This window comes from Alternaria dauci, chromosome 2, assembly GCF_042100115.1.
Source record: "Alternaria dauci strain A2016 chromosome 2, whole genome shotgun sequence".
NCBI classification, from domain to species: Eukaryota; Fungi; Ascomycota; class Dothideomycetes; order Pleosporales; family Pleosporaceae; genus Alternaria; species Alternaria dauci.
Window position 1 is genome coordinate 141475 of NC_091273.1, and position 1067720 is coordinate 1209194.

The 1067720-nt window shown below is 51.5% G+C and overlaps 322 protein-coding genes across 322 annotated transcripts in view; 157 read left to right on the forward strand and 165 right to left on the reverse strand.

Annotated features, from left to right (window-relative positions):
• The first annotated feature begins 1668 nt into the window (after positions 1-1668).
• On the forward strand, positions 1669-3355 carry ACET3X_002147 (uncharacterized protein). Its single transcript, XM_069449166.1, has 2 exons — positions 1669-2463; positions 2534-3355. Exons 1-2 carry the CDS (start codon positions 1739-1741, stop codon positions 2799-2801), a joined length of 993 nt encoding a protein of 330 aa, XP_069308694.1. The 5' UTR covers positions 1669-1738; the 3' UTR covers positions 2802-3355.
• Positions 3356-4322: 967 nt separating this feature from the next.
• On the reverse strand, positions 4323-5984 carry ACET3X_002148 (uncharacterized protein; the record flags this gene model as incomplete). The annotated part of the gene is made up of 1 exon (XM_069449177.1): positions 4323-5984. One exon carries the CDS (start codon positions 5982-5984, stop codon positions 4323-4325), a length of 1662 nt encoding a protein of 553 aa, XP_069308695.1.
• A 2221-nt stretch (positions 5985-8205) lies between these two features.
• On the forward strand, positions 8206-9378 carry ACET3X_002149 (uncharacterized protein; the record flags this gene model as incomplete). Its single annotated transcript, XM_069449188.1, has 1 exon — positions 8206-9378. One exon carries the CDS (start codon positions 8206-8208, stop codon positions 9376-9378), a length of 1173 nt encoding a protein of 390 aa, XP_069308696.1.
• A 6198-nt stretch (positions 9379-15576) lies between these two features.
• ACET3X_002150 (uncharacterized protein) lies at positions 15577-16586 on the forward strand (the record flags this gene model as incomplete). The annotated part of the gene is made up of 4 exons (XM_069449199.1): positions 15577-15589; positions 15792-15888; positions 15942-16315; positions 16366-16586. 4 exons carry the CDS (start codon positions 15577-15579, stop codon positions 16584-16586), a joined length of 705 nt encoding a protein of 234 aa, XP_069308697.1.
• Positions 16587-27882: 11296 nt separating this feature from the next.
• On the reverse strand, positions 27883-30025 carry ACET3X_002151 (uncharacterized protein). The gene is made up of 5 exons (XM_069449210.1): positions 29888-30025; positions 29786-29800; positions 29271-29521; positions 28451-29216; positions 27883-28390 (listed from the first exon to the last, which is right to left on the reverse strand). The coding sequence occupies exons 1-5, from the start codon at positions 29909-29911 to the stop codon at positions 28292-28294; spliced, it is 1155 nt and encodes a 384-aa protein (XP_069308698.1). The 5' UTR covers positions 29912-30025; the 3' UTR covers positions 27883-28291.
• A 456-nt stretch (positions 30026-30481) lies between these two features.
• On the reverse strand, positions 30482-32217 carry ACET3X_002152 (uncharacterized protein). The gene is made up of 3 exons (XM_069449221.1): positions 31368-32217; positions 30959-31316; positions 30482-30887 (listed from the first exon to the last, which is right to left on the reverse strand). Exons 1-3 carry the CDS (start codon positions 31746-31748, stop codon positions 30583-30585), a joined length of 1044 nt encoding a protein of 347 aa, XP_069308699.1. The 5' UTR covers positions 31749-32217; the 3' UTR covers positions 30482-30582.
• Positions 32218-32450: 233 nt separating this feature from the next.
• Positions 32451-33610, reverse strand: ACET3X_002153 (uncharacterized protein; the record flags this gene model as incomplete). Its single annotated transcript, XM_069449232.1, has 4 exons — positions 32451-32625; positions 32911-32996; positions 33060-33532; positions 33580-33610. 4 exons carry the CDS (start codon positions 33608-33610, stop codon positions 32451-32453), a joined length of 765 nt encoding a protein of 254 aa, XP_069308700.1.
• A 627-nt stretch (positions 33611-34237) lies between these two features.
• Positions 34238-35258, reverse strand: ACET3X_002154 (uncharacterized protein; the record flags this gene model as incomplete). The annotated part of the gene is made up of 2 exons (XM_069449243.1): positions 34238-34609; positions 35016-35258. The coding sequence occupies 2 exons, from the start codon at positions 35256-35258 to the stop codon at positions 34238-34240; spliced, it is 615 nt and encodes a 204-aa protein (XP_069308701.1).
• A 1945-nt stretch (positions 35259-37203) lies between these two features.
• On the reverse strand, positions 37204-40432 carry ACET3X_002155 (uncharacterized protein; the record flags this gene model as incomplete). Its single annotated transcript, XM_069449254.1, has 3 exons — positions 37204-37384; positions 38277-38947; positions 39209-40432. 3 exons carry the CDS (start codon positions 40430-40432, stop codon positions 37204-37206), a joined length of 2076 nt encoding a protein of 691 aa, XP_069308702.1.
• A 22017-nt stretch (positions 40433-62449) lies between these two features.
• Positions 62450-64234, reverse strand: ACET3X_002156 (uncharacterized protein; the record flags this gene model as incomplete). Its single annotated transcript, XM_069449266.1, has 3 exons — positions 62450-62612; positions 62663-64026; positions 64076-64234. The coding sequence occupies 3 exons, from the start codon at positions 64232-64234 to the stop codon at positions 62450-62452; spliced, it is 1686 nt and encodes a 561-aa protein (XP_069308703.1).
• Positions 64235-65784: 1550 nt separating this feature from the next.
• On the forward strand, positions 65785-66129 carry ACET3X_002157 (uncharacterized protein; the record flags this gene model as incomplete). Its single annotated transcript, XM_069449276.1, has 2 exons — positions 65785-66025; positions 66110-66129. 2 exons carry the CDS (start codon positions 65785-65787, stop codon positions 66127-66129), a joined length of 261 nt encoding a protein of 86 aa, XP_069308704.1.
• A 262-nt stretch (positions 66130-66391) lies between these two features.
• On the forward strand, positions 66392-67363 carry ACET3X_002158 (uncharacterized protein; the record flags this gene model as incomplete). Its single annotated transcript, XM_069449287.1, has 1 exon — positions 66392-67363. One exon carries the CDS (start codon positions 66392-66394, stop codon positions 67361-67363), a length of 972 nt encoding a protein of 323 aa, XP_069308705.1.
• Positions 67364-68011: 648 nt separating this feature from the next.
• Positions 68012-69661, reverse strand: ACET3X_002159 (uncharacterized protein; the record flags this gene model as incomplete). Its single annotated transcript, XM_069449298.1, has 1 exon — positions 68012-69661. The coding sequence occupies one exon, from the start codon at positions 69659-69661 to the stop codon at positions 68012-68014; it is 1650 nt and encodes a 549-aa protein (XP_069308706.1).
• Positions 69662-69945: 284 nt separating this feature from the next.
• Positions 69946-72671, forward strand: ACET3X_002160 (uncharacterized protein). Its single transcript, XM_069449309.1, has 8 exons — positions 69946-70138; positions 70220-70320; positions 70365-70636; positions 70684-71139; positions 71190-71382; positions 71433-72100; positions 72154-72363; positions 72424-72671. Exons 1-6 carry the CDS (start codon positions 69995-69997, stop codon positions 71584-71586), a joined length of 1320 nt encoding a protein of 439 aa, XP_069308707.1. The 5' UTR covers positions 69946-69994; the 3' UTR covers positions 71587-72100; positions 72154-72363; positions 72424-72671.
• Positions 72672-73057: 386 nt separating this feature from the next.
• Positions 73058-73837, reverse strand: ACET3X_002161 (uncharacterized protein; the record flags this gene model as incomplete). Its single annotated transcript, XM_069449320.1, has 1 exon — positions 73058-73837. One exon carries the CDS (start codon positions 73835-73837, stop codon positions 73058-73060), a length of 780 nt encoding a protein of 259 aa, XP_069308708.1.
• Positions 73838-74609: 772 nt separating this feature from the next.
• ACET3X_002162 (uncharacterized protein) lies at positions 74610-75335 on the forward strand (the record flags this gene model as incomplete). The annotated part of the gene is made up of 1 exon (XM_069449331.1): positions 74610-75335. One exon carries the CDS (start codon positions 74610-74612, stop codon positions 75333-75335), a length of 726 nt encoding a protein of 241 aa, XP_069308709.1.
• A 167-nt stretch (positions 75336-75502) lies between these two features.
• Positions 75503-78197, forward strand: ACET3X_002163 (uncharacterized protein). The gene is made up of 5 exons (XM_069449342.1): positions 75503-76781; positions 76841-77308; positions 77361-77564; positions 77623-77836; positions 77910-78197. The coding sequence occupies exons 1-5, from the start codon at positions 76353-76355 to the stop codon at positions 78167-78169; spliced, it is 1575 nt and encodes a 524-aa protein (XP_069308710.1). The 5' UTR covers positions 75503-76352; the 3' UTR covers positions 78170-78197.
• A 194-nt stretch (positions 78198-78391) lies between these two features.
• Positions 78392-79831, reverse strand: ACET3X_002164 (uncharacterized protein; the record flags this gene model as incomplete). The annotated part of the gene is made up of 3 exons (XM_069449353.1): positions 78392-79017; positions 79073-79687; positions 79744-79831. The coding sequence occupies 3 exons, from the start codon at positions 79829-79831 to the stop codon at positions 78392-78394; spliced, it is 1329 nt and encodes a 442-aa protein (XP_069308711.1).
• Positions 79832-80552: 721 nt separating this feature from the next.
• ACET3X_002165 (uncharacterized protein) lies at positions 80553-81735 on the forward strand (the record flags this gene model as incomplete). Its single annotated transcript, XM_069449364.1, has 4 exons — positions 80553-80643; positions 80698-81363; positions 81426-81560; positions 81608-81735. The coding sequence occupies 4 exons, from the start codon at positions 80553-80555 to the stop codon at positions 81733-81735; spliced, it is 1020 nt and encodes a 339-aa protein (XP_069308712.1).
• Positions 81736-81835: 100 nt separating this feature from the next.
• ACET3X_002166 (uncharacterized protein) lies at positions 81836-83505 on the reverse strand (the record flags this gene model as incomplete). Its single annotated transcript, XM_069449376.1, has 3 exons — positions 81836-82560; positions 83419-83435; positions 83486-83505. 3 exons carry the CDS (start codon positions 83503-83505, stop codon positions 81836-81838), a joined length of 762 nt encoding a protein of 253 aa, XP_069308713.1.
• Positions 83506-84183: 678 nt separating this feature from the next.
• On the reverse strand, positions 84184-85822 carry ACET3X_002167 (uncharacterized protein; the record flags this gene model as incomplete). The annotated part of the gene is made up of 6 exons (XM_069449387.1): positions 84184-84237; positions 84299-84675; positions 84804-85138; positions 85188-85345; positions 85394-85434; positions 85717-85822. 6 exons carry the CDS (start codon positions 85820-85822, stop codon positions 84184-84186), a joined length of 1071 nt encoding a protein of 356 aa, XP_069308714.1.
• Positions 85823-87343: 1521 nt separating this feature from the next.
• Positions 87344-88534, reverse strand: ACET3X_002168 (uncharacterized protein). The gene is made up of 2 exons (XM_069449398.1): positions 87712-88534; positions 87344-87650 (listed from the first exon to the last, which is right to left on the reverse strand). The coding sequence occupies exons 1-2, from the start codon at positions 88226-88228 to the stop codon at positions 87370-87372; spliced, it is 798 nt and encodes a 265-aa protein (XP_069308715.1). The 5' UTR covers positions 88229-88534; the 3' UTR covers positions 87344-87369.
• A 794-nt stretch (positions 88535-89328) lies between these two features.
• On the forward strand, positions 89329-90658 carry ACET3X_002169 (uncharacterized protein; the record flags this gene model as incomplete). The annotated part of the gene is made up of 3 exons (XM_069449409.1): positions 89329-89419; positions 89467-89957; positions 90011-90658. The coding sequence occupies 3 exons, from the start codon at positions 89329-89331 to the stop codon at positions 90656-90658; spliced, it is 1230 nt and encodes a 409-aa protein (XP_069308716.1).
• Positions 90659-93822: 3164 nt separating this feature from the next.
• Positions 93823-96184, reverse strand: ACET3X_002170 (uncharacterized protein). Its single transcript, XM_069449420.1, has one exon. It carries the CDS (start codon positions 94703-94705, stop codon positions 94055-94057), a length of 651 nt encoding a protein of 216 aa, XP_069308717.1. The 5' UTR covers positions 94706-96184; the 3' UTR covers positions 93823-94054.
• Positions 96185-98323: 2139 nt separating this feature from the next.
• On the forward strand, positions 98324-101779 carry ACET3X_002171 (uncharacterized protein; the record flags this gene model as incomplete). The annotated part of the gene is made up of 1 exon (XM_069449431.1): positions 98324-101779. One exon carries the CDS (start codon positions 98324-98326, stop codon positions 101777-101779), a length of 3456 nt encoding a protein of 1151 aa, XP_069308718.1.
• Positions 101780-103215: 1436 nt separating this feature from the next.
• On the forward strand, positions 103216-105226 carry ACET3X_002172 (uncharacterized protein; the record flags this gene model as incomplete). The annotated part of the gene is made up of 5 exons (XM_069449442.1): positions 103216-103382; positions 103430-103766; positions 103814-104266; positions 104450-104688; positions 104740-105226. 5 exons carry the CDS (start codon positions 103216-103218, stop codon positions 105224-105226), a joined length of 1683 nt encoding a protein of 560 aa, XP_069308719.1.
• Positions 105227-106180: 954 nt separating this feature from the next.
• ACET3X_002173 (uncharacterized protein) lies at positions 106181-108805 on the forward strand (the record flags this gene model as incomplete). Its single annotated transcript, XM_069449453.1, has 9 exons — positions 106181-106398; positions 106459-106570; positions 106601-107324; positions 107382-108104; positions 108158-108180; positions 108244-108338; positions 108414-108496; positions 108549-108723; positions 108778-108805. 9 exons carry the CDS (start codon positions 106181-106183, stop codon positions 108803-108805), a joined length of 2181 nt encoding a protein of 726 aa, XP_069308720.1.
• Positions 108806-111432: 2627 nt separating this feature from the next.
• Positions 111433-113185, forward strand: ACET3X_002174 (uncharacterized protein; the record flags this gene model as incomplete). The annotated part of the gene is made up of 2 exons (XM_069449464.1): positions 111433-112401; positions 112472-113185. 2 exons carry the CDS (start codon positions 111433-111435, stop codon positions 113183-113185), a joined length of 1683 nt encoding a protein of 560 aa, XP_069308721.1.
• A 3336-nt stretch (positions 113186-116521) lies between these two features.
• ACET3X_002175 (uncharacterized protein) lies at positions 116522-117925 on the reverse strand (the record flags this gene model as incomplete). Its single annotated transcript, XM_069449475.1, has 3 exons — positions 116522-116537; positions 116598-117676; positions 117776-117925. 3 exons carry the CDS (start codon positions 117923-117925, stop codon positions 116522-116524), a joined length of 1245 nt encoding a protein of 414 aa, XP_069308722.1.
• A 242-nt stretch (positions 117926-118167) lies between these two features.
• On the forward strand, positions 118168-118971 carry ACET3X_002176 (uncharacterized protein; the record flags this gene model as incomplete). The annotated part of the gene is made up of 2 exons (XM_069449487.1): positions 118168-118277; positions 118344-118971. 2 exons carry the CDS (start codon positions 118168-118170, stop codon positions 118969-118971), a joined length of 738 nt encoding a protein of 245 aa, XP_069308723.1.
• Positions 118972-124784: 5813 nt separating this feature from the next.
• On the reverse strand, positions 124785-128301 carry ACET3X_002177 (uncharacterized protein; the record flags this gene model as incomplete). The annotated part of the gene is made up of 4 exons (XM_069449498.1): positions 124785-126029; positions 126084-126514; positions 127321-127828; positions 127879-128301. The coding sequence occupies 4 exons, from the start codon at positions 128299-128301 to the stop codon at positions 124785-124787; spliced, it is 2607 nt and encodes an 868-aa protein (XP_069308724.1).
• A 1887-nt stretch (positions 128302-130188) lies between these two features.
• Positions 130189-131902, reverse strand: ACET3X_002178 (uncharacterized protein; the record flags this gene model as incomplete). Its single annotated transcript, XM_069449509.1, has 2 exons — positions 130189-130241; positions 130303-131902. The coding sequence occupies 2 exons, from the start codon at positions 131900-131902 to the stop codon at positions 130189-130191; spliced, it is 1653 nt and encodes a 550-aa protein (XP_069308725.1).
• An 886-nt stretch (positions 131903-132788) lies between these two features.
• On the forward strand, positions 132789-134327 carry ACET3X_002179 (uncharacterized protein; the record flags this gene model as incomplete). Its single annotated transcript, XM_069449520.1, has 1 exon — positions 132789-134327. One exon carries the CDS (start codon positions 132789-132791, stop codon positions 134325-134327), a length of 1539 nt encoding a protein of 512 aa, XP_069308726.1.
• A 917-nt stretch (positions 134328-135244) lies between these two features.
• ACET3X_002180 (uncharacterized protein) lies at positions 135245-136426 on the forward strand (the record flags this gene model as incomplete). Its single annotated transcript, XM_069449531.1, has 1 exon — positions 135245-136426. The coding sequence occupies one exon, from the start codon at positions 135245-135247 to the stop codon at positions 136424-136426; it is 1182 nt and encodes a 393-aa protein (XP_069308727.1).
• Positions 136427-136557: 131 nt separating this feature from the next.
• ACET3X_002181 (uncharacterized protein) lies at positions 136558-137150 on the reverse strand (the record flags this gene model as incomplete). The annotated part of the gene is made up of 2 exons (XM_069449541.1): positions 136558-136672; positions 136723-137150. 2 exons carry the CDS (start codon positions 137148-137150, stop codon positions 136558-136560), a joined length of 543 nt encoding a protein of 180 aa, XP_069308728.1.
• A 1636-nt stretch (positions 137151-138786) lies between these two features.
• On the forward strand, positions 138787-142335 carry ACET3X_002182 (uncharacterized protein; the record flags this gene model as incomplete). The annotated part of the gene is made up of 3 exons (XM_069449552.1): positions 138787-140281; positions 140329-140651; positions 140698-142335. 3 exons carry the CDS (start codon positions 138787-138789, stop codon positions 142333-142335), a joined length of 3456 nt encoding a protein of 1151 aa, XP_069308729.1.
• Positions 142336-142936: 601 nt separating this feature from the next.
• On the forward strand, positions 142937-144205 carry ACET3X_002183 (uncharacterized protein; the record flags this gene model as incomplete). Its single annotated transcript, XM_069449563.1, has 1 exon — positions 142937-144205. One exon carries the CDS (start codon positions 142937-142939, stop codon positions 144203-144205), a length of 1269 nt encoding a protein of 422 aa, XP_069308730.1.
• A 102-nt stretch (positions 144206-144307) lies between these two features.
• Positions 144308-146212, reverse strand: ACET3X_002184 (uncharacterized protein; the record flags this gene model as incomplete). Its single annotated transcript, XM_069449574.1, has 1 exon — positions 144308-146212. One exon carries the CDS (start codon positions 146210-146212, stop codon positions 144308-144310), a length of 1905 nt encoding a protein of 634 aa, XP_069308731.1.
• A 1313-nt stretch (positions 146213-147525) lies between these two features.
• On the forward strand, positions 147526-148167 carry ACET3X_002185 (60S ribosomal protein uL14; the record flags this gene model as incomplete). The annotated part of the gene is made up of 4 exons (XM_069449585.1): positions 147526-147542; positions 147625-147675; positions 147763-148087; positions 148135-148167. The coding sequence occupies 4 exons, from the start codon at positions 147526-147528 to the stop codon at positions 148165-148167; spliced, it is 426 nt and encodes a 141-aa protein (XP_069308732.1).
• A 262-nt stretch (positions 148168-148429) lies between these two features.
• On the reverse strand, positions 148430-149566 carry ACET3X_002186 (uncharacterized protein; the record flags this gene model as incomplete). The annotated part of the gene is made up of 1 exon (XM_069449597.1): positions 148430-149566. The coding sequence occupies one exon, from the start codon at positions 149564-149566 to the stop codon at positions 148430-148432; it is 1137 nt and encodes a 378-aa protein (XP_069308733.1).
• Positions 149567-150969: 1403 nt separating this feature from the next.
• On the reverse strand, positions 150970-152854 carry ACET3X_002187 (uncharacterized protein). The gene is made up of 2 exons (XM_069449608.1): positions 152103-152854; positions 150970-152052 (listed from the first exon to the last, which is right to left on the reverse strand). The coding sequence occupies exons 1-2, from the start codon at positions 152699-152701 to the stop codon at positions 151221-151223; spliced, it is 1431 nt and encodes a 476-aa protein (XP_069308734.1). The 5' UTR covers positions 152702-152854; the 3' UTR covers positions 150970-151220.
• Positions 152855-154695: 1841 nt separating this feature from the next.
• ACET3X_002188 (uncharacterized protein) lies at positions 154696-155693 on the reverse strand (the record flags this gene model as incomplete). The annotated part of the gene is made up of 2 exons (XM_069449619.1): positions 154696-154714; positions 155143-155693. 2 exons carry the CDS (start codon positions 155691-155693, stop codon positions 154696-154698), a joined length of 570 nt encoding a protein of 189 aa, XP_069308735.1.
• A 579-nt stretch (positions 155694-156272) lies between these two features.
• On the reverse strand, positions 156273-157776 carry ACET3X_002189 (uncharacterized protein). Its single transcript, XM_069449630.1, has 6 exons — positions 157477-157776; positions 157396-157425; positions 157047-157268; positions 156824-156993; positions 156668-156774; positions 156273-156614 (listed from the first exon to the last, which is right to left on the reverse strand). The coding sequence occupies exons 3-6, from the start codon at positions 157240-157242 to the stop codon at positions 156419-156421; spliced, it is 669 nt and encodes a 222-aa protein (XP_069308736.1). The 5' UTR covers positions 157243-157268; positions 157396-157425; positions 157477-157776; the 3' UTR covers positions 156273-156418.
• A 359-nt stretch (positions 157777-158135) lies between these two features.
• Positions 158136-159889, forward strand: ACET3X_002190 (uncharacterized protein; the record flags this gene model as incomplete). Its single annotated transcript, XM_069449641.1, has 5 exons — positions 158136-158217; positions 158271-158333; positions 158383-158431; positions 158477-158558; positions 158603-159889. 5 exons carry the CDS (start codon positions 158136-158138, stop codon positions 159887-159889), a joined length of 1563 nt encoding a protein of 520 aa, XP_069308737.1.
• Positions 159890-160404: 515 nt separating this feature from the next.
• On the forward strand, positions 160405-162417 carry ACET3X_002191 (uncharacterized protein; the record flags this gene model as incomplete). The annotated part of the gene is made up of 1 exon (XM_069449652.1): positions 160405-162417. One exon carries the CDS (start codon positions 160405-160407, stop codon positions 162415-162417), a length of 2013 nt encoding a protein of 670 aa, XP_069308738.1.
• Positions 162418-162502: 85 nt separating this feature from the next.
• ACET3X_002192 (uncharacterized protein) lies at positions 162503-164512 on the reverse strand (the record flags this gene model as incomplete). The annotated part of the gene is made up of 5 exons (XM_069449663.1): positions 162503-162762; positions 162835-163975; positions 164028-164183; positions 164262-164364; positions 164451-164512. The coding sequence occupies 5 exons, from the start codon at positions 164510-164512 to the stop codon at positions 162503-162505; spliced, it is 1722 nt and encodes a 573-aa protein (XP_069308739.1).
• Positions 164513-165484: 972 nt separating this feature from the next.
• ACET3X_002193 (uncharacterized protein) lies at positions 165485-166260 on the reverse strand (the record flags this gene model as incomplete). The annotated part of the gene is made up of 3 exons (XM_069449674.1): positions 165485-165626; positions 165677-165951; positions 166063-166260. 3 exons carry the CDS (start codon positions 166258-166260, stop codon positions 165485-165487), a joined length of 615 nt encoding a protein of 204 aa, XP_069308740.1.
• Positions 166261-169131: 2871 nt separating this feature from the next.
• ACET3X_002194 (uncharacterized protein) lies at positions 169132-171036 on the reverse strand (the record flags this gene model as incomplete). Its single annotated transcript, XM_069449685.1, has 1 exon — positions 169132-171036. The coding sequence occupies one exon, from the start codon at positions 171034-171036 to the stop codon at positions 169132-169134; it is 1905 nt and encodes a 634-aa protein (XP_069308741.1).
• A 2245-nt stretch (positions 171037-173281) lies between these two features.
• Positions 173282-174410, reverse strand: ACET3X_002195 (uncharacterized protein). Its single transcript, XM_069449696.1, has one exon. It carries the CDS (start codon positions 174295-174297, stop codon positions 173545-173547), a length of 753 nt encoding a protein of 250 aa, XP_069308742.1. The 5' UTR covers positions 174298-174410; the 3' UTR covers positions 173282-173544.
• A 255-nt stretch (positions 174411-174665) lies between these two features.
• ACET3X_002196 (uncharacterized protein) lies at positions 174666-177848 on the forward strand (the record flags this gene model as incomplete). Its single annotated transcript, XM_069449708.1, has 2 exons — positions 174666-174786; positions 174835-177848. 2 exons carry the CDS (start codon positions 174666-174668, stop codon positions 177846-177848), a joined length of 3135 nt encoding a protein of 1044 aa, XP_069308743.1.
• Positions 177849-179187: 1339 nt separating this feature from the next.
• Positions 179188-182928, reverse strand: ACET3X_002197 (uncharacterized protein). Its single transcript, XM_069449719.1, has 2 exons — positions 180007-182928; positions 179188-179937 (listed from the first exon to the last, which is right to left on the reverse strand). Exons 1-2 carry the CDS (start codon positions 182533-182535, stop codon positions 179566-179568), a joined length of 2901 nt encoding a protein of 966 aa, XP_069308744.1. The 5' UTR covers positions 182536-182928; the 3' UTR covers positions 179188-179565.
• A 461-nt stretch (positions 182929-183389) lies between these two features.
• ACET3X_002198 (uncharacterized protein) lies at positions 183390-184777 on the reverse strand (the record flags this gene model as incomplete). Its single annotated transcript, XM_069449730.1, has 3 exons — positions 183390-184079; positions 184133-184540; positions 184607-184777. The coding sequence occupies 3 exons, from the start codon at positions 184775-184777 to the stop codon at positions 183573-183575; spliced, it is 1086 nt and encodes a 361-aa protein (XP_069308745.1). The 3' UTR covers positions 183390-183572.
• A 384-nt stretch (positions 184778-185161) lies between these two features.
• Positions 185162-185729, forward strand: ACET3X_002199 (uncharacterized protein; the record flags this gene model as incomplete). The annotated part of the gene is made up of 2 exons (XM_069449741.1): positions 185162-185396; positions 185443-185729. 2 exons carry the CDS (start codon positions 185162-185164, stop codon positions 185727-185729), a joined length of 522 nt encoding a protein of 173 aa, XP_069308746.1.
• A 1202-nt stretch (positions 185730-186931) lies between these two features.
• On the forward strand, positions 186932-189157 carry ACET3X_002200 (uncharacterized protein; the record flags this gene model as incomplete). Its single annotated transcript, XM_069449752.1, has 6 exons — positions 186932-187123; positions 187222-187582; positions 187759-188380; positions 188466-188761; positions 188809-189006; positions 189063-189157. 6 exons carry the CDS (start codon positions 186932-186934, stop codon positions 189155-189157), a joined length of 1764 nt encoding a protein of 587 aa, XP_069308747.1.
• A 221-nt stretch (positions 189158-189378) lies between these two features.
• Positions 189379-190359, reverse strand: ACET3X_002201 (uncharacterized protein). Its single transcript, XM_069449763.1, has 3 exons — positions 190087-190359; positions 189910-190036; positions 189379-189859 (listed from the first exon to the last, which is right to left on the reverse strand). Exons 1-3 carry the CDS (start codon positions 190171-190173, stop codon positions 189552-189554), a joined length of 522 nt encoding a protein of 173 aa, XP_069308748.1. The 5' UTR covers positions 190174-190359; the 3' UTR covers positions 189379-189551.
• A 1382-nt stretch (positions 190360-191741) lies between these two features.
• On the forward strand, positions 191742-192181 carry ACET3X_002202 (uncharacterized protein; the record flags this gene model as incomplete). The annotated part of the gene is made up of 2 exons (XM_069449774.1): positions 191742-191877; positions 191928-192181. The coding sequence occupies 2 exons, from the start codon at positions 191742-191744 to the stop codon at positions 192179-192181; spliced, it is 390 nt and encodes a 129-aa protein (XP_069308749.1).
• Positions 192182-192676: 495 nt separating this feature from the next.
• On the forward strand, positions 192677-193256 carry ACET3X_002203 (uncharacterized protein; the record flags this gene model as incomplete). The annotated part of the gene is made up of 2 exons (XM_069449785.1): positions 192677-192902; positions 192952-193256. 2 exons carry the CDS (start codon positions 192677-192679, stop codon positions 193254-193256), a joined length of 531 nt encoding a protein of 176 aa, XP_069308750.1.
• Positions 193257-194910: 1654 nt separating this feature from the next.
• Positions 194911-195711, forward strand: ACET3X_002204 (uncharacterized protein; the record flags this gene model as incomplete). The annotated part of the gene is made up of 1 exon (XM_069449796.1): positions 194911-195711. One exon carries the CDS (start codon positions 194911-194913, stop codon positions 195709-195711), a length of 801 nt encoding a protein of 266 aa, XP_069308751.1.
• Positions 195712-196473: 762 nt separating this feature from the next.
• Positions 196474-197655, forward strand: ACET3X_002205 (uncharacterized protein; the record flags this gene model as incomplete). The annotated part of the gene is made up of 1 exon (XM_069449806.1): positions 196474-197655. One exon carries the CDS (start codon positions 196474-196476, stop codon positions 197653-197655), a length of 1182 nt encoding a protein of 393 aa, XP_069308752.1.
• Positions 197656-199853: 2198 nt separating this feature from the next.
• On the forward strand, positions 199854-202197 carry ACET3X_002206 (uncharacterized protein). Its single transcript, XM_069449818.1, has 3 exons — positions 199854-200492; positions 200542-200848; positions 200902-202197. Exons 1-3 carry the CDS (start codon positions 199936-199938, stop codon positions 201583-201585), a joined length of 1548 nt encoding a protein of 515 aa, XP_069308753.1. The 5' UTR covers positions 199854-199935; the 3' UTR covers positions 201586-202197.
• Positions 202198-202781: 584 nt separating this feature from the next.
• Positions 202782-206434, forward strand: ACET3X_002207 (uncharacterized protein). The gene is made up of 2 exons (XM_069449829.1): positions 202782-204029; positions 204095-206434. The coding sequence occupies exons 1-2, from the start codon at positions 202932-202934 to the stop codon at positions 205982-205984; spliced, it is 2988 nt and encodes a 995-aa protein (XP_069308754.1). The 5' UTR covers positions 202782-202931; the 3' UTR covers positions 205985-206434.
• Positions 206435-207080: 646 nt separating this feature from the next.
• ACET3X_002208 (uncharacterized protein) lies at positions 207081-208815 on the reverse strand (the record flags this gene model as incomplete). Its single annotated transcript, XM_069449839.1, has 3 exons — positions 207081-207114; positions 207194-208646; positions 208695-208815. 3 exons carry the CDS (start codon positions 208813-208815, stop codon positions 207081-207083), a joined length of 1608 nt encoding a protein of 535 aa, XP_069308755.1.
• A 283-nt stretch (positions 208816-209098) lies between these two features.
• Positions 209099-211400, reverse strand: ACET3X_002209 (uncharacterized protein). Its single transcript, XM_069449850.1, has 2 exons — positions 211062-211400; positions 209099-210996 (listed from the first exon to the last, which is right to left on the reverse strand). The coding sequence occupies exons 1-2, from the start codon at positions 211352-211354 to the stop codon at positions 209919-209921; spliced, it is 1371 nt and encodes a 456-aa protein (XP_069308756.1). The 5' UTR covers positions 211355-211400; the 3' UTR covers positions 209099-209918.
• Positions 211401-211569: 169 nt separating this feature from the next.
• On the reverse strand, positions 211570-213664 carry ACET3X_002210 (uncharacterized protein). Its single transcript, XM_069449861.1, has 2 exons — positions 213060-213664; positions 211570-212875 (listed from the first exon to the last, which is right to left on the reverse strand). The coding sequence occupies exons 1-2, from the start codon at positions 213553-213555 to the stop codon at positions 211734-211736; spliced, it is 1638 nt and encodes a 545-aa protein (XP_069308757.1). The 5' UTR covers positions 213556-213664; the 3' UTR covers positions 211570-211733.
• Positions 213665-214756: 1092 nt separating this feature from the next.
• Positions 214757-220171, forward strand: ACET3X_002211 (uncharacterized protein; the record flags this gene model as incomplete). Its single annotated transcript, XM_069449872.1, has 4 exons — positions 214757-216524; positions 216864-217664; positions 217715-219136; positions 219183-220171. The coding sequence occupies 4 exons, from the start codon at positions 214757-214759 to the stop codon at positions 220169-220171; spliced, it is 4980 nt and encodes a 1659-aa protein (XP_069308758.1).
• A 2451-nt stretch (positions 220172-222622) lies between these two features.
• On the reverse strand, positions 222623-223939 carry ACET3X_002212 (uncharacterized protein; the record flags this gene model as incomplete). Its single annotated transcript, XM_069449883.1, has 1 exon — positions 222623-223939. The coding sequence occupies exon 1, from the start codon at positions 223850-223852 to the stop codon at positions 222623-222625; it is 1230 nt and encodes a 409-aa protein (XP_069308759.1). The 5' UTR covers positions 223853-223939.
• A 289-nt stretch (positions 223940-224228) lies between these two features.
• Positions 224229-226276, reverse strand: ACET3X_002213 (uncharacterized protein). Its single transcript, XM_069449894.1, has 2 exons — positions 226066-226276; positions 224229-226013 (listed from the first exon to the last, which is right to left on the reverse strand). The coding sequence occupies exons 1-2, from the start codon at positions 226223-226225 to the stop codon at positions 224332-224334; spliced, it is 1842 nt and encodes a 613-aa protein (XP_069308760.1). The 5' UTR covers positions 226226-226276; the 3' UTR covers positions 224229-224331.
• A 2284-nt stretch (positions 226277-228560) lies between these two features.
• On the forward strand, positions 228561-229947 carry ACET3X_002214 (uncharacterized protein; the record flags this gene model as incomplete). Its single annotated transcript, XM_069449905.1, has 4 exons — positions 228561-228725; positions 228799-228931; positions 228986-229346; positions 229398-229947. The coding sequence occupies 4 exons, from the start codon at positions 228561-228563 to the stop codon at positions 229945-229947; spliced, it is 1209 nt and encodes a 402-aa protein (XP_069308761.1).
• Positions 229948-230550: 603 nt separating this feature from the next.
• On the reverse strand, positions 230551-231648 carry ACET3X_002215 (uncharacterized protein; the record flags this gene model as incomplete). The annotated part of the gene is made up of 3 exons (XM_069449916.1): positions 230551-230664; positions 230732-231213; positions 231276-231648. The coding sequence occupies 3 exons, from the start codon at positions 231646-231648 to the stop codon at positions 230551-230553; spliced, it is 969 nt and encodes a 322-aa protein (XP_069308762.1).
• Positions 231649-232287: 639 nt separating this feature from the next.
• Positions 232288-234226, reverse strand: ACET3X_002216 (uncharacterized protein; the record flags this gene model as incomplete). Its single annotated transcript, XM_069448350.1, has 5 exons — positions 232288-233060; positions 233107-233490; positions 233553-233571; positions 233622-233675; positions 233741-234226. The coding sequence occupies 5 exons, from the start codon at positions 234224-234226 to the stop codon at positions 232288-232290; spliced, it is 1716 nt and encodes a 571-aa protein (XP_069308763.1).
• Positions 234227-234968: 742 nt separating this feature from the next.
• ACET3X_002217 (uncharacterized protein) lies at positions 234969-237144 on the forward strand (the record flags this gene model as incomplete). The annotated part of the gene is made up of 2 exons (XM_069448361.1): positions 234969-236567; positions 236626-237144. The coding sequence occupies 2 exons, from the start codon at positions 234969-234971 to the stop codon at positions 237142-237144; spliced, it is 2118 nt and encodes a 705-aa protein (XP_069308764.1).
• Positions 237145-237148: 4 nt separating this feature from the next.
• ACET3X_002218 (uncharacterized protein) lies at positions 237149-239442 on the reverse strand (the record flags this gene model as incomplete). The annotated part of the gene is made up of 3 exons (XM_069448372.1): positions 237149-238015; positions 238068-238737; positions 238787-239442. The coding sequence occupies 3 exons, from the start codon at positions 239440-239442 to the stop codon at positions 237149-237151; spliced, it is 2193 nt and encodes a 730-aa protein (XP_069308765.1).
• Positions 239443-241512: 2070 nt separating this feature from the next.
• On the reverse strand, positions 241513-243449 carry ACET3X_002219 (uncharacterized protein; the record flags this gene model as incomplete). The annotated part of the gene is made up of 3 exons (XM_069448383.1): positions 241513-241692; positions 241804-242858; positions 242984-243449. The coding sequence occupies 3 exons, from the start codon at positions 243447-243449 to the stop codon at positions 241513-241515; spliced, it is 1701 nt and encodes a 566-aa protein (XP_069308766.1).
• A 599-nt stretch (positions 243450-244048) lies between these two features.
• ACET3X_002220 (uncharacterized protein) lies at positions 244049-246125 on the reverse strand. The gene is made up of 4 exons (XM_069448394.1): positions 245703-246125; positions 244895-245654; positions 244605-244842; positions 244049-244544 (listed from the first exon to the last, which is right to left on the reverse strand). Exons 1-4 carry the CDS (start codon positions 246016-246018, stop codon positions 244203-244205), a joined length of 1656 nt encoding a protein of 551 aa, XP_069308767.1. The 5' UTR covers positions 246019-246125; the 3' UTR covers positions 244049-244202.
• Positions 246126-246367: 242 nt separating this feature from the next.
• On the forward strand, positions 246368-247320 carry ACET3X_002221 (uncharacterized protein; the record flags this gene model as incomplete). The annotated part of the gene is made up of 3 exons (XM_069448405.1): positions 246368-246434; positions 246487-246835; positions 246894-247320. The coding sequence occupies 3 exons, from the start codon at positions 246368-246370 to the stop codon at positions 247318-247320; spliced, it is 843 nt and encodes a 280-aa protein (XP_069308768.1).
• Positions 247321-247366: 46 nt separating this feature from the next.
• ACET3X_002222 (uncharacterized protein) lies at positions 247367-248272 on the reverse strand (the record flags this gene model as incomplete). Its single annotated transcript, XM_069448416.1, has 1 exon — positions 247367-248272. The coding sequence occupies one exon, from the start codon at positions 248270-248272 to the stop codon at positions 247367-247369; it is 906 nt and encodes a 301-aa protein (XP_069308769.1).
• Positions 248273-249191: 919 nt separating this feature from the next.
• Positions 249192-251134, forward strand: ACET3X_002223 (uncharacterized protein; the record flags this gene model as incomplete). The annotated part of the gene is made up of 3 exons (XM_069448427.1): positions 249192-249539; positions 249610-250596; positions 250847-251134. 3 exons carry the CDS (start codon positions 249192-249194, stop codon positions 251132-251134), a joined length of 1623 nt encoding a protein of 540 aa, XP_069308770.1.
• Positions 251135-255494: 4360 nt separating this feature from the next.
• On the forward strand, positions 255495-256018 carry ACET3X_002224 (uncharacterized protein; the record flags this gene model as incomplete). Its single annotated transcript, XM_069448438.1, has 2 exons — positions 255495-255609; positions 255660-256018. 2 exons carry the CDS (start codon positions 255495-255497, stop codon positions 256016-256018), a joined length of 474 nt encoding a protein of 157 aa, XP_069308771.1.
• A 9168-nt stretch (positions 256019-265186) lies between these two features.
• Positions 265187-267456, reverse strand: ACET3X_002225 (uncharacterized protein; the record flags this gene model as incomplete). Its single annotated transcript, XM_069448449.1, has 7 exons — positions 265187-265199; positions 265253-265414; positions 265463-265648; positions 265698-265799; positions 266382-266428; positions 266481-266822; positions 266878-267456. The coding sequence occupies 7 exons, from the start codon at positions 267454-267456 to the stop codon at positions 265187-265189; spliced, it is 1431 nt and encodes a 476-aa protein (XP_069308772.1).
• A 1450-nt stretch (positions 267457-268906) lies between these two features.
• ACET3X_002226 (uncharacterized protein) lies at positions 268907-270983 on the forward strand. The gene has a single exon (XM_069448461.1). The coding sequence runs from the start codon at positions 268910-268912 to the stop codon at positions 270863-270865; it is 1956 nt and encodes a 651-aa protein (XP_069308773.1). The 5' UTR covers positions 268907-268909; the 3' UTR covers positions 270866-270983.
• A 2896-nt stretch (positions 270984-273879) lies between these two features.
• On the forward strand, positions 273880-275049 carry ACET3X_002227 (uncharacterized protein; the record flags this gene model as incomplete). The annotated part of the gene is made up of 1 exon (XM_069448472.1): positions 273880-275049. One exon carries the CDS (start codon positions 273880-273882, stop codon positions 275047-275049), a length of 1170 nt encoding a protein of 389 aa, XP_069308774.1.
• A 66-nt stretch (positions 275050-275115) lies between these two features.
• Positions 275116-276431, reverse strand: ACET3X_002228 (uncharacterized protein; the record flags this gene model as incomplete). Its single annotated transcript, XM_069448483.1, has 3 exons — positions 275116-275909; positions 275968-276333; positions 276389-276431. The coding sequence occupies 3 exons, from the start codon at positions 276429-276431 to the stop codon at positions 275116-275118; spliced, it is 1203 nt and encodes a 400-aa protein (XP_069308775.1).
• A 727-nt stretch (positions 276432-277158) lies between these two features.
• ACET3X_002229 (uncharacterized protein) lies at positions 277159-279004 on the reverse strand (the record flags this gene model as incomplete). The annotated part of the gene is made up of 3 exons (XM_069448494.1): positions 277159-278325; positions 278379-278470; positions 278521-279004. 3 exons carry the CDS (start codon positions 279002-279004, stop codon positions 277159-277161), a joined length of 1743 nt encoding a protein of 580 aa, XP_069308776.1.
• A 1862-nt stretch (positions 279005-280866) lies between these two features.
• Positions 280867-281985, reverse strand: ACET3X_002230 (uncharacterized protein; the record flags this gene model as incomplete). Its single annotated transcript, XM_069448505.1, has 3 exons — positions 280867-281331; positions 281383-281911; positions 281963-281985. The coding sequence occupies 3 exons, from the start codon at positions 281983-281985 to the stop codon at positions 280867-280869; spliced, it is 1017 nt and encodes a 338-aa protein (XP_069308777.1).
• Positions 281986-282379: 394 nt separating this feature from the next.
• ACET3X_002231 (uncharacterized protein) lies at positions 282380-284484 on the reverse strand. The gene is made up of 9 exons (XM_069448516.1): positions 284357-284484; positions 284189-284305; positions 284038-284134; positions 283772-283986; positions 283435-283689; positions 283291-283372; positions 283178-283238; positions 282955-283127; positions 282380-282879 (listed from the first exon to the last, which is right to left on the reverse strand). The coding sequence occupies exons 1-9, from the start codon at positions 284401-284403 to the stop codon at positions 282466-282468; spliced, it is 1461 nt and encodes a 486-aa protein (XP_069308778.1). The 5' UTR covers positions 284404-284484; the 3' UTR covers positions 282380-282465.
• A 3506-nt stretch (positions 284485-287990) lies between these two features.
• ACET3X_002232 (uncharacterized protein) lies at positions 287991-289010 on the reverse strand (the record flags this gene model as incomplete). The annotated part of the gene is made up of 2 exons (XM_069448527.1): positions 287991-288132; positions 288181-289010. 2 exons carry the CDS (start codon positions 289008-289010, stop codon positions 287991-287993), a joined length of 972 nt encoding a protein of 323 aa, XP_069308779.1.
• Positions 289011-289413: 403 nt separating this feature from the next.
• Positions 289414-290836, forward strand: ACET3X_002233 (uncharacterized protein; the record flags this gene model as incomplete). Its single annotated transcript, XM_069448538.1, has 2 exons — positions 289414-289755; positions 289811-290836. The coding sequence occupies 2 exons, from the start codon at positions 289414-289416 to the stop codon at positions 290834-290836; spliced, it is 1368 nt and encodes a 455-aa protein (XP_069308780.1).
• Positions 290837-290925: 89 nt separating this feature from the next.
• ACET3X_002234 (uncharacterized protein) lies at positions 290926-293360 on the reverse strand (the record flags this gene model as incomplete). Its single annotated transcript, XM_069448549.1, has 5 exons — positions 290926-291984; positions 292038-292610; positions 292667-292696; positions 292749-292924; positions 292973-293360. 5 exons carry the CDS (start codon positions 293358-293360, stop codon positions 290926-290928), a joined length of 2226 nt encoding a protein of 741 aa, XP_069308781.1.
• Positions 293361-294021: 661 nt separating this feature from the next.
• On the reverse strand, positions 294022-296181 carry ACET3X_002235 (uncharacterized protein; the record flags this gene model as incomplete). The annotated part of the gene is made up of 2 exons (XM_069448560.1): positions 294022-294795; positions 295633-296181. The coding sequence occupies 2 exons, from the start codon at positions 296179-296181 to the stop codon at positions 294022-294024; spliced, it is 1323 nt and encodes a 440-aa protein (XP_069308782.1).
• Positions 296182-296783: 602 nt separating this feature from the next.
• On the forward strand, positions 296784-297636 carry ACET3X_002236 (uncharacterized protein; the record flags this gene model as incomplete). Its single annotated transcript, XM_069448572.1, has 2 exons — positions 296784-296832; positions 296891-297636. 2 exons carry the CDS (start codon positions 296784-296786, stop codon positions 297634-297636), a joined length of 795 nt encoding a protein of 264 aa, XP_069308783.1.
• A 572-nt stretch (positions 297637-298208) lies between these two features.
• Positions 298209-300165, forward strand: ACET3X_002237 (uncharacterized protein; the record flags this gene model as incomplete). The annotated part of the gene is made up of 3 exons (XM_069448583.1): positions 298209-298441; positions 298560-298958; positions 299007-300165. 3 exons carry the CDS (start codon positions 298209-298211, stop codon positions 300163-300165), a joined length of 1791 nt encoding a protein of 596 aa, XP_069308784.1.
• Positions 300166-301643: 1478 nt separating this feature from the next.
• On the forward strand, positions 301644-302124 carry ACET3X_002238 (uncharacterized protein; the record flags this gene model as incomplete). The annotated part of the gene is made up of 2 exons (XM_069448594.1): positions 301644-301829; positions 301891-302124. The coding sequence occupies 2 exons, from the start codon at positions 301644-301646 to the stop codon at positions 302122-302124; spliced, it is 420 nt and encodes a 139-aa protein (XP_069308785.1).
• A 1582-nt stretch (positions 302125-303706) lies between these two features.
• On the reverse strand, positions 303707-304881 carry ACET3X_002239 (uncharacterized protein; the record flags this gene model as incomplete). Its single annotated transcript, XM_069448605.1, has 3 exons — positions 303707-304137; positions 304188-304493; positions 304545-304881. The coding sequence occupies 3 exons, from the start codon at positions 304879-304881 to the stop codon at positions 303707-303709; spliced, it is 1074 nt and encodes a 357-aa protein (XP_069308786.1).
• A 2332-nt stretch (positions 304882-307213) lies between these two features.
• Positions 307214-307948, forward strand: ACET3X_002240 (uncharacterized protein; the record flags this gene model as incomplete). The annotated part of the gene is made up of 1 exon (XM_069448616.1): positions 307214-307948. One exon carries the CDS (start codon positions 307214-307216, stop codon positions 307946-307948), a length of 735 nt encoding a protein of 244 aa, XP_069308787.1.
• A 329-nt stretch (positions 307949-308277) lies between these two features.
• On the forward strand, positions 308278-309350 carry ACET3X_002241 (uncharacterized protein; the record flags this gene model as incomplete). The annotated part of the gene is made up of 2 exons (XM_069448627.1): positions 308278-308813; positions 308867-309350. 2 exons carry the CDS (start codon positions 308278-308280, stop codon positions 309348-309350), a joined length of 1020 nt encoding a protein of 339 aa, XP_069308788.1.
• Positions 309351-309794: 444 nt separating this feature from the next.
• Positions 309795-310890, reverse strand: ACET3X_002242 (uncharacterized protein; the record flags this gene model as incomplete). Its single annotated transcript, XM_069448637.1, has 2 exons — positions 309795-310674; positions 310769-310890. The coding sequence occupies 2 exons, from the start codon at positions 310888-310890 to the stop codon at positions 309795-309797; spliced, it is 1002 nt and encodes a 333-aa protein (XP_069308789.1).
• Positions 310891-311802: 912 nt separating this feature from the next.
• Positions 311803-314999, reverse strand: ACET3X_002243 (uncharacterized protein; the record flags this gene model as incomplete). The annotated part of the gene is made up of 4 exons (XM_069448648.1): positions 311803-314181; positions 314228-314462; positions 314515-314754; positions 314806-314999. The coding sequence occupies 4 exons, from the start codon at positions 314997-314999 to the stop codon at positions 311803-311805; spliced, it is 3048 nt and encodes a 1015-aa protein (XP_069308790.1).
• Positions 315000-315593: 594 nt separating this feature from the next.
• Positions 315594-316335, reverse strand: ACET3X_002244 (uncharacterized protein; the record flags this gene model as incomplete). Its single annotated transcript, XM_069448659.1, has 3 exons — positions 315594-315839; positions 315894-316193; positions 316246-316335. 3 exons carry the CDS (start codon positions 316333-316335, stop codon positions 315594-315596), a joined length of 636 nt encoding a protein of 211 aa, XP_069308791.1.
• Positions 316336-318493: 2158 nt separating this feature from the next.
• Positions 318494-319337, forward strand: ACET3X_002245 (uncharacterized protein; the record flags this gene model as incomplete). The annotated part of the gene is made up of 2 exons (XM_069448670.1): positions 318494-318929; positions 318985-319337. The coding sequence occupies 2 exons, from the start codon at positions 318494-318496 to the stop codon at positions 319335-319337; spliced, it is 789 nt and encodes a 262-aa protein (XP_069308792.1).
• Positions 319338-319484: 147 nt separating this feature from the next.
• On the reverse strand, positions 319485-320063 carry ACET3X_002246 (uncharacterized protein; the record flags this gene model as incomplete). The annotated part of the gene is made up of 3 exons (XM_069448682.1): positions 319485-319679; positions 319760-319901; positions 319978-320063. The coding sequence occupies 3 exons, from the start codon at positions 320061-320063 to the stop codon at positions 319485-319487; spliced, it is 423 nt and encodes a 140-aa protein (XP_069308793.1).
• A 795-nt stretch (positions 320064-320858) lies between these two features.
• ACET3X_002247 (uncharacterized protein) lies at positions 320859-322786 on the reverse strand. Its single transcript, XM_069448693.1, has 3 exons — positions 322664-322786; positions 321202-322591; positions 320859-321143 (listed from the first exon to the last, which is right to left on the reverse strand). Exons 1-3 carry the CDS (start codon positions 322699-322701, stop codon positions 320877-320879), a joined length of 1695 nt encoding a protein of 564 aa, XP_069308794.1. The 5' UTR covers positions 322702-322786; the 3' UTR covers positions 320859-320876.
• Positions 322787-324014: 1228 nt separating this feature from the next.
• Positions 324015-324715, forward strand: ACET3X_002248 (uncharacterized protein; the record flags this gene model as incomplete). Its single annotated transcript, XM_069448704.1, has 3 exons — positions 324015-324185; positions 324242-324573; positions 324625-324715. 3 exons carry the CDS (start codon positions 324015-324017, stop codon positions 324713-324715), a joined length of 594 nt encoding a protein of 197 aa, XP_069308795.1.
• A 1573-nt stretch (positions 324716-326288) lies between these two features.
• ACET3X_002249 (uncharacterized protein) lies at positions 326289-326963 on the reverse strand (the record flags this gene model as incomplete). Its single annotated transcript, XM_069448715.1, has 1 exon — positions 326289-326963. One exon carries the CDS (start codon positions 326961-326963, stop codon positions 326289-326291), a length of 675 nt encoding a protein of 224 aa, XP_069308796.1.
• A 1046-nt stretch (positions 326964-328009) lies between these two features.
• On the reverse strand, positions 328010-331967 carry ACET3X_002250 (uncharacterized protein). The gene is made up of 9 exons (XM_069448725.1): positions 331822-331967; positions 330897-331726; positions 329530-330849; positions 329088-329466; positions 328757-329017; positions 328574-328654; positions 328494-328523; positions 328310-328435; positions 328010-328251 (listed from the first exon to the last, which is right to left on the reverse strand). The coding sequence occupies exons 2-9, from the start codon at positions 331715-331717 to the stop codon at positions 328141-328143; spliced, it is 3129 nt and encodes a 1042-aa protein (XP_069308797.1). The 5' UTR covers positions 331718-331726; positions 331822-331967; the 3' UTR covers positions 328010-328140.
• Positions 331968-332234: 267 nt separating this feature from the next.
• ACET3X_002251 (uncharacterized protein) lies at positions 332235-334596 on the reverse strand. The gene is made up of 3 exons (XM_069448736.1): positions 334182-334596; positions 332923-334129; positions 332235-332872 (listed from the first exon to the last, which is right to left on the reverse strand). Exons 1-3 carry the CDS (start codon positions 334354-334356, stop codon positions 332500-332502), a joined length of 1755 nt encoding a protein of 584 aa, XP_069308798.1. The 5' UTR covers positions 334357-334596; the 3' UTR covers positions 332235-332499.
• Positions 334597-347827: 13231 nt separating this feature from the next.
• Positions 347828-348991, forward strand: ACET3X_002252 (uncharacterized protein; the record flags this gene model as incomplete). The annotated part of the gene is made up of 3 exons (XM_069448747.1): positions 347828-348076; positions 348266-348454; positions 348518-348991. The coding sequence occupies 3 exons, from the start codon at positions 347828-347830 to the stop codon at positions 348989-348991; spliced, it is 912 nt and encodes a 303-aa protein (XP_069308799.1).
• Positions 348992-350950: 1959 nt separating this feature from the next.
• ACET3X_002253 (uncharacterized protein) lies at positions 350951-354412 on the forward strand (the record flags this gene model as incomplete). The annotated part of the gene is made up of 1 exon (XM_069448758.1): positions 350951-354412. The coding sequence occupies one exon, from the start codon at positions 350951-350953 to the stop codon at positions 354410-354412; it is 3462 nt and encodes a 1153-aa protein (XP_069308800.1).
• A 930-nt stretch (positions 354413-355342) lies between these two features.
• Positions 355343-357390, forward strand: ACET3X_002254 (uncharacterized protein; the record flags this gene model as incomplete). The annotated part of the gene is made up of 3 exons (XM_069448769.1): positions 355343-356001; positions 356133-357240; positions 357322-357390. 3 exons carry the CDS (start codon positions 355343-355345, stop codon positions 357388-357390), a joined length of 1836 nt encoding a protein of 611 aa, XP_069308801.1.
• A 691-nt stretch (positions 357391-358081) lies between these two features.
• On the forward strand, positions 358082-360205 carry ACET3X_002255 (uncharacterized protein; the record flags this gene model as incomplete). Its single annotated transcript, XM_069448780.1, has 2 exons — positions 358082-358901; positions 358959-360205. The coding sequence occupies 2 exons, from the start codon at positions 358082-358084 to the stop codon at positions 360203-360205; spliced, it is 2067 nt and encodes a 688-aa protein (XP_069308802.1).
• A 7895-nt stretch (positions 360206-368100) lies between these two features.
• ACET3X_002256 (uncharacterized protein) lies at positions 368101-371275 on the reverse strand (the record flags this gene model as incomplete). Its single annotated transcript, XM_069448792.1, has 2 exons — positions 368101-371067; positions 371114-371275. The coding sequence occupies 2 exons, from the start codon at positions 371273-371275 to the stop codon at positions 368101-368103; spliced, it is 3129 nt and encodes a 1042-aa protein (XP_069308803.1).
• Positions 371276-371623: 348 nt separating this feature from the next.
• ACET3X_002257 (uncharacterized protein) lies at positions 371624-375245 on the forward strand (the record flags this gene model as incomplete). Its single annotated transcript, XM_069448803.1, has 6 exons — positions 371624-371899; positions 372276-372505; positions 372755-373235; positions 373287-374199; positions 374246-374509; positions 374557-375245. The coding sequence occupies 6 exons, from the start codon at positions 371624-371626 to the stop codon at positions 375243-375245; spliced, it is 2853 nt and encodes a 950-aa protein (XP_069308804.1).
• Positions 375246-375513: 268 nt separating this feature from the next.
• ACET3X_002258 (uncharacterized protein) lies at positions 375514-376452 on the reverse strand (the record flags this gene model as incomplete). The annotated part of the gene is made up of 1 exon (XM_069448814.1): positions 375514-376452. The coding sequence occupies one exon, from the start codon at positions 376450-376452 to the stop codon at positions 375514-375516; it is 939 nt and encodes a 312-aa protein (XP_069308805.1).
• Positions 376453-377001: 549 nt separating this feature from the next.
• On the reverse strand, positions 377002-378916 carry ACET3X_002259 (uncharacterized protein). Its single transcript, XM_069448825.1, has one exon. It carries the CDS (start codon positions 378475-378477, stop codon positions 377275-377277), a length of 1203 nt encoding a protein of 400 aa, XP_069308806.1. The 5' UTR covers positions 378478-378916; the 3' UTR covers positions 377002-377274.
• A 1095-nt stretch (positions 378917-380011) lies between these two features.
• ACET3X_002260 (uncharacterized protein) lies at positions 380012-382201 on the reverse strand (the record flags this gene model as incomplete). Its single annotated transcript, XM_069448836.1, has 2 exons — positions 380012-381833; positions 381882-382201. The coding sequence occupies 2 exons, from the start codon at positions 382199-382201 to the stop codon at positions 380012-380014; spliced, it is 2142 nt and encodes a 713-aa protein (XP_069308807.1).
• A 2688-nt stretch (positions 382202-384889) lies between these two features.
• On the forward strand, positions 384890-386665 carry ACET3X_002261 (uncharacterized protein; the record flags this gene model as incomplete). Its single annotated transcript, XM_069448847.1, has 4 exons — positions 384890-385204; positions 385259-385716; positions 385764-386047; positions 386103-386665. 4 exons carry the CDS (start codon positions 384890-384892, stop codon positions 386663-386665), a joined length of 1620 nt encoding a protein of 539 aa, XP_069308808.1.
• A 400-nt stretch (positions 386666-387065) lies between these two features.
• ACET3X_002262 (uncharacterized protein) lies at positions 387066-387797 on the reverse strand (the record flags this gene model as incomplete). The annotated part of the gene is made up of 1 exon (XM_069448858.1): positions 387066-387797. The coding sequence occupies one exon, from the start codon at positions 387795-387797 to the stop codon at positions 387066-387068; it is 732 nt and encodes a 243-aa protein (XP_069308809.1).
• Positions 387798-388304: 507 nt separating this feature from the next.
• ACET3X_002263 (uncharacterized protein) lies at positions 388305-389082 on the forward strand (the record flags this gene model as incomplete). The annotated part of the gene is made up of 3 exons (XM_069448869.1): positions 388305-388859; positions 389002-389020; positions 389072-389082. 3 exons carry the CDS (start codon positions 388305-388307, stop codon positions 389080-389082), a joined length of 585 nt encoding a protein of 194 aa, XP_069308810.1.
• Positions 389083-391065: 1983 nt separating this feature from the next.
• On the forward strand, positions 391066-392318 carry ACET3X_002264 (uncharacterized protein; the record flags this gene model as incomplete). Its single annotated transcript, XM_069448880.1, has 3 exons — positions 391066-391164; positions 391217-391655; positions 391708-392318. 3 exons carry the CDS (start codon positions 391066-391068, stop codon positions 392316-392318), a joined length of 1149 nt encoding a protein of 382 aa, XP_069308811.1.
• Positions 392319-393240: 922 nt separating this feature from the next.
• ACET3X_002265 (uncharacterized protein) lies at positions 393241-397892 on the forward strand (the record flags this gene model as incomplete). The annotated part of the gene is made up of 10 exons (XM_069448891.1): positions 393241-393308; positions 393355-393406; positions 393451-395432; positions 396059-396257; positions 396342-396704; positions 396791-396999; positions 397060-397384; positions 397448-397567; positions 397635-397724; positions 397797-397892. 10 exons carry the CDS (start codon positions 393241-393243, stop codon positions 397890-397892), a joined length of 3504 nt encoding a protein of 1167 aa, XP_069308812.1.
• Positions 397893-398251: 359 nt separating this feature from the next.
• On the reverse strand, positions 398252-400041 carry ACET3X_002266 (uncharacterized protein). The gene is made up of 5 exons (XM_069448902.1): positions 399594-400041; positions 399417-399543; positions 398989-399362; positions 398729-398939; positions 398252-398673 (listed from the first exon to the last, which is right to left on the reverse strand). The coding sequence occupies exons 1-5, from the start codon at positions 399979-399981 to the stop codon at positions 398331-398333; spliced, it is 1443 nt and encodes a 480-aa protein (XP_069308813.1). The 5' UTR covers positions 399982-400041; the 3' UTR covers positions 398252-398330.
• Positions 400042-400303: 262 nt separating this feature from the next.
• On the forward strand, positions 400304-401747 carry ACET3X_002267 (uncharacterized protein; the record flags this gene model as incomplete). The annotated part of the gene is made up of 3 exons (XM_069448913.1): positions 400304-400540; positions 400599-401110; positions 401165-401747. The coding sequence occupies 3 exons, from the start codon at positions 400304-400306 to the stop codon at positions 401745-401747; spliced, it is 1332 nt and encodes a 443-aa protein (XP_069308814.1).
• A 514-nt stretch (positions 401748-402261) lies between these two features.
• Positions 402262-404228, reverse strand: ACET3X_002268 (uncharacterized protein). Its single transcript, XM_069448924.1, has 4 exons — positions 403919-404228; positions 403642-403855; positions 403184-403590; positions 402262-403133 (listed from the first exon to the last, which is right to left on the reverse strand). Exons 1-4 carry the CDS (start codon positions 404165-404167, stop codon positions 402480-402482), a joined length of 1524 nt encoding a protein of 507 aa, XP_069308815.1. The 5' UTR covers positions 404168-404228; the 3' UTR covers positions 402262-402479.
• A 1698-nt stretch (positions 404229-405926) lies between these two features.
• ACET3X_002269 (uncharacterized protein) lies at positions 405927-407067 on the forward strand (the record flags this gene model as incomplete). Its single annotated transcript, XM_069448935.1, has 3 exons — positions 405927-406513; positions 406606-406881; positions 406935-407067. 3 exons carry the CDS (start codon positions 405927-405929, stop codon positions 407065-407067), a joined length of 996 nt encoding a protein of 331 aa, XP_069308816.1.
• Positions 407068-407600: 533 nt separating this feature from the next.
• ACET3X_002270 (uncharacterized protein) lies at positions 407601-410891 on the reverse strand (the record flags this gene model as incomplete). Its single annotated transcript, XM_069448946.1, has 3 exons — positions 407601-408011; positions 408064-410067; positions 410118-410891. The coding sequence occupies 3 exons, from the start codon at positions 410889-410891 to the stop codon at positions 407601-407603; spliced, it is 3189 nt and encodes a 1062-aa protein (XP_069308817.1).
• Positions 410892-411532: 641 nt separating this feature from the next.
• On the forward strand, positions 411533-413127 carry ACET3X_002271 (uncharacterized protein; the record flags this gene model as incomplete). The annotated part of the gene is made up of 5 exons (XM_069448957.1): positions 411533-411608; positions 411791-411965; positions 412060-412103; positions 412159-412327; positions 412377-413127. The coding sequence occupies 5 exons, from the start codon at positions 411533-411535 to the stop codon at positions 413125-413127; spliced, it is 1215 nt and encodes a 404-aa protein (XP_069308818.1).
• Positions 413128-414360: 1233 nt separating this feature from the next.
• On the forward strand, positions 414361-421508 carry ACET3X_002272 (uncharacterized protein; the record flags this gene model as incomplete). Its single annotated transcript, XM_069448968.1, has 4 exons — positions 414361-414748; positions 414809-415086; positions 415166-420500; positions 420574-421508. The coding sequence occupies 4 exons, from the start codon at positions 414361-414363 to the stop codon at positions 421506-421508; spliced, it is 6936 nt and encodes a 2311-aa protein (XP_069308819.1).
• Positions 421509-423788: 2280 nt separating this feature from the next.
• On the reverse strand, positions 423789-425612 carry ACET3X_002273 (uncharacterized protein; the record flags this gene model as incomplete). The annotated part of the gene is made up of 1 exon (XM_069448979.1): positions 423789-425612. One exon carries the CDS (start codon positions 425610-425612, stop codon positions 423789-423791), a length of 1824 nt encoding a protein of 607 aa, XP_069308820.1.
• Positions 425613-426722: 1110 nt separating this feature from the next.
• Positions 426723-429608, reverse strand: ACET3X_002274 (uncharacterized protein). Its single transcript, XM_069448990.1, has 4 exons — positions 429338-429608; positions 429112-429289; positions 428995-429063; positions 426723-428943 (listed from the first exon to the last, which is right to left on the reverse strand). Exons 1-4 carry the CDS (start codon positions 429452-429454, stop codon positions 427727-427729), a joined length of 1581 nt encoding a protein of 526 aa, XP_069308821.1. The 5' UTR covers positions 429455-429608; the 3' UTR covers positions 426723-427726.
• A 536-nt stretch (positions 429609-430144) lies between these two features.
• On the forward strand, positions 430145-433580 carry ACET3X_002275 (uncharacterized protein; the record flags this gene model as incomplete). Its single annotated transcript, XM_069448999.1, has 4 exons — positions 430145-430596; positions 430643-431101; positions 431156-432014; positions 432066-433580. 4 exons carry the CDS (start codon positions 430145-430147, stop codon positions 433578-433580), a joined length of 3285 nt encoding a protein of 1094 aa, XP_069308822.1.
• A 1117-nt stretch (positions 433581-434697) lies between these two features.
• Positions 434698-437217, reverse strand: ACET3X_002276 (uncharacterized protein; the record flags this gene model as incomplete). Its single annotated transcript, XM_069449001.1, has 7 exons — positions 434698-435164; positions 435213-435327; positions 435378-436027; positions 436606-436658; positions 436717-436838; positions 436908-436975; positions 437031-437217. 7 exons carry the CDS (start codon positions 437215-437217, stop codon positions 434698-434700), a joined length of 1662 nt encoding a protein of 553 aa, XP_069308823.1.
• Positions 437218-438792: 1575 nt separating this feature from the next.
• ACET3X_002277 (uncharacterized protein) lies at positions 438793-439374 on the reverse strand (the record flags this gene model as incomplete). Its single annotated transcript, XM_069449002.1, has 4 exons — positions 438793-438797; positions 438853-439171; positions 439262-439275; positions 439332-439374. 4 exons carry the CDS (start codon positions 439372-439374, stop codon positions 438793-438795), a joined length of 381 nt encoding a protein of 126 aa, XP_069308824.1.
• Positions 439375-439840: 466 nt separating this feature from the next.
• Positions 439841-441045, reverse strand: ACET3X_002278 (uncharacterized protein). The gene is made up of 2 exons (XM_069449003.1): positions 440218-441045; positions 439841-440139 (listed from the first exon to the last, which is right to left on the reverse strand). Exons 1-2 carry the CDS (start codon positions 440810-440812, stop codon positions 439979-439981), a joined length of 756 nt encoding a protein of 251 aa, XP_069308825.1. The 5' UTR covers positions 440813-441045; the 3' UTR covers positions 439841-439978.
• A 1377-nt stretch (positions 441046-442422) lies between these two features.
• Positions 442423-444561, reverse strand: ACET3X_002279 (uncharacterized protein; the record flags this gene model as incomplete). Its single annotated transcript, XM_069449004.1, has 1 exon — positions 442423-444561. One exon carries the CDS (start codon positions 444559-444561, stop codon positions 442423-442425), a length of 2139 nt encoding a protein of 712 aa, XP_069308826.1.
• Positions 444562-445620: 1059 nt separating this feature from the next.
• ACET3X_002280 (uncharacterized protein) lies at positions 445621-447870 on the forward strand (the record flags this gene model as incomplete). Its single annotated transcript, XM_069449005.1, has 1 exon — positions 445621-447870. One exon carries the CDS (start codon positions 445621-445623, stop codon positions 447868-447870), a length of 2250 nt encoding a protein of 749 aa, XP_069308827.1.
• Positions 447871-448113: 243 nt separating this feature from the next.
• Positions 448114-449669, reverse strand: ACET3X_002281 (uncharacterized protein; the record flags this gene model as incomplete). The annotated part of the gene is made up of 2 exons (XM_069449006.1): positions 448114-449145; positions 449199-449669. The coding sequence occupies 2 exons, from the start codon at positions 449667-449669 to the stop codon at positions 448114-448116; spliced, it is 1503 nt and encodes a 500-aa protein (XP_069308828.1).
• Positions 449670-450827: 1158 nt separating this feature from the next.
• On the reverse strand, positions 450828-452976 carry ACET3X_002282 (uncharacterized protein; the record flags this gene model as incomplete). The annotated part of the gene is made up of 3 exons (XM_069449007.1): positions 450828-451498; positions 451552-452090; positions 452145-452976. The coding sequence occupies 3 exons, from the start codon at positions 452974-452976 to the stop codon at positions 450959-450961; spliced, it is 1911 nt and encodes a 636-aa protein (XP_069308829.1). The 3' UTR covers positions 450828-450958.
• An 893-nt stretch (positions 452977-453869) lies between these two features.
• Positions 453870-457920, forward strand: ACET3X_002283 (uncharacterized protein). Its single transcript, XM_069449008.1, has 5 exons — positions 453870-454912; positions 454971-455242; positions 455473-456206; positions 456259-456402; positions 456454-457920. Exons 3-5 carry the CDS (start codon positions 456066-456068, stop codon positions 457711-457713), a joined length of 1545 nt encoding a protein of 514 aa, XP_069308830.1. The 5' UTR covers positions 453870-454912; positions 454971-455242; positions 455473-456065; the 3' UTR covers positions 457714-457920.
• Positions 457921-460188: 2268 nt separating this feature from the next.
• Positions 460189-461361, reverse strand: ACET3X_002284 (uncharacterized protein; the record flags this gene model as incomplete). Its single annotated transcript, XM_069449009.1, has 2 exons — positions 460189-461235; positions 461296-461361. The coding sequence occupies 2 exons, from the start codon at positions 461359-461361 to the stop codon at positions 460189-460191; spliced, it is 1113 nt and encodes a 370-aa protein (XP_069308831.1).
• Positions 461362-464903: 3542 nt separating this feature from the next.
• On the forward strand, positions 464904-467798 carry ACET3X_002285 (uncharacterized protein; the record flags this gene model as incomplete). Its single annotated transcript, XM_069449010.1, has 1 exon — positions 464904-467798. One exon carries the CDS (start codon positions 464904-464906, stop codon positions 467796-467798), a length of 2895 nt encoding a protein of 964 aa, XP_069308832.1.
• Positions 467799-468181: 383 nt separating this feature from the next.
• ACET3X_002286 (uncharacterized protein) lies at positions 468182-468540 on the reverse strand (the record flags this gene model as incomplete). The annotated part of the gene is made up of 2 exons (XM_069449012.1): positions 468182-468295; positions 468343-468540. The coding sequence occupies 2 exons, from the start codon at positions 468538-468540 to the stop codon at positions 468182-468184; spliced, it is 312 nt and encodes a 103-aa protein (XP_069308833.1).
• Positions 468541-469622: 1082 nt separating this feature from the next.
• ACET3X_002287 (uncharacterized protein) lies at positions 469623-470928 on the reverse strand. The gene is made up of 2 exons (XM_069449013.1): positions 470621-470928; positions 469623-470536 (listed from the first exon to the last, which is right to left on the reverse strand). The coding sequence occupies exons 1-2, from the start codon at positions 470729-470731 to the stop codon at positions 469904-469906; spliced, it is 744 nt and encodes a 247-aa protein (XP_069308834.1). The 5' UTR covers positions 470732-470928; the 3' UTR covers positions 469623-469903.
• A 1224-nt stretch (positions 470929-472152) lies between these two features.
• Positions 472153-473419, reverse strand: ACET3X_002288 (uncharacterized protein; the record flags this gene model as incomplete). Its single annotated transcript, XM_069449014.1, has 2 exons — positions 472153-472172; positions 472222-473419. The coding sequence occupies 2 exons, from the start codon at positions 473417-473419 to the stop codon at positions 472153-472155; spliced, it is 1218 nt and encodes a 405-aa protein (XP_069308835.1).
• A 7849-nt stretch (positions 473420-481268) lies between these two features.
• ACET3X_002289 (uncharacterized protein) lies at positions 481269-483678 on the reverse strand. The gene is made up of 3 exons (XM_069449015.1): positions 483351-483678; positions 482428-483299; positions 481269-482380 (listed from the first exon to the last, which is right to left on the reverse strand). The coding sequence occupies exons 1-3, from the start codon at positions 483391-483393 to the stop codon at positions 481406-481408; spliced, it is 1890 nt and encodes a 629-aa protein (XP_069308836.1). The 5' UTR covers positions 483394-483678; the 3' UTR covers positions 481269-481405.
• An 8897-nt stretch (positions 483679-492575) lies between these two features.
• ACET3X_002290 (uncharacterized protein) lies at positions 492576-493180 on the reverse strand (the record flags this gene model as incomplete). Its single annotated transcript, XM_069449016.1, has 2 exons — positions 492576-492824; positions 492911-493180. 2 exons carry the CDS (start codon positions 493178-493180, stop codon positions 492576-492578), a joined length of 519 nt encoding a protein of 172 aa, XP_069308837.1.
• Positions 493181-496700: 3520 nt separating this feature from the next.
• ACET3X_002291 (uncharacterized protein) lies at positions 496701-497576 on the reverse strand (the record flags this gene model as incomplete). Its single annotated transcript, XM_069449017.1, has 4 exons — positions 496701-496745; positions 496810-496896; positions 496948-496980; positions 497154-497576. 4 exons carry the CDS (start codon positions 497574-497576, stop codon positions 496701-496703), a joined length of 588 nt encoding a protein of 195 aa, XP_069308838.1.
• Positions 497577-500085: 2509 nt separating this feature from the next.
• On the forward strand, positions 500086-501093 carry ACET3X_002292 (uncharacterized protein; the record flags this gene model as incomplete). Its single annotated transcript, XM_069449018.1, has 2 exons — positions 500086-500211; positions 500260-501093. The coding sequence occupies 2 exons, from the start codon at positions 500086-500088 to the stop codon at positions 501091-501093; spliced, it is 960 nt and encodes a 319-aa protein (XP_069308839.1).
• Positions 501094-503310: 2217 nt separating this feature from the next.
• On the reverse strand, positions 503311-505478 carry ACET3X_002293 (uncharacterized protein; the record flags this gene model as incomplete). The annotated part of the gene is made up of 2 exons (XM_069449019.1): positions 503311-505130; positions 505181-505478. The coding sequence occupies 2 exons, from the start codon at positions 505476-505478 to the stop codon at positions 503311-503313; spliced, it is 2118 nt and encodes a 705-aa protein (XP_069308840.1).
• Positions 505479-507166: 1688 nt separating this feature from the next.
• ACET3X_002294 (uncharacterized protein) lies at positions 507167-509050 on the reverse strand (the record flags this gene model as incomplete). The annotated part of the gene is made up of 8 exons (XM_069449020.1): positions 507167-507187; positions 507250-507514; positions 507564-507877; positions 507926-508172; positions 508220-508480; positions 508535-508645; positions 508709-508913; positions 509002-509050. The coding sequence occupies 8 exons, from the start codon at positions 509048-509050 to the stop codon at positions 507167-507169; spliced, it is 1473 nt and encodes a 490-aa protein (XP_069308841.1).
• Positions 509051-509713: 663 nt separating this feature from the next.
• Positions 509714-510503, reverse strand: ACET3X_002295 (uncharacterized protein; the record flags this gene model as incomplete). The annotated part of the gene is made up of 2 exons (XM_069449021.1): positions 509714-510400; positions 510447-510503. 2 exons carry the CDS (start codon positions 510501-510503, stop codon positions 509714-509716), a joined length of 744 nt encoding a protein of 247 aa, XP_069308842.1.
• Positions 510504-510880: 377 nt separating this feature from the next.
• ACET3X_002296 (uncharacterized protein) lies at positions 510881-511736 on the forward strand (the record flags this gene model as incomplete). Its single annotated transcript, XM_069449023.1, has 4 exons — positions 510881-510974; positions 511025-511123; positions 511210-511368; positions 511462-511736. 4 exons carry the CDS (start codon positions 510881-510883, stop codon positions 511734-511736), a joined length of 627 nt encoding a protein of 208 aa, XP_069308843.1.
• A 172-nt stretch (positions 511737-511908) lies between these two features.
• Positions 511909-512898, reverse strand: ACET3X_002297 (uncharacterized protein; the record flags this gene model as incomplete). The annotated part of the gene is made up of 2 exons (XM_069449024.1): positions 511909-512427; positions 512746-512898. The coding sequence occupies 2 exons, from the start codon at positions 512896-512898 to the stop codon at positions 511909-511911; spliced, it is 672 nt and encodes a 223-aa protein (XP_069308844.1).
• An 870-nt stretch (positions 512899-513768) lies between these two features.
• Positions 513769-516675, forward strand: ACET3X_002298 (uncharacterized protein; the record flags this gene model as incomplete). The annotated part of the gene is made up of 3 exons (XM_069449025.1): positions 513769-513948; positions 514136-514813; positions 514861-516675. 3 exons carry the CDS (start codon positions 513769-513771, stop codon positions 516673-516675), a joined length of 2673 nt encoding a protein of 890 aa, XP_069308845.1.
• A 1145-nt stretch (positions 516676-517820) lies between these two features.
• ACET3X_002299 (uncharacterized protein) lies at positions 517821-519773 on the forward strand (the record flags this gene model as incomplete). The annotated part of the gene is made up of 3 exons (XM_069449026.1): positions 517821-519099; positions 519158-519460; positions 519739-519773. The coding sequence occupies 3 exons, from the start codon at positions 517821-517823 to the stop codon at positions 519771-519773; spliced, it is 1617 nt and encodes a 538-aa protein (XP_069308846.1).
• A 140-nt stretch (positions 519774-519913) lies between these two features.
• On the reverse strand, positions 519914-523723 carry ACET3X_002300 (uncharacterized protein; the record flags this gene model as incomplete). The annotated part of the gene is made up of 6 exons (XM_069449027.1): positions 519914-520907; positions 520955-521294; positions 521343-522842; positions 522894-523338; positions 523387-523490; positions 523549-523723. 6 exons carry the CDS (start codon positions 523721-523723, stop codon positions 519914-519916), a joined length of 3558 nt encoding a protein of 1185 aa, XP_069308847.1.
• Positions 523724-526212: 2489 nt separating this feature from the next.
• Positions 526213-527658, forward strand: ACET3X_002301 (uncharacterized protein; the record flags this gene model as incomplete). The annotated part of the gene is made up of 3 exons (XM_069449028.1): positions 526213-526330; positions 526383-526838; positions 526895-527658. 3 exons carry the CDS (start codon positions 526213-526215, stop codon positions 527656-527658), a joined length of 1338 nt encoding a protein of 445 aa, XP_069308848.1.
• Positions 527659-528544: 886 nt separating this feature from the next.
• ACET3X_002302 (uncharacterized protein) lies at positions 528545-530349 on the forward strand (the record flags this gene model as incomplete). The annotated part of the gene is made up of 4 exons (XM_069449029.1): positions 528545-528910; positions 528959-529201; positions 529263-529584; positions 529637-530349. The coding sequence occupies 4 exons, from the start codon at positions 528545-528547 to the stop codon at positions 530347-530349; spliced, it is 1644 nt and encodes a 547-aa protein (XP_069308849.1).
• A 258-nt stretch (positions 530350-530607) lies between these two features.
• On the reverse strand, positions 530608-531762 carry ACET3X_002303 (uncharacterized protein; the record flags this gene model as incomplete). The annotated part of the gene is made up of 1 exon (XM_069449030.1): positions 530608-531762. The coding sequence occupies one exon, from the start codon at positions 531760-531762 to the stop codon at positions 530608-530610; it is 1155 nt and encodes a 384-aa protein (XP_069308850.1).
• Positions 531763-532687: 925 nt separating this feature from the next.
• On the forward strand, positions 532688-535202 carry ACET3X_002304 (uncharacterized protein). The gene is made up of 3 exons (XM_069449031.1): positions 532688-533550; positions 533602-534523; positions 534586-535202. The coding sequence occupies exons 1-3, from the start codon at positions 533364-533366 to the stop codon at positions 535076-535078; spliced, it is 1602 nt and encodes a 533-aa protein (XP_069308851.1). The 5' UTR covers positions 532688-533363; the 3' UTR covers positions 535079-535202.
• A 651-nt stretch (positions 535203-535853) lies between these two features.
• Positions 535854-538096, forward strand: ACET3X_002305 (uncharacterized protein; the record flags this gene model as incomplete). The annotated part of the gene is made up of 4 exons (XM_069449032.1): positions 535854-536252; positions 536302-536948; positions 537004-537597; positions 537652-538096. 4 exons carry the CDS (start codon positions 535854-535856, stop codon positions 538094-538096), a joined length of 2085 nt encoding a protein of 694 aa, XP_069308852.1.
• Positions 538097-538271: 175 nt separating this feature from the next.
• ACET3X_002306 (uncharacterized protein) lies at positions 538272-538877 on the reverse strand (the record flags this gene model as incomplete). Its single annotated transcript, XM_069449034.1, has 2 exons — positions 538272-538627; positions 538685-538877. 2 exons carry the CDS (start codon positions 538875-538877, stop codon positions 538272-538274), a joined length of 549 nt encoding a protein of 182 aa, XP_069308853.1.
• A 1179-nt stretch (positions 538878-540056) lies between these two features.
• ACET3X_002307 (uncharacterized protein) lies at positions 540057-541892 on the forward strand (the record flags this gene model as incomplete). The annotated part of the gene is made up of 3 exons (XM_069449035.1): positions 540057-540132; positions 540234-541685; positions 541738-541892. 3 exons carry the CDS (start codon positions 540057-540059, stop codon positions 541890-541892), a joined length of 1683 nt encoding a protein of 560 aa, XP_069308854.1.
• Positions 541893-542161: 269 nt separating this feature from the next.
• Positions 542162-544649, forward strand: ACET3X_002308 (uncharacterized protein; the record flags this gene model as incomplete). The annotated part of the gene is made up of 6 exons (XM_069449036.1): positions 542162-542181; positions 542947-543513; positions 543570-543675; positions 543723-543890; positions 544048-544519; positions 544591-544649. The coding sequence occupies 6 exons, from the start codon at positions 542162-542164 to the stop codon at positions 544647-544649; spliced, it is 1392 nt and encodes a 463-aa protein (XP_069308855.1).
• Positions 544650-545527: 878 nt separating this feature from the next.
• On the reverse strand, positions 545528-547266 carry ACET3X_002309 (uncharacterized protein; the record flags this gene model as incomplete). Its single annotated transcript, XM_069449037.1, has 2 exons — positions 545528-546358; positions 546412-547266. The coding sequence occupies 2 exons, from the start codon at positions 547264-547266 to the stop codon at positions 545528-545530; spliced, it is 1686 nt and encodes a 561-aa protein (XP_069308856.1).
• An 8520-nt stretch (positions 547267-555786) lies between these two features.
• Positions 555787-558002, forward strand: ACET3X_002310 (uncharacterized protein; the record flags this gene model as incomplete). Its single annotated transcript, XM_069449038.1, has 2 exons — positions 555787-556371; positions 556419-558002. The coding sequence occupies 2 exons, from the start codon at positions 555787-555789 to the stop codon at positions 558000-558002; spliced, it is 2169 nt and encodes a 722-aa protein (XP_069308857.1).
• Positions 558003-558718: 716 nt separating this feature from the next.
• ACET3X_002311 (uncharacterized protein) lies at positions 558719-559888 on the reverse strand (the record flags this gene model as incomplete). The annotated part of the gene is made up of 3 exons (XM_069449039.1): positions 558719-559039; positions 559089-559650; positions 559707-559888. The coding sequence occupies 3 exons, from the start codon at positions 559886-559888 to the stop codon at positions 558719-558721; spliced, it is 1065 nt and encodes a 354-aa protein (XP_069308858.1).
• A 731-nt stretch (positions 559889-560619) lies between these two features.
• Positions 560620-561643, reverse strand: ACET3X_002312 (uncharacterized protein; the record flags this gene model as incomplete). Its single annotated transcript, XM_069449040.1, has 2 exons — positions 560620-561390; positions 561443-561643. 2 exons carry the CDS (start codon positions 561641-561643, stop codon positions 560620-560622), a joined length of 972 nt encoding a protein of 323 aa, XP_069308859.1.
• A 2558-nt stretch (positions 561644-564201) lies between these two features.
• Positions 564202-564747, reverse strand: ACET3X_002313 (uncharacterized protein; the record flags this gene model as incomplete). Its single annotated transcript, XM_069449041.1, has 1 exon — positions 564202-564747. One exon carries the CDS (start codon positions 564745-564747, stop codon positions 564202-564204), a length of 546 nt encoding a protein of 181 aa, XP_069308860.1.
• Positions 564748-565142: 395 nt separating this feature from the next.
• Positions 565143-565949, reverse strand: ACET3X_002314 (uncharacterized protein; the record flags this gene model as incomplete). Its single annotated transcript, XM_069449042.1, has 3 exons — positions 565143-565634; positions 565682-565879; positions 565929-565949. The coding sequence occupies 3 exons, from the start codon at positions 565947-565949 to the stop codon at positions 565143-565145; spliced, it is 711 nt and encodes a 236-aa protein (XP_069308861.1).
• Positions 565950-566526: 577 nt separating this feature from the next.
• ACET3X_002315 (uncharacterized protein) lies at positions 566527-567067 on the reverse strand (the record flags this gene model as incomplete). The annotated part of the gene is made up of 2 exons (XM_069449045.1): positions 566527-566987; positions 567034-567067. The coding sequence occupies 2 exons, from the start codon at positions 567065-567067 to the stop codon at positions 566527-566529; spliced, it is 495 nt and encodes a 164-aa protein (XP_069308862.1).
• A 660-nt stretch (positions 567068-567727) lies between these two features.
• On the forward strand, positions 567728-569365 carry ACET3X_002316 (uncharacterized protein; the record flags this gene model as incomplete). Its single annotated transcript, XM_069449046.1, has 3 exons — positions 567728-568005; positions 568058-568456; positions 568504-569365. The coding sequence occupies 3 exons, from the start codon at positions 567728-567730 to the stop codon at positions 569363-569365; spliced, it is 1539 nt and encodes a 512-aa protein (XP_069308863.1).
• A 323-nt stretch (positions 569366-569688) lies between these two features.
• ACET3X_002317 (uncharacterized protein) lies at positions 569689-572328 on the forward strand (the record flags this gene model as incomplete). The annotated part of the gene is made up of 3 exons (XM_069449047.1): positions 569689-569730; positions 569872-569882; positions 570099-572328. The coding sequence occupies 3 exons, from the start codon at positions 569689-569691 to the stop codon at positions 572326-572328; spliced, it is 2283 nt and encodes a 760-aa protein (XP_069308864.1).
• A 541-nt stretch (positions 572329-572869) lies between these two features.
• Positions 572870-573789, forward strand: ACET3X_002318 (uncharacterized protein; the record flags this gene model as incomplete). Its single annotated transcript, XM_069449048.1, has 4 exons — positions 572870-573163; positions 573207-573477; positions 573528-573656; positions 573713-573789. The coding sequence occupies 4 exons, from the start codon at positions 572870-572872 to the stop codon at positions 573787-573789; spliced, it is 771 nt and encodes a 256-aa protein (XP_069308865.1).
• Positions 573790-574500: 711 nt separating this feature from the next.
• ACET3X_002319 (uncharacterized protein) lies at positions 574501-575504 on the forward strand (the record flags this gene model as incomplete). Its single annotated transcript, XM_069449049.1, has 6 exons — positions 574501-574509; positions 574569-574609; positions 574692-574840; positions 574899-575050; positions 575121-575358; positions 575416-575504. 6 exons carry the CDS (start codon positions 574501-574503, stop codon positions 575502-575504), a joined length of 678 nt encoding a protein of 225 aa, XP_069308866.1.
• A 4293-nt stretch (positions 575505-579797) lies between these two features.
• ACET3X_002320 (uncharacterized protein) lies at positions 579798-581599 on the reverse strand (the record flags this gene model as incomplete). Its single annotated transcript, XM_069449050.1, has 2 exons — positions 579798-581357; positions 581405-581599. The coding sequence occupies 2 exons, from the start codon at positions 581597-581599 to the stop codon at positions 579798-579800; spliced, it is 1755 nt and encodes a 584-aa protein (XP_069308867.1).
• A 495-nt stretch (positions 581600-582094) lies between these two features.
• ACET3X_002321 (uncharacterized protein) lies at positions 582095-583252 on the forward strand (the record flags this gene model as incomplete). The annotated part of the gene is made up of 2 exons (XM_069449051.1): positions 582095-583177; positions 583232-583252. 2 exons carry the CDS (start codon positions 582095-582097, stop codon positions 583250-583252), a joined length of 1104 nt encoding a protein of 367 aa, XP_069308868.1.
• Positions 583253-583978: 726 nt separating this feature from the next.
• Positions 583979-584833, forward strand: ACET3X_002322 (uncharacterized protein; the record flags this gene model as incomplete). The annotated part of the gene is made up of 2 exons (XM_069449052.1): positions 583979-584393; positions 584472-584833. The coding sequence occupies 2 exons, from the start codon at positions 583979-583981 to the stop codon at positions 584831-584833; spliced, it is 777 nt and encodes a 258-aa protein (XP_069308869.1).
• A 274-nt stretch (positions 584834-585107) lies between these two features.
• ACET3X_002323 (uncharacterized protein) lies at positions 585108-586666 on the reverse strand (the record flags this gene model as incomplete). The annotated part of the gene is made up of 3 exons (XM_069449053.1): positions 585108-585389; positions 585441-586362; positions 586407-586666. 3 exons carry the CDS (start codon positions 586664-586666, stop codon positions 585108-585110), a joined length of 1464 nt encoding a protein of 487 aa, XP_069308870.1.
• A 626-nt stretch (positions 586667-587292) lies between these two features.
• Positions 587293-589778, forward strand: ACET3X_002324 (uncharacterized protein; the record flags this gene model as incomplete). The annotated part of the gene is made up of 5 exons (XM_069449054.1): positions 587293-587334; positions 587387-587413; positions 587514-587698; positions 587748-589309; positions 589375-589778. The coding sequence occupies 5 exons, from the start codon at positions 587293-587295 to the stop codon at positions 589776-589778; spliced, it is 2220 nt and encodes a 739-aa protein (XP_069308871.1).
• A 1895-nt stretch (positions 589779-591673) lies between these two features.
• ACET3X_002325 (uncharacterized protein) lies at positions 591674-593181 on the forward strand (the record flags this gene model as incomplete). Its single annotated transcript, XM_069449056.1, has 3 exons — positions 591674-592631; positions 592679-593082; positions 593134-593181. The coding sequence occupies 3 exons, from the start codon at positions 591674-591676 to the stop codon at positions 593179-593181; spliced, it is 1410 nt and encodes a 469-aa protein (XP_069308872.1).
• Positions 593182-595096: 1915 nt separating this feature from the next.
• ACET3X_002326 (uncharacterized protein) lies at positions 595097-595903 on the reverse strand (the record flags this gene model as incomplete). The annotated part of the gene is made up of 3 exons (XM_069449057.1): positions 595097-595122; positions 595298-595689; positions 595863-595903. The coding sequence occupies 3 exons, from the start codon at positions 595901-595903 to the stop codon at positions 595097-595099; spliced, it is 459 nt and encodes a 152-aa protein (XP_069308873.1).
• A 1473-nt stretch (positions 595904-597376) lies between these two features.
• ACET3X_002327 (uncharacterized protein) lies at positions 597377-598406 on the forward strand (the record flags this gene model as incomplete). Its single annotated transcript, XM_069449058.1, has 4 exons — positions 597377-597526; positions 597702-597950; positions 597999-598304; positions 598353-598406. The coding sequence occupies 4 exons, from the start codon at positions 597377-597379 to the stop codon at positions 598404-598406; spliced, it is 759 nt and encodes a 252-aa protein (XP_069308874.1).
• Positions 598407-600776: 2370 nt separating this feature from the next.
• ACET3X_002328 (uncharacterized protein) lies at positions 600777-601717 on the forward strand (the record flags this gene model as incomplete). Its single annotated transcript, XM_069449059.1, has 2 exons — positions 600777-600833; positions 600917-601717. 2 exons carry the CDS (start codon positions 600777-600779, stop codon positions 601715-601717), a joined length of 858 nt encoding a protein of 285 aa, XP_069308875.1.
• A 3381-nt stretch (positions 601718-605098) lies between these two features.
• Positions 605099-607712, reverse strand: ACET3X_002329 (uncharacterized protein). The gene is made up of 2 exons (XM_069449060.1): positions 607010-607712; positions 605099-606903 (listed from the first exon to the last, which is right to left on the reverse strand). The coding sequence occupies exons 1-2, from the start codon at positions 607206-607208 to the stop codon at positions 605291-605293; spliced, it is 1812 nt and encodes a 603-aa protein (XP_069308876.1). The 5' UTR covers positions 607209-607712; the 3' UTR covers positions 605099-605290.
• A 190-nt stretch (positions 607713-607902) lies between these two features.
• ACET3X_002330 (uncharacterized protein) lies at positions 607903-609908 on the forward strand. The gene is made up of 2 exons (XM_069449061.1): positions 607903-608547; positions 608635-609908. The coding sequence occupies exons 1-2, from the start codon at positions 608180-608182 to the stop codon at positions 609569-609571; spliced, it is 1305 nt and encodes a 434-aa protein (XP_069308877.1). The 5' UTR covers positions 607903-608179; the 3' UTR covers positions 609572-609908.
• A 3458-nt stretch (positions 609909-613366) lies between these two features.
• ACET3X_002331 (uncharacterized protein) lies at positions 613367-613746 on the forward strand (the record flags this gene model as incomplete). The annotated part of the gene is made up of 3 exons (XM_069449062.1): positions 613367-613472; positions 613527-613682; positions 613733-613746. 3 exons carry the CDS (start codon positions 613367-613369, stop codon positions 613744-613746), a joined length of 276 nt encoding a protein of 91 aa, XP_069308878.1.
• Positions 613747-614565: 819 nt separating this feature from the next.
• ACET3X_002332 (uncharacterized protein) lies at positions 614566-615423 on the forward strand (the record flags this gene model as incomplete). Its single annotated transcript, XM_069449063.1, has 1 exon — positions 614566-615423. The coding sequence occupies one exon, from the start codon at positions 614566-614568 to the stop codon at positions 615421-615423; it is 858 nt and encodes a 285-aa protein (XP_069308879.1).
• Positions 615424-615651: 228 nt separating this feature from the next.
• ACET3X_002333 (uncharacterized protein) lies at positions 615652-617117 on the reverse strand (the record flags this gene model as incomplete). The annotated part of the gene is made up of 3 exons (XM_069449064.1): positions 615652-616641; positions 616690-616990; positions 617062-617117. The coding sequence occupies 3 exons, from the start codon at positions 617115-617117 to the stop codon at positions 615652-615654; spliced, it is 1347 nt and encodes a 448-aa protein (XP_069308880.1).
• An 842-nt stretch (positions 617118-617959) lies between these two features.
• ACET3X_002334 (uncharacterized protein) lies at positions 617960-619936 on the forward strand (the record flags this gene model as incomplete). Its single annotated transcript, XM_069449065.1, has 1 exon — positions 617960-619936. The coding sequence occupies one exon, from the start codon at positions 617960-617962 to the stop codon at positions 619934-619936; it is 1977 nt and encodes a 658-aa protein (XP_069308881.1).
• Positions 619937-620424: 488 nt separating this feature from the next.
• On the reverse strand, positions 620425-620842 carry ACET3X_002335 (uncharacterized protein; the record flags this gene model as incomplete). The annotated part of the gene is made up of 2 exons (XM_069449067.1): positions 620425-620743; positions 620796-620842. The coding sequence occupies 2 exons, from the start codon at positions 620840-620842 to the stop codon at positions 620425-620427; spliced, it is 366 nt and encodes a 121-aa protein (XP_069308882.1).
• A 379-nt stretch (positions 620843-621221) lies between these two features.
• ACET3X_002336 (uncharacterized protein) lies at positions 621222-621695 on the forward strand (the record flags this gene model as incomplete). The annotated part of the gene is made up of 2 exons (XM_069449068.1): positions 621222-621457; positions 621551-621695. The coding sequence occupies 2 exons, from the start codon at positions 621222-621224 to the stop codon at positions 621693-621695; spliced, it is 381 nt and encodes a 126-aa protein (XP_069308883.1).
• Positions 621696-623614: 1919 nt separating this feature from the next.
• ACET3X_002337 (uncharacterized protein) lies at positions 623615-625347 on the reverse strand (the record flags this gene model as incomplete). The annotated part of the gene is made up of 5 exons (XM_069449069.1): positions 623615-623789; positions 623840-624006; positions 624056-624163; positions 624212-625050; positions 625107-625347. The coding sequence occupies 5 exons, from the start codon at positions 625345-625347 to the stop codon at positions 623615-623617; spliced, it is 1530 nt and encodes a 509-aa protein (XP_069308884.1).
• A 160-nt stretch (positions 625348-625507) lies between these two features.
• Positions 625508-627241, reverse strand: ACET3X_002338 (uncharacterized protein; the record flags this gene model as incomplete). The annotated part of the gene is made up of 3 exons (XM_069449070.1): positions 625508-626201; positions 626264-626995; positions 627045-627241. The coding sequence occupies 3 exons, from the start codon at positions 627239-627241 to the stop codon at positions 625508-625510; spliced, it is 1623 nt and encodes a 540-aa protein (XP_069308885.1).
• Positions 627242-627393: 152 nt separating this feature from the next.
• ACET3X_002339 (uncharacterized protein) lies at positions 627394-629471 on the reverse strand. The gene is made up of 6 exons (XM_069449071.1): positions 629136-629471; positions 628942-629082; positions 628447-628867; positions 628239-628396; positions 628040-628189; positions 627394-627970 (listed from the first exon to the last, which is right to left on the reverse strand). The coding sequence occupies exons 1-6, from the start codon at positions 629397-629399 to the stop codon at positions 627458-627460; spliced, it is 1647 nt and encodes a 548-aa protein (XP_069308886.1). The 5' UTR covers positions 629400-629471; the 3' UTR covers positions 627394-627457.
• Positions 629472-630412: 941 nt separating this feature from the next.
• Positions 630413-631798, forward strand: ACET3X_002340 (uncharacterized protein; the record flags this gene model as incomplete). The annotated part of the gene is made up of 1 exon (XM_069449072.1): positions 630413-631798. The coding sequence occupies one exon, from the start codon at positions 630413-630415 to the stop codon at positions 631796-631798; it is 1386 nt and encodes a 461-aa protein (XP_069308887.1).
• Positions 631799-631990: 192 nt separating this feature from the next.
• ACET3X_002341 (uncharacterized protein) lies at positions 631991-632829 on the reverse strand (the record flags this gene model as incomplete). The annotated part of the gene is made up of 2 exons (XM_069449073.1): positions 631991-632592; positions 632649-632829. The coding sequence occupies 2 exons, from the start codon at positions 632827-632829 to the stop codon at positions 631991-631993; spliced, it is 783 nt and encodes a 260-aa protein (XP_069308888.1).
• A 2157-nt stretch (positions 632830-634986) lies between these two features.
• On the forward strand, positions 634987-638786 carry ACET3X_002342 (uncharacterized protein; the record flags this gene model as incomplete). Its single annotated transcript, XM_069449074.1, has 2 exons — positions 634987-637630; positions 637705-638786. The coding sequence occupies 2 exons, from the start codon at positions 634987-634989 to the stop codon at positions 638784-638786; spliced, it is 3726 nt and encodes a 1241-aa protein (XP_069308889.1).
• Positions 638787-639000: 214 nt separating this feature from the next.
• Positions 639001-640962, reverse strand: ACET3X_002343 (uncharacterized protein; the record flags this gene model as incomplete). Its single annotated transcript, XM_069449075.1, has 1 exon — positions 639001-640962. The coding sequence occupies one exon, from the start codon at positions 640960-640962 to the stop codon at positions 639001-639003; it is 1962 nt and encodes a 653-aa protein (XP_069308890.1).
• A 478-nt stretch (positions 640963-641440) lies between these two features.
• Positions 641441-642286, reverse strand: ACET3X_002344 (uncharacterized protein; the record flags this gene model as incomplete). Its single annotated transcript, XM_069449076.1, has 1 exon — positions 641441-642286. The coding sequence occupies one exon, from the start codon at positions 642284-642286 to the stop codon at positions 641441-641443; it is 846 nt and encodes a 281-aa protein (XP_069308891.1).
• A 695-nt stretch (positions 642287-642981) lies between these two features.
• ACET3X_002345 (uncharacterized protein) lies at positions 642982-644276 on the forward strand (the record flags this gene model as incomplete). Its single annotated transcript, XM_069449078.1, has 2 exons — positions 642982-643572; positions 643620-644276. 2 exons carry the CDS (start codon positions 642982-642984, stop codon positions 644274-644276), a joined length of 1248 nt encoding a protein of 415 aa, XP_069308892.1.
• A 507-nt stretch (positions 644277-644783) lies between these two features.
• On the forward strand, positions 644784-646583 carry ACET3X_002346 (uncharacterized protein; the record flags this gene model as incomplete). The annotated part of the gene is made up of 1 exon (XM_069449079.1): positions 644784-646583. The coding sequence occupies one exon, from the start codon at positions 644784-644786 to the stop codon at positions 646581-646583; it is 1800 nt and encodes a 599-aa protein (XP_069308893.1).
• Positions 646584-647341: 758 nt separating this feature from the next.
• ACET3X_002347 (uncharacterized protein) lies at positions 647342-648726 on the reverse strand (the record flags this gene model as incomplete). The annotated part of the gene is made up of 3 exons (XM_069449080.1): positions 647342-647374; positions 647422-648059; positions 648339-648726. 3 exons carry the CDS (start codon positions 648724-648726, stop codon positions 647342-647344), a joined length of 1059 nt encoding a protein of 352 aa, XP_069308894.1.
• A 413-nt stretch (positions 648727-649139) lies between these two features.
• Positions 649140-651587, reverse strand: ACET3X_002348 (uncharacterized protein; the record flags this gene model as incomplete). Its single annotated transcript, XM_069449081.1, has 2 exons — positions 649140-651135; positions 651268-651587. 2 exons carry the CDS (start codon positions 651585-651587, stop codon positions 649140-649142), a joined length of 2316 nt encoding a protein of 771 aa, XP_069308895.1.
• A 789-nt stretch (positions 651588-652376) lies between these two features.
• ACET3X_002349 (uncharacterized protein) lies at positions 652377-658069 on the forward strand (the record flags this gene model as incomplete). The annotated part of the gene is made up of 2 exons (XM_069449082.1): positions 652377-652441; positions 652489-658069. 2 exons carry the CDS (start codon positions 652377-652379, stop codon positions 658067-658069), a joined length of 5646 nt encoding a protein of 1881 aa, XP_069308896.1.
• Positions 658070-659486: 1417 nt separating this feature from the next.
• ACET3X_002350 (uncharacterized protein) lies at positions 659487-661474 on the reverse strand. The gene is made up of 3 exons (XM_069449083.1): positions 661132-661474; positions 660418-661078; positions 659487-660367 (listed from the first exon to the last, which is right to left on the reverse strand). The coding sequence occupies exons 1-3, from the start codon at positions 661235-661237 to the stop codon at positions 659767-659769; spliced, it is 1368 nt and encodes a 455-aa protein (XP_069308897.1). The 5' UTR covers positions 661238-661474; the 3' UTR covers positions 659487-659766.
• An 897-nt stretch (positions 661475-662371) lies between these two features.
• Positions 662372-664090, reverse strand: ACET3X_002351 (uncharacterized protein). Its single transcript, XM_069449084.1, has 3 exons — positions 663710-664090; positions 663001-663654; positions 662372-662946 (listed from the first exon to the last, which is right to left on the reverse strand). The coding sequence occupies exons 1-3, from the start codon at positions 663830-663832 to the stop codon at positions 662608-662610; spliced, it is 1116 nt and encodes a 371-aa protein (XP_069308898.1). The 5' UTR covers positions 663833-664090; the 3' UTR covers positions 662372-662607.
• Positions 664091-664891: 801 nt separating this feature from the next.
• Positions 664892-668060, reverse strand: ACET3X_002352 (uncharacterized protein; the record flags this gene model as incomplete). Its single annotated transcript, XM_069449085.1, has 4 exons — positions 664892-665701; positions 665754-666617; positions 666672-666937; positions 666986-668060. The coding sequence occupies 4 exons, from the start codon at positions 668058-668060 to the stop codon at positions 664892-664894; spliced, it is 3015 nt and encodes a 1004-aa protein (XP_069308899.1).
• A 1890-nt stretch (positions 668061-669950) lies between these two features.
• Positions 669951-671955, forward strand: ACET3X_002353 (uncharacterized protein; the record flags this gene model as incomplete). The annotated part of the gene is made up of 3 exons (XM_069449086.1): positions 669951-670238; positions 670299-670468; positions 670524-671955. Exons 1-3 carry the CDS (start codon positions 670026-670028, stop codon positions 671953-671955), a joined length of 1815 nt encoding a protein of 604 aa, XP_069308900.1. The 5' UTR covers positions 669951-670025.
• A 478-nt stretch (positions 671956-672433) lies between these two features.
• On the reverse strand, positions 672434-673522 carry ACET3X_002354 (uncharacterized protein; the record flags this gene model as incomplete). Its single annotated transcript, XM_069449087.1, has 2 exons — positions 672434-673456; positions 673517-673522. The coding sequence occupies 2 exons, from the start codon at positions 673520-673522 to the stop codon at positions 672434-672436; spliced, it is 1029 nt and encodes a 342-aa protein (XP_069308901.1).
• Positions 673523-674798: 1276 nt separating this feature from the next.
• On the reverse strand, positions 674799-675514 carry ACET3X_002355 (uncharacterized protein; the record flags this gene model as incomplete). The annotated part of the gene is made up of 5 exons (XM_069449089.1): positions 674799-674831; positions 674911-675185; positions 675238-675355; positions 675409-675442; positions 675504-675514. 5 exons carry the CDS (start codon positions 675512-675514, stop codon positions 674799-674801), a joined length of 471 nt encoding a protein of 156 aa, XP_069308902.1.
• Positions 675515-675935: 421 nt separating this feature from the next.
• Positions 675936-677410, forward strand: ACET3X_002356 (uncharacterized protein). The gene is made up of 2 exons (XM_069449090.1): positions 675936-675969; positions 676014-677410. Exons 1-2 carry the CDS (start codon positions 675947-675949, stop codon positions 676942-676944), a joined length of 954 nt encoding a protein of 317 aa, XP_069308903.1. The 5' UTR covers positions 675936-675946; the 3' UTR covers positions 676945-677410.
• Positions 677411-684904: 7494 nt separating this feature from the next.
• Positions 684905-688892, forward strand: ACET3X_002357 (uncharacterized protein). The gene has a single exon (XM_069449091.1). The coding sequence runs from the start codon at positions 685491-685493 to the stop codon at positions 688182-688184; it is 2694 nt and encodes an 897-aa protein (XP_069308904.1). The 5' UTR covers positions 684905-685490; the 3' UTR covers positions 688185-688892.
• A 1285-nt stretch (positions 688893-690177) lies between these two features.
• ACET3X_002358 (uncharacterized protein) lies at positions 690178-692115 on the forward strand (the record flags this gene model as incomplete). The annotated part of the gene is made up of 3 exons (XM_069449092.1): positions 690178-690231; positions 690375-690884; positions 690940-692115. 3 exons carry the CDS (start codon positions 690178-690180, stop codon positions 692113-692115), a joined length of 1740 nt encoding a protein of 579 aa, XP_069308905.1.
• Positions 692116-700032: 7917 nt separating this feature from the next.
• ACET3X_002359 (uncharacterized protein) lies at positions 700033-703628 on the forward strand (the record flags this gene model as incomplete). Its single annotated transcript, XM_069449093.1, has 3 exons — positions 700033-700117; positions 700181-703495; positions 703546-703628. The coding sequence occupies 3 exons, from the start codon at positions 700033-700035 to the stop codon at positions 703626-703628; spliced, it is 3483 nt and encodes a 1160-aa protein (XP_069308906.1).
• A 1978-nt stretch (positions 703629-705606) lies between these two features.
• Positions 705607-706483, forward strand: ACET3X_002360 (uncharacterized protein; the record flags this gene model as incomplete). The annotated part of the gene is made up of 3 exons (XM_069449094.1): positions 705607-705660; positions 705803-706082; positions 706176-706483. 3 exons carry the CDS (start codon positions 705607-705609, stop codon positions 706481-706483), a joined length of 642 nt encoding a protein of 213 aa, XP_069308907.1.
• Positions 706484-707154: 671 nt separating this feature from the next.
• ACET3X_002361 (uncharacterized protein) lies at positions 707155-708570 on the reverse strand. The gene is made up of 4 exons (XM_069449095.1): positions 708239-708570; positions 707732-708190; positions 707442-707680; positions 707155-707389 (listed from the first exon to the last, which is right to left on the reverse strand). The coding sequence occupies exons 1-4, from the start codon at positions 708419-708421 to the stop codon at positions 707173-707175; spliced, it is 1098 nt and encodes a 365-aa protein (XP_069308908.1). The 5' UTR covers positions 708422-708570; the 3' UTR covers positions 707155-707172.
• Positions 708571-713450: 4880 nt separating this feature from the next.
• On the reverse strand, positions 713451-715447 carry ACET3X_002362 (uncharacterized protein; the record flags this gene model as incomplete). The annotated part of the gene is made up of 4 exons (XM_069449096.1): positions 713451-713672; positions 713725-714246; positions 714301-714846; positions 714911-715447. The coding sequence occupies 4 exons, from the start codon at positions 715445-715447 to the stop codon at positions 713451-713453; spliced, it is 1827 nt and encodes a 608-aa protein (XP_069308909.1).
• Positions 715448-718219: 2772 nt separating this feature from the next.
• ACET3X_002363 (uncharacterized protein) lies at positions 718220-719493 on the forward strand (the record flags this gene model as incomplete). The annotated part of the gene is made up of 5 exons (XM_069449097.1): positions 718220-718340; positions 718398-718582; positions 718630-718787; positions 718836-719094; positions 719146-719493. 5 exons carry the CDS (start codon positions 718220-718222, stop codon positions 719491-719493), a joined length of 1071 nt encoding a protein of 356 aa, XP_069308910.1.
• Positions 719494-721526: 2033 nt separating this feature from the next.
• Positions 721527-722513, forward strand: ACET3X_002364 (mitochondrial 37S ribosomal protein mS38; the record flags this gene model as incomplete). The annotated part of the gene is made up of 2 exons (XM_069449098.1): positions 721527-721872; positions 721924-722513. 2 exons carry the CDS (start codon positions 721527-721529, stop codon positions 722511-722513), a joined length of 936 nt encoding a protein of 311 aa, XP_069308911.1.
• A 1121-nt stretch (positions 722514-723634) lies between these two features.
• ACET3X_002365 (uncharacterized protein) lies at positions 723635-724985 on the forward strand (the record flags this gene model as incomplete). The annotated part of the gene is made up of 2 exons (XM_069449100.1): positions 723635-723814; positions 723873-724985. The coding sequence occupies 2 exons, from the start codon at positions 723635-723637 to the stop codon at positions 724983-724985; spliced, it is 1293 nt and encodes a 430-aa protein (XP_069308912.1).
• Positions 724986-727708: 2723 nt separating this feature from the next.
• Positions 727709-730085, forward strand: ACET3X_002366 (uncharacterized protein; the record flags this gene model as incomplete). Its single annotated transcript, XM_069449101.1, has 6 exons — positions 727709-727756; positions 727832-728253; positions 728303-728737; positions 728785-729047; positions 729092-729652; positions 729706-730085. The coding sequence occupies 6 exons, from the start codon at positions 727709-727711 to the stop codon at positions 730083-730085; spliced, it is 2109 nt and encodes a 702-aa protein (XP_069308913.1).
• A 1716-nt stretch (positions 730086-731801) lies between these two features.
• On the forward strand, positions 731802-732641 carry ACET3X_002367 (uncharacterized protein; the record flags this gene model as incomplete). Its single annotated transcript, XM_069449102.1, has 2 exons — positions 731802-731804; positions 731865-732641. 2 exons carry the CDS (start codon positions 731802-731804, stop codon positions 732639-732641), a joined length of 780 nt encoding a protein of 259 aa, XP_069308914.1.
• Positions 732642-734024: 1383 nt separating this feature from the next.
• Positions 734025-737044, reverse strand: ACET3X_002368 (uncharacterized protein; the record flags this gene model as incomplete). The annotated part of the gene is made up of 8 exons (XM_069449103.1): positions 734025-734414; positions 734464-734853; positions 734911-735505; positions 735561-735651; positions 735828-736350; positions 736399-736578; positions 736630-736817; positions 736873-737044. The coding sequence occupies 8 exons, from the start codon at positions 737042-737044 to the stop codon at positions 734025-734027; spliced, it is 2529 nt and encodes an 842-aa protein (XP_069308915.1).
• A 1350-nt stretch (positions 737045-738394) lies between these two features.
• Positions 738395-740629, reverse strand: ACET3X_002369 (uncharacterized protein; the record flags this gene model as incomplete). The annotated part of the gene is made up of 6 exons (XM_069449104.1): positions 738395-738754; positions 738810-738945; positions 739012-739384; positions 739438-739464; positions 739718-740342; positions 740399-740629. 6 exons carry the CDS (start codon positions 740627-740629, stop codon positions 738395-738397), a joined length of 1752 nt encoding a protein of 583 aa, XP_069308916.1.
• A 550-nt stretch (positions 740630-741179) lies between these two features.
• On the forward strand, positions 741180-742295 carry ACET3X_002370 (uncharacterized protein; the record flags this gene model as incomplete). Its single annotated transcript, XM_069449105.1, has 4 exons — positions 741180-741210; positions 741297-741477; positions 741529-741917; positions 742018-742295. 4 exons carry the CDS (start codon positions 741180-741182, stop codon positions 742293-742295), a joined length of 879 nt encoding a protein of 292 aa, XP_069308917.1.
• A 1638-nt stretch (positions 742296-743933) lies between these two features.
• On the forward strand, positions 743934-745886 carry ACET3X_002371 (uncharacterized protein; the record flags this gene model as incomplete). Its single annotated transcript, XM_069449106.1, has 1 exon — positions 743934-745886. The coding sequence occupies one exon, from the start codon at positions 743934-743936 to the stop codon at positions 745884-745886; it is 1953 nt and encodes a 650-aa protein (XP_069308918.1).
• A 606-nt stretch (positions 745887-746492) lies between these two features.
• Positions 746493-750729, reverse strand: ACET3X_002372 (uncharacterized protein). The gene is made up of 3 exons (XM_069449107.1): positions 750397-750729; positions 747432-750299; positions 746493-747381 (listed from the first exon to the last, which is right to left on the reverse strand). Exons 1-3 carry the CDS (start codon positions 750485-750487, stop codon positions 746699-746701), a joined length of 3642 nt encoding a protein of 1213 aa, XP_069308919.1. The 5' UTR covers positions 750488-750729; the 3' UTR covers positions 746493-746698.
• Positions 750730-751282: 553 nt separating this feature from the next.
• Positions 751283-752634, reverse strand: ACET3X_002373 (60S ribosomal protein uL18). Its single transcript, XM_069449108.1, has 4 exons — positions 752585-752634; positions 752368-752440; positions 752163-752316; positions 751283-752109 (listed from the first exon to the last, which is right to left on the reverse strand). Exons 1-4 carry the CDS (start codon positions 752591-752593, stop codon positions 751443-751445), a joined length of 903 nt encoding a protein of 300 aa, XP_069308920.1. The 5' UTR covers positions 752594-752634; the 3' UTR covers positions 751283-751442.
• Positions 752635-753188: 554 nt separating this feature from the next.
• ACET3X_002374 (uncharacterized protein) lies at positions 753189-754579 on the forward strand (the record flags this gene model as incomplete). Its single annotated transcript, XM_069449109.1, has 5 exons — positions 753189-753207; positions 753260-753306; positions 753366-753512; positions 753574-754365; positions 754415-754579. 5 exons carry the CDS (start codon positions 753189-753191, stop codon positions 754577-754579), a joined length of 1170 nt encoding a protein of 389 aa, XP_069308921.1.
• An 8446-nt stretch (positions 754580-763025) lies between these two features.
• ACET3X_002375 (uncharacterized protein) lies at positions 763026-763613 on the forward strand (the record flags this gene model as incomplete). The annotated part of the gene is made up of 1 exon (XM_069449111.1): positions 763026-763613. One exon carries the CDS (start codon positions 763026-763028, stop codon positions 763611-763613), a length of 588 nt encoding a protein of 195 aa, XP_069308922.1.
• A 1076-nt stretch (positions 763614-764689) lies between these two features.
• Positions 764690-767375, forward strand: ACET3X_002376 (uncharacterized protein). Its single transcript, XM_069449112.1, has 5 exons — positions 764690-765419; positions 765468-765625; positions 765679-766209; positions 766257-766866; positions 766918-767375. The coding sequence occupies exons 1-5, from the start codon at positions 765181-765183 to the stop codon at positions 767126-767128; spliced, it is 1749 nt and encodes a 582-aa protein (XP_069308923.1). The 5' UTR covers positions 764690-765180; the 3' UTR covers positions 767129-767375.
• Positions 767376-769104: 1729 nt separating this feature from the next.
• ACET3X_002377 (uncharacterized protein) lies at positions 769105-770357 on the reverse strand (the record flags this gene model as incomplete). Its single annotated transcript, XM_069449113.1, has 2 exons — positions 769105-770132; positions 770183-770357. 2 exons carry the CDS (start codon positions 770355-770357, stop codon positions 769105-769107), a joined length of 1203 nt encoding a protein of 400 aa, XP_069308924.1.
• Positions 770358-777851: 7494 nt separating this feature from the next.
• ACET3X_002378 (uncharacterized protein) lies at positions 777852-781208 on the forward strand (the record flags this gene model as incomplete). The annotated part of the gene is made up of 1 exon (XM_069449114.1): positions 777852-781208. One exon carries the CDS (start codon positions 777852-777854, stop codon positions 781206-781208), a length of 3357 nt encoding a protein of 1118 aa, XP_069308925.1.
• A 5685-nt stretch (positions 781209-786893) lies between these two features.
• On the forward strand, positions 786894-790187 carry ACET3X_002379 (uncharacterized protein; the record flags this gene model as incomplete). Its single annotated transcript, XM_069449115.1, has 3 exons — positions 786894-787152; positions 787207-788705; positions 789576-790187. The coding sequence occupies 3 exons, from the start codon at positions 786894-786896 to the stop codon at positions 790185-790187; spliced, it is 2370 nt and encodes a 789-aa protein (XP_069308926.1).
• A 916-nt stretch (positions 790188-791103) lies between these two features.
• ACET3X_002380 (uncharacterized protein) lies at positions 791104-792096 on the reverse strand (the record flags this gene model as incomplete). Its single annotated transcript, XM_069449116.1, has 5 exons — positions 791104-791211; positions 791264-791286; positions 791477-791603; positions 791730-791995; positions 792054-792096. The coding sequence occupies 5 exons, from the start codon at positions 792094-792096 to the stop codon at positions 791104-791106; spliced, it is 567 nt and encodes a 188-aa protein (XP_069308927.1).
• A 662-nt stretch (positions 792097-792758) lies between these two features.
• Positions 792759-797985, reverse strand: ACET3X_002381 (uncharacterized protein). Its single transcript, XM_069449117.1, has 4 exons — positions 797588-797985; positions 796145-797392; positions 793972-794970; positions 792759-793913 (listed from the first exon to the last, which is right to left on the reverse strand). The coding sequence occupies exons 2-4, from the start codon at positions 796177-796179 to the stop codon at positions 793364-793366; spliced, it is 1584 nt and encodes a 527-aa protein (XP_069308928.1). The 5' UTR covers positions 796180-797392; positions 797588-797985; the 3' UTR covers positions 792759-793363.
• Positions 797986-799047: 1062 nt separating this feature from the next.
• On the forward strand, positions 799048-799493 carry ACET3X_002382 (uncharacterized protein; the record flags this gene model as incomplete). Its single annotated transcript, XM_069449118.1, has 3 exons — positions 799048-799203; positions 799273-799403; positions 799454-799493. The coding sequence occupies 3 exons, from the start codon at positions 799048-799050 to the stop codon at positions 799491-799493; spliced, it is 327 nt and encodes a 108-aa protein (XP_069308929.1).
• Positions 799494-800057: 564 nt separating this feature from the next.
• On the forward strand, positions 800058-801006 carry ACET3X_002383 (uncharacterized protein; the record flags this gene model as incomplete). The annotated part of the gene is made up of 2 exons (XM_069449119.1): positions 800058-800204; positions 800260-801006. 2 exons carry the CDS (start codon positions 800058-800060, stop codon positions 801004-801006), a joined length of 894 nt encoding a protein of 297 aa, XP_069308930.1.
• A 421-nt stretch (positions 801007-801427) lies between these two features.
• ACET3X_002384 (uncharacterized protein) lies at positions 801428-802250 on the forward strand (the record flags this gene model as incomplete). The annotated part of the gene is made up of 2 exons (XM_069449120.1): positions 801428-801455; positions 801544-802250. The coding sequence occupies 2 exons, from the start codon at positions 801428-801430 to the stop codon at positions 802248-802250; spliced, it is 735 nt and encodes a 244-aa protein (XP_069308931.1).
• Positions 802251-803112: 862 nt separating this feature from the next.
• On the forward strand, positions 803113-804642 carry ACET3X_002385 (uncharacterized protein). Its single transcript, XM_069449122.1, has one exon. It carries the CDS (start codon positions 803174-803176, stop codon positions 804455-804457), a length of 1284 nt encoding a protein of 427 aa, XP_069308932.1. The 5' UTR covers positions 803113-803173; the 3' UTR covers positions 804458-804642.
• Positions 804643-806639: 1997 nt separating this feature from the next.
• ACET3X_002386 (uncharacterized protein) lies at positions 806640-808685 on the reverse strand. The gene is made up of 2 exons (XM_069449123.1): positions 807239-808685; positions 806640-807178 (listed from the first exon to the last, which is right to left on the reverse strand). Exons 1-2 carry the CDS (start codon positions 808569-808571, stop codon positions 806916-806918), a joined length of 1596 nt encoding a protein of 531 aa, XP_069308933.1. The 5' UTR covers positions 808572-808685; the 3' UTR covers positions 806640-806915.
• A 618-nt stretch (positions 808686-809303) lies between these two features.
• Positions 809304-811522, reverse strand: ACET3X_002387 (uncharacterized protein; the record flags this gene model as incomplete). The annotated part of the gene is made up of 3 exons (XM_069449124.1): positions 809304-810916; positions 810988-811402; positions 811475-811522. 3 exons carry the CDS (start codon positions 811520-811522, stop codon positions 809304-809306), a joined length of 2076 nt encoding a protein of 691 aa, XP_069308934.1.
• Positions 811523-811794: 272 nt separating this feature from the next.
• On the forward strand, positions 811795-812203 carry ACET3X_002388 (uncharacterized protein; the record flags this gene model as incomplete). The annotated part of the gene is made up of 3 exons (XM_069449125.1): positions 811795-811849; positions 811913-812037; positions 812099-812203. The coding sequence occupies 3 exons, from the start codon at positions 811795-811797 to the stop codon at positions 812201-812203; spliced, it is 285 nt and encodes a 94-aa protein (XP_069308935.1).
• A 292-nt stretch (positions 812204-812495) lies between these two features.
• Positions 812496-814241, reverse strand: ACET3X_002389 (uncharacterized protein; the record flags this gene model as incomplete). Its single annotated transcript, XM_069449126.1, has 2 exons — positions 812496-812727; positions 812776-814241. 2 exons carry the CDS (start codon positions 814239-814241, stop codon positions 812496-812498), a joined length of 1698 nt encoding a protein of 565 aa, XP_069308936.1.
• Positions 814242-832915: 18674 nt separating this feature from the next.
• On the reverse strand, positions 832916-835202 carry ACET3X_002390 (uncharacterized protein). Its single transcript, XM_069449127.1, has 2 exons — positions 834583-835202; positions 832916-834501 (listed from the first exon to the last, which is right to left on the reverse strand). Exons 1-2 carry the CDS (start codon positions 834974-834976, stop codon positions 834068-834070), a joined length of 828 nt encoding a protein of 275 aa, XP_069308937.1. The 5' UTR covers positions 834977-835202; the 3' UTR covers positions 832916-834067.
• Positions 835203-835377: 175 nt separating this feature from the next.
• ACET3X_002391 (uncharacterized protein) lies at positions 835378-837452 on the reverse strand. The gene is made up of 4 exons (XM_069449128.1): positions 837200-837452; positions 836837-836900; positions 836357-836782; positions 835378-836046 (listed from the first exon to the last, which is right to left on the reverse strand). The coding sequence occupies exons 1-4, from the start codon at positions 837305-837307 to the stop codon at positions 835562-835564; spliced, it is 1083 nt and encodes a 360-aa protein (XP_069308938.1). The 5' UTR covers positions 837308-837452; the 3' UTR covers positions 835378-835561.
• Positions 837453-837631: 179 nt separating this feature from the next.
• Positions 837632-839206, forward strand: ACET3X_002392 (uncharacterized protein; the record flags this gene model as incomplete). Its single annotated transcript, XM_069449129.1, has 5 exons — positions 837632-837662; positions 837717-837737; positions 837796-837884; positions 837931-838168; positions 838218-839206. 5 exons carry the CDS (start codon positions 837632-837634, stop codon positions 839204-839206), a joined length of 1368 nt encoding a protein of 455 aa, XP_069308939.1.
• Positions 839207-839378: 172 nt separating this feature from the next.
• ACET3X_002393 (uncharacterized protein) lies at positions 839379-840526 on the reverse strand (the record flags this gene model as incomplete). The annotated part of the gene is made up of 3 exons (XM_069449130.1): positions 839379-840039; positions 840098-840254; positions 840379-840526. The coding sequence occupies 3 exons, from the start codon at positions 840524-840526 to the stop codon at positions 839379-839381; spliced, it is 966 nt and encodes a 321-aa protein (XP_069308940.1).
• Positions 840527-841017: 491 nt separating this feature from the next.
• On the forward strand, positions 841018-842072 carry ACET3X_002394 (uncharacterized protein; the record flags this gene model as incomplete). Its single annotated transcript, XM_069449131.1, has 3 exons — positions 841018-841072; positions 841129-841564; positions 841616-842072. 3 exons carry the CDS (start codon positions 841018-841020, stop codon positions 842070-842072), a joined length of 948 nt encoding a protein of 315 aa, XP_069308941.1.
• Positions 842073-843369: 1297 nt separating this feature from the next.
• ACET3X_002395 (uncharacterized protein) lies at positions 843370-844240 on the forward strand (the record flags this gene model as incomplete). Its single annotated transcript, XM_069449133.1, has 5 exons — positions 843370-843463; positions 843550-843675; positions 843825-843965; positions 844025-844140; positions 844196-844240. The coding sequence occupies 5 exons, from the start codon at positions 843370-843372 to the stop codon at positions 844238-844240; spliced, it is 522 nt and encodes a 173-aa protein (XP_069308942.1).
• An 820-nt stretch (positions 844241-845060) lies between these two features.
• Positions 845061-848925, forward strand: ACET3X_002396 (uncharacterized protein; the record flags this gene model as incomplete). Its single annotated transcript, XM_069449134.1, has 5 exons — positions 845061-847169; positions 847352-847957; positions 848016-848117; positions 848157-848468; positions 848515-848925. 5 exons carry the CDS (start codon positions 845061-845063, stop codon positions 848923-848925), a joined length of 3540 nt encoding a protein of 1179 aa, XP_069308943.1.
• Positions 848926-849385: 460 nt separating this feature from the next.
• Positions 849386-851869, reverse strand: ACET3X_002397 (uncharacterized protein). Its single transcript, XM_069449135.1, has 4 exons — positions 851586-851869; positions 851310-851421; positions 851235-851247; positions 849386-851098 (listed from the first exon to the last, which is right to left on the reverse strand). The coding sequence occupies exons 1-4, from the start codon at positions 851768-851770 to the stop codon at positions 849651-849653; spliced, it is 1758 nt and encodes a 585-aa protein (XP_069308944.1). The 5' UTR covers positions 851771-851869; the 3' UTR covers positions 849386-849650.
• A 2494-nt stretch (positions 851870-854363) lies between these two features.
• ACET3X_002398 (uncharacterized protein) lies at positions 854364-856728 on the forward strand (the record flags this gene model as incomplete). The annotated part of the gene is made up of 7 exons (XM_069449136.1): positions 854364-854382; positions 854448-854527; positions 854593-855184; positions 855237-855275; positions 855329-855518; positions 856136-856217; positions 856336-856728. The coding sequence occupies 7 exons, from the start codon at positions 854364-854366 to the stop codon at positions 856726-856728; spliced, it is 1395 nt and encodes a 464-aa protein (XP_069308945.1).
• Positions 856729-857263: 535 nt separating this feature from the next.
• Positions 857264-858111, forward strand: ACET3X_002399 (uncharacterized protein). The gene is made up of 2 exons (XM_069449137.1): positions 857264-857377; positions 857484-858111. The coding sequence occupies exons 1-2, from the start codon at positions 857354-857356 to the stop codon at positions 858045-858047; spliced, it is 588 nt and encodes a 195-aa protein (XP_069308946.1). The 5' UTR covers positions 857264-857353; the 3' UTR covers positions 858048-858111.
• A 279-nt stretch (positions 858112-858390) lies between these two features.
• ACET3X_002400 (uncharacterized protein) lies at positions 858391-859788 on the forward strand (the record flags this gene model as incomplete). The annotated part of the gene is made up of 3 exons (XM_069449138.1): positions 858391-858475; positions 858634-859191; positions 859244-859788. 3 exons carry the CDS (start codon positions 858391-858393, stop codon positions 859786-859788), a joined length of 1188 nt encoding a protein of 395 aa, XP_069308947.1.
• A 5452-nt stretch (positions 859789-865240) lies between these two features.
• Positions 865241-866634, forward strand: ACET3X_002401 (uncharacterized protein; the record flags this gene model as incomplete). Its single annotated transcript, XM_069449139.1, has 3 exons — positions 865241-865299; positions 865351-865403; positions 865634-866634. 3 exons carry the CDS (start codon positions 865241-865243, stop codon positions 866632-866634), a joined length of 1113 nt encoding a protein of 370 aa, XP_069308948.1.
• A 115-nt stretch (positions 866635-866749) lies between these two features.
• Positions 866750-868825, reverse strand: ACET3X_002402 (uncharacterized protein; the record flags this gene model as incomplete). The annotated part of the gene is made up of 1 exon (XM_069449140.1): positions 866750-868825. The coding sequence occupies one exon, from the start codon at positions 868823-868825 to the stop codon at positions 866750-866752; it is 2076 nt and encodes a 691-aa protein (XP_069308949.1).
• Positions 868826-869180: 355 nt separating this feature from the next.
• On the forward strand, positions 869181-872165 carry ACET3X_002403 (uncharacterized protein; the record flags this gene model as incomplete). The annotated part of the gene is made up of 1 exon (XM_069449141.1): positions 869181-872165. One exon carries the CDS (start codon positions 869181-869183, stop codon positions 872163-872165), a length of 2985 nt encoding a protein of 994 aa, XP_069308950.1.
• A 102-nt stretch (positions 872166-872267) lies between these two features.
• On the reverse strand, positions 872268-873861 carry ACET3X_002404 (uncharacterized protein; the record flags this gene model as incomplete). Its single annotated transcript, XM_069449142.1, has 2 exons — positions 872268-872932; positions 872979-873861. The coding sequence occupies 2 exons, from the start codon at positions 873859-873861 to the stop codon at positions 872268-872270; spliced, it is 1548 nt and encodes a 515-aa protein (XP_069308951.1).
• Positions 873862-874743: 882 nt separating this feature from the next.
• On the forward strand, positions 874744-875382 carry ACET3X_002405 (uncharacterized protein; the record flags this gene model as incomplete). The annotated part of the gene is made up of 1 exon (XM_069449144.1): positions 874744-875382. One exon carries the CDS (start codon positions 874744-874746, stop codon positions 875380-875382), a length of 639 nt encoding a protein of 212 aa, XP_069308952.1.
• Positions 875383-876142: 760 nt separating this feature from the next.
• Positions 876143-878606, reverse strand: ACET3X_002406 (uncharacterized protein). Its single transcript, XM_069449145.1, has 4 exons — positions 878482-878606; positions 877858-878420; positions 877772-877809; positions 876143-877715 (listed from the first exon to the last, which is right to left on the reverse strand). Exons 2-4 carry the CDS (start codon positions 878134-878136, stop codon positions 876332-876334), a joined length of 1701 nt encoding a protein of 566 aa, XP_069308953.1. The 5' UTR covers positions 878137-878420; positions 878482-878606; the 3' UTR covers positions 876143-876331.
• A 139-nt stretch (positions 878607-878745) lies between these two features.
• ACET3X_002407 (uncharacterized protein) lies at positions 878746-880523 on the reverse strand. Its single transcript, XM_069449146.1, has 5 exons — positions 880321-880523; positions 879895-880206; positions 879709-879840; positions 879062-879640; positions 878746-879007 (listed from the first exon to the last, which is right to left on the reverse strand). Exons 2-5 carry the CDS (start codon positions 880079-880081, stop codon positions 878865-878867), a joined length of 1041 nt encoding a protein of 346 aa, XP_069308954.1. The 5' UTR covers positions 880082-880206; positions 880321-880523; the 3' UTR covers positions 878746-878864.
• Positions 880524-883902: 3379 nt separating this feature from the next.
• ACET3X_002408 (uncharacterized protein) lies at positions 883903-885183 on the reverse strand (the record flags this gene model as incomplete). Its single annotated transcript, XM_069449147.1, has 6 exons — positions 883903-884082; positions 884130-884209; positions 884240-884596; positions 884642-884791; positions 884841-884964; positions 885016-885183. 6 exons carry the CDS (start codon positions 885181-885183, stop codon positions 883903-883905), a joined length of 1059 nt encoding a protein of 352 aa, XP_069308955.1.
• A 492-nt stretch (positions 885184-885675) lies between these two features.
• ACET3X_002409 (uncharacterized protein) lies at positions 885676-887392 on the reverse strand (the record flags this gene model as incomplete). The annotated part of the gene is made up of 2 exons (XM_069449148.1): positions 885676-886062; positions 886109-887392. The coding sequence occupies 2 exons, from the start codon at positions 887390-887392 to the stop codon at positions 885676-885678; spliced, it is 1671 nt and encodes a 556-aa protein (XP_069308956.1).
• A 911-nt stretch (positions 887393-888303) lies between these two features.
• Positions 888304-889227, reverse strand: ACET3X_002410 (uncharacterized protein; the record flags this gene model as incomplete). The annotated part of the gene is made up of 6 exons (XM_069449149.1): positions 888304-888435; positions 888484-888692; positions 888743-888791; positions 888838-888898; positions 888958-889172; positions 889222-889227. The coding sequence occupies 6 exons, from the start codon at positions 889225-889227 to the stop codon at positions 888304-888306; spliced, it is 672 nt and encodes a 223-aa protein (XP_069308957.1).
• Positions 889228-889823: 596 nt separating this feature from the next.
• Positions 889824-892588, forward strand: ACET3X_002411 (uncharacterized protein; the record flags this gene model as incomplete). The annotated part of the gene is made up of 2 exons (XM_069449150.1): positions 889824-892182; positions 892230-892588. 2 exons carry the CDS (start codon positions 889824-889826, stop codon positions 892586-892588), a joined length of 2718 nt encoding a protein of 905 aa, XP_069308958.1.
• Positions 892589-892968: 380 nt separating this feature from the next.
• On the forward strand, positions 892969-895416 carry ACET3X_002412 (uncharacterized protein; the record flags this gene model as incomplete). Its single annotated transcript, XM_069449151.1, has 1 exon — positions 892969-895416. The coding sequence occupies one exon, from the start codon at positions 892969-892971 to the stop codon at positions 895414-895416; it is 2448 nt and encodes an 815-aa protein (XP_069308959.1).
• A 790-nt stretch (positions 895417-896206) lies between these two features.
• ACET3X_002413 (uncharacterized protein) lies at positions 896207-897846 on the forward strand (the record flags this gene model as incomplete). Its single annotated transcript, XM_069449152.1, has 4 exons — positions 896207-896711; positions 896770-897631; positions 897682-897755; positions 897815-897846. 4 exons carry the CDS (start codon positions 896207-896209, stop codon positions 897844-897846), a joined length of 1473 nt encoding a protein of 490 aa, XP_069308960.1.
• Positions 897847-900269: 2423 nt separating this feature from the next.
• Positions 900270-901193, reverse strand: ACET3X_002414 (uncharacterized protein). The gene is made up of 3 exons (XM_069449153.1): positions 900998-901193; positions 900514-900950; positions 900270-900466 (listed from the first exon to the last, which is right to left on the reverse strand). The coding sequence occupies exons 1-3, from the start codon at positions 901142-901144 to the stop codon at positions 900445-900447; spliced, it is 606 nt and encodes a 201-aa protein (XP_069308961.1). The 5' UTR covers positions 901145-901193; the 3' UTR covers positions 900270-900444.
• A 538-nt stretch (positions 901194-901731) lies between these two features.
• ACET3X_002415 (uncharacterized protein) lies at positions 901732-905315 on the forward strand (the record flags this gene model as incomplete). Its single annotated transcript, XM_069449156.1, has 6 exons — positions 901732-901848; positions 902090-902358; positions 902411-903165; positions 903262-903752; positions 903800-904061; positions 904117-905315. The coding sequence occupies 6 exons, from the start codon at positions 901732-901734 to the stop codon at positions 905313-905315; spliced, it is 3093 nt and encodes a 1030-aa protein (XP_069308962.1).
• A 291-nt stretch (positions 905316-905606) lies between these two features.
• Positions 905607-906821, forward strand: ACET3X_002416 (uncharacterized protein; the record flags this gene model as incomplete). Its single annotated transcript, XM_069449157.1, has 3 exons — positions 905607-905995; positions 906057-906505; positions 906619-906821. The coding sequence occupies 3 exons, from the start codon at positions 905607-905609 to the stop codon at positions 906819-906821; spliced, it is 1041 nt and encodes a 346-aa protein (XP_069308963.1).
• A 4721-nt stretch (positions 906822-911542) lies between these two features.
• Positions 911543-911947, reverse strand: ACET3X_002417 (uncharacterized protein; the record flags this gene model as incomplete). Its single annotated transcript, XM_069449158.1, has 2 exons — positions 911543-911858; positions 911922-911947. The coding sequence occupies 2 exons, from the start codon at positions 911945-911947 to the stop codon at positions 911543-911545; spliced, it is 342 nt and encodes a 113-aa protein (XP_069308964.1).
• A 494-nt stretch (positions 911948-912441) lies between these two features.
• Positions 912442-913540, forward strand: ACET3X_002418 (uncharacterized protein; the record flags this gene model as incomplete). The annotated part of the gene is made up of 5 exons (XM_069449159.1): positions 912442-912447; positions 912496-912511; positions 912576-912896; positions 912941-913209; positions 913256-913540. 5 exons carry the CDS (start codon positions 912442-912444, stop codon positions 913538-913540), a joined length of 897 nt encoding a protein of 298 aa, XP_069308965.1.
• Positions 913541-914569: 1029 nt separating this feature from the next.
• ACET3X_002419 (uncharacterized protein) lies at positions 914570-917913 on the reverse strand. Its single transcript, XM_069449160.1, has 5 exons — positions 917170-917913; positions 916802-917118; positions 916473-916753; positions 916065-916422; positions 914570-916014 (listed from the first exon to the last, which is right to left on the reverse strand). The coding sequence occupies exons 1-5, from the start codon at positions 917660-917662 to the stop codon at positions 914794-914796; spliced, it is 2670 nt and encodes an 889-aa protein (XP_069308966.1). The 5' UTR covers positions 917663-917913; the 3' UTR covers positions 914570-914793.
• A 1115-nt stretch (positions 917914-919028) lies between these two features.
• On the reverse strand, positions 919029-920560 carry ACET3X_002420 (uncharacterized protein; the record flags this gene model as incomplete). Its single annotated transcript, XM_069449161.1, has 3 exons — positions 919029-919659; positions 919705-920216; positions 920270-920560. 3 exons carry the CDS (start codon positions 920558-920560, stop codon positions 919029-919031), a joined length of 1434 nt encoding a protein of 477 aa, XP_069308967.1.
• Positions 920561-921209: 649 nt separating this feature from the next.
• ACET3X_002421 (uncharacterized protein) lies at positions 921210-923825 on the forward strand. The gene is made up of 4 exons (XM_069449162.1): positions 921210-921486; positions 921550-921871; positions 921922-922150; positions 922201-923825. The coding sequence occupies exons 1-4, from the start codon at positions 921415-921417 to the stop codon at positions 923459-923461; spliced, it is 1884 nt and encodes a 627-aa protein (XP_069308968.1). The 5' UTR covers positions 921210-921414; the 3' UTR covers positions 923462-923825.
• Positions 923826-924059: 234 nt separating this feature from the next.
• On the reverse strand, positions 924060-924826 carry ACET3X_002422 (uncharacterized protein; the record flags this gene model as incomplete). Its single annotated transcript, XM_069449163.1, has 5 exons — positions 924060-924170; positions 924223-924526; positions 924587-924591; positions 924646-924750; positions 924824-924826. The coding sequence occupies 5 exons, from the start codon at positions 924824-924826 to the stop codon at positions 924060-924062; spliced, it is 528 nt and encodes a 175-aa protein (XP_069308969.1).
• Positions 924827-929343: 4517 nt separating this feature from the next.
• On the forward strand, positions 929344-931142 carry ACET3X_002423 (uncharacterized protein; the record flags this gene model as incomplete). The annotated part of the gene is made up of 3 exons (XM_069449164.1): positions 929344-929849; positions 929898-930247; positions 930307-931142. 3 exons carry the CDS (start codon positions 929344-929346, stop codon positions 931140-931142), a joined length of 1692 nt encoding a protein of 563 aa, XP_069308970.1.
• Positions 931143-932484: 1342 nt separating this feature from the next.
• ACET3X_002424 (uncharacterized protein) lies at positions 932485-934506 on the forward strand (the record flags this gene model as incomplete). Its single annotated transcript, XM_069449165.1, has 2 exons — positions 932485-933592; positions 933641-934506. The coding sequence occupies 2 exons, from the start codon at positions 932485-932487 to the stop codon at positions 934504-934506; spliced, it is 1974 nt and encodes a 657-aa protein (XP_069308971.1).
• Positions 934507-934633: 127 nt separating this feature from the next.
• Positions 934634-936643, reverse strand: ACET3X_002425 (uncharacterized protein; the record flags this gene model as incomplete). The annotated part of the gene is made up of 1 exon (XM_069449167.1): positions 934634-936643. The coding sequence occupies one exon, from the start codon at positions 936641-936643 to the stop codon at positions 934634-934636; it is 2010 nt and encodes a 669-aa protein (XP_069308972.1).
• A 295-nt stretch (positions 936644-936938) lies between these two features.
• On the forward strand, positions 936939-937337 carry ACET3X_002426 (uncharacterized protein; the record flags this gene model as incomplete). Its single annotated transcript, XM_069449168.1, has 3 exons — positions 936939-937049; positions 937107-937239; positions 937291-937337. The coding sequence occupies 3 exons, from the start codon at positions 936939-936941 to the stop codon at positions 937335-937337; spliced, it is 291 nt and encodes a 96-aa protein (XP_069308973.1).
• Positions 937338-938426: 1089 nt separating this feature from the next.
• Positions 938427-940426, reverse strand: ACET3X_002427 (uncharacterized protein; the record flags this gene model as incomplete). Its single annotated transcript, XM_069449169.1, has 3 exons — positions 938427-938663; positions 938716-940263; positions 940415-940426. 3 exons carry the CDS (start codon positions 940424-940426, stop codon positions 938427-938429), a joined length of 1797 nt encoding a protein of 598 aa, XP_069308974.1.
• A 1779-nt stretch (positions 940427-942205) lies between these two features.
• On the forward strand, positions 942206-945213 carry ACET3X_002428 (uncharacterized protein; the record flags this gene model as incomplete). The annotated part of the gene is made up of 5 exons (XM_069449170.1): positions 942206-942263; positions 942673-942744; positions 942981-943047; positions 943112-944000; positions 944059-945213. The coding sequence occupies 5 exons, from the start codon at positions 942206-942208 to the stop codon at positions 945211-945213; spliced, it is 2241 nt and encodes a 746-aa protein (XP_069308975.1).
• A 1027-nt stretch (positions 945214-946240) lies between these two features.
• On the forward strand, positions 946241-948392 carry ACET3X_002429 (uncharacterized protein; the record flags this gene model as incomplete). The annotated part of the gene is made up of 4 exons (XM_069449171.1): positions 946241-946802; positions 946851-946883; positions 946937-947753; positions 947819-948392. The coding sequence occupies 4 exons, from the start codon at positions 946241-946243 to the stop codon at positions 948390-948392; spliced, it is 1986 nt and encodes a 661-aa protein (XP_069308976.1).
• Positions 948393-949050: 658 nt separating this feature from the next.
• On the forward strand, positions 949051-951564 carry ACET3X_002430 (uncharacterized protein; the record flags this gene model as incomplete). The annotated part of the gene is made up of 3 exons (XM_069449172.1): positions 949051-949171; positions 949229-949982; positions 950043-951564. 3 exons carry the CDS (start codon positions 949051-949053, stop codon positions 951562-951564), a joined length of 2397 nt encoding a protein of 798 aa, XP_069308977.1.
• A 708-nt stretch (positions 951565-952272) lies between these two features.
• On the reverse strand, positions 952273-953229 carry ACET3X_002431 (uncharacterized protein; the record flags this gene model as incomplete). Its single annotated transcript, XM_069449173.1, has 1 exon — positions 952273-953229. The coding sequence occupies one exon, from the start codon at positions 953227-953229 to the stop codon at positions 952273-952275; it is 957 nt and encodes a 318-aa protein (XP_069308978.1).
• A 1301-nt stretch (positions 953230-954530) lies between these two features.
• On the forward strand, positions 954531-956473 carry ACET3X_002432 (uncharacterized protein; the record flags this gene model as incomplete). Its single annotated transcript, XM_069449174.1, has 5 exons — positions 954531-954537; positions 954589-955087; positions 955146-955756; positions 955802-955936; positions 955986-956473. The coding sequence occupies 5 exons, from the start codon at positions 954531-954533 to the stop codon at positions 956471-956473; spliced, it is 1740 nt and encodes a 579-aa protein (XP_069308979.1).
• Positions 956474-956609: 136 nt separating this feature from the next.
• On the reverse strand, positions 956610-957114 carry ACET3X_002433 (uncharacterized protein; the record flags this gene model as incomplete). Its single annotated transcript, XM_069449175.1, has 4 exons — positions 956610-956652; positions 956700-956957; positions 957011-957043; positions 957095-957114. The coding sequence occupies 4 exons, from the start codon at positions 957112-957114 to the stop codon at positions 956610-956612; spliced, it is 354 nt and encodes a 117-aa protein (XP_069308980.1).
• A 439-nt stretch (positions 957115-957553) lies between these two features.
• On the forward strand, positions 957554-961883 carry ACET3X_002434 (uncharacterized protein). Its single transcript, XM_069449176.1, has 3 exons — positions 957554-957942; positions 957996-958149; positions 958203-961883. The coding sequence occupies exons 1-3, from the start codon at positions 957843-957845 to the stop codon at positions 961717-961719; spliced, it is 3771 nt and encodes a 1256-aa protein (XP_069308981.1). The 5' UTR covers positions 957554-957842; the 3' UTR covers positions 961720-961883.
• Positions 961884-962747: 864 nt separating this feature from the next.
• Positions 962748-963786, reverse strand: ACET3X_002435 (uncharacterized protein). Its single transcript, XM_069449178.1, has one exon. It carries the CDS (start codon positions 963678-963680, stop codon positions 962874-962876), a length of 807 nt encoding a protein of 268 aa, XP_069308982.1. The 5' UTR covers positions 963681-963786; the 3' UTR covers positions 962748-962873.
• A 758-nt stretch (positions 963787-964544) lies between these two features.
• ACET3X_002436 (uncharacterized protein) lies at positions 964545-965697 on the forward strand (the record flags this gene model as incomplete). The annotated part of the gene is made up of 3 exons (XM_069449179.1): positions 964545-964556; positions 964607-964759; positions 964810-965697. The coding sequence occupies 3 exons, from the start codon at positions 964545-964547 to the stop codon at positions 965695-965697; spliced, it is 1053 nt and encodes a 350-aa protein (XP_069308983.1).
• A 193-nt stretch (positions 965698-965890) lies between these two features.
• Positions 965891-967212, reverse strand: ACET3X_002437 (uncharacterized protein). The gene is made up of 2 exons (XM_069449180.1): positions 967116-967212; positions 965891-967056 (listed from the first exon to the last, which is right to left on the reverse strand). Exons 1-2 carry the CDS (start codon positions 967176-967178, stop codon positions 966031-966033), a joined length of 1089 nt encoding a protein of 362 aa, XP_069308984.1. The 5' UTR covers positions 967179-967212; the 3' UTR covers positions 965891-966030.
• Positions 967213-967704: 492 nt separating this feature from the next.
• ACET3X_002438 (uncharacterized protein) lies at positions 967705-969417 on the forward strand (the record flags this gene model as incomplete). The annotated part of the gene is made up of 5 exons (XM_069449181.1): positions 967705-968076; positions 968172-968273; positions 968325-968972; positions 969025-969166; positions 969224-969417. 5 exons carry the CDS (start codon positions 967705-967707, stop codon positions 969415-969417), a joined length of 1458 nt encoding a protein of 485 aa, XP_069308985.1.
• A 1125-nt stretch (positions 969418-970542) lies between these two features.
• On the forward strand, positions 970543-971717 carry ACET3X_002439 (uncharacterized protein; the record flags this gene model as incomplete). Its single annotated transcript, XM_069449182.1, has 3 exons — positions 970543-971500; positions 971547-971552; positions 971683-971717. 3 exons carry the CDS (start codon positions 970543-970545, stop codon positions 971715-971717), a joined length of 999 nt encoding a protein of 332 aa, XP_069308986.1.
• Positions 971718-978232: 6515 nt separating this feature from the next.
• ACET3X_002440 (uncharacterized protein) lies at positions 978233-979438 on the forward strand (the record flags this gene model as incomplete). Its single annotated transcript, XM_069449183.1, has 1 exon — positions 978233-979438. One exon carries the CDS (start codon positions 978233-978235, stop codon positions 979436-979438), a length of 1206 nt encoding a protein of 401 aa, XP_069308987.1.
• Positions 979439-980028: 590 nt separating this feature from the next.
• Positions 980029-981024, forward strand: ACET3X_002441 (uncharacterized protein; the record flags this gene model as incomplete). Its single annotated transcript, XM_069449184.1, has 1 exon — positions 980029-981024. One exon carries the CDS (start codon positions 980029-980031, stop codon positions 981022-981024), a length of 996 nt encoding a protein of 331 aa, XP_069308988.1.
• Positions 981025-987032: 6008 nt separating this feature from the next.
• ACET3X_002442 (uncharacterized protein) lies at positions 987033-988521 on the forward strand (the record flags this gene model as incomplete). The annotated part of the gene is made up of 3 exons (XM_069449185.1): positions 987033-987342; positions 987404-987577; positions 987626-988521. 3 exons carry the CDS (start codon positions 987033-987035, stop codon positions 988519-988521), a joined length of 1380 nt encoding a protein of 459 aa, XP_069308989.1.
• Positions 988522-989356: 835 nt separating this feature from the next.
• Positions 989357-990138, reverse strand: ACET3X_002443 (uncharacterized protein). The gene is made up of 3 exons (XM_069449186.1): positions 990107-990138; positions 989852-989991; positions 989357-989800 (listed from the first exon to the last, which is right to left on the reverse strand). The coding sequence occupies exons 2-3, from the start codon at positions 989930-989932 to the stop codon at positions 989501-989503; spliced, it is 381 nt and encodes a 126-aa protein (XP_069308990.1). The 5' UTR covers positions 989933-989991; positions 990107-990138; the 3' UTR covers positions 989357-989500.
• Positions 990139-990303: 165 nt separating this feature from the next.
• Positions 990304-991710, forward strand: ACET3X_002444 (uncharacterized protein). Its single transcript, XM_069449187.1, has 6 exons — positions 990304-990416; positions 990566-990578; positions 990819-990864; positions 990929-991012; positions 991067-991327; positions 991376-991710. Exons 1-6 carry the CDS (start codon positions 990400-990402, stop codon positions 991435-991437), a joined length of 483 nt encoding a protein of 160 aa, XP_069308991.1. The 5' UTR covers positions 990304-990399; the 3' UTR covers positions 991438-991710.
• A 3114-nt stretch (positions 991711-994824) lies between these two features.
• Positions 994825-995353, forward strand: ACET3X_002445 (uncharacterized protein; the record flags this gene model as incomplete). The annotated part of the gene is made up of 2 exons (XM_069449189.1): positions 994825-994857; positions 994919-995353. 2 exons carry the CDS (start codon positions 994825-994827, stop codon positions 995351-995353), a joined length of 468 nt encoding a protein of 155 aa, XP_069308992.1.
• A 318-nt stretch (positions 995354-995671) lies between these two features.
• On the reverse strand, positions 995672-998499 carry ACET3X_002446 (uncharacterized protein; the record flags this gene model as incomplete). Its single annotated transcript, XM_069449190.1, has 4 exons — positions 997402-998499; positions 996831-997351; positions 996431-996781; positions 995672-996382 (listed from the first exon to the last, which is right to left on the reverse strand). The coding sequence occupies exons 1-4, from the start codon at positions 997658-997660 to the stop codon at positions 995672-995674; spliced, it is 1842 nt and encodes a 613-aa protein (XP_069308993.1). The 5' UTR covers positions 997661-998499.
• A 4475-nt stretch (positions 998500-1002974) lies between these two features.
• ACET3X_002447 (uncharacterized protein) lies at positions 1002975-1007619 on the reverse strand (the record flags this gene model as incomplete). Its single annotated transcript, XM_069449191.1, has 3 exons — positions 1002975-1004407; positions 1004457-1004597; positions 1004721-1007619. The coding sequence occupies 3 exons, from the start codon at positions 1007617-1007619 to the stop codon at positions 1002975-1002977; spliced, it is 4473 nt and encodes a 1490-aa protein (XP_069308994.1).
• A 1158-nt stretch (positions 1007620-1008777) lies between these two features.
• ACET3X_002448 (uncharacterized protein) lies at positions 1008778-1010656 on the reverse strand (the record flags this gene model as incomplete). Its single annotated transcript, XM_069449192.1, has 3 exons — positions 1008778-1008817; positions 1008898-1010423; positions 1010483-1010656. 3 exons carry the CDS (start codon positions 1010654-1010656, stop codon positions 1008778-1008780), a joined length of 1740 nt encoding a protein of 579 aa, XP_069308995.1.
• Positions 1010657-1011193: 537 nt separating this feature from the next.
• ACET3X_002449 (uncharacterized protein) lies at positions 1011194-1013704 on the reverse strand. The gene is made up of 3 exons (XM_069449193.1): positions 1013430-1013704; positions 1012926-1013021; positions 1011194-1012767 (listed from the first exon to the last, which is right to left on the reverse strand). The coding sequence occupies exons 1-3, from the start codon at positions 1013532-1013534 to the stop codon at positions 1011400-1011402; spliced, it is 1569 nt and encodes a 522-aa protein (XP_069308996.1). The 5' UTR covers positions 1013535-1013704; the 3' UTR covers positions 1011194-1011399.
• Positions 1013705-1015116: 1412 nt separating this feature from the next.
• ACET3X_002450 (uncharacterized protein) lies at positions 1015117-1015800 on the reverse strand (the record flags this gene model as incomplete). Its single annotated transcript, XM_069449194.1, has 1 exon — positions 1015117-1015800. One exon carries the CDS (start codon positions 1015798-1015800, stop codon positions 1015117-1015119), a length of 684 nt encoding a protein of 227 aa, XP_069308997.1.
• Positions 1015801-1016294: 494 nt separating this feature from the next.
• Positions 1016295-1018230, forward strand: ACET3X_002451 (uncharacterized protein; the record flags this gene model as incomplete). The annotated part of the gene is made up of 5 exons (XM_069449195.1): positions 1016295-1016359; positions 1016412-1016605; positions 1016656-1017385; positions 1017433-1018027; positions 1018078-1018230. The coding sequence occupies 5 exons, from the start codon at positions 1016295-1016297 to the stop codon at positions 1018228-1018230; spliced, it is 1737 nt and encodes a 578-aa protein (XP_069308998.1).
• A 128-nt stretch (positions 1018231-1018358) lies between these two features.
• Positions 1018359-1019310, reverse strand: ACET3X_002452 (uncharacterized protein; the record flags this gene model as incomplete). The annotated part of the gene is made up of 3 exons (XM_069449196.1): positions 1018359-1018390; positions 1018438-1018936; positions 1019002-1019310. 3 exons carry the CDS (start codon positions 1019308-1019310, stop codon positions 1018359-1018361), a joined length of 840 nt encoding a protein of 279 aa, XP_069308999.1.
• Positions 1019311-1021091: 1781 nt separating this feature from the next.
• On the reverse strand, positions 1021092-1022060 carry ACET3X_002453 (uncharacterized protein; the record flags this gene model as incomplete). Its single annotated transcript, XM_069449197.1, has 1 exon — positions 1021092-1022060. One exon carries the CDS (start codon positions 1022058-1022060, stop codon positions 1021092-1021094), a length of 969 nt encoding a protein of 322 aa, XP_069309000.1.
• Positions 1022061-1024016: 1956 nt separating this feature from the next.
• ACET3X_002454 (uncharacterized protein) lies at positions 1024017-1028162 on the forward strand (the record flags this gene model as incomplete). The annotated part of the gene is made up of 4 exons (XM_069449198.1): positions 1024017-1027266; positions 1027341-1027590; positions 1027638-1028035; positions 1028089-1028162. The coding sequence occupies 4 exons, from the start codon at positions 1024017-1024019 to the stop codon at positions 1028160-1028162; spliced, it is 3972 nt and encodes a 1323-aa protein (XP_069309001.1).
• A 716-nt stretch (positions 1028163-1028878) lies between these two features.
• On the reverse strand, positions 1028879-1032427 carry ACET3X_002455 (uncharacterized protein; the record flags this gene model as incomplete). Its single annotated transcript, XM_069449200.1, has 1 exon — positions 1028879-1032427. One exon carries the CDS (start codon positions 1032425-1032427, stop codon positions 1028879-1028881), a length of 3549 nt encoding a protein of 1182 aa, XP_069309002.1.
• Positions 1032428-1033737: 1310 nt separating this feature from the next.
• Positions 1033738-1034908, forward strand: ACET3X_002456 (uncharacterized protein; the record flags this gene model as incomplete). Its single annotated transcript, XM_069449201.1, has 3 exons — positions 1033738-1033747; positions 1033795-1033808; positions 1033877-1034908. The coding sequence occupies 3 exons, from the start codon at positions 1033738-1033740 to the stop codon at positions 1034906-1034908; spliced, it is 1056 nt and encodes a 351-aa protein (XP_069309003.1).
• Positions 1034909-1035146: 238 nt separating this feature from the next.
• On the forward strand, positions 1035147-1035854 carry ACET3X_002457 (uncharacterized protein; the record flags this gene model as incomplete). The annotated part of the gene is made up of 1 exon (XM_069449202.1): positions 1035147-1035854. One exon carries the CDS (start codon positions 1035147-1035149, stop codon positions 1035852-1035854), a length of 708 nt encoding a protein of 235 aa, XP_069309004.1.
• A 10-nt stretch (positions 1035855-1035864) lies between these two features.
• ACET3X_002458 (uncharacterized protein) lies at positions 1035865-1037838 on the reverse strand (the record flags this gene model as incomplete). The annotated part of the gene is made up of 1 exon (XM_069449203.1): positions 1035865-1037838. The coding sequence occupies one exon, from the start codon at positions 1037836-1037838 to the stop codon at positions 1035865-1035867; it is 1974 nt and encodes a 657-aa protein (XP_069309005.1).
• A 414-nt stretch (positions 1037839-1038252) lies between these two features.
• On the reverse strand, positions 1038253-1038930 carry ACET3X_002459 (uncharacterized protein; the record flags this gene model as incomplete). The annotated part of the gene is made up of 1 exon (XM_069449204.1): positions 1038253-1038930. One exon carries the CDS (start codon positions 1038928-1038930, stop codon positions 1038253-1038255), a length of 678 nt encoding a protein of 225 aa, XP_069309006.1.
• Positions 1038931-1039768: 838 nt separating this feature from the next.
• ACET3X_002460 (uncharacterized protein) lies at positions 1039769-1042088 on the reverse strand (the record flags this gene model as incomplete). The annotated part of the gene is made up of 4 exons (XM_069449205.1): positions 1039769-1040405; positions 1040454-1040686; positions 1040736-1041843; positions 1041892-1042088. The coding sequence occupies 4 exons, from the start codon at positions 1042086-1042088 to the stop codon at positions 1039769-1039771; spliced, it is 2175 nt and encodes a 724-aa protein (XP_069309007.1).
• A 1124-nt stretch (positions 1042089-1043212) lies between these two features.
• ACET3X_002461 (uncharacterized protein) lies at positions 1043213-1043910 on the forward strand (the record flags this gene model as incomplete). Its single annotated transcript, XM_069449206.1, has 2 exons — positions 1043213-1043632; positions 1043707-1043910. 2 exons carry the CDS (start codon positions 1043213-1043215, stop codon positions 1043908-1043910), a joined length of 624 nt encoding a protein of 207 aa, XP_069309008.1.
• Positions 1043911-1044099: 189 nt separating this feature from the next.
• On the reverse strand, positions 1044100-1048516 carry ACET3X_002462 (uncharacterized protein; the record flags this gene model as incomplete). The annotated part of the gene is made up of 4 exons (XM_069449207.1): positions 1044100-1044518; positions 1044567-1045197; positions 1045249-1048231; positions 1048476-1048516. 4 exons carry the CDS (start codon positions 1048514-1048516, stop codon positions 1044100-1044102), a joined length of 4074 nt encoding a protein of 1357 aa, XP_069309009.1.
• A 662-nt stretch (positions 1048517-1049178) lies between these two features.
• On the reverse strand, positions 1049179-1049937 carry ACET3X_002463 (uncharacterized protein; the record flags this gene model as incomplete). The annotated part of the gene is made up of 1 exon (XM_069449208.1): positions 1049179-1049937. The coding sequence occupies one exon, from the start codon at positions 1049935-1049937 to the stop codon at positions 1049179-1049181; it is 759 nt and encodes a 252-aa protein (XP_069309010.1).
• Positions 1049938-1051976: 2039 nt separating this feature from the next.
• On the reverse strand, positions 1051977-1053320 carry ACET3X_002464 (uncharacterized protein). Its single transcript, XM_069449209.1, has 2 exons — positions 1052484-1053320; positions 1051977-1052428 (listed from the first exon to the last, which is right to left on the reverse strand). Exons 1-2 carry the CDS (start codon positions 1053285-1053287, stop codon positions 1052276-1052278), a joined length of 957 nt encoding a protein of 318 aa, XP_069309011.1. The 5' UTR covers positions 1053288-1053320; the 3' UTR covers positions 1051977-1052275.
• A 4024-nt stretch (positions 1053321-1057344) lies between these two features.
• On the reverse strand, positions 1057345-1059018 carry ACET3X_002465 (uncharacterized protein). Its single transcript, XM_069449211.1, has 3 exons — positions 1058634-1059018; positions 1057757-1058581; positions 1057345-1057708 (listed from the first exon to the last, which is right to left on the reverse strand). The coding sequence occupies exons 1-3, from the start codon at positions 1058880-1058882 to the stop codon at positions 1057529-1057531; spliced, it is 1254 nt and encodes a 417-aa protein (XP_069309012.1). The 5' UTR covers positions 1058883-1059018; the 3' UTR covers positions 1057345-1057528.
• A 2890-nt stretch (positions 1059019-1061908) lies between these two features.
• On the forward strand, positions 1061909-1063131 carry ACET3X_002466 (uncharacterized protein; the record flags this gene model as incomplete). The annotated part of the gene is made up of 4 exons (XM_069449212.1): positions 1061909-1062005; positions 1062060-1062175; positions 1062223-1062405; positions 1062454-1063131. 4 exons carry the CDS (start codon positions 1061909-1061911, stop codon positions 1063129-1063131), a joined length of 1074 nt encoding a protein of 357 aa, XP_069309013.1.
• Positions 1063132-1064050: 919 nt separating this feature from the next.
• On the reverse strand, positions 1064051-1066159 carry ACET3X_002467 (uncharacterized protein; the record flags this gene model as incomplete). The annotated part of the gene is made up of 3 exons (XM_069449213.1): positions 1064051-1065269; positions 1065319-1065713; positions 1065803-1066159. The coding sequence occupies 3 exons, from the start codon at positions 1066157-1066159 to the stop codon at positions 1064051-1064053; spliced, it is 1971 nt and encodes a 656-aa protein (XP_069309014.1).
• A 1391-nt stretch (positions 1066160-1067550) lies between these two features.
• Positions 1067551-1067720, reverse strand: part of ACET3X_002468 (uncharacterized protein) — a gene marked incomplete at both ends in the record, with an annotated part of 3182 nt that continues 3012 nt past the window's right edge. Inside the window, 2 exons of the mRNA XM_069449214.1 lie at positions 1067551-1067583; positions 1067668-1067720. The exon at positions 1067668-1067720 is cut by the window's right edge and continues 2840 nt beyond it. Coding sequence (XP_069309015.1) covers positions 1067551-1067583; positions 1067668-1067720 — 86 coding nt within the window. The remainder of the gene's footprint in view (positions 1067584-1067667) is intronic.

The window sequence follows — 1067720 nt, forward strand, 5'->3', positions numbered from 1 at the left end:
GAACAAAGCATACACTCGCGACCATGTCCAACGATTCAATAACAATGTAAATGAGTGGCAAAAGAACCGTGATTGAAACAGCACTGATTTGACTCAGACCATCGGTATCCTCAAACAAGTCAAACTCTCTGCCTACCTGCCTTCAACGTATTGGCTGTGCGGCCGCTCTAGCGGTACCAGCTATGTCCTGCCTTCTCGCCTGCGTATGTCCTACCCGTCTTGCGCCGGTGGGAATCGAGATGCACCTGGTGTCTCAGCAAGGAGGCCAAGCCCAACCGCGAGGCAGCTGCCCATACTCGCGCAAACTGCCCCACCGGCAGTGACCAGATCAGCCTCGTCACAAGCCAACGAGAATCGGCGCTCCGCGAGGCGGACCCCAGGGACCCTTGGGGCCGCGGCTTCTGCTTCAGGTGCTTTTTGCCAGGCCACCTCTGCTCGGTCGAGCGCTACCGATGGGGCTGTGGCGAATGCTGTGCCTACGTCTATGTGGTCAGGGACACGTGGATCATGTTCCGGGAGATGAACCACTCAACAGCATCAAGCGTGGCAGTCACTCCCAGGACGCATGTGAGCAAAGCCGTGGCTTTAATTCAGTTGTTACGAAGCCTCTGGACGAAGCCCTCCACCGTGTGAATCCTCGGCACCCATACGGTAGAACGTTTTGTTAGGATTGCCGCTGTTCTGAAATACTTCACGTACTTTGCTTTCGAGTTGCGCCGGAACAAGCGTCGACATCGTCTCCCGTCACACAACACCAAGCATGCCCGCCGCGAGCTCGCTCCCGACCACAATCAATTCGGCGTTGCTCAGCGTTAAGCCGGCAACGCCTACCATGGGCGCATCTTCGTCCGCCGTAGATCAGGCATTTTCTTCCATCGATCCCATGTTACTTGGAATAGCTTCGTCGTTGCCAATGTCGGATCCGGCGGCGGCCCAGTCTGGGCAGTCGTGTATGCCTGGCGATTGGGACTTTTTCGAATGATCAAAAGGGCGATTGAAGATCGGATGGGACACGCAGAGTAAGAACAAGACGCATAAGTTTGCAGTGCGCAGAACTAATTGCAATAGGTTTCGAGGCTGCGAAGGATGCTTTGCGAAGTTTAGCTTACTTATCATTTATACGGCGCTGGTAGGAACGGAAATGTTTAAGAGTCAGGAGTTGAGGCGAGTCGCGTTCTTGGTTTAGAATTTCAGCCCTGTACATCATTCCGATCGGACACGCGCCGATTCTGCATGTCGTGATCGCTACAACACCATGGGTTTTGCCAAAGGTGATGATCGTAATGCGAAATTAGTGACGTCGAACGGGCAAAGCGCGGTGGACCGATCTTTAGTGCGATGACGAGTTTTGAGGGGGCACTGCCCGCTAAGTGGCAATCTGCAGCGTGATGACCGAGTGTATCTCCGCGCGATGCCGATGCCGATGCCGCGATCGGCTGGCGATATTGTGTAGATGTTGCGTACAAGTGAATGATGAGAGATAAGAATCGGGGTGCAAAGTGCGAGTATACGAAGTAGATGTCGCAGAGGGTCAATGTGCGACCATGAGCGCCCCAAACGCCAGAAGAGGCTCGCGATCAGGGTGCGCGCGCCACGTGATAGCGCGCTTGGCGTTGGGGCGGAGCGCTCGGACGGTGGAATTAGCGACGAACCTCTTTCGTGCCAGCCTCTCCCGTCTCCGTCTCCTTCCATTCGCATCCAAACCCCATCTTCCAGAACCCCCAATGTCTCGACGTCGATGGTTACCTCGCAAAGTGATGTGGGTCTCATCACCTACCCGGCCACGGTCAACATAGCAACGCTTGTCATCTTCTTCCTCTACCTCGTCATCTCCCTCTGGCTCATCATCCGCCAGGGCCTGGGCCGCAGCTCCCCCTGGATATGGCTCACCTTGTTATCCATATGTCGGCTTACCCAGGTGGCGCTCGATTTGGCGGCCACGACCATGTTTCCAAAGGGCGAGTCGTCAAACACGAGTCTTGAAAGTGGTGTTGCGATCCTGACCACCATGGGCCTGACGCCCTTGTTCATGGCTACCAGCAGCTTGCTCAACGCGACGACGCGCCCCAAAGGACGACGCATGCAATGGATCCTGCTCATGGTCCACATCCCACTCATCATCTCCTTCATTCTTATCGTCGCTGGCGGCATCGATCCGGATTCTCGAGATGGACCCACTTTTGCTGCTACGGAAGCCACAAAGGCCGGTGTTTCGCTTTACTTGGCGTGTTTCCTCGTCCTGGTCTGGTCCACAACGGTCATCTCAGCGCGTCTCTACCTTGCCGATAGAGATGAGGTCCGGATTCTTACCACTGTCGTTATGAGTCTGCCGTTCTTTGTCGTCGATGTTGTTTACATGATGTGCTTCGCCTTTGAGAAATGGAAGAGCAATTCCGGCAACGACGGCTGGCAGACTATGCGTTTCAACGTCATCAGTGGTGATGTGACGCTCCAGTTGTGCATGTACGTATCACCCATGACTTGAGCTTTATGTTACATCTTGCCAATGCGACATCTGCTAATGATTGTATAGGCAAATTATCATGGAATGGGTTATCGTTGGACTGTATCTTGGTTTGGGTCTCGAGCTACCAACCAAGGCTGTGAGATTGCGAAGACAGATGCAAGACCAGATGGACCAAGCTAGGAACATCGACGTGGAAGCATTGCAAGAGACGGTACTGTGGAAGCTTCATGATGGTGTGTCGCGGCTCGTTGCAGCCATGATCATGCCGGCCCTGCAACTTGCGCATTGGATGTTAGGAAAGATACTGCGGTCTGGTCAACAAAACACGCCTTGAGAGCTGTTGTCGCGGATGATCAACACCACACCGAACACGACTCCCACATATGGCATTTCCTGGCATGCGCACATCAGGATCTCGCGACGATTCCAATAGTCAATACTGCTGGCCCTTTCTGAACTGCAGCTGCGGGATACGGCTCCAAAACTACCCGTGGATGCCCGATCATGGAACTATCAGACCGCGTTGTGTTTCCAAGGACATTGCATCGAGGACACGCCTGTCTATCGCATTCGGACTAGCCCTCTTGCCGCACTTGCCCGTTCGGGGCGATGCACCACCCGGACAATGCGAACACCGAAAAAGCCGCGGTGCCCTCTCCAAAGTCCGCAACACGAACACGAATGCGCAATACGTGTTCAATCCTAAATTGCATCACGACTATAGCACCGTCGACTGGGCGACTGAATAGGCTGGGTAGAGGACATGGGAAGCATGGGAGAGCACCAGGGTCGCGGGAACACCGGGCGCGATGAGGAAGAGGAACACATTGTTAGACGACATACATAATCCTAGCTAGTACCATATCAAAACGTTTTACTAATGCGCAAGCACCAGTCTCCAAAAGTGCACATGTGGTGACTCTGCTTTGGCCGGTTCGCTGCTGTATGCAGCGTCTTGCGTCACGCTGCTAGGACTCCATGTCAAGATCAGTGCCTTATGTCCGTACCGAGGGCTCTATAAAGCCACCGCTGTACTTCCCTCCCTGCTTTGTATCACACATACCCAAATCATTACTCCTTCCATCAAATCCGAACAATAAATTCATGATGCCGAAAATATGACGATCAAAAGATGTTCATGATTGATTCATGAATGAACCTCCAATTCTGTTTCCATGCCACAAAACGACTGCAAGTGCATCTCAAAAGTCGAACATACCATTTGTGTATGTGCGAGAGCAAACACCGAAAAATCGATGATATAGGCGACATGTCGGCCTTGATTCCTGCGACAAAAGACTCCACTGCCCGTTCTTCTTCTCGACCTTTTACAACGGATGTCATCTTTCACCAAAAGCTCGCGCATACAACCTCATGTGTGCGCGCTCTCGTCGAGTCGACCAACCAAAATGCCTCGAGCAATACCTCCATGTTTGAGAGAAGCTTTCGCGACATACGTTATATTACTTCCTCCGGAACATAGTACTATTCATGAAAAGGATATTTCCAAGCCGTATGCGGACTTTGCCAAGTCTTCAGAGTGCATGCTAAAAAAACAATGCGGCTGGTAGACATGGTTACGAAACCTATACATGAGGGCGGTAAAAGGACCGCAAGTGCTTTGAATGTTTGAAAAATCTCAACGTCGGCATCTAGTGGATATGGCAGTCTGCTTCCAAAAACCAGGGACTACATCATGTACAGCAAGCTGTTTGTCTTGCCTCTCTTATATTTTATTATTCCAACATCAAAGTTTCATCCAGGATTTTGTATGGAGGCAAGAAAGCCTCCCGCTCTGAAAAAGATATTCATACGTGCTCTCAAAAACAACCGTCGTTCCCATGAAGCGCTCCACCTACAACGTCCCCAACGGATACACACCAGGAACATTCCCCTTATCCGGCGTAACAACCGGCACCTCCTCATACCTCTTCCCCTCCACCCCTTCCCTCACCCAAACCGGACTCTTCCTCACCTTCAACAGCCTCTCAACCGCATACCCAATCCCCAACAACTTCTCCTCCTCCCACGGCCTCCCCAAAATCTCCATGCCAATCGGCACACCAACCGGCGCCTCTTCGCTCGACTCCGAAAACCCCGCTGGCACAGTAACGACCGGTGTTCCCGTCAGCGCCGCCAGAATACCATTCCTACCCGCCTGCGACGACGCGCCGATCTTGACAACGAGATTCTTTTGCTCGGGGTAGATAATAGCGTTGAGACTATTCGACGTAAACGTATTGAGCAAAGCAAGTGTCAAGTTACGAATCCCAGCTTGTCGATCGTGATACGTCGCGTTGCTTGTAGAAGACACAAGAGCCGTGTTGACATACTCGTACTGGCTCGGCAGGACCAGAAACTCCCCTTGCGTTCCATTGCCCGCGCGACGGGCGTACAGGTCCGCGAGGGTGGGCGGGTGCACGCCGCCGAGCGAGGGCCGCGCGAGATATGCGTCCATGAGCTCGCGGTACTCGAAGCGCTGGACGTCGTATGCGGACTGGATGGCAGTAGCGTTGTAGATGGGTTCGTCGATAGGGACGAGGGTTACGCCAGCGGCTTGTAGGCGCGACATGACGGCGTCCATGGCGTTATTGACGGGCGTGACTTCGGGCGAGTCTGTGCGGTTAAAGAAGCCGTTTAGTACGCCGATGCGCAGACCTTTTAGCTCGGTGGTATGCAGCGAGGAGGTGTAGTCGATGTTGCGGATGGGGCTAGGGACGAGCGCAGTGTCGTTGTCTGCGGCGTCGTAACCCGTCGTCGTCATGACTGTCAGCGCTGTGGCGACGTCTTTGATTGTGCGCGCGATGGGTCCAATAACATCGTGGGTGGTTGATATAGGCATGATTCCCGTTCGAGTAATTAGCCCACGCGTAGGCCGGATACTGCATAGCGAGTTGGCCGAAGCCGGACTGCGCAGTGAGTTCACGGTATCCGTCCCGGTGCCGAATACACAGAACGAGGACGCGACTGCTGCACCCGTGCCCCCCGAGCTACCGCCTGGTGTGCGAGTAGAGTCATATGGATTGATAGTCTGGCCACCGAGCGAAGATACGCTGATTCCTTCTAGGGCAAGCTCGTGCAGATTCGCCTTGCCAAGGATAATAGCACCCGCTTTCTTGAACGCCGTCACACTCGGTGCATCTTCCAGAGGCTGGGAATGCGCAAGAGCGAGGTTGCCACCGGTGGTGGGCATGTCTGCTGTGTCGTAGTTGTCTTTGAGCAGTATCGGGACGCAAAAGAGAGGGCCGGTGGCATTCCCAGACGAGAGTTGCTCGTCCATGTCGTCAGCAATGGCCAAGGCATTGGGATTCAGGGTGATGATGGCGTTCGTTCGGTGGTTGTGTGCATCGATGTTGGCGAGGAAGGAAGAGACTACTTCGCGGCATGTTGAGAGTCCGGAGTAGAGCGCATGGTGCACCGAGTCGATGGTTGCTTCACGAGCATCAAAGGGCATGTTTTGCCCAGCCACAGCGTGGCTACAGAGCGCAACGAGTGATAGGCGTGTAAACTGAACCATCCTGATTAGCTAATGCGCAGTCCTTCTACCGCAGGTATGACATGCGGACAGTTACCAATGTGTCGGAACTGTCATTTATACATCGCTCGGGGTACGGGCTTGTCATACATCACGACGGGTAGTTATCTGTATGATTATTGAACCCAGAAACCCATGTCTCCGGGTAGTCACGTCGCTTGCTAATGCTCGAATCCTCATCCCGATCTTATCGCGGGGAGCCTTGTTCAGGTACCGAGCATCGGAGTGACGTAGTTTGCCAAGACAACATATACCTGCCTCTTTGGTCGAACATAGCTGCAGATGGTGTCTCCAAGAGCTTCACGAGTGGTCCTTGGATCACTGCAGTCCTTGAGCAGACACTGCTCTTGTCACGGTGCGTTCGAAGGCGCGAGGACTATCTGGACCGTCTTGGATGTTGCAGTCAGAGCAATTCCATCCCAGTATACATACATCAAGCAAGGACTGTGGGATCACCATTGCTCAACAGAGTCTCATCACATTGCCCTTCCTGCGCCTCTTCTATTTTCCTTCGTCCGTCGCCCCGCGTTCCGAGCGAAGGCAGGCGGACTGCTATGGACCTCCTCGCGTTCGGGGAGAAGTATCGAGCGCATGCGGCACCGTGTTCACCGACACTCAAGGCAGGATGATAACTGTGAATACGTGCGTAATAGTGTCTACCTCATTCTAGGCTCGAGGCATATGTGATTGCCAGATTGCCATAGCTGTTAGCCCTCGTCGCTGCCAACAGGATGTATCAGGATGCGCACCTACAGCCTGCCACGACGGCAGTGGGATTACCTGCAGCAGTGGATTACAGGTGCATGCGAAGTGAAACCTCAGCCGCCGGCGACAGTTGCTCGTGAAGGCGTGGTGGCACAGGCTGCGATGTTTGCCGATGATGTTGCGACGAGAGCCTGCAGACGGGGCTGCCAAGACCATGACTAAGCGCAGGCTTAGCCGTCCGCCCTGCGCCTCAAAACAACTCCTAACCCTCACCTCACCCTCCCACGCCTCACAAGTGCCTCATCGCAAGCACTACTTCCGTCCCGACTCCGCACTAGCAGCCACAAACGGTACACTCAGGCCGGATCATGGTCGTGCCGGAGGCAGAAACTTCCCCAGATGCTGAACCATTGCTCGTGAAACCGACGATGCGCCACTAGAAAACTTTGATCTCAAAACGGAACACGGAAACTTCCTGTTGACCGCTCCCACGCTTCATGATATCGAAACACAGCCTTGATCTGGCCTGTACGAGACCCTGATGACCCTGATCGTCACTGCAGAACAGATGTGCATTTGCTTGATGCCCTGGCGCACATCTTAGCTGTGACCGGCGTCGTCTAGTTTACAGCTCTACGGGATTGCGCCATGCATCTCAACATTGCTTATAGCGAAACTACATCACATAGCCCCTTCGAGTATACCATCAGCATGTCGGCCTGAGATGCGCTTCGGGAAGCTCTCGCCTGATGTACTCTCAACTTCCCCGGGACGGCGCGCATGAACCTCCACGACCTCAGCCGCTCTCCGTTTCATGGGATCCTAGGGTTCATTTGTGTTCACTGCCAAGTTTGAAACCTCGGCTTCCGAATGCTTAGCTCGAGCTACACGTGCATTTGTCCACCGGTAAACTATGGACGACTCGTGCGTACTGCGCGACGGCTACCACTGGTAAACGAAACTCTTCATCTCGCAACATCTTCACCGGTTCACTATGTCGCACTCTCAGTAAGCCTTGTTACAGCCTACAGCAAAATGGTCCGTTATGCTTGCACGATGAGAGCCAGATCAGCTCAAAGTGACCCTCCAGACACCGTCAGCCGGAGCTGTGGATTTTTCATACATGTTTCTGGGGTTGATGTTGCCGCAACCGCGTTTCGTACATTTTCGCCTAGTGGCTCCTCGCCCTCATGCAACGTTTCTGCAAGACCACTACAAGTTTGAAACCTCATTCTACCAGGCTCTCACGTCTTGGCCAAACCGGAACACCTCGCCACCTTGGAACTAACCACAGTCGATGCGAGTCACGATGCCGAACGTCTTCTCTCGGTATCAGTCTGTTGTATAAAGACGACCGTCTTCGCAACCGAAGAAGGGCATCCAGCATCACAGGTTCCCAACCAACAACTACATTAATCCCTACTTCTCTTCTCTTCTACTTAATACCTCTTCACTTTATTACCTAATCTTCCTCTGACCGGTTCAGACAATAATCAACATGTACTTCTCCAAGACCACGCTTGTTTCCTTCAGCCTTTTGGCTTCCTCCTCTCTCGTGGCTGGCCACGCTGCTATTATCGGCGCCACCGGTGACGCCGGCGGCAACGGCACCGCCATCGGCGTCGACCCCAACACTCCTCGTGACGGCACCGGCCGAAACCCATTCCAGCAAGACGCAACCCGCTTCAAGGGCGATGCCGCAGCCATCTGCGGCGAGACGCTCGGCGGAGGCGACAACGACATCCAAGCCGGCACTGCACAGGTCATGGCCCTCAGCGGCGCCACTCTCCCCCAGGTCTCTGCTGGCGGTCAAATCATGATGACAGTGCATCAAGTCAACTCCGACGGTGCTGGTCCTTATACCTGCATGGTCGACCCGACTGCCAACGGTACCAACTGGCAAGCTGCGACTGTCACCACCAACCTTCCTGGTAACGACCGTGGCCGTAACCGCGATACTCAGATGCAGGATCTTCCTCTCACGGTTGCTATGCCCGCGGGTATGACTTGCACGGGTACGGTCGCGGGCCAGACCAATGTCTGCATGGTTCGTTGCCAGAATCCTGCTCGTGCTGGTCCGTTTGGTGGCTGTGTTCCTGTGCAGATGGCGGGTGCTGCTGCGGCGGCCCCAGCTGCAAACGGCGCTGCTCCTGCGGCGGCGGCTCCAACTGCCAACGGTGCTACGGGTGCTACCACGGGCGCAACTGGCGCAACTGGTGTTAACACAGGCTCTGCCACTGGCCAGGTCGCAAACGGTGCGGCCCCTGCTGCGAACGCTGGCGGTGCTACTCAGCAAACGGGTTCTACTCAGCAGACTGGCGCCGGCGTGCAATCTGGTGCTACCCAGCAGACCGGAGCCGGCGTCCAATCTGGAGCTACCCAACAGACCGGTGCTAACCAGCAAACTGGCTCAACTCAGCAGACTGGCGCAACTCAGCAAACTGGCGCTGGCGTTCAATCCGGTGCTAACCAGCAAACTGGCGCTACTCAACAGACCGGAGCCGGTGTTCAATCTGGAGCAACTGGCGCAACCGGTGCTACCGCCGGCTCAAACACCGCTATCAACGGTCCCTCTGCTCGCAAGCGTGAGGCTGCCCGCAACCAGCCTGCCCTTACCAACGACGACCAGGAGGAGGAGATTGATCTCCTTGGCGACGAGGTCGACAACTAAGTGCTTCACGACGACATCATGAGCGATGGGGAGGAGAGAGAGTGGTAGGGATACATACACACGGATGATTTGGGTTAATGAACGGGTTGTATATACCTCGAGGATTGTTTTGGGATGAATAGGATAATATTGTATGGGCGATTGGGGTTTAGGGTGGAGATATTAGGGCTCTTCTTTTCTTTCCATCTGGTCGGCGTCTGTGACGCGCGGATGGGAAGGAGAGATAGCCTTATTAATACTGGGTATATCATGTATAAGACGGTGGATGGAGGCGGAGTAACGCGGTGGATTGTGAAGTTTACTTGGGCTTGGGAACCCTGGTCTATTACGCTCTTTAATTACTACAATGGAATAAAGAGTTCTGATTCAGATATCTTCTTCACGGGTCATGTTCGAGTGTTTGGTTTTGATGCCTTGAACTTCAGGCTTGCAGTCTAACTAAGCTTTTGGGATCAGCACTAGCTGGTTCAGAGAGATGTTTGGCGCGTTCTGAATGGCTATTATTGTTCTGGCGTACGAGGTTTCAGTCGCGTTTCTGGCTGCAACTTCATTGCCGTTCACACCCCTGTAGTAGCCGGGTGTATCTTTCCCGATGCGGTTAGTGAGACGTTCAACCCAAGCTTCAACGTCACCCCCAACAATATTACCTCTGCCATCACGAGTATGCCTATGCCATCCTCACCATGGCTCATCCGCCTAACCTACAGTACTGTATGCAGCACTGCGCGTTCGATTCGAGGAGGCTGAAGCCGTCGCGTCCCGAGCGAGCCAGGCAGCGTTGACAGCCGAATTGTCCACTCCACCACGGACGCGACACGACGCGACGCGACGGCCTCGCCGCGACTGCGCATCGGTGGCTTGTAATGGCTTGCGATGGGTCATTTGATACTAGGGGTTACGAGCGCAAGAATAGGGTACACACATCCACAGGCCAACACCTGGCTCAAAAGCCGTCTTTAGCAGACCCAGCGTCAACCGGTAAATTTTGTTTTACCGGACAACCGACACTACCACTGTCAACAGCTTCAGGGCTTTTGTCTCTGCCACCCGGAACTCCCCAAAGCTCAACCCCAATGATTATCGCGATACAGTAAGCCTCCACCGAGACCGAAAAGCGACTCTGCACTCTCGCTGCCACTCGGAATATCGTTGTGGATACAAGCAAAGCCCTTCAAAACTATACGCTCGAAGCGCTCGATGCCGATGTTGCAACCACCATATACGCAGTGCATCCCTATGCGACGTCTGCACGCATGCGCCACGCATTACAAGCCACCATTCGAGCAGTGATGGATATAAACATGCGATACAAGGAGCGTTGAGGATATATTGTCTAAGCATACACATCATGGGATCTCATGCCGCTGGTCTCGATGGACTTTTGCCCCGAACCGGCTATTTCGCCCACCGCCTTCTCTTCCTCATCTTCCGAATCATATGCTTCCAACGTGAACACCTCATCTGCGGGACCAGAGCGATTGTGACCCACTGATGACAGTCTTGTGTATTGCGTTTGGCGCTTGCGAACAATCACTGACCCAGCCACCAACGCAGCTATTTCGATGCCACAAAGCACTCCGAAGATCGCAGTCGGTGTCGAGCCATGCCCTGCCAACTTCAAGCCAGTTACCATGGTGAACCACCCAACGAAGAGTATAGAGAATCCCAGGCCTGCATGCGCGATGCCGACATATTCCGACGAGACCGTTTTCGAAGCGAAGCCGAGAACTTGCTGGATGAGTGCACCGCCCGCCACCAAAAGCCCCAGAAACTGGTGCTTCTGCGATATACCGCTGCTGTTGGACAGCCCGATGACTACTGCGGTGATAAGCACGAGTACGCCAAAGGATTGGATCGACCAGTGCGAGAGGGAGCAAGGGCCTTTCTTGGTCCAGTATCGCATGATTCCGAGGGGAAAGATGATCGAAAGGGCGATACATGCTAGTACGCCGTGCAGGAGCCAAATGTTCATTTCAGTAAGGGGTGGAGTTGTGAGCCCGGAGCTTGCCGTCGAAGTCGAGGTGGTGTGTAGATGCGCAGCTCATATTGGATTCTTACATGCTCACGGGTGTCTACAGACTGCAGAAGAACTGGAACATTGCTTCTTGACGGAGTTATCAACTGCAGGAACGGATCTGCTGTTTGGTCGCTATGTTCCACAGCCATACCACCCGGAAGACGGCTAATTCATGATTACCGTCGGAGGCTACCGCGTTCCTCTATCAATTTTCCGTTCCAGTTTCTACCGCAGGCGGATAGTCACCCCAGCCACACGTTTCCGCTCGTTGATACGGCTAAAGGTCACTTGGATGATTTTCCGCCCGCGTTTCGATGGGGATACAGCACATGCACGGCTGATAGGAAAACGAAACAGTACCCTTTGCTGGAGCAGTACTCGCCATCCCGCCAACAACATATATATATACCCAGTGGCAGTGAAAACACAGCATCCATCAGCGATACAGCAGTCTCCTCCTCCACAATCATCACCAACACCGCCATCTCCAAGACTAGACGTCTACTCCGCTACCCAACACATCACAATGAAGGTCACTTCCATCGCCACCATCACCGCCCTCCTCGCTGCAGCCCACGCGCTGCCACAGCCAATCCAAGCCGTAAGTTCCACATCGCGCACTCTGCCCCCGCCAAGTGGTTCGTGTCCTAACAGCCATGGAAATGCTAGGTCGCCGAGCGCGACGCCGCACCCAACCCGGACCCCTGGTTCGCGTACAACACGATCCGACTCGCGGAGACTGACAAGGCAACCAATGCCGAAGTTGAGAAGAGGGACGCGCAGCCTGAGGCAGAGGCTAAGCCGTGGTTCGCATACAACACCATTCGCTTCGCTGAGCGAGAGGACGCAGCTGAGGCTGAGATGCAGAAGAGGGAGGCTGAGGTTAAACCGTGGTTTGCGTACAACACCATCAGGTTCGCTGAGCGGGAAGACGCAACCAATGCCGAAGTTGAGAAGAGGGACGCGCAGCCTGAGGCAGAGGCTAAGCCGTGGTTCGCATACAACACCATTCGCTTCGCTGAGCGAGAGGACGCAGCTGAGGCAGCCAAGAGCGAGTAGACTGCGGATGATGCGGAGGGCGGTATGCTACTGCTGCTGTATGGAATTCCTTGCAATAGATGGAAGGTTTAAGCTCAGCCGGCTTTAGCAGGGATCTGTATAAGGTGGAGTGTTGGCTTATTCGTAGTTGGACGTGTATCATGTAGGAAGATAGGGAGTGTGTTTGGCTTATGGTGTTGCTGCGAGGTGGTGAGAGTGGTGGTTCGTTGATTGGTAGCTGAATTTGAGTTTTGACACTGTTTTGTTCTTTGTCGCTTTGTGATTGCCATAACCGCCGAGCGGTCTGATACCACATCTCTTCATGCTGAGAAAATCATCTCGCTCCTTTGCGGTACACCATTGGTGACACTCTTGATTTACGCATATCTCTTGCTACCTGTAGATCTCATATGGCATGTTGAGTGCGATTTATCCCAGCTTGTGACGCGGAAGATTGCAGAGTCCAACGTGGCCTTCATCCCGTATCTGGATCAGCATTCACTTTTGCTATATAGGTCCTGCATCATCTACTTTCGCCTTTTGGCAATTTGATCCCATCTTCGCCATGACGATACTGCGACAACACATCACCACCGTCAATCAGGCACTCACTCAATAGCCTAGCTACCTACATACGACACACTTCAAAAACATCCCAAAGTCAACAATATTTCTCTTGCAATTCCGATGCACTATACTACTCATACTCCGGCAGCGCATGCCCATTCCCTTCCCCAAATCTGAACAAAGAATCTCGATTCGTACAAGTGTGTTTCTGCCCATTGGGAACCCCTGGCCATTTACTTTCCAATGGTATAAGAGTAGGGTCCATGAAGCACGCCAAACCCTGCCTCACAGCATCGACGCAATGCAACACATGATCCCAATCGAAGTCTCCGCCATGGTGCCACTCTATCGTACCGTTCAGATAATAAAGCGCATCCCGCAAAATATACTGTCAGACCATCAGCACCCTCTCACAAAACAGGATCGGAGCAATCTGACAAGGGAAGACGGACCGCGCAGTGTAGCTGGTGGTATCCAGCCATGAGGTAGTGCATTTTATCTTCACTGTCTTTGACAGGTGTACCGTTTCCTAGGTGGTGCTGTTTGGCAAAGTCTTTGGATAGCGCGACTGAACCGGCTTCTTTGGGTAACAGCCCTTCCCAACGATTGTCGCGGTAACGATGGCCATCTGAGTCGCCCTCGAGACCGATCCAATCGTGGTCGAACGCTATTTGTGTGGTCGCAGGCGCGCCATCTATAAACTACTTATTAGATCTTCGTGCTCCAAGTGGCATTATTTAGCGACTTACAGTATGGCGTATGTTCTTCTCCGACTTGCGAAGATACGTGATGGTAACCCCAGTACCAGACGCTGTTTGTGACTAGCAACAAAGCTATTGATATCAGAGAGGGCGCCGAGCATCGACGAGATGTATTCCTTCGGCCATAAAATGGTATATCGAACTTGCTATTCTCGTTGGCGTCATCTTGAAGCAGATTCTGCGCTTCGAGCTCAATGGTTGGCGATGAAGATTTCCCCATCATGTCGGAAGAGTGACGAAAAAGGTCGCAGGAAGTTGTTGATACATGCCTTTCTACAAAACGCACTGGCGTCTCTTCTCCTCGACAAAAGTGTACAGATCTGCGCGTACTTTCAGGCACACGTCCCGGAGATGTTTCTAGTACCGAAGTCACCCCTTCGAGCAGCGGTCTTCGCAACATGACACTTGCACGAGTAATCAGAACGAGAAAGACAGGTTGTTGTACATTCAAGCTATATACCACTCCAGGCTACGACATCAAAGCACTTTGAGCGTCATCGACTCTATTCGCCTCCAGAAAGTTCTTCACAGCATCACAATCCTTGCACTGGTGCGGCGAACCTTGCCCGTCGGTAAGATACTTGGTTTCATTCCCTTCAACAACTTTCTTTGGCCACTCGATAGTCGTGTCGGCAGCGCAGATAATGCCGTGCCTCAGATAGTCAATGCAGTGAAATATATGATCCCCTTCAGCCCAATGAGACTTGACGCCGATTCCATAATCGATTAAGACTGTCCTGAGAATCGCGAGGCAGTGGAGCTGGTGCGTCACGGATACTGCGTATATCTCTCCTCCTTGAGTTTCGTTCACGACAGGCTCACCAGGAGGTAAGCCATACTTGTCTGCGTTTGCTATCAACACGCGGCCGTTTCCGACTGGCATTAGCTCGTCCCAGAAATGGTCCGACTCCCTGTTGCCGACGGCGTACCGGAAGTCCTGATCCCATGACCTTTCTGTTAGAGGTGCTGTGGAGCTATTAGTTGTGTGCGAGACGACCATACGGACGACGAACCGTCTAGAACGAAGCTCTGACTTGCTGAACGTGGTTGGTTGCGGTTCTGATCAGTATAAAGCTCAGTCTGCTGGTGACCTACTGGTTGTACTTACGCATGGGTCGCGAACATTATTGCTCCAACAATGAGACCGAACCAGAAGCTTGTGACAGTACCAACCAACGGTATGTACAACGTTCGCAAACGTGACTGGCTCGAGACCTTGGTACGAAAGGCATTGGACTGCTCTTCCGCGGCATCCTCGTGCGTAGCAACAGCATGGTATGCAGATCGCAAAATTTGGGTCTTTGGCATCTTGTGGAGGTATTTGGAAAATGTGCGAACGAGGTAATGCTAGTGAAGCTTGTGGTGTGATGTTTTGGGAGAGGAAGTAGGCAATCGGCCCTTTACCGTGGAGTCAACCGCTGCCATCTCGCCAATCGAGGTAGTCGGATAGAGAAACTTACTACGGCAAATATCGGTGTTATCGGGTCTGAAAAATATTTTATCAACTTCCTGTCGCATGTATCGTAGACAGACTCCGCTTAAATCTTTCGCGATATACTGTTAGACCGCGAAATTTGCCGAAAATGGGAATTCCATACACTGTCTTAGCGGCTTTGCGGTTATTAGTCGCAAAGCAAGCCATATCGTCCTACTGAACACAGCGACACGACACTGTTCTAGATCGCGTCCGTTTGATGCGAATATGTATTCCACGCTTGCACAACGACTGCTGGCTGTCTTCGTTTTCATGTCCTCCCTGCTCTCTCTCTTCACAATTTCTCCGAGCATCGGCACTTCCCGAATCACCCGCGTTCAATGCAACAAGCCGGTGCGTCGGCGAGAGTGGCGTACGCTAAGTAAAGAGGAAAGAAGAGGCTTCATCGATGCTGTGGTGTGCATGACAGAGACACCGTCGGACAGAGAGACTGAAGGTTCTTTGTACGATGACTTCTCGCTCGTGCATATGATTGCTGGCTCACCTAGTAAAACGCCTCATGCGCTGCTTTGTGTTCGACTGCTGACTTCGTAAGATCATGCTGCTGCGCCATTCTTCCCATGGCATAGGATATACCTGCATCTGTTCGAAGAGCAACTCAAGAAACGTTGCGGCTATCAGGGCTCCTTACCGTGAGTTTAGCGCTGGACGATGAGGAGATATAGTTCTAAAACTAACATCTTAGCTACTGGGACTGGACGCTCGACAATCCAGACATCCACAACGCCCCAGTATGGGATAATTTCACCGGATTTGGTGGCAATGGTGGCGGCGTCACTGGAACAGCGCTGCCAAACGCGACTTGCGTTTCGGACGGACCTCTCAGCAGCATGAAGCCTCTATACTTCAATGCAAAACGTATGCCGCACTGTCTCTCCCGGGCATTCGTACATCTGGATGCTGAAGGCGTGTATGCGCAGGCTCTGGGACCAGAGGCTTGGTTGAAAATTTTGAACCAAACGGACTACGATTCCTTCCGTCGCGACATGGATGACACCGTACACAACACCATCCATGGTGCAGTTGGCGGAGACTTTCTTGACATCAACTCTTCTAATGGTATGACGACACATTTCTGTCAAGCTAAGCACTACTGACAGCTTCAATAGATCCAATCTTCTACCTCCACCACGCACAACTTGACAGGCTGTGGTGGATATGGCAGAAGCAGCGGACACACAGAGCTTTTGAGTACCGTGGTCTACGATCCGAGACGAGCAACATGAGCGCAAGTCTCGATGATGAACTCAACTTCATGTATCTCCACCGTGGTGTGCCAGTATCGGATGCCATGAGTACGGAAAGTGGGATGCTTTGCTACCAGTATTAATGCTTCGAGATCACCGGCGTGGCTCGAGACCAAAGTTTAGTAGCACTTATCGCTGTGTGCATAAACAAATCGCATTCCTGGCGATGTCGCTTGCTGCGGGTTTGTTTGTGAATTTGTGCAAATCGTCTTCGTGTGATGAGATGGTGGTCGTGGTAGCAGAAGGGTGAAGTGAAGTTGGCGGCTAGGATTTGTTGGGGACAGGGTTGGGCGGGGTCGCCCCACCTCCAGCCCCCAAATTACCGGCACGTTTCGGGACAAACTGCTGTCACCCTGAACTTCACACCAGCGCAACAAAAGGCGAGGCATTGGTATCACGATACGCTCTTCGTCGCGCAATGTTTGATTCTACGCTGATGCAATTCGCTACTGACGGTCATCGCGACGATGGCTATTACGTTCATACTTTCAGCTACGCCTCAGTTCTATCCACACCGCCTACCTCTTGCATACTCAAAAGTGGCTCGTCTGGCGATTCTTCTTTCCAAGAGAGACACCATCGCTCAAAGCTCTTGCCCACAGCTACCGACGGCTGATCCATATAGCGTTGGAACAGGCCCGCGCAAAAAAGATTGATGATAATAGTAGGAGTCATGAACACTATGTACGCGACGCACATCTTCCTCCGATCATCCCATTCCGAGAAAGTAGCACCGCCATCAAGTCCAACCGCAAACACGATACGAATCCTCAGCGGCTCCAGCCAGGTACGCCACGGAATGTGGCAGAGGTATAGGCCAAAGGAGATGCGCCCAAGGTACTGGAACGGTCGCGTCTCTAGAAGACCTTTGAAGCAAGGCGTCTCCCCCACTCCAACTAGAGACGCCATGGCGGCGAGGCACAAAATGTACTCTTCCGCCTGGCGGTCTTTGTACAATCCGAGCCAGAACACTGGCATAGTAATCCAGTCAAAGCCAGGACGGGATTCAAGGGACTTGAGGACTTCCGTGCCGTCGTCGTCGACGGCTACCTTGAGATGACCCCCTGGAAGCCCAGAAAGGTAAAAGCCCAACGGGAACAAGAGACTGAACATCGCGCTTCGTAGCCAGGGAAGATCTTTTCTCTTTTTGTGTGCTTCCCTGCGCGCTGCATGTTGTTGGCGGTCAAGCTGGTAGTCAGCAAACGCCACGCCCATGACGAACTGAGCAGATACCCAGTCATCTTTTGCGAAGCTCTGCATGACTATGCACAGCATTAAAATCCTCCGCATATTCGTATTGCGCACGTACGACACAAGGAGGATGGTGGTAAAGACGCAAAGTGATCCGTAGTACTCCAGCGGAATAGTCCACGAGATGCCGCCGTCATATCGATTGTTCAAAGCCTCTGCTCGAGCAGGGTACCGTAGCGGCAGCATCATATCGAGGATACTACCACACCAAGTTTTCAGCTCTTGGAGAAAAGTAGGAGCAAATTCGTATCCCTCGTTTGGCTTCGGGACCCCCAAATACCGGCAGACCAGCATCAAACCAAAAGTCTCAATAACTATCGGCATATACAGCCGGATTCCTCGGCGCAATAAAGCCGATGAAAGCGTGGCTAGCAGTTCTTCTTGACGCTTCTGATGCATCAGACGCAATGCTCGGTGGGACAGGACGTATCCCGAGATTCCAAAGAACAAGCATACAGCTGCGCCTCCGCCATTGTAGAAAGTGCGGATCATGGGGAGGTAGTACCAATCGCGACGCTGATCCGGCAGGCTACCCCAAGCAGTGGTAGTGTCGATCCATCGCCAGGCGTAGTGATAGATGAAGACTTCGAAAGCGGCGAGACCACGCAAACCGTCTAGCCATGCCGTGCTTTGGAGCTCTTGATTGGTCTTTGGATAGTTGAAAGCGATGCGGAGAATACTGCTGAAGCCGAGCTGGTTGAAGGTTGACCAGGAACGACGGACGCGGACAGTAAGGGATTCCATATGGTAGCGGCGTCTCTGATAGGAGGGAGAAGCCACGTCGGTACACGACCACAACTGTCGTAACCTTGCCTATATTGTATCGTTGTCGCATGCTCTGTGATACTGGCGATTTGCCTATCTTCCGCGCTCAATTTACCGTGGTTTACCGGTTACCGGTGGCGGACCGATTCCGTTGCAACAACTCCGGAACATTAAGAGCGAACATCACACCGAGGCGCACCTATGTTTTTTGATAAACAGATTAACGTTTTGGAAATTACTAGCTATACAACAGGCTTTGTACAACGATGCGCAAGGTCAAGCTAATAACAAACTTTGGTATGGGAAGTGACGCGGATGGAGCGGTTCGTCAAAGGCCCATTGTAGCTGAAGACAAATTCTTCCAGGGCCTCGAGCGAGTGTTGAAGATGAAACAGATTGAGGTCTCCGATGCATTCGTGATTTCCCGTGGCGGTCGCGTCGACGTACCTCCTGAGAACGGCCACGCTGTGAGCAATATGATAGAAGTGGTCTACCTCAATCCATTGCCATGCGTCTTTGTCTGTAGCTTCGGCTTCTGCAAGAGCAACTGGGTTAACATGTTTGCCAGATTCGTAAAATTTTCGCAGTCCAGGGTAGCGTTCGCGGAACCAATTTTGTGTGCGTTGTGTCTGCGGAAGCATGTTCTGTTTGGGCACGAAAGTGCTGTCTTCGATCCGGAAGGTGAATTGGGACATGTCATGTTGCTCGACCCACGATGTTGCGTTGTGAGATCTTAGTTCTTCCTGGCGGGGTGGTCCGCTCCCATAGTATTCGTGGGGAGCCGGCGTCTCGTCGTGATGATGGTGAGGGTGTCCGGTCGTGTCAGGGACTGTGATCAGGGAAATCCAAGCCCACAGAAGGCATGCCGCGAGCGTCGTGAACGCAACAGCCGCGCCGCATCGAGACCATATGGGTGTTGAGAAGGCGCCCATGATCCAATATTGAGCCTGTTCTTTCAATCTTGATATTATTCGGCTATGATGCACAGTCGACTAACAAGGCGTCGAGAAAGAGTAAAAATATTGCTGCGAATGCTTCTTTGACAAGGCGTGTGTAGGTGTATAGACTGATACGAGGGTTGAATGATAGAATGCGCCATGTTGATTGGAGAGATATACATGTGCAGACGGTAAAATTCCTAATTGCCGGATTGCGGGCATAGAAGATCAGACGCGTCGAGGTCAGGCCCATCCCCTACGTGTCGAAAGGTCTGGTGTTCCTTACCAAGGCCCAAAAGGCCGACCGCCGTCATGAGATCAGCAGCTGTATTTGATCCGAAGCTTGCCACCCAAAGGTTTTACAACAGCCGTACACGGATCTCGGTCACAGCTCATCAATTCGCTTCTCTTGGAATCATGATGCATCGCTGACATATTCTCTCTCAGCTCGTGATTGATGGTACTGGGCGACTTCTTCATACGAATTCATTCAATGGCTCCATGTCGTCCCTCTTCCGCTCCCAACACTTCAACGCCGAGCCGCTGTCCCATCGTACCGAAAAGCTTCAGCAACAACTTCATTGAACTTCTCAAAGGGAAGGCTCGAAGCCATGGAAACACGAGCAAAGAGCCCTAGCGCTAGGCTCATGTACTGTCGGAGAGCTAGTTTCTCGGGTGCCGTGCCAAAGAGGCAAGCGGCACTACAGAATGCTATTGTGCAGACCTTGATTATCCTCCTAGACCGAGATTAGCCTGTCGTGAGCTCTTCGTCGCGCGGAAACCATGCTCACCAGTCGTCAACCATCTTGAGAGTATCCATATGCCCAATGAGACGAAGAATCTCTTGTGAAAGTTGTGCCAACATCTCTTTGGACCGTTTTGAGGGTTCTGTCTCTACAGGATTCGATAGACGTTCGGCATGGATGTAGAGGAACAGCTCGTAGTGGTCGATATGTACGGAGAGCTCATGCGCTGTCGATAACTTGCAGTCGGAGCTACGTCCAGCCAAAGCCTCTTGCTTCCAGGCCTCCAACAGCGATTCAAGCTCTCCTGTCTCGTATTGCTGTTGATCTCGCTGTAAATGACATGAAACGGAGCGTGATGCCCAGCCGTGCATGTGCTGTATCGCTTGCGAGCTTAGCCGTGCGAAGAGACATTGCCGGATAAAGCAGTTTTCCATGTGCTCCGTCGTGCGATCAAGGCCGAGAGGTGTATGATCAATGCATTCATCTGAAATGGCTGAAAACTGCCCATTGCGCACGCTGTGACTTTTCTCTACCATGTAGAAAAGCCAAAACCCAGCTTTAAGATGAATTTCATCTTCCTTGTCAAAGCTTAGGGCGCTTATGCTGCTACTGCTATCGAGCTTGAGTATCTGGACGCATTCTACACATCGTGACAGTAGTTTCTGCACGCTCGTGGTATACCATTGTATAGCGTATAGAAGTAGGGTCAGCGCTGCCTTGAATCTAGTCAAAACATCGTCATCCCCTGAAGAAGTCTCCAAAACGTAGACGGCGTATTCAAAAAACCTCTCAGGAGGAAGGCTCCGCTTCTCACGGGTCTCAAGATCGCAGCACTGTCGATGCTTGGCTCCAGTGGCGATTGCCCCATACACCAGCGTGGTCGACGCACGTTTCGCCGTCCGATCCGAAAGGACGTCTTGAAGAAAGCGGCGGAGTTGTTCTTTCTTGATGAAGCTAACTCCCAAGTATGGGTGCCTGCAAAACAGCGCAAGGCTCTCATGTAACCCGTCCAAATCGCCATCTTGCGGCAAGTCTGATGCCGGAAGGTATCCTGGAGATTGTGGTGTACTGAACACACAACGAAGGATGCCCAAGAGCGGATTCTCTAATGTCGTACGAAAGGATCTACTATCCGCATGGTTCGCGACCATTCGTGAAACAACAGACGCGTTGGCATAATCGGGTCTGTTGAACTCTCGAAAGAGACCCTTCACACAAGTCACTCCATGTTTATGGGCGTTGCGCGCGCTCTCAAACAAGTTACCGTCGATCGGCCCAGGAGTGAAAAGGGCGTCGGTCATTCTGCCGGTCGCATCCACTGCCAACGCTTCTTGCACGTCTAAGTCGCCAAGCAGATCGAACCCCGCGCTGTTCGTTTCGCATTGCTCATCGATGTTGCGGAAGAAGTCCGGACTCCAAACACCGTCAAGAAATGTGTTCGTGGTGTCGTCCTGCCTTTCCAGTGAATTGTCGGTATCCTGGAGACTGATGGGTGACATGAAAGAAGAACATAGACTTTGTCCTTTAAGAGATGAGCTTTCACTGGCAAGACGGATACTGCGCGTACTTACGACGTCTTCCGCGCTTCTTTCCGGGAGGATAGTAGCACGTAATCTTGCTGGCCTGGCATTTTCGACACGTTGGTTTACCTCCGTCACCTGCTGGATATGAGTACGAGACAGCTGTTGTATCGATGATGTACATACACTTGGTCTTTTGTTGTTTGCAGCTCTCACACGCGCCAGGCCGGCGCTTATACATCCGTGTCTCCATGATGCTGCCAAGTATACGGAATAGGGTAGGCTGGAGACGTACAAGCAATTTCTACAAAAGCTCCAGAAGATATTCAAGACAAGATGGTTGTTGGTAATACGTGCAAATCACGTCGTATCGCCCAAGTATACCTCTTTTTCGCCGGTCAAGATACTTAGTTGGGGTTATTTTCAATTCGTGGGCCTTTGTTCTTGTTAAATGGCGAGATCCAACGGTATCGTCTTTGATTCAAGTACACAATGTCGGTCCTTCAGATGCTCGATCTCGACTCGACTTGCGTCGTCTAGAAAGTGATTGGCGCATTTCGTGGTCTAACGTCGGAACTGGTCCGAAAGTGATACGCGCAAGCGATGCGTGGCCCTCTCCAATCGATCAAATCGTGTGGGCTGAGATCGTCTCTGGGGAAGTTGTACATGGGCAATGAATCGCTATCGTGGTATCATGTGCGAGCCCGAGATCGGGTCTCGAAATTGGGTCCTCTGCCACTATTACTGACTTTGGCTCGTCGATCCGGCTTGATATGTCACCGATGAACTTTTCGTAGTGGTGGAAAAGATAGATTGCGATAGCGGACCATTTCTCAAACTCAAATTCATTTATGCGAACAGGGATCTCCTTGTGAAGAAGGCCCTCGTGAACTCTTGACGCATAACATATCTGATTTGGAAACCTGGCAGGGCAATTCCTCGCAGCGGGAAGGTATGACTTGCATTAGAGTCCGGTGCGAAATGCGTAACATCGCAACGGAAAGACGTCAGCAATTAGCAGCACGCAGAGAATTGCTTGAGAGATATAACCTCTAACCTTCAACTGCGCCACAGAACGTCTCGCGACTCAGTGCGAGATCAACATTCGGCCGGTATTGCATCTGCTTTCCTGGCTCTGTCGACGATGCGCGGAAATGCTGCTAACTTACGGACAAGATAGGACAATGGCGGTGAAGAGCTGTACAAGACGGTCGCTGTGTACTATACTAAGTTTGATGAACAAGTGGCGGAAAACGAACAGCGAAGTGCTGCTGTTATCGCTAATGCTAGCTCGTGGGGAATCTAAAATACCGCGCCCACCGCCAGGACCCGATGATAAGGGGCGGAAAAACACCCAACGCCGAAGTGCCGGTGGTCCTGCCTCGGCTCGAGGCGACCACATCCAGCTTCCTACCACAATTTCTGGACAACCCTCACAACGGTGCTAGGCCAAAACACCAGAGATGCCGTTGCAATGACTGCGGCTCTGTACTGGCTCGCGCCCACGTATGAACGAAAATGCAGGTAACAGCTGGCAAGTCGTGGCTAAGACCCTGGCGGATATTGCTTCCAACGGTACCTGATATGGACAAACGCCACATCCTTTCAGACCGGCTTGAAGACTCGGAAAACGGAGCGTAGCATGTACTGGAATATTTCTGCACGCCGACGTCCAGCCGTTGCAGCCCATGCCTATGTGGTAGAGTCAGGCGGTCTCCGCCGTTCATACGCGATAAGCATTTCTCCCGTCAACACATCGTCCTTATGGAAGCTTGACCGACGTGCACAGGTACTCAAGCCAGAATTTGATAGGCATATCGTATATCGTGGCTTGGCCAATGCGCATTGGTTCCACATAACCGCGAAAAACTGCCGAATCGACGATACCAATATGCCAGAGGGGAAGGCCATGCGACGGGCCGTTTACTGTACGGGAACTAGCAAGCATATACCCCAACATGCCTACAATCCATGGATCCTGCCCCTCACAATGCCAGGCACGTTTTCCCTGCCCGCTCCTCCCATTGGCAAAAACCGCGGCCGAGAGGGAACATAAATGCTTAGCATTGCTTGCGCCCTTAGACTTCCGTCGGTGTATTCTTGTTCAGCATCCATTCCAGCACAGCTTGCACACGTGTTTGCGCGTACAGCGGTGCTTTTGACGATTGCAGGAACTCGATTCATGGTACCAAGCCTCTGGTCTGACTCTTACATGTGTCACTCTGCTATCGAGGTTACATCGATTGTTCAACGTCGAAGACCAGAATTTCTGGTTCATGCAACGGCGAGCAGCACTCCCCTAATTAGCCGAATCTCCAGAGCGCGAGATAAGAGCTGGCTTTGTGAGCAGTGCTTGACTTGTTCTTGTTTACTGCCGGGACACGCAGTACAATTTTGCCGTTTGGAATGGCACATTATAGCAAATGGGGATATTGAATCGAAATCCACTCTGATATATCGGAGCATTATACTCGCGAACCCTACTGAGCGCGCACAGCGTCTCGCGACAATAGCTGCGCCCGGCTCTAGCCAAACGAAATCTGATTGGAGACAATAGGCCCAACACCTGATGCTTTTGAGAAGTGCCAGTTGTCTCACGCAAATCCCTTCAGAAGCAACAACGTGACCTGACGCGTCTGGTAAGTTCAGGGGGAGTCCACATTTCGATCCGACTAGTGTTTCGCGATCCAGTCAAATCCCCATCACAGCACGGCCAGCTTCCAGTTTTGTGGTAGCTCTGCGTCGACTAAGGCTCGGTCCGTTTAATCTGGAATGATTCAGCGAACGCAACTCGAGTACAAAGATGGTACTCTCTTCATCACGTCATGCTTCACCCTGGCATTATCTCGGTACTGATGTAAAATTTGCAGATCTCCCCGCAGTTTCTGATCAGCTAACGATCAGTTAGACGTATCGGCTGACCTCCAGACGAGTACTAGGTACCTGAGTATGTCGGTGCATTGGTCCGCCAATAACAGACGGCGATTCGATGATGTCTTTCTTCTTTCTCTCCGGTCGAGATGGTTGAACTCACTGACGCCAATGACCGTATAGCAACAGCGCAACAAACCCACAGCTGTAACCAACTGGCCTGGCTATAGTGGATTTGAATGGCATAGGTAAGAAGGAAGCCTGATCACACGTCTACGACAATGCCCCGAAAGAGCGGCCAATATCCTAGTAGTTAGAAGTAACTGCTTGTAGTTGAAGACGATTTCGGCAATAGACATCTGGCATTGGGTCAAGTAGTATGGCCACTCGCTCAGTGTATGTAACGAAATTATCCGATGACTAGGCCATCTCAAGTACCTGATCTTTCACATGTCTCGCGATCTGCAGGAACACTTCTTGTTCTTTAGACCGAAAACCAACTAAAGCCATTCCAGGTACATCGCGATGACAACGTCCTTGACCATCGTAAGTGATCTAGTACCCGCAGAATACCCTAAAACGGCCATAGATCCATGGATGACTCGAGCAAATGATGTACGAAATGGTAGTCCCACTGATATTCACAGAATATCACCAAATGAAGTGAAGTAAGTGCACAAGGCGTCGGTTCCCGATGAAACGCTTCCCAAACCGCATCCTCTAAGTGGCCGTCACTATACCGTTACAAGCGTTCGACGATGCTGCCACGAAGAAACCACGATGCCAACACGCCCAATATGTCCATGGAGATGGAAAGTGTCTCGTATCCCGGCAGGAAAGAGACGCTCTAAGAATTTTGACCCCACAGCTGCGATGGCCGAAATTTTTACATAAAGAGCGACGGTAGACACCTTCACAGCCATCATCCCGCAAACCTCCAACATCTCAACTCCAACCCAACAACCACCAACCCCTCCACCAAAATGAAGCTCATCACCACTCTCCTCGCTATCCTTGGCACTGTCGCCATCGGCCAAGCAGCTAGCTGCTCTGGTGCCAGGCAATGCCAGTGTCTCTTCCAAGACGGCTCGCACTGCTGTGTCTACGGCTACGTTAGTCACCACCCTTTTCTAATCCTCTTCTCCAAGCACCACATGATCTGACATTTTCGTTACACAGAATGCGCAAACAGGTGACACCTCGGACTGCACTGCCGTTTGCTCCGGTGCTTCTCGTCTCCTGCAGAGCGGCGAGAATACTCCTGCCAAGTGCAATGCTGGCGGATCGTTTTCTTGCGTTGGTATTATTACTGCGCAGGGACGTACGCCTTGCTATAACAATAACGAGGGTAAGTTGGTCGATGGGATTGCTGATAGGGCGTAGTTGCTAACGAACACCAGTTCCTGTTAAACTGGCAAGTCTGTCTGGGCAATGATTTAGGTATGGCTGAGGATGTGGTGTTGGATGAAACTGTGTTAGATATGAAATATACGAGCAATGACTTTGACATGTATACTCTATCATTTTAGATCGACAGTGAAAGGCCCCTATTCCTTGATCCATCGTCTCTTTCCATTGCCTATTGTAATCTCCATGAAACACCAGCTCGACCATCAATTATACAAGCTCTAAGTCAGGCTACGCAAGTCCTCCTCAGTCAATACACTAAACCATCTATAAGAGTATTTCAAACTGTATCCAAGAATCGACCTCCCATGCCGCATACCCAGGTCAACCATGCGCTTGCAGTCCCATATCGCGAACCCATATTTGCGCCACAGCCGAAAGGGGTACTTGAGCAGAGCCGGGCCCGCAGCCTCAAATGTATCGCAGATGGACATGATGTGTTGGAAATGGTATGACATGGGCACTGAGTTGAGGTTTCTTGGCCCCTGATTGAGCTTGTCCTCATTCCAGCCGAATGAGGGCAGCTCGGTACAAGAACAGCTCGACACTGGCCCTTCGGTCCGACGTATCGCTGGCAAGCTGTACGTATTGTCGTGAACGGCTTCCACAGAAGGAACAGCTCCAGAGGTGAATGCGTCGACAAAATCATAAGCAGTCAAAATCTGCTCCTTCTCAAAGTCGAACACGTCGTAAAAGCCATCTGGGCTACTTTCCGACAGAGCTTCGATCTCTTTTGTCGACCAAAGAGTGTCCAGTTGACCCTTGTTCCCAGCGCCCTGAAGTTCCATGAGAAACTGCAGTCGCCAGAATGCCTTGATCATCCGCTGCCCCTCTACCCACGAAGGCGGGCCGGTCCGCTGCGGAACATAGTCCTTACAACACTCGGCCTTTTCGAACATCTCTTTATACGTGCGTCCGGGCCCATACTCAATGAGCGTAGAGGGCCGCATCTCCATCGACCTCTCTATATAATAATCGAGACAAGCATGCGACCAGGCATGTACGTTCTCGGCAGCAGCGAGCAAGTATCGTACCGCAGCGGCGGCACGGTCTAGTCGCAACGAACGCATGTCATCCGTTCCAATAACCATATATGTATTCACTTGTGTGTCCACATCCCCCGTTGGCATGTCGTACCTGGACGGAACTGAGTCAGTGGCCGCCACCCTCTTCGCCTCCGACAAGGAAGCTGGAAAGCGCCCCAGCCGCGCTTCAAGAACCGCGCCCATGAGCCGACGAGTCAGCACAGGAACATCACGTTCCAGCACCCCGTCCAGGATCTCGAGCGGATACCTGTCGAGCACTCCGTCCATGGCGGGCGATGCATGGGTCAGGTTGCGTAGAGACCAGGGGTCGGGCGAGAGCTTTATGATTTGGATTCGGAGTTCCTCGGGGAGGCGGGCGAATGCGTCGTGTGTGGTACTCGCTGTCATGGTTGCTTTGGTTATGTGGTCGTCGTCGCCGAGATGGGTAGATAGAGAGAAGATAGAGTTACGGACGTGACAGATGGCAGTGTTTTATCTGCAGTAAACACGTCCCAGAAGACGTCATGTGTTGGCAAAAGGGCTCAGAAAGGGCTGAAAAGGATTGAAAGGGGTCGAGAAAGATTTGAGTTCTCCACAGCATGATTCACGGGCGAAGTAAAGATGTGGTTTAGTGGAGTGGATAAGAAGGATTGTGGCACAGCAACCACGCCGCAGGCTCATGACTGTCCGTTCATGAACTAATGAAGCAAGTAGGCCATAAGCGGGCTGCTCATCTACGATCACTTACATGCTCGTACACGCGCGCAATACTTATTACTACATCTCTCAGGCAAGCAAGACACGATACGCAGACAATCTCCAATCACATCTTCACAAGAACAAACATCATACACACTAGTACATTCATTCATTCGTTCATTCCTACTCTACTCCCCACACTCCCCAGAGTTCACCCACCCCAAAGCCGCAAAGTAAAAAGAGTGAGAAAGAAAGAAAGAAAGAAAGAAAGAAGAAAAAAAGATCCTCAAACCAGGCGCCCGATGTACTTTCATCAACGCCGCCGCATCATGCTCCCATACATACATACATACAGTCTCATCAATCATCAATCAACTCCACACCCATGCACTCTATACACCAGCAGTGCTGCCATCGCACCACAAAAGGAAAAGTGAAAAACTCGCTCAAATCGGGGGACTGTCATCCTTTACAGCCTGGCTCTTCTCTCTTCTTTCTCTTCTCTTTTCCCTTTTTCACAATCTCGGTCTCTGGTACTCTCCAGTAGTGGTGGGGCCCGAGTGTAGTTATTCGCGCATATTAACAACGCAACGAATACAATCGCCCGCCTTCATATCGCCAAAGGCCTGGTTAATCTTGTCGAGCGGTTGGCGGTGAGTAATAAACTAAAAGAAAAGTCAGCATATACGCCCATCTCCTAAACACGAACACTTCAGTTTATTTACCTCATCAACCTTGAGATCACCCCTCTTGTAATCCGCCACAAGTCCAGGAAGCTGACTCCGTCCCTTGACCCCCCCAAACGCACACCCCTTCCACACGCGTCCAGTCACAAGCTGGAACGGCCTCGTAGAAATCTCCTGCCCCGCCGCCGCAACACCAATAATAATACTCTCGCCCCACCCCTTATGACACGCCTCGAGCGCCGCACGCATAACATTCACATTACCCGTGCAATCAAACGTATAATCGCACCCGCCATCCGTCATCTCAATCAGCTTCTCCTGGATCGACTGGCTACCCAGTTTCGTCGGGTTCACAAAGTGCGTAGCACCAAATTTCTTAGCCCACTCTTCCTTCGCGTCGTTGACGTCGACGACGATGATCATGCCCGCTTTGTTCTTGGCCGCGCCCTGGATCACGGAGAGACCAACGCAGCCAGCGCCAAAGACGGCAATGTTGCTGCCTGCTTCTACGCCGCCGCGGCCAGCGGTGATGACGGCGGCGCCGTAGCCGGTTGTGATACCGCAGCCGAGCAGGCAGGTGCGGTCCATGGGTGCGTCTTCCTCGATGGCGACGACGGAGATGTCGGCTACGACTGTGTATTGCGAGAAGGTGGATGTACCCATGAAGTGCAGCAGGTCTTTACCTTTGCACCTGAAGCGCGATGTGCCGTCGGGCATGACGCCCTTTCCTTGGGTAGCGCGGATCTTGCCGCAGAGGTTTGTCTTGCCGGATTTGCAGAACTTGCATTCTTTGCATTCGGGGGTGCTGGATTACTGTGTTAATTCTGGATGTTAGACTGGAAGGGGGAGAAAGACGTACTAAAGCGCAACAACATGGTCACCAGGCTTCACATTCGTCACGCCCTCGCCAACAGACTCGACGTATCCCGCGCCCTCGTGGCCAAGGACAATGGGGAAGGCGCCCTCGGGGTCTTTGCCAGACAGCGTGTACGCATCGGTATGGCACACACCCGTGTAGTAGATCTGGATACGGACTTCGTGGGCGCGGGGGGGAAGGACTTCGATTTCCTCAATCGATAGGTCCTTGCCGGCTTCCCAGGCGACTGCGGCCTGGTGGGTTTGTTAGTTTGGTTTCCTTGCTGTACTACCCTGTTTCATGATTTCTCGAGATTCGAAGCGTCGGATGCCGATGACATGCGTCTGACGTGTGTATGTATGCGGAGCGAAGGTGCTGCGGATCCGCGTGCCAAGACTCGCTCGCGATGCATTCGTAACAACGGCTCGGAAAGGACATGGGCAGGACAACGCGATGGTCGTTCATGTCTCGTGAAGAGATGGACAGAGAAGAGGTAAGGAAGCGCGGCTCGTACACACCTTGCAGGTAATAGTCTATTTCACAGCTGTCAGCTCACATCCAACGCGTCGCAATACCCCGCCTATCCAGACAAGAGGGGCAGAGGGAGAGAGAGAACATACCTTTCCCACGGTATCAGCAGGCATCGTGATAGCTTTTCGTGTATGTGTATATAATCAACAAGTCGATGTTGATGCAGCAGTCTAGTTAGCAGAAGAGAGGTACCTCGAAGTTATTTAAATAACACCACGTAGTGAGGGGAAAACCCGAGCTATTACAGATAGCTCGAGCGGCTCCGGTAGCTTTTTGATTCGGGAAAAGGCGCGTCGTGGGTGGGGTCGTACAGTCGTCATGGGCTGCCCCTCCATTGCCCCTCATTCGGCGGAGACGGCTCGGGCATTAGCGATACGCGTGAGACTCGCGAGACGTGAGGCTCAAACTTGGAGCTGGCTCGGGATACTTCGCCGTTGGCGTACCAAGGCCTTTCTTTCCACGGCGTTTCTGGGCGCGCCTGTCGCTATCATTGGTGAATGGCGAGGCGTGGTCCGGGCTTGTTAGCTACATGTGGAGAACTGGTAGGCTCTGGGCTCGTCATCGCTCTCGGCACTTGCGCGGCGGATCTACTTGCCCGTTTGGGACGACGGGTGCGACAGCGTCGTGTATGTATATACGGCATTCAGCAATGCATCGCACGCACAGGAATCAACATGAACAGCTCTGATTCTCAGCAAAAGATGTCGCAAGTATAACGCCAGTAGAGCCATGCAACCCGACTTATCCAAGACGCCAGACACCCCCTTCCCTACCGTCCTGCGTATCATAACCCTGCCTCCATCTTCTTCGGATCCTCTTCTAAAATCCGGTCCGGCGTCGACCGCTTGCTCGAACCCCGTGACAAATCCGTGGCACCTGGAGCTTCTTTACCACCCTTACTTTTACTCCTCAGCCTGCCCCAGCTCATCGCTCTCTTCCTGCCTTCTCTGTCTTTTTCCTTTTCCTTCTTGACGTCGTGACTCCATTTCCTGCGTGGCGGGGGCCGCGATCCATCCAGCCCAATCAACTTGCGTAGATCCGATACTTCAGCGTGGCCGCGAGTAGTCTTCATGCGATGCGCCCAGGTACCTGGTTTCAAATTTCCTGATCAGTAAACGTCCTTTACACAGCGTTTTCGCCGGGATAGAAGAATGACTCACACTCGCCGTCCTCGAACAAAAACTCTCCACCCACTTGCTTAAAGTCTCCGCCCTTGAGTGCCTTCTTGCCCGTGCTGAGACCCTGGAAGATGGACTGGACCGAGTTGATGAGCACGTTGGTCTGCATGTATTCCGGCTTCGCGCCGAGATTGAACGTGCGTGTCATGCCGAGATGGTCGTACAGCTTGCGACTCGGATCCGCGTATATCGGAAACGGACAGCCAGTGGTTTCCGTGTACATGGGAATGAGCTCAGGTCTCCCGCAGCCAATGACGGTGATGAAGGTGGGCGTGGGCAGCGAGAGGAGGTCGTCGGGCTTGATGGACGAGGCGAGGGTGCGCAGATATTCCTGGCAGTTCTAGAGGTATGTCAGTATGGCGTGGATGCATGTCGGGAGCGGAAGACGTACGCCGCAGAAGAAGTGCCGTATGAAGATGATGAGCTGTCGCGAGGCGACGTGTGGTGCTTTGTACAGCTCCTTGAAAGGCCGGCTCTGCCCTTGCGCATCCAAGACTAGCAAGTCTTCTACCCTGGCCAGGTCCTGCTCGCTCGGAATGTCGTTGTTCACGTCGACGGTGCCCTCAAATTCCTCTTGTTCCTTCTGCAGGACGGGTGTTGAGCTCGACGGCGAGAACGGCGGCGTCATGCTCTCTGTGGTGTCGAGCGACATCTTGGTGTCGAGGTCGGCGGGGTGGCTGCTTTGTGAGTGTGGGGGTGAGGGGAGTTGCGATGTTGGGGGCTGCGATGCCATGGGTGCGGTCATGGGCTTGTGCGTGTCTGACGTCTCCATTCTGTCGTCCGGAAGCGTGCGATAGTATATCAGTGAGCCCGGGCGTGTTGTTGGCTATGTATGCTGTTTGTCGTGGGCGTTACTCAGCACCACGGATGCCAGCTGGGCCGGGGCTAGCTAGCAGTTGCGCTCAAAGGGTGACGGGTCAATAATTCGAGCGGGGGGCGCAGCAGCGTCGGATACGAAGACTGCGTCGTAAATAGGTCGTTGGATGCACTCTGTCAGGTGAGCAGCCAGGAGGAGATATGGCAGATTGTTGGAATAAAGAAGCCGAAACACGGCTAGACATGCGACGCGGACGCGACATGTGAGACGCAGGTACGCACCGCACAAGACGTCAGCGGCTCATGAAACCTGTCTGTTAGCTCCCGCTGTAGTGTTAGCCAAGCGATCAAAAGGGACCGCGCTATGCCAGTCAAGCACTGCGACTTTGCTTTTGTAAGACGCTGCGGATGGATGCATGCGTGATAGTGGCGACGCTGTGGCTCGCGATCCGTGGTGTTGACGTGGTGCGAGCCGTGTCTCGGGCGTATCGCAGGGGCGGTTGGTGGCGCTAGGCCACGAACGTCACACTGAGGACTTCCTCTACCCACTGCTTCATTCTGGCTATCCCCATGCCGTACCTCGATGGAAGTAATCCCCAGCTTTAACCATGTAGTATCCGACAAACGCCGTTTCTCAGCCCCATGTCCACGCCCTTGATCACCGCTGCAGCGCGACCTTGGCCTTGATCCGACGAACCACATCCGCATACTTCCCATAATTAGGAAAATCCTCCCCCTGACAATCCCTCTTAACCTCCAGCGCCTTGATTGCCGCCACCTCCGCCATCCTAAGATCGCCCTCCATCTCGCAAACCAGAGCGATATCCAGGTACCTAGTTCAAGTCAGCAACACGTCCATATGTGAGCGAACAGCTCCAACCTACACAGCAGCCAGCCTCGCACTATAATCTCCCTCAGCCCTATGCAACGCCGCCAGCTCCAACAACTTCTTCACCACAAAATCGCGCTGCTGACTCCCCTGCCGCAACGCCGCGCCCCTAAGCACCGCCGTCTCCCTCTCCAACTCAAGTAGCCTAAACCTGCGCTCCGCGCTCTTAGCTCCAAAACTCTCTTCATCTTCTTCATCATCCGTACACGCAGGACAATCACAGACAAACCCATAGTGCCTCAGCTCATACGCACGCAGCCCCTTATCATGCATCATATCGACATAACTCAGCGTGATTTCAGCGCCAGCAGGGACCTAGATGGCTACATCAGCGTCTATCCCGCACAGTAAGTGAACATATACCGCCCGGCCGCATACCGGATTCATGACATGGATATTTTCTTTGCCCGTAGAGTGGTTGAACGAGAAACACGCATTCGGATTACACGAGTGATTGAACCGACTCGCGTGCACGAATACGGCGGCCCCGTCCCCCATTTCCATGCAGTTTGTTTGGAAGATACTAATCAGACTCGCGGCCGAGCCTGTTCGCGCGCCGTGCTGCTCGGCGATGCGAGCGCGTTCCCTGGGGGCGACCGAGTCGTGGATGCGGGTAGGCCAGTTTTTGGGGTCTTGGCCGTGGCTCGAGTGGAGAGTGTGGTAGAGGGCTTGTTGGGCGGGGGTTAGCTCCGCGAATGCTTTTTCGACGTCGGAGAGCATGTATTCGGCGATGGGGACGACAAGCAGGGGCGCTTCGGAGAGGATGCGGGTGCCGCGGGAGAGGTCGCGGACGGCGAAGCAGCCATAGCCCTTGTTGGGGATGGCGCGTATGGTGTAGTATGGGTTGTCTGCTGGGGTTGTGTCAGTTGGTGAATACGGTGGTGGTGGTTGCACTTACCTGGAGCAGAAGGGGTCGATGTCGTTGCCATGGTGTCGGTGGAGGATGTAGGCGTGGTGTGGTTGGTAGAAGACAAAGGTGGGAGTTGGAAGATATAGAGAGCGTTTGCTATCTACGCGAGCGCCCACAGGTGAGAGCAAGCCCCAAACTTACCGCAAAGACCAGCCTAGGATAGGTGAGAGCGCACCTCACTTTGACGCCGAGAGCAGACTCGTTGATATTGGTGACATTGACCACCCTGTATCTGTAGCACTACACCTCATTTTGGGAAGTCATCCGCGACCGCAAACTAGTGCGAGGAGGTCCTCAAGGGGTGAGATGCGTAACACGCCGGTAGTGCTGGGTCAACGTAGCAGGCATGAGGAGTCGCAGCAACGTCTCAACACCATCATAACGTCCAAGTCGGCTTCTGAAGACATGGTAATCGCGCACTCTTCCAGTCCTCCCCTTCCTCCTCCCGTCTACCCCTCGTCCCCCAACCACGCTCTTCAAAGTCAGTAGCCCTTCTCACACGCACTTCTTTCATACAAGGAGGCGATCAACGGGGACTGCATGTGTACTGCACGACAAAATGCACATTGCTCTTCCTCAGCAAGAGCCAGGACACGTGATATTTGGAGATGAAAATTGGTAGAGTGCTATCAAACTAACTAAGACTTCATGCATCCCAGTTGAACGAATCGATCTCAAGCAATATGGGATCGATATCCTCCCACGCCAGTTCCACGTCAGTCAACACCAAGCCCATGGTGGGCACCTCCGGCTCGATGCCAAGCAGCACCGGATCAATCGTGGTCGATACAGCGACCGGGGCGGCAGGCTCGCTACTTACCGGCGCGCTCTGCACCAGAGCGTACTCGTCCAGCGGCGGAATATCTACCGGGAGCGATGCGTCAGCGGGGCCAGCGGACGCCCAGTTTGCGCCCTGGATGTCCTGGACGCCGCTTGTCCAGCTGTATTGCGGCTGGGGTGAGCCGCCGGGCATCTGCAGCTGCTCCATGGGCGGGTTGAAGCCGTCTATAAGTGAGGACTGTGTGGAGTCAAAGCTTACCGTTTGCGGCTGGGGCGCTGCCATGTAGGCTCCTGGCTGCTGCGGCATCGGTTGCTGCATCAGCATCTGCTGCTGCGGCAGCCGCCATGTAGGCTCCTGGTTGCTGCATTTGCTGTGTTTGCTGCGTTTGCGGCATCTGCGGCATCTGCAGCATCTGCTGCTGCGGCGGCGTCTGTTCCTGTTTCAGCATCTGCTGCTGCTGCATTTGCTGCTGTTGCTGCATCTGCTCCTGTTGCTGCATCGCGATGCAGTGTTCATGCTGTCGTTTCGCCCGATCCTCGATCCACCATCTACTAAGCAGCGCATTCATAATCGGTCTCCACAGTAGCGGGGGGCAGAGGGAGAGTTTGAAGCCAATATCCGTTTTCGGATTCCATCCGCTTACCATTTGGTTCTGCCTCGCCGCTCTCATCCATAGGAGAGGGAAACGCTCGGGCACAGGCATACCGTCGATGGAGGTGATGAGCAGCATGTGCTCGTTCAGGGCGTTGCGGAACTCGATCTGCTGGTTCTCGGTGAAGCCAGTGTAGTCCGCGGCAGCGACCTCCATGCCTTTTGGAGGCACCAAGACGATTCCTGGTTGGCCCGGGGGGAAACAAAGACCAGTCGGGATGTAGGGAGCTGACATGTTGGGAAGTTTGGGCATCTACATGGTCGGTTAGTACAAGGCTACATGTAAGGATTCCAGGTATGTATGTGACTTACTGTTGTATTGTGGGTGGCGGTCAGTTGCTAATACGGTTGTATTTGCTAGCTGTAGCTGTGAGAAGAAGATGAAGCTGAGTTGAAAACAGTACTGATTGCCTAGTTTAAATACTTTCCTATCGAAATTCTCCACTCAAATCTCTCGATGCACAGCCTGGACAATATCGTCGACTGTGGGCAGTCCTATGGATCAAGACCAAACCCATTATCACATCGACCGACCTTTACAGCGAGTCAGATGCAGCGAAAGAGGAAAACCCGCTCAAAGAGAAGACACTGTGACTATCGAAACGAAGAAGTGGGGCTATCGTGACAACACCCTTTTACGATTCGTCTGCCAGCCACACCTCGACAGCCACTGATTGGAGCAGTAAGCGTGGATCGCGTCAACTATGGTTGCCTCACCCCAGCTATTTTTATGCCTCATCGTCCCTCTCCTCATTCAATCGGATACCGGCACTGTCTCCCACGGAGCCCCCACGATGGCTGTCTTCTCGCTAAACCACGCCATCTTCAGTAAGGCACCAGATGTCAGAACCTGGTTTCCCTTGACTTCGACATCATATTACTCGGCGTACTTGAGTGGGGTCGATGGGGGAGCCACTTTCCTCGCCAATGATAAATCGCCGATAATTCAGCCCTAGCGGGTCGGCTCGCTGTACCGTAGATCGCCAAATTTAAAAGCAACGACGTTGCTGCTTTAAGCACAGGATGTCTGCCCGATGGGCTATGTCTGAACGATATGCTGAGTAAATTCTCTCGTCCAAGTTTGCAGAGCACCCATACTTTGTGACTCTCCCAGAGTTACGCATCTCGCCCGCGAAATCTCTCTAGTCGGGTTCTCAAGTCTGATATATTGGGTATACTAGTGAGCGGCGAGTATGCTTCGTGGGAAAAGCGGACCTTCTGAGTACAGTTTGCAAAGTATATGCTCGCGAGACTAACTCATTACGGCATAACTTGCTCGTTCACGCAACACATTGTGCGCGGCAATATCTTTGAAGAATCATCAGCTGACATAGTCGCGGAGCTCAGCACCCAAGGCATTGCGTAAATTTCACCTACCGCAAGCATCGCTAGGTTCACTAGTCAAACTCTGCAAGAGTGTGTCCGTTCAAGCACACTGGGTAGCCACCACTCTATGGCTCAGCTAACGGACCTTCTCCAAGGTTCCTCGTAACCATCCCGCCTCACAACAGAATCCGCTTCTACACGGCACAACGAGTTTTGCAAAACCCATATCCGCATACAAGCTATGCCGCCTAATGCCCGCGATGTGCATGCCGCGCTTCTCCGTCTCCTTGTCGGTAATCTGGCACCACACTTCGCTTCGCCCGCTGCTTTGCCTTTGTCGAATTTTGCTCGCCAAACTTCCACACCGCCAGCTCCCACTCCTGCCTCAAAACCACCCCCGTCAAGACTCTCACCCAACTAACTCGTACCGCGCCAGCCCAGGCCGAGAAGTCCTGCACGGTAACTCGGTTTTGTTAAAACACGTCGCCATCTCTTGCCGCATCGTTCCGATGCCATTGAGTTCGTGTGCGTATCGCTTCCTTCCGGCTTGTGCTTGTGAGTTCTTGGTGCACATTGATCGGTACGCTCCTGGAGTTCTATTGCGTTTCCAAAGCAGGTACGTGCCCGCACCTGTGACGATGAAGAAGATTAAGCCACACGGAATACCTACTGCTAGCCCGATTTTTGTGCTCGGTGAGAGCCCTTGAGGGCGGCTTCCGGTCGGCCGTGGACTCTGCTCGGTACTCGTCGCGCTGGACCTTGAAGAAGCAGACGCTGTTGGTCTGCTATCCGGGGCGTCGGTGGGATGCGCCGAGGTTTGTGAATGAGACTTTACCGTACTCGGCCGTCTAGAATCAGAGGCTTTGGATGTCGATACCAGCGATGCTGAAGCGGCTACCGAAGAAGACACGCTGGACGCTACTCGTCCAGATTCGAACACCACTGTAGTTAGATACTCCGTTACATACGTGGTCGAAGGTGCACTCGCAACCGCCGTAGTCGTCGCAAACACCGGTCTGCTCAGAGACGCAGTAGCTGCTCGCAACATTAGCTGAAAACACGCTGAGCCCAAAAAGTAAGCCCATACGATGGCATGGCTCGATGAAACGATCCCAAGTGTCTGACCTCTCTGAAGAAGTGCATTTGTCCTGGAGGCAGGCATCGATAGATGGTATTTGCTGTGGCGAATAGTTGCACATGCAACTATTTTCTTGCGAGCCGCATATAAAGTAATTGGTGTTGGTCATAACACATAGTCGCTAACAGCGATCAGCTGCATCGAAGCCAGTATCGGGGCGGTCAAGGCTTACCGCGCATTGAGACAGATCTGTGAATTGGACCGCTTGTGCTCTTGCTTGTGAGGCTATTGCGATGAGGTGCAGAATTAGGAAGGGGAACATGGCTAATTAGTCGCCATCGCGTGGAAGGAAGATGTTTAGGGGATGAATGCTCTGGCTTAATACATAGACAAAGGAGCAGCCGCAGCTCAGTTGTTGAGAAGGCTGGAATGTGCAAGGTAGCGTGGCGCAAGAACACTTCCGCATCCGGCTGGAAACGACGCCCGGACTTCAGCCTCACCAACGCTATCAGTGACAAGACAAAGAGACGGTTCGTTGCAGTCTCAACGTCCCATAGTCATGATACAGACTAGATTTTCACGCACCAACGCTTGAGCTTCGTCGTGGATATATCATCGACAACTCAAGCAAGCCTAAACATATCTCCGTTCCACCCATAAGTCCGTGCCAGCCGTCGTCCATACCGCCTCGCTAACAGTATCGGTAATTTGCTGCTCGGATGCGGTTCATGAAACTGAATACTTCTCTCCACCCCAACGTCGATTGTTTTCGGAGTGAAATGCCAAGCAGAACCATGCATCTTCTCAGCCGAAAAACCCATCAACACCATCGCATGTAAAAATTCTGACCACGGAACCTCGCCTGGTAGATCCGTGTTGTATGGCGAGTGAAAGAGCGACCTGAAGACCTTGTGCGCACGCTTGTCGACCGTGAAGATTGAATGTGACTGTGTGCCTTGCGTAGCGGTCACAGGCGCAGTGGGTTCGGCAGGTTGAGGCGCATTGCTGCGGGTCTTTGGTTTGACAGTGAATTCGTCGAGAGCGGTGCGATCGAACGCGCCAGTGATCTGTTTTGTCGCATCATGATATACGCTTGAGAAAGGCTGATAGACGTATTCAATGGAGGCTGCGCTCGCAGACTTCTTAGTCCTACCGGGCTCTTCCCAAGAAGGCGTCCGCTGGATAGCGCGGTCTTTACTGAGGAGGTGCGCAACTTGATCATGTTGAGAGCCAGCACTTTTAGCCTTGTGGTGTCGGTCCACCGCTTCCCAGAAAGCATCCAGGTTAGCCTCCGCTTTTCGCATGATCTCCACGTTCTGCTTGTTGCGGCGGCGATGTGCCGGGTAGTCAAACTTTCCATCCGTGGGATCAGCGTACTTGTAGACTTGCGAGCCCTCAAAATTGATAGCCATGGTCTTCGCCCAACCCTTGAACGTTTGAGAATACTGAGATGACAGCTCGTCTTTCTTCAAGTTCATGCCGTCTTCTATCTTTCGTGCCCAGGGTTGGAAAAGGTGTAGCTGGTGAAGGCATTCAGATACCACTGACAGCGAAGATATACGCCCTGCGATACGTGGCGAAATCAACGCAGCAACGGCAGGATCCATTCGAAGAAGGCGGCCAATTTCGTCAGTCACCGTATGAGGTCCGAACAGAAACAGCTGTTGTTCGTCGAACAAGATGTTGAAGAGAGGTATGAGACGTTTTACAGCATGATCCTGACGTGGAGATCGACACATGAATCGGATTTTCGAGTCGTTAGATTGTGGAGGCACGCTTACGCAGAATCGGCGCATCGGCGAAGAGGCAAACAAAAAGTTCCTGAGTTCAAGTACAAGATCTGTCTTTGCTGCATCCAAGAGGAATCGGAGATTTTGGAACGAGTCAAACAGGTCTGTGGGCAGATCCTCTTCTCCACTTAGGCTTTCCTTGCATGCTTCATACTTTGAAGCTACTTTCTCGACCTGCTTCACGATCTCGTCGAAGGTCGCAAAGCCAAAGTAGGCTGACCCAACTGCGTCACCCAACACTCGATTCCAGAATAGCGGACGAGCCGCCTCTTTCAGGGTAGGGTGCGCCTTACCTCGAGTGTCTAAGAGCATCTCTTGTCGGTGTTCGGATAATTCTTGCATCTCTTCAGCAAAATACCCAGGGTCTTCACGCATACTCCATAGATGGTCTTCTCTCGAATTGCGTTCTGCGGAAGCCAGAGCTTTCAGACGGTTGAACTCGACACGAGCGGGTAGCCGATATGGCGCTTCAAGAGAGACAACTTCCAGCAACACAGCATCTCCGTCCTGCGTAGCTGGCGGCCCAGGATTGGGAAAGACCTCAGACTCGATTGTCGAACCGATGTCTTGCAACAGGATCTGGCAGCACTTGACGAGGAAAGCCCAAATGCGTTGCTGTATCTCTAGAGCCTGCAGCCCATGCCCAGGGTGCATGCCAACGCCGTTGATCATGTTTTCGAAAGCAGCATCATCATCACCCCAAGACACTAGCTCGCCGTACGTTTCGGGTATCGTCCGGTCAACGAAGAGCATCGTGTATTCGTTGAGGAAGCCAGGCATGGTAGTACCGCTGGTTCCACCAAGCCGAGCTTGCTCAAGATCAGAGTGCACAAACTCGTACGGCTGATGTCTGCCTCGATAGTGTAGCATCAGCAATAGAGGATTTTTCTTGGTCAAGTCCTCTAGGTTGATGTATGGCCACATGTATGCTTCCTTTGTCTTCAAATGGCGGCGCCACGCCGCTATATCAGGCCGATGTTGTGCAGACATGCCGGGCCATGCTTCCACTAAAATTTGCTTCTTTTGAGCGTTGGTCTTCTTGCTCCAACGTTTGCGGATCGTCTCCTCATGGCGCTCGATGGTTCTCTTAAGGCTGTCGTGGTCTTGAAAGAGCTTAGTCGCACGTTCTCGAGCTTCTTGTTTCACCCTGGCGGGCTCCAGAAATTCCGAGGGCATTGGTAAGCCGCTAGGTAAGTTTTGAAAGAAGGCTGACATGTCAATGTTGTCGGTTCCGGGTGTCTAGGGTGAAGACTTTAACTTTTAGGCTGAGAGAAGTTGCTAACGAACGAATGTGGTGTTTGGCTTTAAGAGGTATTTGTCTTACACAATCAACCGTTCCCTAAAGCTCAAAACTAATGATTATCGCGACGCAGTAGGCCTCCCAGGAGCCTGAAAAAGCGGCTTTACGCTCTCTCGCTCTTGAGCTGAAGCTTCTAGATTAGCAGATCTTAAGAGTCTTCATTGTGCTAGCAATATGACCTAGGTGTCAACTAAGTATAAGTCAAAAGCACATAATAATAAGTACGCTAGCGAATTATGATAGGCTCGTGAGAGCTATAAAAGTATAATAATAGTTGTGAAGATACAGGCGGAGGAGACGCGATAGCGCGATAACGTGATAACGCAGTAGAGCGTGCGCGCTTATAGTGCCTATACGCGTAATAAGCTAGTTTACATAATAAGCTACCTTAATAAGATTAGATAATAGTAAATATTTAAATAATAAATATGCTAGTAAAAGACGTAAGTATAACACTATTAAAAGATACTATAATAAATTATAATAAAGGTGTATTTCCTAAGTACCTAGTTTTACTATATATAGCTATATATATTTAATAATAGATAGGTTAAAGCTAAAGCCCTAAACTTTAGGAGGTTCTAGAAAGTTATAGTAATATTAGGGAGAAGAGGAGTTTAGGGGGAAAAGGAGTTTTTAAACTATAGTCTATAGCTTATATCTAGGCTTATAACTATAGTACTTAAGAATAAAGAAATATTTAAGTAACTTAAATTTTCTTCTCTTAACTCCTACACTTTAATATATCTAGTAACTCTAGTAACTTTAGTAACTCTAGTATCTCTAATATAAAGTATAAGGGGTAGTTATAAGTAATAGTATTTACTTTATACTAGAAGAGAATAGTAAGGGATAGCTTTATATTCTAATAGTATACTAGGGAAAGTAATAATAATAATTCTTACTAGTCTTCCTACGCGAAAAGTATAAGTTAAGAGTAAGTTCCTTATCTATAAAGATAATAAGAGAAGTAACTATATTAGGACCTTAGTGTAGTAGAGTATTTCGTTACTAATTCTCTATTAGGAATAGGTACTTAATATAGTAAATAGATATAGAAATATTAAAAGGAGTGCATATCTTATAGTTATTATTTTATAGCTAAATACTATTTAGCTAGTTTCTATAAGGCCTCTTTTTCTTATACTATCCCTAAGCCTAATAGTTCTTTAACTACTTATACTTCCCTTAGTTTCTCTACTATATCCCTCCTTTACTTAAGAAGAAGGCCTCCTCTTCTTTAACTAGAATAACTCTTAGACTTACTACTATATAATAAAACCTATATATAACCCTAATAAGTAGACCTATAAATCCTAAACTAGATACTAAAGTCCTCCCTCCTAGTATAATTTACTAACTATCTATCCTATACCTTCTTATACTATATCCCCTAATTCCTATTATAATTTTAATTCTTCCCTACTATACTATCCCTATTCTCTTCCTCTTCCCTTATAATTCTTAGGATAAACTACTTTATCTTCTAAAAGTCCTTTAGGATTTATTAGAAGTTACTTTATATTTTTAACTAAGTTCTTATAGCTATCTACTATTCTTTTTATCTAATTCTCTTCTTACTCTTACTTAGCTAACCTCTAGACTATCTAGAATACCTCTACTTCCTTTAATAGTACTATATAGATTACCTTTTATATCCTAGGTATATTCTAAATATCCTTTAGTACTAGCTATAAGACCTACTTTTTCTATAGACTTTAATATTACTCTAGGTCTATTTATTACTAAAGGCCTTTTAGTGCCTAGTAACTAAATACTAAATGATAATAATACTACTTCTACTTACTTCTACTTACCCTACTTCTTCTTTCTCTCTACTACTTTATTACTTTATTTATACTACTTTACTAGCTTTATTACCCTCTTACTATTCCTCTTAACCCTACTACACTTTTATTATAATATTCTTTCTTACTATTAACTCCCCTAAGAAACTAAAGCGCCTTTATATTTAGTATAGTACTAGGTTACCTAAGGAGTAATCTACTACTATATTTACACTACCTAATTCCTTTACCTTACTTACTTATATACCTCTACTAGCTATTACTAAAGATACTATTATAACTAAGAGGGCTTTAGTATTAGGCTCTAATAGTAAGTCTAATTCTATTTCTAATTCTCTACTATATTACTTAGCTTTACTTATTTAAGATCTTAATAACTAATCTTAGGGAGAGTAGGATTCTAATAGCCTAGTCTTTAACTAGAATATTTAGGATCTTATCTTTATAATACCTAAGGGTCTACCTATACTACCTAAGAATACTTTAGTAATAGACTATAATATCCTAGATTCTCTCTCCCTTTACCTATTTTACTACTACTATATAAAGCCTTCCTTAATTATTACTAAGGCTATCTTAGGGTAAGAATAAGTAAGCGCTACTAATTAGGCTACTATTACTTAGCTCTTTAAGTAAGATAATAATGTAGATATCTATAATTCTACCCCTACGCCTATAGACTTAGTAAATATCCTTTAGACTATACCTTCTCTTATCTAGCCTAATATTAGTAAAGCTAAACTTATCTCTCCTTTAAAGAGAGTAGTTCCTAGTAGTAGAGGTTTTATTAATCTTAAGCTCTTTATATATCTATCCTTTAATTCTAGTAATAATAAGATTATAGAGTACTATAAGTTTTAAATTCTATTTATTATCCTTCTAAGTATCCTTCTAATATCCTACCTTATATAGTTATTAATAATACTAATAAAGTCCTCTCTTCTAATTAGATTAGATCCCTTTAGCTCTACTTCTAGAGACTTAAGTATACTAGTTTTACCCTTAAACTTTTACTCCTAGTATTTATAATTTACCTTAATAATAAGTTTTTAGACTTTTAAGTTAACTCTAAGAGGCTACTTAATTATCTTCCTAAGTTTAGGGCTATTAGTATATACTTCTACTTATCTAGCTCTATAAAGTATACTATTATTAATTTTAATATTAAGGCTTTAATACTAAGTATCTATTAGGGCGCTATTATAATTAGTAGTGTTAATAACCCTAACTATATTAGTTATATATATAGCTACTATAACTCTAACTATTACACTAAAGTCTATAGCACCTATATTATTATATATATTAATAGTAAGCTATATAAGAATAGTATCTATATTAATTATATTTATAGTAGCGCCTTAAATACCTATTTATTCTACTATAAGTACCTAATTATCTTTTAGATAGCCTCTTCTTTTCTTCTTTATAAATTTTACTAATTTAAACTTTTTCTAGGTAATATTCCTATTTATTATAGTATTACTTATATTAGTTAACTCTCCTCTATCCTTTCCTCTAATATCCTTAATACTCCTACTTTACCTCTCCTTACTTATACTAGCGCTAGTAAGGCTATAATACCTACTAAGAAACCCCTATTTACTTACTCTTCCTTTAGCTAGGTTAGTAAGAAGTCTACTACTAGCTATAGTCTTTATTTAAGCTAGTTAAATAAGGGTAAGGCTAGTGACTTTAAGCCTAAGCTTAGCTTAGATACTAATAGTATTACCTCTAAGGATTTAGCTCTTATAAAGCTATCTTTAGTTAGGGAGTTAGGTAATAACTAAGTTATTACTCTATCTAAGCTACCTAAGAAGGCTACTTATAAGATACTTACTCCTCTGAAGCGCACTACTACTTAAAAGCTAGTAATACTATTACTAATAAAGAAGAAGGCTCCTTATAAGAAGTCTTTTACTCTAGCTCCTCTAGCTTCTTCTAAGGCTTATTTAGTCTAGCGCTCTCCTTATTAGCTAACTATTAAGGCTCTAAAGGAGTAGGTTAAAAAGCGTAAGAAGGCCTCTTATTATAAGTATCTTCCTAGTAGCTAATATCTTATTAATATTAGGAGTCTTTATTATTATATAGAGTTAATTAATTCTACTCTTTAGCCTAAAGTTCTTATTATTAAGCCTATTACTATAGTTAAGGACGCCTCTATTACTAAGTCTAGTAGTAATAGTGCTAGTTTCTAGTCTTTATTATATACTTCTCTAGGTTTTAATAGTAAGTAGTTAGCTAGTTATATTACTACTATCCTAATAGGCTTTTAGCTATAGTTCTTATAGAAATCTATATCTAACTATCTTATTTTACTTCTTATTTATTTTAAAGATATTAGTATTACTTCTAATCTTCTTTTTTTATAAAGTATTTATACTACTCCCTCCCTTATTTAAGAAATTAAAGGTCCCTTCTTCTTTAAAATCTAGTTTCTAAAGAGTGTTTAGAATATAGAGTAGACTAAAGGATAAAGTAATTCTATATTTATTATAGGTTTTTAACTTTAGAGATTAGTAATAGCTACTTAATAGATATTTATTCCTAAGCTATAGTTCTATCTTTCTTAATTCTAGTTCCTAAACTTCCTAGGGTAGTTCTTAGAACTCTAGATTTATTTCTTTCTATTCTAAGTACGTGTAAAGGTTATCCTTAGATAACCTAAGAGTTAGTTCTTAGGAACGAGTAAGTGCGATAGACGGGGTTAGTGTAATAGCACGATTAGAAGATTAATGTAATATTACGAGGGGGTTATATAAGAATAAAGTAGAATCCTTAGATTAACTACTAGAGTCTTATACGAAGTTAAATATAATAAACTATAGGGGTTTATTACCTAAGCTATATACTTAATAAGCGTTATACTTATATACGAGCGTGTAGGTGCTTATAGATAAGTATCTACTTATAGGCTAGCGTCTAACTACTTACTAATAAGTAGTTACATAACTATAGTATAGTACTATACTATAATCCTTTAACTATACTACTTAATCCTTTAAAGTACTTACGCTTACCCCTAACTCCTCTTAGGCGTAGATTATAACACTATCCTCCTCCTATAGGGATTTATCCTTAAATTATATAATTAATTTATAGTTTCTATTAATAACTAAGGCTTACCCTACGTTATAAGTAAGGTAGTTGTTATATCCTCTTCCTCCTATTAACGTCGCTTACGCCTTAGTTCTAAAATTATTTAAGCTAACTATCCTACTAAGACTCCTAGTAATTATTATTTCCTAGAAGGTAAGATTTATTACGTTATACCTAATTCTTATCTAAAGTGTACTAAGTGTACCTAGCTAGGGTATACGTGTATAAATATATCTTAGGAGTCCTTAGACCGTACTTATAATAAGTATTAAAAGAAAGTAGATAAAGATAAGAAATTATTAGTAATAGTAATTTCGCGTTTATTATAGAATAAGAAAATTCTAAAGTAGGTAGAAGAGCGGGCGCGTAAGAAGGCGCTATATCTTACTATAGATATAGAGGTAGCTAGTAAAACTAAGGTAGCGCAGGAAATAGATTATCCTATAGTATCTATTAGTATAGAACTCTTACCTACTATATAGGCTATAATAGGCTTAATTAATACTTCTATTACTAGGTATAGTACTTCTAAAGGTGTAGTTAATAGTTCGTAAGGTTCGTGTCTAGTTCCTATATATTTTTACTACTTAGATAGCTTAACTATTTAACTAAGTATTCTATATTATTATTACTATTATAGTATATAAGAATCTTCTTAACTTTAAAGATATTATCTTCTTCTATTTTAAAATAAAAGGTTTTCTAGAGTTATATTCTTAGGTCTACTAGTTCTAATATATTAATATAGAAATATAGGTAGATTTTTATATTAGCTAGAAGGTTAAGTATATAAGTAACTAGTCCCTTTTAGTCTAGAATTAAAAATAGTCTAACCTTAATATTATTAAGGCCCTTACTTAGTTACTTAGTATAGAGATTCTTTATAAGTAAATAAACTTTATCCCCCTTCTTTAGCTAAGGTACTATTTTTTATTTCTTATTAATATATAAGATACTTTAGTGTTAAGCCTTCTTAAGTACTTACTTAAGTTACTTATATACTATCTTTAGCTTATCGGCTATAGTAATAGCTACTTCTATCTTCTAACTAAGAAACGTTCGTATAAAGAGATTTATTTATCTTTTATAATTTATATAATATAGAGTCTATCCTATAGACTTTAATAGCTTATTATTATATACTATTTATTCTATATGTAGTAATAATACCTATTTTTCTTAGTAATAATTAATATAAATCTATTGGTAGGCTTTTATAGTGCGGTTCGTTCGTTCTATTTATCTATCTATCTATAGATAGTAAGCTATTAATAGCTTTTTCTTAGTTCTAATTATAGTAAGTAATATTATCTAAAAGTTTAATATAAAGAGCTTATCTTTATTACTAATAATTAACTTTAATATACTATAATATTAAATAATTCTATTATAGATAATATATACGAGCTATACTACTATATAGTCTTTTCTAAAAGTAATATACTCTACTTACTTAGTAAGTCTATCTACTACTATAAGAATTACGTTATAAGATACTTTAGTAATAGGGTCTCTTAAGACTAGTAGGCCTATAATAAAGTCTATAGAGATATCTAACTATAGTACGTTAGGTAGTTCTATTACTTATATTTCTCTATAGGGTGCGTAGGTACTATACTTATTCTTCTAATAGTTTACGCACTTTATAATAAAGGTAGTAATCTTATTCTTTATACTTAGAAACTTATAATTTTACTTAATAAGTTCTATTATTTATATAATACTAGGGTAACTATATATAGGGTTATTATAGTATTATCTAATAATTACTTCTTATAATTCTTTTAGTACTTTACTAGTAATCTTTATAATTTAGTTTAGTATCTTAGTAGGTCTTAGTAATCTATCTTTATTAATCTTAAGTAATATAGAGTTAGTAATTAACTTAGTTCCTATAATATTATATTAGTAGCTAAGAGTATCTACTCTACTATTATCTTTTCTTAGTATATATATAATCTTAAACTTATACTATCTTAGTTCTTTTAACTATCTTACCTAGTATTAGTTAAGTACTTTAGTTATTATAAAGTTAACTAAGTTCTTATAATCTATAAATATTATAAGTTCTAAATAGCTTTTAGCGTATACTCTCTAATACTTAAGGTATACTATAATAGTTAGTAGTTCTTTATTATAGATATTATAATTTTCTTTAGCTACTATAAACTTATAGGAGTAATAGGCGATAGGATACTATTTCCTATTAATATATATACTAGTGTATCCTCTTAGTATAAGGTTTAATATACCTATTTTAAAGCGTAGTTTATATCCTACTATAAATATATAAAAGTAGAGTAGTTTAATACTTACTTTCTTAAGTGTCTAGAAGGTACCTTTAGCTTCTTTACTCTACTTAAAAGGTATATCTTTCCTTATAAGTTTAGTTAAAGGGATAGTAATCTTAGAAAAGTCCTTAATAAACTATTAATTAAAGTTTAGAAATCCTAGGAAGGACTATATATCTTTAACTATCTTAGGTTATAGTTATTCCTTAACTATCTTAATCTTATCTTTACTTATTTATACTCTATTAGCTCCTACTATATATCCTAAGAAGGTAACCTTATTCTTATAGAACTTATACTTCTCTAGTTTTAGTCTAAGATTAAACTTCTCTAAGTACCTTAGCACTATATAAATATATTTAATATAGTCTTTTATATTTTTAGAGTAGATAAGGATATTATCTAAGTATATAATAATAAAAATATCTAGGTATACTCTTAATACGTTATTAATAAGTTCTTAAAATATTACTAAGGCGTTCGTAAGCCTAAATAGTATAATAGTATATTTATAGTATTTATATCTTATATAGAATACTATCTTCTATTCTTTACCTTTCTTAATCCTAATAAGGTAGTATCTATCTTAAAAGTCTAGTACTATAAAGACCTTAGCTTAAGATAATTAATCCTAAAGTTTAGTAATATTTAGTAGTAGGTATTAATTCTTTACTATAATATTATTAAGCTTATAGTAGTCTATATATATCCTTAGTAGTCCCCTCTTCTTTAGTATAAAGAGTATAGGGAATCCTACTAGTAATATAGAAGGTCTTATATAGCCTTTCTTTAAGTCTTAGTCTAGCTTTTCTCTTAGTATCTTAAGTTCTACCTCTAATAGTTAATATATTAGCCTAAAGGGTAGAGTTTTCCTTTCTTCTAAGATAATCTTATAGTCCTAGGGTTAATACTTTAGTAAGGCTTTACTATCTACTACTTCTATAAAGAGGTACTAAAATTCTTTATACTCTTATAAAATATCTAAAGTTATATATTTCTCTAAAACTCTAACTTAGTAATCTAAGGGTACCTTACTAGTATTAGTTAAGTTAAACCCTCTTTTCTTAAGGCTATTCTTATATAAGGTTTACTTTCCTCTAGTAATATTATTAATCTTCCTCTTATCTACTATTATAGTTATTAGATACGTAGGCTAGCTTATAGTTACGTCTATTCTATAGTACTTAAATAAGAATATCTTTAACTTCTAGTTAATGCGTAGGTTATATTCTTATAACTAAGGAAGTCTTAATATAATATTATAAGTAGCTAATCTAAAGACGTCTAGGTTTATCTTCTCTTAGTAATCTTAGATACTAAGTGTTACTCTAGTAACCTTATATATAATCTTAGTTTTACCTAGTATAGGCTAACCGTTAGTAATATATAGTATATAGCTATTATCTTTCCTTAGTAACTTTAGTCTAGCTAAAGATACTACTTAAGTAAAAATATAGTTTACTTAGGATCCTAAATCTATTAATGCCTATCTCTAGTATCTATTAAGCTATATAATAAGCTTAAGGAGTATTAAGGAGTTTACGCTATTAATCTCCTTAGTAGTTCTAGGTATATTAGGCGCTTATCTAAAAAAGACTACTAGCTATATCTATAGAACTACTTTATAATAATATATTATTTATATTTAATATTAAGGTACGTATACTATAAGGGCTAGTTATACTCTTATATATAGGGTCTATCCTTTATAGTTATCTACTATATTATATATATCTATAGGGTCTCTTATAGATTATTATATCTATAGAAGTATAAGCTATATCTTTTATCCTATAGGTAAATTATACATATCCTTTAGATAGTTATACTATTAGAAAATATATATTAGTATTCCTATAAACTTACGTAGAAAGAATCCTAAACCTACCTTATCTAAGTAATAGATTATATATAAGTTATATAGATATACTATCTAACTTATTTTATTATATAAGGGGTTCCTTAGGTTAAGCTAGTAGTATATCTTAATATTATACTTCCTTTTAGCGTTATTATACTTCTATTACTATTTTAGGTCTCTATCTTATTTCTAGAAGCTATAAGAGCTTTATTCCTATTCTATTATTAGTACTATATAGGGGCTACTATATTATTTAACTTCTTTATAGAATAATTATTATTCTTTATTTAAGAGTTAAATAGTAGGTTCTTCTTATAATACTTTAGCTTCTACTTCCTATTAGATAAGAGCTTTAGGGTTAAAGCCTCTTATATTAGCTTCCTTATATAGGTTTATATACTAACTATACTTCTTAAACTAATTATAGAAGTTATTCTTAGTATAATTAAAGGTAACCTTAGTAAGGTATTAACCTTTTTACTTAAGTTATTATATCTAACCTTAGCTTTAGTTACCTTATTAATCTATTCTAATTTATTAAGTATAGGTAAGAACCTTACTATCTTAGCTAGAAGGTTTTCCTTATCTTACCTTACTTCTTATAAGAGATAGTAAAAGTCTTATTATATAGCTACTATAATATCTAGTATTTTATAAGTATACTTAATAGGTAGCTTATTTAGGTATTAGAGTAGCTAGTTAATCTAAGACGCTAGAGTTTTTATCTATTCTTCTAGTATATATAGTATTACTAGTTAGTTCCTTACCTAGAATATAGCTATATATTTATACTTAGTTTAGTTAGTATTAACTACCTCTATATCTTTATAGAGTTCTAAGTTAGAGTTATTATCTAAAGAAGTATTTTCTAGTTTAGTAATTATTAGGTTATTAAGTCCTTTAATAAAGTCTTAGTTTTCTCCTTTAACCCTAATTATTATAAGTTAGGTAATTACGTTCTATTTTTCCTCTAAGTTATTACTAGGTACTATATAGTAAATAATATTAATTTATTAAGTTACTTTACCTTAGCTTTAGTAGTCTTATTTTATATAACCTTCTTTACTATAGGTATAATAAGTAATCTTCTTCTTATTACCCTTATTATATAGAAACTTTAGCTTTCTAGGTCCTTTATTAATATTATCTAAGTATATAGGCTTAGGCCTATTAGTCTTATATTAACTTAGGATCTAAGGTATATAGCTTTATTAATATCCCTAGTTAGGGTATAAACGTTAAAATAGTTAACGTAGTTAAACGTTTATATTAGGGTTTACGCGAATCCCTTACGTAAAGAGTCTTTCCTCTAGCTTAAGCTTATAAAGTTTATTATCTATTTAAATAGCCTTAGCTATAAGTTTATTAAGTGTATTAAGGCTAGATCTACTTCTTATAAGTTCTATACGTACTACTAGTTTAAGACCTTATTAGTATATCTATATTAAAGCGTTATTATCCTATTTAATAACTATCTAATCCTACTAGAATTTAGTCGTATAGTTAGTAGTAGATTTAGTTTATCGTAGTTTCTAAATTTATTATTCCGTAACTACTAATTCCTTAAAAGGTAAGAATACTTCTTATATCTTCTTCTTAAAGTTATCCTAATTATTAATAAAATTAGCATTATCTTAATCTTTAATATTATTATTTATATAGCGTTAAAGGATAGGGTTAGCCTATTTCTTAGCGTCTCCTCTAAAGAAGGTAGAGGCCTAGATAACCTTATCTTTATTACCTATCTTATCTCCTTTAATATAAAAGTAATAGTCTACTTAGAGGATCTAAGTTTTAAGCTTACTCTAGTCCCTATAATAGAGATTAGGCTTATTAGCGCGGCTTAAAGCTCCTCTATTAGTGTAGGATTTAGTAGGGGTATCTATTATAGTATTACTTATCTTAAGGGTATTTAAAGTGTAAAGGTCTTCCTTAGGTAACCTAAGAGTTAATTCTTAGGAATAAGTAAGTACAATAGATAGGGTTAGTGTAATAGCACGATTAGAAGATTAATATAATATTATAAGGGGGTTATATAAGAATAAAGTAGAATCCTTAGATTAACTACTAGAGTCTTATACGAAGTTAAATATAATAAACTATAGGGGTTTATTACCTAAGCTATATACTTAATAAGCGTTATACTTATATATAAGTGTATAGGTGCTTATAGATAAGTAGTACTATATATACTCTATAATTAGCTAGTAAGTAGTGCTCGTAGACGAGTATCTACTTATAGGCTAGCGTCTAATTACTTACTAATAAGTAGTTACGTAACTATAGTGTAGTACTATACTATAATCCTTTAACTATACTACCTAATCTTATAAAGGTATTACACTTACCCCTATCTCCTCTTAGGCGTAGATTATAATAGTACGTTCTAGTAGAGTTCTCTAGATATCCTATCTTTTCTAAGTTATATCTAAGGTAATTAGATATAGTTCTCCCCTAGGTAGTTAAGTTCTACTAACTATATAGTTAGGTTTATCCTTTATTTAGGTTAAGCGCTTTTTAGCCTTAAATTATATTCTAGTATATATTTCTAGTTCCTTACACTATATAGTCTAGATTATTTCTTATATTCTAAGTATATTTTTAGACTTACCTATTTCTTATAATATACCTTACTATTACTTTAGTATTATACTATCTCTTACTTTAAAAGTAGGTCTATTACCTTAGTTATAATAGGCCTTTAGATAGTAAATAGTAAAAGTTTTTTCTATAATAATAATACTAGCCTATCTACTCCTTACTACTCTTATCTCTTCTTTCTACTCTTCTTTACTACTTTAAACTTACTTTATTCTCTATTCTCTAACTCTTTCTTTATATCCTTACTATCTATATATACTTTATAATAATATCTACTCCTTTTTATAATAATACTCTACTTACTTAACCTACTACTACTTTAGGTTATAGTGTACTTAGTTTTTAGTTATATATTAATTCCTACCTTATACTACTTTTCCTTTCCTTATCCTTAGTTCTAGCTACTAATATTATTATAACTAAGAGGGCTCTAGCGTTAAGCTCTAATAGTAAGTCTAATTCTTATCTATATTCCTCTATATATTATTCTACTTTACTTACTTAAGATCTATATAATACTCTATAAGGTTAGGAGGATAATAGCTATAAGATTACTAACTAGGATATTATAGATTTAGACTTTAATATAGATAACTAGTCTCCTCCCCTACTACTTAAGAATACTTTAGTAATAGGCTATAATATCCTAGATTCCCCCTCCTTTTACCTATCTTACTAATACTATATAAAGCCTTCCTTAATTATTACTAGCGCTATCTTAGGGTAAGAATAGGTAAGCGCTACTAATTAGGCTACTATTACTCAGCTCTTTAAGTAAGATAATAATAAGGATACCTATAATTCTACTCCTATACCTACTAACCTAGTAAATATTATTTAGACTACGCCTTCTACTATTATTAACGCTTACTACTTAAGATTTATCCCTAGTCCTACTAAGGATTAGGTTACTAATCTTTAGGTACCTCCTCTATTACGTTCCTTTATATCTATTACTATAGAGTTTAGTAAGTTAAACCTTCCTTTCTAGGTTTACCTAAATATTATTCTAATATTCTAATACTATAGTTAAGAATAACTCTAATAAAGAGAATACTTTAGTATAGCTAGTAGGCCTCCTTAAGTACTTCTAGTTACTTTACCTTACTAGTTATTTTCTTAGTCCTATCCTTTACGCTACTTTTCTTCCTTCTCTTAATAATACTACTCCTTCTACTTACCTAATAGGCCTTTAGCTCTTTATTATAGATAGTATTACTATTAGTAAGTTCTTCTAGTTATCTAATAGTTAGAAGCGCTATATCTTTAAGCCCTACCTAGTAGCTCTAATCTACTAGTATCTAAAGACTATCTATATTTATACTAATACTTATAGCGCTAACTCTAAGTTTAGTAGTATTATAGAGATATATAGTAATTATAAGAAGGGGTTAACTACCTCTATTATTAATAACCTCTTATTTCTAAATGAGACTTATATAAACTACTATACTCTAGGCGCTAAGGTATCTTATTCTATAACCTATTCAAATGATAAACGTGCTGGTAAAAGACGCAAGCACAACACTGTTGAAAGACACTGTGATAAATCGCGGTAAAGGTGTGTTTCCCAAACACCTGTTTTCACTGTATGCAGCTGTATATATTCGACAATAGATGGGTTGAAGCCAAAGCCCTGAACTTCAGGCGGTTCTGGAAAGTCGCGGCGACGTTGGGGAGAAGAGGAGTTGAAGCAGAAGAGGAGTTTTTCGGTCGACAACCGTGGTTCGTGGCTCGCCTCCAGGCTCGCAACCATGGTACTCGAGGCTGCAGAAATATTTGAGCAACTGCTCTTCAAATTTCCATTTCTCAACTTCCACTTCAACACTCCATCCCGAAGCTTACCACCAAAGAGAAACACCTTCTTCAACACCATGCGCCTTGTGACGTGCGATCGCGTCATGGGCGTCGAGCGGCCATTCCTGGAGTTGCAGACGGCACTCAACGTCGACACCGACGCAGACGCAAAGCACTGGTACACCAAGGATCAAATCAGCTTGAACTACGATGATCTCAAGCCTCATGGTGTCTTGAGCCCCTTCCTGGACGCCTGCCTCTCCTCTCTGAACTTGTCGGATGATACCACTGAGGACCAATATGAAATTCTCTTCCACACGGATGGCCCGTTTGCCGTGACTCTTGTTCGCCTGGGCAGCGTCGCTTTGCTGGCCAGCACCGGGATAAACACAGAAGCGAGGTCATCTGTTGCTGTAGAGCAGAACGTTCGCATCGAGAAGCTGAGTGACATGATAGCGGCTGGGGGCACGCTCACGATAGAGCAAGAGGCGTATGTCAAGATGGTCATGAGCGGGGACTACGATGGATGGCTGTGGTGGGTCCTCGGCCAGCTCATCCCCATCTTGTGATCGTATCGAGTAGGTACGGCTGACGATCGATTCGACAACGACGACGACGACGCGGGAGGCTTGGGATACGGCGCGATGGGACTCGGGTGCGCAGCGGCTGCGGAGGAGTTTAGGAGATAGGAATGTAGAGGCTTTGTAGCCGCTTAAAGGGAATTGTAATTGTAATCGTAATTGTAATTGTAACTGTGACCGTGACTGTGATCGTGATAGCGGCGGTGCTTGCGCTCTTGAAATGTGATTGCTGCGATGCGATGGAGCTTCTCAATCTCTGGGTAGTGTCAGCAGTGATTGTGATGGTGGGGACGTCGAGGCGGTGCAGGGCGTGATGTGGGGGATAGACGGAGAGGTGTTGTGGGCAAAAAGAGACTTCCGGACACGCTAGGACAGTTCAGGCTTAGTTTCAAAATTTCTTGGCAACGCAATATGAGATGACACTGTAGGCCCCGTCCCTAAGGCCCAGAGGGGATATTCTATAACTTATAAGTACCTAATTCCTTTTTAAATACCCTCTTCTTTTCTTCTTTATAATAATTACTAACTCTATATATACTAGGTTATTCTTATATATATAGTAATATATCTTCTATATCTACTTTCTCTATACCTACCCTATCTTATATATTACTTTTACTCCTCCTTTATACTATCTACTTTACTAATTTTACTACTAAGCCTCTAAACCCTCTTAAGTTATACTATAAGAGGAGTATAGCCTAGGTAACTTTAATAGCTAAAGATACTAATCCTAATAATAATAAGTTTAATTCTAAAAAGTATATTAGTTATCTTAACCTTAATATTAAGCTTATAAATAATTAGTAGAAGAACCCCTAAATAAAAGATCTTTAGTACTAGATTAATAAGCTAAATACTAGTAAGACTTCCTTATTATCTAAGTTACTAGTTAAGGCTAGCTATAAGATACTTTCTCCTTATAAGTATATTACCTCCTAAGCTCTAGTAATACTATTACTAATAAAGAAGTAGGCCCTATATAAGAAGTCTTCTATTCTAGTACCTAAGACTTCTTCTAAGAGTTATTTAGTTTAGCGCTTAACTTATAAGCTAACTATTAAGGCTTCTAAGAAGTTAGAGGTTCTTACTAATAGTAATATTTTTAATAATAATAATTCTAAGATTATTTATTATTATATTTCTAGTAAGAGTAAAGAGTCTAATAAGCCTTTACTATCTAAGAAGGCTAAGTGTAGTTAATCTACTATTACTAGTATTAGTCTTATTCTAGATAGTACTATAACTAATTATAATAAATATAAAATCTCCTCTTAATTCTCTTTTCTAAACTTTAAGGGGTATACTTAAACTTAGTTGAAGGGTTTCTTAGTAAGCTTCCTTTACTATCCTCTCCTCCTCCCTACTATTCTTCTATATAATAGTAATAGTTTAATAGTAATATTATTACTACTTTCTTACTTTAGTAGTAGTTAGTTTCTTAAACTTTAAGGACTAGTATTTAATAGTTATTTTATAATTAGATAAGAACGCCTAATAGTTATTTAGGTTAAACCCTAACTTCTATTATAGTATAACTACTATTATATAGCTTAGTTTAGATTCTACCCTTATAAGATCTTTATATTCCTATTTATTAATATCTTAGATTTCCTAGGGTTAGCGTAAATAAGGACTATATCTCTTACTAGTAGCTAGTTTATTACTTAGTTCTAGAATATCCTAGCTATACTCTAGTTCCTTAGTTTTAAGATTATCTTTATTACTAGATAAGTTACTATCTACGTTAGCTTAATTATCTATAGTCTATTCTTATTAGGTTTAGAGTTAAGAGTTAATTTCTTCTAAATTAATAATTATATATTAGTAAAAGATCTTTAGCTAATTACTAGGTATATAACTATAGAATTTAGTGCTATCTAATTCCTCTAGTTAGTACTATCCTTTTTTACTAGTACTCTTAATATAAAATAGACCTTTCTACTTAAGGAGGAACTTTATAAGCGTTAATCTATTACTATTATAGAATAAGTCTTATAGTAGTACTAAGTATAAAGGTTATCCTTAGATAACCTAAGAGTTAGTTCTTAGGGATAAGTAAGTACGATAGATAGGGTTAGTGTAATAGCACGATTAGAAGATTAATATAATATTATAAGGGGGTTATATAAGAATAAAGTAGAATCCTTAGATTAACTACTAGAGTCTTATACGAAGTTAAATATAATAAACTATAGGGGTTTATTACCTAAGCTATATACTTAATAAGTGTTATACTTATATACGAGCGTATAGGTGCTTATAGATAAGTAGTACTATATACGCTCTATAATTAGCTAGTAAGTAGTGCTTATAGATAAGTATCTACTTATAGGCTAGCGTCTAACTACTTACTAATAAGTAGTTACGTAACTATAGTGTAGTACTATACTATAATCCTTTAACTATACTACTTAATCCTTTAAAGTACTTACGCTTACCCCTAACTCCTCTTAGGTGTAGATTATAATAATAACTTTAGGGCTTAAAAAATTTATGTAAGGATATTAAGTAAGTTATAGCTTACTATAAGTATATACTAAATAGCTATTAGCTTAGGTAGGGTAAACTCTACCTTAGGGGTAATTTCTTTAATTACCTTTAATAGGTTAAGTATACGCGCTTCCTCTTCTACTTTAAGGTAAGTAGTTAGGTAGTTACTAATCTTCTTATAGCTAAACTCCTAGGGGCTATTAGTTCTAAGGCTAAATCTCTTAAGTACTTTAGTTACCTATCTAAGTAGTAATCCCTTAACTAGATAGAAACCTTAGTATTCTTTATTAATAGTTACAGCTTTAATATAACGCTTACCATGGATCTAAAACTCCTATAGGTATTCTTTAATATTTAGATTAGACCTTACTTAATACTAAAGAAGCTAATATTTAAAGTATTTAGCTTATACTTCTTACTAGCTCTAGTTATTACTCCTAAATAGCCTCCTAAGTACTTCTCTAAAGTCTTTCTAAGACTTATTTATCTAAGCTATATTATAGGTATTAGAAGCTTAGATAATAGTCTACTACTTTTACTTACAGTAGGCTAAGAGCCTATTAACTATAGCTTTATTACTAAACCTATAGTACTTAGATGTATCTTTAAAGTATTCTAAGAACGTAGTAATATTAGTACTATTAAAGACTAGAACTATTTTAGCTAAGTATAGTAGGAGTTACGTAGCTACTATTAGGTCTTAGCTTCCTAGCTATTAGAGTAAGGCTACTATTATCTAAAAGACCTTTATTATTTTATTATTAGGGGACTATACTAGTAGAATATCTAAGGAAATAGAGCTTCTTAGTATTACTACTAGTACACTTAGTAAATCTACTAGCGTTATTATACTATTAGCTAAGGCTTCTAGTTTCTTTATTTTAGTAGTAGAAGTAAATTAATTTATATTTTAGCTTCTAGCTAGTAGCTTAGTAACAGATTAGGTTCTTTTACCTATCTTATTCTTTACTTATTAGTTCTTACTTATCTATATAATATATATAATAAGTATAGTAAGGGCTATAATAAAGAGTATAAGTACTATATAAAGTAGTACTTAGGTTTAACTAGTTAGTTACTTATATATCTAAGAGTCTTTTAGTAAGAGGGTAATTACCTTATTCTTTATATATCTTAAGATACTATCTTAGTTAGCTATCTTTAGTCTATTAATTTAATTATTTATTATTAGTTTTTTCCTTATTAGTAGTACTCTATAGGGGCTATTACTATTATTCTTAGCCTTATATATTATTTAGCCTATTTATATATACTCTATTATATTCTTTATCTATATAGCTATCTAAAGGATTATTATCTTAGCCTATACTCTTTATATAATATACTATCTTATACAGCGTAGCTATACTCTAGTTATAACCCTAGTGCTATTAGTAACTTAGTACCTCTATTATATCTTTCTTACTTCTTAGGGGTCTTTCTATATCCCTACTTATTTATATTCTCTAGTCTTTACACTTTTTTATTACTAAATATTCTTTAGGTTACTATATACTATTACTATTCTCTTATTATTTTTTACTTATTATATACTACATCTATTCTAATTTCCCTTACTATCTAAAACTATAAGATAGAGCGTCTTATAAAGTCTTTAGATAGATTTTACACTTAGTAAACGCTTATAGCTTTCCTAAGGTTAAAAGGTTATAAGGTCTACGTTTTAATTAGTTACTATATATAGTAGAGTATTTTATTACTAATTCTCTATTAGGAATAGGTGCTTAATACAGTAAGTAGATATAGAAATATTAAAAGGAGTATATATCTTATAGTTATTATTTTATAGCTAAACACTATTTAGCTAGTTTCTATAGGGCCTCTTTTTCCTATACTATCCCTACGTCTAATAGCTCTTTAGCTACTCGCACTTCCCCTAGTTCCTCTACTATAGTATTATATAAGGCTTTCTCTAAATAGTATCTTACTTATAGACTAGAGTCTACTAGCTACCTAATATATATTTAGCGCTAGCATTATATAAGGCTAGTTATACGTTAACTAAGCGTCTTATAAAGTTATTATCCTAAGCTAGTAATCTTATAATAGCTTATACTTAGTTATTATCTAAAAGCCTTTTAAGTAATAGAGTAATACTAATCTTATATAAAGAGTAGACCTACTTATATATAATAGAAGAGGTAGTTAAGGAGCTTAATACGCGTTATATTAATAGAGTCTTAGAGTAAGGCTCTACTAATTAAGATTAAATATAAAATATAAGAGGCTATACTTAGAGAGCTATTATATAGGTATACTATTATTTTATTTAATAGAGAAGAGAACTATAAGCTACCTTATCCTAAAGGTTAATTAGTAGTAGCTTAGATTATCTTTTAGTCTAAGGTTTAGGGGTTTAGTCTAAGTATTACTTAGATATATTAATTATAAACTATATACCTTACGTACGTAACTAAAATACTATTAAGGAATAAGTTAATTAGGCTTTAGCCTATTATAATATAAAAGATAGATAAAGAGGTATTATAGGTAAAAAGAGACTTCTAAATATACTAGGATAGTTTAGGCTTAGTTTTAAAATTTCTTAGTAATATAATATAAGAGATTACTATAGGCCCTATCCTTAGGGCCTAGGGGGGGCCTATATACCTCTATACTACTATAATAGTATTATTTAATTAATACTATATATCTTTATAACTTAGTTCTATAAGAAATTATTACTAGCTTTATATAATTTAATATATTTAATTACTTCTTAAATTATACTTATAGTAGTAGAGATATAATATATTAAAGATAGGACAACGCGTAATGTTAGGATAGTGGGGTGGCTCGTTACGCGCACGGGCACTGTACATCATCCTACTTCCATAAGCGGCAAATTCTAAAATGCCGTTGATTACGGATGACGCTCCTGATGTTCAAGGCGACAATCTTGTCTGGAGCAGTCCCGTCACCACTCATTCGACCATTCGCTCTGATTGGGCTCTGTCTTATCCAATCGAAAATGCATCCACTGGCCTCACCATCATTGTTTCGAAGGCTTTTCCAGCTTGTCTCAGACGCACTGGGTGTCGCATCCGCGATGTCGTCGCGTTTTCATCGATTAAAGCTCGTTGCGACGCTGAGCTAATGTTGTGCTGTTGGCCTACAGAAGTCGCACAAGCCTGCGGATCGAGACATGCCTGGGCGGCGTCCTGCAGACATGGGGCGCATTTGTTACATCTGCAGCTCTGCAGGTTTGCGTACGCAGTTTTGAACTATTCGCTTGCTGCCAGTGTTCCCCCATCGAAGGCGCATGTCAAAACCTTTCTTTTTAGACGATGGCATCGCCAACTTCAGTTTCTTTCTCTGCGCCGGCTGCGTCGCCTGAGGGCCTTTGCTCGCAGTGCGCGGCATTCGATCTGGACGATGCGCTGTGCTTCAAACCTGCGATACCAGTCCGATTCGTGTTGGAGATCACTCAGCTAAAGCCAAAGACTTGCTCATTCTGCAATTTCTTGTTTGGCAGCATGGGCCATCTAACGGAAGGTGGAACATACAACCTCACTGCTGTACAAACTCACGTTGCGGTTACTCCTCTTCTCAAAAAGATCCAAGCCCCAGTACTGTGTATCGAAGCCCGGCGGGAATGGCAAATCTTCAACTTCTTTGACATTCGCAGCTCCATCATGTTCGATTCCACCGGACCTATTGCTCGAAATTTGCAACCGATAACACCTATGGTCGATTATAGGGTCGTTCGTGAGTGGATTGATTCGTGTGTACAGACCCATCAATGTCACAGAGTCGATAGCGGGAAGGATTCACAACAACCAAACTACGTACGCGACCTGGAGGTTATCGACTGCGAGGATCGCTTCATCAGATACTTACCGACCACCGCGTCATACGTAACAGTGAGTTGTGTCTGGGGTAAGCCAGAAGGACAATCCGCTGACCAGGAAGCTCGCCTAGAGTCGCCAGCCCCAAATCTCTTACCACGAGACCTCCCAGCGACTATCGAAGACGCCATCAGAGTCACGCTTGCACTTAGGTACCGCTACCTTTGGATTGACAGGTACTGCTTGGATAAATCTTCAGAGAACTTCCACGTGCAGCTCAAACAGATGGATAAGATCTACGCTGGGTCGACTTTAACCATTATCGCAGCTGCCGGCTCTGATGGTTCATATGGACTACCGGGCGTCAGTCGGCAACGCATTTTGAACCAACCCTTCCACTTTGGGCAAAGGACATTGCATTCTACGCCCTTCTTCAGCAGAGAAACATTGGAGAGTACAACATGGAGTTCAAGAGGCTGGACGTACCAGGAAGGCCTACTTTCGAAGAGGCGCCTTGTTTTCACCGACACCCAGCTTTATTACGAATGTGAGGAGAGATCTCGAAGGGAGGGCTGGTTAGCTCCAGAAGACATGTTCTGGCGACGTGATGAAGAGAGCACCGGTTCTTGGTGTGACTACTTCAAGACCCCAGACCCAGGCCTCTTCCCGACCGTCAACGGGCACGTCAAAAGTGTTCTCAGTGGGATCGAAGCGTTCACAAAGCGATCGCTTACATACGAAGACGACGTGCTTAATGCATTGCTAGGGATCTTTGCATTGCTACGAAAAGACAAGGTTTTTCCCGGTGGTGGCATTCAACATATTTGGGGAATTCCGTATTTTAGTTACGATGTGAACTTTCGGGGGGAAAGAACGCCACTCGCTATATCGCTATCGAGGTTCGTGAACAACTTGAGCTGGGATGTAGACGCTCCAGTCAGACGGAGGTTCGGATTTCCTAGTTGGTCATGGACTGGATGGATTGGTCCAGTAAGATGGGCAAAGGGATTGATGCTGGTGGACAACGGCCGATACACCAGATGCCGATCTACGCCTGACGTCCCGTGTACAGTCAGTGTGGAACTCAGGAATGGGAAAATCATCGACTGGCGAATGTACCACGCCATGTACGACTTATACGACACTCCCGAGGACGCACCCAACGCGCAGCAACTAGCACAGTATATCCACATCAGCGCTTACATCACCCAGCTCGTATACTCGGACTCATCAGGTTGGTACCAACTTGAGCTTGATCGCGAAAGATCAAACACGGATTGTAGACCAGTGTATATATCTGTCAGGCCTACAGCGGAAGATCATGTCAGCTTCGGTCGAGGGTTGCACGCGATGCACTTGCCGTGGTATCTCGAATACGGCCACGATAGCGAGTTCAATGTCCTGGTGATTCGGCGTCAAGGCACACATTGGGAAAGAGTTGGCATTGGTAGTACGTCAACACCCTTAGAAGCGGCACCCGTTAAGAAGACATGGATGACGATTCGCCTCGGCTGATAAAGTTTACCTGTCTTCATGCGAGCGGGTCTACTACTTTCCGAGCTGTCCTTACTGTCACCAACCCATCGCAAGCCTTACTTTCCGTAGAAAGTACTCATACGATACTTGGTCTCACCCTCGTATTGCGCAAGATCTGTCAACGCTTGCTCGCCCTCTCGGATGATAGCCTGTCGTATTCTCTCGCTTCGCGGCTTGATGCTCACTTTGAACACCTGCGGTCGCATATTGAGGCCGTTCCTAATGAACGTCAGTACTTGTATCACAGCCACATCCCGTTTAAGACTCACGTATAGTCAAAGATATCGACGGGAATAGGCTTCCCACTCTCGTCTAGTGCCGGCTCGATCTTGAACCCCCAAACTAGTCGCGCAACTGTCAACCATGTGCCTTGTTCGGCAAGCGCCTGGCCTGAGCACACACGTCGACCCCAGCCGAACGTCATATATCCCCTCTCACCAGGGAAAGGTCGCGAGTCAGGATGATCCTTCAAGAAGCGGTTCGGGTTGAAACGGTCCGGGTCTGGAAATTCGCGGTCATTGTGGTGTATGGCCCACACGTTGCCCTGCACCCATGTCGACTGCGGGATCAAGTAACCGTTGCAGTAATCGTCCTGGACTGGGGCATGTGGTTGTCCGCCAATGATGGCAACAGATCGCCATCGAAACACTTCCTTCACAAACGCGCGCATGTAAGGCAGATTGGCGTCGTCTTCAAACGAGGGACTGCGATCCGGTCCGACAACGCGATCGAGCTCTTCCCATGCTGCCTGCATGGCTTCTGGAAACGCTCGCATTGCAAGAACAGCGGTGATGAGCGTACTACTCGAAGTATCCGATCCAGCGCCGAACAAGTTTCCGGTAAGCGCAGAGATCTCCTTTGGACTGAGACCGTACTTTTCCTGCTCTCTGAATAGCATCTTCGCATAGCAGTCATCGTGTCCCGGCTTCTCATTCGCTTCACTTGCCAAAGAGTAGAAGAAGTCATGCCCGCGATGCGACCTCTTCTTTGACCCCATACCGTGCTTCCACGGCGCATATTCAGTCGGTACGCGAGCAAGAACCGGGAAGGTTTCCATCAGCATGGGGAACGTCTTCCCTGGCACGTTCAGATCGGCCGCCCGGTGCATCAGCGCGATGACTTCGGTGATAATGGGGTCATCGTGACTCGCAACACGCCTGCCGAAGCCGATGATGGAGACCACGCTGGTCGCGTAGCGTTCAAAGTGCGCGACATAGTTTTCAGGGGTATGCAGGAGATCGAGCGCGACAACCTTGCTCTCATCGTTCTGGAAGTCGCGATACTTCTTCACTTGCTGGATGCCAACACCTTGATGCGTCATTTTGCGCAGCATCCGGAAGCGCTCACGCTGCGCTTGTGTGGTAGTGATCAGGTTTACGAGGTTGCTCTGACCAGAACCGAGTTCAGCAAATACGAGCATGCGTGGTCGTGAGCAGTATATGCCTGCTCTCTTATCAAGAAGTTCGTTCGCGGTCCACGCATCGTTGATCCATACGGTTGGGTTGCGTCCGATCCAATATGTTATCAATGGCGTATTGTATTTCTTCGACAGTTCCTCGAAGAAGATCCACGGCTTGTTATCTGGTAGCTGGAACGTGTTGCCAACGATTGGATACGGGAAAGGTCCGGGTGGCTTCTCAGTATCAGCATCATCGTCTCACATTACAGTGTGGCCTTCTTACCATCTTCGATCTCATGTACAGCATCCAGGCATAGTCTGCGAGCACCCCCAAAGCTGCGGTCGCGACGACTGCCAACGCAATGTTGCCTCCGCCAAACTTTGAGATGCCATGCTGCAAATAATGCAAAGGCAGAGCCTCGAAGACCTGTTCTATCGCCATGCTTCTCGCTGTTCACAAGGTGCGCTGCCGACGTCCGTTGGATGAAGATGTGCCGAGTTACGAGATGCGCTTCACCAACGCTTCCCCAACTCCACCTTGGCGGCTGTGAGCAGGCGTCCAATAATCTGACACTTCATGCCGAGCTTGCTAATGAAAAGGCATTGCAGCCAGCAGCATTGAGGGTAGCCATTTCAAGAGCGTTACATGCACAACCCCACATTGCGGGGGTGGGGCATGGATGCCGGGTAAACTTTGCAGCTTCATGGTCATATCGTACACCCAGGGGGTATGCAACTCTTTCCCCACTGGTGCGCATGCGCGAGAGGGTGGATCAGCGTTTGTGGGTATGGTGTTGGACGGCAAGCGAGAGACTGGCCGCAGATATTGCGCCGAGGCGCAATGCGCCGCCGGTGACTTAGCGTGTCTGTGCGCAATCCGAGCCAGTTCTCAATCCGAGCCACTTTTTACATACAAATCTCTAATATTAAAGTAGATATAACTTCTTTAATACTTAGTATTTTGACGAACTTCTAATACTAAAGTTATAGAGAAATATAAGCTCTATAAATCTCTAATCTTACTTTTTTAAATTTCTAAAATATAAGCTTTTTTTCTTAAAAAGTTAAAAAATAAGTACTTTAATAAAGTTACTTCTAGTATCTATAAGGTAAAGCTTTTATTTCTTTTTAACTTTAATATTTAAAGTTCTTAAAAATATTAAGTATTAAAAAAGTTATTTAGAAAAAACGTTTTTTTAAAATTTTAAAATCTTAAATCTTTAATAACTTTTTTAATTATTAAGATTTTTAGAATCTTTCTTAGTATTATAAATATAGAGACTTTTCTCTTTCTTAATAAAAAAAAAAGGTTTTAATTATCTTTATTATTTAAAAAGTATATTTTACTAGCGTTTTTAATAAACTAAATAACTTAGTAGTTATAGAGAAATATAAATATATTCTCCTCTTATATTATAGAGGAGGTAATTCTCTATATTATATATATATAAAGGTTTTATTTATCTCTTATAGTTACTTAGATATTTAACTTTTAAAAAGTACTTTTTTGCTATTTTTACTAGTAAAAAGTGGCTCGGATTGAGAACTGGCTCGGATTGCGCACAGACACGGTAGCGCCGAGCGCGTCATGTCGACAGCACAACCGCGCGATGCTGTTCACCAACCTGTACATCGACTCATACCCGCGGCCACAGCTTGCCGCTCACGACTCGCGCTCTGACGAACTGTCTTTCGTCCAACTCCTTCCCAAACTCCTCACGATGTAGCACCTACCCGATGCGGTGCCTACGATTACCGACGTACCAAGCCATCGCGAACGCGATACCTCCCAACCCACTGTCCCGATGTCCGACGAACCCATAGTTTACACGTCGAAGTACCCCGTTTTCTGCGGTGGCTTCCTGACATCACTTCGTACCGCCCTTCGTCTTTGCAACAAAGCCGTAACCATGGTAGCGATCGTCTGCGTGCGAGTTCCTCGCAATTTTTCAACTTCGTCGCACACCACTCCGAGAACACATCGCAATCAAGATGGAAGAGGACATATACATAGAGGAACTCATGGCTTCTATCCCTGAAGACCTTGACAGCATATCCATCAACAAATGCGTCTTCAACTTTTCGGAGAGTCTGGAGTTTCTCCCCAGTGAGCTTATTGCCATGATCGTTGAGTATCTACCCAAAGAGGACATACTCAAGCTTCGTTCGCTGGGCAACAAAAACTTATCACGAGCCACTGACCACAGCTTCGTAAGTAAACGCTATTCCAGAGGTATTTGCTACATTTCTGCGCATGGCGTCGGACCAAGCGGGGCATTTAGGATCATTTGTGCCCACGACTAACTGTTCTACACAGGCCAAAACATGCTTCTCTAGACGAAGATGCCGAACCACCACAGCAAGCGTCGCACGCCTCGAGGCCTTGTCCCGCACGCGATTCGCCAAGCATATTCGCGCACTCGAGGTGTCCATCCTTTTCCATTGCCAATCACCACGATTCGGCGGTCTACGCCTACGGACGCCCTGTTTAGCGGCTGCGCCCAATACCCAAGAGTTGGCGACGACTTTCGGGGGAATCCTCCAACGTCTGCCGAATCTCAAGAACTTTGTGCTTCGCGCTCCACCTGCTCTATCCGGCATGTCGGGCGCGGCATTGACGGACGAGCTGCCACAGCTTGGTGCTTCTGAGATGCAACCGAACTTGAGGTTCCACCCACCACACATATTCGCACTGTTCGGTCCAGAGCATCATCACGTTGTCGATACGCGGTCTATGACCACCCTTGGATATATCCTGGTCTCCAGCTTCGAGAACGCAAGACAGCGGCTAGACAGTTTCCAGGTGTTGGGATTTACGGACTCGACTTGGCAGTCGAAATTGACATCTAGCCCAGCACTCTTCCACTCAATGATAAAACTACCCGCCCTACGAAACCTCACGTTCCTGAAGCTCGAATTGGACATGATGGCCTTCGAGAATGAATCTATGACTTCTCTTGTTAAAATGATCAAAGGCAACGCGAATCTTAAAGCGCTACATCTGACTGCGGGGCCGAAGGGCTTCCAGCGCTGGTCGTCGCGCAGCGAGGACTGGGCTCCTTTGCTCCTGCTACTCGGCTCTAGCCCGCCATTCCGCCTGCGTTCACTCGAAGTCGACGGGCTCGTCACAAGCCTGACTGCACCAACGCTTGCGCGTATCGTCAACGTACACTCATCTTCGATGCGCCGCGTCGTGCTCAAACACACAAACTTCCACCACCCAAACACCCTCCGCGAATTTTTCACAGCCTGTGCGAACTCGAGCATACGCTACTACATGTCAGAGAATTTCTTGTTTCATGAAACACGTATGCTGGTCGGTGCTAGTCTGGCTTTCTCCATCATCAGGGACGATATGCATTGCAACGTGGAATGTGAGAACATTGAGCAAGCCTGTTGCTGTGATATGTTCGACACGACTTGTCTAGATTGGGTGGAGGTACGGTTCCCTACCGGAGGTGGCAGACTGTTGTACGACAACGAGCATGGGCGGTACGGAGACGGATGGATGTACAAGGCCTTTATGGGCGGTGTCACGATGGTCAAGGATGGCGCTATCATTGATTTTTGACGCACAATTGGTGCGAAGGGGCAGCATTCGGTGCATCTGATTTACGTAAGGAAAATGAAAAAAAAGTGAGTGGAATCTTCATGTGGTACCGGAGGAATTCTCTACTGCCATCCCCACGCCGGATTACCAGATACCTTGAGGGCATTTACAGCGAAGATAGAATCCTAGATGTCGAGTATCTTGGGGCAATGTTGCGGCCTGAAAATAATGCATAAGCCTCACTCCAAGAAGACTGTTTTGTTTGTGATGGTCGGGGTTGCTATGCACGCATGAGCTATCGCATGAATTTCACGGCGCATTTCTCCGCTGCGTTGTTCAGCGCATCTCCATGAATCAGCCTACTCTAATCTGGCCTAACAGTATCCTCGAACTTGGCGTCAGGATCCGCCAGCAGCGACTCCAACCCATTGCCGTTCCAGTACTCCCAGAAGCGACTGTATTGGTCGACGAACTCGATCAAAACCTCAGTGGTAAGTGCTTCGGGTCGGAGCATAACGAGAGCGAGTGTAAATCGATCTAGCCCTTCGAACCACAGTATCAATGGGCATACAGCAGGCGGTATTTGCTAAGAAATTGATGATCATTGCATTAATCTCATCAAGCGTGCATCGCATGACAATCATATACGGTTCTCAAGTCCAATGCGCTTCAGAACTTCCAAGACCATCCATCGTGGTTCAAAGGCTCCATCGCAGGATGTGCAGCCTCCGCTTTCGCATACTCTTCGTTAATCACCTTTCTCTTTGCCTCACTACGAACCTTCAACATGACAGGCATATGCTCACCCGGATTTCCAGGCATATCTCCAGGGTAGTCAAGTGGGTCAAGTGGCAACTCGACGTTTGGCGCTGGCACAATCTCAAACGCCCACACTAGACGCATGATCGCAATCGCTAGGGAGCGCTCGGCGACATGATACCCGGGACAAATGCGTCGCCCGGATCCGAAAGCAAAATGATCGCGGTCTTTGACGTCTGTGGAGTTCTTGCTCTGCTCGCTGTTCGTCAAATCTCCCTCGTATCGTTCAGGCCAGAAGCGATCTGGCCCGACATGCCGGTTCGGGTCATGCCCGATGGCCCACGCGTTGAGTTGAATACGAGAGCCGGCAGGCAGACGGACGCCTTTGTAGTTCAGCTCCTTGGTAGTCATGTGCGGATGGCCGAGCGCAACAGGTGGGTGCCAACGCCAGAGTTCCTTCATCAGGTAGCGGACGTACGGTATTGACTCGAGGTCTTCGTACATTGGTAGACGATCTGCAACTCCAACGACAGCTTCGATCTGTTTGAGCGCTTTGGCCTGAACATGTGGAAACCGCATCATGGCCTCAAGAAACGACCATGATGACATCTTTGAAGTGTCTGCGGCGCCGATGATGAGCATGAAGGCCAGGTAGGCGGCCTCGGAACGGTCTTCGAATCCCATGTTCTTCTCATCCTGCAGTACACGAGCTAAGAAAGAGTCGTTCACTGTGCCCGCTTTGATAGCCTTCTCCACTCGCTGCAGGCGCTCAATGGACCACTTCATGTTGTCTTGGAATAGCGCTTTTGCTTTCCTCTCCCAGGGCTTGAGGGCAATGGGCAATTTGTCCAAGATTGGCAATATGTCGACAAGGTGGGATCCAGGGAGTGTTCCTAAGATCTGTTCCAGCCCGCTCTTGAAAATATATTCTATCACTGGGTCTTTCTCGTCTGGAATATCCATGCCAAATGTTTGACTGGCGAATGCGCTGTACGTGTACCTGCCGATCTCGTTGAACAGCCCAACGCTGTTACCAGCTAGCTTATCGTCACCAGCGACTTGCTTCAGGAACTTCGCGGTCTCAAAATGCAGATAGTCGATACCAGCATCGGCGCGTGTGACGCTAGTCATGCCTTGCAGGATAACTTTCCTCTGGTGTTTCCATCGTGGATGGCTGGCGTTCAATAGCAGCACGTTTTCTTGGTTGCATATCTGTTCATTGCTAACGATCCAACGTGGGCGCTCCGATGTCGCGGCAGATGCTTTATCGAAGACGGCCTTGACGGCTTCGTCGCTGTTGATGAAGTATTGGATAAAAGGTCCAACTTGCACGCGAACGATCTCGCCATGGTCGCGAGCGTACTGGCCGAAAAGCAGGTGCAAAGAACCTGTCTTCCCGAATCGGATAACATCGGTCGCGTTTCCCAGCAGCGGCAGGCCTGGTGGTTTCGGAGGCAATGGCAACTTTCCCCTTTCTTGGAGCCGATGACGCAGCCATGATAGAAGATAGACGACCGGAACTGTCAACAATGCTAATAATGGAATCGGTAAGAAGGCCATGCTGTTACGCCCACTGTATGCATAGCTTCCATCTCACGGCCGTGGCTTCTTTAAATTAGACTGGCTGGTGCGACGTTGTACGAACGAGAGCGGACCTAGTTCTACCACCTGAAGAATTTCGGACATCGCATCAGATAGAGAGATCGTACGAGCAAGAGCTGTGAAGGTAGCAAGCGGAGAAGAATGCGGAATGTGGAGTGAAGTGCGGGGTCGGGAACTTCAGCACCGGTCGCTCCCGATCCGTTGCCATCTTCACTTGGTCTTCCGACAACCATAACCCATCACCCTACCCGAACCTACTGAGCGCTCGTAAGCTGGAATATATCCGAAGAGATGGCTACCGAAGATATTGTCACACCAGGAGCGGCCGCTAACGACAATCCGCATGATGCGTTGGTCTCGCCTCAAGCGCTAGCTCCAACTCGGCGGAAACGTGTATCACTCGCGTGTCGAAGTTGTAGGTCTAGAAAGACAAAGGTAAGCTTTGCTGTTTCAGGAGCCTCGCAACTCTTAGACTAGTATATTTCGATACCGCTTATTGACCTATGACGTTATCAGTGTGATGGCATTCAACCTGCTTGCTCGACGTGTCAGCACCTCGGCATCGACTGTGTGTATGCGAAAGCCCCTCGAGAGACTGGTTCTAAGAGAGCTCCTGGGTATGTGTTGAGACCTTGGCTTGAGTCGAAGCTGATAGCGATAGTCGAGCTCAGTCGATGCACAAAGTCAGAAGACTAAACCATCAGTTTCATGCGATAACCGAAAATTCGGCAATGACCCGCCCTGATGATACTGTGGATGCTGCGATCCGGCGCTCTGATGTTACGGATCGCTTGAATGCCCATGCTGAAGCAGAACAAGCTGACGACAGTGATTCTAACACGACTGGTGATATCTCAGAACAGGAAGCTAGTGAGGAAGTGCATGCAGCAAAGGTATTTCAGGATCAGCACGCATCCGAGTTCGGATACTTTGGTAAGTGATAAGCTATCACTATGTGAGCTCGTTTTTGATGAGAATAGGATTGTCTTCGAATCATGCATTCTTTCGATCGATATCACGTTGTTTCCTACGCTTCTTGCGTGGTGTGCCGCCACAGCATGGTCAAACCCAGCCTTTGACGACCGAAGACTGGAGCGAGGCAGACACATCGAGAGCGCACCAGATGGGTAGCAGCCCCCAGTGTAACCCTGCGGCAACGCTCCCAGCCATTTCAGAGTCCTTCTCAATGCTTGACCGCTTCGTAGCAACTAGTGCAGATGTCTTCCCTTTCGTTAGTAAAGCGGCTTTGACAACGACTCTTAAGGAACTAGCCTTTGCGCCTCGTCAATCGATATCGAAGACGAAGCGAGCACTTGTCAATATAATGTTTGCGTATTCGTGTTTGGCAATTGGAAATCTCCAGTGTGACATGTATTTCCAGCGGACTGTACGGTGTTTGACCCCCGAAACTCTCCGCAGTGCTAGCCTGGAACTTAGTGAGTTATTACTTTTTTACCTTTTCACCAAGTACTAACGAGACTCTCAGTTCAAGCACTATTGCTCTTGACGAGCTACCAACAGCAACAGCAGATGCCTGTTAGCAGTGCGACGTATCATGCTTTGACGGTGAAAGCCGCATTTCAGCTCGGTTTGCAGTGTCCCTCCAGCTACAAAGAGCTTTCGCCATCAGATTCTGAGTTCAGGAAGAGGACATGGTACAGTCTGATCAACCAGGATAGGTATTCTTGCCACGATCCCCTCTTCGCCAACTACAAGCTAAGCTAATTAGGATACTTTGCATGTGCCTGGGTAGACCGTGTCTTATTCCACCACAACATATACGAACGCCTGGATTAGAGGATCCCAGACATACTCACCATTTGTCATCTATCGCGTACGAATATGAAGTGGAAAGTCTTCTCCAGCACAAGTATCAAACGTAAGACTCATTTATCAGTCCAGCGAATATCGAACCAACCGATGTCAAGCGAGCTATATTGCATTATTGCAGCCATGCTCAGCGACATGTACCAAGACAACATTGGAAGAGAGATATCTTTGAGCACATGGTCTTTGCTTGCACTGAGATTGCAGCTGTACCAGCGATTCGAGGAGTGGCGCCAACATCTCGATCCTCGTCTGAGGCTCATCACGCCACAAGAAATTGGTACTGCTCTTACATCCCGGGTCAAAGAGGGTCGATTCAGGATCTCTCTAACAATGCACTACTATCGCGCTTTAATCCTGCTCAACGGACCAGTATTAAACAGTTGCTGGACATTGTTGTCAGCTCCTCCAGCCTAGATGATGCTGTCGAATCTCTGTTCGAGCAATGCGTGCCGACCATCAAGAGCGATTTTGTTGTACTTGAAAGTTTGAATCATCTCCTTTGCATAATCTCACAAGCTGAGAACTTCATGGACCACAACAACGTTAGGTGGATCTCCAACCACGCCTGTAAGCATCAGTCTTATGCAGCGATCAGCTGTTGTTTAACTAACGACAAGCAGGTTCAATACTAGCCATGCATCTTTTCTGTCTTGCATTCCTTTACCACATCCATCCTGAACTTGAGATGAAGACTGTCGCTCCGGGATCCAAGATCAAAAGTCTCTTGTGACAATGCCTTGATAATATGAGAGTACTACAAGGAACGAGCACATTGTTTCGGAAAGCCCGTGAGGCTATCGAACACTTCGCGCAGAAGCTAAACTCAATTTGTGAGTCATTCGGCTCGACCGAAGTTCCATCTAGTGCGCGTTTGCTAACAATATGTCAAGCAGGTGTTGGAGAGCTGTCCACGCCTGGCACTTCCGCCTCTGACATTGGGTCGTTCTGCAATCCTGCTCCTAGGCAGTTCGACTTCAGCATGAATAACGACTTCTTTGGACAGAATCAGTTCGACTTTCTACTGAGAGACGGGTTTTATATCTGATCTCACGATGTTTAGATATCAGCCAATGGTTATCACTGAAGCGACAAAGTGTTTATTGTTCGATCTCAATCTAATGCGGATACTGAAGTTCTTACGATGCACAAAGAAGGCACTCTTCAAGTACATTGGTCCCTGGCTTTCATCTAACTCAATCTATGTGCACAAGTATTAGTGACATTTTGAGAAGGTGTGTCTGCAATGCTTACCTCGAACTTCCTCAGGAAGCTGGGAACGATCTTGTATGTTTCCAAGAGGCTGATGTTTCTCCCGATGCATGTTCTTGATCCTGCTCCGAAATGAAACATGCTGAATTTCATCTTCGCTATTTTCGCAGGATCCGCACCTTCTTGCTCAAGCCATCGCTCGGGTCGGAAGACATCCGCGTCTTCGCCGAACGTCTCCTTGTCCTGATGCACGACCCATGCATTACAGCCAACCACAACTTCCCCTGGCACGAAATTTCCCTCTATGGTGGCGCCCTATGGTGGTGTAACGCGTTCAAGAAGCAGTCCTACGGCAGGGTGCATCCGGAAAGACTCGTTGATCATAGCATCGAGGTAGACGAGCTTCTTCGCAGCGGAGAATGGAACAACATCCTTTGCATCCGCACTCTCTTGAGCTGATTCAAAAGCACCTGAGGCCTCTGCGGCATCGATTTCCTCCATCAATTTCTTGTACACGCGTGGATTTCTCAAGAGATAGTAGAAAACACCGGACAGACTGATCGCAGTGCTGTCAGAACCGGCAATGATCAAGGAGGCGCACATAGCGGTGATGCGATCATCAGTCATAAACTCTGGGTCCTTGTCCTGGGACTGCAAGAACCGTTGAAGAAATGTGACACCTGTCTTGCTAGAGGAGCCCTTTTCTGGGCTTTGTTGTGAGTTGGCCGATGCTTCTGCTTGCCTTGCCAAAGCAAACTCAATAATCGCCGCGTTGGGGCTAACCGGCCAAAGGCCTCTACTCTCGAGGAATAATTTGACCGGATTCTTGACAAGGAGACGGTCCCACCAGGGGTTCTGGCCGACGACAGTGCCATAGTCTTGGAATGAATCGACCGTGGCAATAATGTCTGCGACGTCTTTGTTCTCTTGGACACCACCAAGTCGCTTGGACCAGGTGATTTCTCCAATGACATCGAATGCGAAGTACTGAATCCACGTAGACAATTGACAGATGCCCTGCCCTTTGACGAACAGCTCATCTGTGCGCCTTAGCCAATAAGATGAACAGCTGTTCACAAGTGGCTCGAAATCCATCAGTGTCGATAACGCGAAGGCATGGTTGACAGAGCGTCTCAGTCGAGCGTGATAGGTTTCCGATCTTGTCGAGAAGCTGAAAAGGGCATGTATTAGCATCTATAGCCTCCCGAATATGAGGACAGATTGGACTCACAGGTTGTAGACTATGTTGCCTTTCTTCGAGACAGCAAAAACATCGTAATATCCACTCTGTCGATGATCAGTCTCATCCACCGCGGCTATTGGTGTCATGAGAACTAAACTTCGTATATCCCTTGTTCAATCCGTAAATGCCCTGGATAGCAGATGGCTTGCCAAATGACAAAACGTTGGGCCCTACTCGGACAACGTCGCCATACCTAGAATGCAAACTGGGATATGTAACGTTTGTCTGTCGCTTATATGCATCTATCGCACGCCAGATATTCGTTAATGATGCCAAGAAGGGTCCAGGATATTTGTTGAGGCCTTTTTGGAATCTTTGCGCAACCAGGTAAGAAAAGAACAAAGCGACAAAAACAGCATAAGTGGCCCACATCTTGACAAGAACCAATGTTTCGATGCGGTGACGGGGATGCACAGACAGCAAATTCGTATTGACATCTACAATATATTCAGGAGAATATACAGAGACTACATACAAGTATCCGTATGTTGTGACTGAGCAGAGCTGGCCATCATGTTCCGGCAGGAGTACTTATAAGCCCATACACCTCAGAAGCTGTCCACCCCCCAAGGTCACTTCACCAAACTCCATATTAGCAGCAACCTCAACTCGTACCACTTCATCATGTCTACAGTTGATCGTCACACCTTGCCAGAAGGCTCTCGACCTTCCGACGCCATCCGTAACAATGGACCTGATGACCTGGCGTTGCAGCGCTGGAAACTACGCGAGCTGGCGGAAGGATGGCCCATGTACTGCGACGCATGCGAGTGGGAGAACTTCAACTCCATATTCCACGAAGACGCGCACATGTACACCACATGGAGCGGCCGCGTCCGCTACAAAAAGTTTTTCGAAATCTCCAAAGCAGGTATGGACAAAGGCGCCTTCATCATGCATAGATGCGTCGGAGCTAGTACTGACATCCGACCGGACGGTACTCGGGCTGTGACGAAGCTCAAGTCGACCATCACCCAGCGCTTCACTGTTGACGGCTGTGAAGTCGACGTGGAGTGCGATTGTCGCTTCTGTTACCTGTGGGAGAGGACCGACACTGGCGACTGGAAGGCTAGGCTTGTAAGGCACTGGTACGAGAAGGACAAGATGATCCCGGTAAACCCGAACAAAGTCCCTGTTTTGGATGAAGCAAGATTAGCGACTTATTCATCCGGATACAAAATGCTTGCCTATGGCCAGGAAGAGACGATGGAGGGGATCAAAGTTCTCCACGGCATGCCAGGACATCGCCGTGAAGATGCGGGGACGCCGTCTCGTGAGGCGCACGACAAGTTGTATCTCCAGTGCAAGAAGTGGCTGGACGGAGCACCCATTCGAGCGGAGGACTTCTAGATCGCTTCCACAAACATTGATTTACATAAATGTAGTTGTAGCTCAGCTTGCTATTTTCCTGTGGATAATTTCAGGCTGAGCACACGCGTTGAAACGGGCTAGTCTTAATCGGGACCTGGTGCCCCACCACCTCAAGCTTGAACTTGCACCATCCCTTTCCTCATTCCCCAACACTCTCCGCATCATCCTCTTGCAGTGCGCTGCTACTAATCATCTAGAATTACGCCACGGTTCTCTCATCTGCCTTCAACCTGGAGCGAACGTAGTCCATTGACTCCATCGTGCATACCTAGGTAGCTGCGGAAGCTCGCACATGCAGATCCTTGCCCTACTGCACAATCAAAAACATGATCAATGTCGCACGGCATTATCATTCCGACCATGCGGTATTGCCGTTCAGCCTGTCCTATCACTCTTCGTTCCTTAATTATGAGATCGTGGGTTGTATTAACTGGTATGCTTCTAGCTAAGATATGCACCCAATGGCACCTACAGTATACCCAGATCCATTGCTTTATTCGAACGATTACGAATTCACTTGAATGTTTACGAAGGCAGTTTTGAGCAACAAGACTCACGTAAAGTGCCAGCAGGTAACGGCAGAGTGCTAAGAAACTGCCGATCTCCTCTTTGCCCCCACTCGACGTTCACCCGGCATCGCGACAAAAGCCTGACAAGCCACTTGGAAACGAAAACCACAAGGGCCGATATCCCCAGATGGCTCAAAGCGCCGTTAGTGAAACGCCACCTCCGCACTATCCACACTTTAGACTCTTTTCCAAGTCCGGGGTACGACAGGCTAAGCATTTGGAGGCACTATCGGCAGATATTGCGACAAGGGGGTAGACGCACGAACAACGATCTGCATATCAGTCTGGATCAATGGCATGCAGAAACAGGAAGCGACAAAGACCTCCAGTCTTGAAAGTCCAACCTTCTTGATACTGCCCACTCATCGTACAACAACCGCTGCTTTCGTTGCGTCTTTTCAAATCTCCATCCCTCAACGCTGCCATCATGCCTGACCTAACCTCGAGCCTCCTCTCCAACTGGAAATGCCTCGCAGCATGTACCCTCGTCTCAATGTCCCCTTTCCAGTACGGCATCGACTTTGGCGCCATCGGCGGCCTACAGGCGATGCGCGGCTTTCTCGAAGTCTTCGGCCACCCAGACCCCACCGTACCAACAGGCTACAATATCTCGACTGAGCGGCAACAGCTCATCTCATCATTGATGACGCTCGGTGCCTTCCTTAGCTCCTCGTTTGCGGGTGTTTTTGCGACAAAGTTGGGACGGAGACAGTGTCTTTGGATGGCTAGCGTGCTCTGCTGCGTCGCGAATATCGTTATGATGACTACGACGAGTATGGGAGGTCTGTATGCAGGGAGACTGTTGATTGGAATTGCGAATGGATGGTACATGACCTTTTCGCAGTTGTATATCCAGGTACATTCTCCCACCGCCCCTTCTCCACGTCTTCCACATGCATTGACAAATAGCCTCAGGAATCCGCCCCAGCGCGCTACCGCGGCCTCATGATATCCGTCTTCCAGATATGGACTTCAGTCGGCTCCCTCATCGGCACCGTCATCGACAACACAACACACGACATCGACGGCAGAAACTCATACCTCATCCCCCTCGGCACCATCATCATCATCCCCTTCTTCATGTCCATTGGCCTGTTCTTCATCCCCGAGTCCCCCCGCTGGCTCATCCTCGTCGACAGACCTGCACAAGCGGAAAAGGCACTCCTGTGGATGCGTCCGCACCCGGAGAGCGTGGCGGGTGAAGTAGCAGAAATCCAAGCCGCCATTGATGCGGAAAAAGCGGTCAAGTCGAGCGCGAATTTCTTGGATATTTGGAGGAATCCCGTGGATCGGAGGCGTACGTTGTTGGCTATTGTGGCGGTGTCGACGCAGGCAGCGTCTGGTGCTATGTTTATGATTGCGTATGGGACGTACTTCTTCCAGGTGTGTATCGCGCTTCCTGTATGTCTGACGGCGTGAAACTGACAGGGTACAGATGGCCAATGTCGGAAGTCCGTTCATGAACTCCTGCATCCTGACCTCCGTCGGTGTCCTCGCCATTATGGTGAACAGCAGCATCATTTCCAAGATTGGCCGCCGCCGCGTCTTCCTCATGAGTGGTCTCACCATCTGCGGCGTTACACAAATCATCATTGCAGCTGTTTACCACGTCAATCCCGGTACTACCCAGACTGGAAAGGTAAGATTTCCTTATTTTCTCAAACGTCACTGGGCTTCTTCGTACTGACGTTTACAAGGTCATCGTTGGCCTCTCAGTCGTCTACATCTGCGGCTACAACGGCATGATCGCCGCCTACGCATGGCTCACCGGCGGAGAAATCCCATCTCAACGCCTGCGTTCGTATACCTTTGGCATCGCATCTGCAGTTGGATTCGCGGGTGCGTGGCTTGCCACGTTCACAGCGCCGTACTTTATTAATCCTGAGTCGCTGAACTGGGGTCCTGAGTATGGTACGTTGAAGCTTTCCTCCGCACCTCCATCCCATCTAAATGCCAGGTTACTGACATACCTGTCCCCATGTAGGTTGGATCTGGGGCCCGTCGTGTTTCATCACTGTGGTCTGGGTGTACTTCTATCTTCCCGAGATCAAGAATCGCACGCTCGAGGAAATCGACGAGATGTTTGAGGCTAGGCTCCCTGCGCGCAAGTTCAGGAAGTATGTTTGTACCGGGAGGGTGTTGGCTGGGGCTGGGGATGAGAAGCTTGGCAGTGAGAAGGCCGGTAGTGAGAAGGATCAGGTTGTCCACCGGGAGGTTGTTGATGTAGGGGAGAAGGGCGCGTGAGCTGGAAAGGACATGGTGGTGAAAGACTGCACGTTTCAGTGGCTATGTTTGTAGCTTGAGAAAATCGATTGCTGAGAACATGGACATGGAATACATGCACAATGACTGTCTATTGTCTGAAAACTGGTTCTATTCTCAAAAGTTCCCATCGTGTATCAGCGACTGTGCATCCCTCCCATACAACATCACCCAACAAACACACAACACCCATACACCTCCCATCTACACACCCACACTCCCCTTCCTAATGGCCTCATCCCCCACCTCCTCCGCATACGCCTCCGCATCATGTCCAAACACCCAATCCTCCCTCGGAAACTGAATGAGCGACGGATCCTTCTTCACCTTCTCCCAATCCGTCTTATGCCACATATCCCTCGTAGTCTCGCCCGTCTTCTGCACAGCTTTAACACGCTCATACCTCACATCCTGATACGCCCTCAACGCACCCCTCACATTCCCCTTCCCAGCCCTCCTCAGCAACACCGCCAGCGTCACCCCATCTTCCAGCGCCTGCGTCGCTCCCTGTGCGCTCGTCGGCAAAAAAGGGTGCGCGGCGTCGCCGAGCAGACAGATGCGGCCGTGGCCAGGCGCGGAGCCGTAGCCGCTGACCCAGTTGGGTAACGGGTCTCTGTAGACGAGTTTCCAGTCTACGAGTTTTGCTTCGGGCGTTTTGGATACGATTTTCCAGCACATGGGGTCCCAGCCTTCGAGCACGGTTTTGACGTCGGAGAGGTAGCCGGGGAAGGACCAGGATTCGTCAATGTCGTGCGAGTCGCGGTGTGTGAGGACCCAACAGCAGTCTGTGCCGTTTTTGATGGTGCTGAAGAGAAAGTGTACGTCTGGGCCTGGGTCGGTCGTTAGTACGAGATTAGATCTTGAAAAAGGGGAAGGGAGGCGCACCGATCCAGCCGTTGAAGGTGTCTCCGTTGTCGCAGAAATGTTTAGTTTCTGGGTCTGATATCATGTCCTTGTTGCTAAACCATGCTCGCCAGACAGCATACCCACTGCTCTTGGGCTTGTCCTCGTATCCCAGTACCAATGTTCTTGCCTTGCTCCTCACGCCATCGCTCGCGACCACGACATCACCAGCAACCCTCGTCCCATCCTCAAGCACAACACCCGCCTCCTTGTCATCCTCCCAGTACTTCTCCACCCTCTGCCCCAGATTGATCTCGACCCCAATCTCCTTTGCGTAGTTAAACACAATCTCATGCAGCTCGCCGCGATGCCCATTGAAGTTTGGCGCCTTCTCGTCGCGCGGCGGCGTCTTCTGGTTGATGACAATCTCGCCGGTATCCCATTTGTGAATGTTGAAGCCGTATTCGGTCAGGTCGATGGAGATTTTGCGCATGTCGCGTGCGACGCGGCCGTCGCTCCAGCGCGCAAAGATGCGGCCGGCATTGGGGCCAAAGGTTATGATGTCGCCGAGGATTTTGAGCGAGGGGAAGGACTCGTAGATTATGGGGGTGTGACCGTGGCGGATGCATTCTATGGCTGCTGTGAGGCCGCCGAAACCTGGTGGGATGGTTAGAGATTGTACCTAGGCGATGGTGGGAGATGGAGAGATGTACCTGCGCCGATAATGATGACTTTGATGCCAGTCTTTGGCTTCGCGCCATTGGTGACGGGGCCATTGCCGTTGGTGTCGAGAGAGGGCATGCTGGGTAGTTTAGTCTCGTAGATTCTCGCGCGGAGCGGCATACGCGACTTGATAGAAATTCACGGCTAGAGTAACAGTGAGACCACGCGTTTGGTTGCGAGAAAAGGTTCAAGGTGTCCAAACGCGTCAACATGGTATCCTCTCGTGTAGCGTGGGGCTGAGGCACCCTGCATCTACCGATGATACGGCCATGGAGCCACAGGCTGAGCTACTTCATCCAGGCGACATGATGCCGATGGCCGACGGTGCAGGCGTGTGCCGTGGCGCCATGGGCTTGCAGACGTTGGACGCCTCTCGCGGCATGTCTTTTCCGTGGGGTGGACTCGCATTGTTGGAGAATGGATCGACATATGTGCCGGGTAAAGTGTGTTGACGCGTGATGCAACGTTGCTGGGGTTGACAAGGAAAGGATGTCACTGCCCCACATCGTGTTAGACCTCCCCGCACTGTACCCCGCAACGGCCTTGTGAACCGCGCTTTACCGTTTCCGGATGGCGTCGTTCGAGTGTGATGCAGGAAGTGCCAGAAGGAGTTTGGAGTTGGCATGCATACTGATGCCAGAAGACAAAGGAGCTGGGATGAAGCTCGGGCTCTTTGCGAATCGGTGCCGTGAACCGACGTAGGAATTTTGAGGATAGAAGACATGGTGGGGCGGGCTGGATGTAGTCCTGATGATAGCATTTCGAAACCCTTTCTCTGTAGACCGTATCTCATATCACCATGTCGACCTTGACACACCCAGTATGGAACCAGGAAACGGGCGGCCTCGAAGTCGCCAAAGCCTTCGCTGACCAGATCCGAGGGAAGACTAGTAAGAAGCCTCGCATTGTCTCAACAAGAAGACATTGAGTTGACAGAACATTAGTCCTCATCACCGGCATATCCCCCGAAAGCATCGGTTCTTCCATAGCCCTCTCTTTCGCGTCCCAGAACCCACAGCTCGTCATCCTCGCCTCGCGCACCAAGTCCAAGCTGGAAGAAGTACTCAAAAACATTCAAAATGCCTATCCAGACGTCGCGACCAAGATTGTTCTCCTCGACCTGATGTCTCAAGAATCTGTGAGAGCTGCCGCAAAGGAGGTGTCGCAGTTGACAGGCCATCTAGACCTAATCATCAACAATGCAGGCATCATGACACCAGCGCGTCAAACGACCAAAGAAGGCATCGAAGGGCAATTCGGCGCGAACCACATCGGTCACTTCTTGCTAACGAATCTGCTCATGCCTCAACTCCTGGCTTCGGTATCGTCTTCGAAGACGGGTGCGATACGCATTATCAACCTCACTTCTCTCGGTCACCGACTCAGTCCGGTACGCTTTTCCGATTACAACCTGGAGAAGAGTAATGAGGAGTTACTAGAGGCAGAGAGACATGCGCCATTGCCTCCAGCCTTTGCAAAGACAGCAAGTGATGGGTATAACGGGTATGTTGCGTACGGGCAGGCGAAGACGGCGAACATCTTGTTCTCTGTAGGTATCAATGAGAGGTTCGGTGGCAAGGGAGTGAAGAGCTATGCCGTGCATCCCGGATGTGAGTACTCCGCTCTCAGAATACTTTTCGATCGTTCCTGAGAGGATATGCTGACGGCTTAGCTATCTGGACTGGTCTCAGTCGCGACTTGGATGCAGAGGGTGAAGCTGTCATCCGAAAGACGAGTCCGTTCTGGAAGAACCACGATCAAGGGGCTGCGACGGTACTAGTCGCGGCGCTAGACCCTGCTTTAGACGGTGGGTATATTTCTGATCGGGCGATGCGCGCGCTGACACGATATCAGAGTCGAAAGGTGTTCTGCTGCATGACTGTCAAGTGTGCGATGCCATGCCATACGCGACCGACACCAAGCTAGCCGAGCAGCTGTGGAAGTTGAGCGAGGATCTAGTGCAGAGTAAATTCAAATTATGAGGGCGATCAGCTCAGAGCCAAAGCTACATTGAGCTACCATAGTGAAAGCAGGAATTATACAGGCGATGGCAAAGTGCCTCGTCAACTGACAAGAAACGTCCTAGCAAACAACGATTGGTGTCGGCATAGGATAGTGATGAAACGTGCGAGACTCTTCCAGGTCCTCTGCCAAGTCTCTCATATGCTCCAAACTCCTCTGCGTATCGTCGTGGTAGTCTCCGTTCTCTTGGGCGCGTGCTTCGTATACTTTCGTTGCGACTTTAAATGCTTGCGAGAAGTCATGCAGATGCTGTAAAAGAATCGCTAAGAACTCCATAGCATCCAGTGTCTCTGCGTGACTTGATCCATATATCTTTTGCAGATGCGGTATGATGGCGGCGATGATCTCTTCAGCCGCTTCAAACTTTCGTTGATCGTGAAGGGCAGTGGCAAGATTGAACTTTGTTTTTAGCGTTTCCGGATGCGACGCGCCCATAAGGTTCTCAAGAGTTTTGACTGCTCCCAGGTACAGTTCCTCGGCCTGATGGTGATGGCCTTTCTCGTTGATAGTCATGGCGAGATTGGCCTTGCTCTTCACCGTCTCTTGATGATTTGCTCCCAGGATATCGCGACGCGCATTATAGACATATGCATGTAGATCTTCAGCTTCATCTAGACGCCCTTTGAAGAGTAGCGCAATACCGAGATTGCTCTTCGCTGTGATGACGAAAAGGTCGTCTGCGTCGTAGACCTTTTGCCACCCTGCCAGTGACCGGTTGAACATGTCTTCTGCCATACTATAGTCGCCTTGATCCAGCATGACCCATCCAAGATTATTCACAGTGACTAGTGTATCCACATGGTGTTCGCCTAGCAGTGTTGTCTTCGTTGCTAAGGCCTTGCGGTGAAACACATGAGCCCTCTCGTAATCTCCTAGAGCTTGGTAGGCGATGGCTAGATTGTTTGAACTATGTGCTGTTCTTATATCGTCCCGTCCAATGTTGTGGCGTCTTGACCGATATGAGCTACGAAAAAGCGATAACGCCGTGTTCAAGCACCCTCGTAGTGCCTGAGCGGTGGCGTATTGTACGCCCAAAGCGGTGTATGCATCGAGCAAGCTCTTGTCATCACGGCATCTAGTCTGAAATCTGGTAGCTATCTTCGTGACTAACGCGTGATAGCCGATGGTGGACAGATAACTGCAGTATCGGATGGCTAATTGTGCAGCTCTCTGCGTGGTCGTCGTATCGATGATATCTTCGAAGGCATCATCTACGATTGTAGCCACGTGCATTTGAAGTTCGTGGCTTTGGGACAATAGACGTGGGCTTGAGAAACACGAAGGAAAAGCCATGTCGAGCAAACGAATCGCCAGCGCACGATGCCTCGATCGATCTGAAAGCGTCATCAATTCAGAACGCACCACGCGACGCACATGTTGGTTCAGCTCGAAAGCGTCTTCCGGTTCTGGCGCATAGACTAGAGATCGGGATTTCAATGTCGAGATAGCCTGTGACAGGAGCGGCTGCTCGAAGCCCGCCTGAAACAACACTACAGGGATATGGGAGCCGTGGAAAAGTGATGCTGTAGCGAGTAGGTCTTGAACGGTACTACCAGCTGAGAACTGGTGCAAAGACGGGTTCAAGGGGGAAATGCGGTGCACCACTGTGCTACTCCGAGAACTTGAATTCGAGGAAGTCTTACTCTGGGTAAGAGACATACTGCGCATATAGTCAGCATCAGGCTAACACCGCAACAGCCGGGTACTCACACAAAAAGGTGTGACTTCATGTTCTCGATGATTCGACCAGATGACTGTAAGAGTCGTTCCACTTCCCCTCGTCTCCTGACGATGAAAGCACGCTGCATCCTAGTAGAAGGCCTTGGCATCGATGTTCTAGAAGAAAAAGGCTGCAGCATGGCTTCCAGATCCCTAGTGTTCTTTCGGCATTGACCAAGATACCATACGACATTGTGATCCAGAATACCAAGATCATATTGTACCCTGTCAAGTAGTGAGGTAATCGCCTTCGACTCGTGTAACCATGTTTCGATCGTTTCTGTCGGATGACGTAGATGACGTGACAAGGCTGAGGCTGCTGTAGGAAGCTTGTATCCGTAATGCATCAGTTGAGTACCGGCAGCCAGCCCACCAACGATAGCGAGGACTTCCGCCATGATGTTTCGAATCAAGCGGCCAATATACGAGTTGGTTCCATGACAGTGTTTTGGGTACAGGCGCTGACCTTATACACAGTCTCAAAGCTGATGAAGTGGCATCATAACAAGGCTATGGTCGACACCGATCTTCCATCGCGCTGGTGTGCTGGTCAACAGGGATGCAGAAAGGCTGAAAGCTGCGTCCACTCACATTCGTGACATATCTCTTGGCGATCAGAACACTTCACCGGTTACAAAAAGATGGTGTGGAGGACTGGCAGAATAGCAATCCGTAACATGAGTTGGTCTTCATGAACCAGAAAGCAAATACGAATCTTCAGGGCTTTGCAAACCCCATGTGTTCTGCGAATTTGAGTTCGAGTCGCCCTACAGAATCTCCCCATACACGCCCAATGTTTCGTACTTGGACGTTGTGCTCTACTGAGTAAGGCTTCGCAAAGTTGATACGCGACATAGGGTCGATAGAAAGATCTGTGCTTTCTATCTTCACCTCGATGGGCTCTTCGATGATGTCTTCGCCTAGGAAATGCTTTTCAACTGCATCGCCGACTGGGACTACTGCCGCATGTCGATGGCCAACAACTCCAGCCTTTGTGGTTGCTTGTCCTGCGTATGTGCTGATTCGTAAACATACTGAGAACGTGGAGCTCGGCTTCACCACGGCGAACCTAGCTGGTTCGACAAATGCCTTCTCTGAAGACCCCCGGGCTTCGTGCCACAGTGTCATAAACACTCGGCCTTTCTTGAAGAACGAAGCTGGTTTACGGACTATGTCGTATTCTGGAATGGTCAATGCAAGGTAATGTGGTATGTCAAGAGATACTCACTAGACTGCCAAACGCCAGAAGTGTGTGTCTGCAAGGCTTGCCCAAGCTCATCAATGCGTTCGGCACAGACATCGAGCATACTGATGTCATCAGAAATATCCGTGAGAGTATTGACACCTGGATGCGTCTCCAATTTCCAGGAACTTTGGAACATAGGCATCCAAGCCATGTGAACATAGCCCAGATCCTTTACCTTGATGTTGTATTGTACCGGATACGAGATTCCAAACCACAGGCGGGAAGCTTCATGCAAAGGTTGCTCACCCGGGTTCATCACTACAGGTATTGGTGGTATGGTCATCTCTCGCTCGCCTGGAAGTGTCCGAGGTGAATGACCATGACTATAGATGATCGCATGCTCTGCAGGATCAACACCCGGCTTGGTAATGCCCCTTTGACCGTACGTATTTATTGGACTGGCTTTCATTAGAATGCGCGCAAGAAAGCCGGATGCAAACCTCTTACCATGCGTAACAAAAGCTTCGCTTGTGTCTCACAATCACAAATCTTCGGATTTGACTGTGGACATATTCTCCATATCTGACCATGCTACAAGCAGAGTCCTTGCCACTAGTGATCAAAGCATTTTTGCCCGCAGGCTCTGACCAAAGCACTGCGAAGACCTTGACATGTCAGTATCGCTATATGATAATGTTCTGTGGATGCGCTACCCGGCCTTCCTGGAAATATGAAGGATGGCGAACATGATACGCTGTATATCGCGTCAGCCGATGGAGGGCAACCAGCCAACGCGGTTCGTACCTGGTTCAAGAGTTTCGTAAGGTGTTGCGGTGGATGCGTAACCTGGGAAACTTCGGCCAGGTCTCTGGATTTCAGCTCTGAAAGGTGAGTCTACTCTCTGAATCACGGCATGGCTCTGGTCGACCCCGATATCCGCTTCGTTTGAAAGTGGATCCCAGGCGAAGAACCTCCAGTGTTGATCTATTTTTGCAGCGTCAGTCGTGGCTCCCACAATGACTCATGAGTGGCCCACCAGCATACTCCAACCAATAGTGTCGCTGGCTCTGGTTATCCCATTGTTTGCACAGGTACCGTTGGTGATGGACGTTCCACTCCGGCTGTTGCTGGGGCGCAGACATGGCGACGCTGTCGGATTTGCGATTTGCGACGCTATTATGAGGGGAAGACGGGTCACCCGGGCGGAGAGCCGCGAGCTACGTGGGGCTTGGCATATGCAATGCAACACAGAATCTTGGGGAACCTTACACAACGCTGTACGATCAGCATACAACAAGGCTGAGCACACGAAAATGCGTCCCTGCAGCAAAAGCCCCCATTTTTTCGACTGGGCCACCGATTTCCTCGCCTTTCGTGTAAAGCTGTCCAACGTCGACACCTTTCGCTGGGGTTCATCCTCATCGATGGCGGCACAACACCATCTCGTAAGGCACGCTGTTTCATCCAGCAAACACCAGTCACATGCTATATCAGGTCGTTTTGACGTCTGCTAGATATCACGGGTTGCAGTTGACTATGACGACGATAACGACGATAACGACGATGACGATGATGCTGATGAAGATGAGCACCCTCATCCCAGGAGTACCCTTCCTCTACATTCAGCCAGACGCTCTGTGCGACACTCTTTGTCGGACGTTGGCATATTGACAGCCCCTCTCGCGTCTGAACCTACCGACCAGGCGACTATCGCCAAACTCGAGAATGGCGCCCAAATCATGGTGGCGGTCACTGTCGAATCTAGGGACGCACTACTGCAACATCTACCGAACGTTCACGACGCCTTCGCTCCAACGGCTGATCCACACCTTGGTGACGGCTACCACAAAGAGCTAGCTTGTTACGATGGGTGCATTCTCACGGTGCCCCATCAGCAGAACAAAGTCTCTAGTATCACCACCCTTCACAAACGTCATGACGCAGCCACCCCCACGGTGGTATTCCTTTTGTTCAACGTTGCTCTTTTCTTCTCTCACCTGCAGATTCTTCATACAAAACTCAGCTCTATCGGTCTATTCGCGCGCGTTCCTAACGACCCTCCTCCCCGACCCCCTGCGAAACCGCTGGGCACCGGCCCTTTCCAGAGCGATGTCGTGAGACACACAAAGCATCGAGCCTCCTTCGTTCGCCACTACGTTCGCTAGAGCTGCCCCCGTAGCTGACTAGAATAAACAATAATGGCTGGAAATGGTGTTGGTTGGGCTTTTGTACAAGGAATGTAAGGATTGCCGGACGTACGTCGTGTGTTTAATAATCACCGGAGTCATGGCTGCATAGTGCCCCAGTTGTCCGGTCTGATGTCGGTCATTACCGAATTTGTTTTCGCGTTGGGATTATGGAACTGGACGTATGCTTTAGGAGCTAGACAATGCTTGTACTAAATTGGATTACGATGGCATGCTCCAAATTCTTCCTTCGATGTGATTGACCTCTTGTCAACGTTTTACGATTGCGTGTAATGCCGCATGCTGAGACAGCTGCTTCCAAGCGCTGCCAGGCGCACAAGCCTTGTCTCGCCATGGCATGGTCTTGTATCTTGTCACTCTTTGGCTTGAGCCGTGGCGCTAGTTTGTAGGGATGGGTGGGTTTAAAATCCACGTTCCGCCCGCGTCTGTCGCGCTTACAACGCTCGACGCCAACCTAGGGCGAACGAACAACGCTCCCCATCTCACTGCAAAAAGTCGCCTCCAGTCTTTGCAAGAACCTCATCATAGTAGCTCTGGAACGCCAGCCACCCCTTTTCCGGTGTCCCAACATTCTTGTACGTCTCAGCTGCCTCGCTGTCCGGTATAATCTTGGGCTTGTGTCCGCTTCCAGCCGAGGCTGCGTCGACCAGGAGTTGTGCTTGACACGTCTTATCGAGGGATAGGAACCAAAAGGCTGCTTCGTCGACGGTCTTGCCTACGGTGAGGATGCCGTGGTTCTGGAGGATAGCTGCTTTGCCGTCGCCTGTCGAGGTAGTTAGCAGCTGGACGATATGATCGTTGTGAGAACGAGGGGATATACGTACCCAGCGCATCCGCTATCCTCTCGCCCTCCTCGCCCGCCAGCACGACACCGCCAAATTGCTTGTAAACACCATGGCTCTTGTAGAAGCGAACACTATCCTGAGTAATCATATCTAGCTCCCTACCAAAAGCGCTAAAAGCCTTGCCATGCACGCTATGCGCATGACACGCAGCATCCACATCCGGCCGCCGTTTATGTATAGCGCTATGAATCGCAAACGCCGCCGCATTAATCGGCTGATCACCTTCCGCCACCTCTCCCTCCTCATTCACCAGTATAAGATCCGACACGCGTATCAACGAGAAATGCGCCGACAGCGGATTGAGCCAGAAATGGTCGGTCAGGATGGGGTCGCGCACGCTGATGTGGCCGGCGACCCCCTCGTCGAAGCCACGGGCGGCGAAGATGCGGTACGCGGCTGCGAGATGTTGTTTGCGGTAGAGACGCTCGTCCTCGGGGCGGGCAAAGGTTGGGTATTTGCGCACTTTGAGGGCTTGGCCTGACTTGGTGCGGCCCATGGCTGCGACGGCACGATTTTCGTTGCTTTCGGCGTGGTCGACTCATATGCTTGGTCCGACAGAAGCTTGTTGGTACCTCAAGGAGGTTGCGAGCGCGCGACTCAAGGGCGACTGAAGCCATCGAAAGCGGGGCACAATTGGCTCTGAGACGCGTAACAGCGACTTAGTTGATAGACGAGCTGGAGACATTGTAAGTGCTGTGGATTAGCAGGTGATGGTAGTGACTTGAGCATGACGGCTTCCCCGCCGGATATAATGCTGGGTAACATGCTGGAAATGTACGCTGCGCGTGTACCAGACGCGATTGGTGAGCGCTGAGAGAGGAGAAGATAGGCGTCGGAGGACGAGCCGAGGCTTGTCCGGCGATGACGTAAGCTGGAGCTACCAGTCTTCTTTCGCGTCTTCGGTATCTTCTGCAACTCCCAATGTCACTCGATTGCCTAGATACGTCAGTTGATTCCATGCCAAGTCGACTCCGTATATATGAAGCCTGGTTGATTGCACGATAGCCGAGGAAAGAGCATAGTTCCGAACCGTCTGAGAGTTGGTCAACAACCAGATTGATAGGTAAGGACTGACAAGCAATCAGACATGCGCAGATCGTGACACTAGGATCGTGACACTAGCGATGCGGACATACGTCTTTCGAGTTGAGTTTGTCAGTGTTGATGGCTTCATGATTCTGGACTACTAATCTCGTCTGGAAGAGCGTCGTCCAATTGCCCGACCCAGATCTTCTCTATATCATGGTCAGCGTAGAAAAACCCCCTTCTTTTACTGCTAGACGACACACGCGACAAGATGAGCACTCGCGCAAGATTTCACAGCAAGTCAGATGGGCTTACGTTCACTCTTTTCCCTTCACTTGAGTGGCGCTTACTGTCTCTTTCCACTACCATGCCCCGTTCCTTCCCTTCTCACGCGCTCACTTACCGCACCACCAATTACCGCCTAGAATTCTTCAATGGCGCTCGGACTCACTCTGCGATATATATTCCCGTGCTTCTCACCTTCTTTAAAGCCCCTCCACCTCGCTCGCGCTTACCTTCTCAACCCAAACCGCACTCCACAAGTCGCTGCTGCCCACTGGCACTACCAAAATGAAGCGTGCTTTCTTCCTCTTCTTCACCTTGTTAGCGGTCCTCGCTCTCGCATCCTCGTCGCCAGACGCCCCGACGACTTCCGACCTCGGTGAGTAGACACAACAAGCTCGCCACTGCACTCCTAACAACCACCAGCGACATCATCTATCCCGGAAGCGAACGTTCAAGAGGTATCAACCTCCGATACTGATACTTCCCAGACCACTGATGAAGAGTCGCCACATCAACTCCCGGTAGATGACGACTTGATCGCCGAGCTGCACGCCATCACCGGATCCAACACGACATGGCCGAACATCACGCACTCTAACATCAGCGCTTCAACGGCCGGCGATGTCGAAACCCTTACCGACCAAAACAAGATGAAGCATCTGAAAAGCTGGTACCGAGTCGACATCCGTATGGGCCTCACTGGCACTCACGTTGGGACCTTTGGTGGAGAACGATTGTACACTCGCATGTACGAGCTCTTGAAACGCTGCAAAAACGGTGGTAATTTGGATGATTGCGTCATCTCTAACGTCGTTTGGAGCAACGGGGGCAGATATTCTACGGACTCGAAACTTTACTTGAATGTTCTGCTTTCGAGTATCAACACTAGGTTGGAAGGCCTTGAAGACTTGACGGTGAGTGCAATTGTCTTTCGATAGTTCGAGGTCAGATTCTAACATATAATTAGTATCGAATGATGGCCAGGGCATTCCAGAAGATGACAGAGACGCCGAGCAACTGCTATCCAGCTAGCCTTTCTCCAGACCATCCAGGAGGTCCAACGAACGAGGGCGGCACCGGCAGAAATCTCTGGTTCTGCAACGTAGCAAGCCAAGTGATGATCGTATACCCCATCAACGGAGGCCCGATGCAATCTCTACTCAAAGTGACGCTCGAGTGGGATCACGCAACGGACCAAAAACACTACAAGTGCGACGAGATTGCGCAGTCAAATACCATCATGGACTGGGTCAGCAAACCCTTCGTCAACGACTATTATCTCCTCGGCGGCAAGAAACAGGACGCGTTCAGGAAAGAGATTGCCAAACTCCACAATTGGAAAGCGAACAGGGTTGCTACCTACACTTCCTGTCTCTGGGACCATTGCTTCAATACCCGTTCAGAAATGGCAGAACCGCGTCATGAGTGGATCGAGGTCGACGACTGTGAACCTAATTGGAATCCGATTGGATGTGATCCTGGTTCCGAGACGAGGAAGCAGAAGTCGCTACATTGTCCGCCTGAGTATCGGGGTACTCGGACTTATACGCATGGTAAACTTAATACGCGGAATGACGGGGATTACTGGCACTGGGACTGGAATGATTCTACATAAAAGGAGGGGTTTGGTTCTGCTGTTTGACCGATTAGTTGAGTAGCGGGAATGTTAATGGAAGTTTCTAGGGTTTTTCTTTATGTGCATTCACTTGGAGTTTAAGATTTGCTTCCGGTCAAGTGTGGAACCTTTCGAATTAACGGCATAGTTGTAAGTGATCGGAGCCTGAACTCAGCCTTGCTGCATCGCACGGTGGCTGCAGGACTCCAGAAGCAGGGTCATGAGCTGCGGCGGAGCCTTCAGCGCGCTGACAGCACATCATACATTATACTCTTCAGCATCAAGCCTGCTAATGTCACACGGTTCATTACACGTGCGGTAAACCATGCCAAATTGCGGTCTCTGTAGCGACTTTCAGCGCAGCCCGCGTCAGTTTCGCTTCATGTTCAACTGCAGCCAAGCGGAGTTGACTCGCTCGGCAAACACTGGATGTGTTAGATGCTCGTTCCTGCTGGAAGGCTTTCGCCACTTTGAACCGGCACTTGAAGGACCCAAGGACTATCGGCGCATTTATATCTGGGGCGAGAATATTGATGGTGGTTGTTCCGTAGAGATGGAGGTCTTTAGTGACGGCGCACTCAAGCTACGCCTGGAGTTCTTCGTCACAAAAGGCAAAAGCAGCCCTTTGGAAGGAGCGAAAATGTTACCCACGATCCCTGGCGATACTCGAGCCTGGGCTTCCATAAATTGGGCGAGACAACACTTGCAACAGTGTGTAGATTCGCACGAGTCGTGTGGTCGTCGAGTCATCCCGGAGCTTCCATCTCGGGTGCTCGAGATTGGAGCGGACAGAGAAGGCAGAGGGAAAGTAAGATTGATTGAAGCGCAAGGTACAGAGGCACAATATGCATGCCTTAGTCACCGTTGGAGCAGACCCGCAGATCTGGAGACCAAGCAATCCAATCTGGCTTCTCACGAAAACGGCATAGAGTGGGCGTTATTGTCGAAAACATTCAAAGATGCCATACTCGTCGCGCTCGATCTAGGCCTCCGATATATATGGATTGACTCCTTGTGCATCATCCAAGACGATGTGGATGACAAGTGGCGAGAGTTGGCCAAGATGAGTTCAATCTACGCAAACTCACATATCACCATTGCTGCCACGCGCTCAGACAGCGGAAGCCAAGGGTGCTACTCGGAAGCTACGCTCTATCGTCAAGACCACCGGCTTTCGGCAAAGCAGCCGGATGGAACCATGGCAACGACAGACCTCCATGTTCGCAGAAAGGTGACGCATATTGGCGAGCAGGGTGCGGTAACACCACTCCTGAAACGCGGATGGGTGTGTCAGGAGAGATTGCTCTCACCTCGAGTCTTACATTTCTGCGAGAAAGAGCTCATCTGGAAATGTCAAGAGTCCAGCATATGTCAATGCTCGTGTTACAACCCGCCGATCCGGCTCAAGGAGGAGTACTCAGAGTTGTTGCATCATAGCGGACTCGTTGGATCCAGTACTGACACCACTACTGCATCTGGTGTGGGTGTGAACGACGTAACTTCCGCTGGTCCGGACACCGCATCTTTAGAGAAGGCCAGTGATGTTGAAGGGCTTCATGATGATAAAGACTCTGACTACCCGTATTCATCGCCATTTCGAGCGCAAGGGGACGACTCAGATCCAGTGTATAAAAGGCGTTTCCCGTATAGAGCTGACTCTGGAAAAAGACCAAAGCGTCTCGTCGTATACGATGCTCGCCTTATGCATTCCGACTTCGAATCAAGATCCAGCTCTACTCCAGTACCCAGAGACGAAGCTATCTTGGGATGGAGACAAATCCTCAGCGATTACTCCGGCATGGACCTGACTAAACACAGCGATCGCTTGCCAGCTATAGCTGGTGTAGCCCGCCAATTTGGAGAACTTATGAACAGCAGATATCTAGCAGGACTTTGGGAAACGCGCTTACCGTCCGACCTGTTATGGCGTACGGACCATATACTGGAGGCTGGGCAGCACAGATTACAATACAGATCGCCGAGTTGGTCATGGGCGTCGATCGACTGGAAGATCAAATACTACGACACCAGATCTAACAGTAGAGCGTTCTCAATTGTCCGCGCGAGCTGCGATCCGGTCACGGATGTCGTTCCCTTTGGTGAAGTAAAGAGCGGAGTATTGGAGGTCAATGCCAGCACCGCAGAGCTATCATTCACGTTAGATTTGTCCGAGGACATGACGCAATCTCGTCGACGCATGAAGGTCGAGTTTATGGGAAACAGGGCAGTCTTTATTCCAGACTACGACATCAGCGCGGGAACAGCTGCGAAGAACGCGATTACACATGAGTCGCATCGTGTGGAATACAATTTCCTTTGTATTGGGGATTTCAACATCGAGCGGGACGACGCAGCGCTGAGTGAAAGTCAGAGAGGGGAATCACTTGCTGTGTCGCTCGTCTTTCAAAGAGTCGACGGCAGCAAGTATGAGCGAGTTGGTATCTTGGAGCGTACCCGCGGACGCTATCAAAAGGTTTCGGACACTTTGATGCCCACTTCGCGGAATTGCAATCTGTGGAATCGAGAGATTAAAAATTATAAGAAAGAAGCATGGGTATTCAAAAGAGGATTAGAACTGATTTGACTTTTTCCATTGCCACCTGGGCATCCACCACTGCCATAGCATACCTAGTTCTCACTCCACGAGCAAGTCACCAACCCGTCAACACCAATCTCTACTTATCCCCTCAATACACCAACCAGTACCCACCCCAGCCGCACGGCTATCCACTCCCCGCACAGACCCAATTTACAGGGCCCTGTTTCACATTCCGCGCCGCGCACATACCCTGAACCCAGGACCCAGAACCCGAAGCGTTGCCAAGAAACGTAAGGCGTTGCTGAGACTTTGTTGTGACTAGGGGGTTGCTGCTTAATTCGAACGTCGCAAGTCGTCTGTCTGTGTGTGGGCGACGCGGATAAAACGTTCTAGACGGGTTGCGGCGCGGATGTGGCGTTGATGGGTTGCAGGAATGGCGGTGTGTGTAGGGTATCGGATCTGGGAGGAAATGGTTGGTGTCTTGCTTGGTAGGTGTGCGTCGTTGAGTGGTGAGTGATTGCTAGTAATCCGGGTTGATGGATGGATATTCGTAAAGGGATCTAGAAGGTGCGAAGAATGAGAGGAGATGGGAATCTGATCAAATAGTAATTTATTGAGAATCTTGCGACTTTTGTATCATCTTCGGTTGACTCGGTCGTCCATCCATACATCAATACCATTGTGTACCCCAAAAAAGAAACTCCTCATCTTCCGGTCCGCATAGTACGCTGGATCCTGCTGATGTTCGCTGAAACGGAAAATCATCGCGCTGAACAAAAACCAACAACATCGCTGTCTATAGTCCTCATCCCCATGGGCGAGCGCGAAGCAAAGCCTCGTGTCGTGGTATCCTCTGCTCAAACCTCCGTAATAGCAACAAGCGTCATCTTCGGCGCATCCCCCTCCTCTTCGACCACCTCGTCACGCCTCGCCTTGCTCTTCTTCTCCGCCGGCGGCGTGCCCGCGGCGGCCGAGTCCTTTGGCACATTGACACCAGGGTTAACAAGCAGCCCCACACCCGCATTCTCCGTGCCCATTTCAATCTTCGGCATATCCTTCTGCGCCTCTTTCGCGTAACCCAGCGCCGCATTGAAGCCCGCGAGATCGCGCTTGATCCACTGCATCGCCTCCTCAACAGCGGCCATCTTGGGCTCAACAGGCGCCGGGTTGCGCTTGCCGAGGATGTCGCTGATGGCGCGGCGCAGCACGGAGCGCTTTCCTGCTTCGCCTTCAGCGGGTTGTTCTTCTGCAGGTGGGGCGGCAGCCTCGCCTTCGGCGGCGGGTGCGGGTGTTTCTGGCTGACCTTGTGCTGCTGCGCCTTCTCCACCGGCGGAGGCTGCTGCTCCTGATGCGAGCGTAGCCATCAGTTCTGAGGCTGATTCTGTGGAGCCGAGTGAGATCTCTCCATCACCGACTACCAGGGCGGGCGAGTAGGCTCCCAGATTGATGTTAAGCGGGACGGCAGCGACAGTGGCGACGAGCGCGATGAGGACGTGTTGGGGAAGCATGTTGTCTGGTGGACTTGTTTGTATCTTTCGATTGAGTGGATGGGAGTGGTGAAAGATTGAAGTTTGATGAACGATCAGATGATTCAACAAATGTACTAAGTGATAGAAGTCGTTCGACGACGGAGAGTGAAAGATGGTTGGGTAGTGAATTGAAGTGAGTGACCGGACTGGAGAACAGAACAAGTGGGTTCACTGTCCTCTTATACGCAACCTATTGTGTCTCGATAGTCACGATGTTGCGGGTTCATCGTTGTTGCCCGCCAAGAGGGATTAACCATATCGGCGTAGGTGTGAAACTTTCCTGAAGCCGCGCCAAGTGGCGACAAGCATCGCATGGCAACGCTTTGCACTTGGAAGTCTGCGCCAAGCTTCTCCCGCTGTTTGACATTGGCTCGAAACTTTTGTGATGCGGAGCCAAGCTCAGATAAGCCTGGAAAGCGATGCTAGCTGCCGGGGCTAAGGCATAGTTCTGGTGCTGCAAGTGGGCTAGTGACCCCGGTCTCGAGCGTTACGGAGCTCGTGATTAGTCGAGACTTCTGCCTGGCCCAGAGTTCCTGCTCAGGCACCTCTGCTGCTTGTTGAGAAGAATTGCCTGAGGCACGGAGGGTGCACTTGCACATGAAGTCAAGATGCATACATCACATCGTGGCCGATACGGATCTCCGATGACACTTCCCACGTTGACGCATGCAGTACGCCATGTCTCGATCTCCTCTCTCTTGGAACATGGCCAAGCTCAAGTCTAACGCCTCTGACAGCTGTAGAAGGAGACTGGGTAATGCTTAGGACACCAAGCCCGTACAATCCCGTCAGGCACGCCTGCCAAGCATCGACGATTTACAGGAGGTGTTCAGAGGCCGGTCCACAGGATCGTCCACCCAGATGAGCATCGATCGCCGGATTCTCAGGCACGCGGGCGTAGCATGCGACCCTTTGGCGGCCTGGCTCCACAACGTTCGTCTGGGGCAAAGGGGCCAGACTGACAGGCCTCGGCGATGAGCTTCGAAGGGGGCAAGCCTTGACGGTAACACTTGGCGTCTTGAACAAGTGGAGCGGTGAATAGTTCGGCGGAGTGAGGAACTGGAGTCGCGGCCCAAGAGACGCGACGCGAGGTCTGAGACGTGGTCTGGTTTTGGGTCAGGATTTCCTGATTGGGGTAGCGCGCTGCCCCGTGGCTGGAACTCCTACGGAGGTGCGACACATGGAGGTCTTGGCCACGGGGATTTTGAGGGATCTTCGTCTTCTCCAGACGCGTGCAGGAAGTACGGCATAGGCCTTGGAGTGGTGCTTGTCATGGTGCTTGTCATGATGCTTGTCGCAATGTGATGAACGGTGCGCGTGTGCAGCTGACGCGTGCTTGCTTGGGCAGGACTGTGCTACCCCGCGTCCGCGATGTATCGGTTTGAGTAGATTGGTCGTTGATGCAATGATATGCGCAGCTTGGCCTTTGCGCGATGCGAAAAAAAGACTTCATCGCTCACCGTGAGGGGATTGGGAGTAGTGAGAAGTCAGGAGGTTTCTAGAGGTCGGCGGTTTTCGCCCCGCTCCGCTCCTTCCCAGGTACGCGACGCGTTCTGACTGCAACGCCCAAAACCTCCCAGGACGACGACCTATGGCCCCATCGTATTCTCAGTGACTCAATTCTTTTTTTAGTCTTCAATTAGTTCACGAGCGCTACACCGGCGCGTTGTACGACGACCTCGCTCACCCAGTACGCGCACAAGTAAAGCCGTTGGTCGCCCAGCTGTACCAAGCCCCGTTGCACCATGCGGGCGGTAGCTCTCCACGCGCGTTGGCGATGCAGATCGGCCGCCTAGCAATCTGGCTAGCAAGCTGGCTTTCCAAGCTGTCGCTGGGCTTGGTATCAGCATGTCAAGCTTTGGGAGTTCTGCGACACGGTCGAGTGCTCAACACGGCGGTGGCTATTGGTGTGGACTACGCACTGGCGTACACACCCGTATACCCATGTCATCAGCACGCACTCCGAACGACGAGCTTTTATCGAGCTTGAACCAGAAGCGAGCGAGTGATTGGAAGACACCCTTGACGCATTTCAAAGTTCGCGCTCATCCGTTGTCACATCGTCTCCTCTATTGTTCTCACGATAGGCCATACCGAGTATCTCCAACCCGGTGTATAACGCCCTGGATCGAGAGCATCACTGTTTGTCGAGCTATCCTACCATGGCCAAGCCTTTCGTTACCGTCCTGGCGTGGAAAGTCATTGGTAGACCAACATCTCAGCCAACCATGTTCCGCCCAGCTCTAACGCCCCGCATTGAAGAGATTTCGCCTACCACAACTTTACCGACCGGACGAGCATACGGTCTGGTTCGCATGGAGATTTATGAGCTGAGCAGTTCTTGTTGTGATTAAATTCTCTGGACATATTATGGCTACCGAAACCATCTTGCATCAAACAGGGCTCGTTGGTGTAGTTGGTTATCACGTCAGTCTAACAACAGCTTTAACAAGCTCAGTTAGGACACTGAAGGTCCGGAGTTCAAACCTCCGATGAGTCATTCATCGGCGTTCGCAAGAGCGCATATCTCCTTTTTTTTCGTTTCTGTGCCTATGGATCGCTCCAGGGTGCTGGCTTCCTTTTTTTATCGGGATGGCTGACACTCGATTGCTGATGATTTGCGTCGATCGAGAGCAACCTTTACCTCTCGCGCAACTGTTGTAGCTCTTTAGAGCTTGCGGAACGGTCTTACCTACTGATGGTAGGCCATCAGGGCATCCCTGGTATGCATGTTTGCTTCCGATCGAGATTCACCAGAGATTTTCTTGTTTCGACCCGATGAACAGCATTCACGACTAGAATTCTCCAACCCCACTAATAATGCAGCGAATACCTTACTTGGAGTTTGCAAAGCCTTTAGGGACAAGAATAAACATCTCGACGCTAGACATCCACTCTCACGACTAGGCGGTATGGTATTTCCGTCGACACTTCGTGCATTGGAAGTTGCAGCAAAACAATAGGATATCGCCACATTGTCATAAAGGCGAGAGAAGGCGATGACCTATCCGACTCGCATCACTGGGGCGAGTAATGAAATGCAATAACAACCAAAGAGAAACCCAGCTGCTCTGCGATGGAAGGATTGACGTCGTACCATCTTCGCAGGATATCGATGGTGTAGCATGGTTACACGACATGTGGAATATGCACGCCCTTCCCACTCGGGTAAGATCATGAATCCTGACGGATGATGCTCGTATTCCGGTGAAGCAAGAGGATCTGTCTCGATTCGTCGTGTACGCAAGCTCAACATTTGTTACCATGTCCGGTCTACTCGAAGCACAGTACTCAAGAAGAACCAACCCAGCGATGGGAAAACAACAAGCGGGCAAACAGCTTGCCTTCTCGCACACATCGCGGATGCGTATCACAGTTTTCACCTAGCCGCGATGCGCGGACATGTGCAGTCAAGCGGCGTAGACACACGCATTACCTACACATACTTGCCTTAGGCAAACATACTACCTCCACAAAGCCTACCTGCCTCCCGACAATGCTTTCGCACTCCTCTCCCATCCCTCCCACCATTGTACCAGTCATTCAACCCCAAATCTAATCACCATACACGTACCCCCCTCCCACTCCCAACTCACCATGGCCACGCTCACCACCCTAAAACACACCCTCACGCAAGCCGCCACAACCACCGCCCCAACCTTCTCCTCCACCAGACTCCCCCTAACCTCCGCTCAATACGCCTCTGGTTTCTCCAGTTTCACACAAGGCCCCGGCTGGTCCATCTACCACGACTTCATCATCCCGGAATTATCGTACCTGCTCGCTCCGCTCGAGAAATCGGACGCGGTCATCTCGGTGCTAGAGATTGGACCGGGGCCAAAGAGCGTGTTTGGGTACTTGCCTGAGAAGCTGCGAGCAAAGATTGGACGGTATACTGCGTTTGAGCCGAATGCTTTGTTCGCTGAGGAGTTGGGAGAGTGGGGGAAAGTGGATGGAGAGATGGGGAAGAGCTTGGGAGAGTGGTCTTTAGGTCGCAAGTGTCGTACTGTTATCCATCAGGCTCCTTTCGAGGTTGACGACGACAATACGACCGTTGAAGATGACGGTATCGAGAAATACGACATCATCCTGTTTTGCCATAGCATGTATGGCATGAAACCGCAGCGCAAGTTCATCGAGCGAGCGATCAGGATGCTCGTCGACGGCGGACTCGTCGCAGTCTTCCATCGCGAGGACGCTGTACACATCGACGGGTTAGCATGTCATCATTCAGCTTCTCATCCCACCGGCGTCATCGGCGTACAAGAGAACGACGACGCCCTGGACTCCTTCGCGTCCTTCATCACCGGCTTCACCATGCACGACGTCAATGAGAACAACGCCGTACAAGCGATATGGCGAAAGCTATGCCGTGCTCTAGCCCGTCGCGAAGATGCTCATCCAAATACCCTCTTGTTCAGTGCGCCTGAGATTATGCTAGCTTTCAACCAGCACGCAAATACTGTACCTGAGCTGACAATCGATGTACTCCCGGTACTGGAGCAGAAGATAGTCAAGAACAAAGAAGCGCGTTCGCAGCGTCCAGCTACCATTGTGAGACCAGCGTATATAAATGACGTGCAGGCCTGCGTCTGGTGGGCATTGAAGCATGGACTGGGCTTGACTGTTGTCGGTGGAGGACACAGCGCGCAGTGTCTCAGGACCGGCGTTGTGGCGATTGACATGAGTGCTTTTGATCGTGTACACGTTCTCGCTGGAGAAGATGGAGAAGAGGGGTCAAGTGATGACCCTGGTCCATTGGTGGTAGTTGGCGCTGGATGCAAGACGGACAAGATCATCAACTGCACGCGGAGCGAAGGACTTACCGTACCCCTGGGATCTCGTCCAAGTGTCGGGGCTGGACTCTGGTTACAAGGCGGTATCGGGCATCTTACCAGGCTCCATGGACTCACCTGCGATAGCATTGTCGGTGCCGTAGTGGTCAGCGTTGCTACTGGCGAGATCATCCACGTCGGTCGTGTCCCCAGTAAGCATATTCCAGCTGGATCTAGTCGTCCTGACAACGAAGCCGACATCCTGTGGGCGCTGAAAGGTGCCGGAACAAATTTCGGTATTGTGGTCAGTGTCACTTTCAAGGCGTATCCAGCGCCCACCTACGCAGTACGGAACTGGGTACTTCCATTGAATAACCACGCCGATGCCAAACGAAGTCTTGAAGAATTCGAAGACAAGGTCGCAAATGCATACGACAACACTTACTCCGCAGACGCATACCTGTACTGGGAGAATGGCAGTTTGAACCTTGGAATCACCACATTCGACACCGTCCCATCCTCCATGACTGCAAGACCTAAACTCAAAGGCGATATATGGGGAACAGGAAATATCTTCAGCACCATGAACGGCATCGAATGCTTCGAAGCCGAAATGTACATGTCCGCAATGCACGGTGGCCACGGCGGTGGCAAGACATCGTCTTTCAAGCGTTGTGTGTTCCTCAGGGGTATCGGAGAGCCCAGGATCGCTCATCGCTTGGTCGCAGCAGTCGAATCTCGTCCGTCGCCGCTCTGCTATCTCCATCTGCTGCATGGCGGAGGCAAAGCCGGCGAGATTGCACCAGATGCGACTGCCTTTGGTTGCCGAGCGTGGAACTTTGCTTGCGTCATCACCGGTGTGTGGCCTCGGGATGAGGATGGTACCAAGGTTGCGCAAGCTTCTGTGCGATGGGTGTATGAAGTCGTAGAGAGCTTGCTACCGTTGAGCAACGGGATCTATGGAGCTGATCTTGGCCCAGACCCTCGAGACGCAGTGCTGGCGGAGAACGCTTTCGGACCGAACGCTGTGCGCCTTGGCCGTCTCAAGCGCGCAATGGATCCGCACCACGTTTTGGCATGGACGTGTCCACTACCGAGGCCGCCGTTGCCAAAGCTCATCATCCTTGTTACTGGCGAACATGGTGCTGGCAAAGACTATTGTGCCAGCGTGTGGAGTTCTTCCTTTGCGAATATGCAAGATGGCGGATCCTCCTCGGCGCACTGCACAGATGCGCAAACTGTGAGCATCAGTGACGCTACGAAACGCGAATACGCTGCGCATGCGCGTGCTGACTTCAGGCGCCTGCTCGAGGATCGTGAGTACAAAGAAGAGCATCGCGCAAGACTGACGGCCTTCTACAAGGAACAGGTGCGACGACGACCAAGATTGCCAGAGGAGCACTTCCTGAAACTCGTGCATGACGCCGCAGACGCGAATGTCGATGTTCTGTTCATCACTGGGATGAGAGACGACGCACCCGTCGCATCTTTTTCTCATCTCGTGCCGGAGAGTAGAGTGGTTGAAGTCCACGTTGAAACCAGCAAGAGCCCGAGGGTCGCCCGTGGGGTCGTCGCCGACAATAAGACAAACGGAACAGCTCTGCCGCATCGCCCAAACCTTATGTTTGACAACAGCTTACCAGGACCAAGAGCGGCACAAGATTTTGTTGAGACTTACTTGTACCCCTTCGTTCACAGCGACATACAGCGACTCGCCGACATGGTCCGCGCAGTTCCAGATTTCCCCAAGCCAGACATGCAATTCCGCCACGTCCTCGGTATCTCGCAGCAGCCCGGCGGCCTCGCTCTCTGCGCATCACTGCTGCAGAGTTGGTTCACTGGAACCTGGGCCGAGGTCGACGCAATCGTATGTTGCGAGGTGGGCGGTCTCGTCTTTGCGCCGGCATTGGCCTCGCTGGTTGGGGTGCCCCTCGTACCGATTCGCGCAGCTGGCAAGCTTCCTCCACCTACGATCTCGGTCACCAAGGACACGTCGTACATTTCTTCTTTGACTCCCAGTCAGGGCAGAGTTGGAAAGCGCATCGAGATAGAGCGAGCCGCAATCGTTGGCTGCGAGTCGGCCGTAGTGGTGGACGATGTGCTGTCGACAGGCGAGACGCTTTGCGCGGTGCTGCGTCTGTTGAAGGAGGCGGGTGTTGGGGAAATCACGGTCATGGTCGTCGCAGAATTTCCGCTCCATCGTGGGCGCAGATTGCTACAGGAGCGCGGGTTCGGCATGGTCAGTGTGCAGAGCTTGCTTGTGTTTGGTGGTGAATAGAGTGGTATTGGATGGCGATGACGAGGGGCTGCTGAGTAAGCATAGCGCGTTGTCCCAAGACGCGTCGCGTGTCCTTGACAAGCTTGGTAACATTTTCTCCCAGAGCTCGATTCTACCTATCACACAACTTTCTGCTTCCAACCCGTCTTACCTCGGAGCACCAGCCCTCTTGATCTTGGGAAAATTACCGCATTGGGTTCTAGAATGAAGGACGACACCTGATCCACTGGAACCCGCAGCGTGGCATTTGTCACTCACGTCATGCCACAGCAACTTTGCGTGGTAATTGAAACTGCTCTCATGGCTGCAAAACCCTTGACACACTGCTAAATTGCCCCCTCCAGGTCGCCAAGTACACTGGTCTGTCTTGCGGCTGACTTGGTCGGACCACGGCGGCTTCTTCGCGTGAGCTCCACAGCTTCTAGAACACTCACCGAAACTCACATTGCTGTCGCTGTACTATGCAGCATCCCACCGGACGATGCAATATCGAAAGGTCGAGTCTCGTTGGAGGCTGATATAAGAGCGGTCTTGAGTTAGCACCATCAGCCTGATGGCGATAACATAGGGGCCATTGGACTCTTTCACCGCATCGCAGTGACAAGCTACCGGATCACTATAAATCCTAGTGATTGGTCGGTATAGCGGTCGCTTTACCAGACGGAGAATACCAGCCGAGCCGAAACTTGAACGTCGGATACTGAACCATAAGAACTCACCGATTACACCAACAAGGCCTCGTACTCCTTGGCGCGGATCGTTTCTCGATAGGATTCGTAGTTGTGGTCTCACACCTATTGTTCGATAGGCCGATGGTATTTTGCCACCCGCACCGGAACCCAGCGGAATGCCAGGATGCATCTCACTAAGCTTTTCTGGAACAACCAGATGCTTCCATAGGTAAACTTTTCCCGCAGCTATGCTTGTTAGCAAGCCAACAATGACGTTGAACGTCGCGATGACCGGATGCATCTCGGACGATCAGGTTGCGCAACCGCCACGAGGTGCTTCGGGCAGAGCCTCCATCTTGAGACTACAACGCCGATATCCAGGACCATGGGACCCACAAACCTCAATTGACCAGTAGAGAGATGCCCTGTGATGGCCACGATCACGCTCATCCGAAGCATTCCTGGCTGTTGGGCGTGGTTTGTCGAATCATCGTCAGTCGCGTGATGTACAGGTAAACCGAACCACGAGGATCACTACCATCCGCAACCTTCCGCCCCACAGTTCTCCCCAGCATCTTCCAATCCCTCGTAAGGTTCTGCTCGATCTCGTGCCCATGGGGTAACGGGATGCAGTCAGCATGGAACATCCAGATTCCGTTGCCGAAGATTCGTCGAGTTTATAAGGTGAGGCAGTCATGCGACTTGATGCCTGTAACTTCAGTGGCTACTTGAGCCTCATACTATCGACCAAGGTTTACCGCAACAATGGACAAGATCAAGTCGAAACTAACCAATCCAATCAAAGACTGGCGACGCAGGAGTTCTGTTGATGTTGGCGAACATGAGGGCTATGATAACACTCCGCTGCCGAGACTGACATGGAAGGGGTTCTGGATGGGCATGTTGGTATCGATGGGTGGGTTTGTCTTTGGGTAAGTTGCTGCCACTACGACCACCTTCCAGCAACTCACGCTGCTAGATATGATACTGGTCAAATTTCTGGATTTCTAGGCATGGTGGACTTCCTCAGACGCTTCGGCCAGAGGCGGGATGATGGCACGCCGTACTTTTCCAATGTACGCTCCGGATTGATAGTCGGTTTGTTGTCTATCGGTACGCTGTTCGGCGCATTGATTGCAGCGCCGATTGCGGACTGGATTGGAAGGAAGATGAGTATCATCTGGTGGTGTGGCATCTTCTCCGTTGGCATTATCGTGCAGATTGCCGCGACAGACGAGTGGTATCAGGTCATGATGGGCCGATTCGTTGCCGGTCTTGGTGTTGGCGCACTGAGTTTACTCGTGCCTATGTATCAGGTAAGACCATTGCCCGACAACAGGCTGCCACTGCTGACGATACCCAGGCGGAGACAGCACCTCGACACATTCGCGGTGCGATGATCTCTACTTACCAGCTCTTCATCACGTTCGGTATCTTTCTTGCTGCAGTCTTCAACTACGCTGCCGAGCGCCACCAGTCCGGCAAGGCCGCATCGTGGCAGATTACTCTCGGTCTGTCCTTTGTACCCGGCGCTATCCTCGCTGTTGGTATATTAGCCTTTCCGGAGACACCTCGATACAACTACCGCAATGGTAAGGTTGATGAGGCCACTGCGACCATGTCGCGGGTATACGGCGTGCCGACCAACCATCATAGCATCCAGTTGGAGCTTGAGGAGATGAGAATCAAGCTTGAAGCGGAAAGCAAGATAACCAACGGACCGATTCAGGAATGGCTGGGTATGTGGATGGCGCCGAAAATGGCGTACCGGCTGGCGCTTGGTATGGGACTGCAAATGTTCCAACAGCTGACGGGTGCGAACTACTTGTAAGACATCCCTTCGAACTCGCTGAGCAGATTCTGACCTTGCATAGCTTCTACTACGGCACTGTCGTCTTCGCTGGCACCGGTATCAAGAACTCGTTCGTCACGCAGATGATCTTGGTGAGCGAGCCCGCCCCTCCACGAAGGCGATCTGTAACCGTGCTAACATCCCCAGAACGGCATCAACTTTGGCGTAACCTTCTACGGCCTCTACATCGTCGAACACTACGGTCGACGCAAATCGCTCATCGCCGGCTCAGTCTGGATGTTCATCTGCTTCCTCATCTTCGCCTCTGTTGGCCACTTCGCGCTCGACCGCGATAACCCCGAGAACACTGAAAGCGCCGCCACAGCTATGATATGCTTTGCGTGTTTCTTCATCTTCGGTTTCGCAACAACATGGGGTCCAATGATGTAAGTCTCCGTTCGCTTCTTGACCCGCGCTGCCCTACTAACACCATCCAGTTGGGCAATCTGCGGAGAGCTATATCCCAGCCGCTACCGCGCCAAGGCCATGGCTTTGTCGACGGCATCAAACTGGCTCTGGAACTTCCTCCTCGCCTTCTTTACACCGTTCATCACCGGCGCCATCGACTTCCGCTACGGCTACGTCTTCGCCGGGACGAACGTGCTCGGCGGGCTTATCGTGTACTTCTTTGTCATTGAAGGCCAGGGTCGCACGCTCGAGGAAATCGACACCATGTACCTCATGGGCGTGAAGCCGTGGGAGAGTGCGAAGTGGGTCGTTCCCAGCCTGGACGAGATGAGTGGCGATGTGAGGCAGAAGCTGGAGGCGGCGAACCCGGAGCTGGCGCTTCATAAAGAGACTAATGGAACAGTGCAGGACGAAGAAGGTGGGGTGAGGGGCGAGGAGGATGAGGCGATTCGCAGGAGCGTTATGAGGGATGGAAGTAATGAGGAGCTGAGGGAGAAGTCTGAGACCGACGTGTGATTTGGTTGTTGAGACTGCGATGGCTGTTTGGGTGACCTGGGTGAGGCAGGCTCAGTCCACACTGTTACTCGAGCTCGAGTTTTAATACTCATCCTTTATCGTTATCCGGCTAGATTTTGAGTCTTGAGTAGCCTGTTCGGCTTTTGTGACACTGCATTGCCAACATTAGTACAGCCATAGGCATCTTCCTCCACGAGTGCTATCCTTGCCCTAGCAATATCTACAACGGAAGGTGGTATAGAAACGAAACATTTTCGCATCCAGTCAACTCTGTGCCGCGTCGCACCGCGCCGACAACACCACGGCACCACATCCGGCGCTGACAGCTCTAGCGCACAGGTCCACGACGTCGCAGAAGTTATCGAAACAATGTCAGATGGATGCATCGGTGTGACCGAAATGCTTGCCATCCAACCATCAGGCCCCCAAGGGCGACGGAAAGAAAATTTGTTTCGGGGTTCAGCCCTGACGTAACCCCAGTACCCCCAAGACACCATCACTCCGCACCCCTCCAACCAACCAACGCCCCCAACGAACGATTTCGGATCTGATTAGATCCAGCCGAGACCTATCGCTCGCCCGCACACCACAGGGCGCCTTGGGACCCCGATCCGTAGTTCGCGGACACGCCATGTAGTCATTGCACAGGACCCCCGGTGTAACCTGGGAGGGAGGGGAGGGTAACGCAGCACAAGTCGCGTGGGTGAGTGCGGCACTCCGCCATGCCACCGCTGCGCTTGGCGACGATAGTGTGTACCAATCGCATGACACAGGCGCCCCCAGCCGTCATCGCGCACGTCGGTCATGGGCGATGCGATGCAGGGTCGGATCAGATAAAGTAGCCCGTGTCTGCCATGCTTCGGTGTTTGCGCTTTTTTGCGCACTGCGAGTATTGCGACTTTGAACATTTGTGAAGAAAGAGTTGGGAGATTTTTTGTTTTGGGATAAAAGAAGATGCGCGACTCGATGGGGCCGGATGAGGCGGTGCCGCAAACTGGTGGTGTTCGTAACGAGACTGAGCGCGCCGACTTGGGGAAAGATGCTGATTACAACGGCGAACGCTCGCTCAGCGACGATGCTTCGAGTGGACATTCGGCCCAGGCTGGTGTGAGGCGCATTGAAGCCGTGAGTAAGGCGTGGACAAAGACCTCGCTCATAATCGCATATGTCACGTACGTCCTTACAACTTCCCACCACTATGAAAGCCTCATACACTACTAACTCCACTCTAGCCTCCTCCTCATCGCCAACATAACTTCACTTGAAATCCAAGTAACCAGCGCGCTGACGCCCTACGCAACCTCAGCCTTTTCGCAACACTCCCTCGTCTCCACCATCTACGTAGTCCAAGGCGTCGTAGCCGCCGTCATCAAGCCTCCCATGGGGAAGATTGCCGACGTCTTTGGCCGCCTGGAATCCTTTTCCATCACCATCTTGCTCTACACGATCGGCTACATCATGCAAGCCGGCTCCAACAACGTGCAAACTTTTGCTGGAGCGCAAATCTTCTGGGCAGCCGGCTTCAACGGGTTACAGGTCTTGCAACAGATTTTCGTTGCTGACACGACGGATCTATTGAATCGCGCACTGTTTTCGACTCTTTTCGATCTACCGTTTCTGTGGACGACGTGGGCGGGTCCGGAGGTTGGGCAGGCGATTTACACAAACATTTCGTGGAGATGGGGGTACGGTATCTGGGCTATTATTCTGCCCGTGTGCTTTATTCCGCTGGCTGTGAGTCTGTGGATGAATCAGCGGCGGGCGAAGAACCTGGGCTTTGACGTGCCGAGTCCGTTTTATGGACGCAATACGTTGCAGGTGCTGAAGAATATCTGGTTCGATCTGGATGGGTTTGGTTTGCTGTTGTTTGCAGCTGCTATATCGTTGATCCTGCTACCTCTTACTCTCGCTCCGAGTGCGAGTGGCGGATGGAAAAATGCGAGCATGATTGCCATGTTAGTCATTGGCGGTGTTCTGCTTCTTGCTTTCCCACTGTGGGAGACGAGCAAGAAACTCGCACCGAAAGCTTTCTTCCCGCCGAATCTGTTCAAAGAACGGACAGTCATCGCCGGTGTATTGATCGCATTCTTCTACTTCAGTGAGTCACCCTAATCACTGCCCTCTCCGCTGATCTACATGCTGACCAAGACAACAGTGGCATTCTACATGTCCGTCTTCCCCTACTTCAGCTCCTACCTGCAAATCGTCCAAGGCCAATCCATCGTAACCTCGGGCTACATTACGCGTGTATTCACCTTTAGTTCCACCGTGTCCAGCGTCGTCGTCTCACTCTTGATCAAATACACGGCACATTACAAATACTATGTCACCCTTGGAGCCGCCATCTACCTCATGGGCATGGGCCTCATGCTTCACTACCGCACTGAATCCGCATCAACAGGAACGCTAGTCGGCACTCAGATAGCCATCGGCATCGGAGGCGGTTTCCTGAACGTGCCAGTGCAGTTAGGTGTCCAAGCCAGCGTCAGCCACCAACAAGTCGCAGCCGCAACAACCGTCTGGCTCACCCTCCTCGAAGTCGGCGGCGCCGTTGGCTCAGCCATTTCAGGCGCGATTTGGAGCACGTATATCCCGCGAAACCTCCAATTGTATCTGCCGGCGGAGAACGCGGCGGATTGGGCGACCATCTACGGGAGTATCGTTGTCGCGGCGGACTACGTCACGTATCCGGCTGGATCGCCGGTGCGCATTGCGATTAATAGGGCGTACCAGGAGACGATGCGGTATCTGCTTATTGGCGCGCTTTGTTGTGCGGCGCCGATTGTGCCGTTGACGTTGTGTTTGAGGAATTACAAGTTGAACGCGATGGACCAGAAGGTTGTCGGGAACGTAATTGGAAGTGCTGAGAAGAAGAGAGGTGAGGGTGGTAGTAGGGGAAGTGGGTGGAGATTTTGGAAGAGATAGATGCAGTGATGCGACATATGTCGGATCCGGTAAGTTACAGTATCATTATGCTAAATGTACGCTGTGGTTTTATCACCCTATAACTTACATAGCAGTCTCTCCATATAACGGCCTATAGCGATACTTCTTCGATCAACTGCATCCGCCATATAGATGCTTACCAGCAACATCACTCCTACCATCAAAGGTATTGACAATATCCACGCCACGAATACTATTCCCCACTTTCCATGCACATGAGCATCAAAGTAACTCGTACCAGTAACGCAAAGGCTTGTCCAATACAAAGTCCAATGCAGCATGATGCGAAGAACAGTCTGGTGACACAGGTACAGACTGAAAGAGGTATGACCTAGAAACTGCGCTATCCTCGTTTCAAACGGTGCCCGGAGTCGAGGTAGCACACGCATACTACCAACGACCAAGATCGCGCCGAACGTATGCCATATGCGCATTGTTGCTTCTGGTATCCATCACGAGAGCGGAGGACACCAATCGAGGAAGAACCAGTCTGGCGGAAATTTTGGGTCAATCTTACCGTCAGACTGGATCCGTATGGGCAGGCAAAGGAGGTAGATGCCCACGATGAAGACCAGATATCCCGACAAGGCTGACAGTCGGTCCAGTCCAGTCCAGGATGTGCTCGGCTTGTGATGATGGTGAAAGGATGGAGACGCAACTGCAGGCATTTCTTGCTGTCTGAGCGATGCAGAAGCGTTGAGTTCGGCAAAAAAGACGCCTGCGAAGAAAGCCATGAACTCGGGTGTGCCATTCCACCATGACCGCGCACAAAGAAGTCCTATGATGGACAGTCGTACCATCTCGCGAGCGTTGGACAGCGCAAGTAGTGTTAGGTATACTTTCATCGAGCCGCGTATCTCTATTGGAATCGTCCAGAAGTCTGGAGTAATGGTCAGAAAGGCGCGACTCTATCGTCATCAATTTTTACTTACGATCGTTGAGCGTCAGATTCTGGTTGTTTTCCACATTGGCGATGCTGACGAAAGACCGGAGCAAACACTGTAAATGCGGGATTGGAGACTTCCACGGGTCTGCGCCTGGACACCCCGTACCTTCTCTAAAATGAAGAGTGTAAAATCCAGCATAGTACAACAAATGACTCCCCAGCATCGTGACTGCAACCGGGAAGCACAGCCGAAACATCCGTCTAACCACACTGCTCGTCAACTTCTGATAAAATCCGGTCAGAGAACCTTCGCGGCGGAGTTTGATCAGGCCAATGGAAATGGAGTACCCAGATACCACGAAGAAGATGCAGACCATGCCCGGCCCGGCGAAGAAGATCCGAAAGAGTGGAAGCTGGATCAATTGCCGATTCTCAGATGCTGGAGCGTCCCAGAAGGATCGGTAGGGTGTGACGAGCTTTCCGGATGTCATGTGGAACCAAACAACGATGACTGCGGCGACGCCGCGAAGTCCATCCAACCAAGTCTCCCGGCCATTGGAGACTGATTTTGCGCCCATGTTTGGTCGATTCCTATGGATTCAAGCGTAGCGACGAGAGATAGAGGGATCGCGCAGTGGGATTGAGTAAGACGATGGCCGGCTTCCGTGGAGTCCAAAACTTGGTTGCCTGGTTTAAAAATCGAGGATGCTCTCGGGTTCGGGGATTAGAGTTACTGCTAGCGCCATGAATGGGAGGTTGTACACATTTAGACGCGATATTTCCAAAGAAACCCGGATCACACGGATTCGTGTCAGCTGTCAACACTCTCGATCCCCACGTTTGAGTCTCGAAGGTACCACTCTAGTGGGTTTGGCAAAGAATGAAGATGTTGCGATATTGTCGGGACTACGCCCGAGACCAGAGGAGTGCGCGAAACCGCGTGTGTTTCGGCTGGTCTGTATGCAATGTTCGCCTTTGAGAGCTAACGGGTAGCGATTTATATGGGGAGAAAAGGTCTTGCGTGGTCTATTTATGCCGTGGAATCTCCCGAGACCCTGGTCCCTCCTGAATCGCAACGTGGCACTACCTAGGTATGGTGTCGCATCTACCAACTCGTACCTGACTAACGATATCGTGCGCACCCGACAAAGTTCGAGTATTCTATTGAAGTCTTCAACGTTTCTAAAGCTTTGCCCTTCAGTTTGCCTCGGTTTGAATTCCTCCAAACTCTCAATTATTCTGACGATAACGATCCCTGGGTCATATCGGTCTTTCGGCGCTTTTGCACAAGAGTCGTGCTCCTCCTTGTAGGTGATCCATAGATACGCGCGGAGCGGAACGGAGTTTGGTTTTTCGTTCCATATTCCGAAAAAGGCCCTTTACGTTCTAGAAATGCTTGAAATCAGGTGTTTCGGGTGTTCTTGTTGTGGGCACAGACGACTAACGCGAATGCCTAAGGAATCTTGTCAGCAAGTAAGCCTATCCTTAGAAGGAACGGCAGCACAGACCACGAGATTAGGTACGATTCCAAGGCTGAGCGGTCAATGTTACCAAACGCCCGCAGGGTTCTAGACCTTGGCATGGAAACTGCGCCCCGAGGTTGGTAATCAACGTGAGTGGCCAAGCAACCCCAGGGTCTCACCAGGTCTATTCTGGTAATATCCCATGTGAGATAGAGTAGACTACAAATTGTTCGGCAATGATACCGCGAGATACCCGAGTACGTAGACAGGGATGACACCATCGTGACGCCAGTTCGGATCGTGACAGCAGCAAGTAGGAGTTCCATCATTGGAGGAAACTGTTGAGCAGGTAGCCACTAACCTCAACTGAAATCAGACTGTGCTCAAAAGAGTTGTACGTACCGTCAACCTTGACTTGAAGCGGTATTCAAAGTCTCCCGAGGTATTACTCCAGGGTCGCTTGTATGATTAGTACAGAATCGTATTGCACTAACCCTGCAGGACAACGGCACATTTCAGGAAGGTCCGGAAGTTTGTCGGCTGGGGGTCTTGGTGTGTAGTCCCAAGCCTTTGCTGCACGGTCTCAACGGTATGAGTGTACTGTTTATAAATCGGGACTCGATTTTGATCAGTGTTTCCAACTACCTAGTATCATCAACATGAAGTTACTTCCAAGTTACTGGCTTCGCGCAAGCTATGTGCGGCTCTGCTCTTATTACACCTCTTTACAGTTGTCTGGGTCGTCTGAAACAGAGGATAAGCAAAAACATACCTCGTCAGAACCAACAATCCAAAAACTAGTCGCCACATCCGGAAAAGTGTACAACTTCATCGGTTGTTTGGCTGCAACAGTCCTCTACTACTATCTTACCTTGTATTGGTCCGACTACCTCTACACCTTTGACACAATCATGATGGTGTATCTCGCAGAACACTGCGGCTGGGACAATGAAAGAGTCCGTGGAAACAGTGGCAAGCGGAAGCGAAGAAAAGATAGCGCCTATTCTGAGCTAAACCTAGCTGAGAAAGGAGAATATCGAGCACATCCTGAGAGCTTGCCAAAGGACAAGCTCGGCTGTATTGCTGCAATTGTGGGATATCGCGAGGATCCTGTCATCTTCACCAAGGCTCTTGACAGTTACTTAGATGCTGAGGGGTGTCGGTTTGTGCTTGCTTGTATTGATGGCAATGGACCAGAAGACCAGCCAATGGTTGACGTTTTCCAAAAGATATTTACTTCGATCCTTGTCCTCCAGCTTCCAACATCTTGTGCTCCGATTGACAATGATCAGGTCTACCCTACTAAATCGGCCGTCGTCAACCTTCCCATTCCACTCGTGGAAATTGCGTTCCAAATGGAGAGTGATACTGAGACTTGGAGACAAGACCTTGTTCTCATCGAGAAATGCATAGCACTTGCTAAGCAGACGCTGCTCGATCACCAGATACACCTCACAGGACCCGACGCCATAACACGTCTATGTGTAACACAACCCCACATGCACAAAAAGGGCATCATGTTTACCTCGTTCATCATCTGTTTTGCGCTATCCGAAATTCTCGATATCGAGTACGTATGGACCTCTGATTCCGATTCCATGGTCTACAAGGATACCATCCAGACAACAATCGAGACTATACACGGCGACGACAAATGCGCAGGAGCCAGTACGGCACTGAACATTCACAACTGGAAAGACAATCTTGTGACGATGCTGGGCAACACGATTTACTTGAACGAATTACATCTTTCGAGATGTTTCTCAAGCGCCGTGGGCGCCAACGATTGCCAGAGCGGACCGTGTGCGGCGTTTCTTATCAAGGCTATCAAGCCTGAGCTACTAGCCTGGTACAAGCAGACAATCTTTGGACACTGGATGGTCAGTTTCCTCTTCGTTACATCAATACCGTCTCCACGTACGTCTCGTTGATGGCGCTAACACTCCACAGATTGTCAACGAAGACCGACACATGACTACCCGCCTCCTCCTCCCAGGCTATCGCGTCCGCTACATCCCCCACGCCGTGACCGCGACCGAGACGCCCGTCACCCTCCGCCGCTGGCTTCTGCAGCAAGTCCGCTGGGCCCGTGCCGTCCACATTGAGTCGTACGCGCATCCAACCATGTACCTCAACCAACCGCCGCTGTTCTTCTACGCCGCGTTGCGCCGCGAGGTCACATCCTTTGTTATATTTACAACGATGATTTCCTACTTCTTCGTAGGCGTGAACCCGTTCATGCGGTTTATACCGAGGGATTACATGGTAAAGTTCTTGCTCACTGCGGTGTATCTCAAGACAAGGAACCCCATCAATCCTACCTGGGGCGAGTGGGTTTGGTCTGTTCCTGCCGCGTTGTTCTACATGATACCGCTACCAGCGATTCAAGCTTGGAGCTTTGTAACTATGCTTGCTAACGAATGGGGCACGTCGATGCGCGGGGATATGCAGACAAAAGAGAGAAGCAGATGGACAGAACTGAGGAAAAAGGTATGGGAAGTGGGCTTCTTTGTTGCGTGGATGGGCGTCATTGGCGGAGTGGCGGGTCGTTACATTAGCTCGGAGTTGGGGCTAGATGCATGGACGAGCGCCATGTGTATGGGCATGGGTACGACGGTGATGTGGACTGCCTTTGGGTATTGGATCGTTACTATCAAGGAATGAAAGTAATGTTGTCCAAGTCGCGGGATTGGACTATCGTCAACTAAAACACCGTATGGGGGATGTAGACATGTATCTGGTCGACTTTTGACGATGGAGGCGATGATGCAGCGGTAATTGTGAGTCGCTCATCGTCTATGGGTCAGTACGGTACCATGGGTGGGATTTTCGTTAGCTAAAGCCGTGGCGCGCGTGCTGTATCACGACCAGGATGAAAAGCTGATGTTGTAGACGGAGGCCGATGCAGAAACGACGCGACGCGGTCGTAAAAGATGGTGCTGCAAAACGCGTCAATCCCGCGCTATTCCCATTATGACAGTCAACCCACCAAACCCTGCCCTGCAACCCCACTCATCAAAAACAGTTCATGTCCTTTCCGAGGGTCCAGTTCAAATACGACCCTGACCAAGAATTCGGATTCTGTACCCTGCTATGGAACAAGACCTTGGCACACCGAGTGCCACCGCTGACATACACAATGCAGACAACCTCTAGATGAACAACATGTGAAAAAGGGGGACAGTGCAGTACCGCACGAACAACCTGATCGTACTCCTCACCCTACCCATCGGCCGAAGTCACCATCAAACTAGCCAGCGAGCCAAAAATACCACATACCCTTTCTCCCCTTCGCTTCCAAAAAATCCGGAACTATCCAGACAAATCCCACCCTCCCCATGCACCACCACACCTCTCCATCCCCCAACCCCCCAGCCACACCAATATCCTGAAACACGCACGAAATCCCAATCGTCCTTCGGCAAACCCGGTTCAATCCCTCCTTCTCCTTTCCGTCATCAATTACTAGGCGCCCTTGCGAATTGCCGTTCTACCCGGTTTGTTTGTTTGTCATCCATGCGCCATGCGCCGCAGTCTTGGCGTTCGGGCGGTATCCACAACTTGCACAGCCTCCGCTGCAGCCACTCCTCGGAGGATGCTGATGGTATCAAAGCGGGGTCGGGGGGTTGGGTTGTTTAATGTTGTATTCGTTGTATGTCGGAATTGTGCTTTCTTCGGCATGGAAGGTCGGTAGTGGTGGTACTCGAAGAAAAAGAAAAAAAAAGGGGGGGGGGGAAAGAGCTGAACAGTCGTTGTTGATGTTGTTGTTTTGCGTAATCGGTAGGTAATTCGATTCCAAAGCCCACCACCCGGAAACAAAGACGTCTTCCTATGCGGCAGCATCAAATCACTCCTCACCACCCTTCACCTTACCCCACCACTCCGCCGTCCTCGACCCTTTTTGCCGTGGCGGCCCCGTCTTCGTCTGCACCTCCTCTTCTCCCTTCTCCGTTTTCGTCTCCATCTCGTTTCCACACGCCTTCTCATACTCTCCCAAACACTTATCCGCACAATCATCATACTCCTTCGTCAACGCCATCGTCTCCCGATCCACATACATCTTCCTACACTCATCCTGACACGGCGCCGCCGCCAAAAACAACGCACAGCACTGCAGGGACCCGATCCCTTGCGTGCACGAGCTGCTCGTTGGCGCTGGGGAATGCAGTTTGTGTGCGAGCGAGGAGATGAGAGTGTCGGTGCTGGAAGTGTAGCGTGGGACGAGGTGGTAGAAGAAGATTGGTATGCAGAGGAGGAAGAGGAGGGCTGGGATGAGGGACCGGTAGCGTGGGGTGTAGTGGCGGGGTGTGTGGCGGGGGTGTGAGGGCCGGGTGGTGGATGGTGATGTTGGCGTGGATGAGGGACGGGTTTCGGTATGGGAGAGGTGGCGCCAGGTGGCTGCTAGGTCTTTCATTGCGGCGTGGTGGTTGGGTAGTCCTTTGAAGAGATGCGAGGCGGGGATGCTCATGCGGTTGTCTCCCTGGGGGTATATAGGAAGTAGTTGTATCCGTCACAGTACTCTTGGTGTGTTGTAGTACTATATCCTCACTCCAAAAAGGCTGGCTGGCTGGGTGGAACGCAACGTTAGTCGGAGACAAAAGAAAGACAGGAAGATATCGCGAGATCAATCCAAAAATGAGTAAGATCAGGCACCCAAGACGCTACAAGAACAGCCAGCACCATGACATGCGGCCCATATGTATGACAGACAACCCGCCCGCCGTCCACCAACGGCGGTTATCCGGCAGCCACTTTGGTGCTTCGTCAAGACGGTAAGGCGGCAGCGCTAGTTCGTACAAGTGTGGCTTAGTGATCAGACAGCCTGTGTTTAAAGATTACTCCCCTGGCACGCCTTGGCCCGCATTATGCAAATGGCTCTGAAGCGAATCGTGTTGGAATAAACATGTGCGAATTGTCGTACGAAGGGGATGTCTCCGGATGCAATCAAATGTACAAGTCCCGAAACCATGGCGTCTTTGCGCACGATGGTGCATTTCGGCTAGAAAGACGAGCATTGGCCCGTCCTGGGCGTAAGCGGAGGTATGGGTGTTTGTATTTCCAAGCACAGCCACGACCAGATCGTTGGTCGAGACACCCCTGATCTTCTAGCGGAACAACATTTAGTTAAAAGCGCGCCCGACGAACCTGGGGAAACTCGGGTTCTTGCGCCTGCGCGACACATAATAGATCAGTTGATATCGACATGGAAGAAGAGACATCCCTTCCACCTTCCCGCCGTCTCCCTTGCCCATGCTCAAGTCAATTCCCACTACGCACAGCCATGACCACAACAGTGGTAATAAAACCTCCCCCTTGCGTTAGCGGAGCGATAATAAAGTCAAGGTATGCCGAGAGAATCTGGGGAAAAATCCGGTGCCAGGTTCGGGCCTAAGCTACGTGTACCGTCAGCCCTAACGTCTTGGGGCGAAAGTAGTTGAGTAAACAAACGTTCAGATCTGCCAAATGAGCAGCTGGAAACGGGAAGCCTTTATTACTGATTCGTCCGAACGCGCGAGAGAGCCGTTGAAACAGTATTTTGCAAATGTTACGAGGTCATTGATCTTTTGTAGGCTTGTGTACGACTGACCCTGAATCTTGCGCACAGTTGCAAAACGTGGTAATTGGAGGAATTGGGCGGACTGAATTCTGAAGTTCTAACGTCTGGACGCATTGCACACGCCGTCATATTCCGCGGTGTTGTTATCACGATGCACGCTGAACAAAAGGGGAACGTTGCCGTATCGGGCACCACAACAACAAAATGCATTCGGTGCTTATGGCGCCCGGCGCGACGACTTCAGGTCGGCGGCCGGCTGATGCCCGCGTCTCGTTTCCATACCACACTGTGTAGGTGATGCGCAGGCGCCGTTTGTACCGGAAAGTTAGTTGCGCCATAACATCGGGCTCTTGCCGATCCGCTATCCACCAGGCACACTCGCCATGTGTCCTGAAAGACGCTGGAAATATGAAGAGATCTAGTTGAAATCTGAGATCCAAAATCTAATTCCACGATATACTTTTGACAGGTCAGCGCATGTCACTCCAAGCATTAGCTAAACTCTAATAGACAACTTACTAAAGCATAATACCAGCACCCGTAAACATGGCGGCAAATTGCATCAAAGTCTTCCTAAGCTCTTGGCCCTTGTTCGGGCCGGTCTCGAGCAGCTCTGGGATAACGGCCACGGTCCCAACGTATAGGAAAGTGCCGGCGGTGAAGGGCAGCAGCATGTCTCCCCACTGCAGACTAGTGCCCATGATACCAGCACCGGAGCCATGGACATCCGCAGACGCAGAGCTGCCGCCAAATTCTTGCACGGCAATGCCTATGCAGGTGCCGAGGAATGCGCCGACAGCAGTAACGAACTGGGCGCCCATGGCTGCGCGCTTTGAGAAGCCGGACTGGATGAGGAGGGCAAAGTCGCCGACCTCGTGGGGTATCTCGTGGAAGAAGACGGCGACGGTTGTGGTTGCGCCAATGGTAGGCGAGGCGTAGAAAGAGGAGCTGAGGGCCAGACCGTCGGTGATGTTGTGGGTAAAGTCTGCGATGAGATTGAGGTAGCCCCCCAGCTTCACGCTGGCATTGATCTCCTTGTCCGCTGTCTCGGCGACGGATGATGTGCCGTTGGCGCCTGCCTTCCTCGAGCGCACGCCGTCTTTGGCGCTGCCCACGTCGATGCTTGTGGTCTTGGCTGTATCTTCGACTTTGGCGTGCGAGTGGCCGTGGGAATGGTCGTGTCCGCCTTCGCCTCCAGTCGCGATGCGCAGGCCCTTGTCCATGGCTACGAAGGTGATGAAGCCGACCATGATGGCCACGCCCAACAAAAGGTTCTTGTTGGGTTCCACCATGACAAACTTGACCGAGTTGTGCTCTTCCTCGCCCAGGAAGATCTCGGGCAGCAGATGGAAGAGGGTGTCACCCAGCAGCCCGCCCACGGCGAATGCGACCATGACGGACAGCGACGAGGGGTCGATGTTGGGGGGACATAGCGCGAGGAGGAAGTTTGGCGGGCCGGAGATGTAGAGCGTCGCCAGCAGGGCATTGACTGCAGGGCTGCCGGGGAAGAGGAAGGCGAAGATCTGGGAGCTGAGCGACGACGTCGTGGGGGCTGAAGCTATCTTGTGCTGGTTGAGAGCTTGCACGAGGGGGCATTCCTAGGAGGTGTGAGTACCGCTGTGAGCACGCGACATCACGGTGTCGCTTGAACGAGGACAATTCGATATTCAACTGAGACTAGTAAATGACTGTCGTACCTGTAGTTGCTCTTCAATTTCATGGGCGCTCAAGTTGCCCACTGGCACACCCGCCGTCTCGCCCTTGACGGCAGCAGCAGCCACGTTCCATGCCAGCACGCCCAGGAAGATTGCCAAGGAAAGCAGCGTCCTGTTGCGTCGCGACACCATGATGAGGGGTCAAGTGATTCGATTTAATTATCCGTGATATTGGATCGTGAGGGGTTGGACGTTCAGGGGTCTGTCGCCTGCAACATGTAAACTGGCCTGGCCTGGAGCTCGGGAGAGACCTAGTCCGCTATCGATAACGCTAACGGAAAGTTCGCCAAAACTTTTGGCAGTCGCGACCACCGCCTCGACAACACCACAACTACCAATCCGATACCCTCTATAGCTCTCGCCAATCAGACGAAATGGGTCGCGAACTCCAGAAGAAGAAGAACAAGTCTTCCATCCCGCGGAAGCGCCAGAACGGGCCCTCGAAGAAGAAGATTCTGCAGAACCCCATCATCGCAAAGCACTGGTACGGCACTGCGCCTGAACACTACGACTCTACATAGCAACACCAAAACTAACACTCTCTCCCCAGGAACCAAAAAGAGACCCTCTCACAAAACTACCGCCGTCTCGGCCTCACCGCGCGCCTCAACCACGCGACCGGCGGCACCGAAAAAACAATCGCCCTCCTCGGCCTCAATGACGAAAAATCCTCGCGCGCAGACACTTCCGCCTCCAGCACCGCCAACGCGCTCAACATTGTCTCCAAAGCCAAGAAGCCAGAGAACATCCCCACGGAAGAAATCGAAGTAGAGCGCGACCCCGAAACCGGCGCTATCCTCCGCGTAACCGGCGTCCTCGCTTCAGAAAAGAAAGACAACCCGCTCAACGACCCGCTTAACGACCTCGAGGACGAGGATGGAGGTGCTGAGGAATGGAATGGGTTTGCCATGGTGCCAGAGAGGCCTGAGGAGGCGCAGAATCCGGTCATCAAGGAGCTGGAGGAGGCGGCGCTGAATGGCGCGAAGAAGGCGCCGAGGGGTCAGAGTCAGAGGGAGAGGGAGTGGGTGGAGAGATTGGTCGCGAGGTATGGAGAGGATTATGAGAGGATGGCGAGGGATCGGAAACTTAATCCTATGCAGCAGACGGCCGCGGATATTAGGAAGAGGGTGCTCAAGTGGCAGAAGGCGCAGGGGAAGCCGTGGACGGGTGGGGCATAAAAGAAGGAGGAGGAGGAGGAGGTGCGATGTGCATTGAGATGGTGTTTGTGGCGTTCATCGGGTATGATTGTTACAGTCGCTCAAATCTTACGCTAGCTGTGGGCTTGATGAGCCTGCGGATGACAGTATATATTGTTGTTTATGGTTCGACGAACCTCATTTTTGGCTAGTCGTATCTTCCAGTTGTAGTGCAGGGGAAGGTACTGCGGACATCGATGCCAAAACTATTCTGTTCAACTCACAACGTAGTAGCATGTGTTTCTCTTTGGATAAATGTTGGCCGTGTGTATGACTTCCCGAGAACCAGCTTGCTTCCTCATTCATTAAATCGGTCATGGCTCGTGCTCACCTCCCAGTTGTGCGGCGAGTCGAGTCAGTGGACCCTGATTTCATCCCCGCAACTTCCCAACTTCTGGCAAGCATCACTCACCACACCCGTCCTTCAGCACGTCCTCTCGCCATATTTTTCCATCAACAACAAGAGACCTTCAGTGAGTGCCATTACAATCAGACACGTAATCGGATGGGTGCCGTCGATTGAAGCACGACGTGACGAGGCGTGTAAGACGTCACAGCAAGATACCCTGAGGTTATCACAATCAGCTCGCCTGCTAGAGCACATTTTAAGGACGAGCCCAAGGATCTGAACGGTAGGTAAAGGCGTCGCACTTTCGTCATCACAATGAAACATTACTTCAATCAGTCACCACCATCATTGCCCTGATCCAGCAAAGACCACGCCAACTACTGCCGCAGCATTTCTCGAGTAAAGGTCTCAGTACTGCGGTGCTGGACATCTTTGCGAAGTTCTGCATTGGAATTCAGACCAGAGATCTCGTGGACGAGGTCATGATGCCTGTAAGTTACATGTATTCTCGACAAGATCTTCGGAGTACTAACGAAGGCTACAGGCACAAGATGTAGATATGATTTGTGCTACTTTCCGTTTAGTCACTCATCATAACGCGTGTGCTGAACTCATTATGGGCAATCAAACGCATCCCGCTCAATGCCAAAGGTTCCAGTGGGATTACGCTGAGGCCGTCACCGCCTCACGTTTGCTCTCACCATCGTGCCATTTGCGTATGACTGCATAAGAGTGTGTCTTACCTCAAGAACAGCCGAACTTGCAGTAGATGCTGCTACCGTCATCGTTCCATTACTTGGAGTTCCATACATCAGTTTTTGACTGCACAGATTACCTTCGTCCCGCCTTCACCAACAAACTGAAAAGCGCAGGCCAACTCTCTTTCGATACGAAACAGTAACAAGAATGGCAATAATGATGTGCTTACAAGTTCAGTGGGGCTTGAGCTCATATCTCATCGTTCATCGCCCGGTTTTCGCTCTGCCGCCCGCCACCCTGCACGCCAGTACTTCCAAACGTGGTTGTTCACCACTCATATTCACCATCATCATGAAAAGCAGCACAGACCTTCCAGAAAGATCAGAGACGATGTCCCACGTCTTTGAGTTCCAAGCAACTTACACCCCACCAACGCACGACGATGAGCAAACGCAAAGGCAGATGGGGAACCTGCCACGATCGACTCACGAAGCGCGATCTCCAGAAAACTACCGGGCAATACTGGGTCAACTGCAAGACATGCCGAGACAAGCACAATGCGGCCAAGCGTAAGCGTCGAGCTCACAAGGCTTTTGACAGATCCTTCATCGACAACAGAAGTTACTTCGATGATTCTTCTGAGTATGACGGATGGGATTCCGAGTTTGATTCTGATCCCGATGGCAACTCACGGAAGTCAAATGCTCCTGTGTCAGCCATTCAATCACCGCCAGAGCCGAGTTCCCGTCCGCCTATCAACAACTCCCGGCCCATGTTGACTCCGGTTTCACGTACCAACAGAGGCGGACAAGAGGGGAGCATTAGGACTTCCACCAGCGTGCGAGAGTGCTCTGGCTGTTCAACCACCTATCCTGCGCAAGACTTTCCGAGCCTCATGTCTTGTGCACATACTCCCGAGTTCTGCCGTGGATGTTTCCTCCGTTGGCTGGAGACACGGATGCGGGAAGTCGAACAAGTGCAGTGCCCGTCCAGTGGATGTACCAACACCATTACCCATGGCGACGTACAGAGGTACGCACCTCATGACTTGTACATTCGATTCGACCAGCTCTTGGCGACTAGACTCCTCAGATCTGACCCCGATTTCGTGCACTGTATCGCCGAAGGTTGTTCCTCCGGCCAGATCCACGTCAACAGTCTTGAAGGATCGATCTTCTATTGCGTTGCATGCCACTTCCGGATGTGTACAGCCCACAACCCGCCGGTACCCTTTCACGAAAACGAGTCCTGTGAACAGTATACAAAACGCATCGCGCGCGAGGAACGTAACGACAATACAGAGTCACGCCGGATCCGCAAAAAGCAAAACGAGGCCAGTGTGGCTTTGCTCAAGCGCGTTACCGTCCGTTGTCGACAATGCAAAGTACGCATCCAGAAGTCCGAGGGCTGCGATCATATGACCTGTGAGCGCCTCTCACACTCATGTCCCTTGTTTCTTGATACTAACTAGATCAGGTCAAAACAAAGGATGCGGATATGAATTCTGTTATCTTTGCCGCGCACCCTACCGTGGACGTGAAGGCATAATGGCACGCGGCGATCATGCACATCGGAGGAGCTGTCCGTACTACCGTTCGCATTAAGAACTCCCGTGATCGCACTTTTGGACAACCTTTTGCTTTCCAGATTTGAAGGATTGGCTTAGCTTGAGCGGAGTACACCTTGAGGCGACTTATCATGTGGGTTGACTGCTGGACGTGCACAAGAAGATCGTGAGTTGAAGATGGAGATATATGGTGCATGGCGTTCATACGGACTAGCCTAGATACGAATGCGAATAAACCTTGTCTTTCTCAAGATTCTGGTGCGCATTTGATGTGATTGATCAGCCCGTACATCTCTCCTCACTTCTTTAGTCCATTCTCATACACGGCCCTATCTAGTCTCACTCACTAAGCCAAAGATGCAAGATCTTGCAAGAACCCGCGAGGCAATTTAGACCATAGCCTGAAAAAGACTCCTTCCAGTGCTAACTCGTATAGCTACAACAAACTTACTGTCAAAGTGCGGCTCGGTATTCACGCCGACTTCCGGTATAACATCTGCGCAGAATGTTCTTTTTACCAATTACAAGTGGCAGAAGACGGCCACACTTCTATCTGCGCGACATTTTGTCACCGCGGCTGCGCAAACCACAACGTTGACTTCCACGCTGGCGACTTGTGCGAGCAACACAACGACTAGAAGGCTACGGGCAACATAACGCCTGCAGGATGGGATAATGATGCGGAGAAAGCTGACATGGCGATCCAGGACGCGGTTGAGAAAGTGACGAAGCAATGCCCTCGATGCGGATGTCACATTGTGACAGATGATTAATCGACTTTGGCGGGGCTCCGTGGCGTCATGCGCCTTGACGCATTCACCCAACACCACGCTCTTCCTCCGTATCTTACAAAACTTCCGGCGCCCACTCGCTCGCCTGTCCACCAAACTAGAGACTTGTGCGAAAAGAAACCAGCTAGCATCATGAGCTGAATACACCGACCCATTTCGTTGCGAATGCACGGCCTGTTCGATTCCGACGCGACGACGGAACGTGGCTCGAAGCGCGACATATGATCTCCCACGCGGGTGTCTAGACATGAGATATCAGGCTGACACATCTCTTCGTCGCCGCTCATGAGCTGTCTGTCGTTACACGGTTCTAGTGTATCAACAGTCTCCGCTTGATGCCGACAATGCCACCGATTGCGGTTACGCGAAAAGTAACATGATACTAGTTACCACACTCTTAGAGTTCTCCGGCCTGCGTTCTCTATCTTACTAGAATACAATATCCGCCTCTACCCTAGCATCAAATCCTATCGTAGCTCTCAAGACGACCGGACCCGCCAGCGACGCGTCCCCGAATTTACGACCGAACGTCCTCGATGTCGGCTCCTGGTTGAACAAGATCGACAAGGATATCATAAGGTGCTACAGAAAGGATATAACATGACGAGCGCGAGCGGAAGCCAAATGTTGTTTCTTATAGCAGCTCGAGGCTACTCAATAATCAGCGAGAAGATCGGGCATTCGTTGGGATATCTGTTCTCAAGATGGAAGACAATGGCGCTCAAGGCGATCTTCGTAGTACGGGTAGGTGTATTGGTCCAAGGATCGATTGCTCACAGTACGCTATGTACTGAAAGAAAGGTTTTCGGGAAAGGTCGCGGCACCGGATTCATGGACGGGTCTGCAACAGTGTAATGGGACACGCCTCGGATAAACATGGATATATGCTTCGGGACTAAGTTTCTCGATCTCGTGGAGAAAGGCGAAGTGCCGGTCCGAATGGCTGCTTCCATCAGAACTGAGCGAGGGAGCGGTCAAAACTTGGTGACGAAAGCTGGCCATAGCGACTGTGGGAAAGTCATGATACACGGGGAGAAATTTGTTCTCTTCCAACTGCCCCTCCGAAGTAGTCGACCTACTGGAGTAGTGAGCTCGAAGCCGACCGCAGAGAAGATCCGCCGGATCGGGACGTGGGTAGTTTGGGGCAACTCGTGCGTGCTTCCTAGACTAAAGTGATTGCAGTCGAGGCTTTAGCAGACATCGTCGTATCAGTCCTTGTATATGTCTTCCTGATCATCAATTAGCGCCAGTGTGTGGCGCTGCGAGAGATCTTGGGAATTGGCTGATGGCGCATGCATGATTTCCCCGCCTTCAGCCGCACACGAAGCGTATCTCGCGACGACTTTTGACGCATATTCGCACACTCTCTCGCCGATTTGCGGAGCCAGGACTGATGCGGCAAGGTTCATGCGAAAGCTGAGCCCAAGACGCGTACTGCACTTTGTAGGTGGAGCAGCCAATTGGTCACGATGCAGCAGAGCGAGTACAGCATATCTCCAGAGATATATGCCGAATGCGAGGATATCCTGGTGTTCAACTCGACCTGCGCAACGGCCATTCAGCTTTCGCACGCGCACAGAGCATTTGCCATTATGCTTCGTCCGTGGACGTCGTTGTACTCCGTGTAACCACGGCTATGACTTGATTTGCCATCGCAGCAGGTGGCTGTGGCTTATCAACCCTATCCCATATCCACACTTGTTTGTAAATATGCGAACCGCTGGCCCCAAGTGGCGTTGGGTGTGGAGGAGAACTACGATAAACAAGGTTACCTTGCCGAGTTCGTGAAGGGATTCGCGGAGATGTGGTGGAAACTGCCCCGCAAAAGCGTGGAGAACTTTTCCATCGAACAGCAGTTCTTTAACAAGGGCGAAAGGGGCGAGGTGAAAGAACGACTAGCTGTTCACCTAGTGCCGCTCACGATTGGTTGGGGTTATACCGAACAAGTAAGGAAAACCGGCTTCAAGGATGGGGGGAAATTCATGAACGGCACTGATGAATGCATATTCATGTACAGTGAAAGACTGGAATAACAAAGGACGTGAAGCCTCGGTAGTTGTCTGGCAGAAGGACAAGGTGTAATTAGATGTCCTCGAGTGTATTTAGATGTTGTCTAGAGTCGACAGCGATCCAACTTTGATCATTCCTCATCCATTCACTACTCAAAGAGTTGCATTTCTCGAATAAACATAGCGCTAAGATGCGATATTTTGTGCATCACTGACACTGATGGAAGCATTTCCATCAACTCTGCGTTTTAGCAAAGCTGCTTCATGTTTTTCACATGTCTTATCTTGCCCACCATTCCTCGCTGTGCATAATCGCAGTATGAGCTGAAGGACTAGACCATTGGCACAACCATACAATTACTCTAGCATCAACCCTATGTTCAATCCATTACCTCATCCGACCTCTTGACCCTCACCTTGACCTCCATACCATCAACCGGCTTCGCGGTAACTAAATGCGTTGAAAACATTGTCCCCTTTGTCTTCGCCTTCCCCTTCTCATCAACCTGCACCTCTCCCTTCTCATCCAAATCCAGCTCACCAAGCCCTTGCTTGACAAAGTCAAAGTACCGTGCCACGCAAGCGATGATAATCTTAGCCTCCAGGTTCGCAAGTTCAGAGCCAGTGCACCGACGAGGCCCGCGTTCATAAGGCCTGAAACTGCTCTCGGGAATCTTCTTGCCTTCGTCGCCGAGCCATCGCTCAGGCATAAAGTCATTGCGGGTGTCGCCGAAAATCTTGGGATGGCGCTGGATGATGTATGCGCGTGGACTCACGCATAAACCGTCGACGCAGAGTGTGTTGCCGTCGGGGAGGGTAAGCATAGTGTTCGATGCGGGTGGAGCGAGGCGCGCAGTTGTACCGGGTGGATGTAGACGTAGAGTTTCCTTGATCAGGGCATCTGTGTAAGGCAACTTGTATAAGAGAGCTCCGGCTTCCGAACTCCGTAGCGTCTTGACAACGGCGGAAGGATGGGCGGTTGGACCAAAGACAGAATCGAGCTCTTCCTTCAGAGTCTTCGCAGCGGATGGGTGTGTATGCAGCTCATAGAACGCCCATTGGAGAAGGATGGAAGTAGTATCGTGACCGGCGAAGAGGAAGCCGCGCAGTGTATCGCTAGTTTGTTGGAGGATACGAGACGTCAACTTATCCACACCTTGAAGGCTGAGCATCGCGACACTCTTATTCTTGGTCTTCGCATCGGTGGTGCCAGACACTAAAGCATTGTGCTGTTTCTTGATCTCGGCTTTGAGAATCCTGTCAACCTTCCTGTCTTTTGACCGGATCTCGCGCTCGTTGGCAGAGAAGTAATCGCGCCAGCCTACGCCTCCGAATGGACGTTTGTTGAACGCTTCAGAGAGGGCGCGGTAGGTTAGGAGAACCTCGGACTGTTTCCCGTCGATCTGCGCGTTGAGATTCATGTCGAATGTTACGATACCAATAATGTCAAAGACTAGATTTGTCGTGTATGGGCCGAGAGTGAAGGATTCGCCGGAGGCGGCCTTTTGTTCCATGAGCTCGATGAAAGTTTCGGATTTGTCTAGGATGACATCGACCAGACCAAGAAGATGGCTAGGCTGGAAGCCAGGCCGTATGCGCTTGTAAAGAGCAGTCCATTCGTCTCCCTGTACTTACTAGTCAGTTTCCGCGTCCTCGGCATTACAAGAATGTCGACTTACATCAGTGGTGACCAGAGACCTTGCACCAACAAGAGGAGCTAACTGCTGGATAGAAGGGTGCTTGGGCATGCTAGTCCTGAAAGCTTTGTTCGGCTTAGTGACCTGTTCAGCTACATCGTTGTCGAGGATGAACAGCACTGGAAACTTCTCGATGGGGCGGAAATCGACAAAAAGAACCGGAGGAAAATCGAGCTTCTCGGCCTGCTCGTACAACATCTCATCGAATTGGCGTCGAGGATCGCCTTCGCCCGCAATCTTCTCGACCCATGCCCAGTGCCCTCGAACAGGATCCGCCGGTTCTGGCTGTGGGAAGTGAGCGTACTGCGCGACATCAGAAACCTTGGCTTTGGTCTTTCGTAGGTAGTAGGCTATCGCGAGTGGGATTGCTGCGAGCACGAGGAGTTTCCATTTGAATAGCGCGTCCAATCCCTCTAACTTTTGAGGCGAAAGCAAGTTCGACAATGCCATCTTGACCGCGAGGAAAGTGCCGTACTTGCTGACAGAGACCAGCGAGATGCGCCTCTATGTACTGTGCAACGATCGAGAAACGACCGCTGGCCCCATTGAGGTGCGCCATCATGTCATCAAAGCCTCTGACCTATCGCGTGATGCAATGAAGGGGTGTCGGCATGATGTCGGACATGGCACCTGTATCGATGTGGTAGGTGATCATCAGATAAGATGCAATCAGATTAGATTAGACAAGGGTGAAGGCCTTCCCGGCCATCAGCGTGCAACTCCCAAACCTAACGCGAGAGGAAGCCAAGAAAGAGCTCAAGCGAGATGCGCTTATTAATTTCCGCTGATTTGCTGGAGGCTCGTACTCCCTGCACGTCAAGCAAAATTCTGCATCTTGGCGTTGCGGGCTGTGATCCGTGTTTAGCTAGAGGGTTGTGTGCTTCACGACGCTGGTGGGGGATGCAGTAAGCAAAAAGCAAGCTGCAGCTGCCAGGCTCTCGAAATCTTGTTTTGACAGTGGGTTCGGGAGAAATTATAATGTGGTGTTTGGTTATCATGCTGGACCGTATGCGCGACAGCTCGCGAGGTTGCAATGGGCTGCGCGAATTGTTGGTGAGGCGAAGCGGGGCGTCCCACCATACCCCTCATGTTCTACGTTTCTTGCTGCTTCTCTCATACGTCTTTCCAAGCCCAAACTCTTCAATTGTGTCCGACACCCTGATGATTAAATCACCATGTGCTTTCGAGTCTGGTGGAGGTTCCCTTCCAGCCCACTTACTGGTTACACTTTTGAGTTGCGCAAAGCTCCACCTCTGGTGTTGCCGGTAGTCCATGCACATTAGGACTGTGCTCCTGAGCGCTTCGCTATACATGCCAGAAGCCTCGTAAGGTGTCTTCTCGGAGAACAAGTCGTCTTTGTATCTGTCGATGCCATATCTCGAGCCGTCGTGTAGCATCCTCTCAATACCCTCGCCATCAGGACCTATCGTGTAGGTGAATGGCTCCTGGACATACCCTAGCTTTCCTGGTAAGTTCATAACTAGATTCCACATCATCTGTCCGACTTGCCAAACATCTGTTCTCCCAGTCATCTTTTCGTAAGGTTGTCCAGCCAGGCGGTGGCCTTCATAACTCCAAAACATTTCTGGAGCATATCTTCCCCCAGCATCAGCATCGTTGGGGTGGGTTCGCATTATATAATGCGTGGGATTATCGGCGTAGATATCGTCTCCTGATTGTAAGTCAAAAAAGGCGTGGTCAAAATCTGCAAGTACTATGGAAGGAGCCTATGGTTCTGTTAGCCTTGATGACAAGCGGAATGCGACAAGATCATTACCTCGTGGGCGCCAAACTGACGATGATAATACTTATCTTCCGGCTCCACCTCTTTGCCTACAGCGCCTTCAGCTGGCTTCACGAAGACATTCATAAGATGCCCATCGCGATGCACAATCTCATTCCAATCAACATCATCGTCATCTTCGTCGATGCGTCCTGAACCCAGGATAGTGAAGGCATCCACAAGCTGGTCAAATACTCGCCAAAGAAACCATTCCGGGATAACGTCAGGCAGCTCATCTGGAACCGGATCGTTATGCCAGTCTTCAATCTCTGACATGTGCTCATATTCGTCAAAAAGGGTGTCGCTTGGCAGTTCTGTGTCCCCATTGATGGCATTCCAACCGGAATTATGTCCACCCAGCTTCTGGGACTTCTTCCTCTCGAATGCTTTCCAAGCCCGTTCAAGCATTTCGTTCATATGTTTCTCGTGTCGCTCGTGATTCGCGTTATCAGCTTCCAACGCCTTGTGGTAGTAATCCAACGTGCTTCTGATCGTCTCATGGGTGTTTTGCCATCTAAACATATTACGCCTTCTTCTCCACCCACGCGAATACCAGTCTAGCGCGTGAACGAGATCACCCATCTCGCAAAGCTCGTTGAACACACGAAAGCGACGTTTCCGCATGTCAATGCGATGGCCGTAGTACCTATGCACGTGGTGCTCATGGGCCTTTCGTCTTTCGAGCCGTGTCTGGATCGCTAATTCCATTGGCAACTTGTCGCGCCAGAAAATTGGACCTATCCACATTTGTGGTGCAACAACTACATCTCTCACAGCCAATCTCTAGCGATCTTGTTAGCTCGGTAATGAATCCTCGGTCAGTGCCTTACCTCTACAATCGTTTTCGATCCATCAACGCCAACCCATAGAGTGACAGTCCCCATACTGCCTTGGCCAAGCACATGCGCGCAACTCCATTCCAGGGCTGATTCATCTTTTTCAGGGTTGCCCAGTCCATGTCTCTCGAATTCGCGTACATCATGCTCATTTGTTTTGGTTCCGTCGTGGGTGTATTCTACCTGCAATATCGACGGCAAGTCATGTTGCACAGTGTGGACATTGGGTTGGTATAAGAGATCTGTCGTATTGACTTGGACTGCTTGTGTTCCGGCATCTACTCCTTGTGCAGCTGGTACATGAACTGCTCCTCCCAAAGGTACTGCTGTGGCTGGACCGGCAGGAATAGCGGGTACTATAGGAACTGGAGCTGGAACAACAGGAGCTGGAACAGGTAAAACAGGAGCCGGAGCTGCTATAACAGGAGCTGAAACGGCAGGATGGGGTAGCTGGCCATGGTTTTGCACATGAGCTAGGTCTGCCTGAGTATACGGTTGTGCTGGTATATGATTTGGTGCTGGTAGCCCAGGCCGCACAGCCGCATTAGCAGCTCGGCTGGCAGTGTAATGATTCTGTATCGCTGGATGTAACAACCAGAGTGTATCGACGGTATTGTTCATGTCGTCTACTCACATCAGCTAATGAAATTAGATTGGCTTCAGGTATCTTACTTAAACTCCATCCCGCCCTGTTTTGTCTTATCCAATCTTTCGCGTCCCATCTAAAGTAAGTGATCGCATCTCTCCAAGGGGGGCGAAAACGAGGCATGTTAGTATCTAGTCACTGCAGTCTACAGTCTGCTTACGTCGTTAGTGTGAATGTTGATGTGTTAAGCTGACCTTCTCAACTAAACTGGCAGCGAGGCCAGCATTTTGGTGCTGAAGATGCCCATTGTTCGGTAGGTAGACAAAGACGCGACGCAAACGGCCGTCGTTATACCCAGATAAGATCCTCCATATATCGACGTAACAAAGAACCTATTGGTGAAAGTCTCTTGTTATACCAAAAGTCCATGAAACGGACAGCAGGGCAGGTAGCTTTGGGAGGTTAGCATTGCAACCACAAATCGGGTTTGCGTCATCATGTGGGTTACTTCTGATGCCATAGTAGTGATACTTCACAACCAACAATGCTCTTTCGGGTTTGAATGACAATGCCTCATCTGTGTCAACTTCCCATCCAGCAAGCCTGGGATCTGAAGCCGCGGCGGGTGACTCTTCCGTCATTGTGAGCGTGCGGCGCATCGGCTCTTCGAGCCAACAACTTGAAATACTAGTAAGATTTTGCAGCGCCTGGTCAAGCTGTTCGCCTTGTTATGGCTCCCTATGCAGCTATGGCTCAGTCTCAAACGCCCAGACAAGGAAGACTCGATAGCTGATTAAGACGATTTAGCATTCACAAGAATCTACAAGAAGCGAATCTAACCGCACTATACGCGTAGATACGACACGAGATGACGAGCTCGTATTATTCATTCGTGTTCCTCCTCACTAACTCCTTCTCCAATTCCTCTCTTTCCTCTAAAATTGGGCGCACAAAGTCAGTACATGGCTCAAATGCAGTTGCTACAAGAACACTTACCAATCGTCAAATCGCTCTTCGCCTTCCCTATCTTGACTCCCAAGAACATGATAATCACACCCGCTATAGCGAGCGCGGTAGCAAGCCAGAAAGCAACCTTGTAGCTTCCTCTTTGGCCTCTCTCTTCTGTTTCGCTTACCGCTAGATCAGCAAAGGAGAGGAATACAGCGATACCCAAGAACAACAACGAGTTCATAAATGATCCTGCGAGTCCTTGACGCGCTTTCGGTAGTGACGTCGTGATGAAAATGTTGCTGACGTTGTAGGTAATGTCGATACCAAGTGTAGCGCAGATCATGGCTGGAAAGATGTACGCCCAGTAGTTGAAGTGTACGGGGACGACAGCGAAAAGTAGCGTTGAGAGGATGTATGCTACGCCGCTGATGAGAAGAAGGATGCGGCCTGGTAAGAGATGCAGGACCAATCCACCAACGGTAGCCAGGATGAGTCCACCAACGCACATGGGCGTGAACCAAGCGGCAGTGAGCAACGCGCTAGCGCCCACGACTTGTTCGATGTAGAAGCTGGCGTAGAAGATGAAGATACCGAAGGTGCCGTATTGGAAGAATAGTGCGAGTGCGAGCGGCTTCATGCCCTTGACGCGGAACAAGTCGGGAGGTAGGAGAGGTTGTTCAGCGACCCAGCCTTCGATGTAAACGAATACGCCCAGGAAGATCCAGCCGATAACGAAGGTGACGGGAATATACGGTGTCGCCCAGCCTTGGGGGGCATGACTTCCATCCGTAAGCGCAAATACGACCAGCACCAATCCCGGCACCACAGTCGCCGTCCCCCACCAATCCATCTTCACCCCCTTGCCCTCTTGTTTCGCCTTCTCCTTCTCCTCTTTCGGATGCGGTATACAAAGATACGACGCAACAGCCACGATAGCAAGAATGATCGATCCGATCCAAAAGAACCACCCCCACGTCGCGAACTGCGCCGCAACACCGGCAAAGAAGATGCCAGTGAAGAACCCCACGGGAGCAAAAGCGCCATATAAGCTAAAGACGAGATTCTTCCTCGGTCCAGGCCGGTAAATGGAACCGAGCAGCATAATCCCACTTGGCAAGAACGCCGCAGGCCCAAATCCTTGCAACGCCCGACACACAATGAGCATGACATAGTTCTGGCTGAACCCTGCGATGATGCTCCACACCAGGAACCAAGCCAGCCCGCTGCAGAACACAATGTAGCCTCCGAATATATCGGCCAGTCGACCGAACGGTAGCAGAAATGCGCCTGTTACTAATGAGAAGACGGAAGCTGGCCATGTTTGTGCGTTGGACGGGATGTGAAGGGCCTCGGTGAGGTCTGGGAGGAGGATGTTGAAGCCTGAGATCATGTATTCGGCTACGAACATGGAGCCGAGTAGGGCGAAGCAGAAACCTATTTCGTGGGGGAAGGAACGGAATGCTGAAGGGCGTTCACGGCCGAGGCGTTCGATGTCGGAGGGGGTGTAGGAACCGCGAGGGGTGTTTGCTTCTTCGATCTTGCCTGGTGGTGAGGATGCGTTGGGCGTCGTGTCGCTTGGGGTTTGGTTTGGAGACTCCAGCATGGTGTTGCTTTGGGTGGTGTCGTTCATCGTGGTGTTATCCATGATGGCCTGGTTGGTGTCGTGTATTGTAGTCGTTATTGGAAAGCCATCAACGGAGTGTGTGGCAAATGAGAACTGCTTTGATCAAAAGTATTTGCGTTGAAGTATGCTAGAAAAACGATTTGAAATAATTCGAGATGATTAATGGAACTACTAAGACGGCCTGATATCTTCTCTTCCTTTCTTCTTTCTATAAGGTCCTCCCGGACTCCGCAATGTCCGCGGTCATTGTTGCTATGTGTAATGGAAGACATTTACTCGGGTGCTGAGCCTCAGAGACAGACTTGTAAAGGCGACTCGTAGCGGTGACTGTGACGTCTGACCATAAAGCCGTCACGATGTGGACCGTTGATGCAAATACTGAGTCTTGGCTTCTCTATCGGGACTAGTGGCAAACACCAAGGTCTGAGCTGCACGGCAGGTCAAGCGAACCAAGTGCGCAGCTCTCTCGTCCATCCCGTCTTTGTCATCGCCGGAAGACATGCGATTTGCCTGCTTCATCCTCGGGCTGCGCACCCGGTCCGCGTCGCCCTCTGTAGCTGCGCTGCAACGCCTGTGACGAAATCCTGCGTCCACATCAGTCTTGAACACGTTAGTAATGCAACGATCTCAACGCTCCACCCACCACAACCACTGTGTAAGATCTCCACCCCGCCAGACTTCAGGCAACCTCGATACAGTCAATCGTTTACACATCTCGCATGGCCTCCATCCAATGAGCGTGACGCCCTTTAACCTGCCGACCAAAGCCTGCCACAATTGCCGGAAGCGACGATGGAGGTGTGACCGGTCGCTGCCAAGCTGCCAGAAATGTTTGTCAGCCGGGACAGAATGTCTCGGCTATGGCAAGCTGTTTGTATGGAACCGTGGGGTTGCAAGTCGGGGGAAGATGATGGGGAAGGGTTATGAGGAGAAGATGGACCAGAGCGGTAGTGACGGTGTTGCTGCTGCGACTGAAGGGGCAGCCAAGACTCAAGATGCGCCGCCGACTTTGATATGGCAACACGAAGGTTCCACACAACAACAGCAGTCATCGGACAATGACTATGAACTTGTGCCGACTAGTTCGGTACTGGACTTTTCCCGGATGTCCGAACAGGAGCAGGATCAGACCATGGCAATGACTGCTGTACAACCACAGATGACGGACCCTCTAGTCAATGATCTGGATCGCAACTCACGATACTATCTGTACCACTTCGCGACACAGTTGTGTGAAGTCATGGTTGTATACGATGAACCTGGACAGAACCCTATTCGCGATCTCATTCCCGCAACTGCTGCTTATCCGTTGCTCTTGCAGATCATCGTCGCAAACTCGGCGTTCCACGTCTTCAACATAACGCGCAATCCAATGGGTCAGTCGTCCTATCAGGGCGAGCAAAGCCCAACAGTAACGGCATACTACCAAGCCGTAAGCCGGTTTGGAGGCCCGTTGAAGTCGTCCTATAGAGACGCACTCGTGGCGAAGCAGCAAGCGCTCTCCCTGCTCGCAAAGAGCGTGACTTCTGTGAACACATCAAATATTGACCTCATCTTGATCACCATTCTGCTCTTTGTCAACTATGCGCTGGTGGAGTCGGGCAGAGACAAGTGGAAGGTACACATGGACGGTGCGCTAAAGCTCATCAAACTCCTTGGAGAGCCGCCATACCTCCAGCGACCGATGAGCAGACTTCGGCAAACCATTCTCTCCGATTTCCTTGTGTTCTACATCCTCGGTTCAACGTTCAGCTTTACGACGCTGCCCGCATTGATCCCAGATACTATCGAGCTGGACCCTATCCTTCGATACGCGGAAACAAATAACTACCTCTCCTGTCCCGGACCGCTATTACGCGTAATGCTCGAATCCTTCGCATTGCCGGATACCCACGGCTCGCCTTCCGAAACAAGCACGCCCATATACCTCCAAGAGCAGGTCGGCGTACTACTTCAACGCGCTCTCGCTTTCGACCCCATCGCATGGTCCTTTGACTTTGAGCGCGCCTCACCCGTCGACGACATCCAGAAGCGCATCCGTATAGCCTCTGCCCATCGGTCGGCAGTCTGCATCTATCTCGCGCGCGTCCTCCCCTCCACGAATCCTCTTCTGGATCCAGCGAGTGGCGAAGCACTTGTTAGCCTCACTGCTCTCGCCGATGACGTTGTCCAGCACATCTCACATCTGAAGCCGGGGGATGCGCTCTTCAAATCGATTTGTTGGCCGTTGTTCCTTGCTGGTGCTGAGAGCGAGGATCCTAATCAGCGCGAGTGGATTATGAATACGTTGGATGAGTTGTACAGCCAGATGTTTTGGGGCTATTTGCATACGTCCAAGCGGGTGTTGGAAGCTATTTGGCGATTCAAAGATGAAGCAGGTGCGGGGGCAGGGAATTGTTGGGTGGAAGAGGTCAAGGATCTTGGGAATGATATCTTGATCGCTTGATCTTTTTCAGTGACTAGACATCATTCTGGAATCGCACAAGAATGAGGGCAAGGACGCATATGCGACTGCGACTGCGATTGCTTCCTTTGCGCTCTCGCAGCAAACTGCAACGCCCGTTCCTAGGTCGGGTCCCCATTTTGAACAAGCAAAGATACTACTGGGATGTCCTGGCTATTCTTGGACAACACTGGCTAATGCAAGAGCGAGCTAGTCGGGTCTAGCTGATTACCTCGGGGATGGTAGCGGGGTACTCGACGCGAACAACTTCAACATGGGTACAACACAACACAAGCATGTGGCTTTTGAACACTTGCGCAGCCCGCTCTCTCGAACAAGCTCTCTGTCGCGCCGTCCCACTCAAAGCCCGAATTGTGGATTCACATCGCAAGCAAAGGATCTTTGATCTTCCGCGACGCGCCCTGGTACCAAGATCTTTAGAAGGCGCTCATATGCACGACCTCATGATGCGCGCACACCTTTTTATTGTAATCTTACTTGGGCTGGTTATATCTACGCTCGCCTCGATGCAGTCAGTCCGCTCGCCTACGTCAAGGCGGTTACCAGCATCTTCCGGTGCAGGACCATGGAAGCTTTCGCATGAGCTATCTGGCGATCAACCACCGTTGGCTGATCAGAGGTAAGAATACCCGCTGGTTTCTTTCGGAGCCTTCTGCTGTTACGGGGAAGACTGTCGCTTCCAAAGCCATGGACTGTTCTTGTACGACGAACGTACACTGAGCAGGTACGGCATACAGGGCATGTAAGAGTAGACATACTGTAAGGATGGCATTGCGTGCTTCACGGATTCGACTCTCGCATTCTCGTCTTCGGGTCTTTTCTCATCAACCGCATTACCATCCGATACTGATTGTATTACCCTCCATCGATGCGCAACGCTTCTCACGTCTTGATTCGTCATGTTGCCTACACCTTTCGTCCAATATCTCCTTTCCGTCCTCGCATTCATCCCTAACGTGTCTTCGCAAAGCGATTACAGTGAAACCCACAATCCTGTCCTCCGTACCAAACTGGCGCTCGAAACACTACAAAAGTGGTACAACACCAGCACCGGCCTGTGGGAATCGACTGGATGGTGGAACGGCGCGAATGTTTTGACCATGATCGGCGACTTCGCAAAAGCAGCTCCGGGAGACATGCTACTGCAGGATCTGGCGAGAAACGTATTCGCGACTGCGCTGCTGAAGGCGCCGGCCAAGAATCCGCAGCCAGGTATTGAGGATACTCATGACTCCAACTCTTTCTACCACCCTGCCCACACTCCTGACTACTGCGACTGGCTCGATGGCTACTACGACGACGACCTCTGGTGGGCTCTAGCCTGGATCAACGCATACGACGTCACCTCCGAAGCCGCCTACCTTGTTCTCGCAGAAGACATATTCATCGCCGTGTCACGCACCTGGGGCACTTGTTGCTTCAACGGCGGCATATACTGGAGCTGGAGGCAAGACTACGTAAACGCCATCGCCAACGAGCTCTTTTTCAGCACAGCCGCGCATCTAGCGAACCGCGTCCAGGGCCGTAGGAAAAGAGCCGTGTATCTAGCCTGGGCGGAGAAGAGTCTACTATGGTTTCTCAAAAGCGGGATGATGACGGAAAATGGTATTACCAATGATGGCTTAACGGCGGACTGCGAGAATAATGGTATGACAGCGTGGTCATACAATCAAGGCGTTATCCTAGGCGGTCTCGCCGAACTCCACCGAGCGGCAAAGACACCGCACGACACGCCTCTCAGACTCGCGGCTCATATCTCGCGGGCGGCGCTCGTCGCGCTCGCGGATGAGGACGGTGTGATTCACGACGAATGTGAACCTGATTGCGGGGACGATGGCGCTCAGTTCAAAGGCATCTTCATGCGCAATCTGGTCAAGCTGCATAGCGTAGCACCGGACGATGTGTTTGCGCACGCTATCCGTGCGAATGCGGAGTCGATTTGGGAGTGGGACAGGAAAATGACGACGGATGGTTTACCTCTGTTCAGCGTGAATTGGGCTGGGCCATGGGTTAGCCCGGCAAATGCGAGCACGCAGAGTTCGGCGATGGATGCTCTTGTTGCTGCTATATTTGTCTACTAGATTTTTAGTGAAGAGCTCGTGGAGCAAAGAATCGTGGGGAACATTCATTCATTATTATTGTCCATGTTTCGCTTCTCGATCAAGAATCCCTCTCCATACAGAATATGACTGCATACTCAGACCACTCCCGTCTACTGCTGGGGAACATCTTCAATGTTGATACCTCCCGCACCGTTCAAGAAGTCCATCTTTCCCACATCAACGCCCTTCATCCTCAATATATCATACGCAGTCACGATATGGAACCTATACTCATCAGCACAAATCTCTCTCCCACTCAACGACACACCACTTACCACATATTCGGATGCGCAAACCGACTCACATACTCCGCCGCCGGCATCCTAACCTGCTTCTTGCCTCCCGGAAACTTAATAATCACCTCCTCATCCTGCTTCCCCTCAAAGTCCTTTTCAGAAAAGCTCTCCAGGTACTTGGTACACTTTTCGATGCGCGCGAGCAGCTCGGGAAACGTCTGTTCCTCGTCCGGGAAGGATTCGTCTGGGATGCTGGGGTTCACGCGCGAGGGGATGAACTTGGCGGCGTCGGTGAAGCGGTATACTTGGTAGCGGAAGTCTTTCATGTCTGGGTGCAGAGACGCGGTTAGGAAGGTGTTGGGGTCGGAGGCTTTGGCGTGCTCGTAGCCTTTGGAGATGAAGTGGTGGGCGTTTTTGAGGGCGGAGATGGCGGGCGCGACGGCCATTTTGTGGAAGGTGAGGGACATGGTGGGTGGTATGTGGGCAGGGGGTGGATGTGTTGGGCGTGTGTGTGATGGAGAAGGTTTCTCCTGTTATTGTCGTAGTAGCAGTTGTTGTTAATTAAGATTCAAAAGACGTTTGTATGGCGGGGCAGGAGTCTATTTATGTTCCACTCTTCTGTATCTCGCACCTTCTCTAGGATACCTCGAATGCCTCGACGTCTACCCCTATTGAGCCCACCACGTGCCACTTGGCATCATCACTCCACTGTGTAACCCAAAGCGGACGAACGTCCAACGCAGTCGTTACACCGTTGAGCGGTGAGTTTAGAGTCAATTACAAAGCAAGTGGATTGTGAGTGGTGGAGTCGTGCGAGCAGCCAATCACATGGTGGCGCGAGCGCCCGGTCGGAATTTCGCACCATCGGCCGCGGGGCAATAGCGAGCCGTACGTACATTGCTGTAACACAACATGATGCAGCACCACCGTCACAGTCAATATGCGCCCTTCTCTCGTGGACGTGTTCGAGGTGAGACGATGTGATATACGAGTAAGCTGACAAAAGACGTAGCATCACCGTGCGGTTTGGTCCTGTGGACGCCTGATATTGATGGTGTTTTATGCCTCTCTAGTTGTGGAAAGTGCGCCTTACTTTCTTTTTACGACAGACACCGGACGAAGCCTGGTGCGCCTTAGCTTTTCGTCTGCTGCACGTATGTGCTTCTCGCTACGTATCCTCTACAATTCGGGGCGCTCAGCTTGAACGGCTGTGAGCACCAAAGTCGGGTGGCAGCCTCGCCTGTTTGCGGGCAGATCACGAACAAATCGAGCGAACGCACCCAGAGAAACCACGAAAGTAATGGTGATGAAGAAGATATTGGCTTTGACGATGATGCTGTTATCTTTCCACGAGCAGCTTCACTGGAAAAGTAATGTCTCAATCATGATCGGGCTCTGGTCCGAGTGAACAATACTTTGCTCTCGCTTCAGCACAAGGTAAGGCTTACGGGAACTAAATCTCACGACTTGGTTAAACCATGGTGAGTATTCTCCTGCGACAAGACCATATCTGGAACAGCGGAGCTATGCATACTCTCTTCTGGCTCTGAGCCGGACTCAGACATGGCATGAAGCTCAATGGACTATCATGCATCACATTCCATTCGATCATACCCTCCGCACGAAGCGCATACCCCATGTGTATCTTATACTTCGCGGCGGTTGGGTCTTCACCACCCATACATTACGGCGATCTTCCAAGCGCTACCTGTGGGATTTGCGATTTACAGTCGTTTTCTGCTAGCTTTGTTTCTCACGGCAGTCGCTTGCTAACGATGCAAACTCAATATCAGAGCATGATCCACGAACTGCAGAAATCGCTTGTCCAGATAGGCCATGTGGACCGGGCAGGCTACAAGATTTTACTGTCAACAGTCTCTAATCGCTTGCTCTGAGACAAGTCAGCTGGAAACATCTCACACGGCAAGTAGATTGTCTCATCACGCAGCGCTTGCTTGGGAGTTTGGGTACTCCAAGGCCGACATATAATACGACTGCTCTGCGCAGAGAGAAGTTCTTACCGCACACTCAGATATCCACCTCTCTAGGTATCGATACCGCTTACATCCCATCAAGTTCAATCCACGTTCCACTCTGCTTAGTATGCCACCCAAAGCCGCAGGCAGACTATTCAACGATGAAGCCAAGACCCAGATACTCAGCGAGATGGAGGTTTCCAAGTTCAACGGCAATGCATGCATGAGATGCGGTGAGTTGGAGCACGGCCATATCAACGAATGTGATGTCAAACAAATGAAGCAACTTTGGTCAAAGGGCGATGGTAAGTTCGTAAAGCTAGACAGGATGCTCGCCGAAGACTATTACCAGACGGAACTCAAGAGACTTGTTGAAGAGGGAATCTATACCCCTGTGTCGAAAGCTCAAACCGCATCGACGATCCAGACAGGAGCAGAAAACCCAACCCAAAGCGAAGTCCAGACGGTCGAGCCACCCACCGGAGAAGACACAACATCTAGCACTACCCCTAGTGATGCACCCGCCACACCCGCCAAGAAGAGAACGCCCATCAAGACCGAAAATGTCGGCAAAGTCGAGTACAAGGAAGAAACTTTACAAGCCCAAGGAATTCTAGACGGGATACCAAAAGACGGATTGCCCAATGTCAAAACCGAGCTCGTAGGTCCACCAACATCCCGAGGCGAGCTTAATGTCATCACCAATTATGTGCAAGTACGCAAAGTACCCGCTCAGCTCTATACGTATGCCTTGACGTTCTGGAGACCAAGCCTTGATGCGCTGAAGCCTGAAGCGCGTGTTGAGCTCCACAAGCGATTAGAGCTGAAGCTTGTGTTCAGTGCGATGCAGGAGGCAGATGCTTTGGGTCTCAAAAAGAACCAAAAGGCCTGGGCAACCGACTACAGGAGCCTTTGGTGCGAATCTGCTATGCAGGGGCCAAACCAAGAGGACACTGAGTGGGACACGCCAGGCTTCGACTGTCAACTTCTTGATGGTCGGACCTATCAAGGTGTTTACGCGACAGTGAAGCAAGGTGAGCTTCTGAGCAACATCGAAAAGGTACTCCGCGAGGAACACATCTCCAACAGTAACGACTACATTCGAGCTCTGAACGCCCATGTCGCACAGTGTGTCCGCCGCTACAACAAGGAATCGAGCGAGTCGATTACACAACTCGGCGCGAACAAGTTTTACCTTGACCGGGGCTTCAAACAGATGTTTAATTACAAAAACGAGGACCTAGGACTACGTGCAGTTCGCGGCTACTACATGTCGATCAGACCCGGAGCTCTAGGCTCATTGCTCAACGTCAATGTGGCAACAACAGCATTCTTGCCCCCAGTACGGGTTTCGGATTTGCTGAAACTGCTGTCGCGGCGAAGCGTCGAGAAGATGTTGAGAGGCAAGCGCGTAAAACTGACATACCGTCGTCAAGACTTTCAAGAGAATAAGGATGCCGGTTTCTCCATCAACGACGAACTACCACGTACAAAGGTTTTTCAACAATTTGGCATCAATGCGTCTGAGCAGAAGTTTTTTACAGTTCTTGGAAAGAGCAAAAGCACGAGTGGTCACATTAGCCCAGGAGACAACGGAACCTCAGTTCTCAAATACTTTCAAGGTAAGACTCCCATTCCGGCCTGTAGCGAAAGAAGCTGACCATGACAGAAATGAAAGCACAGATGCCGGGGAAAAATTCGCAAGACCTCCTATGTGTCAACGTTGGCAAGCGTGTCAAGTCGCTTGGAAATAAAGACTTGACAAAAAGCATGCGTCAGCAATCCTTGGACGGCGCGCAGTGGATCCCTGCTTGTCTCCTCCAGATAGTGCCTTACCAGCCGATGACAGGGCAGATGAGCTCTGAACATACCACTGAGATGTTGAAGCATGCTGTACACCTTCCAGCGGAGAATGCGTCTCTGATCGACCAAGAAGGCTTGCGAATACTCGGTCTGAAAGCTCAAGTTGGTGCTGGAAGCAAGGAACAACTTGTGAGTTCGCAGGCTAGAAGATGCTTTATATGCTAACGAGGAATAGACAAATCTGGGGTTTCAACTCGACTCGAAGCTGATCAGATTGGCAGCCAAAAAGTTGCCTCTACCTCGTCTTGTGTATGAACACCAGAAAGCAGAAGGTACCACCAGGCATGAACCAGTCATCGACGAAGCACGAGCCTCTTGGAATTTGAATAACGCTGCCTTCACGAAGCCAGGTACGCTTAACGCAGTTCATGTGATGCCTATGGACGAATGGTTCAGGCGTGACCAAAGCTCGACGGAACTAGAAATCATGAAGGACTTCATCTCACAGCTGAATGCGCATCATGTCCGTGCTGTAGCTGGGCGGGCGGAAGAGGAAGATTATTGCACAGAACGCAATGTAGAAGACTACCTAAAGGCATGGTTTCGCAACTGGTGCAAGAGCAACGATTGCACGGTCATCCTATTACAGAAGAAGGACTTCGACATCTACGCCAAGATCAAGCGGACTGCTGACTTCTCGGGATACCACACGATCTGCGCTGTTGGGAGCAAGATCACGGACAGACCTCTGCGTGGAATCAACACATTTCGTCAGCAGCATTTCTCTAACATGGCTCTCAAGGTCAACTTGAAGCTGGGTGGCGACAATCACTGGCTTAACGACGACGATCTAAACAAGGTACTAGGCGGAAAGGAACTCAGACAGACCACGATAATATTTGGATCCGATGTCACTCACCCTGGGCATGGCGCAAAGATCGGCACTCCCAGCATCGCTTGCGTGGTAAGTACTGTCGACGCCAACTTTATGAGCTACCGCGGCTCCATGAGGCTCCAAGCCGGCGGCCAAGAGCAAATCGACGAAGCCAATCTCCGTAGTATGATCAAAGAACAGCTCAATACCTGGAAGTCATACAACGATGGCAAGCTTCCAACAAGGATCCTGTTCTATCGTGACGGCGTCTCAGAGTCACAGTTCGCTGCCGTCGAAGGAACCGAGATACCACAAATCGCAGAAGCGTACAAAGAAGCCGGAGGCGACTCCAACAAGCTCAGCGTATGCTTCCTTGTTGTCGGCAAGCGTCACCACACACGCTTCTATGCTGCCGACAAGAACGCCACGTACGAAGCCAAGGAGAAGATCCGCGGTGGATCAAAGGGAAAACCTCAAGAAAGGTGGTATCTCAACGGCAACGTCAAAGCTGGACTCGTCGTGGACAGTGTTGTTACAGCGCCCAAGCCCACCAACTTCTTCTTGCAATCCCACTGCGCCATCAAGGGTACCGCACGTTCAGCACATTACTATGTGCTCCAAAACAATACCAACATCAGCGAAGAGGACCTCCAAAAGCTGACAATGATGCTCTGCTACACCTTTGGGCGATCCACAACGGGGGTCTCGTACGCGACGCCTGCATATGTGGCTGATAGACTATGCGACCGGGGTAGATCTTACATACGTCTCTGGGCAGACGATGAACTCGCAGAGCCTGTTTTCTCGTACAAGAAGCCCAAAGGTGCCGATGGAAACGAACGAAAGCTCACGGACAGCGAGATCTTGGAGCAGAAGAAGGAAATGGTGAATGAGTTCTTACGTTCCGGACTGTGGGGTAAGTACCAAGATGGCTCCACCGAGCCAGAGAGACTGAATCCATGGCATCCGAACCTTGACCAAGGTATGTTCTGGATGTGACGAATGAGGTTGGGTAGAGCGCCAGGAGATGTGGTGGACGTCGAAGGGTCCATGGGTATGGTTTCTTTATTTCTCCTTTGTATCTGTTTTCGTTGCTTCTCTGTCTCTTCTGCTTCTTGTTCTTCTGCGCGTTGTATCTTGTGTCTTCGTTGCTCGTTGCTTTCTATCGGCTTTTTGTCATCGCGTGTTCTTCTTGCTTTCCATAGACTTTAATTCGTACACTCATCCAATGCAGCTGCCGGTGAATTTCGAACTGCGCTCAATCTTCGCTAAGTTATACATATGTGATGCCTCAGTTTCGTTGATCTCCAATATGACAGAATTGTTGCGATAATTGATGATTTTGGACGCGGTTTCATCCCACGCTCGCACGAACGGCAACGCGTCTTCCGAGATCGGCAAGCCATCGTTTCCGCGCTACATCGACATCGTCATCAACCTTCTTATAGCCGAATTGGAGATAACTTTGCCGAAGCCTGGACAAGATGGCTGACCCCCAATTTCCTTCAATATCCGACGCTGTCGCCGTCTTCAGATCCTCATACACACCCACCCCACCGCGTCCCATCTCGTCGCATCGCACACCACACGACCACCCAACATGTCTCAAACGAAGAGCCCCCACGACCTGAACTGCCTCACCATCAGCGAACTCGAAAAGCTAGCCGCAGAGCGCATGGACAAGCAGACCCGCGACTACTACAACGAAGGCGCAGACTCTGGTTCCACACTGCTCGAAAACATCACCGCGTACCAGAAATACCGCATCCGACCACGCGTGCTGCGCGACATCTCGTCCGTCGACACCACCGTCAATATCTTCGGCCACAAGAACAGCATTCCCCTCGGCGTCGCGCCAACCGCAATGCAATGCCTCGCCCACGGCGACGGCGAACTGGCTACTGCGCGCGCATGCAAGAACATGGACATCGTAATGGGCTTGAGCAGTTTCAGCACGACGAGTCTGGAAGACGTCAAGGGCGCGTTGGGCGAGCACCCAGGCGCTTTACAACTGTATCTTTTCGAAGACCGCGCAAAGAGCCAGAAGCTCATCCAGCGCGCGAAAAAGGCAGGCTACAAAGCCGTCATGCTCACCGTCGACACGCCTGTCCTCGGCCGTCGGAATTTAGAAATCAGAAACCAGTTTAAACTGCCCAAACATCTCAAAGTCGCAAACTTCAGCCAAGAAGATGAAGATGACGACGTAACCGTACAAGAAGAAGAACAAGAAGAGAACACCACCACCACCACCACCACCACCTCACCATCCTCCTCCTCCACCGAACCCTCAGCAAACGAATCCCGCAAACGCACCACCCGCCAACCCCCACGCGGCCCCATAACCTTCCACACCCACGCCCCGAACCCGACTCTCTGCTGGGACCGCGACATCGCCTGGCTCAAATCGCAATGCGGCCCCGAGATGCAAGTCTGGGTCAAAGGCATCGCGACGAGCGAAGACGCGCTTCTCGCCGTGCACCACGGCGTCGACGGCATCATCGTGTCCAACCACGGGGGCCGACAGCTCAACGGCGCGCTCGCGACGCTCGACGCGCTGCCCGACGTTGTCGCCGCGGTGCGGGCGTCGCAGACGGGAGACAAGAAGGTGCCGGTGCATGTTGATGGTGGGATTAGGCATGGGACGGATGTGTTCAAGGCGGTGGCGCTGGGTGCGGATTTTGTGTGGGTGGGACGGCCGGTGTTGTGGGGGTTGGCGTATAAGGGGCAGGAAGGGGTGGAGTTGGCGTTGAGGTTGATGGGGGATGAGTTTAGGTTGTGTATGGGGCTCGCGGGGGTGACGAGGGTGGAGGATATTGGGCCCGAGTATTTGGTTAGGATGGATAGGAGTGGGTTTGTTAGTCGGCTTTAAAGGGAGGGCAGTGTACTGGGAACAGAAGATTTATTTGTTTATGGGTAGTCGTAAGATGTTTGTATTTACGCGGGTTTTGTTGTCACCGACATCTCATCCTACCTACTCTGCATGCTGACGTCTACTCTCGATGAAATCTACAAAGTCAAAGAAACTCTTTTTGTACCTCCTAACCTGCGTTATCCGATTCACAGTCTGAATCCCAAACTGCTGTTGATAATCGCCAAACTCCCAGTTATCCGCCCAGCTCCACGCAAACGCACCAATAAAGTTGACGCCATCTTCCCAAATCGCCTTCAAGCCTTCATTCAGATACGTCTGGTAGTACCAACTACGCGGGCTGTCAAACTCCTGGTCTACCTGGGTTTTCTGTGCCTCGGCAAAGACGGGAAAGCCAAACTCGGTGACGGCGACGGGAGAGCGCCAGGTGTTCCAAAGGTAGTTTAGGTAAGTGCGGAAGTAGCTCGGGGTGAGGTAGACGTAGGATTGGCTGCGATACCCAATGTTCCAGCCAGTGGTTGTAAGGGTGCTTTGGGTAACGCAGTAAGGACGGAGGGGGTGGGTGATGTTAGCGGCGCAGTCTGCGATGGTGTCGTTGGGTGGTGGGCTGACCACGGTTGCGGTGTAGGGCTGGATGGAGAAGAAGTCTGCTGTTCCGTTGATGTATGCTAGATCCTCGGCGCTCAAGGGCACGTAGTCGGCGACACTGCTAGTGAATGACTCTGGGTAATCGGTTCCAAGGAAGATGGGGTTTGCAAACGTGGCTAATTGGAAGGAGTTGAAGTGGTTGGCTGCGTCAACGTCGGCGGGGTCTTCTGGGTTACGCGGGACGCCAAAGTTGTCGTTGAATGTGAGTGACATCTTGCCTGTGCCGCCAATATCATCGTGGTAGAAGTGATAAAGCCTTGCGTGGGATTTAATAACAGCATCAATAGACTTGCCGTTCCTTGCGCCGAGGAGCGGCTCGTTGTACGACCACCAGATAGGCACGCGGTCCGCAAAATGCGTCATGACAATCTTTCCATAGTTGACGAAAGCATCTTCGAATGAAACGTTCTTGTAGCTGCACTGGAAGCAAGAGTCTAAGTAGCCGATGGCGCCAGTCCCAGGCGTAATGGCGATGTTGCTCAGGTTTGAGTAAAATTGGAGGGGTGAATCATTGTGATAGATAACGATGGCCGGAAGCATTCCTTTCTCCAGAACGAAGTTGATGAGATCGTCGTAGTGCGCAAGGCCTTGCTTGTTGACGGGGGTGCCCGGCAAAACGAATGGAAGGATACGCGTCCAGGGAATAGAGAATCTGTAGTACTTCACTCCCATAGCAGCGATGCGCTCAATGTCTTGCTTGTACAAATAATAGTGTTCATTGGCGATCCAGTTTGGATCTCGCCCTGGAGTGTTCAAGATCGCGACATCGTTGTGAACAGGTGTTCGCCCTTCCTCGGCGATAGCTCCCTCAATTTGAACCGCTGATGCCGCCACACCAAGCATGAAGTCTTCTGGGAAAGTGTAGCATTCTTGAGGCACCAGTGGCTCGGGCGGTGGCAGGATGAGCTCGCTGGACGGTACTGGCGTTGGCTCGACAGTTGTAGAGTAAATGGCATTGTCGGTATAGCTTGGGAAGTTGGACGGCCAGGGCACGGTAGTCCAGAGAGCTATCCATGACGCATTGCCGTACGGATTCCTCATGTCGGTCACTGATGCGGTCTTCTTTGCATCCCAGGTTCCCCATTGTGTCGTCGTCAGATTTGGCACGAAGCTGCTGAGTGACGCATACGGGGGTGCGTAGGTAGTCGTAGTGGTAGGCGCCGGGGCAGACTTTGCTGTGCGAACTGTCTCAGTCTGCGTGAAGCTGAACTCCCTGAACGTAAACTGTGGTGAAGGAAGCACAGTCGCATATGAACCATTCGCTGAGCATTGTGGTCGTGAGGCGGGACCTTCAGCCGGGATGTAAACTTGTTGGGCAAAAGCCACAGTACCACATGCCAAAAGAGCTTGATGCTTCATGATGCTGGCCCGGGAGTGTTTGATACAGCTTCATAATGTCCATCAAGTCTTTTATACATGCAGGGCATCCCAATCGGACCGTGGGCTCCGGGCTCGCTTTGACTGTGGTACCATCGTCATCTGGCATGTGTAGTCGCTTGTACCAGCATAATTTCTCGCGCCCTAGCTTGATGGTAAGTTAATACGAAAGGCGTAGTCGGCCTTGATCCCTGATGCGGAGTTTGGCGGAGAGCGGAATCTTCGGTCGAGCTCGGTCGGGCTAAATCTCGGCAGTGCTTTGCGGGGGCTCGCGGGTACAGCTTGTTATGACGAGCGTAATGCAACCTTTAGTGTTGACTATTATCCGTAGTGCTCTGGCCGTGATGACGATCCTGGCCCTGCCGAAGTGTGTCATACGGCACCAGGTACTCAGTCGCTAAATATATACCTAATTATTGCCATAGCGGTAGGCAGGGACCGGCGATATTCCTGACTCGAGGTTCTCTTGTCCATTAATGAGGGTGCGGATTACGGCCGCACCTCCGACATTAGATCAACTCATGTGTACCCTGCCTTCCACCTATGCTGTCAGCGTGTTGTATACCTGTCATTAGAGTTTTGGTAGAGCATCTTCTCAGTCAGAATCGGGTCCTGTTGGAATATATTCATATTTTACTTTGCAAAGAGTTATCCAGGTCCAGGTCTGGGTAGGCAGAAATTCTGGCAAAGCCTGCGATTAGAACACATAGATGGATGCTTGCATCTGCGGTGTGACTTGGTGCACCGTACCCGGTGTTTCGACTGGCAATTTGTAGCGGGCCTATTGATCTGCCTGAGCGCTTCAATGTTGATCGATCACCAAAATTGGCGTCCTGTGAGATTGAAGTTAATCTGCAGCATTGGCAGTGTGCATGGTCGTCTGTTTTGACGAAGTTTTGGTTGTTCACACCAAACCCGATATCTCGAAGTGCATCTAGCTCTCTTCGCTTCAGAGTGTCACTCAAATCGTGACTGTGGTAGTGTTGCTGGGCAGCTTCATAAGTTTCGGTAGCCGGAAGCGCATCTGTCCATAACCACCTGCGAAGATTCCGACGTGATGATGCGAGAGATATAAAGAATGAAACTCATGTCGGGCAGTAGAGAAGAAGTGTCTTGCTGGTGTCGGTGTTGGTGTTGGTCGGCCTCTGCTGCAATGACGCTAGCGGGAGTCCGTGCGCGCACACAATTTCGTCGTCTGCAACCCACCCGGCGAACTTCCAGCGCTCACGACAACTCCAGCGACGACGCACCCGAAACCCGCCCAAGTCGAACATCCCCCCCGATAATCTATCAAAATGTCTGGAAAGCGCGGGTACGTTCTTTCCGCCGAAGAATTGGCACTCTGATGTGGCCACGGGCCATGGAGCAGAGGAACGCTGCTAACACGTCCGCAGTCGAGGTTCTACCTCCGGTAACAAGCTCAAGATGACTCTTGGTCTGCCAGTGTACGTTTGACCCCGATGCGATCGCCCGACCAGGATATTTCCGATTGCGAAGCAGGACATGCGAGGAACACCGGCTAATGGAAACAGTGGCGCCGTCATGAACTGCTGCGACAACTCTGGAGCCCGCAACCTGTACATCATCTCCGTCAAGGGTATCGGTGCGCGCCTCAACCGCCTGCCCGCTGGCGGTGCCGGTGACATGGTCATGGCGACCGTCAAGAAGGGAAAGCCCGAGCTGAGGAAGAAGGTCATGCCCGCCGTCATTGTCCGCCAGAGCAAGCCATGGAGGCGAGCAGACGGCATCTACCTCTACTTCGAGGACAACGCCGGTGTCATTGTCAACCCCAAGGGTGAGATGAAGGGCTCTGCCATCACTGGACCCGTCGCAAAGGAGGCTGCTGAGCTGTGGCCGGTACGTCACACACCACGCCCGCGCAAGACACTGCTAACACCGTCCAGCGTATCGCCTCCAACTCCGGTGTCGTCATGTGAGGTGTCTCTTTTCCTGCTTTCGATAACATTCATGGGTTCACGGGCACGGCGAAAATGCATTTACGGGGTGAAGGATTTGGGAGACGACATTGCAACTACGATTAGCAATGGGACGACCTTCACAATACCAGTCAAATGAACATTACGACCAACCACAATGTTTCGCCCTTTGCAGTGATGGATGATGAACACAGAAGCAGTGCGAAAGAAGCTTTGAGAAGGGCGATCAGGGAATACAACATTATATACTGAGATTGGATATCTAGATCCGAGGCTTGTTAGCCGAGCACGAACTCCTATCGCACGCCAGCATCTGAAAGTCTGCCTCCTCGACAACATCCTGCGCCCACCGCATCTGCACCATACTCCTCGCCTCAACGTCCACCTCGCGCTTCCTTCCGCCCACAAACTGCAGATTCTCATTTCCAACAACGCCCGTCGTGACCACACCCGTGCTCGGCGCCCCAATGCCCTGCACAACTCCATTACCACCCTGCATAACATTTGCGTAGCTGCTCGACATGGTCTGCACGCCACTCACAAAATCCTGCCCATCGAACTCGCAGTGCCCTCCCTGCGGTGTGTTGTCCACAGTCTGCAGCTGATTGATCTGTGCCGTAGATAGACCAGCGTCCGCGCCTAGCTGTTCGTAGGCCGAGACGGCTTGCGGGATACTCCCCTGCAGTAACTGCAGCTCTGACTGTGTAGACTGGAAGTGAATCCTCGTCTGCTGCATGACAGTCGCAGCATTCTGGAACGCAACCTGAGGAGGCATGCCACCACAGTTGAGCTCCACAGCCGAGTTTGCATAATTCTGCATCTGCGCGGGAATAAAGAACCCAGACATCATCAGACTGCCTCCCGAGACACCAGTAAAGACAATATTGGACATGTTGACCGCAACACGTGCCGGGAGCTCGGTCTGAATAAAGTCATTCACAGCCTGCGCATGCGCAACACCATCCGTTCGCTGCAGCCCCGCGCCCCCACCCCAGAACAGATTATCATCCGGTGCCAGAAGCGCCACGCCCATGGTATTCGCCTGCACAGCCTGATTCGGCATGTCAAAGAAACTCTGGCCACCGTCGCCGTGCAGCAGCACGTTTGCGCCCAGCGTGCCGTTGGACGAGGTAGCTGCTGCGCCGGGGACGCCAGACGCGGGCAGGAATTGGTCTGCTGGCGCGGAGATTTTGAAGCGGATGGGGAGGTTGTTGACCATGACTGTGTCGTCGAGGATCATGGAGCCGTCGGTTGCGGTGGTTATGCCTTGGGGGACTTGGGCGGCTTGTTGTTGCGCGGTCGCTTTTTGGCGTTGGCCGCCGCCGCCGCCGTTGCCGTTTCGTTGGGGGAGTGCGGAGGTTAGGGATAAGAGGGAGAGGGTGAGGATTTGTTTGTACATGGTGGCGGTAGTAGTAGCGGGATGTAATGGGTGAGTAGGTGGTATTAGGATTAGGATGGAGAAATGATGGACCGGCCAGAGAAGGGAAGACAAGAAAAAACGGATGGGAGGTACCGCACGGCAGTATGGAGAAGAGAAGAAAAGAAGGGATTTGGGGATATACAGTACATCTATACCTGCGCGACAGTGAAACTTACGAGCTGCGAAACACGTTTACTCCCAAACACGTACGAGTACAGCCAAGTCTACAAGCTTCGCCTTTCGTGAGCTTGACATTTGCGTTTTCCACCACTAAGCGGTGGCCCTGCTAAGAACATGTGTTTGACACGCGGACGATGTAGCACTTGTGGTTTGAGCTTGGGGGCCTTGGTGTTTCGGCACGGCACTTGGCAGTAGCGAGCATGCTGGACATTGCGAAGGCTACGAATTTTCACAAATATGGGAGGATATCCTAGGAGTACAAAGACTATCGTTTTAGGAATGTGAGCATCTGAAGATAGTTGGAGGCTTTGTGATGGTGCTTTGCGTGGGTAGAGGATTGGATGTGGTGGCAGGGAGATATTTCCGGATTAGGCAGGTTCTGAATATTGGTGTGGATCATAGCTGCAAGTTGCATTGTGACCCCAGAGCGCCCCGGTCGCGAGAGTCACCCAAGTCGCTATGCGCGCGCGCCACCGCCGCCCACAAACACTAATTGCGATTCACATACACCCTATGGTTTGTCTGTTGATGTAACGACCTTAAGCGCCGAAAGAAGTCTATCACCATCTTCAGACATTGCTCTTGATGCTCCCACGTAGTCATTTTGTCTACAGACTTCCTCTGCATTCGATTCTGAAACGGGAACTGCTAGTAACGACGAATCTGCCAGACCGCATCCAGCTGTGACTGAGATACTGTGTGGTGACACAATCGATACATCGTGTCTCGAACGCTCCGGTCCATGTGGATATGGAAAGAGTACGGAAAAGCAGACGAATCCTCAACTTCATAGCAAAGACGATGGAACAATACGAAAAAGAGTTTATGAATTTGACATAAACGTCCACTAGAGTATTTTTGCAGTGCAAGCTGCACCCCACGAATAAAAACAACGAAAAAAAAAATGAAGTTTGCCACCTGCCCGAATCGAACGAGCGATCTTCGCATTTCTAGCTTGGCTACAAGTGCGACGCTTTACCACTTAGCCAAGGAGGCGATTGTTGATGAGTCAGCAAATTTCAAACAATCTATCTATATGTGCTTTGCATGAACAAGAAGATGTAAATGTAAGCGAGGTTGTGGGGCAATAGAAGTAATGTGCATCACAGCGATAGCGAGAGTTATTCAACACAACCCAATCAACCAAACGACCGAGATCACAGTAAGACAGAGAAGTAAAAGTGGTCATGAGTAATATTCGTATAGATGTCATATGCATCAACATCGTTGACAACCAGGAAAATCGCTATGCAAAACAAACCCAATTTCTCATCCGCCACGACAGGCAGGAAAGGCAAGCAACCATGCCGAGAACCAACCTCCAGTTCATTCCTCATCCAAAAAACGCCATGCTCATGCTTCATACCGAAAAATGCTTCCGCTTTCGTAAATCAAAAAGAAAAAAAAAGAGAACCCCACAAACAAATCAATGGATGTGTGAGTGAGTGCGTGTCTAGGCAAGCCCAAAAACACCCCTCAACCTCCTCCAAAGCTCCTTACCCATCGCCTTGCGCGTATCCTCTGTCCTCAGCGCCGCCTCCTTATTCTCGCTCGCGCGCCTGAGCAAAAAGTTCAAGCACTCCGTCGTCGTACCCCACGTCATACACTTCACAACCTTGGCCTGCGTATCCGCCTTCATAGTCTCGTCCTGGACCAGGGCCTGCGAAATCTCGTCCGCCATGCCCTGCAGCTGTGCGTACGTGAGGCGCGGGAGCTGGTCGGGCGACGTGGTGCGCATCTGCTCTGCGCGGATCTTTTGCGCGGCTTGGACGGAGGCGAGGTTGTGGGTTGCGAGCACGATGTTTACGCGGGGGAAGGGTGTGCCGGGGGTGGGGGCGGGGACCTTGTCGGTCCATTGCTGGCGGACGACGGCGTCGGCGCAGGCGTCGTAGTTGGCGTCGGTGCCGGCTTTGGTGTCGAAGGTGAGGTGCTTGGGCTCAGAGGTGAGGTATGCGCCGCGGACGAGCTTGACACCTGCGATGTAGCCTTTCTTGGAGGCGCGCTCGAGGTGTGCGGCTAGGCGTTTGGAAATGTCGCGGAGGTAGCACTGGTAGGTGATGTAGAGAACGGCACGACCATTTTCGGGCTTGTTGTACTTTTCTTGCAGGGCAAGCGTCCATTTCTCGAGGCCGAGGTTCGTGGCCTCTTCTTCGGCACCGGGGAGGAGGCTCACGCCCTTTGCGGCGGCGGCGTCGCAGGCGGCAGTGATAGCGGACCACATCTCGGGGGTAGCATCCTGTTGGTTCTGGAGGAGGTGGAGGGCATGGCGACCGAGACCGGACCATCTAGATGGTGGTTAGGGTATTTCCCCAAGGTAATCGAGAGGATGACTTACTTTAGTCCAACAAAGTCGCCCTCCTTGGCCATGTCGACGCTCTGTAGCATACCCTTCCTCCACACTTCGATCTCCATCTTGGTCTCCTCGGCAGTCGGCGCTTCTCCACCAAGTACCTCGAGCGCATACTCAAACAAGATACCGCCGTATCCGAGCGTACGTGCGAATTCAGTGTTCTTGACAACCTCATCCTTCTTCTCACCAACACAGTACTGCGCATAGAACGTCTTCTTGAGCAAGTTGGACAATACGGGGTTGCGCTCGATGCTCAAGAGAAAAGACTTGGAGTCGAGCATACGCCTTAGGATCCCAAAGCAAGCATTCAGCAGCAGAGGCCTCGAGGATACGGCGGTGATGAGGTAGGAGCGGAGGACGGTCTCGGTGGGTAGACGACCGAGAACTGCTTTCGACTGCGCTATCTGTGACTCTGGCTGTGTGGACAGGAGATGTGCAGTCGAAACTTGGGAGGAGTCGGCGGGGACAGAGACATTCTGCCGTGCGCTCTGCGAGACGTAGCGCGGTGTGGATGCGAGAGTTCGGGATGTGTGTGCGAGGGCAAGGCTCTGGAAGCGCTGGAGGTTCTGTCTCCGGAGCATCATTTTGACGTTGTGTGTGGACGGTCAAGTGGTGGGTTGAAGCTGGTGTGATTTGTCTCGGTGTGGGTGCAGGTGGTGTAGTATATAGTCCAAGTCGGTGAATTACTACTTTTTGTAATTTCGTTACCGGCGAACTTGACAGAAAGAGCAATTCTGGGGGTCTTGTGACTTTGCATAATGTGTTCGACAGCCCCTATATACCATGGTTGGTACTCTTGGTGATCCACGATGTCGCGTACGATGCTCGGCTTGCGTCGGATGCGTCCACGTCGCACTAGTGAGGCTTCATTGCTGCTCCAGATGGTGCCAGACTGACGCAGACTCCCTGCTTATCGCCCACGCTAGAAGGGCCGATGATTGGACAACACCGCGGAGCATTCCTGTGGAGTAGTTGATATCTCTGGTGTTTATGGCGACATGTGCTGTCGATGTGACGATAGCGAACAGTCGAATGTGATGGAATGGCCTGTGGCTGGTAAAGTCAATGCGCCTGCCCTCAGAGCCGATGACGTAGCATCAGCTCCCAAACTCAATTCAAGCTCGTTGCTTTTGCCATGGTCATTCATCTCCAAGCCTGCCATCGTGACCTCGCACTGTCATGCAATGCCTGTTACCCCACAGTCGGCGAAACGCACATTCAGCCACTTCTCATCCTAGCGTCATCTCGCCTGGCACGGCTCGCGTCGCGATCTGTGTTCGGTTTGCCGCCGACGCTGAGAGCCGAGCGTAACCATGGCGGCATCGCTCATATTGCGCAGGGCCAGCCCTTCAGGATTCAATTCTCTTGACCACACCATCTCCACTCAGCATCTGGATCGGTACCGCGCGCACCGGTATCGGCTACTATGGAGACGAAGCAAATTTTTGCCGTGGTAGGACGGGTAGCATGGCGCACCGCGAGGAGGGCCGTTCTGGCTGCGGAAAGCGTCGGGGACCCACATATACCCACGCCGAGTATCTTCGACGTCTGCTCTGGTCTAACTTCGCGTCCTTTCTCCGCCTCGTCGATGATACGATGTCTGCGTCTCCAGAGATGGAGTACCCTGAGAGACGTTTGAAGATCGCTAGGTCACTGCGACGTGTTGCCAAAGCTCTGGCGTCACGCGCATGCCTATCAGCCTACTAAATCTTGGAGCTCTCGAGATACCCTGGTAATTCCCTACACGTGCATCATATGATGTATTTCGATCAACATATTGGCATGTCGCATCCAAGAATGTTCAGATATCACTAAACATGGTGGCCAGTCGCGGGGAAGTATGCCAATATCGTCCAAGACAAGCCTCTCGTTGGCGTCGGTTCAACGCTGTCAGCCGCCGGGACGAATTTCGTCGCGTCTTCTCTGACCCTGGCTAGAACAATCTTATCCGCAGCCCAGGTGTTGATTCGACGTCTTGTCGCAGGTCGGTACCGCACTCGCATGCGAAGTCACCTAGAAGAACCTTAATCTTGAGCCCACACTAGCACATCTCTCTTAGTCGCGCCACATGAACATAGAGCTGTTGGCTTCTATCCATAACTATCCATGTCAAACAAGCGACAACTTCAAGACTCATTAACACAATCGACAGTTATTCAAGATGCCAAGGTCTAAGCGGTAGTATGATTACCCTCCTGCCAAACTATCAAAACACCGCCCAGCTGTTCACACAGCGCCAGCTCCCACCCCCTGCATCTGCGCCCCCTCCTGTCCTACTTGTACCTCTCCTCCACTCCTCGTTCTATCCGTCACGCTCTTCTCATCGTTTCCCAAAGACTCAAACGCACTCAACAAATCCCCCTTCAAATCCTCCCAACTCTCCACTCCAACACTGACCCTCAGCAACGTCTCATCAACCGCTGCATCGCTCATCCTGCGCCACTCGATCAAACTCTCCACACCCCCCAAGCTAGTCGCATGATGAAAAAGGCGGAGCTTGCTAGGTAGCGTACGTGCGAGTTGCTGCGTCTTCATGTAAATGCTGAAGACGGGCCCAAAGCCGTTTGGCATCTGTTGTTTAAGCCAGTCGAAATCTGCTGTTTGCAAACTAGCATGAGTAATCCCGCCCACAACCTTCTTTACCGCATCCACCTCTTTCCCCTCCCCTTTACCATCAAGACAGTCCCGCAGCCATCCGACAATCTTCTCCGCAGAACTGCTCTGCCGCTGGACGCGCAGATCCAACGTCCTCAGACTCCTGACTCCAAGCCAGCCCTCCAAACTGCCCAGCACAGCACCCAAATAAATCCTCTCCGCACGCAACGTCTTCGCCCTCGCCAACCACTCTTCCCCCTTCCTCGTCGCCAGAATCCCACAAAGCATATCGCTATGTCCCCCGATATACTTGGTCCCACTATGCATCACCACATCCGCACCCCACCGCAACGGATCCTGTAACCCCGGCGGCGCAAACGTAGAATCAACAGATAAATACGCGCCGCGCGCATGCGCTCGCTCCGCGTACTTGGCAATAGAAAACGCTTCGCCGGTAGGATTCAATGGAGTTTCTAAATGCACCAAGTCGCCTTTGCCCAGGCCTGCTGCATCCCAGGTTGCGTCGTCGGCGTGCAGGTCTACAGTCTTGACGCCGTGCATCTTCTTATGGAGATCGATGACTCCGTGGCAGCCGTGGTATCCGCCGCTTATTGCGATGACTTTGGGCACGAGGTTGACGAGGAGACCGTGGAATGCGCTGAGGCCGCTTGTATAGCTGATGACATGGTTTGCGAGCCCGCTGTGTCCTTGTAGTTCTTCTGGCTTGGCGTCGGGGTAGATCAGAGGGGCTAGGATGGTTTCGAGTCGGTTGGTGGAGGCGGATGCGAGGCGCGAGTAGATCAGTGGGGTTTGGATGTCGACGAATTCGCCTTCTGTAGGGACAGGTTGGAGTTGTGATGGGTCGTCGGGGTAGCGAAAGGTGGTTGCAACGTGGATTGGTGGGGCGACGTCGGTGAGGATGTTGACATGGTCGTCGGCGTGGACGCCGTGGGTTGAGGGGTGGTATGCGGACGGTGACATGATGGCCGTGAGGGATGTTTGTAGAGAGCGTGCGTCAGACTCTTGGGTATTTGATGTGCCACGGAGTCAATGCTGGTACGGCAGTATTTGTACGTGCTGTAGTCGTTCAAACAAGTTGACAGACTGCGAAATGTTGTCTTGGATATGTCCAATCAAGAAGAATACTTGTCAAAATGTCGACATCGCGCCCTACACGGCGAAACTGCGGACGAACAACGCTAGATTTAACCGTTTGCGCCATCAGGGTGGAGCTGTACCGGCAATTTGTGGACACAATTGTGGCAGGACTGGGGATGAAGTGGGTATACAAAGATATCGAGGTGACAGCATTGTGGGACGAGGCCCCGATAATGTCGTCGATTAGATAGACCTCAGCAAAATGCTATAACCTCACTGACTAGCATGAACTCAATTGATAACAGAGTCACTCGGAGTATGCTTTTTCGCACAAGTCGTTGTGGTGCGGAATACACAAAGTTATGACGAGTGCGGGGTAAAAACTGCCCCTCTTCGCGACAAAAAAGTCGCGGACACCAGCACGCATGCGCCGGGCGGAAGAAGGTTTATCAATATCATTGGCATGCACGTCAAAATGTTCAGATCTCGTTCATTCGTAGCTATCCACAGATTTATAGAGTTTCGTCGACAGTTGTTGCTCAATCACATCAACCAATTGCGCGAGAAACCTTCCCTCTATGGCACAGTCCCACCTCACCATGGCGTATCTACTGAACACCGGCACCGGTGATGGTAGGTGGGCCCTCCTTGTACTTGATGCTTCCGTTGTTGGAGCCGCAAGCCTCGATTGATCGGACGACCTTGTAGGAGTCGACATCGCCTTCGGGAACGCCACCGAAGACGACGTGCTTGCCGTTCAACCATGAGGTGACGACGGTGGTGATGAAGAACTGGGAGCCGTTGCTACGACGTGTCAGCCGTGATTCTCCTGATGTAGTATAGTATAGAAAACCTACGTGTTGGGTCCAGCATTGGCCATGGAGAGGAGGAAAGGGCGGTCGTGCTTCAACTTGAAGTTCTCGTCGGCAAACTTTTCGCCATAGATGGATTTGCCTCCGGTGCCCTAACGCATGTTAACCATCTGTGTATTTGTAGGGAGAGCCGAGACTGACGTTGCCGCGGGTGAAGTCACCACCCTGGAGCATGAACTGGGGAATCACGCGGTGGAACTTTGAGCCCGTGTAGCCAAAGCCCTTCTCGCCGGTGCAGAGAGCGCGGAAGTTCTCGGCCGTCTTGGGAACGACATCGTCGAAGAGCTCGAAGTTGACGCGACCGGATTGCGCTGTAGCTACTAGTTAGCAGATGGGAATGGCATGTGACACTGGTCGTAGCTACCCTTGACTTCACCCTGGCTGGTGACGTTGCCGGCGTTGTCGACCTCAACGGTAGGCCCGGTCCAGGAGCAATCAAAGTAAGCCTTGATGGCCATGTTGTATGCCGAAGGGGTGAAGAAGCGTTTGTTGATAGGAGCGCGAAGTTGGGGAGCGGCGCGGAAAGCTGAAAGAGCAGAGGCTCTCGGAAGGTGGGGCATGATGCAGCGCGGGGTGCGAGTCTAACCTGATAGGCAGTTAGGTCCTGTTCCTTGGCAGTGAATCGTGAGATAGCCAGGTAATTGTGCGTTTGGACACCGCTGGGGGTGCAGGGCTGACGTCTGTGGTGCCGGGTTTGTAGGGTGGAAACTCACTCTAGGTGTAGCTTGGGACCTATTAGATAGCTATTCACAACTCAATGGCCGAGTTCTAGCAGGACTCTAGTGGCAACTTACAGGAATGATACGAGGAACCGGGCCGCTATGCAGCACGATATGCAAGGTTCAAGGGATATAATACAATTGATGAATTGCCGACACGAGGTAGCAGTTGAAGGGTCGGATGGATGACCAGACGGAAAACTTTGGATACCTTGAGCTTGTGCACGAGTCTAGCGCGTTCCCCGATCCGGCGGTCCATCGCTCACATAAATCGAGGGCTGTATGCATGACTGCGACATGAGAAATTTATGTCGACCTTTAATTCTCTTGGAAGAGGCGTACAAGACGATCGACACATGTCATTGTTCACGTCAGGTCGTGCAATTGTTCAAGTGGTGTAGTCCCGATATGAGAATCGCGGGTAGCTGGATAGCTGAAAAAGGCCCGAGCGTCCGTCACGTGAGTGCTGGGCCGCCATCGCCGTGTACTCTGTGAGACAGGCATGGCTTGCGACAGAGTGAATATCTTGTAACTGAAGATCTGTGCAGCCTTCTGGACAAAAGTTGAGTGATCGAAACACCTCCAGCGCACGCGCATAGTATCCTCCTCTCATCGACTTTTGCAAGTCGCCCTCGGTGGTCCGCTTCCGAGACAGTGGTCAATAGCTGCCACCTCAACTCCAGTACACCCACATCGTCACATCGCCAGACCCAACGCGCCACACGCCTACAATCATGGATCTCAGTAGCTTGAAGGACCAAGTGAGCAACCTCACGCTCTACGACCTCAAGGCGGGGTTTCGCAAGGCCCAAAATGGTAGGCTGAGGGGAAGGGTGAAGCCAGCTGGCCAATGCTAATGCGCGTCGCAGCGGTGATGAACTACACAGAGATGGAGGCCAAGGTCCGCGAGGCAACCAACAATGAGCCCTGGGGTAAGCGGAGCGTCGTGTGTCGCAAAGACTGCAGCTGACAGGCGGCCAGGTGCTTCATCGACTATGCTACAGGAGATTGCCAATGGAACCTTCAACTAGTAGGCGGTGCCCGAGGACCTGGCGGATCGTGGCTAACAACCTAGCCAACTGCTCAACGAGATCATGCCCATGATCTACAAGCGCTTCACAGAGAAGGCGTCGGAAGAATGGAGACAGATCTACAAGGTACTTGGGCGCTCTCGTCGTCGCTGGCGTCGCTAACAGGCCAGGCCCTGCAACTCCTCGAATACCTGATCAAGAACGGCTCAGAACGAGTCATCGACGATGCGCGCTCCCACGTCTCGCTCCTCAAGATGCTACGGCAATTCCACTTCATCGACCAGAACGGCAAGGACCAGGGCATCAACGTGCGCAACCGCGCCAAGGAGCTCGCCGAACTTCTTGGTGACGTCGACCGCATCCGCACCGAGCGCAAGAAGGCGCGCGCGAACCGAAACAAGTTTGGTGGTGTCGAGGGCGGAGCCGGCATCGGCCTGGGTGGCTTCTCAGGAAGCGGTAGTGGGGGTGGCAGCAGCAGATACGGAGGGTTTGGCAGCGAGCAGGCAGACTACGGCGGCTACAGAGGAGAAGTCTATGGCGACGGCGGTGGTTTCGGAGGCAACCAGTCTGGCTTCGCAGACACACAGCAGCGACGCGACAAGTTCGACGAATACGACGAGTACGACGAGGGCGAGAGTGCCAGCTCAGCACCGGCACGGCGGAGAGAGCCCACAACCACGCACGCAAGGAAAGAATCCAAGAAGGAGGAGCCCAAGCCGAAAGCGCCCGAGCCTGTCGTCGACTTGCTCGCCTTTGACGACGAGCCTGCGCCCATGTCGACTTCAGCAGGGAAGCAGCCCGCTGCTGCTGCCAACGACGACTTTGGCGACGACGACGATTTCGACGATTTCCAGTCCGCTGCCCCAGCAGCACCTGCATCCAAGCCAGCCGCACCAGCCTACAACATCGTCTCTCCTGCGTCGACATCTACCATTACCTCGTCAACCCAGTTCGCCGCACCGACAGCCCAGTCCTCGGCCCAGAACAACAACTTCAGCAACCTGCTCGCGACAGTCTCACCACCACCTGCTGCGAACAAAATGAGCGCACCCCCCTCCATGACCTCTTCCTTCTCGCAGCCTCCGCCCCAGCCCTCAGGCTACCAAGCCTCGGGTCCGAATTATTTCACGTCCGTACCCCAGCCTGCGTCTCAATCAGCGTCATCCACGCCTTCTGTCATGTCACCTGGTGCACGCATCGGTGGTGGCATTGGCGGCGGCATTGGCGGCGGTGCGCCCAAGAAAGCTGGTGGTGATGCGTTTGCGAGCTTGCTTGGTGGTGTTGCGCCGAAGAAGGCGGGTACTCCGACGCAAAAGGTGACCATGGGAGACTTGGCCAAGCAGAAGACCAGCCAGGGGCTTTGGGGAGCACCGGCTTCTACTCCCAGTACACCTGCTGCACAAGCACCTCAATCGGGATCTAAGCCTGGCGGTGCGCTAGGGGATTTGCTTGGTTAGAGGGGGGATGATAGTGTGTCGTGCGCTTTTTACTTGGTTCGGGATAGGGATACAAAAGTGGCGTATGGTATGAGAATGAAGAGGGCGTAATAGACGACATACGAATTCCTGATACGCGTGAACATAATGGGGGTTGTGATGCTTCTCCGCAAAGGCGGGGCTCTCATTGGCTGTGCTCCTATTGGAGAACTACACTCTGCTTGGAGCCACCCAGCTTCGGAACTCAAAGGCCTGTCTGATCAAGGCCGCGACCAAGGCTATGGGGGCAGGATACAGTTGAAGCACGTTTTAGTAATGAGAAGAATCATACGATGTATCAACATATCGACACTTGAAGCTGTCTTGCCAAATGCCTGCCCCCACTATGCCATGGCTCCGCAAACGCGCCAACGCCATTGGCCGCACCACAACCCCGGCGCATACTCATCTCCGCAGCCAAGACCACACTCTCTCCACGCGCCAGCATGTCAAAACAGCATCCGTCTCCTTTTTCCGCCATGTCACAGATGGCATAGATGCAGCTCTCTCGCTTTCTTTTCCGCGTCGCCTGGCTGCTCTTACCCATCGCCTTGATCGGCACAACATGGCTGTACCTGTACCCTGTTTTCCACGGCTGCGCCTTTCCCAAACCCCCGTCGTCTACTACGCATACGCAAGCCGTCGCGCCGTTCCGTCTCCTGTCCCTCGGTGATCCACAGCTCGAGGGCGATTCTTCGCTGCCGGATCCGAACGCGCTTGTCTTTCCGTCGGTGGAGGAGTTTGTACCGAAGTTGCGCGGTGCGGCTGGTTACGCGGCGAAACGAGATGTTTTGAAACAGGCAGCACGGGGTGTTGTGATAGATGCGAGGAAATGGATAGAGGGCAAGAGGAAGGCGGTGGATCTATGGGGCAACGACTGGTATCTTGCGCATATTGTGAGGAGCTTGAGATGGTGGACTGGACCTACGCATATCAGCGTCCTGGGGGACTTGCTAGGCAGTCAGTGGGTCACGGATGGCGAGTTTAGGAAGAGGGCGGGGCGGTATTGGAATGTTGTTATGAAGGGGTTGGAAAAGGTGCCTGATGAAGTCTTTGGCGCCATGGGGAGCGACAAGACGGAGCTGTCACCAGCAGACGCAGCACAAGAACAAGAAGGCGAGGGAGAAGAGAAGGAAGAGACAAAAGAGAGGAAGCCGCTATGGGGCGGTACGACAGAAGTGCTCGGTGTAGACAAGGACTGGGAGAAGCGCATCATAAACATTGTCGGAAACCATGATGTTGGCTATGCTGGCGACATTGACGAAGCGCGCATCGAACGCTTCGAGAAGGCGTTTGGAAGCTCGAACTGGGATATCTGGTTCACGCTTCCAGACGAACTGCGTTCAAACAAATCCGATCCAACCGACGCATCTCCATCTACACAAGACGACGCAAGACCGCCATCCCTCCGCCTTGTAATCCTCAATTCGATGAACCTCGACACTCCCGCCTGGTCCTCGGACCTCCAAACAGAAACATACTCCTTCATGAACCATATCATTACGTCGTCCCTGCCTGTCTCCGACAAAACACACGCCACCATCCTCCTCACACACATCCCGCTCGAAAAGGAAGCTGGCATCTGCGTCGATTCTCCCTATTTCGATTTCTTCGAGGGCGGCCAAGGGCTCAAGGAACAGAACATGCTGTCTGATCACTCGAGCAAGATCGTGCTGGAAGGCATGTTTGGCATGAGTGCGAATAAAGATGCAGAGGGGGGCGGCAAGGGCAGAAGGGGTATAATCGTTAATGGACACGATCACGCTGGGTGTGATGTCGTGCATTGGATTAGGCAGCCCGGCGTGCAGGACACATGTCAGGCCGCGAATGTGAAAAGGGAAGAAGCATATTGGCCCACTAGTACTGCGAACGATACTATGATTGCGACGTCGGTGAATATCGATGGCGTCGATATTAACCTTGTAGTCGCCAACGATACCAATACCGATACCGCGATCCAAACCGAGACCGACCCAACGCGCGAAGAATCAACATCTGATTCTCCGCCAGAGCCTACTCTGGAACCGTCTTCAGAACCACCTCCACCGCCCAAATGGCGCGCTCACCGCTTCCCCACCCGCCCTTACGATGTCTCTGCGGATAACGAATGTACGTCCATCAACGACGCGCCGCATATCCGCGAAATCACGCTCCGCAGTATGATGGGCGAGTACTCTGGCTATGCCGGTTTCCTGTCTGCGTGGTTCGATGAGGAGAAGGGCGAGAAGGGGGAATGGGTGTTTGAGTTTAGTTCGTGTGGTGTGGGCGTGCAGCATTGGTGGTGGGGGGTACATATCGTTGATCTGGTTCTGGTGGCTTGCGTGGTTATTGGGAGTGTGGTTTGGGGGTGCGAACGAGTGGTTGGTGAGTCGAGGGATACCGCGGTGGAGAAGAACGGGAAGATGGGCGGGATGGAGGAGGTTGGGGATAGGAACGAGGCGAGGAGGATTGTACAGAGTACACGCGGGCGCACGTCTTCTGTCATGGAAGTCAAGGAACAAAAGATATAGACTAGAGAACAACTTGTGCCAATAGATTTATCGATATGGACTCATATCAAAAAGACAGTCATGCAGCCGCCCAACCCCATGACCACTAGACCGCCATACGCTCGACATCCTCGGTAAGCTTCAAGAACTGATTCTCGGCATTCCTCGCATCCTCTTTGATCATCTCCGCCGCCCCTTCTCCAATGCCATACGCCACCATCTGCGTATGTCCGTTATTCACCTTGGGAACAGAAGAAACATCCGCGACCCGCAGATTCCGCACACCGCGAACACGAAGGCGAGAATCGAGGACAGCATTCGGATCATCCGGTTTACCCATCGCGCAAGTGCCAGAAGCATGGTAACCTAAGGATACGAATTGTTAGTCTCCAACCTCAAGCAACGGACAGATCAAGACTGTAAATGAACAAAACTCACAAGTCGTAGCATGCTCCCTAACATGCGGCTCCCACTCCTCCCTCGTCTCAAACGTATGATGAGCCAACCGCTCCGGCCAACTCCCCTTGATAACATCCTTCGTCCCTTTCCCTTTCATAACAATCTCATTCGCGAATCTGCACGCCTCGCTCAGAACCAACATATCCAACGGGTCTTCTAGATACGCATGATCCACAACCGGGTTCTCCATTGGATCAGCAGACTTGAGCATCACACTGCCCCTACTATGCTGATTAAACAGTAACGCACACATGGCAAAAGCATGTTTGTGGTCAACAGGAAAGTCATCGTATTGCTTGGGCCCACCGTACAACTCCGTGTTCCAGAACTCGACGTTGGGTTGCGAGGGCGTGAGGCCCATGGGGTCGCGGCCTGGTTGTCGGGGCGCGTTGGTCCACAGCGGTGAGTCCTGGAGACGCTCGTCGAGCCGGGCGTAGCCGAAGGTGCCAAATGGGAACGTAGACAGGAGTCCGGTTTTCTTTTCTTGGTACAGGGCGTAGGTGGAGGCTAGGGCGTTGTCGTGGAAGGCGAGGTGGTCGTTTGTTAGGTTTGGCGAGGAGACCTCGTAGAAGATGAAGCAGAGGACGTGGTCCATTAGGTTTCCGCCGACACCGGGGAGGTCGACGAGGCACTCGATGCCATGTTTTTTGAGCTGTTCTTTTGGTCCGAGGCCGGAGCGCATGAGGATTGGTGGACTGCAGTATGCGCCTGCTGCGACGATGACTTCTTTTCTTGCTTGGTAATCGATCTTCTTGCCATTCTTAGATATCGTTGCTACGCCTGTTGCTGTGAGGCTTTCAGACTCTTTGCTGAAGAGCAGTTTATCGACTGTGACTTCGGTCTTGATGGTAATGTTCTCCCGCCGATAGCCCTTGGTGATGAAGTCGGCGGCGGTACTCCGGATACCTTGATGCACTGTTCGTGGCACGTCTCCGCATCCATGTGGTGTCTCTCCTGTGGAAAACATGTCGGCGTGGTAAGAAAGGCCCTGGTCAATAAAACTCTCTCTGACGCGTTCAGAAATAGCTGCTAGGTCATGAGGTTCAGTGTGAAGAGGTCCTGACGTCCCATGGACCGACATATCAGCTTTGTGCCAGTCTTTCTCATGAAAAGTCTCAGCCTGTATCATGGTTAGTTTCTATGCCACTGCAGTTTAGCCTTCCACAACGAACCCTCTTCATGTACTCAAACATCTTCTCTCCAGTCCACTCATCCATCTCCCAGTCGTCGTAATCCTGCTTTGTGCCTCGAATACAAAGCGTACCATTGACGCCACTCGATCCTCCAAGAAATCGTCCTCTGCTGACCTTGACCTGTCGGTTGTCGACCTTGGGCATAGGTTCGGTGACGATATTCCAATCTGTTTCACTATCGAAGTTCTTGCTCCACCCTCCCGCCATGTGTACGTTCTCAAGATCGGCATTGTCGGGTCCAACTTCTAGGACGAGGATCTTTGCATTGAGATCTTCGGCAAGGCGACCTGCTATTACGCAGCCTGAAGTGCCGCCACTGGTGGATGTCAATTAGCACTTGTCTCCTCAAAAGGCCATCAGCAGAGAACGATGTATGAATCTCTTCAAATGAGGGTGAATTACCCGCAGATGATATAGTCGTAGACCTCCGTAGGGTCAACTGAGTCGACGCGTTCAAGCGACATGTCTGTGATGGTGAGTGTTTAAAGGAGCGATCCAGTTCTCCGTCTCCAACCACGGGGCCGGAACATATATAACGTTACCGTATGGTCAGATAGCCTAGGACTGAGTGCCACGGAATGGAGCCGCACTGCATGATAGTGCGTCCGGATGTACCGCCACGTTGCAGAATGGGCCAAAAGGAGAAGCTACTGCGTGATGACTAACGTCCTTGCTTATTCCAATCCTGCAAAGACTCAGCTGGTGAACCAGCCTAACAGCTGTGATTGTGATTCGTGTTTCCACGGTCGACCGTGTGTACTGTTATCACCACCTCCATGTAGGTCTTCATTTCGAGCAGCGGAATCAGTCCGGATGCGTCGATCACGCCGTATTTTGAGTTTGAGTCTAACTCATTTGTGGTGTCACCTAGAAAGAAGCAAATCACGTAGAACTGGATAGCGTGGGTGATCAACGAATCAGAGGTAGGTAGGTGGAATGCTATGTTCTTTAAGTTGATGTTTGGTCGGATGGCTATTCGCCCTGCAGCCGCGTTGCGGGGTAACTCCATGCACCCGAAAGGAAGGGACTATACCGGATACGTCGACCTAGGGTCTGAGATCACTACATCGATAGCTTAGCAATACTTGAGTATGTTCCAAGGACTAAGACAGGCAAGGCAAGGTTGCTGTCGTTGATCCTAAGGTTCACCTCCTCTAAGATGTTGAGTACGTTTGATTTATACATCAATCTGCAGGTAGAAGGACGGTTCGCTAGAAGATTACCCCGGGATGCTCCACCAGGTTCAGGGATTAGGACACATGTACTTTTGTTCCTATTCTGTCCTATCCAAAGTGTCTATTTTTGGCAAACGAAGCCACGGAAGTATGATACAACAGTACACCATCCCTTCTGAACCATTTGCTAGAACGTACTAGGCAAATACCGTTCCGTCTCAGTTCATAACAGTCTCAACGTCTTCTACCATCACAGGCCATCTAGTAGCCACCACCGAATCCACCACGGCCGCGATTCCCGCCTCGTCCACGACCAGCATCGCCACGAGGACCACGAGTCATCGCAGAAGCCGCGATCGGAGCCTGGAAACCAGGAGGCGGGGCTTTGCTTCGAGTCTCACGCCTGTATGTGTCAGTCTCATGTCGCATCAGCACCTTTTCATCATGTCTTACCAGTTCGGGTACTTCATCAAAGAGCGACCCTCACCCCACTGCAGTCCTCGGTTTTTCTCCTGCTCGGCGACGACCTCGTACGCGTCTTGTAGTCCTCGCGCTGCCTGGAGGGGAGGGAGAACGAGGCCGCCCCACTTCTTGTAGTGACGGACTAGAAGCAGGTCGATGAGAGCAGGATTGGCAACGATCGATGCAACGCCGGGGTTGATATCATCTGGGTGCGTCATGCCCCAGATTATCTGATCCATGGCGTCTTCATTGTTCTCGACGAGGTCCTACGGCGTGTTAGTGGTAATGAAATGAGTGCTTGAGTGAAAGAAAAAGGGAAAGAGTGACCAGATGGTGTTGGAACGAACCAACAAAGAGTAAATTAGAAAAGAGCTTACAATCGCGTTGCTGACGTTCACGACCGTGGCAACATCGGTATCGTGATTATAGTTCGCTGACTTGCCCTTGTAGGTACGCCAGTACGTTACCAAGCTGGTGTCCGCGTAGGCCTCGAAGCCGTTGACGATATGGCCAGTTGGACGATCGCGTCCAGGCTTGTACTGGATTGCGTTGGAGGAGGGAGTTTTGTTAGACATCTTGTGGTCTTATTGGTTATGTATAGCTGAAGATTTTCAAGCGCGTTAGCAAAGATGTCTCCAAGGAAAAGAATTAGTAACTTACTATAAATGTTGGTGAGGAATCGGAAGAGAAGTTGTCAAGTGGAAATAGATTTATCTCTATCTATATAGGAAAGGGAAAAGGAGGAAGAGTACATGAGCAGCAAGTTATATACTCTGGAGAAGCCGCTCCGTCTTGCGCCAAGGCACGCAATCCTCCCTCACGTCGAAAAGCGAGAGGCGGAAGACAAGGGGTCGCCCTGGAAAGGTCTAGCTAGAAGGTGAAGGCGGCATTTACCCCGGACATTGAGAGGGTAAAGCCGTCGCAAAGGACAGTCACCTAGATTGGAGATGTGAGGGGAAACGCACCGCCTGCGATACCGGACGTTCAATGAAAGGAGCTGAGCGAGATGTACTTATACAGCCGCAGCGTTGAGGTAGCAAGCGTGTTTCGTGTCATCAGGGAATGTGTGAGTTCCAGGGGTGACTAATGTGCCAACTGACCTCATATGTAGAAGCAACACAGTGTGCGCGTGCACACTCCGCATCTTGATTTCTCAAACATGTATCCCTACATGGATTTGTTGCAAAAGCCACTTGAAGATTATGCGGTATCATGAAGGAGGATACAGTCTAGCGTCCAAGTGGAGGCGTATCTACTGCCTGGCGGCGCCAGAACCATTGTATCCCTCGCTGTCAAGAGGTCCATGGGGGACGACAATCGTGCTGGCGTATCAGCACGGATAGCTTGAGAAAGGCCCAGTAAATCCTGGAGGGTCGTTTGATACTCCATCTCGCACGTTCGGGCTGCTTGATGAACAATCACAGGGTGCATTGAGCGCGTTCTGTTAGCACTCGCTCTTGTAGAACATAAATACCACAGGCTCTCAATACCTTGGGCTTCTACATCCACCCACAGTCCTATCATGGCTCCTAATCGATCGTCGATGATGTCCCACATGGTGCGAACAAGGGAAAGGCCAGAGCCCAAGATGAATTACTATGATTACATCAAGTCGTCTAAAAGACTTGCCGCACTGGAAGCCAACCGCATGCCAGACTTTGCGTCGATGAAAAGTGCGGACCTCCGAAAGGCGATGCAGGTGCGAAGGATGCCACAAACTGGAACCAAGGCATTCATGATCGACGAGCTAGAGGAGCACTTCAGAATCATGCTCGATCGACACGAAACTGAGCATCTGTTCCAAGATCAGCGTTTTCTACGTGAGCGTCCGGGACTCATGCTTGCCAGTAAGGTCAAAGCAGAGCCTTCAAGACCATCCTTCATGGACTTGCCTGGTGAGCTGCGAAACATGATCTACGAGCTTGCCCTCTTCAACCCTTCTTCGAAAACATCAGGTGATGAAAAGTTGGAAGCCACAGGTGATTATCATCATGCTGAAGTTTTGACAATGGTTAGCCGCAATGGTCATGTATCCCTTCCTCATTCCGGAACATATCCGGTGCACCTACGTGCTGCTGAGCTTCGCATCGACCATACCATTTCAGTGTTGCATGTTGTCGGCGCATTGAACAAAGAAATCCGAAAAGAGGTGCAGACGTTCTTTTGGGCCCGGACCAGCATTCGGCTAGAAACCTCCGGACTAACATCCACATGTGTTGTTATCCGCCGATTTCTGAAGAAGATCGGTCCCCTTGGTAGAAGCGCTCTTGCTGGCTTAGATGTAAATCTAACGCCTGCTGACTATAGACACCGGGACTACCAAGCCATGATCTCGCTGTTACGAGAATGCAAGAACTTGCGAGACCTAGCCCTGTATCTGCCAATATCCACAATTATCGGTCCTGTCGACCGGGACGCGATTGAAAAAATTCTTCTTACATGGCCAACCTCTAAACAGTCCTAGTGTGAACGATCTTGTGGATGCGCTGCATTCGATGCCACAACTCAGTAACGTGTGTTTGAGACTGGTGCTTCCGACAGGATACAAGCATCGCTATGGTCATGGCTTTGGCTTCAACGATAAGTTTGCCGACTTTGCCTATTCTGGAGCTCGTGAAGCTCTATTGGTCCAGGAAGTTCGCACGCGCCTGAGTGCTCGTCTGGAAGTTCAATTCGACGTCAGGGGTGACAAGGATTATACCCTAGATTACAAGAAGTGGTTGGGCGAATAGTGTTGAGATCGGGGGAGAACAAGAGCTGCCAGAATGATCAAATAGTCTCGATGAAGGTCCGCGCGATACTGACAAAAGATATAGGCGCTTTGTCGTGTGCATAGGACCAATACATAATATTCAAAGGTCCCCTCAGGACGTAATATACCATGCAAAACGAGGTCTTTCGTGTTTAAGATAATTGATCGTGATGACATTCGACTTCTCCGCTGACACACACTGTATCCTCGCTGCGCACCTCAACAAATATCCGACTATGTTTCGATCGAGAAAGAACCGCGACGGACTCAACAAAAGGAGTGTAAGAGGACAAGTAGTCGTTGTTTCAGGCATGTGCGGGTTGCCAGTCGTTGGCTGAAGCTGGACAGTGGTGGTGGAACTTGTCTGGAACGCGACACGGCGGGCGGGGAAGACGCGTTCCGCCTGCCAAGCACGCTAAGTGGATAGCTCTTTCCTATGACACGCCACCGAGCTTTCGTCATTCCTAGACCGCAAACGTATGCAAGCAATCTGCGCGACATCTGCATCCAAAGAGTGACTGTCTTTACTGCAAAATACATATGCGATGCCCGCAGCCAGAGACGGCACAGTGCATACTTATCACAGATCACATCACACCCATCACAGTAAAAACAAAAACTTCAAGTATGATCAAAATACATTAATCTATCATAATCATCAAGTCATCGCAAACATCTAATCTTTTCGCCCCCCTTAGTCATACCTAAGCCCATGTCCAAACTTGAACACCGGATTCTCAGTATCAAACGGCACATCCTCCCTTGACGCCTCAACAGCCTCATCACACCTCGGCAGATCAAACGGCAGCATACCCTCAGGCCCGCTTCCATCCTTGCCGAAAACAACATCAAGGAACGCATTCGGACTAGAACCAAAGTTGACCATGAGTGCCTGCGCCTGCTCAGCAATCTCAGGGAACGCGCCGGGGCGGTCAAGGAAGATGTCGACAATGGTGGGCACGGCGGCGTAAATGGCTGCTTGGCGCGCCTTCTCGGTGCTGTTGTATTCCAGAGAGCCGGAGTGGTAGTTCTTCTCGAAACCGCCCGGGCGGGGCTCGTACGGCGCGGCCATGCGGAGGAAGGCGTAGTCTGCTTCTTGGGGAGTGGAGACAACGGTCAGGTCGCGGGATTCGAGGTAAGTAGCGTTGATGCCTTCGACGTAGAACTTGGTCTTGGACTTTTTGCAGTCCGAGGCCTTGAGGGGGAGAGTGTGGTGCTTGTTGGTGAGGAGGGTGAAGGACTTCTTCTGCGCTTCGTAACCGATGGCAACCCATTCTGGCTGTCCGACCGAGGCGACGGCTTCATCGACGTCGACAAAGGGGTTGTCGAACAGGCCGAGGATGAACTTCTCACGGAGGAGACGGCGGACAGACATGTCGATTCGCTCCTCACTTACGATGCCCTTTTCTACCAGCTCAAGAATGAGGTCGGTGCGTTGCTCACCACCCATCTGGTCGGTACCTGCGTTGAGGATCTTCTCGGCACGCTCAAGCTCTGTCAGGTTCTCGGCACCCCAGGCACGGGCGGGCATGTCTTGACCAGCGATGATGCTGTCGGTGATGAGACCCCAATCGCTGACGACAATGCCGTCGAAACCGAGCTCGCCGCGGAGCAGGTCGGTGACGATACCCTTGTTCATTCCAGCAGCGACTTCTTCGTACTTGGTGCCCATGGGCCTGGAGTAGTAGGGCATCATCTGCCTTGCGCCGGCTGCGATGGCCGCCTTGAAGGGAATGAGATGCATTTCAAAGTTGTTTCCAGGGTATGTGGCATTCTTGCCGTAGGTGAAATGACTGTCCTCTCCATCTTCGACGGGACCGCTTCCAGGGAAATGCTTAGAGACGGTGGTGACGGAGTCCTTTCCAAACTCGCCAGGGCCATGGAAGCCCTTGATGTAGGAAACGACCAGCTCAGCGGTCAAGGTTGCGTTCTCACCCATGGTAGTCGTTATCCTGGCCCACCTTGGTTCGGTCGCTACATCGATCTGGGGGTGCAGAGCAGACCTGATTCCTACGGCCTTGTATTCTTGTCGTGCAATATCCGCAAAGGTATGTACGAGCTCGGCGTCACGGATTGCTGCCAAGCCTAAGCTGCCTGGCCATTGCGAGAACTTGCTCGCGGCGATCTGACTACCAGTGGCATCAACGAATGTGTGTCGGGGATCCGAGGAGAGGGTGATTGGGATACCGAGCCTGGTATCCAAGGCCACTTGTTGGAGGCTGTTGTACCATTGCGCAGTTACGCGTACATCAGGAATTGCAGTGTTGAGATTGAAATGTGTCAAATGTCTTCCTTGGACCGCAGCTACAGTATTGTTTGACAGGGTTCCGTTTGCCCCCTGGGAGGTGATTTGCTGGAAGAGCTGCCCGGCCTTCTCTTCGATGTTCATGCGTTGAATGAGATCCTCCACACGCTCATCCACCGATAGCGATGCATCTCGGTACGGTGCGGAGTCCATCTCTGTTGACCGCGATGTCATCCGTGGGTATGTTGAACGACCTGAAACCGGGGTGCGGATGACTGTTGACATTGCTGTTGCAGCGAAGAACAGCGTTGTGAAGGTGTTCAGCTTGCGCTGACTGCGGTTGCGAGCGACCATCTTGCCGGGCGTGTGATGTTAGGCAAAAGGTGGGAGATGGATTCGGATGCTACTGAACATCACGCGGATGTGTACTAGGTATTTGTACTCTGGCTTCACAAACCCCGTCACGATGGTCCGCCATCATGTACGCCACATCCGAGGGAAAATGAAGTCCTGTGCCTGCTTGGGGAAACTTCGGATGGACTGTTGGCTTGGACCATGTGCTAGTAGCCAGCCTCTCTGCAGACTTGGCACGTACCGAATTGCCATGAGTTGGAGCCGACAATCGCCAAGACGACGTGTGTGTGTGGAGTGCATTGTGGGGGAATCGTGGGTGGGGGTAAAGTTCCCGAGGCTACGACACCATTTTCCGCCGACACCTGGACCGGCAAATTGGTGATTGGGTGCACGTCCACGCTACGAGTGCTAATGACATATAACGAACGGTTCGACACACCCGTTCTAGCTGGTATTCCAGCTGTCATGTGAGGAGGTGAAAATTGCGCATACTCGGGAATGACTTGTAACTCCACATTACGCTATGCTGCCACTGACTCAATACCCACAATTCGCAATACGGGCGGCTTTTGAAAAACATCCGATCTGGGGATGTGCGGCATACCAGTCGACGAATATTGGTATTTCCGCCAAAGCAGTCGTCAATCCAGGATGTGGGCTCATGCCGAACACAATTTTGATCAAGGCAGGTGAAGAAGATGCAATTAGCACCTCTCTATCTGCAGCTGAGTCGTGGATGAAGGATTCATCTCTCGTCGCAATGTCTGGTACAATATTCTCTTGTGTCGGCCCATTTATTTGAGCCGTGCTTCCGGTACAACAAAGGTACTAAAGCCATCCCCGCGGTCTCCGCCATCGCAAAACTAGTTTTGTTAGCACTGTAACTACACCAGTCTACCGTCATGCCATGGCGGAGACACTCCCTGTTTTCAGGTGCGCACCCGCGCATCACTGGTATGATCCTGGAACCGGGAATGTGTTCCTGCTAGCTCTTGTGTATATTGACTCGAACGCTTCTCCGGCTTTCATTTCGACAGACCAGAGAAGAACGATGCAGGGTGCACGTCGTCATTTTGCACACCGTTCCTTGTCGGATGGTTTGGTAATCAAAGCTTGTCTTTGTGCGGCTCAATGTTAGCTTGGAAGTCGTGGTGGTGCAAAAAGTCGGAACTCTTCTTGTGGCGGTATAGGCTTTTGCTGACCTTGTTAGCTGCGCCGGCTATTCATCGGGAGGAAGTAAAGAGCTCCGTCTTGCGCAACAACGTCGATGCTTTCATGATGTAAGACAATCAGTCTCAAGACATGCAGACGCAAATATCTTCCGCTTTGAAGCGTCTGCTCGGCTCGCAGCCCTGCGTCAACAAATTCTGTTTCGCACGAATATTGCGCACGCAACAGAAGGCAATGCTGCCAAAGCAACTCCGTATCCGATATGCCGCGCGCAATGCCGATGGAATGGTAAAGTGCACTACCCGGGGCCCGAAGCGCATACCCAGCCCGTACTAAAGAAAAAGCACGAGGACAACACGAGTCCGATGGTCGGTCCAGACTCGACGCTGCTTGGCAAATGCTTGGAACTTCAGGCCTGGCCTCGGAGACAATGGACTGAGAGAAGAGAATGAATTATGAAGTGGCTGAGGAAGACAGAGAGATAATGTGGAGAGAAGTGGGGATAAAAAGTACGACGAGATTGAGAACGACGCGATCGTTGGGGTGGCCGCACCACGCGCCTCTTGGGAGCAAATTGCTTCGCGCCCTGTGTCTTCGGGGAAGGTCTTGATGAAGACACCTGCGCTTGAGATGGAGGTGCGCTTTAGATACAAAGACGCGGCATTATCAAGAAGTCGTTTTTAAGTGCTTACCGACGTGCTGGTCCCTGGGGTTTCAGTGTGGGGTTAGCGAGCCATGGCAGGAAGGTGCGACGTAACAGGACAACGACAACTTTGGTAGCGATAATCGCAATGGAAGCATCATTACAAGGGACGCGTTCTAGTAGTTCTCTACCCTGGAAAAAAAATCGGCCTGGTGCGAAGAGATCCGATGCCGTTATCGAAGCAGTAGTAATAGCACGACAACGACCACCGCTACAGTAACAGTGGAAAACAAGGCTACTCTGACCCTGAGTTTCTATCGCGATAAGTGGAATCGGAGTGCTCACGGGGATGGACGGATAGATGGCAGATAAACGCAATGGCTGTAGGCTCGATATAAACATGAAGAGCATATTTTGATATCCAAAAGCGGCTTGAGCAGGAGAACAATCGCAAACCATTTGGATTTTGCATCCATCATTTCTAGTCTTGTTGTTCCGTGATAAATTCAGAGGGTTTTGCGTTTCGCTGTGGGCCTGCTACTGACGTAGTTCGTCCTTCGCCCACGTCCTCCACGGTGCAGGAGCTCTGGCACGGAGCTGCGAGGCCTTCCCGTCGCCGACCCTGAAGTGCAGGTATCACACCCTACGTCGCTGGGTGATGATGGAATCTGTATACATCACAACCCGTCTCTCTTTCATCCAAATCGTTTGCCGTATCCTTTGACGACCCCATCCAATATTGTGCGCATCCTCTTGCACCCCTCAATTCCCACCGCCAGCATACCCTCTAACCTCTCCATCCTGACCCTGCTCTCCATGACGCAAACAGCAACATTATCGCTCTCTCCCAGTGTTCCGACTGTTAGGAATGGCAACTCCAATTCTTCCTGGTTATTCAAATCTAGCAACGGATCATCCGCGCTCGCATTGTCCGCCGCGCTCGCACTTGCCGAACTTGCCGCCGTACATGCCACGAGGTAATCCGTCATGGGTATTCCAGCATCGATAAGCGCTAGCGTACTCGCATTGATACACGCCGCTAACAAGCTGCCGTCCTGGCTGATGATGTGCACATTCAGCGTGATGGTCGAATGCGGGTAGAGATGCAACAACAGCACACCCCCAAACGCCTCCCTCAGACAGTGCTCCATCTCGCTCGTCCTCTTATCACTCTTCCTCTTTCTGCGCTCTACACCAGAGAAGCCAGCAAAGTTGATCTCGACTTCCACTTTGGCGAGCTTGTCGGCGCCGCCTCGCTGCCCGCTCTGCTTGCCTTCTGCGGGGCCTGTCACGGAGACGAGAATCTTGGTGTTGCCCATTTCGAGGTACGAGGATCCATCGGCGGCGGCTTGCGTCGATATTTGCGCCTGGATGCGGCGAAGTTCGTTCCAGCGGCGGCCGTCGAGACGGAGGAGCGCGAGGGAGTAGGTGCTGGTGTCTAGCGGCATTTTGGCGATGTCGCGGAATGGGGGAGATAACGGGTATTATGCGACACGATTGTCGGCTTCGAATCTGGATCTGGACGCTTTCAAAGAGTGCAATTGCACGCGATGATGTAGACGTCAAGGCTCGAGCTCCAGATTTTGGCTCGAAGTTCTTGCAGGGATGCTCCGTTAGTCGCGCCCCGCTTTCACGTGAGAGCGCGTTAGCGTGTTTCTGCAGCTTATGCGCCCTCCCGCTTTCCTTTTACTCTCACCTCACTTGTATCCTTCCATGACAGTCGTCGTGGAGATGGCCGTGCGCAAAGATGTGATTCAATCCAGGTCAAATGTCGCTGCCAGTGACTAGCTAGCAACTCCCAGCCTACTCATCCATCATGTCAAGGAATCATGGAAGAGCGTTAAAAGCCTTCGGCGAGAGCGGAGAAGATGACGATGACGGTCTTGATATCATCAAATCGTCGCGCAAAGAGTTGGATCTCTCCCAGTACATTGACGGTCAGTCGATGCTTTTCCCGCTTCTGACGAGATGCTGATATCTGGCAGCCCTCACACAAAGCCAGACCCAGTCGCAAAAGATAGCCGAAGAATCAACAGACGACGAGGTGCATGTGCGGAAGCCAGTAGCATCGCGCAAGAGAACTACGTCCAGTCCTGGCACCGACGACACTGACTCAGAAGCTGATTTGTTGGACGATGAGTTCGACACTGGTGCTGCCTACAAGCAGTTCAAGGGTCGCAAAACTCACAACCGCAGGCGCGTCGCTGCTGAAACCAACAGAATTCGCGCTGCAAAGAAGAGCAAAGCATCGGCCGCCTCAAGCGTCGTCGGTCGAAAAGCTCCGCCAAAGAAAGACACCGGATATGGTGCGACGGGGTTTACTACCGACTCTTTTGGCGACGACGCAGGTGCTCCGCCTACTTTCCTGGACGACCCGATACCCGATTATGTCATCTCGCGACAGCGGTCGCTCAAGAAGTTGCATGAAGCTGGGCTGCGATATCCTCCTAGCTATCGAGAAGTTGACTGGTCCGATGTCGCCGATGCCGAAGAGAAGCCAATCCTCCACAAGGACGTCCTACCGCAACGAGAAAAGAAGGACATAAAACTCCGCGAGTCGCATGGTGTCATACCCGGGCCCATCGCTCAATGGTTGCGCGACTACCAAGTCGAAGGCGTCCAGTTCCTTCATGACAAGTTTGTCAAGCAAACAGGTGCTATACTCGGCGACGATATGGGCTTGGGCAAGACCATCCAAGTCATCGCATTCCTAACAGCAGCGTTTGGTAAAACAGGCACTGAGCGTGATGCAGCTTGTATGCGGAAGATCCGTCGCTTACCCACAGAACCATGGTATCCACGGGTCCTCATCGTGTGTCCGGGTACGCTCATGCAAAACTGGGAAGACGAGCTATCCAAGTGGGGTTGGTGGAACGTCTTCCGATACCACGGCTCCAGCGTAGCGGACAGGAAGGGCGTTCTTGGCGCTGCGGTGAAAGGATCGCTCGAGATCATGATCACGACATACACGACATACCGCAATCATGAGAGCGAGATTAATATGATTGACTGGGATTGCGTCATCGCTGACGAGTGCCATCAAGTCAAAAGCAAGAACGCTGAGATCACCAAGGCGATGAACAAGATCAACGCGTTGTGCCGCATTGGTCTAACAGGCACGGCTATCCAGAACAAATACGAGGAAATTTGGAACCTCCTCAACTGGGCACGACCTGGCGCATATGGCTCAGCACAAGAGTGGAAACAGAAGATTAGTCTGCCGTTGAAGCTAGGCCAGGCCCACGATGCGACCAACGCGCAGCTCGCCGACTCGCGAAGCAAGGCCCAGGACCTCGTTCACAAGATCCTACCTAGTGTCTTTCTTCGGCGTATGAAGACGCTTATCGCTGATCAACTCCCGAAGAAGAGCGATCGCATTATCTTCTGCCAGCTCACCGAGACCCAAGCTGATGCATACCGGACATTCCTCGAGAGCGATAGGTGTGAGATGATACGCACCGCACGAGAAGAATGCGATTGTGGGTCCAGAAAGGGCAGAGGATATTGCTGTCACGTCGAATTTGAGGGTGAGAAGTGGTCAAATTACATCTTCCCTGCCATGATCACATTCCAGAAACTTGCGAATCACCTCGGTCTGATAGTACCAATGTCGAGCGAAAACCAAGAGAAGCAAGCTAAAGATCTCGAAACGCTGCAGATAGCTTGTCCAGACACATACAAGAAACTCTATGCGATCCGCGACAACATCTTGAGACAGTCCCAGCGAGAGTTTTGCGGAAAGTGGAAGGTGTTGCGGCGACTGCTCGACTTCTGGTACTCAAACGGCGATAAAGTCCTCATCTTCTCACACTCGGTTCGCTTATTACGACTACTCAGAGGCCTCTTTGACGTTGATGGTACAAAGTACAACTTCTCGTACCTCGACGGCAGCATGAAGTACGAAGATCGCTCTCAGGCTGTCGCAGATTTCAACGCCGACCCTAACCAATTCGTCTTTCTCATCAGCACCAAGGCGGGCGGCGTCGGTTTGAACATCACCTCTGCCAACAAGGTTGTCGTCATGGATCCACACTGGAACCCAGCATACGACCTCCAAGCCCAAGACCGCGCCTACCGCATCGGCCAGACCCGCAACGTCGAGGTCTTCCGCCTCATCTCAAGCGGCACAATCGAAGAAGTCGTCTACGCCCGCCAGATCTACAAGCAACAACAAGCCAACATTGGCTACAACGCGTCAGAAGAACGCCGCTACTTCAAAGGCGTAATGGACCAATCTACCAAGAAAGGAGAACTATTTGGTCTAGAGAACCTCTTCACGTTCCAAGAACATAGCGTCTTGCTCCGCGACATTATGCACAAGACCAACGTCGCAGAATCAAAAGCTGGTGTTAATGCGTACGACTTCCACGTCGACGAGTCGCAATTCGACAGCGAAGACGAGGATATTCTAAGTAACAAGAATCTCGGCCTTGATGACGACGCCAATATCGCCGGTATCAAGAGATTCGCAGACTCATTCCTTGCAAATGCTACGGCCAGGGAGAAAAAGGTTGCGAAGAGGAATGGCCCAGATCCGATTAATGCCATCTTAGCGAAAGCTGGCGTGCACTATACGCATGAGAACTCGGAGGTTATAGGTCGCAGCGAGATGGAAGCGAGATTGGGTAAGCGCGCACAGGAATTGCGCAACGATGTTGATCTGGGGAATGAACGTGTGTTTCAGGGTACGCAGTCGCAGTCGCAGCGTCACTCGAACCCGCTCGATAATTCCAACGACTCCGAGGCTGAAGACGAGGATGTCCATATCACGGGCAGTGCGACGAAAGGAGAGTTTAAGATCAACTACCGGTACCGACCTAACGAGCAAGTGAGGAAGAGACAGTTCTGCAGCATGGCGGAGAGTATGGGCTTTGATGATCCGGTGGAGTTTGCGCTGTTGGTTGAGAGCAGCAGTCAGGAAGAGAGGAGGAAGATGCTAGAGAGATTTTACCGCGGAAGGAGGAGGCAGATGATGGCAAATTTGGGAACGCCGAGGTAGTATTCAGATACCCAATGTTCTCAGACATGCTCAGTGTACCCAGCGCGCTATCCATGTTTCCTTTGTCTTTGTTTGTCGTGCAGCAACGCAGCTCTCGAGGCTATTCTACTTGGAAGAAAGCCACCACGTTCCGTACAGTGTCCACATTCCCCAAGAACTTGAACCGTGTCTTATACTGCGGTCAGACCGGCAGATACATTCAGGTCCAAAACAGTATTTTTCCGATCAGGGCGAACCACGGTGTAAGACTCAATTGCTCCAGGCTAACATGCTCAGTCCGATTCCACCAACCAGCGATAACAATCTTGACACCAGCACCAATCAAGGTCCTCAACACTGGGAGAGCCGCCAATGATGTTTCTAGACAGGCACCCTCAATGATCATTATTGGCGTCTCCAGATCATCCGATGTATATTGCCCCAACTCTAGAGGCAGCACCTCGATAGTTAATGTAGCTGGTTTCTGAAGTTTAGACAGCAATTCGAAACCGTACGAAGTATCTTGTTCCAGCGGACTTGTATCAAAGAGGCCACGAGGCCGACAATCGAGTTCCATCTCGAAACATACGTGGCGTAAATGCTGAGTGACATCTAAATGTGGCAAGTTCCAGACAGTGTTGGCCGTGTCGAACAAGTAAACCACATCTGAATCTGTGTCGAGCTTGAAGTGGCAGCGATGATACCATGTTTCGGCTAACTCTACGAGAGTATTCTGGCCCATGTATGCAATGTGGCGCACATGCGGGCGGCTCTTGAGTACTTCAGATGGATCATTCACGGAATGCTCAATGAACAGGTACATGTCTAAAGTCCGATGCACGAAATTAGCAGACACATAGCATATAGTTCGTACGTGACAGGTACGTACCGTCTTCAAGTAAGTATCCGTAGACAAAGTCTCGTAGTTCGCGGGGTAATCGCTCTTGCATCTGTGTACAGATATCGAGGCACGATGACTTTGCGTGGTCTTCAACGCATCTACGTGCTTTGCTTCGGAGGATTGCAGGCTGACGCGTGAGACGAGAGGCTTCTTCCAGCATACTGTTATCGAGTGTGAGCAGATATCCACGGAAGAAGTATTTGATATTTACCTTTTGACGTGGTCGGGGTAGAACGCCATCGCGACTGTCGCTATCTCGGGATAGCAATCCATCGCACAAGATGTTGTATGAGACTCGGAGAAAGTGAGAGAAGATGTCAGTGTATCCCAAGACCCCAAACAAAGCTAACCCCAACGAAGCTAGAAGTATGTCACAAAAGGTGCAAGAGCGACGACGTCGGACCCTGAAAGCGTTTGCTCACCGTCTCTACCCGATCTGATCCACGAGGAAAGAGGGAATCAGTCCCTACGCGACACAAGAAACGAACCACGATTCAACACCGCCAATGCAAACAAGGAAATCTACCATATCCCAATACATCGCTAAATACACCCAACCAACAAAAGAAAAAGAGCCTGGTATCTTCCTTTGATGCGAAAAAACCCGCCAAAGATCCACATGACCAAGTCCCAAATGCTTTCCCCCATCTCCCAGCTATTCTTTCTAACAAGAGACCGTATACATCGTATCCATACAAACATTCATCTTTTCCAAACACCGTCTTTGCCCAGACCATATCTCTCTCCCATCATCGTCTAAAAGCGCGTGCGTACACATAATCCCACATTCCATCAACACCCCAGCCCCACATCTCTAATCAAATAACCCATTCAACATCACCGTCTCCCAACCCCCCTCCCATCCCTCCACATGCCATCACTAACCGTCACAAACTTAACATTGCGTCCCCGACTCCTCACGCTCTCCACCCCCCCGGCATCCACCCATCTTCCCAGATTCTTACACTGACTAACATCAAAGCGCTCAAGATCACGACACCCTTCCACCACGGCCTCGACGCCCGTGCCCGTAACGCGCACACACCCCCTAACACTAAGATTGCGCAGCTCAAGAAGATGCAAAGAGATACACCGCAGCGACGTATCCGAGACCGCGGAGCCACAAAAGGCGAGGTTGAGGTGTGTGAGGGACGGTAGACCGAGGGCCAGGACTTCTGTTGCGGTGTCGGAGAGGGCGCAGCAGAATGACTAAATAAAACCTTTTCGTTAGCAAAAATACATTCAAACCAAACCAATATATAAGCTGATTCGACCTACCAGATCCAGTTCCTTGAGCCCCTTTGCCGCATTCGTAAGATACACAATCGCATTATCAGTCAGATACGTGCAATCGGCCAGCACGAGCTTGGTTAACCGCGGAAACGGGTACACACTCCAGTGCTGAAACCCCACGTCCGTAATCGTCGTGCAGCGCGTGAGGTCAATGCTTTCGATGCGGTTAGCGGCGTGGACAGCAATATGCGCCATACTTCTATCGGTAATATGCTTGCAGTAGCTCAACGTCAACCGCCTCAGCTTTGGGCAGCCAACGACGGTACCAGGCGGTAGTGGTTGCGGAGCAGGCTGGTTTCCTTTGCCTTTTCGGCCATTTATTTGAGCTTGGTGTTGCGCATGTGCCATTGCCATTTGCGGAGGCATTTCAGGAACGACCCAGCCAATTACACGAGCGAGCAGGTTATCGCCTACTTTTCTGCAATTGCTAAGGTCGACTTCTTCGAGGCCTTTGGCTTTTTGCACCATCTCTAGTACAGCTGGCCCGGTAATATCCCATACGCTCTTCATGCGCCAGATTCTGACACTGGGTCCGCATGTTTTTGCCAGCTCGGCGAAGCCCTCGTCGGTTACGTGGAAGCAGTTGCTGATGTTGATATATCGGGGGCGGCTGCCTACAAAGGGGCATATTATGTCTACTAGCGATCGGTCCGTGACTTTGCGGTTGTACTTTGTGAGGTCGAGGTTGTGAAGTATGTCCGGTGATTCGGATATCAGCTTGTTCCAATGCGAGGAGATTGCGCGCAGCTTCATGAGCTCGTGGATGTCTAGGTTGGCGAGAACCTTGACAAGCACTGCATCTGATAGTCTGCCTCTGCCATATATGCTGGGCTTGTTGACGAGCCGGGGACGCTTAAAGTCAAAAGGCATCTCCGGCGGGGTAGATGTATGCTTCGCTATGGTAAATGACGGCGACGGGGAAAGGGGGGATCCACCAGGCGATGGGGATTTGGGAAAGTCGGTCTTGGCTGGGGTAGCTGGCGAGTCGGGCATTGATCCTGGAGGCGGCGGGGCGAGCGACCCTCTCCTGGATCTTGATCTGACATTGTCGAGGTCGACGTTGAGAAACGGGTCAGGATCAAAGGGTTCCATCATCTTCTCGTCTCTCCGGGTGGGTGCTGTCAGCGGGCTATCGATTTCGATGGTGTCATTGAAGGTGACAGTCGGCACGCTCTTCTTGCGCCGCGGGGTTCGCGGTATTATGTGGTCTGCTATCGCCAGGTCGTGGATGTTGGGCGTACTATTCGCATCCAGCATTTGCACATCGTCGTCCTTGGCAGTCATCAGCCGCTCTTTCGCGACATTCTCAACCTGCCGACGCACGTCAGGCGTACACTTTTCCCACAGCTGGTTCAGCGTGTCGCCACTGATCATCAAACACTCGACGGCCGACACGGAGCGGACCGTAGCCGTGCGGCGAGGCGCAAGCGAGAGACTGACGACTTCGCCAAAGTATTGCCCAGGCTTCAGTCGGGCCTTTACTTCCTGGAAATGCTGCTCGCCCGCTGCGATGGACTTTCTGCGTCCGGCGTTGGGCGACGTGTAGCCGTTCTGCTCGGGCATGTTCATGTTGATGACCTCGACCTCGCCTTTTACGATGAAGAAGACATCACGCCCCTGTGTGCCCTGCCGGATTATATCGGTAAAGGGGTCGAACGAGCAGGGCTGCGCACGCATGCCTATAAAGTGCAAGATGTCGTCGGGCAGCTCGGAGAAGAGAGGCAGTTCTTTGAGCAGCGGTCTCACGTGTATGCTGCCACTTCCAAAGGCACTATGGGCTATGGCTTCAGCGAGACCCGGGCTCGGCGATTTCCTCTTCTTAAAGGCATTGACCTCGCCCTCGCGCAGAGTGCCGCTCTCCGCCATGACCACGTCGCCGTCCTCGCGATCGCGTTTGCCCGTTATCTGGCGCATGGGCATGGCAGGCCGTTTGCCCCCCATTTCCGACTTCTTGCGCTGCAGAATGGCCAGGCGCTCCTGCGCCTCGTGCATGATGGCGACTTCGACCTGGGGAAACGCGGGCAGCTCCTTCATGAGGTCTTCCTTGTTCAGCCGCACGACGAGCGAGCGCATGTTGGCGATGATGGTGGCGGTACGGGGAATGTCCATGAGGATGCCAATCTCGCCAAAGAAGGCGCCGGGCTTCAGCTCTGCGTATGTGCTCTCCTGGTCGCGCGACGTGACGCGCACAGCTCCGCGGACCAGCCAGTACATGGCCTTGCCCGTCTCGCCCTCTGTGAGAATCGTGTCATGGGGCTGGTACAGCTGCGGCTTGAGATGCAGGCCGACCTGGGTGAGGAAGGAGTCGGGGGCCGCCTGGAACAGCGGGAAGGAGCGCAGGCGGTCGAGCAGGTCGAGCGGCAGGCCCTGGATGGTCGAGGCAGCCAGCGGCGAGGGCCGAATGGGCCTGGCGGGATTGGAGTCGCTGTCGTATGCGCGCACCATGGCAAAGGGATCAGGCACCGGCACGCCGCCGTGAGCCCGCACGGGGCCGCCTGGCCTGTATCGGCGCATCGTCGTGGTGGTGACCGGCGGCGGTGGCGGCGACACCAGAGGCAAACGTCGCGGTCGGGCAGGAGCGAGGGGCACGTGTCAGACGGCTGGGGAAGGAGCTCGTGCGTGGTGGGGGAAGGGGCGGTGGAGTGTGTGTGAGAGGGCGGACAGTCACCAGCGCATGGTGGTGAGTGCGCAGGCGGTGGAGCTCCTCGAGTGTAGTTGAGTTGTGCTGCTGGACGCTTGCTCGGCCAGGGAGCGGGATGCAGACGAGAGCGGGCGGTGGCACAATGGGTGAGCAATGCTGCAGGTGGGCGGGCAGCGAGCTATGGACAAGGGAGCTCGGGAACCTGCAGTGGGTCCTGGCGCGCCGGCGTCTGGGTGCGCAGTGTAGTGGAGGGTAGTGTATAATTTCTTGTGACTGCAGCAGAGGTGCTCGGAGACATGATGGATAGACTGCGGGACGAGGCTTGGTCCCGCAACGCGGTGGATCCGTCTAACCGTCTACTACCCTTTGCGAAACAGCACCCACGGCCCTAGCTACATAGTACACCGCGTTCAACCTTACCTGCCTCTGCGCGCGCCCCCATCGAGCGGCGCCGTGTCCACGTCTTCACCGCATCCATCGTGCTCCAAAACACGGCCACACCCTCGCGGAAGCCTTCTAGAATTTCTTTCCCGGCAAAAAGCACAGAGATGTGCGTCGAGTGTCGGCTATTGTGACGAACGACAGCCCACCACCGCACCGACGCTCTACCCCTGGCGCCTCCTGTGCTCTCCCACCGTCGCGTGGCCCCTCCCCCCTTCGCATCAGATCATGTCGCAGACAAGGCACGCACCGCGCACGTCATTCCCGCAACAAACAATTACACCTCCTGCATGTCATCCATTCTCTCCCTAGACCCTACAAAGCTATCGTGTCCCGGTTGTCATCACTTCATCACTTCATTCCCCGACCGCAACAATCATCTCGCGCAAGCCCGACGCCAGTCCCAAAGCGCTCCATCGAGTCCCACGTAAGCTGTCAGCCGGGGTCCACACGCCGTGAAGCATATTTACTATCTCCTCCGATCATCGCCGTCGTATCTGTCATTGCCGTCGTATCTGCTCATTCGCTCATCACGCTCATATCTGTCGTCTCTCCTGCGATCACGTCTGCGCCTGCTGTCATCAGAGTCCTCGTCCCAGTCCCAGTCCCCGTTTCTCTGCTGTTCCTTCTTCCTTTTCCGGTCGTCCCAATGGCCCGCGGCTTCTTTTGCACCCACGCCGCCTAGAATGGCTCCGGCAATCGTCGCAACGGTGTCGTACTTTTTTCCTTTGGTGGCCCGATTGCCGGCAAGCCCACCTACTAGAGCACCGCCGACCGTCGCCAACAGCCGGCTCTTCACGTCGTTGGAGCTAGACCTGGAGCGGGAGTTCGACCGACGACGTCGTGACTTCGATCGGCCTTGTCGCTGCGAGCGCGGCGGAGACCATGACGAGCCTCTTCGTTGGGGTGCTGGTCGCCCGCCACCTCCGTAAAGACTTTGCTGGCCATATTCAGACTGAGGTTGTTGCTCGTATGGCTGTTACACGTTAGCTTGAACTTTACATGTCGCTCGACTAGGCGCACTGCTACCTGCATGCCGCGTGTGTCGCCCGGTCCGTCGCGGCCGCGTGGGACTTTGAATCCTGGCCCTGGCGCATTGTAGCCGTTCTGCTCCGCCTCGTAGTACCGGTCGTCTCGCCCATAGCGATCGTGCCGGGAATCTGCCGTGTACATATCTGGGTCGGACTTGTAGCCGTTTACACTTGCTGGTGCCGTAGAGCGAGACGTATATCCCTTGTCCGGAAGATTTTCAGGATGGTTTCGAGGGGGGTACGGCCCGTCTTCTGGTGCTTTGCCGTGAGTCCTCTGCAGATATTCTCGTTGTCGTTGTTCCAGTTTGCGCTTCTGCTTCGCCGTCCTCGGAATCGCTGGCAGATGGTCGTACGTCTTGTCAAAGTGCTTGTCGGCAAACCGGTCAAGACCCTCGAAGCCGAGCTCCTGTTCACCAAGAATCGCAAGTCAGCAGGGCGCATGCTTGAAGGGGACTTGTGCAGGGCCGCGCACCACCAGCTCTTCTGCCATGTCGACTAGACCCTTGCGGTTGGTCTTTCCGGGGAATCCGTGTGGGTACTGCTGCCGCGGACCGGTTATTCGGATAGCAAAAGTAATGAGTGTGCCTCTCTTATGGCTCGCCCAGTTCTTTAACGTTGAACTTGCCCTTGGCGGAGACCCCATGATGCCTGTTTTCAGGCATTTTGGTATGACGTAGGGCGGCACTAACTAGGAGAAGCTAGACACCTGGCATAGCGCTGCGCTCATCAGGAACGGCTGTCGGCACGCGGGGGCCTAGATGCGATCATTGCGCAAGGAAGGCGTTCCCACAGCATTGGCGACGCACTAATGGAGATCTCATTGGAAAGGTGTGATTGAATGCAAGGGAACGGTTTCAATAACCTGATGTTTCCTTGCATCACCATCTTACACTTAGATGCACCTGCAGCATGCACTAACTTTGCAGCTAAACTTAACCATTCCTTTGCGAAACCCACTCGCCAACTCACACATCTCTCGTCTCGTCTCTTATCCAGTCGTTAACACATTTCATCTCTATCAGCTACAATGCTTCCTCGAATCGATGCGAAGGCGGCCGATATCGAGACCGTACTTGAATACTTGTTCACTGATAAGCGCATCGCAGTTGAGGCTGTCCAAATGGCAGCCCCGCAGATTGCCTGCATCAACAACAACAACAACTTCGAGAGCCTTGACAACAACAAGAGACTCTCTGTCCTAGGCGATGCAGTTCTTGCCAAGATACTCTGCGGCGCCTGGTTCGAAGCTCGCACTCCGAGTGGTAAAGCACACCCTCAACGAGCGCTGCGGGGTACTGACCACCCCAGGGCGAGTCCGTTCTCAAGCCCAATGGACACAATTGCGTAACGACACGCTGAGCAACGATGCGCTGGCGCGCCGCGGATATGATATCGGCCTCGACAAATGCGTCATTGTGGCTGAAAGCAGGCCTGCCGTCTCACCTAAGATGGTGGCTACAACACTCGAGGCTGTCATTGGCGCAGTCTATCAGGACGGCGGAGATGACGCTGTTGAGCGCGTCATGCGTGAACTTGGTTTCTTTGACCATGCACTGCTCACGGTAACGTCTCGAACCCCCTTATTCCCACCCTGAACCATATGGCTCTCTATTGACTGATGTGCAAACTTTTAGATCTCGGTCTAGCTGTTTTTGGAATTTATCAGCCGAGGCATTACCAGATTCTCATAACGAAAGGTTGCGCTTCGTTTTACTTCTCGCTGCGTTTGCATCTCCGTGAGGAGGTTTAAACGCAGGGAAAAGACAATTACAGTGCGCCTCCTCTTCGCTTTGAGAATCTGGAAATGTCTCGACTGCTAGATCCCAGATGCAGCTGTACCGCACCCACTTGGATCTACGAGCCTGCGCTCCTGGGGTCTACTGTGCTTCCATCAACGTGGCTCAGCTGTGTGGTTTCTAATGCATGGCGCAGAACGTTGATCCGTCGTCAGGCGCGTAGGAAGCAGTGTGGAAGCATCGTCACATTGGACAAGACCTTGAGGGGTGACTTGGTTGCAAGGAATGCTCGAGAACAACATTCAACATGGTATGTCTAGGACAAGTAGTGTTTAGGACCCGGCGCATTCAACTGCGCCCGCAACAATTCTACTTTCTCGCATCTCTTTCTGCTTGACCGATCGCCCGAATCCCTACCATTTATACACGCTACGAAACACGTGAGATCGTGCTTGCGCGTTGTACTATCGTACCAGCTGCGCTGGTGGGAATGGATTGGCGGGGCAATCTTGCTACCGTGTCTATGCGTTTAGTGCTTACATTTATACAATGCCCACCCAAAAGAAATATCCAGATCCTTCTGACTATCAATAAATTGATTTTTCTTTTGTCTCATCCTATCTTCCCAGAGACATCTAAATAGCATTTAAACTTCAACGCTAAAACCTTGATCAAAGTAGATAATCACCACGATACCCGTGTCTTGCGCGTATTGCCCCATCGCATCCCGTGCCCGTGCGGCTTACCTAGTCTTGAACATGCGAAAAGCCTCGTCGGCCTCTAGTCGGGACGCGCTTGCCCGCCCCTCTGCTATTGGCTGCGTCGCACCGAAAGGTCGAAGCATATTCAAAAGAGGATCCGGCGGCCCATTGGGCGATCTCCACACCCCAGATCTATCGGGCCCTCTAACGTTCTCCGGGCGTCGCTCACCTTCAGCCTCCTCCCTTTCTTTCCCAACAATCCTGTTCTTTTCGCATACATGTCATGTAACTATTTCGTACCTACTGTACACTACCGAGCTGAGTTTGATTTTACGCGCTCATAAACGAGGTCGTGCGACAATGGGTCTCGGCATCCTCCCTGACCATGCACTCGAGCGGGTCCCAGGCACCGCGCAAGTCTTTGAAGGCGAGCAGCGGCGCGAGTTGGAAAGAAGCGCAGCGAGTAGGCTCGGCAGGCCAGAACTAAAGTACGATAAGACGGGCAAGATACTGCTTGTGCCGCAGCCGAGTGATGATCCGAATGATCCGCTTGTACGTTTCTTTCCCACGTGCAATCTCGAATCAGAAAAATGGCTATAGATGAGTAAAGTGTTGTAACAAAGGCTGACTGAGAAATGTTTTTATTACAGAATTGGTCGCTTCGTCGTCGCGACACGATTCTTCTTCTCTTGTCACTTATATCCGTTATTGCGAGTACGCTGTCGCCCATCCTCGCTGCGAATACTATTTCCTTGGCCATCTACTTTGGTCGCGACTTGACCGATATGGCGCTCTTGACCGGCTACCACCTCCTGGGTGTTGGAGTCGCAGGCTTTCTTTTCGTGCCGTCGGCGCGTATCTGGGGGAAACGACATGTGTATCTTTTAGGAAACCTGTTGGTGGTTGTGAGTTGTGTGTGGGGTGGCGCGGTAGGAAATCATTATGGTGGGTTTCTGTGGGCGAGGGTGATTCAAGGCGTGGGGTTGGCGCCGTTTGAGGCGCTTGTCAATGGTGAGTTTTGGATACATGCGTAGGGCTTGAATTGGGTAGATGCTAATCATTTGTGCAGGTACGTTGGGTATTTCCTATTCCGTGGATGCTTGAGGCGACTTCGGACATTGTCGCAAAGCGTGGATATCCCTGAATCCGATTTAAAGCTTATACTAACTTTACACCTCGATCTACAGCTAGTGTTGGCGACATGTACCACGTCCACGAGCGCGGAGTCCGCATGGCCCTGTCAAACTTCTGCGTCTTCGGAGGCGCATTTCTCACTCCAGTCTTGGTAGGCGTGATTGCAGACCGGATCGGATACGAATGGACCTTCTATTTTGTCGCCATATTCGCGGGCGTCATGCTACCCCTGATGATACTTTTCGTCCCAGAAACGGCGTTTGTGAGGGACGAGAAATTTGACATTGACACAATGGGCAACCTGCTGGTTTTGGATGGCGAAGAAATGAAGATGCTGGGGAACAAACACTCGAATACGAATTCGGTTGACCACGAGGCAGCTGGAAATACGGCTGAAAAGGGAGCAGGGCACTCTACAGGCCAGCGGCCGGTGAACAATGTACCGCGCAAAGCTACTTTCCTCGAAAGTATCATGCCGTTCAACGGACGGAAAACAGATGAGCGGTATCTGCACCTCCTTCTACGTCCTTTCACACTGTTCCTGCATCCAGGTATTCTATGGGCCTGTCTCATCCAAGGCACTCTCATCGGCTTCACGGTCCTTATCGGTGTCGTGCTTGCAGCCATCATGCTCGGCCCACCGCTTTGGTTCGGCGAGGTAGAGACCGGATACATGTAAGCTCCCTATCCAACCTTTTGCCACTCTTCCGTCCATCCATCCCGTTCCTGTCTTGCACCTCCATATTCTAACCCCGCAAAGGTACACAGGCGCCTTCATTGGTGCGCTCCTCGGCTTCGCCCTTACCGGCCTGATCAGCGACTCGTCCGCGAACCTGCTTACGCGCCTTAACAACGGCGTATACGAACCAGAGTTCCGCATGATCGTCGTAATCCCACAACTCATACTGGGTTGCGCGGGCATCTACGGATTCGGCTGGACCAGTGCTGATGCGGAGAAGTACGGGTGGTTCTGGCCTGATTTCTTCTTCGCGCTCGTAGTCATGGGTATGGTGTGTGGTGCTGTTGCTAGTGCGCTGTACATTGTCGATGCGCATCGTAAGTCTCTGAGATCTCGCCATGCTTTGAGATACTGACGTGTACAGGCGCCATGTCTATTGAAGCTTTCACGTGCCTCCTCGTTTTCAAGAATGTGTTCTCCTTTGGCCTGACATTCAAAGGCTTCGACTGGGTTGTTGATGCTGGACGGCGGAGTGGGCAAGGTGGTGGTGGAGGGATCAAGGACCTTTTTGTCGCCGTCGGAAGTGTGCAGGTCGCCGTTTGTGCGTTGACGATTCCGATGTGTAAGTTTTGGCGAGAAGGATGGTGAGATGAAAATATATGCTAACACATTTGACAGATATTTTTGGCAAGAAGAACCGGGGTTTCTTTCACCGTCATAATGTTTTCTTTGCGGTATCGGACTGGGTTGCGGATAAACTGACATTTTGGTAAGATGTTAGTAGGCTATTCTTGGAGATGATCGCTTTGGGTTTATTCAAGTAGACTTCGACCTATACTAATCTCATTCTTTAATTATTGCTATCGGATCACTTGTATCGAGAGAGATTGTACAACTAGCAGATTCGGCCACACGACGAGCTGGACTTAAGGAACAATAAATGTGACCTTCACAATCATGAGTTCTGCCAAAGACGAAGAAGGTTCAAAAAGTAGGATTTTATTACACAAAAGCCAGGCCATGTCTCTGGTGCGACTACCCGATTTTCGCAGGAAGATCTTCTCGAGAGGCAATTTCCACGACACGTCGGGTGCATGGCTGGGGTATTATTCAGAACATTAGATGCCGGGCGAGTCTCCAACATTTTACACGAATAACCATACTCTCCTACAAAGCAGCGAGCAATCCAACCATGGCAAGTCCAAGACCGACTCCAGCACCTGCAGTCTGGAGGGGCGCTGCTCCAGTGCTGCCAGCCGCCGAGGCCGAAGAGGTCGCCGAGGCGTCTTCCGCAGAGGGAGAAGCGCTTCCAGAGGTAGGAGATGCGCTTCCCGAAGGAGTGGCAGAGGCGCTGCCAGTTGGAGTGGCAGAGGAGTTGCCTGCAGAAGGAGTCGCACTGCCCGATGGGCACGAGGGCGCCGTGTTGACATCGACGTTCTGGAGGTTGCAGAGTTGGACGGCGAACTGGGTAGTTGCTGTGGAACTTGTTAGTCTGGCACAGAATGCGCAATGGCAAGTGACTTACCAGAAATGTCCTCCTGCGAGCATGTGTCAAACACACAGCAAGACACGGCGTCAATGGCGTTGCTGCTGCAAATGCATGCAATGTCGGCAATACCACAGGTGCCTAGGTTGTTACCGAAGCACGCTTGCTGTATAATGTTTAGCTATTATTCCGCGGTAGTCATGGTCAATTACTCACAGCACATGTCGGGATCTGATCGAGAAGACCTTGGGCCAGAGCTGTAGAGCAGAATGCAGCGACGGCGGCGACAATGGAGAAGCGCATATTGGCAGACTTTTGTTACTCGGAAGCGGCTGTGGAATGAGAATAGCGACAGAAATGTGCTTTACACGGCTGAAACGGGATGGGCTGAGCGAGGGGAAGCTCGGTTTTTGAAGGTCTCTGCGGACGTGTCGCAGCGCCCTGAGGCAGACCTAGACTTGCGATGGCTGGCTCCATCATGCTTAGCTTCTGCGTGATTGGTTGGTCGTTCCGCCATTGGACTTCCCTATTGGCAGACATGTAGACAATGAAGCCGATCCAGAGGCGTGGCTCTTATTGGGCTGGGCACGTCTCTTGAAGCGGTCCGTGCTGAGCCTAGATAGGAGTTTATACCGTCGATCGGCTTACTTGCTGACATGTTTGCTCGTTGGTAGCGGCGTCCTCGATAGTGGCATCCTCGACAGTGGCATAAGAAAACAACCCGTTACGTTCTGCTCATAACCGAGGAAGGTCCGATTTATCACAAGGTGACGGCACGTCGTCAAGTGTGAGACTATACAGTAAGGTGCGATCACGGCAGTTGATAACTCTAGTACCGCAGGATGCAACAAACTTTAACCAGCCTTGCAGAGCAATGTGAATGCGAACTTTAAATATCTACTTCTAGCGTTCTGCGTTTCATCCACTTTAAGCCACCAACAATCTGTATAATTTAATAAAATGTACCAAACTTCATGCTGAAAACCTAAATACTACGAGGCCATCCCCGGAAGTCCGCCAGGTAACGTTTCGTAAGTTGAACGACACGGAGAGAGCGTTCGCCGCAGAAGTTTGAATCGCCGACAGCCTCTCCTAGAAGGATTGCCTCTCCCATCCCGACCACGAGTGCCTTAGCAAATGGACAACGACAAGGACAACGCAGAACGTTCTACAAGCTACCAAAGTTCTCAACATTAAGATTATAGATTCTCCATGCCATAAAAACCGGCCTCGGCGAGGCTTGGGCGCCGTAGGTTTCGGTGAAGTGGACATGAGCTGTGCTGGCGGGGATGGATCGGCGGGGTAACCGTGCTGGGAAAGACACCAATGAGACTGCCTCGGACACGAACCGCCGACACGTTTTGACCACCACTACAGCCATGCGTTTCACGCACGAACACCTTTACCGGCTGTGTGATCGCCCGCTTTCCTGGTTTCCCCACGCGTCTCCGCAATGGATGAGTTACACGAGGATGGCCTCGCGGGCAGGATCACCGTCGCGTGGCGGCGCGGGAGGAAGGCAGCAGTGGCGCTCGATAAAGCACCAGCGTCTCGTTGTCAATTCGGCATCAATTACCAGTGCAACCACGGTACCACGCCAAGCAATAAGATTCCATGGTACCCCAGACGAACCCAAGCGAAACAAGACCAAAGTTGTTCAGTCGAAATGTTCTCCAGAAGACAAAGCAACGACCGATGCCATACAAGCGAAGCCTCCAAAAACCTTAGAGGCACAGTCTCCGCCATCACCGTCAATTGATTCACCTGATACGCTCGATTCCCATGGTGAAATTGACCTGAACATTTCTGGCGTTGAGTCCGCCATTGGCTGGGTCTTCAGCGACAAGTCGCTCTGCGCTACAGCATTGCAGATGCGATCAAAGAATGGCGTTATCCTTACATTCGGCGCCTCAGACCATCTGATCGAACACAACGAAATTTTCGAACAGATGGGTGATCGCATCATGGCTGCTGTACTGTGCAAGAAGTGGCTCGAGATGCGAAAGAGTAAACCAATAATTGTATCGATCTTGTGTGATGTATACTGACTAACATAGGACACAACAATCTAGCCCTTTGGTCCTACACCCTGCACTCCCTCGTTTCTAATACTGCTCTTGCAGAGCGAGGCTTCTTGCTTGGTCTGGATGCCTTCATCATCAAAAATCCTGGAACTACGCAGGTGTCCACCGGAATGATGTCGGACGCGTTCGAAGCTATCGTCGGGGCTGTGTTTATGGATGCAGGCGATGATGGCCTGAAGGCTGTTCACGATGTTCTCAAGCACACCGGTTTCTTCAAAGACCTGTAGTTGGCTTAAACGCCAAACCCTGGCTCCACGACGTGGCCAAGTTCCGGTGAGACAACAAGCGAGCGTCCTAAATGGCCTACGAGGAGGAGCTATTCGGTGTAAAAAACAAATGCAACAATGCTCTGCCTGTAGTTACCAGCCTATCGCGGAATACGAGCAATGCGGCTAATCGTGCCTTGTGCTTAGCCAGTTACCCATAACCAATTGTTCCACGCATGAGCATCTTTCGATATAGAATCCTTTTATGGAGCTGTCTGCCTTGCCTGCGTGCCAGCACATCATGTTTCGGAGTGTGGTTACACGACATTATCTGGTGAGGCCCAGTCGAGATGCGCAACTTTGGAACAAAGCCGCAGCTAGGCAGCAACGTTCAAAGCAGATATAAAAGCTATATTGCTGTCGCTGGCAAACCTCATCCTGTCATAAATTAAGACTACTCTCTCGAACGCAGTCAAGCATACAAAGCACATAAAGCATACGACGAGCTCCGCAGCTATGAACGTTGACGGCCACATTAAGAGCATCGAAGAGACCGTTGGTTATGTCTTCAGAAACAAGCCGCTATGTGCAGAAGCCTTGCAGATGAAGGAACCCCATTGCCCCCTTCTCATTGATGGTGTTCTCCATCTCGTCAACAAGAACCGAGATCTCGAGTTGGTTGGGGACGCTGTCTTGGACGAGGCGTTGGTCAAGAAATGGTACGAGGCGCGCGATTACCTTGGTATGTTCCCACTTGATCTTCCGATATACCCCGATATTTACCATCATAGGCGAGCGTCACAATCTTGCAGCCTGGACGCAGATGAGGACTGATCTGGTCAGCAACGAAAAGCTCGCTGAACGTGGCTTCAGGCTTGGACTGGACAAACTCATCATCAAGAACTTGGGCATGCGTACTCCCTCCAAGGACATGGTGGCAAACACCTTCGAAGCCATCATCGGAGCCATCTGCATGGATGCTGGAACCAACTCTTCCGAGGCAGTTCGCCGTGCGCTTGAGCGCATGGGGTTCTTCGACCACCCCTTAATCACTGGACCATCCGATGTCCAGCCCACCGATGACATCCTTGATTAGACCTTCCCGAGATAGGTTACAAGGAGAACACCAGCGTGCTCCGCAAGAAGGGACCCCAGAGCTCTATTGAGAGCTCGTCGACTCGCTCGCTTTCACCTTCCATCATCATCTAACACCCGGATGTCTTGGATATATATCGAAAGCGTTATCTAGCTCGACGAGAGTTCAGAAGAGCTCTGGGGCCCCTTTTTGCGGACCACCCCGGCGATCTCTTTGCCGCCTATCTTTGGATTTTCACGCTTGTTGGTTGATCACGAGCATACTGTACTCTCCCTCGATCACGACCCTTAGTGTCGTGACGTGGGAGAGGCCTTTGTTTCGTGGCATGATTTTTGTCTGGAATGTTCATACCCGTCACACTCGTTTCTTCTTCGTTGCGCTTCGCGAATCGCGAAGCTGCCGATTCTTGCTGTATCGTCATTCATTTAGCGATCCATGGATTTACGTCGCTCGCTACAAAATATATCTTTGGTATACACAACTCATCTGTTGCCATGAGAATATCACTTTTCTGATCCTCGCTATCAAGTTCTTAGCAAATGCCATGTCTCTGATTATTGAGTAACTCTACACATGTCTTATATGTGCGTCACGAACATATACTGGCCTACGCGGGTATGATCAACATAAGGTATTCATGTCTGGTATAGCTAAATACTAGCAGAAATCACAGCATAGTTCTGCGGCCGTGATCGTCATCGAAGCGACGCAAGCGTCCTGTCTCTCTTGAATGCCCCTTACTGAATCGTCAGCTCGTCAACTACTTCACGCTATGGTATTAAACACGAGGTAACGATTTCACCACAACGTTCCACCATCAGCCTAGAGATGTTTCACAGTGTCTCGTCACTTCGCAGCACTTAATCTTCGTTTTCTGGCTCCTACGGTAGCATCGCCCATCACAACCATACCAAATAAGCAACTGGAGCAGCAATAATACACGACCTACTACGACATGTCTGAACACATTCAGGATCCAAGACATCTTATGAAGATCAACGAGCAAGACATAGAAACTTTCTTCAACTCTACCGACATGGAGGAAAGTAACCTTGGACTGGGCAATGCGCTCTTTGGTAATGCCGCTCCCAACACTCTTGTCACAAATGTACACGTGCTGGATGATGTTCTGGATGGCTTTGATCCCGATGATATAGACTACGATGCCATCAACGCTAACGTCTCACACTTCATAGGTCTGAGGTACGCACCCGAAGACGAGGATATCATGGGACAAAAGCAAGAGCAATATTCTCAGCAAGGACATGGTTCACATGACCAAGCACAGCCTACGTGGCCGAATCATGTATCTGATGCTCGATCGCAGGATTATCATTCCGCTGACGTTATTAGAACGTCAAAATCACTCCAACAGTGGTCTTTGTCGTCTCACCCGCCACAAACACCACAGGGCGTCTTTCAACAATCGTATGCATCACCGCAACCCGTACAGCTGAACGATGATCAAACGCAAACACCTTGGATGCGGCACGTGTCACCGTCACAAGATCGACATGTGCAGGATATCAATCAGCAGCAGTATGCTGCCCAACAATATACAACGTCGCATCTCCTAGAAGCAAGTTCCACAGGACCACTGGGTGAATCTCGCTATCACAGTCCAATAAACTGTTCAGCACTCGAACCTTCCGCAATGACTTCCGAGGAAAATGCTTTTAAGAAGAAGCCTTTGGAGAAGTCAATGACTAATAGGAAGCAGAAGAAGCCAGCTGCAACACCACAAGCACAGCGCCCTGCTCCCGCAAAAGTCTCGGCCGAAACAACCCCACCCATCGCCGCAGCTGCACCCCAAGCCGTACAGTTCACAAGCTTCGCGCAAGCCATGCAAGCGGCCGCCACCCGACTAGTTCCCCACAACTACACTCCCCCGGCCAACGACCCTAGCTTCCCCAAAGACGACGCAGCCCACAAGGTCTACATACGTCGGATGTACGACGCCTACATCGACACATCCCAATGCATCGACCGCGCTACCGTTCCCACGTTCGATTCGCAGCTTGCCAAGCACTCATCCCATCCGCATTCAGCTCCTATCACACCCGTCATGATCTCTACAATCTGTTGGCATCTCCTCAGCATCGCCATGGATCTGCACACCCGCGGCCCTGTATGTCTCAACGTCTTTGACCCAGCGAAGCTGAAGCAGGTGTATGCGCACCGGGGCTTGACGTTCGAAAAGCGCATCGATGCGGTGTGTGAACTGTTGAGGACAAGCAAGTCTAGGTGTGTGAGTTTACTCAAGCTTGATGGTTTGGGCATGGTTGTTGCGAATGCGCCGATGTTGTGTAGGCAGGCTAGGGCTAATCATGCGTCAAATGGGCAGAGGCAGGATTTCTTGGTGAATGGGAAGGATGCCGGCAGGAAAAGGATGGCTGCGGATATGGATCGCGATGAAGCGGAGATGGGCCACGCTTCCGAGTTGGATGAGTACTAAGCTGTGGAACGAGAGACAGGGTGAGCAAAATATGGTAGTTCCTTTGCATTCTAGTATGTTCGTGCGTCCGTAGCGAATGATATGGCCTCTTTTCTCTTACAATGAATATGTTCGTCATTCGCGCAGCCGTGCTTCCTGCATACTAAAGTCCGTCCTTCATTAATGAGTTTATCAGTCGCGTGGTTTTCGTAGAGAAAAGTGGTATACATGACAGGTAGCCGTTAATTCATCTTCGCGTATGCTTGCTCAGTCGGCAATGTGGTTCTTTTAAATTGCTGTTGCAATGATGTTTCGGCCCGATCTGCGGACAACGTTGTCATCAGCAAGCCGAGATTGGCACGTGCTTCGCGCTAGGACCCACACTTTCTGTCTGGAACATGTAGAGCTCCTTTCTCCTCCAGTGTTACACAACTACCAAATGTTAGACTGGAACCACTAACCTGCACCGCTATTGTACACGATGTCTCAACTCATTCGAGACGACCTGATCCATCGTACCATCACTAGCCCTCTTCCGCACCGCTGAACCCAATTTCGCACGTGTCCGATGCTTTCCGAGTGAAAACCGTGCTGTACATTCACAGCTCGAGGCTGGTGACATTCTGATACGCTCCAATCTTCTACTGCAGTCGACTACGAGATGATTCCTTCTGCAAATTTTCCGGAGTGTGCATTCACAGCATTTCCTCTTATCCTTAATTTGATACTTCCTTTCTGGTTAAGATGTCATCGCCATTCGCCGCTGAGACACGCAACTCAACCATGATATACTGCAGAACCGCAACTAAGCAAAAGCCAATTACGATCCCCAAAATGGCATCTCCTGGATGGCAACAGCCGCACGAAACCTGGTTTCGCATGTATGCACCACAGGTGTCCCCAGAGGAGCAACTACAAGACCCATGGGATGATCACTACGCATCACAAATATCTCCAGAGCAGCAACTGCAGGACCTATGGGGTTATCAGCATGTGCTATTTGAACCGACAGAGAAGCAGTACCATCAACAGCAGCAATCGAGTGCAGGAGATAGTCCGTATGCATCACAACCCTCTCCCGACACGAGTATGGATACACATTCCCTCAGTCCAGCGACGTGTGATAACAACCACTTCTACAAACAAAGTCATCTCAGCCTGACTCCGCAGTTTAGCGACTACAGTACGGGCTCGCAGTATGCTAACGGACAATTTGTGCCAGATATGCCCACATCCTCTGCAACGCTGAATGTCGATCAACAGTACTACAACATGGTACTACCAGACCAGCAAGTTCTAACCACCGCTGCACATGTCGCTCACCCGTCCGACGTAGTTAGTTCCCTCCGTCAAGCAATCGAGGCCATGTCGGTGCCAGACTGGCGCTGTTGCGAAGATGATACGACGCTTCCAGCAACAGACCAGGACCGTGTGAAGTGGGTCCAAATGCTTCTCAACGCTCTCAACAATCTTACTGGCATCCAAGGCAATCAAAGCGTAAAGAATCAGAACTCGTTGCAGAAGCGTTGGTATGGGCCTTTGACAGGGCCTGCCTACTACCTACATGTAGACAAGTCGATCCTCTGCTGGATGATCGAAGACCTGGCAGAGCGTTTGCACCGCGTTGGGCCTTCCGTATTGCACTTGTTGGACGGCAGTTTCTGGTGCCAGGCTGCAAAGACGCGCAGCTGGACTTTTCAGAACCGCATGATGTGGATCATCGAATTACTCAAGGAATCGAAGACCAGATGCGATACCCTGTTGGGTGATAGCGGGTTGCTGGGTATCGTTGCCAACCCCAAAGACAAAATTGTTGCTACCAGACTACAGGCAAAACAGAACGCAAAGCGTGGTGTGGTTCTGAAAGTTGGCCGCGCGCTCAAGAAGCAGGAGGTTGGCCAAGTAACTAAGAAGCAGAAGATCGGTGCGCAGGAATCATGGCAACACGAAGGGGGTACTTGTTGAGAAAACGCAGGCGTCTTCTCAACATCAAAACCTGGGAATCCTTTGACTGACTGATTAGGTCTGGTACAATGGGTTAGTCCTGCGAGTCACGGACTTATTCCTCAGTGACCATTCGCTGCATCGTAGCGGCCAATAGACACTTTCCCTCTTCCGTGTGCAGTTCTGTGCCAGTGAAGATGAACCAGCTGTGACCTCAACAGACGGGTATTATCGAAGTGATAGTCACGCCACCATCGGAAGTCTACACTCAGCTGTCATATGCCATCCGACACCACCTAACCTTGGTATGCACCCGGGTCTTCCATCAAGTCCCTCAATTCCACTTCGCCAACGCTTGTCTTGCTCATGTCAAGTCGAAAAGATATCGCCCAGAAGAGGTGTTCCCGGGACGGAACCAAGAAGAAAGAAAGCCAGCGATCCGTTTCCGTATGGGCGCATGGATTTGCGGCCGCGGTTAGAAGTAGTTGCCACATCTACATCAGAGCCGCATATGCAGGGCCAGCAGCTACCGGGTGGAATCGCACGACGTTTAATTGGTGTCGCTGTAGGGTCCGCATTCGGCATTTTCGCCCTCCCCCATACCCCGGTTGCGCCTAGATTCTTGGGGAGCTAGAGTGCCAAAAACCATGCGAAAGTGGGTTATCAGTTGTAGCGCAAGTGCCTTGAGCCGTTTCACAACCAGCCACACCCTGATCTTTTTAGCGACTTAGTGATTGTAGGTTCTCCGGTGAAGATGGATTGGTGGCTTGAACCCGTTCAAGCTCTGCAAATCTCGCCGCTAGGGTAGCGGTAGCTCATACCAGATTGAACTATTGCGAAGGATGATTTCAGGCACAACCTCGGCGCGCGGAGCCAACGACTCAAGGACTAAAGTCACATGCCGTGGAGAAACGAGGCCACGATACCTACAGGAGCGCGCGCCCTGCCTCAGGCCACAAGTGTGGATACGAAATTATGCAATAATCATCACATCCAAGAGTAATCACGAGTAAGTGTTCTCCGGTCGGCGTTTGAAATCGGAGTCTTGGTGGTGGGATTTAGCGAGGGATTCGGGGGCGTGCCCTCTCGTCCAAACGTTATCGCCTCAGCCGTCATCCCCACATCCATCAGCCATGCATCCAATCCTTACCGCTCCTCAATCTAAATCCTGTCTCTTCGCGCACCAGCAGGGATAAGTCAGGTCATTTTAGCAGACAGATTTATACCGCCAAGGCCTCTTTGTATCCGCTCGCTTTCACAGTCTCGTGCGTGCTTGCTTTTGGCCCAGCCGCGTGCACGAAACACTCCACCAACCCTGGGGGACCGCAAGCCGAACCATCGGGACTTGCACCCGTGCTAAGTTTGCTGATAACGCAAAAAGCAGTCCAGAACAATAGGTCGACTGAATCATTTTTTGACGACTATAAGCAATAGTCGTAGGTGCGCGCTAGGACGCTGTCACACGTCGCCATGAACAAAGGATGGGTGTCGAAAGAAGCCCACTCAAGGAAGCTCGGCTGACGCTGAAGCATCTTGGCCGTCGTATGTGCCGTCTTCCCTCTTGGCTTACAAAGAGGCGACAAAAGCTTCGGTAGCCGCGGCGGTATAACTCTTCACTGCGGGGTCAGTTGCCAAGTTTGGTGGCTGCTTCACTGGCTGTTGGCTCGAAGCTTCTTTACGAGCAAGTCGCGCGAGAAGCTTCTCCAGCGCTACCGGAGCTTGGTCGGGCACAAGCAAAGAACGGTTTTCGGTGTTACCACACACCAGCGCACTCATGGTGGTGTGGTCGCACAAATGTGTGGTTGGAAGTTACCACGTTGCGGGAATTTTCGAAAAGCAGACCCCATGGGGAATTCGTCAACGGCGTCGTAGGATCGTCACACCCACTTCTCTTCCTCCACTTTGAGAGAACGCACTGACACGTCCGATCTGACCCCGGGACATGTTCTGTTTTGTCACTTGCGCTTTTGCGCTAGGCTGGCCCACCGGAATGCTTAGTGCAAGTTAGTGAGCTTGGCATGCTGGGGATGGTTACATTCACTGCACATCCGTCCACCAACGACTGCATGGACGGACTTGGCGATCTTGGCCCGCATCAAGACTCAGCGGGTGACTGGTATGGGCGTTTCTGATATCGTTACGAGGCGACACGATCAGCCAGAAGCAAACGCAGGTATATATTTGGGTCCCCCATCTCCGATCTTGAAATCAGCAGTGTGATCGGACTTGCGCCTACATCTACAGGGCAGTCTACTTATCTTCTCATTGCCTTCAAGCTCGACACGAGGTCTTCCCAACACCATGTCAAGCACCAACCGCCCCGCGGACCCATTGGCGAAGGGTATCATCCCTACCGCCAAACAAGGCCTCAAGGACTTGTTCACCTGGGACCAACGTGTAGTCGTTCGCAATGACTACGGAGAGGAGCACTGCGAGTGGCAGAAGCCAGAGCCTCTCAAGAACCCCATCAGCCTGTTCGCTCAGCTAGGATGGAAGGACTGGTTGTACTTCCTAGTCGGTTTCCTCGCATGGACTGCCGACGCTTTCGACTTCCACGCCTTGTCCATCCAGACAACCAAGCTTGCCGACTACTACGACACCTCAAACACTGCCATTACAACGGCTATCACCCTGACTCTGCTCCTCCGCTCTGTCGGTGCTGCTATGTTCGGCGTGGCGGGTGACAAGTTCGGTCGCAAGTGGCCCATGGTCGTTAACATGATCATCTTGGGTCTTCTCCAGGTTGCTACCATCTACGCTGGAACTTTCCAACAGTTCTTGGCTGTAAGGAGTCTCTTCGGCCTCTTCATGGGAGGTGTTTATGGAAACGCCATCTCCATGGCACTTGAGAACTGCCCGTAAGTAGACTTCAGTTCCCTAGTCGAATCGCAATACTAACATCCGCAGTGTCAACGCTCGTGGTCTTATGAGCGGTATCTTGCAGCAAGGTTACTCTTTCGGTTACGTCCTTGCGGCTTGCGCCAACTTAGGCGTCGGTGGCGAAACCAACACCTGGAAGATAGTCTTCTGGGTCGGCGCCGGTTTCTCTATCGCAGTTGGCCTCATCCGCGTCCTCTTCCCTGAGTCGAAGCAGTTCCTCGAGGCGAAGAAGGCTGGTCACCGAAAGGCGCCTGGTGCCTTCTGGATCGAGACAAAGCAAATGCTTCGCAAGGAGTGGAAGATGTGTGTCTACTGCATCATCCTCATGACTTGGGTACGTCAGCCACTGATTGTTGTCTACAAGGTTCATTATTGACATCAAGATAGTTCAACTACTACTCCCACACCAGCCAGGACAGCTACACCACCTTCATGAAGGAGCAGAAGCATCTCAGCGCCGCCGGTGCCACTCGTGCCTCTATCCTCATGAAGACTGGTGCTTGCGTCGGTGGTACTATTCTCGGATACACATCGCAATGGTTCGGTCGTCGCCGCATGATTGTCTGCGCCGCTCTCATCTCCGGCTGCCTCATCCCTGCCTGGATTCTCCCCACCACCGAGGGTGGTTTGTCCGCATCTGGCTTCATGATCCAGTTCTTCGTTCAGGGTGCCTGGGGTGTTATTCCCATCCACTTGAGCGAGCTGTCGCCACCTGCTTTCCGTTCCTCATTCGTCGGTATCACCTACCAACTCGGAAACATGATTTCCTCGCCCTCTGCTCAGATTGTCAACGCCATCGCTGAAGCCACTATGATCAACACTAAGAAGGGTGAGCAGTCGCCCGCTTACGGACCTGTCATGGGCATTGCCACTGCGATTATCGCAATCGGTATCGCTGTCACCACTGCTATGGGTCCCGAGAAGAAGGGTCGTCACTTCGAGGAGGCTGGTCCTATTGGTGCCAACGTCGAGCCTGTCAAGGATATTGAGTCTGGCAGCATGCACAGTGAGAAGGATGGTGCTCAGGCGGTCGAGGTCGTCGACGCCTCCAACCATAACGAGAAGGCTTGAGCGAAGTGCTCGCCTGGGTCATATCTGCAGTGCAGAGAGTTTGTAACCGGCGCAAGCCGTTGGGTTGAACCCGAAATGATGATACCACACAGGTCATTGCGACCATGAGATATGATGAATGAATACAAACGTCAAACGCTTAACCTTTCCCACTTCCTCCACCTTGTCGCGTGATGTCAACAATGATCACTCATTACACCCCCAATGACACTAATCATCTCCGGCTTATTTCACGTCACATGTCACCTCCTCTGCATCCTTCGCGCGTGCTCCACAATAACACGGAGCAGAGCCTCATACAGCTCGCAAATCCCACACGCCCATATGTGCATTTACGCTCCCCGCACGTGCTCATACCAAGATCGCCCAGATCGCCCAGATCCAACTACTGCAATTGTGTGGACTCTGCGTGCCGGATTTGGGGCTCGAGTCATGTCGGAGGAGCCATGGTCCGATCTCTGGGTATGCCTCACTGGGTATACCGAAGGATGGGGTGGGGGCGCGAGTGCGAGCGCGAAAATGAGCTGAGGGATGCAGTTATCGGGTGAAATTACCTATGGCATGTGTTTTGTGTTTGGTAGCGAGGGTTTTGACATCTGGGAAGTTGGTAAGGTTCGGCACGCATTAGTGGTGCCTGGTGCGGCGGTTTGGCCGAAGTATGTGGGTTTTGGTGGGTCAGCCACACTGCGCCACAGATAGGCTCATTAGCGTGGCTGGTGTGCGTCGTCTGCGACCCGAAGTTCGCGCCCGAGAATCTTACACTCACGTCTGCTTTGATGCAGTGTGATTTCGCTTCGTCGCGCACGCAGTTATCAATCGATTTCGATGACATCCGCTATTGATACTCTCGACTGCAAACGCATCACAAGGCTTGCCGACTAGAAGATGAAGCTGCAGTCGAAATACTCGCGACCGCTTCGCAGCCTGATTTTTGACACGCCGAAAGACAGCGTGCGTAGCGACTGGACGCGATGTACTTTCCAATCATCGCCTCACAGCTTAACTTCTTGACGAGGCAGAAACGCCATCTGCTATGCTGCGACAAGTGGCGTCTGTGGTATCAGCCAGTGAGCGAAGGGCGCGTTCTTACGCATCATGCAGTCGCAGGGTCAGGCAGATTCAGCCTTCAAACCCCCTGCATAGCCTACAGCACAGCCTCAACAACTCAGCTGAACGGACATGCGACATTCCTCCATAGCTTTACCTGTGCAATCGATCCAACGCTGTTTCGTCGAAGTTGAGCTCATGTTCTCTTTATCGCCAAAAGATCGCACAAAGTACTTGTTGTCCCTACCCCTCCGCGCTTACGGTTAAATAGCCAAGGATATCAGACTCCTCCCGCCCCCATGGAGGTCGCAGGTCTTGCAGTCGGTACGCTTGCGCTAGTCGGTGTCTTCGAAGACTGCGTAACGCTCTTTTCACAGATTGGCGTAGCGGCGTCCATGGAAAAGGACTATATGCTGCTTGCAACAAGACTCGATCTTCAGAAGGCGCTGCTACTGCAATGGGCGGAACGAATGAAGATCTACGACGAAGGACTCCGTGATCCACGACTGAGCGACCCTATGATCGAATCTCTCGTCTTTAGAACTCTCGACTGTATCCGAAAGCTGCTCGAAGATGGCAACGTCTTACAAATGCGATATGGTGTTGGACAAGCGGACGTGAAAGAAAAAGTCGAACCTTCAACGGCGGCCAGTAGTAGACTAATGTCACGTATGCGCAACAACTCTCTGGCTCTCCGGCTTCGGCGCGACGTCACAGCTTGTCCATCTGATCAGAGCAACAGCCTTCATCAACCTTCCGGTGGCAATCATAGGGCCAAGCGACGTCGATCTGATGTTGAATCACTCATGCCTCACCAGGAAGCGCTGCACCAACAACGGCCCTACAAGAAACTCGATAACAAGAAACTGCAAATAGACCTCCAAACACTCCAACATCGCCAGATGCCAGTTAACAATGGCAGGGAAAAATTGCCTAGTCTCGACAAGGTCAAATGGGTCATCAAAGACAAAGAGAAGTTTGATAACCTCGTTCGAGAATTGTCGGCAATGATCACAGATATCGACAAATTAGTTCCGCCCCAAGGCGGTGATGACACCAAGCACACTATTTTGGGACATGACTTCCAAACATTGAAGAGTATTCGCGAGCTGAAAAAGATCATGCACGCTTCCGTAATGGACAACAGCGAGCTTGTGAGCATCACTGAAAGGGCCATCGATAGAGCTTGCTCTGAACTGATTCTTAACCGCCTCTGGTTCCGCTTAATCGATGACCGAGAGCGCAACATTGCCGATGCTCACTCCAAAACCCTTGAATGGTCTATTCAACCCCCCACCCCACAAGTCGTTTGGGATGATTTGGGCCAATGGTTTCGATCTGGACGTGACATCTACTGGATACATGGCAAACCGGGTAGCGGGAAGTCTACGCTGATGGTGAGTCCCATCTATACGAGAGCCAGATACTAGACCTGTACTGATTATCGTGCACCAATGTGTAGAAGTTCCTGTATCATCACCCTAAAGTCATGTCTTATTTACAACAATGGGCAGGAGATAGGAAACTCACCGTCGCCTCGTTCTTTCTATGGAACGTTGGAACCCTCGAACAGAGCTCTCAAGAGGGACTGGCCCGGGGACTGTTGTATCATGTTCTAAAACAGAACCAAGAACTGATCCCAGCAGTCCTTCCTTATATGTGGATAGAAGCGCAAAATGGCCGTGTTGACCCACTCATTCCATCAGAGAGCGGAATGAAGGCTGCATTTCAGAGAATTGCCCAGGAAACAACGACCGGAGCATTCGCATTCTTCATCGACGGTCTCGACGAATTCACTGGCAACCACCGAGACGGCATATCTTTCGTGAAAAGTCTTACCGCTAGCGCGAATATCAAAATACTGGTTTCGAGTAGGCCCATCGATACATGTGTCGCAGCCTTCTCCTCAGCACCACAGCTTAGGCTTCAGGATCTCACCGTGCCAGATATTGAAAAATATATCAAGGATGTCATTCAGTCACACCCCTATGTTGCTGAAACTGGGTGTCTGGATGATGTGACTGTCGACCGATTGATGGCGGATGTACAGAGCAAAGCAAGTGGCGTATTCCTATGGGTAGTGCTTGCATGCCGCACGCTCATCGAGGGGTTTGAGGCCTACGATAACGCAGAAGAGCTCCGACGTCGCGTCGATGAGTTACCACCCGAACTCGAGAGCCTGTTTCGCCATATACTCAACAGTCTTCCACCTCGTTTTCTGCAACAAGCCGCTAAGCTTCTGGCACTTTGCTACACGAGTCATAAACTCAAGCCGCAGTCCGACATATCAGCTCTTGCACTAGCATGGGCTCATGAAAACGATATGAACATGCGCGCGATAGAACATTTCGAACGATGGTCATCCCAAAAGCGACAGCAGAAGATTCAGATGCTGGAAGGACGCCTGCGCAGTCGATGCAGAGGCCTCCTAGAAATCCATCCGTCCTCCATTATGGCTTATCGTGTCGACTTTATGCATCGCACAGTATATGAATACCTCAGCACGCCGGATGTGTGGGACATGGACTGCTTACAAGTCAATGATCATCATTTTGATGCAGTCAACGTGTTGGCTTACATGTCTTCCTACACACTGTATGCCGGTTGGACAAATGGTAACGGCCATGATTATCGTGTGGGTGAGGCTGCCCTGGACCTGGAAACCGTGGAGAAATGTTCGACAGCAGATGTGCTCATCATACTCGAAAGCTTGGCCGCTTCACTAATGCGCGATGAAGGTGTCAGATTTCCGTTTGCTGTTTTTGCTTGGTGTGAGATGTCTGTAAATGATGCAGCTGTTCTCTTGGCTTTGGAGTTTAACCTAACTGGTTTCATAACCAAGTACGACATACGCGCATTCAATACACGACAGAAGTTGCACTACCAGTCCGATCGGCGTCAATACCTTCTTCATCATGCGCTTGTCAAGCCTATACTGTATGGTGACACAAGCCCTAAGCACGCAATCCGACCATCGGTGACCATCGTCCATCATCTTATCCAATCTGGGTGTGATCCAAGCGAAAGTATTACAGTACTTGGAGGAGAAACGACAAGCGCATGGAAGATATGGATGAGTTCCAGCCGTGGAATTGCCTGGCGTCAAGATCGACGCGATCGTTTTACTACCCTGGAAGACTTGCAACTCGCAGAGGTAACGGTAATCATGATTCGGGCCGGCGTGGATATCTCTCAAAACACCACACAGCTGCTCGATCAATGTAAGGAGTGGTCGAAACGGAGTATAAAGATGCCATCTCAGGTTAAGAGTTTGGAGGCTTTTTGCAACGAGATCAGACAAGCTGTGAAAAGTAGGAGCCATGACATCGTGTGTAATCACGCTAGTGGGTAGCTTGTGCAAAGGATGCTAAAGTGTTCGCGTGTGGTTGCTTGATAGCTGTACGCAAGATCTTACTTAATACGCGATTTGTTCATCATGTCAACTATTGTTGTACTAAGTACTGTATTTCTTCGTGGCACAAGGCCTAAAGTCGGCGTTTTGGTTAATTGGACCATAGTCGTGGACAAGAAAAGCCAAGCCAACTTTCATATTAGGATCGGATCAGGCATCCACATCTTGCTGGTGGTCTATTCTGTTGTAAGTGTGGGGTTCAGTGCATGATTGCCAGCCTGGTAGCTACAAAGCTTCAGACACTCTGAAAGATCTACAAAAGGTAATTGTAACAGTCCTTCTGGCTCGAAAGATATTCACAGAAGTCCAAATGAATCTTTTGTATCTCCTCTGGCAACCATTATCTAAATTGCTACTTATGTCTTTCTAGAGAGTAATACTAAAATGGCGACATTCTTCGTTTACTCGCATGACTCGTGATGTTTATCATTCGTAGTTAGTCTAAGTAATCTGTGATGGTACTTCTTCTATGATGCTGCATGAACTCAGTATTTGGCTCGTAATCTCTAGATGCCTACAGTTTCCCCATGCTTCGTGAGCACTTGAAAACCAAACCTAGAGCCTTATTGCCAAACCAGAGTACCATCTACATTCCAATTGGTATGTATCGTAATGCACTATCGGCCGTCCCCCTACTATCATCTCACGTGCCTGCTAACGCTTATATCATATGTCCCACCATTGGCCTCTAGAACAACGTTTCCATTCCCTTCCTCGTACATATCCTTCCCCAAGACCATCCCATCAACCACTACCACCACTTCCTCCCCATACATCCCATCAACCGGTAACCTCACAAACCCCTTCGTCCCCACCGGCGTCTCAACCTCGACTCTATATCCCACCCCCTCCCCATCCCTTACCCAACGCACCCTGAACCTCCCCAACCCCGTCACAAACCCCGCCTCCGCCTCTCTCAAATCGCCAAACCTCGGTTCAACAACCCACTCCCTCCCCGCAGGCTCCGTAACCCTCAACCCAACCACAAACTCCGTCAACGCACTCGTCGGCCCCGAACTCCAACCATGCGCATGACTCACATAGCTCGGCTCAAACCCATACCCCCTCTCCTGTCGATACCCAAACGTGCCATTCGTCCGATACCCTTCAATCACCGTCGACGCAGTGCCGTTGCGGTGATTCGCATACCAGCCCCAGCTCCTGCGGATGAGTTCTAGCGCGCGATCTGTCTGGCCGACGGTGAAGTGGCCTTGGATTTCGAAGCTGGAGATGAAGGGGGATATGTTGCCAGGGAGTTCTGGTGCTTCGGCGCCGATGGGCGTCCAGTTTTTGGTTAGCGCAGTGGAGATGGATTGTGCTTGGGTGGAGGAAGGGGGGATGAGGGAGAAGAGGAGGGCCATGGAATTTGTGTCTTGCGGGTGTAGAGTGGTGAGCGTGGCATTGTCGCGGAATGCGCCGTAGGCGGTGTCGAAGGTGTGGGTTAGAATTGCTGTTTGAAGAGATGTGGCGCGGGATGTCCATAGTTCTGGTAAACCGGTACCGTTCGTTGTTGTGGTATCGTTCAGCCATGTGGCGAGTTTCGCACCGGTTTGCAGTGTATGGTACAAGATGACGTTTGCTTCCGTGTTGTTGAAGCCAGTCTGCCAGCGCGCCCAATCCCTCGTGCCGGTCTGATTGAACAGCCCAGATCCATTGATCTCGACTTTAGCGTACACATACTCCATAGCTCTCTTGTACCTCGCCCAGTTCTTTTGCACAAAGGCTGCGTCGTTTGTGTAGAGCATGTAGTTGTACGTCCCGATCATCGTCCACATGTGGTATGTATCACTGTTCTGCTGCAACAGCGGCGGTCCAGCTTCCGGAAACGAACCATCTGGGTTCTGGTAGTCGAACATGACTTGCAACGCATTCTTCACGCTCTCGAGATCTCCAGTGCTGACAAAGGCCGAAGGCACGGCAATGCCCATGTCGCCTGGCCACACAGCACGGTCTCGCTTTGCGCCATCGACGATGATGGTATCGCCTGGGCCCAAGGTACCGTTGTTAGCCCAGCCATTCGCGAGCATAGGCACCCATCTCCCGGTATTGGTAGGTACGGCGTTAGTTTGAAGCGTGTATGCGCCCGCATACCAGATCCTATTCAGCAGCTCGTCGTTGCAACGGAAATACCCTTGATATGCTCTCAGGTTCGTCCACGTAGGCTGAAAACTGATTTCGAGCTGCACATCCGTGATGTTTACGTAGGTACCCGTACTCGTGACGAGGAAAGCAGTCATGTACCGGAACCCTCCCCGCATCACTTCATCAGGCATCACATATGTCCCTGGGCCAGCGGCAGTTATGTTGACATACAGTGCGCCATCGCGACCAGCAAACTTTCCATTCGAGGCATCGGACCACTCTCCGACCCAGGTTAATGCTTCGGAGAATGCGAGGCCGATGGCACCAGTTCCGTTGCTGCTGTAGGAGAGAGATACGATTCCACCAACTTCGATCCCAAAATCGAAGACGACGTTCGTTCCGTTTCCGCGGAGGGCTACGGTGCGGGAATACGTTGCTGGCCGGCGGTCTCGAATAGTGAAGACCGATCTTGGACGAACAGTACGTGATGATGGAGCGTAAATGTTCTCGTGCCAGGGCCCTGATCTGTTAGCGGTCACGGACGAGAAACGTAGACTTGGACTGGTACCTTCAAACGCGGCTTCAGTGGGTCCATTGCATGTAGTATTTCGCCAACAAGACCCAGCCAGTACCTCCGACTGGAGCGTCGCCAACGAAGCAATACTTGCCAACAGTCTAGTCCAATACATATCTGGTCGGTGAAGAATGAACTGCACGGAGCAGAACGCTCTCCGCCAGCATAATGTCCTAATAAGTTTCAAGGTCTAACATGCTAGGCGGTGCTCGGCATGCGTTGCGCCGAGCCGCCCAGGTGGTTTCCCCGGACCGGGAATAGATGATGTATACAGTACGACCACTCGGTGGTGGGGAAAATCGAACACGCTAGCCAAAGCCCGGGCCACAATCGTCATCATCCTCGCGCCACAATGCTTGCGTCAATCTCAACTTTACCACCTCCACAACACCACAAAACATAACGTATCATTGCCGTTTTTTCCCTTTTACGCGCAAATGCCTCGCCAATACCATCCCGGTTCTGACACAAAACCCCATATGTCCACGCCTCAACGCGTGCGTTTCTATGAAGCATTTGCGCACAAGGGCGAGCGAACAGCGCGCGACATTTTCAAAGAGTTCAAAATTGCTCCTAGCACTGGTTACCGGCTCCTCCACGACCGCGAGCATTATGGCGAGCTTGCAGACCGTCGTGAGAAACTTAGAAAGCACAAGCAGCAATTGCGCAAGACCCGGCAAGGTCCTAAGCCCAGGCAAGGTCCTAAGCCCAAAGTCTCTAAAGAAAATGAAAAGCTTAGAAGGAATGCAGCTCCTCAGCCTGTGCGCTGCCGCTGCTGCTGCCACTGCTTGGAAGGTCAAGCAGCCAAAACTGGTGTATGCGCTTCCCGAGCCACGACTCAGAAGGCTCCGCACGAACGGGCAAGTGCTCTACTTGGTGATGTGGAAAAGTCGAACACTTGTGGCCCAGGCTTTGGCTAGTTAGTGTTCGATTTTTCCCCATTACCGAGTGCTCGAAAGTTCACAGCCGATGATGCGGGTAAACAAGCTAAGCGCTAGCTACACCAAGCTTCTTGCGACGGGTGCCAGCTGGTCTTCGTCTCTAGACTCGGTCCTGACAGATTTTGCCTTCGAAGCTTTGGTTCGATGCTTGATCAAGATCAACAGCGCCGGTTAGTAATGGCCGATGCCCAAACAGCTGTACGCACAGAATCATATCTACTATAACTTCGTGATCACATCGCGACTTAATCGCACTGCCCCACAAAAACAACGCAGTCTACAGCTTCTCCTGCGTTTTCCTCCCCAGCACATCCTCCCTCCGCCTAACATCCACATCCCTCGGCCCCTCACGCTTAAACCTCGCCGTAACAACCCACTCCCTCAACCCCCTCCTCCCCTTCCCCCCTTCCTGCTCCTCAACCTCCCTGCTCGGATGATCCAGCGCCAACACCGCCGTATCTTCATCCACACCGCCCACTCCATCCTGCCCCGCCTCCCCATACTGTCCCTTCCCCAGCACAACAGGAGAAATACACGCCTCCGCAAACGAAACCTCGGGCCTCCCCTCATACATCCTCGGCTTCGCCAAAAACTCCATACACTTTTCGCGCTCGCGTTGCAGCTCCGCGATACTCGGTATTGGACTCTTCGGACTCGTGACTGTAGCAGCCAGATACGGACTCAGCAACGTCATCAAGAAAAACTGTGGCGGAAACAAGATAATCCGGTTCTGCCGCGCGAGATCAATCCACTTATTCGGCGGCAAGAAACGCGCAGCCGTGTGCTCGATACCGCCGTCGTGCGTCGGATTTGGTATAACGATTTCGTCGTCTTCGCCTTCTTCGAGGCGACCAGAGTCCAGAGGCGTAGATGCTGATGGCGGCGCCGCGTGTTTCGTAGGCGATACAGAGCCCAGAGGTAAAAAGTAAAGATACATTTGCGTCGAGAACCGCTTCGGCACATTCCCTGGCGTAACCCAGCGCGTAAACGGTACCAGCGCCTCTGTATCAGCAACAGCGCCCCATTTCTCGAGTAAATCCGTAAACCTGACGGTCCCGCTGTGCACATCTCGTCTCCCTTGTTCGCGTTCCGCGTCGCTGATTTCGGTAAAAAGTTTCTTGGTCTTTTTGCTCGTGGCGAGCAGGATGCCGCATTCTTCAAAGGTTTCACGCACGGCGGCCATGCGGTATGCGGGGCCGTCTTGATGGCGTCCTGGGTCGTTTATGCCGGGAATGGCGCCGTCGTGTGTTTTGGAGAGGGCGCCGCCGGGGAAGACGTGGGCAGCGGCGAAGCTAGAGGCTTTCTTTACGCGGTGCAGGAGGAGGATTTGGTTGGTGGGAGAGATGAGGAGAACACTGGAGAGGGAGGGTCAGCATATAATAGTTGGATATGGTGGTGGAGGCGAGGGGCAGTGGTATACCTTGCGCTGGGCTGTGGAACTGCTGCTGTCTTTGCCGCCTTCTTGGACGGCTGGTGGACTGCTGAGGTGGACATGTTGCGCTTCTTCACTCCGGTCAAGTTGATCGCGGGCCGTATGATGGCCTTCTGGTAGGCAGCTGGTGGTACTGACGTCGCACTGCGCCGAGCCTGTGGTCGTTGGAAGAACGAAGAGTGTGTAGAGATGGGACGCGCAAAGACGGTTCGTGTAGAGGTAAAAGAGCGCGTAACTAATCGACCTTCAGCCAGGAGACGCATTGGCATATTCGGCTTCATAAACAGCCGAAAATGGCGGTCAGCGCGTCATGACGGTTGGCATGTGGTTGGCGAAGGACGAGTTGACGCGGGGAGGTACCGAGGTTAGGATATTTAGCTCGCGCGGCGTCATGGCGGCCGAATAGTCGACGCCCCAGAAATTCCGGCGGCAGCATGCATCACCGGCTGAGCAGAAGACAGAGTTTGTGCTTGAATAAAAATGAACAGAGTTCGTGGTATCATTGCTTTTGGCCTATCGTATCCATTTGCTCCCGTGAATAAGAACATCAATCATCTCCGCATAGCGCGTCGTGTCTAGTAATGAAGGAATCAACCAAGCCGTCCAACCACCCACTAACGCCCTCCCAATGCATTTCTTTCGTGTATCGTCTTCGCTCGTCTATGAGTAGAGCTTCTTGTCGAAGCTGTGCAGACCATGCACGTTACCCTCAGCCTGTGCGCTGGCAGTGCGCAGCTCGAACCTGACGGTGCCATTGGCAACGCCCTCGTGGAGCTCCTCGAGGCTCTTGATACCAATGTCCTGCAGCGAGTGCTGAACACCAGCCATGAGGTAAGGCACAAATTTGGTGATGGAACCACGGTCCTGGACGGATCCAGAGACACCCTGGGCAACCAGCACACGGTCGCCCTCGGAGAAGTAGCGCGCAGTACCAGCGTTGCTGGCCTTGGAGTCAGCAGCGCCGCCACCGGCCTTCTTGTCCTCCATGGCGGCAATACTGCCCATACCACGGTAGGCCTTGACGAGCTGGCCGTCGCGGCTGACAAAGTACTCTCCAGGAGACTCGGTAGTACCGGCGAGAAGACCGCCCATCATGACGGCCGAGGCACCCATAGCGAGACCCTTGACAATGTGGCCTACGTTCTGGATACCACCATCGGCAATGCAGGGCACGCCGAATCGGGACGCGAACGAGGTGACGTTGTACACAGAGGTAGCCTGCGGCCGTCCGACAGCCATGACTTCCTGTGTAATGCAGGCACTTCCGCTGCCCATGCCGATACGGAGACCGTCGACACCAGCGGCAATGAGCCCAGCAGCCTGCTCACGAGTGACGACGTTTCCGCCAATCACGTCGAGCTGGGGGTACTTCTCCTTGATGTACTTGATCATCTCAATCTGGTACATGCTGTTTCCCTGGCTGCTGTCGAGGATGACAATGTCAAGACCAGCATCTACGAGCTTCTGCAGACGGATCTTGTCCTCGGGTCGGGTACCGATGGCGGCCGCCGCGATCAGCTGCTTCGAGTGTGGGAGCTTGGACGCAAGCGGGAAGTTGAGGTTCTTCATCAAGTCGGAGCGAGACAGGAGCGCAATCAGGTTGAAGCTCTCGTCGACAATGGGAAGCTTGCCCTTCTTGGACTTGTTCAGGATGTCGTTGGCCTCCTTGAGCTCAACGCCGTGGCGGGCGGTTACGAGGTCGGTAGACATGACTGCGGTGACTGGGTCGTCGAGCTTGTCGTGGAACTGGATGTCTCGGGGTGTGATGATACCGACGAGCTTGGAGCGAAGAGTGCCGTTCTCTATAGCCATTGTCAGTGGGATGCTTCGCATAGAAGATGTCGACAAAACATGGTGGTGTTGAGGCAATTCAGATACATCTTCTCCACAGTAGGCGGAACCTTGCGGATGAACGAAAGTTATTTTGAAAGGTTGATCATCACGATGCGAGTGGGGGCAGGAACAACGGAGCAGAGTCTGACTTACCAGTGACTGGGAAACCACCGAATCCCCACTTCTCCTTGAGTGCCTTGGCCTCTCCAACAGTCGTGTTGGGGGAGATGACGACTGGGTCCAGGATGAAACCGTTCTCAAAGCGCTTGACTTTGCGAACCATCTCGGCCTGGTCGTCCTGGGAGCAGTTGTGGTGGATGACACCCAGACCTCCAAGGAGCGCAATGTGAATAGCCATGTTGTGCTCGGTGACGGTGTCCATGGGCGAGGAGACAAAGGGCGTCTTGAGGGAAATGCGCTTCGTGATTGGCGTGTCGAGGGCGACTTCGGCTGCGGGGAAGCCAATGTAGCCAGGAAGCATGAGGAAGTCATTGTATGTGAGACCGCCATTCTTCTTGGAGTCGATGAGCGTCTTGACGTCGATGCCATCGCGCTCGGGGTACTCGTTCTTGAGGACCTCGAGGGCCTTGGAGTAGTCCAAGGCGTTCTCAGCCGTGTTGGTCATGGCGTCACCGTTGGAGATGGGCATGATGGGTATAAAAAGAAACTTCTCAGGGACTTGAGAAGGGTAAGAGGGGTATCACTGAAGGAAACAGACCGTCGTTCTCAGCAAAGGACTCTGGCCGGGGAAAATCGAGGGTTTTCCCAAGAAGAAAAAGTTTGGAAGAGACTGCGGCGCGGAAAGAATTTCTGTGGGCTCCTCCGCCAAGAGTCTGCTGATGTAACCCCGCCTTTTAGCGTGACCACGACGCGTCCGAAGGGACACGATGCGCGCAACATGGCAACGTGTGCGTGTGTGTGTGTATTGGAGCAGGCATTCGAGTCTGCGGCCGTGTTGTCGTTGTCGAGTTGTCCAAATGCACGCTGGTTGCAGTAGCAGTCTCGGCCAACGACATTCGCAAGAGCCCACAAGGCCCTGAATGCCCTCTAGTAGAGACGGGTAGGGCGAAACCTGTCAACGGGGAGGTCCCTTTGACTTGTCGAGCAAAGACATGCCGACGAGGATGTAATTGTGCGCTTCGAAGGGGTACGCTAGACGAAGGTTTGGACGCGACGGCTCACCGTGCGACGTGTAGTAGGGCTGCCGTCGCCGTCATGGTGCCGGCCGTCTTGTCGCCCTACACTCCAGGCACCGTTGTCGCGACGTCGCGTAGACTGAAAATCTCTGGCGTGGTCGTAGGTCGGGGTGCTGGTCGGGGAGTGGATGGCTTGCCGCAGACGTGGCGATCAACAGCAGCAACCACGAAGAAGAAGACGCCGGACTAGCATGTTGTTTTGAGTTTGCCGGTCCGTGAAACGGGAGTCGGGATGGATGATTTTGGCGGCATGGAGATGGGATGCTGGGGTGGTTGGCACGACAACATGCGGCAAGCCATGGCAGCCTGAGTAAACATGCGCAAAAGCTTGGACTACACACGTCCGCTTCCAGTTTCAACGCCGCAGCCTTTCATCTACGATACCCAATTTCGATTTCGATTTCCCATTCCGCTATTTGCCCGTGCAGCGTAATACTGCGCGCTTGGTCGCAGGGCTTCAGACATTCGCTTGGTCGAGTTGGCGACTTTTGTTTTGGCGGCAGGCGCAGTCCATATCACTTGTAATTATCGCGGGCCTCCATGACGGTCTCTTGAGCCTCCACCACGACGCCCACGACAAACTTTCTTTGTTCTGTACGACGCATGCGGTGCAGGACTGGGTCGCAGTAACGCCCCCCGACTGTCGCGCCCGCCATGAGTTCCTACCTGACTGCCCCACGGTCGAGACCTGGGCACTCGGCCACCTCGCCCTCCCCGCTCCGCCAGACATCGACAGCCTCCAATGGCTCCTCCAACCACTCGCAATACCCCCCGAGCCGCTCCAGCACGCAGTCGAGCCATGCATCGAGCGGCTTCGGCTCCCTGTCGCACCGTCGCGGGCTGAGCGAAGCCACGGCTCTCTCGCGCCCGCGCACAGAAGACTACTTCGGATCCGCCGAGACTGACCCATCAGACATGTATTCGAGCATGCGCAGATCGCTACGGCCGGCATCGCCTGAGAAACAGGCGCCATCGTCTCCCGACAAGTCGATGAGGCCGACGACGCCCGTATACCCGCCCTCGCCCGAAAAACTACTCCGTCCCGCGACATTTTCGAATCCGCCATCGCCAGAGAAGCTGCTACGCCCAGCAAGTACTAGCCCGGTCCGGAGCAATAGCCATCTGCGATCATACAGCGTCGACAACACCTACTCCGCCTTCGATGGACCCTCGTCGCCGACAGCCAAGCCGCGCCCGCTCTCGCTAGCAGTATCACGACATGATTCCGTACGCGCGCCCACCCGCGACCACTCCTCCCGACCGCTATCCGTGCACCTGGAACGACCGGAACTTAAGAGCTTCCAGAAGTCTTCTACAGGTCACCTGCGCACTCTCTCCAAATTTGCCGAAGGCGCAAGCGACGATGACTTCGCCATCAAGTCTCCAGAACAGCAGGTCGTGGGCCTCAACGGACGGAGGAGACTGCAGCGGAACCCAGACCGGCAAAAAGCAGCGTCCTCGTGGGGAAGTCGGAATTGGATGGACCAACAACGGCAGTTTTTGCAGGCGTACGAATACCTGTGTCATATCGGAGAAGCCAAGGAGTGGATGGAGGATATTCTCGAGAATGATCTTCCGCCTGTCGTTGAGCTGGAGGAGGCACTGCGAAACGGCGTCACCCTAGCGGAGATCGTCCAGACCATCAAGGGACAGCCGCTGCGTATATTCCGTGATCCGAAGCTGCAATACCGACACTCCAACAACTACGCACACTTTTTCAAGTTCCTCGCCGAAATCGAACTGCCCGATCTGTTCCGCTTCGAGCTTGTCGATCTCTACGAGAAGAAGAATGTGCCCAAGGTCATCTACTGTATCCATGCGCTCTCATGGCTCTTGTTCCGGAAAGGCATCGTCGACTTCCGCATCGGTAACCTGGTGGGCAAACTCCAATTCGAGGACCACGAGCTCGAGGCTACACAAAAGGGTCTGGACAAGTCTGGTGTTAGTATGCCCAACTTCTCTGGCATGCAAGCAAACTTCCAAGTTGAACCAGAACCGGAGCCAGAGCCAGAGCCAGAGCCAGTCGAGTCTGAAGAAGACCGGATCGATCGGGAACTGGGCGAGAATGAGGAAATCATACTGGATCTGCAGGCACAGATGCGTGGTGCTCTTGTCAGGATACGCCTTGGAATGCTCATGGAAGAGCTCTGGGACCATGAATACCTCATTGCAGACCTGCAGGCACGCATTCGTGGCGACTGGGCTCGACAGATATCCACTTACCGCTTGGACATGAAGCGTTTCGCCGTCACTCTACAAGGTGCAGCAAGAGGTTACCTGGTGCGGTCGAGGCTACAAGGCGAGGAGCAGTTTTGGCACGCCAACGAGGCCCAGGTCTTGAAGGTACAGAATCTGTTCCGCGGACGCAAAGCCAGGGCAGAAGTCCAGTACACAAAGTCGAAAATCGAACGACACGAACACGGTATACGGCAATTCCAAGCAGCGATCCGAGGAGCACTCGAGCGACTACGCGTGTCAGACCGATACGAACAAACCCGCGACACCGAACCAGCTGTCATGCATGTGCAGGCTATGATTCGCGGCGCCCTTGTACGCGCGCAAGTCGATCGAGAATGGTCAGAGATACGGGAAAGCGAACCAGCTGTTATGCATGTGCAGGCGATGATTCGCGGCGCCCTTGTACGCGCGCAAGTCGACCGCGAATGGTCAGAGATACGAGAAAGCGAACCCCAAGTTGCGGATCTCCAGGCCGTCTCAAGAGCAATGCTTGTCCGCCAATCCATGCGTGCTGACCAGGAAGGTCTCCGTCAACACGAGTCTATGATTACCCTACTACAGTCCGCCGCACGAGGTCTCCTTGCACGAAACAAGGAAGCTGCGCAGCAAAAGAAGCTGGTAAGCACCAACGTTGATTGGTCTCGTCTTCAGTCCCAAGTTCGCGCCAATGTCTTGAGAAATTCTGTCAGAGAGATCCATCAGTTCCTCTACGCCGAAGAACCTCAGGTTACCGATTTACAGGCGGTCGCTAGAGGTGGGAAGATGCGTGCAGAAGTTACTGACATTCTCACGCATCTGCACGAGCAAGAACCCGTCGTTCTGTCACTGCAGTCCTACATTCGCGGTTTCCTTTCACGGCAGAAGCACTTTTCTGATCTCAAGGCACTCAAGGCACAAGAACCGACCATCTTGGATCTGCAATCAGCCTGCCGAGGCTTCATGCAGCGTCAACGAACGTACGAGACGCTCTGTGAGATCAACGCTCAGGAGCCCGAAACAGTCGACCTTCAAGCTGTTGCGCGTGGTATGCTGGCCAGGTTGCGAATCGGCATGCAGCTCGGTCAAGTGGAGGAACACGAAGAGGCCATTGTCGAATTGCAGACCTTGGCGCGCGGTTTGATAATTCGTCAGAAGTTTGCAGAGAAGCAGCAATTCTACAAGGAGAACATGGAAAAGGTCATCAAGGTGCAGAGCTTTATTCGGGGTCGCCAACAGGGTGAGGCCTACAAGAGCTTGACTAGCGGAACCAACCCTCCAGTGTCAACGGTCAAGAACTTTGTGCATCTCCTCAACGACAACGACATTGATTTTGACGAGGAAATCGGTAAGTTGCAGTTTTCTTGTCATGACCGAAATGTACTGACAGTATATCAGAGTTTGAACGTCTGCGCAAGACCGTAGTCCAGCACGTACGCCAGAACGAGCTCGCAGAGCAATACGTCGACCAGCTTGACATCAAGATTGCTCTGCTCGTAAAGAACAAGATCACTCTTGACGAGGTCGTCAAGCACCAGAAGCACTTTGGAGGCAACGTCGGAACCCTACTCAGCAGCAAGGACATTTCCTCCAAGGACCCTTTCGATCTCAAGGCCCTCAACAAGAACTCGCGCCGGAAGCTGGAGCAGTACCAGGAGCTCTTCTTTGTTCTGCAGACCCAGCCACAGTACATGGCAAGGCTGTTCAGGCGCATACGTGAACAGAGCCTGGCCGAGGGCGACATCAAACGCATCGAGCAGCTGACTATGAGTATGTTTGGACTGGCCCAGAAGCGCAGGGAAGAGTACTGGCTATTGAAGCTACTCACCCGATCGCTAAAGGAAGAGATTGAGGGGTGCGCGAACCTCCACGAGTACCTCCGTGGTAACTTCTTCTGGAGCAAACTATTCGCCAACTACGTCAGATCACCACGAGACCGCAAGTTCCTCAAGGAGGTTCTCGGACCGGTCATTCGCGAAAACATCATCGAGAATGAGCATCTAGACCTGGAGAGCGATCCAATGCAGATCTACCGTTCTGCCATCAACAACGAAGAGCTCCGCACTGGCCAAAGAAGTCACCGTGACCCGAACGTCTCGCGAGATGTAGCGCTCAAGGACCCTGAGACGCGTGGAACCTTTATTCACAACCTACAAGATCTCCGCGATGTCGCAGACCAATACTTCACCATGTTCGAGGAGGTGCTACACCGTATGCCTTACGGCGTCCGTTATATCGCACAGCAGATGTTCGAAGAGCTGCGTTTAAAGTTCCCCTACGAAGCACAAGAGCAGCTTCTGCAAATTACCGGCCACTGGGTCTGGAAGGCTTACATCCAACCTGCGCTGTTGCAGCCCCAGCACTGGGGTGTCGTCGACCGCGGTCTATCGCCAGTCATGAACAGAAACCTCGGGGCTGTTGCCAAGGTTCTCAGTCAAATCGCCTGCGGTAAGCTGTTTGGTGGTGAAGATCTCTACCTACAGCCTCTTAACAGCTACATCACGGAGGCCATCGATCGCCTGCAAGACATCTGGTCGAATATGATCAACGTCCGCGCCGCCGAAGCTCAGTTCGAGATTGACGAATTCAACGATCTTTTCGCAAGAACCAAGCCGACACTCTACATCAAGCTCGCAGATGTATTCGCCATCCACAACCTCGTCATCGACGACCTACCAAGTTTGTGTCCCTCGCAAGACGATCCTCTCCGCGAGATTATCCGTGAGCTCGGTAGCGCGAAGAACAACGAGAACGAGCTTCTGCACGTCAGCTCCAGCGAAATCACCTTGACGCTGAATCCCAAGTACCACGAGCAAGAGGGTGAGTTTTACCATTACCCGCATCTTACGTCGACTAACATTTCCAGATCCCGACTCCGCCATCAAATCCCTCTTCATGGAGACCAAGCGCTACGTCCTCTACATCATCCGCATCCAGACCGGCGCCAACCTTACCGAAATCATGACCAAGCCCATCACGCCCGACGACGAAGCCCGCTGGGAAGCCCTCGTCAACGAAGAAATCATCGCCCAGCGAAGAGACCGCTCGCGCAAACAATCCAACGTCGTCCGCTCGTCCGCCGCATCGACCTACACCCAGGACATGGGCTCCCACTCCGTCCTCGACCTCGACTACCCCACTCTCAAGCAATACTGCCTAGAGAACATGGTGCAACTCCAGCGCGCAGGCCGTATCTCGCACACGAACAACTACCAGGACCTTCTTAATGCTATCGCGGTCGATATCCGGACGAAGCACCGCCGCCGCATCCAGCGCGCTAAAGAGTTGGAAGGCGTAAGAACTACGCTCGCGGCTTTGGACGAGAAGGCGCATTTCCTGGAATCGCAGTTGAAGAGCTACAACGACTACATTGAACAAGCCATGGTGACATTGCAGTCCAAGAAGGGCAAGAAGAAGTTTCTACTCCCTTTTACCCGCCAGTACAATCACCAGCGCGAATTGAAGAATTCGGGCCGAGAATACCGCTTTGGCTCATTTAAATACTCGGCAAGGAATCTGGCTGAGAAGGGTATTTTGATCTCGTGGTCCGGATACGATGAGCGCATGTGGGATCGTCTTGATATTACCATTTCGTCGAATCAGACGGGTATCTTTGAGATTCAGGGCAGTCAGGGGTCCATGATGATTCCCGGTGCGTTTGCGGAGGTGCCACTGGATGGGCTGCTGCAGGCGCAGTTTGATAATCATCAGTTTATGAATTTGTTTGGTGAGGGGGCGGCGGGTGGTGGTGCTGGTGGTAGTAAGATGATTGGGAGTGGAGTGGATGGCGTGGCGAGGGTCAACGTTAATTTGTTTTTGCATTTGATTTTCAAGAAGTTTTATAGGGATGGGTGAGGGAAGATAACGGCCTTGTTTGTCTCTTTGCATGGGATGGGATTGGGGGTGTTTATGGTGGTGTGGGATGGTGGGCGAACTGTTATACCTTGGTTTCTGTTTTTCTTTGTGTGTATGTGTTTTCGAGATGCATTTCCATGGTCGGGAAAGGTGTTGTTGGTTACGACCATGATGGTATCTTCTTGTTCGTTGGATGACTTGTACTTCCTTCTTCTGTCTTCTTCTTTCTCAAGATTTTTTTTTATTTTTGGAGATGATACATGGATACCTGTCTTAGCATCAATACATTTTACATAATTTGTAACTGGATGTGTGCATTCGATCCGTTCGACAGAGACTAAACACTTCTTTCCTCTTGGGTATGGAAACGCCGATCAACATGAGATCGGGAAACATGGGTCCTTCTTCAAGGCGCATCCCGATGTGATACAAGTGTATAGCCATATCAAGGACACTGTTATCAACCAGCTAGAAATCCTCCACATATTCGACACTGTCACAGTTTAGATTATCAGAGTCATTTATCCACACGGTAATGATGCGCTCACAGGTCCAAGCATATAGTAAATTTATAAGCTAGAGTACATGATATCGTGTAGTAAAGACCCCATCCGCGGGAATCAGCCTGCCAAGGCCAATCACACGACAACAAGTGTCGTGAATGACTGCCTAATCCAACACGACATTCCACTGCTCTTCTCCCTGCAAGAAAATACCACTTCGGCTATCGGTCGTTTGGTTCTCTGGCGGTATCGTGACGTTGATACCGGGGAACATAATCATAGCTGCAGTAGCAGCAAGGGATCGAAAGAAGAAAAGAAAATGTAGTACTAGCGTCGTGAGATGTTGCTAAGAACTGTTGTTGAGGTACATGTTATGAGTACCGTGATAGGTTTCTAAGGACTGTTGCCGAAATAAAGGTTGCGAGCGCTATAATGGGTGACCAAGGACGGTTGCCGAAATACATGTTGTGTGTTCCGTAACAAGTTCCCAAGGATCGTTGCCGACATACATATTGTGTGTTCCGTAATACAGACGCTATGGTTTGGGCTTCGGACTCGTTCGTGGTGATCTTATGACTTTGTACAGCCAGATTGTGAGCGAATGCGCCAGCGGATATTTGGAGGTGCGAAGGAGAAAAGGAGCTGCCAGATACCGTAGGGGCGAAGGAAAGGAGAAGCTGGCGGATACCCAGAGGAGAGAAGGAGAATATGAGCTCGTTGATACCCTTGGAGGGAAGGAGAAGAGAAGCTGTCGAAGATACCGTCTTGCCCGAAGGGAGATCGTGTGGTGGAGTTGGAGTATCGCTTCTAAAGGTGTCTCATGCTGGCTTGTGGGTTCAGGCTCGTAGGTGGGCTCTGCCCAGGAAAGGGATGTAACAATGACAAAGCCATCATGAGAGAAGTTTGAGAATGCTCATGAGGTGTGTTGTGAAGATGAGTACCGATGAAGTGGTAGAGAAGATGAGGATGGAAGTGAAATGGTTTGGGCGTGCAGGAATCAAGTACTTATACCCTTCCTTCCACTAGCCTAGCCTGAGAACCGACTAGTGATTGTGGGCAAGCACCTAGCGTACCGTTCTTGGCCATTGATGTTAGTAGAAGCTACTTATGGGTATACTACGTATTGCGGAAAGTGTACGTGGCCTGTGGTTCCTGTGTCATTGCAGTACCATGGAAATCTGGCAAGTTCGTCTCGGATGATTGTACACTGCAATCCAGGATGTTTGAGCAACCGTGTCAGCGACAGAGGGAAGCTGCTGTTTTGTGCTGTCATAGAGGACTGTGTCAACGGGACTGAATTTCAGTTGGTGCAAAGATCATGCCAGTCTCAATTTCTTGTAGCCATCCCTTCTTCTAACTGCGGTACTTCTAATCCGAGAGGCTCTCTTACGTATGAAGTATATGGAATTCGGGAGTTGTGAGTGGCTTGTCGACCATGGGTCGGTGATGGGTCATCGCCATACCGTCGTCGATTGTAGCCATTAACATCCTAGAAAAAGGCCTGTAACAAGTTATTTGAAGAGATAGTTCTCTCGCGGTACTACGAAGTACATTTCTTTCATCTGTAAGAATTTATTAGCTGCGTTGTAGTACGTGATGAGCAAAAGAGTCCTTGTTGTGACAGATCTTACTTCCGGCTTTCTCTGCACCGCGAGGGCCTTTCTGCCTCTTCAGCTCGTGACACTAAACCATGGCCACTGTCCAATTTATCCACTTTCTCCCATGATACTTTGATAATACAAATTAGCTTGAGCCGATGACGACTTCCTTCATCCTCAACGACCCAAGCAAACGTATTCTCTCAAACGGAGAAATTTGCAAGTAAAAAAGATGCTCGCCAGAAAACCAGTTTCCACAAACATGCTCATGGGGGTATATATCGCTATCGTCATAACTTCATATAGCCACCTGTAGGCCTTCGCACCCCCCTTTACCGGGCATAATCAGCCTATATTATCATCTCCCCCTCCTCACCCCCCGCACCCCCAACCTCCTCCCCATCATCCTCATCCAGGTCCTCCAACGGATAAGTAAGTATCGCCGCAACATTACCCAGCCCCTCCAGCCGCTTCCCAGACTCGTGCAACGAACTAAGAACACGTACCTCACCACCTTCCACATCGCGCACCTGATCCACCAGCTTCACCCACCGCCGCCTCTCTTTAACATTCTGCGCGCGGAACAGTGCATTGTTAATAAGGAGCACCCCGCCTCCGCGTCCAACTGCGCCTTTCGCAACAGCGCGTTCCACTTCCCGAGGACCGTACCACGCGCGTCCGTCGTCGAGGCGCATGAGCGTGCTAAATTTATCCATGAGCGCGGTTTCGCGGGCAAACTTTGTGTCTGAGAGTTTATTTGTGATGGCGGGAGAGGAAAGGACTTCGTTGAGGGAGTGCGTGTGCGCTGACGACGAGTGTGCGATGATGATGGTGGGTATAAGCGCCATGAGCGGTTTATTTGTTGTCCGTATCGCTTCCGCTTTGATGTATTGCAGGAACGCTGTTGCTACGAAGCCCGGACTTGCGAGCAGCAGGGGCAGCGTCTTTGCGCCCTGTGCGGTGCTTGACGAGTTTGGTAGGTCGATTTGGCGGAGGAGCGTGGACAGCGTCGTGGCGAAGAAGCGGTCCATGCCTTTGCTATGTCCGTCGACGCCGCCTCTGCGTTTTCGGGGCACGGGGACCTCGACTTTTTGGCGCAGTATGGTTTGGTGCTCGGTGATGATGCAGATGTGTGCGATGCCTTCTCCCATTACGACGGCCCATAGCTCGGCGCGGTTCGACGCGTCGCAGGCCTCTTTTAGCTGTTCTAACGCGACACTGTCCCAGCCGTCTGCTTTCTCAATGGTGAATTTGCGGTTCAGCTCCAGATCGAGTGTGTGATGCTGTCCTAGTTTGACGTGCTCGTTTTCTTTAGCTACGCGACCGGAAACGTGGAGTTGTTCTGAACCGACGTCGAAATCGGTCGATGTCACGGTGATGGTGAGATCCATTGCGATTCTTTGCGACGACGTGGACCCGGCATCAGATGTCTTCGAGACTCGCCGTACTGCCTTGGCGCGTATTTGGTCGTGTTCTTGGATGAGGTTGTAGGCGTGCCACATATCCTCTGGCTCCTCTGGCAGCAGGGTGACAAACCCGGCGCCTGTTTTTTGTTCGATCTGGCTTTTGAGCAACTTCATGATGGTGCGGTCGTGCGTATGTTTGCATATAGGGTCGGCGGTGGCGGTGATGGGGGGAGAATAACCAGGCGCGTCAGGTTCGCCGCGCAGCGTGAACTTTTGGAAGATGGTGACGCAACCGTGGGCCGATGGAGGGGCACCAAGTACCGGCAAGGGTCCACCCTACCCACATGTCACTCCAAAGGTGTTCACTGACTCCCACAGTGTGTGATATCAACATAAATTGTTGTATATCCTCCCAGGCTCCTTTTCGGACCAATGCGCGACTCTGAAGAGAATGTCTCTTCGCTTGGCTGGATGGATTCACAAGGCTTCTGCGCAGCCAGGCTTAACAAGCAGCAGGTATCATTTTGCAAAAAGACTGAGAAACACGGACATTGAACAAAGCAACTTGACATTCGCTCGTAGCTGATGTAGCCGCTTTACAGATTATAAGATAGATATATACAAGAATATTACGTAAACCAAGACAACCCGCTCTACCTGGCCTTGATAATCTCCGCAGCCTTCTCACCAATACCGTACATGGTAGCCTGGAGATGGCAAGACGGGATAATCGGAATGATGGACGCATCCACAACAGAAAGATGCTGGGTACCATACACCAACAGCTTGTCGCTAACACAGCCACCATCCCTCTCAGGCATCATCGGGCAAGAGCCAGACGGGTGAGCAAGCGTAGGACTCAACATGGACTGCGCAAGCAGAGAGCTGTAAATCTCCTCATCCGACGTGTACTGAGCACCCGGCACCATCTCCGAAATCTGCTTGCTAGCGAGCTCAGGACGGGCCCACACGGTGCGGAAGAAGCGCAGACCAACCGCCATAATCATACGGTCAATAGGGTTGACGAAAGCGTTGTAGATGACGTTAGGAGGACCAGTAGGGTTCTTGGCGTCAATGTACACAGTACCGCGCGACAGCGGCTTCTCGACGCCAACAAGGCCGTAGCTGCCATCGGCAGGGACCGGGAACTCTGCGACGGCAGCGTCCTTGCGCGAGAACAGGTCGGCGATGACGGCGCGCTGCTTGGCGAAGCCGCTCGCGAGCTTCTTGTTCGACTTGTAGATGCTGGGGAGGAAGTCGGTGGCTTTTTGGCTGCCGAGGCGGCTGATGAGGCTGTCCGTGTCGTTGGTCATGTCGGGCAGGGAGATGAAGGCCAGAGCGTTGCCGCGGGCATATGTGTAAGGACCGGTCTTGTGCTCAACGTATTGCTCCCACGCCGAGGCGTTGAAGGTGGCGTTGGTCATGAGCGAGTTCTGGTTGGGGAAGTAGTTGGAAGTCGTGTTGAAAACGACGGTGGCGTAGGGGTGGTCCTGGAAGTTGGAGCCGACAGCGTCGAGCTCAACCCTGACCGGGATGCCTGCAGCCTTCAGGACGGACTTGGGGCCAACACCGCTGAGCTGGAGCAGCTTGGGCGTCTGGATAGCACCGGCAGCCAGGACGACTTCCTTCTTGGCGTAGAAGGTAGCCTTCTGGCCGGTCTTGTCCGTCACCTCGATACCAGTGGCCATGGCCTTCTTCTTGCTATCAAAGATGATCTTGTCGGCAGTGGTACCAGTGAGGATGTGGAGGTTGGTACGGGTCTGGATGGGGTCGTAGTACGCGTAACGGGCGTGCGCACGACGTCCAGTAGTAGCATCCATGGTGTTGGCGTACCACGAAGGACCGTAGGCCTCACCAGCATTTCCATCCTGTGGGACGTAGATACCGGTCGCCTTCCATGCCGCCCAGTAGTCCTTAATATCCTCATACTGGTTGGAAGTGATGGAGACAGTCAACGGACCGTTGCCGTAGGTCGACTCGTCCCAGGTGATGTTGAAGTCCTTGACAACATCGGGAGTAGGAGGCTGGAAAGTGGTACCCTTGATAAAGGCCTCCTCCATTCCCTTCCATCCCCATCCCTTGTTGCCAAGAGCCTCCCAGGCATCGTAGTCGGCAGCAGAGCCACGGTCGTAGACCATGCCGTTGATGACTGATCCACCACCGAGGACCTTAGCAACGATGACCGCGTAGGAACTGTTGCCGAGACCTGGCTCTGGGAGCGAGTTGATGTTCTCCCAGATCAAACCAGCAGCCGAGGTCAAGTCGTTGGCCTTGTAAGGAATCTTGGTGTTGTCGTTGTCGACATTGTCACCAGCTTCGACAACAAGTACGGTCTCTGTCCAGCTGTGTTAGTAAATCGTGGATGAATAGAGTGCCGTCATACGTACTGCTCTTGTCCTCGGTAATACGGTTGGCGACAATCAAACCAGTAACACCACCTCCTACAATAACGTAGTCATACTGGGGCTTGGCGGCAGCACCAAGAACGGGTGCCACAATTACAGCCAGAAGCTGAACAGCAACGGCCAAGCGAGAGAATACAGGCATCTTGAGAATCCAAAAGAAAACAAGGTTAAACGAGGGTGACTTTGGATGCGCGCTGCAATGGAATTCCGAAGGGGTGCACCCACTAGATGCTTTATACGGACCGAACAAAACACTTACTCGCTCCTCACATTGGTCGAGAACCTGTTCGCCACGTGGGAAAGCCGATGTTGCGGTGTTATCTTACCGATTCCATCCAAGAAGTAGTCGGCCCACAAATACCTCCAGGCAAACAATAGTCTGGTAAATTGTTTGTATGCAATGTGGCGCGGTGCTTGCGGCTGCCAGGTACACATCCGTTCTAGAATGCGAACCTGTCATCCTTCTGGTAGGGGTTCGGCAGTCTGCGCCTAAAAACAGGGCGCATAGAGATCGTGCGCTTGCTCCTCCCTGACTCCTGGTGAACATCAGGGCCTTGTGGGCTCCGTCACGGTCCGGGGCCGGGGTTCAACGTTCTTCCACTAGAAGAGATAAGCTCGCGGCAGTCAAGATTGGAGCAAGCTACGTTCGGTGGGCTGATGTTGTGGTGGGCCGATGCAAATCTCTGCGGCTCGTATGTAGAGTATAGAGACGGACCGGATGGACGATTCATGGTCTTTTCAAAATGGGTGTCTCGAGCCCCGCTTTTAGACGGGAGGCAAGACACAAACCACGGACAGATGTACTCGGCGGTAAACTAGCATGTGATTGAGTTTGGGCTACAGGTGTAGCAACGGCAGCGGCGTAAACAATATAATACGAATCTGGGGTACGTTTAGGGTCCCATGGAACGCATTATGACTTTGGAGATTTCATAAAGGACTGCAGGAGGGATGCGGCCTGCCTTGAGACTCGGCAGGTACGGTTTTGCGCTCGATGTAGCGTAAAAGGGCACCAGGGGACCCAGTCCTCTGATTCGCTATTGTGACCTATCTCGGGAGACCGGGTACCGCGATTTCGGAGAATGGGCGCCTTTTTGGGGTCAATGTCCTGCTCGCTTGGATAGAATATTCCGCTAAGCTTTTGATCAGCATATCGTTTCCCTTCCATTTTTCCGGCATTTAGGCTTCGTAACGGTCTGCTCAGTGAGGCACACTGCGAGTGGCAACAGTGCACAAGTCCTGATCGTTGATATTCAGTGCCAGATGAGTGGGCTGGAAGCGAATTTGCTTGGGCGCGTCAGAGCGTCATTCTCCACGTTTGATGTAACTTCAGGGTGCTGATTCAGAGGCTTCTCGTGGTAACGGCGTTCAGTGGAGCAGAGGAGACCCGGCCCCTTGACCTCGCAGTTCCGCGTTCTTCCCTGTAGTTTGAGTTTTAGACTCGGTCGGGTCGCGACAAGGGTCGGACCACATTCTGCCCGTGACGAGGGCCCGACGAAATGTCTGGGTACCGAGAGATACAATCGTTTCAGACTCGATCGCAAGCCCATGTCTTCATGTAGCACTGCGTGCGCGATGGTGATGCAACACTACGTCGTCGTTGACAGCAATCCTTCCGCCTCCAGAAGGCTGGAAAGGAATGAGGATTTGGCGGGGATGGTGGCGCAAAGGGTGGCTTCGGCTCTTGATACCGTGAACACGCGGCATTGTTCTAGCTAGCACGCTAGAGGCACTAGCCCCACTAGCTTTGTCTGACCTGACATTCGCTACCACCTCTTCCACCATGCCCACCCTTTGGTGAGATAGACGAAAGATTGCGCAACGTGCCCACGCCGCGACACACCGCGACGATGCAAGATCGCTCGTTCGCCCTGAGGCCCATCGACCGGGTAAATGCGCGCACCGAGTGTCCCACCAGCGTTGCGACCGAGGTTTGCGGACCTTGGATCTGCTACAAGATCTACAACATGCGTCGCCGTATGCCATCGTTGTCCTGCTCGTACATAGCCACGCCACCGTCTGTACATGGTGTGACCTGTCCGTTTGTGTAGTCTGCACTCGATTCATGGAGTCCCGCTCGCTGAACCTTTTGCTCCAATTGGGCTAAATTGCAGCATGTGGGGCCTCAATTTATGCGGCATCACTTCCAATTCTGCTCGGAGTGCGTGAGCCTAGGATGCACTGCCAGAGATACCCGTGTTGGAGCGTTTCAAATGACGGTCTCGAGCGAGCGCACCTTCTTTGATCGATCTGGCGGCCTTCTCCCGTCGCCGCGACCGTGCTGCTTAGCCTTCGCTTCGCCAGTTCTCACCCAGTGCGGCCGACTCGAGAGATGAGTGGCGCTGAAGAGCATACTTGAAAACCCCCGACGCACTTCCGTTCATTGAGTGGACGTCTGCTTTTTCTTCTTGCTCCCCGATTGTGATCTTTGCAACCCATGCCATAGCGCACTCCGATAGACCCCGCCCCAGTGCATCATGGACACCACAGGCACACAAGAATGGCCGGACCAACGATTGAAGGTCCTCGTTCCGGTATGGACCTTAGCGACGATCAGTACCGCATTCTTGGTGTGGAGAGTCGTGTATGGACTGCAATCGCGCAAGTTCATCACCTGTGACTACCTGTTGATCATAGCCACTGTGAGTCTCGGCGCGCTCCAGCCCTACAACCACGCCGGCAGCATGCATCTCGGTGCTGATATGGCGATCACAGGCTCTCAACATCACAGCGACGTCACTCAACCAGATCGTCGTGAACAATGGTCTTGGACGCCACATCATGGACCCTACGGTTCTACCGAACCTCAGGACCTACAGTTACTATCTGTGGATCACTCAAATCGTTAGTAAGTTTGCAGGAGCATACCCGAATCCCTTGTTTGCTGACGTATGGCGCGCAGACATCATTGCCGTTGCGTTTCTGAAGTGGTCCATTTGCGCTTGGCTGCTCGTGCTGAACTTTTCCACCTTGTACCGAGTCATCATCTGGCTCTCCATCTTGATGGTTACTGCGTTCAATTTCCTTGCACCAGTTTTGACATTGTTCGGATGCACACCCCTGGAGCGAAACTGGAACTTTGGATATACTGGAGAAAGCCATTGCTGGGCCAGAGGCACACTCGCGCTATCCTACTTCCAGGGCGTCAGCAACATCATCACCGACGTGGTCTACATGGCTGCACCTCTCATTTATCTCTCGCGCGTCCAGTTGAACAGCCGAACTCAATGGGGTATCCGCGTTGTTTTCCTACTCAGTATTCCGTAAGTGAAGACATTTACGCCTACAAAAGAACCACCACTAACCTTCTGCAGTGCGACAATATGTTCAATCTTCAAAACCATCGAACTCAAGTCAATTACCAAGACGCAAGATCCTACATGGGACGGTGTCTCTCTCACCATCTGGTCCAGTTCCGAACTGTCCATCGGTATCCTCATCGCATCGCTCCCACCGCTCCGCAAAGCATTCGACCACCTCTTCAGAAAGATCCTGCCCTCCACCATGACTGGCTCAGGAAAGACACCAAAATACGGCTACGGTCGCTCCACCGGCCAAGGCGCAAACAGCATCCACATGAAGAACTTCCAAGGCAGCAAAGCCTACCACTCCCGGCTACCCGGCGAGAGCATCCTAGACGGCGACGATGAGAGCGATCGCGCCATCCTGCCCGACGAAGAGAACAAGGGCCCTGGCATCATGAAGAGCACTAATGTCCAAGTCACCGTCTCAGAAGACATTGAGGAAGCGGGCAGTAGTTCAAATTCCAAGGGCGGCGAGAGCCCCAAGGCATATAAACCAGAGATTGACTGGGCGAGTCCACACTTGGAGAGTGGCAATGGGCCGCACCATCAAGCTCGATAATGACGATTTTACTTTACGGTCTAAAGAGGGAGGTTTCATTTGTGTGTATATAGTTTAAGGTCTATGTTGGGCAGTGGCTGGGCTACTTTCATGGTTTGGATACCCACGTTTTCTCATGTACATGATGCGATATCATCCTGTATCGAGCAGATGGCTCGTAATGACACTATCATCTTCTTGACTCATGCGAGCACGCCTCTCACTAATCCGTTACCGCGTCCAATATACCACACCCGAGTACACGGTAGTCCAACACACGACTAAACCTTTGTCGGAAGGATTCTTACACTTCTGATACCGCTTGGCAATATTACACTCGTCGGACACAATACCGAAAGTAGACGGTGGTCATATTGGAGGCGCTTTCATACCGTCAGCATACCGGCGCACCGGCGATAAAGATTCGGACATGTATTTATGCAAACGAGATCGGAGACAAAGCTGACTATGGTATATGCAATTCTTCCTGTCCCGTTTCATCGTTTCCACGATGTGGATGTAATAACAGCCAGATATATCGTCGACCATCCAAACCCACTACGCAGCGTATGCTAACCTAAGCAAACACACGACCCGACCGAAAGTTTACAAACTGCTCCCTCATCACCTCTCTTTAACCCGTAGAACAATAACAGAATTAACAACTTTAGTCCACGGATGTACCTCGGCGAGAATCTCAAACCCAATAGCCTGGATATCCTCGGATAGCTCCAATATCTGTATCCTTTTTGTCAGCAATTCGGTCCTTCTGAGCGATCACGCAGAGCAAGTATCACAAACTGACCGGATACAAGACACTCCGCATACCCTGTGCACTTCTCGCTACTACCAATGTTCCAGGCACCAACTTACTCGCCATACTCTTCAGGATGGCGAGCTTGGTATACGTATCTGTGCCGACGAGTGCGGCAAGGAATACGACATCGCATGATTGCCATTCTGGTGGCGGTGACGATGTTTCTGGTGTAGTAATGTCTTGGTGGGCGAAGCTCATGCGGTTGTCCTGGTAGCCTAGGCGCTTGCACAAGCTTTCGCTGATGGACAATGCGGAAGCATCTCTATCTATGTTGTATACTTGTGCAAGCGGATGACGGTCCAGGAAACAGAGCGAGGTGAGTGGCAACGGGCCTGAGCCGATGAATGCGATTCTGGATGGCGGCGTCGGGAGGAACGCTTCTATGGTTGCGCATTCCAGCCGCGAGAGATCAACATAATTTTGGTAGTAAGGGAACGTCTGGAGAATGCTCGATGTCTGTTGTTGTTGTTCTGCTGGGAATGGTTAAAGTGCCTGTCAAGAAAAGAAGAATGTATTACCGAGTAATACGTACTGTCGAGATCGTTAAGCATGCGCTTCGCCCAGTGTTTCTCCAATTCGCCTTCGGCTTCTGAACATAGCGGTCTTAGGTTCGAGCAAAGACCCTCTATACCGGGTATGCGGAAGAAATATGATGTGAATTCCGTGCTGTAGGGTACGACGCAGAGATTCACGAGTTTTGTCAAAAGAGAGTTGACCTGCTCACAAGGTGCCAACGACGATAGTCCGCTGAGTACCGTGTATATCTCTCTGATTTCGGAGGCTATTCGATGCGCTGCAGTACTTGTCGCGTTCGGTGTGGCAGGAGGGGTAACGGCCAGGACGGAATCGACAGGGGTAGTTGGCTTGGACAGTGATGTCGTAGTCTTGCGTTCAATGGTCGCCATGCTGAAATACAAGCGATAAACTTGCTTTGCCTGTTATGTCAGGTTGTAGAATTGTATTTGAGCATATGGCTAAGACGCAAAGTATCAGTTTGGCAAAGTTTTATACGCTACTGTCAATGTCAGCTGTTGCATCAAGAACAAGCAACACACGCGCGCATGTGTAGACTAGAAAAACTCTTTCGTGTTTGCCATGTGTCAAACGTGTTAAGCGGTAATATCGTTTGTCTGGTTGGCTGAGTACCATGATGGTCGTGTGGGATAGTAAGTTTAGCTAGGGATGACCCGAAATACTAGCAGGATCTACGCTCAATGTAGTACAAATGTGTGGGGTTGGATACTTGTTGGGCATAGAGTGTTGGATATAGACCTACAGATTTTACTCCCGAAGCAGGGACGCGTTGCGACCCGCATCTTCAGACCCTAAGGGCAGTGTGCAGATCAAAGATCCCTTTCTCGCCCGTAGCTCTCCGTTCGAATACTCGGAGAAATCGAAGATTGATTGGCGGCCGCCTTAGCCGCTCACTCGCATATGATATGTCAATGGCTTGTCGGGCTGATGTCAGGCGTGGAGGTATAGGCCGCCGCGAGAGACCTTGCCGCTCATACTCTTTACCGCGGAGGCTTTCCATGACTGAGCCGTTAAAAGACTCGTTTGCCGCCCACCCACGTCTCTTTCACTGTCACCTTCCGTAATGACTCTGGGTCCAGAGATTCCAATGGTTCGTCAAGCACAATCCAGTCCGCATACGCTCCCACCTCGATGACACCAGCTTTGCCTTCTAGGAACGCACCGTACGCAGGGTTTACTGTGAAGCCCTCCAGTGCTTGTTCGAAAGTGAGGCTTTCATCAGGGTACCAGCCGGTCTTGCCACCATCTGGATCCAAGCCAGTATGTGGGCTTCTTCGCGTGATCGCTGCGTACATTCCTTCAAAGATGCTTGCAGGCTCCACTGGAAAGTCGCTTCCAAGGACTGGGCGAAGTGGTAACAGCGACCGCATCCTGTATGCCTCATCCTTTGTTCGTTGCTGACCAAGCCTACTCTCCGCGTATCCCATATCCGAGGTCGCGTGCGTGGGTTGTATTGACGGAATGATGCCAAGCTCTGACATTCGACGCTGGTCATCTGGATGAATGATCTGGGCGTGTTCGATGCGGAAACGATGCTTAGCTTGACAGTCACGGGGGCTAGCGTGGGGGCATAAGCTCTTCAGCACCGCCTCGAACGCATCAATCGCAAGCCTATTAGCAAGATCCCCTATAGCATGGATGTTTACTTGATATCCCGCGTTGACGGCCCACTCATGCGTCACACGTGACAGTGTAGTTGCGTTGACGAGGAGCGAGCCAGAGGACTCTGGCAAGTCGCTGTATGGCTCGATCATAGCTGAGCCCCAAGAACCCAAGGCTCCGTCTATAAGGCGTTAGTGTATATGCGAGAGTGGATCGTTCACACGTACCTCCGAAAAGCTTGACGCTCCTTACATGGAATTTTCCATTTGACGTCGAAACTTTCTTTACAGCTTCGGGACAGAAAGTGTTGCGCACATCGCACTCGACCATGGCGTTGACTCTCACAGTCCAGTCCGGATCGTTTGCAAGCTCTTCATAGAGCTCCAAGTCTCCTGGTATTACGCCGGCGTCGTGCATTCCGACGATGCCATACTTGTTCAAGTCAGACATGGCGGTTTTGATGAACTCGGTTTTGCGCGCTTTGTTGGGCTTCGGGTAATGCTCCAGGACGATATCCATGGCATTGTCGCAGAAGACACCCTTTGCTGGGACATCGCCTCCGGGAGGTACGTCGAACGGCGGGAGAAGATCAAGTACTTTCTCAGATACCCCTTGAACAAGCGTACCGAGTTAGTGCGTCTGTCGTACGTGCTCGCTCATACGATCCACTTACAAATGCAATGTACGTCGACCTACACTAAGTCAGTATGTGTGTCGATCGCAGTCCTTGCGGAGCACTAACCCGATCCAGCATGACATAAAGGTTCGCGAAGCTGTCATCAACCTCCAGATCTGCCTACGCGAAGATTTAGTAAGAGTCGGGTTGCCATGGCCAGCTCAACCTGATCGGTAGTAACGTACCGCGGTAGGCCACTTGCCCTCAAAATGAGCTTGATCCCAGCCGACGCCTCTTAGCCACTGCTCACTGGATCCCTTTTCCGGACGGGCTGCCCTGTATTCTACCAGCCTCTTCTGTACCTCATCCATTGATTCGGCACCAAAGAGACTCACGGAATCCAGAGACTCTCCAAACTGTATTAAGTGACCGTGTCCATCCCACAGACCAGGATATACGTAGCCGGTACGTGCTTCTTTGACCGTAGCATCGGATACGAAGTCTAGGAAGACGCTGGAGAACTTGCCATCATGGATTGTGAAACACTCACCCTGTGGAAGCTTCGACGATAGTGTCCTGACGTTCCTGTAGCAGTGTGTGGGTACGAACAAATTCGGAAATAGTGTGGATGGTACGTGCTCGCTGATGAAAGCGGGGAGGCCGAGCTGATATATCAGCGCGGCCAGTATCACAGGCAGTGATACCGATAGGAAATTGGAAAGGATAGGCATGGTGCCTTTTCAATTGCTGTTGGCGATGTTGGGCGTTCGTGTCACCATGGTTTCGCGCACCAGCAAAGCAATTTGGCAATCGATAAGCGAGGGCCGATGACGCGACCGAGGAAGATTAGCATCGCGAGCAGCCTCCTGTCGTCCCCCGAACGATACAAACGACGCGTCGCATATTGTCCAAACGGCGTGGAAGCTCAGTAATATCACGACACGAGTGTGCAGTACCCACTCTATTCGGATGGCGCCGCTCCGGGCCCCGTCTCGCCCACTCTACCGGCTCTCATCAACAAAGCAGTAGCCATTGATCAAATGCCGATCTGCGGTCTGCGCGTCTCTTCTTTATGGTAGCTTCAGTGAGTTCTCGTATGCTCGATTGCGGAATCCGAACTTGTTGCGTTGTGAAGATGGCACCCAATCGGAAAAGGGCGGTGAGCGAAGCTACCTGCAGGCTCTGTGCATTTCTTCCTCACAACTCGTTCCTGCCAGACACCGGTGTACACGCATTAGGCCAATGGCCCCTCTTCCCACCGCGCCTCTGGTCCTAACTCCATCCGAGCTCCACCTTGGCGCAGATGAAGATTGGATGGGAATGTTGAATGCTGAATGGAGAGGCTGGGCATGCAGCAACGCTAGGGTGGGGGCCGAATCTAAGAATCCTACTCGACATAAGCCGAAAGCTTTGCGATCTTGAAATCCGAGTAAAGTTCTTGCATGTCGGGTCACACGGCTTTGGGCACAACAGATGGCAACGACTGAGCTTGACGACCTTCGGAAGCAGCTAGAGTCGCTCCAGCGATCTCATGATGCGCTACTGAAGAGCCTGTCTATAACAAACGACACTTTCAAACCCTCCGAGGCCTTACACCTTCGTCGCACGTCCACACGACATGGCGGCGATGCCATCTTTGCCGATACCTCGACACTATCTGATGACAGCAGCGACGATGAAGACGACTACTTCGTCCAGGACGAGCTACCTTCCCACTCATTCGACCATGAACACCTACGCGAACACTTGAAAACGCACAACTGGACTGAACATGGCAGAGAGATTTTGTCGTCCATCATTTCCGATCCCGCGAAGCTTACCAAACAGCCCCATCTATTCCATTTGGGACCCGGGCCAGCGGATGACCGAAGCCACTATTCACACTTCCAGGTGTATAACGTCGGGCCTAACGGATTGCCAGAACTGATTGAAATAGCTGGCCCTGACAACAACATGAGTCGAGCCACAGAGATTTGGCATGCACTGCGGGATATTGGGAAACGGCCGGACGAGAAGGTGGTCGGACGTATCACCATTGCGCGAGAACCCTCACCCATCTTGTTCGGTGCATTGCATCTGACAATGCATGATGCTTTCGACATGGACGAGCTGTTTCGACACCTGGTTGAAACGGAAGCGTCATCTGCGCACATGTTCCGGGCTTTCAATCAGAATCCCAAGCACCAACGATCTTTCTTTTTCAACTTTGAGTACTATACCATCGTTGGAGATGATTGCGTGCCAATGCAATGGCAGCGCGCGGATAAGGTAACAGATCACTCGGACCATCACATACCGCTTTCGCGATGCAGTGCCGTTGTTGCGCTAGTGCTGTATGACGACAAACCACGCCGGATCCGCAACAGGGGTAGACGTGCGAAGACACAGTTCGGATGGGTAAACGACGTGTGGTCGCCATGGCAGGTCTTGCAGCTTGAGAGTTTTCCGGACTGGAAGTCGACACCAGCGAGTGGAACTCCATACACCTTCGAGACGGGCCACAAGTTCCTGAATGGCGCGGAGGCGTTTCTCCATGCCTTGCTGACGGAATATCGGGACGCCCGGAAGAGATTCGACGAGATTTATAAACGCATCACCGACCTCGTCACCCCACCTTTGGGCTTCTTGTTCAGCGAGGAACTACGACGAGCGCGGTTGTTCGAGGACAAGGATTTTACCTGGATTCGCCGGTACTTTTACGCCCACCAAACGCTGGGTAATGTCAACAACAGCATCAAGTCGATGATTGACGCTTTCGAAGATACTTTCACCGATGATATCTGGGAAGGCCAGAACAAGACGCTGTGGCCACTTTTCGAAGAGTCGCCGCGCAACGACCATTGGAAGCGCCGCTTGCGGTCACTGAGGCTCCAGTTCGAACGAGAAATGAAGGAGCTTCGGACGATCATTGCGGAAAACAATGAACGACGTCATGAAATTGCGACCTTGCAGGAGCAATTGTTCTCGGGTACTAGCATCCAGGAATCGCGAAAGTCCGTTGAGCTGGCAGACGTGACCGTACACCAAGGGTACAACATCAAGGTCTTGACTATCGTCAATCTCTTCTTCATGGTGTGTTAGCAGTACAGAAACACGCCCCCATGTTTACAAGCGACTAACTCGTTGATAGCCTCTCACATTTGTAACGTCCGTCTTTGGTATGACAAACATGCCCGAGAGTCCAGCACCATTCTGGCCATTCGCAATCGTGCTGGTAGCAATCTGCATACCATTCTTCAGCATCATCGGCTTCCTCTCCACCAAATACGGCTACGCCATCTGGGCACAGAAAACAAAGGAACTATGGCGATGGCTGCGACCAAACAGTAAACCAAAAGTCCCGGATGACACGGACCTGGTACCACCCACGCGCGTCAACAGGACCATGTCCACGGAAGCAGGCATGCGGCTGCGACTGGGTGACAGGGACGGTATGAATGCAGGGGCCGGTTCGTCGAGAAGGCGATCAGGCGGGAGACCTGCACCTAGTCATCCGCATATCCAGCGCATGGTTGAGAGAATGAACGAGGGAAGGGAAAGCGGGCTGGTGCGCATGGGCACCGTTGTGACGGACGAGAAATCCGACACGGACAATGAAAAGATTGTGAGCACAGGTAGGGACGCGGTCATTGATATTCGAGAGCCGTAGCACACTACATGTCAAAAGCACTCAATCCATCCATGTCAACCCCACTACTCCAGTCTTTGGACAAACTCCAGTCGTTTTCGTCACCCAGTGGCATGAAATCTAAATTAACCCCTTCGAGACCCCCACCGCTGCCACTGCCGCTACCACCACCTGTACCAAGATCGGGAAAGGCGTTCAGCTCAGGGAAATGCGCATTAGCCAGTTGGTTGATCGGATCCTGTGAATCATAATCGGCACCCATCCACGCGCCCGAAGTGCGATTCGGCGCATGAGACGACGACAAGGCGGTAGAAGGGGTAGATAAGCTGTGCGAAAGCTCCTGAGGCTCAGATAAGCTAGGCCAGCCCGTACTACCTAGTTCGCTCCGCGGCGTCACCAATATATACCCATCGTTATTCTGGGCGGACGGGTCCTCGAAGCGAGGTGGCGGGGGCGCTTTGATACTAAGTCCGCTGTGCCGACCGTGATCAGACGACGGTATACTCATGGTCGTGCTCATGCTCATCGTTCTCGGTTTCCGATTGCTTCCGCCGGTGCCTCCGCGCGGTCTGCCGCGGCTGGTTTGTCGTTTCTTGGCCCATTGGTGGCTGCTGTCGGCGTCCATGTCTATCGTGCTGCCTCTTCGCGCAGGGACGGTCAAGGATGCGGGCTTGTATAGGTTGAAGTATGTAGAATTGGGTGGTTCGGGGCCGCCGCGTAGCTCGACCATTACAGCGCGGAGGACGGTTGACATGCGTTCTGCGGGTTGGTAGGTCGATGCCATGTCCGAGAGGGCGGCAGAGAGGCATTCGAGGTATTGCATGTTGTTAGCGCGAGAGATGGGGTCTTTGATGAACGCTAGGGCTGCTACGAGGGCCGTTGCTGCTGTGCCCTGGGGAAGATGTTAGCAGTTGGGGAGGATGGGGAATGTTGTTAAGACATACTGCGTGTTGCATGCCCGTCACGAAGATCTGCTTTGTATCGAATCGTTGCCGATGCTGCCAGTATATCCTGGCGACGCGAATAGCATGTTTGGTGCATACTGTCCTGCTCAGCGCTGAGAAATGGTCGTCAGGCCCAGTCTCATTTCCTGCTTGATCCTCGTACAACGCGAATGGCCGGTGGAGAAGAATCAAGCTAGCATGATATTGCTGGTGCAACAAGAAGAACGAGAAGGGTGCCGTCGCGATGTTGGCCGGTGTCCAGCGCAACTGCTCTGGCAACCTAGCGTACCAACTGCTAAACTCGCGATCCAGCGCGGCCATGCGCATATACTGATTTCGATCCACGGCGGTGTGCGAGTCAGAGGCAGTATGCTGCGAGCGATGCGGATCCATATTCTCAGTTATCTTGCCGGCGAGCTCCATGAGGTCGAGAAGTGCTTCGTATATCATAGTCTCCATGCTCTTTCCTAGTCCAGCGGGACGGCATGTACCAAGCCGTTCAAACTGCTTGGTCAGGTGATATATCTCGAGATCAGAAGACTTCATCGACGTCGGACGGCCCAGGAAAAGAGCCCAGTACTTGTCGTAAATGACGCATGCCCAAAGAGTCATTTGACGGATTTCGACTTCACGCTCTGGAAGACCGGATAGCCGGGTATCAAGATGAAGTCTAGGCAAACGTCAACACATCACTGTAGCATCTTCGTGGGAAAACGTACCCAATGTCGAAAGCAAGTCGAACGGCCATCCCACCGTACATCCACCCCAGGTTATCTCTACCAACACCACACTCGAGATCGCCCAACAAAAGCAAGGCAACGACGCTCGGTATCCCACCGGGTCGCTCTAGCTCATGGTCAAGCATATACTTTGCTTCGCGATGCAGCGTACTTTCCATACCCGGCAGACCGATTCTTCTTATGTCGACCCTCTCTTTATTCGCAAAGCGGTAACCCATAGCCAAAACGCAGACGTGCAAAAATCCGGAGTAGAACTGTGTACGGCCGTTCTCGCGATCTTCGTTGAAGGCATCTTGGTGCAAGACATGGATGACAGGATTATAGCATTGCCAGAACAAGTCCATGAGGTAATCGTATGTCTCAAGAGGAAGAGACCTGATGATCTTGTCGGCGCGACGGGCCTGCTCATTCACCTCTTGGGCTGCGCTGAACGGGTTGATCGACTCAGAATGCACATGGCAATTTGTTGTTGGACCAAAGTATCGAAGGCGGCCACTAAGTTGATCGAAGCTGAGATGACCGCGCGTGGAGAGGAGACGATTTACCATGCCATCTTTCTTCGGAGGTGGCAGAATGGAGGGCGAGCCCACGCTCTCTGCGTCGCCGTTCGAGAATCGGGGACTATCCGTGTTCATCTCGTGATGCTCGAACACAGGATAATCATCTTGAGGACTGGGTTGGCTGCCTGGACTGGAGTTGTTTTCGTCATTGGCGACTTGGTTGTCACAAGATTTGTGGCTGGGGGATGTGCCTTCTTCGTCAGGTTGAGGATTATGGCGCGTCTTGGGTGGGTGATTTGCTGGTGGTAACTCCTCGCCTCGTTCTTTCAACATCGTCTCTAATAGTGCTACGCGATCAGTGAGAGAGCACATGTACGCTCTCGAGATCGGGCTATCGGGTTGTCAGCTTGATGCAAGCCCGCAGAATCATGCTACCAACCGCCGTCGTTCGTCGTCGTTCTTGATAATGCATTCCACACCCGACCGTTTACACTGTGTGCATTCCTTCTGGCCCGGCGGTACTACACACTGCGTAGTTGTCAGAGCGAATTTTAGAGATACCTAGAGCAAGCATACACGTATCCGGCGGTCTCGGCACGAAGCGCAAGCGACAGACGCCCTGTGTCGAGGTTTTGAAGATTTGCCCTTCGATGCCCCTTTCTCCGATGCGCCTTGTTCCTGCTTACTGCCCGCTTTGGCAGCAGGTTCCTGTAGATCTGGATGCTGTTCGCTCATGTTGCCTTCAGTTGCCATTTTTCTCTCGCTAGCCATCGACGATGTGTTTCCCAGGATGAATGGAGATTACGGCCCCACAGGCAGAGATGATCAGCAGAAGACACCGGTGTATCCTGGAGCGCTGTGAACGGTGCGTGAAGGAAAGTCGCAGACCCGGCAGCGAAGACGCCTCTCGAGCCTAAAGTCCGACGTCCGCAAACATGAAGCGACCCAGGCTTAGCCCTAGTACAGCTTCCACCGCTAACTTTTAGAGAGAATCAGGCGTTCGATGCGTGAAGGGTGGGTCCCCGCAGTTTCGTTCTACTAGGCAACTTTCACGCCATGCGCCCAAGCTGGCAGCATGCGAATTTCTTCTCAAAGCAGGTAGCTGAACCGCTTGTGCCCAATAATGGCGTCGGCTCGACGTGCTCAGAACGACCTGAACCCTGGTCCGACGAGTCGTGATCCACGAATAGCGAGAGCCTGCATAATCGGAAAACACTTGCTTGATGGCAAACCTACTGCAAGGTTCCTTTTTTTTCCCTTCCTCCACAACCGGCATTGAGCCGATCCTTTCGCAGACTAAGCCTGCGATTGACGTAGGAGCGCGTCGCGGGACCCTTGGTAGGCACGACGAGTCGCTTCTCGTCGCCTCGAGATCGCTTGTCACATGGACTGGTGGCGTCAGAAGTTCGCATCTGTGCTGAGTCTGGGGCCCAATTGCAAGCCATAGCACGCTGTAGCGGCGTACCTATACGGCGGTAGTTGGGATTTGCGATTCGTGTTGGTGCGGACCGAACAAGAACCTGGGGAAGCATGAGTCGAAAGGAGTCGCGATGAGCGGGGTCACAGCTTGCCATTGGCGTGGCAGAGCCTCGGGAAGCTAGCAGGCTAGAGTAATCATCGTAATGTTTACTTTCTTGGCGCTGTCGCTGGGACTAGGAAGCGAGCATCCGAGGCATGCATCCATGGGTCTTGGTGGGCTAGCCATAGCGACTATAGTATGATATGCACATCAGGCTCTGTGCGGAACTGAGGGGTTCTTAACACCATGGGAGCGGCGATAGCACTGATTCTTGCTCACACGCGATACAAGGGAAGATCGAACGCCACCCACGTAGTCGCATAGGTAGAGTATCGTCGTGTGAAGGAAGATCGATTGCTCTCCCTGTAGTTGCCTGGTAGGGTGTTCGGTCTTCCGCTTGTATGGCGTGCTCATATCTAGAAGGAAAAAAAGAAATTACTCGACTAACTCTCGGCGGCGCTCAGATGCCCAACAGTTCGTCGTTAAGCTGAAATGCAAACCCTGATGATAAAACGCCCAGCACGCTTGGAAGCCCATGGATAGAAAACAGCGCCAAACTCAGGGCCCAGATCTAGCTCCGCTACCCCAGCGGGACGCCTGATCCACTGGGACGTGTCTTCTCAGCCCAGCCACCAACCTGCCACAAGATAGTAAAGGAAACGCGTCGCATATCCTTCCGCAGCATTTCACTCAACATCCCACTCATGGTCGTAGTTCCGAATATAAGGACTCAAACCATGCACATCCCTCATCTTCGTCGCCTTGACATCGCCATTGCCCAGAAAAGCAAATCGGTTCTTGTACCGGTACACGTAGTCGTAGTCCTCCCAGCGAGGCGTCTTGATCGATTTGAGGAAATGTATAGTCTAAACCATTCTCGTTAGCCATGCGTCGCTCTCTGATGCGGGAGGGGTTGATAGGCGATAACGCGCAAGCAGGGCAAGGGATGCGCGACCAGAAAAAGTAACTTGACTTACAGCGCCAGGCCACAGGTAAATCCTGTTCTTGATCTGACCGTTCTTGAACCAACTTCTGCATTCTTCTTGCCACACGGTCGTCTTGTGGAATTCATCGAAATGCGCATAGATCTCATCTAGAGCGTCCTGCTTCACGCTCATGGCTTTGATGCCCTCGGTCTGCATCTTCTTCATGCACTTGATGCTATACTCGACCGTTGTCTCGATACTCGGTATAAGCGTGCCGTTACTCCACGTCGCACCTGGGCCAACGATAGTGTAAAAGTTTGGGAAGCGCGGCGCGGATACACCCATGTAGAGGTTGGGGCCGTTAGTCCAGTCTTCCTTGATGGACACGTTGGAGCCGTTGCGAACGGTGAATGCGGGTTGGAAGGCGACTTGGAAACCCGTGGCGCACACGATGGCGTCGAGTTTGTGGATCTTGCCGTCGCGCGTCTTGATACCTTCGGGGACCACGCGTTCGATACCATCAAAGACTGGAGTCACGTTGTCTTGCACTAGAGCTTCGAGGAAACCGTCTCCAGGCGAGATGCGCCGACAGCCAACGGACCACTTGGGAATGATAAATTCCTTAAGCTTCTCGTGACCGGGGCCCATGCGACGATGCATCTCCTTGGTAATGACGTCCTTGAACTGGTTCTGGAGTTCGGAGTTCTGCTGGTACATTCCGAATAAGCTGTTGATCTCTGCTTCGATCTTCTTCCGGAACTCCAGGTGGTACTCGGGGTCTTCCTTGAACTTTTTGATGTCGGCTTCGGTAAAGGTATACTGCCGTTGTCCTGGGTCGACGTCTTGCCCTTTTTGTAAGTCATCGTTGAGTGCGCCGGCGCCAAAAGGAGGCGATATCCACGTCGGACTCCGCATGTAGACTTCTAGCCCTTTGACGACCTTCTGGAGCGAGGGCACGATCTGGACGCTTGTCGAGCCGACGCCGATGACGGCTGCGGTCTTGTTTGTGAAGTCGACGCTGTGGTCCCAGCATGCAGAGTGTAGGACCGGACCCTTGAAGTCATGTAAGCCCTCAATATCGGGCCATTTCCAGTTATTGAGAATGCCTACCAATCGTCAGCACTATGAACAAGGTTGGACTTTAGAAACTTGCCTGAGCCGTTCACCAGGACATGCGCCCAGTCCTTCCTCATCGAGCCCGTCTTCGGATTCCTTATAGTAAGGCAGTAACACCCATCTTCATCATTCCAATTCGCCTGCTCAATCCGGCTATTCAACTGCATATACTTCTTGCTTCCATGTCTCTCCGCAAAGTCCTCAAAGTATCCCTGAATCTCCTTCCCCGACGCAAAGAAAGTCGACCAATCCGGCTTCGGATCCCACGTGAAGTTATAATCATGCGACGGGATATCGCACGCCACACCCGGATACGTATTCTCATACCACGTCCCGCCAAACTGCGCATTCTTCTCGTACAGCGTCAGCTCCCAGGATCCAGGCTCGAGCATCTTCTCCATCTTGTAGGCTAGACAGAGCCCTGATGCACCCGCGCCGACACATGCTACTCGCAGTTTGGCGGGCTGGGAGTGGTATTGATCGAGGATCTTGTAGGGTCCGTCCATGTGCGATGGTGGGTAGTCGTAGGTGTGACCGAAGCCGTTGGTGTTGAGACCGTTTGGCATCTCTGAACCACCCATTGTCGCGATTGGCGAAACTGGCCGGCAAGCTTCTGGATGTATTGTAGGGGGTACCCGTGGTTGCATGGAGTATTATGATTATAGAAGAAGATGAAGCGCGGGTGGTATACGGAGATGAAGCCTCAAATACAGCAGATGAGGTTTAAAGACGCAGCACCATCAACATAAGCAAAAAAAGGAATGCGGTCGCACCGCCATGTCGTGGCAATCCAACATCTTCTGCAGTGTTTAGCCGCGCCTCGGGTGTCTTCATACACTGCACATCTCCTCGCACGCTGGTTGGTTACTGTCAAGCGGGATACAATAGGCCTGTTCGCAGGCGCCATGACCAGCACGAGACAACATCTGGGTTCGCGCGCAATCTGGCTGCAGTCCAGGATTAGCTGGGCCGAGATGTATGACGATAGTGAGAGTTTGTCGCGCGACGGTAGACATCGAGGGTGTGCAACTACTGAGGGGTCGCGGATGATGTTACGCGGGCCAGTCAGGTACGAACCACATCGAAACGGAGTTGCCAATACCGTGCTAGTCTCTTTTCGGAACGGTGAAGACGGATGTGGTCGGTAACAGTATCAATGTCATGAACGTTTTCTTTAACGGGTAGACTGATTCATACGACACGTGAACCGAACGATAAACCTTGTGACCAGGCGTTGAGCACTTTGTCTGGATCTGCCAAACAAACAGACGTAGCACTGCTGCTGGAAGAACGTACACATACAATCAACCCCTTCTTCGAAACACGCCCGCCCTCTACAACCTAGCCCTACCCATCCTCTCCGCATCCCTCTTCGCCCACTCCTTAACCACCTTCCTCATAATCTTCCCACTCTGCAACTTGGGCACCTCCTCCACAAACACAATGCCACCCACAAGCTGTTTATGCTTCGCAACCTTGACCTTCATATGCGCATGGATATGCTCCGCCGTAGTCTTGCCCTTGTACTCGTCCTTGAGCACCACATACGCCCGCGGCCATTCCTGGCCATCGAGCGTGATGCCAACGGCAGCTGCATCGGCGATAGGATCGAATTCCAGGAGCACGGCTTCGAGTTCTGCGGGGGCGACTTGGAGGGCGTTTACCTTGATGAGTTCCTGGGTGGGTGTTAGTACGCTATACGGTAAAGGAATGTGAGGGGGTGGAAAGCGGTTTACCTTCTTCCGGTCAACGATCCAGAACCATCCATCTTTTACGACGGCAATATCACCCGTTTTGAGCCATCCGTCTGATGATATTGACTCTTTGGTTGCGCTTTGGTTGCGCCAGTAGCCGAGACAGATGTTGGGGCCGCGGACATGGAGTTCACCCGGCTGTCCGTCGGCGACTTCGTTGCCAGAGTCGTCGAGGAGCATGCATTCGCAGTTTGGATCCAGTTGACCCACGCTCCCGGAGCTATGTCGAATCAGAAAGATGGAATAGCATCACTAGAAAACAGCAAACTTACTCATCCACAGTACCACCCGGCACATGTATGGCTCCGCAAGTAACCTCGGTCATGCCCCAGCCCTGCACAATCTCACATTGCAGCTTCCTGCTAATCTCATTCTGTAGCTCCTTTGACAACGGCGCTGCACCGCACAAGATATCGGTCACGCTGCTGAGATTGTACTCGGCCGTCTCCGGTCTCTTGTTGAGCATGACCATGATTGGCGGCGCAACTTGCAGATGTGTGACCTTGTGCGTTTGAATGACCCGCAGAAACTCCTCGTACTCGAATTTCTTCATGATGAAGCAGGGTATCTGAAGCTTCTGGGCCATGGCTATGGTGTAGAGCTGTCCGTAGGCGTGGTACAGAGGTAAGAAACCGACCCAGGTCTCTCGAGGACGAGTGTCTGCGTTCCATGGCTTGTGGAGATAGCGCATAAAGATGGTCTGTTCGAGGTTTGCGATGAGATTGTAGTGGCTGACTTCGACTCCTTTGGGTAGACCTGTAGTGCCAGAGGAGTAGTTGACTGTTGCTGTAGTGGTAGTTGCTTCATGTGCAGATAGCTTTGGGAAGTTGTACGTTCTACTTTCAGATGCAGATGGTAAAATGTCTCTCCAGTCCTTGCAGCCTTGGTCAGGTGCACAGGGTTCGTCTGAGAAAAGGAAAACTCGGTCTTCCGGTAAACCAGCACCCTTGGCTGCTGCTACGGCTGTTTTGACCAATGTTGGATGAGCGAGAATGAACTTGGCTTCCGTGTTTGCGACTTGATGTATCATCTCTAGATGTCGTCAGCAAAGCGTCTCCTGCACTTGCAAGCACGTCTTACCAGAGACTGTGTATGCTGGATTTGCGCCGCTGAAAATCCGCTTGGATCCCACGATTCCAAGGTATGCTACGGGAACGAAGATATGGTTTGGTGTGAAGATGATGACTACCTCGCTGGGCTTGCTCCCGATGCGATCCAAGCCCATTGCCAACCGTTTCGACCATTGTAGCAATGACCGTGGTGTGAGATGTTGATTGGTGTCTTTGGAGTCAATCCAAATTGGTATGTCTGAAGGAACTGTTTCTTGTGAAAAGAGGTAATCAAGCAGGTTGCATTTTGGGATGTTCAAAGTCGGGAAGGGTGACGCAAAGGGCATGTTTGCGGTGCAGTGCTAGGGCTCAGCCAGGATGAAGAAAAGACGCGGAACGACGGTGATGGCCTCGAAGACCGCCAGGGATAGGGCGAAATCGCCTCATGATGAAGGATTGGCCCATTTGGAGGGTCATGCATAGGAGAGGCGTCGATGCCACAGCCGGCACGAGGTATTCGCGGGGGTGGGTGCACAGACGCGACGCGACCTCGGGACTTCCGAGGATATCGAACTCCACACTCGAAGCTCCCCAGACTCGCGTCTACCCCAGATAATCCGGCAACATGGCGCATGGCGAGATGGCTCCTCGCTCGCTGTCCCGCTATCTGCTCAATCAAACTGGAGATTGACCATCATGTCTGAGCTGAGAGACTTGAACCGCATCTTCAGCCTCGCGGGCAAAGTGGCGTTGGTCACTGGGGGTGAGCGATAGTACCACAAACACGACCAGCGTGCCCCAACTCACCGCACTAGGCTCAAGAGGGCTCGGCCTCCATACTGCGACGGCGTTCCTGCTCGCCGGCGCCAGCAAAGTCTTCATCTCTGCGCGCAAGAATGAAGGAGAGCAGGGCATCGACCAGGCCGTCGAGAAACTCAACAAGCTGCCCGTATCGGGTACGGCAGTCGGCATCGCCGCCAATGTCGCCGACACCGAAGACATTGAGCGACTGGTGAGGAAGGTGCAGGAGACGGACGATAGGCTGGACATGCTCGTGTGCAATGCCGGGGCGACGTGGGGAGGCCCTTTTGATCCGACACCAGACTGGTCGAGCAAGAAGGTGCTGGACCTCAATGTCCGCGGCGTCTTCAATCTGGCGCGACTGTACGCATTTGCATTGCATTGCATGGAGAGTACCTGAGCGACTCCTAACGCCAAACAGCTTCACACCCCTCCTCGAACGCGCCGGCACCCGCCACTCGCCCTCGCGCATAATCATCGTCTCGTCCACGGCAGGCACGACGGTGCCCCATGTCGGCGAGCACGGCACAATCATGTACAGCATCTCAAAGGCCGCAGCCCACCACCTCGCCCGCCAACTCGCTGTCGAGCTCGGGCCCAGGAACATTACGACCAACACCGTTGCGCCTGGCTTTTTCCCGTCGAAGCTCGCAGACGGCCTGATCGAGATGCTGGGTGGGCAGGAAGAGCTGGAGGAGAACAATCCACGGAAGCGACTGGGCGAGCCTGAGGATATCGCTGGGGTTATGGTGTTTCTGTGTAGCCCGGCTGGAGCGTATATCAACGGTGAGGATATCGCTGTTGATGGGGGCATGAGGCTAGCTTCAGGACGCTATTCCAAGCTATAAGAGTGCGTGAATCTCATTCGACCAGTATTACGAATCTACATACAACTCACGCCCCGTTCGTCCCGTTCTCCATGCCCCCCGCGATCCTAGTGAATTGCTTCGCCATACTAGTATACTTCATCATCTCCCTCATATTCTCATCGCAAAACTCCGGCCCCTCTCTGAAATACAACTTGTCGCCATTTACCTCCACCGTCAACCCCCAGTTCTCCTCTCTACTCTTCTTCACACCCTTTGCGTCCACCATCTCGCCTCCATCGACCAACCTCACTACGCCATCAACCAGCGTCTCCATCGGCGTAAAGTACTCCAACGGGAAACTCTTCCACTCCTCCTGACTCATCAGCCCCGTGTTAATCGTCCCGGGACACGTAGCAAACGTCCGTATCCCCTCGTGGTGATATGCAACGCTGATTGCGCGGTTGAACTGCACAACGCCGGCTTTGCTCGCACTGTACATTGGACAGAACTCTGAGGGATACAGACCGCCGCATGATGCTGTCATGACTAGCACGGGGTCTACATTCTGTCTCCCGTGCTTGGCTACCGTCTTGCGGAAGTAGTGGAGAGCGAGGTAGGAAGTGTTTATCACGGTTTTGAGATTGATATCTACACTTAGTTGATTTGGTTGCGGAGGCGGTGGGCCCTCTAGATTGTGTGGCTGGTAGAAGTTGTCGCGTTCGACGATGCCGGCGTTTGCGTAGACAAAGTCGAGGCGCGAGGATGTGTTGTATGTTGCTTCAAAGGCGGAGACGAGGGATGGGTAGTCTGTTACGTTGGTTTGGTGGAAGTGTGTGTTCTTCAGGGTGGTGGTGGTGGTTTTGCCGGCTGAGGCATTGAGGTCGACGAGATGGAGGGTCCATTCTTCGTCAGTGCGCTTTGACAGGGCGGTTGCGACGGCGAGGCCCATGCCTGATGCTCCGCCGGTGATTAGGGCGACTTTTGCTGGCATGGTGAGGAGGAGTTTGTTGGTTGGACGAGGACTTGCGCCCAGAGAAGAAAAGTCACGTTGATGGCACGTTTTAGGAGTCTGAGAATTGGTATGTCATGGATATAGTATTTGATATTGAGGCGTGCATTTCTTTCTCGTACACGAGGACTTTCAGTACATAATATCTATCTGGGTGAGTAGTACGATGACGGCTCGCATCAGGAAAGCGCGGATACATCCCGTGTGCTCCTTCTCCGCACAAACAGAAGGAAAGCATCTTCCGAGCTGGCTCTATCCAGTGACTAGATGATTTCATGCTGCTTGGAATTTCTCGAGAGATGAAACACTTTCTGGTGCTCAAGGAGCAGTGCCCTACTTTACTTCCCTCCTGCTTCGTATCTAACCACGATACGACCCACCCTCGTACTTGTTATCATGTAATCCTAGATCAGGGCGAAAGATGACCGCCACTAGTCTGAATCATGTCCGCGAGAGTCTCACGTTGGATGCGAGTCATGTCAATAGACGATGATGGTCATGGAGCATGACGCGGGGTGCTGCGGGGAAGGCGGGGAAAACGAATCAACACGCATGAGCGCCAGCGACGCGGAAAACAGACCGCGAGCGCTATCCAGATGCCGAACCTCGTCACTCGACACAACGAATTGCTGCCAAGCTTGAGTTCTCCTCATGCGACGTTACACAGGCGTTTGCTCACCCGAGCTGCAGGGCCACCAGCTTGCATCCTTACACTGGTGCCTCTTGCCCTTTTAGTCAAGATGACTGCTTTAGCGAAGAGGTGCGATTACTCGCCCGATGCTGGTTATACCAGGGGCAATCTCGATACAAATCGAAGATACCCCTCGTGGTCTCTACTCTTTCTTGTCCTCAGTTCCATTGTTTTCTCTCCCAGTTCTTGTTCTCTCATACCTCGCCTATCATGACATTACAATACTCTGCGGACAACCTGCCCAAGCAGATATTCATCAACAATGAATACGTCGACTCAAAGTCACCAAAGAAGCTCACACTCCACAACCCCAAGAATGGGGAACAGCTTACAGACGACTGTCCTCTTGCAGGTGAACAGGACGTGGATGCCGCAGTCGACGCCGCGGAAAAGGCATTCCCAGCATGGAAGAAGATGGGCGCGAACCAGCGCCGAGGCATCCTGAACAAGTTTGCTGATCTCATCGAGCAGAACGCAGAGGGCCTTGCACAGTTGTCGCGAATCTCGCTGGGCGCTCCGGCGGCGTTTGGTGCTTTTGAGGTTGGACTCTGCGCTGAAGTATGTACAATCCTTTATCAGGCTTCCTGTTTGAATCAAAGCCTCAGGAGTGGTGACTAACCAACCCCAGGTCTTCAGATACAATGCTGGTTTCATCGACAAGTTCGGCGGCGAGTCGTGGCCCCAGGAAGACGGCTTCCTCAAGATTGTTCGCAACGAGCCCCTCGGCGTCACAGCCGGCATCGTCCCTTGGAACGGACCCATTGCCACCATCGGTCTCAAAGCCGCCCCAGCCCTCGCAACAGGAAACTGCTTCATCCTGAAGCCCTCGGAAAAGACACCCTTCTCTTCCCTAGCCCTCGGCACTCTGATCAAAGAAGCCGGTTTCCCGCCTGGCGTCTTCCAGATCCTGACCGGCGATGGCAGCACCGGCGCCTTGCTCGCAAGCCACATGCGCATCCGCAAAGTGAGCTTCACCGGCTCCATTGCAACGGGTAAGAAGATTCAAGAAATGGCCGCGAAATCGAACCTCAAGCGCGTCACGCTCGAGCTAGGAGGCAAGTCCCCGGCTGTCGTGTTTGACGATTGCAACCTTGATAATGCAGTGACGTGGACTGCCAATGCCATTACAGCAAACACGGGCCAGGTCTGCTTCGCGGCCAGCCGTGTCTACGTCCAGGAAGGCATCTACGACGCGTTTATCGAAAAGTATAAACAGGCCATGAAGGACAAGGCCAAGGAGATTGGTGACCCGGATGAGAAGTCGACAAACATGGGGCCTTTGGTCGACAAAGCGCAGTTTGAGCGCGTGCAAGGCTTCATCGAGCGCGGCCAGAACGGCCAAGGTACTCTCGCTGTAGGCGGCAAACGCGTCGGTACATCTGGATACTACCTCGAGCCCACCGTCTTCACGGACGTGGATCCAACGTCGGAAATCCACTGCGAAGAGATCTTCGGCCCGGTTTCTGTTGTCAAGTCTTTCCAGACTGAGGAGGAAATCATGAAGCTGGCTAACAATACGAACTTTGGGCTCATGGCTGGTGTGTTTACGCAGGATATTAACAAGGCGTTGCGGGTGGCGAGTGATTTTGATAGTGGTATGGTGGGCGTGAACTGTGTGAGTTTGATGTTTACAAACACCCCATTTGGAGGAAGTAAGGAAAGCGGGCTGGGCAGGGAGTGTGGGATTCATGCGCTGAGGGCCTTTACGGAACCGAAGACTATCATGATTAATATGACGTATTGAGTGGGTTTGTTGAGGGTACAGGTATGCTGCCAGAATGAAATACCTCGAACCAATACGGAACTCCTATGTAGAACAGTCTTCATTAGTGTTTCGTTAGCATGTTCTGACTCTCAAGTGATAGCTCTCCTACAACCTTCTCATTCAACTGCAATGTGCCAGAGCCCGCCTAGTCGTTATCATCAACAGTAATCACAAATATCTGAATAGGTCTAGCGCAGTCTCCATTGCCCGAGCACTGCAAACCAAGGCTCAGCTCGATACTTTTCGTGCCCCTGCAGTAAGCACACCAGTCGTCATATTGGTGGCTCCGGTAGTCGCCAAGCTGGCAACCGCATCCCGACGGCTGCCAGACCCTTTTGTTGGCATCGTCTTGCAGCCAGAAACCGCCGTTGCCACCGCATGGGCATAATTGCCACATTTTTACCACTCGAGTCGCACCGTTGGCACTGTTCGTAACAGGACATGGTGGGTTGATGTGTGGTTATGTGGTGCGTGCACTGCGGTGATTTCCAACTACAAAATAATGATGGATGACACTCTAATTAGGGATTACAAACACCTCCACATAATTGTGCATATCCATGATGCCTACACACCTCGGGCGCGTACTCCTTCAAGCCTGTTGATATCCACATATATTAGCCATATATGAAAACATATATGTGTTATCATCGTCCCTTGCCACATATATTAGGCAGCCTTTAGATCGTGTTCGCTCACTTCAATCCCCCTATCCTGATTATACACTCTTCCTTCCAACTTAATAACGTATATTACAATTCCGTTCTTGCGAATAATAACCTGGACTACAACATAAACGCGTTCCCCGTATATGACACGAGCGTCTACTTCGAACTACACGCAGCGAAGTTAGCGCACAGCACGATGCATGCTCTGTGGAGAAATGAAGCCTTTGCTGGAACGTACTGTTGGCATGGCGCTGAGTGATCTGTGTGTGGGTGATTGTGTGATCTTCATGTTCGCCGTAGCAACTCTGCTCTTCTGTTTACATACGAAAAGTTTCGCAGAGCCTCAGCTTTTCCGATAACCTAACTGCCAAGCGATACGGTATATGTCGAAGCAACACTGCCGAAGCCATGCGACCAGGAGCCAATGTAGATTTACATCTCTTTGCGGTTTTGGCCTTGCCTAGACTGATGGGTTCAGGTCTGCAGCTAGGTGTTAGCTATGCACGGCCAATAACCTCTCGAATGCAGCGTGTTGTTGGTGCAGTTATCAGGCTGAGGGAGGAGATTGTCCTCATTCGTCGATTTAGTAATATGGGAGAACGTGGTATGGCGAAGGAGGGTAGTCACCATTGGAAACACGCACTTGAAAAGAAGATCTGACCGCATATGGGCGTTCCAGTGAGCTGCAAACGGCTGCGTGCATTAAAGATGACGACAGTGTGCAGATGGTGGACACGGAGTAGGACCTGGAACTGGGCAGGGCTCGCGTCAGCGCAAAGCAACTTGGGTGTGTCTGAGATGAGGCTGATACCTTTGTTTCCCGGTAACGCAGCTTTGGCAAAGTCAAATTGCCTTCGATGTCGATTCCGACGCGTAAAGCTAGTGTCTCGACAATGTTTTGGCTAGTAAAAGCTGGCTCCAGGTCGCAAGTCCTTCGTATATATGATGATTGTAGACCGTAAGAGAGGTCTTGGAAGCTGGTGGCATTACTACAATATGTGTAGGTTGCAGGTGGTGCTGGCCGAATAGTTGTCACAATGTCTCCGCATTGCTCGCTGGGTACAGAAATCAGCGAAAATGCTAGCAAAAGACCTCGCCCAACACCCTCCCAGTGGACAGATAGGAGACTACTTCGAAAACACCTAGTCGCTGTACATTATATCGTACGCTTACGGGTGTGAGCCTTACCAATTACCGCTGCAGAAAGAGACATATGCTTAACCGCGGACATGCTGCTAAGAGCCTGCAGTTCCGTAGGCAGCGCACGCTCAAATTCTTAGCTGGGTTCTCTGTTCAAGAGGGCTCTTATGCAAATCAGGAGTCGTGCTATCGCTTTCCTTAGGAGAAATGGAAGAAAGAAATGGTTGGTGAGTCTTCAATAAGCCGCAGGCTAGCGCAGGTGGTGCGGACTTCAATGGGGATAGATGAACAGGGGCGACTAAGGAGGAGTAAGCTTGTCTTCATGGAGCGTGATCCTGATGCTCCACGTAGTAGCGACAGCGCCTGGACTTACACAATGGCCTTAAACAAGGGACTCCTGCCTCACTGCTGCTGTTCTCAGCTGTTCATGCAAGATGGGTCGGGGATACACCGCGCGCGCGTTATCCAACCTTTCCTTCGGCGTTACTATGTGGTATCGTGATGTAAAGCGCGCTTCCAGGTCGGCGAATCGACTGATCACAGTGACATTGTCTTGTCATATCTCGCGACGACTCTGGAATCGGGTTTGGAGACGCACACTGGGTTTCGTGCACTGCTAATATCGCATCATCATCGCATCGTCTTCGCTGCTGATGAGGGTTAGGTGGAGGCTGGGGATCGCGACAGGGTGGCAAGCACGGCGACCTCTCGACCCGACCCCCGAACTGGAATCTCGAGGCGCGGGAAGCTCGCTCACTCTCCCACACACACCAGGGAGTTTTGCATCCACAATGTATGCCGCAGCACGCGCTCTATTACGGCCTGCTTGCTCAACGGCCTGTTGTCCTCTGAGAATTTGACGCAGACAATACTATGGCCATCTCGACATCCCCGGCTTATCTCCTACGCCATTTGTAAGGCCTTGAAAGCGAAGGAGCGCAATCATCGGGATTCATCGCGTCTGCCTCTGCCCGCTCTATTTACGCGTCACGCTGCTCTTTGCAGAAGATCGCGGTACAAGGCCACATCTGCAGGCAACAGCGCCACGTCGCGATTTGGCGTCTCCCGTTGGGGGGCAGTGTATCTTCCCTAGGCTGTATTGATTACTTGGGGGCGCGCGCACATTTGACATGACTGGCTGACGTGCCCTTGACCACATCGTTTGACAAGTTATGCGTCTCTTTAGTGTGCATCGCCTTTTTGCGTCACTCAGCCATGTCTCGACTGCAACTCACAAAGCTGCGCTACTTCGGTATGCATAACCCTTTCGTTCATCACACAGGCTGGCATATTCCCATGTAGACGGGATCCGTTATCGAAGCGCAAACCATGGCACCATACCAATACCGGCCGCTCAATGAAACTAAAGGAGAGCTGCGCCTGCTCAGACTGCAGCCTGCGTCGTGGGAGGAGGGCATCGAACTACACATACAGCACGTTCCCCTGTGCGAAAGCCAAAATGTTGGTGCAATGCCACAGGGTTTGTTCCAAGTGAAAGAAACTCTACCCCCCAGTTGGACAGCATACGAAACTCTGGAAGGCCGCTACCTGTTCGAGAATACTGATGACGAATGTTGTTCCTGGACTCATCCAGATGACAGCATCCCAAGATACATGTACACTCGCGGCAAGACCTACATCGACCAGGAGTATGCCTTTGAGGCACTTTCCTATACTTGGGGGAACGACACCGAAACCATACCCATACGCGTTGTCGATGTTGACATTGGAACTGCCTGGGATTTCCTTGTTCGTCCGAATCTCGCAACAGCGCTGCAATGCCTCCGCTTCACAGCGAAGGAAAGGACACTTTGGATAGACGCAATCTGCATCGACCAAAGTAATCTGGAAGAGCGGGGTAAGCAAGTGAAGCGTATGGACCAGATATATCGATTCGCGAAGCAAGTAAATGTCTGGCTGGGGCCTGAGTCACAAGAGGACGATAGTACGCGGGCTATGGAGATACTGGGATATATCGGAGCTCAGGTGGAGTACTCGAGGGACCAAAGCTATCTAGAAGCTCCGTCGTGCCAAGAGAAGGGATGGTTCCGTCCCGATGTGGAGATACCCCTCACTGATCAGGAAGCTATCGCTATTCGGGCTTTACTGGAGCGACCATGGTTCTCAAGACTCTGGATCACACAAGAGGTTCACTTGGCAAATGATTCGACTCGGCTTTATTGCGGGCGTGATTCGATCTCTTGGTATCACTTTCGCCGAGCCGTGCTCTCCCTGGTTGTCAAACAGACTCTCAACGTCCTGTTACCGCCACCACTACTGGCGAAAGTCAGCAATTTGGTTTTCTACAATAGAGACACGCCCTCACTAGGTTTGCTTTGGGCGACGCGACACGCACAGTGCTATGATAGTCGCGACAGGATATATGCTATCTTGGGGCTCTTGGATTCGCGTTTCTCCATGAATGTAAACCCTGATTACAACATCACCCCAACAGCGACGTATCGGAGAGCTTGCCATAACTGGCTGGACACATTCGATAAGCTAAGCTTCCTAGAATTCTGTGACATGCCAAAAGGTGGCGGTAATGGGCCATCGTGGGTCCCGGACTGGTCGAAGGGACTGCCGCGAGAGCCGATGACGTTCGGCCGGTTCGCTTCAGGTCAGAGCTGTACTGGAGGTGCGCGCATCATCGATGACAGCATTCTCGAGGTCGTCGGAGCAAAATGCGGAGTGATCTCATGGGTAGAGGACTTGACAAAGCGGGAAGATCAGGGGACGTGGGTGTACTGGAGGAGCGTTCTGAAAAAGGTATCGCGGTTTGACGAAAAGGTTGACGGCTCGAGCGATGCACAGCTTGATGCCTTTGTCGCCACGCTTTGCGGCAATCGCGTTCGTGAAACATATCCGTCACACATCTATTGGCCAACTGTATCTCAGTGCAAGAGAGCGTTCACATCAGCAGATGGACGGGCACTGAGAATGAATGAAAAAGGCTTTCATGGTTTCCAGAATAGTGTACAGGACTTCACCCAAGGGCGGCGCTTCTTCAAGAGCCAGGAGTACATGGGTTTCGGCGCGCAGTCGATAGCAGATGGTACAGCCGATCTGGTAGCAAGGATTCAAAGGTCTAGCTGACAAAGATAGGCGACATCATTGCAGTGTTGTTGGGTTTCGATGCGCCAGTGATCCTCCGCCCCAAGGCAAGCGGACTTCATATGATTGTTGGAGAGGCTTATGTCCATGGCCTGATGAGCGGAGAAGCGATTCTTGGGCCACTCCCCTCTGGCTGGCTGGCACAAGCTGCCCGTAGTCAACAAGGTGCCATGTTTCAAAAGTTTACAAAAGGCTCCGATGGCGCTGTTCTCTACGACCCACGTCTGGGTCCGCTGTGGGAAGTATTTGGATGGCATGATCAAACCGCTCTTCCCGCAAACGACCCGCGATTGTTGCCCAGCGCTCTGCAGTATCGAGGTGTCAATGTACAGACCTTCCAGCTCTGTTAAATGTTCCTCGCCCGTTCACCGTCACGCTACAATATATGCTCGATACAGCTGACAAGATGATTGGATGTTATTACAGTTCTCGCTGCCGGAAACGACCCATCGGCACCAGAGACGGATGCTACCCTTTTCGCCGACTAAATGTACGTTACTTTTACAAGCAACAGTACACAATCAATGGTGCATGATCTGCGATCAAGAACCTTGATATCCGTTGCCACCCTACGAGCAAGTTGGAGCCCTAGTCGGCCTTACAGCAGCATTCGAGGGATTCGTTTGTCCACAGCCCGCCGCTGCACCGCCAATCGTATCATCAATCGCCGCATTGAACCCAGCTCCACAGTTCGGATCACTGGATACTGTATCAGCAGGAATTCTCAACACCTCTTCCCCAAATCTGGAACTTACCTTGCACCACCACTAGCATTGTTGAACCACGAGCAGACATCATGCGAGAAGCAATCCTGTGTGTATACGTTGCCGAGTGCAGTGCCTGAACAGCCTGCTCCGCAGCGGCCATTACAGCTGTAGCTGTGGAGTATGTTAGCTACTACATGGAGGGATCTATGGGAGAATTAATTGCGTACTCTCCACTGTTTACGCTATTCGTGCCAAAGTTGCTGCCTACGACGCCGGTCCAACGACATGACTGGCCGGCTGCGTTAGTCCATGATGCTGTTGCCGTGGCGCCGACTCTGAGACAAGTTATTGCGCGTTTGTCTAGGGCAGGAGACGCAGAGACTCGGATTGCCAGGAGAGCCGTGAGGCAGAGACTGAGGAGATGCATGTTTGATGTAGGTTTTCAAGAGGTGGACTACCAGTGTCGGTGGTGGCGGTGCTGCCGATTGTATCTGAGAGATTGTCCGGATACTAGGGATTGGACTTAAATAGTGGGAAGAGGGGGATATACAGACTACGGCTTCAACGGAGATATTAGACAGATCTACACTGGACTAGTTCACCCACACCAACCGCAAAGCTGGTCAGTACCTTACATCGATCCCATGACGCGCATTCTTGACCCATGAAGTGCAAGCGCTATAGACTACACCGTCGCAACACTCCCCTTCTGATCGTAGCGTCAACACCCGGCATTTCTTCTAATTTGCCGATTGTCGGCCCTGTTCATCTAGCGTCGTGATATTCCGGTGTTGTACCTAGATCTGGCATATGGAAATAGATGAATCGGAGAATTAGCGGAAGCGCGCAGCCGTCACCCCAAACAGGCGGCATTCATGCCGTTTTGATGCTTTTATGTCTCTAGAAGGGAGATGCGCCTGCCTTTGACGGGAAGATTGGGGTCGCGACATGCAGGGATGTTATGTTGCAATGATGACGCTATCGAGGCTCGCGGCGCTACCCGGATATAATTTGAGAATCCCAAAACTTATAAGTTTTGATATCATAATGCTTCTTCCAATCCATATATTCTATGTTGAGTCGCTTTGCTCAGTATGGTAATAAGGTAGTGTGTAATGCAAGCTGACAGAGAAGGTACGCAGGGAACGTAGCCAAGGGTGAAGCTCACGACGAAGCAGCCTATCACAACGTCGCAATGACACGCACACAGTGCTCAAAGGACTCCGCAGCGTTATTCGATATAGAAAAGAGCAATGCGCATTCTCAGAGATACTACAACCCGCGCAAGAAGTCGACATGAGCTAGAATGTTGACCTTTCTCCCATAGTCCGAGGTCCAGCCACCCGCATATGCTGCTAGCTTTCCCGAGTTAGTCTTGTCGACGGGCTCACCGATATGGAAGCATGTTCTGGGAGGCCGTCTTGGAGAGCTCACTATGAACACCACAGAACCACTCCCACTAGCCTGCTCGCCCTACGAAAACCGCTCTTGTACCGAATTGACCCCCTTGGCTGTGCAATGTTTGGGGGCCATGTCCTTGAATGTGAAACACGCGATTCGAGCCAAGACGTTCTACGCCTCAGAGCCGATGCCGTGCCTACCAAAGCAGATATTCATCATTCTTGGCCAATCGATTCGGCTTCACGATGAGCATATCAAGCTCGAGCACACAGATCGGTAATAGCGAGGACTGGTGGCGGCTGGGGTTGACCGCTCATCTATAGCATTGACAAGTCTGCTGCTTACACATCGCCGGCATCTTTTGAGGGAAGCCACCGCGTGACTTAGTTACACTCCGCAGAGATGCCTTCGCTGCGCACAGGCCTGTCCGCATAAGCAAAGACATCAGTCGAGGGTTCCGACAGACGGTCCTTCCAGTTACTCAAATCGCAACCCTCCATGGCATGCGGAGAGTCAACAAGCCTCCATAGCTCAACGACGAAGCCTATGTGGTAAAGGTCGTATGCGATCGTGGACATGTACGCTACCCATCCAATGGACAAGACCCACTCGGCAACAGCAGACACAGCAACCACCTTGTTGCAGGTGGATGTTGAGTCGTTGATAACCTCGATATCAGTGCAATAATAGACTCCCATACACGTAGCCATAGCAGGGACTTCACGAATTAGCCGAAGTCTCAGAACTCGGTGCTTCAACTCACCTGCGGCGAATGCTGCTACACAAGTTTTCAGCCATCTGGACACTTCAAGGGGGCGCACCCTGCGGACGTTTCCAATTCGTCTCTTGAAAGCTCTTCGCACCATGGAATTCGACAGCCAATCGAAAAACTTTGTGTTGCCCATTGCAAATATCTGGATTGATGTTGCCACAAGATGCGCCGTTGGGGCGGAGTCGATAGGTTGGAAGCTCAGAGCTATGAGGGCACAGCTTGATACAACAGCAAAAAGTGTGGCAGTCATCCTTAACCAGTGACCATGTTTGATCTGATTGCTGAGATGACAGAGTGACAGGAACGAAGTGGAGATTAAGACAGCCATCGCAGTGCAGACAATTCGAAAAACCAACGGTCGTCTTCCTCCTATACACGAGATGTATGGCCACAGCGAGAAGCTCTTACAGATCTGTGGATTTTGATCCTCATCGTTTTGAGGAAGACTGAGATACCATCCGGTGAAGTAAAGAAGCATCGAGAGCCAGAGGAAAGTTGCGATGAGGTTGGGAAGGGCGAGAAGCCAATTGCCATAATGGTGAAGGAAGGCCTTAGTGTTTGCGTGGATCCATTGCCATATGGATTTGCTGTCTTCGAGGCGTTGGATTTCTATTAGTAGCCTTCTGTTGGTCTCCTGGAGTTGGCGGAGTAGGTCCTCGTTCTCGTCTGTCAAAAGGGGCCTCGTGAATGGTTCGCGACAGGAATCAGGAGCGGTCATCTCAGCTCCAAGGACTTTCATGCCCAACGTTGAATCTGAGGATAAGGTGTGAATCTGGTACAATAAGTAATCACAGTTCAAACTCCGGTCACTGAGAGCGCTTACATTAGGGAGTGTATAGGCACTACAATGTTTCGATATCACTACAGCCTCGCGAGGCTGACATGCAGTTTAAACGCTGGCTAAGGTGTATTTTTAGAACACGCTATAAATATATACACGCATGCGTATATCATAGCTTCTAAAGTAGCCGTGCCCGTGCACAAGGCTTAAAAGATTCTCTATTCAGTTAAGACATTTACCAAGACTGCTCTAGCTATTGATCTTCTTTACTTTGTTATTGTTTCAATGCCTGCTTACATTACTCGTGGGCTCAGTATCTACCTACCTAGTTTCCTTCCAGCCAAAAGTCGCTTCTCGTCTGGATTACGATACTAGTAATATGTACACACCTTCAACATAGGTATCCTGTGAGCGATATTGAGATTGCATACTAACAAAAGGCTTCAGACTGTTTCACTCTAGATCAATGCTCTTGTCTCTGTTCGGATCATTCTCCAGTTGGTCAAGTACTCGACAGGGCTTGGCTCCAACAATCCTAGACACGTCCCTTTTTGTAGCAAGTCTGGAGGCTACAGCTCTCACTGCATGCTCAAGTAGGATCAGAGTAAGAGCACAACAGGACCTATGTAGTGAGATGAAGCATGCGACCATCTCATATCTAAGAACATGAAAAGAAGTCACAATTTCAATGGCGCTTTCTCGTGCAATGCCTCCTTTTTAGCGCCCATGCATGCAGTATGCAAATAACATACGAGGTATCCGCAGTTTGTTGTTCAGACATCGAACAGGGATACGAGCCGAGGTGGCAGGGCGCTAATGTGAAACTTCCACAACGGAACCGCGATTACCCGCTCGCTTCAATCCCAGATTCAAAAAGTTCAAGAACGCTCATCAGTGATGTACTGACAGACACTTCTGTACTTGTACCTAATTCATAGACTTCAAACGACCGATAACGGTTGCGTTTGTCGGTTCCGGTATGGCTGTCTTGACGACAGCCTTCCTGCTAAATTAAGACCCGCATGCAAGGTACACTATTGCAGTCTTTGAATTGGTGCGAACTTTTCCGTCGTTATAGGTAGTCTGGGGCGATATCGCATAGGGTGACACCTTATCCCTTGATTTCGCTTCCATCTCGGTTTCCGAAACCTCTCTATTGGCAGCAAATCGCATCGATATTCCTATGCGAGCTTTTGCCGATGGCTATTACAAGAGCCCGAAAACAATTTATAACTACTTGGGCATTTCTTACTGTCCGCAGAGGTTCTTATCGTATAGTCATGTTATACGGCATGATCAATGATCGTGACTTAAGTATCGAAAGACTGAAGGTGTCGGTTTCTGGACATATTGACTCCTTGGCACTTTAACACTATCTCTATAATGACAAAAACACATAAGCATTGTACATACGACCATAGGACACTGAAAATTAGTTCTCCCTCGCTATCTGTCAAAACTTGCGGTTCCGTGTTGAGGTCAACTAACTTGTGTTCGCCCTCGGTTACCCGTTGCAGGAGTCGCGACTCTGTCGCCGTAGCCCCCACCACAGCTAAAAATAACGATTAACGGTCGTTCAATATCCTGTATCCGTCCTATGGTGCTCACTGCAATAAAGGCACACTAGATTAAGATAAGGTGCCGCCAGGATGGGGCTCACAATCTTCACGTCCTATTTACGTTGTCTTAGCCGCGGTCCCACAGTACATGGTACCGAGGTAAGGAACACGAACGCGTCTTCACTCCTCTGCATCATCTAGTCATACGCGTCACATCAAATGCGTTGCTTGCAACACTCCCCATATACCTGCAGAGACTTCATTTCAATAGTTAGCGTCTCTGCAGCCTTCCTAGAAGCTCGCGCTTCGGCTGGTCACACTTGTAGCAAGACACAACATAACATCAGGAACGTAGAGTAAGGACTTATGCAGATTGAAGCGGCACGATGCTTCATTTCGTTTATCTCCAGTCAAAGTCGTGTTCGTCTCTTAGCTGGACAAGGTTATATCTATATACTCGAGCTCTCACGATCCTTTCACATGTCTGATATGCTTAGGTATTTGCTGATGTTTTTTTCAAACTAGATGCGCAACTAATCGAATTCTACATTGCCAAGAAACCGTACTAAACAATTACAAATCAAAGCTACAAGCTGCAACTACCGACCAGGCTTTCTTGGCGTAAACAGACCCGTTAAATACTCCTCCTGCGCCCGCAAAACCTACCACGTACAGCGACAATACCTCCCCAGTAGGCTCGTACTGCGTATTTAATGCTGCTGATCGATGTACTGAAAAAGATCATCCAATGCATTTCCGCCGGGAACAGTTAAGCGTGTGCGGGAGGTGTTGGATGCTACTGAGGCGTTTGTTAGGGCGAGGATGGGGACGTTAAGTGATATGTTGGCGGAATGCGATGTGTAGAGTGAACATGCTTAGCAGGTGTCTTCCAAGTGACATTTTAGGCCAAATCCAATGTACAGCTAAACTTTTGGGCTTCCTTCTCTGGAGGCGAGCGCTTGCGCCAACGCGTTTTAAAACCATGGGGATTTATCTTCTCATCTCGAACGGAATGGTAATATCTCTTGAACTCGGCTCTCAGCAGCACAGAGGTTGGATCATATGTGTAGCATCTGCCAACAAGCCGATAGACCGGATTTTCGCCATGTAAATCTCCATTTGGATCGCATTGTCGAAGGATGAGTGTGGTCGTGGGTATCCCATATCTTGCGGAGCGATACAGATTCCCTACGGGTATGATGCGATCGCCAGGCTTGATTATCACATCGCCCAAACCGATCGAGTGCACATGAGTACCTGAGTCTTGAAAGCAGAACAACGTTGTAGCATCCCCCAAGTTTTCATCCAGTGTGTTAATGAGATCTCGAATATCAGAAGAAGATGTTGAACTGCAGTGCATATTATCTGCTTCAGATATCATCGACATCCTAGCAAAATGCCGTCCGAGTTGCGCAAACACATCGTCTTCGTCAGAATCTTCACAGTGAGAGATCTCTTTGCCAACAAGCTTTTGGATCATTTTAACGAGAAGATTGGGAAATATCTTAGGGATATGCTTCGAAGATGTCGGCGCCAATGTTCCAGGAAGACGATCGGATCTTTGCACAACGTCAGGGTTGAGAAGTATTCTGTAAAGCTGCGACAGTTGTGACTGTAGTGAGGATGCGGAATCATCTGCTTTTCTTGAAATCTTCCACGTGACAGTATAGAGCTTTTCATCTCCTCCGTCAGGGAAGTACTTTCGAACGGGGATGCTTATCCGAATAATACCTGGTGTAAGCCGGCACACCTTAAGATCTACCTCGTGATGACTATTGTTCGAGAGCTTCTGATAGGGAACCGGTATCATTTGTCGCGGTGCAATCCGCCAATCCGGAACCCAAGAAGGCCAAGTGACCGGTCGAGGCGAGTATTGGCGGGAAAACACAGCTTCCCAAATCAGTTGCGCCCCCTCGTTGTCTGAACTTAAACGAGAAAGTGCGAAAGCCTCGTATGTTCCATCTACATCTAGCGAATAGTCGATGTTCATATTGACGATATAACTTTGTCCCTGCGAAACGTGGTCTGTTTGTGGGTCGTCATCTGTTCGTGAGGAGTCGTTTGACTGGGAGAAATCGCCTGTCTCGGATTCGTTGTCTGTTTCGGATTCATTGTCTGTCTCGGAGTCGCTGTCTGTCTGCCAGCGAGAGTCGTCGTCTGCCTGAAAGTCGTCGTCCTTTTGAAGAATGCGTCTTCTCGATTGGACATTGGTTGCCATGCTATACAAAGCGAATATACGATCCCGTTGATCCGTACACCCATATAATGCGAACTTCTCCACCAAGGCCACGATATTGGTGATTTCGGTAACGTCGGTGATTTCGGTGCTTTCGTCATCGTAATCGAACAACGTCAGGAAACGCGAATAGTGGCTCCAGAGTTTCTCAATTTCACCGATGCCTCCAATTCTTACTAGGTCTTCAGGGTTGTCAGAAGAAGCCTTAAGCTGGGCTTTTACTCGAGAAAGCCCAGCGATAAACCGGGAGAAGGGGAGCTCCATTTCGCCGCATATCAAGCAAATCTCTAGACTGAAGACAACTTCCTGTACTATCCATAGTCTATTAAACCAGGGAAGTTTCAAGAAACGTTGTACGCCGTAGATATTCTCTTGTAACAACTCCTTCCTATTTTCAGGCGCTCGAGATAGACGCTCTATTGTCCTCATGCCTCTTTGCTCTATTGTAGTGTCACCCCCTGGATCGAGCCAAGCTATTACTCTTCGAGCACCTTGGAAGATCTGGACCATCAGAGGAATTTGCACTGCCTTTTCTTCGTTGTCAACCTGGTTGATACTCGCAGCATCAGCCCAGAGGAGTCTGTCACAGTCATTGCGACGCAGATATCTGAGGGCGCGGTCAAGGTTCTCCGTAACGCACACTTGCGTGCTATTATCAACGTGTAGAGCGAATGTTAGGATTGGTTGTCCCCATGTGTATGAGATAGCATCGTAGCGTCCTACGACATCGTTAAGTCTCGATGAGAGGAAGTTGATCTTTAGAGGTGCGTCGTTAGACAAGGCTGGATGCAGTGTAATTAGTCTGATGTGTTCTGGGCTTTCGAGTGCTTCATACACGTGTCTGCGGACATTGCGGTTATCAGAAAGAGCCATAGGGTTGAGGAGCTATTGAACGAATGATGCGAGAAGGGGCGCAAGGGAAAAGATAAGGAACGACAGGATAAATAGCTGATCGGGTGGAGCACTCCTGAAATGAGCTGCATCCTTCGAGGCTGCATCCTGCAAGGGTGCGTAAATGCGTCGCTGTACCAATCGTTGAAGTGGTTTGTAGGATACTGTGGCTGCATGACAATGCGGTTAGCAACTTCTTGCTGCTTTGCTGTCAGTCAATATATCGTCGCATGCGCTTTTTCTAGTATGACAGCCGTGTTCTCTGGGTTGCTTCATCATTGTTGCTGGATGACAAGTCGGGATGGAAGCACCAGGAATGGAGGCGGATCCCTAACTACCCGTGCGTGACGGTCCGACGGCCGTGCGAGCCGCCCACCGAAATCGATGAGCAATTTGTACAACTAGTAACTCCGTCACTATGAGCCCAGTTAACGCTGCGATTGCTTGAATCGCTCGCACCTAGTGAGCAACTTGGCTAACACAAAATCGCATCTAAGTATAGTTGCGATCGTACAACGCTCGCATGAAGACATCAAGGGCGCGGGAGCTCGCGCAATACTATGGCGCTTAATTAATAACCCTCCACCAACACAGAAGTGTACTAATAATACGCATACAGAACATAGGCTTACTGCATACGGGAGAATTAAGGAGCTTTGTGACAGTCGCATGAGTGAAAGCTAGGCTTCCCGTCCGCTCAGCCATATACAAGCAGTGTACCGGCGGATTAGTAGTTAGGTGGGTGACCACTAGCGAATCCCCGCTGTTGTATGTTTTGTCTTTTTGCTCACACCGTTAATGCCTTTTGGACGAGCTTCCACACTTAGTAGCTGCTCGGGTGTACTGCAGAGATGAGGCACATCGAACAATGAGACGAGATTTTTTCACTACGTTGGCTTTTCTTCCGTTTTACATGCTACACGCAGATTGTTCAAGTATAGCGTATTTTGACAGCTGTATACGTTGCGCTTCTATTGCTTCCAGTCGCCCGAAAGCTCCAATGATCCAAAGCCATATTGCATAAGGCATCTCGTCGTTACTTCGTGGCGATATTCTACGTGCGCGTTCTGTCGATACCAAAGTATCGCTATTGACTGTCTCACTAGTGATGCGTTCATATTCTGGTTTTTGAAACCTCCGCCCGCGAGTATTGTCTTTCTTTTCTGACGACTCAATACGTCGCTCTATCATAAGGTAAGCCATCGATCGAAGCCGATCGTACAAGATTCATTCTCACCTGCTCAATGGTATTTCTGTTACATAGCGTACGCAGACCACTCCAGTGCTTGGTCTGTCCAATACGCTGCGCTCTTGCCATCGCTTGTAACTCAACAAAACCTTGGAAGGGTTCCATTGCGGTTCGGGCAGGTATATACGTGTCGCAACGGTCAAATTCAGCCTGGGTCTGTTAGTATTCGAAATATGTCCTCCCAGTGTGTATACGAACTCTTCCGCACCCGTACCCAGTGTCATCAGGAGAATGTTTGGCCCCAAAGACGATTTGAAGCTATTCGGCACCTTTAGTCTCTGGTTCAAGCTTAAGCCTCCATGAATCCTGTCATGTCTTAAGCTAGCTCCATTGAGAAGTTTAGCCGTAAGATCTAGGGGGCTTTTCCATGCAGAGAAGATGATACTAACATTCTGTTAGGGTCTGTATCTTTACTGTCCCTTTATTGACCCACCATTTCTTCCTAGGCGCTTGTTCTATGCCGTTGAGAAGAGCCCATAATTTGGACGGGTAAGCAATCGGAACTTCATTCGCCGCGCTAGAGAGGTCTTGGGACCTCACTTGTGTAGCAAAATCTGGGGGAGTATGGCCTGATGAGCGCAGCAGACAATGTGTCCCGTCTCTTGTTTTCTTCACACATTGAGACTAGCAGCTGTGACAGACAAGATGCTTGCATGGTTGGATGAATATACCTCGATCTCGACCGTCTACTTTGTCGATGCAGAAGATACTGGTCGTGTAATTGGCGCAATCGTTCTCTTCGAGCTGTAGCAGATAAGAAAGTATCTCATCGTCTGACTAGTGCAGTGTATCTTGCACCCTTCTTGGGCCATTGTTGCAGAAGATTCGCAATTCATGGATGCATTGAAGAGTAGTGGAGGCGTATATATCGTTACTACTGACGGCGCTCCTCATCGGATAATTTGATCAACCGCGGGAAGACTATCGGCTAAGGCAGGCCAAGGATTTCTCTGGTTCTTCGTAGACAAATGGTCCTCAGTACACTCTGCAAATTTCCGAACCGATTTTCCCAGCCATTCATGCATCTTACATCCTACATCCGCACACTTATCTGGTGAAACCAGATAACAGGCTTTATAGTGCTTCTCAAGAACCAAACACCTTCGTCCAGTCGTACTTCTTAAAATAGGCTTCCACAGTATCGAGAGACGGGGGAGACATCAACTAAACATAGGAATGAGCAGCCATTTCAGTCAATCAAGCCAGGACAACTTACATCTCGGGGATGGATAACGGTAGGGTCATCCCTACCCTCGTATCCGAACTCATTCCAATAGGCCATGTTATCCTCTATCGTTTCCTTCAATTCGGTTGGAACAGATGGGGGAAAGGATCCTTTCGGCAGAGTAACAACCTCTGCGTTCATCCCTGTAGCCTTTGTGAAAGATGATGCTAGCTCTTGGACGGTGAGCCATTCTCGGTAGCCAATGAGGTTCTTTCCAGGGGACTCTAGGACCAGAGCTTTGACTAAAGGTCCAGAGTCCTCCTCCGCGGCAACGAACGGAAATTTGACATCTTTCTCTAGATGTCCGATGAACTGAACTACTCCCTCAGAGTTCTTAAGTACGTTAGCTTTACCTGCTGAGTACAGAGTCAAATTTGCAGATGCTTACCTTGATAGGAGCACTCAATCCACCAGCGAAATAGTTACTCAAGAACAGACCTGCTTGGTAGATGCTGGTCTTTGCCCATAGATCGGGGTATGTTTCCTTGCCGTACTCTTCGGCCTTGGCTTTTGAGTCGAAGTGGTACACGTGAGTGTACTTTCCCTTTGACCATTTCGTGGCATTCGAAAGGGAGGAGAGTATAAACCGCTCGAGAGTTGGAACCTTGGCTGCTGCATCGATCATATTCTTCAACTGTTGTGTTTCGTGCTCGCCCACCCAGGCATTCAGTGACTGGCCTGGCCTCGCTTTGTCCTTGTTGCTAGGATCAAAGTATTGGCCCCAGAAGTCACTCACAGCGAAGATAGCATTCGCACCCACAAATGCTGCTGACAGCGATTCGGGGATGTCCATGTTGGCTTGAACAACCTCAGCGCCTCGAGCTGCTAGAGCCTGAGACTTGGTACTGGAGGGGTCTCGAGTGAGGGCGCGAACCTTCCAGCCAGGTTCCTCAAGGAATACGGTCGCCACAGAGCCGCCTTGGTTACCAGTGGCCCCGACGATAACGATGAGCTTTTCGGATGGCATTGTGGAGAATCTTTTGTATCCCTAGGGTTAGAAAGGAGAGTTCGTTCTACAATCTTGCCTGACTTGTGTCTCTCGTTTACTTTTCCTGTTCTTCACATATGTCAAATTACATGACTACCATACTTATCGGAGTGCTTACCAATGCGGTTCAATGTTGTAGGAAGACCTGATGGTTTGAATTGTGTTCCTCGTTAGGTACGGACGAGTACTTATATACCTATGCTTTTACTTCTTCAAGTCTGCTTCTTTGTCCGACTCAAGCTGATTATGCAGCACGATTTGGTAGACAGGACGTGACTACGGATTATCCCTAATTCGGTATGTAAATTCGCCAAGGCTCCGGCAAAGATTACACTAGGTACCCTAGGTAAGGATAGCTTCGCTATTTCGGCATCTCTCGGCACCGGCGAATGAAACTCACTCAAACATGACTGGGCTGTAATGACGTGTCCTTATGATACGCCGCAAAGTGCGGCTGATGATGGGCTGCTATGCACAAGACTCATTGGTGGCGGTCAGCCCTGCACCGGTTGTGGCGGCAGGAGCAAAGGGGGTCAGGAAGTTCACGTCTTCTCGTTGCCCACGGACCCGTCGCGCGCGAGGATTTGCCGATTCATGGGAGCTGCAGGCTTGTACAGCAATAGTCCTGGTGATCCTCTTATGTCTAACACTTCAGCTGAAATTATAAGTCCCGAGGTCTTCTTGGTTCGTGGGAGGCCAGACCGCCAGAACCGAAGAATTTCGATATCAGCGAAGGAGCCCAAATCGCAAGATACGATACCCGGGTGAACGAGTCAACATTCAGCAGTCTCGATGCTCATCTCGTTCACAGGTAGTCGTGTGAATCAATCACTGAACACTCAGTTATCCCCTAAATGTGAGTCAGAAACATGGACAACGGAGTTGCACCCACGCGACGTCTGTAGAAGTGCTAAAGTTTGGAACTTCGTTTGATTGGTAGTGCGGGTTGCCTTGGTTATTCCCGCGGAATCACCAAAAATCTGCCTCACGTCTTGCTTACATAGCCCCAACAACCTCCTCCTGCGGCGATCACGCAACATGGCATGACTCTGGGGCCTGCATCGAGAATATTTCCACATTTATCAGCGACTTCTTCTAGGGATCAGGTGTCGGTGCGACCTCGTTGGGCTGGTAGAGCATCTGACAAGCTACCTAGTCTACACATGTCATGTATGTACCATCTTATCAGACCGTTATGTTGCCTTGACGTTCAAAGTGTATGTAGGGCATTTGTTAGGGCGTGTAAGCGCTAGAAAGTGTGGATAGAGGGCCTGATGTGAGCGGCGCCTTTTGAACGGGGACGAAGTTTGGGGGCCAAAACCACGTCTCAAAAGCCGGTATCGATACCTGCGCCACGATTGAGTGATTTCTCAGCAAGAGTATTAAGGCAAGCACTGCCCATGGTATTTTCCACGGCGCGCATTCCCTAGCCATGGCAAACTACACTTCCAAGATGATGGCAGGGTTTCGCTCTCAGCCCTACGGTCCAGTACCCACGACTCAGGATACCTCATCCCCTACAGCGGAAAAACCCCTTGCGTCTCGAACGACAACGCCCATCCATTCAGAACTAAAACAGAACTTCTCACAATCATGGTCCGTTGCACAAATCCTTCTGACTGCAGCGATTCCACTGGCCGGCCTTGTCGTATGGCTTGTATGCGTCCGAGCGAATCCGCGAATTTTCGATACGTTTGCGGGCGAGAAGATTGGGGGCCACCTTAGCCAAGCAGAGGCAAAAGCAGTCGATGCCATCACAGGAGCTGTACTGGCGCCTTTACTCATGGCAACTTTGAATTTTGTCTGGTTTGGCAGCGCACGCGTGTCGACCTTGAACGAACAGCAAGCGAAGCCAATTCCCCTTCGTACGCTGGTCGCCGCCAGCGGTACAACAGGCGGGAATTATGACCTTTTCAATCTCCGCAATCTACTCATGGGCAAGACTTGGACACTTGGACTCTTTGCGCTGCTAACAATGCTCTCTGCTGTTTCGAGAACAGCACTGAGCAATGTTATTGCGTATGAGGCATTTTCTGAACTCAGCTCTTCACAGACGCCTGTTCCACTAAGGCTGCAGAGTGACGTTACCATCAACCAAGATTACGATGGTATAGTGTCAGGGGCCAACATTGTCTCAATGGATCTGTACGATTTCGACGGTAATCAGAACGCCCAAGTCGTCAAGGATGTGGTGTCCCTTCTAACCGAGATATCCTACGAAACTTCCGACTCAAAACTGACCAACGGTACATATGTAGCCGTAAACGTAACATCGCAATCGCTAGAGTCTCTGCCGCTGGCCATTTCCAGGCTCGAAAACGTACCGGCGTATCGACTGTCGGTTGAGTGTAGCCCGGCTCTGCCAGAATCAATATCAGTATATCAACCACTAAATATGTACAACACGATGATCAGCTTAATTATCAACAAAACTGCAGAGTCGGATAACTACTTGTTCCAAGCAACCTACCCGGGTACACCGGAAAACATTCAAAAGGGAGAAGGCGACGGCCTCACATACGCCGCATTTTCTCTGAGTTTTAAAGAGGCATATTTAGGCTCCCTAAGGCGGTTCGACTTGTCCAATGACACGGAGCCGTCGGCATACGGCACACTCCATTACCGTGCCTACAACATGACTCAATGGGGCTTCAGTGGAACACAGGGACTCATGTCTGCCTGCGGGCTGCGGTGTGTGCTGTACCGCGAGCACGGCGTCGCCAACACAAGTCGCAGTTCGGACAACACCTCCAGCACCGCCGTATGGACCATTGACGCCGCCACATTTCCCTTGCAAGAGAAACAAATCATCCCCTCCCAGCTCTCCAAGTTCCAATACAACAGCCTCAACTTCCACGTCCCGGGCTCGTCCATCCCCGGTCTCGGGCCCGCCCTGTCCAACATGTACGCTGCACCGACCCAAGACTTCTTTACCGACTTCGCACACACCTTCCTCTACGCCTCTGGCGAGACGCAGCGTATCCTCTACGAGGTCGCTGCATCCAGCAGGAACGCTTCGCGCAACCTCCCCCAGTACACCATCCACGTCCCGGCATACGCAATGCAACTACAGTACCGCATCACATACGTACCCAGTATACTCCTGGTCGGTCTAATCTGCCTGCTGGGTGCGAGCGCAGTCACCGGCACCCTGGCCTTATCCGCGAGGAAATCCCTCTCAGCGCGAGCCCAGCGCGACGTCAACGTCACGAGACTTTTGCTGGACAGCGTAGTCGGGTTGGAGGCGGATGCAGATGAATTGGAAAACGTGGCGCAGAGAGGCAACGATGAATTAGATGCCTGGGCGGCAGGGTACAAGGTGAAATATAGAATCACTGATGACGATACAGGCGATGTGAGAATTGTTCTGGAAAAAAATAAAGCATGATAGAAATAGTACATAGATTAGAAAGAGTGGGGTGGGAGTTTAGACATTGCATAGGCGGAGTATATAGGTAGAAGCAGAATCCAAAGAGATGCACTATCGGGGCTACCGTACCTAACGGGGTTGAAGGCTGCCCATCGTGACTTGTCTCTCGTACCTACCCAACTCCCATCCCCAGCATCGCCGCATCACTTCAGCGCACCTTCGTTATTACGGGCGGCTGTGATCCTACTGGATTGATACGCAGATCTGCTGACAGAAGGTCATATGCGGATGTTGAAACGTGCATCGTATGGTTCTTCGTCTCCAGATGCAGGTCAAGATGTCGACCCATAATGAGGACAGTCTGTGGACTTGAGGATGAACAAGGAGCAGGAACTTGGCGTTGACTCTTCGCAGGAGTGTCTACTCAAAGATCATGTCACAGCACTAGATCCGCCTTGTCCGTATCTTTTTTACCGCTATCATCAACTTCATTTTGCTGTTGCTGAGTATCTTCTACCTGCGCTAGTGCCCTCTTCTTCTGCTCCTCGCTCATCGGTCGTGGCAGCAGACTGGCATCAGGATGCCACAGCTCCTCATCCGTCGCCTTGGAACCATCGACATTCTCAAGCTCTGGCGTGAGCGCACGGTATTCTGGTGGAACACGGTCCAAGAACGCTTTCACTAGCCGCGGGCTCAAGCCTATTGCATCAAGAACCGCACGATCAGCCGAAAGGGTACGCATAACACCGTCTTTTCCGAGCGATATGATGCTCAGAGAGTCTTTGTTGAACTTTGCAAGGATCGCTGTTATTTCTTCCTGGTCAGGACGATTGCGGTCGTAGGTATGATGTGGATTTGGAGGCGCCGCCGACGAACTTGGCTCGGATAGAGTATTTTCGGTCATTACTCAATTCTTTCTCAGTGTTTATTGTTGCCTTGGAGGTGGGTGGACAAATTTTCGTCGTTCAGTGTTCAAGGCTTCTTGTAGGCCAGCGTGGCAAAACAGGTTTTCAGCCACATGCCGGTCATGACTGCATATGTATGCTGAAACCCGGCATGTGAAGGAATGTTCCTTCCCGACCTGTCATGTCTTGATGTGCACAACTGGATCTGGACCGAACAAGAACCATATCTGCAGCTTAGTTCTTCACATTGGAATGGCGAACCTCTTCAAGAACTAGGCAGATGGACGGACCGGTGTCTTGTTGCTCGCATGATCCACGAATAGGTATGCCAACTTGAAAGAAGAATTACCAGATTCTGTAGCTGCCTTGGTATAGAGCATTATTGACGGTCTACCTAGGTACTTGCCACGAACAAAGAACTTCCTCTGTACTGCACCCCAGTGAGAAGCTATAGATTGGAAAGAAGTCTTTTTCAACACAGAGCGAGAAAAGAAACGCAGATGACCTCTCTGTCCGACAATAAGCCGCCTGTAATGGTGCATACTGCGAGATCCTCAACGATTGTACCTCTATAGGTTACAATACCTGATACTTCCCCGACTGCACGCCTGATGGTGGTTGCCTAGATCCTGACCCCAATTTTCCACCTCGGTAGATTCGGGGATAAACTCAAGGGATTGAAGAACTACCCATCATACCTGCATCGCGTGGGTCCATCAGTTGGGTAGTGGAGGGATCTGGCAAGGCAGACACCTCCCATTGAGCCAGCCAATCAAATCATCAAGGTAACGTCATCCCAAGGGTTCGCCTTACCTTGGTGTTGATTGGTCGCCGCACAAATCCGGACAAATATTCGAGGAAATAAAGACACTGCCCAGGTGCTACCCCGCCCCTGTACTCTTCTTGATACTCATACCACAATTACCTCAAATAAGCAGTCCTTCCAGCAAATCGATAACTATCCCCTTGTTCTCTTCGGCTACATCACCAATGATGTCAGAGGCCGAGAATGTTATGCCATGCGACCTCTGTAATGCTCTGCTGGATTTGTTCCAGGGAGTACGGAAGGAGCATATCGATGTTTCATCTTTCCAATCACAAAGCGCACTTGAGTGTAGCGAGCACACATTGCTAGTCCAGCAATTCACAAACTACACCCAGACGCCATTAAGGAAGAAGTATCCTCACTCCCAGAAAGATATGGGATTCTATTGCGGACAGAGCGTAGGAGAGGTCACGTTGACTGAATCACTGGAGAACCTGGGGATGTATTGGGAGCTCTTACTATGCCCGAGTACCGACGCCACGGAGGACTTGGCAAAAGGCGATATCCTGGACCCTGACTGGATTGATCTAACCAAAGTCAAGCAGTGGAAGTCTGATTGTCTCACCTCGCACAGGACCAAGTGCGACAACCCCATGAAAATCTGGAAGACTACGCCGGCGTGGCTCGTGGATGTCGAGTTGCAATGCGTCGTTCCCGGACAAGAACAAGCCACCTTTGTTGCGTTGAGTTACACATATGGAGACGATTTCAGTCCCAGAATGGATGCTGAGCTCCTGGCAAGGCTTCGAGAGCCTCATGCTTTTCAGAGCCCAGATGTAGCGTCGCAGATCCCTCGCACGCTCATTCATGCCATGTCTGTAACGAAAGAACTAGATGAGCGGTATTTGTGGGTCGACGCCTTGTGTATCGGTCACGACGATCCGGCAGAGACTGCTCGTCAGTTGACAATGATGGGGTCGATTTACGCCACTGCAATTCTGACCATTGTCGCTGCCGATGGACACGCTCCCAGCGGCATACCCGGTTTAGCTGGGATATCTGAATCAAGAGCTTTGAAGCAGAAAGTCTTCCCATTCGAATCACGCAAGATCATCGTTCGTGGTTCTAGAATATTTTCTCTAGTCCATGGATCAACCCCATACTTTTCGCGTGCATGGACGTACCAAGAACATCACCTGGCGAAGAGAAAGCTCTTCTTTCTGAATAAGTCAGCGCACTGGGAATGTCAGCATAGGCAGTCTCACGAAGAGCTCAAATCAGGTGCAGAGATAAAAACGTACATCGACCCACGACTTGTGGAAAGCCTCGACGGGTTCCCAGAATTACACTCGGTCAGTAACATGATTGGCGACTACAACCAAAAAGACCAGCGATACCCAGAAGATGCACTCCCTGGCATTACCGGTATGTTGGCTGTGCTCAGTCGTTCCTTCGAAGGCGGCTTTCTGTTTGGCATTCCAGAAATGTTCTTCCATCGAGCGCTTGCATGGAGTCCGTTGTGGCCGCATACGGAGCTTGAGCGGCGGAGGCGTTCTGACCGAGCAGGACAATTTACGCTACCAGCGGCCCAATTGCCGTCGTGGTCATGGATCGGATGGAAGGGATTAGTGACTCTTGGTGATGAAGCAGCTAGGATAAATGACCTGCGCGCCACGATCGAAGAGACTTATCCTATGGTGGATTGGTACACTGCTTCGTCGCCTACGGCGAGTGCGTCTGAACGTCGGCTTATTCGCTCCAATTGGTACGAGCACCGCGACGAATGGAAGAGTGGAAACGTGAAGCTACCTGGTTGGACAGCGGTGGAAATGGAGAATGACATAGGTACGTACAAAGGCGAGCCACGCATCTTTCCAGCCGGATGTGGAGGCCGGGTGTGTCGCCACGAGAACATGGTGGACAACAAAGACCACGGTCCAACCAACGATTGGTATTTCCCGTTTCCGGTCCCACAGATTTCGAGCGCAACGGAAGCTTCGATGCCCGAACAGACCCCATACTTGTTCAGTCGAACGCAGCGTAGTTTTGTCCTTGGGCAGAGGGATAGTCGCACCCGGGACGACCCGGAAGAACAGACGATCTTTACCATTGCTCTTTGTGATTGTTCGAGTGGACGCTCAGTCGGCACGCTCCAGTTGCATACTAGAGAACAGCTGAGGCTGTTCCCTTTCTCCAAAACTGCGCCCACATCAAACCAGGACCCCCACGAGGATTACTTGGAGCGCCGCATGGCCTTCAGAGATAGGAAGATCATGGCCATAGTTGCGGATACAGCGGATGAGAACGTGCCCAAGATTGAAATCGTCGCTGTGAGCATGACTAGATTTTACATCAAGACTTGGAACCCAGACACTATGCGCTCCGAAAAGCCCTTCCACGTTGACGAGGTAGTCAATGTTCTTTGGGTAGAGTGGGAGAACGATATTGCGTATCGCAGGGCTGCTGGCTATGTTGGAAAAGAGGACTGGGAGCAGCTTGAACGCGAGGACGTTGATCTAGTTCTCGGCTAGGACGATATCCGATGCAGTGTGTTTTTTTTGGAAATACCACCTCTTTTTCGCCCTTGTTGATTCAACTTACGGTATAATCTTCGCCTTCCTCATCCTATCAAACACACTTCCCCACGTCTCCTTCGTCCCCCTCTCCTCGGTGAATCCCGTTCCACACATCTTGCTCATATCAAAGTGTCTATCAAAGTCAAACTTGGTCATGAGCATCTCTTCAGCAATCTGCATGCCACGACCACCATCCACATGTCCACTCTGCAACCCGTACTGCTTCTCCATGCCCAGCCAAGTCTCCTTGTTATCGCTGATGAACTTTCGTATATCGATAGGAGTTGGGGCCGGTCCGCTGGCCTTGAGACCAAAGTAGGAGCATAGTATAGGCCACTTCTCCTCCCAGTTCGAGGGCGTTTTTGAGTCGGCGACGTTGAAAGCTTCTCCTTTCTTCGGCTTGGCGAAGAGGGTGAGGTGGATAGTCTGGCGCGCAATCATATCGCTGCTGCTATCATTGCTCAGCGCCTTCCAGACTCCTTGTGTGCCAGGGAACGGGCAATCCGCTCCCTCGCCGTATAGTTCCTTCCACAGAGCCAGATAGAGACCCATTGTCGTAGCAAGCGAGTATGCATTCTGGTTCGGGACGTAGCCGACTATGATATCTGGACGAGTCTCGATCCAGCTCCACTTCTTGTCCTTGGCGTATTCGGTGATCCAATCGTTTTGTGCGTGGTAGAAGAGCATCTCGGCGTACGGGCTGGGTATACGGGGGAAGGTTTCTTTGAGAGGAGGCGGGGGGAGCTTGGGGCCGGTCGTGCCTGCTGGGGCGGTTTCGTCGTACCATGGGAGCGCGGCGAGGAGGTGGACGCCATCTGATGTGTGTTAGTCTCATAACGTCCGATATCTTAAAAGGAAGGAGTGAGGCCTTACAAACTTTGGTGCCGATTTGCAACACGACATATTCCAAAGCGGGACATAGTTTATCCATGGCTTTGACTGTCTTGGAAAACATCTCGACTGCCTCTTCCAGTTCCTTTTGCACGTCCAGGCCCGCTTTGTATGCAAGATAGTATACGTGCGTCACCTCGCCAATATCAGGTAGCTTCTCCGTCAGCTCCTTCTCGAGACCCTCCTGGCTACGGGCGAGCAGGTCGATGCCGGAGACGAGGTTGAGGCGCGAGTCCTCTGGCCATTGTGTTTGCAATGGGGTAAGCGGGCGGTTTGTGAGCGCATGGACGCGCTTCCAGGTGTTCTTCCCGGGGTAGTCGGAGAGGATCTCGTTGACGAAAGACCACCCTGTTCAACCACTGTCAGCATGCAGTCCATTACGGTATCCAATGGCTCTACTGACCCGTCACGCCAGAGGCACCAAACACAACAGCTGACTTTGACATTGTTGTTGGCAGAAAGCGACTGCGATAGCTTCAGGAGAAGCAGAGAGACGAGATATCCATGCGGCGTCGTCCAGCTAGTGAGACTACATGCTGTCTCCTTGCACGGCACACCGGTCTGGAAGGTGGGGTTGCGGCTGCGACAGTGGAGACATGGAGTCGATACAGGCATTCCTTGCAAGGCACATGTTCCAGTCTACTCGCCGTGTGCTAGAAGCCCAGCTACTGATATCCAGACGTGTTGTTCATGCTGCATAGTGACTTTTCGTCGGCCACTCCCGACTGTAAACACCATATGCGCTTTTCTTTAGGCCCCGCGTCGCATCGCGAACAACAGTCTGAGACGAACGGTTTTTTCAACGGGCCGTCAGCTAACCGTCGGTCGTAGTGCTGCCGCAGAAAGCAACCGAAAACTTAGCCGTCCCGTCAAGACAACTTAACCTTTTTTGGACGCGTCAATGACTCATGGCTGGAGAGGTGGAAGATAGGGGACTGTCGGGTATTGATCACGACTGTCCGGCGCGTCAATGTCAAGAATTTGGGGTTGAGAAGAGAGATGAAAGAAAAGGGCGGGGTGAGGCGATTGCGCAGGGACCGGCGACGCGATAGGGCCAAGCTTATGCCTGACGCGTCTGCACCCTCTCTGGTCTTCATCTCCACACCACCATTGTATCGGAATGCCAAATGACTGCAAAGCCACGTTCTTCATTCAGCTACAGCCTACCGATACTCAGTGGAACTCGTTCTTGTCTGCATACACGTCATTCTCGAGGAAGACCTCCACCTTGTCCGTCATCTTAGGTGTCAGATCTTCGCAGTACAAGATACAAAGCAGTCCCACGATGCCGAAACTCAAACTGCTGAGTGCGACAACCTTCAACGCGTGCGCGTAGCTCCATTGAAACGCCAAAGAAGCCGCACCCAGAGCCTCGGCCGTCGTCCCTGGCACTTCCGCGATAGCTGCAGCTCCCAGAGGAAAAGCTGCGAGTAAAGCCTGCGCATTCTCCAACGACATGCCTGCCCTTATAGCTGCAGTCGGAACGGTAGCAGCAGCGCGCGTGGCTTGTGTGTTGGTGAGAATCGTCGTGTAAATAGCTTGCGCAAGCGACCCTCCTGCGTAACGAGCCATGCCTGCCAGGCCGCCAGAGAAGCCGAGGTCTTGCTGCGGCACGCCGAGTTGGGTAAAGGCAATGGACTCGTACTGCGCCCATCCGAAAAACGACGCGTTGATGCAGCAAAATGCAATCATCAGGCTCTGATTAAATGGGGTCACAAGACCCATGAGGGCGCCAAACAGCACCATGCCAGTCCAAGTACCGATTAACGTCCACTTCCAGTGTCCTAGCACGTTGCCAAAAGCCATCAGGCACAATGATCCGAAGACCAGGCCGACATTTGGTGGTAGCGTGAGTAGCAGTTCTGTACTCCGAGACACGTTCGGGCCCAGGTAGAAAACATTCACCATGGTCGGCCAGATGATGTTAACCGAGTAATAGAACATGGTTACGATGAATGCGACAATGAATGGCGCCGTGAACTCTCTCCCCTTATGGCTCCGGAACAAATGTGGTGGGCAGAGCTTGAATCTGGTGTTGGATAGCGTCTCCCAAACTCCGAAGGCGGCAATCAGCACCAGCCCGACTACCATGGGGGCTACAACGGTGACGTCTGAACTCGGCTTGTACGTGGTGTTTACGATGCCAACAAGTGTGAGGCAGATGCCCGGAACGATAAGCGCAGTGCCCACATAGTCAAGGCCCCGGACAGCTTCGTCCCACGGGACGCCTTTGGGATGCTTCGGCGGCTTGTAGAAGAGGAAAAGGGATGCGAGGGACATGATTTGGGCAATGAGACCAGCCCAGTAGACCCATTGCCACGCATTGACATCGATGGCGTACTGTGGATTGATTGTCAGTCGTTACAAGACACCCTTTCAAGCTTGCCACTTACTCTCCCAACGATAGGGCCAATTATGACGATGAGGAAGACAAAACCGTCCGAAAGACAGATGCCAATGTGTCGAAACTTGTTTGGCAAGAGTTCTGTCACAGTCAGATCGCCTGGCATGCGCACGATACCTCAAGTCACTCACCAGGAATGCTGCACATCGCCATCTGTGCAAACCCGCCTCCAAAACCAGTTATCGCCAATCCCGCCGTAAAGTGATCTGCCCCCTTTGCCGTCGCGTTAACGACAAACCCAACGCAACAACACGCATTACCAAACAATAAGAACCACCTCCTCCCAAAGAGATCAGAGTTTGCGCCCGCAATCAGGAAGCCAATGGCATTCGCTGTCGTGTACGCGGGGATATACCATGCGCTCGATGTAGGATCATCGAACTGGATAGCGAGCCGCGACATCATCGCAGCGGTTGTGGGTACCGGCCAGAAGGAGAGACCAAATGTTGACGACAAGACAAAGATGACGAACCATGTCTTTGGCGTTATTGTGGTTGTATCTTGAGACACGAGTGTCTCCGGTGGTGTTGTCACGACGGATTCGATTTGCTCTACGTCTGTTTTTTCCTTTGACGAACGGCGCATGTCGCCTTCGTAGATGGCTGTTATTGCCATGGTGATATGGTGATAGGGAACACGCTCAAGGCACCAATGTGTAATTGAGCAGGACAATCGTGGCAAAGAGACCCTTCACTGCTTGGATATATTCTTCACCGGGCTGATCATGTCGGCAAGTCACACGTGGTAAGCAATCACATCCCTGATATCCTGGATTCGACGTCCCCGCATCTCGGATATGCAGAAACAAAGATAATGTTTTTAGTTGACTTCTGCTATTGGCTTAAGCGCGCCATTATCGCCATTAGATCGTCGTACATTTTCATAATCCGGGGTAGTGGGTGTGGAAGTGGGTATCCGGGGTTAGGTGCGGAGAAGATGAGCGCTGGGTCGTGGCGCTTGACTAGAGTTGCGCCCAAACAATCAAGGGGCGAGCATCATCTTCGCCTGGAATAACGTTTCCGATTGAACTTGCCCATGTTTGTGAAAGCTGGATTCCAGTTTCCATGGTTTGATCTTTCGCTAGCAAAGATGATCGGCTGTCACACGTGCTAGAACATGGCGTATCGCGTAGTCCATGCCAGTGGTGGAGAAGCATGGGATCACTATAGAGCTGAAGATTCAAATGCTTAGCACTATTCCACGCCAATTACTGCAATGGCGTAGCACCGCCGGTTCCAAGGCTACCCCTAGGGCGCTCTCAGATCTACGCAGCCTCTTCACGCGTAATCCCATCCGTAGTATCGCAATCAGGAATCGCTTTTCCAAAGCAAATCATATCGTGCCTAGCCGCATCATCGTCATCAGCAATGTATCCACACCACCCAACCAAATCGAAAAGAAACCAAAACTCACCCAGCCATGACCTGAATCCCCTTCTCCAGATCCATAAACTTCTCCGCATCCGACATAAGCGCAGCCCGATATTCCTCGCTCCCCACAAACGCCTCCCAATCTTCCCACTTCCGCACCCAGATCTGACTACACGCATCGTAGTCTAGTACCTCCATGCCCAGTTCTTTTAGTTTGCCTTTTAGGCCGGGTGACTGGTAGAGTTGGACGTAGCGAGCTATCTTTACCGCGTGGAATTTCTTGCAGGCGACGGTGAGGTCGGAGTGGACGTGGTTGTAGTGTTTTTGGAAGAAGGCGTCGGTTACGGTGGGAGATTTGCGGAAGAAGAAGGAAAGCTTAATGCAGGCTAGTGGAGGGATCAGAAAATGACGAGGAGGGAATGAGAGTTAAGGTAGTGGACTGACGCTGGTAGTTTTCCTGTGCGTCCCACGCAAACTGTGGGTACGAGAATTCATGCTGTTGAGGTGTCAGTGATGCATTCGGGAACGAGAAGGCGTGAACTTTACATCCATGGTTTTGTAGACCATCTTCACATACAACTAGGAGCTTTGTCAAAGGGCTGGAGGTCTTGAGGTAGGCGATGTATGCGACCTAATGTACCTGGACATCTTACAAGTATAGTCACTAGAAGGGGCCATGCATAACCGACTGGAGCCAAACACGGAGACCTAGGTCAACATGCGGGGTTGACGGAGAGCTGATGTAACTAGCGGTAGTCTCGACAAGAGCCAATTGTCGCCCCTCTGTAGGAATTGTTATCGAAGATTGCAGTGTTTGCGTCCCAGCACCCAACGTCATGACGAGCATCCTTTTACTTGCGAATTCTCTTATTTAAGAGAACCTGTTCGTTTAGATTGTTAAGAATTGTGGAAGTTGTAATTGGCTTAAGCTGATGCGTCATCGCAGTACTATAGGATAAAGTGGATGAAGAAGAAATGGATGAATCAGACACGTCATGACGACACAGCGCGCAATAACACTTTACGACCCAGCGCATCCACAGTATGCTTCATGCGACAACAAGAGCGTAGTGGAAACATTTCCACTATATCAATCAGATGAAGACTCTAGAAAACAACAACCTGTCTCTTTTCCGCTTTGCCAGCCTCCATATCAGCAACCATCTGCGGCAAGTCATCGATCCTGCGGAACTCGACTTCTGGCTGTATACTATGTTTGCCCGTAAAGTCGACCGCCTTCTTCATCCGCTGCGGAATACCCGTGCTATCGGCCTTGATGCGATACCGGCCCGTAGTCAAATCAAATGTGTTGATAAAGTCAAGCCCTTTCGGCGCGATACCAATGACCATGAGGAGTCCACCTGTTCTCAAAACATCCGGCGCGCCTGCGTATGCTGCATTCGATGCGCTGTAGACAGCTGCAGCATGACATCCTTTACCGCCAGTGAGTTTCTTGATCTCTTCAAGATAATCCTTGTTCTTCATGGAATTGAAGACAGCGTCTGCGCCGACCTTCTTCGCCACATCGAGTTGGTTGTCATTGATGTCGAGACCAATGGTCTTGATATCCATCTGCATCCTATCAGCTCTTGGTTGGTGACGTATGCTTGTATGTAAACCCACCGCTTTCGCATACCGTATAGCATACTGGCCCAAGCCACCGCATCCAATCACCGCCAACCAATCTCCTGCTTTCAACTCGCAACTATCCACCGAATGGAATGCTGTGATACCTGCGCAGAACAATGGCGCAGTCCTACTCATATCGAGATTCTCGGGCAATTTGATAGCGTTCTGCCAATCTACGACCGCATACTCGGCGAAATATCCATCTACTACAAACCCCTGCAACTTCTGGTTACCCGTCTCGCATCGCAGGTTGTGAACCATACATCCGTCGCATTCAAAGCAAGCGCCGATAAAATAGTTGAAGCCAATCGCGTCGCCGACTTGGAAGCCTTTGTCGCTGGCCTCCTTGCCGATGGACTCGATATAGCCGACTCCTTCGTGGCCCAACGTCACGGTGTAATCCGGCCTCATATCCATGAGGAGGTCAGAGTGACATAGCGATGCAGATTGTATCTTGACCAAGAACTGGTTTGGTGCTTCGGTCGGTTTTGGAACATCGTTCACAACGACCTTTTTCTGCTTGCTAGAGGTCGCATGAGTTCGATGTAATAGGAAACGCGTTCTGCGCACTTACGGATCCCACTGGCCGGCTTTCATGATGATGGAGTCTTTTGGTAAGGCTTGAGGCCTAGGAAGATTTCAATTAATGGTATATATACCTATTTTACACCCCTCACGCATTCGATGCAATAGAATGACAGATGCGACAGAACTGGAAAGACCACATGGGTCGTGCTGCGAGTCATCCCGCTGCATTGAAAGCATGTTCGCTGACTTGTCGTAAGTAAGCCATGTAAACGGAAAAAGTTGGCCGAAATTGTGCGCTGGCTAAGACTTGTGGCTAGAGGTGAAGCTTGTGAGAGGTACCAGGTGCGGGGAAGACGAAGCGGGGTAAATTACTCCAAGCGAAGACCTTGACTGAGCTCCCACGATGCCGGCTTTTGATCACATTAACCTGTAATACTGAAGGGACATACTGCACGAGACTGATTTGGCAAAGGAGTGTCTTGTGTTGTATCTGCTGGAGGCTAGCTAACATAGGGCTCGCGTGACGTCACGCCAGGACACTATTCCCAATCAAGCGGAAGGCACGAAGAACCAAAACCTTTGGTAAGGCCTCGGGTTCTCGATATCGCTCTGGTCCGCTGCATACACCCTTATGTAGTTCCTCGTTGACACCTTGCTGACTGCGTACATCTGCATGGCAAATTTTTCGACACGTTCCGGGAAGATCCAGAAGTGACTCAACTCCTTGTAGCCATCGACGCTCGTCGCGCGCTCGCCAATCAGACAAATGTATTCTTCGCCGTTGGTCTTCTTTCCAAAAGAAACCACCTCAGTGCCGATCAAATCGCCGAAGTCGAAGGCCGGGAAAGTGAAAAGGTGCTCCGTGCTCGAACCCTTTGAGGGCAAGATCATGTCGGTCCAGTAATCGTCGGTGTTGGGTATGACCTTAGATTGGGCATGGAAGAGCTGGGTCTGGATTGCGTTCTACGAAGATAAGCAGTTAGCTTGGTATGCTAAAAAGGGACGAGATAGCATGGGAGAAGGAAGGAAGGAACTCACAAGCACCTCAAGGCGGAAAACGTCCGGTTTCATATGGTCGGGTGTTTCCTTTGCCACCTCGGGGTGTTGAGCGATAGTGTTGACCCTGTTACGTATGTTTTCAAAAATGCCGATGGCCTGGTTCGACAATTGGGTCTTTTGTTCGGAACCGCCCTTGAACTTGCCAGCCGGCACTATGGAGGTCTCATCAGCCAAGGCATCCGATGTCTGCGAGTAAACCTACCAGCCTTTATCATTGTTTCGGTGGCTGTGTACAGCGAGAAATCCTTGAAGAGCTCCCAGGACTTTTCAAAGCTGTTAGCATGAGCAGTGTTGAACCAGTAAGCTTCGGCTCACCCTCAAACTCGCTACCTGGTAGTCGAACGGAACGAAATAGTTCTCGAAGTTGGAGAGATTCCTGTACTTTCCCAACACCGCACTATACCACCCCACATTAGCCTTTACTTTCACGTCGTATCTTCCAGAACAGGGAACACTTACAATAGGAGATAAGAATGCTTTCCTGTATCCGCGTCCTTATAGAACTGGTCTGCTTTGGCCTTGACAGCCAGAAGGTCAGAGCTCTCTTCAGCCTTGGCAGCATACCCTTCTCCACTAGCACCGTTCTTGTTGGTTCCCGTGGACTCGATGATAGTGATCTTGACCGAAGCGTTTCGTTTGATGGAGCTGACTGCTGACTCGACCTCTTGCGTAACCTTCCCGGAAACGCCATACATAGTCATTGCCAGTTCAGCACTGTTGGCCAATGAGTTAGCATGATGATGATAATGACAAACGAATGGGAAGCTCTGGTATCTGGGCAACTCTGGAGACTTACGACTGCTTGAGCTCACTGGTTTCAGACGCGTTCTTCCCTGTGATAGAGACACGAGCATAGAAATGACCGCCCTTGATAAAGTCGGCAATGAAACGGTCACCATATGTCGCTTGTGGGTTGCTCGTCTGAATCTTGTTGAAAGAATGCTTGTCGAGCACGCTGACCTGGTGCTGAACTAAGACTTTGACTTCATATGTCAAAGTGCTGCTCTCAAACTATACGCCACTTAGTCTCTGATGGTTGGAGTAATGAGTGCTTGTACGTACCTCGCTACGATCGAGAATGCTGACATTGACATTGCCGCTTTGACCCCATCCAGAGACAGCGGCGCCAGCACTGATCTTCATACTCTTTGCTATCTTTCTGATACCAGCATGTAAGCAAGTTGCACTCGTTGGGGAAAGATGGCATTCTTACTCGTATTCTTCGACGAACTCGGAATAATACTCTCGCGTGAATGCGGGATCTTTGTCCTCGTGACGGCTGACAGTGACTGCATCTTTGACACAGAGCGATTGCAAGTAGGTATTGTAGCTTGAAGAACCTTCAGCCTATCGCCATTCTGTCTCGGAAGATATGACTCACCCTTGGCCATGTTGCATGCCTGACTTGTACGGAACCACTTCGCCCATGACGCAAAGATGATCTTGAAATTGATAGATGTTGTTTTGTGAGAGTAAAAGATAGTTATCCCAAGGAAGCCTGGAAGTCTCATGCTAGAATATCTGCGCTATAAATATCTAGTTTGGAACATTCGATTTCAACCCGTTGCAAGCTTGTGATCTGTGCCACTAAGCGTCTAGAGCTCGTCCATATGACGAGACAGACCTCGCGTGTTAGATCAAGGTCCTCCGCAGCTGCACGCAGCAAATGTGGTGTGCATCTGCGTTGAGATCACCATACCGAAGGATTGGCGAGAGTTTAGAAGGTGTGCGACTATCTCTCCGCATCAAAATTCACCTCACTGCACTGATGTGCTAGCCTACCATCTGCTGCTCCTTTCTGCTTAGCGGTGGATTTTGTATTTCCCTTATCTCTTTTTCAGCTTCGCTAGCTGCTTTTCCCGGTGGTTTAGCCCATGGCGTAAGATCGGTGGCATCAGGCTTGCCCGTGAGCGTTGGCATCAGCTTCAAAGCGACTATTGTAGAGTTGTGCATAAAGAAGCAATTACTAGTAATAGCAGAAGCTTCATATACTTAGGCGGCGAAGTATTGATATCACGATAACTACAGTACTACGCTGAGAACCACAGTACAGCGGTAACTTAGACGAAGCAGACCTAGTAACCAAAGTAACACAATTAACTGTTCCCTAAAGCTCAACTCTAATGACTATCGCGATACAGTAGGCCTCTCGCCGAAAACGCGACCTTCACACTCTCGTGGATGTGCTAGCCTATCGTGTCTGCCGGTGGGGTCGCTCGTGAATGGCTCGGATCTTGGTCCGCCTTGGCGGCCGGGACTTTCCGTCCACTCCAACAAAGCGGCCCCTACGATGCATGTGACGAGAGTTTGTTTTTGCAGAGGGGATCGCTTACGAAGGACAACCAGCCGCTCTCCCGTCTGCACTTCCATGCACTTGAACCGAAAAAGCGACTTTACACTCCCCATCCTTTGTAGGTAGCCTCCTAACAGCATAACAACGCTCCTGAACTAAAATCGCTATACATACCTAGGGAAGGTTCTTTCCCACTCTTAAAGTCTGGTAAGAGAATTGTGTTTTCATTACACATTAGAATAGAGTGTAGGATCGTAGAGGCGCTCGGGTACCCTTGGCCAGCGTTGTGCGTGCCTCCGTGTCTGTGATTCCTACCTAGCTTACTCGGATCGGGCCGTTCTTGTGGCGTTCGCATTTGCCAAATCGAGGTAGCGGCGTGCGATGACTTGCATGACAGTCTCCAGCATATACTTCGATTTGCCACGAATTCCAATCTCTGCACAATGCATCTGCATGATTTAAATGTGTCGCTTTCGATGTGCAAAGAGGGTGTGAGAAAATTAACTCGGACGCTTGGCAAGTGACCTTTCTCTTACGTATGCGTAACCGGGCGGGTCTAGGTATCATATCATAGTAGGATGATTCGCTATTATGTTGTCGCAGAATTGAGTCTTGGTATCGTTACCCAACAATCAGCATAGACAAAACTGAATCCCAATCGTTCTCAAAGTCATATCGGAGTGCCAGCACATATATGGGTCGGTGCTCGTTGGCATTATTTTCTGTGACAAAGCTCGTTAGTGACGTGCACACCATAAACTGACCGCCCATAGATGATTCGGATACTGGCGCGGTTGGCCGGCTGCCCAGGTGTGCTCCGGATTCGGTTACAGCCTTGGAAGGGTGGAGGGCGATGAACATGCATTGCAGAGTGGTCACCGATATTGTGACGATCCGCATCAAGATAGCGAATCAAAGCTCACTATCAAACAACTTTAGAAATCGGGAAGTCCGTTGAGGATGGCCAACAAGTGCAGCATACACCGCTTCATCGCTCACCATGATAGTTTTGCGGAAGCTTCCCGAGGTCCCTACTTGCCTACCACGCCGAGAACTACGGTACAGCGGTGACTCAGACGAACCCAGCGAACTAAAGCAACACACAATCAACCGTTCCCTAAAGCTTAATTCTAATGATTATCGCGATACAGTAGGCCTCTGCCGCTGAAAAGGCGACCTTCGCACTCTCGTGGTCCCTACTTGCCACATGTGCTGATATCAGACGCTGCCCAGGTGTGATGCAGAATAAAATACACCTGCATATTACAATAATTCGTACTCACAACTCTTGTATTACGTATCCGGTAGCGAAGATTGCTTGCTTTTTTTTTTCTTCCAGAGACTGCAGAGACAGGTGTACAACCTCTAACAAATGGTTATCGATGGTGGGGTCCTGCTCAGGCCGCCAGTAGGTAGCATTTCCCAGAAATGGTAATTGTCAAGCGAGAATTAAACAACCTGGCATATGGTCAGAGGGCGCTTGCCTTTTCAAAATCAGTCTCCGAGAAAATAAGGGTGTCGTCGTTTATTCCTCCGGACGGAGCTCCATATCTGCGCAGCTAGATTCTATGCATGTGAGAGGAGCTGTAAAAAAAGTAAGCTTCCAAGGCTGTGTAGGACTCCCGACGGGTATATATTGGGCCTTCCGAGAACCAACTCCTGTATCCAAGCATATATTACCTACCACTCCAATTCAACACCTCACCAATTTCTAACATCTCCATCATGGGATATCCACAGTGGGTCGCGATCAATATCATCAACAGTTTCCGAAGTGGAGCCATCGGCGTCAAGAACGCGGAAGCCATGTGTGGGTGCCTCCCTTCTTAGTTCCGAGATCATTCCATCGTCTTCGTCAAGTACTTCCGACAGATCCGTTGCTGACGTACATATCAAGGGGGTAAATTCTATAAGAACAACAACAAGGACACAGAAATAAGCGCTGGCGAAGTGGACAAGATAACCATTGGCGCAGGTTCAAGCGAGAAGGTGTACTCGTGTGGACGTTCTGGGTCTGCTTCCGGTACCGAGGGTAAAATGTAAGTCATACTCGAACCTTCGCACAGATTCTCACCGATATGGGCTAACGATGTAACTCTCAGTGATATCTATGATGGTGACAACCGAGTCTGCACCGTTTACTGGTCTTGCCCTTGGGGTTCCAATTACAACGACTTTCAGATCCAGAACGCCAACAAAGATTACGGCATTACTGTTGGTGATTGGAACCGGGACTCTGGTGCCCTTGGAGATGTGGATGTTGACGTCTCGAGGAAGGGTTAGGCGGCGCGCAGATTGAAGCTGTGGCCCTGAGTTGGAGGCGGAACGAAGCACGCTTAGCTAGCAGTATGAAGCCATGATTAAATGCCATGATAGTCGCTCTTTTCATAACCAAAGCCCAGTTCCTTGTCATTGTACCTTCCGTTAACGAAGAGAGATGTGGTGCTTGTGGAGGCGGAAATTGCCTGGGTCACGCTTCTCTACGGAGCTGGCGAGAGCGGTGAACGTGGAGGTCAGAATGGCGGAGAGTATTGTAGTTGTGAGCATGATGAAAAGTTGCAGAGTTGGGATAGGTATGCAACTGAATGGAGGCTGTTGTGCTGTAGTGATGGCCACAGCCCCTGGATGAGAAGACAGTGCCAATTGGAGTGACTTACACATATGATACAGACGAAGCGACAAGTGGGCATCTGTATCCTTCATACCACTATGTGAGTTGTAGCTACGACTCCTCAGCTAACACATACTTGACACCCTCAGCCAAGTTGTCCATGAACTCTTTCTGTGGCTCAGCAAGCTTTGGAGAAGGCCAAGCGAAAAAGTAGTGTGGATAGCCATCATAGAAGTCGAATTTGACGGGTACACTAGAGTCCGGTTAGCATCAAGTCTTGCAATGAAGACACAAAACGTACCGAGCATCATCTAGCATATTTTTCATAAGCACGCCGTCATCTCTCAGCGTGTCGTGTCCCGCAACAGACATGTAGACCTTGTTCAAGTCCTTGATCCTAGGGTGAAGGAGGGGCGATCCATATATGTCAGTTGGCGGAGGATCAAAAGCCTTCCAAAACTCCCTCATCGCTCCCGCAGTGTTGATAGTGTGCCGATCGTGTTCCTTCATCGCCGTATACCTAGGTCGAAGTGTCTCCGGAATGCCATCCGGATGCACAGTCACGGGTATGAGTGCGACAACGCCAACAAGCCCAACTATGTTTGCATCCAGGGCTCTCAGCGCAGTCGCGAAAGCCAGTTGACCGCCGGCCGAAAGTCCGGCTGTGAGAAAATTTCCTTCGGTGGTGTTCAGCCGCTTCGAGTTGTCCAACGCCCATCGCAAAGCATTGAGACATTCGTCCATCAAGGCTTGGTGCTTGTTGTCCGGCGCGAGCCCATACTCGACTGATACGACGACGATGCCCCCGGCTTTTGAGATTGCCCTGCTGAATGGATCGTCTCCGTTCACATCTCCCATGGCCCATCCGCCGCCGTGGTAGTACACGCACACTGGCTTGCCACCGGTGTAGCCGTCAGGTGTGTATATGCGCACTTTGGTCCCGTGATCAGTTGTCGTATCTTCGGTCTTCACGGAAGGGTCGGGTTCGGGGAATGTGTATTTTGAAGCCATAAGGCCGCCGAATCGCATAAACTGCTCTGACATGTTTGAGATGGGTGGCTCGAGGAGCATGCGCACGCCCAGCTCCTCTTCGAAGTCAAGCCATGGTTTCGCGAATCCCTCGTTAGCCATGGTGCCTAGATGGATTGTGTAAGTTGTGGAGCGATTCTTCCATCTCGGAAGCCATTTTATATCAAGGGCTTGGTCTTGTATAGATGCTGGGCCTTTGTGTCCTTTGGTGTCATGTGGGTGCGGCTGTGGAGTAGTTCTCATCTCGACTCACTTCGACGCGGGAATACGTCAGGGGGTCCGAGCTTCCCCATCCACTGCTACACTGCCTCACTGCATTCCTCACGCTTAAAGACATCCGGTCCCCCGCCAAAATCAGCACCGCCTCGGTTGGCAACACGCATCGCAACGCGTCGGCAACAATTGCTGCATCGAGTCATGTTTTCTGTATTCGCGCGTAGACTTTTCATGCTGGAGTTCGATCGTCGTCACTTACCTCGATAGCACTGCTCACCACGCAGAAACCATGGTACTGAACATCGACGTTAACAACAGCCCAGCCTTTGCGCGCATACCGCCCTGGGTGAAGGCCAAACTGCGCCCCATCGCAATCGAGAAGATCCAGCAAGTGTACGATTGGGTCGAGACGGAATGCATACCCGCTGAGCGCATCTACAAAGCGCAGCTCAAGGAGAGCGAGACGCGATGGGAAACGCCAGCCATCATCCACGACCTTCGCAAAAAGGCAAAAGCCCAAGGCCTATGGAACCTGTTTCTGCCAAACCACTTCATCGAGAGCCCCGGCTTGACAAACCTAGAGTACTCGTGCTGCGCTGAGATCATGGGGCGCGTATACTGGGCAGCACAGGTATGCTTCCTCTATGCCCAATACTCCTGTGTTGCCTCACTAACAACATGCCCAGACAATGAACTGCCACGCTCCCGAAACCGGTAACATTGAACTCCTCGCCAAGTACTGCACGCCCGAGCAGAAGAAGCGCTGGCTCCACCCCCTTATGAACGGTGACATGTCCTCCGCATACAGCATGACCGAACCCGACGTCGCCTCCTCCGACGCCACCCAAGTCGGCATCAGAATGGAAATCACCGACAAGGAAGTCATCATAAACGGGCGTAAACTCTACGGCAACTGCCAGTACAACCCGGAGATGCAACTCTTCATCTTGATGGGCTGCTCCGACCCCAACAATACGAATGCATGGAACAGACACACAACACTGGTAGTCCCCGCGAATAGCCCGGGACTAAAGCAAGTCAGGAACCTGACAATCATGGGATACGACTGGGCGCCCGAAGGCCACGGCGAGTACATCTACGACAACGTACGCGTACCGCTCGAAAACATCATCCTCGGCCCCGGTCGCGCTTTCGAAATCGCACAAGGCCGCCTGGGCCCCGGTCGCATACACCACTGCATGCGCCTCATCGGCCAGGCAGAACGCGCCTTCGAGCTCGCGCTCGTGCGATGCATGGAGCCGCGGAAGAAGCCACGCGGCAAGTACATTGGCGAATTTGACAGCAACATCGAGCGTATTGCGGATATGCGCATGACGATTGATGCCATGCGGCTGGTGGTGCTGAATGCGGCGGATACGATGGATCTGCTAGGGAACAAGGCAGGCAAATATGCTATTGCGCAGAGCAAGATTATGGTGCCGAATGCGCTGCTCAAGGTTATTGATGAGGCGATGCAGATTTATGGTGGCCAGGGCTTGACGCAACATACGCCGTTGCCTGAGCTGTGGACGTATGCGCGTTTTGTGAGGGTGGCGGATGGGCCGGATTCGGCGCATAGACATCAAGTGGGGAGGGACCAGATGAAGACTGCGCAAGGGTACAGAAAGAGAGCTGAAGGGTATACGGAGAGATATAGGGAACTGTGCAAAAAGTGGGGCTTGGAGCCGGAAGAATTCTGGGGTGTTTTGTAGTACAATATGTCTTTGCTTGTGATCTCGATTCGTAAACGCTGTTGAACCTCTCGTTGAGTCGTGCTCATCTTTTCCTCTTCCTCGTTTCTTTATTGGTACCATCTCCTCCTTCTCACTCTGCTCTCGGCATGTGCCGGTACAAAAGCGATCTTGCCCTCGTCTTCATCTGTCTTGGTATCCGCAATCATGACCTTCAAGTACTGTAATCGCTTCGTCTTCCCTGTCCCGTCTTCTGCACTATTTCCTTGAATCTTTCCGTCATCAAAGTACTTCGAGTCTCTAATCATACTGCTGACGTAGCCCAAAATCGGGGGCGCATGGCAGCGGTGATGCATAATCAGAGAAAAGACCGCCGCGAAGAACATGATGGCCACGGACACGAAATACAATACAATCCATGGGATATCCAGAGCGTAGGTGGCGGGCAGCGGGAATGTGATATTCGACGTCGTGTTGAGATGGAGCGTGGTGTCGTTCCAAACGGACGGCGCGAGACCTCCACCCATGATGGTTGCATGTTGCGTGCTGGTTTTCCACAGCGTGTTCCACAGCAGCGAGAATCTTTGCTCGAAAACTTTGATATCGAGCTGGTGCATGTTTGCGTATGTATTGGTCGCGGGATTGTTCACTGCGGTAAGCGGGTCTCTCATGTACCACTCCACTATACCAGATGTTCCAGATCCACGCTTAATATCATCGAGCAGATCCATAAAGGCGTGCATGAGAAAGGTGGGTAGAAGCGGAGTCATGTCCAAGGTCGAGTTTGGCCAGCGATACACTCGGGTCTCGAAAACGGTCAGGTTTTTGGGGTTGGTGGGCATGGGCGTCTCTCGCACTGCGTCGACGCCACAGTTGGTTTTTCCCAGAGCGCCTTTCGATATGCACGATACTTGAGCGTCAACGTATGTCATCCGAGGCGAGCATTCTGTGATAGACATATAGTCGGGTGGGTCGCGTCGAGTCGCGAACATGATGTTTTGACTTGCAGTAGTGTCGTTCCATACTTGTTTTTCCGCAAAGTCTAGGAAGAAAGTCCCCATGCCTTTGGTGCCAGCAGGATCCATCATTTCGGATAGATTCTTCTGGAACCTGTTGAGCATCCACGCGTGTGTCTCATTCATGTCTTTGAGACTCAACCACGGAGTGCACTGAAACTTGTTAGGATGAAAGCCACAAACAAGACGAAGGAAGCGTCTCTTACCGAAAAACCTATATAGCTAGACGTTGTGTTGAACGTGGTGTTGCCAGTGAAGTTCCGCTCCAGGCCTGCAACATGATCGCCGACAAGACTGGAATAGTTTTGTACTGATTCCTGCCAAGGCACACTTACCCAACGATGCGGTTCTTTCGCATCGAAACCGGGAAGAGTGTGAAGGTTCGGCATTCGGATGTTGCCCCACGGATCAGTAGCTGCTTGTACACCAGCTGAGCTTTCTCCCCCGAGCGTGATAGCAATGTCTTGGTATGTTGTGTTCGTCTTGTCGACGTACTGAGTAGCGGATGCGACGTCGTAAAGAGCCGAAGAATACAAAGCGCGAAGCCTGGGCTTTATGCGTGTTTGGGTATCGAAGATCGAGTTCAGTTGTACCTGTTGGCTGAGATTGTAGTTGTAGTAGGCAATGTCTCCTGTCCTAGATCCCTCCTGATCCATCAGATAGATTCCTCGAAATGAGGACTGAGATCCGAGGGGATTGAACGCCCACAGTAATAGCAGAGCTACACTCGAGATTCTCAGGACCGACCATTTGAAGATGGTGATGACGGAGCCAGCAAGCTAGCATATAAGCATTAGCGTCAGTCGAGTTGGGTGATTGTATGATCCGTACTAACCGTTAGCGAGCTCATCAACTGCTCCAAAGTCTGCATATTATCAATCAGCCAGGCTATGCATCATGGACAATACATTTCGTACCAGTAGGTCGACCCCACGCTCAACGCGCCAGTCGGCAAGTGCACGAATCGCATTGCCTAGTACGCCAGAAAAGAGTATGGGCCATAGAGATGGTGCGATTCGTGTAGCTTGCAGTACTTTGATTGACCACGCACTTTCCTCTTGACCTTTTAGGTGTACAACGAATGCGCCAAGCACTACTCACACGTTAGCGATACCTCGTACATATCGGATGTATGACCTACCAAGGAAGCATAAAGAAACGGCTATCCCAAGAACTTCCCAAGTCAAAGCCCACGGGGTGTTTCCTTTCCAGTATACAGAGTCGCCGACCTTTTCTTGAGAAGGGACACTTCCTGCGCTTGCTTGGGCCAAATGCTTATTCGTAGTCCCGTCGGACGGCAGAGAATGTGATTGCTCGTCGTCCGAATACACAAAGCTGCCGTTGTTGTGAAATTGGTTTAGAGACGCGCTGGCTCGGTTCCGTTCGTCATTGTGCTGTTCTTGCCCGTCGCTTTCCAGCAATTGATTCGCCGCGCCGTCCTGTCGTCCTGGCTGGATCACTGAACCGAAATCGGAGCGGAGTTGTGTCGACTCGTGCGACACAAACGAGCGCCACTCCGGACTATCCATTTGATGACTTGTTATCCCGTGGGCGATGCGAGAAAAATTCTCATGAGCCACTCGGGGGATAAAGATGGTGTTTGTAAGTCTTCAGCCGGTGCGCCTTGCGAGGCTGAGCATACAATTTTGTGCTTTTGGCCCCCATCGTTGCCTACGCCCTGGGCGCTGCATGAAACGCAACCTCATGTAGCATTAGTCAGGGACATTTACCGCTGAAAGGTGATTGGTCGTCTGACGAGCGTGCAGCAGTTGTAGCGCAGTTGGGGGCGAGATACAACAGTGATCATCTTGGCCTTAACCAGGAGGTCGAAAGTACACCGCCACGACAATTGGTGCGTCCGTGGCCAGCAGTAGAAATGTGGGGGAGGAAGACCAAGGGATCCAAGTCGCAGTGGGACGCCAAGCCGCTAACCAGGATGATAGGAACACAACAAAGAATATTAAGCGCCCTTGCCTGTCCATGTTGTACGTTAGTCTGTGATATAATTGCAATAGCTTTTGGGGGCGAGGAAGTAGAGTAAGCGAATTCAAAACGTTTATTCAGAGTCATGGGTCTAATCATTCATCTATACAAAAAACACAAACCAAAAAGAAGGGTATCATTTCCAATGCCTGGCCCCCAGTTCCATGACCTTGCACCCATTATTATTTAGTATCCACTACTCATAGCTCATACAGCAATAGGCGGCGACGACCTAAAGCTCGTGTTATCATCATCATCGTCATCAAAGAAAGAAGCGACTTCCTGCGTCGACATGGCAAAGTCTTCGAAACACTGGCTCGTCCTCGGCGCCGCGACAGGTGGTTTTGGAGGCGGTGTCGGTATCGGTACGCACTGCTTCTTCGCTGGAGGAGGAGCCGAGTCTCTGGATGGCGTTGTTGTAGCTCTTCTCTTCGCATAGGGGCCAGTCATGGACTTGGGCAGCTGGGATGCCCTTAGTTTTGCGAGCTGTTCCTGGAGGTTTCCGTAAGCAAAAGGACCTGGGTTGAGGCACTTCCCAGCTATCTTTTTAGGGGGTCTCGAAGTGGTCAATGCCCTGCTTGAGTTTGCGGGAGCCCGTGGTGTAGATTCCTGTTGCGTGACAACGGCATCAGATCTTGCAGGGCCGGTCTCCGCTTTTACCACCTTAGATACGAGATTGACCAAAGGTGTTGCCGGCTGAGACGGAAGCGTTAAAGACGTTGGTCTTTGTCCTGGCCGAATATTCCCTGACTTCGCCTGCAGTGGTAAAGACGCTGTGCTAGGCGCAACATGCGTGACGAGAGCGGCTTTGCCTTTCTCATCCTCTTTCGATGGCTCTTCGTCGAGATCATCGAGAGAGAAGTCAAAGTCTTGAGTCGAGATAGGAGGAATGCCATCAACTGTCGAAGCCAATGCAGTCGTTGCAAACCTCGCCGGCTCTTTGACCATGGGCGTAGCTTCTAGAGCAAGCTCCCGCGAAACCTGAGTACTGCTTTCAAAGAAATCGTCCCAGCAGTCGGTCGGTGACATTGTTATTGACGAAACATTCTTTGGAACGGACGTGGATTCAGCCGCAGTAAATGAGCTGGACTTTGACGCTGGAACTCCAGGAAGCTTGAAGCCTGGGTTCTGGTTTGCGGAAGGCTTTGATTTGACAACAGGTGGAGTCGGTTTTCTCGGCAAGCTGGCAGGCGGCATACGGCCGGGTATAGAAGGGAGTTTGAATCCTGATTGTGATGTGTCGCGTGGCACGCTGGGTGGTGTATAGTCAATGGCTACACGTATGGGAAATTGTGTCCGTTGGAAAGGGTGCTGGTCCAGATTCTTGTACTTCGCAATGAATGGAACCCGCGTAAGGAGAGTCTTAGTCCCCTGCAGCTGTCCATCCAGGACCAGGCATTCTAGTCGATCATTCTCGCATCGCAGGACCCGCAAGTGTTGGCTTTTAGACAGTTGGCTGCTTGTGTTGAGATCTCGGAGCACCGTTACAGTGCAACCAACTTTGATTCGCAGGCGATGAGGAGGCAGCCCTACTGGGTTCAGCTTATGCAGTAGCCCCGGTGGAGGATCCCAGTCTGGTGATTTCAGCGAAAGATCTTGTGACAGCAGTTCGATCAAGGGCTCGGGCAGCTTGTCCAAGGCAGCCTCGATGGCTTTGTTTATAAATCCATGAGTACGTGTGAATTCGCGGTCTTCTTGTGCAGGATTTGGCGCTGCGAGCGGAGCGAGGGCGACAGGGTGGGCAGGTGCGGGGAGCTGTACGATAGCGGGTGGAGCAGGCGCGATAGGAGTAACGGATGCAGGAAGCTGGATAGCCACTTTTGGTTCGTTTGCTGGGTCTGACACGACCATGTCATGTGCTTCGAGGAGTGTGTCGTCGTCCAAGTCATCGTCGGCCCATTGCTCTCCGGAGGATGCATTCGTCGCTGGCAAATCGACTACCGTGTCCTCGTCGTCGCTGTCATCCCACGGCTCCTTCTCCATCTGTTCCGCAATCTCTTCTAGCTTCCTGGTGAGCTGCATGTCCTTTTCACGCTTTTCCTGTTCCTTCTTCTTGCTCAGTCCCAGGAATGCTTCCATGCCACTCTTCAACTGCGCCTGCGTATGACTATAGCCAGCCAGCTGTGTCGCTAGCCCAACACCAATCTGCTGCCTCGCTCTTGCCTCCTTAGCCTCGCGTTCTTCGCGCTTCTTCTTGGCTGCTTTGCGACTCTCCTCGGCTCTGCGGGCGCGGGCGGCGCGCTGTTCGAGTTCGGCTTCGCGCTCGAGCTGCTTCTGTTGTCGCTCGCTGAGGCGCGGGCCATTTTTTCTGGCCAGCTTTTTGAGCTCGGTAGAGGTTTGCGCGATTCGATGGGGTGTTGGAGCCATGGTAGGACGCGCATGGCGATGAGGGGTACTGTGGGCTGCAGGGTGAGAAGCGTGGTGGCGAATGTTCCCTGACACCTGGAACCGCGCTAAGACACGCAAACACGTGCACAGATGACGTAGCCCAAAACAAAGTGAATCTCACTGTTCCCCCCTATTGAAGCTACAACAGCTTTGTATCGGCATATGTTTTTTTCTTGCATAGAGATTACATTCCTCATATCTGACAGTAACCAGTTACCCAGTATAGCGTAGTGTTTTCCTATCTAGGTAGCCTAGCCCAAACCCACCCTAAACCCACCCCAACCCCCACCGTAACCTGTCTCCAACCAAACGTAACCCGACTTGCAAGCCTAAATAGTGATCACCTTAGGCATCCATGCCTCGGTCTCCGCCCGTCCGGGCCGGGATCTAACAGTTATTACCAGGAAACCCATGGCCGACCTTAAGCTCAACCCCGCCTACAAGCACTTCTCGCAGCATCTTGGGATCTAACATTAGGCTAACAGCAAGGGTGGTGGCAGCAGTGCACATTATCAACATTTCGTGGATCTGGTATCTAATAACTGAATTCACGTTGCAGAGTATACGCTGAGCAGGGAAACATGTCTTTCGTACTCAAGGGCGTAGCATACATAACGGGTGCTGGATCCGGTATGTTTGATCAAGCTAGGCATCTAGCTTATCCTACCGATCAGCTGACATCCTCCAGGTATTGGCCAGTCCATTACATACGCTCTTGCGAAGCAAGGCGTACGCTCGTTCGCCTTGCTCGATCGCAATCCCATCACCAAGACCGTCAGCGAACTGAAGAAAATATCGTCGGATGTCTCCGTCAAAACATTCGAAATCGACGTCACCGATGAGAAGGCCGTTGACGATAGTGTAGAAAAGACGGTCAAGGAATTTGGACGACTGGATTACGCGGTCAACAATGCTGGCATCGGCGGACTCATGAAGACGACGGATGAAATACCTAAGGACGACTTCGCGAAAATCATGGCTGTCAATACCACCGCCGTCTGGCAATGCCAACGTGCCCAGATCCGCCAGATGCTCAAGCAAGACAAGCTTTCCGACTCCTATCGTTCATACCGGGGCTCTATCGTCAATGTCTCATCAATGTACGGCCTAGTTGCACCACCGCTCAATATTCCTAGCACAGCATATGCTACGTCCAAGCATGCTGTCATTGGCCTTACAAAGTCAGATGCACTCGCTTTCGCACACAAGGGTATCAGGATCAACGCGATATCCCCAGGTTATGTAATGACAGCTCTAGTGAAAGAGCACATGAGTCAGGGCGACATGATAGAAACAGAAGGAAAGAAAATTCCTGTTGGCCGCTACTCAGAGGTGGAGGAAATCGGCGACTGTGTTGCGTTTCTACATTCCGAAGCGGCAAGTTACATGATAGGCGCCACTTTAGTCGCAGACGGAGGATACACGATCGTCTAGAGCATGGTGCTAGCCCAAGACCTCAATCGTTCGATATCAGTTTCACACGTATTTTATAACACATGACTCTGTCGTCAACCTTGTACTTCGACGCAATCTTGCTTTGCTTGGTCAGTTGTACCTCGGAAGAGCTTCTCCACCCCAGTGCTCCACACTGATCCCCGCAAACAGGATGACACAACTTCCGTATCCGAGAAGGATTAGTACTACTCCAAATGCCTTTTCAATTGGCTAATGTCTGTGCACCCCTCGGAAATGTTTTGCCAGACAAAAGCTCATGAGTAGCCACTGGCACCGTTAGCCCATATCACGAATCGACACCACCTTTCGGTACCCTAATGATGCATTCACACCATTCGCGCACCCCAGATTTAGGCGTTCACTAGATTGACTCGCGACGTGGAGTCATGGAGCTAAGACCTGACTCTTGAATGCTGGGAAGTTGCGGTGCAAGCATGCCCAAACAAAGTTCAAGAGGTTAAGAGGCCTCGTAGCAGCAGCGGTTCCTGGTTGCTACTCGAAATTCAAAACTGATTTTCTTCATCATTCACGCTAACTGTATACCGATCACGATGGCGGACGGTTTCATTGTTCCGTCCACGGCTGCGCCAGAGACTGATGCTCAGCATCGGTTACGGGGTCCAATTCACGCGCAACGCCATGTGCGCGTCGTCTGTATCGGCGCAGGTGCTTCGGGACTGTTGATGGCATACAAGCTGCAAAAGCACTTCTCAAATTACAGTCTTCGAGTTTATGAGAAGAACGCTGAGGTTTCGGGAACTTGGTACGAGAATAGATATCCGGGGTAAGTGCCGATTTGGGTGTTTGTTGCGGGGAAGCATGCACTCTCCGCCCCACGATTTGCAGAACCGGCTGCAACAAAGTGGCGCATCTGGCAAACCCTTGCTAACATTCGCTTCGAGATGCGCATGCGACGTTCCTGCGCATAACTACACTTGGTCATTTGAGCCGAAATTGGATTGGTCTGCTGTATACGCCAGCTCGAAAGAGATCTTTGCCTACTTTAACGATTTTGCGCGCAAATACGGTCTCCGCAAATACATCAAGACACAACATCAGGTTGTTGGCGCAACATGGAACAAGCAGAAAGGAGGATACGATGTGCAGGTCAGAGATCTGGAGAACAATCAGACTGTCAACGACCATTGCGACATCTTAGTGAATGCGTCGGGTATCTTGAACAACTGGCAATGGCCAGCCATACCAGGTCTGGACAAGTACAGGGGCACACTACTACATACCGCAAATTGGGACGACAACGTTGAACTCAAGGGTCGCCACGTCGGCTTGATTGGAAATGGGTAATTGCCTTATGTGCGGCTCTCTATCTCAGCAACTGACTCCTCCAGTTCCTCCGGCATCCAAGTGCTCCCCACCATCCAACCACACGTCAAGAAAGTCACAACCTTCATCCGCGAACCAACATGGGTCTCGCCCGTTCAGGGCCTCGAACAACACGTCTTTTCCGACAGCGAAAAACTCGAGTTCGCTACCAAGCCCGGCGCATTAGTCGCATACCGCAAGAACATTGAGCGCGGCCTCAACGGCCAGTTCGGCATCTTCCTCAAGAACACAAACGTCAACTCCGAGACAGAAGCCTACTTCCGGCAGCAAATGACTGACAAGCTAAACAATGAGTACCTGCAAGAGCGCCTGATCCCGAATTGGCACGTTGGATGCCGACGGTTAACACCAGGCGTCGGCTATCTCGAAGCCCTAGGAAAACCCAATGTACAAACCGTCTACGGCGAGATAAACTCCATCACTGAACGCGGCTGTGTATGCTCCGACGGCAACGAATACCCCATCGACGTACTCATCTGCGCCACAGGCTTCAACACGTCCTTCAAGCCCCGCTTCCCCGTGATAAACTCCTCAGGCGCCAATCTCCAAGATGTGTGGGCCAAAGAACCACGTTCGTACTTTGGTCTCGCGGCCGCCGATTTTCCAAATTACCTCATCTTCCTAGGTCCCAATTGTCCCATTGGCAACGGTCCCGTTCTCAGCGCTATCGAGGCGCAGGCAGATTACATGTGCAAGCTCATCGACCGCTTCCAAACACACAACATCTCTACTTTTGCGCCCAAAGCAGAAGCCATCGATGACTTTGTGGCTTTCAAAGATGAATACATGAAGCGCACCGTTTGGAATGACGCCTGCCGCTCATGGTACAAGTCCCTCGGCCCAGACGGTCCCGTTACAGCACTCTGGCCTGGCTCTACACTGCACTATATCGAGGCGCTCATAGAACTCAGAATGGATGACTGGGATGTTCAATACACTGGCAACAGATTCTCGTGGCTGGGTAATGGCTATAGTCAGACGGAGGTTGATCCTACGGCGGATTGGGCGTTTTATGTGAGGGATAGGGATGATGATGAGCCGATTAGTAGGTTGAGGAAGTTGCTGCTTATCAACAAGAGTGGGACGCTGGAGCCGAGTGTGGGTGTGAATTTTACGGGTGGGAGGGCCGAGGGGGTAGCAAGCATGGCCGAGTCGAAGCTATAGATACAGGCGTAGGTGAGAGATGGTTACGAATATATGTCCGGTACGAAGAAACGGTCTTGGAGGCGGTGTGAATTAGAGTTAGGTGTTGCAGGCGTGTTCTGTCCAACCATGGAAGGACGATTGTGTCTCTGGATTCTGGCAACAATATCAGCTTTTTTCTGTTCAATTCATCACCTACGAGTGTCTCTAATATCATATTGACCCGCGACAGTGTTTTGGAAAACAAGAAGGAATGCCGCCTGAAGAATGCTGGGCTCTGAGGTTTGCGTTACGACAGTCGCTGGATTTATGCCGGTTCCGGACTTTGTCGCGCAATCGAATTTGGCCTCATTCACGCAAGAATCTCGTCACCTTCACCGCGCAGTGAAACGCGACAAATGCGAAGAAAGCGACACTGGTCGAACACCTACCTAATAATTCTCACGAACGATGCGTGAACTGGTCAAAAATAGACGAGGCCACCGCAACAATCCATGGCGTGCTGACTCAGGAGTCGTGCTAAGAACCTCCGGCTCCCCAACCCGCGGCGCCCGTCGCTTCTCCCGCCCCACCAGCGAAACACTCTCACACAGCTCGCGACCAGCACCCAATTACTGCAATTGGGAGCCCTGACCGAGCTTTGGAGATCCGGAGAATATCGACTCGTGTTGTTATCTGCGCGTAAGCATTATACATTGATCGCCAGCATCGATGAGCACACTGCAGACGCCTTACGCAGGGCCAACAGCTGAAGAAACGAGCGGTTGGGAAACCCGTCGCAGGAAGCGTGTGACGTCGCAGGTAAACGATAGCTGTGCGCATACAATCCCGTTTCGAACTACGCGACTCGAAGAATGTTTTCAAACTACCCGCAATAGCTATTTCCAGCTTTGTCACCGGTTCCCCCAAACGTGCCAGACCCTGAGTTGTTCAAACTTCACTCCAAACTCCACCACTCAACCCTGTAGACCTTCGCTCGGCTAGCAAGGTGATCGTCCTACCTCACTATACCCCACCCAGCGCGCCAATGCACACGCATTACCTATCCCGTTGGTCGGAAACGGAAACGATGCGTTTCGATAGCTACTATTCTCGACATTGGGCGAACGGATGATCGTCGGCGTAGGACAAACGCAGGCGTGTGCAGTCGTACCACCGTCTAGAATACTGGGGTAGGTACCGATACAGTGAGGCCGCCATGCCGTGTCAGGCGTGCAAGACGTGCATCTTGACTGCGTCTTGACGTTTTGGACACCGGATTAGGGTCATGGAGAGTTTAGAGTAAGGACCCTGGATGTGCGGATACGCGAGTAAGACTGGTAGGTAAGAAGATGTATATATTCTACTGCTTCCATCGCAAAAGCAAGATCATCATCCAACAGCTTCTACTTCTCTCATCTACTCTACAACACTCTCATCAACTACTATCTTCATTATCACTGCCGGCCAGTTCCTTTTAATACTACCAACCTTTTTCAACCAACAACCAATTCATCAAAATGCCTACTTCCCAGATCTCCACTCCCCTCAACGGTGTTGATGCCGCCATCGTCATTGCCGCTCTTCACAACCACGACCTCATGATCAAGACGCTCTGCCCAGCGCTCGTCAGCTACGACTTCATTTCCGGCGACAAGGCTACTTCGGCTACCTACACCGTCACCGACAAGAAGCCCATCGGCCAGGTACGACACACCACTCCTTACCTCCCCTTTGCTTTGAAACAAGCATACTAACATATCCCAGACTACCTACAAATTGACTCTCACCAACGTCCCTGAGGGCGTCGACTCTCTTGTCAACGCTAAGCCCCCCGTCGGTGTCCTCACCATCAGCGGCAAGTGGCGCGTCGCCGACGGCAAGCTCAGCGAGGAGGTTGAGATCGATGCCAACTTTATGATGAAGAAGGTCGCTAAGACCAATGTTGAGAAGACTCATCCTGAGCAGCACATGAAGCTCTTGGAGGCTGCTCAGGCTTAAACGAGTGTTATGAATGCATGGGCTAGAGTAATTCCGTTTGCATTTGTATTTCCTTGAGCATTTGGGTCGCGATGGGTAGGATGGGTGTGTACGCATAGCTTGGTGTTTTATATTAGCAATGAAGAATATGATTCTTTATCTATACTATGATTACTGCTTGAAGGGAAACCTCTCTGAATCTATCAAATCTAGTATCCGTGACGAATGCCTTGTAGATAGCCTTACTAAGACCTGTTTCGGGGATCTTCGTGACAATGCTACCGAAAATATTTGCCAGGAACGATAGCTTGCTCAATCCATGAAGCTGACATACCGGTACCGTTGATGCCATTAACCCCTAGATAATGAACTCTGCCCATCTCTTGATTGACGTATGCGCCAGCCATATCTGTGACACCACTTTTCAGAAGTGTACAGTGACCTCTAGTAAGACCGTTGCCCAGGCTATTATTGGCCGACGGAACGAGCGTGTAGCTGGTGAGTGTAGCCGCGACAGTGCCGTTTTCCTTGTCTATGCAATCCTTTCGATAAGAAAGCTCGGTAGCAGGCAAAGAGAATGAGATGTTGAGGCCAGGTACCACCAGCTGGCGGCCTTTGATCCTGGGAGGTTGGGCGATATACGTTAGATTGCCGCTGTATGTGGGCCACAAAGCCGGTAGATTGTGGGACAAGCCATCGAGAAGGGCGTTGTAGTCGACGGCTTCATCGATATCTGAGTTGACTGGTAGGATGATAGGAGCGCTGGTTGCCAACCGAGGGAGAAACAGCGCCAGGATAATGGAGCTGCTGATGCTTTTGGTCGACAGCATCTTGAATTATTGAAGGGTTTGGTCGTATATAGCTTCGTTGTGGTGCGTACGCCAGACTGAGGGTTGGTTGTGATTCTAGAAGCTGTCTTGAGAGCTGGACGTAGATACCGTGTTGGAAAGGAATCTGGTAAGAGGAAGACATATGTCTATATAGTAGAACAAGCCCGGGGTATGTGGAGCCATGCAGTTCGTCCACGGAATCTGGCGTTGTCGTACCATAGTTACCATTCTCTGGTCTTCTTCTCACCTCTCTAATCAGCATCGTTATTCAAAACCCTGTATATTTCCGTGGTTCAGTACTAATTTATTCTACGAAGTATCCAATCAGAGTGGCCGCAAAGAAGTGTGGTTGCGGTGGGCCGTCTGGTCCAACCCTGGTTGAGGATAGAAACAGGGTTTGTGGGTGCCTACCTAGGTACGCTAATAGAAATGCTTATTGCACAACATCGTCGCATAGCTACTTGAATGAAGGAAATACATTACTAGGGTTTTTCCTCTCCCCACACGAGACATAATTTAGAACGAGGGTTGGATTCAGACAGCGTATATCGAGCTTCCACTCAATCTCAATACGAAGATCATCAATCACCTAGGCATCGTTGAACCGGCCAGGCATTCGTCACATCCAGGAAGAGCACTCATCGCGTGCAATTTGCCAGTCGAGGATCGCTGCGTAACTGCTAGTCGATCGAAACTCGGCTAAAACACGAAGCAGAGTGCGCTGCGCTCGGTCTCGCCAAGTCCGCGAACCGATTCTTCCTCTCCATACCATCTTACTCCTCAGAAAGGACGTCCTTTTTCTCCATCGGCGGCCTGAATCCACAATACAAGCAGGTATCGGGATAGCCCGCCCACGGGCTACCCTTAACTGGTACACCGCCGTTTGCGGTCCACATGTTGACCGGCTGAGGGTTCTGCCTCGCCCGAGGGTTGACGCCGACATCGATAGTAGCATACAGGCCATCTTCGATGGTCTTACCAATAAGCGAAATCTTCATCACTGGATCATCGCCGCCCTGCTTAGCCATGTTGAAAAGCGGGTCTGCTGCGTTGGTAGTAATGGCTTGCCTGTTGGTATTGTAGGGAGAGGTTTTCTCGACCTGGCCTAGGAAGTTCTGCTCGATATAGAATTGGCCAACATGCGAGATGGTACCGCCTTGGATGGTATTATTGGGAAGAAGTTTAGCGCCGTGGTGGATAATGGCTATGTCTGTTAGCATCGATGCATGCGTATAAGCTGGTAGTGAGGCTCACTGTGGAGATGATTTGTGCGGCCAACATAGTGTCCCGGGATCAAGGTGATGAAAGTGGCGGTGCCGTTAGCACCAGTAGGCTGCAGACCCCGAAGGGCGTTGGTAGCGATAGCGGTAGCAGAACCATCGCCGTTACCCTTTGCCTGAACACCGGTGTAAACACCAGTGGCGTTGCTTCCCCACATCTCGACGTAAGCATCGGTGACAGGCTTGCAGGATGAGGTGTCGATGATGTTGATATCCAAGTGAGTGATAGCACCCTTTTCTCCAGTCAAAATGTCCTGCCGGACGAGCTCGCCGGTAACCCCTAGAAGCTGTCAGTAAGCCTGCTTCATTTGATGTGCTTCTCTCCACTTACAGTAAGGGCCCTCAGTAGCTTCAGGGTCGAGCGTGCATGCCGCTTCAGCACCGTAGCTTTCTTCGACTTCACCAACGTCGCGGCGGACAAACTCATGTTCCTTTGCGAAACCAGCCGCGACCCGAAGCTCATGAAGCCTTGCCTCTCGTCTTTGGTGCTGCTCACGAACCCAGCCTGTCTCAACGAGGTCGCGTTTGCATGCCTGGACACTTCGACGGTTCGGGTGGTCCAAATGAGCCTGTCGCCTCAATATCTCCCTGTTGGTGTTGCCGCCAGGATGCGCGACAACACCGGTGGCTAGAAGGACAGCGGTCAGAGCTTGTGTGAGCTGAACCATGATTGATGACGATGGTTTATGAATGCGAAGAGTCCCAGGATAATCTCAGGAAGCCATGCTTTCCACCTTCTTATACGTCTGACTCGCTGCGCGTTGAGGCGGCATTTCTGCAGGTGCCATCAACATGGTTCTGGATCTACACATCTGCGCAGTCGCTATTCTCGTCACCACACAGTCTATACGGTTTTTCCTGTTGCGTGCTACTCTCCACAGATTGTCCAGGATGATGACCATAATCAACATGGCTGTGATAGGCAGCGGCAATTGCTCGCTTCAGTACACGCGCCGCAACTATATTGGCGTTCATCTAGTGCCCGATCTTGGCGGCGGGGGACATGTCGTATGCTAGTCTTGATACGATTCTTCAGAACATCGTGTGGCTAATGTGAGCGAGTCGTATATTAGCCGGAAGCTCCACGCGTGGTGACCGGTAGTTGAATGCGGTGTAATGTGTATGCGTAGAGATCTAGTTCTAAGAACATGGATTCGGGAATACAGAAGCGATCTTCTTTGTACATCCATAGCTATCTTAGCTACCTTCTGATTTGAGGTTGATCCGACGTTGTTGAAAGCTGCGCGTGGAGCCAGGAACAGAAGATCATGGACCTTGCCTAGCCAACCTCGGTTAGGCGAAAGGAGGGCGGTTGGATTTTACTGGGCCTTGGATGTACTATGGAATGTACAGTCGAGCGGCCAAGACACCATCTAGGTATACTCGTGCATTAATGAAGGCCAGTAAGATCATGAGGTGAGGCAAATGACATGATATGTATTGCTCAGCACCAACAACGTCGTCGCACGGATCGGGCTCATGACACCGAGTAAGCGTGTCTCATGTGTCTGGCACAATGCAGATCCTTGTAACTGCGATATGTGACATGGTTTGCAGTCGTCACTTTGCCTGAAGGCTGCACTCGCCGATGGCTCAATTGCTTGCCCACGTCTTGAGCGCGAAAACGATTCCACAAGCCGCGCAAACCAGTTCGAGGCCGGATAAATCGTCCTGAATCAGGTCTCTGTGGCTCATATCAACGGAAACAGCGTCATTCTCGATGTTCCTGCTCCGAGTGATTCGTTCTTCGGTTCTGGGGTGTAGACTGCTGTTGCATTGCCCTTCAAACGACGCTTTCGGGGCTCGATAACTCTTCTTTCGCGTCTAGACATTTGATGCGAATTTCCCGTGCATTTGCACCTGTATTATCATCGTGACCGACAAAGAACGTACCTCGCCTATCCCCACTATGAGCTGTAAGCGACCCGATGGACTCGACTCTGGGACATGTGCACGAGTCGGCCACCAGCATTGGCAGCAGAACTAGTATCGAAACTACCAAAGTGGCAGACAACGCGACTATTCCTGAGAAGAGACAGGACCGATAGGAAAACGTCCACTTAGCTTGATGTCTTCCTACCCGAGATGCCGCTGTCACGCGCCGGCAAGTAGTGGCGAAGCGTCTACAAAACAGGACGTGGCTTCTCGAGCGACATTGGGAAGCACTAATAATCATAAGTCCCTAGTGCAGAGATGAGAGACAGACCTGCTACATTGAAGTTGGCAGCTATAGGCATGGCGACATAAGTTGAGGTTTGTGTCTTCTTGGTACTTCAGTCTGGAATGTTCTCTCTGAGCTACCAAGTGCACTAGTCCGCATTGGTCACCATGCAACTGAGCCTTACCCGGCGGCGTCCCATCCGTGCTCCTGGCCGAAACACCAACCCTCTGCAGCTGAAACCCACAACGCCAGGACATCCCCTACACCAGCGTCTTGTGATGTTTGGTAGCGCTTCCACCATATTGACGGTGACGCGATCAACTCAGCGCCACACTTGCGTAGCGCGTTGAGCGAATTACAATGCTATAGCAAGTTTGTACGGGGTACGCCCTTGCGGCACCGACGGTAGTGTCAGCGTCTCATGCGCACGAAGTCAACTACAGTGGCGAAACACGTTGGCGTCTGGTGGTGATGAAGAAACGACGAAACATCGCAATGCTTTTGCAAAACCAATTTAGGCGTTCATGCTCGCTTTTGCTAACCTTTCTTTACTTCACCGTTGTTACTCCCGCCATTTCACGGAAGCATATATCGAAATGGCGACCTTTCTCAATTCTCCGAACACGCCTGCATCCGCACATACCTTTTATCATGACGATAACATTTCACGAAGCCATAAGGCAAACCTTTCTGGAGCGACCATGTTGGATCTGTTGAGTGGCCCGGAAGGATCAATTGCCGCAGCCTACGAGTCTTCAAGTTTGCACCAACTATCTTCGAAATCGAGGCGAGCTTCTCAAGAATCTATCACTAAATCCCAACTGCGCCAGACGAACCGGATGCTGGTCGAAATCATCCGTAGCGTCCAGGCCGAGTTAGCAACTCAGAGAGAAGCAATGCTTGATCTGCAGACGCGAATCGTTGAGCTCGAGAGCACTTCGCAAATCAAGACTCATGACTTTGCCCCACGCCATACGCTTGCTGGACACCGCAAGCGGTCTCAAATTAAAAGCAAAGAGGGTGCTGCCCGCGAGACACAAAGAAGTTGGGACATAATGCAGAAGGATGTGGATATGCTTGGACCTCCGCTGCTCGCGACCGAGTTCTGGAAGTCACCCAGTCGATTCTCTGGTTTCAACTTCAACTTTGACCTACTCGAGACGGTACCAAAGTCATCACATCCTCCGCCAGATGTAGATGATGTTCCGGATCTCACTCCGGACGAGCAACCACAAGCGTATACGCCAGGACAGCGCCGGATCCCTCCTAGAATCACCCGAATCAGGACGGCAGACCCCACCACTATGTATCACGATGCTGTGAGTGACATCAAGGAGCATGTCATTGAGTTCGACAAGATCAAGATGCCCATGCCACCGAAGCTCCAAACACCGCCACGAAGTGCGCGCAGCAAGTTGGTGTCGGTGTACAGCCGAGATGATGAGATCACGGCATTACCGCAGATTCTAGTAATGCCAGCAGCGCCCACCCATGGCTCACATCGCAGTATCATGAGCATTAAAAGTTTGCTCTCGTACAAGACTTCGAAAAGTCAAAAAGCTGGTTATACTTGATCTGATCATCGCCATTCAGGCTCATCTATGCGCTGCTGAGCAGGCTGTAGATACTCTACGCGGTGCTTCTCGTCGCCCAATCCGAGCGCGTCATTTTGAAACATAGACCAGAACAATCCATATGGAATATCATTTCGAAATTTATCTCTACTCATGGCCGTTGAAGAACATGGAAGTGTTGCCTGCTTAGACAGACGCACCTCGGACCTAAGGCGGCTTGGCATTTCTGGCGCTTTCCACCAACGAAAACGTCATTATTCGTCCGCATATATCATCGTTCCGCCTTCGCCGTTCCATCGCCAACAACACTGCAAAGGCACACACACATCATGGCGTCCCTCTTACGGAGACCATTCGCCATTACGGCGACACTGCGACAAGCATCACCGAAATCACAAACCCTCACGATCCGCGCATTCCACAACACGCCACTCAAGCAGCACCCGCGCCTGTTCCGACCCGCAAAGCCCACGGTATCGACGTCGCAAAATGTTTCCAGGTTCCAGCAAGCGTTCCGCCGGAGATATCAGCAGGCTGCCTATAATCCGGTGGCGCAGGGCGACTTGCGACAGCGTCTACTATACGGTGCTGGCATTTTTGGTGGAACACTCCTAGTTGTCAACTTGATCTTCAACCGCGAGACACGCGAGGACGGCGGCATGCCGCCGTTTGAGCGTGAGTACCTCAACGACACCTTCATGCACACTGGCCTTGGTATTGGAATGATCGGCATCGCAGCCCGCGCTCTGCACATGAATGGATGGAGCTTTAGGCTTATGAGCGCGAACCCGTGGCTTGTGCTTGGTGTTGGTCTCGTTGGCAGCATCGGAACCATGTACGGCACTATGGCCACGTCGCCTTCCAAGTAAGTATAGACATTGATATCGGCTTGCCGACTAATGTGCTAACAAATGATAGCTACGTCCAAAAGTACGCTCTCTGGTCTGCCTTCAACGGTACCCAAGCCCTCCTCCTGTCGCCACTCTTCTTCATGCACCCTGCCATCCTCGCCCGCGCCGGTCTCTACACCGCTGGAATGATGGGCTCCATCGCCTTCGTGGGCGCTACCGCAAAGACAGACAAGTACCTCTATCTCGGTGGCCCACTTCTCGCTGGTGTCGCAATCGTCGCTCTCTCTGGTCTCGCCCCTCTCGTCGTCCCAGCCACTGCTGCCCGCACACTCATGTTTACCGAGAACATCTGGCTATACGGTGGTCTTGCCGTCTTCGGAGGTTTTACGCTGTACGACGTGCAGAAGATGCTCAACCACGCGCGCATGGCTGAGCGTGGCTTGATCCCCAAGGATCCCGTAAACGAGTCCATCTCGCTTGAGTTGGACTTTATCAACATTTTCATCCGCATGGTACAGATCCTCGGCATGAGCCAGAACAGAAGGAAATAGATGTGCCTGGATGTGATTGCACAATGAGGACTGGAAGCTGATCCGGGAGGTCTTGCTTGTTATCCAATTTTGTTGGATGTGCTATACTTTTGATTACAGCTGTACATTACTCCTCTCTTTGTTCTGCCACAAATTATTAATGAGCAAAAACAATCGAAACATACTTCATCACACACCTTCTTTCCAGACTTCGGATATCTGGCCTTTCACTGTGCTGCTCTTTATCGCTTCTTGATCCAGTAAGTTGTGGTTTTTGGATGCCGAACCTTTCAACAGATCTCCTCGGTCTCAAACGGCAGAGGACATCCATCAGATCGGTGATCGGTACTATGATGCACTATCATCAAATATATAATTTAATTTCCAAGCTCTATCATTTCTCAAGCCCCGCAATAGGGCATATAACCGCAGTTTAATTCCATCTTAGCTATCGACACCAACATCCTACTCCTCTCCAATCTTGAACACGTATTTGACTGCACTCGCCTTCCCATCTTTCAAATCCCGCAACCCCTTCTGCACACCTTCCAGCCCACCAGGCACAACCTCATACGGATGCGGCGTAAACCATCCCTCCGCCAATCCCCTCGCCATATACCTAAACATGATAAACGCATAATCGCTATCCTCCCCATGCGCCGTGCCCACCATCGTCTCAGTCCTCTTCACGCTCTCCGGAATACCCTCGTACTTCTTCCCAAGCAAGACCAAAGTCAGATGGCCCTCAGGTTCCAGCACCTGCACGATATTCGTGTACGAATTGTGTTCCGAGACAGCATCAAACGCGTAATACAATTTCTGGCCCTTGAGCGCCTCCTTGATACCGTTGACGACCGCTTCGTCGCCTTTCCGGTAATCGATTATCGTATCGCCTTTTGAGCGATCAATCAGGCCTTCTACAAACTTCTCGCCTTTCCCCGCGACAGCAATGATGGGATGGATGTTCGCTCGCTGCGCGAGTTTAATCGTGAATGCGCCTACAGCGCCAGCGCCACCGTACACAACGAGCGGAATGGGCGCCGTGGCGGGTGTCCACGGATCGGGCAGATGCATGCGTTGGTGCAGGCCGATTGCTGCTGTCATGGCGGCGAGGGGCACGGTGGCAGCTTGTTCAAAGGACACGGAGGGCGGGATGTGGAAGGTCGTGTGTGCCCAGCCCACGGCGTACTCGGCAAAGGAACCACCGGGTGTGAGCATCTCGTGGAAAGAGGCGACGCGGTCGCCGGGCTTGAATTCGTACACGTTGGCGCCGACGCTGTGGATGTAGCCGGCGATGTCGTCACCGCTGTTGAACTCGTTTCTTACGCCGTAGACGGGGATCTTCCTGGGGGGAGTTTTGTTAGTTTGGGCTTGATGGATGGATGTTTGATTCTACATTTTTGGGCAGGTGGGTATGGAAGGTAGAGGATTGGACATACCAGTCTTTGGGATTGCTTCCGGAAACAACGACTTTGATGACGACTTGGTTCGCCTCTGGCTCAGGGACAGGGACGTCCTTGACGGTAACCTCGAGGTCCTTTGCTACTTGCGCCTCCTTCATCTTGTATAGTTCTTTTTAAATATATCGGGACTGTAACAAGTTTATGCTGGACAGTTATAACGTATTGTCAAGACTGGAATAGAACAACGTGATGTCGAGTTCGCAGGAATCAAATATATCCCGATGGCAACGAGGCGCTTACACATCTTTAAATCTACCAACGCAATGGAACCTTCCACGGTCCTTCCTCGGGCATCCAGAACGTGACATTACGGACCAAAAACGACGGAATGTGGGGTATGTTGCTTTGAGTGGAGTTGATCCAGCACGTTGTCGATGACGCGACTTTTCCGTCCTGGTGTTACAAGGGCCAATAGGCCGAGATGGGCCGACTGGTCAAGATTTGCGCAGCAAGGAAGTCCGGAGAACATGGACGGTAGATTTCTTGCTCCCGCTGAATCATAAACGATGAATCGGTAACTATGAATCGTCAGTCATGAGTCATGGATCATGCTGTGTCAATGGGGGTCTGGCATGTGATAGACTGTGGAGATAACCTGATATGACAACATGTGAGCGAAAGCGACGAAATTCGGGTAACCATCACCATCAATCAGACCCAAGTACGAGACAATGCTCATAAAAGTTGAAATGATGCCATTGACAAGAAACTCACAGCAGTAATCCAAATATCGATACACATACAAGCTGCACCCCAAATGCAATCGCAACCCAACGACTGACGCCCAGGGAACTGCCATGGGCAGGGAGATTAACCCAGAGAACACCGAACCCAAACCGTCCTTAATGCCTCTAGACAGGGTTTTCAAAGGATGAAGACAGATGCAACAGGACAGACAAACCCAACGCCGGATATCGAACATAATTCCAAAAAGTCGTCAAAACCCCCATCGATGTCTCCTCCAACCCCCTAAAGCATCCAGATCAGCAAAGTCCCAGAGTACACTACAATCACCGCCAAACACTCTTAGAGTTCGGCATCAAGCTACCTCTGCCAACAGACGAACCCCCGCTCGTAATTCGAACAGCCCCTCTGGCATGCAAACTCGGTACGGCGATAGTCTCTGCAGTCCTCGGTCGACCGTCGTCACCAATGCTCGCGACCGTCGTCCGTCTGACCGCACCCTTCATGATGGGTGTAACGCGCGGGGACAAAACGCTGTGTTTCCAGTCAGCATCGCCGTGGTTGGATTTGACCATTCTGCGCGCCGCACCCGCGGAGAGAAGCGAATTCTCGTTGGGCGGACTACCGACTGCGGTTGCTGCTGTTGGACTACGGCGGCGATGTGCGCGGCTTATAGGGACAGAGCCAGCACCGTTGGTCGAGGACCGGCGCTTGATGGCGTGGCCGATTTGACGTGCGTCTGAGGCTGTCCATTTCTCTCCTTCGGAAGAAGAGTCGCCGCCGCTATTTCCCTCAGCCCCAGGGCCTGAGGAGGCGTTCTCTACGGTGCTTAGAGATGAAGTGCGCGGATTGCTGCCGATCTCACGGAGGGGCGATGCGTTGTCGGAATCAGAGGTGTATGAAATGTTGCCTCGGGATGTAGGGGACCCGTCTGAACGCTTGGAGAGTGCGCCGACTGCGAAACGGGATGAGCCTTTCAAGTCGGCAGAAGCCTTGGGCGGTGTTGGGATAGGCGAAGAGCCACCGCTCCCGCTCCCATCATATCTTGCTATGGGGATAGAGGTCGTCGGATATGCTGGTGGCGACCTTCCAATGACAGGGTTTGTTGGTGTGCCTGCTACTGGCTGTGGTGTTGCCTGGAACTCTGCGAGGGTTCCGTTTTCAGTGTCGTCCCTCCAGCGGACTCCGCGTTTAGTCTTGGAGGGGGACTTTTTTTTCTTCATTGGTGAAAACTGGACGCCCGATTTGACTCTTCCCATCAACTTACGACGTGGTGATGACTTCATAGGTGACGAGGTGAGATACGATGAGTCCGCCATAGCTGGCAATGACAGTCTTGGTATTGCTAATGGTCGCATGGGAGAGGACTGAGATGGTTCCTGAATGTTTACTGGCTTCCTCCTCTTGGGCGTTCCTCTGTGGCTTGGTTCGAAGAACTCGGTGACTGGCAGACCACCGTCTGGTCGAATAGCCTGCGCAGTCGCATTTGTACAAGAGTTCATAATCTTTGTCAGTAGCTTTCTCGCAGCCTCAACTGCTTGAGCCTCGTCCATCTGGGTGATCTGGCTTAGAATTGTAACCGTCTCGATGTGGGCCTGAATCAGCGCCTGCACAATGGCAGCATCACCACCCCGTTCGTGATCCAGCATTGTCTTGAACAGCTCGCGGTCGGCATTCGATTTGAGCAATTCGTATTCTCTTGTTAGATTTGCGGCATCATGGCCATCAGCATTGCCATCCACTTCCGCCAGACCTTTCAGTCCAACATGCAGCGCTGTGTCCATCTTACTTGTCCAGACGGTACGCTCCAATCGCCGATGGCAATGTTGCCGTGTCTGCTCAAGCTCTGCCGATATTCCGACGGCGGTGTCCCTCATGGCTGCAACCTGCGAAGGCATCTCCTCGTTTTCGCGAACGTCCTTAACGTTGTCAAATGCTGCGATCCACGACGAGATGAGCGAGATGCGCCTTTCTGCCGTCTTCAGAGTCTTCGACATGTTCAGTCGCTCACGGCGTTCAGGCTCAGAATCCGCGTAAGCCTGGCGCAAGCGTATGACCGCGTCTCGTACTATGCCATCCTTCTTCTCGTTTTGTTTCTGGTACTTGGCCATGGCACTGCCTTCGAAATCCTTTTGCTTCTTCATCAACTCTTCAATCAGGTGTCTCTGCTCATCAATCTTGACAAGGTAGTCCTTTACGTGTCGGTTGACATTATATACGTTCTTGGTGACCTTGGTCTGGATGTTCTTTGCGCGGTTGGCGTATCGAAGGGTATTCTGCGTCTCATCGAAGTGAGCGCTCGACGGGCTAACACAGACTATCATAACGGTTTTACAGTTTCCACCGAGGGAGAATTTGAGCAATCGTGTAAGTTTCGAGTTGCGGTATGGAATGTGGTTTCGTTTCCGGGGATCGCACAATGCGTTGATGCAGCTGCCCAGAGCAAGCAGCGACTTGTTGATGTTGGCACCCTCGGTCAGACGCTCTCCGCGGTTCTTGGTAGCGCTCGCTCGCTCACTGCCTGCCAAGTCGATAATGCTGAGGGTGGCCATGGTGTGGGGTTCGTTGACCGAGGCGTTGCGGTCCTTGGAGGAGACGTTGATCTGAAGTACGGCGTGGGATCGGGACGAGGTAGCGTTCGCTTCGGTGGGGGACATGGTCCGGTACTCGTTGCCGCGGACAATGATATCCATGACTTCTTGGACCTGGGGTTGTTAGACGTTTGTAGAGCAGTGATTCCCGTTTACTCACGCTTTGTGGCCGATGGCTGGAAAGACCGGCGACGGACACAGCCTGATTCGCATCTTCACGCAGCATCAGGGGTTGCTTGCTTCCACCCTCGACCAGCAAGTCGCGAATCGTCTCGTTGTAGATCTCCAGGTAAGAGAGCGTGATCTCGGTGACCTTTTCATCCTGTATGTCCTGGATCTTCTCAAACAGCTCTTGCATAGTCAGGAAGATGATGCCGGGCTGCTGTGATGTTCCGCTGGTGACATGTTAGCCCTCCCCAGAGCAACTAGCGGTGTGCATGAACATACGTGATGGTATGCGTCTTTCCGCAACCTGTGGCGCCATACGCAAAGACAGTCGCGTTGTATCCGTCCAATACGCTGTCGAGCAGCGGCTTCGTCGTAGCTTCGTATACGTCGCCCTGAGAGGTCGTGTCGTCGAATACGCGGTCGAATGCAAATGTCTGGTCCTTTGATCGCTTGCCCTGCGGCCCTACCGTTGACCGTCCAAAGCGCTGGACTGCGTTGTCCTCTGGGGGATCGAAAATCCTGGCCTGGTGTTAGCTTCCGCGACTAGGGATGGCACGAAGCCTCTCGTACAAGCACTTCTCGTCCATGACCTTAATGACCGGCCGGATGCCCTTGTGGATCTTGGGTGCTGGCAGTCCCGCCAGCGATCCATCTCCGAGGAACAGCGTCTGGTCATCGTTCCTCGTGACCTGTGCTGCTTCCCGGATCGTAAAAGGGCGGACTCGTACGGTGACGGAGATGGAAGACGCGCCCGCGGCCGCCATGGTTGCGCCCAGGGAATGTAGGAAAACAAGGCAATCGCACTGCGAAGCCTCCCTGCAGTGCGTATAGAGAAAACAACCTGTGAGCGAGGGGTTAGTGTTGCGGGCTGGAGTCGATAATGACGATGTTCCTTTCGGAACTTCTGTTATGGGACGCACGGCCGCTGGTAAACAGACAGGGGTCTAAATGCGGCAACCGCGACCCTGGTGCCAAGTTCCTCCTCTTACCCCCACAATTTCCGACGTGGCTGCAACCCTATCCGCCACATCTCTCCTATCCTGCCAACGAGACCCGCAGTACTACTACCATCGTCCTCATTGCTTGTCCAGCCTTGTGCGCTCGTGCCTCTGGTCATGGGCTGGGTAAAGGGGCAAGAGTGGGGCATCACAGCAGGTCGACAACAAAATATCCAGTGCGCATCCGATAATAAGATTTGAATATCATGCAAGCAGCAAACATCCTTCCAACAACTCATCGTCAGCCTCACCCTTTAGCACCTCCTCCACCGGAACTCGTCAACGTCGACCACCCACGGGCCGTTCACACTAAGCCAACTGATCCAAGTTCGCGGCCTACAATCAACCGCAATCAGTCATCTACTGCTTTGGCGGTGTGCACTTCTGCCACTGGACGTACACAACTTGGGTAAACTTGAGATCGGTCGAGTCGGTAGTCAGGATACCAGTGGCGCTGGTGTTGGTGCTGGTCAGGCGAACCTGCGAGTTAATGTTGAGCATGCCGTTGGTACCGCATGGCGCCCACACGACCGAGGTGCTGTCAGCTTCGTCGTGCTTGAGGTAGTCGCCGTTGGTAGGGCCGTCGAATTTGTATTCCGTGGATGTCTAGTAAGAGGGTTAGAGTCTTTGTCCAACCACTTGGGCTGAGATGGAGCCTACCTGCTCGGTCTGGCCGGAGAAGTAGTATGTCGACTTCAGAGTACCAGACACGCCCTTCTGGATGGCAGAGTAGCCACGGTAGTCGGCAGACAAGATGGAGTACTGGAAGCCTCCTGGGTACTGGATGTCAACGTTGAGCTGGCAGTTCTTGCGCTGCTCCGTGACAGCGATACCGGGGCCGATGGACGCAATGTACGAGTCAAAGATGAGGGTCATGATGGTCCTGTCCGCATTGATCTGGGAGCTCATGGTGCCTTGGGGGCAACCGGTTCCTCCATAGCTGACGCCGCGGATCTTGACCTGGGTTGTGTGAGTTGATGGTCTCGTAAGCATGTACTGTAAACCCTCATACCTGGCCGGGTGGCGGGGCATCACCAAGCTCGACGGTAGGGAGCGCAGGGGCCGCAGCCGCAAGAGGGAGGAGAGCAAGGAGCCACTTCATGTTGATGAATTGGAAGGTGATCTTTGAATATGCTGAATATAAAGCTGATGATCTAGTAGATGAGGCCGAGAGTGGAAGCTAGATGATGATCATCGAGGGCATATGGACTGGCTTTTATACCATTGTCCCGGCACCAGCTCTTTGTCTCTGAGTGTCCTAACCACTACTGCGGCAACACCATTCTGGATGATAGCAGCTACGACCCGACCGCGATAACAGCTGCCAAGAACCGTAGCAATATCGAGTACGACTCGACCGGCGGGCCGCTTGTGCTCATAGGTCCAGAATCACAAAAGCTGCTCAGGTGAGTTCGTGTTTGTCAACTAGTCGTAGTGTCAATCCGTGTCTACACATCCTGAGCCAGGCTCTGGGCTGAGTGGCAGTATCTAGGGTATGTGATAGACTCGTTCCGCTGTGCATATCGCTTCCAGCTGCCATGCTAACCCGAACCAAGACGGTGAAGCATAATCGTTCGAGTTTTCCGGGCGCGGCAATACTCGACCCTGCATTATGGCGGCTGTTCAGTTGTCCGACGTCTGCAGTGTATGCGTCCTACCCGAGGACTGACTGCCGGCGGTATAGCTATTGACACCGAGGCACACTTGTTGCGTGGGCCGATAGAGCCTCTTGATACTGGACACCAATGGCAGACTTGCAACTACTAGGAATACAGTAGCTGTCACATATCAGATGATGGCTAGTGTACCAAACTCCTCTCACGCTCGCGAGCCGCTGTTCGCATGAGTCGTTGCTCGCATAGTCGGCGGCCAGAGCAGTGGACGTACATATGAAGTCGAAATGAACTGATCATATTAGCCTGGGGTACCGAACTCAGAATAGAAACATCGGGTCCGGAAGCTGGGTACATGCAGTCCATGAAGCTGACCGGACAGCAAGGCAAGCTCCAAGCTGATATTGACCTTCATCTATGAGTCCTGTATCCCAGTCTTTGTCGGAAGATGTACGGAAGCGAAAACTGAAAACAGTCTGCCTCTCTGAGACGAGCGGCCTGCCATTACAAGCATATCGTTGTCATGTTCATCTCGTAGATCTGGAGAAGCGCGGAGCTCTTGGCGTGTAGATTAACCTTATATTAAAGCTTGTCGTTCCATCGATGCTCGAGACCCTGACATAATCAATGTTAGCGAATACGATCTGCCGCCCTTGCAGATGTCTGCCCTGGAAGTCTAGAAGAGCGCCTAAAAATAAAAGCGGAAAGGTTAGTCACGATGCATGCATCCAACAGCTGTTCGATGCACGTGGTGACTCGGCGACAGGCCACGACCGAGGATGTATCGCGTGAGCCCAGGCCCAACTACTGCCGGTTCAGCAGCGCAGGATCTAACCGGCGTAAAATTGCCAGGTGAAATAGATTGAGGATTGATTGCATGCTTCGTGTCGAAAGGACTCGCCCAAGACAGTCAGCCGAACCCAGCTTCGACGGCACGACCTTTGAACTGCCAGTCAAGCGCGATAACACCAAATTGCAAGTATGTGCTTCTATACACAACGCCTGTGATGAGAGTAAGTCAACCCAGACCTCAGGTTACTGCTTGGACCCTGGACGAGAAGAAGAAGGAGAGAAGAAACAGTTCTGGTCGGTAACACTAACATCAGTATAGCGAATGTCGCGCCATGGCTCTGGCGTTCATACACACAGACGTGCCCTCAACAGGGCCTTCCTGGGCAGTCGAATATCAGCTCAGTCGAGACGCGCCAAACGTGTCCATAGGCGCTCTTCAGAGTTGCAGGTGACGCTGCAATTGGAAATGGAGCAATGAAGACGAGCGATACTCTTCAATCGGAACTCCTGGAAAATCAGCCTACGCATCGACTCAACAGCATTAGGGAAGAATGTCGCGTTTCAAGCATTCCAGGTTGGTTGTGGAGGAATTCGCTGCGACAGAGTCCGGGTAAAGACGCGTAGCGAGGCGGACAAGACGGAAGGTGCGCGAATTTCACCGGGTACTGCAGAGCTTCGACGCGTCAAAACAACAATTGGATGGCCATTTGGAACTGTCCAAAGTGAATAAGAAAAAAGACAGTTGTGTGGCCAAGAAGACACGCAACTGAGAAGTCGCCATCTTCGCGAAGCAGCTACCCCGCCACCCATGTGGCTCACGCGTGGCGGCGTGGACCCTCCGATTTGTCACACAGAATGATGGCATCATTGCCGCGGTCCATTCCCCATCCCAATCTCCAGCGGCGAAACTTTGCCAATCGCATATACATAACAACAACAACCTACTATCATCACAAAAGTACCTCTCCCTTCTCTGTGCAAAACACCCCAAACCACGCCAAACTGAAGCTCCTCACACTCTTCCTCTTCATCTTCCTCTCCTACCTTTCCATGTCCTTTCTGACCAAGCTCTTCCGCCCCTTCAGCAGTATGTCGAATGCGCCCGCACAACCCATGAACGTACCGTCTGGTGCGCAGACCGCGACCGTGGCCGCAGGATGTTTCTGGGGCGTCGAGCACATGTACCGGAGAGAGTACAAGGGCAAGGGCCTTCTCGACGCGCGTGTAGGATACATTGGTGGTGATAGCGAGAACCCAGGCTACAGGGCCGTGTGCAGTGGACGCACAGGTCGTACGTATACACATGGTATGCCACGAGGTGCCACGGAGGCTAATTACTAGAACAGACGCCGAAGCCTTGCAAGTCGTCTACGACCCCGAGAAAGTTACCTACCGCTCCTTGCTCGAGTTCTTTTACAGGATGCACGATCCCACTACCGAGAACCGCCAGGGCCCAGATGTGGGTACACAGTATCGCTCTGCCATCTTCTACCACGATGCTGAGCAGGAGAAGATTGCGCGCGATGTTACGGATAAGGTGAACAAGCAGTGGTGGAAGGGTGGTGTTACGACGGAGATTCTGCCAGCGGGGAAATGGTGGGATGCGGAACAGTATCATCAGTTGTATCTGGACAACAACCCAGGGGGCTACGAGTGCCCCAGTCATTTCTTGAGGAGTTTCCCGCCGCTGCAGGATTAGTGCGTTGGAATGGAATATTATAGGATGGTTATATCTGGCAATGTAGAATGACATGTCTCACGGCTACGCTTACTTCGCTTTTGTCAGTGCCTGCAGAAATACTAGCAAAACCGCTCTTGTTCACATTTTAGACTATCAGACATGTGTCTACGACGGGGGCATAACCTCGAAAGTCTGTGCAACCTGCTGCTCCCAAGGCAATCTACATTTTCCAAAAATCTCCGCACTAGGCTGAAAGTTCTTGATTCCTTCGTCCAGCAATCCTGTCCTCAGCACAATGTCATCGGGGCCCAGGATTTCCTGGTGGTGGTATACATGTGTGGTGCAGTTCTTGCAGTAGTACTAACCAAACAATTGTATTAGTGAGCGTTCTCGCAACACACGTGACAGATTGTAGACGGGAGAAGATGAGGATGACATACGCAGTGAACGCTGTTCCCAGAGTCACCCTTGTACGTGTATTTGCCTAGATCATCGCCCTTGGTGATCTTCAGTGCCTTGAGAGGGATAATCTGGTTGAGGGTGTATGTTGAACCAGACAGTTCTTTGCAGGTGTTGCAATGGCTAGTTGGTCCATTAGCTACTAACGCTGGGTTGACTTGCTAGCTAGAGCAGGAAAGACGAATGATACAAAGCTCACCAGAGAACGTGAGACTGCTGATCCTTCTCCAGGGTGGCAGTCCACTCTGTCTGCTTGCAGTGGCAGTGTCCTTTAAAGTCCGTCATCCTGATTGGTTCAGTCTCAAAAAAGAATTTCCGTATCGAGTTAGAAAAGATGGATGGATAGTAATCGGATGGTGGACATCAAGGTAGTCGGGACATGGTATTTATACAAAGCATGACCGCCGACCCAACATTCTGTCTGCTGCCCCGACTTTATTCCATTTTTCCCCCTCCATCTGGTTTTAGTCCGGTTCCTGCTCGCAGGATCAAGATACTGCCAGCGTATCAGCGGCGGTTGCTCTACATCCTGACCTCCCGATGCGAGTATTTGTCAAGGAAATGCGGGTGCTGGCGCTGGAATGATACATGGGGTCTGCTCATGACGTTCTAGGCTTCATCCTATCATCATGTCGGAACAGACGCGTTGTCTGCCCTTGCTCCTAGACCCCTGCAATGGCGGCAACTAGGTTGTGGCTACGGCCGCGAACTACCGCACTACGAGTGCCGATGGCTTGACTGTCCGCAATGGGAAGAGATGGCATTTGAGAATGGGAGAAGCTTGGGGCTTGTATGAGGGGTAAGCCCAGGCGCGTCCCAGGCGATCAACAGCGCGGCTGGAAGTGACGTAAGCGGGGCAGGTACTGTCTGTACACCATAGCCGAGCAGCTCGATGCTGCATCTTTGCTGATTCGATATAATCCCACGTCTCGAGACGAGATGGAATAAGGACGTGACATGACGCGACTGAGGTCGGACTCTAAATTATGCGATCGCGAGGATATGCTTGGAAGTGCTGAACAATCTCTAGCCGAATGTCATCGTATGCCTAGTCAAAGAACAAATTCAACAAAGATGTATTTTTCATCAACGGCATCCTCAATCTACTTCCAGCAGTTGGTATCGTCCGCCATGCTTATCTAGTGCATCCTCCACTCTCTCCATGATAGCGAGTACCTTTTCCTCTTCCAGTCTCCGTCCTACGACTTGCACAGCCACGGGCAGACCCGCCATCTTCTGCGCGTCGTAGTGCTTGTATGCGCCCTTTGCGACGCCATTCAGCTTCTTGAAGTTGAAATCCGATGGCAAGGCGTCTTTGACAGGATCGACATGTGTAACAGGGATAATTCCAGAGGAATAGTCGAGCTAAATCTTGTCAACACATGGAAAAGAATAGGTAACGTCGAGCACTAAGAAGACTTACCAGGTTGAACATGAAAGTGTATCCACAGCTGCTAACAGCATCATGCATACCCCCGTGAGGCACGGCAGGCGTCGCGTTGGGCGGGGTGAGCATGACATCCATGTTGGCCTCCTCAGACCACCACTTGTAGAAGTTTGCCTTGAACGCCTCGCGCTTGCCAGCGAGCTGCCAGTACTCGTGTGCTGATTTTGGATGCCAGTCGCGTAGTAGGCCAGCCCAGATATCGTCACCCTTGACGTATTTCACGTACAGGTAGTGTATGTACTTGATGAAGCGAGGGAGACGCATGTAATAAACCAACTGGGCTGCACCAAGGTCGTTCCATTCTCCGGTGCGGAAATGGCTCATGAATGTGTTGCCGCCGTCACTGAGGAGGAGTTGGGACGCCAACTGTAATGCCTCATACGGCGAGGGGGGCTCAACATCAAAGACTTCGTGGCCTTCCGCCGCGAGTGCTTTGGCCGTTTGGTCTAGAGCGCGCGCGCATGCCGGTGAAGGGTCGGCGACGTGATCGGTCCGCATGACGCCTATGCGCAGCTTTTTCTTCTCCCTGAACTCTGTCTCGATGTCTTCTCTCCACTCCAGCGGATGCACAGTGTAGTCGTACTTCCAGGGCTTCATCTGGATGAAACTACGCGTAAAGTACGTCAGGTCGTTTAATGTTCGTGCCATGGGGCTGAAGACAGAGGGTATAGCTTCCTGGCCTGCCATACTTGTGTTCATGCCCACCTTTGGCCATCGTCCCGTCGAACATCGTATCGAGTAGCAACCGGAGAAGTGGGCGGGGGCGCGGACCGAGCCAGCGACGTCTGAACCGATACCAATGCGACTGCCACCGAACGCCAACAATGCCGACTCTCCACCCGTCGAGCCACCGGGCGAGTATTTGTCGTTGTGGGGGTTCTTGCACTGGCCCCAGACGTCGTTTGTGGATTCGAAGGAAAGAAGGGTGGTAGGCAGGTTGGTCTTGACGAACGGCACGGCACCGGCGTCCTTCAATATCTTCACCATGACTCCATCTTCTGTAGCAGGTTTCCCAGTGTTCCTTGAATAGCCGACGGAGATATCAAAGCCCTTAACTTGTATCGAGTCCTTCAACGAGACAGGAATGCCGGCGAGCGGTCCTTTCAAATTGACCTCCTTCTCCGCCCATTCTTCTGCTTCGGGAAAGAGTATCTCCGTCACGCAATTCGTCTTCTCCTGCGCCTTTATGGCGACTTTGCCATATGTGCGCAGGATATCGACAGGGCTGGTGATTTGCTTGTGCACATCTTGGACGAGCTCCTGGATGGGTTTGCCGAGGATGGAGCGTTCTTGGGGAGACAGAGGGTACAGGTACGGTGTGGGAAGTGTCGCGATCTTAGAAGCGCGCTCCGACTGCTTGCGCTTGCTGGTGGTGGAGAGTTAGCTTGTCGCGTCGGCGAGACTGTGTGGGGTCGGTAGGGAGCTTGGAGCAACTCACCAGTCGGCCTTATGCTGCCAGTATTCCGAAAGACCCATCTTCCAAGTACAATTATGAAGAAGAAGTGATTATAGAATTCAGAGTCAAAGGAGGAGCTCAATACGCCCTCGGGAACGATCATTAGTCACATGTCCTCTGAGAGCCGCGATTATGCGTCTTGCTATCGGGGAGCTGTGTCGCGTGGACCTGCCGCATCGGAGCTGACCCGAGGTGGACTGAGCGGGGACCTCTTATCACCGACATGTCAATACACGCCCTGCACCAACACCACGCCTTACAACAAGTTACACCCCCCACTCTCGATCTCTAGACATAGATCCTCGCGACTGTTGACTGAAATAACCTCCATCGACTTGTCACCGACAGCACGATGCATCAGGTGGTAGATACAGTGGAAGGGCTGGACTATGACAGCCACCAGGCATCCAGCACAACTCTGCATCATCATCAATGCCTCACTTCCCACCTTTGACGCGAAAACCCATCTCCATCGTGCACAAAGATAGGCTGACCAATACCTGCGAGATACTACCAACTCCACAGCAAAGCATTGACGCATTTAGCCTCGCTGTCCTCTCATCACCACACGCGTCTCTTGAGCAACGCCATCACCAAAGCACAGAACCATTCCTCCAAACAATGTTTCAACCTCCCTCGCATCTGATTGAGCCTCAACAGATAGCTCCCGCGCGCGAGGTAGGGCGGGAGGCCGATGTGGGACCGCGGAAGTAAAGCAACAGCCGCAACGGAACCTCTCACCCAGTCGATCTCGACATCAAACTGTGGCTCCACTTCCCTCAGGTACCGCTCTGATTCTGTGTACCTGAATGGCTTCCCCAGACTTGATGCGCCAAAGTGTCAATGCGGTAACCGCTGGCGCACTGATGCGCGCCAGCTCGGACATTTTCTAGAGGTGCCGCTTCTCGATGCTGATTGGCCCACGCAGCGACTACTCGAGATGCCATGAAACCACGGTGGTCCAGACACACCACGAGCAAGAATAGCAGCGATCGCGACCATACTCTTTTCGACATGTTGTTGAGATGGCATACAACTCTGACTTGTATAAGATGAGCTGGAGGCAGCGTCGTAGTAACATCATCAAACACATCATCAACCAGCTCATCACAACTCACTTCTCTTTTCGTCTTTTTTCCTCTTGTTTCCTTATTTCCTTGTTTCCTATCTGGGTCTCATTTATTCAACGGCTTTTCCTACCACGACACATTCTCTTCTGCTGTGCAGACCGCTATCCATTCCTTACTGCATCAATCGCTTCGTCTGTCTACTTCAAACTCCATCGGATCCTTAGCCACATCTACCCTACAACATCCAACTTCAGTCCGCCAACATGCCTGTCCCAAGCTACAACGCCATGCCTTTGAGCAAGATGTTCCTTGGCGCCCGCGTCCTCCAGGCAATCTGCATGATCCTGATCATCGGCATCTGCTCCAACTTTATCCAGATGATTGTCACAACCGGTGTCGAGCCTCCTAAAGAATTCGTCGGCACACTGAGCGTGGTACGTACACATCCCATTTTCTGGATTCTTCCACATCGCTAACATGCTTTCTCCAGACATGCATCGCAGCCCTCTACATCATGGTCAGCGTAGGCTATTACTGGTCCCAAGCCAACCTCGGTCTCCTCGTCATGACAGGCGTCGACTCCCTCATCCTCATCGCCTTCATCGTGTGCGCTGTTACCCTGGGTAAACCAATGTCCTTCCTCAACTGCTACGTCATCGGCAAGTCTTCGGTAGAGGTCGATACCATGTACGCCAGCGCTTTTGTCACAGCGACTGTTGAGAACCTGAACAAGAGCACGAGCAGCCTGGGTCACTGGGCGGGTGTCACGAGGAGCAACTGCTTCCAGGCCAAGACTGTTTGGGGTATGGCTATTGCGCTTTGGTAAGTTTTGAACGTGTTTGTGATGGTTGGCCAAGTATTAACATAGCTCAGTATACTCTTCACCGTTTCTTGCGCTCTTCTGCCTACGCTTTGGTACAAGAACAACATGAAGAAGCCTGCCAAGACCGTCGAGGAGGCTTAAGCACCAAGTATCCTTGGCCTTTGATACAACGACCAGACACGAAGACTTAGCAGTCAAAAAGGAATGTGTCTGACAAGAGCGCTCTCTGCCAGTTCCTCATCCTCCTCCACCACTACTATCACAAAAACTCATGCCTTTCTTTTATCTGTCAAAAACGCAAAAATAGTCTGCATTGCGAGGGAGTTTGGAGTCGTCTATCATCATTTCTGTTTTTCTTCTTCAGACATTGAATGTCGATAATCCTAATGGATAGTTTTGGGCCTAGTTGCTCTATATCAAAAACATTTATATGAGTTTATTGTACTCTCTATGTGTGTGCCGCCGTGATCAAATCAGTTTGCCCCAGTCGTTTCATCCATCCTTCCTCGCTCATCCTTCTGTTCTTCGCTGTTGTCGTATGAAGTCTCGTTTCTTTGTCGAGAGCGCACGGACAGTTGGACGCTTTCCGGCTGCCGTCCCTCGGATCACCTTTCTACAGTGCTTGATCATTACAAATCCGCTGACAGTGTATATATGTCTTTATTTTGCACGTAGTTTGTCGAGGTGATAGTCATCACTTCCCACTCAACAACTCCGATTCATGGCTTCCTGCATCGAGTCATATCACAGTCAACCGAAGTAAGTGAAACCTCGGAGTCACACAAACAAATGACTGTCTTCCAAGTGTAAAGTCCATAGCATGAGTCGATGTTTTGTTGAGGTATGCAATACGTACTCCCTGCCATGTTGTATTGTGAGTAGTCTTTATCCTTGCAAAGGCGTACTAAGCAAGGTTGAGGCTACCACCATGCGCATACGAGCGTGATGCCAGCAACGCGCCTTCTCATCAACAACTTGTATGTTTCTATCCTTTCCTTACTTTCGATTCATTCATGCGTCATGCTATAAATGATGCTCTCAGATTACCATGTTTCTACCATTAAAACCACAGTACCTTGAACTTCCAACACCGTCATTTAAAAGCACAACTACCACGACCAATCTGTTAACTAAGATCACAAGCACATCAAGCGTAGCAACTCCAACTTCTATCCGCCTACTCCCCATCATGTGCGAGTACACACAACTGATATGCTCCAAATCCGGCTGCCAAACCCACGTCCCAGATTCTACAACCTTCCGCAAAGTCTGTGGCGCAAAGCAGATTGGATACAAACTTCCAAAATCAAGATTGACAGGACCCGAAGCCTTGCAAGCATCAAAGTCATGCGAGGAAAAGAATCGCACGTTTGTGACTGGAGAGACGAAGGGCTTGCTGTGCGAAGAACACCAAAAGATCAAGGATGATGCAAGTTGGAAGGAGAAAGGTATAGGACATAAGGCAGAGCGATTGCCGACGGGTATGAAGAATCTGATACATGGCGCGAATGGGTCGCCGAGACGGCGAAGGGGTTGATTAGGATCAGAGTGGTGTGTGTTCTGGGTGGACGATCAGACAGACGATATGCGGGCACAAGTCTTCTAGGCAGATTACGATATAGTGAATCCTGAATTGAACGTATAGCTGTTTAGCACATGGTAAAACGATCCAACCCCGCGGACCCTCCGCCTCCGAAGTCGCTCTCCCAATATCTCAAGCCGGAAGGTGACAAACCGAAAAGCCCGGTGAAGTTTGCGACACAGTAAGATTCATGACTGATCTCGGCTTCTCCAGATAATCAATCATGAGCTGCGAGCAGTGCTTCGTATGCGTCAACGCCCTCACATGCAGATCAAGATACTTCTGATCTTCCTGATAGCCGCGATGCAGCCGTCGCCACATGAGCGCGCAGTGCACCATGTGCTCCCGAATCTCTGTAAAGTAGGTATTTGGCGCGACCACGTCGCCCATTTCGTCTTCGGTAAGCAGGCGCTTGGCTTCGCGTGTTTCGTAGGCTTGCCATTTGGCGAGACGCTTGAAGTCGTCTAGGTTCTTGTGGTCGATGCATGGGTTTGGTACCCAGATGTTGGAGAGGACGTCGTAGGTGCAATTGTTTGCTCGGGCGGTGGTCGAATTTGTACCGCAGTCGAGGGTTCTCATGCGTGGTGGTTGTGGAGGGAATGGGCGGATGAGGAAGCCGAGGAGGGTTGTGATTGCTATCGCGAGTAGGAATATGAGAGCATGCAAGGCGATGGTCTTTTTCCGGTCTCCGCTCTTGAAAGGCGAGGGTTTCCAGCTGTGTGGTTCTAGCAATAGTCGTTCCTCATGCGAACTGTCCTGCGAGCTCTCTGTCTCTTTGTCGTCATTGTATGATCGATCTTGAGACATGTTCTTGGATGGAAACCTGTTCAATCATCAGTCAAACGTCGAAAGCCCAGTCGAGAATGAGGCGGATTACCGTTAGACTCCTGCAACCTACGAGCAGATTGTTGGATGTTTTGACAGACCGCGAACTCGCGAGCGTGAGCAAGATTGTCCTTTGGCACTAGCATGTACTAGAAATGATACAGCTGAGAAAAGGTGTGGACCCCAGAATCATTTCCACAATAGAGTCCAAAGTTTGACGTAGAAACGCGATTGCCTATCTGCTACATCAGTTCTTCTCATCAAGATGGAGAGTACAGTCAGCATGAGTAAGCTTTTCGGCTGCGGGCCGATGCGCTTTCTACTAAGATCCTGCTATGACTGTTATCTGAGTAGACACTGCATCGTAACGACTAGATACCGATGTCTGTCTGAGAAGTGGCTTCGAGGTGCGCTCGGATCGTTGTCCCAGTGGCTGTTAGCCCATCGGTGCAATCCGCAAACATCTCGCCCAACCTACAAGGTTCGTGATCAGGAACCACATTCTACCGTCCAGACACTGCTGAGCTTCATATGTGGTTCTGTATAGGAATGATCTGTTGGTAGAAGATGAAGAATGCGATGCCTGTTATTACGGTTTCTGTTTGCAGTACGCGTACAGCTATCACGGCGCGTCATCGACGCGTTCCCTTCAGGCTGCGCGGGCATGATGCCGCACGTGTCTGAAAGTTGATAGGAGAGCCGTATATCGTATATATTCTACGCTCCATCTCCCTCAGTGATCGCGTTTGTCGAGAGGCATCCCAAGTCATTGTAAGTGTAGAAATCTGACTTGTGAAACAGTTGGTGGTGAAGAAGTGGCAGGACGACTGGGGCTCGGGCGCTGAAGTTGCGGGCCACTGCCCAAGCGGCGCCCCGCCCGCCAACCGCATGTCGACCAGCTTCGATCCCTTGACACTCGATCCCCGCTGCACGCGGCCAACAAAGTTTCTGTGCGAATGCGAAAAGACGATGCTGCGCACAGCACGACATCAGCAATGGAAGAAGCAATGCACAAAAGTTACGAAAGTGTCAACGCTACTACGATGGGAACTGAAGCACAAAAGCGATAGAAGTTGCTCGACCAACCCCGGAAACCAGCAGCTCCAAAGGCAACATGCCTATGCTACAAAGACAAATAGCGACTCGCAGTCTTATCCTATCAGTTGACCTTCTTCTCTTGTGATGATAAACCCGACTCGACATCCCCTATCTTCCTATCGGCGTCTCGTGGCTTAAGCCAGGAGAATCTGGCATCCATTTTGTCTTCCAACTATCAAATGCTTGTCAGCATGGCGCGGCGAACCACGCTGGACGGCTCAATCACTTACGCCAGGGTATTTTCTGAAGATGATCCACACAGATATAGTCAGACCGAGCGTACCGAACATAAACACCAGATACCACCACCATGGTGGGTTATTCGCGAGGACGTTGACATACATGCCGAACAAGCCCTGATAGGAATTAGAGACAACACACAACCAATGATATGTTTCAATGCGGACCACATACCGAGACGAAAGTGAGAGGTAGAAAAATGAACTGCGGAATCAGCCCTGCATACGAAGAGGAACAATCTTTAGGTAGTTTACCGTAATCCAGCTCAGTCGTTTCATGCTTAGATTGAGCGAGGTAGATTTCTGTGTTTCTCTGATGGATGTCAGGTTGAATTCCTAACCTTCGTATTAGTTACGTCTAACAACTGTTACCCAGATCGCGACAACTAGGCTGATAGAAAAAAGGGCTACTTGGTGCTACACTATGCTGTAACGTACCAATTGAATGACTGTAGCTAAGTCCCTCTCTAACTTGTCGTATCTCGATTCGCCAGTACTTGCAAATTCTTCAATGGTATTAACGATCTCGCTAGCACCATCGTCCCCAAATCGACGAGTATTGTATGTTTTGCAAAGCCCTCGAATGACATTGACCTGTCTCTGGTATCGGCGGCGAAGATGGACCCACGTAGCTGCCTCCTTCAAGAGACGATCCAGAAGTCCCCGAAACTGTCCATTCGCTCTAAGAACATCTAAATGCTTCGTGATTTGGATTGTGTTAGCAGCCACAGTCGTTGTCTTTGGCCAATCTTTGACGGTTCTGACTTACACAATGTAGCAAATGAGTATCGATTTGACCGAAATATGCTAGCCAACCTGTTGTCAGTTCGTCCAAGAGGTCCTGAAGGAATGCCATCCCACTAGATGGCATTGAGATATTGTTGAGGGTACTCCAGTGGTCCATACTGATCCAACGGTCGTTGCCATTGAGATCCTGGTATATGTCCATGTCCCAGCTAATCTTCAGCTCTTTGAGATTGACTCCAAAGGGATCATGATCCTCGGACTGAGCCAGCAATGGCACACTCACCGAGATTCCATATCGTAGCCTTTGATGATGATCGGAACTAAAGAACATGTCGCCATGTGGATGTTTTGTGCGCCAGACTGGATCTTGTTTAACCCAGAAGCTGGAATCAGAATATACCCTATGGTCTGGAATCAGCGAAGTGAAAAACGTGTGAGCAAGGTTCACCGATCTCAATACTCACAGCAATCTTCGTGATGTTCCCGGTATCGTGTGATTAGCCCACTTGAAATCTTCGGCTGAATACAAGCTCATTTTCTTCCTTTTCAGATCGTCTTCCACAAGCTCGATGATGGCGGTTTTGGAGTCACTTCCCTGTTTACCCAAAATACAATCTTCTACGGATACATGTGCTGTATCAGCGGAGTGTTCTAATAGTAGATCAATAGCATCGCTAAATTGACCTGCAACGGCTAATTGAATGGCAGAGCGCCCATCCGCATTCAACTGATCGACATCGACACCTGATTCAAGCGAGAGTCGTGCGATCGCCAGGTCCTTACGAATCACGCCGATATGAATCGGGGTATTTGAATTCCAGTCTCTAATATCTGGGCCAGCAGCCCTAAGCAGAGTACCAGCGAGCGAAGTCTGCTTCTTATCCAGTAGCAGTGTGAATGTCTTATGATCGTATCGGGCTAGAAGCTTCATAGTCTGGTCTTGGTTCTTCTCGATTGCGCACCACAAAGGGGTGCGTCCTTTTGAGTCGATCTTAGCCGGACTAGTTGGTATCTTCTCCTTTCCCAGCAGGTACACTATGACCGATGTCAATCCTAGTTGTGCTGCAAAATGGAAGCCACTTCCGGGAACATTGAATGACTGGCTGTAACCAGGCTGCGGTGGCTGTACTGCTGATGCTGCCATTGCTTGACTTGCAGAAGCCACTTTGCCAGCATTCGTGAGGAATGAATCAATGAGAGGCTCTGGTAAGGAATTTTGCAGCGATTTGACGTGATCTGGCCAGTATTGTGTTGCGTATTGATAGAAGCGGTATTTATCCAATCTCGACTCGAACTCGCCATCTGTTGTGCAGGGACCTTTGGTGAACTCATCGAAAGAAAGGTATGTCAGGCAGCATCTTGTGACCATATCTTGAGCGTTTGGGTACCAGGTGTTCAACGTCCGTAGCAGATAGTCTGAGGCTGTACGATGCATGTTTAATTGGTCGTTGATTTCCGCATAAGAGACGAAGTGAACATGCTCGCACAGCCATGTGAGAAACTTTGTGGTTAGAAGACCGGCTGAATCCAACTTGTGGGAACCATCCTTGACTGCTAAAGCATGTAGTAGCTCAGAGCCCTGTAAGGGTCTCTTTGCGAGCAGTAGCCACGCTAGAGCATCATGAACTAATTCTTGATCGTGTCTCCGAAGCTCTCTGATATTTTCCATGTTCTTGGAATAAAGAGGCTCCAGGATGAAATCACTCGATAGCAACTGCTCTTTCAACAACACTGGGCTTCTTGTATCCATAAGTCCGTTCATTATTAGCTTCGCAGCGAATACTCTATGAGCTAGTTAGCCAGTGTTCAGAAGTCGAAGAGATCTACTGACAGGCCATTTGAATCTTCCATCACCCGTCTTTTCACCTCTGCTTGCAATTCTGAATTATCGCGGACGAAATCGGGCAGAGTGCTCAGTCTTTGTGTGACGTAAGTATCCAAGTCTTGTTCAGTATCCCCGTCACTTATGTGAATCACTTCCACTTTCTGAGGTATCGTAATCGAGCTTGAACCATGAGTAGCTGTAAGACATAGCCAGAGGTTCTCTTGTGTCAAGCTTACAAGCCCCGAGAACAAAAACGTGTAGGGTGGACCAGCCAGCTGATCATAGTTGTCGACAACGATATAGACCCGACGAAACGGCTTGACAATCCTGGGAAGCATTTGTGACAGCATTTCTTCGAGTGATGGGGGTTGGGGCCTTTCGCGAAGGAGATCAAGGATGCAACTCTTTTCCCCTGCCATGTGATAATAACTCATAAGCAAGAGGCTTTGTCGTCCCAGTTGATACAGTATGTCTTGTAGTAGTAAAGGTGCGGTGCGTTCACCTGGGCTGTCTCCAACGTGAATGAAGGCAATAGCAGCCGACAAACTTACTGTTTGTTCTGCAAGTTTGCCCACGACTAAGGAGGCGGCCGTCGTTTTCCCTGAACCTGGCTTGCCCATGAGGAGAAGAGTACTCGGATCATCCTCCAGCCAGTCTTGAAACTGAGTAGTTTCGAAAATCCACTCCAACGTCCCGGATGCTCTTTGCGAGGATGCTCGTGCACGTATCGTCATAGAATCCTCGTCATTTTGTGAGTGAAGCCACTTCAACGTCTCATCCACTTCAGTTTCAGGCGATCGATAGTTTCCGGCCACTTGAAAATCCATGCTGGCGATCTAGCGCACCAATAGTTAGCCGCACCGTCTATACTGCCTAGATATCGGTGCCAGAACGACTGAACACAGATCCTAAGCTTGCGTGGGAAACGTACCACGTCACAAGCTTACCTAGGCACGCCCGCAAGGCTGAAATGGACAGGTGCGTGATGTTGGGTAAGGCGAACACCGGTTGACAAAGACCAAGTGGAAGGCAAGCCCGCCTTGAAGAAAACACAACAATTCGCGCGCATAGATTCTGTAAGATAGGGGGCTAAGAAGGGGGTCAGGATGTTTATATCGTTCAGCCGTCTAGTGAGTGAGCTGAGGTGCAAGTCAGCTCCCTTGGCAGCTCCATCCACTCATCTGCAGGTGGCGCCCAACCACAGCGCAGCAACCGGCCTTCCACCGCGTAAGAAGCTTCCGATTGCATGTCTTATCTTCCGACCGAAGTAGTGCCCGTAATGTCGAATTGAGAACTTAAAGATCCCGCCAAGGCCGCACCTGAAGCGTGGCAAGAGGTTTCTATTTTCCTCATACATACAGCGCTCCTGTCGCAAGCACTCAAGTGGTGACAATCTGTTACACCAGTATATTTAGCATTCTTGGTACAAATCATGCGGCCCTCCCACGTACCCACTTCCTTGCCAGAGGCACAGCAAAACACCACCCAACGCCTTGCCATGCTACACTTACTGAGCAAAGAAGATGCAAATATCAAGTTAGATCAGAGGAAAAACACGACGACGAAATCTCAGAGGCGAGGCTGTGCAAGTGATCCATACACCCCACACTCACGGTCTCCTCCCTCTATCCTCCTCCCCAGGGCTCGCTGTTCCATTTCCGTTCATCGACCCATACCCATTGATTCCCTGGCTCCCACTAGCATTCGGCATAAGCGTCTCCCTAGCCTCTTCTGCCTCCTCTTCAATGTTCTCCCTTTGGATCTTGTGACTCTTGCGCCACACGAACGCCACGAGCGCGAGCCCAACAAGTAACGCCAAGCTAAGCAAGATGACATTGACAGGCATAGGGTCATTGTGAAAGGTCTTGTGTGTAGCGGCATCGAGGGCAGATTGCGAGAAGTTGAGGATACCGGCGAGGCAGATGATGAGGCCGTAAACTTTGCCAAAGGTGGCGAAACCGAAGACTTTGGCGGAGTAGTCACTGGAAGAGATGTAAGTATAGAGTTTGAATGTGGCGGAGGGATGACTTACGAGACTGCGGTGTAGTATAAAGGCCGGTACAGCACGAAGAGGACGATGTTGGCATACGCTGCCCATGTTTCTGGAATGATACCTAGCACTCCGATAGTTGTCGCGACGGTGACGAGTAAGGATAGCGTAAAGGTAGTGCTTGTGTTGTCGAGGAGCAGACCAATGAATGGAACTGACAAGACACCGCCGACCGGGAGTGCGACATCGAAGAAATTGTTGATCTCGACCGCCTTGTCATAGTCGTGGAAAAGGTATGTGTACTGCGTCCGAATTGTGGCGACAAAGTAGTTGATACGCGTCATCTGGAGGACAGTGAACAGTGTAATGAGAATGAACCAAGGAGTGCGGATCTGCTGGCTAGCGGTGCGACCGTGTAATGCTCCCCATACACCCGAGATATTCTTCTTCTTGTCTTCCTCTTCGGCCTGCTTCTTGCCGTCTTTGGTGCCAAGCAAAGATGTAATTTCGCTGACGATGCTGTCGCGGTGTGCTCGTCGCGCATCTTGTATGCTTCGGACCGTCGCGGCATCTTCGATCTCGTCGTCTGAGTCGTGGATGACTTGCTCCTCCTCTGCGCTAGTAACGAGTTCACCAACTGTCTTGTAAGACACCGATGGCATAAACAGGGTTTGTACCGCGAGGATAAAGGCTGGAACGATAAGGTAGATGAGGAAGAACTTCTTGATCGAGAAGTTGCCGTCGGTGCCTTGGTAGATAAGTCGGTATACCAGAAAGATCGCGCTCGAAGTATCGAAAGCTCCGGTCAAAAGTGCCAAGATGAGTCCAGAGTATTGCGGGAACGTGTTGCTGAGCTGGAACGACGAGATGAAGATGAACGGTCCGCCCAACGCCATGAACAGATAACCGGGAATGAAACCATCAATTGGCAATTCCTTGGCGAACGCGAAAAGCAGTGCGCCAATTGTTATAGATATCGCACCAGTGATGCCGCACACGCGTGGTCCGAAGCGATCAAGGATTGTACCAACAGGAAGCGCGACGACGTTCGTGGACACGGCGGCAATCGTAAACATGAGGTTGAGCCGGAGCTCCTGCTCATAGCAGACGTGTACATTTTGGTCCAGTTCCTCCTTTGTGCAGTAGTCTCTGTACACGTCCTCCTCGAGCAGTACGGGTTTTATCGCGGCGTAACCGAAGACGACACCGGCAGCGAATAGGCAGTAGATAACGGCGAAGAAGACCTGGACTGCGTGAGATTAGCTTCTGTGCGCCCATACCATGCACCATGTGATACATACGCAGTCTCTTCCACCTGGGTACTTCGAACGCGCCTATCGTCGGCTCTTCGCCAGTCTGCTCCGTCCATGTGCCGACAGGATTGAAGCTCATCTTCCGGTGCCTGGAGTCTGGGCTTGCCTCTCTGCTCCACGGCTCATGCTCCTCCATCGACGTCACTCGTTGGGAGAGCGACATGGTGGCCTGAATTCCTCCTCTTCTACAATACAATATATCGGTATATCGCCCTCAGATCACAACAGGAGTTTGATCCGGAAGCTCTTCAGCTGGTGTCCAAACTTTATCCGGGTATGACGTCGCAATCTTTCTTTTCAGGGACCTTGGCGCGCAATTGGCCAACCAAACCACTTCGACAAAAGCACGACGGAATCAGAGTCCGCAATGGAATATCCTGTGGCGCGCAAAAATATGGGAAGCAGGGTCCTATATAGCACAAGCACAGCATCGAATGGCGCAAAGCGGGGACTTGCTGGCCTGCAGCCCGGGTGCATGAAGGCGCTGACAATCCGACGCGCTGGTTCGCGCGTGATCACAAATGCTAGGCTGCGAGGATTTCCATTACGCAGTTTGATACCACGTGTGATATACGGGAGCGATGCGCTCATCATGACGAGTTGTATTCAATCGCTCGCGGCTCTTCGCACTCTAAAGCTTGCCTTTGTTGCGAAGATGGGATGCTTCGAAGCTTGCTGCTGGCTGCAGCCAATAGACGCGCGAGTCAGCCGCGGACAGGAGCTTTGGTAACCGTGCAGATGAGATGCCATCAAGCATCAAATTTTCTTCCTTTCACCTCCACATGTTCGCTGAACGCCGATGCACGATGAACACCTGCCGCGGGCGCTTTCCGACGCAGAAACGGGCAGCTTTGCAAGAACGAGTGCGACTGCAGAGTTTTCTATTGGCTTGCAAGGGGTGGAAGTGTACATTTCCGCCGAAAAGGCCCAGACTCTCATGGTAAACACTTGGCTATCGTCCCTACTATGTACATCGCTTGAATCTTCCAGGATCTGGCCTTGGAGTTTTGCTAGGGCTGACGTTCTGACTTCTGAAGCTGGTACATCCCAGATTACGATTGCCGGCCCCGCCGGACACTTCAAGCCGCGGACAAAGATGCACTTTGTACAAACCGATGATATCCATCCAGGTATGCCATCGTCCAATGCGGTCGTAGATGCAACCTCGCTGGAAGATATGATTCCTGTTGATCTCGGTTAGATAACATAGTCTCTGCTTTTCGTTTCTCTTTTCAGTTCAAGAAAAGAGGTAAATGCATAACTCTTAGGCACGACCGCAATCAAGCAAAACAAGGTCAATTCCTTAAAGCACGACCAAACGAGTGGACTAGGTTACAAGAGACCTCGCATGCACCGCAACACCATGTCCAATCCTTTCTGTCCACCATCACCACCCTTCGTCCGAGTCTTCATCATTCATTCCAAGTCGTGATCCCAAGCGATCCGGTATGCTGGGCATGAGTGTTCGCAGAGTCGACAATCTGTGAACTTGAGAGTATCGCTTTACTCAACGTCAACAGCATTGATCTTCTTCTGAGGTTCGCGCTTCTCAACGTCAACGGCGTTGATCTTCTTCTGACGCTTCTCGACGTCAACAGCATTGATCTTCTTCTGAGGCTCACGCTTCTCAACGTCGACGGCGTTGATCTTCTTCTGACGCTTCTCGACGTCAACAGCATTGATCTTCTTCTGAGGCTCACGCTTCTCAACGTCGACGGCGTTGATCTTCTTCTGACGCTTCTCGACGTCAACAGCATTGATCTTCTTCTGAGGCTCACGCTTCTCAACGTCGAAGGCGTTGATCTTCTTCTGACGCTTCTCGACGTCAACAGCATTGATCTTCTTCTGAGGTTCGCGCTTCTCGACATCGACGGCATTAATCTTCTTTTGAGGTTCGCGCTTCTCGACATCGACGGCATTAATCTTCTTTTGAGGCATTCGCTTGGCGAGCCCAACTGAAGTGACAAGCTTGATTAGAAAACTTCCAACACTGTTGAATTTCTGTGATGTGCTTACTGGGTTCAACAAGGCCAAGGCCATTGGTGTCTGCAACAGGTAGTGCGGAGACGAGTGTGGTCATGCCCATCATGACGGAGAGGATGGTAGTCGACTTCATAATGAATGATGAGAGGGAGAATAAGCGATGCTGGATCGATCGTGTTGTAATGTGGAAAGATGCTTGGTTGCGTTGTGATGAGGTCTAGCTGGTGGTAAAATGTTCTTCTTAAGTATGGCGATGCTGTTCAGCCAGTCTGTACCATAATGGACCCAGATGTCCATTCGGCGGTGTTCACACCAACTTCTCCGAGCGTTACTCACTGCTGCTCTCATTGAGCCTTACTCACTGTATAGTTGGCTTACCCCTACTCAACCCGACATTCGCAGAACATGTTGACACTTCCGACTGACATCCACATGCTACGAGTCAGGGTAAGCGATTACATTACGAATTCTTCGTTCTCTCCATGACACAGGACGTGACGGATTGCTTGCGGGTATGGGTGATGACTGTTCACAAACAGCTAATCAACAAATCTTACTCAGCACGGACCAATCACTTGTACACTACTACTACAGCCCTGTGAGGCATGCGTAAGCATCGACACTAGTCATCATTCACAACGAATTACGATGCCTCTCGCTGCTCTAGAGTAGACTTCTGTCCACAAGACTATCACAGATGGGCCTCCGAGTTGGCGGCGAATGGATTGGACGTCAAGAATACGGGCACGAGCACATTCTCCTCTCGAGGCTACAATCATGCAGCCATATAGTATTGGGAGGTGCATATTTTAGTATCCTACAATCGGATCCAGTGCATAGCCAAAGTATTGTGCACGTGAACCATGAGGAATTGGTTCCAGATTCCTTGAGCGTGCAAAGAGATTGGTGTACCTTCTGTGGTTCAAATCGCGCGATTGTTCTCAAGGACGCAGCAATGGTTTTGGATAGCTAAGCTCATAGAAATACACAGTTGGCCTAACTGCGTTGACACTCATCCTCTGGGAACTACGGGAATGATGTCTTTGTTGGACTAATGTGCAGGTGCAGTCGTGGTTCATTAGAAGCTACTTCGGGATGGAAATCTTGGTGAGACTTTCCCTACTTGGTCATTGAGTATAAAATCCTACTAGGCGGCACTAGACTTTCTCGATTCCTCGTCGAATGAATCAGGATCTCTCAACTTCTCTTCTTCGTCTCCAATCACGAACGGGTCAAATCCTTCACCTTCCACCTGCCCATAGCCTTTCTTGATGCTGGCCCGCTTCCCAAACATCATCATGCCTACCGCCAGCATCTCGATGAAAACTACCGCTGCCCAGAGCCATCGCAAGGTATTGCTCTTTCTTCCATGCAAGAGTCCAAGGAAGACATTGAGATTCAAAGCGAGGAAGAGTGCGCGGCCGAGATAGATGTGTACGAAGGAAGATCTAGTCCGCTCTCCGTACTTTATGTAGTTGATGTGGTGTTTGTAGCCGAATGTGATCTGGATCGGCACTGCGACGGCGATCGCAAGACCAATCAGCTTGTGTATCGAAGTGAAAGTCCCAATCTTCAAAGTGTTAGCGAGACATAAATACTGTCAACGTCACTGAATACATACCTGGAATACATGCGTGCTTTTGGCAACCCCAATGAGACAGCCAACCAGTAGACCAGTGGCAGAGAGTGCTTGCACGATCCAATGACCACGAAAAGCCCACGTCAGTCCGCTGCGGATCAAGAGGATTCCAAGACAGTTGAGAACGACTGCAGAAGATAGTATCGCGCCATGCGCGTCCCACGTGTTAATATGCGAGCGGGTCGCTGGTGTATCAAGGCTTGAAGAGCCTATTGCATGAGTTGATGAGCGATCTGCAGTGACTATAGGATACTCTTCGGCCTGGTTCGTGAATATCGCTTGCGCCATGTTGAGGAACGTAAGACCTTGGTCACAGTCAGAAAGCTCTTTTTTTGGGATGTGAGAGTTATAGCTTACCATAATCTGTATGCATATCCATCCGCAGGTTTGGGTTGTTGGTTCTGGTCTGCTGTGCGGAGCTGCTTGCGAATAACCACGATTGTTGTTCGCTGGTAGCATTCAGTGGACCGAGACCGACCATCTCGCACGAGTGGCAAGTAGCCTGTAGAATATGATATCCGTTCCGGTCAATCTCCGTACTGTGAACGTGAACTTGTCTCTGGTTCATGAGTGGGTGTGGTGCGTCATGTCCAATTGTTGAGCGCAACGACAAGACAGTGTCTTTGCATTCTTAGTATGTTTTTTCATGGGTATTGGAGAATTAGATAACTCACCACCTTCTTGTTCTCCTGGCCATAACACAAACATCAAAGCTCGATCCATAACTTCTCCAATTCCGAAGGCTGCCCAGCCGCTACGTTGGTGGAAGTTGACGGAAAACGTCATAAGCAAATCATGTCCTCTTTCATGCTGTGACTTGAGAGTCTTTACTGCCATGCATGCATCTGAATGCAGCGCTGGGTTGATGTGGCATATCTGTACCGGCTCTGATCCTCGGCAGACGTTGGTCACAGCCAGAAGGGATGTGAGGAAAAGGTTGAGTCGCTTCATAGTTGCTTGAAATTTTGGCGTCTGGCGAGAGTTCCAATCTGACGTTTCTCTTTTGGATCGAATGCGGAGCGAAAGATAGTGGAATACAGAACTGAATCATGGAAGCTAACCCGAAACGGTCAACTGTGGGGCTGTAGTCAGCGTCTCACGAAACCACCACAGCTGACTATACCAGGACCCCTGCGCAAGCACTCGATGACGACCGAGTATTAGATTTCGGATGGAAGCGATACGAAGCTGTTCTTGGGAAACGAGCCACTGGACACTTACATACACCCGCTCGACTTCTCAGTTTTCCGATCTCTTTCCGCCACGGCTTCTTCTTCTTTTGTCTGGATTTATCCCATCCTCAACGCGCCAGAGCGCAAACGGAATGTCTTCAGTATACTCAAGATTCGTCGAAAGCCGTATCGGCGTGGTGAAAACCACTATTCACTCTATTCTAAAACGCCCGGCGACGTACCCGAATTCCACATCATCCTCTATCTCGGACCAAAGCGAAGACACACCGAACCGACCCGACAAACACCAACTAGATGCAGGGTCCAGTGAAATACCATCGACAAATGCGATATGGCCCTACGTTATCAACATTTTGTTGGCAGTAGGACTGACCGTTCTTGTTGGATTTGTCTTCCGTCCTTTCCCACCGCATGGTCCTAAGATGAAAACATTGAGCTGCGGAGCTACCTCAACCGAGGCACGCAAAAACGGCTGCACGTACGACGTGCTAGGGAATATCTGGGTGCCTACTCCCTGTCTTGATACGGAAAATCTTGCGGACTTCAAGCGCATGGCTCCCTGGCAAGCATATGACTCTGCCAACGCTACTCGTCAGCTTACAGAAGAGGAGATGTCGGAGTATCTCATACCAGATGGTTACTGGACACCGGTCCGAGAACACATGATCCATTGTGCTCTGATGTGGAGAAGATTGCACGACGGGTTTGAGAAGAACGGAAGATTGTTGGATAAGCATGTTATCCAAATGCACCATACAGAGCATTGCAGCCAGACTTTGATGGAACACCTTGACATGCCTACCTCCTTCCTCGATGAGATACGCACTCGAACAGAGGCCGGGTATTCTACTTGTCAGGTTCCTGCTTAACTTGTTCAATGGAGTTGTATTCCTAGACAGCGGAGGCATTTGGGAACGTAGCCAGCGATTTGCGTAAATGAAAAGCGAACCTTATGAAGAATTGATATGAAAAAAAAACTAGGAAACTTTGAGCAACAGCCGTGTGACCTGTGCGTGGATTTGCGCAGAGTGTGAGTTCGTTGTTTCTGACAATAAGGCGCGGCCTCGGTACCCTGCGCAACGTGTCAAGCCGAGGTCGGCGATACCACTAAAGTAAATGGCGAAGAAGACGCGCAGGAGATTTCGATATGTGTCGAGTTGTGGAGGAGTCAGGGGCGGTCGAAGTTTAGTTGGTGTGTCGCAGATGGGATGGTAGGTGCGGGGCTTGGGAGTGGGCTCTATTTTCTCCGGTGCGTCCCTCGGAGCCGCTGGTCAAGGCGACGTCGCGCTCAACGCCTGCCGGCCCGCCGGTTTTGCCATCACCCAACCATGAATTTATCTCGGTCGAAGTCGGTAATTCGAGTCTGACAGCATGTACTGATGGTTTGCGCAACGTTAAAAAGTAGTAAGCAATGCTGCGCCCTTTGCTTTGTAGAATGCCAGGTCCGCGCCACCGCAGGTTGGAAGCAGCTCCCTAGGCGGACACGCCCATGCTATCCACTGCTGGTGATGACACTACTGTCAGCGAAGGGAACAAAGACACCAGATGCCATGAGAACAGGTAACGTTCGTGTCTTACGCGTGTGATTACTACACCCTTGTAGTAAGCTCCTTCATCGCCCGAGCTCCGTCACTGGCTGCGATGGGTGGAGACCGTGGAGTCAGTTCACATCGAGTACTGGCATGCTCGTTCCCGTATTGCGGCTCGAACTATCTCATCTGAGAACTAAGACTTCACTCGACAAATTTTGAACGTTGGCACACATGGAGAAGCTGCGGATAGCTGAGGATTCGGCCTCACAATCATCGAATCAGGAAGGAAGTTTGATTCTACCTTTCATGGCTTCTGAGGGTGGCTTTACACCCTCGAGCGCCTTTATGACGGATGCCGGAACCCTCGCAGATTCATCAAAGCGAGGATCTCGAAAGCTACCCACCACATCACTCGTAGCCATGGCATGCGGATTCGGAGGGTATGTCACACATCAAAATGCGAACGATATTCTTACAGCTAATCTGAGCCTGCAGCTTACAGATTCTTTGGTCCACGATCTTCTCCTATGGCTCATCCTACCTGTTTTCTCTCGGTATATCCACAACCCAGTCATCACTCATCTGGGCAGTTGCACCACTGTGTGGCTCAATCATTCAACCTATCCTGGGTGTCATCAGCGATCGATCACGTATTTCATGGGGCCGACGAAGACCGTTTATACTTGGCGGGGTGGTGTCTACAATCTTTGCTGCCACAACATTAGCCTGGGCTGAGCCAATTTCAGTCGCGGTTTGCACACTTTTCGGCATAAGCAACGCCAACGGATGGTGGGGAACTACTACGCGGACTGTGACTATTCTGGCCATTGTCATTCTCAACATTTCGATCCAGCCCCTCCAATTGGCCCTGCGCTCGCTGAATGTCGACATTTGTCCGCGAGAACAACAATCCATGACAAGCGCATGGGCAAGTCGCTTTACTGGATTGGGAAACATCATTGGCTATGTTCTGGGCTCTTTGCCGCTGCCTTGGATCTCTAGCGATTACGAAGCCATGCGTTTTCGGTATATGGTTTACTGGACTACCTTCGCACTCATCGCCACATCATTCATCACTTGCTACTATACCGAGGAGGAGGATCCGTCACTGTCGGCGTACGAGTCAGGTTCCGAGCGCCCGGTCTATCGAATCTTCCAAAACCTCATTGATGGCTTCTCAAAAACTTCCAACAGGATAAGACACGTCTATCTCGTCCAATTCTTTTCTTGGCTGGGATGGTTTGGATTCCTGTTCTATAGTACAAGCTTCATCGGACAGCTCTACGTCGACGAGCAAGCAGGAGACAACGCCAAGATGAGCTCGTCAGTCAAAGATTACGGGATGAGGCTAGGCGCTAGAGCGAATTTGCTTTTCGCCATCGTGGCTCTAGCAACGAATATCATTTTGCCAAGACTCTCAGGCGTATTGAAAACGATGCTTTCGGGGGCGAGAACCGACGGTGGAAGGACGCAAGGCTCTTCTTCTACACTGGGTATTATCTGGAGTTTCGGTCAGGTGCTCTATGCCGTGAGCGCTCTGTCCACGACAGTGGTGTCTTCAAGTACGACAGGGACGTTTATAATCGCCATCGTAGGTATCTCATGGGGTGTGACTCAGTGGGTACCATTCGTCATCATTGGGGAGGAGACAGCAAGACACTCCACTGACGAAGAGACTCCTAAAAGAGAGGATGACGATACATGGAGTGTGGTACAAGGTGGAAGAATCATCGGTTTGCACAACACTGCCATATCTTTACCGCAGATCGTCGCGGCTCTTGTTAGTAGTGCAATCTTCTGGGTTGCGCAAAACCTAGGTAAAAGTCGTGCCATAGTATGGGTGATAGGCTGGACCACGGTTCCTGGAGCAATAGCTGCTTGGCTTGCGTTCTTGATGTAAGCAAGTCGCCAATTCGAAATCGACGTCGACATAGGTGATTCATCACGTAGCACATTCGCAATCTCAATACTTGGTATCAATTTTCGTTACGACTTGAATTCCATGTCTGCTCCAGCTCTTATTAACATGTCTACGATCTCAACGTGGTCATGCTCTATTGCTACATGCAATGGCGTCTCTCCTGCTACATTGATGGCATTGACATTGACGCAATGCGATAATGCGAACGAGATCAGGGACGGGTGGCCGGACTGCGCAGCGAGATGCAGGATGTTGTTTCCATAATCATCTACAATGTAGACATCTGCCCCATTCTCAACCAGAAGCTCTGCAATACTATCACGGCCTCTTAGTACTGCTTTCTGCAAGGCATTGAGGCTTGGAGGTAAGGTAGAATTTGAGGAGGAAGTAGACGCCGATGACGGGACCGTGGAGCGACCCTAGTCAAGATTGTATTAGCAACCCTGTATGAATGGACAAGAAGCAAAGGAGGCCGTAGCAGACATACAAACAAGATAATATCGTTCTCTAGATCCGTAAGGGGCGTGGTTAGATCGAATAGGTTGGCTCTTTCGTTCTTTGTTCGTGAGGCTATGTTGCTGTTTTCTTGATTGGACATGGACGAACTGCTTCCCACTTCTCCTGTATTGCCGAATATGAAATTTTGGGCTGAAGATTCGTCCGGCGATGCTACTGCTGGAACATTGATCGTTTCCAAACTAGGTAAAAGTGCATCTGGAGCTGCAGGGTTGATCGAATCTCGACGTGTTTGCTTGGATTGTGTCGAGTCTTTTGGCGGCGTTCGACAAGGCTGTCGCCTTTCCTTGGGTGTTGTGGGTGGGCTACCTGATATGCTCCGGTTGAACACCTCTAGTTGCTCCAATCGGCGCTTGATATTGCGGCCTGTGAAGTTAGTTATATATCGAATGTCTTTAGAGTAAACGACCTACGATAGTTGCGCTGCGCTATCCTATTCTGTACTCTTCTTCGCTCATTTGCATCGGTCAATGTTCTCCAATCCTCGTCTTCTTCTTGTCGTGACATGATTCCTCGGTCTTCTTTTGGTGACATTGGGTTCCGTGATGTTTGCGGCTGATACCAGTGAGACGGCAGCCAGTTCAACCGGGGCGCTTATTATTCCAACGTCAGTTGTATGGCTTGGATTCAGTAGGTATGCCTGCCATGAGCACGGCCGGATGCTCTTTGGGCGATCCGATTTGCGTCGCCGTTCGATCTGCATCATGCAGGTGTTCATGGTGTTAGAGTCAAAATGATCTTACTAAACATGTAATTGAGAATTCGTGCTAGCCTTCATGGAGAGTCTTTTGGTTTCGCTTAACTCAAGGTGGGGGCTTTCCAGGTATACGCAGCAGTCGAAGCGCGGCGTAACTTCTCGGACCGATGCATGGCGAACCCGTACCCGGACCTCTAACAATGCATTCAACATGCCTGGACCATGTCATTCCGCCTTGCATGCACCGCCGGGTTACATCGCGGATGGACTCGGATTCATCGGACAACGTATTAGCAGATCAGCTTGCGAAGCAAGCAGAGTCGCTGAGTAAGATGCGTCAGCGTCAGTGTTTCCCCGCAACATCACTGCCAATCTTGGAAGGCAAATTTTGACAGGCAATGGAGACAAATCTCCCTATCATAAATAACAAGTACCTGGCAGAGGGAACCTTAATCGAAGTTCTAGTCCAATCCGTCAACACTACTAAAAATTCCGCATGCATATATGATATTGCGATGCCAGCCTTCTCACTTTCACCGAAACCTAGCGAAAACAACTACCCACCAAGATCACTTTCACACGGCTTGGAAGAGCAAGACACACTACTACAAAACGCCTGTTCGGAAAAACCTTGGCCAAAGACTCGCCGAGGCATTGCGTACGCCAACCTAGTGGCTGTGGCCCTCTTCCTCTTCACAGTCGTTGTTGGATCGCTCGCATGGCTAGCTGTATCTGCAACACAGCAAACCGACGAAGCACCGACACCGTCGAAGCCATACACCGACTGTGGTAGCAACTACTCAACAGCAATTGCAGCCGGGTGTATATACGATATTGTTGGTCCCCAATGGACGCCGCCAGAATGCTATAACGCCGACCTCTCTAAAGAATACGCCGCGAAGATTCCAAGGCCGATGTTCTTTCGTTGGGAGAATCTCACGGAGCCGATACCAGAAGATCCTGTGGAGATCTCAAAACATGACACAGTCTGGACATTCGACAAGTATCATACGGTACACTGTGTTTATATCCTGGAGCTTGCAGCACTAGCGGCATCGATGGCTTTTTCCGGCAAACAAGGTGTTTCTTTGAATCATATTGCGGCCAACTCCGCACATACAAGGCATTGCACCGAATTGCTGTCAGGTAATATGACCTTCCCGGGTGAGACGGAGATTCATCGTCCCGGCTCCGCACTTCGCTGCAAGGGACTAAAGTCCTGAGATAACGGTCAACCTGTACCTAATAAAACTTACTCATTCATAAGATCTAGATCATTTCGTACGATTTGGTGAAACACTAATGTACCGTAAATCCATCCGACGTGAGTTTGATGGAAGCTTGTGGAGGATTCTAAGGCTTGTCTGCGCCTAGACTTCCGTTCAACGTGATACATACCTAGGCTCTCACGACATTGCCGACAACTTGGCTGCCGCGGCAAGTTTCAAGTCATGGGTGCCTGTGAGAAGTAAGCATGCACAACATACGTCTGCGCAGGAAAGTACCATGCTATCTCAACGGGAATTTGAGAGTCACTCTACACAAAACACGCATGCAGGCAGGTGACCATTCCTGCAGCGTCGTCCCCGCATGTCATCAATCGTCGCAGTTGCTTTCAAGGGTATCAGCATCGAGATCTTGCAGGAGCTCGTGTTCCCCATGTGACGACGATACCGAAGATGACCCGTGATAGATGAGCCACTCGCAATTCCCGCAATGCAATCTACAATACGCAAGGACAAGGCTGTGGGCCGAGAGCCATATCAACCACACCTACATGCAGGTGAGTAAAACCACGCTGGTCGGACCGATACTCGGAAACACCGACGGGTTTCCCTATGCAAGACTTCCAAGGTTTGCTAAGACGGCGCCGGTGAAGATAAGCCCACTAGGCAGGCTTGATTTACGCCCACATATTTCCACCATTGCTGAAATGTGGAGTACTGTATGAACATCTCGTCGTCTATCAGTGCTAAGATTACCGAAGCGTCTCAGGGCCACGTAACTCTCCACAACCCCGCCCCCAGATTACTGATGCTGGTTCCACAAGCTGACGATCTGATGGGCTCCAAACAGTCGATCCCTGGCAGCTGCATAGAAAACGACGTACACATTTCCAGATAGAAAAAGGCAAGAGGCCGAATCGAGACGCCAGAAATGGAAACAAGGAAATCTTAAACAAGGACCGAACCATGCACACCACTACCTAAGTATACAGTGAGACGCTGAATTCTTGCAGCTACGGATCTGCGCTTCGGGCCGAAGCGCGACGCACTTGCCCGTTGCTGCAATCCATGCTGCACTTGCCGTACGATGTGTGATCAAAACTTAATCTAGCCGCATCTTACGCCACACCGCCTACTTCCATCTAAATCTCTACTCAGCAACGGCTTACTACATGATAGTCATTAGAGCATTTCCATCGCCTCAACGTTCCGCTCCCGTAGTAGGTGTTGCGTGTCGCGACGTGATCATGTGAGCGGCTTCTGGTTTTGCTCGGGCTTGTAACATGCGAGACGAGCGTTCAAGTCCATCGTCGAACGTTCCAAGACCACGGTGTCTGTTTCAATCCACCAAAACAGCTCTTCCATCAGCTTACACGATCGGCGAAAATCAGAGGACGATTATCAGGATTCGATTGGATCAATAAGGCAATCGAGATGATGGGAGCTTTTCTGACGAAGCCTCTACGGCACCCCAGTGGAAAAGAATATGTTCCCATACCCAACCCTGAATCCGGCACCCAAGAGAACCATCACAGCAAAGAGAGACGCAAGCGCCTACCGAAAGGCGTCGTCATGGTCTGTCTTGCCGCTATCCTGGTACTGCTTATTCCAGTCTCCTACTTCCTCTTTGCCGCAAGTACACGGAATGGCGCATTCAACCACGCCGGCCTGCCCATCCAGCATGACGATAAAGGCATATTCATAGCCTGTCCGGAAGATCCTTCATCGGCACGGAAATCGGGTTGTTCTTTCGACCTTCTCGCCAACGGCTGGATCCCCGACCCTTGCTTCGACGCAACTATGCACCACGATTTTGTCGATGGCAAGGATTATGGCTTCTTCGAGGACCGGAATGGCAAGCACCGAGTACATCAAAATACGGTCATGGAGGGAGATAATAGCAGATATCCAGACGGGCTCTGGGTGACGTTTGAAGAACACCACACGCATTGTCGTTACTTGGTTAATGGATCCATCAGAGCCGTCTCGCGACCCCATGCACCTTTCCTCGATGTTTACCTGGATAGGGACCATATGATGCATTGTTATGGTGTACTTGGAGAACATCAGGACTCTGATCATATTGAGACATATGTCAAGGCTTTCTTCGAATCGCGCAAGTGTTACATTCGTGATTGAGCCGGATCGGACTCGTGGACTGTCTGTTGTTGGCGGGTTAGCAATCTTTAGCTTAGGAACAATCGCAAGCCACTGTGTTTGAACTCCGCAACAATTGGTGCTTGATCTTCGTAGCCGGTGTACTGGCCATATTCTGTCGCTATGACATCCAACAGCCTGATAAAATGGGTCGAGAGTGTTGATGGGATGATGCTGCCCGGTGTGCCGATAGGCGGGCGAAGGAGGCGGGGCTGTTGAAGCGGGCGTCGGGCAACTTCAGCGCCGGAACGTCAAAACGCCGAAATACCATGCAGGGCATTTCTCCCCTATCACTTCACCAATGATACCAACTCTACCTAGGTACAGATGCTCTACGCGACGTCCACATTTTCGCATCTCCCAAGTGGATGGTGCAGTATGTTCGCGCAGCCCGACAGGAATCCGCCTATAGCGGGCCGTGATGGTCCCATGCTCACCGATGAAGAAACACATAACACCGCCTACGAAGATCAATGGTGCGTATCATCGCCTATGAGTCACATCTGCACTCCAATCCCAGAACGTGTTTGTCTAGAGAAAATGTTGGGGGTGAACCATACTTTTGCGAATGGCAGATATGTCGAAAGCTGATACGTTGCATCCAGCCACCTTTTGATGACTGGCCCGCATGGCTTCAGCTGAACGCGTCCATCTTCAAAACAAGAATGGTTGATCGCAGAAGGCTGTCGCGTGACTCCTCTATATGAACAAGATGACCCTGGCTCACAGGCGACATTCTTTCCATACATAACAACATCTTTTCCGAAACGATGCCCTTCGCTTCCCAGGTATTCATTGACCACCAGCTTAACCAGAGACCCTTGTCTGTTTACAACATTTTCCAAGGAGTAGGCTGGCGATGGATATTTTTCGCGCGCATATATGTACAGTTGAATCTTTGGACGCTGCAGCTGATCTATTCATATACGTTTCTTTACGTTGGCTATATATATCTCCTTGTATGGTTCCTAGCGTACGGAAAAGCTGGAAAGATTCCTACGATGAATGATGACATACTGGTATGGAAGCCGAGACATGACCACAAGGCACTGAAACCAAAAAAATCTGACAGTAGACAGAGTATATTTTTGGACAAAGTCTCATCCTCGGCCAACCCTCGATGGGGGTTGTTTTGGGTGTTGTACTATCTGTTTACGCAGGACCAACTCGGTTTTATTGCCAACTATACGATGGCCTGGAGTTTGGAGGCAAACATTGATTCGGAATTGGTCATCTTTGTGAACAATGGCCGTCCCTTTATAGTCCCTTGCTCGAGAACAGCAGAGGACAAGGACCTTTTGGAGCAGATTCGCATCTTCTACGACTTGCAGCGTATAAGATATGGCATGTTCGAATTGATTGGCGCAAAGTCGATCCAAAGAATCGATGTCGCCAAGGTCAGTGTCTGATCCCGAGTTTACCACGTTATGTTGCTCATCTGACCATTTCGCCTACTTTAGTTGCATAGCAGGGAGATTGTGGGCAAGCGGCTTAAAGAATCGCTTGATCTAGGACTGCTTGGATCTTATGGTCGTCAGGCTCATTACTTCGAGAAACCATCTGAACTGACAGGAGACCATATACAGAAAAGACTCATTCGACAGCAGGTCCTGACAACGTTAGGCCAACAGAAGAATGCACTCAATATCATTCGTAGTTGGGATCCGCAGATCACTACTACGGTGATTCTCTTCCCAATTGTGCTAAGTCTAATCATATCGATTGTCTGGTCTGTTGTGGCGTCGGCCAAATTCAAAGCGGATGTTCAGACTAGCACGCAGACTGGCTTCACAATCGGTAGCTACGTCGTAACCGCGGGTATCTCTCCAAGACACTCTTCTGGACCACTGGACGAATGGCTAATCTTGGCAGGTGCTCTGTTAGTCGCCTTGGTCGCATTCCTTGATGGCAAGGTCAACGGTATGGAGCATTGATCTTGGTGGCGGAGTATTCGGCTGCATTGATAATGCACATGTCTAGAGAGATGTGAATACTGAAGTTGGACTTTTGAGCGATTTTGCGTTGTTGTCGTGTCAAGAAGCGCAAGCGAGCTGCAGCAGTATGCGACGTTGGGGCGTAGCAGACGCTAGTCGTTTCGACCTAGAGCTCAGACAGGCGTGCATGGTTCGTTGCGATGATAAAAAGAAAGACGAAGTAGTTGTTCGTAGGGGATGCCTGTGTTGTATGTACACTACTGGGTAGTTGGCGTTTCAGATAGATGACGGGATGCGATATCTCGACCAAAGCTTACTTTGACTTCATGTGTTTGGCACAGCGTAATATGAAGCACTGTTATTTCTTAGCTCTTAGTGGCGGTAAAGCTGGAACTGCCGGCTGGACCATGTTGTGCGAGTTGCTTGCCATGATCAGGGATGCTTGAGATTGATTATAACACATTGCCAGCCTGTTGCCAATTAGTTCAGTTGTCGACGAATTAGAAGCGTGAACCACAAATGACGCTTCGCGACTTCCAAAGTCGTGGATAGTCGTTGTTGTTGCTGCAATGATGCTTATCGCAGCTAAACCCAGTTTGGAATATAGGCAGCATAAAAACAACAACGTGAGGACTGTCGGGATAGTCGTTCGTTGGACGGCCAGCGTTGGAAAGTGGGCCAAAGCCAAAGGCCGCATCTCAACAGTGTGATGGACTTGTACGCGCAGTCGGCACACGAGAATGGCATGAGACACGTTCACCGGGTAAAACTCAATGATGATGTCAGCAGAAGTTATGGCAAGAAAGTTGCATTGTCGTTGGGTGCAGGTGTTGGCATTGTGTTTGCAGTGATTTGCAGGGGATGAAACCTGGACGGGATCGACGTGACGCTAAATTTAGTCTGCCGGCTGCGCCACTGCCCTAAGGCAAGGACATTGAGTTATACAGCCGATGCGCTCAACAAAAGACGGGCGGCGGCCTGCCTGACGAAGGTGATTTGCAGCGATTGCTACGAGGAGTTTGTCGCGATGCAATGCTGGACATGGTGCATCCTAATATCGCAATCAAGATGAGAGCAATCCGTCCAATAGCGCTAGGGGCGCGGCAGGTGTGGCACTGTCCGTATTCCGCAGTTGTTAAAAGTGTATCTGCGGGCCAATCACAGGCGCGCTTGCTCCTTCGGCATCACGATTAAGCGTGAGAGGTTGCCCTGCTCTCCTTTACACACCAGTCGTCGTGGCATGACGATGACGTTGCGGATATGCCTGCGATAGCAGGCATGCTAATGCAATGGGTGTCGCCCTGCTCGCCCATGGGCAGCATCGTCAGCGTCGCGGCCGCGTCGACGAAAACTGGCCTTCCCGCACCTTCTCTGTGGCCAACCGTCGAGTCGAAACGGAAGGAGCGTGCAGTGCACCGGTATACGAAGCTAGCGCCTTGTCGCGCTTTCTGTGGCCTGTCTTTCCTCTTCCGCTGCACTCCACCGTAAACATTCATTCGCCTCAGGAGTTTGACTACCAGCGCTGCGGGTCACTCTCCAGCGTTGCAACTACACCCGCCTTCGATTCCTACACTCGCTATACCAGGCCTTTTTTTAATTCCCCTCTTGTCCATGCACCGCCGCTGCTGATCACCCGGGCCCGTCGCCCCTGCCAACTCAGCGTCGTAGCTTCCTCTGACACCTGTTTCACTCGCTGCAGGCTTATCCTCGCTCGCTGTAGTCGTACTCCTCAGCTGTGCCCCGACGAATCCCACACCAGCGCAATCCCACCAACACCCGCCCACCACACTTCCGAGCCGCACACGACCCCCTTCACGCCCACCCACGACATCTCACCCATCCACGACGACCGCGTTGAGAGGCAGACGGGACGGTGAACATGAAGAGGAGGACGTCATAATGGCCGTTACCACCTCGCGCGATGACGCGCTACGGCTACCTGGCAATACGCAGCCCGACATGCCCTGCCTACAACCCACACAGGCGCCCCCACGATCGAGACGGAAACAATCCACGCTGCCGACATCAAGCGCATTTGTGTCCCTTTTCCTCGTCCTGGCCATTGCCTCCTTCCTCCCGCTCGCGAGCGCCGTATTCGTAAACTTCCAAGACTGCCTGACCCAGGTCTACCTGGCCGATGGAAAGCAGACACCCTTCCTACGCTTCACCCCCGAATACGTCTGGGCTGACTTCAGTCCCGACCACTTGTTGAATGTCACCGTCTACGGCAATGTCTCCGGCCAAGCCCAGAATGGCGCCTACCCACCGCTGGACGATGACAACTGGAAGGACCCGAACAAGACTTTTGGCAAGATTGTGAACCTTGCGCCCAACCACAGGCACTACACGACTTTGTTCTGGAGCAACAGGGTTCTGTCGTACTCGGCATACACGGCTCCCCCCACCGCCTTCTGTGACTCCGTCCTCAACACAAGCTGCCCGGTCGCCCCCGCCTTTGGTGGCAACTTGAGCGAGTTCTGGACCATGCCTGCCGTCAGTGTTGCACACCAGTTTGACAGCTCGTACGCCTTCTCAACATGGGCCTCGACACTGCGCATCGTCTCCGGTGACGACAACGCCCAGGCTCTCGGCTGCGTATCTGCGAACATCACCCCTGATCTCGGCAAGACACTCACGGATGCCTTGTGCTACTTCCCGGCTGCAATACTCGCGCTCGTGGCTATTGCAACCGTCTTTGCCGCCACGTGCAGCCCCTGGGGAACCTCGAACATATTCCGCTGGACCAGCAACTACGGTCGCGACGAGGACCTGCTGCGCTTGGTCACGCCGGGGTTCGGAGATTGTCTCCAGTACATTCAGTTCGTCGTCCTGGCTGGCAGTCTCAGTTTGAATTACCCTGGCTACTTTCAGCCCGCCATTAGCCAGGCCAGCTGGTCAATCCTGTTGTGGAACCAAAGCTTCGTTAGTGGAGAAAGCGGATCTCAGAGTCTGGTTGACGGCATCTACTTCGCCAACGGCACCTACGGTCTGACTCGGCTTGGGCAGTATGTCGGTATGGCCAAGGACCGTGACATATGGGCATGCATGGCCATCTTCCTGCTAGTCCTCATCGCCTGTGTTATAGTGCTTACCCAGCTCGGTTTCTTCATACGTTGGCTCTATCGCTGGCTTACTCAAAAACAGGACGGTGACTTGACTGGAAAGAACTTTGCCTTCACTGCTGGCAACATCATCCGTGTTGTATTCAACTATTTTCTGCTTCCCATCATAGCACTATCCTTGTTCCAGCTCGTGGTTGGCCCACGCTCGCCGGCTACCGTCCTCTCTACAGCAGTCGTTATGCTGCTCGTTGTTGCTGGAGTAGCCACCTGGATCTTTTGGTTCATCTTCACCACCCGCCCTCGCGCCCACTTGTTCGACGATCTTCCCACCGTCCTGACCTACGGACCCCTCTACAACACGTATTCTGATGATGCGGCGCCGTTTTCTTTCATCCCCGTCTTGCTCACCATCATCCGTGGTATTGCCATCGGTGCTATCCAGCCGTCTGGTATTGCCCAAATCATCATACTTGCTATCTGCGAAGTAATCCTAATTCTCACTTTACACGCCTTCCGCCCTTTCCAGTCCAACACTTCGATGAACGCCTACCATACTTTCTTCTCGACCGTGCGACTCATTTGCGTCCTTCTCTCGGTGGCGTTTGTGCCATCTCTCGATGTTGAAGAAGCAGCAAAAGGGTGGATTGGGTACATCATCTTATTACTCCACGCCATCGTCTTGATTTTTGGCTTTTTTCTAAATGCTCTTCAGACAATCATCGAGGTCTCGGCTCGGCTCACGGGTGCGGGTGCTGACACGCGAGGTGGTCTTACCAAGGTCTTTGGAAAGCGACAATTATCGAAACGTAACGGCCGTCGAACGACTCGAGGCAGCCTCAACTCCAATGCCGCTATGCTATCACACGATGAGAACAAGAACATACAACTCATGAACAGTCGGTCGCGGAGTCTGTCTGCCAGTTCAGCTGTCCTTCTGAACGGACCATATGATCGGGATAGTCAACGCGCGAGTGTTGGATTTGACGGCTTCAGCCAGGGCGACTACGGAAATGTCAGCCCGACTCCAGGATCAGGCGCAGTACCTTTCACATTCTTGGGTGGATCATCGGGCCAGAGCTCTCGTCGACCAACTATGGGCACTATGGACGCTGCGGATCCTTATTATCGACCCCCACGCCCTCGTAAACATACTATGGACTCCATAACCGCTGCTGCTCCCGGCAAGGAGCCTCCTGGCAGTGCAGACATTGTGGATGCACCATACTCTGACAATTTGGACATGGAAGCTCTCAAGGCTGCTGAAGGCCCGTCTCGTAGCTCTGGAACACCTGCCCCAGCCTATCTGCGGCTGAACCGCGACGATTCTGATTCCAATCTTGACAGACGGAACAATAACACTACTGATTATTCTGTACGTGAGTCGGACTTTTACTACGGACTCCGCGGCCCTGCCCTGTCTTCGCAACCCACGCGAAAGTTGAAGACTGGACCGGCAGATCCCATGAGTCCTGTATCGTCGGCCACTGGCTGGTTCAAGAGCTTGAACTTGCTGGGTGGGCGCAAGAAGGAAAAGAGCAAGGGTTTCGAGGTTGTCAGGAGTACGCGCATGCCACCACAGATGATGGCGGTTGAAGAAGACGTCGAATCACCGGAGGTCGTGCAGGAGCCATATCGTGACAGTCCAGAGTCGCCCTCGCGAGCTCGAAACGTATCTCGAGGATCTGCTGTGGCGACAGCGGCCGGCTTGACGGGCGAAAGACGAGACTCTAGCAGCGATAGTGACTCGGATACGAGCGAGGACGAACAAGATTACGAGCCCGTGGACCGTGTCTCACCCATTGCACCGGCCCTGGAGCCTATCGAGAGCTTTGGCGGAATCGAGCTGCCCAGTAGGATTGGGTCGCGTGCCTCACGCGTTACACAAGCAACGGGACCCCCGAGTCGTGTACCGTCAATACCACGAAAAAACTCGCGACGTACAAAGTCGACGGAGGCAGCTTATCTTCCAGACAGGTTATCTACAGTCATGGACGTAGCAACGTCGGAAAGCCCAATGAGCCAAAGACAAAGTCGGCACCTGCAACCCGGCGGACCTGGAGGACTGCCTATCCGGCTACCTTTTGGATCTAGCGAGCCTTCACCGGAGCGCTCGCCGGGGCATTCGGCAGCGTCGAGTACTTACCGCAATGACGGCACGAGTGAATTCCATGTGCCAACACCGGTTGGCGGAACATCGGAGCGACCTCTGAGCACTGGATTTGTGCAACATCATGTGACAAAGGACAGTGTGGAGCGGAACGTGTACGACGCGGGAAGCCATCTCGAGGCCTCGGCAGAGATTGTGGACCGGAGCCGCAGTGGCAGCACACAACACAGCGGACGCAGCTACAAGAGGTGAAGTCATTTCATTTGAATGCTTCTGGCACATTATTTTGAGACGAATATGTCGCATTTGTAATCTCGATTTTGGCGCGCGACGCGCATTTACGAGTCTCATTACTGTAGAGTTGTTCAAAAGCGATTTTGAAGGCGTTTCTCTGAACATGTGAGCGATTGGCTCTATAGGGCGTAGAAATGGGCACTATATACTTTACTGGGTTTTTACATACAAGTGAGGAGGAAGGATGCTGGGAATAGCAGCACGTACAATAGTAATTGCAGTCGATTTGAGACTAGGTGTGCAAGTGTACGCATTGCTTTTGGACACGTGAAGAGGGTCGGCGATTCGTTGTTCCAGGACGAGGCTAGGACAGGCGTGGCGGCGCAGTTGGTCGCGTGAAGGGGCTAAGATAACGGCGATATAACGCCTCAGGCATACTCGCACAACGAAGCTCAACCAAGGCCCCGAAGCTAGCCATTTGTTTTGTTTAGGGTGTGCGACGTCTCGCGTGACCTGTTCTCTCTGGTCAGGCTCTGTTTCTCGACAACAGCCTGGACCTTGTCTACTTAATCACGAGCGGCGCAGCGAGTGGTTGCCGTTCCCCTCGCCGAGCCGACGCGCGCAGGACCCACCCACCTCCGGCCTCTACACCGCAACCCAAAGGCGCGCTCCCGGTAGGTGAGTGAAGGATATTTGGGCGTGTGGCCACGTGCTGATTGGAAGAAGCAGCACGGCTCAGAGAGTATTACTAAAATCGGAACGAGCGTTGTTAGCAGGACCAAGTGGCGGCATGTTGCCGTGAGCCGGCCGACCTTCTCTACGAAGACCACCCCTCCCGTTCACGTTGCCTAAGCAGAGGGTCACTTGCCTCTGAAACTGGCCCAGCCGACACAGGTCCAACCGTCCACCGCCTTTGGTCGCGTCGATCCGCCCTATAAAACGTCCCAGATGCCTCCAAACGCCCACCAACGCCCGAGCGGTCCTTTCACCCACAACTCGCACGCATACGGCGGTCAGTATGACGGCGCGAGCAGCAGTGTAGACGGACCCCGCGAGGCTGTCATAGGAAGCAACTCTAGACACCATTCACAGGGCGTCGTTGCGTCTCATTTCCTGGCCCAGGACCGTGAAACGTGGATCGACTTCCTGAGAGACGGTACCGAGGCCACTGTCAACCCACAACAACCACGCTCTGCAAATACCTCCCCCGCTGCCGCCTCCGAAGCCCGCTCAAACCCTTCTTCCTCACGATACACTCTCCCAAATCGCTCCTCACAGCGTACCGAGTCGTCGTCGTCCCGCAGCTCCGACCGCAAGCGGCGCCTCACAGCCGCTGACTCGCCTCTGAGACGCCCATCGAGCATACGCATGCACTCTGAGAACGCTGGGGACTCGAATTCCGATCCGATCGTCTTGGACTCGTCGCCTGCTTCGAACAGACCACTTCCGCCCACTCCAACCATGGGTGTTGCATCACAAGCGTTTATGGGCACGATAAGGAGGCAGAGCGATATCGCACTGCCTCCTTGGCAGCCGGACAGCGAAGTCTCGCAGTGTCCGGTGTGCAACAGACCCTTTACATTCATACTGCGGAGGCATCACTGCAGGTACGTATCAAGAAGAAGTTTCCATGTCCTCGGTGACGTCGGGCATAAGATGCTTCCGTCCCAAGTGCTTCGGCTTCATCCGAGAATACGGCTACGTCGCCACGCAAACCGCCTGCTAACTACCAAAACAGGAAATGTGGAAGAGTAGTATGCGCTGCCTGCTCGCCGCACCGCATCACCATCCCCCGCCAGTTTATCGTGCACCCGCCGTCTGAAAGCACGCCAAATTTCGTCGACCTGACGGGAGATGACGAGAACGCAATGTCGCCATTCGGCCCGTTCCGCAACCCAGCGCTAGGCGGAGGCGAAGAAGTCCGCGTTTGCAACCCATGTGTCCCTGACCCAAACTTTGGTCCACCGCCCCGATACGATTCACTCGGTCACGGCTCGCGCCCTTTCCCGCCTCGACCGACACAGGTGCCGTCTGCGCCGCCGCCGCATCCTCGTGCACATAGGAGTAACTCGAGTGCACATGATGCGAGTCGCTTTACGAGTCAGGGACAGATGCATGGGGCACGTGATTCCTCGAATGAGCATAGTCAGAACAGGAGAGTGAGTTATCATGGTAACTCTAATATTGGAGAAAGACGTCTTCCGCCCCTTCCTCCATCTGCGAATCAGCAGCAACAACACCCCCACCACCGCGCCCCTTTGATCTCCCAAACCATAGCCAACAACCGCGCCCGACAAGCGCACAACCACGTAAACTTTGGCTACGGATCTTTCTCGGGCCACGGCCCATTTGGCCAAGCCACATCGACGCCTGTGCCTCCTCCTTTGCAGCCGCAACACGCACAGCCGCCGCGGCCCAGACGACAGATTCCTGAAGAAGACGAATGTCCCATCTGCGGCCTGGAACTACCACCAAAAGGTCCCGATGGCGATGATTCAGATAGGACGCAGCACATTGAGGAATGTATCGCTTTGCATTCTGCGTCTCCTGGTCCGACGGCGGCGTTGAATCGGACGCAGACGCAGAATAGTCAGAGTTTGCCTACGCAACGGACGCGGGGGATGAGTAGTGCGGGGGCGAATGTTGGTTATAATAATGGTGGTGAGGGAGCGAGTAACTTGCAGAATCGATTGAGTCATGCGGCTAGAGGCATGTTTCCGTATGTGGCGACGGAGAAGGATTGTGTGGATGAGGAGGGGAGGGTGGCCGAGTGTACGATTTGTTTGGAGGATTTTGAGGCGGGGGATAAGATGGCGAGGTTGGTGTGTTGGTGCAAGTTTCATGAGGTATGTTTTTGGTTTTGTTCATTTTTTCCCCCTCTCTCCCCTAAGTGGAAGTGAGAGAAGAGATTGCTAATTGAAGAACAGACTTGCATCAAGGAGTGGTGGGATAAGAAGGGGAGGGGTGCTTGTCCTACGCATCAGTTGCAGGAGTAAGGAGTTGTGCTGTGAATATTAGGCAAGTATGCTTTGTCTCTTTCTCAGCAACTGGGGGTCGACTTTGAGGGGGCGCGTGCAAGATGCTGAACGATTGGATGGCAGCGGGCGTATAGGGTAGAGGGACATCTTTTCTATGGATCAGGTCTAGTTCCGGCGTTTTATCTTTTGTGGTATTATACCCCTCCTTTCCACCATCCATCTTTGTAGCATCTCTTCGGAGGCGGTCGATTCTTTTGTGCAGCATTGCGACGCTTCCTATCGGAGGAGATCTGGATGGACACTGTTCAGTGTTGTTGAGAAGGCGAGCCTCTGCCTCTATTTGGCTTGCAAATTCTGTTCCAGATTGGTCTGGATAGAAGAGGATGTTTTGCATAGAAAGTCGTAGGTGGATAGATTGGTCCGCTGAATAGACAAACTTCACTCCTGCTCTGATTTGCAATCGATCAGCGCCGGGTCATTTTGTTCAGCCTTGTCCAAATCACGTATGTGGAAGCAGCTGCTTGTGGTAGGATTAGGCTAAAGTGGGGTCATCGTCCGACGCAACCTCTATCGAGGCGAGGCATACTCAGCTGCGCCCCGTTCCCGTGTCAGCATCCGGTGAGCAGGAAAGCGCCAATGGACCAAAATTCTCTCTTCCAGCGCTCATATATACCTGTAACCACGACATCGCGGACTCGGAAAATCAAACATGGATGCGCTCAAAGATGCAGTTGTCCTTACAGACTCATCCACGCAAGAACGGCAACATGCTGGCACGAAGCCTGCTGCTGAACCCCACCAACGCTTCAAGAACAAGCCCTACCTGCAATGCCTCGAGACGCTCGAAGATGCGTTTCCGGCGCTCAAATCGTTCTTGGAAAAGCTCGCGAATGAACAAGAGCCAGGCCGCAAGGCTGTCAATTCACACTACCTTGCGCAACACGGACGAGCACCAGGACGATGCTATTGCCTGGAATTCAAAAAGGAAGGCGTCTCCGTGATAGACGAAGGCGTCTTTGAGAGCGTTGCCGCGCTGAGAGCATATCTGAGGAAGAAACCGGCTACCCAAAGTCGCATCGACAAGCACAGACGCCTTTTTATCCTAGAGGATATGGAGCCAGACTACGTGGACGCACTAGGTCACCATCTGGGCGTGGATCCGTTGGTATTCAGCGAACAGATGAACACCTGGAACTTTACAGATTCGTGGTCTATCCCACATAGGGGGCTGCCTTCGATGTCGTTACCGGAACAGTCGTTCACTCTGCGCTACTACGAACTGCGCACCTTGCTCGAGCCGAGATCGGTCGATGTTCTCAGCTTGCAGACGTCATTCGCGGTCAACCGGCGCAGGTACGAAAGATGGAGAGACATAGATATACCATCACTAGGCAAGCCTGACCGAAGACATGCTTTTGTGAGACGATGCGCATCATTCTGGACATCTCAGAGCTCGTCTTCAGATGGAAAACCAGATGGAAAACCAGATGGAATACCAGATGGAAAACCGGATGATTTGGGGTGGGATGGTGAGTTTTCCAGATCGGCTCGAAGCCGCTACCAATAACTGATGGTCGCGACTATAGCTGTCATCCTCGTGGATCCTGCATTTGCTACCACCTGCGCGACACCGCTCCCAGCGTCAGCCAAGTCCGAGGTTCCCAAGTTTAACGGACTACCAATAGATCCAAGTGCACTCAAGACTCTGGATGATTGTCTTATCTTGCAGGCAGAGAAGCCATTCAAGAGTAGGTCGGCGCTCTGGAGAGCACAAGACTGGGGTGCAACGCATCCCCTCCAGGGAACTTTGCATCGGAGCTGGCCGTATCATAACGGATGCTCTACATTGGCTCCCTTGATGTTCTCCGAAGTTGGCATGGGAGCAAAGGAGGCAAACGTCGGGCTGTTCCAGAGGAGGCGGAATCTTACCAGCGCCATGGATGAGATGGTCTTCTACTGGACGAAGCTCGCCGCTCCCGAACTCATCCAGGAAACGATCGACAAGTCGTCCAATTCTGCATTTTACCTCCTCAAGCACGTCGCGCAACACTGGGTGAATCAGCTGGAACTCATGAACACCACCATCGCCAGAGCCGAATGGTTCTCCGACGACTACCAAGCTCAGATCGACGATAACTTGAGTAGACAGAAATGGAAAAACGACCTGCTCAAGATCAACGAAATCGCAAAAGATATCAATTACATGCGCCGACATCTGAACCACTTCTGGCGCGCCATGTATTTGAATCTTGAACGTCTGGGGGTCCAACTAGGTTCCGAGAGCGTCGACGGAAAGGCATCCCTCGCGCTACAAGGTGCACAACGGGACTTTCTCACCATTCACACAAGAATGCAGCCGTTGCGCGATCGCGCGGAAGCTCTGAACTCCGTCTCAAACGATCTCGCCAATCTGAGGGCGGCATTCAGAGGCGTCTCAGATGGCGAATTCAGCATGCGTCTTAGTCTGTTTGCCTCCGTTGTCTTTCCGCTTACCCTGCTCGCCGGCATCTTCAGCATGGGCGACGACTTTCTACCCGGAAAACCGCAGTTCTGGAAGCTCTGGGCCATCGGCTTGCCTGTTTGCTTGGCAGTGGCGCTTGTATTGCTGTATGGAAGACGACCCTGGGTGGTCACTATCGATTTATGGGAGGCTGCAAGATCGTGGCTCCAGTACCATAAGTTGGTGAAGCCCAGGGACGAGAAGGCCGCGCAAAAACGAGTCAGGGCTGGCATGGAAGACAACGAGATGAAAAAGAACAGGTCAGTAGAACAGGAAAACTTGAAGAAGAGAGCAAGCCGAAGGAGTCGCGACGAAGAGTATGGTGATTGTTGAACGAGCAGAGAGTGGAGATGTTCGAGGTGCATAGCTCAAGTGGGGCCATTTCGTCACCAACCGAGGCGACGCATGGGCCGGGTACCCTCATCCCCGCATTACCGCAGCAATCGCTTCCAGCTGCTCCCTCTTCCATCTCTGCGAGATACTAGTATGCGTATCATCCTCAACCCTCAGCACGACCCTTCCATCATCACCGCCTAATCTCGCCGCAATCTGCACACCATGATTGGCAGGCACGAAACAGTCGTCTTTGCCATACCATAATTGCACTGGCAAGTCCTTCCTGATATCCTCAACCCGGAAACCCCAGTCACGACACAATACCTTCCCATCCACAGATATACCTTGGAAACCTTGCGCTCTCGCTTCGCGGGTCGATCGCAATATCAGGCGGATGACGTCTCTATCGCCAATGATCTTCCGGTCCCTCGGATCCTTTACTTTGGCGAGACTGGAGGGAGACAGCGCGCGCTGAAGACGCTGCTCGTCGGTCAAGTCCATTCGTCCAAACACATTGCGGCTGAAATGCCACTCCATCAGGAACTGGGGAATGTATCTCCATCCATACGGGAAGCCGAATTGGTGCATGAGGTCCGCTCCTTTCATGCCAATGTCCATCGGTCCAAGTCCGCATACGATGGATATGCATTTCAGCTTCGTCGGGTCAAGTGATGCTGCGCAAGCGAGGACGTATGGACCGCCTCCCGATGCGCCTAGTACTGAGTAAGATTCGAGATGCAGATGCTCGATCAGACTTTCGAGATCTTTTGGGCAGTCGAGGAGCGTTCGTTGGGGGTGTGGTGTGCTCCAGCCTATACCCGGTCTATCGACTGAGATGATTCTCAAGCCTAGCTCGAGGCCAAGGTCGTGGTAGGAGGCTGCTTCGAGGCGAGAGCCTGGAAGGCCGTGGTGGTACAGGATTGGGTGACCAGTGGGTGAACCGTATTGTGCGTAGCCCAGTTTGCGGCCATCCGTAAGGGTGCAAATACTTGAGCTATCATCGCCCAGGGGATAGCAGCACTCGTTCAAATCACTCCCCTGATTAGGCATACTCTCATGCTCGATCTCGCTCATGATTGATGGCTCTATAGTAGGTTGATATGTTGTACACCGGGTAAATTGTTGGTTCGAGATGCGGTGTTTCACTTGCAAGAAGTAAAAATACAGTTGCCTTCATCAACTCCTAAGATCATCGCGATGAGAATAGGTCTTATGAGATTTTTGCTGGATAAGTAGAAGTCTGGTCGGCTTGGACAGACAGCCGACCAACAGCATCAGATGTTCTGCTTACTCCGATTTTTCCCGCTTTCTCTTTGTTCAAGCCAGGCAACAGTCTCGTAGATGTCATGGAAGACTACACACAACCAAACCCCTCTTTCTATCAACAAGCGCAGTGTATCTCCGACATCGTCACGCACTTTCAGTCGAAGGAAAATTGTTGCAGGCTAATCGGACGATTCGCTCTTTTCATTGCTAACGAATGCGGCATCGATACTATCCACACAAGCAGTAAAGCCGGCATGTTCGGTGGAAACATCCATCGCTTGGAACTAAATATCCATTGCGGATGATTGCAGCCTGCGAACTTCTGGTGCCGCCAATCAACAATCCGAGGCTGTACCATTACCCAGGCAGCTAACGACAAACAACCACGACGTAGCTGGACCTTTGCTCATGCACCAGACACTAAAACAAGTCAACGGTATGAAAACTTGAGTACACTTATCAGGCAGCTGCATATGCGCTATGCAGTAATCAGGCAATGTTAGCCTCACAATATTGTCAAAGCCCAATGCCGTGCTACTTTGCTGCTTCCGCTGCGACATGATCCACACCGTTCATTCCATGTAGAGAAATGCGCTGCGGATAACGCGATTCTGCAACATGCGTCTTAGCATTGCACCCAGATCTTTGTAAGAGATAGCAGTGTCCTACCGGTCACATGTAAGAGCTAAGACTGCGATATTACAGATACCGAAAAAACAAATCACCGCGTATGGGCATACCACATGCACCGTACCGTACCTTAAGCGAAACTGCCCATCCTAGTCGGTACTACCCAGCATCAACAACCCCGTTGTCTTCTATGACGACTCGACCACATTGCCGGCACGGATGTTCAACGTCAGAAAGCGTCAACACTTACATTCAAGAGCCACACACCCTACTCGAAAGGTATGCAATGCATCAGTTTTTCTGCTTCGACGGCTATTCCCATCCCAGCACCAAACGCGCTTACGCAGATCTTCCTCCCTCCACGAGAGTGAGGCTCAACGTTGCCTGCCATGCATATCTCAACCGTTCCTCTCTTCACACAACATGCCGCCACCAGACCGCGAAGCTGGGCCCAGACAGCCTAGCCTTCCCGTCCCGTCGATCAGGGTACTACCGTATCCAGCACTCTAATCGAACCAGTCGCCTCCTCTGCCTCGGGTCATAGAGAATGGTGGCGTAGGTGGTGGCATGGGCGCCTTGCGGCATGTGACATTGTCGGCGTTGAGCGCTGCGCTGCATGTGCGTGATCTTAGTGATTCTGTCGTGCAATGCGAAAATTCGCGCGTACGTCACTGACGGTGGGCTTTAGATGATGGTCATATATCGTTTCCGGTTGGTCGATTCAAAGGAACGTGATCAGACGGCTTGTCACCCTTTCTATTGGGGTGTTTAGAGTGTGTCTCCAGCATCATAATGCTGTACATGACGATTGGTTGGTGGATTACGTCCTACCAACCACATGCATGTAGACATCTGGTCAGACAGGTGGCGTATGTTGCGGGCCGTAGCGTATGATCGTCACTCTGTATGCTTCACGCTTTGCAGGCCACGAGAAATTTTTTATCTAGATGGATTGAGGCTAGATTAACTTACATCCATCCTCTTCCCTTTGAGAGATTTTCATTCACCCATCTATCCAGGAGACGGCGAGGCTCTAACTTCGCCGCGCACGTCTCGAAGGCGCTACCAGAACCAAATGCTCAGGCTCAAAATGACGGGTAAGCCGATCTGGCTGTCTTCATCGGATCAACCATGGATGGAAGGCTGCTACTGCATCACTGTGACTGGATAAAAGGAAAAGGGGCGGGGGCGAAAGTGTATACTAGAGCGTCTTACCCAGGTGCTCGGGTCAAATGCGACGAATGAATCCAAAGGACGCACACACCAGATCCATCACGACCACAATGCCGGGTATGTGCGAACATACACACTTAATGAAGAAAATGGACAAGACCGAAATGTGGATGTTGGGAATTCTGGTGGGGGTGTGTCGTATTGCTGACTCCCATGACAGCATACTGACCCCAGATTTCGGGACGTGGGATAAAGGCGATCGTGAATGAGATGCAGATTTCCGCTGAGTATGCTTCTCTGTTTCCTGTTCGCAATACTGAATATGTATTGCTTCGTGGATTCCTCAATGCAAGGTAACTTCTACATTGCTTCATCTGAACCCTTTATCACCTATGTGACGACTCCAATCATTCATTTCGCGACTCTCTGCTAGAGACGTAAACGAAGATAACGGGACCACAGCCGACGGATGGATGGCGACAGGGCAGCTTGTATACGCTTGCTCTCCTTGAAACATTCCATGAGTGGTCTGCGGGTATACGTGTGGGACCTCCGCGATACCTGATATTGGCACCGATACTGCAGAACTAGAGGTAAATTGCTGGTAAGGGCTCAGCTCAGAGTCGTGAGGAGAGTACTGCGGCGCATCAAAGGGGGTGCAACTTCCCGAGCTGGTCATCTGCAGTGGTGTGTTTTGCGATGTTCGGGCCATGGGTCTATCGTTCTCGCTAGGTAGAGGATAATTCATGTCCAAGAGCGGTGGCTGCGCGTTGGTTGGAGGGATTCTGTGACAGGATTTATGTCTATGCAGGCCATGCAAGTCGTCTCGCGGGTGACTCCATACCGAAGGTGCGGTTTCATGTCCTTGGCGTTCTTCCGATCCTCCGAAGCTCCAGCCATTGTTCCAAAACATGTTGTTCTCCGAGTCTGATAATGTTGTAATCTTCTGGGATTGGTTGTATAAATCAAGCGGACTCGTATTCTCATGTCCTTGGGAGGTGTGCCACCAATGAGGGTCCATCATATCTCCCCGTCCGTTTCCATGCAACGCGGAGAAGCCAGAAGGCGATGTCGAAGTCGTGTGACCATGTGGCTGCATATGAGCATTCTCAGACGGTGTCGCGTATCTTGTGGGCGCCGGCCGCAACGTGGTCGATCTGCGTAGACCCTGCATGACCTCTGCCGATCTAGAACTATCGGCGTTCTCCTTGGATGATGTTGTTTCTTTCTGATATGTCATGTGAAGAAAAGATGACCCCTGTCGCTGCCCTCCATCCTGGGTTGTGGTACGGGAATCGCCCCACGTTTCTGGGACAGATGCTTCCTCTCGAACAGCTTGTTGACCAGGGTTGTCGAGCATGAAAATGTCGGTCTGGCTCATAACTGTATCAACCCTACAAGAAGGCCTTGCTGATTCATTCTTGTAAGCTTCTTGACGTGTCGCATTTCCCTGTCTCAGTGGTAGAAAGTCAGGTGATTTCACAACAGCTGTACGCAGCTGTTGCAGACCCCAGCTGATCTTCTCTACGGCTAACCCGGCAAGGCTGTGCACGTTGTTTTCGTACAGATATTTGAAGATAACGAACGCTTGTTCTGCCTTCGCGGCGCCTGTGGTGATTTTCCGGCATTCTATTCCGTCCAATAGGAGGATCATGGAACTATTGAAGGCTTGTTGCGCTAGAGTCCAATCGATCAGCGCTGTTGGGTCTCGGTGGTAAAAGAAAATGAAGGCGGTAAGAAGAGCTTCCGACGAAGCAAGTACTAGCGCTCGTGCGCGACGAGCGGCTTGCGTCGAATATGTCTCTGGTTGGCACCCTAAGGAGAATGAGTGGTTGACGGCTTGAAATGATGTAGCACTATCCCCGCCGATTGGCATAGCGACCTGATGGGTGTGCTTGTCGAAGCTCTGCTGATTCATGAGGACGATATACGAGTGCGCTTTACAAAAGTACACTATGATTTGTGAGCGAATGCGTACGTTGGGCAATGTTTACGCTACAGCATGGCATCTGAAAGTATTCCTTTCGAAGAATGTGACCAAAGTGACGGCACGAGGGTGGAAAACGTACCAATAGCTATGGCGTATAGATCAGGTAGAACAGTGTCGGGGTGCATCCAGGTGTCATTGAATTGCAGTGTTTCAGGCACTGTCTCCATTAATCTTCGGAGTACGTCTGTGAACTCATCGATCCTGGCACTTGTCAAGCGGTCGCAACTCATGATCTGCCTGGCTAACACAGTGAAATGATTCACAAACTCGCCAAAGCGTAGCAAGACCGGATCAGTCGTCAACTGGACTGGCCAAGGATTATCTCCAATGCTAGTTATTCCAAGAGGTCTGCCGAGCGTCATAGACATGTGTTCATCCAGGTGCAACATATGCCACCACACCTTTTGTCGCATTGCACAGTCCTTGTCGCTTGTAGGTGCAAGGTTGAGATACTTTGGGTGACGATGAAGACCGATCGCATGGGCGAGGCGAATGGTTGTGCCGAACAGCGTGTATGCATCTAATATTCTTCCATTGTTGGTCAAATAGTTTCCGATCATGAGCAGCGTTTGGATCGAGGAGACGAAAGGTTTTTGGGTAAAGGAAGCCAGACGTAAAGCTTGCATCGCAGCTGCAACTAGATTGTAAACGTTAATCCTGATAACAACAGTTCTCGTTAGACTCACTGTAGACGTTGCTCTTCTGCGTTTCGATTTCGATGACTTCGGGTTCCCACTGTCCCCCACCTCTATCCCACGTTGAGTGTTGTGCTCCCAGTGCAATAAGCCCAAACAGTAACGCCAAGGTGGTCGGATAGAGCTCAGAGTTCTTTCTAGCATCTGATAAAAAGTCTTCTACCTCACTACTAGTCATCTGGGCGGGAACCTGATAGACACGTCTCTCGAAAGCTCTCAAGTATTCTATAAGTTCTTCCTTCGCCGGAAGACAGCTAAGTATTTGTGGAAAACACTCATCGGGTGCAGCACTGAAGAGCGTTGGAAAGGGATACGTTGACGAACTGCGGAACATATCCGAGCCAAGAGGTGCTGTGTAGGACAATGGTAAACAGCTAGGACCCGCCGAAGTGAACTTCGAATGTCAGTCTTGGTGTTTAGCCTTGAACGCGTATACACACATCGCTGATGACAGTAGCTAGCCCGGGCGAGCCGAAATAGATGCTATCCTGCAGTTGAGAAGTCTGAAAGCGCTTCTGCTTCGTTGCGCGCCGCCTTTGTGATATAGCAGCACCTTCTCTCGAGATCAAGTCGGGTGAGACTTCGCAGCCTGCGTCATCGTCATCCAGCGGTATTTGGCAGGCACGAAGTCGTTCTTTGAGGCGTAAATTCTCGGCGCGTAGTTTACGAAGCTCGTAACTCTGTTGGATCGGAGCGTAGTTGCCGTCTTCCGCGATAAAGTAGCAGTCCCGCGGAGAGCCACGAGCACAACATGCCGAGCATGGCTTTGTGCGATCACACTATGCTAAGTCAGCGCGATGTACTCCCAATCCACGTATCGCTGCTATGTCGTTTCTCTACGACGGATCGATGCAGGGATTGCGGTTCAAGAACGGAAACCAACCTTGACCTTGCGCTCTCTACATTTCGTACAGGATAGCAATTGACGTGGCTGTTGAGGCTGCTGCTTCCTTCGATTGGCGCCAGCTGTACTTGGCGAGTGATCTTGGGGAATATGTAATCGTTCGTATGGAACCTCCGCAGCTGACATAGTGGAACAGAACTAGTTGATTGTGACGTGTCGAATATTGGCAAAGACTGACGATGGGGAAACTATGAAGATCATAAATTGTTTGTTGAGTTTGGCAGACAATATGGTAAACATCGGGCCAGAATCGTGTATTCTGGTAGATTGTGTTGACGAGAAGTTCGAGTTGTCTGTTATGTAGGAACTTTACAGACATCATCTCTAGCCACTGCCGCGATAAGTAAACAGATGCATGCGAAGCCTCATTTCAGTAGAAGTTTCCGAGCGATTTGTAGAGTAGAGAAGCGCTAATGTTAGAAATGCTGGGCTTTCACCGTAGTCAGGGCTACCAGACTGGCGGTATGGCACTGCGCTTACGCTAATCTGCATAAAACACCGAGCCACAGTTGTACAAAAAATATCGCCAAGCGGGTCGAAGGGTCCATCGGAACATTGCAGGATGCTTGATACAGCACCCAGACCTGACATGCCTGTCGCCGGCCCGAGCCTCTGGTTCTCCCCACCTTGTCTGCCCACACGCGCATCCGCATGCACAGCGAACTGGATTGCTTGTCAATTAGGTCCCTCATTCCTGCAAGTGAGCGGAGAATTCGATCTTGACATTACAGATCTACATCTGTGTTGGTTGTTCGTATCAGGTGCTACCGTGGCTTGAAGTGGCTTGCAGGGGGCGTGTGTTGGAACGCCTCCGTTGCTTCGAGCTTTAACTGGCCATTCTCGGTTGTTTCGGACGTTACTGCTGCAAGTTGTCTTTTTTATTCCGCAGCACGATTGATGCGAATGCGAGGCTGGCAATTTGGAATCCGATGGGCTGTTGAGAGTGGTCTGCCATTACGGAGCGCAAGTCCCATGATGTAGTACCAAAACGCCTCATGTTGCCACCATCGGAAGCCGAAATTGTTCATGTGGCAAGCATACCGTCTGCCAGGACGTCAAACATAACCAACCCCACTGTCACCCAAAAACCTAGCTTCCGCGATCTCCTGTCGGCAGTTGCAAGAAAACCAGTCGAAAAGGTCGCAACCTCTCCTGCTATGTAGATGATGATCATCTGAATGGCGATTGTTATCGATAATCCATGGATGCAACGATCCACATATATCTACCGCTCTTAGACAATTTTGTCAGGTCGGTCCAAGAGGCGAATCGGCTTCACCCAAATTATTCTCGAGAAAAGGTCGACTCTCTCCAGCGCCACTTCCCACTCATCACCCGCTTCACAGTCATAACTGTTCATGAAAACTTTGAGCGCATATTCCGGTATCTCGCCTTGCACGAACCCGGCTTCTTTGTTCGCAAGTCTCGTCTCGAACCTGAACGTATCAGGAAGCTCCGCTTCCTTGTACCGGAAAGCACGATAGATAGCCTGGGCAATCCAGAATTGCGTCGAATTTCGCTTAGTCTGGGAGATGATCTTTTCGCGAGGGGAGAGCGTGATGATGGATTCTTGCATCTGGCGTTGTGAGAAGGGCAGTATGTGTTTGGGACCTCGCGCCATATTCAATTTTTTGCCATTCTGTGCTTCCCAGCGTAGAGCAGCCTCAATTTGCCAGTGCGCAATCATGTCTGCGAAGCGACGGAGGGGACTTGTGACTTTGATGTAGCCAGGCACTCCGATCAACTTGTGTGGCAGGGGTGAAGAATGTGCAACGGCCATGCCCAACGATCTGATCCATCGCGAGGCAAGATCCAATCGTACCTTTCCGTGTTGTTCGTAGTGAGCCTGGACAAGCCGTTGCAGCTCTTTTGGTTCCATATCTCCACTTGGTTGTTGAATCGTGCCTCTGTATATCACAGGTATATTCCGCTCAGTACACCAGGCCGCCGCCGTCTGACCGGCAAGCAGCATCATCTCTTCGGTAATGTTCTTAGGCCCCAGCGTAAACTGCATAAAGCCATCCGGTATCGAATTTGCCAATTCGATGATCGGGTCTCCTTGAATACGACGTACCCGGTCCAATGATGGGGCATTCCAGCTCAAGCCACTCTGGTTGGCGCTCTCGAAGACGCGAGCACTGAGATCCCCATAAGCAAACCGAACACCGCCAGCAGCCCTGCGATTCTCCCATAGAGCTTGAGCCACTGTATAAAGATTACGAAGCTCCTCGAGTTGATTCGGAGCAATTTTGGGTGGTTTTCGTTCTGTGCCGCGTGGCACCTCACCACCGACAACAATCCTTCGTGTTTTTTTCGTGCTTTGGTCACCAAGAAGAGTAGCCACTTCGGATGGCGTGATGCTGACGACGTTTTGAACGATGCCGTTTTGTACCTTCGTTTCCAAGACGGAGCCAGTACCGTCAACACGGGAGCTGAAGGTGATGACAGGGCGGTTCTTGTCAAGACTGAAATGTCCTTGAGCAGCCCAAGATGGAAGCATAGGGAAGAAGCGCTCTGGCGTATAGATGGATTCGGTCATATGGGCGGCGAGACCAGAGAGTGTATGTTTTTTGTCAAAGAATGCGGTAGGGTTTGCTACGTGTACATGGATCCAGAATTCCTGAGGGGCGCCTTTGACTTGTTCGATTGATATGCCGTCATCGATCTCGTGAGCGCCGGCATCGTCGATGCAATAGACTGTCGTAGATCCCCAATCGCGGCGAAGATCTGCCATTGCATCTCGAAAATCGGGGTTTTTTTGTATAAGCTCGGCTTTGTTGTGGAGTAATTCCAGATTGCGAGACTGTCGAACAGTGGGAAGCATCAGCTGCTCGTCATAGATTGCGCGGTTGTCGTGGGGCGAGATGACACCGATTTCTTGTAAGAACAGTAACCCAGTAGGTCGTTTGATGTTGCTAAGGGTGTCGTCGTAAGATCCAGTGCCATCGAAGACATCTGAACCATAGAGCCCCGATGCCGAGACCAAGCTCGTACAAGCAGATTGAAGCCCAGCCATGCCCTTGAACTGATCGGTAAGTACCCATGCCTGCAGGAAGTTGATGATCTGCTTGTCAGTACTCGTGAATGACTCTTCCCAAGTGATGCTCAGATTGGAGGATCCATCCTGGGGCGAGGAGCGCTTGCTAGGCCCAAGACCTCCGTAGTTCGGCTCACGCAGCTTTCGACTGTTTGCGACAAGTTTGCGGGCCTTTTCAAGGAAACTGTGGACGTTTTCAGCGCCTCTGGTAAGGAATCGCTTAGCATCATCGGCACTTGCGAAGCGTCGTACGGATAAGGCACGGTATTCGCGATATTCGCGGATCCACTCGTGAACAGTCTCCATGACCTCAACATCAGCCTTGGGCCGAATGGCATAAAGGTTCGTTAGGCGATGGTTGCGAGCATCGGAATTGAAGCGAAACTCATTGTGGTGGAGAGCCTTTCGGACGGCCAGAAGTGATGCTGGTGAAGCTACCCAGGTTGGATCTTGCTTGCCGAGCAGTGTCTTGGTGATCTGCGAAAGCGTCATCATACGTGTCCTGGTTTTGTCTGCCAAAACATCGTATGCTTTGTCCAGTACTGGGGCATTTGTTCTGTAAATCTTCTCGGCTTCGGCTGTCATGTGCTCAAGGGTGGCTACAATGGGAGCGGAAAGCTCTCTCGGAACATGGACTTCGCCCTTGGGATCGGCTAAGCCAGGGTTTGTAGGGAGAAAGGGGATGAGTGGCTCAAGAAGTGCGGGATCGATGCAGCCCTGTATGGCGAAGGAAACGCGACTCATCAGGGAATGTGCCCACCGACCGTTGACGGAGAAGAACTGACTTTCGGTATGCAGTGGCTGCACGAAAACAGCAAGCACGGGTTCGCGGCCCGGTTGCGAGAGTTCGACGACATCGCCGGGCTTCAAGAACAGACCGATAGTGATGACCTCTTCGCCTTCATCTTCTTGCGCCGCATCCCACTCGCTTTCTCTTGCATCCTGGTCGGCCTTGGCAGCGAAGGACAACTTTGATAGTCCGTTCTGCGTGTCGTTGCGCCCGGGATGGTTCGCGAAGGCCTCAAGCACTTCCTCTGTGGGTCCACCGAATTCATCTTGCCACCGCTCGAGATGCTCACGGATTGGGATGCCTTGGGGGCGAGCAAAAGGAGAGAGATCTGGGTCAGGCGTGGAGGAGGTAGTAAGTGAGGGTTGTTGTGAGCGCTGGCAGTTGTTAGTTGTTGGCTGGCGTACCGGACGTATCACTTACATTGGCAGTGGCATGAAGCGCCCGCCGCTGCGATTGTGAGACTTTTACAATGGAGAGTCTACCAAGATTCTGTACTGAGCAAGGATTGCCTCGCTGGATCAGTATACGCGATTGGCATCGCAGGCACACACTGCCTGCAGCCTGCCTGAGACGAGGATACATTTTGAGGCGAACAGTGAATGATGTCGTCCATCCAAAAAAAGTGCGGCGGCGGAGGGAAGGCGCGCTTCAACGGCGGTCCGTGCCCGACGCTAAATCGCCGCGCGAACTCACATGTTTCCTCCGCACACCTCCGTCCCTCTTTCTTACACGACACTACGCCCAAGGTATGTACATGGTCTCCTCCTCTTCACCCCCTCCCTTCATGATGTATTCAAAATTATAGCATGTATTATCCGACGTCGCTTCGGCGAGACTGCGGAACAAATTTTTTCCTGATTGAAATCTTCACCTCTCTGCCCATCATGTGGCTTTGTTGCGATGCACATCTAACGTGTCTCGATAGGCATCATGGCATCTGCCAAAGCGCCTGCGGGCCACTTCTCTATCCTGTACTTTGCAGCAGCTTCGACCTTTACAGGCAAGACCAGCGAACATCTTCCTGCTCCCGTCCGAGCCCGCGATGTCTTCACGTTGCTGGAGGAGAGGTATCCGGATATTCGCAACAAGGTGCTGAGCAGCTGTGCTATGACGGTCAACATGGAGTACGTTGATGTCGGGGAAGATGATGCCGAGGACGCCGACAAGCAGATTGTCGAGGGTGACGAGGTTGCCATCATCCCGCCCGTCAGCTCGGGATAGCTCATCAAGTGGTTTATGTAGTATGTAGTTGACGATGTTATGAGCCATGTCGTCCGCAAATGATACCATTCACTATAGTTGCGCAAGCTGTGCATGATGCTTTGTAAAGTCAATTCCTATAGCCCGGTCTGTCCCACGGCTGGAGTGGTCGCAGCGTCACCCAAGTGCGGGAAAAGCTCGAAGCTCAATTGGGCCTAGCGCCTGGCGTTCTCTGACAGCCAGGCTCGATCCACCTGCACGGCATATACGACCACCGACGCGCCGACCAGAGCGATTTGGTCTCAGCAACCAAATGGCAGACCACGAAATAGACCCGAGACTCTTCGCGAGTGCCTCTTCAGGCCAACCGTCGCGACCGCAGATATACACGTCTGCGCAGCAGCAAAACACCGGCCATCCATACTACCTCCCGTCACCCACCACTCAACACCATGCCCAATCCCTACCTCAACCCCCGCAGCAGCTCTCACAGCTGTCGCAGCCTGCCCCACTAGGGAACATACTCGATCCCGCCCTCGAGCAGACATCGCCGACAGGACCAGAGGCGTCGCACGAGGACGATGACCACGACGACGACGGCGACCACGATGGGTACGTTGTATAAGCCCAACATGCGCCGTCGCAACAGCTGGCCCGCCGTGTCGCAAAGCGCAGACGGCATGCTTCGATGGCTACGGCATGCTTCGATGGCTGCGGCAGGAACGATACGCGTCGAGGCCGATTCACAGCCCATTGGATCTCTCACATGACCGTCCCTGAAAGAAACGCGTGCAGTCGCCAGTGCGCTCGACAGCAACAACAAACCATCAGTAACGGACAAAGGCTAACACTGATCCACAGTGCCCACGGAACCCCCGGTTCTGCCCGATCTCCTGCCGACCTCAAGCGCCCCAGAGCATGCGACTCGTGTCGAGGGCTAAAGGTCCGCTGCGATCAGGAGCGGCCAGATGTGTCGTGTAGACGGTGCGCCAAAGCAGGGCGACCTTGCATTACGACACCACCAACTCGGAAGCGCCAAAAGAAGGCCGACAGCAGAGTCGCCGAACTCGAGCGCAAGATCGATGCATTGACGGCGACATTGCACGCGCAAAAGGCAGGCGCACCCGAGCTCAGGCATCATGGGGGCATACCACAGCCTGGCGCCACGGGCGACTCTATGCCTATGCCAGTCGAGGGCCAGTACCGTATGGGAACGATTGAGCACGATTGGTCCCAGTCTCAGGCCGGCAGGTACGCAGACATACCTCCCGGCTACGGCCCTGCACAGAACATGCAGAGAGCACCCGAGCCCAAGCGCAGGAAGCTGGACAACACATCACACGCTGTGAGTAGTCAAGGTCAAACCCACGTGCGGCCAGAGCTGACATTTCAGACGATCCCCGAGGACATGGATGCCATCCATCGTGACCTAGCAGAGCACCCAGAGATGAAGCGGACCGGCAAGAACAAGATCCACGCCGACCACTCGCACATCAACATTCTAATCGACAACCTCATGACACCTGATGTCGCAGAGCGCGTCTTCTTTCGCTATGTCAACGAAATCTGCCCGCATTTCCCAGCCGTGCCCTTCCCTCCTGGCACTACAGCCCGTGAAGTCCGAGAGAAGAAACCGCTTCTCTTCCTCGCTGTCTTGGCTGGGTCCTCGCACGGGAGCGCCGAGCAGTTGGTATCACAGGATACTCAGCGCGAGTTGACCAGGCTCCTCAAGGACCAGCTCGCTGACATCATCTGGCGCAACGGGGAGAAGTCGCTCGAGATTGTTCAGGCACTGCACATCTCCGTGCTCTGGTACCGTCCACCCCTCCACTTCGAGCAGCACAACTTCTACATGATGGTCAATTGTGCTGCAGTCATGGCTCTCGACCTAGGCCTTGGGAGAAAGGCGACTCCCAATGTCATGAAGCTTTCCGTCGGTCCGTTCAAGCGCTTTCATCCAAACTCGAGCAGCGTCGAAGCCCGCCGCACGTTCCTCGTCTGCTACTATCTCTGCATGAGCATCACCATGGTTCTACGACGACCGATTCTACTCCGCTGGACTAACTACATGGCCGAGAGTGTTCGCATACTTGAGACGTCGCCCGAAGCACTCCCATCGGATAGACTACTCTGCCAGCAAGTCAAGATGGCGCACATAGGAGAAAAGATCTCGGTCGAGTTCTGCATGGACGATCCTTCTGTTGAGGTTGCCATCTCAGATCCCAAAGTCATATACGCCCTTAAGATTTTCGAGAACGAACTGAACAGTTTGAGGGAGGAGAATGCCTCTTTGGGGGATGTTGATCGTATGTTGTTCCAGAGCACATTCCGCACCCACACTGACATCTGCAGCGACCCTCCAATTGGCAGAACATGTCACAAATCTCTACCTCCATGAAATCGCGCTGCATCAGAATCAAGGCTCTGCCGATCTGCAACCCCCCTACACTTCAGACGCACTATCTCCGGCAGTGATCAATGCAGCGAAGAAAGATGGTCCCGTCGGCCCGGCACATATAGGCGCTCTGGGTGATTGTCTCACCGCCACCCATGGTATCCTAGATACGATACTGAGTATCGAACTAGATGTTCTCCTGACCCTGCCTGTCATCTTCTGTAGGTTTCGCATCCCCTTTACCACCTTCTATGCTGACAACTCTCAGGTGTCCGAGCAATCTACGCAATCGTCTGCCTGATGAAGATGTGGGTTTCGGTGACTAGCTCTGGCGAAGTGGGTAGCATCATCAAAAAGGAAGCTCTTGGAATCGAGGCCTACACCGAACAATTGGTCTCCATGTTCAACGCCATCGTGTCGCGCGATGCTCAATCGCCCCATGGCAAGTTCTACTTTGTCGCCAAGCGCCTACAGGAACGATTCGCCCACATCAAAGAAGGCGCCTCTAGCGATCATCAGACTGAGGCCGAACACGAATCCGCCCGCAACGCTGGTCAACAACAATCCCGGCCCTCCACTCGCCAAGAGCGCTCGAAGCAAACCCCACTCCATCTCCTTTCGGAAGTCGCAATGGGCAGCAGTAATAATGCTGCTGCACAACAGCAACAAACGCAAGCGCATTCTCGTTCTCAGCAGCAGGCACAAGCAGCGCTGCAAGCGCACGCACAACACTCTCAGCAGACCATGTCGAATTGGTATCCAAACATGAATGCGCAACCTACGGCTGATATGATGGGTTTCGGCGCGCAGCAGCCATTCGACATCAACTTTGACTTTACACAGTTCGACCTTGGTACAGGCTCGGATGCAGATCTGTCGGCGCTCTTCATTCCGGATTCGATGGCAATGTGGAGTTACCCCGCCGATCCCAACATGCAGGGCTATAACGGATTTTGAGATTGCTGACGTCTGATGTGGGTCTTGGTAATGCGGTTATGATTGCATGGTTCGCGATTGAATTGTACAGTAGAGATTAATACCTGTAACAGATCTTAGCGAGACAGAGGTATCAGAAGCATGTAACAATAAACAACCAACAGAAACCAAGGTTCACTTGTGCCATCCTTGTATCACTTCAGGTGACCACTCTGAAGCGCCTCTGCAATATATGTCGGGAAGTCATATAACCGCCTAGTCGCGTGGCTATCTTCATCCCCACTCGCCCTCACTCCAACTTGAATTCAACCTTCCTCAAAAATGCCTCCAACCCCGTAACCTCTCCCGCTGCCTGTTCCTTGGCCCATTGCACAGCCTCCTTCTGCCCCTCCCCATAGTATCCATACTCCCTATTCAACACCCACATCTCATACAACTGCTCCCTAAACCCCTCTGGAAAAAAGCCCTTGACAACCTCATCAGGAAGCTGAACATGCCTCACCGTCTTACCCGTCACCTTACTCACAACACTCGCAATCTCATCCGGCGTATACAGGCCCTCGGCCGCAGCAAAAAACTTGCCCGCGTACCTCTCGGGCTCAGCAAGAATAGGAGCAATCCACTTCCCAGTATCTGTAATATCAATGTACGGCACAGGCGTATCTCCAGGCAACATGTCACCCAGCACAAAAGTACCATCGCCAGCGGGACTCGGACGCGGTTTCATCCTCTCCTGCAGATTCTGCATAAACGATGCTGGAGCGAAAAAGGCGCTTTTGACGGGTAGACTGCGGATATAAGTCTCGATCTCGGCTTTGACATCGAAATGCTCGACGTGTTTCAACTTCCCGTTACTGATCTTGAACGGGTGCGACATGGAGCTGAAAATTATGTATTTCACGCCTTGTTTGATGGCTTCTTCGCATACGGCTTTGGCCTGGCGGGTTTCGACGGCGCGCGTGGAGCCGGTGTATTGCGTTGTTGTTACGAGGAAGATGAAGGTGCAGCCGGAGAGGGCGGTAGGGAGGGTGGACGGGTCGTCCATGTCGGCTTGGACGAGCTCTGCGCCTAGCGACTCGAGATCCTGCATGGTGGGGGATGAGGTGGAGCGGGATAGGGCGCGGACGTTGTATGTGGCGGAGAGGGAGGGTGTGGTTAGGATGGTGCGGGCGACTGAATTGCCTTGGTTTCCAGAGGCGCCGAAAACTGCAATGGTGGATTTGGACATTGTGAGGGTGTTGGTTATGGTGTTTGGCGTTTAAAATTTTGATTGATGGTTGACAGAGTCGAGGAGATGGTTCGGATTGTTCGAGATGATGAAGCCGGCAACGGATAGACTTGAACTTCAAACCCAGGATATACTTTTATACTCTCTCCTATCAGCGTACGCGATCCTTCTTTCTACTCTAGCTTATTCCATCAAGCCACACACCTGCAATCATCATGAAAGCCCACGGGTATACACACCGGAATTTACGGCTTTAGGCTTTTCAGCATCTCAAAAGAATCATGGCCATTGGGCTCTTCATGCCACTAAAGGCTGGTTCCACAGCGTCATTTCGATCGTCAATCGCTCCAATCACGTAAAAGATCTTGCTGGTTCCTACTGCAAGGCCGCCTGCGCCAGTTGTCGCTGTTGGTAACAATGTGTCCGAGGTGTCGACGGCGTTCCCGGAGACCGAGCTGAGTTCGGCTCCGAAACTTTGGCGAGGCTTAACTCCTCTACCGGTAAATGCTAAGATTTCCGTGCTGTTTGCATGTTCCTGTCTACATATCGCACAGGATTTGCTGTGGTGTACGCTGTGTGTCGGGATTCAAGAGTGGGAGTATGATGAGCGGGATGGTCGGCTTGAGAGAACTACTGAGGATGTTTGGCCGAATTTTGCATATAGGTTCTAAAATCTACCGTGACATGCGAGGGTAGTGCTGGAGGCCAAGGGAGTCATTGTCTAGGTTCGTACATTTGAACTTGAGCACGTCAGCGAGGCCATGAGATATATTGTGGATGAGATAAAATGCCACGTCCTTTGTCTTATATACAAAAGTTGACCTACTCCGTCCACCTCCCCGTCTGCACATCTTCAACACCCACCTGCGCCCCCTCCTCCTTCAAAGCCCCCTCGAGCGCACCTTGTCCTCTCCACCCATGCCCAATCCTCCCCGTACTACTCAACCTCCCAACCTCCTTCCCATTCTTCTTCTTGAAATACTCCTTTTGTTCCTCACTCGGCTCCCGCTGCTTGTTCCACTGCTTACTCTTCTTATCAAACTGGTACCCGTTATACCAATCCTCAGTCAGGGCATCTGACCCATATTCCTCCATCAGCACTTCTTCATACGCATACGGTACTTTGACCTTGACGCCTTCGAACGTAGATTGTCTGAGGGGAAAGATCTGTGTGGAGAGGTAGGCGTGTGTGTCTTTGACGTAGAGTTGGATTTCGGTGTCGAAGGCGTCGGGGTCGGCTTCGTGGGCTGAAGGGTGGGTGCTGGAGTAGGGTGAATCGAAGAGCTGAACTTTTTTCCCGACGTGGATGGTTGTGATGTCGATGTAGAGACCGGTGGAGACGTCGATCCAGCGGATGTCGATGAGGTTGTAGACATCTGTTGTGGATTTATTGGTGTAGTTTGGGTTTACCTCAATCAGGTATTTCTTGCCGGTTTTTTTGATGTCTTCTTCCCATGCGAGACGTTTTGAGCGGGTGGCTTCGTCTTCATCATGCTGCTTCAAATCTAGCAGTCCATTCCCTTGCTTGGCTTGACTCCCTCTGTCGTCTGATGCAACCTCAAGCCCTAGATCCCGAGCGTTGAAATGATGGACAGTCATGTTCCACCATGTCCCCAATTCTGCAGCGCCTTCCTCTTCTACAATGAAATCCAAATCCTTGTCCCATGGCATCAGCCCTCCACCCCACCACCAGCCTAGCAGCACCCCGTGCATGATCCACGTTTGTACCCCAATCCTCTCCATTGTGTCCGTATACGCTTTCAACATGAGCCTGAGATGCCATATTCGTTCTTGAAAGGGGACCTCGGAGGAAGCAAATCGACCATCATAATGGCTGTTGAAGGTAGATTCGTAAAAGTATTTGGTCGGCGCGTGCGCGTACGTATGCCCGTTGGAAAAGGAGTTGACAAGGGGCGTGAGGCCGCGGAAAGAGCGGAAGGGTGTGCTTCTGCGTTCGACAGGAAGCGCAGTGATGAGCTGGAGGAGGGGCGCAATCAAAAGCGCAAGTTCTATAGGAAGTCTCATCGTGACCGGGGCCGTGTCGGTATGAAGCGCATTGTTCCACCGCCTCGTTATCGCGCTCGATGATCCCAGGTTATAAAGGCCGTTATAGTGGAGAAAGAGGTACGTAGACGCAACGAAGCATAACAATATGACCGCGGGAAACCCAAACGACGTTTGTCAACAAGAGGGGATAAAAGAAGAGCCGCAACGACTCGTTATCGTGTATCGACATGGCGGGCGATTCAGCGGAATCCAGGATGGGGCGACGTGCAGAGCCAAGGAAGATCAAGCACACGCCAAGGGCCCATGTCACCCGTCTCTTGCTTCTAGCCCGCTTGGATTCTCCGAGACTGATAGGCTAGCGGTCTGCCGTGGATGTGAAGTTTACTGAAGCATGTAGAGTGTCCAGTTTGTTGTTTGCGGATACTCGTGAGGTTTGCTGTGTACGTTTCGTATTGACGTTTGACTGAAAGGGGTCTAACTGCGGGCCAGCCACGCGCGCGGCAGTGAAGTTTGGCAGGCTAGGCGGCGCGTCCCCTAGGCCCGCACGTGCGATGCCGTACAGTAAACACGCGTCGCGCTAGATATGGTTTACGGTAGCATGACACAGCTAAAATCATCGGAACCACCGGCGATGCGAAGTAGGGATCATGTTCTGAGGTACATGGCCGACCAAACATTCAGTCGACTCTCCACGATTCCCCACTATGCCACTCGATGATGTGCAGGAACGATCCGGTGCGCTATTCGCTGGCGAAAGTGCGCTTCGGTCCGCCAAGTGACTCGGGTCCAGAGCAGATGAAATATCCATGGTTGGATCATGGTAACGCTAATGTACAATCTCAAGAACAGCATGCAGGTAATAGGCTTCCAAAATCATTCTGATGTCATTGGCGTCGATCAACATGCTCAAGGCATGAACCCAATCGAAGTGAAACAGTTTGGAACCCGTAGCGTCACTTCTCAAACACCAGTGCATTACGTTGTAATTAATTGAATTGCATTTCATGATTCTACAACCACACAATCTGACCAGCATTGGGTTGGTTTGTACCATTAGGAAAAAAGAACCCAAGTACAAGTTTCCCATCATCTACACATATCAACATGGTGAGCTCCTCCAAACGTACTGATCACAGCTGGGAGGGCAAGAGGCGGCCTCATGTCCCACCAGCTGGCCATCGATTCAATAAAGGTCCACCGCTCAGATCCAAACACGCCCAATTGGGAGAACGGACGCCGTTGTGAACGGCTAATTACACTTTCCACCGCTTTTGTTTGTGTGAAGTATACACCGAGAAAAATAAGACAATCCGGTGCTCGAGTAGATAGTGCCGGAGAGACGAAATCGAAAAACAAGAATTGCATGTCCATTCATGAAGAAAAACGCCGCTGTACGCCGCCCGATGTTGAAAACGCCACAGTTGTAAAGTGAGCGCTGAATATGCGAAAACCAGAAAGTGACAGAAGGAGAATCTATCAACAACCACGTCTGCGACACCGGCAAACACAGAAAGCCAGCAATTAAAGGGGTATATTTGCGAAGCTTGGAAAATTACTCAGATCCCTTCTCGTACTTGACAGGATGGAAGAGAGTGTTGCGCATGCACAACCGGCCGGTGCCGTTCTCTTCTTCGACTGGGCCGCCCTTATCGTTCTCGCGAGAGCCGAGCCATCTCCGCCACCACTCGGACGAGAAACCGGCGTTGTAGTAGAAACTCGTGCCAAGCTGGTTGTGTTCACCCCAGCCGAAAACGCTGTCAGTTGGCTTCGGGGGCTTGTTGAAAGTGCCGTCAAGAGCCTCGAGCGGCCAGTTGTGGTCAAGGTACACGGGGTGTGCAGCATAGACGGCCTTGAGGCCGTGGTGGAATGCGACCGTTGGTGGCCACATTTCGGGGAACATGTGGTGCTTCATCAGGTATGTTTCGCGGTGCATGAGATCCAGTAGGCGTTTTGACAGGCGCGAGACGGTAATAATCGCGCATCGTCGCGGAGGCTCTGGAAGCTCGAGGTCGTAGCCTGTAACATCGTCACGGAACACCCAGTTGGTCTTGGCCGGATCGAAGATTGGGTTGAACGTGATGATGTCGGCGTCTTCGCCAACACCCCACTCATAGTTGTCCTGGGAGTACGAATGCGGGGGCTCGGTCTCGGGAGGGCTGGGAAGCATGCCGGTGTTCTCGAACTTGGGCGGGCCCCAAACAGGCTTCTCATCACTGTTGTACAGCTCCTCCTCAACCATTTCGGTAAAATTCTTCCAGGAGCCGTGAAGCTCGGGAATGTAGTAGCGGGATGATCGCTCCCACAGACCCTTGCGGGGCTGCTTCTTGGCCCACTCGCCAATCTTGTTGTGAAACTCGTAGTAGTGGCCGCTGAGACGGAGATCCATCTCCCAGTTCCAGTAGAAGTCGTACTCGGGACGAGCTTGCGCGAACCATTGCATCGCGAAATGAGCGCTGCGGTACACAGAGTGAACGGGGGCCTTGGCGTGGTTGTAGACGTTGTTGGGGAATGGCTCTGGGTAGTACATGCGCATCTGCTGCTCGGACCAAAGAGTTGCCATGCCCCAGAACTCCTTGGGCAAGTTGTCTTCGATGACCTTTTGGTAAATCTCCTCAGAAGACCAGATGGGAAGGCTATCGTCTTTGACGTGGAGAAGGAAGTGAACATCGTACTCGCCTCCAGATTTGAGGGAGAGCTCGTTGATCATGGCGCGCAGAGTAAGAATCTGGTAGTCGCTGTACTTGTATCCGGTCCAGGTGCGAAGGACGTAGGCGTGACGGGGCACCTTCTTCTTTGCGGGTGCAGACTCGTCGGTGGTGTTCTTCTTGAAGCGGTGGGCGTTCTTTTCGCGACATCGCTTCATGGCAGACGCCCAGTTGACCTTGCGGTAGTCGACCTTTTTTTCGTAGCTCCAGAGCTTGTCAGCGCCAGCCTTCTCGGACTTGCCGTCCATGTCAAGGCCGCCCTCATCGCGAGAGTACGAGTAGCCATAGGGACCAAGGCGACCGAAGCGGTCGAAACACTTCTTATCGTCAAAGCCAAGCTCCTCGTAGGAACCGAAGAAAGGTGCAGTCATGTTCTGGGGAATGCCGGGGTAGGCGTAGATGTCGGGGAGGTCGACAGTCTCGTCCTCATCGAGATAGCACTGCTTTACCTCGTCGTGCTCCTTGAGGTACTCGGGCGAGTCGAATTTGTACGGGTCGAACGGCTGCATCTCGAGCGGCGGCTCCTTGTCCTCCTTGGACATGTGCGGCCACTTTGGCTTGATGTTGTCCTCGGGGTTGGGGCTTTGCGAGTACTTGACATAGTCCTGCTCTGACACCCAGTCACCATACGGGACGAGCGTGCGAACGCCATTGAAGAAGCCGTTTAACCTGGCAAATTAGTATTCGATGCCTGCAGTGGCAAGTGAGTATGCTTACCGTGGGTAGTGCTCCCAGTGGTACTGTTTGCGCTCGTCGCCTGGGTGCTGCTGGTGGTTCCACCTATGACGCCTGTAGATGCCCGTGCCCAGCATCGAGGCCAGCAGCACTATCGTGACGGCGAGAGTGATGAGACGCGCGAACGACAGGCGTGGGCGCTGGAGGCGGTTGGCCCAGGCGGGCTGGTTGTACTTCTTGCCCCATGACTTGCTGCTGAAGAGCGGCAGCGGTGATGAAGCCTGGCTGTCCTGGCCGGGTACCTTTTCGTAGTTGAAGCGCGTTCGGATGAACAGCTTGCCAGGGTTGAATCGCGAGGCCATTGTCGTGATCGGATGTGCGGATGTGCGGTGCAGCGTGAGTGTGTTGCCTATCGCATCTGCGGCGAGGCTGCTGCGCAAAGGAGGTCGCTCGGCAAGGCGGGAAGCACTTGTTGCAATGCGTGTACTCGGCCGCGCGAGTGGTGTCGGGTGACAAGAGGGGGCACGACACTGGAGACGACAGCGGAGAGCAAAACGAGTGACTGTCCTGGAGACGGAGGCAGGACGATGGCGATGGCGATGGCGTGGAGCGTTGGGGAAGAGGGCGTGGGCTGAGAAGGAGCGACCGACCCTTTTTCCCTCGTTGCTCGCCCCAGACAGCCTAGCGCTGCCTCGCACCTGCCGTCTACTGCAGCGCTAGCTTGCAAGGGTCAACCACGATTCCTGGAGCACCACGGCGGAAAGGCATGGCTAGGCAATGCCACCGGTCCACTCCAAGACATGCAAAGCTCTCCAGCTGCTGCTCATCACGGCCGATCCGCTCCCTCCGCGCCTTTGCTGAGTTCGCTACCAAGACGGCGTGAAAGCCTGTGTTGCGTTATCGTCGAGTGCCGCCCGCCACCAAATCAAATGACGCCCAGCTATCAAAATTCACTCCATCGGGCCCTGCATGAGCCATGGCAGAGCGCACTATCAACGGCCTGCCCTCCCGCCTCAACAACGTCGAGCGAAGCTTCTATTTTTTTCTTCTCCGCCGTTTTGTAAGTCTTGACGTCGATGGCGGGTCCTGCGACCGACGTCCAATATTTGCGTCTATGCGTCTCCCTTGCCCTGCCGCGACAGACGAAGCCGGACAAGTGATGAAATTGTGTGCTGAAGGATTTCACCGTTGCTCAACCCCTGGGCGTTCGCAGAGACAAGGTGGCGTTGTCCGTGATTGGCCTACCCAGCGCCCCTAGCCTTGCATCCGACACCAGCGTACGCGTCCTCTTCGAACGGCGTGGGCGGAAGAGTCTAGGCTAAAAATAAGACATCAGCGAGCCATGGCGAAGTGGGCTCAGCAATGCAACGAGAGCTGCTGCATGGACACCTGAGGCGTGAGCTGATGATATAATACTGTTGCATTGCCTCATCACAAGCTGAAGCTGTCAAATTACATGTACCCTGGTGATTGCCTGCAGTCAGTGGTGGTGAGCCATTTCCGCCCCTCTGACAGGCCCCGCAGTTCCAATACTCTGCTGCTGCAGAACATGGGCAAGACTCCACAGGAGCACATGGGATCCCACACGATGACGTTCAACCCCGTGGATCTCGTCTGAGAGTTGTGATCCTCGTCATATTTGGTCCCATCCGACTGTCAGCAGTCGCGACCCGTCGTCGTCTCCAGGAGCAACAAAGCGGGCACCCACGCGCAATGCCAACCCTCTTTGTCGCCACAACAACCCAAGGCAGGGGGCACTGCTTCGAGAGTCTCGTCTCTGGACGCCATTCTTGTGACCGCAGCTATCAATCCCGCTTGTATACCAGACATTGCGATGCATCAACACAAGAGCACGTTTCGGTACTAACCGCCCCGCATCGACCTCGACTCGAAACGCGATCTCCCGCAAGCAGATGGCTTGCTGGTTCGGCGCCTCTCCGGGCGAACAATGAAATAGGCAGAGTTCAATACTTCAACAATATTGACCTCAAGTCTGGGCATCAAAAGTGAGCACGTGTAGGGCGAGGATTAGGCGCCGAGGTCGACAACAAACGTGAAGCTTCTCGAAGCGTGCCATGCCTACACCCCGAGAGAGAAAACTCCACACCTTTGGCTTGTGCGGTGCATGTGCCTATGCGACTTGGGAATTGCGTGGCTTTTACGCGTGTACGTTCTCTGCTGGAACGACCTTTGATGGGAACTAGTGGGGACTGTGGTGAGTCGCAGCGTTGTGCTATAATGGTACAGCGCCTGTCGGCTGGCGATAACGCGCAGAAAGCTATCGCACCTCTGCGCTAACGCCTGGTGAGAGCAATCGGAGGTGAAACACCCTTCCATGCTGGCGATGCATCTGGATCGCGATTCATGTCAGGACTATCTTGCGCCATTCTGCAGATCGAGAAAAGATGCGAGCAGATTTTCTCACTGTCCGAGACCTAAGCACGTCGTGTCGAAATAACAATGTATAGGGCAAGCTTCGAGTTTCTCACAGATGCATCTCAGGGCGGACGAAACAAGCTCATAGGGTCAGAGTCAATTTCATTAGGGTTGCCGAATGCTGGGATCTTCCTGAGGGTGATCCTCTACCCAGATTCTGTCTTCGTGCATTGACTAGGATATGTGATGTGCGGGTTCAAAAGCAAATGGGAAGGCGCAAGATCTCATCTCTCATTATTGCGTGTCTGCTTGTCCTTGGGTACTGCGACGTGTCTCATCTAGAGGGTGTGTTTCCCAGTTTGGAAGTCGTGAGTGGCTCGCTGTCACCGAGTATGTTTTTTTGTTTTTCTTTGCTTCGGATGACGTGTGTGCGAAAAAGAACGTATAAGTCCTACACACGGAAATTTGTTGCTTTTGTCCCAGTGATCGGGGTATGCAGGTAACTGCTGTGAATGCACTGCAAGGCTGCGCCGGTGGTGGACCAATCAAAATGAATTAAGCTCCGAAGGCGGACGGCCCTTCAAATCTCCGACGTTCCTGCCACTTTCGACTCATCGCAACGACCCCACGTTCTGGAGCATTATACCGGACAACGTTGAACTGGAATCGCAAATATGCCTGGAACCAGAGGCCCCGTGCCTGTGCCGCTCGAAACAAAAGGCCAAAACCTCACACAAGAAATCCTCGACCTCTTAGACACAAAAGAGCCCCTCCAGAGCAATGAAGACTTCCCCGCAATATCGCAGGCTGAAATCAAGGCTGCGCTGGACAGGCTAGCAAGTCGTTCGATGGTCGCATACAAGTCATTGGATTCGGAAAAGGTCGTTCTCACACCAGAGTCGGAAGGCATAGTAGCAGAAGGCAGCCACGAATACAAGGTCTGGAAATATGTCAAGGAGAAGGAGAGGGTCCCAATCGCGGATCTTCCTGTGAGTATACCGTCTTCAAGCGTCATATTGATGCGCGACTAACAAAAAATACAGAACGTCTTCGGGAAAGAAGCTGCGAGCGTAGGACAGGGCAACGGTTTTAAGAACAAGTGGATCAAGAAGGATGGTAGCGACATCGTCCTTCTCCAGACCGAGGAGCCCAAGGACCTCAACCGCGAACTGCTCCAGGGCATCAAAGATACCCAATCTCTCGACGACGCCAAGATGCTTGCGCAGCTGAAGAAGAAGAAGCTTGTCACTGTTACGAAAGTCATCACATACACAATCACAAAGGGCCCCAAGTACGCAAAGGAGATACCGGTAGAACACACCGACTTGACCGTCGAGCTTCTCGCCAACGATGCATGGAAGACTGCAAACTTCAAGCCGTACAACTTCGCTGCGCTCGGCGCAAACCAGGACTCTGGCGCATTACATCCTTTGAACAAGGTCAGGCAAGAGTTCAGGAATATTTTCTTCTCACAAGGTTTCGTCGAGATGCCGACAGGACAGTACGTATCGGCTGAACATTATATACGCGTACGACTAACATTTGTAGCTTCGTCGACACTGGTTTCTGGAACTTCGATGCCCTCTTCGTACCACAACAACATCCCGCCCGCGACATGCAAGACACCTTCTTCGTCTCATATCCACCAAAGGCCGACAAGCCGCGGTTAGATCCTGCCAACGAAGCCACGATGGACCGCATGGAGGCAGGATCAAAACGACTCTTCTCCACACCGGAGAGCGAGAAGAAGGAAAAGAAGCCTCGAGACTTTGAAAAGTACTGGGAAGACGTCAGAAAAGTTCACCAGGACGGCGCTTTTGGCTCGATAGGATGTACGCTAACACTAAGCCCATATATGAAATGATTCCATGCTAACCCCACACGCAGACCGCTACCCATGGGACGAAGACGAATCCCTCCGCCTCGTCCTGCGCACACACACGACTGCCGTCTCAACATGGGCGCTCCACCGCCTCGCCGAAGACCCACGTCCCGCGCGCTACTTCTCCATCGACCGCGTCTTCCGCAACGAAACTGTCGATGCAACCCATCTCGCCGAGTTCCACCAGATCGAAGGCGTCATCGCCGACTTTGGTCTCACCCTCGGCGGCCTGATGCGCTTCCTAGAAGACTTCTTCGCCAACATGGGTCTCACGAACCTGCGCTTCAAGCCCGCTTTCAACCCGTACACCGAGCCCAGCATGGAGATCTTTGGCTTCCACGTTGGCCTCAACAAGTGGATTGAGATTGGAAACAGTGGTATGTTCAGGCCGGAGATGTTGGAGCCGATGGGCCTGCCAAAGGATATGAGGGTGTATGGATTTGGTTTGAGTTTGGAGAGACCGACTATGATGAAGTATGGGGTCAGCAATATCAGGGAGTTGTTGGGTCACAAGGTTGATTTGAGCTGGATTCGGGAGCAGCCGGCTGTGCGCTTTGACAAGGAGTAGATGATGAGACGGGTTAGGAGTGATGAAGGGAAGAAAACTAGACGATGCGCACGACTGTCACGATAGCAGACGAGTCTTGTGGAAATGATATCCAAAACAAGACTAAAAGTCTTTTGAGAGATGATTTCGTTTGTATTTACTCCATGGTTGGTATCCCGTCTTTCACGGCAACCTCACTCGTCATTCGTTGACTGAGCTTCCTTCACCAAGTCTGCGCGAAATTCTGTCGCCTCCAGATGTGTTCGTCTCCACCGTGCAGCGGCGTGCTCTACCACAATAACGACTGCCCTGTGTGGGCTCTGCGCTTCTTCTGCACGCAGGCCGTTGATCACGGACCACGCATCATGTCTCCTCTGGAAGCCTTGCTTCAATTACATCTGTTCTGGACCCACGAGCGTCTTCATTCCTTCTCCAAACTGTTCTTGACATCCTCCTCGATCATCTTATTCCTCGCACCCTTGTATATCCAGCTCTCCCCTTCTTTAACACCCCAATTCTTCTTCGCCCATATCAACCCGTCTTGACCCAGTCCAAATCCAAGCCCAACAAGCAATCCCATCCGTATCGTCCTCGCCGCCGTGCTCACAGGAAACTGATGCCACGCACTCCACAACCCCCCCGTAACCATACCCGCCAACCCACTCGACACAAAATCCCTACACCCATCGACCCCGCGATCAATCCTCCGCATATCCAGCTCATCCACACCCTCCATCTCCTCCATTGTGCGCCCCGCGCGCCACGTCCCCCGGAAAACATCCAGACTCTCTTCCACGATGAAGAACACCGTCGACCACGCTGCAATATACGTTCCCTTCTTTAAACCTTCGACAATGCCATAGCGCCATTTGTAGTAGTTCTTCGACTTGTGGTACAGGTACCAGCCGGGATTTGAAATGGGCAGGCGGTGCGCGTTTTCGGCGCGGAAGCGCAGCGACGCCATGTGGCCGGCGTTGAGGGAACCGAGAGTGAATCCAGAGAGGAAGGAGAGCGAGGTTGTGAGGAGGAGGCGCCGGTCGAAGGGCATGCCTAGGCGGGGAGCGTAGGAGAGGGGTTGCGATGGTCGTGGGGGCGGTGTTGCGAGTGTTTCTGGGGGTTGCAATGGGGATTGTTGGAGCGAGGTTGTTGCCATTGTGAGTTTGGTGCCCTGCGTTGGGCGGGGAGGTGGGCTCGTAACTATTGGAATGGGTGTCTAGTGAGGTTTGCGATGGGTGCGGAGGTGGTGCGGAGTGGAGATACTCGAGGGTTGAGATCGCCGAGAGAGGAAGGCACGCTAGTAATGGTATTATGATTTCTACGAGGGCCGAATAATGTACGGTTCGAAATCCAGTACTAAAAAAACCTTTGTTGTATAGAGCGAAGGGAGTGCTGAGTGTGCAAAAGTCGCGGAGGCTTGTGAGATCACCACGCCAAGATTTCCATGCAAGGGTCCGGGTCGCGCTTTCCCGCCCGCGAACCCCTCCATGGCTTTGACAATAACGCGTCTAGACTCTTCAAACACTTCACTTGCATCCGGGAGTACTCGAAAATCCTGAACAAACGCGTACAACACACATTAAGCTGCTCCTCATCACTGTGGTTCATTGCCACCCTCGCAAGTGACACTCTCAATTAGAGTATACCATCACAACACGTCACGATGGCGACGCCTTCACCACAGACATGGACGCTTCGCCTCAAGGCTCACAGAACTACCGTTCTTATCCACGTCGATCCATTGAACACCTTTGACACGATCAAAACCTACCTATACGACGCTCTACAAGAAACCGGTCTCAAGAACTCCGCCGGCGAATCGATACCACTACCCTCGTCTGCGTCGGACATCCAATTCGGTCGCCCAGCAAACATCAACGACGCATCCGAGGGCTTCGCACTGGGCGAATGGGAACGAGCATACATGGCCAGCGACGAGGAGCAGGTGGAAGGCAAGGGCAAGGGCAAAGCCACCAAACCAAACGCAGGGGCCAGTTCAAGTGCTGGGGCGAAAGGTGACATAACGAAGACCAAGCAATGTCCCAAGGGCGCGGGCCTGAGAGATGGCGCGGTGCTAGCTTTCCGGTGGGCTGGCGATGGCACCTGGGACGGCGAGGATGAGTTTGATCTCGACAGGGACGTTCGAAAAGGCGGAAACATGTGGGGCGTTACGCTGGCGAGCTTTGAAGACGCGTATGGTGTTGAGAATGAGACAGATGTGGGTGGAAGATCGGAGTTTGAGGGTTGAGCGGATGCGGACAGTTGGTCAAACTCATTTCCCACGGTCTGCGACTCCGTTACGTGAAGAGAATTGGAAGGATGCAATATGGATACTGTCTCCTTGCGGCAATAAGCATCAGGAATGCTTTTCTATACACTGTAAGCCACTTCTTGGGATGTGCAATCACGGCATCGCTGACATTTGCATAGTGACCTCATAAGGTTATGCAGCCTATCATATCCACCTCCAGTCTTACAGTCGCTTGCCAGGTCCTGGAAAGCATAGCCCTGCTTCATATTCTATGTCATCCTGCGACGAGCTCTCTGTTCTTCATACTACTGTCTGTACAACGTGCGGTTTGCTGCGACATGATACAGTATGGAAGTTGTGGAACGCCTTACGCAAGCATGAGGAGATAGCACAATCTTCAAGCATCAGCCTCTCGATTAGTCTGAGCCATCGAGCCGACTTGTACATCTACTGTCCACCCTTTCGTCTTATAACGAGATTCAATGCTCTATCACGCACGATGATATGGATGATGAATAAAACTGTCTTCCTATCCACGGGGCGACCCTTGCCTATGTTTGGATGTCTTCATGGACAGCAAGGCTTTCATCATCTGTCAGAATCTCTTTGATTTTCTGGGCACAGTACGGGAGAAGCAGCTTCTGCTTCTCTCGGACCCTTCTGGACCGATGCATTGATAGTAGGACAGATGCTTGAGCTCTGAACCGTCAATGCCTAGGTGCACACAATAACAAGGTATTCTGGCGGCATACAATGGTCATTTGAGTGAGCCGTCACAATGAGTTTTGCTCGATATTGCAGTGAACCTTCTCTGTGTTTTTCTACATGTTTTGTGTAATATACACAAGGCACTACCCAGGTACATGATCTCCATAGTACGCCACCAGGTATTTGGTCCCAAGTGGACAGATCTCCAGTCATGAAAGTCGCGGTGTTATTCTTCTCTACGACATGAAATCGACATCGTCATTCTGCGTCAAGGCTCAAGGTTGGTGGACCTGCGGCGTCAACATCCCTTCACATGCGAGACACATGGACGTCCGGTAGGTTTTTGTTCAATCTTGCGATGAATTTTAGCGGGTATATGGATGACGTTTATTGGGCTACGCTACATATGCCGGATGATGAGATGCTGGACGAGACTGTGGAGAATGAGTTGGATGCATTTTATGATATGAAAACGGAGCAATCGAGAGCGGTCAACTCGGAGTGCGAGGTACGTAAATGGTTATAGATGAAGTGAATAGAAAGGCCAAACTGCACCACAAAGACGCGCAACTTGGGACGTTATCCGGCGATGGTTTTGTCTAAACTTACGTACGAAACTGGAGTAGACGCACAAGCAATAGTAGCTGCCGATATACTAGATGACTTCAAGTATTGCATTGCCATATGATAATCTCGATGCTAGTGAAACGCATATGCATTCGATCTTACAGATAGTTGATTACCCAGGAGTGGAATCCCTGACTTGTGGGGTGCAGCAACGTGCTTTTCGATGTGAAGGTGCGGGCCGGGCAGCATTCTCAAGTCCCCATGATCACTTTATAACGCTAGGTCATCGTAGCTACCTAGATGGGCTAGTACGTTTGAGACCATTCCGACAGCGAGCCAATCGCGCAGATGGTCATTGCGACGACTATGATGGATGCGGCAAGTGGCCGAAGCGTGGTACATTCCTCGATCACGGCTGGCGAAGAAGACGGACGCGCTCCGGTACTTTGAGCGTTAGGAGGGCCGGTACACGTCGCAGACGAATATTCCACGAATCTGGGGTACGGCATATGGGCATGAGCCGGAGGTGCTAATGCAATGCGGTTCCCGAAACTCGTGGAAGTAAGCGAGGATGCATTACCATTTCTTCTCCGGCGAAATTGACGTGGTCAGCCGGGTGTCTGGAATACCTACACGCCGACTTCGACCCAATAGAAGTTGTAGAGTTCTTACACCCATGGATAGTGTGACAGACTACTCAGAACCGGGGACAGAAGATCGCCGTGGTCGAAGAAGATCTGGAAGCCGCTGATCATGGGACAGTGAAGGACGATGTTGTATATAACCACCAAGAAAGTGCGACTTTGTGGTTCTCGTCAGGTCATTCACTCGCTCAGGTGGTGCTCCATCACAGCTTCTTTCGTTCCAATAGATCCGTCAAGGCGGCAATCTGCCCAATATGTTCTCCAAGATCACATCTCTTCTCGCCCTTGTGGCAACGGCCAATGCCCATGGCTATCTCTCCTCTCCCATGAGCCGAACCGGCTTGAATGCGCAAGTGAGTGTGCTGAAAGCGGACAAGTCTGTACTCAATCACTAACACCTTCTAGTCTGGTGCAGACACTTGCCCGGAATGTACCATTCTCGAACCCGTCACAGCATGGCCAGACCTGAACGCCGCCAAGGTGGGCCGCTCGGGCCCTTGCGGATACAACGCTCGCGTATCTGTAGACTACAACCAGCCCGGTCCTCGCTGGGGTCAACAACCCATCATTACCTACAAGGGCGGTGATGTGGTAGATGTACAATGGTGCCTCGATGCCAATGGTGACCATGGCGGCATGTTCAGCTACCGCATATGCCAGAACCAAGCCATCGTCGATAAGCTTTTGACCCCTGGATACCTCCCCACCGAGGCGGAGAAGCAGGCAGCGGAAGACTGCTTCAAAGCTGGTGAGCTGAAGTGTACGGATGTTCCTGGCCAGACGTGCGGTTTCAACTCGGACTGTCAACAGGGCCAAGCTTGCTGGAGGAACGACTGGTTCACCTGTAAGTGTGTCGTCAATTTTTGAAACGAGGACATGTGGCTGACATCGACTAGGCGGCGGTTTCAATGACGGTCGCAAGTGCAGGAGCGTCGACAACGCACCTCTCAACTCGTGCTATTCTAGCATCGCCGGCGGATACACCGTTAGCTCAAAGATCAAGATCCCCAACTACACGAGCAACCACACGCTGCTGTCATTCAAGTGGAACTCATTCCAGACTCCACAGATCTACTTGACTTGTGCGGACATCAAGATCACTGGCAGCGGCTCAGGCGGCTCCACTCCACCCACCCCAACAACCACGACGAGGCCAACTTCCACGGCGGTACCCAGCGGCTGCGCGACACCCGTTGCCACCGTAGCTGTGACATTTGAGTCCAGGACCACAACAGTCGTGGGCCAGACAGTCAAGATTGCTGGATCAATCGCCCAACTTGGTAGCTGGAACACCGCCTCTGCGCCTGCGCTCTCTGCGAGCCAGTACACCAATGCGAACCCGCTGTGGTCCACGACGATCAACTTACCGGCTGGCACCAGCTTCGAGTACAAGTTCATCAAGGTCGAAAGCAACGGTGCCGTGACGTACGAATCGGGTGCTAATCGTGTGTATACCGTGCCGAGGGAGTGCTCCAGCGCAGTCACTGTCGCTACCACATGGAAGTAGGCCTGTCGATAGTCTTTGGAACGGCAATGGCTACATGTATTATGGGAGACAATACAAGAGCGGGAAAGCTTGTGATATGTCAGTCATTAATGAACGCATGAAATTATATCGAACAATCGCTGCAACTAGCAGAGCACAGCTAAGCACGTGATGGAAGTTGATGAGATCCCAGATCGTGTCGCAAAGGGTGCTGTATGAATGTCGCGGTGTTTTGCGGCTTAAGGTTCCGATATCACTCTGCAGAGGATGCTAGCACTGTGGCGTCGTGAGGGATGAGCTCGGGAGGTTGGGAGGCTTTGTTGTTCATCACGTGTCAGTATCGATGACGCGCTAGTCTCCTTTGAATCGCGAATCTGACGCGTCCATCTCTTCTCCTGTTTCTGTGCCGCTCGGAGCACAAATGTCGTTCTGCCTTTGAGACCAAACCATCAGTCCAAGTTGCGGCTAGGTCTGCAGATATGAGTCAGTTTCTTTTTTGCTGATGACGCGACTGGTACCTTTCTACCAGGATGACGTTTCCCTGCGCCTTGGCAATCCGTCGCGTTCCTGCCACCGAGATGCTCATAAGGCCGGACACATATCAAGCTCCATCCGGCAGGTCGTGCAATCGCGACATGCGTATCACGAAGAACCCCGCTCCTATCTGAGATACCATTGTCCAGAATGCACAAGTCCAACGTCTGCCCAGATGCCGGCTCGACAAAAGTCGGTTAAGCCGTGGAAAGCTTCCTTGGCACACAGCTAATAAGGCAGGTGCGTACGTGCAAGGTCTTGGCGGTGATTGTGATGCTCCGCTCCGCATGTTGTGACGCCGCCCGAGAACCCGGGCTGCATATAACAGCATCTTAGACGAACATGGTTCTTCAGAAGTTCTTTCTGCACTTCCGACCTCTTCACACCGTCTCGAACGATACAAGAGAAGATGGCGATGAAGACGGCGCTTCTGGCTGCCGGTCTCTTTCTGGGATCGGCCAAGGCCATTACTGTTGAGTATGTCTTGCCAAACATTATCACAACAAAATCTAACCGTGGTTAGGGGTATGCTTGCTGCACCTCGCAGAAGTACCGGTAGTCTCAGCCCGAAGGGAGTGAGTATTGACGCCAGCGTAACAGGGCAACGCTAACGGTCTAGGACCGTGCCTTGTTCTCGGAGACCAAGTTCAACTGGACATCCGAGAAATCCAGCACTTCTTGGTACTTCATTGACACCGAGTCTGGCAACATCACAAAAGCACCCTTTGGAAGCGACGCATCGGAAGTGGTATGGGTCGGCGACACGGAGGACAGCATCCTCTACCTCAACGCTACCAACGAGGAGATTCCTGGAGGAGTTACTCTGTACACAGCCGATCTCAGCGGTGACTCTTTTGAGCCAACCTTAGTGGCGTCGTTGCATGCTCCTCTCTCCGGACTGAAGGCTGTGAAGACCGACTCAGGAATCAACTTTGTCGGAAACTGCCTTGCCTACGAAAGCAACGGAACCGCGTACAACCCTGAGCTCGTGACTGCCCCAAAGAGCTCCGGTCAGCTGTACGACAGCAATTTTGTGAGGCATTGGAATTATTACATCACCGCCGAACGCGTCGCTGTCTTTAGTGGAGTCCTCAACGGTGGAAACGGAACCTATAGCTATGGAGGCGAGCTTAAGAACCTGCTTTCTGGTATGAACTACACCGTCACTCGCCCCGAGAGCCCAGTTCAGGGCTCTTCGAGCGACCCTGGAGACTATGACTTGTCTCCCGACGGCAGCATGGTTGCTTTCCGCACCAAGTCTCCTGATCTTCCCAAGGCAAACTACACCGCTAGCTATATCTATGTTGTTCCGTTCGACGGATCTGAGGTCGCCGTTCCAGTCAATGGTCCTGGCACCACAGCTCCCGAGACAGCACAGGGTGCATCCGGCGCCCCTGTTTGGTCGCACGACGGCAGCAAACTTGCCTACACCCAACAAGATGGCATCGATTACGAGTCCGACAAGTACAAGCTCTACGTTGCAGAGATTAATGGCATGAACAGTGAAGTTCGCTCAGTTGCTGAGGACTGGGATTCCAGTCCCACTGGTCTACAATGGGGTCCGGATGATGTTGATCTTTGGGTCACCTCGGAGCTGCACGCTTCTGTCCGCCTCTGGCTTGTTCCTCAGGATGCGCCAGCCGACTTCACACCAGTCAACTTCACTGGCCCCGACACTGTTCTCTCCGACTTCGCCATTCTCCCTGATGGCAGTGCCTTCGTATCCGCCGCCGCTTCATGGACTAGCCGTATGTTCTACAAGCAATACCCCGGCCAAGACAAGCACGTTCTTTTCTCCGCCAACGAAGTCGATCCAGAGCTGGAGGGTCTCACATCAGACTCCGTGTCGAACTTCTGGGTTACCAACGATGATGGCGACGATATCCAGACTTTTGTGTTCTACCCCACTGACTTCGACCCGAGCAAGAAATACCCTCTCGCATTCATCATCCACGGCGGCCCGCAGTCTACTCAAGGAGATAACTGGAGCACGCGATGGAACTTGAGACTCTGGGCAGACCAGGGCTTCGTCGTTACTGCAACCCAGTTCACTGGTTCGCCATCTTACAGCCAAGCTTTCACCGACAAGATCCAAGCCAACTGGGGTGGAACTCCCTATACTGATCTCGTCAAGGTCTTCGAGCACCTTCGCGACAACGTCGATTACGTCGACACCGACCGTGCCATCGCTGCCGGTGCCTCCTTTGGTTGCTACATGACAAATTGGATTCAAGGCCACGACCTAGGCCGCGAATTCAAAGCCCTCGTCTGCCACGACGGAAAGATCAACCAAGTTGGTTCCTACGCTACCGAAGAGCTCTGGTTCATTCAGCGCGACAACAACGGAACTATCTGGAATGACCGCGAGAATTACGAGCTCTGGGATCCTCTTGCTCACTTTGCCAACGCTAGCACGCCGCAGTTCATCATTCATAATGACCTCGATTACCGTGTGGTGCAAGCCGAGGGACTGCAGACGTTCAACATTTTGCAGAGCTTGGGTGTGCCATCGCGCTTTTTGCATTTCCCTGATGAGGGTCACTGGGTTACCAATAGGCAGAATAGTCTGTTGTGGCACAACTACATCTTCAACTGGATCAGGTACTATGTTGGGTTGGATGAAGAGCTGTCTATGGATAATGTCATTACGCAGTAAAGTAGCATCTAGCACGCATAGTATTACCTGAATACTATTAGCCCAATACGAAGGTATGATCATACCACGATTTGCGAACAACGTGCCTTCTCTGTTTGTCAGGTGCATCTACTGGATCAAGGGGTGGATGACGGGCATTCAACGATTCTGCGACACCCACGGTAACTTTCGTGAACATGAGCGTTTTGCACGTAAAATCACAATCATTGTCGTAGTGGCTGATACCCCCATTATTTTTCCCCAAGTATCAAAGAGCCAGTCAAGGTCACGTCTGCCGTTGCCTGCAACGGCTAGCGTGAGGTAATGCACCGGGACCCGAGTTGCTTGTAAATGCACCGAACACGCGAACCCGAGTGTTGATACCAGGGTAGCGAACGCTATCTGCCATAATGAGCGCCGTCACAACCGTTCACGGGTACGCGTGCTAGTAACAAAGTTTCGCAGTTGTCTCAATCGTTAACTACGTGGAAGGTGCTTTGAGCGAGATGATTTTGAGAATCCTATACACTGTGGTCGTTGCGACCATCTTATTCGCACTGGTCAAATCGTTCCAATCGTACACATTCCTCAGGCAAATCCCCGGGCCGAAAACAGCAGCCCTTACGAACCTGGTCCGCCGCTCATGGGCAAAATCTGGTCGCATACATGAAATACATCTCCGTTTGCACCGAGACTATGGTTCTGTGGTCCGCGTGGGACCAAATGCTGTGTTGGTCTCGCAGCCGCGCGCCATTGACAGCATCTTTGGCTTCAAGTCGCGGCCGAAGAAGGTAGAGTACTCATCATCTTTGTCTTTCAGCTAAGCTGAAATACCCATCCGACATCACAAGATCCTCGCTGATGAAGTCGCCTAGTCAGAGTTCTACAACGCGCTCATGCCGCGTATGAAAGGCGGTGCTATCCCCGACGTGTTCGCGACGCTCGACGAGGATGTGCACCGCCAGATGCGGCGGCCTGTCGCGAACCTCTACGGCATCGGCAACCTAGTCTCGTTCGAGCCGCTAATCACGTCCACGCTGCGGCACTTTTTCACGCGCTTGGATGAGCGCTTCACAGACTGCGACACCCCGTTCGATATGTATGACTGGCTCCAATTCTTCACATTCGATGTCATTGGCGAGGTGACGTTCTCCCGACGCCTCGGGTTTCTGGACGAAGGAAGGGATATCGAGGGTGTGATTGACGCGAACTGGAAGTATTTCAAGGCCGCGGCACCGGTGAGTGCAGGATTTTCCGTGCCCCATGCAAATTATTGGCCATGATGATGACGCTGTGTTGTGCATAAGCTGATGGAGGGTCGCAGAATACCCAGATGCCGTGGTTGGATTACTTGTGGAAGGATAACCCCCTGCTGCCCGCGGGGTCGAAAAAGAATCTCGTGGCGGAGTTTTCTTTTGCGCGGATTCATGAGCGTATGAGCCTGACACCCGCGCAGAGGGAGGACATCAATCAGCGCGACTTTCTGTCCTGCTTCATCAGGGAGAAGGACAAGGACAGTACTTTACCTGCTAGGTAGGCATCTCCAAAAAGTCCCATCCTAGCGACATACGTGCACCACTGACATGGAGATAGCGCCGTCCCCACCTGGACCAACTCAAATATCCAAGCCGGGGTCGACACAACCAGCATCCTCGAAAGCGCCCTCTTCTACCATCTCCTCAAGAATCCGACTACCTTTGCGACTCTGCGCGCCGAGATCGATGATGCTGCAAAGACAGGCCGTATCTCCGAGTTCGTCTCATGGAAGGAGTCGCAGACGTTGCCATATCTGGAGGCTTGCATTCATGAAGCATCGCGGCTGCATCCGCCCATTTGCTTCCCGATCGAACGCATAGTGGGGAAGGAAGGGCTGCACATTGACGGGTTCGTGATTCCGCCGGGAACAAGAATATCGATGGTATGTGCTTTCGATGGATTTCGTAGAGAAATCCGGACGATACTAACGAAGTGGTGTTGATAGAGCCCGTGGACGGTTCATCGTCAAAAGTGGTTGTACGGTGAAGACGCAGACATGTGGCGACCGGAACGGTGGCTCGTGGGCGAGGAGCAAAAGCGGGCAATGTATGGCTCATTGCTTACGGTACGTTTCCACCCCTTGTTTGGCCACCCCCTAACGTGCCGTATGTGACTAACGGTGCACCTACCAGTTTGGCGCGGGCCATCGATCTTGCCTGGGGAAGAACCTGTCGTACTTTCAGATTTTCAAGCTGGTGCCCTCGTTGCTGCAAAAATACGATGTAAGCTGTGTTGCTTTTGTTCCCTAGTGCGTTCAGTGCATATTTTTGAGCGAGAGGCTGATGAAGGTGTAGCTTGAGCTGGTGCGGCCGGACGAGGAGTGGAAGATCGAAAACCATTGGTTTGCGCAGCCGTCGGGGTTTGAGGTGAAGATTTCGCGACGGAAGTAGAAGGAGGAAAGGCTTGCGAAACGGAAGTGTCGGAGAAAAGGAGAGGAGTTTGTGCATGCGGGACATGTTGGGGTTGGAAGGACCATCATGAGACATGTGTATCTTACTAGCTACGGAATGTGAACAGATGACGTCTATCTATAGACAATGATCTTGGTATGCGTGAGCATCAACACAGTACCTAGGTATATGTTGATGAGTTGACAAAAGTTTTGTTGAGGTTGTAGCATGAGCAGTATGCAGGTGACATGTAAGCAGGCGGTACGACTTTCGAAGAAGCCCATGGCCTCGATCGACTGACACATACGCCTTGAAGATTTCAGATGGCCTCAAGAAGATGGTGTCATGTTCAAATATCGGCTCCATTCAATGTTCATTTCAGGTGGGCAGACATACAAGCTAGCCTAAGACAGGATAGTCCGTGACACCAACCCCCTACTAATCACTTGCGTCATCGAGCCCCGCTTCGGTAATACCCACCATGCTTCTCACCTCCCAAAACTTTCGCAGCCGAAGTCCCGCCCTCTCCAACAAAGCTTTGAACTCGGTAGGCGTCCGCTCGATTCCGTTCAGTGTCGCCATGAGCGCAAGGTCTCGAGTGTGGCAGTACCGTACGTGGTACCCGTAATTCGCCGGTAGCGGGCTTGGAGCCGCAGGGATCTCGGCGCAGCCAAAGGTCGTGTTCATGACGGGATCGCAGATGAGAATGCGCGACTTCGGGCCCATGGCGGTCTTGATAGCTTTGAGGATTGCGACACAGTAATCATCGGACCAATCGTGGCTAGAAGATGTCAGTCAGAGAACGGCACACCAGCACTAATTCAAGGTCTACCCACAGGATACCACGCAGCCAGTAGACATCGGCGTTCTTCACTGGGTTCGGCTCGAAGAAATCATGCGCTTGAAACTTTACGCGGCCGCTAGAGACGGCATCAGGTGCTTCCTTGGGGTAAATCTCGTGCTCGCCACGTTCGACGTTCTCGGGACGATCTTGCACGACAAACTTCAGCTTTGGGTATACGTTCATCAGCTGAAGCGGGAAGCCTCCTATACAGGAGATTAGCCAATTTTGGGGCCAAGCCTGGGGCTTACGTACCAACGCCTCCACCAACATCGACCACAAGGCCCTCCCCGAGCTCGAGCCAGGGAAAATCGAACGCATGAGCAGCGCCAGAGGTCTTTCCTCCGGCTACCATGGCCAACGCGAAATTTTCAAGCTCCGGTCGATTCATGATCGCTCCTGGCGCGTCTGTGGAACCAGTGAAGAGGGACAGATCGGGGACACCTGGATAGCCCGGGCCATCAGAGACAAGTTGACTAGGCGGAAGCTTTTCAGACATCCACTCCCAAAGAGGCTTATTCGTTCCCATGGCGCGGTGAAAAGCTGTCTCGTCGACTTTGTATGAGTGACCTTTAGAACCGAGTAGGTAACGAGGGAAGTGGTCAGACGACGAGTAGATATGCAGTCCACTTGAGAGGGTGTCAGAAAGCAGATTTCGAGACCGGAGATTCCTAATTACTTACAATAGCTGCACATAAGCTCTCAAGCCTGGATTATTAACCAAAGCTTCAGAAATCCGGTTGTTGGCGAACCGATTCTCTGCAACCTCGCGGAAGATGTGAATTGAACATAAGGTCCTCAAGATGCGAGCTGAACGACTTTAGCACATACGACATGATCTCTTGCCCGTTCCAACTCACCCAGCTTCCTTCGCTCAATACCGGTTTTCTCGGCTATCGACTGAATATCCAACCCATCAGGACCCGCCTCGTTGAGAAGGTCAGGGATCTTGCGCTCGGCGGCGATGAATAGCGCGCGGGATTCCATGAACTCTGCCAAGATTTGCTGGATACGCTGATGAGGCTCTGCTACGAGTTCAATTAGAGATCCCGTGACTGCTTCGACTGTTCTCTCCGCGTCCCAAAGCTTGTGACTGGGCAGGATGCGCGCTGTGTCTTTGCTGTCGTCTTGGGACGAGAAGTCCTCTTTGGCCCATTCATTCTTGATCGTCAGTGCGGCCTCTTGCAGCAAGGCGGAAAGTCTCAGGAGCTCGTCGGCGTCCTTCGAAGTGTGAGGAAGACGTTCCATATCGAGTCCGATAACGCAATCACGAAAACGAGTTGGTGAGATCAGTTGGTACACTTTTTTCCTTTCATGTGATTGTCATTGTTTTTCTTTCTTGTAATCTGCGAAGATGCGGACCTGCGCTGAGTCATCAGTGGTGATGCTGCAGGCTGAGCTTACTCGTCGGGTCCCATGTAGGGACCCGAGTGGCATTCTCCACGTCGCGAACATGCCGAAATAACGGGAGCACATCAACCTACAGGATCCGCGTCGGTTGGGTCAATGCTGGCATGTACCGTGCTCATTATTGTCCTCTCTTATTCCGTCTCTATACTCATTTTCAAGTATGAACGGCAACACAAACGACCAGACGAGCGGCCGCGTAGAGGAGGACTACGTAAAGCATCAAGTTCAAAGCCCCACAAACGTGTGGTTATCTTTGCAAAAAGTCATCCCGTTACAGGATCGTGATGCCAGATTTTGGTGGTATCATACGGGCTACCATGTGGCTTGTATGGTTGACGCCTCCGGATACTCCACGGAGAAACAGTACGAAGTGCTGCTTTTCCACCTAAATTGGATCGTGAGTCTTCCTTGTCAATCGACTTCCTGCTCAGAATAATCCCTGACGATTTGGCTAGTGTCCCCGACTAGGACCGGCTCCTGAGGGCGATGGAAAGTCGAAATGGCACTCCCTGATGGCACACGACGGTTCGCCTTTGGAATACTCCTGGAAATGGAATACCTCTGCAGGGAAGCCGGATATACGATACTCATGGGAGCCGTTCAATCCTGGCTCGGGCAGAACCACTGATCCTCGAAACCATGCGCTGTCGCTAGATTACATGCGTGCTGTCAAGCATGTCCTGCCCGGTGTAGACTTCTCCTGGATCACTACGCTCCTGGAAGAGATCGAGAGCGGGGATCAGAATGCCTCGCATTTCCTCCACGCCGTGGAGTACAGCCAGACAAAGTCCTTTGGTCTCAAGTCTTATTTTTTGCCGCGAGACTATAAGATCCTGCAAGCCGGCAGCACGACTACCATGGATGAGTGGGACAAAGCCATCCTGAAACTCAACCCGAACAACGTGGGGCGTGATACCTTGATGGAGTTCATCTCTAGCAATCCCGAGGGCAAGCTCTTGCAACCGTGGTATGTCTCGCTTTTACGCCTAGTGAAAACCTGTAAACTGATGTAGATGAACAGTGTCCTCGCGGTAGACAATGTGAAACCCGAGAAGTCGCGGCTGAAACTCTACTTCATGACATCGCACACGAGTTTCTCCTCTCTCCGCGAGATCGTCACCCTCGGCGGTACACGGGATGTTCCAGAGTCCAGCCTCCAGGACCTGAAATCTTTCATCTGGACGCTGCTCGGGCTGCCCGACGACTACCCAGAAGACGTTAACGTACCCGCGCACCCACCCGTTGCGAAGACGTGGCTGGATGAAGAGAATCTCGTCGAGTGTTTCGTTTACTTCTTCGACATCGCGCCGCACAATAGCGAGGTCGACATCAAGTTCTACCTGCCGACGAGGAGGTATGGCCCCGACGATCGGCAGATTGCGACACGGCTTGTGGAATGGATGAAGTCGAGAGGCCGTGGAGCTTGGTGTGATCGGTATCTGCACATGTTGGAAGCGCTGGCTGAGCACCGCGGATTGGAGAATGGAAAGGGATTACACAGCTATATCAGCTATCAGATTGGGAAGGGGTCGGAGCCAGACATCAAGTCTTATCTCACACCAGAGACGTACCATCCGGCACGATACACATTGTCAAAGGAGTAAACCATCATTCAATGTTGTATGCCCACACGTATGTTCGTACACAGCAAGATATGCAGAAGCCAACCATATTATTCAACTGATGATATACTCCTATTCGCATCTCTGCGCTATGGTTAGTATTAAACACGAGCAGACTGCTGGATCCGCTTCGACTGTGCTGATACAATAGGTGAACAGGATGTCTTACGTTTACGTAGTGTAGAAAAGACTTAGTGACGACGTCTCTACCAGGTAGTTCTTACAAGATGCCTGGAGTCAGGGTGATTGATGGTGATAGTCCGCGGCCGCATCAACAACTGGGCACGAATAAGATGAAAGACATCTCATGTGCTGGTATATTTGCGCCAATAAAGAACTAAGTAGTTGGCTGGGATGTAGTTGGTTTCGTGGTTTCTTTTTAACACTCGCGTTTGCCAGCGGCCTTGTTATATAGTCATCTTGATCAGTAGTTCGTCCGGATCGTTACACTCCAGACTCCATGCTAAATGTCTTAGTTCACTTGATGGGAGCAGAATCGGCGGTGTATAATTGCCATTTAGATAGGAAGATACATAATGGACAGTTCTTGCAAACTTGTAGTACAGTCTAGAAGGACAACTCAAGGAAGAAAAGCAAAGTACAACAAAACAACCGAAACCAAACCAAACCAGACCACTCTAACCCTTGAAAAGAAAAACCTTCAGTCTAAATTCCTTCTAACCAGAGCCATCGAATGAGAGAACAGGGTTTCGTCTAAGACCAGCCGGCGAGGGTGTTAGGGATGGGGTGGTATCCGTTGAACAAGCCTCGGGGGTCGTATTTGTTCTTCAACTCTGTCAGCCTGACGTGTCGCCACTGCTCGTAGCCGTAAAGCGCGCTCAAAGGCTCGTCGCCATGACCGTAGTTCTGGTACTCGTACAACCTGTCGTATCCGGAGTACCTCTTCTCGGCCCACCTGTTGCGCCACTTGACGCTGAAAGCTTCAACATTGGCAGCTTCTCTCTCGTCCGTGTACAGCATGACAAGTTCGATCATGTTGCTGAACCTTCCACGGTGAGGGAAGGCGGAAAAGTTGTCGGGAAACTTGTTCATGGCTTGGTTGGGGAAGGTTTCGATCATCAACATGCTGGCGTTTGCAGATGGGTTGGCGTGGATCATCTCGACGAGATCGTCTGCGAAGTCGCTGATGATTTGGGTGTCGAGCGTCTTGGTGATGACACCGCGCATATCGTAGTTGATGCCTTTTGTGCAGGAGAAGTTGATAAGGCCACCGACAGCAGCGTTGAATGTGCCTGGCCAAGATGTCTCGACCTCCGCGAAGCGTGTGGCGTAGGACTTGAATTGGTTGGTGTGCTTTTGGGCGTCCCTGGTGGGTCCTGCGTACTGGACGTTGAGGATAATATCAATCTGTTCTGTTGTCAGTATTTTCTTCAGTATAATGCTTCCTGATGACTGACATCTTGCGTGGTAGTGTTGTATGAAACGAACGGAATGAAGTTAAGACGTGGGTCAAAGAGATCAGGGTTGCCTCTTGGTGCTGCGAGTTTGTTGACAGCATCGAACATTCTCTTCATGTCTTTGCGTGCGAAGTAAAAGTCTCCGTTGTAATGCTGACCGTTGTTGGTGGCGGGGTGTGTCTGCAGCGTTATCTCGAAAGCGATACCGAAGTTCTGGCCCGCACCACGGATTCCCCAGAAGAGATCCTTGTTGACTTGCGGAGATGCTTCGACGATGGTGCCATTGTATAGTGCGTAGCGAACCTTGCTGATGTTATCGCTCGTGAGGCCATAGAGACCTTCGAAACGACCGAGACCGCCACCGAGAGCAGCACCGGCGGATCCGACGCAAGGACAGGAGCCAACAGCTACACTCATTAGCGATTTTCATTGAGTTTACCATTTCAGTCAAAACTTACTAACTACGCGTCCATGGTCGTACAGGAACTGAACAAGGTCTCCATAGAGCACACCGGAGCCGTAGGTCACACTCTGGTCTCGGTTCATCCTCATGGTGTTGAAACCAGCCATGTTGATCATGGTGGCGTTCTGCACAGTCTGAAGAGTAGCCGAGTAGCCGTGACCGCCTGATTTAGCAAGAAAGGGGCGGTTGTTGCTCGACAGGTACCTCAACTAGAAAAGGAGAGTGTAAGCAAATTGATCACTGGGTGATCAAGAAAGAATGGTTTTACTTACCCCCATGGAAAGCTCCCTCTCGTTCCTGGGTAGGAATACTTCATTGAAAGTAGGAGCTGAGTAGGTAGACCAACGTTGCGTCACGTTGGCAAATTCAGGCCAGCTCTGGTCGTGGGCTTCGCCTGCAATAGAAGCTGGCCAAGCATCCTGGCGGGAGAAAATAAGATCATTGTCGATGGCAGCACCTGATGCTACTGAAACGAATGAAGCAACTCCAAGCAGAGCATGCATCAGTTGAGAGGCAATCATCTTGAAAGACTGTGATATCGAAGTGCCAGATGAGACTGTAGAAAGAATGTTGTGGATGAAGGTAGTGATGATGATATTCGGTACGATATCTCGAGCTCTTTATACTCGTTGGCTTCTCATTCTTCTCATGGTCTCCGTACCTTTTGGTCTACGGGCGCTTTCAGAGCCCCCACGAGCATCCTGCTCAACCCACAGCCCGTCTGATGTTCTGGACCATCTGGTGGGCTTTGCTCCAGCTCGAACGGCATGTCAGGGCGCAATATTGGACGCCGTGGCTTTGTTGGTACTTGAAGCCATACCCATCTCTCGTCAATCAGCTGCCACTCATCGTATAGCCCCGAGCTGATATGGTGAGAAGGTTCAGGCCGACAACAGTCCCGCGGTCTCCGCCTGAGACAAAGTGACGCTTCGAGGCATACAAACGAAGTGAACGTGCGTTTAGAAATCATCTCACGCGTTCAAGATGGCTGTACTCGATCCTACACGTGGGAAAGAGCCTCAGAATGCTAGCGAACCGGGTCCGTGGGAAGTTCAAGCTTTGATGGCACTCCAAATTAAGAAACTGACATGCTCATCCAGGTTCACATATCCAGTCACGGAAGAGAGATTCAAAAAAACTACCCGTGTGTTTGGGCTGTGACCGACAGCCTGTGAGCTGGTAAAGCTTAGCTGAGTAAGATCGCCCAACTTGAGCCGCTTCCAGGCGGTGCTTCAATGATGACTTGGCGCTTTTCATGACCAATCAGGTGTTAAGAAGCTAGGGCTATGCAAGATGAAGATTGCGTGGTCGATGACCTTTCAGGGTTAGGGTTGCCTGATGTCCAGTACGGCTTCGATGTCGTAGCGCTAGGGACCTTCCGTGGCACCAGGGGCCATCTGTGGCACTAGGAACCAGCCACAGTACTAGGGGTCGGTGTAGTCAGCTGTGACCCGAGACCTAAGTCCAGAAAATCCTCCAAACGCCGAAACCATGTGAGCTCTAACCGAATATATCAGTCGGGATGTTTGATATCAGACGCAGTCTTACCGGCTAAAGTTCGATTTTGGAATATAACGTTCGATTTAGGAACGCAGGTACCTTTCGCATGTTCCCGTAGGCTTAGGCAGACGACTTCAGCATCATCTGGCTGCTGAGTTAGCTGAGGGTCCAGAAACGCCCGCGGGTAGCTTTCCGCGCCTTCGAACGACTTCTGGAACACATCCTTGTCGCATACCTACACGGTGAATACGTAAGGTGTAGCTTGTGCGGCGTCGGACTCCGAGCGTCACTATATTGAGGCAATTACTGTCAGACTGCGCCTTACCACTTTCTGTTCTCAGTGCTCGCTTACAACGCTTCACAAAGGTGTTATTGGCTACCCTCAGAGCCCGAGTTCACCATGTGATGGAACCCGAGTGCCAAGCCACTGAGCACGCTAACGCCGAAACAGTTGCTGATATCTGATTGGTGCGCTCCTCATGTCGTGGTACAGAAGGACTTATGTGGCGTGCGAGAGGCGCATGCACAGCGGAGATAACGGACGAGCTGTGTTTTTGCTATGTCTCAGCTTCTGCCCGCCCACGTCGTCCGCTACGCAAGCTAAGCCGAGAACGCAGCTGCCCTTTCACTCAGCCTTGGGTCTTGCAACCATAACTCCGCAACACCATCGTTTCTTATCACCGCAACTCCGGAGACTTTTCCTACTTCTTCCCGTCGACGTGCGAGTTTTGTTTGCCACTTCCTCCTGCAGCCTCACATCACATTTCGGACTTCGCAAACATGTCTCAATTCGATATCATCGGCGAGCAGTACAAGAAACTACCGGTTCTCATCAACAGCTCAAATGTTGGTGGCAGGACGTACATCGTAACGGGCGGCAACACCGGGCTCGGGCTCGAAACGGCAAGGCACCTAGTCAAAGCGGACGCAGCCCAGGTCATCATCTCGAGTCGCAAGATTTCAGCAGGCGAAGCGGCAAAGGCAGACATCGAGCGCACGACTGGACGCAAGCATGTAGTCAAGGTCTGGCAGCTTGATCTTACGTCGTTCGCATCCGTCAAAGCATTCGCTGCCAAAGCCTCCGAACTAGAGCGAATCGACGCCCTTATCAACAACGCCGGAATCATGACGGACAAGTTCGCTCTCGCTGAAGGCTACGAGACTGCCATGACAGTCAACGCTATCAGCCCGTTCTTGTTGGCCGCGCTGTTGATGCCGAAGTTACAGGAGACGGCCCAGAAGTTCAGCACTACCCCTCGCATCGTCATGGTTGGCAGCGCGCTGGCCTTCCAAGCGAACAAAGAACTGGAGAAGGGTGGATCCGAGAACATCTTAGCGAACCTGAATGAGGTTAAGATTGCAGACCGGTGAGTCCATTATCTCTTGGATGTGCTTCTTCGATGGAACTACTTCACGGAACCAAATCTGGCAAGAACGAATGGCTAACATGTGTGTCCAGCTATCCTGTGACAAAACTTGTCCAGCTATACGCCACCCGCGAATGGGCCTCCCGGTACCCTGTCGAGAAGACCAAGGTCATCCTGAACATGACTGCGCCTGGTGTTTGCTCAACTGGCCTTGCCCACGACACAAGCGCCGTTACTCGTGCCGTGATTGGTACGATTCGGTTCTTCTTCGCACGGACAGCCGAGGAAGGCAGTCGCACTACAGTTCATGGTGTCATCGCTGGAAATGATAGCCACGGTCAATTTCTCTCCGGCTGCAAGATCAAAGAGTAAGCTGCGTGTGCTGACTTCATATGTCGAACTCTACTAACGAAAACGATAGTTGGTGGGTCCCCGCCTGGGCCAAGAACGACCACGGCCTACGCACACAAAAGCAGCTGTGGAAAGAGCTTACTAGAATCCTGGAGGCAACATCGCCGAATGTGTTTTCCAACATCAAGTCTATTCCCAACTAGATAGTGTGTTCCTGCATAATCAGTCCGAGATCGATAGGGTGGTGGGTCGTTTCCTTATAAGGTGTAACATTGAGATATCATTGGGTTGGGCTTATAATACCTTTCGTTGCGGTAAAAATAAATTGAAACTCCTAATATTATACGTGTGATTGCAGGATCTAGATGCGGTGGTATGTCGCGAGGATGGTGGCATCGAACGGCCACGTGTTCGCGTGCAGTTCGTGGATGCACTACCTAAAAAGACAGATGGCGTGTCGGCCATTGGCGAGGCAAGCGTTGAGCTATTACAGCACGTTGAGTTTTGCTACCAGTGAGATGTTCGACTGGATTCGTGTGGTAAAGTCAAAGTTGAAGGTGGAAGCCGATGAGAAGAAGAGCGAGATGGGATTACTAATCGAACAGCTAGGCAGGGCAGGTCGTGGGGCGTTCTCCACTGCCGGGCGGAACGGCTCCCCCTAGCCTGCTGCCCCAAAGTACCCTATGCTTATCGCAACAACACTCGCTGGGCATGAACTGTGTCCATCTCCCTTGATTTATTCTCGTCTCAATAGACCTACGCTTCGCCAATATTCGATGTAAGCAGCGATATCGTCTTCGCTAATTGGCGACATTTTTCTCAGCGTAGGCGATACACCCCGAGTATTCGCCGTGTCTAGCATGATGGACCCGTCGGACATCTTGACAAAATCATTACTGAAGAAGTCAAGAAGACTTTGCGCGGGGTTGCCTTCGCTAGGGCCACACTCAACAAGCTTCAACCAATCATTCATCGGGACGATGGAGTGCTGAGGAAGACCAAGCTTCTCGACCAGTACCGCCACAACGTCTTGCCAGCTTTGTCGGACATGATTCTCCAGGTGGTACACAAGATGTAACGGTAACGGATGGAACATGAGCTCGGCGAGGGCAGCCGCACCTGAGTCCACGCGCATCCACGACAGTGTCTACTCACCGTTAGTCAGCTGACGGAAACACAAAAGTGGTCTGATCTATTACCCCACGTAGCTCAGGAAACTTCCCGACAGTCAGAGACGACGCAACCAGCGCAGCAAAGTGCTCGTCAGGATTCCAATAACCGGTGCTGGATCCGGCAATTTGACCGAAACGCACTAGCCCAAACTCAATTCCAGGGTGATCTTCGGCTGCGCGCTGAACGATTTTTTCGCACACGAGTTTCGCTTTGGCGTAACCCAGATCCAAGGTCCAGTATGCATCGTCGACAGCCACCTCAGGGACCATACATTCCGCTTTGATTTTGGGATAATTCCCGACCGTTGAGATCGAAGAAACGAATATGAACCTCGGCCTTTTCCGGGGAGCCTGAGAGCGCGCATCGCATGCAAGTTGGATCAAGTTCTGCAGGGTCTTGAAAGTCGCGTTGAAAGATGACAGGTTCATCTTGAAATTCATAGGCCAGGCAATGTGCACTATGTGAGTAACATCGCGAGCGAGACGTTCGTATTGCGTAGCACTCAAGCCCAGATGCTCAATGGCGGGGCTAGTCTCTAGGACCTCAACCTTCGAGAAAAGTTCATCGCTCACAACTATACCTCGGGAGTACAAAGACTGCCTCTGTCTCGCAACTGCGTCCTCTTCGGTACGTCTATTGAGACATATGATCCGACCTACCGAGGGATCGTTAAGAAGAACGTTCAGGAAGTGTGATCCGAGGCTGCCTGTGGCTCCTGTCAAGGCGACTGTTGCTTTCTGCGGTTGTACGATATCCCCTCCAGAGTATTGATCAACAAGCCGTTCCAACCAACGAGAGTCCGGAGTGTTGTTCACCACAGTATGCTTAGAAGTCATTGCTTCAACGAGCTTGGCAACGGAAGCATTGCGATATACAAAGTCCCCCAGGATCTCGTCTGGTTTCAACAGGTTACCAGAACTGACACCAGTTGCCTTCAGTGATGCTATGAGCAACCGACGTAGCTTGACGGCTTGTAAGCTGTCCATACCAAGCTCGAAGAGATCGTCCTCGTTGTTCCAGCTATCGGAGGTTAAGCTTAGCTTGATGTTGTCTTCTATCAAGCTTCTAATCGTCGTCTGGGGTGAAGATCGGTCGAGCGGGGTCGCTGTCACATTCCCTTCAAGCTCTCGATATACTTCGTCGATCTCTTTCGAAAACCTCTTGGCCACTTCTAACCGAAGTATGGTACCCTTGTCGGATCTGGGCAGCAATCCGGGAGGAAACACCAAGACCGCTGCGGGAGATGAGATCCTCGCATGTGCATCCATGGCATGGCCGGCTTCTTCGATAAGCGGCCAAATAGACGCTTTGAATGCCTCAATACGGTGAGCTTCAAGAGTTTCAATCGACTCCACAATAACGCCAAGTTCAAACCGGCCATCTCCGAACGCCGTAGCCGCTTTGACGCCATGATGTTGCTGCAGAAGAGACTCCAAGATTGTCGGACGGACTTTTTCCCCTGTTGCGAGACATATCAAGTCATCAGTCCGACCTTGAATCGAGAACTCCATATCTTCTTCATGAGACCCTGGTTTCCTGACAAGAATATCCTGGAGCTCGAAGCGCTCCTTCCACCCAAAAGGCCGAAGACTCATCTGGAATCTACTTTCGTGAGCACTGACGGGGTCCAGCTGAACCTCCAATGGCGCAATAGTGTCATGCCGAAGCTTAACATAATGCCAGTCATAAGAATCCGCGGGCACGAAAAAAGGCGACAATGGTCCGGTCTCCGTCGCACCGTAATGATTGATCAACTTCACCCCTGCTTTCCGAAGCTTCTCCCCAACAGAGTCCTTGGGCATACCTCCACCAAAAGCAATAAAGTCCAGCTTTTGAAGAATCCGAATTCCTCCATCGTCCTGGAGAAACGCGATTTCCTCAACGATCGATGGCACTGTCAACAAAGCCTTAGCACCAGAATCCTCCAGGAGTGCTGCTACTGAGATGCCTGTTGGGATGGAGGATGGAGGAGGGAGACACAATGTCTTGCCAATACCTAGGGATATGCACATTGGGACAAGTCCAAATCCCTGTCTGTGTGAGTGACTAAACAGGAGCTGTCTTTTATACAACGACTCACATGGAAGAATGGCGATGTGGAAACTGTGAGGCCATGCGCTTCAGTTTCAGAAGAGAAGCTATGGCAATTTGCGGAACCCAAAAAATACTTGTGGGAACAGTAAATGGGTTTTGGAAGTCCGGACGTCCCCGATGAATGGAGAATAAGAATCTGGCGATCGTCTTCCGCGATAAAATGATTGGGATGTGCTATCAGTCCGTTCGAGGTAACTGGGACTTGACCAAGGAATGTGTCATAGCCTGTAGCGATGCAGACTTCAAAACTGCACTGTTTATCCGGTTCGGCGCATCCGACAGCGAGAGCCTCGGTAATTAGAGGCTGAAGACGCTGAGACACTAACGCGTGCTGGGCCTTGGTTGTTTGCATAAGGTGGCTAATCGCGACCGGGCTTAGGCGTGTCGACAGTAGAACAACCGGAACGCCCATTCCCATCAAGGTGAGGATGTAAACGGCCAGGCCAACATGACTTTCCATAAGGACAGCGACCGGTGCGCATCTCTTCACAGTTCCATAATCGTCCAAGTAAGAAACATGGACGTTTGGAGCGTTGTCTCTGAGCCATGCTTGACATTGCAGGATAGCCTGCTGTAGGCGCTCGTAGCTTAGATATGTCAAGCGATGTCTGCCATTATCGATCAAAGGCTTCTCGGCTTGGATACAGAATGTGTGCTGGGGATTGTGCTTGACATGGAACTCGACCAGTTCGGGCAAGGTACGTATCCCCGATGCTGAGTTGCGGTCTAGATTAAGTCGTGGTGACACAAAAGTCGACATGATGGATTCTGAGCTTCGTCGGCACTGCGCCTGCAATCGATAAGAGTAATCGCCAAACCTGACTGTCATCAAATACACAGAGCGCTCTCGTTTTTGTGGAACGTTGCACTGCAAACGTTGACGCATGAACGATGCCTTGATAAGCAACCTCGGGGGATGATACCTCTTTCTTTCCAGCTTTGCCACCCAGAGTCCCTGAATTTGCTTTGTGATAGAGACATATGTGGGACGGGGTATGCAGATAAGCCGTCAGCTTACTGCAGCTGAACCTGACTGCAGCTAAAATACGTTGTGTAACGTGAGGCTCGGGTACGAGCCGCCCCGAGAAATTAATCTAACACACCGGTAGACCGGTACCACCATGCTAATTAAACCAAATCAAGACTTGTTCAATTAAATATCATCTCAGACCATGCAGTCTACGGGCTACTTCGGGGTTCAACGGCGTACCCATGCAACTGGCCATCTAGATGTTTTTGACGGCATAGAACAAGACAGGGCAAGAGGCGAACTCAGGTCTTTTCTCTTACGCATACCACGAGAAACCCTCTTGTATTACTACCCCAACTCGGGCCTCATTCAAGCTACGACCACGAACTCACCATTCAGAACCTAAAGGTATACTTTGTCACGTGATTTGAATGGCTGGAGAGCGAGAACGACGATGGTGGACAGACGAAGAAGACGAAGTTCTCCGAGCTCGTGTACAACTTCAAGGTACTTACACCATCCTCTTCAGGTATCGTGCACTGGCACTTCATGTGGCGATTGGTCCGACGAGGGCATGACGCAAGTGGCAAGATTGCTGTCGCCGGACCACCTCGGGAGTTTGGAGTATCCTGGACGCCTCGCCGCTTTGTTGCATTTGAGTGGCCAAGATTGGATGCTAATTCAAGCAGAAGCGAGAAACGGCAAAGCTTTCAACTGGAACGAAGTTGCAGATCTGTTGCCCGGGCGGACTAACAAAGATTGCCGAAAGAGATGGAGTAAGGTACAAGCCGGCATCAACAAAGGGGCCTGGACGCGGGTTGAAGACGAGAGGCTCCAGAAAGCAGTCGAAAAACAAGGCGCAAAGTACGTATGACATAATCTCGCATCCCCAGGTCCTCTAACACTAGACCTGTTTGCAGAAACTTTACTTGAAGGTCACTATGCTGACAATAACTAGATGGGCACTAGTTTCGAAGAGTGTGCGGACGCGCAATGCTGACCGTGAGTGTGCTTATCATGCTAGTTGCGAGGTATACGGACTAATGCACTATTTCAGAGTGTGCCAAGCGGTGGCAGCACGTCCTGGGGCCTGGGTGTAAACACGGCCCTTGGACAATGGAAGAAGATCAAAAACTGTTAGCAGCTATCGAAAAACATGGAAACAATTGGAAACAGATAGGTCTTTCAGAATTACATGGTCGGTCTAGCCACGACATTAGAAATCGGTGAGCTACACCATCATACTCACCCAGATTACTCGCTAAAGGCATGCAGGAGTGTTGCATTGACACGCCGCGGCAAATTTCAAGACCGAGTACAAAGTACTCGTAGCAGCTCAAACGACGCCGAGGAAACCATGCGGCAGGAACGTATGAGCAACATCCAAGACGAGAATGAATTGGGACTTGATGATGAATATGGAGAACACAGCTTTTCTGGCATGAACGTCGATAGTGAAGTCGAAACGCCACATCCCTCTCTTGGAGAACGGGCCGATAGGGAACTTTCATTTGGGTCGAACACTAGAGAGGACCCCCACGCTATCAACATCGTCGAAACCGGCGAACTTTCGACTATGAATCCTATGTGGAGATGGCCGGATTTCACAACTGGTCCTCTGGTCTTTGATGAGCACCAACTATCCACGACACCAGACACCGGCCACTCTTCCAACTACAACTCGATTTCCGACGCATCCATATCAACACCGTCATACCTTCATTCTGCTTTCACGAATTCGGCTGTTCTGTCCTTGCACGAGATTAGTCCCAGCACTACAAACAACCGCACGACACATACAGCGCAGGCTTTTCGGAATCATCATGGAACATTCAACGACATTGGAGACCCTCTATCGTTGGCGCTGGACTCGTCACAACATGCGTTGTCTCCGACTACCACGCCGGAAAAGAAGGGCCATGTCACTATCAGTCTCAAGCAAGTGGATGCAGGGGTTGCACAAGACATAACATCCAGTATTTTGAAGTACAACGACAGTCTGGTAATTAGACTATATGTAGAGTAGATAGAGCTCACTTCGCATCCTTACGCTCTTAGCGCTGTGAATAACGGCCAGCGAAATATCTCGGTGTAGAAAACGGTGCTCCACATGACCATCACAAGTATGAAGCAGCATCATAGCAATATCATAGACAATCGTACCCCGTGTGGAAAGATCGATCTCATTGCTGGTACCGATAGTCGCCAAGTTGGAGACAAAAAGCTCGTGAAAGAATTGTCGCAATGCCCTGTAGCTGGACAATGCCGATCGTCTTCTCTGGATGAAAACTGGGTTCACCCCATTTGGAGAATGATATAATCACCTGAATAAGCAATATGCATATAGGACTGTTTAACAAAGGATTGCTGTGGGCTGCACAGTAAGCAAAGACCTGAGTTCGCTTAATGAAAAGACTTAGCGCTGATGATAACGGTTCTTCTACGTATCTTGAGCATGTTGTCTAGATCCTATCACATCTAGAGTAGAGAGCTGCATCTCGATTCACATTACCGAGGTTGATTACATGCGTTTATCGATACTGCGCAATATGGAAGTACCGTTGTCGTGCAATGCTCGACAGCATCTCTAGCGGTCCCGCTCTTAGTATCCGTCTTACTCCACAAGATTACACTAGACGATGATGTCTCGGCGTGGGGAGAATCTGGAGAAGTAAGCCAACGGGTATCCGGGCTCTGCAGTTTAGCAATAATACACCTCTGGGGCACCTAGGCATGCAAGACATTCTAGACGATCTAAGCCGGGCAGCACATGGACCTCTCGAAGAAGAGACAACCTCGCTGGAACCAGAAAAGGACGTGAAACAGTCGTTGGTAGCTGGCATGTTCTTCTTTCTGTGCGTCAGAACAAGCGGTGGCGGGCGATCCCCCCGGGTTACACGCGCCGGGAAGAGAGCACGCTCTACTGCCTCGGATGACTGCAGCGGCTCCAGCCGCCCCACAGCGTAGCTCTCAGCTCACCGCCCGACGCAATTTTGGACCCGAGTTATGTCGATCCAGCTGATGTAACTCGAAGGAAGTAAATATACGCAATTATAGCGCAATGAACCAGGAGGAACTTCCAGCCGACTAGTGTGTTCAAAAGAAGTAACCGTGTCTCTAGGTAGCGCTAACTCGAAGTGATAAGAGACTGATCAATCATCTTCATAACAATTGTCTGGTTCTGTTGTATCTCCGTCGTTCTCTGTATCGTCAGCTCAACGCTTTCAACCTGACTGTTCAACACAAGATTCCAGATAACATGTCACCGAACGCAGACCTCGATGGCATTGCCATCGTCGGGATGGGATGCAGGTTCCCAGGTGCTGATTCCATCGAAGAGTACTGGGACCTCTTGCACGCAGGAAGGTCAATGGTCACGGAGCCACCCAAAGGACGCTTTCCCTCCCATGAACATGGGAGAAGTACGGATAAGTCTGTCTTCTTCGGCAATTACATAAACGACATTGAAAGTTTCGACAACCGCTTTTTCAAGAAATCAGGCCGCGAGGCCGCTTCTATGGACCCGCAACAAAGACTCCTGCTCGAAGTTGCCTACCAAGCATTGGAATCTGCTGGCTTCTTTGGGCCTAGAGAGCAGGATTTGGATGTGGGTTGTTTCGTGGGGGTGTGCGCATCGGACTACAATGGTAAGTCGCTTCTACGTACCGCGATGATGTTTTCGGGCTAACGCCGGTGCCTACGATCAGACAATGTCGCCAGTCACCCACCCAACGCCTTTTCGACTCTGGGCACATTGCGTGCGTTTCTTACCGGTCGTATCAGTCATTTCTTCGGTTTGAGCGGCCCGTCGATTACGTATGACACCGCGTGCTCGTCGTCCGCAGTTGCCATCGATGCTGCATGCAAGGCCATTGCTCACGGAGACTGCACAAGCGCTCTTGCAGGAGGCGTATCCGTTTTGACTAGCCCAAACTTTTTCCAGAACTTGGCTGCCGCCTCGTTCCTAAGTCCTACTGGTCCTACTGTACGTATAGCCCTAGAGCCAAGATGCACACCTAGACACCTCACATTGAGCTTCACTAACCTATTTGGTACACGTGTAGAAGTCCTTCGATGCGCGTGCCGATGGTTACTGTCGTGGCGAGGGTGTTGGCCTAGTTGTGTTGAAGAAACTGTCGCAAGCCGTTCAAGATGGCGACCATATCTTCGGTACCATCCTTGCCACGTCCGTCAAGCAAAGTAGCAACAAAGTACCGATCACTGTTCCCTACAGCCCATCACATACCGCACTGTACCGACAGGTGCTGAGCATGGCCGGCGTGGCTGCAGAGGACGTCACGTACCTTGAGGCCCATGGAACCGGCACGCCAATCGGCGATGTTATCGAGTTCGACGCTCTCAAGGCAACCTTTGCTAGTAAAAGGCGACAACAGCCTCTGTATGTGGGCTCTGTCAAGAGCAACATCGGTCATACGGAGAGTACGTCCGGTGCTGCTAGTCTTATCAAGACGCTGTTGATGATGCAAAAGCGACAAATCCCCGGGCAGGCAAACTACTCAACGCCGAACACTAAAATCGATCTCTCCGAGGGTCAGTTTGTCATCCCGACACGAACGGAACAGTGGCAAGCGGACACACTCATATCCTGCGTGAACAACTATGGCGCTGCCGGCAGCATTGCGGCCATCGTGCTCAAAGAAGCTCCGTCCTTGACAGCTGGCAAAGTGGAAAGCAGGGCCCTGACGAGTTATCCCATCGTGGTGTCCGGAAACAGTAAGAACAGTCTTGCTGCAAACTGCGAAAAGTTAAGAAAGTTTCTATCGACGTGCGGGCGGGATATCCAGATCGCAGACATTGCTTTCAACTTGGCTGACCGGCAGAACCGCACGTTGCCGCATGTTTTCGCCCGTACCGTCACTAGCTTGTCCGAGCTCGATGGCCACCTCGCAGACGCCGCATCACCCTCTGCAGAACACGAGACCGGAAAGAGACGGCCGGTAGTGTTGGCTTTTGGTGGCCAAACAACGCGATCAATAGGCCTCAAGAAAGAGGTTTACGATTCTTCTGTCTTGTTGCGTAAATACCTGGACGAATGCGACAGCTTACTGAAGACTTTCGGATACGAACGGGGGCTTTATCCCGCTATCTTCGACACCAGCTCTCAGGACGACGTGGTCGGACTCCAGTGTATGCAATTCGCGTTGCATTATGCTTGTGCACAGTCCTGGATCGCTTGTGGCCTTCACATTGATCGCATCATCGGACACTCCTTTGGCCAACTCGTCGCTCTGACTGTAGCGGGCGTTCTATCGCTTACAGATGGCCTCAGATTGGTCTATGGACGTGCTGTCCTGATGAGAGACAGATGGGGCCCAGAACGTGGCTCAATGGTTGCTTTGGAGGCTAGTGTCAGCGAAACGAGGGCACTGATTGCCTCTGTCCAGCGCCACGACCCCAAAGTCCCTGAACTGGAGATAGCATGCTTCAACGGACCAGAAAGCCATGTGCTCGTCGGGTCTGCTGCTGCTGTCGAGACTCTTGTCTCCATCCTTGGACGGAACAGAACCAAACACACTGTGCTCAACGTGTCGCATGGTTTCCACTCCCGCTACTGCGACCCCATTCTCCCTGAGCTGGAAGCACTAGCAAACAGCCTGACTTTTAAGGAGCCAACGATACCCATCGAAACGTGTTCCAGAGGTGGGACGTGGAGCGCAACCACTGCCAGGCTCATCGCTGACCACACCCGCACGCCGGTATATTTCGGAGAAGCCGTCAAGCGCATCGAAGCAGATCTCGGACGCGCTACGTGGATAGAGGCTGGTTCAAACTCATCCATAACGGGCATGGTCCGCCGCGCTGCCTCGCCGACTGTTGACCACCTGTACTGCCCCGTCAACCTTAGCCGAAACGACGCCATGGGACAGATGGCAGACACTTCCGTCAAGCTCTGGAAGAATGGTCATAACGTTCAATTCTGGCCTTTTCATCGTGCTCAGGCGGCGTCATATAGCCGTCTGAGTCTACCTCCATACCAGTTCGAGAGGACGCGCCACTGGCTGGACTTCAACCTTGATGCTATGCGGGAACCCAAAAGCGTCGCACCCACGCCACCTGCAGTGTCACCTCCGGTTCCAGAGCCTGTTGTCGAGCCAGATCCAGTATTCCTTGCCTTTTCCGGTTTCCAAGATGCTGAGCAGAAGGTCGGCGTTTTCACCATTGACCCGCGTGCTCCTGAATGGTCAACGATGCTCGCGGGCCATGCAGTGTTGGCTGAACCTCTCTGTCCCGCCCCTCTGTACATTGAGTTGGCTACCCGTGCGGCAAGAGAGATTGCAAGCCGTCGTGGCTTGCAGGGCGCTCAACAAGTTCGCGTAGACGGCCTGGAAATCACCTCCGCATTGGGCGCGAGTTATGACAAGATGATCAAGCTCACCCTCGATCAAACACATCCAGGAAGCAACGAGTACACCTTCACGTTCCAGGCGCATAGCCGTGGTGTGTCTGGGACAGGAGCAGACCCCATCTCTACGCATGCTATCGGCAAGGTCGACCTTGCCTCGGCCGACGATAAGTCCCACATTGCCGAATTCAACCGCTTGACCAAGCTCCTTAAATATCACGATTTCGATGAGTACGAGGCGTCCCGTAAGGGGGAGGCAGTCCACGGTGGCCTCGTATACAAGATATTCTCTCGTGTCGTCCAGTATCATGACTTCTACAAGGGAGTGCGCAAAGTCACGAGTAATGCAGGTGTCATCTCTGCATATGTCTCTCTGCCAGAAGACCAGCCCGCTGCCTTTGAAGGTCTTGTGACGAACCCAGTGGCTATCGACAACTTCCTGCAGGTGCCCGGTATCTACGCAAATTGCTTGGCGCCGTGTCCGTCGGACGAGGTCTTTGTTTGCACCCACGTGGACCGCGTCCAGCTATCACCGGACTTCGCCCTGAGTGGCAGCAATGGCTGGGACGTGCTTGCGATGTCTACACCATCTGGTGAGAGGGAATGCAGCAACGACATATTTGTCAAGGATCATGTCACGGGACGGCTGGTATTCGTCGTCTTCGGTGCTGCCTTCACGAGGGTCCGCATTTCGTCTCTGTCGAAAGTACTGTTCCGCACAAACGTTCATGACGGTGCGACAGCTGCCGCAGCCACTTCCCGACCCGCACCGGCTGCTATAAAAGCCGCTGTTAAGGTTGAAAGTTCCACAAACGCGCCCGTTGCCACTCATCATCCCCCAGTCGTATCGCCTGCACTGGCGTCCTTCAACGACCCTGCAACTAAGCAAGCTATGCCATATCTCAATGGGGAAACTGTTCAAATAGCACCGAAGCCACCTGCAGCAAGAGGTCACGTCACATCACATCAACAAGGACCTAGTGTTGAAGTGCGACTTCGGGAAATGCTCAGCAAGATCACGGACGTGCCTGCAGACCAATTCCAAGGAGATGTGCAGCTTGAGGACCTAGGTATCGACTCTCTAATGGCAACTGAGATCGTATCCGAAGTATCTGACGTCTTTGGCATTTCAATACCACAGGATCATCTTCAAGATCTTTTGACGTTTGCGTCGCTGCGGGACTATCTCGACAAACGAAATGGGAGCGCCGCGCCTGCAGTCGAACAGCAGCCTGCTCCTGTTGAACCACCAGTGACCAAAGTGACCAACAGCCAAGAATTCGTGGTCACTACCGAGCCAGCGCGCTCGATCCCTGTTAACTCGCACGTAGAGGTTCCCATCAAAAGCGCAGCGGAAAGCACAGGTATGCAGCAGATGATATCGCGTCTGGCACAACTTCTAGGTGAACATCTCGATTGCCCACCGCAAAGCTTCAAGCGCTCTGAGGCTCTCGTCGATTATGGTCTCGACTCTCTGCTGTGCATGGAGCTTATGAGCGACATGCAGCAGATCTTCGATGTTTCCATCGATCTGGCGCAACTCACCACGGAGAGCACTTACGGCGACCTCGTCGACATTTTCGTGCAGGCTGTAGGTGGCACGATCACCGCAGACAGCAGTGCCACCCCTAGCACTTCCTCGCACGTCAGTAGCCCGGAGCGTGCGCGGTCGTCTGGCTTTACAACGCCGGCAATGGACGCATCCACTCATCTCGAGAAGGAGAATGCAGTTGGCTTGAAAGACACGTATAATGACCCTCTGATACGTTCTCAGGATGTTTTCGAACAGATCAAGACCCAATTCGACCACCTCGCGCTGGAATACGGGTTCTCTGGATTTTACGACAAAGTTTATCCTAAGCAATTGCAGCTGGTCGTGGCTTATACTGTCGAAGCCTTTGCTGATCTCGGCATCGACCTGAGGCGGCTGCGTCCTGGTGACGAGATCCCTCCACTCGACGTGCTTCCCAAACATAAGCATCTTGCCGTCGCGCTGAACCACATCCTCCGGGAGGGGAAGCTTGCAGACTACGACGGCATGCGCTACGTCCGCTCAGATGTACCAACCGAGGGTGTGCCTTCCAAGGTTCTCTTCAACGCTATCGTAGAGCAGTTCCCTCAGCATGCGGACGAACACAAACTCCTTCACATCTGTGGCGCAGAGCTTGGCGCGCTTTTGCGAGGGCAGAAAGATCCATTGGCTCTGCTCTATGGCAACAAAGCGAATCGGACTATCTTGGAGAACGTGTACAGCACAAGTCCCATGTACATCATCATGTCACGTCTCCTCACCATGTTCCTGGAGCAGAGCCTGAGCTCATGTTCGCCAGGACCGGATGGCAAGTTCCAAATTCTGGAGCTCGGCGCAGGCACGGGGTCGACGACAAAGTGGGTGGTGGAAGCTCTCGTGCAGCGCGGCATACCTTTCGAATACACATTCACGGACATCTCTTCGTCGCTCGTCTCTGCCGCGAAGCGAAAGTTCGCAAAGTACGGGACCACGATGAAGTACGCCACTCTGGACATTGAGAAGGAGCCGCCGATCAATCTGCAGGGCCAGTTTGACATCGTGCTGTCGACAAATTGCATTCACGCAACCAAGAATCTATCCACCTCGCTTTCCCACATCAACAAGCTCCTGAGTCCACATGGGTTTGTCTCGCTGGTAGAATTCACCACCCGCCTTTTCTGGTTTGACCTCGTCTTCGGCCTGCTCGATGGGTGGTGGGCGTTCGAGGATGGCCGTCGCTACGTGCTGGCTAGACCAGAGTTGTGGGCAGAGAACATGCGCTCCAGCGGCTTCGCCCACGCCTCGTGGACAGGCGGCTCGACGCGTGAGTCCGAGACTGTCAGGATCATCACCGGCTTCAAACGTCCTGTTGCCGATCCCAGTCTCCCCCAAAGCATTCCTCAAGACCGGAGAGGCGGCATCGAGACCGTTGTCTTTGGCCACGCCGACAACGGACTGCCTTTGCGAGCCGATATACACTATCCTTCGCCTGCACAGGCGTCCGCATACGAGACATGGCCAATCGGTACGCAATAATGTGTCTTCCTTCACTCTATACCCTGCCACTGGTGGTTCCGCCGCTGACGCCGTGGACTCAGGGCTGATGATACACGGTGGTGGACACGTGATGCTCTCGCGAAAGGATGTGCGCCCGCGCCAAACACAGCTTCTCCTCAACAACGGCGTGCTCCCTGTGGCCATTGACTATCGGCTTTGCCCCGAGACTACGCTCCTCGAAGGCCCGCTCGTCGACGCGCACCGCGCCTACGCCTGGGCCCGACGTGTGCTCCCAACCCTGAAGCTCACCAGCACATCGGTCCGACTCGATGCGTCTCGAGTGGTGGTTATCGGTTGGTCCACCGGAGGCACAGTCGCCATGTCGCTGGCCTGGACGTCCGTACCGCGAGGTCTGCCAGCGCCCGATGCGATCCTCGTCTTCTACTGCCCAACCGACTACGAAGACGAGTTCTGGACCCGGCCTAATGTCCCAGACCATACGGACACCTACGTCGACGAAACGTTTGACCTCCTCGAAGGTGTGTATCCCGAGCCCATCACGGCGTACAACGTCCCGTCCAAGATGGTAGCCATGGCTGGCTGGATAGCCCCGAAAGACGCGCGGAGCCGTATTGTCCTGCACATGAACTGGCATGGCCAGACGCTTCCTGTGCTGTTCCGCGGCCTCCCGAGCGCAAAGCAGGCTGGACGAACCGAGCACACAACGTGGCATAATATGGCGCAGCCGTCAAGTGGCGAGGTCGTCCAGGGGAGTCCGTACGCTCAGATCGTCAGAGGCAACTACAAGTCGCCGACGCACGTCGTCTTCGGCACAAAGGACGACCTCATCCCGTGGCAGCAGGCCAAGCGGACGGTGGATGCGCTACGCGCAGCGGGAATCGAGTCTGGGCTGACTTTAGTGAAAGACCAGCCGCACCTGTTCGACTTGTACGGAGATCCGACAGGCAAAAAGTGGGAGGCGGTGCTCGAGGGGTATGCTTTCCTCTTCAAGAGGATCGGAAGGGGGAGCGTATAGTCGCTGCTCAACGCTGCGAAAGTTGTGCAGACATAGCCGACTGGTGCGGAGTCGCCATATTGTGGAATCGCGGTCGCGATCGTGGCCGAGAGGATGCCGTAAAACGCGTATGCATAGTGTAGATAGAAGGGGACATGTTAATTCATAGTTACAAGTGTGATTATGATGTCACGATAATGACAGCGTTGAATGCGAAGCAATTCTGGATAGAATCAAGAAGCCATGCTTCGTCGCCGGTGCGTTAGTGACCCGTGCGCCGAAAGGAGCTAGCCTCAATAGGCGATTACCTCATCACTCGGCTGACAGCATCGCAGTCTCAGTCCGCGGTTGTGGCGGGTGACAACCGCTCGTCACGCTCAGCCACGCCCAAGGCAACCACGCCCCGAGTTTCAGCATCCTCGTCTTGATTCACTCAGCTTCAAACACCCTAACTACCTCTCAAGTGTCTAATGCTACTCAGAGCGCGCAGCCATGAGCGTTTCTTATCTTTGGTGTCACGTTCATCAAGCAGCACACATTTACGTTTAGCCTTGCCCACATCTTTACCGTACCCTTCGTGCGCATCTTTGGCGCATCTTCGCCAGATCACATGTTCATCCAGTGCTTGAGACTGGAACCACCGGCTTTCGGCAGTGCGCGGTACTCTACTGCACGTTGAGTCAAATGCTGGTGACATAATGACGACTCCACTACCATCAAACAATCACGGTCCTTTCCAGCATAAGCCGCTAGATCATACGCAGCCTTCCATCAGACTCGTAGAGATCAGGCCTGGGTTTTCCGCAATTGGTCTTATCCAATGCCAGATATCACATACGACCATTGAGGCAACGTATACATGTTTATCCTATCGATGGGGGCCAAACAACGTATCTACTTCGAAAATGATCCTCATGAACGGGAAGCCTTTCTTCGTTCGTCAGAACTTGTATGACTTCCTGCACTTGATTTGCAGCGAGCGTCAGGTGCCAACAACCACGCAACGAAGATACTGGATCGACGCGCTATGCATCGACCAATCCAATACGTCTGAGCGCAACCACCAGGTTGCCCAAATGGGACGCATCTTCAGCAGTGCTTGGCGCGTCCATGTTTGGCTCGGGAAAACCTCAAACGCACAGCGTATGCTAGAGCTGCTTCAAAGCCGTCGTCGTCCCGATTATGCACAGCACGACCCTATAAAGAGACGTACACGTGTTTTGATCATTGACAGCCGTCTGATCATGAGATATATACTTTACAACAAATACTGGGATCGAGCGTGGATCGTACAGGAAATCACTTTGGCGAAAGAAGTCGTCGTAACATTGGACTCGACAACACTGTCTCTCTTCGACTTCATAGAGCAGGTGCACAGACTCTCGATCGACGTTACACAATCACCTTTTGATCAATTCGACGTTGTCAACCATCGCAACCGACTGGAGTCACTTCGCGGTCAAAGCCTATTGACATTGCTTGCCTGGTTTCGTAAGAAGGATTGTGTCATACCACAAGATCGTATATTCTCCTTGCTGGCATTGTGCCACCCGAAAGAGAGACTTGACGTCGACTACGAAAGGCCTTGGACAGATGTGGTGATTCAAGTACTCAAAAGAGCCACACATGAGCCTTGCATTTGCTCCGCTGCACTACTCGCAAAGAGTCTCACGCCTTCTCCTAGCTCGGAGTTGACAGGATTTGCCTCTGCAGAACCAATGCTGGCTTTCGACATCACGGATGTGTATGTGGCTGGTGAAAATACTGTGAACATGTTGTTGAGGAGAGGACGGAATACCAAGAAGCACCTCCGAAGCCATAGGCTAGGCCACAGAGCCTGCTTATGGGGTCTTTTAGAAACACTACGCACGAAGATACGTCTTGATGCGAACCGCATGTTCTACTCCGGGTCTGTCACCTCGAAGGATACACGGGTCAGTGTCTCTCGGTCGTTTCGTGGATCCCTGAGGACTAATAGAAGCTTGAGCGGCGATACGTGGGTTGAGTTTGAACGAGTGAGTAAGACATTGCTATGGTATAAGCTCGTGCCTGGATGGTATCTCAGCGCACGAGACGAAGAGCCTAAAAATGTCACCGTACATGTGTCTTTGCGGGCACTAGGTGAGGTGTCTGATAATATGGATCTCTGTGGTTGGCAAGGTGAGAAGGGCAATGTGACAGGCGATGATCTGTTGTTTAGGCATTTCAAGATATACCATCCGCCAAGAGACCAAGAAGTGGAGCTGGTGTAACACAGTATCATGGTATGAACATTTGATATGGGAATTGCACAACATCTTCTCAAAGCCTCGCCTTCTCCATCCTTGAAGCCGGATGTCTCTCATCAATCCTTGGTAACTTATCACTCCAAGTCCTCCCGTTCCGCATAAACACTCTCCTCCAGTCCGTCGGGTTGAGCGGCGCCTGATCCCACCTCCTCCCCCTCTCCCTCTTCGCGTTGACCTTCGCCCTCTTCCCTTCCGCAATCCCACTCGCAGCCGCAACCTTCCTTCCCCTCTCCGCGCCAAAGTTACTAGGAATCGCTTGACTAAACTCCTTCGCACTGACCTCTAACAGCGCTTCCGTATCGGCTTTGATACGGTCTGCAAGCAGGCGGAGAGATGATCCGGCGCAATGCGAAGCAGCGCGGCGTTGCCAATACTCTAGGAATCGGTAGCCGTGGCCGAGCATGCCGCACATGGCGCCTGCTGAATGGAGGAAATGGCCGTTGCCGAAAGAGTCGCCTGCTACGACACCGTTTGTGGCGATGCGTGCGTCGGTGCCGATTCGCTCGACAAGACTGAAGGGCTTGGGGCCATATACCATGGCTACACGGCGGAGCTCGTCGGGTGGGATTTCGAGGACGAGAGAAGCTTGCGAGATGTAGTAGTCGTACAGCAAGAACTGATATGCTGCGAAGTATTCTGCGGAGTCTTTACTGGTACTGGCGCTGACGAGGCCGCGTTCGACTGGACACAAGGATACGTGTTCAGGAACCTCGACGATGGTCCAAGCTACTCGCGGGTCGCCTTCGTGGCCAACTGTAATCTGTCTTACCCAAGACTCGTGACCGTCTTGGTCAAACTCAGAAGCAATGCGGCGGCGTAAACGTCCATCCACAAGAATGTTGAACTGTCCGGCAACGAAATCTGCCTGGGCTACTTTGGCGCCTTGTCCATCGCCGTGGTCGACGTGAACGTCGTGTTGTTGGAAGCCCAGTTGCTCTGCTTCACGGCAGTTAATACCTGTTGCAATGCTGAAGAGCTCCGGTACACCAAGGTCGATGAAGTTGCTCCCTGGTGTGCGGATTCGCTGAAGGTCGTTGTGATACTGGACTTCAGTGACCTCTTCAATTCGGATCTGGACTCTACCGCAGGGCAGATGAGCCAGACCGCTTCCATCCTGTACCACACGATGTTTTGTAAACAGACGACATCTGGGCGTCTTGCCGGCGTTAAGATCGATCCTTTCGAGTGCCTCTAGGTAGCGACGAAGAAGAAGTTGGATGGAGAACGCTGCAGCCTGAAAGGTCGAAGGACCATCGAGAACCTCTCGCATATCTGTTCGGATCTTGGTCGGACACGGATGTTCCGGAATACTTGGCGGAGGCACCGTGGTAACTGTGCGATGTGGTTTGCCATCTTTCCAGCGGTCGTCGATGTATTCGATGTTGTGGATTTCACCAACCATGTGTAACTCCTTCTCGTATCCCTCGATAATGGCTCCTGGTATGATATCCCGAGACTTGGTCATCGGGTGGTAGAAGAGATCGGCCAGGCTTAGTAGCGATCCATCTAGTCTTTTCGGTAGGTTGTCTAGTCCGTATCGATCCAGCATCATCTTGTCGATAAGCCCCAGTTGATGATACATGTCTTGACGAATGTTCCAGTGCACTCCCAGGAATGGATCGCCGCGGAGATCAACACCAACGGTACGGCGGCCCATGGCTATGGTCCAGAGCATTGCCAGCATGTTTGTGCCTCCAAGGCCGATTGCGACGAAATCAGCATCTTTGACTCCCGAGAGTGTAGTGGAGCGACTGCCACCTGGGATCTTAGTGTTCTGGGTCCGCTCTTGGGCCAGATACTTGGTTGTTAAGTAGATATTACTGTTGCTGGAAGCCATGAGGGCTAGTGTGTAACTTCGAATGGAGTCGAAGAACGGACTCAGGTTGGGCACGGCGCTTCTTCAAAGAATGCGAAAAGTCACGTTCCCGACCGCCTGTGGTTCGCGGAATGCGGCGTATGGAATGCAGAGCTGACTTACCGTTATCGTACGTCTACCCCGTCAGGACCCTGGAAGTCTGCCATGCTGGGTCTAGGTTCCCCACAGTCGCTAGCTCAAGACGAACTACTCTCAGTCGCGTTTATCCATCGACTTGGCCGCGTGGGGCGAGAGGTTGCAACGCAACGATTATTGGCGCAACGATCTTTTACCCCGACAAGCGTAAATCCTTCCATGCGTGATGCTGCAAAGATATGTGGCTGCTTTGGTGCAATGGACCTTACATGGTGCTGCAGAACAAATGAAAATACCGTTCCCTTTCCAGTCTGTGTGGGCGTAATTATTGTGATGCGTTATCGATAATTTGGTGCCTGCCGTCATGAGCTAAGGACGGGCGTCCCACTCAGAAACGGTAACTAAATTGCGGTACCGCTTCGAGTGTACTTCTTTAGTACCTTCAATCGGTCGAACTGGTAGACGGTCGCGAAGAGTAAGCGGGGTACCGTGAGCTCTGTGCCAGCATCCGATAGAGCATATCCGAGGCGGTCTTATTTCTTTCCTTGGTCGCCAGTCGTGTAGCGTAACGTGTTCACAACCAACCCTCTCAAGATAGGCTCGGGACAAGTGGACACTCTGCTCAGGACCTGCATGGTCATCCAGTGCGGAGCCTGAACACGACTGTACATGCGCATTAAGCGGCATGCGCGGCAATCAGTGCATCGTGAATATGGCAAGCTTAGCGAGACCTAAGCCAACTGGCACCATCGCGAGTGGTAAATATGAGCAGATTTTAGTAAATGCGCTGTGACGGAGTGGATACAAGACCGGATGCGTTGTGTGGCTGCAGCAAGGCGTGAGTGGACGAAGGAATGAGGCTCGTCAGAGACAGCGAATGGTGGAAGATGTAAATGGCTTGGCAATACAGGCACGGAACGCGCCATTAGCCGGCGCTAAATGTCCGACGCCAGCCGCGACTCCAGACTGATGTCCAACCCCTCTCAACCAAATATCCTCCATCACAATTCATCGTAGATGCGTTTTTTAACGCGCGACCATGTACTCAAAACATACTTCCGAATATTATGAGCAATCGTAATTGCCACGTTCCTAGCCAAGCGCGTGGCGCGAATCCATCAGAATTACACATACCTGTCGCCCGACGCGCTTGTCTGTCATCGTGTGAAGCGCCTAGGATACCTCAATCATACACACTAGCTACCATATCAGCTTCCAAAATCGTGAATGGCTGTGATCACCGTCGCCACGAACACCATCGTACTCCCGCATCTGTCTTCGAATGATCATGATCCGTAGCTCGCGAGCCGCTCTCGAGTTGCCCAACGATAGGGGAGGTTGGCATTCTAAAGGGAACTCGGGCAATGCACAGCAGGCGAGGTAACCAGGAATCAGACCTGAATCCGTGAACTGTCACGGTCGACCTTAGTCTCCCGCACACACCCTTGGTGACATTCAGAAGGGATTATGGCCAGAGTCAAGCTCACTTACCACTCAGTGTTATAGCTTCCTAACACGTTTGGAAATCGAGAAATCGTGATGGTATTTTCACATCTTTGCAGCAGCACCGCGTTCGCCGACCGACCCAACGACCACCTCTCCTTCGAAGACATACGAGTACATCGCCGCTATTTCGACCTCTCCACAAGCCCGCCGTTATTACATCCACATTGCGAGTAAACAGGATCTAGTCGAACACGGCTTTTCTGTCGGGGATACGCGCAGGATCGGACATAAGAGCTAGAGATGTAACGATCGACGAGATAGAACTCATGGTTACAGCTTGGGATTTTCATAAATGCTACATTGGCCACAACGTCTGGACAATGGATGCAGGCGCCTATCACCTATACCGCACAGAGATACTATATACCGATATGGAGCATTGAGCACGACAATTCCATGTGCTGATGTAGTTGGGATTGCAACAGTACCTTCTACTTCTCGGGCCATGATTCACGAGTCATCGCCCGCCTTGTAAGACATGGCTTTATCTTCATCTACGAGCGCATGTGTACACGGCATCCGTCTCCCGAAGCAACCACCAGTGTCAGGATCTGCTTTTCCTTTCCGGTCGCGACAACAGGATCATCTTGCGGCACAGTCAAGAACGGAAATCTTTGCACCAATCTCGCCACAGTGTATCCTGCTTCCAGCAGAGCGAACTCTTGGCCTAGGCATACTCGAGGCCCACCATTGAAGGGTAGATACCCGTAGCCCACATCGCGCAACAACGTTCCATCTTCCCACCTCTCAGGCCGGAATTCGAGTGCATCTTCTCCGTAGATATCTGTGCGGCGATGCATGGCATATACGCAATAGCCCACGGCTTCGCCTTTTCTCACCAATATTGGAGACTGCCCATCCGGGCCTCCTCCAACAGGTAGCGTTGTCGTCTTGAGTGCTGCGCGGGAATTGACTGGTACCGATGGATAAAGACGAAGGACTTCTTTCAGTACCAGATCGAGGTATCTCATCTTCTTCAGATCCACTCGAGTTGGCTGAGGCGCATGTTCTCCAAGGCCTACTACCTCATCGATCTCTGTACGTAGTTTCTCCAGAACCTGAGGATGTCGAGCCAGCAAGCGCAAAGTCCAGCTGAGGCAGCATGCGGTCGTATCTCTGCCTGCTAGGAGAACGTTCAAGCACTGATCGCGGAGTTCTTTCTTGTTCCGCGTTTCCTGGATGAGCGCATCAATGAACACGTAATGTTTCTTGTCCTCGTCTTCCGCCTTCTCAAGCTTTGGCTTGTCCGCATTATCCAGTGCGTCCTGAATTGCGTCGTCGACGAAGCGATGCGAAGTCTTGCAAGCCCGCCAGAACTCAGGAGTATTTGCAAGCCAGTATAGGTCTCCCAAACGGCCACGATGTGATAAGTAGTCCTGGCCCAAGTTGAAAGCCGCTGCAAACTCCGACTCTTTACCTGCGATGTCGCTGCTCTGCAAAGAGCTCAGTGTCTTTCCAAAGAGAAGGAAGGTCGTCGTATCGAAAGTCAAACGGAAGAACAGCGGTTGCAGATCAACGATGCTATTGGGAGGAATTTGATCGACGAGGCTCTCGACCGACTTCTTCATCTCCTCGAAATTCTGATAGCGGTTGGAACTGAATTGAGGCCGTAGAAGTGCCCGCGAGTGCCTCCACGCTGCACCATCTTGGGTAAAGATGCCACTTCCCATCAATGGGGCAAAATGCTTAGGTCGGAGTCCAAGACTGAAGTCTGCGTGAGTGTCAGTGCAGGTCGACATCTAAGGGGAAAAGGCCTACAAACCTTCAAACTGTGTAGAAAGAATTTCTTCGATATTGCGCGGTTCCACCGTGTTAATTCCGCGAGCTCCGACTGCGAATGGTCAGTGCCAAAGGCTCCATCCTACATCTGGACACCTACGCAGTTGTTGCTCATGGGTAGGACCGCTGGATTCGACTACGTCCAAGAAGAACTGAAGGATAGTCTGCGCTCTTGCATGTTGTCCAACCTTGAAAAGCAGATCCAACCCTTCCGGCCACTTTGCCGCCCATCTCCGAGGTGCTTTGCATCCCATTTGCGCTGCATATTGGTCCTCTTGCTATCATGTGTCAGCAACAGGATGACAAAATGGCTCGGACGCGCGTACTCTACGCCTAACCTGGCGTTTCCAGATCTTGTAGCCTGCAAGGCTAAGAACGACCAGAAGTAGGGCTATACTTTTGGACGTCGTCTTGCCTCCAACATCGGCGTACGAGGTCTCCATTGCTGCAAATTTGTCGCCAGCTTAATGATAGCTTTGTGTACAGTCGGTTTGCGACAGCGCGCAGTTGGTGTGAGAATGTTGACACGAGGCCCCTACTGCCGTGACCCCGTTCTCAGATTAAAGGAAATAACAGACTCCGCCTCGTTGTTCCGCAGTAATTCCCATTTCATGTCCGCGCACGGGACTGACCACATGTGGCAGGTTGGGGGCCGTCGCCTATGAGGTGAGCGCTAAGCCTCGTGGCGCACCAATAACACGACGTTAGGCAAGCCATCGTCAGCTTAGCGCCTTTAGATGCGATTGGCTCACACCGTGTGTTATGTCCACTCTGCCTCATGTGGTGTCACATCCGCGCCCTCTTCTCTATCTGGTGCCTTTTTCGACAGCTACTGGCTAAGCATTTCGTCATTCAGAAACATGGAGGCGTTCGGATCCATGGCTGCGATTTCAGCCGCATTTTTGCTCTTATTTGTCAGCTCGAGACAAACGGTGCTGCAGCCGACCGAGCACACCGCGGAAGGTAACTGCTTCTTTGTCTTGGAGTAGCTTGTCTGCCTAGTGCAAAATCTTGAATCTGCTTTCAAACGATATTGCGCTTTGTCGCGTGTCTAAACCATCTCCACGGCCTTCGAACGAGGAATCCCGCAAGCCTTTGTCGGACGGCGACTGACTCGGACATAACTTTCGACAATGGCTGATCCTGTTTCGCTGGTCGCTGCCGGTGTGGGTATTGCCGACGTTGCATTTCGACTCGTCAAGTATCTCAAAGATGTCAAAGCAGCGGCAAAGACTATCGACGAAGACATCGAAGGCTTGATCAATGAGGTTGAAGGTCTACAAAAGGTGCATGGTCATCTCGAGAAGGAGTACCTCAAGAGTGTTACCAATGCTGAGACGGGAGACGATGAAAGAAGCCTTTGGACAAGCGTGGGACAAACTCTAAAGAACGGACAGAAGCTCACGGAAAAGCTTGAGGCTTCAGTCAAGTCTATATACGGCGATCACAGGCTGATGACTGGCAGGTTGGATAGCTGGGATAAGTCGCGCAGGAAGAAAAGCAAAGACGGCATGATCTCTGGACTCAGAGACCAGATCAACACATACCAGGGAGCCTTGCAGATGCTGATCGGCTTTATTTCCATGTAAGTTGATCGACCATTCGAAGCGCTACCACTAACGCATATGCAGGCAGTCAGTTCGTCAAAACCATGAGGATCAGACCACTCAGCTAGAGCAGTTGGTTGCCGGTCTCCAAGATCTGAAGAGTCGAATGGAACAAGCGCAGCACACATCGTTACCCCCGTACGAAACTGTAGCCCACACCGCAGCGTATCGCGAATTCAACATAGAGTCCGTCTCAGTTGTGAATCAGCTCGGTATTGCAATCAACAACATTGCGCACAACCCACCGTCCGATGTCCCGATTGCAAATGAACATTTCGATATTCCCAAGCCTGTCGATCCATTCTATACTGGTCGCGAAGACTATGCAGAACGCTTACGCAGTTGGTTCTTACCGAGTTCCTGTCAGAAGCAACGGGTGGCAACGACCGCAAAGGCAGAGCAAAAACGCTTCGTTGTATATGGCCTTGGAGGCGCAGGAAAGACGCAGTTCTGCTCCAAGTTTGCTCAAGACAATCGACAGTAGTAAGTTTCCCGTAGCGCCTAGTCTATGTAACACTGCTAACAGTGTACCTTTAGCTTCTGGGGTGTCTTTTGGGTAGACGGCAGTAGCGCGTCCCGGTTGAAACAGACTTTCTCCCAGAATGTGTCAAAGATTGGGAAAGTGGATCTCAACGAGAACGCCGCGCTTCATTGGTTATCAAACCTCAGTCTTCCTTGGCTTCTCATTATTGACAACGCTGACGACCCTGACCTTAAGCTTGCCAACTACTTTCCACGAGGGAATCGAGGTCACGTTCTCGTCACAACCCGTGATCCCGGCAAGAAGGCATACGGTACTGCTGGTGATAAATATTTCGAATTTCAGGGACTGAGTACGAGCGACGCAAGCAGCCTACTCCTGAAAGCAGCCGGTCAGTCGGAACCATGGGACACGGGCGTATCCAGCATTGCCTTATCCATTGCGAAAGCCCTTGGGTATCTTGCGCTGGCAATCACGCATGCAGGTAGGGCTATCCGCGAAGAGTATTGTAGGCTGAGCGAATACCTACACTACTACGAACGCCAATGGGAACGAACGAGGCAAAACAGACTTCCAGTGAAAGACAAAGATGCTGCCGATGAGCTGAGCGTCTTCTCAACATTCGAACTGAATCGAGAAGCTATCGAAAAGCGAGGAACTCAAGCATCTCGGGACGCCCTCCAACTGCTTGACACATTCGCGTTTCTCCACAACCAAGACATTCGATATGACTTACTGAAGCGATCTGTTGAGAACGCACAGGTCGAATACCTGAAGGAAATGCAAGACAAGGCCAATGAACGCCGGTCTAGAGATGCCAATCCCGCACGTGACTGGTCAACGTGGTGCAAAGACACTGTTTTCATAATTCTTGCCTATCTCTACCAGAACCGTAGTCCACCTGTCCTTCCAGGTGTAAGTCATCCCGGCATTTGCTCCTCTAAGACCATCGCTAATTCACCACAGATCATCCGAGATGGGCGACACACGAAGAATTTCGATGAAGATCGGCTGCGTCGAGCATTGAGGCATCTGATTCAATTCTCACTCATTATCAAAAGCCAAAACTCAGACAGCTATTCCATGCACCCTCTTGTACACAAATGGGCCCGCGAACGACCTGGTATGAGTGTTGCAGCGCAGGCAGCTTGGTCTGAAGCCGCCGCAACGTTACTGTCACATTGTGTTCTGATTCCACCGCTTGGTAATACAGAGGAAGAAGAAGACGTTCGAAAATATATCTTGCCTCATGTCGATCATGTACGCCAATGTCAGCAATCTATAGAGCAACGCATGAGAGACAAGCGCATGGCAAGGATGAAACCATTTCCAGTGTTTGATGGTGGCTTTGATAGAGACAAGGCTATCACATACGCCAAGTTCAGCCTGGTGTACATGCAAAATGGACGGTGGGAGGAGGCCAAGCGACTGCAAACTGCAGTCCGAGATTTCACGACCCAGATTCTGGGCCTGAAGCATCCTATTACTCGTCGCGTCACCCATCTCCTGGCCACAACCCTATTCAGCCTCGGGCAAAGTGAAGACTCAGCTAAACTTGAGAAAGAAGTATTGGACGCATGTGTACATTTCTTGGGTGCCAACCACCGGGAAACACTGGTGGCTAAGTTCACACTTGGAAAGTCGGTTTTCTTACAAGGCAAATTTAGCCAGGCCAAGCTTCTCCAAGAAGAGGCGGTTGAGGGCTTGACAAGGCTGATCGGTCTTGACAACGAAGACACCCTCGATGCGATTGACTGGCTTGGCCAGACTTTGCTCATGTTCTTTACCGATGAGCTTGTGAATCGGGCCCGCCAACTCTTCATCACAGCATCGGAAGGCATGGAAAGAGTGCATGGAGTTGATCACACACGGACTCTCGAAGCACGTGAGCATCTTTGTACTTCCGCCATCTGGACGGGAAACAAACAGCACTTAGATGAAGCGCATGCCATGATGATCAAGATTTTGGAAACCCGAAAGGAAAAACTCGGCAAGGAGCACGCATACACCTTACTCGCGATGGTGAATCTCGCTCGGGTGAAATGCAAGATGGGCATGATTCATGAGGCTGAAGCACTTATACAGCATGGCCTGCCTATCGCTGCACGTAACCTAGGCGAAGGCCACATAGCTTATCTCTGGGGTCGTTATCATCTTGGCCGGATTTGGGTGCTCCAAGAACGATGGGCCGAGGCCGAGGCATACCTGCTTGATGTCACAGAGCGCCAACGATATACATTGCAAGGAAGAGGCGAGTTTCATCCTGATAGAGTTGGTGGCTTGATAGAGCTAGCTACAGTCTACAACGCGCTTGGGAAGGTTGAAGAGTGCGAGAAGGTGACAGATGAAGCTTTGGTTGCGCTAGCGAAGATATCTACGACTGAACATCCGGAGGCAAAAAGGTTGAAAGAGAACAGAGATATGTGGAGGCAGCGAAGGAGAGAAGGCATGGAGAGTCCACCGCGTATCGAAGAACCATAAGCTATCGTGGTGACTACTCAAATTGGGCACATCTATCGGTCACTGACATTCTAGTCGACGCATGCTAAAACGACTATGCACCGTGACGAGCCATACCGTCTTGGTCCGACGGAATGGAAGAATACGACCAGGAGTTATGATAAGCAGCATTTTCCTTTCAGTAAATCACTGAAAAACTGTTCAGGTTTTTAGTAGACTTGCGATAATGGCTGTCTTGACAATATTGCATGGGGTTGACGGGAATTGCAGGTTGACGTGCTTTTTACGCGCGTGACATCTCACTCCCCTAACGCGACATACTCCTCTATAGCAGCCGCACTTCTCACAATACTACCATAATGACAGCTACACATGAAGTCATGACCCTTATCCCAGACATACACCACGCCCTACTATAAGCAGATGCCCGCTCCGGAATTAGGGCAAAGAAGGATGGGGAAACGCAAGTGACGACGCGTCACTCATTGTACCTGCCAATGCAAGAGATGGCTCATCACATTGTGCGAGCAATATCGTGACCATGTCACTAAATATGGCTGTAAGCTATCTCTGTCTTCTTCTGATGTGTTGTTACTTGCACTAACATTACGCCGTCCGTACTGATCAAGCTTTGTTTACCGTCCGTTGCTTTGTCGTGGTTGTAGCCCTCAGCGTCCGCAGTGCCAGCTCCATGGACCGATATTTTCAAGGCCGACAACCCTAAGGATATTTTCGACTCGCATCGCATATGCTAGCGCGCTTAGTGTGTATACACGTGGAGAGAGACACGGGGTCGATGCTCAGCTGGGAAAGCAAGACATGCTGGCAAGGTCAGCTGCTGGAACCTGATCCTGACTTCCGCTGTCGCACGGAGGTGCAAATCGCGGGTCGGGCCAGCACTACACTACAAATATCTCAAGCTCCTAGTTGTTCATCTAGTCACGTATGGACTTTCGTACCTGAACACATGAGCATCGCTTGAGAAAGGTGTATCAGGGCCGGGTGAGATGACTAGCAACTACAGGAGCAGCCACGCCAGTTTATAATTGTCTGACATCTAGGAAACAAACCACTTACCTCTTGCTCCCTACTTACAGCCAATCATCAACTAACTATCCTCCCCTAACCACGGTTGTTCTTAGCCCCTCAACGGGCCCTTCTTCCACATCTCTCCCATACCACTCAATCCCCCAATATTCTTCAACAGCGTCTCCAAATCCCACGCATCCCTCTCTTCTCCTATACCCAGGAATCCCAGATCGGCCAGCAGCCTATGCGTCTTCTTGCCGTATACCTCAGCCTTCTCCTTATCCCCCTTCTCTAACCACAGCATCGCCAACATGGCGTACTCATCAGTCAACATGGACCAAATCCCCTCTTCCTCGATCATGTCCACAGATTCCTCTGCCAGCGCAATCGCTTCGGCGAGTTTGTACTCCTGCGCTAGTTCCATGATCTTTTCCTCGGCTTGCGCGATCATGGTACGGCGGAGATCGGAGGATTGTCGTTCTTGGGTAGGTAGGCTGCATAGGTCGCATGTGCATTTGAAGCCCCAGCGCTTCAACAAAGATTGGCGTTTAGAAGAGGGGAGACCTAGCAGTAGATCTGCGTTGTGTCAGTATAGCTAGTTGGGAAAAAAGATGGCTATCTCACAGGACACGGTGATTTCCTCGCCAGGTTCGATGTCGTGATAGGCTTTTATGGCCATTGAGACGCCGGCGCGGGAGAAGAGAACAAAGGAATTTGGGTTGCAGGCATGGTTTATGCGCTGGTATGTTCAGTTTCGTAATGCTTTGTATACTTCACGTTATGACTTACTGAAATCAGTGGATACAGGGCCTTTGAGCTGACCTCAGCTACTGTACTTCCAAAAGCGTTCGTCTTCATGATATCCTCCTCCAAACTCCCTTCCGCATTCTCGTCTTCATCATCTCGGTTGGCGCCATCTCCGTCTCCGGCATGCGCGGCACTCATATCTCGAATCATACCTGGCATGAGCAACTGATCCACCGCCCTCTTCAGCAATTTCTTGTTTTCGACATCACTCAGAGCATTCTCTGCTTCCACGTCTACCACAACAGCTGCTTGATCAACCATGAATGTCTCGTACATCTTGATCTTCCGGGTAGCTACTACACCTTTCGCTTTCCCAGGTATGTCAACAATCTTCCATGGCTGGCCGCCGAGGTAGAGACGTTCAGCGTCTTCCTGCGTGAGGAAACTGTCGAGTGGGTTATCGTCGAAGTATCTTGTTGCCAGGTGCGCAGAATCCGGGGAGAAGATGAGGGAAAGGCCATGAGGACCTGTTGTGTTGGATGTAAAGACGCAGTATTTCTGATCTGGGGTGGCAAGATGGGAGCTGGTCATGCAATATGGCTTGTGTGACCAGGGCGTATGTTCTTGCTCTTCGCCCGGAGCGAGGACATGTTGTAGATCTGGTTGCAGGAGGTCGTCAATGTCGAGTACACCTAAAGTCGCATTTACGTTATGAACCGTGGCTAACCCTACGACAGCTGCTAAAAGTAGGGAGCGCATTCTCACTACGTCGAGTCGCCAGCATGAAGATGTCGAATTTTTTCTACTGCACGACTGGCATGCGACAGTATCAATATGAAAGCAATTCGATTTTCCATATGGTTCGCGGCCTTGCAACCCCAGACGCGATAGCATACGTCAGACAACTTTACCCGGAAATTTATCCCAGATGTCCCTTACGATCCCAAGAACTTGGGACTTTGCGCGATACATTACTAAAGTTTATTCGCGAATAGGAAGCAAAGTCGCGTCGACATCCCTAGTAAGGCGCATCTTGGACGCTTGTCGCCCAGGGTATTAGATGTTGTCATTAAAGATCGCCATTTCTCCCGCACACATATCTGTAACCAGGTTAGTGCTTTCCTGCGATTGAAAGTGTATACTGCGTTTTCGACAGAACAGCAAATCACATTCTTTTAGAGATTCTCTACCGACGATCAAGCTCTTCGAAGTCGCACCAGCTCTCCTCCATTTCCGTATGCGTATTCTGATCCTTGTACCCTATTGCTACCTGAAACAACACAAGCATCCATGATGAACCCTGCACCACGGGCGACATCGTTGCTAGAAAGGCCGGACGTTAGCTTGCAGGACTGTTACGGTTTACAACAGGGATGCTTACCAGGAGGAATCTCTGTTCCCGTCGGTTGTCAATGCGGCAGTATTAATCTGGCACTGCAGATAATCGTTGTGGCAGTTGGTTTTGCGGGCGACGGTGTTGATGCATGCAACAGCATCTGTGATCTGTTGCAGAGGGCGATGTTAGAGAAATTACTCGGCCAATATCGTGAGTGGCTGGTTCGTTTTACTCACAAGACAATCCGTGTTTGCCGATTCGTAGCAGGTCGCGCGCTTCTGGTACAAGCTACGGCTGAACTTGGCTAGTTGTATATTAGTACAGATCAGTGCCATGCATGGATCAAAAGGTGGGCGTACCGGATGGGGAAGAGTTAAACTGTCCACTCTTGAAGGCATCAATGACCTCCTCGGGTGTCATGTTATCACCATCGGGATTCTCGAGGATACCATCAACCCACTCGGAAAAGGATGTGACTGCCTTGGCAGCAGCTACAGCCTGGCCAAGGGCTAGGAAAGAGGCGACGTAAGGGAGGATTTGAACCATTGTGCTGATGAGATGCTGGTGATGAAGAAGGTGTAGATCTGTGTGAATATGGGCAGAGATATCGAGATGGCGAGCAACCATGGCTACCTACTTATACTGTTGACCTGATCAGAAGACGGCACGAACAGACGGCACGAACAGACGGACAAGCCTTTGCTTAGTCTGCGCTTTAGGTCGTATGATTCGTGACTTGCATGCGAAGCAATACATTGTGGACTGGTAGTGCAATACTAAGACCTAAAGGTGGTATTGCTTGTCCTTCTTGTATATCCGTTGTGGGTATTGTGGGCGCCTTTGGATGCCTAATGATTTCGAGGAGGCTACCTCGCCGAGGAGTCTGAACGTCGGCCCGAGCCGCAAGGCGTCCTTGGCCTGAGCGTGGCACTAGGAAGGAATTTCAAGGTACGTTCTTTCCAATGTAGTTTGAGCATCCTCTCACGATCTAGTCTCAAGGCATCTGAATACTCCGTGGCGCGTATTCTGCCGTCCCAAGGTGTCGAGATGTCCGACCCTCGTCCAACGTTGGCCGGACACTATCAGCACGCAGGATTATTCCCGCGGCACCGAGTAACCAACAAGGTTAGCCTAATTGACGATAGTTGATTGCAGAATAGGAAAATGCCCATACGCAGTCAATCGACCGTGCTCGCCCGCACATTGAATGGCTCCATTTCCCGGGTAATACCTCTCCCGTTCGCGTGCAGCGTAGGCACCAAGTCTTACCTCAGCGACACGACGTCGATTGCTGACATACATCGGGGTCAATGTATTCTAGTATAATTCTGATAGCCACTGAAAATCTGGGCCCTATTGAATCTAGCTGTAAAGATCATGCTGGTTGCTGACTTGGGTGATGAGGAGTGATATATCGTCCTCGTGCCTAACGCGGTTTGGAAAAGTTAAGTCTCTTACTTTAGCGGAAATAATCTTTACTCTTACGGACGTAGATTCTTTAGCACAAACCCTCCACTAATATGAGAAAGGCTCATGGGTCTGGAGGTTGGTACGCCAGGAGCATCGCACGCCATATAAGACTTGTTTCTGTTTGAGCGTTATGCGAAGAGTCCGAAACCAACGTTTGACGAGCTTTCACAAAGCATGCAAGGACATACCCCTGAAATATTACTTACAGCACGGCGAGAATGAGGTGCCTGTCGATGAAAGCTCCAGGGGTGTAGCAGTAGTGAGCGGCTGTGCCAAAGGCAAGAATACGCAGTTGCTCGAGGAGGCTGAAATCGTTGCTGGTTGTTGTAGCTTGGAGAAAGCGCATGTAAGCGCTCGTGTCGAGAGCTGCAAATAGCTGTGATTTGTATAGTGCGGGAGGTGCAAATGCTGGATCACTATGGAAACGAGTAGCACGACATGAATTAGAGGATGAAATGTGCTAGGAAGTCGTCTCGTATTAACGCTTGCCTCGGTATTTTGTCTTCCTGTCAGCACACGAAACCGCATGTATCAAGTCAAGCATACGAGGACCATAACCATACTTGGGAGATGCCATGTCCATTGAATTGATAGAATCGTGTCATCCCAAGCTAGCTCAACGCCAGCGCCGCCGCCATACAGGCTTATCAATCAACCTATGCACAATCAACACACATCACTTTTCACGCCATCAAAGCTTCGATCGCATACCAGTATACGCAATACACTCAATCTCGACCGGCACCCCCTTGGGCAGCTGCTTGACCGCGACACAGCTGCGCGCCGGCTTGTGCGAAAAGTACTGCTCGTACATGCCATTCATTTCCGCGAAATTCGCCATGTCGTCGAGGAACACGTTGACCTTGACGATGCGGTCCATGGCAACGCCGGCCTCGGTGAGGATGCCTTTGATGTTCTCGCAGCACATCTTGGTCTTGTCGGCGATGCTGCCTTCGATCAGGTTGCCCTGGGTGTCGGCGGGGATTTGGCCCGAGACGAAGACGTTGGGGCCGGCGACGATGGCTTGTGTCTGGGGTGTGCGGTTAGCACTGTGTGGGCTGAGGTGTAGCGTGTTTGTGTAGTTTCATTGGAGCTTCGTGGGGGACGAGGAGAGACGTACGTAGGGTCCGGCAGCTACAGCATCTGTTAGCAGAGCTTCACCATGACTAGATGTTCCAGAAAAAGCTTACGAGGACATGCGTTGGCGGTGTGAATCTTCTTAATGTCCGACATATTTCTGATAGACTCAATCGAGTATACTGGACGTTGTTGCCGTAGTATAGCTGCTGTGGTAGAAGTAACAGTAGGATGAAAAGTTCTCAAAACTCGCAATGCAGCAGTCGGTATCAGCAGCATGGGACCGTTTATCTACGTCAGGTAAACCAAGGCTATCGTCGGCGGAGGCGCAGACAGACGAGCGCGTCCGCCCTATTACAGTGGTACGAGGCGGGACCGGCATCGGAAGCTACCCCACTTTCCCTCTTTGGCGGCTGCTGTGTCAGCACGGTGCAGGGATGTGCTGCGGGATGGAGGGGTAGACTGCGGAAATTATAGGACGTGCGAAGTTTTGCGACGGAGAGCGGTGCGCGTTCTGACGGGCGTGGTTCCGGCGTGATGGGACTCGAACAAACAGTTTTTGTGCAGCCATGGTACGCATCATAGAGACAGTGGGAGAAATTTGAACGTATTCATCATAAATCCCCGCAGCGCTATCCCGTCCCAGCGCGCATACATTGTGACTGTACAAACCGCCAACGCCGCCCATATGCAATTCCCCATCTATATTGTGTTTTTTTGTGTACGGCATCGAGTCGAGATTGATCCCAGCATTAGAAAACTACTGCTCCATCTTCTCCTCCTGGCCCGAAAGCAATGTGTGTACAGGCGCATCGAGCTGATCGCGGCCCTTGAGGAAGTCTAATTCGAGAATGAAAAGGTATCCCATGATAGTTCCTCCCAGCTTCTTCACCAGAGAGCCAGCCGCAGCTGCAGAGCCACCTAGAATGCCGTTAGCAACACCATCCTACATCATCCGCGCCAGATAATGCGTTAAGAGGGAAAAAAAAGGGTCCTCACCAGTCGCAATGATATCATCAACAATCAGCACCTTCTGCCCGCTCTTCACAGCACCCTCCTGCATCTGGAAGAAATCGCTGCCATACTCCTTCTTGTACTCGGCCGTCTCACACGGACCAGGCAGCTTGCCCCTCTTCCTGACCGGCACAAAACTCGCACCGAGCCTCAGCGCCAGACTAGGTCCGAACAAGAAGCCGCGCGCATCGAGTCCGACAACGACATCAGGCTTGGCACCTGATGCGCCAAACTGCTGCTCGATCGACAGTTCAAGACCGCGCAGCAAGCCCTCGTGCAACTGCGGGTCGGCAAAGATGGGCAGAATGTCCTCGAACAGGATGCCTGGCTCGGGAAAGTCTTTGAACTGGCGCAGCGAGGCCTTCAGCGTGCTTTTAAGACGGGCGAGTTGGGCGGCGGCGGAGGGATGGGGGGTGGGCTGTCCTCCTTGGGCGGCGCCATGGTGGTCGAGAGTTGGGTCGGGGTTTTGCGGGGGTGGGTGCGCGGCGGTTGCGTCGCCCTTGAGTGGGGGGTCGGCGGGTGTCGTCGTGTTGATGGGGTGCGTGCTGTGGGCGGGCGTGTCGTGGGGAGCGGCGGACATGTTGGAGGGAGGGGGAGGGGGCACGGCGGAGAGATATAAGACGGAGCGGACTGCGCGGTAAGACAATGGGAATGGGTGACGCGATAGATAGGGCTAGGTAGGTTGCCGGGTTGGGCTATGGCTGGCTATGGCTGGCTGCACTGTAATGCTGTCAGATTCGGGAGGGGTGGTCTTTGCTCGCTGCTCGACCTTGCCCGGGGACGCAGGACGACGAAAAAAAAAATCGAGTTAGGCCCGTCTGGAAAACGGTCCGTAGTAGGCGCAAAAACACAGCTCCTCTAGTCCCCACCTCGCCCCAAACTCTGATAGGCGAAAGTACAAAGCGCGGCCAGGGAAATCGTGGCGCCCCGCCCTTGTTCAGCCGCGAGACCAAAGACACGTTCTCGCATGGTTGCCTATACACACCACACTTCTCAATGCGGCAGCTCCGTAACCCGCGACAGCACCACAACCATCCATCCATCCTATCGCACTCGTCGCACGACCCTGTGTCTTGCCTCACATCCCTGACCCACAACTATCCCCGGCGCCAAACGTGTGCTAGAAAGTCCCTTATCGGAACCAAGGCATGCCGAAATCGAAGGTGCATTCTCACATGTCGACGTCACGGAAGGGGAGCAGATTTTGTTGGGAAAGCGCGGTATGACTCTTACCCAGCTTGCTGTCTCGTCACGTTGCGACGCCATGGATCCCATGTGTCTGGTTGTCTATAGTAGTGTTGAATATGGCTTCGTTCCTAGCTTTGGACGGGCGATTCGCGCAATCTATTACACAAACACGACATGTCAACACCGCCATGGCCATGACTTGCTCGCTGCCTCACTTGCAACAAACGCCAGAGCCAGCGCCGTCGGACAGTAGGCGTAGCGCATTACCCCACGGATGTAGCAACCGAAAGGCAACTAAGGCGTTGTTGGCAGCGGTGAGACGTTCTAGAAGGTCGAGCGGGATGCAGGGCTTGTTTGCATCACGCTGGTCGACGACCATACAATCACCATCCCCTACCCTCGCATGATAACAAGACATGTGCGCATCAGGTTCCAGCGTCGCCTGAGCGGTCGTCGATGATGAAACATCTTATAGGGAGGGATAGGTATGCGTGATGCTTCTAGACTTTATCAAACGCCTGAGCAAGTTGGCAAAATATCCCAGGTAAGCACATACTTTACGCGTCCTCGCAGCCAACAAGCCATGCATCCCCACAATAAGCCGCGGCGTGCATGCGTACCAGCTAATAGGGTGTTGCGTAGCGCCTTGTCTTCAGCTGTCATTCCACTAACCCCCGTCGGCCGGATGCATGACGCGATCGTGAGGCTCTCTGGTTGAGAACCACGGCCAATACCAGCGTTTCGTGATGCCAATCCCTTAGTCATAACAGAGGGACATCCGAGGCAGCAGACGCCTGTCTTTCCGATGAAGCATGATACAACAACATCCCAGGTAGATTCCATGTCGCTCTAGGAACTTGAGAAAAGGTGGGTATATATTGTTTGATATGCCGCTGCAACCGCGGAGCCTCCCGGTGACGATCTAGACTAAAATGACCTCCATACATGGCCTGTCCTCTCTCCACTACATGTGTGAGTGAACCAATAAAGCAAGACTTTTGCTCAACCCCAGACATCCATGTTGTTGACAATGCACTCCTCGTCCCCGTCCGTCCTCTTCTTCAGACGGCCCACCACATAGACCTTCTCGCCATACTCCTGTAGTCGGTCCATGGTTGTCCTGACGTTCTCCTGGCTGACAACGAGCACCATACCAAGACCCGTGTTGAAGGTTCTCGCAAGTTCCGTATTCTCCAAGCGTCCCGCGCTCTTGAGCCATTTGAACACGTCCAAAAGCGGCCAGCTCTTTGCGTCGAGCTCGGCAGCCAGTGTCTTGGGCAACATGCGAGGAATGTTCTCCGTCAAGCCGCCACCCGTGATGTGGGCCATACCCTTGATGAGGCCCCGCTTGGTTGCAGCCAGTAGTGGTTTGACGTAGATCTTGGTGGGCGTCAGGAGCGCAGTCCCGAGGTTCTCGCCTGAGCTCCACGGGCATGCGTCCGAGTATGAGATGCCTTGTGTCTCGACGATTCTTCGGACGAGAGAGAAGCCGTTGGAGTGGACTCCACTGGAGGCCATGCCGATGAGCACGTCGCCCTCGGCCATGGATGCTGTGTCTGGGAGGATGGTCGCGCCTTGCTTGATGGCACCGATGGCTGCACCACCAGCGTCGTACTCGCCTGACTGGTAGATACCGGGCATCTCTGCCGTCTCTCCGCCAACAAGCGCACATGCAGATTGCCGGCAGCCGTTCGCGACACCCTCGACGAACTTGGCAGCACCTTCTACATCGAGCTTGCTGCAAGCATAGTAGTCGAGGAACATCAGAGGCTCGGCACCCTGGACGACGAGGTCATTGACGTTCATGGCGACAAGGTCGATACCAACAGTGTCGTGCTTGCCCATCTCAAAAGCAATCTTGACCTTAGTGCCGATACCGTCAATGGCGCCCACGAGTATGGGTGCCTCGGTGTAGCCGGCTGCTTGCAGGTCGAGCAAGCCGCCAAATCCGCCAATCTTGCCATCGGCTCCCGGCCGTTTTGTGCTGGCAGTCAGTGCCTTGATCTGCTTGACGAGCTGGTTGCCCGCGTCGATGCTGACGCCGGACGATGCGTACGTCAGCGCCTCGCCCGCCGGCTGTGTGGTGCTTGAAGGGCGTGTCACGGTGGTGCCTTCCTGGGCCGGCTCAAGGAGCTTCCAGTCACATGTTATGCCCTCCTTCTTGAACTCTTGCAGCAGATGCTCTGCAATCTGATCAAAGTTTTCGGTCGCGAGGGCGAGTATGGTGGGGCCAGCTCCTGAGAGACAGATGCCCAGAAGGCCGGGGTGGGATTGTGGGGTAACGGATTGGAGGATCTCGGTAAGCCCGGGGATGAGGCCGCGACGGTAGGGTTGGTGGAGCTTGTCTTGCATGGCTGTGTAGATCATGTCGGGGTCTGGCGTGGCTTGACCGAGGGCAGTGGTCAAGACAGCCAGGCGCTGCATGTTGAAGATGGCATCTTTGCGCGAGTACGACTCTGGCAACACTGCGCGCGCCTTGGCCGTGGACACTTCGAACTGTGGTATTATGCATATGCACTTGATGGCGGGCGACCAGTCAAACTTGGTGTAGTGTCCAATGTTGAGCGGAGGCTCGGGTGGGCGCAGGCCTGTGTCTACACCACCTGCGGGCTGTGGCAGAACTTCACTGAGGGGAATCTCGAGGCGCTCGGTGTCTTCGGGCGAGAGTTCGTTGAGGTAGGTGCCGACGAATCCTCCGTACAGAGCCGCTGCGACGTTGTCTGGGTGGCGCTCTTCCATCAGGCAGTAGTCGAGCATGCGCGCCCGCGACAGCTGGAGGTTTCCGACCTCGTTCGCCAGGTACACACCTCCTACAATAGCCGCAGCTGAGGAGCCCAGTCCCCGCCCAAGCGGAATCGGGTTCTTGACGTGGACGTGTGTCTCGGACGGGAAGTCGCGAATGCCGTGGCATCGAAGCACGTATACGGCCGTTCGTGTGATGAGGTTGTCCTGCGCAACGAGCGGGACATCTTCTGCGCCTACGCCTTCATATGTTATCTTGCAGTTGAGCGAGTGTTCTGACTTCTCCTTCTTGGTGACGGTGACGTCTAGTTCAAGGTAGAGGTTCAGCGCCAGGCCAATGACGTCGAAGCCGGGGCCAATGTTGGCAGACGAGCAGGGTATCTTGATGTGAGTAGTCATGCTGGGCTATAGAGCGCCTGAGGCTTGACGTGATGCCGTCTTTGTGTCGACGCGCAGAAAAATGCCCAGTCAGCGCATGCCTGACGAAAAAGATAGCGTGGGGCTCAAAGTCCGGCTCCGATCGCGGGGTAGCAGAATGCACCGCCACACCCAGCCATGCCTCACCAGCCTCACCAGTCGGATCCGCCTCGCGACGCGTCCAACAACGCGACGGCTCCATCATCACTACTCCCGTTCCATTCTCGTCCCATCTCAACAATTCACATGGCTCCCCACTCGCACCTCGACCACGCAATAATGTGTTTAGATGACTAAGTCGAGCTTACCTCGACTTCTCTCGGTGTGGAGACTTTCAGCCATCACTACCAAAAGATGAGGCCTGTCCGTTTCTCTTGCCATTGAGTGTGTCGAGGACGAAACGTTGCGAACAGTTCATATACATGGTAAAAATGGTAGATCTTGGTTTTGATGAAATTCGCTTGCGCGCCCTTGTGGCGTCTATGCAATGCAGCGACGCCACTGCTGACGCCTGTGTGACCTGACGACATCGACAACGCACAACGCTCTTCAGTACGCGTATCAAGTGAGAAGACATATCTAGAGGCCGCTCATAGCAGATCAAGTGAGGTTCTCAGCCCTTGACAAAATTACCGCTACCAGATCTGCAGCAGGCAGACATTCAACTATTTCTCCAGGCAACAGGCAAGGCTGACTGGTCTCTTGGCTCGCAACGTATAGCCTTACGAGGTACTTATATCGCTCAAAGCCTCATTTCTCTCACCCCCGTCTTGTACGGACAGCCCTCAGCTGAATAACCGACGTAATTCGGTTTTTCTTCATCATCGTCACCATCATCAAGACTTGGATTGTTCCCACCAATCGCCACACCGAAGCCTCAGCCCGCATACGTAGAGCTCAGCTTCTCTCACTCCACACTCTCACCTGACGGGCTCTCCATCCACTGGCCTCCGTATTCAGCACTTGTACCGACCAAATCGATAGGACGGCACCATATACATCAAAATTATCCGATTGCGCTTGTCAAGAACCGACTTTACGATGTGCGACTCACCCATCGAAGAGGGGGGAAACTCGGTGCATATGGACTACCTGCGCCAGCTCATGGCATTGCAGGCACGCGACAGGCTCAACCACAAGGCTCAGTTGCCACCTGGCTCATCCTCATCAGAAGACGATGAGCCCGCCGCCAAGAGCAAGTCAAAGGCCAAGATGAATGGCGTTAAGCATGTACTTGTCAACGGCAAAAGCCAGAAGCAGACTGCGAATGGTGTTGCCGACGACAAAGATGCTGAAGAGAAGGACGAGGAGCCCTGCAATCCGGGAATGAAGAACGGCCTGAAGCATCTCTACTCTGGCAAGGAAGACAAAAAAGGCCGCTTCCAGTGGCAGGAGGAAATCCCAGAGGATATTGGCGATCCTGTCGAGAACGATGAGACTGCGAAGTGGGCACTGCTTGCGCGAAATGTCAAAGTCTACAACGATCCCCGTCGAGTTTTGTCCATTCACTCGATCGTAGTCCAGAGCCCTCTACTCAAGAAGCTACTTGCTGTTGTACTCAAGAACTACCCGGGTGTCACAGTAGGTCTTAACCGCTTGGAGTTTGACGGCAAGTTCGAGCCGCTCATCCATCGATGGGCTGAGCTGCAGGACGCTATTACGAAGCTTGGCGACGAGACGGAAGACAAGCGTACAACCAAGGCACATGCCAAGTTACTCCAAGAAATCCTCACCAAAGAGTTCAAAAGCTTGATCGACACTTCTCAAGATATGAAGAGCAAGAAAGTCATGACCTACGAGCACTTGTGGACTTTATTCCAGCCTGGCGCGACAGTTTTTGCTCGGCAAGACGGCCAAGAAACTGCCATGACACTTGTCGAGACGAAATACGGAGTAGACTGCAACGGTGCGCCATGCTTCTGGTTGACCTGCAAATACGTCGATTGGGATGGAGCCAAGTTTGGTTCCAACAAGATCAATCTCGCCATTCCCGCCTACACCGGTACACGTTCCATCACCAGTTTGCGCGTCTACCCCATCGAGTTCCATCCAGAGGGCGAAGCCATCCGCACTCGTCTCATCGAACGTGGTGCTAAGGCTGAAGCCCTTGCTGGTGCAAACTATCGGGCATACCATGGCGTCGCGTGGAGGCATGGCGCCTCTGGAAACAAGGAGAAGTACAATGTCAAGGCTCGCATCGTCATCGACACATACGGCTGGAACCGCTTTGATCCCTCCCACGCGATCTATGTCACGCCGCTGAATCAGAAAGAACCTGGCCCGCCACCAGCTCCAGGCCAGTACGACGAGGGCCAAGAGGAAGAGTGCCAGGAGTTTGAAGACCAGGATGACAGTGGTATGCCACTCGATGGCGCGTTTGCGGATGAAGACGACACAGTCAAACTTCCGCCATTAACCACTGAGCAAAAGCTCATCTGTTCGCCTCTACTCCGTGGATACAGCTTGAAGAATAAGCTTTGGCTAAACTTCTTCGTCAACTGTGTCAAGGACATTGAGTGGCAAACCGACGCCTTCGACCGTCTAGTGCTCCCCAAGAACCAAAAAGAGCTGATCCTAGGCTTCACCGAATCCCAACGCAAATTCCGCGACACATTCGACGACGTGATCGAAGGCAAGGGTAAAGGCATGATCATCCTCCTCTGCGGCCCCCCAGGCGTCGGCAAAACCCTGACCTCTGAATCCGTGGCCGAAGAGATGAAAGTCCCCCTCTACACTATGAGCGCCGGCGACCTCGGTTTCGACCCTCGCAGAGTGGAATCCAAGCTCCAAGCCATTCTCGAAATGTGCAGCCGCTGGAACGCCGTGCTCCTCCTCGACGAAGCCGACGTCTTCCTCGAGCAACGCTCTTTGCACGAGCTCGAGCGCAACAAACTCGTCTCCATCTTCCTGCGCGTCCTGGAATACTACGAAGGCACCATGTTCCTCACAACTAACCGGGTGCAAACGTTCGATCCAGCATTCCAATCGCGCATCCACATCTCGCTCGACTACCCCGGTCTCACCATCGACTCGCGCAAGACGATATGGAAGAACTTTTTGGATTCGAGTGCCCAGGAACATACTATTGATAAGGCGCAGCTTATGGAGTTGGCGAGGCTGGATTTGAATGGACGCCAGATTAAGAATATTCTCAAGATTGCTAGGTTGTTGGCGAGCAGGAAGGAGGAGAAGTTGAGTCGCGAGCATATCACGGTTACGATGGATGTTACGCAGCATCTGCATAACGAGACGCAGGCTAGTGAGCGGACAAAGGGGACGCTGTATGGCTAGACTGCGTACAGGTAGAGCGACGAGGCTATGTTCAAGGATTTGTGGAGTTCATGGGAGCGTTTGACAAACTTCTTGGATGCGCTTTAGCAGTCTTTCTGGGACTATTTGGTCATTGGCGTTAGGAGACTTGGCGTCTTACATACGTAGGGGATGATAGTGTTCATAGAAGTGCTTGAATGAGTATTCATACTCTGACCCGTTATTCCTGTCATGTCCCTTCTGTCTCGAAAGCAAGAGACACTACTAAGAACTATCCCCCCAACGCTCACCAACCCAATCGTAAGCATCTCTCAAGAACTTCTCGTCCTTCTCGTCAAGCCAGTAATCAAACCCGTGTCCTAATTTATCAGAATCAAGCTCACGCGTAACGGAGCCATCAGGACTTCCAGTCTGTTTTACACCCAGCTTCTTCACAATATCGAGTTGCAGGTTTTCGTTTTCCGTGCCATCGTTGCCATCTGCGTACCGATCCGGGTACTCCGTTTTCAGTATTCTGACGAATTCTTCAGTATCTTCAACAGGACAATTTGAATCGTTCCATCCATGAAAGATGTAGATGTGTGGCAGCAAATCATGCAAGACAGAATCTTCGCTAGCACTCGCGCGCTCGATACCGTCCATGTAGTCTGACTCGACCCTCTCGGCTTTGAGAAACGTATGTTGGCGTTGAAAGTACTCTTGCCACTTCTCTGTAACGGAGAGGATGAAGGCGAAAGCCATGCCACTTGCAGGCCAGCGCGCCGAGCAGGTTGGTATCACACCATGTTCTTCGAGCCACTCGATGCATCTCTTGATTTTGGCTTCGCGCTCCGATACCTGTTCTTTGGTGAATTTTATTCCCATGTAATGCACTGTTCCGTCGGGTCCGGCGCATTTGTCCCACGGGCGTTTGTAATGCGCGATCATGGGATATCGAAGAAGCGCTACGTCGATGTGCAAGTTCGGCCCGCCTTTCGCAGCATTGAGCCACAATGCAGTAACAGCTGCTTGACCACCAGCGCTCTCTCCTTCGACATAGATACGGTCCTTGTCGATGGTGAATTTTGTTGAAGGTCTCCGCGCGTAGACCCATTCGGTCCATTTCTTGATCTCAGGCTCGAAGCAGACATCTTCCTTGTACCAGTCAAGAAAGTCTCTTAGGCAGTTCACGATGTCTTTATAGTTGCCTTCGGGACCTAGGGGGTAATCCGGCGCGATGATGATAGCTTCTTTGGCTTTGGCTCTCTTGATGACTGTTTGGGAATACCAAGCAGGGAAGTCGCTCGCTCCTGTGCACTTTCCTTTTATCAGCACGTATATATATCTGCTTTGTTCATAGCGACACTTACATAGCCACCACCATGGAAGAACCACATAACCGGAGCTGTATGTCCGGCTGGCATTTGTTGGGGTACAAGGATTGTCACCGGCATCATCTTCTTATCCCAGTTATCGGAGAAAGTGTAATGGGTACGACATTTTTCGAAGCCCATCTCCCCAAACCAATCGTTCTTGCGGTTGAACGTAGCAAAGACACCCTTGCCCGGAGTGAAGATATCTGCTTTCGCGAGTTCTTTACTTGGCCAATTATAGAGACTCTCCAGCTGGTCCTCAGCCATGTCCTGATATTTAAGAGCATCCTTGCGGGCCTCTTCCACCATCCTTTGGGCTTCTGGAGCTTCATCGGGCCAGTCCCACTTGTAGGGCCTTGTCCCGGTTCCAAATATTTTGGCGAGAGCTCTCTCGCGATGTTCGGCACGCTTTTGTAACTTTCCAAACTCCTCAATCTCTTTGGGCGTCCATGGTGGTGTCCAAGTCATGGCGTATGTGGTATACGCTGCCGTTAGAGATCTGTCGTGATAGCTCTTCGTATGGGCAGAGAGTTTTGCAGTATTAAATAGCTGTCAGTACGTTTGCAGTGTTGCGTTGAATAGTGGACTTCGAGCAGACACAAAACTTTGTTTTTATACTCTTCATTGACTCACAGACAGTATCAGTCACTTCTGGGGTTTGTATTCAACGCAAGGCGCCAACAGTGGTGTGTCAATCCAGCCTCGAGGTGCGAAGTCATACGGGTATGCCATGTCCACAGGCTGCCTACCCGCGGCTGATGCTATGTAACCCTGCATAACGGGAAGCCGTGCATGGTTACTCTGCCCCTCTGGTGCCGTCATCGTGGTCCTTCCTGTATCATATCGTGTACGACGTAGTATGCTTGACATGTCACTTCCCGTGCTTCACAGCATCCCGGTATGTGTTTGCGGCATGTGCGGATCCGCTCATCGACGCTGAAAGTAACCAGACATTGCTCCCAATTCTTGGTTTCTTTGTTGTTTGTTACGAGTAACAAGGAGTTGATGCGGGCTCCCGCAATGGAAAGAGTTCCAGAGTGGCAGAAGCTCTTCTGAAGACCTTGCACTATATGAAAGGCTTATTATCTTGTCCACCGAGATTCGCTTCTCGATTGCTCTCCTTCTTCATCTGGAAATGGCACCTTCCTGTCTCTTCGGTACCTGGCAGATCTGATGTGCTATGCATCGCATGCTGGTTAGTAGCAGGGGGAATGTGATGCAGGCATGTATTCAGCTGGTGAATTGAGAAAATGCAGTGGTTGTGGTAGATGGAGGCTTGAGGTGAGAAGGTGTGAGGCCATTCCTTCCGCGCTAGCCGCTGTGAGACGGGTGGGCGTGGCCAATGCTGACACTATCCACGTGTGGTAACCCCGCGTTCGGTTGAAACGCGCGGGAAAAGTCCATACTTGGCGCTTAGAAATGCTACGAGGCGAGAGGAAAGCTACGTCACTGAAGAATGAGCATTGGTGCATGTCATATCCTATTCCATTTTACCCATGGATAGCCAGAACCCAAGCCCGGAAGTCTCACTGTGAGGTGATCGTGTTAGTTTAGGCTTCAATAGATAAAGCTATAGCACCATTAGAATTGAAATCATCACATATCAGACGAGTCAAAATACGAAAATCGCTCGAACCGGGGTATTCATTCATCACTCAACGAGCGCCGTGCACTATCTACACTAAACGGACCCACCACGTAGCCCAAGGTGCCACGCAATCGAGGCCATTACTCCCTCTTCTCATATTATAGTCCGCCTATGCAGTGGGAACAGCATCAGTAGCATAACCCTTCTCGATGATTGGGGGTGGCTTGGGCACGTCCCGTCGAAGAAGTGTGTGGTTGATGAAGTAAGGAACCGACTCCGTAATCTCGTAGTTGATGAACGTCTTGGTCGGCACGCTAAAGACCTGGTCTAGTTCTTCCAGCGTAAGCTGCTTGGTCTCGCGGACGAAACAGAAGATCATGCCCCAGGCGATTAGGTTGAGACCAGCGTAGAATCCGAAAGCACCAGTCTGTGACATGACTGATACCATGCGAGGGAAGGTGAGGGACAAGACACCGGCGAAGGTGTTGTTGATGCAGACGGCCCAGGCCATTCCTTGCTCACGCTGTATGGTAGGGAAGACCTCAGCAGAGTACTGGAATGCGACTGGCCCTTCTCCGAGGGAGTACGCGATGGTGAAAAGGTAGATGAAGAGTACAACGGGTCCAACGCGAGCAGCTTGGCTAACGGTATCTGGTTGGAGCAGGGTTAGGCCGGCAGCCAACAAGAAGATGCACATCACGGGGAAGGTCTAGTATGTAGTTAGTACGAAACAAGTGTAGAAAGGAGTCTTGGAGAACTTGCCCACATGCAAAGGGTCCTGCGACCCTTTGTGTCGATGAGAAACAGGGTAGGAATCGTGAAGACTACTTGGACAGCTCCGTAACCAAGCGAAGCGTACAAGGCTTGCTCGGCAGAGTAACCGGCTTGGGTGAAGATGGTCGAACTGTAGAAGGAGATAATGTTGATACCGCACATCTGCTGGGCAATCATGACAGTAGAAGCAGCGTAGTTGGCACGCCTGATTCTGGGCACGCGGAAGCAGTCCCACAGGCGGTCGAAGTAGCCAGCTCCGCGTGCAACGGCCAGCTCAGTCTCATAAATGACGTATGAGTAGTAGTAGTCGCGAGCGGCGATGATGGGGTGTGCACGTAGTTTAGCCATGGATTGGTAGCCCTTGGCGACCTTGCCATGCTTCATCAACCAACGAGGAGATTCTGGGCAAAAGTAGATGCCGACCATGAGGATGAAAGACGGGATGAAGGCCGAACCAAGCTGTAGACGCCATGAGATCCTGCCAGTGTCTTTGACGATGACGTTGGCGCAGAAGCCGAGGAAGATACCTGGGAGTAGATATTAGTTACAGGTCAACAAATTCAAGAATGGCGATCACTTACCAATGACGACCCATAGCTGCCAGAACATGACCAGGGCACCTCGAATACGGTGAGGAGCCATCTCAGCAGAGTAAATTGGGACAGTAGCATTCTTTGCACCAATTCCAATACCCATGATGAAACGTGCAGCAAATAGTCCTTCCCATGACTGCGCGCACGCAGAACCAATGGGAGTAGCAGTAAGGCAGACAGCGGTGAGGAAAATCTCTCCGCGACGACCAAGGTACTTGTTGAGAGGGTCGACGATGAAAGCACCGATGAGGCCGGCAGTCAAGAAGATGATGGAGTTGATGAGACCAACAATCCACTCACTCCTCTCACCCTCGGTAAGATTGAATTCCTGAGGAAAGGACAAGTTGGCTCCGTTGGATCCAGTCTGATCCCAACCCTGAGTGGCGGCTCCGACGGCACACAAGCCAATCGAGTACCACAGCATGGTGGGTCCGTGCCACTTGTGGTCGCGCTCGTAGATGAGAGCATCGCGCTCCTCTTGAGTGAGGTCGGTGAGCATCTCGAAGCGTTCCGGGTCCCGCGCAACGAGGGCAGCTTTCCCGAAGAGGGCGGTGTGCTCCTCCATGCCATGGGTGACAGCCCATCGCTCAGCAGCGCTGACACATTCGGCCTTGGACTGACGGGTTAGAGGGTTCTCGACGATGTTGTGCGCGACAGATTCGCGACGGGCGCCGGCGTCGGCAATGTGCTCAGCGGCAGGCTCGTCGTACTTTTCGTGGACCTGCTTCTCGGTGGCTGGATCGTAAACAGCTTCCTTCTCGGCAGGGTAGGCCACTTCCTTGTCGAGAATGTGGCTCACGCCGTTGTCTTTGCCGTCCATGGTGGAGATTGATTTGCGCAGGCTCCAGAGGTGAGTAAAACCAGTCGCTGAGAAGCGCGGAGAGCAGTGGAGGTGGGAGAGAAATGGCGGGGGAGATGGCAGGCGATCTTATACCTGGGAGAGTTCTCAGTGAAGTGGAGCCCCAACGGTGCACGACAGCTGTAAGAGGCTGCAACAGGCACCCCGGATTGACCCAGATACTTTTCTACTGGCATGACCGTCGCGACGGTGAAGGACCCCGGGATCCTGGTCTGTGTCCGCCAACAAGACGCGGTGATGGTTGGAGGGGTACGGTGGCGCTAGGTCTATCGTTCATGAGGATCCCCACTCCATCTCCCCATGGAGTAAGCCTCCCCAAGATTCATGCGGCTACCTTAACCACGCTTAAGCCCCGGGACTTGGCCTTCACCCCAAAGCTTCGCGCATGCCGACGTCTATGACCTCACCCTCCGCATTTTCAATCACGTCTGCTTGCCCGTCTGGTGTCTAGTCCAAGCCACCACGTTACATTGCTCGGCTGACTTCCGAGCAGCCGTCATACTCAAGTCCTTTGTTGCCATGTAGTTGGATTGCAGAGGGCGCGGTCAGCTTACCCATACAGTCCTTCTGGTGTGTTACTTGCGTCAGACGCTGCACGAGGCGGGCTCCCGGTCACGGTAGCGCCCCGCACTCGTGGTGTACCCGTGATCAGTACAAAGCTTCACGCTGCATGTGCTTGGTGCAATCATGGTGTAGGGATCGTTAAGCTGACGCTGCCCAGCTCCGATCGGCGTTAGAGTTGCCTTGCCGGTCAGCCGTCTGCATTGCCGACGCGACCACCGAGGGAGCTAGCCGCCATGATAATGCCGCCGCAGGTCCTTTACCGCTGGCTCAACCTCATATATAACGGGCCATCCAGGCTTTGCTGGAAATCACGACTTCAACTCAAGCGACGAGGCGGACGGCATGTTCAGCAATGTCAAATGGATTGCAAACTCGATAGCGTCTCCACCCAGTCAATGAAAGACGTCCGCGGCAAGCCTTGACGAGGCCACCGAACTCGATAGCGTACGCGCGGCGACGTCCGGGGCACCTTGACTCTGCTTGTCCCAACAGCCCAAGACCTCGCCAAAGCTTGGAACGAACTCGAGCCCGGCCCAACTGTCAAAACTGTGGGCTCACGTCTCATTCGCAGCGACCCGGTTTTGGTGGAGACATCTCCAAAATTTTCTCCAGGTTTATCTCCAGGAACACAGTGGGTGGCGAGTCATAGCCCACGGAGAGATGGCTCACGTGTCTGTCTCGCAACATCGTAACTCGCATGCGCAAATCGATGGAAGATGGAATGCGCAGCCGATAAGCATTTTGATCCCTTGAAGGCAACATATCGGCGAGATATGATTGCGCGCTGTGTGGGTGACGGCAAGCCGCGACACACGGCACACTGCACACTGCCGCGTTTCGAGAACTCGTTTTGCCCTTTGCTAGCGCATAGCATCGCACATATACTTGGACCGCTATTCTGTTCGTCCACTACCAAACATCCGCGGACTACATAAGTGCAGTATGCATATCGTGTCTCGAACACATGAGGCTCGTTTGAAGTGGGCCTCGGGACGATTTCAGCGCCAGCGCTAGACATCGTACGATACCCTACAGCATGGAGCCGTACACTACGACAACCTTCGGGATACCCAAATCGGAGCACTAATCACCTGCGCAATACTAATCGCTATCCGCACCCTTGTCGAAGTCTATCCCGACAGCCAAACTCTCCGATGAACATCTGACCTGTAGAGTTCGAAGGGACCGCATCCGATATCTAGGTCGTTCCCTCTAGCCACCATGCTACGCTATCGATCTTGGACACGCCCGAATCGCACCGGATACATTTTTCTTGAACTTCGCCTGGATGCAATATCTTCCATGTGTTCTGGTAGTGGCGGGTGATGCCCAGGCAAGTAATACGTATAACGTTCCTGGATCAAAGCTCATGAGCCAATCGTGCTCGACAGAATTAGCAACAGACTGGGGTATGCGCTGAAGTGACGACTACAAATTTCGGTGATAATGCAAATTGTGGGAACCAGTGAAGATCCAACGCGAAGATCTTAGGATGAAAGCTGTGGCAGGAACTATGGCGACGAGAAACTATCGATGCGTCCCATGCACGCCCGTCAATACCACTCTTACAGGCATGCGCATCATGACAACAATACCTTGTCGCAAGTCATTTTGGGTGGTGAATGAGAGGCTAAGAAACCAAGTTGAAGTCAATTTTAGTAAGGTATGAAAGTCGTCTTCCTCCACCGCTCGGCAACGGATAGTGTTTGCCTACGTGATCATGGGCAGCATCGATGATCCTTGTAGATAGGGGAGGGAAGGCTCATTCAGTCCGTATCGCAACTACGGAGAACCGATGTAAACGTTCACAGGAAAGAGGGAATGCCAAATAGCTCCCTAAACGACTAAAGGGTGGGATGAAGGCGCCCAAAATGACATCGCTAACAGCACTAGACAAATCTTTGAAAACGGCGAGGAAAATGAGGGCAACGGCAGAAGTTTTCCTGAGATTGCTATGCGGGAAATGATATGTTAGCAAGTCGCTGTCGATTGCTACGTCTGAGAAAGCACCGTCTCGTGCGTTTAATAACTCCTTCCACCTATCACTAGCGTGATGCCTACATCATTAGTACCTTCACTTCTTATATTTTTGATGCTTCTTATTCTGGAGTTTCTTTAACGACGTACAGATTATATAAATTTGGGAAGTTGTGAGTGGCTCGTCAGTCATGGATCATCGCCATACCATGGTTGAATGGATGGTTTTCCATAGAAAAAGGACTCACATATTTTACTCTTGCATTCGGACAAGATTGACTCTATTCTTATCGTATTCACAAACGAGGGTCTTCTTCAAGAGTGAAGAGCAGAACGAAAGTCATTTGACCTCGCGCCAGGTCAGATTTCGCCTATCTTTTTCTCCGCACCCAGACCGTAGCCTTAGCGTGGAGCCTGGAGTATTCAAACGCTAGTACAACGCGGAAGACCAAGAATTCAACTCTTACTTTGAATCAACCACAAGCGACAAGGAAAAGGACCAGAAAATAATGGCTGATTCGCCCTACAATCGAAGCCATATGCCTCCCCCAAACTCTCGACCCTTTACTCCGTTGTCGCAAGGCCGCCACGGCCTTGGTATCAGCTATTTGGATTCGGAAGAATTTCGAGACTCGCCATTCTCTGAAGTGGTAAGCCGTCAACTTGATCATCTCATGGGTTCTAGCAACTGACTTATAGTAGTCTGCGCACAACCTCGAGCATAATCATGGTTACAACGGCAACCGAGACAGGATCCCGCCCTCTGTAAATTATCGCCCTACTGCACCTCGTCACTCTAGTTTCTCTGCGATGAGTCCTAATATACTCAGACCAAGCGCGCCAGATGTAAGTGTTAGATTCGGCAACTCGAGAAGATATCTTCTGACGTACGAGCAGGGAGCCCGGCATCCATCATCGGCGTCTAATCCGCACATCAGTGACTTGTCCAGCCCTTTTACCAGTAACCAAAGGGCTCAAGGGTCATATCGAAATGGCTCCATACCGTTCTCGCAATACCCAACTCCATCAGACCGTCAGGAGTTCAGTCCCGACACACCTTTCGTCATGGCCCGTCCCTCTCACGTCCAACATTTGGAGGACTCGAGGCAAGCCCACTCGACTAATGTACCCAGTCAGGCCAGCAACGTATTGCCACAAGTTCGCTTTGGCCATCCACAGGAGACCAATCATTTACCACTACCATTTACAACACTACTGCCGCCTGGTCCACCCCCATCTGGCCCACCATACACATCATCCTCGTTCAACCAGCCCAGCTTCCCCAACGGCCATGCAGTCGCAGCGTATATGAGCGAAGTCATCTGGCGGCCTTCAATGGGCATGTATGGTGTGCCTACTACCGAGGCGCAGAAAGGTTACTACGTTCGCAACATCTGTCTCGGTCTTGTCAACCTCTACAACCTATGGGACGATTCCAAGTATCTCTTGACTGCCTCCGCCAAGTTCGCAGACACAGGTATATGGTCTGATCCGAAAGACATTGAGGTAACCGCCCATATCGTTGTCAACAACGCTATGCGCATACACGAATTTGGTGTCACCGGTGTGGCATTTCGTCGATCGGCGGAGTTTGAGAGTCTGAATGCGGAAGATATGGACTTTACGTTCCCACAGCGCATGCACTATCTTGCGCGTCTCTTCTATCATTCCAAGGTCGCAGCCGACAACGTCATGTCGGGAAGGAATATCGCCAAATACGTTGCTTTGCCAATCACCTCCCTTCGCCGTTTGCCCTTCTTCGAGGACGAATGGTCAGCTATGTCGCAGGTCAATCGCGTGGTGCAAACAGAGGTTTTACCGTATCCGGATGGGTTGATACATCCTTCTCCGACCGAGCAAGCGCAACTGTTAGCGCATATAGCCACTCTGCCGTCGCTGGTGAAGGACTACATGGGGACGGGCGGACACATGGCTACGCTTAGTCAGAAGTATCTTTCGCCGAATGAACTAGCGTATGCGGCGTTGCTATCCTTTCAACAAATGTCTCACAAACGCCCGGTAGATGGAGATCAAGGATCTGGGATGGGACCAGCTGCCAAGCGCTTTCGTACTGGCGGACATGCTTCTTTCGACAGTAGCGTACGAGACTCAGAAAATCAAGAGCCTGATAGCGTGATCGACACGGTGGAAGCTTAGTTGGCAACGGCTGGGCTGGACATTGACTGGTCATCAGAAATGGGGTGTAGCTACAATAGCAAGGACGCTTTTGAGCAGTAGCCCACTCCCTAGGTATCTTGTAGAGGTAAAGTCGGAAAATAATAGGCAAGGCTGCGATTGCGACTGCGCGACTGACGTGCCGTGGATTAGATCCTTGTAAGTAGATGATTGATACAAGAGACAAAAACAACAACTTCCAATAACCTTTTTTGACGACGTTTTCGTTTCGCAAAAAGTGTTGAGTGAATCATGACTCCAAAATTGCATATGACACACTCTGGGTTGAGCTGCGTACGTACGCCGAAAGCGTTCTTGAACACTGCCGATATTGACGTCGTTGCGGTCGATATTTCTGTCTCTTACATCAAATTAGACAGCTTCACCTCTTCGAAGGTACAAAAACGATGACGTAACGACCCGAAGTGAAGACGGGACGCGCCTTCATTCAGTCTTGAGTTCTGGTCGCTAGTACGGCAGGCACCACTCACTTCTATCGTCGCCACGTCTATTCCTTCGTTTCTTTCTCTCTTCTTTCCTTGTCTATATCAAATCAACACAACATCGCTAGGTCTCTGGTGATCATTGCAACAGCAACGTTGCCACACGTCATTAGCAAGGTCGCCCTTACCCTTGATGACCGTTTCGGTACAGTTAGATCACTCTCACATTCTGCGCCCAGTAACGTCGCAAGAGCATATCAACGACCCAAAACAGCGCCCACTACCAAGCGCAGTGATGGCATCGCAACCGCATCACTTTGTCGTACCTACCCCAAACATGATCCCGCCCAAGGTTGCAGGCACGATCACACCCAATGCACCGAGTGGCCAGATGTGCTCGCCCACTGTCGTGCCTTACAACCAGTTCCGGTTCCCACACGCTCCACCCCACTGGCCCAACTATCCACATTTCACATTTCCAAATTCATATCCGAACTTCAATACTCAGCAAGCGCGATACCGGCATCAACCTCCATTCGTTATGGATCACGGTGAGGGCGATGAGCACGTCTATAGGAAAGGCGGACAAAAGATGGGTATGTTAGCCGCGGGAAATACCGAATACGAGTAAAACATTGGCTAATTGTTTACAGTAAGTCTCTCCCACTGTGCTTCAGTGACATCGAGGGGGAACGAGTAACAGCGCCCTACATGTTAGAATTCTCCTGCCTTGGTAGCAGGCGGAGTTTCGACCCATCCCTCTCTATGTCTTGTTCTGTAGAACCGCTAATGCTAACACCCTGATAGAATTTCAAGCAGTCTGATGACCCAGCGCATGGCCACGATCATAAGAATCCCGTCGAACAGCGCCAGCCTTCGACCCCGGCGCAAGGCTACAAACCTACGGATCACTTCGACCAGCGCCATGACTCTCTCACCAAGTCTGACACTGTAAAAGCATCGCCTCATGGCTCAGTTCCTTCGGGTTGGATAGGTAGTCGCATTCCCTCGAACAAAGTTCCAAGGAAGGCACCGCTTGCAGCTCGCTCTTCAGAACAGCTGTCCCCCACCGCAGCCCGCAAAATTCCAAAAGAGAGACTAGAGAGGACAGTCAGTGGGCCGTTAGCGACTCCGGAGCATATAACACGAGCCCGGGTACGCCAAAAGCAGTCCTTCGAAACTTCGACTGGAGTCTCTAGGCGTGGACTTTTGCAGCTGAACGAAGAGAATCAGCCTACTGCGCAGCCTCCCATAGGCTTCTTCGCGCCTCCACAGGTACAACTTCCGCCGCCGCCGCCACCAAGACCTGCAAGATTGCGTCCGCGCCACACTTACCAAGTACCCTCGGAGTTGGTAGGCACGAAGACCGCACTAGGTAAGTACATTCTGCCGTAGATCAGCGCATCTTCGCTAACAAATTCGCCATTTAGGTCCGGACAACTGGGATGAATACGTCTATCTCATGGAACGGCTCTCTTACAACGAAATCAGCGCCCATGAGTTCGACAGGCGCGCAAAGCCCATCTTCCAGGTGTTCGACGAGAAGACGCGAAAGAAGATGAATAATCTTCTAGTAATTAAGATGATACTGCCGCGCATTGCGGAAATTGAGGACGAGGGGAGAGGAGAAACAACTAAGAGTGCGGACAATGTCGACGCTGATTGAGGTTCCGGAAGTGCCATCGGCCCCGCACTTCTGAGTAGCTTCATAGGGTATTGGGTAGCGATAGTAATTCGTACAGCGTAGTTCTAGACATATTCAGGGCTATTTTGAAGTGAAAACCATGTTTCACATCCAAGGCTGACTATCACGACAATCATTGCTGATGAGCTTCATGATCGCATCAGTGGACAGAAGGAGCCATCTTCTTTGCAGCAAAAGGACTACTGGGTGCGCGGAGTAAGGGATGTTCTAAGAAAGACCTAAATGTAGTAGATCCCTCACGATCACTGGCAATACAAGCATTTACAGCTCTCCATAACAGCATGTTGGCGCTCTGAATCGAAACCCAGTTCAGCTCCTCCCTGCAACACCCAGATCAAACTCAAACGGCTCACCCTTCCACGCTGCTTCCACGCCACCCTGCATGCGTTCACGCGAGGGCACACGGCTAATAGGATCATGTTGCACAACAACCTCCTTTGTGCACCAAATCTCGCCCCTGCCCGAACTCGTCTCTTGAGTGCTAGTCCGCCACTGCATCTCATCCTCCGAAGCCTCAGTACTCAAATCCTTCATCTTGAAGCTCGACTCGACATCTCCCTCAACAGTAGCAAGACGACTCTGACTTTGACTGTGGGCATGCCTTTTATCCAGTACGTCGGATTCGTAGGTACGTCCGTAGCCGCGGGTAAGCGTGTGCTGTCTGATGCGCACGCTGACCACGCCGCAGTACTGAAGCACGCGTTGGAACGGCGAGCGGAGACAGGGTATACAAATCACGATGAAACCGACGAGCTCCTCGATGACGGACCACATGCCGATTGTGATGCTTTCGTTCATGGGATCTCCAGTCTTACCAAAGTCCATGGCAGCGACGATCTTGAGGATAGATGCTATGCCGGCGAAGAAACCGAGACCCATTAGTGCGCCGACGATTACGCGTTCGCGGATGGGACGCTGGATGCGGCGGAGGAAAGATATGGGGAGGAGGGCGAGCATGAAGTCGGTGAGGATGTGTATGACGGACACTGTGATTGAGCTTATCCTGACTGCTTCCCTGCTCCAGCAGTGTCCTGGTACTGTGCCAAGTAAGTCCCATGCTTTTCGGACTGGGACGCACTGGAGTAGGGTTGCTAGTGTGTTGTACACTCCGAGTATGATTTGGAGAACGATCATGCCCCAGAGGAAGCGGCGAAGGGGTTTCGAGGGTGAGATGCGGAGAAGCATCAGGGCGAAAGACACTTTGACGAATACCATAGACCACGCCCAGATGGGCTGTGCAATAGACGCTTTGTGGAATGCTTCTTGCGAGTCGGATAGGAAGAACGCGTCCGGTGGGTGCGAGAAAGTGTAAGGTATGGCCGCGAGCAGGAGACTTGCATTGGTCACTATCAGGACCTGATTCGAATGTGTTAGTCTTCGACATCGTCAGTACAGTAAGGTGTGGTCGCTACTCACGTATGCTAGAGCACAGGCATAGTCGTCCAACTGCATCCGATACACAGGCCGGCATCGCAACCACATGCGTGCTGCAAAGACAACGACAGCAATGCCATGTAGAGTTAGCGTCGCTCCAGCAAATGTCCTCGCACTCTTCTGAGCTGCCCCGGAAGGGAACGCAGGAATCAAGTGAGGATCTGGTGGCGGTGGTGCCATGCTTTCGTCGCTCGCATACCGTGTTGTGAAAGATCGTTTCCCGGTGTCATTTCAGCTAGAACATTGAGTGAGCGAGACAGTAGAGCATATCAAGCTTTGGCAAGCATTCCCCATGGGGATGTGGGGCGCATGTTGGCAATAACGCTCGAGTGGTGAGCTGTCCGATGCCGGTTGTAACTTGTGGTATACTACAGGGCCATGTTGTTGCATGTTGGGTCTAGGGCTAAGGCTCAGGAGCTCAATATGATACCTCAACATGGATGACTCGTATGTGTGTGCCAATAGTTACGTTGTTTAAATCTGGCTGTAAGCGACCGGACATGTTGCTTTACTATGCAGGCTGAAGACGTTCATTCTTCCGGTACAAGGGTACTTTCTGGGTTTGCCGATCCCATCGCAAGTCGGTCGAGATAGAGGTAGTAGCTGGCGCAGTGCCCTGCAGCATCGATTGACGTCTCAATTAGCAGATTCAGTGATGGAGTCATTTTCAGAATGAATCTTGTTCGAATGTTCATAGCGAAGCCTCAAGCTCTCCTCTTGTCAGAAAGCGAACATATCCCATGTCGTCGCCTTCCGGTAGATCATCTGCAGTGCATTAGGCTAAAGGCGGGATCTCGAGTGCCGCGGTGTGAATGTTCGGGACGCTTATTACGTGCACAACGCAGGCTGAATGCGTTCTGGAAATCTCCGCAAAGAGTCGGTAGTACTAGGGAGATGGACTTGACGGTGCGCGTTGTCAACGGGTCGGGTGTGGTCAGGTCTTGATAGCTTGGACCCTGAAGATCGATGATGACAGCTGGTGCCGAGGCGGCTTTCCCGTTCCTGTCAACCTGCTGCTAAAGAATACACCTCGTTGACCTTCAGAACGCGTCAAAACGCGTTTCAATCATGGCCCCACGCGTTGATTTTGATAGGAAGGCATCAATGTACTCATCTCGGTCCGCGTTTGTCCGTGGTTCTGCCGGCGGTTGCCTGACAAGGCGCGCTTGGCCGTTTCTGCCATTCCGTCCTTCCTCCTCAGAGCAACATACGCAGCCCTACTTCCCTTGTCAATTGTCGAGCTACCAATACTGTGCCATTCCGTAACACTACATGTCACGATGGATTCTCGAGATGACCAAGAAACTTCGCTGAACCAAGCTACAGAGAGCAGCCAATCACCCTGCCTTCCATGGGATGTTCTCATCGAGATAGCCCACCATTGTCGTTTCGACGAGCTGCGGGCGTTGACCATGGTCAGCACGCAGATGCGCGACCTGATCGATCGTTATATCACCACAATCGCACCGGCGGTCGCACACGTCACGTTCAGTAAACGAGTCCTCCAGCACATGTACGATCAATCGAACTTCTTCCACTACAGACAGCTGCGAGAGCTCGTACCGCACCAGCTAGCGGCAATTCTAGTAAACAAACATCGTATCGCATACCAAGATGGGCGCCCAGTCTATCGTATACCGGCAGAAGCACCTGGCGGTGACTATCTGCGCAATCGGGTCGCAAAGGGCTGGGACATCCTACGGGAACTGTATCTTGTCTCTCAGGATGTGCGCACGTCCTATACAGAGGATGAACTGATGCAGCAGGACTGGCGGTCGCCCCGATACTCGCTCGACGCGTGTAAGATGAGAGAGGATACCATCCAGCAGCGACGTCTGGACTACGTTCGCGGATTATGTTCTCATCAGATACGAGATTATATATTGCTGACGACGCTGCTTCCTTGCATATTCAGCGTGTCAAAGGGCAACATTGGAGACGAGTACGAGCCTTGGATCTTTGATAAGGGCGAAAGCTTTGATCAGTTGCGCTCATTCCGAGACGGAACGACGTGGCTCTCGTGGTTTGTGCTCGCCGAAGGACTGCATATTTTCTGGGCTCAGTGGTGGAGTTTGCCCCCAGATCTGGCACAACATCACATCGCACGCCGAGCCGTGCACACATACAGAGTTTTAGACCCTGCACTTGTCGACTATCAGCGTTTGTTGATGGAGCGTCTTCATGACGTTATCAGTGATGTAGGGGAATTCAAGTTGCAAGATCACGGCAACTTCAAACCACATCTGTACTTCCCTCACGTCCTCCAAGGAAAGCGTCCACACATAGATTTCCGAGCTCCAGAGACGCTCCAGCATGTACCGTTCCATGCGCAGTTTCGATGCCCAGACGGTGTTGAAGAACCTTCTGCTTTGATCATCTCACCATGGTAGGGACGGAGAGGGTTCCCAGGCGAACGATAGACTGCATCCAAAATCAACCTGCCATGCATGTGCATGAGCTCGCAATTTAACAGCTGCATATTTGACGTCTCTGACTCTCCGGAATGCATTAGAGCTGAAGCTTGTCCCAGGCCGGACATGGAAGCCCTGCTATTCCCGTTGCGTGGGGTATGGCAATGATGATCTGCCGCTGACGACAGAAAGACCATTACCCAGTTTACTAAGCCAGCCCGTCTAGCACAGCGTATAGCGCGTATAGTCTTATATCATCACCACTAGCCATTTGCAGACACACTTGCGACAAGTTTACGAACAGCAACAGGCCCCGTACACGTCAAAACGGAGCGCACGTGAGGCGGAGATTAAGGACTCTACGCGGTGTCTGTGATGACAAGATGAAAAGCCGTGTTGCTGCAGATATGATACCGCGTGGTATTACAGAGCGCCTCATTGGTGACGGGTTAGCCTATGGCGAAGGTTGAGGGGCCTCTGCTGCAGGGGTTGTAGAGATGGTTGTTTGCGCCACGGCGAGTCCCGCGTCTCATAGCTGCAAGTGTAAGGGCGCGAGCAGGGCTACCAGCTCTCCACGATTCGCCAGGTTGTGTTAGCCTCAGCTTTGGGCGGCCCCAAATGCGGTCCGCCGCCAGAAACAACTCAGCCTCCACCATGTCGCATGGCGCTATCTGGGGCTGGCAGCGTGACAGCGTGTTGCGAAACAGACAGAGGGACGATGCCGAGGTCCACGGCTTATCGCCCGTCGCACATGGAATGTAGCGGTCAGTAGATGGAGATTTTGCAGATTTTATCGATACGAAAGGGCTCGAGTTGCCATGCGCCAACGCCGAGTGTTGCTGTAAATAGACGTCGGGGGATGGCATCAGACTAGGAGTTAGCGGCAGATCGGGCTTAGGCCAAGCTGGAACGAGGAACGTGACCCTGGCCGACTATGCCTGGCTGCAGCAATAGCGCCCTGCTAGACACCTTTACGTTGCATGCTGCTGCTGCTGCTGTACTGGTAATCGCAATGCTGCCCTTCTGCTTTTGCTACAGCTGAAGACGACACATGCGACGATAGGCACTCTCATGGAGCCGTGTCCGCTGCCCACCTGACGCTCCTTTGGCACCGGCTACCACGACCACGACCACGACGTACGACTCGTACAACACGTACAAAGTGAAGGAAGGCATACCATGGTGGGGAGGGCTTCACAGGATCACGACTCGGCACTGCAACTCGCTGACAGGACACCGACGATAGACGCACGGGGAAAGGGCGTCGCCTTCGCTAGCGATGAGGGCAGTCCCCACACCAGACGGGCAGCCTATGACGAGCGTGCGCGCACCACGTCAGTGAGCTCAGAGGACTCTGAGGGCTACGAGCACGTGAACACGCTGCTCTCTGCGTCGTCGATTGCAAACACCGATGCCGTCTCCTCGTCAGGCTACTCGACGGCCATGACATCCGCCACCACCTATGACGAGCGCGCACACGACGTTACACCAATCGCCGAACCGCCATATGCGCCACCCAGCCTGACCCTCCTCGAGCTAGTGTCCAACACCGCCTCTTCGTCTGCGCTTCCCGATAGTTTCGATGTAAATGTGTCGAGAAAAGGCGGCTATGTCGCGGTATATTCGGCCTCGAATCTGTTCTTGATCAAGACGGTGCAACTACCGCGACTGTGGGCGAGGACATTGCAGGTCAAGCGCAAGCCCGTCGCGATTGACATTACCGAGGATGGTTTTCTGCTGGCTGTGCTATCACGGCCTTCGCAGGTCGATCTGTATGAAATACATGGCGAAGGCGATAACCAGATCAGGAAGAGGCGGACCATCATGCTCGTGCACGAGGCCAGCTCGATTGTCATTTCGCCGGATGCACGTATCTTAATCACAGGAAATAGATTTGGCATCGAGGTAATGGCTATTGGGCCCGAGGTACCCGAGACGACACGACGTACGCTTTCTGGGCCCGCCGGCGACGCCTTGGAGTTCTCTGACGATGGTCGCACGCTGCTCATCACGGGTTATGCGAGGAAGTCGGATGGGTCCGCCCTGTTTGTTCTTCCTGGGCTTTATGACGGCCCGCTTACCGAGGAGGGTGAGCCGATACCACAACCACCAGAGGCTGCTTGGACGGGTTCGGTGCTGTTTCCAGAGACTGCGAGGATTGCACGCCAAGCCACCTTGCTTCCCGATGCGGACACGGGGACGTTCAACGAACTCTTTGCCTTCAACGCCGAGGAGGACTCATGGGGAATCTACGACATTGCATGCCAACGGTTCACACAGAGGAAGATGTTTTTGCCAGACCACGCGAGATGGACGCGATCAGAGTTTGTGGACGATGCTATGCCGGCCGTATCTCCCAATGCCGATCTTGCCGCAGTAGCTCTACGGATGCGCGGGACCACCAATATCTGGATCTACGAAGTACCAGGCTGGGAGTACAAGCCGAGTGAAAAGACCAAGGTGGATGCCCCAATCCAGCCTTGCTTTTGCATCCCCATCCCAAACGACAATGCAGGTACTCTACAGGAGATTTGTGTGCTGAGATGGGTCAAGCTGAATGCAAACGTACAGCGGCTTGTGGCAGTTGGCAATTCGAACGTCTTGCCGGATGAAAACGATGTACCCGGGGCACCATTAGGCTCAAAAGGTGTTTTGATAGTCCTTGATTTCGATAAGACGAAACCTTTGGGAAGCGCCCCGCCGACGCTGTTGAAGACAGAATACGACTTGGACCCCCTTTGTCCCGGCGAGATGCTGCCCGAAGGCTCTATAGACTTTGACCGGGAGGTTGAACTGGTGCGAACCAGGACCATGGCACAGCGTAGAGCCCAAGACCGGAATGATACTGTCGCGCGAAGACCATCGAGGATTGGCACTACACCCGTACAACGATCACGTACTACCGCCAACCCAGCTGCGCCACGGCCCCGATTACCCTCTGATGAGTCCGAGGAGTTGACACCGGAAGAGGCACAGGCCATGTTCGAGGCTCCCTATGACAACCAGCAACCTCGATCTCAGATGTCTTTAGCCAGAGCTGCGACTGTGGCAGCGGTATCACCCGCAAATCGTCGGCATCTGCGTGCACTACCTTTTAGACCTCTGGAATACCGTCGTGCAGACGGCCATCGAGAGCTACCACATGAAAGCGACGCGGACAACTGGGTGCCGCCTCCACCAGCCTACACAACCACTGCCGCCGCAGCAGAAAGTGTCAGCTTAAGCCATCCTGATGCGCCTCCAGTGCCGCGACTACCCCAGTCGTATTCTTCGTCTTCGACACCGCCCGTTCCTCCATTACCAACCAACATGTCCGCAACCGTCAACCCCTCCCAACTCTCTCCCTCATATCCTTACCAGCAACGCCAACCATCAATATCATCCAGCGATGTCTCCTCGCCCCCAGCCCAAGAGCCAACACGTCGCCCCTCTCTCATCCACCCCTCCACGTACCCCAGCCCCCGATCTTCAGGCTCGATCCGGCGGCGAAGATCAAGCACCCGCTCGCCACCAGAACAAACGTCCTACGCACCGTCATCACACACTCTACCTACAGCTACGTCTGCATCCGCATACCCCAGCTCCTCCCACATGCCCACCCGCCGTCCGACAAACGGCCCTCGCACTCAAACCGTCGCACACGACAACCTCGACCTCTACGCTCCACCGCCCGTCCCCAGTCTGCCGCCTAACATGCGCCGCGGCTCAGCGCCAAACGTAGCCATCCAGCGCCGTCCCTTGCCACCGACCAGTCCGAGGATGAGCATGCAGCCGTATCCGACTGCACCAATGGCATCGATGACTGCAACTCAGCAGCCAAGAAATCCACACACATTACCGCCTCTTGCGCCTCCGGACCAGCAATTTGCAGCTGGGCAGAGGTTTCCTGTTAGTGCGCCGCCGAGGACAGATCAGGTGCATAATCATCCGTATGGAATGCATAGAGCGAGTCAGAGTGTGGGTAACTTGATCAGTGGGCGGACGGGCTCACGGTTGGATCATGCTGGTGTGTTGGTCGGGGAGGAGGAAAAGAAGGGAAAGGGGAGGAAGAAGGTTGGTTGTGTGCTTATGTAAGGTGTGTGGATGGAGAAGAGAGTAGGGGAAGGTGAACACGATGGATGGATGGATGGATGGCCCGATTATGTTTCTATGATTATATTATACCCATGACTCTTTTTTTTTCCTTTCCATCTCGGCGTTTGGGTCTTGGGCATCGGACTGGATATGAATGTGCCTCCTGCGAGCAATTGAGCGGTTGAGCGACTTTTATACATAGCAGGTAGACTGGGATAACGGAGCAATCCAGGGATTCTGGGAAGACTATTGCCTTTGACTTTTGTTATTGTGGGTTGTTAAAGTTTGGCTTAATGTGTCTCTTGGGTACCTGATGACTTCCAGGGTTGGTATTCGTCTCTAAACTGCATCAAGTACAAGTCCCTTCAGCCATCCACCATCACTCAATCATCTCCCTGACAAGCGCCCTCGCCAATCTCATAGCACTCCTTGCCATTAACCTCGATACAATACGAATTTCCAACCACAAAGTTGGCCGTGTTGCGACACGACGGGTTCTGGCAAACAGTCAGTCAGTCGATCCCCGCCTATTCTTAAAACTCACCCATGGGCCGACTTGGTAGATGGGCAGGCCATGTGCGCTGGCAATGTTGTTGCAAGATGTCATTCCTGGCTCAGCAATCTGCCATGCACTGCAGTTCGGGACCGTATCTGGTGCCGCGGTCGTTGGGGGCTCGACGAGATAGGCGCTGACGGCGGCGGATGCTAGTGCGCATAGGAGGATGGAAACTTGGGGTCTCATGATGTTGTTTTCTTTTTCGAATATATAGGTAGGTAGAAGCTCAAAACAAAGATATGAATGGCAAGTGAAGATTTGTCAACAGGAAAAGGTGGTCCAACGCACATCTTTATTAGTAGAGCGATTTTCTTTCCTCCTCCAAGGATGCTGCCAATGTGGACACGGTCTCTGTGCTAGCTCATTCTCGCTCTTGACAATATCGCGCATCTCGTCTTCCGTCTCCTTACACGGCATGGCGTCTTGCTTGTCGAGCGTGAGCCGATGATTCGATTGGTTTCTGACCTTCGGTTCTGAGGAAGGCGTAAGGCGGCCAGTTCAATTGCGGACCACGCCGCGTACCTGCATGGCGGCTGTATGTGACTGCACAAGCCGGGAGCGACGCGAGAAGAGGTGAAATGTATAGCATTATCGCTGTGTGTTTGTAGAGATATCTGGAGAGGAGAGTATATCCTCGTCCTCTGATATCGAACAAGCGGGTGTCTTATCCCACATACCAGTTGCCCTTTTGTTGTGGTGTGCAAAGGATCATCTCGCTCTCCCGGGATCTAGAACACGGATGAATTTCCAATGCGGCTCCTGCAGGTACGACGTGCACATTGTACATGTGAGCCGTTGAGGGAGACGATGCACGCAGCCTTGCTGCATGGATAAATTAAGGAGAGAATTGTCAACCGGTCGAGAACGTCGAGCTGCATGCCATAGTGTCACCAACCATGGAACGCTAGAGCTCGTGCCACAAGAGGATCTTGTTTTCAATGTACCGATCCATCTACGTCTCCTGGCAGTCCGGTTGTGCAAAATATGGACTTCTCTGGACGTTGACGGGTGGTACGGCATGGACAGCGGGATTGTGGGAGAGGCGTATGGCCTTGCTGAAGCTTTGTCATGTCATGGTCAGTCCTTGGCTGTGTGCGCACGCACTGAAAAAGAATTGCAATGTTTGGAATCGATCCAGACTCAAGAAGAGGGAGCGTGAGAAGTGGTGGCAATCCTGATCTAAGATCTACAGGTAACGTCACCAGTAAGCTCGTATTAGTCCATGAGATGAGCGCTGCATCACATCACCAAAGCAATGTCAAAAGCTAACGGGTATAATGGATTCCATTACGCATCACAATCAAGAACCTTTTGGGGTATAGCAGCTGACAGCACCATCAATCTATGCAAGACACTCTCATTCCACTTTAGATACAACCGCCGACCACAAACACACAAGAAAACCTCGAACCAAGCAAGACGGTGGTATACCCTATGAATAAACACCAGGAGTATCATCGGAGAAGGAGAATAGGGAGATATCGCAAAAGCTAGTCATGACATAGTAACATAATCCAGGTTTGTAAGGAAACAGACCAAGAAAATGCGCTTAGAGCATGAAAGCGAAAGCAGCAGCGGCACCAGCGAAGCTGAGGGCAGCCTGGACGCCAGAGGCAGCGTTAGTGGTGGCCTCGGGCAGACGGCTGGTGGTAGCGTTACCGCCGGTGGGGAGGGGGATAGTGCCGTTGGCAGAGACACCGGTGCTGTAGGCAGGGACAACAGCAGAGGTCAAGACCGTGGTCGGGTAAGGAGCCTCGCTGGTGTGGACAGCAGATGGGAGAGGGATGGGGGTGTGGCTAGCAAGCGGGGTCGAAGCACCGTAAGGGGTGCTGGCAGCAGCGGCAGGGGTCGAGCTAGCGACAACAGCGCTGCTGGGAGCGACGACGACGGAGCTGGAGGAAGCGACCTCGCAGTTGCCAGCGGAGATGCCGAACTGGGTCGAGTACTGGTACTCGCCGGTGACATCGTCAATGATCTGGATGCCGTAGCCGTTGGGGCCGCCGGTGGCCTCGAGGGTGGAGGCAGGGGTCCAGCTGAGGCTGCCGCTGTTGGCGATGCCCTCGGCGAGAGAAGGACCGAACTTGACGACGTTGGTGGAGGGACCCTTGAGAAGGAGGACAGAGACAGTGTTGGGGGTAGTTGGCTGCCAGGTGATGGTGAACTGCTCGCAGGTGGGGACAACCTGGTGGGTCGCGTTAGCTCTGTCGATCTAGTTTTGGGGCTTTGCGATTTGCGCGCGCGCGCAAACTCGGGGATGCAAGCATACCTCGTTTAAAGGACGGGTGATGGGGTTACCACTGGGCTCGCCGACGGGAGCGTGGATCTGGGCAGCGGCAAAGCCGGCGAAGAAGGTGACGATGGCGGTCTTGGAGTACATGTTGATTGTTGGTTGGTTGGTTGATTGGTGTGTGTGGTATTAGATTATCCGAAGAAGATCGAGAGTATTATGTATTTGGGAAGACGGGCAAGTAATGAGTGACTGGGGTTTTCTGAAAAGAAGGGCTGAAGAACAAAAGTCTTCTGGAGAGGGCTGCAAGATATCTTTAGGCGAGGTGAGCAGTAGGAAGAAACAAGACAAGTTGAGGGGAGGCACTCGAACTATATCGATTTCCCATTCTACAAACGGTCAATGCAGGTACCCCCCTGTTGCCGGCGCAACTTAAGATTGGTGTTCCAGTCCCGTGCAATATCCCTTGCGACCAACGCTAAGCTCCATCCACAGGCGCTTGGGTGACGGTGACGAATGACAAGGCATCAAGAGATTTAGACACCTCGTATTCTGGCGAGCTGCGGCACGGCCAGGAGTCTTTTGTGGCTTTACCGGTGAGCTTGTTGGACGCTGGCACGGCCTATTCCTGGCTTGTTGGAGATTGCTTCTGGCGCGCAGTGGGTGCCTGAGGAGTCAGGAGCGTGGTTCCTGTCAGCCCGGCAAAACGCAGAGGCAATTTCGGCGCTTACATAGGCACAGCTGCGTAGGGCCGACAGCGCCGACAAGAGACATGGCATTCGCGTCTCATTTCTGTATTCGACGTTTGCGATGCATTGGTACGACTCGTGTGTCGCGATGCGCAAGCGAGCCCTTCTCCGGATTCACGTATCCTGTGGAACGCGATCTGCTGCTTGCCTGTGCGTGAGTCGCACGCGCTCTAGCTCCAGGCACCACTGCCTAGAGCGCGCACTGTCGGTTGCTCAACCACGCAGTAGAAAGGAGAGTTTGGCCCCTTGTCGCACCTTGTTGCGACGCATCTCGTCGGTCATGCTTCAAGCGAGGCTGCTGCACTACGTACGGAAGGGAGGAGACGCGGGTGAGATTGTAGTTTGACCGGCGCGGCAGATGCAAACAAGGCCGCCTGCCCGCAAAACCACCGCCTCACCCCAGCGGTGCCCACCAAAACTAATCTTCTTCACGGCTCAAGTGTGTCACGTCAATTTGCCATTGTTTCAATTACTTCGTTGCATTGTTGTTGAATATACGCTTTGTTTATCGTCTCATATATACGTTTGCGCCGACTGCGCCCCTGCCTCGACCAGAACTTCATACTCTGTAGCTCAATGGTGCGAGCGGGTCGTGTGACTCGGTGACAGCGGTGCCGTCTCAGAGAGGACAAGTACGGACAGCCCTATGGCGGGGGTCCCGTTTAGCGAGCGAACGCATCGGGGTATCGTCGAAGCGGTATGAAATTCGTTACATCGTTACTGGTCGGTTGTGTAGAATGGGTGTCGAGACGGAGCGAGTGTGTGGTGGAACTTGAAAGAGTAGGAACGCGCCAAGTAGACATCGCATGAACAGCGAGCTGCTTAGCCACACTGGCCGGGGTCTGGAGGTTGTCAGCGTCATACTCATGCGACACCAGAAAGAATACTTACACTTGCGTGCCGTTAGCGGCTGGGGGAAGAGACCGTTGGCCAGCAAATCTTGCATGTCCCATTCAGGTGCGGCCTCGGTCTTCCATGTCCAGAAGATCCAGCCCGTCGCCTTCTCGTACGCATCCAGCTGCGCCTCGATGAAGCGTCCGACGTTGTACTTGTCGGCGTCCGACAGGCCAGCAACACTGCCAGTCGACTTGCCAGTGCAGTCACCAACCTTTGAACTGCCGCCAAAGGTCCCATCGTAGCGCGCACCCTTGTCCTTTCCGTTCAACCACTTGGCGCAATCGGTAATGGCACCAGTCCACTCGCCAGAGATGGTCCACTTTCCAGTAGACGCCATCTGGTTACCGAAATCGCAGGCTGTCTTGACGTGGTCGTCGATGCTCATGGCAACAGCAGAGGGGTCAAAGATCTCGTAGTGGTGAGTGTCGAGGAGAAGGTTCCACATGCCTGCGCCCCAGTTGCCCCACGAGGTCACACCCTGGAAGGCATCGTGGAAGGTGACGGCAACGTTGGAGTCCCTGAGGTTACCCCAACCGTCCATGTAAAACTGGCGGACAACGTTCATGTCGAGATTGGGACCCAGAGGCTCGTTGAGAAGCTCGATAGCTGAGACGGCGGGATGCGCTGCGTGATCATCGCGGATCTTGTTGAGCACTCTGATGGTGTGGGCCACTGAGTCGCCTTGAGTCCAGCCGACGGGGCCGTACTTGCCAGAGTTGTCGAACCCGTTCTGGGATTCGGGTGCGCCGTGGAGGTCGATCATGACCTTGAGGCCAGCACTGGATGCCCAGTCAAGCGCCTCTCCAAGCTTATCATAGGCACCTTGTAGGTATGGGTCGCCCTCGCGTGGAATGACGCTCCAGTAGCCAATTGGGATGCGGACGTGGTTCAGACCAGCAGCCGCCATCTGGTTGAAGTCGTCTTGGGTGATCCAAGAGTTCCAGTGGTTCTGCAGTCTTGACTGTGCCTCTTCCCTGCCAATAGCTGCCACGAGTGTGTACTCGTCCCTCGCGCTGTTGCCCTCGAAAAAGCTAGGCGTGATCCAGGGCTCGAGCACGAACCATCCGCCTGTGTTGACACCGCGGACCTTTTGGTTGTTGTAGTCGAACATGGGTGCGCGCTTTTGTAGTGGAGACGCGTTTGAGAGAGCAAGCAGGCCAACGGCCGCCGCAGTGGCCCAGGATCCGACCATGATTGAGGTGAAGAATGTTACTCAACTAACTGAGGATTGTAGAGTATGCAGTTGTACTCGAGAGGAGTACAAGAAGGTTATTAGGCTGGTAGATCCAAAGTTGAACTTGTTGCAGACCCATGGCATCGGGGGAAGGATCTCCCTTTAACTTCCCAACGCGAGGGCTTACTACACAGCGACAAAGCCGCCCCAGTTTTCTTCCCAGTCATCTTCCCAGTCATGATCACCAAACAAGCATGTGTTCGCCGCTTCACGACGTAGCGATCGTCCCCACAACATGGAGCTCCATCCTAGCTAGCAGGGAGAGCTATCCTGACACCACCAAGGCGGTGTCTAGGAAGGTCTCCCACGGACAACCAACCGCAGTATCGCCGACATGTCACGACTCGGCTACATGGGGACGGTGTGTACATCGTTACTTACTCGGGATACTTTGGCATCGCTGGCAACTGACGTAGTGACGCAACGATGCAACAGCTCCAATAGGGGAAGCAAGCAGAAGCTACCCCAAGCCGCTTGACTAACCACCACAAGGAGCAGATCCGCGAGCAAGCTACGGTAAAATGGACCCTGAAAGCCTCGGCAGGTATTAGCATAGATGAAAAGATCTGGGGTCGGCCGGGCCAAAGGTCAGATGCAGGGTTGGTACATGGCAGAAGTTGTATGGGAGCATTCAGGTACAGCGTCTTGATTGGAGGAGTGTTTGATGGCGATGATGTGGGGATCGGCGTGTCGCAGCCACTTAGCTTCCGGGGCGGTGCTCACGCGGCGGGGACGATCTTTCGAGAAGCCTAAAAAGCGCGTCCGAGGAGCGTGGTGATACACCGGAACGTGGACGGCGACTTCTTGGAATGTGTGCTGGCGTCTGCCAGCATCGGCTTGCAAGAGAACCGGGTTGACGACATGGGAATGCGCCGAGGTCCGTGCAAGCATTGTTCGGGACAACTTCCCAGTAGTTTCACATGTATTCTTTGGTTCGTACTGAGCATCTGATGTCGTGCATTCTTCACGCAGGGCGGCTCAGGAATGCGGGTGGATCTGCAAACGGCAGAAGTGCGCGGGGAAGGTTGGAAGACAGAGGCAGACATTCTCCATGTTGCCGCGATCGGCAGTACATGGACATGTGAGACACGCTGTTACTGGGCCCAAGGCCCACGAGGCCGGAGTACTTCCAACATGGTGTCGAGGTATGATGCCATTATTTGGGTCATCAGCAATGTCACTTTGCGCCGCAATGATCTTTGCCCCATGTGGTGATTTGTGGTACCTGGAGCAAGTACCTCAGCTCTGATGGCTGGCTAAAAGTAACATTAGTTCGTAAAGTAAGTTCCTTCCTCACCTTAATTTCCGACGTGCACAGCAGAGTGGTCTGGCCCGTTGGTAGAACAGCAGCAGGATGAGCCAGTGCCCAAGGGCATAGACGTCATGGCATGCCTGCCCTACACCGCACATTACCAACTTGCTCTTTTGCGCATCACGAGATTCGCCTCCCAGCTTACCGGATGCATATGCAGCATGCCTAAGTAATATCTTGACTAACAAGTCGCAGTCTCCGGGTATAACGTGCAACGGCGCGGATCGCGAAAAAGCTTGGCGGCTGCGGGGGAGCTGCGCAGGATGTCTTTGCCGGCGCGTCCGACGGTCGGACGTAGATGTATGGGCGTGATCGCCCGAGGCCTTGTGACTGTGGGAGGTTTTTTAGACGCTCGGTAGTGTGCGAGGTAACCATCGTGGCGGCCCAAAATGCATCTGAGGTCGATGTACCCGACGAGCAACTGTCTGCCGGTGTGTTAGGGTACCAAAGTACCAAAGTACCAGATAACTGTGGTAGGCCAACGACGGCGTCATGGGTCACGATGGCACGGCAGATTTGACACCGGAGATGCGCGAGCGGAAGCGATTTCTGGAACGGGTTAAGAAGGAGTTTGTGGGGTAGTGCGTTGCATCGTGAGATGGAAGTTTGGGTCAACGCCTCGGTATGATGGTGGTGGAGAGTCACGTCCGGGTAGTAACGGCGTGTCAGCCCATGTGACTTTTCAGCAATGAGCATGATATGGCGACTGCATGACGGTGGTAACGGACAGAAAGTTTGGTCAGTCGTGTCGCACTTGTGCAGTTTAGAGTTTGGAGAGCATCGTCCGAATTGCTGGTGATGCGGACGTCTATCCCGATGGCTGGCAGGGCCGTTTGAAATTACGGAAAGATTTCGTGTGCACAGGCGCGGGCGGCTGTGTCTGTAACGAATAGAACCTGGTTACTAAGATGCCGATGTGTATCCAAACATGGCACCCTAGAGGTAATTGCTTCGCTTTACATAACCACAGGTACAAGGAAACACATAGCGGATATCTGTAGGTACTATTAGGCCCTTCGTATGCACAGGCAGGAGACAGCTGCCATGTTTGGGGGCTGAGGTAAGGGCGCTGCGCCCCCCGGCAAACCCAGGTAGTGAGGGGCGATTCCTTACCAGCTCTGATTGTTACAATACATAGACATTACACATACATCATCGAGACAGCCCGGTTCGAGGTGAGCTCCACTTGTTCTCTCGTCTTTCCAACGCCATGTGCTCCCAATGTGCTACTGCCATGAGGCTAACGCGCATGGCAGGCCGCGATGGGCAGGCATGCCAACCCTGATATAAGGCGGGCCTTTGAAGAGTTCCAGGACCAGGACACGCCCTCGAAATGCAACAAAGTCCGCTGTCTGCACTGCGGCTTCGTGCGCGCAAAGAACACGACGCGCCAGATTAAGCATCTCCAAGACTGCCAGCGATATCTCGCGTCTCCCGAGGCGCAGGCTCATCTCATCGCACACGAGCAGCAGCAGCATCAGGCTACGCCACAAGATGGACTGCCTGTTGATCCGAATATGCCCTCGGCGGGTCCCAGCCAGATACTGAATGGACAACAGCCCAACCCAAACCTTCAGGTGAACCGGCGCGGACCGAACAACAAACGCGCCCGCGATGGACAGGCGATTGCGCCAAACATTGCCATGGCACCCAGTGTTGCCCCCTCGCTGACGTCGCACCTCCTGACCATCTGCGCGGGGCCATTTGCGCAGGCAACACAGCGACCCTTCCTGTCGCATGCCGGCTGTGGATCGCTGGGAGCAGGGCCCTTGTCGCAATGGCTCGTACAAGACGGCCACTATGCGCGAGGATACATACGCTTCGTAGGGCAGCTGCTGGCCAAGATACGACTGCCGCAGACGCAGAATTCGCAGTTCCATCCCATGTACCGCACCATGGACCTCCTCATTTCCGCCCTCAACAACATGCGACGGGAGATGCAGTTTTTCGAAATCACCGCCACCAAGTACGGACTCGCCCTGGGCATGGAACCCCCAACACCCATCACGCGCGCCCTGCTTGACCTTCTCGTGAGCGCGAGCAGTGCGAGTGCATCGCTTCTAGAGGGTATGGTCACACTGTGGGCAAGCGAACATGTACGTACGACTGCTTCTATCAACATCGCACAAGGCTGACGTCTGATAGTGCTGCCGCTCCGCCTGGCAATATGCCGCTTCCTTCTCTAGCACCCTCTCCAACACCTCCAGCGACTCGCACATTGTCGCCCTCCACCAAGCCCTCATACCCAACTGGACCTCCCCCGCCTTCAGCAAATTCGACGAGGCAACCCGCACACTCGTCGACGAACTAGCCAACATCACCACCACACGCGATGGCAAGGAAGAAATGTCGCGCTGCGAGGACATCTTCAGACAAATATGCTGGCTGGAAGAGCGTTTCTGGCCCGACGTCGACAGCATGGGCAACAACAACGAGACCGCCAATGCAAGAATGGGCCCTCCAATGAGTGGCTCCATGAGCGCAGGTCTGGAGAACAACATGCCGAGCGGACTGCCCAACGGCCTCCCTGTTGCAGTCAACGGGAATGGTATACACAACCATAACCACAATCACAACCGCAACAACAGCATATCGGGACCCAGCATGAACACCAATAACAACATACCAACAAACATCCACGGCAACCCCGTAAACGGACGGAACAGCATGAGCGGTCCCGTCGGCAACGCCAGTATCAACGGTCCTCCCATGCAGAACGGCCCCATCAATGCAGCCATTAACAAACACGACAGTACTCCTGTAGACAATAATCGAAATCCGTTTGGTTTGCAGAGAAACGGAATGGAGAGCGTGGGCCAGGGCTCGTAGTCTGAGTCTGGCCTTCTGCCGAGGATGGCTGTGTGGAAGCTGAGGAGAGAGACGCTGGTGCGGATTGTCTTGTTGGGCATACCCTCTGGTCCCGGTGGCGTTAGCGAGGAGTTTGAGGTTATCAGTGCGGGAAGTGCTGGTGGGGAGGATGCCGATTATGTTATTGTTTAATACGGTATGGGACTAGATGGGTTGCTTGCAAGAGGGTGGATGATATTATTGCCGTTGGGTATACAATGGGGTTGATCATGGGATATATCATGTCCTAGGACATTTCTGACATGATATTGCACACTGTATACGAATGTTAAAATTCAGTCACTCTCGTACTTTACGTTACTCTCTGTACCTGTACCTTTTCCTCTCGTGATATATTGATTGGCTATCCCACTGAGTTGCGATATGCAAGCAGCTTTCATGGCCGATGGTTCATTCGCGACACCGTCTGTTGACCAGGGGTCCAGCCTTGAGTGTACAAACTCAATAAATTCTTCGGCAATGGTTTTGCGGATGCGTTTCATGTATAATTGACCAATGTCTTCAACGTCTGTAGGATATGTTAGCCATAGAGTCTGTGAGAGTACAGGTGGAAGGACCAGTTACATGGTAAAGGAATCGTTCTCTCGTCCGGAAATAGAGCAGAGAATATGCGCTGCCAGCCTTCCGTCGCTGTTTCGCCTTTCTTCGTACGCTGACGAACCTTTGAGATAACATCAGATTCCATCCAGGGACCGCGCTGCTTGCCATGCACTTCATGACATATCCTCTCTCTCACATGCACATCTCGTGCATCGTAATTGTCAAACGGCTCAAGACAGATGGGACAGTATGGTCGCTCGTGGCGACGAAGGAGGTGTTCCCTGTGTCTGGTAAGCTAGCGTCCATGCTGTAAGAGAACAGTGAGTGTACTTGAGTCGAGCGAGATTTTCCGCAGCAAAGTCCCAACACCCGGGAGAAGCAATGGGATCATGCTTTGCGAACGGGCAAGCAAGAGGTGCATTGGTCACCTTGGTTCCTTTCATCAATCGCTTTCGATGATGTTGGAGCGAGGTAACAACGTCTTCGCTACTGCCTTGTACGCAACGCTTCCTCTTCGTCCTTGTGACCGAGCATCCGGCGTTGTTGGAGTTTCCTGTCTGCAGAATAAAAGAATTCATGCTGCGAACTTTCTCGTCATCCGCAAGCATATCGAGGTCAATCTTGACTTGTACTTCAGGTGGTGAGGCAGGAGAGTTGTATTCGTTTCTTTGGATAGATCGCTGATTCTCAGAGTGTGCAAAGTCCGGCACCTCATCGCCTTGTTCCTTAATTGCTTGCTTCATCGACATGTGTGCAGACAGGGTGATATCCATGTTGGCTGAGGTTGGACGAAAGTTGCTGGATGTGCTCGTGTCGCGATGCAAAAAGTAAATGAGCGCTTGTGGTGGTGTATAACTACAAACAAACGATGTCTTGTAACTTGCTGCTCCAGAAGGTGTAGGCTGAGAAGATATGCTATACACAGGGCGGTACCTAGGTATTTATATGCGCTATCACTGAGGTCATCGCCCCCCTTCCAACGTTTCATCATGCGCCGCGATAGCGAACTTACCAATGAAGATTTCGATCAGGCACGATATTATCGCAGGGTGCGATATTTGCAAACTCAAAGATGCCTGCGTATTCCGGAGAATATCGCAGCCTGCGATATATGTGGGCTACTTGCCGCAACTTGCGATGCCATTGCCAACAACAAGTTCGTGGAAGACAATTGCAGCTCAAGGTGAACCTCACAAGTCTATCGTAACTCGTGATAAACCCCATGCAATGTACAACTAACTACGACATCTCTCTCTCTCTCTCTTTCTCTGCCGATGAGAGGTTCCACCAAGCGATTATCATAACCTGGGATCTATCTCATACTCTCATCGCCACTTGCGATATTCGAGATAACAACTCATAGAAGAATGCGCAAGCCTAATATCAATAGTGCGAGTAAGATGATTAGAACCTGAGCCACGATCCATTTATAGCTCATTCTCCGAGCATCCTGTATATAAAGCGTTGCTTCCCTTCTGCTCAGTTACAACAGCAGCTTCTTGTTTCTAGCCTCTCCATCCGTACATTACACCACGAAGCCCACCAGTATAGTTACCACACGGCTCAAACAGTCGCAGCTATGTCTACCGCAGTTGCGACAGCCATTCAGTCAGACGATGGTTGGCCAAAAATCATCCTCGCCTCTCTTCTGAACCATTTGTCTTTTACCAGGGCTATAAAGACCCTCGAGCCCATCCTCGCACCTCTTCGGGATTCTCAAGGGTCGTTGGGATCAACACCTTCGCGTATCTGGAGCGTACGAGAATGGCGGGTTATCAAGATCATGTCGTTCGGCCTGAGCATTACTCTAACCGCTGCCCACCTCGCCTCAAGGGAAACAGAACCATACTTCTTAATCGGAGGAAGTTTCATTTACCTTGCGATAAACCTTGTTTCCACCGGACTATCCCCGCGCACACCACAGGGAAAGTGGCAGTTCTTGTCAGTGAGGACGGCTGACATTCTCAAGGAGTTTCCACCATTCCAACACCTTCCCAGCTCCTACAAGGCCCCTATTAGCCTTTTTACAGCCGTTTTGATACTGCTGTAGATGCTCTATGTTGGACTTGAGCAAGCCTTGCCATGGTTCATTGTAAGTGAAATCAACGGCGAATAGCTGTTCGTCGACTAACAATGCCAGAGGTGGACATTGTCAACGCTACCGGTCGTGAAGAGTGCCGTACACGCCATCAAGAGGGATATCCCATCAAACACTGGTTCGGAGTGGGGGTCATCGATGACAAGTGCAGTCATTGGTGCTGGCGTCACACTGGCGTGTCACGTCCACAGGACATTGCTGGACCAAAACCAACGGAATGCAGACAATGCTATCAATGAGCAGCAAAGAGCAGAGTCGGAAAAGTTGACGGCTACTCTCAGTCGGCTTGCCTTACTTGCCGAAAGGATTCTTGGTCCGGTTACGGAGGCAGTCGAAGCACATCAGCTCATCGCCGCATTGGACCAACAGCTTGTCACACCTACATCCACACTGCCGCCATCTGCTACCAGCACGCTGCATCACCATAGCACTAACAGCCAAGCTTGCGATGTGTCTGGAGATAGCGGAATGGCCCTGGGATCTGGAGCAGACTGTATAGAGATCAATAAGCTTCCTGCCGCCAGTGCCCCATCAGATCGCCACGATACCCCAGTACCCGATGCAGAGGGATCCATGACAGCTTTGCATACTGGAAGAAGGGAGACACTTTAACATTTCGACAGCAATCTTGCAGAACACGGAAGCATTAAAACGCATGAATCTTCGGGAAGAGTGAACAATCTAGTCTGGATGGAACCAGCTCCGCGGATGAGATAGGCCACGATACTTTCGTTGGTCCCAGTGTGGTTTAGTAGGCTCTATCCCCTTTGACTTTGGTTTATGGAGTCGAAGGCATGTATGGTTTCTGTCCTACAGGTTGCTTGGCACACGAAGGTATCCATTTCAACCTGGCCGGTCGTCGCCGGTCGTCGCACAGTTTTGTTTTCTAGTTGCTTTAGTTGTAGTGAGAAAATTAGATTGCAAGATCTGGCCTTACGGTGAACAACGTGTACTTTTTTGTAATGGTCGAGAGAGCAACATAGGGAGGAGCCATTTGATATCAATTTGGAGCGACGTTTCGGATGTGGTGAGTATAGCCGAAACATTTGTATTGATGTATGTTGTAACATAGCCGACGACTCGGTCGTCGTCCAGTGTTCCATGCATGAAACGCACAAGTCCAGATCTACGCGCCTCCCCAACTAGAACCACCACCGATACCCGTGCTGCCTAGGTTGGAGCTATAGCGTCTGAAACCCTTGCCCATGCCGATTGGTATCGAAGACGTCCTTCTGACAATCTTCCGCCGTCTACTCTGCGAACCGCTTCTCGTCGGCTCCAACGCATTGATCGACTGTCCCTGTCCTGCCAAAAACGACGCGTCATCTTCATCGTCAGATGCCATGGCAACGCTCGACCGCGTCGTCGTAAGGCTCAGTATGTTTGGTGGTTCTCCGAAATCGCCAAACTCTGATTCGGATAACGCAGCATCATCATGCCACGCTGCTGTGGGTACCCTTCTGACGTTCTCAATTTCCTCCTCCGTCTCGATGATATTTTCTTCGTCGTCAATCTCCGGGTCGTCTCCGAACCCTTTACCCTCCACTAGCCAGAACGTTGGTATGCAGGCAGCGAACGCAAAGGCAGACATAGTCCAGAACGGCACAATGATATAGCCACGCTTGACACCCCAAGTGAACAAGCCACCTCCCAAAGCAGGTCCAGCTGCTCTGCCAAAAGCACTGAAACTCGTCGCCAGACCGTTGATGGTCCCTAGGACACGCATACTGGGCGCACTGTTCGTGAGCATGATAGTAATGGTAGGGAAAGCAAATGTACCCCCCACTCCTCTGACCATCAAGAGCAGCACCATGACGACTTCCCTGGTGGTTGGATCCGGAATAAGCGATAGGAATGGCGTGATGAAGAAGACGAATGGGAAGATCAGAAACGCTATTCGAAGGCAGCGGACAACACCGAGATAGCGCGCGATAGGTGGGAAAAGTAAGAATTGACACATGGTAGACGAAATGGCAAACACGGTGAAAATGATGCCGATGCGTCGAGACTCGATACCAAAGCCGCCTGCAAACTTCAGAGGTAAAGATACAGTTGGATCGTCTGCAAGTTGTACTGGATGGTGCATGAATACTGGGAGCAGCTATGGTTGGTCAGCCACAGTAACTTCAGCTACTAGAAATCGCGTACCTGATCATATGCTTGTGTGTAAATGGCGAGCAACGTGTACACGACAAGATTTAGCGATGTCTGAAATGTCATCACATCCCGGTACCTTGGTGCCTTTTCCTTCACTACTTCATGGGCAGCCTTATGCTGTGATGTCGCTTCACTGTCGAATACTTTCTGTCGACCAAGCAATGGCTCGCGTTCCGAATTTCCGTTCTGCTTTTCGGTCGGCAGGTGTAGTATCTTGCGAATGAATGCTATTAATCTAGCACCAGTTCTCAAGCCCAGGTCCGGTGCGTTCTTCTTGCTTTCCAAAGTTTCTTGAAGGAATAGCCATCCTGTCACGATACCAATGGTGAAGAATGCAGCGGCTACAAGGTTTGGCAAACAATATGGAAATCTTTCCAGCAAAGCCGTGCCTCTGGGTTGCCGAGGATCGACACCCAACGGATTGGCTAGGGCACCACCAAGAGTAGGTCCAAACGTCGCACCCACTGTCCAGACCAAGGGCATGACACTGAACGCTCGCGGCTGGAGCTCTTTCCAAGGGCACAGTTCCGCGACTGTAGTTCTAAGAATGCCTACATTGCCGTTTGACAATCCTCCCAAGGCGCGCGCAGCCAAAGCCATGGGCAAGTTGAGCGAGAAGCCCCATAGCAGCATGGTCCACATGGTGTTGAATAGTCCAAACAAGATGATTGGTTTTCTCCCATAGCGATCGGACGCGGCGCCCCAGACGAGGCCGGTGAAGCCTTGACAGAGCGAGAATGCCGAAGACGAGATGCCAGCCCAGCGCGCAATATCATTTTGAGGAATGCCAAATGATTCCATAAGCTCGGGCACGTAGGGGAAAACGGAAGTGAGGGCGATGGGCTCGGCAAAGCGGCATATTGCTGTCGTGAAGTTAGCAAGCTTGCAGAGGAGGACGCGTCGCGTGTACGTACATAGAATCACCAGTTGTCTAACTGGTAGCCGGTGTTCTGTCATGGCGGCGGTGGTTGCGGAGGATGCATGCTAGTCAAAGCCGCAGAGTGAAGAGAAGAAGAGCAGGAACAGTCATGAATGCTCACGTTTGCTCGCATGCTGAGTCCGCCAGGAAGGGCGCACCCCGCAATCACGGCTAGCCGCTCGTGGTCATGCGCTATTTGCGGTGAGCACGAGTCGGTTATCTCCGTGTCCGTGTTGCGCTGATATCTATTCCGAATTCCGAATGACGCGATTGCACGCGCGATGAGGTTTGTGGTTATGTGAAGGCGTTGAGGGTGATGATGATGATGGTGATGATGATAGAAGAACGCCGACGCCACGGTCGTCGTCATCAGCTTGAAGCTTGGGCGGAGAAGAAGCCGCCAACGAACAGCTCCAGGGTCCGCGATCCTCACACGAACCACCAACATCATCACGAAGCACTTTGTCGCAACGACTACATGTCAAAGTTGGTACCCATTCGGAATTCCTCTCCAGCAGTCTACAGCTGGCAGGACACAAGGTCGTGCAAGTGGCAGGTTGAGTTTTCACGACGCCCAAGCCGCGGGAATAACTGGAATGCCTCCGATCAATCGGCCGTCCCGTGTTAACACACTGATAAAGCTCGTGTTACTATCGTTTTGCTGAGGTAACTAAAAACTCAAACGTTTTTCATCTACTCCGCGATTCGCACTTGCTTCACACGAGATTTTATAACCACGTCCAACGACTGTTGTTTGTTGGCTGACATTAACATGTGCATCGATGTACATCATTCGCACTTCGACTCTCTGCGCATATACTGCCAGCAATCCGGCTTCCATTCTGGCCTATGTGGTACAAAGCGAAAGCATTCCCATTACATATTCGCTGCGCTCCTGGCAGCAACCTGACAGTGGCCGTCATACGTGACCACAAGATACCGAGAACGTTCATTCACAATGTTTCCTTTGTGTACCGTCTAGAAAAGCCGAAATCCAGGAAAAGGCCACCATCCATGTCACAAAGCTCTAGAACAAGATTGTGGCTTTGTCACTTCTTCACAATGGCATCTAAGATGCTGTATGCCCAACTAGGCGATCACAATGTGCTTGCAGATCAAAGGCGGTATGGACAATGGCAATCGTCGCATGGTTATATACTCTCCGCGCGACAGGTTCTATTTCAGCAGTCAAGACAACAATTTTGAACAGCATCTCAGTCATGGAGAATCAAGCCGCCACCGAGACCACATCAGTGTCAACTAGCCAGCAGAACCAGCCCAGCCCAATGAGCCTACCAGGACACAAGCAGCTTCATCAAGCAACGGGCCCCATCGCCATCGACTTGAAGCTCTTCAAAGAAAAGCTAGATGTGGACTGCCGTTTTGAAGTATACAAGCAGGCATTCCCCGAGATAGACCGAGCCAACCTACCTAAGCCGCCGCTCAGATTAATCCACAGGCAAAGGACGCATCTCCTATTTACTGAACCATGCGAAAAGATCGAGGGACTTCACCCACCTAGCATCTTGCCACCTCCTTGTGACCTAGACAAGCCGAGGCGTGATGATGATTACCAATCGGATGAGATGCTATATGAAGTATCCAATGAGGATGGGCCATACTATAAGAAGATACCCTACGAGAGGTTGTCCGATAAAGCTTGGTCGGCCTGGTTTTCCTGGAACTGCTTTCCATGCGAGAGCCGTAGTGAAAATCGAATCTACAGGATGCTTACATCAAACTTTTGCAAAGACAAGGACATACGGAAAGAGCTACTGCAATACTACTTCCGGTTCGTGCAATTTGAATGGTCTCTGGGTAGTGGGCGACAACAGTGGTGTGAGCGAGGCCCCATGGAGTGCGCTACATTGCCGAGGTTTTTCGAGGCATTCCAGCCATCGGGCTTGACTGGGCAGCTGAAGCACCTTACCCTCGATTTTCCGTGGAGTTATACGTATTCCGGGATGACACGTGGAAACTCAGGTTGGGATTGTGTCAGATTAACATTCGACAAGGACGAGGCGTTCCGGGAGGATGCTTTGATTATGGGTAGATTGTTCGGTGTTCTTCACAAGTATAAGATCAAAGCAGAGTTGAATTTTCCCTGGACATGGGAGTTTCGACGACCTTATATACAGCGTATAGAGGAGTTGTGTAGAACACACTTGCGGCGTGATGGACCGGAGTTTTGGAAAGAGTATGGTGCCCAAACCGAAAGCATCTTCTGCGACGATGTTGAGTTACGTCGGCTTGCGGATGAGTTCGTGGAGAACGAGAAAATCCATACAGAAGGAGGAGCTCTCTGCAAGAATTTTTCGGACCACCGCTCGGACATTATCTATGATATCGATTTCAGCCAGTAGACATGCGCTCCGCGTATGAGTATCACAGCGCGGTTTAGGCGGCTGGAGTTTGCATATTTTTTGGGAGTTTAGCGCAGTAGCCTATGGGTTAGTTGTGGTCTCGAAATCTCTATATTCGAATGCATCTTGAAGTTGAATGGCGGTCTAGTTCACCAATAGCCTTGAAGCGACTTGCCATCTAGCCCTTCGAGTTTGCGAACAGTCCGTCAGGTGAATTTTGTCATAGTATTATCCAAACATCGTCTAATGCACAATCACGTACGAGATTGTATAGAACTTGATAGCAGTTGCGAAGCGACGAATTTAGAATTGACACCGGCATAATCGACAAAGCATCATCCGCTCGATCCAGTTCGCAGACAATTTCACTGAAGCGACACGATCCAGGGATAGTTCTCATGAACACCAACGTTACTATATTTACTCTTTCGAATACATGGTCGGATTTGGAAGCCGAAGCGGATGCAAGTGCTACGACTACTACGTCCATTGCAGCCCAAATGCGATTCAATCACGGTGCCAAGGATGAAAGGTTCACGGCTTTCTATCGTAGTTGGTCGTAGTAGGTATGGATAAGATCTCCCACATAGGAAACGCTCCAGCAGACTATTGAAACTAAATTTAAAGCAATAGATGTGTGAACGCGGGCTGTTCGGTGTATTCAGTCGGCTCTTTCGCGGCGACAAAGTATTGGAACGATATCTAAATGAATCTATTCCTCGGCGAGGCCGACGTGCCGAGAACGCTTGCGTGGGGATATGTCGATATGGATAACGGCATGGAAGAGCATGCACATACACCAAGTGCTTTGTAATAACTGCATCGAGGTGAAGTATACTAATCAAGCAATGAGATGGTTGTTTGGTTGTTTAGATAGGTTATGAACAGTGGCAATGATAAGCATACAGTTGCGCCGAGAGCCAAATGGAGGTGTAGATTATGATGATATCATCGAGACTTGTCATTACAATAATGAGGAAGTGTGGCTGGGAAGGACCAGCGTTACGTCATGTGAAGCACGGACATTGCCCGGCGATCAGTCGGGAACAAAGAACATCACGTTCCAAGATCGTCTCGAGGCTGTCTTGCACTTCGCACAACACAAACGGCAAGCATCTTGCCGCTATATTGAGCGCTTCAAAATGGGGCGCGAAAGCGCACAAGAGAAGGCTAGGCGATGATGCTGCTCGCTTGGAAGTATCCGCCAGCGGTACTGATTCTGAAACGCGCCGTCGTCTGGCCTGATGTCTCAGGCATCGAGGCTGCCCCTTGATATCACACTGCGAAAACTGAACACTGAGCAAGAATGTCTTGTGTACGCTCTGCTAAGTAACACCGTCTACCTAAGCTAAAGCGTACGATGTTTGCGCTCTGCTTCGACAGAGCATGGCGTGCGCCTCGAGCGAGAAGACATCACCCTTTTGAAGTGTTTACCTGCATTACTGGAACAGGATACATGACCTACTAACAGCGATTATTTCAGAATCTACTCGCCTACCGGCCTCGACGACCAAACGTACGTGAACACCATGGGTATGCCACCCGAGGGGCGGATCACAGTGGAGCCGTTGGAGCCAGTCTAGCGACCATCAGCCGGATGAATGACATTGGGCGACAGCTGCGCGAGCAAAGTTGAGAAAGAGCACCTGCCACCATGTCCGCTCCTGAGATAGGCAACACCCTAGGAGATGGGACACCTCTGCTGCCGTGACTGGATGCAAAGCAGACCGATTGCACTAGTAACAAGACACAATCCTGTGCCACTCGCCTCGGAGAGATTCATCGCAAGCCCATCATCGTTCGGAATCTGGCACTGGAGGCGAGCGTTGCCTATATCACGCATCGTTAAGTCTCTCGGCCAACAGCGCTTGCACGGTGATATCCACCTATCAATAACGGTCGTCTTATTGCGCAGCGAGTGGTATATGACAGCGCATCAGCAGTGTGCTATCGTCAGCGATGAGGAGCTATCGACCAGGCTTGGACTGGAGGGCGAGCGTGTTGGGTCGCTCGCTACCAGATCAGGTCTGCAACATGCTTCCGGTGAGTGGTGTCTCGGTCGTCCCGAACGCGTATTTGCTCATAGTGGGCTCTCACTGCTGTTAGGAAGTCCTTGAGATGCGAGTGACGCCGAGCGAGCATCTTCGCCGTTGGCTGCTTGCGCAGCACCTCGTCACTGTGGGTGGATACCCTCCAACAACTTCGCGTCATTATTGCAACGCCGCTGCCGGCTGACATGCAAAGCTGGCCATACTAATGCCAGTAGTCACGGGCTTGTCCAGCATGACTACACGACCTTGACCACCGGAGCCGGTCTCCTTCGGTCGACGGCGTAGTCATGGGATGTCCCTGACTGGCAAGACATCTCACCCGCAACAAGATTGCAATTGGCTGTCAGCACTGGATTCTGCATCTTGAAAATGTCAAAGTCAGGACGAAAGACCAGGTAGCCCCTTTCGCAAGAGCAGCGACTGCGGTAATGGTGAGGCGCCCACTCAGTTTCCCCCTTTGCCAGTACTCGTTGTCCTTCTCTAGGGAGCCATGGGGTCTTTGTCAAGAAACTTCCAAGCGAGACTATTACGACCTGGCTTGACTGACTTTTAGTTCCCCGGTATCTGTACCCGTCGGATTGTAACCCTCTGTTGTCACCAAGTGTCACAGGGGCTGCCAAACGACATTGCGGATTCCAGGAATGCACTGGACGAAGACCGCAAAAAGACTTACTGCAAGCGAAGCAGAATTATTGTATTGATTGGTCGAGGCGTCCTACTTCTTGCCTTGAGTTGCGGAAGCCACTGTCATGGTGCATACGCGAGCAATCGCGAAGGCGAACGGTAATGGCTGACTGACGTTATCAACACTATCACACAGATCCAAGTACCAAAAGTACTATGAAATGGAATTGTTGAGCATCTACAAAGTTGACTTCACACGATCATTCCAAGAGAACCTTTCGGTCATGAAAACTCATATCATGTGACTGAACCTTCACTGATACCCGACGGAGGTTTGACAGTACCTCAGCTCGCTTGCATGCATGCAGGCCATGAAAAGACCTGTCCACAAAGACCTGAGAAGACTTGCCAAGTATTTACGCAAAGACCAAGCCCTGCCGTTGTGGGAAACGGAGCTATATCAGCTCCGCATATAGCCTATGTACCTCGCCTCACGCACGACCCGAAAACAAGCAACTTTCGGCGACACTATTGGCTACGACTCCACTTTCTATTTTTCACATCCCTCCAATAGTATATTCGCGGGCCGTTGGCGGCGGAGCTGGCACGCATGCGCTACGTTGTGGTCAATAACTTTATTGACGCATTCAGAAGCACTGGACATGAATGGACCAACAAAACTATACGCGACCGATAGCAAGCAAGAAGAGCCGTGGCTGGAACAATAACGATGGTTGACCATTTACCAGGCTCCTGGATTCTTGCCTCTTGCTTCTGACAGTGCGCAAAAGATGCGGGATGCGGCGACGGCAAGCGGTTGACGGTTCAGCGCCCACCGGAGTATTATTCGCACCCGCGTTCGATACAACCCTTCACCGATTGACAGGGAACGGCGCACATGCAGGTGTTCACAGCGCCAGTGCAGCATCGCGCAGCAAGGCACCGAGCTAGCACGTCCTTGCTGTTAATCGCCGCAGTGGTGCAATGCAAATATTGTCTGTCAAGGTGACCGGTCAGGCTTCATCAGTGTGGGTCAACTTCAGGGATCAAGAGAAACCTGAAGTATGAGTTGGCTGATGTTCCAGGTTCCACAAGAAGCGTACTATAGTTGACACTCATGATCCTCGGGAGGATTGACGTGGTCTATTTGCGCGCGACAACGTTGCCGTTGAGCAAAGCACCCCGCGTCAGCCAGTACGCCTCGAGCGCCAATGCCCTCGCAAGATCTGTTGAGACGCCTCTCTGCACGATGAGCTTGTCTAGCACATTCAGCTTCCATCCAGATCGATGGCCGCGGATAAGCGAAACGATGCTAGGCTAGGTCTTCACTCCAAGACCTAGCTCACCTACCTGCCATGCCTCTGCAGTTCTCCCCACAACCCGATAGAGCCTACATCCGCGATGCATCTGTAAGCGAAGTCCCTTCAGCAGCACCGTTTCTTGCCGATCGTGAGTATACTATCTCCACTCTTCGCCTCGCTATTGTATCCGTGTCCATCAGCAAACGGTAAACATAGCAATCGCCACCTCAACATTGGAATATGAAACCGTTTGCCACTGCCACATGGCAGACGAGGATGCCACTACCAGGAGGAGGGCCTAATGTGAGGCTTCCCAATATCCATCGCAGCGGCTTGCCGATCCTTGATGCTTCTCTTCCGTTTTCGCCATCGGCATATTCCGTCGTCCCAGTTGGTGCGCATTGCCTCTATTCGTTGGTGAGATCAACGCCCCCCTGGCTCCCGAGAGAAAGCGGAGCACACGTAAGTAGATGATCGCTATTCCTTCCGCGCAGCGATGAGCAGAAAGGGAGAACCCATGGGGGAACGGCGGCAAGGAACTGCACAGTCAGGGTGCATGGATGGCTCTTGACGAGCAGCATGTGTGCGGTTATTCCGTGGAAGTGGTCATATCGAAAGCTTCTTCATCATCATCAGCCCATACGTACGTATGTCTTTGGTAGAGATCGTCCTGCTAAGAGTCAGGAAAACTTGACTTTTGCCCCGACTCACCCTATTCCAGCATATGCCTGCCGCGGCATGCTCGTTATGTGCGCGCGGACACACCCTAGCTGGTTGTTAAGACCATGGGTGGTTATGGCACGGCCAGTAACCGACGAGCTGAGTGCAGAAAGAGGCAACTTTAAAACAGGGTTCACCGGATCGTGACTGCACAAACCGTCACGACTGGCTCGGGTTTTGGACGAGTCGGATGCAAGCCAGCGCATATTCCTGGATTCCCAACATGGGAAGACTTTTCACGTCCGTCTCGTGTACTGCTAGGCAGTAGTAATCAAGTTGGGCGCAAAAAGTGTGGGTATCGAAGCTTTGCCCCTTCATTGATACCCACTCTGAACGATGCCCAGGTCGCATCGCGTCCGTTGTACAGAGCAACAGTTACGCCTTCTTGGCCATCCGCACCTGCATCCGCTCTGCATAGCTTACTTGGCCGTGGGCGCCATTTGGCGCAACAGTAGCAAGGTGCGTGCGGGAACAATCTACATATAAGCCAACCCGGATCTTAAGACAAGGTCTACCCCTTCCCGCATACATCACGGTCAGCACGCGCTTTGTTAATATCGAAAGTATGATCAGTTGGCGAGGACATATGTGTATCTTGATAATTGGTGATAATGCCGTGGTGTCATTAGTTCGAGAAGGCTGGGGAGCGTGGGGAAGAATGGAAGAATTGGGGAAGCGACGAACGCATGGAAATCGTGTGTTCGGCTGTGTAAGATGGGCGGTGCAGCGTTCGGCGCGCGTGAGTAGTGATGGAATGCTTGCTTAGACTGTCGTCCATGCTTGAGAGTAGAGAAGTGCCAGTGCTGTGACTGGACATGCTAATGCTTCCGGATCTGTTACTGTAGCTCTGAAATCATGTCTGCGCAGAGTATCAATACCACGGTGGCATGAAGTTTTGTCTTGAGCATGATGTTGTACTCGCCGGCCACGACTCCGATGACACCACCGTCGCCTGCAAAGCATCATGCCTTTAAGCAGTCATTTTGTGATAATCTTGAACGTGTGGCATCACGTCCACTATTCTTCCCTCATACCCGCGGCTATGTGCGTCTCAGATAAAAGTTCGAGATCTGAAACCCGGTGTTGATGAGACAACACCCCACAAAGGCCACATACTCCGCATTGACACATGTTCATGAACATGATGCGCATAATAGCATTCCAAATTATGATAATAGGTGTGGGTTATGATTTACATAATTTCAAGATGCGTGATCGCATATTGCGACGACGAGCAGGTATAGGTATTTGACATTAGATGTGGTGGTTATGCCATGTGGCATACATGCATTACGACGGAACGTATGAGATAAAGATGACAACAGATTACAAATGTGTACATCTAGAAACAGCAGGCAGAATAGACATGCGCCCTTGTTTCAGAGCTCATGGTCCACCAAGAACGTTCAGAGGATCAAGGAAATGTCTGCAAAGTTGTATCGCGAAGCAAGCGATGAGTATATATGGAGGAAAAAAAAAATGCAATGCGTGATAACAAACAGAAGTAGATGACGATACCGCCAGTGTACAAAGGAAAAGTGCAGTGATGGGGATAAAAAGACCAATGAAAATGCGCCCCTTCCGACTCTGCCTGGGTATCTTATCCTTCTCTTTTGCTCCCCTAGTTGACACGCCACTCGAGACACCAACTGTATTCCTCGCTGATATGTTTCTGTCTGGAAACACTGGCCGGCTCTTTCTCCATGCCATCCCCAGTCAACTCGAAGTCTCAACATTCCACAGGTATTGTATTCCCAGCTCGAACCCAGTGTCTTTCCCAACGCCGCCGCAATGCTGGACTCACTGGCAATGTGTTGCGCGTCGCAGGAACAGTTGTTCGTCGTGTCCAAAGTATGCAGGTAATTGGTTAAAGGAGTGTATATCTGAAGAGGAAGGGTATACCGTGGCCAAAATCGTGGTACGTCGTAAAGGAAATATGGAAAGGGATTAGAACGCTTGCGTGTGTATGTGTGTACCCCAAAAGGAGAATCGCCAATGCCGAAATCGACCACAAAGAAGGAGGTTTGTAACCAGCACAAACTTCGCGATACAACTTGTCTCCGCATGCGCCCATGCTATCTGTTTAGTGTTTTTCTTTTCTTCACCATGCACGTAAGCTCTCGAATTGGCCAGCCAATCCATCGCAATTAAGGTCGGCCAGTCATTGGTAAGTTGCGCCTGGATCGCTTGGGCCAGCGGCCATTTGCGACGAGGAATAGGTGCCCTGGTGCTGATGTTGTCGTTGTGATTCTTCCTCCTCCTCCTCTTCGCGCGCGGCCATCTCTACCGCCTCCAGTTGCTCGGCCTTGTCTCTGCACGCGGTAGGCGAAAAGCCACTGCCGACCTTCGAGGAAATGATGCGCCAACGGTCGTTCTCGTACTCCTGCATGGCGTTGCGAAGCTTTTGCACCTGTATTACCGGTTATGGTTAGCATGTCGGAGATTGTGGATGCGATACACGACGTCGTGCGTTTCATGACTAGGGTAGGGACTCACCATATCATCCGTCCAGACAGTGGTCTTTGCTTTGAGCTTCGTGCAGTACCGAACTTGGAGTGTGCCAGAGCTGCGCCCAGGGAAAAAGTCGGCGATTTGCTTCCACGTGAGGTTCTTCTTCTCTTTGAGATCGACAAGTAACTGGTCGTCCTCGGGTGTGAACTTGAGCTTCGGGCCGCGAGGTCGTTGTGCTGGCGGAGGCATTCCCTCTTGGCCTACTACGCTGGGGGGTCCATGATGTTGAGCGGGAGAGGGGGGTGCGCCCTCCATTGGATGATGTCTCTTATTGCGATGTGTGTTTGGTAGATGATGGTGGTGTGTGGGAGGTAATGAAGACTGTGGGGTTGGCGGTGGCGGGTATTGTTGAAGGGAGTAACCCTGCGTCGCGTGTTGTAGTGAGACGCTTCCCGTTGCTTGAGCGTAGGGGTTGAGTTGCTGCTCTAAGCTCGGAGGGAGATTGTGTTGCAAGTCGTCTTGGTGGCTGCGCTTGCGTCCGGCGGTTTGCTGGGGCGGCGGCGGGTAGCCCACGTTGTAGGAAGATGGAGAGTGCTGCGACATGGAGTGATGGCGCAGCAAATGGGGTTGATGTAGTGAGTGTGTCTCGATGTCTGTGTAGGTAGGATGGTGGCCGGCGCCAGCATGTTGGAGTGTTTGAGACTGGTGTGGCTGCAGGAAGGAGTGAGGGTGGTAACCCGGAGGCAATCCGGTATGGGAGTGGAGGACATTTTGATGTTCGACGTTTGAGGTGGGTATGTGATGTTCTTCCCCGGCATCGCCTGGTACGGTGTAGTCGAGGAAAGGGCCTCGATAGGGACTCGCCAGTGTTGCGATCACGCATGGAGACTACCAGAGCTAGGTTGCTCTGGCAGGCCGCCGCAGTGAGACCTAAGCCAGAAAAAGGGTGCCTTAGTTTGAGTTGATGTTCGGAGTTGCGATGGCTGTATCGCACGTGTTTGGGTATTTCGAATTTTTGTTATATTGACAAATGTTGGAGCAAGAAGAGGCTAGGGGAACGCGCCATCGGTCGAGTCTTATCGCGTGTGTTAAGCGTCTGGGTTGTTGAATATAGGTAGCAGCCTTGTAGGGGACAAACGAAAAGTACCTATGGCTGGGGATGGTTGTGAAATATAAGACTCGTGCCTGATGGGAGAAGGCATTAAAAATTTCGGGCAGTATGTCCCTTCAAAAGCCCGGTCCGTCTTGTGCGATTGCCACACGGACACAGGATCCAAGCATGTACAGCAATGGGTCGTCCCCACGAGACGCTCTGTTCCTGAGGAGCACCAAACGAGTTAGTAGGGAAGCCCAGGGACTGATTCTACGTCAAGCATAATGCGGTGATCAATGACAAGGAGGGGTGCCCCGGCGCACGATCTGGACGAGTACAATGCTGCAGGCCCTGGATCGTGAGTGGCTGCTGATGCAAAATGAGATGGGCATGAGGTACTCTGCCTGGCTTGCGAGGGGCCAGTGGGGCTCGGGGCGTGCGCGGTCCATGCCATCGTCGTTTATTTCTAGAATGCCGCCAGAAAGATCTCCAACGCCGTTGCAGGCGCTGCAGGAGGGATCCTGGCGCAGCGTGGTGGCCAGGAGATGTGCATTGAGGAGGTTCTGAATCGGCTAGCGACACGGCAGGGGCTCGAGGCAATTCCCCAAAGAAGGAGCGCTACGAGCGAACGCCGTATGCCAGATTGATTGAGACACAGTCTATCAGACGCGGAGCCAGGACCGCACTGGCGGGAGAGCTACTCGGGTCATGCTCGGCGGCGAATGGGTCAAAAACGGCCTGTCAGAAGCGTGCCGCGACGATGATGGCATTTTTCATGGCAACCTAGTGGCCTACCGCGCCTTGTGCTTCAGTCGATGGCACTTTATGCCTGGAAGAACCTTAGCCGGCTCAGCGCCCCATAGAGCATGATGGTGCTTTGCAAAGAAGCGATACTCGGATCAGGGCAGGACAGTTGGCTCTGCCGGCATTTACACAGCCGTAGCACCCGCCTGTAAGCCGTGGGACCGAGCGATGGCAGGGCCCTCGGTCATGGTTCTCTAACGCATAGGCATTACCGGCCTCAGATTGGCTCATGCGTGGGCCGTTTCAAGGTATAGAGTCAGGCCCTGCCCTATATGCGCTTCGTCATCCCCCCATGAGTTGGGATCTACCAGCCACAGAAATGTCCCGCCGCCCGCATTGGATGGCGCACTCCGGCCTGCTGCAGAAGCAGCGGGCGTACGGAGTGCTGGTGGCGAGCAGAGACGGGCATTGCGGAGAATATCGATGGATCATGTCTGAGACAGGCGCAATGTGCTGAGCATGGCGACTGAGGCGGTGGTGGTGGTAGTGGTGGGGAAAGGAGCGCGCAAGCGACTCGAACTCGACGTGCAACGCTAAGATTCGGGAACGATTCCACTCAAGCGGCCGGGATCTGCCCGCCTTCGAGCCTCGCATACATCTCATCTCTTGACTGCATGGCCGGCATGGCATCGTGAGTCCAGTGCGCCATCCAAACTGTCGCCCTCAGGCACGCCATCCACGGCTGCGCTTACTCCGAAGATGCAACCTCCATCCTTCCAGAGCTTGGGTACCGAGAGGCCACCACCAGCATCCCGCGTCACGTGACCAACGACACGACAGACGCACTCCCCGGCGGGCGGCTGGGTTGCCCCTGCTTCTGCAGCCATTGCTATGACCTCACCGCCGTCGCCATGTGTGTGTGACTTTCAGGTCTAGCAATGGTCTGCCCACCTCCAAGTACTCGACCAACGGCGCATTACCCGTTTAGGCTGATGCAGGCCATCGCGAACTATAGGCTCGACGGCGACGCACGATGCAGCCCTCACCATGCTCCCTCCAACAGACCACGCAATCCGCGACCATGCTTGCTGTCATGCCATGTGGCTGGCATCGTGAGCGGAGCGCGTGCAGCGCATGTACAGGTATGGTGAGTAGAAGCGCGTCGCGCCGAAACCTGTGGGCGACCAAATATCCCCGCCGCGCAAACTACTCTCGACATGACGGCTACGCTTAAGCGCGTCTTGGGCCAATATCGCGCCCGTTAAGATGGTTCGGTAGCATAGCCGGAGCGTTCGTCTAGCAGTAACCTGCGCCGTTACACGTGGCCATCGTAACCAAGATCGCCTACAACACCGCTGATCGCAGAAGAAAACAACCGACCATCATCTGCGCTGCCACTGCACCGACGGTAGGCCGCCCATATGTGCTACAAATAGCACAGCTGCCGGCCAATTCTACAGATCGGCATGCGGCGGCATGGAGAGGCGGAACGTTGAGGTGTGGCGACGCGTTGAAACATCTGGTCGAACCGCTGCAGGCTACCGAAACCAATCGTTCGTTGACGTGAAACGACAACACAAGCAAGATCGGCCAACGGCCCTTGAGCAAAGCATGCTTTGGGACGCTTCCCCCACATGTGACAGACGGTTATGTCATGGGTAGTTTGCCGATTATTGCTACGTAAAAAAGATATTCGATATTATGTCCAGGAGGAGCCTCCCTTTGCAAAACCATTGCCCGATTCTGAAGCCAGAGAAAAATCAATAACAGTGGTCAGCTTTGCCGAAACTCCTAAGCGTCTTTTGGGGAAAGAGAAGGCGGCTAGTTCCTTGTGCCTCCGCTGCCGAGAACCACGTACGGAAACACCAACAAGGACGAACGGATGCCCACCGCAGCTTTGCGCGTGCGATGCTCGATCAAGATAGGAAAGCTGGTATCATAAAGCGGGCCCCACCGGACTAATGCCGGGAAGACGCAGGCTGTGATCATAAGTGTCGTTCAGTACTTGCCGCCGAAGTTCTCTTTCGCGTACTGCTCGCATGCCTGGTGCACATTAGTACGAGCGCTTGTACACAAAAGACGACATGTAATAACAGCCAGAACGTACTTTTGCAGGTTTGCCGACCTTCTGTCCTATGGCCTTCCATTTGTTGGCGTCATACTCCTTGATGGCGGCAAGCAGCGCAGCGCTCTTCTTACTTGTCAGCACGCTCTCTATTGAACATCGCAGGAGCTTCCAACTCACTTCATCCTCAGCAAATTCGGCGTAGTGCATGTCCTTGTAGGTATGTCAGAGTGTGCGCAGTGCAACGATACTGATCGCCTGCCTACCTTGTACCAATGTTTCTTCACGCTCCCTTCTGTCCGCTGCGGGAATGTCTATCATAGGCAAAGTCAGCTAACTTTTCTTCAGGATCACGGCATTTCAGATGTCCGGGAAGGCTTCCTCACCTTTGCAATCTCGCTCCAGCTGTTCCCAGCATCTCTCATTTGTTTCAACCTCAATTCCTCAGCTGGTGTCCACGGCGTATTTGTCCGACTCTTCTTAGCCTTGGGCTCCTGCGCAGTATCGAAATCAGCCGTTGGAGGCAACGCTGCACTACCTGCTTGCGCCCCTGCGCTATCTGATGTACTGGCCATGGCTTCTTGCGACTGTCCCAGCGTTACAGACTTGCGCTTACGGCTCGTGGGAGATGAAAGTGGCGACTGCGGGCCAGGTTGAGCGTCCTGATTTGCTGTAGTGGATGAGGCCGCTGGTTGTAAACTAGGCAACTCTGGCGGCCCAGGGTATAGAACGGTCGGTTGCGGATTTGCTGCGATGGGCGACGGTTTTAGGCTACGCTTGGTGGAAGGTGAAGAGCTATCAGGGGACATAAGGTCAGCGCGTGCGGCAGGGTACCGAGTCGAGTAGGAGAAGTATCCTGGAGTCGCACGCAGGACGGGGGGGGGGGACAAGCTGAGAAGGATATAGTGGAAAGACTCACGACATGGCGGCAGACGGGGGCGATAAGACGTGGCCAGACAGACGGCAGCACGAGACAGCTTCACTGGGGAGAACAGGATGCGCCTATAGAGTGTAGTGTCATGCTCGTATATTACAGCTTCAGGACACTTTCAGAGGGTACGACGGCCAGACTGAAGGCAGTCGATCATCATGATATCCAAGGAAGCAAATGGCCTGTCGGTGCGAGCGCTGATCAAGTACAAGGGATACAAAGAGGGTCAGGATGGCATTTGACGAGCGAATGGGAGGGGGGCTTCAGCATGATGGTGGAGGACGAGGGCGACGCTGTGAGGTTAAGTGGCCGGGTGCTAGCGGGGGTGGGCGCCAACGCTGGGGATATCAAGTAAAGTCAAGTACTAGTACCTTTGAGCTAATGGGCCTGAGGGTGGTGGTCGAGGTATAGGTACGCGGGGACACGCTGCAGACAAGAAGCGGGGTAACAGGCTCTAGGGCCCGGCTCTGATGAACAGGTGGCTTTGAGGTTACGGGGACAACAAGACGAGTGCTTAGAGGGCAGCGGAGGTAGATTGCGCAGCGCGTGACAACTCTATGCGTCTCCAGCTTCATGCGAGTGATGTGGAGCGCCCCCGATCGGGTGTCGCGACATGATGGCCGTGTATTCAGAGAGGCCAGCGGCGCCGGCGGAACACTGTGGGAGAGACAAGTTGCATGCTGTCATGAGTGTCATGACGATTCCCATGCCATGCCGCGTTGGTCGAGTGACCCAAGATCATGTCACCGTCGAGTCGCTACCAATGCGTGTAGAGTGCCGCACAGTGGTCGTGATGACGGAGTTGCTGACGGATGGAGCGGGGCAGGGTGCATTGACCGGGCGCTCTTTCCTTGAGTAGTCGCTCGTGCTTTCCCTCTTCATCGGTCAACAACACAGCGCGAAGTCGCAGTCGTCATGGCGAGAGTCGCACAAACACGACCACATCACACGTCTGCTCCCTCTTCCAACCCATCTCCCCAATCCACCCTCGACCGCCAATCGCGCCCCTAGCACTGCACACAATCGTGCTGCATTTTAGCCCGACTTCAGTCGTCGCCGAGTGCGAGCCATCCCTGTCTTCTCCACACTGCCACTGCAGCAGCGGCTTGCAACCGTCGTGCCAAACAAGCAGCCATCACGCTCATCACCACTGTTGGGCGCGGGGAAGGCAAAGGTAATCGGCCTCCTGATGCTCTACCAAGGCCGTCTTCTCTGTTATGGGCCTGGATGCCTTTTCTACCAGGCTCCGCTCCGCATTCCAGCCAAGCTCCTTTTCCAGTTGCCTGACGCAGCGCCAGTATCACTACAAGCCACAAGCGTTTGAGGGAACCGCTCTGCCACAGCCTTACCACTGACGGCCTATAGCAGTTCTTGTGGCCTGCCAAGTCCTTCGGCCTCATGGAGAGCCTGACCTGTTGATGCTGTAGGCGGAACACACCCCATCCGAACGTAATCGTTTCGCCTGTCTCACAGCGTCGTCATCTGCATACCTGTGTGTTGCGAATCATCTCCACTCGTACTCTACTCGGTCCTTTTCCAATGAGCCTATTCTCGAGGAATGGTAAGAGATATCGTCTTGATATTGCTCAAAAAGCTCGTCGCCAATGTTGTTTGTCACTGCAAAGGGCAGACCGCCGGCGCACAGTCCTCTCCGCAGCCTGTCACAGCACAGACTGAGTTAGCGCCCGCCGTCGCTTCGGCACTGGTCGCTGCTTGTTTCCAGCCTTCCAAACATTGTCAAACCTCGCGCTCCTTCAAACCTGCTCCAAGTCCGACGCGCGCGGTTTTGAAACTGCCCCCGTGGGCCCCAATGAGGCTGACGTCCTTATGCGTCCCGCTCTAGATCTTCAGAGCCCCAGGCAACCATTTCCTATGCGACTTCATGTCCGTTCCACTTCCGGCTTAACATGTCTCGTGTCAAGGTTCTTCTAAACATTTTGGCTGCGAACGCTGTCCATGCCCCATGGCGCTGATCAGAAATCGAGTTGCAGAAGCGACGGTTTGAAAACGTTGCCAATGTCAGGAACTGCCACTGCTAATCGACCTGGTCTGTGGCCACTGACCGACCCGTTTCTTGACCACCGCCCAAACTCTATAATTGCTCCGTTGCCCCAAGTTTCGAGGCCTCAACCGCATCTGTTCAATCGGCATCTGTCTTTTGTTTTTTAGCAGCCTTGTAATACTCTCGTTTTCTTCCCACTGGTTTGGGCTGCCTACATTCACTTAATCAACATTGCTGAGCAATTACCTTTTTACCGACACACCGTGTAATACTTTCTTTTCAGAGCCAGACTCCATCACGACGAACAGACCTCCCCAGTGGAAACGACTCAACGACCCCTACTACCAAGTACAACTATCAACGCCAATAACATACTATCTTCATCATGATGCACCATCAGCCCCAGATTCTCTCTCCTCTCCCGGAGATGAACTCGCAGTCTCCTGACCCTTCGAGCCTCCGTGCTCGCAAGATGTCAGCCGGTGGAAACAGATCTTGGTCTGAAGATGAGGTATGTCAATCATGTCGCACTCAACAGGCACTCGCTAATATTCGCTAGGAAACCTACCTCCTCCAGACTCGCATGCAAAAGATGCCCTACAAGCACATTGCAGCACATCTCAAGAAGACTGAGCTTGCATGCCGCCTGCACTACCACCAGCTCTCGCACGGTAGCCATCGCCGCAAGCGTAACAACTCCGTCTCCTCCAACGCCTCATGCAGCTCGTCTGGTACTGCTCCCGTTTACTCTATGGCTGTCGACCAGGACGGCTACTCTCAGTCTTCTCGCCACAGCTCGCCCATGAGCTACTCCGGCAGTCCTCATGTTCGCGCCAACTCCATCACCACCTCCCCAGGCCGATCACAGCACAAGATCCTTCTTCCTAAGCCTCGTACCCTCACCCCTCGTGGTTCTCCGGAGCCATACAACGGTCTCCGCATCAACACCGAGGTAGCCCATCAGCCCAAGGTCGTCGACACTGACCGCCTCCGCTCCATCTACGAAGCTCGCCGTCAGCAATTCTGGGCTACAGTCGCCGCCGACTACGGTACGGATGTTTCTCCTGCACAGCTCGAGGAGATCTGGCGCAACGGCTCCAACGCTGTTCGCCCTCCTACTCCCGATGCCTCGCCCGATGGCAGCATCATGCACAACCCCATGTTCAAGCCCAACCCCTTCCCGACTTACATCTCGCCGGCGCAGAGTGAGCCAGCCAAGCACTACAGCCCCATGAACCCCATGGACATTAGCGCTGTTTCGGCTCCAGAACGCATGCCTTATGTGCTGCCAATGCCTGTCCCTTCCTCAGGCCGCCCGAGGGCTGGTACTTGGAGCTCGGCGCCGAGGGACAACATGCCTATTGCTAGCCTTCTCAATGATGATAGGAAATAGATATTATTTCATCAAATTCCTGTACTTGTTGAATCACCTTCTCGGGATTTAGGATTAGTATGGCACGGGCAATGACTTTTTTCCACTTCTCTACTTTCATTAATTCGCTGTTCAATCAATTTTTGTTTCTCTTACCATCTTCTTAACAGCTTCGGTGGTATATGTCGGAACTGGTATGATATGCATGGTTATGAGACGTTGCGCGTTTCGGATTGTTCATGCAGGAGTTGGTTACATTTGTCATTTTGGTCTTGGCGCACTCGGGCAATTTGCATCTAGGTGCTTCGCATCTCACGATAGTTCGGCATTCATCCTTCGCGGCACTTGTAGCGGTAGTGAACAGAACGAAAAGAAAAAAAACCCACATTTTCCATCTCCACATTGCTCTAGACAACTCATAGTCATGAGTACTTCCAAGGAGCATTACCCTTGCGCTTCTTTAGTCCTGATATTTCGCTTGCAGTACCTACCTTCTTAATCCGGGCTGTTAAGCGAGGGATGTCAAACACGACTGACCACCTCACCTTCCATACATTTGCATCTCTATTATTCACTACAGCAGGATATCGTTACTACGTTGAGAAATTTGGACCAAAAGGACAATATCCGTACTAAATCTATTAAAAGATGCCTTCAACCATCTGCCAAACTTGCACAAAAACAACATAAGCCAAATCCAAGCACGATATGGCCGCCACCATCAATCTCGCATACTTATGTAACTTAACCGTCCATCATCCGCTCTTGACAGCGGCAGCCTTGCAACCTGAGCCGCCTGTGACAGCAAACGGTACCGCAGCCTCAAGGCACGTAGACCACCACAGCCGCCGTGCGTGAAACAACAACAACAACAACGGAATACTCCGTTGCGCTGTGCGAAGCAAAGCTTGCTTGCATCTAGACTTTTCTCTTTCCCGACTAGTTGGCCGTTGAGATTCATTCGTTTGTTCGTTGCGGAGACCTTGTCCGGTGGGGTTGTGCGTTATGGTAGTTTGAAACGCTTCCCACCGCACTAGGTGCTTTTCGCAACGGTTTGGTAACGGTGCTACGGGTAATACTGTCAGCTGATATTGCAGCTGGTATCGTGAAGCTGCCGACTCTTTATTTTGTTTGACGATGACGATTGCAACATAATCTTCGACTTAATGCGTGTGCCGTCAAATGTTCATGCGTTGTGCTAGTTTGGTTACATGTGATGAGGCAGAGTGGATGCCAACATACGCGTGCTCCTTCGCGCTCTGCATGTCGCCAAAGCGAGTCGTCAATCATAAGGGACCAATTAAGAAATTACAAATCATCACCGTCTTAGTAAGAAGAGACAAGGTTTGCAAAAAAAGGCTCGACATGCCGTGTTCCTATTCTCGAACACAGACGCCCCATGTCAGCCGTGCACATCTCCCGCCGTCCCGCGAACGTCATTTGACTCGCTCCCACCGATCCTATCAAAAAGCGCCACAGCGTGTCCGACCGCCTAGCATCTTACCAGTGCGTTTTGTCTAATTTCCCAAGTCCTAGGAAATTCATGCCTTATTGCCTGAGAATCCTCCCAAGGCCCTTTCCCTCGGAACCCCTGCAAAACACGCCATGTCATCGACCAGAGATCCTTTCGTCCCATCGCCTTTCCCCACCAACTAGCCCAGGGCCCAAGCTGAGTCAATTTCCATGTCCCTGGTCCACGCATATGCCGAGTTCTTATGCAGATCCACGCCCCGGTGAGCGTGGTTGGGCCCGCCTCTGTGGATACTGCAGTGTGCGTTTGGTGACATTCATGCGAACTGGGGTTGCGACCTAGTAGAGATCTGTGAGCGCCTTAGTTTCGAGGCGCATAAGTGTGGCGTATGAGCGATGGATTAGAAGCCTTGTAAGGCTGATAGAATTTTGTTGTATGCAAGCCTGAGGGGAGAATGACGTAGGAGGAAGTGGTGAGGTCGGCGATGTCCGTGATGCATGTGCGTACATGCACGAGTGAGGGGTTCTGGAAGTGTGACCGAAGCTCATGAGGTGTCGGGATTATTTGGGATCGGTATAGTCGCCTGATACGTACGTGACGTGCCTTCTCCGGCTCCGAAGGATGGTTGTCGGACCGTAGAGTCGTTGGATCAGTCGGCGCTCGTGCCTCTTGGATGCGACGTAATCACTCAGAATATCTGGGGTCGTGTTTGGCCGATAATACGCCCGAACGACATGTGAATTGTGCAGTGCTTGCGGCCCTTCTCATCAGGGGTTGGCATGTGAGACTCTCTCTTGCTCCGCCTGCTGGTCAGTCTGGTTATTTGGTTGTGAACTCCTCCTGTCCTCTGGGTCCTGGTCACCCTTTCCGGTTTTTTGCTGATACTCGCCACTTCCCTCGATATCACTCCTCAGTTCTGCTTCTTCTCGTGGGTTTTCTTTGCCCGTCGCGCTGTACTCTTGATCCATACGACGCATAAGCTCTTCGCCAGGTAGAAGAATACTTCGATCAATTGCTAGAGGCAGACCACGATGCCTGCCACGTAGCATCGCAGCCATTAACACGACTTTGCTCAAGCTCGCAAAGTCACCGCTTAGACTGTAGTTCTTGCCCGGTACACCGAGGCTCAAACCGACTGTACCATATGCCGATGTAACTTCAAACAGGATCGAGAAGATGTTGAATCCCGGATCTGCCTTGTTGATATGTCCGCGCTCAATAATGCAGATCAAGAAGAAGACGAAGAATTGAAACCAAATGTCGTAGGAGAGTTGTTTTTGTAGGTGTGATGCGATCCCAGCAGCACTGCTATCATGCTCTTCGAGTCCAATTGACTTCTCTTCGTACGTGTTCGTTTTGCGTAGGACCAGTGTCATAGGGTAGATCGAGACATACATGATGACAAGATATGCCACTAAGCACGCTGGTGCCAGCGAACTCATGTTGATGATGTACGCGCCACTGGTACGTAGTCCACTAGCCATGAACAGACCATCCACTACCCGAGTGCCAGTGGAGAGAGCTTCAACGTCTGGCATGCCGATGTTCAAAATCTCAAAGCAAAGCCAGGCCGTGATATCGATGCCAAGTTGCACAGCAAAAAGATATACTGTTTCGCGTTTCGGGAAGAGGTAAATGAAGCAACGTCGTGGATGTTGCAGGAGAAACTGCATCGTGTTCCTCAGGCGAGAGTTTTTTGGCAGTAACTTCTTCATGATCCATATAGTAATACGAAGCAGAATTGGGAACTGCGTTTGACCAGCGAATGCCAGACAAGCAGCGGTAAGTAGGACAAACCAATTGCCGCTGAAAGGGATGAAGTTGGCATTGAGCACATTGAGCCCACCGTTGGCAAATTCGGTCACTGTCGCGAAGAAGGCCCACCATCCTGGATTGAGACCACCTGCTTGGTTTTCATTTAGTGTCCTCTTCATGTCGCCTCGATATGCGTATGGTATCAAGAAAGTGATACCCAATAGGTACCAAAAGACCTGATAGCCGACCAGGATGAGCAGGAGTGTTTGGAGTGCGCGATATTCTACACCTCCAAGTTCCATACGATCTTGTTCGCTGAGCTCTCGGAAGCGGCCTTTGGAGTCGAGGTGAGGCTTGAACGACACGTAGTTGTGCTTTTCAGGCTGCAGTTCTGTAGAGAACCGATCCAATATGCGACTGAAGAAGTTGCGAGCTGACTTGATTTCCCAGGGCGTTGGTACAAAGCCAAATCCGGTCTCATAATGGAACGTCCTTCTCTTAGTCACTGGCTTTATCTTGACATTTGGCGATTCATCGTTTCGTCGCTGCGCACTCTTCCCTGCGTTGTTTTGTTTTCCAATCGCTCGTTGGCGCACGCTCTCGGTACTACTGTTGTTTTCGTTTCGATCCGAATTACTATTCTCAATGTCTCGCACTAGCCGTTGCATCGTGTGCGAATGCTTGACGACGTCTGCCATCTTCTTGCGGAACAGCGCTCTTCTAATGAGTACCACAGCTGTCGAGACAAACGGTATATTGCCAATCATCAGCAGAACGGCGAATATCGCCTGCTGAAAGCCGGAGAGATCTCCGAGGTCAACGGAATTAAGCCCTGCACCAATTAGCCTGCGGCTCCCACTATTGTTTGACCAAACCACGTACCTGTAGTTGTCATGGCACTGCAGGACAAGAATAGCGCATCTGTGTAAGTCAAGTGCGCCCCTCCAACCTCTTCCGGTCCATTGGCACGACCTTGTCCATAGACGATGACCGACGAAATCGCGATAACAACAATGAAGTACAGCATATGCGCGCGATAAAAGTTGAGCTTGAACACCTCCTCTTTCAGGTACTTTAGGAAGTCATTCTTGACCTGCCGCGGATTGCGCAGCTCGTCAATCGGGTCGTGCATCTCGCCGTTGTCGTTGTTGTCGTCGAGCCGCAACCACGACGAGCTCATAGTCAGTTCCCGTCGCGAAGTATATACTTTGCGGTATTTATCCAAGACTTGTGCTAGAGAAAATCACCGGACTTCGTGGCGTTGTAAGATAGCTAAACCTGGTTGCAAGTAGGCTGTGTTGCCGTGCTGCCCAGGCAACATCATGAAGAATGATGTCACCGAGCTGTCAACGACGAATCCCGCGTCGGAAGCCACGCATCATCGTTGGCGCTACAGCATCGCTTTGGTCGATCTTCAGGTCCGCGGCGTTTTCGATTGGTTCCCATAGTCGCAGGTAAGTCGGTGTCGATTGCACGTTGTTCCACGCCGACGTGGTGGTGTTTCCGCAGCGGTCCGGAAGCTGTTGTGGTGATAAGACGCCGGAATTCCTGTGCTTCCGGAGCATGTTTGCTAGGATCATCCATACCGTGCTTCCGGAGCATGTTTGCTAGGATCATCCATACCGTGCTACATCTCATGGCTGGGCGTAGTCATTGTGTTTCCTCGTGTTCGCGCGCTCCGTTATGATTAGTTGACTGTCATGGCTTCAAATTGGGTTTGAGTCGATTAGTTATCTGATTGTGTGCGCGCGTTCACATGAAATCTCTGTGAAGAAAGATAACATTTCTATACAAGAAAAGGAATAACATACCCGACCAAACCCCACACCATTCAGCAACCCGAGAGTCTAGAACCTTTCCAAGCCTACGTGGGCCGAGTATCTTGGAAATGGCTAATCGAGCCCTGCGTTGAAGATTGTGGAAGTTGTGGGTGGTTCAAGCTGTTCTGCGTCATTGCAGTACGTCCCATGGAATGAACCAGGTAGTCTGAAATGCCAAACATCCTGATTAAGCAGTTTTTCTTTTTGTGGTTGAACGCTTGATTCTTTTTCCTTTCTCATATCAGTGTCTCAAACCCACAACCAAGGCCTTGTAGCCTTTCCCCTCTTCAAATCAAATCTAATAGCTTCAATGTTTTGACGTCATCGTGTACAGGAAACAGTAACATTCGAAAGAGGCCTCAATGGACAAGTTGAGCTCAAAACCAGAGATAGAATCCTGAAATCTTGGATCTGAAAGATGACAAGGTTAATCGGAGTAAGAGCATTATAGGTCTTATTAAGCAAGCACTGTTAGCACGCCGCCACCATCTCCCGTTGTACCCAAACGCGTGACTACAGCCTTGTAACCCCAGACACGATTCAAGCAGCACACGGCAAGATATCCGACGTCCACAGCCACCAACAACCGGCTAGCCACAAAGCACCATGGGCTAAAGAAGGGGTATCATTCGAAAAGTGCGACAACGACATAGCTTCAGGACGGGATGCAGGTTGAAAAACATCCACCGCCGCAGCGTTTCTTGGACTCTTTGGATTCGATAACTCTATAGTATAGCATCGTGAGCATTAACCCCCAGTATACAAAACAAAAGACAGAACAAGACACCAAGATTGTGGGTAGGATAGGCATCTATAACAGCTCCCATCGGAAAAAAAGAGAACTCACGATTGTGCATCATGGAACTCATCCTCTTGCTGCGTCTCACTATCTGTCCTCCGCAACAGGTCGTCCTTCCTTGGCTCAGGCTCTGGATTTGAATTGAGGAGTTTGCTCGGCGGCAGTTCACGGGCGATGACCTCTCGGTTCTCGAGTGAGATGGTACTGGGTGGCACCACGGGCTTTTCTTGAGGTAGCATAGGTGGGTTGCTAGGATCGTTGGGGATGCTGCTGTGTTTGGAAAGCGGGGCATGAGTGGTTGTTGTTCCGTCGAAGTTGCTGGGAAGACCTACGCTCGAATCTTGTTGTCCTGGCATGACTGCTGGCTGTGTTTGCACACTTGTGGGTTCAGATGTCACAGGCTGCAACGTTTCTGTAGGCTGTGCTGATTGTGCGACTGGCACTTGCTCTGCTGGCTGTGCGGCCTCTTGTGGCTGCGGCGGTAGTGCATCATTCGCCCGTGAGGGAATGTTGAACTGCTTTTCTGGCTTTTGACCGGGCAAGATGGCATATATCTGCAGGATCTGTTTAACAACCTCGTCGGGGGTCTTGCCATCACTAAATTCTGTCAGCACTCGTTACATACCCAAGGACGATGGGTACTGACATCTTGGCGTTAATGATCCAGTCGAGGTCTTCTTCGCCCTCCTCAGGACCGCCATGACCGCCCTTTACGCGTCTGAAGAGTTGTGGGTGCCAGTCTACACCCTCGCTGTTTCGTTTCGCAGCTTCCTGCCTTTGCATGTCTTCGATCTTAGCCTTAGCGTCGGTTGCTACATCCTGGTCCCTCCGTTTTACAGCCTCGCACACATCGTGCCAGAGCTTTTGCGATTCTCGGTCGTTTTGTTCTTCGAGAGGTCGAGCCGATGGCGGGGTGTGTTTGGTATGTGCTGCGTCGAAAAGCAGCTCCTTCTTGCCAGTCTACACGGAATTAGCACATATGCGAACAGTGCAGCCATGGAAACTTGCCGTTAGATCCTTGATGTACATCTCCTCGTTCCACTGGCCCGAGAGCTCGTACAAGTTCTTCCCGCTGGAGTCTTTGATGTAGCCACCAATGGCGTTGTATGTTCCGCTAAAATAGCCCTTGGTCTTGAATTCGAGATCCGCAGTCAGTCCGGTCTCCGGGCACCGGATGTATGCGTGGTCGCCAAGTTCATACTTCATCGTGCCGAATAGTATTCCGCGCGCGTACATGTTGGGCTGTGTAACGAAACTGACTGTAGTGAGCTTTGAGAAGTGCGATTTCCAGACTCGACTTACAATCGTTCGCCAGTGTTCAGCAGTCGCAGAACCGCAATGCCCTCCATCATACTCGCAGCTGAGTTACCCAAAAACTTGCTTCGGGGCTTGAGGGTGCCGTCGATGCGAATGTGGTGCTCGGGTGCCATGAAGAAGTAACTCGACTTGGGCGGGTGGTGCGACGTTTGTTCGGAGATGTAGTAGCCCCTGGTGCCGTCTGGGTAGTCCCAGTAACCTGTGAAGATCTCACCCAGGATGGGGTTGAGCGGCTTCTTGACTCCCCTAACTCACATCAGTTGCTGCTTATGGGCGCGGGGACACGGTGAATATGCATACGGGGGCTTGATGTGCCAACCACTCAGGTAGAACTTTGTCACTGCTACGAATCGCTTCACTGGGTCCTCGACCTTGGTAATGGGGAGGAGTGTCTCGGGATGTGCCATGAAGCTGCGCGACAGTCAGCACTGCGACACGGTGATGTGATAGTTGTGTGTACGAGGTACTACGCACTTTGTTATGCGCTCCAGCATCGATCGCGGCTCGAGAATAAAGGTGGGCAGCGTAACGCGGCTCAAGTCGGCACCAGGTCGCAGTTGCGATATGATGTGAGAGAGCATGTTTCCCTGCTCCGAGTCCATGACAGTCTCGTCCTCTTTGGTAGTTTCGTCGCCGCCATCGTGTCGTCGTGTCTCGTCGATCGAGGATCCGCGGCTACCTAGAAAAGTTGGGCATCTATCAGCCTCAATGCGGGTGGGAACAAAGTCGGAAGAGTCGGTACAACCGGAACAAGGGATATGACGCACTGTTGACCGACGACCGGCGGTGTTTGGAGACTATAGGGAGATGCGGCATCGTGGTGTTTCGCCGCAAGAATAAGAGACGCGGGGAAGAGGGAGGAGCAAGGCTTGGAGGTGAGGTGGCTAGGATCAGATCAGGCAGCGAGGTATCGGCAGAGGTTGTCTTGGTGCTGGCGAGGGTGAGCTCTAGTCTTAGCAATGACGATGGGGGCTTCACAAAAACTAGCGACCCCGCGCGTTGAACTTGTTTGGCAGCAAAGTGTAAACATCAACACCGCTCAACCGTGCGAGAGCGTGCAATGAGAGGACCAGCAGGCCGGGTGACATGGCATACAGTCTTTTGAGCATTCATGTGACTTGCCCTAATATACAGATCGCCAGGCTGTGTCTCTGCACGTCTGCTGCCCCGCAGTCGGCATGTGTCGGTGCACCATACGAAGTACGCGACACGCGCATGCGGCACGGCTCGGAACAGTCTTTGTTTCCGAAGCCTCTCTCTGCCTGCGCTTCCAGGAACAGTGGCTTGACACGGAGTGGAGTCTGCGCTGTTTGTTCCTCGGACGTGGATAAAGTATCCGGTTCTAGTACGCGTCTGCATTCCGAGGGCGCCGACGCTGAGAACCAAGAAACCACGATATAGACGCTCTCTCGCACCATGTGCTTTCCCTGTACATTACACGCTATCTGAAACTCGCCACTGGTCTACGGGGTGCTGGGTCTAGTCCAACACGCTCTCCCCAGCCTTCTCTGCGTCTTTCGCGTCCTGGTCATGCGTCCGCTGCACCTGCTCCTTGACCCTCCGCACCTGCGCATCGTCCTTACCTATGACCGTGACCCCAACCTTCTCGTATTCCTTATGAACCTGTTCCATCGCTGACGGATCCACCGCCTTCGTCGCGTCGCCGACCACCCACGTCTTGAAGCCCTCTTTCTGTGCATCAATCGCAGTGAACTTTACGCAGTAGTCGCCTGCAAGGCCTACTACATAGACGTCAGTGATTCCAGCCTTGCGCAGCGTGTCTGCGAGATTGCTCTTGGCCACATGGCTTTGGAACGGATCCGCAAATGCAGAGTACATCTCCACGCGCTTGTCCTGGCCCTTCTCAACGATGTGGTCCACTTTACTGACGTGCAGCTCGGGCAGCAGCTCAGCGCCTTTTGTTCCCTGCACACAGTGGTCGGGCCATAGTCGCGTTTCTTGCATCTCGTCTGCGTTCTCTGGGTGTTTGATGACGACAGTCGATTCGAAGGGTTTGTTGTTCGGCGGGGGGTGGTTCGATGCGAACGAGATGTGGTCCCGGGGATGGAAGTCTTTGGTCGCGACTTTCAGGGCAAACGGGTACGTAAGAAACTCGTTGATTGTGGGTACGATGTCGCGTCCACCTGTCACTGCCAGTGCTCCGTTCTGGGCTTGTCAGTGCGAGGCCTTGTTATTACACATGACTACTCACTGGTGGGCAGAAGTCTTCCTGGACGTCGACGATGACGAGTGCTGGCTTGAAGGACATGGTTGACTAGCTGCTTGGGGGAAGATGAACGGGTGTCAGTGAGAAGACCTGTGTAGCAGTTTGCAGGAGTAAGCGATGTCAAGGTTAGCAAAGATAAAGCAGTCGCCTTTATAAAGACTCATAAGCGTCCGAATCAATGCAGCGCAGCCAGTAGTGCTGCATGCGTATGCTGCAACGCCCCGTGCAAGCTGTTCAGGAAGGAGCAGTTGATGAATCAACGACTCGCAGGTGTGTGGCAGCCAATGCAGCCCTCTGTGGCATGCCTTACGTAATCACGCTGCCAAGCCTCTGCCGGCGGCTCGTCAATTCACGACTGAAGAACATCACCAGCTCGATAACCACGCCCACCCTCTCCACTCCACCCCATTGTCCCCGCCATGTTCGTCCAGCGCTCTGCCATCGCCGCTGCAAGGCGTGTGGCCCCCCGCGCCATTGCGACCCGCCGCACCTTCACCACCACGTTTGCTCGCTGTACGTCTCGCGAGGAGCTATCGTACGATGTGCCATTGACACCATAGCAGGGGAGTCAACCGAGAGCAAGGAGAGCAACATTGCGCAGAAGGAGACTGGTCACGCGGCCAACGCCCCCAGCGTTCTTGCCGGCTTCAAGAAGCTCGACGGTATGCTGCGCCCGCACCTCGTCATCCGCATTGCCGCGGCTTCATGAGGCCGAAACCATCAATTGCTGACAAGGCCAACTCTATAGAAATTAAGACCGAAGAGGACCTTCTGCCCCCTGGTGCGCAGCCTGGTACCGTTCCCACCGATGCTGAGCAGGCGACCGGTCTCGAGCGTCTCGAAATCCTCGGAAAGATGCAGGGTATCGACATCTTCGACATGAGGCCATTGGACGCCAGCCGCCTTGGTACGTGACGCTACCTTTGGAGGACACAGGAAAATCCATGTTGCGCCGTTTTTTTGGGTACTGGCGATGTCGCGTGATGCTGATAGTGTACAGGCACGATGGAGGACCCCATCACCGTCAACTCCGCCGGAAACGAGCAGTACGTCGGTTGCACCGGTTTCCCCGCCGACTCGCACAACGTCCTCTGGATTACTCTCACCCGCGAGGAGCCCAAGTCTCGCTGCATGGAGTGCGGATCCGTCTACGAGATGAAGTACGTTGGTCCCGCAGACGACGCCCACTCGGATCACCACCACCACGACTTGAACCCATACCCGAGGCCCAAGAACATGGCCGACTTCATCAAGCCCGAATACATGGAGGTTTAAGCTCGGGTAATTTTATCGTAGATGATATGCAGCGTAGATGTATCTATATGGTCGCAAAGACCTGTGGCATAGCTGGAGAGAAGCTTCTCTGAGTTGAATCGTGTGTTTACTCATACGTCTATTGTGCTCGTATTCTTTCGTCTCGTCGTTTCTCGTAAGATGCCATCCCTGTTCACGACCCTTTCAAAGCGATAATACCAAGAACGACACTTTCAATGTCCCTCTTTTCGTCCGCTTTCCTCTTCTCTACATCGCCGCCATCTCCATTGACTACACCCTTCTTGCCTTTTTTCCCACCATCTCCACCCAACTTGTACACCTTCTTCACCTTTTCAACATCACACCACATGCCCAATTCCTCGCCCGCCTCGCCCACCTCAACACTAGTTCCCTCTACCGCACTCCCCAAATGCAGACTTACACTCTCATTCGTGATACTGTCGTCCTTTTGATAAGTAGACTTTTCATCTGTTGACGCAGTAGACGATGATGGAGATAGGGGCAGTTTGACGGCAACGAGCGTGGTGGTGGTGTCAGCAATGCCGAATTTTTTGTAGGATTCGCCAATGTTATTGTTGGGTGAGAGGCGAAAGACTAGTTCGGAATGGGGGGTCCGCGTTTTTGCGCGGTGGGTGAGGTGGCCATGGAGAGCGAGGAAGGTGGCAGAGAGGAGGTGGTGGGGTGTGAGTATCTAGGGGGCAAAAGCGTTAATATCATGTCGTGGTTGTCAAATTAGCGCTGAGATGAGACCAAGTGTGCAGCTAGCTTGATCAAGAGGCTCAATGCTTCGCTCAGACAAGTGCGTCTGTGTTGATACGAGGACAAAATATTGCGCGCCTTGGGGTATCTTATCACAAGCGGGAAAATCAATAAAATGTGAGATTTGCATCTTGGATGACTCAGCGACCCTGGCATGTCACTGCGGAGGGTGGGCGGCTGGCATCATCGTTGCTAGAAAAAGTGATGCTGACGAGAAAAAGCAATGAACAGGTAGCGAACCATGACCTACCATGGATGCATCCAAGAAGGCATAGTCGTAGTCTGGATTGGCGTCGAGTAACTTACGCCTCAGGAAGGAGGCGTTTTTGACATCCTTGAAAAGAGCCACGTGGACAGAGTAGGCGCCGTAGTGCGGAAGTGTGAAGGTTCGCACGGACGCCATGTGAGGTACCTGGTGTGTTGGCGTGGATTTGACGTGGACGTAAGTTTGGGTGTTGAAATGCACCACGTCGGAGTGGGAAACCTAGCCGGAAAGTCGAGCAAGGCCTAGACGAGGGGGTCCGGTCTTCTGGACTTGTTTCGCTCGTCTGCGTGGTAGTAGTGCTGAGTGTGTTGGACGGCGGTGGTAATGGTGATGGTGGCGGTGGTGGTGGTACCTGTTGCAATGTCTTGTAGGCGGGTTGGTTAGACCGATTTGCATTGGCAATCTCCAAGGATGCCAGATCGTGGGTGAGTCTAAACCTCGAGGACCGCTTTGGGCAGGAGCGGGGACGGCCAAGCTACGAATTAGTCGCAGAAAAGGCAGCATCCATGGCGAATCAGGACGGATCATCGTATCGATCGGCAGCAGAACAAACTAAATTCGCCGAACATGTCAGGGCAGGCACCGTCACAGCCGTCTGGAGGTCAAGGTTTCAAGGCAGTGTGCGACCAATAAAGGACGCAGTGGACTCGATTGCTCGAGGGCTTGCGGAGAATGGGTCTGTGTCTGTTCCCTTGCAGGCACCGCCGAGGAACGCGCTTTCAATCGCACCCTTTCACTCCCAGCGCAGCCAAACCTCTCACTTCTTCCTTCACTCTCTTCGCGAACCAGGCTGCAGACTGCGCCAGACGTCGCGCTTGACTGCCGCGACGCCCAATACTCCCCCTCCGCAGCCAGAAAACTCGAGGTTTAAAAGTCATGTGTATCGCGTTTGACAGGTGATAGTCGCAAGCCACCCGAGGCGCACCACCTTTGCTGGGTTTACTTGCATCGGTCTTCTCCATCGGCATTTCCCGTCTTGTTCCTGTTTCGACGTGCATTACGAAAAGTATGGCCACCAAGCGACCCCCGGACAATGACCCCAATCTCGTCTCAAAGATCCAGCGAATCGAGCATCAAGACCCGCTGAGTCCACAACAACGCCCCTCCAACAACAGTGACTTTTCCGGCTCCGTCAAGAAGAAGCTCGCCGACTCCAAGCGGACGGGTCAGGCGTGCGATCGGTGCAAGGTACGTCTTATGTGTTGCCATGCGTGGGCCCAATCGAGAATTGAGATGGATGCTCCACAAAGTCAGTGGGTGATTCGCATCACACAAACATCTCTCGTCGCGCCTGCGACGTCATCGCGACGCGCCTTCTTCTTCTGCTGCTGCTGCTGCTTTGAAACCGTCGCCCAAAACAAACTAACAACCGCAGGTGCGCAAGATCCGCTGCGACGGCCGACCCGAGGGATGCACGCCATGCGAGCAGAACAGGACGCCATGTCGCACCACCGACCGAATCACCGGACGCGCCACAGTGCGCGGCCATGCGGAGGCCATGGAGTCGGAGAACTCGTACCTGCGCGCCCACATTGCTGACCTCCAGGCCCAGCTCAAGGAACACCATATTGAACCCCGCGTGCCGCCCGCCTACAACGCCCTACAACCACCCAGCCATCCGTGGTCTTCAGCCTCCAATGACGGCCAGGCCTGGAGCGACGGACCGCCGCGGGCAAGCGCCTCCCCACTACCTGGTTATGTCCCCGCTGGCACTCCGGTCAAGATCGAATCGCTGCCTCGATTCAAGCACGGCTCCATCGGCGACAACTATCTCGGCGTTGCGGCTGGAGATTCACTCTTGAGTCACATCCGGGGCACATCACTGTCAATCTTCGGGACCGAAATCAACATCACCGACTTCATGGCGGGCGAGACCGAGTACGAGAGCTCACCCATGTCCTACACAACCTTGGTGAATGTCACCATTGGCGGTCAACATGTCGACGAGCCGCCACTACCACCATATGGCGAGCTGCAAGAGTACGCCATCTGGTATCTGCGGTCGCTGAATCCCTACACAATGTTTGTGCACAAGCCTGCTTTTATGGACTTGGTATGATACCCTCCTGCTACCGCACGTCATCACACTAACGCACACAGATCTGGAGATTTGGCAACGACCACAGCTTCGTCCCTTCTGCGCCCGAAATCGTAGCCGTGCACTTGATGCTCGCGACCATCACCTACCAGATTGCGACTCGAAACAACCAACAGAGTGGTAGCACCATGCTAGACGACTCGCATGCACACTATCTCTATGCAGCGAGTTTTTACAAGGAGCTTATCCGTGGCAATCACGGCTGGCAAGACGTCCAGGCCCTGGGCATGTTATGCCACCATCTCCGAAACTTTCCAAAGCCCGGTGCAGCATGGATCATGACTTCGACTGTCTATCTGTTTGCAGTGCAACTTGGCCTACACAGATCCGTCAAGGTCTGGGCAGACGGCGCAGGGGAAATGAGCAAGTTGGACATTGAGATGAGAAAGCGCGTATACTGGACCGTACATGCGCTGCTCGTCAATCTGAATGGCAAACTCGGACGGCCGATACCCATCAGCAGAGATGACATTGACGTTGAATTCCCGGAACCTATGAACGACTGCCTTCCCGGCGAAGGAGCTAAGCTCGACTCTTTCCACCAATGCTCGTTTCAAGTGGGCATTCAGGTTGCCAAATACACCGTCTGGGAGATGGAGCTCTACAAGACTATTTATGCTGTGCGGCACTCGCCAAAAGCATACGTGGAGAGCCTGAAACGCCTCGAAGCTGGCATACAGCAATGGAAAGAGGAAATCCCCTATGAGCTGCGCGACCCGTCGCACGCGTCCGAGGACGATCACATCTTCGCACTCTATCTGGAGTACTGGTACCAGGCGTTCAACCTGCTCCTGCACCATCCAGGTGTTTGTAGGTCCACTGATGCGGCCATTCTCAGTTCCAATCTAGACAAGTGCATGACAGCATCGCAGAAGATGTTGCACAACTGTACGATGATGATGGAGAAGAAGAGTCTGGACATTCCCTGGATCAACACAGTCGTGTACATTGCAGCTGCATTCACAACCCTCTTCATTCAGTCTATGAGGCAAGATCAGATGTCGCCTGTAGATATGACCAAACTCAAAGCTGACATGGCAGCCTGGGTCAATGTGCTTGGCGAGTGCGATCATTTCCTGGGATCCGGGAACAAGCTCAAACATGCCATTGCAGGAATCATCGATCAGTCACTTGGTAACATCAACGACAGCATCGTCAAACGCACTGCAACCGAGTCTCTCGCCCGCGTAGCGATGCAGACCCCTCGCTCGACGTCCACCGTCCCCACATATGACAACAGCGGATATCGGGAACAATATACAACATCGTCCAGCGGAGCCACAGACACTACCCTCACATCACAGTCGGGGACATACAATGGCCTGCCAGGAAGTACCACACATCCATACAATCTCGGAACATCCATGTCTTTGCCTCCACAGACAAACAGGGCTTACGAACAACAAGCGTACAGCAGTGGCGACGAGACAAACATGCATGTGAGCCATGCAGCAGCGTTAGCGGCAGCAGCATCCGGTAGCATCTCGCAACCTTCGACCGATGCGTACGCCTACAGTAACTCTCAAATTGCCAACAGCAGCCACCAGCCCACGTACACGACTAATGGGTATGCAGCTCAGGACTGGAATCAATGGACACGAGCGTATATGCAGCCACAGCAGAGCCAACCTGGCGAATACCTAAATACAGCTACCACCCTCATGACCCTGGGTCGAGATGCCGGATCCCAAGGAACTGGAAGCGATGGCCAAGGGCTTGTCCAAACATCTGGGGTTCAGGGACATGCTCCAAGTCATTGGCCAGAAATCCAGTTCCAGAATGCCGCTAACGGCAGCAACCACACGGCTCAACATTGAGCTGGGAACAATACATTGTATAAACAAGAAGGCTGTGTACCTTTGGCTAATATACATGGGTATTTGATGGTTTCCGGTCCGGCGTCGTGGCATTGCAATCTTCGATACCCAGCATCTGGACTACTTTGTGGGGTTAATGTAAGATTATATGAGGCGGCTCTTCTGCAAACTGCGCGCTTTGGTATTAACAATCGGGGGACTTTTTTTCTTTTATATATGATACTTGGCTTGGGAAAGGACATGTTCTATTCGCTGGAGAGAGGGAGAGAGAAATGGCGACGTGACCAACCGGTCCGTGTCGATTAGCTGGGTGTAGATGTGTTGTCATAGAAGGTGTGCTGGCTAGCTGTTATGTAGCAAGGAAACGAGATCAATTCGTGAATATAAAAAACATTCACAACATCAAAGTGCGCACTCGACAGATCATCGAGTGTGGTTATTGTATCATACCAACTGTTTTCCCGACACGTTCTCCGTTCCCTACAAAGACGGCTATTGGCCGAACTCTTCGCCACGGGAGATACCACGACCGTCTTCCAAACCATATCAAGATAGATTGGCCGCCCCTCTACTACCCGGCCGTCGGCTCAGTACCACAGTGCTCACCAGACCCTGCGGCACGACGCATCAATCTAGCAATTAAACTAGGCTAAAGGAGGAAGCCGGCTCGTCCGCTTGCCACAACTCGACCAATGAACGATTATCGACCTTCCACTTCGCGAACCAAGGCCCGATAAGCTTCCTGCGTTGCGATCCACTGCGCTTGGTCACTACACAAACCTCCTTCTCTCTTTGGCAATGGCGGTACGTGACCAGTACACAAGATCTACCAAGCTTTCTGGCTTCGGAGCTATCTGCGGTTAAACCAGGCGCACAAGAAACTTTACCGGTAATGAGGGCGAGCGTTGCCAGGCCGCCTGCTGATCGTTTTCCTGGTTAGGGGAGAGGTGAAATGGGAAAAGCGTGGTAAGCACGAGGTATGTATATATGGCTTGCTCCCGTTATGCGGGATTGGTTGACCGTTGGTTCGCGTTGCTCCCTCTTCCTCGAGTTGTCGTTGTTGTTTGAGCCGTTGCGATTGGGCTGTGAGTTGGAGATTGTTTATTCTTCCGTCCTACGCCATATCTCCCTTCTCCGTCGCCAGCATGCGGTCCTCAGCATCTATCGCAGCGGTGGCCCTTGCGCTTCTGCAGGGTACCAATGCCATGAACGCGGCCATTCAACGCAAGTTTAGCCTGCTTGCCGACATGGGCATGAATCCCGATGGCACGCCCATGGCCACGCTCGACAACCCCGAGATCGATTTCACGGCCCTCAATTCCCTCAAGGTTGCGACTACAGCCGACAGCTCGGTCGTAGCTGCCGCCAAAGCGGAAACCATTACCCCGGAGTATGTCGAACTCCCCATTGACAACTTTGCCGAGAAGAAGAATCAGGATTATTCCTATCAAGGTACCTTCTTCAACCGATACTGGGTTGCCACGAGCGGGTACAAGGCCGGTGGTCCCGTCTTCCTTTACGATGCGGGCGAGGCGAACGCACAGCCCAATGCTCTTTTCAGGTTACAAAACGAAACGAGTTTCTTCAAGCAGCTTGTGGACGAGTTTGGCGGCATTGGAATCGTGTGGGAGCACCGCTTCTACGGAAACTCGACGCCCACGCCTATTGATGTCAACACGCCACCCGAGGCATTCGAGTTTCTGACGACGGAGCAATCGCTGGCTGATGTTGATCGCTTTGCAAAGCAGTTCAAGAGGACGGGCATCAATGCTACGCTTACACCAGATAAGACACCATGGGTTTTTGTGGGTGGTTCCTACCCCGGTATGAGGGCTGCGTTTATGCGTAACATGTACCCCGACACCATTTACGCGTCCTGGGCTTCCTCAGCCCCCGTCGAGGCTTCCGTTGACCAGAGTTTCTACTTTGACCCTGTGTGGCGCGGTATGAACGCAAAGGGTTTTGGAAATTGCTCTCGCGATATCCAGGCGTCTGTTCGCTACATGGATAAGATTATGGATTCTGACCAGAGTGCCGCTGCGAAGCTGAAGGAGCAATTTCTTGGTCTTGGAGCTGCGAAGAATTCGCATGCTACGTTTGCTGATGCGCTCACCACCATCTTCTACGTGTGGCAATCTTATGGTATGGAGGGTGGATCGGCGGGTCTGCGCCGCTTCTGTGATTTCATCGAGACGGATCCCAAGACGAATGCTACTGCGCCCAAAGAGGGTTGGGCGAAGAGCAAGGGTGCCAAGTGGACGACGGATCGATGGGCGAGCTACCCTGTTTTCCTTCCCAACGTCAACAGTTATCTTGAGACGGAGTGCTCGGGAAAGCTCAACACGACTGGTAACTGTGATTTGGACCGCAAGTTCACGGATCCGTCAATGATTAGCTGGACGTGGCAGTATTGCACACAGTGGGGTATGTCTTCTTCTTTCCCCCATCTCGTCCCGTATCATTTATACTAACGATTACCTAGGTTACTTCCAGTCCGCCAACCTAGGCCCTCAACAACTCGTCTCAAAATACAACTCTCTCCAACACCAACACGACATCTGCCACCGTCAATTCCCCGACGCTCCTCGCTCGCTTTTCCCCGATTGGCCAAACACCTCGCGTACCAACAAGGTATTCGGAGGCTGGGACATTCGCCCCTCAAACACGTACTGGTCAAACGGTGAATTCGACCCCTGGCGCACCTTGTCCCCCGCCTCTGCTGAGCCGTTCGCCCCCAAGGGCGTGCAGGTCATTCAGGATGTGCCCAAGTGTGGAAAGAAGACGAGTAAGCATGAGTTGTTTGGGCTGGTGCTGAAGGATGCGGAGCATTGTTTTGATTTCAGGACGACGGGTGTCACGGCTGCGGATGGGCCGGTTAGTCAGCGCTTGTTCAGGAGTGCACTGACGAGTTGGTTGCCGTGTTACAAGCCGAAGAAGGGCCAACCGAAGCCGTGGAACGGATAGATGTTGGATGTGGCAAATGCGCTTGTTGGTGAGGAGTGAAGGAAGTAGGAAGAAATAGTATTACCGCTTTTTTGAACATGCAATCTGACACACGGATAGTCCTGCGACTGTCATCCAATCTCCGTTTCGATTGAAGCCATATACGCTGTCACTGATGTGACTGGACATGATCGTCGAAAACCAATTAGTCTATGCAAGAGCCCATCTACATGCACTGTTATACACCAAGACTTGGGATGAACTCCTGCACTGAAACCTCAATCAAGTGCCTGCGTCAACCCTCTTGAAGGCGTGTGCACAGTTGCTTATGTTCGCGCCTCCAATTTCGGTTCTGGCAATCTGCGGAGCAGTACTGAGCAACCTTACAGCTTGCGCACTTGGATAGCATTGAACCATCCTTGGACCTCTTAACACCGCATTCCCAACAAGTACGCTGTTTCTGACCAAGTTCGACCAGACGGGGCTTGAGTCTTGGTATAGGTGCTGGTTTGGCTGCTTCCGGGACAGACGAAGGCATTGCGGAAGGCGGGGGCGGTACAACAGAACCAGGATTGTCGGTATTGATAGGCGAAGCGAAGATAACTGGGACTGCTACGCGAACAGCGTGTTTGAAGAACTCCTTCGACGGCTTGAGATCCTGGAGGTAGTTGACTGGAAAGATGCCAACACCGCAGGTGCACATATAGCGTTGATCGTGGTCAGTCGAGATGGGAATGCATCCCGGAGTCTTGTACTCGCATGTTGATTTTTGCTGCCACTGGCGACATCGCTCAGCAAGTCCTGGTAGAATGTGCTTCCAGAACTTGACCTCATCGTCCTTCATTCGGAACCTAGCCATGTTGTCGTTACGCTTTGCGAGAACGGCAGGAAGCGGCCCGTTCTCAGTACTCAAATGACAAGGAATGAATGCAGCGTCAGCGAAGATGGACTGGTTGGAGACATCCATGCGCACGGAATCGACATAAAGTATGCCAAAGTATGATGTGGCTGTGCAGAATTGGAAGATCCTGGCCTGTCCTCGGCCTTCTGCTCCAACAAGAAGCGCAAAGATAGTCTGCAGGCACCCTTTCACACCGAGGCGTGCTGGCATGGTCGAAGCCTCATCGGCTCGAAACTTGTTGTAGGCACGGAACTCACTTGTCGACAATGTGGTCAAAGGAGAAGTATGCGCGCTGATCCATCTGAAATATGAGGCATGCTGGCCGAGATGGATCTTGGGCAGAACATCTGGTTGAATGTAATGAAGTTGCTCGAGAGAGACTCCAGACCTAGGAGATTATTAGCGAACGCGAAGTGATATACTACGGCCACTTACTGTTCACCAAACCGGACAGGCAACAAGTTATCTGGACGCATGAAGAGTGCCTGAGCACCCTCTACGGTAGCTGTGTGCCTAATCCATAGTAATTTACGGGCGATCTTGGTCTTCGCGCTAGAAGCGTCGAGCGGAAACGGTAGTAACAAATCCTTACGATATCTCTTTCCGATGATGAGCCTTAGTGTAAAAGCCGTGGGCATCTCGAATTCCACAGAACCTCCGGTCTGCAGTATTTGCTGGGCTTGTCCTGGATAAATAGTGTAGTGAACACGTAGCGATCCGATGTCGTTTGAACCTCGTTTAATGACTGGATGTATAGTAGCGACAACGTCGGTTGCTATACCTTCATCTGCAAGATGTGTAACATGAAGGGCGCACGACTTACCCAGGTTCTGTTGTGGAGCAGCATTCTCATTTACAGAGATAAACCCCTTGAAACCTGGACGGTGTTGTGACACAAAGACGTCTTCCTGGCCGACTGCGGATTCATGCACACACGACAGCATGCTAAACTGTGGCATGAGCTGATGAACCGCCATCGGAGTGCTTTTGAGTGCGAAGGCAACTCCACAGGCTGCGTCTTCGTATTTGACAAGGCTGCAGGTGGAGACCATAGTGGATACGATCAAGGGCGATCCCCCCTCCCAACCCTTCTCATCTTCTCGGACCGTAAGCCGATATTCATTCGTAAAGGCCGTCCCGGAAGCCTCAATCGTCCCAAATCCCAATTGAATGTCAGCATAGATAGCTTCTTTCATTGAGACCGACGGAGTGAGTTGGATATGGCATAAAGGAGTACCATGGCCTTTACCCAGGTCACCAAACATCGAAACCTTGTTGTGGGGAACAATGAGCGTAACACACATTACTGCTGGGATACCCTTCCAGCTGCGGAAAGAATCGCCTAGCTCGAAGGTGCGAGGATACCACCACTCCAGGCTATCTTCCACTTTCCACAATGAGAGCATGTCAAGATGAACGAGCAGGGAATGGAAGTTGTATGGACCCATGTCCAACGTTATGTCGTTTAGGATGCCTTCCTTGATGAGAGCTTGCATAAAGGGAGACCAATCGACGACATCTGACACCTTGGTGTGCTGAAGCAACGATACAAAGCCTGCTCGACTATACAGCTGGTACGCCCCAAGCCTCCTCTTCTTACGTTCTCGATAACCCAAATCAAGCATGGAAAAGTTATAGGTCCAGCTTTCGTGCTCGAACATGCTCAAATATACGGACAGGACAAGTCTAGCTAATTCAGCCGCGTCGTAGTGAATGCTGGAAGTATCGAATGTCTTCCACAATACGATGGGTCGGGATGCGGCTGCACAAAACGTGTCGTTCTCGGCCAAACCTGGGAAGCTGGTCGTCGCGTTCGCCCAATACTGAACTGGCCTAAGACCGAGTAACAAGGCTACTGTGGGAAGATGTCCACAGAGTAAAGCCTTGGCGGAGGCGGCGATGTCAATCTCGGATGGTAGCAGCATCTCCATCTGGAGGACTGACGATGTACTTTGGCGGATAAGTGATGCCGTGGCAGCAAGAATGTTGAGACAACCCACATGGTTCAGCAGACTTGAAGTGTCGACAACATCGAAGATTAACGGTGTAGGCCCGCCTTGCTCGTAATCAGTAGCATCTAGGACTAATGGGGTGTACGTCCAGGTGCTGCGATACCAATGAGCCGTATGTGACTCGCCATATGCGCGCTGATGTTGGAGAACGTGACAGAGGGCGACGGCTTCAGAATTGACGTGTCGCAGGGTGACACGCGTGGACGCTTTCCTGAACGCGACGCACCATGCAGATAGCTGAGCGAGCGATGCCTGTATTGCGTTCGATACCTTGCCTTTTGTTGAATCATTTGGTACCAATAGGGGTGAGTCTGCGGAAAGTCAGGCATACGTAGTCGCGAGATGAAAGCCAGCAAGCGGACTAGTACTATAGTGAAGGATGAGGCCGCTACAATTGCAAACGAACATCGGATTGACAGTTGAGAGATTCTTGATCGCTTTGTTGTCCTCTAAACATGTACCGCTGTTCCAGTATGTTCGATGGAACTTGTCAAGGTCCTGTATACCTTGAGCCAATTGCGGGGCGATTGCACGGGTGCCGTTACCCGTGAACCCAGTGCCAGTTGTAGTTTTAGCTTGCAAGTCTTTGGCATCCTTCCATTGGGCTTTTAGCATGGTTTGTGTTTCATCGTAAGTCTGGTCCTGTCCGGGCTCCAGCGCGTAGAGCTTCCAAAGCTTGACGGTATTCTTAAGCGTAACGCTGTCGCAAAAGCGGATGATTGTGCTGTACGGACCTTCATCCGAACTCTTCAACGACTGCGCAAGCTTCACAAGTTTCTTTGACTGAGACTGCAGAAGGCTGGCAGACTCGTTGTCGATGAAGATATGGTAGTATATATTCCATAGCTGTCATACGCGAGTACCGCTTATATCGTCGAGGATGAGTGTCAGGGCGAGGATGTTACGCGCAATGATCTCTGCTTCGATGTCGCAGCACGTGAAGTCGAGTTTCCGATTGTCTTTGTTTCAGTCAGCGTATGTAGGAACTAACCGAAGCTAGTGACTATCAGCACTTACCAGATCCAGCTCCGCTATAGGCGGTAAAGAGGATGCTTCGAATATCTCCGCAACCTAGTAGTAGCAAGGCGGCATCTTGTTCGGGTGGTAGGGCTTGCGTCAAGCATACAGCTGGAGTGTTGCCGACGGGGTAGAAGTAAGGCCCCTGCGTAATGTGAGCTGGCTTCAGCGACATCTTGGGAAACGTGGTAGATGGAGCGAGATCAGAGGAAAGCCGGACGATAGATATGTATGTTGGAGAGGTTTGCTTGCTCAGTCTTGCATTTGGCTGCAGCTAGTCGCTTCGGGACTACATTCTCCTCGACCAGACGACAGAGAGTCGCGGGAACGTGTGTGAAAACAACAGCAATTACAGAAAACCTGAGCAGGAATCTGCTGTTTTGGATTGCTGATACAAACCCGCACACAATGGTTCTTGTGCATGTCCAAGTGATATTGGGGAATAGTAAGTGCATGGTGGTGCTCCTGCTGATGCAAGTCGCGTTGACGTCATGTCCTAGTCGGCCAGCAGCAGTATTGGTACAGCCTGAGAAGCAGTTCGCACTGACGGTACCACAACTGGCGATGTGTGCTCACTTGGCATCGAATGACGAAGATTGCGCGTGCTCTGATGAGGTGAGTAGAACGATGGCAGGATGGTGTGAAGTTTGACGCGTCCCTTCAGGGCAGGCACGTCAACCCACGCTAGCGTTGGACACACGTGAGACTCTCTCCTTGCACCCGCAATCAACATCACTTCTCATACGACGTCCTCTTGATATCGCAGTGCAGAACCTTTGGCGTCGCAACAGGACAACTGTGATTGTAGGTCAACGCCTACAGATGATAACGTAATGGGGTCGAGAAGGAGAGGCTGCAATGTAATCATCGTACCTCGGTACTTTCTCCACCCTCTCTACCCTTCGCTGTGCACGTAGCCAGCCCGCGCTACCATCGCGCGACCCATCATCTCGCCCATCAAGAAGCCTCGATACTGTCCCTGTCTCTTGATATTGACGCATCTACATGTCCTTCCTCCTCCACGGCAGCACCGGACACACAGGCATGGGCTGGGTTGACGTCGTCCCGCGAGCGGGCAAACTCCACATCGGCGGCCTCTACGCTTTGTACCAAGGCGACCTGATAGATAAAGCAGGTGTAACCCATGTCCTCTCAGTAATCGACTACGACCCGTTACTCGAAGAGAAATTCCAACACTTGAAACATTTCCACATCCGCTCAGAAGACCATCCTAATACAAACCTCCTGCAATACTTCTCCGAAGCCGTTGCATACATTGACTCGGCGCTCAACAAGGAAGACGGAGGCGTGTTTGTTCATTGCGCGATGGGCAAATCGCGGTCCGCGGCGCTTGTCTGTGCGTATCTGATTTGGAAATACGGTGTTACCTCCGAGGCAGCGTTGGAGCAGCTGTGTGAGGGGCGGCCAGTTTGCGACCCAAATCCGGGGTTCAAGGAACAGTTGGAGGTGTGGAAGAGCATGTGTGGGGCTGGTGGCGAGGAGGAGAGGAAGAGAATATATGAGGAGTGGGAGAAGAGTCGGTTTACAGGGGAGGTGTGGGAATGGGAAGTAAGATTAGCGGAGAAGGAGAAGGAGAAAGATGACGGGTTGCGGGAACAGCAGCCAAGAACACAGAAACCAAAACTATGAAACAGCGTTTGATGTTGCTATCAGCTGCAAATCGACACAATCGTCAGCAACGGTGAGCGCAGCTCGGAGTAATTCCAGTGGCGATTACAATGCTTGGTGATGATCAGACGACGTGCAATTTGCTCATATTGTGCCACTCTAGCAGACGCTGAGTCTGTCCCAAACTTACAGGTGGCACACTGCAAACCACAGCACAGTGCCACGGTACCGGCGACAGGTGTGCAACTTGACACGCGAAGATTTGTGAATAGAGCAAGTATGACGACAAGGTGGCAGGGTTTTCCATGGGGAAAGAAAGCACGTGGGGAGTGAAGGATCCTGCGGGATGAGCTAATTATAGCCCTTGGCGGTTATCGACAGATGCAGGGTGGCGATAGCGGAGCGCAAGAGCTGGAGCGTCAGTGTGGGCCTATGCAGGGCTGTTGGCAGCCGTCAGAATTATTTTTCGAGTGGTAAAACCTGACAGGTGTCTGATGAGTTTTACCGAGGATAAATGTGGTCGAGATGGCGATCAAAGCAACGTTTGTATGGAATGCCAACCTGCCAATGCAGCGAATGCACTTAACACACGACACAACCGGTTAGCCCTTTCGTGAAGGTGCAGGCTAGCGTGATGGTGTGCGGATGGCGCCCCGTATCTGCCCACGCCTCGGGCCACCCCTTCTTCAAAGAGAACGCCGCCCCTCGCTCCTGTCCTTCGTCCATCTCTGCCGTCCATCTTTTCCTATCCCTCGGGACCACCTTCGCTTTTACTAACCCGACAGCTTAATTCCTGGTTTCTACAAACCTCACACTCGCTTGCCGAACCCGCGCCATCCCGTCTCAGGGGTACACACACTCGACGGCTGCAGCCAGCATCCCTACACCTGCCGTCCCACCCAGCCCAGTGGAAAAGAGCGCCCTGCGATACGTCAGGGAGGTGGTGATAGCATCATCGCGATCGCGCCGCGACTCCACTTGCCGACGATAAAGTGCTTACACGAACATCGGAAATCCCGCAGACGGTCCGAAGTCATGGTGCGCAGTCTATTGTCCGCCGCCTTCGCGGCCACCATATTCGCAGGCACGGCGCTCGCAGGAGCAAAATGCACAAAGGACAGCCACTGTCCCCAGGACACTCCCTGCTGCTCGCGTAGGTGCTGCCAAGCCGCGTTGTGGTGACAATGGTGCTAACAAGCGCGCAGTCTATGGCGACTGCGGTGTCGGCGCCTTCTGCCTCGGTGGCTGTGATCCCCTCATGTCACACTCGTTCGACTCGTGTGTCCCCGGCCCCGTGTGCAAATCTGGAAAATATTCGCTAGACAGCCTGGACGACGTGCAGACCATCGACAAGTACCTGGGAGATGCGTCCAAGATCAACTGGCAATCGCAGGGCATGCCCACCATCTACACAGATCCCAAGACCAAGGAGAAATCCACCCTCTTGACCATGGCACAGGGCACAGTCGGAACGCTTCTGGCATCTACATACTACGTTTGGTACGGCAAGATCTGCTCCAAGCTGAGCACAGCGCAGGGCAAGGGTGTTGTCACCGCCTTCATTCTCATGTCGGATGTCAAGGACGAGATTGATTTCGAGTGGGTTGGCGTAGACACAAGCCACGTGCAGTCCAACTACTACTCGCAAGGTGTCACAGTGTGTATGTAGCCCCAGAATCCGGCCAAGTCCCCTTGTACAAAACTAACACAAATCCAGACACGAACGGCGAAAACCTCACTGTACCGGACGCCAACACTGTTGAAAACATGCACGAATACTGCGTTGACTGGAAGGAAGACACCCTTACATGGTCAATCAACGGCAAAACCCAACGCACCCTGGAGCGCGAATCGACATGGAACAAGACGTCCGGCCGCTACTCCTACCCGCAGACACCCGCACGCGTTATGCTTTCCCTCTGGCCCGCTGGTCTGCCCACAAACGAAAAGGGAACAATCGAGTGGGCAGGAGGCGAGATTGACTGGAACTCGCCCTACATGACCAACGGATACTACGCAGCCCGCTTCTCCGAAGTCACGGTCGAGTGCTACGACCCGCCAGAGGGAGCCCAGATCAAGGGCAAGAAGACGTACAAGTACACGGACGAAGCCGGTACTAACAATACCGTTGCCATCACTGACGATGTGGTCGTTCTGGGCTCGCTCATGGGCACAGGCGAGAACCCGGGCGAAGCCAAGGACAAGGACGACGAGTCAAAGGCTACCAATGTGGCCATGGTTCCCGGTGGTAACCCTGGAGGTGGTGCCGGCCGAGAAGTTGAGCAGACGAGCACGGCGGCGCAACCAAACTCTCCCGCTGCCGAGACTGGTTCTTCTGATGCTGCTACCGCCGAAGGCCAGTTCGTTCAGGGTGGCACTAGCAGCACTGGTGCTGGATCCGCTGTTCAGCCTGGTCTGAGCCGTATGGGTGGCTCGGTATTCGCTATAGTTATCGCTATCGTCGGACTTATGGCGTTATAGACGCATGTCCTTTTTTCCACTGCATCATGCCTTTTTCACGCCTGTCAGTCTTTGCGGTCTTTTGGAGTTCGATACCTTGTCTTGCAGTTTTTGTGTATTGGGGAAAGCGGGAGCCTCATTGTCAGTCTTGTGCATAGTGCATGCAATCCTTTTTGTCTGTGACAGTCTTCCTGTTACGTCCTGTTTCCCTTTAGATTCATTGCATATGCTTGATACAGTATGAAATGTAATAATCTTCTAGCCTGTTAACACATAATGTATGGAAGATATTGAACAGGTCTTGGCTTCGACCACAGAGAGTGAGGAGAGTGACTGGAAAGAGCAGGCGAGGATCCTACATGGCTCAATCTTGAAGCAAGGTGCGGATCCGACAAAGACAACGCAACGATAATATCACTCTGCAGTGCTTGATGCAGTGCATTAGTGGCGGTGGACAAGTCAATTTCTGTCACTGCTGCATCATGAAAAGGCAGTAACAAACCGTTATGGAAGGTCCATTGGTTCCCTTGGGTATCACATGCATGCCCCGCGCGGATGTGGGTACGGGTGTAACGATTCTCCACAGAATTCCCCGAACGGTATTCAAGGTCAGGGTACGTGTAAGCGCCAAGCAACGGCAGTCCAGTAGTATCAGGCTTGTATCTACTATAGTGGAGTTATCCTGCGAGTTCTATACTACCATGTCCATGACTGCAGTCTCGTCAACAGTCAAGACGGACTGGTTGAGAACAGCGGACTGGGTAGATTTATCGAATGCCAGTCTTTGCATCAAATCCGCTTGGCTGATGGAATGGTCTTTAACTCGACATGCGCCTTGATCGCTGGGGTTTCGCGTCCTGAGAGACTGTTATGACCTGCACTTCCTGCATACCTCTTCCCCGTCACCATGTCTCTTGCGTTTTATGCTTTGCTAGCCGCCTTGGTGGCCGTAGCTGCCTACAGCACACGTAAAGTCGGTCGAAGGCCAGCAGGCTACCCTCCGGGACCGCCGACGCTGCCCATCATTGGAAACCTGCATCTGATGCCAAAGAAGAAGCCGCATCTCCAATTTCAGAAGTGGGCCGAGGAGTACGGGCCAGTGTACTCACTCGTCCTCGGTACAAAGGTCATGATTGTGTTGTCGTCGGATCAGGCTGTAAAGGATCTGCTGGACAAGCGCAGTGGTATTTACTCGTCGCGTCCGGATCTGTATCTAGGTCAGATCGCAAGCGGTGCGTCTAAAGGTAACGATGGGTTGCGTATGCTGTTCATGGTAAGTCACTTTGAGATGGTTGCTTGATCAGGAAGCTCATTGGAGTAGCCGTACGGAGACACATGGCGCATGATCCGGAAGATCGTGCACAACAACCTCAACATCAAGGCAGCCAGGACTTACGTCCCGTACCAAGAACTAGAGAACAAGGCCATGCTCGCCGGGTTCTTGGATAGTCCAGATCTCTTCGCCGACCACATCCGTCGCTACACCAACTCATTGACCACGCAAATGATTTTCGGTTTTCGTACCACAAGTATCGATGATCCCAAATTAAAGCAGCTCTATTCAGTCAGTTCATTCATCTCCATCAGCCTCCTCTTACCCATCTTTCTAACAACGCCATGTCCAGGGATTCGAAAAGTTCTCAGAAGTCTCGGGCAAGACAACCGCTGCCCTTCTTGACCTCTTCCCCATACTCCGAGCATTACCTGACTGGGCACTTCCTCTGCGGAAATACGCAAAGCAACTCCACGAGAAGGAACGTGAGCTATACATCGGCCACTGGCTCAATGTGAAGAAAGCCATCAAGAACGGAACTTCGAAACCATGCTTTTGCCTCGATTTAGTGCGAGCGCAAGACGAAGAGAACTTCTCCGATGCGCTTGCCGGCTACGTGAGTGGTTCGTTGCTGGAGGCAGGATCGGATACCACGGCCGCAACGCTGATTGGCTGTAAGTAACTTGTACCTGATCTTCATGCATTCCAGGGTCTAACGCCCCACAGTCATTCAAGCAATGATTCTCTTCCCAGAGGCCGCAACAGCTGCCCGTGAAGAGCTCGACCGCGTATGCGGCGACCGCTTCCCGACACTTGAAGACGCGCCAAATCTGCCGTCTATCCGCGGCTGCGTAAAAGAAAGCATGCGCTGGATGCCAACCGACATCCTCGGTGTCCCGCACGCCGTTATCCGCGACGATGAGTACATGGGGTATACGATTCCTAAAGGTGCAGGCGTAATGTGGAATGTTTGGACTATACACAACGACCCTAAGCGACATCCTGAGCCCCGCAAATTCGATCCGCAGCGATATGCGAATGATAGCCAGACCGCGGCCGAGGCGGCGAATAATCCTGATGCAAGTAAGCGGGATCATTTTCTGTTTGGGGCGGGGAGGAGGTTGTGTCAGGGTATGCATATTGCGGAGCGGTCGTTGTTTTTGGCGATTGCGAGACTGCTTTGGGCGTTTGAGTTTGGGCCAGGTAGAGGCGAGAATGGCGAGGTGGAGTTGCCGGATGCAGATGACCTGACGGAGGGCCTTCTTGTGCAGCCGAAACCGTTCAAGGCGAATATCGTTCCGAGAGATGAGATGAGGGCGAGGGTTTTGAGGGAGGAATGGAATAAGATGGGTAGCTTACTAGATGAGAATGAGCAGTGGAAGGTGTTGCCCGAGGGGCTAATTTGGAAAGAGTATGATAATGCTGCGAAGACGGCATAGACTTTGACAGTATGTTGGTATCTAGAAAGGCTCATCCTTCACGCTATTCCCAGTAAAATTCTTCCCCACACTTCGTACCTAGTTAAGCCGGTTAGCAAATTCTCATACCTGGCTGGACACTTGTGAGCGCTGTAACAATGACTAAACGTCAGCAGACAGCATAACAAACGATTTGAGAAGATACTCTTTGCAAGGTAATATGGTCAACGAGATTCGCAATGCCATGGGTTTGTATTTCTTGTGACGTTAATCTTTTTATCATCTCTCAGGATTCTCATCAATCCATGCCGTGTTCCCAAGTTTTCCAGAGAACGGGTACTGGAACACCTTCTCCAGCGTCGAATACGGCTCATACTGCTTCCGGTTCATAACGATGCTGACATTACTTGCTAGCCGAGCAGTCTCATTCCATCCAGGCCCATAGTCCTTGTACTCCGCCATCGTAGTATTGAAGTTCACCCTCTTATCCGTGGTACCCCACGGGATGTACCCATTCGGCTGGATCGAGTCGTCAAGATAGCAGTTTGCAAAGATGGAGCGATGCTGAGCGTTCCAAGGGCGACCAAGCGCGCATTTTCCCGTTATAGAAAGAGAAGAGTTGGCTTTCTTCACGTCGGAGTCGTGGATGTAGACGCCGTATTTGTTGACAAAAGTTGTGTTTGTGCCCTTCCATGCTGTGATGCCGCCGCCACAGCCGCGAAGTGACACAAGGCTAGATTGGATCCATGCTGTGCCGAAACCATAGAAGAAGTCTGTTTGTCCGGCAATTTCGTTCTTGTAAAAGTATGCGTTTCCTAGTTTGCCAACGTAGACGGTGTCTTGGTACGAGTAGAATCCGCAGTAGTAGAAGCCTGTGTTTGCGTAGCTTACTGAGACCGCTAGTGCCGGGCCAGCTGAGTACGGCGCGTACAAATTGCTGAAGTCTATGTTGTATGCGCGGAAATCTGAGTTTCCGAATGGCGTGTCTGCTGGTACGGGATTGCCGGTCGGCCCTGATCCGGTCGTACTTGCGTTGAAAGTCGGCGCGACCGTGAGGACCGAAGTGTAGGCGTTATCTAATGTAGAGAGACCTGCTCCGGTAGCGTTACGCCATATAACGTTTACAGTGTTCTTGCTTTGGTCGTTTGGAGCTTTCGTTTGACCAAAGAGATATACGGGGCCAGGCCGAGTAACGTTCACCTGCTCCGTATAGTTGCCAGGAAGAATCAGGATGTGATGTGGTGTCGTATCGTTTGGCAAGCTGAGCACTGCGGATTGAACGGTAGAGAAGTTCCGCCCAGGGCCCACGAGGATCGTGTTCTCAGGGCAACCGTCAAGTGGCCTCCTGGTCGGGTACTGACATGCCTTCCGGTTTATCGTAGATATGGCAGCGCATGCCTCGGACAGGCCAAGGAGGAGAGTAGCCCAATGCATGATAACCCCAGACGTCTCGAGATAACTAGAGTTGTAAAGGAAGCTTACCCTCGTGTCGGTGAGTGAAGAGGCTTGGCTGGTACTTTATATCAGCCCAGGGCGTCCTGCATGTCCGGGGTTGGATTTCAGGATATCCATACTGTAATGCAGCATGCCTGGTTGCCGGTGTGCCTTTAGCACCATCATCAGCCGCAAGTACGCCTCGAGTATCAATTATCCGTTCGATACCTCCAATCAGCATTGCCTTCCAGGACAGCGAACGCGGGGAGTATCCACATGGAGAAATCCGGAGAACATGGGGAAGGGGAGGAACATTATCCACCAATTAGCCCGAACACTAACGAGCCGCGGAAATGATTTCATGTCGTCGAAACAGCCGACAGACCGAGTTTTGGAGAGCGAGCAAAGGACCGTTGGTGAAATATGGAAGCCGTTGTGTTTGTATGATCTATGCCGTCCATGGGGCTTGCGTGGCGTCGGTCAAGCTTCGGTGCAGACCTTGCTGAAGCTTATTCTGAGATGACGCGATGACGCGTCCATGTCATGGACACGACACGACATGAAGAGGAGTATTCATAGTTACCTCAAGAAGATGCGTGCGTGCGCGCGAAGGGTATACGTAGACTGAGTATTGATGCATAGCTGTGTTGCAAATGCGACGACGCGAGTGTTGTTCTTTCGCCAGGGCCGGCTTCTTACTGACCGAGGCTTTCGACAATATCAACGTCGCAACGCAAACAACAATGAAGATTCGATAAAGTTAGGAGCTCTGATGCAACGTTGTGAGCTTGAGTCGGAGCTCATGGTGCACCAGGGATCAGCTAGTCTGTGGTGTTGAGGAGGGGGTGAGCTTCTAGTGCCATCTGAAGTTGGCGCTAGAAAAGAAAATATGGGTCACCAGGGGCATGCGAACTGCGAAGGCCCCGCCGACAGCCTTCCATCCAGAACTACATCGTCAACCGCTACCGTTCTCGACGACTGAGCAGTTAGCATTATCGCCATGGCTTGCGCAGTTGTTCCCTTGACCTTGAAGCTTCTAGCGACATTATGACTACCGGCACCTGTTAATCCTGCGCTTTGGAAGCCTCCATGAGATCGAGCGTCACCATTCTTCGCGCTATCTTTACTACGTGCGCTTCACGGGATTCCCCCGTACCTGTCGCGGACATAAGCGTGTTTGGAAACAAAGGCACGCGCCAAGTGCTTTGGTGGTAGACTAATAATGCCCAGCGATCACGACATCGCCCTTGACCTTGATGCGCATCGCTGAGAGGATCTACCAAGACAATCGAACCAACCATTTGCTTCACCTTCCTGTTCAGGGTTCTTGGAACTGGTCAGCTCTTAACACCACAAGCAACTCAAGCCTCGATATGTCTCAGCGCCTGCTGATCGCGACATGGTAGGAACGAATTCGCAATTAATTTCGCGTGGCATGCCGCGACAGTGTTATCGCGCCATTGCAGAGAACTATATGACCCTACAAGATCCCGGCTAGCTGATGGTGTCAATCGCTCGCACAGCCTCTGCCCAGAGGCCATCGGCTGTAGTTCGATCACCAAACTGACGCGAGCTAAGGGTGCTCCTCACAAAGGCTAACCATGGCCGCGATTCCTGAGGACGACGCGAAGATCGCGCGGTACACAAACGACGAGACCTCACCCTCTCCACCAGTCTACGAAAATGCCAGTGTACAGGACGACAATGCTTACGTGTACGATGACTCTCAGAAGTTGGGCTACACAGCCACCGTATTTGTGATCCTAAACAAAATGATCGGTACCGGCAGTACGTATTCTCCATGCATATTCGCTTGAATAGCTGCTTAACGGTGTACAGTTTTCTCTACTCCTTCTGGTATATTCGCCGTGACGGGCTCTGTCGGGGTATCACTCTTCCTTTGGATTATTGGAGGGGTTTTGACGTTTTGTGGACTTTCGGTTTTCCTCGAATTCGGACTTGCGATTCCACGATCAGGTGGCGAGAAGAACTATCTGGAGCGCGTCTATCGTCACCCCAAGTATCTCGCAACATGTGTTCTTGCAGCGCAGATGCTTCTGCTCGGCTTCTCATCCGGAAACTCGTTAGCGTTTGGACGCTACGTGCTGTTCGCTTCTGGCTCGGAAGCACCCGACGGTTGGGCGGCGCGTGGCATAGCAATTGCTTGCGTCACCTTCTCTGTCGGCCTCCACGCGACATTTCCAAAATGGGGTATCCGTCTCTTCAACGTCCTCGGCGTCTTCAAGGTCTTCATTCTCCTGTTCATCGTCTTTTCGGGCTTCGCTGCCCTGGCTGGCCACCTGAAGATTGAGCAACCGCACAATTTCGACAACGCTTTCAGACTAGAAGTCGGCGATGGCTATGGCGGGGGCGGTTCCTACGAATACTGTCAAGCTCTACTTCGTATTGTCTACTCGTACAAAGGCTGGGAAAACGCCAACTATGTGTTGGGCGAAATCCGCAACCCGAAGAAAACCCTGGCTTGGTCAGCACCACTCGCAATCGGCGGAACTACCATTCTGTACGTCCTCGCGAACGTGGCTTACTTTGCTGCAATTCCCAAATCCGAGCTTGCAAAGAGTGAAGTAATCGTGGCTGGCCTCTTCTTCCGCAACGTCTTTGGCAACAGCGCTGGAGCGCGAAGTCTCCCGGCTTTTGTAGCCCTCAGCAACTTGGGCAATGTGCTTGCAGTTAGTTTCGCCCACTCGCGCCTTAACCAGGAATTCGCGAAGGAGGGCCTGCTACCTTGGAGCCGATTCTGGTAAGTGGTGACTGCAAAGTGCACGTGAACCATACGCTGACTTCACCCCTTTACTTCTGTAGGGCGTCAAACAAGCCATTCAATGCGCCCGCAACAGCTTTGTTCCTCCACTGGCTAATTACAGTCATCGTGCTTGTTGCACCCCCTGCTGGTCCTGCGTATAATTTCATCACCGATCTATATACCTATCCCGGCGCATGGATCAACGGTTTCGTGACCGCCGGTCTCATCTACCTACACTACAACAAGTGTGAGCGCTGGGAGTCGCCATGGCATACATACCTCCCTGTTGCCGTTCTCTACTTGGCGGTAAACATCTTCCTCGCGCTTGTCCCCTTCATCCCTCCGTCCGGTGATTGGAACGCGGATGGCTACCCATACTACGTGTTTCCGATTGTTGGAGTTGGCGTCCTGTTTCTGGGTGGATTCTACTGGGTGTGCTGGACGAAGATCTGGCCCAAACTTGGTGGATACAAGATCGTTAGTGAACGCTACGAAGATGCGGAAGGTAATGAGCACGTGAAGTATGTCAAGTTATACACGAAGCACGATTGAGTACCATGAAGAGGGCTGGTTCTCGGTGTGTTGTTATCCAGTGTAGTTCTATTACAGCCATAGAACTTTGTCAGCGCATGCGGCGCTGACATTCAGGCTATACGTAATCTATCCTCTTATGGACAGTTTTTGATCTTCTCGATGCACAACTCCTAATACTGCTAGCAGACGAAAGTGTGTCAAAAAACTGGATGCTCGGTCAGGTCAGAGAATGCACCCAAAATGTGAATTGTAGTACCTCCATAGAGAAGTCTCTACTACGCGTACTGCAGTATTGCAGTGACGCGACATAAGGACAGCGCAATGATCTTTCCAGGCAAATGTGGGGCCCACTACCGGAGACGCGTTCCGACGCGCAGCGCGTTCAGCATCCCGTGAAGACACCGACTCCCACCTCACCTCCTACCTCGCAAGCTAGGCAAAGTATTCTCAATGCTGCCGGCGAAGTCATCCAAACGTCTTGCCCGCAACAGCTCGATGACTTCGGATGCGGATCCCGCCGCACCCAGCTCCATGTCTCTTTGTCGCGTATCCCGAATAGGTAAAGGCTAGGCCTCCACGCGCCTAACATTGGAAATGTCCCCTCTCTCGCCTTGCCATTCCAGGCAACCTCATGCTGCCTGAGCTCGCGCATCAACGACCCCTGCAGCTTCACAACATATTAGTTGGTTGTGTTTTGTATAAAGCGCTGTGGTTTCCAGTTCCTGCTTCAGCACACATCTCGAGCAGACCTGGCTGAAGAACAACACGACCTTTTACTCGCTCAATGACAACAATGGCTCAAACCTCTAGCAAACCGAAGAACGAATATCCCGGGCTTGGACTTCCCCTCCGTAGTTGGGATTGGCAAAACTACGGCTTCTATCCCATTGGTTCTCACCACAACTGCTATGGAAGCGAGTCGGATATCATCACCGTTCGGGAGCTCGCCATGATGGATGTCATGGAGAAGCTGACCGACAAAGTTGACTGGCATAAGAAGGTGTTCAATGACGACATCATCGCCAAGTGGCGCAAGGAGGCCCTCTCTATTCCCGATGATCACTTTTGGCGACTGGCCGTTGGTGCCAAGAGACAGCATTGGACCCATGATGATGATGGCAGACCCGAGCTTGGCGACGATGGGTGCAACTGCAAGCTGGAGAATATCCTAGACGATGATACATTTGACACTGTAAGTTACTTCTTGCCCAAGTCATTGGCTCATCGCTAATCTTCTGCAGTGTGTTCAAGAGCTTCGCAGCAAAGCCAAATACTTCGAACAGTCGGGCATTATTCCCTCTCTGGATGCGTGTGCCTCCGTGGCCAAGTCTGACACGCTTGTTACTAGCGAGCTGCATGCAAGTCTGCGCAAAGCCTTTGAAAAGCTGAAGTCGGACCATGCTGCTTCTCCTGATTGGCACCCCAACTCGAACGATATGGTGCAGGACTTGGTACACCCATCTATGTATCCCTTGGTGTACGGCCGTAGCTGTGGTTTTCGCGAAGAGCTCGTCGGCGTGGCGGACGCCGTCGAGTGCTGGGCTGGCAAAGGCGAGATCATTCCCCAAGAGTCCTCGGTGGAGCGTTCAGACAGCAACCACTTCAGCTACAACATCGGGGGGTCTGACATTCCGCCTGAATTCTGGTCGAACACGTTTCAATGGCTGCCAGCGAACGTAGCTTTTCAGGACGACGGCACTGTCAAATTTACCAGCTACATCAACAATTTGCACCCTACGAGATGTTCCGAAATATACCGTACCATCGAGAAGCTGGTAGAGACATCGATACCTTTGTGGGACCAGTGCTTGAGGCTGGCGGTCGGTTACAATAAATTCGAAGGGGCCGGCCGCATGGATACTCGTGCAGGTAGACCCGTCGATCCTGAGTAAGTCCGTCACACATTTGACACTTATGCAGCTGCTAACCGAACGCCTTGATAGCGATAATAACGCGGAGAACTGGGTTCCCGATCATAAGGAAGCATGTGCCGATGCAGAGGTCAGCGAAGAACAGTTGAGACGTGTGGGATACCGCCCTGAATACTACAGAACCGAGGAGTCGCGTGCAGAGGCTTTATTGGAAGCCAAGTGGGAGATCTTCCGCAAACCTCGCATGCATCCAGTCCTCTTCAACGATGTATCCTACATGCCACAAGCAGGTCAGCGTCTTGCTGACAGGTATCGCGATTCGGGATTGCAGATCATCGTCAAGATGGCGTCCATCGAGCTCACGCCCGAGAAGCCAGAATTCCCCGTGGGCGGATGGCATATTGAGGGGCAAATGAACGAAAACATATGCGCCACAGCCCTCTACTACTTGGACAGCGAGAACATCACCGACAACAGCCTCTCATTCCGGATGCAGACTTCCTATTACATAAACGATGACGACGACTACCCTGTTGGACAAGATGCTTATCACTGGATGGAGCAGGTGTATGGCACCAATTTGGGGGGCGGCGGTTCGCCATGCTTACAAAATTACGGAAACGTCCAGACGCGTCAAGGAAGGCTGTTGGCCTTTCCCAATGTCTTGTAAGTTGGTTCTGAACATGCTCAGATGCGGACCTTCACTAATGCCTGCAATAGCCAACACCGTGTTTCGCCTTTCCAGCTCATCGATCCTACAAAGCCCGGTCACCGTCGCTTTATCGCACTATGGCTTGTAGATCCCACAAAACGAATCATCTCGACGGCAAACATCCCACCTCAACAGATGGACTGGTACGTCGATTCGCTCCTTGGATCGAACGACAGGGCACGTCAGGAAGCATCGTCAAAGCTACCCCCAGACCTCATAAATCTGCTCGCCGAGAAAGGGTCCGCCAGTGTTTCTGCTACTAGAGAAGCAAAACTTCCTGAGGAGCTCATGGACTTCGTGCGCAAGTACTTCGACAATGACAAGCACTCGCTTCCCATGAGTTCTGAAGAAGCGAACGAGCATCGCAAGAAGCTGATGCGGGAAAGGAGCGCGTATGTCCAGATCTCAGGGAGAGAATGGTCGAGACAGACTTACAGCTTCTGTGAACATTGAGTTGGGGGCATCACTCGATGGGAAGTGGATTGTAGCAAGGCACAACTTCTTTTCTTCTACTCGATAGCCTTTCGAATCTGCTGACATGCAATCACTACTGTTTACAGCTTTCCTGGCAAATGCTCTTCTAGGTGACAGCCTCGTTAACCTCAGGGCCGCCCCAGCGATGTTCCGTTCAACGAAGCTTCGACACCACATTGCTAGGCGCAATGTTTCTGAGGGTCAACGGCACCTTTCCATCCGTATCATTCCAATGCAACTGAAACACGCCGTTCTCCACCTTCATGCCATAGAAGGATGTAGAAATCGACCCATCTTCACCGTACAGCATTGCTGTCGAACCGTAGAAGGCGAAACCAGAGGTCCGAATTGTGGCATTACCGGCGTCGTGGTTGGATGGAAGAAAGCCAACGCGCCTATCATTCGAATGAGAAGAAGGAATGAAAAGAGCTGCGTTTGACCAGGTAGGTTTGCTGGCAGCGGTCGTGGCGTTGGGGTTTCCGATGAAATTCTTGTCGGCATCAATTGTGACTGGGTACGTTAGTGGGATGTACTCAGGCTTCCGATGGCACCAGAGGCTAAACTTACAAGTCACCACAGAAGCATCTGTGCCTTTGAATAGGGTAGGGCTTCCGACATATGCGAGACCATCGGCATAGAAGAGTGGGAAGCCACCAATCTCCTCGCTGTACGCATATAGCTGGAAGGCCGTCGATGCAATATCGCGCTTGCGCGCACCCAGGACCGCGAGAGGCAGCAAGCACAGCAGTATGCTACGCATGGTCGTATACATAATGAAGGAATGAGCCTTGGAATGGTATCAGAGTGTCGAGAATGCGAAAGTGTAGAATGAGATGGCAAAAGTCGATAACCAGCAAATCCAACGCCTTATCACATACAGTACAACGGCTTAATGAGGCTACTTTCTGGATTGCTAGAACGGCTCAATACCATCACGAAGTCTCTGCCTACGACCATTACACTTCGATTAAAAACTAGACATCTTGCCATACTACATCAGGAAGTGTCCGATGGACTACAACGACCCGCACACACACGCTGGAGATGCACTATCGAGGATTGCATCCTACCTGGATTCTCCTGATGGGTTACCAGAGCGGAACATAAACCCAACCACTTAGAGTACAGATGTGGTGGTCCATGCCACCGTAAGCGGCTCTTACTTTTACCGTGTCTAAGCTGCGGCTGGGTAGATGCTTGTTGTATCCACTATCGCGTATCTGTACCGATCGAAACGTTTGACGGCAGTTTCCACTCATTGAAGAGTGGATGTCCGGGCTGTTTATCGAATCATAGCGCTGTTCCTAGCTCCACTCAAGAGGTGGAACATCCCGGCAAGGCTGTCGTGGCGGCCTGTCATCATCGACGGCACTTCCGCGGCGCTTGGTTCATCCAGTATCGAGTCAGTTAAACCCGAGCATCCGGAAAGGTTTTCAAGATCTGAAATTGCCATGGGCGGTTGTCACCGATCAGGTGGGGCTCATACGGCATATCCATGGACTTGGCGCACATTACTCAGGAACCACACGCCGTTTTTAGATGCATAACAGCGCTAAGAGGAACACCGAGTACCAAGCTTGAGCAAACTCGTTGTCATACCGCAATATCCGAAGCTTGGAGTAGGGATCTGGAGGTCATGACCCATGATAGCTCACACGATTACCTGCGGAGCATCAGGGGAGAAGAATACGAGCGAAGACTTTGATTTTCTCATGACGTCCTCGAGTTGATCGAGTGGACATAGAGAACACCACTAAGATGTTACTTGGACTGAATAGGTCGATGGAATGAGCATGGAGAAACGACATAAAAGTTGCTAAGGTCTCAGGTCGTTGAGCACCATCGGCTCGTCTTCACATTCTCTTGTTGACTTCATACTGCATCAGTTTTTTTATTTTCTCGTTCTTCGAGTGCTGAGCACCTCTGGTATATATAAACCATGCTCTTACGGAGTGCTTTTGGCCTTGCGGCCTTGACTGGCTTTGCGACGTCTTCTCCCCTTGTTTCCAACTTATGTAAGTTACCCCTCACCCCAGCTCTGGTTTACAAATCAAAGGTGTAAGCTGTTTCACACGCTGGTGTCCACATCGAAGGGAACACACACTAACCTGAGCAGTACCGAGAACAGCATGCGATGGTAACACTGCTTCCACACGCTCGGAATGGTGCGATCACTCCGTCGATACAGACCCGAGCGTTGAGATTCCAGACACCGGGGTTACCCGCGAGTACTGGCTCGAACTCACCGACGTTATTATCGCGCCTGATGGCGTGTCTCGCACAGCGATGGCTATCAATGGATCCATTCCTGGGCCGACGCTTATTGCAGACTGGGGCGACATGGTCATCGTCCATGTCACCAACTCTCTTACGACGTCCAACAATGGCACCAGCATTCACTTCCACGGCCTCTGGCAGAAGAACACCAACGACCAAGATGGTGTCAGTTCCATCACACAATGCCCTACTGCACCAGGTGAGTCAATGACTTATACCTGGAGAGCCACCCAGCATGGATCGACATGGTATCATTCGCATTTCGCGCTGCAGGCTTGGCAGGGCGTGTTTGGTGGTATCGTGATCAACGGGCCTGCAACGAAGAACTATGACGAGGACCTGGGCATGCTCTTCCTCAATGATTGGGACCACCAAACTGTTGATGAGCTATACATGTACGCCCAAAGCGAAGGCCCACCGGTACTTGACAACGGCTTGATCAACGGTACCAACACCTTCGAAGATGGTGGCCATCGCTACAATGTTTCGTTCACGTCCGGAACTTCTTACCGCATACGTCTCATCAATGCTGCTGTTGACACTCACTGGAAGTTCATGATCGACAACCATACCATGACTGTCATTGCATCCGACCTTGTTCCCATCGAACCTTACGACACTACCGTTGTCAGCATTGGCATGGGCCAACGATACGACGTCATTGTAACAGCTGACCAGGGAGACTTGGCCGACAACTTCTGGATGCGCGCCATTCCGCAATCCGCATGTTCTGAGAACGACAATGAGGACGATATCCGTGGTATAGTCTACTATGGTGGCTCAGCTGGAACGCCAACCACTTCCGGATACGACTACGAAGACAGCTGCTCAGATGAGACGAAGAACATAGTACCGCACATCCCGAAGACTGTTGGATCGACATCGTCCACCGCCGATGAGCCTGTATCTGTCAACCGTAACAAGGAGAACCTCTTTAAGTGGGCTCTCAACAGCACATCCATGGTGGTATACTGGGATGACCCCACGCTCATGCAAGTCATGCGAAACGAGACCAAGTTTGAGGCCTCTAATGCGGTCTTCCACCTACCCCGCAAGGACGAGTTCGTCTATGTAGTTGTCAGCACCACCATCGGAGTACCTCATCCCATTCACTTGCACGGGCACGACTTCTTCGTCATCGCCCAGGGTACGGGAGAATACACGGATGATATTCCTCTCAAGCTTGATAACCCGCCGCGTCGCGACACCGCCATGCTGCCAGCTTCGGGCTACCTTGTCATGGCTTTCCAAACGGATAATCCAGGCGCATGGCTGATGCATTGCCATATCGGTATGTTTCTCTCTTCATTTGCAATCAAGTCGCTGTACTAACATCTACACAGGTTGGCACACATCCGAAGGCTTCGCTATGCAGTTCGTCGAGCAGTACGATAAGATTGCTGGCTTGACCGATAATGATGCATTGACGCGCAATTGCAATGGTTGGAAGGATCACAGTCAGTCTGTTGGTATCTTGCAAGACGACTCTGGTGTATAAGGTGCAAGTTTGGCAGCGATTTTTTTTTAATCCAGTCTTTTGTTCACAGTACAAAACACATGCTTGCTTTGTCTTGTGGCACAGCCTTTTCCATTACGTCATTTACCGTCTCCCGAACCCCATCAACTGAGCCCCGCGCTGGCGTCCTTCTTACGTATTCATCATCACGACCCAACCTTCAGTTCGCTGTCGACTCGCCGCAAAATAGCATTCGAAACTTGGTCTCTTACATCTTTGCGCAACATCAACCCCCCATATGCTGCCTGAATATGGCGACTCGTCCCGAAAAGTACGTAGACGTGCGTCCCAACTTTGGTCATCTCGTTTCATGGTGCTTCATTAGACCATACCTTGTCTTCTATGACAAGGGTTCCAGGTCCATCGTACTACAGTGATGGCTTGTTCTCGCTGCATTGGCTTACTGACAATACCACGGCCCCGTTACGACGCATGAATCCATCACCAACCGTGTATCTGTCCTGAAGAAATGTACCTGTGCCACAAGTCGTCGCCCCGACTCACAGGTCGACTGTAAGCTGATCGAGCGACCCAAGAATCTTTTACTTGCCGTTGGTATTGGCACAGCTGATGCCGTGTGAGATGGGCTGACAACTTCACTGGTGTACTCTTGAATGGCGGAGAGGCCGGTCCCCGATACAACAATATCACGAAATAGGTTCGTATGGTAACAAGGCAGGCGTTTCGGTTCAAGACAACCCAGCCTCATGAGTTCACGCCGTCCATCAGCATATGATTGCACTACCTGCATTACCACCACACGGATCTGAGCTAAGCACGCAGGCTGTTGGACTGGAGCCACCTTCAAACCGCTTATAAAAGTACACGACAGCCAATTCTCATGGTTGAACTGTATCTTTGTTGCTCGTATCGCTGGCCCTTCCATACATATACGCACGCGGCAGTACACTGAGCCGATATCTTTTTAAGTCTTCTTTCTCCTCACATAACCACAAATGCGGCTCTCCCCTCTTTTTCTCATGCTATGCATTGCTCAAGCATTCACCTCTCGATATCTGTCTAACCTCCCAACTAGGGACGCTGAAGATGAGACTAAGCTCAACCGAGGTGAAGACGTTCACCGCAACAATCAACAGGCATGGTCCTACGCCAACCACCTCCCACGAGACGAGCCAAAAAATGAACACAGCGTTGCAGCCGGCGCCAATGATGGTGAGAGCACTCACAATGTTGTTCCACCTAACGAGCTAGAACAACGCATTGCCAGGCGAGAGGTTGTAAAGTATATGGCTCGGGTGAAAGACGGTATTGACATCGAGAAGTACCGTGAGTTCTTGATGACCAAGGTTGAAAGTGGTAGCTGGATATACCAGATTGGACCTGACCAGGAGATTCGTGGTTATGGGAGCGTAACGTTGACCCAGGACGCAAAGACTGAAGTGGAGAATCACAAAGACACCTCTTTTGTCATGGAGGACCTTCCCCTTATACCTTTGCGGGCTCTGTCATCTGGAACCTTACCCCACACAATACACGAGAACTCAGCACCAATCGACAAAAGAAGAAAGCTCTTGCCTAGAAATTTAGCATGGAAGGCCCAGGAGTACGCCGACGACGCCCTAGTAATGGATAGTCAATACCCGTATGTATGAGTTAGTGCCGTACTCACGATTGGCTCATCACTGATGCGCTGTTCAGGGACAGTCGTTTCATCGATTTTACTGAATTTGTGTACCCTGAGAATGCTGGCGAAGGTATTTTCGTGTATGTACTCGACTTGGGCATCCAGATTAAGGTCAAGAATGTGAGTATAGCTTGAAATACACTGCTTCGCTGACAGCATTTTCGTAGCCTGACGATGAACGAGAATTCAAGACGGACAACGACAGGGTGCTTCAAACCACAGCATCTGGCAATCATGGCCAAAGTCCAGATACTGATGACAATCCTATTCAGCCATCCCACGGGGCTCAGGTTGCTTCTAAAGCCGTTGGAAGGAAGTTTGGACTTGCAAAAGAGGTATGTTGTCAGTGCTGTGAAAGTTTATTTTGTTCGTTGCGTATCGGTCCTGGTGATTGGGTAGCATATATTGAGTAGAGTTTCTGTTTCAATGCTGTTGTGTCCATTACCTATCATTCATTTAGAATACCTCGCTAACATACCGTCGAATCTGTAGGCGACGCTGGTATCGACAAAGCTCTACCCAAAGACCGGAGACTGGGAAAACGCGATGTGGTTGATCCTGGAGGATATCAGAAACCACGAGGGTCGAGCCTCGCGGAGTGTCGTAACCACATCTATGGCCATTGGCGAAGGCGGATGGACCCCTGAGGCAGCCAGAAATAACGCAAGAAACCAAAGGCTGTATGGAAACGACCTCCGAGCACTTTCCAGTCTTGGCGTGCCTTTTGTGATGGCCTCAGGCAATGACGCAAAACAGCCAAATCGAGGCGACGTGGATCAACTCCCTATGGTGCTTCAAGATGATGACACCCCTCTTATTATCGTCGGTGGTTCGGAATGGAATGGCAAGCGTGCCGACTTCTCGCAAGCCGGGCCACTTATCACAGTGTATGCGCCTGGTGTTGACATCGACTGTCAAACAAAGGATGACAAGACAGAGACAACAGCAAGTGGTTCCTCATTAGGTAAGTAATATTGATATTAGCCATTTCCCATCTTCCATTGCACTGACAGCTGATTTACGGTCGCAATATAGCTGCACCACAAGTCGCAGGTCTCATAGCCACCTACTTGTCTTACAAGACGAAACCTTAGGACGACTCTAAGACTGGCGTAGAGCGCGTCAAAGCCATCAGAGACTACATCATTAGCGAGCACTCAAGTTGGGAAAGAGCTTCCAACAGTGGCATTCGTGTGATCTGGAACGGAGCGACGAAAGACGATCATAAGCATGCGACCGCAAACAGCCCGGATAACTCCAATCCGCCTCCATCAATACCGTCACCTTCGTCTTCGACAACTCCATCTCGCAAGAACAAAGCGCTTTCTATCGTCTTCCAGAACCTGTTTGATTCCATATCGAATGGAAATGATTGGTTGTTCTTCAAAAGCGATTACTGCGTCTCTTCTGTATGTCGCTTTTACGGCGATGCTATGAGAAAGATACCAGCAGGAAGCAGTTCCACCATGGTTGACAACCCACCATGGCCTGGAGGTACATATACGATGAATGATCTGATCGATGACGTGGAGTGCGACTATCTCAACGATGGGACCAATCCTGGAGCCCTTTGGTGTCAAGATTGGGACGCCCCTCTCCCTACCGGATCCCAGGCCCATTTACCTAAGAACATAACGATCAATTGCAAAGAGGAGCTGAAACGGTGGGATCATGGAGCTGAGATCTGCTCTGAAGGAGGTGACAACTTTGTCGCGCATCACCCAGTGGCTTCTTGTGACTGGTGAGCCATGACTAAATAGGCAACAAAGGATGAGGATGGAGTTCTTATGCTTGGTACTTCCGCTAATTTGTTCTATCTTTGGGTCGAGTTTTGGCTTTCGGTATTTCGATCTAGCAACAGTGATGATCAGGAGTAGGAATGCATAAGACAATGATTTGTTTCGTATACTTCGTTTGCTGTTGTGGCCAATATCGGCATTTTCGTACCGCTGAAATGCCAGACCTTTTTGAATCAAACTCTCAAGCTCGCTACGTTATCCTTCAAGAAACCATACGTATCACCCCGGAAGTTATCATCGAGGTAACTGTTACTGTTCGCGCCGAAGTTCACCAACTTCTTACTCTCACTCCACCTTGGCCAGTTCATCAGTCCGCTTCCCTTGTTGGGATCCAAGTTGTAGATGAAGGAGTAATAGTAACCCCTAATTGACCTCGCAGCGTTGTTTGGCAAGATACCATTGAAGACTTGGAGGATATCCGAGCCATGAAACGTCCCTAGAATGGGCGTGCCATAATTGTATGTCGCAAGGTATGACCATGAAGGCACACTGGGGCTGACTTGCGCAGCGATTTCTAGGAAAACGCGACGTGTAAGAGTGAATGTAACGTCACCGAGGATAGCGGAAACGCGCTTGAACTGGGGATAGTAGTTGTTGAGGAGTCCAGTCCGGAAAGGTGAGCCGTCCTCTGTGATAGTTTGGTAACTGCCAACCAATTGTTGGATTTGCGCCGGTGAAGCATTGTTGAAGAAGATGGTTGAGAAGTACGTTGTGATCTCACTGGTGGTGGTAAGATTCGAAGTGAAAAGGCCAAAGAGGGTGCCCTCATCTTCTTGATCGCCAACAATGAAGGGTACCTTGGCGTACTTTCCAGCTTTGACAAGGGCATCGGGAGATGCTGTAAGGACTCTTCCATCTGGTCGTGGTAGGTAGGAAAGATTGACTGTGAAGTAGCTCAAGATACCAGGAACGGTATTTGCGGCATTGAGGAATTTTGTGTATGGAACTGTGCGGAGACATGCCAAGGTATCGGCGGAGCTAGCGCATCCAGCTGCTTCCACAACCTGTGGTGGTTAGCACAGATCCTTTGTTGAATTCAATAAGATTGAAAGCTTACTCTATCATAGATAGCCTGGCCCTTGGGGCAGTCCACGGGATCGGCCGGCACTATCGAGCCCGAGTTCATGATACCAGCTCTGAAGAGCGGCTTGCCCTTATAGCTGTTGTCGCCGTCGTACAGCATCATCTGATCCAGTACAGAGATAGCACCTGCACTCTCGCCCCAGATCGTTATCTTTTCGGGATCACCTCCAAACGCAGCGATGTTGTCTGCAACCCACTGAAGGCCCAGCCTCTGGTCGAGAAGTCCCAGGTTGGCAGAGCCGTCTTGTAACACCTCTTTTCCGGGCATGAAACCGAATCCACCAACGCGATAGTTTACCGCAACAAAGACGATAGGCTTGCCTTGAGCGACTGACTCGGCTACAAGGCTGGTTCCGTCGTACATTGCAGTAGATCCAAGTTCGAAACCACCGCCAAAGATCCAGAATAATACGGGTAGTTTGGCGTCAGCCTTTGTGCCAGCTGGCCGTTGGACATTGATAGTCAGACAGTCTTCTCCAGCGTTGGTGATCGTTTGAAGGAGTGGCAGATTCAGTATTGTTCCTAAGACGTTGGTCGGAATGTTCCTCTCGTCTATGCTGAAGAAGAATTGCGGGCATGCTTTCGGGGTGCCAGTGCCATCGACCTTTCCGAGGGAAGAAGTCAATGGCTGTGGTGGTTTCAATCGCAGCTGATCAATCGGAGGCTGTGCGTATGGTATGCCTTTAAAAGACTCAACATTCGCGCTGCTGACGCCAGCAACCGTAGCTTGGGGTGAAGGAGCAATAACGGTGGGGTTTGCGCGCTTTTCCAAGGGTGCTGGGACCGCAAGAGCCAAAGGAAGTAATGGTAGTAGTGCTGTGAGCTTCATGGTGAAGTGAATATGCGTTTGAGCCCTGTTAATCAAATCAGACGAAGACTTCGCTCTTGAGATTGCTTGCTTCTACCACGACTGTAAACACGCGATACTTAACCATCTCGGTCGAGCAGATGTCACAAGCTAGGAACAGTTTTTCTCGCAATGAACCTCGGACGATGCCCACGCCGACTGCATCCAGTCGATGGATTAATCGGGAAGAATCAACACGAGCTCGAAGTTGACCGTGGCTGCAGATACACCCATGCTTCAATACGATTTCTCTGGACTCTTGGGTCGCAGATCGCACTTCTTGTGGTGGCAGTGAGCCCCAGCAGCCTTGTATGAATGGTGTGGTGTGTAGAGCTAATCAATCTCGACCTATCAAAAAACACAATTCGAAAGGTCAGCCAGGGGAAAGAGCCTAAATCGGCTTGGGCTCTTGGTAGCTGACTTTCGGCGCCTTACCACTAGGTGGTGGATCATGAGGTGTCGGCGCATCTAGTGGACGGGTCGCTCGGCAGAGATTATAGTTTGTAATTTTGCAATCACACCAGTCGTTCGATTTTGTCTTTTCGCATCTTCAATAGTGCGCGACTTGATTCAAATACAACATCGCCAAATGCATTCTGCAAAGGCGCCTGGTGTAGGGTCTTGATGGCAAGGGTGATATGAACTGTCGAGACGCAGACCAACACATTTTCCCGGTTTATGGTGTATCGACTAAATCTTCGTCCTCGATCTGTCCGGAGAGCAGCCGGAAGCCGTTGGGTCGCATGCTGTCAACGGAGATGCTGCTGTTCAGGGGTGATTAATTTAGTCCCGCGTGGACAAAATGCGGGGTATTCATGATGCGGTTCCCCAGGATTTCGGCCATATCATCGCCCGATGCATCCTCTTCGACGCCTCACTGACCAAAGCAGAGCCTCGGTGCGCTGCAAAGTTTCCGCAACCTTGAATTACATGTGAGAATGCTCTAGGTGGTGTGGAGGACTTAGCGAGCTATGTCAACCTTTGTATACCTAGGCACCGTCTGGTGGCCGACAGCCTCGAAGCAACGAAAGTCCTTGGCAATAGTGGGGCGTATTCTCCGTATCGAATACTATCACACATCGTGGTCAACGGCAGATGCCGTGATGTAGATCGAGGTGCGTTCTCCGGGCTCGGTGAAAACATCAGAACAGGTGATTTCAAGGTTGGCGTCGGCGACGTGCACCCGGCAAGCTAAGTGAGGAGACATGGAAACATTGAAACAAGTACCCGCGATTTTCCGGTGTCAAGAGTGCGCACACTGGTGGTGAGGTCGGTGAGGTCGTTGTTCAAAGCTCAGATGCGCAGAGATCGTGTTGGGACTAGGAGCTGGTCCGGATTACTAAGCGACTCGAATTCTAGCAGGGTCGCTCAAACCCAGACTTCAATCATGGCCTTCAGAATCTTAGCACAACATGTCTGCAACTGCGAAAGAGCAGATTCGATATGTCCGTATGCCTGTGTCATGTCAGCGTTGCGCACAAGTTAATTTCCAGATGCCTCCAGAGTTAAAATCACCAGGTCAGCCTCGTCTCCACCTGGGCAGCGTCTCCACTCGCTATTTTCGGCACGGCAGCTCAGCCGCGCGACGGCACATGAGCGCGTTCATTACAAGCTGCCAGCATAACAGGAACGAATGTGGACCATGTTTTCACCTTCAGGTCGATCGCGCAACATCATGCATGGTGTTGTTACCTGGAGTAAAGAAAGAGTAACAAACACAAACGCATTCTGAGGCCGTACAGGGTTCTCTCATTAGAGGCGCCAAAAAAAGCTTCGGCAAGAGCGCAGCGCGCCTTATTGCGCCCTGTCATACAGCACTTCAACTCCAGTGATTCGGTACATCTTCAGGCCCCATATAACGCCTCAGTGCTGATATGCCCAAAGAGCTGAAAGAAGAGGCCAGCCTTGCGATAAAGGAACATATCAGCGCTTACGTTTATCCAATGTTGAGCAACAACCATGTCGCCTGGCTGCATTTGCGTAATCAGCTTCCCTGTTGCTTGGGGGCCTAAAAAACATATGCAGACATTTCTCTCAATTCCTTCTTTACACACTCTTTAACTGTATCTTTACCAATGCCTTTTCTCAATATCAAGATCGATCCCATTCACTATAGCAGTCGATGCATCACTTTCACTGAATGGATCTCATTACTGACTTTGTGTCTTGCTCCGTTGATCGTCGTAAGTAGCTCGCGGGTCACATTCTCCGGCATCAAAACGTTGACAATTGTCTTGCTTCAGCATCTCATATCTGGAACACCCACGATATCGTATCTTACCGACCGACGCCCAAGATGGTACGACCAATTGTGTAGCTACAATCCAACATCCATTATCTGGAGATATGCTGCGATAACCGATCGGCGCGTTCGAGCTATCAAGTGGAGTTCTCATGATCTAGCAGCCACGAACGCGATATTCTGGACCTCGAACGGATGGAATGGCGAGGAAATCATGGTCACGGCCTCTGCCTCGTACTGTTTGCGTTTTCCAGAAAGCACCCATGTGGAAGTAGCCTCGTCAACGATGTTGAAGACTGTCATCACAACGCTTCAGGGTGTATCTGCACTCTATGTACTTCTCGGTATCACGTCCGGATCTACACTTCCTGGTGGTGCTGTTGGGTTCGGTGTTGACACACTCTTCTTCCCGCTGGCCATCTTGGGCCTCTTGCGATTGTGTGCTGCAACATGGCTTACAGAGGACTTTGCATACCAGCAGGAGAGCTTGAGGATAATCTCGCCAACGGAGACGACAACGCGATTAACGACAAATGACAACGACGTGGAACTCAACGATTCCTCCAAAGCGCTAGATCCGCTACTAGCAACACGATATCAAACGGCTGGATTTAAATCCCCTAAGAATTCGTGGAGAAGCCGGCTATTTCGCACGCTCTTCCTGCTCTTGCTAGGAGGCGTTTGGACGATAGCTCTTCTCATCACCTTTCCCTTTTGGGGAAGCATTCGGTACACGGCGACGCTGTTTCTACTCGGCCTTTTCTACTTCCTGTTCATCTCTGTATCCCTGGTTCTATACGCTTTCTATTTCTTCCGTGGTCAAACCACCAGCACAATCTTACCCTGCATCTCCAGCACGTGGTACAGGCTCTATACTGTGCTTCTCATGGGTCTCATGTTGGCTCTCATTGTAGTTGCAAGTATTGAAACGAACAGGCTCCCCACGGGGGTGTATACCAGTTCGAAGACGTCGGAAGAAATGGCATGTATAGACCCAGCTGGAGGTAGGTGGTGGGTGCCAATGCCGGAACCCAATCGATGGGTAGGATTCGTGACAGACAAGAATCCGGAATGGAATGGAACGACAGTAAAAGGCCTGCAGGAAATAGGATCGCAGAAGGAGTTCTGGATGTATAACTTTACCGGTTGGTGCTTGGGAGATTACAGAGACATGTGAGATGTTGAGTCTATGTTAGATCCATTAGTGTAGACAATAGCCTTGTTTCATCCTCAACACCAGTGTCGCCGTGTGCTTGAGAACTGATGTCGACGTAAATGAACTATGGAATGCATGCACATCGACGAGTGTAGAATGATGAGGCAAAACAGTCTAGTGCGATGACGTAATATCTCCCGGTCCGAAACAGTGGGGTTCAAGGATTGGGCCTGCCAGTGCTCACACGCCGCAGGTATACAGCAAACATTACGGTACCCTTGGCCAGCTCTCTCATGTCGCGCATGCTGAAAGACTTGTGATGCCAGCTTCTGCATGAATCAGCAGAGGGCGCCCACTATCCTGCCGAGGATTATCTGACTAGCCATTCATCACCTACAACTACTAATAACCCCACGTCTACACACGCAGCTTCTAGGAACGATGCCGAAATCCACAGACATTCCCTCCTTCGCCGCGTCGCAGCTTACGCTTCTCGATGCCGAGCTTCAAGCCGAGCTCTCCGAAACAAACGCGCTGCTCTCGTCGCACACGCCGACCGCCCTCTCACGCGCCGGTCTCGCGATCCTGAACCTTAACGTGTCTTCTATACGGACAGGTCTGGGCGGGAAGACGGTAGTCGAACTAGGGTTAGATTCGGCAGTTGTGGCTAAAGGCGAGAAGCCCGACATCCCGGAGCACGGCATACGTGTGGGTGATATAGTCGCGGTCCAGGACCAGCCTAGCGGGAGCGCAAGGAAGACGGAGAAGAAAGAGCTGGAGAAGAAGGGCGCTGAGGGGGTCGTGTTGCGGGTGCGCAGGGAGAATGTGGAAATTGTGCTGGACAAGGAGGACGCAGACGTGCCTACTGGCGGCAAGCTATGGATGTTAGTCTACGTGTCGTGGACGGTTGTATCACACGCGACAAGGCTGATATATGTACTAGAGTCAAATTGGCCAACGACGTCACCTACAAGAGGTACGTCTTTGCTGAATGCATTCTTTTCGTATCTGCCCGAACTTATACATGATAGGATGAACCAAACGATGAACAGGCTACAGAAGCTCGGAGATCAAGAGTACACGCCCTTCATGCGCGTACTCTTTGGCCAAGCATCGCCTACGCCTTTACCCTCAGACCTGAACGATCCGTCAAACCCTCTTCACAAGCTCGAATGGAACGATCCAGGACTCAACGACAGTCAGAAAGAGGCGATCAAATTTGCGCTAGCTTCGCGAGAAGTGGCTCTAATCCACGGCCCTCCCGGAACAGGCAAGACACACACCCTTATCGAGCTGATCTTGCAGTTACTCAAGCAGAACCTCCGTCTACTAGTATGTGGTCCGTCCAACATATCCGTAGACAACATCGTCGAGCGGCTGGCCTCCCACAAGGTACCTATGGTGCGCCTAGGACATCCGGCACGCCTACTGCCATCTGTTCTGAACCACTCTCTTGACGTCCTCACACGAACGTCGGAAGCAGCTGCCCTAGTCCAAGACGTCCGTAAAGAAATGGACGAAAAGCAATCGTCTATCCGCAAGACACGCAACGCCAAGGAACGTCGTCAGATCTATACAGAGCTAAAGCAGCTGCGACAAGAGTACAGGGAGCGAGAAAAAGGATGCGTGAACAATCTCGTGACTGGCAGTAAAGTTGTCCTCGCAACGCTGCATGGCGCAGGAGGCTTTCACCTAAAGGGCCAAGAGTTCGACGTCGTCATCGTAGACGAAGCCAGTCAGGCTTTGGAAGCACAATGCTGGGTACCTCTGCTGTGGGTCAAAGCAAGTAAGCTAGTGTTGGCCGGTGACCATCTACAATTACCACCCACTATCAAATCTCTCAACTCAAAGCAATCGAAGGTGGCCAAGAAAGATGCCAAGCAGAGCACCGGTAAGGATGCTCGCGCTGGAAAAGACAGCGCAGAGAAGCCTGCTGGCAAGTCGATCGATGGTATGACGCTAGAAACAACGCTTTTCGACCGGCTACTAGCTCTGCATGGTCCGTCGATCAAGCGTATGCTAACGACGCAATACCGCATGCATGAGAAGATTATGCGATTTCCATCCGATGAGCTATATGATTCCAAACTTATAGCAGCTGATTTTGTCAAGGACCGTCTGCTGAAAGATTTAAAGTACGACGTCCAAGCTACTGAAGATACACAAGAACCGCTAGTCTTCTGGGATACGCAAGGCGGCGACTTTCCCGAGAAGCTCGAAGACGAGGGTGTAATAGGCAAGGGTGGAAAAGGCATGAGTCTCGGCGATAGTAAATCTAACGAAGCAGAGGCGGCATTGGTCAAGATGCACGTCGGTAATCTCATCGATGCTGGTGTCAAAGCGGAAGACATTGCAGTGGTTACGCCATACAATGCGCAGGTACGCGTCTCTCTCTCACCCTTGCTCATCTTTCGTGCGCATAGCGCATCAACCCAAACATTCATGTAGATTGGGAGGGTTGACCGTTAACGTTGGTAGCTCGCATTGCTTGCTGGCATGCTTAAAGAAGCGTATCCTGGCATTGAACTAGGATCCGTCGATGGTTTCCAAGGGCGTGAGAAGGAAGCCGTCATTGTTAGTACGGTACGGAGCAACGCGGAGCATGAGGTGGGCTTCTTGGGCGAGAAGAGACGGCTCAACGGTACGTCAACGTCAACCCCACCGACTCGTCGCAATGTCGACGCATGAAGTTGCGGCTGCAAGCGTGTGCGACGGGCTAATGAAGGACTCAGTTGCAATGACACGCCCAAAGCGACATCTTTGTGTGATAGGAGACTCGGACACAATAAGCAAGTACGTACACATTCCATTCCTAATCCATGCCCCTGGCAACGCACGTCTTCCTTGTATGTCGCACACAATCGATCCCCCTCGTCGTCATCGCATATTTCGGTCATACCCGAGAACGTGGGCGTCGGGACATGTTCTCTGCGAATAAGCAAGTCTGAGACCCGCGTAACGCGAAACTACCGTGACACGCTCCCCTGCTGTGTCACACGGGAACCCCTCGTCGCCTACACTCAGACCACGCCCTCAGCATCGTGCTATACGGTGGAAGGGCTCTATACTGCGGCCATGGAAAAGTGGCTTGCATTGTTACTGACTTGATGAATGCATAGGGGGTCCAAGTTCCTCAAGGCCTGGATGCAGCACCTAGAAGACCACGCTGATCTGCGATATCCGAACTTGGCAGACGTTTACGTGGACCAAGAGAATGGCGGATGAGGGGCGTGAGTAAGCGAGGCTGTGACAATGCGTTGTTGCCGCGGGCTCCCAAACAAACAGTGTCGGAGTTGTAGTTCGCTACCAGGTTGGAGTGGGTGTGGGGAGAGGAGCTGGTCTCAGCGCCATGGTTTGGTTCGCAAGCGAAGCGCGATGCTGCAGCTGTAATATGTGGCGTGACTTTAGCCTGCAGTAGTTTCGCGTCAACGCGCGAGTCGAGACAGGCAGACTCGCGCCAAAACACCAACGCCGAGTGTCTTTGGCAAAAGTGGCATGCGGCAGGAGACTACGGTGGGAAGACGGCGAGGCGAGGCGAGGCTTGCATGCGTCTACATGCGCAAAAGAGAAAAGAGAAGACTCGGGGGCGCCGCACGACGACGGGGCAGATTGCGAGTAATGCGCTCATTCTTCGTCGAACCCTTGACGTGAACGGTGTCGTGTAGGATAAAGTGTGTGTGGTGGCGAGTCGTGACCATCAATCAATACATGGCGCAATCACTATCAGACTATCGATGTGTTCAGCGCGAGCGACGAGGTTCATTAAAACGGCGCCGAGAGCTGGCGACGTCGCTCCTCTCAACGTTTGTCCAGAACGCCTCGCTTATTGCCGACCAACCTCCCCTATTATTCACCTTTACATCAACACCCATGGCTACCAGCAACGCGTGCAGTAGAGGCAGTAGAGTACCAAACATGCGTGATGAACGGTGGTGTAGCTATGGGCTAGAGCGACGCGCCCCAATCAGCCCGTGGTCGGAGACAGTCCGCACACAGTCTCAAACACGTTAATGCAGGCTGATGCAAGGATTTGTGTTAGTATGTATGGCCGAGGGTCCATGACATGCGTCCTGGCATCCCCATGCATTCTCGCGCTCAGACCCGACGCGACAAAACGAGGGTTCCTATGTCGAACGCCTCGGTCAGTGCAGCAACAGCCGCTATTTCTAGATGCAGAAGGATTGACTCTGCGACGGCTTTACTGGGATTCCCAATGGCGTTTCTCCCCGTCAAGCGGTAGGTTTGGGGACATCGACAGGGTTAGCTGAGGTCGAAGACGTGTTGGCAGCATGTTTCAGACGGACTGAACGAGGTCATGGCCGAGCACGCCTGCGTCCAATCCAACGGGCTGTACTGTACTGTACCCAAAACCCCACGGCCCCATATCCAACAACATGCACGCTGTTCGTTCGCGCCGTGGTCCGACTTGTTGGCCTCTCATGCAACGCTTGTGCAGCAGCGATCACGCCTTTATTTGACAGCAGCCACCCCTCCCCAAGCCCCCGTTGTGTAGTGGTCAAAGGCAATGCCGGTCATACTGCTTGATTCGCACATGCGCTATCAATAATAGCCTCCTCCTTCCCGCCGCGCCCCCTCCATCCCACCGACCTTCCCCACTCTATTCGCACCCTTGTCCAGAGGTTACATGACGCTCTCGGTCTGATACATAGACCCTAAGAACGCCTCTCCCCCCCGTTCTTTTTGCTGCTGTTCCTGTTGCGTCGTTTGTGGCACGTCTCTATCGTTTAACCTCGTCGCTCTTTCTGATCGAGTTCGCTTCTTTTGACTCTTAGTGGGGGGCCATCGTTGTTAATTCTTTATTGCCTATTCTTCGCTTGCTTGCACCTATTTCAGGACGACGAGGAAACATTTGCCGCGCTTGTCGCTCCGGTCCGCCTCTTGCTTTGCTTCTTACCCATCAATACATTTCGCAACATCGGTAATGGTAGTAGAGAGCATCGCAGTCGCTGGGTTCATCCCGGTAATCCTCGCCTAGTCGCAATCTCCAGGACTCGTCCACATAATCGCATTCGCCAAACACCCAGAATCAAAAACTTCGCCTTGCATCCATATGCTCCAACGAGAAGGATTCGTCATCGCTGACATGAGTGCGTCGACACCGTCGCCATCGCCTTTGCAGCGCTCTAGCTGGAAAGCAGAGGCTATCAGAAGAGGGAACTTGAAGATTAGTGGGCCGATCCCAATCACCGAGGATATGCCGTTGAACGAAGAGGAAGAGAAAGAATACGCTGAAAACGGCGTGCTGGACCGAACATTGCAGCCGCAGGACGCGTCGGTAGATCAGCGTGAACGGCCGCAAACTCCGTCAAGACCGCTGCAATCACCCCCACCTGTACCCGAACAGCACATGTCAGCTTTGCGATCAAATCCGATCGGAGAACAGACGCAACGCGACGATGCCGTTCCTGAGCGACCCATCTCTTCAAGATCCCCACCGCAGGTGCGACAGTTGAACGAAGTACAGCGCGAAAGCGTCGTGCTGTCGAGTTCAATTGCATCGCCGACTCCCTTTCGCTCAACGCCAGAGAGCGCCAGTAAGGCTGCGCAAAAGAAGAAGCGCAAGAGCGGGCTCAGGAATGTATTTCGGAAGATGTTCGGGCGAAAGAGCCCGGACCGGGAAGATCACGAGGAAGAACCGATGCAGCGTGGTCATAGCTACCACCACAGCGTAAGTATGCAACAACAGTATCACACTCCAATTCTGACGACAAACAGGATCCTGGTCTGCTGAGATCGACACCACCGCGAGAACCGAGGACACCGCCTTCCGGTCCTCGCATATCAGATCTGCCCGTAGAGGAGCTGCAGCCATTGCACCCGCTAGGCCAGCATTTGCCGTATCCCATGAACGTGAATGCCCCACCAGCGAGTCCACCTAAGGAATATCTCACTTTCGATATGGATAGGCCCGATCTCGGTCGCCGGAGAGCGACACTACCCACTGTCCCAAGTGCTATCACTCACCGGCATAGTCTAGACGAGCCTCGAGAGAAGCTAGCGGCGTGGGATGAAAGGGCAGAAGAAGATGAGATGTCTCCCGGTATTGGTATCGCTGTGTCCAGCCCCACTCAAACGGTTGCCTCCAGGCACGACAGACGGCGATCGAGAAGTGCAGATGCTCTTCATAGTCTTGCCAAAGAACGCGCGTCGACGGAGCGAGGACGAAGTGCGGAGATTAAGTTCTGGCGGGAGAGCTACATGTCCGGCAGCATCTACAGTAGACCGCAAACGGCGAAGACGGTGGAGACCGTTCGCACCGTGCCGATGCAGGAGCCCATGATTCGTGAACCAGACAACGAATCATTTAACGAAATGAGCGCGACGCTCGTCCAGGCGGACGATTCGCAGACTCCGACTCCGATCACCGAAGAGCCGAGGCGCGAGCAGAAGCACGCTGAGGAACCTTCAGTTCCGGCGTTCAACTTTGGTGATCTGAAGAACGCGCTGTATGGGTCCAAAGAGGAGACCATTCCAGAGTCGCCTCAAGTTAGAGACGTCTCTCCACCGCCTCCGCCGCCAGCCAAGAGTCAACATCGCGTGCCCATTGAGGAGCGCGTTCAAGATCTCGAACACAGGTACTCCAACCTCGAATCACTTACACGCCGGATGTCATCTCGCAACAACCGGCAAACAATCATTCTTGAAAACGCACCCCGTAACTTGCGATCAAGGAACCGGAGTTCGTCCGCATCGGGTTCTCATTCGCGATCTCATTCCAGAGCAGCACCTAGTATTCACCAAGAGCCTATCCATCAACCAAGCAACGAGACTCTTGATTACGAGCCTGCCCCCGGTTCTCCAACTCTATCGGGAGCCCCCGTTCCCAGTACGGGCAGCAACGAGGAGCATGCGCGAGCGCTACGAAACGTGTACGGCGCGCTCAGACACGAAAGAGACGCTAGAAAGACATTGGAATCACAAGTCCGCACTCTCCAACACGATGTCTCTGATCTACATGCTCTAGTCAGCAAACTCATTGCTTCGGCGACCGCTACCTCGCCATCATATCCTACTCCTTCCCCCGACGCGTTGATCATCTCGAGCGAAGGAGATCAGCGGATAAGCTGCTCTACCCCACGAGCTCCGACGCATGACCAGAATGTGATTTACGGCCAAACCAGCCACGGCCGAGACCAACGATGGGGTAACGATGATGCAAGTATGTACTCTGAGGACCTGGCGCGGAAGCCGAGCTACGATGACGTCGCGACGCCAGACATATGGGCAACGCCCAAGGAAGAAGGGTTCGGCGGAAGTGGGTTTTTCCATGGTGAGGAGAGGGCAAGAGGATATGCTTGAGCCCTTTTTTTTTGATCGCTTGATGCGGTCTTGAGACGTGGAATGATGGGCAAAGGTTTTTCTCTTTCCTCTGGATACGGCAGAGTATGGCATGAACTTTGCATGTTTGTAAGATACCCCCGCGTGGGCGTTGACCTGGCGCGCACGCTTCTCTTTGTTAGCGACTTCTTTTCTTGTGTTTATGGTTTGATTTAGCGAGTCAGCGTATGGAGATGCAAGCATTCTTGATCAGTTGTGTATTTTTGTGCTTAGACAATGTGATGGTGGGTTCGCTGTAAGTTGTATGAGCTGAAAGATAATACTCGTCGTTTGAATCGCACATTTGTATGTGCATGACCGTAAAGCCATATTGTAGTTACCATGCGCTGCAACACGTGGTACCGCGAACTCTTCAGAACTACTCATACTTGGTGATCGACTAATGGATCAATAAGTGCGTGAGTTAAAAGAGCAGAATGATTATTTGATGGCTGAGAGATAAGCCGCAAATACCACCTAACATTCCAATATACATTCATCAAATTCCATATCATACGGCACAAGAATGAAACTACATGTGAGTTACTTCATTAATTAATCATTATTATTTGTGTGCTCGCTTGTAACGCTTCAAAAAAATCTTCTGCCAACATTGAATACTTCTCATACAATCATTACTGATCCCCACTTGTCGACGTAGGGAGCATAGATGGGACCCCTGTCCTCTCAAAAGCAGATCAGACAGGTCCATCGAGATAAGTCCTTCCGTTGTTGCCCACGTAAGAGCTATCCCTCTCATCCTTGACGACCTCTGGCACTTGCTCACCCTGGCGGCCAAAGCTCCAGGCGCCGAGAAGTACCAAAGCGAAGATGCCAAGATCGCATAGCTCGCCGAAGATGATGAAGAGAAAAGCGAGGGCCTGGTTTGTAGTGCGCGAGTAGCTGTTTACGTTCCTGTAGATGAGCACCAGCTGCGCAATGGAAAAGGCGTTGCGGACCCAGACGATAGGCGTAACGAGGAAGACGAAGCGGGTAAGAATGGACTTTGATGAGCGGGTCTGGAAGGTGTCAGCAGATTCTTATGCGTATAAGAGAGAGTGAACTTACACCAGTGAGACCATTCTTCTTAATACCAATCCAGCACAGCACTGCCTCAACCGTTGCACTAGTCGAAGCTGCAATAACAACAGAGACGTACGTGACATACAAAGTTTGGACAATGTAATCACTGCGAACCAAAGTCGGGTAGGCAAGCGCACTGTTGCCGCTACCGCGCCTTGCAAGACCGACAGCCCAACTCGCGAATCCAAGAGCAAGGATGGCCAACATCCAGAATCCGTTCAACGCCCAAGATACAACACCGGGTTCCTTGATACCGGTACCGTTGTTCTGGACGTGGTTGGCGTGGATCCAGATGGCGCCTACAATGCATGCGTTCATGATGATCAAGGCGCATTGGTAGAGGAAGGAAAGGATGGAGATGATCTTTCCGTATTGGATGGAGTCATCGTAGCCGAAGGGTGCAGTGTATTGGGGATATGAGTAGGCGGGGGTGATGTGGAAGGGTGAGTTCAGACGGGACTGAAGGGCGACGATGGAGGATTGTGTTGCGTAGGCTACCATGAGGGTGAAGAGACCGGTAATGAGGAAGACATGAGTGCCCATAGAGCTAGTTTGCATGTCAGTAGATGTTACGTTGTGGTAAAAGAGGTTGGGAGATTGTACCTGTGTCCCTTCTCGATTGACCTGGTAAACCTCATAAATATCCATGGGCGACCTGATCCGCCGACAAGCCGACGCCCGAACAGTGCGAGGGCCGCCAGGAGGAGAAGGATGGAACTTCCTGCTGTAACGACATGGAGGGAGAAGATGGCCTGGACGGCGCTGGTGGTGTTTGTGATGGCCATTGTGTGAGCTGGATGGGTGCGCAGGACAACGCCTGGGCGAGATTAATTCTTCAGATTATTTTGCTACACTGAGTCTTTGTCTCTGGATGCGAACACAAGGGACTTTATCACATCAACCAAATCTATGCGGTCATACCTCACAAGCCCAGGCCATGACGACGAGTTGCTGTCAAACTCTAACAACATTGACGTGCATCGAGACCAAGCAACCTTCTGGCCTGGCATTTAGCCATGTGACTAAATGTAGCCTCCACGGAGATCGTGCAATGAATGGGTACGGTGTGAGTCGCGATGTAGCGCTGAGCTTGGTCGAATGACGTTTAGTGGCGCGGAGAGTTCGGGATGACGTCGCTAGCCAATAGCACAAGCAACACCGCCATCGTAGCCAGCTGCTTTTCTGTCTGAACCCTTTATTTGAGTTTTCCTTCTTGGGCACCGAAGATCGTCGCGCTCATGATGGATGGTGTCATCGTGGTGGGGATGGAAAGGCGGGAGATGTGTTCGCTTGCAGCAGGATCTGCCCAGGGGGTTTCTTGCTTGTGGGCTCCGTGTAACCGTGGTGACGCGCTAGCTAGTGGGCGCATGATGCGCGATGGCCCTCGAAGCAGGATTTTCAAGGCGGTGGGAAGAAAGACAACAATACTCAAAGTCTGTGTGTATCGAGTGAACAATCTTCGAGCGCGTGGATCGGTGAGTCTTCGATAATCGATGACGGGCTGATGCCCAAGCCATCAATCGCTCTTGCCAACTCCAACCACCCTCCCACTACCTCTGAGTCCCAGCTCTTCGGGTGTCATGAATCGCCGCACGGACTCTATATCATTTCTGCCACCGCTTTTGCGCTTGCCATGTTGCGCCTGTTCGTAGTCGTCTTTATGCAATCCACATCCAAAGATGATAAACAAACATACGAGAACGAACAGCGCCATGACTGCAAGAATGAATATGAACACAGACCAGACACCAGAGCTGATGTAGTCGACAAAGGATGACGAAGCCGAATTGACGATATGTGTCGCCGTGCCTTTCTTGCCGTTGGCGTCCCAGTCGTGGAACCACATGTGCATCTTCATCGGCTTCTTGATATCCTTACGTGGAACGAGTGAAGCACGGACGATCTCGTATGCGCTTGCATAGTCGCCAGCTGAGAGCAAAGGACGCTGTAGCAGCACGACTTCCAAAATCTTCTGCTCTTCCTTGTCCATGATGACGGTAAGATGTGGAGAGGTCAGATCAGTCCATATCTCCATGACATCGAAATAGAATACTAGCGCGTTTGACTCTTTCAGACGACGCAAGGAGTAGGAGTAGGAAGCGCCAAAGTAAGCGCCGCCAAGGCTGTCGAGCTGATTGGAATCAACAAGCTTAGCGATATCGTCCCCCGATGTGTCCAGTAAGACTTGGTTAACATATATCCGTGGTAGGATCTTTGAGTTTGCTAGCAGTGGTGCGTTGTTGATGCTCAAGTGCGCGGAGTCGTAGGGGAGAGAGATGTTCAACAGCTGGAGAATGTCAGCCTGCAAATTCGTTCCTATGAGGGCAAGATGAATCTACCAGAGCGTTGTCATCCTTCCGCTCAGTCCATGGCGCATTACTGCCTTGCGATGTGTCCTGGTAGAGAAACGGGCAGCCAATGCATGGGAGCTTGGCAATCACGTTGTAGCCTTCCGCAACGGTGGTGATCTCCGGTGCAACTTCCGCAGCTACGTATCGTACGATCGCGAAAGCCGCAACTAGAGATGCTATCTGGAACATCATAATACACAATCCAAAGATCCGGCTGAAGTGATGTTGCAGGTGTTGACACGTTTGAGCGGAGTGTATGTAAGCCGAGGCGGGGCGACACCCTGGATCATGTGAAGGCGTGAGTTAGCGTGTTTGGAATACGAGGTGCATCATTACCATTTCAGTTCTTCATAAAACGTGTGATGCTGGCTTTTAGTTGCATGGTACAAGTACACCGAGTTTCGAAATAAGTTTTTACTAGAATTTGCTGTACTCATTAATATACACATTCACTCTCACGACCACGGTCGTGATGCTGGTGGACTTCACCAATTTGTGATTAGTTTTACTCGCTAGGACTCGTCCAGTTTTTTAATCATTTATTTCTAAATCGTAGCCCCTCTCAACCTTGTTCGCTAAAAGAATCGCTCTAACTCTTGTCCTTAACAATTAGGCGAGGGCTTGTCTAGTTCGTGCTCGTATTCGCAGGTGCAGCGCAAGCTGGAAAAATTCTATAGTGGTCGTTCGGATCAAGTTAAATCATACACATTTGCTCTCGAGGTTTGGCCCCTCAAGCGCCTCGCAGTTCTTCCCTTTTAGTGAACACCCAAGAATCAACATTGTAAACGCCTGTATCCGGGTTCTTGCATCATGCCAAGCTACTCTCCTGCACATAGCGAATTCGTAAATGCAGTGAGAGTTCATCTTATCTTGTCGTTCACCTCCTTCTCCTGTTCATTGACGCCGTTCTCCCTCATCAACATTTCCATGATTTCATTATCGTCATGATCGTCGTACGTATCGCATTGTGTTTCCAGGTGCTCCATGCCAGGTGCTCCTGAACAAACCTCCGCTGTGTTACCCGCTACATCCAAATCCTCAGCGTCCATATTCCTCGACAGTATAACGCGAATCTTCATACACGCCGAGAGCGCTTCTTCGCCTTCCTTGTTCCTAAGATGTTCTTCGATGTCGCCCAACTTCTCCAAGATTCGCGCGCGATCCGTGGTCGGACTAAGTGGCTCAAGTCTAGGGTCCAGTTTAGAGCGATTGGAAACGACGAGAGCGCCAACCTCAATTATGCGCCTGCTTCGTGAGATTTCGTCAGAGCATGTCATGTGTCGAAACACCGGGTCTTCTGAGTAGACTGTATGAACAGCCGTGCTAGTGCGGTCGTAACCAGTACGGCAATTCAGTTCTTCAACGTCGGCCAACTCGTTCAGTGGTGTGCCAATGGGGGTCGGCAACAGGCCGCCTACCAATGAGTCACTGTAGATATGATATGGTGTACTTGTTGGATTTGGCGGTTTGCCTCTTGGCGCGGGACCTTGACTTGCACTCCTTCCGTGCTGATAGTATAGACCATTCCCTCTCCTGTCTTCTGGTGTACTCGATTTCGCGCGTGGTGCTTGAAGGCGAACGAAAGTTGGATTGTTGATACTGCTTGCAGCGATTCGATTCGCGTCACTGGTACTCAACGATCGACGACGATGACCGTAGCACTGTGTCGGCTGTGCTGGGTAGTGGTAGGCATTGTTCGTTCGAGATCGTACAGGCCGAGGACGGTGATTGTAGTCTTGCCGATCGATTATTGCTGGGTAAGCTCGTTGCAGCTCAAGTGGGTACGGGTGTGGTGAGTTTGGCCCAGGGGTTGGGTAAGTTGGGGTATGCTGGCCGAAGTCGTAGTTAGAAAAATTGGGCGTCGAGGTTGCGGAGGGATTTGATGAATCAGCAGGTACAATACTGTCTTCATCGTATAGAAAGCCGAGCTCATTGAATACGTCGCTATGGTTTGACGTGAAGACAGGCTGTGCTGAACCAGCCGGTCCAAACAATTCTTCAAAGTCGGCCTGTGAGAGTTGTTGGTCCTGGTTCATCGACGCAAAGAACGGATCGGCAGCTGTGCAACTGAGCGGCGTGCTTGTTTGAGACATCCTGTTGTGCTCGCTTCACCCCAGCAGGTTTGCAATATTGAGTAAAGCGCAAATCTCAACCACAATATGTGGTCTACCGATACGCGAAGGATGTTACACAAGAGATGGGAGGCTGCGTAAACGATGGCCAAATATAATTACTGTATCTTCCTTCCGTTGGCCTGAGCTGAGACAGACGGACTTAGAGGGTTTGGTGAGCGTAGACGGCGGCGCTGGAGAGGGCGAATAGACGGACACCTGCGTACGGGACACGGTCGCTAGGCAAACATCGCTCCTGTACATGTAGGCCAGTGCCAAAATGAAATGGATGCTCTGTCAGTATCATGTGAGAACAGAGTGTGTTTGCCATGCCCGCGGTAGAAACAATCAGCTACAACATTTTGGAGACATCGGTCAGTGCGGACCATGCTCTTCCAGTCAGCCACATTGCACACACGGTGTCTTGCGACAAACCCGCAGGGCTGAGGCGCATCTGGACATCTGATAGTGGTATCCACTGACTACTGTTTTGAGCCGAGATAATGATTTTCCAACCTCATCGCTCTTCCGTCTTCATTAGGGCATCCAAGTCGTCGCGTCATGAACCTGATGCTCCACCATATCTTACATCCATAGTATACAGGCAAAACAGGATCTCGGGACCCAGGTATATGTTCACTCCTTCTTCCCACCATCGCCTTTCCCTTTCTTATCCCAATTCCAAACCTCCCAGATCTGTTCAAAGATCATGTCCCCATAACTCTTTCCCTCCTCGATCGCCTTCTTCTCTTCCTCGAGTCTTCTCTCTTTCCACCCTTCCTCCTCATCACCCATCCATATTTTCCCCAGTATACTCTTCTCTTGTCCCTCCTTGCGCTCCAGTGTCTTTCTACTCTTCTCCCTCTCCTCCTGCAATATCTTCTGCATCTCTTTGGCGCGTTCCGTCGGTAGTTCCATTGTTCGCATCGGGCTGAGGTTTTGGACGAGGCCGCGGCCTGTACGTAGGGTTATGAGGTGGTCGGCTGAGAGGTAGAAGCCGATTCCTAGGGAGAATGTGTAGAGGTCTAGTTTTCGGGGCGGCATGGCGGCGATTATTGGACATAGAACAAGGCCGCCGATGGCTAGGTTGCGTGTTATGCGTTGGTAGCGGGCTTGTTGTTCGAGGGCTAGGCGTTCTTCTGGTGGTATGGGCATATTTTGTATGGGGGTTGGAGTCGCCATCTTGGAGTTTGTGGTTGCGCGGTCAAGTTCAGATGCAAAGTATAGGCCGGCAAGTAGTTTGCGCACGTCTTGTAGGTCGACTTGACGTCTGGACAAGGTGATGGCAGGGCAATTCAGCGGGCGCGACGTCGAAAAGTTCAATGATGCAAAGACGGCGGTTAGCTCCCGCCTCGGCTGCAGCTTCCTCTTCGGAGCGGAGGTGCTGCGGAGAACTCGAAGTGAACGCAAGCCATGTGCAGTACATAAGAAATATGCATTAGAACTGTGTATAAGCCGAGTGCGCCCTGAAATGCGCGGTCGTCCAAGTCCCAAGTCCATTCCACCATTTTCCCTGTCCTGGCCCCCCATGCACAACCGATATCTTACAACACGCGCCTGCTTGCATCTATATTTTGTTAACGGTGAAACTTCCGCCTCTTGACATCAACTCTGTCTTCGAATCGTGGATCCTGTTCTCTCGCTGGCTCATCCTCTTTCCTTTTGCCCAGCCCCTCGAAAGCTCCACTGCTCCTCAGCCGTTTGGTTGGGGTTCTTTCATGCTCACTCGCACTATATCCGCCTTTTGACCCTTCCTCGTCTGTACCGGCTGGCCCTTCTGACGTGGGCTCCTCCTCGTACGAATCAAACTTTCGCTTCTGCGCCGTGCTCGGAGTCTGCATCAAGCGTCGTAAGCGGTTCTCTTGCAGCCGCCTATTCACTTCCTCTGTGACATCGACATGTTGAACAACATATGTGTCTTCGATCTTTGTTCGCTTTGCGCGTGGCGTCGCTGACTGGTCTACGAGAGGAGATATGGCATGGGCGCTAGGAGTCGGGGTCTGCGCAACCGGGGTCTCTGCAGGACGCTTCGCGCCTTCGATACTGAGGCGCTTGTTTGAAGTCTTGACCTGTCGCGTGTGAGTCTGGCATTTCGGGCGCATCTGGCATAGCACACCTTCTTCTTCTCAGCCAGACCCTCGTCCTCGAGCTGGTCCCTAAATCTCTTCATGTCGTCCTGCAATCTGCCTGACTTGTTTCGCAGCGATAAAAGGTCCGCGGAGAGCCAGTCCGGGGCATTGTGATCCGTCGCATCGAGCGTCTCGTTGAGAAACAGTAGTTGTGCGCGCAAATGCTCAATGTGTTTGTCAAAGTCCTGAAGATCGAATGAGAAATGTGATGGAAGTGGTAATCATGTGAATTACCTCGAGCGACAGCTTCGCCATTTTAGTGGCAGTAGCTTGAAGACGAACAAGGACAGAGGCTTGCAGGAGACTTGAACATTAGTTGCAGAGTCCCGAGCACTTGGACCCCCAGTTCCGATCGGAACCGGAACGAGCATTTTGGGATCACGCCTCTTAACCACCAAGGAGCAACATGATAGGTGGAGACTAGGATTAGATAGGTGCATGACGCTAGTTCCGGACTGCTGAAAACTATTCATACAATGCTGAGGTTGTAATTATGATGGCAACTTTAGTAGTCGGTATGCCTCTTGCCTCATACCATCCTGTACATACATGATATTGCATGCCTCCATGTGATCTCCCGTCCTTCATGAACACTCACTCTGCATACGGCATGGCTGAAGATCGCACTTCTGGTTCAAGTTACTTGCATCGCGCCACTGCTGCTATGCGTCGAAGACCAAGCTCCGTGTCCATGGAAGCGAGGCGCCGGCAATGTGAAGGATTGTTCTCCTCTTGTTGTGGGCGCATGCGACTCCCACCTTTGGACTGGGTACCTAGGTAGATTTCGCTATTGGCGAACGGCGGAAAGACAAATTGAACAGTCCAGCCATACTCAACCTTCGTCTTCGCCAAATGTAAGCTTGACAGCTTTGGTCTTCTTCTTGGGCTTTTTCGCAGGTTTTGCGTCCGGCTTCTTCACGCCTGTCTCTTCGTCCTCCTTGCTCTCGCCCTGATCTTCACCGATGATTTTTCCTGCCTTGCGCTTCTTTCCATTTGCGCCAACTTCAGCAATCTTGTCTTTTGATTGTGAGGTAGAATCGCCGTCTTTCTTCTTCCCAACCTCATCGGCGGCCGTCTCTTCCTCTTCTTTACCATCTTTACCAGAGACGAGCGCATCATACTCCTCTTTGCTTAGTGACTGGTTTGTCTCTTCCATGACATAAGTAGGTGCGTCATCCTCGTCGTCGTCTTTCTTCATCCTTTTGTTCCTGGCGATGGGATGTTCATGACGAGCCGTGTCACCACTGGTGAGCTGGCCACGCAGGCGTTGCAAGAAAGCTGGCTGTGAATTGTCTGTGACAAGTTAGCAGTATCGCAACGCTGGAGTGAACGCGCTCACCGAAATGGAGGTCCTTTGCTTTGAAGTTACTCATGGTGATTGCAATGCAAGGGATGCCGACACGACATGCACGTAAGGCCTAGATTGGACGCCTGGCTGAATGTCGTGTCGATCGCTTAGCGGCAACTTTCCGTGCGGCTACTCCAACGCCTTGGCTGTGGGGATCCTTGGGATATACTTTCAATCTACAGTTTCTATCTCAGAGTCGGTTCACACTCGTCCAGCCCCCGAGTTGCATTGGCGTGTGAAGGTGCATTCCCAGAATGTATTGGTCCGCTGCACCTGCTATCAGTGTCTGTGCTAAAGCGCTTGGCGCGTCACCACCGACAGGGAACATGTCAACTAGCACATCTCGAAACGCATACGCAATCGTCGGCCGCTAATAATTTACATTCAACGACCCTTTTCCCTCCTTTTACTCCGCCAGGGTCACAATCTTGAGCCTATCGCGCCAGTGACCAACCACCCACCATTGTCGCACGCCCATCTGGAGTCACGACCCACACGCTCGTTATCGATCAAGCTCCCCAGCTTGAACACGTCGCCCTTTCCTCGTCCACAGCCGTCGCGCTCATCTACCACTCTCCTAAACGCCACGAACTCACTTCGCACCGCCTGCGACTGGTCCATAGAGGGACAGAACTGCCATTGGCAGGGAACACATTTCAGGAGCCGCCATCGCTAGGGCGCCACTATGGGCTTCTTGCAAGATATGACGAAGAGGCTACAGACCTCGAAAGACAAGATGGACACATTTGACGACCTACCGCGCCGCAACGAGAAGACCTCGTCGCGGCTGTCCTTCTTTCGACGTAGGATACGACTGAAGGGGAGCTCATCCGTCTCGATACCTCTGGGCCTGGTGCTTCTGTTCCCGTGTCTCGTTATAATAATAATCATAATCCTGTTCGTAAAGTCGCCAGACTCGCAGGGCATCATGAACATGCCAGCTGGCGGCCCACCATCAATAAGGTAAGAGGATTTGCTCTCCCACAGCACGGAACCAGCAACTAACATTGCGCAGGCGGATAAGCGAAAAGTACGACAAGCCATTCGCAGTTGGCTGTCTCGAGCCACAGGTCAACGGACCCCGGGCAAACGCCGCAATCGTAGTCCTGGCGAGGAACAAGGAGCTAGAGGGTGTCATACAGTCGGTCAAGTCGCTGGAGAGACACTTCAACCGGTGGTTTCACTACCCATACGTCTTCCTCAACGACGGAGATTTCAACGAGACGTTCAGAGAGACTGTTTTAAGCCACGTCAGTGGTTCGGTCGAGTTTGGCAAAATACCTCCAGAGCAATGGGGCTTCCCCGACTGGGTAGATCCAGAGGTTTACAAGGAGGGAATCGCCAAGCAAGGTGACCGCGCCATCATGTACGGCGGTATGGAGAGCTACCATCACATGTGCCGGTTCTACTCAGGGTACGTTTTCGAGCACCAATTGTTCTGTCTTCCACTAACATCCGCAGCCAATTCTACAAACACGAGCTACTCGCAAAGTATGAGTGGTATTGGCGTCTCGAACCCGAAATCAAATTCTTCTGCGACATCACATACGATCCGTTTATCCACATGATTCGAAACAAGAAGACGTACGGCTTCACCATTGCAGTCAAGGAACTGAGAGAGACGGTGCCCAACATCTGGAGATACGCGTCAGCATACAAGCGGAACAACAACCTGACATCGAAAGGCATGTGGGAAATGTTTGTGGAGAAGCCGGAGAAGAAGGACGAGGAACTCAAGACCGAGCCTAAGAAGAAGAAGAGTTTCTTTCCTCAGGATATCATGGACACCGAGTTCGGCACAGAGGCCATGCCGGACATCCACCCCGAAAACATGGAGGGCGAATCATACAACATGTGTCATTTCTGGAGCAACTTTGAAATCGCCAATCTCAACTGGTTCCGGAGCAAGGAATACAACGACTTCTTCGAGCTGATGGATCGTAGCGGTGGCTTCTGGATGGAGAGGTGGGGAGATGCGCCTATCCACTCGCTGGCCGTTGGAGCACTACTTGGCCCTGAGGATATTCACTACTTCCGCGATTTCGGATACCGGCATACCACGATTCAGCATTGTCCTGCCAATGCGCCCGCACGACAGCTCACGCGCGAGCCATACCTAGAGAAGACAACACTTGACGAGACGGAGCGACTGGAAGAAGACAAGTACTGGGCACAATATGACCCTGTCAAAGAAAACGGTGTCGGCTGTCGCTGCAGATGCGACACGGACATTGTCGACGTTGAAGGCAAAGAAGGGTCATGTCTTACGGAGTGGGTTGAAGTTGCTGGAGGCTGGGCATCGCCTGGACCAGACGGGCCATGATCTCTTCTCGCGTGGTATTATATCAGCTTCGTGCTATTGTTTTGCGGGAGCATCAGCATGTACTGCTTTTTCGAGTAAGGCGTCAGGTGTTGGTATTGCATACGGGTTGGGCAGCCCTTCACTAGAGTATCAGGACTACGGGGGCGTCGTGAAAGCGCCTGCTGACTGCGCATATTGGTAGATGCAGCACACGAAAACGAAAACGAATAAGTCGAAAACACTAATATTGGTCTGGCTGCCGTGAATCAGTCACTGCGCTGTGTGTGGCTCCGTGATCGCCCGCAGTCGGAGAGCGCCCACTTGATTGTATGCACATGTGAACCATGTCCCGTATCTTATCGCTTACTTACTACATGGCCTGCGGGGTATATCCCCATTGGCATCCCACCTAAGCACCTAAGCCCTACCGTCCCATCAGCACCCTGTCGTCACCACAACTCGCACTTGCTTGATGATTCACTCACATTCACTGCGAACATCTCAAGCAGACGTTGAATTATCTACAGTGCCCAACTTGGTATGTGTGCTGTTATCTGCCCCGCGCGGTCTCCACTCCTCCCGAAGGCCCCCATACGCGCTTCGCCCGCAGCTAGTTAGGCAGCGTCCACCTGGTGCCCACCACAACCACCTCCCCTTGGCCGCTCCGCCTCCCCTCCTTCACCACACTCGCATCTCTCTGAACCTCTGCGCACTCACTAAGCGTTCCATGAACACGAGCTAACATGTCCTGCAGCGAACCTGATCAGTCTCAAGATTTAGAGTTCCCTCCGGTTCAAGTTGATCGCTCACTTACTAGGCTCGATCTTGAAACACTCATGATGAGGTCGACGCAACGTCGGCAGCCAGAAGAGGCGGGCAGCACCCTCGATGACAGCAGCTATGATCTGCTGGGCGACGGCATCATTGACATGTCCGACGACGAAGCACACACTGAGTCCATCGCGTCCACCGACGGTCCTACCCCAGATGACACGTCCGACGACTTCAGTGATGACGACGCCGAGTTCGAAACGGGCGAGCGAGGCCTACAAGATAGCACGTACTCCTCGCACGCCGAGCACCACGAGCACCCCGCCCAAGTACATCCCATACTGTCCGGCGAAGACTCTAGTTTGACAGAGGTGCCCCCATACCTAAGTGGCAGCATGAGTTCAAGGCATTTCATACTCCACGAGCGAGCCACAAGCAATGCCGGTGTAATCCAAGGAAGCAGTGTCATAAAGAGCTCAGCGGGTTACACAGACGAGCTTCCGCCCGTGTTCCAGCGTTATGGTTGCAAGGAGATCAGGTTGTCGGTCAAGGCAGCCTTGTCTCACCAACCTCTTACCACGCCCGACACGTACCGCATACTTTACATTGGTAGTGGAAGGTGGGCAGAAGGCACCATCACGTCCAAGATTGGCGCGGCACTCGCTGCCTACCCTAATACCTCGAAAACAGTCATGGTCCGCGGCCAGGTCGAGCCATACGCTCCAGTCCCGCATACTGACCGTTGTGTCAAGATGGAGATCCGCAAGTCTGGCCAGAAGTCACACGTTGTCGTGGTCATCGAAGATGGTCGCCAGCTCGTGTTCGGTTCTGGCGCGTCTGCTCGCTCGCCAGATCAACCAGACCTTGTCGTCCTATGCCACCCAAGCGTCCCTGACCACACTGCTGACAAGCAAGATCTTGCATCTGCCAAGGAAGTATTTGATCGCGAAGCAATTCCATGCATCGAACTTGCTGAGACTAACCCATTCGGGGCTGGATCTTCTGTTGACGAGAACACGTCGTTGCGGTTATGCGTAGAGGGCCGGGAGAACCCAAACACTGACTACGAGCTAAAGGAAGTGCTGCCTCTTGACATCCACCAATTCGACCAACTTGAGCCATCCCAGCTTAATCGCCATCTCGCACTGATCAGTCCTCATCTAGCGACGGCCCAACAGGCAAAGGCTCCCACTGCCCGTAAATCGTGGCTCGGCGACAAGACCCATGCCAATGTGAAGAAGATCAGTCCGCATTTACACTGGGCCAGGTGGCTAGTATCTGCCATTGTTCTTTTCGCCCTCGTTCCTGCACTGCTTCAGCGTACAGCCTACCTTCCTATGCTCTACGAGAAAGTATCGCAGATTCAGTCGGTGTCACCAGCTGTGACTGAGACGCAGAGCATCATGTCCACAATCACACCCATAGCGGCAGTGTCTTCAAGCGCGGCTCACTCCCCATTGTCATCTTCTACTTCAACTCCGGCGGCACTTCAAGGAGGGCTCACCATCGTTCCCCCTCAGCAGAAGCAGCCTAACCGAAAGCCAAAGGCGAAAACCGACCAAGTTGCACGTTTCGAGATTCAGACCACTGGGGACCATCAGTTCATTTTACGCCCTTCAAAGGCATTTACCTCAAGCCGGAAGAAGCCTCAGCTCCAGATTCATGTTTCTCGCCAGTCTGAAGAGGTTCCAGCCCGCTACAACCGAACCATCACTGGCGAGTACATTGTCGATCTAGAACAGCAATACCGCTTCGACAAGTTCAACGTCAGTATTGCTACACACTCAAAGCCTCTTCTACGGCAGTCGTTTGAAGTGATGCTGGGACATAACAAGAGCGCACTGGGTCAATTCCTCGACACCGCCAAGTTGAACATGTTCGATACACAGATCGCCCTTCTCAACGTCTCAGCTACAACGGCACAAGCTATGCAAGCGTACATGGCTGACTTTGATGCATACGCTTCAAAACAACTGCAAGAAACTAAAAACCGACTGGAGGTGAAGATGCGACGGGCAAGGCGGATCCCAGAAGCTACATGGATGGGGTTACGAGAGGTAACGGCACCGGTGCGGACGTCGTCAGCGATGAAGAGGGCTAGGATGAATGCTCTCCGCGTCAGGTGCAAGATGGAAATGGCTGCAGGTCTGTCTGCCAGGGAAGATGGCGAACAGCAGAGCTGGGCCTGTGCAAAGGTACGAGGAGGGGCATAAGAGAGGCGGGACGCAGTGGAGGATTTGTTTCGCTTCCTGTACTGTTTTCTTTTGTTTATGCGGCGGCGTATGTAGGACTCGCGGGCAAACATGACGGTGCAGAGTTATACCCATGGGACTTGATCGGGACACTGGGATGTATGGTGGTGTGACTAGGAGTCGTAGGCTTGTCAAATTCATCATTACAATAGTGGGTCTATAGTAGCTTGTTGACTGGCACACAGCCTTGCCCCGTTGTTATTGCAATTGTACGCGCATGTGACATGTATTTTCTTTTTATCATGTGAGCAGCCGACATGAGGACTGTTGGCAAATATGGGATGGTGCACCATGTGTCAATTGTGACGGCGCGATGGGCAGGGATGTCACGCACGTCCCTGAACCCAACCAGGTAAGGCGCGTTCTGGAGGGGCATCCCACTTCCTCAATTTCCAGGCAGGGTGTTGACACAAGAACCCACAAACAACACACCCCTCACCCAACAAGTACGCCGCTCTTGTCATCACACATATACCCAGATACCACTCATCCATAGCCGAACATGTCTGAAGCAGCCAAGCCCGACCCCGCCGCGGAGCAGGTCGCCAACCCTGCGGCGACTCTTGTGCAGGACGAGACCGCAAAGGTGACGACCGACAAGGCAGCCGACAAGCCTGAGACTAGCACAACCACAGAGAGCAAGGATGACAAGCCCCTCACCGAGAAGGCGACAGAAGCAGCAGCTGCAGTAAAGGACAACGTCTTTTCCATGTTTGGTGGCGGCCCCGCAAAGGTCAAGAAGGAAGAGGAGGACGATGTCAATGAGCCATCAGGTGCCTCGAAGCCCAAGGGCGAGGTACGACTACCATCAAGGCGCTCTCTAGGAAAATCTGACACAGCGACAGGACGAGGACCCCGAGAACGAGGAGCCCGACGTCGACTTCCAGCCCGTTGTTCACCTCACCGAGAAGGTCGACACCAAGACCAACGAGGAGCTCGAGGAGCAAGTTTTCAAGATGCGCGCCAAGCTGTTCAAGTTCGATAGGGAATCGCGGGAGTGGAAGGAGCGAGGCACTGGTGACGTCCGGTTGTTGAAGCACAAGGAGAACGGCAAGACCCGTCTTGTCATGCGACGAGACAAGACACTCAAGGTCTGCGCCAACCACTACGGTATGATACATGGAAGACGGGCGTGAGAGTGAATACTGAGAAGTGCATAGTTGTCCCCGACATGAAGCTGTCGCCCAACGTAGGCAGCGACCGCAGCTGGGTCTGGAACGCCGCTGCTGATGTTAGCGAGGGCGAGCCCGAGGCTCAGACGCTGGCTATTCGTTTCGCCAACAGCGAGAGTAAGTGCTGCGAGATGGCTTTGCGTGGGTAGTAGAATACTGACTATACTTTCCAGACGCCAACCAGTTCAAGGAGGCTTTTATCAAGGCCCAGCAGGAGAACGAGGCGCTCTTCGGCAAGTCGGAGCAGTAAACGGGTCGAGTAATGGCAAGTTGGACGATAGGATGAGACATGAAAAGAAGATGGCTTGCACGAACAGTGAAGGATGGTTTGGGACGGTGTCATGCGGCGGTACCACGGTGGTAGAAGAGATTATCCACACCCTGCACATAACTAGATAGTAACTAAATGGCCCGACTACTGTAGTCAACGGCATCCCCCCACGCGAGAGTTATGAGACCATGGGATTTTGCAGTGATGGAATTGATGTACTGATGACAAGGATGGAATTCCTGTCGTGATTACAAGTCTGGGCGCCTGCTACCCGCAGCCTCACGAGCAATACAAACCGTTGGGCGGATTGGTGTATGGCATCTCTCACCTGGTGGTGCAGGCAGGGCAGAAGTGGCTAGCCCTGTCAGGCAGGCTTCCGTGGTCGCGCAGCTTTCAAAGAGCTTGATGGTTTGCGCCAAGACGAGACCAATTAGTCTCCGTCTCCGCCGCCCCGCGGCCATCTCTCTCAGTTAACTCGCCAAATCAGAGCTCGCGACCCAAGACCAGCCACCGCGCATCTCCACGCCTTTTACCTTTACCACACGCGCAACTCTCTCGGTCGCAAAAGACAGACGCCCAGGATCGCGCCCAACTTGAAGTCCCTTTTCATACCACGACGGCATATTCTTCCAGTCGGCCACCACCAATTACCGTTGCAGTAGTCCGTCGTCGCGGCGCAAATCAAACAAGATGCCTGACGTAAGTTGCAAGCTAGAGATACGCCGAAAGTCATCGCAGACATGCTAACACTCGCCCAGGTCAAGCGATGGGTCAAGCTCATCACCCACCAGAAGCCCATGTACGTACACCTCACGCGCAATCGCATGCGCCTGTCCAACCCACGCGTCTACGTGCCAACAGTCGCTAACACGCACCCACAGCGCGGAGCCTTCGCCCGTTGAGGGCTACCCCATGCGATCATGGAGCATAGAGATCTGGCTGCTAGATGACCAGGGCAACAACGTCATGCCCAACGTCTTCGAGAAGGCTGTCTACAACCTGCACCCTTCATTCGAGAAGAACAAGCACGGTGAGTGCATCGCATAATGCGCCGTCCGTGGGACATCTCTTACTGACAAGTCACGCAGTCATCAAGAAGCCGCCGTTCCGCATCGAAGAGAAGGGATGGGGTGAATTCGACATGACCATCGTCCTGACCGCTATTGGCAAGGGCGGCGACCACACGCTCGACCACGACCTCAACTTTCAGGCAGAGGTCTACGAGGCCAAGCACCAAGTCGTACGTGCCGCAACACCCACATAAATTTACTTTCCCTTACCCGGCAAATCGCTAACCCTCTCTACTGCAGACTTTCCGTAACCCCAAGCCCGAGCTCCTCGCCCTCCTCGCAGAGTCCGGCCCTGCCGAAGCAAATGGTATGCGCAACAAGGACCAGGCCAAGAAGACGAAGCGAAGGGACAAGAACGTGGACATGGAGAAGCTTGCCGATGGTCTGCAGAAGCTGGGCGAGGATGACCTGCTACACGTCGTCACCCTGGTACACGACAACAAGACTAGCGAGACGTATACTAAGAACGACGTTGAGAGTATGTTTGCATTCTTGAATGTCTACATTAAAGTGATTTTGCTAACAATTTGAACAGACGGCGAGTTCCATGTCGACCTCTACACCCTACCCGATTCGCTCGTCAAGATGCTCTGGGACTTTACGGCGAGCAAGGTCGAATTATAGAGTGGTTTGATCGCTGTTTGACGGTCTTCTGTCCTTCTGTCGATTCAGACCATACCCGGTATCACGCTTGCGTAGCACACGACCCTTCCCAGGATACTTATGCTAGAGGTGTCGTAACAACGTCACGGTCGCTTCTGTCCTCACGTTGGAGGATTGTGTGTTCCATGCGGATCAACGCCCAACGATATATCCCCACCGTGTTTATTTCTTCTTCTTCTCGTGTTCATGAGCCTCGGAGTTTAAAGGGCAAAAGCTGGGTGCGGCTATTGCATGCATGAATAGCAAGTCTTCTGAATCGATCGGCGCCGGGTGAGGGTTACAGGCTTATTATAGGTGGTGGAATTGTCCATGGGAGATATGAATGAGGGCATCTAATTCTTGGTCTTTATCTTTTCTTACGTTTCTCTTCTGTTTTTGTTTCCGTGACTATCTTGGTGATGGTAAGTGTGAGCGAATCACCATGTGGACCCCAATACTCCAATGTGGTCTGACGATGATTTACGGATAGCTGTCTGAGCATTCTAACACCACTAGGAAATCAACCTGCGCTATCTTCGACGATTTCATTTATGAACATCGATGTGTTCTTGCCACTATATTCTATTCCAGAGTGTTGTTTTGGGGATCGGACAGCTCATGCCACATATTAAATCGTCACAGCAAACTTCCGAAAGGCCTTGAGCAGGATCAAAGTACTACGAACTTCATCGAAATGGACCCAAGAACGATATTTCCTCTACCATCCGTCGTCAGACTTGTATCTTTCAGGCTTCTAGTCTCGCGCCTAAATGGTGATATTCAATAGGCGGTGGGGAAAAAGCATTAGATGCTGGCGTCCTCAAATACTAACATGCCTTTCCTTTTTGTCCCGCTAAACTTTCACATGTTCTACGATGTTATATGTTTTAGTAATAAGAGTAGTACTACTAAGCGGAGTAGAAAAGAGACAGTTATTATTTAATTAGAATAATCTTTTAATTAGCACATAACTTATTATCACTAGGAATTTAGGATACGGAAGAGCGACAACCTCTAACGGACATAGTGGGTTTAGCTTACTATTTTGATACTCTTACATACTGTCTATGTTAGATATCTTGTTTTAGTAAAAAAGGAAAGAATTAAGTATCGTGTCGTTGAAGAAAGAAAAAGCAGTCCGCCATTCCTTAATTTATACCTCGGTCTGGTTGATTCCTCACAACATAGGTATGAATACCGATCTTTTTGAAGCGCTCATTTCTTTCCTTTACCTGGGTAGCCACGAGAGCTCGGCCTTTGAACTTTCACGTCCTGCAAAACTTCTCAGACATCTTCTTTGCCTGAAGCAATTTTGGAACCATGTACAACTCTCGCATTTCGGGGAACAAAGTTTTTCGCATGTACTGACGTGCTCTCATCTTTTGAGAGTCCTTGCGAGAGACTACATACGTGGCAGACTCTCAGGTCTTTGTCATATGTCGTCTGTATTTTGATTTTCCGTATAGAGAGGTATAACAAGACTGTAGGGAAAGAAGACACAGCCAGTAGAGTCGACTCTTATATGGTCTCACAAGCTGCACTCTGTCTATGCCTTTATACAATTTCGAGGGAGGAAACCTCAGCGAAGTCGTACTCCAAAAGAGAGTCGATGTTTCGAAGGAAAGGGGGCGGACAACTTGGAAGTTTGTAATTGTGGTTTCGTGCTTTCAGAAGAGAAGAGAGGCATGTAGTCTCGGAAACGAGATTTCTAGTTTCTCCGACATACATTCTTTGTCTTCGGATTTTGGGAAGATACCAGGAAGTATTGTGGAGGAACGAAGAACCTGAGATGTGATAGAAGACCTTAGTCAACGGAGCAAAACATGAATTATTGTCAGTCATCTTTCCAGAGAGTTGGTCGTTGCACAGAAATATACTCGGTCGTGAGTGTTGAAGGCTTATTAACTGAAATGGTACACTCTTTTATGTGAAGGCTGCGGGCCATTCGAACTAGTCTTCATGTTCTGAATCTATAATGAGGATGAATGTTCTTTTTTCGGAGATTCGCAATAGGCGTGTTTATAGGAAGCCAGACTAAGAGGTGATGGACGAATATATGTATCGACCCAAGCATTAGATCCAAGTACGACAATTTCAAAATGCCACCGGTACAAAGCTCGCTGCTAACCATGGGCATCTTGGACAGGTCCTCGAACTCCATCGTTTTCTCGAAAGGTGACTTTGGAGAAGGCGTAGCCATCTCACAGAAGCCGACGAAACAGACATTGTGCTGGAGTCCCGAGATTTTTGGATACCACCAAGGGCGACAAATCTTTCCATGGAATCTTTGGAATCCAATTTGTGGCTGCGTAGCCATATAGCATTTTAGTCTTTATTATGAAACTCATCTCGAACAGCGAAATAGGGCGTCTGAATGTCGGTTTTCGACTCGATAAAAGCATGCGATTTCTCGGACAGAATTTTGGTTTCCATTTTCGACCATACAGAAGAAGACATACCTTCCAATTTTCGTTATTTTGGAACAACAAGAGCATGGTATGATGTGAAAGACAAAAGAAAGTGGACAATAGTAAATTCCCGTATTTATGTGTAGTCAGCATGTGAGTGATGAGCTCAGGCAAGACAAGTTGAACCCCAAATGCTTGTTGGTAGGGATGTAAAGATATGCTACACATATAGCGATGTGCGTGTCTCGAGCTTACTATCGCCATGCTACCTTTTCCTCCAAACAGCGTACGCATCGGCTTGCATGATTACGTCTGTATTCTTCTTCACCATATACACAAGACTTTCAACCCCGCCGCCTCCTCCTCCTACTCCTTCCACTTCTACTCTCCTGCACATCCGCTGTCTCCATGAGCAATTCAATACCGCTCTTACCCTCCATTTTGCTCTCCTTCTCACCGTTTCCGTCACCACCACCATCAGCATAATCGCCACCGCCTGTGAGCCACTGCTCCACCACCGATACAAGCTCCCGTTTCTTACTTCTCTTCTCTGCCATTTTCTGCTGCCAACCCAGCAACCTAGCCTTGCTAGACAGTCTGCTGACTGGCGTTTTCCGTACGATCCGACCACGCGATGGGTAATGGATAATGTTGATCGCAGTCTGTCTTACCCGTCGCACGCGTAAACGCCTGGCGACCTTCTTGCGGCGCGCAAACCTACGCTGACGAATAAGAGTTTCGATGATTTTGACCTCCTTTTTAGCATAGCTAATACCTAGTTCCCATATAAGGGAGTTTCTGCGTGCGTACTCCAACAGATCTGTGGGCGAAGTGCTAGGCACGACAGGCATCAGATCAGCATCGCGACCCCATCGTTGTATGAAGCGCCAGAAAGTCTGTCGTTTGCGCTGTTGAATGGTAGTCATGATGGTCCTTGCTTCATCCGTCAGATGTAGAACTTCTTGGATTGTATAACCTAACGTCTGGTTCAGAGCTTGCGATGTTTCCAATTTCGAGACAGGCATCCTGCGAATCCTGGGTCTGTACTGCTGAACCATGGCCAGGACAGCTCGGGCTTCTTCTGTCAGACAGGAGACTTCTAGAACCGCGGATTGCATGTTTTTGTTGATCTCGGTGGATGTAGTCGTGCCGAAGGAAAGGAACTTTCGGACAGGCACTCCAGTAGTCGTAGACAACACTGACCGAGTCTTATCTTCTTTGTCAACCTCGATCTCTTTTCGTGGTAATTTCCGAGCCCTCTGAGCTTTTTCAGCCTTCTTCTTCTCTCGCTTCAAGGCATTTCTCGCAAGTCTTTCTCTCCTTGACTTCTCTCTTTCTTTAGAGGAGATCCTCCTGGTGGGCGTGTAACGGGCCTCGCCTAAGAGAGAATTAGCCTCTTCCATCAGGTTCGCTACTTCGACCATGATCGTCCTCAATCTCGCAATCATTAACCGAACATGCCGTTGTCGAATTGTTGTCATGATCTCCTTGTGTTTCATCTTGTTCTCTTCGAACAACTTCTCAAGCCTGCGCATTATAGCTTTCGCTGTTCGGACCCGGAGTCGACCGCTGGTTGCACGTCCTTGTATTTTGAGTTTGTGAACCAGTTCTGATACTGTTAGTCTTGGAGGTGATCGTGGTCGCCCTTTGGCAGGAACGGCGCTGGAAAACTCGCGCACACTGGAAAGAGTGTTGGAGGTTGACGCATGTCGGAAGTTACTCTTCTGACGAGACGAGAACAAACCGGCTACATGTGGAATTGGCCGGTTGTTAGCTGAGTATGGCGGACTGACGGACGGCTCAAATTGCAGTGTATTTGACCTATGGAATGGCTACTTGTAGTATCAGAATACATTGAAAGGAGAAGCTAGTCCATGACAGGCTCACCTACGTCCTCTTTCTGACTACTTTCTGGCATAGTGTCCACTTTCTTAGTATCCTTGTCCTCAAGTCTCAATCTTGACGCAGCGAGGCGGGAGAAGGGAACGTCAATTGTAGTAATATTGACGGCGACGCCCTTGCCACTATTGGTATGGGAGTGTCGTGTGAGTGTCATTGGGCCTTCAGTCAGCGCACCAAAGCCATAGTAGACATGCAGCTTCTTTACTTCAGATGGAGAATGTTGCCAGGACTCTCCAGGAATTGAGTCAATGGTGCTAGGAACCGTGCCTAACTCCCAGCCCCAAGCAGTTTTAGAGTGTGTCCCTACACTGGTGCGACTGCTGGTTTTCTGAGCCATCTCCTCAAGGTCTGATCGTGGCGAGATAAAAAACTGTATCGAGTCTCCTTCTCGTACCACTGGCGTAAGGGTCGATTCAAAATCTTCCGGATCATCCATTATGCCAAGCAAATCGTCTTGTTTTGGTTGCTCGGCAGCTCCATTGGCCGGAACAGGATCCAGCGACAATAGACCTGCTTTCTTTCCCCAGCCACCGCCGCCGCTCAAGACCCGATGGAGGCGTGCTCCTTCTGTAACCGCTTTTGACACGAGCGTGTTCCACAAAGGGGGATTGCTACGCCACAGACGTTCCCAGGTATCTTCTTGTTTAGAGGCTGCACCTTCACTGTCCATTGGCAAGCTTGAGAGAAGCTCCTCTGTTCTAGTGGTGATGACAGGTTTCAATTCTCTGGGAATCACAAGTGCCCAAGCCACTGTCGCTTGCGCTGGCTGTCCTCGCGACGTGAAGAAACGAGGAACGACATTCTCAAGTTCCGAGGAGGCTTGTATTGTTTTACCTTCCGGCCCGATAACCCCGCGGATGATGTTTCCCATGCACCCTTGGACTATGCGAGGCATTGTCAGCGGGATTAGAGGTACGTTGAGAACGGGGGGAAGTTGTAAAGTGTCTTCTCGCTCAATCAAACGAATTCCGTGATGAGAAATGTCCTTTTTGGACTCAAGAATCAGCCCTTGATCTTTGGCCAGAATCTTCCAAGTCGAAAGGATCATGGTCGATGGGGTACCCGTCTGAAAAACAGTGTTCGAGAGAGGCAGTCGTAATGTGTCTCGATAGATGGTGTCGTTGAAGACATTTTGGGCAAATATGAAATCGATGGCACCCTTGTCTGCTGGCGAAAGCTCTTGGGACGACACAGAGTCAGCAGGCGTAAGCAATACGTAGGCAATCCCCTCGAACCCAGTGCCAGCAACAGATGGCTCGGTAGCGCGTCGTGATAGTTCCTGATCTCGGGTCCCGTACTCCTGTTTGCGGATGGGAAGCTTGTCTACGACGGCACACAAGGCCTGTACGTGGAGATCTTCCTTGTGGCTCGCCTTCTGGTATACATGAAGGAGAGCTTTATGGAGAAAAGCATCGTCATCCAGTAAGTGTTGCGCATAAGACGGCGTGACGAAGAAGACACAGAAGGTCTTGTGTCGGGCTATATGATGAGGCGGGGCGTTGATATGCCGTATAAATTCATGTGGCTGCAAGACTGTCAGGATGTATCAGCGAGTCGATCTGAAGCTCTTACATGAGATTCAAGGGTTTTTGGTACGATTGTGGCGCAGTGAAGGAAGCGAGGTTGTAATGGAGATGCAAAGCGAGAGGGTCCTGGTCGATTGAAGCCTCTCCACGTATTAGGTGTGCTGGTTGAGCAGCACAGAGTGCGAGTGGCGGCGGCGGCACGCCTCAGGACTGGCCATTGTCGCGTGACCAGTAGAGGCATCTGTCGAGGCTCAATGGACCATAGTGAAGGGTGGAGATGGTGTTGAAGAGGTGCAGATGGTCATGACGCACTATGAGAGGCTAGCAGATGGCACTAGCGTTCCAGACATGCCCGCGACCTGCAGAGGAGATGAGTACGTAAGCAGAGAGCCGCAACTCGCGACATTGGCCGTGGTACCATGGCAATCACTCCCGTCACCTGCCAGCCCACGCATTGAGTCTGTCAAAGCAGCCGTGTGCATACTCGCTGGGAGCCAAAAGGACGCCCAAGACCCGCCTCTGCCCCCGCCTCAGTGTCCGTGTTCGTATACGCCGCTGACACTTTTTTTTGGCGCGCCAGCCAGGCCACGTCTCGCACACCTCCTTGCGCCGAATCACGCCCGCCCGCAACCTCACCACCACCATCTGCCCTTGTTTCTTCTGATGCGCCCTTCATAGGTCCCCCTACCAGTCTGGCAGCCGCGGTTCGCCTTCCTTCCCAGTCGTCCAACCCACAATGTCACGCTCGTTTCGACGCTCGAATCCCATTACCATAATCCTTGCCGGGATCCTCTGCATTGGCTTCTTCGTCTTCTTCTTCTCTGGTAGCGATGTACCGTCAATCGCCAGAAAGGGAGGGGGTGATGTAGCCTCGAATCCACTCTCCCCACCCTCGCTACCATTCCGCAAGTCCAACGCGAATGCTCCGCAGGCCGCGCCGCCCGTCGTACACTATTACATGAACAACGTGACCAACACGCGCACGCCAATCGAGAATGAAGAGACGGTTCTCATCCTCACGCCGCTGGCAAAGTTCTACCAGGAGTACTGGGACAACCTGCTCAAGCTCAGCTACCCACACCACCTCATCTCACTGGGCTTCATAATACCAAAAACAAAGCAGGGCAATGCCGCATACGCTGCGTTGCAGGCCCAAGTCACAAAGACACAGACAGGGTCCAAGAAGAACCGCTTCGCTGCCGTCACCATCCTCCGCCAGGACACCGAGTCCCCGCTCCAGTCGCAGAGCGAGGCCGAGCGTCACAAGATGGAGAACCAGAAGGCACGACGGGCCGCCATGGCCAAGGCGCGCAATTCGCTCCTCTTCACGACCCTCGGCCCCACAACCTCGTGGGTTCTGTGGATGGATGCCGACATCGTCGAGACCCCGCCCACGCTGATCCAAGATCTCGCCGACTATGACGTGCCCATCATCGTGCCCAACTGCTTCCAGCGATACTACAACGAAGAGAAGAAGGCTATGGATATCCGCGAATACGATTACAACAACTGGATCGACAGCCCCACAGCAAAGGACCTTGCTTCTAAGATGGGCAAGGACGATATTCTCTTGGAAGGTTATGCTGACATGGCTACCTACCGTAGCCTCATGGCCAAGATGTACGATACCTCTGCAGACCCCAAGGCCAAGATCAAGCTCGATGGTGTGGGTGGTGCCACTCTGCTTGTCAAGGCAGAAGTACACCGAGACGGCGCCATGTTCCCGCCTTTTGCCTTTTACCACCTCATCGAGACTGAGGGGTTTGCCAAGATGGCAAGCCGATTGAACTGGGAAAGTTTCGGATTGCCAAACTACCTGGTAAGTGATTATTCATTATGCTTGCCTCGCACTGCTTGCTAACTCGCACCCAAGGTGTACCACTACAATGAGTAACAAGATTGGAGGTCATGTACAATTTATTTGCAAGCTGCCTCGTTTGGCGGTCTTGGGGCGGCGTTGAGAGGGGCGCATTACTGCCACACTGTTGTTATCATGAGCGCTGCATGTACGAGATAGTCGTGTATCAAAGGTATACAAGGCTTGCTGGCAAGAGATTCCTACGTATACCAGCAACATCCTTGAATTGGAATATGAAAGTCTGCACTACAATACTGTGCGCCTTCTCTCAATACAAAACTAACGCAGGATGATGCGCACTGTCCAGACTGTTCCAAAAAGATTAGCCCTCAATTATGTGGGTTGCGGAAAACGCGTCGTTTCTATAGGCTGTTCGCGAATGCACGTCTTGCGTGACTTCCAAGCACAATCATGCCACATCTATCTTAAGCTTTAACATGCCTAGTCCAGAGTATCTGCAGGCATCCAAGGGTCAAGTGCATCATGCATCGATATGCAACATGTACGCAGACGACCACGATCACCCCCGCGGGGAACGGCTCATCGCGTGCGACCGATACTCGCCCGAGTCCAGATCGGTGCATGACGGTTCGCACAACGTTCACACGACCATGCCGTAACGACATCCAAAGGCTTACCTATACGGGTCTACCGGAATAAAAACCACATCGCCCAGAGATCAGAACACAGGTCAGAAAAGAGCAGGAAAGCATGGCAGACATAGCCGGACCCCGGAAACGCGGTACCGACCGCAGCGATAGCATGCCACCACGAACGCTCAGCGCCGACGAAACCTCGCCCATAGTCACAAGCTCGCAATCCCGCAATCACCAGGACTACAACTCCATATCTCCTGATATGCGTGCGCGCGACCACTTCTCCGACACGAAAGCAGCCAACCCATCGCAGGATCCAAATGGCGCGTCTGCCATACCTCAGGAATACGCCGCTACAGAACACGGCGGACGACAAGAAGGCACGGCAGGCAATCTACAACCAGCAACCGACCAGCGACAGTCGAAAGGGGACACCACCACGGAGCGCACAAGAAGCGCACAGAGAGAAGCCGCAGCGGTGGAACAACGAGAAAAGAGTTGGTGGAGCGGGTTCTGGGACAAATACGGCAGCGTGGAACTGGACAACAAGGGGAGTGTTGCAAGAGACCATTTAGCCTTGGGTAAGCACACCTTTCTATCCTCTCCACCGGCATACAAACCCAAAGGGATTATCAGTTACTAACAAAACCATTCAACAGAACGCACCTTTCTAGCCTGGCTCCGTACCTCCCTTTCCTTTGCTAGCATCGGCATAGCAATAACGCAACTCTTTCGCCTAAACACGTCCCTAGCACACTCACCAGAGTCATCTCACACGACGTCTGCGCAAGCCAAACTACGGCATTTGGGGAAACCGCTCGGCGCAACCTTCATCGGCATTTCCATCGTGATGCTTTTGATAGGTTTCCATCGGTACTTTGAGGCCCAGCACTATGTTATACGGGGCAAATTCCCGGCGTCGAGGGGGAGCATCATCATAGTTAGTGTGATAGCGGGCGCGCTGATAGCCAGTTCCCTCATCATCATACTGGTCACGGCACCGTCCGCGTTTGAGAGTTAAGAAAGAAGAAGAAGATGATGATGATGATGATAATGATGATGACAATGAAGAAGGGAGAGACTTGGTTTATCTTGTTGCTAAGCTTGGGTATCTTTGATTCATTTCCATCATACGTGATTCTTCTATCTTTTTCATAGAGGTCAACAGCTGCGTTGTTGCCTCTGTCATGTGTTTGCTATCGTTCAGAAGCCTGATTCCCCCCAATTCATCATCCATGAATGACGTTCTAGACGCCTTGGAGGCTTTCTGCTCTTACTAAGCTATTCCAATGTCTCTATCCAGTGATGGCCTTTGTCATCTCTTCCGTGGTCTTGCCCGCTCGGGACGACTTGATGATCTTTTGAATCATATCCTCGACAGCGTCCCAGTCCGACGTGTCGATAGGGTGGAGGTCGGTCTTGAAGTAGTTTGCGATGAAGTTTAGTTGCGACCAGCTGTCCTTGTCGTGCACAAAGGTGAGGGCGACACCGACACGTCCGAAACGACCGGTACGACCAATGCGGTGGAGGTATGTCTCTGGGTCTGCATCTTTTCCGTTTGCCATGGTTGGAACGTCCTAGTAAGAGATTAGTATGCATTACGAATATCTTCCTCGAGCGCAACTTACGTAGTTAATCACCATGGTGACGGATTGCACGTCGATACCACGAGCAAGGACGTTGGTGGTAATGAGCACCTTGGCCTCGCCGGAGCGGAACTGGTCGATGATGCGATCACGGTCAGGACCTTCGAGTGCACCACTCAACTGTGCGACCTTGTGGCCTTCAGCAACCATGCGCTTCTCGAGCTCCTCGGCCGTCCTTCGGGTCCTGACGAAAATAATGGAAGACGCTTGTGTCATGAGACCATAGAACTTGAGCAATGTCGCGTACTTGTCGTTGTCCCTGTCGATATCGATGTAGAGTTGTTTGATACCCTCAATGGTCAACTCTTCGTGAGCTAGAGTAAGCGTGTTCGCGTTGGGTGCGAAGCGCTTGGCGAATCCGATAACATTGGGCGGGAAGGTGGCGGAGAAGAGGACTGTCTGGATGTCCTTGTTCAGAAGCGACTTGACGCGAGTACATTGCTCGCCCATGCCCTGCTGGTCCAGCATATTGTCGGCCTCGTCCAAGACCAGGATCTTTATGCTGTCCTTGTTGATGAGACGCCGCCTCAGCATATCCTGAACAGTGCCTGGAGTGCCAACGAGGATTTGGGCATTGAATTGCTGTCCTCGTCTTGACGGGTCGGGAATGGCAGCCATAGTCGTGAGGCCTTGCATGAATTGACCCATGTGTGTAATGACTCCAAGAATCTGGCGGGCGAGTTCTCGACTAGGCGCGAGCGCCAACGCTTGCGGCTGGGGGTTGGAAAGGTCGACGCGGGAGAGGATGTTGAGCGAGAAGGCGGCGGTCTTGCCAGTTCCCGACTGCGACTGCGCGATCATGTTGGTAGGCGGCTCCATTAGGAGTAGAGGCAAAGCTTTCTCCTGAACTTTCGAAGGCTTGCTGAAGTTCATGTTGCGAATGCCCTTGAGAAGTTCTTGGGAGCTGTCATTGTTAGCTCGCCCGGTTTGTGAGAGCGTGTGCCTTACAGATTAAGCTCCTCGAACGACTTGACCGAGTATAGCGGGTTGTTGGGGTCGGCCTGCAGGTCGGCAAGCTTGACCTCAACCTTGAACTCTGGTTCAGCCAGGGCAGAGCCATTTCCTGGTGGACCGCTGCCGTCGGTCTGAGCCTGTTCGAGCGACGAACTCTCCTGGGGTTCTTGTGCAGGAGTCTCCTTGACGGGTTCTTGCGCAGGAGTCTCGTCGACGGGCTCCTGCTTGATGGGCGTCTCTTCAGTTGTCGACATGGCAGGAGATAGCGGGTCGCGTTGCAAGCGGTGAAGTTGGGAAGCTGCAACCTTTGGAGACAGTCGCCGTGGTTTGCTGAGTGGAGCAGCTTGCTATGGACGCAAATGTGAGGCTCGCTCGAAACGGAATGGTGTTGTGGGAGGCGGAGGAATAGCTGTGTGGTTGCAGTTAGCAGGGAACGCGTTGGAAATTGTGAGAGCTCCAGAAGTCGACTTTGGCGGGGCTGAGGCGCTAGCCGGGTTTAGTGCGCAGGCCGCATGAACAGGCCCCGAGCATGTGTGCAGGCGCGACCGAGTGAAAGCGCTCCATGGGCCCTGTTCCTGCATGCCATTGCAGTCGTCTGGCACCACCATTCACAACACCACATAGTAGAACAGGAGCAGAAGAATACCAAGATCCGACGTCACCGGCCCAAGATCCCGGCTTGACCTCCTCGGCACGCACCGCCTCGTTGCCATTCCTCCTGCCCCACTAATTGGGCAGCCGGTAACCAAGACACCTGGTGTACTCCGCGTAACCCTTCCCGCCCTCGCCCTCGCCCTCGCCCCAGCAGTCCTCCACCCTCTATGTCTGGGGTCCTAGTCCCCTCTCTCCAAGTGCTCGACCCATACACATTCCAGGAACCATGGAGGTCGACATTGCGCCCCAGTTCGGCGCCGAACTAAAGGTATGCGGAGTTGGAGTGGCACCACCGAGCATGCGCTGACGGAGAATCACAGGATGGCTTCAAGACAGTCAACGCTTGGGTACGTCATACATGTCTTCTATGGGTCTCCGAGAGTCCCTGGCACACGCGCTGTTGGCTGCGTGTATTGCGCTCCATGTTACTGATGCACGCGATTGCAGGTTTCCGGTGGCATCTCCTGGCTCGACGACATCCAAGCATTCTATCGCGAACGAAGCGCCATAGAGAAGGAATACTCGGCAAAACTCAGCGCGCTTGCGAAGAAATACTATGAAAAGAAGGCGAAGAAGCAGAGCAGCCTGAGTGTCGGTGACACGCCCACCGTTACTCCAGGCTCGCTCGAGTGGTACGACTACCGTCGCATAAGGTTGGGCCTTACTGACGCGTCCATGTAGCGCCTCCATGACCACTTGGGGTGTCCAATTAAGCACCCTCGAATCACGCGCCGCCGAACACGAACAATTTGCTGGCGCTCTCATCACCCAGCTTGCTGACCCCTTGAAGGTCCTCGGTACCCGGACCGAAGAGTTGCGCAAGTTGCACGGAGACTATGCTGCCAAGCTGGAGAAGGAGCGCGACAACCAGTATGCTGAGTTGCGCAAACAAAAGGGTAAATACGACAGCGTTTGCCAGGAGGTTGAGAGCCGGCGCAAAAAGGTGGATAGCGCATTTGACCACGGCAAGAGCAAGGCGCGCAACGCTTTCGAACAGCAGCAGGTCGAGATGCGCAACGTCAAGAACACCTATCTCATCAGTATCAACGTAACCAACAAGCAAAAAGAGATGTACTACCACGAGTATGTGCCTGAGCTGCTCGACAGCCTCCAGGATCTCTCGGAAACACGAGTTAACAAGCTAAATTCGATATGGTCACTCGCCGCACAGATCGAAACTCAGACACTTATGCGAAGCTCAGAGTACCTGAAGCACCTCTCCGGCGAGATTCCGCGCAACAACCCTCTGCTCGACTCGATGATGTTCGTACGGCACAACGCTGGTTCCTTCCAGGAGCCTGGCGACTTCCAATTCGAGCCCAGTCCGGTCTGGCTAGACGACAGTAGCATCGCCGTCGACGAGTCTTCAACGATTTTCCTGCGCAACGTTCTCACCAAATCAAAGACTTCTTTGGGGGAGTATAAACGCGAACTGGAAAAGAAGCGCAAAGAAGTTGAGAATGCCAAGACGGTACGGCAGAAGATAAGAGAGGGCAAAGACAAAAGAGACGAGGTGGACATTGTTCGCGCTGTCTTTGCTATACAGGAACAGATGCATGAGGTCGAACGTCAGAAAGTGAATGCTGAAGTGGAAGTTTCCACAATCACCTCCGTCGTCGGTGACTTGAGTATCGGCGCAAGAAACCACAACTTCAAGTCGCAGACATTCAAGATACCTACCAACTGTGATCTGTGTGGGGATCGGATATGGGGTCTATCAGCAAAAGGGTTCGATTGTCAAGACTGCGGCTATACGTGTCATAGCAAGTGCGAGATGAAGGTACCCGCCGACTGTCCTGGTGAACAGTCCAAGGTAGAAAAGAAGAAACTGAAGGAGGAGCGACAAAAGGCTGCACACACGGTGACAGCGACAAATGGCACTGCGGCGAGCTCCAATGCGGACATGCCCAGACTCGGAAGAAGCGACACAGTGAATTCCATGAATACCCTTAGCTCTGGCTATTCAGCGACTGCACATCGGTCCATATCCGGAGGTATGTCGCCCACTGTCGAAGAGACTCCTCCTCCTCCAGAGAAGAAGGCGCCCATAGTACCAGGCGCCAGGAAGAACCGTTTGGTTGCACCACCGCCTACGCAATATGTCAAATCCGACGAAGATGTTCCTCCACCCCCACCCAAGTCTGCAGAAGCGAGGGGTAGAATGCTGTACGCTTACCAAGAGAACGGTGAGGGCGAACTGACTGTCGCGGATGGCACGGACGTTGCCATCATAGAACCTGATGGTATGTAATTAGATGTCTCCCACATTCCAGGGGTCATTGATCGATTCGCTAACACCTTGCCACAGATGGCTCCGGATGGATGAAAGTTCGTGCTGGCGTCAAAGAAGGTCTTGTTCCAGCAGCATATGTTGAGATGACGGTAGCAACACCACCCACCACGGCCTCTACATTCTCGTCAGCAAGACCGGACTCGACGTACTCTGCATCGTCAGCATCAACCACCAACTTCACTGCGGCTGCCGCCCCCGGTAAGAAGAAGGGACCCGCCGTTGCGCCCAAGCGTGGCGCGAAGAAGCTCAAGTACGTGGAAGCCTTGTATGACTACACAGCGCAAAGCGACGCAGAACATTCCATGTCAGAAGGAGATCGTTTTGTCCTCATCAACATGGAGGCCGGCGACGGCTGGGCAGACGTTGAGAAGGATGGTATAGTACGTAGTGTACCAGCCAACTATGTTCAGCAAGTCTAGGTCACTTGTCTAGCAGCAGTTCGAGAGATGAGCTTCTTCTGATTGAGTAGTCCGTTGCACTCACAGCGTGGTTGGTGCTGGAAAGGAGCCGTCTGCATGGAGTATCGCCAGAGTCTGTACATACCTGAAGCAACCATTTTTACCAAATCCTGTGCTGTCAATCCGTGGAACATATGCTCGCAATGTTGTCGAGATAATGGAACATGGCTGGTCATGTTGTGGCACACTATTAGCCCAACGTGCTAAAGTGAGCATGTGGGGCTCCAATCGCGAGCGCACAACCTTGTCATTTCGTCACATCGCTTCCTCCGACATTCTTTCATCGACACCATCACATCTTGTCGCATCGACACCGTGTCTTACCGAGGGTCTCATGATTCTATTGTACCTAATACGGACTGCTGCGCCTACGCCCGTCACACTCGACAACAGGGCTGCATGGAGCACGAGCTCCGGGTAACTTGTGCGCTACCACCTCGCTTCCAAGATGGATGCTCTATGGTCATATGAATCCCAGTTGTTGATGTTTGCGACAGTGACTGACTGCTGGGCTATTTCGAAGAGGGGTGGCAGGGTCTGTTACGTCCGCTGCTGCGCGGATCAACGACTTATCAGCTTGATCAACACAGTGCGCTACTTCTTAAGGTCAGCCATTATTCCACCAGGTTACGTGAGTTGTCGTGAGTGTACAAACATTCTATATACCTCAAGGAAGAATACGACAGTAACATCGGGCATCAACACTACACTAGAAGGCGTCAAGACAAGCCATTGGATAATCATAGCAGGATAAGCACTTCGGTCAATAGCTTCCTTGGACTACCCCTGGTACACTAGAACAGTCACTTAGAAACTTCCTAGCCTTCACGAATCCTCAGCCTCATCTCTGAACGACAGATGTACTCGTGGAGTATAAGCGCATACGGCTATATGCGGTCTAGCTAATATTCGATATTGTACGACATGCGGACGGGAAGAACCTGTTCACGCGAGGACCAAAGCTATGTGCAAACCAAGACGTTGTTACTGACTCAGTGTTTCCCATTCGATCGATGCCATGCTGTTGTGGCAACAACGTTCTTCACGTTTGGTTTCAAGATCGTTCATCGCTGTAGGTTGGCGAAGAAGGTGCATTGTCGTCTCTCTCGTACACGTACATACGTGATACAACGCTGATATTGTGCTCGGAGAGCACCTACCTAGGTAAGGTGCCTATACCACGCAGTTGTGCTACTAGCCAGGACGGTCATATCAGTACGCCTTCTTTGGGATTGATAATCTCTCTCAGTGATTGTTACTCTTCTCTTCATGCTATTGAACTGATTGTCGGCTTCACGTTCAGTCCTTTTACATCGCCATTCATTCAAGACATCCCTCAGCCGTATATGCACTCTTTCTGATCATACCAAACGCTCTCTCCACTTCGGAAGACCGGTCTTTGCCTATTCTCTCGACGCTCCAGAACGCTCCTGCGCAAACGAAGCAATCACGCTAGCAAGTCCCCGTCTTGGCGTCACAGTACAAACAACACTCACCTCACTTCGCTCTCGTATCCTCGTATTACCCTCGTGAACTCTCCGTAAGCTGAAATCGAACCATCCGTCTTCACGCTTCATCGGTCATTCTTTCGTGCTTCTACCCGGAGTTGTATCTCCATTTCACTCATTAGACACTGCCAATATACTACTCCGCCACTTTCTTGTGCGTTTCGCGCCAGAAAGAGCCAAAACTGCACCTTGATACTCGATCATCTGTCAAGGATATTGAGCAAGTACCTATTCGTACGAAAAAACAAGTCAGTCGCTCTTCCATCTCGCTCTCTGCCACGCTGACTGATGATGGGCCCAGTTTCAGCGAAAAACAGAAAGAGTGTTGCGCAAAAGCTCTAGCCTGCCATGAAGATTCAGTATATCGTTATTGCCACAGCGCTTGTTGCAGTCACCGCGGCTAAGCCGCACCACTTGCACCATCGTGCCCACGCCAACGCCCCGCTCAAGAGTGGCACGATCTTCACACCTGCGGCAGTCGAGACAGAGATCGTTTACTGGCTCGAAGATCACAGGATCTCAGAGGAGGAAGTCCACCAGGGTATCACCAACGGCACGTTGATGTGGGACAACAATGGTGTTTTGTCGACATCAACGAGCATTCCGGTCGCATTATCTACTCCACCCCCAGCTTCCGATGGTGAGATTCAGGCGCCCGAACCAACACCGGGGCCTATCCCCGAAAAGCCTGTGGACGAACTCAAATTTGTGGACGAGCTCAAGCCTGTCGCGCCAGAACCTCAGCAGCCTGCACCGCTACCGGACACCCCACCCCTCGACCCTGCACCGAGTCCTCCCCAGAACATACCGTCTGAGTCGGCCATTTCAGCGAGGCCCTGGTCGGATATGGTCGACAAGGACGGTTATTGTGCCGAGTGCGATAGGAAGTTCCCGAACGGCAAGATCCCTTGCACAGAGTTCCCTTACGGCTATGGCGCTTTACCTACCGCCCAAGAAGGCTTGGGAGGTTGGTCGGGTATTCAAGATCCCCAATATGCCGGCTCAGATGGCTTCGATGACATTACCACCGTTCCAAAGGGGTCGTGTTCAGATGGAACTTGCTGCACGACTGGTAGCTTCTGTTCCTATGGCTGCCCTAACCCCTACCTCAAAGCTTCATTCCCGTCCATTCAAGGCAGAACAGGTCAGAGCGTCGGTGGCTTGTACTGCAACAAAGACGGCTTTCTGGAGATGGCCGACGGTAAGATCGCAGACACGCTGTGCGTACAAAGTTCAAAGCATATGGGCGTAAAGGTGCAGAACAAGCTGTCGAAATCTGTCTCTTTCTGCCGCACAGACTATCCAGGTATGAGATCTGTTCACTGGCTTTCGGCAATGTCTTACATACTGTAGGCACTGAGTCCATGACTTTCCCAGTCACCGTTGGCCCTGGAGAGATTGGCTTCCTCGCCAACCCCGATCAGCAGAAATATTTCTTCTGGCAAGGTAAGAAAACATCGGCTCAATACTACGTCAACAAACAGGGTGTACCAGAGCATGAGGCTTGTACTTGGGGCACTGAGATGGGAGGCAAAGGTAACTGGGCACCCGCCGTCTTTGGAACATCCTTCGACGATGGTCCAGCGAACGAGGGCTTCTCTAGCATAAAGCAGAACGAACTATGCAAGCAAGAGCGACTCGGATACGATATCACTTTCGTTGGCGAGGGCGTTATCTCTCCTTGCAGGTACAAGAGCGCTACAAACCAGTGGTGTGAAGGTGACACTTGCTGGGAGGACCCGGATCGGGGCTGCACTGTATGCCTCATTATATCGTCATTTAAGAAAGACAGATGCTAATGAGAACAGGCCGGTATCATCCATGGCGACCTCTTGGTCGTACTATCGGACGGGTAGCACAGCCGCCCTTCGTCATGTACCCCACTGTCTAGTCATTTTTCATGTTGTGGTCGTACTAGATCTCTGGGTGTTATGACACTGTTTGTACCATCTACCACGCCCACGTCAACCTATCTCAGCAGGTTCATGTATCACTGGTTGATAATTTCACAACGTCAAAGGCCCCGTGGACTGCGGCAACAATTTGACGGAACTTTTGGAGGAGGTTTCGGATTTCTCGAAGCGAATTACCAACTACTTTTCTTCGAATTTGTAGATGACGTTCTCTTCTACTAGCAATTTACAGAATCTTTTGCACGTATCCTCCTGTGAACCAGTTGGCGATGGACCGTCTTTTCTGATCCTTCCCCGGAGAGCTGCTTTTCAATGCAGTTACTTTAACTCGTGGATATTAACCGTACAGCATGTCATCTCGCAATCCAAGCATAAGAATAAAAACATGAATCAAGAACCAGTGAGCGCGTGAGAAGAATGAAGACTGCATCTCGGTTCACTATGCTATCCGCCCGATGCGAGGGTATCGTACAAACACAACAAAGGGCAAACCCATAGATTTGAAACACCATCTTCCTTGTATGCTAGATGACCATATCTTGTCACGCTGAAACAGGTTCCTATCCCTCATGCCCATGCAAAAGTATGTACCCCATAGCTGCGCTCTTGGTGACGCTAAAAATGTGTAAAATGAAGAAAACTGAACATGCAGTGTATGCCGAAGCAAACACTGGCTTATCGTTGTGAGCAAGCAACAAGTTGCTCTGGCGAGGTTATCATGGTGACAGACTGAACGCTTCTCGCTTGTATCGATTCTTGAAGCGTACAGGGTGGACATGATTCTGATGTAAATGCCGAAAACTTCGCACAAGTGCTCTTCGCATTGTGGTGACGCAAAATGATCGTCATTGACCAAGGCAGGAGGAGAAAAGGCTTTTTGATTGGATGCCTCAACTTGGTTCTGGATCGAAGCTGAGAAATTCCGTCGGGTCGTTCATGTTGAGCGGAAGACTGGTGTCGAAACTGAGGAAAGGATCATGTTCTGCTGCTGTTCCAGTGTCGTCAAGAGATTCACCAGTATGACCGCCATGTGTAAGACAGCCAACACATGCGCAGCCATCCCCACATTGGCAGGTACCAGACGCGTCTGAACAGCTTGGTAATGTCATCTCGTTCCAGAAGTAGGATGATGGCGACAGTGTCACTGTATCTTCATCTTTCGTATCGCTAGGGCTACTGGCCGCGGGTGAATCCATGGTATCAGCCGGTTTCTGTATTTGTTTCTCGCCTGGCGCTGGCATGAAAGGTGTGTTGTAATTGAAGTTGCTCGAATTCGAGAACTGCGCCTGCTGCGGTTGACTTGCTGGAGGAGCAAGTTGTTGTGGCCAATTCCCTGGCAACACCATTGGTACCTGCACCATGGTTGGCATATCCATGCTCTGTTGGAAGTTCATTTGCGTCGGCGTGGGTGTTGTTAAGCCTTGTTGCATCGTGTGGAGGCTCATGTTGGCTTCCGCTCCGTACCCAGGTTGATGGGGGTATGTAGGCATGTCGTAAAGAGGTGGCGCCATGCCTCCGAAACCGCCGTTGTATTGGAAATGGGCCATAATCCTAACATACTCCATCATTGTAGCATTATTTGGATGGGCTGCGCATCCAAAGCAGCTGCACGACTCTCCACAATGGCAGTTGTGTTCGGGGACGTGTTGTCCGATATGGGGACTGGCGACAGACGGAGACATTGAATGATTCGTGACTGGACTCATGGATAAAGAGTTCTGCCGGTGGTAGGCTGCAGCGGCGTGATTATATATTGGAGTGCCAAGGCCGAACGGGTTCGATGCAGTTGGCGGTGTTTGTGGATGAAAGTTTTGGTACTGTGGGATCACCGCTTGGGCTGGAAACTGGAATTGGTGTCCTATATGTTGATGACCTTGCGATTGACTGTTGACCGGCGCATCGTCTTGTTTGCGTGATGAGCAACAAGACTTCTTTTGTACTGGCGGCTCTACAACTGGCTTTGGTCTGCTGCCACAGCACCCTCCTTCTTGAACCGGCGACAGGACCGGCTTTGGCTTGCAACAACTTGAGACAGGCTCATTCTGAGCAGGAAGCATACGTGGTGTTGAGCTCGCACTTGATGGGAGTGATGCTCCGTTGCTATTGCTTGTTTCAGAGGGTGTATACGTGACGGATGAGGTTTCCGTCTTGGCGTCGAAGCCCGCCTGAATGGCCTTTTCGAGGTTGTAAGGTGTTGGTACAGCCGATTTGCGCCTACTCTTCGTGATTCGACTGTTTCCAGCAACGGTAGCTGTAGGCGGAGCTCGTTCTGACGGACAAGCGCACTCTGAAGTTTTGGGGATCGTGTAGTTGATGACAACACGCTCGCAACTGCATGATCCAGTCGGATGTGGACAGCTGCTCAGCGGCCGACCAGGCTTCCGGACCTCAACTAGTACACGATCTCGATGATCGCATTTCGACGAGCGATGACCGCGGATGCACGGACCGCTAACCAATGTCAGTCAAAGTATATGGCGAATGGACACCCTGGCCAGTGCAATGCAAGTCGCAGTCGCTAAAGAATGTTCCGGATGGGTGCAGTTTGCGCGCAACAAATAGTAAAGAGGAGATAGTAGAACAAAACTGCATGAAGGGTGAGACAAACAAACGAGAGAACCTACCAGGCGACCTTCTTGCGCTCTCCGTTGACTTCGGCCCACATGATGCGGGGCTGGTATGAGGTCGAGGTAACTTGCTCAATCCGCGACACGTAACCACCAAGGGCGCCGTGTATCGGGGACGAAGTAAGACTGCTGGTGAGAAAGAGCTTATGTCCAAGCTTACTGAACACCGCGCACGTGAGAGTATTGCAGAGGGGTACAGTGGCGTGCGGCGCGAAAAATGGAGTGGCAAGATTCTAGGCTATACGTAAGACCCTCGCCGCATGGGAAAGTAGCCAACAGGCTCGAGTGTGGTCCGATGTGGGTGTCCAAAAGAGAAGGTAGACTCGGCCCTCGGCTTGGCCTAAGTGAGCTGGGAAGGGTCCAGTTCCAGACGGCTGGAGCGTTGATAGCCTTAGAGCTGGTGCCGGCGTCCCGCAGTATCGGTGATAACACTGTATCAGCACAGGCGTTGATTGACGCAGTAGCGATTTTGAGCTCGGAACGGATGAAGGGTGGATCGTATGTCCGGCGGAACGTCGGGCATGCACACGGTTAAAGTGGCAGGGTCTATAGTTGAGATCCAGCAGAATCAAGCGCTGGTTTCACTGGATAGTCTCCCAGGATGCGGTCTGGAGAAATGATGACTTGACAGGGCTCAGCGGTCTGCGGGACGTGCAACTCTCCAGTTTAACACTGCGAGAAAACGCAGCTGTCACACCTCCCCACCAGACGGATGAATGACTCGGGACTCAAGGCGTCAAAGGCGTGGGATCTGCTGGTGGGCGCTCGAAGGTTTGTCGTGAACTGAATGGATGCGACGTTTGGCAGAAGGTTGGATTAGGTTTAGTGCCTTAGCGTTGAGCAAGTTTCTTACTAAGCGGTTTTAGTCGCTTCAAACCGGCACACGTAGAAAGGTGATGATTGCGAAATAGATAGCAACGATTGTGTCCTCAGTAGGAAGGGGTAAGTGAAGGAAGTGTCGCGATACAAGAGCGTATGCGCGATGTAAACAAAGTAGACGTAACCTAGGAAGAGCAGCCCCTGCGCGTGCGTGTTTGTGGTTGGAAGACCTGTGGAAACGACGCTGCGGCCGCCGGGTATATCTTTGGGGCGTGGGGAATCTTGCGCCGTCTGGACCCTGCTTGGTTTGGGCTCGCGTCAAGCATGTGAGTACCGCGATAATTCAATCGGTGTGGGCGCGATTGGTAGGCCGAGTATCATTGAGTTAGTCGCTTTGAAGCCACCTGAGGCATTCCCACGCCATAGGGCTGGTGCAACGCCCGCTGCCACAGCCAACGAGGGAGCTATGGACCCTGCTACAGTCGTGGGGCATTGTCTGGTCAGCCTGCTGACTTCCGTGATGACGACGAACCGCTGTTTCGAAGACGGAGGTTATCTCGAATATGACTTAGACAGGCATAGCGGTGGCTGGTTAACCGGGCACGTGCCATCTGTGGTGGCTCCGTTCTCCGAAACAACCAAAATACAACCCTCGCCAAGGCTCATCACTTCGTCACAACTTGCCTTCCGCCATGTCCTCAGAGGCCGATGACGAGAGCCTGGACCTGTTCCAAGAGCCCGCTGACTTCTATGAACCAGAAAAGCAGGCAACTTTTGCTTCTCATCAACTGCTTTCTGGCAAGGAGCTCACTGTTCGATTGGTCGGTCACAATCCTTTGTGGGTAAGTTGTGCACTTGATCACCGGCATTCTGAAGTACACCATGGAACTTCCAAACGTATTGAGCGTTGCTTTTCAACCTTCTGGTGTTTCTCTAGAAGGGCCGTAGAAGCAATTCGGCACTTATTTGACTTCTGACGGTCATGCACTATCCCAGCACGCTCACTGACGTATTCAGGGTCACTTTCTGTGGAATGCGGGGCGAACCGTATCCGATTACCTGGAGGAGCATGCAGATGAGCTCGTAAAGGACCGGACGGTACTTGAGCTTGGCGCTGGAGCGGGACTTCCAAGCCTTGTCTGTGCTCTCAACGGTGCCGCTCAAACGGTCGTCACGGACTATCCTGATGCGGAGTTGGTCGAGAACTTACGGTACAATGTTGACCACTGCGAACTATTATCTAAGCCCCCCAAGATAGTGGCGGAGGTTTGTGACTGCGCTCAACATTGGCGGACGTAACTAATATGCGCACAGGGGTATCTTTGGGGTGCGCCTACCGAAGACTTGATGAAGTATCTGCCTGATAACTCGGGGTTCGATGTTCTGATTCTTGCCGACCTTCTGTTCAACCACTCAGAGCATGCCAAACTTATCAAGACTGTGCAGCTGACCCTCAAGAAATCGCCGACATCCCGAGCATATGTCTTCTTCACACCATATCGCCCATGGTTGTACGAGAAGGACCTGGCTTTCTTCGATCTAGCTAAAGACGCGGGATTTGCCGTCACTAAGACGTTCGAGAAAGTCATGGAGAAGGTTATGTTCGAGGAAGACCCAGGGGTGAGGCTTTCTCATGATGTATCTTGACGTGCCATTGACCAAACCTAGGATGAACTTCTTCGCCGGACTGTCTTCGGCTACGAGCTGACCTGGGAGACTTAACGTCTGATTCTCATAGCAACGGAAAGCAAGTCAAGATGTCATTCGTATACCAGAGTACACATTATAGTGCCCACCCGCCACAAAGCGGATAGAAGTTTTCTAGTCAGCAGAATCTTCTACGCAGTTGCGCTATCTCGCTTTGGGACCGGACTAGGCTCCCAACCGCTACGCAAGTGGATGTTGTATCGTTGCGCTTCAGATGATGGCCTTCACCAAACATATGGAGATGATCACTTGCGATACATTTGGTGCATTCCACAGTCATGTTGCGGTTGAACCTCGTTCAACTCCCTTGTTGGATTACCTGTCACCAAAGCGGCGAATTACAAGCATAGCACTTGTTCAACGTTCACATCCTGTTCGCATAAGACAAACTGTCATGAGATCTAACATGTTTTGTACCTAAATCCCAAAGAAAAACTGATTAGACATGTCGCAGCCAGCTGTCGCCATGGTCCAGCAACGCAAACGCATGCTTCACAACTCAATAAGCGCTTCGCGAGCAGAACGCTTCCAGGGGGCCATCGAGATTATTGGTCGCATTATTGTGGAGGAAGCCAAGGGTTCGTCTATGTAAGTGAAGCGACGTACTGCTTACAAAGATGCAGGCTATCTGTGTGTACGAGACTCTTTACGTCACACTTGGAATATCCCGCGGGATATGTGTGGGTTATATATCATATTCCCTGCCTGTAGCCTCAGTACTATGCCATTTCATTTTGAGGTATCTTCTCTTCATAAGATATTGTGTACACACTCCTTTACAGTACGATCTATGTATGATGCTCGGTTTCATAACGAGTATTGTGCTCACTATCATCGCTGATGATTCCTTCTATACGATAAGCAACCATGTCTTTATACAGTGCTCCAAACACTGTGACAATTCATTTGACATGGCCTGGGGTAGATTACTCCCAACATAGACCATCTTCTACATTCCGATGATCACAAATTGAACCGATCTTTCGAAGTAGATCAGGCTCAGCATTCTAACCTCGCAGTAACTCTCAGACACCTCAAGTCAGACAGTCCAATGAAAATGTCCCCACTCGAGTCGCAGGTGGCGTCTCTCAGTTTAGGCGGCCATGTTGGATGGCAGTTTCGTATCGACCTAGCATTATCAGAGCCTTCCACATGCTCTTCGCCAGCTTCTGAAATGTTTGACTTCAACTATATGCCAGATTCAGCCGATCCGACAGACAACGACGAAGAAGCCGTCCCACTTTTGTCTTCCGTGCTTATGGAACAGATGGTAACTGCTCTATCGTCTAGTGGTGAGAGTCCGATCCTGGAATATCTTTTTTGGAACCCGGTTACCCTTACTGATGTTGAGGTTCTTGTCCCGGCACTGATCAACAGCGCTGCAATCATGGATCAGCTGGTTGTGAATATCGGCTACTTCAACGCATTAGGACTCATTCAGTCTTGTGACCTCGAGCACATACTCATACACCTTCTTGCTGCCGGCGATGGTCAAAATTATCTCTACGAAACAACTAAGGCCTATATTGAGCTCGAGTGCAGGCGCCATCAGCACGTGAAGTACATCGACTGTCAAATGTGGGCCAAGCCTCCTGGGAAGACCAATAATCTGATCAAAAACGTTGAGCACCGTGAAGCGATTGGTAACTCTTCTCATTCGCAGTTGCACACCGGCTCAGGGTTAACGGACCGGAAGCATTCTAGGGTCCGGCTACCGCAAGATGATACGCGACTAGTCGGCGCAATGCTTAACCCCCTGGCTTCTGAAATGAACAGGAGCCTCGAGTATGGATGTTTGTGGGGCCAGAGAAAAGCCATTCTTGACTCTTTATCTGGCAGGAAACAGAAGAGGGAGATTGTCGTGAAGCTCCCGCCGACGGAACCTGCGCCTGTGGTTCAAGTTTCTACTCGTACGTTTGCCATCCAGGGGCGAGCAAACTCATCCCTATGCCCGTGAAATGACAAGGAACATCGATGCAATAGGAGATTTCGGAGCGACAGGACACGTAGTTTCGATCGAATATAAGATGTTTTTCATCCTACTGTTGCTTATCGGCGGTGCTGGGTATAGTTTGTGTGATGACACGTGGATAACATAGGTATAACAAGGGCGCCTCCTGCCTTAAGTCAAGCCAGGCCGTATAAGATGTACCGTTAAATATATTTTACTCATCAAATACTTCACAGGAGATAGGGCGATGAGTGATCCACGTTGTGACGTTGAACTGTTTGCGGGGATTAGCGCCGCTGATAGAACTTCAGGTGTCCATTGCCGAGGTACCTGGACATTTCACAACTCCCCCAATGCCGACTATGACGACGCCATACATGCCACCATGATACCCTCATAACGATGTTTGACGACTCTGTCAATATACACGCATCATGAAATCCCCAACCACGCCACCAAAGGCTATTCTTTTCGACATAGGTGGAGTAGTCGTACGTACTCCGTCAATACCGCCTATGCCGTCCTTCATCCTCTTGCGCGACGAGACGAACATAGCTAACGTTCTTATCTACAGGTTGTAAGCCCTTTTCAGGCAATCCTCGACTATGAAATCGAAAATAAGATCCCTGTCGGCTACATAAACTACGCCATCCAGAAAGGGCCCCATGACACAGGCGCGTGGCAACTCATCGAGCGCGGCGAAGTCGAACTCAATGATGATTGGTTCGCGTCATTTAAGAAACAAATAATGCGGTCAGAGGTCTGGTCAGAATACCTCCAGAAGCTTGCGCAACAGGGAAGCGTCGGCGGCGGACAGGCTATCGATGGTGGAAATCCACGGGTACCGGACATCAACGCGAAGACGCTGTTCTGGCGCATGATGAAAATCAGTCGGACACCGGACCCATACATGTATCCTGCGCTACGAAAGCTAGGCGACAGCGGGAAATTCGTTTTGGGCGCGTTCAGCAACAACATTACGTTCCCTACGGGCATCCTCGACGACGAAGGAAAGCTCTACACGAAAGACCTTATCCACCCGCCAGCTCCCAATCCGTATGCGAACGACTCCACAGACGTTACCACGTGTTTCGACGTCTTCCTCGGTTCTGCGACAGTGGGTGTCAGGAAGCCGGATCCGGAGGCGTATAAGCTGGCGGTACGCGAGATGGATAAGATTGCGAGGAAGAAGGGGATGGGAGGTGTGACGGAAGGTGACACGCTCTTCCTAGACGATATTGGCATAAACCTAAAGTTCGCGAAGAAGACAGGACTGAGGACGATCAAGGTGAATCTGGGTAAGACGAAGGATGCTGTAAAGGAGCTGGAAGAGGCAGTCGGCATTCCGTTGTTGGACGATAAAGCTAAGTTATGAAGATCTACTTGTATCTTATCACAGTCGCAAGCCTTGGAAGCCACCTCTATCTCCTACTCTTTTCTATGTCCACCACTTCGAAGAACCATCTCTAGGTCAAACAGGGTCTGCGATCAGACCTTCCAAGTCCGCCATTCTCCTGTGTGCCTCTCCCTCTACCAACCCGATCACGGCCATAAGCGCACTCTTGCGATCTGTTCCCTCTTGAGGTAAAACGAAGAACATCTCCGTGCCATCCAAGACATCCCAGCCAACAACACTTGCACGGTACTTCTGGATGGTTTCCCCTCCCAACCTGCTTTGGTATCTGCCCATAAGAACTACCGCGTGCACTGGAGGGCGGAATGTCCAGGTAACAAGCTCTTTTACAGGATCAGCATGGCACAAGATTTGGACGGAAGAGGGTTGTACTTTGCAGATAGCTCAAAAGAACGTCATCGTGGTTGGTAACAGTGCTGAAGGCAATGCCTGTCGTTGGCAGACGAGGGCCTCTTTCATTAGACGACTCATACGCCATGGTAGTTGTGATGACGGTGATATGTCTTGCTCTTTGCGATGGGGTACCAAGTGAGATCATATGTCGAGCGAGCCGCTTGCTCTTTCGGACCACAAGCATCATTCGGATGGCCTTATCGTAGCAAAGTCAGTCGAACATCTTGCTGCTACTGACCGGTATAGCAATCAAGAAGACAAGCTCCGCGCTCACAAAAGTGTGGAGGTTTCTTCTCAGTACAAAAGACCTCTTCAACGCTTCTACCTTGAACATGGCAAGCCAGCCCGTATTAGCAGAAGATGTCAACACGTTCACGTTCCTCAATACTCTAATTCCTTCTCTCTGGCCTAGTTGCACTTCTGCCATTGTTCATCTAGGTCGTTGCTTCGACAAAAGAAACAAGATCGAATACACAACCAGGTCAAAGGAGCTGAGTTCGCCGAGACCAATTGGAAACAGGATAGAATAGTAGTGGAAGAGCGAGGTAGTTTCTTCCCATCAAGAACATTGAAATAGGTGGTTTTCTCTGCAAAGGAACATTTATCCCCTTTCGCTTCTGCTAACACCACTACTTCCAACAGAACTGCTACTGTCCTTCGCCGCCTTGCGCGCATAATAATCATCGTTCAGCATCATGCGTCCAACTTCCGTCTCTGCAACTTCCAACAGTCGTTCCAGTGCTTCCTTCCTGCTCCTGCCCACTTCAGGTCCCACTTCCAAGCTTCTGACCCCGCCCTGGCCGATGCTGTAGAGCGAAGCGCAGAACGCAAGGGAAGGGTCAATAATTTTCTGTTTGGAAGCACTGGGGTCTTTGGGCGGTGGATGGCGTCCTAAGATGCAGGACGGTGGTTTGAGAGGGGACAGAATCCATGATTGCGCTGTAAAGGATGTCAGTCATCAGGTAGATGAGAGGGGTGACGGTATGGTTCTCTTGCTACTTACTCTCAATCAGGTCAATGAGGTATCGAATCTCAGTCTCATCTTCTCCTCGCAAGTTTGGAAGCGGTTCACGAGTTCGGCCTAGGCGCTCCTGTATATTTGCCGCTAGATGATCCATTTGTAGTCTTTACCAACAGGATGCATTGACGAAGAGCAATGGCAGAACGGTCTATATGGCGAGAAACCGGTGAAGGATTGTGTAATCTGCAAGGTTTAGTGGAGTACGAGAGTGTGTTTGTTTGGTCGCACAGTGAGGCGGGAGGTCGAAATAGTGGCATCATTCGAGGCAGCAAACTTTGTGTAATGGTGGAAGCGATCCAACGACATAGCTGTTGAACATGCAAGACGTAGATATGAAGACTAGTTCCAGAGACAGTTCTCAGGTCTTCAATCATATGATGTCATCACGAGTGCCATCAGCTGAGAGTTGTGAATATTATGATTTGGTTGACACGGTTTGTCCTAGCTAGATACTTTTGCATGAAATGGCACTCATGTTGCAGAGGACAAACATGTCACGCGAACGAGAACTGTCATTATCAACGCGCAAGATGTTGATCTTCGTACTGCGATAACTATGCTCCTCCCTTATCCATTTGGTTGTTGGAACATGTCCTTCTCATCCCCTGTCCTCATGCTCCTTCACTATCTTCTCTGTCAACAGTCTGCTTCTTCGCTTGGGCTTCCTCTTCCTCTCTTTTCCTCCTCATCTTGTAACATTCTGCCCAATAAATTATAGTATCTTTCTCACTCTTCTCAGCCGCCTTTTTTTCCAGGCTATGCAATAGGCCCAGCAATGCCTCCTCTCTCGTCGCTCCGCTATGCAGTCCGAGATCTACACTCTGAGGCTGACTGGAAGCTGGGTCGGTGGGACCGGCAATAAGGCTAGCAAGATATTCATCCGGGTCGAAATGACTCTCGTACACAAGGACGGGTGCGTTGTATTCAGGTCCAAAGACAGCGTTGGTGAGCGATATCACGTAGGCAAGAGTGTGGCTGTCAGCCTTGGTGACTGTTTTGGCTCTGTCTGCGGAGTTCACGCTCATGTTGGGTCAAGGTGTTGATAACTTACATGAAGCAAAATAGAGTACGACTCTTCTATAGTGAGAGAGGCGCAATAGTTTGCTTGCTACAGCGACAACAACGGATGCAGAGAACAGTCTCCAGTCTTGTAGCAGGAATGGAATTTCCGAGAAAGGTAAAGAGCGAACCAGAACTACACGCAGCTCTTTGACCATCCAGACAGCCTCGTGATGGCCATGCGATGGTCGTTATAGGTGACGTCTTCTTCGAGTTGGAATACAAGGTGATAGATCCATTTCTAACAGTTCATGCCTTGCATGTCGAGACGTACGGCAAAACACCGGCCTTGGAAATAGCCTCTGCTTCTCTATGGGGTACAAGGACAATTCTCGTTGATTGTACATACCTAGGTAAGCATGCATCAGCTTATCGCCAAGCGCAAAGACGATTACTACTTCTCCCCTTATCTCACTATACGATTGTGCCTAACCACACTTGACGACAAGATTCCGTGTGTAATCTAGATGGCCAAGCAAGAAGGGGCGCAAAAACATGCTAGGGTTGAAGAAAAACAAGCGGATGGGATACCAGTTTGGGAAGGGAAGAAGAGGAAGGCGAAGCTCGGTAGGTCTCAGAAACAAGTTAGCGTGATGATCAATCCAAGCGCCGCGGCATTGGCACTGCGAATGTATACGAGGTCTAGAATGCAAGAAACCAAGACCGCCAAGATATTGTTTATCAACGTTGGAATCTTCCCATGCGCATGTAGGGGGGTTACGGCACGCAGCAACAACCTCAGGAAATGAGTGTTGGTGGCGCCTACTATGAATGCTGGTACGCGAACCCAGGGTCAATGCTTGGCTAGGAAAAGATCCGTCAATCAATCATGTACTACCACAACGGCCCCAGTTTTGCAAGATTGGTATGCTATAATGTGGAGATGGGAAAAGCCACTAGCTAAGAATATCTCTTTCGTATTCGTCAAATGACAGTCATGTAAACAACTCCATTCCTATGCAAGACGAGGAAACGCCAGAAATGAACGCCATGCTATGCAACACCCGAAATGTACACATCAACATACCAACATGCCATCGTATCTATTATGTCCCAACGTGTCATGTCCCCCAGTCGTCCCATTCTCCATTTTTCCGTTGCTGTGATCGTTCCCGACTGGTACTCTTCTTCCTCTCTTTTGGCGCCGGGTCTAGGAACCCATCCGGTATGTCATTCCAGTTCTGTGTTCCTTTTGGCGGTGCAGTAACGGTTTGTACTTTGTGCGCTTTCCGCTGGTCGACCGCTTGCTCGTCGCTCGAGACTTCGTAGTCGTCGTCTTCGTCGTCGGATATGTAGTTGTACTGGTCAAACTTCCTCCTGTCGATTGTCTGGAGTTGAACATCGCCATCGGCGTACATGCCGCGTTCCCTTCCTAGAATTTGGTCGGCTTTGTTTGGGCTTCTCCGTCCGTCGATTGGGCCTTTCGCGATGCCGTTGGTAGTGGTGAGGTACTGGGTCTGCTCGCCGCGGCCAAGGGGCGCTTGCCATTCCGGACGTCTTGTGGCTCGTGGAGGAGGCTGGCTGTATTGGCCGGGCATCCATCCGTTTGGAGCGCGAGTGGGACCCCTAAACTCTGCTTCAGTAGGAGTATCAACACCCCAACCAGCAGCGCGCTCACGCTGCTTCTGCATCTGCTCTTCTCTCTCCCTTTCCCGCTTTATCCGCTCGCGGGCTGCCAGCCACTTGGAACTGGGTTCCCATGACCACCCATCTCCTGTTGTGGTTACAAGCGGTACGAACCACTTGAGCGGCGAAGGGCCAAAAACGTGTGCAATGTTACGTTTCCAGCCCAGGTCGAAGGCGTTGGGCAGCATCTCGTTGTCGCGCTCGTCAAGGTAGCTATCGTAGCGGTCTTGATTCTGCTGGCGTTCTCGGTACTCGTAGGACTGGTAGTGCGGTTGCGAGTAGCCATTCGCATGGCCTGGTACGGGAGAGCGCGAGGTAGAGCGCGAAGGCGGCTCGCCCTCCTCGGGTCTGGTCACTCCCGGAAGAGCGTTGGCGTGGATCTCGCGCAACTGGTCGCCAACACTCAAACGTCCGTTGGCTTGCGCATCGACGTAGTTTCGGTCGTTGAGCTGGTGTTTCATCGTGTTACGGAGTGGTGAGAGGTAGCGCGTCTTCTCCAGACTCTCTATCGTAGTCTGGCCCCGAACTGTGAGCCATAGGTGCCATGCAGTGAAGCCTGTGATGACTATGCCGATGATGCCGGATAGCACGGCAAGCAGGACGTAGTTGACGGGCATGAAAGACTCGGTGTATTGTCCATCGCTGAGTATTTCACTCCAGACCCAAGTCGCCGATGTCGCAAAACAGACCCAGCAAAAGAAGGAGAGGTATATCAGGAAGAGCACAAAAGCCTTGTAGTTGCGGAGGCCGACGCAGGTGGCGAGCCATGGACAGTGGTGGTCCATTTTCAGGACGCAGCGCTTGCACGTGGAGCAGTGGTGGGAGCGGTCGGGTTTCTTGGACTGGCACTTGTTGCAGAAGCGCAGTTCACCAGTCGAGGCCTTGACGGTGAAGGACGTGTACTGGATCTCTCCGCCCTCTTGCGACGGCAGGTGGCTGTAGCCATTTTTGATGTTGAGCGGCGATCCGGGGTCGGTAAATACGGCGGTGGTGTAGCTCCAGTTGAGCATGAGATAGAGGAAGATGCCGAGCGTGGACGAGAACTTTCCTGTGCGACCCGTCAGCCATCGCATTGCCCATGTTCATGCAACGGGGTCTTATTGGACGTGGGATAAAATTGGATTGTGACATGTATATAGGAAACAAAGACGCACCCGTCCAGACATTCTTCGAAGGCACAAATCCGATGCCTGCCTGGACCCATACGGCCCACGATGTCAGGCCGTAGACGAAGACGAGGGGGAAGTAGGTGACGGTGGTGCAGCAGTACCGTTCCACCTTCCTGGCCCAGCCGCGACGGCGCATGGTTCTTGAGGGGGAGCTCGGGGGAGAGGGCGAGCCCAACGTGGCCATAACTATGGGCGCAGCCAACCAAGGGGCATGTGGTGCGGTCGAGTAGGAAATAGATGTGTTTCTGCCTTGGGAGCCCCCCGTGTACAGCGCAGATTGAGGATGGGGCGGGCTGGAGAAGGGGGAGGATGCGGAGGACAAGAAGCCGGCGCACGACTAGTTTCAGGGTGCAGCGGCGCACACCATGTCACAACCCAGCAAGCACTGCAAGAGGGCGGGAAACGGTGGCTATGGAGCAGCCAAGACTACAGAAACAAAGTCGCACAATAGTCACGACTCGCCGCCGCAATGTTGGACACGGCGGAACTTGTGCCCGCCAGTGTCGTCGTCGTCGTCGTCGTCGCAGGCGTGTCGACGGACGACGACTAGGGCGCATCACCGGGTAGCGTGTCCCTGAGATGCATGTGGCGCGGCTCACGTATATGATCGACCCGTGGACCTCGACAACCACGCCGTGCACGTGACAGGGGCCGTTGCTGGAGGAGCATTGCAACAGGTAATGCAAGCGGTACGCTGACGGCAACGAGGCAGGTCTGACGTGCCTGGCGGGAAGCTTTTGGCCAGGTTCAGCTGACAAGTCGCACAATCAGCCTGCAACGGCCGCGCCAGCTCGAGTAGCTTGTTCCGCTTGGCCACTGATAAAATGATGACAATCCCGGCTGCATGCGCCATAATCTAAGCGTAGCCTGATACAGTGGTTACAAGACCCAATGTCGGTGCCACACCCCGGTCGGCACCCGTATTGCTCCCGCCGCGGCCTGCGACATTTAGAGATAGCCGTCGCCCAGCCAGATCTGCTTCGGTCTTGCCAGCCATTGTCTAACCAACTTGACGCCTACCGAGCGCGCCGTCGTTGTACTTTGTTATTGCCATAGCGCCCTCTCTCTCCTCCCCCCTCCCCGCCCTGACTCTTCGCGGACATGTCTAACAACACTCTCCTAACAACACCCTTTGGCAACACGATATAGCCCGACATGCTTGCATCCAGGAAGCGGCCCCTGCCGCTGCTGCTGCTCTTCGTCCTCGTCCTCATCGGAATATGGTACCACAGCAGAGACTCCGATAGCATATATCTGCAATGGGTGTCGTCGATTGAGTCGCGGCCTGCAAAAATACCCTCCAACAGAACATTAGGCTTCGGCGCCGTCGTCGTCGTCTCCAAGGAAGGCTCCTCGCGTCGCCAGCCGCTCATCCAGGCCGCCAACGTCACCGACATCGACCTCACCATCCCGCCACAGCCAGAGTGGACCGAGGGCGATGTCCAGCGCTTCATCAACGGACAAGAGAAGGCTCAGAAAGGGTCGATACTAGCGTGGCTGGGGCACCACAATGCCCTCAAGTGGTAAGACATGCCACCGTTACTCGGCACCCGTTTTGGCGTGCATCCGTCGCCCGTCGCTGTAGAGCTGCTGCTTACTCGCTTATCAAGGTTCCTTGACTCTGGCCTCGAGACGGCTCTCATTCTCGAAGACGATGTCGACTGGGACATTCGTCTGCGCAGCCAGCAGATCCCCCTCGCGGCAAGTGCTGTCCGCCAGCTCCTTCCTCCGCCGCGCTCCCACCACCCCTACGCCAGCGCGTCCAGCAACCACACACAGTACTGGGGCGACCAGGATGCCTGGGACCTGCTCTATCTCGGCCACTGCGGTGACTACTTCGACGTCGTCACCGAGGACGGTCCCAAGACCGACCGCCAATCCTTTAATCTGACTGCTATGCCCCACATCCTATACCAGGACCCTACCCTCCCCGCATGGCACAACCTACATCCCTTCACCCAGGCTTTGTTCCGCCTACTGGGGATGCCCGCAGGAACGCGCGTCATCCACCGATCCAAGTTCCCTCTCTGCACCTTTGGATACGCCGTCACCCGCCGCACCGCCGAACGCCTCCTCAACGATCTCGCGCCGCCCAAGCTGAAGAAATCCGGACCTCGCGCATTCGATGTTGCCCTTCTCCACGCATGCAACAAGGGAGAAAAAACGCCATCTCCCACGCCAGAGTGGCAGAACCCAAAGAATTCGCGGACCAGAAGCAAATACCCGAGCCCCGGACTCCGCTGCTGGACTCTAAACTCTGAACTATTTCACCACATGCCAGGCCGCAGCGAGATTGACCTCGTTGGCGAGACAGTCGGCGAGTCCACACATGGCATTCCCCCAGTAGACCTGGCGGCACAAGCCCAGGTCGTCTTTCGAAACGAGACTACAAACATCGACTGCGGATTCTGGAGCGGCGCATTCGCATTCGACGAAAACGATACCGACCGACTCCACTACCTCCAAGAAAAGGTGGGCAGACAAGGCATATGCCTCAAAGAAGACAAGAAAGATGAGCGCACATACCCGGAAATAGAACCGATATGAGAACACCTCGACACACACCACCATCACCACATGACCACCTTCCATGTACATATTAGATTTCACGACGAGCAACTTCTTAGCGAATCACCCGACTTGGGTTTACGGGCATTTTGTAGGAGTACCAAGTAGGGCTTCTCAGGCGATATGATAGCCTGACCAAAGGCGCACATGGACTTTTTTCCGCGTTTCAACTCTGACAACTTCTGGAGCAATATACCATAACGGCAAATTTCGGCAATCATGGCGTATGTATGCGACGGGCATGGTTTGCAGACCACCTTTTGTTTTTTTACCTCACCATTATCAGCATAACTTGGAGCGATACTATGAAACCAATCTATCTTGTTTTTACCACCCTACTTCCTTTGCTTCTAGACTGCAGACCTTGTTACGGTATGCGATTACTGATTGCCAGAGCTTACACGCGACAATATGTCTTGTGTTCTTCTCGGTACGCGGCAGCATAACTGTACGATCGCAATATCAGGCATATCCACTTTCAATCCTACACAACTGGTGGGGCCGTAACTCAACACCGCGCAATCACCGACGTCATGGCGAACTTCGGGGCGAACTGCGAGGCGAACAGCATTCATCAACACTAAACATGCATCACGAAAACATTGATGCACCAGCTACAGTACAGTAAAAATTCCCCCACTTTCAAAATGCCATACCTCGGATCTACAGCAAGAAGAGAAGAAAAAAAGATGTCGTAACACAATTCACCTAAACCCTCGCGTTCCTGACGATCCGCACGCTTCGGTTTCAGGACCCGGCAATGCAAGCACAATCCCAGCGCCAAGGACTCCCATGTCGATCTCCTTGACTTTCGACATCGGGGACAAATAACCCTAAACCTGGTGACGACGTGAAACAAGCTTTTTTGGCACCTGGTGTCGGCCCGATGTCAGGTCTCTGGGTTTAGAGGGGGGAGAGGGCAAATGAGAGGGGAGAGTGTTCACGCGATGTGTACGCGTTCGTAATGACTAATCTTGCGTGTATAGAGGAGGAAGAAGGCTTTGTGTAGTGGTTCATCTCTGGGAACTCTTTTTGGGTCCTGCAGCTGCCGGATGTCTTCGTATTGCGTTAGACAAGGTCTTTTGAGACAAAGTGTGCTGTTCATAAGGGGGAAACTTTCTTTTCCTTTCATCTCACCTAATTTCTCTCATCTCATCTCATCTTTCTAAAGTGCGCTGAATGGTGTTTTGGGGTGCTGCGAATAAGGCTCACCACATACAACCACTGCTTGCCACGTAGCCTTTTCCGCCAGAATATTCACTTACAAAATAAGCATTTGTTCCATCTTCCAAGTGAGCGGTGCTGACTTGTTCGCTCCTTCGAGAGTCCAACTCGTCGTGAGGCACCGAGTTCATCATGTTGTCAATTGCGTCGTATCTGTGTCCGACATGTTGTGGTCTCTTCCACTCATGCACTGAACTGACTACCCACATGTGTCCATTCATTTGTGCTCTGTACATTGTAAAGCTCAAAAGTAGGGTATGAACAGCCAGTGGAAATTGTTGAGCCATGACTAGTCAGGGTCCTGATTGTGTCGTCCTACTGGTATTGTACTGCAACTTACAGTACATTAAATGCATACTCAGTAGTCTCATCTTCGTGCGGAGAAATTGGGTTCACCCATGTATGGAGGAGTATGTCATGTAGAAATGAGTTTCCGTCTTTCACGGCACCGGATAGAGGAGTTTCCCCAATGTTTTCCAGTCCCTATCTCGATGGGTAGCAACCAGCACTCGTCAAAGAAGACCCAGATAAAGCATATCTTGGTCGCGTCTCATGGTTCGATGAGATCGTCGGCCTGGAATCTTTATCAGACGATAGCTTCGACAGGTTGTTCTCCGCAGTCTACTGATTCTCATGGACTTGACGTTGAGTTTTCAGGTCGGAAAGTCTCCACGGATATGGTCAGAACTATCGGAGACAAATTCATATGTATACCTGCACCATGGTTCTAGAAATATGAAGGATCCGTTGATGGAGAGTCGATGGGATGATGGTGAATTCTCCCTGGTTTTTTAATATCGCATCCGCAGCAGCATCTACTCGATTTGTAACAAGAGATTGTGATCTCAGGATACCTAAGCTTTTGACCTTCTAGCTTCGACTGCAGAATCGTCACACCGAGGAGCTTCGCAATAGTCGTGCGCTGGCGTTCGTTCTTGCGGCTGATGATATGATCCGATTCCTTAGACACATTCTTGGACACACACCATTTTTTCAAATGTCGTTAGTGTTGTGGACAACTTCTTACAGATTATCAAAGTGCTTTGTAAGACCATATGTCCAGTACGTTCTTGTAAAGCCTTGCTTAGCAATAGCACGTATAACTTCAGACAGCAGCTTGCCCTGCTTACGTACAGGTTGAGGAGATCATCATTGCGCATCGTCCATTCGAACTTGTGTTCTTCCGATCTCTTGGGTATCTTCGGATGCATCGTTCCAAGTGCAACCGCTGCTACATAGTCGAGAGTTGTAGATAAGACTGCCTCTCGGTAGTAAGCACAGCCGGACGCCGCAAGGCAACAGAATCTCGTAAGTTCGGCAACTCCATCGGAGCTTCCGGAAGCATTCTAAGACAGCAGCGTCATGTCCTCGAGAACATCTGACGGCTAGCCAGGCTGCATAGGGTCTAGTGTTGGCAGGCAGAGGATGGAAGTGCCTGCCAGAGTGGGAAGGCGTGTGGTATGCCATTGGCCGCTTACAAAATCAACGACGCGACAGATGGTGCCGCTGCCCTCCGCCACCTACCTTTGTTTATGCAATCATGCGCCAAAACTCTCAGGCCATCGTGCCGCACATGAAGGCTGCACCAGTGAAGCAGCATCATTACGACGAGGGTTTTGGCGAACCTACCGGACCATATCATACATGACTATACTCCAGGAGTAATACACTTGGCTGCCGTAGTCCAGGCTATCGTCCAGTTTGCCGATGCGGCTTTGTATCCTGCGATCTACCCAGTGTGCTCCCCAAAGCTCAACCCAATGATTATCGCGATACAGGAGGCTTCCCAGGGGACCGAAAAGCGACGCTACCCAGTGCACGACACGCTGCCAATTTCGCGCGTTTGTGGGGATGGCGTGCAGCGACTATCATCACCTCATGCGGACGCAAAGAGCTTCTGATTGGTGTTTGGTTGGTGTTTGGTTGTGGCTGAGCAGGGCGCACCCCGAAGACTCCTCCACGACTACCGGTAAGAAATCGCACTGCTAGTTATTATTCAGACACGTCGTATTCGCGAACCACCACCACGAACCACCCTATGCGCCTCCAAGCACGAGCATGCTGCGGCTGCATGTATTCGACATACCGAGATCATGACCCAGCATTGTAGCAGACAAGCGAGTCCAACATACATAGGTACCAACCTGGAGAAGTTGAATGCTTCGCTGGCCAATCGGGTGCAGTCATTATACGGTTGACGCGCTGCAAGAAGCAGGATATCCCTGTTCGTCGACTAATGTAATCCAAAGTACGTGGGCAAGTCGATGTGAGGACTGTAACACAGGGCTTTACCGGTAGCTGCCCAGAGTCGGAGGATATCAAAATTACAGTTTCATTACGGAGCTTTTGCGCTTAAAAGCACAAGGTTAACACCGAATGTCCGCCTCCACTACGAATACGCTCCACCTATATAGTCGCTGCTCACTGCTATCGACAATGTTCGCAATTACGCAGATGCTGCAAAGCGACTTGTTCACTCAGTGCATACTTCATCTAGCCTTCGTCCCTACAATCGTTTCGTATATTCAATCACAGAACAAGCTCAGAAACATGGCCCTCGACACCCAAAGTACCATTGCCATCATTGCCCTCCTAGTTACCTGCCCGTCGACGATATGGCTTCTCTACAAATTCTACGTACGTCGAAACCGCCATGGTATGTGCTGGTTACTTCGCATAACGCTTGTCCAGAGATCTAATATTCTCATAGAAAACAAAAGTCTCCTTCCCACCCACACATCCTATCCAAGCGCACCAAGGTCAACACAAAACACACTTCATCAACACCAGCGCTACTATGCTTGGTCATTACATACCACCGTCATGTTAGAAGACCTTGCGACGGCGTTCAATCATGACACAAGGGGTAAGAAGCACTTGCATGGTGTTACAGACACAATCACTGATTATGCATAGCGATGAGGGCATAGCCAGGCCCGGGGGATTTACATCTAAGTCTCGTTCTGTACGCTTCGTTGTTTAGATGTATGACTCGAAAATGTTCACTTGCAATAATGCACGACAACCTTCTTGGCATATGATGATATCTCATCACACGGCTGTCGCGCATTACTGCAGAGGAAGTACATAAGTGCCAAAAGGGATGCTTGCCTAGGCGAGCTTGCTGTAGTAATGATGACCCCGAAGCCGTGCAACACCATTGCAGGTTGGATGGTGGAAAATGTCGAAAGATTGAGGATCGCCTGTATGACTTCAGGGTCCATGAGTGAACCGTAGGAGAATATGCAGCACAGACGAGATCTCTGGCCTTCTGGTGGAGACGGTGGCACTGCTTCAGCTGGATCTGGGGGCTTTTATGGGCGACGAGTTTTAAGGAAGACAGTGTGCAGATATACCTCGCCTTAGGGCCTTCCTGAAGCAACAAAGGTAGGCCCAGCATTTACGTGCTTATATGCCGACGCCGCTTAGTTTTGATTGCCCTATAGCTTAAAATGACTCACGGGATTATATTTTTAACTACCACGCTGTCTCTGATTCATTGCATTTACGTATAACAAGATAGCAGCTTATTTGGAAATCGTAGGTAGGTATGATCTATGGTCGATGTGATTGGCTCACAAACCACGGCTCTGTACCAAAGTATTGCAGTCGTAAAAACAGTCAGCGTGGAGTCACAATAGTTCTAGCGAGCCCTCATATTTTGTCCCACTATATCTCATCTTCTTCTCTACGACACAAATCTTGTAAACTTGAACAAATTTCACAAGCAAAACACTATCAACAACAGAATGGACTACTTTGACGATTTAGACCAAGAAGCAATGAAGGCATTCGGTGAACTGTACGATGACATGGCGTCAGTTGATCAGAACTTCGTACCCAAACTATCCTCCAAACTAGAACATCTCCTCCAATCGATCAAGCAAAGCGCACATAAAAGAGCCTCTGTACGCATCTCCAACAGCATGGACTACCTCTTCAAGCTCAGCGGCCCCATCACTCCCACAATCCTTGCCTCGGCCGCTATTCTTCCCTCCCAACCCCGAATAATACAGGGACAAGGCGAGGACGGCATCGCGCAGTTCTGCCAGATCAGCGATCTCGAAGTGCCGAAGATCAAGGACTGGCTAGCCAAAAGATACCCAGATATTTCTCCAGTCTTTGCGCCCATCAACAAGGCGCGCAAGGCGCTGTCTCCCGACTCAGCGTACCCGACACTTGGGTACGATACCACGCTACCGCATCACCGTCCTAACAGCAGCGCGTGTGAGTACTTTCCAACACAAGACCAGTTCCCTGTGTGGTACTTCTTCTATGGCACGCTGGGGGATAGTTCGATTCTGACCGAGCTGTTTGGCTCGCCGCCCGAAGAGGAGCACGCACTGGTTCCGGCTGTGATCCGTGGAGGAAAGCTAAAGACTTGGGGCGGCAAGTACAATGCTCTGGTCGACGACGAACCTGAATCGCTGGTTAATGGATGGGCGTACGAGATTGTCTCGCAGGAACAGGAAGATGCCCTACGCATGTATGAGACGGCAAATTATGAAGTAGTGAGGGTCAAGATCGAACTAAGTGACCATGGCAGAGAACGCTTTGTGCAAGGATACACGTTTCGATTTGCGGGAGAGAAGGGTGAGCTCGACTGAGACCTTTTCGGTGCTACACCAGAATAGAAAGATGTGCTGTGCAACAAGGTAGCATTTGTGATCTAGTAACGTATTAAGCATCCGTAGACGAGATAATCCATACAAACAAAATGGCAAAGGTATAACTCGCTGAAAAGAAAAGCAGATTCTATACCCCGAGACATTTCATCCCAGAGATACGCCATGCGCCGCGCTGAGAATGTAGACAGAAAAATGCCAAAAGATGACTTATAGTTCGAAATTGTCAAGCCAGTGCTTGATAACCACTTTACCCTCGTCGAATGAAGGCTTGTTCATACGTACGATAATAGCCGCATGGGAGTGTCGGTGTTTATGTATGTGGACTGGGTGCTTTGTGAAGCCCACGTTGTCCAGCGCCTCAATCATCTTGAACTGATTCTCGGTAAGGGCCAATGTCGGGAAAGTGAGCTGTGCAGCATCCTTCTGCTCCTGTATCGAATCGAGGTCCGATTTGGACTTGTCCTTGCGCGAGCGCGGTGAGGTGGGCTGCGTGGGAGAGGCCAAGTGTTCGAAGCCCTCGCTCAGATAGTCCTGGCCCTGAGCCTGGTTCGCGTTCTCGTACATGTCCTCGGCTTCTCGTCGCATAGCAGTGATCATGTTGGGCATGCGGTAGCGCGCGTAGTCGATGCCAGATTTGCCTTCTTGGTGTAGTCGTATGCGCTGGCCGCTGCGGATCGTTTGAACAGCCGAGTTGATGAGGAAGGCTGACACGCCAAATGGTATGAAGACTGTCAAGACTGCGACAATCGTCGCCCGTCCCAGCATTGTCCTTGTGCCCTGCGCTAGCCGTTGTGAGAAAGCCGGAGGTTCTTCGGGTTCCTTTGGCGAGACTGGGTGATCGCCATCGACGATAACGTCCTCGTAGTCTGGGATATAATTTATCTTGATGTCGTCTAGGTCGACAAAAGGGTCGGTTTGTGAGATGCCGGCGGTGTAGTATGTGACGGTTCGGTCGTTGACAACGTTTGCGTACAAGCTTCGGTGCTTGAATTGCGCAAGGCCTCGAATGAAGATGCTCTCGGGATCTGCGAGTACAGCGAGCAGCGGCCGACCCGTGTCTCTAAACTTGTCGACGCCAAAGAGCTGCCTGCCGCTCATGGAAAGCGTTCGTGCTCCCAGGACGTTCCATATATGGCTGTGGTAGCCTTTGAGGGGCGTTCGCACACCGAGATGTGGTGTCGCAAAGGTTGTGAAGTTCTGAGGAGTCAGTAGACTGTGTGGTGGGGTAATGATAGAGGCACGTACGACTGGCTGTATCTTCTCAAAAACACCTCTGTGATAGAGCAGGCCGATGGCATAGCGTGCGATCAAGCCTCCCAGCGAGTAGCCGATGACGCTGATCTTAGTTATTTCGTGTCCGGCTTTGGCCAATTCCTCCATCTTGCCCTCGACCTCTTCTGCGACACGCTCGCCACCGGTGTCGACACCATCGTAGGTGAAGCTGCCAGCATTGCGCTTGGCCACGAGGATGTGAAGTTTGTCTTCTGGAAATCTCCTGCCTAGTGTAGTACTGACGTATTTGAGGTGCTCAGGGTTTCCCCAAAGACTGGTTGCGGTCAGCGGAAGTGCTTCTTCTTGACATGATAGGAGGCGATAAGGCCCTGAACGGAGACGTACCCATGGACGAGGACACAGAGGTGGTCGGCTTTCTGGGTGGTGATAGAGGTGGTCATGGCGAAAGATGTGAAGTTGGCTGGCCTGGAGATTAGGGTGAAGGCGCAGTGTATGTATATCGCCCCGGCGGGCAGAAGTCGTCCGTCAGAGGCGCAAGTATGACCGAGACGCGCGCAGCATCAAAAGCAAGTCACCTGCGCCCAGGACACCACTTATGTCGCGACACAGTAGCACGACCGTCTCGGATTGGCGTGCAGATGTGCAAATCTAGTTGAAACCTTTGAAACACAGTTGCGCATCAATTGCGGGCGTTGGGCAGGTGAAAGTCGATGTTCTGGGGATGCGCACCAAACTGCATCACCGCGTCATGGCGGAATTAACGATTAGACCGCCGCCGTCGCGTTCGCCCGCGTCCGTGGACCGTGGACCCTTCCATCAGCGCTAAAGAATCTACAGGGCTGAGACGTGCATCTCACCTCATCACTCACCTTCACCCTCTTGCCCATTCTAGCTTCTTTGGGACAGCTGAAGCCCGTACTGGAGCTTGCTGGTAAGCTTGGTTGCAGCGTGCGATCGATTGCCATACTGCGCTTGATGAAGTTGATGAGGCATCAATACGAACCTCAGCGCGACGGCCACTCACCAGCCGCCTTTTGCATTCACGTCAATCTTCTCTTGCGCATTGCGATATTGATTGACTAGACGTCACTCGCTCATACCATTGCAACATCGTGCAGTCAAGCGTGCAGCTCTCGCCGACTACAAGATCAGGTTCATATAGTCCCAAGGTTGCGACTGTCAGCGCATAGCTACTCAGCTCTATAGTCTGGTAGGTTACGAGCGCATCAAGCTTGGCGTTGTATCTACTTACAGGAAAGGACACGCCGTAATCAAAACAAACATGTGGCCCTCAGTATCCGCCTGCAAGAGCTTTGCCAATATAACATGTCCTGCTGGTGCAAAATGCGAATTGCCTCATTGCATCTTCAGTCACGACACACCAAAAGCATCTCCAGCGCGACGGTCTCCATCACCAGTCACAGCAAAATATGATCCAGAGCCCATCGCGAAGAGGCTGAAACTCGATGACAGCACCAAGGCATCCACTGTACAGGACGCTTCAATACCAACCCACACAAACCTCAACGTTCCTGTTAAATCAGACACACCCAAGACCAAGCCACCGACACCGACACCAAACAGTGCGCCCAAAGCTGCTAACACAGCGCCGCCTAAGACGACTGCCCCTCTTCCAGCATCTGCTACGCGATCAGTATCACCGCCGCCAGTTGCTGCAGCACCCAAAGTTGCTGCTAAACCCGATGCTCCTGTTGCCTTGATGCCGCGGAAACTCAACAAAGAACCAGCGACCTTCACCAAGCGGGTTACCCTACTCAAGGCGTTACACGCGTATATGAAGCCACAGAACGACAAGCTCCTCAAAGCAGTCAAACCCGAAATCAGAGCACTACACCTGTCACCTCATCAGCTTAATAAACTGGCGGTCGATGAAGAGGAAAAGATTGCCTCGTCAAATGGCTCGGTGTACGAGAACATACTCAAACAGCGACTGGTCAAGCTGAAGACCATGCCAGCGGAAGAATGGGTCAAGGAACGACGCGAAGCTATAGCCAAGGAAAGTGGAGAGCCACCAAAGAAAGCACCTCCCAAGACAGTCGACACAGGCCTTACTCCGAAAGAAGAAGTCATTTTCCTCCCTAGGCTCATCTGCCCGCAGGATGGTTTGGATAAGCATGGATATGTGACCAAGCTGCCTGCCGACGCCGATCTCAATGAAACAAAGTTGGCGCTGGAAGCAGCTGGCGGCTGGGAACAATGCGATCGCTGCAATACTCGTTTCCAAGTGTTCCCAGAACGAAGGGAGGAGGATGGGGCACTTACCACAGGAGGGCAGTGCAAGCATCACTGGGGCAGGCGGATCTTTCCTAGGAAATCAAGAGGCGTCGCACCAGAACCTACAAAGTTCAGTTGCTGCAACGGAGAGGTAGGATCAGAGGGCTGCACTACACACAACACACATGTGTACAACGTCAAAGATCCAAACCGCCTGGCGCTCATCATGCCGTTCATCGAAACCCCGGAAAACGATAAAGTTCCAAAAGATACCGCAGTGTGTTTCGACTGCGAAATGGGCTACACCACCAACGGTCTCGAGATGCTTCGTCTTACAGTCATAACATGGCCAAAACACAAGCCTATCATTGATGTGCTCGTGCGCCCCCTCGGACATGTACTAGATTTCAACACCCGGTTCTCGGGCATCACCGCAGACCAGTTTCTAAATGCGAAGCCGTACGATGCAGCAAACCCAAAGCCTGTCCGCAAGGATCTTCGCATTGTCGACTCACCTTACGCCGCACGAGACCTGTTCCTCTCCCACGTCTCTCCCACCACCCCAGTCCTCGGCCATGCTCTCGAAAACGACCTCAACACCATCCGACTCATCCATCCGACCATTATCGACACGGTACTTCTCTACCCGAACCCCAGTGGCCTACCCTTCCGTTTTGGCTTGCGCAAACTAGCATCAGATTATCTCGGCGAGCAAATCCAGCAAGGAGGCGCTGCTGGCCACGACAGCTACGAAGATGCGCGGACCACAGGCGAACTGGTTCGGTGCAAGATCAAGGAAAGGTGGAAGCTTTTGAAGATTGATGGCTGGCAGATTAGAGACGATGGCGTGTATCCGCCCATGCCGGCGGAGAAACCGCCAGCGCATGCCCCGGTTGCGCCGTCCATGGTTCCAGAGGCGAAGATGGCGGTTATGGAAGGAAACACTGCGCCCAAGAGGAAGTTTGGGGACGAGGAGGGAGGTGATGGTGGTGAGGAGGAGCTGCAAGCGAAGATGTTGCAGTAGGATCTGCAATTGAGACACTAGAAATGAAGACAACACCAAAAGCAGAGTTTCCTTGCTTGGGAATATGATAGCAACATACATGCGGACACAGGATATACAGCATAGCGTCCGGGCGTTTGGATAACCCTATTCGGCCTGTAACAAAGCATAAAGAGCATTGCGACTTGAAAGATCCTTGACTTGGACACGCACCCAATTGCATTTGCTACCCTTGATATTGTAGATACTGTGGATCGTCACAAGTGCATGCCGTCAACATGCCGTGTTGGCACAAGGGCAACTCCCTTTGTGCAGGATGGGCTTTTGTCTGTCCGCGGCTTGATCACTGCCTTGTACCGATCGCTCCCTCTCTCGCACGCGACGAGCTCGGCTCTTTCATCCTCCCACTATCGTCTTGTACGCTTGGCTTGCTCTGCCTGCTTCGTCGGCGCGCATTTCTCCGTCTCGTGTAGATGTGATGGTTGACGCAATTGCTTTCCATGTCACCCTCATCCTACTTTGGCCGCATCTAGCCCCTGCACACCTTCCAGTCCTTCCTTGGTGGGCTCATACACAACGTCCGTGTCCAGGTCCTTCATGACGCCAATCACGACGCCTATGCTCTCGATGAAGCCGTTGACGGCGACGCGTAGCATGCGGTTCGTGGTTGCTCCGTAGTCTACCCGGAGGACGCTTTGTTCTGAGGTTTCGGGCGATGTGGTGAGGGAGAAGGCGCGGCGGACGAGGGGTGAGAGCTCGGCGTCGACAGAGAGGGCGCGTTGGGCGGTTTGGGCGAGGTGCGCGGAGGGGAAGGGGATGTTGAGGGTGCTGGGCGTGTATTAGTATGTCTGGTGCGGACTCAATGTGGAAGAGTATGTACAGGGTGCAGGGAAAGTCGTCGTGTTTCCAGTCTTTTTGGTCCTCCATTTTGGTTGTCTTTTGCGCAAAGCGTCTGATGCTCAAGGCAGCCCGATCTTTGCGATGAGGCTCAAATGGCAAAAGTGTGGGGGAGGGGTAGATGCCATCTCCATGCGGTAAAGCGCAACACGTGAAGCTATGACCCGCGACCCATGCCAGGTACAGGTCGAGAGCGTCATACATCATCATCATCTGCATCTCCTAGCTGAAATGTACAAATGCGCCATGCGTCATTCGCTCTCGTGTTCCGCGGCCTCTGCCAAACTTTTGCTTCCTTGCACCCGCCCCCCTTGACATTGAACATTCAATCAATCAGTCCAATTGACACGTACTCAATATACCCTCCTCATCACGTAATCTACAGCTCTAAGACACGAATTGAACGACCATGTTCCGCAATACCATGATTCGGTCCACGAGAAATCTCCGCTTCAGCGTCCTATCCGCACGTCCTTTCTCCCTCTCCGCCTCAGCAAGGGTCGAGCAATACCCAAACAACGCAAGCACCAACTCAAAGACAAAGACGGACAAGTACGACAGCGACAGCCCTCACGCCGTACAAGAGAAGGTCCGGCAAGGCGACACACACAACGTCCATGAGAGCAATGCCAAGGCAGGAATGGAGTAAGTCACCCCGGCGTTCTACATACTGCTTTATACAAGGGAGCAAGGAATACGAGAGTGGCTTGATCGTCACGTATGGCTAATACCATCTAGCAGCGCACACAAAGAGGGCACCGGTGGCCATGCGACCGAAAGGAAAGATTCGGCTGGTGGACAGGAGAAGGCTAAGAAGGAGTTCCCTGAAGCACCCGACCCAGCTATTGGTATGCAAGACGAGAGAGGTGGACGGGGTGGTTAGGCGCATACAAAGAAGCAGTCGCGGAGGACCACAGGGTCGAAGCAGGCATACCGCATTTATCGGGACCGACTGGCCCATCCGGTCGGTGACATGACATAATACAAAGAAGCTGTTGCCAACTCGGGCCATTTTACCATGATAACTTGTTGGTGTGATGGATTGGCTAAGCGCAGGGTGCATCATTCCCAACCTGGATGCAAGGTTTACCTTGTGTGGAGAAACTCCATCTTCGTGTTGGCTCCATCTCTGCCATATGTCTGATATGCAAGGAACGACAAAGGAAAGACTACACCACACGGTCGCATACAGAACATGAAAGAACTCACTGCTAACCGGTCTAGGTCGCAAGAACGCGACTCTACCATCCTCTCTATGTTGATAAAGACTTGATGTCTCATTCTCATGTCTCTACTGCGTCTCACACAGCCGGCCATCAACCCAGAGAAATCATACCTACCTTTGAACTCTTTCACCAAAACAAAGCCGTCTTCACCATGAAACTTGCAACTCTCCTCCTTACCACCCTGATAGCTCTGGTTGGCGCCACACCCGACATCTCCCTCGAACGCAGACAAGGCATCATGACCGACGACTCCACCAACATCTGCAATGGGTGTAAAACGATGGTAGCTACCTGTCAAAAGGTAAGTCTCTCTTTCCTTGATCCTTTCCTTTTCCCTCTTTCTGGCCATGAAGCCCTTCTCGCTCAGCCTCCTTTCCCTACTACCGCTCAAAAGGGCACATAACCAAGGCACATGATTGTTATCGCAACACGGTGACTAATCCGGGCAAAATAGTCAAAATACTGCAATAGCGGCCGTGCGGGCCGTATGGGGACAAAGTGCAAATCTTACTGCCCTTGCAAGGCTATCAAGACGAATCTCCTGTGCCAGTCAGCTTGTGGGATGAGATGCTAGCTGATGGCGCTGTGTGCGGGCAGGACGGATGGGCTAGGTGGTGATGGGTTGGTTTTGGGGTTTGTTGTGGTACGGAGAGGTGACACTGGTGTAACGGTTCAATCTTTAACAGGGTGGGCGAGGTTTTTGGCAATGGCGGTTCTTATGATGCTTGGGTGGGATGGGGTTTTAGTTCCAGACGCTACGCTTTTTGGAGAAGAGGTGGTACCATGATAGTGATGCCAGAAACAGTGGAAACAGGTTGATGTGTCGTTTTGTTTGTCTCGTACATGTTCTTGTCCGATCCTGCTTCCCTCCTCCATATATTATATCGCGATCTAAAACTCTCACCTCCCTTCATTTCCACCTTGGTCTTTGCCGCTTCGCATTTTCATCCCCATCATGACCCACTACGCCCTACGCGCATCCTTGAAGACTCTTCTTTTCGTCTTCCTCGCGCTCCTTGCCACCGACGCTCTCGCAGCAACACCTCCCCTCGAGCAATCCGTTCCTAACCCCCCGTCTTTCCCTCCGATATATCACAAACCGTCGACCTTGTCTCTTACCAGACGCGATGCGCACGACCAACATGACAGTCGGAGAATAGGCGCAAACAAGTGCGTTCGGTGCAAGTATACTAGGGTGGGCCTGGTGGTATCCGGCCTGGAATAAGCTAATGAGAATACAGAGATGTCGCGATCCAATTACCGGATGCCCTTTGCCATGAAACTGCAAGGCTATTAGAGCGGGTGCGCGGTGTGGGGATGGTTGTGCACTCGATTGTGGTGAAGACTGCGTTGGCTGACAGTCAAGATTCCATGATATACTACATTCAATCATGATTGAGAAGCTACAGTTATCATTTCCTTCCCCGTTCACACTTACTCCTATCATGACGAGAGACCTTGAACCATCGGTCCTGACACGGCACAATATCACGGTCCCCGCTACGTGTGTCAGAATCAAATACGTGCTCCAAAACAGTACTATCCCCCATCACTATGGACAGAGAGCATGCATTTTTCACTCCTGTAGTACCTTTACAATCTTGAACTTGACACCGAAGTTATAGTTCTTGTCGAAGGCTAGACCAAAGTCTCGATCTGGTGTGATGTTCTCGATCGAAGAGTCCACAAGCTCCAGGTCAAAATCCTGGACCATAGCTGCAACGGTGAGGTAAAGCTCGGCGTATGCAAGGCTGGGCCACGTCAGCATTCTTTGATCGTACCAAAAGCGTAAACGGCTTACTTTATGCCAAGGCAGGCTCTACTACCCTTGGTGAAGGTAACCAGATACTTGTCGAGATATTCTCCGCGGGCTTTTGCTTCAGTCCATCGCTCAGGCCTGAAAACGTGGGGGTCGGGGAAAACACCGGGGTGGCTGTTGAGTAAATATGGCATTGCACCAATGATAGTCTAGGATAATGTTAGACAGCTCAAGATCTCAAGCAGATTCTGTACTTACTCCCGAAGGTATGAGCTTGTCCTTGTAAGCAAGCGGCTCGACGAGTAAGCGTGGAAAGCGACTCGTGAAGGAAGATTCGTATCGAAGTGACTCGTTGATGACCGCTGTCTAGTATACATTAGGAGGTACATATCGTGACGTGTAGCAACGACTTACCAGATATGGCAGAGATTCGAGCTGAGACCAGGTCGCTTTCTTACATGGTCGTAGCTCTGCGCGCAGTTTGGCTAGTATCTCGGGATACAGAATCAAGTAGCACATGATGACTGTCAAGGTTCTGGCTGTGGTATCCACCCCAGCGATCAGGATAGTTGAGCTCTCGTCTGTTAGTCGCTGAAGTGTCTTTTCCGGTGCGGGTATCTTGGAGCTGATCAGTGCGTCAAAGATCGTCCGAGGTTTGGTTGGTTCTTCCCCTTCCTGGCTTTTCTTTAGTGCTGCTTTTGAGTATTCCGCAATTCGCGTCTCGAAGTCCACAAAGCTAACCATGGAAGGACTAACGCGAGCGACGAGCCAGGCTGGAAGACGTGTAATGATGTGATCAAAGCTAGGAAAGAACCGGCGCACGTGTTGAATCATTAATATGGCCTTGACATCTCGTTCGAGCTCGCATGGAAATCCAGGTTTGTCGAGATTACCGAAACTCTCGCCGTACGCATAGTGTGAGATAACATCGACCGCAAGACTGCCAAACACGAGAGGTCCATTGAGGATCTCTCCAGTATGGTTGGCTTCCTTCAAACGGGTGACCAACTTATCGACTTTGGACTGAATGATTGATTCCAGATCTGAGATTGATCTTTTCGAAAACAGATTGGCAATATAACCGCGTCGTTGCCGATGTAGTTCATGGTCATTAGTGGAGATCACTGATGTGCGCACGATGGTTGTCAGATCAGGGCTCTTGTTGCGCTTCTGTCCAGCACCCGCATAGACTTTGTCATAAAAGAAGGGGTCGTTGAGCGAGAGCTCATCGGGATTGACTCGTACAAGTGGGCCTACACATCATGAGCAAATACTTCTGCAGGGGGTGTGCGTACTAGGGAGTACTCGCCGTACTGCTCGTGCATCCAGACAACCTTCTTGTAATACTGCCCACCATGTACAACGTCGTAGTAAAATTGGGGGAGGTACGATCCAGCCGCCCAGCGCGGACCAGGGAAGCTGGCCAAAGGGTGGAAGAAGAGGTTGTAGATAGTCTTGATAAGCCAGTATGTGATGATGAGCAAGATAAAGCCCCCGACTACAGTGAGTTTGCCTACCTCCTTCATTCTCAAAGAGGTGTTAGCATCCATGGTTGCAGTTACTTTGGGAGATGGCCAGAGGAGTACAAAGAGGCTTGAATAAACGGCGTGGTGAACACGAAGCGAACCTATTTGATCATTTGCATTGCCTACACGAACAGTGGTGGTGGTGGCCAACTCATACCACTTCTTGTTGAGAAGCGGGGTACCTTCACTGTCTCTTCCCAAGTTTGCGTTTGCGTATGCGCACGGCTATTCGTTCTTGTGGACGGAGCTGCCCAAAAGCGGACTCTCGCAGCACAGGCATCGCAGCGTCGGTCGCCTCTGGGTCACACAGCTGTACCTCAAACTCACTCATTACGACAGCCAGAGTTGCTGCTTGTATGGCCCTGGTATAATCGGTAGCAATCCCAAAGCTCTGCTGGTCGTAAAAGATAGGAGCCAACAGCTCGAGATCCTGCGCATCAAACCTGCCACTCCCACTCTTTCGTTGGCCTCGCACTTTGGGGCCGTTATCGTCGGGGATCAAGAAGCGTTCAGGCCAGAACTCATCTAATGGTTTCTCAACAGTACGTGGTCGTGCGTTTGCCCAAGCCTTGGTATCCAACGCGATGTCATGCGAGAAGGATATTGTGTGGCATGCCTTGGGCAGCTTCCATTGGCTACCGACGGAAACCTCGGCGAACTCGTTGGCACATGTCATGTATTGTGCGACACGAATGCGGCTAACTTCCGCCTGTAAAGATTGCACGAGGGGCAGAGCTGCAACCTCGCTGACGTCATACGTGGCCGCTTTTGACGAACGCCGCTCAGAGACAATGGTAGTGATGCGATCCGCCAGGTATGGTTTGCGCAAAACTTCTATGATCGACCACACAGCAGAAGGGATCAGGTCCACATTGGAGCTGTAAGCATGTCAGAGCTTCTTGATGCGGTGCGGATAATGTTTCCCCCAGATATCGCTTACCAGTGCATGATGTCCAACATCTCGGCTGTCCTAACTTCAAGAGGCAGTGGGGCTCTCGAAAGCAAGTCATCGCGCTCTTGGATGAATTTAGAGCCCTTGTATTCGTCCCAATCTGCATCGTCGCTACCTATCTTCGCAAACTCGGTGCCGCTATGGTTAGCCTTCAGCCACTTCTCAATGCCTTTGTATAGTCGATCGCGCGGCTCCTTATATGCCATGGAATTTGTGAACCATGGCATCCCCGGTACGAAACCCTCAATGGCATCTTCAAATTTCCAGTAGTCTTTGATGAGCCCAGGGTATTGCTTGAAGATCGCTGAACCGAAGAGTGTCTCCATGGAACACCTAGTGAAAACTTGCTGGAAAAACGACCAGCTGTCTTCTATCTGTGTCCAGGTACCAACTTGGAACATCTTGTCATTCAAATTGCGCGAAAGAGTTGCAGCATAGAAGTCGGCTACAGTTGTCAAGGAGTCGCCTTCCAAGTACTTTCGCATTGTTGCTTTGCGCGCACGCTCAATGGTTCCTTGATCGATGGCCGCATTGGTGAATAGTTTTGCTACAGCTTCAGGAGAACCCAGAATGATCTCGTACATATTCTTTCCGGTGATGACTGGATTTCGCTTCTCATATGCCTGGATAGCCTGCTTCATCTGCTCGGGGTCTCGAATAACAATGAACGGCTGCATGCCCGCCTTGACGGCAAACGGTGCGAAGCTGCCATAGTCCTTGCTGACAGACGTTAGCAGTCACAAACTAGTGGTTATATAGATGATCGTACAGTAACCTCGCGAAATACTTCTGTGGTCCGTCATACGCTAAACTGAAAGCATGGAAAACCCCTGGGAACAGATACGGAATTGTTGGTGGCCTGCTCCCCGATGCGGTGGTCTTCGCGTTTTGGTAGAACAGCGTTGTGGAGACATAATAAGTTAATGCAGGTGCGACGATCAGCAGGACAGCTAAGAGGAGAAACATTGCTGGTGAGATAAGAGATGGGACAGGTCAAGGCTGTGATGGCTCCAATTAGGCAGAGTGGATCCCTGCGCGTGCTAGCGGCGGAAGTCTCGGGTCCGCTTCACACCACCTATGCAACCAACAATCAATTTTCCTGAACAAAGCACGAAGCATGCATCTTCAGAGTTATCTTCGCATTATCTTGCCTGCTGACGATCAATTGTAGCTCGCTATAGTTTAAGGTGTAACCGAATTTCCCAATAACCTTCCTATTTCCTCAGCAATCGCCAATGTCTTCTCCTCGCTGAGCCTCTTTCCGATGACTTGAATAGCAACTGGAGCACCGTGATATGCCTCGGGGTCGTACTCAGCCTGGACAGCTGCATCCATGTCGTTCAGGGGTTCATAGTCTGCACGCTTGCCATCAATTTTGCTATCTGCAAAAGTGACCGGGACCACGACACTGGTAAAGTCGAGTAAGTTGATGGCAGACGCGTAGCCATAGTACTTGAACTGGTTGTGTCGGATAGCAGCGGTCGGACTGATAGGAGCAACTATACAGTCAAGTTCGCAACCATGCTCAGCCTCGACCTCTCGCCACCTGGATAGATATTGCATCTGGTAATCCCACTTCTGCAGATGGATATCCCATACATCGTTCAAGTCAGCCTTTTGCATGTCCGGGTTAAGAAGTTCCTTGATATTTGGAATGCCCGGCTCTCCCGAAGTGTTGATGTCTTTCATCACGTCCTGTCTGGTTGTCAGCTAGTGTGAAACACCCAGATGCAGCTGCGTAAGTGCAAAAGGTGATGTTATTACCGTAGAGCCATCTGCTCCATAGATCTTGTTAGCGAGATCAACAGCAAAATCATGCTTGTATGGAGTCCAAGGCACGACCTTATGCTGATTACTTTCCAAAACATCCATTACGCGTTCGATTCCACGTAGGACAGGAGGATGTGGGAGAACCTGTACTTTTAGCGAGAGCCATTACACCGCGTTCTGGGCGGAGACTCACGTTGCCGTCGCAAGTGTAGTACCCAATGGTCAGGCCAGATGAATTCAGCTTTGCTTTGAGAGCATCCTCTAGGTTGTATCTCCAAGGCAATGGGATGACTTTGGAGTCGTAATTCCAGGGCTCTTCACGGAGCACTGACGTGAGAAATAGTCTCAAGTCTTGACAGTCAGCTTCTCGAAGAGCTGAAACCTGCGTTTTGTTTACTCACCAGACGCAGAGTGGGCGATCGGTCCGACAACACTGTGGATGGTTTCTTGTCCTTCCATACTGTTCGCCATATTTGCGTAGGGCATCCTACCATGACTAGGGCGGATGCCGTACAGAAAGTTGAAGGCGGATGGGATTCTGATGGAGCCGCCAATGTCGGTTCCAACACCGATGATTCCTCCACGAAGGCCTATCATCGCTCCTTCTCCGCCCGAACTTCCTCCGCACGACCAGTTCTTGTTGCGCGGATTTGTGGTCCTCCCGATAATGTTGTTAACAGTCTCACAAACCATCAGGGTTTGAGGGACGCTTGTCTTGACATAAAAGACCGCACCTGCCTTGCGAAGGAGTTCTGTAAGAACAGAGTCTTTGTCGTCGTATTTTCCCAGCCAGGAAACATAGCCCATGGATGTCTCTTTTCCCTAATGCACTCATGTCAGGTTTGCCGTTCGCGGCATGCTTGGATCGCGTTGGGCGTAAGAGGAGAATATCGTACCTTCACCCGCAGTTGATCTTTCAAAGATATAGGAAGACCATGTAGAGGCCCAACAGTCGTGCTGTGTTCCGCGTAATACTTGTCTAGATCTCGAGCCTGTGCAAGAGCCTCTTCGGGGAAAAACTCGTGTACACAATTCGTCTGCAGCCATTTGTTAGCCGCTGAGTCTGCCACAATCATACTATCGGTCATACTAATTGCTGGGCTAGGGCGGCTCTTTTACAAAAGGCGAGTGTGACATCCACGGACTTTAGCTTCCCCTCAGCCATCTGTGCAACGAGGTCAGTGGCCGAAGATTCGGTCAGCTCGATTTCTCGCGCAGAGAGAAGCCCTGATTCTCTCGGAAACGCGAGTACATTGTCATCGCTTGGGAGGTCCCGAATTAACCATTCCGAGGGTATCGTGCTGGCGATACGAGTTCGTTTCTCTGCAGCAAGCTGCTCCCAACTGGAAGTCATTACTCTTGTGTCGGAGTAGCAGAGAAGGAAATGATAGAAATCTGTCTCAAATATATTCAGTTCAATCTACAGAGGCAGAATGAAGCGCAGGACGTACGTATCCGTGGTGGTGACGTCGGGCCAAAGGATGGTGACGATGGTCTCTACCTGAGGTGGGGTTGATCGCTTGTACCTTCTGCAACGGAACCCACCCCTACGGAGATGTGAGAACCCCTCTTTCCGAATATATCTGTATCACTGAGGTTCATGCACATCTCTCGTGGAGGCGACCCATTATGATATCAACTTTTGCTGTGAGGACGGAGTGTAGAAGATGACGGTTGCAAAATCCACGCCTTCTGTTCGGGGTCAAGGTACGAGGGCCTGAGGTTGCCACCCCGTTAGCCAGCGAGACATTGCGTCATTCCAGAATTTACAACACTCGTTTTCACGCATTATACGCAGTCCTTGTCGCCTTTGTCTTCTTACTACCAGCTATTGTTTAGGCTTACTATTCTATAATGGTAGGCGGCCCCATCACCTAATCAGGAACTAGGATTAGGCCATTCTCACCCAAGTCACCGCCGCAGCAAAATCATCTCAACTGCAACAACTCCACGACCAATCGCACCTGCGCATGCGACCAGGTGGGCGCATATCTCATGGCAGGCAATGGTGGGCTGTGACTGCGGATATTTTGATCTGGCTGCCACGAGGTCGGTCGGCCTGAAAGTGAGGCGTGGCTGTGCAGGTGGCCCTATCAGAAAAGAACCAAAAACCATCATTGTCCGTTGCATGGCACAAGCACACCACTTCGCTCAGCCTTCTCAGAAACCACGTTGCAAAACTGAAGTACCACTTCTAACAACACGATAGTCAGTAGCGATCGCCTATCGTTGAGAGAACGAACGCACAACACGAAAAGCGACCAACTAGAGTATTGCCTGAAGGCATTCTTCTACCCTTCGAGGGACTCCACCTAGAATACCACACAGTCCTTTGCCTGAGACATCCCTGGGTAATATATCACCAATATGGGCCTCTTTAGCTCCAACAAAATTCGTCAGCCGCCACTCCCTGATTTAGCAATACAACTCGATGACACGACCGACAAAGTTTACAGACCAGACGATACCGTCAGAGGCCATGTCGTACTGACCCCCGTCGTGCCTATCGAGCCTGAGGCGCTCAGGGTCTCACTCTTTGGACAATCACTGGTATGGTATCGTCGGGATGTAGGCTCCGATGGTACTACTGACTACCATCACTGGAGGGACAACGCACCACTGTTTGAGGTAACCCAGGACATTTTACACACAGCAACTACCAAAAAGAATCAGGATGAGAAGAAGGGGCTGGAAGCGATATCGAAATTTGAAGCCGGCGAGGTCTACACATTTCCCTTCCAATTCACGTTTCCTGCTGGGACTAGTAATACGCGATATGGTCAATACGAAAACGACTCTGATCAGAAATACAACATTGGACCACATGACCTACCTCCCACCTTTCTGATTACCGGACTTAACAAGCCGACCGACGACGGCACAGATGCGGACTTTGCGAAGATAGAATATGGCGTACGGGCCACACTGATATGTCCTGGCTTTGGTGTCGTTCAAGGCAAGACTCTTGTAGATCTGACAACTACGTCAACAATCCAGTTTCAGCCTACAAGATCTATACCACCCTCCGGTCAATACGGCACGCTGAATCGCTACCCAAAAACCTTCACATTGCGATCTTCCCTACTAGCTGGCAATAACCAAATAGGTATCCGACAAAGTATCCGCGACCGCTTTTCCTCCTCGACCCCGAAACTCGATTTCGAAATTGCTCTAGAGATACCAGAGCAATTTACCATCGGATCCGAATTCTCCTTCCGTGCATCCTTTACGACACTGTCGCGAAGCCCAAACGCACTGCATACCCCTACATCCGTCACATTCAACATACTTAAATTGGATTTGCTGGACTTTACCTTCTACCGCGCGCCCCGCGACAGAGATGCAAGTAGTCTCAGATCCGGCTCGCACAGGAGCAACAAGTACGAAAGCTGGCCGCCGCCAGACCAGCTATACATCGTGGCCAAGCAAGAACACGAGGAGTTCACAGAGCGAAAGACGCCTCTCAATGCTTTACCTACATCGGCCACATTGGAGCTCACTGCTGGATTGCCAAGTTACTCCGTCATTGCCGGCTCGTCAGGGGAGAATCACAGTGGGGCAACGGAGGAACAATCGAGGAGCACTTGTGAGCAGTGGTTCACGGCGAGGATCCCGAGTGTGACAGTACCCAGTTTTCGTAGTTTTGCCATCACACGGGCATACAAGGTCAGAGTGAAGCTTGGGGTTGAGGTCGGAGGAAAGAAGTTTGAGAGGGAGGCTGAAAGCGCGGTAGGGAGGATGAACAGCGCCTAAGTCCAGTAGTACTGAAGATGGTTGGAAGTGGATGGAGTCGTCTTGTTCGCGAAATTGACGTCGCAATACCCATACTAGATGAACCGTGTCCATAATAAATGCTCTGCATGCTACTGTGCAATGTCCAAAAAACCAGGGGTATCATATCCAAACGCCAAAGCAAAACCGCGAAGAGGAACGCGGATGCGATATTTAATGATGCCAGCTCTCCAGCACTTTGTCCACTTTCTGCCTCCCTTCATTTTGCAGTGCGTCCATATCAATATCTTCGTCATCTTCCGCCGTAGACGGCACTTGGACATTGCCAAACCTGTCTTCTACACGTGCGGCAACGCGTATCGCCAACGTCCGTGTCTTTGCCAGCTCCGGCGCAAGCGGCGCATCCTTCCAGACCAAGTTTGGCTGGATGTTCTCCTTTGGCTGGCGATAAGGTTCTAGCAGCGAAAGCAACGTGCGGTATGTGTCGAGCCGGTTTTGGAGCGTCTGCCGGCGTGCAGAGAGTTCTTGGAGGCGGGAGACGGAGGAAAGATATTGGTCTTGTGTGATGTCGGCGTCGCGGTCGGGCCATGTTGTGGGTAGTTTCGCAATGTTTTGGTCGAGGGTTAGGTCGTCGTTTTGGTATAGTGCATGCGTGTCGTCTTCGTGGGTATCGGACGGAGGATTTGCTTCTTCGTCGTCGTCGTCGACTTGAGGCGCGCCAGATTCCCAGTATAGGATGTCTATTTGCTCGACGACATGCTCGATCATCTGGCGGCTGTAGACTTTTCGGGAGTGCTGTTTGAGGTTGCGGTTGACTGAAGCACATTATCAGAACAACGCAGAGGTGATGGTGAGTACAGCTGCTCTATACCTTTATCTAAGACTCCCTTCATGACACTGAGCTCGATTCCACCATCTTGCGCGAGTGTTCGCAGACGTTCCGACGGCGGGATTCCACGCGATAGAATGTGTTTCCTGGTCTGGAGAAACCGTTGCTTTTGCTCCACGACGGTATCTTGCTTCGACCTTGCGGATGGCACGCGTTGATCCATTGTTGAGGCTGTTGAGTACCTTCGATGCCGAGTGTTGCGGACAGGGTGCATTGGACCGAGGGGACTAGCGCGACGCGTTGAGACGAGGCTTGACCTATTTGGGATGGCGCGATGGCACCACAGTGCTCCTTCCCACCAGCAATCGACTTCCGGAAAAAAGTCACTGTTTTCGGCTTCCGTACAGCGGAACTCGTTGCACGTGTCAAAGGTACATGATTCGTTGTAGGACCGGCAGTCTTGGTCGCATTACCGATGTCTGTCTGTTGTGGCTATGACGCTTGGCATAGGACCCCCAATGCGAGAATGCGAGGAACCATTCAGCTAGGCTGAATTTTGAGGCCTTTGAGCAATTCTGTCCAATGAGCAACCGTCTGGCCGGGCTTTGGAGCCTCGCATATCCAGATCTGCCTTGTAGGTAAGAAGGAAACTATACGTGATGCGAATGGTAAACCGAGCTCGAAGCATGGTGCTTGTAATGAGAGCATATAAAAGACTGTCTCTTTTCCCATGTCTCGTCATTCCCAGTAATCCCATACCCAAAGAGAAAAATCCGTTGTACGACTCTCAAGCGTGTACCTCCTATTACTACCTAAGAACATGTCCACCTCTATTGCTCTGCAGAACCTGAGGAACCCAGATGCAGACGACAACACCGTGCGTCACCGAAAATCTTCCCGAACACATGTGGAGTCCACGTCTTCTGGAGATGGCGACCCGTGGCTGAACACGCCTCATGATGAAGAGTTTTCGAGTCGACCACTTGACTCTCGTTCCTTAACCCCCACCGCAGTGTACTGGATCTCTCCTCATGGTTTTCTTAGCAAAAAAATCACCATCCTTGACTTGACAAAAGACATGGAGATGCCATACACAGGCATGACAGCCGAATACAAAGCCGAGATCAAAAGGACCATGAAGGATCATTCCTTCGCGCCGGTACTTACCTGTCACCGCCGTACCTGGCTAGGTCTCAACTACGAAATTACCGACGACCAGAACGCTCATGTTGCTTACTGGTCGCATTCCTGGTCTTCGGTGGGCGAGGCAGTCCTCACATTTCCAGATGACTCAGCTCATTCATCCCATGCTATCATCTTGAGTAACAAGCGCTGGGGACTGCGCACTGAATCGTTCGTTTACAACTCACAGCCATACGTCTGGCAGATGGACAGCTTGTGGCACTCGACCAACATGACACTGTATCGGGTCACAGGGAGTGGTGAGCAGCAGAAGAAGCTTGAAGTAGCCAAGTACGCGCAGAAGTGGTGGGGTAGTTTTGTAACGGGTGGGACGTTGGTGGTCGACAGCACCGAGATTGATGGCGCCGTGGCCTGTTTGACGCTTGTCGTGGTGTTGAAGAAGAAGCGACAAAGGGCTGCAGAAAGACACGAAGGATGAGGGTCTAGGTGCAGAAGGATGCGCCAGGTTGTTCAAGAGTCTGAAGTTCGGCGAATTGACTCGACATGGTGAGGCTTGGCTGTGGCGTAGCTCTTCCTGGAAGGTGGGAGCCGGACGGCACGTGCACATAACTAATACGGCAATACGGAGCGATTTCCTGGCACCTTGAACGTCATAGTACGGGGTTGATGCTCAGATCGGATCCACGTCGGTGCCGCTGTGCCACAATCTTATTGCTCCTTGTCCCTTTACCCACCCAGATGGGTCTCAGTAAATAAAGCTCTTGTTGAAAGATGCATTGAGCAGCTAGGCGCGACGTGTACCGGCGTTGCAGACAACAGCGGCCACTTACAAAGCGCCTGTCCGCAGTTTCAGATTAACCACAAAGCCAACGGTTGTTTGGTTCAAACGGCGGGCGGTTAGCACACAAGATAGCGCACCACTCGACGCCAGTGACGCTGCCAAGCCCCCGACTGACCGCGCATCAGGGAATGCAAGGCCTGAAACACGTCGGCACCCCGGTTACCTGTGAATCACTAATGATTGCACTTCGCGCCTGCTCTTCGTCGTGCTAGTTCACCACCTTTTTGCCATTTACTACCCTACTAATATTAATCCCCTTCCACTACGACCGCACACGATAGCGCCTTCTCCCTGCCCATTTTCAATGGCAACAAGAGCTTAAGACAGGGGTTCCGATTAGCAACTCTACCGCATACGCGACCTCCACCTCGACCGCCACCACCACCACTCTGAGCCATGTCTGAAGCCTCGGCTTCGCCAACGTCGACAAACGACCCCGGCGGCGCCCAGCTCAGGGAGAACCAGAGCATCGAGAACTTCGCCGCATCGCTGTCAACTGCAGCCATCATCTTCGGCGTCCAGATTGGGTTTTTCTTGGTCCTTAGTGGCAACTGGAAGCTTCACAAGGGCGCAGGCAAGAAGCAGCCTGCCGATGGCGACCAGAGTGACAAGGCGGCTGCGCGACAGAGCCTGTTCCACAAAATCTACTACTACAAGACCGCCTTCGTACCTGTAGCAAAGCGTATCGCAGCTCCCACGACCGCTATCGAGTCTTTTCGAAATGTCTTCACAATCAGCGACAAAGAACTCATCCGTATTGCCGGCGTCGACGGCTACCTTTTCCTCCAATACCTGCAGCTCCTGCTACGCATATTCATACCCATGGCTATCATCATCCTGCCTATCCTGCTACCGATAAATCGCAAGGGCGACGAGCCCGGCGTCTCTGGCCTCGACTCGTTTGCTTGGCCCAACGTAGCCTTTCCAAACAAGAGGCATCGCTTATGGGCACACTGTGTCATCGCTGTCGGCGTCATATGTTGGGCGTGCTTCAATTTCTACTTGGCGCTCAGACAGTTTGTGCGCCTCAGGCAGACTGTCCTCACCAGGCCAGAACATCGCATTCGAGCATCTGCCACAACTATTCTGGTGCAAAGCATTCCTCAGAAATGGCTTACCGCCCCGGCTCTCGACGCCCTCTATGATGTCTTTCCCGGTGGTATCAAGGACATCTGGATCAATCGCAACTACGACGACCTAATGGAAAAGGTCAACGAGCGAACCAAGATTGCACGGACCCTCGAATCTGCCGAAACGAACCTTATTATCGCGTGCACCAAGAAGCACAGGAAGATGGAGGAAAAGGCGGCCAAGGAGGCAGGAAAGAAAAGGTCCAGAAAAGAGAAGAAGCACGACATAGCCATGGAGAACCACGCAATCAACCAGGAGACTCACGATCAAGGTGTGGATGCTGGAAATCCCCACGAGATCGAGCAACAACTCCAAAAGGTCCTGGAGGAGTCTGCCTCATCATCTGCCTCTTCCTCACGATCGAGCTCACCCAATCGCAAGCGCGGCATTGTCCCAATGCAGTTTCTGGGAGACGGCATGCACGCTGTCGGTGAAGGTTTCCGTGATGTTGGTCATGGTGTCGATCGTTTCAATAAAAAGGTCTACGGTGGGATGCGCGGTGTCTTTGGCGGAAAGGCGCGGATACAAGAGCAAGCACAGGCGAATCCCGACGGTGCCGACGAGGTACCAGGATCGTCGCCAACCTCTGCCGACTTTCACCATAGGGGGGCCAGTACTGATACCCATACCCCTTTGGCAAGCAAGGAAACTTATGCCTCTGATGGCACCATCACCGAGCCCAACTCTCCCCAGACAGATCTGAAGGCACCCGCAGCCAAAGCCGAGCCCAAGGAGAAGAAACCTACTACGCCTGGATGGAAGCACCCTTTGAACAAGCTGAAGGCTGTCTACGTCGGTCAGGGTGATTTTGTAAGTCCCAAGCCATTCGAGAAGCCAGGAGGAGAGCTGCCACTAGAACTCAAAGACCCCAGTAAGATTAAGTATGATCTGACGGGATTGTACGACGAGTCCATGGAAGAGGATGGCGAGGACGCTCTCTGGAGAAAGTACATTAAGCCAAAGGAGAGAGAAACGATGCGATTGCCAATCTTCAGTTGGTCATGGTGGCCGGCTTTGCCGTTGATCGGCAAGAAGGTGGACACCATTTACCATTGCCGAAAGGAGCTCGCTCGGCTCAACGCTGAGATCGCGGATGATCAGGCTCATCCAGAACGCTTCCCGCTGATGAATTCTGCCTTTATCCAATTCAACCATCAGGTTGCGGCACATATGGCCTGTCAGTCATTGAGCTACCACATCCCAAGGCAAATGAACCCGCGAACTGTGGAGGTCAACCCCAATTACGTACTTTGGGACAACCTGACGATGAAGTGGTGGGAGCGCTACTTGCGCATGTTTGGAGTTATTTTGCTCATCATAGGACTTGTCATCTTCTGGGGTATTCCCGTCAGTTTTACAGGAGCTTTGTCCCAAATCGACAGTCTGACCGAAACCTTACCTTGGCTAGGCTTTATCAACAAGCTTCCCGACTGGGTAGTGAGTCTGATACAGGGTGTGTTGCCACCAGCTTTCTTGGCCATTCTGTTTGCTGTGCTGCCTTTGCTCCTGCGCTTCCTGGCTGGCGTTACTGGTACAACCACATCAGGCGAACGCGAGTTGCTTGTCCAGAACTTCTATTTTGCCTTCGTCTTTGTCCAGTTGTTCCTAGTGGTATCAATCTCGACAGGTATCACTTCGACAATCGACAAACTGGTCAACGATCCTCTTAGTGTCCCACAGACACTAGCGCAGAACCTCCCCAAGGCCGCCAACTACTTCTTCTCCTACATGATTCTGCAAGCACTCAGTATCAGTTCTGGTACTTTGCTGCAGATCGGTGCTGTCGTCGTCATCATATTCCTTCGCTTCCTCGACACAACGCCTCGAGAAAAGGTTTCCAGAGTGTTGCAGAGACCTGGTATCAACTGGGGAACTATGATCCCTGTTTACACCAACTTTGCCGCTATTGGTAAGTAGAATCTCGATTCAGACAGTTCACCCTAAAGCTACGCTGTGGTGCTTACAAATGCTAACAATACACAGGTCTCATCTATTCCGTCGTTGCACCTTTGATCCTCATCATGATGTTGATTACGTTCTGCCTCTTCTGGTTTACCTACCGTTACCAAATGATCTACGTTAGTTACGCTAAGGCCGAAACCAATGGTCTCATCTTCCCAAAGGCTGTCAACCAGCTATTCACTGGGTTGTACTTCCTCGAGCTCTGCATGGTTGGTTTGTTCTTCCTGCAAGAAGACGAGGCCGGAAACCAGTCTTGTTTCCCTCAGGGTATTATCATGATCATCATGGGTATCTTTACTGTCCTCTTCCAAGTTGTGCTAAACAGAGCGTTCGGACCTCTTTTCACATACTTGCCAATCACATTCGAAGATGAGGCGGTCCTTCGAGACGAGGAGTGGCAGCGAGCACAGGCCAGCAAATGGGAACATGATGACGAGCATCAATCTCTCACTGCTCAGCAAGATGCAGCGCAGACGGCTGAAGAGCGTGAGCAAGCCCACCTAGACGAGCAAAATCGTATGGAGGAAAGGAAACAACGCGAATCATCTTACGGTCCAGAATCGTATGAACTGAACAACTTGGACGGTAACATGCAACCCGCTGGCCTCGGGCAGTCGCCTCGACCCGGCAACCGCGGTCGCAACACCAGTTGGGCGGACCGCTCGCGCCGTAGCTCCAACTCGCGCTCGCAATCTCACCACAAGCAGCAGCACAAGCGCAAGGATCCTCTAGATATGATTACCAGCACGCTCAAGAAAGGTCTCGACGATGTTGCAAAACCCATTCGCGATGCCGAAGCGCAGGTTCTGCCAGCTGGCAATCTCTTCGATGAAGTAGACGACGAACTCGCCGACATCGAACCCGAGGCTCGCCAAAAGCTTATCAAACGCTCCTTCCAGCATCCGGCGACACGCGCTATTCAGCCTGCCGTCTGGATTCCGCATGACGACCTGGGTGTCGCTAAGGACGAGATTCAGAGGACTAGCGCGTTCACCAAGCGTGTGTGGATCACTAGTGTGAACGCAAGGCTGGACGCAAGCGGTAGCGTCATCTATAGGGGACTACCGCCAGATCGGGACCCTTTTGAGAACATTGAGATCTAGGCAGACTATTCCATTGCCAGCCCTGGCTCTCATGTAGGGTCAGTACTCGTGATGTTGTTGCCTGGGTGCAACATGCTGCGAGTTGTTTTGTTTTCCATCATTACCTTTTGTATCCGCCTTCATGGCATTTTCAAACCATTAGCATAGCGTGGAGTTCAAGAGTCTGGGAGTGTGAGCAGCATTGTACTTAGAAATACCTATACCATGTGCATTACTAGAGTAGGCTGTCTAGCATAAGCCCAATCCTATTCGCACCCTCCGTTTGGAGGAGATTCTCAAGTTCAAACCCCTTAAAGGAGTAGTCCTCGTCATAGCTCTCCTCCTCTTGCCTGTGCTCTTGAGACCGACTAATGACTACAGCAGCACTCTCATCCGCAGGAACCTCCTCTGGGAGGTCCTCGACGACGGCTGCGGCAACACAACCCTCTTCCTCGTGTACTTGTAGTTGCCCAGAGGGCTCGACCACAACACTCTCATCGACAACCGCGTTGCTATCAGCCATGAGCTCGGCAAGCAGGGCATCTCCAAACAAATCGTCGTCCCCCTCTACAACGACATCTCCAGACGACCCATCGTCGTCCTCTGCGACGAGCCCGGCAAGTAGGGCATCTCCAAACAAACCGTTGTCGTCTGCAACGGCGTCTCCAAACAACCCATTGTCCTCCTCTCTAACGGTATCTTCAAACGACCCATTATCCTCCTCTTCAACGACATCCCCAGTCAGGGCAGCATATAGTGCTGCTTCCAACGCCCCGTCATCCTCAGCTTCATCGAGGGTGTGGTCAGGAGTCGGCTCCTGAACCACAGGGCTCTTCCGAGGCCTCCCACGTTTCTTCTTCTCGTTCGTTACAGGCACATTCTCCACAGCCCTGACCTTTGGAGGTCTTCCCCTCTTCTTCGGAGCAGGAGCAGGCTCCTCTTCAACACGCTCCTTCCTCTTTTGGCTCCTAGACGAAGCGGTGGGTGGCTTGGTGTGCAGCTTCGCCCACCTCTCCTGCTTTGCTTTCTGTTCCTTCTCATTCTCCTCTTTCCACACCGCGAGTTGACTTTCCCTGCAGGCCTTTGTCCTCTTACCCCTGGTGGTGGTAACAGCCTGGTGAAGAAGACTCAGTTCCTCTTCAGCCTGCCTATCTTGCAGTTTGGCTTTGCAAGTCCTCTCCATCTCAGCGCAGATAATTTCGTTCGCATCTGTCAACTTCTCGTACTCTTCTTCAGTAATGGCCTCTTTTAGCTTCCAATACAACGCGGTGCGAACATAGTATATGTCCGAGAAATCTGGTGTGAGTTTGGCAACCCGGAGTATATCTTCAAAAGCCTCTTCGTTCGAGTGCCAAAACAAGTTGCAATAGTTACGCTGCTGTTTTGGGTTCATGAACTGGAAGCTGCGGAAGAGGCGGAAGGCGCAGGGGTTGAGGCTCTCTTTGACGGTCAACTTGAGGTACTTGATTCGTTCCCGGAGGTGGCAGGGTGCCTCGGAAACGGAGGAGTCTTCCTGTGGAGAGGGTGTGGTCTCAGGGGTAAGAAGACCATTGTGTTGGACAGCCGAGACGGGGACATCAGGGCCTGCTGGGGCTGCTGGTGCTGTTGGTGCTGCTGGTGCTGATATTTGCACCTCTTCTTCATCATCTCCAGTGAGATCAACACACTGTACGATCTGCTGCTCTACCTGCTTGGAAGGCAGCATGATGGTACTCGCAGTATTCTGAGCCAAGCCTTGCACCGGTACGGTGAAGGCATTTTGGCTATATTGACCTCCATAGGCTTGAGCCTGGGGATAGATATGTTGCTGGTGGGCGATGACACCAGGAGGAAAGAGATTGGTAGCAGCGAAGCCAGCAGGACCTACGGGCTGTGACCCACCTTGGTAGAAAGGATAGAATGCGGGTTGTGACCTACCCTGGTTGTAAAGTTGTTGCTGGTTGGGGACGAAACCAGCAGGATAGCAGTTAGTGGCAGCGACGCCGGGAGAAGAAAAGAAATGCTGCTGTTGGAATGCAGCCAGATAAATTCCAGAAGGAAAACCGCCATAGGGCCCAAATTTGGTTTGCATGGGCAACTGTTGCGTACTTACGTACCCCTGGGGAGCAGCAGACTGGTTGTAAGGGCTCCTTAGGTTGCCGATGTTGATGCGCTGGCGTATGTCGCTCTGGGCTACGGGGGTGTAGGAGGTAGCCATTCTGGTGAAAGTAGAGGGGATTTGAGGTTGAGTGGATGAGTAGTGTTGGAAATGGAGTGCCTAGAATGGGAAATGGGTTGCCGAAGATAATTTCAAAATTCTGCCAAAACTGTGCTGGTGAGTAGCCTGTGATCTGAACTATGATGGCAAAGAGAAAGAAACAGTACAAGCAGAGGATTTATACAGAGCAGCAAAAAGATTGAAACTGCGCCATACTGTAACCCTGGTTCATCTGAGCAAGTTTGTCTGATGAAAATACTATAGATGGGGACTCAAGACTCCCTACAGCCATACGATTCTGTTGGAATTAGCGGAGACCACGGAGGCTATCCAATGAACTATGGGACTTGTCGTCTGTACCGGAGTTTGGGCTCTCTCGGATAACGTGACCACAATGACAAGCCAATCAAAACATCCCATCCTGATCAGCATCGCGAAAATATGACCCCAGCATTGAATCTCTCGAGTAACGGACCCGCTATGCTAGTCGCTTGTGTCGAGGCAATAGCCCATGGTGATACCAGAAGCCCCTAGAGTCCAATTTCCTGCCCAATGTATGCAGGTCACGCGGCAAAGCGCGAAGTCCCTCCTCCTCCATCAGTTCCCCCACCCATTTAGCGAATTTTTGACGAGTCTCCACCTCTTCTTTAGTCATGGAAGGCTCCACCATGGCGCTGAAGCTCATGGTGAGATCGTACCAGTCGTAGACACGCAGGTCAGCAACAATCCATCGTTTTCCCGGGGTAAACTTCCGATGAGTTGCAATAATGGCGCGTGCAACATCCTCGCCGTGGATGAAATGCACAGCTCCTCGCTTCCGCACATCATCTTTCGACTGGAATATGCGGGGGAGCCACCTAGCGGGCACACGTTCGCCCCCGTACAGGCCACACAGATTTAGTACACAGCCGTGAAGCGAGAGCAATTCGTCCTCCGCAATCGCCCGCTTGTCTTCTTTATCATAAGGCGAGTTATCATCGCTCCAGTCATCAGGTACCTTGTTGAAGATGCCTGTAGAGCCCAGCTGCACCCAGTTGTTTTTGGCGCCGTGCACGGAGCGGTAAAGGCCGACGATGGTCTTTGACTGCGTGTGTCCTACCAGCGGGAACGTGATGACCACAGTTTGCGCCGCAGGAAGGCGCTTGTATGGCTCCGCATCGCCAGAATCGGGGTCGAATTTAAATGGTATCGTGTTATCTCTTCCAGTAGTCGTGGTTGCCGCATAGCTTATGTCGGTGTCCTCTAATTCGGGTATCAAAAAAGTCGACGTCCATCCGGCGCCCAGAATCAGAAGATCCACTGCTTTCATTTGCTCGCGTAGCATTCTCAACTCTGCGGCGTGGGTGATCAATAGTACAGAATTGAGCCGTATTCTGAGAGCCTGTTGTGCGTTATATCTTTATTGAGGAGAAGCTCACTCCATGGCGGACAGAAAATGCGAGCCGCGGGAAGTCGTGACGTCTCCGCACGTACCAAAATAGCTTGCATTCAGCACGAGCCATCCGTTCAGCGTAACCCTCGGCGTGGGAACCCTAGTTCACGAGCAAACGGGGGGTTCATTGAACAGCAGCTTAGATGGTCTGAAGTTTTGAGGCTGCAAGAGCCGTGTAGAGCCAAAGCGACTACTACGTCTGTTCTAGCATCATAGTAATGATGGCCGGCACTCGTTGGGTAGTGTTCGACGTGGAGGAAGTGGAGTTGACATTTCCATCAGCTGTCCCACGTTCACCCAGATGACATATTGCCGAATCAGGTACGTTGTAAAGGCGTCGATTGCAGCAACTGTATTTTTAATCAGAATTATGATCAAATCCTGTCTGACGTCATTGCAGGCGCGGCCCTGCACGTGCCGTCGCGTTAGACCCCTGAAATCGATGGGTGCTTATTGGCTACTCGCTGGGTCGCGTCTTCGTCATCGTCACCACTGTACGCCGCGCATCAGCGCGAAGCTCGTTATCAAAATCTACTCTACAGAACCTTCGCCAACCACACAGTTTTCATCGTTCAATTGACCTTCCAATGCGGACTTCACGAGTATCCCGCGACACGTCCCGTATAGTCGCTGCAAGCCGCACCCAACGAGCACTGCGCCAGACCCGAAGCGCGACCAATGCGCCGAACCCTATCAAACGAGAGACAGGCAGCGATGAGAATGCCAGGGCAAGTTCAGAGCTGAGCTCAGCACCAGCAGACTCAGCCTCAGATGGGGAGGCGCGACGAATGCCTATGAAGAGGAAAAGGGGCCAAGATACGTCCGTCACCGTGAAGCAGGAGGTAGAGGAGACAGCGATCGCTGGGATCGCATCGCCGAAGAAAAGTGACAAGGTCAAAAAAGCCCGTCGCGCGCCTGCGAAGAAGATCAAGACCAGCGATGGATCTGTGAAGATGGAGCCGCCGCCCAACTGGGAGGAGATATACACTCTGACAAGGGAGATGCGGAACGAGAATGTCGCACCAGTGGACACTATGGGCTGTGAGAGTTTGGCGGAGAAGAACAGGTCCCCTCGAGACCGACGGTTCCAGACACTCGTAGCCTTGATGTTGAGCAGCCAGACGAAGGACACCGTCACAGCGCCCGTCATGCGAGGCATGCAGGAGAAAATGCCTGGGGTAAGCTCATACAAAGTCAACTATTTTTCACGACTGACACAACCCAGGGCTTCAATCTTGAATCTGTCCTCGCACTAGAGCCGCCTGCGCTCAATGCTTTCATCAACAAAGTGGGTTTCCACAACCTCAAGACCAAGTACATCAAGCAAACCGCGGAGATTCTACGAGATAAGTGGAACAGTGACATCCCAGACACAATCGAGGGGCTTGTATCACTGCCCGGAGTCGGGCCTAAGATGGGATACCTCACGTTGAGTGCAGCGTGGGGCCGGCACGAGGGTATTGGTGTCGACGTCCACGTGCACAGAATCACTAATTTATGGGGTTGGCACAAGACTCAAAATCCGGAACAGACGCGTGCCGCTTTGGAGTCGTGGCTGCCAAAAGACAAGTGGCATGACATAAACAATCTGCTCGTGGGGTTTGGACAGACTATATGCCTACCTGTAGGCAGGAAGTGTGGCGACTGCAAATTGGCAGATAGAGGTCTATGTCCCTCTGCAGTTGTAGCCAAGAAAACGAAAGTGAAGAAAGAAGAAGCCGTTGTGAAAGTCGAGATGCCCAATGGCGACCAAGAGGCGATGGTCAAGGAAGAGACGGTGGTTGCTGATGTTGGTGAGATCAAAGCTGAAGATGTAGAAGGCGCTATAGACATGGAGGATATTGGGCAAGCACCACGCAGAAGGGTACAGCGGAAGAAGTAGTGAGTAGCCGTAATGCTGTATATGTCACCACCCGATCCTGGACCCGTAATGTCTAACTCGTCGAATCAGAATCATCACCGGGCACATTTGAACACAGTTGCACATTCTGTCACGTCAGTCTGGTATTCCAACAGCAGAAGGCAGGGCTTGTCATTACACAGACCCCATCGCGCTTTCCAGTCTTCACCAGGCAGCAGAACCTGCCCGAGCTTCCATCACCATCCCCTGCATCTGCTCTCTCAGACTGACCTAGAGTCACTACTCACTGTACTGCTGTCGCATCACCTCCCGCGTCTAGTTCACCGCATTCCACTCAGGCGCTGCCTGGTCGAGCACGTGCAATCCCTGGTACCTTGTGGCCTCGTCCGTGGTACGCTCTCCACACACACACACACACACACACACACACATTTAGGGTTTACGACTGGTCTCGCCAGACCCTTGGCCACACGTCTCTCAGATAAAAGCCCAAAATTTCAACACTCATAAATACGACACAACCACAACATGGAAGTCACCCACGACAAGGCTCGAAACTCAGCACACACGAAGGCGCCGTCCACCACGGTCGTCACCGTCGCTATGACACCTCAAGCAGAGCCCAGCATTATGCCCGCTGGTCGCCAGATCCTACAGGACGGCCGACGCGCTACATCGCAACTAACCAAGGCAAAGATTTCATACCACACTAGGCTTCTTCGCGCCACCTCACGTATGGTACCCTTGGGGGTGTTTTTCATGTACCTCGGTTGCGCGATCATTACCCTCTGCACCGGACTCCTCTGCATCGGTATCTTCATGCAACCTCGACTTAACAGAGCGGTAGACGAATTCCATGTGCAGTCAACCACCCTGCACAAAGAGCAGATACTGTACAGTCGTTTGGACAAACTTCTCTCTGAACAGCTAAGCCGTGGCTTTATGGAGACTCATGAAGACTGTCTCATTCGCGGTCTGGAGAAGGCCAATGATGAACTCTTCGGGCTTGGCTTCCAGTACTCTGACATGCGTGCGCGGATTATGGAGTGGACAATGGATAATTGTGGCAGGCTTCAGTACACGCCACAGGTAGTGACGCAGGATCCAACCCCCCAACAAGCTGTGCTCACGTATTGGGCGAACATGCGATATCGCTCCAGTCGTATACTCGAGGAAGCACTAGAAGCTGCGCGACTGAAGGCCCGTTCGATCTGGAATCGCTTCTTGGGCAGTATCTACGTCCCAAACATTCACGCCCTCGCCGAACACATTTCTACTAGCTCGGATACTGGCGATACGCCCTCGTCAATCCAATCTCGTCCCGAAGTGCCATTTGGCTTCGCCCTACGCTGCGAGCCCTCCCAGCCATGTCGCCTCGTATACCCACCCCTTTCCTCTGTGCGACCCGACAAAGTGAGCACCACGCCCAAAGCCATTGCGAAACTTGAACGCCGGCTTAGAGAATTATCAGCCTTTGATGCCAATCTTCAAAAAGGTGTATTAGTTACACAGTACTTGGCGAAAGTCCTGATAATCATGGGCTGGATTCTCTTTGGGATACGAATTGCGTCTCTAGTCGGTGCGGCTTCGTATATGGCCGCTACTAAGAAAATTGCTAGGAAGAAAGCCCCTACGTGGCTCACTCGACTTCCTGGTCCGATGACTACAGATGACAACTACATAGTCAAGATCCTTGGTTTCTGTCTTGCCCTGGAGTGGTTTGACTATCTCCTTGTCAAGTACTCAGAGCACCTCGTACGCAATGGATCAATGGTTCTTTTGGGCCTCTTTTCTCTGCTTTTAAGCTCCAGCATGCTACTTCGGTTCTTCATTGCACCCAAGCCAAGGTTTCCGGATATCTACCAATTCTGTGGACTGGTCAAGGAGCTCTATCTGATCATGCAAGGCTATGAGTTACCTGCTGGAGAAGATATCGATTCAGAGCTTTCTTCTGTGGGTGTCATACATGTTGAGGCCCCTGGACCAAGGACTATCGAATGTTCTCCTACAGGTGCAGAGACGAACTCTGGATCATCCGACCACCATCAACGCAATCGATCGGTCAACCCGCACCGTCGTTCAGTCTCTCTCCTGGCCTCACTTGCAGAGAATCTCGAGACTCAAGAAAAGGTGCTCCGAGAAGAGCTAAAGGAGGTGGAGAGACTCCAAGTCATGGAAAATGATGCGCAGTTTGGTTACGATACTGACGTCTTTACCGATACCGATTCTGAACCTGGTACTGAGGACAACGGTTTCGTCGACTTAGCCGGTGGCGTTACCCCGCAACTCACAGACGCAGAATCCGGCTGGTCTGTGGTGGATGCATAGGAATATTGTGGCGATGTGGTCTGCAATGTGATGTGGCCGTTCCATCACTGCATGCAGCTGAAAAGATGTCCTGGCGCAATAAGGCACGTTGGTAGGAAACATGTCTATGGTGGCATATTCGGTGTGTGCATGGTATACGTACAAGGGTACACTATCACCTGCGTGTCGACGGCATGGCTCATGAATCACTTTCGGTATCTGTCGGTAGTTCGAAATGAACATGTATATTTGACTGTCTTCTCCCCTTCCCCTTTTGCGACTGCAATGCTTGGAAAGGTCGCTCTTTGCTTTGCAATCTCATTCCAGGGCCCTCCAACCACCACAGCCAGTGTAGGAAATCGCACAATGCCAAACACCAAAGAATCAACGCTAATCCGTCAATGTGATCGTCGGCTTCCGCAACCAAACTCCCAACTCAATCATCTCTGTTACTCGGAAACGGGGTATACCCTCTCTTCCTTCCACCACCACCCAACAGATGCGCAAACTCCGGCGCCACAAATCCCATATTATCCCCCCCTCCACCACCTGACGGCATCGGTCCTGTGTACTTTGTGTACCCTCCATTCCCGCCATAACCAATACGCTGACCATACGCATCAACCGTCGGCCTCCCCATCACCCCATTGAACATGGGCCTGTTATGATTGACACCCATTCCTCTAGCTTGCATCAGGCCCCTCGATCTCATTTCCGCCTCCTCCTTATCCTTGATGTTCTGCATCCGAGCCTCCTCACATTTCCGCACATCTTCCGCATCACGATAGATCGGCCCACCAATAATCCCATTCCTGGTCAAGGGAGCGCTAATAGACGGTAGATTTGACGCACCACGAACATACCCATCCTCAATATCGCCACGGACTTCTAGACCCGTCGTTTCCCCAGTCAACATACCTGCCTCTTGCGGTAGCAGGCCCATTGGCATTCCCATTTTGGGTTTCCCGTACCAAAAGGGTTCGATGTTGAGGAGCTGGGCACGCGCTTTTTGTAGCGTTTTGTCCGTGTCGAAGCGCTCTTCCCAGGAGAGGAGGGTGAGGTCGCGGAAGGCGTGGCGGAAGGAGCGGGACGCGGCTGCGAAGTCGCTGCCGCGGGGGCAGAGCTCGCCGTTGTAAGGGAGTTCTGGGGTTGGGGTGGGTTTGGTGATGAGGGAGAGGAGGCGGGTGGCTTCGGGATGCTGGACGGTAGAGGGTAGTGTTCGTTGGTGTGAAGCGTCGTCATTTGCTGCTGCTGGTGGGACTTTGGCTGGCTTGTACTGCACAAGTGCCCAGTAGACATGCGGCTTCGTGTGGCTCTCCAATAGCCCGATGTGGTAGTTTGCCATTCCTAGGGAAGACTCACCTCCGCGTACAAGAACGATCTTGTACTCAAAGCCTGTGACGTCCTGGTAGTAATGGTAGTCCTCTTTCCAGTGTGAGATCTTAGCTTGTGATACTTTCTTGAGGGATGAACAAATAGGCTTGGAGTTCTTTGGGACTGGCTTGGTAGGAGTGACAGGCTTTGGAACAGAATAGCTTGGGGATTGGTTGGCTGGGCTTGTGAAATCATCGATGATTTCGACGAGATCACTCCCCTGCTTCTCGCAAGCCACAGCATCATCCGCCAGCGCAGTCTCCCGCTCTGCCCTCCTACGCAAGAGGTCCTCTTTCGCAGATACGAAAGGAGTGGGTGAGGCTACCAGATTAGGCGTGGAAAAGAAGAAGCTTTTGCTCTTCCTAGGCTTCCTTGTAACGGCAGGAGATTTCTTCGACGTACCTGATCCAGTCAACTCTTTGATCTTCTCGCACCCCTTCCTGAACTTACTTCCATCTGCCATAGTACCCAGTCTTTTGAGCTCTTTCTTTGTTCTTCTCTCTTTAAGCAATACCGTCCAAGTGTATTTCTTCGCGCTCAACTTCCTCCTCCCCTGGAGAGAGTCGTCGAACCAGTCATAGCTGACTACATGGATGCCCAAGTCGGTGGCTTGTTGAACAGCATCGGCAGGTTGCTTGTATGCTTCTTTGCTGGCGATGAGGTGGGTGACGCTCTTGGTGATCTTAGCAGAGTACTTGCCGCCGTTTCGCTCGATCCAGGTTCTCATCTGCTTAGCATCGTGGGGAAGTGTGCCAACAAGGGCAATAGTGAGATTGTCTAATACACCCATTGTAGGATCAAGACAGTCACAGATGTGAGGTGTAAGAGTAACCGCATGTAAACTCAGTCGCGAATGAGAACAAGTAGTTGTGATATCCGAGTCGGGGTCCCAGACTTGGCGCGACGCAGGCTGGTTTTACCTTTTGGTGGCACAGAGCAGTCCAAGTGATATGGCATTTGCTGGGACCACGCGGGATATCATCGCGAGGTAAGAGGCACTGATCGTGGCGCCTTTGCAAACTACTGTTTGTAGGGACACAGCCTAACCTTTTTGGAACTTGAGATTTCTGGATGGTGAAAAGACTAAGAAAAGAACACACAGTATTCAATAGGATATCATGAGGCCTGCGAGTAGATTGCGTTATATTTGATAGATATCCAGCTCCAGCTTTGAAGTGGTATTTTAGACACATGTTCTGATGCTTATTGCTGGTTCTTGGCTGCCTTTATGAAGGCGCGTATCTTGTCTAGACTTTGCTGTCCATCTTCTTCGACACCGCTGCTAACGTCCACAGCGTGAACGCGATCCCGGTAATCGTCGAGTCCAGCGAGCATAGACTGTACGTTGTCGGGGTTTAGCCCGCCTGCTAATATGACCTTGATCCCATCGTCTTTTGCAAACACTGCTTTTACATCGGAGAGATCTAGTTGCTGGCCTGAACCTCCCGAGCCTGCATCCAGGAGTGGTAGGGCGTGATATCCTCTTGAGCCAATTCCAAGGTTCTGTGGGTTGAAAGCTCGCAGAACAGGTACCGGAACCAGCTTTGCCCATTCTATTGGCTCCTGACCGTGGAATTGTACGACATCGAGGTCGAGCAAACGCTGCTGCTCGAGCACGTATTCCAGCGACTGATTGCGGAAGACTCCTACCAGGAGTGCACGACTGTCGTTTGATACCAACCGTGATGCGCCGTGCTCAAAGAAATCAGATGCAGCCTTTGGGTCGGCAAGCAATCCCGACTTGGAGACGGTTGGCTTTTTGGTCTTGTGTACCGTTTCCGAAATGGCAAGCGCTGTCTCTGCTGTTACTGTTCGCTTGGTTCCTGGCGCCAGTATCATACCAATGAGATCAGCTCCTGCCTCGACTGCAGCTTTTGCGGCCTCTGCACTGCGGGTTCCGCAGATCTTTACCATCGGGCCTGAGGCCGTTTGTGCCTTTTTGGTAGAGGAGCCGCCCAAGAGCTCAGCGATGAATTGAGCAGTGTCAGATGCGCGCATTAACGCTTCACCCACCAAGACTGCACCGACTCCGCTCTTGATGTATGGTTCGACATCCTTGGGTCCAGCGATACCGCTTAGCGCGCACAAGATTGTCTCTTTTGGAACCATGTTGATTAGTCGATTGGTGGTCTCCATGTCGACCTCGAAGTTGACAAGATTGCGGTTGTTCACACCAATGACTTGTGCGCCCAGCTTGACCGCGATTTCCGTTTCTTCTGCGTTTTGGACCTCGACAAGGGGCTCCATTCCAAGTGATCTGGAGTAGTCGTAGAGCTTCCTCAGCACCGCTTGGTCAAGCATCTTGACGATAAGCAACACGGTATCGGCACCTGCGAGTCTAGCTTCCAAAATTTGATATTCCTCGAAGATGAATTCCTTGCGCAGAACAGCAGGTCGGTTCGGCATGCCTTCCAAACTTTGGCGTACTGCTTTGAGGTCGTCGATGCTGCCCTTGAACCATTCCGGCTCCGTGAGGACGGAGATGGTGCTTGCACCGGCCTTTGCGTACAGCCTTGCTTGGGCAGGAGCGCATGCAGACAAGGAGATTATGCCTTTGGAGGGCGATGCGCGCTTGATCTCAGCCATGAGCGATAGGCGGAACGGGGATTGCCTAAGACGCTCTGGGAAGTTGATTTGAGGAGGCGCTAGGTTGAGGTCGTAGGAAGCTTGCAGGTCGCTCGGTCGCTGGGAGGGGATCTTCTTTTGTTCCGCAACAGAGGCCCTGCGGTGTTCGTAGATCTTCTCCAGTATAGATGTCTGCTTGTCCTTCTTCGCGCCATTTGTGCCGCTAGCAGCAGCCCCGACAGCCTGAGCATGTGCCTCCTTCTGTAGCCGCTCGTTCTCGGCCCAGGTGCCTCCTTGCATCTTGAGGAAGTTCCTCACCATAAGGCGACCATTCTCAGTCAAGATACTCTCTGGGTGAAACTGTACACCCTCGATAACGTATTCCTTGTGTCGCACACCCATAATGACTTCCTTCACTTCGGCGTCTTCGTTTGCGGGTATCGTGGCTGTGACCTCGAGGCAGTCAGGGAGCGTTCCGTGTGTGCCAGCGAGCGAGTGGTAGCGCGTGACGGGGACATTCTGGGGGACGCCTGCGAAGACGCCTTTGCCGTCGTGTTTGAGAGGCGATGTTTTTCCGTGCAAGACCTGGCCTGTCACGTCTACCGTTCCGCCGTAGCTATAGAAGATGCACTGTCTGCGTCGCGTTAGTACTGCCCGGCCTGTCATGCGCTCATACACCCTCAACTCCCCTCCCCACTCTACAAAGAGAGCTGCACCAATGCCTGGGGTAATGTGCCATATGACACAAGTAACCAGGGCGACTCACTCTCCCATGCACACGCCGAAGATTGGAATCTTGCCGCTATAGTGCTTGATGGCCTCATTGCTAATGCCTGCATCGCGCTCTGGATGCCCAGGACCGGGACTAATTACCAGCTGTGTAGGGTTCTTCGCGATCAACTCCTCGACAGTAATCTCATCGTTTCGGTACACGCTCACAGTCGCGCCTTCGAAGACGAGGTACTGATAGACATTCCAGGTGAAGGAGTCGTAGTTGTCAATGAGTATAACGTTGGAAGCAGTCGGTATCGGTGGAGAAGGAGTAGGATTGCTGGGCGAGTGGTCGATCAATGCGAGGGCAGGCATTTTGAGTGGTTTTTGTCTTGCGCGAATGGCGGCTTTGAAGTCCGGTGGCTGCTATATAGCTTCGTCTGGGTACCTTCGCGGCGGTAAACCGACAGGAAGATTGTCGGCCCTTTGACGGTGAGGCAGTTGTGAGTAGATTGGGTGCCGATGAACGGAGTCTGCGCCGGGAAATGTGTGTGGGCTTTGTGACGGGAACGTGGAGAAGGAGCGAATGTGCCGGTACTGTAGGGTAGCGGGGTGAGTCAATGATGCACTATTCAGATATTGAGGATGCGGAGTTAACACGGAGGTGGCATGCATCGAGGCTTAGTGCGACAGACAGTACGTCGACGCGGATGCATCAATATGGGCCACTGGGCAATACTCTGCGAATGAAAAGGTGTGCTTATGCTATTGGTATGAAAGAAGAGTGGTTTTCTCTACATACCCAGCTGCTGGTAGGACATCGAGACTGCGCTGGGCTGGGCTGGGGTCAGTACTACGACCTCCGGCACAAGACGAGAAGATGCACATCGCACACGGCAGAGACACAGCGGCGATGAAGTCGTTGTTTCTGCACACACATGTGTCGCAGTGGGAAGCATGCAGGGCGGTGTTCTGCCGCGTCCGCAAAGAAAGAGCCCTTGTGATGATCCCTGCACGTACTAGCCCGACTTTCGCGTGAGCTTTGGCTTTCGCGACTTTCGTAGACATTCACGCCAAACATTCGGCACCCCGACCCCCACGCCTGTCCAGCACCTTCATGGCCTTTGGTTAGCTGACACTGTACCCGCGCACCGCAGCGCAACCATGGCCCCCATCCAATCGCCCGAGTTCGACCTGGGCAAGTGCCTCAAGGGCGAGCAGCAGCTTGTGTATGTTTACCCGCATCCAGCGCAGGACAATATCTGACAGTGACCAGCACCTGGGACATCGCCTATCGCGCCCTCTGTGACCCCGAAACCGCGTCCAAAAGCGACGTCCTACGCGCCTTCCTCACCTCCACCGACAGCAGAGACATCCTCAGCCACCCATGGAAGCCCTTTGCCGACCCGTCGTCGCAAGAGAAGAGCAAATTCGAGACCAACACAGCGCCCATCAACATCACCCCGCCCCAGACGGAGCACTACAACGTCGAGGAAATAAAGGAAGACAGTCTGTGGCTGGCCAAAGAGGCGCAAATATCAGAATATGCAGCCCTGCAGCTCGTGGTCCAAGAGTGGCAGGGCAGGCCGACTGCACAGCTGCTGAGTGGACTCACCGAAGAGGAGGCCCTCAGCGTACAGGACGCCGCTGGAGTGGGAAACCTAGGAGCCTCGACTTTCGTCCCAAACTCGTCCATCCTGGCTTCACCGCTCGCCTCCAAGACCGCGCATCTCGATGCAAAGGACCAGCGCCGCCTGCACATTCTCGACGTCTACCACTCCACGTGCGCTTCCATCGTCCGAATAAGCCAGCTCCTCGTTTCATGGGGCTGCGCATCCAACTTGCGCAGCCAGACCATCTACGGCAACGACTACCTGAGCATTGGTGCCGGTTGGATTGAAGAGCTTGGGCAGGCCGTTGCAGCCGCGCAAGATGGTCCCACAGGCGGAAAGGCGCTGGACGAGTGCCTGAAAGCTTTTTCCAAAAGGTGCGATTCCTTGGACACGGGTTATGGCTGGAACGTCGACGATTCCATACTGGAAGCTGCTTCGGAGAAGTGGGTGGTTGCGCAAACCACAGAGATGCTGCACATTCTGCATCTCGCCCTGGTACACGCCGACCTGGTTGCCAAGGACTTCCTCCCTGCGGCTACCATCGAAGATTGGCTCAAGGCCTTCAGCTTCCGCGGCTTTTTCCGCGAATTCCCTGCAGTCACAACTCGCCAGGAACCTCTCATTCCAGTCATACAGCTGCTGACGTCTCTCATGTCTTTGACTATCCTAAAGGTAGACAAGATCATGGACGATCTTGAATCCGGCGACTGCAATACTTGGGCCTCTTCATCCTACATTCTCAACACTGCGGTAGTAGAGAGCATCACCACCATATTCGGAGAGGCCAAGCTGCTAGGTGCTAGCCCGGCTACACCGCCCACATTCGCCTGGGCAATCCTTACCTGGAAGCTCACGAGTCGCGCGAGCTACGAGGAACAAGAGCGTGAACGTCTACTCGAATCATCAAATAACACCGGAAACCCAGAACCTCAGACTTCTCCACTTGAGGAAGCTGCTTTGGCCGTTGCTAGACTCGAAACCCACGAGCTCTTCGATGGCAAGATGCCTTACGAGGAGCTTGCCAATGTCAGCTCAGCAGTGGGTGTGTTGGCTATTGTCAACCAGCTGGTGCAGACCTGTTTGCCTGCATTCGGAACACCAATCGATCAGATTTCACAAGACAGGATCCGTCTGCTATTTCTGCAACTCATTCGTGCTGCTGTTGGTAGTGATATTGTCGCGTACAGCCCGGACTTGATAATAACGACATACACGATTCTGACCGGCGATAACTCCTTCCGCAGATGGGAAAATGGCGACGTAGCTCGCCATGCTGACCCAATTGTCGCGTATTTCCTCGAAGATGAATACGTCCTTCGGCCACTGCTGCTCAATGAAGCTCGGCTACGCTACCCCTACGAGATGACACCTTTCCTAAAATTCTGTAGTGCATTGACGCGTGGCGACAAGACGATGCAGAACGGCCTGCCTACATTCATCGAAAAGCTTGGAAACCACAATCGACTTATGCAACAACTACCGGATGGGTTCAAGGACTATGCGTTGACGCGCGAGGAGGAGAACGCCAACTGGGTCGAACTTACGGGCAATCTTCCGCTTTTCTCGTCTGGAGTATCTTCGAGCTTCCGTGGACAACGTCGATTGCTGACCTCTGGCGCATCGACGCAGTCTGACGGATTCTCTGGAATACCTGCTGGGACAGAAGGAATCATCGTTGATGACAACGCTTCGCCTTACGTGGCGGTTTGGCATCATCAGCACTCTACATTGTCATACCTGGTCGAACTTCTCTCCACATACCCTGTAGGCAGCACCAAAGTCGAGACTGCCACACAGCAGCCTGCCCCTCGCGAAAGTGTCATCGAAATCATCGGGCTCTTCGCTGATCTGATGCATTCTTCTCTACATGCTTCTGAGGGCGTTTGTTCGACTGAGCTCCTGGAGGCGATTGGCATCGGTGCCGAGAGTAGCCAGGACACCGTCAATCTCGTGCTCGCTATTTTCGAGGAAGAGCTCCTGCACCTCTGTCAGGAGCCAAGCAATGAGGCGTGTTTAGAGCTGTTGGTCAACTGCACTCACTTCCTAGAGGCTTTGATTATTGTTCTTCCACATAGAGTATGGCCCTGGCTCGCCAGGAGTAGATTGCTCGAAGGCGACGGCAATGGTAGCTTAGCGACTATCCTCATTGGCACTGAAATGGTTCTGGGACGGTATGACTTCCTTATTGGCTGTATCCGACTCTACAAGGGTCTCATCAAAGATGCTGTCGAGCGATCAGTCTCACGCAAAGTCCCAACAAAAGCACTCAGTCGCTTCAATGCTGCTGCGCCTTCAGAAAGCGGAACCTCGGATAAGATCATGAGCACAATACTCTTCACATTCGGCCGAACTCTTGCTAGCATTTACGAGAGCTCGTTGAACTGGAAATACTCTCATCCCAACCATCGGCCTGAGATCAACATCGCCATCTGCGAAATTTTCACGACGATTCTGAACCTTGCATACAGCGTAGACGATGAGCCGAAGCTATCTGCTAAGCTCGCCAGATCCATTGCGCCTATCGCAGAGTATATCACTCAGCTATACCTTGCACCATCTGGCTCAGATCTTCCGACGAACCCGCTGATGACCTCTCTGATCACTGGTGTCGGTCCCAGCGATATCACGTTGCTCACGACTTCGAGTGCATTGTGGATGCAGCAGACACAGACTACTCTGGCCTTCGCTGACATCCTTGTTCGGGTTGCTGTACTCTTGCACAAACCCTGGACACACTTGGAGCAGCAACTCTTCAAGGCTACGCCATTACTGGCACGACTGTACGCAACCAGCGACAAATGGAAGTCGCAGGTCGTGCTACTGTTGGAAGCTCTTGTTCGTGGTGCTGTCCGTGTCGCCGGACAAGATGACTCAACGATGACAGACGGAGACCTCAAACAGTCTGTACGGAAACAGATTGAGCAGCAAGAGCCGCCTTCACTACTCGGTCATCTCGGACCACGGACTGCGAAGAACTTCTTGAGCGTACTCTCGCAGCTTGATGAGCCTTTGCAGATAGTGGATATTCAGACTAACGTCTGGAACCTGCTTTCGGCTGTAGTAACATGCAAACAGCAATGGTTCTCCTTGTATCTGCTCACTGGTAGCACGCCTCGCGAGTCTATTCGCTCCAAGAAAGACGCAACTCACGATTCAAGGAATAAAGCGCTACTTACGCGAGCGCTGGACGCACTCTCGAGCATGGCTCTACCGGATCAAGAAGGGGGTGGGCTTTCATGGCCTTTATACACCGCCATGCTCGAGTTTGTTTCATCCGCGCAAAACAATTGGTCATGGGCAATGGGTGACCTCCGACAACGGAAAGATCTGATCCAGAAACTGCTCGCTTTCATGAAGTGGATGGCAAAGCAGCCCAAGCAACCGAAGATGAGCAGTAATAACGAGACCCTCGGACGCTCATTCCAGAACAGGTTCGCATCGTTGGCCTGCGAAGTCATCGCCATGTACCTGCACCACTCACGGCAGGTGGGCGATATCACCGTACTCAAAGATGTTGTGCCAAGCCTGACATACTTGGAAGACACTGCTTTGGATCTACCGTCCTACAGTACTTCTCTGCATGGTTATCTTAAGCAGAACCTGGAGAAGCAATACCCTGGTGTCACGCTAGGCAACATCAAGCGAACCACACTGTACCCGGAGACCTTTGGGCGGGCGTTCTTCTACGACATCGACCTTGCCCAGCGGCTTTTGGGCTTCAACAGCAAGTGGACAGGTCCTAGAGAAGGCACCGGGTTCGCGGCTGAAGTCGAGAAGGCCAATTACAACCTTGGACTGGTTGAGTCTCAGGTTCTGCTGCTTCAAGGCTGGAAGCTGCTGGCTCTGGAGTTGAGCCAAGTCGTAGCCAAGGACGAGCGAATAGTCAAGGTACTCGTGGGCGTCATCCAGAAGTGCATGGTCGCCAACGAACAATCCAATCTCCCAGAGGCGTTGTTTGGCCAGCTCATGGTACTGCGAGCAGATCTAGCCTTTGCACTATTGAAGAAGCTGGTTGAGGCAAAGGTACGAACGAATGAGGCACGTCAACTACTCGGTCCAGTGTGGAACGCGATTCGCACCTCCACGCCCGACTTTGAAAACGTATTTTCGACCGACGCTGTGCACTACTACCGATCCTTACTGCGGATCCTCTACCTTGCCCTCCATTTCCATCTCATCGAAGATACTGATGCTTCCGATGACGCATCCTTCCGCTCTTCGTTCCGTGGCACTATGCCCACAAGCCACAACAAATATGCCGAGCCCATCTCAACCCAACTCCTTGAGATTCTTTCCGACACAGTTGCAAAGGGCTTCCGCAGCCTTGCCAACCAACTCCACGCTGAACCTTCATCCGTCTCGCCATCGGACTTTGCTCTCCTCACTGCACTTCTCCAACGTATCATTGCGATACCAGAGATGTCAAAGTGGCAACAACAGGCAGCTCTCCTCTTCGCCAACAGCAACACCGTGCGCTACGCCACCAGTCTCTTCTCGTGGGCTGACCGTCTAACAATATCGCACAACGGCATCGACGACCCCATCTACGGTGAACTCAGCGTACTGTTCCTGCTCTCCCTGTCAAGCATCCAGGCCCTCGCGGAGACCATGGCTGTCGAGGGCATACTCAGCCAACTCAATACCGCAAACATCATGAACTACTACCGTCGTGTTAACGGCATGGGTCCCTTCGACAACCCAGCACGCATGTACAGTATCTGGACCAAAGGCATCCTGCCACTCTGCCTCAACCTTTTGCTTTCAGTCGGCCCGCCCATTGCAGCGGAAATCTCATCCTTCTTGAACCAGTTCCCAGAACAGCTCGCCCGCTCGGCCCTGAGCATAAATTCAAACCCTTCGTCCCGCACCTCGGCTTCCCAGAAGATTACGCTTGCCGTCGCTTCGGAAGTGCATTCCTTGTCACTCATATCCAGTATATTGGAAAACGTGCGCAAGCAAGGTCCCAAACTGGGTATTCAGGCCAACGACGTCGCACTCCTCGACTGGGATAAGGAGAGCATCAAGGAAGATGTCGAGAGCTGGTTGAGCCGTAAGAGCGCGTTGCGTGAACGTATTGTAGCGGTCGATGAGCGCGAGTTGGAGATGCTGAGTAGCAGGAAGGGGCAGGGAGAGGATGCATTGAGCGAGCTGGAGAAGAGGGTTCTCGGTGAGCTGGAAGATGCGGGGAAGTGCTTGGGTGTGGGTAATGGGAATGGAAATGGGAATGGCAATGAGAAGAAATAGATGATGTGGTGGAACTGCCAGGATGATATTTGAAAAGCGCTGGAGTTTAGGAGCGTTTTTTGGAATTAGTTGCGAGGTGCCATGTGCTTGGACGTTAGATCTCGTGGGTGTTCATGCACTTGTAATGTTACTTTTTTGACTTGTGTTTGCTTGGTGGTATGGATAGTGTTGTGTGGTTCCTTGGGTTCCTCGGATCGACGTAGCAGCAAAATCTTGCTTCCGCCTTCCTTTCATCTCGTCTCACATCAGAATCCTTTCCCAAACAGGCAATTGACAAAGGACTATAGATTGTAGCAACTTTCAACCTACCACATTCTGCCCTTCCGCCTTCTTGCGTACATTGCTAGAATCCTAATTAGGCAAGTTCCCCCTAAAAGGTGTAGATCACGGCAGCTTTTATAAGATACCTACTCAGCACGCTGTGGTCTGAAGTTGTTATGAAGTTTGTAAGTCGTTTGCTATGTCATCCTGAACAGGCAGATTCAACATTCTGCATGGGTATGGATTTTAACAACTTTGACAGCCCCCCAACCTGCCAATCCTTGTCAAATCAAAGACGTTGGGCGGTGATGGGCCATATCTGGCTTTCAATACCCAGTATACCATTTAGGGTGAGTTCTAGTGATAAGATGAGTATCTTCTCACTGACTGGACCTCATCGCGCATGTTGGCGACTTGCATCATGGCGCTGGGATGGCATGACGGCAAAAACACACCATGTGGCAGAGATGAGAAGGCAGCAGGACCGAAGTTGAGAGAGAGAGAGAGGTCATCTTTATACTCGGGTCCTCCCGAGGTTCACATCTTTATCACAGAAAGTCTTTTGAATACCTAGTGTCCACCAGTCCACCAAATCCAACAGACTCGACACATGGCCTTGAAACCTTTTTCCCCCCCTACTCACACCGGCTCATAAATGACTGAGAGGTAGGTGTAGCTAAAGAAACGGACGGAACCATCGACTACCGTCATTACAAATTTTGAGAAGACAAGATAGAAGCGTGCTTCAAGCATAATTGCCATAATATGCCTGCCAATCTGTTTTTTGTAGAGGCGATGATGGGTAGAGTCCATGCCTCCAGTAGCGACAATTTTTGGTTGTGCAACTTGAAGGTGAGCAAGGGACAACATATTTTGATCATGGTGAACCAGAGAAGCAGAAGCACCCACACATGCTGACTCGGATTAGCTGTTTTGGAGAGAGCCGCAACATCAGATATCGTATACGTGTTTTTTTTTGGAGGAAAAGTGAGCCCGTCGATACAGAGGTAGAGGAGTGACGACAGGAGCAGCTTTATATGCAGAACCAGCAGGTTGTAGCGCCGACACCTCCCTCAAAGCTGCAGTACACCACATCGTCACCATATCAAGTCAACGCGCATCTCAAAAACATCCACACCATGTCAACACGTATGATTTTTCAATGTGTTTTTATTTCTTGATATATACTGAGATATTCAAACAAAGTGAATAACAAAAAAAGCAGGACGCCAAGTCGAACAAAAGTCCAACCAACTCCCATCGAAAAGTCCGTCTTGAAACCGCAATGCGACTTGGGTCAAACAGAAGCCGAATCTATCCCGATAACGTTGCCCGCGCTGGGTCGTTCATTACATCGATCCGACAAAAACCCAAGAAGAGGGTATACATGTTGAAGCGGAAAGAAACACTCGAAGCTCTATCGTATCAGAACGCTCTTACAAGATAAGAGCACCGCCGAAGAGCGAGGAGGCGAGGACAACGGCACCACAGACGAGGGGAGCGAAGCTGAACTCGGGGCGGACAGAAGCAGCGGCACCAGCAGAGCCGGAAGCGCTAGCACCACCGGTAGAGCTGGGGACGACACCGCCAGAAGTGACAGCACCGTCACCAGCACCGGCGAGGTTAGTCTCGGAAGAACCAGCCTGCTGGGAGCCAGAGCCAGACAGACCAGGGCCGTCACCAGCGCCCTTCTTGAAAAGCTCGTCGGCACCAGAAGGAACAGCAGGGAGCTCGTCGCTCTTCATGGTGACATCCCAGGTCTTGGACTCATCGGGGCAAGTGGCGGGCTGACCGCTGGACTTGTAGCCACCGTCGCCAGTGGGGTTCTTGGTGGAAGAGTAAGCCTCCTTGAGGGCCTTGAAGTCGTCGCGCTCGGTAACGGAGTCACCATTGATCTCGACAAGTCCGTAGTTGGAGTCTTCCTGGGAGTACTCGTAGACGAGACCTCCAGAGTAGACGCCAGTCATGTCGGTGCTGTAGAGAGACTTGACTTCCTCGAACTTTCGGGTTCCCTTGTTGCAGCCGTATTCGGAGAGGCTGGTAGTGTTAGCTGAGAGTAATGTAGCTGACTGACAGGGGAGACTTACAAGATGGGGATGCTGTAGTTGGCGAACTTCTCAACCTTCTGGTCCCAACCAGAGGTGGTGAAGGAAGACGGGTCGCACCAGGAGTAATCGTTGAAGCCGAAGAAGTCGCTGCGGACGGCATCGTCGCCACAGTTCATGTAGTCGGCCATCTCGTAGCGGTTGCTCTCGACGTCAGCGGCCGAGTAACCGACAGGAACCGTGCGGAGACCGCGAGCGTTCATGTAGGACTTGATGTCACGGGTGACAGCCTTGACGTAAGGAGCGCAGTTGGTGGTCTTGTCGTCGTTGATGACCTCGTTACCAGAGAAGAACAACAGTGTGTTGTCGTACTTTGCGAACATCTCGACAGTAGCGAAGATGCTCTGCAAGTAGACCTTGTTGTACGACTTCTGGGGCTCGGCGCGGTTGAGTGAGTACTTGGGGGTGTTGACGTCGAGAGCGAGGTAGATTCCAGCATCGGCGAGGAGGCTCATGCAGGCGTCGTGGTCGGCGCTGTTGTCGACAGTGTAGACGCGGACAGTGTTGATACCGAGGTCCTTGAACTTCTCAATGTCGCGCTTGCAGCCAGCCTCGTCGGCGATGGGGTCCTTTGCATCGGAAGCGCCACCAGGCTGGTAGTCAACACCGCGGATGTAGAAACGCTCGTTGCCAGCAAAGAAAGCTATACGATGGTGTTAGTAGACAGTCGTTAGCACGATCAGTGCTGTGACATACCATTTCCCTTGACAGTGATGGGGGTGATGGCGCGCTTCTGGACAGCGGCAGTAGGAGTGGCCGCAGCAGAGGCCGCGAGAACGGCGGCAATGGCAAAGGTCTTCATGATGGTCGTGTGTGCGTTGATGATAATTACGGTTGGCGTATGGACAATTGGTGTAAGCGATTGTTATGAAGCGACTGTGGAGTCGTCAAGTAAACAAGCAAAGTCTTCCGGGGAAGAATACAACTCCCGTGAAACAAGTGTGAGAAGTTGCGATTAGAAAAAGGTAGGCAGGAAGCACCTGGTTCGCGAGCTGGAGAAGAAGGAAGTTCAAGGCAAGAATGCAGGGAAAACAAGCAGGTTAAGCACTTGTTTGGGGAGGGAGGCGACGACGCGTCCAATTTCCTAGTGGACAGCGCCCTGCCGTTGTGATTCGCTGTTTCCCGGGGTGGGGGTCGCTGGGGTCGCTCCTGCATCGCCAGGCTGGAGGCAAGCAGCGCCAACCCCTGAACAAGCCGCACCAAGGCCACATCCAAGGAGCCGCCAATGCCCACCGGCCCACTATAAGCCTGGCTAAGGAGAATGGCTCGCCGTGGCGACCATGCTTGGACAGACTGCAGTGAAGGCCGCTCAAACACGCGTCTGCCGTCAATCATTCACTATCTTTGTCGCCCACACACTGGCGATCTGTATCAAACGGCTTGACGCATGTCTTTGCCCCCATGGTGCGCTGTCTCTGTCTCTGCTGCCGAAATGACGGCCCACGGCTAAGATTGGATTAATGACGACATGTGGGTGCCCATCGCTGCCCGCTTCCGAAACGGCGAATATGTGCCTACGGTTTTGCTGTGAAACGAGGCAGTCGGTCCGGACCTCTGCACCATCTTGACATCACGACGCTAGTTCTGCTCGATTTTTGAAATCGTATCTCGACGAATCAGCTCCTGCCGCATCTGTGATGCTGGCGCTGGGAATGCCGTGTTTTCGTACCCGCCTAGTTCGCCATTTTATTATTAGAGCATCAGTCAACCTCCTCACCACGACATGCAGCCATCACATGTGAGAACAGAACGACTTGCGCATGAACACGAAAGCACCACCCCCCAAGCAGTCGGACCTTGCACTGCACTGCCATTGTATCTATCGAAAATACTTGCGCCACGTCTAGTTGTTGACAGTGCTGGCGCCAGCGGGAGCTAGAAGATCATTAGTGGTTCAGCCTCAACATGTTGGGCACGCGGTCTTTGTTTTACGAGCCTTTTTGCCATCATGCCATTAGCGCTAATATCCATTTCCCTTGCCGATTCCCGTTTATACACATGCGGCGTTGCTGCGGAGGGCAGCTCCGGATCATTACTAATAATAAAGAAAAAGAACGAGAACAGAAGTTCATCCACTTCCCCATACAGATACAGAACGATAGTCCCAGATGATGTCACACACCTCCCCTCGTCGTCGCTCATTACCATGCTCTTGCTTCCAAGGCGCTCTTTCTACTTCTTCAACCCAAAGTACAATCCAAGTACCAGCGCAATCACGCACAAGATCAGGACTACTGTCAGGAGGATCCACCACTTGAGCCTCCTCGCGCGCCTGGCCGACTTGATTCCCTCGTCGAGCTGCTTGTTTGCATTTTCCGTGTCGTCCTTGACCTGCACAGTCTGCTCCTCGGTCCGTTGGATGATGGGCTCTTGGTAGACGACCTGCTCGTTGAGCTGGGTGAAGAGGAGGGCAAGCTCGCCCATGGTCTTTTCGATGCGCTGGATGTCGTTGTGACGGGCGCGGACGGCGCCAAGAACACTCGAGGCTTGGCCGCTGCGGTTGGATTTGAGCTGATGGGCTGTTAGTCATATCCTTGAGCTGCGCGTGACCCATCGTCAACTTACAGCTTGGGTGAAGATGCCCTCGTCGCCCAGATCCGAGTTTGCAATCTCGTTGACCTCGGCATCCGTCGCATCCGGGTTGATGATGCGGTACTGGCGCCCGACAGCCTCGCGATACCGCCTCGAATACTCTGCCTCCTCCTTTTGGAAGTCCTCGAGCTGCGTCTTGAACTGCTTCTTCAGCGCTTCAACCTGCGTCCTCTTCATCTTGTCGTTGGGGTCGCGCGCGGCATCTCGCTCCAGAAACTTGATCTCGTCCTTGATTTGCGTGTTCCTGATCTGGGTCGTCGTTACGATGCTCTCGAGTTCGGCCGTGGAGCGGTTGTCGGGCGATGACAGCATGCGCTGGTGGACGCTCGCAATGGCTTGGATGTCCGAGGTCAGCTGGCCGATGCGACCCTTTGCGCCTTCGATGCGCGCAAAGAAGTCGTCGCGGTTGAGAGGCTGCGGGCCGGGCGCCTCCATGCCGGGGTTTGCGCCGTAGACACCTCCATTGTTCATGGGCACGTCGGTGTGAGGGACGTTCTGCTGCTGCTGCTGCGTGTTGACCTGGCTCAGTGCGCCGGCTTGCGAGTATTGCGACGGCTGCGAGTAGTTTGAATCGCCATGGCGTTGGAGCGGCGCCGGAGGGTTGAGCTGTTGTTGCGGCTCGTCATACTGTTTGGTCGCGTCAGTCTTGTCAAATTCAGGCCGCGCAGTTGCGACTGCTTACTCCTCCGCCATAGGGGTTGGACGAGCCGTAGCCGGTGCCTCCATATGGGTTCGATTGACCGCCGTATCCAGCCTCGGCCTGGCCGTACGGGTTGCCGCCGTATTGATCGTAGTTGTGCGACATGTTTGGTGTGTGCTGGGATGGACTGACAGCGTTGGGGCGATGGTTTCGGAATGCCGCAGTGGAGCTAGAGCTTAGAGAACGACCGCGGAAGCTACGGAATCCTGCGCTGACTGACAGACGTGAGCGCGGCGACTACTCCAACAACAATTCGTCCGCGCAAGAAAAGGCTAGCGATGGGAAAATGAACAGCGGATGCCTGTGCTTGGGGTCTGGCAATGCTCGAAAATCGATTGATTGCAGCTTGCCGCAACCTTGTTTTGATGTGGGTTGCGAGGGAAATTAAGACGAGACCCTGTTGAATCAGCCCAGCTCTGAGCCGCCAAAAGACCAACGTCACCAATGGGACAAGAACGGGCAATGCATGCGCCTTAGTCATCGCCCGCCATCACCGCGTGGCTCTAGCGTGCTTTCCCGCGAGGCGCAGCATTATCCTCTCCATCGCCTTCCTGTTGCAGACCAAGGCAGCAGAGTTTTGGGGATCCTCATTGTATGCTTTCATGCTTCCGATATTGGTGTCGTTTGCGCCATTGACCCTTGAGCATACCCGGGCATAGCACGAGGCTTCAGCGTAGCCAGCTCTCCGTCTTGTCGCCCAAGGCAATACCCCGGATGAGGCAATGTCAGATGCCACTTACCAACTCCCGCACTCACCGGATATTCAATCGCTATGACCAAGCGCAAAGTGCTAGCCGTGTGCTCAAACGCGACAATCTTGCGAGCTTGCGCCTACGACTGCGCCCGCTAGTACACTGCAATGTCAGCGCTGCGCCCACGTTGTAAGACCACCATTTGCAAGAACAAACGCTTCCGACAAGCGTCAATCGAACTAGTATGTTCGTGCGCTGTATGCAACGGTTGGAGCCTTAAGATCTACTATAAGTGATGTACTGTAGTCATAAATCGAGTGGTCAGGTAAGATCAGAGGGAACTTTGATATTGCATGCACATTTGAGCTACATTTGGTTGTAGCGACAGACAAAGCACAGGAAAACAACAGAACAAATGAAAGAGACGATACCGATTTCAACATTGCAACCCCGATTCACCGTGCTCTCCCACTCACATCCAGAACATCGTGTTGTTCAACTTCGCATGCCACGGTCCATTCGATCTCACCTCGCGCTTCGACCCATCCGATCCCACAATTTCAGTCGACGGACCAGAATGCTGCTTCTTCCACTCTCTCGCAACAGCATTCTCCCAGTCCCTAACTTTGTCCTTCCAAATGCGGACTTTCATACTCCGAGCATCTGCACTCTCGCCCTGCACCTTATCTGGCCGTTGAGGTTCGCGACCAACAACTTCTCGGACAGACGTGCGCCTGATGTACAACCTGGCTTGCTCGCATAGACGGTCCGCATAGTACGCAGGAGGCGCATAGCCCACAGGCAGACAGCAACGAGCATATGTGTAGCAAAGCGCATTTGTCAAGTCCTGGATCTCTGCGGGCGTGAAGGCGATATCATTACGGAGTACGACGTAGTACGTTGGCTTAGCCGTCCCCTTCATTGGTGCGTGCGATTGCAGATAGAAGTCGAAGAAGACAGGGTGCGTGACACCAGATTCGATACATGTGCCTGGTTCGCAGTTCTTCGTGGGAACCTCGCTCCTTGGATAGAAGCGCGTGTGGTGCCGTTTGGTGACAATGACAACTGTAATACGCGGCTTTTCGATGCTCGTGATGTTCTCCTTTGCTTTGATGGTTGAAAAGGCAGTCTCTATCTCTCCGACTTCCCTGTTGAGGACTTCGACGTATTGCGAATCTCCTACTCCGTCACGGTAGTAGATTATATTGGAGGGGAGACGACCATATTTGTCGTACCATGCTCCTAGACGGTCCTCGAACATGTCTTTGGCGTCATCGATAATCTGCAGAGTTAGTTTCAAGTACGTAATTTCTTTTGACAGCGTATGCACTTACCTCCGTGCTGCCCTTTTGATAACGCACCGATCCGGGGTATTTCGCGAAACGATCATCCACACTACCAACGATAGCAGCAATCGATGGCCCCGCGCTGCCTTTCATAGGATGAGTAACATCGCCTCCCAGAATCATGGTGTCCACAACACTTAGCCCATGCTCTTGATTGTCAACAGCAGTGAACATCTTCTGTTTGAGGGTATCATGAAGCACAAAGCTGTGATTGATATTTCCCAACTTCAGGTTCAACTTCATAGCGACATTGGCCATATATTGCGGAAGCCGATTGACGATCGAGCCTCCAGCCCCCCGAGAATTCTCAGAATCGTGTGCAGCTTTCGCTGCTATGCAAATCGAATGCATTCCGTGGTACGTCTCGGCAACCCGCTTGAAATCTGCAAACACATCTGGAAGGCCTCCCCTGGTTGGGCTAAGCAAGACCGCAAGTCCAGCTTTGGATGTGGCCATGTGTTGATTGAATTCGGGTTCACAATTCTTACCTTCCTGCACCTCGAACCTTTGAACATTTATCTTGAAATCTTGAACTCTAAGTGGGGTTTCGTTTGGTCCATTTCCATAGAGCAGGAAAGCTCTGATAAGCTCCTGCACGTATCTGTGACCATACTCGGCAGTCGTGGTGCTGTTCAGTAGTCTACGCTGGAACATCTCAGGAACTAGAAGTAGGATCTCTGTTGAAAGCCCTCGAGCAGCTGTCTCAAGAAATTTCTTACCACCAAGGTTCCACTGCACTTTGCTGTTGTTCGAGGCACTGATGTTTCCACTCGAGTAAGAGATCAAGGGTCGAGCGGTATTACGGATGGGCACAGTGATCATATCGCGATCTACTGACACTCCTGAAGCCATCTACAGTTTTGTTAGCTGACAGATCGGCAGATATCCATACATTGCGATACGTACCAAGACGGGTGATGGAGTATCTGCAAAACCAAGTAACTTGAGGCCGGTAGTTGATATGTTCTCGCGGTTGAGCTTTGGTTCTTCACGTGCTTGACTAATCATGATGCCTGCCGCATCTGGCGGTACTCTCCCCTTGAGTGGTTGATAAGGTTCGATGTACAAAACCTCGGCTGGGAAGTGGCTCGCCTTGGCACTCTTTCCAAATACAATACACGGGCAGATCGAATCCCTGATTCCAGCGATTTCCGGTTGTGTCAATGGTTGGTCTACATATTTTAGCTGTTGCAGTCAGGAGGTTGAGGCTCTTCACTTACTGCGGTGCTGGTCCAAGAAATCTGCTACGGAGATGGTGCCGGAAGTTGGATCCACAAACTTTAGTCGACTCGGATACTCGTCAAGCCCAGCAATATCTGTGACTGCTCGCATCCTGTTCTCGTGTCGGATATTGACCCTAACACCCTTCAAGGCCTCTTTGAGATTACGCAGGTCTGCGTCGGTAAATCTGATTTTGCTGTTGAAGCCAATCCCGCAAAATTGTTTCATGAAGTCAGAGACACAGATATTGTGCTTGTAGAAGGCTGTGGCAGCGCTGCTAACATTGAGCAAAGGCTTACCCATACCATGGCGGAGAGTGAAGAAGAATCCTTTGTAGCAAACGAGTCCGGAGTTGAGGTCAATCTCACTCCCGTTGTCGGTCGAGAAGAACTTGTTGCCTCCTAGTCGAAAATTCGTAACGCCTGCATCTGAAGCAGGGTTGCGCGCAGAATGGCCTATGATCAAGTTGATAGCTTCGATTGCATTCATTCCTGTGTCGCCCTTGGGTTCCAGTGGGAGGTTTTGGATATCACCGGAACATGCCTGAACAACTTTAGCAACAGGGACTGTGCCAACGTATACAAGTTTCACATCGCGGGTAATGGCCTCACGACCCTGACGTGCTGGTTGTATGGTGATTTGTATACTTTGGAGCTCATCTCCGGCTTGGTTGGTCGATGGTAGTGGAACCCAAGCGATGATCTTTTCCATTTCATCCGTTGCATACGTACCGCGCGCACTACGCAATATGCTGGAGTTGTCGATAGCCTGTTGCATCAATTCTTGTCGTCTCGCTGTAGAGGGCACTTGGTCCTCTTCGGCTTGTTCGCGAGTGATTATACCCTGCATCTTGTACTCATAGAGATCTTTGGTGGGTAATTCGATAGCAAAGTGATTAGTAAAGACAACATCGTCGAACCCATCACTCTGAGCAAAATCTGGGCGAACAAGTATCGCCTGAGTCTTTGACGCTGCAGCAGCCGCTCGAAACTTCACCTTCTGCTCTTCTTTGGAAAAGACATTACGAAAATCTAGGTTGGGAGGTTCTGAGTCTTCGTTGTCTTGCGTAACCATTGGCGACTGGGTGTCAGAATGATCACAGTTGGCTGCAATGTGTCCTGGTCGTTTGCATTTGAAGCAGATCCGGTCGTCTTGGCATGCCCTTGACTGCGACTGATATCTAGGAGGAAAGTCTCCGTGTGATCCACGAGAGGAGGATCGTCCTTGCTGGACTAGGTTCGGGCCTGGTGTGTGTTCTCGCGGTAGATAGCCACGGCCACCACCACCACGAGAGTATCCACCTCTTGATCCACGGGGACTGCCAAAACCGCCGGGGCTCCCGCTTCTACTGCTAGGATAATTGCTGATACCACCACGGCTACCACCCCTGTTGCCAAATGGAACGCCGGGCCCACCAGGACTCCTACCTCTGCTTCTAATCGAATCACCAATGCCGCCATGGGTATTACGAGAACGACGTGTACCAAAAGGAACTTGAGTACAGTCCTTCCTTGCGTGACCACCCGTTTCGCAATGCCCACAAGGCTGGTTACAGACAGAATCATAGTGTGAGCCTCCGCAGTTGAAACAGCGGAGATTACTCATGGTCTCTGAGGCTTGACGGGACAAATACCTTGAAGAAATCGAATGTCGAAAGTATATCGCTCATCCGGAAGGTTATTATCGTAGCTCTGATGAGATACGAGAAGCGACAAAGGTGAGGAAGAGAGAGTGCACACCTGTAGACGTATTGTACTCTTCTCCAGCTCTTGCAATCATATTTCCAATTTGTCATCCTCACTATGCTGCAGTCCAACAATCAAGCTGCTTGCCTAACAACACACTCATTGTTGTCTTCAGAAAGTGACCTCAAACTTACAGGTAGCAACGTCTTTATCACAGGTCACAAGCATTGCCTGACTCCACAATCTCGAAATGAAGCGATAGATTCAGTGCTGCTATCCGTCAACGTGCCTACCAATTCGCAAAACTCATTGTGTTCAAGAATTTGCGTACAATGCACCATCATGCATAGGCTGGCATCAAGCTGTTTCGCAGCAAGCAGTCCTGCTTGCGCGATTCAGGGTATCGCATAGTTCCTCTCCTGAGACTGAGTACTCGGAGGGGCGCAGACAGAGTGTACTCTGTGGAGTAGTTAGTCGGAAGTGCAGTGTGAGTGAGAAGGAGGGGTGGCATCAGGCAGCCTTGTCAGACGACACTATCTAGTAGCATCCGGTTAGCGTATTACTCCATCTAGCCACATTCTACCCAAAAACGTGGCAAGGGCTGGGCCATGGGCCCATCTTCTTCTTCTTCTTCTTCCAAAAGCCCTACTCTGCTCTACCAGTAATCAACGCATGACTCGCCTCGACCTAGGAATGCAATGTCTTTTGGGTTTGCGATGTTAATGCGGCTCTGTGCACCTTCTCCCCTCCTGACTGCCAGAAAGCGGGGCGCGCTATCGCTTAGGCTTGTCGATACATTCGCCCGTGGTGGCTGTAGCTCTGCTAATGGCTGTTTTGCTACCGACTATAGTCCGCAGAAGCAGACCGGTCGTATCAACGTGGAATGACTTCAGTCGATTCCGAACGCCATCTCATATTCAACGGGCGTGGCACTCCTACATATCTCTCCGAATCATTTCGTTTCTTGTAAGCTCGATCCGGACTGATGAAGAGGTCACGGGATCGCATCACCACCTATCGACAATACCCACGATTATGACACTTCACCAGCTTGGGCACACGGCTACCGCGCTGGGCGCAGTCACGTACTATTCAACTCCACCTTCTTCGAAAGCCTCATGTATGTGCGTGCCAGCGGAGACGTATCATGTAAAGCCTAAGCCACTTTTTTGCTGTTGGGCCAATCATCCAACTTGAGACGCTTGTGGCTGAGGCTATGTCTTCGAGGACCAAAGCTTAATGTCTTCAGCTTCAGCCTGATGGTCTGCCTCTCAACTCTGATATTTAAAGTCCCCGGTGCCAGCCACGCAGCGTGGGTCAAGTCGCAACACACTAGTATGTCTTTTTGGTTGCAATGTATACGCCTCCTGCCAATGCGACGTTCTTCAGCTGGAAGGCTGAGCCTTATGTGCGAGGGACGTCGAGTATCCTCACCTCATGCCTCATCACCTTGACTCTCTGTGTATGGACAGCAGTCCATCTGAACATTCCAAAGTACCAAAAGGCTTCCCAAGCAACATGGCGTAAGGTGGCGTGGCTAATCACCGCAATGCTCGCACCAGAATTAGTATGCGTCTGCCCTCTTGTTCCCACTGGAGATACCACAAAAGTCTAACAGAGAGAACAGGTAGCCCTGGCTGCCTTTTGTCAGTATCGAGAAGCGACTGCACTCGGCAAGCGCGTCAGAAAAGTCTATGGCCAAAAGGAACCGTCATTCTGGAGCCTGTCCACTTCGAAGCGGGTCACGAAACTCGAGGACGATGAAAATGGCGGTAGCGAGAGTGAACAGAGTCGACAGTAAGTAGTAAAGTCTTGCTAGGGTGATTTATGTCGCAGCTGCTAATCTTTGAAGACTTCAACAGCTCGATGCAACCGAGACAAAGCGTCGAAGACACCCTTGGACAAGAACCCATTCCTTCTACGCCCTCATGGGTGGATTCGCGATCGATACACGTAGATGCGAGAAAAACTTCCTTAGTCACGGCCGTAACCGGATGATTCTGAACCCAGTTGGGTTTACATACCTCCTCGAACACGAACCAGATCTCCTGCCAGACTTGTCTCTGGAAGAGATTCAAGACAAGAGCAAAGCCAGCAATATAGCAAAGACAATCGTATGCTGTCAAGCTATATGGTTCTGCGCTCAGTGTTGTGCAAGATGGTATGCAGACATTGGCTTTTCCCTTCTCGAACTCAACACGCTCGCACATTGTATATGTGCACTACTTATCTTCATGCTGTGGTGGAAGAAGCCACTCGATGTCGACAGCCCCACACTCATCAATGCGGAGGATATGATGGAGCTCGCAGGTTTCATGGCTCTTTGTTCGTACTCCCGATCTTCCCAAAAGTCGCGATGGCGATGGCGATGCTCGCATCCTCGCCTCAAATTGATTCCACCAGGGTACGAGTACTCACTTCCAGAGAGCTGTACAGGCGAAGTCATACTCCAATTCCAGGATAGGGAAGAGCCCCAGCAAGTCGGCGACAGCTCCGAACGGTATGAAAAGGCGAAGTACTCCTGGAGCCCATGGTTTGGAAGCCGGTTCAGTCGGAAATACAATACTGTGGCATCGGGAATCCCGGAACAGGAGCGGCTCAGACTGATGTCCAATCGGACTTTTGGCAGTTTCCAATACTTGGGTCCTTGTGCCAAACACGACGATACTCCCCGAGCGGCCAAAAAGAACATAGCAACGCGAAGGACACACGTTCACAAACTAGTCCTCAACGAAGCGGACCAGTACTGTTGGCTGCTAGCCAGCAAGAGTCTAACCAAATACGATACGCTCTTACAACTCGATCAGCATACGGACAACAATCTGGAAAAATACCTCACAGACTGCAATGAACGTATGCTGGTCGACCGTGTAGGCGACATACCCAGAATTGAGACCCTCTCAGGTGTCGTTGTCGTCGCCACGCTAGCCATTGCTGGTTTCATATATGGCGGCGTCCATCTAGCCGCCTGGAACACAATGTTCAGGACCAAGATGGAAGAATACCTCTGGAAGATATCTGCTATATCACTAGCTGCATCAGGCCCCATGGGTGTATGTGTCATTTTCATCTTTCGCTCGTGGAACATTGAACGCGAGGACGACATGTCTCTTGGCCGCTTTCTGTTGACTTCCCTCCTGATGTTCATCCTACCAGCTGTAGGTGTGGTATATGTGGTAGCAAGGGTGTACTTGATTGTGGAAAGCTTCCTCAATTTGACGTATCTGGAGGCGTCCATCTTTGTAGTCCCTAACTGGCTCCAGTATTTCCCACACATCACTTGATCTAGACAATGTAGTGGACTTGCGGGGATATTGCACATAGAATTGACGAACATTGTAATACACCATTAGAACTGTGGCATCATGTACACACCTTCGTTAAATGATACTGTCATCCCATCGTTCCTGGTGACCCATCACTACCCCGCTCTCTCATATACGCAAGCATTAACAAACTAGAACAATTGAACAAATTAACACAAACAGGGGTATCTCAAGGCTCAGACGATATGCAACAAGGACGTTATCACGCGTCGCTCCCACCGACCGTAACGCCTCGTGTCAGTCATGGTCGTCTTCTCACGAGCCGGTGAAGAGATGCCAGACAACTGTAAAACAGACAAGCAAACTCCATAGAACGCCTCATATGCCGCATTGCAAAACAGGCAAGGAAACCCCGGTTCATTGTGAGCGGTTTTGGCATGTTGAGTGCCTATCAATCAGATGGTTCGAGGTGGCGGCCGTCCAAAATGGAAAGAACTCAGACGTCCATCCTCTCCATGGCGCACTCGCTCATCGACCGTATCTTACTCACAGCCCTCTCTCGGTCGACAAGTGACTCAACATCACTGTCGTCCTCGCTCTCGTAGTATTCGGCATCCATGCTCATCTCTCTGGCGGGCAGGTACCGTTGTTGTTCAGCGTCGACGACATCACCGGGGTGATCAATGACCATGTTGTCGAGCTCGTCACTGTCTCCGTATGCCTCGAGTCCCTTTCTAGCACGGTCACCGAGCCAGTATTCGGCACGCTTCCTGCTGCCTGCGTTGGTGCTGGATTCGTATTTGGATGCTTTGAACTTGGACATGAGCGACATGGCGACGCTAGGCGAGTTGGACAGAGCAGATATTCCGCGGAGGTAAAAGTATGCGACTCGCTTACGCTCCTTATTGTATAGGAAGAAGTGGTGGCTCCAAATGGCGCCGTCATCAGCAAACGGGTCGTCTGACGGCTCCCATGCATAGTATTCGCAATTTGGCATGTCCATCTCGCTGTCAATCAGATGCCAACTCCGTGGACTCCAGATGGGTGAGCCAAGCGGTGTGACTGCGCCTGCTGGTAGTCCTGCAGAGTAAACCTGCGGGCGGAGATAGTACATTGTGGTGTCGATCTTGTGCATGAAGCTGTGCATGGTCTCGCGACGGAACTCGTCGGGATTCAGTGTGTTGGCAAAATCGTAATCGATGTGAGTTGCGTTGAGCGTCGCGATCAGGTAGGCAAATGTGTGGCGGTTCGCGGCCTCACTGAAGGTGCCGAATGGTGTGTCTCGGGAGACATTGAGCTGGTCTGCGAACCGAGCGGCAGATTGTTCGGAGAGCCCTGCCACCGCTGACAACAGGTCTTTGTGTCGCTCCTCGAGCGTCCGCTCGATGCGCTTGTATAGTTTCTTGTCGCTACCGGCTGCTTTTATCGTCCACAGATCGCATCCGCCGATGATGGCTGTATCTTGCGTATCGAAGTTGAGAGCGAGGTTGACCTCGTGGAGGGCGCACAAATCAAGGTACTGCGGTCCCACCGGGTCAGCTGCGTCATCACCTCCAGCCCCATCGCATTGTGTACGTACCTTCATTGCGCTTTGATGTGGACTCCCCTTGCCTGGATATTTCTTATGGGATATTTCGCGTATGATTCAGGACCTTTGAGATACGACAGTAGTTCAGCGTGCCGTGGCTGCTGGCGGAGGTGGTGTGTTGGTCGGGAAGGGGGGTGGCCTGCGCGAACCGATACAACGAGTAAACACGACTCTAGGCTGGCTGCAGAGAGGAGAGGGTACTGTTGTTCGGCCAGACAGTCGTCTAGCAGGCAGTGGACATATGTATAACTTGGGCGTGGATGTGGTGTGAGATGTCGGTGTCGCTCTTACGACGTGGTCGCGATTGCGGAGAAGGCCAGCTTGGCGGTGTCGCCGAGCTAACAGCGGCATGTGTGTCGGGTCTTCCTTCCTGATTGGTCCATGCGACAGCGAGCCCTCAACCAACAACAGCTGCCGATAAGACCGGATGGGTACGAGGCGAGAGACGACTGGTGTTGAGTGATGATGTTAGTTGTGTGGTGTCTGGTACCCGAATATCTCTGAGCATGTCATCTGGTGTTGTTCGAGCACGTGAAGGAGGACAAGAAGCTGCCTGACAATGAATCCAGATGAATTCGGCAGCATTTCAATTGATGTATGCATGTCAAGGTTCTGAATAAAGGACCAAACGTTGATCCGAACCAATTGCTGTCACGAAGTGCAGTGCCTGGGCGATGTGGAGACCTGTAGCTAGATGGGTAAGGTAAGTAAACCAGAACAGGAAAAAGAAAATCGAAAACAAGAGAGAAGGATCAAGTCTATCAAGGGTAAAGTCTCGATATCATGATGTGTAATCACGTTCGAGCCTGTGAGCCACTTGTGTGTCTGTGTCAAACCTAGCTGTGTCGAGCAAGCCCGCCAGTCCGAGGTGTTTGAATTGTAGTAGATAGAGTACAGCTACCGCCATCCGCTCTACAAGGCAGGATGGCAGGTAGTGCGTTCTCCAAATGATCCGACTCCTTGCGCCGTGTGATATCGTGTTGCTCTGACGCCTGCCCTTGAGAAGATGTTTAGCATGAAGCCGATGAACCGTGTCGCCAACGGGCGACTGTGTGTCGTGCTGCCTACTCCCATGCTCCAATAACGCCGTACAGTATGTGTTTCGTATGCGGAAACCGGGACCAGTCTCATAGGATGCCGCTCTCCTTAAGTCGGCCCTTGAAGTCATCCGCATCCTGGAAAGCCATTCAGGCGCGGTCAGTGAGGGCTCTTGGGACGGTCGGTGGCAGAGGACCAAAAGACGAGTGGTGTCATGGTGCGTTCGGCACACGCTTTACATAATCTTGGTAACGGTATGGTCCTCAGCCTGACGACACGGCGCGTCAGCCAGCAGGTGCTATGGGTGTGCGGCGAAGCGGACCCGAAAGTCATCACACTTCACTCACCTCCATATCTTCGAGGCTGTCTTGCTGTCCAATGCACCGCAACACGTTCTTCTTGCTGCTCTCCTGCATCTCGCCGGCAAGCAGCAACTCGTCGAGGATGAAGTAAGCCTTTTGGAAGTTGAAGATGATGTCGAGCTCGCACACGTTGCCGTAGTACTTGTCCATCTGCTCCACGTAGCGGTGGACGATTTCGAGCGTAATCAGCTCGTTGTCGGTCGAGTCGCAGCCGGCGATGAAGAAGAGCGAGGCATATCGGCGATAGACAATCTTGGTGTCTGGCAGAATGTGTGAGCTAGCGAAGCCATGACCCCTGCCGGGCCCACTGACCTTTGTACTCCAGGAAGTTGCACATGCGCGTGCGGCGGGCGAGGACGAGCTGCGAGACGTCTTTGACAATCTTGGCCTTGTCCTTGGGCGCGAGCGTGGTGAACCACTTGGCCAGGCGCTGGGGGCGAGCTTCAGCAAGGGACTTGGGTGATTCTAGGGTGAGGGACCAACCACTTTGCCCTGCCGGGACAGCAGAATGAGATATCTACAGCTGTTAGCCTACTGCATCCGATGAACGTGTAACAACAGAGCAGCGCAGCGCTTACTTGATCGTCATGGTGTCGTGTGGGGGAGAAGATGCTGGTAGCGTCGTGTCTGGTGCGCTTGGGGAAACATGTTAGGTTCGGCGGTTCGGCGGTCACAGGCCAGCCCCGCGACTTTGAGACGTCAATGCGCCTCGTCCATGGCCATGTCCCCGCTATCACCATCCAAAAATCTGTAGATACCCAATCGCTTTATGCGCGCGCATTTTCGACTCTCGCTTTCTCTTCTGCACAAACTTCTCGTCTAGGCTTTTCAAGTTGTTGTTAGTCCGACGCGACTACTGTCCGAAGACGGCCCACTCGCTGACAAACCTTCACCGTCCCCGTCTCGCGCCTCAAACAATCCCGAAAAGTCGCCATCCCGGGATATATACAATAAGCTCTCGTCGTCAGAAGCCCTCCATCTTGCGTCATTGTTCAACTTCTTGAGCCAACCAACCACCATCATGAAGCTCATACTATCTACCTCGTATGTCGTCCTCAGACCAGCCAAGGCCCTACCTAACAAGACAGCAATACCATGTCCGGTGGTCCTTCCGTGATAAGACGACCCTTCTTCGAGAAATCAAACACGGAGCTTACTTCCTCTCTCCGCGCAAACTTCGCCGCCCACCAACCCTCGCCAGCGCCCTCAAAACCAAACTACACAACCTGGACCACCAGGACCGACTCAGCATTATATGTGCCCACGCATACACCATCACCTCTGGCTGAACCCCGAGAATCTTACGACATTACAGTCAAGCTCTTCTACCTCCCAAATATACCCACAGACCGACGCTGCGCACAAACACGGGAAGCGATAGAGCTCGTGCTGAAGGAACTGGGCACATCATCGATAGACCTTCTCATCGTGAGCTTCCCAGGAATAACCTTCGATGCCGACGATGAAGATTCCGATCTCGACGACGACGATGATCCACCCTCACCCCCATCTGCGACACAATCCACCTCTGAGAACACCGCAGGCGACAGTTCCGAAGCCGGCGCACCCCCAGAAGACATTGAAACCATGGTAACAACATGGCGCTCGCTCGAGAAACTCCATGCAGAGGGTCTCGTATCGAAACTCGGAATTGCGGAATTCGGCGTCGCGCGCCTGACCAAGTTCCTCGAGCAAACAAAGATAAAACCAAGTGTCAATCAGATCAATGTCAGGGACTGCTGTGTTGTACCCAAGCCCTTGATACTATATGCCAAGCAACAGCAAATCGAGCTGCTGACACACAACGACTGCACCAACATTCTGCCGCGCGGGACACTACGGCAAATACTTGGATCGGGCGAAGACGGCTCAGGCGTCTTGGCAGGAAATGGCAACGACGACGGTCTCAAAGGCGACGTAGAGCCGCAGTGGGTAGTCAAATACACCGCCGTTGTCAAAGATAGGGGTGTCGTGGAAAGCAAAGGCTACTTCGCCGTGGCAGAGCTGAGGGACTCATGAAGATGCTTTTTTATGACAAGATTACAATCACACCAGTCGACCACAAGACTTGCATCTCTCCAGTTACCATATTTCATGTGTACCTATGTTGGGGTCTGTCTACTGTCTCCTCACATCTTCTTGTATGAGTCATTCAATTATGCTGAGTATGCGCCCAGGACGCCGCACCCCTTACACCCCAAGGATGCTCCGCCCGCCCCAAGATTCGCCCCTAGTAACGGATTGCCGCACTTCTTACATACTGATTCAAGGTTACCGATGTTGTCAATGTTCGCACCTTTTGATGGTGGGCAAGAAGCTCCGGCCTTGCCCTGCTTATCCGTAGATTTGGTCACGTCAGGCATAGTGTTTCGTTTGGTGTCAGTAGCAGGATCTTTGGAGAATTGCAGTTGTTTGGCAGGGTGTTGGATAATCTCGCTGGTAGAAGGGTGTTTTAGGAAAGAACTTGTTTGGAAGCTAAGTGGTATATATACATTAGGTTCATTCACTGTGTGACCTACTGATCAACTACTGTGTACCTATGATCTCACTGCTTCAGCGTGACACCTGCTGAGACAACAACTCCACTCCGTTGCCACGAGTGTTTTGATCATCAGGACCTTTAGCCAGCGATGCATCATGTCACGCCAAAATCTCAGTTTGACAAGCTGAGTTGCTACGTATGTGGTTGGCTGGTACATGGTCGAAGATAGCTGTGAAGATATAGTTACTCCCTGAACACCGGCCTTCACAATGTGAGCCGATCACACATCCCAACTACATAACACTCTCTATCTCTCGCTGTCCTGATCCCAGGGTTAAATAGGTTTCCGCATCACCCCCAACCACATACACGCCAGCTCAGTCCTACAATGATAACAGAATCCAAAACAGCAGACAAACAGTGCGCCGAAACTAAACCAAGCCAGTCATCCAAAACGGAACAAAGTTCAGAACCAGAAAAAGAACATCGCACCCCTTGTGTATCCAATGACTATGACTCCGATACCGACGACAAAATTGCACCTTTCGGCCTCTGCTGGAATTGTGATGCTTCTCTCTCCCCACCTGCTCCATCCAATTCTAGTGCAGAATGTACTGAATGCAGGTTCCCTAACTGAGGATGCGCCTAATACGGACGACGTAGACGTCTTAAGAGATTGAACAAAGGGGGTATTACGGGCAGGACGGGGCATGTACATGAGCTAGAGAAGGTTTTGGTGTACATCTGAGTATATGTAACGAAAGGCGTGTTTTAGGATAATGTATGTATTCACCAATACCATAACTTCGCATCTGTTTGACTCACACGTACTTCAAGGTACTAGTCTAGCAGTCTTCGGATTGCTACTGTGTATGCTAGGATGTTCATGCACCTAGTTACAAGTATCCAACTCTTCTTGGGTAGTCGATGCTATGCAGATATCTCGCTATCGCCCTTTGCCAGCTTCGGAAGAAAGACATATCCATTGTTTCCGAGGCTTGTTTACTCACTCAAATGAAAGTTCAACCAGGAAAATGAGTCGCTGTGCGCACACCCAACGCACTGTTGGTCAGTCTCCAAACAGCGCTACCACGTATTCACTGCTTCGCTCTGATCGTCCCAGCCCTACTTGACCCCAACACACTGCAGACTCCTTGATCATTTCCCTGTTGCGCAACTAATCTACGGAAAGTCTTATCCTTGTGTCCTTATAACTCATTCCGAGCATATACTAGCAACGTCTAACCATTTCCTCCCCAACGTTACCAGTACCGCCACGATGTCCGACCAAAACCAATATAACCCCCCCGTCACATTCTTCTCACCGCTAGATTTCGGCGCAAAGACTTCAGATGAGCTTACCGTTACCACCTCTACCTCCACCTCTACTTCCAATTCTCCACCAACTTCACCACAACGACCAAGCGCATCAAACAGCGGCGTATTAACACCCTCCTCCTCCATTTCCACCTACACGCAAACACAAAAGGGCATCCACTACAGTGACGAAGGCGAAAAGGACAAGAACGGGAATGTGATAACCGCTGCGAAAGAACCATGTGGAGAATGTGGTGGCAAGATAGTTTGGGCGACAAAAGGGCAGTGGTTGATGGTATGTCAGGGGTGTGGTGAACCGCAGCAGGCGTTGGCTGTTTGTATAAAGAGAAGTGTATCGTGGGCGGAGCCAAGGGTCATCAGAGGAAGAGCGGAGAAGATTCTTGGAGGATTGACTCGAGAATGAATGAAGTATGCAATTCTATGACCATATGGAGCTTGAACAGAGGGTGAGCTTGTATTGAACATATATCTTTTTATCTATCGGTCTCGAGTCCCCCTGATTCGGAGGACGATAGACGGGAGAGTATTCAGAAATTATTTGCACACATCTGTCAAAGTCCGTAGAAGCCGGTTGCCGGTGGGTTTGCCTCGTGGAATATCAGTGACTCAGTTGTGTACAAGACTACAACTCTTCACATTACAGTTCTGTCAATTATTCACCGCTGTAGCTTCTATCGATCGAACGATTAGCAATAGCACATATAATTTCTCCTTTAGATTCTACACATCTGAGACTCCACGTCAGCACAAGATCAAGCTAAGAGGACAGCAGTGATGGGTGTACGACAAGCCGCTAAGTCGTCATAAAGACTATCGCAACTTGGGAAATCCCTTCGTCTTCCCGTCCCAGTTAGACGACAGTGGGGAACATGATGCGTCGACTAGACGCGCGGGCCTAGCGGGAGCAAGCGCTTGGGAAAGAAGGCCGTTCATCCAAGCGACGTCCAAGTGAGGAAATCCCTTTTCCTAATCCAACAGGTGTTGACGCCCAGAAAGAGCAGGTGCTGCGGTCAATCAATCCTTTCGACAATGTATGCAGGTGACAGGAGATGATGTGTACTGCAACACTTTCCAGCTTTGGGCCTAGAGGATCTGGTGTTCTCCTCGCTTGGTAATGAGCATCAGTGGTGTATCGGATCAGCGTGTATCCACATAAGCGAACTCATGGTGGATGGTAACAAGGCGCCATGCTATCAAGTGCGCCATTTGATTTCTGATCTATCCGCATACGGCAGTACGCCCTAGGGCAATCGCCTACTTGGTGAACGTATATTGAGATGCTTTAGTGTCTGCAAAGGTGATAGATGGGCGTTGAAAGTGCGGAGCATCTTATCACTGCAAATCCTTATCCTATCCAAGGTCAGCGACGAACTCAAAGTTGGTGGCGCAACGCCCGGGCTCAGGAACAAGTCCCGTGGACTTTTAATCCTCATCGATCAGGAGGTATAAACCACGAGTTCGCCTTATCGATAGAAACTAGGTTTGCCGTGCCGCATGTCTGCTGCTTTGAACCGATAGAACAGGACAAGCGAGTCCAATCCCAGCGCCACGGCAGCAAGAAGACAGGCCAGTTATGTTTGGGTGCAATACACCCACTAGGCAATGTCGCCGTGATGAAACCCAAGGTATCATGGTGTACTTGTAGATGATTTGGGTGGTTGTTGTCAACTAGAATTGATGCACCGAGCTCAAGATCCATTTTGCTTTTGCCGCAGATCTGCGCTACCGCTGCTTTCTTCACATACAAACAGACAACCTTCTTGCCTTTAGCCAATAATTCTTGTAACCAAATCTTGATCGCTATGGCGCGCTTCGGTATCCGAGCGGGAGCGCTTGAGCAGAGGGCAGTTTCTCACTGTCCAGGCAGTCGTTGATGACCTTGTTGGCCATCGGTCTTATCCGAGCGCAGTTGACGCAAGGGGCCAAAGGGTCCAATGAAAGCTCCGATCAACCCTCCACGAAGGAAAAAGGATCGTGTCTTGCATGCACTAAAGCGAACTGCAGTATCGACAAGGTCTAATGTATTGTTACAGAACGGCCTGAAAACGTAGCTTTCCAGCTTAGTCGAGTAGACTACTCTTACGTCTGATGTGCATGAAGAGTCGCTCCAGCATACGTGCTGCAGATGAGATCGGCATGCATTCCTGCAGCCTGCAGAAGAGCTGTAGAAAGCACGATTGACTTCTGACAGAAGCAGTGCCAAACATGGTGCTGACTGCATGCGCGGATCCTGGTAGCGATGTCGATGCCCTTGCATAAACTTGGGTGACGCCGTTCACGTTCGCGTCAAGTTCAGCGACCAGCTTATCGCAGACCTATCCCTAAAGAGGTGTGTGGTGGGAGTTACTCAGCAGTACTGGGCGTTTTCATCAACTCCTGGCTGTGTGCAGACACGGCCTTGACCAATAAGGCACCATGGCGACGACAGATCAAAAGGTAGCGGAACACTCCGTTATGCGAGTTCAGAGGCGCGAATGTTATCGCGAGATGGCGCTGGGTCCGGCAGTGCTTATCCAGCTGTGACAGCTCTCAACTTCAGCTCGTTGCAGTATCCACTAGCGAAGGAGGGGTAGTCGAGGGGTTCACTAGTGGCTCAACTCGAGAGATCAGCTGCTGCGAGATCTGGCCACGAGTATTGGTAGGCGAGTAAAGATCAAAGGCGCGCTGATTGTCCAGACCTTTTGGTAGCGATCGTTAAGATCCGCTTGCCGTCCCACAGGCAGTGGTCTGAAGACATCGAGCCATGCTTTTCTCTGCATCTGGAACTGCCGGTACATGGGCGAGGGTTTCAGATGTGATAGTAGGGTGTGGGGTTGGAGCATCTGGTTCGTCTGGGGAAGATCGCGGCCTAGATTTTGCACCAGCGAACAGCCGGAAGCGAGCGGGAGGCAACGAACGACATTTGGTGTCCCCTTTGACAACCAGCTGAGTGGTTTACAGCATGATGAACTCTGTTCTGTTGGGAAGGCGAGTGGTTGGCTGAAGTCATCTCGAGCGTGCGGCTCTGCGGACCCAGGCGGCACTCCTTCGCTCTGTACACGTCGCTGGGTGAGCGCATTCGCGTACAGCCAGCAAATTACCCGGCCCACCTAGCAACGCAATCTCCCACATGTACTCGTTGCGTTGTTGTCAAGGCCACGTCAAGCCAGTGAGTATTCTTGAAATCATTATGACGATGCTTCAGAAGAAAGAAACAGTGCTCGCCTCGCTCGGGTATGAGGTTTGTCTGTGAGGCTGTCAGGTGCTGCTGAAGTAGGGGAGGCGCAGTCGTGGCTTGCAGGCCTGTTATTGGCTGTAGTGTCGATACAGCTCAGTGCGCTTTCCCCATTGGGCAAGTGAGCAAAATAGAAGCCGGAGATTGCCAATTTCGTCCTTTCTGAGGATCAAAACAGACTTGAAACGAAATTCGCAATTTTGGGTCTCCGAACGCCTCATGACCTGGCCAGCGTAAACAATACTTCCAAGAATCGGAGTTTCCTAAGAAAGATTGATGGACCGATAGAGTAAACTTCGTCACTCGCTCTATCCCGCGTCGGACAGCCCGACCTTGCCCCTGGAAGAAATTTGGTAGCTGCGCGTCATAGAAGCCGTTGCTGACCATGTTATTGACTTTGGCAAGCAACGACGCGTTGGCGGGTGCCAGCGGAAGATTTAGACGCAGGTGATAGGGCGCTTGGAAACCAATGGGCTGGCACGGAGACGTTTGCGGCTTGTAGAGCAGCACCGTGGCTGTGCAATGCCGAAGCTCGTATACAGTGTTCGCGCTTGCGCAGATGCGAATTCCAAGAATAATACCAACCGATTTTGACAAAGTTATTGGGAAGAGTAGAATTGCGGACTGAAGTTGTAAGATGTCATCTTCGGGCCCTGTACCCAGCGATGAGGTTAAAGACTCCGTGGCACAAGTTCTTTTTCCTACACCGCTGGTCTCGACTGAAGGAAAAACGAAATCCGATCTAAAGCTTGATGGCGTATACCAGCGTTGGGATGGACGTCACAAGAGCAGCCGTTTTGTGCACTACGCTCCACAGATCGGGTTGCTAGTACCGAGCGGCGCAATGGCTGGTGCCTTTCGGACTTGTTTCGAGATTGCTATCGTCGTACCCTCGAAAACATGCTCAAATCTCAGAAGACTTGGCAAGCAATGTTTTCCGTCTGCGAACGGCAGGAAGTTGTGGATCGAGAAAAATGAATTCGAGTTTTTCAATTGCGGGACGTAGCTCGGCGTAGTGCGCCGACGAGAGATGGACCCTGGAGATCATTTGAGATGATGCAGACAGCGGGAGACATGGTACTCCATGTTCATGACGTCGGAGGATATCGCGAAATGAATCGGTGCGTTTGCTTGATTGGAAGGCGATAAATGATGAACAGGCCGAGCATGTCCATATCGCACACAAGACTTGGAGCGTGCGAAGCAACACATTGAAATCTCCACATGCAGGTGCGCAAACGGAACATTTTCTGAAAAGCGCAAAGAGTGGCAGTGTCGATGCGTAGTATGGGGCAGCAATGCGTCGGGCATGCAGGGACATGTTGACCATGGTCGCCCTGACCCAAATGCAATGGAGAATATTATCAGTGTCTTATCTGAAGACAATCGAGACGAGAAGGCCCTGAGCCACTTGGTGCAGATGCCATCCCCAGAGCCCGTTGTGGCTGCTTGAGACGCGCGTGGTGTTGGACTTGATGCGCTCCCGGAGACCATATGCCGGTCCTATCAGTCATGGAACGATATTCGTGTGCACTGCATGGTTATGGGTAGGGATGAATGCATCTGGCCCGTTATCTTCTCACACTCGGAGAGAGCTGTGAATCGTCTCGCAGCAAGGGCTGGTCCCGATAGATGGCTTGCCTCTTGACCGAATCAGCAGCGCAGAACAGAATTCTCTGATTCCCTTGCGCTCTACCTGCCTCATCAGCAAACTATGGGCGTCAGATGGCGAACAGACCTTGCAGCTTGCCTCTGCCATCCCGCTTCTCCGCATTTCGTCTACCACATCCTATTTATGGTGGCGAGGACGAGCTTCCGTTAAGGTTCAAAAGGGGGATAGTGAGGGCGTCGCTACCCCTGCATAGCTGGGTTCAAACGGGTGTAGTCTAGTCAATTGGTCCGAATGGCATATCAAATTCACGCTTGGCCATACATGTGCCGCGATGCGCAGCCCCACCTCGAACGGGTGCTGTGAAACATTCAGCGCTCATCCTTCGTGTCTTGAGGCCGAGGATGCGTGAACTGGTCGGGCAGTTCGGATAGCAAGAGTTTGACGCGTGGGCTGGTGGTGCCAGTAACGGCACATGCAGCGGAAGCAGCATGGCTGCGATTTGATTGCTAGCCGCGCTGTCCGGTGGTTGGTTGCGGGAACGCATCTGCTAGTGGAGAGGGGTCGGCTGGCGGCATGTAGCCAAGACGCGCTGTGAGAAGATGGACAGGCAGCATGGCAGAACGACGAAGATGCATATCGCGTGCAGCCGCCTCAACGGCGAGGGGTCTTGTCGCGCGCAAGGGTTAATGATTTGGGCGACTCTGCACAGCAGCGACAGCAGCCATGGCAACAACAGAGCCGCATGCGCGGCCACGCGACGCAATTTTACAGGCAGTTGTTGCGCGCACTCTTGCGGAAATTGTTGTCTTTTGCTGTTGTCAGGACTGTGACGCTGTGCATGTCGTGGTATTGGATACCTGGAACAGGAGTGGGAACCTGCAAACCACACGGGACTAAGCAGGCATCGGCCGACGTTAACTGACTATCGGCAGGCATTGGCTAGCCGAGGGGCATTACTACATCATGGTTGTGCAGAGGGCTGGCGTGGGTTTGCTCCATCTCGAGTCTCGTGATATGAGGCTGCAGACACGTCCAACCTGGACGGACAACGGCTCTGTTGGCAGCACTGACAACGTCCGAGGGCTACTGCGCGGTGGTGCATCGCATGGTGGCATGCATTAAAAAGTAACTGCGCATGTACCGTCCTCGTTGGTACCTGGCAGCGCGTCCCGGCAGCGTGTGGATCAGGCGTGAAATTGCGAGGGAGGCAGCGATTAGCATGGGTAAAGCCACGAACCGGGGATCCTTGCGCGGTGTGGTGGCCCGTGCTAGCCTGGAGGCCTGCCTGGGAAGGAACGACCGACAAAAGCGACTGTTGCCCTGGTGCTCGTCTCTCACCCACCTCCGCCAATTCACCGTCACCACCTTGCCGTCGTCCCCGTCGCGCACCTGTCGAACCTCACTCTGGAGCCCATTGTCGTTACTCACACTAATTGAGGCGACTCTAGGCATCTGTCCGCTCATTTCCCCCGTCATTCCTTAATTTTGGGTGTACTGGCTTCACTCACTCCGACTACGCCCACGGCAGCCTACCGACTTGCCCATCCCGCCCTCAGCATCACCTCGACCTATATTGTACGCACGCCAACAACCTCGCACTGCCTCATGAAGCGTCCTGCAATCTACTTTTGCGCGTGCTGACTGTTCTGTGCCATAGTAATCCGCGTCAGCTCTTGTACCTCGACAGCGCTTGTTTCGTCTTACGCCCGCTGTGCTCGCATCCGTAGCACCTCGCCCACCACCCGTCCAACCACACTCTGTCCTCGCAGTTCCGGCAAGCTGTCCCTGGAACGCACGCTGCCCGTCTAGCCCGCAGACCAAGCATTGTGCTGCGCGTCCGTTGGCGGTGCCATTCCTAATCCCGTCAAGCCCCATCGTCGCAGATCACCGCGTCCGCCAGGGCAGCTAATAAAATTACAATGGCCGGAATTGCCTTGCCACGACACGCGGCAACACAGTCGCATTCTGGCATCGGCTCACCGCTCTACCAGCGTCGCCAACACTCCAATGCCGGTCCCATCGAGCTCATCCCCAACCCCGAATTCTCCTTCCCCATGCGAGGACCAGACACCACCTCTTCAGAGCCAGCATCGACGACATCGCGCCCAATGTCGCTGCAAGCCTATCCAGCTGGACGTCGAGGCTCCATGCCGCACCACAGACAAAAGTCAATCAATGCTCTGCCAGACTTCTCGTTCAATCCCGCAGGACCAGCCAAACCAGCCGCTGAATCATCACCACCACAGTCGCCAGCGACGCTACCTGTACCCGTGTCTCCTTCAAAACCGACACATGGCCACAGGAGGGGTGGAAGCGAGTTCATTGGTGGTGATGTGCGACCTGGCGGCAACGCGTTGATGAGCAGCAGTCCAACAAAAGGAGAGGATGCTCTTCCTGTACCAAGCTCGACACTACGCCCTGGCCCACCAGCAGGCCGTCGCGGACACGCTCACCGTCGCTCAGGTGCCATCTCGTCTCATGACCTGACTTCGATCATGAACCCGCCTGTTCCAGCGCGGACGGGCAGTGCGCCCAACACACCTTCAGAGGGTAATCAGTTCGCTTTCGGCCACAAGTTCAACAGATCTGTCTCGCAACCATCACTACGCGAAAACAGCGCAGAAGACGACTCGAGTGCGCGACCACCCTCAAGGGCCCGGGTTACGTTCTCCGATAGAATCGAGACCATCCGCCCCCTCTCAACCATTTCTTCCGAGACCGAAATCTCCACTCTCAGGGGACACTCGGCTGCAAACAGCCTCTCCTCCATTGTGAGCGGCAACAGCCCAGCACCCGTTCGACCAGGACGCCCCACGCCACTTAACACGATTGGAGATGAGGACCGACCAAGCACAGCCGGAAAGGTGTTGGACCAGTTCATGGGCACCCGTCTCAATGGCGAAGTCCAGGAACGCAAGCGACCCATGTCTGCCATCTCGCCCATCTCGCCAACTGCGCCCATCCCGAAAGTGCAGGCTAAGCGACGAAGTCTCTTCCAAAAGGATTCTCGTCGCAGCGATCATTCGGTTCCCACTCTTCCTACCAGCGCTTCCGACCCGGCACTCTCCAAGTCCTTGAATACACCTCTCGCATCACCTGCCAAGGACGAACAGTCAGAAGAAGTCATCGAGAAGCCGAAAGCAGCTTCTCGCAAGAGTGGTCGCAGGCCTCGAAAGGTCAAATCATGGGCAAACTCGATCATCACTAGAAAGGGAAAGCACAGCAAAAAGGCCAAGGGAAGGTCTCCTACACCACCACCAAATGTGGTTATGGATTCTGAAGACTCGGATGAATCAGAGGAGATGGACTTTGAGCCCAACTTTGACGAAGACACCACCGTTACTATCGTCTCCCCCACTGAGAGTCCAGTTTCGCTACCAAAGATCGACACCAACTATGCCTCTTGGCAACCACGTGAATTGAAGCGTGTCGATTCCGACATTATGAGCCCAGTAATCGATCTTGATGCGGCACTCGGACCTTTCAACACTCCCAACGGCACCAGTCCCCGTAACCATCAGCGGGGTTTCTCGGCCCATAGACGGGCTATGCACAGTGCTGGCGGTGTTGCGCCCTCACATCGGAGGACCGAGAGCGCGCCTGAATTAGTACCATTCGAGCATCGTCCATCGGCGATTGCGAACACCTCTACCATGGCTGACGTGTTCGAAGAAGAGGAACCAGAAGACGACGGCCTCACTCTTGCTGTTCCAGCGAAGAGTGTCAAGACAGAGCTCGTTGCTGCAGATGCTGAAGAGCCGAAGATATCGGTTGTTGAAACAGATGCGAAGCAGGTAGGAACTGCTATCAACTGGAACTTCAACGACGGTCTTGGTATCAAGCGCACTGCTAAGCAAAACGACATTGAGTCATCCGAGCCATTGTCTCCTCGAGCAGTTCCGCCTGTTGAGTCGAGCGATAACCCAACTCAACAAACTCAAACATCAGAACCTGTCGAGGTCGTGGAAGATCACGAGGAGCCCCGAACATCATCACTCACACATTCTTCCGACTCTACCGTTACCGCTCAGCCGATTGAAGATTCGCCAAAACATCATCAGCCCGTCATGAATCTGTCCCTTCAGTTAGGCCAACAGAGTCTTATGACACCTGACACCGTCACCTCTTCGTTTTCATCGCCAGATTGCCGATCCAGTCAGATTTCATTCGACACTGGACGTGGAGGCACGGCGGCTTCCTCAGTGACGGATTACCCTGTGATGCCTTCTCCCCGCTTCGGCGAACCTGGACCTGAAGTTCGCATCTCCACAGAGGTTCCGTCTCTGACTTCATCTAGGTCAACAATGACCAGCGCAATGCAGAACGCTTTTCCGCTTCCTAGTCCTCGTCGGTTTGGTGACCGCACGTCATCTTTGTCTTCTGATCCCAGTGAGATCGAGTCACGCCGTCGCAAGCGCTCCAGTATTGCTAGCCTGTCAAGGCTAATGGGAACTTCGTCGTCGTCCTTTAGTGAACGCAGTAAGCTTTCCATCGAGCAGCGTCCACAATCAGAACACCGCGAGCCCACCAAGGACAAAAAGAAGAAGAACATTGGAAGCAGATTGAAGAAGTTCTTCCAGCACACCAGGGACTCTTCCCCATCGAAGACCTGAAGTGCCATCCTCATTGCCACGACTTGCACATCTTTGGCTTTTGCCTGAATCCGACGACCTGCAGTTTGCTTTCCAGTAGCTGTATCTTGTTCATACGACATTATGGCTGTGCCTCCATGAGCACAAACATCACCTCTTTTCTCTCGCATGACTACGGAGTTTACAAGCGATGATTTTTTTTTTAATGGCGCATTACCAACCTGCGATGCATACGCGAACCGGACTTTTTCTTACTCTCATTGAACAGTATCTTTTCTATTATGAGTACTAGGAGGACGGGTATCTAGGAATCCTGCGATTTGCATGTTTGCATGGCAATGGGGCATTTTCTGGCATACTTTGACTGGTTTCTCCAACGGCGGTACCTATACATCGACCGTGTTTTTGTTTCCTTTGCTCAAACTCTATGGGAGGGTATACTCTTGTTTATACCGCCCGCACGCTCTCTCAGAGACGTCGATACTGCTCTTTGGCAGATATGGCACGACAGGACTCTTTTCTATATTTTCTTGACAGTCATTATCACGAAAACAGTACATACAGCATGGTATGTCGAAGTAAGCTGAGATGGTGGGACATGTACTTTGAACATGGGTGAGAATCTCGTTGGGCAATGTGTACCTTGAGGTCTTGAAAATATAGATAGTGGATTGAGCTGGATGAATGGCTGCGATCCTGAAAAAACAATCAAACTCTGAATCATACGGATGCTCTCTTGCCATGTTCTTGTGACTCATGTTGCTCGCTGTTCTACTGATTTCACCGAGATAGGCCGTTGCTTTGTGACGGCAAATCTCGCTTCGCTCATTGCTTGCTCGAGCCGTTGCAATATGTGAGTGATGCCTGTCTACTACTACCTGCTATCAACCGTCCCCGGACCTGGAGAAAGAGAGGTGGCCACCAGCTCGCGGGGGAGCCGTTATCGCGCACTGGCCTCTTTTCTCAATCAAATCGGCACCATGTGACAGCGGGACGAGGAAGTGACGAGGTTCATCTATCTGCCCCGAGCGAGCCGCCGCACTTGCATATCCCGCACTTGCTTCGTCACCGCCTGACCGATTAGAAGCGAACCGGCCGCTCGCACCTTAGTCATGCAACTGCTATTGCGTGGTCTCCATCATGCTGAAACCTGTGCGCGATCACCGTTGTATGAGAAGGATCGGAGGTGATCATAATATCACCGGTATTATGCAGGACCGTTATTCATTTATTGTTTTTGGCGGCATGCAGGGTGTGTATAGGACGAACGGTTGCACTGACGATCGATTTAATTGGCAGACACACATTGTCGCGCTGAGTCGAGGTGCAATACGCGGGTTACGGCGTATGCAGGTACGAGTCAAGCGAGGCGGGTTAGTGTTTCAGATTTCGAAGGCGGGATATGTAGTTCATGTGAGGGCGTTTTACTTATGGAAGCGAAGGGGTGGATGAGGCTGTGCAAGACTGATGCTTGACCGAGCGTTGCTAGGGGAAATGGTGATGTATGATGTAAGCGTCGAGAGAGAGAGCGCCATAGAAGGCAATATGGTGCATGGCTGTAATCAATTGACCACAGTAAGACAAAGTCGTGAGAGAGAGAAACGTGCGTCTTAATGGTCTCATGCAAGTTCTCTATAGTTGTGGGATACAAAACTGTGTAAATCCGTTGATCCATCTTGCATGTCCATTCTAGGTACCTAGATATCGTGGTAAACCATTGTTGAACTCTGCCCAGGTGACTGTGGGCTTTCGTACATAACCTAGTATTGATCTCTGATTCTATGTTCCAATTCACTTTTCTGACAACAGCGATACTTCACCATAGAGATATCATGCTGTAGCCGTTCGTTGTCCTCAGTGATTGGAAATGTGACTAGTCTTTGTCTGTGTTAGCGTGCTTTCACAATGCGGGCAAGCTGGCATCACCGAGTACTCGAGCCCCACGCAACAGCTATACGACAGCTCCACAGCTACCTCCAAACCCTCAACCCGACACACACGGTCGCGAAGCAGTATGGCAGACGAAGAGAAAGAGAAAGCGGAGAAGATCGCGGCGGCGAAGAAGCGCGTGCGTCTTTCCCCTACACGTCCTAAACCCCTCCAAGACAGTTGCCCTTGCTCAGATGCAATTGGTACTGATTGCTCTTGGTGAACGAAGTTACAACATGATTGCGCCTAGAAGTAGAAAACGAGCTAACAAGTGTGCAACAGTATGAACAATTGAAGAAGAAGACAAAGAAGGCGGGCGGTGGAAAGAAGAAAGAAGACAAAACTGAGGCACCCGCCGAAGCCGAAGCCTCTACCGAAGCGACAACTACCGAAGATCAGCCCGAACAAGTTGCGCCAGAACCCGTACAAGCCACAAGCGTCGCGCCGCCGTCAGAGGAGGATGATGACGAGCCGTCAGAACTGGCTGTACCCAAGCCATCACACGGCCGCAAGCCCTCAGTCGCCGTTGAGTCGCGGCAGCGATCCGAGTCTTTCTATCGCTCGGGAGCCGCTGGTGGACCTTTGTCGCCTGGAGGAGGTGTCACAAGCGAGGTCTACCGGGAACAGGCACAAAAGATTGAGGAGCTCGAGAAAGAGAACAAAAGACTCGCGAGCGAAGTTGAAGAAAATCAGGCCAGATGGAAGAAGGGCGAAGAAGAATTGGAGGAGCTGCGAGAGAGCAGAGAAGACGTTGCCCTTGCCGTCGAGAAAGGCAAGGAGGCTGACAAACTGGTAGACACCCTAGAAAACTTAGAGATTTGGGATAGGATACTGACATGCAGCGTAGAAAGCCGAAGTCGAGTCCCTCAAGAGACAGCTCGCGCAGGCGCAAACGCAAAGCAACAAATCTATTCGCCGTACATCGACCGCATCACCCAGTCAGAGCGCATCTATCGATGATCTGAACGCACAAGTTGCTTCAAAATCTGCAACTATCGAATCACTGGAGCTAGAGATCTCGAACGTCAACAGGCAGCTGTCAGAGCAAACCACCAAGAACAACGAGCTTCAGTCACAGATTGCCAGCCTGGAATCCGCAGTACAAAAGGCAGAACAAGAAGCTAGCTCAACGAAGACGGAGCTAGAGGAACTCAAGGCCAGTCTGGACAAAGCTGGGGACCAGGCAGAAAAGGACGGTTCAGATCGCGACTCTGCACAGACACGCATCGCGCAACTGGAGGCTGAGTTGGGCACAGCGAACCGCAAGGCTTCGGATTCAGTCTCGCGCGCTGAGTTGCTTGAGAAGAAGATCGAAACTCTCACACAACTGCATCGCGACAACGACACTCGGAACCAGACGCGCATACAAGAGCACAAGAAAATCGAGCGGGAGGCGACAGAACTACGGACCCGCATAACAGGCCTCAGCAACGAAAACGCGCGTCTTCGAGAGGCAGAGCAGCGCCGTCGCAAGGCAGATCTCGGCTCTATTGAAGACTCAAGCGTGCAAGAGCTCCTAGACGAAGAGCGCGACCGCCTCCTCGCCAAGGTCCGCGAACTCGAAGAAGAAAACTTTGAACTTCGCCGAGGCGTATGGCGCGACCGTCGCCAGCAAATGCAACCTTCAATCGACGACCAGGCCGACGCCTCACATCCCTACACCAGCACAAACAGCTTCGACGACATCGACCTCTCCGGAGCGCCATCCCGCCAAGCGCTTCCGAACCGCACACATTCTTCTTTCCAGGACGTCATCCAATCGGGCATCTCAGCCTTCACCGGCCAGAATCCCGCGCACCGACGAAGCGATGCTGCGAGTAAGCCGAAGCCTAGGCAAGAAAGCCTGGGTAGCCTCGATGAATTCGAAATCGATGAGGATGCATTCAGACAAGCGCAGGAAGAAGAGGCCAAGAAGAGGCTTGAGAGGGTTAGGGAGGTCAAGAGGGGACTCGTGCAGTACAAGGGGTGGAGGCCAGATTTGGTGGATGTTAGGGTGGGGATGGGTGGTGTTTTTGAGATATAAATCTTGAGCTGTAGGTAGACATTAAGTCATGGGGATTGTGTATGATCAGTGCATTTAAATAGTCATGGGCGGAATGCAGATAAGAACATGGCCGTCGTTTTGGAGACGCCTTTTGTTCACTCCATATGACGCTAGATAAGATACATGGTATCGGCTCTTTTTGTGAGAACCTAACACGAGATAACAAGAGCTTTGGAGTGGCAACCAATATCTGGGTAATAAGTCTTATGGAGGGTTTCTTTCCACAAGATGTGTGTGCTCTTGTTTCTGAGTTTTGGGTGAGCGAAGAGAATAGCGTAATGCGAAACGTTTAAACCATTCCACGAGGAAGAGAAGAGTCTTGTATTCGTCCCACAAAGAAATACTCGGACATATTCATGTCCTCTGCGCGCTTCTTCTTCTACTACTCATGTAAGTGACTGTTTTGCTTGTTTTGCGGCGTTACTGTTGTTGATCTGCGAGCTTTCTCATTCAGCGACAAGTTTTGTGATTACCAACATAAGAGCAGATTCTCGGTTTCCTCCAACGTTGTTAGTAATTTCTTTGTCTTCCGGGGACATACAGGTGTTGCGTGGTGTTTTGGTAAGGTAAGACACCAGTAGCCTTAGCAAGGAGGAATGAGTAAATTGACGTGTGTTTTCATGTGTACTCTCCAATAGTACGAACAACATTTCTCTTTCCGGCAGAAATTCACATGTTTATCAGCTCCAAGTCATGAATGAATGCCATCGTTTTTGTAATTTTTTTGTCGAGCTGTCGAGCTGTCGAGCTGTCGAGCTGTCGGCACGACAACCGCGAAAAGACAGAGAAAAAGAAGGATGCAGAGGAGGCGGAGAAGGCGCAGTCAAGCAGACCTTGACGACGCGTCTCTTGCCGAAGCAATTTGGATCATGTCCAGATATCTTGATCTGCTACTCCTGCATGGAGTAGTTGAGAAGAGAAGAAGTGAGCTAACTAGTTTGTTCGTATCTCAAACGGCTCAACACCACGCATTCTGTGGAACATTCTTTTCGGTAATAGAAATGATTCTTCTGGCTTCTAGTTGGGAGTAGACTTGATGAGTTTGGATATGCCCAAACTAGAGAATAGGAAGAGCGAGCAGCCAAAGTCTTCTCATCGCACTTGGGTTGACTTCGGAGTCATGGGGCCGCTGAACCAAAACTCTGGCGGATTGAATAATAATGTGGAGAGGCATTAGCGAGGAGCGGCAGCAAATGTATACATGCATACATCAAAGCTCATTCCACTTTCATCGAGTCTGTAAAGGGTGTGTTCGATTCCTTTTTTCAGTGTTTGTTTGTATGCTGACGACTATGCTCTTCATAAGGCTCTTCTCCCAATCTTGTAGCATATCCGTATAACTAATAGAGACCATCCGTATTGCGTGCATAGCATAGGTGCGCCAGGCGTGACATCTTTTCCCCAAGAAGTGTGCGTCACCGCGAAGGTTTACGAGAGTAACAGACGAATTCGCCATACCAACTCAGAGGAACAACTGTCCTGTAATCAAGAGACAACATATGTATAAGCGATGGAACGAGTATTTTTACTGGTTTGTTACTAATTGTGTTGGGGTATTTTCACACCCACACGTCGCCTGTAGAGGCATATTTTGAGGTCTTTGTGCGCCTCTAGAATCGGGGCTTTATAGCGAAGGGAGACCTACAAGATGTTGAGATAAGATACCAGAGCTTCTTCTTCTTCTTCTTTTTATGGCAACATGTTGGGTGTTTTATTCGACTCATTCAGTGTTACGTGATAACTCGCAGAGACCAAGTCATGGTCGTCCACATGCGTATAACGATTGAGCTTTTGGCCAGCTGCAAGAGCATACCATACTTGCTCTTGTAGGAGTTTAAGAAGGCCGGGTTTCTGGGGAGGTTATAGGTTCTAGGTGCTGAAGAGGCTAGAAGAGCGGTGTTCTCAGTAACAACACAACAACCCTATGAAGTTGATGGCCGTGACTTGGAGCGCAGGACTGCGCCGAAGGTCATCACAAAACTGGGAGCCAGTTTCTTTTCCTAAATGATACAGAAGTACATGTACAATAGTAGAAGAAGTAAGAAGCTCGAAAGTGGATTCATGTACATGGCGTCGCAGCCAAAACAGCACAGCTGCAGAGGACTTGCTCTGGGAAATCAAATGAAAGTTTGAAATGAAATGATGGAGGGTGGAAGATATAGTACATTACGGTTTGGAGTGTAGAAGAAGTGCGTGGTCATGTTGCGATCTTTTTGAGAAGCATGCACGTGATGATGACGTTTCGAGTGTACGAATATGAAACAATATGGAAAGAAGCCAGATAAAGGAACATGCAGCGCATCAAGCAATTCGAGCTGAGAAACACTTTTGTGTCTGAACACTCACTGCCGTGTAAGTAACCGATAACTTTGCATTAGTTACTAGAAGTGCTACCGCATCGTCAAGCCGATCAATGCTGCTCAAGCTTCTTGGTAGCACGCCCTTCTTCGCATTAGTCTAGGTAACACACACAAGAAACCTATGATAAGTCGCAAAATTCATCCATGACAACGAAGCAGGACGCGACTCGCTGGGTGTTATGTGCGGCCACTTCCGCTCCCAAGCTATGCCGTCATACCATCACCTGCTCCACAAGTCGATCAATCAGGCAGAACGTCCACATCCCAGATCGAAACCCTATCTCTCGCCCGAACATCGGTATACACATTCTTGCATGCGAACTCGATAATGGTTGTGTGAAACTTGAAATCAGCACAAAAGGAGGACTTGGTGTTGCGTCAGCAGGTGCGTAACATGATGCAAGTCATACAGCAGCATGCAGGAGCTGTGAACGGTGAGCAGTGAATTGAGTCTCTGCTCGGGCTATCTCTTCTTCCACTTTGCCATCGATTTTGCCACAGATTGAAGCTGTATGTTGCAGCAAACGCGTTCGGTCGATCTATTTGCGACGATACGAATTGCCGTTTGTAAGAGATCCGCGGAATACAGCGCCGTGAGGTTACATAGCCACGGTGATGGATCCACTTGGTAGGTTCGCGGGAGGCTAGTAACCTGTTCATCTGCCGCTGTTGAGCCGTGGGCTTCTTTTCCTGGTATAGATGGGTGGATACCGTGTGGAGATCTTCTGGGGTCGCGGAGGGGAAGGGTTTTTCCCGGCCAGCGTGGGGTGCTGGGATGCAGGATGGAAAGATTATTGCCGCTATACAGAAAGGTACTTGTACGAGTTCTACGTGAGGCAAACTGACTTTTGGAATGAAGGATAAGGCGACCGGAAATGATGGCAGCTGTCAGACGCAAAGTCAAAACCTAGACGCGCAACGCATTGGGAACACGGGGACAGGGAATAAGTGCAGAAGGAAAGAAAGGGCATTTTAAGCGACAGGTTCGGGAGAGTCATACTACATGCGAGGATAGACCCTAGAATGTTGAGTGGCTTTTTTTTTTCAAGGAAGAGCTTGCGGCGAAGTGCTGACGCTTGCTCCATCTGCATGCTGTAGCGAATGTGAATTTGCAGAAACAGCCACCTGTAAGCCCGAATGTGGACAGACGCCCCATATAAGCCAAATAACGATTTCTCAACGCTTGCCTTGACGCCTAGGCTCAAATGTTGAAGATGCACCTCGGAACCGGGTGGGTAGAAGACCGAAAGCTTACTAGAACTGGGGGTGTCACAAGCACAACAACTTGCAGACTAAAGACGCTGTATCGGCTACCGCGGAAGAGCTCCCACTGCGACCTATCGGAGAATAGCAAAGAAAGGTAAGCGGTAGGTTCTTCTAGGCTCCCACTTGGTGGTGAAAAGTACCGCACATTCCCATAGGATTGTTTCGTTGACAGCACGTCCGCTTGGCGCATGACGTTGATGCTATCGATTTTGCATCGCCTGACAGTCTACCAACAGAATGGATAAGATTTAGCCCAACCCGTCAGTTGCGTCTAGAGGCCAAGGTACAAAGGTCCAGTCGCAAAGCGGCGGCGGCGGATCGTAGGAAGCGGCGAGGTACGTACCAAGCGTGCACGTGAGACGCAGACTACTGCAATCCTAGCGTCGCTGGAATCGCGCATTGAAATCCACCAGATCTAGCTTCTCACGGTAGTCTGCAGTAAGTAAAAGGCTAGGCGTCAGCATCATTGCGTTATATTTGGGCGCTCAACGTCGAGCCTCGAACGACTGTTATAGTGTGGGGTGATTGCGGGCGTTGCCAGTGACTGCCAGAAGCGAAATGAAAATTAGAACAAGAGAGGGTAGCAAGTCCAAGGCGAGATACGGGGTTGGTATTCTCCCTCCAGGATGTTGTAACGTTGCGTGCAATTAGAGTGGAACACACCATGCTTTTGCTTCGCATGTATGCTGATCTGTTGTGTATTTGTCTTTACCGTGCTTCCAGGACCAGCTTTCGCTCTTGTCGCTCCGAACAGCTCCCTGTACGAATGGTAACGGGAGAGGGTTCATGCCTCGCGGATGCAGGAGCGTGATAGGTGGAGCTGCAGGGCGCAACAGTTCTGGCGGTTCGCAGACCTCGAGATGAAGTACGAGGGGCAAGTGTCTGGAAGAGCGCGCCGGAATAGCCTCATTGGGCTAGCGTGCGTCATCGGTTCGAGCGGGCTGTCACTTGAAGCGAACGGGAAGAAGCAGATGCTCGTCATTAAGCATCTGCATGGGCTTCGGCGTCGGTCGGCATCACAATCGTGAGTTGCGCTGTTGACTCGTCCCGATGGTCGCACAAAGAAAGCACGTCATGGCTGCACGCGCAGTCCAACGCGTCGTCCTTGCGCAGCTGCGAAGATGATGCTCCCAAGGGAAAGATGCATGCTGCGCTCACAGATGCGAACAAATCACAGTTAAAGCTGGTACGTGGACGCGCTATCGCCGAGCAGTTTCCTTGGAGCTCCCCACCAATTGCAAATAATGTAATCTCGGTCTCGTTTTCGCAGACATAGTTGCCTGAGATTACCGGCCTAAGGTGGCCTTTGAACTATGCGAACGGTGGTGCCGGAGATTTTATCGATCAGCAAACTTTTGCATTTGGCGAGCGATCTCTTGGAATGTCAGAAGATAGGCATGGACTGGGATTGCGCGGATCGAGTGACATGTGCGCTGATAATTGCAGTGACATGCTCATTTTCCCTAGTGGCGATCTCAAGTGGCTCAGCAACGAATCCAGCCACGATCAGCAGTGAGAGCTCTACAATGCGTGCAGCAATTCCTCATCGTTCGACACTTGTTCTACAGTGCTTCGATTGACGTAGATGGCTTTGGTGTCGCTCGAGGGTTGACTCCACCTGGTGGACATTCGGTTGCAGATCTGCCACGAGCTTGTCTGGTGCTCATGCACGACGACAACCGATCTTCCATTGCCACAAGAACGCAACGTCACTGGCTAGGATTTTGTGCAGCTTCGGAACTGCGAGATATAGCAGCGTAGTCATAGCCGAAATTTGAAAGTGGCAATGCAGACCCGACTTGTGAGGTAGCTGGTGGTTTAGGCCGAAGCGAGAGTAGCGGATGGTCGAAAGCGCGGTAACAGCCTGACGATGCCGTCATACGTCGTTGTCACTCCAGTGCGCGTCGCAGGACGAGTGCGGCGCAAGCTGTGTGGCGGGCACGACATACCGAGAAGGTCAGGGTCCTGGGCTGCCGAAGGTCAGGTGCAGTAGTATACCCACCGTGACTGCGCAATGGTACAAAGCCAGGGCGTGAAGAGTTGGTCTCTGCTGCCACCGGCTGATTCATTCTCCATCCGCAGCTGTTGCTGTTGCTGCTGCTGAGTTACGACCAACATGAGTGTGTTTAGCGGTGGCAGTTGTTGCAATGTGCGCATTTAGTCGACAGCGGGCGAAAGAAGACGGAATCAGCGCTGTGTGCTGGTGATAGGTGGCCGGGTCAAGCAGCATAGACAAGGGCCCGGAAGACGGCGATGGGGAACTTTGCAGGCCGTGGTCATGCGGCGCTATGTGTGGATGGTTCCTTAGGCGACCCATGCCACGAGCTAGCGCGTACGCTAGCTTTCTACCCCAGATCTAGAAGAAGCTAGCCTCCTTTCCTGCCGTCGTCCGAGCTCTGCAGGCTCAACCTTGAATTTCCTGGGGAAGTTTGCAGGTCTCGCAACCCTCACCGATGTCAGCGCAAGCAGCTACCCGTCTGTGTGTGTGCAAAAGCAACTGTAGTTGGCCGAAGATGCTGAGTGAAATGCTGGTGTTGCGTAGCGTGCTGTCAGTAGTTGCCCGTTCCCATAGCCGGGCGCTTGACGGCAGCAGATACATGGGTCGTGTATGCGCGCCCCATTTGTTGTGCGCGCATCTCGCAGCACCGTCGTCGTTCGTCGGTCTCTGTGACAGGCTCTTGAAACTCCATGTCGGGAGGCAGAGCATGGTTGTGCCTAGACATGTGCAATCTTCAGGAACGAGCAGCGATGGTATTGTCCTGTGCTAATTAATATGGAACCCGCAGGCCATTGGAGCTCGACAATCTATCTGGGCCAGGCGAAATGAAGCCGGACCTGTCTGGAATGTATTATTGATGCAGCGGCTTCATAGTTGCGACCGACTCGACTAATACAGCAGGCCATGTGTTGTAGAGTAGCTGGTGGAGAGGACGAGTTGATACTGAGCCGAGGCCGTAGCTGTGGGCCCCTGGCGCACTTGCTGCAGCCAAGCCACGCACGGAGCATCTTGAAGGCGACGGTGCTGATCGCAGACGCACATCGCTGCCTCTTGCGACCAGCATGTAGAGGCGAGGGTAGAGCAGCGGAAGTACTCCGGAGCAGACCCCTGCGCCAGACAGGCCGTTTGCTGGAGGATCCACTCTGGCAGAGGGCCCTGGTGCTTGCAGGCCCGTCGAACGACCTGGGGGCGCTGGCCAGTTGCATGACACACTGGCCGCTTAGCTCCAAAACTTTACGAGCCGTGAAGTCTGGGGATCTGCTTACAATTCTATAACGCCGCCTGCGCCGTGCCTGTTCTCAACGTCTCCAACGGACATCGCCACAGTCTGTCAGTGTCCAGCTTGCTCGGTGTACTTGTCGACTCTCGCTGCCCGTCTCCCGTTGGCAGCTCTCGTCCCGCGAACCTTGGCCCGTGCCCGATTCCCCAGACTCGGCCTGCTTCTGCATCTCTGACCAATCGTTGCGCGGTCGCCCAATTGCTCTTCCCGGCACCGAAGGTTGTGTCTGCGCTGTAATCTAGCCTTTTGGGCCGTACCAGCAAAAAGCCGCCGGCGCCTCGAGCAGCACCGCTGGTACAGACGCTTACATCAAGGCTGGACCCTCGTGCTCAACCACCTGCCGCTGCCACTGCTTACCACAGCTCCCGCACTGGCTCTACGCACGCCCGGGACCAGCGGTAGACGACGTACGTACGCCGCCGACCTATGTACGGACCGATCCAACCTACTCACACGTCTGTTCCCCTGGCTTCTTCCTTCACTCAGCATAGACTTGCTCTTGTTGCGAGGCCTTGCAGTATCCTTAACTTGCCCACCTTCAACCCAGCTCGACCACACCTGGCAATTGACCTTTGCTGTAGACTAGCCACTGTCATCCGAAGCTCCAATTCCATCCTAATATCCCATTGCCACGAGCTTCCCCTCGGCAACGCTGCGTATACAAGCTCATAGACGCTCATTTCGCAGCAGAGGCCTGTACAAGGTACTGTCTCCACTCCTCTGCCCGATCATGTGGCATCACTCGCTGACATGTACATGTGTGTGCTGGCAGTCTCTTTGTATCGATACATTCTTGATTGCGTCGCTGAGCTTCTTGTCTCCGCAAGCTCCAGCGAGCTCGACCCTGGTAGCACCCACAGCCCGCTGTCAGGTACTTTGAGGCGGCGTGCATCATCCCATCCGGCTATTGGCTCGTCTGCAAGCTTCGCCAAGGCGGTTTTGTTGTTGTTGTCGTGGACGTGGTTGGAGTCTTACCATCAACGTACACGATCATGGCCAAAGTAGAAAGCACGAGCCTGCCAGGCCCCGCGAACTCGCCGGGCGACGACTCCAACGGCTCAAGCAACACCAGCAGCTGTGAGTAGCAACGAGCGCCAATCAACGCCACGATCGATAGCTAACGGCCAGCGCTAACCGCAGCTTCAGCCTCGACCGCAAAGCCCGAGACTTCCTCGCCCACGGTCCAGTCCTTCCCTCCACCCAAAAACGACAAGCCCCGGCCTCACGTTTGCACGACATGCACGCGCTCGTTTGCACGCCTCGAGCATCTGAAGCGCCACGAGCGATCACACACAAAGGAGAAGCCCTTCGAATGCCCCCAGTGCACGAGATGCTTCGCGCGGCGCGATCTCCTCTTACGACACCAGCAGAAGCTCCACCAGCAGGGCGCCACCAACACACGGCCCCGGAATGGACGTAGAGAAAGCACGACCGGCCTGCCACCCAACTCGACCGCTCGCGTACGCAAGAACTCAATCTCCAGCAACGCCGGCGCTGCCAAGGGCAATGCCAACATGATGAGGCCGCGCGCCAACACCATCAGTCACATCGACCCGAGCGCCCTCAACAGCTTCCTGGCCACACATGGAACCTCGATAGCTGGCAGCAGGGGCGGCCATCCCGGGCATTCACAACATTCAAGTCTGTCGGGCATAAGTCAGCTCGACTACAGGGGCATATCGACAGCTGTCGGCAACCACGGCCAGCATTCAGGTCTACCAAGACTAGACACCCATCTGGGATTCGGCATGGGCGGCGGCCTTCGCACAGCTCCCATTCCAGGCATGGCTGGGCCTGACGACCATGAGCTTGAGAAGTTCTTCGGCTCGTCAGCAGCTTCCACCATCAACCCGAACCAGCTGCACCACTTCAACGGAGGCATCGCACTTCCGCAATCGCCCTTTAAGCAATTCGCCAACCCCTTTGCTGGTAACAACCCCATCGAGGAAGACGATTTCGGTTGGGGCATGGGCATTGACAGCTCCATGGTCTTCACTGGTGCCAATGAGTCAGCGCTCGACGGCTCATCGCCATCAGCCATCAGCACCGCGAGCCAGGGTGGTTTCAACGATATGATGCTAGACGGCTCAAGTCAACCGCACTCAGCAGCCATGTGGCACAACCCCCTAGTCACACATACCAGCATCAACCCATCCGCCTTCTCACTCGATGCCATGGCTCCTGTCTTTCCCGAGCTCATGATGGACACTAGTACTTCTTCTCAAGAGCTCAGGAACCATGGCGTCCAGAACGATTTCTACTCTTCTACACCACCTCCTTTAGCGGCCATGAGCCCTTCAGCTGGTATACCCGGTATGCCGAATCAGTACTTTCAGATGCCCATGACATTCGCTTCTGATGCCCGCAGCATATCATCTTCCTCCTTCAACGGGAGCGCAAGACACAGCTCTGTATCATCATTTTCTACTGAAACAATCACAGACTCTACGCGGCAAGCTATGATGTTCAACTTGAGCCAAGCTATGGGGTACGGTCACGGAGCTCAACGGAGATTCTCCCAACCGGCCATCAGCTCGCCCCTGTCGAATGGTACCACAAAGCCCTCGGCACAGGCCGGTATACTCCCAAGTACTATCGACATTCAACGCTACGTCAACGCATATATCCATTATTTCCACCCCCACTTGCCCTTCTTACACATTCCCACGCTTTCCTTTGATACCCCAGCATACACATATCAACTTCGTTCCGCCGGAAACTACAACCAAGACACCATGGTCGGTGGTGGCGGCTGTCTTATTCTTGCCATGGCTGCGATCGGCGCATTGTATGAATTCGAGCAAAATGTTGCAAAAGAACTCTTCGAGGCCGCTAAGAAGCTGATCCTCTTCTACCTTGATGAACGCCGCAAAGCTGGCCTTTCCGCCGTCAATGGATCCAATGCCGCAAACGACCACATCAACAAGCCACCACTCTGGTTGGTGCAAGCCATGCTGCTCAACCTGATCTTCGGCCACAACTGTGGCGACCGACAGGCCGCCGAGGTTGCGAGCACTCATTGCGCAGCGCTTGTCAGCCTCGCAAAAGCTGCTGGATTGGATAAACCCACCGCTCCAGAGCAAACGTCTTCTAGTCCACCCAATCACACAAATGGCGACAATCTAGATATGTCTGATGGATCGCCCTCGCAGTACGACCACAATGCAGACAGCGTGAATGAGCATGCTCAATGGATTCAGTGGAAGAAGATTGAAGAGCGCAAGAGGACGTACTTTGCCATCTTCTCCATGTCGAGCCTGCTTGTTTCTGCCTACGCGCATTCACCACGTATCTTGAACTCGGAGATACATCTGGATCTTCCATGTGAAGAGGATCTCTGGTCCGTCGACAATCCTCAAACATGGGTGGCTATGGGAGGGCCAATGATTGCGCAGACTCGCGGGTTGTCCTTCATTTCGGCCATGACATACCTACTCGAGGCTAGCTCACGAAACACCACCTCACGGATGCGGAGTTCTTACGCTCAAGCTTTCGCAGGCGGTCAGCCAATGAGCGGACCTTCTGAGAGTGACATTCGACCCAGCACGTTCGGTTGTTATGTGCTGATCAACGCCATGCATGTCTACATCTGGGAAACTAGGAACAGGCACAGCGGACGTCTATGGAAAGCACAGGAGACCGAGGCAATGCATGCCCAGGTAGAGCCCGCTCTCAAGGCCTGGCAGGTTGCTTGGAGGGCCAATCCGAACCACAGCATCGAGCGACCCAGCCCGTTCGGTCCTCTGTCTGCTGACTGCATACCACTACTGGACTTAGCCTACGTCAGACTTTTTGTGAACCTTGCACGCGCTAAGGAGCTTTTGTGGCAGCGTGATTTCGACGGAATGGCAAATGAGCTCGCTAGAGGCATCGACATCATTGGTCAAGCTGACGGGACACCCGAGAGGTTTGCATCCATGGATCTCAGTGGAGGTTCTCCCGGCCAGATGGGTTCGCAAGATCACATTAGCCCCGGACATGCGAATGGCTTCTCCAACTCACAGTCTTCAAAGCGAGAGAGACATCTCCGAAAGGCAGCTTTCTACGCTGCTGACTCCCTTTCCATGGCCGAAAAAATGGGCGCTTCTTATGCCGACTTCACAGCTCGGGAACTACCCAGCTCATCCGCGTTGTGTACCTTTGACTGCGCCCAAGTTCTTGCCGAGTGGGTTGCAACTGTTCAAGATCGTGTCGGTCGTCATATGGGCGTGCTTGGCAGAGACGAGATTGATTTCTCGAGCGTGCCAGCGGTTGTATTGCTTGAAGAAGAAGACATCAAGTTGCTACAGAAGATATCCGACATCCTTCATCAGGCAGACATGAAACTGGCTTATGACATCTCTTCCAACAACCTACCGATGCTTGGTGGTCTTTCCAACCTCGGGCATTGCGGTTATGGTACAAAGTTGCTGATGGTGACGGCTTACATGCTTTCAAAGGGGGCTGTTTGGCCTGGTAAGTCTATTACATTGAATTATCCATGGCACTTGCTAACAATGTTTTAGTCACGCATGTTCAAGCTCGCGCACTCGAATCGCACGCCCACCATATCAGCCAGCGCGCAGAAAACTCGCTTCATATACAGTAAATATCTGTTCGTTCTGGACCTGTACAGTACCATGCTTCTTTCAGCTGTCGGTCTTCATAACGGTGTTGTCACCGACGATCACAGCCTCATTTCTCTGATGGATCTTCTTGTATAGCTTACTTCCTTACTCTGGACTGGCTGCACTGTTTTTGTGGCTTAGCGGTATTCGAAGTTGCACTTCTCTTGGAAACATTGAACTAATGTGAAAAAGCTCTCGGACACGTGCAGATAGCATAACGTCCACCCCCTCTTGACGGCATCATTACCAATGGTGCTATTCCTCTTCGTTTCTTTTCTTTGGGCGTTTTGCACAGGATGCGCGGCGCTTCCCTTTGTTTTGCATCTTCCGAGCCTCTATGGTAACCTTTTCTGCACAAATGGTGCTGCCTATGGAGTCGTATTGCTGGCAAGCAATAACGCCTCAAGCGGCTAGGATTGTACTGCACTAAGAGACGATGCTACGAACAATCCTTACGAGAACTCTGGATTCGGGTATACGGTATGGGTGGGCGTATCGGGGACAATGGGTCAAAAAGTTAATTTTGATCACGCAGACAGAAGAACGTCGCTACAGACGAATGAAAAGAACATACATCACTCTTTGCCTTCCTCTTCCACGCTTAGTCTTTCCGTGACATGTCACTGGTGCTTCAAACAACGCTTCTACGCGGTACGCCCAATGCCATGTGCACATTCCCCAGACGTTTTACACTGTCGCGCTAGTGGATGGCTAACAGCTATAGCGTCTGGCGTTGTTCTCGAACCAGATCTTTTTACTGCAGCGCGGCGACGCCGTTTGGACCCAAACATAGCTAGAAAGCCACCTGAGCAGAAATCAGATCTGGAGCCGATCTATGCAGTACAGCCAGATCGGCTATCTGTCGGAAAGCCGCTTGTCTCACTCCTGAATTCTGCAACTCAATGCGATGAACCACAGGCCCTGACTCTCCCACTGCACATGTAGAACCTACGATAATCCCTCTAGATCGGCCCAGCACTTTGTCACCACCACCATTCCGGTCTAAGCCTCACAGCCTCATTCACCTATCCCAAACTGTGACCACCATACTAGCATTTAGAGAGAGGGCAAAAAAACCGCTCGTATGCAGATCGAGCCTAGCCAGAACAGTCACTTAGTCCCCGTCGGCAACACGTGTCCGAGACAGTTGCAGTAGCAAGGCTTGACACGCAGCGCCTTTTACGGACGCCCGCGGATGCGCTCGGATGGTCGATCTGGAAGACACCGCCGCCGTCGCCGCCGCATGAGCGTCGGAGTCTTCTCCGGATTAGAAAGGCCGATCATGGGACCGGAATAGCTTCTGGTATGCTCTAGGCAACAGGGTCAGGGTTCGGGGAGAGAGAAATGGAGGGCCACGCTGTTCCTGGATTGAAAGACCGGCTTGGTACGTTTCTTGATGTTCCATCGTGGGTATGGGTAGGGCCGATGTGTTGCGCGGCATCACGGCACAGAGGCGGAATGGGTAATGATGGGTAGCGTAGGATTATATTGATTACGATAGCAAAAGCATGAGATAGAGAGATTGGCGCATGCTTGAGGGATAGTCGTTTATTTCTTTACGCTCATAGGTAGTGTAGGTGTTGTGTGCGCGAGATTTGGGTAGTTTCTTCAGCATGCGGTGGGCGTGCTGGACTGCGCGTTATCTAACTGCGACAACTGAAGATCAAATCCCACGTCTAAACCCCGTGATATTTACTTTCTCTCGATTACAAATCGAGTCTCAGCGAAGGATGAGGTGTACTGTGTAAGAGCCATCGTTCGCGACTACCTGCCACGAGATGCGCATGATGGCGCGTGACGCGTTGATTGGCTGATTTTGGAGCTTGGGTCGCGTACACCTTCCAATCTCACTCATCCTTCATGACAACCACAATCGCAATATCATCTATACAGCGCGCTTACCAGCAACGTTGATTGAGAACCGGCGCAGCAAAGAATTCCGCAGTATCTATCGCGAAGATGTCACGACCAGCAGCGCGTAAAGCTGCACCCAAAGGGGAATACATCGAGACTGTATGTCTGGCTCCCCATAACGACCAACATGAACAACTATCCCATATACCCAGTGCTGTTTGCCATTACCACCATATCCACTGCATCGGCTATCCATGGTTGCCTGTCGTATCACTCGTTTCATACTAACTCCTCTCCACAGGACTCTGGCAACAAAGTTTCTAGGCGAAGCGCCATTACTGGAACAGCCAACATCACACTAGGAGGCCGCACCGTCATCATGGCAGACGTTCAGCTGCGCGGCGACCTTCACCCCACACGCTCTGCACCCTCTTCTTCAGGGAAAGATGTAACGCCGACTAGCATCAGCATCGGGCGGTGTACGGTGATTAGCCAGGGAAGCGTGATTAAGCCACCCAGTCGGATTAGCAGAGGCCAGGTGCATTATTACCCTATGAAGATTGGGGATAATGTTTTTGTTGGTATGTCAGCATCATTCTTCTCATTCGTCCATACTGCATCTCGTCTGAGACGAGGTATGTTTTGCTAATGGGTGTACTGAACAACCTGCATAGGACCAAACTCGACAATACAAGCTATCTCCATCTCCTCACACGTGCATATTGGTCAGAATTGCAGCATCGGTGCCTTCGCCATTATTAAGGAAAACGTCAAGATACTACCGCATACTGTCGTGCCACCAAATATGGTCATCGCATCGGGATCTGTGGTTGGCGGCCAGCCAGCAAGGGTAGTAGGAGATGTAGGTGAGGGATGGGGTGTTAGTGGAGGAGGCGGTGGTGGATTGGGCGTTGGCGGAGGTGGCGAGGAGAAGTGGGTTGAAGGCGGAGATCTGAGGGAGCTGGTCAGGAGTATTAGATGATAGGGCATGCGAGTATTCATGAGAGATGTACTACAAGGATTGGGAACACGAGATGAGGATTTGTGGCGAAGGGAAAGTTGAGATGATATCCGCATGCATGAGCATGTGTTCTCCGGGAATGGCGCTATGAAGTTTTCAGTGTCTCCAAACAAGGGGACTACCATGTGAAGATTAGATTCTATCCCAAATACTTACAAAGTTGTAAGTAGATGAGCCAGTACGCGACATGTCACCTATCCACATGTCTTGCAAGACTTGACAACGACTCTGTAACTCGCTAATGCCACTGACATGTCATTCTATCCTTTGATATATGCCCCACAAATGATCTCTTCCTAATGAGGTGGGCGCAAAACGTTCGGTAGCAGAGACGTGACGAATGAAAGAGTATGGAATAATCCGATCGCAAGAGTCATTCGCAACATCCAGCGCGTTGCTCTTGTTCCCGTTATAGCTTGACGTCACTGTTGTGGCATTACCAAGATTGTGATCGTCCTCTGGTCATACTGTACTTGTCTACACGAGATCTCCACTGAATCGATTCGCATCGCTGCCCAATCTGCAAATGAATCGCAGCATCTATATGGCCGAGATCACCTCGGTGCACGTGGCGCTTGCATCGTTCGCAGCGAAGCGTCTCCATTCTCTATCTTAGCTGGCAATAAAGGGCCGTATATATATATTACTAGCTACACCATTTCTTGGTTCTTTTGCGGTGTGGCCTCCATGGTAGTCAGCTCAAACTCCCTTTTCTGATAGATACCCTGAGTGTCCCACGAGTCGGGATACGCCTCGCTTTTAGTGTCAACAGTACTTCGTCCATTGGAGTAGATTTGCGCTTTGTGCGTAGATTTAGTGCCGATAGTCGGGCCGGGACCGAAGCCGAAGCCGAAGAGAGATGGGGCTCTGTCTGATGTTAGTGATTTTATGATTATGAGAGCAGCAAGTGAGGACGTACCGGCTACGTAGTTGTGTCCCTTCTGTAGTGGATGCCAGCTTCTTTGATGTAAGAGAAGTCTTGATGTCCCGCAAAAGAGGTCTCAAGACAGGTATGCACTGAACAATAATAGTGCCGACGATCTCAGAAGAGTACCAAATGTTAGAGTGGGCGTTGCGCCAGTAGTACCACTCGTCCTTCTGGTTGCCTTCGTCTTTCCAACCTGTACGTACAGCGGATACGACTGCGACCAACATTCCCTATTCGAAAATCAGTGTTTGGGCTTTGAGACCGAACTAACAACGACGTACCAGACTCATCGCAACGCAAAGCCCGATCTTTTCTACTCTGCGCATGTCGAGGTTCCATGTGATAATCCAGGGAAAGACGGCAAGGATGAAATCCATGATGATGTTGTAGACATTGCCACCTTCTTTGAAGTCTTCCCTGAATTTCCAGTATATGCAAAAGTCGAGGCGGTACCAGACGTCGTAGGACGGCTTATCGCAGACTTTCGCCCATTGTAGAACGACCTTGGCCACCATGTAAGCATTCATACTGCCGATGATGAACCATAGTATCCATTGACCCCAGCTCTTTGTCAGCTTTAGCAGAGTGACAGCGAAAGCCGTTTTCGTAAGGGACTGGTTGATCAGGGTTCCACAGGAAGTAATGCTGACGAGTATGTGCATGCGGTCGTTCCACTCGTCCACTACATAGCCCGTGGCGTACTCGGTGGTTATGATGGCGTTGTTGGCAGCTAGTATGACCTATAGTACTATCAGCTTCCATCGTTCATCGACAATACGCATGCTTACCCATGAGACAAGGAGAATGCGGTCATCCCACCAGAGACCATGGCGACGAGTGATCTTGATCCATATCCGAAGCGCAAGGAAGAGCGATGCGCCGGCGAAGAGGGTCCATAACCCAATGTTCAGCTGAAGTGAAGGATCCACGTAATGGTGACCAGAATCATCGTGGTTTCGACGGGAGATCATCTTTTACCCAACGATCGATACGGGATACGGCATAGAAGCGAAATGAAGAAAAACCAAAAAGAGCGTGATGTAGTCGCAGACCTACAAAGTTTAAAGAACGAACGAACGAATGCTCCAGCACTCTACACTAGGTGACCGGGGTGGTGAGGTGAAGGAACGACAGACAAAAAGCGCCGCAAAGTGCGAAGCGGCACAGCTAGATCAATCTCTGCACATCCCCGTGCAAGGATTACACGGCTTTCCTGTGGTTAGTATTGATCACAGCCCAGCCATCATCAATCTGCTTGAGATTCCAGACTCGGAGGTTTTGAAATGAGTCCCATCCAGCAGGACAATTGGTGGAACCACTATTCCGGTTGTAGTCAAGCCCCGGGCACCGTCACACGATAACAGCTGCAAAATCCGATGGATCCTGGGGAAGGTCGTATTTGCTAACTGAAATAGAAACTAGCTGATGAGGCGCACATGGCGTGGGCTGACGCGGGAAGCTCCCCGTTGTTTGGACCCGTTGGAAGAAGAAACAGAAATTGTTCGTGAAGTCTTTAAGCGATGGTTTGACATGGTTTGACATATAGATCAACGTTGGTCATAGCTACTGCCACGCGGTATGACAAGGTTTCACAGATATGCGAAACATGGAGAATGCCGTGTATATATCGCAAAGACGTACGAGCGTTGCTGCGAACTGACCAAGTGCCGAATGCGCCACTGCAACTGTGTACTGGCGGAGAATTCGCAATCCTGAGTAATCCCTGGAGCGGCTCGAGATTAAAGCGACGCATTGCATCACGATGTCAGCTGCGCCGAGCCGATGGTAAGGGATGGGAAGCCCCCAGGAGGACCGCAATTATGCCGTCGAGTAGTGACTAGCATCCCTAGCGCGCAGACTCTACTGTTGGGGTATTTTGGCGACGATGGACGCGAATTCGATACAATACGAGGAAGGGGAAGCGAGGAAAGGGTCGCGAGGAAGGGGGAAAGAATCCTGTTTCAAGTTGATAGATGCCAAGTCCAACAACCCACGCGCTATTCTAAAACGGGTAAGGCATATCCGAAGGCACGAAGATGAACGTCATTGTGTCGTGCGCACAATGAACAGATTCCTTTTTTCCTCTCTAACTCAAGGTCCTAGTTTCAAGGCATGCTTTGAAAAACACATCGGAGACGAGCTTGTGGTTGGCGGAGGTCGAAGTTGAACATGATGCCAAGCTCAAAGGTGTGCCTAATACCTATCTAATTGATCCTAATAGCGGGGAGATTACAATTGGAAGTGAATACAAGATTCCTCCACACTCGGGGCGTAAAGGGATGAGTACATTGTGTATTATGGAATTTGTTATTCCGTGATCCAGTCCTATTTCGTCTCTAGTTCTCTTTCTGTTTTCCTGTCAGCTTCTTGAGATGTTCGTTCCATGGTTTGGTTTTTGTAATTTGTCATTTACTCCGTGCATATGGCATGCTTCCAGGGCGTGCGATAGTCTAATGCGGCGAAGGGCATGAGTCACCTCCCATACCCATGGCTGGATAACAATCTTCTTGCCACTGACTCCGCTGTGTAATTTCTCGATACCCGCGGCGACGTTGTCCAAGCCACCGATTACTTCCGCTGGAACACCCATCAGCACACTATTCTTGGATAACTTTTCCCAGGCACCTGCCACGCGCGAGCACATGCTCATGTAACTCCGCATCCTTCGGTGCATGCGTAGAAACGATAAAATTGCGTCTTAATCACTTCGGGGAAGTCTTCGGCCTTCATTCCTGTCATAGTCAGCGGCAGTAAGGTAAGGATGTTCGCCTTTACAACTGGCTTGTCGACTGGTGCAGATATCTCGACGAGAGTGGACAATGAGAGCCTCAAGTGCGATAGTATCAACCCAGCAATGATCAAGAAGGAGATCACGGAATGCTTCAACGGTTGCTGGGTCGCTGTGGTTGAGAACATAGTCTGGACCGCGGTCGCCGAGAAGGTCAAAGCTGTGTAGTGAATCTGTACTGATGGCAGTGTATCCAGCTGCTTTCGCGCAGGAGACGGAGAAAGACTCCATGGCGGACATTCCTCCCAGATAAGGATGCTCTTGTACTGTTCACCTTCCGGTCGCGACCAGGCTGGTAGAGTGGGGCGATGCATGTTCAGTGTTGAGGTTGCGAACAGGGCCCCCGGAGGCGTGTGAGAAGCCAGAGTGACGGCATTAGCGAACTCAGCGTCGCCACTCTGGTCTGATGTTTAGTAACAAACAATCTAACAAGACTCAGCCTCCTTGATACCAAGACTTCAGACTCGACAACGATGTTGAAGTGGTGCAGGCCACTGCACTTGGCCTTCTTGTGCGAGAAGATCTTTGTGCCACGTATTATCCGCTCGCCAACAGTGGCATCGCTGACACCAGTTACAATGCCCCCCACAACGCCTGCTACGGGACTACCGAGGACTGCAGGATATTCTACAGGCATCATTGACAACTTCGCATAATTTGCATCTGCTAGTAGTATGGTGCAGGCGTGAATCTTGACAAGTACTTCGCCCTCTCCAGGCTCTACTAGATCAGCATCGCGGACACGAAACTCCCCTGTGCAGTTTCTAAAAGGCCGGCTCGGTTGCTCATTCTGGGAGCTGATGTAGATTTGCGCGAAGCTTAAAATCGAGCCGACAGTAGCGGATTCTCCTGATGGCAGGAATCTGAAAAGTCTATGACCTAAGCAGATATCGACAGTCATATCGTATTATACTTACCTAATTCTTCTTTTTTATTATTGCAGAGGCTGTAATGTTGCGTATGTAAGCTGATTGCGGACCTCGGGAAGTTTCGTAGATTGTACCTGGATACGGAAGCGGCCTCTGAATCTATTGGCTTGCAAACGAGCGATGGAAGACATCTTGAGTCGTCTTTCGCTACAGCTAGTTCACGCCATACCTCGCAGCTTCTATCGACCTTGGGGATGAACCACGATGTTTCCACTTCTCGAGAGCGGGCCAGAAGAGATGGGCAAATGACTGGGAGAGAGTGGAGTTGGCCAACGCAAACAGGCGCCGCATCACTCTGAGCTCATTTCCATTTCGCGCTTACACGCTCAACTCTTCTGTCTTATGATTCTACTCGCGAGTCGAGCTCTGGCTGGCTTTGTATGGACTGCCCTTATGCCATGTGCCCGGAGACACCATAAGTCCGGCAGTTCTTGGATCGAGGTTGTCGCTAACGGCCGCCACTGACACCGCGGCCCCTCGAAATACCGAGCCTCAAAGACAAGCTTAGCCATGAGAACTCACCTTCCGTAAGTTGTCCCATCTGAAACGCTCCGTCGGCGGAAACCGCCAGCAAGATCCAGAGATTTTACTCAATGGACTGTACACAGAGAGCACAGAGGTAGGGCCTGGGAACTTCTCTCTATGAAATAAGCGCGGAAAGCACAGTGAAGGTCCTAGAAATCTATGAACTACGTACAGAAAGCACAGAGACGTTTGCCTTTCTAGAATCAGGTACTAAATCTAACCATGAGGCTGTACAGGGCGAGGCTTCTACTGAGCTCGACGTGTGTCAGAACAACGAACTTACTTTTAAAACATCTTCCAGCGCCAAAACCAGGCACATTATCACCACAGACGCAGTGCTTCGATGCTGGCTGCAGAATTTTTGAAGTTCTGCGTCGCGGTGTCAAGACGATAGAGTTCGGGAAGTCTTCCTAAAGTGAATCCACCGATGCTACACGAATTGACCTTTCGACCAGAGAAAACGCTGTTATCCGCATTCTCATCAGTTACACTGTCTGGGGGATATACTGGCCTACACAAGGTATGAATTGTATACGATAGGTATGGTGGTATGTCAGCTGATAGCGATCTAGATTGTGATCAATTGGGTTCTCAAAACGTGACGGCTACTTTCAGTTACTCAGCGTATGGTCTAATTTGAACAACATTGGACATGGAAATTCTCTACGTTGATACAGATTTCGACTTCCATGCCCCTTCTTATTCATAGGTGCAGATCATAGGGCCGGTAAGTCATGAGAAGTGTCTCTTAACGGCCGAGTACATTCAGCTCAAAACCATGACATTGGGGTTGTGAGTATAGATTAAACTGGTTTTATATCGACTGGTGTACTTGAACTTCGGGTCCCTCGGTGATCCTCGTGTAAGGGTGCCTTTCTTTTTGTAACCTCTTCATTCTTTCCTCGGTGCTGCAAAATCACGTCTTAACCAGTATTACCTGGGTACCCATTCGTAACAAATTCTTATCTATTGTTACCATGTTGATTAGTACGACATGGTGAGTAACCCACGATTTCCACAAAGTGAACGAAATATAAATAATTGGAATTTATACAGGACCCGCACGCGAGATCCACTCGAATGAGACGAGAGATATCGAATGAATGGAGAAGCTGCGCCCCGAAACACTTCAGGCGAACTTCTTGCTCGGCCAAATTCGCCAACCAAGCTTCCTACCTCACTGGAGTGAGCATTTTCTGGCCAGGAAAAAACTGAACTCAAATTCATCAGCCACAGCTCCCAGACTACGTAGGCAAATACCTGCTCTTTAGAACGCATCAAGTTCCCCAATATGTACGCTACTAGTATGTACTACTTAGGTAAATGAGGCGATCTTGAATACAATATGTAACATGTAAGAATCATACCCAGCACCTGTGAATTCTTCCAAAGCTCCTTGATAACAACGTCACCGCCATAAGATAGTTACTAAGTCACGGCGAGGTGCGCAAGAGTGACATGATCTATACCTACAGTCAAGGTCGACACAGACATGCTAACGGCCACCCTGAGTTGGCCCAGTTGAGTAGGCTCATCGGGTATCAGTTTCAGCATACATGAGCTGTTTTGTTCCTGGTCCTGCACATAATCATAGAACTGTGGCCTACATGCGCGTATTAGTCACACATTGCAAGCATTTCAATGAGGCGTAAACCTTCAGGATGCGTTTTCAGCATACGCATTCGAATCCTAGTGTGCTAATATCTTCTTCATGTAGCAGCTATTTTCGATGACACTCTGACACAAACCACCCTCATTCTAGTTATCAATGGCGAGCAGAAGAGTCTCGTACTTCTGCTTCCAGTAACGGACGTCACTACCACCAGTTGTAGCTCCCACACCGTTGGTATTGGAGACTTTTGCCTCAGCAAGCTCCAGCTCTAGCTTCTTGATAGTCGCTTCCCTGACCATGATGTCCTGGCGGAACTGCTCAGCCTTCTTGTAGGTGGGAAGGATATCCTTGTATTCCTTGTAGGAGCGCTGTATAGAACGTCAGTATGGGTTGATAATCGCTTGCTGTCCGGCTGCTTACCTTGGCCAAATCTGTCCACTCCCGTAGAGCGGTTTCGAGATCCTTAATCTTCTTCTCTTGATCCTCGATTGCCTCTTGATCCTTTGGAGACGAAAAGCCGACCATGGCGGATGAAGTGTTCTTGGAAGCCTTGAGGTCGTCGATCACAGCCTTGAGTTTGGTGTTTTCACCCTTGAGAAGCTCTAATGTCTGGACAGCCATACTGTCCTCCTTCATCTTGCTGAGGAGTTCTTTGTGAGCCGATTCCAGCTGCTCAACTTCGTGCTCCAGGTCCGCAACTTTCTCCAGAAGACCCTCCACCTTGGTATCGGCCTTGTTTTTCTCCTTCTTGACGGTGTCCAACTCAGTGCTGAGACTGCTGACTTGTTCGGACAGGGCAGATTTCTCACGGTTGAGCTTAGTGATCTGGTCCTCGAGGTTGGCAAGCTTGGTGAGGCGCTGCCTCAACTCGGCATTCTCCTTCTGGTGACGCTCGAGATCGATGTTCAGGCCTTCGACATGCTTGATTTGCTCGTTGAGTTTCTGAGAATACATTAGTATCATTCGTGTTAGACTTGCTATAGCATTATCGCTTACTGTAAAGGCCTTTGCATGCTCAATCGCCTGGTTGGCGTACTTCTCATTCAGCACCTTGTTCTCCTTCTTCGCCTTATCGGCATCGAGTCTGGCTGTGCTCTCGCCTCCTTTCAGCTGGCTGATCATGGCGTTCAGAGCTGTCGCCTTCTGAGTCTCCTTTGCCAACAGGTCGGCAGTCGATTTCAGCTCGGTGGTGAACCGATCAGTGATCTCCTGCTCGGAAGAGTTCATCTTAGCTTCAAGGTCCTGGACAGCTTTGCGCATGGTATCCACCTCGGCGAGAAGCTGCTTCTTGGAGTCTACAAGAGTCTCAAGCTCTTTCTCTAGACCGGTAAGTTTCTGGCGATCTCCAGCCTTTGTTGAGCGCTCCTCCTCCAACAGCTGCGAATACTTGTCGATCTCCGTACGGAGATTGCCCTTCTCGAGTGTGAGACGTGAAACACGCTCATGGAGGTCTTCGAGCTCCTTCAGCTTGTCGGCAGTTTGTTCCTTGTACGCAAGGAAAGCCTCTTGGCGCTCCAGAATGAGGTTGTGCTGGAGGTTGATCTGCGTGACGTACGGTGTTAGTTAATATCTCACAGATACGAAGGGTGGTCTGAGTGCCGCTAACCTTCTTGTGTTGGATATTAAGTTCGTCTTGTGTGTCTTTGATGGCCTCATTCACCAATGAGCTGTGGTACAGGCTCATGTTGTTGCGCTGTTTCTCAAGGAACACAGGCAGCGCTTCCTTGGCCTCACTTGCTGCAGCAAAAAGCTGTTCCAATTCATCCCAGAGCTGAGTGGTGATCGAATTGTTCGCCTCTGGTGACGCCTCACGGATCAGCTCTAGCAGTCGGCGTGTGTTGGTGATAGTGTTTGAGACAGTTCTGGAGAATTTCTTGGAGTGTTTGGCAACTTCTTCCTTCAACACATTGCCCTGGAAAATGGCGAGCTGGGCATCGGCGTTGTGCTGAGCTACGTCGAGAGCGACGGGACCGGTCTTCAAGGCGGCGATCTGCTCTTTGGTGGCCATGGCGGTATCGGCGTTGGGGACGGCAGCGACGGATGCGGATGCGGATGCGGCCAACGCTGCTTTCCTCTGTATGGGATCAGCATACATGGAGTATCCGAGAGAGACCGGGCCGCTGTAAGACTGCGCAGATGCCATTGTCGGAAGTCTTGCTAGACGCAACGGTCAGTCAGAGCTTACCATGCAAACCACGGATAACGTACCTGGAGAGCTGTTCTATGGCTTGTGATGGACGGTAGAAGATTGTAAGAGCTTGAAGCGACTCAGTTTGCAATTCTGGGGGTGCGATTTTGTTGTTGCTGGTGGGGTGAAGCTGGCACGGTGTTTATGGACAGAAAAGTGAGGGCAGTCGCGCTCCGCATCAGGGCAGCACCGAGGCTGGTGCTCTCACCACTTAAGCGAATTGGTGAGAGAGTGAGAGAGACACCAATAGATGCAGCCTAATCAAAATATGTCTCCTCACGGTGAAGTGACAATCAAAGGAAATACATGTATCAACTACGCCCACCTACTAGGTAGGCAGGCGAGACTGCCGTCACCTTTTCTCACTTTAGCACAGTGGTTCAAGAGACCTATCCATGTTGAGACTACAAAGTTGATAGCAGCAGACATCGATGCACGCCAAACAAGGGAAAAATCGAACGCCACCCCTGTAGTTGCCCAGGCAGAGTGCCGCCATACAAGGAGGATTAGTTGCTCTTCCTGTAGTCGCCTGAGCAAGGTGTTCGATTTTTCTCTTGTATGGCGTGGATGTGAACATATTGTCATGGAAGACTGTGATGCGAAAGACATGGTTGGCTGTCGGCCAGGCTGGAAGGTGAAAACTCCAAACAACACGAGACATAACAAGGACCAGAAGAGGGTGAGATATGATTACTGGTGAAGATGTGAGAATTGGTCTCTGGAAACAATAGCCTTAAACGACGACTCTTATCGTTCTTGAAGCAGCCAGTTGATGGCATCACCAGATATGCTCAGCTTCGGGTATCCATTGGCGATGGCAATTTCTCGGATGTACTGATCGTACGTTATTATGGAGGTATGACGGGATTGGCAATCGCAAAAGACCGACTAGACAGGTTTGACTTGTGGAAAGAGTAGGATGTGCAATCTCCTCCAGGACTTTTCCTTGTCGTCTCCACAGCCCGCCAAGCTGCATGTGCAACCAAAGACGGGATAGCACCATGGCTAACTCAGAATTCGATCAACTCCCCCTCAAAGAAACAAAGAATGCTGACGGAGCTGGTGGCAAGACACGGCTTAAGCCTCGGTTACTGAAGTTGACACAAAAAGCAAAAGGCGCGTCATGAAGCTCGCCTGTCAAACTAGGAAGACGGGTCAAGTTCCCATTCGACATTCACTGTGTGACGGTCACCTCGGTTGGAGATGGGCCAGGGGGCCGATTGCAGTTCGTCGTGGCAGGCGTGCAGAGGAGGGCACATTTCGGTTTTGATCGAGTCGACGCAAAGGTGGGAAGGTGGGAAGGTGGGACATGCAGCAAGTTCCAGACACTTAGGCTCCCGGATACCCGCGCAAGACACGGTCCACCCCTTTGACGAGTGTTGGAACGGAGCTAGTTCACTGTGGTTTGGGTGAGGCTCGTGGAATGTGTTGCAGTGGGTCGAACGAATAGGGGGCTCCTGTCTATTTATCCACCTGCGCATGGGGAATGGCCGGTTGAGCGCACACGAGTGGGGGTTGGAGCATGCCAGCGCGAGGCGAGACTGGTGAGTTGAGGTGAATAGGGCCGTAGAGCAGGCTCAGTGCAGAGGCACGATCACAGGCAGGTGGGAAGAACGGCCGAATCGTGGCGTGTGGGACAAGCATTGGAGGGTTTGGGGTGGGTCCACTCTCGGAGGTATGGTTGCGGAAAGAGCCGCCATACAGTGCCTGAAACACAGCTTAAGCTGTGCCTAGGCATCTACTCGCCTGCCCTGCAGCTTCTGCGGTCACTTCGACATGGAAGCATGAATGCATTTGGACGAGGAGACTGGCAAGAGCTGGCGTTGCAAGGGCACGAGCCGGCAGAGATGGCTAGCCATGTTGCACTCGCCTGGTGCCCTGCTAGCAGCAGCGTACGATATCGGCATGCCCCCCGCCCCCCTACCGCGGACCAGTGAAACGTTGAGACACCGGCAGAGGTCCAAAGCATCAGGTTGGGGAGCGACATTCTAGTCATGTTTCAATGCGGCGGCAGCAGGCTTCCTAGCCTGGAGGGGGGGAGCCTTGTACAGTAGTAGACTTGTATGTAGCGGGAATCGATCGTCACGCCAACCTCCCGTCTCGTGGCTTTCACGTCGACCATCACGTTGCTGTCGCAGATCGCAGCCCAAAGCAGCCTGGACATCCGAACGCGTCGGGCCTGCGCACGCTCAACCTGCCGTGTCGCGGGAAAGACATTTAATATCACCCTACCCGCCCAGCTGGGTCCGCGAACGGTGCAGATCAGGGATTCTTCGGCAAAGCACCAGGGCACGTTATTTCTTGCACCAGCTCCAATGCCGTCCCGGCTGTTTCTGTCATCTTGTTAGCTTCTGAGTAGTGCATAGTGTCTCGTTTGCTGTGCATGTTCACTGACATTGATTTTTTTGCTTCTTCGTCCCTCGTTCTGTCGCGCACCCCATTGCCTAGTTGCCCTCACTAGCACCCTCCACAGCACCAGGCGACTGCATCCCCCTCCCCCAGCGTCCGGTAGCGTCACCCTCCTTGATTCCAATTACAGACGCGAGCCACGCAACGCTAAGACTATAGCTGACCCCCACAAGTAGGCCTCGACTGCAACTTTTGCTGCTAGCCTCGCTGTATGCTCGTCGCCCATCTCTAGCGTGTCGCGACTTCCTTCCCTCTGTCGCAGCTGCCCCCAGCTTTCTCTGCCCCGTCTCTCTCTGCCATTACATGGCACCGGTCACCATGTGCTTCGGACGAAAACCCTCTGCTACCGACCCGGAGTCCAGGAAGAATGCCGAAATCGAGAAGAATCTGCGAACAGACCGGAAGCGGGCTGAGCGCGAGGTGAAGCTGTTGCTACTCGGTATGCATGTCAATTAAGAAACCGGTGAAGCAGCGTGACTGAGACAAGAGTGTGCAGGTGCCGGTGAGAGCGGCAAGTCAACGGTCCTCAAGCAGATGCGCATCATCAACGCCGGCGGATTCCAGAGTCTCGAGCGCAAAACATGGCGGGCTACCATCTTCAACAACTTGGTCTCGGCCTTCCAGACCATCTACGCGGCCATGCAAGAAGACGACATAGACTTCGAGGACGACGACAACATTGTACGCCCAGTCGCCACTCGCTCAAGAACAGTGCTAACCAACGGCAGCGGTATTCCGAGATGGTCAACTCTGCGCCCGACATTGGTACCGAGGAGCCCATGCCCGAAGAGTTCTACACAGCCTTCAATTCCCTCTGGGCCGACAAGGGCGTGCAGCTCACCATACTCAAGGGCAACCAGTATGCGCTGCACGACAACTTGAACTAGTACGTCATGTGCGGCCTTCTCTACTTGACCCAAACTCACAGTCTCAGCTTCTTCCAGAACGTCGACCGCCTGTTCCAAAAAGACTTCCTCCCCACCGACCAAGACATCCTGCGCACGCGATTACGGACGACCGGTATCTCCGAAACCATCTTCGAGCTGGGCAACCTGACATACAAGATGGTCGACGTTGGTGGTCAGCGATCAGAGCGAAAGAAGTGGATTCACGTCTTTGACAACGTGCAAGTCGTGCTCTTCCTTGTCGCCATCAGCGGATACGACCACGTGCTGGTAGAAGACAGGAATGGCGTAAGTCTTTTTTTTTTGAACGCACAGCTGTACATGCACTAACTGGACCAGAACCAAATGCACGAAGCTCTGATGCTATTCGAATCCATATCCAACTCCAAGTACTTTGAAAAGTCGGCGCTTATCCTCTTCCTCAACAAGATCGATTTGTTTACGGAGAAGATTGCAGGCGGAATGAGCCCGATCAGGAGGACATTCTCCGACTACACTGGCGGCGACAGAGATGTCGAGGCAGGCAAAGAGTTCTTCGCAAACAAATTCCGCAACCTCGTACGGCAGCCCAAGAAGGAGGTCTACGTCCACTACACAAACGCGACCGATACGAATTTGCTCAAGATCACCATGACATCCGTACAAGACATGATCGTCCAGCGCAACCTCAACGCCCTGATACTATAGTAATCACAGATGGACGCCTTGCGCGGAGCCATTCTCATGGCCTTAGATCGGCAGCGGGGAGGAGCGCTCACTCGCTCGCCCAAGCGAAAGCCAGGGACGCACACCCACCCGCGCTGCCGATCCACCCACCTGCCCTAGAACTGGATGGTCCACCTGGCGGGACCCGGAGTAGCAACGGTCTTTGAGTGGACGAGGAGAGACGATTTCCACGGCCCATTCCACTTTATACCCCCGATATCCCTTTCTCCACTTCTTCCATCTTCGCCAATACTTTGACGATCTCACGACATAATCTCTGGGTCTTGATTCCGAGTCTCGATCCTGGTCTTTTCCTTTTTCTTTCTGGTTCTTCTAGTAAGCGAACCCGCAATTTTGTAGATTGAATAGTTTATGCAGATCTAAGGAGATGAGCATGTCTTGAACCTGGGCTGCTGGGAGGTACAGAGGTTGGACAACTAGCGTCCAATGGACGTGTCTATACCTATCTGAACATCTCGTCTAGCAGCTTGCTGAGAGTAGCAGGATCACAGATTGGGGCCAGATAATGTCATGTACAAGAGTATATTACACGGCATTTGACGTGCAGAGGAGATGCAAGCACATTACAATTTGGTGCTGCAGTCTAATATCACAAACTAACTACTCAACTCCGAATGTCTGATTTCCTCACCCTTTCACCCTCAGAATGGTCACATAGCCTACTTACCCAGTACCATGGTCACAAAGAAAGAGATGAGGCAACTTGCACTCCATTTTACCCTCGTATTTACCCAACTCCCCTCGCGTTAAGCGAAGGACGACCCCAGGAAGTCGGCCAATTTAGTATGAGAGTTATAATTATGCCGCAAATCCCGCAGGATCCCAACGCAACGCCATGCACGCGCGGTTGCGGCGTGGTTGACTACACACCCTAACCAGTCGGTCGGCCAGTCGCCTTTTCGGTCCGTGCCGCTTTTCTTTCCGCGAACGAGCGGTGTTTGACTCGCGACGTTACAGTGCTCAATGGAGGGTCTATCCATGGATAAGAGTAGGTGTGGCTGGGCGGACGCAAAAGGTGGGCTAAGATGTTTAGGTAGAAAACGCAGTATGGTGTGTGGTGGACACGAATAGATGTTGGGCGCTTAGGGTTAAATCGTGAGGTTTTATTTAGAGTCTTGTAAGGGTGGGGTCCAAGGTTGGGTGTTAGTGAGTGTGGTATACGTTGTATCGAAGGGGGGTGCGAAGTGAAGTAGTGACAATGGGGCAATCCCTTGCTCGCTTGTTCCAAGGGGGAAGAGATCAGAGGATATGCGGGACAGAGGTTGCGTGCTTTGCATACTACTGTGGACATGTGTTCTCTCCAAGTGCAAAGCATCTGCGCGTGCCTACTGCAAGTGCGCAAAAAGCATATGTGGATCCATGTAGACTCGATTCATAACATCACATCCAAGCCGCTTCACCCGTAACCCGGGCTAGACAAAGCAATTAGTCGTCTCAGAGTTGTGCGTGTTTTTGCCAAAATAGCTAGTTTCTCTATGGTACGTTTCTGTATGAGGGTGCCTGGGTAGAGAGTGTCGACTACCTTATATCGTCATATCCTTGGCCTGTTACAAAGTGACGGGCCGCGATTCGACGAAGATTGCGCAAGGCGGTAGGTATCCGTAACAATCTTGACCTCGAATTCTTTGACGTCCACACCGGCGGGTGTTACTCACTCGGCTTCAGTCTCAAGTGCTAGGTAAAGATGGATGTCAAAATACAGGTCCGGAGTGTCTCGGCGACCAAGTCTGCTTAGAGAATACAAGGACACAGACTTTGAAGTGCATGCCATGGGGCTGTGAGTAGCCAATATCAGAGGTGGTGCATCGAATGTCGGTAAGAGTGAACAAGAGACGCGTGACATGTAAGTGAGCGTGACATGTGCCAGTGCCAGTACTAGTGCGGTTCGGGGAAACATCGGCGCGTGGTGACCTGCAGCAAGTCCTGATAGCCGGCCGCCTTGAGCCTCATCAAAGACCATCGTCATACCCCAATACCCCTCCACCCAGCTGGCCATGTTCTCGCCCGCTGTTGGCAGAGTCGCCCGCTCTGCAAATACTCTGGCTGCTGCGCCGGCCAGCTCGTTTGCCCTGACCCGCTGCGCCCGCTCTGCGCTGAGTAGCAGCACTGCGCCGCAACACGCCTTCCGACCCAGTCACCAGCGGCGCTACTCGTCGTCGAAGCCGTCGACACCCCCGAACAGCAAGAAGAAGCCCACCGAGCTGGACCAGAATGCCTCGGCAGAGCTCCCCGGTGCAGGCAAGAGGTCCCGCGAGACGAAGAAGCTGAAAGAGCCCTCGACGGCTACTACAGGCAACAACGTGCCCTTTGTGCCACCCACAAATCACCTCCGGGAAGACGGTATGCTGCGGCAAGGGTAGACGCTTCCATGCACGTGCTAACACCAGACAGACGTGAAGCTATCCGCCTTCTTCGGCCTCCACCGCCCCATCTCCATCTCGCGCTCCTTCCCCAGTTCCACGTCGACCGCTGAATTCGATGCCTTCTTCGATGCGGACCGCGCAAACGACGTCCAAAGAATGGAAGCCACCAAGAATGTTCTGAGCAGCTTCTTGGACCGCATGCACGCCGAGATAGATGCGCAAGAAGAGCAGCAAGCCGACGCAATACAGTCGGAACAGCATATCATCCACGTCGATGTTCAGCCGACAAAGGAGAACATCGAAAACTGGGCCGCCCGCCTCGTTCCCTTCCAACCGCCACCGGCACCCAACATGAACGACCCAGTCTACAGCACGACCGAGTCCGAGTCCCACTCTGCCCATGGTCTCTCCGCCAGCATCAACCAGCGCATAACCGAAGTCCCGCTGCCTTCGGAACAAGGCCGGCCGTGCACATTCCGCGAACACGTTGCGCAGCGACGATACGGCATGTACATGATTAGTGTAAAGCGGCAACGGAAGCTCAAGATGAAGAAGCACAAGTACAAGAAACTGATGAAGAGGACACGATTGCTGCGGAGGAAGCTGGACAGGACCTAGTGAGTATATAGCGTGGCGTTATAAGCCTGCATGGTCAGGTCGAAGAGAATGGCTTCACCGACCTGCGGCATGCTGGACTTGGGACTTGCATGTTGCCTGCGCAGGTGCGAAACGGGTCGCCATGACCACGAGTAACACGCGCGGCTCCAACAGTCGCCTCTCCATGGCCTCTCCGGTTGACAGAAGGCATTACGAATCTACCCGACTCATTTCTCGATTCCTGCGCATTTTCTTGGTGTTTTGAGCAGGTTGTTTTGATCGCATATGGCGCCAGACAAATCGCGTCATCTCCCCCAATATTACCGTCCAATCTCCACCATTACGTGCATTGTCCTTGCATTGCGTTTCCGCCCGCGAATCTCGCTGTTTTCTCATGCATCGCAACACGTCTTTGGGAATTCGAATGGAAGTTCCAAGACGGAACGCATTGATGATCGGCGCCGTCAAGCGACGTTCGTCGACGGCGGCTATAGGCGTAGCTCCGTGTCGCAAAGTCACATGAAACCCCACCGCGACTGAGGCCGTCACAACACCCCCAAGATCAGGCATCGGCAACGTCAGTATCTTGAGTCGATGCCCCGCATAGGAGCCTCAGGAGATGGCTACTAAGACGTAGCGAAGTCGCAGCCCGGCAATCATACGTTCCAGCACGCCAAAGAACGCATGACGCCTTGGCAGGAACACCCCTCAGTCATTTTTCCATCACGTTTGCCAAACTCCGCTGTGTTCTGGGCGACGGATCAAAGGCTGGATACGGATCTTGGGCGCATGGTTGTAACATGTAAGTGATCCTTGTTGGTCCTACCCCGGCTATGGCGCTTTCAAGGTATGTTCCTCATGAAGAGAGGCAAGTGAAAAGGTGATATATAAATCGGCGTTATCTCGCCCACATTTCAAAGGCCGGCAACTTCGACAACAGCAAGTCAACAGTAGCATCCAGCAAACTCTTCCTTTCGCTTTCCAGCACTTTTTCCATTCTTTCGCCCAGGTCGGCACCATTAACTTCTACCCTATCCATACTCACTTGTTCCAAAGAGCTAGTCTCTCATTTCACGTTTAAAGTTTAAAGTGCTACAACTTTGTCTTTTCTTCGGTCGATTTCAAATCACACACCAGTAAACATGGTTTCCAAGACTTTCATGATCGCGGCGATGATCGCCTACGTCCAGGCCCGTTTCGGTCAGGAGCAAATCCCCATCGATGCTATCAGCAGCGTCCAGGGTGGCGATGCTGGTGCCGCTGCTACTATTGCTGGCGCGGCCATCTCTGACCTTCTTGGTGCAGCAAACTCTTGCGACAAGGTATGTCTCCCCGCACTATAACGGCCCGCTTGCCCAGTCTCTCTAACGCGTAAAACAGCTCGTCCGTGCTGACCAGATCTTTACGGAACTCGGTGGAGGTGCCGATGCCCTGGCTGCCGCTATTGGTATGGTTACCGCAGAGAAGAACACCAACCCCTTCGCTGGCGGCAATGCCCAAAACGTGTGTGGCGATGCTTCTCTCCCTGTCACTCCCGAGCTCCGCGGTATCACTCCTCTTATCGACCCTGATGTTGATGTCAACGGCGACGCTGCGGCCCTTAGCCAGAGCAGTGCTGCTTCTCCTCTTGCGGCCGATGGTCTGAGTGTCTTTGATCTCATGGACCAGGCTGGTCTCGGTGACCTTGTTGTCAGCCAGGCTTCTGCCGGTGGTGCTGCTGCGGGAGGGGCTGCAGGCGATGCCGATCAAGGTGGAAACCAGGCGGCTGCTGGTAACAACAACGCGGATAACTCTGCGGACGACAATGCTGCTAACAACGGCAACGCGAACAACAATCAGCAACAACAAGATGCCGCCGCTGGCAACTCTACTGCTGATGCTGGTAACAACAATGCAAACAACGATAACCAGAATTCCAATGCTTGCAATAACAACAACGTCAACAACCAGAACGGTAACCAGAACGGTAACCAGAACAACAACGACAACAACAGCAACAATCAGCAAAACGGAAACAACAACAACCAGAACGACGACCAGCAAGATGCCGCAGCAGGGAACGATAACAACAATGCGGATGCTGATGCTGGTGCTGATGCAGGCAACGCAGCGGGAGCCGGAGGCGAAGACTTCGGCCTCTGCACACCCACCATAACCTTCCAAGGCGGCGAGAACGGTCGCCCGGCTGATGAATTCACTTTCCAGATTGCCGACCCCCTCGCCCGCGGCGGCCAGGGAGAAGCCCTGAACCCCGATATCATCACCAACGCTCTTTGCAACCAACTGACCAACGTCTGCGAGGCAAACGATGCTGCTGTTGCCACATGCGAGAGTGCTGCTGCCGCTGTTCAGGGCGGAGAAAGGAACAAGGCTTTGGCGGATCAATTCAACAGCCTTGTTGGATTTGCAGGTGCGGTCACGAACCCTGATGGTGGACCTGAGGATGTTGCTGCTGCTAAGGCAAGGAAGATGCGCAGGGGACTTAGGATGTAGAGAAGAGATGCGATAGGAGAACAGCGCACACTTGGCTGGATGCTTACTGTCACGAAGTTGCTCAACTTTTCCTTTTCTTTATGCTGTATTCTTATACTATAGCGTTTGCCTTTTGCGGAGCGACGACTAGATTGATATCGATGAACACAACTGCTACGATCAACAACCTGTGTCTTCGTCATTGGGAAATCAGATGAAGATTGACTACCTCTATCCCCATTGTTTGGCTGTGGGGTTTCTCGTACATCTCGTGATGTCTTTTGTGATACTGTGAGATGCATTCTGTTGAGCCTCCCAAGCTCAGTGGTGGGATTATAGCATTCTGAATGGACTCTCAATTCTTGGCCGTGTTTGATGTGTCAAGTGGCGGTGAAAGTTTTCTTGTCATCTCGTAAGAGCTGAAATTTGAAGGGTTTGTCATGGTTGCACGCCCATGTCCATGCCTTCCAGCCCGTTAATATCAGGTACAATTACTAATTCCCTTTCTTCCTTGGCTGCATGTAGCAGTCTTATTCGCGAATCGGTCCAGTGTATTCTGAAGTCAGCGGCGTCTTGTGAGGGATATGTTCTCTACTTCCAGACGCTGGTGTTGGATTCCCTTTTTCGTGATGTGGAGGGTTGGTCTAGCCACTGGATAATCTGGAAGCGTTCCCGCCACTAACGACATCTGTGGCAGCTGAGCGCATGCGGAGATTTCCACCCTCCTTGGTGTGCTATAATCTTGGTTCAAGGCAGACTGGAACACGTTCTGAAAAGGTATTTGCATTGGCTTGCGGTGTTCTCCTAGTACGCGGCAGCAACTATCCGTATCTACGATTTCTCCTCGGTCGAGAGGACTCTCCTCCGTCTTCGGCACGCATACAACAGCTCCAGGAACGGCGAGTTAGTGAACCCAGAACTGAGGGGAAAAGCAAGTTGTACCGTTCCCTACAATGTGGGTTCGATCGATCTTCCGACTTCCATGTGTCCGCCCCGAAAAAAGAAAAGAAAAAGAACGTGGCTAGACAACGTCATGAGAAATCTCCGCGGTCACTGGCTGCATCCATGTTTGCGATACAGCTCTTGTTGTGGACCAAGATGCAAAGGTAGCAAGACCCGACCGAGCGTCTTCACCACACGGGCTGTGCTTTGACCTAATGCATCGTGGATGGATACTTCCTGTTCCGAGAATCCTCCCCGGTATCCCCGCACATGCTTCTGCCTTCACAGTCGCGTGCGGCTAACTCTTGGTACATGATATGCAGAAGATAGTGAAATCAGGCGTCCATTGGCCATGTGTAACACGAGGTTTGACTTGGTGTGGCTGATCTGCAAGTCCGTTGCGATCTGCGCTGCATGTGTAACTTCCGCGGAGCTGGTGGGGGGAAAGGGAGGGTCCTAGATGGACGCTTGACTTGCCTACAGAGGCGATGTGGCTTGCGGAGAGACCCTGAGCTAGAAGGCATGGAAGGAAGGAAGCAGTGTGTGTGGAGATGGTGAAGATGGCTAGGATCAAGGGGGGCCATGCACGCTTAGAGTCGGTGAAGTTGTGAGCTGTTTTGGACAGCAAGACGAGTATTGTGAGCTGGTTAGGATAGCAATGCAGCTTTGCCTTTCCGAGCAAGCGGCTGGCGCACAGCGGTCATGTGTTGGACGATCATTGGGGAGTGCAGGCAGCCAAGGCAGGAGTGAGCTTGCAAAGTCCACGTGTGAAGATGCTAGAGTCTGTACATGCCGCTGTCGTTCATTGCTTTTGAGGCTGAATCAGACCGAAGCCACAGACACCAGGGTATGGGATGGACGCAGCACAACTCTCGCCGCATTCGAAGCGATGTGGCGCAACGTGGTATATGCCGGCCTCGAAGACCAAGCCAGGTGGCTTCGTACGAACTTTAATCGCTAACCTCAGCCGTCAACACCGGATGAATAGTGCCCGCCCGTGAAGTGAAGCTACTGAGGACGTTTCGTGACTGCTAGGCCGCATCGAGGCAAGGCGTGTCATCCAAGATGAGGATCAGGTACAACTGCATTGAATCGACCCACCAAACACGTTTGGGTGAAGGAGGGTCAGGTGGTTGAGGGCGAGCGGAGCGGCGAAGACAAGGCCCGTCGTAACGAATTTGGACAAGGTGTGGCAAAACGGCTGCGCCAGGGAGATCGCAGAAAGCTTGAGTGCTCAACAGATGGATTGTTTGGGTGACAGCGCGAGAGATGCGTTCACTCGACATGACACGGCGGCGCCCCATGCAAGCAGTGCAGCGCTCAGACAGCATTACGCAAAACATGCTAGCCAGACGGGACTAGCGCACTGGGTGGGTCGCGCACGGGTGAAAATCGCGTGTCGTCGATTTGCAGGCCATTCCACACAGACAACAAAGCCCTGTTAGCCTCATTGCGCACGAGCGTGGCCTAGCATGGCACATTATTAAGAGAATCATTTAGCACAGGGCGAGAAGCCAAGGGAAGCTGAGAAAAAAACTTTGAGACCTGCTTGCTGAGCAAGGGATCACCATCGGTCCTTTACTCGGTCCCATTCCCCCGCCATCCGATTCGCACCACTGCACCAGGACCTGATGACGACGTAGGTGCTAATCGCGAATGTGGTTCTTCAGCTGATGGCGAAGTTCCTACCTTATACCTTCTTATGTGCCTTTTTTCGCCGATTGAGACGCGCATTACTACTATAGTCTATGCTTACGGCTCGCCAACACCCTGTGGATACCTACTAGATGAACCAAGCCAGCATGACCACTCCACGACGGAAAGCATGTGTCGAATGCCGCCAGCAAAAGGTACTTCCCCGTCTCAATGGGACGCGATAAGGTCCGACGATGCTAGCAATCGATTACTGATGCTCCTTCTTACAGATTCGATGTGATGTCGAGCAGCACAAGGTACCGCATGACCCATGCGGCCGCTGCAAGAAAATGGGCCTGGAATGTCGCATCCTCCCGACATCAACCAGGAATCTGCGCCAGACGAAGGCAGAGATGCGACGTGAGCTCGAGGAGTTGCGATGGAATATGAGACAGGGGCAGAATCCCGGCGATCCGAACTACCCTCACTCGACGGCATCACCAACCGTCGATATGCAAAATTACACCCCACTCGAACATGCTTCTGCCACGTATTCGGATCCCTCTGGAAGGACCGATGCTTCCGATTCAATGTCTCCGGCTTTCGACTCCAGGCCGCCGACGCGAAAAGGTTCCGACCACCATGGCACAGTGCCACGCGTGATAGACGGCTATTTACTCGATTCGAAACGGATCGACGATTGCTTCACCATGTAAGTTATCCCAAGGCATCTGCTTCGGTGTGTACTAACAGCATCGTAGTTATTTCACACAATACCACCCGCTATTTCCTATCTTGGACCCGTCAATAGGGCCTAATAATTACTATGATCAGTCGCCCTTCTTGTTCTGGACTATCGTAGTCACGGGATCGCGGCGGTACTCTGATCATGAGGTCCTTGAAAGGACGAGTCAGCCCATCACTCAACTAGCATTCTCCTCAATGGCTTTACGTACCTCGCAAGTTCCAATCATCCAGGGCCTTTTAATTCTTTGCACCTGGCGACTACCTACCAATTCAATGTACAAAGATACGACGCACCTCATGTGCGGTTCCGCAGTACATCTAGCAACGCAAATTGGCCTTCACATAGCAGGCGTAGGCCAGGATTTTGCTAGGACCCCGCTCGAGAAGGACCAGTCGCTCAAGGTGCAACGTGCCAGGCTTTGGCTATGTTGTGTCATCGTCTCTATAAGGTAAGGACTATAGACAAAGTCTCTCAACCCGCGCTAACCATGTTTAGAACGAGTTGTGTTGAAGGCATACCACCTCTTGCCGAATCATTTTTCGATGGGGATGAGCAAGACCGCGAGGACATGGTTCCGTACCTACCTTCTGATCTGCAGTTCTTGCACAAAGTCTACATCATCCTCATGCGTGCCATGGTTGCTATGGGCAAAACCAACTTACAATCCATACACTGCGACGTTCGCGTGCTACGGTCGTTGATCGGTATATTCGACTCGCAACTCCTCAGCCTGGCTCCGTCTTCCCCAAGTGAACTCGGTAAGTTTGACCAAATGTGTATGGAATTCCATCTGACGAAGTAGATGCTTTGCAACTGAGCTGTGCACGTATACATGTCATGGCATTCCATTTCTTCGCCCACCCGACCAACCCCGGGCCCGACGCTGAGGGTCTCTCCCGATTTTACTCTTTATGCATCTCAGTCATTGATTCTGCGGCGACGATGCAAACGGCACAAAAGATCCACTTACCTTCTGTTTCGCAGTCATTCATTGATCGCACCATCACCCTGGCTGGTTTCACCATTCTGAGGCTTGTTCGGAGTCCGCTGGCTCAGCACCTGGATGTACTTGCGGGCGAACGAGCATTCTCCCAAGCGTATGATTTCCTCCAGAATGTGTCTTTGCAACCAGGCGATATTCATTTCCGGACTGCGCATATCATGAAAGATTTGTGGGGTAGTGATAAAGTGTTCCGCAAGAAGGACGGTCGTGTGGAATCGTTATACCTGAGGTTGAGAACAAGGTTGAGCATGAGCGTCAGCTATGACATGTTCTGGTACTGGCGAGAGGAATTCGGCAACATGACAAATCCCTATAATGGTGATGACGCGACGCTTGAAACTGCTCAGCAGAGAATACCTCGTAAGCATTTTATCACCCACTTTGGTCAGCATGTGGCTAACCAACAGGCCTAGACTACCCGTCACAACAACAGCAGCAGCAGCAGCAGCAACAGCAACAGCATCAACAGCACCAGCAACAGCAACAACAACAGCAACAGCAGCAGCAGCAACTGGATCCATCGATGGGACAGCAAATTTCGGTAACCAAATTCGACCCCAGCTTGGTTAATCCCCAGATGCAACCGGATCCGTCCGTAATGAGCTTTGATGCTTGGGAAGGTCCAGATTATGGCGTGCCACCAATGCTCGATCAATTTCCCGATTACGACTGGGCAGCGGGTTTCGAGTTCTCAAATGCTGAAATCCCAAATGTACCGGTTGGACCTATAAATCCAATGATGACAGCACCAGGACCGGGAGGTGCACCAAACATGGGGTATACCTACGGTTAGACATTGAGTGGCTGGTGTCCGTGAGAGAGAGAGAATGGCTCGGACGCGATGGAAAGTGACGACTACGGTTTCTCGCCTGGTGCGAGCATTGAAGTGTTCAGATACCGTATACCTATCCAGATACGCAATGCCATGGGAAGATTTTGCGACCAACCAAGAAGCCAGATTATGTCTACTATGCACCACCAAAGGCAGAGGTCCAAATACGAGGTCATGGTGGCGAAGACCGGTCGACCGCGCGCGGATACGGCGGGCAGTGATCGCGATGTCGGAAAATTGCTCGATCAGATCGCGGCAGGCTTCCTCGGATCAGGCGTGACGCTTAGGAGTTGCTGGGATGGCGTTCAACTAGACCGACAGGAACCGAAAGATCTCCGAATCAGATCTGCGACCATTTCGAAGGCGTATATAATAACAGAGGGTCTTCTGTCTGGTGGAGACGGGCATTCGATGGGCCTCGCGCCAAAAGAATCTGCTCAGCATTGTCTACAATGTAGTCAGCAACCCGGCCATGATAGTCACTAGCGCTGCCTTGCGCTAGGTGTTCAATTCTGAAGTCGTGTGGAGGAAGCAAGAGAACCCGCGTTACAACACCAGGAAATCATCGTGGCGGCCGCCAGCGCTTTAAATCCCAGTCTACCCCCACCCCCCCCCCCCCCCCCCCCCCCCATGCGCTCGCCTATCCAGGACTTCGGCATCGGCCAGTGTTCCGAACGGGGCATCACATCCTTCGTCTTCTCACACGACATTGCTTTTCGCCTACGACAAGCCGACCACGGTATCGGCGAACCCGAGCCTTGCAGTCGTCTGGCCAGTCAGATGGGACGAGTGAGGCGCTCCTACCGGTCAAACTGCCGGCGAACATCGGCACGCAACACTACGTCAGCAAGAGGAACAGGGCATTGCGGGGTGTCACCACAACGACTTTTCCCTGGTGTATACGCATCTCTTGGGCGTTATGACGTGGGTGGGTACCTTTCACAATTCTGATTTGTGAATGAGCTGGTAAACGTTCGACCAAACCTTTTCGCCATCGCGCAAAAAAGTCCTTTCTCACAAACCAGATCCTCCCGAGAACTTGGCCGAGCAGATGCGGACAGGCGGTCATAGATGTGAGGCGTAGCCTTTTCTTTTCATGAAGGTGTGGCTGCCATTATTGTTCCCATGGTACTTTCCCAGGTTTAGCTATTTAGTTTCTATACAAGACATTAGGAGTTTGCTCCGATTGGTGATTCACACTATTACTTCTGAAAATTCCCGGGCCGTTTTCGGTTTGACAGGCCTCCTAGTCGCGACGAGCAAGTCACCATCACTGCCGGATCCGGGATACCATTCCGCCACATTGTATACGCAAGACGCCGATACTCAGCGGGCGAAAGTGAGGCCACCAAGTGTATGTTCCTGAGGACACTGTACTTTACGAGGACACTATAGTTCTTAAGCGGATCGGATTTGGCGCGGCTCGACAGCGAAGAAGAGCCAAACGCGACGTGTACCAAGAATATTTTAATCGCTACCATTTGTTGATACTCCCGAGAGCGAGAGCGAAAAGAGAAGGGAAATATGGGTTCCAGCAAGGCACCTGAAAGGAAGATGACAACAGTCGAGAAGCTGAGAAGCATGCTGGCAGATCCGGACAAATTCCTTTCCTGTCCTGGGGTTTACGATGGCTTTACAGCGAGAATAGCTCTCCAAGAAGGAGTGGACTGTTTATACATGGTATGTCTTACATGTCATCGTCAGGCACGCCGCGATATCACAACTAACACGCTCACCCAGACTGGCGCAGGAACAACAATGTCCCGTCTAGGCGTCGCCGACATGGGCATAGCAACCTTCACCGACATGCTGCAAAACGCCGCAATGCTCGCTTCCATCTCCCCGGGCACGCCTCTAATCGCCGACGCTGATACAGGCTACGGCGGTCCCGTAATGGTCGGCCGCACAGTAACTGCCTATATCCGCGCAGGCGTTGCGGGTCTGCATCTAGAAGACCAGATAGTGAGCAAGCGCTGCGGTCACCTAAGCGGCAAGCAACTCGTCGACACGGAAGAATTCGAAGCCAGGATCCGGGCCGCGAGGTTAGCGAGAGAAGAATCTGGCGGTGATATCGTGATTATCGCCAGGACAGATGCTTTGCAAGGTTTCGGTTACGATGAGGCTTTGCGTCGTCTCCGGGCTGCTGTTGCACAAGGCGCTGATATGGCCTTCCTGGAAGGCGTTACGACGGCTGAAGAGGCGAAGAGGATATGTGCTGATTTGGCGCCTACGCCGTGTCTTTTCAACAGCGTGCCTGGCGGTGTGTCTCCAGACTTTACGGTCGACGAATGTAAGCAGCTGGGATACAAGCTTGCCATCTTCCCCTTGTTGGCATGCGAGGTTGTATATCCGGCAGTCAGGAAGGCAATCCAACAGATGAAGGCAGGACATGTTGAAAGCGTAGAGGAGGATGGAAAGAGATATGGACCTCGGGAATTGTTCCAAGTGTGTGGGCTGGACGAATTGATTGAGTTTGACGTCAAGGCAGGTGGATTACACTACAAGAACGGTGCGTAATGGGAATGATGGGTACAAGTGGGAGAGACAAGCCATGTTTGATGGATTTGGTATGGAATAGGAGATTTTCGGAATATGCTATATACCACTGATAGTTTTTCAATTCAAGATAGTTTCGAAGAAGTCCCATCACCGTCCGGTTAGAGTGTCAGTGCTAACCTTGAGACTTCTTTCCAAAAGACGATGTAACACTATTCCCTGTAAACCCATCTCTCCATCCTCTGCCACAAGTCCTTCAACCCTTCAATCTCCTTCCGGACTTTCTGCAACTCCTGCTGGTGCTTGCCCTCGATCTCTCCCCTCCTGAGTTCAGCCTCTAGCCTAGCAATCTCGTTGACGATGATGACAGCCGTATTGTAGTTAGTAGCCTCGCCACAAGTAGCCGCTACCAGTCGCTCGAGGGCTTTTCTAGCAGTCTCTACTTTGTTGGTAGAGGGTATGGTATGACGCTCTGTTTGAGAGCGAATGTCGGAGATTATTAGAGTAGGCGTTGGGGTGGCGGGCCGAGCGGAAAGAGCGGGAAGGATGGGAATTGCGGGCAATTTCTTGTTCGAGTTATTTGGTCGGGAGCGCGCGTGGTAGTGTTGCGATGCGGGCAGATCTGGATCGTAATCGCCGGTCTTTGGGCCGCAGAAGTAGAGAGTGCGGGTTTGTGTGGAGAGTACGGACGGGCTTGGGCGGCCGACGGCTCGCATTTTAGTGATAGAGCGGAGGGTTGATGGAAACATGTCGAAGTTTGCCTAAAGTGGTCTTCGAGGTCCTGAACAGTCTGTGTGATCGGTTGATTTGGTAGTGGGTGCTGTCGCAGATTTAAAGTACCAATCAAGTTGCTGCGAAGGTAGTTTACGGAACGAGAGAAAGAAGACCTTGTGCTCCTTTTATACGTAAAGTAGAAAGATTTCTCAACTCACATTTGGGATTCACGGCACTGACCCGCAGTTGTTCCACGGAAGTGATTAAAGTTAGTAATAAAAGAGCAGAAGGATAATCACAAACCAGTTCCTCGTCACCGTACCGAGTTCCATTTGCTACCAGCGTTAAAGAGCATGTACTTGGGAGATTACATACTTGAACAGGCTATTAGTGGTAGACTTTGATGAATCGATTATCCTGGGCTCGCTACCATATAAATTTTCTGGAGGCTTCGCCAGACAACTCTACCCTTGCGGAGACTGTAGTACCAGTCATACTTCTCGGCATAGTGCTCATCACTCGGACAACGATTCATGCGGGTCGAGGGCAAAGGACTTCCATAATTCTCAAGATGGGTGACCGTGGTTGCCCATGCGCCAACGCCTCAAAATAGACCTGAAGTTGGTACCCGTGACTCCACTACACCGACCCACGACGCCGACGCCAAATGCAAAATCGCTCAAGTGGCGTTTAGCCCACTCTCGCATCGTCGGCTTCAGCTACAGGCGGCGCCGTCTCTTTTGTAAGATAGTCGGCATCCTCGGCCTCTTCGTATTCTGCGATCAGGCCCTGGACAACTTCCTTGGCTTCATCAAACTCGCCGAGACCATCCTTGAAGGGTACCTCGCGTTTGTAGCTCTCGAGGAAAGCGTTACGTTTCCTGAGTGTGGAGTATTGGGCAACTATTCGCTTAAAGAGTGTGGCGATACCTGTGTGATTGGCGAGCATAAGTCCAGAAACTCGGTGTGAAGAAGTCACGTAGGGCGACTTCTTAGTCAAGGCGACTTGAATAGAGGCGGGACCCCATGGTATAAAGGTGGCGAGACGCCGTTCGCGGATGCGCATAAGCGATTTGTGCACCTACGCAGTCAGCAAGCTGAATTCAAATGAACAACGGGCAGAGACGTACATCTGAAGGATCGGCTTCTCCTTGGATGATGTTCAAGATAGACATGTAGCAGCTCTTCTTGGTGGGGTTGGTAGAGACCATGCGGTTCTTGGGCTGCAATAGTCGTCTCATGACGTCCAAGACGGTTGTCTTGCGAACCGTCTTGGCCTGCTCTACGTTCTCGCCCGAGAAGGGGGTGTATGAAGTCATGAGGAAGTGACAGCGTGGTGTGGGGATAAGCGATGCAACGATACCCACGAGGTCGTTGTGCATGTATCCAGGATAACGAAGGGTTGTGGTGCTGGCGGACATGACGGTGGAGACCAACTGGTTGGTCTGCTCGAACGAGGGATTCATAACGTGCAGTCGGTCTGCAGCAATCCTCGTCAAGGCTCCGTTGTCGAGGACGACCTGGAAGTTTAGTACGTACATGCGAAACTGCTACTGGACGAGGGGGAGTTGACTCACCACTGAGTCTGCGTTTTGTGTCAACCGTCTCATACTCAGCAAGCTATTGTATGGTTGGACGACGATATCGCCGTCCTGTGTGTTGGGAAAGACACTATATGTCTGGATAAGTTTCTTTGGGAATCTGTCGTTCAGTCGCTCGAGCATGTACGAGCCGAGACCTGATCCCGTACCGCCAGCAATTGAGTGCAGCATCATGAAGCCTTCGAGCGAGTCTGAGCCGTCTGCCTCGCGGTCGATCATGTCCAAGATGTCCTCGTGCACCTGCTCGCCCATGCTGTAGCCCATGCCCCAGTTGTTTCCGGCGCCGGTGCCATCCTTGTGTATGTAGAAGTTTTCGGGGTTGTAGATGTTCTTGTAGGCGCTGGACTGGATGGAATTGAGGACCCTGGGCTCGAGATCCAGCAGAATGGCGCGTGGAATGTAGCGCGTGTCGTCTGACTGGTAGAAGAATACGTCTTTGCGGTCGCCGCCCTCTGTGGCAAAGTCCTCGAGATTGCCGTCGCGATTGATGCCGTGTTCCTGACAGAGCTGCTGCCAGAACTGCTGCCCAACGCTGTTGCCGCACTGGCCAGCCTGCAGTGTTATTATCTCCCTGACGTGGATTAGCTACAACACGTGAGCGCATTCTGCCATCTACACCGGCGTACCTAGGCATTGTCGTGTTGAGCAGCGACGTGGTGGGCTGCGAACGCGCTTTGGGCGGGGGTGCACGCGTCGGGTCGCCAAATGTTTGGGGCCCTGCCGTCATAGCTCTCCCTCAACACCATCCACCCTTCACTCACCCACCATGGGGGCTGTAGACAGTCGCCACTCTCTTGACACGACGTGTGCTCTAAACATGCTGATCTTTGATACAACTACACAAATCTATTGCTCCTCATCCTCCTCTTCTCTTATTTTGACCAGCGACTTACGTTGGAATCCAAAGTAACACTGGAACAAGACCGTGTATATCAGACAGAACAAGTTGATCCGCAGCACGTCCAGCCATGTCATCACCGTCACGCCGTCCCTCGTCCCCTCGTGCCACGACCTCCGAACCTCCAGAAATAGCTTCGGGTCGTCCGTCACGACGCCGTCAAGGCCGTGCCGTATGTCCCATCGCATCCGGCTCTCCTCGTTCACCGTCCATGCGTACACGGGCCGGCCGTCGCTCTGAGCTTTCCGTATAAACAGCCGGCCCCATGGCGTCATGAGAATGGCCTGTGCCATGTTGAAAGAGACATTCGGCACAGTGAAGAAGTACGACGCAATCAGCGTTGAGAAGCCAATGTGTGAGATGGGGAAGCCGGGCAGATAGCGTGAGCACAGCGGAAGGTACTTGGCTGCCCAGCATCCTAGGACAATACGATTCTGCCATGGCCTGGATGGTGACGGAGGCACACTTCGGATTGTGTCACCAATCAAGCGCATCACATCGTCCGCGTCGTTGTCAAGCTGTACAGCATCAGTATGAGGCTGTATAAACAGACCAGTAATGCATACCTTGATATCGAGCAAGACCCAGATGTCTTCCAGTCCGGGTTGTGCAAGATACTCGAGCAGATCCAAAAGACGGGGCATCTTCTCATGTGGCTCTTTCAGCGTTCGGAGCTTACTGATGAACTCATAGCTGCAGTCTATAACCTTCTCGTCCCTGCCAAAACACCGCTTCAGGTCCTTGTCCTGAGAGGAGAGTCAGGCTACGATCAACGCACGGCCATTGAGTAAACTCACATGAGATAACACAACTACACCATCTTTGGTCAGGTGTACGTCTGTCTCCAGACCCTCTGCGCCTACTTCAACCGCTCCCTTGAACGCGCCCATGGTGTTCTCAGGAAACTTGGCCTTGTACCCTCGGTGGGCAATAGCCTGAGGTAAACGCCTGCCAGACACATCTTTACGTGCAAATGCAAACGTAGCTACACAGCTGGTCAACACACAGTCGCAATCTAGGGCTACAGTGGGTTTCCTAACCTGCGGGGAACTTGGCTTTCGGTCCGAGCAGTGGCTGCTCAACAATCTTGTCGAGCTGCTTGGTGAGCCCTTCAAATACTGGCGGTACGCCTACAACCATGTTTTCGAGGATTGGTGTTTGTACGTCGAACGCGTTGTCGGCGCTGCCAACGTCGGTCCTGATCTCAGACATGACGAAATGCTTGCTGGCCCGACTGTTCCGAAAGCGGACGATAGCGGAGTTTTCGGGGATAAGGGCAATGAATGGAAAATGTACAACAAAAGATACGAACAAACGCATGCGCAAAGTTCAGCGTCAAGGCAGAGGTTACAAATATCCACATTTGCAAGCACAACCAATCTCCCGTGTCCACACTATACACTCGCAAGGCAAATTTGCGGCGCGGGATCTCAAAGACCGTTCCCTTACAGGTGCCGCCGAACGCGCACTCTCACGCCGCAACATGTCAAAAAGCGCCGTGCAGGACCCTTCACCCAGCCCACACTCTTCTCAAGGATACCGAATCTGTTCCAAATTCAGCCACCCATGTTGCCGCAACGGGCATGGTGGGCCAGAAAGCGTAGACCGATGGAGAAGACCTGCGTCCCGCATTGGCTGGTGGACCTGGCTAAGCTTCGTTCCAAGACGGTCTCCATGAGTCCCGGATGTATCAGCTCCCGGCGCCACTAAGACAGTTGGAGTTGCAGCATGCATCTTCTCTCACGCATGCAACGTGTCAGATAAGGCGACGTATAACGTGAGTCTTTGTGGATCGTCGAAGAGGGATGATCCCTCTACGCGCCTTTGCTCAGCTTGACCGCTCCCCAAGAATTTGTGCTGCCCGCATGCTCAGCGCTACTGTAATAGAAGAGGAAGAAGAAGTGGTGAAATTCCATCAGATCCGGTGCCATGGGAAGATCTACCGCTAAATGCGCGTGGCGCGTCGATCAGGTCCTTGCTTTGAAGTTTGCGCACGCGCTGGGCTGTCAGCAGGGACATGATTTTCCCTCTGCATATGCATGCGAGGCTCGTCGAGACTGGCCATACCGTTGACCGCTTTATGCTTGTCATGTCACGCTTGTTGAGATGGTTGCAGGCAGCCTCTAAGGCCAGCCATACAAGACAGCGCGTGGCGTTTTCGGGTGTAAGAGAGCCGTAGAGGAATAGAATACATGTAGCGGGGCACTTGGTTCCAACTGGGAACCGTCAATGACGGCTTCAGTAGACGTATACCTTTGAACAAGTATGTGAGTGAGATTGATGAATGATGATGCTATGAAGATGTAGATACTGCGATCCGGCGAACTTTTAGAGTCTTACTCTTTCGTGCGTTTGGTTACATGTCTGTCATATCTGCAGTATATCATTCGCGCGACGTGCTCAGTCTTTTTGGGTACCGTTTGCAATTACAGATACCCCTCGCTACTGTTGTCGCCATCAAACCATGAGTTTCTAGGCCTAATCTTGAGCTACTTCTGTAAACGCCTAGATGCATGAAAGCATCACCCTCACATGTGCCACTCTGTGCACCGCCTGCCCCTCCTATGATGCAACCTCAAACTTTGGCGTGTATTTTGCAGCCGCCTTTGCAAACTCGTCCTTCTTGCTCGCCCAGTCTGCAAGGGCCCTGTGCTGTGGCGCCGAGGATTGTAGTTGTGACTTGAGTTGCTCAGCATCTTCCTTCTTGCCGAGCAGCGTGTTGAGGACGACGAGATTGGCGAGAGTGTCGGCGGAAGTGCCGTCGATGGAAAGCGCTTGTTGTAGAGCGGCTTCGGCTTCTGGGAGGCGGCCGAGGTGGAGTTCTGATACGGCCTGAGCGACGAGCGAGTGCGGGGATGTGGACTGGGAGCTTGTGGCTAGTTCCTCGAAGACGTAGAATGCAGATTGGTACTTCTCGCCGCCCTGGATGCGGTGTTAGTGTCAAGTCTCATGGTGACGCTGGTCTAGTAGAACGTACTTCTCGCATGCCGACCCAGCTCTCGGCAATGTTGACGAGCAGGCTATCTTGTGCCCATTTCCGTGCACGCTGAGCCTCTTTCGCAGCGAGATCTGTGCGGTTTTGCTGGAGGTGGATTTGTACGATGAGTGCAACGCTGCCTCGACGTTAGCCACTGACTGTCTGGCAAGACAATCCACGTCGAGGAATCCGCATGACGTACGCGTCCAGGCTGCCTTGGTGCTTGCTCAACACATTGAGCGCGGCCTCGGTCTCGCCCGCCCTTTCTAATATCATGCCCACGCAGAGCTGCACCGTCAGGTTGTCCTGCCCGTGTTGCTCTGCCAGCTTCTTCGCCTGGCCCACCACATCCTTGCCTTGCTCATAGTCGGCCAGTAGCTTCACTGCGACGAGATCGGGCGTCTTCTCGGATGCGAGTTCGCTCGAGACGGCTTGTGCTTGGCCGAGCGCGATTTGGCTGCGGAGCTTGAGGACGCGAACAGGGAGCGCATTTGACGAGGAGAAGTTTGAAGTGTCGAAGTTGAGGACCTGCTGGAAGGCGCCAGCGTGGAAGGCCGAGTGGATGTTTATGAGCTCTGGATACATGTTAGTGGGGCTCTGCGCTGCTGTGGCTGGTGGCTGGACGCACCTCCCTCGGGCGAGTATGGATCCATGACTGTAGTATGTGAAGGGGGGAACTTTGTATGACGAGCGACTGGAACGTCTCGTAGCAATGGGTTCTGGATTCGAAGATGCAATCGTGGTGATGAAGCCAGATTGAGTTTGGCTTCCTTGCTCGGACCCTGGACGACGCTCATTGGCTGCTGTTGCGCATCCCCGTTTGGCCGCTACGATGCTATTGCCAGCGTACGAATTCATCCAACTCGTCCTCTACACTCTACGAACAGTAAAAGTCATAAATCTCGTACCAGCAGGCACCAGACTCGTCTTCATCCTCTTGGATAGGTCTTCTTCGCCAAGTACAGCTTGAACCTTCCAATCTGTTCCAGTCTCATCTCCAACCTGCTTCCACATCTTCGCCCACGACTCAGGGTTGTGCCAGAAAGCAGTCATCTCCTTCATGACATGTGCAAAACTGCCAGCTTCAGGCTTGCCGCCCTGTCTCCCAACAACAAGGCTCCCAGATACTGGCCTCAACAGCTGAACAACACGCTTCGCGGCCTCTACCTGTTGATTCCAGTCGAACAGGTGGAAGAATGACGCGGCATTGACCATGTCCATCTTTCCATCCATCTGCTTCAGCTCAGAGTCGGCGTCAAAGATGTCGGCCTCCACGAATCGTGTCTGCAGAGTTGACCTGTCCAGGAACATATCATAGCCAATATCCCAGAAGTTTTTCTTGAGATCGGACGCATACGTATGTTCCGAGGGTGCGCCATCATGAACCAACTTGCGGATATCCTGGCCCATGCAACACCCCAGATCAAGGAACTGCTCTCCGTTCTTGATCCGACGGAGGACTTCCTGGTAGGCGGGGTTCACCCCAATCGAAAAATTCAAGAAGCCCCAATTTCCTAGGCAAGGATACGGAAACTGTCATACTGTCAGCACGGTTGCACTCCTGTTGCCCAATAGATACCTGAACTCACAACCGTAAATGCGTCGTCTCTCACACGTTTGATATGAGTGACTACATCCGCTGGCGCTATCTTGCTGTACTTCTCGAAAATTTCTCTCACTGCAGGACTCGGCTCCTCAAGCTCTTTGGTGTACCATGGCAGTAACTCGGGGTTCTGTTCGTATGCTTTGGTCGTGAGAATCTGCTCCACAGAACTGCGCTCTTCCTGAGCCGGATCTTGTACTGGGGCGGCTTCAGTCATGGTTGTACTGCTTCTATCTTCTTAGAATGGAATCTGTGGTATCGATACTTCTCAATGATCCTCCTACCCTCATTGCGGGTCACCTCTTTATGTTTCTCACACATGCAGTCTGCATCCGGTTTCGCAATAGTACCACGCATACGGCCGCCCTCGTTATCAGGCAACCGTCCCCAGGAACCCTCTACATCAGGTCGGCTTTACAACTGCCCCGGCTATCCGCGACGACTACACAGAAAAGACATGTCAGATAACAGTTGTAAAGCTGTGGTCCAGTCTGGCAGTTGTGGAAATAATGCTACCCAACCTAGATGCCCTGCGGCTGGACCTTCCCGGGATGACCTTGGTGGGGGATGGCGGGGCAGGAACCGCGCGCGACCAGTGACGTGCATAGACCTAGAAAATTGTGCCCAACGCAAACACGAGGAAAAACTCCGCAAACCTGAAGGTCCCCATATATATCCGGCGACAGCTCTGTCAATCTTCTGTTTACTTCCGTAAACGATCACGTCCTCTACTCTATCCTTCCATCTCAACCCACCGATTTTTCAAGATGCCTGCCATTGAACACCCTACCATCAAGGGTAAGTCACGTCGCGTTCTGCAAGAATCACGAAACAATTGGACACCCCGCCCTATCAAGAGTCAATGACTAACTGTTCTGCTACAGATGGCTGGTTCCGCGAGATCTCCGGCATGTGGCCCGGCCAAGCCATGACCCTCCAGGTCAAGGAGGTTCTTCACCACGAGAAGAGCAAGTACCAGGACGTTCTCATCTTCGAGTCCACCAACTACGGCACTGTCCTCGTTCTCGACAACGTCATCCAATGCACCGAGCGCGACGAATTCTCGTATGTCACACCACAACTGCAAGGCACGAACAATGGCTGACAATGGAGCAGCTACCAGGAGATGATCACTCATCTTGCCATGAACTCGCACCCCAACCCCGAGAAGGTCTTGGTCATTGGCGGTGGTGACGGTGGTGTTCTCCGTGAGGTTGTCAAGCACGACTGTGTCAAGGAGGCCACCCTCTGCGACATTGACGAGGCTGTCATCCGTCTCTCCAAGCAGTACCTCCCCGGCATGTCCGTTGGCTTCGAGCACCCCAAGACCACCACCATTGTTGGCGATGGCTTCAAGTTCCTCGAGGACAAGAAGGGCGAATTCGACGTCATCATCACCGACTCCAGCGACCCAGAGGGTCCCGCTGAGGCGCTCTTCCAGAAGTCATACTTCGAGCTGCTCAACGGCGCACTCCGCGAAGGCGGTGTCATTACCACCCAAGGTTGTAAGCCCTCTCCTTGTCCACTCGTTATAGGTTCACTTTTCAAAGACCTCCACGCGCCGGAAAGGTGCTGTTCTGGTCCATGGCTAACATTGTCATACAGCCGAGAACCAATGGCTTCACATGCCCCTCATTGTCAACCTCAAGAAGGCTTGCAAGGAGGTCTTCCCCAACGTCGAGTACGGTTACACCACTATCCCGACTTACCCCTCCGGCCAAATTGGCTTCATGGTCTGCAGCAAGGACGCCAACCTCGACCTCAAGAAGCCCCTCCGCAGCTGGTCCACCGAGGAGGAGGAGCAACTTTGCAGGTACTACAGCAAGGAGATCCACCAGGCAGCTTTCGTTTTGCCTACCTTTGCTCGCAAGGCTCTCCAATAAGTGTCTCGCTTGCCGAATTTCTTTTCGTTACGACTTCACTAGATACCACGATATGTGATGAATATCAAAAGACTGTAAAGTCATGTACATTCACCCAACAATGTTTCAAAATCTTCGTTCTGGTTGTATGCCACAGTTCTTTCGCCCCAAACTACCAGTGCTCAACAACGTTCCGGTAGTTGCAGCTGTCGGGAGCTCTCGGGTCGCTCTCAAGGAGATTGACATGCGCGAGTTTCAGCACCAGCTTGAGCCTGAGGACAAACACATGGTAATCGGCCTGTGAGTGGACAGAAACGGCGCGGAGGCGGTGATTGCAACCATACTGGTAACGAGTATGAGCTCACTTCGTTGTACGTTCCACGCGATATTTGCCGTAAACGCTTGCCATATCTCGACTCCATGTAACAGCCATGCGTGACGTATGAGGTATGTGGACCATCGGTACTAACGGCAGCGATTTCATGCAGTACGCACTCGCCTAGTCAGTGTGTCGCAAAGGTCTGCAATTAGCGAGGAGCAAGCTGTCTCGTCTAAACCTCTCCTGTACCAGATGAGAGTTCGAAGCAAAGAGGTATGGTGATAGCGGGACTAGTCCAAATCTGGGTTGTTTCGTCCCTCACTGCTAGTCCAGCCGGTAGGTGGCATAACTTTGCGGCGATGCGATTCATACTGCATCCCGCATACAGTCTGCTTCTGATCGTGATACCCGCTGTGGCTTTTCTGAACGAAGTGTGGATCAAACGCGGAGAGTGTCGGTATGAGCTGATGACTGAGACTGTCCCATGGGCGAGCGCTTGTCGGCCATGAACGCTCAGGGTCATTGAAGGATTCTGACAGTTGAGCGGAATGACCATGAGGTGGAGCGTGCCTTAGAAGACAGGCTGAAAGGAACTTCTGGGCCGCCTAGGCCGTTGGAATCTGTGTCAAGACGGCGGAACAGAATGAAGCTTCGTTCTATGTTTGGTAGATGCTCCGGCGTGGACCCACGAGTTTGTGACACGCGAGGTGTCACAAAATTCCCAGCGGGCTAGCCGCTACAGATGGGCGGTACCCTTCGTTTGAGGCTGGCGCATTGGATCGTGAAGTGGCAATGCTCGAGAATAGCGGTGGCAGTGATGTCTTGTAGATGCGAATTGAATATAGTAGGTCTCGCATCGTGCCTAACACCTGCCTCAAGCTGCACCACTGTCTTTTACATACCCCCTTGCGCCTTCGCTGTTTCGGCAACACGACATACAGTCGTGTACACTTTGCGCATTTCTTTCTTGTACAACCAGGTCGAGCCGGGCTCTTCCTTCATTATAATTTTTACCCTCAACTTCCGGTTACACGGTTCGCTGGTCGTCACATCACCTCGGTCGCCGTTGGCAGCTATCACGAACACAATCTCACGACTCGCGCCCATGCAGTAGTACGATCCATCGCTTCCTTTGCGTCCCCCTTTCGTTTTGCCTGGAGCATTTATTATCTTGGACCGAACCGTCTGAAATACGTTCATCTTTCGCTGTAAATATTCCTGCCGCCACAGCCGAACAAAGACGCGGGTGGATACCGAATCGCCGAGGCCTACCACCGAAGACGCCAAAAGACCAAGCGCGATTAACGGGCGCTCGATCAGTAACGCATAATCAAGCTACGATGCCGTCGGCAACATTCAAGACTGGGGAGCCGTTTAGTCCGGCCAAGGTTCACCCGCTCCTGTCCCCACAGGCGGCAGGTTCAAGTTTCTCCGACTGTGACCTTAACCCCGTCGATGCCGATGCCTCATTTAATAATCCCACCCGCCCAGAGTCTCCACAGCCTCCGCAGACCAGCGTCCACTGCCCCCAGGACGCGCCGTATAATGCATCGGTAGTAGCCAAAGACACTGGCGGTACGCCCGCTGTAGCACAACATCCAGCCAGTCTGACACCGGACGAATCCTCCTGCCACGAAGACCCCGCCGCTATCAGCAAGTCGTCCTCCATCGAGAACCTCTCCGTCCTCCCGCGCATCCCCTCGTTTGGTGAGAGCCGCGTTCGCAAGCACCGCCAGAACGCACAATCAATCGACTCCGCCATCCCCCGCCAGACTCTCCTTAAGGCGTTGCAGTCTCGGCCTCCGCCCTCGTCGGCATCACAACAAGCCATGGATTCCCTCACGGAAGGCTCGGAGAACGGAGGCAAGAATGCGCGCTCAAAGAGCATCACGCATTCGCAACTGGCAAAAGCGCTTTCCGAACTAGAGCTGCACTCCGCAGACCTTTCGGCAAGCAAGATGGCTGCGCTCGCTTCGCCATGCTTTTTCCATAAGAAGTTTGACAAGGCTGTGAACCTGGGAAAGGTCATGGAAGAGATGGCCGAGGATGACACGATATCGCATTCAAGACTCATGCAGACTGCCAACAGTGTCCGTGAAGTGTCCAAGCAGCTGCAGCGCCGACCCATCAAGATGACGGTACGCAATGTCATGATTGTCACAAAGGCTCGCGACAACAACCTCGTATACCTCACGCGCGAGCTGGCGGAATGGCTCATGACTACCTCGCGCTACGGCTCGGATGTTGGAGTCAACGTCTACGTAGATCACAAGCTGCGCAAGTCGAAGCGCTTCGACGCGGCCTCTTTGCTGGCCAAGGACAAACGCTACGAGAACATGCTTCGCTGGTGGACACCAGATCTGTGCTGGGAAACCCCAGAGATCTTCGATCTTGTTCTTACTCTTGGAGGAGACGGCACCGTACTCTTCACCTCGTGGCTCTTTCAGCGCATCGTACCGCCGATTCTCTCCTTCTCGCTCGGCAGCCTTGGTTTCCTTACAAACTTCGAATTCGCGCAGTACAGGCCAGCGCTCGACAAGATCATGTGCGAGACTGGCATGCGTGTGAATCTGCGCATGCGCTTCACCTGCACAGTATACCGCTACCAGAAGAACGTTGCCCAGGGATCGCCTCAGCACATCGAAGCTGAGCAATTCGAGGTACTCAACGAGCTTGTCATCGACCGCGGCCCATCACCCTACGTCTCGAACCTCGAGCTGTACGGCGACAACAACCTCCTTACCGTTGTGCAAGCAGACGGTGTCATCTTCTCGACGCCTACCGGTTCAACAGCATACTCGCTCTCTGCAGGTGGCTCCCTCGTGCACCCAGATATCCCCGCCATCCTCCTGACACCCATCTGCCCCCATACTCTCTCGTTCCGCCCCATGCTGCTCAACGACAGCATGCTCCTCCGTATTGCGGTACCTCTGAAATCCCGCGCTACCGCCTACTGCGCTTTCGACGGCAAGGGCCGCGTCGAACTCCGTCAAGGCGACCACGTCACCATTGCCGCTTCGCAGTACCCATTCCCTACCGTACTCTCGCAGCCAACCGAATGGTTCGATAGCATCAGCCGCACACTACGATGGAACTCGCGTGGTGCGACACAGAAGGCCTGGGATGGTGACGGTGACGATGACGAAGAGGCTGAGGAGGAAAAGGAACCCGATTTCGACATTGACTTTGACAATGACGATGTCGATCGCGATTCCGGATACAGCGCTGAAGGCAGCACTGTTGATGGCAGGGGAAGCCCAATAAGAAAGGGCGTAGTGCTTCCCTTCTTGTAGGCTTTCCCTTTGCTGGAAAGAGTCGGATATGTGTATAATGGTGTCAAGGGAGCTGTCTTTTCTCTTCCACTGGCTATCCACTCACGCATCACAGTGCTGCTTGGGCGGGTCCCGGTGGTTTCTTTTTCATCTTGTATGTGATGTCACATAAGCTTTTTTTTTTCCTGCATTTTTTCACGTCTTTCGCTTGCTCGAGTCATCTTAAAGACGAAGTGTTAGTGGACATGCAACTTTCTCGAGCTATGATATCCTTAGAAAGCATGTAGATGGGTCGGGTAGTAGTAACAATACCCGTCGAAGGGGCGGTGACATAATGGACATGTTTTTTGGTTTGGCGCTTCTGCCTACCTCCCTTCGCTATGTTGTGCTCCTGATCTTTTTGACACACCACGCCATACAAGGGAAAAATCGAACACCCTACTAGGCAACTACAGGAGAGCACTTGATCTTCCTTCATAGAGCGAAACTCTACCCAGGCGACTATAGCGGTGGCGTTCGATTCTTCCCTAGTATGGCGTGGAGCCAGGAAAGCGCAACGAATCACAAGAAACAGACACGGCGTGTTTCAGCTCTCCATGGTAGAGACATTGTGACATAAGAATCATAGCTGAATTAGCATGCCATACAAGGCGATGTGAAAGCCGAAGTAGCTGTATGTTAAATATGTACAAAGAATGAACGCTTGAGCTGGTGAACACGCTCCGACGCGTCAGCCTTTGAGCTCAAGTCAACAGTAGAAATATTATACTGATTACACTTCCCAGTGACCACCAAGCCTCCCATCAGCTCTTCCTCAACTTCCCACTTCGTAATTAGTCCTCAATAGCACAGTCATTCGCGCCGTTCCCTTCCGCACTCGTGCCCTCCCTTTCCCCTGGCGCAAAAATATCTGGATTACGATTCTTCAACGCCGCAATCTGACTCTCCTTGAACATTTTAAACTGCTGTGGGTCTTCTCTCTCAAGACTCCTCAGCTCCTCGGCATTTTCCACGACGCTGTTGAAAGCCTGTTCCCAGCCTTTACCCTCAATCATTTGCCTCATCTCGTCACCGCTGTGGTTCTGGAAGTATGCGCGCATGGCGAGAAGGTGTTCGGGAAGACCCTGGTCGTCTGCCGTACCTGAGATGAAGGAGACTTGATTTTCGGAGACGTCGGGAGTCGTTGGACGTGAAGGGTTAAGAAGACCGGTGCGTACGCGGTGGCCGAATCGGTGAAGACGTCCTTCCTCAAGCGACATGTGGCGAGATGCGAGAGATACATCCGAGTTGTGACGTGAGCGTAAGGTCGAGGGCTCGTCTTCGTCTGATTCCGCAGTTGTGAAATCTGTCGACACACTGTTCTCGAGTGTCGGTACAGCGGAGGTGGGTGGTGAGCTGCTGAGTTTGGAGCTTGTAGTTGAAGCAGCATCAGATATTTGAAGACGCGTTTCTGGGTATTCGTCTTCGAAGCGTTGGATCATGCCTTCAAGTGTCTGGTCTAGGAAAAGCAAACGGCCTATCGACATGTTAGTCACATTGGTACGACAGAGAGATTATGGAACTTACGGTAGTTTAGGTCATTGCCACCCTTCGCCTCTCTGATAAGTGCAGGCTGGATCCTATTTCGCGTGTTCCGTGCTGTCTCGAGGAGATCCTTGGACATGGCTCTGGCCTTGCTTGGTTCCTCAAGCACTGGTACCCTGCTTCTGCTTCTGGGGGTGGAGGTACCACTGACTGGAACTGACACTCGGCGAAGATCGGTCTCCTTGTGAGAGAGGCAGTAGCTAAGCGCTTTAGCAATGCCTGTGCCCCCAACGATGTAGTCGTTGTCTGCAGCATTCGACGTGTTATCTGCTTCCTTGTAATTGCTGTCTTCTGGACCGACGAGACGCATAAGAATATCCGGAACCTCGACTTCTTTCGGAGCAGCTCGGAGCTCTGGCACTTCGTTGATGGATTCAATGTTGCGTAAGCAATAAGCCACGACTTGCTTCGCGAGTGCTTTGATCACTTCGCCTTGTTCAGGAGCTGGAATGTCCACATCAACGCATATAAGCGACTTGGACAGCTTAGCCGCCAAAGTAAGCGACGCATATAATGCGGCAGCCTCTTCTTGAGTCTCCTCGTCTGTCGAAGTTGCAACACGAGTTATCTCTGGGTTCTCAAGAATGTTGATATGCGCAATGTGAGGGCAATCTGGCAGAATTTCCGCGATAGCAATGGCATCTTCGGGCTTCATGTCGACATTCACGAGATGTATCCGTTTCAGCTCCTTGAATTGAGGCATGTATTTTCTCAGAAGACACAACGAAGTCTGGCCCAGGAAAAGGCCCCTGTTGTGCGACAGGTCCAAAAACTTGAAGGACGGTAGGGAAACCAGAGTTGGTATGAGTGTCTTGAGCGCTTCCGGGATGAGACCAGTGTCTTGTAAGCACAATGCCCACAGCGGGCTGTTCTGGCAGTGCTTGATGCTGTCACAGATTTTGTCCATTAATGATCGTAGGTCGTTCCCGCCAAGATCAATTCCCTGACAGACACCAGAGCGCAGGTAATGCAGGACATGTTCCAGACCTTCAGCGTCGATGTCGTTCGTCGCAAGACTTAGACGTTGGATGCCGCTGATGACGCAGCCGTCGATGATTTTGCGGATGCTCGATGAGGTCAAGTTGCATTCGGCCATGGCTAGTTCCTGAAGCTCCGAACCGCCCAGTCGTTCGGAAATGGCCTTTGAAAAGATTTCAGCCACATCTCCCGACCTGCTGTCCTTGGTGGGAGACGGTGCTTGTGTGCTGTTAGTTTGTGGAGAAGCCACCTGTGGTCGAGGTCTGGGAAACGGTATCATGGACACGTCGATGGCCATGATAGACTTGCACATGTATAGGAACAGCGCGATGTGTTTCCAGCCTTCAGCTGTGATCTTTGGGTTGTTCTTGAGAACCAGCTTCTTGACCGCAGATGAGCCTTGCTGGCACAGTCCGTCTTGGGTACCATCATTGGAGTGATTACGCCGTTTTGGAGGCTCTGGAACTTTGGCGGCCAGGAGACCCGCGAGTATGACGCGTATCTTCTCGTCGTTCAAGTCGGCGTCCTCTAAAAATAGCTTCTTAACAGGCACGATGGCGAGCCAGTCAGACAGAGTCAAGACATCAGCCAACTGCAATCTGGACCCTGTTAGATCTAGACAAGTGACAACGCCTGGCTGGACATCGGAGCACGCTCGTGGAGCTGCAAGCTGGTCACTAATGCGCTTGAGAATGGGAGACTCGCGAAGCTGGCAACATCTCCGGTAGATGCGCAGGGGGTCAATAGTTGGACGGTCCTGAGCGCGGGGAGTCGGTGCCCCAGCAGCAACAGTGGCAGCAGCAGGTATCCCTTCAGCACTGGCGCTGTCGTCGTCTCTGGTGAGTTCCATGGGGATTGTACCATTCTCTTCAGCCTTCTTCCGTTTCTTCTCCTTCCGCTCTTTGCGCTCGGCCTCGGATCGCTTCTTCTTCTCCTTCTTCCTACTCGGCTCCTGCTTGTCCTCTTCCAAGACTGTGCCCTCGGGATTTGGCTCAGAATCGGTGCCGACGACTTCTTGGGCGATGGCGACGACACCATCCTTGTCTTTCTCTTCGGCCACAGCATCCGGGTTCCTCAGTGCCTCGCCCTCGCCACGCTCCTTCAGCTTTTTGTCCTTGCGCTTCGCCTTTTTGTCGTCTGCTTCGACATCATCCTTGTATTTTGGACCACCAGCAATCTCGACATCGACACAAAATGCAACCTTGCGCAGCTTGTTCTGATCCAGCTCGGGGACGAGACATCGCTCGCGGTTGGGGTCGACATTCATGACCTTTCGCGGGCACATTCCTCCGTTGGGGTAGACCTTGCCAGCGGCGCCAACCTGTGTACCTGATGACAGGCGTCGCAGCACGTTGCCGACGAAGGAGCTCTTTGGCTGCTGCGGGATGTAGGGCTCGACAGGGCCATTGCCGCCTCCCGATGCCGCCTGTATGCCGTTCAGAGCACCGTTGGCCGAGTGAGAGGCATTGGTCGGGCTATTGGCCGCGGCAGGCGACCCCTGGGCCTGGGTGTGTGTCGTTTGTGCGGGCGAGTTTTGCGACGAGAACTTTGAGCTGATGCTGTTCATCCACGAGTTGCGGCGCGAGCTAGTTCTCGAGTCGGGTGGCGTCGTGCCACTGCCATGCTTGTCGGCACTGCCTCGGCTGAGCAGCGCTGGACGTTTTGGCGGTATTTTCTGGGGCGGCGTTGCGCTCGATGCTGCTGGGGGCGGTCGCGGCGGTGATGCGGGTCTCGCAGTCGCCGGTGTCGGCTCAGGAACTTGCTGGTCGTCGTGGCGGGGCCTGGCGGGTATACCACCATGCGACGATGTCTTTGGGGGCGCATCTCTGCTCAGGCCTGGCGACGAGGGCGCCTGCTGGCGATGGTGATGGTCTGCTCAGGCGCAAACATGTTAGTAGGGCTCGTCGAACTCAGGGTTGCGCCGCAAGGCCGAGACGTCTCCACCCACGGGCAAGCGGGCCTCACGTACCTCTAGTTGAGTGGTGCAGCCACGAGACATCGACTCCGTGAATGTCCTCCATGGCTGACGCAGTGTCGACGGATGTCTGGATGGCTGTCATTGTGTATATAGGGGTCTCGCCATGCGTCAGCGTTGCAAACGGCCTCCGTGAGGCGATCGCGGAAGTCAGCGGGGTTTCTGGCCGTCCACACGAATCCGCCGATTGGAAATGGAAACGGAAATGGAAATGGAAATGCTGCAACGCCTCAAGATATTGCCGCTGACCGTGTTCTAGATGCCACCTCGACGACTCGTTGCCCTCACGTCAAATTGCTGCGCGATTTCCGACAGTTGCTCTGTGCAATGTTCGGCCGATGCGATGTTGTGTGCGAACGTGCGCCTGCTGAACATATGCAGGCCGTGAGCGAGAGAGCTGGGCGATGACGAAACGTGTCGGCTGATTGCTTCGGGGTCTCCTTGTCCTCTCCACACCGCGCTCTATCGCGCGTCAAACATCCCGCGCGACATCATGATCGACTGCGAGCATTGCCTGTATATACTTTGTCGGCTATGTCGCCTCCAAACACCCTGAATCGCACTCCCTGAATCGCCACATGTCCACATGCCTCACTCGCCCAGAGCCTGGTGCACCGCATCCCACAAAGCGCTGACTGCACAATGTCCCGTCCAGCTGCAACCGCTGCCGCTGAAACACCTGACCGTCGTCGTAGCACATGAAAAGCAAGCCGTGTTGGTCTCTCAACCATGGTCAAACCCGCGACAGCACGCCATGTGGTGTCGGCCGCTTCCGGTTCCACATGGGCGTATCACGTGTTGCTATTCGAGGAACCTTCACGCACACATGTTTGAACACGAGGGGCACTTTTGTTTTGCGTGGGGGTATCTTGTTGTGGTTGCCAATGTCGGCGTGCCGTCTCATCATCTCATTGAGCTCGTGAGGCTAAGTACAGTACTTGTATCCTGTTGTCGCAGGCATCCTTCCCATGTCATCCCCAGACGCCAGAGCCTTGCTTTTGTCGTGGTAAAACAAAGTATCAAGAAGAGAAAGCAACAGCTTAGGCGGTGATCTCGGCGATCTTGGCCTTGACACGCTCCTCCTTCTCGGCCTTGGTGAGCTTCTTGCTCCTGTACTTCTGGGACTCGGCCTTCCACTCGTCCTTGGACTTCTTGGGAGCATCGCTCTCCTCCTTCTTCCAGGGGTCCTCACGGATCTGCTTGTGTGCGTCCTGATAGAGCTCCTCAAGACCGTCGGCCTCGATGTCGTCCTCGATGTAGCCGCTGAACTGAGACTTGTAGCGCTCCTCGTCGTCGTCGGCAAGGGTCTCCATGTACTCAGCGACGTGACCACCGAAGATGTACTTGCGGAGGGTCTCGGCGTCGAGCTCCTTGCCTTCGATATCGTAACCGGGGAAGCGGTTCTCGGAGTGGGGAACGAAGACACCACCGTCGGAGCAACCCTTCATGGCACCGAAGACACGGGCACCAGTCGAGGTACGGGTGAGACCGACATCCAAGAAGACCTTGAATGGGCGGCGCTCCTCGCCATCAACCTCGGCGGCCTCGGTGAGGGTGAACTCACCGTCGGCCTCCTCAACACCAGTGAAGGCCTCGTCAAGCTCGAGCTTCTTGAGGACACGACGGGCAAGGAGCAGACCGGTGGCGTACGCGGAAGACCAGTTGGTAAGACCGTGGGTGATGCCGTAAGCCTTCAGCTCGTGGGCGCTGTGATTTGTTAGTTGTCGACTCAACGGAGCCAGAGTCGTGTGGTAACGTACTAAGCAGCGCAGAAGACCTTGTCACCACCAATCTCGGAGTGGACGATTTGGCAGATGATGTCCTTGTTGGTGAAGCGGACGACGAGGCGGTACTTGGGCGCATTGTACTTGTTCTTGGCCTGGGTGATCAACCGCTTACGGGCATAGTAGTCGGCTGCGGATGGTCAGATTTTGCCGCGATTTGAACGCTTCTTTGAATACGTACTCTTTCCCTGCCTGCGGCGCTTGTACTTGACTTGGTACCGCGAGAAGTAGGCGTCGTTCTTCTGGAGCTTGGACTTTTGACAGAGTCAGCGATTGGCGCTTCAAACCCGCATTCGAAGCATCTCGCAGAGACTCCACTCGACTTTCGTCGAAGCGGGATGCCGTCAAGGCAATGGAACAGAGGGGGGCATTGCGGGCGCAATTCAGGGCGTACTTACGAAAGGCATCTTGACCTGCTGTTAGTTGAACTGGCTGAGGAGAAAGTTCGTGTTGGCGCAGGACGATATTGGAGTGGGCAGTTGGCGCTCGGACCATGTGTTAAGCGATGCGCAAGTCGCGACTTCCAGGTGGGTGACCATGTCAGTGGCATGAGATGGGTGACCATCATCTCGGTCCTCGACGACAAAACCTGGACGGGTATAGATGGACTGTACAGTATTTGATGTAACAAAGGGGGACCTATGGATGCAGTAACTTTGGTGATTCTACACATGGGCTGTAGTAAGCAGAGACATGTCTCTTGTGCACCGGACAGGCAGCTCTGAGGCACGTGAAATATCACACACTTTGCGCTGTCCTCGTCTTGTTTCCACATGCATATCTCGTGGTACTTTTGCAGACTTTAATGTTCATGAAGCGATGCTCGCATCTCAAGTTGTAGGGGAGCATCTGCATTCGCCCGTTTGAGTGCTCACGGACCCCTACCTAGCCAACCATGCGCCCCGCCAACGTCGTCAACCTCAAGGCACGTAGCACCGAGCTACGGCCAGCTTCTAACATCCACTCCTTCAGCCTCAACAACCCTCTCGAGCTTTGCACAGGATGGCTGAAGCTCCCATTGGTATGCGCAGCTTTCTCTTCTGTGTTCGGAGCTCTACTTACCCTTCAATTAGTCCTCGATGGCGGTACGGGTTTCCTCAAGGCGGGTTACGCCGGGCAGGTATGTTGCGTAGAAAGCGCCCAGTGTGACATGGCAAAGGCTGATACACTGCTCTTTAGAACTTCCCCGACCACCAGTTTCCCTCAATAGTCGGCCGACCCATCCTGCGAACCGAAGAGCGAGATGGCGGTGACATCCAGCTCAAGGACATAATGTGCGGTGACGAGGCAGCGGCAGCGCGCTCAATGCTTCAGATCACGTACCCTGTATGTGCACCATCAGAACCTCTGCAGGTCATGATGTAGCTAACCTTGTCTTGCCCTGTAGATGGAGAATGGCATCGTCAAGCGCTGGGATGACATGCAGCATGTCTGGGACTACACCTTCTACGACAAGATGAAACTCGACCCTACCGGCCGCAAGATCCTCCTCACCGAACCGCCCATGAACCCGCTCAAGAACCGCGAAACCATGTGTGAAGTCATGTTTGAGCGCTACGGCTTTGGGGGTGTATACGTGGCAATCCAGGCCGTCCTAGCCCTATACGCCCAAGGATTGTCGTCCGGCGTAGTAGTCGACTCGGGAGATGGCGTCACGCATATTGTCCCCGTATACGAGAGCACCGTCCTCAATCACCTCACACGTCGCCTCGATGTTGCCGGACGCGACGTGACCCGCAACCTCATCGCTCTTTTGCTGCGGAGGGGTTACGCCCTCAACCGAACTGCCGACTTCGAGACCGTCCGTCAGATCAAGGAGAAGCTTTGCTATGTCTCATACGACCTTGAGCTGGACCAGCGCCTTAGTGAGGACACAACCGTCCTGGTAGAGTCGTACACCCTACCAGATGGTCGGGTTATCCGGGTGGGCAGTGAGCGCTTCGAGGCTCCTGAATGTCTGTTCCAGCCGCATCTTGTGGACGTTGAGCAGCCCGGTATTGCCGAGTTCCTGTTCAACACGATCCAAGCTGCCGATGTTGATGTCAGGAGCAGTCTCTACAAGGCTATTGTGCTCAGTGGCGGTAGCAGCATGTACCCGGGTCTGCCCAGTCGGCTTGAGAAGGAGCTCAAGCAGCTATGGCTCACCAAGGTTCTGGGCGGAAACCCGGAGCGACTCAACGTGGGTACACATCTACGCGTCCAGCTAAGCAATGCTAACATGGAGGCAGAAATTCAAGGTCCGCATCGAAGACCCGCCACGGCGAAGGCACATGGTTTTCCTTGGTGGAGCCGTGCTCGCGAACATCATGGCCGACAAGGAGAACATGTGGATATCAAAGGCCGAGTGGGAGGAACAAGGCGCCAAGGCGTTGGAGAAGCTGGGCGCGAGATGATACTGCGAAGGGCTTGCGGAAACAGGCAGCAACCAACAAATCAATCAATTTCACAGCAAGGCTGGCCTTGGACATTTAGCACGAGTGACCAAGACATCTGGCTGGTGATTTGGCCAGCTGTCACCTTCTCAATGCGGTCTTTGTTTTCCGTTGACTTGCCCCGGTGTTGCACATCAAGCCTCAATATTCGTTGCTTTTGCGTCCCCTCCCTAATTATGCGAGTGCAGACTTGATTTGCCTGAGCTCTTCTGGCGGCTGGAGTGTTATATAGACATCCGCCGCATACGGGTGATCTACTAGATGGTGCAACTTTTACCGTGACTGAAAGCACTACTTTCCTCATTGCAACTTGATGCATGAAGGGAATGATTAGATGGTCCGTTTAGTCACCGCGCTAAGCTCCTTCTCCTTCTGCCCGAGTCAGAGCTAAGTGACGGCATTGTCGTGCGGCGAGGATAGCCGGAACCCTCTAGCAAATGCCACATACATCAACGTTTCTGCACAGGCGTCATCGGTCAGCGCAGGTGCTCAGTAGACGATGGAAGAATTGCGGAAAGGAGCGGCCCCAGCGGCTGTCCGTTGAGGCGGTAATTCCATCATGTTGGGTGTTGTGAGATTGTGCAGCTTTGTCGGTACCGTGCGAGCGGCTCGCCCTCAAAACACTATCGCCTATATATTTTTTTCGGCGACGTTAGGGTTAACCTCGGGATAGACGACGGAAAAGACGCATGATAGATCACGATCGGTTCTCGCCGTTTGACTCAAACCAGTATCTGCATAGCGGTTTGCGAAGAATGCTTAGGGGCTCACGAGGTCGAAGCAACTTGGCGCGGCTGCCACAGTGTGGTGGTGTCATGTCTTGTGCGCGCTACCATTTGTCTCATCAGACGGTGCTTTGAGAGAGCACGCGCGCGAAGCCTAATGCGAAAGAAGCAAAAAGGCGTTTCTGCAACCTACCGCAGGGCTCCAGTGCAGATGCAGCGGTGCCCTACCACACACTGGTCGAGCTGCAGGGCAATTGATGGAAGTTTGCAATGCTGTGTTCACACCACGCGTTTAGCGCCGGGAATTCCAAGGCTGGCACGTGTTCGGCCTTAGAAAGGAGCCGGTTGCTGCACTGCGTCATAACGGACATGCTGCACAAGTAGGCGTGTTGGACGATTTGCATGGTTAGCGAGGCAGGAAAAGAGCGCCCCGCTCAAGGAGCGAAACCAAGGCCTGCGAAGTTTAATGACGAGATAATAGCGCCTGCAGATGTGGCGCGCCTCGTTGCTACGGCCTTGTCCTGTGTGGATATGTAAAGGAGGACTTGGTACCACACAGTCCTCCTGCTCACCTGTTAGATTAGCCCTCCCAGCCCAGCCCAGCAACAATCCTCAATCCTCTGCGCCATCCTCAAACTAGCCGACACACTCCAGCCTACTTTGATTGTGGACCCCAAGTTTCGGGAAAAACACACGCGCCATCTGTACTCCGCCATAACCGGCCCGCAGCCACCTGTTGCAAGTTGCAACTGATAGACACCGGCTTGGTGTGCTGCCAGTAACAAACGCTTGTGCTCCCACCAAATTGAAACGGGGTCCACTTGAGCCGTGCATCACGTCGTTACCCTCTCAGGAACGATTACCGCACGACAGTGCGCCTCCAAGCGGAAGATCAACGCTGTACCTTTTAGTAGGATCGGCTGCCATCCCCGAGGCCTGCCACCAAGTCCCAAGCCTTGCTGTACCCTCCCGCTGCTAGATATATTACACACCGCAGCTGCTCTGTGCGTTACTGCCCGGAAGCACGGTTCTTTATCTTTCGACCGTTTCTCTCCTCGCTAGCATAAGAGGGGATTTCCTTATAACAGCCTCTCCGGAGCCCGTACCCTTCACTCCCCAAGCACAAACGAGGTTTCCTCGCCACACGTCATATGCGATCCCCGCCGACCTCGCCATCCCTTTCGCGAGTCATCTTTAGACCTGATACTTCTCACCAAAACATGTCCTCTCGAACAGCAGACCGCAGCATGCCTGCTATCAGCTCGCCTCTCTCCCCCAGATCGCAGCCTCTGGACATTCCCTCCCAGGCTAGACGTCGACCAGCATTGAACCCACGACAATCCAGCAACACCGGGCCTGCTGCACATCTGAGGCTTCCTTCTTTGCCCCGCTTCCATCCAGCAAACTATGCCTCCTCCCAAGGCTCAAGTCAAGCAAACACACCCGTTGCCGGTCCTGACAGCCCAAACTCGCCCGCGTCGCCTCGATCAAGCAACAGGCAGTATGAGGTCCAGAGACAGATGTACCTCTACCAGCAACAACTTCTCGCCAACACCAGCCGTCAGACTCGGGGCTTTGGACCAAAGCCGACCAGCCCTCGACTGGAGCCTCTAGCCAGCCCTGGGGTAGTCACTCCATTGGAACTTGAAGAAGATGCCGGCGGCTACCTTACCGTTGGCATAAGCCGAGCCGAGGCCGATCAGCACGTTGAGAAGTACATCCGTGAGGAAGCTCGTCGAAGGGGAGAGTACTCCCCTGGCCGGGCTACTCCTGTTCGCAGTTGACTCGTCGGTCACCAACAAACACACAACCGCTCAACAACTGCTGCTCGGACACGGTACTGAGAAAAGCAGTCACTTCTACGTCTTTCCTTTTGTTACACACTTCCGGAGTCATATTACCCCACGGCATGGAGCATGAACGGCGTTCTTCCTTAACATCAGAAACACAAAAACCAGCACTCGAATCGAACGCAACATAGACGTAGACGGATGGAACGGTCGCTCTGGCAAACACAAACTCGCACATTCTTCTTCTGTAATCACCTCCAAGTGCTGGAGCGTGGCACCGGTCGCTTTTCCCAAATACCCAGATACGTTTTTCCAAAACAGTATATCGTATAGCATCTCGCCTGTCCATAGCTTCACTGTAAGCGCTCCACCAGTGGTGTTGAGCCGGACAGATGACGGGTCTTTTTCTCACGTAGCTAGCCATTCAATTTAGTCACATCACATCATCTTACATCAAATTGTGCCGGTAGTCTTTCAGCCTAACAAGTCTTGGTCATTCCTCTGGAATCCCTACACCTGCGTCGTCATAGATACACCACAGCCTCTACCACCCCATCACTCCTCTCAAACACTGCCACAACATACCTCACACGTCTTTCCGCTGTATCCAAATAGTACCACGCGAGATGCCGGTCTATCCGAATAGGGCTTTCCCCATTCTTCGGCCCATAAAAAAAAACCACCCCGTATCCAGCGCGGCCGCATTCGCCTTTCTGAAACACGCAGTCATGTACTAGTCGCCGAAAAGAGCGGGCGTGATGTGTGTTGTACGACTCGCATCGACCGCTAACATGACTTTCCCCCCCCTCTCTGTGCTTTCCTAATGCATCCAGCACAATCAAATCATTCCCCATATCACTCCACATTACTAAAGTCGACCAACGCATATAGCGCGCCGTGAGAGCGGACCCTGAATCTTCTTCGTTTTCCAAACCCACTCTGCATACTTCGATGGACTACTGTAAGGCGCGTACGCTACGCTATGGCTGCAGTTGCGCTCTCGCTTCGCCTCCAGCGGCACTGACCATGGCTGGAGAGACGGGGGTGATCGCGATCAAATTGTCAAAAGGAGTAAACTAAAAGCAGGTTTAAACGGGCCGTTGGCAGCCATTTTGATCATCGCCAACACACCATCGCCATCACCTGAGATTTTCTGATGGTGATCATTCGGCGTTGGCGTTGGCGTAAAACTGTCGAGTAAAGAGGTATCCCTGGAGGACGGAAAGATCGACATACCTCAATGGTTGACGGCTATGTTAGAACAGAGATTTGCCAAGCTGATTACTCGCTGTGTGCTTGATTGCCCCGCAGCCCGTTGAAGGATCTTCATAAAGTGTCGCTGGATGAGGTGAAGTGTACCGGGTGGTGATCTTGGCTGAAAGGGGTCTGTGTTTGGGGCAAGATGCTGGACTGAGGAGGGAACCGTTGAGTGTTGAGTGTTGCGCACGTTTCTTGTTTCGCGAGAACGTGCATACACGTTGTGCATGGTGTTGGGTTGTTGTGACTGAGGGCGCTAGGTAGTTGTGCCGAACTCCACCAAGACAACGACAACTCGTGTCCTCTCATTCACAAATTCGCACATGTTGATAACAACACAATTGATCCGAGTTTAGCTTGACAGCACATGCTATTTTTGCACAGCCCGCTCAAGATCTCATAGGGTTTGCACCACAAAAACAGGGTCTTCCTTATCGCTGTGTTATTTCGTTTTTGGTCCGGCTTCCCTGCGTCTTTTGATGCGAGCGCCGTTGGTTGGTGTGGTGTGGTAAGTTTGTGCCCCGTGCCTCTTCCTTCGCGGATCCGAGATGCCGAATAAATGCCATGTGTGTGGGTCAAGAGTTATGCAGGGATTGGGCATCGGCTGTATGCGACATTCCGGCCATCGATAATGCTGTGAAGAATGGATGAGTGGTGTGCGACGGCCGTCGCGCTTTGATAGCGCGTGCTGGCGGGCATGATGCAGGGTGCGTTGTACAGCATGTGTACGCTGTAAAAACCAAGGGAACTTGGAGACTGAGAGAGTGGTGCAGACGTGATCTCTTACTCGTGGACCTCAGATAACGTTGTAGATCACGTGTCTGTCGCTCACGGAGATCTGGAAAACCATGTTAAATCGAAGGTTCGAAGATTCCATTTGATTCTTCGTTTAGTCAACGCTTGCATGCGCTCTTCCAAGCCGCTCTATTACCAAATTCTCTAGGTTCAGTCACGAGCAAGAGGACCCATCTTAAGCTTCTAAGCATGATTGCTGCTTAGTATGTGCAGTCAAGGTAGTGATAGGTAACTGGGGTATTTTGTAAGTTCCCACACAACGATAAACAGTAAATCGTATCAACAATCGCCTCCACTTCATGCAGCGCTCGACATGTCGCGAAAGCCATTAGCATAAGCTGTCCGATTCAACTCGCTGAATGGTTTCTAACTGTTAGCATACAAACCGTGACGCACGTGGCCGTAGGCTTGCCGTTCTTTCACCGCTTACCTTGCAAGCCGCTTCTCACGCCATAATTTTGAGGGCTTTGGTTCAAACTACGGCTAGTGCAAACGCATCCACGGCATGACGACTCCCTTCGTCATGGCCTAGGAATCGGGTCGTCGTCGATTCCTCGTCTCGCAGAATCATTTCCGACGATAGGACCAGGTCCTCCTCACTCCACATTCTGCATGATTTGTAAGCCCAACATAATTCAGGGACATCCAGGAACGGTGGAGGTGTGTTTCAGGAACGCCAATTAGGTTTGCATGTGAAAAGGGCTGGTGATCGAGAAGTAAAAATGACGATGAGGAGGAGCTACGTCAGCGGCGGTTGGGCTGCCGTCACCGGGATCTGTAGCATAAACTAACTCCTTCTGGTTAGACATCCTCTACTTTCCGCCGCTCCTTGGGGACGGATACCTGGCAACACGAAAACACCATGTAAGTATCTAGACTCGCTCAAGCGCAACAGTCCAAGAGCACGTTACTCTAGCGTACCGTCTGTAACACTTTTGTATGTCAAGCCACGGCTACCTCGATATTGCCGAGGCATACTTCATACCGGTACGGCAATGACATACATGATGAGTGTGCCTTCACATCTCCACACCAAAGCCGCACATGTTCAACTCCGCAATACCGCGTTACACCCTGGTGGAGGGTGTGGTCAATCCTCTCACCGACTTCTCGCTGAATGTTTCCATTGATTCACCCTACTCAGTCCCCCCGCGGCTTGGTCATGTTATGCGACGTGCGATCTGCAATGCTGGAAGTAGAGCGACTGGGCGTTGTCATTGCTGACGACAAAGGTCAGTCCATTCGGAATCCAGGTCTCTTTGGTGATGAGTGTGGACTCGCCATCTACTCCCAGGTACATGGTGCATGTCAAAAAAACAAGAAGCACAAAGTCTGCCACCCAATGCCCGCTCCTGGTGTAGTCGAATTTAAATTTACGGCAACTTTCTTTTGTCTAGGCACATTGGGAAATATATGCATGCAACCACGGACACAGCCATAAAGCGCAGGTATTGAAGCAAATCACTACGCCCACAAGGATGTGCAAGACTGCAGGATCGAAGAATTCAAGTAAAGCGCTAAGCCAGGAGTTGGGTTGAGTTGACATGATACCTTGTTCACCAGGATAAAGTCAATGTAGATTACCCAAAACCAGGTACCATCCTGCTTGCCGTCGTCATAAGAAAACTCAGCCGCTGTTCGGTGTGACGAATTCACGAGCTTCGATTGCAGTATTACGTGAGGTCACATGTACTGTGACTCCACGATCGAGATCTCCAGTACGGATCAGCCGCTTCGGGCCTTTATGTTCGGACCGTATAGACCCGCCCTGCACGAACGAGACATGGATATTTGCGGCAACCACGCGTGAATCAAGCTTCTCGTTTTCTTCCGCTCGGAAATAGTTCCAATTTGGTTGTGACGCCGAGGGCAAGGCTTGCGTTCTCATTGCAACGATCGCGTGGGATCCTTTACAGCCTCAAACCCAAGACCTATAGCGACGCGCGTCGTACTTGCGGCAAACCTGTCCGCTCTGCTGGCAGTGGTTGTTCGATGTCGGTTGTATCTCCACATGGAAAATTATGGATGGTGGGCATACTGCAGACATGGGTACTGTGAACAACTGTGCGGCCTCGAAAGAAGACGCGGCAGCCGCGTATGGGCATCATCGCTGTGGCAAAGTACTTTAACCAGCATTCGCTTGAATGAGGCAAACGTGTATAGTGACGACCACACAAAAAGCGAGTACGTTCAATCTGGAACCTCAAGCACTGCGAACACATGACAATAACGCATCTGGCCCACGAAACACCATGAATGAATGTGCAACATGCCTCACCTAGCCACGACTATGACAAACACATCTACTCGAGACTTATGCCTAGTATGCATCAGTGTCCTCAAAAGGAGAGGATATGTCAATCGGTGGGTGTATAGTTATATACTCGAAGGTCACTGTACCCGTCACTTCTTCAAGATCCTAGCTCCGTCATTAGCCAACGCAGTGCCATCATGATACCGCATATATAAATCACATAAACCTGTGGGCTTTTACTCTCCGAGTATCTCCCACATCAAAATATAAGATCACAGACACCTGAGCTATCCTTTGCTACTTACAGACATAACAAAAACATGGGTCGCAGAAGAGACCGCAACAGGGAACGCACGCAGCAAAACCCAGGCGACCCTTTCGCGAACTACGACCATAACGATTCACGTGATTATGCGATCGGTAGGGAACGAATGGCAGACGGTACCTATCGCTACTTCTCAGGACATGTTGTTGCACCTGACTTTGTTCGTGATAAAAGAAAACAGAAGACTGTTGAAGAAGCCAAAGCTCAGGGCTTCGAGCATGGGGCGAACGAAGCACATATGGCGGGATAGTTCACCGGGTATGCATACAGTGCTTTAGCTCTCAGCGACTACTCTTTCTTGAACTTCGATTTGTTGACATAAAACTATCATCAGGTTTGGCCGCGGTTACAACCAAGGTGGACAAGCTGGTTTCATGCTGGGGAACCGGGATGAATATCGTAGTGGATACGACGAGGGTGATGATTACGGATACTGCGGAGGTTATCAGATGGGCGCCTATGATGGTGATCATGGGTTTGGAGACTACGACGGTTATGGCGATATATTTGAAGACCACCGTGGCTACTGCGACTACGACTATGGTGGTTACCCTGGCGGCATGGGTGTATACGATGGGCATGGTGGCTTTCAGGACGAGTTCGGAGGATATGGCGGGTTTGAATATGGTGAATATGACGACTTTGCCGGAGATTTAGATCAAGTTGAGAATTTTGGGCCATTTGGAGGATATGCGGGTTATGGTGGGTATGATGGGTATGGCTTTTACTGAGAACTTATCTAAGTAGTTGAGCGACGAACTGGAGTTACGAAATGCATTTGGCCCTCCATTTGGGATTTGCCGTCTTAGTATTGATGTCTCGATTCAACAAGATGAAGTTACCACTCCTCAGGTCATCTAGTGTTCTCCGTCATCTGTTGTTACGCAATATTACTCAACGGTTGTTTGTTGTGAACGACGACTTTGCATGAGCATATATTAAATGGAGACTGTGATGAAGGCCAACTTTTGGCAACAAAAATCCGTGAATATGTGACTGATAGATCGAAAACAGCGCACCAAACTGGAAATAGGTCGAACCTGACACAACGCATGATATAGCTTTACCAGTAGTATGTTAGCACGTTTTTGAGTCATCAATACCTGGTATCATTATATAAACACTGAAAGCACATATACTCTCCACTCTCCAGCTCTTTCTCTTCTCATCAACTCGTACTTCTACTGCGGAAACCGAAACAATTTCTCCAATACATCAACTACTGTTAAGCATTACTGCCTGAACGCCACTCATCGTAGCAATGAAACCGAAACCAAATATGCAGGATATCATAAATGGCGCTTACCAAGTCGGGCATCGCGATCCTTCCGATAAAGGCCCATGGACACACCACTGGAAAGACGAGAAAGGCAATAAGTTTACAGCGCAGTACTGGCTTCCAGGACAACCTGCTCCAACCGGCAAGTTCCCCCGCGCCCCTGAGACACCCCCTGATCCTATGGCGGAATACCACAAAGCCCGTGCACACGGCCGCCAGTCCACCTTTCATGGTGCATGTGGTTTGAGGGAAGGATACGGGATGGGGGTTCCTCAAGGCTTTGAAAACGGCTATGGCATGGTAGAAATGGGAGGACAAGCATGGGAGACAGGTTTTGGACATGGCCTACTTTTCGGGGGTATACAAGGGTATCATGACGGCCATGAAGATTACTTTGATGATTGGGATCAGTATGACAGATACGACGCCGAATTTGGTGGGGAGTATGGCGCATTCGATGGATATGGTGGCTATGATGAAGGCTACGACGGATACTATGGTGGGGGCTATGATGGAGAATACGACCAAGGCTACGGCGGTTACTACGGTGGAGGTCATGGATACTGGTAGGCATGCTGATAAGAGTGATAGTGCTTAGTTGTGGGCGAACCTTCTTGTACATACTCTGGATCACAGTTAACAACTTGCTTGAGATCCAGCAGAAAGTAGCAATAAATCCCTCATGCTTAATACTACGCCTGACGCGCAGAAATCATTCTGCCCGAGTACTTACCAATCTAGAATAACATCCATGGCCTTCGTAATCAGCTCGAAGGCAATAATGACCTTGGGAGACAAGGAAATGACCAGTTCATGTGGACTGTCGCCTATTGACTTCTATTACGCATCTCTCCAGCTTGATGTACCGGTTAGAGGCTTTACAACGGTGCATGTTGTTGGGCTTGTCCGGATCGTTGGATGCCTCAACACAGGGACTACCTAGGTAGTCGTTTGATCGCTCAGATCAATACACCAATTCGGGAGATGATGGTGTGCGTTCACCCCTGTGGCAATATCCATTTCTGACGATCATGCGTTTTTGGTTCCCGTGTTCGATTGCCGTTCGATAGATCACATGCATCAGTCCGTGGTGGCAAGCTCCGGATGCGTATGCAGAGAGTATGCCGTGCGACCCCACAAAACACAGTATCCGAAGCCATGTAGCAACAAGCTCTGCATGATTGTGGCAGCCATGACATACCCAGGGATGCAGATGAATTGAGAGATCTCCTTCAGCCTCGTCATGGTGTTAGTGCCGATGCCATGCATTGAGAATAGAAGCGAATCTGCTTTTTGTGGAAATGACAGTAACAGAGAACGCATAGTGCTGCGTAGCCTGCGCCACAGCATATAAAAGAAGGTTGTTGAGGAGCATGTGATGGCACGAGAGCGCGACTGACATTGTGGTCATAGGCTTCGTAAGAGTCAACCAAAGATAAGAGCACACATGCACAGGCAGTGTCCACATCTCGCGCATGTGCTGGTAGTGTATGTGGTTACCTCAAGGAACGCGTGTGAAGTAAGGAGAAAGCGGAACCAAAGAAAGCATTGGCAGGTGCGGCCGCTTTGGGACTAGACGCCGTCTGCACGCGAGAAGGGTCCACGGATCATCGCAGTTTGCCATTCACAACATCAACTCACCCATCGCGCCAATTATACAGCCGTTTTATCTATCGAGTGATGGAGAAAGCTACATCCTGATCTTCTCGCATTTACATTTGTTGTGGTCGAACGATACCAAGGTGCGCACTGCTTTCTGGTGGCGTACTGGTTGAAGATCCCCCTTACCTTCCTTTTTCTCGGCTTTTATCAGCCAAAACATGCATCTTCGATGAGGCGAACTCTCCTTGAACTTCCTTTCCCGAGATGGTGAATCATGTTTCTATTAAGAGAGTCACTACATGCGGATATACACCCCTGGAAGTAAGCCACAGATGTCCCTGCGTCTGTCCTTCGTTCTGCCAGGGACGCAGGATCTATCACCTGGCCATGTCTCATCAAACGGACTGGTCCTTATATACTACGTCAACGAAAACGACTAGTGTGGTTGTATAAGATGTGCTATCGTTCTCTCCTTAAAAGCTTTTGAGAAGCCGCGGAGAGTGTGTTTTCAAGTAGGTAAGGTTTTCATCTCAATATGTTTTCTTCCTTAGTCACTCGTTCATTCCTTTTCGTTAGCTGTTTTACACGCAGCATACATGCCACTCCTTTAGCCAGTGTGACTTTGTCATCCCTCATTGCACTCCCTAGCGAGACGAGCGTGCCACCATACGACACGATACCACCGAATAATCAATCGGAAAGATGGGACAGTCCAGAATACACATGGATCTTCCAGTACCCTCTGCCTATACCCCCAGTGAAGAAATCGAAGTTGTAAGTACGACAGTACCATGGGTGTAGCTTAGCATTGACAAAGTGTAGCACATATACTAATGAGACCACCGGTGCCATTATTGACTACTACGAGGTTGAAGTCAAGTCAGATACGAAACAAATATACCCCAATTTACCGGCTACCACATTATACACATATGATGGGCTGTCTCCAGGACCAACGTTCATGATGCGAAAGGGACGAGGTAGGTTTCGAGCTGGTTCTGTTGATAGGGTCGATGCTAACAACGTTTCTCAGAGGCCGTGGTTCGCTTCACTAACAACAGCCCAACAAACTCATCTGTCCACGTTCATGGACAGTATAACCGCGCTCCGTTCGATGGCTGGGCGGCTGATTATGCTCATCCCGGCCAATACAAGGATTATTACTATCCAAATGCACAGAATGCGCGATCTATCTGGTATCACGACCACACTGAGCACGAGACTGGCGAGAACGTCTACATGGGTCTTTATGGCTTCTATCTTCTGACGGACGACGCTAAAAAAGCCCTCGACTTACCAGCTGGTGATTACGATATCCCGTTAGCCTTGAGCGCGAAACAATACGCCGCCGATGGCTCACTTCTCTTCGACACACATAACAACACTGGGCTTTGGGGCGATGTCATTCATGTGAACGGTCAGCCTTGGCCGTATCTGAATGTTGAGCCACGTAAATATCGTTTCCGCGTCCTTGATGGTTCGGTCAGTCGTTCTTACGATCTATACTTACAAGATGATGAAACTCAAGAGTCACTGAGCTTCGACATGATTGGCTCAGACGGTGGTATGTTTGTGTGACAGTTTTTCGGAGTTTCTCTAACACATTGTCAGGACTGTTCTCCCATCCAGTAAACACAAAGAGCTTTGCGATCGCTGAAGGCGAACGCTACGAAATGATTGTCGACTTCGCCGACTATAAGGGCAAGAACATCACAATGCTCAACGAGCGTGGGATGGCGGGCAATCTTGACTACGCGGCCACCGATCGTGTCATGCGATTCGTGGTCAGTGATACCGTAGCCAACTGCACCGATAACGACGCTGTACCGTCCGACCTCCGCTACATCCGTCCACCACCACAAACCAACGTCACTAAGAACTTTACTTTTTCCCGAATCAATGGCGAGTGGGTCATCAATGGAGTTGGTTGGCAGGATATCGAGAATCGCATTTTGACAAAACCTGTCTTAGGCGCGGACGAGATTTGGGAGTTGAGACACGGAGGTGGAAACGCCTCGCACCCTGTTCATATCCATCTTGTTGACTTTCAGGTGCTGTCTCGCACTGGTGGTCGTAACGAGGTGATGCCATACGAGGCAGCGGGCGAAAAGGACGTTGTTTGGATAGCCCCTGGTGAATCCGTCCGCGTTGTGGCTAGGTATGCACCATGGGAGGGTGTCTACATGTTCCACTGTCACAACCTCATCCATGAAGATTACGAGTAAGTCTTTTCACGATAATCATCATTGCTCCTGGCACTAACAACAAATAGCATGATGGTTGCATTCAACGTTACGAACCTCGAAAAATGGGGCTACGATAACACTACGCTGTTCATTGATCCCATGCAGCCGGAGTTCCGACCGAAGAATATTGACACTGCGGATTACACGGAAGAAGCTATACGCAGCAAGCTAGACTGGTTTGACAGCCTTGATGCCTACAACCAGCGCTCTGAGCAAGAATTTGAGGACCGCAGCTAATAAACATGCGAGCTTTCTCCAATACATGATCAGATCCGGTCATATGCCACTTCTTTTGTTATCAGTTAATCTTTTTCCATGTATCAATATCACTTGCTATGCATTCTCGACCGATGTAATCTAGTTCTGACAGTGTGAAGGTCAGTCTCCAAGGTGAGGGGTGTTAGCAAGATGTAGGCGAGTAAGTAGTGCATGGAATACCGCCAACGAAAAACGAGGCAAGCGATCAAACGTGTGAGACAACTACCATGATGCATACGAGCGTTTACAAAAATCTGCGTCTCAACTGAGAGCTTACGCAAAGTGTGCTCATTTTGTCGCGACCATGATTCTCGTGCTTGATCTTCCCATACCACATAGAATTCGTACCGCATCACACGTACACTGGAAGCCGGACTGAGCATCGGCATTAAGCATTAGCGACCGCTTATCTGCATATCTCAGCTGCAGGGACCAGCATGCCTATTGCAGCAGATCGAACAGCCTGCGGCCTGGCTTCATTACGGTCCCGCCGAGACAACGCCTCTCCCAGCGGGGAAACGGAAATCTGCTCACCTGCCAGAAGGAAAATGCGGAAGAGATAGAATCTCCCCTGTCAGACATCGCTGTCAACCAGGGTCTCAGGTTTCGTGTAAACCAGCCACTCCCAAACTTCCACGCTTCAATCGACGAGCAAGGCTGTCCCCGCCGCCCGCCGACATCCAGCATGGCCTGCAAGGCCACCCCAGATCATCAGCCGTTGGAATACGACTCGCGGGGTCCGGGGGCCACCTGCATTATGCCATGACTCAAACAGCGAATGCAGACTTGCCAGTGTCGTACCTTCTGGCAAATCTTGAAAGTTTAGAAACAGCCGTGTCGATGGTTTCAGGACTGTCTCCGACATCTTCCATCCCGTCTAAACGATAAGATTGCGCGGACGGGTGGGCTGTTTGGTCAACTGCGTGCCCTAGGGCCCACATAGAGCCCCATATGGCAACGTCTCCTTGCGATTGATTCGCAACATGTGCGGGCTACTACTATGCGGTGCCGCAGGAAGAAATGTTATCCGTGCCGAGAAAGATAGTGCGCGAGGGCTATGTGCCGTTATGTCGTATCAGTAAGTACGCTATAGTGGAGCCAGAGTAGGAAATCGTGATGAGAGGTGCGACACGGCCTTCGTAAAATCCTCGTACAGATGCGGAAATCGTTCCGATAGAGTAACAACTTCTACCACGATCGATCCTCTTATAACACTCCTCTCAACCCACCCACCCACAAATAACCTCCCATAGCCGCGAAAGCCACAATCCTTAATCTCACAGCCCACATCTTACACCTCACATGCTCTTGATCGCGTGGTACTCTCGGCCGTTTTCGCACCTTAGGTGTGGGCTAATATGATGAATGGTGCGGTTGGCTGTCGTAATCGTGAGTGCGGTTGGTCACACTAAACCGGCGATTTGTGAGCTTCTCGGCCCGACTCAGGCAGTTCACAACGCAAGCTTTGCGGTGTTGAGTGCCGCGTACAAAGTAGTGCCGCTTGGGAAAGGCCGGGTAACGCGGCGTGAGTACGTTCGTCATCTGAAGTGCGAATGGTCGAGATCGGAAGTTGCCGTGCGGACTGGTACGGGCATCACGTATCGAAGCGAGGCATTTCGAGGCGAGGACACGGCCTGAATATGGCCGGATCGACTTGGTTGGTGGTGCAGACGTCGGTAGTTGGCCAGAGTAGCAGCAGTAGCTCATGTTTCAACATGTGCTGGTCCTCATCAAACTCAGAACGAATAAAAGGAAATTGCAAATGATGTGACAAGGGAGTTATGTCTGGCTGGTATCATGTGTTGTGCTTGTGTCTAGTGTTTTGTGATCTAGCTAAGTGTCTATGATATATGGCCATCATCGCCAGCGATATAATGAAATCAAATGAGGTACTACCCATGCGCCATGCTATGCAGAAAACCAAGACAAGAAAAAAGAAGAAGACAAAGTCCTTCCTACTCCTCAAGCACACCAGTGCTGATCATGCTCTCCCTTAGAGCCTTCTTATACTCGCGCTCCATACCATGCTTGACAGCCTCGAGGACATTTTGCACAATAGCCTTGGGCTCAAAGCGAGGAGTAGTGCCGCGTTGGTAGACGCCTGTCTCTACTAGTATGGAGTACCAGTTTGCCGAATCGGTGTGCGCGTTGTACTCGTTGGTGCCCCTAATGTCGGACTCGGGCGTGTCACCTACAAAGTAGACAGTTGAAGGAGCGGAGTTGATGCCATGAGTGTCCCTTCGCCATTCCTTGAGAAGGCGAGTGGCAAACTCGAAAGTGCCGATCTGAGGCTTGCCGAACGCGGTAGTCTTTAGTTCTCGGCCAGTGACTGCTTTGAACATAGCCTCGAGTGAAACACGGAGAGCGCCCATACCAATGCGGGTAAGGTCGTGCGAAGCACTCCAAACAACGTCGTTGTGGGAGAAGAAGACTGGTGGACCCTCGTCGAAGTTGGCGGATCGTGTTCCAAGACGACCTTTCTTGGACATCAACAGGTCCAAGATGATCTGCTGGTCCGAAGCCCAATCGCGAGAATCGGCGAAGACGAAGATCGCCTCAATCTCAACCTCGGCGAAGTTTCGTACTCGCGAATTCTTGTACTCTTCCTCAGTGAGCTTGCGGAAAGGTGTCGTGTCTTGGTTGTCTTTAATGATATCTCCTGGGGTAACAACATCCTTGAAGCCATAGCCCTCAGCCACGATGCGGCACTTCTCGCCCTCGCCTCCAACAACGAGGACAGTGTTGTACTTCTCTGCCATCTCCCTCATGGGAGTGTGTCCGCAGATGAATTGACCAGGTGATACCTCGATCTCCATTTGCTTGCTGAGCTGTACGCAGCGCTCGGCTTCGGTCTTTCCACCACCGTTGGTGACGAAGATGTATGGCACTACGATACCGTATTCATTCTCCCCGTTGAGCATCTTCATGGCTTCAACGGCTTCGGGAATGGGTCGACCACCTCGAATGAGGACACCATCAATATCTGATATGTGTTAGAGTAGGTTTATTTTGATTTAGTGGGGTTCAACACACCAAAAGCGAATGCATATTTGTCTGTGACTGAAGTCTCGGGAGGAGTGTAACCAGGCGATCCAGGAGTCACAGCAGAGTCAAGGTGGTGTCTGGCAGTCTCGAATGCGCTGGCAATCTCCGATGCTTTCGACGGAGCCATGAGATGTTGTGGGGGTACGACGACGGTTGGGCCCATTGTGATGTTCTCGCGGGTGGCTTCATTGGAAGAAAGGCGTCGAGGATTTCCCGTCGAGGGAGGGACTGCAAGAGAAGGCGCCGACATCTTTGAAGACAAGGTGAAGACTGATATTCCAAGAAGAGTTTTGCAACTTGTGTGGTTTGCTGCGAATGGAGGAGTCTGTTGGGGAATGGTTTGATGAAATTCCAAACACTGGAATTCTGGTAGCCTTTATAGTGTACGAGCCCGATAGATAGGTCAAGTCTCCAGATAACCCCTCAGAAGAAGCGGAGAGAACTGTGGGTATGTGGGTATGTGGATATGTGGAGGTGGATATAATGATAGTTGGTTGGTTTGTGCGAAGAATACCGCGACATTTATACCGAAGACAGACAGTAGACCTTGCTTCGCCCCCTACATTACTCAAACACACACTGCAAGTATAGCGGCAAGGTACAATGCATTTCTACGTCGATGTGCCGGACCCTGAGCGATAAGGGTATGGCTCAGGATTCTGTTGGATAACATTGCGTAGATCTATGGCGTCACTCGGTCAGACTCAGAGCTAGGGACACATTTGCGACACCAGTTGCGATGATAATCGATAGCGGAAGGGAATGCCCAGGCGTGCGCTTCCGCCATGGAGTGGGAGATTGTGGCATGTTTCTCGATTCCCATTCGACACGTAGTCCGGTGATGTTGCAATAAGAGTGGGTATGACAGGCACGGTACAGGGCCTCCTGCATCTCTGGCGGTCTCGGATTACTGCCGTCCCATGCGCGCCATGTGGTAGACGGCCGCGGCTGGTGTTGCTGTGGAACGGTGTTGCTGAGTTTTGAGGCCATATGCGCTAGTGATGTCATTTATGATTAGCTCGCATATCGCTTCGGCGCCTTGGGATGGCTATTCGAATCGGCTGGAGGCGCCCGCAAATGAACAGCCGCAGGAACTCAAGGCAGGCCTTGGTAATGAGTCCCTGTTGAAGCTTACCACCACCTCCGATCGACAGCTCCTCGTTTCCGGCGAGAACAAGCCGGCCGACAGTTCTCGCCAAGTATCGGAAGCTAGATGAGGCAACTTGAGCCTCAAACGTAGGCTATCTCGGCAGATATGCCAATCCGTCCTAGTCTCTTAGCATTTGTCTACCGCTACCACATGTAAGACAGATTGTAGCCAGTCGACTGAACATGCTGGCTTCGACAAAAACCAAACCCGTCTGCCATACTATAGGTGGGGTCCTTATCGCTACCTTTCACATGTCGAATGCAACAACCAATGCACCATCGTTCCGATTGTAGGCGCGTGCATTGAGCGATATCTACGCAGCTTACATGTTGTGGGTCGCCAGTAGAACAAGTACCCACAGCAAGAGTCTCAGGCCGTGGCGCTTGACGTAACTGCACATGAAGGTACACCGCAACTGGCGACGCAGCCGCAATAAGGACTGCGGCAGCATGTATGCCATCATGTGGCATTATAGGACCAGGCTGCAAGCGTGGCCATGGGCTGGCAGGTGTCGCGCTATAAACAAAACCCAACGTCCATTTTCCAAAGCCTTCGGGAAGGATGATCCAACGACTGCGAGTGGCGGACGGACGTGAGTTGAGACATTTCTGTGGAAATGCAACACCGATGCCTGGTCAGTTTGGAAGACTGCATCCAATGATCAGTTAAGTCGCGCATCCTGTGTACATGAGCGCTTTCAGATGCCGCAGGACCCATTCAGGACCGGGCTCCACGCTGCAAGCAGTAATGATCTGATGCAGTTGCCGAGAAGACAGCGCGATGTACGAAGCACACTTATTGCGACCGGGCGCCTAGGCTTGGACTCGAAGAGACGGATGAATGGAGTCTGGTTGAGAACGATGGTGGAGCTCGTATGGGGTTATGGTTGTCGAACCCATTCTTCCCCACGTCTCCACGATTTCCCCAGGTGTAATTTCAAAGTTTGAATTGTGGATAGCTCCAAAATCGGTCCTACAGAACTCGTAGACTTCGCATATCCTGCTGTATTCGCTGATTATGGTGTAGTAATGCGATGCATTCTTCCAGTGGCCGTCCCCACACCCTATCGCCATGAATGTCGAAGATTTCCCACACCCACGGGGATCCCGTCGCAGGGTCTCGGTACCTCTCCGGTGCTCCACTGTTTTTTGCGGAGGAAGGTTATGGAGGCGCTGATCAACCAAACGAATTGGGCCCTTTCATCTGTCATGTTTTTCCGCCGGCAAGACAGATCCGAGCATGAGTCGCGGTCCGCGGAAGACGCTCGTTGAGTGGTAACCGAGGAAGATGGGTCAACCAGCGCTGCAGAGAGTCAAGTGCACAATGTGAAGTGTGGAGTGCTGCGGTCGTATCGCAAATTTAGGATTTGGAGGGACAGAAGGGAAAGAGACGTAGCTGAGGAAGGAGCTGCCTGCCTTCAGCAGACAAGCGCACGTAGCAGCTTCGATCAGCGTCCGGCGTTTTCCAATTACCTCCTCGCATGATTCTCCACCAACCTATGCAATTGTCAAACAATACCGACATGCTCTTCACATGAACTGGACAGGCGGCTCGCTGCAGCGTACCAAGAAAGCCAACGCAAGCGTGCTCCAACAACAGAAAGTGTACTTTGCTAAGGCGCGCACACAACTGCAAACTGCTATTAACTCACCTGCCGCTCCTTTCCGACCCAGCTATGTACCAGACCATAATGACTCTTGTATTTGGGGGTTGACTCCATTCGGCGCAGGCTCAGTGCGGCATACGGGACATTCAACGAAGCGTCCAGGTGAAATAACACAGCGTGAGCCCACGCTAGACAAAAGACGATCGACAACAAGCCGCCACGAAACAACACGATATGAAGAGCATGCAGCAAATCTTTCGCACCGTTTTCCTTCGAACTCGAATGCAAAAGTCCACATCCACAAAGACTTTGGTGGTGACTTGCTGCTCACTTGCCCAAGTGGCGTGAAGATGAACTAACGATCCAACAGACTTGCACGACGGGAAACACAAGGCTCCAGAAATGGACCTGGACCTCCAGGTGTTTGAAGCAAATAGGAAGAGGCTTTTGACACTGCATGATTGGGTCGGCATTGGCCCATCGAAACCGGTCAGCCTACGATTCCAATCAAGCAGGAAGAAGAGCAGAATCGGCAAGCGCAGGAATACAACAAGAAGGAGCTATGCAGCTCTAAAACGGAGGGACAATGGTGAATCCAGGGATAAGGACTTTGACCTTGCAAACGACGATTTCTCCCCCCACATGATTAGAGGGAGTGATTCACACCAAAATGCTGACGATATCCGAATCCGGATTGGCACAGATGCCATGACAAACACTTATTCTGCACAGCTGGGCCGGTACGCGCAGTCGCATGCTTCTTCCAGGCTAATGCTCTTCGATCAACAGGAATCTCTTGCACAGCAACGCTCAGAGAAGCCACTTGTTGACCCTTGGCCTCATGCAGCAGCTAGTGCTTCTGAGCAAGCTCGTCATACTTGCCGTGCGCCGTCGACCAGTGAGCTGCCTCAATGCCATGGTGTTGCTCGGCGCAACATAGCTAATCTATCTCCAGGTTCTTCTGACCAAGGGAGCATTATCGGTGATCAGCTTGGACTGCAGTGTCAACCTGCGACAATGACCTTGCAACACAACGGGAGCTCTACACATGAATCTCGACTCACGCATCATGTTTATGGCGGTGAGCGCGCTTTCTGTCTCGCCTTCAGCGGCTCCAGTTCTGCTGCAGGTAGCCGTGGTCGTACTGCATCGGTCGACCACCAGATCGGTGAGACACAGCCTCTTTCCAATGCAGGCTCGGTACTCCCGTCCAAGATGGAACATGTGCATCAGGCCATTATTGATAGGGAGCATCCTGTCAATGTTGAGGTTTCGGCAGGCCACGCAATCGTCGATGAAGGACCCTGGAAGACGTATCTCGCAATTTCCGAAGGTTCAAGCCACTCCGATACAGCCAGAAGCAGTATCTTGCATGATTACCCCACCAAGAAACAGAACAATAAAGCTGCAACGAATGGGTCACAACAGGCCACTCACGATCAGGGTAATCATAGCCGCGTTAGCTCGTCCTCAATTTCTGCCTCTTTGCCTTCTTTGAAGAGGGGCGTTGGAGAACCAATATCGACGCGTACGTCTGGCGTGGCTTTCATTCGTCGAGAGGGGCAGGAAACCACCGCTTTGCGAAGTGTGGTCGAGGACGATAAGAATTGGCGAGCATTTGTGTTCCAGAGCGATGATAATCTCTCGTTGTCGGGGATGCAGGACTATGCATGCAAGACGTCTCCACTGATTTCGAGGTACTCGGAAAATGCATCTTCAAAGTATCTGCGACTATCCCGCGCAGTCAGCTCTGTCAGCCCCATAGCGTACGAGTCTGGATCTGAACTTGCTTCTGGCGCGGGCTACGACGCTCCAAATCCAAGAAGCTTTGCGCCACCATCAAGATCCCGTAGCGCCAGTTCACTGCTCTCCCGCGGGTCTGTTGAGAGATTGACTCAAAGTGAACAGGGTGACGGGATATTAGAGCGTAAAGTCTCCGACGAGCAGTGTATGACCCATGCATCTCTACAGAACAACGTGTCTTCAGATCTCATCGCATCCCAGGTTTCAGTAACATATTAAACGTCCCGCAGCCTGGAATCGCATGCTTTTGCTCAAGAATCAAAGGGGGAAAGCGGACGCAGATTGAGCCGAAATTTTAAAGGGTCTTCTTCTTGCTGCGATACCCCAACAAGCCGTGATGGGGCACTCCACCTCGTCGATCCTGCCAAACGTTGACAGGGTATATGCTGGACGGCCGGCTCACTGCGAACGCGGGATACCTGAGGCTGAGATTTGATGGAGGTTTCGGCTCTTCTTGTAACACGCTTTTGCCTTTTGTTGCCTTTCGATATGGCATTGCAGTACTGTGGTAGGCTAAGCAAACGGCGTACAACCTACTGTCATCAGCGAATCAGACATTTTTATGGGGCTTACAGATTCTTATTGGCCTATATTGTACAAGATGCGCAGTTCAAGCCGCAGTCCGGGTCGCACAGCTCGTACGCAGAATAAGATTTTGATCGCCTGGGTTGATTAAACTGTGAACGGCATTGCAGCACGACTGGAGCCGCAGACGGCTAGGAATGCTGAATGCAGAAGCTCAATGCAGAAGCATACATGAAGACGGCGACAGAGTAGGCGCAGACATGACGCCTTCGTATGGGGTGATGGGTACATGCATGTCATCGATTGCAAATGTTTCGAGTGTGGCTCAGAGCAGGCAGGGCTACGTGCAACGCTATTTCGGGTGGGCCCTACGAGTTTGTAACAACACAGTGCCGGCTATCCTTACTTAGCGAACGGCAATCGCTGACAACGGCGAGCCTACCGGACGTGCGCCCGATGAGCTACGAAAGGACGCTGATGCCCAAGGGCCGAATGCGGCGCTGGGGACACAATCAAGGCATGAGAGATGGCTTCGAAATCCAGCAGCAACAAAGAAACGATTGGACAAAGCGCGACGATGAACAAAGATGCATCACACCGCCAGCAAGTCACATGGACATTGAGGATGAGCTGGAAAGCCCGGCACATTGGCACTACGGTTGATGTGCGGGGGCGTCGTGGTGTGATTGGCAAGTGGCTGTCAGGGGCAGGAATCCTTCCTTCTCGAAGGCGTGGAAACTTTCGAGTACCAGCCATGGAACAATCACGCGACTCGCCGTGGGCAGGGCGATGCGGATACGAGCATTGGGCGTACAGCATTGTCGCGCCATTCTATGCGAAAAAGCGGTACGTGCTGTCATTGTGAAGCAGCCGAGCCGGCTGCAGCAAATTGAGGGGCCAGCGGAAACTTGGAGTGAGTCGAGGGCGGATCCCTGACCTTGCGCCGTCACGACCGTCAGAAGCCGCCTATGATGGTGGTACCGCTGTGCCGGCTTCGCACTTGGGTTTCACTTGCCCGCGCGCCACGTGTGAGACGATGCGATGCGATGGGGGGGCTGTCACCGCCACACATGAGGCGCCTGCTCGATGGATGCGACTCGCTGGCATGGGCACGTTTGATGGCCCGCCTGCCATGACTGCAACTCGGCGAGTGAAGGGAAGGAGTGAGCAAGATGGACAGTACGCTTGTTGCTTCGTGTTACCCGGACACACCGTATTATTCGCGCGAGACCAGTCAGAAACTAGCAGCACCGCGTGCAGTCGGCAGTGCGGATACCATATAGCAAAACGCGATGACCTATGGTATAGCTAATGCTACCAATACCGGCCTGCACTCGTCAAGGTTTCGCAACAGGGCCACGGGACGACCAGCGCAATAGGACCGGTGAGTCAACGAAGTGATCGACGACAACGAACCGAACAACATCAGGGCCTTTGAAGTTGCTTCTGCTTGCGAAGCCTTGCATCCCCTCCCCGGAAGGTACGGCATGACCATTGATGGGCCTGATGTAGTGCGACGTGGGATTGATGTCAACCGGCAGGGCAGTGCATGTCCTGTTCTTGTTGACTGTGCCAGCATTTGCTTCCCCAGTGTGTGTGTGTGTATGTGTGTGTGCATGCGTATGCTTCCCCAGCGCAGCCACAGCCTTCCTGGATGCCTGAGAATCATCAGGTCAGGACAGTGACGGCTCAGCGTGCTGCTGGTGTGATTGGCGGACGCCGTGGTATAATTCATGGGCTGCGTCATACAGGACACCGTTGCTCAGTGGGGCCTTAACCAGCGTCGCGGCTCTCGTTGTCCAGCGCTAGCACAGGAGACAAACAGGGAAGGGCCCTCGGAGCCCGAATTGAGCGGAGGCAGATGGAAGCCCGAATGACTAGGAGTCAAGGGATAATCGTGTGCTTGTAAGATTTAGCTGAAAATTCGGTGTGCGCCTTGTCTGTTCCTGGATTAAAAAAGGCCGCCAAGCGCAGCCGTTGCCCATATACTACGCTGTCTGCCCTACAGCCCACTGCCTCCTCGCACTATCCAGCACAACCACCAATTACAAAGAAACACCGTCGTCCACGTCAAGGCCCTCGCACCCTCACACGCCCGCCGACGACACTGACGAGCGCCGACGATACGCTGCCTCACCACACCCTTCTCCGCATTTTCCTGCAGCGCCCACTCCACGCGCTGATCGATTTTGGCCCGCCCTGGTCTGCCGAATCGCTTGCAACCCCCACGACTGCTCCGGAGTACTCGAGAATCCCAAATTTATCCATGCCGAGTGCATGCAAGTCAATTCTCCAGTAATCCCAGCTGACCTGCGTCTGCATCTTCGCGCAGCGCGCGCTTCCCAGTCCCAACTCGTCATAGCCCAAACGCATTCCGTCAGTCTCACGATGCAAAGCTGCTCCTAGCCTGAGCTTTTCCACCAGGACCCAGCAGGCTGTTGATCCTGTCTGCTTTTATTACCCAGTGGCGCCCGCACGCCGTTACGCTCCTTCTCACTCAGCATTGCCCGCGCCATGAAGACGTACTAGCCCGCCCCGATCCCGTCTGATCAAAGTGACATCTCTCCACGACCATGTCGCTGCTACACGACGCCTACTCGCGACCGCGCATGCCCTCGCCCCAGCCCAGCTTCGCCCGCGCCATCACCATTCCCGCCCGTGCCAGTCCCGCCCTGACGGCCTCGTACCTCAATGGCTCCCTGCAATCTACTCCCGAGGGCATGGTGCCCGTCTCGTCGTCGCTACCCGCTATTCCCTCCTATACCCTGCCAGAGTCGCTGCTTCCACCACCACCTCCACCACCACCGCTCCAGTCGCCGCCCACATCCTCTCCTTCGGCCATGGCCGAGGCCCTGGGAAAGGGCCCGGGCTTGATTCGCAGAGTGAGCCGCGGCGCCCAAAACATTCCAGGCCGCTTCCGCCGAGGCAACACCTCAGCCCTACGCGACAAGAGCTCCGGCCCCGTCATCATGCGCCGCCGCAGCGACAGCAGGACTGCCGCCGACGCCGACACGGGCATCTCCGACTTTGACGCCTTTGAAGAGGAGGAAGCCGTAGAAGACCCCTTTGAGCCCATCCACGGCCTTGGCATCTCGAACCCGTCCCCCAGCTTCAGCTCGATACCGGATGCCGCAGTCGTTGCCCCAGTGCGCAACTCGCGTCTCGAGCAAGGCACCGTTTTGAGGAAGATTACCAAGAAGGAGAAGAAGGAAATCAACCTGCGCCTCGATCTGGAATCGGCCAAGGTGTTCTGGGATCCATCCCGACCCTCCAAAGCCTTTTACATTGACGATGTGAAGGAGATCCGCTCAGGACCCGAAGCAAAGCACTACCGCGAGGAGTGCGGCCTATCCGAGAACTGGGCACCCTACTGGTTCACCATTGTCTACACCGACACAACTCGCTCCAAGGGCCGGGTACGAACAATGCACCTGATTGCACCAGACGTCGGCGTCTTCAACATGTGGACCCAAACACTCGAGTCTGTGTCGCGCAACCGCATTGACCTCATGGCCGGCCTACTGGGCTTCGCCGACAAGAGCGCAAAGCTTGTCTGGCAACGCGCAATGAAGAAGCGCGGCGGAGGCGACGAGTCTCTTGACTTTCCAAGCACTGTTGAACTGTGCCGAAGCTTGCACATCAACTGCACCGAAGCCACGCTTCGCGCCTACTTCTCAAAAGCCGACACCCTGGATGCTGGAAAACTCAACCAACAGCAATTCCTGTACTTCGTCCGACGCCTCAAGGAGCGCAAAGATATCAAGGCCATCTACAAGACGTACACATCTGGCTCGAAAATCGAAATGGACAAGTTCACCTTCTTCACCTTTCTGCGCCAGGACCAAGGCGTTGATGTGAATGAGGACCTCGAATACTGGACAAACACTTTCGAGAAGTTTGCGCGCGCCACAAGACCCAGGATGGCTGCTACTCCAACTGAAGGCGGCGAAATTCCGTTGCCCTTGGCAATGAACTTCCCTGCTTTTCAGACGTATTTGACCTCTGCCGCCAACTCCATCCTGAAGCCAGTCGGCCAGCCAAAAGAACTCAACCGGCCATTGAACGAGTACTTCATCTCCAGTTCCCACAACACTTACCTGCTCGGCCGCCAGGTCGCAGGCGAGTCAAGCACAGAAGCCTACATTACTGCGCTCCAAAAGGGCTGCCGATGCCTTGAGATCGACTGCTGGGATGGCGCCGACAACATCCCTGTTGTTATGCACGGCCGAACTTTGACTAAGAGCATCCTTTTTCAAGACACCATCAAGGTCATCAACAAGTATGCCTTCACAGAGTCACCGTACCCAGTCATCCTCTCGCTTGAAGTGCATTGCTCCCCGGCTCAACAATCTGCCATGGTCAAGATCATGATGCAGGAGTTTGGCGATAAGCTGGTGCTCCAGCCGCTGGACTTTGATTCGCAGATGCTGCCCACACCAGAGGAACTGAAATATCGAATTCTCATCAAGGTCAAGCGAGCTGCTGGTGATGAAATCGACACCAGGGCTCTCATGGGCGAGATCACCTCGAGAAGACAGCGCAGCTTCAGCTCTCCTTGGTCACGTCCTGTGATGCTGAACGACAAGCTCGTCCCAGACTCGCCTCCTCTTTCTAGCCCCCCTTCAATGAGCCCACCAGAGCGATCTCAGTCGTTTTGGGCAACACCACGAACTTCAAACAACACGCTGCCCACATCTGCAGCAGTCAGCTCGGCTGAAGACAGCGATAGCCCCAACGCAACCACTGCCGAGACAGCAGAGGCAGTAGACGATCGCCGTAAGCCAAAGAAGACCAAGACCAGCAACATTACGAAAGAGCTCGGCAACCTTGGTGTCTACACACGCGGAGTCAAGTTCACAGACTTTGGCAGCGTTGATGCGAACACGTTCAACCACGTCTTCTCCATCAACGAGCGTGCGTTCGAAAAGCTCACCAAGCCTGGAGCTCGCGAAAAGCACTTGCTTGAGGCCCACAATATGCGTTGCCTGATGCGCGTCTACCCTCACGCATTCCGTATCAACTCATCCAACTTCGATCCCCTCAAGTTCTGGCGTCGCGGCGTCCAAATGGCTGCACTGAACTGGCAAACTTACGATCTTGGTCAGCAGTTGAACGAAGCCATGTTCGCTGGTGGTGAAGACCGCACAGGCTACGTGCTGAAGCCGGCTGCGCTTCGTCTCGACCCAGAGACCCCAACCAGTAGCTACAGGAAGGCACCCAAGAAAGAAGTCAAGTTCACTGTGCAAATTATCTCCGCTCAACAGCTACCGCGCCCCCGCGGCCTTGGACAAGAAGCCAACATCAACCCGTATGTCGAGTTTGAGATGTACTGCGCCGAGGATATGGGTGCAAATGCCACAGGGATTGGTGGACAAGATGCATCAGCTCGCAATGGCCACTCTGGTATTGGCAACCCTCTGCGCAAACGAACACGCATCGTAGAGGGCAATGGCTACAACCCTGAGTTCGGCAACGAGATCGACATGACGGTCACCACCAGGTACCCAAGCCTCGTCTTCGTGCGCTGGACTGTTTGGAATTCGCTCGATGCGCGAACCACCAACCATGCCCCTCTTGCTACATTCACGGCCAAGCTCAACAGCATCCAGCAAGGCTACCGCCATCTTCCACTCTACGACAGCAACGGCGAGCAATACCTGTTCTCCACCCTTTTCTGCAAGATCAAGAAGCAGGACATTGTCGATGCGCCCGAGCCTTCCGCCAGCGCTTCTTGTGCGTCATCCATTGAGCCTACCAGCCCACTTCAAGAGCCCACAAACAACAAAGCGAGCCGCAGCTTTGTTAGACGCTTGATCAGCCGAGCGCCTAGCGAGCGTAGGAAGCGCAAGGAAGAGCTGCAACGGGCGGGCAGCGAGTCGCGCGAGTCTGACCTAGACTCCATCAGTCGCTCCAGCACATTCGAGCGATAGTGCGAGCTTGCAGCATGACGCCACTGTTTGCAGCTGACGACGCCACCACGCGTCAACTCGGCTTGAGTTGTCGACTACAGTTGTACTATACATTTCTCTCCTCTACCGACCTCTACTCTGGTATCCTAAGGCGTTCGGGTCCGGCTTGATCCACTCGGCACATAATCCCGCACTCTATCCTGAAACAGAACATGGCGTCCTTGCCCAACCGCTTTGTTGGCAAGCTCGCTTCCGACGGCTATTGAATCCTCATCGCACCGCAACATGGCCTCGGCACTCAAAAGTTATCCCTGATCACCTGTCCTGTTGGACGTCGATCGTTACATTATACTTCTCTTCTAGCATATACCCTTTTTTCACCCAACACTTTGTTTCTTCACTAGTCGTCGGCGCAATACTCGATTATGGGGCAACAAGGATAGTTTTGCCGGCGAGCAAACTTTGACCTTAGTAACTGCATCTTGGCGATATCCCATAGACTTGCTTCTTGAGCTTCATTGCTCGGTCATTACCCTGTACAAAGTTTCTACCTGTATTCTCTTTGTTTCCTTTGTTATCGACATCATAACGACGCTACGACAACACAAAACTGCTTTGCATAGCATTGTTTTTCATTTGCCGAGCCTGCAGTGCGGGGTTCTGGCATGGGAAAGGTCGGTTGTTGGTTTTCTGGTTCGTTTATTTTCTTTGTTTCGTCACCTCCTTCCGGCGGTGGCCTGTGGGCGGTTGGGAGGACGATCAATTTCGCTTCAATGCAGGACATGGTTTTGTGCAACATTTTTCTCTTCAATTCTATACGTGGGCCGGCCCGGCTTGCATGCTAGTCTTGCAAGGAGAGAGGGGTGTGCATTGGCCAATGTTCACCTCCTCGGCTTGGTGTGGGTTATGGGCATGGCATGGCATAGCGTGGGATATCTAGGTTAATCATCAGGGAGATACCACTCAACAAGTATTTAGAAATGATACCATACGACTTCGGCGCTACGATTGCGCGAATCTGGAAGTCAAATTTCCACACATACACCTTCTCGATGCTTCTATGCTTTAGCCACGGTGATGAAAACTTTTCCTGATCTCAGGAGAGGATACTGGCGAAAAGGGGCGATAGGTTGAAGCGGCTTGTCTGGCAGCCCAATCGACGCTGCCGTTCACGATCTGCGCCGTGAGAGCACGCGCTACGTTGCCTCGAACCATTTCCTCGGAGCCGCACCGCCGCACGCATGGGCACGGGAACATGGTAATTTGACATGACATTTCAGTCAAACCTGCCTGCCACGTTGACGTGGCTAGCTTCCGTTCTAACCTCGTTGCTTTCCGCACTTGCAGTGTTTAGCTCGCAAAATGATCACTCTCTACTGTACCTCCCTGCCAACACATGCTCTTCTCTACCTCGGCCGCTCTGAACCCCACACTCCGCATATTGCGCATGCACTTACTCCGCATCTTGTGTTTCAAATCATCATGATGTATTGATTTAGAGTTGACGATACTAACGTGCGGAGAAAATGTCTAGTGTGCAAAGAAAGAAGGAAAAAACCAGCAAGGGAGGGCAAGCCTGTGTCGATCTGGACCGCTGTGGCGTTCAACGGAACGGGCGCTCGCTCGCTGGCTCTATTTGCAGCGAACGGACGGGTAGGGCAAACTTGGTTGGGAAACAAGGCGCGCGCCCGATGCGAGGTTTCTGGCGGGCAGCGGAAGTGTGGGCTGACTGTTCCCCGCGCGCAGAGCAGAAGCCACTATCCGGTCCTGCGGGAGATGCGGACGGGCTGGACTGGGCTTTTGGTCATTGCTCAGCGAAGTGAGGCAACAGGGGAGATTGGGGGAGACCGAATCGCCCTGATAGACGGACGGTATTACTCATAGATGGTATGTCACTGACGTCTTCGAGATGCGCGTCTGGAAAATGGGCTTTTTTTTTCCGTTACGGCATAACGGTTGAGGCTGGCAGACCAAAAAGCAATTCCAGGACGGACCCTCCCACGGCACGATCCGATCACTGTAGTAACGTTACACAACCGTACGGATGGGTAAGAAATGCATCAATCAGAATCAATACTTCTGCGGCTGTGCTGTGCGACGCGAACTCTGGTCTTTTGCGGCTGTGCTCTTTGCCTAATCCTTCCAATTCCTCCATCTCACCTTCCCGTTTCTTGACCTATCGCTATCGATGTGGAATTACTACGGAGCAGTGCAGCCTTCGACCTGTACATGTACCGAGTCATGCCACGCAGCTATCTCCGTTCTATCCATGTATGTATGTTACACAGCATGCATGCAATACATGGTGTCCGAGCGTTTGCTTTCGCGCCTTTGCCAATCGTATGTGTCTTTGTTGGCAACTTGGCTTTCTTTCACGCCCGCGCGTAGCTGCACGCACGACACGCATGGAGCGGGTAAGAAGAAGGTCGGTTGCGCTCACAGCGTCTCGGGCATGATACCTTGGGCATGAGGACAACATTGGGCATCGGAGATGGTGTGGGAAGCGAAGTATGCAGAACATATGCGAGACATTGCGAGTGATGTCTCTTCCTGACCACCTGAATGGCTCGTCTGTTCGTGCGCTACGAATCTGATCGCCTGAGAAAACCTTGGAAAGGATTGCGGGGCCGACCACCTTGTATGTACGTGTTCATGTACAACTGCCCTGTGAGGATAGGCGGGTGCGGAGCCTATTTGCTCGGATGGCTATCCGAGGCTTGTCTTCAGTGAAAGAGCATGCATGTGATGGCACAAGTGACTTAGCAGCGGAAGATGGTGGTGTGTGCCTTGCGTTTACGATGCTGTACGCCATGGAGTAGGGCCGATTGTACTATCAATGGCTGTCTGCCTGTCGTGTCACACGTACGGAGCGGAGGTTGCAGCATGCACGAGGGTGAAAGCAGACGTTCGTTCCACAAGAGAAGATTCGGCAAGCTGATCCACTTGAGATTGTATCACCGTCGTTTATCGGTGAAGATGATTGTAAGCTGAGCTCCTCGGCCACAAGAGCGTCAGGGCGCTGGTATGGGGCCGTCTCGCTTCCGTGGGGCGTAAAAACTTCCATAACTGTGAGGACCTCGCGAATTCGGTAAATCTCTGTCATTTGTAGGATAAGCGCGCTCGACTCGGTGTTAGGGACAAGGTACCCACTACGTTTTCAAATGTGAGGCTGCAAACGTGCATATGGTTTCTTCCGCACGTGGCGCCGTACTCCGACTGAACAGCAGGTCGCAGTGTGATGAGGCTGCATGCTTCTCCCCTTGTAGGACGAGTTTGCCGATGATCTTCCGCAGGCACAGATAGCGGCTGATAAAGATTCCAATCTTGAACTTGTCACAAAATAGGGTCCCACGGTCAGGGCGGCCAGCATGCAGTGACCATGCGAGCTTGTTGTGGATCGGATGCTGAGCAACGTGGTACTTGTTGTGGGGTTGCGCATGAACGGATAGCCGACTGTCTGTCAGCTTGGAGGTTTTCCGGTGGGCTGCCCGTCTCGCACATGTGGCGTCCTGCACGATCAAAGTACAGGAAGCTGTCGTCTGAGGGAGTTGGGGTCAGACCGTATATGCACGTGCAAGCGAACGCACGCCTGAATTTGATTGTGCTATTTGTCGCTTCGAGACTTTGACTATTTGTAAAATGCGGGATGAGCGTACCACATGAGCTGCTGACTAGGAGTAAGCTTGCAGACATGCGGCATGTCCAATGCAGTGGTGACCGAATCACCTGGACCAGATTGACGTGCAGCATGAACTGATACTCTTCATGATTCAGTGTCCATCAAGTCGGTGAGCCAGAGTCGCGGAAAAGCTTACTAAGATGCGTTGATATAGTTGGCCTATCGCGTTACCACTATAGCTGCAAGTGCCGCGAAAAGAGTATACGCCAGTGTACAATGTTTTGTTCTTGCAGCCTAAGTAGAGATCGGCACCCTTGAAGATGAAGCTCGTTCGACTAGAGTGACGGAATATTTTCTAGAGCGACTGCTTGGAGCCTGTTGCATGGCTTGGTGTTTGGTGCACCTAGGCGATATTGGAACGTTTCAGCCGATCATCTTGCTTCACTTCTTTGGCGGTGTAAAGTTGGGTAGTCGAGGATCGTTTTCTTCAACGAAGTTACGAGGCGAGCTCCGGTCGACCAAGACGTGTACACGTAGCCATACGACGTCATACCGCGATGTTTCATGCCCAAGACCTGTGGAGGTACACCCACTTGATGCCTTGTGGGCATAGACACCCCGTTCCTTTACTCCTGGAGTTTCCGGCCTCGAAGGGGGCGCAGACCGCAACATCCCGTGATCTCATCTTCGTGCTGACCAGATGGACTGCCATACTATTGAAATTGTTAGTTTGCGGCTTGCAGTTTGATCAAACACCACTACTCTCAGAACTACGTCATAGGCTGGCTGGTACACTTTGCGCAGGCTGTTTTGAAGGCGGTTTCAGCGGTGAATAATGCATGGAAGTCTTGTCGCAAGCGTGCCCCGCATCAAATGTACAAGCGTTGATCGATCATTCGGCCAGTCCCGTGCGGCACGTTGCCTCGTTATTCCCTGGGACCAACGAGCTGGCCATATGATTGCACGGCTGCAGCAACACCTGCCAGCGGGTACTGTGGGGCATTCGGATGCTCTCCGGCGATAGTGCTCGGCGTGTTGTTGTAATATCGCGTCGGAAAAAACCAGCCTTGATAAATGGAGGGCTAGGTATATCGCCATGTGTTGGTACGTTGCTGTTGCTGCCCAGGCGGTTCCACACACGTGGGGGTTAGATACTATTACCCCCTCGCCAATGACTTGTTGCTAACCTGCAGCCGACGTTCCGAATGATGTTATCGTGTCGAGTGCTTTGGATAGATTATTCGGCGATTTCTAAACTCGGCATGTTCTTCAGATGATGTGGAAAGCCTGGATACCTAGTCTGGCGTCGCTGGCAGATTCCTCGAGGTCGATAACTTGTAGAAGCGCCTTTGCAGAGATTCCCTAGTGACGGTTGCGTTCAGCAGCCGCACGTGAGATTACATGTTGTTTGAGCGAGGAAAACATTTTAGGGGATTAGTAGCATATGAGATTCAGGAGTTGCGACCGTGGATATACCCCATGGCGTTTCTGTTCTGGAAAAGAATCTAGGAGATGTTTGACCAGAGTCTTGCGGCGATCTATATGATTAAGGTGTATTTTCAAGTATGCTTAAACAAGAGACGTTGGTACTACCGGTAGGGTATATGATCCACGAATGCGGCTCTGCTGCAGGCGGTACCTACTGATACTGAGTGTCGAGGTTCGTTATGACGTCCACTAGCGCGGCTGCCACTGCCATGTAGTTTGATATGGCGATATCCGAGATGAAAAAGGACAGGAAGGCAAAGTGGGATTTGAACGAGATTCACTCGTTGGGTGTGAAGTGAGTGTTTTGTGGAGGAAGCCGCGACTGTCTCAGGTGAAAGTGCGCTAAGCCGAGTGCTCCGATATTCCGACCCCCGCTGAATTGCTGTGACCTTGAGACACAATCTTCTCCGCCACACCAACCACTTTCGCGCGCAAACACGCCAAGCGCAACCACCAAAGACGCCTGCTGGAAATGGTTTGAGCAGACGACTTGCTTGTACCTCGGACTCAACACATCCGGCAGCAACTGCCCTCGAAACTCCAAGCCCAACCCCACGAATTTCGAACAGAGCAGAGAGCCTCCGGCGCGAACCCTCACCATGGAGGGCGCCTTTACGCACATGGGCAACCACCTGGTGTCCGACTCAGCCGCCACCATCAATGCCGGCGATGTAGACGAGGGCATCCTGGACGGCGACCTGGCCCGCGGCGGTCTTTCACGTAGACGACGCGCAGACGACGACGAGGAATACGACGAGGACGACCTGGAGAGCATGGCCAGCATGCCAGTAGGCGGACGCAATGGCCAGTCTGCCATGCGGGCGGAAGATGCCGAGGTTGAACTACCAGCACACGCTTGTACGTGAACAATGGCATGGGTGCATATGGGAGAGGTGCTAATTTCCTGGCTAGGCGCATACTGCGGTATTCACAATGCCGGCAGCGTCGTCAAGTGCCTTGCATGCAGCAAGTGGTTCTGCAGCGCTCGTGGCAACTCTTCGTCCTCGCACATCATCAACCATCTCGTTCGCGCCCGCCACAAGGAGGTCCAGCTCCACCCCGCCTCCTCGCTCGGCGACACGACGCTCGAATGCTACAACTGCGGCACCAAGAACGTCTTCCTCCTCGGCTTCATCCCCGCCAAATCAGACACGGTCGTTGTTCTGCTGTGCCGCCAGCCATGCGCCGCCATGCCCTCCCAAAAGGACATGAACTGGGATACCTCGCGTTGGCAGCCGCTGATCGAGGACCGCTCCTTCCTTCCCTGGCTCGTGCCTGCCCCGACCGACCAGGAGCAGCTCCGCGCCCGCCATCTTAGCCCCCAGACCATTGCCAAGCTGGAAGAGTTGTGGAAGGACAATGCAAATGCCACCATTGCCGATCTCGAAAAGGGCGCTGGTCAAGAGGAGGTCATTGCCAAGGTCTTGCTCCGATACGACGACGCCTTCCAATACCAGAACGTCTTTGGTCCCCTGGTTAAGATCGAGGCTGACTACGACCGCAAGTTGAAGGAGTCGCAATCGCAGGATAACCTGGTCGTTCGCTGGGACATGGCCCTGAACAACAAGCATACCGCTAGCTTCATCCTCCCCAAGCTTGAGTTGGGCGACGTCAAACTCGCAGTCGGCGACGAGATGCGACTACGCTACACAGGAGAACTCCGCCCACACTGGGAGGGTGTTGGTTATGTCATCAAGATTCCCAACAACCAGTCCGATGAGGTGACGATTGAGCTGCGCACAAAGGGCGATCACAAGTCTGTTCCTACCGAGTGCACACACAACTTCAGCGCCGATTACGTCTGGAAGGCTACTTCATTCGACCGCATGCAACACGCCATGAAGACTTTTGCCATTGACGAGATGAGCGTGTCGGGTTATATTTTCCATCGTCTTCTTGGTCATGAGGTTGCTGCTGCGCCCATGAAGATTCAAATTCCCCGCAAGTTCAGCGTCCCGGGCCTCCCCGAGTTGAACGCTAGTCAGATCAATGCTGTAAAGAGCGTCCTTCAAAAACCACTTAGCTTGATCCAGGGTCCTCCAGGTACCGGAAAGACCGTCACTTCTGCCACCATCATCTACCATCTCTGCAAGATCAGCGGCAGTCAAGTCTTGGTTTGCGCGCCCTCCAACGTCGCTGTTGACCAGCTGTGTGAACGCATTCATCTTACTGGGCTGAAGACCGTTCGTGTCACCGCCAAGTCTAGGGAGGATGTCGAATCTCCGGTTGGCTTCCTCTCTCTTCACGAGCAAGTCCGCATGAACGACACCAACGTTGAGCTCAACAAGTTGAACCAGCTCAAGAGCGATGTCGGCGAACTGTCAAGTCAGGACGAGAAGAAGTTCAAGCAGCTCACTCGTGCAGCCGAGCGCGAGATTCTAAACGCAGCCGATGTCATCTGCTGTACCTGTGTTGGTGCCGGAGATCCTCGCCTCTCTAAGATGAAGTTCCGCACTGTCCTCATCGACGAATCGACTCAGTCAGCTGAGCCAGAGTGCATGATTCCCTTAGTTCTCGGGTGCAAGCAGGTCGTACTTGTTGGTGATCACCAGCAACTTGGACCTGTCATCATGAACAAAAAGGCTGCAACAGCTGGTCTTAACCAGTCCCTGTTCGAACGCCTGGTCATTTTGGGATGCTCTCCCATCCGCCTCCAGGTTCAGTACCGTATGCACCCCTGTCTGTCGGAATTCCCTTCGAACATGTTCTACGAAGGTTCTCTCCAGAACGGTGTCACAATGCAGGAGCGTATTCGTCGTGACGTCGACTTCCCCTGGCCTGTCGTTGACAGCCCCATGATGTTTTGGTCCAATCTCGGCGCCGAGGAGATTTCGGCGTCTGGTACATCTTATCTCAACCGTACCGAGGCCCAGAACGTCGAGAAGATTGTCACTCGCTTCTTCAAGGCTGGTGTACAGCCTGGTGATATTGGTATCATCACCCCATACGAAGGCCAGCGCAGCTACGTTGTCAGTTCCATGCAGGCAACGGGCAGCTTCAAGAAGGAGAACTACAAGGAAGTCGAGGTTGCCTCCGTCGACGCTTTCCAGGGTCGTGAAAAGGACTTCATCATCTTGTCTTGCGTTCGTTCCAACGACCACCAGGGTATTGGTTTCTTGAGCGATCCTCGCCGTCTCAACGTCGCCCTGACCCGTGCCAAGTATGGTCTTGTTATCCTCGGTAACCCCAAGGTTCTCTCGAAGCACCCTTTGTGGCACTACCTTCTTCTCCATTTCAAGGAGCGCAACTGCCTTGTTGAAGGTCCTTTGACCAACTTGCAGGTCTCGCTTCTGCAGTTCAGCCGCCCAAAGCAGACCTACCGTGGACCTCAGCGCTACCAGATGGCCTACCAGCATGCCAACGCTATGACATCTGGTCGCCAGGCTGGCTTCAACGGCAACAAGCCTCGCCAGGAGTACAATGACAACGGATCTATTGTCGGCTACATCCCGGACGACGTTTCTTCGGTCCACTCATCTGCCCTTGGTGGTGTTGGTGTCCCGTCCAACTACCCTCCTATGTTTTCCAATTTCCAGGAGTCTTGGCCTCTTCCTGGTCGTCCAAATGGCAAGGGCAAGAACGGCGCCCCCCAAAGCGTTGCTGGTGAGTCAATCGCCGCCAGTGAGCTTACCGACACTCGCAGCGATGCACCGGGTGGTATCAGTCTTTCTGGTTTGAGCCTGAACGACTACAACAAGCCTACTTCACTTAGCCAGTCTGACCGCCTCAACCGCTACGTAGAGAACACCCGCCAGGGCCCGAACGTTGGGACTGGCTTCGGCGCTGGTCGTGGTCTGCCACGTGGGCTTGGTGGCTTCGAAGATGACGATGCTCGTAGCGTTTCTACGGCTTTCGCCAGTCAGATAGGCACTGGCAATAACGGATACGACTGATCTCTTGTCTCCTGATACCATAGGAACTATTCCTATTGGTTTCTTTCCACGTTTTGGCTATGAGCCTCTCTTCCACCCAACGGGGCAAGAAGCTTCACCGGGAGCCGTGCAATCTACGGTGCGCTCCATCGGTAGAACCAAAGAAGGCGACTGCCAGTGCGTTAGCACCGATATCAATACTGGATCCAGTCCGTACTGCAGCCTAACACGGCACCTATCCTTCAGGCGCCATCGCTCATGCACTCGTGCCAATACGCGGCCGTATGCCGCCAAGCGTATGAATTCAAGACTTCGCACTCCGACATGGACAGTGCAAAGTCGGATGGAGGACCTGGCGTAAGACGGGTTACCCTGGGTGTAGTGCGGAGCGCTTCATGAGCTATCCTGAAGAAGTGGCGTTCAATTCTTCACACTCCTTGTTACCCTCTTGGGCTTATTATAGCTTTTGTACTTAGAAAAAGGCGAGAAAACCATACTACAGTTGTTGCTAAAGAATCATAACATATTTGCTTTACATCTTGTTTTGTGCTGCACTTTATCAATCCACCTTTGCTGTCATATGTATATTGACGATGATGACGGTCATCAGCACTATTCGCTATCAGGGCTTTTCTCTACAATGTTGTTCTGTCTGAACACCCTTTGCTCAGCCTTTCCCGCGAAACTGAAGGTTGCTGTTTTCGTCCTCTTTATGGAGAGGTGAGCTCCAAGCCAGCTCAAGCGTACAAGTCACTACTCGCCGGCTCTTTTTTGACAAAGCTAAGGAGGGTATGGGAGTGATAAGGAAGCAAGTTTGTAAATATTTTATAGAGATTGCAGTTCTGAACGACGTGTAGCCAAGAACTCGAGTCATCCATGGGACGAGAGTACGTATTTTGTGATCGAGGTAGATACCAGAGGGCTGAGGGCTTTGCTGCTATGATTGTAACCCATAAGAACGTGGCTTTTGCGTGACGTCGATGCTTGGTACGTCTGCATTGTTGAGTCTGTGAAGAGGCAGGATATACGCCTGGGGAGAGTACATCTAGCCCTCGCCGTCATTAGCAGGTCACCTCCATCCGTATCATGGCACTCACCAGGCCACAATCATGCACGGCCACTTCATGAATAATGCCATCAATTCCATTCAATGCAAGTGGTATCAATACTCCATCGTGTCTCCCGATGCTTAGAGGTTCTGCATCAATGCGGAAATCATCCTACACTCCCGCCCAACGTTTATTTGCCACCCAACTCCTTCTCGATGTCGGCCTTGAGGTCCTCAGGCTTCTTGGTGCTAGCCCACCTACCCTTGACCTTTCCGTCACGGCCGACGAGGAACTTCTCAAAGTTCCACTTTACGCGCTTGAGGCCCATGAGGCCGGGCTTCTCGTTCTTGAGCCATTCGAATGCGGGGTCTGCCTGTGCGCCGTTGACCTGTTGGAAGAGGAGAGGATTAGCCAATATTCAGTCATCGCTTAGGGAGTGATTCGTATGCGTATCAAGACAATGTGGTGTGTGTGTGTGAGAGAGAGAGAGAGAGAGGTTTGCACTCGTACTTACATCAATCTTTCCGAGGACTAGGAAGCTCACGCCGTAGTTGATCTGGCAGAACTCTTGAATCTCGTCGTTGGAGCCTGGGTCCTGGCCACCAAACTGGTTGCATGGAAAACCAATAATCTCAAAGTCGTTGGGGTATTTGCCTTTGATCTCCTTGTAGAGCTTCTCGAGGCCCTCGAACTGGGGTGTGAAGCCGCATTTCGAGGCGGTGTTTACGACAAGGACGACTTTGCCGTTGAGCTTGCTGAGATCGTAAGGAGCGCCCTTCTCTGCAAGTCGTTAGCGGCTAAAGCGCGTCAGGAGAGGTGGTGTGATTGGTAAACGTACTGTCCTTTGGCTTGAAGTCGAAGAAGGTGGTAGCGGAAGCCATGGTTGTGTAAAGCGCTTTTCTTCCTGTTGCTTTTTTTGTTACGCAGTCAATCTTCTTCGCGTTGCTAGCTGTGTAGGAACGTGTAGCGGTGGAGTAACAGATGGGTGCAAAAGTGGTGGTTAAGCTTCGGAGCTTTAAGTTGTGTCGCAAAACAGGCCTGAAGTTTGTCGCGATACGCGGGGCTGTGCTTGTCGCCCCTCCCAATCGAATCATGACATGTGATCGCAGGACTGCACTGACGGAGTACGGAATATACGGAGCTCCGTCTATCGTTTCTCTTGCTTACTCGAGAGGCACTGGTCTGGCCTTGCACGTTTTTGGCTGATAGTTTGCGGCTTACGAAATAAGACCCTGATGGAGACCCGATATTTTGCTCTGGGCTTGGGTGGTTGGGGAAGCTGACAGCTGCCACAGAACCTCGGCTTGTCCCGCCCACCACGTCTTACGGACGAAAACCCAGCTGTGGTGGGGCGCCGTTCAAAACTTCGGTGATTGCTTTCTACTATTAGGGTTTGAAGCGATCGGCCCTATCATGGAAGACGTTATTTGGAATCATACAGGGGTTGCCGAAGTATGCCGAACATCCTCGAAGCTGTCTGTGAAGGAGCTCGCATGCGTACTGTCGCCATGGCCACATTCGCAAGCAATTATGCACTTCATTCGTGACATACAGGGGTAAAAATAGAACAACATGAATAACAGTACCATGTACAAAACCAGTATCCCCATTCAACCACCAACATCCGCACGGCGGGTAATGGTGGCGATACAAGACCGACCTCTCCGCGTAGTCATCCTTCTTCGCATCCAAATAGAACTCCATATCCAAAGAAATACAGCTTCACTAATTACACTCCTCCGTTAACAATGGATCAATCTGATACATCAACCAACTCATGCCAACCATATTGCAATGAGTATGACCTTAGTCCATCTCCCCTCAGCGGGGTTGCTGTCACTCTGAGAGTCGACTAGCGATCCTGCGGCATCCAGTCCACGGCTGGGACATGTCCTTGGCTCTGCATCCTGGGTTTGTTTCCGGAGTTGTGGCCAGCCATGGCAAGAGGCATCCATCCGAGACTTGTGGCAAGTCATGGTCCTTCATCCGCTGGCACGCGGGAATCCATCCGGGTTGGGAGAACGCAGAAAATCAAACGCGATGTGTGTGTATGTATTGCAAAAACAAGGGTAGAGATCCGGCTGTGTGATGACAAACCTGCTTGTGGCTGTATCAGCAGACGGAGTCTACCAGACACGTGTGCTTCATTCAACCGCCGAAGACATCCCGGTACTGAGTGCAGATGTCGTGAAGACCAACAACCTCCTTTGTGAGCTGAATGTCGTCCCCGAGGTCACTAGGAGTGCTGAGGTTGGTCAAAACATCAATGATGTGTTGCTTCTTGCTCAAGAACTCCTTGGTAAGGGCCTCGCGGCGCTGCTGGCGTTGTTGCTCAGCAGTAAGCTTGACGACCTTGACGCGCTTCTCGCCAGTCTCCTCAGCTGACGCCTTGCGCTTGCGAGACGCCGATTTGCGAGGAGCTTGTCCTTGCACTGGGGGAGAGGGCTCTGTCGTGGGCCCATCATACTGGTGCACACGCTTCATGTGGTCAAAGAGGTTGTAGCGACGAGGGAAACCGTGACCTGGCACCGCACGCTCGCAGTCACGGAAGTGGCACAGATGTGGCCTGGCTCCGTGGCCGTGCATGCCGTGTGCCTCACGCTCGTGACGGAGGAGGCATGCAGTAGAAGAGAATTGCACGCCAACGCATGTCTTCTTGTTGCAGCGGAATGGCTTCAGGTGAGAGTCCACGTATTTGCTGTGGAAGAAGTCAGATCATGTTGTGAGATGGTTTGCGTGATGAGTGAATGACTTACTCGTAGTTGCACTTCAAAGCTGTTGGCTTGTGTGTGCATCCTGCTTTGCCCTCTTCGGGGCAGTGGTACTTGCCGTCCTTGTCCGGTGTTTGCTGGTAAAGCGGGTGGCTGCGTGCGACCTTGGTACGCTCTTCTTCGAGCTTGGTCTCTGCCGCCTCAGACTGAGAAAGGGTGTCGTCGTTATCGTCAACTGACTGCGCAACAGACACAGGCTTGGCGTCTTCGATAGTGTTGTTCACTGGCTGAGGGAAGTGGACGCTGGCAGTGCTAGTAGGTGTGCCAACAAATGCGCCAAAGCCGACATCTTGAGCTGAAGCCCGCCGTGACTCTTCATGGAGAGAGTATGATGATGAGTTGCGCAGAGTGGCAGGGCGATCTGAGGTATCGAAGGAGGCGCTGTGCCAGTTTCGTTGAGGGGTGCTGTTGAACATGTTCTCGTTCGTCGGCCACGATGTGAATGTGAATGGGTTGTTCTGGAAGTTGGTCTCGGGCGTGGCCCATTGTGGTGAGTCGCTGAGGGTAGCGGGCCCGAAGCGGGGCAAGTTCGCTGTTGAGTAATGTGTGTAGTCCTGAGCAGTAGAATAGTTAGCATACGAGAGGGGTCCCTCTGTGGCATTCCATGATCCAGATGTGGCTGGTTGATGCATGTGGCTCATGTCCAGGTTCTCTGGGAATGCGCTGTAGTTGTCGGAGCTCATGGTCGGCGAGTATATATCGCTGCCAACGAACTGGTTGCTCATCCGGCTCCCCTGGCGGTGTAATTCTGGCTTCTGGGCTCCGCGCCGGCTGGCGCCACTCTGGCTCTGGTATGCGCTGTCCATGCTGCACTCAGACGCAGTATCTTTCAGTTCGAACAAGTCCGAAGTGTGCATGTCCTGGAAGTCTGAAGAGAAAGGAAAGTCCGGTGCGGAAACAACAGGTGTTGGGATCTCCTTTCGCCACTCAGTGATGTTTGAGATGAAGAAAGCAGTCTCCGGTGGTGAGTCGAAGAAAGAGTCGCTAGACGCCAAAGTTAGTCTCCATGCATTCGCACTGCAAACCTGACATGTTCGTGAAGAGAGAAAAAGGAAAACGCCATGTTAGTATATCCGAGGAAGACCTGTGAGGGACGAGTCAGCTAATGCAAAAGAAGAGTACGCTTGATTAGTACGCACCTGGAGGATGCCGGTACTGTTCGTGGTTGATGAAGTGGCGGCCAGGATCCTGTAGAGTAAACACCACGGGCATGGTGAGTTGCGAATCATCCGACAGTCCAGAGGCGATACAGTAGTAATCCAGTGTTCGACCCAGTAGTATCCAGAATCAGGACGGAGACAAGGGAAGAGAACAGATCATCCAGAACATCTTGTGCTCCTTTAACACCACTCAAGTTAGTTTCGGATCAAGTGTCGATGTGGATAGGCTAGAGCTTGAGCCTACAAATACGTACTTCGTAACTCCAAATGTCTCCAAATCAACTCCAAATCCGTGGAAGGTCCTCATTGGCGTCCAGTGGGTAGTCCAGGTGAAGATGGTCATGTAGCTGTTCCTCTGGGCAGAGAAGTTCCTCGGGCTGGTCCATAACGGATTCATCAGGATAGTGGCTTCCTCTGGAGCGGATTGCGTGCAGTGATACTACCAGTCGAGTGTCGCCTAGCGCTGTCGAACAATAACATAAATTGAACGACGTTGCTGAGAGTTGCCTACGTTGTCCTGAGGCGATGCAGGGTTGCATGCCTATGTCGTATACCATGTTCGTAATAGTGCGTCGTAGCGCATGTGACTAGCGCGAGGATCCACTCGAGTCTGTTCACCGCCGTTTCGAGAGCATTACATCATTGCTCTGAAGTCGGGGCAGCGAGGCCTCGTGGTTGTCGTTTCTACAAACACCGTAAGGGCAGTGTGCTACGTCTCTCGAATCCTAGGAGGCTGATGCAGCAAACTATCCGGTCTGGGTAACTGAAGAAAAGTGGCCATGTGGAAGTCCATTACCGGGGCGGTAGATCCTCTGGGTGGTTGTCCTGTGGCATCCTTTGGGCATCCATGTGTGGGCTGTAATGGCGGCAAAACAAAAGCAAACAACAGTAGGAAAGAAACACATGAATCTAGTAACACAAGACGTAGTAGTAGTCAAACGTAAGGAAAGGCGTAAAGCAGAACATGAGGTGGGGGAAAACCGTTGGGCAGTAAGTACCTCGATAGGGCTCCGTCTGGGCTCCGAATTGTCATCCTGAGCAAGGGCTCTTGTTTTGTGGTCGTCGACTTTGATGTTCGTTTCTGGCAAATTGTGCTAGAAGAACCGCTGGAGGTTTGCTTGTTGGCAGAGGCGACTGTCGTTTTCGAGTTTTGGTGGTGTGGTGTTGAAGAGGGAGGGAGGAAACGAGCGGGACAAGAATGTGTGTGGGTGGGCAAGAGTGCTGACCGGTTGGTGGCTTAGTCCGAGTGCCAACGCATAGGAGCGAGCCCCACAAGCATATCCCACGAGTAAAATCCTGTTACGGTCCTTCGGCGGTTCCAAAACCAATGGGCCAAAATTCTTTTGCGGCTGGGTAGGGACGGGTGCACTTCTTATCAATTTGTGTCCAGCGCTAACGTCACAGACATGGAGCTCGGTTCTCCAGTTACCCTGCGCCTTTCGCGACTCACAATGGGAGGACAACGTTCCGAGTCGGCGAAATATTCTTGTCGCTCATGGGTCGAAAATGTGGGAATCTAAACTGAACTGCAGTCAGGGGAACGCCGGGTCTGCAAAGTGGGAAACGATCGCTGCTGCCATCCACCAACCGAAGCCGGAGGGCGGCTCGACAGCGCCGTCAAACCTGCAAAATCAGGGACCCTGGCAGCCGATGGTGCACAGGATCGATATGGTTCTCATGTAGACCCGCGATCAACAAAATTAAACTCTGCCCGCGGCAATTATGCTCACAAATCATTGCGGCGATTTGCAGCGAAGCAGGGAGAGGCTGAGCGTTGCGCGGCTCCCGTCGAACGCGCAATAGCCCGGTACCTGTGATTGATACGATTCGGGCTATGGGACAACGGTGTCCCTCCCTCTCATCAGCCGGCTTACCCGCAACGCTCCGCGCTGCCTGTCTCCTTGAATCCAATCTCCTCGTAACGGGAGGTGACAGTGTGTGCGTGCGTAGAAGCGTGCATACAGCCACCGACAGGGCTACTTCTGACATGGCTTCACGGCAGATTATGGCGGCACCTGCATACATCACAGTGATACAACCCCACTATGGTTGTCTCATCAAGCCTGTGCTGTAGCACACACATTGTCGGCGGCTTTGTGTAGGAGACTACGAACAGCATTTAGCCTTGACATGTCGCGAACTGGAGCGTCGCTCATCAGGCAACGGCCCTTCTGCCAGGCGCCGCATAGTAACTATGACATACTTTGTGATACGAAACTCAGAACAATGTGAGATATTCGGGAAGCCTGTCCATTGTTAGAATGCGTCCGGACAACGAATGAAAATTTGCAAGGGGAAAGATTTGATGTCAGATAGGAGCGAAAGACATTGCTGAATTCGTTCCTCATTGTCCGAAGACTAAGATGAACTATGCTTTGAAATTTGTGGTATCATCAGGAAAGAGGAAAGGGGTTGGCGATCAGAATCGTTGCTTAACATACCTGTGCTAAGTGTTTGGCGACTGCGAGATGACATTGACTCGGATTCGCAATGTTGAGCGGACGGTGAGGCAGTGCAGCTAATGACACGCACTGTGTTTGCAGCAAATTCGTCTGTAGCTGCAATGAAGGGAAGGAGGTGTGAGCCGCAACATGTGCAAGCAGAAGGAGCGGGTGAGATTTTCACTCATCGGCCCGGCTTTTCTGTGCCCGAAGGATCGGCATGAGTACCTGCCAATCTTCACCTCGAAGAAACAGCTTGCTACCCAAGAGCGGGGAGCCTCAAACTCTAAAGACACGGCACACGACGCGTGTCCTTTTGGATGGCGAGTTTGACTCAGGTTGCACCGATGGCGGAAGGATTGGCGGATGCCTACATCGAGAAATCGAGAGGCCTTGATGGTGAGGAAGAGTGCTGCAGTGCAAACGCGAAAGACATTTCTTCAATTCCTCGCTTATCGAATAGGGTAAGGCGTAGCTCTTAGTCGGCCACTGACGTCACTCACGTGACGCTACTGCTCGTGGCTAGCGTTCCATGCGCTCCTCGACCGTGGGCTTGACAACTTGCAAGGTCTGGTACGACGCAACATAATCACGATGAAGCAGCAATTCGAAAACCCATGGGGAATGACACTAGCGACATTCGCAGAATAAAGAAAAACTGTAACTTCCGATCGCAAGTCAGTTAGGCACAACGTCGAATTTGATCATGGCGATGATGAACACAGCCAAATCCTCCCACTGCAGAGATTCGGAGCTGGCAGTGCCTGCAAGTCAAAACGACGTGCGAGATAAGGTAAAGTGCGTGGTTTCTTGACGATTCCGTCCTCAAACACACCGTCTTCCACGCCGTCATGGGCCCGGTCTACCCCAGGATCTTACAGTGGTCGGTCTTGTCCCGATCTACCTCGAAAAGCTAGCGCGATCGATATACTATGATAAGGCACGGACACGTGCCTCATGAGCAACCGTTCTAGACATTCCATCCAGATTTGGACTCTGACAGGCTGTCTTCGAGACCATGACTGCTCGCACCGATCGACGTCATGCTCTAGGGTGTATGTAATCGGCGGTTCATGCTAGGGAACCACAAGTCATACATGATGCGTATGAATCATCAAGATCTCATTCGCCAAAGAGCAACTTTAAGCTTCGATCAACGAGACCGAAAGTAGGCTGGTGTTCATCCGTTGCCCTTTCTTGTCATCGTTACAGATTTCAGGGTCCAAGCTGCACGTTTGGAATGCGGGGGAATCTCAGCGCCCTTTTGATTGGCACGATCATATATCGTCTGCGTAATGGTCAGGCCACGAGCGATCGTACTTTGGATGACACTCAGCTGGAGAACGGTTATATGAAGCTGTGATTTCCTCTATTTCCTCATCAGCTCACCATTCAATAACGATCAACAAATTCTCATCTACACGCAACTCTTCAATTCAACCAGTGTCATCGACATCACAATGCCCTCTCCATTCCAGCAGAAGTACTCTACCCAGAACCACAAGGTCTTTGGAGACAACACTACACCAGCCATGCCAGAGGCTCCCAAGCAGGATGCCGAACGTCGCTCTTCAGAGTCTTCAGTGGGCTCCTCATCTTACGATGGACGCCGCAGGGTATGTACAGCAGCGTTGTGTCAAACGGCTACAAAACTTGCCAAAAGCGTATGCTAACGCGTATTCCAGTCTTCTGCAGCTCAGCGATTTGCAAACCTAGAGGCCCTCAAGCGTCGTCAAGACGAGGAGAGCTTGGCCCGAAGGCAGTCTTTCCACGACGCATACGGAAAGCCAGGCTTTCTTGGAACTCTGTGGAACAAGTTCGTATTGCCGAACTAGCTGGTTTCTTTACATCGCTAACATTGCATAGCTTTACTCGTGGCCCCATCAGCCCTCCTGGTCAGAAGTAGATTGACCAACAATTGTGGTATTTCTTATGGGTCCTCAAAGCCACTTGAACGCCATTGTGGTTAGGAATATTTAGCATACTCTTATGCTTGGAGTTTCAATCTTGCGGTTGCCGTATTTGCACTAAGCGGGCATAGCGATGGTTTTGGTCAGTTTTCACATGATCATACGATGTGTACCATAGTAAGGAGATGTACTGTATCATATTATGGAAAATTACCTTGACGACCTTTCTCAACACGTCTGCGTCATCATGTATGTGGGTTCATGTCTTAGCAAAAGCTTAGGTCCATGCGGGGATGATCCACCAGACACCGATTGGTGTTCGCCAAAGTGACGTCGTGGCCAGAACCTGTCAATTCACACGAACAACACCTTGCATCAACATACAGAATCATCTACTAGCACCGCCATAGCGACTTCACAAATACCTTGGCAAAACTTGACCCGCCAACCGACACCTCAAGGAACCCAGTGCCAACACGATACCCCACCAACACCTACAACTTCATCACTGCTACCGCCTTTTTGCGCCCACGTGCCAACATAGCACAATTAGTCGAGCAATGGCCACGAGATCTCGCTCGCCAGGCTTTGGCGACACAACGAGCATCAATCTCAGCCGCTTGCTGTCCAGATTAGATCGCCTTGTACTGGTTGACCCATCACCACAGTTGCGAAAGTCAACCTATGAGCGCGCACGCGTGAGTGCGGTAAGCTTCACGCCTGTTGATCTACGCCTGTCTAGACATACTAATGATACTGCAGAACATCGAACATGCGCGCACCTTGCTCCTCAGTCTTGAACACTCGGCCTCCACGATACCCTCCAAGTCGAAGAAAGCCGAACTACAAAACGACCTACAGCAGAAACGCGAACTCATAAAACAGCTTAATCAGCGGATATACGAGCTTAACCAGCTAGACGATACGGCGTCCGAGGGGTCTGTAGATTCAGACGAAGAAGACGCAGACCAGTTCCCGTCATACGCACCAAGAGTCAAGACGGAAGCAGGACGGGATGTGTCGACAGGAACAGAGGGCAACGAAGCATTTCAGAATGCAGCACAAGGCATCGCATCAGAACTTCGCCGAAGAGGAAAGGCGGATGCGAGCACAGCGGGAGCGCAATCAGCGTCCGGCAACTCCTTGTTTCCTTCCAAGCCCACGACAGGCGACCCGTCGCTCGCAAAAACAGAGGCGCTCCTCTCTCACGAACGCAACGAACAAGAGGAGCTCACGACAGACTTGCTCGATATGGCGAGGCAGTTGAAGGAGCAGTCGATACATTTCGGAAACACGCTCGAGGGTGACAAGAGCGTAGTGGATCGAGCGCTCGCTGGGCTGGACAAGAACACGTTGAACATGGATGCTGCCAGCAGAAGAATGGGGGCACTGCGGAAGATGACCGAGGGCAAGGGCTGGTGGGACAGGATCAAGCTCTATTGCATGATTGCTGGGTTATGGCTAATCGCCTTCCTGATCGTCTTCGTTGGGCCGAAGATTCGGTTCTAGGGCATCACTGGATGTCGCAGACCTGTCGAGCGATATTTTACGTGGCACGCATCGCGAAGCCACACGCAAAGCTTTGCGGGTCCTTGTACCAGCGTCAGGAACAGCACCACACGCTTAGCTAAGACAAAACCAATCCACGCAGTATTCATACTGCTTCGCATGCAGTACAGCTCACTGTTCTCCACTTGGATCGTTCAATCTTGGACGCTTCAGCCATGATCGGGCCGCCCGATCCTCACCGCTGAGCCACGACGAATCTGGACCCTGCACCATCTCGCAACCTGCATGCAGCCGCTTAGCGGCTCCAAGCTCCATCTTATTATGTGCCCTGCCTCGACCACAACAACACAACATTGAATCATTGACGCTTTGCACACATACTTTGGGTTGATATATTTAGTGTCGCGACAAGATGGCAACCATGGAAATGCATTCATTGGGCTCGCGCTGTATGTATTCGTCGCCAGACATAACTCTGCGCACCAGCACTTTCTCGCTCGCAACCTGTAATGCGCATTGTCTGACGTACCATTACAGCCCTGAACCATGCATCCGCTGATGCAGAAGCCGAGTACGACCGTCTCCGAGACCTTGCGCGCCAGGAAGCTGCAAAACGATCCTCATGTTTCGACCGCGCGCATCAAGCATACGAATCCGGCGATGGAGCGCGCGCTCACGAGCTCTCTGAAGAAGGCAAAGCCCATGCCGCGAAAATGAACCAGTACAACAACCAGGCACGCGACTACATCTTCAGGGAAAACAACGCCGAGGGCCGCGTCGCCAGCGATACCATTGACCTGCACGGCTTGTTTGTGGAAGAGGCCGAGGATGTCCTGGAAGAGAGGATCAGGGTTGCAAGACAGAGGGGAGAGAGCCATCTCCATGTCATTGTAGGCAAAGGCAACCATAGCAGGAATCATGTCCAGAAGATCAAGCCAAGAGTTGAGCAAGTGTGCCGCGAGCTGGGATTGCAATACCGCACCGAGGAGAACGAGGGCAGGATCTTCGTAAACCTCCAAGGTGGAGATGTCCACGAGATGCCACCGCCTCCCCAGGCACCCAGCTATGGTGGCTACCCAGGGCAGCATGGTGGCCAACATGGCGGTCAGCACCATGGAGGTCAGCCACAGCATGGTGGCCAACAGCATGGCCAACAGCAGAATAACAACGAAGAGATTGAGCAGATGGTCAAGAAGGGCTTGCCTAAGTTGCTTAAGATGCTCAAGTGCTGCACGGTCATGTAAGGGCTCAGTTGGTTCAATCTTGTGCAGATTGAGAGAGCATGACTTGGAGGGCTGGAGAGATACTCCAGGCGCACGTCACGCTGGGAAGATGTTGATACCCCTGGGCTGGACAAGGAACGCTATTACAGTGTATGTACGAGCAGGTACATGTTCGAATATTTTTTATATGACTGAAAATGGAGCCATCTTTGCTTCACAGCTGTCGCAGTAGAGTACTTGTCACTTGAAGAGCTACGGCCGTTGTGCCTCTTTCGTGTTGGAAAGAGATCCACCACACAGTTTCGTAATCCACGCAACAGTTCCGACAGGATACAGAGATAATAGCATCATCAGGAACGGATGAGGCTTCAAGACACTGATGTGAAGTGGATGATCCACTTCGAGAAAAGAGATGAGCGGCGCAATTTCGCGCACCGAAGAAGATCTGATTTTGGAATACAGGCTCGTTTATACCCGCTGGGTATGCGAATCCCGCATGGGATAGTGATATCCGAAGACTTCATGCAAGGGCTTCCAGGAGTGACGAAATGGTGCATTCTGCAGCTTAGATAATACTCATCAAGCCGAGACATGCATGGTATACTTCTACATTGTGGTAAGTTGCAACACGTTGACATTACCGTTGTACTCTGCCCAGAATGTTGGTACGACGGAGGCGTTCCCTTCCACCCGACGGTGCGTCCATCTATCAGTGTCTACGCTAGATTTGCAGTTGTACATGAACTCGATATCGTGGAGATGAGCAAAAAAAAAAAAAGAATTTCATAGTATTTGCAATAAATTAGTTTGGGGTACCGAATGTGTTGGGCGAAGTCGTGAATGACGTTCGGAGCCGCGGCCCGCTCCTCCACTTTCCATGCATCTCGACCCGAGCACCTTGACTTGCTACACCTAAAGGACCAAGACATAAAGTACACAGCGTAATGACACAAACACAATCGCCGCCCGTTCCGTCACCTCCGCCCGATCTCAGCGCCAGGCTCCCCAAGCTCATCCCTCGCAAACGCGCCCCCACGTCGCGAGAGCCGCCTTCCGCCCCTCCCCCGCCAACGCCCTTGTTACCTGAGCCGCCGAATCTCGAGAGACATACGTACACACGACCGTCCAGACGCATATTGAGCCCAGAAGATCACCAGCTCTTCCTCAAGAGTGAAACATGCACACTAGTCGAAGCTTTTGTGTTCGGCATCGCAGATTCGGTGCGCGACCGCAGCATTTCGAGTATCAAGGATGAGGAGGTGACAGACACGGTCAAGACAGTCGTCCAGATACTAGCAGAAGCGGGCAAGGTCTTGGAAAGATGTCCGCGCGAAGACACAGGGTCACGCTTCGGCAACCCAGTCTTCCGCACATTTCTGGACGAAGTTGAGATGTCGCTACCACTGTGGCACGAGAAACTAGGATTGAAAGACAAGGCGCCGGTCGACGAGATGGCGACGTACCTCCACAACTCCTTCGGAAACAAGCGACGCATAGACTACGGATCCGGCCACGAGCTCAACTTCTTCCTCTGGCTGCTATGTCTAAATCGCATCGGCATACTCCCTGACACAACCTTCCCTGCCCTCGCCCTCGTCGTCCTCCCTGCATATCTCCGCCTCATGCGCCGCGTGCAAGAAGAATATTACCTCGAGCCTGCCGGTTCTCATGGTGTCTGGGGGCTAGACGACTACCAGTTCCTCCCCTTCCTATTCGGCGCAGCGCAACTCCTTCACCATCCCTACATCACGCCGAAAAGCATACACAACCCCTTGGTACTAGAGGAAGAGAGCAAGAACTACCTCTACCTCGACCAAATTGCCTTTGTCAACTCGGTCAAGAACGTCGAGGGTCTGCGCTGGCATTCACCTATGCTTGACGATATATCCTCGGCGAAGAACTGGTTGAAGATTGAATCCGGAATGCGCAAAATGTTCCGCAAGGAAATCTTGGAGAAGCTGCCGGTCATGCAGCACTTTCTGTTTGGTAGCTTGGTGCCGCCTGTGGATGGGATGAGCACCGAGGAGGAGGCAGGTGTGGAGAAGGAGGAAGAGGAAGAAGAGGGCGGAGAGGTCAAAGTGTTCGACGATGAGATGGGAAAGAGACATGTACACGCAAGTGTTGGTTGGGGAGATTGCTGCGGCATTGCCGTGCCGTCTGCTGTTGGTGCTGAGAGCGAAGCGCGGAAAGGTGGTGCTAGGGGGTTGCGGAGAGTGCCTTTTGATTAGAGACGAAGTGGGACAGAGTGTGTAACGGCGTTTGGAAAAAATGATTCCGGTCATACATGGTGTTGGGTACACCTGGGTAGATGATTATCACGAATCGGCACACGTAATCAGGACTAAAGGTTGGAGTCCTGCAGGTAGCTTTGATGTCATTAATAAAGACTACGGCGTTCCATCGAGCCGCCGGCGAGACCTAATACGTTCCAGTGTCAACCCTCTGGTTTCAACCACTCGTTGCACAGCAATATCTCTCGCTTCCACCGGCTCACTCTCCCCAATTCTTTCTCCAGGAGAGCCGTCGACCTCCAGCGCACCGTTCAACGCTGCCTCTGTGGGCCCTCCAAACCCGTCAAAAGCACTCCCACTTGGCAGGAAAGTAGCACAGTCTCTCCACTCCTCGCCTGACTTGGTCACCGCCTGTGCAGTCGTTTTGAGCTTCTCGTCCATCACCTCGAGATCCTTGTGCAGTTTAGGATCAGAATTCCAGGGAAGCAAGGATGAAATGGTTCTCCGCGTTGCTTTCAGTTTCCTCTTGATTTCTGTGCGTCGTGTTGTGAGTGGTAGGGGCACGGACTGGGAGATTCGAAGAATATCTTCGCCTTGGGAAAGGGTTGGGTAAGCGGTGCTGGGAGGATGGTATCGACGCCATTGTTGACATTGCTTCGAAAAGGCGAGTCCTTTTCGTTTCGGAACGGAGAGGTTGGGACGGCGAGGAGAGGAGATGATTTGAGTGTTGAGGAAGTTGTGCCTCCGGTTGTTACCGAAACATAGGGTCCTGGCGGGAGGGCGGGCGTTGCTGGCTCGTTGGTTATATGATATGTTCTTCTCCGTTTGATGAGTACTTTTGGAGTGCTGGCAGGTTCACGTTAGATACAGATCATAGCAAGTCAAGTGCTTCGTGCGTGAAAAGATGGAGGGAAAACTCACCGAGGAGTCTTCGCGTCAGACTTTTGATGAGCAGAGTCAACTGGCTTCTCTTTTGATGGTGGAGTGAGGCGAGGTCGTATTGGTAAGGGGGAAATCTCTAGACGGCGATGTTGATATGGAGCTGGTTCTGGTGGTAGAGGATTAGAGATTGATAGCTCATTCCTGGGTAGTGACGGAGTGGAGTTTTGAGGACGAAGACGGATTGGTGGCAAAGGCACGGGAGTGGTGGTACTTGTTGACCTTTTGATACGCAGCGGCTCAGGATACTCGAGATTGTATAGATCTGATACTGGTTTGGATCTCCATCGAGACTTCTGGTGTGATGGCGAAGATGAAGAAGAGGAAACAGGCGTTGATGGCTTGTTGACACCCAATGGCTTGGGTGCCTCGACTTGACGACGAAATGATGCACGCTGTAGAAGAGGCATGGCTAAGATGAAATATCGGTAATAACCACTTAACAACAGGGTATAGAGCCGCTGAGAACGCGAACGCGAACGGTAACAATAACAAACTGATGTGTCTGGTAATGAGGTACAATTTGGAATACTCGGGTACCAGCCCACCATGTCTTCTTATAGGCAAGTGACTTCCGTCTTTCAGGGGGCTGTGTAATGATCATTTTTGCTCGTTTGAATGCACAGGTATGTCCTGCCATCATATATTACACACTGAGACCTGCCGGTTGACCGTTTTGGCGAATATGTATCTGGTACTGTTGAGAATCAGGGTCGACTTCCGTGTTCACATGTGAAGTAGCTCCCGAAGCCACTGTGACTCCCGTGACTGTCAACAGAAGCCGTTGTTGGTCAAGGTCGTTGGTGTGAGTGATAGAAAATGACCTCCTGCCTATAGAGTATACCTCAACTGAGGCTACCGAGAACACCAAAAAGGACCACGTTGTTAGGTGGAGAGATTTTCCTCGAAAGCCGAGCATGAGCAGCTAAGTACTCAATGGTATACACCTCCAAACTCGCAGACCCTCTTTGAACGCTTTTTTTTTCTGCTCATTCTGTCTCCACCTCCTACAGAGGGTCACCCAATACCAAGCAGTAGTAGCCCAAGACTCCATTATGGCAACACCTGAACCTTCGCATCATTTTTACTGCACCATCTTCTACTTGTAATGAGAACCAGACGGCTCTCTCCTCTTGCCGGCAGTGCGTCCGATATAACATGCACGCTTTGAGTATGAGAGCTTACTGTAAGCAACACCTTGAACGAAAAGAAGGACCAAGTTCCAAGAATAGTAAAACGACGAAGATTCATTCTAACATTAGGGTGATCATCCAGTCTACCCTGTAACAACCCAGTAACGCCATATATGCATACCATGCTAGTGCGGATCAAAGCACACAATGGGAAAGTACACAAACTAACGCGGCCTGTCCGCGTATAGAAAACCCGAAAAAAGGGTCTGCGTGGGATCCTGCCCCAGCAAACCACTCCTAAATATGTGGAATGCGAAACAGTTCCAAAAATAATATGCAGAACTCTATATAGCAAAAGAAGATTGTCTATACCCCAATAACACCTAATCATCCAATTCGCTAGGTGCCTCTTCGAGCTTGTGTCTCCTCTCCTCGTCCATCTCCTTGTATGATGCATATGATAACAAAATAAACGCTCCGATAATAAGAAGACCGCCAACGATAGCAGCAGGGGTAAGAGGCGAGTTGAGCGGTGGAGGCAAAAGCTGGTCGACCAGCGCGACGATAAAAATAGTGAGGAGAGCCGCGACGGAGGAGAGAACGGGAGAGGTAAGGGAGATGAGTGCGAGGAAAGATCCGGAGAAGGCTGTTATAGAGTCAGTACGCTGCTTTGTTCGCGAGGCTGTAAGAAGGAAGGGAAACATACTAGCATTAGCCAACACACTGATAGCCATCATCCATGCCTGCTCTCCTTGCGGCAGCTCAAACAGCTCCCAGCCCATGTAGTGCAACAAGGGCAGCGGAATCCACAGGACTCCCAAAGTAAAAGCACCAATCAAACTTCCAAACAGATTCGCAAAAATAACGCCCTTGTTCGGTGCTGCGCCTTCAGGTGGACACGCCAGTCTCTTGTACAGCACTTCGTAGAGACCATACAACACACTTCCGATGCCAATGATGAGGTTACCAAAAGCGCGGTTCTCGGCTTCTTGGGACGGGGGTGCTTTATCACCGCCGGCTCCACCTCCAGACTTGGAACCATGTTTTGCGGGGGAGGTATCGCCGTATGCGACGACGAAGACACCCACGATAGCAATGGCTACGGCGATGATCTTGCTGGCGCGGATCTTCTCGTGGAGGATAGGGATACTGAAGGCGTAGGCGAAGAAAGCGGAGCAGTTGTAGATGGCGGTAAGGTCGCTGGCTGTGGTCTGGTTGACAGCCACGTACCAACTTCCTCCTGCAAGTGTGAGGGCGCATGTGATGAAGGCCGTCATCTTGAGCATGTACCGTACGGGCGAGACTTGGGATTGGCGGGGTGTTGGGTGGAGGTTTTGGTGCTGGACCATGAGTGCGGTCTGGCGGAGGAGCTGGACGTGTCGTCGCCAGAAGGTAGGCCATGGCTCGCTCCAGTGCTGGAGGCGCAGCAAGAAGAGAGTTGCCGGCCATAGCACAACCCACGAGCCGTGGGTCATGTAGAGCATACAGTACGGCTTCTCCCATTTCAATTGATGTTGGATGTACACGGCCGTCTCTGTCTGTACTGTGAAGCTGATCAAGCTCAGTGCGAGCAGGAAAGCGGCATATGTGTACTTCTTCCGCGTCTCGTGTTTCGCCTGCATCTCTGGATCCCGCTCGTGGAAGTGATGTGTGCTCCTCCCCAACAGGCCTTCGTCCATGCCGTCGTCCTCGTTCTTGCGCCCTAACAGGGGCGCATTCGCGCGTCCATCTCTGACGTCAATTGAGGGTCTGAGATCGGAGGGCATGGCAGCGTCGTGTTCATCCCAGTCGTCAAAGTCGAGTTCTGAATTGTGTGGGCTGTCCGGTTCTTTGAGCGCAGAGGCACCCTTGGCGTTGGCTTTCCGATGTTGTCGCGACGAAGAGCGTGTGCGTGGGAGCTGTCGGGACTTTGAACCGGAAGCAACGACGGGCGAGGTGCTTCTATTTGGGGGCTCGAGGCTGAAGTCTTCGGAGAGGGTGTGGACTAGGGTACGAGGATGCGGCGGAGGCTTCTTCCTCAGCGGAATCGACTCAGGCATAAGGTGACGAATGCAAGCGAGTGACAGTACCGAATGGCAGGTGGGTGGGACCGCTACAAGCGTGTGGTGGTGTCGGGATTAGGCGGCGGCAGGCTATGCTGTCTTAGTCAGTTGGACAGTTGCGAACTGCTGATTATCTGTCTTCAGGTGTTGGTGCAATGCCCTACGGCCAAGCCCCTGCGTTGCCGTTCACTCCGCCCCATGGCCCAATAGCAGCCAAGCTCACCTCCGAGCTACGCGTCCCAGCATACGCAGCCTGGCGACTACCAAATTTCCCCCTTGAATCCACGCCATGTCCTCGACATGTCCTCTCCGGCTCCATCGAGTCCGCCAGCTTCAAAGTGCAGAAAGTTGGGTGTCGACCAGCCCGTCTGGATCACGTCATAGCTTAGCCCCATGCGTGATCCAGTCACATCCAGCCGCCGTGCATACCAAGGTCATCTGAAAGTCGTTAACCCCACGCATGCACAAGCAACTGACACGCATTAGCCGTGTGGAGACCACCACCACCACCATGAATCCCATGAGCGCGGCCGGGTGTTTTCGAGATACACGCGCCAGCCTCGAGTAATTCGCGTCATCGTGGGAGCGACCACGCAGCCGCGTTAGAACATGGACAACAGCCAGCAACAATCATGTATACATTAAGAGGTAAATGCTCGCTATCTTGGATCGTAAATACTTGTCATCATTGTCCTACCATCGCAGGCCCTAGCACTAGGTGAAAAATACCTATAGCGGACTTCCATCCAGTCCCTCAGCCCTTTCCTGCGTCTCCGCCTCTTCCAATTCTTGCAGGATCTCAGGCAACATGGACTCGACATCCTCCTCCCGCTCACCTAGTGCTTTCGCAATGAGCTTCTTATATGTGCCTTGCTTCTCGCTCATACCCGCTACGCTCAGATTACCCACCACTTCTCTGACCAGCTCTCTCCGCTCGAGTTGCGCACGATGCAGCAGCAGTGCTAGCCGCATCTTTTCTGCCACATCCACGGGCGAGGTGTCGGCATTCTGCTGCGGCATGCTACTGCACAGTCGACGGAGCTCGGCCTTTTGCTCAATTTCTAGCAGTGACTCGGCTTCTTCCACCAGTAACCGCAGTTCCTCTTCTTGCAGCCGGTCTGCTTCGTCGTCGTTGAGGTCAATATGTAGGCCGTTTGATGTGCCCTGTAGCTCAGCTACCTGCTTTCGTACGGCCTCAAGCTCGGCTTGGCGTCGCTTGACAACACGTTCTGCGTCAAACGACTCAGCCTCCTTCTCCTCAAGTTCCGTCTCGTATGCTGCAGCCAGCTCTTCGCATTTCTCCAGCAGTGTTGGCGCGACTTTGTTCATGAGATGTGAGGCCGTCTGCGAGCGGTACTGAACGGGTTCCCGAACAGCCATGCTGGGGAACGGTACGGGAATCAGCGGTCCTCCATCTAGATGCGGTACATGTCCGTTGAGTCGGTGTTCTGGTGGTGGTGCAAAAGGTGACGACGAAGCTTGCCTTGTCCGTCCATGCATCCGTCGTCGTTGATTGAGCTCTCGAATAAGATCGTCTGCCGTCTCGCCCTTTTTGTTCGGAATGTCTACTGCGACGTTACGTCCCAACAAACTGCGCACACATTTTCTCGCGCCGTTTCGCGCAGCGATCATAATGGCCGTGTCTCCGTTCTGGTCGGCTGCGTTGAGCAACCTAGTAACCTCTTCTGGTATCCAGGTTTCTGAGAGTTTGTTGATGATGCAGTCGAGGTACCATCTTGCGCAAACATACTTGTTCGAGCTGCTGGTTGTCGCCGCGATGTGATGGAAGACAGTACTACCGAACCAGTCTGTCCTGTGAACCGTCTGCTGGAAGATTTTGACCATACTGGGCATGGTCTCCTTGTCGAAGTTATTTGTAAACATGACGGCGCGCATCAGGGGTGTCTCCAGGTTGTTCGACAGACAATCGATGCGTGCTCCTCGGTGTATCAACTCCTTTACTACCCCGACGTCACCCATGGCCGCTGCCCAGTGCATGGCTGCATGCCCCTTCTCATCGATTGGTCGGTCCAGGTTTATGCTCTGCGGTGGTTCGGGCCATGAGACGGCGGATTCGTGGTCTAGCAACATGAAGTAGTCGAGTAGCTGATCGGCCCATATCTGATGTTGCTGGTCCAGGAGAGACATTTGGTCCATCCCCCGCTTGCGCTTTCTGCCGCCGCCCGTTGAGTAAGAATCCAGCATGTCGGCGTCGCCCAGCATGGACTCGGAAATGACAGTCTCGTTGTCTGGCGTGTCCTCGCGGAAGATCTGCGATCTGATCTGGGAGGCCTCGTACGGCTCTTCGCTCACTTGCGACTGCGCGGAAGTAGTTACAAAGGCTGTGGTGCACGTCAGCTTCGTCTCTCGCGCAACAGAGCTTGAATATTGAACAATGAGAGTGATACCCTACACTGCATAGATTCAAGCGAGTAGACGTTTTTACCATTCCGGGCCGCAGCCGCAGCGGCGGCAGCAGTTTGCTTTGGGGGCTTCATGCGATTCGAGGCAGCCGTCGCATGCTTGGGTGCAGGTGGAGGGCTGCGGTCGCCAGGGACGTAGTCGAAGATGGCGCGCATCTTGTCGAGCACGCCGTTGCGCTCTGCCAGATGTCGTCCCTCGTCGAGCGGTATCCAGGTGCCTTGGTATTTGCCATATCCGCCCTGGACCTTCTCGTGCACGCCCTTTTGGACTTCGCGCTCGAGGATGCGGGTGCGAGCAGGCTTGTCGTAGTCGGCTACCTTGAGGATGTGGGTGGCGTTGATCCAGTCGTCGGCGCGGCGGCGCATGACATGGTTGCCGTTGACATTGCACTCGTAGACGGGAACCTGCAGTTTGTCAGTGCATTGTCGCAAAGCGGTGGCTGAGACCCGAGTCGCAAAGCCGTGGGTGCGGCGCACATTGCTATACGTTGCCGAGTAAATCTTGCCATCGGGCGCGGGGGGCATCTTGACCATTCGATGAGCAGCAGCAAGGCGTCTGGGAGGCGTGTCAAGTGATTTCGTGAAGGCGTGTCTGCAGCTCGCGTCAGACGTGGGCGAAGTCGCGTTGGAGGGCCGCGTTCGCGCCTGCCCTGCCAAGCGTCGGGGTCCGGCGGTCACCAGCTTCCCTTTGCCGACCCAGAGTGAACCTCGAGCAAGCTCGCCCGCAAACGACCCTCCGCCCACCAGCCCCCCGCCCGCACGCCAATTCACGACACACACCATCGAGGGCCGCCACTATGACCGTCACAGACACCATCAAGCATGCCGTCGGCCTGGACGGCGAGCCCAGGAGTACGTCCGGCCAATCATCTCGACGCAATTGGTCATGACGAAGAAAGACTGACGGCAATCCAGAGGCTACCCGCGAGGACATGAGCGCCGCCAGACTGCCACTGCCCTACCGAGACTCATGCGCACATCTTCTTATCCCCTTGAACCGGTGTCGGTACAACGAGTACTACTTGCCATGGAAGTGTGAGGTACGCGGAGAACCGGCCTAGGGAAAAGAAGACGACGACAGGCGGCTGACCAAGACATTAGAACGAGAGACATTCCTACGAGAAGTGCCAGTATGACGAGTTCAAGGAGCGAGTAAAGAAGATGGACGAGCTGAGGGCAGCCAAGAACGGACAGCGAAGCAACTAGGGTACTGTCGACATGATTATGCGGAAATGGCAGATAAATCATGTGAGGCACGAGCGGAGAATGCTGCATGTATATATATCCAAGCAGCCACAACTATACGAGCCATCGATTTCAACCATGGCAGACGAGTGACGTCCATACGTTCTGGACAAATGGTAGACATTGAAAGCAAGAGAACCACAGTGCTGACTGGAACACAGTATTGCAACAATTTGACAGGTTTTCTTCAACGCTCATTCATTGTTCTGCTAGGAATCCATCCCCCTCGCCGTGAACGCGAAATCTATCAGATCTACAACTTCGCCTTAGTATTGTCCAGCGCAGCCTTCTCTCTCAACTGCCTTCGCATAATCTTTCCAGATGGGTTCTTCGGAATCGCATCCACAAAGTGTACGCCACCTTCTAACCGCTTGTGTTTAGAGACGCGCTCAGCCAGCCAACTCTTAATCTTCTCTGCAGTTTCAGGGGTGGCTTTCTCCTGCGACTGAGGCACAATGTACGCCCGAGGCAGTTCATCGCCGTCACTGACTAGGGTTAGCAGTTGCGTGGTTGAAAGAATCGCGTCAACTTACGCTGTAACACCGATGACGGCAGCGTCTTGTACGTCGGGATGATCAAGCAGTAGCGCCTCCAACTCTGCTGGCGCAACCTGTAGACCCTTCACCTTGATCAATTCCTTCTTCCTGTCCACAATGAAGAAGTGGTTGTTCTTGTCCACATATGCCACATCTCCCGTCTTCAGCCACCGGTCTTCTGTCAGAGTCTCCTTTGTCGCATCAGGCTTGTTCCAATATCCCTTCATAACATTCGGCCCGCGAACCCAGATCTCGCCTCTCTCGCCTTGTGGCGCTTCGACCTTGCCCTCATCGTCCAACACAATCTTTGCCTCGCAGTTTGCCAGGATTTCACCGACAGAGAAGCTATCAGAGTGGATCGAAGGATGGAATGCAGTTGCTGCACATGTGACCTCTGTCATACCGTAGCCTTGCTTGACGTTGACTTGCCCATTCGGCCATATACTCTCGAATTCCCGAATGACTTCTTGACCGAGAGGAGCGGCCCCAGACGATACGCCAGTCACAGAGCTCAGGTCGAACTTCCTCGTCGCCGGGTGTTTGGCCATGGCTACTACGATCGGCGGCACCAGCACCAAGTCACTAATCTGATACTTCTGCACATTCTGCAGCATCTCTAGGAAGTCAAATTTGGCCATCATGTACACCGGTGTGCGTTCCTTGACAGCGCCGAAACAGAAGATAGCCTGTGCCAAAGCATGGTACATGGGGAGGAAGCAGAGAAACTTCTTCTTCTTCAACTTCTCCGTGTAGTCCGGCGCGGTGGTTAGAATGTGAATCTGTTGGGTGGTGTTTGCGATATGGTTCCTGTGCGTTATCATGACGCCTTTCGCAACGCCAGTCGTTCCCGACGAGTAGTTGAGCGCTACCACTCGGTCGAGTTCTTCCGGGGTCTGTAGGTTGGGCCAAGAGTAAGCGCTACCGCGTTCTGGGGTATCGAGAAGTTCAGTCCAATGGCGGATATGCCCCAGTTCGGTACTCTTCTCCACTTTCCGACCTTCGAACGTTGCAAGACCGTCGTCAAAGATGAAGACGCGCTCAGCGCTCATGCCCACTTCTTTTGCAGCTGCGATTCCCGTGTCCAGGCTGCCTTCTGCGCATATCATGAAGCGCGCTCCGCTGTCCTTCAATTGGTACGCGAGCTCTCGAGCAATGTAGGTCGGGTTTGCACCTGTGAAAATGCCCTCGGCCATGATGACACCCAAGACTACTGTTGGAAAGAATAGTGTATTTCCCGAGAACAGCAATACGCGATCACCGGGTTGCAGGCCCGCGCGTCGCAGACCTGAAGCCAGACGTTGCGCATCGTGTCGGAATCTGTGCAAGGAAATGTTGTACTTCTCCGGGTCGCTTGCAGAGAGGAAGAGCGGAGTCTTCGGTAGTTCCGCGGTTGGAGAGTCAAAGATGTACGTTGGGAGGGAAACGTTGGGTACTGGGGTCGACCAGCGAGACTTGATGACCATGTTTGCGGTTCGATTGGCTGGATGCTAGGCAGGAAGTGATGCTGTCGAGTATTTGGCGAGGGCTTAGGATTTTGAATCACTGGAAATATGGTCTTCGGCCGATGGATTCCTTGGACACCGAGCGTGTTGCTATATCCCTTCCTGAAATCTTGCCGAGTCGGAAGGAGTAGGCACCGGTGGGTCTCTGGTCCACGTCAACATCAACAAGGGCTCAAACGGATGCATACGTACCTCAAACAGTGGCCTATACAGTGAATTTTCGTTTGCGAAATATTATTGTGGCCTTGAATGAATAGAGAAGGTCTCGGGGAGGAAGTTGCAATATGCTGCATCATGTAATTCTTACAATACCCACCGGTTCGAAGATGTCCCGAGGCATCCATACCTGCACAGACGGCACGCTATACCACGATAGTAAGATCAGTAATTTCATTGCGTTAGTCGGGGACTCAAGGCCTCCGACAGACTGCGGAGCGAGGGTGGGGATGCTGGTTGTGCCGAGGTAGATTTCTGGGGTAGTGCAGGGGTACAGTCTGTGCGCAGTCAACGAGCTAGTTCAGTCAACAAGCCACTTTTTGGTAGGAAAATTAACTTTTTTAGACTTTTATATAGAGAATAACTCTTTAATAATTAACTATTATAAATAAAGCTTAATACTAAAGTTATAGAGATTAATAAGTTCTATAGATCTATAATTTTACTTTTCTAGATTTCTTTAATATAACCTTTTTTACTTTAAAGTCTAAAAATAGGTACTTTAATATAGCTACTTTTAAGGTCTATAGAGTAAAGCTTCTATTTCTCTTAAACTTTAGTTTTAGAGATTTTTTGATAAATAAGCTATTTGTTATATAGGGGTTTACTATACTTCTCTAAGCTTAGTCCGTACTAAGGCGAGATAGATATTGGCGATAGTCTGTGAGGTAGGATATAGAATAATTAGGTGGAAAAGAGTTATTATTATAACTAAAGAATAACGCTACTAATTCTATAACAATAGAATAACTAGTTAATAATCTATATAAGAGATAAACTATTTAAGTTAACTATAATAAGTATAATAATAAGATCTAATATATTCTTATACCCCTTACCTTAGGTCCTATCCTCCTTACCCTCCCTTCTAAGAGGGAGGCCTAGGAGGGCTATAGCCTCCTAATCCTTACTAGCCTCCTAGAGGCTAGGTCTTAGTAGGATACTATTCCTTTTATATAATCTAAGCCCTACCCTAGATTTACTTTTATCTAACGTATCCGCCTAATAGTCTTCCTTTATATAACCTATATAAAAGGAAGGTAATTCCTTATTACCTTATAATATTACCCCCCCTCTTAGGCGTATTATCTTAATACCCTAGATTATTATTTTCCTACGCCTAGTCTAGTAGTAGTAGTAGAGGTATAGCTACTCTAGTAGTATTATATCTTCTCTTTCCTCCTTTCCTTACTTTCCCTAACTATACCTAAGGTTTAGACTTCTTAATACGTCTATACCTAGAACTTAACTTAATAGCGCTAGGCTTATACTAACTATATCTACTAATAAAGGAATAAGATAACCTTTTATTATAAGTAGTATAAGGAGAAGAATCTTTATTATTTTATAGATACTACCTCTAGGTAGTATATAGGCTATATTTTAGTAAAAGCTAAGTATAGCTTATTTATAACTAAGGAAGAGTAAGAGAAGGTTAAGGCTAAGAAGTATAAGAAGTACCTTACGCTTCTTTAAGCTAAGGCTAAGGTTACTTAACTTTAGTTAGAAGTAGTAGAAACTAATATATAAAAGTAAGTATTTACTAATTAAGATTATACTATTTTAAGTCTTTAGGATTACGTAAAAGAGTAAGCTAAAGGGAACTCTACCTTTAGTATAGACTTTTAGCTAACTAAACTATTATTACCTAGACTATTAACTAACTTAGGCTAGTTATAGGATAATACCTCTTTTAATCCTTTTTCTAACTTCTTTTCTTCTCTTAAGGATCTAATCCTCCCTTCTCTAAGTATTTCTAGTAGTACTTATATACCTATAACTTATAGTTTATTAAATTTTCCTTTTATTCTTAAGTATTCTAGCTCTCTAGCTATCTTAGCTACTTAACTAAGTATTTCTACTAATAACTAATTTTCTATAAGTCCCTAACTTCTTTAACCTTATACTTATTATCTTTAAGCTTTCTATTAGTAGTTAGCTTAGTATCTAGAGGTACTCTTTCTAAGAGTTTCTTATAAAAGATAGGGTAGATACGTATACCTAGTAGGAGTTAGAGTTTATAGTTTATATTACCTATTTCCTCTAGAACCTTAAATAGTCCTACTTAGAGGTTATCTAGTTTCTTACTTAGTTACTTAGTTTTTAAGTTCTATTATAATAGGAAAACTTTATCCCCCTTCTTAAAGGTTAGTCCCTTAATCCTTTACTTATTAGCTACCTTAGCTATTATAAGGTTCCTATAAGCTATATTCTTACTTAATTCTTTATATAGTTCTTATATTAAGTAGGCTTTATTATCTATACCTACTATAATACTCTCTATATCTTTTAGATCTTAATAAGTAACTAGCTTATATCTATAGTTTATATAGTATAGTAAGTACTTAGTTATTATAGACCTAGTACTATTATAGGCTAATTATACTATTAGTAAGAGTTTAACCTAGTTATCTTATAGCTTATTAGTATATATCCTTAGGTACTATTCTAGTATCTAGTTTATTTATTTTATCTAGCTATCTATTTTAGGGTAGAAGCTAGTTAATAGCTTCTCCCTTACACCTAACTTTACTAGGAATATATTCTAATACTTAGAAGTAAATAGTTTATTATAGTTAGTAATAAACTCTTTAAGTATCTTATATTCTAATATTAATACCTTACTAACCTTATACGTATATTCTTCTACTATAATAGTTTCTTTAGTAAGTATAAACTTTACTCCTTTTATATATTAGTATATAATAACTAGGATTATATTATATAGTCTTCTAGATCCTAGTTCTAATAATTTTAGGAGCTTTACTATAAAGTCTATTATTACGCTACTCTATAGTCTTATTAGTAGTAGTAAGGGTTATAATAAGCTATAAGGCTTATATCTCTTAGGCTTATTTTAGTAATAAGCTAAATAGTTACTTAGGACGTCCTATACCTTTACTTATAAGTATAGTATTATAAATACCTTTACTAAACGTCTAACTATCTCTTCTAGTAATATATATCTATATTCTAGGGACTTATATAGTTCTTTAATAAGATTTACTCTTATATATAAAGGTATATATATTTAATTACTTTAAATTATATCTTAGTACTCTTACTTATCTTATAATAGTTTATTAGAGCTATTCTTATCTAGCTTAAACTACTAGCTAGCTACTCTCTACTACTATTACTACTAAAGTATTTCTACCTACTTAGCTACCTTAGCTATCTTAGCTAGTTCTAGCTAGTTATAATATAGGGTACTATTAGGTATCTTCTTAAATATAGCGTTATATAGTTCTTTATAACTATCTTTATATAAGTTAAATCTCTTACTTAGAGTATTTATAGCTCTATTAAGTATTCTTATATAGTAAGTTATCTTAAAGTTAAACTAAGCTAGTATCTTAGCCTATTAGACTTATTATTAGTTAAGTTTCTTTATTATTATAAAACTTACTAAGTTCTAGTAATTAGTAAAAACCTTAATCTAGTATAGTAGTCTTAGTAAATAGTCTTCCTACTATTTAAAAGAATTAACTACTCCTAGTAGCTCTTTATTATAAACGTTATAGTTAAGTTCTACTTTAGAGAACTTCCTTAAGTAGTAGAATACTAGTCTCTACTTCTTATCTAGGTACTACTATAATAATATAGCTCTAAGTATATAATCTAATATATTAGTCTTAACTTACGTCTCTTATTTTAGGTTATATATCTCTAGTATAGGTACTTTAAGGAATATCTACTTAATTTAATTAAAAGCTTCCTAATATTCCTTATTCTATTTAAAACTAATTTCCTTCTTTATAATCTTAGAGAGGGGTATTATAATCTTTAAGTAATCCTTAATAAACTTCTAGTAGTAGTTAGTAAACCCTAGAAAGGATTATATATCCTTAACTATTTTAGGTATTAGCTACTCTTATATAGCTACTATCTTCTTTAGGTTTATCTTTACTCCCTCTATAGATATTATAATTAGCTTTAGCCTTTATAGACTTTTTTTATTATTATAGTACGTTTAGAGACTTTTTTTTAGATAAAGCGCGAACTAAGTAACTATAGGCTTATATAAGCCTATATTTAGTACTACTAGTATATACGTAGTATATTATAAACGCTAGATACTAAAGATATATAATAGTATTTTATACCTACTAGAGATAAGATATAACTTTCTAACTTATATATTATCCTTTACTATTTCTACCCTCTATAGCTACTCCTACTCCTACTCTTACTCCTACCTCTACCCCTACTATATCCCTTCCTTATAATACTTATATTACTACTAACTATAACCTATAAGCTAAATAACTATATAGCTAGTATACTAAGCGTAGCTAATATACTTTAGAGCCTTTTACTATCTTTATAGTTATAGTTAAAGCCTTATTTAAACGCTATTTATAATACTATTACTACTAGAAAATAAACTTTAGTTAGAGGAATACTAGTAGTATAGTTATCTATACTTCATTTTACTCTCCCTATAGTATACGTTTAAACTCCCTCTCTATAATACCTAGATCGCTCTCCTTAACTACCTTATTAACGTCTAGTATTTATTAGTACAGCTACTCCTTAGTCTCTTTACTAACCCCTAAGGCTACTATAGCTAAGTAGCTATACCTAATAAGCTTAATAAGGTAACGCGTATTAGTATATATAATAAATATTAACTTAAACCCCTTCCTCCTTAGGATTATTATTATAGTCTCCTCTACTCTCTCCTTTATTATAATATAGCTAACCTTAGTCTCTCTTATAAGGTCCTTATTAGGTTTAGTATAGTAAAAGTGCTAAAGGACCTTAGGTTTACGCTCCTCTAACTCCTAGAAGACTTTTAGGGGTAGCTCGCTAATATATATAATACTTAGATCTTTTATATTATTAAATAGTATAAGCGGGACCTCCCCTACTAAGGTATAATTATTCTTATAGTATAATATATTAAGGATTACTATAGTATTTATATATAAGGTAGTTATATATAGTATAAAATAATTATATATAGTATTAAAGCTTATAAGTTAATATTAGTATAAAGGTTAGAAGTAGCTAGGTTTTTATATAACCTCCTCTTAGTTATAGTAAATATACTATATCCTCTCTCCTTTTTATAATATATTATAATTATATTATTAGCTAATAGCTAGTAATCCTTATTATACCCTTATAAGGTTTAATAGGTATCTTTATTAAGTTACCTTTAGTAAAAATATTTTAACTTTAGTTTTCGTGTATAGACGTTAGAGCTTTACTATAAAATACTAATTAGTCCTATATTTAAACTACGTTATTATATTATCTTTTTTATCGACTTTTGCGACTAAGAAGCAGAGGGATAGCTGCTTTTCATTTTTTTGAAGTTATATTTTAATGATACCCCTATACTTGCAGAAAACAAAAAATTATAAATATTATAAAGCCTAAGCATTCTATTTCTTTTATATAGAATTTATACTTCCTTAGCTATAAGTATAGCTTATATTCTTTAAGCTTCTTTAGTACTTTCTTTATATACTTTATATATTCTTCTAGCGTCTAACTAGTATAAACTAATATATTATTAATATACGCTATAATAAAGATCCTAAGGTATTTATAGAGCGTATTATTAATAACTAACTAAAATATTACTAAGGTATTTATTAACCTAAAAGGTATTACTATATACTTAAATAGTCTATATTTTATCTTAAACACTATTATCTATTTATATCCTTTCTTAATCCTAATTTAGTAAAATCCTTCCTAAACGTTAAACTTTATAAACTACTTAGCTCCCTAGAGTTAATTTATAAACTTAGTTATTAGTAGTAGGGGATATTAGTTCTTCTAAGTAACGCTATTTAACCTATAGAAGTTAAAATATAGTTACTACTTCCTATTAGGCTTCTTTATAAATAAGATAGGTAAGGCTATTAGGCTTAATCCTAGTTAGATAAATTCCTTCTTTAGATTCTTCTAGATATAATCCCTTAGCTTAGTTTTATACTTAGGTAATATAGGATATATAAGTCCTAGGCTTAGCTTTACCCCTTTATTAAGGATAATCTTATAATCCTAATCCTAATAGTCTACTAAGTCTATAGCTTTATTTTCCTTAAAGAGTTCTCTAAACTTATTAGTTTAATACTCTTTTAGTATCTCTAATAGTAAGGGTCCTTCCTTTATAGTTATAACTTATCTTATCTAGATAACTCCTACTCTCTAAGGGTCCTTCTTATAGATTCTCCTAATCTTATAAGGTAAGATCTTACTAAACCTCTTATCTTAGGTTAAGCTCTAGTCTTTTAAGCTTACTCTTCTACGTACTCTAGTAACCTTATATATAGGTTCTCTTCTAAGTATTATTTATTTTTACTAATTAATAGTAGGGTTATAGGTATCTAGCTAATTATAACCTATTAATATATCTAGTCTACCTAGATCTATAATATTAATATTTATTTAGTACTCTATACTAGCTATCTATAGCTTTATTAATTTAGTTTCTATCTATATTATACTATCTCTATATTCTATAGGCTTTTTATTAGCTAGTACTACTAGTACTAGATTCTTCTTAATCTAGTAGGGTACTCTATACTTCTCTACTACTTAGGGTAAGATTATTATTTATATAGCCCTACTATCTATAAGTACCTTAATATTCTATCCCTATATAGATATAGTTATAAGTAACTACTTTACCTAACTATTAGTATCCTATACCTTCCTAAGGGTTATTTTAGGTGCGCCTTTACTAGTAAGACCTTATCCCTAGTAGTATCTTAGTTTTTTAACTACTTCTCTCCCTTATACTTAGGGAAATAGCTTATATTATTCTTTAAGCTATAGTGCGTTAAGTACCTATTATTATAATAGAAGCTCTAATAGATATTCTAATAAGGGATCTCTTCCTTAGTAATCCTCTTTTTTAGTTAGGCCTTATAGTAGAGAAACTAAGGGAAGTATAAGTAGTTAAAGAACTATTAGGCTTAGGGGTAGTAAAGGAAAAAGAGGCCTTATAGAAACTAGCTAAATAGTGTTTAGCTAAAAATAATAATAATAATATATACTCCTTTTAATATTTCTATATCTACCTACTATATTAAGTACCTTTAGCTTCGGCCTTTATAGACTTTTTTTATTATTATAGTATATTTAGAGACTTTTTTTAAGATAAAGCGCTAACTAAGTAACTGCGGGCTTATACCTATATTTAGTACTACTAGTACGTACGTAGTGTATTATAAACGCCAGACACTAAAGATATATAATAGTAGTAAGTTATACGCCTACTAGAGACGAGATATAACCTTCTAATACACACGCTATCCTCTGCTATCCTCTACTATCCTCTACTATTTCCGCCCTTTATAACCTTCGTAGCTGCCCTTCGCAACTACTACCGCTTCCGCTACCCCTTCTTAAGAATAACTAACTAGCTACCTATAGTATAGCTACTGCTATCTAATAATTAGCTTTAGTTAGAGGAATATTAGTACTAGCGCTATCTATACCTTATTCTCTTATCCCTATAGTATCTCTTTAAACTCCCTCTCCTTAAGCCTAGGATATCGCTCCTCTAACGCTCTTTTAATATCCTTTATCTACTAGCGTAGCTAGTTCTTAGTTTCCTAGCTAAAGGCACCTTATTTAAGAATAATAAGGTAGCTAAATATAAGGAGCCTATAGCTATAGCGGCCGTCTATATAAGCTATATATACTAGCTCCTCTACCTTTCTCCCTATCTACGTCCTCCTCTACCTAATAGCTACCTTTATAATAATATTACTAATACTAGAGATATTAACCTAAGAGGCCTTTCTATTCTAGAATAGAAAGTAGAACTTAGGTAATTACTTATCTAACTTATTAAGGACCGCTCTAGGCGGCTCCTAAGTATATATAGGGTAGGTATATTACGTACTTATAGATATATTAATTAGTACACGTCTAGCTAGGGTTTTTAGGCTAGGCTAGAAGACCTACTAGATAAGGATAAAGAGGAAATATATTATATACGTAACGGTTCGTATATAAGGCGAGTCTTAAAAGTATTAAAGGTATTAAAGCTTATAAGTTAGTGTTAGTATAAAGGTTAGAAGTAGCTAGGCTTTTATAGAAACGTATAAAATTCTAGGTAAGCTTAATTATAGTAAAGATACTGTATCCTCCTCCCTTCGTAACACATTACAATTATATCGCTAGCTAATACTAGCGATCCCTATTAGACCTCTACTAAGGTTTCTAATAGGTATCTTTTTTAGTTGCCTTTAGTAAATTTTTTTGACTTTAGTTTTCGCGTACAGACGTTAGAGCTTCACTACTATGAAACGCTAATTAGTCTAGCGTTCGAATCGCGTTGTTACTTTATCTTTTTTATTAACTTTTGTGACTAATAAGTAGAGGGATAGCTGCTTTTTACTTTTTTGAAGTTTTATTTTAATGATACCCCTCCACTTACAGAAAACAAAAAATTATTAAGTACCTATTCCTAATAGAGAATTAGTAACGAAATACTCTACTACAGCCTTCTTAGCCTTATATATTAGGTAATCTATAACCTTATAGATATTTAATAATAATATAATATAGTAGTAGTTATCTACCTATCTTACCTTATTAAGTTAATCTTAATAGAACTTATATCTATTCCTATATTATATCTATAGGAGTCTATAGTAGATTTCTACTTTTTCTAGTTTATATAAGTAGTAGTTATCTATTAGATATTTATCTACCTAGAGGTTTAGGTAATAGTACTAGTCTTAGTCTATTTTATATTCCTCCTTATCTTATATAACGTGTAGGATATAGCTTAGCTAGAAGGGTACTAAGGTCCTAATATAATTACTTCTCTTATTATCTCTATAGAGGAGGAACTTACTCTTAACTTATACTTTATATATAGAAAGACTAGTAAGAATTATTATTATTACTTTCTTTAGTATACTATTAGAATATAGGGCTATCCCTTACTATTCTCTTATAGTATAAAGTAAATACTATTACTTATAACTACCTTTAATATAATAATTCTTCTCTTCTATAAGGTAAATAGTCTAAAGATAGCTCTTTTAATAAATTCTATTACCTAAGGTAGAGTAAGGAGTTAAAGTTCTAGCCTTTTAAGCCTAATATAAATACTATATAATAAATATACTTATAATACTAGAGGAGTATATTAAAGTAGTTAAGAAATAATAAGATAAACTACTTACCCTCTAATAGCTATATAAGCTAGAAGATAAAGTTATATAGCTAGAGAAAATAGGATAAGGTATACCCTAAGTAGAAGTAAGCTATATTACTCTTAGTACTAAAGATCCTATTACGCGTACCTAATACGCACTTAAACCTATAGGCGCTATATACCTAAAATATACTTTAAAACCTAAGGACCCTATAAAGTACTAGGGAAAAATAATTAAAGAATATTATAAATTTATTTATTCTTATAAGATAGCTTTTTAACTACTACTATAAGAGTTTTCTACTAACTATAATAAAGTTTTATAGTCTATATAGTATATAGGAGAAGAACTTAGGGAGCTTTAGTACGCGTACTATAAGTGTACGTTTAAAGTATAAGGGGAGGATCCTACCTAAGAATACTTTAAGTAATACCTACTTAACTTACTTTCTAATCCTATTAACTATAGTCTTAAAGTAGCTATAGCGTATAATAATACTATATAGTAAAAAGACTAGATAGTTTACTCTTTTACTACCTACCTAGAAGTTCTAGAAGACTAACTCCCTACTTATATTAAGGAGTAAAGGGTATAATACTTATTTATAAAACTATAGCCTAAGTTATAGTAAGCTATTACTAACTATTACTAAGTTCTAGCTACTAGAGAGGACCTTATTATATTAGTATCTATACTTAAAAGAAACTTACGTAGAGTAGCCCTTATATATAAATAATAGGCCTAAAGCGCTTATAAGGGAAAGTGTAGAGAAGCTCTTTCTCTAACCTTATAGTATAACTTACTAAAGAAGCTAAAAGATAATAGCTTAATTATATACTTTAAGTACTAGAAGAAGAGGTACTATACTAATAAGTACTAAAGTAGTAACCTAAACTAAGTACTTATTAATATTAACTAAGTAGGAAAAGGGTAAGCCTCCCTAAAAATCTAGGATTAGTAAGGTAGTTACTAATTAATATCTTACTAGGTATAAAGCGTATATATAGTATATAAGTAGAATCTAGTTAAGAAAAAGAACTTAAAGTTATTCTTAATCCTTAAGTAAATATTAGTCTAATTAGTTAAATTACTACTATAGAAATAAGTATAAAGCCTATAGAGAATATAGAGCTCCTAAGATTAAGATAGATTAATCTATAATATTAAGGTACCTACGTAGTATACGCGTTCTAGGTATACTTATTAGATAATAATAATATAGAACACTTTACCTAAGTAACTATATATAAGGTAGATAAAGAGGGACTTCCTCTTCTCCTAAGGAATCCTTTTCTTAAATAAGAGGATATTTCTATTAATTATAGGCGCTAAAAATAGCGCTAGGGATTAACTAAAGCTAATATCTAGTTAGTAAGTATAAAGACTCTTTAAAAAAGTAAAAAGGATTCTAGTTTTACTTACTTCTTAGGAACTCTCTAATTAACTAATACTTTCTTAGACTATAATATATATATATATAATATCTATATAGTGTAGGAACTATATATCCCTAACACTTTATTAGAATATATAGATATATTTAATAATATAAAGGCTATAACTCTTTTAAGTTATAAGAGTTTAGATTATATAATTCCTATCTAACTAAGTAAAGAGCTACTATATAAACTACTCTATACGCTCTCTTTACGTAAGCTTTAACTACTCTATAAATATATAGAAGAGGCTCTTTATAAAAGATAGATCTAATATAGTACTAGCCTTATAGGCTTACTAATTATCTTTATACTAAAGAAAAATAGTATACTTTACCTTTACGTAGATTATAGAGGTCTAAATATAGTTACTATAAAAGATTATTACTTACTCCTACTTATTAGAGAGATACTAGATTACCTATTAGGTATATAATACTATATAACACTAGATCTTAAGGATACCTACTATTATATATAAATAAAAGTAAGAGATAAATAGAAGATAGCTTTTTAAACTTAATATAGCTACTTTAAGTACTTAGTTATACCTTTTAGGCTAACTAATACTCTAGTAAGCTTTTAGGCCTATATTAATAAGGCGTTAAGTAGATATTTAGACTATATTTATATAGTCTACCTTAATAATATTCTTATCTATACCTATAATAATAATCTTAAGCTATACTAGTATATAGTATATACTATACTTTAGTCCCTTAGAGAAGCTAAACTTTATATAAACTTAAAGAAGTATACCTTTATAGCTACTAAAGTCTATTTCTTAAGATTTATTATTATAAGAAGTAGTATTCGCGCTAATCCTATACGCGTAGAGATAGTACTCTAATAGCTAACCTAAACTAGTATTAAGGAGCTATAATCCTTCTTAGGGTTTACTAATTTCTATTAATACTTTATTAAGCGCTATACTTAGGAAATAGCCCCCTTTACTAATATTCTAAAAGGGAATTAAGTCTTCTACTAAGATAATACTATAGAAGCTACCTTTACTAAGCTAAAAGAGCGCTTTATATATACGCCTATCCTACGCTACTTTAATAAATTACTATAGATTTATATTAAGATAGATACCTTAATATTTATAATCTTAGGTATACTTTCTTAGCTATTTAAAGATAAGAAATAGTACTTAGTAGTATTTATCTTAAGAAAGCTTTAGGCTATAGAACTAAATTATAAAGTATATAATCTTAAACTTCTAGCTATAGTATATAGCTTTAAGTAATAGTAGTATTACTTAGAAGGTACTTATTATACTATTTAAGTTTTAATAGATTATAATAACCTACGCTCTATATATATTATATAGAGGCTTAACCCCTATTAAGTACGTTAGGCACTCTATTTAGGAGTATTTAATTTTAAAGTAAAATACTATCTAGGGAATACTAACCTAGTAGATAAACCCTTAAGAAGAGTAGATTATAAGTAAGAGAATATATCCTTAACTTAGTTATTACTTACCTTATAGAATAAGCTTCTAGTAAGGAATAAACTTAGTAGAGTAAGAGGATCTATACTTAGGCTTAGTCTAGTAAGCGTATATAAGACGTATATTACTAATATTTATAAAACTAGTTAGGTCCCTACTACTAGTACTATAAGATATATACTATACGTACTATACTTACTAGCTAAGGTATTAGTTAGTAGTAAACTTATATTAGTAGAATCTAAAGCTTTACTAGATATTCTACTCTAGTTATAGTAAAAGGATACCTTTACTTAGTAGTAGGTTATAGACTCTAAATAAGTTTTATATACTTAAAGCTATAGAGGTATATAAGTTTAGCGCACTAATTATAAGGAAGTCCTAAGATATAATAGTAGAATTTATATTCTAGAGGAACTAGCTATTAGGTAAGAAATTTTATCCTAATACTATAATATATATATAGTAGGCTACTTTAGTATATATAGGATACTTAAGCTTATTAATAAGTACTACTATTAGCTATTACTTAGCTAAGACGTCTAGGAATATATAAGGACTTATACTATATATTAAAGAAGTAAAGCTATATAGTATAGTAAATATAGTAAGCTAGTATTACTACTAATCCTAGAGGATATCTTTAAGGAAGTCTCTTTAGATTTTATTATAAGATTACTACTATTAAAAAATAGATTAGGTTACGTCTTTAATATAGTACTTATAATTATAAACTACTTCTCTAAGATAGTTATCTATAAACCTACTTTAAAAACCTAGGATATAAAATAGTTTATAGAATCCTACTTTAATTAGGTTATTTTAAAATATAGAGTATAGAAAGGTATTATATTAGACTAAGGCTTAGTATTTACTTCTATATTTTAGATAGAGATCTACTACTAACTATAAGTAAAGCGTAGGCTTAGTATAGCCTTCTATCTATAGATAGATAGGTAAACTAAACACTAGAATTAGACTATAGAGTAATACTTAAGAATTTTTACATCTAAAAAATAGGATAACTAAGTCTAATTATTATTAATAGTATAATTTACTTATAATAACTCTATTTATAAATTAATAAAAGCTACTCCTTTCTACCTTATTTATAGTAAGTACCCCTTACTTATAATACCTCCTAAGGATAGTAGGTAAGAAGGGGAGGTACTAGATATAGTAGATAGAGTTTAGCGTATATATAGTATATATAGAGTAGTAATAAATTATCTATTAAAAGTATAAGAATATTAAAGCTACTACTATAATAAGAAATATAAACTAGATATTTCTTATAAAGGAGACCTTATTCTCCTTAGTATAAAGTATATTAACCTAGTTAACTAACCTAGTAAAAAGCTTTCTAGTAAGTATATTAGACTATTTTAAATCTAGAATATAGTTAGGTTATAGGTATATTATTTACTTCTACTACCTTATTATTATATTTATAATATCTTCTACGTATCTCTTCTAGAATAATAGAATTTTAGAAAAAATAATAATAATAATATATAACTACTAGAAGTTACCTTAGAAGGTTATGAAGTTTAGGAAGTAGAAAAAATCCTTAGAAAATATATAAGAAAAGGCTAGTTATAGTACTAGCTAAGATAGAAAGGATATAATAAATCTTAGGATATTTAGACCCTAGCCTCTAACTTTAAAGATATAGAAGAACTACTCTAAGACTTTAAAGTATTATAAAGCTTATAGTATATAAAGTAATAAAAAAGAGTATAATAAAAGAATTTATAATATACTTAAGGTATAAATCCTATAGTATAGGATTTTAAGTATCTACGCGTATAGAAAGTAAAAAATATAAAAAAGGAAAAAATTAAGCCTTACTATCCTTATTATCTTTACTACCTTTACTATCCTCCTTACTTTTACTATCTCTATTACCCTTACTATCTTTATTATCTTTACTACCCTTACTATCCTTACCTACGCTATACTTAGACCTAGCGTCTTCTAGCTATATAGCTAGTACGTTAGTAACGCTATCCTTACTCTCCTTATCTAATAGACTATTATTATTATTATTATTATTATTACTATTACTACTAGTACTATTCTAGAAAAAGTTAGTTAAGATAAATAAAGTTAGAAGATAAAGTATAAGAGTATACTATAATTACTATATAACTAACTAGCTACTCTAAGGTAGTAGTAATCCTATACTACTTAACTAGAATTAGGCTAAGAAAGTTAAAGGAGGTTATAGGAATCTAGGTAGGAACTCCTAGAGGAGTCCTAGAGTAAGTAGTAATATATTAGTAGTTAGTAAGCTCTAAGTTAAACTAGTACTATATACGTATAAGCTTAATACCTATATAAAGTACTATAGTATTAGTCTTAGGAGTAGTAGTACCCTTTATAGTAGTATTATACCTTATATATAAGTAGTATAAATAATTAATATAAGTATTTAAGTTAGTAAGAACTTATAAAGATTAGCTAAAGTATAATATACTTAAAAGATTTTAAAGAACTTACTAAAGTATAACTACTATAGTTACTAAAACTATAGTAATTATAGTAATACTTATCTAGCTTCTTATAAATCTACTTTTACTTATAAATAGTTTAAGTATAGTATAGGTAAGTTATATAAGTAGTAATTATATTAGCGCGCTTATTACTATTACTCTAAGTAAATACTATAGTATTCTAGAGGTAGGACTTCTTAATATATTATAGATTAGGATAATAGACTATATTAGGAAGCTTATAGCTTACGTAGAGGGTATAATTAAGGTATATATTAGTATTAGTACAAAGGTGATAAGTAAGGTGTTAGAAAAATTTCTATTATAATAAATAATAAATAGATAGTTACTATAGAAAATTCTACTCTTACCTTACTAAAAATTCTATAACCCTAAAGAGGAAGTAAATAAAAAGTTACCTTTACTATAATAAAGTAAAAGTATAAGGGTAACTTATCTTAAAATCCTTAGTTACCTCTATATTACTCCTAGACCTAGTAATAAGTATAATATACTTTACCCTAATACTATATCTATATAGCGTAAGATAGACGCGTATAAGGTAGACTAAAAGACTAAATACTCTTTTCTTATTTTCTAATAAAGATTTTAGGTTTTTATTAAGGCTAAGACTATTAAGGATACTAGCCTAAGAGGGGAGGTTCTATAATATATAGGATATAGCTTAGCTAGAAGGGTACTAAGGTCCTAATATAATTACTTCTCTTATTATCTCTATAGAGGAGGAACTTACTCTTAACCTACGCTTTACGCGTAAGAAGACTAGTAAGAATTATTATTATTACTCCCCCTAGTATACTATTAGAACATAAAGCTATCTCCTACTATTCTCTTATAGTATAAAGTAAATACTATTACCTATAACTACCTCTTTATCTTACTTATAGAACTTATAATCTATCTTATAGTTATACTAATATAAATCCTTATAATCCTTAGTATCTTCTACTTTAGAAGCTTCTTAGTCCCTAACCTTAGCTAATAGATCTTTAAAGTAGGGTTATTAGTATACTACTTAGTAACTAATATCCTTAGTATTCCTACTAGTAATAATAACTTATCCTTAAATATTATAGTTATTAGTATAGTATATATTACTACTATAAATCTAGTATTAGTTATTAGCTAAGTAGTTTAATATATCTTAGCCCTTAATCTTTTAGTTATTATTCTTTAATTCTTCCTAGGCTAATACTTTAGGCTACTAAATTATTATAAATCTTTCCTAGGTTACCTAGTATACCTTATTATAGAGGTCTAAGTTACTTAGGTTATTATCTAATTCTACTAGAGTTAGGTAAGGCGTACCCTATCTAATTATTTAGATTTTAATAGCTACTTACTTAACCTATTTATCCTTATAGTCTTAGGTAAAGTATCCTATCTTACTATATTAGAGATATACTTTATTATTATAACACTTCTAGCGTTCTTCCTTAGAGAGAGTATCTTATCTCTAACTTTTATTCTTCTTATCTTTAGGTTTCTCTTATACCTTACTAGTTATAATAGTATTACTATCCTTATTATATCTATTACGCTACTTCTTAATATTAGCTATTATTAGCTAAAATTATCCTTTCTACTAAGACTATTCCTATAAGTAGTTATCTATATATATAGCTAGCTTAATTAGAGCTTATAGTATTCTAGGCTTATTATAGTATATAAGGCTATCCTTAATATTTTCTTTTAGGCCTACTTTAAATACTATTTAAAATACTACGTTATCCTAATTAATCTAAGCTTATAGTTACTTAAACTCTACTATATATATAGATATAGACTTAGTTTACCTTAGGAGAGTAATTTTCTTCTCTACTTAGTTCTTAGCGTCTACTTCTCTAAAGATATATCCTATCTCTTACTTAAATTTACTCTAACTAGTAAATATAGCTTTAGTTTCCTCTCTAGTTCCCTAGTGTTCTATATCTAGTAGATAGTTATCTACGTAGGGTTATATCTAGTTTAAGGCTTATCCCTTTATATATATACTTACTATAAGGATCTTATCCTAGTTACTTAGTACTTTATTAAATTTATAATAGAGATTAACTTAAGTAAGGAATATATATAACTCCTCTTATTCTTTATTATATTTCTTAGGCGCCGCTATCTTAGGTTTCTTAATAGTAGGTAATCTTTTATTAGGTATAGCTATTAGCTAGCTTATAAGCTAATTAATTATATCTTATATTCTAGCTATCTACTAAGCCTAGATATAGGCTAGCTACCTAAGATTCCTAAGTTCTCTAATACTTAAGCTATCCTCTATCTTAGAGTTAGATACGTTAAGTATCTTATTATTATATAGTACCTATATTAAGGGTCCTAGACCCTAGGCTATATTATTCTAAGTAGTCCTATAGGATACTATTACTAAATCTTAATTAGGTAATACTATTAGTTAAAACGTCTACTAATATCTAGGGTAGTTAAAGTATTATATAGGGGTTTACTATACTTCTCTAAGCTTAGTCTATACTAAGGTAAGATAGATATTAGTAATAGTCTATAAGGTAGGATATAGAATAATTAGGTAGAAAAGAGTTATTATTATAACTAAAGAATAACGCTACTAATTCTATAATAATAGAATAACTAGTTAATAATCTATATAAGAGATAAACTATTTAAGTTAACTATAATAAGTATAATAATAAGATCTAATATATTCTTATACCTATTACCTTAGGTCCTATCCTCCTTACCCTCCCTTCTAAGAGGGAGGCCTAGGAGGGCTATAGCCTCCTAATCCTTACTAGCCTCCTAGAGGCTAGGTCTTAGTAGGATACTATTCCTTTTACGTAATCTAGGCCCCACCCTAGATCTACTTTCGTCTAACGTGTCCGCCTAATAGTCTTCCTTTATGCGACCTGCATAAAAGGAAGGCAATTCCTTATTACCTTATAACACTATTTAAGAAGTTATTTAGAAAAAACGTTTTTTAAAACGTAAAAAAGCTTAAATCTTTAATTACTTTTTTAATAACTAAGATATTTTAAACCATTTTTTAATATTATTAATATAGAGGCTTTTCTCTTTTTAAATATAAAAAAAGTTTTTTATTATCTCTATTATCTCTATTATCTCTATTATCTCTATTATCTCTATTATCTCTATTATCTCTATTATCTCTATTATCTCTATTATCTCTATTATCTCTATTATCTCTATTATCTCTATTATCTCTATTATCTCTATTATCTCTATTATCTCTATTATCTCTATTATCTCTATTATCTCTATTATCTCTATTATCTCTATTATCTCTATTATCTCTATTATCTCTATTATCTCTATTATCTCTATTATCTCTATTATCTCTATTATCTCTATTATCTCTATTATCTCTATTATCTCTATTATCTCTATTATCTCTATTATCTCTATTATCTCTATTATCTCTATTATCTCTATTATCTCTATTATCTCTATTATCTCTATTATCTCTATTATCTCTATTATCTCTATTATCTCTATTATCTCTATTATCTAGAAAGTTAGATTTACTACTATATTTTAATAAGCTAAATAACTTAATAGATAGAAGAGAAAATAAGAATCTTTTCTTCTTATCTTAAAGAGCTCTTCTTTTTTGATATTTTATATATATATAAAGTTATATTTTATCTCTTCTACTTACTTAGATATATAGCTTATAAAAAGCGCTTTTTACTAGTAAAAGTGGCTCGTTGACTAAACTGGCTCGTTGACTGAACTGGCTCGTTGACTGCGCACAGACGTTAAGCGAGCAAGTCGTCTGGGGTTCTGGGCAAGTCGTGGAAGCGTGCGGGTGAGACTTTTCGTCCGTTATCTTGGCAATCAGTCCACTGCCACCAGAGTTCTAATAGACTTTCACTCGAATTAACAGGAATGTGAATATGATATCAGTATTCGGATCACTCGGACCAACCTTTCCTTTAACAACATTCAAGTACATGACAGGCAAATCGATTATCAGTCGATATGTCAACGGCCGCATCTCAAGCTACATTATATCAGCTCGAATACCTCTCAAAAGACCGACTACGTAAGTCATGGTTGATAGCGCAGAGCTCTTCCAATCCTACCCAATCACCCACACATGGGTGTATAAATTGTGTCGTGGTCTGATGTCCTGTGTGAGCACCGTCGTCTTTCAAGTAGACATTCTGAGCTCTTGTGATAAGAAAGAGAGAGGGGTGGAGTGAGAGATACTGATGCATGGGGCCGCGCGGATATCTTGAGATACAAACGTCCAACGGACGTAACTGACAGTCTACCGGGTTCTTCTTGGCTGGAACGCAAGTACGGCGTTTGTAAATCTCCAAACGCCATATCCATGTTCGTCGTCGTTTGAACAGTCGAACTCTTCGTCAAACGGTCTTCCATAGCATTGTAGGCACCCATGAATGTTCGATTGGCCCATGAATCTTGCATGTATGGGTCATTAAGCCCATCTCTTATGCGTCCAGCCATAGTAAACTCTAATCATAACCTTTCACCTATCTCGTGCTCTTCACAGATCGAAATCCATCTTCGCCATGGTTGAGGCTCCACTGCCGCAGCTATCTATGCTTTGGAGTTTTAACAGAGTTCTCTTCACCTTCGAAGCGAGAGCTTACTGCTTGTCGGGGGAGCTGTCTGCATATTCCAATAGACCTGCGAGGGAATCCGTGTGGAAGACCGCAGTGAACACCATTGGCTTTTGGAAGAATCCACATCACCTGCTAGGAATCTCCCTAACCGCGATCTCCATACAACGCGCCTGCCAAGACCATGTCGATGCATGATTGTCCTTCAGCTTCTGGTCAGTCAGAGAGCGCCACGACGAATTTGCCCATGATGGTAGACTTGATAACTTCCTTGTGGTTGTATAATACTCATGTCCCGGCCCCATTGTTGGCACAAGAATGTTCCTGGCAGTGGATGTATCAACGCAAGGAACCGTGGGTGTCTCGTGAGACCCCAAACGCCGACGCTATGCATAATAAACACGCTCCGTACATGTGCCGCTCGTGATTGCCTCATTAAAATCCGATTATGCCTTGTCCTCGGCTTCATCATCACTGCTTTCCCTCTCTTCCCACCCCACCATCCGTCTTAACACCCTGTTCTCTTCGCCTAGCTCTTTGCATTTACCTCTTAAGCCTTGTTCGATTTCACTCTGGCATCGTAGTGCATTCCTTGCGTTCTCTGCCACTCGACTCAATCCAGCTTGCCAGTCTGCATGTTCGAGCCGCAGCCCCATGGATGTCGAGCGCTCTTGGTCAAGGAGTCCTTGGTAGTATTTGTGAAGGGCGAGCATGGCTGTCGTTTGGGAATAGGCATAAGGACGTAGTTTATCGAGGAGAAGAGTCAAGGCGGATTCGTAGTCGGTAAGGAGGGATGAGAGCGACGAGTTGGTGGAGGTCAGGGAGGCGATTGTGGATTGCGCGGCCGTAAGCTGTGATTGTAGATTTGCGACTGTTGCTGCTGTGAGGAGTGTCAACGTGTGCTTATCCAATATCAGTCGGATGTGTTCGTCCGCGTCGTGTCAGAGTTGACTAGACATACCATTTATCTCCCCGTTAACCTCCCGCATAGCCGCCCCTCCTCCACCTCTCAGATTTAGTCCACCACCGACTTCACCTCCCTCTTCTTGCGCAACCCTCCCTTGTATCGCAGCAACACCCTCCACAATACCCCTCGTTTGCGCCTTGTTCTCCTCGAGCAATTGACTCAACTGCTGCACCACCGCCCACAGATGGTTCATGTCCGTCTGCTGGCCCCCGCTCGGCAAGCCATTAACCATTGGGATGCCGTTCTGGCCGCCGCCGTTGACTTGCGAGCCTGCTATGCTGGCGGCTTGTGAATGTGAAGGAGAGGGTGGTGGGCGGTTTTGATTGTGCTGTTGCTGTTGCTGGGCGGCCTGTTGCTGGGAGGACTCCAGGAAAGAGTAGTTGTTCATAGCGATGTCGGTGTGTGCGGGTGGTGGAGATTAGATAGGTAGCTGCGGATATTGGTGGAGTCGGCGTGCGGCGCGGGTTAGAGGCGTCGATAGTCACGCGTGTGATTGGATTGAGAGTCTGTTGGTGGGATATTCGGTGCACACCAACTTCTTCTTAGCGACGCGACACTTGATTTCAGGTGAGAACGTGTATCGTGTCGTGTGCGGGGTCACGTCGACTTGAATAACAGAGTCTTGAGGCCTTCAAGTTGGCGGGTTAAGTCGGTCGAGAAGCTTAGTCGCTTTGGATGCTAGTTGCTTGGCGGTGCCTCCAGGCCTCCCAGGGGGACAGCACCGCGGTTCGTTTGCAAGAAAGATGTGAATTTCAGATGGTAGATCAAAGACGATATTGCATTCCAAAAGGCTCAACTCCAGTATGCAAGAGTCTCGAAAATAAAAATGCAGCATGCGCGGTATCTCTAGCCAACCCATGCCAAACCACACCCTGCGTGCCACCATTATCCAAACCTCTCTATTCAGATTGTATATATAGCTGTTCTGAATAGAGCCCAATCAACTTTGCGAAGAACGGAACACACTACCTGATCATCTGTCAGGCAGTACATACCTTCTCTCGACGCTCATCTCACGATCCGCCTCGTCTTCGCCCTCAAACCTCAATCTGACGAGATTATCCACAGTCTCTCCTTCTTTGCCTCCATCTTCTTTCTTGACCTTGCCGTCAATCTGTCTCCATACAGCTACCACTTCGGCCTTATAAAAGGTCGTGGTACCAGGGTATAGAGCGAGCACGTTTTTCCCTTTACTGAGATCAGGCAATGTGGCATTGGAGGAAGGTGGTGGGATGGGTATCAGATGGTTTACAGAAGCACGATACGGTACTGATGGTGTCGGGGGATCCGGGTCAGCATCGATGATTTCGTATCGACGTTGCTTTCCTTCGCCGATTACCGATGTTACACGGCAGAGAATGCCTTCACCCTCGAATGACATGGACGAAGACGAAGAGCGGTTCTTTGCGTTGTTTCGGTAGAGAACTTCTGTTTGCGGTGACAGACGAGGTCGGACATCTGTAGTATGGTCGTCAGCTACCGTGATGTTCAAAGGGAGATGGCATGATGAACAGGAACGTGAAGCGAGCGCTAAGAGGGGAGGGATAATACATGTGGCATGAGCACTTGAAAAAGACGTATGAGATCAGATGAGGTCAGATTATGAGCTTGCCTACCCGACTACAAACCTCGAACGAGCCGAAAGGAAATTTTCCAGAGTGGGTATCATCTGCCGTCTAGAAAGAACGCCGATAGTGAAATACAGCTCAACGCTTGGTCTTGTACTTGATCGTAGGCTTGGCTTTGGAAGGAGGAAGAACCATCTTACCCTTACCCGAATCGTCTTCATCGATCTTTACGCTGCCCTCTCTCGCAACAGGTACCGATCCTGCTCTGCTACTGCCCGACTTGGCTACCAGTCGATCTTTTTGGCTGCTGATAACGACTTTTGGACTTGGGCCTCCAGGGCTGTCCGCGGCCATACTGTCGCGATCATCGATGCTATCGGTCAGCTTTCGCTTGCCCTGGCGGTCGCGTCCCGACTTCCCATGTCCAACGCTAGTGGCTCGTGATGCTGAAGGTGGGGCCTCTTCTGACATGCGGAGGGCGGCTAGTAGCGTCATCTGGGTGTGGACGTCGTTGCCGCCTTCGACGGGTTGCAGAAGGGTTTGCGCCTCATTGAGATGACGGATGTTGTCGCGCAGAAGGTCTTCGAGTTCGTCGTCAAGGCGGGCTGAAGTTTCCTCGCCACGATCTGCTAGTGTCAGCAACACGACGATAGATGATAGTCGATGAGATGTTGACGAACCGATACGAGCAGACTGTTCTGCGACAATGGCGGAGATCTTCTCTTGCAAGATATCGGACTCTTTCTGCGCTATGTCAGTAGAGGCGCAAATCCTTGTGTGGTCAACTAAAAGTAGAGCATGCGACAGTGAACATGCAATGCACTCGTCAACACATTGGTAGCCTGCTCGAATGCTTTGCCAGATTTTTCACTCTTGGGAGTGTTCTTGGGTACGACGTCCATGACCAGCTCGGTTGTGATCAATATAATCCTTCGGAATCACGAAGATTTGACGGCACTCCGCTCATAGTGACTCGATGTTGGTGGTGAAAGGAGCGATGTTGGTCGCAATGCCAGTTGTGCTCAAGAAAGTCTGCTTCGTACCATGAGTTGATCGACGCGTCGGCCGTCGGTTTTGATCGAGTTCCAAATGACCCTTTCCTCATCGAACTCTTCCTTCAATTGACCTCGTGGCCTGCTGCGGGCTGCCATGTTGACGGAAGTTGTGGCCCGGCAACTCCCCAGCTCTTTCCGTGCTACCTGACGCGCTGTGCGTAGCTCATGCGTTGGCGTGGAGGTAGCAGAGTGAGGTCGAGAAACAGCTGCAGGTGACCAACTTCGGGGCGCGTACTCCGCTGGATGCAGGGTGGGATACGCTAGCTACGGAAGAGGGGTTGGTTCTATGAGCTTAATCGAACAGCCAGGATGACGTCCATGCGGGACCAGAGAAGTGGACCCCGCCGAGAGCTCATCTGCCAAATCGCGGCGTCGCCATACACGACAAAACATCCACAACCTACCGAGATCGGCTTCAACATGCGGAACCCTCTTATCAGATTAGAATGCGGTAAGTGAAAGCGGCAGTGAAGACAGGAAGAGAACATCAATTGACCATTCGCAGGTGTAAACAGCTACGACTGGGGTACGCTGCCCCGCGTCCTCACGCACATTCGCGCCAGCGGTATGCTGAACCAACCCAGGGAAAGTCGGCAAAGACTCCGCCGCCGCCAAATTCCACGCAGCGACGGCTTCTGATTTCTCGATCGAAGAGGAGAAGCCATATGCGGAGGTACGAAACACGCAATATTCGACTGACGCGTCGCTGACACTGCCAGCTATGGATGGGCACACATCCGTCGCTTCCCTCCAAAGACCTCGAGACCCAGCGGACACTTCTAGACCTCGTCCAAGAGAACCAAGCCTTGTTGTCTACAGAGATCGCCGAGAAATATGAGAACAAGCTCCCCTTCCTGTTCAAGGTTCTGTCCATCAACAAGGCGCTGAGTATCCAGGCACACCCAAACAAGAAGCTCGCTGAGCAGCTACATGCCAGCGACCCTAAGAACTACCCAGGTCAGCATCTTCCCGCAAATCCCCTGCAGGGATACTAATGTCTCGTTAGATGACAACCACAAGCCGGAAATGACCATCGCCGTCACTCCCTTCGATGGCCTCTGCGGCTTCCGACCCCTAGCCGAAATCGCGCACTTCCTGAAGACCGTTCCTTCGTTGCGCACACTTGTTGGCGAAGAAGAAGCCAAGAAGTTCGAGGATACCATCAGCGGCAAGGAAACTTCTGACAAGGAGGAGGACGTGCAGGAGAACAAGAAAGCCCTACAATCCGCCTTCACGAAGCTCATGAACGCGGACAAGGACGCTCTATCGTCTGCCAGCGAAGAGCTTGTCGAGGCAGCAAAGTCCGAAGGCGAGAAGTTCGCCGGCGGCGGCCCACCCTCCAACAACGGCAAGGAGCTCGCAGACCTTGTCATCCGCCTCAACTCTCAATTCCCCGGTGACATTGGTCTTTTTGTTCAGTTCTTTCTCAATTACGTCAAGCTAGAGGTCGGCGAAGCCGTGTTCCTGAAGGCCGACGACATCCACGCTTACCTTTCTGGCGACATTATCGAGTGCATGGCGAGCTCCGACAATGTGGTCCGCGCGGGCTTCACACCGAAGTTCAAGGACGTCGATAATTTGACTAAGATGCTGACGTACAGCTATGCACCCATTAGCGAGCAAAAGATGGAGCCCAAGGACTACTCGCATGTTAGGCTGAATGCGCCGGCGTATAGCTCCAACAGCAGCAACAAACTCTACAATCCACCGATTCCCGAGTTTGCTGTTGTACGGACGGCACTCAATCGCACTGGTGGCAAGGCGACGTTTGACCCGATTGATGGACCAAGCATCATCCTCTGCACTAAGGGCAAAGGAACGATCAGCGTGGGACCCAAGGAGGAAGAACTCAAGGAGGGCTTCGTCTACTTTGTTGGTGCCACAGCTGAAGTTGTCATCAAGAGTGACGTTGATGCTGAAGACGAGGAGGGCGCAGAGGGATTGGTAACATTCAAGGCATTCTGCGAGCTTGAGGACAAGAAGGGCAAGCTATGAGATATGACAAAAGCTACGACAACGACTTCATGATGCATGGCAATACATGGACATGTTCTTTGCTGGATCAGATTTGAGTAGATAATGTATGTATTGTCTACAATGATATCACGATGCTATGCAGTCGCGAAGTCCAAAACGTTAAGTGGTAAAAGCCTAAGAACGCGTCACTTTATTCCGGCAGACTCCTCATGACTCCCTCGAACGCTACCAATGCCATGGCGTTCGCTGGGAATGCCCTCAGGAAACATGGCACGAACCCCCGCCAATACCCCTTCCAGCCCTGCTCCCTGTAGACGGCTTTCGCGGCGTCGCGCCATCTTGGGAATCTCCTCTGTGCGAGCGGGTCCGTCATGATGCGCTGCTTAATCACATCGCTCGGATAACTAGTCAACCAGAATATCTGCGCGGACAAGCCTCCTGCCCAGAAGTTTACGGCTGGTGCAGAGAGCGAGGTATGCTGTTGTAGCTTCCGCGTGAAGAGGTCGTAGGTTCCCCACCAGAAGCAGAAGAATGTGCGGAACAGGAGTGTTGCACTGAGACCGTGGTACACTCCTCTAACTCCATGACCGGTGTATATCTTCTTGAGACAGTCGATGGGCCCAGAGTACAGGCGCGCACTCTTATCGGCTGCGTACTGCACTTGCAGACGCGCTTTTATGTGCTCGACCGGCGCGGCAATGAAGGAGACTGTCCACCCCGCCATGGTTCCTGCTAGTGCATGACCGTATACGGGCAGCTTTCTCTGCTGTTCACCGAGTCGGAGATGTGAGGGGGGATTGAAGACTCGATCGTTGAGGACGCGGCGGTATACGCTGAGAGATCCAAGCATGCTTTGCAGTGTTAGCATAAGAATAGGTGACTACCGTCTGGAGACGAGGGTTGACCTACATCGAGTCCATAAACATCCATCCTACCAGCGGCGGTGTAGCACCTTTGTATAGCCCCGCAAACCCCTCCTTCCTCAACGTCTGCATGAGACAGTCTACCGGGCCGCGGAAATGCGATTTTTCGGTCGTTTGCAGGCGAACCTTGACGGTGTCGAAGGCTACATATAGGCATGCGAAGTCAGTGTGTGCCTCACACGCAATTCGTACATGGATACTCACGGTGGCCAACTAGGTGTCTTCGTTAGCCAGATCAACGCATGTGCTTGAGAGGGGACAATTTACCAGACAACTTTGCAATTCCGCTGAAGACGCCAGCGACAAAGCCGCGATAGTGCTTGGGCGACCTCTTGGGCTCATCAGACGTAGCTATCAGCGCCGTGGCTGCGGGCTTCGAGTCGGCGGATTTCAGGTTCAGGGCTGAGGTAGCCATTGTCGCGTCGCTGTTCTCCAATGTAATATCGGAATCATGCCTCTAGCCCAGGAAAAAAAAAGCGTTCAACACGATACAAGATCACAGCAATACAGACGATGGAGGTGAGTTGCAGAAAATAACCAACATTTGACTTCGCAGGAATGGTCAGCAGCGGTCAGGCAAACGTGCATATCGGAAACGTGATAGCGTCCGCGACGGCATGTGGTGACGATGTCGACAAGGACGAGCGATCGGCGCACGCGCTTTCGGACCTCCGAACACGTTTTAGTGGCTTTTTCCAGGGTCCAGATTGGTTCCCAGATTGGTACGATCGTTCATTCATAGATTAGCGGCTCTTTCTCGACCCCTCCATTGACAAACGCCATGATATGCGACCGAAGATGGCGCGATCTGATCCTGCAGCTAATACACTGTCGCTACTACTGACTGCAGATATTGTGTGAAACTTTGTTGGCGCGCGACTCGAGTGATATACACACATGAGCAACATGCAGGTAACTACAAGCGCGACTACCGAGCCGGCAGGTGTAGAGTCGAAGAAAGGTACAGCACAAGTTTGGCGGGGCGCGTTTGGAGAGCAGCTGCTAATAACAGTGCAGTATGGACAACTCTTATTACCAACACAGCATATCTCACCGGCCTTCTCACACTCGACTATGCGCTGAAGAAGCACGGCTCAAAGTACCCCCTCATCGCTCTCTACACGGATACCTTCCCCGAAGAAGGCCACAAGGCGCTTGATGAGCGCGGCATACCAAAGCAGCATGTCAAGTACTTGCTGCCAAAGGTCTCAAAGGACTTTAGCAACGACCCGCGGTTCTACGACTGCTGGAGCAAGCTGACGCCCTTTTCGCTGGAGGAGTATGACAGGGTGGTGCAGCTGGACAGCGACATGTTGGTTCTGAAGAATATGGATGAGCTGATGGACTTGGAGTTGGATGCATCGAGTATGGGCGGCAAGGGCGACAGGGTGTTTGCCGCAAGCCATGCCTGCGTGTGCAACCCGCTCAAGAAGCCGCATTACCCCAAGGACTGGTATGTCTCCCCAACTCGCATATCCACGCGACACTACTGACGCATCTTCAGGATTCCGGAGAACTGCGCATTCACATCCCAACATGCCGACCCTGATGCTGCCCAGAAAACTGGCGCGCCCTCGACAGCCGGCCTGCGCATGCCCAACGGCGGCCTCCAGGTCGTAAACCCCTCGCTCGCTACCTACAACCTCATCCTCGAGCAGCTGTCCAACGAGACGTCGGGAAACTACGATTTCGCCGACCAATCGCTGCTTGGCGACCTGTTCAACGGCCGGTGGGTCGCGCTGCCGTATACCTACAACGCGCTCAAGACTTTGCGGTCAAAGGGTGTGCACGATGCGATCTGGAGGGACGAAGAGGTCAAGAACGTGCATTACATCCTAAGTCCAAAGCCATGGGACGAGGAGGCTGGGAAGTGCAGCCAGGAGATACATGAGTGGTGGTGGACTGTCAACAATGAGAGGCGGGAGGCAGAGAAGAGCAAGGGTATCGACGATGGATTTTAGACGTCTTTACAGTTGCTGCATGTGCCAATTGGGCGTGGACGGTTATAGATTACTAGAGGGGGGTATACGTAGAGATGGCTAGCGTGGAGACCACAACCCACGAATGAATGTTGATTCGTCGATAGCAAGATGATATATTCCACAAATGAAAACTAGGACTGGATAGCTTAGGAATCATCTGAGACTTGCCACCGGCTTCCTTTTCAGCGGTACCGTTCTTTCCGGCTGAGCGTAGTGCTTTTCGTATTTCCTTTGGGCTTGGCGTCAAGGTTCGTCCCCGATTCAGTATTCCCTCACGCTCGGTTGATATGCTTCTTTGGACCCTTCTCCCGTACGGTGTAACACGTCATGATTTCTAGGTACTAAATTTGTGTGGGCTTTGTACAGATCGTGCAGCCGAATATTTGGACGGCGGGCCGATATCAAACGAGGTTCAGTAATGCTCGGGCATTTGTGTTTGGAACATGGCGGAAGATGTGAGGAACAAGTCATAGGAAACTTGGCATATCAGCTTACTTGGCCCGACCATGCAGGCCTGGACGACTATTGACTCGGCTACTGAAGGGACTAGAGGTCGGTCGGTACAGGCAGTGTGCATGGCGAACGACTGCAGTGGTGGCCGCAAAAGGCGAGGACCCCACGGCTTCTTCAGCAGCAGTGTCAGGAGTAGCGCCGCGTACCTGCATGGCTGAAGTGACACACGGAGGAAACTATATCTCTAGCTGCAGATGTGCTGCAGCTGGTACGCAAGTAGATGCAGCGAGTAAGGCATGCAGCGTCCCTTTGCTTCATCTTACCCAAGATTCGCAATCAAAAGCTGTAGACGTGGCAGCCCCTTTCTGCCTAGCAAAAAGCAGGAGAGGATGGTGGTGGTGTGGTTCTGGCGAGCAGGATGAACCCGTCACGATTGAGCCGTTGGGCGCGCACAGACGTGCTTTGTGCTGGGATCTGCAACTCGCCTGCTGCGGTTTCACTCCTGAGCAGCTTGAAACCTCATTTCAAGAACAAGGCCAGCGCCCACGCAAGACCCTGACCCGCGTCGCTACTACACATATTCTCCTTGCCGTCCTGGCTCGTCTTGACATCTTCCTCCCACAACCCTCTGCCAGCCTCGCCAGCCTCAGCAACCTCAGCGTTATCATACGATCGACTCCTATCTCCCGCACCTAATCGCGCGCACTAGCTACAGCTCCCCATCGCCATCGCCGACGTGCCGCCTACTCTCTCCACGACGACCCGCAGGTGTACTGGAACCTTGGACGCACATCCCAGCAGAGTATAGCGAGTAGCCGACACCATGGGAGCCTCGATATCCAAGATGATGGCCAAGGTCTTCGGATCCAAGGAGATGCGCCTGCTGATGCTGGGCCTCGACGCCGCCGGGAAGACGAGTATGTCACCACTGCCTCCCTCTGCCATCGCACCCCATCATCGCTAACGCGCCCAGCCATCCTGTACAAGCTCAAGCTCGACCAAGACGTCACCACCATCCCCACCGTTGGCTTCAACGTCGAGACCGTCACATACAAGAACACAAAGTTCAACGTATGGGATGTCGGTGGCCAGGACAAGATCCGTCCGCTCTGGAGACACTACTTCTCTGGTATGTTGCCGCGTGGGGGCACGCTTCCGGGTAGGCGAGTCGACATGTCTGCACGCGATTGCACGCGACTGCACGGCGCATGGCCTCCCTACCTCACCACGCCCTCCACCGTGTCTTCCGACCGAACCATGTGCTGACTGCCACCACAGGCACCCAAGGGCTCATCTTCGTCATCGACTCCAACGACCGCGCCCGTATCGACGAGGCCAAGACGGAACTCACAAGGATCATCCAAGACAGAGAAATGAAGGATGCGCTGCTGTTGGTATTCGCCAACAAGCAGGATCTCAGCGGAGGTGCGTACTTGGCAGACTCGTGCCGTCGAGGACATTGCGCTAACTCCCCACAGCTATGCGGCCAAAGGAAGTCTCAGACCGTCTGCAATTAGACAAGATCGCCAAAGACCACGTATGGAAGGTCGAGCCCAGCTGCGCGACAACAGGAGAGGGCATCTTCGAGGGACTGGTACGTTTCAACTTGCCCAAAAGCTACATGCACTTCGCCAACTAACATCCACCAGGCCTGGCTCTCCAACAACGTCAAGCTACCGCCAGGCGCAAAGTAGTACTAGACGCCCACCTCCGCTTGCGTTTCTCCTGCTCCCTCACATACCTGAACGACTTGCATGCACTCCACACACACCATCTGCTCTGGCTCTTCCTGCATATACCCAGTTTTCCCATTTATACAACCTAATGTCACTTTTATCGCCTTGTAATCTCCTAATTTCTGGACCATTCGGACGAGAGGCCGCTCTCGACACACATTTCATGGTCTTGTACAATATGGATTGTACACATTGTAGATCTTTATATCCGAAGCTGGGTCGGCTGGCTGGCAATCTGTCTATAGCGCAAGCGAACTGAATTGCTTCTTCCGTGTTCTGACATTTTGACGTCGTGGGTCGTTCTGTGGTGCTAATCCTCCAGCGTAAATCCAACTACTCTCCCGCACACCAGGTTGGCGTGCAGTTTCTCAACGTCAAGGTGAGTCACGCTTTCAAAATGGAAGACGTCTATTGCTGAGCCATTGCTAATTGTGAGATTGCGGAGTGAACCGGCTGACTGGCCCCGAACACCGGCTTGCCAAGTTTGCATCACAATGAGACATCGTGATTTAGGTAGCGGCGTTCATTGTTGTTCGAAAGCCATGGCCCAAACACGATTGTGTTGGCTTGTTCTGCAGCACAAGCAAGCAGCGAGACACAAGAGAATGTGTATATGAAGCTGTCGCAGAGCGCTGTTGGCTGAGACACCACCGAACACAGCTGAGACTTTACCTGACTACTCAAGGCAAGGACACAGTCTTAAGGCTCCGCAGCATTTGTTTCCGATTACCCTTCTTCGATCACGATTCTTGGATCCTAGCTCGTCAACACCGCAACCATGTCCAAGATCCCAGACATGAGTCTGGAGACAGCTCGAGACAAACTCGGCGCCGAGTTTCTACGCAGGATCGACGGCGGCGACTTCAAGCACCCCAAATGCATCTGGTGTAAAGCGGGCGGAACCAACAACAAGAAGAATAACCACTCTCTCATGGACTGCCCTACCGCGTATCCTTTGGACAACAATCGCACTCAGCTCTCAGCCGACGTCCTCGGTGCTGGTAAGGAGGACGCTGCGGCTGCATACATTCATCAAAAGCAGCTTCTTGTGTATCCTCGACATGACAATGCAACGACTTTCTCGGCTCAACTCCCGCGGTCACAGATGGCGAGATACACGGTTCCTGTTCCGACTACATTAGCTCCTCCCCTAACTCCTCATCCAACTACATCAGCTCCTCCTCTACCTCATCCCCTAACTCCTCATCCGGCTCCTTTGGGTCTTTCTACTCCTTATGCTCCTTCTGTCCCGTCCCACAATCCCATTACCCCCGTCACGAGCCCTCAGCCGCCTGCTAGTTCCGCATCTCAGCGCGTGCCATCGAGTGTCCCACCTACGTCCATCGGTCAGGCCTCTTCTGGTTTTGCCAGTTCGTTACCTGTGCCTACCACGGGCTCTACATCTGCAGCAACTGCCCAGATCGAACCTACTGTCGTTTCTCAAAGTCTTGTCTCTTCTGCTGTCGCAAGCGTCAACCTTCAGGATGCTCCTACAATTAACTTCAAGGAAGTCGCAAGCTCCCACACACGCCCAGAGGCTTCCAGTAACAAAGATGGAAATTCAGTTCTTGTGGACAATAAACTGGTCGAAAAGCTATCACATTTGGAGGATACCTCCAAATATCCTCTTAGAACATCGCTTCGTGTGGGACCAAACAAGAACACAGTAATCACAAATTACTTTCAGATGAACATCAATCCGAACGCGACCTTCTACGAATATCGAATCAAAGGCATACCAGCGTCCGAATCACGAGCCGGCAAGAAGCGTTATATGGAGACTGCTATCCAGAACATACCCTTCCTCCACCAGAATACTGGTTCGTTTGCCACTGATAACATTGAAACCATCATCTCTTGGGAAAACTTACATGAGCAAATCACCAGCGAGCAAGTTAGTCACGGCGATCCGGTCACTCGTGCTGGTGGCGAATGGAGACTGGTGGATATCATTGATCGGGATACCAAAACGCGACTCGACTTCTGCTACTCTGGACAGATTGATATTGCCGGCCTACTATCTTATGCAAACACAATGAACACTGACCCCACGGCCTACAATCCCAGTTCGGCAGAAACTGCACTCAATATCATCATGGCCAAATGCATCGCGAATAACAACACTTTGCATCTCAACAATCACAAGTTCTATGTTCGCGATGCTGGTCAAGATCTGAAGACGTACGGGCAGGGCAATATTGCTCCGCTTAGGGCATTGCGTGGATATTCCTACCGGGTACATCCGGGCATGGGAAGCATCCTCTTGAACATGAGTCCAGCCAACAGCGCATTTTGGAGACCTCTGATGGTCAGTGAAGTTCTCTTACATGGCCGAGGACCCTTTGGTGGAACGACAGAGGATGTGACACGAGCGCTCAGGAACGTCAGGGTCTATGTCGTTTACAACCGCGACAGTAAAGACAAGAGGTGCAAGCACCTAAACTGTACGGACCGGAATTGCAGAGCAAATGACAGAGCTGGTATGGTGAGCATGGACGTTCAGCATGCGAGACTCAAAACAGTCCGCGGCTTTGGGCGAAAGTGTAATCAACAAACCTTTCCGTGGGAACATAAAGACGCACGGGGCAACGCTATTGCAGGGGCCACAACCAACCCTACCGTCCAGCAGTACCAATTCGCCCAATACAGACAGCAACTGAAACATCCTGGGCTGCCAGCCGTGAATGTTGGCACAACTCTCAAGCCTACATGGTTTGCTCCAGAGCATCTTCGCATCGTTCCAGATCAGATATATGCAAAGATCATACCTGACGGGGTAGCAAACAACTTCCACCGTGAGGCTTGCCAGCGGCCTGCTGAAATCCGATCCCGGATTGAACAAGAAGGGCTCCGTCACATTCCGATTGATGCAGAAACCCATATACTCGTGAGTACCCTGGATTTATCTGTGTTTTACTACTGACGTTAGTTTAGTCGGGTTGTGCACAGATCAAAGTGACACCCATGATGCTCCAAATACCTTCCGTTCACCTGCCTTACCCAAGTATATTGTACGGCAACGCAAGGACTACCGTTGCAGACGGTGTGAGAGGACGATGGAACCTCTAGAATACCACTTTCCTACATAGAAACACTGCCAATGTGTCGTGGAAACTCATCCTAGAACCAGGTATCTGGAACGACTCAGCGACGCGGCTGATTGACAACTTCAACCTGCAACTCAGAAACACCGGTGTCTCAGTAAACCCCCAGCATGAAGGGGCACCACTGGTTCTGCCTGAAACTACCGAGTTCCGTCTGAGAAACACTATTAGAACCTATCTGAAGGAACCAAAAACGAAAGTGCCCGACATCTTTGTCTTGCTGATGAAGGACAAGAACCAGAAACTTTACTCCAGCTTCAAGTATCTTACCGACAAAGTCTTTGTCCTTCAGTCTATCTGCATGACCTTGAACAGCATGAGGGGTGGGGGTATTGCACAATACATGGCGAACGTAGCCATGAAGGCAAACCTGAAGATGGCAGGCATCAATCATTCCGCAGCAGGCGTAGACACCTGGCTGGACAAGACATTAGTCCTGGGTGCTGACTGCACACATCCGGGTAGTGGGGCACTGAAGGGTAGCCCTTCTGTTGCGGCTGTTGTCGGGTCACTGGAGGCGAATGGTGGAAGGTTCCGTGGAAAACTCAAGCTGCATCCGGGCAAGCAGGAGGTATGTGTTCTTATGCAGCAAACTATTCACCTGTCCGAACTAACCATAACGTTCTTAGATCATTTATGACTTGGAAAACTTTCTTCTCGACCACTTTACCGACTGGTATACACACCATCAAGGCAAGTTTCCAGAAAACGTGCTCTACTATCGCGACGGCGTTAGTACTTCACAGTACGATGAAGTCATCGACACGGAGCTTGCAGGTATCGAAAAAGCCTTTGACAACCTGGTAAAAGCAAAAGGAGGAGAGAACATCCCGAAGCTGAAGATTACCGCAATCATTGTAACCAAGCGACACAGCACCCGTTTCTTTCCTCACAAGAAAAGCGATGAGATGAACAACGGCAACTGCAAACCTGGACTTCTCGTAGACAGCGTCATCACATCACCGTACTACGCGGACTTTTACCTCCAGTCGCACAACGGTATCAAGGGAACTGCGCGGTCTGCCCATTACACCGTCATCAGGAACGACATGACTATGACAACGAACGAGTTGGAGGATTTGGTGAGTCTCATAAGCATGTGTAAGAACATTGCTAACGAATACACAGACTCACAGGCTCAACCACACTTACGTCCGGGCCACACTAGGTGTCTCCTACGCCGCGCCCGCCTACTATGCTGACCGACTGTGCGAACGTGCGCGCTGCTACCTACGCGAATGGTACAATCCGGATACCGATAAGCGCCAACATTACCATAACAAGCTCGTCGACACCGAGCGCACAGTTGAACAGAGACGCAACAACATCAATGCGAATATGCCCGCACGTACCAGAGGCCACAAGAAGACGGAGGCAGACATAAAGGCAGAAAAGGACGACGTAGAAGATATCGAGAACAGTATGCGCACATGGCTTAGACCCCAATACGAGGCAAGGTGGGACGCTCAACCAGACGATGCCATTCCAGATGTCGAAGGAAGGAAGAGACGGTTCGAGCAAACCATGTATTGGATGTAGACCTGGAAAGAAAGGGAGATGAGTCGAGTATGTTGGTGGACCACAGACGTTCCTGATCCACAGCTGCGGACACCTTTTCAGTTCTAACACCTCTCTTCTGGATTTTCCTTTTTGCTTCATTTTACTTGTGTCATCGCGTGCTATGTTCATGGTCTCATTCATACTGTACGCCTTGCTTTTGGTCGATAGAATTTCCTACTTAACAAACTGTCCAAAAAACGCTTTGATTGCAACAATCAGCGCTGTCACTTTAAAAATGATTCACGTTTAATTATAGAAAGACGTTCCTCAACAAAGCTTAGTTTCAAGACGGTAACGGCAAGACTGTACACGTGCACTTAGATGGCCAATGGTGATACGTTGACTAGCTATGCCTTGAATGCGCTACGCCAAGCTGACCGCAAATATTAGACGCTCAAGAAGGACGACACGGAGAAAACAGAGTTGAAGAACGATATGGCTTCATTTCAGAAGGCTGCTTGACCTTGCGGAAGCTTGAGAAGAAGATGCGGACTAGTTGACATGCAACACTAACGCTAGACACCTTTACCACCGAACACCTTTAGCCATTATGATAGGCTTTCCCTAGTCTAGACCATGTCAATACAAACGCTGTGGCGCTGAAATGCAATGGAGATAAAAGAACCAGAAACCGCTATTGCGCCAACCCGTCATCAACTGCGTTAGAAATGTGTGCGGCCATTCGCTGCAACAAGATACTCTGATCATCTCCACTGGCCCTGGCTCAGCTTCAATAAGCCCTCTACGCACCCTGCCTCTTCTGCGGAGTTTATACTTGAACGACCACTGGCATCGTCACCGTGCATAAACTGCCGCAGCTCGTCGTCTTGCTCGGGGTCGACAATACTCTTGCCGCCTTTTCGCTTGTCCTTGGCTAGCATTGCACCAAGACTTGAAGTCTGTGACATCAGGTCTGTATTCTCTCCCAGTATCCGACGAGCTGCACGGGAGGCAGGAGGTGTAGCAGCGACCTGACGGTCGCGTCGCACAGACTTGGACGCGTCAGGCTCCCAGTTCTCCTTATCGCTCTCTGTTTGTGGGAACTCGTCCGACTCAGTGCTCTCGCCGCCCTTCTTGTAATCGGCGTAGTCGTTGTTGGAAAAGCGGCCATTAATAGTCGAGGCGCGTTGTATAGCACTGCGGGACTTCTTGACGAGTGGGCTGCCCTGCACTTTGTGTGAGCTGTGGCGTGCCATCAAGGGGCTGCTATTTTGGCGAGCCTGGTTCTGTGCTAGTATTCTTCGGTTTGCGCGTAATATGCCAATCGCGTCAGCCGCACTGCCACTCTCTTCTTGCTCCGCACGTGTTGTCAAGCTGGTTGTTGACCGACTCTCTGGATCACACCAGAACTCCCACGCGCGTGAATCCCGACTCCTTCCTATGTTCGATGCTGTCCTAGGCACCTTTGGGCTTGGCTCGCCTCGAGCGGCAGCGGCTAGGCGATCATTGAGGCCAGCTGCACTGTAGCTCCGTCGCAGGCCAGCCGCAGCACGAGAGAAGGAAGAAGGTGTCTTCTTGGATTTAGGCGGTGACGGGGTTTTGTCAAGATCGGTGACAATGCGTGCTGTGCCGTCCTCGTTGGTCGATATCCGTACGAAGGAGTGCTTGCGCTTCAGTGGTCGGGAAGGCGTCTTTGTCGCATTGTCGGGCGACACAGAAGGCTTCGGAGGAGGGTTCGGAAAGGTGATGACTTCGGGCGTGTAGTCTTCCAGATATCGGACGAATGACGCGCTGCGACGGTTGGAGATCCAGGATGTACGTTGTTGCGCGGCGCCCTGTGACGATGGTGCAATCTGTTGCGAGTTGCTTACTTCGACAGACACGTTTTCTGTACTTTGGGCTTCGGTTGATGGTTCTACGACTGCTTCGTTGGCGCTTTCTGGTTCGAGTGCGGAAATGGCAGTGTCGATGGTGCGCGGTTCCGGGATGGTTTCATCTGAAGTGAGTTCTGGCGTTGCGGGCTGCTCTGGTGGGTCGGACTTGGGGCACTCGTCCGACTCTTTCGGCTCCGGCGCGTTGTCGATATTGTGCGCCATGGCTACCGCTTCATCCTCGGTGGGCGGATCCGACATGGTGGAAGAAGAAGACATGAGCGATGCCGTGGAAGATGGTTCGAGAGGCCGGGAGCGACGGCGGTCGTTTTGGCGTTTATCTAAAGCAGGGCGTGATCAGAACGTGTTTCGAAAATCATGCGTACACGAAGCCACACGCGACATGTCGGCGCGATGTGATAAAAGGCGGATAAAAAGCAAGCAGCAGCGACGCGTAGAGCAGACGGAAGCACTTACTTTGGAACCAGATCTAGGACGCGATGTTAGCAGGGGCGCGCACACTCGTGACGTGGAGCAATATTGGCGCCTTACCTGAACTTCCTTCTCGCCAAGCGCGACCTTTTGGACGATTTCGAGACGTGCGGCCTTGTCGGGCTTGGGGTTCCTGAGGTACTCGGACTTTAGGACGTCTTCGTCTTCTTTGCTGCACGATGTTGTGGTCAGCGCTGATGGGGTGTTGTCGTGTCGCTTGCCCGCGGGGTAGGCCGAAGTAGTTCCCGATGGTAGGTTGAGCACGAACCAACGCGTTGAACATGGGTCGACACGGATGCGATGGAAGGGCAGAACTTGAATGGAATGGAAGCATACCTGGTGCGTCTTCTCTTCTGGCGAGCAAGAGCTTTGTTGTCGACATCTGGTGGCATGTGGTTCGCGACGGTTTCCTGCGAATGCACGAGAAAGGCCAATTGACCACTAAAACTGGCGCGTCTAGCAGTGGGAAGACGCGATGACGCAGGTGACGAGAAGGATGGCAGGGGCGATGAGGCGGACATGATGGGACGAAAACAGCGAGCGTCAGGAATTGGACTTTGTGCGATCAAGGAACAACTACCATGAGAATGAATATTATAGCAGGAAGGACAGCGCGTTCAATATGGTGGCAGGAAAGTAGTGTGCGAGGCGCGTCTTCAGTCGCGTACGTATCAGATTGGTCCGAGCCGGGCGCTTGCCTATGTCGTGCATCCCGCTTGCCTGAACTCGTCGTCTGTGCACACAATCACACCAGCCTCATGTCTCCGTTATCCATACTGCAGATCGTCACGCATGCACGAGCATTCTGAGGCTGAGCACACAATGCGCTCGCTCATGGCCAGTCGAGGCGTGCATCCGACCAGAACGCGTGCATCTCCTGAGCGGGTTGGTCTTTCTCGTGGTTCATCGGTGCGCCTTGCTACGAACTACGCGCATGCGGGACGACAATTATCGACTTTTGCTTTTCCAATCTTCTCAGCCCTATCCTGGAACACGCCCACGGAACGCGTCCGGGCAGAATCAGTTGCACAGCATAGTCCTGCTTCTGCATCGATATGCTTTTAATTGTGGCCCCTTTCCAAGGCCGTCTGCTCCTACGCGTACATGAGACGTGACGAGACGACATGTTCCATTTCCGAGTGCGTTGGGCCGAAGCAGCTAGTGCTCAAAACGAACGCGGTGAAACACGTCAGCACGTGACGCACTAACACTTTACGATTGTGCCCGCGAAACACGAGTCCAACACCTCACGGTTCCAGTTACACCGACCGTTCACGCAAACTCTCTATCATCGGAACTCTCCGATGGCATCTACGCATCATGACCGCTACCATCTAGGCAGCGACACGTTATCCATCGACTTCCTAGGACCGGCCTGCAGTCTAACAATCTCGGCGACAACCCTCACCGCAAGATGCACCGCACAATACTAAACTACCATTCCATCTCTATTCCCGCAGATGCGCGTACTCGCCCGTCCTTCTTAGCATCTGACCTGTTGCATACACTTCTGTCTGTTCCCACGCTCATTGTTCGATTTTCCTGTTACCCCACATCCACCGGTGAAGACGTCCACACAAGGCAGAAGGTTTTGGTGTAAGAGTCGGCGTTATCCGGACCCTAGAGACACGATTCTCTTGCGTGAAGACTGATCGGTCCCTTTCTGCCTTGAAAAATACACGTCAACGAGGCCTGCACCAAAGACGATGAGTAAATTACTTCTCTCGGACCGAAGTCAACAGAAGCCATTTGTCAGACAGCTTACTGCCCTACATGCACGTGATGTGCATGGCACTCCTGAAGATCCAATGCTCGCGCCTTCAGTGACCAAGACTCAACCTGGTTCCTGTGGCGTCATGCAACCCTTGAGCCTCACCGGTTTTGGCCCCATTTCCCTATCTCGGCATCTCCCTGCTACCTCCTGGCCCTCTGCTACGACGAATGATTGGTGGAGGCTCCCCCTACCCAGATTCTAGCCACTATTCGTCTGTCGCTCTGGATGGTCCTGCAAAGCAAGACTATCCGGCCGCTAGGTTCTCATCTGTGTAGCCGAGCTAATGCACCAAGGACTTCGCACAAGGTCTTCACAACCGAGAAACTGCAGTTCAGCCAGAGATGCGGTCGCGTCGTGGTGTAGGGCTAGCCCTATGGGTCCACCTTGACAGGCAAGCTCCGCTTCCGCTGCAAGAGTTCCGGGAGTTGGGATTCTTTCGTACGATACGATCCGTCTTTCCACTCCTGGGACGTGGGTCATGACTGAACATTAAGCTAACACCTCAATTGGCTGGAGCTCACTTCCTAGTTGCATGGTCGCAGGACATCACTACGCACGGTCTCAATGTCCGTCTCGCTTTCATTCGCTGAGGCCAGAGCTTTCTTTCATCGATTTCATCTCTAGTCCTTTGGCGGGATGCAGAGCTTAGGCCTCTGTCCTATCTGCTCGGCATTTATCCCACGTCCGCAACAAGCGTACCATCTCTTACACTGCATTACATGTTTAGCCAAGAGTCATGAGACTTCCATACATGCCAGACCAGCGAATCAGCTCCTTTATATCGGCTAGTGACCAGCATTCGAGAGGAAAAGGCGTTGGAAATAGGCAACCGATTCCAAGAGGCTACGAGTCCCGCCCTCAGCCCTTCACCCTATCCTGCCACGCCTAGCTCCGGACATCCTTGAACGTTACAGAAGACTGTGGCAGTCGTTCTCCCACCCTGCTAGCACTAGATCCGAGCTTGAGGAGATTACTTGACACAACAGGCTTTCCATCTTTTACTTTACGCTTCAAAACATGCTCATTGGTAAAGTCACTTCCACATACGCCTATACCGTACGCGATGTCCCAATGGCCGCCGCTTTTCAGCGTTATTAGACGATTTCAGGCCGGCTGCTATGACCTGTGCGTCTCATTCACCGTCTTCACTAATCCAGTGCCACCCTTGTGAGTCACGGACCTCCATATCATAGTGATGAGGGTGTTGACGGGCACAAGATTGAAGCCCAACTTATGTCTAAGCTCTGTGGGACAGAAGTCACAGAGTTGAACTCATAAGCCCATATTCCCCAGAATCCTCCATCAACTGGATACGTCTCGGGAAAGCAATGTCTAGCAATATGCGCGTCGCAATAGCAGGTAAGGCATCCTTGATTCAACAAGCAAGAACATTACTCGTACAGACGCCCTGCTTACGCTTGCAGGTACCTCTGGCCTAGCACTCTTGATCGCCCAGGAGATCAACAACTCGACGAGCCACCAGTTGATCATCCTATCGCGGACTGTAAGTGCCTTGGGGAAACGACATAGCATGTTTTGACTACAAGAAATCACGCTCATACTCATTAGCATCAAACAAGCCTCATAGCGTCCGGCTACAACTGTCAAGCTGTCGACTACAACAATCCCGCATCGCTCCAACACGCATTGATGGGCGTCGACACTGTCATATCAACTGTCATGGGCAATCCACAACTTCGCCTGATAGAAGCGGCTGTACAGTGCCGGGTACGCCGCTTTGCACCTGCAGAATTTGAAGGCCAGCCAGGTCTGCGAGGCCAGAATGCGCTGCTCGATCGGGGACGCAGCTCAGCTCTGGCCTTGTTGCATCATTACCGTGGCCACATGCAGTATACAGTCTTCGTTTGTGGCATACTATACGAGCGCTTCTCCGTAAATGGGATGATGTCTCATCGCATCGGGGTCAACAGCGGGTATGGTAATGAGGGAGAGTTCATTGCCGACCCCCGGCAGATGACTTCCATAGCGCCAATATATGACGCAGCGAACAATCTCTCATGGATATGCTTAACCTCTGCGTACGATGTGGCACAATTCGTCGTTCGTGCTCTCGACATGCCTACATGGCCTTCTGAGATGAGTATGTGTGGTGAGCGCATGACTGTTCATGCTTTGGTCGAAATCATCAGGACGTGTAGAAGTAAGTATAGTCGGTCCTTGCTTGTAGATACGGTTTACTAACATATCATTAGACCGCCCCTGGGCTAGCATCGATTACCAAGCCCCCGCCAGTACGTATACAGCCTTGAACAGACATGTACACAGATACTGATAGACGACATAGACCTTGAGTACCAGATGACCATGGCTCAATTGGGAGGAGATACAGCCGGACAGAGGCGGCTCGCACCGCTCCTTGCGACAGCAGAGGGGCGCTACGATTTCATGGTGCCCGCCTATCTCAACACTGTCTACCCAGACATTCAGGTGACTCGCTTCCAAGACTGGTTCCTGCGGAACTGGGCCTCGATCCCGTGAGCAGCTACCATTGCCAGAGCCATCCAAACATTCGAAGATACTTCCAAGCCGAAGAATACCCGCACAATGCTGGACATCCTTGGAAACTCGATAGCCTTCAATGAGGCCCCACATTTCGTTTTTCCCACTTCTCTCCTACTCTGTTTTCGTTGTCGAGCGTGTTTGGTTTACAGATGTGGAGGCTGTTACTGGGTCGAAATCTCCATTTGTGCAGAAGTCATGGTTCTGTTGACCAAGAGTTTTGGTCTGCAACTGCGATGTATGATCACTTTAATCCTTTCAAGGCTGCAAATCGATGTTGTCTTCATTCATTACAAGGGTTGTGAAGTTGTGACCAAGGTTGGTATCGCTTAGGCCTGAGACGCTACCTGGTAAGCCTCCACTCCGCCAACACCACACGCGACACTTTGCGGCTCGCTCCTTCCGAAGCATAGACGGCGCTAACTAGATTTGCAGAAGCATACCCGATCTGCGATGATGTGAGAAGGGCCCGGTCAGAGTTTGACATGAATCTTCGAGGGAGAATTACATCAACTCGACGTCACCGGTGGGGCTTCAACTCCCCGCTACCATAATAAAAGTCCAACGCGCCTGAATACTCTTTCCTTCTCAGTATCACAAACACAACTTCTATCACATCTCCAACACCAAATCTAGATTCTCTACGACTTCAACTCCCTCTCCATACCAACAAAGTAAGTTTAATTTCATCGGGCGGTATGGTGGATAGTTTCGAATTTACCGCTTCCGGCGCGAGACTCGAAACTCACCACTATGCACGCGTCTGTTTTCCACTCACTAACATGTTTACAGCACACAAACACATTCAAAATGGTTTCCTCCCAGCAAGGCTACTCCAACACCACCACCGACTTGAAGGGCAACGCCCAGGCTGTCAACGAGGCCCAGTCCAACCTCCCTCTCCCTGAGCAGCCACCCGTCGCCTCAGACTTCAACTCCTCCGATGCTCGCACCGTGAACGTTGGCTCCGGTGGCCAAGAAGCCTCTTTCGCCTCTGGTGGTGGTGCCATCCGCGATCCCGCTGTCGGCGCTGGCGGTGTTGCCGGCCGTGAGGCCAAGGATGGACTTGGTGGCATCCCCAACGACGCTGTTTCGCGCGAGGCGAAGGACCACTCTGGTCTTGCCGACACAACAGGCAAGGACTACGGATACCCCCAGAAGAACGACCCCAGCGGCAAGCAGTAGAGCACTGCGCGAGGAGGAGTAATAAGATACCCGAAGCATAATGGGCGTGAAGAATTTCACGATTATGATGGCCACTATCACTGCGCTTAGTAGCCGGACTGCAAGAGCAGTCTTACGATAATCAAATGAATGAAATGATCAACGAGTCAACAATTCGACATGTTTGTACTGTGATACCGTGGTGACGACAAGCGTGTTGATCAATCCCATCATGTCGTGTGTTAGACGCCAGACAGATGCGATCATGACGAGTGCTCGCGCGGCACCAAAAGCAGTAACAGCGCCTTGCCGAGTAGCACCCGTTCCCGACGCCATTTCAGCGCCAGCATGCACACATGCCCGATTCTAGGCCATAGACAGTGGATTCTCTGCCGGTTTTCGATCTACAGTCGTTCGACCAGAGCGGGGTCGTTTTGGTAGGGCTGAAACAAGGCGGGATGTTTCGATGTGACGAGGTCATGACGCAAGTACACTGGGGCGTGAGGGCTGAAGGTATACATAGGAAGGCTGTCACTGTATCAAGCTATGCCACATCACCTCAACCACTACAACTTCTTCAGTCCAATTGATCGAACGACGCCCGATTCCAACGACCACACCTCGAGAAACTATAAACTGCATCAACATGTCGGCTTCACACGGACAAAAGGTATGCTCTGCCCCTTGCGCTTTCATACCGTTCACTGTGGTTTTATCATGACCTCATGCGACAGATCATGACATCCGTAAAGCTCTTACTAACTTAGCACTCTTAGGTCACCACTGACCCCGCATCCAAGATCCCTATCCATGAAGGTGTTGGCACCGTAACTTCAGACTCTCTAGCAGGCGAGTCTTTGAAGAACTCTGGCTCCTTTGGCGAGGGCAACCCCAAGGCCGCAGCGAGCCAGCAGCCCTCGTCATCAACCACCACGAACACGCACGACACATCCAACGCCACCAAGCTCGATGCCGCCGTTAATGCCGAGGCACGCGACGCACAAGAAGGATGGAATGAGGAGAAGATTATGAACTCAGGCAAGGGTCTGGGCAAGGGGGCTGGTTCGTCAGGAGGTTCGGCTGGCGTAGCACCTACCGGTCTTGCTGCTGGACAGAATGTCGACCCAAGGGTCCTTCAGCCCAAGGGCGCCAACTTGACAGAAGACCCCAACATGAGCGGCAACACCAAGTTTGGTGAGATTGGCACAAATGACGACCCTGCTAGGCAAGCGGAACTCGACCTCGCCAAGAGGGCTGCAGCCAGTGCTGGGGTTGAAAACAAGGACCTGGCCCAGGGCGGCGACAGCAAGTTCAGCGCTCTGGGAGACACTAACGCTTAGGAGACAGATTGTCCGGGGCGATGTTTGTATGATAGATTACGAAGCATAATGAATGAATGAACAAATGAATAATGATTCACAAGCTAAGTCGATGGGTGGTGTTGAATGGCGACAAAGTCGAGGGGTGAAAGCAGCACGTGGCGGGGGCTTTCCAAATCGGGCCTCTTCCGCGGGCACGGACGCGGGCCGTTGCAGCACCCCAAAGGTGGCCTTTCGCGACGCGGCATCAGCCCCAACTGTCAATGCCGTCCATTAACCCACCTACGCTCCTTTCCTTTGCCCAACAGTCCACCGAACCGATATTGGGTCTGCAGTACCCCGATTGCACAGTTGAGTGCCCACCATGAACGGCTACGGCGACCATGGACACGAGGAGGACCCGTTTGGGCCAGCAAAGGGTGGAATCGTATCAAGTTTCGATGCATTCCGTAAGTCTTCACTCGCGCACTGGTGTCAGCAAGAAGAGGAGACCAATGAGCATCATCATGGTCTCGATGTGTAGATACATCTAGTGATGAAACCCTGGAGCTCACGCGACAACATGCTTCATACACGATAGGACCCCACGGCTGACGCCTATGCACAGCGAAGACCAAAAAGACATACCTCGTCCAAGGTCGCAACTCGTCCGCATGGACAGTGACGCTGATCTTGACATGCTTCTACCTCTCCTGGTCCGAGATCTCGCGCTGGTACGCTGGCACAACCACACAGTCATTCGCCGTTGAGAAGGGCGTATCCCACGACATGCAACTAAACCTCGACGTGATAGTCGCCATGCGCTGCGCCGATCTTCACGTCAACATGCAAGACGCTGCCGGCGACCGCACCCTCGCCGGCGAACTGCTGCGCAAGGACCCGACATCATGGTCGCAATGGACTGGCAAGAACATTGAGAGTGGAACGCACGAATTGGGCAAAGAAGGAGGCAAGCAGGCACCTGGATGGGAAGAGCTTTGGGACGTACACGGACAGTTGGGCAAGGCGCGCAAGAGGAAATTCAGCAAGACACCCCGGGTGCGCGGTCAGACCGACAGTTGCCGTATCTACGGAAGTCTGGTCGGGAACAAGGTCCAAGGTGACTTCCACATCACGGCTAGAGGCCATGGGTACATGGAATTTGGAGAGCATCTGGACCATTCTAGTGAGTAGAGACATCTATGGCTCGTGGAGGTACCGTCACTAACGTTCAACAGCATTCAACTTCTCCCACGTTATCCGCGAAATGTCCTTTGGCCCGTACTATCCCTCCCTCGTAAACCCTCTCGACTCTACCATCGCCGTAACACCAACACCGGACGATAAATTCTACAAGTTTCAATACTACATCTCCATCGTACCTACCATCTACACCGACGACGCTTCGATGGTTCCCCTCCTCCAAGCGATCACGTCGACAGAGGATCACCCTGCCTCGAACATCTTCCACACCACACACGCCATCAAGACCAACCAATACGCTGTTACCTCCCAGTCTCACAAAGTACCAGAGACCTACGTACCCGGCGTGTTTGTCAAATTCGATATCGAGCCGATTATGCTGGCCGTGGTAGAAGAGTCGGGAGGCTTCTGGAGGTTGATTGTCAGGCTAGTCAACGTAGTGAGTGGCGTCATGGTAGCTGGAAGCTGGGCATGGCAGATGTTTGATTGGGGAAGTGAAGTTCTGGGTAAGAGGAGGAGAAGAGGCGATGGTGTTGGTGTGCTGGGAACGCCGTCTGTGGAAAAGAAGAGCTGGGATTAAGGAGAAGGATCGATACAAAGGAGGGTGCATTCAATGGCGTTCAGGGCATGGGAATGTGAGTTTCATCTTCGGGTCTTGTGAGTATGCAAATATACTAGTTCTCAATTCTTTCAAACCGCGCAGTTCATCGGGAGAAGATGGTCCTGGTGATGAAAGTGGTTAGCGACTGCACAATGGTATGTTTCGCTCGCTCTTCTGGCGATTACAAAATGCGAAAATATAGCTGACGTTATAGGAATAGCGAGTGCCACTGTCAGGCGACCCTTGCAATCCATGCTGCATCTTAGACTTTCACGTACTTTCCACTTCTTTGATTTGTCGCTTGGCGCGTTTGTACCACAAGGTAATAGGCGAATGTCTCTCACTTGGACCTGCGATACCCTCAATTCTCTTCAACTGTTGTCCTCGCCAACCATCGAAAATCCACTATTCCCCACTCTCAATTCGAATCAGCTCAGCTTGATTGCGATTATGTCGTCGCCAAATCAGCCGCCAGACCGAGTTGATTCGCAACCTCAAGATGGGACTCAATCGCGCGAGCCAGCTCAACCCCAGGGGACAGCCTTTGCAAACAACCTTAATCATAACACCCCGCCGCAAACCATGAGGCTGGCGAATGGCCCAGGAAGCGGACACGTGCTCGTTAGCAGAGAACGGTTGTCTGACGATGTCCGCAGAAGTGCTGGCCTGGGTTCTCTGACGGCGACGTCGCCGCAATCCTCAGAGCAGCGTCTCGAAGAAGCAAGAATGCGATTTGACGATCTTCTGGCGGACCATCAGCTTTTTCAAGAGGCGATACAAGCTCAAACGCAACAACAACGGCAACAAGATCCACTTCGTCAAGAAGGAACCAGAATGTTGGATGCAGACCTGCAGCATCGTCGGCCACCGGCCTTTGGTCAAGATGCGCCGCTAAACTCAAGTCAACAGCTAGTTCAGTATGGTCAGCCTCGGTGCTCCATGCCCGCTCTTCGATCCCAACCTGAGTTTTATATGACAGGAGTGACAGCTGTCAACACTACAGTGCAGCCTGTTGCCGATGACGCTGGTTGTACAATATGTCTTGAACCTCTCTCAGACGATGTGATCAAGCTCCAGGCCTGTGGTCATATGTTCCACACAGTCTGTGCACAGAGCTGGTTCAATGAGAGCGCGCCGCGTACGGGTTCTAAGCGAGGTACTTGCCCCAATTGTCGGCATGAACTGTATGAACCAGACCCGCCATATGGGCGTAGGGGGCCGCCACAAAATCTCGACCAGCCAGTGATAGGTCATGGCCAATTGCATTCCATACCTGCTCCCAATCGCGAATTATTCAGCCGCCGCGAAGAAGCACGTGCTACTACACAACTGTCTGAGAGCGACCGCGGCAGTTGGTTCGCTAGGAACTTTCTACGGCCTTCGGTGGAGGCAGAGGTGCTACAAGAGCGTCCTCAACAGGCTCTAGCCTTTCCTCCACAGCGACAGGTCACTACTCGTCAAATATTGCGGGGCGAACCCATTCGTGGAGACCGGCGATCTCACAACGTTGCTTTGGAACATGTGATGAATGATGCTCCGGCTCAAGAACACGCGGTTGATTTTTCTCCAAGGACATCAAGTCTTCCTCATAGGGGAGCTACTCGCCGTCAGCAGGCTGGTCAAATCATGACTGATGCATTGAGGGTCAATGCAGCTTCGAGGAATTCGCATTTTGAAGACGAATGGGTTGTCTCAGACGCGCTGGATTACGTTTCTAATGTTGATAGGCCTTCTAGGACACCTTCGACGCCGCTGGAAGGCCCCGGAGCACCAACACCGACAGCGGACCGACAACCAGTACAACCACATGAGTCTCGTGCAACTATCGCAGAACGTGCAATCGCACAGCGCCGCCCTCTACTACTGGAACCGGGTCTGAACAACAGAGACGCAGATCTCCCACAAACGGTACGACGTCTAGCAGTGGGTTCTCATCATACGGCAGCTGATGGAAACCGTGACTTTATCTGGGTTCCTGACTACCAAGACCATCGACAAGTCATCATTCCGCCCCCTGAGCTTACACCAACTGAACGCGCTATCCGTGACCTGCAACACGAACAGTATTTGTTGTTGGATCGTCTTCGTGAGGTTCAAGACCAACTAGGCAGGCACCTGCAAACAGCAGATGTCTCTAGAGAGCGTACGACTGTAGTACACCGACCTGCTCCAAATCACTTTCGAGGTGGAATACAGGATGACCCGTCAACTGGGCGGCCGCCACCAATCGCAATTCCTCGCCTTGCCGACCCAGCGTTTCCTGACTTACGATCGGCTCGCGAGTTCCCTGATCGAAGGGCTGTAGGCCCAGGAACAAGTATATGGTCGGCCGATCATGTTGACCCAAGAGAAAGCAGCAACGAGACACAAGCACCTGGACGACGGACTCACATACTGTCAATCCGCTTCGGCAACAGGGAAACGACGGAGTCGCCCGCAAGGGTAACAAACAGCGATGACCAAATCCCATTGTCCCCTGTAAGCACGTATCCTGCAGCATCATCAGATCGACAGAATGCCTCAGCAGACAGTTCAGTACAGATTTTGGGAATCAGGCAACAATACAGGGAGGGTCTTGAGCGTCTGGGCCGTGAGTATGAAGATATAGAGAGGCTCATACAGGAGAGCAGGCATCTGGACCAGCCTCTTGTATCTACACCCACTGATGACAATACTCCAGAGGTACCGCAGTAAACTCATTCCATGATGGTACTCAAATGACTGGTTGGAAGGAGAGCGGTTGAAAACGGCTGTTATCCAGAATCGGTACGATAGAGAGCCTTTTCGGGCCTTCCATGATTCACTTGGAGGGGGGAGGGATCGAGAAGGCATTCACGGTAGATTGCAATTTGTTGACAGGCACTCAGCTGCAGAGATGTAATGCTCTGCGAGCGAACGAACCAGCTTTTTGGTGCGTGAGCATTCTTTTACTTGTCGCCTTGGTAAGAACAATACGAATAGACTCTATTCGCTCGATAGTGTTCCTTCGTTTCACCTAACTGCGCAATTACTTTGAGAATCCGTATCTCTCTCAAAAGTCTTGTCGTCATTGTTGGTATTCGCCTGGTGCTTTCAATATAAGCTGACTTACAGAAGTGTGGGGGCAGTGAGCCACAAAGAAGAGTCACTTAAACGGTAATACTCGCTCTTACTGGATCTCACAGTGTCCGTCGTGCCTTCTCTTACACATAGCCTGACTCCATTGTAACTCTACAGCAGAATTCTCGCTACCACACACTGAAAACAAGCAACCTATGAGAATTGATTCCTCTAAACCCCAATAACCTTTCTACACAAATACTTATCTAATCACACACTTCCATCCGCTTTCAACGAGACCAAACATGAATCAACCAAGTAATCCTGAAATCCAAGACCCCAGCATAATGCCAGCACTTAGCATGCCCGCTCTTCGCAGTCAGGGCGAATTCCTCATGGTCGGCGTCATGCCCGTAAGCGCTCAGCCCGAAGACTCGTATTGTTCAATCTGTACGGAACACCTTACTGAAGACGTGGTACAACTAGCTGGTGCATGCGGTCACATGTTCCATACAGTGTGCCTTCTCGCCTGGTTTCACGGTACTGGGCGGCAAAATCGCACTTGCCCAAACTGCCGCTGTGAGCTATACGCCGCACCGGCCAGTCGATTACCGGATCCGGCCGCTCCTATTCGCACCGTGGGATCTATCATGGCTGAGAGAATAAACAACAGGGTAGCTGGTAGACTACCAGGCCTGTTAGTTTCTAGCAGGCTTGGTCCAGCAACTCCTGTGAGTCTAGAAGGATACGACGAAGAATGGGACTCTCGGGTAGCGTACGATACTCCTCTTGTATCGGATCCTACCCTCTACCCTCCAGACGTGATAGCCCGTGTCGGTCGCGCTGCACTACGCCTTGGTCATCGCGATCGACGCGCAGCAGAGGAAATTAGCGCATTTTATGGGTTCCCTGCTTTCGCACAGGTACTCAATGAGCAACGTATCTCAGGGCCGGAATCGTCCAGTCAGCGTGGCATTTCCGCCCAAGCCGTTGCTGAACGAAACGATATCGATGGAGCGGAAGAACAGAATGGCGTGGATTATGACTTGTCTTGGCGAACACCCGGACTGCGATACCATTAAAAACTCTGATCTTACCACGAGTATAACTAATCTGTGCGACGAGTGTTGGTTTGCGGATCGCTTGTCTTGCCGTCAGATATCGAGACGTTGTAGAATAAGTGAAGATTTACGATGAATATCAGCAAAAAAGGTTCTTCTGATTTTCACCCTAACGCTTGTCATGATGGTATTATGACTAGGATCAGTGAAGCTTTTGTGTTGAACATTAGCCATCTGTTCGTGTGCAGGGTTTGAAACAGTGAAGAATATCATATCTTTGTGTTGGTTATTGGCTACGCAGGTTAGCAAGGTTCTAACGGTTTGCGGTGCAGCTTTACATACATGAAGCTCAGAGACCCTCCTCATCTCATCAAGCAATGAAGAATTTTGGGAGCCGTCTCAAAGCCAGGATGAAGTCTGTCGTAAATTCAATGCCATCTGGTCCTTTACTTCATCACCCACTCTCTTTCACTCCCTTTTGGGTCCGTCAGATCACGCTCGCTTCCAAGCCACTTGGCCTCTCTAAACGGCAGTATGACAGCTAGCACCTTCGCCTTGACCAATCCCAATGGCAGTGGCCCAAATAATCTACTATCCCTACTCCATTCCAAGTTATCTCCTTGAACCCAGCAATGCCCCTCAGGCACCCTTATCACTTCTTCCCTCACGCTCGCCCATTTGCCTTCGACATCCACTGCCTCTAGATCGGTGTCGTGGCGCCCAGGCGTAACTACACTGACGAAGTCGCCTGGCATCCCAACAATGCGCTTACACCCGCTCTCTTTCGGAAAGATAGGGTTTGAGTAGGTTATAACGTCGCCAACGTGAAGATTACGGCCTCGGCGATGGAGCGAGGAGTAAAGGATCCATGGGCGAGATCGGTAATCGTGAGGAATGGTTGGAACCATTGAGATTCCGCTGGTAGCGCCTACGCCGCCAATGTAGGAGTAGAATACGTGTAGGAAGACGAAACCTTTCGCGACAATGAGTGCGCTACCTATGGGTATGTTGGTAAGTGGCTTGGAGAGTAGTGCTCGAAAAGACTTACGGCCAAACACCTTGGGAAAGTGGTTGAGGGAACGGTCCATTGTGGCGGCACTACAATCAGCTCCTAAGCTTTGTTATCGCTCTAGCATCTTTCTTCTTATGGCTTTGTGCGTGGAAGCGCTAGCAATGCCGATGTGGAGTCGTTGTCGCAAGAGCATGGTGAAAGGGAAAGAACGACCAAGTGCGGAATCCACGATAATGTGGTATCTCCGACGCTAAAATCTTAAACCCGATATGCATCCCACTTTACGAACTTTGCGAGACTGACAAACGAACGCGCAAACATGGTTCATGTTAATGATGAAGTCGTGGGACTGAAGGAATCAGCGCAGGCTGCATTGCGGTAAGTGACTGAAAAGGTAGTCCTGCTATCCCGTGCTGATCATCTGCCCAGGCCTGCACCGACCGGACTCGAGGGTAGAGGGCTTTTGCAAGATGCTGTAAGAGGTGCTTCCTTCTTTCATAAAAACTCTCACTTGCATGGAACATTTTGTCCTGATATCTTCTCCAATTCACTCCTCAAGCATGCGCGTGGAGCGTGTGAATGATGTTTCAGATTGATTCTACATTCTTTGGTCTTTCCATTTCGAAGTGCCGTAGTCTTCACATAGACTTGATTTACTTCTCTAGACTCACTAGGATTCTTACGTCTGGCTAATACCGATATTTTTGTACAGACTTGATAACGTCCTACCATGACCTCAATCCATCAACGATTGATGTACTCACTTCTGAGCCGTCACCATTGCAATTCATGCGCCATGTCGCGCGTAACCGGCCCTTTGTTGTCCGAAACGGAGCCAGAGACTTCAGAGCGAGAAAGAAGTGGAATACAGGATACCTGCAAGGTGTCATGCGTGGTCAGAACGTCAACGTAGCAATCACACCTCATGGGAACGCCGATTCAGTCATCTCACTAGCTCCAGGATGCTCAGTATTCGTCAAGCCATATGAGACAGAAGAACCCTTTCAGGACGTTCTAGAGAAGATTAAGCGACAAGAATGTGAGAAAGACTACAAAGGCCCAACACACTATGCGCAAACCCAGAACGACAATCTCCGCAATGAGTACGCCACGCTTTTCGCCGATGTGCCCAAAAGCATACCTTTCGCGCGAATAGCCCTAGAACAGGAACCCGACGCAATCAACTTCTGGCTCGGGAATTCCTACTCGACGACTGCCCTGCACAAGGACAACTACGAGAATATCTACGTCCAGATTCTCGGTCAAAAACATTTTGTTCTCTTGCCGCCCGTGGAAGCAGCTTGTGTCAATGAGAGGAGCGTCCTGGCTTCTACATACACTCCGAAGCGTAACGAAGACCCATCTTCCCACATGCTTGGAAAAGACGATATGGTGATCAAGGTGGACGAGCCGGAGGAATACGTACCTTTCGCAACATGGGATCCTGATCAGCCCGCCACCAACACTACGCCTTACTCTCAATACTCGCAGCCACTTAGAGTAACACTAGAAGAAGGCGATATGTTGTACCTACCGGCACTCTGGTACCACAAGGTGAGCCAGAGCTGCAACGAAGAAGGAATCTGCTGCGCGGTAAACTACTGGTACGACCTTGACTTTAGCGGCGGGTTCTGGAGTACCGCGAATTTTGTGAGGAGTACCGGGTTGCTGAGCATGCAGGAAGAGGCGGACAGTGAAATTAGAGACGAATAAAGTTGATGCTTGTTGAAACAAAGGAAAAACTGTACTACGATTATGGGTATCTCTAGGATCAACAGTGACAAACAAATCTAACGCCGAGGCAATGCTCCTTTGACTCCATTGTCTACTAGTTCCGGATCTTGACTTTGATGTTGACGCCCCTGGCGCTCTGCCATACACTATCACTGACCTTGACCGGTAACTTTCGTCCTTTTAATCTTTGGTCAATCAACCACAGGCCCACCACGAACTCGTATCTGCTGAGCCTGCCAACACCTCTGCTGTCTACGAGATCCCAAACTTCTTCCAACACATGTGTAGGCAGTCGACTTCTCGTCCAGATCTCTTTGACCAGAAGATTCAACACATCAGCTGATAGGTCATCGTCAGGCGGCGCGTTAGCAGGTGATGGTATGTGACGACCCTTGTTCGCTGCCCAAACACCTTCGTAGCGCTTGCGCTCCCGTTCGGTTATCTGATCGCGCCAACGCTTCCGCGTGCCTTCGTGATGCTTGTTTGGGTGCTTCCGTCCCTTGATGCCCATGATGCGTGTGCCCTTCTTCTTGTATTTGTCGACCTTGTTGTCTTCCTCATCAGACGACGACGGTTCTTTGCGCATTGTGGTCCGCATCTTCCCAGCGCTCTTCGGAGGTGACTGTTTGGGCGGCGAAGGCGATCGATGGAACGGCAAGTGATGGTGATGCTGTTTGCGCGGCGGGAAAAGAGGTTCGACTGACATGGGCCGAGGTGCGGGCGAGACGTTACGAGAATGCGAGGCTAGAGCGGCGCCCATTATGGCGCTCGACAGAGATTCACCAGTCATGTGCTGTGTGATCTGCTTGACAGACTCCCGCTGGTAATTATTATGATACACTGAAGGTGAACCTGATCCATTCGTTGAAGTTGGCCGACGAGGGGGCGAGAGTCTCTGTAACGGGGGCATCGAAGCTGGATTTTGGCTTTGTGTCCGAGGTTGGATTTGTATTGGGGCCGAAGGCTGAAGTTTGTTGGTAGCCGGTACGGGGTCTGTTTTCCGCGCAGTCGATCGCCGCGGCGGAGGCAGAGCAGGCCTGGGCTTCTCGTCTTCCTGCTCTTCTTTCGCTGACTTGAAGGAAGAAGGTGTTGACGGCGACTGCTGACTCTCTACAGACGCGGACACTGTGCGTCGTTGTAAGGACCCGGACTGCGTTGTGTCCTCAGACTTTGGCCGTGTTTGCCGAGAAGCCCTCTGCTGCGGCTTCGAAGGCGGAGTAACCGATGTGTTTATTGTCGCGAGCTGCACCGGCTTTTGCCTGATGGGGGGAGATTTCAGAGGGTCCTTCTTGGGTGTATTGAAGTATGCTTGCTCGCTACTGCCGTCGACATGCTGTGGCGGCAGCGTGATCTTGTGCTTCGGCTTTGGCTTGACAGGTGGTGGTGTCTGCGTCCTGACTCTCTGCAGGGGTGCGTCATCCTTCGGCTCGGGAGGTAGCTTAAACGCACGCTGCGGCTTCGGTGATCGCACAGGGGGCGGAGAGTTCTGGGTAACACGTATGGGTGCAGAGGGTCTGGTGGGTGTACTAGGTCGCGCTTGTTCAAACATCTTGACGAGCGAGTTTGTTGGCGGTATAGGGGTGTCGTCAGTAGGCCTGTGTAGTGGCTCTGGCTGCCGGGCACTGCGGGTAGCCAAAGGCGATTCGAGGCTGCCTCTCCTCTTCCGCGGCTGCTGGCTGGGGTTCTTAGATTCGAGCCTCGCAAGTACACTCCCTACGCTGCCCGAGAGGGGCAGTACATCCCTCTCGTTGGGTTGGCGTTCGCTCATGGCGGGCGGAACAGCGGCCTGGGGTAGTGGCCGCAGAGGGCTGTGTCGAGCTGCCGCAAGCCGAGCCGCGATGTTCGAAGGCGAGGAGACGCGGTCGGGGTGGTCGTCAGGCACGCTCAGCGAGTTGGAGCTGTTCGACTTGGACAAGTTCGGCTTGCTGACGCCCACGGATCCACCGGTGTGGTGGCTTCGCAGGGAAGCCGGGCTGCCAGTTCCGACCTTGGTTGCAGCCAGCAAAGCCCCATTGTCTCCTCCAGTATATGTGTTTACCAGAGGCTTGGGCTTCGCGGGAGGTTTGGAGAAGGCTTTCGCGGCGCCTCGCAGTGCAGCGTCTCGTACATTGTGTTGGGTGTCGCCGGCCGACTGCGGGACGACCCAGCCCTGGTTGCGTGCAGAGCTCATTTAACGGTCCATTGGACGGTGAGCAATAATGACGTATACGGAGAATTAGGGAACAATAGTGTGCATGCACAGGGTACTCGTGCGCAACATGAAAGCAAAGTAACGAAAGACTGAACAGAAAACGAGTGGTGTGGAGTCGCAAGGTCAGGTTTCCCAGATTGGCATCGTCAGCCCTGTGAATGACACGGCCTGTGTACCCATAAGGCCACGGGTGATGGCTTGGGAGTTGCGCTAGCTTCTTGCGGTCTGATAGCCACGTGATCACGCGTGACGCGCTTCTCCAGGCAGCCACGGCCTCGTTCTTATATACAGGAAACCGTCGCGAGAACTGCACCACTCGTCCAATGTACTCAACATGGCCCAAGACACACCCATGCCCGATGCCGAGGCGGTCAGGGAGAACACGCTCATGTACGGCCACGATGATGAGCTCGACGACAAGTACCCAACACGGCCAATAAACCTCCACAAAACACTCCCCTTCCATACTCTCTTCACAGAGTTGTTCAATCCACTCATGGAAACACAGAAGAGGAAGCAGCCTCCGGGAGCTCGTCGAAGAGTCGGACCACATGGACACGCTAACATGTCACCTCACGAAGCGAAACGTAACATTATCGAGAGATTTATCGCGAGCTGGCGCAAGCAAGTTGGCAATGATTTCTTTCCCGCGATGCGTCTCATAATTCCAGAAAAGGACAGAGATCGAGCCATGTATGGCTTGAAAGAGAAGACAATTGCCAAGGTCCTGATCAAGCTCACGAGAATTGACCCGAACTCCGATGGTGCCAAACATTTGCTGAACTGGAAGGTACCCGGTCAGCTTGATAAAGCTTCGACATCAACTGCTGGCGATTTCGCAGGACGATGCTACGAGATTCTGTCCACCCGGCAACTCAAGTCCGAATACAGCGACATGAGTATCGCCGAGGTCAACAATGCTCTGGACAAGCTATCGCAAATTGGCGCCGAAGAAGAGCAAGTCAAGATCTTCCAACGATTCTATCGAAGGATGAACGCTGAAGAGATGACCTGGCTCATTCGCATGGTCCTTCGCCAAATGAAGATTGGAGCTACTGAGAAGACCATTTTAGACATCTGGCATCCAGACGCAGAGACGTTGTTCAACATCTCCTCAAACCTTCGACGAGTGTGCTGGGAACTATTCGACCCTGAGATTCGTCTGGCAGGCAAAGATACTGGGCTGAGCTTGATGCAGTGCTTCCAGCCGCAGCTGGCTCAGTTCCAGGATAAGGTAGGTAGTTTTGAGAAACTGGTCACACGATTTAAAGGGGACATGGATGATGATACGTTTTGGATTGAAGAGAAGCTTGACGGGGAACGCATGCAGCTTCATATGATTGAGGATCCTGACGCACCGGGGGGTAGAACTTTCGGGTTCTGGTCACGAAAGGCCAAAGACTATGCCTACCTCTACGGTAAACACTTCCAAGGCGACGAAGCTGGTGCCCTCACACGGTTCATAACAGACGCCTTCGGGAAAAATGTGCGGAACATCATCCTTGATGGCGAGATGATCACCTGGGATATGGACCGCGATCATATTGTTGGCTTTGGCACTCTCAAGACTGCAGCTATATCTGAGAAAGAAAACAAAACGGACAAGAACACTGGCCAGCGACCGCTCTTCAGGGTGTTCGACTGCGTATATCTCAACGACAAGCTACTCACACAATACACGTTGCGCGATCGTCGTCGTGCCCTTGAAAGTGCCGTCAAGGGCGTACATCGTCGTCTGGAGATCCACCCGTACACCGAGGCGCGCTCGCATACCGAAATTGAGCCAGCACTGCGGAAGGTGGTTGCTGACTCTTCAGAGGGTCTGGTACTGAAGAACCCACGTTCCATGTATTGTCTAAATCAACGCAACAACGATTGGATGAAAGTTAAGCCAGAATATATGTCCGAGTTTGGCGAATCGCTCGACTGCATAGTTGTCGGCGGGTACTTTGGCTCTGGTCATCGTGGTGGTGCCCACTCATCCTTTCTTTGCGCACTACTTACAAACAAAGATGCGAAGAAAGGCGACCCAAGGTACGAACATTGTTGGTCGTTCTTCAAAGTAGGAGGCGGATTCGCTCAACAAGACTACGCCGAAATACGGGGCCGAACAGAAGGCAAGTGGCACGATTGGGATCCTCGATGGCCGCCTCCATTTATTGAGCTAGGCGGTCATGAGCAGAATCGGCAACACGAGCGACCAGATCAATGGATCAGACCCAGAGACTCCGTTGTTCTGGAATGCAAGGCAGCGAGTGTAGAAGGCAGCGACAAATTTCGCTTCTCCCTAACGCTTCGCTTTCCTCGTTTCAAAGGGCTCAAAAAGGACAAACGCTGGGACCAGGCACTTTCGGTACAAGAGTTTCTGGAAGTGAAGAGCAGAGCGGAGACTGAGAAGTCTGAAAAGGAGAAAGAATTTAAGATTGAGCAATCACGCAGGAAAAAGGCGAGAACATCGAAGAAGCCACTCACTGTGGTCGGCAATGATGCCGTTACTACACCGTATGCGGGTCCAGCATCGAAGGTGTTCGAGGGCTTGAGCTTTTTCATAATGACTGAGCAGATCCACCCGACGAAGAAGTCAAAAGCAGATCTAGAAGCACTGGTTAAAGCCAACGGTGGCAAGATTGTGCAGCGTGATTCGATGGACAAAGACCTCGTCATCGTAGCGGACAAGAGATTGATCAAAGTTGCATCACTCGAGAAACGTGCTACGTACAACATCGTCAAGCCTGTCTGGATCCAGGATTGTGTCAAACAGAATGAGATAGACGGTGCTCCTCTACCATACTTGCTCCCGTTCGAGCCGAACCGACACATGTTCTACCTCCACGATGACGACCAGCTCGACTTTGAAAACAATATTGACGAACACGGAGACTCGTATGCGCGCGATATTGCAGACGTGGACGAAATGCGAAATCTGTTGGCTGGTGTAGCAGCCGATCCAGACGACGGCTCAGCGTTTGAACGAAAAGGCTTTCTAGATCGATTAGAGGATCACGGAGAGTCGTTTGCGCATCTCAAGACACACATGTTTGGGACAGTAAAAGCGGCGTTTGATAGCAACCCCAATGATCTTGACGAGATGCTCAGAGCCCAGCTATCGAAGAACTATATTCGATTCGGTGGTGGCTTAGTGACTGACCGGATAGTTGAGGAAAGAGTCACACATGTTGTTGTACCAAATGAACACTATCCGACACAGAGTGGAAAGGCTAAAGTCACTGGGCTTGCCAGAGTTGTGGGTGTCGCTTGGGTAGAGAAGTGCTGGGAGGAAGGCACTATGTTGGACGAGGAGAGGTTTCAGTGGGGGTGAAAACAGTCCCCTAGTCCTGTGCATGTGGAATAGCCACGATACGCAATCGATGATACCACAAGAGATATTGTGATGATTTCATTGCTTGGATGTTCCTCTGACTCAAAAAGTGCTACCTTTTGTAAGACTCCGCTTCCAGCCACCCTTGCTTGTTTCCACTCCAGAACTGATGCTCGTACGCGTCACTCTGAGCTCAGTCTTCTCCACAACCAACGCTCCATTGCTCTGCGTCAAACGTTTGCGCAGGTCATCCTCCTCCAGATAGTCGGCCTCGCTGCCCAACTCCTCTCGAATTGCTGCTGAGTAATCCATAATGCTGCGCAAAAGTCCAGGTCTCCTTCCATTCCTATACATTCTTGACCCTCGCCGTGTATCGAGCCACATGCCGACCATGATGCAGACCCAGATAAAGTTGAAGATGGAGACCATGAACAGAAAGATGTAAGAGAACCCCCACTGATACGTCTCGCTAGGTTTACAAGATCCATGCTCCAGCAAATAAGCCGCGTCGTATGTGTGGTTCGAGTCCGGGCGTTTTTCAAAGGCGTATTGATATCTGGGGTGCTCGCGTAGTGGAACGGAGTTCAATGCCGCGTTTTCGACCGGGAATCTGGTAATATGGAGGCTTTGAAACAGGGATTTCTCCATGCCTTCAAGCACAAATTCAGCTGTTATATTTACGTCGTTGGTTCCGTTCGAGCCAAAACCCGCCTGAGGCATGCCATCTATTTCATATTCCCCGGACCAGTTCCCGAACTGCATACGGTCTGTACAAGGTCAGCCGAGGCCCGGAGTGGTCGAAAACAAACCTACAGTTGCGAATGGCTTCGACGAGCGGCTCATCATCCGTTGTAGCAATAAGTGGTCCGTTGAAACCGTCCAACCGATCAGCGTCGTTGATAATGTAAGCCACTTGTTTCACCTGGCTCCATCCGAGGAGGTTCCCATCAACATCCTCAATGTATGGCTCATACGTCGCGATGTAACCTGTCATGGCTGCCATCAAAGTCGGGAATGAGATTACATAGAGCGTGGATAGCAGCATCGAAAGTATTGCCAGCCATCGGAACAAGCGCTTCCAGGTGCCCGCCCCGAAAGCCAAGAATTCTTTCCCTAGTACACCGAGCGTGCCCATCGTTGTTGTCTCGAAGGCTACGGCGGCATACAGTTTGTACGACGTGTGATGCATCTCCATGTGATATACCAACCACTCGTTGAAGACACGATAGTTCGCCCATGCCAGCAACAGCTGTCCACCTCTTCCAATGATAAGATCCCAGGCAACATCAATGACTTTTACCTGCGTAAAAGTCATAGCTCCAAAACTCAAGTTTGGTGTGAAGAAGTAGGAGGAATCCATGATGCGCCATGTTGCTCCGGAAGCTTCCTTCCAAAGACCATTCGGATAGCAGTCTCGCCCCTTGATATAACTCTGCGATACCACTTCCGCTGCCGCTGCGAGGCTGACAATGCCGGCGAGCGCAAGCGGGAGCGTCAGCAGAACAAGAGTCACCCGCCAAGGAAACGGTGACCATTTGTCACGGAAGGCAGCCTCGCGATCCTTTTGTGGCCATTGGCGAGGCGTATTGGACTTGGAGTCGTTGTGGTTATCGGTCATGGCGAGCAACTCGACGCTTCCTCGTGCGTCGTCATCAGGGTCCTGGCGAACAGCAGAGAATTGCGTCAGAGTCTTCATGACTGAAGCATAGTAGGACGCGGTGCATGTTGAGGAAACGAAGCGCGTGTCTGGCGAAGCTTGACATGCTTGAGATGACCTGTGCTGCTTTCAGGCGTCCGGCAGCTCTAACGACTTTAGACGGAGATTTTCACGAGGCCAAGCAAGGCGCAGTGCCCGCATTTGGGGGCCGAATACCGCCAATCCAAGTTGACTTGCCATGATGCAAGCACGGAGTGCCTGAAGGTGTTTCGCAACCGTTGGCCAAACCTAAAGCGCGTACGACGTCATACGGGTTCGCTGGTGCACTCGGCGGCGTGGGCACCCAAGCTGGTTGAAGGTATGCGCCCCATGAGGCTGGTCTTGGGAGTATGCATGTTATACGGAACAATGTATGTAAGTGTACAATGGTTGGGTTCTTTACAATAACTAGTAGTAGATGTCCTGCTTACCTAGGTAGAGTTCAGGGGGTGCGGCAGTCAAATCATAGCCCCCCCCCCCCCATGATCCTTGAGCGCCAAGATACTAATAACGTGGTGCCCACTGAGGTGGAGGTCATCGAGCCACAAATAACTTCATCATTGTTTGAACCAACTTCAAAAACATTCACGTTCGTCACGGGCATCCTTATCGTGAAGCTACCTAGAACTACATATTGCGGTCCTTCCGGGACACGGCTCAATGTAATCTAGCGCCGCACACCCCGCTCTCAATCAGGGCAGGTACCTAGGCTGGAAGCACAACGGCTGATAGCAATTCATTTCGTCTCCAGCAAGATGATTCGTTCGCACGTCAATGCCATGCGACATCTTCCTTGAGTAGTACTACGCTGCGGATGCAGACTTGCGATTATCTGTCCTCGCGACAGCGATGTGATGGCTTCGACTTCTTTACATACATCGCATGGTCAACGTTACCTCGGTAGCTAGACAGGGAGATACGATGGCGACCATATGGACTACAAGTACAGCCCTTTTGACCGGCCTTGTCATCTCTCTTCTTGGCGCCTTCTACGTCTATCAGTCTCCTATGGCGCTCGATTTTAGCACGCCTCATCCAACGTCCAGTCGCACCAACGTGCCCGATCTAGAATTCACAATAAACCAAACATCCCGTTCCTCACCAGCCCTACTCGTTACGCTCAAAAACACGAGTCCAGAAGTTCCCTACACAATCTTGAAATGGAATACACCATTGGACTCTTCCGCACTCAACACAGGTGTTTTCACCGTCATCGATGCGGAGAGCGGAGAAGAGGTCAAACAAACCGTCCTGCAAATCAATCGCAAAATGCCTCCCCCGCAGAAATCACTTGTCACACTTGCTCCGGGCACCGAGGAAGAGGTTGAGGTAGTCTTTGACAAGTCGTGGATGCCTAAGCGCAAGCCAGCCAAGTACAAGGTTCAAGCCAAGGGTGTGTGGAACGGTGTTTGGGCAAAGTACGGAGATGAAGTGACCAGGGAAGACTTGTATGGCTATTTTAACAGCCCTTTCAGTGGATGGCGGTTTACGACGAACGAGGTTCTCATGGAACTGCATTGAAGAGGGAACCAAAAAGACAAGAGTGAGGTAGTATAGCAGCCTGCTACTAGTTTGACTTCTCGTGTCTCTTCTTTATCCCCATTCCTGTTCTAACATCATCCATTCCCTTTGTTCAGCTCAACTGATCCATCAGAGAATCTTGCATTGCCTCAGAATCTGCCACAGATACTACTCGACCATCAGCACATAATCACGTTCAATCGATTCAAGTCACTTACTTTACTTGGCTTTTCGACACGCTCTCCGATGGAGATTCGTGATCTTTTCGAAGATGTAGAGCCGCGGGTAGATGTGCGTTCCATACTGTGTAGGAAGTGATTGTGTGTGTGCGTGTGTTTCGTATCTAATATACAACTTGAAAGAAGAGACCTGACTGCAGGGAAGAAAGGAGCGATTTGGAAAAGAGTGACTTGACGAACAACATACCATGCAGCACCAAACCAGAATATATACGCGCCAACCCGCTATTGGGGCTGCGTCAACTTTGGTTGATCGACAGTCGCCAGGCACAAGCTGGACATCCCCCCATCCGACCCAGCATTCTATGGAAACTCTATTCCAGTATCGGTTTGCCACCCAGCCAATGCGAACCATTTTGCTTCTTTCGCGCTCAGCCCCGTGCTCCGCTAAGGACTCATTCATCGGAACAGAAGAAAAAGAAAAGAGAAAGCTGAAACGCGGAGATGACCGACCAAACCCCGCTTGTCCACGGGTACTTTGGATTAGATGCGAACTTGCCAACGCAGTATATCAGAATAAGGAACTCGAGCTGACACATGCTTGATGATCTCAAAATATAAAACCGCTGGGCAAGTATTGGGTGTGTGGCGGAGATATCTTAGGACCTTGATGATGGCATGTAAGCCTTCGACGACCCCTCAAGCCATTGGCATAATATGTGCCCTCCCATCACAGCCTCACATCCCACCACGCTCTACAAAGTCCTATTCTACACTCCCTCGGCAAGTTCATACGCCTTCAGCACCCGCTTCGCGACACCCTCTCCACTCCAGTATGCCCCTGTGACGGTTCCCAGCGCAACAAACGGTGCGCAATGCTCCCCAGCCAACCAAACACCTCGTTCAGGCATGCCCTTCCGTAGTGTCTCCACATCCTCATCACCCTTCTCGAGCCCAATCTGGAAATTGCAGTATGAACCGTAGCCGGCGAGTTCGTCGTTTGCCCATGCTGTTGCCAGGACGGCTTGTGGTGTACAGTCGCCATGATCCGGGTTAAAGTTGGGAAGTTTGGAGTAGTAGGGTAAGAAGAAAGATGTCAGAAGGGTGTTGTGCTTTTCTGGTGGGTTAGTTGCAAGGAGTTTGGCGATGTGTAAGCTTGTTGGTCCAAAAGTGTAAAAGAGGAGGGTTGGGTGCGCTGTTCCTTCGGGAAGGGCGGCGAGGTTCACAGCTTCTTGATCCCAGGCTTGTGGGTTCGTTTCAGGTGCGTATGTTGGATGTGTCCAGTGCGTGAAGCCTGGGTAATGTGCAGGGTTGACTGGTGAGTCTGTTGCTTGATGCACAGGCGCTGTTGTTGCTGGAACGTTTGGTTTGTTCAAGTCGTGAGATGCGGAGGGTAATGCTTCATCGCTGGCCGCTCCTTCATTCCAGAAGGCTCTTGGGAAAGTGATGTATACTTTGTCGAGATGCCCGTATCCAAGACTTCCAACAGCTTCTGTCAGTCGCTTCGGTAATGCTGGGACGAAAGCATCGAGATTTCGCTTTAGCCAGCCTAGTGGAGCCGTCATGATCACCTCGTCGAACGTCATACTTGGCTGGCCTTCAAGTTCGACGGTAACCCCCGCATCTGCAGTCTCCTCTGCTGATACGATCCGCTTCACTATATGCTCGAACAGTATCGTCGCATCTTTCAGGGCAGGCTCAGCAATCTTCTTCAGCACCTTGTTATACGTGGACGCAACAAAGAGGTTCTCGCCATCGATACACTCCTCCAACCAGAAAAACTTCAGACTCTGCCTGTGGATGGGCGATCCAACGAAAGCACCCCACATTTCCGCCATCTGAAGGATTATTTGCTGTTGCTCCTTCGCTTCAGCATCCTGACCAGGGAACATCTCTACAACCCGCTCTTCAAAGTAGTTGTACAAACTCTTGCCCGTGGGTATAGTGGCCGATTTCTCGTTCGAAAGTTTCATTGCTTGCTCAATGATATTCCAAACATGCTCAGTGTTTTTCGCCGCGTCTTTGTCAGACATGTGGTTTCCCTGGCTGTCAAAGACTGATTGACGACCATCCCAGTTCATGCTGATGGTCTGAGTCTCTTTCGCGAGGTCCAAGATCGGATTGTCATCTGTGCCGTGTATCCAGTTTGGGCCACTAATACAACCGTCAGCTCGTGGATATAGCAGACCATACTAGAATTGCAGACTTACAGGTCAACTAAATGGCCAAGTGCGTTGCTCTGGCATAGCTATTAAATCATTAGCATGGACAAATCTACACAGCTAGGTGGACTGACCCTTCCGCCAACCCTGTTCCTCCCTTCCAAAACCGTAACCTTGACTCCTTGCTTCAACAGGAGATCCGCACATCGCAGTCCAGCAACACCCGCGCCGACCACACAGACATGCGGTATCTTGCCTGCCGCTCTTCGGATCATGTTGGTTTCGTCCATGTAGCCTTGCTTGTGTGACGAACCAACCAAGTCCTTTGATATTCGAGTCTGTCCCTCGGGCGACGCTCTGTTATTCAGACTGTCAGCTCTACGAACTGCATTCTCGTTGCCGATATTTCCCATGTTGACGGATCGGTATTCAGCAATAATGAGAAATTCGAGATAGAAGAAGAAAGGCTATATATAAGTTGAGGTGCTGGAGCGTAGTCAGGCATATGTTGACAAGTGTGGTCGAAAGCCGCGTCCCAGTAAAATGTGGTTCCGAGAATGAAAGTACGGGCGGCGCGGTTGCCCCACTAGCGGTAATCCATAGCTCGTGCTACTAGGTGAATCATAATGACTACTCGGAAAGACTGTGTTGAAATGGGGCTAAGATGCTGAGAGAGGGATTTCGGTTGGCGCAAATGCTAATGCGAGAAAGAATTAAAGGCGGCACAGCACCTCGAGTGTGGATAACCGTTCACATACCTTGCAATATTTGTGTAGGCTGCAAGGAGGTAACGACCTCGATTCGATCTGGTCTTGCGATGGGCACAGGAGCCAACCTAAGTTATTCAGGAAATGTCAACACGATGTATTAGGTTGCTAGTGATGTGTGTGATAAGATAGAAGATGTACGCTGTCATGCGTATGTACGTCAGATAGCCCGACGCTAACTTTAATTAGTGCCACGAGGCTGTACCACGAACATGATTGGACAAAGCGACAGAAATGAATTTGAACTCAAGTCATTAATTTCCTAACTGCATAGTACATTACGAGTAGTGTTCTCGTATTAGATGGCATTTTACTGCCGTGGTATCATGTCTCGTCCATCATCATTCAAGATCGGCAGCCCCTGCGTGGCGTACCTATTTATCCTTGGAACCGATGTGAAGCTTGTTCTTCATCTTCTCCTTCAAGTGCGACATCTTGCCACCCTTCTCCTCGTTGCTCGGGGATGAGGCCAAATCGGTGGACTCGGACTTGCGGCCTACATGCTCTCCAGCCAAACCTGCAATACCGTCAGTACTGCTCTGACTATGTCCAGGTTGCCGTGTCCACAAACCCTTGGACTCTGATCCACTAGAGGCAGCATTTTGCTTAGCGGTAGATGCGTCGAAGTTGCTGCTGTCGGAAGGAACGCCTGTTGATGCCCAGCCTGGAGTATCGCGGTTCTCAGAGTGCTTCTCGGCATCGGTCTTTGTATCCGTAGCGGCACCAGATCCGTATACACTTGAGCCAGCGGTGACGGAGTCGGGGGCAGTGGTCTTGATAGCAGGATCAGGGCTGGTGGTGGTAGCTGTTGTAGTGGTAGATTCAGGGGCGGTAGGACCGGCGCCTGGTGCACCTGCACGACTGATGTCGTCAAGTGGTGTTTCCTTCCAGATCTTGTCTGTAACGCCAGCCTTGTCTGTGACGCCAGTGCTCTGGGTCGTCGAGGAGGCACCAGTGTTGGATGTAGCAACGTCGGGGTTGAGAGGAACAATGGGCATGCCAATGTAGGACGGGTCTTTGTTATCCGAGTAGATCTTGGGGTCGGTCGATGGCTCGGTCTTGGTCTCGACTGGTCCCTGGCTGGTGGGATCTAGTTTCAGGAACTCATCTGAAGTGGAAGTCTTCTCGTCTGCCTTCTCAGTTGCCTTGGCTTTCAGGTAGTTAGCATACTGCCCTATCGATGGCCTATATATCGAACGCGGGATGTTGGGTACTCACAATCGTTGCCCTGGTCAAATGGCTCCGTGACGGTACCCTTGCCAAGCTCACCAGAAACAGGCTCCTTGCCGGCAGTCTCGTTGTTCTTGTAGTCGAGGAATGTTCCCTTGTCAGCTGTGGCTAGAGGGGTTGCTATGATGCGGGGTCAGCATAGAGATTCCAATGCGAGGGTCCGTCGGGACGCACCAAGGTTGCCTTGGTCATAGGGCTGAGTGGCAGTGCCCTTGCCCTGCTCACCCGAGATAGGCTCCTTGCCCGCGGTTTCGTTGTTCTTGGTCTGGTCGACTGCTTCCTCGGTCTTAGTCTGGTCGCCGTAGATGAGCTTCGAGGCTGTAGTAGCAGCAGTGGTGGCGAGGTTGGTGATGGTCTCCATGTTGGCTGTGGTTTGTCAAGGTCAATTGCAAGAGTGGGAATTATGAAGTGGGCGAGGAAACTGGATATCGTGAGTCTACGTCGTGTTGGCGTATTATGAAGGCACGCGGGCAGTGACGTAGGTTCCTGCGTTTGTCCCTGTTCTACCCAAGATTCAGCCACAGCCCGTGTTACGGGACACCTACACCAACGGGACGACCTACAGCGAGCCCCAAAGTGGGGCCTATTCATAGCATATACCTTGATTTGACCTCAATTAACTCGATAACACCATCAACATGGCAATCCATCTCAGGAACATGGCGGGTGGAGCTACATCCGGGCACCCTCAATGGCTGTACACTCGCAAGGACCTGGCTTCAAATCAAAGACGCGCCACATGGCATCCGGATGTTCGTAACTGCGATCAGCCTGGCGTGCGTGTTGGAATCTCAGCCGCGCTGTTGGAAAGGGGTGTGGCTGGGCTTGCGTCATGCTGCAAACACGGTAAACATTGGTCCTAGCGCGTTTTCGTCATCGGCCCTCGTCACGCACGGGTAATGGACAACGACTGCAATCATCTGGGCATCTTACTCGTCGTGGATGCATGAAGCACTCCGAGCATGCAGATACCAGCCAACGCTCCTTTCTATCAGTCCTCGCCCATGCATTCTGTCCGTCCGTTGCACCGCCTCTACATGCTCCGCGCGCCGCTTCCTATCCATATCACCTCGCCCATTCTGTCGGAAACGTAGAATGCATCTGCAAATATCTTATCGAGCATCGTACAACCTTGCTCCAACGTCGCAACGTTGAAATAGCGTCAAAGATCTCTTGAAATGCTCGAGGCGAGGACTGTGCATGAATTTGAGCGAAACGTCCACTAGAGTATTTTTGCAGCGCAAGCTGCACCCCATGAATAAAAGCACGAATGGGGACATAGTACTGTGCATGGTGAGTGTGAGCGACTCTTTCGGCATGCCTCGGGAGGTGGGAATTCTCGCGTCGTTGATTCACATCCTGATCATTTCCATGGGGCCTTGTGCTACCTCGTCGTAAACTATTGTTTTGCCGTACCCAATGGTTTCTGTAGCTCAAATTTCGTTCTTTCTCTCAATGCTGAGCTGAGGAAGGCCGTACCACTAATAGCTCTGCACCTTTGACGTAGCGTGAGACGAGGACAGCATGAGTATGCAAGGTTTTGGCTTCACAAAGTCATTGTTCCTCTGTCTCTCAGTTGGGTGAGACATCTTGATAAAGACACTACTGCTTTGACTCTGGTCACAAAAGAACACGGAAAGTTGATAACAGCCTTTCGATAAGCTTCTTGAGACTTGAAACTCTGAGCTGTCAGTCATAGCGGCACCTTTTGTGGAAGAATTCAAGTTCGTATTGCAGAGCAACTTGACCTCCAAAACGTACGGTGCGGAGTCAGATATTGCTACTTGAAGTACGGTAGAGGGAGTGAAACTCTCCAATCCGCCCGAGTCATTATTGTAGTTGTTGATTTCCAGGCAACAAGTGACCAGACCAAACAAAGTCATAGTTACCTTCATCTCCAAGCTCTTCTAGTTTACTCTCAAATGAGGATTGAGGGACGCACACTCTCAACTCACCACCTAGTTCAAAATTGCACCACACTTCTGAAAAGACTCGACCGCCTCTCCTAACCTGGTAACCACGGAGTCGACAACCCAACCTCATCTCGCCCCTGTGGCCGAGATACCAGGAACGATCTACCAAATTCCTTCCCACTACCGCTGTCAGCTAGAAAATCAGAGGATGTCTAATCATGACATGCAACCGCATTGTCACCCGGAGAGCTTTGCTGACCTCGACTACCAGGACATCATCGCTCATTATAATGACACTGCTGGGAAGCATACCCATTTCGTCTCCAAATCGACCACTTCCGAAGACGACATGAATGATAGAAAGGGTGAGCTACAATATGACTTCAGGTTCAGCGACAACTTTGATCGACGAGACGCAAGGTTCAAATCACCCCGAGGTAGACTAAATCGAGATAGCACTTTCACAGTTGCGAGTGCGCGAACACTGTGCTCCCTATCTCCTGAGCCATCTCCTCCCGCATCTCCGTCTTCGTATCCTCCTTCTTCAATATCCAAGGAAGCCCCAAGGGCCGAGCATGAAATAGGCTCACGCTCTGTCTCCACGCCCATGCTTGTTGAAAAGCACCACAATTTCTACTGCCGACTTAAGTCTTTTCTTGTACAATTTTTCTGCCTCCATCCTGACACCTCGATAATCAGGACATGTAGCCACAAGTTCCGGGACGGTCAGTGCAACAAGTGTGATCTTCCCGAGGCCATGTTGCCGTATTTGAACGGTGGTATGCGAGCGGGCTTCCACTGCAAGCAAGATGGGTGTGAAGGATGCAACAATCGTATTTTGACATCAGCTTTGGGCACTTATGGTTCAGAAGAGGATGTACGCGTCGCTGTAAGTAGTGCTTCGAAGTAGGTACGAGATAGCTAATACTGACTGTGAACAGCCATTGCGTATAAGATCGAGTATGGTGGCAGCTTCAGTGTATGCTAATAGTCGAGACAAAGACGCTGTGAGTAGGTCCACCGTCGCAGACGAAGTACCCCAGATCAGTCCCATGGACTTCATCTCCACTGCGCAACGCGTACATACCATGACCAGCATCGACAGTACGTCCGAAAGCCGTATCTCATCCAACAACGAATCTTCCGACTTGTTCTTCGAATCAAATCCAGGTCCCTACGACACGCCAGTGCCATTCTCCAGTTCAACGGACTACTCGCTCAGCGTTCCTCCATATCTGCCCGCCCACGACCGCAACACATCACCGCCATGTCTGGGGCCCATTATAACCACCAATCACAAAGACTCCACCCCCAGTTCTCGAAGCACAGACAGCAGTGAGGTGTTGGAGGTTGATGGCTTAGCAATCGCTGTACCAATCGTACAAGTCTCGCCCACGCCGATTTGGATACGACAGCCCGGGACAGCCATTCAACCTTTAGGAATACCAAGAGAAGTACAAAGCCTTCAAGACATTGCCTATGATGCTGTACACGGAGACAAAGAGTCTCAAATCATGATACTGAAAATGTATCAAGACATGTCGACCGCAGATGCAATGTCCGCTTCATACCACGGGAGCGAGTCGGACTGTCATCTCATCCGGAAAGCACGGTTAGTTCTCGGCCTCCAAGTCCAAGAAGCCGCCGGACACATGCCACCTGGTTTAGTGGAAGTTGTGTCGGTGCAGTTGCTTTCTCGCGATAGAAACCGCGTGATGCGTAGGGAGGCGTTTGCTGCATATATTTGCCAGGCGGTCGCCGAGAATGAGTTGTCAGAGGCGCGTGGGACGCAGGTTTTGTCGCTCGCTGCAGATGACAGGTAGTGATAAGGGGTGCGTGTAGTATACCGGACAAGGGTATTGTGATTTTCCCGTTGAGTTCAGGGCACCCTGGATGTCTTCGACGACCTGATCATAATCAGCCATGTTGCCAATGTGGAACCTAGGGGTATTCAAAACAGTGTTTTCTGTGCGCAAAATGAAAGAGCAGGGAACACATCCAAGACGACCTTGTGAACATGATAATTTTAGTACTCAGAAGACTCCTGCCGCAACTTATTATCGTGCACTAATCTCGGCCAACTTCGCTTCTACAATATCTATAGTTCTCTTCAATAACCCTAGCTCGTGATAGGATGTATCCGGAAATGCTTTCATAAGTTTGACCACCCAATCGGTGGTGTTCAGTCGTCGCATCGTCTCATTCTCTGCTCATGCATTCTGAGTGACTTTGCGTGTGGAGCTGTCAAGTGGTCTAGGATTGTGTCGTTCTACTCGTCCTCCATGCCTTCGAGTAGGGTATGCTCGAGAACGTCGCTCAAGGTCACCATGCCTTTAAGCTTGCTGTTCTCGTCTATGACGACGAATCGATGTACGCGCGACCTCCGGATCGTGTCGTATATAGTTGACATGTTGTCGTTCAGTGAACAGGTGAAGATACCGGGGAAGTCCTGTTGCGGTTAGAAATGTGCAGGAAACTCGAGAAATGGATACTCACGTCTGAACGCTTGAGTAGCGCATCGCCGACTGTCAGATTCAAGTCGTCGTATACGCCGCCCTTGATAAGCGTGATGACGTCTACAGCCTCGAAGACGTTCAGTACGGTACCTGCTCTGTCCAAGATGGGCACACTTGATATGCTCTTCTTAACAAGCATATGGATGACGTCCATGACCGGTGTGTCCATGGATGCAGTTGCGAGATCCTCGTATGTGCCGACATTCAACTCCCTCAGTGGCTTGCGTAGCTTCTGTGTCTCCTTGACGTTCACAGCGATGAACTTCAATATTCGGTACTGGGTGATGACGCTGACGACCATTGTTCTACGTGTCTCGTCATCGCTGTCGACGATGGGTATGCGGCGCGCGCGCGACTCGAGCATCTTGCGACATGCTTCGTAGACGGGTCGATCGGGATGTATGGAGATTGTTTCTATGGGCTTGACGCCCAGCGCCTTCTCAATGTCTGTACGCGTAAGTTGGCGGCCGGTGTGAGAAGCAAAGCGCTTACCTCTCAGGCTGTTTAGGCGGAACTGGTCTACCCGCGCCAGAGCGTCTGGGTTCTGCCAGTAGTACTGTATGACGTTGATGTAGTCGGATGTCGTGAGCAGTCCGGCGAATGTGGAGGATTTGGAGTCCCATAGCGGCGCTGAGACGATTCCTACAGCCAACTGTCAGCTCGTGCTTGTGCGCACAATATTGAAGCCCACCATTCTGGTTCAAGATGTTCAGGCTCTTCTTGACTAGCAGCGCCGTGTCGAAGACGATGAGGCGATAGCTTATGGGCAGGACGTCGTAGCTTGTCCGGGCCTTGAGGAAAGCTCTGATGGTTCTCTAGCTCTTGTCAGCTGCCGCTGGGACGGTACGCGATACAGGGCTCCGCACCAAGCCGTCCAGTTGCTCGCGGTCAACCGCTGAAAGCTGGCGCGGCTGCTCTTTCGGGGGCAAGGGCGCCCGTGACTGCTGGAGCAGGTCCCTCGGCGTCACAAAGGCGGGCCGCGCATCGCTCGGGAGGGCGTTGGTCGTAGAGTCTGCCGTGTCGACGCCCGACATGATTATCGCGTTGCTCCTCGGAGCCGCATGGAGCGTGTGACTCGAGTAATCCCAGCTTCAGGGGCAGGAATAGCGGAGAATTGGCGGCTAGTCGAGGCAGCACTTCTCGAATGCGGTGAAAGAGGATGCAGGTAGACGCCCGCCCCCACGATCGTCATTAGCGCATCGTGAACCTGGGTCGTCAATGCGCACAAACATGCGGGGCAAACAATCGTATAGGGAAACACGCGGTAAATAGACACCTTGGAGCAGGCTTTGCAGGCCCTCTACTGTACTTTCGTTCCAACTTGGATTGAAGCGCTCAGCTGCAAGATACGGCTAACCTTAGGGAATGCACCCAAGAGAAACCCGGTCCCGGAACGAGATCCTCAGGTACGCTACAAGTCATACACTGCCGCCGCCTGCTCATAAACAATGCACGTCACCCTTGTCCCTCCCAAAAATGCCCCCTAAGCCTGTAGCCTCCATACGCCAGACATTCATTGTCCAAAACTACACGTCGTTTTTCCTAGCTGCCTTCGCAGCGTCGATGTTCAGCTCAGGTCCTGGCTCTGCCTCTGCCTCCTCCATAATGATCTCTTGTGCCGCAGCCTCGACTGGTATTTCTGGCTCCCCGATAGCCTTCTTCGCCTGTGCCACAATCGCGTCTGCCTCGGTAATTCCGCCCTTCATGGTAGACTGATCGCCGTCTACACCCATGGCCGCGTCGTTCTTGCGCTGTCGGAGTGCCTTGTTGTCGAAGCGAACGACCATGCACGAAAGATTGTCGGTAGAGAAGCGAGCAAGGGCATAGTCGACGAGCTTCTTGGATGCTTCTTGAGGGTCGTGGACTTGGCGGACTAGGTCAACAGCTTCTTGGTCGGAGCAGACATCCCAGAGCTGTATTCGTTAGTACATGTTACTTATTCGGTAGTGGATTACTTACACCATCGCAAGCAAGAATGAGGAATTCGTCCTGCTCTGCCTGGATGACAGTCTCAGTGGTGTACGGGTGTCCAGTGACCAGGTCCTTCATATAGGCATCTCCCAGTGCTCGTGTAACAGCAAGAACACCATTAACGCGGTTGTTGAGAATCAAGCCACCAGCGCTGGCAACCCGACGGCCCTCATTCTCGTCGCTACCCTTGTGGTCGTAAGAGAGGCGAAGAGCTCGGCCATTGCGGCAGAGCACAATACGCGCATCGCCCACGTTGGCCGTATACAGCACGCGCTGCCGACTGGCCTCGTTCCGTAACCTCGCCTCCACTTGTTGTTCCGCTGCAGGCTCCGCAGTGGAGTCGGTACCGTCCTTGGCCTCGCCCTCGCCGGCATGCTTGACAGCCGACACCGCCGCGGGTGCGAAGAGGACCGAGCCGGTAGACGACTGCGCATTAGGCACTCGGTCTTCCCACCTCAAGACAGCGATGACCGCAGTACAACCACTGTTCTTTAGAGGAAGCTTTTCCAACTGCTGGTCGACTACGGTAAAGGTCTGGTCGAGCAGTTCGGGTATCGGGGTGTTTGGGTTCTTTCGGATTGTCTCTTCGAGAATCAAATGAAGCTTCTTTCCACACCAGTCGGCAGCGAATGTTCCAGCGTGTCCGTCGAAAATGGCAAAGTATCCGTTGTCGGTCTCGACCACGGCTTGCGACAGAGCATCGGACTGAGTCGAACTCGCGTCGGATATGGCGCGCGTCTTCTCGGTGCCATACGAGGGGGCCGGAGTGCTCAGGAAGTTGTATAGGTATGCGTGGGTATCCTCCATCGTTCGTCTGCACTTCTTGTTCTTATCCTCTGTGACACCGACGCGGAAAGTGGATCGTGGGCCAGGCGCCGACTCGCCAGCAGAGTTGTTGAGCGAGCCCTGGGGGACACTGAGAGCAGCATCGGACTTGCCCAGCTTCTGCATCGGGGTTTGGGGCGAGGCCTTTTCTGACATGGTCGAGGTGCTGGACGTGGGAGAGCCTGAGGAGCCGCCGAGATGCAGCGACTGTTTCGCGCTCGAGAACATGTCCCGGGCACGCGACACGCCGCTACTTCTTCGTTTTCTCTCAACGGGTGCCGAGGCGTCACTGGGCTTGCGATCTGTCGAAGCGGAGCCATTGCTGGCCGTGTTTATTGCGCCTGCAGCTCCGTTGTCTGTCGCCGGGGCTGCGGTGGACTGGGGCGCGTCATTGCCTGCAGCAGTGCCAATGGTGGAACTCTCGTCGTCCTTTGCATTCCCAAACATCTTCGAGAGCAAGCCTCCCTGGGCGCTCCGACGCCTGTTACCTGCCAGCTTGATTGATGGCGCTGGTGTTTGCTGGCTGGGTGGCGGCGACGGTGATGCAGCTGGGGGTGGCGGCGGATTCGGGAAGATTGGATAAGCGGGGCTCGAGTGACAAGAATATGCTTAGGAAGGATGTAGACAGACGCAAGGGGAAGACTCGCGGGAGATGGAGTTCCTAGGTGTGATGACGTCGGAGGTGTATAGCGGGGCGAGCAACCGGAAATACCAATTGGCGCAAGAAGAAGGCTTGACACTGCGAGGGGATGGCAAGGCGCGGGCACGTTCCAGGGTTGATATTGGACGATCGTCGGTATAGCGTGGATGGAGTAGGCAGTGAGCTGCTGGGTGCTGGGTACAAGTGCACAGTGGGAAGCTGTCTATGCTGACTGATTGCTCTTCTCGCCGACGTGCGGGGAATCTCACACAGTTGGTCGGAAAAGGCAGCACCGCCTACGTATACCACGCTGGGTTCTGTGAATGGAGAGGCAAAGGAGCAGCACAGATACACGGTCTTGTGACTCTGATATATCACCAACACTAAGATACCCAGAGCCGATTCCAGGGTTTTGGGCTATGATCCGCATGATCTAGGCGCAAGCGCATGCACGCCAGCGCGTACGGTGGAGCTGTCTGAATTGACTAAACTGTCCATGCACAGCCGCCGGCCGTGGCTATCGCAATATCACGAGAATCTAGATGTCCAGAATCTTGGGAATATCTCCATGCGCAAAAGGACACATAATGTTTCTTGGACGTGGACAATGTCGCATGCTCTATTCAAGTGCCCAGCCTGGGGTCCGCGGGATGCTGACACCTAGCCAAGAGCGCTGCACGGGCACTCCGGCGTTGCTTCTTGTACCAGCACTTCATCCTCACCTCCTTAAGCTGTCCAAGCGTGCCTGGAGGTCGTCGTCATCTGGGTCAGCCCCGCCACCGCCAATAGCCTGTGCCACCCTGGCTTCAGGTACCGCGTTCTTCTGCAGTCCGCTGGGTGTCTCGCCAAGCTACGCGACATTAGTGAATGCGCTCTCGGTGAAGGGATGAGTACTCACTGCCTGGCCAAGATCAATGCCTATCTCATCCAGGACCTGGTTGACGACGTCTTCACTCTCCTCCTCGTCTTCCATGCCGGTGGCGTCATCGATGGCGTCGTCCATCATCTCCTGCCTCTGGTCCATGATATCGTTCTCCTTTTCAAACTCCATAGCAATGCGTTGGAGCGCGGGAAGGTTCATCTGTCTGTTCATGCTCCCAAGCAGCGCTGAAGCGTGTTAGAACATGTCTGGCAAGATTCAATACATGCAAACCTACTCGTTGCACCCTTCATAGACTGCATCATCTGCTCGTTACTGCGTACTGTCTGCCCAATGTCAGCTGTGCCCGGACTCTAGCATCGGTCGCCATGCCTGTATCCGCAACGAGATCGCCTGTAGTTGTGTGCGCATCTGGTAGAATTTCTGGATGTATCTTTGCGCAAGCATTAGTCATGTGAAAGTAACCATGCGACAGGCAGCGACCCAGCATACCGTCGTGTCCGCACCAGGTCCTTTGCCTGGATGCGCAGAGGCCCCATTTGCCCATTCTTTGCGCTCTTCTTGATATCTGCCACCAGCTTCTTCTCCTGATTCTCAAGCTTCACGCGCTCGCGGTCTAGCTCTCGTTGCGTCTTCTCGAGTGCGCGCTGGTGTTTCCGCAATCGCTCCGCCGGCGTCATGCGCTTTCCGAAGGCCCATTCTACGATCTGGTATTGCTGTCAAACACGATGTCGCTAGAAGACACGGTATACGTACGTTCATGGTCGCTGATAGACTGCAGGAAGGTTGGTGAGGATAGCTGGGTAGACTTGGAAGTAGGTGCAGCGGGTAGCGCCTGATATGGCCACTTCGTTTAGACTAGAGGATAGCGGATGGAGACCAGCTCTACGATGGGCGGGCAGTTGTGTGGAGAGAGATGCAAGAGAGGCCAGAGCTGCAAAAGGTGCTGCCTTGCCCGATTATGTCCTTTGATGTTCCGCCGGGTTGGAGGGCAAGATACGCAGGTATGGCGATGCCGAGCCTTGGGGGAACTGACTATCAGTCGCCGGCCTCTGAGCAATTGCGCAATCAAAGCAATACAATCATGTGAATCTTGAGTAGAACCGCTGCATCGAAACAACGCGCAGACATTAGACGCAGATGAGACGTAGACGTGTAGAGCCGCGGTAGTGGACTCGTAGTGGTCACTGACAGCCAATCCCTGTTTGCTTGCGTGGTGGCGTGTGCACCACCAACTCTGACGTTGTCTCAGCATTCTTTTCTCGACACCGCCTCCCGCTCTACAACACCACCACCCCTCTTCCGTATCTATCACGACATGCGCCCCTCCTTATAGCGCAAACCCGAAAAATACCCCGATGAATCCCGATCGACGAAACGGCCGGCCCTCGTCGTCTGGAGGGTCCTCCAGCAGCCGTCGTGGTGGGTCAGATGACTTCGTTCCGCGACAGAATGCTCGGCCTGGATACATGACGGTGGGCGGCGGGAGCACTACAAGCGACGCCGCTGCTCGTCTCGTGTCCATGTTGGACGAGGACTCTGGTTACGGCGGAAGTATGCAAGATGGCGAAAGCAGCGGGATGAACTGGCGGTCCAATATTGGCGAAGATAGACCATCACCTATGTCTTTTGCCGGGTCCGGAAACGCCGAAGTCGAGAAACAGCGCAGCCACGTCCTCCAATTGCGATACAACCAAAACAAGAATGCTCTCGGTCGGGCCATCGCTGGTACCATTGAGACATTGAAGAGTTTCCAAGAAATGAACCTGAAATGGCCGGCCCATTACCCCTCCGTACAGGTCGCCGAAAAGCAGAAGGCACACCTTCGCAGTGAATCTCGACCTGGACTGCAGCACACGCAGTCTGCGATGGGCAACTTTGACCCTGATATGCGCTCTCCCGAACGACCCCGAGGACCCCGCCGGGCGGGCACGACGATCGGCGACGACCCTGCAGCCGAGTCGAGCGCCGCCGCCGAGCAAAAGCGCAGAGAAGAGCCTCGACTGGTTACGCCCCAACTTGCCCACGACTTCTCCGTTCTGAAGTTGGAACTACGTATGGGTGGCCGCACACAGACAGATTTGGTACATTCGCTGGAGAAGAACTCCGTTGCGTCTCTCCTCGACGGCCAGATCCAACAGAGCATACGCCACCTCTTTTCCCTCAAGGAACGTATCGAAGACACGTCAAGCAAGGTCCTGGTCACAGGAGATTTGAACGCTGGAAAGTCGACCTTCTGTAATGCCCTCCTCCGACGCAAGGTCCTACCTGAAGACCAGCAGCCCTGTACGAGTATTTTCTGCGAGGTTCTTGACTTCCGGGAGAACGGCGGTGTCGAAGAGGTTCACGCAATTCCTATTGGTTCGACGTACAACCGCAACGACGAGAGCACGTACGTTGTATTCGATATCAAGGACCTGGAGAAAATTGTCATCGACAACGACCATTTCGCACAGTGCAAGATCTACATCAAAGATATCCGAGACGTCGACGAATCGCTTCTTAACAACGGAGTGGTCGACATCGCCCTCATCGACGCCCCGGGTCTGAATGCCGACTCCCTTAAGACCACCGCCGTGTTCGCTCGCCAAGAAGAGATTGATGTCGTCGTCTTTGTCGTTTCTGCCGCGAACCACTTCACCGAGTCCGCCAAGAACTTCATATTCACCGCGGCGCGCGAGAAGGCGTACATGTTCATGGTAGTCAACGGCTTCGATACCATCCGCGATCAGAACCGTTGCCAAGAGATGATTCTAAAGCAAGTTGCTAACCTCAGCCCAGCCACCTTTAAGGAGTCCAGCGAGCTGGTACATTTCGTTTCCAGTAACGCCATCCCGATGGGTGCAGGTGGGAGCCCCCCTGATGACGGTGGCGACGACGACCCATCCGACAAAGGAAAGGGCAAGGAAGCAGAGAAGCAGCGCGACTTTGCCGACCTTGAGGCTTCGTTACGACGCTTTGTGCTGGAGAAAAGGGCTAGGTCTAAACTTGCACCCGCAAAGACCTATCTTCTCAACTTACTAGGAGATATGAACAACCTAGCCACAGTCAACCGAGATGTGTCTCAGAGCGAATTGGACCGTGTCAAGAAGGAGATCGAAGCGCTCGAACCCGAGTTTGAAGAGTCCAAGAAGTCACGGACGGAAGCTGGAGAGGCCGTGGATCGCATGGTTGAGGATACAACGTCAGATGTGTACGGCTACACCCGAGACACGCTCAACAACTGCATCGCCAGAGTAGCCGAACAGGATCTTGGCATCGACTACCCTGGTCTTTTCTCGGCATACCAATACGCCGAGGACATTAGAGACTCGATGCTCCACGAGGTCACTGAGAGCGTCCGTTTGTGCGAAGAACATGCGCGAACCCAGGCTGTGCAGGGCTACAACGGCATCAAAAACTTGGGTGTCCTACATCTTGGCAACAACCTGTATGCCGACGTCATGTTCCGCCCGGAGAGGATGTTCAGGAAGTCAGTGCACGCTCTTGCTCGACAGGTGGATATTGACATTGATCTGTGGGACTTTTTCGACATCGCTAGCCTGTGGGAACGTCAGGAGAAGGCGGCTGGTGCTGGTATGGCCATGACCGTTGCCGGCGTAGTAGGTGGCAGATTGGTCGGTGGTGTTGGTTGGGTTGACGGTGCTCTTGGTGCTGCAAAGGTCATGGGCACGAGCAACATGAGGAGACTGATAATCCCTGGTCTCATCGCTGGTGGTAAGTCAATCGCACGAGTATAAAGTGTTCCATGCTAATGTCAGCAGTCGCCCTCGGAGTATCATACGTACTGGCCTCCGTGCCTAAATCGCTACCTCACAGACTTAGCGCGAAGCTATCTCAACAACTAGCAGCGATCGACTACACGCACTCCAACGCCCTTCGCATCAGCTCTGAGGTTCGCCGCGCACTCAAAGGCCCTGCTAACGACGTACGCATCGGTCTGCAGAGGAACGTCGAGAAGCTCCAGCTCCAAAAGGAGGAGACAACCAAGCTCAAGGCGGAAACTGAAGTTGCACGCAAGTACTTTGGCAACCTTGTTCGCAGCAGCAACGACTTGCGCCAGACGGTCCAACGCGTTGACCTGGAGGCAGCTCCACCAGTGATTGGCGGACCGATGCAGTAGATGCAATTTATGTCTTTATGCCATTTGAAAGAGTCACGGCTTATGCGTACGAAGAAAAGGTTCCAGCATGGAGGCGTTTGCAGGTGTTAGGATAGGTCACGACGAAGTAATCTTGCTCGTTTTCTCGGTGTACATACAAATGACCCAATACCCCTCTTGCCCCTTTGGTCGATAGCGATAGATATATATCTCCAAACTCTGAATAAGTGGCCTGAACGTGGTGGTGGTGAAAGCGAGGTATTGCCAAGCTGTCGTGTTGGACCCTGAACGTTGACGCCTCGCATCTGCGCACGTCATGCGTCCAACGCTACCTAACGTTGCATACCCGCCTCCCAGCATACCCGCTCCATGGCGGCTCATGCACGCCTGAAACCACCCTGATGGAAACCAGAAGAGACCCCAGATCCTTTCTCTTCTTCATAATCCTGTTGCTGCTCATCAACTCGCCCGAACCGCAACAGCCGACATTCAATGCGCGCACACGCTACCGAGAGCTCATCGAGCGCGAATACTACCAACTCGATCTCTTGAATCGGACGCGATTCGGCGACTTTAACGAGAAGAAAGACAAGTGGCTGAATATCACCGGGCTGCGGGATGAAGATGGCTTTGCGTGGGAGCTACTGGACCCTGTGAGGCAGAAAGCAAAGGCGCAGTCAGAGCGGCTTTTGGGAGATGGATGGAAGGGCATGCTCGATGGCTCGCTGAAAGAGGACGAGGCTATCATGCCGGTATACAAGAATCTGTCCGGTTACGTACAAGGAGAATGGACGCGCTCGCCGCTCAGTCGTATACGGCACCCCAGCGACATGGGCAACGCCTCGGCCGTCCCCGACCCCTTTGGAAATCTGGTGGAATACGACAGGAACCTGACTGGTGCGGGTGGGCCATTGCGCATGCACATTACCGAGCTGGAAGACAGGATGCGGAGGAACGAGAACAAGACCATATCCGAGATCAGTGCGAAAGTGATTATTGGAGACAAAGACAGCTTCGGAGGCAACTGGTGGGAATTCGTGGCACACGGTGTCCATTTCATGAAGACCGGCACTGTGGTTCTGACTACTACGAGCGATAGGTTCGCGGGTATCTTCGCTTTGCCTCATCTGCAGTTCACACCTCATCTCTACACGACATCACAGGAATTTCTGAACTGGACAATTCATGAAACAATTGAACGGCAAGAGAAGAGGGCTTTCCCGCTCTGGAACCCCTGGACGTCTGCTGCAGAAGGCAACAATGAGGGCATGTTCCAAGGCCACCATTGCGAATTCGTCTTGTATCTCCAAGAGTTTCCAAGTCAATCCAATGTCGATATGGACTGGCTCGAGCACGAGCTCCGGTTTCCCACTGGAGCTCCTGTTCCTCACAACGTTCCCCATGCCATGTCCATGGTGGGCTTCTCGCCAGACTGCGGTTTCGTTATTGAGTCAAAGGGTCCTCCAGACTTTCCGCCATCAGAGGCTATGCATCTGGTCGGTTCTAAGACGGAAGACTTCAATGTTCGCGCGAGACATGGCATCCTCGCTTTTGCCATCAGTCTTGCGTTCCAGCTTTCCTTTACTCTCAAGCAGATGAAGGAGACAGCAACACCGTCAATGCGGAGTCGGGTCAGCTTCTACACCATTGCCATGATGGCTCTCGGTGACGGCTTCACATTCCTGATTCTCATCTTCATGTATTTCTTCCTTGGCACAGCACAGTTGGCATTGTACAGTATCGCGTTCATAGCGCTATTTTCTGTGCTGACCCACCTCCGCTTCCTGATGGACATCTGGTCCGTACAAGCAGCGGAGAGAGCCCGTCAGGAGCGACAACGAACCCCAGCGGCTACTGCGGCGACGCCGGCTCCAGCTCCCGAGGCTGCTGCTCCTGCACCATCTGCCGATGCCGGTCTACCCTTGCCAGCCACGGCCGCCCGACCACCACGTCCACCTACTCCCATTATCATTGCACCAGATCAAGACGATCCGGACGAAGACGTTACTCCAGGTGCAAACAACACGCCAACGCCAGCTAATGCTACGACAACGAATACGAACCCGCGAGCCGAGCTTGGTGCGCTGTACAGCCGCTTCTGCCTCATGCTTGTAGTCCTGTTCTTTGTGACTATCCACTTTGGTACTGCTCGCACGACATATCGCGCTATTTATTTTGACGTCATGACGTTCCTCTACCTGTCTTTCTGGACACCGCAAATCTATCGTAATATCATGCGCAACTGTCGGCGAGCATTGCGGTGGGATTATGTTGTTGGAACCAGCATGGCCCGCATCGCACCTGTAGCATACTTTTACATGAAAGAAGACAATGTGCTGTTTTCGAGAACGGACTGGAGAGCCATGGGCTTCTTGGCAGGGTGGGTATGGCTGCAAGTGGTGGTGTTGGTGAGCCAGGAGGTTCTTGGCCCGCGATTCTTCGTAAGAGACGGATGGGCGCCGCCAGCATACGACTACCATCCCATTCTCCGCGAGGACGAAGAAGGCGCAACCATGCCGCTCAACATCACGACTGGGTCAGATTCACCGTCTACAATTGACGCTTCGGCAGCGGAGGGCGGAAGTACCAAAGCATCAGGCGAATCCAAGTCCAAAGGCAAGGAGATGTTCGACTGCAGTATCTGTGCCAACGACATCGAAGTACCAGTGGTAGCTGCGGGGGCTGATGAGAGCAGTGTGGCTGGCATGGGTGGGACGAGCATGATTTTGCAAAGGCGACAGTACATGGTGACGCCTTGTCGGCACATTTTCCACACTGCATGTCTTGAAGGGTGGATGAGGTATCGGCTGATGTGTCCAAACTGCAGAGAGAGTTTACCGCCGTTGTAGGCCGAGGAATTGTAGCACGGTGAGAGTTTCCCAGCATTGGGGTCCTCTTGCAACCTGGCTCTGTGTCTATCTGCCACGCATTGAGTGATGCATGTCTTACTGTCCGCGTAACAAGTGGGCCACTTAGCGCGCCTTACAGCCCCACCTTCCGAGGTGGAAGCGTAACGGCCACAAGCTCCAGGGGCAGGCCGTCTCTGTAGCAGCATGCAGGCAGACAGTTGTAACGTGAAGAATGGCATAGATGCGCGGATTCCGACATTGCCACTTTCAACGTCACGTCAATGTACATGTCGGTGATTTCAGCGTGCACGGCACTTATTAATAGCACCCCTACGCCACAGATCGACGCTTAGTCGGTAGGGCACGCATCCCTACCGGTCCACAGCTGGGGCTGAGCTGCGCATCCGTCGCTTTCTGAGCCCTGGCCTGGCATACGCAAACCACGACTCTCAGCCTCTCAGGCGACACATTCGCTGCTGTGCTGCGTTTGTGTGTTGCCTTGAAATACAACAACGGTGCCTCGTTTCCAAGCAACTGCCCTTGTCCTCTTCCGCGTTTCCGAGACCCCAAACGAACCCCTGGCCTGCACCAGAGCTTGTTCGCAACCACCCTCGTCGGCTGCCCCAGCTTAAGCAAGGCCAAACCCTTCGTCTACCCCACAGCTTATTGTTGCACGTAACCGGCTTCATCTCCGTCACGCCTGTCAACACAGCGCATTGTCCCTACTGCAGCGCGCATCCAGTTGTGCCGCCTCGCGACTTCTCAGTACCACTGCCAGTGCTTGCCGACCATGGCGGCCAACGACTACTACGCCAACTCCCACCCGGGACAGTCAAACGACAGGAACGATGCGCCTCTGCCTCCAGTGCCCAGCAACTACACACAACATTCCGTCTCGCCCGTCAGCTCGCCCTTCGACGACCGACCCGACCCGCAACACACAGCCAGCAGCGGTGCGCTCGGCGGCTACCCCATCGATACCTCGTATTCGAATACCTCATACCAGTCTCCCACACAATACAGCTCGACCGCGCACATCAACGACCCGTACGCGCGCCAACCAGACCCCTTCGCCGACCAGAACGCGATACCGCTGCAGAGCCAGGCGAAAATGGACAGCACCAGTCCGACACGGCATAACGGCGACCCAGAGTACTACGGCATGGGCGTGGAACCCAAGAGGAGGAGGAGGAGTAAAAAGAAGAAGGGCTGGTTCAGCGGCAGAGTGACGTGGGTAGTCTATATTCTTACGGCGGTGCAAGTTGGTGTCTTTGTTGGCGAGTTGATCAAGAATGGTATGTCGCTACGTTACAAACATGTTTGGAGGTACAAGCATCGACTGACAGCATACAGGCATCCTGACAGGCAGTCCCATCCAAACCAAGCCAAACTTCAACATCATGATCGGCCCTTCGCCTTACGTCCTAATCAACATGGGCGCCCGGTTTACACCCTGCATGCACAACATCAAGAAAGTCATCGAAGCCGATGGTGGGCCCGTCCTCGAATGGCCCTGCCCGAATACCACCACCCTTACCGACAACAGGTGCTCACTGGCTGAACTCTGCGGCATGGGCGGTGGTGTCCCGGACCAGGCGGGTGTCACAGACTTTAGGGACAGAAGCCACGAGCCGAACCAATGGTGGCGCTTCATCACTCCCATATTCCTGCATGCAGGAATCATCCACATTGGCTTCAACATGCTTCTGCAATGGACACTAGGTCGAGACATGGAAAAGGAAATCGGTCCCCTCCGGTTCGCACTTGTATATTTTTCCGCTGGCATCTTCGGCTTTGTCCTCGGTGGCAACTATGCATCCGATGGTATCACATCTGTCGGTGCTTCCGGATCCCTCTTCGGTGTTTTAGCTCTCACCCTGCTCGACCTCTTATACAACTGGTCCACCCGCCGCAGTCCGGTCAAAGACCTACTTTTCCTACTCCTCGACATGGCCATCGCCTTTGTCATTGGTCTACTCCCCGGTCTCGACAACTTCTCCCACATCGGAGGTTTCCTCATGGGAATCGTTCTGGGCATCTGCATCATCCATTCACCCGAGTCGCTGCGCGCCAGAACGGGCCAAAGCGAACCGCCGTATGCGACAGTGGATACTCAACCCCTCGCTCACGACCCGGTTGCTACAGAACCCAAGAGCAAGATTACTGCTTTTGCCAAACAGCCAGTTGGCTTCTTCAAAGGTCGCAAGCCGCTCTGGTGGGCGTGGTGGCTTGTACGTGCTGGAGGCCTCGTGGCAGTCTTTATAGGCTTTATCCTGCTGCTGAGAAACTTTTACGAATGGAGGAATACTTGCAGTTGGTGCAAGCATTTGTCCTGCTTGGTACGTGCACCCTTGTCTTTCGCCTTTTGAAGAGTACATATTTGCTAACCCTACACTAGCCTATTACTACAAACGGCGTATCATGGTGTGATATGGGTAGTCTAAACCTTACGACGACTGAGACACCTAGCAAGAGGAGTCTAAATCCAGCGAGCTTGGCTCACTTTATGGGCGAAGCGACTGTTGGGCGGATACTATAGAGGCCAGAGCGTTAAAACCAAGTGGATGGGTTGCCTGTTGAGAAACATCTCATCAGTGGTCTGGCATACATGGGAGGCGAAGCATACACATCATCAAATACCAATACCGGAGAACTGCTTTTTTTTTTCTACCAGAAACTATTTCCATATTGTTGTGATGACTCTGACAAAAATCAGTGAATGTGTGATGCACCAGCCATCAGTGCCCGCCATAGTTGCCCGCCATAGTCCACCCAGAAGTATACATTGCCCACGAAAAACAACGCTTTTGGTCATGGACAATCAAGTCCTCGCTTACCACTGTGACTTCTTGGGAATACCACCAATCTGCACAGCCGAGCGTACAGGATTCTTCCAGTCCGGAGGGGTGGTGACGGTGTACTGCAGATAACTAGCAACGGTCGGCTTGTGCATCTCCATATGACCAGTCTCCGGGTTCCTCAACAAGACAGGGCGAGTGTTGAGATGATCAGGACGGATCTTTTCTTGCACACCAAGGAAGCCGCCAGACATCTTGTCCAGGAAGACGCCAAAGTTGTCGGCATGGTTGATGGTGCATTTGGAGCCGCTGGATTCGCAGTGAGCCATGAGGGCGGTGGCAGACTTGAAGTACTTGAGGCATTTGGGGCACTTGACCCGTGTTATGCGGTGGTCGACGAGGATGTGGTTATTGAGATCCTGGCGAATGTCAAAGTTTTGCCTATTGCTGTGTTAACGATGAAGCGATAAGAGAGCTGGAAAAGAAACTTACTCGCAGACAAATGGACAATAGTACTTGTTAACGATTGAGTCGTAGAACCTCTCTGGGTTCCAGTCCGAACTCATCGGATCCCAGAAGCGGTCACGAAAGAGATTGGGACCATGGGCATGCTCCATAGCCTCATCATGCGCAGAGACGGAAAAGTCACTGGGAGGAGCTTTGGGTTTGGCGTTCGGAAACAATGCAGATCCTGTCGATTTACCCTTGCGAGGGCCCCAGGCCTTGAGTTCACGATTGAGCGAAGAAATACCCGAGCCCTGAACGGAAGAACCATGCTGACTCTGGACAGAATCGACGTCTCCGTTGAGAGACATGCCGCCCATCACCGATGCAACCTCTATGTTTGCATCCCGCATGAAGCCGCTTTGAGTGGGCAGAGGAGGGTAGTGGCCACTAAATACCGGGCTGTGTGGTTCTTCCGAGGAAGCATCGGGCTTGATGGCCTCGAATGTAACGTCCTCGATGTCTGCGTTGTCGCCGATGGGGTCATCGTTAAGCAGAACACCTCCAGCGTCTTCTACGTCGATAGCTGCCTCGTACTTGGACATCTTCTGCTGCAATCGGTTCCATGCTGGACCATCCTCTAGATATTTCTCGACGAGATGCTTGTGGACGACGTGGCCTTGGAACTGGGAGGCTTGAATGACCTCGCAGTGACCAAACTCGAGGTGCTCGATAAAGAGGCATGCACGGTAGAAGGACTTCTGACAGCCAATGCAGGTAAGCTTCTGGTCAACCTTGTGGTTACGCTCGATGTGACGCTTCAAGCCAGATGTGCTCTTGAACTCGTCGCCACAGACGCGGCATGCCTGTCCGTGCTCTTCAGGCCGTGTGATCTTGTGCATAGCATAGTCTTCAAACGTGTCGAAGTCTTCGTCGCACTTGTGACAGTATTCATGATCGTCGAAGTTCTTCTTGTGGTTCTTCATCATTTTCTCGGTGTCAAAAGACATGTCGCAGTCTGCGTACGTGCACTTGACCCGCCGAATGGGTTCGAGTGGGGCTACCATCTCTACTTCTTCCGTGTGGAGAGTCCTTGTGGGATGAGGGTGCTTCACGGGAGGTAGTTAAGGCTTGTTTTCTAGATTCAGTCGTTAGTACACAAGAGTCGAGACCTGTAGCGCAACACTCATACTTACCTGGTTGTGTAGTGACACGGGCAAATGTGTGTCGGTTGTCAGATGAGCACTGGGAAAGAGCTTTGTGCTATCCCGGTGTATGTGTTGGAGGTGGTGGTGTAGAAAGGACAGAAGCTGGTGACCGACGTATTCAAGAGAGTGAGACAGCTAGCGGCAAACGTGGTGTGGGGTCGAAATGGGCAAGCATGGGGGATGCCAGGTGAAGGAGGCTTCGAGATAGACGGGCAAGAGCGGTGGGTGTGTACTCTCACCTTGGAAGTTGCAGTCCTTGCCAATGACAAACATATTCTAGACAACAAACAAGACTTGAAGACAGCAATCTCGATATTTTGCTCAGTACGATCTTCATTAACAATGACTACAGATTCGAAGAGCATACACTAGAGACACCAATCATCTTAATCTCGGTGTATCTGCTGGCTACTCACGTTGCCCTTGATATATTGGTGGTAAGACTGGTACACTGAATCTTCCTATATATTGCTTCAAAGCTCATTTAACGACTGCTATTAGTATTGGCATCATGACGTGGTTGAAAAGAGAGGGTAAACTTGGTATGGGTCACATGTTCAATTGCTAATATGATCCACTTAGAATCGCGAATATGGCAGCCTAGGTACTCGTCAGTAAGACCTCCAAGAAAAGGCATATCAACATACCATTTGCCCCTCAGTGTGATCTTGGCCCACTCGCCCTTGTCATCGGTCTCCTTCTCTACCTTTGTGCTGAACGAGATGGCACTCATGATGCCGTCACCAAACTTCTCGTGCATAACCGCCTTGTATGCCTGTCCATAGTTCTGCACGATCTCATAGAGACGATAGATGGTGGGGTCCTTTGGTGGCATGTCGAGCGTGCTGCCGCGGTTGGGAAAGCCTGACAACTGCGATTCGAGAAGACCAGCGTCGATCTCGAGGATTTCAGACAGCTTCTTGATGTCTTCGGCGGATGCCATGGCCTGGCCGTAGAAGAGAGCGGCAATTGCGACTTCATCACGTCCGACGTGCTTTGCGATCGCTTCGAAAGATAGGTTCTTCTTCTTCTTTGCTTCGAAAAGCGTTGGAGACGATGGCGGAAGGCGAGGGATGAGCTCTTCCTACGAGATCATCAGCGTATTTCGACACTTTTCCATCCTCTCCTTACGTTCAAAGTTGCAATTGGGTGTTGCGCCATGGCGACAGGTGTTGAGTGAAAGCACCGGGTAGCGGCGAGAGGTACAACAGATCGTACAGATGCAAATGTTCGAGAGGCCAATCTGGCAGAAACCGCAAGACGAGAAGAAAGGGCCATTGTCAAAGATATGTCGAATTGAACAAGAGGCTATGTCAGTGGTGTTGTGTAACGGCGTGGGGAGATAAGACAAGGAGCTCTCGAGCTGCCGAACAGCTTAAGCAGGCCAGGCGATGATACAAGGGTACGTCATACATATGCGCTGCCGCATCTCCATGCGACCCACAAGTTGTGTAAACCATCGCGCAAGCGCTTTGTACAGTGCAGAGTACTTGTAGTACCGCTCTCTTCGCGACGCGACGTGGTGGGTAGACTGCTACACCCACGCGTCGCGTAGCATTGTGGAGGGCGTCGGTCAAGAAGAGGGGGCCGCTCCATAGCGGGGTGCGATGAGGGGTTACATCCTGGATCCTGGCATCTGGCCAACGGAGGGGAATCAAGGTGCGCGCCCTCCATTGGTGTTTGGTTCACATGCTCAGCTCGTACGCTTCCCTGCATTGGCACATGCATGGTCCGTTTGCCGCTGATGATGACGCGGGGTCATCGCGACCTCGAACTTCAGCTCCGGAGTTCTATGTAGCAACATTCCATCGACTTTTACGCCTTCTGCGCGACTGGTGAACAACCGCAAGCTTCAGTCCGGCACAATGTCTCGCCGAGATGATGATCTGGCATATGGCGAGTACCACGGGCAGGGAGGCGAGGAGGGCGATCGCGGATTTGTAGGCGACATGGGTCGGCGTTTTGGCTTTGGCAGAAAAGAGGTCAGTACATTCTTCTGAAACGCCATGCTGTCATTGTACGCTCCGTGTGTGTCGAGCTGTTGAGCAAGTGGAATTGCCCCACTATCGATAATCATAGCGCTGAGCTGGCCTCGTCATTCACTATCCGCACCTATCTTACGTTTCTATTTCTATTTCTTCACCGCCTAGCTTGCTGCAGGGACAAGACGCGTATGTGGAAGCCTGACTTGGGTCTTCCGATTTCCTGACTTTGACACCACAGAATAACCAACACCCATCCTCATCCTCAACCCAGGGCAGCGGCGGCATGTCGTTCTTCAAGAAGCTTCACGACCCACTTCACGGCTTCGTCTCGGACCTGAAAGATGCCATAACCGGAGACGATGATGCGCAGAAGCCCCCGCCGGGGACATACGAACAACAGGGAGGGCAGCCACAGCCTGGACAAGAGTACCACGAGCAACATCGCTTCTCGAGCTTCGCGCCTGAACGCCATGGCAACGACGTCAAGTGGTATGTTGATGGATGCAGGTAAGTCTCAAACGTCTCCATGCGCTACAACACGGTCAATTGACATCGGCAGCTACATGTATGCCGTTTCCATTGCCTTGGAGCGCGCTAAAGAGTCGATATGGATACTTGACTGGTGGCTCTCTCCTGAGCTGTATCTTCGCCGACCACCAGCGAAGAACCAACAGTACCGGGTCGATAGGATGCTCCAAGCGGCAGCAGAACGCGGCGTCAAGGTCAACATCATTGTTTACAAAGAAGTTACCCAAGCTCTGACTCGTAAGTTTTTAAATCCAACGTTACCCGACTACCTCCATTCTCTCCTACCGAGCTCGACGGACAGGTTCACCAAAGGCCTTACGCGAGTCGGCCTAGATGTCATATTTAAGAGTCTTGAAGAGTGGGAAAAGACAGATCCGCTGATTGCCCCTCCTATCACAGTTTCCTCAGCTCATACCAAGCATCACTTGGAAGATCTTCATCCTAACATTGGCGTTTTCCGACACCCCGATCATCTGCCAGATGCAGCAGTACTACAGTCGTCTTTCTTCGCCGCCATGAAGAACATGTCTTTCACGCCAGCAAAGCTCGCCCAGCTTCCCGGAGACGGTCTCAAGGCGATTTATGGTGCTCACGAGGGCACGGTCATGTACTGGGCGCATCACGAGAAGCTCTGCCTGATCGATGGTCACATCGCATTCATGGGCGGGTTGGATCTCTGCTATGGTCGCTGGGATACCAACCAGCACGCAATCGCTGACGCGCATCCTGGCAACGTCGATCGCATTGTGTTCCCAGGCCAGGATTTCAACAACGCCCGTATGCTAGGTGAGTCGCTTCTTCCTCGCGTCCGTGGAGATTGGTAGACGACAGATAGGCGGTCCATGGCTGCGTGCGATAAGGCAAACTGCTGACACTTGACAGACTTCCAGGATGTGACCAACTGGGAGAATAACAAACTCGATAGGACACAAAGCTCTCGTATGGGATGGTCTGACGTGGCTTTGTGTATTTCTGGCCCAGTTGTACAAGACCTTCGTACCCACTTTGCGCAACGCTGGAACTTCATCTATGACGAGAAGTACAGCAAGAAGGCTACTAGATACGCCAGGCTACCGGAGACTAGCAGCGGAGCTCAACAGGCTCCCACGCAACAGCGCGGATTCGGAGGCGAAGAGGAAGGCGAGCGCGGCTTTGGTCGCGAGGAAGAGGGCGAGCGAGGGCTGTTCGGACACGGTGCTGGTGGACACCTTCGCCAGAAGATGCAGAGCAAGTTCGAAGAGTATGGTCAAGGACATGGATCGCAATATGGCCAGCACCAGTCACACGCAGAACACAGCTCCCAGCGAGGTGGTGTAGATTGCCAGATTACTCGTAGCTCTGCTAAATGGAGCCACAACTTGATCACTACCGAGGTAAGTAACATGATGCACAGAAAGAGACCAACTGACAAATGTGTTAGCACTCTATCCAAAACGCCTACTGTGAGATTATTCGTAACAGCAAGCACTTCATCTACATCGAAAACCAGTTCTTCATTACTGCTACCGGCGATCAACAGAAGCCGATCAAAAACAAGATCGGTGCTGCTATGGTTGAACGCATCGTTCGCGCTGCGCGTAATGGCGAGAAGTACAAGATGATTGTCATGATTCCAGCAGTGCCAGCGTTTGCTGGTGATTTGAAGCTTGATGAAGCCCTGGGTACTCGCGCTATCATGGAATGTAAGTCACATATTAACCTTCTGCATATGTTTTTGCTGATGGTATGCACGTATAGTCCAGTACGACTCAATCAACCGTGGTGGTCACTCAATCTACGAAGAGATTGCTAAAGCCGGATTCAACCCTATGGACTACATCCGATTCTACAACCTTCGCAGCTACGACCGCATCAACTCTAGCCAGATTATGAAAGAGGCAGAGCAGCGCAGTGGCGTGTCATATAACCAGGCTTCAGAGGGTTATGACGCGGCACATGACAACGCTCGTGGCTATGAGGCCTATCGTCCACCGCCCACGCAGGAGTACGGTGTTTACGAGATGGACGGTTCCGGTCGTCCTCCGTCTCATGGCCGACCTGATGGTGGCCCGCAGAGTCAGGGCAGACCAGGTGATTACGATCGCTACCAGCAGGAAGCAGCCAAGATTGGTAGTCGTCAAGGTCTCGGCGACGGACGCTGGGACACTGTCAGCGAATGCTACATGCTCGGCGGCGAAGACATCCGTAGCGTGCCTTGGGAGGGTAGTGCTGAGGATGAGATGGATGCTTTCGTGTCTGAGGAATTGTACATCCACAGCAAGCTTTTGATCGCCGATGACGAGATTGTCATCTGCGGCTCTGCAAACCTCAACGACCGCTCCCAGCTCGGCGACCACGACTCGGAGATTGCGGTTATCATCCATGACCCGAAGCCGGTCGACTCGTACATGGACGGACGACCGTACCGTGCATCAGAATTCGCTGCTAGTCTGCGAAGGGAGATCTTCAGGAAGCACCTCGGTCTGCTGAAGCCTCAGGATATGGAGCGTCCGACTGCCAACTACCAGCCTATCGGCGTTCCCAACGAGTACGACTGGGGCTCGAATGAGGACCGGCAAGTCGTTGATCCATTGTCTGACGAGTTCCAGAACCTGTGGAACTGGAGAGCACACACCAACACACAAGCTTTCGGCAAGGTGTTCCACCCTGTACCAAGCGACGAAGTCAAGAACTGGAAGCAGTACGACGAGTACTACTCGCGGTTTTTCGGGCAGGACCAGAAGGCCAAGGAGAACAAGAAGCCTTCTCTGTACAAATGGGGCCATGTGGTGGCAGAGAACTTTGGGCAGGGCGAGCAGGGTGTGCGCGAGGTCAAGGAGGTGCTCAGCACTATCAAGGGGAACTTGGTGGAGATGCCGCTCCTTTTCCTGAAGGAAGAAGACATTGCGCAGGAGGGTATGGGACTGAATGCCGTCACTGAGGAGCTGTACACCTAGGTGCCAAGCAAGCGAGATATGGTCAACGGATAAAGTGGGTGCTTAATGACTGAGTCAGACGGTAACGGCATCTTCTTTCTTGCCGTGAGTGCATGAATGACGGTAATAAAGAGGGGCTACGATGAGTTGATGGCCGATCATGGACCCTGACCAGTTCCATGGCGGTGGGTGGGGGTGCTTGGTTAGCGGCCATGGCCCCTGGTGGTTCGCATGTGATGTGCCGCTCCCCAGATTTCCCAGGTTGCGCCAGAGGGTTGTGCAAAGATTGTATCTACTTTGCTCTGCAGCGCCATGCCCCGTCTACTGACAGTCCGCAATGCTGTCATACTGGTTAATTTCCTACTCGTCACTGCGCTGTTTGTCCATCTCAAGTACGAGCTCTGGGACAAGAACGCGACTGCAGCTGCATCGGCCTCTCTGACACACCTTCCTGACGAACTCTACGACGAGCAACAGCCGGGCTCGCCATCGCACGACGCGGAAAAGAAGCCGCTCAAGGCCAATAGCGGTGTCAAGGCGCGTCGGACTGCCGTCGTCGTCGCGAGCCAGAGCTCTGAAAATGCGACGTGGCTGGACGAGTACTTCCCCGAGTGGGAGAAGAACATCTATCGCGTAGACGACGCGAGCGCGCCACTGACGGTGCCCAAGAACAAGGGCAGAGAGAGCATGGTCTACCTGACGTACGCACCCGGTCGCGCCTTCTGTCCTGGATGCCTTGCAAGCTAACACATGCCCGCCCAGCTACATCATCGACCACTACGCGTCGCTTCCCGACAACGTCCTCTTCATCCACCCCAACCGCTACCAATGGCACAACGACGATCCAGACTACGACGGTCTCCCCATGCTCCGCCACTTCCAGTTGCCTTACCTTGAGAAGCAAGGCTACGTCAACATACGCTGCGCATGGTCCCTGGGCTGCCCCAGCGAAATCAAGCCTCTTGCTGAACAAGGCGAACACCGAGAGGCCGTGCATGCTGGCGGACAGTATAAAAAGGCCTTTGAGCAGCTGTTTCCCGGAGACAAGGTGCCGGCCGTCGTGGGCGTGAGCTGCTGTGCGCAATTCGCCGCAACAAGAGAGAAGATCCGGGAAAGAACAAAGGAGCAGTACGAGAAGTATCGTGACTGGCTCATGCAGACAGATCTCGGCGACGCCATCAGCGGCAGAGTCTTTGAGTACTCATGGCATAGTAAGTCGCTGACCTCTGCTCTCTTACGCGTCGCCCCACCACCCCGCGACATGAGGCTCTGCGCGTCTCTGCTTTTTCGAGTGGCCTACATCCTATGCTAACACCGTCGATAGTCATTTTCGGTAAGCCTGCCGTGCACTGCCCAAGCGCGCAAGAATGCTACTGCAATGTGTTTGGCATCTGCAACTTGACATGCCCAAGTCAAGGAAGCTGTGAGGGACGATATACTCTACCGCCCTACTCGACCCTACCAATGGGCTGGCCTTATGTGGGATGGGAGGGCAAAGAACGCCAGCGCGCTGCTTCTGAGCAGTGATTGACATACTCGTGGGCTTATCTTCAAGCTACTGTGTCTCCCTTCTTCGCTTTCATGTACGACCATCCGCATCCGCTAGCCCAAGGACTCAGCCGCGACGCTTCACTTTTTCCCTTCCATCCACTGGCGTACGTGACCATCTTGGCCCAATGCTAAAGGATACGACCGGCTCTGGCAATCGTTCATGTGTGTCTGCACACGTCACTATGTGGCACCAAGTTTGCGCTTGACAAGACAGTCGGATTACTGTAAGAGCTGGTCATACAGTCTCGCACAAAGCGCAAAGGGCGCGAACGAGTTACACATCCATGCAGCGCCATTCCAACGCCATCGAAACAGCGATGCACAGTTCATTCGTTGGCATGGCGGCTAAACCTTCACTAGAACGCTCGTACAGCATCTAGTTAAATGGCTTCGTCGCTGTGGGTTTCCGCAACCAGACTTTCAATATTTCCTGTACCAAACAGGAAGATCGCGACTCGTTAAACGACTTGATCACGCGAAGGTCCGCATGTACCATCTTCGCGACGGCGTAGTACACAATCATTCATTCGCTAGGCTTCCTGGTGTTTCGGCCCCTCATGCACGACGAGCGGTAGGATGCACTCAATAGACTGCAATTTACTCCGCAGATACCCGCTTCCGCGAGCTTGTACCAACCTCTTCTTTGACTAGGGCCAAGGGCGTTGAAGTTACACTCATGCAAGTCCAAGGCCCGACAAAATACATACCCTGGCAAGGCATGCATCTTTACGGCGCCAGGCATCAAAGAAGCTGCTATTACCGGTTCTGGAATTCGGCTGGTCGTCGCTCGCTCGCTCAGCCAAACTGTGCCGGTTGTATAGCGAGGCTGAGGACTTGCTACGATAACATACCAAGGCACAGCATAACTGGGGCGAAACCAACCGGTAGAGTCGGAAACCCTTACAAAGCGGGTCATTGCATCAGCTGGCCATGTAGCACCGAGTTTCGACCCGTCGATCTTTAGGCGCGGGGATTTTGCACGGCTTAGACAGCAAGAGAGAGGAGGGTTTGGTGGGGTACCTGGCCATGCAGAGCCGCATTACGCTAAGCGCAGCCGGTTCCAAGGTCACGATGAGGCTCAAACGCTTGGCGCACACCGTTACTCATGCTGTTGTCGCACGAAGCATCATCATATATCAGAACGTATAGGACCGCCCAAATCTCATCTCCCTGATCGGTATAGGTATGTCGCACCTTGTAACCGCAATTCGACATGACCCCGCAAAATAGCATTGGGTAATGTTTGTTCCAAACTCTCAGCCTGACGCTATATGAACATGGCAGAGGACGCTAGACCAAGCCTACCCTTGCATTACTTCAGAGTTAGTCGTTGGGAGGTGCGTCCGCCTGCGCATTTGCCAAGGATGAGGCTCCGCTGGTACTCGAGTATTCAAAGGCGCGTGTGCTTGCTGCGCATTCAGCGAGTACTACCCAGCTGATAAACGCCACCTCTCGTTAGCTTGAACCATCTCCTCTAATCGTACTCTCCAAGGCCTTCTTACTTTTTCTTCGCCCAATTACTCGCATGGAAACTTGCTCACGTGCCTTGTTCGCCCTGTCCCCGAGTGCCTCTCTAGTATTATATCGCTTTTGATGACTACTTCTCTCGATCAACTTCCTTTTGACGTACTCTTTTGCGTTACCCTCAATTTGGATCTTGAAGACATATTCCACCTCGGTCAAACATGTCGACAACTGAGGGCTTTACTAGACGAAAGGACAGTTTGCAGACGCGCTGTCGAAGTAAGCCGATTCAAAACGCTCGACATGCTTACATGCCATGCTGACGCTGCTTATAGATCAATCATCCATATACAGAGGAAGCACGCTTAGCCCGAAACGAGGAGAGTACCTATGAGCACGCCTTCCTGGCTATTTATGAAAGAAGGAATGCTTTGTCAACTGCATACCCTTATTCAGCTCGCGTTTTAGAACACAAGGGCAACAGCTTTGTGTATGGCCAAGGGACTATATGTGTATTCGATGCCGGGATGGTCTATGTCTCGGATCTCCGCACCAAGCTGGACCCGGTCCGTCTTGACCTCCCTGCTATTGTGCGGCCTGTTCTAGAGTCGAAGTTTAGAGTATCTGGTAACTTCTGGTTACGCTTACTCTATTATGCTGATGGAATTCTCGCTGTACACGCCACGCCAAAGTATAGCTCGGACCATAGCCACATAATCGCTATCAAGACGGCGGCGGATCTTCCAGTTGACCGGAGAGTCATTGAATCGATACAAGTGGCCAGATGTTCTAAGCTTTTTGCCAGACACAACGCCCGTTATCTGTACTACGGCACTCATACTGGAATAGGGGACGATGGCCACTCTAAATGGGAAATCGATGGTATCCCACTTTGTGACGACGCCGAGCTACCAGAACGCGAAAGACCAGTGCTTCTCGACAATTTCCATGGATGTGACATTGGCTCTACAATCGCGTTCGAGATACACAACGACTACTTCTACGCCGTTTCTAATCAGGGGACCTTTGAAGTCGAAGAGATTGATTATACGTCTTTCTATCATGTGGTCCGGTTTCCGCTCAATTCACCATTGCCAGAAGCTATTTCCAAGAATGAGCGCCTGTATCGCCGTCAACACAAACAAGGACCAATCCACGACTCGTGGACCGATCTTGCCTTGCAGTTTGATGAACGTACGAATGAGACGGTAATCGTGGAATCGCGAAGAGAGTGGGCTCAAGCGTCTTCCCGCCAATCACGCACGTTCTACGTCACCAAGTTAGAGTTTGGAGAAGATGAAGGTACAGAAAATTTGTCCAACGGACCGCCACTGCCTGAGGATGACCTCTACGTCACTCTCCTCGACTCTTTGGACAACCCTCATTGGAAACCCACACCAGACCTCTATAGCTGGAGCCAGCATCCTGAATTCCCTCCTACCGATCCTTCACCCCGGTCTTTCATCCTTGCAAGAACAAAGTTCAGGGCGTACAATTATGCATGCACCTCCTTTGTCGATCTCGTAGAAGACGAGCGATGCTGCAACGATTCCTCCCAACCGCCCTGCCTCAGGCTCCGAATAGGATCAAGACGTGAGTTGGGCCTTGACTACGCCGTTCTGAGCGGCAAAAAAAGGGCCCAAGTCGACAAGATGAGGCCCAGCTTCCTGGATACCCAAACACGGTACCGCCATTCACCGATCCGCATGTGGCCCCCTTCAGCATCTCGCTGCCCCTGCTCAAAGCGTCTGCACGATATACTCAACCAACCACTAGCGTCTGCCTCGCCATCACAGACCAGGAGCGTTACCGGCGTGCTCGACGAACAACGTCTGGTCTTCATGGTCAAGCCGGGGCGGTCATATGGTTCCAGCGACGACAACACATTGGGCACCATTATCGTAGTTGACTTCTCCCGCCCTCTTACATCTACAGTCCATGCACCCTCAGCATCGCAGCCACCATCGTTGTCACGATCCGACAGCGAGATGGACGAAGACGTGGATGTTCATATTGACCGGTTGGCATGGTATTGGTCCTCCGATTCCAAGGGACGCTGCCGAGGCAAGACGTGTCAGTGAACGGTTGGGGGTTACGGAATGCCGTGCCCATGCGCAGTTGAGACCGGCAGAGGGAAGAAACACTTGGGGCGGATATCGTTGAGCGTCACATGAGGCAGACGGAACGTGGTGCGCAAACCGTTGATCGCTTTCCATGATTCTGCCTTGTTGCGCAGCAATGCCATGTCGTTGTGATCCATGTACATGCATGTGCATGATGCAAGCCCCCTCCTGCAGCTCGCATGGGGCGGGTGGTGAGAAGTATATGGACCCCGCACAAGGCTGGATGTTGTAGATAAGAGAGGGCGTGGTCCCCCAAAGCACGCCATCGTCATCTGTCCCTATAAAAGTATGTTTATGCTTTTCTTTTCCCTGCCTCGTGGAATTACTCTTACTTTGTTTGATGAGCTGTTTGTTCATCTAGGGTTCATTGATGTAGTCATGGAACACGATTATGCATTCCTCTAGGACGATGGCAAGATCCCATGCAATTCTTCCAACAGATTTAACATCTGTGCAAGCAACATTGCGTTCCTGAGTGAGCATGACAGTTGGTCTCGGTACAGGTACGAAGCAAGGTGTAGATAACGCATATAGTATTGGACAAGTGTCTTGATTGATCCATGTGTCACGTCTGTATGTATATCCCATCTGTAAACAAAAAAGAAAGTGCCTAATGCACTCGCTATTAGAATCCCTCGAACATTCCCGACTCGGGGACACGACACGTGATAAACAAAAAAGGTGCCGGTGTCATGTTCGTTTCGCCATATAACTCCAAGCTATGAGATGTAATGTAGGAAAAAAGTGCAAGGTGAATAGGCCCAAAAAAAGTCGGTCCGAAAGTGGGGGAAGTGTGTACAGTCGAAATGAAGTAGCCACGGGAGAAATCTCGGGCGGTATGATGTTAGGGCAGCGGAGACGCTCTTGTTCACCGCAAACTCAAGAGAAAGGTTTGGCGATGTTCCGGTGAAAATGTGTGGAGTGATGACAGCGTGAGATTTGAAGACTTTGATGTCTGGGACCCACTCGGTTTGGAAGATGCAGATGGACTGACGGCTCACGGCCGACTTTGACCGGCAAAATGCTGTCGCAGTACGTCCATGGTCGTATGCGGTGTCATGATCCCGTTCCATTCGTCATGAGGAGGTCGTTGCTCAAGTTGCAGTAAAACTAGAGTTCCATGCCGTCAAGATCTCGCATGACACAAGCCATCTGTGCCCGTTTTGCGGCCTCGGCAAGCAGCGCAGCCTGGTTGAGGTAGTTTGTAGTCTCAGCTGCAGTCTGGCCGGCTCCGTTTCTGTTGGGTTGGTACTCAAAGCTGGGATGGCGTTGTGCTTGGAGGCGAGGCTGATGCTGGGCTTGTTGCGACTGCTGGTTCAGGGAGCCAAAGTACTGGTGGTTTGGGGGGCTTGTCGAGGGTGAGACAGGCGGCGCAGACTGGGTCGAAGACCGCGAGGCGATGCTGGAAGCGGACGTGCTGGTGTAGCTGGCGGCGGACGTGCTCGAGGACTGAAGTGCTGAGAAGGCTGGCCGACTAGGCGCGCCGTACTGTTGTTGTTGCGAGTAGTTGGACATGGTGGTGAGGAGTTGATGTGTGGGAGATGGGCGAGGTAATGGTCCAAGGGCGGATTGCAGGGAGCAGAGAGTAGAGGTAAGGTGTACAGAGGTTGCAACCAGCGGGCGAGGCGAGGAGATGGATGGGTAAAGTAGATAGTAGTCCCGTAGTAGCTCGATATTACCCTGTACCGGTATTGGCAATCTTGTGCGTGCAGCTGGAACAATTTCTGCGTCCTTGTCCAGATAGGGTGCAATAGAGGCTGAAGTCGGGAGAGGGGAGAAGAGAGGCAGGATATGGAGCAAAAGCAAGGAGGAATGGCCTGCGCGATAACTTGGGCAAGGCCACAATCCATCGGTACTACTTGGACCGCGGCTCGGAATTGCTAGCTCGTGAATTTCGTCACAGGCCAATCTGATCTGCCGACGCTTGCCATCGCATCGAGACGCCAGCTTTCTTTAGTTTTACGCGGATTACCATTTCCAGGCAAAGGGTTACTCGCCCTACTCGCATCATGCCCGTAAGTCCTCGTTGAACCTTCCCCAGACTCGCCTACTGACATGGGCAGCTCGTTTTAATCTCAGGTTCCACCTTCCCCCTCCATGCTTTTCCCCCCCGCCATTTTTTTTCCTCGCTAACCCACCCGAGGCTTCCCTTCCGCGGGCAAGACGACCAGAGCCCTCCAGCTAAAGGAATACTTCGAGTCCAAGATCGCCAGCTCGCCCCCTGATGCGCGCACGTCGCGTCTAAAAGTCCATCTCATCAACGATCAGACGCTGGGTGTGTCGCGCGCCGTCTATCACACCGCCAAAGCCGAGAAGGATGCACGTGCGGAGGAATATTCTGCCGTCAAAAGAGTCCTGTCGCGCGATGACATCGTCATCGCCGATGGCTTGAACTACATCAAGGGCTTCCGCTACCAGTTGTACTGCGAAGCCAAGGCTCTCCAGACCCCGAGCTGCGTCGTCAGTAGAACCAAGTCTGTAGGACAAGCACACAGCTGACAGTCCTAGAGCTGCACGTAGGCACGCCGGCCGATCGATGTCGCGAGAACAACCAGAAGCTCCTGGCAGACAAGGACTGCGACGGTGGATATGACGAAGAAGACTTTGAGAACCTTATCTTCCGCTACGAAGAGCCCAATGGCATGACGCGCTGGGACAGCCCGCTGTTCATCGTGGTCGAGCAAGACGAGAAGCCGCCGTGCGACCAGATATGGGACGCCATGGTAGGCAGCGACGGCAAGATGAAGACGGTCAAGCCGAACCTCGCGACAGTGTTGGTCCGTAAACCCCGACGTGCTGAGGACGTTGGCTAACGTGTAGTAGAAACCGGCGACCGAGCAAAACTACCTCTACGAGCTCGACAAGACCACGTCCGATATCCTCGCCCAGATAATGGTATACCAGAAGGATCACCCTGGCGAAGGGGGTGGAGAGATAGCCGTTGCCGATGTCGAGAAGCCCATTGAGCTCCCTGCCACGCCAATGACCCTGCCTCAACTCCAGCGTATTCGCCGTCAGTTCATCACTATGAATCGTCAACACAGCCTTTCCAAGGCACGGTTGAAGGAGGTCTTTGTTGACTACCTGAACGCCGAGTTCCTGCGCTAGGACGGCGACATCGTGGTTGCAAGGTATCGTTGTCTCGTCGAAGCGGTGTTTCTACGGACACATCCTCATACATCGCTGCAAAGGAACGCTCAAGGATAAACGGAACAAGCTGAGTACCGACCGCTCAGTGAACACCAGAAAGCTTGCGCCATGCTTGAATCTTCTTTCCACAAGGCCCTCCACGCTACCTCTCCGAATCCTCCCGATACTCTATACCCCTCACGCGCCATAACCATGTTTGTAACGATGATTAGTATCCCAGCCCTTGCGCGCTTGCAACGACGTGGTGTGACCTAGTCTGATCACCCCGCATCCCGACGTTTGCACGCTATCCGGAGCAGACCCCAGGAGACACCTCGGGATCATTCAAACTCGCGGATCTGCAAAAGGGTTGAAAACAAGGGCTGTTCGTGATTATGATTGGGCGCAATAGCTCGATTAGCTTCAACTTCCAATAGAAATGCTCATCACAACAAAGAGATCGCGATGTATGACGTGTAACTATTACACAAAATCTTCGATCCGGTAACAGCCAAGCAAGCACCCGGCGATCATGACGCTGCGCATCGTGATGTCTTTGGCAAGTGTCCTCATCTTCCAATAGGCTAAGATCATACAGCATCATGACAAGCCTGGCTCCATGGGCGTTCTATTACGTGGCGCATGTCTTCCATTACACTCAGCTCTACCCTCCATGCACCCCTAGCGCTACGCCACACCGGCTGTTTGCATCTCCCTTAATGACATTATCCGCCCATGGCTCGATCGCAAAACCCTTGAGGGTCCCCACTCCCCAGGAAAGGGCCACCCCGCATAATCTCCACGTGCGAACCATGTGGGTCTTTTTCTGCCGTGCTAGTACGCTAGCCGGGATGCGGGGGTGTGCGGTTGATGTTTGTGGCTGGAATGTGGAAAGTTACTTCCATTCATCCGATGTAGGTTCCAACGGATGTTGCCGGTTATGCTTCTTGACCGCTTGAGAAGATGATCATGGTCCAGACGAACGTGCGAGAACAGAAGATTGTGCATGGCAAAGTGTTCAAATTAGCAAAGCTATATGCGCATATCCAAGAGAGCAAAAAAATAAGAAACTATTCCCTGTCCCGTTTCATAGTCATCTCTCTCGCTCGTGCAAGAAGCGTGGTATCTCAAAAGTAGCCAACCATGTCACCCTAGCTGATATCCTATACGCCAGACACCTCTTCTCTGTATATACACCCATCATATCATCGTGATATCGTTGAGCTACCAATTTACAGCCCGCAATAAACAGGATCCAGGCCTGAAAGACTTGCTGTGCTGTCATAGTCGCCTGGAATCATGATACCAGGGTAGAGTCTATCGCTGCCGGGCGTGGATCCATAGTCACATGGACCGGCACTAAACTCTTCTCCACTGGTCAAGCTCTCATCGCTGAAACTGAGCACGCTTTGAGGTGGTGGGGCCTCTGAGCTGTAGCTGCTCCAGTTCCAGACGTTTGGTGACCAAGTGACATTGCTGTCGGTACTGTCTGACTGGGGTGCAACATCAACGAGGGCATCTGCTGGTGGTCCACCGTAGATTGTGTCGTAAATGTTTGTCTGGCCATTGTCTAGCGAAGAAAGGAGGCGCTCCCAGTCGGATGATGAGACCTCGGTCTTGATACCTTGGTTGTGTTGTAGTGCATAGCCAGCTAGTGGGTCATGGGCGAACGACAGATAGTCAATGTTGCGTTGCGCCTGTTGTTGTTGTTGTTGTTGTTGTTGTTGTTGCTGTTGCTGTTGCTGCTGGTGTGGAGTTGGCTGGCTTGGGCGACGCTTGTTCGTCATCGAGAAAGATGCGTGATGTGACAACGGGCTCAATGTAGGCTCCGAACGAGCAACATGAGGCTCGGATCGAATGGACGATAAGCTTGTCGACGAAGGGTTGGCATGTACGCCTACACTAGGCGAGAGGGCAGGCAGAGTTGCGCGACGCGGTTCTTGATCTAGTCGAGCAGCCTTCGTGGCGCTCGGTGAAAAGCGAGCAGCAAGAGCCTTGAGCGATTTTTGAGTAGCGCGGAAGGTATCCAAAGGCGCCCCCATGTTGCTCTCTGAGTTGTGTCGTGACAGTGATGGGGCTGGCATTTGCTCCACACGAGGAACAGCCACGATGCCACAACCCACACGACGGAACTCGGCATAGCCTGCAGCATTTCCACGCTCAAGCATGTCCATGACGGAGCACACGAGTCGGTTGCTGTCCTTGATCAACTTGCCCTCGCGAGCAAATGTCAGGCTCTGGAAGAGTAGTCCAAAGCCAGCTTGTACAAGTACCTCGTTGCGATTAAGGCAGAAGGAGAAGCTCAGCTTGCGCTCGTCGAGGAGTTCGACAATCTGCACCATATGCTTGCAGGCATCACCCACGGCTACGACGGCTGACGAGCCCTTGTCGCCAAGATTGGCAACGACGGCTGGGCGGTAAACCAACGCCCTAATGTGATGGTAGGCGAGAGACTAGTCATGTCAGTATTACCAAAATCCACGTGGAATCAGGATTCACATACCAGAACAGGGGATCTGCTGCTGGTGACATTGGTACTTGGCTTGTCTTGCGCAAACGTCAGCTTGAGGTGTGGCGCAAGGTTACTCTGCCAGTCTTCCAAGTCGTCGCACAGCGAAGCAATAGTACGGAACGAGATGTCATGTGATGCAGATCCGGGATAGAGCTCCGTCAGGACCTTGGACAAGATGCGCGACAGGCGGAAGAGAGCCAGTGCGCTGGAGAGCTTAGTGTACTCGCCGGGCAGGGTCGGCAGGAACCCCTTCTCGGTGACGTATTCGTCGTCGGCATCTACCGGATACTCGCAGTGCACATCTTCCTCACGGATCAGCTTCGGTAGTCCGAGGTGTGCAGCAGAGAGGCTAGGAACGGTCAGTAATGCAGCGGCAGGGTTCGGCAGAAGCATGCTTACCAGTCGACCGTGTACAAGGACCAGAACAGCTTCTTTCGTGTTTCGCTCGTCAGTGCATCAAGCGCGAAGCGCTTTTGTGACTGATGCAAGCCAAGACGTTGGGACAGGCCGACGGCCAATCCCTTGTACTTGAGCACGCGAGAATAGTCAGCCCTCAGCAGGCAGAAGATTTGGGCAAGGGCGAGGCATTGCAGCGTTGCGACGTCATTTTCCATCAAAAAGCTTTCAATAGCGCTCTGCCATTGAGCTTCAAATGACTCGACGTCTTGACCGTCGCGGGGCTTTGCAAAGTCAGTCGGCGGCTCGCATGTGTTGTGAGACATACGTACATCGCTGGATAGCGCGGCAATTCCGAAAACTAAGTTGAGTTGTGCAATCGACTTCTTGTCAGTCGTGGTATCGGGACTGGCCACATATTGTTCGTAGAGCGACAAGAATGTTGGGCGATGGAGAATCGGAAACAAGGGTGCCCATTCTTGGAAGAAGATGTTGATCATCTGATCCGAGACCAGACGGGGAGGAGCTTTAAATGAAACCACGCGCTTGGGATGAGTGCAAGTTTGCCGCACTCCAGCGCCGAAGAAAGCGCTCGAGTTGATGTCTGTGGATAGTCTACCTGTCTCCTGTGCTTTTTGCTTAAAGGCCTCTGTGAAGTGTTAGATGTACTGCATGCAGCGTCGATAATTGTGAGTCATACCAACAAGTGTCCGTCCACTCGAGCTGCCTACGAAATACGAATCTTTGTTCAAGTCGTCAAGCAGAAGCGGTGCCTGCTGCACCTTGAATGTGTCATCTTTTTCTTGCGGTTCCTCTCGAACCTCCGAGGAACCCGGCGAATGCATAGAAGGTCGCCTAGCAGCTGGGAATGCTGTTGGAGAGCGCGCGTGCATGCGTGAGAGCATATCAATCTTCTCGTCCTTTTCGTCAAGCAGATCCTTCAGGTCGCGGACCTCTGCTTCCAATACCCGGACTCGCTCTTCCAACGACTCGGTGTATCCCCTGGGGAATGCACGGCGGCTGAGCTTGTCACTCGTCTTACACTCGAATCCGACATTGGTACATTGCGTGCAGCTGGGGCGGATGCCGTCGCATCGTATTTTCTTTGAGCGGCATCGGTCGCAGGCTTGGGCGATGCGGCTCTGGCAGCTTGAGCCGACCTTGATCACCTTCATGGGTAGTATTCCGGGCATTTTGGGCGTTGTTCGCTGCGCGTCGTTGGTGGTAGGGTAGTTTTCATCCGAGGCCCAACGGGCGGTCACTGATAGGTCGTGTCACGTTCTGTCATCCGGTGCTCCGGCATTCGAGTGTCGTTGGCGTATCTTCGGTGGAGTTTGTGGCTCTGACCGCCAGGCGTGTAACGACGTGACTGTACGATAATGAAGCAGCAACAGTCAGGGCGGATGTCTAGGCTGCACGGGTGGAAAGGGTAGACGGAAGAAATGGGGACGGCCTGGCAGATGTAAGCTGCCACCGGCCACCCTGGCTTAGTCTTTTTCTGGGGAATTTGTGGGCGCGCTGCGGGGCGAAGGCGCCATCCCACAAGGGAAAACACGAGCAGCACATCTTCGCCGACACTTTCTCGTCCGTCACTGGCCACTAAACCTTAAAAGCTTGCCTCGTTGCGATCAGCGTGCCTGCTTGTCAGAATTACGACGGGCGTTCTCGGCACTCCTCAACGGCCTCTCACGACGATGACTAGGGTTTTCTGCGGGGTGGTGGCTTCAGCGACTATGAACACCCACGCTCAGATCATGCTTGGACGTCGGCCCGAATGCTGTGATTGAGCCACCCATCACTCTGTTGATTGTAAGATGCTCTAGGCCTATGCAGCGACCAAATATTGCGCCTGTCTTAGCCGGATGAGTATTGTCTGCTAGGGCAGCTCAGCAGGCTGCCATTCGCCAACAGCCGCAATATTAGGTGCCCGTATGACTACCACCCAATGGCGCACTCTATGTGGCACATTCCAGAAGACGGGAGGTGATCAATGTCCTTGTCGACACGGAACGCGCAGTCTGCGTTCTGTCATGATAGGCTTAAAAGCTGGTTCTATTGACCAGGGGCGGGCCAATGTGGACAAGGCGGCGCGCCGCTTATCGCAGCCAAGGTCGAACCCGTTCTGCACATCAATTCTCCTAGACTCGAGCAGAACTATCCTCGCAGCTCGCGTGTCTGTGATTGATGATTTACCAGGCCCTGCGTACAAGGTTGACGGTTTGGATGTTGGATAACCCCAACAGTGGCTGTTCGGGAGGGCGGCCGCGTGAGCCGTCTGAGCCACATGGGCCGCACAGAGCACGACAAAAGTCACCCAACTGCGTCATGCATGTTGGCCTGCCTTGTTGATTTCCACATGTTTGGGCGCTAATTGTTAGAGAAACGTGTACGTTAGATGATTAAGAGGCGTGATATGAATGGCGGAGAGCCGATGCTTCTATTGATCTTCTACCTTAGACGCGCTGCTTCCGTCGCGGATACAGGGCGCGTGGGGAGGCAGTAAATTGGATAGGTTCCGCAACGGTATATGACCTCATCTGCCATGTGGGGTCTTTGTATTCAAGAGAAGTCCTCTTCCTCGTCCTCTCCTCCCTCGTTTAAACCAAGATAATGTATTACAGCTTCCGTGTCTAGGAGCTTGGCTTTCTGGCTGTCAAGTGTGGATGCAGCACGCTCGAGCATGTCTAGCTCAAGACTTCGAAGTCGCTCCGCAAGTCTCCACGGCATGTCCCGCATGGTACTCTCCCGTCTAGCGCCCTTTGATTCCTTGAGTGCATCGATCTGCGCCTCAACCCGGTTTTGCAGAAGTACCGTGGCACGCAGTTGGAAGATATCCCATGCTGAGTCCTGTTCAAGGAGTTCCCGTAATCTGACCGTGTCGAGTTCTTTCTCATTCCAAAAAGATTGGATTTCTCTCTCGCCGTCCGTTGTCTGTCTGATCTTGAAGTCTAAGCCATCTTCTTCGTTAACTACGACAAGCCATACGAAGTCGCTTTCCCACTCTATGTTGCCGTCCTTCTCAAAGATGCGGAAGCTTGGTGCAACCTTTGAAACATAAATCTTTGCAGGCCTGAGGGGGTCGTCGTCTGGGATATCGAGGTCCAGAAATATGACTTTCGCAGAAGTCATTGTATCCTCGATAAACCCGTACGAAAAGATATTCTCACATGCGCCTTTGTCATCCCCGTACCTGATCTGGTGAGCGAATTTCGTGTAATTAGTTGAGATGACCTACGTGATCGTAACCTCTTCGCCAGGCTCGACATGTTTGCCCTCTCGAAGTAGTAACAACCCATTTCCGTTGCCGTCAGTCTCGTACAAGGCAGCTGTCGCATCTCCCGATGCATGGTTTGCCATATCAACGCAGGGCACCATACAGTCGCCAGTACCTGGAAACTCCAGAGCTCTAGACCGGTACATGGCATCGACACGCATCCAGTCATCGAAGTCCAGCATGCCGTTGTCTTCGTCCCACCAGTATTTTCTACACCAGCTGATTGACTCTGTCGCAGTTCGCAAGTTCTCAAACTCGCGCAGCAGACTATTCAATTTCGCGCTAACAGCGGGTTTGAGCGTGGTTCCAACTAAAAGCTCCCGTTCTTCCTCGGTCCAGAATGTGGGAAGCAGTTCATCTGGAAGAAACTTGATGTATTCCGTGAGAGGATTTAGAACGCCAACTCCCTTTGTCTCAGGGCAGCAAATGGTTGCTTGTAGGAGTAGAAATGTAATTATGGCGCCCCTTGTCGTCTGTACTACGTTAGTGTTGTGGAATTTTCGATTCTTTAAAGGGGCTGTCACACCCTCCCAAAATCCCCAAGCGCATCGAGGAGTTCTCGGAGATGGTGATCTGATTTTGCGATGAGTTCAATGTTCTGGCAAGATATGATCAGCTCCTTTGGCACAACGAGCATAGGCTGAGCGACGCCTCCTTGGAGCTTCTCGTCGGCGATGACGGTTGATCCTCTGTCCTCATAGCCTGGTAGCGGGCCAACTTTGACACCATTGAACTCGACACCATTGAATGCAGCCCATGTAGGCAGGACGTCGATGGGCTCCTTGAGCCATCCCTCTGTTCTACCTCGTCGGATCATTGTACCCTTGAGTTGTTAGGACGAGGCTTCACAACGCACGGCCGCGGCCCACCCCTACTCTGCAACGCACAGGATATGTGGGTCGCCAAGGATATCTCTGAGAGCAGGGCTTCAACTCTGCGGAGTCTGCACGACAACTACTGAGCGTGAACTGCCAGGGTAGCACAAAAGAAATGACAAAGGGTAAGATGGGCGGACGTATGCGGTGAGGCGATCGCGATGGCGACGGGCTCTAGTGCAGGTCGCGCAAATTGTCCGCGATTACTGCAGCAATCAAGATGCAGGCAGCCTCTGGAAGCCCCATGAATTGGACCCTGTGAGGTCATGCAGACACGACGACAGCTGCAGGTTCAAGTCTTGACGATGCTGGTTTCCTAAGAGACGGAATCAGACAGAGTCGTAGCCGGCGGAATAGGAGATGCTGGCAAACGGCAATATGTGTACCAGGTCACGTATCGGCCATGCGTAGGGTAAACAACAGGGAGGGCCTCACCAGTTGCAGTGTTGTTGTGGTGCTTGGACCAGCCGTCTAGAGTTGTTATGATGGCGTTGACGGGCATCCCGAAACCGCGGAGTGGAACTAGCGGGGTGGTCCGTGCCTCTGTAAACAACAACAACATCGAGGATGTGCTTAAACCTCCAACCATCCGCCCGTCACACATCTTTACTGTTATTCCTTACTCCGACCGCAGCAGGACAAGCAGGCGCAGACGGCACCTCCGCGACCAGCTCTCCAACGACAACGCATCTTCCTCTGCTCTGCGCTGCCGACATCGCCGCTTTCGTCCCAAGTCGGCATTCCGTCCTTCCCCCAGCTGTCGTCAACACTTGCGGGTCGCACCTTCCTCTTCCCCATGGCTTCACCACGCGATCGAGTAGCCAAGATGTCTCGCGCATCCACGACCAGCTATGGTCAGGTGATTGAGGTGAGCACCACAACACACCAAAACAAAGCACCTACCGAACACTTTCTGATCGAGATCCCCTAGTACATCCAAGACCGACTCTATCTGGCATCGTACACAAGCCCGCCCGATGCCAACACGCCATTCCCATACCCCAAGCAGAGCCAGTCGCCTTCGAAGCGGTCATCGCGCGCTCAAGTTGGTCCTACTACCACAGGGCCCAAGGCGCCGCCTCCTGTCTACTTCAGCATCGACAAGACGCTTCTGTACAATGCCTTCCACGGCGACTTCGGCCCACTGCACATTGGTCACCTCTACCGCTTCGCCGTGCAGTTGCATGAAGTTTTGGGCGACCCAGCCAACGAGGACCGCGCTGTCGTCTTCTGGAGCAGCGCCGACTCGAGGAGTGAGAGCACTCCACCTACTTCACTCCATTGCACAAATTAACATGCCTAGGTCGCGCAAACGCTGCCTGCATTCTCGCATGCTACATGGTGCTCATCCAGTCATGGCCACCTCATCTTGCTCTGGCGCCCATTGCCCAGATGGACCCGCCTTGCATGCCCTTTCGCGATGCCGGCTACAGCCAGGCTGACTACGTCCTGAACATCCAGGACGTCATCTACGGTGTATGGAAGGCCAAGGAAGAAGGCCTCTGCGGTCTGAAAGACTTCAGCCTCGAGGAGTACGTCTGCGCCGCGCGCTTCTCGTAACAGCACATGCTAACCGTCCTAGATATGAGAAGTTTGAGCGCGTGGACATGGGCGACTTCAACTGGGTCACTCCCAACTTTCTGGCCTTCGCCTCACCCCAACAGCAACCCACACACGAGATCCCAACTTCCTCACCGCTGTACGCGACGCTACCATCCAACATCGCCGAGATCCAGCGATCTGGACTCCCCGGTCCCTTCAAGAACGTCCTCTCGCACTTTTGCGCGCGCAACGTCGGTCTCGTTGTACGATTGAACTCGGAGCTGTACTCCTCTTCGTACTTCACCAAGCTCGGCATCCAGCACTTGAACATGATCTTTGACGACGGCACGTGTCCACCACTGTCGCTCGTGCGCAAGTTCGTCAACCTCGCACACGAGATGATTACGGTGCAGAAGCGCGGTATCGCAGTTCACTGCAAAGCTGGACTGGGACGGACCGGCTGCCTCATTGGAGCGTACCTCATCTACAAGCACGGCTTCACCGCCAACGAGATCATCGCATATATGCGCTTCATGCGCCCGGGCATGGTTGTCGGTCCCCAGCAGCACTGGCTCCACCTCAACCAGGGCACTTTCCGAGAGTGGTGGTTCGAGGACACCATCAAGGCCAAGTACGCGCAGATGATGCCATCAACGCCTACCAAGTCACCGCACAAGCAGCGCCTTGCTAGCAACGGGCAAACCTTCACACCGCCCAACGGATCCTCCAAGCGTGCTGCGCTCGGTGAGATCGAGTCGAACGAGCGAAGCAACTCGGGCCATATTGGAGTATTAGAAGACAACCTACCTGCGCCGACACCGGGACAACCGCGAAAGACTAGCAAGCTCTACGGTAACGGCCGGTCACCACAGCGCATCGACGAGAACGAGCCCTTCACCAAGTCGCATACGGAGGTCAGAGCAGACATCACACGCTTCGATGGTGAGTCGGACGAGGAATTCCATCTCCGCCAGATTGCGCGGCGTACCTCGTCACGCTCCCCTCAGCGTTCGCCGACCCTCAAGGACAAACAGCGCCGCGCTTTCAGCACCACATCTGTCATCCAGACCTCTGTAACACACACCTCTTTCGGCTTCGGTGAAGAGAGCGACCTCGAGAACACGGCACCGGCTGGCATCCGGCCAAAGACACCAAAGGAGAAGAGCGGCAGTGGCAGCATCAACATGGGCAAGATCCGATCGAGCCCTTCGCGACGGAGCACCGATGGCAAATCTGCTGTACGGAAAACCAGTGGTCGTGTTGGGAGCCTAGGCAACGCCATCTCCCGCCCAAAGTCATGAAAAATGTCCCTGGATTTTTAGTTTCTGATCCTCCATCCTCATTCCGGGGGTTTTAGCATGGCGTCATGGGACACGACTTTCATTGTCGCTTCGTTTCTTGTCTCAGTCAATTCTTCGTCGCACAGCATGCCATCAGGCTCGGCGCTACATTTGTCGTCTGCAGGCGGGCGTTTTGGATCACTAGGGAGTGCATAATGGTGTTGGTTCATCGTTGTGGGGTTACTGGGGGTGTATGGTGTGCTAATGTTCCTTCTCTTCTCACTGTCTCATTACCAGATACTGTTGGGCTGCATCTTTGCTTTAGTCTTGTCCCTTTTCGCGGTAATCTGGCTGCGGATATGTTCATGACGTGAATGAGTTGATGACTACTTCTAATTGTCCAAAAAACAATGGCATTCTCTCTTCGAATTCAGTCCGCATTACGTGAGAGTAATCGTGATGTCTGTCTGCATGACTGCCGCTTTCTGCTGAGGATATACCAACAGTGCAATTGGCCTACAGTGTCGACACGCAAAAGTATACAAGAATTCCGGTCGCTCTACAATGTTCAACAACTCATGCTGGTCTTGTGACGATCATTGTCGCTCGTGCTTATACTTCAGAAATCGCACGACCGCGCCAATAACTCGGCCAACTCTTCTAAAGCTTCTTGGTCCTCTGCATCGAAGCCATTGAGTTCCGCACAATCTATGTCAATAATTGCCACAACCTGCGATTGCGTCAGCATACCAACCCTCCAAGATCAAAGAGTTACCACATACCCTCCCGGCTTGTACAATTGGAACAACAATTTCACTCCGACTCGCCCCATCACACGCAATGTGTCCTGGGAATTTCTCGACATCTTCCACTAACTGCGTCTTTGCCTCTTTTGCTGCAGTTCCGCACACCCCACGACCGAAGTTGATGACCTGACATGCTACTTGTCCCTGGAATGGGCCCAGCAGGAGTTGTGCCGAATTTGTAGGCGATGTGAAGTAGAAGCCCGCCCAGTTAACTGCAGAGGATGGAGAAGGCAAAGAGTGATATGCGTGCCACAGGAGTGATGCTGTGTTTGAGAAATTACTGTTTCATGATATATTAGAGATGCTGCAGTAAGGCTGTTGGAGAAAAACATGAACGCACCAAACCTGGACAATATTAGCATCGAGGCCCTATTTTCTCTTACAACTGATACAACTCACCCAATTCCTTTGCCCATCAAACAACGCTCTCGCTTGTTCAAGCACTTGTGCATAAACCTCCTTCTTACTCATTCCATCGGCGAAATTTGATGAATCGGCGTGCACCTAATACCACTCCCAAATCAGCCACCATCCCAACGCTCTTAGCCTAGACTAGACGAGAGCTTCCTCTGCGTACCATGGCTGTTGATGTTGTGTTTTTTGTTTTCTTTTGTTTCGGTCTCACAATTCTTTCTCGGGCAGCTTTTGCTTGTGTGTCACGGAGACAGGGGTAGTTGCTGCAATGGGCGGTCGCCGATGCTTGCCGGAGATCAACGATCCAAAGTACCCAGGTAGTGAATTCGCACAAAGAATTCCAAGATTATGACGACTTCTATACCCCACGATGATATCGTTGTTTTGTAAGCGAGCGGTACTCTGGATGTGAAACGGGGACTAGTATTACATGACTGGCTCTGCTACCGGGCCACAAGGGGCTTAGGTTGCCAAAAATTGCGATCGCGTCATTGCTGTCTAATCTTATCAAGCCGTGTGCAACGCTATATGTTGTCGTGGCCATCGCGCAAACACAGTGACAGACGTCCTTGGAATCGGCCGGGTTACAGCCTTGCATTGGAGCGCATCAGTACTTCAGATTAAGATACAGAAAAACTCGTTTCGGCTTTGCTTGAAATTCTCGGCCCAACCTTGGAAAAGATACCCACTACCGTCCTCCACTCCGTCTGCAAAGATTTCATAATTGCCAGCGAAGCAACCATCCACATCTATCGCATGGAGGCTTTACAGCACCAGACGCCAGGCTTCCAAGTTTACTCAAAGCTTAGGTTGCGGTCTCACAGGTATATAATTCTTTTCAACCACAAATAAGCTTCATGGCAACTGGCCGGTTGGCGCAATGGTAGCGCGTGCGCCTCCTAAGCGCAAGGTTGCGAGTTCGAGTCTCGTGCTGGTCGAGATGATTAGATGGAGTCTGCTACTGTGTGTAGTAGACTACAAGTAGTTTTTGGCGGGTTGGGCTTGAGATACTCTTTTTTGGTCCACACCGCGAAGGCAACTTCAGGCGCTATTGTGTGAAAACAACAACCCAGAAACATCAAGGATACCCCCCAAGGTAGGCATGGTGTACTTATTTTGTGCATAGGAAGGAGCCGGTGTACCATCTAAGGAGAGAGCTTCCCCCCTAAGACACCCACAGAGTTCTAGATTGTTAGGCTGCTAAGGTAGATAATGTACTTGCATACCCCCGACGCCAGGATAAGACAACTCTTCTACTTCCTAATATGAGCTTGTTCTAAACGAATTGTGATAGATAACAGACCTAGGTAGGCAGAAGAACACTTTGTTATCTGAGTCCGATCAATGATAGAAGAGAACCTTGGAACCTTGGAAGGCATTGAGACTACTAGATAGTTCTCTGATTTACAATGAGACCTTGAGCCCATACACAACTGCCCTTTTTCAAGCCCATACTTCTTCATCAGATGTGCATCCCACTCACTACATGGTTCTCGTCATCTCTCTTTCTACTAGTGTCTTTGCCTTCGAGCAAGGGATGAAAGACTACATACTCCTATCTCCGGCGCCGACTCATTATTCCGATATATCCCCTTTCAGAATACCAAGATAACGTCTCATCATCTCATTTGTCATTTCGGATCTCATTTCATCTGTCTTTCCGGCTCTTAATTTCCAAGATTATGTACATGTGGATGTGTTGAATAGCTGTCGAGTACATTGAGTCGTTGTGCGGGTATATGACAAGGATATCGAAGCAAACATCGCAAAATGCGAGCAGTTGGTCGTTCTTTCGAAACATGCCCATGCTGCCGCATACGACAGGACGTAGTCCGGTTGAACCAGCTGTAAAACCAGGCAGGTGGCGTGTGCATCACCTTTTCCTCGCTATAATATTCCACATGGGCGGTTATCGCATTGACAGTACTGGCAATTGTTGTTCAAATCACAATTTCTAGCTCGTTGGAGATAATCTTGTAGCTGTGAAGCAACCTTGGAACCTTGCCAGTAGATTGGGTCGGCCGTTCCTTAGGACTCCATGGAATGCTGGGTGAGATTTTGTCGTAGATACGCAAGAATCGGTTGCGGAGAGCTTCATTCAAGGTCAAAAGTCTACCACAGTATTTTCCGTGGCGGCCCATGGAGCTTCAGATGCATGTTTGTCGATGTTCATGCAGGACCTAGGTACTCGCCCCACTTTTTAGTGTCACGTGCGAACCTGTTGATCAGGCTCGCGCTCAACCCAGCGCTACCTACCAACCACTCATTGTCGCGCCACAACGATGCCGTCTTCGGAATACACAGCGGCCAGTGGCGGCGCCCTGAAACTCAAAGGCGGCGGCGGCGTCGACAAAAAGAAGAAGAAGAAGAAGCCAAAGACCACCGAATCTACAAAAACCACTGAGCACACACCCATCGACGTCGCGAAACGATCAACTATCGACGATGACGCGCGCAACTCACCTTCGGGCACAGCCGACCGTTCAATGTCGCCCGAGACTGCAGAGAGATCGATACGAGAGGCCGGCGGTAGACAGAAGACGGAAGCTGAAAGGCGACACGACGAGATGCGAAGGAAGAGGCTGGAAGAGAGATTGAAGAAGGAAGGAGTGAAGACACACAAGGAGAAGGTGGAGGAACTCAACAAGTATCTGAGTGGACTAAGCGAACATCACGACATGCCCAAAATCGGACCTGGCTAAGACGCCCTCGGGTTGGGTACATGGGGCAATATGTCGTCTATCTGTAATAGCTTGTCGAGCGCACCTCCACGACCACCACGACGCCGTAATGCTCGGGTTCGGATAGCAAATCGCGTCGAAGAAACGTCAAACCTTTGTCTTGCGTATGTGCATACCGAATGGGAAAACGCTTGCGAATTGGTAATGCAATATGGAATTATGCTCATGACAATGGATGCATCTTTGGTCGGGGATCTATAAGATTGTGTGTATCCATTCGACGATGCGACAAGCCCAGAGTCTGATACTTGACTAGGTCAACCCCCCACGCAAGCTCCATTTCGCAGACTTGAACTTTTGCACATATCACGCCGCAAAGGCCGAAGTTTTCTTCTATCCTTGATAAGGTCGGCCCGTTGGTCTTGCGTCAATGCGCCTAGTGCAGTGGCTTCTTGGGTTGTCTAGTCAAGCTCCCAGTAGCTTCAACGAGGCGTATGCTTACCGCGTCTATGCGCCTGACATTTTCTAGAACAACGCTCCATTGGATGTCGTGACCAACATCTAGCCTTATCAGTGCACAAAGCCCGACAAAGATACAACCCTTACGCTCGCGAGATGGATCACATGTGCAAGTATCACGCCTTGGAATACACGCACCTGCCCGAAAGATCACCTAGGATGATGCTCGGGTCATCACATAGCACTTCGGTCTTTGTGCCTCCAGCATCTTCCACTTGATTGGTTGGGTGCCAGTCTTGTGCCACCGACTGAGAACAATATACGAGTCGCCACTGTCGTTTGCAGACTCTCGAATCCAACCAAAACCCTGCAGCGCGATCCAGCGATTCAGCTCGCAAATTAGATTGCGTAGATTACCTGTGAAATAACTCCATCAGTGCGGAAAGTAATGGGGGACTGTTGCTCTAATTGCCCGCCTGTCTCGCCACCGACCGAAGAGGCACCGGAGGGCACGCATCGCGAAAGTCGTTGCCAGCTGGGCCGTCTCGACTCAATCCTCCTACCAGAGTTTGGATGCATTGTGCGTTCCAGGAGGTGTGGCGATACCACCCTGGTACCCGCGCGCGCTAGAAGGCATTCTAGAAGTGCGTCCAACTCGGACAGCACCCGTCGCGTCATCCCTGGCAAGCCCACGATAGTGGAATCTGCTGTGATGGGTTATGATGGATTGCAGCTTGGATCCACCTGCCGAGAAATGCTTAGCGCGTGCCAGGACTCCGCGATAGCTGCTTACTCCAACGCTATTGAGGCTTGTCTCAATGCCAAATCGCACCTTAAGCGAGCTGGAACGCCTGACGCCCCATACCATGGTCGCGTGCTGTGCGAGGTCTCTCAGGCAAACTAAACGTGTGCCTTTGACAAATGTTGTACAACAGGTACCTGCCAGGGTTTGACAGCGCTGGTGAATAGGACACCGTACGGGAAACCGCAAGTAGACATGTTGCACAAGAAGCTGTGCCCCTCGTTGAGCAGACAAGGCTTGTATTGAAGCTTGTCACCCAAGCGTCTACCCCAGCACTGTGGTGCCATCCTTATCACCCTCCGGATGAGGTTTAGGTAGTTGATGGCGGTACAGCATGTTTGCTCGGCAACACTGCCTGCCAAGAAGTTCGTCTCATGTGCTCCCAATCACACCTTTCATCAGTAGGGTTTCCGGAGCTGCGCCGCGACTAGCCTGCAGACTGATAGTCGTCGCTGTGGTCCAGCCCATGCTCTTCTTTTGTGTGTGGTACCTGGGTGCTGGGACAGGTATGCCGCAGAGTCGAGAGGCGGATGTCGCAGGCGCGTAGGTATAAAGATCGTTCTCTCAACCCCATTGTCCTGGCTTGCAGGGCTATCAATTCTCGCGCCTCTACCCTTGTTGTGCTCCTTTGGGCTCATTATCCCTGATAGACTCAGGCTCAATCCTCTCCTTTCTTGGGCACACCTCCTTGGTGCTTCCATCCGCCTTTAGCCCTATAACGGTCGCAACAGCACACTTGAAATGTCTGTCAACGACTACGAGAAACAGCAATATGCTGTCGCCGGCGAGACGCCCTCTGACCATGCTGTTGGAGACGTCACCGACCACAAAGGCAACGCCATCAATGAGGCTGCAGGTGTGTACGGCTCGGTCCAGAAAGCCGAGGACTATGGCTACGTTCAGAGGGGCCTCAAGTCGCGTCACATCCAGTTCATCGCGCTCGGAGGTACTATCGGTACCGGTCTGTTCCTCGGTATCGGAAAAGCTTTCGCCAATGCTGGTCCTGTTTCTGTTCTCCTTGGTTACGCCATTACAGGTGTCGCTATCTTTGGCATGATGCAATGCCTTGGTGAGATGGCCACTTGGCTTCCTCTACCAGGTGCTATTCCCCAGTACTCCGCCCGATATGCGGATCCTGCTCTTGGTTTTGCCGTCGGTTGGAACAACTGGTACAACAGCTCTATCACGCTCTGCGCTGAGATCTCTGCTGCTGCTTTACTTATCAATTTCTGGGACCAAGATGAAAAGTACGTACCAACACTACGCGAATGCAACAATAACTAACATGCCACTAGGTATAACCCTGCCATATGGATCTCCATCATCATCGTCATCATCGTCTTCCTGAACATCTTCGCTGTTTCGATCTACGGAGAAGCTGAATTCATATTCGCGTCCATTAAAATTATAACGATACTGGGACTGCTCATTGCTGGTCTGGTCATTATGCTCGGTGGAGGTCCAGACCATGATCGGCGAGGATTCCGCTACTGGAAAGAAGGCGCTATGAAGGAGTACGTTGGTACTGGTAGTACTGGTCGCTTCACCGGTCTCTGGTCTACGCTTGTCAACGCCGCGTTCTCTTACGGTGGTGTTGAGATGGTTGCAGTCGCTGCTGGTGAGGCCGCCAACCCCCGCAAGAACAGTAAGCAATGCCCCTGTATCAAACACGTACGACAGCCACTGACCTTGTACGCCCCTTAGTTCCCAAGGCTGTTAGACGTGTCTTCTGGCGAATCCTGTTCTTCTATGTTCTAGGATCATTCATCATCGGTACTACCATTAGCTCGAACGATCCTCAACTCACCGACGACAATGCCAAAGGTGCCCAGTCATCGCCTTGGGTCATCGCGATGAAGAACGCTGGTATTCCGGTTCTTCCTCATATCGTCAACGCTGTTATCTTGACTTCCGCTACATCATCTGGCAATGCTTTCCTGTACTCCGGATCGCGTTATCTCTTCAGTATTGCTCAGAACGGCCAGGCTCCCCAGTTTCTTCTCAAGTGCAACAAGAAGGGTGTACCTGTGTACGCTGTCGGAATTACGGCCTCCATCTCCCTACTCACATACATGAGTGTCAGCGCTGGTGCCAACAAGGTGTTCGGGTGGTTCCAGAACTTGACCACAATCGCGTCGCTTTTCACCTGGTGCACCATCACGTACACATACACTCGGTTCCGCAAAGCATGCGATGCTCAAAACGTGGACCGCAGCACCATGGTCTTCAAGAGCAAAGGGCAACCTTACGTCGCCTGGGCTGCCTTTACCTACTTTGCTCTTATCATCCTCTTCAATGGCTTCAAGGTTTTCACCACTACGCCTTGGGGGCCCGATGAATTGACCAGCTTCTTCACAGCCTACATTGGTGTTGCGATCTTCGGTCTCTTGTTCGCGTTCTGGAAGGTCTTTAAACGAACCAAGATGGTCAACCCAGCGGAGGCGGATATCTGGAGCGGTAAGGCGGCACTTGATGCGGAGGTTTGGCCTGAGCAGATCCCGCGTAACGCGCTCGAGAAATTCTGGTTCTGGTTATGTTAGTTGGCGATATGGGTAGAGGTCTATGCTTAGAGGGAGGGTGTCTGCAGTAACGAACACTGCGTGACACATTGGACACATCGTGTGGATAATCTCAAAGAGTTTTAAAGTGACAGAAGATCCAGCTGCAAATGGCACTCAACCCCAGCATGGTGATATAAAGTCTCGTACTTCCAGTTGCGCTAGTCACGCCCTACTGTCACAGAAGGTTTTCCCTCGGGAAAGCATGCAAGCCACGCAGGCGCGATACTCTCCATGAGCCCGTCAGCCCTAATCAACGTAACGCTCGCCGTGACTCCAATGAAACGTCCTTACTATGATGGGCACACTGATAACACATTAGCATGTATAGCGGTCCTAGCGCAGTAATTCCGTTTTATCACTTTGCTTCTTTTGGGCCTCAATACGAGTCGCGCATGTGAGGAGTACGGGGGTGCCTGACGCGTACGTACTCCTGACTATTTTTCCGAGTCCGTGAATGACCAAGACGCTTGAGTACATGGCGGCAAGTTGCAGGCGAGGCCAGTATCTGGTTCCATCACCTAAAGGATGCGCGTCGACTTTCCGAGTCTAAGAAAACAGTTTCGAATCTTGAGATGAACGCTTAACGAGGTCGTTCGTGTGTTGCGCCTAGCGGGTTAATGTTTTGCCACGGGGTTTGCCGCTAGACCCACATCCCTCCCCAATTAGTAATGCTGCGCGTCAGTCCCTGTCAGACCGGCGACCTTCCATCAACGGCTTCCAAGGCATCAACGTTCGTCATTCAACGCCCTTGCTAACTTCAGCGCGTCAATCAGTCTAGCAGCTAAGCAAATTGTCGCTCAAGATCCGGGATCATCACACGTTGTCGCACAATCCCTATACAAGATCTCAATCTTCCACCGGCTATCGTATGCGCTAGTCGATCTGCAAGTGATTGCGAACATGGAGTTGCGCAGTTAGCGAGAGCGAATCAGACACATTATGCGTGAGCATCTACGAGATTCATAATCGAACGAGTACACCATCCCACAACAAGCGGCAACTTTGCCGACACATACGCGGAAGCAGGATGACGAGCCGAGGAGACGATGGCAAGTCGCAGAATCCCTGGACAATGACGAACCAACTCGTCAATAGCCCAGACTCGGAGCCCAAAAAGCCTCAAGATCAACCACTAAATCGCGCCTGCGAATCTTGTCGCATCTCCAAGGTCCGATGTCTTGTGAATCCGGATGCAAGCTCTGCGCAGTGCCAGCGATGCGCGAAGGCGAATAGAACATGTGTTTTTGCGCCGCCAGCTAAGAGAAGACAGCGAAAGAGAACAGATGTGCGAGTTACAGAGTTGGAAAGGGAGATACAGCAGATGCGCAGCCTTTTGAAAACCAACACACGATCGTCCAACGATGTCAGCGAGCAAGAATCAGGAGACGATGAATCAGACGACCAAGGGCATGCAGGAGGAAAGGAGACGTCCCCTAGAGTACCGAGTCGTCTGAGTAGTATAACAGCGACATCGAACCTTACAGCACCCATCAGCAAGCCACTCAAGGCCGACCCCGTCGTCACTGGCGCCCTTACAAACTTCCTGGGGTCTTCTGACAATGATATCATAGACCGTGGTGTCATCTCAGAAGACATGGCTCGGGAGCTCTTGAGCATATGGCGCACTGAGCTCGTCGCTGCATGCCCCGGTATCACGATTCCTAAGCATTGGGACGTTTTCGATCTACGAGCGAACAAGCCTGCACTCTTCCATGCGATCATGGCAGCAGCAGCCCACTCCAAAGGCTCTGCTTTGTCAGACAGGCTGCATGAAGAAACCGTCCTTCTCTACGCACGATCCGCATTCATCCAAGGCGAGAAATCAGTTCAGGCTATACAAGCGCTTATCGTCACCGTCACATACTATTCACCTTCAAAGACACCAGGACAGCTACAAATCTATCAGTGGGTTAACATGGCCGCATCGATGGCTTTGGAACTAGGCTTAACTTCAAAACCGAGGACGCACGAGCAACTACCCAAGCGTGCAATCCGATCACTTCAGAAGATATCTTCACCGGAGGAATTACTTGAACACTGTCGTACTATCCTGCTGCTCTACATCATCAGTGCAGGCTTCTCAATGAGACTAAAACGACCCAACATACTACTTTTCAACAGTTGGATGGAAGAATGCTTCAACATTCTGGAAAAGTCGAAGCTCTTGGATGACAAGAGGATAGTTGCGTGGTTGAAGCTTCAGCGGATAGCTGATGAGGCGAACACTGCCTTCGGGTTCGATGATGCAAGTACCAGTTTCAGTCTTTCGGAACTACGCATGCAAGTCATATTGCGTATTTTCGATCGGCGAATGCAAGACTGGAGAAAATCTATTCCTGATGACGTGATGACGTTGAACCTCCAGCTGGAGTACTATGCAGACATGTTGTCCATGTGGGAGTTTGGGATGGATGGAGGTCGCTACGATGGTAAGTCCACTTTGGTAGATTGCATGCAGCCTAGCTAATATCGCTCAGCCATCGAGTTTCGGAATCGCCACATCACTTTACCCGCGCTGGATGACGACTGTGTACAACCCGAGTCCCTCCTCTCGCGGTCAGCATTACAGATCAACGCGACGACAAAATGCATGAGCGCAGCGTACACCATACTAGACTTCTTCATTGCTGTTCCTATCGACAAACTGCGAAAGTCGCCCAATGCCCTATACGTCCGTGCCGTCTATTCTCTGGTAACTCTGATGAAAGCCGAATATGCAGTCGGGACAGACGCCGAGATGGGCGAACTTCTCGAAAGCCAGAGTCTCAGAGTGAGCTTCTACCTTGACACAGTACTGGAAAAGACGAACGAGGCTGGGGGGCCGCAAGAGTGCAGGGTCAGAGTCCCGAGCCATTGGAACTTTTTGCTCCACGAGAAACTGAAGAGATGGTGGGATGAGTACCAAGAGTGGAGGAAAGAGGGGAGACATTTGAAGAGGAGAAAGACAGGCAATGGTGAGGATAGTAATATTGCGACAGGGAATCAGACGCCGACGTTTGCGGAACCGACCTCGCAGGTTGCGGCATCCGTTATAGATCCGTCACAGGTTGCTGCACAACACCAAGCACACCCAACAGCTATATCAAATTTTTCTTTGGGCAACGCTTATCCCACGCCGGCATCATGGTCTGCGAACGAACTAGGCCTTGACCCAGGTACACAAGCTCAGGCTATGAACGATCAAACACCCTACTCAACCGACATGGGTGACTTCTCAGCGGCGTTTCAGAACGGAGATTTGTATTTGTGGAACGATATGACGGCAGACAATTTTGGTGGTTGGGTTCCACAGGGTGGATCCTATGGTCATGCGGGATTTGGAGGTATGAACAGTGGGGTTTGACTTTTCAAAGGCAGAGTGTATCTCATCTTGGTTATTAGCATGAATACTGAGCATCGTATCGTGAACATGGCCAAACTTGTGAATGACTGTTCGGAAACATCATCCGTCACACGGATAAAACCACTATCTACATTTTCTTCAGCCCGCCCTCTACCCACTCGACTACCTTTTCGAGCAACCCAACATCAGCCTTGGCCTGTTCCAGCGCCTCTTCTCCTTCAACTACAAGTGCCCCGCCACCCGATTTCAACTCCTTCTGAAACCGCGCAGCTGTCTGCTTCAGCACGTCCAAATAGTGTGACTGGATACTGTGCTTGTCATTCAATTCCTTGATACCAAGAGTGTCATGCAAATGTTTCGCTTGCAACAGAAGGTAGTAGAAGTTGAGCGCTGCGACGTAGAAACCGAGTTCTTGACGAAATTGCATCCACGAGTCTTCTAGGCTTGAGTTGCTGGCATATTGCTTTGTAAGGTCTGGCCATAAGAATGGCGCGACAGTGGATAGCGCGACAGGTGTGGCGAAAATGTTCGTGTCTTCGTGGTCATCATCTGCTGACTGTGGACGTGGAGCGTTTGCTTCGAGAGTCTCGCCCTTCAACCATGACACCGCGCTTGCTTTGAGGTTCTCGTACGGACAGTGTTCCAATGTGTCCCGGATGAAAGTTAGGCGAACCAGATCATGAGGATGCGAGCGCAGAACAGTAGTAGTGAGGTAGTGTGCATGGCCACGTAAGCTGGGCGACGGCGAGTTTGCAGAGATGAGTGATACCGTCTGTAGGTATTGGGCAAATGACTCGTCATCTTTTGGCTCGCCAATGTTATCATGCTGAAGCGCTATGAGGCCGAATGTAAGAACTGTATCAAGTAGTGCCTCGGGTTCCATGCCGACAGTTTGCTGGCCGAGAGTGCCGATAAAGTTACTGAGGATGGTGGCGTGTCCGGGGAAGATGTCAATCGATAAAGACTGATCTTGTTTGGCTGATGCATATAGTTCTTGTTTTACGCTTTGTGCGGCAACAAGGATCAAGGCTCCTGTACGTGAAAGTGGTATGTCGGCGGCTGCAGCTGGTGGCTCATCCTCTGTCCCTGGAATTCCTCTCTTCTCATCCTCCGTGTCCATCACAGTCCGCAGCAGCTCCTCGTACTTCAGTCCAAGATCCTGGCTCAAGGCTACAATTTGACCAAGAATTGCGACTCTGGAGGTCAGGTCCTCATCGTCTGCGAATCGATCTGCGTACTTTTGGTAGTTGGGCTTATCCGGTATCCGCTGGGGTTCGTATCGCTCCATTAGTCTGCTTGCCCATGCCAGACCTGGAACGTCATCATCCGATGTCAATGACAAAATATACTCCTCTAGGATATGCGTAAGAAACGACTGGAGCAGGCGGTTGACAAGTTCATTCTCCTCGCTGGTTGGCGCGTCGCTCTGCGCCTCCGGATCTGGCTCCGATTGATTTGTGTTCACACGTAGCAGGTTCCCGCTACTCCGTCTTGAGGGCAGATGCGGCCTCTTAGTGCCGGAAAGTGTCTTGACGAATTTGACAGCGGATAGGGTAAGGTCTTCAATGTGCGTGTTTGCCCTGTTGTACGCGAGTAGTGCGGCCTGGAGGCTAGTGGAGAGGAATCGGCTTGGAAACTTGGTCTTGACCCTTCGGTGTAACGTTGCTAGTATAGTCAAGAGTACTTCAAACTTTAGCACTGGAAGCAGTGGCACCACGGCTGGTTGAAAGGCTGGACTTGTGCTCGACTCGCCCATTCCGACCTCTGCCGCTTTGGTGCGTTCGCTCGCTTCTGCATCGTCCTCTTCGTCGTCCGTGTGGCTGTGTGGCTCGTCAAACTCCAGAAGCCGCAGTGCTTCTGTCACCTTCAAAACACACTCTCTAGGGTTGCCCTTTGCGGCGATATCTTGCAAACAGTCTTCCGAGAGCGGCAACAGCGGCAGGAGTAAATGGATCAGATCCCAGCCAATAGTCGCAGTGAGCTCGGCATCTTGGAGAACTTGATGTAGAATAGGCAGATTCTCCTCGGTCAAGTTGTATTCAATAATAGTAAGGTAGGTGATGGGATCGGTGACTGGCGGGCGTGAGGCCAAAAGTGGATGTTCGTCCTTTTGGACAGGAACTTGGACGTCGGCCATGACTCGTTAGTTTGGTAGTACGTTCGACTCGTGTGTATTAACCTGCCCAGCAAACTTGGAGCGAACAGATTGGTGTTGAGGGCTAGAGCGGCGGAAACTGCGGTGTTGAGGACAACCCAGAAATGTTGGATGGGGTTGGGCTGGGCCCTGACGCAATGCCTACCAGCCCACCACCACTAGATTCGCGTGCACGCTAGTCCCCGCTTCTGCCAAGACGATCGCTCTTGCCAAAGTTCACTGGAGAGGCGCTCGTAGCTTCGACACGACGAATCGCTTCCACAACACACTGCCCGATATGGACGAAAAAGAAGAGACCAACGAACCCCTCGACCTTGTGCGCCTCTGCATTGACGAAGTTGTCATTGTAAAACTACGCGGCGACCGCGAGCTAAAGGGCAGACTACATGTAAGGCGCGAAGCTGTAGCTCGTACACCCAGACCGCCAAATTGACAAAGTGTGCAGGCATACGACTCGCATTGTAACCTTGTTCTCGGAGACGTGGAAGAAACTATATATATTGCAGAGGAAGAGGATGACGACCAGGAGCCCCGCGTGCGGACGGTCAAGAAGCAGAGCGAGATGCTGTTCGTCAGAGGTAGGACATGTACATTGCGTCTGTAATTGAATCGAGCTGACGGCAAACAAGGCGACTCAGTAGTCTTGATCGCACCGGCTGAAGGAGCATCGCAATGATCAGTAAACCACATTTTCTCGTACAAACAGAAACCGGCATAAGCAAGGGCGTAATTGGCTGGTAGGGAGCTGGAAAAGCGACAGCGGGATGGGAATGATGCAGTCACGTTTGAGATACCCGAATGGTAAGCTGCAGGGCGCATTCGCTGAGGAAGACTCAAGGATGGAGGATAGCAGGATGTGGATGTGGAACTATCAAGACATTCAGCGCAGGCTTTGACACATCCTCTGAAGCTCTCTCAAGCCCAGTTGAAGAGGCGCCCGCCAAACAAATACAATCATCAAGATCAACGACGGATCACAAGTCCTAAACCTTGTATTTGTTCACTGCAGGGTTCTCAGACACTCATCACTTAGACGCTGTCTGAAGATGCAAGTATTAAACGCTTTTCTTGACGCTACAGGGAAGCTCAAACTAAGAACTTCATTGTGCCAGGCAAAACGCAGATAGAGAAACCCAGACGCACATAGTGCGATGCCCATGTAAACTCCTTTGCGTCCAAGATTGATTGCTGAAACCCGGCCAAAGAGGAGTGATAAAAAAGAAAAGGGAAAAGTGACCGCCACCATGAACGCGATACCGCAGGAGTGAGAGAATTAAACTGATATGAGCAGGTCATGACCTCGTTTCATCGTGATGGGGATCCGGAAACGCTTTCCAATGGAAGTAGATACAGTCGAATGGAAGATTGCCTACTGCCTTGAGAACAGTGACGAGAGTAAGGGACCAGTGATGGGAAAGAGCATTGACGCAGAATGAAAAGGCCTAGGCCGGACAACCGTAAACTCCGTGCGCCGGGTGTCCGAACGAAGGTTGGACTAATGTAGCCTGGGAAGATTGCTGATGTTGACCTAGTTCCAAGAAGCCGCCAGAGCGCCGTGTATCCGTGAACAATAAGCAAGAATGGAGGAGATTTCGATGGTGACCATGTTGGTGTTGTTGCTGAGTTGCAGCTGACCGGCTGACTTGTACTGCCAGTCTTCTGACTGGTGGGTGCTGGTGATTGGCCTCTGCGAGTTGCGCTGTCGCACGAACCCTGAGCCACGTTAGAACACAGTCAAGTCAGAGCCGCATGGAGACAAGTGTATTCACTTTCGCCTCCACGTTTGGCTCGCCAGGCTGTCCCTAGACACAAAAGGCAGAGAGAAGCCCTTTGAGACCTCTGCCTCGACGAAGACGGAAGCGCGCTTATAGCGCTTATCAGTGTACTTCTCGTACACAGCAGCATGGTGCTTTTGGGGATTGTCGCAGCACTCGAGGATCACCGTTATGAGTTGGCGAAGTTGGGTCAATGTGTATCCGGAATAATGTACGTGTGCTTGCGACTAGGAGGGTATTAGCAAAGCTTGGTGAAGTGTACAGACGACGCAAACTTACCCAGTCACCCTTTTTTAGCATGAAGCGGGCGAGACAGTGAGCACCAGCGGACAGGAAGCTGGGAGCGCAACCGACAAAGCGCTCATCCATGACGGTGATTTCCAAAAAGTATTTTGATAGAGTACGAGTCTCCAAGTCGTAGTCGTCTGCCTTGCTGATGCGGCGGAGGAAGCTCATTGGGCCAGGCCAACCCAGCTCAAACTGAAGCATGCTAAGCATGAAGCGCTCAGCTTTCAGAACCTCGTCGGCAGTGTAAGCACCGTCGACCATGTATACAATCTCCTGCACTGAAGGGCAGTTGATCTCTTCGTACTTGGCAGCGACGAAGAGAGCAGTGGCGCCGACCAGCTGCAGCTTGCCAAGTGAGACGACCTTACATGAGAGGAACCGGTCGACATAGTTGACAGCGAGGAAAAGCGTCTCTGGGAGAAGGGTGAAGCGGTTGTGGACCTGGACAAGCCAGTCCATCAACACTGATCGCATCGACCATTGTATCTCGGCCTGGTGATCCATGTAAGAGGCGTTTGGCTTCATGCGCTCCTCAAGCGCGTGCATGTATTCAAAGATCTCATCACCGTACTCAGCAACCATGGAGGTGTCCCACTGCTCGTCTTCCACATCTTCGTCACTCCGATTTGCCTCGACGAATATCTTGGCAGCCTCCAGCTCGCGTTTTGTCTTTGCAGTGATCCTCGGCGCAAGGACCAGGGTTACACCGCCAGTTGTGTTGTCGCCACGCGATCGTAGCGAACGAGCAGTAGTGTAGCCGTCAGCATCATAGTATTCCTCATCTTCCTCCTCGTCCCAGTACTCTTCTTGGTCGAGGTCGTTGACCTTGGCAAGCTCTTCGTTGCGTTCTTGTTCCAGGACGCGTGCCTGCTCCTCCAATGCATCCAGGTATTCGTACCTGTCGTCCGCCCTGTTTTTTGACTCGGTCCTCTCTTCCTCTTCAGGGATGGTCGCTGCTTGCTGGGACTGTGCTGGGGCACGGTCCACGTTGGGAAATGAAGATGGCTGGGTAGGGAGAGGTTGGCGAGCAGGTACATTTACAAGTGCTGTGTCGCTAAGGGGCTCTGGCTGTGGCTCCTTGAAAACAGCAGTGGAGGACTTCTTGGACAGGACTTTGCGGTTGTCGGCTGTCGGTTGGTTGGCGTTGACATGCTTGGAAACAGCAGACGCGACTTCGCTTGTCTCGATTGACGCGTTGGCCTTTGTGCTGACGTTTGCCAGAGGGCGTTGTGCCGGCCGTGCCAACGCGCCAGCCTTTGTGATTTCCTTGACCGTGACGGCAGAAGTTTCCTTGAGCACCTCAAGGCCTTTCTTCTTTCCGGCGACCTGCATGTCGTCCTTTGCTACAGGTTGCCGTGTGGTATTGCTGACATCGCCAAACACGGTCCGCTTGGCTGCGGCCGCCTTGATGCCTCCGACCTGCATCAGTGTAGATAGTGCTGGTGTCGACTTTCCGCGCGAGTGCAGAGCCTTTCCAGCGGGTAATTGGGGCAGCGCGTTCTCGTCGCGTACACGGAGAGCCCTTGCAGGGCGTTGTGGCTGTGGAAAACTCTGTCAGCGGATGTCGGGGGACGACAGTCTGTGTGACTCCGGATATGCATCAAGACGCAGGCGGCATTGTCGACCTCGCAACGCGTCGGGCGAGGCTAGGCGCACAGAGTAAAGGCGTACAGAGAGAGAGCGGGCTTACCTTTGCGTCCATTATGCTCTCAGTCTGTCGATTAAGACAATAGTCTCGGAATGTATGTTTTGGTGACAGCGACGGTTGCGAAGTGGACGATAGGGGCAGCGGAAGTCGAGCGCTACAAAACAGTGGCCGAAATAAAGAAACTCTCCATCTAAGTTGGCGGCGATGAGATAGGCGGGTCGACGATGTCGAATGGCACGAGTGGTGGTGTTGACGACAACAAGAGCTTTAAACTTATATGGGAGCTTGTAGCTGTGCGCGATCCAGTTCTGTTTGTTTACTGACTGGATACTTGCCGCTAATCCCGAGGTGCTTAGCTGTGGAGCACGGGCCGCTCTTTCCCGAAAAGGCACCCGGAGCGCACGTCATAACCGAAACGCGTATCCCAAACCTCACCACAAAGACGTCCTTGCAATGCGCCCATGCACACGGCAGAGACGATGCATCGAGGATCTTTCAAAAGTATCGATATCTATACTGGACTATACTGGCCTAGTTGCAACCATCCCGCACACCAGCTTCCAGAGCTACACGTACCCCGCCAAAAGTCTGGGCAAGACGCGCGCGGCACACGAAATCACGGGGCAACACACGAAATCACGGAGTGGTCCGCTGTCGGGCGCCCACAGCCTGTCGATCAGCGCACTGCCACCAGATATCAAACGGCAGCCTGCGCTTGTCTTTGTTGCGCCGCCGTTGTCCCAGGCAGTATGGGGGGAACATGCTGCATCTGGGGGAACGCCGAATGTCCTGAAACCGGTGCTGTTATCGCATCTTTCCTTTGCTTTGTCCCCGCGGCGTTGTATAGGCCGAGAGCCTCACCGACTAACTGTGTGGACCGATGACATCCGTAGCGAGATCGCATAGAGCCAAAAATGCGCACAACGTCTTTTGAAAAGGTCCGCGACCCGGATCCCTACTGCATCGTCTTTGCGCAAAGTGCGGAAGACCTACACGTTCTGATCGACCCCTCATCAGTTAAAGTGGTTGTCCGAGCTTCACGCCACGGATGCGCAAAGTCGCATGCCGCGCTACGTATGTACCTTTGCCATGATCGCTGGTGCACATGCAGGGTCGGAATTTTGGAAGCAAGATAACAGACGGCCATAATCCGGTCGAAACATGGTTTCCACACCAGGGCGGGTGTGTGTAGGCCATCCGCGGGCTGATTTCTGGGCTTCGCGCTACCATCGTCATGATAGTGTGGGTCCGAGATGATCAGACGATTGCGGGAGCACATGTAGACATAATTCCTGGGTCGCGTAATTCACAAGTAGCACGAGCCTCTAGGGAATCTTGTGGCGACTCATTCAGGGACGGTCGTCTGCAAAGGGGAACTACGGAAGCAAGGTGTGTGGCATTGATTGTCGCACGGAGATCTCTCCAATAGACGCCCGGCACCACTTGCCAACGAATCCACAGCGCTTCACCCACTTTCGGGACCGGAAGCTTCCTTAGCATTCTGACTAGAATTGTGTGTGAAGGCGACCCGGAATGCGGTATTCGAGGACCCTTGTGTGCTCAAGAGGGCAAACGGGGTATCAGGGTGCTAAAGCTCGTCCTCGTCCTCGTCCTGTTCCTGTTCACATGGAACGCAGGCATGGCCTCGATAACAAGCAGCGTACCCGCCCATTGGCCATGTCTGACGTTGTTGAGATCGGCTCTCTCTCGCGCATGTGTAGTCGACAAGCGATTGAGTTGTCCTGTGGCATGCATTCTAGTCGGCTTCAACCATTGGGCGCATGGCTGCCGCCGAGTTGTCCCATGTTTCGACTTCACAGACAAGCACACAAGATGGGATGGGGACTGGGGCATTTCCCCGCTGCAGTACAGTGGCAGTCCTTTTGCGTGAGTGAGGGTGGGCTGTTCTTTGCGGTAGTGTATATGCTAGCTACCAATGGAGGCGCAATCGCATACATGCAGCAGGTCGGATGCGCTGTACTGTTTCGACGCACTCGACGATACAAATTTGATCCCCAGAGTCTGTGAATGCAAAGGCGACCGCTCTTTTGTGGTTGGAAGCGCATCCGGAAAGTGCGTCGTGACCTTGGGTGGTCCTAGTCGGTGTCTCTGTCGTTCGCTTGCGACATCTCTCATCTGCAACCCACCCTCCACACCATTCTCCTCAGTCCCACACCACATCCTCCTTGTAAGCCTCCAACCTTCCCATCAAGCCCCCGGTCCCTCTGAGATCGCACTCTGGCGCTCAGCCGTCGTCAATCCTGCTGTGCGCATCCGGGTCGCTAACGTGCCATCCGCAGCCAGCGGCGGTAGACTCACGCAACCGGATCGAAGCATCCACTGTCCATCTGGCTTTGTAGACATAACTGCTGGTATGTACATGTCTCCCTAGGCGCTTGCGACCGAGTTGGGCTCCATACTTGGTTGCGACGCCGCCCCTGGGTCTTCCGCGCTGTCGTCACATCCTCCCTGTAGTCCGCAAATGGCCAGCGGTGACGAGTCGCCCAACCGCCTCCAGCCCAGCCCAGGCGCCGTGGAACAGCACAAGGAGCACCCGAACTGCCATCAAGCCTCATCAGCGACCATCTGCTAATATGTCGCCTCCCAGACCCGACGCCCGCTTGTCCTCCCCCGACCGCCTCTCGTCCCAAGCCCTTGCGACACCGGCAGCATCGGTGCGCCGCTCAGCCACATAGACATACAGAAGCTCGTTTTAGGGGCTTTGGACTACACTCTCAGCATCCGAGACATTGGCATGCAAGTTTCCAACATGCTTGCGGAGCCGCGGGTTGCAGGCGCACAGCGCTGCCCTGAGGTCGAAGAGCTCCTGGCGGGCCGACACCACGACGCCATGCACCCCGTGTCTGGCTACGACATGATGCCCCAGAGGGAAGACTCGGGCATCATGGACGTCTATCCAAGCACCGAGACGGGCTCTGCGCACGAGTCCATGTCGCCCTCCAAGCAGACGCCCAAGAAGCACGTCAGCTTTGAGCTGCTGCTCCCCCAGTCTCCAGCCCACAAGGCCCGACTACCCATGCGGGTAGACATATACCCTCACGATACAACAGACTCCATCATCACCACAGTTAAGAACTTCTATGGTCTGTATGAGCGTCGGGGCGTCATCTTTGAAGACCGTCACGGCAACACGCTGATTGCGCGCTTCGAGAACTTCGAACACGGCATGACTGTCTTCGTCCGAGTCTCACCAGAGACTCTCGACGCTGATGACTACTCTCCTGATCCCCACCAGCAGACCATCTCGCCCCGTCGCGCGCGACCCCACCTCGACGAAGCCTTCCAGATGCTCCCGCCCATCCAGCACCACCAAGGCTCGAGAGCGGGGTCCCGCCACGCACGCCAGAGTCACTCACCACACCCAGGGCGTGGGCGGAGGAGCGCCTCGGTCGGCAAGCGCATGCGCCCGTCTATAAAGAGTCGCGGGAACAGTTCGCATGGGAGCTTCGCTGACGCCAATGGCGACGGCTACAGTGACAGCGACGAAGAGCATGGCTCTGTCAGCAGCTCGCGACGCTCGAGGAAAGAGCCATTGGCCAGCGCTGAGATCAGCGTTGACAACATTGTTGAAGGTGGCCGCCGCAAGCGTGCAAAATTCGACAGCTCGGTAAGTACCTACAGTGGGCATGTATCGTGCATTAGTCTGACACTCGTTCCTTGCATAGGAGCTGCCTCTGTTCGTACCGCCCCAAGTCCCCATGACTGCTTCACAGTCGTCCGTATCCCCTCAGCGACGTATCAGCGGAAACACTGCTGGCTCGCCATACTCTGTCAACCAGCAGACATTCTCATACTCGCATCCACTGCCCTCGCCGCAGAGCTATGGCCAGGGTGACAGTTCATACCTTCAAGGGCTGGTCACACCCTACTCTGCATCGAGCAATCAAGCTCAGGGGTACAAGTCTCGGGCGCGCGGCTCAGCGCAGCATTCCCACTATCGCTACTCTGGCAGCGGTGGAGCCCTCCCTACACCTGACACCACTCTTGCGAGCATCAGTGTCATCTCTGACGAGGATGTCGCTCGTCAGCTCATGCGCTTGGGTGATGCGTCCAACTTCTCCACCCATGGTCGTACGTCGACCTCGACGCTGGATGATGCCTTTAGCGGAAAAGCCGCAGCGTCTTCGAGCGACGAGAGCGCCGACGGTAGCGAGGACGAGAGTGAGCTTCCTCCTCTCCCGTACGACATGGCTCGCGCAATGAACGACCACACTCGTGTTTACGATGAGGCCGAGAGTAGCGGCGAGGACTACGAAGACGACCGAGATGAGTCGTTCAAGGGCCACAGTGACGAGATGATGCCAGGAGAACACGGCCATCGTGTGCACTCCGGTATCATCAAGGCTCGTTCCGTGTCAAGCAAGTCTGGCAAGCCTAGCAAGCCTCGTGCCGTCTCCAAGAGCAAGTCCAAGGTCAATGGCACGAGCAAGGCCCCAATGTCTCCGTCTTCTCTCCCTTCACAGTCACGCAAGGCTTCCAACGCGTCTTTGAACTTCCAGCATCAGCTTGGCGTTGACGAGGAGGATCTCTCGAGCAAGCCACGCTGCCAGCGCTGCCGCAAGAGCAAGAAGGGCTGTGACCGCCAACGACCATGCCAGCGCTGCAAAGACGCTGGTATCGGTGCGGAAGGATGTGTCAGCGAGGACGAAGGCAACGGCAGGAAGGGACGCTACGGACGTCACATGGGGGTCTCTGTCAAGAAGAACTCAGTGTCGTCAGCAACCTCGATGGCGCCTCCTCCGATGCATGACTACCACATGCAGATGGAAGGCTACTCGATGAGCACAGCGCTGGACAAGAGCAAGAAGCGCAAGAGGTAGCGATTGTCGCATCGTTTACTGTTGTCTCCAACATCAACTCATTCACACTCTTCTCTGGCGTTTTGGATAGCAAAGCCCTCGCATTGCATTACTGGGCAGTATCTTGAGCGACTGCCCGTCCTCTCCTTTCAGCTAGAGTAAAAGTGTCCTTTTGCAGTCATTCTTACAGTTGCGCAGCGACGAGCGGGCAGAAGTTGAAATTGCTATTGTGTTATAGGTTAGAGATGGGCTGGACAGGGGCATGGGAGGTATGGGAGGCACGGCTGGGTAGAGGTTGGGAATGTAGTGTAGGTTGTCTGTGTTGCACGCTTTGGCGCTTGCATCGGTTCTTGTTCCGGCCTGTTTGTTTGATACAGTAGCGAATCCAGTGCGAGACGTTGAATGATAAAAAAATCAAAAACATGTCGTTGATGCTACTTATGTCATCTGCATGTACATGTACGGCACGAATCCTTGCACAGGCGAGGTATTGGGTAACGGGTGCACAGCATTGCATGTGGTGCAGTCGAAAACGTCATGTCCATCATGACCACATGGTCCCCGTGGACGAGACAGATGACAGCCCCGAACGACCAAGGTAGAGACTGAGGTCAGTGCCATGGTCTGAACATGCCACGAGCTGTCTACCACTAGGACAGCACCAGAGTGTCAGCCCTGCGCTGGGGATCGGACTATCGGACGGGACTATTTTGAGACGAGGGCGAAAGCTTAAATCGGCAGGAACGGGTTTAAGCGGGGTCGTGTGGCTTGCAGGGGCTAGGGCGAACGAACCAGGGCCAGAGGCTGTGCTTGTCTGCCTGCAATTATGCCCGGCATAAGGCGTGCCTCCGTTGGGAGGGACAAGCCTTGTCTCGTCATACTCGTTTCTTGTCACCTCCCGCCCTCAGCGCCGTGTGTCCAGCCTCTCCATCACCCAGTGGTGACAAGTGGCACGTCGACGGACGCCATCAATTGCTGCTCCTCTTGACTCGTCACCAGCCACAGCTGACGCTCCGACCGTCGATCACCCCCACAGAACGCGACTGCCATGGCTGAAGGGTCTATCAAGTCGCGCATTGCAGCGCTGAACCTCGAAGAAGTGCATACGCCTGTACCGGGAGCCAAGCCAACCTATTCCTACGATGCCTCCACTGCGAAGAGGAAGCCACCTCCGCCGCCGCCGAGCTCGCGCCCGCCCGCCTACTCGCGCCAGACCGTCAACAACCCACCAGTCCTCAGCAATGCGCCCACGTCGGCGCGCCAACTCGGCAACCAGCCCATGGTAGTGCACGAATCCTCCAAAAACCTCAATGTTTTGCCCGCGCTCCCTGCTCGTCCGCCTCCGCGCAATGGCAGCACGCCTCGACCATCACCAGCACTGCCACCGCGCAAGGCGTCGGAGCCAAGCGTGAGGAGGCGCGAGTCGTCTGAATCCATTTCTACCATCGCTTCAGGCATATCAACACTGTCATTGGCTTCTGTCAAGACGAACGGGACAAGTCACAGCAATGCAAGTTCTGGCACGCTCTATCAGGTCAGGGCTCCAGTCTACGATCCGTCAAAGCTGCCACCGCTGCCAGCCAAGAAAGAACCCCAAGACTCTAAACAGAGTAAGGCGACGCTGGAAGCGATGAAGAGCAAAAGAAATCATGTGCCAGCTCAGGCGCTGCCACCCAAGCTGAAGGCTCCTGGTGAGGCACAGACAAAGACAGTCTGCTAGAACACGGCTAACGAAAAAGCGAAGATCCACCAGCAAGACCCTCTCTTCCCCCTAGACAGTCTATCGTTCGCGAGCAATCGCTTCGGCCTGTGCCAGCGCTGCCACAGAGGCAATCTCCAAACGACACCTCCCGAACGAACAGAGCGATCGCACCACCGCCACCACGACGATCGGCGTTGGACATGGGGTTCAATAACAAGGCTCCATCGCCTCCTCCTGTGCCTTCAACTCGGCCATTGGCGGTTTCCTCTGACTCGGCACCGAATCTTGGAGCACCACCGCCCGTCCCCATATCGTCAAGACCAAACCTCAGTGCAATCATGGCTTCCAAACCAAAACCAGGCGCAGTCGCAAGTTGCCTCGTGTGCCGCGACTTTTCAGGACCAGACAACCATGCTGCGCAGTTTCCTCGTGCTCAACTCCCCTCTTCTGACGTGGGTTGGCTTGCTCATCAACTGTGCTCTCAATTCCCCTCACCTACCGACAAAGCGCGAGCTATATTTACTTGGCTGCATCACAACGTTGACTACGATGCTCATTCGTTTTTCAACGGTACTGTATCGCCCACTACCCCGGAAAAAACCATCGCATCAGGCCTGGCAGTATGCGAAGGGTACGCCGGTCTGTTCGCTGCCCTAGCTCTGAAAGCAGGCCTCGAGGCCATGGTATGTTCTGGAGCGTCCAAGGGCTACGGCCACTCGCCTCTGCAGCCCGGACAAGCTGTGCCGCCCTACAAATCGACACATGCGTGGAATGCTGTCAAAATTGACAATGGAGAATGGAAGCTCATCGATTCCTGCTGGGGAGCTGGAGCGCTTGGGTGTCGGAACCGTGGCGAAGGGTACGTTCACAAAGCAAACTTGCTCACTATCTGTCAATGTTGAATTACTGACTAACATGCACCAGATATATTCGGTCTTTCAACCCTCGCCAATTCACCATGGACAACAACGAGTTCGGGTTGAAGCATTATCCGGGAGAGGCATCCCATCAGTTCCGTACTGATGGACGCATCATGTCCTACGAGGAGTTTATGCGAGATGACCAGGGCGGACGCGTTCTTATATTCGGTGACGCTTCCAAGGAACACGGCCTTGGTGAGCGAACCTTTGAACCGTCGCAGGCACAGATCAAGGTAAACGATCCATACGTCCCGGCGGTTGTTCGATTTCAAATGTCTTCCGTCTGTCCGCACTGGGACAATGCGCGCCATGGCAAGGGTGCGCCCTACGTTATGCTTCTGAGCGTTGCCGGTAGGGACGGGCGGAAACCGGATTACAAGCCGTTCAACACGGACGGGCGCACCTGGTGGCTCGACGTGCCTCGCATCGACCTCGGTGCACCGGGCCAGAAGATTTCCCTCAATGCAGTTACGGTGTTTAACGACAAGGATGCGCGTGGCATGAGCGTTGCAGCTTGGAACAACAAGACGGCGTACTCGTGCAAGTTTGGGGGCGTAGCCCAATGGGAGCTTGTTTGACGAGGAACTGGAACGTTGAAGTTACTCGCGACGATGGAATTTTTGTAGGGATACCCTGGAGTTGATGTGCTTTTGGGCCATGATGTAAGCTTCTTTAGATGAAGCCACGTAATGGGCGATGATAGTAATTCTTCCTTCTGTCTCCTATCCATGTGCTTACCAATGTGTACGGATCAACTCCTTTTCAACGAGTTGCACGTATCACAGATAAGGTACTCTATAGCTACACGTGGTCGCCTTGTTGTCAAAGCTGAAACGTAGACGTTTGTGTAGACGTTTAGGGCAGGACTTGGTGTTTACCGTGCGGCTCGATCAAGCGCGAGCTTATTTCGTGTTCAGGCATCTGCATGTGAAGATGCAGCCTTGGATCAGCAGCCGTTGGTGGCTCGAACTGTGGCTCACCGCTAGCGCCCCAGCACGAGTCGCGAAATAGTGCAACTGGGGTATGGGCTCCTCCTACCTCGAGTGCTCTCCACCTCCAACTCGTCTGACGTGGAGGTCGCATCTCCGTCAACATTCTGCACGACTGCCCGCGAAGTCGCCTGCACATAAGATCTTGCCCCCCGCCAGGCTTCCAGAAAATACCGCTCCCCCAGGAACTTTCGCTTCGTCCCAGGGCTTTGGAGCACCACGCTCGCCTGCGCCCTCGACCGCCAATATGGCTTCCAGTTTCGTCGGCTTGTCGGTCGCGGTGACGCTGCAGAGCCCTCCAGGCGCTGTCGTGCTGGGTGTCGTCAGTGGTGTTGATCAGCATACGGCTACTCTGACGCTCCGAGATGGTAGGTTCTGGTCCAAGGCATTGTTTATTTGTAGGCATGCGCTGATGGTTACAACAGTCTTCTTTCCAAACTCTGGCCACCGAGTGCCTTCGTACAACGTCGAAGGACACATGATTGCCGACATCAAAGTCACTCCCTCTGCGCCCGCTCCACAGCCTCTTCCACCGCGATCCGAGCCTCCAGCATACCCGCGATATCCTCAGAACCATGCTCAGCACCCGCCGCCGCACAGCGGACAACAGGTTCCGCATCTCGTCAGCCAACGCTCGTCGGTCCCGTCTACAGGCGCACCTGCCTACCCGAACGCTCGTCCAGCGCCCCGCCAAGTTGCTCCTCAGCCAACTCCAGCTGCGCCGTTTGTCGACCCCGCGATTCTTAGCATGGGAAAGCGCACCTCGGCCGTTCCTTCGTTGGGCTCTGCCGTTGCTGCGCCTCCTCAGGAAGCTCCTGCCACACCCATCAAGCCTATAACTGCTGCGAGCGCTGCGAGTTTACCAAAAAATGCGTCTCCGTTTGTGGGTCATGGAAAGAAAGTCAACGTTCGAAAGCCGAGTGCGGCCACTTTAGAGGGGCCGTTTTCGTCGCTGGACATTGCAGACGCTGAAGAGGCCGATAGCGAGACACGTACGGGACAGGTAGCTGCGCGAAGGGCAAGCATCACCAAGACTAGGACTGGCAAGCCAATGGATGATCCCAGTCCGCAGAAAAATGACGACAATGGCAAAAAGACCCGAAGAGGAGGCAAGTCGCGTAAGAAGGAGCTTGCTGCTCAAGAAAAGAAGAATGGCGACGTCGACACTGTCAAGAAAGGGTAGGTGGTATCTAGATCCAGAGGCCACTCGTCGTATCTACAAAAACTAACTTCTACTAGCAAAGGCAATGGCTGGAGGAACACCCCAATGCTACAAGCCGCCGAACAGCCACAGACAAGAACCCCTGGGGTTATAGGCGGCAGAGTCGGTCTTGCAGCGGCAAACGCTTCGAATCGTAAGACGAAACGGCAGCAGGCGCTCGAAGCCACAAACGGCTGGGCCACGGAAGGCGCTACAGATATCCAGGATATGCCCGAGTTCGACTTTCAGAGCAACCTCTCCAAGTTTGACAAGCGCACCGTCTTCAATCAAATCAGAAACGAGGACACAACCGCAGATGAGGATCGTCTAGTCAGCTTCAACCGCCTGGCAAGGCCTGGGACACACGGCGGCAAGAACCTGCATCCTACAGAAAATGTGCTAGATCGGAAGCTGAAAAGCACGACCAACACAAGCTCTGAAGAAGAGGAGGACGAATTTGGCAGCGGGCGCAATTCCAGACGTGCCATGTCGAGAGCCTCGATCAAGAGGGCGCCAACACGACAAGGCAGCAGTGTCCAGGCTGACTTGGATATGGTGGGCTCGGGTGTATTGCCGCGCACTAACCGCTCGTTTGTCTTGACTCGACCTTATGCGTCCTCGCATGCTACCGGTAGCCCTAGGCCGGGTCGCGTTGCTTCACCACCAGAGTCACCTCTGGAGTCCAGCGCGAAGGGCTGCTTACGTCTCGTATCAAATAACCGCAAGTGCTTCGCTATCACACCTGGTGCCATGCTGGCAGTGGAAGAGACTGCTGAAGTAGAGTTTGGTCTCAACGAAGACATCATGGCAGAGAGTTCAGGACGAGGCATTGCAGAAGTCGCTCTGACTGCGATAAATCCGGGCGGCAGGCGTCTCGCACGCGACAATCCTAATGCCAACCCCGTTATCGTCGTCCTAGCTGGTAATCACCGTGGAGGTGCGCGTGCCGTAGCAGCAGCACGGCACCTTGCTCAACGTGGACCGAAAGTCATGGTTGCACTGCTTGGTTTCGAACGCAATGCAGATTGGGACAAAGATATCCGACGCCAGGTCGAACTTTTCCGGAAGTTTGGCGGCTCCGTTCGTGCATGGAAAGACACGGAAGAAGCTCTGAAGCGCCTGCAGGCACCACCCGAGCTCATCATAGACGCCCTGCTTGGCCGTCACAAAGAGTTTGAGGCGCTCGGCGACGAAGATCAACGAGTGGTCCTCAACATTGTAGGCTGGGCAAACAAGTCAAGAGCAGCCTGCCTTGCTGTTGAAACGCCGTCTGGTGTCGGTGGCTCTACAGGGGAAGTGTCCATCTTAGAAGGCGAGCCACTAGAAGTCCGCGCAAAGTACATTGTATGTCTCGGTGCACCACGAACAGGCCTTGTAAAGGCGCTTCAAAATGGTGCCGGACGCGATCCACAGTGGCTTATCTGGATCGTGGATATTGGTGTCAACAAACCCTGGCGCAATGCTGGTATCAGCGGTGGCAAAGGCATCAAGTTCGGCGAGCAATGGGTCGTCCAGGCGCAGTTCGAGGAGCCAGCTACGGTGGACGGCGCGCGGGCTTAGGATGCTTTCACGCCAGAAATTGAAGAGGAGCCAGGAGATGGATACATCGCGATGCGTTTGTCCCAGCCGCAACGTCGAGTCGCGGTACAAAAAAGCTTCGTCTTGCCGAATTTTACCTAATACTCAATGTATACCTTTAGGGTACCTTTTCAGGCATAGGGGTACAACTCCGCGAACAACGAGCTTTTTGGCAAACACTTGAAGAATGGACAGTATTGTCCAAGTGGGCGGATCTGTGAGTTTGCATGCATTGCGTGGGCGTTTGTTGTACGTATGTGTTGAGCATTGGCTTCCAATCTGGCTTGTAGGATGATTAACGGCATTACGGGATACCAAAAGCTGTTGTTGAATAGTGGATTGCCAAGGGGCATAGCGATGCCTAGAGCGCGCAATAATGCATCTTACTGAAGAAGTTTTATAGTCCTGTATTTGTCGTCTGTCCATGTCTTCTTCCTAATCAACCAACATTTACACAGTCTAGGTAGGGCATCGCCCACTCTCTGGGACGCATGTCAGCTTAACCCGAGTCTTGATGACAGGACCGCATCACACGTGTACGATGTCATCTGTTGCGATGGCACAGGGCGCACTCTTTCGTGTCATGGTTGCGACAGGAGCGTGATTGCTGTATCAGATCGCAAACCCAGGGATGCATGCGAACCGGAGCATTGTCGAATAGTATATTACCATGCAATAATCGCAGCGGAATCAAAGGTGAGACCCAGCCTTCTTCCACTTTGGGCTCGTACTCTTACCTAGCCCAGTAAGAAAACCGTGTACCCTCTTGACAAGATCCTGGACTACTTCTTCCGGGTCATCGTCAAGGTTGTGGTGTGCCCCTGGAATCACGCCGCCATCTTCGTCGTCTACAACCCCGCCGCCTTCGCGAATTATTCTTGTCCAACGCTGAAGCAATGCTGCCCTGTCGATTGAAGCAGGCACATACGGGTCCTCGGATCCTAGCAGGAAGCATACCGGTGTGCTCATTGGGATTTTGCCAAATGTTGTCCCGAAATGTTCGTCGGAAAGGTCGCTCGAGAAGTAGTCGTCATCTCCGCCCTTTGCGAGGAGGGAATGTGCCCGGTATGCGTTGAGTGGTCCCCCCATGTCCTTGTATACAGCGTTGCTCTCGGGTGACAGGATTTCCTTGCCTTTGCCCGCATCGATCAATTCCTTGGATATCCTAATCGCTTCTTCTAGCTCTTTCCTCTTCTCACCTTCTTTGTAGTAGTCCTCCCATGCCTCTCGATCACTGACACCACCCTGCAGAATAATACCGTCCAGTGGCTCCCTCTCCTCGTGTCCCTTTCCAAGCACGTATTCCATGATATCTTGACATCCCGTTGAGTGGCCCATGATTACGATGTTCGTCTCTGGCCGTAACTTCCTAAAGTAAGACACGCATTCCCCGAGCTCACGTGCATCGCGAGCGAGACTACCAGTACCCCAGCCTTTGTATGACGAGGAGATGAGGACTTCGGCTATGACCCAGTCGGATGGAAGTTTACTGGCGATGGCGGAGGGATATGGAACGGTGAGGAGGCCATCTGTTAGGCCGCCAACCCAGAGTAAAGTGTTCGGTCTTGCGCTGGAAAGTGGGTGGGGGTTGTGTTCGAATGCGACGAGGCGTTTGGAGTACTTATGGGCGATGCCGTTGCATGCCATTTTTGCGATACTTGGTCGGGGACGGAAAGATAAACCAGATACAACTGCAGATGTGAAGATACGAAGTCAGTGTATGTCTCACATATGTTTCGTACAGTCAGAACTTACCTTGCGGTCGATTTGTTCTGCAAATGAAGCTCGTGCAGCGAGATCAAACAAGCAATGGATGATAGTAGATCACAAGCGCGAGCGAACAAGAATCGCGTTGACGAAGCTCGACGCGACGGTTGGTGGGGTGCAGATCAAAATCTAATCAGATGGCGGGGTAGCTTCTTCGTTGCCGGAGAGACTCCGCTTGAGCGCTCTCCAACTCCCCTCAGCTTCCAGATAAATGCACTTTATTTTAGAGACAGTCCGAATATCGCTCTACAGGCATTCTTTGCCACCGCGAACAAGCGTGCTAAGGCTGTTCTGGATATAATTAGAGTGCCTAAAAGCTTATAGTTCTATTGCGTTTGTAAGTTTTCTTGTTGTAAGCTGACGTTGGCAGCAAGACAGAGCTTCTTAGATGTGCACCTATTCAGATTTTCCCTTGTATACTGTAGAATGTATGATCGATGTAGAGGATCCCGAGCCAAGCCATGTTGATGTATTTCTGTGTAATTTTGAATGTGATTCCTGAACATGAGCAATCGTCCTCGCTCGTCGGCTTGACCCTGCAGGTCACGGATAATGCCCATTGCTAGTGCAATGCGCATTCTTTCGTGTCTCCCTTTAACGAAGACCTCTCGAAAAGGAGACGACCGGTACGGCGGCAAAGAAAGTTGTTCATGCCCAAGGTCGTTGATCGGGCTCTGCGCCGTGAGCACCCCGGTAATCCGAGACTGATAGCGAAAGAAGCAAGCATAGCCACATACAACAACCTCAACATCCTCCATCTTGTACCGAGTGAGGCTTGCCGTTGTTGTCAATGCGTGCTGTAGCAGTGGTTGGCAATCAAGCAGCTGTTCCGGCATCACCCAGAAGAGGAAGCCGGCACCTCTGCTGACATCTCGGTGTTCGGGGGAAGGTGCGACCCCACTGAATGCAAACTACCCCTCACACCCATCTGCATAACCCCACTCTGGGGCTCTCCAAATGCCTGGGAACAAGACGGAACACGGACGCGTTTCCGTGTGGCCACAGCAACGCGGCATTTGTCAAATGACACGAAGGAATGGGCGAAGTGATTTACGTGTCGCCGGGTCGGGGGTTGAAGGATCGATTAGTTCCTCGTCATGCTCTTCAGATTCCACCTGCCTTCTGTGCAATCTCTCTATACTTTTGGCACACTCCGCTAAACTGAAAATACAACAGCCACAATGTCATGTTGGTATTCTTGTCTTGCAGTCACACGGGTGATCAGACTAACAAACGCAGTGAGACACTTCATTCACGACCCGACACACCTTGTCGAAACTGCCCTTCTCAGTATCCCGAAGACGAACCCTTCCGTGCAATGCGACATAAACAACAAAATCATTTACCGGAAGAATGGCGCATCGCAAGTCAGCATAGTTTCCGGAGGCGGCAGCGGCCATGAGCCCTCATTCGCGTCGTTTGTCGGTGCTGGCCTACTATCTGGAGCAGTCGCAGGCACAATCTTCGCGTCGCCAAGTGCAGAGCAGGTGCGAAGATGTATCTTGCATCGCATTCAGAAAGATAAGGGTGTGCTCGTGATAGTAATGAACTACACCGGCGATGTGTTGAACTTCGGCATGGCCGTCGAAAAGGCGCGCGCCGCAGGTATTGAAGTCGACATGGTGGTGGTTGGTGACGACGCAGGTGTAGGGCGCGCAAAAGGAGGAAAGGTTGGACGGAGAGGTATTGCGGGAACAGTACTTGTACAGAAGATTGCTGGCGCGCTCGCTGCGAAAGGGTCTGCAACCACACCAGTGCTATGGCTTAAAGGTTGACGATTGTTAACATTATCGCAGAGCGAGTCTCAAGGATGTAACGCGCATGGCACAAATCGTTGCAGACAACACGGTCTCGATTGGATCTTCGTTGGCGCACGTTCATGTTCCAGGTCGGCGAGAGGCAGAGGAAGACGAGCTGGCAGAAGGCTTAGTTGAGATTGGAATGGGCATCCACAACGAAGCCGGCTCTGAGCGCAAGTCGACCGATCTGCCTGGCCTTGTGAAGACGATGCTATCGCACTGCTTGGACGTCGCGGACCAAGATCGCAGTTTTTCCAAGATCACCGAAAAGGACGATGTGGTGCTGCTAGTCAACAACCTAGGAGGCGTCAGTCCGCTCGAGCTCAGCGGGATCACGAACGAGGTCGTCGACCAACTAGCGGACAGCTTCAAGATCAGACCGGTGCGGATTCTGGCTGGTACCTTTATGACGAGTCTCAACGGACTGGGTTTCAGCGTCAGCTTGCTAAGGGTGGCTGACGCTTCTATGCTTGAATTGCTCGATGCGCCTGCGGAAGCGAGCGGCTGGTCAGCGGCAATTAGTAGCGGCACATGGGCACGACGAGAGGACGCGAAAAAGAGCGAGGAGCAAGTGGACGAAGAAGAGGTCCAGCCAAGTGACCTGAGGGGTAAACATCCGCCGCATTGCAAATGACATGTGCTAACATGGACAGTCAACTTCGCTCAGGCCAAATCAACATTGGCAGTCGCACTGAATAGGCTCATCGAGGCTGAACCGGATGTCACCAGATACGATACTATAGTAGGGGATGGCGATTGCGGTATCGGACTCAAGCGCGGCGCAGAAGGTAGGTCATCGTCACGTGTACATTGTTGCCTGGCGCTGACACCCAACAGCAATTCTGAAGATGCTCGAAACGGTAGAGAGGACGGATGATCTGTTGATCCTCATGAATCACATCATTCAAGTGGTGGAACTGGCTATGGACGGCACGTCAGGCGCAATCTATGCGATCTTCCTGAATGCGCTGGCCCATGGATTGCGACAAAACGCGCCTTCGTCGCCACAGCCTGTCACACCCGCGATCTGGGCCAAAGCCCTAGACTCCTCTCTCAAGGCACTTGGCAAATACACTCCTGCCAAACCCGGAGACCGAACACTGATGGATGCACTCTATCCATTCGTTGAGACATTATCCAAGACGGAGAGTATCGACAAAGCGGCAGCAGCAGCACAAGGCGGTGCGCAAGGGACGAAAGGTATGAAAGCGAGCTTGGGGCGAACGGTGTATGTTGGAGGCGAGGGGTTCCAGGAGGTGCCAGACCCTGGCGCGCATGGCCTCGCGGAGCTTCTGTTGGGCCTGAGTGACGGATTGAAGAAGTAGAAGTTGGGTATCGCTGTTTGATTCGTTCGGTGTTCATCGCCGTTGCGACGGTTATGTAACTTTTAATTCATTCAAACTCCATTCCGTGTGCCTCAATCTGGCGCTACCGTCTCAAATCTCCAATACGTCCGAGCTCTTATGATAGCAAAACAAGAATGACCGAGTCGCCTCGTAGAAACCTAGACGAGTCAGCGAATGCGCAAATATGAGTGGTGTATGAACGCACAGCTTAGAGATGAAGCGATCCTTGTTAACCTTCCTTCCGTAGCTACCGTTGGCTAACCGGGGAGTCTCAGTCCACATCTCTTTCGCATTCTCGAGAACCATGTTGCAATGACGGTCAAAAGCCTTGACACGTGCGAGAATCTTGCGGTTGTTTCGGCACGAGATTAGGACTTGTGTGCGCGAGCGGACGGCGGTCTGGAGAATAGAGAGGGGGCCGGTGGTGAGCTCGTGTTCTTCGACCTGGGCAACTTCGTACTCGCTAGGCAGCAATGTCAGTATGTGTAAGAGCTGAACGTGCAAGGGCGTACATACGTCAACTCGGAACGGGGCTTGGAAAGAAGCTCTCTGCGCAATGTTAGCTCATATAGCGGTGAGTGTTTGGGTGGTGATACGTACTGAATCTTTGCGTCCACCATTTTGTCGGCTTGAGTATAAGGCAAAAAGGGATAAGCTCGAAACTACTACAGTCAACTTCTCGCTCTCGAGTTTCGGCCGGCGAATTTTGATGTACTGCGTGGAGGAATAGCGCGCAAGGATGAGGTCCGACAGAAGATATGCACAGACCAAGAGCCGGTTGACTGACCTAGTGTGAGAAAGGAGGACACCACGGCAACGCGCTTTGATGGTGGATCGGTCGGCGATGGTATGAAGCAGGGCGATGAAGTGAACGAGCTTGGCAGAACTGGAGCTGGAGCTGCACTTTTTCCGTCACCGAGCCAATCAACGCGTCGGGTGTGGGGCTGTGACTTTCGCATGGAAGGTGCGTCACGCGTCTTTGTCCTCCCCGCGTTAGCGCGGCGCGGGTAGCGTCAAACCTCCGAGCTCGTGCATCCATCTTCACTTTCACCTCACGACATCATCAACGACGCCCTCCACGTTCATTTTCTTCCCTTCTTCCACGCGTGCTGCTGCCTGTTTCGAAAATCTCTGCATGCGAAACTACTTAACGACCCGTTTGCCCCGCCAATTCGTCTTCCCGTCGCTTTTAGTCTCGCTGCTGAGTTCACCTGTAACGCGTTCGCGATGATCGCACGCCAGCCACCGATCGCGATATAACGTTGACCACCACACTTGTATCCACGACAACCTTCTTGTCCCTTCTTCAACACGGCCAGTCTATCCTTCACCAACTCTATAGGCAGCCATGTCGACACCACTCGGTACCACGCCGGATCCTAGTGCCCACACGCCCTCTGTTACCCAGGAGAGCACCATGGACGAAATTCCGCGCAGGCAAATGCGAGGCAAGCACATCTGCACATTCATGCCGTCTTGATCTAACACAGCTGCACTACAGTCAAGGTACTCTACACGTTCGACGATCAGAACAAGTCAAATTGCCTGGCCCGTTTGCCAAGCGTGCTGAATGTGCCTGTTGTGTCGCTGGACGAGACTACCGAAGTGGGAGTCATCGAACTCAAGACCTGCATCCAGGCTATTGTAGCTGCAAGGTGGGTCAACTCCTTCGCTTATTGGTTGCAGGAAACAGTGCTCACTATTGCAGCCCCGAGCTTGTGGCCAAACTAGGTCATGACTTTACCGTATACGCTTACGATTTCTCCGAGTATGAAACGCCCCTGGTAGGCCAAGGTATGCTGTCGTGGATCCTTGCCTCAGCATCGCCCACTCCCAATGCCCCCGCCAAAGACTCTCAAACCATGGTCACAGGTCGCGTGTGTAAGAATATTCTTGGCATCTTTTCGAACGGGATCAAAGAGACTCTGGAGGTCAAATTGAAGTTGGTCCCTGTTCCGACATGCATGCAGAAGGAATATGTGGAGAATATGGAGCGGTATCACAGCCTCAGTCAGCTGATGCCTGAAGGTTTCGACTACAACGCCTGGTCCGACTTTCTAAAAGAGAACCCAACATTGGGTCATCTGGCCCAACCAAATCCGTACCCCGCACAGCCATCGCCACGCCCTTCCATCGGTGGTGTCGAGCCATTCCACCAGATGCTTACACGCCAGAGTCCGTCCCAGGAGCCACCCCGGAATGACTCCTTCTACGATCAGTCTAACATGTCTTTCATGTCTCAGCCGACTAGGGCATCTAGTCCCGCTATGAGTACTATCTCATTCCACCACTATCAGTACAACCCTCCGTCACGGCCAACGTCACGGGCCTCTGTGCGGAGTGAAGCCGCCCCGCCGCCTCAGCAGTCGCACTTCAGCGATCCTTATGTCATCGAGCAACAGGAGGACGGACCCCCGAAGAAGAGGGCTCGAATCACGCAAACCACGAGGCCTCGGAACACGCCGTTGAACGCCCACCATGATTCACTACGAGTGACGGCTAGCACAGCAGCATCCGTACGTCTCCTCAAACCTGCACTTAGCACCTCAGGAGCTGCTTCGGATATGGTACCCCGTGCGCCAACCCCTCGCCCTGGTGAAAAGTTCGGTCAGCGGGGATCGCGCCGCCCTCCGGCCCCGAGCGCTTTGAGGCATGCATCCATGGATGGAGGACGACCGTACATGTCTCCTTGCGAATCTAGTGCCTTCTCGGATAATGCACTGGAGTCGGCGGATGAAAGAGACGGAAGCCCTGGAGATACCCCGATGCCTTCATCGCCTCCCATTGGACCGAACCGAACCGCGTCGCCCGATGGCTCAAGCCCGAATCTGCCAATGTTGCCCCCGAACGACTCCGGTTTCGTTAGTGATATGCCAACAAGCCGAGACGGCGATAGCATGGAACTTGATAAGCTTTGGCATGACAGAGCATCACAAGAACAACGCCGCAAGTCCATTACACAGCCAGTCACGGAGAGTATCGAAATGGACATGGGAACTGCTCAGGCCTTTGATTTCGATAGCATGGACCAAGATATCTTCAACTCGGTGTATTTCCAGGATCAAGATACAAACGACGATAGTGATCTGATCGCAAGGCTTTCGATGGCACAAGATAACAACAACCTCGATAATAAGACTACCGACGCGTTCCAAAAGTCACGAGCTACAGTGTCGACAGCTGGCTCGCCTGATGGTATGGTGTCGCAGGCTTCACCCACAGCGGAAAGCGAAGCACCAATCTACAGTCGTTCCGCTACCCCGAATCCTCCTCCGAAACAAACAAAATCTTCCAAGCCAAGAGGACTTCCCAGGTCTCATACGTGGTCTGGAGCCGAGCCTATGTCTGATGCACCCACACCGTCAGAGTGCGGATACCCCCGAAGTGGATCAGGCGCGAAGAGGAAAAGGATTATCAAGAACAAACTAGATGCGGCTATTCGGAAAGGCGAGATGCCCACCCATTGTGTAAACTGCGGAGAGATCGACACAGTCACATGGAGGAAAGCTTATACACGCGTGGAGAAAGGCTCACCCAAAGACATCGAGCTATCTACTGACTCGGCTGGTACCGACATCATCGCATATGAAATAATCGAGCCGACATCCGAGGATGGCGAGTCAAAATACCGCATCTTCAAGAACAACCTGACGCGCGAAGACAAGGACACAGTAGCCGCAAAGTCTTCTGATGCGTTCGAGGAACTCAACCTGTGCAACCCATGCGGACTCTGGCTTATAAAAAAGTTTTCGATGAGGCCGCAGAAGGTATGGGACAGAGCTGCACGCCTCGCGAACCGAAAGAAGCAGCAGAAGGTGTCACGCTCCAAATCTATGAGCGGTGGCGACGATCTCATGTCTGATGCTGTCTTGCCTGAGTCTGAACCTGCCATGCCAGCTGAACAAGAGCGGGGTGCTTCATCTATCGACAAGACTCAAGAGGGGACGATGGCACCACCAGCTGCCGCGCCTAGTGCACGTGAACTTGATTCTGAAGCTGCGCAGGCTGCCCTGGAACGAGCCCTTGAGTCCAGCCCTGTCGGAGTCAGAGGGAGCAAGGCCTCTCCCATCGAAATCGACCAAGATCTTACGCCGAAGCCTACAAGACGACTGCTCTTTTCTTCACCTAGGAAGCAAGGTCGGCGCAAGACTCTGGCTGACCCACCGCCTGCCCCTGTCGCTGAGCCAGTCACCACTCCAATGTACCTCCCTGACGATGACGCCCCCAAGAAGCCCCGTTGTCAACGGTGCAAGGAACTCAAGAGAGGTTGTGACCGCGAGCGACCATGTGGCCGTTGCGCAAACGCTGGTATAGGTCACGACGGCTGCATTCCATGTGTGACAAAGCAAACTTGTTGGTTCGAGCAGCCTGTGGTGCAAGTGGCTACCGTTGATCAGGAGAACCCTGATAAGGAGAACTGTCCGCCCCCAATTGCAGAAACAGATGACCTAGCCCATCTTTTCGAAGATTCTGCCCCGCCAAAGACTACGCCGAAAAGCACACCCAAAAAGGACCAGATCGCCCAAGACCCCTTAAAAACCCCTACTCCGAGCACGCGCAAACGCATTGCCCTAACGCCGAGGCGATGTGCAGGGAATGGAGATACGTCTTTGACGCCTTCCCGTAATATCTTGACTCCTCGCACCACACGTGCGGCAACAGCTGCACCCGACACACCATTCACCCGTCAGCTCAACGCGTTGTTGTCTGACCACCCAATCTCGTCGCCTCCTCAGGGTATTGACTTCTCGGCCTTCCCTACGTTTACCACGCCCGGTCGCACTGATGCTCAGTTTGGCGAGTTTTTGCCTGACGACTTTCTTTCTAGCGATATGCCTGCGAGCAGTTCACCATCCAAGAATGGCTCGTTGGGGCTCGGTTTTGACCTCTACGAAGACCCCAACACTTCCACTGTGGGGCTGTGGAGTGGAGATAACATATTCGACAACGAGACCATGATGTTGGACATGGAAAATGACTCCAAGCGCGGTAGTGTAGATGGAGATGACGGACCAGATGCCGCTGCGTTGCTCAAGATGAACGTCGGTGGTATGACGGTTGACTTTGCCGCCATGATTGAGGAAGTCGTTGGTGCTGCCAACAAAGAGGCAGACGCGACCGAAGCCGCGAATAAAAATGCGGAAAAGGATATCAAGCTTGAGCCTAGGAGCCCAGAGGCTGAGAGTGAAGGCGCGGGCAAGACACCCGATGAGCCTATGGTTTAAGGCTTAGGACTTATCACGGCGTTACGATTCTACATACCCATCACTCCGACACCCAAGGCGTTTAGCGATTTGCGTATTCATGGCATGAATACACGAGAGATGATCAATCTTGTATACTAGTTTTTACACGTCTGCTTAGCGCTTGAGCTCAGCCGCCTGTTCGCGGACAACAAACGTGATACACGTTTTTATATACCCAATATATGGCTTATACTGTACACGTTCTTTCTCCGTTCTCCTCTTCTTCGTCATCCAATCATCCGATTCTACCACCCATGCAGATTGAACATGTCTCCCGCACTGTTGTGTCGGTGGTGCGGGCTTGCTTATCATTGGGCCAGCGCGGCGTGCAGGTATATCTGTATTCGATCAGTGTTTGTCCGCAGAAAGTGTATGTGGCATTGCAGGAGTTTCACGTCGTGCTATACGGGGGCCGAGAATATAAGGTTGTGAATTAAGGCGTTCGATATTTTGATGATACCCCACCACTTGAAGAAAACAAAAAGATCATGGTGAGCAGCTATTGGTAGCTGTGTAGAGTGGGTACCCGTGGAGTCTATGTAGAGCGTCAAGGAGGTGAAGAACGGCTTCCTGTAAAGTCTACTCAATTTAAGTATAGGTCATGCTATCTCTCTCAAGAGTTTCAGTATACAACACGATGGCTTCCACTAGCATTGGGTAATGTACCTAAGTAGCCAGCCTTGGAAGTTTCTACAGGAACGACGATGAGGGTGGTCATTATAACCGGCTTCAAAAATATTCCATGTGAAGTAAGAGTTATCGACAATAGACGCGCGATTTGCAGTCGGACGATGAAAAAGGGTCTTGCTAATAGATATCAAATGCGTCGTGAGTGTATGCAGATTGAGCCACGTGATAGCGTTGCGCAGTCGCGTTTGATGACGTCAGAGTCTCGTCAGATGTGCTCTTATCATCGATCACACATGCACGCTCATCTGCCGTTGTAACAACTACACAGCAGCACCCAAAAGGAGATACCTGCACGCAAGAAAGAGCACACGAGAATGTAATTCAGTATGTTTTGTTCGTTTTGTTCGTTTTGTTCGAGCGCTGGCTCTGAACTCGTGTCTCTACAAGATACGCTGCAAAAACATATATGCTACCATTATCCCGTCATCACTGCTTCCAGCAGCTTACTGCGATGATCCACCAGAGATGGTCAGGACCTGACCGTTGACCCAACCACCGTCCTCTGAAGCGAGGAAAGCAACGACCCTGGCAACATCCTCGGGTACCGCACACCTTCCGAGTGGGCAATGGTTTGCCATCAGGGTTTCTATCTTCTCCGCTGGCCAGTCAGGCGAACCGCCGGGGATGTAATGCCATGCGTTCTGTGTGAACATGTCTGACTTGATACCACCCGGCGCGACACCGTTGACGGTGATGCCACGCTTTCCGAAGTCGGTCGCGAACGCCTTGATGAAACCGATGACAGCCATCTTGGAGGCGTTGTAAAGGGCGTGGTCCTTGACACCGAGGAGACCAGCTGCGATGGAGCTCATCAGGATAATGCGGCCGTTATCCTCAATGTACTTATACGCGGTCTGACCAACGAAGAACTGTGCTCGTGTGTTCAAGTTGAATACGTGGTCGTACTTCTCCTCACTGATCTCCTCCGTTACGTCCCAGCTCTCAGTTCCCGAGTTGCTCATGACGATGTTGATCTTGCCGAACGCCTTCTTCGCCTCCTCGAACAACCGGTGGATCTCGCTGACTTTGCTGACATCGGCCTTGATGGCTACGGCTTTGGCTCCGTTGTTGAAACCCTTGATGATTTCGCAGACCTCGTTTGCTGGGCCTTCGGATGAGACGTAGTTGACGATGACAGAGGCACCGCGCTTGCCGAGCTCAATGGCGCAGCCCCTTCCAATACCGCGACCGGCACCAGTGATGAGAGCGACTTGTCCCTCGAGAGAGGCCGTGGGCACGCTGATGACCATTTTGATAGTGTGTAGGTATTTAGACGAATGTAGATGGTTGTGTAACGGGATTTGGGACTTCAAAGTATAGACTTGAAGCTAATGAAGTGCAAACGTGAGAATGAATTGGGTATCTTGATTATGTCTCTCATGTCATACCACCTCTTTATAAACATCTTTGCGATTCGATCTCAAACGATGGTCTTCACGGGAGGGTGCCGCGGGCGGGGATCCGAAGAAACGAACACCGAAAATAGCTGCTTCAGGGACCTGCGGCTCTACACCTTCGCACCCGAAGCTCTAGTCGTTTTAGCTACACACAGTTAAACCTCCCGGTAGACTCTGCAGTCCCGTTTCAAATGTCGTGGACGAAGTGCCGGCTGTTGTACGGCCGTCGGAAGGAGGAGGGGCCACGGTTGTCCCCCGAATGAGGGTGTTGAGACCTGCAATGGAGATGCGAGAAGAAGTCCGACATGGCAAATACTTCATACTGTACCAGCGATGCAGTTCATAACTTCCTGTGTCCCCGACAGGTACGGACTGGAAATTCCGAGTTCTGCTGACCGAGCCCTGATCGTCGGCACGATGCAGGGAGCGCCAGCGGATCTACCCATGGCGCAGGTACCGTTGTTAATGGTACACGGCCTTTGCCATTGACCTGCAGCGTTCATCAACGACGTTGGAGGCCGTTGGACGAACGGCCATGCGAAAACAAATTTGAAAGCACAGAGGTGTTGATGTGAAGAATGAGGCGGTGATTGCCTGCCTGATGGCGGAATTCGGACTTCTTGGTAGCGCGCGTCACTGCCTGCCCCTCTACATCTCTCAATCTCCAATCTACAACATTGTTACCAAACTCTGCATCATCGTGCCTCATAAGTCGCCATGCATATTCTTGTAAGAACGTCATGTCCGAATAAGCCAATGGCAGATGCTGATAACCATAGGTCACCAACGACGATGGGCCGCCATCAGACCAATCTTCGCCCTACGTACATTCGCTGGTGTCAACACTACAGAAGCATGGGCATACCGTGTCAGTTGTCCTGCCACACACACAGAGGTCATGGATAGGCAAAGCACATCTTGTGGGCAAGTCAGTATGTGATACGACCACCTCTACTATCGATTGTCGTTCACACTGCCCCAGATACAACCGACATACTACCGCCCCGCGCCCCTCCAAACAAACGCCGAAGGGCGTCTTACGAACCATGGCACAACTCACAACTCACCTCTGCCACCCTCGTCAAACGAAGAAGAATGGGTGCTCGTCGACTCAACACCTGCTTCCTGCGTACAGATCGGTCTGTACCACTACTTCTCCGACCGCGGCCCAATTGACCTCGTGGTCAGTGGCCCCAACTACGGTCGCAACAGCACTGCCATCTTCTCCTTGTCTTCAGGCACGATTGGTGGCGCAATGGAGGCAGCAGTATGCGGCATGAAGTCCATCGCCCTATCGTACGCATTCTTCGACCGCAACCACGACGCCAAGATCATCAGTGATGCCAGCGAGCTCAGCGCGAAACTCATACAACATCTGTGGGATAACTGGGATGCGAATACCCACCTGTACACGGTCAACGTACCTCTGGTTGAAAATGTGGGAGAGCGCAAGATCCTATGGACCAACATGCTGCAGAACTCGTGGAAGAGCGGAAGCTGCTTCCAGGTTGTCGAAGTACCCTCCGAGGCAGACGAAACACCATCAGACATTGAGGGTCAGATACGCAAGCAAGAGGAGAAGTTTGGGAAGAAGGAGCTCAAGGCGAACTCTGAGTTACAGGGTGGAGCGTCAGGCACAGACAGTGGGCGAGAAACGCCTTCAGGTCAGGCTCATATACGGTACACACACAAGCACTTCAAATGGGCGCCGACGTTCAAAGATGTGTATGAGAGTGTTGAGGGCAGTGAGCCGGGCAATGACGGATGGGCGGTTGCGCAGGGCTTTACCAGCGTGACTCCGCTACGCGCAAACTTTATGCATGTGAATGGGTTTGAGGGGGAAATCAAGCTGGGTGCGGGCTCTTCGTAGATCCACAGTATGACTCGAAGGCGCAAGACCCTCACTGATCTTTATGAAGAGACGGAAAACAAGTCAACACTTCGCGTGCAGAAAAACTCTCTCTGATGACATTTGGGCACTACCATTGGAAATAGGCAGGGTGCCATGATGGTCTTTGTGAGAGGTTAGAACTAGATATAATGCTAAAGTGATATAAACACTTCCTGGGTATGCTGGGGTATCAAAGTGATTCCAGTACGCCGTCTCAACGCAGTACGCCATCCATATCTTTGTGTTGCCCAAAAGCGCTGTCCAGCGCCTGGAAACCGTAAAGAAAAAAACGCCGTAGACATGCAAAACAAGTTACTCAAAGTTGAAGAAAGCATCGTCGAATTGCGATTGCTCAGGGTTCTCGTACTCGTCCATGTTGAAAAGATCCTCGAGGTCGTCGGTAGCCATGGTGCCCATCATCTCGTCAGTTGTAGTCGTAGTCGGTTCTTCCTTCTTCTCTTCAACTTGTGGCTCCGCAGCAGGTTTGGGCTCCTCTGCCTTGGGTGCTGGCGCTGGCTCTGGCTCTGCGGGCTTCACAACGGTCGCATTGTCATTTGCATTCGTATTCGCATCGGTGTTCATATCTAAGCCTGGCAGGTCTGACATGGTAAAGTCCATGTCCATGTTTGAGGCCTGGTTGGCATTGTCGGCATTGTCATCCTTGGCAAAATCCTCGAGACCGCGTAGTAGCGAAGACCCGTCGTTCCCATCGTCGAGGGTAAAGTCCATGTCGCCCGAGGTGTCCATCATGTCGTTGTGGGTATTGTCGCCAGTCGTGTCCATGGCGTCGCCGAACATGGCATCGAAATCGAACTCGGATTCCTGAGCATTGCCGGTGGTGGGCGTGCCGTCGAAGAGCGGATCTCGTTGCGGCTCGACGTCGGTCTCGATGGGCCGGGGCGGGGGCGCCTTTGTGTCTTCCTCGTTCTTGGGAGCCTCGTCGGCCTCGGGCCCGGGGTCCTTTGCGCTCGTCGCTGGCTCAGGCGCGTCCTGCGCTGGCTCTGCTGGTGGCTCGGGCGGTGCTGGTGTTGCGGCCTTTTCAACCTTGACAGGCGCTTCGTCGACTGGGGCCGGCGTATTCTTGGACTCTGCTGCCAGTCGCGCCTTCTCCACCTCGTGCTGTTTCGCTGCGGCCTCCTTCCTCTTGCGGTCTTGCTTGAGCAGCGCCATGTCCCGGCGCAGGACGGTTTGCGCTAGACGGACCTCGTTCTCGAGCTCGTCGAGGGCATCGTGGAAGCGCTCAGAAGCGGATGGCACGAGTTGCTGCAGCTGGTGCTTCATGCGCCCAGTGCCGCCGCCAGCCTGCTGTTCTTTGAGAAAGCGACCGCAATTGAGGTACTACAGCATGCGTGTTAGCAGCGCCGCGCATAGGCAAGGGGGTACAGGCTGGTGCATACCACGAGGTTGAGCATGGCTTGGAGCGTCTCCATGTGCTGGTTGGCAGCCATGGCGGTGGTCATGAAAGCGTGATGCTGTGCGAAGCGCGTCAATGTGTGGTGTAGTGACGGCGGGAGCTGGGCAGCGGAGGATGCACGAGGGTCCGCTAGGCTGGGCTAGCGGTGCGGTACTACGTTCATAGCTCCCGCTCTTTCGGGTTGCCTTGTGGCCTGCCGCGCTAATTCTTCGACCCTCGCCCGCTCACCTCTCACACCTCTCCTTCTTCACCCCACAGTGGAGATTATAGCTTTGCCGTCCGTCACAGCTCGGCGCAGCGCTCGTCTCTCCTATCTCTCTTCCTCTTGTTTTCCCTTGCCTTTCCTAGTGCGACTGTCCGCTCTCTATTGGTAGCATTAGCCGCGCTTTCCATTTCGACTTTCCTTGCCGCCTACCCAGCAGCCTTCACCCCGCCCGCCAGCGTCGACCCTCCCCGTGGCCTTGTCGCCTTCACCGTCACCGTCGCACCAGCGTCCCCGTCCTCGATAGCCGCAACCCTCCCTTGCGCCGCCTGCCACAATTGTCCCTGTGCGCCTCTTCGCGACGACAGCCATGGCCGACCAACAGAACCCCGGGGCACAGCTCCCTCCTCCCCCTTCCGCTGCCGCTCCCGGCTACGAGAACCAGGGCCAGCCGCAGCAGCACATGCCGCCGCCGCCGCTCGCCCCCGTCATCATCCCCCAGAACAACAACCCCATCCCGACCGCCATCAGCTCGCCCATGTCGGGCAACCCCATGTCCCCGACCAGCGGCCAGCCGGGCTACGTGCCCCGTCGCGCCGCCCCCGAGCCCAACAAGCGCGCGCTATACGTGGGAGGACTGGACCCCAGGGTCACCGAGGACGTGTTGCGTCAGATTTTCGAGACGACGGGCCATGTCCAGAGCGTCAAGATCATTCCAGACAAGACTGCAAGTTCTCCTTCTGTAAGATAACACTCCGCACCTGCTGCATGACTTGACAGCTGGCCGGGCCTATCTTGCAATGGTTGCAACATTCATGTGCCGCTGACCGCTAACAGTTCAACTCCAAGGGCTTCAACTACGGATTCGTCGAGTATGATGACCCCGGCGCGGCGGAGCGTGGCATGGCCACGCTCAACGGCCGGCGCATCCACAACAACGTAAGCTTTGCCCGCCCACACCACCACCACCTACTTTTCTGACTCGCACAGGAAATCCGCGTCAACTGGGCCTACCAATCCAACAACACAACCAAAGAAGACACTTCTAACCACTTCCACATCTTCGTCGGTGACTTGTCCAACGAGGTCAATGACGAGGTTCTCCTCCAGGCTTTCTCTACCTTTGGTCCCGTCTCCGAGGCTCGCGTCATGTGGGACATGAAGACAGGCAGGTCGCGTGGTTACGGATTCGTCGCATTCAGGGATCGCGCCGATGCTGATCGCGCCCTTAGCTCCATGGACGGAGAGTGGCTTGGCTCTCGCGCTATCCGCTGCAACTGGGCCAACCAGAAAGGGCAGCCTTCCATCTCCCAGCAGCAGGCCATGGCCTCGATGGGCATGACGCCGACCACGCCGTTCGGACACCACCACTTCCCCACCCATGGCGTGCAGAGCTACGATATGGTCGTTGCCCAGACACCCCAGTGGCAGACTACATGCTACGTTGGCAACCTCACTCCTTACACCTCTCAATCTGACCTAGTGCCGCTTTTCCAGAACTTCGGTTATGTCACCGAGACGCGTTTCCAGTCTGACCGTGGATTTGCCTTTATCAAAATGGACACTCATGAGAATGCTGCCATGGCCATCTGCCAGCTCAACGGCTACAACGTCAACGGCCGTCCTCTGAAGTGCAGCGTAGGTTGAATCGTTCTCTTTTGTTATTTCTTAGCTCACATTTCCAATCTAGTGGGGCAAGGATCGTCCTCCGACTGGCCAGTTTGAGGGCTACTCGCCTGCAGGCGGTCCCAACTCAGCTTATCCTCAGACGCCGAGCGCGTACTTTCCTCAGTATGGTGGTGGGCCACAAGGTGGTCCCATGTCACCCTCAGGTGAGCGGCACCGGAGGAAGCTGCAGTATCGAAACAAGCAATCTAATGCGCGGGCAGGACCCAGCCCCGGCGGACAACCCTTCGCGCAGCAGCAGCAAGCCTTTGGCAACCCTGGCATGCCCTACCAGCAGCAGATGCAGCAGCCAGGCAGCGCTGGTGGCTATGGCCGCGGCGCTCCCCAACAGCCACAGTGGGGCCAGTCTCCTCAGGCAGCATTCAACCAGAATGGCTTTGGGGGATACCAGGGCTAAGCAGCCTGTTTGTTAAGATTTGTTCCCTTCAGCCCTGTGCCCTCTATTGTTCCGACACGCCCGTTGTTTACGAGGGCGCTATTTTGGATAGCTCCGATTTCTGGTCATATCTCATCAGCTACTTGGTCTTATGTTCTTAGGGAGTCGTTATTTAATTCCGTTGTCCAAAATGGTGCAAGCGTTGTTGTCTTCTGGCATGGATGGCACATTTCTTGTGGGGTATGGTTTACGGTCGTTTTGGTTCACAATGAATCTCCTATCTCGTGTTAGTTTTCTGTTGCTACAGGCTCCGGCTCTGATTACCCCTTCACTATCTATTACAACGTTGAATCTTGTTGCGAATTCTCTTCTTGATACCAAAGCGAATTCTTCTTGATACCAAAAGCTTATTTCTCGCGGCGTATGCTGGTCGTCGCTGATGGGTCGGAATAGTATGTCGACTAGCATAGTGCCTGATGGCGAACTACTTAGTAGTCCTAAGTAAGGCGTAATACATTGATATCAGACGTTGAAGACCTGACCTTTTGGAAGCGTGTTGCATGATTCTTGCGCAAGTCGGTCAGGCCTGCACTACGTACGTCATAGAATCGTACCGACAAGTACCTGGGTGTGGCTTAGTCGATCAGAGCGTGTACCTGCGTCAAGCTGCTTGGGTCCTGCATGTTCCATCAAGCTTTGTAGATACACCGCAGAAACACCGTTGTGATGGTATCACGTGACACACTACACTAGTCCTTCCCGATCGGGACGTCGTGTCGCGTTTTGTGGGTCCGTCCGAACACTAATTGATGCCAACACTCACACCCCACCGCGCCATAGGGCATGCAGACACTCGACATCATCTCGCTAATCCTTTCTTTTGTCGGCGCTCTCTTTGTTTGCTGTATGCTTGTTACTCTCGGGAAGAGGAGTGCGTCGCTTAAACCGTGCAATCCGAAAAAGTCGTCGTCGTCGCTCGTTGGCATCCATCCCGCTCGGACGCATTCGCCTCCCACACGGTCCCTCACGCACCTTCCTCGTACGCGCTTCTCGACATCACCTCTGCTGCCACCAACCACTCCGCCCACAGCCTCGCCTCCCCACTACTTTGGCTACCTCTCCTCTCGCCCCCACACAACAACTACCATGTTCAAGTCGGCGGTGCAGAATCACAATGCCATCGCGTCTGCTTCGCCTACAAACACTGCCTATAAGCAGGCTTCGCTGGGGAGCGTTCTCAACCGCACTGGATCGCAGACGTCATCGACGCGTCCTGTAGGAAGCGGGACGAAAACAACTGTCGGGGCAGCCGCGCAAGGAACCAAGAGAACGTCCAACGGATTGGCCAAGTCTTTGAACTCGCACGAGGATGATTTCGACTACCCCACGATGAGCATTGTCGGGTCGGAGAAAGAGAACGAGCTCCCGGCCGCATTCCATATGACATCGCGCAACAACCCGGGCGTCTTGCCCCAAGCCCTGTTCGATGAGGACGACTTCGATAGTGACATAGATCTCGATGTCGAAGATCCGGCGACGAAAGGCACTGTCACATATCCTACGCTAACTCGCGTTGCTTCTGATGGCTCGGCCGACTCGGGATACGACTCAAGAGCGCAGACTGCCGATATAAAACCAGAATTGGATAGTAGCCAGCCAATACCGTGGTCTTCATCGCCCTTGTCACACTACAAAACACCACAGAGGCCCGAGCCACCAAAGTCTAAGCGAAGGACCTTACCATGGCCACATGTTCAGAAGCAGGAATCTATACAGGAGGAGGAAGAGCAAGAGGAGACCGCACACCCCAGGAAAAGAGTCTTCAAGGAGGCCGACAAGCCTTTTTCGACACCTGCGAAGGACTCCAAGCCTGAATTGCTTTGGAACACGACCGCAAGCGCCCTGAAGCAGCAACGAACGACTTTCAGGGAGGCTAACAAGGCTCAAGCAAAATCGAACCAGGGCGCCGACGAGGACATGACTGAGGCGATTAAGAAGAAAAAGAAGAACACTATCCACAAGATCTTCCTTAGCGAAGAGCAACAGAACGTGTTGAACCTAGTAGCGGAATACAAGAAGAGCGTCTTCTTCACTGGATCTGCTGGTTTGTGGAACGGGCTGTTGGCATGAGATCCTGCTAACAATGATAGGTACTGGTAAATCAGTCTTACTTCGTGAGATCATCGCAGCTCTACGACGGAAATACTCCCGTGAGCCGGATCGAGTAGCAGTCACAGCGTCCACAGGTCTGGCAGCGTGTAACATTGGCGGTGTTACCATACACAGTTTCGCAGGTATCGGACTCGGCAAAGAGCCTGTAGAAGACTTGATAAAAAAGATTAGGCGGAACGCCAAAGCAAAGCAGCGGTGGTTACGTACGAAAGTGCTGATCATAGACGAAGTCTCGATGGTGGACGGCGATCTGTTCGACAAACTGGAGGCAATCGCCCGGACGATCCGCAACAACGGCAGACCATTCGGTGGTATCCAGCTCGTCATTACCGGCGACTTTTTCCAATTGCCTCCTGTCCCAGAGAAGGGACGGCTGGCCAAATTCGCTTTCGATGCAGGTACCTGGACTACAAGCATCGAACACACGATTGGCCTGCACCACGTCTTCCGTCAGAAGGATCCTGTCTTCGCGAATATGTTGAACGAAATGCGAGAGGGCCGACTGACACAAGACTCAATCAATCGCTTCAAGCAGTTAGAGCGTCCACTGCCAAAGGGAGATGAGAGTGTCGAAGCCACAGATCTCTTCCCGACACGTGTCGAGGTTGAAAACGCAAACGCTGGTCGCATGTCGCGACTCCATGGTAATACCTTTTTGTTCGAAGCTCGCGATGGTGGTACGATCACAAACAAGGAGCAGCGTGATAAGCTGTTACAGAGCTGCATGGTACCAGCGCAAATACATCTCAAGAAAGGTGCTCAGGTCATGTTGGTAAAGAACATGGACGAAACTTTGGTGAACGGCTCGCTAGGGAAGATTACAGGCTTCATGACTGAGCAGATGTTCAGTATCTACAAGGATGACGAAGAGGCTTTCCTGGAAGAGGGTCCTTCAGAGGCTGCCATGAAGACAGAGATGATGAAGAATACGCTCGGCGTAAACAGCAATCAGGTCTATCCTGTTGTTCGTTTCGCAATCGCAGACGGTACCACGCGCGACCTGTTATGCAAGCGCGAAGACTGGAAGATTGAGCTACCAAACGGCGAAGTGCAAGCATCGCGTTCTCAGATCCCTCTCATCCTTGCATGGGCGCTCTCCATCCACAAAGCACAAGGTCAGACGCTTGAGCGTGTGCGCGTCGATCTTGGTAAGGTTTTTGAAAAGGGTCAAGCGTACGTTGCGCTATCCCGTGCGACGAGTATGGCTGGTCTGCAGATCCTGCGGTTCGATCCTAGGAAGGTCATTGCACACGAGAAGGTGCGGTCGTTCTATGCCGGTCTCAGTAGAGCGGAGCAGGTCGAGGGTAAACCAAAGAGCAAGACCATTCTGGGTAAGATGCAGGCTGCGAAGATTAAGGGGAGTGCCGAGTGAGAGGGAAGATGCTACAGGGTAGGTTTGAGATATTGGCGTACGATACGACGGCATAGGAGATGTTATTGTTAAGGGCACAGCGGCGTTCATGAAGTGGAGAATCTTACATGGCTAGAAGCATGGTCCCCCGGGCTTGTGGCGATACGACTATATTTTCACGCGGCGTCTGGTAAACATACGGAGATACCAAATCATACCTCTCATCAGTCATCACGGTCTGCCGAGAACCAGATATATGATTGTGCCATCAGTATCACGTCTTTCAGGACAGTGTAGTCATGACGCTGAGCGGAGACGGGCTGGCACAGTTAATAAGAACATACTCAGTAAGCACACTGAAAAGGCTGATCTGATGGTCACGCTACGATGGCGTTCCTCGCAGCCGTTAGACGAGATGTTCGGCATCGTGTCTAGCTAGGACCACAAAAAGAGCAAAAAGAGAGCCAAAAAAATGTCAAAACCAGACAACATCGAGAATTCGCTGGTGGTTACCCGTCTAACTACTAATCTACTAGTACACTACTTGTATAGCTAAGCAGCCAGATTCTAGCTATATACCAAACCAAATATCATCTAGTTTGGAGTAGTACTTGCTGAGATATTTGGTAACCCGATTGAAGGTTTCAGAGCAACCTATTTGCCAGTATAGTTCTAGTGTCGATGACCAAATTTCGGCTCCCGGGGGTAGATCCTAGGTACCGTTTCTTTTTAGCTGTTTGTAACCTCGTTTAGTACGAACCTCGCTGTTAGAACAACTAATCGCCTACTTTACCAACAATGTGAGTCGGGTATATAGAGGGGATGCGAGAGATTGTCAAAGATGATAAGTAGCAGTCCCGTCAAGCAGATCCATCTACATCAGCTCTGCACTTTACTCGAATCATTAATCACTCATCCAAAGCCATTAACACGATGCACGCCTTCATCTTCCTCGCATCTCTTTTACTCTGCCGCAGCACTCGCGCGCAATCTCCATCTGATGTACTTGCAGACATCCCGCTCATGTGCCAGAGTGGTAAGTCTCCCATTTGTGCGCAGATAGATATTCTTAACCGCTGATACATTCTCCTAGGATACACTCCCTCTCTCAGCTGCGAACCCTTGCCGGCTGACGACAACTGCGCATGTACTTGTCGGGATGGAGCAGTGTTCAACCAAACTCGTCCTGACTTCTTGGGCTCCGTTCCTATAACGCCAGGTTTAGGAAACAATCGCCAGGTCGAGGGCAAACCCTGTACTGCGGAGATAATCCAGCCATGGACAAAGATTGCATTGCCGCACAAGGCTCACACGTTGGAGCCCACGGACGTCGTCTCAGATATTGTCGACATTCCTGATGACAGCATCTTCTTGGTGGCTGATGCGGACCGGAGATGTCAGCACTTTGAGGTGTACATCGATGACGAAGTTGTAGGGCAGACGTGGGGAGAAGGCCCGCTTGACAATAGTAAATGCGGGACTGGAGAGGAATGCATGGAGCACCATGGGGGAAGCTATCGCTATTTTACCCTTTCTAAAGGTAAATGACGCCGGATAATCTTCCTCTTTCTCTTCTTATGCTAACGATCGGTGTCTTCTAGGGCAACACAAGATTGGCCTTCGGTGGGTTCATGTCACAGATGCATGCAAACATCTTCCGAACGCAGTTGGATCTTTCCAGATATACAAGCCTTGTTAAAGAATGGTGTGGACCTTCATCTGAAAAAGGCTTAGCTAAGGTTAAGTTAGACCAGCTCGGAGAAGTGCAGGCGAAGGCGTTTAATAATTTCAGCAACTGATGGGGTCGCGTATTGGCTGTGGAAAGATACAGTGTTACCACATGAAGCCCTTGTAACACGGCTACTAGCATTTCTGTAGACAATCTGAAAGCATCTCGTCTTAGAAGCTGCAAATTCCGAGGAGTCTGGCAAGAGCATAGCGTAGTGACGTGTTGGATCAGTTAGCTGCGTGAGACAGTAAGCTGCTCAAGCTCAAACCGACTCACGATCACTTAGCAATACTATCATTTATGTTTCTACTATTCTCAAATAACTTATACCACGTCTACTCCAACGTTTACCGCACCGCAGCCTTGCTTAACAAATCCGCTCGCGGCTCTCTAGACTTCTGCACAAAGCTTATACTAACAAGCACCCAAATAGAAACCAACCCCAAGAGATCAGCGCCAAGAATGAAAGGCTGGGAAGGAGAGGAGGAGACAGGGGAGAATATGAGGATGTGGCCGTTGAGCTCAACCTCCCGGGAAATCAGTGTAACCTTGGAACAATTGGAGTGAACCGGCATAGGTACCTAGGCAGTGTGGTGTGTCCACGAACTTCGCTTCAGTCGACCAGGCTAGCCGCCAAGTTGTCGCGTAAGGCCATCGGTTCCAAAGCAACAGAGCGATTTCCAAGTTTGCGTGGTTTTTCGTGCGTCATCTTGTGCCACGACCAGCTTTCATCATGCACGTCCTGGTACTGCGTTCCAAGTAGAACCGAACACTCAAAGATGGCATTGACGCCGCAGTAGCGTGCCTTAACGCAAATACATACATCGAGATGACGACCTAGGGTCTGAGATTTCGACACCGTGTAGAGCCTACTCATAATGGTCTTTTAGAGAACAGATTCATTCACAACGAACATATAACTCAATGTCAGTGCTTGGAATCGCAGAGGTTAGAACGTTATAACCGTCAAAAGCAATTTCAGTTTCGGTAGCAGCTCGGGTGGCGCCATCGCGCCGCTCCGAATGCTCTTCGATTCCAAAAAGAAAGCATCATGCAAGCTTGCACGGTTACGACTCACACAACGGTATCATTCTGTCAGAGTACAGACATGCCGCATGTGGAGCTGGGGAAATATGAAGGAGGAAAACTATAAGAACCTCGCCGTAGCAGGCATCAATCTTCATATTCACAACCTTCAGAGCCAAACAACTCCTCAGTGCACACCATGAAAGCTTCAAGCGTCCTCGCTCTTGCCTTGAGTGCAAAGGCCTTTGCCTACAACCCACAACAAGTACTCGGCTCGGTCGACGCCCTGGGAATCAACAAGTATCAGTGCAACAATGGTAAGCACTCTGAGTCCCAGCGGTATCTAGCAAAGCTGACGCAAAATGGGTGCGACGCCCTCTGTCGTTTGTGATGATGCATCGTCAGCCAAACACAACTGCTCATGCACCTGTACCAACGGCGTCACCTTTGAGCAACCTCTCGACCCTTTCTCTTCTCCAACCAACGGACCTGACGACAACGACGCCTGCTAGACAGACAAGACGCACTGTTTCGAGCGCGAGCAGCAATTGATGACGGAGAAGGCGGCACTCGAGAAAGGACAACAAGACCTCGCCGCAAGCGTGCAGGCACTCAACGATCAATTCAGTACCTATCAGAACAAACCTGCATACCACTACATTGGCTGCTTCGTCGACGGCGCAAAGCGCGTGCTACCAAAGATGGAAACATCAGCGGTAATGACACTCAAGCTGTGCGATAGCTTGTGTAAGGGTTACTCGTTTTTTGGCCTTCAGAACGGCAGGGAGTGCTTTTGTGGAAACAAGTTTGAGAACCCAACTAACCACGTTGACGACAAGGACTGTTACATGGCATGCTCAGGTGATAAGGATACCAAGTGTGGAGCGGGATATAGGCACCAGATGTACGCTAGGACAGATGTATAGTCCAGGGACATTTAGTGGTTTTCTTCTAGTGTTCTTGCGTACTGTGCTAGCGCGTAGGAGAATTCGTAGGTGCTCCTCTACTGCTAGGCTAATCAGCCAGTGGCAATAATACAGAACACCGTTATCCTTTTTCCAAAACAACTTCCGCGGTGATTCTCTGATAACTCCTTGTGACTCGTTCTTTGTAGCCACATCTTAGATGCCAGTTCAGGTAACGGGATGCTCTGGTCCTGGTGACAGCCGAGATGTACAAAAAATCAAAAACATACAACAGCGGGGATTCGCTTGTGGTCACCCACCTAACTACTAATCCGCCGGTACACTGCTTGTATATGGCTGAGCGGACGGGAAGCCTAATTTTCAGTGTCCTATAATCGTATGTGCTGGATTGAAGTGTTGTTGTCATTATATACCAAATGGTGACCGCCGCTTGTGGAATGGGTTTGAGATGCGTAACTTCATCATGTTTAGCATACATCCATCACCTTAGCACTGATACTGACCGCTGGCTGCAAATATACTAACAAGCTCACCAGGTGACGAATTTCTGTATCCAGGAGCGTGTCTGTCGTAAGACCTTGGCTCGACACAATATGTTACGTGCTTCGGATGTTGAAGGGGTACCGAACAACAATCAAGCATATAACACTAAAGTGTCGCGTGTTCCTGGAACAAAGCGATGGTGTACATTCGACATGATTCTGACTGCTAGCCTATGCGTGTTTGGTTTTTACGAGTGCGCAAGCGAGATTGGTCAAGAGGCTTGGAGTCGGCGTCGTAGTCAGACTTGAATTATCGAATATGAGTGACGCTTGTGCAGCGTAAATTATGGTGGTAAAGTTAATGCAAACAGTACACAGACGAGGGCGAGAAAGCATGTGGGGAAGAGGCATAAATAGCGACGCCGTCGCGAAATGAAGCCCGAAGGGCATCCACATGTAGCAGCTCACACCCAATTCGGCACTCGATAGCGTCCCCAATGTGCGAGGACAGCGGCGTGATTGGACTGTGCCTGTCGTCGACCTTGGGCGGTGGGACGGTACGCTAGTCAGCTGCACCCAATTTTCAGGGTCTCGTTAGAGTCTTGCCCGGCGTCCATCAGGGATCATGGCGGCTGGAGACTGCGAGGCGAGCGAAAGGGCCGGGGATGGCGATGGCGGTTTTGATGAGCAGGGACATGTCAAATGCCCGGCTGTGTGTAGCAAACAAAGTCTTGTTTGTCGTGCTGGGTGCGGCGCCTGTTATCGCGCGCGGTCGCGACTGCCCCAGATGTTGGATAGCGGCAATCTCGGCGGCAGGTACCAACGTCGCGGCCCCTCCCTCTCGAGTCGCAGAACAGCAGCATCGTGAGCCTTCTCGTGCACCGCTCCGACGGTCGCCGCGCCAACTCGCACCATCTCGCACGCAGTCTGTCGCTCCCACCTGTCGCTGGGCAGTTTGACCGTCGCTGGCCAGTCACGGCGCGCACAAAGTCAGTTTGCGGCGGCTGAAACGCTGCAAGGTCCGTTGTGCGTCCAGCGCCCAGCACAACACGAGCACCGCGCTATTCCCCTGCGCTGCTTAGCCTCGGCCTCTCCAGTCCAGTCCATAGTCGTGAGCGCAGACTATTATGTATACTCGCAGACCGCCGCCATGACTGCCGCAAATCTCTCCTCGCCGCCTCGTGTGAATGAAGATCTGCACCACGACCATCTTGTCCAACTCCCCAAGTCCAAGTCCGCGGTGAGCCCGATACCGCGTCAAGGCCCGAACCAGACACCGGCTCCTACCAAGGCGCTTGTACAAGACACACCACGCTCCAGCTCCAGCTCCAGCTTCAGCTCCACCCAAAGCCAGCCCTCTGCCGACGCCATGGGAGAAAGCAGCACCCTCGCCCGCCAGCTCAGCAACACCGACGACGACAGCATGGCCTCGCGCAGGCCCTCTACGCCACGCTCGCAGACGCACACCCAGCCCGACACTCTCACCTCCCTCCCCACTCGCCCACGCAACCGCTCGCCCTACTCTCGCTCTCATGTTCGCTCCCAGAGCGGCTCAGCGTTGCCGAGCGCGCCGCCCATGACACGGGCCCATTCGTTGCCTACCGTCATGCAGCCGTCTGGCAACCTCAGGCTCTCGCCGACCCCGATGGAGCTTGCCCGCCCAGCTTCTCCTCTGCGCTCGCCCAAGCGAACTCGCAGCCCACGAGCACTGGAGCCACGGCCGCACACAGTAGTAGGAGCTCCAGAGCGTTACGGCTCGGGTATCCGTCCGGCCTCTATCGGCTCCTTCGAGGGCGCTCCGAGTGTGTGTGACATCTCAGAAGACGCCGAGTTGGAACTCACGCCACGCGTTGGCACCACCGTGTCGAGTCTATACAGCAGCACAGGCTCCCTCTCAAGGCGGCGTCGGCCAGCTTCACCGCTCTACCAAGTCTCGGTCCCCTTTGGCGCACCACCTACCAGCACCCCATCTGCCAGCACTCCAACGTCAACTGCCTCCTCGCCGCTCCTCGCACCATCCAGGTTCAACGAGAACTACCCCATGTCCCATGCCTCATCGTCTGTGCCCTCTACACCAACCTCGATGCGCTCCCGCAGTCCTTCCATCTCGTCTCTCGAAACCATCGAAGATAGTCCAGACGCAGAAGAAGAGGCCATAGAGGCTGACCGCATACGCCGACTCAAGGCAGCCGCTGATCGCGAGGATGGTGGAGATGCCAGAAGATCCAGCTTGGACGTGCCCGAAGGTCGTGGACGTAGTCTGGGCTTCGGCAAGCGAGACTCAAGGAAGAGGTGGAGTGTCTGTGGAGCGGAGCGACGTGGTGATCTGGACTTGGAGACTATATGGGAAGACTGATTCTCAACGCTGATCTGTCAGCATGACTGCATCTTCCAAGTTGGCAGCTCTGAGCGTCCGGAGTTTTTTGGAGTTAATTCTTGGCGAATGGTTCGTCCTGCGCTTTTTTTTTCTCCTTTTCACGTTATGATCGTCACCCAACGCGGCTCAGACCAGCGTTCGTGGATGGAACGAGGATGCGCTCTTGTTTTACGCATATGGTATGATACATTCCCACGATACGACACGACATGTCGTCACAGCATGATACCCTCCTTAGGAGCTCTTTAGGTTTTGAGGCTGTCCTACAGTCCGATAGCATTTAGTAGCCTGCAATACAATACCAATGGATTTGAAATCATCGCGCCCTCTACTGTTGACCCATTACCTACAGAAACACGAGAAACTAGTGTCTAGTTTTGCCTACTACTGCCGTTTTGGGAAATCCGAACAGTCGGCCAATGACATCACACTAAGACCTGGAGCTTGAGGCCTCCTAGTGGGGTTGGACGCGACTGCCCCTCGACGCGAACGACATATATATATCAGGCGTCTCGTCATCTCCATTCACACTCAATCACTTTGAACACTCCAACGATAAGACTGCCATCATGATCAATCTTGCCATCATCGGAACCAACTGGATCACCCATTCTTTTGTTGAAGCCGCGCACGCGACTGGGAAATACAACCTGTCCGCGGTCTATTCACGAAAGGAAGAGACCGCGAAAGAGTTTGCATCCAAATATGAGGGCAAGCAGATCACCATATACACCGACCTCGATGCCCTAGCACAAGACAAGATCGACACAGTCTACATCGCCAGCCCCAACATCCTACACTACGAGCAAGCCAAACTGTTCCTGAATGCAGGCAAGAATGTCATCTTGGAGAAGCCCGCTTGCAGCACAGTCGACGAGTTGGATCATCTGTTCAAGCTAGCCAAAGAGAACAAGGTCGTTCTTGTTGAGGCGTTCCGCCACATCCAAGAAGCAAATTTCAAGCTCCTCAAGGAGAAGATCTCCGACCTTGGTCCCCTGTACGGCGCCTCCATCACCTTTGCGCAGTACTCTTCACGCTACGAGAAGGTCCTGCAAGGCGAAGTACCAAACATCTTCAACCTTGAGATGGGCGGTGGCGCTCTCGTCGACCTGGGGGTGTACTGCGTGGCTGCAGCCGTCGATCTCTTTGGCGCACCCACCTCTTCGCAATACTATCCTGTCAAGATCGCAACAGGAGCTGATGGTGCCGGTCGCTTGATTCTCCACTATCCCACCTTTACTGTACATCTCTGCCATTCCAAGATCTACAACTCTGATGCCCCATCCGAGATCTACGGCGAGAAGGGCACCCTGATTGTACCGACCATTACCGACATCAACAAGATCACTTTCTGGGACCCCAAGAAGAAGACACGCGAGGACGTGCAGGGAGTTAAGACGCCTGAGAAGCTGAACCTGATTGAAGAGGCAAGAGAGTTTGCTAGATGCATTCAAGAAAAGGACGGAGCTGCGCTAGGGAGACTGGAGCAGCATAGCAGGGATACATTGGCGATTATGCAGAAGGTCAGGCACGACAATGGCCTGGTCTTTCCGGGAGGAAAGTGAACGCTTGGCTTTGTAGCTGAAACAATCTTCATCCGACGATGCTGTTATTACCAAGTCATTCTATTGTAGGCTGCATACTTCCGTCGGTTAACATTACCCAAACTGTGCGATACCAAGCAATACGTCAAATCCAAGAGGGTGTTAGCGCTGCAGATCGCATCCTTCTACACTACAGGGCGGTTTATGGACGTAGGTAGCCTTTGGTAGTCACTCCGTGCATACCCGATCCAGTTGATCACGACATACGGCCATGTGAGTTGCGTCAAGGGAGCTCTGGCATTGTTTCGCGTAACTCGACTATGAACCCATTGTCCCAAGGCTCGTAGCAAACGCTACTCCTCCCAAGCCCTTTCAAAAAATAATCTCTCATGATAAGCTAGACTCTAGCAAGTCGCTCTTCTTCTCCCAAGAATTGAATGAAGCCCTTTCAACCCAAATCTCGTACAATGAGCTAAACCTTAGCAAGTCGCTCTCCGCCTCCAAAGAATCGAATCAAGTCGTCTGTCCTCGTCCTACGATTCCTTCCAATCCGAAGTCGTGGTAAAGTATCGTATCGTACATGTCTGGGTATTCTGCTTTCCTCCTGCTCGACTCGACCAAAGGGCGTCGACGTCCATTTTCACTACTCCACTCAATGTGGTCATGACTTTGAGGGTAGTGGAGGTAGAGGTCGATTTGGTGGTGGGCCTGGGCATGGTGGGAGTGTTGTCCAGCCTTTTGATGGCATATTGTTGATTTGTGGTTGTAGTTGTGGTTGACTGAGGAGCATGTGGTATCTCAGTGTTTGAGATAGGGTGTGCCGCTGTATAGATGAAGCGGTGTGTGTGTGTGTGTGTGTGTGTGGTAAGGTCGGTTTACAATACCAAGCAAAGTGAACTTTGTACAAAAGATGTTTGATTGGATGAGCTGATGCAGGTGATGGAGTTGATGGTTGGATAGGGACTCTACACAAGGAGACGTACCCTCCATATATACATCCCACCCCTCCACTCACCCAACACCAATCAAGGGGTTAAACTCACCCCCTCCAAAAGAATAGTGGATAGTCACAATCAGCGAACGATGAGAAAAGCACCGTCGATCGTCCACGTCGATCAAGAGCAGTACTCCACCGTGGTTCAACAAAGCAATGCGTCCGCATTGGGACTGGCCCTACACTGCAAACGTTAGCCAGGTTCAGGGTGTCTGCTTCCGCGGAATCAAGACTACGCCTGCTCGGTACCTCACAAATGATGTGACGACAGGGAAACAAGGTTCAAGACCCTACTTCCCCCTCGGGGCGACTAGCGAGCTGCTTTTTTGTGAGCTAATAGTCTGGTAGAGGCGCAAAGTGGCGGCAGATGGCTAGGGACTTGCTTTTTCGTGTCTTGGCGCAAAATCGTCGAATGGACAAGGGAAAGAGACGAGCGGGAAACGGAAATAACATGCGCAGTGTCGGTGCGAGAGTGTCTCGACTGGACTCTTACCACGTGCGTTTATGCTGTGTCGGTCGGTGGATGGCGTAGAGCGTGGAGAGCTGTCTGGTCACAACGAGACTGCATCTCAGCCTCCTCAGCGCCTTTTCCAAAAGGAACCGCAACACCCTTTCCAACGCAAAGGTGTTTCGATGAGCAAAACACAACAGCGGTCCAGATGGCCTTGTTACACAGGGCGTCTGGAGTGGGCGAGTGGCACGTTGTTGGTACCGAGCTGGACTCAACGGACCTGTGGCATGTGCCTAAATCTCCGCCTCGATGCAAGATGCCAGCAAACGTCTCAGCTCATCTTCCTTCTTGATGATCAGGCCATCATCGATGACAGACAAAGCTCGCTTCGCTTAGGTTCTTGTCGCGAAGCTCTCAGCTTTGCTCCCCTCCCTACATGCCGAACCTTCCTCAGGCAATGAGTCCCTGCGTCTGTTTGTGTGATTATCGTATCGTGTCCCCTCTCTCATCGGTGACCCCGAAATGTTGCTGTGTTAGTCGGCGTCCCTGGCGTATTACCCAGGCTGACCAGACCCGTTACAATGGTATGCGTCGTTCGTGCTAGAGAGATTATGCAAGCAGCATACTGGTGGAAATCACACAAGCGTGCTTAGCACCCGTACCCTTCCTTAGTGCTGGTATTGGCCTCACGCGCCGCCTGAGCCGTTGAAAATGTGCGGATGAGAGTATAAACGTGGTGGAGCATGGTGGTTCCGTGATACCCAGGCTGAAAGAAACGAGGTGAGGCTTTATCGCAAGTGTACCAAAGACACGCGCCGGATCGGACCCCCTTGACCAATCAATCGTTTCCAGACTAGCAGGTTAGCTGAGGTCCGTCTCCCGCGGATCTGCCATTTCTGACATCTGACGTGCCCGCGCATGTCTTGCCTATGTTGGCGCATGTGAAGACTTGCCCATGTGCACTGGCCATGGGGGGTTGGTAATCGCCACTTGGGCCTCAAGATAGACTGTCAACCCTTATTAGTTCCAAGACTAGATGTAAGCGACCTCGATCCGCGGGGTATACGTGGGTCGCTTGTCACAGATGCTGCCGTTCGAAGCCCCCTTCGGTAGCGAATTGACGGTTGCGATGTAGTGGTTAAGAAGCCGATGGGCCGAAAGCCGATACTGCCGCGGCCGCCGATGATACGTAACCCAGAAAATTGGCAAGTTCGTCATATCGCGAGACAGCATTTCGTATCGAGGGGTTCTTCCACTATCCCTCCGAGGACCCTCACGCCACAGGCTCAGCATGATCAGAGACCAACAGATTCTCAGCCCGTCATCTACAGACGAATACAAGCCGCCTCCCCGTTAGCTCTACACCTTCTCCTGGTAAGAGCGGGCCTTGCGCTCCGCGTAGTGCCCGCCGCTCATAGAAGTTGCGGTGGCTCATGTTGGAAGTTGCGGTGGCTTATGGTGGGAGTTGCCGTGAGTTTACACCACTTGAACGAAGCGACAGTGGAAATTTGGAGCATGTCAGTGTGGTGGCTGATTGCTGTGGATGTGGATGTTGGGACCGCAAGTGCTAGTTCGTTTCAGCCGCTACAATTACCAGATTGCACTACTCTGTGATTCGACAGTCGCAAGAGCAGCTCATTGGTGGCTTTCTCAAATAATCTGTCCTGTGGGAATGGAATGCTAGTCGGGTATGTCTGCATGTTGGCTGACCAAGCGTGCCGTTACCAAGGTTGGTCGAAACGCGAGGTCGAGCTGGGGAGCCTGTCGTTTCATAGATCCACTCAGCTGGGCATAGAGCAAAGCCACCGAAGAGCTTAGTTGAGGTCGTCTGGATACACACTAACGACGCGACTCTCTGGAGATATCTATCGTGGCGATAGTGTTGGTATGGGTGGTGTTCGGCTGCTTGCAAGCAAAAAGCCAACAGTGCAGTTAAGATCGGGTATCAAAGACGGACCGATAGGAAGAATTCATCTCGCGGTGGTTCGCACGAGATTAACCACTGGCGCAAAATCGATGGACAGACACAGGCTTGATGTCATCCATTTCTTACATCTGGTTGGCTCGATATGTTTGCTGACTTGGCAGAATATTCCAGCTGCCTCAAGCTTCGAAGTATAGACTGCGATCAAGGTTGAGGTAGTACGATATTCGATAGTCGGCTGACATATCGACTGTTAGTAGAAAAATGTACCAGATCGAAACGCTATCAGGTGAGATAGTGATCCACAATCGAAGATGAGAAGTAGGCTGTAGAAATCGGAATTTACAGCATATTGTCATCATCCAGCGCGGCCATTTAAAGCATTGCGCAGCTCGACAATACCTCGCAAGAGAGACGATAACTGTTGCCTCCACTTGTCGCTTAGGACTGTCAGCAAGAGCTTCAAACACAGCTGGGCAGTCTGCATAATCTCAGCACTCGTTGTATGAGAAGATGGTGACGTGGAGTCAGAAGATCTACAGTACTATCAGCCTACCCGAAATAAATTTGGAATGTCAGATCTCGTGATTACTAGCTCCCACAATGTTGGGGGTAGACACTAACCTAGTAAAACGGGATGTGTATGCTCTGTATTGACTCATGTCGACCCCGCTGTGTATTCCCGAAGCACGTGTTGATTACGCCCCTCGCAGGAAGCACCCAAGTGGGTATAGCGTTTTCCGAATACCAGGTAGATCACATGGTCGACCGTCGAGGGCTGTCGTAGTTCAGCCTCGTCGTCAGCGTTGCCAAGCGTTGCGGACCAGGATGGCAGCGGGCCGCAATTACCATACCGGAAGCGTGTCTTGAGATCTGAAGCGAAAAATCACATATGATTGCCGAATGTATGTACTGGTCGCTCGACCATAGATACCAACACCAATCCATCAGACAAGGGGGATGGCTGAGGGTGGGCGTTCCTGTAAGTTCCGGGAATATGACCTCCTGCATGCGGGATACACACTGGAGTAAGATGTATTGATGGTAGCCTTCCATAGCAGTGTCTCAACTTTGACCACGTTTGCAGTCATGGTGCCGCGCGGCTTGGCAAAACTGGCCGTGGTACCTCCATTGTTCTTGTTCCTATTGGCGACTACAACACAAGAGATATCTTATGCGATGTAATCTGTTTGGAGTAGAAACGGCGATCATCTTTACCATCGCCTTATCATCCAGGCAATCTTGTCAAGACGACGGTAGGTAGAGTCGTACCATGGTACTTGCGAATCCGGCTCGGTCCATCGACCACATTGCGTTAGAGGCTCTCGAACCAAGTCATAAGAAAAGAAAAGGCTCAACCCCTATGAATCGAGCGCCATATTCCAGATCCGGAAAACGATACGCATGTTGGAGTCCTCGTAGGAGCTAAACCATACGCTGCATAGTGGAGATGCCCCTTTGTCTCGCCTCCTCATCAACACCACTTGCACTGTGGTACAGAGTACTATCAACGCGATAACTCGGTCGGTGGCTGCTGATGTACATGTTGTGCTACTTCTGCACTTTGCAAGACCAAGCTGTTAAACAGGGGTGGGCGCGCGATGTGTAGAGGGTGCAGGAACAGCGAAATTGGACACATTGGTACTTCTTGTCGGTGAAGGATTTCAGTCGGTATCGAAGCTTCCTCGCATAAAAGCGGGTGCGACAGAGGCGGATGGACAATGCCATTTGTGTTTGTTCGGGAGTTCGCAGGAGTTCGTCCTGCGCGGGACCGTGGGCAGAGGTGCGAAGGCCCACGTGCCGCATCCGCATCCGCAATCGCCCGCTCAACGACAAGCTCGGCTAGCAGCAACGCTAACGGCCATCTTCAACGACAGACGGCATTTGCATTCTAACAAACTAACAGAATCAAGGCTTGATGCTCGAGAAAATTGAGATGGTTCTGAGAACTACCACCGCATCGGGCAATCGTTGGCTATTATCGAATAGGGCTTGCGATTTCGTCTTGGCGTCATGGCAAAGCGCGCCTTCCGTACGAGCAGGATCGAGCGGCCACAACTTCATGCATCCTGTTATCACATCCGGCATTCTGCGTTGTTCGATACTATTGTCCGAGACAGTTGCATATCGATGTTCGATGGCCATGATCAATTCACGGAGATACGACTTTCGCGTTGGCGACGTGATACACGTCCATGTAAAGCGCGTGTCTAGCCACTGAGCCTTACGGCCATCATCAAAGCCACGAGATGGTCGATCATCTAGCCTGTTTCCTCAAACGCAGGATCAAGCGGAAAGATGATGTGGGACGGGTGTGGCAGCAGCCGAAGACATCGCGCACGATGATCGAGAGTGAGCAAGCAGCCCAAGACGCCCACTGACTAGGATCAACCCCTTCATTTCGATACATTTTATTGTGGATCTAGGCTGGATACCTCAACTTCAACCTTCGGAGCTACTGTTTAACAAAGACATCAGCATCATCACATTTCTAGCGTCCCATGCTTTACAGTCTGACATATGTCACACAAGCTCAGTACTCACACTCACAAGTTGTCTGTCCTCAAGTGTGTATAAAGATTCCTATCTCTAACACTCTCGAATCAGCATCAGTACTTCACTCTCATTGCCTTCAGCTACCTCTCTAGTATTTCATCAATATGTACACCAACAACGTTCTTCTCACTCTTGGCCTTGCTGCTTGCTCAGATGCGTTCTTTCGCATGTCTTGCCCTGGAAGGAATGTCCGAGAGCGACTTGACCCCATCGTTAGTCCTGGGGCTGTTTCTGGTCACGTACACACGATCTCTGGTGGCGCAGGCTTCAAAGCCTCCATGACCTACGCAGACACCCAAGCTTCGAAGTGCTCATCATGCACAATCAGGGAGGATATGTCCAACTACTGGACACCTCAGCTCTATGTCAAATACAAAGATGGGTCTGGCTTCGCTCCAGTTCCTGTCATGGGCGGTAAGTGTGCCTGCACAATCTGCACGTGAGAAATATACTAATTTCGTACGCCTACTTTTAGATCCGAGCGACACTAACGGCGGCATGACTGTCTACTACCTCCAACGTCGTGGAGACAATCAGACAGAGAAACTGCACGCATTCCCAGAAGGCTTCCGCATGGTCGCTGGTGACCCGTTCACTCGCACATATGATGGTAGTCTTGCCGCTCAGGGCATCTCATTCAACTGCCTTGGTACGAATCAGCCTGAGACTAATGGTTTTCCTAATATCCCATGTCCAGGCGGGCTGCGAGCCCAGGTTTTCTTTCCCCAGTGTTGGGACGGAGTCAACCTTGATTCTGTCAACCACAAGAATCATATGAGTTATCCAGTCGGCAACGTATACAACGGTGGCAATTGTCCACCTTCTCATCCTGTCCATACGGTGTCGATCTTCTTCGAGATTCTCTATGATACGGCCCTGTTCAGCGACCAATGGGTCGATGGAAACCATCCATTCGTCTTTGCGCAAGGAGATGCAACTGGCTTTGGATTCCACGGTGATTTCTTCAACGGCTGGGATGTTGATGTGCTCCAGAAGGCGATTGATACCTGCACGGACGACTCGGGTCAAGTTGAGGATTGCGCCGCGGTCACATTGTTCACTGACCAAGAGTGCAACGACTGCAAGTTACCAACTTCTTTCAACGAACCAACCGGTGGAAAGCTTGCCGCGCTCCCTGGCTGCAATCCCGTCACCTATGGTCCAGATCGCGCCACGTCAGAGACCTGTTCTGGGACTTCACCAACACTTGGGTCCGGCGGCTCTACCAACTACATCGACCTGACTGCGATCCAGAAATGGGAGTACCTTGGATGCGGCACGGACAATGTGAGCGATCGAGCCATGAACGGTTCGTGGACGTACAACGACTACATGACAGTGGAAATTTGCGTCGACTACTGTAATAACCGTGGCTTCGCCTATGCAGCGCCTGAAAATGGCAACGAATGTTTCTGCAACAACAGCCTCAATCCCAAGTACGCACCCAAAGATGGCATCATGGGCTCCTGCTCTAAGCCTTGTGTAGGCAATGCTAGCGAGATCTGTGGTAATGCAAATGCCATGAGCATCTATCACAAATGCTCTGCCACGTCATGCAAGAACAACGAAATTGGAGGGATTGCGCCGGCGTAGAGTCAAGCGGTAGTTGCCAGGTCTATCAGTCCTTCAGCCCTTCCACCATGGCTACGGTCACCATACCGGCCATCACTACAGCTGTTCCACTGGCGCATGTAGGTATGCAGACGCAACATTGATGCCGGAAATTCCTGCAATTCCAATTGCAGTCTGACGGATGATGAGGTTAGCGACGCAGAGTGGTTTCTTATTGTTATGAAATGTAACGGCCTCGTTGTGTTTCCTTTCGTGGCTTTTTGGAATCGTTTAGGCGTGCCTTGTGTTTGAGTAGTAATAGTAAGATCTTGCTTTGAATTCGCTGTTTTTCCGCTTCATGTGATGGAAATAAACACCTGAGAGTCTTTCAATATTGTTGTTCGATTGGCAGTTCGCTTGAGATACCCGATACTGGCGCGAGCGGATGCAAGGTACCCGCCAGCTAGCTTGGAATGGCCAACTTGGGTTTGCTCTCAACAGCATCCACGCGCTGGCGTAGATCGAAGACATAAGTGGATACGCAATCCAAGCTACCTAACTCAAACAAGATAGCAGCCACAGCTCACAAGACTTACAGTACGCAGTTAAGGTACCGAGCCTGTGACTGACATAACATACTATTGCTGAGAGCATCGCACAAGAAAAACCGAAGCAGAGGCTGATAAACACTGGGCCGGTGGTCCGGGGTCTGCCATCGAAGCTCTTAAACCTAGCGCGGCATTTGGAAAAAGGATAAATGCACTCTGACTGTGAATGGATTGTGCACCAGCAAAATTCTGTATCTGTCAACACAAGGATGATCGCGTATCACACTAGATCGAGACAGCATAGAGACCAGAAGTTGAGTTTTGGCAGAGTCGATGCCGACTTGCGCTCGGCATTTCATTCTCGGTCTACGTACAGAGACAATGAGCGTGTTCCATCCCAAGCCTCTGACATATTGTCGCTACGTAAACCTTCCACTATTGCAACCCCTTGTACTGGCAGCAGCCATATTGGCTTAGATCTGGAGGCGCTCGACCTTGTCCTTGAGGGTGCGGATCTGGCCCATGAGGTCGGAGGCTTCGTTGGTCGTGATGCTGGCAGCGATAACGGGCCGGGCGACACCGCAAGCGCGGCCAAGAGCCATCTTGGAGGGCACATAGACGTACGGGACGTTTTTGTCCTCGCACAGGAGGGGCAAGTGAAGGAGAATGGCGAGTGGGGAGGTATCGGCCGCGAGGATGATCAACTCGCTGATGCCACGGTTAAGCGTCTTGGTAGCTTCGTTGGCTCCCTTCTTCAACTGCCTGTAGTGGGTCTGCACGAAGTCAGTACATGTCGCGAGACGTATCTGCGTTGAACAACTCACAGCCTGCTGCACGAGGTCAAGGATCTCCTGGGAGAGGGCCTGATCGGCCTGGGGCCATGCGGCGCTGTTGTCTTCGGCCATGGTAGTTGAGGTGTGGTGATGGTAGGGTTCACTGCTGAAGCTCGTCCGAAGGAGGATTCCTGTAAGATGTGAGTAATGCGCCGAGTGTGATGTGCGACCAGAAGTATGTGTGAAGAACTAGACGGTAGGCGTGCGCCGACAGTAGATTGAAAAGACTATGGGTATGCGACTTACACTGCTTGCTCGCCCGGATTATGGTGAAGAGATGGTAGTTGAGAATTTCAGAATGGAGAAACCGAAAAGTTGCAAGCTACAAAGATCATCGGTCTTGGCACACGTGATGGTAACGCTAGCAACAGACTGGGTATAGTGCCGAAGCGAGCGACGTCCAGCTCTTCGCCAACCATCGTCACCACTCCTCGACATCACAACCGCCTCCCGTCGCTGCCTCCACGACTCCCGTCCATCTCAATAAAGATCTCGACTCCCTTTTAGACGACTCGTCGACCGCATACACCACCGCAAAGATGGTTTCCGAACTTTGGTGAGTGAACACGGAGCTCCCTTGTCTCACATGCAGGCAGCTCCAGCTTGCCTCTTGGAGATAAGCTGGGCTCGCGACTGTCGACTGAGCATCGGAGAAGCTTCCTTGTTATTGCGCAATACCAACACTAGCTAACACGATGAATACAGCCCCGCCTATGCTGTAAGTTCTCGAACCAACCTCTGCTTCGCCTCCCGACGCGATAGCATCGCGACAACCTCCTTCCATCATCGTAGCTCGAACAATCATCAACATGGCATAGCATAGCTTTTAGCATGTTATCTGTTGTCTGTTGCGTTACTGCTTGCTTCCTGTCGCCTCAGCTTGCCTCTTGATACCAACATGGCCGACGCGACAAACAACGCGATGCATACCAAAGGAACTTGGCTAATACGTAAATAGCCTTTCTTCGGCGCGATGGGCTGCACGTCAGCTATCGTATTCGCGTGTACGTATTGTCTCTGTACGAACCGCTTGTGAAACAGATACTGACTTTGTATATCCATCTTTAGGTTTCGGAGCTGCCTACGGAACCGCCAAGGCCGGTGTTGGTGTCTCGGCCATGGGTGTCCTCCGCCCTGACCTGATCGTTAAGAGTACGTGAAGATCAACGGACCTGAAAATGTCGCAATATAACTAACACGCTTCAGACATTATTCCCGTTGTCATGGCGGGTATTATTGGTATCTACGGTCTCGTCGTGTCCGTGTTGATCTCCAACGGTTTGACTCAGGAGTCTTCGCTCTTTGCCAACTTCATTCAGCTTGGTGCTGGTCTCGCCGTCGGCCTGTCGGGTATGGCTGCCGGTTTCGCGATCGGCATTGTCGGTGATGCTGGTGTACGAGGAACTGCCCAACAGCCCAGGTTGTTCGTTGGAATGATTTTGATTCTCATTTTCGCCGAAGTTTTGGGTACGTTACCCGCCGAGCGCGGTGAAAGCTTATACTGACATTCACTAGGTCTTTACGGACTCATCGTCGCTCTGCTCATGAACTCCAAGGCCAGCGAGGCCAAGTGCTAGACAACCATGCAGCTTCCAATGCAGATACGACAACACCCACCTGCATCAATTCAAGCAACGACATCGATACGCAAAGTCGTTCAGCATTTCACACGTGTGACGCGCAACACCAACATGCGCGGCATGTCTAACGTCTCCATGTACTATTCGAACCGAAGGATAACGAGGGCTTCGAAGTTGGGAAGCGAGGTGGTAAATAATGGCACTGGTTGAGGTGCACTTGCAATCCATTTGACGGCGTGTATTCTAGGGTCTCATCAATTTCATTCTGCGCCTGTAAACGAAATGCATTTGTTTCATTATAGCCATTATGTGTGTTGGATTTCCTGACGAGGAACAACGTGATGCAGTCGCTAGTAAGTGTTACACGATATGACTACGATAGATTGCCGATCTTCTACGGTTGCAAGACAACTTTTGGATCGTCAAGGCCATAGGGTCGCTCTTCTTGCACTACCATGTTCCGTCCAATTCCTAATTCTGCTGGATCCCGACATCCCATCTCTGCGGCTGCGTTCCCTGCATATAGTTCGGCGGGTGGCGCCAGAGGATAACGGTTCATTTCCTGGTACTTTTCGTAGAGAGGGTTCTGCGGTAATTCCACAGTAACGCGACGCTCTTGTTTTCTCTTCTTTTTCAACGTCCAGGCTAAAAGCGCAACGAGTACAAGCAGTATGACGATCATGGCTGCACCGATACCGATTCCTGCACGCACTCCGATGCTGAGCTCTTGCGACGAGTTTGATGTGTTTGATATCGAGGACGGCGGATCTGCGGTTGGAGAGGTTGTGCTGGCTCTTGAAGACGTTCGTGGGGTAAAGGTGGACGATACTGTATCTGTTGGTGTCGATGGTGTCGCTGAATTTGTCGATGAAGAAGCTGGTATTGACGATTTTACCGTAGACGTCGATTGAAATAACGACGAGGAGGTCGAAGACACAGGTTCGCCTGCAACCGCTGCCAACGCAAACAGGCTTGCCGTATCACTGCAACAGCTCGCATCCCCACAGCACCAACTGTTTTCTCCGCATTTCCTCACTGGCGCGTTATCGTCCTGCCACTTTCTGACATTAACATCGCCATTCATCATCCGGAACCATATAACTTACTTTGCTTTCATTACAGATGTTTCCCAGGCACTCCGCACTCTGCCATGTCGGGTCTGTACACCCTTGTCGCCACCACAATTTGACGCCCTCGTTTGTTCCGTCAAAAGCTTCGTAATTCTGGCATAGACCGTTGCTTTCGCAGACATCGTCGGCAACATTCGTATGGCCAGCGCCTTGATGATTAGTACCACAACAAAAAGAATCGCGCTCGATATCGCTTGCGCAGGGTTGATAGGCAATGTCTGTGATTGGGCTACCGTCCCGGTTGTAGCAAGTGCGGGTACTGGAAGCCATTCGACTTATGGCTTGTATGTAATTCTTGTTCGACACGCGAGAAAGATAAAGCAGAGTGGCAGTCAAAGTGAGCGCACTTCTGTGTACCGCCGTATTCTCTGCAATGCAGCGTACCCCATGCTCAGCAAAGGGGATCAATCTTACGAGCCGCCCCCCTGCGGGAACGCAGCCGCCATGCATAACCGCCAGGCTGGTTGGTTTCAGGATATGCGTCTTGTTATTGGATATTCCAATCATCGTTAAATCCTGTTTATCTGAATCGTATCTGGGATTTGGCGTATCGCTTGCTGGCCTTACTGTTTCTCCTAACGCCACGAGAGTGTAAAGTTGCTTTTCAGTCTTCTGGAGGCCGTCTCTCCTAACGCTAGAATTTGCAAGTGGTTGAATCCTCGAGTGATCAAACCAAAACTTTGTTCAAAGGACAAAGTTCCAGAGTGTGGTTTCCCAACCAAGCCACTGCCTCATGTCGAGGCTGTTCACGCATCGCCCCAGATCGAGTTCAGTCTTCCTGGAGATGATGTGGGGCAGGAAGAGGAGCCAACAAATGAGATTAGCCGAAATCACGAAGGAACACCCCTTGCCTCTTGCCAAGCATCCAACAGAATTGCCGTTAGTACATGAGTATACTAGACACGTCCTATCAGGCGGCTGCTGGTGTGGTAAAGGGAACTGCAAAGTCTCAATTCTTCGAGAAGGAACCTCGACCAAACTATCTACAGTAGGTGGGGCGCCTTAGCAATCGCTTCAGCTGGGTCTGATTATTCCACACCTGCGAAACTTCGTTACCAATATGCCCGAAGGCCCTATCAACATTCCCTCAAGACCAGTTTCTTGTGAAATAATTTCAAGGAGTTCTCCATTCACTGGCGATTATGTACCTACATAGCGTACCAACGCCAGTCCAATGCTACTCACCAGGCCAACGCCCGCATACAACACTTCTCTTAGGGATATCACGAGGACAAGGGGAAAAGAGCAAGATGCAAGACAGACATCATGACGCAGGGGTGATATGTGCATTGCATTTTGACTGGTCATAGAGACTCCCGAGGTCTTGTAGGAAATTACTCAAACTCACCCATATCCCACGATCAAGTACACAGAGCGGTATGTATTGACGAACTTATAAGATAGATTTAGGACCAATAGTGTCTGTAGGGTAGTGTTCGTGACCAAAGCTATTAGGGCATCAAATAACCTTGGCTATCGTTTCACTCTTTCGCTCACACCTTTTGGTTCAAAACTCTTACCTGGCTCACTCGAACTAGCATCAATTCAGAGAGAGCCTTATTGTTGGATACCTAGCTGAAGAATTGCCTCCTTTACCTCCATGTTATCAAAGCTGTCATAGCAAACGCATGTTTTCTTCATCGTGACCAGAAGTCAACGCAAATCTGCTCAAATATGTCATGGGTACATTCTATCTCTTACACTTTATCTCGCAAAATCCGAGGTCACGCTGGAAAGCAAACGCCCCTCACCCGACTTGATCTGCGCCGCTAACATATATAATCAACTCCCTCCTGAGCTTTCTCGCTCCTTTCTCTTTTTATCAAAAACGACACTAGAGCCACTTCAACAATACCTCCAGATATACATATACATAACATATATCCTTCGGGTTCGAATATCCTCGGGATAATCTCTTCAGCCTACCTTCCAGTGAATAAAAAAGATGTCCGGTTCACAAGGCAACCAGTCTTCTCAACGCGGTAGCCACTCTTCAACCCAAAGCCCGTACAGTACTCCTCGCCATGGTCGAATCCCTTCTCGTACCGGCATTGAGCCCTTGTCTCCTCCGCATGTCAGCCAGCCACCTCTTCCAGGTCACCGAGTCCCTCCAACCGTCCACCATCTCCGCGAAGATGCACCGACTCCTCTCCAGCGCTGGAACGGCGAGTCCGTAACCCCATTCATGCGCTGGGCGTACACGGTCCGAGATAACTCAGGACAAGCTCGTCCCAACTATAATTACGACCCAGACATGAACAACGCCATCTTCCTTAGCGAGACCATTGTAAGTGTGCATTCATCTCCTCTTGAATCATCGCTCTAAGAAGATACTAACTCATAAACAGGACGACTCCGACCGAAACCCTGCTCTAGTCCATGAACTCATCCTCCGCATCGCTAACCCAGAACTTGGTCACGCCTCCATGGACTGGATTCGTCAGAATCGGTCACTAGTCCATATTCTCCTATACCGCCACTATCAGCGGTACGGTGGTCTCATGCTACCTCCGACGGCGCCAGCGATCCAGGCCATGCGTGCTCATGAGACGGCAGTCAACTCTGCTAGGGCTGCTGGTGCGACTGCAGATCAACTCCCGCACATCGTTTTCCCGTCTTTTGGTCCTCCTAATGACGGTGTTCCCAAGTCACCTGGGCAGAAGGGCAAGACGCCAATGTCTGGTTCTCCTCCAAGTGGGAACTCTTGGAGGAGTATTGGGGACAGGCGGTGGTTTGGACATGGTCGAGGTGGAGGTCCCAGTGGTGGTGGAGCGGCTATCTGAGTAAGTTATATATTCCCCAGCCCCTGCCATTAGCCCTCGTTTGAGAGCCTCGAACAGCTTGAAAGCCTCCTGGCTATATCATGCTTATCCTGTCTGATCTCTCAAAGGAGAGCCTAGCTAACCTCAAGCAGTCTCCCGAAAGACCAGATCGCGGTATGCTTGGTATTTGTTTTATTCCTGGAATGACTTGAGATGGCTCCGACAGACGACAAAGAATGGGGTGATTGCACGCATAGATTTGGAAAGCGAAATTGCTCATATATGAGTTCCATTTACATCATTACTATCATGTAGCCATTACGAACCCAGTGATTTCGCCTACAAACCACTCTTCTCGTTTTTAGCGTCTCTCACGCTAAGGGTATCGACATTTTCGGCATCACCAACCTCACGACCGCCAATGTAACTGCTCTCCTTCAAGTTGTTCATAGCATCTTCTTGAGCATCGGCCTTGCGGAAGGTCAAGTAGAAACCGATACCACCGAACATGGCAATAACAGCGACGGACCCATAATTCCATACCAACAGCGGGTCCTCGGAAAGACTGACAAAGGCCTGACCGAGAGCAGCGGAGACAGCGGAGGTGGAGAGAGCGACGGCTTGGATGGTAGACTTCATGTTGTTGGGTGCCTTGGTGTACGCGTACTCGAGCTTGGTGATGGACGCCAGAATCTCAGACATGCCGATCAGGCCATAGGGGAAGACTTGGACCCAGACGGAGATATCGGCGTTGCAGTCGGTGCGGGTATCGCTAAGAGCGTTGATGTTGTCACCACATGGCGACATCTTGTAGATGTAGTACTGGATAACACAGGCGGACACCATGGCGAAAGAAGAAAGCGCAAATCCAGCAGTGATCTTCTTGATGGGAGAGAGAACGACACCAGCCTTGCGCAGACCAGGGTAGACGAGGAAGTCCATGATCGGGATGAGGATAACGATGAAGATAGGGTTCAACTTCGAGACGATATCGTTCGGTGTCTTTCCAAGGTTCATGGTGTTGGCTTGCGAGACAAGGTTGCCGGTCATCTGCAGTTGTTAGCTCAAGATACCTGCTAAACTTTTCGATCTTCATACCTGGTTGTACGCGAGCCAGTACAGAGGGTACCACAGGAAAACCTTGCAGGCCAGGATACCACGCTTGACTTCATCGACCCAGGCATCGTCGAAGGTCATCCAGTCAGGGACGCTCTCACCGCTGGCACGAATAGCACTGGGCTTGACCCTGTCCCAGAAACCATCATCCTTGAATGTGTTCTTGCGAGGTGACTTTTTGATACCGAGGCCAATCAGCTTGAAGGCCTTGCCCATGACAGATCCAGTGGGTGGCGAGAGCTTGTAGTGTTTCTTCATGGCGATGAGAATGATCGGGCACAGTAGGTAGCAGATAGTCGGCAGCGTGTACGAAAGCCAGAAACCAACAAAGTGCTGAAAGACGTTAGCATAGTTGCGCAACACACTCTAATAGGGAGGTTACCTCTGAGTAAACCATGGCAAGAGAACCACAGATAGAACCGCAGTTGATCAAGAAGTAGAAGTAGATGTAGATACGCGCAGTGGTGGTAGCGGGATCGACAATTTCTTTGCTTCCGTTCTTCTTGACGCGGACATAGGCTTTCTGGTCCTTGTACTGTTCAGCAATGAGTGGCGAGATGTTACTCTTGAAACCACCAGTTCCGATACCCATAATGACAAGACCGACAGCGAAGATACCGATAGAGACGTTGGGCTTGACAATGACGGCAGGGATGGCAGACATGATCAAGATGATGTGACCAATGAGAGCGATAAGGTTCGAGTACTGGATAGTGTTGTAACGTCCCCAGTACTCGTCAGCTAGCCAGGCACCACCGAGAGGTGTGATGTAGGACCAGAATTGGTTGAACATAGTAAGACCGGTCGAAGCACGTTGTCCCATGTCCAGGGCACCACTGCCGGGCTTCTTAAGAAACCCAGCACCCGTCTTGGAGCCAGGGGGAAGTGGCTTCTGGATGAAGTCTGATAACGGTCAGTGTATGCCAAAGTAGGTTGTTCCAAAGTCCACTTACTGACGAAGACGGCACTGGTACCGTAGTAACTGAAGCGTTCGACGAATTCAACGACAGCTACAGTCCATGCTTGCCATGGAATGCGACCGGCAACCCTAGGAAGAGTGGCCCACTCCTCCTCAGTAGGGAAAGGACCCAACAGGTTGGTGTATTCATCATTGACAGAACCGGTAGAGCTGGTGTCCAATGGAATTGGGTCGGTAGCAGTGGCGCCCTTTGTGATCTCAAGAGACGCCTTGACGTTGGTAGTGGCCGCCATTGTGCTGAAGATGATATTGAATCAAACTCCGAGGCAGAGAAAAAAGTAACAAGATGCAACCGCAGAACTGAACGCGCGATATTTCACGCTGGCGGTGGGGGTCAAGCAAACGCAACGGGCGATGGACTCGAATGCCTGGGGTGCGAACAGGTGTACCATGCCCCTCCTCATATACATGCAGACAGGGAACCAGACCGAAGCATGGAACAAGAGTTTCACAGGGGCCAGATGGGACTATCGAGCGTGTCCACTCTCGCTACGGCATGTCGTTCGCTCGGTTGTCGTATGTTATCACTGCTACATGCACATCAACAACACCCAAGACCGTGGGACAGCGCCTAGTCCGGTCGGAGGATCACAACGCGAGCCCTCAGACATACTGCCGCAGTTAAGCGCGCTGCTTAGAGGCATCCAAGGCCGTGGTTGCCCCAGGATCAGGATAAGATAGGAATGAGCAAAGGATTCGGACGCCAACACGAGGGACCAGCCTTGCACCATGGACGCGGCGGAACGTTCGAAAAAGACGTGCCAAGCTGTGCTAAGCAGGAAAAGATAACAGGCGTCGAAGCTTCCATGCGGGCGCGCAAGAAACGCCAAGGTTTGTTCCATCTCTTGGTCTTGTCACCTCCCCTTCTGGCCCTAGTCACGATTACCACGCGCCTGAATGGACTTAGGATCTCCGCGAGAAAGGTAGCCAAGGGCTTGGATTTAGAGCTATCGGTATAAGCGTTTCATCGTTGTTACCTCCTTCTGCAATTGATCATGCGTGAGACGATGGCTGAAGAGGCGTGGTTGGGATAACGTTGCAAAAGTGTTCAAGTGGTAATGAAGCGGTGGATAATATTGGTGTTCAGGCAAACCTCGGGCTAACGAAGCACGGTCCTCAAGCGGAGATCTGGAGCAAAACTGTGGCGGAGCCAACACCGCACCAACCAGCGGCTTTAAGTTGGACATTTATGGTTATGTGTTTCCTGAAGGATCAAGGTTGCATCCCCACTGAGGCAGATCGCAAGTTATGCAGCACGTCTTTTCAAAAATTTTGCCCTTATCTCTACACATCTCGGCCCCTCCGAATTTTCTCACCAATTGAAATCAATATTCAAATATCTCTGGTGTTGGATCCTAACAAAAGAAGGTTAGCGATACGTTCTAATCATTTTACTGGACAGCCTTACCTGGAGTGAACGGCCTCGCTTCAGGATGGAGCACGGAACTGCTGGCTCTCCTTGGAACTGAAGCTTGTTCCTGAGGACTTGCCGAGACGTCTTCATTCTGCGCTGGTACTTGGCCTTGTTGACCCGCCGAAGCAGCATGATACTGCTGAGATTGTTGTTCTTGACTACCAGGACCGCGAAAGTGCTGCGGAACAAGCATAGTCTGTCGTGACGGCACCAGATAAGCGCTGCTGGCTCCTGGTTGAGCAGAGCTGGCCTCTTGCGCGTTATAGTAGCCGTGATCGCCAGTCCATCCACCGTACGATTGCGGTGGAAAGTTGCTGTACTGCTGTATACCGTAGCCACCCATCGATGGAGCAGATGGGTAAGGAATGTACGTCATTGGGGAACCGCCGTAAGCGTGGTTGTAGTCACCAAATGGAGCAGACGGGTACTGCGGCGAAGGCTGTTGCATCACCGGAGATACACGCGCTCCTTGATTAAAGTGATGGCCACGATCTGGAGGTCCGTCGTATACTCCACGAAGCTGCGGTGGTCGACCTGTCTGAACATATCCACCTCTACGACCTTCAGGCTCGACGTTGGGAGCACGCCTCTGCCTCCGCATCGCCCCGTTCGTATCCGCAAGCTGCGACGGTTGTGTCCTAGCAGGTCGGATGCCCCTAGCCTGATCTCCTCGTGGGAAATCTGGGCTCGGATCTCGACCGAGCGAGAAAAGCGGGTATGGCCCATGTCTAGATGCATGGCGTACGAATATACGGACGCACATGAAGCTACCTAGATCAGCGACCTTCGTGAACTTTGACAGCTCCCTCGGCGTCAGGGTCTCCGAATTGAACAAAGTCAGACGAAGACATTCGATCGTGAATGGAAAGTCTTCGTAGAAAGGCTGTGTTGTATGTGTCAGTACCTGGAAGCAGGATATTTTGGCGTACTACCCGATTAGGAAGACATATGCGGTGTTCTCCTAGGGTCGCTCCCTTTCAAAGGATAGTGTTCAGTTTACTTACTATTAGATGCGCGTTGTACCTCGCGCGATTGATGCTATATAGCCAATCATCCGCAGATCTGCCCGGTTGTGTAAATACCGACTGGAGAAAGGGCACTAGCTCATTCTGGGCCCAGTCCATATCGAGGGGCGCTATAATTGAAGAAGGTTCAGGGGCTTGAGTGTTCGAGTCCGACATGATAGTAAGTCTGGAGTTGGTCGAAGAGGTGTTGCGAAGGGAGGATCGAAGGTGGAAGTTGCTGGAGGAGAGAACTATACGCAATTGCAGAAGAATATATACGCTGATAACGTAAAGGTCTGAATGTGCGAGGCATTATATATCCGTTCTATTCATTCTTTCATTCAATTGTTGTTTGTACGTCACTGCCTGGTCATCCGCACAATGTCAGCCTGCCCTAACAAACGAGAAGGCCAGTCTTCCCCACCTCCAACGTAGCAAACCATTACTTAGCAGTCGCAAGAAACTCAGCAGATACGATCTCCACACCCTACACGAGCGAGCCATTGTGCGCTATCGATCTCAGCCTGCCTCAAGGCTCTAAGACTTCCTTCTACCGCTCGCGCACACTGACACATAAACATCTTGACGCGGCTGCTATACACTACAGGCGATAAGAGAATTAGATGGACTGAGGAGTTGATCAGGGACAACTTGAGGTAGCTTATCCGCTGTACCGGCTCATTCGTCACACGGGCACTGTACACGAAGAACCGACGTTATCAACGAGGAGAAGGAGGCAGAGGGCTCTGGCCCATTACATTCGTAGCGTCTTGTAATAGATATGAAGTTTGCGGACCCCCGTAACCCATCAGTATTTAACAACCACACTATGGTTAAGACGTTAGCAGCACACTTTCCACTGCTCAGCCAGCCTATGCTATCCGAGCATGCAGAGACTACTTACAATTTGAGCACAAGTGAGACCCCCCCGAACCATCGAGACCATCTTTTCGACACCTGTCAATGCAAATAGCACAAGATTGACGTTTGTCCATGCTAGCTAAGTTTCCATCTGGGTACTGGACACTTGGGAGGGCTGTGGCAACACCCAAAAGTGCAGCACAGATGATAAGGAGTTTCATGGTGAAGTTCGAAGAAGAAGGCGAGTAGCAATTGTAATAGTATCTGGGAAGTAGCAATGTGTTTGAAGTCACTCTGGAGGCAAGGGACCAGCAAGTCTTTATAGTAATTGTCTAGATCCTAATAGTTAGGATCTAACTGTTAATATCTAGACGTATGTCAGCTATCTCTAGATAGTAATCTTTCAGACGTGTGCCTGATTACTGTTGCGCCGGTACGTAGCCCCAGGGTAGCGTCCTAAACTGCTTAACGTATCCGCTTTGTGAGTGGCCTTCTGCTTAACAATGTCCACATGCCCCCTCTACTTCAGCTTGGAGTGCATACTTGGCCCGGAGTTAAGTGCATTCCTCAGCGACGAGTCACCTTTTCGTCCGGACCTTCGGAGTTACACCACAAGACTTACCTATATAAGCTCAAGCTCAAGCTCGATGCACTGCAGTTCTGCAGTTCTGGCTCTTCTGGTATAATGGCCTCCGATCAAGGAGAGCGTGGTGTTGAACGTCCTGCCAGTCATTCTGCTGGTAACGTTCATCAACCCTCTGCTAGTTACGTTGGTCGTACTATTAATGGTTTCGTCAACGCCGTCAATTGGCTCTTCAACGATACCGCCCCCCTGTTCATTAGCGATTCTGAGAGGCGATTGAGTTCTTGGCCGGTTGCGAAGATAGTACGATTAAATGTGATCAGTTTGCTATGCTTGAGAGATTGCTCCGACGTAGGAGCGAGCATGCCGGAAGCAGAGATGCTGCCAAACTGACGACCCACTCCAAACTGACGCCAAGAGAGTCCACTAACTACCTCTACAGGTAATTTGCTAGCTTTTATAGGCAGGGATCTGCGTCACTTTGTCGTCAATTACCATAACTGACGCCAAGGCAGCACGCGTAGCCGGGAGCTCCGTTGCGCGAAGCGATCTGTGAAAACGAGCCCGAGCTAGTGGGACGCGGTTATCCCCTAATGTATCTATTGTAATGAATTCAGCGCTATGACCATCCTGTAGTACCTCGAAATAGATGTGGCGCATGTTGATGACATTCTAGAAGCGCTTCCGACCGCGTGGTTGTGCACCAGGATGCTCTGTTCCCTTCTTGAGTTCTAGGTCGCGATTGGGTCGATGAAGACTGCGTGAATATGACTTTCAGTATGATGTACGCCGATAGTATTTTATTGTCCGTGTTAGAGCTGTTTGCTGGCGTTAGAAAATGCGTCGCTTGGGATGTTCGAGGTTGGTCTTGAGGCAGTCGTCGCTGCGTTGCGATCCGACCCGCAATAGAATAGCGGCACAGTCCGTGGCCAGGGTGTCCTTGTGCGAACCAGCACGCGCTGACCTACGTCCTACCTAGGTAGTGTGCTCTTACAATACATAATGACCCGTGAAACGCACTCACTGCAGCATTACATCCCATGGTTAAGCAGTTCTTGCTTCTAGGTTCCCGGCACGGTGGCTGTCGCGCGACAGTGCGCTGTCAGCCTGCTAGACAAGCACGCGAAGCCTCGAATGAATGTCACGTTCACCTTGAGCAAACACAATTGTGTACTGCAGTCACCACTGCTGCCTATAACCAAGGTATTGTGCATTAGTAATCAAGGTTTCTAAAGAGTGTTTCACTTTCCGTAACATTTGTAGAACATAACAGACCTTCTCCTATCGTGCGGTGACTTGGCCGTTTCATTAACTGAGACTGAATGTAGAGAAGATCGCGTATTATGGATCATAGGCAAGAAATAAAATTGGTATCAAATTACAGTCAGAAAGAAGAAGAGGAATGAAGAAAGTCGGCCACCTCGGATGTAGGAGAATGGAGAAGAAGTGGACGCAAAGAAAACCCCATTATCCGATGCAGCTCTTCTCCTATACCAAACCCGTTCCCGCCCTCAGAGCGCAAAAGACCGCCTGCCCTTCTCGACATCCTCAATCCAATCCCTCAACGCCCCAGTCCTCTCCTCATCAAGAGAGTCCTCCTGCTGCTGGCGACCCGTCATCTCACTCGCGGCAAAACTGACCCTGCTCCCGTTTTTCCGTAATTGGTGTAAAGAATTTGAAACTTTCTAAGCAGGGGGATTAGGCGTAGTGCTTCGATCCCTCCTTAGCAGTCCCCTCCTCTCGGATGTCTTTGGTCGTGGACTGACACTACCCTGCTGGCTCACTGCATCACTAGGCTGGAAGCTGCTGCGGATAGACACCATGCCTTTGCCCACTCCGATGTTCTGCTCGGCACCACCACCCTGGTCTGAGATGGTGAATTGAGCTTCGCCGAGTTCTTTGTCGCCACCGAACCTGCTGTGGTCTTTGACAACAAGTCGGAAGAAGGCGTCGGCGGTACAAGATGCTTTAAAACTCTCTTCGTTGGGATCAAAGGATACGGAACCTTGGGGTGCCTTGATATGATCGGTCTTGTGGATTTCCTTCTTGCCGAGCTGAATGTGTACGCGTAGGTTGGTGTTAGCAGGGAAGCCATCAGCGCCGAGAACGGTGATTTGGGCTGTGCCTTGCTCGGCACCTCCACCACCAGCGTCGCCGAAACGGCTGTGGAAGCTCTGAGCGCCCCAGCTGCGGTGTCTGTTGTGGTTTCCATTATCCTTAGTGGGTGTGTTGGGCTCGCCTTCCACGGAGATCATAGGCGTATCCGCAGAGGGCCGTTCTGCGGTGCTTGGTCGTTCAAAGTCCTCTTCAGGGGCCTCGCCGCGCGACTTTCTGCGCTTGAAGCCACGACCAAGGAAGGTTCCTGCGCGCACTACGTTACCACCAACGAATGCGGCGCCCTTGCCAACACCCTTGACGGGCGCACCGATGACCTTGCCTGGAACAGCAAAAGTACCGGAGAATGTGCTTGAGCCCTGACGGGATCGTACAACGTAATCTGGCTTGAACAGCATTCGTAGTCGGATAGCGCCTGACTTGCCATCAAGAGCAAGCGTAACCTCTTGCTGCTGGAAAGGCTCCAAAATCTCAAGGTTGATGGATGACTTGCCAAGGAAGTCCGCCTTGTCGCCAAAGTCCCAATCGTAGACATTGACGACGAAGTCAGCGGCTGTTCGACTTCGCACAGGTACCTCAAAGTACTCGTTCCATGCCGGGTGGAGGGTTTTCTTTTGCGTCTTGGTCTTGTACACCTCCTTGTCATTCAGCACAAACTTGCAGTAAGGGTCTGAGAAACCGTTACGGTCTGCAGCTGGAAGATCTGCCGCATCAAGCACATCAACTCGCAACGTGCCTTGGTTGTTGAACGATTCGCTGGGATCAAGTCGCATCTTCACGGGAATGTACTTGAGCATGACGGTGATCTTGTTATCACGTCCGTGTTTGTCCTTGAGCGTGAATTGAGTGGGTGTGTTCAGAGATCTCCGCAGCGTATCGACAGTGTTTCCTGTCAGCTTGGCAATGACATGGTCTTCGTTGTCCTCGCCATCGTTGTCAATGTGCTCGATAATTCGGAGGGTGATCTTGGAGAAGTCAAGCTCACGGATCATTGTATCGCCAACTGCATGTTGATTAACTTAGTTGTCGATTTGGATTAAGACAGAACGTACCATCGTTGAATGTCATCTTGTTGCTTCTGATCTTTGCGCTGGAATAGCTGGCGTAAGCCATATCATCCATAATGACATCGACATGGCCACCTGTTCTTGCGAACTCTCCATCGATAAGCTTGAAGACGAGAAGACCAGATTCTACATCATGTCAGTAAATGCTCAGAAAGGTAGCTATAAGAATACGGGAATAGGCTGTGGGTCGGAATGACCAACTCAACAAACCAAACTCTTTTGTATCCTTAAACGTGACATGCGACCTACCGTACTGCTGTAGGTCGTCCGCAGTAAGCTTCAATTTCTCGATTTTCGGCTTCTCTGGGATCGACTCTGCTTGCTGTAGCTCGTTCTTCGCCAGCTCTTTGGCCATGTCCTTCTCATTAGACTTAAGCGATGAGATGGTACCGGCAGTCTCCGACCTGCTCAAGGTAGAAGAACCGGATACAACACGTTGGTGGCTGAGCTTGGATCCAACAGAGGTGGGTCGGGTAGCGCCATTGCCGTTTGCTGTAACCTCCTCTGCTTGTTCTTCTTCTTCCTCATCCTCCTCAGGGTCCCAGGTGGGGTACGTTGGGTAGAAGGAGCAAGTGTAGTTTAGTACGCCGTGGGGCTGGGAGTCTCCGGCCAATCGGAGAGGTCCCGCTATAGGCTGCTTCTGTTCTTGAACGAGGTACTCGCCGTTCTCATCCTGTTGAATGTAGTCGCCAGCCAAGAGCTCGATGTGTCCGAGTGGACGATCCTTGCCAAGATTCTCATCGTCCATGACCTCTAGCGTAAGCTTCTCGCGGACAGTATGTACGGGCACATAGATGACCTCATCCCAGTCAGGGTCGAGGTTGTTCTTGAAAACAACAGTTCGGCCCTTCTCGATACCAGAAAGCAGAACGCGTACATAAGGATCCGACTTGCCTAATGCTTCAAGATTACGGAGCCCACGTGCGCTCTGGAAGTGCAATCTCATCACACCGATTGGAGTAAGGTAACCACTCGAAGACACTGCGCCCTTCAACGCAACTGGCTTCCAGTCAAGCTTCATTTTGACGCGACCGCTTGATGTACCCGCAAGGTTGTACCACTCGTGACCCTTGGCCATAAGCTCCAGCATGTCGTCCAAGGTGATCTGGTAGGTACCAAGGATTGGATCAGCGGCCAGATCGCGGTCGTCCTTGATGACGAGGCCGAGCTTGGCCTTCTTGCGATCGGTGATGAGCATTTCTTTGGTCGCATCCGGCCAGATGGGCTGATTCGTCCTCTTCATAACCCGCGATTTGTGGATCTCGTGGCCGTTGAGCAACAAAACAGCATATGGACTGAGCTGCCCAATCATGCTCTTGCTGCCGTCCATGTCCTTGGCTTGCTCAACGGTGAACTTGCAAATGCCCGTACGTGACTCTGGCGGAGGCTCCTTGGTGCCGTCTGCAAGTGTGGTTCCTTCCAGGACCGGGAAGAAGCGCACGTCTGCTGTTACCATACCACGGGCGCGACCGCCTGACATGACCTCGAGCTGCAGATTCTCATGGTCGGGGACTTCCTCTAACTGTTCAAGAGCGAAAGTAGCGGTACCAAGCTCCTTGTCCTTGCGGATGTCGTTGTAGTCAAAGAGGTTGATGGTAAGCGAGTCTTTCAGCGAAGTCACAATGATGTTGACAGTCTCATTCCAACGAGGATTGGCATTTTCGTGCACCGTCTTGGTGCGTGCGAGCACATTACGGTTGTTGATGGAAACGGTGGCATATGGATCAGGAGTACCGGAGAACTTGTCGGGGTTCTTGAGACCGTGTGCACCGTGGAAGTGGACCTGCAGAACTCCGATCGCTTGATCGACAGGATTACCAGCAAGCATCTTGGCGATCTCAATGGGGAACACATTGGGATCATACATCATTGGGCCCAAGTTGGCATGGATCTGCTCCATGATGAAAGTCTCCAGACCAGGGATGAAGTTGATGTCGAAACCGAACGTCTCTCCACCCAAAGGCTTGCAAACGTAGTCGATGGTTGGGCGCTCCAAAAAGGACATTTCGACCTTTTCAATGTGGGGAAAAGGCAGCTGTAGCTTGAACTTGAGGCGCATGAGACCGGAAAAGGCCATGTCTTCTACGATAACATCGAGGCCCTTGCTCACAAGACCCTTTCCGATGCGGATTTCCAGGACGATCTTTGGGTTGATCTTGTTCTTGATCTGTCTCGCGGTAAGATCGGCGGTGTCGTTGGGTGTGAAGCTGAACTTCCAATCCATGAGCACAATATCATCCTGTGTCTTGGGGTACGTCTTGACGTGCTCCAGGCGCGGAGGCTTCGTTCCGAGGACAAACGTCTTCATCTTCAAGCTGTCGAGAAATGATGGTGTTGACGTGGAGAGCACTTGGTCTACGGTACCCACAATAGTGTCACAAAGGACAGGCGCGTAGATGGGCCAGAACTTGACAAGGAAACTGTTGATCCACTCGAGGCTCTCCGCGTCTGTCTCGAGCTTGTTCTTGGCCATCTCGCGATTGAGGTCATCTCGCGCATTGCGACGCACGCGACGGATCGAGGTTCGGTAATAGGTGCCGCAGACGGCCATGAAGATCATGATCCAGCCCAGTCCACCGCCTAGCACGCCGACAACCCACGAGCTCAGGCATGCAAAGATGATGATGCCCGTGTTATGGTACCAGTCGCCAAAGAACTTGTCCTCTATCCGGCTTTCGAGCCACGTCTGGTGGTCGGCCAGGGACGCCTCTTCCTCGTCCTTGTTTTCCGAGCCTGGCATGCCGAAGCGCGGCGCCCATCCGACGCGATCCCAACGCGCGTCGTCGTCGAGCTGCTCGGGCGCATGGCCGTTTGCTTTGGCTTCCTCTGGGGTTTCTATGGCGCCGGCTTTTGTCGGCGCCGGCAGGTCGTACTCTGGCGGGCTCTTGTCGTCGGCGTCTGATACCAATGCCGTCGCATTCTTGTTGCGCTCGTGGTGGAAGTTTGCGGGGACACGCGCTCGTGCCTGTGCCCGCTTCTGCTCGGGCGTCGCATCGGGGTCGAATTGGAAGGCCGCGCTGCCACCCGCTTGCGCCTGGTCCACCAGTGACTTCTCCGCCTGCTGCGCCGTAATCGACGAGTTTGGGTCCCGGGCTGCGTCGAGCAAGCCCTGCTGCTTCAGCTCGGATTCACGCGATTGCGTAGCCATGTCGGCAACACGGAGCGGAAGTCGTACCCGCTCACCCTATGTTGCAGTTGCCAATGCTGGGCGTGCAATTGAGCGCTCGCAATCGAGGCGAGGATGCAAGTCAGGCGGTGGGCAGTCGTGGGAGTGATGGAGAAGAAAGAGAGCGGCTGGGTGGTGTTGTTGGGCTTCTGGAAACCTGTTGTTTGGCTGATTAGCTTGTCTTGGTAGATGGCGGCAGCTACCTAGCTATGCTTTAGCGGTACTGCAGCTATGCTCGGGTGGGTGGCACTACCTAGCTTACTCGCCGAAGTAATTCCTCGCACGGGAGAAGAAGGGAAAAAACAAAAAACAAAGGAAAGGCCGAAGAAATGACTATGTCCAGGGTGTGCTCGTGGGAGACCGACGCGCAAGCGGTCCTTCTCAGACGCAATCACGGAGCTTGGATGAGGTCTTGACTAGCAGCTGTAGGCCATGACGATCCGCCCGTGCTCGCCCTGCACTGCCACATATGACATAGAGAACTACGCGTATCCCGACCTTCAGCTGCAAACAACCTTTGATGCTGCACCACGACTGTGCCGTGTCGCCAGCCACTCATGGTCCAATGATCAGAACCCAGTCTTCCCCTCCATTTATCGTGACGCTACCAACCTGCAGGGCTCGCCCGGCGTTCCCGTTGACTTTATCTAATCACTAGCCCCAGGGTCCGTCCCGCACACCCAAACACAGAAGACCGGCCTGTGAGAACATGATAGAAATGGTGTGACACCACCACATCATCGGCAAAGTCATTCTTCCATTCCCTTCTTACCGCAACTTCGGAAGAAAGAATTGTGACGTGGTTGCACAGCGAAGAAAAAACAATCAAGCATGCAGGCCACATGTCGATCACATGCGGATTACATGCAACATCAGCGACAAGTCTTTCCATCCGTCACCCCGTATTCATACCACATTCTTGTGCTATTAGTATTCCTACCACACCGCATGTGCATTAGAGGCGTTGCAGACTCGCAAGAACACACTTCCTCGGACTGCTGAGCTGAATATGCCCGGCCCATGTCCATCCAAGCCACAGATCTTCCAGACCCATCGAGAACCCACTCCAGCTTGAACAAACCCCACAGCATAGCCGATAGGTTGCGAAATGTAAACGGTTCCTTCTTGATCTCGTGCGGCTCAGAATTCCTTGAGGAGCCTCATGAATTGGCCCCTAACACTGCACATTTTTAGTAAGGAGAACCACTAGCGACTGGATACTTTCTGCCAGACACTCCATCCTGCACCCCAGACACATACCTATGCACTCGGGGATCCCGGGCCCTATCCCTCTCCCGACTGTCATCTCTTACCCGGTCATCGTACCCTGCTTTGCGGTCTCTGTCTCTCTCTCTGTCGTGTCGATCATCCCACTCATCCTTGACCCTATCGTGGCTGCGTGTTCTGGCCGAGTCACGCGTACGCTCGCGTGGATATTCAACATCTTCCGAGTAACGTCGATGTGAGCTCCTTCTACTATTGCCCATCTCGTAAGGGTCCCGATCACGGTGGTGACGTTCTCTATCGCGGTCACGTTCCCGTTCACGCTCACGAACATATGGTGGCTCGCCGTCTCGGGCTGGGCTTACAGGATGCACAGTCTGGGCACCCCACCGCACACCAGGGGCTGGTACCGGTCTGTAGCTGGTGCGTGGTGGCATAGCTGGTCTTGAAACATAATACTTCTGTGCTGCTTCACGTTGAGCTTGCGCAACCTGAGTCGCAAAGAGCGGTGACGTAGTTGGTCGATAGACAGGTTGGGGAGAAGTTGCACTTGAGCTTCTGCCATCCATTCGGACGGCATCGTGTTGATTCGAATATCGGCGCGCCTCACTGTAGGCGGGAAAGTATCCCGGTTGCGATACGGGCGGCTCGTGAGATCGGTGAGAGCGCAGTACGGGTTCATGACGACGAGAAGGTGGGCGATCTGGATCGTCAGAACCCGAGTCCGTTGTTGACAACGAAGATTCGCGTCGTGGCGGATGTGGGCGCTTGTTCGAGGGATATCGAGCTCCTGGTTGAGGAACAGGCGCAATGGGTGTGGCGTCTCCGTCGGAGTACTCCTCATCTGAGTACCGGCCCGGAACACTCTTCTTCCTACCTCCAACGTAATTCAGAGGGTTCAGCATATGCCTCACCCTCGATGTGACGGCCCTCCCATGGTCGTCGCCCGGTCGTGGAGACTGCTTCGAGACATGGCGCATGAAGGTCGGCCGTGGTCGTCCCATCCGATAGAGTGGGTCTTCAAAATACCGGTATGCGCCATGCTTCTCATCAGCTGAGGTGCCTTCACTGTCTGTCGAAGTGCGCAGTTTTGGCTCGTTGGCAGCACTGCCTCCGCTCGCTTCCTCGTCTGCCTCCTGCTTAAGCCTGGCAGCAACACTCTGATACCACGTCTCCATAGCATCGTCGGGCTTTTCGGGGAAACATTCCTTGGGTAGTATTTTGGGAAAGATATTGCCGGTTTCTGGGTCTGGTATGTCGTCTATCTCGACGGCCCTCTGTAGAAAAGGCACATGCTCTTCTGGCCCCAACAAGAGTTGTATCGTCTGCCATGTCACAAAGCCGTTCTTCTTCAGCGCAGGTATGCTAGGGCTCGAGTAGCCGTCGTCGTCTGGCCCTGGCTGCAGGCTGTGGTATGCGCCTAGCGAGCGATATATGAATGCGACTGATGATGGCGGTGTATCCGTGAACAGCACGTCGTAATCGCCCCCAACACTACGGTACCAGGCTGCGATCTGCGACGGCGTGAGATCAGGCGAGTCGCCTGGCTCGAACTTCTTGCTCTGCAGCGACACATCAGCTTGACGCCTCGCAGTCATCTCTGGAGCTGCACTCAACTCACAATGACTTCAGCGATGCCCATGAGCAGGCGATCTAGTAAATCGGTGCCGCACTTATCCTCCTTGAAAAGGTAGCCCCAGTAGTCGTATGCTTCCCGGTGCGCCGCATCCGCTTGCGCTGCGTTCGCCGCGCGTTCTTCCTGGTGCTCTTTCGGCAATATCGGTTCGGGAGCCATTTTGTCGAAATGTCCAAGGGCACTCGCTTTGAACAATGTCAGGCATATATATCTTTTTCGGCTCGATGCTCGGAGCTGATGCTCGTCAGGGTACCTCGAACCCCGCTGCGTGCGACGCGCGGGAATGCAGGCGTGTGCAACGCGCCCGGCGTTAGGAAGCCACGGCTGCTTATATCAAGAGCTGCTGGCCGCTATCAGCAGGCATCATCGCTATGCAACAGGCAGATGACTGGCCGGCTGCGCCTCTACACAGCGCAGGAACCGGTAGAAATGGTGGGGGTTTGTGTTCGCGGGTTGGCTGCGTGGCTGGTGACATTCTGACATCACCGCGGTAGGGCCGCAAGGCTGAGATGGCGTGAGGCCGCAATCAGGCACCATTTCTTGGAAATATTCAGTGCATACATCGGTCACCCCAATGCTGTTGGGATGACCCACGCGGATCAGGTGCGCGGGAATAACGGACCACTACTACACGAGAAGAAAACTAGCTTCAGACAGCCGACAGGGACAAAGTGCAGGTCCAAACAAGGTTGATGATGGATTATGTATTGTATTCAAGATGCATTTTGTCTATGATGATGCGTAAATCATTGACCGGGTTTTACTATTACACCCCATTACCGCCTGAGTCCTTTTGCCCAAGTACGTTGCAATGCAGTCATCTCTCGTTACCAGTCGCTACAAGAAGACCTATATCCTCAAAAAATCTATGAACCCGTGAAGAAAATGCCGCCTCAACCACTCTAGTGCTCGAGCAGCCTGAGCGAACCCTGGACGACGACGTTCTCGAGGATGGAACCGGGAGGGATGTCGATGGTGGAGCCCTCAGTCGCAACGATGATGACGGTGCCCTTGAGCGTGACGCCACGGCCAAGGTTGACCGGACCAGTGATGGTCAGATGGTCGAGCTCGACGATCTTGGGGATGGAAGGGATACGGGCCTGGAAGCTGGACACCTTCTTGAAATCGCTGCCGAGCTTGATCAAGGGCGCGGGACCGAAGCGGTTGGGGTCAATCACCAGCTGACCGTGCTGGAGTGTGTAAAGATCAGACTTGACAAGCATGAGGTCGGAGCAGGTCTTGACGGGCAAGAAACGCTTTCGGGGGACGTTGACACCGTGTGCGTTCTTGAAGTGCTTGATAGCAGCACCGACAGCTGTCTCGAGCTGAAGGACGGAGATGTCGGCCTCGCCCTTCTTGTCGGCAGGAATGGACTTGCCGTTGGGGATGATCTCCATGGCAAGCTCGTTAGCCTCGACAACACGCTTGATGGCCGCGAGGTTCATCCAGATGTTGTTGGTGTTGAAGTACTTGAACTTCTTGATCGACTTGAACTCGTTGACGTGCTCCTTGGGAACCTGGGCGATTTCAAGCAGACGAACGGAGCCCTCGTAGTCGATGATGGTACCACCCTTGACGTCAGCCTTGGTCTTGTCGGTCAACTCCATGATGTACTCCGCCTGGGAGTCAACCATGTGCTGAAGGATGCGGAGATCGACAACGGCACCCAGGTTGTCGGCGTTGGAGAGGAAGATGTACTCAATGCCGCGGTCCATGAGCTTGTCGATCATGCCAGTGTTGTAGAGGGACTCGAAAACGTCACCGTGGCCAGGAGGGTACCAGTTGGAGATGTCTGACTTGTTCTCCTTGGGAGCAGGCAGGAGCGAGTCCTTGAGGATACGGGGGTATCTCGACTGGTTGAAGGTGAGGATGTCAATGTTGTGTCCCTCGTACTTCTTGATGATGCTGGCGGTGTCGGTGTCGGTGTTGAACGAGTTCATCAGCACGAATGGGACGTTGACGTCGTATGTGCGGTTCAGGTACTCGATTTGGCGCACTGACAGGTCCAGGAAGGACATGCCGTCACGGACCTCGATGACAGACTTGGGGCCAACGCAACCCATGGAGGTACCGAGACCACCGTTGAGCTTGACGACCGCCAGCTTGTTCAGGTATTCGACAGCCTCGGTGTTGGCCAAGTCATCGTAGCTGACGACCTGCTCGGCCTTGGGGGGAGCGATGCGGTTCCAGTCGATGGCAGTGCCCTTGGCTTTGTCATTGAGGTATCGTCGGAACAGAGCGAAGAAGTTGTCCATTTCTGTCTCGAAGTACTATAGTGCGTCAGTATATGCTCAGAATGACGTCTCTCCCAATTCCCCCTCTCAAACATGCTGATAGCTTGTGGCTGCAGGCATTGGCCCGAGCAATTGTATCGTGATGCATGAGCGGCAGACGGAGGTTGTAGAGGTGCAGAAGAGTGGCAACTGACCTTCTTCTCGGCGGGGTCTGTGACGGTGTCGGCGAGCTTGTTGAGCGCATTGCGCATTTGCGAGGCGGCGACATTGGTAGATGTGTTCTCGAAAGCCTGAGAGATTGGTTGTTAGTCAATTGAGAACAAATTCAAGCTGCGTTGGAGCTATTGAGCGTGTAGATGCTGCTGTGGTTACCATGACACAGCAGCCGCGGAGAACAGGCGATGAGAATGCGGAGACAACGCTTCAGAACAGCAGCGAACATCATCTTTTGACGAATCGTCTGATTTGCCCGAGGGAACACGCGTCGAGACATGGCTAGGCGGGGTGCTGCAACCCCAGCAATCAGTGCCAGCTCAATGCCAGCCTGCTTCGGTACCCACTATACCCAAGCCAGGGTATCTGGTGGCGGTGAGGACAGCTGCATCCGCTCTGTAGCAACGAAAACGAGTCCAAGAAAGCAGAAGTGAAAAAGCAAAATGCAGGCGGGCAAGCTGCAGCAATAGAGAGAAGGCACTTACCACATGGGACTGCGACTTGCCGTGATGGCGCTGGGACGAGAAGCCGCCCTCGCCGCCCTCAGCAGCAGAGGGCTTCAAGTGGGAAGGAATCGCGCGAGAGGCCATTGTGTAAGTCGGAGAGAGAGAAAAGCTGGTTCCGTGAGGAGAGAGTGGTGTAGAGAGCAGCAAGTGTTGGGGAGCTGGTCTCCTTAAAGGCAATGGGTCGCGCTTGGCGTTGAACGTGGGGCAAGTCGAGAACAAGCTATGGCCTGGTAACGAGAACAGGCTTGGGGTTCTGATGGGGATAGTGAAGAGACGGTGTGAATTTGCCTTTTATACATGCATGTTATTGCCGCGAGTGCACCAGAAGGGCAGTTTCGAGCGTAGCATCTCTGCATGGCAACGGCGACGCCGCCAATGGTTCTTGCACACGACGCGGTTCTGGTGCTTTACTTCACACCATCATGGCAGCCATTGCACTTGTTTCACGGTAAATTTTCCAGTTGCAGTATCGGACTACACCCTCGGGACTCGCCCATTCACGTCTGCCACCGGCCCTTTCACCACGGCTTTCCACTACGTTCCCTCTTTCCTCTGCAGGGCTTCGTCTTGCGACGCTCCTTCCCAGCCCCCCCGTGTCCGCCCGAGTCAAGAGCGGCTATCGAATCGCTGCGCGGCCGCCTATCTGCTCAACCTCACGATGCACAATTGTTGAATAACTTTTCGGAGAGCTACGTCGATAAACTGAAAAGCCCCTCATCTGGCCGCGGCACTAGCAGGGGTGTGCAGGAGCCCTGACGTTGCCCCGAGACCGCTATTCCGACTTGCTCCCAGTGCTCCCCAACAGACTTCCCCAGCTTGCAGCCATGTTGCAATTTTTCCACAGTGGCAAATGCGCAATGCAACGCGGAGGCGAATACAGTGGGGAACCGGATGATTGAGGACTCCCAAGATCTACGCGTGAGCAGCGGCTCAGAGGGAACGTCGTGGCTGCAATGTGGCGCAGGTACAGGTCTGATGTGGCTGCGAACCACGTGGGGGATCTACTGTTAGTCGGTGCATTCATACAACAACGATGCCCATGTCAGACGGCAGCCTCGATAACGCCCATCTCCATCACCAGTTGCCGTGCTGCAAACTTCTCAAGACTCTGTGGCTTGATTTTTTGTGTATCAATACGGGTGACCATTTGACTACGTTGCGCTCAGCTAACAAGGTTATCAGTCAGGCACACCAATGACTGTGTCTAGGGATACCCGCGATACCGACAACCAAAATGGCAAGGAGCTTCCAACAAGCTTAGACGCTTGGCGGTTCCCGGGTACACGTCGTAGGTGTAAGACAGGGACAATTATTGGAAGTGGAGACTGAATCGGTGCCGGCTGCGCTAACGGGCCTACCCTCTAGCCCAAGTCTGGAACAGACATCCTTAGCTGTTGCTCTAGCTGTTCCCGTGGCTTGCGTCTGGGAAACTTACATACACTACCATGGCTGGCTGCAGCGATGATTTGACCCACTAAGGTAGTTCACTAACAATACCGCTTCACCCTAGTTCGACCGTACTGGTCGTGTTATTTCGACGGCGGGTGCATCTGCAAACGGGACAGCATGAGGCTTTTCGATCCTCAGCTTGATCCATGCGCTCTGGTCTACCTCTTGTGTAAAGAATTTTTGTCCAAGTTCCTCGACCAGCCACGCTAGCAGGCTCTCAATAGTTTGGAAAGTGGACACGGATATCAACTAGGTCGGTCAGTTGGCGTGTACTTGTATACTTTGTTGCACTTGCCTCGAACAAGAGAGTCTCCAATTGAGGGTAGTCTTCGACACGAGAGTCATCTATCTTGTCAACCCAGACGTTGAGGACTACGGGCTGCTTCTGCATTCTCTCGTTGGCGTTGACGCCAATCAGGCATGGGATGCGGACGTCGCGCAGATACAGCACGTTGGTACGGGTGCCGGTTCTTTCAATGTGAGACGTGATGTGTCCGGCTCCTTCTCCGAACATGCTGCCTTTAATGTAACAAAGGTTTGTTTCGATTGCATATACGTCTGTCGAGCCTGCGACGTCGCGAACGCACTTGGAGACAGCAGTCGAAAGAGCGGATGTCGACATCCAGGCCATGGTTTCGTCCTTGAAGCGTGCTTGTATGGCCTTGCTGAGTGTACCATAGTGGACTGTGCTATCGTCGACAGAATCCGTGGAAGAAGCTGATGTAAATTGCTTCGCTAGAGTCAAAGTGACACTTATCAGGGCCCGCTGCTTCTTCTCGCGCCCCCAGACATCCTTTCCTGCGTTCACGACGACTTCTAGATTCTGGACCATGATCTTATCATAATGTCCACTTGAAGCAGCCTCAGCATTCCACTGGACTTGGGTGACGAGTTGACTCATGATAGAATTTCGGCTTATGATTTTGGACGAAGAAATTGGTGGGCTGAGGAAGGTATGGAATATATCTTGGAGATGAACTAATCGTGTCCTCGGATACTCTCAGGTGCGAACTTGTTTGAGAAAGTCAGTATGAATCCCCGCGCAGTCACGTATCAGCTTTTGCGGACAACAAAACGCGTCGAACAAGCAGAAGTTTGCAATCGGCGGCAAGATTTCGTCATTGTCTCCAAAGGCTGAACAAACTAGTCGCGTAGAATGCGGGAGAAGGGCGCACAGGAGGGCTGAGATGGTACTCACCAAGCTGAAAGTGAGATGCGTGAGGCTCGTGGTGGGGTATATGACGAGCCCTCCAGATGGCCGGGCTGCACGGACGCAATCGAACATTCTAGCTGCACATCAAACTATAACTCAGAGCCTGTCCCTCAAACGCGCGGAGTACCAAGCAGCTTCGCAGTCACATTCCCGAATTATCCAAAGCTGAAAATACCTCCAACATGGCGGACGCACTAAAAGCAGAGGGAAACAAGCTCTTCGCTGAGAAGAAGTTCGCCGAGTCCATGTAGGGTCCCCCCGCAAACGCAGCCTAGCGACAGTTTACTAACAAACTCCAGCGAGAAGTTCTCACAGGCAATCGAGCTCGACCCCTCCAATCACGTCCTATACTCGAATCGATCCGGCGCATATGCCTCGTTGAAAGATTGGCAGAAGGCGCTCGAAGATGCGAACAAGGTAGTAGAGATTAAGCCAGACTGGGCCAAGGGCTGGGGTCGCAAGGGAACGGCGCTGCACGGCGAGGGCGACTTGGGTATGTGTGAATGTCATCCATGAGAAGGGAGCGTTGCTAATTCCCAATAGTGGCAGCCACAGAGGCCTTTGAGGAGGCACTCAAACTCGATCCAAGCAATGCACAAGCAAAGGCCGGTCTCGATGCCGTCAAGCGCGCAGTCGAGGCAGAGGCAAACGACAGCGGTGCCGGTCTCGGTGGCATGTTCAGCGACCCGAACATGATCCAGAAGCTCGCCGCGAACCCCAAGACGGCCGCTCTCCTCGGCGATGCAGAGTTCATGGGCAAGCTCCAGCAGCTACAGAAGAACCCCAACATGGCCGGTGCCTTCATGCAGGATCCCCGCTTCCTCCAGGTAATGAGCGTTCTGCTAGGCATCGACATGTCGTTCGGCCAGGCACCCGGTGCTGGAGGTGCAGGCGATGCAGGCGCCAAGGAAGCCGACGAGGACGTCGAGATGCCCGATGCGCGACCAGCTCCCAGCCAGCCCAAGAAGGCACCTGAGCCAGAACCAGAGCCAGAGCCGGTAGAAGAGACTGAGGAGGAAAAGGCTGCGAAGAAGGCAAAGGCCGAGGCCGACGAGCTCAAGAAGAAGGGAACCGAGTTCTACAAGAAGCGACAATTCGACGAGGCTATTGAGCACTACAACAAGGCCTGGGAAACACACAAGGATATCACATACAAGACCAACCTTGGCGCCGCCAAATTCGAGAAGGGCGACTACGAGGGCTGCATCCAGGCTTGTAATGAGGCTGTTGAGTATGGTCGCGAGATCCTGGCCGACTTCAAGATCATTGCCAAGTACGTCATATCCCATCTAACAGTAATTCTGCGCTAACACCATACAGGGCCTTTGCACGTATCGGCACCGCGTACGAGAAGATGGGCGACCTTGCAAACGCAATCAAGTACTACCAGAAGGCACAAACCGAACACCGCACACCCGAAGTCCTCGCAAAGCTCCGTGCTGCAGAGAAGGCCAAGGTCATCCAGGAGAGAGAGTCATACATCAACCCCGAAGAGGCTGAGAAGGCGCGTGAGCTCGGTAATGCCAAGTTCAAGGAGTCCAACTGGCCAGAGGCCGTTGCGGCATACTCGGAGATGATCAAGCGCGCACCGGACGACCCGAGAGGGTACTCCAACCGCGCCGCCTGTTTCATCAAGCTGCTCGAGTTCCCATCGGCGGTACAGGACTGCGACGAGGCTATCAAGCGCGACCCCGACTTCATCCGAGCATACCTGCGCAAAGCCCAGGCATACTTCACCATGCGCGAGTACAACAAATGTATCAACGTCTGCGCAGAAGCCATGGAACACGACAAGGATGGCAAGCACACACGAGAGATTCAACAACAAGAGTCCAAGGCTCTGCAAGCACAATACTCTGCACGCGAGGGTGAGACTGAGCAACAAACCATGGAGCGTATTCAGCGCGACCCTGAGGTACGTCGTATTCAACTCACAAATCACGGCCCAGTACTAACATATTCCAGATTGTCGGCATCCTACAAGATCCCGTCATGCAGGCCATCCTTCAGCAGGCCAAGGACGACCCTGCGGCTTTGCAAGAGCACCTGAAGAACCCAAGCATTCGTTCCAAGATCCAGAAGCTGGTGCACGCCGGTGTCATAAGGATGGGACGATAGACTGCTATGAGTGGTCGATGCGACGATGCATGATTTACACTTTGTATGTTCATATGGGTCTTTTCTATCTGCATAGCGTATAGGTAATGAAACATTTACGATTTCTCCGTTCACAATCGATCTCTGTCTCACAGCTTGACGGCGTATATCTTGAAAGACGCTATGATGACGTTAGCTGCTGTCGGACGAACAGACTCATTCACTTACCAGCCCACTCGTTTAAGTCGACGTCCTGGAGCTCTCTACCCATATCCTCCGTCACACCTCCATCACCACCACAACACGACTGTGGCTCTACTCCGTCCTCTTTCTCGCCCTTGTAAACATTCAGGTCACCACCGGCCTCGACAACAACCGCCTCTTTGAAACCCGCTTCCTCCAACCACTTCTCGTAATCACCCTTCTTGCTCGCTCCCCCTACGCACCCCACAAGCAACGTTACGTTGTTCTTCAGATTCTCTGGCAGATCCTTCCTCAGAAGAATATCTGAGATGGTTAACCGACCACCTGGCTTGAGCAGTCGGTACATCTCCGTGAAGACGACGGGTTTGGAGACGTCGGGAACGAGGTTTATGACGCAGTTCGACGTTATGACGTCGGCGGTGGAATCCTCGATCTGGGGGATGGATGTGATGAGAGAGTGTACAAAAGTGGTGTTGCTTATACCTGATTTTTCGGCATTGAGACGAGCTTTCTGGAGCATATGCTACGTTGGACTTGTTAGCCATCGTCACTCTTTTCATGGCACTTCAAATGACCGAGACACTTTACCTCGTTCATATCCACGCCGATGACCTTGCCCGTTTCTCCTACCATCTTTGCAGCGAGGAAAACGTCGAAACCTGCTCCACAACCTAGATCGATGACGGTTTCACCCTCTTTCAGTTTCGCGAGTGCGAGTGGGTTCCCGCAGCTGAGGCCGATGTTTGAATCTACAGGGATGGAGGAAAGTTCGGCTTCTGTGTAGCCGAACGCGCGGGCGACGGCAGACGCATTGTTAGTGTTGGGGTTTTTGGAAAGGGCGGTGGCGGTGTAGCGCGCGTAGATGTTGGAGTATGTTGGATCCAGGTCTGGAGTCATGATTGGATTTGGGTGATGGACTTGGGTTAGGATGGGGTGAAGGTATGCTCTGTTGGTTCCCTGGTTAGGTAGGTTGATAGGTGGGGGATAGTAGTAATGTCTTTGGTAGGCAGAAGTGCGTTCATATAGACACTTCGTTGGTATGTCACTCCAAACAGAATGATATGTCACCTGAGTATTGGGTAAGCAGCTCCACTGCGCACATCCTCGTATTACGCATATGTATTGGTCTCGCCTCTTTTTTTTTTGTGAGGGTAGGCAACCAGTCAAACGGATGTGCGAGTTGGCAGTGAAGTAGCGTAGGCATCAGGTGAGGCGTTGTGTTGCTTGGTTTGAAATATAACACAAGGGTTGTGACACAACTGCCATCGTTCCAGAATTGAATAAATACAAATTGAAGAGACTCTTACGTCTACAAATGCACCGCTACGGGAATAACCTTCCACAACTTTAGCACCGCCACAAGAAAGCCCCATCACACACGCCATGCCTCACTCTAATCCATCCTCTAAGCTTCAACAGTAACCACCCTATGACGACCGCCTAGCCTCACAGTCCACTAATAAAATCCAACAACCTCATCAGCGCTCCATTCTCAACTCTACATCCCTCGCCTTCCCTTTGCGCCCGTCTCAGTCCCTGCGCCAGCCAAAGTCGAATGGTATCCGGATCCAGGTTCCTAAAGTTCTGCTGTCCGATCATGACAAAGGCCTGAGCGCACAGCGTAGTGCTCTCTGATGGATCGGGCGGAGGTTTGGTCTTGCAAGACGAGCACTCCAGATCGTTAGGCGAATTTGATGACGGTAACGGGTCGCTGCAACATGGTGGTGGGCCGGTGGCAGTATTGTTGCTGGAGATGATGTTGAGGTCCTGTGATGGAATGGCCAAGAGCGGAGTCGCAGGCGAGGTGTTCGACGGCAGGTAGAAGGCTGAATCGCCGAGGAAGGAAAGGTCTGGGACGTGGACATCAGGGTACGCCAGTTGCGGGTCGATGCCGGCTCCTGGTTGGACGGTAAGGGCTACCGAGTTCTGCTGGCTGGACGGTGCTGGGCATGGTACCTCTTGCACTCCAGCACTTCCTTCTTCTATATACCTTGCTCCTCGCGCCCCATGTTCGATTTGGTCATCGTTGGATTGCTGTCGTAAACTGCTGGCGGACTGTCCTTTCAGCACGGCAATTTCCGCCCTCGCCTCCGCAAGCAGTCTCTCAGTCTCTGCGAGCCTTTGCTCAAGCGAGGCGACGTGGTCTCGCTGTCGGGCCCGATGTCTCCTCTGATTCTCGCGCACTCTGTTCAATGTGTGCTCCGCCGACACGCGTGACCGCCGGCTTCTGGGAGCCGCGGTATCGGAGGTTTGTTCCGATGACGAAGTTACTGGGGAAGTTACCATTTTCACTGCAGTTATGTTGATGGTTGGTTGTGGTAATTCAGCTGTCTTCTGGAGAATTGCGCACAGAGGTGCTGGTGCATCATCGAGAAGGTGCCTGAGTAGAGTTGAGGCAGCGGGCGTAGGAGCTTGGCGGTGACATATCGATGAGGCTCTTCCGCGATTGGTCGGCGGAGACCTGAAACATCATCGCAGACAATCGACACTAAAGCATTGTGAGAAAACCGGGCCTATGCACGGCAACGGCGATTTCGGTCGAGACAACTTTCATACATGATTGAGGTTTGTTTCGTACGTCGAGTATTACGTAGGTTATCCCATCTTGACCAGTTTTCAAACCCTTGCCACGATGAGTGTGCTTGAAACATGCTCACCTTCAGCATGTTCTGTCAACATCAGGCCAAACCCCGCAAAAAAAGCTTGATGCGATGATCCATCCAGTCCACGTCTTTCGGGTTCGCCCCGCCACCTGCAATATGTCCCCAGATACTAGGGATAATCTCCACCGTTACATTTTCCAAACTCTTTGCTTCTCTCTCGCTGACATATGGCCGGAAGTACTGGTCCGTCTCACAAGGCATCAGCAAAACTCTTGCCTTGATGCTTTTTAGTGCCGACCCAAGGTCTCCTTCTTTAGTGCATCGAGCGATGTCCCCACGCTGCCACATTCCCAACATAACCTTGAGATCATCACCACTCCAGCCTTCGTTGCCTTGTATCGTGACATGATCGTCCCAATCTCTCAGTTGCTGGAAGCCCATCGCTTTGTAACACTCTTCATCGAACCATTCGGCACTTGACAACCATGCCGAGTACGCCTTTGCAAATGCCCGAAGACCCATCTGTGGACTCTTTGCATTCTCTAGTGCTGCTTTTGGACCCTCGAGGAACTGGTAGTTGTGTCTGCTTGTTTGGGCTGAAGAGCAGACGATTACGGCGTGCTTGATGAAATCAGGATGGGCAGTTATCCAGTGATAAGTGATCTGGCCTCCCATGGAGAACCCTAGCATGACGTCGACCTCTTTGATACCAAGTTCTTGGGTGAGGAGAGGATACTGAGCGTTGATGCAGTCCATATATTCAATAGCACTGGGGAAGTTGGGCGTGTTTGACGGACTAGAAGATTCGCCATTGCCGAGAAGGGCGATGAGGATGATCTTGTGGTTCTTCAGAGCGGCGTTGGCGTGCGTGAGAGTAGTGTCCATACGGCCCTTGAAGCACGTGTGGACAACTGCTATCTTGCTGTTGTGCGGGTTGAGGATCTTGTAAGCCACTTTGAGTTTTGGTAGTGTGGAGCCATTATGGAGCTTGAAGTCGGATATCTCGTAGATCTGGAGGGGCTCAGAGCTGGCTTGAGACGACATTTTAGCGACGTAATGGAAGTGGTGACAAAAAAATATGAGGGATGAGATGATTTTCAAGTATCGCGGGGGATGTAGGAGGGGTTGTGTTTAGAAGCAGCAATGTCTGGACTTATGATGATGCTATGGGGCTTTCTTCCGTCATTGCTGCAACGTAGAGCCCCACCTGCGGCTCTCGAAGACGATGATCAAGTGTCGGTTGAACTCCAGTGTGTAGTCGACCAAACACCGGACAACAACAACTCAGATGTTGTGAGGTGATGGTAGTATCGAGGGGTGAAATTGCACTTTGTGGAAATGAGGATGGACACTGTCTTGTTCAATGTGACAGGTGCGCTAGTAGGGTATGTAGGTGCCGCCTGTAGACTTGCCCATGGCAGCATGATGAGATATCAAAAATCTCTCTTAATGTCTTGTTGTCGCTCCTACTTCGGGACGCGCGACCGAGCGGCTTATAACTGGAACCCGGGAATGATGAGTGCTCATTTCCATCCTACATACAGTCGGCTCACCATTGCATGTCGCTAAAGGACATGTGGCGAATAACGGGCGATCAGGGTCGCTAGCGGGAAAAGTAAGCACCGGTCGTTCAACTGTACCGTGAAATGCGCGGATACACGTCTGCTTCGGTTTCGATCAGGCTACAAGAGTAGGCCCTGGATGTGCGCAGGCTCTTGCGGTACTGCTGTTGATGTGCGCTGTGCGGGAGGCAGAGTCGTCGGTTTCGAGTATATTTAGACGCGCCGGCTGCTGGGTAGGCCAGGTGTCACAGCCGAGGCGATGAAGTAGGCTAAGAAATGGCCACCCCTGCTGCGCCTTATCACCTCCACGCTTTGGAGCGGCCGCTGTCGTGTTTCGGGCATAGTGGATGCTGTGGTCTTCCGTTTTAGGGAGAGACTCAATAGCCTTACAAGCGAGGTACCTAGATATGGCTGAGCGGCTGGGTGTTTACTGTTGTTGTTGCCATTGCTGACTTTAGGGGGGCGGTCGAGAGGTCTGCACATGGAGAGAAGAGTGAAACACATGCCACGCACTTCATGACGATCTTGACAAGCCGGGGCCTGCGATCTACGCAAGTCAGACGGTTGGGCAGGATAGGAGCGAGCGGCGCGGATGGTGAGGTGGTGGTAGTAGTAGTAGTGGTGGTGAAGGGCTAGCTAAGGGGTGCATGTTGGATATGCAAGATACAACAAAGGCACATTTGAGCCGCAAGCAGGCTGCAGTGGTTTGGCGCCAAGAGGGGAGAGGGTGAGAGGGTGAAAGCGTGAATGTAGGACCGAGTGCCGGCCGCACAGACATGATCTGGTGGGCTGAATGTGGGGTGTGTTGATGTTGGCGCTCCGAACACGAGACATTGCGAGGCCGTCGTCTTCAAGCGCAACCCGAGGCCGGTCAAGAGTGCAATTTCGCAGTACGGCAGTACGACAATCTTTGCTCGTGTAGAGAAAGCCCGAGGCTCCAGGCGCAACCAACAGAGCTTAGGATGCCGCTGCAAGCCTGCAACGATAAGCGGGCGGCGCGCAATTAGCTTCGACCCTAGCAATTTAGCTGATAGACTACTCCGCAACTACAGCGGCGGTCCCACGACATTGTTGGGTGCCCTGCGTGGGCCGCTGTTCTGTGGCTTTCTCTCCCTCCCCCCATTCACCTTTCTTTCTTTCTCTGTATATACCTGGAGCCGGCATTGGTTCTTCGCACCACACCGTTTCATGTGGCCGGACCCTGTTAGAGAAGTCACCACCCCTCGGAACACGTCGACGGGCGGTAATCAATTGACCCCAAGCCGGCAAACACGACGCCAGCCTCGAAGCCAGGCACGCGATCACTCCCGACGCGCCCCCCGACTTTGACGGCGCACCACTGCCCTCTTGCATTGCACACCCCCAATCCGCTTTGGGAACCCTCCCCACCTGATCAATCTCCCACCCATCCACCCCAATCTGGTCTGCGGGCAGCACCATGGTGGACGCCCAGGATGCCGGGAGCAAGCTCTTCTCCAAGAGCCGCTGGAAGACCAAGATCTTTGAAAAGACCAACGAACTCGCCGCCGCCTCACAGCCCAAGACCAAGCCGCCCTCGGACGACCACGACATCAACGACTTCCTCAAGCCTTCGACCGACCGCGCCGCTGCTGCTGCTGCTGCCGCCTCGGCCTTCACCCGACCCCGCATAGATGTCGCCAGCGCCCAGCGGTGGCCCGGCGCCCAGGCGATTCTGGCCAGCGCCGCCGCCGCCGGAAGAAGCCCAGGCCCGGGGGGTCTGAAGACAGGCACGCGCAAGAAGGGCCTCACCGTGAGCTTCGTGCGCACAGTCCCCGAAGTCATAGGCCATGGCGGAGACGAGTGTGAAGACGTCGTGCTGGAAGTCGCCAAGAACAAAAAGGCAGCAAGTGTGCCCCAAGCGGACAAACTGCCGTCCCAGGTGCCGCAGGACGACGCGAATCTGGGAGCGCGCAGCAATGGCATAGGCCGGACCCCCTCCCAGACCGAGTACAGGACCAACCTCACGAGAACGCGCACAAACCCCGGCGAGCTGTCCCCACCCCTCGGCCAGAAGATGCAGATGGGCCAGATCAACACACACGCCCAACTGCCGCCAACACCACCGCGTTACATGGGCTCCATGGGGCTTGGAGAGCGGCCAAAGGCACTCTCCAGGGCACCAACTGGCTTTGACGGTATACCAGAGCCGACAGCGGCTCTTTCTGGACGGCGGCCCAGCGAGGACTCTTCCTACTCCCAGGATTCGGACAATCTCTCGCCAGTCATGTCGCGCACCATGTCAGCACGGGAGCCTACTATCCAAGAAGAAGACGATTTCCAGCCAAAACCGCTCAAACGCATGCAGACCGGCTTCGGCAACGTGGACGGAGATGCTGGGCACGAGCCTGTGCATGCGATACCTTCAGTGCCCAAGCTGCCGGAGAGAGAATTGGCTGAGCAGGACGATGACGAGTCGCTCTCATTCGCGGAAAAAGTGCGGCGAAAGATGCGGTCGGAGGAGGGCAGGACATTGCACGAAGCATCACAACGAGCAGCCTCGGGTCAAAGGCGAGACTCCGAGACGAGCTCACAGCAGTCCATCGTCGGTACGCCTCCATCTTCATACCACACCCCCGCTGCAGCAAGGACACCTCTGGAAATCCCACAATCCGAATCCAGGACATCACCACCCGCCACATTGAGCACCGAAGACCCTAAACGATCCAGAGCACGCGGACCCTCTCCAGCACGACCGGGAGCACAGTCGCCGCCATCGCAATACACCGCATTTTCCCCTTCGCAGGCACGCGCTTCCCCTGCTGCACGACCGGACCCGTTCGTTGATACCACAATAAAACGGGTGCCTTCAAATAAAGAGAACGCCATTTTCGGGGCCCTTGACGACAGCCCGAACCTCCCAACTCCGCCCCAATTACCCCAGGGTGCATCCTATTTCTCAGCACAACCGCAGCAGCCGCCTTCTTCGCTCCCGCAGTCTCTACAACCCTCTCCGCTACCGCAGACTCTCGCAGTCTCGGTGCCTTCGAGCCAATCGCCGTCGCGAAATGTTTCGGGAGCCAGCGCCAAACCGGCGGCCCCTTTAACCCGCTCGGATACAAAGTCAGCAAACGAGTTCGCATACAGAGATTTTGCCGAGCGCATCACGCATATGAGAGGCATTTTCCAGCTGACAGCTCAGCTTGGAGGCAACGTAAACAGCCACACGCCGATGCAATGGCTCCGGGTTGCTACTTGGTGGTTTCTGAAAGGACGTACGGGGATGGAGAACCTGATAAGGAGTCAGCCTAAGACTGCCGAACCGATCCAAGAGCGACTCGCTCAACCGCATGTCGATTTGGCCAAGGTGTGGTGGATCATCTCTGAGGTGCTTCCGAACCACCCCAGCCTGCAGGCATACAGTGGCGCCTCTCTCGATGCGCAAGTCGATCTCGCAAGAAAAGCTGGAGACGCTGCGAGCGCGGAGGTGTTTGACATTCAGAATGCGATTACTCACTACCTGAAACTGCTCGTGGGGTCGATGAAGAAGCACCAAAGCATGCCTCCGACCCAAGCGCTCATCCAGGGACAAGATCAGAAGATATGGGAGGAATATCCAACATTCCCTGGAGACGCTGCGAGTGTACTGACTTCTGGACTTCCTGCGCCCAACAGCAGCCAGCCCCAGTTTAGCTTATCACAGTACATTCCTCTTTCCGACACTAAGACTGACTTTTGCTACTTCCGCATGTTTGTCAAGGCCTCTGTATCGACCGACGACCCCGCGACGGATCGTGTTCCCATGGATGCTGTTGTCTCTGTCATGCGATCCAAGGAAGAATACCAGGTCAAATTGGCCATCTGCAGCCAGAACAGCCTGATCAACCTCCTAGTCGGGTCGGGATCGGTGCTTACATGGAAGGACGTCCAATGGAAGCAGCAGTCATCGCAGCTTACTGTCCAGCTACGACATGGATTTGTGCTCACTATGGCGCTGCATGAGAGTGACTTCCGCAGCCTGTGGTCCATTGTCAACCACACAAACAGGACCGAGTCAGATCTACGAGAACGGAGAGACGAGCGCTTTGCCTGTAAGATGTACTTGAAAGAAGCAAGTTACAGGGACCCTGCAAAGCCATCAGCGTTCCCAGCCGAGCGCGTATCAGGCTGCAAGCTCATGGTTTTCCAAAGGATTGAACGCAGTAGTGAAGGCACAGGCAAGCGAAAACTGCACCGAGGCTACCGTATGGTTCTGGTCACGCCGCAGCAGACCAAGCAAGTCAGCCTAATCAACCACGAGCTCGGCACGAAACAGGAGCCCATGAACTTTGAATACGTCACTGAAGCCGATCAAGCCCCTGCGCTGAGATTGCGCTTCCGTGAAGAGGGTGCTGATAAGAGGCTGAGAACATGTACAGCCCATCTTGTTTTCCAGGATGGCAAGGACCGCAACAACCTGTTTGGCACTTTTACCTCCATGAACGTCGCCGATGGCGAGACCACATTCGCCCAAGTGGCTCTCAAGGCATTCCATATCGAGAGCGCTGACCAGGCAGAGGGCTTTACGCAAGGTAGTCGCGTGCTTGAGAAGCTGCAGTGGGTGGAAGCCAAAGTTATGAACCAGGATCCAGAAGCTGCGGGACTCGAGTCAGCACCCACTGTCATGAGCGAGAGCTTGAGAATCATGTGCAGACATACTGCTGGTATCGTTTCTGATCGTATGAACTTGGGTAAGTCTCGTTTTTTTTTTTCCGGTTTTTTTCTTTTTCTTTTGGAGGAATGATGCGGTACTGATAGCTTGCAGGACCTGGTGAACTCTTGGTTCGCCTTCCAGTTGACGGAGCTTCCGAGCTCACACTCCTCCGTGAGGCCCAGCAGGATATGGCCGTGGCTATCGACGCCAGCCGTACCGAGCCCAACGTTCCCGATGAGCTGGCGAAGCTGCTCAAAACTCTCACAAGTGCCTCTACCATTCGACGACTGACTTTTAATTCGTACAACGATCTCCACACCTTCCAGCTGGCTGTCACTGGCTTTCATGTGAAATTCGACGGGTACGTTTACATCCTGTCATGATCAGCTACATACTAATCCTGCCCAGTCTTGCAACCTCCTTCTCCATATCCCGCCGTCGCATGGTAGTACCCATCTACAAGCAATGGACCGCCAACAGCACCCGTCTGCAGATTGTCGAACAAGACAACATCATCCAGCTCCTCGCCTTCTTCGAAGACTTCTCCCACGCCGATGCCATGAACTTCCAACTCCGCCTCACCGACACTTTCCAGAAGACAGACAAGGGTGGACAGTTTGGACTGAAGCTGGTCGACGCAAAATTTGCGCTGCCTGTAGACGAAAGACGAGGCGAGGGCAAGATCCAGAAGGCCGAGGGTAGGGCAACGGGCTGGACGGGCACCAAGAGACGATTTGTTTGTCTCGATGAAATTGAGTATCCGGGCGAGCATGACGATATTCTTATCATGTTTGATTCTGCGGAGAGTAAGTCTTGTCAACATTACTTGAGGGGAGTCATATAACTAACGTTACAACAGCACGCGACACATTCGCCCAAGCACTCCCTGCTGCGACCATGGAGCGCAAGTTTACTGTTCGAAGGAAGATTTAATCCTCTCTTTATAGTCTAGAAGGCTACATACCCCACCACAGCATTTCCTTTGTTGCAACAGAGCAAAAAGCTCACCCCTTTTTTCGTTTTTCTTTCCCTCTCTCTCTTCTGCTCCATACGTTCTGGATTCGAAGACAGGTGCTTCTTTCTTCTCTCTTCTGGGCGTTTAGGTGCAACTCACAAAGTGGCAAGGCATGAGATATCACTATTGGCATGTAGGGGATCATTCTGCAAGGAGTAAGGGCATCAAGAGATTGATTGCTAGCGTCATCGGCATGTTCATCAGCGATTATTTCCATATACCCGACGCTTTCGTCGTCGTCAAATACAGATGTTGATGTTGAGGCAAATATGTGTGTGTATGTGTATGTGTGTGTGTAAAATGTGTGAATGTTGTCATGACGTGATTACATAGTATATACAAGCCAAAGTAAAGCAAGTCGTTACCAAATGTTTTTCCGCAACTCGACTCACTCCCGCTTCCCGTGTAAACCAACAAGACAGGCTAGCTAAGTAGCTAAAAGAGATTAAAAAGGGTAAATCGGTCCCCAACCCAAACATACCCAGGTATATAGCCAAAATGCAAACAGGTCGTGACGTCGTAAGAGGTGGTGGGTATGCGATATATATATGTATGTGCGTGCTGGATGAACGAATAGGGGGAATCCAATTACTGTCAATAGAAAAGACGCAAAAGGTATCAAAAATCAAAAAAGCTACCGCGAAAACGTAGATCCAGGGGCCACGGGGTCGATGTAATATCTGCTTCCGATACTACGCCTAATCTTCTCCCGCCTCTTTTCTGTACGACGCTCCTTGAGTCTCGCCTTGACACCAGATATGCCAATGTACTGGACGTGGTATTTCTTCAGACCGGGAAGGCTCTTGCCCTGGCGCCAGGAGCCTCGGCTGCGACGGGACTGTTCGTACTCAAAGGAGACGGTCGACATGTTGTTTGGCACGGAGGCGGTGCGACGAAGGTCGTGGCTAGAACGACGTTTGGTAATGCCACCACCGCGGTGACGGCCCAGAGGCTGTGTGGGTGCTTGGATGATGACCTTGGGCTCCGCCAGATGGCCAGCTGTGCGAGGGGTTCGGAAGTGAGGTGGGAGGGTGACATGATGCCGGCGTTTGTTCGTGCCGGCACGTTCAACGCCGAGAGAGTTGCCAATGAGGAAGCCGCCTGAGCCACGGAAGCCGCCCTTGAGCTTGTTGCCGAGAGTGCTGGCACGCCGTGGTCGTGATGGTTCCGGCTCCGGCTCTGGGTCTTCAATGTCGCTGGTGTCGCCGCCCCGAGGCAGGCCTTCGTCCTCGTCGCTCTCTGAGTCGCCGTCTTCAAAACCGTCCCAGAACCCGCGCGGACGCCAGAAAGGATGGAGCGTGCCGTCTTCGTCATTGACACTGGGGACTGAGGGATTTCGATGAGTGTGCCCGTGAGCCTCGCTAGCGTACCGGGATCGGTTGTTTGAAGCGCGAGCGAAGAGCGGTGTGATGAGGTTGTCAGAGTACCGCCGAGCTCGCTGCAGAACAGACAGTCGGCGTTGGGGGTGGGAATCGGATCGCTCAGGAGGTCCTGGTGGCCCAGGTACCAGCTCCTTCTCAAGTTCTTCCATGGGCGTGGGAGGAATAAAGTTGATTTTGGGTGGTTCTGGCGGGTCTCTGGGGTTCTCAAGAGGCGAGTCTACACCGTCAGGCTGGGGTAGAGCAGACTGCATCGGAGGGGTTGAGGGCTCAAAGGTCAAAGTTGGCTGGGAGTATGGTTCGTTAGTCTCGTCGCGAGCCTCTTGGGGTGCTTCGTCTGCATCCACAAACGGTGGAGTCGGCGATGTCCGCACCTCTCGGACATCCTGTAGTTGACGCTGCTCTGGCAACAGAGAGTGTCCACGCGATTGCTGCACAACAAGCACAGAGTTGTTGTTGTGGGGATAGATACTCACAGCAGTTGCCTCGGTGACTTCAACTGTGTCGGAGAACTGGGAGAATGGCGTGGATTGAGAGTACAGGTGGCGGGCATTGGCATGCTCTTCAGTCCGAGAAGCAGATCGCGAAGCAGATCGATCGAAACTAACGCGGCCGTGGTCTCCAGAGTCGGGTCGTGATGCCTGACTGCGGCGTTTCATCTCTGGTGTGTATACACGGTCGTCTACGACGGGTCGGACAGCCGCGTCGGGAGTCAAGGAAGCGCTCTCTTGGTGTAGAGATGCCCGCTTCGCCCATGAAGTTGGTCTTGAAGGTTGACGCTGGGGCTCACTCTCTTTCAACGGCGAGAACTTCTCTAGGTTTTCGGATGTAGCAGGGTTCTTCTTCGCGTCGACTACAAGAGTGGCTTCCTCTGCAATTTCACGAGCCGCGAGCAGGCGTCTGACCCTGTCCGTCAGCGCAGACGGCACACGGGCGTCTTCGACAGGATGGCTCGCGCCCATGAAGACATCGCGCTCGGCTGGTCCATCTACACCCTGGTCAGGAAGATCGGGTAGAGTGTTCTTGACACTGTCCGGTAGCTTCACATCAGTGACTACTGGTTCTTCCCGCCGAACTTTCCGCGACGTTGGTGATGTCCGGTGTGGCTTCGGTGAGAGGGTCGGCGATGGTGCTCGCACTACAGGCGGCTGCGCAGTTTCGAGCGGCCTTGGGCTTTCGGACGGTAGGATCTCTGTAAAGTTCCTTGGTTTCGAAGACAGCGTGCGTCTTGTGGGTTCAGGTGCCGAGTTTACTCGTTTGTGGTAACTGCCACCTGACCGCGCAATTGTGCTATGTCGACTCAGTATGTCCGCGGCAGGCTGTAGCACGTTCCGTATGGATTCCTGGTGCGCCTGTGTATGCGCCGAGCTGTCGATAGTCCTCGATCGCAACGACAGAGACGGAGACATGATGCGCTGAGAGCTGACGTCCGAGTCAGTGCTAAACCTCGCGCTCCTGTCGGCAATGTTCGTCCTCTTGTGCACGAGGCGACGAGGCGGCACGTCGTCGTACTGGGAGATGACCGAGTTGCGGTTTGAGTAGGATCCCGATCCAAGCTCCGAAGGCGCGCTGATGTCTCTTCGGTATGCCATGTTCCGTCCCGAGTGTCGCAGTGTCTGTGTTCTTCGCGGCGGACTGATGATGACATGGGCAGATACTACTGTCGAAGCCACTGACGCTGTCGAGAGTCGCTTGTTGGTTGAATCGCGATGCTTGGCGCCCGACATGCCTTCGCCCTCGGAGGGCCAGCCGATGGAATGGGCAAAGTTCTCAATGGACGGCGTGGGAGGGCTGTTGTGGCTGGCCTCGACGCGTTTTCGCAGACTGGAAGCGCGTCGCGCCCTGTTGCTTGGAGTTGGGGAGGCGGCTTCGACGATGGTAACGGCAGGGGCGGGTTCGGCAGTGGGTTCAACGGTAGGTTCTGCGACAGGGGCGACGGGCTTTGCGACGGGCTCCGGGGCAGATGGCTTGCGAGGAGATTTGGAGTCGGGTCTGCGTTTTCTGCGAACCGTTACGTTCCGCATGAGGTCTGTGTTCCACTCCCGATCTGGGATATGCTCGATGACCTGGGATCCCTGCTTCTCCTCAGCACCGACCGTGGAATCCACATGTTCAGTAGCGGGGAAGTAGGGGCCTTTAGTGTTGGTTGGCGTCACCTCGCTTTGGTCGTGTTCGAATGCGAGGCCCAGCCCTCGGTCTTCCTCGACGGTGCTCAGCCGGTCGTTGGCGGGCGTCGCTGATCTGCTGTCGTCGCGGTCGGAGGAGAAGGGATCCTCTCTGGCGGTCTGGAAAGAGTCGGCTCGCGACGAGGGATATGTGTAGATGGGCGGCCGTTCGAGCGTGGCACTGGCGGCATTGGTAGCGTTGGAGGCATTCGAGGCGTTTGTCCGCGGCGGACTGGGGTCGGGCGTGGGAGGACTGCGCGCATTGACGGGAGTGCTGAGGGACGACTTTTGCGAGATGAGCGAGTTGCGCACGCTGTCGGCAAGTGGCGGTGGCTCGGGCATCTGGGCAGAGGTGCCGTCGAGCGAGGCGGTGGGTGGAGTGGGCGGGAGGCCGCTGTCTGCTCCGTTGAGCAGGCCGGGCGAGGGCAGCGGCGTGTTGTGGTCGCTGTCGGCGGTCGAGTGGGTGTCATCGGTGGCTTGGGTCGTGTACGAGTAGTCTCGTTTCAGGGGCGCTGCCGCTCTCGAGTAGGTGCGGTAGTCGTCGCTGCGGAGCGGCAGGCGCTTCGTCTGGCGGAGGTTGGGCGACGTCTGGAAAGATGACTCGAGCATGGCATAGACATCGGCCTCAGGTTCGGACATGATGGGCAAGCGCCTCACACTGAGGGCGCACTCGAAACCCTATATGCTCCTATGCCGTCCCTGTCGCTGCTGGCCCGTGTACCGCTGCAAGCTGGCTCTTCTCGTCGTTGTTAGGAAGACGCCATGACCCGCGGGCGCAAGACGGCCGTGTTCTTCTACATGCGACGCTGCTGTCGCTGTTTCCACGTCGCACCTCTCCACACGTATGCAGGGTGCCGGCGGTGCTGGGTGCAGGGTGCTGCGTGGTGACGCAGGCAGCCTCGGGAGGGCAAGTGCCAAGCCAGCCGTTCACGATGCGATTACGCCCACGCACAAGAGACAGGGCGATTGGAGACGGTGGCAGACTCGGCGAGGGAGACTCGGAGGGGGCACGCTATGGCGAGAGGGAGGCGGAATTTGGACGACGGGACGTTGGTGTGCGAGCCGAAGAAGCAGGCCACTGCGCAGGAATCGATGCGCGCGCCGAATTGGTGGCTTTCCAAGCTTCGGCGGTGGTATAGCGGCCGGGGGGATTCCAGATGGCCTCAGTGCTGGCGTGTGCTGTGAGCGACTGATTTACGGCAATGGAAAGACGCTGTGGTGGCAATTGTGTGTCTGGAAAAGCAACAATTATTACTGCCTACATTACCATGTCAAGGCGCCGTGGTTGGAGACGCTCGCATCAGCTAACGCTTCACCATGATCTCATTCGCCTTATCGCAGGGGTGCCAGCAATCGCCCCAGTCGTCCCGCCCAACACACTACTTTTCTGCACCACAGCCCTCTCTCGTCCCAACCTGCGTCGACGGCACGCAACCCCTCTTCCATGCACCACGTATGTGACGGTACTCCGCGACCCGCATCGACTTGCAATCATGTGCTCACCTCTCTTTGTACCTTTGTACCTTTGTAACCTTTAACCATCAAACACCCAGTCTGCGTCATATCTCCAGGCGCACTATCCATGCATCCAGACACTTATTAGCAATGTCGCACACAGGCCTCAAACGTGTCAAACTACAGCATCGCTCTTTGTGACAGCCGTTAAAGTCGACTGTCTCGGGTCCTCCCAGCGCACAGCTAGAGACCACGGTACAAAGGAGCGCCTTCGTACATCTGCCATGCCACGACACAGCAATTGCACTTTGCGCCCAAGACACTTATCCCACTCACTCGGAACACGTCGGATAGAATGTAGAATAAACCTCAGACTTGTCACACGATATCAAAGTACAAGGATATGGGTGACGTCATGAGCCTCTGATGGCATCTTTACGTGCGGATGCCTCTAAGAGTGGAGTCATGGAAACCACATCATAAAAAGTTCAAACATGTTCGCCAGTATGCATTTTCAGAGCAATACAACACCCCGTCCAACCAATAACAAGCAACAACATCCGAGGTAAACCGTTCCCCTGTATAAACTGTGTGTGAGATACACTCAGCCGACTTTGTACATTGACAATATAGATGCACGCTATTGCAGTAACCGAATATGGTCCCATCACCAATCTCAAGTCAATCGACATTCCCAAGCCCTCCGATCCCCAAGGCCATGACATTCTTGTCCGCGTAAAAGCCTGCTCCGTCAATCCAGTCGACACCAAGGTGCGCGCTGGAACCTACGACGACTATCCAGACTACTACGAGCGAACACCCAAGCTTCCTCAAATCCTTGGCTTCGATGGCGCTGGCGTGATTGAAAGTGTCGGACCCGCTGTCATGGACTTCAAGTCTGGCGACCAAGTATACTATGCTGGTTCTCCAATCCGACATGGAAGCAACGCAGAATACCAGCTAGTCGATTCGAGAGCAGTGGCCTTGAAACCAAAGAGTCTGGACTGGGGTCAAGCTGCGGCCATGCCCTTGACTTGGATCACAGCGTACGAAGCACTTGTGGAGCGCATGGAGATTCAGAAGAACGAGCAGGCTGGCATCTTGATCATCAACGGAGCAGGAGGTGTTGGCAGCGTAGCAAGTCAGATTGCGCGTCGTATCCTCAACCTCCCCGTTGTAGTCACCACAGCGTCCAGAGAAGAGACTGTCAACTTTTCAAAAGACGTGGGAGGCGCCACGCATACCATCAACCATCACCAAGACATTGCACAGGAAGTTGAAAAGCTGAAGCTCGACGTCCCCATCAAGTACGTCTTCATCACACATACGCCAACGTCCGGCTACCTTGCACCTGCAGCCAAGATTTGCGCTCCCTTTGGAAGAGTCTGTTCTATTGTTCAGGACAAGGAGATGCCAATGTATGGCACCGAGTTCATGGCAAAGAGCCTTACCTTTGTCTGGGCATTGCTGGGCACAAAACCGTATTACGGAGTCGATGTCGAGAGTCATGGAAAAATTCTTAAAGAATTGGCTCACATGCTAGACGACGGCAAGGTCAAGTGTCATTGCATGCAGAAGCTCAAGGTCGATGAAGATGGCTTGAGAAAAGCTCATGAGATTATTGAAAGTGGCAAAGCCGTTGGGAAGGTTGCTTTAGAGTTCTAATAAGAAGAATGCGATATCGATAGATTAGAAGTACGCACTCGTCGAAACGAATATATCAATGCTCTTCGCATGTATCGGGAGCGCAACCGTCTCGGTTGCATTGCCGTTGCAAGATCTGACGTCAAACCCCGCGCTATCACTTCCCGTTCAGGCAAGTGTTTCCCCAGATATATCCCCATCCACCCATCCATCCATTCTACGATACCACCCGAATTATCTCAACACATCGCTTCTCACAATGGGTATCAAAGTAAACTCCTACAAACTCCCTCCAACGCCCCTTATCCCAAACTCTCCCTATCCTCTACTCCACTACCCAGGCCTACTCCGCGACCTAGTATCATCACCCACCTTCAAACCCACCCAAATCCTAGATCTCTACGCCTCCAATGGCTGGCAAACGCAGTGGATAGCAAAGTACGGCCTGGACATCCAATCCCACTACCACTCCACCACGCACGAAGCCATGACCGTCATTGCCGGCCAAGGTGCGACGATCCGCTTCGGTGTTGCCGACTCGCCCTCCTGGGCCCAGGGAAAGTACTCACCAGGGGACCGAGCAGATGGTGAAGAAGGCGGTATAGATATTAAAGCGAGAATCGGCGATGTGTTCATCATACCCGCTGGGGTAAGCCATAAGACGTTTCTGCCTAAACCACACAATGAGACGCTGGGATTTTACCAACCAAAGGATGTTGAGGACGGCAGGGCAGCCGAGATTGATGACGAAAAGGAGCGGGACAGAAGGAAGTTTTTCGAGGGTGTGGAGATTGAGGAAAATTTCATGATGATGGGCGCGTATCCTTATGGGAATGTTTGGGACTTTGCTGTTGGAGGTGAGCATGAAGGGAGAGAGGGCGAGGTCTGGCATGTAAAGATGCCGAGCAAGGATCCTGTGCTTGGAGATAGCGAAGAAGGTATTCTGGGACTATGGCAAGGGATATAAGCGCTGTAGTCTACCGCGGACTAGCCTTCATCAACCACGCTTTGATCCCATCTGTATGCCTCCTCGGTAATCCCTCCCATCTTCCCTCATCATACGTCGCGTCAAGACTCTTCAGAATATTAGCCGCCTTCCTAAGCACCACTCTTTTCGCGCCAGCCCAAGGCGTCTTGTCGATGAAAGCATCCGCTTCGCCCATCAGCTCCATCCTCTTGTCCCTGATCTCCTGCCCATCCAGTTTCTCTGCATCACAAAGCTTACATTCACATCTGAAACCCCATGTCCTCTCCAGGAACCCCTGTCTCGTTTCGTAGTCAAGCGAAGCATCGTACGGATGGAATAGTTCATCACCAGCCTTGATAGGCTCCGTAGCGCGAATGATGATCATGTCGCCCGCAAACTCCTTTGTTGTGTTGGCAAGGCACGAGTGATTGATATACGCGGCGTGGCGCCAAAGACCCGTACTAGCGTTCCTCGCGCTCTCTTCTCCAAACTGGCTTCCAGGCCCGAAAGCGTTGCGCGACATGATGTCGTGGACACGGAAGACGTCTACAACGGGACCATCCTCGTTTGAGAAGACATTGCTACCTTCGCCTTGGTAGTCGCCGTAGAGACCCATGAGGTCTTCGGTTTGCGATGGCTGGTTGAGACATTTCTGGACGAGCGCTTTTGCGAGGCCGACGGGCGCAACGCGGATACGCTCGTCGCGGGTGTCGTACGTCAGAGCTGTCAGAGTGTCTTCTTCGTGACCCCATACTACGCAAAATGCTTTCTCGCACATGACAACCTCCCCAGAGGCGACGTCACGGGTGGCGTAAAGTCCACGGCCTTTGCCTGGGCTGTCTTTGACCACGGTGTTTTTGGTAAAGTTTCCAGCATCGACTCTTGATCGAGCTTTGGAAAGACCGGCCCTGATCTTCATGAGATCGTAGCTTCCTGTTTCTTCTTCGCGTAGACGCGCTTCAATCCTTTTTAGTTGTACCTTGGTGTCCCTGTCGTCCGGGGTGAGCTTCTGTGCTTCTTGGAAGAAACCTTTAGCTTCCTGCCAGCAGCTCTGATTATATGAGGCTGATCCGGCGCGGTAGTATGCTTTGCTGTCTAGTTCCTTTGATTTCTGATCGTCCCTTCCGGTCAATGAAGCTCGTGCGTCAGTCTTGACTTCATCCAGCCGGCCCAGTAGCAGATTAACGTAAGCACGATTCCGAGAAATGTCGCGCGCTAGATCAGGGTTCTCTCCTGCGACGATGTCTTGCTTTGCGACTGCGAGGCCTGCGGTGTACTTTTCGTGGGCTAGTGGAAAATCCTGCTTCTTGAGTGCGTTGTTGCCCTGAGTTTTGAAGCGCGTAGCTGCCTTCTCTGCTGCCGCTGCATCAGCAAAGTCCTTGGCCCCTTCTTCGTGGCAGATGACTAGGTCGGAGGGGTGGTCGATTCGAAGACTAGGCTCTCCCTGTTCAGTGAGGGTAAAGTACGGCTCTTTGATGATGAACTGCTTTGTAGACTCCAACACATCATCGTTGTAGCGCGTTTTGTGCAGCAACATCTCGAGACGCTCTGCATCACTTCCGTCCTCGTCCTGAACCATAGTCCATGACCTCGCTACGAGAGTAACTACCGGGCTCTCTCGCTTTACAACCAGTTTGCAGCCTCGATGGTGCGTCTCCATCTTCAGATCTGCCATTTTCATCGGCTTCAAATCTGAGAGTGGTGTCGTGCATGGCGGATATGGCTGGCCTACGCCAATGACGGGGATCGTAGATGAGGTCTTGCCTTGGGTTTGCATCATATCCGGATCTGGTGCACCGCCCATGTCTGCCATGAGAGCTGCACCAGTGGCCTGCTGGTGAGCAGCCAGCTTGTCTCTCGGGGCCTTTGCATTTCCGCTCTGCTCCTTGCATTTCTCCAATCGTTCTTTGATTGTTTTCTGTATCCGCTCCGCCTCTTGCTCCGTTAGGTATATCGTGTTGTCTTCACGATGGTTATTCGCCATGTTTGCAATTTATTACGTTCTTCTCTTGGCCAATCTCTCGACTTTCCCACAAGTGTTATTCAAAAAAACACTTTTGCGCACCAATTTCGAATGTTTCCGGATAGCCCCGCTGAAAATACCGATGTATCAGGCAACGAGGTAACAACAGATGGCCCCGCTGAGGAAAAGAAATGTTAGAAGTACGAGGTGTGAAGCGGATTTGAGCTGACGAGATTAAATTTCGTACAGTCAGATGCTCTTTACTTGAACTTTGACATCAAGTGCATCCGGAGGGGTCGAAGCTAACTGAAATTTGTTATCGATAAATGTGGGGCAGGAAGCGACACCTTTGGAAGCGCAAGTTAAGCCGCTCACGAAGTCTACCATTGCCAACGTGGACCTCGCGATCACTATATAGTAATTTGAGCTCCTAGTCTACTTCCATACGCTCGAGCTTTCTGCGCCCGCTTCTTTGCCCTTTTGATATGTCTCACTTAGACTGTTGTACAAACCTTTGACCCTCTCAATCTCGCCTAATAGCCTCTTCCTCTCGCTTTCATCATCAATCTCTCCAACGACGTCAGCAAAGCTTTTCGCAGTGAAGAACTTGTTCTTGCGATTATACAGTTGCCTGCTCTGTACCTGCTCTTCACTTTCGCCTTCCCCTTGCACCCTGAATACCTCTTGCAGGATATCGATGTCGTACGGGATTCCGAATAGATCCCGACTATCCTCATACGTGAACAAGTAGTAAAACTCGTTGAAACCTGCCCAAGTGATGCCGCTCAAACAGAGAGAACAAGGCTCATGGGTAGCCAGGAAGATGCAGTCTTTGGCCGGATGAGGTCGTGTTGATGGATCAGGGAAGTCGACAGTGCAGAATTGTTGGATGCAGTTTATCTCGCCATGTAGGAGAGGTGATATGCGTTCGTTGTTTGTGGCGAGGGTGTATGGTGCAAGGTCTTTACGGGCCAGGATAGCGGCGCCGAAGAGTTTCGAGCCGCTCGAAACGCCTTTCTGCGTCAGAGGTATGATACTTTCCTCGATGGTAGATAGAAGTTGTGAGACGAGTTTCGCAGGTGGTAGTGGTGTTGAAGTTGTATTGGACGACATTTCGTGACTGCTAACAGAAAGACGTGGTGGAATTTGTTATTGCGAGATTTGCAAAGTCAGTCTCCAGATGGGATCGTGGTCGTTTTTGACCACGATTCCTGTTTCGCTTATCATTTGAAGCATTCGTTGACCGTGTTTCTCCTAATCTGCACATAGGGGGCTACCGGTGGCGTACGTGCGGGGCTCACCGATATATTTGTAGCGGGGCGCCGCTGTCCACCTACACTCCGTACGCATCGAGTTCTATTCCAGCTCTTTAGGTACAGGTCTCTGGTTGCCTGGAAGCCTCGCAGCAGGTTGCTTCAGGCGCATTGCTATACCATGCTCATTTACCGAAAGCACGCTCAGAACACGCCATGCACGTACCGTTCATTGAAGTCGATTTCTGCATTTCGGTCAAAGCGGATCGGCTGGTGATACAAGTTGACCTCCTTGTTCGCATGAGATTACAAAACGGCTGATCTCTTGTGCTGACGCAAGGAAACGTCCCGTCTTGATCTAGGAATGTCAGGAGGCTGGCATGATGTCATTAGAGCTGTACGCTGCCTCGTTCAGACGACACGTTTCCCACGTTGCTACCATCCTCCATGAGGCGCGAGTGTATCCTAGGGTATGGAGGAGAAAGGATAGCAGTCACGATTGCAAAGGGCAGCTGCCGACAAGGTGTCCACGTGGAGACGCTAGTCGAGCACAGAGCAGACGCGTCGCGTCCTTCCACTTGCCGTCTACTCCACGTCGACCAGGACAGCGAAACCCGACGACAACTCTGCATCAACCGAGTACAAGCAATGGATTATCTGTACGATTCAACAACTGTTTACATTACTACTCGCGAAACTTATAGATCGACAAACTCGCCCTTGAGCAGCGGATCGTCGCGCACCTGCTGCAGGTACTTCTCTACCTTCGCAGTCAACGCCGGCACGTCGAAACCAAAGTATTTGTAGGCTGCTTTGCCTGGCAGGCTGTGGCCGAAGCGCTTTATACAGCATGCTGCATCGGCATACCTCTCCCATCCGTTTGGCGCATACGGCTCAATGACGACAGCTGGAATACCGCGATGCCTTCTCAGCGTCTCCCGCTTGTACTCTGTGGGCTGGGCATCGAATAGCCGCTGGCATGGGAAGCTCACGACGCGTGCCTTGATGTTCTTCGTCCTCAGCTCCTTCGCCGTATCAACCGCATGATGCAGCTCTGCACCGACACCGATAAGCGTCACATCCGCATCCTCAACCTCGTCGATTACGTATGCACCCTTCGCGACCGAGTCCCGCTTCGTCTGCGCGAGCTGAGGAAGAGTGTGCCGCGATGTCGAGATGATCGTTGGTGTGTTCTTCGCCTCGATCGCTGTGATCCACGCGCCAGCAGTCTCCTCACTGTCGGCCGGTCGAATATACAACAGATTGGGCATAGCGCGGTAGAGGTTTGCGAGTTCAATCGGCTGGTGAGTTGGGCCGTCTTCGCCCATTCCAATGCTATCTTGATGTTAGCGAGGAACATTTAGAGAGCTCTGGAAATGCTACCTGTCGTGTGTGGCCGCATGTATGACCTGAAGGTGTTGCAGCGCACCCATACGAACGGCCGGTGCTGCGTAGAGATAGAACATAAAGAAAGAGGATGTGACGGGGATAAATGTGTTGGGTGCAAAAGCTGCCAAACCGTTGGAGATGGCACACATGGCATGCTCTCGCACACCGTAGTGGATGTACCGTCCGCTGTAGTTGCCGACAATCCCGCACGTTGTCTTCAGATCAGGCTGATACTTGTCAGTTATCTGCTTTTCCGGAGACAAGTACAACACTTACATTCTGGAAATCGACCTTGCCCTTCCAGATCATGTTGACTGAGGGTGACAGATCCGCTGTGCCGACCATGAAGTTGTTTATCTTTTCGGCGATCGAATTGAAAACCAGGCCTGATGATTTTCTCGTTGCTGTTGGCGCATCGGGAAATGAGCTCGGGACCAGATCTTTCCAGTTTTCTGTCAGGCGGCCCTCGACTCTGCGTTTGAAGTCGGCTCCCTCCTCCGGATACTTGCTCTGATACCCGTCTACCTTCTTCTCCCAAGACTTTACAAGCTCCTCGCCCCTCGCCGGAATATCCTCAAAAAACTTGCGTACTTCATCGCTGATCACAAAATGCTCCTCGGGGTTGAAGCCGTAAGCTTTCTTCATGTTGGCCACATCCGCTGCGCCAAAAGCTGCTCCATGCGCAACCGCGTCGCCTGCAACAGCACTGCCAATACCGATAACCGTTCGGACATTGATGAACGTAGGCTTCTCAGTAGATGATCGCGCCTTGTTCAGAGCCTCGACAAGGCCCTCAATATCGAAACAGCCATCCTCAATGTCGATGATATCCCAGCCGCATGCTGCCATTTTGGTATTCACGTCCTCGGTATTGGTCAAGTCGACAGAACCGTCGCAAGTGACCTGGTTGTTGTCGTAAATAATGGTCAGGTTGTTCAGCTTCAGATGGCCAGCAAAAGAGATTGCTTCCAAGGCAACACCTTCTTGAAGGCACGCGTCTCCGATCATACACCATGTGTGGTTAGACACCACGTCGAAGTCTGGCTTGTTATAAATCGCCTGCAGGTTCTTTGACGCCATTGCCAGGCCCACCGCATTCGCTACACCCTGTCCCAATGGGCCAGTTGTCACCTCAATGCCTTCGTGTTCGATTTCGGGATGTCCTGGACACAGCGCGTCGACGCGATCTGAGTGGTACGACTTCAGTTGATCGAGAGTCATTGCTTTGTAGCCTGTGAGGTGAAGGAAGGTGTATTGGAAAAGGCATGTGTGGCCGTTTGACAGGACGAATCGATCCCGATTGAAGTATGTAGGTGTGTGCGGTGCATATCGCATGACATACTTCCACAGCGCAACACCAATCGCTGCCATGCCAATGGCACCTCTACCGCATCTTTAGTCCTGCTTTCGCAAAGATTGTTGGGCGACTTACCCAGGATGCCCGCCATTAAATTGTTGGCACAAATCCGCAATAAGCAGCCTGAACGTCTTCAAGACATGATCTTGCTCTTTCGATAACTTTTGGACCGACGATTGTTCCACTTTTTCCTCTTTTCTCAGTCCATCTACGACATTCTGGCCGTAACCGGTCGAGCCGTTTACTTGCGGTGAATCTTGCGATGTATGCATTCTGTGCCGTTCTGCGAGGGAATTGTGAGGTAAGAACTTCACCACAAGAAGATGGATAGATTTATAAATCTAAACGCACTAATACGCGCGTTTTTCCTGAGTATCTCGTGTGCTCTTCTGAGAACCGACCTTGACATATATCCAGAATGGTTGATCGGACTTTCCAAATCCGGTAATCCGACGCGTCGCTCTTGCGGAGATGCACATGGTGTTTTTGACTTCCATTGGATGGGAGAACTTCCAACTAGATCAATTACAGTAACCAGTGCCACCGACACTCTACTTTGTCAATCCTACTAAAAGCTTCCCCGCATTTTGCCACGGACTACTGCATATCCTGATCACCCGTTGTAAGGACGGTACTTCCTTTCTCGCCAGAATGGTGATATGACGCGCTGAACATGTGGGGTTACTTGATGCGTGTCTATCCTTTGACAGCGCTTGCCCTTGCTTTCCATGATTGAGCTTCAACAAACAGACATGGCCCCGGCACTGGCACTTGAGTCTACTCCGTTCAACGCGGAATCTACGGCTACCGCACAGGTAACTATTAAAACACCATTGCCGAACCCGTCGTTGCAGGTCACAGCAGACCACAATCTGAAGCTGCAAGAAGCGCCTGTGTACGCACCAAAGAGGGGAGAAGTGTTGTTACACATCAAAACTACAGGTGTTTGCGGGTACGAAATGTCGGTACAGATGGGGTTGTCAAAGCTGACGAGGTGTCAGATCTGACATTCACTTTTGGAAAGCTGGGAGAATAGGCTCACTCGTTGTGGAAGGGGACTGCATCCTTGGACACGAAGCGGCAGGGATCGTTTTAAAGACTGGTGAAGATGTCACATCTCTTAAGCCCGGTATATTCGACGCCTTGGTTAAACTCTCCAGTGCTGACATGTATTCTAGGCGATCGCGTAGCAGTCGAGCCTGGTGTTCCATGTGGCTCATGCTTTCTTTGCTTGGACGGCCGATACAACCTTTGTGAAGATGTCCAATTTGCAGGTGTTTACCCATACCATGGCACTATCCAACGCTACAAGACGCACCCGGCGAAATGGTGTCACAAGCTTCCATCTGGCGTCTCGTATGCGGAAGGCGCGCTGCTCGAACCGCTTTCCGTTGTCATGCATGGTATCAAGTCGGCCGGTCTGTCCCTCGGTCGTGGTGCAGTGATTTGCGGTGCTGGGCCAATTGGTCTCATTGCGCTGGCTGCAGCAAGAGCGAGCGGAGCGCATCCGCTTGTCATCACGGATCTTGAGCCTAAGCGACTGGCGTTCGCAAAACAGTTCGTACCGACGGTCGCCACCTACCAGGTTGATCGAAATCTAGATGCGCAGGGTAATGCCAAGAAGATCAGAGAGCTCTTTGATTTTGAGACTGTGGGCGAGTATGGTGCACCGGAAACTGTATTGGAGTGCACGGGCGTGGAGAGCAGTGTCGTTACCGCGGCATACGTAGCGAGAAGAGGTGGTACGGTCATGGTCATCGGCGTAGGAAGAGAGATCATGAACAACATACCCTTCATGCATCTGAGTCTGGCTGAGGTATGTGCTCTGAAATTCACGAGGGTCATTGCTGCAAGTGTTTCTGGAACTCCATTCGCTAACTTCTGCTACAGATTGATCTCAAATTCATCAATCGCTACCGCGACACATGGCCTTCGGGCTTGCAATGTTTGGCTGGTGGTATTCTTGATCTGAAGCCACTTGTCAGCCATACCTTCCCATTAGAGAAGGCACTGGATGCTTTGCACACATGTGGGGACTTGAGCAATGGAAGCATCAAGGTGCAGATTGTGGATGATGTGGATGACGTACTGTAGTTTACAAACAACCCGTACTCTCAGTATCATCAATCTAATGCTAGGTATCTTTAGCTTTCCGAATCAATGAAGTGTATGTTGGGCCTGTAAAAGGGGCGTTGCTCCAACATTGAAAGAACGCCCATCAAAGTCAGACACTTTGCGGCTTCAAATCAGCAACTGACTTCATCTTTAGTGTGATAACCCGGCTTATGCCTTGTCCCACCGTTTCATCCCCTCTTTCTTCATCGTATCATACCAGTTCCTCACATACTCCAATCCTGCGTGCGGACCATAAATCTGCTTCTCCCATTGTGGGATCGGAGCTTTCAACCCCGTTTCATCTTCGCACTTCTGCATCAGCTCACTGAGAGTGCCGCCGCGGTCAATCACATTGTCAGTACTATATCCCTCTATCGCGCGCTCTTCACGTCTCTTGCTGCGAAGTGTCGAGGTGGCAACCGTATCAACAGTGAAAGTGTGTGGATCGACGACGACACCATAATTGTCCTTGGCACCTTCGACGGTGACTAGATGGCGATGGACTTCTTGTGCTACGCGTTCGGGAGGGCGCGTGAGAGGATCGCCAAGACCTCCACCACCCCAAGTGATCCATTCCAAGACGTCGCCTAAAGGTTTTAGTACTGATCAAGAATATGAAAAGTCCTGAAAATTACCTGGATAAACGTGGATGTGATCCTGCTTCGACTGACATATTTCGATATTGTCCTTTTCCGCTGCTGTGCCATAGCTGTTGTTGCGATACAGAATTTTCCTCGATCTGCTTCCCGGCTTACCACCGTTAACACCCCATGCTTTAGTCAACCACCGATCATCGTGCGTGCTGACATCACCTTCGCACAACCATCTGTACAATGTTCTCTGTGCATTGCCTCCTCTGTAGAACCCAGCGCCTCCAGAGTCCGGCAACGCTTCATTGGCCTCAATAATGACGGGAAAGTAGAGCTCGATGTTCTCAGCCGGGATGGACTTGATGGCTGGGAAAAGACAGTGACAGTCTGGGCCGTCGCCGATCGGTCGCGCAGGTACACCGCCAAAGCCGATCTGGTAGAGCAGGTAGAATTCGCCGTTGGGCTTGAAACCGGAATAGAAGAGGTGTGGTGAGTCGGAGAAACCTGCTGCACATCGATAGGCAGGATTTTGTTGACCAAAGAGCGCCTGTATCACGTCCATGATACGACCGAGGAGATGGGTACGGCAACTGACAGCTGCTGGGCGGACGGGGCGAAGAATGGTGCCAGTCGGGATCTTGATGTCGAGTAAATCATGGAAGCCGTCGTTGACAACCTGTCGAAGTTAACTCATTTCTTGTATAGCTTTTGGAAGAAGAATTCTTACTGCAAAAGGGTCGTGAATAGCCAGCAGATGATACCCGATAAACATCTTGAACATGGTGATCGAGAGGTAGAAGTTCATCGACGTAGTTGACTGAGGTGATGTGCCGTCCCAATCAAAGATGAGTTTGCCATCTTGCTTTCTCATTGAACAAGTGATAGCGTATGGACCGACGCCTTGTCCATCGTCGTCAATGAAGTCGGTGAAGCTCGATACTTTATCGCTGATCTTCTCATTGATGATCCTGCTAATGGCAAGCTTGTTCTGCTCCAGCAGATAATCTGTGGCTGCCTCATAGACCTCGAGGCTATAGCGTTCACAGAGCTCGGTGACACGAGTAGCAGCTGTCCGACAGGCGGTAACGAGCGCCATCAGGTCACTCTGGAACCAATCTGGGGCGCGAGAGTTGCGAAATATTACCGTTGCAAGAGTTTCGTTGTAAACACCGTTTGCGTAGAGCTTAACGATAGGAATTTGAAGGCCGTCTTCGTAGATGGTACTGGCATTGATGCTCATAGAGCCCGGAACTTTCCCTTGTACATCAGTTATGTGTCCGAAGTTTGCCGCCCAGCCTATGAGCTTGTGCTGATAGTATATAGGAAGTAGCACGATAACGTCGTTGAGATGTGATACGGCACCATCAATTTGATAAACGTCGTTGGTCACGAAAACGTCGCCTTCTTCAACCGTGCCGTTCCAGCCGTTCAGGAATTGCTGTATGAAAGATCCAAATTGACCAACGAGCATCTGTCCACGTGTATTAGTGATCACGTTGAACTCGTCTTGCTGTTCTCGGATCGCCGGGCTCATGGCGCAACGCAGCAGAAGTGCATCCATCTCTCTCCTGATAGACCCAAGCGCAGAGGCAATTAGAGTAGCGATAATGGGCTGCTCTTTAATCATATCTTGAGCTGACTCTCTAGTATGTACGGTCTTTCGTGCTTCCTTCTTCTCAGTAGGCCAGATGAGTATGTTACCCATAGAGTCGATCTCTCCATAGAAGCCGGGCAATATAAGCGTGTTCGAGTCCATCTCAGTGACAACCGCTGGTCCATGAATGACTTTTCCAGCGCCCCCAATCTTGGAACGGTCCCAGAATGTGGCTTCGACCTTTTTGCCGTCCCAGACGATTGGCTGCTTCGCTGTAATCGCGCCTTCCCAAGGCTCAGACGTACGAGCATGTTCTAGGGGTTTGAAGGCCACTTCCTCAGAAGCATCAACAACCTTGGCACGTAAGCGCATCGTCTCCATTTCTGCATGCGCGTGTGAGAATCCGAACTGATGTTGATGGGCTTCATTGAACTTGTTACGTAGAATGTTCACGAGCTTGTCTGAGTTTTCGAGCTCACTAGAAGTCAGATCAACAGTAAGTGTCATGGCTTGGCCCTTGTAACGCATATCTGCTTGGTATATGACGTGCAACGCAGCATTCTCATCTGCAAGCGAGGTTTTCATCGTGTCTACACCACTAGCCTTGAGACTGAGTAATGTCTCCTTGAGCTCGAGCTCTGTGATATCTGAGAAGGCGCGAATATATGTGCAGCTCTGTTCGTGGGACATCTTGGTGATGGCATCGCCTTGTGCACAAAGAACGCCAGGAGAGGGAGGGACGATGACGGGCCAGGAACCAAGAAGCTGGCCTAGGGCGTTACCATGAAGCGGACCAGCACCACCGAGAGCAACCAAGGCGAAGTCGCGCGGGTCGTAACCTTGCTCAACAGAGACTAGACGAAGAGCCCCATGCATGGATTCGTTTACTAGGTCGATGATTCCCTCAGCCGCGGAGGCCGTATCAAGGCCCATTTGCTTAGCAATTGACTCAACTGCAGCAGTAGATGCAGCAACGTCCAATTGGAATTTTCCGCCTAGTAGTTTCGAAGGAAGACGACCCAGCGCCAAGTTTGCATCAGTTACAGTCGCTTGGGTTCCACCCTTGCCGTACGCCGCAGGACCGGGTGTAGCACCACTAGACTCTGGCCCGACACGCAAGGTCTTTGTAAAGTCGTTGAAAATGGCAATGGAGCCGCCGCCGGCGCCTACAGTGTTAACATCAACACTTGGGGCGCGGACGGATAAGTGGCCGATGGCGGTTTCTCGTCGGATGATAGCATCGCTGCCTGAGAGTAAAGCGCAGTCGGTAGAAGTTCCTCCCATGTCGAAGGTGATGAGGTTCTTGTAAGGTGTGTTTTTGGCTACCAGATGTGAGACTGCCTTGACGCCACCGGCCGGACCGCTCATGAGGATGCGCACTGGTGTCTCGCCAGCGAGGTGAACCGACGTTAGATCGCCATCAGATTTCAGGATGCGGATTGTATCGGTGTCATCCGCAAGCATCTTCTGCAGGTTCTGCATGTAGGTTTTGACTACAGGCTTGACGATGGCATTCGCGGCCGTCGTAACGGTGCGCTCGTATTCCTGTATCTCTGGCAATACGTCTGTGGAGGTAACGATCTCAACATCTGGGCCAAATTCACTAACCAGGATGGCTTTGATGCGTTCTTCATGCGTGCTGTTAGCGAAGGAGTTGATGAGCGATACGGCGATGGCTTGAGGCTGTTGTCGCTTGAGATCCTGTAAGTCTTTTCGTAATTCATCCTCGTCCAACTCGTGGAATATGTCACCATCAATCTTGATGCGCTCTTTGACTTCGACGGTTCGCTCGAGCGGCACAAGAGGCTCGGGCTGTTCATAGTGCATCCAAGCACCTAGCCCGCCTGGTATTTGGCTGCGTCTTGTAGCCAATATGTCCTTGTGGCCCTTGGTGACAACGAGGCCGCATTTGGCGCCCTTGCCTTCGAGCACGGCATTGGTGCCAGTGGTGGTGCCATGATGTATATACTTAAACTTGCCGTCCCAGTCGTATTTGTCTTTTAATATTCTCCGTGCCTGCTGCACGCCTTGGTGCACGCCAATGGACTGGTCTGTCGTGTTGGTCGGCACCTTTGTGCGTACTGCCTCGCCGTTGGGCGTGATGACGCACACTAAGCTCGGTTAAACGGTGAAGTATGTATACTTTGTACAAAAGGGCCGTACCGTCGGTGAAGGTTCTGGGGTCGTGTTAGCCGCATCCCATGACCTAGGCCGGGTCGAGGCAGGCAGTTGAGGTGGTGGCAGCTGCAGACTCGGGGAACGTCTGCATGTTCGTCGCCGTGGCTAAGAAGAAGCTAGCGAGCGGGCGTCTTCGCATGGGTACACGAGGCAAAATTCAGTGGGAAGCTGGCATTACTCACCCTCCAACGTCAACACCCAGGCGGTAACCCGGCGCAGCCATGGTGTCGTAGGCGCGCAGTATGGGGTCCGGCAGTCAGCGGTGGATGTGAAGCTGTCCACGACTCTGCAACGAGGACTGGATGCTGGGGTGTCGCATGGCTCTGCGTCATGCTATAACCATGCTTTTCTGGGGCTGATGCTAATGCGCCGAGCTGATACCGGCGACATGGTGTAGGCAGAAAGGCGCTTGCTGCTATCCATTGCCGCTGTCAGGCCATGCGCCTGGCCCATAGCGGCAGTCGCCAATGCTCTTGAGGAAGGCGAGTCACAGCTCCCAGGGCGTAATCGGCTTGTTGAGGATGATCCGTGGCAGATATCATTCGCGTGTGGGGTCGCGTGACCTGGTCGCAATCCTGCGATCTACTCTCCGACTACTCGGCAGAATTGTCGTTTGCCTCGGATGTTGCGAGATATGCCGTTATCAATTATGAAGCTTGACGCGAAAGTGGATATGCTTGCTTGGCACATGGGCTGAGGACGGCCTTCTTTTATTTCCGAAGTTCCGAAGTTCCGATAAGCCCGCCAAGCAGCGCCCTCCTACCTAGATACTCCCACACTCAACATCGCGACAAGATGCTCTGACTCTCTCCGTTGTACATTCGTAGCTCATATAGTATTTATTACATAGTGGCCCATCATCTCGTCCAACCCATCCGTCGCCGCCTATTTGGCCGCCATCATCTCCAAAAACTTGTCTCCAAGCGCATTCGCCGCCATCGGGTTATCTCCAGTAACAAGCTCTCTGTCCACGGTAATACTTCCCATCGACTTGGCAATGCCCTCTTGCATGTCCGCACCTTCTTCCCTGAGCGTACTCTCCACCTTGTCGATCTCACCCCTGAAAATCGTCTCCATCAACTTCTCCTCAGCATCTGACCAGCTCGTCATCTTGTACCCCGAGTACTCAAACTTCTTGCTAGGTCCGTACTTGGTCGAGAGGAAAGCCCATGGCCCATGGCAAATTGCCGCCGTCGGCTTCGACAAAGTGTGGAAGTGTGTGAGTATACGGCCTAGCTCGGCGTTGTCGCCCAGGTCGGACAACGGAGCATGGCCACCGGGAATAAAGACACCCCCGTACTTCTTCAATTCATCGTCGCTGATCTCGGAGAACTTCCTTGGCCGTGAGAAGCCATTTTCCTTCTTCATGCGTTCTATCAGATCCAACTCTCGCTGCTTCTCGTAGTAGTTTCCAGCAAAGGCCGCGAGAGATACGCTGAGCGGGTCAGGAGTGGGTTCCTTGCCCTCTGGCGAGGCGAAGGTGACTTCGTAGCCGGCGTCGAGAATCTTCTGTAGAGGCTTCGCCAGCTCCATGAGGAAGTAGCCCGAGTCTTGCGAGACAGTCTTCCCATCATTGCCGGTGTTGTAGAGAGGGAACGAAGATGCGTCAGAAAGGACAATGAGAACTTTCTTGTTTGCGGCCATGATGATTGAAGCCGAAGTGTACTCGTGTTATTTGGGGGAATGTTTAGTGTGCCGTCAATATGGGAAATTGAATGGATACTCAAAAGTTGTGGTTTGGTACATGTCACTACGAATGTCTGGGAATGTTGTATACATGGATGGTTCTCACTGCAGGAGGTCAGTATGACGTAGCCCACCGTCTGCGCTCTGCAAACGTCACACCCACCATCCTCTCCACTCAGGTGTTCGACATGTTGCGCAAAGTGTCGAGTGCCGGGCAACCTCGGCACAAGCTTCGCATTGTCGTCATTACAAGTTCAAACGCAGACGGTGCGCGATAAAGACACGTCGCGTCGCATCGCATGTAAACGCGATTTGTGCATGACTCGCAATGACGCACTCAGCTCGCCTTTCCCATACGCCTACACCAGAACTCCGTGCCAACATCAGCAGCCTTCGTTGAATTAATTTTGCAAAAGTTGCGACATAACAGTGAACAGAATCTGCTACGCATAATCTAATTTTATCGCGTATCTGGCCACAGACCAGAATCGCAAGATTGCGACTTGGACGCCTAAGAGTTGTGCCTGTTTAGGCAACACCAACACAGGGAAGAAGAGGACAACACAACAACATCCAATTCCGTTTGACTCGCGCTCTCAGAATAAGTCTTATATATCGCGCGTGAAACCTGAGCGATCCATGGGCAAAACCTGCTACAGATATCTGAGCCCATATCTGATTTCCACTTTCAGCTACTATGCGCCTGAAAGCCCTCAAACTCCTTTTCTTTTCCATTCTTCCCATCAGCTTAACAAAACAGTTTGCTCCAAACTGCTCTCGATCATGCAGGTGGACGCCAAGCGATTCCTGTCCCACTTCAATCAAGGCTAGAATTAGTTCCAATCCTTGTGAGGACAACATCTGCCTTCCTGACTACTTCGACTTCACGACCTTGGGATCCGTCCACTTGGCCCTCCTTACATGCCGTAATATGACTTCTCTCGATCTTAGTATTGACGGGATTTGTAGTACATGGCCAGACCGGCGGAACCTCCCATTGAGCCATTTGGGTGGAGAAAGATATGTTGACCTCAAAGTCCTGAAGCTGGATGGCTACGGGTGGGACTGGTGGAATGACGAGGACGTTTGGACTGGTCCAGATTGTCGTTTTGGGGGCAAGCTGGATTGTTTCATGAACATAATGCACTGGTTTTACAAGGGTCATTGGAAGAGCTGGCTCGAGTGGCGCAAGCAACCGAAATCGCAGCGCGAGAAGACCAACGCAGAATTGTGGCTTGACGCCATGGACTGGACGGCTATTGAGGAACTATCGGTGGAAAGTGTTCCAGACAGTATGCGAAAAGTCCTTTCGCAATCGCAAGCATTACGGAAGCTAAGAACGTCGGACATCGAATGGACTACAAGTCTGCCAAACGACACGCTTACGCATCTATCCCTCTATAACGACACCCATATACGAGAGTACCTACCCGATATCCTAAAGCGTCAAGGAAAGTCGTTACAGAGTCTCGAGCTTCGCTGGCATGATGACTATATTCCGATGCGGCATTTCGGCGGCTTGGACAAGGACTTCGATATGCTTGCAAGCCACACGAGCAACCTTTCACATCTCAGTATCAACGTGTTACACAACGATACTGCATGGCCTTTCGAAACGATCGAGAAGATCGTCACTATCCCTACATTACGAAAAGTGGACTTGTGGATGAAATCGCTTAGCAAATGCTCGTCTCCATATGACCATCAGCTTACGATAGCGGAGACGGAGATGCTAGGGTTTAGCGACGATTATGATCGTGGTTGTCAAGGCAAAGAAGCGTTTCACAAGATACACCTCGATAACACAAGTGCGCTTGACATGTTCAAGTACATGAGAGAGAAGAAACAGGGGGAAGGATTAGAAGAAGCGACATTCTGGGCCGGTAAATGGTCGCCAGAATGGGACGGGGAGAGCTCGAGAGTAAAGGTGGAGTGTGGGGAGAAGATAGATCTAGACATGGAAGAATGGTGTGTGTTGGAACAAGAGGGTGATGATCCTTCGCAAGAGCCATTTTATTGGGATGGATCGGTGTTTGAATCTGAGTTATAAGGACAGAAACCCATATGATCCGTATAGCAGAGCGTGACTATTGAGCTAGCACCAATCCGATACCTTGGTTGCAGATTTGTTAACAGTCAATTAAGATCCAGTCCATCAATCAAAGCACAAAGCTGTATTGCTCCAAGTCCCCAAGCCAAGCCAAACTGGTATGGTCGACTTGATTGGCTCGAGTTTTGACAAGTCTGCTTAGTCGTTGGTTTAATTACTCGATAGATGTTTTATACTTCGGTGACCTCAATCGCGGCTGACTGTAGGGTCCCATGCGCAGACTTCATAAAGGCCAGTATCCAGGCTTTTCATGTCCTCCACCGATAGTTCGAAGTCGTAGATCTGGGCATTCTCTTCGATACGGGACTTGGTGACTGATTTGGGCAGTGGTACGAATCCCTAAACGATATCAGTATGGTATATAATACTAGGAGAGAATCGCGTGTGTACGTACCATTTGCAAACTCCATCTCAACAGTATTTGGGAGGGCGTCTTCTTATACTTCTCTGCGAGTGGTTTCAGCAGCGGATCTTCATTCCTTGTCGCGCGCACGAGCGGAGAATATGCTTCACAGAGCACACCCCGTTTCTTGCACCAGTTCACAATGTCTGGACGCGCGAGCCAGGGGTGGAGCTCGATCTGGTTAATGCTGATAACTCCGCCCTTGCTCTTCCCTTCTCTGGCCTCAGTCTCTTTGATCCATGCCTCCAATTCGTCCAGATGGTGCACACCGTAGTTCGATACACCAATCGACCGAATCTTGCCCTCTTGAACACCCTCAACGAGCGCTTTCCAGGCCCCAAGGCGATTCTCTTTACCGCCATACGGACTGTGTAGGAGATAGAGATCCACATAATCGAACCCCGTAATCTTTAGTGTATTCTCGATGTGTTGTTTCGAATTCTCATAGCTCATATTTTTTGGAGGTATCTTCGTCGTAAAGAATAGCTCCTCTCTTGGTATTCCTGACTTTTTCATTCCTTCCGCGGATGGTTGCTCATTCCGGTAGGCTACCGCAGAGTCCACATGGCGATAGCCGACCTTGATTGCATGCTGAACTACGTCAGAAGCAATGTCTGCTGGTGTTTGGTATACGCCATAGCCAAGGACGGGTATTTTGTACCCTGATGGCATGGCATATTGCGAGTTGATGGTAAGACCTGCCATGACAGTCGATGACGTGTGGAAGAATCTTGGTGACTTTGCAAGGAAAATTTGAGAGCGAAGATGTGGCAATCTTGCGAGGCCTGTACGCATGGTGCGACCGCAAGAGAAGTGATGGAGATGGTAATGTCTCGGACGTGTGTTGCTTATAACACGGGATGTGCTGTACAAGGCTGTCCTGGGAAGATCTGGAAATAACGGAGATAAACTGCGGAGGCCCGATGACTAAAGAAGCGGTAGTAACGAGGTCGCCACCACACAGCCAGCTACCACCCCATCATTGTCACTCCTTCGGCCTTTGTTTGATCATTCGTACTTCTCACGAAGCTCCTTGATGGCAACCGAATCGAGCGTGCATAACAGTCATATTACTCGGTTTGTCCCAGATTGGCAATATTAACAGTCATTCAAAGGGCAGCAAAAACACTTAATGCGGACGGACATAACCGGGTAAATTTTCGCTCATTATGAGCACTCTGCATACCATTTACCCAGCGAGCACCGCTTTATTACGATCTCTTACGCTCAACATTTATAGGCAGAGGAAGACAGGCATCATGTCTCTAGCTCCCATGCGTACCCCAGGCGGCTTTGCGGGCCTCAGCTGCACAGCATCCGAGATGACGGGTCTCTTGTACGCGCTAGAAGGGCCGAAGAAGATCTGGAGAAGGTGATGGTGAAAGCTGGTGGGGCGAACGCACGCGAATAGCCGCCTGATCACTATGGATAATTAGATACCACGTTGCGCATGCGAGCCCGCGGATCCTGAAACGTCCCGGGCCCCTCCTTTTGAACCTTGGGGTCGCGTAAAGAGGATGTGGTTTCTGTAAGAGGATAGCAGCTTGCAGGCCTGAACCGTTCTTCCGACTCACCGATAGACTGGCCCGTGGTTCGGTACCCCGGCAGCAGCTCAGGAGTAAGTTTACGTTTCTGAACTCGATGGAGTATAGCACGACAGCTCTCTAATATTAGCCGAAGACTCTTTGTACGACTCTTTCTCGATGGATGCCGATCGCATTGTCGGAATGAAGATCGATCTCTACCATAGCTTTGCGGTTTGTCCGACCATCAGCGTGCGAACGAGTGGTTCGGCAGGCCTGCAGTACCACCGGTGAACCGTGAGGGGGTGTGCGCTGACAGGCACGTGCATGATGACCTCATGGGGTCTAGCATCTGTCGCTCTGTGCCGCCTATAGAACCCCATACGATGCGGCTAAAACATGTGCAGTTCAACAATATTTCCTAGGTATCATCGACTAAATCTACCGTCACAGTGGTGGAAACAGGGAGTGCTCTTCGCTTCTACTGACATGCTAATGTGGGGCGTAGATCATGAAACACTGCACCAACCCGGTCAAGTCCAAATGCAGCTCATATGTCATAATCACACAGCTTTCCCCTCCGTCTACATCATGATCCAGTCACAACGATTTCTCATATGTTTAACTCCCTCGGAAAAAGCGTCAGCCATTGGCCAATGCATCATACCCCTACTACAGGGTTCTGTTCTTACGGACCCTTGTCTTATCTTGTGCTCGGCAATGCGGAGGAGATTCCGAATAATCGAACATTGTTACCTACTACGACTGTACTAGTCTGCATCCCGCGTCTGAGTCTTGCCGTTATTGGACACCTGCCCTCAGAGACAGAACATGGAATACTGTTGTAAGCAGTCAGCAACAGACCAAGTGAGAACAGCGGTAGATTCCGAGCAGCTACGTTGTGCGAACGACGCAGGAACGTGGGGAGGTTGCACCACACGCGGTCGACAAAGCCTACCTGTGACTGGTCACAGCACAAGCTCGAAGGCTTGGTCGCAAATGATAAGCAGCCTATTGAGACTTCTAGAAGGCCTCGACTACGCTAAATGCTCACTCTGACTAGTATGCCTATTGGGGGTTCTGGCGAAAGGCCGCTACCAGCCGTTCTTCAGCTCCCACCGTAGGGCCGTTCGGGCCGTTGGTGACATCGAGGAGAGATAAGCTGCGTACATGCGCAACGAACCGGTCTTCGACGCGGTCCGCGACAGCATTGGCGAGCGGGTGTAAGCTTACTATGGCTTGTGACCCAAAATCACCCTCCTTCCGAGCAAGCCACTGGCAGTCACCAAGCGAATTGCAAATCGCCATCCACTAGATTTCGAAACGGGCTGGCCAGTCAGATCCACCAGATGCATGATTATACACCGCACCGGTCAACTGGCATCATGCCCATGCAACTTCTTCCTACGCCCGGACTGGATCTGGCAGACTTGGTGATACACGTCAGACCGTATTGAAAGCTATTGTCAACGCCTGGATAGAAACTGCCGCAACAGTTTGGACAGTGTCGCGCGAAGATCTCGATCTCCTCGAGGCAGTGCTTACAGCTGGTAGCTAGATTCCAGTGGCCTGTTACACCTCTGGAACGCACAGAGGGTCCTTCGGTGCAAAGGATGTCGCATGAATACTAGCTAAAGACAGTGTGACAGATGCCCTCGCCATGCATACCGGCGCCACCCGTACCGTTCAAAGAGCGGTTGAGAGCTTAAGGGGAGTTCAGGATTGCGGGGCCTTTGATTAACAGATAACTCCCCGGCATGTGTGAGCCAAATTCGTGCATAGATCTCAACGCAGCGTGGAGGTATACCAGTACGATCTTCGTTGTTCTTAAGTCAGCTTCACCGACAGAAATCCCTTCTTCCGCAACTCCGGTCTGATATCAGCGCGTGAGGTTATCCACGCGACCGTGTCATACATGTTTGGTCAATATAGGGAGAGTTATGTAAGGACTACTCGTCTTGCTGATCTGCTTGGTCTTCGCCCTAGGCGCCTGCATGGAAACCGTGCCTTTCAAGCACACTGGTTCAAGCGATCCACCAGTGCTTGCAGCATCTGCAGAAGAGTGGTCTCGACCAGAGCTATCGAGAATGTGAAACTACCATAGCCGAGTAGTGGAGGATACAGGGGTATATCAGGAAGGTAGGTACAGTGTGCGTATCTGAGACTCCCTAGCATACTTTCATTGTGGGCCCCTGCATGCTACAATGGTGGTTGTAAGTTATACGGTGCTCGCGTAGAACGGGGACTGTACAACCTAGCTTACACATAGGGCTGACTACGCTGACCAGTCACGAGCTCCGCGTGAAGTATACGAGGGATACTGGCGTCAATCATGCTTTCTTACTCTTAACGTATCTTACATGTATACCAGTGTGGTAGGAGAGGTCAGAGTATGGGGCACATGACCTATACGCAACATATCGGCCAAGCGATAGGCGTACCCAGAGATGACAGATCTTACCATGGTAACAGATGGAGCGATGTCGTACGTAACGGTCTCAGATGCGTGACGTGCGTCGAGGCACCTACGCGTGCATGGGCATCTGTCGCGAAGCACGTCATAGTGCACCGTACTGTAAGACAACCCGTGCCCTTTGACAGGTCTTGCAGGAACGCAGTGTTACGTGTCTGTCTGTCCGTGTAGCGGCAGCTCCAGGCAAGAAAGGCCCGATTGCGGCGTCGTCCATCTAAACCTTCTGGGTAAGGTATCGCACCACCACCGTGCCGCACTCAAGACACGCGAGCCGCGCGGGTGAAAGCCAAACTCTGCCGCAAGAGTGCGTACTGCCACACGTATGACTGCCAAATCGCTTTAACTTGACTTCAAGCGAACCTCTCACAGCCGTTGCTACTGACACCTCTGAAACAGTCGCGAGAAATCGATACAACCGTGATTGCGGCACGACTCTATCTGCATATTGCGGCGCAGTCAACGTCGGCATAAGTGGGTAACGGAGAAGCCTGCCCCGTTGAAGAAGGAGGGACCAGACAGAAAAAAAGGCCCCACAAGGCGGCATAAGGTTAGTAGGGCTGTGCGGAAAATGCGGATTGCGACCAAAATGGAAAGAAAAAGGGTTGAAAGTTTGCGAGAATGTGCGGTGCATTTGTTCATTCCATGATAGCAGACCCCCTATACTGTACTTTAAGAATGCGACCGAGAAGAACTGCAGCAGGGGTGGCGATGTACGCGATGGGGAAGGGGCCACTTGGCTAGCCTAGGGCAAAGAGATGATGATAATCGTTATAAAATTTGAAACGGTGAAGTTAAGCAAGGGTATCGAACGAAGAAGACAAGATAGAATGTGAACGTAAGGCGTTGCGCGCTGCTGCCTCGATGTTGCTGTGCCCCAAATCCCTATGCAAGCCCGCCTGTTTTTGCTAAACGCCATGTGTCTGTGCCGCATCGCGACGGCGTTTGAACAGTGTCCACATGTGACAATCCCCGGTTGAAAGAACAAGAAGAAGACGATACACGATGATTTACCCGCATCCCTCAGCCGTAAGCGAGGCTGACTAGGTGTGCAGGAAGTAGTTGCTATGCGACGACTCGATGGGGCTTATAGGATAGGGAGTAAAGCCCTGCTGGATGTGATGGTCGAATTGGGTATATGGAATGGGCGCAGGATCGACCTCTTGCCATTTGCGTGAGCATTGTTTTGCTGTCCATTTCTCTGTAGCGCCAAAGTCTTGCATCTAACAGAGTCAGACCTCATGCTCGAGAGCCGTTGGAGCGATACATACCTTTTGCGCGATGATATCAAACTTGCTTGACGTCCAGTAATCATGTGCCTTGCGTAGTGCTTGGATGTCTGCGTCGGCCCATATACGCATCCGCTCTTTCAGTCGCTTGATGCGCATCTGTAATGCTGGTATTTGGTAAGTTTTGTTGAGGTCTGTCAGAAAGCGCGCTGCGATGTCCTTCCACGGCATGTTTTCGTCTTCTTTGAGCCGTAGAAGTAGTCGGTCTTCCTCGCTGAGCTCGTACTGTGTTGACATTTGCGAGTCTGATCGCTTTCTTCGCTTACGCCCATCTTCTTCATCATCTTCTCGGAACCTCTTAGTTGCATGCGACCGAGGTGTCTCAAGGGGTAGAGGAGCTATTGGTGTGTACAGGCGTCGGGGTTGTGGTGAGGTCATCTGGTTGGATGATAGTTCCGTTGACGGTTCACTCAACTGTGGACTATGGGTACCGAATGCCGAGTAGTAGGCATCTTGACTTGAGTGGATACCTAGTGCGTTCATCCATGGGCCTTCGACTGCTGCTGTTGCTGAAGGCAGTGAGTCTAAGTTGCTGTGTGGCCGGTTCATTAGGCAGGACTGTCTCCTAAAGCGAGACGTGGGCTGAAGAGGCACACTTCTTGCGTCGGACTGAGGCTCTTCTGACGGACGTGTAGATTCTGGTACCACTGAGTCCCGAGAATAGACGGTGCCCGGAGAAATGGCCGCTGAGGACTGTGTAGCAGAGACTGGAGCTCTCGCTGGATAATGAAGCGTAGAGACGGGTTGCGATAGATTGATAGTTGCTGTGTGTGGAGGCCCATAGTGTGGATACGAGACATAACTGGTCTAGACAACTGTATATGAGCAGCCGATCTTGCAACAAGGGTGAAGTACAAACCTCGCTATGATACTCTGGGGCTGAAATCGAGGGGCACCAGCCAGGAGTCGGCTGACTATTCAGCTCTTGAGAAGGGAGAGGACTTTCTGGCAGGTGTGGTGTGTACGAGTGATGCGACTGTGGAGACATTAAGGGAGGCGAGGAGCCAGGCGCGGGGTAGTACTGAAGGTGGTAGGGATTTGGCCACGAGGCTGGCTTGTTTTGGAGAAGATGGGGAGGGAGGATAGCACCTTCAAGTATAATCGACATGACAACAATGTCTGCCAGCTGGGTAAGAAGGGCCTTTTGTTGCTGCGCCTCTACTGTTTTGGTCGCTAATGTAGCAAGAAATGCAATCAAGACGGGCGGTAGCACGAAGGAAGACGCGGCGCACGGTGGTGATATCTAGGCTGGAGCTGGATGACCGGGCTAGGGGAACGCCTCAGTCATATTTATCAAGATGGTAGCGGTATAGCGGCCTCGAGTGCAGGTCACTTCTAGTGCATCGACTCTATCGTGCCACCACCCAGTAGGCTTTGAAGGATGCTGCTGCTGCTGCGCACTGACTGTCAGGCCTGCACGTTAGCGCCCCGAGCTTTCACCCTGCTCTTCTCTTGTCCCCTCGCGGTTTGGCGGCCTCGACCCCGGCATGCCATGCCTTGCGCTTGAGCCGCGAATTGGCCAGGCGTGCATGGTTGCTCACGGTTGTGTCCGGCCCATTTGATGACCCGGAACGCTGTGCTGGGTTTCTAGGTGGTGTCCTGCAACGGCGGTGATCATGACTGTGTGGGCGTCGGTGCAGCCTTGCTATCGGTATCCGCTATACACCTGGCCAAGCAAGGGTGTGTCGGCTACACTAAATGGTGGCTAGTGCGCCTGGTGGTGGTTTCTGAGGGTGAATGTCGAATGTAACCTTCAGTAAGGCGGCCACCCTTGACGTCGGCCCTGACGTCTGAGACTCCTCCCACAACCACTACCCAGCAGGATAATCTCCTTTCGATGCAGCGTGATATTGGAGAACTTGTCTGTGCTGGCGGCGCCATGGGATGCCGTCAACAAGGGTCGCACTCCATCGCGCAGCAACGAGGAAATTTGGCCAGCCGTGTCTTCCCATTCGGTGCGCGTGGATAGCTGTGCCGTTGACGTACCTTAAAGCCAGTAAATTGCCCCGCGTGTAGTGGGTAAGCTGAGGGCGAAGGACGCAAAGGCGCTTAAATGCATGTTTGAGGTAATTCTTATTGGCCGCTAATACACGCTTCGGCTGGGTAAAGGCCGCTAATTCGCTTCTTCGGTCCCCTTCCAACTCACCTCCTCTTCTTCCCACCCCTCAAGTCGTACTTGTCCACGATATCAGCGAAGATCACTGCCACCACCACCTTCGACAACCCGCCGCTGGCTAGCGTATAGGCCTGCCATGTCGCTTTCGCCCCACACCACGGGACTTGTTCGGTGGAGAATCGCCGACTGAGACGTTCCGCACGACGCTCAGTGGGTGTCACACCCCACCACCACACTCTCATCCTACTAGTCAATCTGGGCTGTGCGTTGTTGAACGGCTAAAAGACTTTGTCTTGCAGCGGTCCAGTTCCGAAAACCCCGCTCTGCCGTTGTCATTCAACGGTAATCTTTGCTCGTCGCATTGGTAGCTGCGTTTCATCAAGATTTCATTCCGGTAGAATACTTGCGACACCACTTGTGTCGAAAAGCTACCCGAGAGGGCCTTCTGTAGAGTGGAGCGTGGTTTGTCATTCCACGGCTGCGCACTGATCTTGCGACCGCAGCAAACGGCGGCTCCAACCCTTGAAACACTGCCTTTTGACTCTTGATATAGCTACATTTTTTGTCGCCATTCACTTTGTTCTTTGATTTGTAGGTCGCATGCGTTCTGCTGGGCACAAATCTGCCTTGTCCAGTTTGGCTGTCACAGTCGACAACTATAGCGAAGCAGCTGTACACAAACAAGCACAGCGATAGTGTATGACTAGCTCGTAACATGGACATTGTCAAAAGCTACGCTGTGTATGATTTTCCGAACAGGTTGTGAGGATTCTCATACGCCTTTGCCTGAACTATTACGAAGTGTCGAAGTTGGCCACTCACATCTCGGCTACTCCAAGTCTCACTGAATTCGACAGCATGTTAACCAGCCTAGATACGGCACACATGTTACCTTCTCGAAGCATACACTGAAGGATCTTGTACCTGGACCCAGGATGGTGCCATCCGTTCCGTGTGCGCCACGTTGGAGGCCTTGGAGTCCTGATCCAAGCGTCCATGATCTTCGCCGCAAAAGGCACCGACGCTCACGCGGCACTGTATTTCATTTACTGAGCGCCTCATTGCACCCGAAGGTCACGGTCAAGCTCGAGAAGCGCTCAAAAGGCACTGCGAGCGTTGCGTTCTGGAATAGATCTGGGCGTAGTTCAAGCCACGATGTCTGCTCGGCCCACTCGCTGCGCCTCGCACCGCCTGACTCTTACCTAGGTATCGTACCCTAAGATGCGGTACTGTGCCGTTCTTGTAACACGCATAGGACCGATCTCGTGGTCCCGTATGAATCACAACACATTGCATACAAGCGCAGGACAGGGACAATCGCATGTATCGTGCACTGCGGCGACTGCCCAGATGTCGACAGTTCATTAGGTAGTCTTCCGTGGCCTCGGAAAAGTACGGGATATGGAGGCTAGATTCGCATGACTTGGATATTGGTTTGAACACATAGTGCGTGAAGAAGAAGCTAAGCTTGACACAGGTGGTCTGCAAGGCCAGGATGAGAATTCTACCACGCGGTCGGAAGTCTATATTCAGTCGGTGCATGGACCACCAACCTGTGAAAACACGCAGGTAGGTGAGTATGTGTTGAAGACGTTCCACAGTACCATCTAGGCACTGGCCAAGAGGGTTGGATATTCTCTGCTACCTAAAAAGCTAGACTGCACTTGAGTACCCATTCTCGAGGCTAGCTTCGACACTAAGCCGCTCCGGGCGCGCTAGCGTGGACCCCGGGGAATGGATTGCCAAGCACGTTACATGTAGCGTGGTAGCTTGCGTCAAACCCGGGGAAGACATTAGGCATCACCATCCAACAGACGCCATCAACTACCCGTCCTTTCCTATCTTCAACTCCAGACCCTGCCGGACCTGGTGCTGAAAACACCGGCATCGGCATCCTTGTACCAACTACCCCCGTACAGGCACAGAGTGCCGAAAGCGCGCTTTGAGCTTCAACACGCCGGCGACGGGCGGCTGGCCTAGTGCTGTGTAGCCATCGCATAGCATTGTTCATCCCCAAGATGGGCTTCAACCTCTTTCACATCCTCGGCGACGTCTCGCATACGTCGTCGAAGCTCATACTGATATGGGCAATACACTCAAACAGCAGTGCTGAGGGTGAGCTGGCCTCCATCACCGCTTGAAGCATGCGACATGAGCTGACGTATGCAGGCGTCTCTCTCATCACCCAAGTCCTCTACGCGCTAGTCTTCTGCACGCGATATCTCGACATCTTCACATCTTCGGCGACCAAGGATGGCTGGCATACGTGGAACTTCTCTTTGAAGGTGCGGAGAGCCGACACATGTCAACGCGCACGCGGCTAACCCGTCAGATCTTCTACACACTGTCATCACTGTACATCATTTTCCTCATGACGAGCGTATACGCACGCACACGCGAACGTGAGAAGGCATGGAAGTTTGGCATGTACTGTCTGTTAGGCAGCGTGCTCATGACTCCGTTCTGGTACCTCATCTTCAAGGATACCCTGATTGGACCCAACGCCTTTCTCGAGGTAACGTCTGCTTCCACCCCTCCACAAACTGAAGACTAACAACCGCAGATCCTCTGGGTCTTCTCCGAAATCCTCGAGTCCGTCTGCGTCATCCCGCAACTCCTCCTCCTCCGGCAAACCACTGTGCCCACCGTCCTTGACTCGTTCTATCTCGTCACACTCGGTACATACCGCTTCCTTTATGTCCTGAACTGGATCACGCGCGGCTTCAATGAACCCGGCTATCGCGACCCCACGTCGTGGGTGTGGGGTACCATACAAACAGCGCTCATAATCGACTTTGCATGGGTGTACTGGACGCGACAGCGCGTGAAGCTTCGGCATGGCGGCGTGGTAGATTCGGATGATCTCGGCCGTGGATGGATTGTTGGACGCTTCGTAGGCAGGAAGAGCACGGATTTCGACTACGACGAGGAGACTGCTGGAGAGCGCAACGGTACCACACAACCCAAGAACAAGTGGGGCCGTAGAGGCATCTCCGTGTCCGCAGATGAAGGTGTTGAAGGTGCGCCGAAGCGAACGACCCCGGAAAGCGCCAACGCGGACCCAGAGAGCCAACCGCTGGCCGACCCTGCCGCATTCGAAGATGAGAGCGATGACGATGCGCCACCACCTGGTACTGCTACCTCAGTCGCTGAGCAGAGCGGTGTCAGGAGGGATGAATGGGACGATGATTTGGACGAGGACGCTACGGAACATGATGCAGTCTCAAAGGCCATCAAATGAGTTCACTGAAATATTTCTTGGATAGAAGTACTGTCGTCGTCCTCTTTCGGAATACGACATCATCACCGCTCTCTGCCTTATTCCATTAATCCCAATTTTACAGCAATTTACAACGTCAATCTCACCGTGCGCGCATGTATGAATTGCATATAACAAAGTTGTATCAGACTGCGCTCAACCGATCCGCCTTTGTAGAATGGTACTGTTACCTACGCACTTGCTTCTTTGGACACGGAGTCCTTCACCGCGTCTGACCCCCCGAAAGCCCAAAACCTGGTATCAGGGTCCGACTAGCATACCTGCCTGTGGGTAAACCCACGTGCATACCATGCCAGCACACTACGAAGTTAAGCTATACGAACCAGGGGCGTGGGGGCGGGAAGAACACCCTGACAGGGTGTTTCGCAAGGCGCCAATTGCCGGACTCACGGCGACTCTGACACATGGGGTCCGATCTGCACGGCTCCGATGATATGCTAGTCCATGTTCTCTTTACCGGTTTTGTCTGACAGATTGGCGAATCTACAGCACTGCGCCAGCGTAGCATAGCGCTTGAGTTTCGGATACCGAGGATATGGTATGCTGCATTGGGGCTGAATAGGGATGAGGAACCGATGTTACAGGTGTTGACGTTGATCGCGTTGATTATTCGCCGCAAATTTTGGCAAAAGGGGGGGACGGAGCGGAAAAGGATCAAGGCGTGGATGAAAAGAACATGATGAATCATTAAGAAAGAAAGCACCTTGTGCCTATGAACGCCGCCCAATGCAGGTATCTATCATCATCGTCGTCGTCGTCGTCAAGACTTCGCCACATACAAAACTCCGGTCAATGCTCTCTGCCAGGCGGACACCGCCCCTGAATACTAACACCCACGCCATCTGCATCTCGCCGAAACGCAATCCCGACACCTAATACTTCAGGTCAACAGGACAGGCTGAAGACGCCTCTTGTGCAGTTTAGTCGTAGAGTTTCCTCCACCACACACGCCCTCTGGAAGATCGAAGCTGTTCGTCCTTGCTGTGGGCGAATAGATCGCACCCTCACCCAGACCCCTCTTGGCGAATCCACTCCAGATCTCGCAAACGTTTTTACCTCCCGTGAGCGCCTCGTCCGCATCGATAATGGCATCGCGAGCAGAAGTAAAAGTAGGGTTGCAAGGCTGAAGTGCCATGCCGTCCATGACGAGCTTCAAAGCGAGGTACTTGCCATCAGTCGGCACACCGTTGTCATCAAAGGCAGGTAGCCAGCCGTCGTTCTTGCCGTACTTGTCGATGAGGTTCCAGAGGACCTCGTAGAGCATAGACGCCCAGATGTTACCGATGGGGTGGACCTTGATGTAGAAGTCTGCGTCTGAGTATACCTGAGGATTGAGGTTCAGGTCTGTGGAGTACAGGTAGTTTCTGATGCCAAACGGACTACCACTGATCCAGTCTCCTATTGGGTAGTTGGTGGCGCGAGTGTCACCGGGATTGAGACGGATAGCTGTGGCGTAGAAATCGCTCCAGCCTTCTCCCATGCCACCGGATTCCAGAAGAGATAGACATCCCGCGTTTGCTGGTCCACCGGTCAGACGGTTGGAAAGGCCGTGCGTGTATTCGTGGATCACAACACCGGCGTCGAAACTGCTGTCGCGGTTAGGAGTCGTGGCGTTCCAGATGTACATGCGCATGCGTGCTGGCTGACCATCGGGGGGTGTGGCAAAGTTGGCGTTGTTCATGCCTGCGCCATCCTGGGCGTTGAGGTAGACAAAATCCTGACCAGCGCCACCAGCGCCGTTGTTGTTGATCTCAAAGTTTCCAGCCCTCTCGTTGAAACCCAGCGTGTGCAGAACGTCATGGTACTTGTTGGCGGTGTAGAAGAGTTGGGTGATCGAGGCGTTAGCATAGCCTTTCCAGTCGGTATCGTTGAGTGAGAATGGATAGTCAAAGGTCAGAGACTCGCTGACAGGACGGGGAAGATTGAGTAAACCGCTGCTCACGTTGCCCCAGTTGGTTTGGGCAATACCGTTGTTGCCACGGGTAGTCTTGAATAATGTGGTGCCATCGCTGTGGTATCCGAATTCACTAGCTTTGGAAGAAAAGTCATCTTCCGTCAATTGACGGTCTCCATCAAGCGGATCGTTGATACCCCAGGGGCTGGAAGTTGTTAGCAGTGACCAGCCGCGTTGTAGTCATTGTTACTTACTAGACGTTGTAGGTAGCGTCCGCAGAGTAATCGACAACGGCATGTACCTTCTCGCCATCTTCCGCGTCAACATATGTCAGAAGCCAGTTGCTCATGACATCAGTCTCAACTCTCCAGGTGAGAGCAAGCTTTCCCTCCTCATCAATAAGGTAGACGAGACGTGCTTCAGGCTCACTGACACATCCAGTGGTCTGCTTGATAGTATAAGTCTCGGAAGCTTCCTTCGCCTCAGCAATAGCCGACTCGGCGGAAATAGGAAGGCCAAGAGCATTGACAGCCGATTTGAGGGCGTTGACAGGCGCGGCAGCATCTCTTTTGCTCAGACTTGGCGGTGCTGGAATAGCACCCTTGTAGAAGGAGTTTCCGAAAGAGAAAACATTGCCGTCACGACCGATCTGCTCGTTGTCAGCCAAGATGTCTGAGGGATGAAGAATATATTTGTGTTGGGTAGTACTGGGCGAAGTACAGGGGTTCACCAACTTACATTGACGTTGAAGTCGGCTGTGTCGATATCAAGACCATTGGCGGTCTGCTTGAAGTAGAAGTGAGCTACTCCGTTATCGCCGACATAGGAGTCCTTGACAAGACGAAATTCAGCATCGGGGATCGTAGCCTTGACAAGATCGGTGGCAACGTCCTCGGCACTAGCACGCTTCGTAAGTGTGTTGATGTTGGGATCAGCCACAACTTCAGCTGTGTTCTTGTATGAGGCGGCGTGCTTCAGGCGGTAGGAGTCCAGGTCGACAGCACGACGAGCAAGCGTGTTTCGGGTGGGTTGGGGGTGGCCATAGACGCTGATGGCTAACAGCGAAGCCAGCGACGCGAGGAGGACGGAACGCATCGTAATAACGAGCGGAGTGGAAATGATAGACTAGGGACTAAAGATGTACTTAAAAGGAAATTTTTGGAACAGTATAGCACTCCTCTTATACATGACCTGCTCCTCGCCACACTTGACTCCGAACGACTCTTTACACTCCGTCCTTGACCTCTTCGAGTATATGGAGCGAGTAGGCGATTCAACACCAGGTTGCGTAGGTTAGTAGATTGCCCACGCGACAAGGGAACAACCACTGGCTTCCTTTCCTGGCCTGGTTCCCTGCGTAGTCGACCGGTGCAATGGTAGGAAAACGATAGAATCGGGGCTTGGCGATGTTGTTAAATAGGCAGGCAAGCTTCTATAGCCCTGGTTATATTGCGCTGGGCATTATAGCTTGCATAGAATGCTGGAGGCGACGATTTGACCTTCCAAAAAGAGCCATGGCTCGGGAGATCACGAATGTTTCATGCGTTCACATGGAGCAGGCAAAGGCACATTCGCGGTATTGGATACGACAGCAGCGGCAGAGCCCCTGAAATGGCGTGCCGTCGCTCCATGTGGGAAAACAAAACAGAGACGTGTCGTTGTCTTGTTTTTGCCTGCAGGAACCCGTAAAATCGGAGCATTGCAGACTGTCAGCCAACACGGGGATGCGCCAGCAGACAACTTGTCTCGTACAAAGGTCCTCTGACATTGGATAGGTGAATGACCAAAGGACTAGTACACACTTCGGTGTAGCCGCAGCTGTAGTGGAAAGATAGCAAGGCTGGGCGCATTGGTGGCCTGCCTGTTTAGCAGTAGTGTGTCCGTGAAGTGGCTTTTCGGGGCCCGCTCCGTGGGATTACGATCGCTGTCCAGGGGGGATCGAACGAGCAACATGACGGCGCATGTGGCTGCAACGGGAGTGCAGAGTATTGCGGTAGCCTTGTGGAGGAAGACATAGGGCAGGCGGGAGATGTGGTTGGTGAGACTTCAGCGCGAGACGAAGCATGCCAAGACAACTAGCTTAGCGGAAGGCCGCCCCCTCCCCTACAGTCCTGGACGCGTATAGATAAGAAAGGCAATATTTCTCGACGGACTATGACGAGCAGGAAGGCGCGTGAACAAGTATACTGATCACGGGCGATAGCAGGGCGCCACGGATCGACGTTGTCAAGCCCATGCGGCATCCCGCACCCGTTGCGCCTTCACACTAAAAGCAGCCATCGGAAAATTTCGCCTCCGTGCCTATCCGCATCACATGCAGTTCGCACATGTCGTGCCGGCATGTGATGTCTTCGGCAATCGTACATATGGCCCGAACCTCACATGCAGGATGATTTGATCTTGCGTACTATGTATCTATTCCAAGAGTTTATATGCATATACCTGGCCATCTCTGCAGCTCATGCGCAGGGAATTGCGCCGTACTATCAGAGTACAATCAAGTTGCCTATCTTGACGCCCTGACTACGGAAGTAATACCTCCTTCTTATCCCTACTCCGTTCGCCCTTCTCAGTAGCCTGATCGTGTCCTCTCCCCCACCTACCATTATCATAGGAATGGGGTTTGGTCTCAATATGCCCGTTGGCGTATGCTGCA

Excerpts from the sequence above, each read along its gene's own strand:
- ACET3X_002381 (XM_069449117.1), bottom strand. The coding sequence starts at position 796,179 with ATGACAATTCGGAGCCCAGACGGAGCCCTATCGAG. Across the intron at positions 794,971-796,144 it reads CCAGACGGAGCCCTATCGAG|CGACTCTTTCTTCGACTCAC; the intron begins GTACTTACTGCC and ends TTTGGCGTCTAG. Across the intron at positions 793,914-793,971 it reads GCTTTGAAGTGCAACTACGA|CAAATACGTGGACTCTCACC; the intron begins GTAAGTCATTCA and ends CTTCTTCCACAG.
- ACET3X_002287 (XM_069449013.1), bottom strand. The coding sequence starts at position 470,731 with ATGTACTCCAAGACCGCCATCGTCACCTTCTTCGCCGGCTTTGCCGCT. Across the intron at positions 470,537-470,620 it reads TCACCCGTCCTTTAAACGAG|GTTGTCCCCACCTGCGAGCA; the intron begins GTATGCTTGCAT and ends GCGACCCACCAG.
- ACET3X_002268 (XM_069448924.1), bottom strand. The coding sequence starts at position 404,167 with ATGATTGCCTCTCAACTGATGCATGCTCTGCTTGGAGTTGCTTCATTC. Across the intron at positions 403,856-403,918 it reads AGAGGGAGCTTTCCATGGGG|TTGAGGTACCTGTCGAGCAA; the intron begins GTAAGTAAAACC and ends CTCCTTTTCTAG. Across the intron at positions 403,591-403,641 it reads CGACCATGGACGCGTAGTTA|CTGTTGGCTCCTGTCCTTGC; the intron begins GTAAGTTTTGAC and ends TAATGAGTGTAG.
- ACET3X_002437 (XM_069449180.1), bottom strand. The coding sequence starts at position 967,178 with ATGACCACCGCCATGGCTGCCAACCAGCACATGGAGACGCTCCAAGCC. Across the intron at positions 967,057-967,115 it reads AAGCCATGCTCAACCTCGTG|TACCTCAATTGCGGTCGCTT; the intron begins GTATGCACCAGC and ends CGCATGCTGTAG.
- ACET3X_002464 (XM_069449209.1), bottom strand. The coding sequence starts at position 1,053,287 with ATGCGTACAGGCCTCGCAAGATTGCCACATCTTCGCTCTCAAATTTTC. Across the intron at positions 1,052,429-1,052,483 it reads TGAGATGGAGTTTGCAAATG|GGATTCGTACCACTGCCCAA; the intron begins GTACGTACACAC and ends GATATCGTTTAG.
- ACET3X_002419 (XM_069449160.1), bottom strand. The coding sequence starts at position 917,662 with ATGCCCGGAATACTACCCATGAAGGTGATCAAGGTCGGCTCAAGCTGC. Across the intron at positions 917,119-917,169 it reads GAGTGGACGGACACTTGTTG|AGGCCTTTAAGCAAAAAGCA; the intron begins GTATGACTCACA and ends AACACTTCACAG. Across the intron at positions 916,754-916,801 it reads TTGCCGCGCTATCCAGCGAT|CCCCGCGACGGTCAAGACGT; the intron begins GTACGTATGTCT and ends GACTTTGCAAAG.
- ACET3X_002151 (XM_069449210.1), bottom strand. The coding sequence starts at position 29,911 with ATGCCTGCTGATACCGTGGGAAAG. Across the intron at positions 29,217-29,270 it reads GACCATGTTGTTGCGCTTTA|CACCCCCGAATGCAAAGAAT; the intron begins GTACGTCTTTCT and ends ACAGTAATCCAG. Across the intron at positions 28,391-28,450 it reads GTGATCTCAAGGTTGATGAG|TTTATTACTCACCGCCAACC; the intron begins GTAAATAAACTG and ends CTTTTCTTTTAG.
- ACET3X_002197 (XM_069449719.1), bottom strand. The coding sequence starts at position 182,535 with ATGCGCCGATACAGGCCAGGCGGCCCCGTGCGGGCTCACGGCGGCGTG. Across the intron at positions 179,938-180,006 it reads GGCTCAAGGAACTGGATCTG|TCATTCTGCTGCGCCCTCTC; the intron begins GTAGGTCGAATC and ends GGTTTTATTTAG.
- ACET3X_002207 (XM_069449829.1), top strand. The coding sequence starts at position 202,932 with ATGGAGGTCGCAGGTCTTGCAGTCGGTACGCTTGCGCTAGTCGGTGTC. Across the intron at positions 204,030-204,094 it reads GCGGGAAGTCTACGCTGATG|AAGTTCCTGTATCATCACCC; the intron begins GTGAGTCCCATC and ends ACCAATGTGTAG.
- ACET3X_002213 (XM_069449894.1), bottom strand. The coding sequence starts at position 226,225 with ATGCCTGTATTCTCTCGCTTGGCCGTTGCTGTTCAGCTTCTGGCTGTA. Across the intron at positions 226,014-226,065 it reads TATTACCGAGGACAAGAGCA|AGACCGTACTTGTTGTCGAA; the intron begins GTACGTATGACG and ends ACAGCTGGACAG.
- ACET3X_002163 (XM_069449342.1), top strand. The coding sequence starts at position 76,353 with ATGCCTGACCTAACCTCGAGCCTCCTCTCCAACTGGAAATGCCTCGCA. Across the intron at positions 76,782-76,840 it reads TTTCGCAGTTGTATATCCAG|GAATCCGCCCCAGCGCGCTA; the intron begins GTACATTCTCCC and ends AAATAGCCTCAG. Across the intron at positions 77,837-77,909 it reads GAACTGGGGTCCTGAGTATG|GTTGGATCTGGGGCCCGTCG; the intron begins GTACGTTGAAGC and ends GTCCCCATGTAG.
- ACET3X_002289 (XM_069449015.1), bottom strand. The coding sequence starts at position 483,393 with ATGACAGAACACCGGCTACCAGTTAGACAACTGGTGATTCTAT. Across the intron at positions 483,300-483,350 it reads TAGACAACTGGTGATTCTAT|CAATATGCCGCTTTGCCGAG; the intron begins GTACGTACACGC and ends ACTTCACGACAG. Across the intron at positions 482,381-482,427 it reads ACACACAAGCATATGATCAG|CTGCTCCCAGTATTCATGCA; the intron begins GTACGCGATTTC and ends GACCAACCATAG.
- ACET3X_002386 (XM_069449123.1), bottom strand. The coding sequence starts at position 808,571 with ATGCCTGAGTCGATTCCGCTGAGGAAGAAGCCTCCGCCGCATCCTCGT. Across the intron at positions 807,179-807,238 it reads CAGTGTGTTGGCTAATGCTA|CCTTCTCCGGATCTTTCCTC; the intron begins GTATGTTTCCCT and ends ACTCTATAACAG.
- ACET3X_002385 (XM_069449122.1), top strand. The coding sequence starts at position 803,174 with ATGACACAAACACAATCGCCGCCCGTTCCGTCACCTCCGCCCGATCTC.
- ACET3X_002201 (XM_069449763.1), bottom strand. The coding sequence starts at position 190,173 with ATGCGCTTCTCCATTGTCGCCGCCGTCGCTGCATTCTGCTCTACAGCT. Across the intron at positions 190,037-190,086 it reads ATCAGATCCCGACATGTGCT|CAAGCGTGCTTCGGTAACAA; the intron begins GTGAGTAATTGA and ends AACATTATACAG. Across the intron at positions 189,860-189,909 it reads CTCGCAGGAGGACATTTCTG|CAACTACCCAGTTCGCCGTC; the intron begins GTAAGTCACTTG and ends CAAGTTCCACAG.
- ACET3X_002187 (XM_069449608.1), bottom strand. The coding sequence starts at position 152,701 with ATGATGCTCCGGAGACAGAACCTCCAGCGCTTCCAGAGCCTTGCCCTC. Across the intron at positions 152,053-152,102 it reads GGCGACTTTGTTGGACTAAA|ATGGTCCGGTCTCGGTCGCC; the intron begins GTAAGTCATCCT and ends ACCACCATCTAG.
- ACET3X_002465 (XM_069449211.1), bottom strand. The coding sequence starts at position 1,058,882 with ATGTCGATTATACTTGAAGGTGCTATCCTCCCTCCCCATCTTCTCCAA. Across the intron at positions 1,058,582-1,058,633 it reads CCCCAGAGTATCATAGCGAG|ACCAGTTATGTCTCGTATCC; the intron begins GTTTGTACTTCA and ends ACAGTTGTCTAG. Across the intron at positions 1,057,709-1,057,756 it reads TTGATATCATCGCGCAAAAG|ATGCAAGACTTTGGCGCTAC; the intron begins GTATGTATCGCT and ends TGACTCTGTTAG.
- ACET3X_002351 (XM_069449084.1), bottom strand. The coding sequence starts at position 663,832 with ATGTCGCACAACTACGATCAATACGGCGGCAACCCGTACGGCCAGGCC. Across the intron at positions 663,655-663,709 it reads CCAACCCCTATGGCGGAGGA|TATGACGAGCCGCAACAACA; the intron begins GTAAGCAGTCGC and ends GCGACCAAACAG. Across the intron at positions 662,947-663,000 it reads AGGGCATCTTCACCCAAGCT|CTCAAATCCAACCGCAGCGG; the intron begins GTAAGTTGACGA and ends ACAGCCCATCAG.
- ACET3X_002160 (XM_069449309.1), top strand. The coding sequence starts at position 69,995 with ATGGCTACCGAAGATATTGTCACACCAGGAGCGGCCGCTAACGACAAT. Across the intron at positions 70,637-70,683 it reads ATCCGAGTTCGGATACTTTG|GATTGTCTTCGAATCATGCA; the intron begins GTAAGTGATAAG and ends TGATGAGAATAG. Across the intron at positions 71,140-71,189 it reads CAGTGCTAGCCTGGAACTTA|TTCAAGCACTATTGCTCTTG; the intron begins GTGAGTTATTAC and ends CGAGACTCTCAG.
- ACET3X_002444 (XM_069449187.1), top strand. Across the intron at positions 990,865-990,928 it reads GTCAGCTATCGTATTCGCGT|GTTTCGGAGCTGCCTACGGA; the intron begins GTACGTATTGTC and ends ATCCATCTTTAG. Across the intron at positions 991,328-991,375 it reads CATTTTCGCCGAAGTTTTGG|GTCTTTACGGACTCATCGTC; the intron begins GTACGTTACCCG and ends GACATTCACTAG.
- ACET3X_002329 (XM_069449060.1), bottom strand. The coding sequence starts at position 607,208 with ATGGCCACGTTGGGCTCGCCCTCTCCCCCGAGCTCCCCCTCAAGAACC. Across the intron at positions 606,904-607,009 it reads TTCGAAGAATGTCTGGACGG|GAAAGTTCTCGTCCACGCTC; the intron begins GTGCGTCTTTGT and ends CGGGTCGCACAG.
- ACET3X_002206 (XM_069449818.1), top strand. The coding sequence starts at position 199,936 with ATGTCAAGCACCAACCGCCCCGCGGACCCATTGGCGAAGGGTATCATC. Across the intron at positions 200,493-200,541 it reads ATGGCACTTGAGAACTGCCC|TGTCAACGCTCGTGGTCTTA; the intron begins GTAAGTAGACTT and ends TAACATCCGCAG. Across the intron at positions 200,849-200,901 it reads GCATCATCCTCATGACTTGG|TTCAACTACTACTCCCACAC; the intron begins GTACGTCAGCCA and ends ACATCAAGATAG.
- ACET3X_002210 (XM_069449861.1), bottom strand. The coding sequence starts at position 213,555 with ATGCCCATCTCCAACGGTGACGCCATGACCAACACGGCTGAGAACGCC. Across the intron at positions 212,876-213,059 it reads CGGTGGTTTCCCAGTCACTG|AGAACGGCACTCTTCGCTCC; the intron begins GTAAGTCAGACT and ends CAATGGCTATAG.
- ACET3X_002220 (XM_069448394.1), bottom strand. The coding sequence starts at position 246,018 with ATGCCCTTTGCGTCACCCTTCCCGACTTTGAACATCCCAAAATGCAAC. Across the intron at positions 245,655-245,702 it reads TCCAGCATACACAGTCTCTG|AGATGATACATCAAGTCGCA; the intron begins GTAAGACGTGCT and ends GACGACATCTAG. Across the intron at positions 244,545-244,604 it reads GGATCGTTGACCGGAAGAAG|GAACTCATCAAGGTAAACGC; the intron begins GTAAACCGCTTT and ends ACACCCACCCAG.
- ACET3X_002189 (XM_069449630.1), bottom strand. The coding sequence starts at position 157,242 with ATGCCCCACCTTCCGAGAGCCTCTGCTCTTTCAGCTTTCCGCGCCGCT. Across the intron at positions 156,994-157,046 it reads CAGCCAGGGTGAAGTCAAGG|CGCAATCCGGTCGCGTCAAC; the intron begins GTAGCTACGACC and ends TAGTAGCTACAG. Across the intron at positions 156,615-156,667 it reads GCCAATGCTGGACCCAACAC|CAACGGCTCCCAGTTCTTCA; the intron begins GTAGGTTTTCTA and ends GACACGTCGTAG.
- ACET3X_002397 (XM_069449135.1), bottom strand. The coding sequence starts at position 851,770 with ATGTCCGCCTCATCGCCCCTGCCATCCTTCTCGTCACCTGCGTCATCG. Across the intron at positions 851,422-851,585 it reads CAGAAGAGAAGACGCACCAG|CAAAGAAGACGAAGACGTCC; the intron begins GTATGCTTCCAT and ends AACATCGTGCAG.
- ACET3X_002278 (XM_069449003.1), bottom strand. The coding sequence starts at position 440,812 with ATGTCCGCCGCTCCCCACGACACGCCCGCCCACAGCACGCACCCCATC. Across the intron at positions 440,140-440,217 it reads TGATGATATCATTGCGACTG|GTGGCTCTGCAGCTGCGGCT; the intron begins GTGAGGACCCTT and ends ACGGCATTCTAG.
- ACET3X_002339 (XM_069449071.1), bottom strand. The coding sequence starts at position 629,399 with ATGACTTCCAGTTGGGAGCAGCTTGCTGCAGAGAAACGAACTCGTATC. Across the intron at positions 628,868-628,941 it reads AAGATCAACTGCGGGTGAAG|GGAAAAGAGACATCCATGGG; the intron begins GTACGATATTCT and ends TGAGTGCATTAG. Across the intron at positions 627,971-628,039 it reads ATGGAGCAGATGGCTCTACG|GACGTGATGAAAGACATCAA; the intron begins GTAATAACATCA and ends ACAACCAGACAG.
- ACET3X_002231 (XM_069448516.1), bottom strand. The coding sequence starts at position 284,403 with ATGGGCGAAGTGGTTCCGTACAAGTCAGGCATGCAACATGGCCAAGG. Across the intron at positions 284,135-284,188 it reads GAGTTCGTCGAAGAATACGA|AAAGATAGCAAAGAGTATGA; the intron begins GTAAGAATGCCA and ends TGCTGGTATCAG. Across the intron at positions 283,128-283,177 it reads CGAAACAATGATAAAGGCTG|TGCCGGCTGGCAAGTTCAAG; the intron begins GTAGGTTTACTC and ends AGACCTCCATAG.
- ACET3X_002168 (XM_069449398.1), bottom strand. The coding sequence starts at position 88,228 with ATGGGCCGCACCAAGTCAGGCCAAGCCCTCAAAGTGCGCAAATACCCA. Across the intron at positions 87,651-87,711 it reads GAGGATAGCGGATGCGCTGG|GCGACGGCAAAGCAGCTATC; the intron begins GTACGTATATCC and ends CTACCTCGACAG.
- ACET3X_002406 (XM_069449145.1), bottom strand. The coding sequence starts at position 878,136 with ATGGGAAATATCGGCAACGAGAATGCAGTTCGTAGAGCTGACAGTCTG. Across the intron at positions 877,810-877,857 it reads GGAACAGGGTTGGCGGAAGG|CTATGCCAGAGCAACGCACT; the intron begins GTCAGTCCACCT and ends ATGATTTAATAG. Across the intron at positions 877,716-877,771 it reads CTTGGCCATTTAGTTGACCT|TGGCCCAAACTGGATACACG; the intron begins GTAAGTCTGCAA and ends CGGTTGTATTAG.
- ACET3X_002170 (XM_069449420.1), bottom strand. The coding sequence starts at position 94,705 with ATGCTTCCCCAACACGTCCTCATCGCGCTCGTCGCCACTGTCGCTGCC.
- ACET3X_002391 (XM_069449128.1), bottom strand. The coding sequence starts at position 837,307 with ATGGCAGCCCGCAGCAGGCCACGAGGTCAATTGAAGGAAGAGTTCGAT. Across the intron at positions 836,901-837,199 it reads GACGCGTCGATCAACTCATG|AAAGAGTCCGATATCTTGCA; the intron begins GTACGAAGCAGA and ends GACATAGCGCAG. Across the intron at positions 836,047-836,356 it reads TGAAGACGATTCGGGTAAGG|ATGTCCGACCTCGTCTGTCA; the intron begins GTAAGATGGTTC and ends ACCATACTACAG.
- ACET3X_002147 (XM_069449166.1), top strand. The coding sequence starts at position 1,739 with ATGGTTACCTCGCAAAGTGATGTGGGTCTCATCACCTACCCGGCCACG. Across the intron at positions 2,464-2,533 it reads GTGACGCTCCAGTTGTGCAT|GCAAATTATCATGGAATGGG; the intron begins GTACGTATCACC and ends ATGATTGTATAG.
- ACET3X_002356 (XM_069449090.1), top strand. The coding sequence starts at position 675,947 with ATGAAGCTCATACTATCTACCTC. Across the intron at positions 675,970-676,013 it reads AAGCTCATACTATCTACCTC|CAATACCATGTCCGGTGGTC; the intron begins GTATGTCGTCCT and ends CTAACAAGACAG.
- ACET3X_002390 (XM_069449127.1), bottom strand. The coding sequence starts at position 834,976 with ATGAACAACTACTCTTTCCTGGAGTCCTCCCAGCAACAGGCCGCCCAG. Across the intron at positions 834,502-834,582 it reads GGTTAACGGGGAGATAAATG|CAGCAACAGTCGCAAATCTA; the intron begins GTATGTCTAGTC and ends CACTCCTCACAG.
- ACET3X_002274 (XM_069448990.1), bottom strand. The coding sequence starts at position 429,454 with ATGGAGACCTCGTACGCCGATGTTGGAGGCAAGACGACGTCCAAAAGT. Across the intron at positions 429,064-429,111 it reads TACCCATGAGCAACAACTGC|TCGGAGCTCGCGGAATTAAC; the intron begins GTAGGTGTCCAG and ends GACCATTCGCAG. Across the intron at positions 428,944-428,994 it reads TCTTTCTACACAGTTTGAAG|ACTTCAGTCTTGGACTCCGA; the intron begins GTTTGTAGGCCT and ends ACACTCACGCAG.
- ACET3X_002361 (XM_069449095.1), bottom strand. The coding sequence starts at position 708,421 with ATGATCTCCCGTCGAAACCACGATGATTCTGGTCACCATTACGTGGAT. Across the intron at positions 707,681-707,731 it reads TTTGCGTTGCGATGAGTCTG|GGAATGTTGGTCGCAGTCGT; the intron begins GTACGTCGTTGT and ends ATTTTCGAATAG. Across the intron at positions 707,390-707,441 it reads GGGACACAACTACGTAGCCG|AGCCCCATCTCTCTTCGGCT; the intron begins GTACGTCCTCAC and ends AACATCAGACAG.
- ACET3X_002304 (XM_069449031.1), top strand. The coding sequence starts at position 533,364 with ATGGCCGCGATTCCTGAGGACGACGCGAAGATCGCGCGGTACACAAAC. Across the intron at positions 533,551-533,601 it reads CAAAATGATCGGTACCGGCA|TTTTCTCTACTCCTTCTGGT; the intron begins GTACGTATTCTC and ends AACGGTGTACAG. Across the intron at positions 534,524-534,585 it reads CTACCTTGGAGCCGATTCTG|GGCGTCAAACAAGCCATTCA; the intron begins GTAAGTGGTGAC and ends TTACTTCTGTAG.
- ACET3X_002209 (XM_069449850.1), bottom strand. The coding sequence starts at position 211,354 with ATGAAGCCGAATATGCCAATGCGTCTCCTGGCTGAAGGTCGATTAGTT. Across the intron at positions 210,997-211,061 it reads GTTCCACAGCCCAGCGCAAG|TGTTCTCCTCATCTCTCCCA; the intron begins GTATACCACTGC and ends CTCCCTCTCCAG.
- ACET3X_002283 (XM_069449008.1), top strand. The coding sequence starts at position 456,066 with ATGGCTGATTCGCCCTACAATCGAAGCCATATGCCTCCCCCAAACTCT. Across the intron at positions 456,207-456,258 it reads ACTCGCCATTCTCTGAAGTG|TCTGCGCACAACCTCGAGCA; the intron begins GTAAGCCGTCAA and ends GACTTATAGTAG. Across the intron at positions 456,403-456,453 it reads TCAGACCAAGCGCGCCAGAT|GGAGCCCGGCATCCATCATC; the intron begins GTAAGTGTTAGA and ends ACGTACGAGCAG.
- ACET3X_002226 (XM_069448461.1), top strand. The coding sequence starts at position 268,910 with ATGGCAAACTACACTTCCAAGATGATGGCAGGGTTTCGCTCTCAGCCC.
- ACET3X_002330 (XM_069449061.1), top strand. The coding sequence starts at position 608,180 with ATGCTTGCATCCAGGAAGCGGCCCCTGCCGCTGCTGCTGCTCTTCGTC. Across the intron at positions 608,548-608,634 it reads CACCACAATGCCCTCAAGTG|GTTCCTTGACTCTGGCCTCG; the intron begins GTAAGACATGCC and ends TCGCTTATCAAG.
- ACET3X_002421 (XM_069449162.1), top strand. The coding sequence starts at position 921,415 with ATGGCTTCACCACGCGATCGAGTAGCCAAGATGTCTCGCGCATCCACG. Across the intron at positions 921,872-921,921 it reads GAGCAGCGCCGACTCGAGGA|GTCGCGCAAACGCTGCCTGC; the intron begins GTGAGAGCACTC and ends TAACATGCCTAG. Across the intron at positions 922,151-922,200 it reads AAAGACTTCAGCCTCGAGGA|ATATGAGAAGTTTGAGCGCG; the intron begins GTACGTCTGCGC and ends TAACCGTCCTAG.
- ACET3X_002399 (XM_069449137.1), top strand. The coding sequence starts at position 857,354 with ATGTCGGCTTCACACGGACAAAAG. Across the intron at positions 857,378-857,483 it reads CGGCTTCACACGGACAAAAG|GTCACCACTGACCCCGCATC; the intron begins GTATGCTCTGCC and ends TAGCACTCTTAG.
- ACET3X_002251 (XM_069448736.1), bottom strand. The coding sequence starts at position 334,356 with ATGTCGCTCTCCCAACGAGTGACGTCGATGGAGGAGCATGAGCCGTGG. Across the intron at positions 334,130-334,181 it reads ACCCAGGTGGAAGAGACTGC|TCCAGGTCTTCTTCGCCGTT; the intron begins GTATGTATCACA and ends AATCTCACGCAG. Across the intron at positions 332,873-332,922 it reads TTATACTACACCGCAGTCTC|TGACTACTCCGCCAAAGTCT; the intron begins GTAAGTCATCCC and ends CATCTCTTCCAG.
- ACET3X_002414 (XM_069449153.1), bottom strand. The coding sequence starts at position 901,144 with ATGGCCCTTTCTTCTCGTCTTGCGGTTTCTGCCAGATTGGCCTCTCGA. Across the intron at positions 900,951-900,997 it reads ACCCAATTGCAACTTTGAAC|GAAGAGCTCATCCCTCGCCT; the intron begins GTAAGGAGAGGA and ends ATGATCTCGTAG. Across the intron at positions 900,467-900,513 it reads ATCACACTGAGGGGCAAATG|GCTGCCATATTCGCGATTCT; the intron begins GTATGTTGATAT and ends ACGAGTACCTAG.
- ACET3X_002195 (XM_069449696.1), bottom strand. The coding sequence starts at position 174,297 with ATGCCGCTAGACACCAGCACCTACTCCCTCGCGCTCCTCCGTCTCGAC.
- ACET3X_002266 (XM_069448902.1), bottom strand. The coding sequence starts at position 399,981 with ATGGAACGTCTTCCTCACACTTCGAAGGACGCCGACGAGCTCCTGAGA. Across the intron at positions 399,544-399,593 it reads TATTGAGCGAAGGAAGCTGG|CTCGCATCTTGAGGACCTTA; the intron begins GTGAGTTGGAAC and ends AAAGTCGTTCAG. Across the intron at positions 398,674-398,728 it reads TACTGGCTGCGTGGTATCCT|CCACGATTGGTCCGATGATT; the intron begins GTGGGTAGACCT and ends GACATCTTCTAG.
- ACET3X_002350 (XM_069449083.1), bottom strand. The coding sequence starts at position 661,237 with ATGAAGACCTTTGCCATTGCCGCCGTTCTCGCGGCCTCTGCTGCGGCC. Across the intron at positions 661,079-661,131 it reads CATCACTGTCAAGGGAAATG|CTTTCTTTGCTGGCAACGAG; the intron begins GTATGTCACAGC and ends ACCATCGTATAG. Across the intron at positions 660,368-660,417 it reads AACTACAGCATCCCCATCTT|CCTCTCCGAATACGGCTGCA; the intron begins GTAAGTCTCCCC and ends TAACACTACCAG.
- ACET3X_002247 (XM_069448693.1), bottom strand. The coding sequence starts at position 322,701 with ATGGGTCTTTCGGAATACTGGCAGCATAAGGCCGACTG. Across the intron at positions 322,592-322,663 it reads TGGCAGCATAAGGCCGACTG|CAAGCGCAAGCAGTCGGAGC; the intron begins GTGAGTTGCTCC and ends CTCCACCACCAG. Across the intron at positions 321,144-321,201 it reads ACACTTTCATGTTCAACCTG|CTCGACTATTCCTCTGGAAT; the intron begins GTAAGTCTTCTT and ends GACAAGATTTAG.
- ACET3X_002435 (XM_069449178.1), bottom strand. The coding sequence starts at position 963,680 with ATGGTCATCAGCGTGCCCACGGCCTCTCTCGAGGGACAAGTCGCTCTC.
- ACET3X_002443 (XM_069449186.1), bottom strand. The coding sequence starts at position 989,932 with ATGGCCGAAGACAACAGCGCCGCATGGCCCCAGGCCGATCAGGCCCTC. Across the intron at positions 989,801-989,851 it reads TTGACCTCGTGCAGCAGGCT|ACCCACTACAGGCAGTTGAA; the intron begins GTGAGTTGTTCA and ends GACTTCGTGCAG.
- ACET3X_002259 (XM_069448825.1), bottom strand. The coding sequence starts at position 378,477 with ATGAGACTTCCTATAGAACTTGCGCTTTTGATTGCGCCCCTCCTCCAG.
- ACET3X_002407 (XM_069449146.1), bottom strand. The coding sequence starts at position 880,081 with ATGGAGACCATCACCAACCTCGCCACCACTGCTGCTACTACAGCCTCG. Across the intron at positions 879,841-879,894 it reads CTATGACCAAGGCAACCTTG|CAACCCCTCTAGCCACAGCT; the intron begins GTGCGTCCCGAC and ends CCCGCATCATAG. Across the intron at positions 879,008-879,061 it reads TAGTGGATCAGAGTCCAAGG|GTTTGGCTGGAGAGCATGTA; the intron begins GTTTGTGGACAC and ends ACGGTATTGCAG.
- ACET3X_002152 (XM_069449221.1), bottom strand. The coding sequence starts at position 31,748 with ATGGAGACGTCAGACACGCACAAGCCCATGACCGCACCCATGGCATCG. Across the intron at positions 31,317-31,367 it reads TACGGCACTTCTTCTGCGGC|AACTGCCAGGAATATCTGCG; the intron begins GTACGTCTTCCG and ends ACATACCTCTAG. Across the intron at positions 30,888-30,958 it reads TTTGTTCGAGGACGGCGAGT|GTACCTGGGCGCATCGCATG; the intron begins GTGAGTCATTCT and ends ATTTGAAACCAG.
- ACET3X_002449 (XM_069449193.1), bottom strand. The coding sequence starts at position 1,013,534 with ATGGCCTCTCGCGCGATTCCTTCCCACTTGAAGCCCTCTGCTGCTGAG. Across the intron at positions 1,013,022-1,013,429 it reads GCAAGTCGCAGTCCCATGTG|GCTTTCGAGAACACATCTAC; the intron begins GTAAGTGCCTTC and ends CCAATCTCTCAG. Across the intron at positions 1,012,768-1,012,925 it reads CAGACCCCGCCGAGAAGAAG|TACTTCGAGACAGAAATGGA; the intron begins GTCAGTTGCCAC and ends GACGCACTATAG.
- ACET3X_002357 (XM_069449091.1), top strand. The coding sequence starts at position 685,491 with ATGGCCGGAATTGCCTTGCCACGACACGCGGCAACACAGTCGCATTCT.
- ACET3X_002373 (XM_069449108.1), bottom strand. Across the intron at positions 752,317-752,367 it reads GCGCCGCAGGCAGGGAAAGA|CCGACTACTATGCCCGTAAG; the intron begins GTACGTATTCAA and ends GACCATCCGCAG. Across the intron at positions 752,110-752,162 it reads AAGGTCTTCTGCGCTGCTTA|CGCCCACGAGCTGAAGGCTT; the intron begins GTACGTTACCAC and ends AACAAATCACAG.
- ACET3X_002376 (XM_069449112.1), top strand. The coding sequence starts at position 765,181 with ATGTTTTCTTCCTTAGTCACTCGTTCATTCCTTTTCGTTAGCTGTTTT. Across the intron at positions 765,420-765,467 it reads CCAGTGAAGAAATCGAAGTT|CACATATACTAATGAGACCA; the intron begins GTAAGTACGACA and ends GACAAAGTGTAG. Across the intron at positions 765,626-765,678 it reads CATGATGCGAAAGGGACGAG|AGGCCGTGGTTCGCTTCACT; the intron begins GTAGGTTTCGAG and ends AACGTTTCTCAG.
- ACET3X_002372 (XM_069449107.1), bottom strand. The coding sequence starts at position 750,487 with ATGACAGCCATCCAGACATCCGTCGACACTGCGTCAGCCATGGAGGAC. Across the intron at positions 750,300-750,396 it reads GCTGCACCACTCAACTAGAG|ACCATCACCATCGCCAGCAG; the intron begins GTACGTGAGGCC and ends GCGCCTGAGCAG. Across the intron at positions 747,382-747,431 it reads TGGCAATGACCTAAACTACC|GCCGTTTGCTTTTCCTAGAC; the intron begins GTAAGTTCCATA and ends ACATGTCGATAG.
- ACET3X_002250 (XM_069448725.1), bottom strand. The coding sequence starts at position 331,717 with ATGGATTTTCAAGTGGCCGGAAACTATCGATCGCCTGAAACTGAAGTG. Across the intron at positions 329,018-329,087 it reads ATACTCATTTGCTACATTGT|CATTTAGATGTTCTTAGAGC; the intron begins GTAAGTCAGAAC and ends CAAATCACGAAG. Across the intron at positions 328,524-328,573 it reads AACGACTGAGCTGGATTACG|TTCATTTTTCTACCTCTCAC; the intron begins GTAAACTACCTA and ends CTGATTCCGCAG.
- ACET3X_002434 (XM_069449176.1), top strand. The coding sequence starts at position 957,843 with ATGTCGACACCACTCGGTACCACGCCGGATCCTAGTGCCCACACGCCC. Across the intron at positions 957,943-957,995 it reads TCCGCGCAGGCAAATGCGAG|TCAAGGTACTCTACACGTTC; the intron begins GCAAGCACATCT and ends GCTGCACTACAG. Across the intron at positions 958,150-958,202 it reads CAGGCTATTGTAGCTGCAAG|CCCCGAGCTTGTGGCCAAAC; the intron begins GTGGGTCAACTC and ends TCACTATTGCAG.